The sequence below is a fragment of the Labeo rohita genome, chromosome 11, assembly GCF_022985175.1.
Source record: "Labeo rohita strain BAU-BD-2019 chromosome 11, IGBB_LRoh.1.0, whole genome shotgun sequence".
NCBI classification, from domain to species: domain Eukaryota; kingdom Metazoa; phylum Chordata; class Actinopteri; order Cypriniformes; family Cyprinidae; genus Labeo; species Labeo rohita.
In genome coordinates, this window is record NC_066879.1 from 1 (window position 1) to 912292 (window position 912292).

At 38.2% G+C, this 912292-nt stretch overlaps 20 protein-coding genes, 1 long non-coding RNA gene and 1 other non-coding gene across 36 annotated transcripts in view; 9 read left to right on the top strand and 13 right to left on the bottom strand.

The window, feature by feature from the left end:
- Nucleotides 1-5922: 5922 nt before the first annotated feature.
- On the top strand, nucleotides 5923-6004 carry trnas-gcu (transfer RNA serine (anticodon GCU)). Its single transcript has one exon. It is a non-coding gene; the product is annotated as a tRNA-Ser (tRNA).
- A 998-nt stretch (nucleotides 6005-7002) lies between these two features.
- Nucleotides 7003-17049, bottom strand: r3hdm4 (R3H domain containing 4). Of its 2 annotated transcripts, none has more exons than XM_051123301.1 (8): nucleotides 16909-17049; nucleotides 15772-15926; nucleotides 14019-14137; nucleotides 13832-13946; nucleotides 12241-12326; nucleotides 12025-12110; nucleotides 11799-11854; nucleotides 7003-8395 (listed from the first exon to the last, which is right to left on the bottom strand). In XM_051123301.1, the coding sequence occupies exons 1-8, from the start codon at nucleotides 16950-16952 to the stop codon at nucleotides 8292-8294; spliced, it is 765 nt and encodes a 254-aa protein (XP_050979258.1). In that variant the 5' UTR covers nucleotides 16953-17049; the 3' UTR covers nucleotides 7003-8291. The 2 variants fall into 2 exon arrangements, with proteins under 2 accessions (XP_050979258.1, XP_050979257.1); XM_051123300.1 differs by having other exon boundaries at nucleotides 12241-12329.
- Nucleotides 17050-18207: 1158 nt separating this feature from the next.
- Nucleotides 18208-23606, bottom strand: LOC127173414 (phospholipid-transporting ATPase ABCA1-like). The gene is made up of 7 exons (XM_051123299.1): nucleotides 23482-23606; nucleotides 23194-23335; nucleotides 22328-22462; nucleotides 22124-22227; nucleotides 21757-21849; nucleotides 20897-21140; nucleotides 18208-19357 (listed from the first exon to the last, which is right to left on the bottom strand). The coding sequence occupies exons 1-7, from the start codon at nucleotides 23535-23537 to the stop codon at nucleotides 18953-18955; spliced, it is 1179 nt and encodes a 392-aa protein (XP_050979256.1). The 5' UTR covers nucleotides 23538-23606; the 3' UTR covers nucleotides 18208-18952.
- Nucleotides 23607-23628: 22 nt separating this feature from the next.
- On the bottom strand, nucleotides 23629-46485 carry LOC127173411 (phospholipid-transporting ATPase ABCA1-like). 3 transcript variants are annotated; one of them, XM_051123292.1, is made up of 42 exons: nucleotides 46398-46485; nucleotides 45334-45442; nucleotides 45152-45245; nucleotides 43821-43962; nucleotides 43601-43728; nucleotides 43266-43387; nucleotides 42202-42396; nucleotides 41215-41307; nucleotides 40776-41013; nucleotides 39900-40039; nucleotides 39491-39805; nucleotides 38161-38366; nucleotides 37891-38067; nucleotides 37044-37266; nucleotides 36736-36957; nucleotides 34782-34986; nucleotides 33972-34085; nucleotides 33687-33858; nucleotides 33437-33568; nucleotides 33045-33184; nucleotides 32799-32936; nucleotides 32491-32711; nucleotides 31782-31839; nucleotides 31353-31555; nucleotides 30944-31046; nucleotides 30420-30443; nucleotides 30163-30311; nucleotides 29398-29522; nucleotides 29222-29314; nucleotides 28953-29145; nucleotides 28776-28870; nucleotides 28647-28679; nucleotides 28448-28553; nucleotides 27789-27863; nucleotides 27542-27711; nucleotides 26967-27144; nucleotides 26768-26883; nucleotides 25039-25183; nucleotides 24293-24416; nucleotides 24058-24187; nucleotides 23839-23962; nucleotides 23629-23751 (listed from the first exon to the last, which is right to left on the bottom strand). In XM_051123292.1, exons 2-42 carry the CDS (start codon nucleotides 45397-45399, stop codon nucleotides 23680-23682), a joined length of 5799 nt encoding a protein of 1932 aa, XP_050979249.1. In that variant the 5' UTR covers nucleotides 45400-45442; nucleotides 46398-46485; the 3' UTR covers nucleotides 23629-23679. The 3 variants fall into 3 exon arrangements, with proteins under 3 accessions (XP_050979249.1, XP_050979250.1, XP_050979252.1); XM_051123293.1 differs by lacking the exon at nucleotides 30420-30443; XM_051123295.1 differs by lacking the exons at nucleotides 23629-23751; nucleotides 23839-23962; nucleotides 24058-24187; nucleotides 24293-24416; nucleotides 25039-25183 and adding an exon at nucleotides 25207-25332.
- A 2108-nt stretch (nucleotides 46486-48593) lies between these two features.
- On the bottom strand, nucleotides 48594-54668 carry si:ch73-40i7.5 (amyloid-beta A4 precursor protein-binding family A member 3). The gene is made up of 11 exons (XM_051123296.1): nucleotides 54445-54668; nucleotides 52793-53969; nucleotides 52060-52090; nucleotides 51834-51979; nucleotides 51539-51625; nucleotides 51281-51457; nucleotides 50928-51107; nucleotides 50602-50814; nucleotides 50400-50519; nucleotides 50173-50313; nucleotides 48594-49147 (listed from the first exon to the last, which is right to left on the bottom strand). The coding sequence occupies exons 2-11, from the start codon at nucleotides 53861-53863 to the stop codon at nucleotides 49076-49078; spliced, it is 2238 nt and encodes a 745-aa protein (XP_050979253.1). The 5' UTR covers nucleotides 53864-53969; nucleotides 54445-54668; the 3' UTR covers nucleotides 48594-49075.
- A 124-nt stretch (nucleotides 54669-54792) lies between these two features.
- pex11g (peroxisomal biogenesis factor 11 gamma) lies at nucleotides 54793-58505 on the bottom strand. Of its 2 annotated transcripts, none has more exons than XM_051123304.1 (5): nucleotides 58193-58505; nucleotides 57636-57821; nucleotides 56441-56619; nucleotides 55370-55420; nucleotides 54793-55262 (listed from the first exon to the last, which is right to left on the bottom strand). In XM_051123304.1, the coding sequence occupies exons 1-5, from the start codon at nucleotides 58253-58255 to the stop codon at nucleotides 55037-55039; spliced, it is 705 nt and encodes a 234-aa protein (XP_050979261.1). In that variant the 5' UTR covers nucleotides 58256-58505; the 3' UTR covers nucleotides 54793-55036. The 2 variants fall into 2 exon arrangements, with proteins under 2 accessions (XP_050979261.1, XP_050979259.1); XM_051123302.1 differs by having other exon boundaries at nucleotides 55349-55420.
- Nucleotides 58506-58754: 249 nt separating this feature from the next.
- On the bottom strand, nucleotides 58755-70170 carry si:ch73-40i7.2 (FYN-binding protein 1). 2 transcript variants are annotated; one of them, XM_051123298.1, is made up of 16 exons: nucleotides 70017-70170; nucleotides 66113-66656; nucleotides 65819-65873; nucleotides 65330-65391; nucleotides 65021-65055; nucleotides 64863-64897; nucleotides 63219-63327; nucleotides 62963-63122; nucleotides 60706-60859; nucleotides 60604-60617; nucleotides 60461-60512; nucleotides 59778-59826; nucleotides 59507-59669; nucleotides 59356-59389; nucleotides 59231-59268; nucleotides 58755-59092 (listed from the first exon to the last, which is right to left on the bottom strand). In XM_051123298.1, the coding sequence occupies exons 1-16, from the start codon at nucleotides 70017-70019 to the stop codon at nucleotides 59067-59069; spliced, it is 1533 nt and encodes a 510-aa protein (XP_050979255.1). In that variant the 5' UTR covers nucleotides 70020-70170; the 3' UTR covers nucleotides 58755-59066. The 2 variants fall into 2 exon arrangements, with proteins under 2 accessions (XP_050979255.1, XP_050979254.1); XM_051123297.1 differs by having other exon boundaries at nucleotides 58756-59092; nucleotides 60604-60620.
- Nucleotides 70171-74736: 4566 nt separating this feature from the next.
- On the bottom strand, nucleotides 74737-81364 carry slc35e1 (solute carrier family 35 member E1). The gene is made up of 6 exons (XM_051122597.1): nucleotides 81020-81364; nucleotides 79081-79151; nucleotides 78818-78955; nucleotides 78606-78731; nucleotides 77572-77817; nucleotides 74737-77478 (listed from the first exon to the last, which is right to left on the bottom strand). The coding sequence occupies exons 1-6, from the start codon at nucleotides 81348-81350 to the stop codon at nucleotides 77263-77265; spliced, it is 1128 nt and encodes a 375-aa protein (XP_050978554.1). The 5' UTR covers nucleotides 81351-81364; the 3' UTR covers nucleotides 74737-77262.
- Nucleotides 81349-90761, top strand: odad1 (outer dynein arm docking complex subunit 1). 3 transcript variants are annotated; one of them, XM_051122592.1, is made up of 17 exons: nucleotides 81349-81489; nucleotides 81575-81676; nucleotides 82418-82536; nucleotides 83028-83128; nucleotides 83594-83658; nucleotides 83745-83850; nucleotides 85288-85453; nucleotides 85532-85651; nucleotides 86858-86971; nucleotides 88161-88228; nucleotides 88611-88957; nucleotides 89036-89118; nucleotides 89381-89549; nucleotides 89656-89819; nucleotides 90177-90280; nucleotides 90356-90449; nucleotides 90523-90761. In XM_051122592.1, exons 5-17 carry the CDS (start codon nucleotides 83613-83615, stop codon nucleotides 90619-90621), a joined length of 1680 nt encoding a protein of 559 aa, XP_050978549.1. In that variant the 5' UTR covers nucleotides 81349-81489; nucleotides 81575-81676; nucleotides 82418-82536; nucleotides 83028-83128; nucleotides 83594-83612; the 3' UTR covers nucleotides 90622-90761. The 3 variants fall into 3 exon arrangements, with proteins under 3 accessions (XP_050978549.1, XP_050978551.1, XP_050978550.1); XM_051122594.1 differs by lacking the exons at nucleotides 81575-81676; nucleotides 82418-82536; nucleotides 83028-83128; XM_051122593.1 differs by lacking the exons at nucleotides 81349-81489; nucleotides 83028-83128 and having other exon boundaries at nucleotides 81496-82536.
- A 776-nt stretch (nucleotides 90762-91537) lies between these two features.
- On the bottom strand, nucleotides 91538-94128 carry LOC127173001 (mediator of RNA polymerase II transcription subunit 26). 2 transcript variants are annotated; one of them, XM_051122595.1, is made up of 3 exons: nucleotides 93961-94128; nucleotides 93255-93332; nucleotides 91538-92989 (listed from the first exon to the last, which is right to left on the bottom strand). In XM_051122595.1, exons 1-3 carry the CDS (start codon nucleotides 94030-94032, stop codon nucleotides 91847-91849), a joined length of 1293 nt encoding a protein of 430 aa, XP_050978552.1. In that variant the 5' UTR covers nucleotides 94033-94128; the 3' UTR covers nucleotides 91538-91846. The 2 variants fall into 2 exon arrangements, with proteins under 2 accessions (XP_050978552.1, XP_050978553.1); XM_051122596.1 differs by having other exon boundaries at nucleotides 91540-92989; nucleotides 93255-93329.
- A 4490-nt stretch (nucleotides 94129-98618) lies between these two features.
- On the bottom strand, nucleotides 98619-110773 carry cse1l (CSE1 chromosome segregation 1-like (yeast)). Its single transcript, XM_051123178.1, has 25 exons — nucleotides 110637-110773; nucleotides 109717-109806; nucleotides 108272-108414; nucleotides 108084-108185; nucleotides 106126-106271; nucleotides 105916-106006; nucleotides 105696-105803; nucleotides 105516-105608; nucleotides 105245-105412; nucleotides 105014-105143; nucleotides 104843-104908; nucleotides 104568-104770; nucleotides 103501-103585; nucleotides 103350-103411; nucleotides 103120-103256; nucleotides 102922-103025; nucleotides 102739-102836; nucleotides 102199-102349; nucleotides 100680-100888; nucleotides 100495-100592; nucleotides 100325-100410; nucleotides 100147-100228; nucleotides 99840-99986; nucleotides 99395-99626; nucleotides 98619-99316 (listed from the first exon to the last, which is right to left on the bottom strand). Exons 2-25 carry the CDS (start codon nucleotides 109799-109801, stop codon nucleotides 99227-99229), a joined length of 2916 nt encoding a protein of 971 aa, XP_050979135.1. The 5' UTR covers nucleotides 109802-109806; nucleotides 110637-110773; the 3' UTR covers nucleotides 98619-99226.
- A 2805-nt stretch (nucleotides 110774-113578) lies between these two features.
- Nucleotides 113579-342325, bottom strand: ptprga (protein tyrosine phosphatase receptor type Ga). Its single transcript, XM_051122442.1, has 29 exons — nucleotides 341941-342325; nucleotides 284205-284297; nucleotides 207521-207703; nucleotides 204844-204992; nucleotides 172545-172640; nucleotides 167994-168060; nucleotides 159478-159635; nucleotides 153252-153444; nucleotides 146874-147058; nucleotides 142285-142393; nucleotides 142154-142203; nucleotides 140283-141063; nucleotides 137242-137374; nucleotides 132442-132533; nucleotides 128717-128808; nucleotides 125827-125923; nucleotides 124828-124910; nucleotides 124607-124741; nucleotides 124378-124512; nucleotides 122582-122754; nucleotides 122346-122481; nucleotides 122119-122265; nucleotides 121478-121571; nucleotides 121125-121201; nucleotides 120695-120823; nucleotides 120408-120554; nucleotides 118861-119003; nucleotides 117420-117555; nucleotides 113579-116046 (listed from the first exon to the last, which is right to left on the bottom strand). The coding sequence occupies exons 1-29, from the start codon at nucleotides 342032-342034 to the stop codon at nucleotides 115900-115902; spliced, it is 4254 nt and encodes a 1417-aa protein (XP_050978399.1). The 5' UTR covers nucleotides 342035-342325; the 3' UTR covers nucleotides 113579-115899.
- LOC127172919 (uncharacterized) lies at nucleotides 197532-201022 on the top strand. The gene is made up of 6 exons (XR_007828688.1): nucleotides 197532-197695; nucleotides 198100-198196; nucleotides 198273-198346; nucleotides 199035-199179; nucleotides 200431-200488; nucleotides 200631-201022. It is a non-coding gene; the product is annotated as an uncharacterized LOC127172919 (long non-coding RNA).
- Nucleotides 342326-346494: 4169 nt separating the features above from the next.
- On the top strand, nucleotides 346495-613143 carry fhit (fragile histidine triad diadenosine triphosphatase). The gene is made up of 8 exons (XM_051123419.1): nucleotides 346495-346522; nucleotides 364412-364470; nucleotides 430504-430624; nucleotides 552070-552215; nucleotides 553848-553877; nucleotides 565057-565125; nucleotides 609578-609688; nucleotides 611750-613143. The coding sequence occupies exons 3-7, from the start codon at nucleotides 430519-430521 to the stop codon at nucleotides 609677-609679; spliced, it is 453 nt and encodes a 150-aa protein (XP_050979376.1). The 5' UTR covers nucleotides 346495-346522; nucleotides 364412-364470; nucleotides 430504-430518; the 3' UTR covers nucleotides 609680-609688; nucleotides 611750-613143.
- Nucleotides 613144-743356: 130213 nt separating this feature from the next.
- Nucleotides 743357-776989, top strand: si:ch211-236d3.4 (actin-associated protein FAM107A). Of its 3 annotated transcripts, none has more exons than XM_051123186.1 (5): nucleotides 743357-743472; nucleotides 756449-756506; nucleotides 765744-765975; nucleotides 775329-775485; nucleotides 775661-776989. In XM_051123186.1, the coding sequence occupies exons 1-5, from the start codon at nucleotides 743449-743451 to the stop codon at nucleotides 775775-775777; spliced, it is 588 nt and encodes a 195-aa protein (XP_050979143.1). In that variant the 5' UTR covers nucleotides 743357-743448; the 3' UTR covers nucleotides 775778-776989. The 3 variants fall into 3 exon arrangements, with proteins under 3 accessions (XP_050979143.1, XP_050979142.1, XP_050979145.1); XM_051123185.1 differs by having other exon boundaries at nucleotides 743376-743472; nucleotides 756446-756506; XM_051123188.1 differs by lacking the exons at nucleotides 743357-743472; nucleotides 756449-756506 and adding an exon at nucleotides 757808-757990.
- Nucleotides 776990-784868: 7879 nt separating this feature from the next.
- On the top strand, nucleotides 784869-798508 carry ccdc3b (coiled-coil domain containing 3b). The gene is made up of 3 exons (XM_051122055.1): nucleotides 784869-785677; nucleotides 794022-794196; nucleotides 797171-798508. The coding sequence occupies exons 1-3, from the start codon at nucleotides 785322-785324 to the stop codon at nucleotides 797453-797455; spliced, it is 816 nt and encodes a 271-aa protein (XP_050978012.1). The 5' UTR covers nucleotides 784869-785321; the 3' UTR covers nucleotides 797456-798508.
- Nucleotides 798509-808615: 10107 nt separating this feature from the next.
- Nucleotides 808616-865307, bottom strand: camk1b (calcium/calmodulin-dependent protein kinase Ib). Of its 2 annotated transcripts, none has more exons than XM_051122495.1 (12): nucleotides 865185-865307; nucleotides 855264-855374; nucleotides 832919-833050; nucleotides 824887-824961; nucleotides 819271-819409; nucleotides 818565-818691; nucleotides 816409-816484; nucleotides 816169-816281; nucleotides 815782-815860; nucleotides 814192-814279; nucleotides 813952-814093; nucleotides 808616-812305 (listed from the first exon to the last, which is right to left on the bottom strand). In XM_051122495.1, exons 2-12 carry the CDS (start codon nucleotides 855347-855349, stop codon nucleotides 812208-812210), a joined length of 1155 nt encoding a protein of 384 aa, XP_050978452.1. In that variant the 5' UTR covers nucleotides 855350-855374; nucleotides 865185-865307; the 3' UTR covers nucleotides 808616-812207. The 2 variants fall into 2 exon arrangements, with proteins under 2 accessions (XP_050978452.1, XP_050978451.1); XM_051122494.1 differs by lacking the exon at nucleotides 865185-865307 and adding an exon at nucleotides 860517-861633.
- nek4 (NIMA-related kinase 4) lies at nucleotides 865221-885064 on the top strand. 3 transcript variants are annotated; one of them, XM_051122483.1, is made up of 17 exons: nucleotides 865221-865361; nucleotides 869083-869233; nucleotides 871122-871388; nucleotides 871469-871666; nucleotides 872978-873085; nucleotides 873225-873379; nucleotides 873465-873597; nucleotides 873677-874297; nucleotides 874774-874827; nucleotides 876497-876646; nucleotides 876790-876924; nucleotides 877046-877112; nucleotides 879987-880096; nucleotides 880431-880522; nucleotides 880708-880925; nucleotides 881066-881199; nucleotides 884503-885063. In XM_051122483.1, the coding sequence occupies exons 2-17, from the start codon at nucleotides 869147-869149 to the stop codon at nucleotides 884599-884601; spliced, it is 2628 nt and encodes an 875-aa protein (XP_050978440.1). In that variant the 5' UTR covers nucleotides 865221-865361; nucleotides 869083-869146; the 3' UTR covers nucleotides 884602-885063. The 3 variants fall into 3 exon arrangements, with proteins under 3 accessions (XP_050978440.1, XP_050978441.1, XP_050978439.1); XM_051122484.1 differs by lacking the exon at nucleotides 865221-865361 and having other exon boundaries at nucleotides 868952-869233; nucleotides 880032-880096; nucleotides 884503-885064; XM_051122482.1 differs by lacking the exon at nucleotides 865221-865361 and having other exon boundaries at nucleotides 868952-869233.
- spcs1 (signal peptidase complex subunit 1) lies at nucleotides 885065-887201 on the bottom strand. The gene is made up of 4 exons (XM_051122501.1): nucleotides 886917-887201; nucleotides 885586-885645; nucleotides 885413-885499; nucleotides 885065-885324 (listed from the first exon to the last, which is right to left on the bottom strand). Exons 1-4 carry the CDS (start codon nucleotides 886950-886952, stop codon nucleotides 885199-885201), a joined length of 309 nt encoding a protein of 102 aa, XP_050978458.1. The 5' UTR covers nucleotides 886953-887201; the 3' UTR covers nucleotides 885065-885198.
- Nucleotides 887202-887621: 420 nt separating this feature from the next.
- glt8d1 (glycosyltransferase 8 domain containing 1) lies at nucleotides 887622-893186 on the top strand. Of its 2 annotated transcripts, XM_051122497.1 has the most exons (11): nucleotides 887623-887823; nucleotides 888006-888055; nucleotides 888585-888681; nucleotides 889613-889711; nucleotides 889793-890003; nucleotides 890084-890192; nucleotides 890289-890373; nucleotides 891733-891845; nucleotides 892000-892166; nucleotides 892313-892425; nucleotides 892506-893186. In XM_051122497.1, the coding sequence occupies exons 5-11, from the start codon at nucleotides 889807-889809 to the stop codon at nucleotides 892688-892690; spliced, it is 969 nt and encodes a 322-aa protein (XP_050978454.1). In that variant the 5' UTR covers nucleotides 887623-887823; nucleotides 888006-888055; nucleotides 888585-888681; nucleotides 889613-889711; nucleotides 889793-889806; the 3' UTR covers nucleotides 892691-893186. The 2 variants fall into 2 exon arrangements, with proteins under 2 accessions (XP_050978453.1, XP_050978454.1); XM_051122496.1 differs by lacking the exon at nucleotides 888585-888681 and having other exon boundaries at nucleotides 887622-887823.
- gnl3 (guanine nucleotide binding protein-like 3 (nucleolar)) lies at nucleotides 893182-902988 on the bottom strand. The gene is made up of 15 exons (XM_051122487.1): nucleotides 902840-902988; nucleotides 902624-902682; nucleotides 900721-900861; nucleotides 900525-900644; nucleotides 900363-900443; nucleotides 900117-900252; nucleotides 899928-900031; nucleotides 898171-898315; nucleotides 897993-898080; nucleotides 897635-897812; nucleotides 897378-897520; nucleotides 896174-896310; nucleotides 895930-896084; nucleotides 895237-895303; nucleotides 893182-893579 (listed from the first exon to the last, which is right to left on the bottom strand). Exons 1-15 carry the CDS (start codon nucleotides 902850-902852, stop codon nucleotides 893476-893478), a joined length of 1671 nt encoding a protein of 556 aa, XP_050978444.1. The 5' UTR covers nucleotides 902853-902988; the 3' UTR covers nucleotides 893182-893475.
- A 79-nt stretch (nucleotides 902989-903067) lies between these two features.
- pbrm1 (polybromo 1) overlaps nucleotides 903068-912292 on the top strand; it is a 34537-nt gene continuing 25312 nt past the window's right edge. The window contains 12 exon segments of the mRNA XM_051122481.1: nucleotides 903068-903475; nucleotides 905362-905511; nucleotides 905674-905771; nucleotides 905884-906031; nucleotides 907582-907728; nucleotides 907854-907964; nucleotides 908048-908116; nucleotides 908191-908289; nucleotides 908398-908483; nucleotides 909775-909866; nucleotides 909996-910212; nucleotides 910284-910425. Of these exon segments, the coding sequence (XP_050978438.1) occupies nucleotides 903080-903475; nucleotides 905362-905511; nucleotides 905674-905771; nucleotides 905884-906031; nucleotides 907582-907728; nucleotides 907854-907964; nucleotides 908048-908116; nucleotides 908191-908289; nucleotides 908398-908483; nucleotides 909775-909866; nucleotides 909996-910212; nucleotides 910284-910425 (1755 nt within the window). The 5' untranslated portion in view covers nucleotides 903068-903079.

Consider the following 912292-nt stretch of genomic DNA (forward strand, 5'->3'; position numbering starts at 1 on the left):
ACCTGAACCCTAGTTTTCCCACCACAACGGAACTACAAGCTAAGAGTAACCTGACGTTAACTGGGCCACAATTTGAGCAAAGGCCGGTCGCAGTCAATTTTGAAACCTTAAACAGCACTCGCTGATGGAATGCAATGCCTGATCAGGATTATCGGGCAGTGACTTTCGGGTTACTGCCTGATTCGCTGGTCCGGAGTAAGTTTAGTCAAAAACTTTGCGTTCCCAGAGCCGATTGATGTTCAGATCGAACTTCGAACCAACCTTCGCACTAAATCTAACCAAAACCGAATTCCTGGTCTTCCACATTCTTAGCCCCATGCCTAATAAGGCTGTTCTCCTGGAATGGGAGATAGATAAAGGCTTCCTTGGTATAGTCAGACATGCGTCGGCCTGTGAACTATCCTCAGTCTCCCTACTTCAAACCTTCCTAGACGGGTGCTAGGTTGGGGGGAGCTGTTGTAATTTTTCTAACCTAACAGGAGGGCCATCTGTGTGGAGTTTGCTTGTTCTCCCTGTGATTGCCTGGCTTTACGGCCACCCCCCCCCCAACTTGTTCTGGTTCCGGTTCCGGTTCCGGTCTCTTCCGGTTCCGGTCTCCTGTTGCAGAGTGTTGTGCGTTTGTAGCTCTCTAGAGTTTTATTCTTCTGAGGAAATCTCTATTTTACTATTACTTTCTGTTGTTTAAAGTGATAAAATATAGCTTTTTTCCCCACCAGATTTCTGTTATTATCCATCAAACTAATCCGATCGCTCGCTTTTAATCTATAACCGCCAGTGCAACGCCGCGCTGTGCGTTAGCATTCCGTTTGCCGGTTAGCCTGCCATTTGCGTTCCCACTCACGTCTCTATTCACGTCTACTACCGCTTTCCTTTCTTCCCTCGCTCTCGTTGATCGCTCGTTTTTATTCTACAACCGCGAGTGCAGCGTGTTTGTAGTGTGTTAGCCGGTTAGCTTGCCATTCACTTTTAATTTTTCTCTACGCCTTTTTCTACACAAGTTCATAAGACAACAGTGGTGAGTTGAAATCATTCTACATCTACGGTGAGTAATGGCTTCTTCTCCTTTCCTGGTAACCTGCATCACCTGTCATATGTATAGTTTATCAATCTCTGTCGGCAGCGAGGGATTCACATGTGATAAATGCAGGGAAATAGTTAGGCTGACAGAGAAGATTTCAGAACTAGAGACACGCATCCAAACTTTAATCGAGGATAGTAAGAATGTGAGGGCATTAGATATGGCTTTGGATGCGACTAGCTTAGGAAGTCCCGTACATTGTTCGGTTCCGGTAACGTCGCCTTTGCAGCAGGGCAACTGGGTGACTGTGAGACGGCATAGTCGCGGGTCAAAACACCGCTCTTCCGTTCCGATCAGAACATCAAACAGGTTCTCCCCACTCAGTGACGCACCCACTGAGAAACCTGATCAAAGTGCTCTAGTTATTGGCGATTCTATTGTACGGAACGTGAAAATAGAGACACCAGCCACCATGGTCCAATGTTTACCGGGAGCCAGAGCGCCTGACATCTTGGCAAATTTAAAAGTGCTGGCTAATGCTAAACGTAAATTCAGTAAGATCGTTATTCACGTCGGCACAAATGATGTTCGACTTCGCCAGTCGGAGATCACTAAAAATAATGTTAAAGAGGTGTGTGAACTTGCAAGTACGATGTCAGACACTGTAATTTGCTCTGGCCCCCTCCCTGCGTATCGTGGTGACGAGATACATAGCAGACTGTCGTCACTAAATGGCTGGATGTCTAAGTGGTGCCCGCAGAATAACATAGGTTTCATAGACAATTGGACAAGTTTTTGGGGCAGACCTGACCTGTTGAAAAGAGATGGTCTTCATCCCTCCAGGGGTGGTGCTGCTCTTCTCTCTAGTAATATGGCATATAGTCTTAGAGTTTGCACTTGACTAACTGGGGCCCAGGTCAGGAAGCAGACAGACTGGCTAATCCGACCATCTGCTAGCCGCCTCACGTCACCAGAATCAGTTAATTCTCAGCACATAGAGACCCTTTCACCTAGATATCATGCTATAGAGACTGTGTCTGTTCCCGAGCTAGACAATACAAAAGACGTCCAAACCAATTTAAGAGTAACAATCTAATCAACGTTCAACAAATAAAAAACTTACATAATACAGAGAAACAAATGATAAAACTTGGCCTTTTGAATATCAGGTCCCTCTCTACAAAAGCGCTTTTTGTAAATGATATGATCATTGATCATAATCTAGATGTGCTATGTTTGACAGAAACCTGGCTAAAATCAGATGATTACATTATCTTAAACGAGTCTACTCCTCATGATTACTGTTATAAACATGAGCCACGTCTAAAAGGTAAAGGGGGAGGTGTTTCTACAATTTATAGCAATATTTTTAGTGTTTCACAGAGAGCGAATTTCAAGTATAACTCGTTTGAAGTAATGGTGCTTCATATAACATTATCCAGAGAAACAATTGTTAATGATAAATCCCCTATGACGTTTGTACTTGCTACTGTATACAGGCCACCAGGGCACCATACAGATTTTCTTCAAGAATTTGCTGATTTTATATCTGAGCTGGTGTTGGCTACAGATAAGGTCTTAATAGTAGGTGACTTTAACATCCATGTTGATATTGAAAATGATGCGCTGGCAGCTGCATTTACAGACATTCTAAATTCTATTGGAGTTAGACAACACGTGTCAGGTCCCACTCATTGTCGAAATCATACTCTAGACTTAATACTGTCACATGGAATTGATGTCAATGGCGTTGAGATTCTGCAGCAAAGTGATGATATCTCTGATCATTATCTAGTCTCGTGTATTCTCCAGATGACTAAAACTGTAAATTCAACTCCTTATTACAAGTATGGTAGAACCATCACTTCTACTACAAAAGATTGCTTTCTAAGTAATCTTCCTGACTTATCTGAATTCCTCAGCATGTCCAATAGCTCAGAAAAACTTGATGATGTAACAGAAACTATTGACTCTCTCTTTTCCAGGACTCTAGATACGGTCGCTCCTCTGCGCCTAAGGAAGATTAAGGAAAATAGTCCGACCCCGTGGTATAATGAGCACACTCGCGCCCTAAAGAGAGCAGCCCGGAAAATGGAGCGCAGCTGGAGGAAAACAAAATTAGAGGTTTTTCGTACTGCTTGGCGGGAATGTACCCTATCGTACAGAAAAGCGTTAAAATCGGCCAGATCTGACTACTTTTCGACTCTTTTAGAAGAAAACAAACATAACCCTAGGTATTTATTCAATACAGTGGCTAAGTTAACAAAAAATAAAGAACCAACAGGCACTGACTATGCCCATCAGCATAGCAGTAATGACTTTATGAACTACTTTACTTCTAAGATCGATACAATTAGAGACAAAATTGTCACTATGCAGCCGTCAATTACAGTGTCGCATCAGATAGTGCGCTATAGATCTCCTGGGGAACAATTCAACTCATTCTCTACTATAGGTCAGGAAGAATTGTATAAACTTGTTAAATCATCTAAACCAACAACTTGTATGCTAGACCCTATTCCATCTAGGCTACTAAAAGAGATGCTTCCAGATCTCATAGATCCTCTGCTAAATATTATTAATTCATCACTGTCATTAGGATATGTCCCCAAAACCTTCAAACTGGCTGCTATTAAGCCTCTAATTAAAAAACCACAACTTGACCCCAACAAATTAACTAATTACAGACCTATCTCGAATCTCCCATTTCTGTCAAAGATATTAGAAAAGGTTGTATCCTCACAGTTATCTTCCTTCCTACAGAAATATGATATCTGTGAGGATTTTCAGTCAGGTTTTAGACCGTACCATAGTACTGAGACTGCTCTTATTAGAGTTACAAATGATCTACTCTTGTCATCCGATCGTGGTTGTATCTCTCTGTTAGTGCTACTGGATCTTAGTGCTGCGTTTGATACTGTTGACCACAACATTCTCTTGAATAGACTTGAGAATTATGTTGGCATTAGTGGTAGTGCATTGGCATGGTTCAAATCGTATCTATCTGACCGCCATCAATTCGTGGCAGTAAATGATGAGGTATCATATCGATCTCAAGTGCAGTATGGAGTACCACAAGGCTCAGTACTAGGGCCGTTACTCTTTACGCTTTACATGTTACCCTTGGGTGATATCATCAGGAAATATGGTGTTAGCTTTCACTGCTATGCTGATGATACCCAGCTCTATATTTCTTCGCGGCCTGGCGAAACGTACCAATTTGAAAAACTAATGGATTGTGTAGTTGAGTTAAAAAATTGGATGACAAGTAATTTCTTACTGCTAAATTCTGAAAAAACAGAGGTGTTAGTTATTGGGCCTAAAACCTCAGCGTGTAATAACCTAAAACAGTCTAATACTTGATGGCTGTTCTGTCAATTCTTCGTCATCAGTTAGGAACCTAGGTGTGCTATTTGATGGTAATCTTTCCTTTGAAAACCACATCTCTAGTATTTGCAAAACTGCATTTTTCCATCTCAAAAATATATCTAAACTACGACCTATGCTATCAATGTCAAATGCTGAAACATTAATTCATGCGTTTATGACCTCACGGTTAGATTATTGTAATGCTTTATTGGGTGGTTGTTCTGCTCGCTTAATAAACAAACTCCAGCTGGTCCAAAATGCAGCAGCTAGAGTTCTTACTAGAACCAAAAAGTATGATCATATTAGCCCGGTTCTGTCTACACTGCACTGGCTCCCTATTAAACATCGTATAGATTTTTTTAAATCTTGCTAATTACTTATAAAGCCCTGAATGGTTTAGCTCCCCAGTACCTGAGTGAGCTCTTATCGCATTATAGTCCCTCACGTCCGCTGCGTTCTCAAAACTCTGGCAATTTGATAATACCGAGAATATCAAAATCAACCGCGGGCGGCAGATCTTTTTCTTATTTAGCACCCAAACTCTGGAACAATCTACCCTACAATGTTCGGGACGCAGACACACTCTGTCAGTTTAAATCTAGATTAAAGACCCATCTCTTTAACCTTGCTTACACATAACAAATCCACATTCTTATAATTCAAATCTGTTAAAGGATTGTTAGGCTGCACTAATTAGGTTAACCGGAACCGTGAACACTTCCCATAACACCCGATGTACTCGGTGCATCGTCAGAAGAATGGCATCTACGCTAATTAGTCTGTTTCTCTCTTATTCCGAGGTCACATTAACCACCAGATCCAGTCTGTATCCAGATCAGATGGTCACTGCAGTCCCCCGGATCCAGTCCGAACCCAGCCCAGACGGTGGATCAGCACCTAGAGACGACCTCTACAGCCCTGAATGTCAGCGGAGTCCACATCAACTAGATGAGCCCCAGAGACGGATCCACATTGAAGACCACATCACCTAGACGGCTGTCGGCACAAGACCACGGGAACTTTGGCCAGAGGAGAACTGGCCCCCCGACTGAGCCTGGTTTCTCCCAAGGTTTTTTTCTCCATTTGTCACCGATGGAGTTTTGGTTCCTTGCCGCTGTCGCCTCTGGCTTGCTTAGTTGGGGACACTTTCTCTTAACACAATATTGCATTTTATTTTATTGTTTTTGATTAACTACCTTTACCTATAATGTGAGTGTTTAATGTTGCCTTTGGCATTGTTGATGTACTGTTTCCTATTTAATACTGTACAGCCGCCTTGTCACAATTCTGTATTGTTAAAGGCGGTATATAAATAAAGGTGACTTGACTTGACTTGACTTGACTTGTGTGTATAACTGACTTGTGCATGGATTAAATGGCTCTCGCCATAAATGCTGGAATGGCTTTAAGAGGGAAACAAACTGCACTTTTTGTGTGTCTTCCTCGTCTGACGTGCCCAGTTCAGTTCGTCGAGCGCTCTAATAGCGAGCTAATGATCGGAATCAGCCGCGTTAAATAAAGGAGCCGTGCAAGGTGATGAGGTGGCTGAGTGGTTAAGGCGATGGACTGCTAATCCATTGTGCTCTTCACGCGTGGGTTTGAATCCCATCCTTGTTGTTTGGTGGCTTTGGCCTAACCCAGGGATTACAACACTCAGTTTTGGAGGGCAGTTTTAGGAGCTGGAGAGAGTTTAGCTCCAACCTTAATCAAACACACCTGAACCAGCTAATCAAGGTCTTAATAGGTGCACTTGAAACTTCCAGGCAGGTGTGTTGAGGCAAACTCTGCAGGACACCAGCCAGGATCAAGTTTGGTGACCCCTGGCCTAACCCTTTACGATGGGTCACGGTAAGATTTAATCATGCTGTAGTTTAATGACAGCTGCAGCAAAGTCTCACCTGTCTGCAATCATCTGCAGACACCCTTTGAGCAAGGACTAACAACCAGCCACCCCAACCTGTTCCACAAGATGAGCGCAAATTATGACAAAGACAAAAAAAAAAAGCAGAACTATCTTTTTCAATGAGAATGTAAACCTCGAGAAGCTGGCAAAAACTGCCAAGGCTGACTGTAATTTTAGTCATCCCGGCGGGGTATTGGGTAAAGTTTTCAATCAACAATTATCAAGCGCTCTAATAGTGAGCTAATGATCAGAATCAGGCGCGTTAAATAAACGAGTCGTTAGAGGTGACGAGGTGGTCGAGTGGTTAAGGCGATGGACTGCTAATCCATTGTATGTTTTTTTTTTTGTTTTTTTTTTACTTACTTACTCTCAAAGATTTGGTAGCCATTGACTGCCATTATATGACTGACAGACGGCAACGGTTTGAGTTAAAAATCTTCGTTTGTGTTCTACTGAAGAAACAAAGTCACCTACATCTTGGAAGCCCTGGGGGTAATCAGATAAACATCACATTTTCATTTTTGGGTGAACTATCCCTTTAAATTTATTGGGGTCATAAAGTCATAGACTGGAACAAAAGTAAGTTATGACAAAAAAAGGGGAACCAAGCTTTAACCATTTGTAAAATGTAAATTCAAGTCATTTGTAAATTCAAGTGTCACAACAACATTTATACATGCAGCTAATGTATAAAATAATCACCCAGCATGACCAGAGTTAAAAACTTGACATTTTAATCGTCTTGGGTACAGAAACTCATCACAGACAATAACTAAATACAATTAAGCGCTCTGTGGTATGTATTGTGGTATGTTCTGCCACCACGGTATAAATAGCATTAAACGCAAATATTTTAACACAAGTATAAATATTATTTCAAAACACCACTCTTCCTTTCAAAAGGGTTCAACACACCTGGTTTTCAGATAACGAGTAATGTAAATGTTTAAAGTCCACATTCATGATAGTTGATGCCTGAGAATCAGCATTATAGACACATACACACACACACAAACTTTGGTAATAAACAACAATGCAATAACTGCTCAAGTGTCTCAGGACTCTTGATGGTATAAAACATTAAAAGATTTTTCCACTATGTAAACCATAACCTAGACGTAAAGGCTCACTATATAAATCCGAAAATGCAAAACCGACAAATATGGTGACTACGAGTAAGGCATAGTTGTAAGTGCATGCTGGCAGATCCTTACCAGAAAAAAACAAGTGTGTGACACCTGATCAAGGCAGATGAACAAATATAACAAGCACGGTTTACTCAAATTCAAGTTATAGAATGGTGAATATAAAAGGTCTACTGATCACTCTTTAGTTGTCAGGCAGGACTGGCTTAAGTAAATTAGCAGAATTATAAGTCTGCACAAATCAAATGTACACAAATTGTAAAAAGTTGTACAGCATGTGTGTAGTAAGAATAAGCAGGTTGCACAGGTATAAATGAACAGTAACTGCATAATCAACATGATGTTCGTGACACATGTGCTGATTAATATTATGTCATCCTTTTGTTGGAAGCCTGAGTTGTACGTTTTTGACAGTGACTATGTGTGGCTTGTATAACATTGGAGATGGACATGAATTTCTAAACCCACTTCAATTCATTTTCCTCAAAAATAAAGCTTACCAAATCACTGTCTGCCCCGTTTTGAGGTCACACAATTATGTTTCTGTTTGTATACAAGGATGCCATTGCAGTAAATGTAAACATTCTATCTGCAACATGGAAAAAAGAATCATTTATAAAGACTAATACGTGCTCCAAAATGCATTTAAAAACTGAATGAAAAAGATAGTGACACTGACACAGTGACCTATTTAACACAGTCTCTCCAAAAGGGCAATGCCTGCAGGTCAGGTCTTATGACATAATGCCCCGAGCACCGTTCAGGCTGGCCAGGTCAAGGTCAAGCTTTATTTTCAAGGGCAGTGGAGCCAGATCCGGCTGGATGAACAGCAACAGTACTGCTGATTTGTAGCGGTTCAGCTCAGCTGCTCCAGGTAGGCAGAGAGCAGAGGCTGCGGAGGGAGGAACTCGGCCTGTTTGTTGACCACCTTCGTCTGTCGAGCACCATTACAGTCTGAGCCTGCAGAAAATCACATACTTTGGCTCACATGAAACTTTATTGCATAAGGGTCTTTCTACCACTGTAAAAATCACTAATTTTATCATTGAGATTTTTGTTGTTTTGACATTTTTTAGTACATCGTGTAAAAAAAAAAAAATTGTAAATTTAGAATTATTTTCATTTTTAAAGTCTCTTCGAGCATAGAAGTGGCATGTCCCTGCACTATAATGCAGCTAAATATAGATACAATAAAAAAAAATAGCAAAAATAAGTAAAAAAAAAGTTAAATGAATGAAACATTATTTACTTAAAAACAGTTGTCACAAACTGGACATAGAAAATTAGAGGTTAAATTTAAAAAAATTTAAGGTTAAATATTACAATTTTTGTGGGGTCAATTTGAATGGTCAGTGGTGTTAACCTATTGAGTCAGGTTGTTAAAAAATTGTGATAATTAAATAAGACCAAAGCAAGCATTTTTATTTTATGGTATGGTATGGTATTAGTGGTAATAGCATAGTGCTAGAACCCTAACATCAATGACAGGAGAGTGTGCTAGCCAGTTATAAACTAATTTTCATTTGAACTAAACCACAGAAGGTTTAAATTAGGGATGCACAGATGTATCGGCCGGTTTTTGATTATTTTAATGTCGGAAATAGCACTGACCGATGGTCAATTAATTAACTGCATGGAGACAATGAGTCGCATGTCTGCTGCATAATCCAGTGTTTTCTCTGGGCAAAATAATTAAATACTTGCCAAAACAAAATCAAATCTGCACAAAATATAGTTTGTCAGACGGCATTGTACAGCTTATGCAAATGTGACACTGACACATCCAACGAGTGAAATGCCCACGCTCAGCTGTAAATTCATCATAGGTAAGTGGCAAAGGCAACGTCCTGGCATTCGTTTATCTGAGGATGTCACGAACTGCCAAGCATTAGGCCAACATTTAAGTGAAAATGAACGGCAAGTAATATGCAGGTTTTGTGTGTCTGAAACCAGCAAAAGTGGCAGGATAGTGTACAACACGGATTCACACAAGGTCACATCATGCACCTGCAGCACTTCTGTGAATTATTGAAAAGAGAATAAAACTATATAGGCTACATAAAAAGGAATATATAGGCCTATACACAAAACTTCTTTCACTTAAATCATTACAATACATAAACAAAACGAAGGAAAAAATTGTGCCGAGTCTCAGTTCACTGTCACACGCTCCGAAGTGTACGTAATGGAAACCGAGGTGGCAGAGAGCCGTTTTCTTTATTTTGTCAAAGCTGTACAGTTTTGATGATGTTTTGCTTCTATCTGTCTGACCAACCTGCATTGCTATGACTATAAATTATCAAGAAACAGTTGGAAAACAATACAGTGATCACGTCAGGGCCTCACAAGCACATAAACATATTCTTGCTAACATCGCGGCTTGTTCATCAAAATAAAATACAGTTAAAGAAACAAAAAAAAAGTTACACTGCTCAATTTAAATAGTCCGTAGTACAGTCTGTGCTGTTCAGCATGACCAGCGCCTCACTGCTGATATAGCAGTATATGAAGGATGACGTTTTACATCATTAATGCAAGTGAAGAACAAGCAGTTTGCATAATAATTATTATTTTAGAATGAGAGAGGTAGGTTGCAGTTTTGCTTTTAAATAAATTCCTTTTGGCTTGACATTTATATTTAGCCTAAATACTGTTAACTTCAGAGCACTTCGTGTGGAGAGAAGGGAACTAAAATAGCTGTTTGTAAACGTTTTGCTTTATTTACCGGTATTTTAACCTACATTATTTCTGAATGTACTAATAAAATGTGATGTACAGCCTACTATTTTAGGCTGTTTTTTCCTCTCAAAATGCTTTTTACAATCCATGTTGCATACGTTTTTAAATAACTTGAAAAATACTTAAATTGTGTTAATTGTTCATAAAGCCATTTTGAAGTAAACTTCTGAATTCATGAAAATGTTCATATTTCCAATATGTTAGCTGGTACGAAAGAAATATACACCTGCTCCCTACCACGTGTAAATGGTGTGCAAACCATTCTGTGTTCTTTTGGCAAACTGATGACACTGAATTTTGATGCACTGCCCTCTTTTTGAATGATTTTTTTTTCTTTGTAGCAGAGTTGATAACTGTAAAACGCAGTACTCGGCACTGTCACTATTGACCTAGCCATAAATAGAGGAGGGGCGGGACAAATACCGACCAACCATCCTACATGTACAACAACTACCTACAACAAAGGAGAAGTCAATATTACTGGTTACTGCTTTTTTATATTTAATAAAATTCTTAAAAATGAGATACTAGTAATACGTTGCCGCTGTGGATATTCCAAATCATAGCAACTAAAGCATTCCAGCTGGGGAAAAAAATGCTTTGCCACCAAAGCGTTGTTAAGCGCCACCAGCTGGTCATTTTAGAAAGAGTCCTTTTTTGTTGGCTAAAAACTCTTTGGTGGACACACGTTATTAAATATTTATTGTTTGGCATATGGCCTTTTTTGCATTTATGCAATATACTGGAGCCTAACCTGAGAAAGTACACCAGAATATTCCACTGCGTTCCTGGTCACGCAATTTGCATAGCTGTAATTCATAGGGGAATTATGCAAATTCTGAACAAGTGTGCACAAGCACCTATTTACCAATTATTGGAATTTATTAACATACACGTTTAACTATCAAATCTGACATTTACGAAACGTTTCTGTATCCGGAGGACAGTTTTGGGGGAGGTCTGTTTTACACACAAATTACTCAATTTATTCGTATAATTACACAAGTTTGATGAATGAGACCCACTGACTTTTAAGTGTTGACAGTTTCTTCTTTTGTTTAATACATTTGGTCAAAATCTAGAAAAGATGATGATCTACTGGCTATGACTAAGCGCAAATACCAGATCAAGATTCTTTTTTTTTTTTTTTTTTTTTTTTTTTTTTTGAGTAAAGGAAATGCTTTACTTTATAACAATAATAATAATAATAATAATAATAATTATTATTATTATTATTATTATTATTAGCACAGAAAAAGTTTTTAAAAATAACATTGTTAATCAGTATTTTTTCTACTCAAACCGGTTTCAATGTGATAGTACAGAGCAACGCAGGAACACAAACGTTCAAATACCGATTCGGCTCGGAGTAAACTGATCAATTTGCTTATTTTCCACTTTCAGGCCCTGGTTTATGCAATTAATCAATATTGGTATCGGAATCGGCCAATAGTCATTTGTGAAAATCAGTATCGGCCAAGAAAAATGCTATCGTTGCATCCCTAGTTTAAAGTGTGTAGTTTTTACAAAAACTTTAAATCGTTAAGAACAAAACAAAATTCAAATTAGCCTCATAAGAAAGCCACATATTTCCAATGTGGGAATACTGTAGGAGTTCACTCACTAGCAGAGGTCAGATCCATGTACTGGCAGATAGCATGAAGCAGCAGTCTCTCATAACTGAAAAAACACAGACACAGCTGAATCAAAACACGGCATTCTATTTGTACGCTAACAAAATCATTTCTTTCAGTTTCTCAAACGACATCTCGAGCATGCACGTATACTAGTTAGTGCTGGTCCGAATTAGTGAGAAGTGAGAGATGCATTAACTGTGGTAGTTTGTGCACCTGCTGCTGAGTTTGGTAATGTAAATTGAGTGTGGATGTGCCATGAAGAATCGCAGCAGATCGGACTCCAGACCCTCCAACACTCCCTTAAACAGAGGAAATAGATGAACAGTTATCAGAGAGAAAAAAGAATGATAAGACAGGAGAAAGTGAAACAGGGTGAATACTTGTTACAAGACAAAAGATAAAGATCAAGCAAATGACAAAGAGAGTCACCATGGGAATCTGTCTGCGTCTCAGTGTCGCACGCAGCCGTCGATCAATTCTCTGAAAACATTCCTGAGTGCTGAAGGCAGGATTTACTGCTTAAAAAAAAGGGGAATGACTGTCACACACATCCAGTATATTAATAAATAATCAGCCCATCATTCAATTAATAAAGATAAAGTGTGTCATTTTTACATTGGCAGAGACAAATTGTGACACCAGCAAAACACTGCTCTGTTTGGTTGAGTGTCCTGCACTAGAATGGGTGAAATGCAGAGCAGAAATTCAGAGTATGGGACACCATACTTGGCCACATGTCACGTCCTTTCCTTTTTCCCTTCCTTTATTACTATTATTATTGTTATAATTATTATTATTAAACATGCAAGCAGTAGTCCACTTGGATTCATAGACTTTCAAAGGATGAGAGAATATTAAGAAGCTACATTCGTCTTCCAAAGATAAACAAAAGCCATATGGGATTCAAATGACATGAGGGTGAGTATATGATGACAGAATTTTCATTTTTGGGATTTTCAATGTCATTATGACGAAGTGATATTAAATGTGAACGTGAACACCTCGCAGATTTAAAATGTAAACTGAACCAAAAGTTTAGATCTACCAGCTTATGGCAAGCTCACACTACATGATTGAAAGACTAGCCGAATCACTGTGTTGGTCTCACTACACAGCAAGATTTCTTCTCATCTGTTGTTGTCTTGTCATAGCTGCGCGCATACTTCACAACACAACACAACACTAACGAGGTGCACACACTACAAAACATTCGGCGAAGAGGCGTTCCCGGCCATCGTCATCGAAAATACGTTCTCTCACATAAATTCTCGCGAGAAATTACAGCGATTATAGGCCATATTTTCTAGCACGAATGATCAGCTGGCCCCTCAATTAGTCGGTGTGGTTACTTTATCAGAAAGAAAAGAGAACAAAAGAGAATATGTTAGAAACAATGGCTTGGAAGACGTGGACAACAAGGACTGTCAGTACTGCAGAAAGAGTCGGAGATAATTAAACAGCAGAATGAAACGTGGTATTATATACACAATCAATGCATTTGTTACATTTATTTCTAGTTAGCTGATTTGATTAAATTTTGGCTTTTCGTTTCTGTTCATAAAGATGCATGGAAAGAGTGTTGTTACCATCTGTGCTGTGATTGGTTAGATTAGTTCCACCTTGCCATTGTGGCGCTCACATTACGAGATCACGTGGTGATAATATCAAACAGGTTTGAAAATGTCGTGGCGTCTGTGATAGCTCGAGAGAGGTCCGGATCAAGTTGCTGACCCGCTCATACTTAAGGAGCTTCGGCGACCGCAACGAGCACCGATTTGGTCACGATCCGGGGGTTTCTGCCGCAGACTGTGGGGACTAGACTTAAGAGGAATAGAGCAGCAGAGAGCATGAGAAGTATAAATGTCTCTCTGGCACCTGAGGTTGTCTACAATCTACACTAGAGCAAATAGGTCAAGCACAAACTTAAAAGGCTTAAGATGTGTGTTGTTCAGTAAACTGATGTGCAACTGTCTTTCCTACTAGATGCAAATTGGGTTTGTGTGATTACATGCTGTCAGACCTTCTCTTCGGTCTTTGTGGCTCTTGTCAGAGTGGGTCCTCTGGGCCTCCTCCTCCAGCAGAGCCAACAGTCGCTCTTGCTCCTCCCCGGAACGATTCATAAAATCACTCCAGTACTGAGAGACACGAGAGAGCGGTTTAAAGCCAAAACATCCCTTAACTAAGAGCAGTTTAAAAAACCTGTTTACCTCCACATAGTTTCCATTGGTGCAGGCTTCAGTGAAGATGGTGGGCAAGGCTGTTTCATGCCCTTCGGCATCCTCTTTAGAGCACTCGTCCCGTTCCAAAAGATTGTCCAGAAAACGAGCTGCACCAAAGCAGAGTCGTTAAAATGCACGGTTCCAAAATATTACAAAAATGTAACAAAAACTTCAACAAACAACTTGCAGTGCATTCAAATTAGACATTTTTTTTTTATATCAGTTCATGCATTCCCTGGAAATCAAACCCATGATACTTTCACTGCTAGCTCAAAACACTGCCTGAACTACAATAAGGTGCAGTCACGTTTACTGTACTCTGCATTTAATCCATGTTTACTCACATTTGCTCTGTGAATATCCAAGGGGAAGGTCTACTTGTTTGCGTGAGGGCAAAAAATTCCCCATACAGATTTCTGTTGCTGTGTACAAGTTTGCTGCGCTGTCCAACAAAAAGCTGTTTGGTTTGAAGATGACTTTACATGCTTCATACATCGCTACTGTATCCACCTTGTTTTTCCCCATAAGAGCGGGTGCAGCCATTTGTACATTTTTTATGTCTGGCTTCCGGTCTCATCCACTTCCAGCTATTTTAGCTGCACAAAAAGCTCCTTTTGCTGCTTGATATTGCAAACCGGTGCGTCTTACCATATTATTTTAATGTATTATGAACACACTGGTTTGTAGTGCAAACTGTTTTACCGTTTACTGCACTTCGATATTCTTGTTGTCATTTCTCTATGGTGAACTATGAACCGGACGTCTAACACATTACCAGAAAACGGCTTATTTCTGCATTGAAAAATAAGGTGGATACAGTACTGCAGCCATAACGTCAAAACCTGGAAGACTAATTCGCCACGGGTTCCATGTTGTTTTTCAGTTGTTTCCCAGTTCCTCCACGGACAAAACAGCATTGTGATTAAGAACACTATTTTATTAGGTATGGAGTGAAGAGGAAAAAAAAAAAAAAACGCCACAGAAAGTTTGTTGAAGACAGTCAGAACCTTTAGAGGTATATATTCATTTGTATAATACCCTCAGCACTCTTTTAAACCCTCCTGGCTTTCCACCATGTTTTCACACAAAAGCAGACTACTCCGCGTGCTCTGCACACGAGACTGTTATTTAAACTTTGCTTCATGCTGGACAGTACTTATTTATAGTGAGTTGTTCAAATTGCGATAATCAAGTACGGTTTTAATGATAATTTAAATATATTTAAAAACAAACATACAAACAAAAACATTTACAAAAAAAACATAAAAGAGCATTTGGAAGTTACCAAATAAGTCCTCAGGGGTTTTTTTTATGGCTCTATAGCGTAGTAAAATACGTCTCTTCAGAAGACTTCATTAACATTCAACTATTCAATTAATATGGATTGACTCTATAGACTGTGAACATTGTTCTAAAATGTCACTAAAATATTGTTACAGTGACAGCACCTTAATGCTAAAACGGCAAGCTATGAGCAGCACGTTACCAGCACAAACAGTCATACAGATTACAAAATGTGTTACATTTGAAGGTTGGTCCATTCCAATTTCACTAAACTGGGGAGAAAAAAAAAAAAAAAAAAAAAAAGAGCAGTGTGAACATTCCACAGAAGTCAGGTTTTAAATGACAGGAGGGTGATGACAGAATTTTCATTTTTTTGGTAAATATTTAATGCAGTAAATAATAAATAAAACATGTTTCTAATCTATGAGGCCTCCAAACATTAAAAGCAAAAACTTACTGTTTTCCTGTCGTCTCAGACTCTTCTTGCCCTTGGCTCTGGGAGTAAGGTCCGAGTTACGAATGGCCTGGTTAATAAAAAACTGCTTCTTTTTGGCTGGAGAAACACGTTTTGCAGGAGAGCTGGGTAGAGATGAGCAGCGTGGCTCATTGAGGCTGTAAGACAAAATGGTATCCGTTCGCATTAAACCAGGGGTGTCAAACTCTGTTCCTCAAGAGCCACAGCCCTGCAGAGTGTAGTTCCAACCCTGCTCCGACACACAAACCATGTCGTTTTCAAATAAGCCTGAAAGATGTGATTAGCGGAATCAGTTGTGTTTAAATAGGGCTGTGGCCCTCCAGGGACTGAGTTTGACACCCCTACCCCCTTATGTCCACAGTCAATACCAAAACAGAAATTTCCCAGAACACACTCTGCCCAGATAAACGGGATAAATGGTGCAAAAACAGCTAAAGATCCTGCACATGCTTAAGTGAATTTGCCCTAATGTTTCACTGGATTTTACTGTAGTTTTTCGCACTGCATAGCTGTAATGAAACTACAGTTGGTTCGGTGGAGAGCCGCTCTTCTGCTTTATTTATAGCTCTAGCTACAGGCCAGACGCTTTAAAATAGGTCACAGCCTGTCCCTGCAAAAAGATATGCAAATGCGTGTTATTTTTATGTTTTATATATATATATATATATATGTATATATATATATATATATATATATTGTTTAGTGAAGAAGCCGGCCTTGGTTACCAGTGAATAAGTCATTGTGAGAAACATTTAGACCACTTCCATATACAGCTACGAAATACGATTTCTGTTCTAGACGTTTATTCAGATATGCCGGTTATTTCCCGTTTCATTAGTTCAATCACAACGTTACAGCTGTTTTACTGTAAATAATGACCTGTCATTTAGCTGAGGTGCTGCTGCTCCATTTACATGAAATTAACACTCCACAGTTTCAAACAAATGCATAAATCATTTCATTAACGTAAAACGGTGAACGCAAATAAGGCCTTTCTTTGACGTATTTGATGTTTGTTTTTTAGATGTGGCTAAGGAGCTGTACCGGCTAACAAAAACAACTGACGTGTATATACTGGGACAAATCAGATCATTAGCTGCCGGCTAAAAATACACTTACATTAAATCCTGTTCCTCATTGTTATTGCTATTTAACAAAACCATTTCAAAGTCTTCTCACTGACAAAAACAAAGAAATTTAGAAAAGGTCCAGAACAGCTGCCGTAAGCTGCGATGGCTAATAGCTAATGCTAGGCAAAAGGGGCGGAGCTACAAATACCCTGTCATGATAACCATGACAACCATTTCAGCCAATAAACATCCGTCAACCGCTTTCACTTGACGTACGTTGTTCTACGTGACAGATATTATTAGATATTTTAGATTAACATTTTTATGACCATTTTGGAGAAATTGTATATCTTAGATCTTGTAACTGGTAACCATTTTCATTTTTTTCTATTCTAGTTAATTAGAAGTAGTCTGTATTACAAGTTAAGTACACATATTCAATATACTATTCCAATATGAGGCTACAAAGGCTGTACAATAATGTGAAAGAAGAACATTAGATATTTTGTGATGTGATAAGGTGTTGTCAAGTTATTATACAGAACTTCATATGAAGATCTGGCTGGAGATGATGTTATCAGTGTTGTGCTAAGTGACTGTCAATTTTATGTAAAAGGAATATTTAATAATGGCCTCCATCAACAATGAGTACTAAATATCTGTAAAAAAATTAAATATATGTCAGTCTGTGTGATCTATCCGCCGTCTTTGATACTGTGAATCAGGGATCAGTTCTCGGACCCTTCTCCATATACACTACATCACTGCACCCATCATACGGGCACACGGCTTCTCCTGATATTGCTACGCCGATGACACACAGCTCTATCTTTCATTTCAACCGGATGATCCAACGGTAGCCGCACGGACGTCTCGGCATGGATGAAAGAACATCACCTTCAGCTCAACCTGGCAAAGCCTGAGCTTCTCGTCTTCCCTGCCTGCCACTCCGACTCTGCAGCATGATTTCACCATCCAGCTAGGTCCATCAACAATTATCTCATCAAATTATCCCGGTCTGAAATCTTTGTTGACCAGCTGACTTTCAAAGACACCACTGCAAGAACAGCTCAGTCTTGCAGGTTTGCATTATACAAATCATCAGAAAGATCTGTGCAACTTATTTTCCAGGTCTTTGCCATTGCCTAGGCTCGACTACTGCAGTGCAGACATCCATCATGCACAAACATCCACAAATGATTCAGAATGCAGCGGCACGACTGGAGCCCAAACGAGCCCACTTTGCATAAGCATCTTCGAGAATACATCAGTTTTATAAGTGGTTTGGTTACTGGGTTAATTTTTAACCAAACAGTGTTTTTATAAAACAATGTGCACACACCAGACATCTGCACACTACCCACATATTTATTAATGCACACAGATTTGCACATAAATATCCCAGCATTTTAACATCCAGCGTCATGCACATAGGGATGATTACAATCTCCACATTCAAACTTCACTTTACTCAGTTCATACATAATATCTCCTGTATGTACAGACAATAAATATTACATAAAAAGGGCTACATATCAAGCATTGTAACAATTACTGCAGTGAAGAGACACAGTGATAATCCAGACTACAATACTAGAATTGTTTTGAGCTAAAGTGCATCAGAGGAAAAAAGACAAATCTAAAGCAATACAAAAATCAGGAAATAAAAATGCAGAGTACATGAAGGCAGTTTTTGTGTCAGACACCATCTCTGCACTGCACATGTGACCTTTACATACATGTAGAAATAAAGAGGTCTGTTAAAATGTAACATTCAGGGGAAAAAATCATATCCAAATTGGGTTGCACAAAGCAACCGACGGCCGTGATATTATGCATAATTTATTAATTCATTAAAGAGTCTAGGAAAGAATTCCTGACAATACAAATACGTGATGGCACGCGCCATCCTCAAGTTTCAGAGTAAGAACCGGACAAACAATCGGTGAGGAATTGCTGACTTGCCAGGAAAGCCAAACTGAATGATTAACTGATTGCAGTCCATTTTGAAAATCTATAAGTGAACAAGGCACCAAAAATGACTCACTGGTGATCCACATCATGACTGTTAAGTTCTTAATATCTGTGTCTTTTCACACTTTGCTTTCTTGCGTTTTGGTACTGATAATAAACAATGTGGATGGGTCTTTTTTCCCAGGAGTCTGGTCTTCATGGGGGTTTGATCCGTTAGCTGCCTCGCCAACAGGCTCCATCCGGACCTGCTGTTGCGGTCTTGAGACTGACAGACTGTTTGATTTGCTCTTTTTGGTCTTTGAACCGGTAAATGAAGGCTCAGGGGTTTGTACTGAGCGAGTAGCTTGATCTATAGAGGGCGCTGAAGGAGAGCGTGGATTGGAAAAACTGCTGGATTTCTGGAGTTTGAGGTCCGTGGGCCGCTGAGGTCTGTTGGTTCGAATGGCCACGGATCCTCCGCCGTTTACCGTGACCTCCCTGAGCTGATCATCGTCTGTCTGCTCTTTAGCAAAGTTAACGAACACCTGCAGGAGGAAAACACTCTTAGTCCTGAATAACAAGCCCTGTTTCAAAACCTAGTGGGATGCACCCAAAAGGAGCCTTCAACTTTTTTCTAGCGTTTTCCCCACTTAAATGAGAGCAAAACAGTTGTTGCTGGGTTTCGCCCCTTATGTCTAGCTATTTAGGGCCCCCCTCCAGAAATGTTCACTCATTTGCAAAATATCTGGGTGTATTTTTTATTTTTTCAGAGTTGAATTTTGCAAAACAAGTTAACCCTCCGGTGAAAACTAGTTCCTACTACTTAAAGGGATAGTTCACCCTAAAATGAAAATTCTGTCATTCCTCACCCTCATGTCGTTCAAAACATTTTGCAAATTTTATGAAGCAACGAGAATACTTTTCCCAAATAAAAAAACCTCCAAAAATGGCAACTTTATCCAGCAGTCTGACACAGAACTTGGATGTGCTGCACCTTGTTTGCAAGCAGAGGAATGCACACGCTCTTTCACAAACAAAAATCAATAAAAAAACACAACAAAAGAAAACGACTTTATTTCTTCTCTTCCGGGTCAGTGTCGCTGCCAATCACGACATATTCCTCTGTTTGCACACAAGGCCGGCACATCTGAACGCCAGCTCCTGCGTCAGCAGCACCGCACACATGCGTCGCGGTCCTGTAGTAAACGTACGTCAAAGACTGTTGCGCACAAACACTGTTCTCACAGCTACACTGATGAATGAAATGGAAGATGAACCACTGATGTCTGAAGATGTCACATGGTCTATTTTAATGAGGTCCTCACTACATTTTTGGGCGTTGAACGTGCTAGTTGCGTTGCTTTCTGTACAGATCAGCGAAATCCATATGGGGAAATCTTGCACCCTCACGCAAAATCCTTCAATGCATGATGATTCCTGCTGAATTTGGCTAAAATTCCAAATTTGGCCAAACAACGGTATATGTGACCAGCCCTAAATATCCACCTATTTTGAAATGCGGAAGTAATGTGGTGAAACTACTTGTGCTACAAACCTGTGTGTTCATGATTATGAAAATAAATGAAAATATCCGTCTGAAATCTGAAATATCAAGCAGCATAACGGACTGCCTTTGTACAGGCAAAATAAAAATGACTAGAAGCGAAAGACACTGAAACAGTTGCACATTACAAATGGCTGTGTCTGCTCTTAAGTTAAAAAGAAGCTGGATATCTTTTGTAGAGAAGGCAACCTCATAATTCACTGCCACAAGTTCAGTGAAAAATGCACAATTCTGTTAAAATGGAGAGAAATGTCAACTATTAATATAAATGATTCATACCAGCACTAAAAAGAATCAGTAAATAGTTCAGATTAATTTGACCCTATTTTACCCAATATTTTTGTGCAATATTTTTATGCTTTCAACACGCTAAAGCAAAAATATACTAAAAAATTAATAGTGAGTCAGTCTGTTGAGGAGAGCTATTTGCCATGATAGTGTGTTTCTCAAAAGGCAGCTGAGTATATAGACAGCAAGGCAGTTCACTAGGATTTGAAAAGGCTCGGCAATGTTCTCTTACTTGATCCAGTGTAGTCTGCGACACTGAGTAGTCCGCTATCCCCAGCTCCTCGTAATTATTTGACAAAACCTCAAAGACACGAGCGAGCGGACAGGCTTGCGATGGCAGCTGGTACTGAAGAACATTCTGATGTCTTTCCTTCAGCTGGATCCCAGGGAAGGAGTTCTGGATGAAGGTGTCCACCGGGCAAGGTTCCGTAGATGGCGTGGACAAACGAAGGATTACTGTGTAACCGTCTCCAAACCTGGCAGGAAAGACAAAAAGGGTGGAAAACGTGCTCATTGTCATGTATCTTTAAATCAAGTGGCATATTAGAACATATCATTCGTAATCTTCATGGGATCGGAGTTCTTTCACTCATTAGAGCCGTTAAGTCTTGTACCTTTGTCTTTTTGTCCATATTTAAATGCGTTTTTTTACTTCAAGTCAAGATTTGTACCTTTGTGACCCTAACCCTAACCCAAAGCTTGAATCTCACTTTATCTGACTTTTTTTTAGCTGACTACAAATAACGATTTATTTCTGACATGATGCCGCCGAACTAAACGTGCAATATAGAGAGGTCATGTAACAAAAATTAGGCAATCTACAGTTTGACGTAGATGAAGAAGTTCGTAGAATGGCTGAAGAACGCTGAGGAGTCAGAATCCGAAGAAAAGGAGAGAGACTAAAACACCATGTCAACAGAATGTTTTGTTACAGAAGTGCTTGTCTTTCTAATTGTTTTTTTTTTTAACTGCTTTTGGCCATAGATGTTGACCTTGTTTATGGTTTCAAACGGCATTTTGCTTCACACTCTACGTTAAAACGCTATTTAATATGCAGTATATAGTGAACAGTATGTAGTAAGTCAGTGTTACCTGTTCTTCAGGTGCTGAACTGAGCCCAGACACTGGAACCTGCCGTTCACCATGATGGCCATTCGGGTACACAGAGCCTCACACTCTTCCATACTGCAAATACAGCAGAACAACCAAAGCAGGAGACTGATTCACGAATACACAGACACTAGACCCTGAACACATTTATATCGGTCAAAATTTTGCTAGACCAATGATTTTTTTAAAGATATTTAGATTTACTAAATGAAAAACATTCACAGCGCAAATTAGTCACATGGTCTCTGCCGGTCTAAGCAGGCAGATCCCGGTCCATGTGATCTAATGTGGCTACCTATATGAAACATTAGTATTATTATATTAGTTTAACTATATTAGTTTGCTCTACCTGTGGGAGGTGAGAACGACAGATCGCCCCTCTCTGATCACACTAAGGATGCAGTTCCAGAGGAAGCGCTTGGCCTTCGGGTCCATCCCAGTGGTTGGCTCATCCTGAGAGTGGAAAAACACCATTTACAGCCACATAATACAACAGCTCCAAGTCAGCAAGACTGTATAAAACTACCTTACAAGTGTGATAGTACAAACATACAAGGAAGATGACAGGTGCAGCTCCAATGAGGGAAATGGCGGTGGAGAGTTTGCGCTTGTTTCCTCCGCTGTAACCCCCAGCCTCTCGCTCAGCATACTGACTCAGACCAAGCTTTTGCACTCCCCACTGTGCCACCTACAGGACGGGCATAAAAAATGACTACAAGCTAACTACAGAGCTTATGACGCAAACCGAGCGAACCGATATCAAAGAACTAGCAGCGGCAAACGTTGACTGTGGTGACACCGCTGGTCGTCTGCGTCAGGTTGCGCTTGAACACATGCAATATCTGCGGCCTCAACTCTTAAATGAAGCCAACCATGAATTCGTACTACGTACACACATACGGTAACCCGAAAAGGAAACGAAGCGTCCATCAGCTGAATTATTACAAGAGAAAATTGCTTTGTAGTCTCTATAGACTATTTTACAGGGGTAGTTCATGTAGGTTAGGCTTGTTTCTTCATCTGAACAGATCTGGAGTCATTCCATCACTTGCTCTGCAATGGATCCTCTGCAGTGAACGCTTTTTTGCTTGTTTTTGCTTGTAAACGCTTCTCAAGATGTTCACTGATAGACTGGAGCGATGTGGATTATTGTGACGTTTCCGTCAGCTGTTTGGACTCACCCGTTGCCGGCACCCATTCACTGCAGAGGATCCATTGGTGAGTGAGTCATGGACTTTATGATAAAACAAACTCATCTACATCTCAGGTGGCTTGAAGGTGAGTACCTTTTTTCTATTTTTGGAAATTGTCATTTTTGGGCGAACCACTCCATTATTCAAAACATGCTTGGAACTGGGTATGAAACAGGACTGGTATTTAGTACGATATGCTCAGACTGCATTATGAATAATAATGTACCTTTGCGACGTGAGCCTCTGGCACTCCTCTGAGGCGAGCGTAGAACTCCAGGTGCTCTCGTCCAGTCAGCAGGTCACTGATGGCGTCAAACTGAGGACAGTAGCCCATCAGCTGATGAACTTTCTCCATTTCTGTAAGAACGCTGAATTGGTAACGTTAGGGTGTTGTGGGTTATCGCCAGGATGTGGTCGCAGTAACACCAATAATAATTATACAATGGGAATAATAATCATGCAGTTATTGTGAAAATATTGCTATAATGTTCATCACAAATGATGAGGTACTAACCTGTGGTTGCTAAGAAAAGCTTCTCCATAAGTGATGCGGGTGTCTCCTGTTAGCATGCGGAAAGATGTGGTTTTCCCAGCCCCGTTAACGCCGAGAAGCCCAAAACACTGGCACGGGAAAAGAAAACACTCGCTGCAGTTTAAACGATCGCAAAAACAACAACAAAGTGCTAGTATAAATGTTCTGTGATACGCAGCTCTAGGTACCTCTCCCCCGGGGAATGCCCAAGCAAAGCCGATTCACTGCTGGCTTCCTGCCTGCCTTGTACACCTACAGACACAAAGTCAGTATTTTACCCTCGAGTAGTGAACAACATCTCTTCCAGCCGTTTGTGCGGCATCTGGTGTGCTTCCGTACCTTGCTAAGATCTTTGAGGATGAGAATGTCTCCCGCAGCTCTACCGCTCTTCACGCGCTCTCTCTCTCTCGCCACGTCCTCGTCCTCCGTGCCCAGAGGGGGCAGCACAAAGCCCGACCATCGGCTGAAGGGAAAACATTTCTTTATCAGGAACAACTGCACAGCTTGATGTACGTTATGATTTACTCAATATGCCGATATTCAAACACGCGAACGTACCTGAAATTAACAAAGAATTTATACTGCAGGAGAACAGTGAAGATGAAAAACACGATTCCTTCCGTCGCCATGGCAAACAGGTTCTTCCCTACAAAATCCCAGGACAAAGGCTCCAGATTCTGTTTGGTTCCTGTTGACATCCACAAAAAGGACAAATTCATAATCAAAGCTCACAGCCGTTCATGCCTATTGCAGAAATATTTGTTATCCGTGAGAGAGCTCTTCGTGAAATTACCCAGCCGCTGAAACGCGTCTGCCATGGCCTGGTTCTTGGCCATGTCGATGAGACCTCGACCCAGGCAGAAATGTGGGAAGATCAGAAAGACCTTCTTCAGGATCCTGTTAACCTCATTCAGATGCTGAGTACATTGAAAACAAAATAAAGGAGAGATAAAAGTCATCCCTTTATTTTTTGTTCACATTTGTACATTTTACTTTTTTGTTATTTATTCGTGATTTTTTTTTATTGAATGCTGTGTTTTTATATTTAGTGAAGCAAATATTTTAAATTACCATTCAGATGTTTAGAATGTTTGTGACAGTAAAGACATTTACAATGTTACAAAAAGATTACTATTTAAAATCAGTGCTGTTCTTTTGAATTATATATATGTACACAGTTGTGGGAAAAACTTTAATTAAACTTAGCAGAATCTGCAAAATATGAGTTATTTTGCCAATATAAGAGTGATCATACAAAATGCATGTTGTTGGTTTTTTAGTTAGTACTGACCTGAATAAGATATTTCACATAAAAGATGTTTACTTATAGTCCACAACAGAATATTATAGTTTAATGTGTAAAAAAGAATAAAAAGTTTACATACGTTTGATTCTAAATAATGTGCCGTGACCTGTATTATTGTTTTTTGTTTCGTTTTGTGATGTTTTTTTTTTTCCCCCCAAACCTGAGGGTGCTGACCCAGGAACATGTTGTACTTGGCTTAATCACATTAAGCAGTTAGCATCTACATCCCTCACCTCATCGATAAAGAGCTCCAGGACAAAGGTGGCAACACTGCCGTTGATGCCGATAAAGAGGTTGATGGAGGTGAGGACCACGTAGGCCGTGCTGGGGACGGAGAAGATGAAGGAGGCTGGGTACATGAGTGGAGTGATAGACCAACTGCAGCGGAGACAAACAAACAACACACCACTGATTTATGCTGGACAGAGCCGATCAAGGTGGTGGATCAGCATGGTTGACCAAGGCCGTTTTGCTGGTTAAGCTGGTAAAACAGGCTACAGCTGTCTAGAATCCCATGCTGGGGTCCACTATAACAAAACGTATGATGTTATCATTAGCAAGGTTCGTAAATGCACCAATGTGCTGAAGAGTCAATAACTGAACCCAGTGGTGTCGTGGTGCCTGAAGAAACGAGTACACACTCTTAATGACACTCCCAGTGCATAAAACACTCTTGCTTCTCAGCCAAACACACGCTGAAAAGAATAATTTATTGACATCTGGACGTGAACCTCCACAATCTCTGATGAAATCGGTCATGTTTACTCTGTATTAGAGCCGTTTTTTTTAACTTACAGTTTGAACGCATTTATTTACTGGATCCTTGGACTGAACAGTTTGCAGGAGATCACCAGTTTCAAACATTTCTGATCGTAAAAACCTGCTTTTTTAAATTTTTTTAATGTATTTCGTTATAGTTCCAATTAGTAATCAATAATTAATTATTTTTTGACGGGCTCTCGCGTATGAACAGGCAGCATTTTGTCACTGGGGTGGGGGACGGAGCGGGAGCAATCATATTTCACAGGAAGCCGGCGCCACGGTCCTGACCGCATCACTGTCTTTACTGGGTGTTTTTAGGGGATATTTGCATTTATTCACATGCGACTGGATGAGATATTCATGTGGTGGACTAATGCAGGACACTACTGAACGATGCGCATCAAAGGAGATTTAGAAGTGAGTATACGCAAAGCCGACTGATGCCGAAGGGCTGGGCGATATGGCAATTTTTTTATAAAGATTTTTAACTAGTCAACTTGAAAATGTAACTACAACATGATTCAAGTAGCTTTTTCTTTATTAACCCTCTAGTTAAAGACAGTTCTATTCCAAATGTACCACACATTAACTTATCAACATGATGTAAATGTTAGACAAATCAGTTGTTAAATATACTTGAAATATACAGAAAAGATGCATGAAAAATAATATGTTAAGAAATAATATGAGAAAAATGCTTTTAAAAAATCTCAAGTTAAGTTAATTCACCACCAGTACATTACTATTAACTATAAATGTTCTGTAAAAACAATGAGCTCCAGCTTTCAGCCTGTCACCATGATGCAAACATGAAATGTCAGACATACAGCAGTAGTTCTGCACAGGCTTTTTATACGCGTCGCATCTTTGTCAACACCAAAGCGCACTCCGTGTGAAGGCGCCTAACCGTACGAGCGCGTCGCAGGTGAGCGGTTTAGCGCGTGCGCCGAAATGTGGTTGGATCGTTCTTTTCTCTTCACTTTTATCACTGCCATGTTGCCAAAATGTCTATTTCTAACATTTGGTGATATTTCTACTCAAAATTGCGATTCCTCGATTTCTAAAAAATAAAATCGTGGCAAACTTTAGATTCGAATTAAGCGAGAAAATCGGAAAAATCGCCCAGCCCCTACCTACGTATACCCTGCACTACACCACTGACCGATCCAGTAAATCTCCAGTGATGTAATCATTTCTCACCCATAGAACAAGAGCAGAAGCACCAGCGCAGGCAGATTCTTCTCGGATACATACGACTCCTGCTGGAAGCTGATGAAGATGAAGACCACCATCGTGGCTGGTACTGTATAGTTCAACTGCAACACAACAACAAGCATTAAATCAGTTTGAATGACCATCTTAAGATATTTCACAGGCACATCAAACTTGCAGAACTGACCATGTCCCATACGTAGTTGGTGGTCCAGTACAGGATGGGCTTCACTCCACTGACAAACTGCAGGTGTTTTGATTTACTGACCCGTTCCTCAATAAGGAACAGGACAAAACTGGCAGGAACAAATGACATGGCAAAAATAACACAAATGGACACCAGAACGTCGACTGAGGTGGTCATCCTGCAAAGACCAGAGAGAAAGAAAGCACTGAGAAATGTTCCGTTTTGGTAGAGTTCGCTAAACAGGTCAATTCACTCACATTTTTTCCAGCTTTTGAACCTCATTTAAATAGTTTCTTTAATCAGTCAGAAATGACACTGGTGCAGACAGTGCAACGCAAGTGAGGCTACAAGAGGAGAAATGTATTCCTAAGCCAAATTTCGACTATCGCTAATCATCACATACAGTTTGCCCCCTAGTGAAACGCTGCCTACGCATACGATCAGAGTTCCATGCAGCTCTTAAACTATTCTCCGTTGAAAAAAACAAATGACGTCTGTCAGTTGTCGGATGGAGCGAAAATGCAGCTTTAGTGAATTTCCTCCCTCAGACCTCTCAGCAAACAGTGATTACATACAGCGCCATCTCTGTCAGCTGCTCCTTTGTGAGGTTGAGCGGGTGATTGTAGGCCGTCATTCCGTATTTACGCCTTTCCACGCCAGGTGGCAGGTTGGCTCGAAGGAGACCATTGTTCATGATATTCACAAACGATGCCATGGAATGCCATCCTTTATTATTAAACCAGACCTGAGAGAGAGAACACGACGCATCTTAATGAAGAGATCAGGAGAAGGTTGCGCTTGCCTCACATGTGCCTTACTCACCTTTACATTATTTTGGCTGGCGAGTCCTGTAAGGACATCCGGTAGTCTCTGAAGGAGCTGATCTAACGAACCATTCTGCAAAAGAACAAAAGCGGAAAAAAACAACGAGTCACGCTAGGTGACCACTAGGGGTGTGCAATATGAATGGTCTGCCATGTCTGTTGTTTTAACGATGTGCAAACTGACATTGACAAGTGTCACTCACTTAGCAATAACCAAATAAAAACCAAATGCCTTTAAAATTCAAGAAATGTTGGCAAAAATGCCCCTGCAATATTATACAAACAAGAGTCCTGTTTCTCCCAAAAATCAGCATGATTGCAAATGTGATATTGATATACTGCCAATGAAGATGTATTGCTGCTGAATGAATCAGCAGTTTGGAAAGAATCGCCTGAGCGAATGTTTCGATGACCCGTTCATACAGACGATGACTGAATTCTGCTATTGCTTAGTCGGCGAAAAGAGAGCATGTACTCATTAGAACAGTAGATGAAAAAAATAAGCTGGACAGACACCTTATAGATAGACACTCTCCCATGATCACACAGGAGAGGAGTTGGGAACACTGCTAGGTCACATGACAACGTGATGTAGTACATCCAGATTTCATTCGTGCTGCACACATTTCTGCTATATAGAACCAGCCAAAAACACACCTCTGCAACGTTGTACCGTCTTCTAATAGCCAAAACAGACTCCTCCAGGTGCTGTGGCTCTTCCACAGCTTGAGCACTTTTAGCTCCCAGAGAGAAACCTCCATATCTGCGACAGGTGAGCAGAGATTAAACGAACATCTGAGTTAAACAACTGAAATTAAATGGTCAATGTGTGGATTTTTGATGGCAGTCGACTCACCTAAATTCATTTACCCATTTTTTTGTCTTTAAACTGTATGTGAGAGAGAACAGTTACACAATCAGTGCTGTCAAAACAAAAGATTTTTGTGTATTACACACTCTTTTACATAATAAATGAAAAAGGAACCTTTTCTTCAGAATCTGGGGGTATGTTTTGATGAGGTAGTCAGAAATGTTGCGACCCGTCAAATTTTGCAGGAAATCACCTGTCATTTGTTTTATCTACATAAGGGAAAAGATGATAATGTTAGTACACAAATGAAAACACCAGACACGAAACTGAACACACGGACGGAAGGCAGACCTGAGGAGGGGGGATTCCTCCAGCTCCCTCCGGACAGTCCGGCAGCATCCTCCGGATATCCTCGGTACTGCACTCACAGTCAGGGGACGGCTTCTCTGCGGTCCAGTTGCCTTTATGAAGGATCTGCCACACGCTGTAGGGAATCTGGGGTCGGACAAACTTCGTTTCAACTTCCTCTAAACACTCAGTGTCTCTGAAAAAGCACACAATAAAGCATCAGGTTACATCGATCAAACAGTCTAGCCTATTTTCTGCTGCCGTTTTCATACCCGCTCGGCTCCATGCATTTGGTCCCAAACCCAGGTGGATTCAGCAGGGCATCCAGGAGGTTCTGTATGGCTGGATTCTGTGGCGCATCATTGCTTTACAGGAAAGACAAAACCGATGAGAAATCTGCAGGTGACATCAGAATTTTCCTAGAAACTCTCTTTCCCTGAATGCGTACCTGAAGAAAGTGAACTGTTCTCCGTACATCCACGGCTGGAGCTCCAGGGACGGATATTTCCCAAAGGGTGGGACAATGAGACTGAAGAGCAGAGCGATAAGAACAAAAACCGCAGGAAGAACAATCTGCAAAACAAAAGGTCTTCATAAATCAAACACTGTTACACAAAAATGCAACATACCAAAACAAAGAGGTCTGACACACACTACTATTCAAAATCCATCTATTTTATCTAAATGTATTTATTTATTTGATCAAAAAAAAGTAACATTACACAATATTACTATTAACATGATCAAATATACTTCTTTCTGATGACTGAATTTGTACGATAGGATAATTGTTAGCAAAGGTAACTGAATATACAGTATCCATCGATTAGAATATAATCTAAACCGATACGACACTGATATTCCTCAAAAACCACAGTGGTAGACAAGGAACAATATGTACTATGAATTACTGTGTACCCACCAAATTACCTTACTATAATTATTTTTAAGTACCAAATTACAGCTGTCAAAGCAGACAAGGTTTTTTTTTTTTAATTTGGAATAACCTCTACTAATGAATCACGCATTGTAATACCAAGAACAGGTTTCTGAATAATGCGGAAAGGCACAAAATTAATTCAACATTCAGTAAAAATATCCATTGACAAGGCTGTTGGTAGATTTTGGAGCAGACATAATCTGTCATGCGGGAACAATTATCAGTCGATCATTTAAAAAGGACTGCAGCGACTGGTCTATCATTACGGCATACCTGTGCGAAAATGCCTCTGCGACTGCGAAGGGCGTACTTCAGTCTTTTGGTGAAAAGCGCTCGAAGCTGCTGACACGTGAGGAAGCAGCCCGTTAGAGGAGCACCGCCACCCTGACCGTCCCCGCTCAGCGGCTCTGTCTCCTGGGCCTCTGCGTGCCAGAGAAAGACTTTCTGGTTAATGACGTCTCATTACAGCTGTTCTGACCTACGCTTCTGCTGCCCACAATAACTACAGTCTGTTTTGTTTCATTGTGTACCTCTCCTGATTGGCTGTTTTCGTCCTGCCAGCGAAGCAGAGAGAAGAGCAAAACAAACAAACAAAAAAACACCTTTAAAATACCCGACAGAACCAAGCCTCACAGCTCTTTTTTCGCTCCTTTATGACATCTATTGAAAAGACTGGGTGCGTCTCAAATTGCAAACTACACGTTCTGAACATGATTGAACCCATTTGATCTTTTAATCAACACACACCTGCACAGCAAATGCTAGCAATGAATATCATTGTCTGTCCTACTTTTTTTGTTTGTTTGCTAAGATACTTTTTTGTTGACAACACGAAGTGGCTGGTTACTATTTTATATTACTATTTTATCTGTATACACGTCAACCCATCTTCAACGCTGAATGGAATATAGTATTAGTAAGCAAATGGGGATGCGGGGGCCAGCTGCACAAAACATTTCCGCTGTGTCAACACTGTCTAAAAGTAGCAGTCTGACCAACTAGCAGTTTTTATCTCGTTAGCTAAGCGGGTATGGAATGTATTCATTTACTGTACCTGTGTCTCTATCCTCAGATGGCGCCCCCTGGTGGCTTGGAGATGCTGCTGGCTCCTCAGGGTCCGCATCTACACCTGTCTCTTCTGCCACACGCAGAAAGATCTAAAATATACGGGCAAGGCTAAAGATCACAGTCTGGTAAACACCCTCCTGTCTCAGCGAGAAGATGTATTATGTTACAACAGCAGCCGTGAGGATAAAAACTCTCTGCTCCGTTTATTTTTAGCTAAGGTCAGAACCTACAAAGGCTTAAGAGGGATTTCCTCTCTCGGCGCCAGAACGGGACAATGACTGGCTGTCGACGGACATGTAAACCATCGCCTTGAACTTCAGGAAGGGCTAAATCCTTTTCCGGTAGGTATAAATCGGTGAAGACGACAACATTGATGCTATTCTGAACTGACTCACCTCCTCTAACGTGGTGTCTGACAACCCATAACTGACCACGCCGAACTCGCCCTGCCGTTTGTCCAGCTCGTTCAGGAAGAGGGCGAGTCTGCCGTCCTCTGAGGCAGCGTGGGGCAAGTTGATGACGGCCTCTCTGCCGACGTCCTCCACCATCTGAGCGTCAGGGACGTACTGCTGCGCGAGAGCCATTAGGGCAGCAACGTCTACAACAGGAAAGTATTAGAGCCCTTAGATCAGGGGTGGCCCAAGATCCACTGTCCTGCAGAGTAAACACCAACTCTAGCCAAACACACCTGACAAAGCTAATCCAAGTTTTCTGGACCACTAGAAAACTACAGGCAGATAAGTTTGATCAAGTGTGGAGCTAAACTCTGGCCTGGATTGAGACATGCGATGCAAACAACCTTTGTAAGGCAAAGCTGTACCTACTGAATCCATTCTCTTCGCTGCCCAGTCCTGTGTCATCACTTAATGAGGAATCGCTGTCCTAAAACACAGAGACCTGGGGTGAACATTATGCAGGAAAGAGGCGTAAAACTGCACTACTGTCAGTGCGTTTTCACACCTGCCTCGTTTGGAGCATTTATTTCGTAATCTGGCGTTTTTCTCCCTTTAATTCATTTAAGCATATGTGAACATGGCAATAACGCTCGGATCCGCACCGAAACAACTGCTCCGCACTACTGTCGTTTCAAATCAAACTTGGGAGCGGTTTGGTTGTGGCGAAAAAGCAATTCTCAAAACAAACCAACAGAAAAAAGAACCGAGCTGTACATCTCACGATGGGAACTGCGTTACGTAAAAGAGCAGCAGTGTTTGATTCTGTAGGTGAACACATTAGCTGTCCTCTTCATCTTCCTGTGGAGCTGACTTGTCCATCCATCTCAGTGGAGGATGCTATCTGCAGAATCCTGAAACCGTTTTACTCTCATGTGACTTGCATAAACGCATCTGGTGTGCTCTGAAACGTTGCCTTGTGAAATCGAAAAAGTCGAAGAAAACGCAACATTGCAGCAATTTAAGCCCCTGTTTTGGAACAGATGGAATGATCTACGGGTCTGAAAATGACCTCAGGGTGCTCAATAGGAAATGGCAAATAGGCCTGCTTGGCTTCTGCTCTTTTCGTGGCTCATCTCACCTTGGTAACTGCAGATGAAGGGAGATTGCCAGTGCTGGTGCTGCTGGGTGTGCTATGCATCTCTCTCTTGACCAGCGTAAGGTAGTATCCAGTACCAAGACGTGCCTTGAGAAAGAGCGGCGTTCCACAGCAGCACAGCTTTCCCTGGGAAATGATTGCAATGCGGTCTCCGAGGAGATCGGCCTCATCCATGTAATGCGTGGACAGAATGATGGTGCGGCCTGAAATCCAAAGGGCGTTTAGTCTGCTGCCTGACAAACCACTGAATACAGTCATTTTTTTTTTAAAAGGCAAAGCTTCAAAAAGACCTTGACGGTATTTGAGCAGAAGGTCCCAAATCCCGCGGCGGGAGTAGGGGTCCACGCCGGCGGTGGGCTCATCCAAGACCACGACCTTTGACCCGCCTATGAAAGCGATTGCAACAGACAGTTTCCTTTGCATGCCACCTGCCAAGAAAGACAAAAAATGCAGAGTGAAGCCGAGAGTTCACCGTGGAGAGAACTCCATAACAGACAGGGGTTTCATATACATACTGTTTATATTTGCCAATCTACCTGAAAGGTTTTTTGTCTGCTCGTGCCGTTTGTGTTGTAAGCCCACATCCTGCAGAAGTGAATCTATCTCCTTCTTGACCTCCCCCATGCTCATGCCCTTCATTTGACCGTAGAACCACACATGCTCCTCCACCGTCAGGCTTCAGCGACATATAAGAGAACAGCAATAACGTCAAACCTACAGAACTGAGCGGACATTTAGGACTGAGCCTAACTCATGTGGCAACACCAGCGTTAGTTATTGTGACTGCAAAAACAAGTACTGCGGTGGTACAGACTCACATAGGTATCAGGTATAGAAAAACAACAACAACAACATCTGTGGAACTACTATAGTACCACAGTTACCATCATGATATAGCTTTTTTGCTTTTTGTCGACTGGTGCCCTACATGTCAAAGAGGACGTTGTGCTGGGGACAAACTCCCAGAGTCCTGCGGATCACGTCCATATCTGTGCGAATGTCCATTCCCTTCACGTATATCGTACCAGCAGTGGGAGGAAACAGTCCTGTCAGAATGGACCTGCGAGTCAAATCATCAAGACGTGCTGAATGAGTTCATTAATTCGTTTGTGCCGGACAAAGATTTTTAAGCCAATTAAATATTAGACATTTGTGATGATTTATTTTGAAGCTCTCACATAGTGGTTGTCTTGCCAGCTCCATTGTGGCCCAGAAAAGACGTTATTTGGCCCTCGTAGAACTTTATGTTAAGGTGATTGACGGCAAGCTTGGCCCCTTTTTTATAAATCTTCACTAAGTTCCTTATGGAAACTCCCAGAATTAGGTTTGTGGGTTCAGCTTCAATCCGATCTGTCATAAACATTGGAATGAAGAAATATTTCATCAAAAACCTGCCCCACACATTACACGATATTTTGACCTACGCCCAAACACTGTCACGTGTGACCGTGTGATGCTCTTACCATCTGGTTCATCTCTAGGTGCTGGAGGAACAGGCAACCCCACCTCTAATGGAACCCCGCCCCAGTAATTCAGCTGGAAGACAAAATACCACGGTCTGGGGATCCCATACTGCCCTGTTAAACACATCCATCCAGCCTTGGGTCAAAACCTGATCTTTTAAATCTTAACTTAAATCAGTTTTTATTGCATTGTCCATTTATTGATGTGCGTTTCACTTTTTTAACATTTATAATGAGCTAATTTTTGATAACTATGAGCTTTGTGATGTACACAAGCATTCAAAAGGTTGGGTCAGTGATGATTTAATGCTTTTATTTAGCAAACATATATTAACGTGATTAAGAGTTTATAATGTTGCAAACTATTTCTAATGCAAATAAATGCTGCTTCTTTGAACCTTCTATTTTTACCAAGAATTCCACAAAGATATAATATTATAATAATAGGAAATGTTTCTTGTGCAACAAATCAGCATATTAGAATGATTTCTGAAGGATCATGTGACACTGAAGACTGGAGAAATGATGCTGAAAATTCAGTTCTACCATTAATATACTACAGTAGCAACATTTTAAATTGTAATAATAGCTTTGTTTTTACTGCATCAAGTAAATCCAGCACTGGTGAGTGTGAGAGACGTCTTTCAAGAACACTAAAAATCGTACTGAACCAAAACTTTGAAAAGCAGTGTACATCTAAACGCTCTCGTTGATGAATCCACAAAATCGATGTTAAGATGGCATCAAAGGACGTCACCGTTGGAATCGCACATGTCTGCTGTTGCGATTGCTCACAGAAAGATGTTTTACCTGGAAAAACAGCTTCGATGTACCAAGTGGCCAGTGCATAGATGACAGCGTCCACATACAGCATCACAATGGAGATGGTGAAGTTGTAGGTGTCTCCCTCCATGGGGCTTGATCTTAGGTTAAACCACTGGATCCCCACACCCTGCTCTTCATACTGAGAGAAATACTCACAGCCAAAGCCAAAGGCCACTGGGGACAGGAAGCTCTACAGGGAAATAAGCCACTACTTTAAACGTCTGAATTGCAGCTTTATTAGCACAGACTGAAATGTAAGCTGCTGTTTCCTAACAATCTTCTCCTTTGCAGCTCTCGAATCACATTCCTTTATATACAGTCAGGTCCATATATATTTTCACAATTTTGGCTCTGTATGCCACTAGAGTAGATTTAAAATGAAACAATCAAGATGAAATTGAAGCGCAGACTTCAAGCTTTAATTCAAGGGGTTGAACAAAAACATAACACAAAATGCTAAGGAATTACAACCACTTTTATACACAGCCTCCCCAAGTAATTGGACAAATAAATACAGTATAATCATAAATAAAATGTTAATTTCTAATATTTTGTTGAAAATCCTTTGCAGGCAATGACTGCCTTAAGTCTGGAACTCAAGGACCTCACCAGAGACCGGGTTTCCTCCTTTGTGACGCTTTGTCACAAAGGCCTTTACTGCGGCTGACTTCAGTTGTTGTTTGTTTGTGGGTCTTCTGCCTTTAGTTTTGTCTCCAGCGAAGTGAAATGCACGCTCAGAAGATTGAATTAGCCATTGCGGAATATTCCACTTTTTACCTTTAAAAACTCCTGGGTTTCTTTTGCTCTATGTTTTGGGTCATCGTTCATTTGTACTTCAAAGTGCCACCCAATCAACTTTGCTCCATTTGGCTGAATCTGGGCAGACAGTATATCTAAAGAGTTCATCCGTCTTCTGTCTTCTGTCACGTCATCACTAAACACCAGTAACCCGGTTCCACTGGAAGCCGTTCACGCTCGTGCCATCACACACTGCTCCACCGTGTTTCACAGATGATGTTTTGTGCTTTGGATCATGAGCTGTTCCAACCCTTCTTCAGACTTTTTTCTTCCTGTCATTGTGATACAGGTTGATCTTAATTTCAGCCATCCAAAGAATGCTTTTCCAGAAGTGGTCTGGCTTTTTTAGATGTTTTTCGGCAAAATCTAACCTGACCATGTTTGCACCTTGTGGTGAACCCTCTGTATTTGCTCTGGTGAAGTTTTCTCTTGATTGCAGACTTTGACAGTGACACATCTACTGCCTGGAGAGTGTTCTTTACTTGACTGGATGTTGTGAAATGTTTTTTTGTTTTTGTTTTTTTTCCCCATAGAGGAGACCATCCAATCATCCACTACTGTTGCCCTCTGTGAACATCCAGGTGTTTTTATGTTGCTGAGATCACCAGTGTTCTTTTTTCTCAGAATGTACTGAACTGTTGATTTGGCCACTCCTAATGTTCCTGCTGTCTCTCTGATGGATTTCTTTTGTTTTCGAAGCCTAACAATTGTTTGTTTTACTTGCATGCAGAGCTTTTTTGACCGCATGATGTGGGTTCAGAGGAACAGTTTCCAACACTTAAAATCACCTCTAGACCTTTTACCTGCTTAATTGAGGTAGAAAAAATGAAGGAATAGCCCACAACTGTCCATGAAACAGCTTTTGAGTCAACTGCCCAATTACTTATGGTCCCTTGAAAAAGGGGGGAAGACACATATTAAAGAGCTGTAATTCCTTAACCTTTCCTCCAATTTTGATAAGACTACCCTTAAATTAAAGCTCAGGGTGTGCACCTTAAGCCCATATTCATGATATAACTAATATGAATAACTAAATATGTAACCGAATATGTTTTGGTCAATGGCTAAAATAATACAAATTGTATTATTCAAATGATTGTATCCAAATATATATGCTTTTGTACTTTTGTAAAGCCCTCACCGCTAAGATCCTGTGTGTGCTGGTCAGACGTTCCCTCCAGGCCACACACAGCACATACGGCAGGTAAAGGGTGAAGTAAATGAGTCCTCCGCACGCTGCTGCCAGGTTCGCTCGTGAGAAGAACGTGCTGATGAGGAAGCAAAGCATGATGGTGGCCGTAGCAAACGCAGCCAGGAAGAAGAAAACCACAGCCGGGTCACTGTAGGGTAAGATATCGCCCCACTGCAGGTAAGGGAAGAGAGCGCGATGCATTTTTTGGCAACTGACAGAGACAAACAAACGAACAAAAAAAAGAGCACGCTGTTCACCTTGAGGGCGGCGATAAGCAGTCCGGCGCTGAACAGGAAGGGCAGGTAACTGCTGATGAACCAGCTGAGCCACAGCATCCCCGAGCTCAGACCCATGATACGCATCGTCTCCTTCAGACGAGCCTCTTTCTCGTACACCACTCCCTTTATGATCATAGCCACAGAATAGATCCACGCCAGTGTCATGAACAGAGGCAGAGAGCGATTCAGGACACGAATGAACCTAAGAGAAGAGTCCAAGACAAAGAAAAACATGTAGCCAAGTTCTTAAAAATATCACCTTTGTCATAATGCTGCTTTCAGATGGTTTGGAAACAACTTATGACTCAACATCAAGTCAAAAGTAATAACACACTTTCCTTACACCTTTGGTACATAAGTAAGATTTTCTCATGTTTTTGAAAGAAGTGTCTTATACGCTCACCAAAGCTGCATTCATTTGATCAAACATACGGTAATATTGTGAAATACTATTACAGTGTAAAATATCAGTTTTTTTCTGTAAATTATTTCTGCTATAGATCATTTTCAGCATCATTACTCCAGTCTTCATGATCCTTCAGAAATCACTCTAATATGCTGATTTGCTGCTCAACAAACATTTCTGATTATTCCCGTAAGGAATGAAAACTGCTTTACATTTTCAACGAAACGATGATGCGTTTTGATGAAAAGTTCAGCACAGAAAGTTCAAAAGAACAGCATTTGTTTGAAACAGAAATCTTCTGTAACATTAAAAATGTCTTTCTGTCGCTTTTGATCAATTTAACGTATCCTTGCTGAATAAAAGCATTAATAAATACACTGTGGAATAACACGTGGCGTGAAACGGAAGACTGCAACTCACACGTCGTCGACAAAGCACGGGTAAGGCATCTGTTGCACATATATGCCCGTGTTTGGCTCTTTACCGGCGAGCAAACGTGTCACAGCTCTCTCAACTAAATCCTGTACGTAAATAAATCCACCCCAAACGTAGCGGAGGTCACTGAACGGTTCAGCAGCCGGGCCTGGATCCCAAAATCTGTCAGATGATAAAACGTGACATCAGCTGTAGTAAGCAATTGACCATGGAAGCGTTACATTACTCGTTTTTTGCACGGACGTTTCGGCATACTTGTCTTTGATCTTGTTCGTGCGGGTCACGTCGTCTATGTCCATGCGGATCTTGTACTTGACATGAGGAGGCAGGGAGGATGATGACGGGTCTGGAAGGAGGAAGACGATTCCAGCCCAAAACTGACGATCTTCCAGCAGCTCCAGGGCTCGTTCGACCATCTCACCCTCCGTGGCCAGACCCTCCATTTTATTCAGAGAGAAGCACTGCAACAAAAGAGGGCATGCGGACAATGATCGAAAAACTGCCTGGCTCTGAAGCATCTTGGGTCCATTAAAAGTAGAAGTCTTTATCCATTCCACTTTTATTTCAATTAATAATATTGTTTTTTAACCTAAAGTCTACATGTGACATTGTGATATTTTTCTGCTAATGCACCTACATAAATTATTCAGTAAACATTCAGCAGATTGTGTATCTTGTTCTTTTTCAAAGTAGAGGAACATCTGGATATTCATTACTAGATTATTTATGAAGGTAAAGTCAGCACTAACTAATTTACATTGTACGCCAATATTCAGTGTAAATATGGAGGAAGAATAAATAGCATGATAGGCAATTACTTGTGGTGAATTTTTACTGAATCGTGAGTTTAAATGGTCTCTTTTCCTTATAGACTTTAATTATTTTCCCCCTTTTGTCTAGTTTTATGTTATATGACACATTTTATATCATTTGAATGAATAAACAAAAAGGTATTGTATCTTTTTCATATATATATTTTGTCTACTTTTAAAAACTGCGAATGAAAGTAATAATTAATTTAGCTATATATTAAAACTTACAAAGCACAATAGTACTTGCTACCGAGCTATAAATGTCATTTCACGATGTTTTTTTACATACTATTATAGTATTTATAAATATCCTAAATTCACTTTATTACTATATTTTCAGTTTTCACCATAGTTTTTTTGTCATGTGCTTTTGTAAGGTTATTTTATATTTCTATTTAATTTATTTTTTTCTTCATTTTTAGTGTTAATGATTTTTTAGTTTTTCAACCAACATATTTCAGTTAAACAACTTCTAATTTTCATTTCATGTTAATTTGCAATTTAGTTAGTTCTAATTTGTAATTCTTATTATACATTTATTTAAGCTTTTTCAATGTTTCATTTGTAGTTAACACCACATTCTTTTTACATACTTAAAGGTATGTACTTTAAGTGTGTAGTATTAGTATGCAAATTAGGCCAAGCCAATGCTTTAAGAACATACAGCACATCCTTTACATGCGCCTTCCTAGTGTGCCTGCACAGACGCCAATCGAAAACAATCAGGTTTACTACTGACGCTGGTCGTAACATGAGCCGCAGACTGCAAGTACCGTAGTGAGCTCTGAGAGAGTGCCGAAGGTGTTGTTTAAATCCTGGTAGAGATCCAGCCAGGTGGGCGGAGCGCCGTCCCTACGGGGCGTATCTGGGTCAGGCGTTGAGAGGAAGCGGGAAATGCGAGAGGCCGTCCAAGAGGTGTTTTCAAGACGTAGATTCACAACTACTGCCACCTCAGGCCTTCTTAGAAGATCCTGCAGAAGCCGAATTTCCACACTGCTCTCCATGAAGGTTTTGATCCTTGGACTCACTTCCTGCCACGCTTCGTGCATGTCCTTCAGAATCTGAAAGTCCTGAAAAGTTTTGTTTACCTGAAGGAACAAGAATATCAGGAAAGTATTAAAGACATCCCACTTTTGGTGAACAGACACGCTGCACGCAAGGCTGAGCGGAACGGGTCGGTACCTCTGACATGACCGTACGGGTGACCGGCGTGTCCGGTGTGTACAGCAGCTTTCCAATGAACAGCGGTTTGATGCTTCGCCACACGATCCGTGAGAGAGGGTTCGACTCCAGGCTTCGAATAAGGTTTTCACAGAAGGGAGCTAAGAGTTAAAAGAAAAAAAAAACAAGACAAAAAACAAAAACAAAAAAAAAAACAGGCAGGATTTTTTTAAAGCGTCACAATAAAAAAAGTTTACCATCCATAGGATGTAGAGTTTCCTTGACGCCCAGACTATAGGGAAAACAGGAATATTCTTTCATCGTTGAGTAGAGCAACAACTGCACATTTAAGTAAATGAGTATGGGTGTGAATCTTTGTTAGAAAGCAAATTGATTCAATTTACGATTCAAAAGTTTTTCGGAATAAATTTTAGCATTCATTTTTGCAATTTTAATTAATGACTTGATTCTGTAAATGGTTCTCTTAATGTGTTTTAGGCAAGAAAAAGTGAAAGGCAAACTACTTAATGTTTATTACAAGCAACGCAACAAATACAGGTACAGATGGGCGACTTGACATATAACTATTGCAATGTGCCGATAAAATATTTGATTTTGACATCTTTCCATAATCCAGTATATTTATTTCCATGACTTTTCTGGGTATGGAAATAATAGTTTTAAAATTAACTATTATTTCCAAGTTGTTCATGAGTCAGTAAACGAATCCAAATATTTATAATTATCTGATAGATTTAGTTTCCTCAGTGTAAAGATCCAGTGAGGGCACAAACGACCAATCTTCCCTCTCATTTTTTTTCATGCATTGGCAGGATTTGTAACTGACGCATTGAGAAAACGAGCAAATCGCTACAGCGCTAGTCAAACACATCTTACTGGTGCTGTTGTCCTTTTCAAGGTCTGTCTCCTCTGATGCATTTCTGCCCAGGAAAGACTTGATGTCCTGATCTTCGTACCAGTTGAACGAAGGGATTCTCTCTCCCCCTGCCTCCGGGTGTCCGCACATGATTCTGGAGAAGGCCCGAAAGCTCTCGCGTGGCAGCGCCGAGCGGTTTTCAGCTGTCAGTAACCTCATCTCTGAGTTTAGCTCTGAGAAACTGGACAGAGAAGAGATCTGAGGGAAAAGAGATTCATTGGTGTGATGTGAAAATGGAAACTTCGGCATATTTGTATCATCAAAACTGTACAATTTATCTATGATGGACACCATGAAGTTTTATAGACAAAGGAAAAGGCAAGTAATTACATGGTAATTGTACAACTACAGTAAAGCAAATGTGAAACGTTGGCATTAATAGATCTCAAAATGACTTACGTCATCCATAACGGATGCTAGTTCCTGAGATACAGAGGAAACAGCCCGACTGATGAGCCGGAGATCAGCCGCGTTCGCCTGCAGTCTGTCTCTCTGAAACAGGGATGCATACAGGTAAAGGTATAAAAAAAAAAAAAACATAGGTGAGAACATATATATATATATATATATATATATATATACTGTCATTCAAAAATCACACACATAAACACTGTGGTATATTAACCTTTGTGGATATAGGAAAGAAAACGCTGTACTTATTGAAACAACCAGTTCTTTATTCACCCTTGTAAGATTACCGTTTACGCTCAGCTCTGCTGACCAAAAAAACAAGATCAGCACAACCAGCAACACCATGCGTCCCATCTGATCTATGCGAATCTTGTAGGTGACTTATTTTGATCTCAAAAAGGTGAATTTTCACGAAAAGTGAGGAGTTTGCTTGTATTAAAAAAAAAAAAAAAAAATTCAAATATGAAATTGAGATTTCAGATGGCTTAATACAATTTCAGTCTGAAAACTGATGACTCATACTGACACATTTTATCGAATCAAATCCTGTCGGGAATGAGACTGTCCCTACTCCTAATTCCACCCTCTTCTGCCTAGCATTAGCAAGCAGCACATCATTTTCAAGTGCATACATTAGACTTCCTCTGAAACCCTCCACCTCCCCCAGCTCCACCTGTCTACACCTGCTGTGGGATTTATGTGTGCCTGTTCATATCTCACATCATATGCTCACCACAGCGTGTCTGAGTATCGATTAGCAGGAGCGAGTCCATACGTGCTCTACAGCAGCAGCGTAGCAGCTCTAGTCCACCAAAACCAACTATCAATTTACATGCTAAAACTATGAAATATCAGATAGTGAATAAGTTTGCAAATAAATTAGTTCAACTGATTCAGAGTTTTGAAAATCTTTTTTTCTCCTATCACTTACCAGAACGAATACAGAACGTTGCATAAGAGCATAAATTCACTGACCGAAAGGATCTTGCTGAAGTCCAGCTGCGAGAGGAAGATCTGCTCTGCCTTCTGCATAATATCTGAAGGTACAGCACACAGCACCCCCTGCAGTTCGGGGAAAGAATCTCTGTTCTCAACGGTGAGGTAACGACCCAGCAGAGAAGCATTACAGACGATGTCGGACAGACGCATTCCTTCGCCTGCTAATGCAACCTTGAGGACACAAGAGGTACAATTACGAAAGTGTTTCGAAACGGAAGCAGTGACAGATCTTTTGTGACACGTGTGAGCGTAACAGGTTGTTAAAAATGTAGGGCAGGGACTTGGATCTGTTCATCCTTTGCTGACTGGACTTTGGGATGTGGGGGTCACAAATGAAGTCCAGCACACATCACCGCAGAGGAGTCTGTTGTTTCACCAGAAGACTGGGTTATGACATTTTTATGTTGTTGTTGGTTTTTAATGAAACATACATACAGATTAATACATCGGTAACATGCAGTTTCATTTCATGCCAACCTTAAAACCAAATCGAGAAAAAAAAATTACACTTCAGTTACACTGAAATGAACTAAAGAATTAAATCTAGCTTAAGTAATCTAATCCCATGGTTAGCTCTAACTGATGATGCAATTTGGCAGGGGGGCAGCATTGTGGTGGTCAATCTGAGCTGCAAGTTAAAGTTTTTGTTACTCGGACATTAATGACAGCTCAAAAATAACGGTTTCTTTTCACGTCAGCAGCTTCCTGTTCAACATTCAAATACTTGACTAATGTTTGCTGTAGCAGTCGCCGCACGCGTCAGAAACCCGTCACCTTCCCCAGCTCCACCTGTACGGATCTGCTTCGGGGTGATTTCATGTGTGTTATATGTGCATGTCTGTGGATATACTGGCAGTCTCGGTATTTGCTCTGCGGCAGCAGCAGCAGCGTTACGTTACCATGCCAAACTCCCTGAGAGCTTTTGTTACAAACATTGTACGTAACACTGCGTGCGCTGTCAAGTTACATTTAGGACATTAGGCCAGCTCAGAATCCAGGTTTACAAGCACTTCATAAAGTGGAAAAAGTTTCTTTCTTACCACTTGAAGGTTCAGTCGTGCCCTCAGTAACTGATCGACAGACGCTGAGGGGATGCTGGTGTTTGTCCGCAGGAAGGACGAGAAGCTCTCATTGGCTCTGAGAAACTCTCTTACTGGAAGATCTTCAAATGTGACACAGAACCACAGAACTGTTACGTGCTTTTCAAAGTGCTTTTTCTTACATGAAAGTGTTTCGTCTTAAAAACTTAAAAAAAGCCTCCGCTCGCGTCCCATTTCATCAAAATTGTGTCTTTGAGAAACAACTGAGATACTGAGGTACACATCTCATATGTGAGTTTGATCTTCTACAATGAGACATTTGATCAACATCATACTTGGCCAGGCATCTGGTCTTTCCCCGAGAGTCTGGATGGCCTGCGACAGGTCCTGCAGACCCGAGAGAACCGTCCGGTTCCCACTGATTGTCAGCACAGCTCTGACGTCGACTAAAAGTCGAGAGAGTCTGAGAACGAGAGAACAAACCTCCATTAATGATCAAGGTCAAAGAAAGGAGAAGTCGAGATACGTTGTCTGAGATACAGAAAGGCGTCTCACGTGGAGTTGTCGAAGTTGCTCACTCGTCCGGGCGTTTCTCCTGCCGTGGGGTGATGAAAACAGGGGTTGTTGACGTTGCAGATGATGCCCTGAACCCATGCCAGCGTGCCTGCCGAAGGAAGGGCCTTGTTGGGAAAATGACCTGAAATGAAGAAAAGATCAGCAACATTTCATGTGAATGTGAAAGATTCAAACACGAAGACATTTCAGTGGATTCAACATCATTTCAATTCATTTAACCTCTGAACTGTCACCACCTATTTTGAACATAGATATGAAAATGCAGTATCCGAACCGGTCGTAATTCATGAACACTACGGAATACAAACCAAAGCTTTGTACAGAAAACAATCAGCAGATTACAGCTGAAGTACGACTAGCAGGACGCTGATGCATAACAGCTTAAAAAACGTTTTTAAATATTTCCTAACGTCGTACACTTAAAGGCTGTTAATGCAGAACAGATTTTGCCTTTAAAAATGTGAAACGCATGGCATTGGAATAACAAGTACAAGATCTGAACTCCGAGACAGGGAAGCCTGTGTCATGCTGTAAAAAACAGTCACGAATACAACAGTCAAAGATATCCTGCTAGCGCAAGTTTACAAAGAAAAACAAAAGAAAAGCAGCGCCTTGGAATGCAAAAATGCATTATTTGCGAATGTCCCTCTACACGTCTACACTCAGACGAGACGATTCTATCAGACACTTTTATTTGCGTAATGACAAATATGACCGTGAACAGGGTGTGTCTTTAAATTGGTATCAGTATTAAAAAATTTCATTTTTGTGTGATGCTGCATCCGTACCAGTAGGTGTCAGTATAAAGTACACAAGCACTATCAGACGATTAGATTAGATTAGATGATTCCGTATGAACCAGAAGTTGAAGACAAACTAATTCCTCCTGTCAGTTAACCTGCACGGATAATCGTTCACCACAAGACTAGTAATGTGCGCTGACAGAGCAAAAAAGGTCCATTTTAATTTCACACTGAGGTATCTCATAATCCAGTGTTGCTGTGTTGGCCTGCTCGAGTGCTGATGGCACCTCAGTGTTTCTGAGGAAAGCAATCCATGACTTCCAAGCTGGTATGACTATTTTAATAAGGAATAATTAGACACATCATCTCTAATGGAAATGTACAGCGCTTGATTTAAAACCGTCCTCGTGTCATTATGACTCAAATTTCTTTGGTTAGCCATCAGAAGGGTCATGATTTAGTATAAACAATGTCACAAGGGCTCAACAATGTCCTGATTTTCACTGTAGCTAATCAGCTTTGCCTTCCTGCCTCCTGCCAAGAGGGGAGGGCACCGCTCACGCTTACATTGGCTCTGTTTATACGGCGGGTGTGATTGACGGACGGCAATGAGGATGAGGAAGAGGAAGAGCGGCCACAGGAGTTCAATAGTCAGCTGGACCTATAAAAGAAAGAAAAAGGCACGTTTTACCACATCAGACCGCACGGCGTTCGACACTGAGAGCGTGAGTGCGTTTAAGATACGACACCTTGTTTCTCCTGCGGTACGTCAAGTTTTTCCACAGCAGCAGGTAGAGCTGTGCTCCAATGGCCATGATGGACGGCACACAACTACGCAGCCATGGCAGCAGAGGAAACCTACAACGACAACAAACGTTCTAGTCTTCCAGCATGCAAATACAATGGCATACGCTATAGCTTACTCTACAGCTCAAAAAAGATCCTTTTTCTGAGGAACACAAAACATGATGTTAGGGAGGACATTCAGATCTTCTCCATACAACTAAAGTTAATGGTCAATGGCCGTCAAGATCCAAAAATGACAGCTACTGTAACTTTACTCCATAAGGATTGTGTGCTGTATGCCAAGGCTTCTGTATCCAAACCATTGCACTGCATAAGGGAAAAACCAACAGTTAAGATTCCAGTTGTAGTTCTTATAACCCTTTGTGTGATGCGAGTATGCATGTATTTAAATTTAGACGCTTTTGCAATTGGTTACAACACAATAAACCCTAACAACATGTTCATTTGGGGGTGAACAGACCCTTTAAACGAATGGATGAGTAATGGAAAGTTGAAAAACCTGATCTCTTCAGCTTTGACAGTCACTTCCTGTCCTTGAAATCCTCATTATACTAATTGGCTTACACGGAGTCAGGACAAATAAATCTCCTCAAAACTGGGCACAGGGGGAAAAATAAAGCACGACCTTGTGTCTAGACCAAAAAAAAATGTTAAGGTAATGCCTGGAATTATTATGGACTTTTGTTTAGACAAAACATCATAAATAGCATACACTGCTGATTTATTACGTACAGAACTACACAACCCTTATCATAACGGATTTACCTTCACTACTGACAGACATCCACTGTGGATGAAGTCAGTAAATAAATCTGGAGAGAATGTGCGCCACAATCAGTGTGCCATAACACAGAATATATTACAGCATGTGATCATCTGTCATTAATATGTAATGATCCGTTCACTGCAGGTCTGTAATGTCGAATGATTCAGTGCCGGTACAGCTTTAACCGTCGCTATTAATGTCGATAAACAACGGAAAAATCAGGAGTTATAATGTTGTTACCTTTCGTTTTACCCCAAACTTCGAACACCGCATGAACGCAGCCGGTCTGCGGTCCTCCTGCCGGTCTTACAAGATCACTTTGAGGAAGCACCAAGATGGGCGGGGCTTCCATTCAAAACATCGAAACCACATTGGGCTTGTAACCAATCGAGAGCGCTGCACTCAGGACATGTAGCCAATCATTTGCTTTGTGCTCATTTAGCGCCCACCCACACGGGCTTTACATAAACCCTGCGCAATTTCCGGCATCTGGACGTGTGAAATGTGATGCTCGCGAGGTAAATCCATCTTCGATAGAGAGATTAAAATCTCCCAGTTGGCTGATGACACGCCTCTGTTCTCTGAAGATGAGAGTCAGTTATCAAAGCTATAAATGTAACTGAGCCGTTTTCATGAGCTGCTGGACTGAAACTGAAGCGTGAGATAATGATGCACCATAAAAATGGGTGATTCCTTAATTAAAGAGATCGAAGTCCCTGGGCCCTCATGTATAAACAATGTACGTACAGATGCGTGCGTGATGAGTGCGTAACAACAGTTTGAGATTTACCGACTTGTACTCATTATAGGAATGTGTGTAAATACAAGGACAAAATATAGAACCTTTTCTACGCGCTGTTGATAAAATGCAGCAGCGAGACGACAGCTTAATTTGTATGGCAGGATCAAAACAAAACAAAAAATAATAAAAAATCCCAAAGCATCTTTAACCTTTGGCTCCAAAGAGACGTCTCTCTTGATGGGACGGTTCTTTTGTCCAAAGCAGAAGGACGATCTCGCTTTGTATGTCCTGCTCTTTCTCTGTTCGTTAACGAATCTACTGCTAAAAGAAAGAATAAAATGATTCTAGACTTCATATGGAAAACAAACCTCATAAACTGGCGAACGGAAGGTGGACTTGAAGTGTTAGACTGTAGTGACACAGTGAAAGATAAATTGGATTAAAAGATGCTTAAACCCCAATTCTACATGTTTTGTTTTTAATCACGAGTCATGTTTTTACAAAAATTGGTGGCCTTCCTTTTATATCAAAATGTAACTATCTTTCATCAGCAGGTTCTTCTTTCTTGGAAGGTGTCACTCCCATAATTGTTCACCACATGAACCTTTTCTTGGAACAACTCAGACATAATGATTAGGAATAAATCAGTTTTCCTCACTACATGGTTTAACAGGAATATAATTGGAATTCTTCCGAATTTTTATAAATCTGCTAACTTTTTGTCTTAGATGAATGATTTACGCCCGTTTAGAATTTCCCCTTCTGCATATACACCGATCAGGCACAAGATTATGAGCACCTTCCTAATATTGTGTTGGTCCCCCTTTGGACTCCACTAGACCTGGATTGAGATATCTGGGGAATCTGGAGGCCAAGTCAACACCTCACACTCTTTTTTTGTTTTGTGGCATGGCACATTATCCTGCTGAAACACACCACAGCCAGCAGGGAATCCCGTTTCCATGAAAGGGTGTACATGGTCTGCAACAATGCTTAGGTAGGTGGTACGTGTCAAAGCAGCATTCAAATGGATGGCAGGACCCAAGGTTTCCCAGCACAATATTGCCCAAAGCATCACACTTCCCATAGTGCATTCTGGTGCCACGTGTTTCCGAGGTAAGCGGCGCACATGCACCCGTCCATCCGCGTGATCCTTCAGACCGGGCCACCTTCTTCCATTGCTCTGATGCTCACGTGCCCACTGTTGGTGCTTTCGGCGGTGGACGGGGGTCAGCACGGGCACCCTGACTTCACCTGTCTGTGCTCATAGTGTTGTGGATGATCTGCGTATCTTTGTATATAACCGTGTGTGTGTGCGTGTACTTGTTTTTGCTACATTGTGGGGACCAAATGTCCCCACAAGGATAGTAAAACCTGAAATTTTTGACATTGTGGGGACCGGCCTGCGGTCCCCACAATGTTAAAAAATGATTAAAAATAGTAAATGATGTTTATCTGAAAGTGTAACGATGCAAACATGTTTTCTGTGAGGGCTAGGTTTAGGGTTAGGGTTGGGTTAGGGGATAGACAATATCGTTTGGTCAGTATAAAATCTATAGAAGTCTATGGAGAGTCCCCACAATTCCCAAAAACAAACGTGTGTGTGTGTGTGTGTTTATAAAAAAAAAAAAAAAAAAAAAATGTTTTTACTACTCGAGCTCCCTTCTTAACTAAACACACAAGACTAGGAAAAGTGTCTTTATGTCTTTAATAAACATCCAATACAGCAGTTATTAAAATATACCTCTCTAGGTCCATTCATTTACAGGCACTAAGTCTCTGTACAGAGCATGTAAACCATTTAAAACACTGAACATCAAATCTGTACTGCGATGTTGCAGAAGTGCTGGAGGCTGAAATGGAAGGCTCAAGACGATTCAAGGTTCATTTTGAGTGTAGATTCTAATGCATAGTCATTCAGACACGAGGCTTGTCTTCAGGCACCTTGGCTCAGCAGCAAGAGCATAAAAACATGTGCACATACAAACCAGCAGTTAAATAAGCAGCTCTAAAACAGCTTTAAAATGGAGGTCAGCGATCTCTATACAAACTTGCACTGTTCCGCTTTAATGCGTCTGCTACAAGGCAGAGTTCAAAACAGTGTTTTTCTACACGTCAGTCAAGTGTTCAGTGGTGCATCTGCATGTGACCGAGCGAACCCGAGCGGAGCCGCCTCCTAAAGGAACACGGGCTGATCCAGGCCAGTCAGGAGACGGTACGTTGATGTCGGCATAGTCTTCAGATGGATCTGTGACCGATCGCATAAAAAAAGAATATTACTACTTTGAAGTCGGCATGGCAGTCACCGCTATTTTCTAAATGCTTGTTACTGAGAACGATTCATCCGTGTCTTTTGGGTGTGTGGGATAACAAATTTAAGGATCTGTTTAATATCCGTAGATCCCACACCCTGACGTAACATCATATAAAAAAATCTAAGGTGATCTACAATTCGTTTAAACATAATGCCATCTGTCTACTATGGTGCTCAAACCATTTGGTGATGTCATAATGATTATTTGGATAGGTCTGCTGTTGGGGGAAGGGCAACTTCCTACATTCTCTGTTCTTGATCTGATCAAAATATGTCACCTCTGAGTACGGTGTCAATATCTCCAAGACCTGCTCCCTAAATGTATATAAACTACCATCTATCACTGCCTTAGTTAGACTTTTGATGACTGCAGCACCACGCCGCGCCTTCTCAGTAAAGAACTCTGCTGAAGATACCCAAGAGTCTCCTGGTCTTCGCTTCTGAGTTTCCAACAGGTGAATATGACGAGACTTTTCTCTGGTGACAAATGCCAGACTTCTCCAATCATGTAGAAAGCTGAACCCCGTCCCTGCAAGCTGACGTTCATCTGTCTCCAGCTCTCAGTGCAGTGCTCACATCTCATAACTAATCAGTAACCCGCAAACAGATTATCCGTTACGTTTTGACGCACGACGGAAGGTCTGCCGTTACTTCTGTTTTACTGGAACTTTGTTTCACAGAAGCCCAAAGGCACGTGTTCATGTGTGTTTTGTTTTAATTGACTTATCTAAACATCAATACATAGTTTATTTAATTCATTTTTTTGTGTTCTTGTTAACTCAGAAAAAAAACAAATACACAATCACTAATCCAGAGATAAACCACATCCATAGATGGTTTTAAATCTAAATTAAAACAGAATAAAAAACAACTTCCGGTCTGATCGTTCAGACTTAAACTCTTTCTTAATGTAGTATAGAGTGGGTGATATTGTTTAAAGCGGATTTCACCGGTCTTACCTCTCCTACAGCACTGGACAGGATGTGGATGATCTTCTCGTGAGGCGTGGCTACGACGCTCTGTCCGTTGATCTCAATGATACGGTGACCAACCCGAATGCCGCCCCGCTCCGCTATTCCGCCCCGCATTAAACTGCAAATCTGCGGCAAAAAAATCACATGGACAAAAGCGTCAGCAGAGTTTTACCAGCACAGAGGCGTAAAAAGAGGCGTAAACAGCCGCTTACGATGCCGTCCTCCACGCTGAAGCCCAGCTGGTACTTGGGGTCGGGACGCTTAATGATGGCCATGGTGACGGGCGGACAGCGAACGATGCTCAGCTTGATTATGGACAGGTTCTTCAAATCCTGGAGAAAGCCAGAAATCGTCACTTTGGCACGAGATGCAGAGCTATTGGGAATTCTGATGTTCGTTTCTGGTCGGTCTTACTCGTATGATGCTTTGGCAGGTGGCGATGGGCAGGCCCACCAGACTGGTGCCGTTAACGGACATGATGCGATCGCCGATGCTCAGCTCTCCGGAGCGTTCCGCGGGGCCGCCGTGCAGCAGGTTGGCCACGACCACTGTCGGCAAGATCGAGCCCCAGCCGGACTCCACGATCGCCACGCCCAGGATCTCTCCCGGCTTCTTTGATATGCACACCTGGAAATAAAAAAGAGGTGAAAGGCTTTTTTCATCTAGCCATAGTAAAGCAAAAAAGTGTTTAACGCAACAACTTTCAGCACAGATCCACAGAGAAGGGAAGACGGCCTCACCTCCTTGATGTTTTCGGAGCGAGAAAAGTGAACCAGGTCTCCGTTATAAAGTTCCTGAGTGCCGAGGTAATCGCTGTACTCGCCCGGCCTCAGATCGCTGGCTTTTATTCCGTTCGTGTACAGAAACTGCTGATACGCAACGCCAAAAGCCTGACCGATGGCCTGCGCGATGATCTGAGCCTAAACCAGACACCGATACGAGCAAGGCAGCGTGAAACGTACATCGAATACGATCTCAAAAGATATATTTATAAGTTAAAAATCCTGGCGATGAAACATCTTTACTTGATCACTGCAAACCAACGCTTTATCCAGGTGGACATCGCACAGAAACACCTGCAGAAAACACTCACATCCTCTGAAGAAAACACGTGGCAGATCATCCAGCACTTCTTCGGCGGTGCCGCGGAGCCGGACGTCGAGTCGGCCGATTTGCGACCGGCCGGCTTTCTGCGGGCCATCAAAACCACAATGTTCCCAATGTCGGCGATGTACGAAATCATCTGCAGAGCGTGGTCCATCATGGCCTCCTGGAAGCACACGAGAAATCAGCCGCACGTCAGAGAAGACACGGCACACAAGGAGGACGGTCAGGTTTGTTTTGGTCTAACCTGCGTGTCAGCGCTCAGTACTTTGATTCTCTGTGTAGAAATGAACAGATCGACCTCCGTCATAGGCTGAGACTCTCCTTCAGGTGCCTAGATATTACAGAAGTAAATATGTCAGGTGGTGTATTAGCCATGTTAACACTGTCGAAATAGATTTTTTGAATTTCGAAAGAAACGCGGCTAGCGTTTTCCCGTGTAAACGATCCGTGTCGTTGAGTCCTCTCGTTATGCTTGTTTAAGCAAACAAAAACGTGTTCAATTAGCTTTTTCTTTAAACAAATAAATAACATTCTTCCACCTTGATGCGATCCACAGCCTCCTGTGCCTGGGCCATCCGCGCGTTGGTGGAGGGATTTTTCTCAGACTGTAACTGTGTAGATCCAAGATATTTAGCTCCAAAGATCACCCCATCCAGGAGGTCTTCAGGATCACATGGTCCAGGCACTTAGAGCAACAACAAAGTCACATGATCAACTTTATCACAAGAGCTGTGAATGTACATACTTCTACAACGGGCTTCCTACCGTTCTTATAAGCCGGCTGTGTCTCAGCGTCCTGTTAAAAGACAAAAGAAAGCAAACGACAACAGCTCGGAAAGTTAAAATTTCCAACTTTCTGTTTATAGAAGTACATGAAAAACACCACTTGAAGCTCAATTTCCATTTTACGTGGAAATGCACAACTCCAGATTACGGAGACGTGGGAGCACGACGTCACACATGACGCTGAAGATTACACGACAAAATCTGATCAGATTACAGGTGCAGAAACATTTGAGACCTGTTTCCACCGCAGAATATAAAATTATTTTTAAAAAAGGTAACTGGACTCTTTATCTCACTATTCTGACTTTTATTTCAACTCCAAATCTGTATGTTAAAGCATATCGTAATTGTTTTGTTTGTTTTGTTTTAGAGAAATAAATTCTATAAGATCAAAATCTGTGGGACGTTTGCTTGAAACTGCAAAAATTAAAGTCGGAATTGTGTTCTGTGAACGTGCAATTCTGAGAGAGTTTTAACAAGTAAAAATGAAATAGTGAGATCTATAAACAGAATTGTGAGAAATAAAGCCGCTTTATTCTTTTATTCCGTGGCAGAACTGGGCTGTGAAAAATGCCCAGTTTAAATGAGCTTTTCTGTCAAGCGATACAACACTGTTCTGGTGAAAGACTTTAAGTAGGAACATCCCACGTCTGCCTTTAAACGGAACGCACGCGGCCTAACCGACTACAATTAAAAAGGACCAAAATCCCACCAGATCAGCGTTTGGGGAGACGCACTGATCCGCGCTCAGGCCCTCGGACGCCGTCCACCGATCCTCCTCTGAGACTCCTGAGAGCAGCAGCTCATCCTGCAGGTGTCTGTGCCAGGCGTCCTCGCTGTGAGATATGGAGATCATCTCATCTGCGTCACTGCTCTGCCTTCGGAGGCCTGCCTGATGTTCGGGGGTCACCAGGGGTGTGTGAACCAACGGCGGGGCACTTCTGGGTTTCTCAGGCTCCTCCAGCAGCTGCAGCAGATCTTTCTGATACTCGTGTGAGAAGAGCAAAGCTTCAGGGATGGTCCCGTCCTCATCCGCACGTGCCGACGGGACGCCCAACTCAAGCTCTCGGAAGGAGGAAGCGGCGGCCTCCGCCGGGGTACGCGGATCGTGCGGAGCGCCGCGGTCGGCGGGATTCTCTAAGGGGGTCGACGGATGAAAAAGATGCAGCTGGGAGAGGAGACGCTGAATGTGCGAGTGGTCGATGTCGCGTTTGGCACTTTTTTCTTCCATCATCTCTTTCTCCATCTCTTGATTGCTCAATTCTGCGTCTATATCCTCCACGGAATTCTCTTTTGTTTCTCTCTGCTCTTCTCGCTTTTGAAAACCGCTCATTTCAGGCTTGATCTCACACATTTCTTGAGCCAAAAGCTCTTGGGTTGCGTCTGAAGCGTCGCTGGAGTCCCGAGCTCCGTAATCACTTACAGCAGACGTCGTGTCTTCGTTCAACTCCGCGTTGAAAGATCCAGGAACCTCAAAGTCTCCCACCGAGCAGCTTTCGAGTTCCACGGCCGAACCGGCCTCGCTGGAAGAGTCGGACCTCCAGTCCAGCGGCGGGGGCTCGATCGGGTTATAGGAATCCAGATCCTCCAGCTCAGGGCTCTGTCGATTTTCACCGTGCCAATTCGTGGATTCAGGACGCTCAGCTGAGCAATCAGAACCGCCAGGAGCCCGGTTCGCGTCCTGAGCCGAGGCTTCGGTTCGAGAGTTGGAGGAACCACGAGAAGCGGCTTGGGAGCTCCGTTCCGACTCCAAACCTCCAGTGACGAGAAAATCATCTGCCATTGCCACTGCTAATTCTTTGCCTCATCCAGCGAACTCCCGGATTCCCTTAAACGAGACCCTTAACGGCCGCTGATCTTCCAGAAGAGCAAAGATCCATGAAAACCACCTAAATAACAGACGATCAAAATGTAGATTAAAGCAACCAGTGACTTAGAAATACACCCACACATACTGTACCAGTAACATGTTTCATCACATCTTTTTTTTTTTTTTTTTTATTATTCTCCCTATTTTATTTTATTTTTTAAGTCATCAAAAGTATGAGAATCGGATCACTATTTTAATACCATTGTATATGAACAGGGTGTTCACTGCTTAGTTCCCTTCAGAATATAAAGGTAATACACATGACTGGACCACGGTACAATCACAGTAGTTTCTGGTGAACAGGTAAATTCAGAGCGTGATCTAAAGGAAAAGGTGCAGAATGACAGATCTGTGTGGCCAATGACGCTGTTTACACACACGAACATGCAAATAATGCGCGACTGACAGGGACAAATGTGATTTCTGTCACATGGGTCAAACACACACATGAGAAAGATCTGTCAATTCACTTTAGTTTTAATACAGCGGATTACCTTTCATCTAGATCCCCATCGATCATCGATCAGTGTCACGCAAGTCCTGGCCGTCGCTTAAATGTCTGGAGGCGATCAGAAGACGGTGGTGTTTGATTGAGACTTTCCTACACACTAACTTGATTCATTCTGTTCGCAGAGCAGAACTTGCATTCGGTTTTCACTGTGTTATTGTGCGACTCCACAAAACTTCAACGTACTTCAGAACAACCACCGTGCGCATGCGCGCCAGGACAAGACCAGACTAATCCATCGCGTCATCAAACGAGGTGTGGAGAGTTGTCATTAAATTGCTGTTCAAATACAAATACAAATGTGAAATTAAAGGCTTCTTCACATCTCAAAGAATCATTGAAAAAAATATTTATTTCACAATTACTTGAAATATTCACACAGTTACATTAGTTTACAGATGGTCCATTTTTACAAATACATTTGTCTGTTTATACAATTAAATATAAATCATTTCTTATTATTATTTACCAGTGTAGAATTTGACAAAAATTCTAAATACAGATTTATCAGTTAGCCTGTATAAATTGCATATAATTATCACAAATAGTAACAGATCCGAAACCGACGCGGCGCCGCTTTAGGAACTCGCTCCTGGATCGGCGGAGCTCGTCTGCAGGAGGCCTATCAGCGAGGAGGTCGTTCCCATCAGTCCCACCAGCCACGGAGGAAAGCGTCCGGCCCACAGAAATCCAGGCGGCATCCAGTGAACGGCGTTGCCGAGATCCGCCAGACTGCTCAAGATACTGAACGCTTCCCCTCGGATCTGCCTCCGGAGCGCAGCCTTCTGGGAAAACGCTTCCTCCCTGACAGTGAGACACAATGAGGCGCTGGACACTGGAAACATTGACATTTAGACCCAGACGTCACGCTTTTAAACACGGACACCCACCCGCTCTCAGCTGAACCTGACCTTTGACACGTCTGCGCTTTCCTCTTCAGGATCAGGATGTTCCTAACGGATCTAAAAACAAAGACTTTTCTTTAGTTTACCCAGACATACTAAAATGAATAAAACTGAAACTGAAATAAAATTTCAGTGCATCCAAATCACATGCTGTCTGAGTAGGTTCTACATTTGTTAAAAAAGGAGTTTAAAATAAAGTGTGCACACATGAAGTGTCAATCCAGACACACAATGACTCGATTCACTTCGGGCCTCACGGGACAATAAAGTGTAAACTGGATGTGTACTTCAGAATCACAGTGGAAGCGGATCATCTAAACACTTTCTGACTGTTGAATTCAGACACACCAGTGCCATTTTAGAATATGTATATATATATTTCAGGTAGGCGAAAATGTTTAATTTAAAGCACAGTCACCACAAATTCAGACTTAACACCTCTTATTTACTTTGAGATCATTTTGAAGTTAAATACAGATTTGAATCATAACAAGAAATAGTTTAATAGCTATGATACTGGTTTTCAAATCAAATGTTTGCATAGTTATGACAGGAAACACTGGCCTCTAACAATGCCTTGGAAAAAAAAAAAATCTTAAAAAAAGTATATGCATAAACTCAATTAGGAAATAAAACAGTTACTGAATAAGCATGTGTCCTATTCTGTGTCCTAAACTCCTGAAACATTGGTGTCTCATTTTAGAGCAGTCAATGCAATTTATGAAAGAAAGTAAATTAAATCTGCATGTGTCATTAACATTTTCAAAAGTAACTGTAATTTAATTACATATTTTTTCTCAGTAACTGTAACTAATTACAATTAAATTTATTTTGTAATTGAATTATGTAATTTCGTTACAAGTAACTAGTTACTGCCCAACACTGCTCATACCACACCTGCTCTTCACCTTCTATACAGGACCTATAATTAGAGCTATAATTAGGGTGCAGTGTTCGTAATTCTATAACAAGACTTTCGACTTTTATTTCATAACGTTTCTTTGTTTTACTTTTTTTTTTAAGCTCAAACTTTATTTCCAGGTTTACATGAAAAAGCGTAATGGACCTGGACTGTACCTGAGTATGCTGAGGATGAGGGATGCGCCCCAGAGGCCTGTGCTCAGCACCCACCACCTGTCAGATTTGGTTTTGACGAGCTGTGCGTCCGCCGCCCAGGCGATGTGCTCGCAGGGGTAATACAGCTGATCCGCCACATTACTCAGAACGGACATCCAGCGCACCAGAGCATCCTCCTCCTGAGAGAGAAAGGCCACGAAATCAGACTCTCCTTCAAAACGCCAAAGTCCAGGGGCGTTTCTAGGATTTTAAAACATCCGGGGCTGATGCCAAAACATCAGGGGTGAGTGGTGTTGTGCGGGAGCTCACATCATGCTCACATAAGATTTTGTTAGACACAGGTGGTTGAACCTGGATGGGGTCCGGGGGCATTAAACTGGGGGTTAAAGACCTTGTCACACTATGGACAACAGTAAATAGTAATCACTGCAAATAGCAAACAACAAAATATAACAAAATGATAACTTTACAAAAATATGTGAGACAAATAAAATAAAACATTTGAAGATGTATTTATAAATGTAGCAAATATATAGTTGCATGCAAAAGTAGGGCCCTATTTTATTTTATTTTATTTTTTTTATTCTGTTTTCATTTTTCTTAAAATTTAAAACTTGAGGAGTGGACGGAGCGGGCGCGGGCGCATCGGGCGCAATCATCAAAAACATATTTCAAAGGAAGCGGGTGCCACGGTCCTGACCGCATCGCTGTCTGTACTGGGTGTGTTTAGGGAATATTCGCTGCTGCACTTCTGTAACACAGCAAAGTAAACAAAGCATCTGAACGTATCTGCTGCTCATTTACACCTAACCCTACCCGATACTTCATTCAAACTTTTCGAGTATTTCCTTTATTTTTATTTTTACTGAAAACAAACGCCTTTCCGATGTAAAATGAGATGTGAAAAAGCAAAAGACCGATTTCTGCAACAGGCGGACGCGAACTCGGGTCGTTTGCGTCAAAAGACAGTAATTATCGCTTTACCGCTTACGCCACTGGAAACGTGTTTATACAGGCGTCTTTTGTAATATTAGTGGTCATAAATATAATAAAACGCACCAATCTACAGAATACGTCATATACTCCAGTATTTCTGGGGGGAGGACCCACCCACAAATTCCGTGGAAATCAAAGGGCCATACAAAAAAGAAAAGAAAAAAACACTCGGGGCTCCAGCCCCTGCCCGTGTCCTCACCGCGCCTCCCAGCCCGTAGCTGCTGGTGTAGGCGAGCATGGACAGGTCGTCAAAGAGCCGGAGAGTGGTTCTGCAGTGACTGAGCTGAGCGGAGAACAGCAGCAGACTCTTGCCCACAGAAGACTGGGATCTCTTCCCCGCTAGAAGTCCTCCCACCAGCTGAGAGCCATAGCACAGCGTCCTGATCTACAGCCGGAGGAAACACACTGTGATGAAACTGCGCTGCTGCTCCTGCACTATATTCATGTAGGCATAACTGGGAATGTGCGATGCGTCTGCTCACTTCTGCGCATGCGCTGCATCTCTAACATGATTTAGGAGCAACGATGCGCTGTAAATTGGTCCAGCACAAACCAACAGAATTCTCGAGCCAGATTCAAAGTCATTCATACTACAACTTTTAAGGACTTGTGGTCGAATCAAAGTTTAATGGATCATTTTAACTGATATTTTTTTTTCATTATTTTTAATGCGATGCTTATTATTCGCATAAAATGTACTTTTACATTACCATACGTACGTAGTGTCTAATATATACGTTTAAATACAAAACTTACCACTTTATCTCTTCCTCTGTACGACTCTAACACATTTATGAAGGCTTCGACTGAATTCTGCATGACTGGTCTGTTTAATTCTCATGTGCAGACACTCGACCCTGTGGAAAGGCTGCTCGGTTGCAAATTTTCCAGACGCAAGATGTGACAGTACTTCCATGAATAGCTTCGCAAACCGTTAAGACATATAAAGCTCATGTAAGGTGGGTTTCGTTCTCTACACTTGATTAAAACTCATCTTTTTGACAGCAGTCTTGCGTTAGTGAGTTAGTGGACTTTGTACAGGAAGTTCACGTCAGACCAAAGCAGTCAAAAGCCGATGTGTGTGGGTTCAGGCTAAGGGAGACAGCTGTGGCTACTGGGCATGCGCAGATTGAGACACGGTGACGTCATCGAGGCCCAGCGCACCCGTCAGTCAAAAAAAAACAAAAACAAAAACAAAAAAACACTCTAGTGCCCTAAAATGTTAGAGGGTAAATAAGTTTAAAAATAAATATAAAAGCACAGAGTAAAAAAAATAAAAACATGAAAACAAATATATATATATATATATTTTTTTTTGTTTTATTTGAACAGAGATGGATTGTCATATATCACAAGAGTAAAATCTTAAAGTAAACAAATATCACAAACATCTCCATGATAATTACAAATATCAAAATCTTTACAAAATATTTTTTCGATCATAATAATTCTAATGATTAGAATGTTCCATAATAATTATTTCTACAATTTACAACGCATGGAGCTTTAGTTTCCTGAAGCAAATGACTTTGTCGTTCATTCGTTCGTTATAGGAAACAGATGGCGTTCAGTTTTGCTTTCTCAGATGAAAACGCTTTCACATGGACGACGAGCATCATCTTCAGGCAGGTCAGCTGTCATCATTGTCATATATATCTGCCAGTACACAAACAAACAGACCATACATAAATAATACTGCCATTATAGTTACAAATAAACCAAAATAAAAATCCCTCTTTTGACACGATGAAACAATAAGATATTTAATCCAGGATTTCAATAAATACAAGTTACCTGAAGCAGTATCAATGTCATCATAAACCTCATTCTCCCTGAAAATGAAAGCAGAGGATTTGATAACATTAAAAACACGATTAAGCCAATAAAAATGACTCGTATTTAAAGAAATGAATACATACTCATGCAAAAGGTAATTCAAGGGTACATATCCATCTGTGCAATCAGAAAGAGTGTGCAATGATCAATAACGATAATAACTGTAGCAGATCTTTATGAAAAAAGCCAGAGCTTCGCTCGCGTATGTCGTCCAGCAGGTGGTGCGTGACTCACATTTGCCCTGTTTGTTGCGGCACAGAAGCTGCTTCTTGCTGGTCTCCTGTATGACGTCCAGAATCTCTCCACGGACCACCGGCAGGTCCTTGCTCCCAGCCTTCTTCAGACTGGCGTTAGGGTCCACCATCATGGTGTACAGCACTCGGATGGGCCCTTCAAACTGGTACACAGATTCATGTATTTTACACTTGACAACGTAAGACATCCGGTGACGCGTCACGGCAGTGAGCGGAAATTAAACAAACGGACAAAAGGAAGACAGATTCACCTTAAACCTCTTTCGCAGATCTTTCTCGTCTTTCTCCTGCTGCTTGGACCTGAACAAAACCAGACGGCGTTAACTCTCTCACGCTCTGTATATGGAGCTCGTGCTACGGTGCGACGCTCGTTTGGAAAGAAAAGGAGATTGTGAACGGTACGTTTTTATTCAGAAGAAACACTAAGACTTTTTTTTTAAATAATTGCTGCTTGAAAAGACTTCTTGGATCATTACATGATTAATGATCAATACCGAAAACCTGAAGAACTCCAGGCTAGGAAAGCTAAAACAAAGCCGTCTGTTTCTCTGTGGTCGTTTGCAGGTAGTTATTCATTAACGCGCCGTTAAAATACGGTTTACACCGTTTGTCATGTGTTTAAAGCACGTGAAGCTGAAGAAGGACACTTCAGCAGCACTTTGTGTGTACAATATAAGACAATAATAGCGAATAGAAGGAAATTTGCATAGTTGGTGTGATTGTTTGTTTGGGAACATTAAAGACCTTTTACGGTGCGGCCGCATTAGTGAAATTCAGCAGAGTTTTGCGTCAACAGCAAATGATATTGAAATGGACGTAAACTGAATGAAAATGAGCTCTGTTCTGTTCTCTGTCCTAAATCATGTCAAACGCTCAAGTACACAGACTGTACATCTGCTAAAATACTGAGATGAGAACAAAAGACGAGAGACACCTGATCTCTGGTGGAGGAGGAGGAAAATCTTGGTCCACGTCGTCATACACATCTGAGAGAAGCAGAGCACACACTGATCAATCCACAGCAGAACCGTGAAGAATCACCTGCTGGAAAGTAGACGTCTGTGTACATTTACTCACCGTCGCTGTGAAAACTGCTGAAAACAGAAAAAACACACACACGATATGAGCTCAAACCTTTGAAACCACGAAAAAAGGCCTGAGCGTGAGTCTCGCTCTCACCTGTCGAGCTGGTCGTTGGAGCCGATGTCGTCGTACACTTCCGGGTTGACGGGCCGTCCTGCAGAAGGGTGGAAGGTCGGGGCGGCTTGACCGAGGATTTTCCGCTTCACTTCTTCGTAATCCACGTCCACGCAGGAGTTACTGATGTAGCCGACTGCAACGGTAAACACACGTTTACAACCTCGTGAATACTCTTGTTTTCTGTGCTCATTAGGAAAACGTCAAGCTAAATGGGGAGTTGGATAGTGACCGACAGATTTTCTAGCAGATCTGAACTACATCCAAGTGCAATGGACTACTGAAAAAGAAAACAAATGCAGGACAAGGACTTCGGTCACGATGAACTACTGCAGGTATCATGTGAGGCACGGGGGGACGAGAGGATCGGTCTCTAAACCGTACAGTAATATTCTGGACAAAATGTAATAGACACTTCCTGGTGGGCAGATATTCCTTTAGTTTTTTTTTTTTGGAATATGGTCAAAGGACATTTGTCTGCTGCAAAATGTTTCAGTCCCTCTGTCCCCATCTGTTTTTATTTTAAATGATCTTTTTACTATCCAACTTTTTAGTTTTTAGAGAGTTTTTAGCTGGTCTGACAGCTGCCAAGAAAACAGCGGCAATGATATGGAATGATATCTCCGCATTCTCTAAACGAGGTGCTGGCTTTTATAGATGTGGTGGATCTTAATTATCCACTTGCACTTGTGCTGCAAGAGAAGCCGCCGCAAGACGTCTGTGGAGCAGCTTAGAGCTTTAATGACTTGAACTGCTGAGAAACCTCACCCCATCCCACTCCTGTTCAGGTGTAATTTGCTGTTTTCTACCTGTCGTGCACTTCTTTCAGCGGTTTTGGTTAGGTAATAGATAATACCGATTCTTAAAGAAAAGGTGTATGTAAGCACATATACATGCCCTTGTCCCTGGATGTTTGTGTTTTTGTTTATTGTTTATATTAGTATATGCATCATTTTGTATATATTTTGGTGCATATATGTCTTATTTGGTTGTTTAAATGTTTATTTTGTAATTTACTCTGCTGTCTAACTTATTGTTGATTATTCGTTATTTTTATAATTCATATAATTATTTAAACTTTTATGTATTTATTCAATTATTTGTTTATTTTTAATCATATTTACGGTAGTTTTGTTTACTGCTCACTGTTGTATGGCTGACAATTTGTCTACATTGTTTTGTACAGTGTGTTGAAAAAAAACAAGAAAATAACAATTAAATTTTGATTAAAAAAGAAAAAAATGTTCCTTGAAGACTTTTGTGATGAAATTGTGATGAAACCATATATATATATATAGTTCCATTCCTGTCTTGAGGTTCTCTTTCTTTGCCCATCCCACTTCCCTTTCTCCGCCCAGTGCTTTCCTGTCATTTCTCTACTGTTCTGTCCATTACAGGCATAAAAGCCCAAAAATATATCTATTTTAAAAAATGAGCTTCTGATGATGAAAACAGCTGAAACAAAGTTATATCCAGGTCCGGTTTCGGGGTGCTTCAGAGTGTGCTCTAGGCTCAAAGCACATACATTTTCACATATAATTTTGTCGTGTCCATTGCTTTTTTTCAAGTGTGAATCCCATATTAATATGCAGATGTCATTCCCAAAACTTTGCAGCGTGCTTGTGGCCGAAAAACAAAAACCTTATACAAATTCTGAATGGACTGCACATACCCTAGAAAGCACACCACGAGCGCTCCCTTTATGATCAGTAAAAAGCTGTCCCTCATCACAATCTCATGAAGATTTTGTCAAAACAAGAGGATTTGTGAACTTGCAAAACTGAGCGATGGACAAAAGCACTGGTGTTTGAGCGGTGAGCGGATTCTACCTTAAATGCCTCTTATTGTTTCAAGAAATCAACAGATACGTCTGCGATTGGCTCCACTGTTCAACGCTGAAAAAAACACGGCGTACACAGAAACCCTGTGACGCTCTCCAGAGAGAAACACAAATATGCACGATGTGTTTTACAGTGTGGTGAGCGACTTTATTACTTTGCTGAACCACAGATGGGAATCAGAACGGAATAAAACAGACTCTCGGCGGCACACTTCTGACTGAATCACAAAGCTGGCATCACTTCCTCTGCAGAACGCCTTGCCTCATCATTGCTGTAAACGCTGCTGATCTGTGTTTGTTTTTGGAAACTAAGGAACTCAAAGTCAACATGACTTTCTGTGCTAATCGACAGCACGTCACAGTAGGAACCTGAGCTTGCGCACAAAGCGTTCGACTCACCGCTGCCCCTCATGTCTCGCGCCAGCCACTTGCCCCCGGGGTTGTTGTTGACACGGATGATCTCCACGCTGTCTCCCTGTCGCACGCTCAGGTCATTCTTTCCGCCCTGCCAGTCCTCTCTCACACGAGCCATGTGGATCACCTCGATCGGGCCGTTCAGCTGCGCACACAAACACGGCGATCGACCCGTCAACATCTGTAGGAATCGCACACGAACGCACATTCGTGACGTCCTCGACGCAGACAAAATGGGTACCTTAAATCTTTTCCTGTACTCATTTTCCAACTTCTGTTTTTCCTTCAGTTCTCTCTTGTCCAGCTCTGTCTTTTTAGTCTCCTTGGGCTTTCTCTCAGCGGGGACGGGTCTGCAACACACACAGTTCCAATGAAAGCAGCAGCGCAAACCAGAATGACCGTCTTTCTTCAGAGGAACACAAAAGGAGAAATTCTCGTCGATGGGAACGTTTCTCTGACCAATGCGCAGTTTATTGGATCTATTTATAACGCCGGTCATCATTTCTTGTACTGAGAGTTTTATATTTCAGTTTTGCTTGATCTTATTCCCTCACTGTAACCTCAACAATTAAACAGACTACAGTATTTTCTTACTGTATTTTTTTAGACTTCTGTGCACAGATAGCAACATTCTGGTGGATAAAAATAAGCCAGTAATTATTTTCAACTTATGGCCAATAACCCATAAATCCATTACAACTTTACAATTACATTTCTAGTACAATTCTAATCTATTTTCTCTAAATACACCACATTTCAAAAGTTTGGTCTATGCTCATCAAGGCTGCACTGAATTAATGAAAAATACAGTAAAAACAACAACACTGTGAAATATCACAATTTAAAACAACTAGTTTCTATTTTAATACATTTTCAGATGTAATTTATTCCTGTGGTGATCATTTGTGACCGTGGACCACAAAACCAGTCATAAGGGTCAATTTCTTAAAATTGAGATTTATACACCATCTGAAAGCTGAATAAATGAGTTTTCCATTGATGTCTGGTTTGTTAAGCTTGGACAATATTTGGCCGAGGGACAAAATCTGGAATCTGAGGGTGCAAAAAAATGAAAAAAAAAAAAAAAAACTGAGAAAAAAACCTTTAAAGTTGTCCAAATGAAGTTCTTAGCAATGCATATCACTAATCAAAAATTAAGTTTTGATATATTTACAGTAGAATTTTACAAAATATCTTCACGGAACATGATTTTTACTTAATGATTTTTGGCATAGAAAAAGATCAACAGTTTTGACCCATTCAGTGTTTTTTTGGCTATGGTTACTAATATACCCGTGATACTTAAGACTGGTTTTATGGTCCAGGGTCACATTTCTCCTCTCTTCAGTGTCACATGAGCCTTTAGAATATTATGATTTTCTGCACAAGAAACATTGATTATTGAATTATTATTATTATATTAGTGAATAAAAGTACTAATACAGTTAAAAACAAAAAAAATATCTTACTGGCCACAACTTTTGAAAAGTATAGTGGAAATTACAAATAAAATACTAAAAACTAAATGATGCAAATGAGTTTAGCATCACATTTTAATGCACAGCACAAAAACAGACATTCATTTTGTTATTTCCTAAGAAGGTTATATTTAGGATTTTAATGAGGTTATAAAGGTGAACAGTTTTAGTGAGTGTTAGGTTACAACAAATGTCTTCTAAATGTAAAAACAGGGAGTGAATGTGTCGTGTTTCTATGTACAATGACTTCTGTTCTCACAGAGCGAGCTGTGCAGCGTTAAAGTGTGTGTGTTTACGGCGTCATGCAAATGTCTGAAAAGCCGCTGTTGGAGTTTAGTTTCAGCGACGGTCTGGGAAGGGAGCGGCGCATCGTGAATGCCGTGCAAATCAACACTGACACGACTTACCTGTCTGGGTCTTCATAGATTTCTTGATCGCTGTCCTACAACACAATACAGAAACACGTGAGAGCACACGCTAAACATATCACAGGACAGTCAGCACTGCACGTGGAGACCCTTTAACACAGAGACGCACACACACAAAAATAACCCTACAGACCGACCTCATGCTGAGAAGGGAAACCGTCAGTCCACGAGTCTGCAACACGAGAACACAAATGCGCCGTAGCATCAGTCAATGACAATTCAGCCTCACACAGAAAAGCAAAAAGACATTTGAAACGAACGCTAGACTATATTTCGTCCGCCACAGTGCTAGTGACTGGTCACCGGGGCGCTGTCAAGTGGTCGCTGGGTGGTTTCTACTGGTGTGAGTTAAAAAGCCCCCCCTCACATCTCTATGACGTTCAGATACGGCCGTGTGCATCTATGAGATTCTTTCATCAGTCCAGTCTACACTGATGTGTGTTTACCTCTGGGTTTGGGAGGGGTGGGAGGAGGTGGTGGGAGTGCGCTGATGTCATCATAGTCCTCTCTGGGGTCCGTGTTTAGGATCCACACAACACATGGAAACACATGGAGTTAGATGACACACTAAGCCAATCAGACTCGAGAACAGCAAACATACACAGGATCACATATCAACAATTACAATAACCATCACGCCACACGATGCGTGCTCTCTGAGGCGCTTTCATAAGCGTCTACAGACAGAGTCAGGAAATGCCACGGTGCACGCTTCACACCCACATACTTCCAGGCCCAAAGATCGCACTGTAAGACGCACGTATGAAGCGACACGGCGGAATGCGAGATGTTGCTTTGTGCGATTCACAATTAATTCTCTTTGTTGTTTTGAAACACAGTGCAGATATGGAAGAAATGACACACTTGTGTTACGGTTTCCTTCCCCTTCTCCTCCAAAGTTTGGAAATTTAGACAGACAGCCACGTATTACTCACAATTCTGAAAAGGACGACGTCAAGTTGCCGGGTTTGTTTGGAGGCCTTGCCGGTCCTGCTCAGAATAGACCAATAAAACATATTCATGCAAGTTCAAAGCTATTCAGCACAAACGTCTGGCTTAACATGACATGGAAAGAGCCTGTGTTACCATTATAAACCCCTGTTAGGAAGCGCTGCACTAGGTCATATGGACTAATAAATGCAAATATTTACTGATGAGTGATGTATTTTTATGACTGGTCTGTACACATATGCAGTAAAGCACTGAAAAGGTAATTGTCTGGCTCCCACCTTTAGAACTTTGCGGCTCTGTGTTTCTTTTGGGAAGAACAGCAGGGGCTTTTCTGCGCAAGTGTTCCAGGTTGACGTGCGGAGGACGCCTCGGTTTCGACGGTCGCGGCCCGACGTTGGGAAGCGGCTTTCTCAGCGGCGCTACCTCCGACACGCTCCTCTGGCTCGGCAGCGGCGGTTTGAGAGTCGAGGGCGCTTTCATGTCGCCGTGCTGCTGAAGTATCTTGCGCTGAAGAAGTTCTCCCGTCAGCTTGATTCTGTTTGAAGGAGGACTCTCCTGGGCTCCCAAACGATGAGAGGGAGGAGGTCTCGGGAACACTCCCTGTGGACCCGAAGGAAACATCTCCGCTTCGTTGTGAGCGCTCACAGGAAGGACGGGTCTCGGAGGCACCGCTGAAGTCTTGTTTCGGAGAGCTCCGTTGGTTAGAGACTCTGGCAGCGCACCAACCGCGTGAGGTCTGACGCCGGTTCCGCCTCCGGAAGCTGCCATTTCCAACTGAGCGTGAAATTTGGCCCGGAGAGCCTTGACATCCACATTTTCCTCCTGTAAAGCAGTGAAATAAACACTCATCTGAGCTCTAAAGCAGTTCAAACGGCCTTTTGACAGGCGCGTTTCCTCCAAAATGTGAAAACTCGTTTATTAGCTGACGCTGACTTGCCTTACTGCATATGGTGAAAAACTGCGATCAATCACGCCACATGCGATGTAATTTTACAGTAAAATACTGTTAAAGTTACACTAGCGGTGAATCAGAACAGGTCATCTTCTAATTTACAGTAAAAGTGCATCAGATCAAAGATGAAATCATTTGAGATTCTCTGAATGTTCTTCTCAAACGAACGTCGACTGCACGATTGTCGTGTGTGTGTTGTCACGATGGTGTTTTGTATGTGTGTGTGTGTCTGACGCTGTATCAGCACTGATTTCAGCTTGTGGAAAAACGACTTGTGATGAAGTCATTTCAATTCATTATGCGGCTTTCTGCTTCTCATCTGAGTACAAAACTTATTTTAGCAATGCCATATATTAATGCTTTTGATATATTAATGTTAAGCTAATGAATTTTTTTTTCATCATGTACATTTAAGTTCAGTCTGTAAAATGTTTAAATGTTGCTACCAGATTTCTTACAGTAAAGATCAACTATGTGTGTCTTTTTTAACCATCGATTTTTCTCGTTTTTCCAGTTTAACATTGACGCAATGTCACAGTTTTTACTCTGCATAGTATTAATGTCAAGTATTTTCAGCTAATGAATAGAAAATATATACGTAATCAGTAATAGATCAACACTCTGAAGGAAACGAGCACGAGTTAATCATTGGCAGGTCGATGTTTTGCTGTTAGTCTGTCGTGTTCTGCGGCGCTGGTTTGTGCTATTTGTGATCCGCTGCTGTGCTTCAGTCGAGAGAAACTGGGCCAAACTGTACATGGCACACTTGCAGCTTCTGTCACATGAACATCTGACCTTGTGGGCGATTTACCACACAATATTAACAAGGAAAATAGAGTGCTCGCTGGCTACAGAGCAGGTGTGAACTTTCAATGGAAAAAAGAAAAAAAAGAGTCCAACAAATATCACATTTCAGTGTCTGAGTTGAGAAACTACTACCGAGATAAAGGCAATTATGATGAAGGGATGGATGGGCGCAGCGAGAATATTCTCCAGTTGTTTTGTTTCACTTCAAACAGTTAAAGAAATGCCTGAGGTTCAAAAAAACGTTCAGCTCTCTGGATCACAGAAGATGATTTTGACTTAGCATTAAAGGTCATGCGCTGACAATCAGGACTTTTTGAGGGAAGGCACCGTACTGATAAATAGATATTTCTGAGTACATTAACTGCACCTAAGGCTTTAACCAAAAATACCTGATTACTTTTTAAATACACATTCTTAGTCATTTTTGTGAACAACTCATCACTGAAATCTTTATGCTGGTCTTTATGAACTCTGCGACGGGTCACTGTGATTTTCTGTGGTGATCGACAGAAGGGCCACAGATGCTATCGACAGAGATAAACTGTAACGAAGCTGAAACCTTCCGCTCAGAGGATTTACCTGCAATAGGATGCATTGTTGTTTGTTCAAAATTAGGCATTGATCAAAATCGGCTGTGAAAGGCAGAAGTTTTTAGCAGAAGTACGCCATGGCTGTGGTGTTGGCAGAATGGACTATAATAAACCTCAGACCAACCACACGCTGTCATCACAGCATCTTGTGTCCTGATTGAGACTCAGCACTGAAGGTCTGATTTGAAGGCCTCCCACAAATGTGGAGCGCGCACACGTCGTTATCAGCGATTTAACGCGCATCTGTCAGTCTGCGTCGTATTTAAAAGATTAACATCAAGACATCAGGCGCCGTGGGTGGACCAGATAATGAATTGTCATGAACTGCTCGAGAAGTGAGCAGCAGATTCAGAACAATAGTGAGGCACAGGAAGCGTCTCCAACCACACACCTCTGCACGGCGCATCACTCGGCACTGGTTGCCATAGCGATGACAGCCAAAAGCGAACCAATCGGCTGCATGCTTTGCTAAAAACGCAACCCGAGTCAATGACAAAAGAAAAACGAAAGCTTTGTCTTATCTGTTCTAGCCACAATCTAAACAATTCTATCATTCATGCTTTAAACAACTGTTCTTCATTTTAGAGACAGGATTTTTGTGATCAGAAAACATCAGCCAAGGCACGAGATTATCACTAAAACCTGGTTTTAAAAATCAGTCAGTGAAAAACCCACACGGCCTGACCATCAATCAGAATATCTGCAGTCTATGGTCATCAGCTGCATCAATAATCAATTACAGATGATGATTTATTAACAGCATGCAATGAACAACAAACCCGTCTGTGGTTATCAACACAAAACTTTGCTCTTATTTCACTCTAATTCGTCTCTAAACTCGTACGGTACAAAAAAACGACAACAACCGAACCATCACAGAAAAGTTCCACTACAAATACCATTACAAACATTACAAACCATCAGCTGTTAACCATTAACAAATAGTTTTCTGTAGTGTGTTTTGGGACATATATCCATTAAGATGTATTGGTTTTAACAAGTCACCAATAGAAGGAGAACAATAACCAGCAGAGACCAACAGGGTCCATTAAAACCAATACAAGTCCCATTATAACCAGTCAAACCATTACACATTTTCTGATATTGTCTATTGTTTTTTTTTCAGCAGGGAGTTTACTGACATTACTGTGTGTGAACAGATTCATCTTTACACAGTTCATTTAACCCTGGACCGACATCTGTAAAAAACTTTCTAATGCCCATTTCAACTCAGGGATAAGTAATATGTCGCATTTTCATTTTGAAAGGAAGTTGAAAATGCGCCGTGTGTGAACAACATAAGAGAAGACAACACAGGATGAGCTACATTAGGGTTAAAGGTGATTTAGGTGAACTACATCCATGGCTGAAGTGTTCAGAGAAGTTATTCTGACTACATCTCAAAACACACAGAGATCTGAAGAACTCAGCACAAGCAGCAGCAGCAGCAGCCATATATACACACACAGATATATATATACACACATATATATATACATAAATAGCAGCAGCAGTGTTAGTTATTCTGGTCTCTGAGCTGCTGATGTTGATGCGGACCATCACTGAACTGATCACAGTGTTTGAGCCTTTGCGCTATAAAAAGTTGTAGTAGTAGAAATTAATAAGTAGCATTAATAATAACAACTTAACACACGAGAAGCGATTGTCTAGAGGTTTGACCAACTTTATCCTATTAGTATCAGAATGCACTTATTCATCAGCACTCATCGAAGAGTAAAGTAGAAGACTTGAAAATACTCGTGTATAAGTTATAAACAATACACAATATAAGCGTATGGTTATTTAGCTAAAAAGAGGACGAAGGCGTCTTACCATGTGTGTATGTGCAGAGTCTCATGTCATGTGCAGCTGAAGAGCGACACTGCAGCAGTTTCCTGAAGCGCGGATGCGCGACCACTCGAACCCGCCGCAGCAGGAAGTTCAGCAGAAATGAATGAAGGCAAATCCATCGGGCAACTCCGTATTTACATACAGGCCTGTCAGCGGATTATATCAGGCCACAGGATGCTTCAAAATAAACCACGCTTTCCATTTACAAATGCAAGCGTGAGAAACCATGTTTTGCATAGAAAAGTACAGAGTTTCATTTATGATCGACTTGAGTAATGGTTTAATCTAGTACTCAACTATAAATGATGAAAAAGTACTGAATGTTGAACATTGCCATTATAGTCTGTGTGAGGCTCAGTCGCAGGTAAACGCTGATGAAGAGGCAGACGGAGCTTTGTCTCCCTCTGTCGGTCACAAAAAAATCATTTATTCTTTTCCTGTGAACAGAAATATTAAAAGGGTCATCGAATGCTTATTTTCCACAAGTTGATATGATTCTTTAGGGTCTTAACGATAAGTCCATAACATTCTTTGGTTAAAATTTCCAGTGATAGGGGGGAAAAACAAACAAACACCCTTGTCAAAATCAGCCGTTCTGTTGCATTTGTCTTTAAATGCTAATGAGCTCTGTTCACCCCGCCCCTTCTGTTTACTCTATAGAGCAGTGGTTCTCAACCGGTGGGGCGCGGACACTCTTGCGGGGGGGCGCGAGTAGGCTACAGGATGGGAGCAAAAAAAACAGAAAAAAAAAAAAAAAATGCAAATTCGTGATCTTTGTTTGGATTCATCGGATCTATTTTCGCTGCTAAAATAGACCAAAACAGTCATTATTTCATCAAAAATATAAGTGACTTAATATTATTAACTTGTTTGTTGAACTGTCATATGAAATCAGTGTCACATTTTCAATCGTGAGGTGAAATTAAGTGATGGTCAGTTGTCAGCTCTCTTGGTCGTCAGGTCGTGTGATGTATGTTGCTGAACTGTATTCAAATGTTATAAATATAAAAACACCACATTTTGAAATTTAACTGCAGTATGTCAATTTAGTTTATTTGTGTGTGCTGCGCTCATAGACTTTAGAAAACGGCGCTCATTTGTTTGATCAGTGATGCGCGGGTTGATCCAAAATGAGCGGGTGCTTGCGGTCACCCGCGGTTACCCGCAGTTACGAGTCATCCAAAAATATTTTTAATGATATTCGGGTCGCGGCGGTCGGGTCGTTTGAAATAAAGATTCCAATTAAACCTTTGTAATTTATAGGAAATATTCAAGCAATAATATATAAATTATCTCATGTATATCCTTGTTTAAAACCAGGGATTAAAAACGAATTCCAAGTAAAAACGGTATTTTTCTTTACATTTCCAGAGAGCGAAACGAACGAAATTAAACATTACTTGATAAATTCAAGGCATAATTTCCTTATTCATTTGATACAACTATTATAGCTATACAACTAATATATAAAAAATAATATTATTTTGTCATATTCGTGATTCCTGAATTTATATATGAAAACTTCGTTTTGAAGTGCATTCGTTAAGTTTGTATAAGAAAATTATTTTGTTCTTTTGAGTTGATTTAATATTCTTGATAATTTTTAGAAGAAGTTAAAAGTTAAGAGGGCTATAATATATAATATATATAATTTAGGGCTATAGGCTAATATTTTTCTTAACCTTTATTACACTGTAGATCGAAATAAAATAATTCTTGATCATATTTAACATCGGAGAATCACTGATATAATTTAGAGTACTTCGAAAACGAAACTATTTAAATCTGTATAAAGGAAAGACAAAATAAATCACAACAAGAACAATCTGTATTTTTCTTGTAATCAAGAACATTTCTTTTGACAAAATAACCTAATTAATGCCGAATGATTTTTGACAGTGAACGCATCTCCACCCCATAGCCGCATATAATCGCTGCTGTCAGTCGCAGATATTAAACATGCGGTTCAGGAAGCGGGTCGGGTACAATATTTTCTTTTTCTTTTTTTTGCGGTCCGAGTTGCGGGCGGGTTATTTGAAAACTTCGGTCGGGTTCGGGTTGTTTATACATTGACCCGCGCATCACTGATATAAAACGAATAAACTAGTCAGAATATAGGCTACATTTAAAGCTTTCCTTTAGTTTTTGTGAAATACACGCACGCACACAGCCACGCACACACAAACATGTTTAAATACATTTATGTTGTTAATAAATAAATTACAATAAATTGTTGTAACAGCAATATCTCCAAGTTTTGTTTTTCACTGTAAAAATGTAATGATTTTCCAATGCAAATACCGCCACCTTTTCCCCCCCACTTCAAGCACTGATTATAACACAAACAAATCATCCTCCTGGCGACTTTTAATTTTATTTATTTATTTATTTTTTTGTCAAAAGCGACAAATCCAGTGATTTTTACTGGTGTTTTTGGAGACTTTTGTGGTGTTTGGAGACTCGGAAGCACGAATCACCCTATAGTTAGGCCTACTGTGCTCAACGAGCAGCGGGTGCTGCCGTGAGCCCCTCTCCCGTCCAAAAGCACTCACAGGCGGTCAGTCTCTCAGTAGCCTCGCGCAGCAGTCAGAGCAGAGAGGAGACACACACCCCTCCGCGTCCAGGCTGCAAATGAATCGCGCATGCGCATGGCCGCCGATAATGCCAATTCCAAATTACTATACTGATGATAATAATAATAATAACAATAAAGCATGTAACATCATATAATTATATAGCAATAGCCTAGTAATGAGGATAGGCCTACTACTACTCATAATAATATTAATGTCTGCAAGCTCACATTAGAAGTCTGGTGCTACTGCCAATTATAACAATAGTCTTAGTAATGATAATAGGCCTACCAACCGCTACTGATGATAATAATAATAACAATAATAATAATAATGTGGGCCTAATAATAATAGCCTAGGGCTATCTATCTATCTATCTATCAATCTATCTATCTATGTATGCAAGTTGTTATGGTTAGTTTTGGGGTGGGGGTGGGGTGGGGGGCCAACTGCAATGAACCAGCTTTGGGGGGGCCCAGCTTGCAAAAGGTTGAGAACCCCTGCTATAGAGGATCTGCATTGACGGATTTAATAGGGAAGATGCGAAAACACGAGTAAAACAAACATCATCAGTTTAAACTGAAGGTTGCTGAACTTGATATAATGTTCTTAACAACCTGACAAATATCCAGTGGTCCATGGATATTAATGCAGCCAGAATCGTGTTTTATAACACTTTTATGTGTCTGATTTTGACACCAGGGAAAATAAATAAAGCAAATTTTGTAAATACAAAATAGGTTGGTCTAAACCCCGGTTATCAATGTTATATGTATTGTCATATCGTCCAGCTGAAAAACGTATATAGTTTGTTTATTTAAAAACATTCAGTCATGCAGCATTTAAGATGGTAAAAATTTGGTTGATGACTTGTCAATACGACATACTATAATACAGTATATAGGATATGATTTTACAGCACAGTTCAATATGAAATGATAACTGCAAATCTGTGTTTCGCTGCCTGGAGATCATCAGGTTTCTTTGAATTGCGGCGATTAATTTGCTTCTCTTTTCAGTAGCTTTCAGCGGCCTGTAAAAATATACCTCAGGTTTCTTGTCAAATCTCTTTGTACAGTCCATCGCAAAGCAAAGCTCGTTCTGGTTTTAGAGGTGTTTCGTGTGTTCTGTCGCAGCATTCGTGTTGAAACCAGTGCTGACGCTCAGTGTTTTTGCCGCAGCCGCTCCAGCTGACGGTGACGTCACATGCAAACCCTCTATTAACTTACTAACTTGCACATTATTAAGAAAGGTGATTTGCACAGATGCATAAAAAACACTTATACTAACTTCTGCTCTAGGTGAAGCTGCTTCACGAATGATTCGCGCAAACGTAGACGCATTTATGTAGATCGCCAGGCGCATTTCCTTCTAAAACAAAAGTAACATTAATTCAGCGGCTCAGATGTCGGGAGTAAATGAGAACTATTATGTTCATTATTACATCCAACAACACAACACCTCAATCGCTCAAACATTCTCGTTTCCCCTGCACCAGAGTCGAAACAATGGCGTTCGGGGTCGAACCGTCACAGCTCATCAGGGCGGGTCTAAGGTAAGACGGTCGTGTCAATCATCTGTCGTGGGCGTGGCCTTGGTCCATGTGACGTCACACCGACAAGAAGCTGAGAACGGCTCGATTTGAAAAAGGGGATATTTCTTACTAAGATTTAAAAAATACCAATGGGTGGATTTTTATCATTATAGGGTGGTTGTGTGCACACACTGCCAACACACATTTATGTTCAAACAACATGTAAAGGTGCGTTTTGCATCCGATGACCCCTTTAATGCAAGCAGCAGTTATCGGGATCTAGAGCACATTGGTGTAGAACATGAAAAAGCTAAAGAACAAATCCTTTGTCGTGTGCTCTTTTTTGTACCACAGTTCCTCGAGCACAGCTGCAGAGATCTTGGGATATTTTCCCTAAGAATATGAAAGTGCCTAGGATGTGTCCTCATAATGGCCCACTGTCGTAAATTCATCTGATGTTAGATATTGTGCTCACAAAACACAGGTAAGATACGCATTTTTATATCTGCTGAATGGCTTTCTGAAAGATCAAAGTCTGTTAAAGGCAAAGTTTGGTGAAAAGAATGTAAATGAATCTATATCCAAATTCACAAAATCATAAGCAAGAAGGATTTATTTTATAACGGGAGACAGCAGCAAACAGGTCTTTAACACTCCAACAGTTTTAGGGAAAACAGGAAAAAAGAAAATGAGAACAAACACAACGTGAGCCTGTGCGAAGCAGCTTGAACCCTTTTCACTCTTCTATTCGTAAGTTTGAACTTGTGCACTTTTACACAAACATTATACAACTACATTTGAGAATTATAACTCAGAACTAAGAATATGTAATTATGAGATTTTAAACTGTAATGTGCTAAAAACAAAAGGGTCCGTGTTACTTCCTTGTTTGAATATTCTTCTTACAGTGAGGTTCTCGAATCGGATTCAAAATATAGACTGCTTAGAAACAAGACATTATTTTTAACTTTGCAGACCGGAACACATACTACAGCAAGACTTTATCAATTCATCTTCTTTATTTTCACATTTAAAAATAAGTCATCTTATAACTCTTAAGTTGACAAATAAAAGAATGCAACATTAACCGTACCAAGGCATCTTAAAAATCAAATGATATATAAACACTGGCTGAAAGGAAAACAATCTCAACACAGAAAGGGTCAAAGCATTTCCACACCATAGAAAAACAAATGGAAAAAAAAACAAAACAAAAAAAAACAGCTAAACAAGACTGAACATGACTGTGGGATCACAGAGACACACTTCAATCTCCCGGGGTCACGGTCTGAGAGTTTGAAGATACCAGAGCTGACCAAAAAAACAAAAACAACAACAACGCATCAAGTACTACAGTAGTGCATGATGGGAAGGTACAGTCACTGTAATATTGGTACTGTTGAGCTGAATATTTCCAGGGTTCAGGGGGTTCGGCTCAGTTTACAATTATTCACTGTGTAATACAACAACACACACACACAAAAAAAGTTCGGTTTCCAAGACTTTCTTAAATCCTTCAAAATCTCAGTTTGCGACATTGGGATTCCAGTGCTCACACACACACACACACACACACACACACACACACAGTCTCGTTAATGAATCCGCTACATCAGCCCAATATTTCTTGTACAGATTACAAACACTCACCCAAAAGCCATAAGAATCAGGGAAGAAGAGAAGAAAGTGGCACCGAGAGGCCAATCTGCACAAAACAAGAGCGAAAGGCTTGAAGCCATGAAAAACAGCCGTCGTGAAGAGAGCGCAGCCACGGCCGTCAAGTTTTAGCTGCTGAACTTACGAAATCAATTCATCTGGCTGAACTGATCCAATAAATTCCCAACATACAGAGACATGAAGACAGAGTCTCTCAAAAGCGTCATGATGCTCTTTAAAATCCATAACACGTACAATATTTTAAAGGACTAAGATTTGTTATGCAAAAATGTGCATGCTTTTATGTGTCTAACTTGCCAGCAGTGAGACACCCGTTATAAAGAAATCACTAGCTTACAAATGTTAAACGAAATCACACATTTTCCTCAAACTGGCATTTATTTGGGAATGAAGACATTAACTGGTAAATAATATTGAAGAGCAGGCCACAGAACTCTTTCTATGACCTTTTCATGACATATTTGTGGCATTTAACAAATGTAACCATATCTACACCAAAAAGGAGTCCACAGATGATGTCAGCTACAGGTTTTACACCATGAAAAGGCTCGAATCGCCTCGTGATCGAAAGGAATATTGCACCTTTAACGAGACCATTCCCATGGCGTTCAGTGTCAGAAATCTGTCCTCAAACTTTTTATTAGACTTCCGTTTGAGGAAACGAGGCAAATTTGTCAACACAGAATGTCAATTCCAGCAAAATAATAAATAAATTGCTTTACGAAACACCGATTGTCCCTTCCCAGACATTTATTATGAATTAAACTGACCCATGAGTTACGACCATTGTATGTCAAGTGCACTGCCTGCATGTCAGTCCAAATTAAAAAAAAGACACAAAAAACGATAATCATGCATATGAATGTATGAACTATGATTCAAGTGATCATGTACAGTGACCTCCGATTCAACACCTCAGAGAAAAAAAGCGATTCCTTCACAGATATTAGACATTCAAACCATCGACAGGGTGTTTTTCAGTCCGTGATATGGTCAACCGATACACCTTCCTCTATAAAAATAAATAAAATATTTACAGATAAAAGGCAAAACGAGAACATTGACTAATACCCTGATGCATCTGTATTTGCAGCGAGCCAGTGTATGTCGTGCGGCAGAGGTCCGTCCGTAGCGTGATGACGCGTTACATTCTGAACTGCGCTGAAAACAAAAATATGAAAGAAAACAAAAGAAATCCCAGCACCTTCCTATCATCTGCACATACAACTGAGAATCTCCTCATAAACTACATGGGAAAAAAACAACAGAACAGGGTCTGTGATGAAATAAATAACAGGCCTGTGTAAAAAGCAGTAGGATTTCGTGAGTAAACATTCCCGTTCCAGTCACCCGGACACGTCCTCGTCCGCGTGAAGGACGCGCCCGTCGCCCCTGAAGCTCGGGCGTCTGACACCAGTCTTTAGAGTCCTCCGCGGCGCTCGACTCACACCACGTACTGCTTGGAGCTGTAATTTGCTGTGTAGGCCTGTCGGCTGTACTGAAAGTGGTCGGTGAGCACCGTGCTGCGGCCGTGCTGAAAGTCTGAGCCGTGAGCGAAGGGCCCGGAGCCGTTGGACTGGGGCTTGTCGAACGAAACCATATCCTGTGCTGAAACCGGCAGCAGCTTCTTTTTGGCCTCCTGGTTGGAATCATATTTGGCCTGCGGAAAACAGCAATGACAATTCAGTTCACATCAGGTTTTGCTTCACACTGCGCAACATCCTCCCCGTTTGCGGTCGACGTGCGCAATTACCTTATTATACAGGAAGACGCCTAGTATCGCCGTCATCATGCCGATAATGTTGGAGGTGTTGACGGGGTTCCTGAGCATCAGCAGGGATATACTGATGACCATGATCCTCTTTGTTGCGTTGGCTACGGCGTAGCTGAGCGGACTGACCAGGTTCAACACGCTGAAAGCGATCATGTTTTGTGCGAAGTTGCAGAATCCACTAATGAGGAGCAGCACGATCGTTCCCGTCCAGTTGGAAACCTCCGACTGCAGAAGAGAGCGGAGGAAATGCGATCGTGAGCATGAAGAGCTGGACTGAATCATAAATCATATGAAAAAAAAAAAAAAGTACACTACAACTCAAACATATGTAGACATTAAAAAGTATATAAATTGTACTATTTTTATGAAAAGAACTGATCGTTATGCTAGATAAGACCCTTCTTCCTCGTCTGGGATCGTGTTCGTTTGAAGCCGCATTTAAACTGCATTTTGGAAGTTCAAAATCGGGGCACAATATCAGTCCATTATATGGAGAAAAATACTGAAATGTTTCCCTAAAAAAAAACATAATTTCTTTATGACTGAAGAAAAAAAGACATGAACATCTTGGTTGACAAGGGGGGTGACTACATTATCTGTGAACTGTTGTTCTGGAAGTGAACTTCTCCTTTAACATCTTTGTGGAAAATGTGATACTTTTTCAGGGTTCTTTGAAAAACAAAGTTTTAAAAGAACACCATTGACCTGAAATAGAATGTGTTTGTAACAATTTAAAAGCCTTTACTGTCACTTCAATTTAATGCTTCCTTGCTAAAAGAAAAAAAAGTTACATTTAAAAATTTCTGGGGCCTTCATTTTTAAACACAGTGCAATTACATTTTGGACAACTAAAATGACATTTGGGGGGGGGTCATTTTCTTGCACACTTAAATCACCTTACCAACATTTTTTTATACTTTTTTTTCCCCTTTTGATTTTGAGGCAAAAAATGATGAACACCCTGTTATTTATTAAAAGGATTCATTTTTAAAAATGAAGACAAGCCTATTTACCAGGTCTCCATCCATCAGGAAGGAGGAGAGGTCCACTAGAATCCACGTGGGCAGCATAAACAGCAGAGCATTGAAGCCCAGGATGCTCAGCAACTGGAGGTGGTGAATCCTTGTGTCGCGCAAGACCTAAAACCACCGCGAACACGGTTACATACAGGAAGCCATTCCTGACTTTTCCTATTTAACAGAAACGTCTGAATAGAAATACAAACCTTTTTAGAGAATATGTTCTGTAAGGAGAAGCAGAGCGTTGCTGCCAGAGCGCTGATCAATCCAGAGACGTCGAAGGACAGTTCAGTGACGGTGGCCAGCAGAACACCTCCGATGATGGGAATGAGAGACACGTAAACCTGGTCGGAAAAAGCCAAACTCGTCAAACACAAAAACAAACCATCCAACCTGACTGTTAAGAAGCAATCAGTGACCATTTAAGCCACTGTGAATTCATTCTAACGGTGTTTAGGTGAAGACAGACCTTTGTGGTTTGCTTCTCTTTCATGATAATCCGTGACAGCAGAACCACCCAGATGGGCATGGTGGCCTTCACTAGGATGAGGGAATGAAAAGAAGACACGCATTCACTCATCGAACAACATCAGCATTGGTCTCGTCACACGTTCTTCCGTGAGGTCTCGTGATGTTTGCAACATCTCAGAAACAACTCTCGCGCTCTCCCTGCTGATTCCTGCTTCACATTTACAGAGCGATCCGCGTCCCAACAAACTCGAGCGCTTCAGACGGCGCTGCGAACGCGGGTCATCTGACGCCAAAACTCAAGAAACAAACGGAACTCTCAAAGACACTTAACATTCTTCCCAGTAGAAAATCTGACTAGACTAAACAATCTCTATGAACGGAAACAAAGTGAAGGTCTGTTCACACAACTGTATTAGCGTCCGCACTCACAGACCATATTGTCCCGTTTATTGTAGGCGCTCGGTGCGGCTGTGGACGCTCCAGCTCTTCCGGTGGGATTCTGATTTCCTGTCAATGGTTCTATTGTTCCTCAGCTGGAATAAAGTGATTCCAACCACACTCTGCGCCGGCCCTCGCTGTTCTCGTAGAATTAAAATGATTATTGAAACGTCACTGAAAGAACCAGTTAAATGCGTACAGAGTTACTAATAAACCAAACACGTCCTAATTCCTGCTTTCTGATAACATAATCTTTTTTTATTATTATACATTATTATTATCATTACAAAATATGGATATTGGTTGTTTCTGTCCCGCAGTATTACTCATAATATGTATATATTTCTCATTCTTTACAGCCATAGTGCTCTCATCACCTCGTCATAAAACAATATTGTTATTACCACTTATTCTTTACCCAAACTACAACGAACGTCCCAGACCTTTCGACCAATGAGCATCTTCCAGTTTTACAGCTGTGTGTAATCACAGATCATTTAGGAGCAGGTTTTATGAATCGTAACCAATGAAGTTGAGTTTATGTTTTCTGGAAGTGAGTGCTGGACCTTTTTTTCCCAAACAAGATTAACTTTTGTTTTTTGGTGGCACCACCTCTTCAGAAATGTTAACGTCCATCAGCTTTGAGGCCTGGAAATCACAATCATATCATCATCACGCATCATTTGTCCTTCAGAGTGTGAGACAGCGTAATTATGAGTTACGAGTACATGAACCACCAAGCAAAGTCACATTTACAAGTGGGAATATTTAATATCACATTACTTTCATGAGTTTGCTCTAAATGACACTTTAAAACGGCATGTGTATTTCCCTTCATATGTAGACATATGCTGCTGAAACGCGTTTCATTGATAATAAGGCGTTACACTGTGTGACCTGTCAAACACTGATCTACTTCTACACCCCGAATCATCTTTGAAGCATCTTTCTTTTGTAATGGAACATTTCTCGTCTTCGTGTACTGCACATTCGGAAGACAAAGCTTCTTTTGCTGTCAGGGTCTGATAATACCGGAGGCCGTAACCCTCATGTAAACAAAAGGAACCGAATCTTCCCAAACGAGTCCAGTGTGTCACAGAAGCGCAGCCACGCAGGTGGATGATGTGGCAGCGTTACTGAGAGTGCGGAAGTGACGTGGTCTGGGATCGCTTCAGTAAAGTGTGGTGTTATCAAAACCCTGACGAAGGAAAATGAGCCGATTGAGTCATTAAATTCATATTACGAGTTGTTTCCTAGTGTTCGGATGAAAGCGGGCGTTTAAATGTCCGGGGACGCAGATACTGAATTACAGTCGAGATCTGTGGTTAATGACAGACACGAATAACCTGCGGTGATTCAGACTCCATTAAACGAACAGAGCCGAACTGCACCGAACCTGTCCGATCGGGTCGGGTTTGAGCTGAGTTTGAAGAATCGGGCCTGTAACTGAGTAAAGTCAGTAAAGCGAAACGAACAACCGAGAGCCTCCCGTTACTCACCAGTGTGCGCGTACGACACCGGAACCTTCCATATGCTGAAGTGGGCCGAGACGGAGGCGAAGTACTTCCCGAAGGCGAGCGGCAGAATGAACCAGCGGTAGAAGTGGGCCGGTACCTCCGTTCGCGGGACGCCCCAGGCTCGCAGCAGCGGCGGGAGAAACACGATGATGGAGAGAATGTGAAAGAGCGACACTGTGACCGGATACGGGAAGCTGTTCAGGATGATTTTGTTGACCACGTTGCCGCCGGAGCTGACGGTGTACCAGCACAGGCACAGCACCGCGATCCGAATTCCCTCCCGCACGGGCGGACGCTGCTCCACCGCGGCCATCTTTCAGCGCAAGCCGCGACGCGACGAGATACACCGGAGGAGTCGCTGGTGAAGGAGTCACGTGACTCCGCCAAGCCACGCCCCCACAAAAATCACCATGGTGACCGGCTGAGAGAGTGTAGTTGGGTTCAAGAGAGAGGTGCGCTACTAGTTATGCAGAATACGTCATACATTAGATCTTCTTTGATAATATTAACAGTTGGAGATTTGACCATTATTCCTAGTGAAGGTGAACTGAAATCAACAGGCTCGATGACGTGTGCGGTCTGCAAACGCGACCTTCCGTGACCTCTGACAGCCTCTTCATCACTGAGGGGATCGTATCAGTAACTATAATTATCATCTTAAACTGTAGATCCTGTAGATCCTTAAACTGTAGAGCCCGGCTAAATGTTTTGTTCTCTCACAAAACTATTGGGTTTCTTTGCAATACCGTTTATTCGTGTATTTAGATTTGCCAGCGAACTGATCATTTCAAGAGTTTTTACAAAAGTATATCGTTTTTTTCTCCCACTTATTTCCCCCATCAGTTCCTTTAGGGGCACATAAATAATCCTAATTGTTTAGAAACTATACAGAGATTTATGCAAGTCATACATTGAAAAGTGCAATACATTAAGTTAGGTCACGTACTACAGAGTGTGAACTTTTTTCGTTGAGATAAAACTAATTTAACCTTTACTTTAACCAGGAGAGTCAGTTAAACAGGTTTGTCTTGGCGAACTGATACACAGCGCTGTTTTTAATCCGTCTGCATGTCAGAGGTGTGTGTGTGAACTGCGCCCTCTACAGGAGACACTGAGGAACTGCAGGAACATTTTAGTTGATGTGTTGCATACTTTCATAGTGAAAACAGTGCTCTGAATAATCATATACTAATAATTCCCAGCAGTCATGTATCATATGTTAGGAGTCAGGATGGAGGTCTGTGCACTTTTATCAGTGTATTTTTGTGCCGTAATCTGGCTCATCTTTTGACTGGAATATAACATCTGGTGTAAATCATGTCGTGCTGGCCAGTGATCCACTCTGCGAAGCACAAGCTCTAACCCATCTGTACTCACCAGCTGGACTGGAGCAATGGATCAGTCAGACTCATTCTGAGAGGAACCGTGGCTTCAGCATCACATGTGTGTGTCAGGGCTCTGAGGATCCACTAACACTATTGAGTCCAGCGAGAGAATGTGTAAGATTCATTATAACCATTTCAATTCAGGTGATCTTTAAAAAAGGAAGGAAGAAAGAAAAAAAGCAAGCAAGCATCAATGCATGTTAAAAACATTTTTTAATTTGCAACAATAATTTATTATTAATTAGGATTATTAAATAAAAATAAATAAAAATGTGAACACTTTGTTTGGTGTTGCCCAGTGGAGCCCATGTTAAAATTTGGCTTGATGTTTGGTTTCAGTGTTCTGAATGTCTGGCACTGCTGTCAATCATGTCCACCTTCAGTCACACACACACACACACACACACACACAACAAGAATCCAAAACTGTCACATGTTAATAAAAGTAACAGCGGAATATTACAATTATTATTTTAAAAAATCTAAAATTGTCAGTATTTTGTCTGTGTGTGTGTTTTCTTGTATGACTCGTGACACATTAAAATGTTTAAAATGAAATTAAAAGAATGTCCCTCTCGCGCCGGTCTCGTGTTTGTAAGATGCAGCGCCTCCTGCTGACCGTTATTTCTCTTGGATACTGTTGCTAACAACAATCAACACTCAGACACAGAGACAGAAGATTAAAGTCACCTGAAGAGTCGCCGCGGTAAGAAGATAAGACTTTATTTACCCAGTCAGTCAGTTAGTTACTTACTTAGTTAGTTAGTGAACACGACCCAGCAGTATAAATAGCGTTTAAAAAAATAAATGACTTTGAAACGATGCTTTTTAGACGCCACCGTCTCTTTCTCCGTGGAACATAATGACAGTTTCCTTGTCCTCTGCTTCCAGTTCACACATAAACTCTTGATTTCATTTAACTGATTAATTTATTTGTTTTGAAAAGCCTCTGAGTTCTTGTGTTTGATGAATCATCGGGATTATGAGCCGTTGCTAAGGCGTTGCTAGGCGAATCATTTGACACTCTCAGGGAATCAAACGTTTACTTCATGTGAAAATGTGAAATGCTTGTACTTGTAAGTTGCTATAAAATATGTTTGTTCATGTTTTATAAATCATAGGACTTGGTGACCATGAAGTTCGCTGTGTGTTTTGTGTTTATTATTCACAGAACTTGTGCTGCATTCGTGATGTCTGAGACTAAAGCGGGTTATGACAGCAGTGTGGCTGGAGCTGGTACGCAAATAAAACACTGTAACTGATCATTAAGAATTAGTATCGTGCAGATGAATGTTCTTATGCAAGCAGTTGTTTGTGTCCAGAAGAGACAGAGCAGCAGAAAGTGCACCGGCTGCGGCAGGAGTTGCGCCGACTGGAGAGGAATCGCGACCTTTACTTGCAGGAAGAGGAAACGTTGCGCAAACAGCGGTCAGTCAAACACACGAGCCACAAGACGTCTCTGAACAGCCCATTTGTCTTTCTGATTTTCACCAACAAACTCTACTTGCGTGTTATGCGCACAACTTCTCTCCCCACAAAGACATTCTCTGGAAATTAAAATTTCTGTTTATTGGCAAGTGATATGACAGAGGTCTTGTTTTTGTTTCGCATTTATTTAAATGACATGATGGTACTAGAATATGTGACTTTGTACGCTCTTCCAGCTAGATCTTTCAATTCAAGTTATCTGCATTTAATTGAAACATATCTTTGCTTTAATGAGCGGAAAACAATGATGGCCAAATTTTCATTGGTCTTATGGAAAAAAAAAAAAAAAAAGTAACAGTAGGTTTATAACAGTAGTGTACATGCTGTCCAGTCATATTTTTACTTTTTCACAACGGAAAAAAAAGTGAGTTTCATCTAGCGGAAGTGTTTGGTTCTGCACTGCAAACAACATCTTACTGAAAACTCATGCTTTGGCATGTCATCCTCAAATATATCATTTCAAAACAGTATTTTGAGCATTTTTCATGAAAATAAACATTTAGTTAGTTTTAATTTTAAAAGAGGCCAAAGTCTGTGCTCCAAAGCCTTCGAGATTTATGACAGTTTACATTGGAAATTTCATTTTCTGGTTGTTGCCCAAAAAGTGATTAACAGCTAACAGATCAATCAATCAATCAATCAATCAATCGCGTTTATTTATATAGTGTTTTTTAACAAAACAGGTTGTGTCAAAGCAACTTTACAGTATTAAATAGGACAATAATGTGTCAATAATGCTAATGTTCCATGTTGCAGCAAAGTTAGATTGTGCAGAGGACTCATCTGGTTCCAGTGGTCTTGTGCTGACGGCCGTCTAGGTGACAAGTTCTTCACTGATGACATGTATATGATCTAGTTGACGTGGTCCCCGCTGACATTCGGGGCTGTAGAGGTCGTCTCTAGGTGCTGATCCACCATATCTGATCTGGATACAGACTGGATCTGGTGGTTAAGGTGACCTCAGAATAAGAAAGAAACCGACTAATATTAACGTAGATGCCATTCTTCTTACAATGCAACGAGTACATCAGGTGTTATGGGCAATGTTCCCGGTTCCGGTTGACCTAATTGTGCTATGTGTAAGCAAGGTTAAAGAGATGGGTCTTTAATCTAGACTTAACCTGACAGAGTGTGTCTGCGTCCCGAACAGTGTTAGGTAGATTGTTCCAGAGTTTGGGCGCTAAATAAGAAAATGATCTGCTGCCCACAGCTGATTTTGGTATTCTAGGTATTATCAGATTGGTATTATCAAACAGATGGATCATAACTATTCCAGCACCAGAGAGTTAACTGATTGATTGATTGATTGACGGAACACTTTCGCAAGTTCCTCAAGCGTAATCATTATAAGCAAGCGCTCTGCGTGTTTGTCAACAGCCAAGAGATCGGCGAGCTGCGCGCAGAACAAGAGCGTTTGCGGCAGAGGCGCGCAGAGAGAGAAAGTCCGGCTATAAAGGCTGTCGGAGCTCTGCTGAAGCAACGAGACGAGCTGGACAAAGCAATTGAGAAAGAGAAACAGACCCAAGCAGAGCTGCAAAAGGAGGTGCGTGTGCCAAAGTATTAAACGCTGTCACTCTCATACTGCGCTGCAGATAGTTATTTGCCTGTATTCGGTTTACAGATCACGATTATGGAGAAAAAACTGTCTGAAAAGAGAAGAGGACAGGCTTCCCGCAATCACAAGTCTCAGCCCCGCGACATTCAGAAAGCCATACGCACCACACAGAGCAAACTGGATCGGGTAAACTGAGAACATCTCACAGACCCCACAACTATAGACACTTCACACGTTTGTCAGACCCAGCCCTTCTGATTGAAGTGCTTTTTGGCAAAACATTTGGCCACATAAAACTTGATGTAATTGGTTCTTCAGGTAATGCCTCGCTGGTCTGTGGCTACGTTTATTAGCTACCTGAAATAATCTGATTGATCGGAAAAAAATTAAGCATCTAAACACAGCTATTTTGTCATTAGGATTCAAAAATACCTTGTGCCCATGTGCAGTGCCGTGATATGTACACTGCCCTCTGTTTGGAAACACCCCTGGCAAGGTGTAGTTTTGGACGATATCAGCATAAATCCTTATCATTTTTTGGTGCAAATACATTAAAGTAAGTTGACATTATCGTTGAAGAGCAGCAACAATAATTTTCATTTTGATGACATCATAATGGCAATATATACATGTCAAAGTCAGACATGCCCCTTTGTCAGCTGTGATGCCTGGTTACTGGTTTAAACTTGGCCCAGGTTTTTAAAAGATTTTTGGGTCAGCACACCTTAATAGCTTCAACAACTGATTGCCAATTAAGTTTAGAATACAGTCAATTTAGGCCTAGATTATGCAAGAGCTGTGATAGCTGCTAATGCTGGATATTTTGATCAGTCGAAATTTATGTTTTTTTCTATGTATAAACTATTTATGTAGTAAAATACGTTTTCGTAGTTTGTGTTGTCCCTTATCAGTGCAAAATGATCACAAATTAAAAAGGATTCATGCCAAGATTTTCCAAAACCCCACTTTTCTAGGGCGTTTCCAAACTTTTGGAGGGCAGTGTATGTTTACATACGTTTTGGGACTCATAAACATGCGTATGTTTATTCACGTCTTACATGATTACTTATGAACTTTTCAGTGTAGGAAACAGACCTGAATGTTGTGTAAAGAAGCTCTTCTCACACTTATGTTTCTAGATACGTCACCAAGGCAGAAACTGTGGATTTTGTGGTTTCTGAATGTGGTGACCAGTCATTACTTATGTGCTGAAGTTTTGTTCAGAATGCACAAGTAAACAAATGTGTCAAGTTTACGGTTCATATAGACAGAATTGTCAGAATCCAAAAGTGGAAGTGAAATGAATTTGGATTGATGAAAAGCAGTGCATGAATATATACCTGGTGTGTGCATGAACTTCTACATTCATTTCTTCCCTTGTTGTCCCTACAGTCTCGTGCTCGCTTTAACGAACAGATGAAGATAAACAGCCAGCTCAGAAAAGATATTGAGACGCTACACATGCAGCGCACCCAATTCCAGCAGCTGCATCGCAAACTGGAGAAGGTTGTGGATTCTGGACTGTTGTGCATTATGAGTTGGAGAGATGCAGTGATTAACACAGTTAAAAGAATAGTTCACCTGAAATGAAAGTTTGCTGAAAATTGACTCACGCTCAGTTCATTGCTTCATCTGATTTGGAGAAATGTGTCAGGGATCTGAAAGGTGGACCCAATCGCAGCGCGAGCGACAAGGGTTTATTGACATTTCAGACTGACACAAGAGGATGTGAGTGAGGTGCACGGGTGATACAACAGCAGGAACACAGTAAACTATGAGAACTAGGGAAGAACAATGGCCACAGACATCAACTGGTAGAACACTGTAGTAGCAGAAAGAGCGGCAAGGCAGATGGAGAGAACCGAGCAAACCAAGCCAAAACAAATAAAAAGAGGTAACAAAATAAGTAAGAAATGGTTACTAAATTAACAATGTAAATACGTAAAATAAACAACCAAAACAATGCAAACAAAAGACCAGGACCAAAAGGAAAATATGAATACTAAAAAAACAAACAAAAAAAAAAACACACACACACACACACAAGGAGCAAAACAAAAACATAGAATACGCAGGACTTGACGGGGCTAGACAAGACTAGGGCACGAGAGGAAAAGGGGAATGATTATGAACCAGCAAAAACAAGAGGACAAGAGGAACTATAAAAAGGGAGAAAAGCACACGAGGAACAAGTGACAGCAATTAGACTAACAAGGACTCAACGAGGGCTAACGAGAGGGTGTGGTAAAAAAGGAAACGAGGAGGAGGGGCTGGAGAAAAACAATCAACAAAGCTGACACAAGACAACATAGACACAGGAAACAAACAGAGTGTCAGGGCAGAACCCTCACTCCATCACTGTCTCACCAATGGATCCTCTGCAGTGAATGGGTGCCGTCAGAATGAGAGTCCAAACAGCTGATAAAAACATTATCCATACCACCCCAGTCCATCAGTTAAGATCTTGAGAGATTTTTGTCAGTTGTTTGGTCATTCTGACGGCACCCATTCACTGCAGAGAATCCATTGGTGAGACAGTGATGGAATGACACATTTCTACAAATCGAAGAAATGAAGAAACTAAATGTTCTACATTTTGAATGGCCTGAGATGGGCCTGTTTTCAGCACTTTTTCATTTTGGGGTGAACTACTCCTTTCGAACAGGGGCTCTTGTTTTTTTGTTATTTTTTTCAGGTATTGCAAGATATTCGTAAGGATATCGCTGAAGTCATCGACAAGTCCGCCACAGCTTACGACGCAAAGTGAGGGGGATACTTTGAGATGTTAAGATACTTTGCTGTTCACACAATCATAAAAACCTGGACATATCAGAGAATTTGCAGCTTAATAAGATCATATGCAGCCATGAAAGTATCTATAATGATTTTTAAGCTCATTGCTTAAGCTTTTTAGTTTCATTTTTTGTGGTTTTGTCTTTTTTTTTTATATTACAATTTAACATTTTTTTACTGTTTAATATTTCTTTTCGATTTTATTATGTATATTTACATTATATTTGAGCTTTATTTTAGTGAACAGAAACGTTCTTAATAATTTAAGTTTAAATTAATTTACCGGCCTGCTTCGAAGGCCAATCTGTGTCACCGTAAAATCTACAGTTCAGTATTAGTATTCTTATTTCAGAGTGGATGCTCAGACCAAAGCGAGCATGATAAAGGAGAAGGCGGTGAAGGACCTGGCGCAGTACTCCGCTGAGATTCAGGAGCTGGAGAGAGTCATCGCTCATGAACACCGACTCAGAGACTTCATGACCACCAAGAATAGTCAGAGAGCCACCGTGGATAACGGGAAAAGAAGCAGACGCAGACAGAAAAGTGACCGATGTGCGCCCGTGGCAGAGATGGAGGAGCAGAAGAAGAAGGCGGACGGCGGAGAGGAGACTCCTGACTCTCTGAAGAAGGCGTTCCAGCAGATTCAGGAGCTGACTGGAGAAGATGATTTGGGGATGCTAGTTACAAAATTCATTCAGGGTGAGCTTTGTGTTGTCTGTTTTGTGTTAACAGAAGATCACAGTGCGTTATTCTACAGCTGATTGCTTTTTTTAACAGGTGAAGAAAGGAACTTTGCTCTTTTCAACTACGTGAATGAACAGAACGCAGAAGCCGAGAGACTGAGAGAGGAGATCCAACAGGTCAGTGTGGCAAACAGACAGCTCTCATCTTTAAGCTTTTTACGTTTGTGTGTGTGTGTGTGGGTTTTAATAAATGTATTATTTCAGCTACATTTGAATGAATTGAGACAGTTCCTAGTGTTTTTTAGTTAACAATAACAACACTGATCATCACAACTTAAAGACCAAGCAAAAGCCTGTGCCAAGCTGGGCTGAATCAACCTGTGGCATATTTACATTTTAATACTGTTTTAAAACCGTTTTTGTCTTGATGCTGTTCTAGATTAAAAAAGATACGGAACAGCTGAACATAAAAGGTCGCCAGCGGGAACAGGAAAGTCAGACGGCTTTAAAACAGGCGAAGGATCGGCTGCAGGAGTGTAGAGCGCAGACTCGACAGTATGAAGCCCAGGCCGATCACATCAGCAAGATCCTCGATCAGGTCAAAACAGGTACTAGCAAACCCGCATCGACAGGTGACTAACCCTGGACCGACCGAGACCGCTTTATCATGTTACGTATGTTTGTAGCCGTCACATACGCCGATGTCGTTTCTAGGCATAGACAGTATGTTCAGAAACATCGACTGCGACCTAGGGTGGATGGAAGGCGTGCTGGGCTCTTCCTCTGGGATCACAGACGGTAATCTGATGACGTACCTCGGCGTAGTGGAGCAGAAGGCCAGCGAACTGCTCACCATTCAAGCCTTCATTAGATGGAAGGTACAGAAACACATTTACGAGAAGGTCCGGCAGGTTATTTTATAGTGGTAAAGAAATAGAAAGCTGTGCGTTAGATTCTGCTATGGTTTAAAAAACGCCTCTCCAAATAGTCTACAGGGCAACCGTTGTACACTGAACTTGTATGTAAGTGCAGATGAGCATATTAGAATGATTTCTGAAGGATCGTGAATACATCTGAACATGCATTCACATAGAAAACAGTCGTTTGAAAGTGTAATATTTCACAATATTAGTGTTTTTACTGTAGTTTCGATCAAATACATACAGCCCAGCTGAGTATAAGAGGCTTTTGAAAATCTTGATTATTCCATGTAAATAAATCTCACATGTTAACAGGACCCAGAGAACAGTTCTGACCTGGAAACGGTGGCTCCGTTGCTGCTGGGTCAGAAAGCAGACGTTCAGACGCTCGAGGCGATCGTTCAGCCTCCCGTTACCAGGTGAGAGCGGCCTCTCGTATTGAGATATCACACGTAACGTGCTCAGATACGTGACTTATTCTGGTCTTTCTTCAGGCATGATTATGAGGCAGAGGACGCTTCATTCGTAGAGGAGGCGGATCGACCTTTGACCCGTGAAGAACTGCGTCAGCACATCATGAGGAAGAACGTAAGGAACGCCGAAGAGCTCTTTCCCACTCCGACGGTTGCAGTACAGTGAGTGTGTGTTTGATGTGTTGCAGGAGCAGCAGAAAGACGAGTCTCTGCGTACAGGAGCGAGCAAAGACGTGAAAACCCCTCAGAGCAGCAGCAGCACGTCCAGCACCTCGCTGGAGAATTAACACACAGCCTGCTCCTCTGCTGATTTTATTATGCTTTCTTTTCTGTGCTCAGTCTCTGCTGAATATTGTTCATAGTAATAATTCGATGATGGATAAAAAAGCATTTGTGTCTCTGCTCTGAGTTTATCTGCTCTCTTGTCTGATTTGTTGGATTCTGCGTTATGATTGGTCGGATCGCCTGTCAGTCGAGCTGTTCGCGAAAGGGCAACTGTATTTTTAATCCAGAAGGTTTTCTAATGCTAGTGTGTGCTTTTCTCCAGCATGTCTTTTATTCTCATGTGCTATGCTGTGTATAAGAACGTGTTTCTTCAGATTTCAGTTGAGCTGGTCTGAAATTGGACCCCTTCTTAACCCCTGTCATCTGCTGTGAAATGATCAGTGTGCACGGCCCACCAGGTTACTATGGCAACACCCCCCCATTTCCTCATACTAACAATGGCTAGAGTGGCCCCCGTCCCGCACAGCATTTTAACCCTTGGTCCCGCACGCTGCATATTGAGAAAACGTCCTGCATTTTCATCAGTCTTGGTTCTCAGTTGTCTTAAGAAAACGTACATGTGTTCTTTTGCCTTTTAAAGAAAGCTTGTGGTGTATTTTTCACCCATATTCAACAGGGCTTTGTCAGGAGTAGCGACACCTCACACAAATACAACAGCCATTTTTGAAAATCCTATCCAACGGCTGAAAAGTAAACACAGTCACGAAGAGGCTGCGACGGCTGAAGGATCTGAAGGATCACGTGACACTAAAGACTGAAGTAATGATGCTGAAAATTCAGCTTTGCATGTAACAGCATTTTAAAGCGATTACAAAAGTAAAGTTATCTTGTAAAAATATTTCACAATATTACTGTTTTTACTGTAATTTTGATCGGATAGACGCAGCCTGGATAAGCATAAACAAATCGATCGCGTCGGTGCCGACAGTCTCGCGGTGTCGCGCTTTGGGCGTCCCGAGTTCGAGTCCCGGCTCCCCCCCCCCCCCTCTCTCCCACTTCACTTCCTGCCTGGCTACTGTCCTGTCCAAATAAAAGGCATAAAATGCCAAAAATAAATATGAAAGAGTTTATTATTCCAGACTTTTGACTGGTAGTGTACATGTTGGTTTTGTGTGTTCATACATGATAATGACGCAATGGACAATGAGGAGTAGAGAAGCACATCAAAAGAAACACACAGGATCTCCAATCCACATTTGGAGATGTAAGGAACACACTTCTGAAAACTCAAAGCCTGTAATCTACGCCAACATACGGCAGGATCTTGAGTTTACTCCCATCTCCGTACGGATCCAGGGTGATGGACTGAGTCCAGTCGTACCAGTTATTCCGGTTATCGTAACAGCCGTTCACACCGTGCCATCGCTGACGGCGTATCCTGACCAGGTCTCGCTCGCTGACCTCTCGGCTGACCCCTGGAAGCTCCGTCACAGGGAATTCTGCTATACGACCACCCACAGGTGAGCTCATCCCTGAGTTTTCTGCAGTCAGTGAGATCTCCCTCCGGTTTGTCTGTAGGAAGAAGCGAAGGCTGTGTTTCAGATCCCCGCTGCTCTGGATTTCACATCCTGTTGATCTCTGAGAGTCTTTTCTAAATGTTTTGCCTGATACAGGTTTGATTTGTTGGGCGTGAGGGTCATACGCTAGTCTGTCCGTTTTGGTGCCGTCCTCTCCGTCGAGTTTGACAGTGTGACCGTTTTGCTGATTCGTCTTCGTCTTATCCTCCAAAGCCCTTTCGCTCACCGTGCTGGAGACCTCGTCGACGTTCTCGTTTAGTGCGGCGGGTCTGAGTATGTTGAGGAGGTCTGACGACTGATGCATCTGTGTGTTTGAATCTGGGATGGAAGATTTTGGTAGATCAGAAGCAGCGCATGATGATATGGGTCGTGCCGCCGCTTCGGACGCCAGAAAGTGCTTTGCGTCGCTGTGACTGGCAGAGCTGCCGTTTCTTTCTCTGATGTTATGTTCATTTTGGGAACGCCGAGTGGTTTTCAAGCTTGCGGTTTGTTGTAAACGCGTGATGGTCGAGGAATATGGTTTGATGGCACGAACAGGTATTTTACTCTTCCTGAAACGGTTTGGATAGTTTGTGGTTTTATCTGGTACAGAACCCTGAGATGTTTCAGCCCTCTCACTCATATTACTGTGCAAAAGAGATCTGCTGTAGTTTTCAGAAAGGGTTTGTGTCGCTCTAGAAACGCATTCAGCAGAAGTCGAATTGATTGCAAAGCTTGAGATCTCTTTTGCCGCGACTTCATTCGCTCCAACCAGCGTCTGCCAGCGCCGTATAAGATTTTTTAAACGTTGAACAAGATCTTCATCCGTGCTCCTTTTTCTTACATCATTGATCAACTTTCCAAGCCTGGTTTCCTAAAATAAAACAAATCAAATCATCAAATCATTCCTTTCAGGCGATTTTTTAAAAAAGAAATAATCCACCAATGTTGAACACCATTCTTTTTTTTCATACTATGGGCGTCAGTGGGGATCAGCAGTTCTTCCAAGTATTTTCTTTTGTGTTTAGCAGAACAAAGAAACTCATGCAGGTTTGGAACAACTGAGGGAGAGTAAATGATGATTTCTGGGGGTAATTAGCATTTTCAGTGTGAGACAGTACAGTGAATTAGTTTCTTACCACTAGAGCCTCTTTGGTCATGGGGAAACTCTCCAGGCAGCAGATCACGTCCAGCACAGCCATCATGTTCTGTATCTGCTGACAGACAGACGTTAGGCTGATGTCACTTCATGCTTTCATAACATTTTCTGTGCGTTAAAAAAAAATGGTAAACTACAATGGTTAATGATTTCATATGATGCATCATTTTTCTCTATGCTCCTGTTTTTCTGTGCCTGGTCATAATCAGTAAAGTAGCTGTGGCTGGTGTATTTGAATCTGCTCTCACATGTGCACCTGCAGACACTCTTTCACATGTCAGTTAGCAGATGCGGTTGCAAATGCAAATGTGACAGGCTCGGATACTCGTTCCTCTTAGAATCGGTGAAAAACGCCCCAGGGAGTTAACGAAATAAAAATAAACCTCACCACAGTGAGACTGAGCAAACCAGCAAACGACGGTTTAGATGACTTTATATTATATGTTTTTTCATACTATGGAAGTCAATGGAGATCAGCAACATTCTTTAAAACATCTTCTTTTGCATTCAGCAGAAGAAAGAAAAAAAAACATGCAGGTGAAACATTGGTTTCCTAATACTCTCCACATAAAGCTTGGACAGAATGGGTAGGAAATGCAATATGTGGTTAAAATGCACGGTCAAATGAAGCGACAGTTGCTACTGATGATGAGACAAAACTGTAAAGGACTGTAGTCATTACTCACGTTATTTTGCGCGTCGATGGCCTGAAGGAGCTGTTCTTTGAGCTGATGAGGTCTTGATGAAGCTCTTTTCATTGTCAGACAGTGAGAAACATCCACGGACGGACTTGCAGCAGCAAGAACACATAATAGTAGCCAAGCTCTTCAAACGTGCACACGTCTCTCATATGAAAGCACTTTACTGCCAGCCCCGTATGAGCTCATCTGTCCGTGTCCGTGTCCGTGCACGCAGGCAAATGACTAAGATGTCCAAAAAAGGCTCCTACAGGTGCAGTAATGATTTCACATGGCCTACAGAATTCTCAATTAGACCACATATGAATCCAAGAAACTGTGCTTCAGCAGTTTGAATAGTTTTTGAAGCATTTTTATGAGCTAATAGATTACACACAATACTTTTAAAAGTTTATTCGTCACATAGACATCTCAATGGTCTTGGGATCTTGTTTCTCATATACACAGCAGCAGAACAAGGTTTTACTGTGCAGTTCAGACAAACAACAACCAAAAGTCCACAATCTTTGTAAATCTGTTCTCTTTGAAATGTGTGCACATATATAAACACAAAGTTAAGTAGCTGAAAAAGATCATAATGCAAATACAGTGTATATCTGTATGGATATTAGGACTATACCTGACTTACAATTTTTCTAGTCAACTAGTTGCATGTTTTATTCTGAAATATCATAAACTATTAAAGCAACTAAGGATGGAAATTGATGCCAGATTTTTGCACTGCACAATAGACTTCAGCTGTGTCTCAGTCTTGTCTCAGAATGAGGATCTCATGAAGGGTGAAGCTCCGGGGCTCATTCAGGGTTTTGAAGCTTCAGCAGCTGTTACAACAGCAGCCTAAAATCATCATCATCATCATCATCATCATCACACGGCTCTGAGAACTGCAGCTCAGCTGTTTGTACTTTTGACTCCTGAGGGTGATGTTGCTGCCTCATGGTGAGTGCTTCGTTAGGCGGGTTAAAGTGGATTTTTTTCATGGAATTGTTCTGTCCTCTACTTACTGGATCTGACTAAGATCTCTCTGACTGGAGATTGCAAAACCATGTTCAGTTGGGGGCGGATCTGTCCAATTGCAAGATGATTTTCAAGTTCCTTGCCATGCCTGTGGTAGTTGGTGGAGACCCGAATACCCCCATGCAGTGACGTGTTAATTCTGAGTTCTGTCGAGGCAGCGCCACCAGGAAAAAAGTGAAGGTATGTTGGAGCCTGGTTCTTCTCCATCCCATCACTGTGATGTGTCAGTAGCACGTATGGTGTGTTCAGTGACCGCTGGTGTTATGCCAGTTTGTGTTATTCACGTAACTGAGGAAGCCCATATTATTTGTAATGGAATATAAATTGGGGTTCTGTCTACAAATACAGAGTTGGGTGAAGGGGCAGAAGATGTAGAACAACAGGGGGATTTTAAGACTTTGTGGTCTGCTGATGCCCCGATTTCACATCTCGGATTGGACTCTGGAGACTAGAACATTATAATACATTTTTTAGTACTGAAGATACTGATTTGGATAGGACACATTTAGTCAGTCACCAGACCGATACAGGACTGCTTCACCTATTAAGATTGTCCCTTGTCGGGTCCCACTTCATTTAGGAAGTGACGAACCACATAAAGCAAATGCTGGACGAAGGCATCATTCAGTCTTCCTGTAGTCCCTGGGCAGCTCAAGCGGTATAAATCAGAAATAAGATGGTACACATTACTGTATTGACTAATAGGTCTTTAACCCTGATCCTGGGGACCCACTGTCCCACACAGTTTGTAGCTTGTGTAATTCCCCTTTTACTTTACAAAGACTGATGGATTTGACATATTTTCATGGACTACATGTCAAGTGTATGTTGATGGTATAATTGTGTTTAGAAAAAATGTTTCAAGAACACCTGGGGCATTTAGAGCAAGTTTTTAGGTCGCATGTGGCCTTAAGCTGCTAACTTGAAGGTGAAGTCTTCCATATGTAATTTATTTGCAAAACAGGTGTCTTACCCGGGGCATATACTTTCAGTGGAGGATGTTAAGGCTGATCCTTCCAAGGTGGGTGTGGTAAGGAGGTGGCCGCTTCCTAGGAACCAGAGGTGCGTAGTTTTTTGGGACTGGAGTCCTTTTACTGTTGCGTTATTAAGGTTTTTGCTGAAATCACCTGGCTTCGGCATCAACTGAACAAAAAAAGGCAGTACATTTCACTGGTGAGACGATTGTCAAAGAGTGTTTTTAGCACTCAAGTCATGTCTTATATCAGCCCCAGTTCTGACATACAGTTACTGGTTTCGGATCCCACCACAAAATGCTGATGCGGCCGGTCAAGTGCAGGTGGTGCTCCCAAAGTCTTTGATTCCAAAAGTTCTAACAATGTTGCATAAAACGGCTACTGGTGGTCATCTGTGGGTGCAAAAACTGCAGGACAAGGTTAAAGATCGTTTTTATCGGCCAGAGTGGTTTGCAGATGAGAGGAGGTTGTGTAGTGAATGTTTGGACTTCCAGCTCACAATCCTCAAGCCCCACTTTCCCTTAAGCTGTTTCTTGCCCTTATGAGTGTATTGATTTCAGATCCACTCCCTGAAACTATAAACCAAATCTGTTCTTTTAGTTGAGGAGCGGATGTGCTGTTATGAGTCTCCACTCTGGTCACGGATGGAACCGTGTTCGTGCAAGCACTGGCTTTACCACCTGTAAAGCTGGATTTGGGAGAGGGGTGGTAATGCCTGTGGATGTTATGTTGAATGTGAATTTAGAAGAGGCCTTTGATTCTCTAAATGAATATGTGCAAAGCATCACTGAGACTTTATCTACTGTTGTAGAAGCAGAAGAGTGACAACAGTTGCAGGCTTCTTCCCAACAGAAAACGTATTTGGATTTCTGGGCCCAGGTGCAGTATTATTCAGTGGGGGAGCTTGTCTGTGTATAACCTTTTAAAGCGATTGAGTAATTGCCTTGTGTGTTGTATCAGATACAGCCAATAAAGAGGGGTGCAACTGAACTACAATCGCTTGATGCACCAGCCAAAATTCCAACGAGCGCCTCTGGATGAATCTGAGAGACTATATCATACAGAGGGACGACCTAGCTTCATAGGGGAAAAGAGCGCGCTTCATCGCCGTGGTTCGTCTGTGCCTTCAGTGCAGCAGCGAGAGTCATCGTTGGAGTTGGCAACTAAACCAGGGCAAGATTTCATGGCCCCTTCTGCACAGATGTCCTGACCTGTACTACAAAGGATTATCATTTTGACTTGAGGACGAGTCCTCTTGAATTAGAGGAGGACAGTGTAGAACGTTGTTCTCGGGTGATCACGTTGATTGCTCTGATTGCATTCACCTGTGGACACGACACAGAAGAACTCTTTAAAAGAGGCGTCCGACGCAGAGGAGAGGACTCCGAGGTGGTTATTTATGGGGTCCATCTTGCTGTCTCTCAGGGTCAGGGGGCCCTCTAGGAGGGGAGCGGTGAACATGGTAACATGCCGTATTTGTGCTTTCAATCAGCAAACTGATTCCACCGCTGGATCCTCTATTCTGTATCCAGCAGTGAATGAAGGCCATTCTGGCTGAGCAGCAAATGATCTGCATCATCACCCCGTGTGACGTACTTTGCTCTCGTGGGCGTGAGGACCTCCACTGTCCTAAAACAGCCTGACAGAGTCCAATTTACTCAGACTTGGGATAAGAGCGTCCAGAAAACTCAAACATATGCGTTAAATGTTCTGTCATGTCTTTTCTCTAGGTTACTCCACCAGAACAGCAGCATATCGTTTCATGGGAGGCGACGTGTGCACGTACTCCTTCATTAAGATCAAACAACATGAGGCTGTTACCGGTCACATGAAATCCTCTTAGCCATCCAACAATACTGCCGAGTTTAGCTCCAGGTCTAATTAAACAAAACTGCCTGTAGCTTTATAGTGATTTGAAGCCACTGATGATCGTGTTCAGGTGTGTTTGATTAGGGTTGGAGCTGAATTCTGTCCCGTCCTGATCTACTTCCACACACCGTCCAGATTTCAAGGTAAAAAACCAAGAACCCGTTCACATAGCGCAAAACATTTTGTCTGCTAAAGTGCTTATAAACTTGATATGGACCAATGGAAATGAAAGGAAACAGAGGAAGGTTTCATTATCCTGGATCCTCTGCAGTGCCGAGACAAACTGGATTGTCTGATCGATACAATAAAGACTGATTATCATTCCTATTTCAGAGCCTGAGGTATCTGAGCAGATTATTCTATTTGACATTAAATTATCTTAATGTCACTTTTTATTTTTTTAAATGGATTTATATTTCAGGTTTAATGTCACATTTGAGTAAGATCACTTTGTTGCAAGAAAAAAATCTATTTGATGACTTCTGTGACAGAGCGGATGATAATAATAAATATCTTGACTTGCCATACGAGTAATCAAATCAAAATCAAATCACCTTTATTTATATACCGCCTTTAACAATACAGAATCGTGACAAGGCAGCTGTATGACAAGGCGGCTGATCGATCCATGACTCCTGACATTGATTATTTTGGGTGTGCACTGATCTGAAATACACTAGATCAGCATTAGTGAAACAGCGAATGAGATCAGCAGCATGTGTAAGATCCTCAGACTCGTGAACATCGAGACTGAAACCTCAGAGCAAAAACAAACGTGAGCCGACGTGTTAAACAAGTGCTTCATTTTATTTATTAACAACTAGAGCAGCAAAACTAAGACATGAAGACAAAACATGGTGAAAGACATGCGACAGACATTTGACTTACAATTTTCTGCAATGCAAAACAACTCGTTCATACAGTAAAAACACCTCCAAAACTACAGGAAAAACAACAAACGGAAAACGCTTTTCCCCATTGATTTTAAAGATGCACCAAATGTCTGCCAGCTCCCAAGCGCTGTTTAATGTTTGTAAAAGGCGACATTTCGAAATACTGCCGAACGTATGGTTGGGTGAGACGCCAAACTAAATGAGAAGAGAACATGTCGAACGGACTCCAAATAATTAATGAAAAAGCCAAAATCAGCAGAGGCCACCCAGTGAGACGATCGGCACCCTCCACCTAAACGTTATTCGTCGCACAGAACCGATTAAAACAATCCCCTAAAAATCCCTGCCGTCTGGCCACGCGTCACTGGGCGGTGCGTCTCCGCACATGCTGAGTCCGCTCATGCTGAGTCCGCTGCTCGTCTCTGTTTGGTGGGATCGGTCTGGGAGTCTTGAGAGCGTCGGAGGTCCCCTTTCTCGGCGATTAGGAGTCCGGGCGAGCGGCTACACCAGCTGAACCGTGGCAGCCTGAAGGTAACCCTGAAGGAACTGAAGAGCTTCTGCTGGCAGACTGGTGCTCAACATGGAGGGCACCTGTGAAACAACACACACTCAGTTCAACAGCTCAGCGGATCTGGAGACGTTCTCGCGTCATTGTAGTGAGGCACTCACCCTTCCAGGACAGGCGGTGGAGAGTTTGTGTAAGGACTGAGCCAGGAGGATTTTGGGATTGCTGACGGCGTCTCCGATGGGGTCGTGCTCTTTCTTGCCTGCAAAAGCCAGCTGCGAGAAAGCGGTCTGGTAACCTGGAGTGTCCTCGATGTCTATGAAGTGCTCGTCGTCCGGGATGCTGTCGTCCTCCGGTAACTCGAACAGACCGATCAGAGCCTGCAGCAAAGGAGTCCTGACCAGCAAAAACACACTTTTCTCACTGAAGGTTGAAGATTAACTCTTTAGATCGTCAATTTTCAATGCACTGACAGAAGTTCTCTCGTTTGAGTCAATGACACGCACATATACGTATATATTTTTTAATGTGCTCTTTGTATCCTTTTTGGTTCATTTCTATGAAGTAAATTCATTTAACATCATTTTCCAAATGCTGGCAGTGTCTTACCAGAGTTTGGTGTACTCTGTGTCCATCATGGCAGGACACTCGGTGAGGATCTTCGTGATGCCCACGGCACAGATCTTCTTCTCCACCTGCCCCGAGACCTTCTGCACCTCAGGAATCACGATCTTCTCCACGACCATGCCAAACATCCTGAGCAGACAGAAAACAACCGAAACAATCAGGAAAAGAAAACACATAAAAATAACCCAACACATGCACTGCTTTCAAAGACGCTTTGGTGGGAACATTTCCTCAATAAGGCAGTCAGTGATACTGACACACACATTTAGAGAGTAATAAAGCTACTTGCTTTGGCTGGATGTCGTCGAAGATCTCCTGCAGTGCAATGGCACCATATTTCACTCCATAAAGGTTGATAAACACAAGGAAACCTGTGAAGAGAGAAAGGGTGACAGTTCAAACAGTTTTGAAAATGACAGAGCTCATAAATAGGGGGTTAAAAGTAAGCCATGATGACAATCTCTCACTCTTGACAAATTTTGTGGTCTTGGAGCTCTGAAGCCTCTGGAAGAGCAAAATAAAGATCTGCTTCCTGTACTGGGTGATGGATTCTCTGCACACAAACACACAGAGACAAATGACTAGAGCACGCAAACACGACAGCTCTTTTACTCTCATGTATTCTCAACACGCTTACGGAGGCATGTGCTCCACGATACTGTTGAGCAGATAGAAGCCTTGATGGTCGTTAGCTTTGGACGCGATGAGCTTCTGGAACACTCCGAGAAGACCAGGCTGGGGGGAAAACAGAAGAAGTTACATTATTTTAATGAGAACATATGAAGGTTAGGTTCACTAGAGGACATCCCCTAACACACTCACAATCTTGTCGGCGGCTGTGCTGGCGATGGCGGCGGCTCCTTTCTCCAGATAGGCCTGCAGCAGGCGGACCAGAGGAGGGATGTTTCCTGTGCGCTCCCACAGCACGGGCTGCAGGAGGTGAGGGAACAGGGCCATGTATGAGGACGGGATGGAGCTGCTGTGGATCTCCAGCAACAGAGACATCACCTGGAAGACGTACGGCACGAACTCTGCAGGGCCAGAAGAAATGAGAGGAAAAGATCGTAAAAACACGGCTTCAGGAAACACTGTGCTTTATTGCACAGATGTTCTGTGTCAGTAAAATTAATCTTTTTATTTTTATTTTTAAAGAATTAAAGTAGTTTACTTCCAGAAAAACTAACAATGTACTCACCCCCTTATCATCCAATATGTTTGTCCGTTTATAGTCAAAGAAATTGTTTCTTGAGGAAAACATGATCTTGAACTTGAGTTTGAACTTACAAAACGTAAAAAAGTTTAAAATACAGCTTTCAAGCTTCTTACCTAGTGAAACAATCTGTTAATTTCTATACAACTGATACTTTTTAACCTCAAATGCTCGTCTTGTCTATTCTCTGTGATGTGAATGTGAACTCTGTGTAATCCAGTTCAATACAGTTAAGATATGTCAAAAAACTCCCATTTTCTCCTCCAACTTCAAATTCATCTTACACTGCTGAACATGTAAAGATGATCAACACTCTTTCTTTAAAAAAAAAAAAAAAAAAAAAAAAAAAAAAAAAAAAAAAAATTCTAATGTAGGATGATTTTGAAGTTGGAGGAGAAAATGAGCTGGGAGTTTTTCCAACATACCCAAACTGTATTGAACTGGATTACAGAGTTTGTATTCACATCACAGAGATTAGACAAAATGGGCATTTGAGGTTTAAAATTATATAAAAATGAGCGATCGTTTCGCTAGATAAGACCCTTCTTCCTCGGCTGGGATCGTTTAGAGCCATCTGAAGCTGCATTTAAACTATTTCGGAAGTTCAAACTCAGTGGAACCATTGAAGTCCACTATATGAAGAAAAAATCTGGAATGTTTTCCTCAAGAAACAACTTCTTATCAACTGAAGAAAGAAGGACAAACATGAAGACAAGAAGGTGAGTAAATTATCTGTACATTTTTGTTCTGGAAGTGAACTTCTCCTTTAAACTGACTCACACAAGTCATACTCTTTATGCCGGTGACAGCATTAATAGTGTCACAAAAGATTTAAATTCAATTAAATTCTGCTCTTTCCAACTTAAAAACGCCATCACTGTTTAACCAAAAATACTGTGCAGCACAACTTCAACACTGACAATAATCAGAAATGTTTGTTGAGCAGCACATCAGCATATGAGAATGTTTTCTGAAGGATCATGTGATACTGAAGACTGGAGTGATGACGACACGACAGAAAAAAGACATTTTCTCATCAAATAACTGTAACCCCATTCTTCTGAATGGTCACCACACAACCGTGTGAAACGAGGTTTAGGAGTTGAACAGCTTGACTAGAGCGTAACACACCCTGCACATCGTTCTGAAGGATCTCGGTGAACACAGGAAACAGAGCCTCTTCAAAGCTGCCCACGGTGTCTGGATTGGCCTTGCAGGTGATTCTGATGGACAGGCACAGTGACTCAAACAGGTAATGGTTGAAATGTGGCTTACTGGGATTCTGTGAAGAAAAGGAAGCACGTTAACCCCAAAGAACAAGCTGCCCACACATCCAGCTGTCTGAAATAGAAGCTTTTGTTGTCTACTATAAAGAAGTTATTTAAATGCTTAAATTAAGTTTAACATTTGCCACATGACCTTGCTGTTACACCTTTTATTCAGCGAGTGGCTTTTCTCTGAATGCAGAAAATGTGCATGCTGTTGAAACAGTGTGTAGAATATGAAGATGTCCCGTCCTGCCTTTAGGATCAAGTCCGGCTTGGGAAATGTCCCCTTTAATGGACGGATATTTCTGTGTGTCCTGTCAGTGCATCCAGTGTCATGGACTGAGACAGGGAGCGCATGACTGGACACCAACCTGAAATCAAGCAGATTTAGAGACCGGCTTACCTTGCTGACGAGGAGCAGCTTATGAGTGAGCTGACCAATGAGAGTGGGGATGTAGGGCACAATGGCTTCCTGTAGGAGGGAGAAACTCCTCATGATGGCTAGAGAAGTGACAAACAGAACAGGCAGAGGACTGAATAAAAATATTACAAACAAAGAGTTGTGTACTATCAAAGAGGCAAATACCTTTCATGATGTACTCGTTCTCAGATGAGCCAGGGATTGCTAGAGCTTTAAACAAATTGTTGAGCAACTGTTCTGTAAACGGTGCCATTTCAGTAGGAGTGATGCTGAAAAACAGGATTCGTTTTGAGAAAACACACCAATAAATGGTGTAAAAATCAGAACATAGCTATTGTCATGTGCGGCACTGGATAAACTCACAGCGTGGTGTTGTTGGCTCCTCTCATGGTGAAGAGTCTCTCGAGCGCATGCGCCGCATACGTGTGCTGAACGATGCTCTCGGCCTGCAGGTGCGCCACCAGGAGAGGAACGGCCTCCAGCAGCTGCTCTTTAGGGAGCTGGAGGACCACACGGAAGAAACGCCATCACACACAGAGAAGGACGCTGGTGTAGGGGAGAACACACAACGTGATGGAAAAGAAAGCGCTTACTTGACTTCTGAAGGTCATAACGTATTTGATGGCATCTGCTTTCAAAACCGGGAACTCGTTCACTGAAGAGCAAAGAAGAAAATATCCAATTCAGCACCTCTGTAGCTCCAGCAAAAACGGTTTCAAGTGCCAAACGAAATGAGAAAATTACCGTTGGGAGATTTCAGGTCTACCAGAATGTGGTTGACAAAGAACTCGGACAGGTTCACCAACTCGTTGGCTTGTGTTATTCCATGCTGTAAAACAGAAGTAGACGTGCGTCAGATCTAGAGCTCACAAACCAAAAGAAATCAGACTCAAACTATTCACAAGGCTGGCTCCAATATTTAAAAAAAGAAACTCTGCCAAATAGAGAATTTTTATAGCCTGTATTCTAAATATTCATTTTAATGTGCAAGACACTTTGACTCCAACCACTGTCTGAACATGTGAAAGCCCCTCGATCAGTCCACGAATTATTACAGATGTTTGCAGCATCACATGCAACCCATATATGACAGTGACATTTTTTTCCTCTGCCCTGTAACTTTACTAATATTTATTTTAATAGCAAAAGAAAGTAGTTTAGAAAGTATACAGCATTTATCTTTCTATTACTAATAATAGTATAATAGAATTGGCCTTTATCAGATCGTACTGAATTTACTGAATGCACTGTCACACTTATGTTTATACATTTTTGTTGTTTTTTTTTACAGAATCAACAAGTTGCTCAAATATCTAAATGTATACTTTTTTTAACATTTAATCAAAAACAAACTACTTCATATTGATTAATTTTTAGTTTATTATAGCAAATTTAGTAAATATTACATAAAATAACTCAATGAAGCATGTTTTAGTATCTTTACATTAAATAGTGTAATATCCATATCCTTAGATATGAGCACTCGCCAAAAAAAAAAAAAAAAAAAAAAGAAAATCAAATAAAATATTTAAAAAAAATACATCAGAAGACCAGCATTTGTGACACTGTGAAAGTACGATTTATGAAAATGAAATACGATGAACTATGAATTTTTTTTGCATTTGCATTGAGTGAGCAACCAATGAAATGATGCTGCTTTTGTGAACACCAGCAAAACTTGGGTGTGAAATTCAGATAAAGCATTGTAGAAAAGATGGCAAATCAGAAAATGAGTGCAACCCAATAAAAAAATAAATAAATATTTTTTTTCCCCAAACGCCACCTATATCCCGTCCTAACAGGCGTCTCACCTTTTGTGTCTGAGCTTTGGAGGCCAGGGATGTGACCAGGTAGATGGCAGCATCTTTGTGTTTCCAGTTCACCCCGGGGTTCTTGGCGTATTCTGTCAGCATGGAGTTCACGTAGCCAGAGAAGATGCCCGTCACCGGACCCTCGAAGAACTTACAGAGGCCCCGAACCAGATCGCAGGCAGCTCTGCGTCTCGTGTCGATGTCTGTGAGGACAGGACCGTGATTCAGTACGGAGGACCACACGTGTAAACGACATAAGAGCAGCGTCAACGTACCTGAGCCTTCAAGGTCTCTGATGATGTACTCCTCTGAGTTATCTTCAAAAGCCTCTTCATCTGCACCTGTTCACATACATTCACCAATTTACAGCAAGGAAAATCCCTCTAGATTATTTGTACCATGTCATGAGCCGCTAAAATATGAAAGCCTGACAAACTGACACGTACTTCTGAACTCCATGTTGGGTACGATGACCTTCTCGCAGATGCTGGTGAGAATATTCTGGTCTTCAAAGAGATGCTTGTAGTGCGGCCGCTCGCACACCGACGCCAAAAACTGGATAGCATTGCTCACAAGCTACAACAGACAAAATGTTATCAGGTACTGTAAAGAAAAAAAACTGACAGCACTACGAACAGTAAAATAACGTCTGCAAACATGCATTTCAAAGCACTTACCAGGTCATATTTAACCTCCTGACCGGTCGTCACCAGCAGGTTCCAGATGGCCGTGACGAAGCGAGGCAGGTAGGGTTGGAACTCTTCGTCGTATTTTTGAGCGTAAAGTGCGGCGTTATCACAGATTTGAGATTTCAACAACTCCAACAGACCAGCCTCCTCCTCATCCTACAGCAAAAGTCACAGTTTAGTTTCTCTGAACTTAGGAGTGCTCACAAATCTGATTTCTGTAACCTTGTGTCATAATATTACAATATGTGGACAAACTCACATCTGTCTGCAACAACTTGTTATCCAAGGTCAATAAGTTATGAAAATTGGTCATCCACGTCTCCATGTTATCCTCAAAGAACTCTGGAAGATCCTGAAAAGATTGAAAAGAAAATGTTAACTGAAAAAAAAAAAACAGCCACAGAAGTGCAAACGGTGGCGTGAGCGGTGTAAGACTCACCTGGAAGTTAAGGCTGTAGAAAAGTTTAGAAATAAGGGTTAGGGAAGAGAAGAGCACTTTCAGGGCGTTGACATCTGTTGCATGAGTTTGACACAAATCAATCGTAGCCTAAATGTAAAACAAACAGGTGACATTCACATTTTCATGTCACACGAGTAAAAAGCGAAGGGTTACGAATATTCCAGTATTTGATGCAATAACAAAACAGCATTGACTTCACCTTGAAAAGTTCAGTTAGTGGCTGTGCAAACGTGTCCAGCACCAGCTTGATCTCTGACCACAGCTCATTGGACTTAAACTCATGGCGGTATCTGAAAGACATCAAATTATTGCTTGCATCAAATTTATGCAAAGGTCAATTACAAAAGAACTATAAAAAAAAACAAACAAACAAACAAAGCATTCATTTTATTCCTGTCTTCTCAAATACCTTTTAAAAAGGGAGTGCGCCGTGCGCAGAACTCCGTTGATGATGTGGAAGTCTCCGCTCTGAAAACGGTTCACCATCTCGGTCAGGAGATCCGGCCACTTCTGAGGGAAATCCTCTCGTCCGATGATGCTGATCGCATCACTCAGCTGCAGACGGGAACACGGTCACCTTTACTTATAGACGGTGTTCATTTGTGCTCTTGCTTTTTTAATTAGTTCTTAATTTATCGCTGACTGTTCCAGTCACATTCACTCAAGTCGCATTTTAATAGACTTCAGAAACTTGAGCCGACCAGAAGGAATATTTTAACATTTTAAACAACTCGAGTCTTTTATCCTTAACTTCTGATATCATGAAGAAAGAATTTCTTCTAATTTGAAACAAGATTTTTTTGGATTTATGGTTTCTAACATTTAACTAGGTTCAACAAAATGATTATATCTACTTACTGTCTAATATGTTAATTATGGAGGGAAAAAAAAAAACATGTATGGGTTTAACTCATGACATAGCTTAGCAATATCACGTGAGCAAGACTGCTATTCTTTCCCCAAACATCTGCACAACAGCAAATGTGATATTGATTTTATAGAACTGTTCCGTTTTAGACAATATCGTCTTTTTCCTCAATTTTACAAGTGAAAACTCTTCAAACGAAGCCACTGCAGAACTGTTGTGCATCTGTTAGCAACACAGCCGTTTTGTTCTTAAATAAATCTACATTATATTTTTGGAATGAATTAAATCAACTCAACTCATAATCACACTCACTTGCTTAGTTTGAATCATCTGTTTGAAGGAATCGGCTGAATGAATGAATGAATTAATGCCAAATTAGGACCGTGACCTGCTGCCACCTACCGGAGGTTTTAGTTTCATATTTAGAGCACCATTTCTTCATTGTAGTATTCATTTTTTAAAACCCATTAATGCCAATTTATCATCATTATATATGCAATGTTGAATCAAAATATTTATTTCTAAAGCTAGTTTTTATAATGTCTATTTTGGGGGGTATATTCTCATTTAAAATGGATGTGCGATTAATTTGGCATTAATTAGATCAAGAATTAGATTAATTAGCATCTAGTGGCTACATCATGGTGTTACAGATGATTATGAATGGGCCTCCTCAAATCAATTATTTCACATGCAGTAATGTTTTTTTTTTTCTTTGTATCCTGCACTGACTCTGTGTATAGAGCTAGAACCCTAGTAGTATTTAGTCTTTAAAATACAACCTCACAACTAGGATTTTTAGGAATGTGAATATATTTGCAACCATTAATGAAATGGACTCGACCTCTAGCTTTAAGCTCGGACTTCAGATGAAAGACTTGCGCACATGTCTGGACTGTTCACTTGTCTTCAACAATGTTTGAACTTTATAAGTCAGGTTAGAAGCTTTTGCTGTGCTACTGAAATGGAGAAACATAAATGTATGCGTGTATCTTGTGTATCTATAATTCTAGTGTCATAGCTTATTTATTGAAATAACAGGTTGCATGGGACAGAAGCAACAAACTTTTATATTTCTATTGTAAGGCCAGTGAAAATTTTGGCAGGATACATAGAAATCTGAACCACTGGCTTAGTTGTTTTAGCTTATTAGAATTGATTATTTTGTCTTACTCTGAATCATCTCATCATCAGAATCACCCCTCACGGCAGAACACAAGATCCGGGAGGCGGGGTTTGATCCACATCTAGGGGGTGGAGATGGGTGGGTTTAGGGACCAGGGGGTGGAGTCAGGTAGGTTTAGGTATATGTAAGGTGGGAGGAGTTGGATCTGGATCCAGATTTGCCCCCTGGATCTTGTGCTCTGCAGTGAGGACCATCTCGATCTAGAGTCTACAGCAGAAAGGCTTATTAAAAAGCGAATAATGTGGATTACAGCAGCAACACACAGGTATGCAGGTGAAGCCGCCGCTTCTCGTGGGCTATTGGAAACTGGTACCTGTTTTTGTATTTGCTCTGGGCTGGTGAGCATCAAATTCACAATGTTGGCTTTGATAGCAGTCCGGTCAGGATCAGAGATTTTATTTGGTTCATCCTCAACCTGAGAAAGAGAACATACACAAACCCACATTACACACGTCCTATCATACAACACACCGTTCTAACAGAACTGAACGGGACACTCACTATGCGCCAGTTCCTCTTGATGTAGTTCTTGAAGGTGACGGCCGAACACACGCGGATCACCTCGTCCTGGGACTTCTCTAGTACTGTAAGCAGTAAAATGGGGTAGTTCTGGTTTCCCTCCACCGATTCCAGAAATTTCTCAGCTAATGACAAGATGAAGATGAGAACACAATGAACAACTTACAGCACTGTTCATTTCACTTGTACTGTTTGCTATTGTATGTGTGCAACTGGTCTCATTTGTTTGTTTTTTAAATTACTGACTTACTCTTTAACAGAGTTTGAACTTTTATATTATTGTAGCATTACCCAAACTGGCACTGAAACCGGAATTAGGAACTAGGAACAATAACACTTCTCTCTGGAGAAATGTAGAATTAATATATGAAAATCTATCTGTTTGTCCAGGCACACTTTTGCGCTGCGAAGGTCTCCGATGAGAAGCGTACAGGAGTTTTTTTTTTCCTTTAGTGAATGCACAAGAGGCTCGTATTTTATACAAAAGGCATAGTGTTTTAATGTTTGCAGACTTCCTGACAAAAATTAAGAAACTGTCACAGACTTTATTATAAAAAATATATTTTGTTGTAAAACTTTAGACCTTTCTAATAGTTTACAGCTATGGTAACCCTGTGGTTTTCATACAATAAAAGTCTTCTGTTAAAAACAAAACACACAACACCATATTATTTATATTTATATTTATATATATATATATATATATATATATATATATATATATATATATAGTAGTCAACATTTGAAGTGGATCAAAAAAGTTTATCAAAATTGTCCTAAGACAAAAAGAGGGTATTGATTTTGGATTTAGGACAACTTTGATGAAAGGTTTTGATCCACTTCAAATGTTGACTACTGTATATATATATATATATATATATATATATATATATTTTTTTTTTATTTAATATTATTTTATATATATATTATTTTATTTTATATTATTCCCTACTGAGAATTGTGAAATTTCGCTAGTATATAAAATACTTAAGATGTAATAAAGATATATAATATGATACAATGTTACATGGGTATAAAACACTGAAAACAATTACATTTTTGTGGTGGGGCTAGTGAAAATTTTGGCAGGGCAAGTAAAGATCTGATCCCCGGCCCTTAGTGAACACACACACACACGTTTGTTTTTGGGAATTGTGGGGACTTTCCATAGACTTCTATAGATTTTATACTGACCAAACGATATTGTCTATCCCCTAACCCAACCCTAAACCTAAACCTAGCCCTCACAGAAAACATGTTTGCATCGTTACACTTTCAGATAAACATCATTTACTATTTTTAATCATTTTGCGGTCCCCACAGTGTCAAAAATTTCAGGTTTTACTGTCCTTGTGGGGACATTTGGTCCCCACAATGTAGCAAAAACAAGTACACACACACACACACACACACAAATCCAAAGTTACCTGGCCGTCTCACAGCTGGGTCAGGGCTTAGTGTTTTCTGCAGATACTCCGTCAGGGTTTGGAGATTTGCATCATTGAGCTCCATGATTGCTGCAGAAATAAAAACAACATCCTCTGTGAGAACTGATGCAGGGAGATCATCTGCAATAACACAATTAACTCTACAAAATCACATATAGACAACTACAGCAATGAATCTCCGTAAAGAACAACTGAATCACAATAAACTACATTATTTATTAAAATCAAGTCATTCCGTAAAACAGAGAAACACCCCGCTGATGGTCAAGCGAACACCCATCTATTTCGTCAACGTATTTCAGAAATAAAGACCTGGATTTGAAGTAGATTTCGACATAAGATAAGACTCTTAAATGTGTCTTCAGCACATGCCTGTGTAAGTGAGACTGATCTTGAGTGTGTTGATGTTGACAGACACATGTTCGGCCTGCAGCGGCCTGACAGGAACCCGCTCACATTCACCATCACACCGGGACTGTGCTGCGTGTGGCGGCGGCGGCTTTACTCACGGGGTTGTCGGTGTCGGTGCGGGTGTTTCTGATGGAGTTTCGTGACAGAAACTCAGGCCACGATTCACGTGCTAAAGCCGTTAGCATACTCAGAACAAATGCTAGTCACTCAAACAGTCACGATAAAAAGCGCTTCAGCATCAAACCACCTCTATTTACCAACACGATGGACCCCGAGGAAACCGCCAAACGCGCTAAATTTAGTGAAAGTAATGCGGAAAGTGCTCCGTTATGTGGTTCGTTGTCGCGCTAACTCTGGAGCTGACTCTAACAGCGCGCGCTGCGTCAGTTCACACTCAAACATCACCCTTCAGTGTTCTCACCGCTCAATAACGAGCCGTGGATCACACAGAGTGGATTTATTCATAATGAAAAGACAAAGGGCCTTACCGTTAGCTGTATGTTGAAGTGCTGTGCTAATCACCGGCGAGAACTTTCAAACGTCTCACACAAGTGCGCGGTGACGACTCTGCGCATGCGCACTAATGAGACGCAGATACAAACGCACATGCGCGCGTGTATATGTGTATTTATGCATCACGCCCCCTCGCGTAAACCGCCGCGAATTACAGCATTCCACATTGGCACTGTGGACAGAATGATCTCACAAATTCAACCGAAAAGCAATATAATTAAATTAAGTCTGTTTCAAAACAAGTACATGTATCATGGCAGTATCATATAAACATGTTCGATTTCAGTACTGCATTACAGTCTTTGGCATATTTCTCCAAGGAAGTGTATTTGCTCTCAAAATAATGAACACAGCTATCTAAACGCAAACTTTACGTAACCAAACAGTTTAACTTTACTGCAAAATGAAGCACTGCAATTTTTTTTCTATCAGTGCATTTATATTATATTACATATTAACATTAAATATATAGGTTTGTCCCCTATTATAAAACATATTCAGATGCACAAACACACTAATGACAATACATATTTATTTCAACAATTTTCAACACATTTTCCACCTATCACCTGTCATATACTGCCCCTTTAAAAGTGTGTGTGTTTGCTGTTGTGCATGAATTACACTGAATTATTGATCTGGCCTTTCATGTATGTCTGGAGGAGAATTTTTTATTTGCTGCATTTTATCTACCCTACATACTTGCTGGACACAAAAGACGAAGGTCGAATCCGTGCTTGACAAGCTCCTCTCGTCTTCGTTTGTGGCTGCTGATGTTGTTCTGCTCGTGTCAGAAATGCTCTTGTTTCATTCAGTGTAAACTTTCGTTCAATTGTCCACCTGAATGCTCTCAATAAAAGGAGATACAGTTTTTCTTTTCCAGATATTCTAAAGCATTGGCTGGTTGTATTAACTATTATGAAAACATCTGATAGTTTTGTGCACAGTGCTTCGAGAAATTTATTAGCGTGATTTGTAATTGCACATCTGTTATAATAACATCTGTTCAGGACGGTTCAAAGCATTCAGATCACTGTGTTTTGAGAACAATGACCTGTGTTTGGAGAAATCTGTCAAACAGATCGACAAAAACTGTAACGACAGTTTAACGAGGAGCATTGACGATCGTGTGAATACGGCCACGATGGGAAATGGGATATTAATGGTCTCAGAAATGAGCTCCGTTTTCTTAGCAGTGGTCATTCGCAGAATCTCCTTGTGCAAAAGAATTGTTGAGACTTGTGCATGTGATGCGCGTTGCTGTCGCTTATTACAGCACTGATGGCATCCACACTTCATCTACTTGTGCTCAACACCGTAGTGCAAATACAACAGAGAACACAGGAGAACAGTTCTAGATTATGGTGCAACATTTCACTGTATTAAATATTAAATAATATTACATTCACATTAAAGATTAAATAATCAGCTTCTATGGGACTTGGCTTATTTATTAATTTTCACAGTGACACTGTATTAAAAGCAACCTTTTCTCCGGCTGCGCAAAATTAGTGGAGACACAAGACGTACGTGACGCACAAATGTCTGTTCCTGCATCATTTGATAAAATCCTTTGTGGCGTATGAATCGCTCCAACAGTGTGACTGGGACACTGAAAAACACGCCGACTCTTTCTTCTGTGTATTGTTTCATTTTGTAATTAACTTTGCTTTGTCCCTTGTACTGTTTATGGTTTCCAGCAAAAACTCGTCACATAATTGCTTTTGGCTCCTCATGATTATTGTTTTTATGCCCCTGACATCAGCATTTGTTCTGATTTAAATCTATATTTGTGAAAAGCTAAATCAGGCATTGTAATAATTACAGCAATTAGGAGCATTCAGAGAGAGTCGGAGAAGAAAAACAGCAGACGGACCTGAAAGAAACACCACAGACAGCGCGAACGCTGGGAGGCAGTGTTACACTTTTGCATTTTGTGTTACCCAAACCCTCACTTACTTACAGGGGTCATCGGATGCTAAGTTCACTTTTTCATGTTGTTTGAACATTAATGTGTGTTGTCAGTGTATGTACAAATCTACCCTGTAATGATAAAAATCCATGCAGTGGTTTATAATTAATCTGTAAAAATAATATCCCCTTTTTCAAATCGAGCCATTCTCAGATGCCTGTGGGTGTGGCGTCACATGACAGAGGCCACTCCCACCATAGTTGATTGACATGAGCGATTTACCTTGATTCAGCTGTAACAGTCCGACCTCCATTGTTTCGATGCTGGAGCAGGGATGTAAGTCAGACAAGAATATCTTCAATTGAGGTGCTGTGTTGCTGGATGTAATAATGAACATAGTGGTCGTCATTTACTCCCGACATCTGAGCCGCTGAAGATGCAGTGGATTACGTTTGTTTGTGAAGGGAATGCGCCTCCCGATCTACATATATCCGTCTGTGTTCACGCAAATCATTCATGATCCAGCTTCACTTACAGCAGAAGTGAGTATAAGGGTTTTTATGAATCTTTGCGATCGCCTTTCCTAATAATGTGCTATTTAGCAAGTTTAGTGGCTAAATGCAGCTAAAGTAAACAGGCTCGTCACTCCACAGAGAGAAGAGAGGGGCGGGGCGAGCAAAGCTCATTAACATTAGCTGATTTTGGAAGGTAAAAAATGTGTTTTTTACACTACCATTTAGACTTTTTACCATACACTTTATAGACTTTTCATTAAGACCCTAAAGAATCATATCAACTTGTTGAAAATAGGCATCCGATCACCCCTTTAAAATGAGGGAACGCGTGAACCTGCAAATGTGAAAAGATGCTTGTGGCAAACTTTGATACAAATGAAAATGCTGGAAGCAGAAGCGGTCAAACACAAATGACAAATATCAAACATCTCGGACTCACTCCACACAATGTACAACATGGAGATATACTTAAAGTACATCAAAACTCATATTTTATTTTATGTATAGCAATACAATTTACATATTAAATAACACTATAATAGAATGCTTTGATATAGCTTTCAACAAAAAGCAAAAAAAAAAAAAAAGAAGAAGAAAAAAATCCTTCGTGTGTTATTCCAGATTAGAAAAGTGGATATGATGGTGACACCCACCTGCTTTGTATGGGAAAACTTATTCCCGGACTTACAAGATCTATCCTATTGCACTTCTGGACAATGAAACAGATTTTATTTCAATTGAAACGGGGAAAAGAAAAGAAAGAAAGAAATACCACAATCACTGCCTGTGTTTATGATCGTTGTGTTTGGAATGTGATGTCTGTTACCTTCTGAAGGACTCGGGCACATATTGTGTTAACCATCAACCGGAACTAAACGCACAACTAAAAACAAAACGATTCATATGAAAATATAACGTTTGCAACTATATGTCAGGATACAAAGCTTTTAGAGACTGATGAGTTAATGAAGCAACAAAAGATATGTACATTTCTTAACATTATAATGCAAATATGTTCGCAGATGCAACCCACAAATAATGCTAGAGCAGGAAAGGAATAAAGGGACACCACAGGACACAAATGTTAGAAAAGATTCAGAAATTCCACTTGTCAGCTTCAACGATCTTACAAAGTCAGAATATAACCCCAAATGTTGGAGAGATGTGACTTCGTTTTCCAGCCTCCTTCTCAGGAGAAACGAGACATGAACTGAAGAAACAGCTTCAGTGTGCGTCCTCTCCATCTCAACAGCATCTCGACGTTATCCATCTTTCCAAAGCGTTTCACGTGTCAAAAATTCAACAGCTTTCTTCTTCGCATCGAAAGAAATCAGCAATAGTGTACATTCTCATTTGTTTTACTATAACCGCAACATAAAAAACCAAAATAAAGGTGACCTGTCCGACAAACAAACAAGTTTTAGTGAAGCAATTTAGACAAAAACCAAGCAAAACAACAGCACTATTTTGCCTGTGGACATGTTCAGCACAGGTATTCCAGTCACGACCGAAAACATTCTTCTTAAAACCGCTTTACCCAATAATAAAAATAAAAACTTTCTCACAACAGTTGTAGTCTTTGGTAAAAATTAATGAATCACGGGTGCCCGGTTTCTGAAGCTCTAGGACCGATTCTAATGTTCTGATAGCAAGGCCTTTGTGCTGTATGGCGTGAGACGACCGTTCGTGACACTAACTTCCTAGCAGGATCTGAGGACCTTTGACGAGAAATGAGAGACACTAAAAGAGGTCCGTTTAGTGAAGAAGCGCTCGGACTACGAGTTTCTAGTAAAACCGGTCAATACCAAACACAGCACACACACACACACACACACACACACACACCTGCGAGGTGGAATGAGACTGTACAGAAGGCATCGAGAGACTTGTTTACATTGTTCTCAAAGTGATGGGACGGTTATGTCAGTGAACGATTAAAAAAACCCAGGACGAAGTAGAGCAGTATAAAATTACAAAATGAAGCGGGCCGATAACAGAAGGATCTCCTACGTCACGAGCGGCGTGATGTCGGTACGTGCGGAGATGCGCTCGAGAAGCAGCAGCGGCGTGAAGCGGTGGAGAACTCAGACCGGCAGGGGGCGCTAGAGAGGTCACGGGCTCCGCTCGCAGAGACGGTTAACATTTACAAAAGCACACGTTATCATGATATATACGATATAGTCATATATATTAAAAGCAGAATATGAATCATACAAAAGTTCACAGTAGCTGTTTTAATACCACCTTCTGAAAGTAAATATGGGTTTAACTAGAAGCGTAATGAGTAGATATACTAGAAATGATCGAAGCAAACAAACGAGAATCAGAACGAACGTAATCCATATTGCTCATATGGTCCGTCGTCGGTGAATCTGGCCTTTCGTGGGGATAATCTCTTTTTCCGGCGTCTGAGGTGTGCGTGGAAAACCGTTTGCCGTCGGCGGCGCGTTTCCGTAAAGCTCGGGAGAGCAGCGGGACAGTGGAAATGTGGAAACGAGGGCTGGACGGCGAGGGATCGGGCGAGGACGGCGTGGTGGAGTAGGCAGTAACACTGATATTTTCATAGTGCAAACTAGACAGAACTGTGTTTCGCTTCGTTGTTTCGCTTGTCGTGAACTCAAAAACGTCGGTGCAAATGTTCAGTAGGATAACATTAAGACATAAAATGGCGAAAAAATAAATATCAAAAACTTTTTATCAGTGTAAAAAAGTAATCAGGTTATTCTTTTAACCAAGAGTTCTGGCAAAAAAGGCCTCAGAAAAAGTCTGTCTTAGTCCTTGAAGTTTTACAAAGTTAGAGTAAGTGCCTCTTCAGACGAGCGACTCCATGCTTTCGGCCGGGTCCGATTCGTCAGACGTGGCCACGCTGCCGTTCCTGTCCAGGGACACGGGGCTCGATCCGTTCTCCTTAGTGCTTATCAGGCTGAGCATAGCTTTGTAAAGGTACTGGTACTGTTCCTGAGAAACACATCAGAATCAGACATCACACATCACACATCAGACAATGCTCATGCTGTGCACATGCTGCAGTTTGGCTCTGAGCCTCCGTCAGCTCCGGTCCAGCAGGTGGCAGATTTTCACCTTTCATCGTGATGTGTAGAATGTCAGAAGCAGCAGGAGAACATCTCTGACACCTGCTGGACTGGAGTGTGAGGTGCTGGACGGCTCACAGTCAAAACTGATTCAATAATACAGAGTCTTGTGTATAAAAGACAAATAGGACACATTTTATCAACTCGTTCTAGTCAGACTGTGGTACTAATGTTGTACTAATAATAATTCACCCAGACATTTGTTGTTTTTGCGTTCTGCAGAAGAATACAGTCATTTAGGTTGAAAGGAGAAGTTCACTTCCAGAACAAAAACTAATGTTCTCACCTCCTCGTCATCCAAGATGTTCATGACTTTCTTTCTTCAGTCGTAAAGAAATTATTTCTTGAGGAAAACATTTCAGGAATGATCTCCATATAGTGCACTTCGATGATGCTCACTGGGAGTTTGAACTTTCAAAATGTAGTTTAAATGCAGCTTCAAATGGCTCTAAACGATCCCAGCCGACGAAGAAGTGTCTTATCTAGCGAAACGATCTGTTATTTTCTTAACAAATTGACAGTTTATATACTTATATATACTTATACTTATATACTTTAACCTCAAACGCTCGTCTTGTCTGGTCTCTGTGATGCGCATGTGTAGTCTGTGTAATCTGGGTCAGTATAGTTCGGGTATGTCGAAAAACTCCCGTCTTGTTTTCTTCTTCAACGTAAAAAATCGTCCTACATCGATGTTTTACCTTTTTTTGTAAAGGGTGTTTGATCTTCTTTGCATGTTCACTTTATAAACACTGGGTCGGTTCTCATGCAGGACGATTTTGAAGTTGGGGAAGAAAATGAGACCGGAGTTTTTCGACATACCTGAACTGTCACGAACCGGAAAAAAAACAACAACACAAAATGAGCGTCTGATGTTAAAAAGTATATAAACTGTCAATTTGTTTAGAAAATAACTGATCGTTTCGCTAGACTGGGATCATTTAGAACCATTTGAAGCCGCATTTAAACTACATTTTCAAAGTTCAAACTCAGGGCACCATATCAGTCCATTACATGGAGAAAAAATGAAACTGAAATGTTTTCCTCAAGAAGCATAATTTCTTATCAACTGAAGAAAGAAAGACATCTTGGATGACAAGGAGTGAGTAAATTATCTGTAAATGTTTGCTCTGAAGGTGAACTTCTCCTTTAAGGGTGTGTAAATGAATTATATTTGATGTGAACTAGAGCTTTAAATATGGCGCGTATAAGCCGACAGACGTCAGTACGAAGACTTACGATGTCGGTGAAGACTCCTGGTCTCATGAGGTTGATCATCTTGGCCACCTGGTAGACGCCGACAGCTCCTTCACTCTCCAGCTGCTGTGACAGTGTGGTGAGAGCACAGAACATGCCAGCCGACACCGCACCGAACCTGAACACACATACACGCACGCTTTTTTATTTTTGTTTGTTTTGGAATATTTCACTTTATTTTTATTTCAGTTTTAAAAATATGCGCTATTATTTCAAATAGATGCCAAAGCAACATTTTTCATTTTTTTAGTTTTTCATCTACTATTTTATTTTGATTACCAAAAATGTTAATTGATATAAAAACACAGATTAAGTTATTTTTTATATATGTTTGTTAACAGAATAAAGGCCAACATTTTTTTTCCTTTCACAAAAATAGATAAAAATAATAAAAGAATGTGCATGAAGAAATAATATATTTTTTCCATTTCTTAACAAGTTATGGCACTGGAATATTGTGGTTCTTATTTACATAAAACACACAGTAAAACGTATTACAATACACCAAATTACAAATGTCTATTTTTACGTGTCCAGATGGCTACATGTGACACTGCTGCTTACTGTGAGAGGAGGTTTATTATTTTTGCCAGATTTAATAGATCATCTGGTTCAGGCCATTTCCTTTCTCGTTTTATCCAGCGTTTCTGCAGCGTTTCCCACCGTCAACTCTAGATTGATTCTATAAGAATAGAATCGATTAGGGTGTCTATTGTTTGACACCCTAAGGTGCTGTGATCCAATTAGCTCTAACGAGCATTCCTTAACATCAGCAGACATCACTTTGCAACAAAACGACTGTGAATGGCCCCTTCATGTTTATTCATTATGTTAATGAGGCCTGCTTGCCTCATCTGAGAAACATGGTGGACTAATTGAGCTTCATAAAATGTGTAACGTTACTATGGTATCACCCCTAAGAGTCTTAATTAGCATGGCGTTCATTAGAGCTGAAGATGTGCTCGTCTGTCAAACGAAGACAGAAGCGGAGATAGATCTGCTATTTCTGCGCTCGGCGTCTCCCCGCTGCTTGACGGAGAGCCACTCCTGTCTGGAAGGAATCTCAAGTCTTTGTAGTCTAAAGGTCTTTTGTTGCCACTCGGTGAAAACTGAGACCGAATCGAAGCCTCCGTCGAATGAGCCGAACGTGACGCAGCGAGGAGTGTTTGAGAATCTTTAGGGCTGAATTTGGCTCAATCTGCAAACTTCTATAGGTACAAAAATAATGTACTGGCAAAGCAGGCAGGCGTCAAGTCACGAAACATGAAAAACCCTTGTATTGTTCCAGTTCTGACGTGTTGCATACTACAGCAGATACTGATATACGCGAACTGTGATCGAACCAGTGTTTCTCTCATTCCGAACTCTGAAACAGAGGAAGTTTTTCAAAGGCCAAGCTAAAAATGAGAAGAGCGTCACTCACTCGTCATGCACTATAGTGGCTCCGTCTCTGGTCATGGCCTCTTCTTTGATGACGTTGATGAGCTCAAAGGTGCTGCTAATGGGAGCGTCGGGGTTCGGCCATTTTGGGCACTGAAAATGACGAACTTCTAAAACATAATCGTCCTAACAAGTAAAAGAAACACACACAGAGAGAGAGAGAGAGATAACAATTTGAAATAACTTCTATAGTTTAAACAAAAATAAAATATTATATTACTATAATACTATTATATTATATAAACTTTGATATAAACTACATATAAAGAGTTCATTTGCAAAAACAGATGACTCAGTTTCAAAAATCATTTTTTTTCATTGTTGCGTTCCAATTAATCTCAATCAAACTGCAGCTGGGTTATTGATATAAAGTAAAAATAACTTAAAAATACCGCTAACACAATAAAAACATGATAACATCATAAAAAAACACGATTTTTGAACATTTAAAGTGATCTGTTTTTGCAAATAAACTTTATATATTAGCTAATTATTTATATACTTATAGTTCAGGGTCAGTAAGAATTTTTAGGAAATTAGCACTTTTATTCAGCAACAATGCATTAAATTGTGCAAAAGTTACAGTAAAGGCATTTAAAATGTTACATGAATATTTCTATTCAAATAAATGCTGTCTTTTACTCTTCCATTCATTAAAGAATGCTGAAAAAAATATACCATAATTTTTACAAAAATATTAAGCAGCATTAAAAAGTTATTACAGTGTATTATGTATAATTGAAAAATAATAAGTTAAACAGTTTTTTAGCATTAAATCAGCAGATTTATGAGGACTACGTGACACTGAAGACTGCTGAAAATGAAAATGATTTTAACTTGTAATAATAGTTCACAATTATAACACTGTGTATTACTGTACCGTTGAGCGGTTTTTACCTAATAAATACAGTCTTCCCTAGTACAAAAGTGATAGATTTAAAATGCATTTATTTTATAGTAAGTATAGTTCAAGTCTATTAACATATTTATTGTCATATCACTCGAGACTTACTGATATAAAAAAAGTGTAATTAAACTTTGTTTGGAGTGCTGCTTGTGCACAATGCACATTTCTTAATATTAACCCTAAAATATGTTTTAATGTCACTGTGGATGAGGACTGTATGATCTTTAAATACTATCAGTGCACCTAAAGTAAACTTGCAATAGTTCCACTTTAGCACAATCAAATATACTTAAATACAGTTGGACTTCAGCACCACTTTCACACAATTAAAGTGCATTAAGTACAAAATGAGTTGTTCCAATTTAGGGTATATTTTTCAATATACCGGTTTAGTATACTAAAAGTACAATAGCAGGGTATTTTTATTAAGTACATAGTATGTAAATGTATTTGTAGTATACTTAGCATGAAATAAATGTATTTTAAATGCATTTCAGTATATTTATTTTTCACCAGGGTTGGTGAGCACAAGAGACCTTTTTCAAAAACACTTATTATACTATAATCTTACAAAGAATGCAGCTATATTAGATGAAATATGCATAATTAATTAAGCGTCAGACCTGCGTGGCCTCCAGGATGAAGTCGTGAATGATGATCTGCTCCTCATTGGAGAGGCAGAGTCTGTCTTTACTGATGAGAGTGACTGTAAACGCCTCACAGTTCATGGCTTCCTCTCGACTCGGCCAATACACGAACTCATCCTCCGCCTGCGGGAACACATGAGTGATTGAAGACTGACGCTCCTACAGCCCATTCCCAGCACAGCCTACAACATCAACTTGAGTTTCCCTCCTTAGAGGCCAGACGTCACTCAAGACAAACTCTGAAGATGGTCTTGAATACCCACCAGGCCCTGGTTGTCTGGTAACATGACGATGATTTGAGCGTTGTGGTCCCAGATCATCCTCCAGAAATCTTTAGTGGTGTGAGGCAAGGGATGCTGGGTAATGATGAACTCGTTGCTCCGGTAGTAGCCCTAACGTACAAGAAACAGCATAGCATATCAAAAAATGACTCAGTTTACCCACCCTATATGGTTACTTTAAAATGATCTGTAGCAGAAGTGACAAAAAGGCAAAATGACAGTGTGAGGTTTGTGTGTAATTCCATAATTTTCTGGTTGACCTGTCATCTTTGAACCACAAATAAAACTCTTTTCGATGAACTATTCGAAAGAGGTGCACAGGTGCCGTCAAACGTTCGCTCGTACGAGCGTGAAACAGAACACCGAGTGCTGAGTTCAGTGCCGGCTCGTGCGTGTCTGCGGTGGAGCTCACCATTATATAAGACGCATTGATGTAATCGGTGCCTTTCATCCCGGGCAACGGTGCGAGACCGACACGTGCTCTTTCCGCTGGGGGGAAAAGAAAACCAGCCAATCAGGAAGCAGAACAAGAGAGCGGGTCAGCGATGGGAATTCATTCGCTCAAACGAGCGCAATTTTCAAAGCTGTGGTTTGGATACTACAATATCAGGCAAGAAAACAGTCCAACATATGAGAAAAAGAACAAAACAGTTTCTCCAGAAAGGAAAATGGCCACATTACATCAGGACGTCACCACAAACAGTCAACAATACACAATGAATAAATGGGCGCGCTATTACATCTGCATTGGGTTACGTTACTCACACGGCACAACAGAAGAGTTGCGGTTCTTCTCCTTGTTGCATTCTTTCTGAGCACTGAAGCACTCCACAAATCTCGCGTTGCACTGAGTCACCAACTGAACAGAAAGCAGAACTAATTCATTTTTCAAGGCAGCATAAGATACATCACGTGAGACGTCTTCAACAGCAAAAAACAACTAATTAATCCCTTTTAAGAAACGGGTGTAAGATGCATCATGTTAAGTACTGCAAATCCAACCCTGAATTTAGGAAGGAAATGCTGTCCCGCAGCTGCAGACTACCAAATAAAACGTAATGCTGATTTATATTCAGGTATTGAAGCCAAACCAAAAAGTACCATAAAAAGTGAGAATTTCAGGGCTCAGTAAAATATTTGATAAAGTCATGAAACTCAAGCAAAGCACATATCACACGTTTCACAGAAGCTGTCAGGCTTGGGCTGTAAGTCACAGCGTCCTAAGCGGCTACGAAATGATAAAGCAACAAGCGATAAAAGTTTTCAAGGGACCGAAATTCTGCTCTGCATAATTATGCATTTAAAATCCAGTCTCTTCCGACGCGTGTCACGCGTCGCAGTTCTGCAATCAGCTCTGACAGACAAACCGATTGTGGAAACGAGTTCGCGTAAGAGACGGTCGCCACCTTGAACTGCTTCTCCAGCCGCGTTCTGCCCGCCGGGCCCGGCGTCAGGATGCTGTTGACGTAGCTGTGCAGCTGACTGGAGGGCACCTCCGTTTCCTTCCCAAGGATGGCTTCCATCAAGGCATCGTGGATGAAGATATACTGCTCCTAAACACACACAGACAGAGAGCTGAAGAGACGCGCCAGACGACGCCGGCGGACGGGACCGATCTGGACTGGTGGCTCACCTCCGTTTGGACCAGGTAGTTTCTCTGAGTTCGTATGTGTTTGAGGAAACCCAGCACATTGACTGAGCCTTTATCCTTCAGCTGCTGCAGCATGCTGTCAATCACGATGTACGTTCCTGTCCTGCCCACGCCGGCACTGAGGAGACACATCGATGACATGTAAAGCAGCTTGTTTATTGCCGTCTTCACCCATGAAATCAACCGGTGGAAGCGTTTGCACGTATGTGTGTGTTTACCTGCAGTGTACGAGCATGGGGCCCATCTCTGGAGTCTGTGCGGCGGAGGACTTCCTGACGAAGGTGAGCACAGGTAGCGTGTATTCAGGGACGCCCATATCCGGCCACTGAGTGTAGTGATACTGCAGCACCGTCCTCTCGCTCTGACGGCCCTTAGCGCTACCCTTCTGACCCTGCAAACACACACACACACACACACTGTAAATTAAGCCAAAACCAGACACAAAACAAAATAGCAAACAAAACAAAACCAAAAAACTAACCCTGGCTACATTCTAAATTGATCATGTCATGCATATATATTAAGCCTTAATTATTTGCAATAATTTTTCTCATCAGACTTTAGTTTGGGGGCCAATTCTCACTTAACTAACTATTACCCATGACTTCTGCCTCAATCAACTCCTAATTTGCTGCTTATTGATAAAGTATAGTTGTTAGTTTAGGTATGGGAATCAAAGGAATCTAGAATACGCTCATGCAGAAGAACTTATTAATATGTGCTTTAAAAGTACTAATAAACAACTAATTTGCTAGTAACATGCATGCTCATAAGCAGCTAGTTAACAGTGTGAGTTGGTCCATAAACTAAAGTTTTATCACATTTTTTTTTACTAGATACTAGTCCTCAAGTCATTTTGAAGACTTTTGTTTCACTATATTGTAGGATATTTTCAGAAACCCAGGCCCTGACAACAATAACCAGATGCATGTTTTTTTCTGAAAATGTACACACAAATGCAGCTGCATCTCATAGTGAACAAACACAAAAATACACAATCAGATCCCGTATCGTCTTATAAAGGCCTTTCCACACTAACTCTTACTTTGTGATAGTACTCTACAGAAGCATGTCAACCTTCTGTTTTATTTTATTTGACCGTGCATTACCATTCATGCATTTTTCACTGCTGTAAAACAGTGGCACCTAAACTCATATCTAAGTGTCTGCCATAAAAAGACCCTCATTTCTTTGCAGCCGGTGGCCTTGCTGTGTTTCTGTGTCTTATGAAAGAGATTTACGGAGGGAGCAGATCACTCTCACTGACGCTCTGAAGGCCAGGACCTTGCATAAGCTTCTTAAGATTTTTTCCTCTGGCTTTTAATGCTCAAGACTGCCACAATCCCGCTCACAGGTAAAGGGAAGCAGGTCAAAGCATGAACAGATACTGTGTGGATCGTTCTGTGAAACGAGTGCCTTTTCAAGAGAGAAAACAAATGCTTATAAAACAGCACATTCCAGTTTATGTGTACTAAAATCTAAAAATACATAGAAAAAAGGTGAACTTGCTACTTTGTATTTCTGTATGTGTTCTGTCATTAATTGGCGTGTTTGCTAATAGAGCAAGGAGAGGGTGAAAAACCTAAACAAAACAAAAAAACTCATTCTAACAATGAAGGAAAATGGAAAAAATTACTGGACTTTCATCAGTGTAAAATTTCATATTCCAAATATGTCTGTGTTAAAAATAATAAAGGTTGGCACCAGCTGTTTACTGCTAAAAGTCATTTCCAACACATTAATAGAAAATAATGGCACTGAATTTTCATTCTGTGTTTTTTTTTTCTTTTTGGTTGCTTGGCATTTTAATTTCTGGCTATTTTCATGGTGTGAGAAGTGTTTGCAGAGTAATATCATTTTCTAAGTGAACTTAAACCAGCACAGTTTAACATAATACGTTTAAGAGCTACTGGACTCGTTCATTTTGCCATTTATTGACGACGTGAGACTTTTGGTTAAACTGAGCAGCAGGAGAGGAGGACGAGTGTAAGCGGAGACATAAAAGTGCGTTTACCTTCTTTACTTTGGTGTTTCTGATGGTGAAGATGCGGAGTGTGTAGCACGCCATTACTTTGGTTCTCTTTAGAGTCACCACGATATTTCCGTACTCCTCACTGTTCTCCGTCGGCCAGTACTGGTCGCATTTCCTCTGTGAGACGCACACGACAAGAGCGCACCGTTTAAAGAGGACAAATGATATTCAGCGATTCCGACACTGTGATGGCCGTGCCGTTGTAACTCACTCTGCCTTTCTCCACCAGGTTAGTGATCATGACTATGATGCCGGTGTTCTGTTCCCACACCATCCGCCAGAAGTCCTCGAATGTGGACTTGAGAGGACCCTGAGCTGCGATGTAGGCCTTGGGTTTGTTGTAGCCCTGTTGAGGAGAGACAGAGAAACACTCACGGTCGAGTCATCGTACATACGGCAGACTCACGTCGGCGTGTTCTGCTCGTCACTCACATCCACGTAGTTGGCATTGATGTAGTCGCTGTGTTTGGAGTCTTTTCCTGCCAGAGGCCTGAGCTTCACTCGACTGTGGTCGTCTGGAGGAACAACAAGAGTTTAGATTCACGTCTGATGTCTGATCTACAGTTAGCCTAGAATTCAAAACTAATATATATGTGCAAATATAAAGAATTTGAAACAATGTGGAAACATTCTGACTGAACATTTCCTTCAGTGAAGTGCAATATGCTCTTGGGAACTTTCTCAAGTCATTCTAGATAACAAGATCATCAGGTGCTGCTGTCATTAACGCAAACGGAGACAATCCTAATTCTGGAAATTTACACTAATGGTTAAAAGTATCTTATGCTCAGCCAGGCTGCATTCATTTGGAAAAAAAAATCATCAAGGGGTGAGAACCAGAAGGGCATAAGTGACATTTTGGGAAATATGGAGATATATATATCAAATTAAAGCCCTCAGTGAGCTCTTTCTACTGGCAAAAGTATACTGTCATCCATGCGTGTGCAAATTTTTATTATAAACGATTGAAATCAGTACACAAATTTAGATGGTAAATATTTGTTTTGGCTCTCCTGTAAAGTTGATGAAATGTCACTTACACCTTTCTGGTTCTCACCCCTCAAAACACACAAATAATTACAGTGTAAAACAGCTGTTTCGTATTTCAAAATATAAATTCAGCATCATTACTCCAGTCTTCAGTGTCACATGATCCTTCAGAAATCATTCTAATGTGCATTTTTTTAAACAGAAATCTTCTGTAACATTATAAATATCTTTATTGCAACTTTAATGCAATGCATCCTTGATGAATAAAAACCTTTCTTTCAACTATTGAACAGTAGTGTATGTAAATGTTTAATTACATTAGAACTGAAATGCTGATAATATAAGTGGTAATGAAAAACCTTGAATGATAAAACCCAGCCTATTGTGATGGATGTGCTCAGGTGTTCAGAGCTCTGTGTGTTGTACATGAGAGAGACTCACAGGCGATGATGTTGATGTATCTGTTCTTGTGCTTGTTGTCGGGGTGATTGGAGTGTTCTGATGTGATCTTCATGTCTCCTGTGCAGCGCTGCACTTCCTACAACACACACACACGAGACATCTCGAATTTCCTTTTCATTTAGTGTCATACAGAAAAACCCTTTTTTACACAGATAATATTTACAGAAAAGCAAGACCAAAAAAAACTTGAACACACAAGTATTATAGAGGATGTCTGTGCATTAACACAAACGCTGTTTTTAGTTTGCGTGTACGGCAGGTTCAGCAGAGCTAACATCCTGAGGCTGTTAACAGATCCCTCAATAAACCCGCGAGCACTCGACGCATTCTATTAACACCACACAACAAAGACGCCGAGACGCTGAAAGTGATGTAGCGGAACATAAGAACAGGCTGCGTGTGGTTGTGTGTTTGTATTGCGTTTGGAGAGAGTGTGGAAAAGCTTGTTTAAAACCACAAGATGTCTGAAAAACTGCCAGGGGCCGTTTTCAACAAGCCTCTCATCCGCACACACACACACCTGTGCGGTTTCTGGTTACCTGCACCTGAACTGACCTCACTAGCATTCTGAGAGCTGACACTGCACTCAACATCAACACTGAGCATTAATATGAGGAGAGTCCGTGAATGTCGAGCTGTGATAGCGTATACGATCCTGGTCGTATCACATGAACACCAACATTTGTTTTTCCTTAAAGTCCACACGAACGGCCCGTTTAACAACCCTTTTCACTTTCTTGTAGAGAAATGGGCTGAACAAGAAAAAAGCTGGGAATTGAAAGACTGAAGCAAATAAGTCTGTCCTGCACTGCTCCTCTCGTCTTCCTCTCTGGCGTCCTCCATTCACTCTTTCAGCTGAATGCCAAACTTCTCCAAGTGTCCTCTTCTTTTTTCCCCTTTGAGTCTCTTTTCTTTTCCCCCCGCTGAATCGCTCGCACCCGGGGCGCACGTAATCCCCGTCCGTCCAGGCCCGGCCAATCCCCTTCCTCTCCTCGCTGGCTCCCATGATCGCCGTCACCCCAGCCGCTGCTTTTCTCGGCCCAGGCTGCACAAAGCCACTTGTCAGGGGCCTGGGGGGCTCCGTCCAAAAGGGGTTTGGCTCGGCCGTCTTCCCTCTTTCTCTCCGCTCGAGTAGTGGAGGCGAGAGAGAAGGGTTAGGAGCCACAGAGGAATCCATTGAGGGGAAGCAGCAGCACCAACCCCCCTTGGAACCACTTCCCAGCGTCCATCAGGACACACACACTTTCAGAGGCACTTCCCCGCGTCAATCAAGCCACCGTGGAACAAAGAGGCCAAGTGAGGCCCTCCGAGGAACCTCAGGGACCCGCACACCTCCCCTTCTCTCCTCCTCTCATTCTCTCCTCTGAACGAGGGAAGGCAGGAGACCTGCCGTGAAACCAAACGGAAAAATTTTCCTTCGCCTCGTCACACGCACTACAGACACGGGCTACGTTCGCACACGGCTCTATACGACAAACGTGTTTACTAACAGGGGAACAGTAAAAACAATTGTGATGTTCTGATCAATTAAATATACTTTGAAAATGGTTCTTCTGCTGCAATGTGTCACATCTGAAAACGTATTGATGAAACATATAAATAAAAGCCAAGCAAATGAACCCAAAATGAGCAGCTGGCTATGAGAAAGAATGAAACTATATTATTATTGATGAAAGACATTTTTGCATTTATCCAAGTAAATTCCCAAAATGAGTCTTTAAATATAAAATGATTTTCATTTCTTATTGCTTTTATTTTGAGACTTTATTTGTAATAAGATACTGCTCCACGATTTCTTGGCATTTATCAACAATGGCTTGAAAAACAGTGTGGAATTAGCAGGGCCACAGATTCATGTAATATCTGTATAACTCATGCATAAAATACAATAAAGAAGAGATCTTACAATTACTGAGGTATTTTGCCCCATCTAATCTTCTTCATTTTCCACTTGTGTAAATTAAAATGTAGAAGGCAACAAAAAGCAAATAAAAAAGGAAATAAATAAACAAAGAGCTGGAACAATACATTAAGAGTTCATTTGCAAAAACAGACAACTTTTTTCATTGTGCATTCCAATTAATCTCAATCAAACTGCAGTTGGTCATTTAAAAAAATGTAAAATAATACAGCTAACACAATAAAAACATGATAACATAATAAAAAAATTTGCAAATAAAAAAAACTGAGTTATCTGTTTTTGCAAATAAACTCTTCAAATATAAATAAAAATAAATAAAAGCAGGTAAAAGGTAATACTGTTTTGTTGTACCTCCTTCCCACATGATACAAAAATTCAGCTTGAGAGTGTCTAAAAATTGTGCATTTGTGTGTGTGTGAGTGTGAGTGTGACCATCACAGGCTGAACATCTCAGATCATTCACTGACATTCATCTGCGCCGCTGACAGCACCAGCAATCGCTGTGGCCCAAGACTCAATGGATAACTAATTACTAGTCATCCTCATACAAACTGCCGTCACATCAGTCTGACAGAACGTTGTTGTGGTTTTCTGGCTTCTGCGCTGCACACACACACATCAGAGAGAGTCCAAAAGACTCGGTGTGAAAAAAGACGCCAGCGTTCAGATGGCCTAATTCATTCTCACACAGGCTGAGTTCAACTGGCTTGTCCTGTACGACCACCTGCCAGGAATAACACACATCCGCAGAGGGATCCCGGCCCAGCTGTGCACGGACACACACCAGAACCGTCAACAGAAGCGCTGCAGCGAGGCCGAGGGGAGAACATGAGACGGGACCCGTGTTTACAGACGTCTGAGGGAGTTTGCTGAGAGGGAAGAGTTATAGAGACGGGAGACGCCTCTACAGTGTGTGTGTGTGTGTGTGTGTGTGTGTGAAGATCTTACCTCAAACTCTTCTGAGAAGCCGTGCTGGTTGTTGGAGTAGAGTTCTGACACATGCTTGATAAATTGTTTAACAGGGATGGCCTCCATATCATCTGGAACAGAGCACAAAGAGAGAGATGGATTCACCCTTCTGTTGTCTTATCTGGAGAAAACAGGAAGTATCCCAGAGAAGACACTGCATCACCCTCATTGTGCCATGGACAGTAAAGCCTCACAAAAAAATCCAATATTTTGTCTATCCAACATTTAAACCTGCAATCCTCGTCAGTGATTTAATTTTGGACCAAAAAGAAATGATTTAGCACTAAAAACAGTTATTACTATAATTAATATTATTTTTTTATAATTCTGTTTTGATTAAACATTCAAAACTGCACCTTACGCCAAAAAAGTAGCACACGAGTGTTTGCGGTGCCGGTACGGTGATCCTTCTTAACAGATTGGCTCGCTGCTTGATCAGATAATCAACAGTTCAGTGTGGCGACTAAGAGGATGAATGAAGGATCAGGGTTCAACTTCAGTCACAGTGAATATAAAAACATAAAAAAACATGTCCAGATTCACACTGGCCAACTGACAGACACACAATAAGCCGACAAACTGTCACTCAAATCTGTCTAAATACACACGGATAAAGAAAAATAAACGAAAGTAATCAAATACACACAACACACATCCATAACATTGCAAAACTTTAAATCACTTCAAATCAAGACAGAAAAAGCCTGTAATTTTTACTCTTATTTAATGTGGTAATAACAAACTATCAACTAAAATCGATAATTATAATGAACATATAATTACAATGTAATTATAAGTATGGTAAGTACTAATTATTTATTCAATAATCTAATTATTACAGTACATGATATAATATAATAATATTAATGTGATGCAAAAGCTGAATTTACATTCATACATTCTAATATGCTAATTTGTTGCTTAACTTTTTTTTTTTTTTTTGCATTTCTGCATTATGCAAGATTTATTTGAAATCTACATCTTTTGTACAATTATGAAAATCTCTACTGTCACTTTAGATCAATTTAATGCATCTCAAATAATAACGCATCTGTTTTATTACTGACCTAAAACGAGCCGAGCCCAGCGCGATCTAAAGCTTCTGACACTAATAAAAGGCGATCTATGCACCTTCTGTCTTTATCCTAAAACACCTACAACTGAATACAGCTAACAAACAAATTTTGGCGCTCGTGGATGCCAGAAACGAAGTGGGAAATTGAGCCAGGAACTGAAGGCCCTATTTAGCAGGAAAGCGTCCATGTTTGAAAGGACGCTGAACTCGAAGCGCCAGCGGAGAGAGAGGCTGCTGCCCACACTAAATGGATCTTTGTAAATACCGAGGCCAGCCGGAGCCAAGCTGGAACACAGATGCCCAAATTGGATTGAGGGCACCGTGCCACCGTTATTGTGAGCCGTGCCACAGCGTAACAATGAAAATGGCTTCCAATGAAGTGCTTATGGGAAAGCCAGAGCAAATCAATGGCTCTTGTTGCATTAAGATCTGGGTTCCAATACACTGACTAACCCGGACCTGAAACCTGCAGACCCTGAAGATCACTGACTGTCCTCTTCTGTTCCACTACGCTAATGATTCAACACACACACACACACACACACACACACACACACACACAGGCAATGAGCCAGAGCGAGATACAGGCCAGTCAGATGAAGCTGTTTTCTTGGCTGTAAGTGTAATGGCTAATGTGTTCGTGCATAAAAGTGTGTGTGTGTGTGCGCATGCAGACAATCCAGATAAACAGCACTTGTCATCTGGTAACGACGTAGAACTTGAACAAACCTAACGGGACCACACTTCCTCAAACAGCTCAAAACATGTGTCTATATTCAACAATCTCCTGAGCGCAGCGTACACTCATCACATCCAGTTTACAGTAAACATGACACAGCCATTCCAGAAAATCAGCTTACTGAACAAACAGAACACCAGCAAAACCATCCCTCACCACTGCTGGCTTTGGCTGTGATTCAGTCTATTCAGTGGTTCAGAGCGCATTGCCAGAACATCATTGGTAGTTGTAGGCGGCTGTGAGGACATTCCTACTTTGCTGCCAGGGATAGTTGCTTGGGTATTTATGGTGGTTGTTAGGGCTTCGTTAGGTGGTTTCCAGGGTGTTGCTAGGCAGACAGTTTCTTGTGTGTTGTTGGTGGTTGTTGTGGATGGTTGCTGTGTCTTTGTGTGGTGGTTACCGGAGCATTTTGACTGGTTACTAGAGGTTGTTGTGGGTAGTTGCGGGTGGTTGTCAGGACATGGCTAGGTGGCTTCCAGGATGTTGTTAGCCAGGTAGTTTCCTAGCTGTCGTTGGTGGTTGTTAAGGCATTGCTAGGTGCATACTACAGTACTGAGGGGGTTTTAAGGACGTGGTTGCTGGAGTGTTATAAAATGGTTTGCTAGGGCGTTGCTGAGTGGTTGCTAGAGTATTGTTAGATCGTTGTGGGTAGCTGCTGGTGTTTGTCGGGGCATTAATAGGGTGTCGTGGGGGCCTGAACAGGCTTAATGAGGTGCTGTGGATGATTGGTAGGCCTTTGCTTCATGGTTGCTGGAATGTTATGAGTATTTGCTAGGGTGTTACTAAATGATTGATAGGGCTAGTGTTGTGGGTGGTTGTCATTACTAGGTGGTTTCTAAAGCTTTGCTAGCCAGGCAGTTGACTCAGGTGTTGCTGGTGGTTGTCAGCCATTGTTAGGGTGTTCTGGGTGGTCTGATTCAGGTGAAAAGAGCCACCCCCAAGTCTATAATATATTATGATGATTAGGCTACCTTCCGTGTAAATCTTTGTGATTTTTTTTGCCCATCTGATTGTCCACCAGGTCAAAATCATAAGTTTGATCACTTGGAATAGTAAGTAGTAGGATGTGACGTATTATTCATGCCTGTAGCACAAGTCTAATAGTTAAGGCCAAAGGTTACTTCGTTGTCCGCGTGATGGGATTTTCATTGTCAAATGTGTCAATGGACATCCACATCGACTGTCCACATGCAGCCCACGGACAGTCACTTACAACAGTGCAGGTGCAAAGTGAATGTCGAGAGTCGGACAGATGGTTCTGTGCATGTGTAGAATTCATCTGTTCGTGCTCATCCACGGTTAAGCACACTTTGAAAGCTGTGCGGACACGGCAGCACGCAAGATGGAGCAGAACATGGCAAATGAAGTATACCCAGGTCTTTAGGGCTAAGAGTTTCAAACAATAATAGTGTGAGCACCACAAAATATGACAAACAACAGGAAAAAAAAAACATATGAAATGAACCAAACGGTGGCGCTACACCCTGTGCCCCACGCTTGTGAACACAGCTGTTTTACTCTCAGAAGCTGAAAACCTGATTAGAGGCACTTCATGCCAAAATCAATGCAGCAATAGATTTTTAGATTCTACACTAATCGCACAGAATAACAGTCTGTGGAGAGTCAGAGTCAATCCCACACAAACACACACGCTGAGACGACAGCCACATCTTAGCACTGTTAAAAATCTTACGCAATTCAACCTTTTACCCATAATGCAAGGTACGCAAGACAAACTCATGCATACAGTGTTTCATATCACTATGCTGACATTAGATCAAAGCACACGTTATCTAGGGGTTCCGCACCTGACACTGGATCAGAATGGAGTGTGTCTTTAGGTCAAATGTAAATGTTTGACTGATTTGAGATCTGTCAGAAAACACCTACCTGGGATGGGGATGACCGGGATGCTCTCATTGGGCACGACTCTGGGCGAGTTGCTGTCCTCGACGTAGAAATGAGCTGTTTGGAAACACCTCCTGTAGAAGAGACACAACCAGAGACAGTCAAGTGACATCATAAAGTTTCAGTGAGGCGTGTTTTAGGTGACAATCCCCACCAGAGTAAACACACACGCACTGGGTACGTATGACAGGATCAAGATGAACTTTGAACCCTCCTTTCAAAGAGCAAATCAAACACTCCAAACAGAGATTACAACCTCACGCTTCAAACACTCTGTAGAGCGTCAATGAACACATGAAAAAAAAAAAACGTTTACAAACCTGTATGACATTATCCTGCGGAATACAAAAGAAGTTACTTTATAGCAAACTTTCCACACTGTTCTTTTTTATCCATACTTTTATGAAGTTTTATGACACTTTATGTCCATTTCCTAGTCTTCCTCCACTGGTATATTTAGAAACATATACAAAGTCACAGGTATTGTTTTTATTTTAAACTAATTACAAAGACTACAGACTAACCCAAACTCTACACATTAAATAAACCATTATACATTTTTAGAAAAATGTAAATTATAATTGTTTTAATCTACAATTATAATAAAAAAACTATAATAATAATTATTATTTTTTATCATTAAAAATTAGACCTTTTTTTCCTGTAAAATATATACCCCCCCCCCCAACTTTTTTTTGCTTCTAAAATCCATCTGCATATTTTCTAAATAAAACATGCAGCACCAGTGTGTGTGTCGTCCACTGAAAACACAACACACCAAATTACAAGGCAAACTCATTCAAAGAAACCCAGACTGTCAGGAAGAATTATTGAAAATTGTTTCAAGTTTGAGAGCTGCAAACTGGTTTTACCTCTTTCTTTCACTTTGCAAGACAAGCGATAAGCAGGTAAGAAACAAAATCCATATCCAGTAGAAAGAAACGAACAGAGAGAGACAGCGAGAGATTAAAAGGTTGTTCTAAAGTTACAAAAACTCGAAGTTTTGGACATCAACCCGATAAGCCAGCGGGAGTCTCGTCTGTCCTACCTGTACTTGATGCACAGCAGAGAACATAAGCTGTTCATCCCTGCAAAGAACGAGGGATTTTAGGAGAGGTGAGTGACTGTAGGCTCCGCATGCTGCCGCCGAGCAAACAGAGCAGTGAGCGAGAGAGCGAGAGAGAGAGAGAGAGAGAGAGAGAGGGGGGTTGGGGGGTGGAGAGAGGGCCGGTCCTGACGTATCACATGCACAGGGCTTTACACGAGTGCTAGAGCTGCTGGGGTCAGACGTGAACAGTTCACTGATCCCAGATCAGTCCACAACTCATCTGATAAAGCACAGACACCTGCTGCCTTTCCCTTTGGACACACACACACACACACACACACACACACACCCCTTCTTTGTGTCCAACTACTCCATTCTTGTGTTGAACTCTGTTTAACTCCTCTTTCTGTCCAAGAGAATGAAGAATACCACAAAAAACACACAGAAACAAACTGCAGCAAAAGAGACTAAGCAAGAATTAAAGTTTGACTAAATTTCTGTCATTTATTCACTCTCATGCTGTTCCAAAACCATACGACTTTCTTCTGTTCAAGCTGATTTTTTTGTGAACGTGTGAAATGAATTCTGGGGCTCTTAAGCTACAAAAAACAAAACAACAACAACAATAAAATTAGTCCATTAAACTCACCCAATTATAGTCCAAGTCATCTGAAGTCATGCAATAACTTTGTGTGATGCATTATTATTTTACCATCATTTATTTTATTTTATTTTATTTCATTTTTGTCGTTTTTATTTTATTTATTTATTTATTTATTTTTGTTTTCAATAATACTATTAAGGTTTAATTTTCTTTTACTTAATTTTAGTTACAAATTTTAGTGCTCAACTTAAGATCATTTCAGTTAGTTGACAACATTTCTAATTTCCGTTAAGTTCCATTAAGTTTTTAATCTAATATTTATGTTTTATTTCAGCTTTATTTCAATACAAAAATGTGTTTAATAATTTTAGTCAATGATAATAACCCTGGTATGATGAACAGACCAATATTTAAGATGTTTGCTGAAAATCCCACCCTTCGCTGTAGATCTCAAATCTTTTAGCGCTATTCACGTTATTGCGTGTCGTGATTGGTTACATTTGAATATGCAAACATGACTGAGATCTGAAAGGCGTTAGGAAAGAATTCTACAGAGTAACGGCCTGTTCCTGACAGGTTTCGCGTGGCTTCAGTGGCACTTTATGATGCTTTTTTTGCCTGTGTTGGTGCTTGACATCCATAATCACTGCATTCTTTCATTGTGTGGAATAGAGCAGCACGAACATTCTGTAAAAAATCTGTACTCCACTAAACAAAGACAGACACAGGTTTGGAACAACATTAAAAGTAGCTGACAGAATTTTTTTTTTTTTTTTTTAGATAAACTGTTCCTTGAGCCCAGCCTAAATTACAACATCAAAAGCAACACTGCACTGTAAATAATGTTGATCTGAGGTCTGTGAAACTACACGCTCAACAGGTCTGATTTGTAGAGCAAAAGCAGATTGGGGCCAGTCAGGAAACGCTTCAGGAGATTATCATATAGATCATTATCACCCCACTTTAACCAGTCCAACCGGACACTGGGATGGAGGCTTTTATTCAGCTTCAAACAAACAATCGCATTGTTTAACACAATGATTGAGTCATTCAGTAGATCTGAGGAAAATGTATAAAAGGTTTCAGTACGGTACAGGTGACAGTGATTGAGCGTTTGTCGGTGTGTTTTAGTGAGCTGCTCTGCTGTTTACACCATCAGGAGATTCAGCACAAGCTTATGAATCACTGACTCTGAAAACTCTACAAACTGTAGACAGCAACTCCACGTGGCTCACAAATAAAAACACCGGGAAACTCAACACACAACAAAAAAAAGAGTCAAAGTACTGGTTTTCGAGCGTAAATGATTATTTGACTTTCATGTCACCGCCACAGGAAATGACGCATCCTAGTTAATGTTTCCAGGTGGACTTCAGACACACGACAGCAAACAAACGCACCGACACACACACACACACAGTGACAGAAGGTAAGGATATGTGATCTGATACAGACTGAGACATTAGTGTGTAGTGCTGAGGGTAATCTCTGTCAGTCTACTGAGCAGATTACACTTACAGACCCTCACACACACACACACACACACACACACACGAGTCATTAGGGAAGTTAGGGTATGAGTGTGTGTGTGTTTGTGTTTTAATACCCAGCAGATTCACAAAGCATTTTTCAATATTCTGAGCATTTGATCAGCCAGAAACAGCATCAAATAATAGTTTGTGTCTCATATTTCAGTGTGTATGTTAATTATAGTGGTCTTTATCATGGCTGCTATGACAGATGTGTGTTCTCTCTGGAGAGGGTTTGTGTTCGGTCGAGTGTGTTTGCGTGTCGTGTTATCGGGCAGTAGACGATTTGGCGGCGGTTACACATCTCAAAATATTTCACGACCCCCTGCTACTGCCTGGCCCTTGAGCTCCAGAGGAGGGAGCAGATGGCCGTTTCTGGCCCAGGGCGGAGAGCCCAGACCTGGGGAGACGGTCCTGGCACAATCCTGCTCCAGAGCTGTTTGCTAAACTGAGACATGGTGTGATCAAAACCCCCCGAGAGACTCCATCAGCTGTCCTCCAGAGAACAGGACACATCCAGAGAGACACGAGCTGAATTTTCAGCATCATTACCTTGAGTCTTCAGTGTCACATGATCCTTCAGAAATCTAATTCTAATATGCTGATTTATCAACAGTTTTTGCTGCTTTATATTTTTCTGGAACCTGTGATACTTCTTTCAGGATTCTTTGCTGAAAAAAGTTACAAATAACAGCATTTATTCATAATATAAATCTTTTGTAACAAAATAGGTCTTTACTATCACTTTTTTAAATCAGTTTTACAAATCCTTATTAAATTATTAATTTCTTTAAAAAATTGAATTTTGAAATTTGATATTGCTCATTTTTTTTCATTTTGAATAAATGCTGTTCCTTTTATCAGTAAGTTTTTGTTTTGAAAGAAAATGTAAATTTATTACGCAATGATACATTATAAAAAATCTAGTTCAAATAAATGTTGCAGAACTGTAACCGTTTTACGGTCACATTTGATTTCTGAAGGATCATGTGACACTGAAGACTGGAGTAATGATGCTGAAAATTCAGCTTTGATCGCAGAGATCTCTTGAGCGAGATCTTTCTAAAACATTAAACAATCTTATGAACTCCAAACACTAGGATGCTGCTGTACACACTGTAACACACACATACAGCGTTTGACGCCACACTCGCTCAGTCTCAGGTGTGACCATGGCAACAGGGCCTCAGCAGCCGTTTCCGTAGCACCTCCTTCGTTTTGGAGACGCCTTAAGGGAAGAGCACGGCCTCTCTCCATCTTACTTACCGTCTCACAAGAGACACATTACACACACACACACAGAGTCCTAACTGCTTTTTATTCCAGCCCTCGGGGCCCAGGGGACGCCAGGGGCCCCAGAGTGATAAACTAGCAGCTGCAGGATCCAAACGGACACAAACACACACAGAACTACACCAGCACACACACGGCAGCCCGACTCTAACGCAATACAGCAGATGAAGCGTTTGAGAGTCACATCAGGGTGCAGCCGTCCGTCTGCGTGAGTGATTCAATCAGAGAGTCGGTCGTGTGTCTGTCAAAGAGCGGCTCAGGAATCAGCGATTCATCAGTGCGTCTGTGGATGAGTGTCAGTGTCTCACCTCCAGTAAACCAGCACGGCCAGCAGCAGAATGAGGCAGAGGAAGGTGAGCGCCGACACCACCACCAGAGGAATGATCCACTCCATCCGAGCCGACGCAGGCACAGGGTGCATACTGGAGACCACCGTACGCTCTGAAACACACACACACACACACACACACACACAATACTATCAACACACCGCTCAAACAGCAAAGAGACTGTGCTTCAAAACCTATTTTGCCAACAACCAACAGTTATTATCATTGTATTATTAGTATCATTAATAATAATTACAACAACAACAAATATTATTATAAACAATACAATGGCAATAATTGCATACAAATTACATTATTTAATTATTCAAAATATAATAATTTAGATTAAGAAATTGCTAAAAAGCAGTAAACATTTATTTTACATAATACTCAACATTCAAAATGTTTATAAAACATTCAAAATGAATGCAAAAATGCCTTAACATCAATAACAATAATGCATTAGTACTTTTACTACTAATTATATCTATTAATATCAACATGATATTTATTTTTATTTTATTTTAAATAAAATTTATTTTATTATTATTAATAGCATCCACAACAATAATGATAATCATAAATAACAATTGCAATAGTTTTTTGATCAAATGATTCATAACAATAGTATTCAGTTTAACTGCTGAAATGAAAAAAAAAAAAAATCCACAATATTTACTCAAAATTTTAAATTCTGCTTAAAAAACATTCAAAATAAATGCCATACACCCACATGAATCATAACAATAATAATAATCAAAATAATCATTACTATTATTATTATTATTATTATTATTATAAATACAGTAATTTGCAGTAATTTATATTACAATGTTAAATTTAATTAGCTTCAAAAAAAAGATGCTGAAATAAACAATTTCAACACCATTTACTCAACACACAAAACAGTTACTAGGCATTTAAAATAAATGCAAAAATACTCAAAATTATTGTCAAATATAGTGCCAGTTACCACTGTCTTGCCAAGTAAGACGTGTTTCTAGATGAATTTGCTTTGTTTGCCCTTCAGTCCTGTGAAAGGTTGTCCTAACCCTGACAATAAAAAAAAGTTCAGAGAGAAATGCTGAGTTTACAGCAGCACCAAACCCAGACCTGAACTGAACTCTGACTGCTTCCCCCAAACCTGATTGGTCCACACGATCACTGTTCCAGGACTAACAAGGATGTTGATTTAGAAACACGTCCCACTTGGCAAGATCACGGTCAGCCTACCAGTCTACACACACACACACATGCACTCACATGCACAACCACACACTCACTCTCTCTCTCTCTCTCACACACACACACACACACACACACACACTAACATACCAGAGTCCCAAACTTGCAGTGGGAATCACAGACTCAGGTCTTGAATGTAAGAGCAGAGAGATCAGAAACCTGCAGCCGTTCCTCCAGGACAGCATGCTGCTAACTAACCCGTGCTGCTCCAGCCTCACCACACACACACGCACACACACACACACACACTCCAGTGCCATAGAGCTAAATATGGAGTTTCTCTGTTTCTTGTTTTTTTTTTTTTTTTACTCCCTGCAGCTGAAAATGTTTTCTGCTCTCATCCTCTCTGGACCGGAAAACTAGGCCAACCCTCTGCCTCCGAAACAAACAGAGAGGACGGAAAGCAAGATGGAAGGATGAGAAGAGAGGGGATAAGGAAGATGAAGAGACAAAGAGAAACGGAGGAAGACGGGAAATAAAGGACAAAGAATGAGAGTGAGGGAGGGAGATGAAACCATCATTGCACAGGGGACGCAAACGGGACCACAAAACACAAGAACTGACTGTTTAGAGAGAAGAAAACCAGTGTAACGTCTCCTGCTGAAAGACGAGAGGTGCTGCACATGCAAAACCTGCCAACACAACGCTAGCGCGATGTGAGAGGTTGCTATGTGGTTGCTAGGGTCATATGAAAGGCTGGCCAAAGACTCTCTGGATATGACTTAGCCCCTTACTTAAAGTAAACATGTCATGCGGTGTAACCAAGTAAAAAGCAGTGTCAGCAATTTCTTACATATTGAATACATCAGAGTATATATATCCTAATCATTAGCAAAATTAAATTAAAACATATTTTTCAAAGCAAAGCATAATTTAAAAGAATCATGAATTCTTACGTTGTTAAGAGTTGCACCACATGACATTTTCAAACTGAACAAACTGCACTGACATGAAGAGATCAAATGATCTGATATTGATCTACTATAAGTGTGTTTCTGAATTTGGTCACACCACATGACTGTGGCTGTCATTCTGTTAATGTTTTCATTATCAGGTCAGTTGTACCACCCTGACATTTTTCACTTGCATAAAACAAATTAATGAGAGCTCAGAAATGAAAACCATGCTCATTATAGATGAGGTGAACTCAGGACATATGTATATGTATTTTCAACCTGTTTTGTACAAATTAATAAATCAGGACGAAAAAAGTCCATGTCACTGGATGTTCTCAATTAGGAGGAATCAGCTAACTCTCACAGGAGCCTCGAAATAACTTAAAACAAGACAAACGAGCATTAAAATAAAAAACTCAAACAAGACCGCTCATCATAACTCCAGGACAGAGTTATTTTAGTATCACTGAGATTCTATTAATATTTTGAACACTGAATATTTAAATTTTCTGTTTTTTTGTTTTGTTTTGTTTTTTTAAATATGTCTGTTTTGTTTTCCCCCCTAATTTTAGCTTTAGCTGTTATAGTACAATAAAGCTAAATAAAAATGAGAAAAGTAAATAAAATAAGTGTTTTTTTAATGTGTTTTATATTTACTGTAATCCATGAATATTTTATATATTTTATTAATATACATTTTTTCCAGTTTTCCAAGCTGTAAAATATTTTAAAGGACATAAAACATTTTTAAAAAACCCATATTCATTAATTCATGATCAAATGTAAAAGTCATGGGATTTTCAAATATTGTTGTGGATGACGGTGGGTCTCGGAGTCAAGAAGGTGAGATATGAACAGTGACTAGAAATGTAGTCTGACCTGTGAGAATGGAGAAAGGAGGCAGGTGTTTGCGGTCTCCTCTGCTGGGTTTGCCGGTGTGAGCCGTGTCGTCCGGCGTCTCCGTCGCTGCCGTCACATTGCCGTCATCCTCCGGCTCTCCGGTCGGCAGCACCTGCGCGTCTTCTTCTCTCACTGTGTGTGCGTTTCTCTCCACACCATCCTCCGGGACAGTAGATGGCGCTGTGGAGTTCTCTGCTCTCCTGCTTCCTCCTTTCTCTTTGGCTGTGGAATCGGGCAGAGCCGTGGGCGGATCTTTAGTCGCGGAGCCGTTCGTCTGCTTTTCCACATGGTCCGGAACGCTGCCGTCTTTACTCTCGGCACCTTTCTCCTCGTCCTCTTCCTCTTCTTCCTCTCCGTTCTTTTCTCCGTCCTCATCCTCACCCTTCCCTCCCTTATCTCCTCCACCGTCGTCGGAGGCGTCGGCGTCCGCGGCCGCGGCGGGCTCTGCGTCCGCGGCCGGCGAGGAGGCGGGTTCTGCGGTGGTCAGCGCAGGTTTGGCAGGGGTCTGGCGGCTGGAGGGCGGGGGTCTGGTGGGCCACACGGAGCTGGGGAAGGAGGAGATCACGCCTCCGCTGAAGCCCAGCCCCGCCAGGAGAGTGCTGGTCACCACGGACGCCACCGTCGCCTGGCTGCCGCTGGAAGAGGGGCCGATCCCGGTGGCCATCGACACGAAGGAGAACGGAAGACCGGAGGAGGTCCAGGTGGAGGAGCCGGAGCTGATGGGTGCCATGTCTGCCGACGACGCTGGAGACACGGTCGGCTAGAGACAGACAGAAACCACACTTTACTGATCTCTGCACCCATTCCACAACATCACACCATGTGAGTGAAACAGAGCAAACACACAGATGAAGAACAACAGAAGAACAGGATTCAGGCCATTTCTGAACCATCACTTAAAAAAATAAAACAAATACATAACATAATTAAGTTGGCCTGAGAAAGCCAACTTACTGAAATGCTATTTAAACTTATTATTATTCTTAACTCCAAACTCAGCCCAGATCTTCAAACTGATCTGACCGGGTGTGCTATACATATATATATGGGAAAAAGCCCATGCCCTGCTGAAAAAAAACAAAAAAAACAGCTAAAACCAGCCAACCAGCCTAGGCTGGTTTTAGCTGGTCAACCAGGCTGGTTTTAGAAAGGTTTTGGCCATTTTCCCAGCCTAGTCAGGCTGGTCCTAAACCAGCTAAGACCAGCCAACCAGCCTAGGATAGGATCAGCAGGGATAGACTCACATTATCTCACTATCCCAAGCCTAGCAACTAGAATCATGTTAGTAACTTACTAATCATGTTAGAAACATGCTAGCAACAGGCTAATAATGCTAACAACATGCTAACAACATGTTAGTAACTTGCTAATCATGCTAGAAACACACTAGAATCATGGTAACATGCTATTCATGCAAAAAAATGCTAGCAACATGCTAGTAACTTGCTAATGTTAGAAACATGATCTATGATCTATGTTTTGCCTTCAAAACATTCAAGCTTTAAGCTTCAAAACTACTTTACAACTTTAAACTATTTCTGACTGAAATCCGTCAAACTTTTAAAACGTAAAACTTTTAAAAACTTTCTAGTTAAATATCATAGAAATATTTGCCTTAAATATATTATTACTATTATTGCAATTATTATAAAATTACTATTTGTAACAAATACATTTATATCATTATCTAAGGCATGAAAATTACAGACAAAAGGCCTTCTAAAGGAACAACAGACAGAGTAAAGAGTTTCAGGCCATTTTTATATATTTACACACACATGTATATTTTATTTATTGAATGGCCATGCAAAGAGACAGTGCTGCCACCTGCTGGACAGATGTAAACTTACCATCCCAGTTTTGACTATTCTTGTGCCCTCAAATATCCTGGTGGTGTTGGCTACCAAAACAAAGAAGAAACATATGAATGAGAGGGAGCGCTCTCACGCGTTCACGAAAGGCTTGTTCCGTATCTCTGTACCTCTGAAGAGCATGCTCTGGCTGAAGTCACTGCGCTTGTCGTTCAAACACACGGCCTGCACGCGGAACAGGTACAGCACGTCCGGCGACACCGGTGCGATGACAGCCTCCTGAAACACACACGCGACGTTACATTTACGCTACGTCACCGACAGATCCGCCTCCAGATGTGGGTCCGTGACGGGAAGGGTTATCGTCTGACGCCCGCAGTCAAAACACAAGAGAAGAACGGCAGACACGCTCGCTCTGAAGTGTGACCTCTCCTGACAGAGGTCTGGAGGATGAAGGTGAACAGCTTGTTCTCGTCTCCTGCACTTGACGCTAACACCTTTCTTCTCAAGTCATTAGCATTGAAAATAGACAGTCTCTATCAGTCTCTCCCTCACATAACATTCATTACCACCTGAAGCACCTCTGAGCCGCTCCGCTGGGACACACAGACACGGCAGTTCAGCGAGTGAGGCGCTCTTCTATTTTTAAAGGCTGTTATATAATGTACACCTTCATCAATACATTCTGCAACACTATTAGGATCTTTCTGAGAAAACATTCATATACAGTACACTTCAGATGAGTGTACAGTAATATAAAATGAACTATGTCACTGTAAATGTAGTGCTTATAAAATTTGGGATACAGTATTTAATCTGTTTCCTAAGGCGAACATCACTACTGTTCATAGGGATCTCAACAAACGCCTAAACCTACTTTTGAATCCTGACCGAACCTGACAGACATGAATTATGAAAAGAAATGAATACTGATATTTTTATTCAGCAAGTACACATTGAATTGAATTCAAAAGCGACAGCAAACACATTTATAATGTTACAGTGATTTCTATTTCAAGTAAATGGTGTTGTTTTGAACTTCACATTCATCAAATAATACTGAATCAAACGTAGTACGGTTTCCACAAAAAATACTGTGGAATATTTTAATTGATAAATGACATTGATAATAATCAGAAATGTGTCTTGAGCAGCAAATCAGCATATTAGAATGATTTCTGCCAGTGTTGGGGAAAGTTACTTTTAAGAATAATACATTACAATATTGCGTTACTCTCTAAAAAAGTAATTAATTACGTTACTTAGTTACATTTTTATGGAAAGTAATGGGTTATGTTACTTTTGCGTTACTTTTTAAATCTGGGCAGGGCTTGTTTGTTTGTCTTTACGTTTAAAAAGTTCTATTTTTGGCAAATGTAAAAGCCCTTTTGCACCAAAAGCCTCAGGCTGAAGGGAACATAAATTCACGTCTGTACAGTAGAACGCAGAAGGACAAATGTTAGCTTATCCTGAGTAATTTTTGCTTGTTATGGTTGAATTGGGTCATTGAAGGCCAACAGCAAGACACTGGTTAATAAAATGGGCTTAAATACATAAAAGATATTGTATTATTTAACATATTTAATCATTGCAGGTTTTATTCATTTTGAGGAATACTGAAGTTGTTTTGTAAGTGAGATGAATTAATGCATGTTCACATTTATTCAAGAACTAAAGTAACATCTTATTTCTGATTTCTCTCAAATGGGGACAGCAGAGCTTTCAATCAATAAATGGGAAAAAAAGGTAACTGGCGTTACTTACTTGAAAACACAACTCAGATATTTTCTTGTAAATTAAAAAGTAATGCATTACTTTACTAGTTACTTGAAAAAAGTAATCTGGTTACGTAACTCATGTTTCTTGTAATGCGTCACCCCCAACACTGTCTGTAAGATCGTGTGACACTGAAGGCTGAAATAATGATGCTGAAAATCACAGAAATAATCAGTGTTGGGGAAAGTTACTTTTAAAAGTAATGCATTACAATATTGTGTTACTTCCTAAAAATGTAACTAATTACGTTACTTAGTTACTTTCTATAGAAAGTAATGTGTTACGTTACTTTTGTGTTACTTTTTAAATCTGGGTGGGACTTGCTTGTTTGTTTTTAATATAAAAAGTTTTATTTTTTAGCAAATGTACAAGCCCTTTCACACCAAAAGTGAAATGAATAAACCTCAGACTGAAGGAAAAGTAAATTCACGCAGGAGAATACAGAAAGAAATGTTTGTTTATCTAAAGTCATTTTTGCTTATTAGTATGGCTGAATTGGATCATCGAAGGTCAGCAGCATAGGCATTGGTTAATACAATGGGATTAAATACATAAAAAATATTTCTGTTCATTTATATGGGTCATATTCTGAATTTGCATTTCACTGTTTCACTGAATCACTTTTTTTTGTTTGTGAGATGAATTAATGCATGTTCACATTTAGTCTAGAACTACAGTAGCAGCATGTTTACACAGCGCACCTCTGCATTTGTTCTCAATACTGATTTAAAAAAAAAAAAAGAACAGGCAAAGGTTAGTGTGTATTAAATTATCACACGGGTAAGTACACACTTGATTAAGAAATCTCCTGTGATGGTGCGGAATGAGCACTTCTTAACTCCATTTCCCTCGCTGCTGCCTGTGTGTCTCTGTGCAGGCAGACTCGTTTCATCTGTGAGAAATGAAGATCCAATACTATTCTAAGTGTATGAGCAATAGCCATGATCATAACTCAGTTCTCAGTCCTCCGCCCCCGGGGTCTGTGAAAAGTGCCGTGGGCTTGAGGGATTTGTAAATCTTACGCTAAGTAAACGACGTCAGCTCCTCTCCACGCCAACACCTTTCTGATTTATTTGATTCTGTAAAAGACCCCGACTCAAATATGACTCAGTGCTGTTGGGTTATTCGAAATGAAAAGGAGTAAAAACTCCTCCTCCATTGATCTGGCAAGCAGTCCCTCTAAAATCGAGTCGGCCGCTAATTTGACCCAGATAGCAGCGTCTTGGGACGAGAGAGGAAATAAAAATGGAAATGAAGAGCTTAAAAGAAAAGAAAAAGGGAGAAACAAGGAAAAAGCGTGAGGATTTCGGGAAAGGATGGAATGGGTCGGCTCTGATTCTCAAACCGAACGCTGGAATGTTTGGGAACAAAACGAACGATAATGAGTCGGTTTCTTCGTCCCGTTTTGTCGCCTCACGACCCCCCGCGGACTACGGAATCAGAAATCTCAGGCTGTTATGAATTTCACACCCCACCGAGTGTGCTCGAAAGAAAGTCAAGAGAAATGAGACTAAAACACATCTCCACCTCTTAAACAGTTTTAGTGCATTAGTATTTTGAAACGGCGGGCCCCGGGGTCAGCGTCTACCGCTGCGGCCTCCTGCTGACGACCTAAAATTCCGTCTTTATTCACAGTCACACTCGCTGCGCTTCTGCAAACACGGATCTGAGGCTCTAGCGGAGGACAGATTACAGGATATTATCCATGAGCTGAGGGTTTACAGACATGAGAACAACATCCTCACATCCCAGACTTTAACAGCCCGTTTGTTTTCCAAGAACAGACTGACACAATTCTGAACCGTGAGATGTTTACTGGCAACAAGACATCAAAATAGACCCTAATTTAATAGACCCTTTCTCATGAAAAAGAACACATATATATTCAAAAGTTTGGGATCTGTAACATTTTTTATGTTTTTTTTTTAGAAGTCTTTTCTGCTCATCCAAGACTGCATTTAATTGATCAGAAATACAGAAAAAACACTAATATTGTGAAATATTATTGCAATTTAAAATAATGGTTTTCTATTTGAATATACTTTAAAACAGAATTTATTCCTGTGGTGCGCAGCTGAATTTTCAGTGTCACATGATCCTTCAGAAATCATTCTAATATGCTGATTTATTACCATTGTTGGAAACTGTTGTGCTGCTTCTTTATTTTATTTTTTTAATCTGTTCCACTTTTTTCAGGATTCTTTCATGAATAAAACATTAAAAACAACAGCATGATTCAAAATAGAAATCTTTCGTAACAATACACACTGTTACCGTTCAAAGTTTGGGGTCAGTACATTTTTTCTTTCTTTCTTTCCTTGAAGGATATTATTACTTTTATTCAGAAAGGATGTGTTACATTTATAAAAGTTATAGTAAAGACATGTATTGCGTAAATAATTTGAATAAACGCTGTTCATTTGAACATTTATTCAACAAAGAATCCTAAAATATTAAGCAGCGTATCTGTTTCCAGCACTGATAAATGCAGCTTTGATCACAGAAATAAATTATAAATTAAAGTATAGTACAATAGACAATTGTTATATTAAATTGCAAAAATATTTCAGAATATTAGTTTTTTCTGTATTTTTGATCAAATAAATCTGATGAGTATAAGAGACTTCTTCACAAACATTCAAAATCTTACTGATCCCAAACGTTTGGATATAACACCAGTGTATAAAATTAAGTCCCATCCCATTTGAAAATGTGTGACATCATGGAAGTTAAAAATGTTGGAAATGCTATTTCATGCTGTCTTTGAAGTATAAATGGGATATTTTATCTTTTTTTTTGGGAGATATCGTGTTATAGATGACCAAAGAGGACACAAAACCCTTCTCCACTGTTGTTTCCCAATCGATATCTACTTTGACTTGAGTGAAGTGTGTTGTGAAGCTATTTGAGACAAACAGCTTATCATTCGCAGGAGTTATTGTGAAATATTGTGACAGATCAGCACACACATAAAAGTCCTCACCAGTTTCTGATCACTGCCTTTGACGTACGTCTCCTCGTACGACTCGTCGTTTCTGGTCCAGCTGTAGGAGATGAGGTAGCTGATGATGGGCGGGTCGTAGGTGATCTCCGGACGGGACCATCGCACGACCAGCGCCGTCTTGTTCATGTGCTGGACGTTCATGTTGATCGGGGCGCTGCTGCACGCTGCGTAACAAAAGACAGAAAGAAGGAAAATGCGTGTTTACCACCGCTCTAACCTTGAGCTCCGCTGGCGCCCTTAGATCCCACGGCCACTAGATGGCTCCGTTAGACTGCCGACTACACGGGCCGGGCTTTCACGTGTCCTGAATTGTGTCATGCCCTCTGTAAACACCAGCAGCATCCAAGTTGCTGTTAATCTCCCCAGCAGAAGGTGTTTAATCACCGAGCGTGCCACAGTTTCTGGCGGCTGACAGCGTGCGTAGGGGTAGCTTCTATTCGTAGAGAAATCTGACAGAAGAAGCCCTAAATTTTCTTTCGTTCTGGTCTTCCTAAAATGCGTGCACACATTTGCAACACAGACAAACGCACACACGCAAAACACTCCCTCCCACAGCCACAGGGGAGCCATTACATCCAAAACAATGCTAATTAAACTAATTCTACCATCACTCCTCACGCCGAAGCCTCTATTAGCTCTAATCACGAGAGAAGTAATAGCGACTGCAGCCGCATAAAGAATACAGCGACGCCTGGCCTGACTTTCACACAGATGGCGTGCGTTCGTGATTACAGCGCACAAACGTGACGGCGACCTTTGAGGATGGAAGCCTGTCCTTTAAAGAAGACCTCAGAGACATTTCAACAGCCTCCTCTGGTAAGAGTTTAAGGGGAATTATGTTCAGAAGCTCATGAACATCTCAGTTGGCATCCTATTCATCCTAAACGGTGTTCAAGATTAAAATCCGTGGGACTCAAATCGAGCTACGTTCAGTCTAGTATGCTAAAGGTATCCAGGCAGCACTATTAATACTGACCACAATCAAAGATGAGTTTATGATGTTCTCGTTTGACTTTTTCAAAGGTCAGCAGTGCTGCTGCATCACTTTTTATGTATGAACCTAAAAGTGAAGCAATAATACATTTTAAAGCTACATGCAAACAGTGTGGTGATTTCTCAAGCAACATGTCTGATCAGACTAAAGTGTAAAAACCCAAATCACCCTCTGACAGTAGGTGGCGCTTACACAAAATACAGATATCTTATGTACAGTTATTATATAAAGTGCTCTAACTCTAGTCTCAGTTTCTGACACCCGACCGTCACAGTAAATCTTGTTTTCAAACAAGCATTCGCAAAAAAAACTCTTAGTGGTTGGTCAGTTTTCTCTGCAATGCCATCTTCACAACTGCTCGTCAATGCTGATGTCTTGTTGTTGTGTCTCCAGTGGTTTGTCGTTGTTGTTCTGTTTCTTCCATTTCTTTTTTGACTGTGACAGCGGGCTGGGCCAGCATTGCCACCTTGTGGAACAACTTATTCGGTGCAAAAAAAAAAAAAATTACATCACACAAATTCTAACCAGGCCCTAGCATACACGTAAAAATCAAAGAATCATTTGCAATTTAAAGGAAAAGTTCACTTCCAGATAATTTACTCACTCCCTTGTCATCCAAGATGTTCATGTCTTTCTTTCTTCAGTTCTAAAGAAATTATGTTTCTTGAAGAAAACATTGCTGGAATGTTCTCCATATAGTGCACTTTAATGGTGCCCCGAGTTTGAACTTCCAGAATGTAGTTTAAATGCGGCTCCAAATGGCTCTAAACGATCCCAGCCGAGGAAGAAGATCTTATCTAGCAAAATGATTGGTCATTTCGTAAACACACTTTTTAATTTCAAAAACTTTTCCGGGTCAATACAGTTAGGGTATGTCGAAAAACTTCAGTGTTTTACTTTTTTTTGTAAAGGGTGTTAGACCTTCTTTGCATGTTCACTTTGTAAACACTGGGTCTGCAGCGATGTAGGGCAATTTTGAAGTTGGGGAGAAAACGAGACTGTACTGACCGTATTGAACCAGAAAAAAAGAGAGTTCACACAGACTTAGACAAGACGAGCGTTTGAGGTTATAAAGTATGGAAATTGTCAATATGCTTTGAAAATGACCAATCTTTTCGCTAGATAAGACCCTTCTTCCTCAGCTGGGATCGTTTAGAGCTGCATTTAAGCTACATTTTGGAAGTTCAAACTCGGGGGAACCGTATCAGTCCATTATATGGAGAACATTCCTGCAATGTTTTCTTCAAGAAACATAATTTATTTACAACTGAAGAATGACACAAACATCTTGGATGACAAGGAGGTGAGTAAATTATCTGTTCATTTTTGTTCTGGAAGTGAACTTCTCCTTTAAGTCGTTTATATAAAGTAAACAAAACAAGCAAACAAATAAAAAATGTATATATATACTAAATTAACCTTTTTTCATACAAACTATGAAAAATCAGCAAGAACCTCAACTGACTGATGAATGATATCACGAATCACACCTCGTCTAACTGCAGATTTCTAAACTGGAACGCTTGTCATTCTCAGCGTTTCACACATTCTCCACCTCTTTTGCGGCTTGTGTTAAACGAGAACATTTTTCAACAGCATTCCAAGAAATCATCACAAGAAAAGCCCGCTCATAACGTGTTCTCCGTCCAGCGCTACAGTCTATAAGTCATCTACGGCCACGTTCTGGTCCGCTCAGAAACACAGAGGTTACAGCGCGAGAGCGCAGGTCTCTTATGAGATGCACAGAGAAGCGTTTAATAAAAAGGCCATCTTTGGCCCTCCGGCTTGTTGACCATGGAGAGTGAGATTAATGGAGGGATACAGCAGGAAAGGAGAGAAGGTGAGAGCAGAAGTCAAATTAGAGCCAGAGAAAGTGCAAACACTCCGTTAACCTTGAGCGGCGCTTCCGACGGCTTAAAGGAACAGTTCGCATGAAAAAGAATATTCTACCGCTGGATGGAGCAAGCTCTTCTTTGAGCTCTTCTCGCATGGAGTGGTTTCATTTTTTGGTGTACTGTTCCTCAAAGCGAGCGTGCGCTAATGTGTTAGAACGGCTCCGATCGTGTATGCTTTAGCTCGAGACACCGAACGTTTAACAAAGAACAAAACTCTCAACTGACGCGTTTCCCAGCCGGACACGCTCACAGGTGGAGATGTGTGCCGCGTCAGAGTCTGGACTACGTTCTGATAAAAGCGACTCGGCTGTTCGGCCTACTGCGAGGGAAAGTTCAGCTATGATCCGGCGCGTGTTCTGAATTAATCGAAGCTGACAAAAAGTTCAGCTCCAGCCTGCAGGCACCATTGATATGCTTCTGTTTTCAGCCTCTATCACACCATTACTCCACCCTTTCATCCTTTTTTTCTTTATTCTATCCTTTCTGTTCCCTTTTTATTCTTCGACGACAGCGCACGGCGTCCGCAATCAATTTTGCACGGAGCTGAAATTAAAACGTATAAGCAGGGAGCGATAAGAGAAGCTTCTCTCCTCGTATTACAGTATTTCAGAATATTTCCAAGCACCCAAATGAATTCTATTTCTGGTTTGGAATCTGAGCAGCTGTTTAGGAGCGTCGGTGCACCTCACCTGCAGTTATTATGATCTGCGTTAACAAGCTGACCGGACAGAGACAGTGCGACTGGTCGGATCTCTCTGCTGCCTTTGGGCCTGAGGACTTTTAATTTGTCTATAAAAGTCCAACAGTGGATATTTTTGTTTTTTCTTCCCTGAACCGACATGCAATGCTAGTTATGAAATTAGTCTTAACGAGACAAAATAGTCAGCCATTTTATTCTAAAAATGACATTTCCAAAAACAACTAGTATCTTGAAATGTGATAGAAATGTGAAATATTTTTAGAATAAAATGGTCAGTCTTTTATACTAAATATAGATGATATTTTCCACATATTTCACATAATATTACAAAAATACACAAGCACCCCTTGGATAATATTACCCAGAAAATATTGTAAAAAAATAAATGTGCTATGTTTATCCTCCTGATCTTTTATTCAACAAATCCACAAAAAATTAACCTTTAAATGAAGCAAAACAATTGAAAGTGGGAAAGAAAAATCACAATTATGAAATATATATTCATTGTTGGCCACAATTTTTTGTTGTTGTGGAAAATGTCACCTGAGGGACAATTAAAATGTTTCCTTAGTTGTTTATTTAATATTAATAAATAAAAAAAAATGAATAAATACCATTGTAAAAAGCTTCTAAGGGCCAACTTTTTTTGGGGGTATTTATATTTTATAAAAAATAAAATACATAAAAGCATCTGTTGAAGAAATAGCCACAACCCTTTTTTTGTGTTTTTTTTCTTGTGAGGAGGAAACAAGAAGACCTGTGTCTGAGAGTGAGGAGGAATGAAGAAATGAGCTAAGAGCTGCTGTTCTGGTCTCCATCTTCCTCTCTGCAGAACACAGTCTGGTTCTCCTCTTTACCCTGATCGTGATGATGAGGATGTTGTGGTGTTCCTCACTGGTCATTTGTGTCTTGTGCTCTGTATTATTATTACAGCTGTGGGGAATGAGGGATTGTGCTTGGACCACGGATCACCAGGCAAGATTTTACGAACATGTGAGAGAACTGTAAATGAGAGGAGCTACCGCGGTGCCAGTGCCAATCAATATCTGTTAAAGCCCTCCAGATATTATGCTCGGTATAGTACAGGAAAACAGTGTAGGTGAATGTTTTTATGTGTATGGGGTAAACAACCTTCGTCTGTATTGAGAGGCAGTGGGTGTGTACAGAACGTGTGTATTTTTGTTTGCCAGCTTGTGTGGATCAAATCTTCCCATGAGGAAAACGGCTTCATAAAGGGATGTAGAAATGACAGTAAGGATGTGGGTTAGTTTGTCAGGGTTAAATCCCGTGTCACGACCCACGTCAGGCCCGCAGTACTCCTCTCAACGCAGACATCGAGTGCTGCTACACGTGAAAACACAGCGTCACCAAAAGCATTTTTACACAGTTTGCCAGACGCAAGAAACGGGAAGTTTGCACTGTAAACGCTGACAGAAATAAGACTGTTTTTTTGAATGTCACGATATGTCCTCGACGTCAAAAATTCAATACTTCACGTATCAGTTAAAAAAGTTGAGTGACTGATGAAATTGAACTAGGGCTGTCAACAGACTGAATAATTCAGTATTAATATGAACAAATTGTTGGGTTGATTTTACAATCTAAAACAATTATTATTTTTATTTTATTATATATTAAAATGTACTTTGAATGTATTTTCAGCATCATTACTCCAGTCTTCAGTGTCACATGATCCTTCAGAAATCCTTCTAATATACTGATTTGCTGCTCAACAAACATTTCTGATTATCATGTTGAAAACAATTGTGCTTCCCAATATTTTTGTGGAATCTGTGATACCTTTTTAAGGTTTCTTTGATGAATAAAAACTATTAAAAAATATTATTAAGCCACTTTTGTTTCAATACATTCATTGTTTCAATGCAAACACTATACAAATCAAAATTTCAAAATCAAAATGTAATAGAATTGCTTCTTAATTTAATTGAATTTAATTGAATTTAATAATTTATAATATAATTTATTAATGAAATATTCAATTAATTTTCCACCATTCAAAGTGTGTAGACAACTTTTGACGAACATCTCAATTTGATTGATTTGATCAATATACTGACTTAAACGTCAAAGTTACAGTTGTTTGAATTTTTAAACACGTTGCAGAGCACAGTGTGATTCCGGGTTAACGCTGCCGCCTGACGCTCCAGAGACTTCAACACATTGGGCAACGTTGCTATTAATTACACGTAAATCCTTAGGATTTACATAAACGTTTAGGATTTGGTAACGATAACTAGCTTTATTTGAGAACAACAGACGCCAAAGGTAAGTTTCTGCTACGATATCAAATCAAAATGTGTGTGCTTGTCTGAATGGTTCAACCATTTGTGTCTAAATAATCTCAACACGGACCAAAGCAGCTGTCTTCTGGACACCAGTAGAGGTGAAGCGCGTGGAGCACAGACAGAGGTGAGAAAAGCAGCGTGTCCTTGAAAAGCTGCAGTCCTGTGCATTTCCTGCGCGCACACGGAGCGGAGAAATGAGCGAGAAAATAGGCAAGTAAAAACAGAGCGTCTAATGACACAATAGCAGAGGACGGCACCATATGCCACCTACTCGCTCTCATTACACACACACACACACCGACACACGCGCTTGCTCGCGCATTATGAGTAAGCACTAATGAGGGGACTCTGAATCTATTTGAATCTAAATTTGTATCTAAAAAGAGTAGAGCACACGTGACGCACGAACATCTGGCTTGATAGAAGCTGCCAGCCAATCAGCTGTCAGGAGAGCCCGCCCACCTTTCGAAGCCTCGGTTCCGTACGGGTTCCCCAGGCTGTCGGTCAGGTCGGGCAGCCAAGCGTCTTTGACGGCGGATTTGAAGACCTCTCGGTTGTCCAGACTCTGGAGTGGGCGGAAGTTGTTGCGCAGGTATTCCACGGATTTAACATGATCCTGCTGTTCTGTGGTGAAGATGGAGTAGAACGCTTCCAGCTGAGAGAGAAAGAGAGAGAGAGACAGAGAGAGTTCAGTATGTTTTTATATCTGTCTCTTATTTTTCAGTAAGTCATCTCCCAAGACGCCCAGAGTCTCTTTCCCCTCCCTCCGAACTAGTGACTCAGAGGAGTGTTATTTTAGCTCACAGGCTGATCAAAGGCTGAAAACATGACCGACTGCCTGTCTTACTTTCGCCTCTGCTGTGCCTCACTAACCTTCTGCCTCCTTTCCTCTCCTGCCTTCTAAAAACACTGAACTGGCCTCTTTACATTCTCCCCGATCCCGTGGAATATGAAGTCATCTGATGGATCACTTCAAACCACAACACGCCGTAAGAGGAAGCACAGGCTACGTGTGTGAGTTTGAGGCCTAACCATTGAGAGACACTGCTCTGGAGACATATACTGAGGATAAAAGAAATAATAATAATAAATAAAAATGGCCAAACCTCCACTAGAAAACATCCTCACAGGTAAAATGGTTCATATATAAAACAAAAAACCAAGAGAGAAATCATTCACTTGTTCAAGGTTTGGATCAAGGCTGTTATACAGTTTTTTTTAAATCAGCTTCCGTATTTTGCACCACAAACTGTTCCAAGTGTCTGGGATGATGATGTACCAAACTCAAAATTACACAAAGTTTAACACGCTATTTGTCAAATTTACAACAACAAATGCAGCGTCAGTGCTACATTTAGCAGTAAACGACACATCACTGACACTGTGCCATTTCTAGAGCATTTCTAGATGTTGCCAAACTTCCCACTCTTCATGGCACACAATCTTTGAAATCTTCAAGAGTTTTGTTTGAGAACGTTGCATTCCACTAACAAGACTTTTGCATGTGTGACAGATGCTCTGTTTTTGTGACCTTTGTAGTCATTGATGATGTGTTATTAATTATAAAAAAGTTGTGAACAGTCATTATTATATACATAATATATTAGTGAAATAACAATATACAATATTATAATTGTAATATTTTTACATTATAATATCCCTGTTGAAAAACAGCATATGTGAGTTAGGTATGTTTTGAAGCACGGTTGCTGGTTTGAGCTGGTACTAAGCAACTAGCTCCTGCTCAGGACCAGCTTAAACCAGCTTAAACCAGCAGCCATGCTTCAAAACATTCCTAACCAGCATTTGGTGTTTTTTCTTCAACCGGGATTTCTAAATATTTTTAGATTTGATATTACTTTGAAATCATTTGATATATTTGTTTCTATATAAATAAAGGTGACTTGTCCTCAGTAAGCTCAAGTTTTTTTTAATTTTTTTTTTTTTTTACTTATGTTAGTTAGACTAGTTATGAAACTTCAATGGTATCAAACCATTAACTTAAAGGGGTCATCGGATGCCCATTTTCCATAAGCTGATATGATTCTTTAGGGTCTTAATAAAAAGTCTCTAATATACTTTGATTAAAAATTCTCAATGGTTTTGTAAAACAAAGAAAGTTTCTGGACTGTTACAGCTGATCTGAGGTAAGACGCTCATGTCAATCAACTATTGTGGGAGTGTCCTCTGTCATGTGACGCCACAACGACAGGCATCTGAGAACGACTCGATTTGAAAAAGGGGATATTATTTTTACAGATTAATTAAAAACCACTGCATGGATTTTTATCATTATAGGGTAGATTTGTACATACACTGACAACACACATTAATGTTCAAACAACATGTAAAAGTGAAGTTTGCATCTGATGACCCCTTTAATGCAAAAATATCTATATTGTGATATATATAATTATCCATATATTGATATATATATATATATATCGAAATGTAACTCTCCATATCATGATGTAAGGTTTTGGTCATGTCGCCCACCCTCAAGAGTGTTGTCAGATCCTACATTCCCGCTCCATTACAGCACACAGTCTGATCCGTGACATCATTTCCTGTGCTATAAGGCTCCACGCTGAGATCCGCTGCATCAATATGGCGCTCTCGAATAATCTCCTAATCACAATCCTCATCTATTAATCCCTCGTATTGCAAAACCGCGCTTGTAAACAGCTTACTGGGATTGGGCAGCGGCTACAAAAGAACGCATCTTATTGTGTACGATTCTTAGCGCCGTAGTAATCCGGGACAGATTTGTGTGTGTGTGTTTATGCAATGACTGTGCATCATGAGTATGAAGGTTAAGTAATCCCTGGTGGGAAATCGCAGCAACGGGCCGTTCTGGGTCACACATCTGTGTGTGCGTCACTGCATAAAAGACATGTTGGAGTCTGATGGTTGAGTAATCTCTTATGGCTAACCACAGCAACAGGGCATTCTTGGGGCAAACTGCAAGACGTGTGTGTGTGTGTGTGTGTGAGTGTGTGTGTGATGTCCACCTATGCTCCAGATGTTGCAAATGCAGTAGACTGGCTGAGCATCGATCGCCTCTTAAAACGCCCCAGAGCTCCGTCTGTCAGTCTCCGTGACCTACTTCCTGCTTTGATGAAGAACAAAGCAGCAAGAAAAATGGGGAGTGAAGGACAACTGTCTTCCTCCATAGACTCACTTATATCTGCCTCAGCAGTGTTTCCTTTTAAACAAAATCACCCAGAGACGAAAGGGAACAAAGGAACTTTAAGAGGTGTCAAATGAGAGCAGAACGCTTCTGTGGGCAGCGTTTACGGCTCTACGGAAGGGACCGTGTCTTCCTGCAGAACGCTCGCTGAGCTGTGACCGCTGCACGTATCGCTTCCTGCAGGTCTGATCTGACGGCCCGGAACATTTGGATACTGACGGTGACTCACGCTCCTGACAAAATCTGGCCTATTACTGCACATTACTCACCGATTATGCATTTTAAGATGACTATATATAAAGTCATGTAGTGCCTTCATAGCATGTCATAAATGGTTCCAATTATAAGATTTCTTGACTTTGAACGTAGATGACTTTTTCAACAGCACGTCATTGTATTTAGCGTGCGTAAAACCACGTTTTGACGTCATCCGCATTTCAAGACAATTTTCTTGCTTTGTCAGTTTTTGATTTGCATTCAAACCCTTAAAATGGGCTTTTAAACGAGCTGAATCGACCGTGTGCCGATACGTCACAACAGGAATTTAAGTAAAGGAAAAGTGTAGCCTGCAAGAACAGCCTGGATTCTGGTTCAGCTGACCTCTGTCTGTGGGTTTCTTAGCGGGGCGTCTGCATAAGATGAACTCTTGTGTGCAAAAATGGAGCAGAGAAGAGCAATTGCAGTAACTAATTTTCAACTCAAGACAAGAAAGGAAACTGACGTACTGCCACTACAAAATATGAAATCGGAAAAATACAAAATATCAGTCAACTAGCTGAAAGACTAGTCATTAACAGTGTTGGGTTAACGCATAACAAGTAACGTGAGTTACGTAATCAGATTACTTTTGTTCAAGTAACTAGTAAAGTAATGCATTTATTTTAATTTACAAGAAAATATCTGAGTTACTTTGTTACCAGTTACTTTGTTTTACCATTGACTGAATGACAGCGCTCCTGCCCCCATATTGAGGAAAATAGGGAGTAAGTGCAGAGGCGAACTCAGAATATGCCACAAACCTGCAATAATTAAATAACACGTATATTCTTTATGTATTCAATGTTGGGAAAGTTACTTTGGAAATGTAATAGGTTAGCGATTACTCTATTTAAAATGTAAAAGTAGTGTAACTTTCCAGTTACTTTATTAAAGTAATGTAACTTATTCCATTTGATTACTTTTTGATTAACTTTCTAAATATTTTCAACTGTTAAGCATTTTGAAACATTTAAAGCAGGCAGAGTTAAACTTACAGTCGCACTCAACACTGATTACAGACTTTCAAAATCCTTTATCACTTAAATTAAGACTATATTAAGTAAGGGATAATATTCATCTTTATTTTGCAATAACAACTGGCTGGATGTACATTCCATAGCATATTAATTTAATTTAGAGCACAGCCACCACAAATTCAGACTTAACACCTCTTATTTACTTTGAGATCATTCTGAGGTTCAGTACAGATTTGAAATCATAACGAAATAGTTTAATAGCTATGATACTGGTTTTAAAATCAAATGTTTGCATAGTTATGACAGGAAACACTGGCCTCTAACAATGCCTTGGAAATTTTTTTTTAAAACATAAAGTATAAACCCAAATAGGAACAGTTACCGAATAAGCATGTGTCCTACTCTGTGTCCTAAACTCCTGAAACATTGGTGTCTCATTTTAGAGCAGTCAATGCAATTTATGAAAGAAGTCAATTAAATTTGTATGTGTGTGTAAAAAAATTCAGAAGTTACCCCCTTTGTAATCATCAACATTCACAAGTAACAGTTATTTAATTACACATTTTTTCTCAGTAACTGTAACTAATTACAATTACATTTATTTTTTAATTAAATTACGTAATTCCGTTACAAGTAACTAGTCACTCCCCAACACTGTATTTAATCCCATTGTATGAACTAATGTTTTTGTTGCTGTTCTTCGATGATCCAATTCAACCACACTAATAAGCACAAAATTACTTTAGACTAACATTAAACTAACATTTGTGCTTCATTTTTTTATTGCTAAAGAGTGTTGAACTTTCTTCTCCTGCGTTCTACTGTACAGACATGAATTCACATTTCCTTCAGCCTGAGGCTCATTCATTTCACTTCTGGTGCACTTTTACGATTGCCAAAAGTAGAACTTTTTATTTTAAAAACAAACAAGTAAGCCAGCCCAGATTTTTAAAAAAGTAACGCAAAAGTAATGCAACACAACACATTACTTTACATAAAAAGTAACATAATTAGTTACTTAACGCAATATTGTAATGCACTACTTTTAAAAGTAACTTTCCCCAACTTTGGTCATTGATATACATTGTGACCAACAAATTCTATCATCTAGTACTGACATATATATATATATATATATATATATATATTTTATATAATTTCAGTGCTGCATCAGCTGAGTGTTGGACAATCAGGTACACAATAGTATGACATATTGAGCTCCGTTCAAGATAAACGAGCAGAACAGAATCACAGAACTGTAAACGAATTACGCAATATAGTTTTACCAATGAGTTATACTGAAATTTGGTACTTATGTCCATTGCAGTTTCGTTTTTGTATATCAAATTAAACGTGTTGTCAGTCCATTTCTGGTTATAAAAAATTACTTTTATCGTTACAAAGTCTTACACCATATGGTTACAAACCTTAAAAAGACTTTGAAATAACATGGAATCTTACATGGCCAGACGAGGTTTATAAAGATCTCCTTTGATCTTTTATATGTGAGAGCAAAGCCTCTCTCTTTTAACACGCGCTGAGATCAGAAGCCACGGAGAGGATCGCTTTCTGGCGGAGAACAGCCTTCATAAACAGCCACTGCGTTCCCTGCCTGTACAGCACAAACATTTGCCCTCACTTATTGTCTGGTGTCTGAGTGTAGCGGTGACGGTTGTGAGAGCTCACCCCACAGCATCCACCCTCATGATTTCTGCTCCAAACCAGGCCTCTCGGTGGAAACTCACCTGACCTTCAGTCTGATAGAATGAAGATGCCCCATTTTCGCTCGGTTTTGTTATATGACAGTGTGAGAGCTCAGTTTGAGAGTTTTCCTTATCAATCGGAGCTCAGGAGCATGGCCGGGAGGACGGGACGAACGTGCGCGGGGCGACGCATACTAATGGCGAGGCGTGAGTCGGTGTGGCCGAAGCCTGCGGTCCTGCAGGGTCCATTAGAACAATAATGTGCATTATTCACACTGCTCTCTTCTTTTATTTCTCATACTGCTCAGCTCTCGTCCCAAACCCCAGGTGTTTTTCATCAGCTCTGTCTAATAAATCTCAAACAGTTTTAACTCCTCAGACTTCTCAACTGGGTCAGCCGCTCCGTATTGTGGGAATTGTGACTTTGAGCTTTGCTTTGAGTAAAGACGCATAATAACTTCCCAATCTTGTTTAGTATAATTCAGCATATGCTTTTTTTTTAAAGACACGAATAGCATGAGTAACTTTGAAACGCCTTCATATGTGTGGCAAAGACTCACCTGTTTGTAGGAGAGGAACACGGGTCGGCTGAAGACGATCCACTCCACCACTTTGCTGCAGGGCGGCGTGGTCAGAGAGCCGATGTAGCGGTAGTAGCTCCCGATGGAGGACGGCAACAGGTCTCTCAGCACGAAAGGCTCCAGAAACGTCTCTTTCTCTGGAAGAAGAAGAAGAACAAAAACTACTTTGAGAACAAGCATTCTGTGCAGTTAGTAGTGTTGATTACTGACGCTTATTTTGTTAGGTTTCTGAATCAGGTCCTTCTCTACAGTTCAGAAAGACAAATACAACACCATTGCCAAGCGGCAACATAATTTTAATAATAAATATACTTATTCTTTTCTATTATTATTCTTTCGATTTTTAATGGTTCTTTTAGAAGCAGTATAAATGGGATCCAACAAACAGACTTAACTACACCTTGTTGTCCATTTATTTTTATAAAACAGAACTCATATTACTGAGAATAACTCAAAATGCCTGTCCTTAACTACACATAGTAATTTGAGCAAACAGTCAGTAATTACAGTGATCTCACAAGCCCTACAAACAACACAGCACAGTAAGTGTTTGATTCTTTAAAAAAAGTCATTCATTTAAAAATTGGTTGGACGGCACCTGTTGTGCTATATGGTTTGGATTTGTTTAGATTGAGAGTCTTTCCTTCAGCAGTCGCTCTGCCGAAGTCACACTGCGCAGTTTGGTTTCACTAAAATGAACTGACACTTATGATTGAGTGAAAATAAATGGACTATAAGATACAATTGATTCAATTCTTGAGTCAACAGAGCTATGCTATTACTTTAATAAGCAATCAGATTTTTGAAGTAAACACAATAAAAAACTCAGAATAGCTCAGATCTGCACAGCAACACCCTACCACCATGACTTTAGTATGAACAAACACTCATGTTTACTTTAGGAAGTATGAAACTCTGATTGCGAGGCTTGCTTGTTTGATTCTGAAAATGTTTTTTTGTACACAGCAAAATGGAGCAGCTGTAACTTTGAGATTAATCTGTGTATTGTCCTAGAATTGCTTTTCTCCATTGTCGTGTCTGTTGTTTGTCCAAAAAGAGACACAGACCAAACGAGATGGTCGAGCTGTGGATGAGTTGTGCGTTTAGCGTTTTAAAGCCACTCAATCCTCGAGAGGACACAATCTGCAGATTTCTACCCATAATCCTCCTCTGATTGAAACGCTTATCAGTTCCATCCAACAATGCCTGCCCAACATATGGCTGGCCTGGCGACATGATAAAACCGCTGAATTACACAGCTTCCACTCGAGTGTTTCTTGCTCTGATTTCCAAACGCACAAACATTTTGTCTGAAATCAAGATAAACAGATGGAGCAAGTCGATTGGTTTGATGCGAAGCGACGATGACGCACAAAGGATGAAGTATATTGCCAGTCCGCTGACCCATATCCCAAACCTAACGCTGGGAGTCCGGTTCACAGGAGCTAAGCATGCGAACGCCATTTGATTCGGAAATATCTTTGCCTGAATTCAGCACAATTAATAACAAAAAACACACTGTTGACACTCTCCATTAGGCCATTTCCACGCCTTTCACATGTACTGCCAATCAGAGCAGTGACGGCCCGGCCAATGAAGACTTCAAAACACCCCTGGAAGACTGAATTAATGCTCTTGTATTACATTCCATACAGAAGCCGAGAGCTCATTTGAGTGTTTTGATTTATGCACCCCAGAGAAGAGACGTTCGCTTGAGTGAACAATACTCGGCGACCGGCGTGGCGCGCGATGGGACGAACATGAACTCGCAACGCACAACGCCACTGCCGATCACAGCGGGGTTCAGAGGTACCGCGATTCGATAGCGGCCTCATTATCACTCGCTGAGAGAGAGAGAGACCGAGAGAGAGCAAAACAAACAGAAGCACGCGCTCATTTATATGCGCCGAGATGGCTAGCGTGTAAATGGGGAGGCTAACGTGCCTTGTGCTGTGTGTATATTGAAGTTAAGGTTGAATGAATGGTAATCCCCTGAAGGATGGACTGGGAATGTAGAACTAGAGAGAGAGGAGCTTTCGCCGTGCCTCAGTGGCATGGTAATGGATGCCACAGAGCGCTTTCCTGTCACACACACACACACACACAGCCACGGGGCAAACGCTCCAGTCACACATCCGTGTCTGAACCCAGCACGCCACACGCAGTCCCGCCGCCGGAGCGTCCGTCAGGAGGTTACATCAGCTGCCGCGCGCTAGAAGAACGAGCACAGCCAGGACAGCGCTGAGGAAATTTCCCTTCAGTTTGCCACTGCAATTTCTGAGGGATGAAATCAAACCCTGTCCTTGTTTCTCATTAAACATCCTTAAATATTTTAGAATACAGAAGCAAACTGGTTTGCGAATGCTGTTTCATATTGACTACTAAGAGATACTTCACATCATTTCCTCACCTTCAGGCCATCCTAGATGTATACGGCCTTCCTTCTCCAGATGAACACAAACAAAAGTTGTTTCAGAAAAATAACTCATCTCTTTTAGTCCAAGAGCCCATACTGTATGGTATTGCACCAGCCATCATGACAGCAGTCCATACAATCCCAAAGCAAAGCAATAGGTGTTAATACTAATATTTTAAACTTTTCCCCCCATAAACATCACCTCTGAACAACTGTGCCAATGCATGTTCACAAGAGGGTCACATTTACGCTAGACGTGAACACAAATGCATTGTGAAGCTTGTGCAAGAAGAGATACAGAAGTGCAAATACGCAAATATCATAATTGCACTTATGTCACATTTCATGTTGTGTCTGCGTCGAGCATGACTGCATATATGACAGTGGGCTGGAAGCAATGGTTTAAAATATCATTTGAATAAGTTTATTACACACACGTATCATTTTGCTTCAGAAACATTTATTCATTCACTGGCTCGCATGGATTAATGTCATGATGGCTGTTTGTGCTCTTTGGAAAGCATTGTGGCACCCATTCGCTGTTCCACCATTATATGTACTCATAAAGTTGGATTATTTTTCAAAAGAAACTAGTTTGTGTTAATTTAAGAGAGAAAGTCCTATACATCTGGAGAAGTGATATTTCTGGGGAACTCCTCAAACAGATCTTTAGTGTGACCATATTACACACTTTTGTAGCATTTTAATTCTGTCAGTCAAGATATCTCGCATCAAACACAACATCATTTCGTTTTACCTGTAATGCTTACATGTCTGTCATCGGGGTGGGCAGAGTTAATATATAGTAAACAGGTGTCAAGGTAAATGTAAATGTGGGCTGTCATATGTTAATGTTAAATAATCCAATAATTGGGAATAAATAGCTGCCTGTTTTGAGCACACCCTACTGGGTGAACGTGACATGAGCCGTACGGTTTCGGACATGTCATCGCTTTTCCTAAACGTGAACATTTTGATGAAGCTGTTTCATTTCCATAAATAGTCCGAGTGGACTGGAGAGGGAGCTCAATCTACATTGCACTTCATCATACTGTGAAAAAGCAAGGAATTTCCTGCCATCCATTATACGTCCCCTTTAATAGCTTCAATAACTCCGAGAGTACGGTCGTGAGCGAACTCGACCCCAGCCGGGCGGCTCTATACGGACCTCATTTGTCCCCGCCGCTGACGTTAAAATGAAGCATGCACTTCATAAGAGATTCATTAAAACCTGCTCATGGTAACGTCAGGCGAAGGAACAAAAGCTTACACGCTGAATTAAGGATTCGCAAGTGACATGTTCCCAGAGGGCCTGTACAATGCGCCTGCACGCGTCCATTGTGATCTGAAGCAAATGCAAATGCGTCGTTGTTCACACAGGCTCTCGTGATATGCGACTTGTGGTTAACGTGTGGTTAAATATGAAGAGAAATTACCACAGGAGGCTAATGGATGATCGCTTAACAAGACGGCTCTCCTCTTCCGCCGGCCGAGAGCTTTAAATACAGCGTGTAAAATTCCTCCTTGTGCTTCTCAACACGGATGCACGCCTCTTAACACTACCAGAACTCTGCTCAGATCTGCGTTTTTTGTAGCCGGATTGGGGAGAAACAGGTTTAAGGATTCTCATACGGCTGCACGCATGTCATTTCAGCTGCAAATCGTTTGGTTCAGCTTCCTGCGTGTAGTGAACGTATGCGGCAGGAGATCAGCCGGCTGAAATTACAGAAGTCTGAGCACTGACAGCGGAGACACGGCTCTGAATATGTGCAGACCCCCTGCTCCTATCTGTCTGGGATGAGAAGAGAACGCAGCCCTGTCCCGCCTCCCACCGAGAACACACACACACACACCTCCATCGGCCCCTACTCAACCCTACTGAGCAAACCAGATCAACACGCTCCAGCAAACAGCTGCCGCAGGAGTCTGACTGGTGTGGACAGAGTGAATTAAGAGGATGAATAAATGCGCCTCTGTCTGCTCTTAGTTTATTGTGTGAATCAAGGGCTCAAGGTTTGGCTGCAGATGACAACTAGACCAATATGGGACAATGGGCATTCAAAAGTAGCTGTATATTCTGATAAAATATAATAATTTTAGCAAACGGCAGGCGAAAAAATCCCATTGAGAGCTTTGTTACAGTTTTTCTCAGTGGTTTTGGTGCATTTCTCAGATCAGAAATGAAAGTCGTTAAATGCAAAATGGCTGATCTAATTGTCATAAACTGTCAAGCATATTTTCTTTACACATTTCTTTTAGTCTTTTTGTAAAGTTGCCATGAATTGTGCAGGTGAATCTTGACTTTCACTAAAGCCGGACTCACATTACAGGAGTTTTAAAATCCTAACCGATTATGAAAACTGGTTGCAGCGCACACATAAGGAGAATCACTGCAGATTATCTTCTCTTAAATCTTAATATGCACACACTACAAGATTTGAAAATTGTGGCGCATCACACACTAGAAGATATTATTAAGATTATCATGACGGAGGGAGCGCCTCGAGTGATCTTACGCAACATGTTTACAAATGTTAACTAGCGTTCTAGCAGCTTTATACACTCACTATGTTGAAAACTGAGACGATTTAACTCCAGAGCTTTCCTTGCTCCATGTGGTTGTGGTATGTTTTCAACATATTATACAGACAGTGTTACTACAAAAACATAAGAAGCAGTTTCCTCCATCTCCACTACCCAACGGACCACACAGCAGCTGTTTTGCGGTTGCGCATTGGCTGTTGTGAAAGTACTGACGTAATCACAGCCGTGATCATCCCGATTTAAAATCCTGAATATCAAACATGTTTCATATGATCGGGGCGGCCCCGATTTGTGTGAGAGCAGATCGGGAGGTGCAAGATTCGATCTGTGAACGTCTCACATTACCAGATAATCCGTGCCGAACTTCGGGACCGATCGAGGTGCTCGACAAGATTTTTGCTCCCATCCTTGGGAGGGGAAAACCGGGGCTAAATCGGGCTAAAAATCCTGCATTGTGAGCCCGGCTTAATGAGGAGAATATAGATCAACCAATGATAAACCAGTTCTCTGGAATTCCTCATACAGTGCTGCATGCAGAAGCAAAGTTCTGCCTGCGTTTGCCTTTCTAATTTTGTATTTTCGCCTTTGTGCCCATTTCTTTTTCTTTTCCATATCACAATGATGTTGTAATGTATGTGTGTGTGTGTGTTTTTATTTTGTAAGACCACCAGTAAAAGTGTAACACTGAATCCTATCCAGTTTCTTTCAGTCAATATCCCACATACAGTAATGTGTAAATTTGCACTTTCGAAATGGATATAAATGGCATACATAAGAAGTGCAGCCTTCTGCATTTCAATACAGTTAGGCTGATGATACACGGGGCAACTTTTTGAGCAATGTTGCCGGGCAACTTTGGGCAATTTTGCTATCAATGGGCAACCAGGTGAGACACAGGGCCCACGAATGATCTAAATTATCCAGATAGAAATTTGTTATCAATTCTCAATGGAAACGAGTCCAAGCAACATTGCTCAAAAAGTCGCCCCATGTATCATCAGCCTAACTGTCATCCGAAGTGTTGGCATAGTTTACATCAGGTAATACTAACAGAGCGCACTGTTATACTGACAACATGACTGAGCATTTTGACTATGTTGTTTGTGAACAATGACACAAGGACAAGGACTAAAGTGACAGAATCCATGCACTATTTCATGTATTCAACTGCATCGCAACTGAATCTATGATGTGAAACAAAGGAGCGAAACAAAATGGCTCTTATAAGCTGGTTCTTTTTAGGAATCAAAAATATAAATACATAATTCATGCGAATAACTTTGAACTAACTTTGAAATCCGCATGGGGAAATCCTTTGCCCTCTCGTGATATTCCCGATTGAGTGGATTCCAACTGAAATGACTAGACTTTGAAGACAAAAGTTCACTGAACAATGTGTTCTCACCTTAACTGAGCGGTGTAGATATAGTTACTGACTTGTTCATATGACAAATAAGTGTTGTCGGATGTCAAAATTTTTGTTTTCGTACTTTTCTTTATGCTTAACATATTTAAAACTCTGTGCAAACATCCTTTTCAAAGATTGTGTTTATTATTCTATAAGAATGTATTTGTTATTGAAATCCTCTCATTATGTGGCAATGAAATTCTATTTTAGTTATTTTAACATCTGCCAAAATAACTGTCAATGGAACTGTTAAGCAACTGAATATTAAATAAAATATTTTAACATATGTTATGATTCCCATCCCTAGAGCTGCGCTGAGAGACCCAAATATCACAGAGACTAGGGAACGGGCTCTTTTCCTGGTCCTGCCGGCACCCTGCCATCCTGGTGGCGACATTTGCGAGCGCACAGATGACTCACAGCGCTCCTCATCAGAAAATGTAAAAATGGAGTAATCACGCTCATCACATTCTGGGAAGTCTCATCAGATAGACTGTCCTGATATTTGTCTCTGGCAGCAGGTGTAGGCAGGACTATTTTCAGTCTTGGTGAAATCCCTTCTGAGTGGGCGCCGTTTAAAGTGAGTGCCATTATTACACTGCATTAGAGTTGATCTCTTTGTCAGAATGGCACCGCCGTGCTTTTAGTAACTCGGCCGTCCGGATTACACCACGACTTCGTCATTCTTTCTCTCTCTCGCTCGCTTTCTACGTCCGTCTCAGTGGGCAGCGCAAATCGCAGGCCGGTAATTACCATCAAAGCCTCGGCGTGCCTTTAAACTTCGCGCGGACACATAGAGAGATGTTCCTGAGATGACTGAAAAGCAGGCAGAACAAGCGCGTATTAACTAAGAAACCCTTAAAGACGTCAATTTACTCCGTCTGAATCACGGACGGTCCTCGCCGTTTCATCTCAACATTCCGGAATATTGGTTCGGTTCACGCTGGGAGCAGCTGGTGGCGTCTTCATCATTTCAGAGCTTTTAATGTCCGGAAGCAGACAGAAGGAACGTTAAGGAAATTGTAGATGACTTTTAAGGGTCAACTAACGTAAGGTAGTTTTCAGGGTAAAGTCATCTTGCGAAATGAAAATTATCTTTTGGTGTCCCTAGCGCAGCCAGAATGTAAAATCTTAACGAGGAAGTATGCTGTGTCTTGAATGTAAAAATACTTTCTCCAATATCAGTTCAATATGCAACTATTAGTAGCTCCTTCGTAGGGAAATTTACCACAAAAAGTCTAACACTGTGACTGTGGGTGGAGTTTGGGGGCGGGGCCTCCTATTTATCTGACCAATGACAGACAGAAGAGTCTTTGCGAAACTTGGTTAAAAACCAGGAAATGTGTGTTTCATGACACTAGTGACAAATAAAGTACTATACCTCTTTAAAGAAAACAACAGGCTTTTTGGTAACTCTGTCTGGAATCCACAAAAAAAAAACATCACAATAATGCTGTCCATGTACCATTGCACACTGATTCTACTAGAATGTGATTCAGCCCACATTCGCAAATGAGTATTCTGCCGGACCAGAGGTAGTTTGTGGTAGTGTTTTGTTCGTGTATCAGCTTGTGGCTCGTGCAAAACCACTTCTGTTCATCTATTTGTCTACTCTTACATCTGTCATCAGAGACCGCCAAACAAAAACACGAGTGCAAAATTACACACATTCCTAGTCAAAATGACAGAGAGTAGATGATGTGTTTATGTACGCATGTGTGGGCGTTTGTGTGTTTGCCAGTCTATATATATGACAGGAATATATATATATATATATATTGTATAAATCTACAGTTTGAGCACACATTCTGCTCAAGAAACCCTTGATTTCTCAGCCAGATCTCCTGACTCAATATCATCATCATATCATCGTAGTGTTAGTCAGAGGCCGCAGGGGCCTGAGATCCTGTCAGAACTGAAGGGCTGTTTCACAAACAGACTGACTAATAGCAGACGAGTCGGCTTTGTTCATTCCAGCATGTGAGACGCGCCGGACGGCGACAAATAAGTAGCTGTGCAGTACACGCAAATGCATGTAACTAGTAAAAAATAATGCATGTGATCCATTTCAGTGCTGAACGCTCAATCTGAACGGCAATATTCCGTTGGATTAAATCATGTACTCACCGTGATGAACCACTCCTCTTAGACCGTGAATGATCGGATCTACCGCAGGATTGTCCTTCATCCCCACCTGAGAAACAGACAAGGAATACATGAAGAAGAATGACTCATTCGTGTTGGACAGACTGAAAGACAGACAGATGGACAGACGAGAACAAAGGACAGGTGGACAGACAGTATGCATACAGTAAAACAATAATCTACTACCACCGAAGCCATTTTTGACACAGGAAAAAGCTGTCAGATGCATGAGCATGTGATGTTTGTGCTCTGTGCTGATGTCATAAAACCACAAAATGATTGCAATCACACACAAACACAGTCTCACATAAGAAAACCCATTATGCCTCAAACTGCTTCAAAAGCTGCTGTGTTTGAGATGCACCTGAACCGACTGAATTGTTGAACACAGACAAAAGACTCCAGTATGTAATAAAGCCTGAAAGAGAGACGCTGTAGTACTGACCTCTAGTGTGTGTGTGTGAGTGTGTGTGAGTGTGTGTGTGTGTGTAGTAGTGAAAGAGAATGATAGCTGGCTCACTGCTGACTATATACAAAAATAAAATAGTTTGAAAATAATTTTAACAATCTTGACCCTAAAAGCACAGATCAGGGAAAATCCATAACAGGCGGAGCACACTTCCTTTGCTTCTCTTGGACGGAGGTGTATCAAATAGAGGTTTGTGCTTTTAAGAAGCCCCTATAGGGTTGAATCAGGAGACAGGCTTTGACAGAGAGGACCCAAGGGTGAGGTCTATTGTGGAGTCTGTGCGTGTGTCTGTGTGTTGGTTGTGTATCAAGGAGGGCAGCGCTGCTTAGCCGACCTAACCAACGTTCCCATGAGGCGGGAGTGAAAAGGATTCACGCACTTCCACTGGCCCTCAGCCACCCTCTCTCTCACAATAAATCTCTCCAGGCTCTTTGAACACTCTTGTGCTGTTTCTTGCATGAAAGAGAATTCCAGAAGCTCGACGCAGGAAGTGGGCACTGACAGTGAACGGCACAAGTCTGCAATACAACCGCTGTCTAGAACAGTTTTCTTAGACAGATTTCAGCCTCAGTGCAGCGATTGCTCACGGAGGTCACACGACAGACAGACAGTCAATTTTACAGTAAACATATCAGGTTTTTACAATGTATTTTTGCTAAAAACTCAAAAACTACATTTGGTTTAACCTTGTTACAAATTTCTTCAAAAGTTTTAACAAGAAAGGTTTAAAAATAGAGTGACAGAAGATAACAGAGATAACAGAAAGGAAGAACAACAATGACAGACATGCAGACCATCAGACAGACAATGACAGAAAAATAGATAGCAGACAGATAAAAAAAGATAAAGATAAAAAGGACACGGGGACAGACTTACAGATACAATGACAGACAATTAGACAGACGGACGGACAGACAGACATTTAGAATGACAGATAAGTAGACAGACAGAAAACAAGACAACAGAATCAGACAGATTCTTTGGTGTCGTTGGTGAAAATTCAGCACTAAGATTTTTCTTCTTTGCAGCAAGAGGAGCTTGGAAAGGCACTGAGCGGAGAAGAAAACACGGATTCGGCAACTGGCATATTTTTCTTATTTTAGTAGCAGGACTGGCTCGCCTCAGGACAGCTAGGGCCAGAGAGTGTGAAAAATGACGGGGAGGGAGACGGCGTGAGGTCTCTGCAGGTCAACAACATCAGACTGACAATAGAGCAACTTCAAGCGAGAGTTCACACCAAAAGTGAAAATTGTGTCATCGTTTACTCACCATCACGTCTTTCCACAACAACAAGATTTCTGTCATTAAAAAAAAAAAAATCACTTAAGAAAAAAGTCATTTGGGTTTGGAACAACATGAGGGTGAGCAAAAGATATTCCATTTAAACTAAACTAACAATGAATTATTTCATGCTGTTGCACTACAAGCGTCCCGAGTTCGAATCCCTGCTCCTTTCACGATCCCGCCCCCATCTTTCTCCCACTTTACTTCCTGTTCTGTCATAATAAGGGCCAAAAAAAGAGAATTTGTGTAAATAAGCAGTATATGTAATCATGCAGTCACCTACATGCAGTATATTATTAAAGCACCCAATAACGACGTGAAACACAGATATCTTGCACGTCTACAGCATATAAAGCAGTTCTACCACACCTGTTTACATAAAGCATGAGAAATCATAAAAACGTTCATTTCTCCCCTTCACTGAAGGTCTCATATCAGCGGCTCATCTGTCTTCAGACTGAGTTGAACTGTTTCCTCAGTTCAGTGACTGTTGGATGAACTGGATCTGTTCATTCACGACAGGATCAGATACGCCACTATTTCGGCTCATTTCCAGTGACAGTCAGGTGTCTGAAAGTGAGTTTTGATTGAGCAACTTGAAAAATGAATCAGTTCAAATGAATGATTCGTTCATGAATCGGACATCACTTTTTCGTCTTTTTTTTGTCATTTCTCTGTGGCTCTGGTTTACAGGTAATAATGTTGTTAATAATCTTGCACAGACTGATTGTTTCACCTCATAAGATCCCAATTTATCGTCAGGAGCCACGGGTGTTAATTTTGTGCTGGCCACCTTTATTTATTTATTGACTATAACAGTGCCGGTAGCCATTCACTTGGATTTTATGCGTTCACTGTTCTACTGGAGAAATCAAGTCACATCTTGGGTGGGCTAAGTGTGAGTAAATTAACAGCAATTTTTTTGTAATAGGGCGATCTTTCCCTTATACAGAGCTCATATTGCGTTCTACTTTGCTGGAACAGTGAAATCACTCTACAAATGAGCACGTATGCGAGAGGTCGCCCACAACCCACAAACACCTGGACTTCCTCGTAGAACAAACCCTGAGGTAAAATAAATAGCAGCAAACTGCTTTAAACTCACTTTAAGAGCCCTGTTCCACCTCACGAGTAAAAATAGCACATGCAAATCAATAAAGTTCAAAGCACATTTTAGCAGATGGAAAATAAAAATGCTCATTTATTGTACTGAGCTCAGAGTGAGCTTTTTAATACGGCAGCTGTGAGCTGTACCAGAGAGAGAAAAAAACAAAAAAAGTCCTGCGATTGATTAAGAGTAAATGAGGAACGCAAATAACTGCAAGCTATAAAACAGCACAAGACAATAACGTGAAACAATAAACAATATACAACCTAAAAACCATTTATAGTGTCCTGGGCCACCGACAAGCCTGTGATTCAATGTATTACAGAACAAATCTTCGGCTACATGCTAACAGCTAATAGTTCGTGGACGTGTGTCTTGTAAATAAGCCTATGAACGAATCGTGACAGATGTTCCCACTGCTATCGTCTTCAATCAGGGACAGACCGACTAAACGCTTGGGCAATAAAGAAAAGGGTGTGAGTTCCAAATAAAAGAGATATCGAGCGAGACACACGCTACAAAGATTTCCTCCGATAACTGCATACGAGAATGAGACGGATGAGCGAGGGGGAAACATATAAATATACTCAGATGAGATTTAGACTCGTTCCTTTTAAACGGAAATCTTGTCATGTCATTTATTGATTAGGCTTCTGCACGATTTCTCAGATAATACATTTGTTCTTCAAGGAAAAACACTGAAAAGCTAAAGCTTTAATGTCTAAAACACCTATATATGCACACATTTTTGCTTCTCTGTGAAACTTAATGAATGATTTCTAGTGTATAGGGACCTACTGAAATATATACACTGCAAATTTTTAATGTTTGTGAAATAAGGCGTGCATTAATTTGATATTATTACAGAAAAAGTTCTTCTTATTATTAGCGTTTAAAATATTGTACCTACCTAATATTGTGATTTATTTTTTCAGGATTCTTTGATGCATGAAGATTTATTTTTCCATTTTTAGCTGCGGGTGGAACTACTCGCTGTCAAAGCATAAAAAGTCCAAATAACTTGTAGCACTGCTAACCTATTTATTTTGATTTGTTTTTGTGTGCTGCTACTACACTCAGATCAAAAGATGACTGTGATATTGACTAGTGCAGGAAACAAAAACGAGTGCACGAGTGCACCTTTGAAACATTATTGCATATGTTTAAGCCGCTTTCCTCATATATCCTTGAAATCGCTGAAAGAATGTCCTTGTGAGGACGTTTTGACCCGTTCGCACACTCCCTGACGCTCTCTGTGTTCCCTGTCAATTGTTTCTGAAGTGTTTGATGAATCTTTTGAACTCTGGATGATTACGGCCTGACTGCACTGACAGATGTGTAATTTCTCAAATTGTGTGAAATGAGTATACAAACCCACATACGCACACACAAGTCCTGGTGTAGGACTGTGAGCCTTAAATTGCTGTTTTGCAATTATGGCAGCGGGGTTGACAAAAGAACAGAACAGAAAGGGAGCGAATACGTGTGTGTTTTTCCATATAGAAGACAGCGGCAGTGAGTTTTCTGCGAGTGTGACGTTTCAGTATCACTGAACTTAATGGGACGAGAGAAAACCTCTTTACAAAATCAATGGTGTTTAATGCCAGCACTTAGCACTGACGGAGCTCAGCGGCTGAACATGAAGGCGCTTTGGAAACGGGCGAGCTCTCACCTGAAAGAAGACAGCCATGGCCGCAATTACTCGCTTCTCCCGTATGGCGGTGTTAAGACTGTCGAAGTCGTCCGAGTTGTACATGAAGATCTGCATCTGTGTGAGAGAGAGAACGGTGAGAATCCCGTCAGTCCTTCAGCCAATCAGACTGTAACTCTTACATGATCACAGACAAAACACACACAGGCCATTATCGCAGCTGATATCTCATAATCTCACGCCTGCAGTCTCTCCCGAGAGCGCGTTTCCGCTCCGAACGTCAGGCCCTGTCCGTCCTCTTATCGCTTTGATGGGATCTTTGGCGGCAGATCAGGCTAATAAATGCGCTCAACTCTCCACGGACCGCAACGCCCGTCTAAATTGGCAGCGGCCGTCTGTTATTCTCCATTGTCGATACCTTTTCCCATAAAACGCTCCAAAAAAAGACAACAAAGATGAGCGATATTTCTCGCCGGCAGATAGCGATCACTATTGTGTCAATAAAAGGTGTAGATTTAGCAATGGAGAAACAGCGCAGACTCCTGCGGAGCTCCGGAGAGAGTTAGAAAAGGAGGAAATAATAAAACAAACAGCTAAACACAAAGACGCAGACAGACTGGAAATTCACACAGTGCAAAAGAACTTCCTCTTCAGCCGGAGTCGCTCCATCAGTCTGTTGTCATGGAGATGGTCAGGGATGAGAAACGCTGTCAGTGTGTTAAAAACGCAACTCATACATAAAATGACTGGAGTACAGCTCTACTGTGATGATCGTGTTTTCAATTTCTGCATTCAATAGCACTTTGATACAGTAAAGACAAAAACGTCAAGTTGATGCAACTGGCCCGAAATAACAACGAAGAAAAATACCCGTAGTCCTGTAGTTTTGCTTATTAATAGTTGAAATACTTTCGTCTGACCAAACCATATCATAGCAAGGACAAACCAAAGTCAGCACCTTAGAATATCTGATCATTTGTCCTTTATATGTCAAGGCAAGGTCAGTTCACGATGTCACAAACTCATTATATTTATGAAGATCTGCATCTGCGTGAGACAAAGAGTGAAGCGTGAGAATTCTGTCATAATGGGTTTTTGGGTTGCACCAAATGACATTGTGAACTAACCTAGTCTTGATATATAAATCAGAATTTCTAATTCCGAAATTCTGATTTATATGTCAAGGCAAGGTTAGTTCGAGGTTAGGCAAGGTTTGCCGTTTGGTGCAACCCCAATTTATAATAAATGAATTGTTCACAATAAACCAGAAATGTGTAACGATCATTTTATTTATTTAATGTTTACTTATAAATAAATAAAGCCACTTTCCAGATAAACAAAATTTGGCCTAAAATGAATCAGAACACGCTGAGGCATTACATGCCGAAAGGAGATTTTGCTGAAATTATTCAGCGTTTCAGGAGAAAACAACAACAACAATGAATTTCACATCTCCACAAAAGATCTGAGCATCACACACAGCCCACAGTCCAATGCTCTGAAAATCAAGAAAGCAGGCCTTGTTGTCTTCCGCATCAGCTTGTTTCTCCTCACTTCTCTGTTAGCATTGTCAATATTACGCCTGCTGCATTTTCTCGCCTCTGTAATCCGCACACGAGGCCCACTTTGATCTAATTCAGTCTCAAACACCTCCATAGTTTCAGATCACAGATCGCACGCCGCGTGCCGGTGAATTCACGAGCCTACGGGCCTGAGCTCGACGCCTCCATCCGCGCGTTGTCTTAGCGCCAGTGATTAATGACATAAATATCTGGGCAATTTCTGAGAACAGGCTCTCAAATGAAAGTAAGGATAAACATAACAGGGTTGTGAGTATCTTAACCTCACGCTACTGAATCTGTCTGCAGTGTGTTTGTGTTGAAGCAGGAGGAGTAGCGCTGACAGACTGTGACGCGTCCTCCATACCAGACACTGAACCACTAACATCACGCCGAGTGTCGCGCCAAACACACGTCAGTCTGTACACGTGTACAAACCCACAACGCTGATATACGAACATTTTATATAGTTATTTTTTCAGTCCTTGTTTTATTTATTGCTGAAAGCAGTTGGAATACTTACATTATATATAAGGTAAACTGCATGCAAGTAGTTCTGACTGAATTTTGAAGTGTATTTGACTGTTCAAACTCACAGGCGCTTTAAAAAGCAGCCGTGAGAAAGACATGCCATATATATATATATATGAGCTTTGAAAACAGGTAATAATTGGTTTCACACACAGCAATTCAAAGGTGTGTGTGTGTGTGTGTGTGTGTGTGTATATACACACTATCCACATAGTGGAACCCATTAAATATAACTATAAAAAAATAAATATAGCATTTTATTTGTTTATTTTTTAAATAAAATAATATACAAAATTATAACGATTGATACTATAATTGCATATTTTAAAATAAAATATTAGTATTAAATAAAAACAAAAATATTTTATAGTATGCTTAAAAAATACAATGCTAATATTTACATTTTCTTTTCTTTTCCTTTTCTTTCTTTCTTTTTTTTTATAACTATAAATTTTCAAACCTAAAATCAGCAAGTTTCTGTGTTGCTGAACCTTTCTGTTTTTAGAACCTGTGATGCTTTTTTTCATAATTCTTTGATGAATAATTGGAAACAGAAATCTTTTTTAACAATATACACAACTGTTCAAAAGTTTGGGTTCAGTAAAATTCTTTTTTTTGAAAGAAATTAATACTTTTATTTAACAAAGATGTGTTCAATTGATTTTAAAAAGTCATCGTAAAAACGATATTGTTAGAAAACATTTATATTTGGAAATCAGCATATTAGAATGATTTCTGAAGGATCGTATGACACTGAAGACTGGAGTAATGATCCTGAAAATTTAGCTTTAATCACAGCAATACCGTATTTTTTAAAGTATATTAAAATAGTACTGTTGCAATAATATTTCACAATATGATCAAATAAATGCAGCCTTGATGAGCATACAAGACTTCTTTAAAAAAGAACCCAAAAAAGAATTATGAAAAAAATGCTAATGTAAATGTGTAAATGTACTGAGGTTCATTCAGGTTCAGGTATTCCACACATCAATACTGCAAAGCACTGTATGAGTAGTAAGGTATTATGGTATTCTGAAGATACTCTTGCTTGCGCTGTACTCAGTGCTCTGGAAAAGTCTGTTAAAGCTAAAAGTCATGCGTGTGTGTGTGTGTGTGTGTGTGTGTGTGTAGGAGGTGACAGACTATGCTAAACACTAAACCACCAGCGGCTTCATTACAGAAAATGCCAATAATTTATTCTGATTCATGAAAGAGAGAAAATGATAGCAGTAGGGAGAGGATGAACCTCGTGTCGGGTCACCTTTATAACACGACATAAACACACACGGTTGTGCACACTCACACGCATGCAAATACATGCAAACGCACAAAGACACTAAAGGGCACTGCTCAATCACTATGCAATGGAGCAGAATTTACAATAATGGAGCATACAGGCTTGAGCCTTGTAAAATAGATGAATAAATACAATTAAAACACAATATGATGATGAACCCACCAGCTGCTTGATGCAGTTCAACAACTCCACACAGTCATCAGCAGTGCTCACTGAGGGATTTCATCATTATTGATCATAGTTGGATCCAAACCTGTACTGTAGGTATTATTAATACAAACCCAAATCTAACTTTCACCTGATGAACAATAAAATGGGCAAAAAGAAAATGTACAAAATTCATTTGCAAAGCAAAAAAAAGTAAAAAAAAAAGATAAAATTGGAAAAAAAGAGTCATTGAGAATGTTATTATAGAGTTAAAAATTATGGTGAAATATCAACTATTATAACATCACATTTGTTGCAAAATATGTCCATGTACACAAGTGTTTAAGTGGTTTGAGAGCATAGAGAATCTCTGTTATGGCATTCATAGTGCTTCACTGGAGAATGTGAACGCTTACGAGTTAATTTGGTTTGATTTGCAGGTTCAGTTTCTCTTATTAGCTTTGATTAGCCATCTATATGCTTTCCTAAACATTGAACAAATTCCCTTTGACCAGATATTTTCTCTTATGGTGAAACAGACCAAAATGATTAATGACTCATCATGCACGACAGAGCTTTATCTAATCAAAAGCTCCAGAATGTGAAAGCCCCGCCCTCAGTAACATCTGCATACAAGACAGACTTCCTGTTAGTTGGTTGTGCCGTTTATGTACGTCCGACTACGTACAACCGACCGACGAGCAGAAAATCATCATGCGTGACTGTGGCCACTAAACGAAAACGAGATATGTCCCACCCAAACTTCCTGTTTCAACAGAAAATGTGTCAATACAGGGAAAAAAGAGCTTGTAAGCAAACAACTCACAAACCTGGAGCAAAGAGCAATAATATCGACATTTCTGTGTAAACATAAACACACATAGGCTTTTACCTCAGACAGACCAGAGAAGCCAAAGCAAACATGTAAAGGGCATAAGCAGCGCTCTGACAGCACTGTGTGTGTGTGTGTGTGTGTTGAGACAGAGAGAGGAGTGAGTGTCTGCTCTGAGATCATTAACACACAGGTCACTCACAGGTATCTGTGTCTTGTGTGTACTGAGGTGTGTGTGTGTGTGTGTGTGTGTGTGGATCTCAGTAGAGTTTGATTAGCACACAGGTCAGACACGGCTCGCTCTGCTTACACATATCACTTACATTCGCTGATAGCCAAACGGGCAAACACACACAAAACAGATGGAGCTGAAGAGTAAGAACATGCTAACAGAGAGCAAAGACATAAAATATTGATATGTTGGAAAAAAATAGGCTGTGTTTTCAGAAGAGTCGAGAAATCAGGCAGCTGAGAGGAATTCAAAGCATATCAACACTTAAGAGACACGTCCTTCATCAAAATGACTGTTCAGGGTAGTAATGACAAGCCTTATTCCTGTCTGCACTTCTGAACAGCTGGATTTAATTTGCATCTCATGTTTTCTAAAGAAAATACTAAAGAAACAAATTTTTTGCAACTGCAGAAGGGAAATCATTTACTGTAAAGAAAATGTACTGTATTGTTTTTTTTAAATATATATGAAATCAATATTTTACTAAATAGTTTTCAATCCAAAATGGCTATAAAATGAAAGCCTCCTGTTCTGATGTAGATTTTTAGAGGTGCGCTCTTGTTGCAAATCTATTACTGTTCCTATCAGTTGTACTGGATTCAGTTGTAACATAGTGAAGATGGTGATAACTAACGGGTTAAATCCTTAGAAAAACCTTGAAATAAAAACCTCAACTTGCCAAAAATACAAAACAAAACAAACAAAAAACACACAGAAAACCATGTTCATTTGAGTATGAGAATACTGTGCGTGTCAAACAAATACAAATATAATACTACAATTTGTGTAAAAATGCTATTTCTTGAGTGTCTAGTTAGATTTCTTATAATAAGTCATCCAGTAACAGGATTGTCTGCAGAATGTGTGAAACAGATAAATATTGTGTTTGTGATAATTATATTGAATATTAATTCAATCGATCAAGCCAAAATGATATTTTTTTGTTGTTGGATACAGTAGAAAAGGTCTACTAATGTTCGCAAATCGGTCAGTTAGCTGTGTGAACCAGTTAAACCAAGTAACGTATTTTCATCTGATTGCTTGTTCATCAGCAATTAATCAATAAGACACTTCCTGCCAAATCTCAGAATGGCAGCAGCTGTTTTTTCTCTCGGTGTCCGATGTTAAACATACGTAAACAGTGCTGCCTTGCTGATTCTGCACTCTTTAGCAGATGTTTCAGCAACTCGCGCTCCTCCTGTGTGGTGGAATCGCTCTAAGACGGAAGAATCTTCGAAAGCCGCCACTAAAAATAGCTAAAAAAAAAAGAGCTCTGCGAGGCCTAATCGCCCAGGCCTTGGGCTCCTAATACAAAGGATAGAGGTTCCGTCCAAGGTGAGAGGTGGAATTGGACAGTTACTGTGATCACAATCCAGCTTTATAACGATCGTGCCCTTTAGCGAGACACTCAACCACAGGCTGCTCCGCGGGGACGTCGCTGAAATTAGTTACTGTACGGATGATCAGCGGGCGCTAATGGCGACTTTCACAGAACTCTCGCCGAGATGCTGTTTCTGAGGCGTCTTTGAAGAACATTATGATTGGGAATTCAGCGACTAAAATCTAAATTAGTTCTCCTGCTCCACAGAGAGACAGCCTTGATCTACAATCAGCTTTCTTCCTCTACCTTGTCATCTTGTTCGCTTTGTTCTAGGGAGCAGACCTGCCCATACTGTAGATCAGCGCTTCAATCCGGAGACGCGTAACGGGTCCTGAAGTCACGGGTTAGGAAACCTACTCCACCCTCCGGAGAGATCGCTGAGCCATCATCTGAATGATTTCTGTGCCCTGAGACTCACCTGCCCCTGAACTTCCAGCAACAACAAAGCAACAAACTGGGCCTCATTTATGAAACAAACGTACGAAATTGAGCATAGGGTCTTTTCTACGCAAAACTTGAAATTTATCAATATGTACGTGAGCGGCTACGATCAAAACTCACATCAGGTCTGAGCTCACGCACGTAAGCCTGAGTTAGCCTGAATTTGCGTGCATCGTAGAGAATTTCAGAGAATTGTATAATGACAGCATTTTGTTCATTTAGATTATTTTCCTGGAGACAAACGAAGCTTTTTTTTCTTTTAGGGCGTTAGATTTATATGCCCAAACAGCAGCATAAACAACAGACCATGAGGATTCACACATCACTTCAGTGAACGGAGAAAAACAGAAATTATAAAAGGAATAAAATAAATAGGGCTAGTCTACATGAAATACTTAAATAATTAACAGATTAACAAAAGGAAAAAAAACCTCTGCGACAAGTAAAGGCCGCTTTCATTTTTGTGACACTCTCTTAGTGCATTTAAGTATTTGTAATATCTTTACTTTATTAAATGTTAACTGATCGCGCATGTGCCTCACGCACACGCACGCAAATTTCAGCGTTGCTAACTTGACATTTCAGCCATTAATCAACCTAAAACACAGTCAACCAAACATAAAAGTTACACTGCTTAATTTACAAGGTCCGCTGTAAAATCAGTGTGCAGCGCCATAATAAACATTTTTGCGCATGTGAAGGATGATTTACGTGGATATTGGAACACAAGTGAAGTACAAAGACTTGTTTACATCGTGGATAATAGTTTTTTTATGTCTAAATATTTTTATTTTATTGTTTTGCATTTCAGCAACATCATGGATAATAGTTTAACAACCAAATGTTACATGGCAAAAAATGGAAACATTTGGATGTGGATGACAGAGGCTTGTGAGCCCAATGCCGTTTAGTTTCGCTGTACTCATTTATTCATTTTAGCTCGACGTTTGTATTCTGTATTCACTAGCCCAGGGGTGCATTACCCTGTTCCTGGAGATCGACCTTCCTGCAGAGTTCAGCTCCAGCCCTGATCAAACACACCTGTCTGTGATGATCAAGTGCTCCTTCAGATCCTAATTAGTTGGTTCCGGTGTGTTTGATCAGGGTTGGAGCTGAACTCTGCAGGAAGGTCGATCTCCAGGAACAGGATTGAGCACCCCTACACAAGCCTAATTTGTGTTTTACTTTATAGTTTAATATAAAATTTTATAGCTACTCATTTTTCATTCTTGTTCTGTAATACTTCTCAATTTAAAGGGTTTGTTGTGGATTAAGGAGAACTAAATAAGATATAATGTTTATAAATGTTTCATTATAGTTAACGGTATTTAATATACATACTGTATAAATTAATGCTACTGTTTGCAAATATAAGGTTAAAGGGTGTTTTTTGAGTAAGATCAACTTCTCCTTCATGTGTTTACTTCCTCTTTTTGGCTGTGTTTAGTTTCTCCTAAACTCTAGGGGAGAAGACTTTTAAACCGGGGCGTTTTAGGAGCGGGATATTTAAATGATGATTGTTTTCAGCCGCCACATTTATCAACGTACAATCATTTGCACGACTATAGTGTTTGGTCACATTTACATGAGGGTCAAATGATCGTTTGCTGACTGAGTGGACAGTTCTTGGCCAAAAACAAAGACTCATCGCAAGTTAAAAGTACAGCTACATGAGAATACGACTTTATAAACAAGAAAGTACAGCTGCAAGGTGAACCGAACCTCTGATAAGTTGTCCTTGTAACAACTCTGAGGGGTTTCTACAGCATCAACATTCACAAAGCCAACAGAGCCTGAGGTAAACAAATGGATTCATCTCGGATCTTCTCCTGAGGAGAGACAGCAATTCTCCTCACACCGAATGGAGGACGAAGGGAAAAAACAGGCAAGGGAGGCTCAACTTGGCTTCTTACATTCTTTTGTTCCAGAAAAACACGCGAGGTAACCCTGCCGAGCAACGAGCCGGCGATGGACGACACCTAAACAAGCCTGGCTTTGAATGCGGAAGCCCTGCTGTTCTTCAATGCGGGAATTGCTTCAAATCTCCCAAAATGACTACAACCGAACCACATGACGTCTTCACGTCCTTTCTGCTCACGTTCCCGTCGGGGTCAAGGTCGGTGTCTGGGACGACGCTTCCCTTCGGCTGTGAGCTCCCCGTCGCTTCGAGACCATCGGCAGCTCTTCACAACTTCAAAGTGCGGCGAGGAAGCGCCCTTTGACCCGCTAATTACAAACCAATCAGGAGCGTCTCGTTTTGGCTCACGGGGAAGCGGACGTCTGAGATTGGCAGGGTTTCTCTGTCTTTGTCTTCCAGTGCAAACATATTGACCTGCCTCTCAATTCAAACAGGGGCCAATTAGCCATCGCCGCTGAATTAATTTAGCTTTCGTTTTATAAGAGACTCGATCCGTGTTCCCGGTGTTTGTTTGCAGCTCAGTCGTCCATCAAGGTCAATAGGGTTTTGAATTAGAAATAATAAAAGAATACCAGAAATAATAAATAACCCAGAGAATTACCTGTCATTAAGAGCTCTAAACCTTGCCTCAAGTGGACACTGTGTTTGCACAAAGGCGTCTGGCTCAAGTTTTCAAAATCAAGCAGCAAATGAAGTATTGACAAACTGGCACTTCCTCTTTGGGCCCGGGCCGCATTACGATGCGCGTCTACGCGCGACACGTTCCGGATGAGCGCGCAAGCTCTAGTCTATTTGTCTCACGGACCCTCGCGCTACTCAAATCAACTCCCGCGCCGTCTCGGATGTTAATTATGTCGAGATCGGGACACTTTTAAACACAAAGACCAAGCGAAGGCGGAAGCTCAGAAGAAGATAACGCACACCAGCGATGGAACGCTTCAGCTAATGTGCCTCAGACTGAATCAAGGTCAGAAACAACTCGCCCAAGCTTTTGTTACAAGTGTGGAGAAACGAGACTTGGTCTTGCACAAGATCGACAGGAAGTGTGTCCCCAGAAGACAGTAATAATGCTCACCTGAAATCACCGGTGCAGACGATCAGACGCTTCAGCCGTTTTACCGCAGGACACGACGGAATCGAGGTCGCAAGGAGTTTTCTAAAGTTTGTTTCCTTAGATGCTCGGAGAAAGGAGTAAACACCCATCTTTATCTTTCTCATCACATATTTAACAGCAGAAAGCCTGACATTAAGAATGCAACAAGAACTCAAGTCTAATGCATGTGTAATTAATCATATCAGCTGCTAGGTGACAAGTTAATGGATCATCATAATAAATATTCCATATGCTCTTGTGCAGGCAAAGTTACACACACACACACACACACACCGACCTCCCCTCGCTTATCCATTCCTCTTAGTGTTGAATTTGAGTGACGGGACACATATATCGATTTCGGCACTTTATCCCTTTAAAACAACGGCCGTCACCGTGAGAAAGCAAAGGAGATAAACGAGCGCTGCGGTCCGCTGGGAGCTGAGCCTAAAGATTTCCCATCAGTCCTTGCTCTCGCTGACCGAATGTCCGCTCCACAGCTCCAGCATCATTCCTCCTTTACCCTGTATCTGTTTGCTCTTACTGGCCACTTTGACGAAAAAGGGTACAAAATAGAAAATAGTGCCCAAAACTCTTAAAAAATAACTTTTTTTCCTCCTTTTTAACATACAATCAAGACAGACACCTTCCACATTTATTATCACGGTTTATTCATTATAGTTTAGAAAATGGTAATAAAATATGACAAGAACTCAGTTAAAGTGTGTCAGAACTAAGTATCTTGATAATGTCAGATAACTTTGATAGAAAGGTATGTAATAAATTAGGTCGAATAGCTGTAAGCTGTTAAAGTAAGTACACAATTACATAATACCAATTTAGGTCAACCAATTACCAAGCAATGCTTCATTTTGTTCAGTCGGTGGTGTAAAAGGTCGCAATTAGGCAATTCTGTCATCAGAATTTAGAATGTTTAAGTGTTTTGACCATCATATTTTTTGAAACAAACATCATCTAAAAAGCAAAGGGTAACCATTAATAAATAACTACATTATTACTAAATGGGTATCTTATTTTAATAAGATGCTTGTAAATAAGGATAAAGTGACAGAGATGACTGCAAAGTGGTAGGGTAACACAAGTTTTAGTATTTATTCATGTATTTAATTTTACTACAACTACTTGCATCTCATTGTAACTATGATGCCAAAATCTGGACGCTGCTGACCCGTGGCGGAGGGTGGACGTGCAGGGGCCAACAACCAACCTGGGGTGGCACAGAAATGTTTTCCACATAAAAATGAGTTCAACTGTGAAGTACTGAACTGTTTTAGTGTCTACAACTACTGAATACAATTAGTTTGTATTTAATTGGAATTGAGATGGTGGTAGAATAGTCCGAGTAATACTGAGTGAATTTGACAGTGTTTGACTAATTATTCCCCACTTCCAGGCATCTTAAAAAAGAGGCTCAAACTGCAGCTAAAGTCCAACTTGCTCAGTCAGCTTGGTTCTCAAAACCTCAAAAGCTGCAAATGGCAAATGTAAATATAATTTAATTTTTATTTTCCTTTTGCACCAAATTTTGCACATATGATATGGAAAATGCAAATTGAAGTACAGAAATACATTGCCATTTTGCACATTACATTTAAAATGAATTTTGCTACCCATAGGAGACATGCAGACAGCTACACAGTTCAAAGATTAATCAACCTTCACTGAATGTCATATAATCAATGAACAATTCTGAGTTAGACTGTAAGAGCTGTTTAAAAATATGCAATGCAAAGAAGTAAACACTGAATATTTAACATTCCATTAGTTGTCTTAATAAATGAATTGCAAATGTTCTATCATTCCAAATTCCAACTCAAAACAAAGAAAAAAAGTTGTCTTTTAAATCTCCATGTGTGAGAACGTGAGTATGGCAAGGGCAGACGCCGGCAGCACACAGATGCCAGAATGTAAAAAATAATTTAATTTGTGCTTTACCAGCTAACACAAAACAGGCACCTGTTTTCCAGTACAAATGCACAGCGCTTGCATTTATTTGTGCATTAAATTACAGATTACATAGTATATTGTGATCTCACATAGCTGTAGCAGTATATGTCAGTTCATATGATAAACATGTTCTTAAATGTTATGCACATTGTAAAAAATGTATAATTATATAATAAAATACACATTGTTTTGATGCTGCTTTAATTGCCTCTACATTTAATCACGTCATACTGTATATCTACGTTCAGTGTTCGCTGTTGATCTACTGAGTTCCCTCGACACCTGTGGCGTTTCCCTGCTCGTTTGATTTACGTCTAGTGCTGAGGAGACGCTGGAATGAGTGTCTGAAAGACTCCCATGCGTTGTGGCCGTAAACAGATGCTTCTACGTTTAAATGAACGCAATTCATTGAAAGAATAAAGAGATGTAAACAGAGATTGTGAGCAGGGTGGCCACAGAAAAAAAAATACAAATTTCTCTTTAAATATACTGTTTACATTATGCAAGCATTTAAAACTAGCTATTTTTCACGCTAGGTTAATTTTATGTTAGCATATGGTATGTTAGATGTGGCCTACTTGAACAAATCCTCAGCTCAACGATCCAGAAGAATCAGACGTCTGATCATTTCCATACCGTGGTTTTGTCTGATCCCCGATTCCTGTTTCAATGTTAATATCCTTTAAGGTGCGTAAAGCCGGAGACTCTTTGAACCAAAACTAAAAAGAAAAAGGAAAGAACACTCTCTTTTCCAAATCAGAAACAATCTCGCCACCCGCAGCGCGCAGACGTTCTGAAACGCTCTCGTGGAGTTTATTGTCAAGTTCAGGATGGGAGAGGGCAGGGTGCAGGCAGACAGACTCTAATACCTGTAATATAAATGGTAATAGTGCCAGGCCTCTTCTGAATCTCAAACACCAAACCTGGGAGTTTTACCCTCCGACAGGGCCTGTTATTCCTCTCTGGGCTTTGTCTCTGAAGAATGCACTGTGCACACCACACTTTGCCAAATTGAATTTATCCCGTATTGACATCTCTCCAGGTCCTGCGGCTGGAGGTGCGCGCACACACACACACACACACACACACACACACACACACATCACGCACACACGCATCACGCTGACATTCACAAGGACAGACATGAGGGGAAAGCTATTGCTTCATAGAGCAGCACCAAACATGTAGTATGTGTGCAGTGAGAACAAAACAAACGACAGGAGCGTGTATTCATGTTTGCATTAAACAGCACAAGTCTAATTGACACAAACAGCTCAAATAGTATGCAACAAACATCATACAAAGAACACAGAGCATGAATGCTGTTTAACAGGGTGGGATATTTACCCTGTGTGGTGCATTATGGGATACAGAAGTGATACTAATATCTATGTTAATTCACTGTACCTAATGACATCATGTGTGTGCTGCCTCATATACACTCTTAAAAATAAAGGTGCTGCATGATGCCATAGAAGAAGCTTTTTGTTTCAGATTATAAAAAGGTAAGAAAGAGATGGTTCTTTCAAAAACCCTTGACTGAATGGTTCTTTGTGGAACCAAAAATCTTTCTTCTATGGCACTGCTGTGAAGAACCTTTTAAAGCACCTTTATTTTTAAGAGTGTATGTGTCCTTCTGTGAGGTTCATACTCAAAAGTCAAGTAGATAAAATGTGATGTTTAGAAAATACAGTAACACTGTTCCATGATTAGAGAATAATTACACAAGCATATAGTTTTCAATGACTTTAGTCATTACTAGTGGGTTACCATGATCTTCACTTTAGAATTAATTATACATTTTGCATCATTCACATTAATTATGAACCTGTATATAATAGTTCTTAGTAGTTCTCTAGGAGATATGAAAAAATAGTAGTTACTGATTAGCTAAAAGTGAACTACCATGTTCAACTGAGTGCTATGACTTTTAATCAGAATTTCTTGATAGTCAGTAGTAGTTACTAGAATGTTAACAGTGCATTAGTCATTTTTCCTGTGTAATTATTCACTAAAGTGTTACCGAAAATACTGTCAATGGGTAAAAAATGTGGGTAATGTCTACATAAATTTATATATTAAACAAATGTAAAAATAAATAAATAAACTTATAATCCCATAAATTAGTGAAAACAATATTTGTTTGATCATTTTTGCTCACAATAATGTGAGTAACGGGGTTGAAGTTGAGTTAACACAACAATACTTGCAAAAATTGAAAAAATAAACACAAAACTAAAAACAACTTGCAAACTTATCCTAAATTAAGCGTTCACTCACAATTTTATACCAATTATTATTATTAATATTATTCATAATAATATACAAATATTATGTTGTAGTTATTGACAAAGCTAAACACCCATAAACTGATTTATTTTCCATCTTTCTTGATCTTTTTTCACATTTCATCAAAGATAGGAAGCTTTTAGCACTTAAATAACAAAATGATGTGCAAAGGACGCACATTAAGCTCTATACTGGACGCTTTTTCTATGTATGTTTGTTCTGGGAAATGTCTTTTTGCCACGCAGTTCTGTGTCCTCACATGCTGTCCAAATGAGCAGTGGTTCCGTGGTGGCTGTTCTTCATCAAAAGCACAAGTGTCTCGTAGCGTAATCAAGCGCTCCTTCTGCAGGAGTAGCTCGCGGAGGTCGGGGAGCGACGGCGTGTATAGATTATCCGGTGTGAGTTCACAGCGTCCCGACTGCCCGTGAAGAGCTCTGACCTTCTAATGAACCGCTCCTCCATTCCCGCACAGCGCTTTCAAACCACGCATCAAGGCCGCACGGTGTCGCAGAGAGAGAGAAACGGATAGAAATGATTTTCTTCTCATCCTTCTTCCCAGAAAATGAAAGAGCAACAGAGACGCCCTGAGATCTGTAAAGGTGTCATGTGCCTTTTATTTCCCATTTCACGGGTATTACGTCTCTTCATAAAATACGGGAAACGCTGTTTTTGAGCAAAGAAAGGCAGGAGGGGACGGGATCTATGGCGAGATTATCAAAAATGGTATCTAGCAAAGCAAAGAACTGGGACAACATCTATTTGCCCTCCAGGTTTCACATGGCTTTTAAAGAATGGATGTGTTTTTCAGTGTCAGAGGAGGCACAGAGGAAAATACAACATTATGTCAGGAATTGGATGTGCCCCTTTTCTTGGAAGGCCAATAAAAAACCCAAAGATTGAAAAAACGCCACGCTACGAATCCGTTATCTGAAAAGATTTTACAGGAGGCCGTTCGGCGACAGAGACGGAAAGCGCGTACCCTAATGCGCTGCGGCGGAAAATAACTAATTTATGGCACGGATCCAGCTTTGGTGGAGTTGGGACGCTGGAAAATGTAATATAAACTCACTTTATGTCAGAAAATATATATGGTTTGTGTGGAGGTTTCAGTGCTAATTTGTTTTTAAGTCATTACCTTGGGCCTTGTGTGAACGAACAACATGGGGAATTTATGACGTGCCATTATAGTGCATTAACATTGTTGGAGTGGAAAATCGTTTCCCACTTGAATAATGTGTACAATGTTTAAGCTCCATGGTTTTTTCCCTGAGCGAGTGTGTGTGCTGTGAAATGGATTCGTCTTTTCGTTCCATATTTAACCGTGTGTGTGTGTGTGTGTGTGTGTGTATCGCACCCTGACTAAACCTGATGAGCCTTCCAGTTGTATGTGTTGTGTGTGTATTTGTATAGATGTGCGTATGCTGTTATTTGTGTGATTTATATCTCATACACACTCCAGCGCTTTCCTGTTTTTGTGTCCCTAAATATGTGTATTCTTTGATTTGGTCTCTGATGTCAAATCTGGCCCTGAACCTTCAAGAATCTGTTTGAGGACACAATTAACACAATTAACATGCAGAACACGAGAGAGAGAGAGAGAGTAAACAATGATACATCTCTTGTTTCTCTCTTCGTATCTGTGTTCATTTTTATTATTCGAAATTAAGCTAGAATAAAACGAAATAAATATTATGTTTGTTGTTGGTGTCTAAATATTGACTTACATCAGTTTATTAATGTTCTTTTTCACTCATTAAAGTAAAATAAACTTAAAATTAAATAATTAAAATAAAAAAAATTAAGTATCAGATAGAAAACCCATTTAACTACCACTAATTACAACAGAATGATTGTACATTTTTTAACTATAGATTCATTAGACTGATTCAAACAAGTTTCCCTTTAGTCTGTGAGTCTTTTTGATCAGTTTCTTCAACCGCTGTGCTGTACTGAAAATCCTTTACCTCATGTGTAGTTTACTCATTCTGCTAGATTATCACCAAATCTTGGTCTTCTTTTAGCTCAGGTTTTGTATTTCTATGTGGAACGGATTGGTCTTATTGATCTCAGCTTATGGACCAGTTTTTAATGGTCAAACTCAAAAACTCCTCTCTGGCTCAAAATGAACACAACAAGAGGGTTAAAAGACTCCGATGAGTCATTTGTTCGTGCTTTAGACTACACTGAACATGCTGTAAAGGTTGTTTGTTTTTCACTGCTTTTCTATGATTTATATAGTTTTTTTTTCTTCTTTGTCATGAAACTCAGTTGCTAAATTCAGGCTTTCGAGATCATTCCAGCTGCCCATTTAGTGCGTGATCTCACGAAACACTCTTTAATAATAGGGAGCTCAAGCGATAACGTTTCAAAAGCACGGCTATTAGTGCCTATTACGTCTGCAAATTCAAGAACAGGCCGTCAGCCCAGCGGAACACGTGTTACGCAAACGCGACGACCTCGTGATTCGCCCGAGAGGCTGAAGCGAACGCACGACGACGTGTTGTAAAACATTTACGAATTAATACAAAATCCGAGATGACACGTTGCCTGTTGGGACGCGTTGTTCCATTACATTTGTGTTTCCCCTCGTGCACCAGCTGCTATTTAGACATTAGGAGGCGTCAGCGGCGCAACGATGATCGTTCACGGCACGAACGGCCGCCGCACAACACGCCCAGATGCTGCTTTCGAAAGGTTAGCGGGCCACTGTTACGAGAACGTGTGTTATCTCAGCCGAAACGTCTTGTTGTAATTCAGTTTGTTAGACTTTCTACTTTTTTGGGACTGTTCTATAAAACCCAAGTTCCCGTGTCTGCATATTCTGCGTGGCGGCTGATAACGCTTTGGACATTTAGCAGTGGGATTCTGTTTATTGCAGACCTGCAATCCCCACAAAGAGAGGGAAAAAAAGGACGACGGCTGCTTTGTCAGGTCAATTTTCAATAAAAAAAGGAAATGAAAAGAAACGCTGACAGTGAAAGCGCTGTAACAGTAGACGCGGCCGTACTCGAGGAAACCTACGCTGGCGTTCTCTCTCTTCGGCTATCTTGGCATCAGGTAATATTTTGGAATGCGCTTTCTATTGCGGCGACCGCAAGGGCTGATGGGAAATAAAATTCAATTCATCACTGCCACGTCTTATCTCTGATACCCACAGCGGTGCGTGTTGGCTTCTGTGGCCCCCATCACATGTGTTAATTTACTTTGTGCTTCTCTTATCGGCGCAGGTGGACAAAGGCCTCGGCGAGAGCCTCTCTCTCGCTCTCGTAGCGGCCGTCCCGCGCGTTTATCATCCGGCCGGCTGGACGGAGTCTTCGGCCGTGATTAAATGGAATGCTGACCACCTAAGCACCGTATCCCACAATCCAGCGGCTTACCTGACCTCCGTCCCCTCTGCAGCTTTAAATTCAGGCTGCGTCGACGATAAGAGAAACACAGACAACAAGCCCAAATTTCATCAGCGCGCTCGACGCCCCTGGACACAACACGGACTCCGCCGCTGCGTGAAATAACACACACATATACCGGTTATTTTCTGAACCGGTTTGAGGGGAAATCAAAGTGCTGAAAACATTTAAAGCAAAAATGAAGATTGTGACAGTCATGTCGTTCTTTGTTCCGCAGAGCTCAAAACAAGATGTTCTGAACAATGCTCGAGCTGCTCTTTTCCATACAGCAAAACTGAATAGTGACCAGGTCAGGCTACAAACTCTCATCGCTCACTCGAATAATCAAAAACATATGACCGTTCGCCCACGCCGCCGTATCGTCCTCCGAACTCCGGGAGCCAGTTGGAGTATTATTCTGCCGTTATTTATTTGGGTGATTTCAATGTTATAATAGCATTTGTCGAGAGCAGTGACGGCGACCTCCGTGTGACTGTCATCTCGTATTTGCGCACGCGGAAAAAGACACGGGTTAAAGATTAATAGACGAAACGCGCGAGGAGTCGATTTTTGCGGCGCCTGACTTATTCATGAGGAAATAAAGGGCCTTTAGCCACGCTGAAGCGTGAGTGAGTGAGTGTGTGTGATCTCAGACAGCAATAGAAGTGTTATCAGGATAAATGCTGCATGGAGGCTGATGCCCGCCTGATTGAAGATCCTACGCCTCTCTGAATGTGACCGGCATACTAAACGGAGATTTACAGTTAAAACAGCCGGCCCGAACGCAGCAGGGCTGCACTTAATCATGCCATTCAGCGCTCTTATTAGAGAACAATTACTAAATGGCAGGCCTTGTAAATCATAAATCATTCATCAAGACGACTCGGAGAAAATGAGTGCGGCATTTTGCAGCGAGACGCCAGCGGCCTGCCTCATGTGTATTCATGGCAGCGTAGGTAGACGTCGCGCAAAGCCGTCGCTGCCTTCATCCGTCACGAAAAAACCAAGACCTGAGCCACCACAACAGGAAGGACTCTTGGGAAATATATTAGCGAGGATCTCTAGGAAACACAGCATCTAGAATCAGGTTTTGCGGATCCACTTATAAACAGGAAGTCAGAATACAGCTACAATCGGCCATTACTCAATATGGGCAACGTCTAAATATCTCTAAAAGTCTCTCAACAAGGCTGAATGTAAAAACAGCAATACTGTGGTATATCATTACAATTTAAAAGAACTGTTTTCCAATTTAAGATATGTTAAAATATCATTTATTACATGCAAAGTTTAATTTTCTGATTTCTGATTATTATTATAAGTAAACAAACAAACAAACACATAAACACACTGCCATTCACAAGTTTGGGATCAGTGAGCTCATCAAGGCTGCATTTATTTGATCGATCAATCAATCAATCAATCAATAAATAAATATTATAACAATGTAAAATAATGTATTTCTATTTTAATATACAATAAAATATAATTTTTTCCTGTGGTCAAAGCTGTATTTTCAGCATCATTACATCAGTCTTCAGTGTCACACGATCCTACAGAAATCATTCTAATATGCTGATTTATTATCAGAGCTGTGCTGCTTAATTTTTTTTTTGGAACCTGCAATACTTTCTTTCAAGATTCTTAGATTAATAAAAAGTTAAAAAGAACAGCATTTATTCAAAATAGAAATCTTTTTCAACAATAAACACTGCCGTTCAAAAATTTGGTCAGTACATTTTTTTTTAAGGAATTAATACTTTAATTCACCAAGGATGTGTTAAACTGATAAAAAGTGATAGCAAAGATTTATATTGTTATACCTTTTTATTCATCACAGAATCCTGAAAAAGAGAAGCACAACTGTTTCCAATATTAATAATAAAGTAATAAATCAGTATATTAGAATGATTTCTGAAGGATCATGTGGCACTGAAGACTGGAGTAATGATGCTCAAAATTCAGCTTTGATCACAAAAATAAATTATATTTTAAAGTATAAAAAAACAAAAAAACAAAACAACGCACACATTGTAAATCTAGTAAATCTGCTTCTTGAGAAACAAGCAAAACTGTAAATCTAAATGCTTATAACAGCACTAGCTCCAGGCAGACAAATGTAAATTTAACATACAACCTTACCAGAGCACATGATCAAATGCTTCTTGATCTCACTTCCTGTCTCACGTTAAAGCTCCGGCTACACGTCATCAGGGATGTAGAGGGTGGGAGCAGATTATGAAGCTCATCAGCGTGGCTCATGAATATTAATCGGGTGATGTAACGTTCACCCACGAGTCACAACCGATTTGCGGAGGTCCGGTGAGCGTGCGCTAGCTCTAGTAGAATCAACGCTCAGGGCTCGAGCCTTCGTTCAGTCGACCGCTGATGCAACCGGCTGGCAGATGTTTCTGCTTGGTCTAAAAGTCTTAAAGCAGACGGATGTCATTTCGATTACCTAAGTGGTGGGTGAGATTTGGGATCATTCCACCAAGTTTGGCATCTCTGACTTTATGATTTCTGACACCCAGACACTTTCAGGGAAGAAAAATGGTAGTAATAAGAACATCTGAACAAAAACCCCTCAATACCAGACCCCTGAAAAATGCGTTTCTGCTTGACGCGCTGCTGCCGGGCTTTATTCACACGAATACGTGCACCTCCTCTAGGAGGCGCCAGACTGTAACTCCCCAGAGACAAACTCAAGCCTGCGTTCCTTTGCCGGTGGTGTGTGCAGAAGTGTCGTTTGACAGACATCTGTCACAGCTCATCTCTTACACAGCCCGTCAGCTCCCTCTCTCTGACCTCCTCAGGCTGTTTAGCATGTGTGAGTGAGCAAAGCGCTTCAGGAGGAATAGAAAGACATGAAGGGTGAATTTCTGTCTTTATCACAGTCTACTTCAGCGCTTCCCAACCTTCTTCCCGTAGGTCCCACAAAAATACACATTTTAGGTGCTTCTTTATCCGACGCAACCGTTTCAGCATACCGATGAGCAGATCAGAATCAGGTGCGTCAACCAACTAGGTGTGTGCAAAACGACATGTTCTAAAACTAGTCAAGAATCGACGCTTTGATGTCGCGGCAGTGGCTTAAAAGAGACGCAGCTTCTCGAAGAGTTTGCCATGTTGACAGTACACAAGCACGTTAATGCACAGCAAACTCTACTTCGTTCTCTGGCCACCTTCAAATATTAAAGCTAAAATCTAAATAAACCTCATTAATCGATTAGTCAGACGCTGAATGTCTAGCTGAGCTTCTCAAGCTTCCCTGACAATAACACAACATAAAACCACTCAGAAACATTCAAGAACTGCATCTATAATGAATAAAACTTGATGAGTGCAGGTCCATTACGGTACACTTCTATTATAAATATATATTGTCCGCAGGAACTAGACAATGCTTGTAAATGTATCTTAAATGCGTGTGTGTATATATATATATTCAATCTCCATATTTCTGGAGAGCAGCGGTTGATATCAGTCTGACTCATGAATATTGATAATGTGACATAACATTCACCTGATTAATATTCACGAGCCCCAGTGGATTTCCTGAAAGGCCTGAAAGGTGTGCACTAGTCATATTTGGATTACTGCTAGCTGCGACCAGCTAATTGCAACACTGAACAGACTGGAGATGAATAATGACACTCTCCGTCTGAACTGACTCCATGCTTTGACCGGTTGTGCTACTCTCCTGTTTGGCACAGTGAGGCTGCTTTGACCCCCTCCAAGCTGAAGAAAAATCTCAAAATAAAATGATTATTTCCCACAAAGTAGCGTACTTCTACGCAGATGGGCTGGAGGAATGGGAATCCGAGTAAAGACCAGTGTGCTCCTTTCCTAAATCCCTCACGTTTGTTTTTCAGCTCTACAAAACACTCTGGAGGAGGGCCTTTTGTCGACGGCGTGAAGCCCCTGGATTACCATACATCCGGAGGGCGCGCTTGACGGACGAGTGAAGGATGGAGAGCGCTCTCCCCAGTGATAATGACAGTGATCTGGCAGCTCTCAGATTGAAGTCAAGGGCCACTGGGTGCTCCGTCAAAAGAAGCGGTGCTGTCGGTCAGGCTCTGAACAGCCCTCCACGGGGGGCAGCGTTTAATTACCTCAGGTCTCCAGACGACTCTCCAGCCAAAACCAAAGTAATTGCCACACTTGAAAAAACAAAAACATGAAAAACTTCGTTGGTTAACAGGGCCTGGGCGACTCACGCAGAATGCTTTGTGGAGAAGTAATCTGCATGCGAAGAGGCAGCACTTGGCAGTGTGCGCTTCCCTGAAAATCTCAGTCTGATGATCTAAGCAGAGCTGTAATATCACTTTGTGAAGATAAGAGACGGACGAAAACGAATCAACAAATAAACAAGTCCTGAATTCGTCTGGCTCACGCCGACTGATCCAAACAATCAATAACAAACAAAAGCAGCTTTTAGCTTTTCCTCTGAAATCTAATGTTTAGATTGTTTAGTCTTGAAAAACAATGACTTCTGTGCAGGTGATGGGAGGTGTTTATTACAGTACCTAATAAATATTAGGATATATAGATTAGCGTTAAATGGATTTGAATAACGACTTATGATTTCACTCATGTTTTTGAGGAACTTTTATGGAAATAAAGAATGTGTGAAGTGTAATGAGGTCATACAACAGTTATAGTCCTCATATATCTGTCAGAGTTCTGTGTGCCATTTGGACTGTTTATGTTTGTTTTTCCCATTGTGCCCATATTTGGTTCTTCCTGTCCTCATTTTGTCCTGATTAGTTTATTTACTACACCTGTCTGTGTCTTAATCACCACCCTTTATAAGTCTGCTTGTGATTTGAGTTTGCTGTCGGTCCTTGACGTTATTTGGATGTGTGTGGATTATCGTTCTGTTCCTGCCTGTTCCTGCCTGTTCCTACTAAGAGTTATATTAAATTGTTATTTGTATCGTATCTCGTCTCTCGACTCATCTATCCAGCACGTACCGTGACAGAAGGACCGACCCTACAGTTTATCCCCGGCGTTTCCCTGCTTTATTTTTTTCCGTTTTTTTTTTTCTCAGTGTTTGTTTTTGTTTTTCGTTATGGATAACCCTGCTGTCCTCCTCCTTCTCCTGGAGCAGGGGAATCGCTCTCTCGTGGACCACACTAGAGACTTTGTCCACCTCGTACCACTCACACACTTCCCGGACAGCAGCCTTTGCACATTTTACCGTGCAGGACTGAACATCGCCACGAAAGCGCAGCTGTCCGGGGAGGGTCCACGAGAGAGCTTCGCCGACTACATGGAGTGGGTGCTGGTGTCCTGTAGATCTTCGTTGACCGCGGAGGATGACACCAGCCCCACTCAAGACCCAGAGCCCAGCCAACCAGCACCCCGACACGCGGAGTTTGAGCCCGAGCCCACCGCGGATGACGAGCCAGAGCCACGAGCGACAGAGCTAAAGATCGCCACAGAGCCAGAGCCCTACACATCCGATCAGGTGCGAGAGCCGGCTACATCTACCATGACGGGGGAGTGCAAGATGGAGCAAGTGAGGGCTATGGAGAGCCCTGCCCACTGCACCACTGCTGGGGGTGAGCTGGATGATAACTCTGGGGACTTGATTGACTTTTCTACGGAAGATCTAGAGGATACTCTGGGGACTTGATTGACTTTTCTACGGAAGATCTAGAGAATAACTCTGGGGATTTAATAGACTTCTTTACAGAAGTATCTACCTGTCTCGTTATGCCTGCCTGTATGGAATCCCCACCCACCCTCCCTCTTCTGCCTATGTCAACATCTGTCTGCTCACCGCTGTCCCCTGACAGCCCCTCTGCTCACCCTCAGCCCACCACCTGTGCAGTGGGTGCGCCGCGGGTCTGCCAGCTTCCATCGGCGTCAGGGCTGGAGGATCCCTCATCTCCGCCTCCAGCCTCAGAGTCCAGAACTCCGCCTCAGCCCTCCGACCCTGCGGCTTCACCACGGCTCTCAGCGCCCTCGTCTCCATCGTCGCCCATCGGTCCACCAGCTCCACCGGGCTCCCTCGTCTTTCCGGCTCCGCCCTGGTCGGTCGTCGGCCCTTCATCACCTCAGGACTCTGTTCCTACGGCTGCGCCTCGTCACTCCGTCCCACCGGCTCTGTGGACCTCCTTCCTCCCTCTGGCACAGCCTCCATCCTCTGTCGCTCCGGCTCCGCCGCGGACCGTCGGATCTCCGCCTACGCCTCGGGCTCCTCCGCCAGCTCCTCCGCCAGCGGCTCCGCCTCCGTCGGTCGCCCCCCTGGAGTCGTCAGCCTTTTCTCCACCATGGCTCCTCCCTCCGTCGGCTCCACCGTGGGTCGTCATGATGGCTGTGGTCTGGGTCTCGCATGGCTCCTCCTGCTCCGGGTCCCTCCTGAGTTCTCCCTGGCTCCTCCCTCCGTCGTCACCACCCTGGACTTTGTTTATTGTCCTCCTCCCGGAAGACCGTCCGCCACCAGAGCCTCCTCCCACAATGACTTTATTATTTTCACTCCCTTTCCACGCCGCGAGGTCGCGCCTTCCGGGAGGGGGGAGTAATGTCAGAGTTCTGTGTGCCATTTGGACTGTTTATGTTTGTTTTTCCCATTGTGCCCATATTTGGTTCTTCCTGTCCTCATTTTGTCCTGATTAGTTTATTTACTACACCTGTCTGTGTCTTAATCACCACCCTTTATAAGTCTGCTTGTGATTTGAGTTTGCTGTCGGTCCTTGACGTTATTTGGATGTGTGTGGATTATCGTTCTGTTCCTGCCTGTTCCTGCCTGTTCCTACTAAGAGTTATATTAAATTGTTATTTGTATCGTATCTCGTCTCTCGACTCATCTATCCAGCACGTACCGTGACAATATCATTCTGAATACTGAATTTTTTCAGTCTCCTGCAGGTCACTGAATCGTTGTTGACTGATTTGTTCAAAACACTAATTAATTCAGGAATCAGGTTCACATTTTATCAATTCCATTGTTTTACTGAAATCATAGCCACGTTTGTACTGTCTCGTTTTATTTTAGTACACATATTACTAATTTGTTTACTAGTTTTAATTTAAGTAAACGGTTGTAATGATATAACTATAATGAGGGAATACATTCTCAAACCGTGGACACATAATCTGTTTTTTTTGCATGTCATGTGCAGGGCTCTGTATGAATGTGCGGATTGATTCAGGAAAGAAAGCAGTGATTGTGTGTATGAGAGTCACTGAATTATTCACACAACTGTTTCATTCAGGAACACTACTACTATGTGTTGCACTGATCTCAGTCATTCTGCTTGGATTTAGTTTGGAGCTTTTTCCTTTTAGTGGAGCAAAAATAAACCAGGGTTCCCACACCTTGGTTCACTTCAAATTCAAGGACCTTTCAAGGACTTTCATAGCCCAATGCAAAAAAGCATTTTTTTTCATTTATTTTTGCCAATCTGACAGAGATCTGATATTCTATTAGTCGTATTTCTGTTTTGCATAAAACTGAAGAATATTCAGTGATGGTCCTTTGGATCTTTGGCAAGCTATTCTTTAAAAAGCCCCCAAAGTAGCACAATGACCGTATCCTATATCAAAACTCAAAATATTTAATTTCCATACTGCAAATGTATATTTTATGTATATTTTGATCATGAACACAGCTCTGAAAGGCTTCCTACCAGTGGCCATCTCAAAACTAAACATCTTGCACAGTTTTATCACAGGTAGAATGCAAAATGTTTCAATATAAGCATTTCAGCCAAATGTAATTTATGCAATATTTCAAACATTTAATGGCCCGAGCGGGATCAAGAAAATAGTGCTTTAATACAAAAACGCACACAATGAATAGCGACTGTACACTCAAAAAAATGGTTTTGTGCCACTGTTCATTTTACCCAGGTATTTATTGTTAAAACAACACAAGTGTATTTGTTTTTCCACCAAAACACTATTGTATTGAGCTCTATTAATTTAAACTGTTTAAGTTTCCATTTTACTTGATTATCAATCGTTAAACTAACGTAAACGGTTTAATTTCGCCGTTCAAAAAACCGGATATGACGTTTCCAACGCATTTTATGAAGACGGCGCGAAGGAGGTGTATCATGGCGTCGGAGCTAGAAGTACCAGTCAGGTAAGAAAATCTAAAGACTTCTTTGTGTTAAGTCAAAGTCTTTAATTTCTGTAAGTGTTTTAGTCTGCTTTTAGTGTTGTTTTGCAGACGAGTGTAACTGGTATATTGCGCCGTTAATAGATGATTTCGTGCGGTTGGGATGTGAACGCGCATATGGACTGTAACGTTAGTGTATTTGTACGTGTGCTTGTGGAACAGAGGATGCGGCGAAATATTAAAATTTGTGCTTTTCCGTCTTATTAATGATATATAGGCAGTTAAATAAAACCTTCCTGTGCTCTTTCTAGGCTATTCAAGTCCCAGTAAAATTAGCGTTAGCTAAAGCACGAAAGCAAGTACAAATGTTGCCACATTCGACTGCTGCATACTTTTAACATTTTATCTGCTATTCGTTTTTATAACAGCATGAGTTTGATCACGGGTTTCTTCATCGCTGCCTAATTTTGGCGAAATGAAGGAATAGCACAACTTTACTGACGGAGAAAAAAAGTTTTGGCTAAGGTAAGTGAACCGCTGTATTGCCTTTTCATCCTTTATGAACAAAAGTAATAAGGGTATTTTGCATTTTCACTTTTAGAGGAATGCACGCAGTTGTCAGTGTGAACTGGTGGATGGTTAAGAAGCTGATGTGTCTTCTAGAAATCTAAACAAGTAAGACACTAAGATATATTGATATGTTATATGTTAATAAATTTGTGTATGCATGTATTTCTGCGTGTGTGTGTATATTTGTATATATTAAGAGTTAATTTGCAAGAACAGATAACTGTTTTTTTTTTTTTTTTTTTTTTTTTTTAAAATAATTATTCTGCATTCCAAGTAATATCAATCAAACTGTGGTTGGTTTATTTTGAATGAATATTAATAGCTCAAAAATACAGCTAACTAACACAATAAAACACAAAAAAACAAACAAAAAAAACAACAACAACACACTTACAATAAAAAACGTTTTATGAATATTAATAAAAACGGATTTATTTGTTTTTGCAAATGAACTCTTCATATGTATATGTTTGTGTGTGTGTGTGTGTGTGTGTGTGTGTGTGTATTTAATGGGTACTTTTAACTCATTCTTTTTCTTAAAAATGGTTTGAATGCAGAAATGTGATGTTTATCATTTTATAAACTTAATGTTTTTGTGAAAAGCTGTGCCTGAACTATAAATCATGCTTTTTACAGTCATTTTATGACTTTAAATATACTCCAGATCATGTCCACCCTTTTGGAATAATATACATGACAATAATCACACAAATCTTTTGATCACTGAATTTGTCTTTGCTGTTAAACTATATATGGGTGCTCTTGTAACAAATTGTACTTCATGTGTTTACAGATTTGTGCAGAATAACCATAGGTCCATTAGTGTCAGCTGTCTTTGCCAATGGGTGGATCCACACTGCAAAACTTATGAAGATGATTGCAAACCGAAGAAGAGTCCTTGGACAAAGCATTAAACCCTCTTGGTCCCCACTACACAGGTAAGAACAGCTACACTCAACAAAAACTTTTGTAATCATGTTAAAGGGGTCATCAGATGCTGTTGATATGATTCTTTAGAGTCTTAATGAGAAGTCCATAGCATACTTTTGTTAAAATTTCTCAGTGGTAGTGTAAAAAACACCCATTTTACCATATCAAAATCAGCCCTTTTCAGAGTGGGCCATTCTGTTGCATGTTCCTTTAAATACAATAATGGTGGTCAGACTGTTCTCAGCTCTCACTCGGCTCATTTAGGGCAGGTCTAAGATAAGACGGTCATGTAAATCAACTAATGTGGGAGCGGCCTTGATCGGTGTGACGTCACACCAACTAGAAGCTGAGAATGACCTGATTTGAAAAAGGGCATATTACTTATAATGATTAAAAAATACCACTGGGTGGATTTTTATCATTATAGGGTGGTTGTGTACACATACTGCCAACATGCATATATGTTCAAACAACATGTAAAAGTGAGTTTTGGATCAGATGACCCCTTTAAAACATTGTCTCACCAGCCACTGAGTTTTAGGGTTATGGTCATAGGCATTAACAAAAAAGACAGATATAATAAGAATTGGGTTATTAATATAGTAAATATAAAATATATGGTATTACTGTAAACTGACAGATATTGCGAATACATTAACTTCCCAAAACAATACATTCTAAAGCAAGGCAGGCGTGTCAAACCTGCTCTTGGAGAGCCAGTGTTCTGGAGTTTAGCTCCAACACCCCTGCCTGGAACTTTTAGTAAGACTTTGATTAGCAAACCTGTAAGACCTTCGTTCATCTTCAAAATACAAATTAAGATATTTTTTGATAAAATCAGAGAGCTTTCTGACCCTGCATAGACATCAACACAACTGAAATATTCCCAAGCCCCGAAACGTAGTAAGGACTTCGCTATAATAGTCCATGTGACATCAGTGGTTCAACCATAATTTTACAAAGCTACAAGAATACTTTTTATGGGTAAAGAAAACAAAAATAACTACTTTATTCAACAATTCTTCTCCTCCAAATCACGTATTTTGCCATTATGGAGAGTATCACGATGCATGCACATTGCTTTCCTCTGCAAGCAAACAAGGCCCAGCACATACATGTTCTACGTCAGCAGAATCACATGCATGCGTTATGCAAAGAGGTACTCTCGATAATGGTAGAAGACGTAATTTGGAGAAGAATTGTTAAAGAAAAATGTAAAGGCTAAATCTCATGAATTTTGTTGTTGTCTGCATCTTTAGACTAATGACGTTGAAGTACCCAAATGAAGACACTAGCAGTGTTATTATGGAGTATATGGTAAGTTGTTTTATTTACTTATTTATTTATTTATTTATTTATTTATTGGTATTTTCAAGGATGATAAATGCTAAGGTAAATTTAAGAATTTACAGTAAATTTAAGAATTTGAGTACTCCATTCTTTTAAATATCCTCTCTAGGATACAGACGTTGGCAACACTCAGGAGGTGATCCAGAGGAATCATGGGAATCTATGTCATACGATTTGAAGGTGCAGACATTGAAGACAGCACAGCAGATGTTGGAGTGTTGGAAGATAAAGTTCTTCAGGACCTTAGCAGTAAACCCTATGAAAAAACATGTTGCTGGGACTGATATATGGACTAAACTTGAACTCCTGAAATCAGGCACACATTTGGAGTACTGCAGAAGTTATTTCTGGAGCCAGTTCCTGTTCCTGGATTAAGGTTTGATTGGTTACCTTTATATGCCAATTAGAAAATGACAGTAGTTTAATATTTCTGTAATTTTGTAATGTGGTTGTAACTGTAATTGTTGCTCTTGTTTAACAAATACACTTGATAATTTGTGACATCTTGTCTTTTGTGATTCATTGCAAAATAATCACACAAAAATGCTTTGTTGAAGGGAGTAACTTTAACTTGAAATCATTTAGTTAAAGTAACTAGAACCAATTGGATGGAACCGCTGTCCATAATTTAAATGAGTTGTCTGAAACAAACTTCCTTATGTTGATAAAGTGAAACATATTTAGCCAGTTTTTAATAAACCAAAACATGTTCACTAAACTTAACCGGTTTAAGTTACAGGGAAGTGAATAAATTGAGTTGGTTGGACATTACTATTTCACATAAATTCTTCCTCATTCAGCTGTGTTGTCACAACACAAAGAGTTTGCATAGATTCAAAAAATTCCATTCATGTTCATCAAAAACAATTTGGTTGTGTGGAACCACTGTCCATAATTGAATTAAGTAGGTTTAAAGAATCATTTTTTTGAGTGTAGAAAGCAAAAGCCGAATCCTGGGCATTTTGGGTGATTTATAAATGCCGGCCGGACACATTTTTTTAGGTCCAAAAAGAGGACATGTCCGGGGAAACGAGGACGTATGGTCACCCAAACTAACGTAATTCAAGCAAGCTGGTATGCAGAGGCCACGAAGTGTTGGCGAAATAACACATTTGCGGACCAGAGGGAATAATATGGATTTTTTTCCCCAGAACACTTCTTGCACAAAATAAATTCAAGCAAGGACCTGTATCTGTATATGTTTATTTTCCTTGAATTTTTTTTTTCATATTCACAAACTTTCAAGGACCCGTGGGAACTTTGTTTTGATAAACAAAGTAACTAGAAAACTGTCATCTTTGTGTGACATTTACTTTATTCAACTTTTGTATAAAAACATATTGTTCAATTATGTACTTGTAGTTTTATGAAACTCCATGGATGACATTGTGAAAATTATTTGAGAATTCTAATGGCATGCTAAATGCTATCCAGCATAATACGAGTTAACATTTGTGAGTGAAGCTGCCTCAAAGAGAAACGGAAGCCCAACAACAACAATAAAAGGCCCTCCATCCCGAGTCTTTCAATAATTCTTCAGTGGGTCTAATTAGTGTAATTAATTCAGTTTAATGAGCCCTCTTCTCTCAGTCTACACCCTCTAAATCATGTCATGACCACTTCATAAGGAAAGCGAAAGAGCACTTATGCTTCATGTAGGTTTTTGTAAGCGCTTTAATCCACAGGTGCCGCTGTTGTCTACGAGAGCCGCTGAAGGATGGGGCTCTGAGAGCTTTCGTGAAGAGAGCAGAGGCCAAAACACGTGACGTCACGCCACGCGAACCGCCGGCCCCGCCGCCGATAGCCTTAATTAGCTTTCTGACTCGATTAGTTTCATTAATGAGCGTGTTGCTTGTAAGCTAGCGTTTTGGCTGGTGAGGACTAATTCATACTAGGCCACACTTCACTTCGGCGCCCACCTTTTTTCCGTCTCGTTATTGGGTTTTGTTGTTAACCTCACCTCTAGCGCTTCTGCTGCCGCTGTGATGTTCCAAACTATTCCTTCTCACGTCTGTCTCTTTGTCTTTGTACAGCTAGGATTGTGTAACAGAGTGAAAAGAGCAGCCTCATCTACATTCTCTGAGCTTCAGGCTCAACTCACATCGACTACAAGACACTAAATGTGACAGACCAAACAAGTCAAACACACTACAGACAGACATCAGAGGAACCTAAACACCGATCGCTCCAGTGAGACTGTCCAAAAGTCGCTCTGAATAAAAAGCATCTGCTCTATTCGCCTCTATAGCTGCTTGATTAACTGATCACTTGCCTACTTGATGGAAACGCTTGCAAACACTACAAATGTTTGCAAATGCAGATTTGTAAAATGGATAGTTACAACTCTTAAATGTAATTAGATGAGCCACAGTTAAACTGTTGTGTAATTGCATGTTATCATTTGAACAACCTGTCAGGAACTACACTGATTACAGTAAAAAGGAATGACTCGTAAGAGAACTGGTAGGATTAGACGAGCTGCACTGTGTGCTTTTGTTTCTCTGAAATGAATCGTTCAGCACCAGATTTGGAGTCATTTATTTGGACTGCACTGGTTGTGCTGCATGGATTTGATTCACTAATAAAAACCAGTCGGAATTGGTTAGACTGCACTGTTTGTCCTGTATTGTTTTGATCAACTAAAAGTAAACCGGCTCATAAGCCGGCCCAGTCATTTGTTCTGGAATTAGTTGGGCTACACTAATCATACTGTGAGGATCTGATTCATTAATAAGAATTGGCTCAAAATGGTCATTCATTGAGGAATTGATTGGTCTGCACTGGTTGTGCTGTATCATGTTGATTCAGAATGGCTCATAAGAGTCATTTGTTCAGGAACTGGTCGGATTACAAGAATCGCACTAAAAAGAATTGATTCATAAGAGTCATTCCTTCTGGTTGGACTACATTGGTAGTACAGCATGGTTTCTATTCACTAAAAAGAATCATTAACTCATAAAATTGCCATTTGGTTGCCTTTTTTTTCTCCAGACCATTTCTGAAGCCTTATGTAGTAAAATCACTGTAGCACGTCGGATTCTTACAGCTGCAGCAAATCTCTTTCTATTCAAGCAAAATATTATGATTTGCTTTATCTTTTATACAAGATTCGAAACATCTACTAAATTTCTTTCTACAATTGTAAATGTCTTTTTCAAGCATGCAGCATCTACATTCTGTAGCTGGAGGAAAGCAGTGGGAGAGCATCAGTACCAGTGAGATCTGTACTGCGATGACATTATCACACCAAACCACATCAACCTGCCGCTAATGCAGGCCAACCGACACATATTTTACTCTCTAAATGAGTTTGGGCGGGGAGGGCGGCAATAAAACTACGACCACCAAACCAAACAACACTCGTTCATTTATTAAGGCTGAAAGACAGGCCAAACTCTGATCACTCGCATATTTGAGGCTGGGTGATAAAACCGGTCTCGAGTGTGCATGAGAGGTGCCAGGCGGCCATAATGATAAATCAGAATTGCAAAGAGAGACACAAGCAGACAGTGATCAGACCCAAGAGAGAGCTCGTCTCCATAATGCCCTGTTCAATCAATACAGGAACGCCCTGTGCACGCTTCTATAAGACACGGCCAACCGCTCGTCCGCCACACCACGACTCCGCCTGCCTTCCTCTGTAAAGACTAACGTCCAGATAAAGCTCATTTAGACTTCTGAGAGCTCTTATTATTGTTATTAAATCATTTACCTTGAAACATATATGAAGAGTTCAGATGCAAAACCAGCTAAAAGATGAAAGTGAGATAATGATAGTGAGCGAATGCTCCTGACACACATTATACATCCATCAAATACTTTTACTTCAAACTCGCTAAATTCCAGGCTCAGCTCAATTAGAGGTACCGGTACTTACAGAGAAACCTATACAAAGTAGCCAGAAAGAAATGCTCCTTTTAAAGTAAAAACATCAGATGGATTTAGAGGCTTTTGCATAAGCAATCTTCACTATATTTACATATATTTACTGTGCATGTATGTGCATGTACTCCAGGTGTAAGGAAAATATGCTTTTACTTTTTACTTGTTGGCTACACCATATGGGCAATGAAATTAGATTCTTTTTTAAACACTCATACGTTTTATTGTGGGCAGCTTCAAAGGCAAAATACCCTTGAAGCACCACAATTTTTGGGCCATTTGTTGCTTGAATGTTCCTGAGACAAAGTCCCAAGTAAGAATGCAATATCAAACAGTAGCATATAGCCTGCAAAATAAAGCGAGGGCCAGAGTTGTGAGTTAGTGGAGCGGGGTTGTTTAGCTATGGCACAGACGCTGGAGAGCGATTAGTTGAAGCTCACCTCCACTGGGAATCTCCTGCCATTGATGCTGTGCTCCGAGCCGTCGGAACCGTTGCTCTGGCCCCAGTGGAACTCCACCTTCTCGGCTTTGAAGCGGCCCGGTAGCCCGGCTCCTCTCACGAAATAATCGTCCTTCAGGAAGATGGCCACTGTGAGGTGCAGAGAAAAGGAAAGAGGGTTAAACAGGGAGAAAGCGAGAGGTGAAGACCACTTTTCTGGCACGCACAATAAACAAATGCCTTCCGAGGGCCGGCGCATTTCTGACCGAAAATAAAGGAAAAAGACCGGAGCACACTTCGTTTCAGTATTTATGATGATTCATTTCGCTTCCTTAGGGAGACGGGCTGAATATCGCACGCGGTTTTTTTTCGCCGTCACCGTCGCTGTCGTCCTCAGAAGGCCTTGCGGGTCTCAAATGAAGCAGTAATTTGGCTGAGAGAAGACATTTCCCCCTCACACCGTTTCAAATTGCTTTTTTGATTTCTTTTGTTATTTCATAAAACCCCAGCCTTGAAAAAAGGGGGAACCGATAGCGAAAGCTCTTCCATCCCAGAGCATTTAGATTCACAAATTGGTCTTTCGCACCAGGACCGGACGTTAATTAATGGGTGCGACCCTAAATAGCACAGCCTTTGTTGGACAGATTTCTTTTTCCGATTGAATTTCAGAGTGATTTTTACTTGCCGTTTGCCACGAGAGATTTGCGTCCTATTTAAAAGAACGGCTCCTCTGAAACCTCGCTTGTAATCTTAGCGAAACAGGCTAGCGTCCAGCCGCTGAGATATTGAAGCAATCAACCGGTGGCAGTCTGAATCCGTCACCACAGCAACGCGGAGCGACTCGGAGGAGGCGCCGGGGCAAAAGTGAGACGGCAGGACGCGCTTCTGCACAAACGCACGCTCTCGAGCCTGGGAAAAAACAACGGCGCTCTCTGTACTTCTCTCGACTCCTCTTTAAGTTGTTTGGTCTTTTGTTGATTTTTTGACGTAATCCGACATGAGAGGGAGAATCGGTTTCATTAGTTATTCCAGCTCTGAGCTTCGTGAGCTTTAACAAACAGGCAGGAATTAGACGGCTAAGCCAGCAGGACCTTGGAACGGCAGCATGTGAAAACTAGGCCTCGCCTGCCAGCAAATCCTTGATCAATGCAAATGTTTCTTCAAGGTTCCAAGATCTCATGAATTTCTTACGTTTAATTTGGCGGGGTCTGTGAGAAGCTTGAGCACTGGGCAGTCCAGCAACACACACACATTTGCTTCCTTGAAAAAAACACCTCTGTGTTTGGAGGAGAATACTGCTTTTACTTTTGTCGGCCATATACAATTTGTATACACAGTAGGTAATTTCAGCATGCACTCACTGAGACAAATACTGTACCACACAATGCAATGCACCTGACTCGAAAGTCAATTCGATGGCTTACTGATAAGGCATCTTCATTTGAAACTGGATTAAGGAGCATTTTTGTTTATTATGACAATGCTGTTAGTGTTCAAACAGAAACTGGGTTTGTTGATTTATGAAAAATATTTAACCACAGTTCAATTTTGTGATTCCATAAGATTCAAGATCCAGATTTGGTATGTTCTTTAATATATATATATATATATGTATAATCAATTAATCAATCAATCAATCTTGATATATTTTTGTTTTTGGCACTTTTTTTATATAATTCTATCATTTTAAATCATCCTGCGGGCCCAGTGGGAGATCCATACACTGGTGTTCACTATATTCTGCACACTATCTAGTGTGCAAGAACGCTAGTGTTCCAATTTCTTTTTTCCCCCCACACTTTTTCCTTTCCCGGACATCTCTAATGAGTGTTTCGCTCAAGGTGAGAAGGTCAGGGGGTCACTTGACGTCGTAGTCGTCTATAGAGAAAATGATTTAAAACATTGATTGAGTCATGCATTATTCAGAGGTGCCGGGTCTGTAGGTTTATTGTGCCGCCCTGTTCCAGGTGATTATTTCGCTGATAAAACACTCATGTGTCAGTTATAAATAGCAGAGCAGCTCTCCATTATTCATGGGACAACAGCGGGACATTTGTCTTCCTCTGCACGGATTATGTTAAGGAGGGAAACGCTGGGCAATTCGTGTCTGTGTTTACTTCCTCAATATGCTCCGCCGCAGTACGGCTTAATGGTGCAAGACTGTAGCATGAAAACTGAATTTGGCTGTGAAAAGTTCAGGGGGGAGATCACATCATAAAAGTCTGATAGAGCTTGAAAGTACCAGAGTTGAACACTTCCTCTCAATGCAACCTATAATTTATAGCAGCCACAGGGCACGGTGTTGCATTTGGCACGCATTACTGTCGCATTGAGCCCTGGTGTTCACACGGGAGCTGCAGGTTCGAGTCCTGCCTGCAACGAATCCCAATCCAAAATGTCCATTCTCTCCCAATTCATCCTTTACAGTCAGTACAATCTCTAGAAATATATTAAAGTACCTATAAAAATATAAGGAAAATAGTCTAAAATTAAAAGTAGGCTCTTTAAACAATGCTATTACTTGGCTGTAGAGGATTTTCAGGTACTTTTATGGCCCATTTTAAACCCCATTCACTTTTATGTCACATCCAGAGCATTCTGCTATATATGTCCTTAAGTTTGATGAAATGATGGATGGATGTTAGGTGAACTATCCCCTGAAGATTGCGTGGATTTACCAGTTTTGCCTGTGTTCTTCATTGAAGTCTTGTTGGATGACTCTGCATCAAACCCGTCCAGCGTGAGTTCCTGGTACTCCATCGAGACCTTCGTGTCTCGGTCGGCTATATTGATCGGCGATTGGTTTCTCTCCTGACACTCAGGAAAAGCTGCCGCCCACCCTGTATCTGGTCCGTACGTCCCTGCAGAAGGGAAAGACAGCAAATCAATGGATCATCACACTGCAAACAGAAGCCGAAGCGCTCCCAGACTCACTTTATTCTTCATAAATGCCAGTCAAAACACGCTAGAGCTGGCCTGAGACCACCATCTGTCTGTCTGTCCGTCTGTCTGTCTCTAGAAAGCGGAAGAGCTTCACGAAATGACAAAGTAGTCACACCTTCAAGACCTCTGAAGCACACAGACTAAAGCAGCCGTTACCTTTCTTTTAAAATCTGCTGAGAAATTTACAAGCACTCAGTAGAGACAAATTTGGAGTTTATGGAAGTGAACAGCAGCACTGTGAGGCTCTTTTCACCGGAGAGCCAGTAAAATTCTGCTGTGGCCTAGTCATTTTTTGCTTATAAATCTTTAGTTTTCCTCACAAGCTCAGATTTGTCAGAGTTTATGTCGGCTTGTTGACAGAGAGAGACTGACCAAAAGGATGGATTAAGTTGCTGACACGATGACACAAGTCACTATCTCATTAGCTAGCTGAGGTCACCAGTAACAGCACGCCGGGTAAATGCGATGCCTCAAAGTTTAGCAGGCCCAAGGCCGCTTATTACGATGTGAACGTATGTAGAGGGACAGATGCAGTTCAGCTCATGTGTGAATCAGCATGCTGTTACTGGTGAATATGAGCACAGCTAGACAAAAAGATATTGACATTTAAATAATTTGTCACCTCGTTTAGCAGGCCTCATCCTGCTTTCCCTTATTTTACTTTCATTAAATTGTGGATAAGGGAATTAATTATTAAAAGTGGCCACGATTCAACAAAGTCACGGCAAGAAATTCCTAATGTGTGGCCACTGTGTCTTGTTTTTTGAGACACTGGATTAGTTACATAATCTAGTCCAGCGTTACATGCTAACTTTGACGTGCAGATGCTCCACGACCGCTTCCAAATGTAACTATATATGTGACCCTGGACCACAAAACCAGTCATAAGTGTCAATTTTTCAAAATTGAGCTTTATACATCATCTGAAAGCTGAATAAATAAGCTTTCCATCGATGTATAGTTTGTTAGGATAGAACAATATTTAGCCGAGATACAACTATTTCAGTATATGGAATCTGAGGGTGCAAAAAAAAATCAAAATATTGAGAAAATCGCCTTTAAAGTTGTCCAAATTAAGTTCTTTGCAATGCATATTACTAATCAAAAATTAAATTTTGATATATTTACAGTAGGAAATTTACAAAATATCTTCATGGAACACGATCTTTACTTAATTTCCTAATGATTTTTGGCATAAAAGAAAAATCTGCCATTTTGACCCATACAATGTATTTTTGGCTATTGCTACAAATAAACCCCAGCGACTTAAGACTGGTTTTGTGGTCCAGGGTCACATATAGTATATAGCGAAAGAATAGTTTAGCTGGCTACAGTGTGGCTTCCAGTGATAAGCTATTTTGTCCATGGCTATTTTAAAGCAGCTTTCCAGACGCTGTGTGGATCTATCTGTGATCACCGTCACAACACAGAGACCCTTGTCATTGTATACTGTACATAACAAAATAAAAGTAAGCGCAGGCCATTTTACTTGAGCACACAAAATGAGACAAGCAAACAAGACAAGGATATTTTAAGAGTCCATTAAACTCTCTAGTACGCTTTGGCTTTGCTTACAGTTAAAGGCTGCCAAATCATAAATGCATCTTCAGAGCAATAACCGCATCCGGATGAGACCGAGTGAGCGTGCGAGCGTTTCTTCCCTGTCAGACCTGGCGAGAGGTGAGCGGCGGTCCACGAACAGCTAAACACAAGGTCCATCCCTAATTGAAAGCAATCCTCAGCTACCGGCCTTTAAGATGAATTTGTCGACAATTACCCCAGGCCTGCAAGCATCCGGAGCCATCCGAAATGCGTATTTCATCAAATTAGGATTCATCCTCCTCAGCCCCTGCCCTCGCTGCAGCCTTGGGCCGTATTGATCGGACGGGTCTGGGTTTCATACGGAGCGGCAGAGTGCTATAGATCCGGGCAGCGCTGCTGGGTAATGAAAGAGAGCGAGGACTTGTGTGTGAAGAGATTACTCACTCCTTAATGCAGCCCTAACAGGGTTAGAAAAACTGCACACGCAAACTTAATCCCAACCACACCTCGGGATACGCATCTCAGATGAGAAAAACAAAGGTCCGAGTACATAACCCTGCCTCCGAGCACAAAAACGGACATCGCCACTATTTCTTTTTTATTCGTTTTGCTGGGTTTATGGGTGTTTTTGTTCCCTCACATCCATTTTTCATTCGTTCACGCATTAAGCTCTGTCCAGTTAACATTAGCATGTTTATGATATCGTACTAGCCTGTCTATTTTAGGCTCAAAATGTACCGAAGGCCAAAACGTGCAAATGCATGAATGCAAGTATGCAAATTCAACTCATGCTGTTATGCATTGCATAAGTACTTGCTGCATTCTTAGCATCGCCACAAGGGGTGCTACAGACCTTAGCGTCATTTCAAAAAAAATAAAGCTGTACAGCCAGTTAAGGGATATAATGCCGTATACTTTTGTGTCAACACATTGAAAAACCTAGTGAAAGGAAAAATGAAACAAAATACTTCTATTCCTCACACCCTCGTTTTTGTGTCAAGTATAATGTATACTCTAAGGCCCATGGCAAGCACTGGCATGAACTGTCGTCTTCTACTGTTTTTAGTTAGATACCTGAATCACAACAGATCTGATTCAATGGCACAGACATCTGAAGAGAACTTTATCGCCCCCTTGAGTACTGGAGTCGTTACTACATTAGCACTGTACTGCACGTTATGTACATGTACAACAGCATGACATGCCATGGTCAAGATTCTCATTATTTATTTGTTTCCTTATGTCGCTAGCTGTTTGTCCAACTGTCTATCAATTTAACCAGCAATCAATTCAAGCCTTCCTCTGCTCTAGTAAAACACACTTCAGCGGCTGGTACAGTACATGAAAAGCTGTTTGAGTGAGGACGGAGTGAAAGGTTCAGCCCATCCCAACATTAAATGGTTGTGAGAGATTTCAGCCTCCCACTGTTTTGATTTAGCCTTCATTCCTCCCTCCAGACAGAAAGAGAGGCAGCAGCGACCAGGTGTCAAATCAACATTTCATTCACCTCTGACCTCTGTCTCGGCTCGATCAATACCGCCTCTGTTCACCGTTTCCTTCTGTTTTTTTTTTACTTTGTTGAGAGAGAGTGAGAGAGGCTGATGGATCTCCTAAAACGAGATTACGTTTTGAGGCAAAAGACGTTAGCTTTGCTACGAGAACACACAACCGCTCTGACCATTGATTCTCTCAATTTTTAAAGGCGCAGTTCACCTGAAATGAAAAATCTTTCATCATTTACTCAGCCTTGTGTATTTTGAAAGCTGTTTGTCTGCCTTTCTTCCTTTTGTGGAACACAAAACGACATATTTCTCAAAAATGTCTTGGTAACACTTTATTTTGATAGTCCACTTTTGACATTCTGCTAAGAGTAAGTACATTTGCAACTGCATGTCAACAATTCATTAGAGTATTAGTAGACTGTCTGCTTAATATCTTCTAACACTCTTCTAAACTTTGTCAACTTGTTCTACTAACCCTGAACCAAACCTGACAGTCTGCTGTGAGAGTTAGTAGACGTGTAATTGCAAATGAATGAGAATTAGTTGACATGTAGCTGCAAAGTTACGTATAGTTAGTAGAATGTCTAAAGTGGACTATCAAAATAAAGTGTAACCAATATCTCAGCTGAAGTGAATAATACCATCTCAATATATTTTTAACAGAATTTCATTCCTTTAAATATTTCATCAGGACATTTTTGGCTTCATAGAAGTTAGAAGTTGAATTCAAATCATTTACGAATCATAAGAAAAAATAACCCTCATGTCATTGAGCCACAAACAAATTCTGTATATTCTTGGAATAAAACACAAAGCAAAAAGAAAAAGACTTCTAAGAGAATGCAGACTAGTGCATTTCATTCCCACTCCTCGTCCCTTTCAAAAGCCTCCGAAACAAGACGTGCCACTCAAGAATTCATCTGACAAGTACAACCATGCCCTCATCAAAATGTGTGAAAGGGAGACAGCAAAAGCAAAAGTCCTTTTCCGCTAATGCTGCTGTTCTCATGCATATTTCACCAAGAACTGTCTCCAGAGACTCGACGTGATTTAACGGAGAACCTTGAGTGTAAATATACCTGAACGTTGCGTTCGGCCCCCAGAGACCATGTGCTTTTCACTCAATTAGCAACCATTCTCCACGCAGCTGGGTAACGCAATGACCTCCAACCATTCGGACTGATGCACGAAACGGGAGCGAAACAGTGTAATTTATGTTGCGAACAAAAGTGGTTTGTGCAAGGACATCTGAAGAGCATTTAGAATATGTTCACTCGTCGGCAGAACCGCGACCCCGTAGACGAACACGGCATTCGGAAAGGTGTGGCAGTTTGGACGGGTAAGAGACAGAGAAAGGCAAACAATAAAAAACTGAAAAAGATTGTGAAAATTCTCCTGTGGCTTCTCTTAGGATTTGTGACGTGTCAATGATATATCACGGTAAGCCTGTCTCTCGGCTGCAGGTGCATTAGTGATGGGTCATGAACATAGAGACGCATGTGTCTGTGCTGTTTCTCGATCCGTCTGACTGTGTGGCAGCCACTGAACACTGGGAGAGAAAGCCTTCTTATTCCCTCTCGACAGATGCGTTTTCAGAGGTTGCTTCAAGTGCACCAGTAACAGTGACACTAAAAGTATCAGTGGAGTGAAAAGCAGATTAAATGCAGAAAAGCTGAACAGAATAGTTGAGGGAAATAAACTTACATGTAAAGACATGTTTTTTTTTTTTTTTTATTAAAACAGATTTTATACATATTTTGTTTGCAGTACCTTCACAGAGCCCAAAGGAAAGGCCGCTTGAGTAACGATAGAGCGCATTTATTGAACAAGAATCATGGTTTCCATCAGTCTGTTTATCGTCCTCCGTAATGCACTGGACCCTATTAAAGAGGTGCTTCCTCTGACACAACTTCTACTTTCTTTAATTAGATCAATGATTGGGCTTAATTACTCAAATAGGCTCTGTGGCATCAGCGGCGAAGCGATCAAAGCTGGGAAAGGGAGAAACCTGCACCGAGAAACTGAATCGCAGGCCTGTCGGCGTCTCCACGGGGGCCAGTATTACCATAATGTGCATTAGGAATTTGACAAATAAAAGCACTTTCGGGAAAACAGACTAGGAAAATAATTATGAATCAAGTGGCGTAAACACAACCGAGTGGCGCTGGCACTCTGAAGCTTTGATCCGTGCGAGACGAATCCCAGCGCAAAATCTCAGGAAAACACAAACAAAAATACAGATAAGTTTAAGCAGCCACTCGTGCTAACAGGCTAACAGCTAATGAGCGAAGCGTCTATGGTGACACCTCTGTGAATGGCTGGTTTGCGCTTCTTTAACACGAGATCGTACTTCACAGAGCTCAATCTGACTGCATAAATACAGCCAATCTGTCTCTCTGAAACAGTCACCTTGATTCTGACGGGCGCTGCGCGGCGTTAGCGTTCGGCTGTTTGAAGTGCAGAGGTGGACAGGCTAAGAGTAGCTTGTCTGGCGGAGTGTTGCGCCGTGTTAATTAGATGTGGCGTGTGTTTATGTTTGTGTGTGTGTGTGTGTGTCCAGGCAAGAAGAGAAGGCTGGCTGTAAACCCAGTGGGACTCGAAGCCCATGAGCAAAAGCTGTCAGGAGCGACTGGAGATCCACACGCTGTCAGAGAACATTTCACGCCGGCCCACAATAGACTCGACACGCACACACATAAACAAAGAAAAACAGACACTTTCTCAAAGAGTCAGATATATTTCCACACAGAGTCCTGCCTCGGTCTCATGAAAAGACAGATTTCACGCCTCTCATACTCCTCACTCAAACGTTCTGTCATCTTCGTATCATCCGCAGCCCATCACAGCTGCAATCTGGGAGCACAGGGGCGGCCACATTACATTACATACGATGTCTGCGGCCCGATGTGCACGCTGACCATCCTAAATTACACGTGAGATTGGAATTAGCATGTCTCAAGTCACATACGTTGGAAACAGCATGCCAAAGGTACCCAGATGGTATGCTATTATTGGATTTTCTGCAGACTTCTTTGGCTAATATTTCCCACGATCCCTTACGCAACCGAAGAGAAGGAGCGACGCTCCTCTGCTGACTCTGCTGAAAAAACGGCAGTCTAAATACAGCAATAAAGCTGTGCGTTACACTGATTTTACCACAGTTAAAGGCTCTTCTAGTGCACAGTAAAGATAAATGGTAATAAATAGTTCCATGTATTAATTATTCATTGGCATAAACAACTTTTCTGCCAACACTCAAACATAGCTCTTTTACAATGTGGTGGAAAAAGCAATGTCCACTCCCTAAACTTTACCGTTTGTGGGGCACAAACAGATCGTACGATGACATACAAATGAGATTGTATAAATTCATACAAGTGATAATAATTTGCCAGAACATAAAATAATTACAAGTTACTATGAGAGTGCCAAAAACGAAAAACAAAAAACAATTCATTCGCCTAATTAATCACATCTAAGCAACAAAGCAAATGAGCAAATTAATACAGAACGTGTGCTAGTGTTTCACAACAGCTTCAACACAGCGCATCCAATCGTACATCCCAATCTGATCTGTTTTAGAAATATGAATGAAGCTATAAGTAAGAAATGATAATGTAATAAATGAGCAGTGTCAGGAAGGTTACTTTGGAAATGTAATAGGTTACAGATTACAAGTCACTCGATTTAAAATGTAATAAGTAGTGTAACTTTTCAGTGTTAACTTATTACATTTGATTACTTTTTGATTACTTTTCTAAATTTCTAATATTTTCAACTGTTAATCATTTTGAAACATTTAAACCAGGCAGAGTGAACCTTACAGTAGATTGATCACTGTCAGACTTTCAAAATCCTTTAGCACTTGAATTAAGATTATAATAAGTATGGAATAATATACATCTTTATTTTGCAATAACAACTGGCTGGATGTACATTATCCCACTTATAACACTTTTGCTTGCCACAAAAGTAAATAATTAGTTATCTGAGTTGAAATGTTTGAACGCAAAGCTTCCATGAAGAAATCGGTCGCTAGCAAGTAGCAAGTTGACAGAATTAAGAAATTGTACACATAATACTGAATTGTTAATATTGAGTTTTAATATTTTATTAGCTAACCAAACAGAAAGCTTCCATTAAGAAAAACTATCAAGCATATAATGCTGACTTATGATGAGTCTGATGAGTCCAGATGAGTTTGAGTTATTAGCTTTTACCAGTTGTTCTCGGGGAATAACATACCTTGGAATGTCATGACTGACCAATCAGAATGAAGCATTCCACAGAGCCGTCTAATAATTTAAAGCACAGCCACACAAATTCAGACTTAACACCTCTTATTTACTTTGAGATCATTCTGACGTTAAATACAGATTTGAAATCATAACAAAAAATAGTCATACAGCTATGATACTGGTTTTGAAAGTAAATGACAGGAAAAAATAAATAAATGCATATGCTTAAACCCAAATAGGAAATAAAACATTTAAGAATAAGCATGTCGTCACCGAATTATAAGGTTCTCTCTGCATTCTGAGCACTTTTGAGATTTTGAGCTTCAAAATTTTTGCATTTCACAGACTTCTGTAGATAGAACCATTTTTGTTTTCTGAAAAAAAAGGCCCAAAATGTACACAGCTTACAAAAGAAACATCACATAATGCAAATAAGTCGTCAACGAATAAGAATATGTAAATAACTCAATTTTGACAAAAATATCAGATAGAACCTTATAATTCCAAGGTGACAATGTGTCCTATTCTGTGACCTAAACTCCTGAAACACTGGTGTCTCATTTTAGAGCAGGCACAATGAAATTTTGGAAAGAAGTCAATTAAATCTGTATGTGGGTGTGTGAAAATTTTTAAAGATGTAACCCCCTTTGTAATCATTAACATTTTCAAAAGTAACGGTAATTTAATTACACATTTATTCTCAGTAACTGTAACTAATTGCAGTTACATTTATTTTATAATTAAATTACGTAATTCCGTTACATGTAACTAGTTACTCCCCAACACTGTAAATGAGATGCTAACGCTTAGCCTACACGTCAGTGCTAACAGTCAAGGGACATGTGGTATAGAGAGAGCATCCTAATACTGGTGTACTGTCTTATAACACATTCAAAATTATGTATTTGTATAACCAGCAAAGCACACACTTTCAGTAATCACTGAATAATGAATAATGTACTGCAAATGACTATCCAGCTAGTCTCTGATTCTCCTGTTCAACTAGTTTACGATGACGACTTCAACACAACTTAAACAGTCATGTATAATACAGTACATTTATGTAAATAAAACGTATAGTGTACAATATCTACTATATTCTGAATGACTGATTGAGTGTAAGTGTGTTATAGCTGCAGTAGGAGAAATGTTTAAGTGTATTTAAAGGAAGTTTTGCCTTGATGATTCAAACCTTGAGTTAAACCTATAGATCCTTAAAGCATATTTCATAATCGTAATAGACTTTAAGTGAGGCACCGAGCTTCAGAAACGTTGTTTATTGAGCAAACCTTGTAAGGTTCTTTCTTCTTAGAAAAAAATGCACTACGTTATTAAAATTTCACAGTGTTGCATGACTTCCTTTAAGCAGAACACGTTTTAAGAAGCCTAAATTCAGCACGAGGAACGTGTCAGCGGCCGGAACGAATGCAAACGCTAACTACATTACTGCGAGCAGCCGAAATGCTCATTAGAGCACCACAGTCTCTTATATTAGAATAAAATCCTTGAAGTTGCTTGTTTCATAAACTCACATCACCTCGCCAGACCTTCATTTTGATTCTGTTTTCACTCTCTATTGTTTGATATAGTGACATTGTCCTGAGATTTTCCCTTATTTTGCGATAAATAAAAGATAATGAAAGCCCCCTGAGCAAAGAGGGAAAATTTAATTCCAACAATACTTCAAATGGATTTAACCGAGTTACAAAGGAAAAGAAAACATCGGCAAAATCAAAAACAAAGCAGGCGGGAGAAAGAAAACTCCAATAAATATCCAAGCAGGTCCCCTCGGCAAAAAATCATTTATTGAACAACAAACGCGACCGGGTTTCAGTTCTAGAGATGTTTTCCCGACCTATGCCACCATTACTGCTTGTAAATACCATATTATTATTATTTAAAAAAAAAAGAACTTTAACGTGAGTTTTATGCTGCATTTTTTTTGACTTGAATAAAATTGCAACATAAAAATGTACATGTACTGTATGTATGTGTCAATATATGTACACACACACATACAAATCAAATGTATGCGGCTCAGTCCAGCGCCGGCCATTAGTCCAGAGTTCTCTGAAACTTGTCTCGCCGATAATCAAATTGCTCGGCCCTTTCCTCGTCCGTTAAAAATGACAAGAGACATGTCATTATCTCTATGATTAAGATTGTCCCAAAATACGTGAAAGCTTCATAAATACACTTCAATTTAAAGAGGAAAAAAGTACTTTCTAACTCTAATGTCACGCACGCTGTTAGAGACGTCTGTTTTGGCCAATTGTGACCAGTGGCTACGTCTGATCTTCGCTAATTTACCATTCAAGAATAGATAATGTTCCATTTCAGAAGGACGGAGATAATTTTAGACTATAAAAGCAGAACAGAATGGGGAGGAGACAGTGGGCAATAATCAGAAAATGAGCGCAACTCGCCGGTCCATTAACAACCCTTCAGCTTTCTGCATCTTTGCTCAAGGGAGATCTGGAAACCCTCATAACAGCAGGCTACTTCATTGAAAGCTCTTTAAGAAAACATTAAGAGCAAGTTCCAGAATGTCTGGAGCAATTAAAATCAAAAGAACACGGTTATTAATGCGAAGACGTTTTGCCATTCTTGCTTGTGGCTTCGCTCGTGCATGTGGGTTGCTTCTTTGCCGTCTCTCAAACACAATTTCTCTGACGACAAAACCTTCATGGAGAAGAGCTGGAATGTTCTCAAGTCCAAAACCGGCTTAAACTGAAGATTTCTTCTCTTCGAGCAGTGAGATTTTTAAAGCTGATTAATCACCCAGCTTATGAATGATTGATAATTTATTGCTCACCTATCAAACGTCAGATCGGGAGCTCAGCGTTGAGCGTACAGCTCTCTAATTAAACATGCTCTGGCCGTCCTGAAAGCCAAAGCCATTAGTTACAGTTTACGCCACAGAAACAGCTAAATAAAACAACCTAATCGTCTTTCACCTAGACGCAGAGAGGCATGTCTCAGCTCCCCTCTCCACTGACTTTTAGTGGTTTTAATTAAAAGATAAAAGTGCTTTTACATTCGACAGTCATTCGGTTAACCCCTTCAGCAGGGCTTGTTTTAATATGCAGAGAATTATGCTCATCGACAGCACTGCGGCGTTCTCCCCCTAGTTATCAATAACCACAGTGATGCTCACAACTTGTATTAAACAACTAACATTAACACAATAAAAATATTTATGAAAATAGTGTTGGGAAACACTGACATTTTATGATGTTTTTGAGGTTGTCTTCTGCTATGGTGTAACTGATCTCTCATTAGCGCAAACCATCTGTCTTTACATCAGTTTTCGGGTTTGACGTCATCACAAAGCCTCCGCCGTGAGTTCAGATCAGCCGCTCTTTCCATCTTGCTGTTTAATTCTATCTCTGTCGTCCAGTTTCCTCTAGTTCTCATTATCCAAACGCCACAGCGACTGCCGCCACCCGCCCCACCTCCAGGATCAAGGGCTCTCCTCAGTTTGCCTCTTACAGGTCATCATTACCAAATCCTTTATTTAGTACTAACCTTCAGAAACATTTCTTCTTGCTGTACCACGAGAGACAAATGAGGAGGCTGACCGGCACAGACTGACCCTGAGTCACGGTGTTAATTATAGCCCGGCTCCAAAACAAAGCAAAATCATTTGCCGTAATGCCATCAGGCCATTACAGAATCAGTATCAGCTCACCTTGTAAAGTACACGTGACTAGATTATTCTTAAACTAGACTCAAACAAACAAACAAACAAAAAACAGCTATCTATTTTGATAAAGGAAGTCAGAAACATCAAACATGCAGAGTTATGTCTTTACTTTTAGATGTACAACTGGTACTGGAACTGGGAGAAATACAGGTAATAATAGTTTATTTTTTAACTGGTTTCTGTCCAAAAACATTGCGGGTATCACAAGTAGAGTCTATATCGCAAATTAACCGAGAACAGATGAATTCAGAAGTGTGAATGAATCTATTTTTACATAATCAGAAATAAAAACATATTAATGATTTTATTATTGTGGCTACAGACTAATATAGAAGCTTGTTTCTGCCTCAAAGTAAAAAGAATACAGCTAAATGTCACATGTATATTTCAAGTCACACTGTCAAATCTAAAATGAAAAAAGTACAAAAAGTACAAAAGTTGTACCTGGGGCAGTGAAAATGTACCATTTAGGTACTAAAATGTACATTTTAGGTATTAATATACTATACCTTTAAGGTAGTAATATTCATCGTTTAGGGGTAAATATGGTACAAAGGTGTAAAATAAAGTCACAATTGTGAGATATACTGTAAAGCTGCAATTACTATTAAAAACGTGTCAATTATTTAAAAAAAATAGCAAAATGAGGTTTTATGTTTGTTACAAAAGTGGAAAGACGTGCAATGCCTCTTCATGCGACTTTTGGGAGGCAATTATAACATGCAGACAGCTAAGCAAGTTGGGAGCCACGAAAATAAAAGCTGATGGGCCGGAAGAAGCCGCAGGACGCCCGCTGAGTGATTTGGGTGTAGAATATGATGCCCACTGGACTATATGCATTCTCACTCAGTGGCACAGAGTTGGTGGAAGATGTTTAGAAGAATTACCAGGGGTCTTACAAGAACCACAAACAAATCCTGCGGGATATACCGCTCAAGCCGAAGGATACACACCACACAACGCCATCTGGGCTTTCTGAATATCAAACAAAACACACAAATGATGATCAGTTCCTCAGCTACAACATAACAAAATTACTCCACTACAGCTCCTACAGAGAACAGCCATTCACTGCCTTTTACAATCCTTTCAACTTTGACCTCGAACACAAAAGCCTCATAAATCAAAGCCGTTGGCCGTCCGTGTTACAGTCGTCAAGCGATGGATTGCACCTTGCACTTGGGATGTGTGATCCATTAAAAGCAATTTAGCCGAAGCTTATTCCTCAAAACAAGGGAAAGTGCCAGTCATCAGTTTCATAGGAGCGAGTCAGACTCGCTCTCTGGGGTTCACTCAGAGATTGATGAGTGGAAAGATTAACACTTCATTTACAGTCCCTGCAGAGACACCGTGACCATAATGAGACGCACAGAAACCAAATTTATGCGTTTTCCTTCAAGTAGCTTTGGTCTGCCAGGGAGGCAAATTTCTGAAATGAAAACCGGGGACGATTCTTGTTCAGCAGCCAATATCATGTTAGCGAACTTTCCATTATTATTATTTATGAATTATATTATATTATACAATACTTTTTTTTTTAACTGGTGAACTAAACGAGTATGTATGACGATATACAAACACAAACGCAAAGACAATGTTCCAATTTAACAGTAATGAAGTAGGAAAGGCCTACTGCTAGTAATGGCAAAAACTAGCAGAAACAAGTAATCGGTCGCACCCTCAGTGCTGTACGGTTGAGGAGATAACCGCTATGTGGCAGTTCTTGGTATTATTTCACTTTCTGGGTCTGCTTTGGACATGCAGTGACAAACAGGGTGATTTCTGAACACAGGAATCCAACGAAAGGGACCGTTCTTGGAAAACGGGAACATCTAGTCACTCTAAAATACAGATGTGCAGATAAAAAGAGGCTAGAAACAAAAAGAAGCCACAGAAGAAAGAATTAAGAGTTGCTCCTGCAGTGGGAGAGTGTTTGAGTAATACAGGAGGCCTCCGGCATCAGTCAATGGCAGCAGAAACATCATCCGTTAGAGCCCAATCACGACGAGGTTCCACACCATCTATCAGCCGAGCTCTTTCTCCGCTTCTACAATTAGTATTGTTCCCGTCCCGGCCTCCCTCCCAGCCCCGCGCCGCCTGTCTCCCGATGCCGCGTCGCCCTGATGAATGCACCTCTCTCGCCTCCATTGATTTCTCTTCAGGCTCAGGTCCTTTGTTTGATTTGCTAAGTACTGGAGTGCTATGACTGAGGTGTTACACAAATTTCCCTCCCTCCGGCTCCCTCTTCCCCTGCGTTCGTGTGCCTACCCTCGCTTCTCCCCAAAGGCACGACTCCGCTCGGGTAGAGATTATTTTTCACACGGCAAACACGGCGATCTATAAAGCCGTGAACTTCAGCCAACGCTCTGGCCCGTGGCCTTTCGCCCGCTCTCGAACAAGACAAGCAGAAAGAGTCGTCTCCTTAAACAGGACAAATACAGTTTGTCAATATCTGTGTGGGGAATAACGACAATGAGGCCAGACCCGTGTTTCAAATCCAAACTGAACTCCTGCTGGGCTGCCAGCAAGCCTCCTTTTCTTCTTTTCCCAAAGCACCTGCAACAAGGACATGGAAACAGATAAAGATGCCAGCCTAAAATATCCCATTTCATCCAGACCTTGGAGATTCCCAGCATGGAAGTCATTCAAGAGCAACTAATGAAATCAAAATGTGCGTCGTGTCCTCACTGCTACGGGACAATAATTAAATGAGTTGCTCAGTTACTAATAATGCAGGAAAATCGTGCTGTAGGATGTGCATTTCAACAGTCCACCAACAACGGGTATCAGATTTAAAAAAAAAAAAAAAAATTGATAATTTGATAAATGTCATCTGAGCCACTGCGCTAAATGTCTCCTGGTTGCATGTAAGCTGTCACAATTCGGGCCTCCGCGTCCTTGCACGCGCGTGCGCGTTACTGAACGTCAGCTCACTTGGGACGATCCGCAGCAGAAGCAGAATGAAACAGCAGGGGGCCGAGGAGCGAGCCTTGAGGCATTCCTACAATGCCCCCACCCACTAAATATGGATCATTACACAAGCGTTTATGATCTCATTTCTCCTCTCTCTTCTCCGAGGCCCACAGACACTAATCAATTTGTGTGGCTTCTTTTGATCTGTCGTTACTGTTTATGGATGCTGTTGGCATGAGCGGGGCTTGATTGAAATCCCAGGCCAAATATCAGCAAGGGCTGACATGTTCATCCTATGTTCATTTGGGTTCGCTGTTTGAAGACACTCTGCAAAAGCTTATTAAGGGCTGGTTGTGTGAAGAGTGTGTGTGTGTGTGTGTGTGTATGTGTAGTTCCCCAGCAGTGGAGGGAAATTACTAATGCATTTGGCACACTGTGAGGCGTCTCTTCGGGGAATGAGGACTGTGGGAGGAGAGCGACAAACCAATGTGACAAATGAAGAACACAGAAGAGCAGGGACGAACGGAGGGGAAAAAGAGGTGAAGACACGTGAGCAATCAGGTAAAAGCGAAAGAGAGAGACAACAAGAGTGCGGGACTACAAATGAAGCTTGACTGTCAGGTGAAAAGCACCGTGGGCCTTTAATGCCGTCAGTCAAAGAAGCTGATGGATCTGACACACAATAGAACGGTGGCGGCAGCGGCCATAAAGTGGACGAGAAGCGGGCCTCTTCCAGGACCCCAAATGCCACATCCATAATCTACCTGCCGATTCCTATCAAACCTCCCCGCCGCCGCCTGACAACCTCTCTCTCTCGGCCCAGCCGCTGACATCACACGCGCCTGTAAATTATAGAGCTCAGAGATAATGTTGACACTTTTCAGGTTCTAAGCCTGAAGGGAATCTAGGAAGTGTGGGAACAGCTTCTGTTTCCCCTGTGCTTCAGGAAAAAATATCTTCCTTCAAGGGACATATTTAAGATTTTTGAAGGACATGATATATTAAATGCAAATACAGCGGGGGTACATCAGTCCAACGCATGGAAATCAGCAGAGGCTTTGAAACAGGCATAAATAGCACAGGGTTTGTGTGCATGTCCGAGAGATGTTTGTGGATGTACATATTTTCTTAACAAAAATGTATTCCTCTGACAGAAAAATATGATAGGAGAAAATGAAAGGCTGCAAATGAGCCAGAAATGTGAAATTGACAGAATGATGGATGCAGAAAGACAGCAAAAGACAACATGCACTTCAAAATGTGAGCTGCCTTCCTAAACAGCATTTTGATCCATGATGGCAGACAGAATATAGAAACTATACTATCAATCTTTAACTTTCCTCTACTACACAAACTCAAGCGCACGCAACACTCACAGTGTCTCGAAATACGAGGACGTGAACACACCATCTTCATCTCCAGAGCTGCTCTGAGAGTCACTTCACATCTCATTTGAGAAAAACTACCATCAAATACACACTGAAAAGATCTTCAAAACAAACCACCAACGTAAAAGTTTGGTTTAACTTGAAGAAATTATGACTGAAATATATTGCTTCTGAATACTATTACGCACTTCTCAAAGTAATAATATCTTTTAAAGCAACATCATACACCCAAGATATTTTTTCATCCATGTTTTATTTTTTTTTTTTTTAAAATCCAATGCTTTATATTTCAATTAGATTAAATTTTAAAAGACACATTCATTCTCAAGGTTTAACAAACAGGTGGAAAGCATTATGGGTAAATTGTATATTGTAACAATTATCAGCATGGTATGATATGGGAGAAAAATACTGTGATAATGTTTCAGGCCATATCGGCCACTGTTCAAAATAAACAGTGTTACACAATGTTTGCATGCACACGTAAGTGTGGCTGGCTGAGCTACGTGTCAATCTCAGGTGGAAATAATGCTGTTTTGTGCTGCACATTCTGTACGTTGTCACTACCTATAAAGAACACTCCATTCCAATGAAGACGTTCCCTTGGACAGCAGCCGTCTAGGCAGTAAGTGCCACGGAAGCTCACCGGGTTTGGATGCGGGGCTGTGGAGTGTGACGCGCCCCATAGGTGAGCGTGCACCGTGTCTCTCCTGTCTCGCGGGTGACCCTGATTCTCGCACTGTCACCTGCTGCTAAATTGACTCTTATGTTCCAATGAACCACGACTGAACAGCTCCTTTAAAAGTGGCACAGCGGGAGAAGCGAGGAAAGATTCTTTGATTCAATTTAGGGCGGAATGCTTCAACCCTACAGAGCCACGGCGCTGAAAGCTGGATGCTAAATGCAGAGGTGCTATTACCAGAGATGGATTAATTAATTTTCTGCTTGTCGCTTTACTGAGGATGACAGCGCCACAGACTCCAGCGAGCCAGAGAGGAAGAGCGCTCGCACGCACGCAACTTCACACAATTAAGCATGAAAGCAATTTAGGAGGATGAGGACATGACACACGTCTCTTTCTGCTCGGCGCTGAGGCTAAATACATTACCTGCACGTCGCCTATATTTAATGTGTGTGGGGGTGGGACGGAAAGAACAAAGGAAGGAGAACGCAACAAGAACAGTGAACAAGGACAGAGTTTTCAGGTCTTCTAAAATCACTGGAAGAAAAGAACAACTTTGTTGCTATCACTACCCCAACAAAAAATAATGCAAAAAGTGCTATTGTCTTATTATACTTTTTTCTTTTTTACATGATTTTTGGATTGACCATCAGGAGACATGTGATCCACTGCACCTTGCTGCAAGGTAACTCATACCAGAATCACCACCAGCCTACTGACTTCATACACATTCAACATCCCAATTCAACAGAAGAATCACATCAGAGAAGGTGGTGTTCAGTGGAGCTGAACATGAATTTTAGTGTTAAAGAGCAAAGTAAAATTTTGCCAATGGTTTTATGACAGAAATATTAAATGGCAGCCAGTAATATCCAGTGATGCAAAGTGCTTTTTTTGGGACAATTTTTGACATTTTAAATTGAAGATAACCCTGATAATGCATTCAAATTCTTTAAACAATTTTCACACTCTGGGTCCATTTTAGCTTTCACTTTCAGGTGAAGAAAAGTGACCAATTTTTCATGCTGCAGTGGTTTGTCAATGTGCGTTCATACTAAATAAGATTGATGATGTGAAGTGACTCATGTAGTTATTTTTTGAATGCTATAACACAGGAAACATTACTGGAGCTGTTTTCAACATATTAGACAAGTTTAAGGCGACAAAAATACATGTCATGTCATTCATATTGAGAACAATTTATGAGTCAAATAAACATGTTCCTGCTTTATTTTTATGCTTATTAGCACTGTCACGGGGGCGGAGCAATAAAACAAAGGTCCAGAATTAAACAATAAAAAGTGTCCAAAAAAAGGGGGAAAAAGTGTCCAAAACAAAAGGGGATCTGGTGTCCTCGAAGTGACGGGGTACCAAAAGGGAAGGGTCCAGGTAAGGGGCGGAGTCCGGCGGCCGCACGCTCCCCGCTCAGGTCCGGGGTGCGAGGGGCGGCGGCTTCTCTAGCGGCATCGTCCTCCTCCACCTACGCGGCGCTTCTGGGGGATAACACGGCCCGGCATCCTGGCCCGTCAGCCGTTACGGGTGCGGTCCTCATCCGGACCCGCGGGGTCCGGCAACTCGTCCTGCGGCGCTCTGTAGATACAGGATAGTTCAACCAAAATTGAAGATTCTGTTATCGTTTACTCATCATCCTCGAACGTACACGACTCCCTTTCTTCTGTGGAACACAAATGAAAAGCTGTTTCAATTGTTTTTGTCCATACACTGAAACTCAGTGGGGTCCCCACTGACTGTCATTGTCTAGACACATGCAAAAAGAAGTTCAGTGTTCCACAGAAGAATGAACGGTTTGAATCAACATGAGGGTGAGTAAATAATGAGAGCATCTTTATTTTTGGAGTAAACCATCCCTTGAATATTTTCATATCATCTTAGAAAACGAAACAAAAAGAATCTCTTCAGAGGTGTGAATGGATCCTCCATTAATGGAGAGACGAAAGCCTCGTTAGAGTCCAGCAATGTCCTACGAAACCCACTGACAGCCTCTTAATGTCCTGGAGTGAACACACGCCGCTCTCGCGCTGCTTTCTCTCCGTCTCAACGCACTCCAGGCTCCCTCCGCTGATTTCATGGATGAACACACAAAATTCCAATGCTTGCCAATAGATGTGTGTTGAGGACTTGACAGGGCACAGCTAATTAGCAATGCTGATGATCGGCTTAATTAACCATGTTCTGCCTTCTGAAGAGTGTCAGAGAGGGAGAGAGAAGGATAAAGCCATTTGGCACACAGCGACGGCCACGCTAGCTCCGGCTAAAGCGGCGTTCTTCAGCGCTGGAACTGAAGCTACGGCGTGTTTGATTGGGGTTTAACTCCGCGGGACACTGGACGGACAGGGCCGCATTTGAAGAACCCAAATCTAAAGCCTTCAGTGCTGTTTTCGCAGCCATTTTCTCTCGCCAACATGCCGCTAACCTCCTTTAGCCTGATTCCTGTGTTTATTGCAAAGCGTCAGGAGAATCAATTACTTTTCTCCTTGTCGGACCGACTAAGGTGACTTGTAGAGGCGCAGCTAATGGGTTTACACTTGAAGAATATAAAGGGACATGATAACCGGTATCATGGGTTCGGTGTCGCAGGTGTCAAACCTGTTTCAATGCTTACGGCTGAAGGCTAACATCATGAGTTCATAGCAGATTCGGCGGTGCGGCGTTCAGCTGGTGATAAATCATTCAAGAGCTCCAACGACAGATTCTGCCAACGTGTTTCCCCTACAAAGAAATTACCATGGTAACCATAATATCTTGTCACCCAGAGCAAGAACTGATTTCGAGAACTGCTAAACTCTTCCCATATTACATCATTTATCATATTATAAGGTACTATTTATGTTTAACAGATAGTTGTGAACCATTTGTTTTGTAAAAACACTACACAAATAAAAACCGTCTGGCTCCCAATCCATGTAAATCTATGGGATGTCTTTTGCTCGTCAGACCAAAAAGCTCCATTATCTATTGTCAGTAGAGACGTGTGACACACTGCTCACAAAAAGGTATTTTGGCAGAAACTATGGTTAAAAGAAAAGTTGGCCCAAAAATTCTGAAATCATTTACTCACTCTCATAAGACTTTCATTCATCTTTGAAACAAAAATTAAGATATTTTTAGATTTCTGTCCCTCCACTGAAAGTCCAGTCAAGCAAAACTTCCAAAGATCCAAAAAGGCCATAAAGGCATCATAAAATTAATCCACAGAAATCACGTTTCACTAAAAATGTGAGTTTAACATGACATGAACGCTGACTGAATTTTCATTTTTGGGTGAACTATACCTACAACTTTATTATGTTAAATAATATAAATGTTTATATATTCCTATATATAATAAAAAGATATAATACACAAGAAATGTTGTATGAACCACATCCTGCATGTTATGCTATTTTGAGATGATTCACTTAGAGCAGAGAGCAGGCCTCAGTCATTACACACGGAGGTTACCGGAATATCTGCTCTAGGGCTCCTGTTGCAACGAAATCTGGTTTTATTCGGTCTTTAAGTAGCGCTAATGCCTCTCTCTCTTTGTCTCATCTCCCTGGGGTGACCTGTTTTAGTGTGACATGACTAACCAGACTAATCTAATGGCTGGAGAAGGGAACCACTAAGTGCTAAATGCACTGAATAATTTAGCACAGTGTAACTCTAATGAGGAGAGTCTGACACCGTTCACCGAAGTAGTCCGACACACAACGCGTGTCCGTGCCAGCGGTCACATGCTAACGCACGCTAGCAGCACAGCCCTTCGAATCAGCTTTTCAACAAGGGCAATGTAATGTCAAATTAATACCTAAGAAATTGGATGATTGCAATTCCAAACATGCAAACTCAGGGAAAGCAGAAGACGTAGACTTGAACACACACACACACACCTCTCTCAGTGCAAGTCTAATGACAGTTAAACATCATGAAGCGACAAACGCACAGATCACAGGTGACCTTGAGACGCCGCGCCTTCACTCCCTGACAAAAGAGCCAAGCTGACCCCACTTAAGAGTCAGGAGAGAAGGAAGACTCTCCTCATTGATTTATGGCAGCGAGGTCTTCCCGCATGTGGCGGCGCTCATAACGGCACACGCGCCGCCTTCGCTATTTAATTAGAGCAGCCTGAATCTCAGCAGCGCCGCTTCTGCTAGAACCACCATTTTTCATTCGCCTCATTAAGCCAAAGCGTGGATTTCAAACCGTCCGCGGATGGGTTATAGAGCAGCTTTCAAACGAGCTGATGAGTAGACAGAGACGCAAAAAAGAGAGATGGAAAAATAAATGTTAAGGAGATATTAATTTCATGGTTATTTGAAAACTCTCTTTTTCTTTTTTTCTTTGAAGCTATTAAGATTACTGGAGGATGACAGCGAGAAAATGCAGAATAGAAGATCTGCAGAAAGTCAGTATCATTTCTACAGTGTAGAAATTATCCATACAGTATATATGTATAATAAATATACATACATATATACACATTATAAATATGCATGTAGATTTTTTAAAGCACATTTATGCATCATGCAAAGCAAAGACGTACTAAATCGATAAAAACTCTTACATTGCTATCTAAAAAAAGTTCAATTAAAAAAAGCATAATTGATTTCTGAAGGACCATGTTACACTCAAGACTGGAGTAATGATGCTGAAAATATATTGCTGTTTTTACTTTCCTTTTTCTATTACACAAATGCAGACATGTTGAGCATAAGAGGCTTATTTTAAAACCATTAATAAACCTTACAGACACCAAACTTGTGCATACAGTGTAATTAATTAAAGAAAACATGCAGAAATATTTGTACTGGAAGCAAGGCAAAAACAGTGATGAAGAGTTATTTTTTGCAGGGAAACGCGTCGAAAGGGGCCGAGTACATCACGTGCACACACACGCCACACGCCACGAGCCAGAGAAATATCGCTCCTCAGAACAAAGGCAATTAGCTGGCATTAGAATGTGCTTGGGCAGTGCTCACGGTCTGTCTCAAAGGTGTTAAATCAAGGGAAAATGTGCTAGAGTAAGTATTAAGCCTGGATCACAGAAAGGTGACAGCAGCATTAGCGACCCTCTCCCTGATTAACACGCCTTTAAAACACCAGAGAGCACAAGACGAAATCGCTCATCACGGCCAGCCGTACTCCAGCGCAGATTCCATTATGTTTCGTGTCAATGTTTGGATTGAAACAAGAGGCTAGAGCTCCTACAGACACGGAAAAGCTCCGAAATATCAGGTCGTTTCAAAATGTGATTTGCAGGCCTACAAAATGTGGCTGATCTGAAATATTTTAATGGAGAGAAATTGCTTTCTGTGAACGTAATCCGTATAATTTAATTTTAACCTCATTCTGTAATCGTTTGTCTACCAAACCTTACAGTGCTGGAATTCTACCTGGGAAAATGAAACATTTAAGGCAAAGCAGACGCACTCCGAGACGGCTCCAAACACTAAACAACATAATTGCTTTCTGAAAAACCTCATTTAGGCCACAATAGGTACTGCTGCATATATCCTTCACGGAGAGGAAAACCTGAGAATGCAGTTGTGGACAAGCTGAGACAAATATCAAATAGTGGTACATCAAAAATAAATCAGTCATTATGAGATTCCATGATGGTTAGGTGCTTTAGAAGCTAGGCTTCAGGCAGCAAGAGAGCTCATTAGTCTTTAAACAGAGCGAATACCATCACGATCCAAAACTGAGACATGAGCCTGTACATACACTGCCCTACAAAAGTTTGGAAACACCTTAGAAAAGTGGGGTTTTGGACAATATTGGCATGAATCCTTTTTAATTTGTGATCATTTTGCACTGATAAAAAAAACATAAATTTTCGATTAATCAAAATATCCAGCATTAGCAGCTATTACAGCTCTACATAATCTAGGCCTAAATTGATTGTATTCTAAACTTAATTGGCAATCAATTGTTGAAGCTATTAAGGTGTGCTGACCCAAAAATCTTTTAAAAACCTGGGCCAAGTTTAAACCAGTAACCAGGCATCACAGCTGGCAAAGGGGCATGTCTGACTTTGACATGTGTGTATATATTGCCATTATGATGTCATCAAAATGAAAATTATTGTTGCTGCTCTGCAATGATAATGTCATTTTCAGGATGCATTTAATGTATCCTTGCTGATTAAAATTAATAAAAATATGAAAAAACTATTTTGATGCATTTAATGTATCCTTGCTGATTAAAATTAATAAAAATATGAAAACTATTTTGAACGGTATTCGAAATCAAAATTCACTCATAGGTTTTCCACATGCTAACATCAAACTATTTTTGTGGTATGTGAAGAAGGCTGGGAAGAATCTTCCAAAGTCACTTATGAGGTTCTATGACAGTCAGGTGTCTCAGAAGCAGATAACAAGGTAGCTCTAAAGGTTTGGAAAGAGAACTAATGTCATTACCATCCAAAACTGAAACAAAATCCTGTACATATAATCTAATAACAGCACATTACTCAACACAGAGTATGTTCTTCTCCATTACTCAAGAGCAGCTAACCGCAAGCCGAAGCCCTCTTCTAAAGGCCCAGAAGTTTACTTTGCCACGAAGAAGAAAAGAGGAGGAGGAGGGCGCTGACCTTCCTCCTCAGCCCACTCAAGGACTCTCATCAGGCCAGAGGCGGCGGGTCAGCGCGGGTCGCGGTGCGAGGGAGCCGCGGGACGTGATCTGATCTATAATTCTGAGCACAGACAGGTTCCAGCATTCTAATGCCACTATTTCATATGGAGCGAGAGACGGAAATGAAGAGCATCTGTCTTCCTCTCACCCTCTGTTTTCCTCTCCAACCTTCCCGGTAACGCTAGCGAGGCGCCGCTGGAAGAGCGATTGATCTAATGGCAGTGCATTCTATTTTAAGCATCTTATTTGTGTACAAACATCTGAAAAACAGCTTGAAAAGTAGAGATTCACATATAGTCGCTCCAAAAAGGATCTGGATACTTAAGCCACACTTAAAAATGTATGAAATGAACACATGTGAAACTAAATCAAACCAAGCAGCATCTGCTAGCAAATGATTCTAGAGACGTTTCTCAGAAATAGCTTCACTCTTCACAGGAATGATGAACATGAAAGAAATCTTTTGCAACGCCAGCTAGAGATTTCCACTACAGTGCATGGCAAGATGGAGAAGCACGTCTTATGATCTAAGCGAGTTATTTCTTGTTGTTGTTTTTCCTGGACTTTTGCTTCTGGCGTAGAGCATGTATGACATCAGCTCAGTTCATCACTTCAACCATGAACAGTTCAGCTTGAAGATTTACTTTCCAAATTTTTAAATGAAATTGTACATTTCTTTAACAACAACAGTATTTATGCAGAACATATATTATTTATTTATTCATTCGTTTGTTTGTTTGCCATACAGTCCTAAAAACAAGCACTTCTAACATGAATTTCAATTTTATCCAAAAACATAAAATATTGCAACTTGATTTCAACCCAATTTGTACAACTCTAGAGTTCCCTGTTGATTAACAGAACGACATTTAGCAGATGTTTTTGCAACATCAATGATTCGGAATGTGCGTGAATCTGCTGTTTATCTCATGTTTGTATGCACATTTAAAATAGATGCTCCTGTCTCCTCCAGAAAAACCCAGAAGACTTCACGCAAGCCTTCTCTTCTCTCTCTAAGAACATGAACACCTCAGACGGACTCGGGGCTTTCCGATGCTAACGCAATCTGGCACGCATTACATCTTAAGTACAAGATCTGCGAGATTGCAATGGGGACTTCTTAAAGTACAGCATGTTTTAAACTTTATTAAACCTTGTAAGAATTTCATTTCACTAATATTCATGTCTACAAACCAGATAAGCTAAAGAAATGCATTAAGACACTCAGCACAACTACAGATGACAGCTCTTAAGACGCTATATCCAAGTTGGAGACAAGTCTAAAGTACATCAAAGTCTAAATAAAATGACATTTGATATTCCGTAATGAAATCAGACCCACTTTAAAGCTTCTCTTAGAGCATGAATACAACACTTCAAGAATGATTAGATGTAGTTGTATTACCTGTATTACAGCATCAGTCCCATCAGAGAATGCAGGCGCATGGAATGAAAAAAGAAATAACGAACGTTAGAATCCAGTATAATGCTTTGCACAGTATTTAAGAGCAGTTTGAAAGTCTCTTCTCAAGAACAATTTGGCTTTTTATTTAATAAAGTGTGATTCCGCCCTACTTAAGATCGATCTGCTGCACTTCAGCTGAGACTTCTTGCAGATGCAGACGTTATTAGAGTTGAATATGCTGTTATTATTTCACCATTAACATTTTGATCTGTGAATGTTCCCTCTGAGTTTCTGTAGCATAACTTTAACCGACTGACAGCAAAATCACATAGAACCGCTGTATAAAACTGCTGCTGAGGATGTAATTTTACACCGGTTCTGTTTCTTGATTTCTTTAATGAAATATTTCAGACACAAATTTCACACTAGCACATGGAAACTTACACGTCAGTACAAAGCGAGTTGAAAAAGGGCTTTATAGTGTTTTATGCTGACACATTTCACATTGGCTTTTCTGTATTTACTTGACAGATACAGAACATTTGGAAATTATTAGCCTTGCTGAACAGCCAAGGTTTGCTGGTCTTACTGGGTCTAAACTGGTTCGGCTAGTCGGCCAGCTGGTCTTTAATACTAGTGAAGCAGACCAGCCTAAGCAGACAAATGGAACATGTTGCAAGCTGAACTCAAACCTGTCACACTAGTAAGCACCGTAGCTCAGTATGTCAAGACAAAATGTCAATATGTCAATATGTGCTTGAACAGCTGCACCATTGCTCCTACAAGTTATTTTATTTTGATATTTTGTAGTTGAAAAGTGTAAGCTTAAATCAGCCTACTGGTCTTTCTAGTCTGATGGGTGCCATAATTCCTTCTAAAAGCAGCAAAACAGATGAGCCAAACCATTTAGGCTCTTTAACAGGAGGAAGAGAGGCAGAGGCAGTTGCAGGCTGGACTCAAACCTGTGTCACTAGTGAGCACCATGGCTCAACATGCCAATACCAACAGTGCTGGTTGTTTCATTCGGATAAAAAAAAAAAAAAAAACAGTTTGCAGGTCTCAGACCAGACCATTAGAAACCAACCAATACTATGAGCAACAACCCTATATAGACTGTTTTTGATACTGTACATGACATTTACACAAGTTTCTGTCATTGAAGAGTGAAACGCAGCTGCAATCTAAGTATGGACTGACAGTGGCACAATCCAGCCTCTTCTCCAAGAGCTCAGTAATTGCTGTTCTTGTAATAATCTGTGTGAGCGTGAGCATGCGAGAGAGAGAGAGATGAGAAGAGGTATTTAATCATGTCCTGGAGTGCTCATGCGTTCAGATAAGCTCTACCTGTCCAATCGCTGCAAGTTTTGCTCAGGCCTCCATGGCTTTCAGCTCGATTCGTTCCACGTAAAGTAGGTTGAAGGACAAGCATCGCTGTATCAGTGAGGGAAAGCATATTTAAAGCTGAGGACGGCAGAGGTGATCTATACCTGCCAGCTTTATGCCAATAGAGTCAGGCAAAGGTTAAACCGCTGCCACACATAGGTGAGGTCGTGGTTAAATCCAGCCTGGAGACGTGCTGATGTCTGTATCTGCACTACTGCGTCAAGAACTTTTACTCGCTAAAAGGACACCGATGGCTCAAAAAAAGATCTGTATAACAGGTACAGATAAACAATATATATGTTATATTAATGTATATAAAATGTGGATTTATTATAATATTATTATATATTTATAAAATCGATAAATAATCAAGTCACAGAGAAGTGCAAATATGGGATGGTGGCTGCAACCTAGAAAGTTAGGTACAAACTTCACAAATTCAACAAGTGACATAAACACAAACAGGCACTCCAAGAAACTGGACAACTGGCTACAAAGTCTGTGTGTAAACAAGGCAGACAGAGGTGAGCGGAAAAACAGCAGGTTTAGTGAGGCCGGCGGTGAGATGCAAGTACATTTGGCACGTAGAGGGCAGAGATTCTGCTCAGACGAAAAACAGGTCACACTCAGTGTATTTGTTTAGCTAAAACAAAAGAAAGAAAACAGAGGGAGAGGGAAGAGAAAAAATGATGTAGAGAGAGAAAGAAAAGGGAAAGAGATGGATTTCAGCCTCTCATGGCCATTACTGGATGTAGAGTCAAAGACATTTGTCACATGGAATCAATAGAAATGTCTTGCCACAGCAGCACACCATCCACTACTACCAAATATAGATGGGAACTATCAGTATGCGAAAATCTCACAAGATTCTCATGCAACACTCACACGCTCTCGAAGCGATAGTTCACACAAAATTTTGGAACACAAACTTTCAAGTTGTTTTAAAGCTGTATGAGTTTCTTTCTTCAGCTGAACATGAAAGAAGATCATCTGAAGAGTGTTGGTGACCAACGGTTGATGGCAGCCATTGGCTTCCACAGTATGGAGAAAAATACTATAGAAGTCAATGGCTACTATCAACTGTTTCTTCCTTTGTTTAAGTAACAGAACAACTTAAAGTTGAATAAACGATAACAGCAATTTCACTCTGTAAAGCAGAGTACTTGCTAATGATGATCAATCAGGCAAAATGAGCAGAAGTTAACTCCCAGTCCAACGTCTGTAGCATTAAATGCAAATACTGCAAGAGTTTCACAGGACAAAGTTTAAAATACAGAAACAACCTTAAATGTCTATGCAACTTTTCCTAAGATGCGCTATCTCTAAAAACTCATCTAAACGCCGGCACCTTTCCGAACGGCCTCTTTTATATTCCGACCGCGAGTCGGTGGCCTAACATCTCATTGATTCCTTTATTATTGTGCGTTATGACATTTCACATTTTGTCAATTCAGCTCTTTTCGTCCGGCCCTCTCGGCCCTGATTTCAATTGCTGATCGCTCCACCTCAGTCGGGGCTGATTTGATGAGAGAGCCACGGAGTTATTGCTTCCCTCAGTTAAGCTTATTGCGTCCACCGACTCTCTTTCTGCAGCTTTATATGGCGAAGGCGAAAATAATAACAAGGGAGACATCAGGGACGCATGACATGTTGGTGACAGGCTGAGTGGCAGTGCTGTCACACTCTGACGCTTCTTTTAGCAGTGTCATCACATTTAACTGAAGAGACTCTCGCTCTCTCTTCACAAAACACTCTGGCGCTGCAGGGACGGGTTAGTGTCGCCATCTCACCTGGACAACAGTAGGGACATCAGGGACCCGCGGAGTCTCCGGGGATGTCAATGCTAGCGAACTGTTAGCACGACTGAACATTTAAAACTGATCCAAATTGATAACGGATGAATAGTTCATCTAAATATAATATACTGTATTACTCATCTTCATATGTTTCAACTATGTGTGGCTATTCTACAAAGAAGTCAGAGCTTCAGTTTTACATACAAGTAAAGTGAAATTTTCAATGCTAAGCCCCAAAAATGACAAAGAAGACATAAAAGTATGTTTTCCTAGTCTATGTCATATGATATCTTTATTGATTACATGACAGTGGTGTTCGCTGCCAGTGGCATTAAACTTGGCATGATATGCCTAAAGGTGACATTTTATTTAGCACAAGCACAAATGTGTTTTAAAGGGATAGATCACACAAAAATGAAAACTATAATTTATTCATTTACTTAACATCACACTATGCTGACAATTTTTTAAAAACGCATAAATACATAAATATCTATAAAATATGTCTTTTGTGTTCTACAGAAGAAAGAAAGTCATGCAACATTTGAAACAATATAAAGGTGAGTGAATGACCATTTTCATTTTTGGGTGAACTATCTCTTTAAAACCTCTGGGAAAGCAATACAATACAGTCAAGATTCATGTTCTGATTTATTAGAGTTTATCACTGAGGTTTGCTTACAGATGCAGTTGAAGCAAAAGGTGCAATGGCCATATGAAGGAAAACAGACAGGCTGTAGTACACTCATTTGGGCAGAATATCTCAATTAGAATACAAGTTTGCTGGACTATTTCCAGACTATCAGCGCTTTTTCTCAGTGCAGAGAATGCACGAGTGACTGCCAGGTTGGGAAGTTCATGTAAAACACTGTGCAGAAAATGCTTTCATTCAAGGTAAAAGCTCTGATTGAGGAATTGAAACTCTCGACCTCTGGCAACCGGCAGCTTGAAATCTTGCAAAGGCGTTTTAGCAAAGCAGGATAATGCAAATGTAAAATGAAAAGTGAAACATTTTCAGGACAAATAACCAGCGGGCAAATATCGCAGAGGATTACACTTAATTAATCAAGTGAAGCAGAAATCGTGATCATGATTAAAATATAATTTATCATGCGGCCCTACGTGGCAGTATAAATAACTTTTGCTGTATAAAAATGAACAGCTCAAATTTTTAACAGAAGAGAAAGAAAAAGGATCTGAATGCCAAGGGTGCACATACATTGCATCAAACATCAGAAAAACAGTAAACTAAACCCCAGTCTATTTCCAGTACATTCCATGGCACTGCCTCACTCATTAGCAGCGGCCAGCAAACTCCTGCAGCCGGAGTCTGGAGCTGCGGTCACTCTGATCTCTTCGGATAACCAATCGGCGATCAGGACGAGACGAGGGCCGTTCCCCTCCGCTGCATCTCTCCCCACAGCCCTGCATGTTGGGATGAAGATATCACATCTCATGATCGGCTGATTTCATCATGCGCCAGTCTCCGTTACTAATCTGTGCCGTTAGCCACTGAGCTGAGAATCACGACTCGACGTCGCCTTGCTAGTGTTTACTCACAGAGCCTGAACAAATGAAAAGGGGAGAAACGTCTTAATGACTGGATCTGATAATGAACGTTATTTGTTGGTGCGCCATTTGTGGCCCATTAATAGCTCGGTTTGGTCGGTGTCGGCTTGTGCAATTGCATCAAGGGAGAAAGTGAATAAACAGGCTTAATGAAATCACAGCACGGAAGCAGTCGAAACTTCCACTGATACGACGGTTCGGTGATTCTTAAGAGCGATGGCTAAAAGCATCAGATGATAATGGTTCCAACACGCCACTCAAACAGGCGATGTTTTTTTGTGAAGTCTTTAAATGTGTTTTGATACGTTATTTCTTATTACAACAAAATTCTGCTGTGTTCTTTAACTATATGTTGTCATATTGACAATCGGTCAAGAAACTAAAGTATCACAGTTTGGATCCATTTCAAATATGGTACTTTGGATTTTATCATAACCACTAGTTAAAAACCGCTTAAGCTTGAGGATGTTTCATCATCCTTTTTGATTCATTAACAGGAACAAGTTCACAAGAGTCATTTGTGCTTGAAATTGACTTTTTTTTTTTTTGTCACATTCGAAACAATTTTAGTTGTAATCTGGAGCCTTGTGGCCACTTGAATTAAATGCTTACACTTAAAAGTTAGTCATCTATTTTTTTTTCCTTTAAGACTGGTTAAAACTAAGCCGGTAAAGCGATTACATAAAAATGTAGAATGGTCTCATTTGAATCCGAAAAACAAGACTCACTACCTCTTGGCTAAATATTAGTTGGTCAGACAAGTTCTTAAGGCACATCCTTAACATAGAGACTAAGTGTTTGCAAGTGATCTCTAGCCACAAAACAAATAAAACTGTCAGTTATTAAAAACTTTTCATTTTTGTAATGAAAAGTGTATGTGGAGTGGCGGATAGTACAGCAGCCTGAAGTATCCTCTGTTCCAATATGTTCCTTTAATAAAAGTGGCAAAAACACAACACTTTGGTATGAAAAGTAGCTGAATAGGTTAGTTGCAGTGCTAAACCAGCTGAAGGAAATGCATCCTGTCAAAATTGTTTATTATTTCATGTGAAGACAGAAATAAAAGGTACGTGGCGCAAACCGCTGGATTCTCCTGGAATTCAGCACGAGGATTTTCCATTTAGTTTTGCCCGTAGCGTTGTGTGTGTAGCACGCAGCATTTTTCACCTTGTGTATGCATAGCAAACTCTATTATTCATAGTGTCACGTCCTCGGTCATTCCGTGTCTCGGAAAAGCCTGTGGCGCAGGCAGCTTCCACCCATTAGAGCTCCGAGAGGTGCCTATCCCTCACACGGGCCAGCGTTTTACTGTCAAAACCTGAATTCATCTCCTCCGTGACTAATTCTCCCATGTCCGGCCAAGTTGGCTAGGCTCATTTAGCATTATGTAGAGCAAATCAGAAAAGCTTGTGATGGAGTGTGTAGGAAAGTCGACCCTTGTCGATGGAGAGGGATTAATCTCAGCCGTTCCGTGGCTGTGGCGTGTGAAGGTGGGGCTCGTTATTTTGCTCTTGCTATCACAATTTCTCCATCTCATGGTGATTTTTTACTGATAGAACGACGTCAGGATGACAAAAAGCGGCGTCATTCTGAAAGTAGGACGAAGCAACTTTAGGATATGCTGGGTTAGCACCCTATGTCAAGTGTGACATAGAAAACCCAGAAAACCTTTCATAAAACTTGTTAGAAGAGAACCAGGCCCCACCGGTGCATGAAAACGCACAAATGCATGAGTACAGAGGAAGAACACAGCATACAGATGAAATGTCCTGGGATTTGTTTAGCTCATGGCATAGGAAGGAAAACACTTCCAACTTTTTTATGAAAATCTTGAAAACACAGCAAAGGCAGAAGTGAGGAGCAAGGGCAGCTGAGGTCTCAGAATCACATTAAACACCACTCGGCCCCCTCGTTTTTTCCCAACCGTAAGCAAGTTTCCCTTCTGCACTGGACGAGCTCAATTACACCGTCTAGACCTAAGTGCAGCCCGTTTCTGCACCGAGAGATACTATGCTGATAAATGGTAAATAAGACCTCATTTGCATGGGCAGGAGCGAGAGAAATAAGCGGCCGGCCCGCTCTGAAGCGTTCTAATTCGGGTGGATGTGGGCAGCACCCGATCAAGCGCCAGCTTTACACGATTACCTCTTGCAGTCGCCCACAAAGTTATGTAAGACAAATATATGCCCCGCCTTGGGAAAACCTGTCTACGTCATGGGTATCAGGGCTTACGAACCTACTTTTCTTGTTCTCTGAGGCCATAATTTGTTGGAGAACAAGGATAAAGTGTGTTGCAGTTTGAAAGTCAAAAAAGTGATTCAACTGTTCTGATATCAAAAGCTTGTCGTTTCAATCAATCAATCTGATCAGATAACTTGTCAGAGAATCTTTTACTGACAAGGCAAGGTTAGTTATATGTCATGTAATATGTCATGATGCAAAAGACTGCATGAGTCATCAAATTAAAACACTGTTTTTCAAAACCATGACTACATTTCTGAGAACTTCTAAAAGTGAGTTTCTAAGAACTTGGCACATGTGCTCCTCATTAGATTTGTTACTGTTCTTTATTGTGCAACCTCTCACGTGTTATTGAGTTCCGTATATACACCATATGTACGCAACGCACATGTACTCCGCGTAAGCTGGCGTTTTGGGCCTAAGGGCTCATGCCGGTATCTGTGGGTGGAGGTTTATGAGGGATTACATTTTGTTCATGCATAACATCCCGCCTCTACAATCCCCCTGCTGATAGCGTAATATATTCTCTCAGGATCATTGGGGACAAACACACACACACAGACACACAGTCAGGGTGGACCAGGACCACTGGGGTTTTACATCATCCGAATGCTATTCCTAATTACTGTTCCTCTATGCTCTTCAGTACTCTCGCATGCATCAGAAAGCTCCTCCGTCCAGTGATCACACATCTGTAAGGAGCAGAGAGAGAGAGAGAGAGAGAGAGACTGCCCTGACTCAAATCTCTTTACACAACCAATCACCTGAGGTACACGAGGGAGAGGCAGGCAAGCCCAAGTCTCATCTTCACTAATTAGAGAAAATGTGCTTGGGTTAGAACATTTATAAAGGATTCCCTGCTGCTGCCAAGTCCTGTTTAAACCGGAGCGACTCCTTGACCCTCTAGTTGCGCAATGGAGTACGGGTGTTATTGCACAACCGTTCGCCGTTCACCGTCAGGTTCGAAGCGTGCCAAGTTGCGATAAGGCGAGAAATTAATTAATTAATTGAGCTGATATTTTTACTAGCTGATTGAATAACTGCTGATGAGAAAGACAGGAAGCCATGGCCCATTTCCCACCAAAATGTCCTGGAGAGAGCAGGAAGCGCAGTCCACCCACATATAAATCACTGACAAAAACACCATTTAGAGCACTCTGAACAATTCTATACACTCCAGAATGTTCCACAGAGCAACCCTTCTTTTTTTCTCAGAATTTCAAAGGTTTTATTTGGCAAGTGTAACATAATGGAAGCCATGTACAGCAAATGACCTTGTACGAGCGTATTTATCAGACAATTCCAGCACATACAAACACCCCATCCTGGCCGCCATCATTAAAAATGAACCAGCCGAAGATATCTGTGTCTTAAAAGGCAATTAACCGCTGGTGAGCACTGCATGCTGAGGCGAGGCAAGAAACAGCCCAGGTTCACTTCGCCGTGCGTAGAAATCAATAGCCACTTAGCGCCTGTGTCTCACAGTCTACCTGTGCGTCCCAACCTCTTGCGCCGTGTGCGGATTTCTGCAGACAGCCTTTGTGTATGGTGCTATGCTAACGTGTTAAAAGCAGTCAGTGACCGCACTGCCCCGATGTCAGTTAAGTTCATTCTACGACTTTGATAAGTCCTTTAACAAATGGAACTGGCAAACAAAGGCAAAACACAGCAGCTGTGTGTTTCATCAAAACGGAGTATCTGCCCTGTGACAGACTGTCTGAATCATCCATGCATCCATCTTCCACAGTGTTAGTATAGCTACCTTTTTCATCTTGCATAAATATGCTCAATTAGCACCAGCCACTGTCTTTGTGTCATCTTGTTGATGTTGGTTTTATGGGTTGGTTCATCGTACCAAGCTCTGACAACGCAAAGAAAGAACGTTCGACCCGTAAAACTGCCCTTTCTCGAAACATGGCTGAAGATTCTGGTTTCTGTGGCAGTTATATATAGCCGGCCAAACAGATCTAGCGTTTACGTCATTTTATTCATAAGGGGACAACAGCAAGCTTACTTCAGGCGATAGATTCTGGCATTAAGGCGTTTGTGCTAATTGAAAGGTCACCCTCATAATTATCTACTCCTAAGCAAAGGCAAACACTCGGTGTGAACGGCAAGCATTGTGTCCTGACGGCTAAGTTGCATTCGGTCTATCATTATCGTTCGTAGAACTGGGCTCTGCTAGACATTTCATTTAAGCAGCCACTAACCTAATTAAAGCTTGTTCCTGCACATCTTTGCAATCTAATAACTAATTAGTCAGAGTCCAGCTCAGCAGCAATAAGCAACAAGCCTGCGGGCTAAACTCCAGCCTCTTTCTTTCTTCGTCTCCCGCCTCTCAATCTCGTACGTGCCCTGTTCTGTCGCTCTTTGTCTTCGTTTCTTGCTGGCTCGCTGTCTCTTTTTGCACCATCCAATGGTAGGAGTCCTCGAGAAGGCTGTCAAAACCTCGGGGGATCTTTGTTGGTCTTTCATGTGTGGTAGCATGGTCTCAGGAGGGAGCAGACAGACAGAACACAGGACACTCAGCGGGGATGAGGGGCAGCCGTCAGCCCTTTGATCCCACCTCAGAAGAAAGGACAAACACTTGTTCTGGAGAAATCAAGGGAGGACAGCAGGGATGGACAGGCGGTTTGAGAAATGGGGTGACAAGACAATAAGAGAGAAGAGCTACAAAAGAGAAACCGAGATGAGCTTTTGGACTCTTAGGAATACAGATGTAGAACAGCTTTCAGAATACAAGGAGTCGATGGCTTGTGGGTGATGCACCTTACGGTCTTGATCTGGTGTCAAAAGGATGCATTGGAAACTCAAATGATAACAGAGTCAAGGCTATCAGTGAGGTAAGAAAGAGTGCCAAGCAGTGCATTGCCACTTTGTGCTCCATCTATCTCCTCAGATGTCAAATTCAGATCTTGGAGGGAGTTTAAACTCCCAACCCTGCTCCAACACACTTAGATAGGGATGAAGCTAAACTCTGCAAGACTGTAACCCTTCAGAACCCACGTTGTTCGGACACTCCATCTAACATTTCATTTAGATGCCGGTGCATACGAGGACACTACATAGGTATCTCTTCCCTACTAAAAGAGGTGGTTTACTTCCTCAGGAAGAGGGAAAAGCCGACTCAAGGACGTGCAGCAAGGACACCAAGAAGAAGGAACATTGATTTTTTCCTTCTTCACTAGCTGTGCTGTCTTGTCATCTCTCTCTCAGTTTTTCCTTCTTTTAACAGTCAACATCGGTACGTTTTGACATCTAGGAGTGTTTTTAAAAGAGACATTGAGAAGATGGTGAACAAAAGGAAGAGAATAAGGATTGAGGATGCACACACAGAGTCGAGAGAGAGCAATTAGCCAATCAAGCGTGCCGCCGTGATCGCTTCAAAAGGCCTGCAGTGGCCAATCATAGACCAGCATTCCGTCCATGCCTAGTCAGCGCTCATCAGGCACTCGATAAAGCGCTTTCCCCAAGAGCAGCCACTGTTAACGGGATGGGTTTTCAGCATGAGCAGCCCTCCATGAAATGCACATTACCCATAAGCCCATTGTATCATGCGGTGTTCTTAACAACCGGAGACTGAGCTCAAAGAGGAGTTCTCAAAAGACATGTCTCAGCGCTAGCAGAAATGTAAACTTTCAGTGTAGGTTTGATGCCAGAAATGGTGCTGCATAGGTATGAAGCAAAAATTGCTATGGTGAAAGCTGGGTGGTTGGAGCGCCCCCTCAAGTCAAGTATCGGCATTTTTGCCCATTTTATCATCCAGCGAGCAAATCGCATGGGCGACTGTTTAGACATTACTTTGAGTTACCGCGACCTGTGCAGAAGGCCTAAGCACACAGAGCCAGTTTGCCTGAGCGACTCTTTTTCCTCCTAATTAGAAGCTCCACACATACCACGACCTTCTTACATAACTGACCCTCTCCTTATCAGCAGCATGCAGCCAATTCCCATTATGCAACAGCCTCTCAAAACACTCCGTCTTCTCTCCAGAAGTCCAGTTGAGCCGTTCCAAACGCCCCACCTCCCTCCTTTGCCATCATCAGCAAAATCCTTCAAGAAGTTAAAGCATAAAACAGGCTTCTCTCAAGCTCTGGAATCGAACAGCATCAGAGAAACACACTGAAAACCGGTCGAGTTTCAAAGTCTCTTTCCCATAAGGCTCTGCAGTAAAATAAAACTACACCCTGACGCTGTACGACTTTAAATGTGCCGCACATCAGAAACTCTACATTTCTATCAGAAAATATACATTCAACAACTCCGACACTCAGTGTTCTGATCTGAGCCATAAAAAAAATGTTCTCATACAACATTTATCCTTTCAATATATCACGAAAACAGACTAATTAAAAGTGTATTTGTAACATTAACTCATGATCACAGGTCTTCCGTGTAAAGCTTTTATGGGATTTTAGAACTTTGGGTATTTGACGTCAAACGCGTCGCACCGTTACTGCAAGCGTTAGATAAATATTAGCATTGCCAACAGTCTGTTTTGGAACAGTCGTGTCCCGTGATAAGGAACAAATGAATTTAGCCCTGCGTTCAAACTATTTTATATATTGCTCCTTCACATACAAGAGTCAAACTGTCTTGGTATTAAATAAAAACGCAATTGCAGGCTATTTTTTTTATTTGCATCGGCGGCTGGCTGATTACGCAACAGAATAAGCAGCAGTTATTGTGGCCGTCTGAGTGGGAAAGGCGGCGATGTCGGCGGTTGCTATCTCTCCCGCTCACCTGGTTGAACTTATCTTCCCCGGTACACGGCACTAGACACTTTCAGGGCCGGATCAAAGAGCTGCGTTTCTAAGCACTGCGCTCAGCTGTTATAGGTGAGTGTGGAGGATGGCGTTTGCGGGGCAGGAGATGCTGGAAGTGTTGTCATCTGGGTAGAGTGTGGGAGGAGAAAAACAAGTAGCTCGACTAGCGGTGGGCGATATACCGGCTCAAATGATAAACTGTTAGGAATTTGTCAGCAGGTATGAGTTTGCAAGTAGTGTTTCTATCACCGGCGTGCGACATACTGCTGTGTGGTAGTTATAGCAGTTTAAACAAATAAATAAATAATAATTGTATAACTATATCAATTTTTTTAATCTGTATTACAGTCATGCCTGTTGCCAATTTATAAAAATAAATAAATAAATAAATAATAAATACAATTTTGTCATATTTTATTTTACCCAATATATATTTTATTTTTCTTTATACTGTTACTTTTTAAAACTAAAATTATTGATTCGAGCTATTTAATTACTATTGCACATATATGCAATAATATACACTTAAATTAAATACAAAAATACAAAAAATTATTCAGTACATATATGTATGTAAATATGTTTCAAATTTATTACAACATTTTTTTACAGTACTCTTCATAAACATGTTGACATTTTGAATGATTTGGCATACTTTATACTTTATTATACATAAAATATTTTTGGTATCAAAAATATTGCTTTCAGCTTAAACTATGCTAATTTTATTAAAGTATTAATTTACTTTTGCTTTAGTTCAAATACGCCTTTCAGAATAAGCCAGTATGTTGACTGCCTGAGATTCTGCATTCATTTTTTAATGAGTATCTCCTCATTCTGTCTCTGAGCGGAGCGATGAAAGTCTGAGTCGCACACACTTAAACTGTCACACACTTATTTGTGCACATGCTGCAACCTGCTATCTCCGTCATTTAGTTCCTTACACATGCAGACACCCACATGCACCTGTGAGTATTTCCATAAGCCGCCAGTAGACACACACACAGAGTCCTGGCAGCAGGTGGCCCTCAGGACCAGACAGCTGCATTAGCATGACCTCCTGCTGCGCCACCATCGCTCTTATTTCCTCTCAGACCTTTAGGATTAATGAGTCCTAAAACAAAAAAGTCACTCCACGTCCCCCAGCTTTTAAACCGTTTCTTCTCTTTCTACCTCCGTGGCTTGTTTTATCCTGTTCCTCTAGTCTCTGTTCCAGTTTATTCATCATCTTTTATCCACCATCCGGTCTCGGGTAACAGACACGGTGGCGTTTGTTCGTCTCCATGATCTTTCATTAAAATATAACTCGCTATTCTGCTGAAACGACTCTCCTTCGCTCAGGACGTGGTCGTTTCACCGGGGTCATCTAAACAGCCGCTTGTGCATCGCCAAACATTTTACCACTGATAGACTGAGAAGGCATTTCGTCATCCTGAAAATTGCATTTAGTACATTAGAGGTCTCGGGGTTGACGACCGGCCGGAGTATTGAGCGTACGCAAGGAGGAGAGTGTGTGATGTATGCATTCATTATGGCCATTATGGACTGGATCCACAGCGTCCATTCCACCTGCTCCATTACACTCTCGGCTCATCACGGTGGAATCTTTCTTGGGTTTGGTACAAGAGCAGCGCTGCTCTCCTTGCCCTTCTCGAAGAGTTCGTTTAGGAGCTGCGCTGACGAACACTGGTCAACGCCCATCACAGTGAATGGTTTCTGGGCTACTGCTGATAATCAGTACAAGGCGGATATTATAAATCTACAGGATTTGTTTAGGTGAAGTTGAAGTGTGATATTCCTGTATCACAAACTCTCCCAAACACTCCTCCTCAACTCCCCCTGTATTCCATTGTTTGATCAGACAGGTAGGCCAGATGCCATCGAGTCTAAGTTGTTATTTCCGGCACAGTAGGGCTGCTCAAACAAACTGACCGTGATTCCGTACGATGGCGTCAGCATTTCACCAAAAAATAGAAAAGAAAAATGATTAATTTTTAAAAAATTAAATTAAATTAATTAAAAATGTAATGAAAAATGTAACTAATTAAAAATATTAATAAAAAAATATCATAGTGTCTTAGTATTATAATCCAGAGCTGGTATCAGAACATCTAAACCTGCAGCATTCTCGGTTGCCAATAATGCTCAGTGTTGACACTGTCATTGTAACGACTACTAATATTAAGTAATAATTCAATGCATTCCTTACTTAAATAGCTTCATCCAATAAATGTACACGCACATGTTTTCACATATGTACGTGCACATGCAGAAACAACAGGCATTTCTGTCTAATCAGCCTGGAGAATCAGTAAAAGCTGTTCTCTGTGAATGTTATCAGCTGTGTTCCGGCGGGGACTCGATTGAAATGGACGTTTCCTGGTCTTGGGAGTGGGCTCCCCTCTTACGCCTGCAAAAATAATCTAAGCGGCCTTGTTTGGAGAGGGGGGGGCCTGAAATGTACAGTGTTAGGAAAGAAAATGCATTTCAGGCCCATGACAAACAGCCACACACACACACCCCTCAAGACTGAAACCCTGGTCATGGGGCCACAGCACACCGACAGCAATCCAGATCTAGTCTGTTTCTTTAGTGTTATGAGACACCACATTCCTGATCTCTGGCATTCACACAGTTCACAGGTTAATACAGTCCTATGAGCTTACGTAAGCTACGGAGGGAAAACCAGTGGCCTTTCCATTCCAGACTGATGGAGAAATGGATCTTCAGTGCAGAGATCCTTTCCTGCAGTAAGTCATTCAATGCTCTTAGACTAATTGCTCCGAGTACGTCTGAAGAAATGGCAGGATGTGATAAGTCTATCGACGACTGACGTGTCACGTCTCCATGAAAGACTACAAATGTTAAACACTTTTCACACAAACCCATCAGCGGCAGGGTTGGGGTTAGTGAGGTCTCTGTTCTGTTCTCGGTTCTGAAATTCAGGGGGAAGTCTTTTGCCTTTTCTCTTTAGCCTAGCATTGTGTTAGCGGTATCTGATAGGTGAGCATTGTGCTACGAGAGACTGTCATTTATACACATCCAAAAAAGAGGACAGACACCAGTGTTCAAAGGTTTGTGGTTGGTAGGTTTTGACAAAGTTTCAGAAAGAACTTTCTTATTCTCACCAAGCCTCCATTTATTTGATCAAAAAATGTAAGTGTAACAATTTAAAATTATTGTGCGACTTAATATTTCGACATAATAGGTTTCGTGAAATCCTTTTCTTTTTCTGGACTCTTTAAAGAACCGAATGTTCAAAAGAACAGCATTTAACTGAAACAAAAGTTTTCTGTAACAATGTAAGTGTCTTTACTGTCACTCTTGATTAATGTGTCCTTGCTAAATAAAACAATGAGAGTTTAAGCTAACATTACTGCCTTCAGTCAGACTTCAACCTTTTGGGTATTACTTAACAGGCAATGTAAAAAAAATAAAAAATAAAAGAGACACTGTTCCTTAATCGCTTCCTTCAGGTTTCAGGACATCCTGTTCTACTAGCTTAATGTTCTCAAAAGTTCTCGACATTTTTCTATTCTTTCTTCCTCCTTAAAGAGCTGCGGAGTGACAGCTACACTACAGGGACTGCTCGGCTCCTGCTGTCATTATCATAATGTTCTGTGAATGTGTTATTATTAAAGTGCTGAAATGAAGTGAGAAAGGGAAGTTTGTGTATCGACTGCCTATGTCATCTAGACGTGTCTTAAACCCTTACTGACCTAAAAACCCCATCCTGACTGTAAACCGACTCATCAACTCCCAATATATATTTTTTCAGTAATGTTCTATGATACCAATGTAGGCTAATGACTTTTTAACAGATTATTAATGTGCCACAATACTGAAAAATGAATAAATAAAATACAGAAAAACTTATATAGATCGACTGACGCACTAATGATGTGCAACTGGACAAAAACACACACATAAATAAAGTGCAGCAAGAGGATAAAACTCAGTGTAATAAATGCAAAATTCTAAACAAAAATCTATTATTCAATAGGGCAAAGCAATGTTGTGATTATTCTTGGAAGTCATCAAAGCCATTATCTGAAGAGCAGGCATATTGTGCTGTGCTATCAGTTTTTTTCTGTGAGTAATTCTGGGTGTGCGATAATCAAAGCCTATGGCATTTGGCAAAACAGAGTTTCTCAGGTAGCGATTTTTCTTTATTTCTGGCACGGGACGTTCTTCGATAAAAAGGTGGCGCCAGTCTTGGCTGCTACCGAATGCTATCGATGTGACAATATTCACGTGGCGTGTGAAAGAGTGAGAGAGAGAGAGCAAAAAAGTGAGAAAAGGATCTGTCTGTGGCACCTTCAAGGTATCGACAGAGCAGTGAGACGGGGCGTCAGGAAAAATCCCACAGAGCAAGTGCTCCCTCTCTCTCTCTGTCTCCTGTTCAGAAAAAAAAAAAAAAAAAAAAATCAATGCTACAGACGAACTCGTACCCAAAGAGGTAGGGGCAACTTTCCAGTCAAACGCTCTGAGTGGTAAATTAAATGTCACAGAAGTTGGCATAGCACCTGTAAGAGAAGAGTACGGCCGCAGACGCTTCGAGCTCCATTTCACGCCTCATCATGGTCCAAAACATGAGAACGCTATTCAGAATTCAGAACAACAACACTTTGTTATCAGTGTGTCCTTAGTGTACATTAGTGCGAAATGTTATCCATGGCCAGTTTTCTCTTTCAGGACAAATGATGGTCATGATGGTGCAACTATTTAAAGAGATGACAACTTTTTTGAAATCCTATTTATTGAAAAAAAAAAACTATGCCCTAAAAATGCAACTCATACACACAATGACATTTAGGGAAGGATATTTTAGGTTGTAAACATATCATGTGGTGCAACTCATCATAATCAGAAAATGTCTCATTAAAAGAATGACATTTTTGAAAAGAAAATGTCAAAGAAACACTTTCAATGGATTAATGGATAAATAATAATTATATCATAATATATATATATATATATATATATATATATATATTTATATATATATTTAAATATTAAAATGTGTATACTCATGTGTCAAAGTTGTAAAAAGATATTTATTATTTGATGGTTGCACATTACAATTTTAAAGTCACTAAATTAAAACATTTTTTTGAAAAAGCCTATGAAACCAAAATGGCATGTGTTTAATTAGATTTTTATTTTCTTTATTGTGCATGCTTATATTTGTCTTTGAATCATTTGCATAAATGACATCTCTGGCCTAACGCTTTCATTAGCGCAGTGCCCGGAAAGACGGTGTCACTAAAACTGTTTACAGTGTGGCTCTGGCCGGCATGTGCTTTTATTATTGTAGGTTTATGCATGTCTTAAACCATTCTGGTAAATGCATTCATGATCAATAAAATCCATACGGAAATCCTTGTAAAACAGAAACATTCCCATAATGCCTTGGCAAAATTACAAAAGTTAATTTGTGCTGAACAGACATCTTAATTAACTGAGCTGGCTTTGCTTTAGTAGACAAAGGAGGTCACTCTGCCTGTCCTTCTCTCAGTGAGCCGGTTGTCCTGAGTATTTCGCTGTGAGATGTGGCCCTCCTGTTTGCACGTGCTCGCAGATTCAGTTAGAGACTGCTTCGGAATATAAACAAGGATGAAATATATATCCAGTCCACACTGGGTGCCCTGCTATTGTCTTAAAATCAACTTGTAACTGCAGTCTCTAGGCACAAGCGATATTCTTCCTGCTGCCCGAGAATATCCTATAATATTTAAGATCTGCATCAAAGCTAAACACAGAGAGAACGGCAATGACATAAAAGCAAATTGAAAATAGTCAGCGATGACCAACCAGTTCTGAATCTAGTCTTCATCTATTTTAATAGTAATTCCCAGACAGCATCATTATCCTGAACAATCGCAGCTGAAAAGGATGATAAATCTGATTATTCTAACTTGAAAACACTGAGGGTTTTGTTGCACGCTCGTTGTGTTCAAAGGAACCGCAGACCTGGAAAAGGAGAAAGTGAGCAAGTGTGAAGGAAGATGTAAGGTGAAAGGGTGTGTGCGGATGTCCAGAGAGACTCGTTCAACTTGTGAAGTGGAAATCCAGACGAGGTTAACCGTCCGCTCCTCGCTCTCCTGTTACTATTTAGGGCAATAACGTTCCGCCAGGCCACCCCGAGACCCGTGAATATTGCATCAGTCCACGGTTTACTGTAACTCCTCAAACATCTCTGTTTCTGCAGACGCTCCAACGGTAGTGTCAACCGCGCTGACCCTCGTGGGAGCGTTTTAACAGCCGGGGAGGGCCGGAGGACGCTTTCATTTAGCATGGCGCTTCACCCCGAGGCATTACCCTTTACGCATCACAGACATTAAACTAGACTGCTGGGGCCTCTGAATAGGGAACGCTTGACCTTTCGTGATACTTCAACAATGCGTAACCTGAAGTGTAATGTAGTAATGTAGTTGTTTAGTGCGACGAGAAGGATTGTGTGCGTGCCGTTTGTGGTTCGGTCTGACCATCGGGGAACTATCTATCAGGGGTCAGCGACTGTTACTGGACAGTGATGGATTTCCACCAGCTCTGAGTAAAGAGGACTAGAGAGGCTGGACAAAACATCACCATCACAGCCATCCATCATGGATTGGTAGCAAAGAGCCAAAATGAGCTATACATCAAAGTCAGTCGCAGAAGAGCCTATCCAGCACTACAGCTCCTCCCTGCGGAACCAGGTTTTATTAGTGCAGCCACGGAGCAAAAATGGCCCTAGGACAGAGCCTTGAGGCACACCAAACTTTTCTGATCCCTCTGCTTCCCACTCTGACCTTCGGTCCGAGTCTAAACAACCCAGAACCTTGCGCTGCTTCAACAAAGAGCAGAGAGTCGTCCTTTTAGATTTGCATTTCGCGAGATAACCAGACTCAATTGGTCTGTCGTTAATGAAGGCTATGCTAAGCCCCGTTCTGCTAAAGAAGTCCGTTGCACATGCGCTTCAGTGAGTTAGTAGCTTAGAGACAGACTGAGCTGGCGTACACAATGCGTGGCGAAGCGTGAGAAGGAGAACATTTTGCTAATTGTACAACAGCTTAACTTATCTGACCATGTAGGCGGAAAACCTCCGAGTAGATTCATAGACGGCTGATGATAAGCGATGATAAACCCATAACAATAATACCATCATTCATGCAGGTTTACAGTTATACCTCATAACGCGAGACGATTTGCATAAAGATGCTACAGTTATTGCTCATCACAGTAGTTAGCTTTCATTGTTTGATTTTTCTAAAAGTGGTTACCATGGTGATTTCCCACATTTTGGGTGTAAAAGAACGCAGGTGTTTTGTCACAACGCTAAAGCTAATTTGATTTGATCATCAGGAGCAGAGGAGGAATCGTGAGCGAGAAGTCTCGTCCAGCCTGCCACAATGTGCTGCACAAATGAAATCTCCCTGGGACTGATACAGACTTAACCACACACAAATGCGTAATTGGGCTCTGGCATTTGCATTTGAATTGTGCCGTGTTTGGAAATGAGGAAAGGAATGAAACTGCAGAGACCGACAGACAGAGAGAGAGAGAGAGAGAAAGCGTGTGGGAGAAAGAGTTGTGCGCTCTGATTAAAATGGAGCAATGTGTGCAAGAAAGGCGGAGATGGTGGAGGAAGCAGGCGGAGGTTTAATTGGCTGATGACCTGTCCTCCGGTGAAATCCTCAAGCAGAGGGAACTGTCTTATCCATCTCTTCCTGTCACTCCCTGTGGCCTACACAATGTTCCTATATTGCCGAACAGGTTACATAACTCGCTCTTGTATTGTTGATACACCCTTGGGCTTTTCACACTCCGTGGAGCAAACAAGTAATAAATTCGAGGAATGTCCGCGCTGCTCTTTTCCATGTAAATGGTGGACTCAAGCTTTCAAGCTTCGAAGAGGACGCCAAGTCACAGGTGTGCTTTTGTAGGGGAACCCTTTGAGTAAAACACACTCAGACGGCTCAATTTCCCTGGCACCGGCGACAGGAAGTATCCCAGAATGCCGAGCGAGGCAGCTGTTAAAAGTGTCATCGGAGAGTGCGTCCCGTGGTTGGTCACCTGTCCTGTCACATTCGCTCATTCTTTCCATTAATCAAAGCGTACACACCCCGCTGTCTGTGCAATTCCTGTCACTTAGCCCGGGATAATGGTGTCATGAATAACCCACGATTGTTCCCCCCGCTCTGTTTTTCTCCTCCTTCGCTCTCACAATCTTTATTCACGCTCTCACACTATGTCTCTCTGGCTCTCAGCAGACATTGACAAACTTCCTGTCACCTTTTTCCTTTCAGAGGGAAAGAGGGAGGGAATGATATATAAAGATGGAGTGGGTTTAAGAGGAGGTGAGAGAAAAAGACGGCAAGAAAGACAAGTCAAGTGACGATATCTGTCAAGAGTCACTACCTCTGGGTCTTCGCAATTACTGGAAAAAATAGCTAGAGATGCAATATTCAATATAATAACAATTTTAATAAAGTAAAACTCAACTGCTCTTAGGAATGTACTTATTTTACTGATGTTGGTTTTGAATTTCTGAATACCATTTCAAAGAAAACTGAAAATTAATGCCACTAAAAATGTCATGTTGTACAAGTAATAACATTATCCTTACACCCTCAATACAACTGATTCATTTTTACTTTTAATAAGGTTTTTAAATATCATAAGTTATTAAACTATAAATATCAAACTTCTGAGGAAGTCGCACCACATGATATTTTACAACATGAACCAACGTCTCTGCTAGTTGAAGACACTGAAACACAGTCATGAGGGTTTGCAGGGGTCCGTAACATCATGTTATAGTGTTATAACAAAAACATGTTTATCATAGACAAGGTTCAAGTCGCTGTATGTAATAACTGCCTTTTTTTTTTTTATCAGACAGGACAAAAATAAATGTGCATCATGTCATTGACCGGACAAACTCTCCATGCGATGAAAAGCAAGAATTCGTCAGCGCAAGGACACACCGCTCCATGGGAATACAAGATCCAGAAGCATTCTGGGAACGCGGGCAAAGGAAGACCCGGCGCTAGTAAAACAAGCTCCTCCTGATAAAATCAATCTTCACCCGTTGCTCGCTCATTCTTGAGCTCAACACCTGAGGGACGATGTCCCTTCGCTCCCTCCGCACTCCTTCAGCTCAATGAAGTCAGAGAGAGCCACTTTAATAGATTTCCAAAACACGTTTCAGATGACAAAGCCCCAGCTGTGGTGAAAGCACAGGTACACAATACACAAGCCAGCGATTGATGGAGCCCCATTCACCGATTTGACAAACTGATTATCTCTCCGGAGCTTAAGCGCCGATCGATTACCGCCTTTAAAAAGGAGGAAAGAAAGGATGAGTAAGAGAAACGAAAGAGAGAGAGAAACTTTCCACTGCCTTTAGATCTCGGATCATGTTTAATTTTAGATGAGGAGAACCTTCCTTTAAGGATTAAACATAGTCAGAGCGCTGATTACATAAATCATGTAACTGCGCGGAGAGAGCGCCGCATGAATATAAAATCATCAAGGTTGGTGGGGGTTCGCTCTGAAAACATCCGTCTGTCCAAATGTGCTATTTGGACGATAAAAAACACTCCGTGTCCAACAGCGCTTCCTAAAAATGGCCCAGAGTGAAACATTTTACTCATTCAAATTTGACCAGCGGAGCCGCCGGTGTTTTATTTGCGGTGCGACCATCCATCAAGTGGGTGGGCTAGAAGCGTCCAGACTCAATTATTGTGAGCTGGCCTGGTGCTCAATGCCACTTCCTGCCTGGCAGATGCGGACAACGGGCCGCGGCGGAGGCCAGGGCAGATTTTTAGCCCCTGGCCACAAAGCCCAACTGGGTCTGAAATGGACTCAGGACCACAATCTCCTCTGGATTGAAAGGTTAAGCAGCGCGCCTTGCCCAGAATGACGTTTTACCACTTTATCAAAGAACGCAGGTTCTAAGGAAGACACGAGACGTTGGTTCTTGGGTCAATGACATACAAGAGTGCCCATGATAAAAATCTTGTGTCAAATTCTAACATACACTTTGTATTCATGATGATCCCTATTGAAATGATGAGCAACGGTGACTGTGGCCGTACCTCAATAGCTTTGCATGAAGATAGAACAAAAAACACATTCTTGGCAGCTTTAAACACTGGTGGACAGTTCTCGTCCGGAAATTCATGCTCGTAGTTATGACTACGGGAGTCTAGGCCACCTATAAAATATGGAGAACCGGCTACCAATAAATGACCTATAAAAATAGAGATTTATCGATTTCAATTGAAGGACTGTTTAGACGACCAATATCTCAGAGTTCTTGCTGAGTGCCTCTTATGAAGACGCTCCTATTGACTGTTGTAGCGGCGCGGCACAAAGCGGTCCCCGATGAACGTGCGGCGGAGAGATATATTCATCTGTAATCACCCTATTTCTCCCTTCGCTTTGAGTGACCTTTTATGAAATCAATATTCTTTTCCGCACAGACCTATAAATGTCCTCCATAACAGAAGCACAAAGACGAGGCCCTCCTGCTGACTTTGGACTACAACTTTTATTTCCTGGCATTAGCTTAATTAATTTCTTAAGCTCCTCACAGTTCCAATGGGCTGCGGTTCTAAAATAACAAGCCCAGTCTCTCTAGTGTGGATGTGGACTCGGAGGACTCGACCTCTGCTTGTTCAGGGCCAGTTAAGTCCCATCTAGTGTCTCCGGCGCTGCTAAAATGAGACTGGGGACTCTGCTGCCGGCCCCAAGATTCACAATTAAAATCCTGCCACGGAGCGGAGGACAGACAGCCTAAAGAAACTCAACTCAAGAAGTTATGGATGGAGGTCGGTGGAGTAGAAAGAAACGTGGTGGAAACCTGACACACTATAATTTGGTCTTTTTGGAGGTTTTTATGACTGAGACATTGGTGTGCATGTGTGTTTACGTATGCACATATATGTATGCGCCACTGCATAAAGCAGATATTCTTTTCTTTCTTTTTTTTCCCCGAACCTCAATTGCTGTAAACTCTGAGCAGATATAACCTTGTAAACAACCATCTTTCACTCAGGAAGCAAAACCTAATAAAAACTCGCCTGCCGCTCACAGTTTGTTCTGTTTATATACAACAGATATCAGATATGCAAACACCGACAGGAACCAGACAGGAAGAAGAAAATAACATCGCGATATTGCGGCAACGGCGTGTTGTACTCGTAGAAAATCTTTCACGGAAATTGTCGGAATAAACGTATTGTTCAAGACCATTAATATCAGGAACGAAAAGAGAAAAATGCAGACATTCAATGCACGAGGGAGCTACGGCGAAATGTGTGAGCAATACAGAAGAGAGAAGAAAACGTGCGGAAGGAAGAAGTTGAGATGTCACTCCGTTCAAGCTCAGAAACAATTATTCTGCTCTCCGCAGTCGCGATAACTCTCCCTGGACCTCCACTCAAAGTGTGGGGAACTGAAGGAGTTGCTTTATGAAATCCACTGGAGACGATTGCCGAAAATATTCAACTGTGGACTGCTTTCACAATAAGTCTCCGGAGAACAGGCACGGGCCTTTCTTTAGTCTTCTGGGAGGAGGACGGGGCTGATAACCTCAGGAAGCAACCATTATAGTGGGACTGATCAATGGCACGAGGGTATCAAAGGACAGAACACTATATATTCAAACACGATCAGCGGTATTCCGACGGGAGCCTGGATCGTGTGCGCCGCATATATACACGTACTGTCAAAGACGCACAATGAAGATCAGCTTCATGCGTCGCTTTTAGACAGTTTAGTTTCATAGCACACACACCTTGTCTTTTTGTGCATAATTCTGTGTTTACATGCAAACCAAGAATACATTTTTTTCCAATAATAAGGATGTTTACATAACACAAGCAAACAGTGCACAGCACAAATGATGGACTCACATTCAGCAGGAGTGTTACTGGCCACTGTTTTCATCTACTTGCATCAAATGCAAAACACATTTGAATACTGTCAGCGAGGTGTGTTGACAGAGTTCAGCGATTCGGAGCGGAGGAAAAACGTCCGAATGTTCACAGAGTTCATTCATGCACACTTTGGTCAGAGCGATTAAGATGTTTTCACGCCTGTTTATTGTGATTAAAATCTGCTTTCGCCACATACTTTAATATGATTATGAGCTTAATCGCTTCAGTTTGATCGAAGTATTGCGTTTACATGAGGTAAAGTTTAATAGCAATATTGCCAGAATCTCATTATAATCGCATTATGAGGCTGCGTGTTATTCTAAAGACAATAAATGCTTGTATTCAGCAACAGCTTGCTCTGTTTTCCATCAGATGACATATTGAGTTTCATTCTAAAATAACATCACTAATATAGAAAAAAAAAACATCATTACAAAGTCTCAACAAATAAATGCAACTCTTTGAGATAAACTTACATTGTGAAATATAAGTTATAATTACAAGAAATATAATTTCTCACCTTCTTACTATGTCTCGCAATTACAACTTTATTTCAGGTCATCTCATAACTTATTTCTCACTACGTGACTTTATTTATTTGATTTACCTTTTTTCTCAGGGGAGAAATGCACTTCTATTTATTCAGCAAAATGAGTTGCTCACAATGCGACCTCATGCATCTGTTTCTTGCACTGTTTCTGTGCATTACAGAAACAAAAGAACAAAAAGCATCAAACTCTGTAAAAGCAAAATGTTAAGCGTTACGTTACGACATGATGCCATGTAATAGTAAAATCACTCTCCCTTGACATCACCTGCAACGTTTTTCATAGGGAGGTCAAAGCTTTGCATGAAATCCTTATGTGAGTCACAAAAAAGGGCGATTATATTAGGAGAAAGGCGGGATTACACACGGTATGAAACACACCCCAGCCTTACAAATGAAAGAGAACTGGGGTACGGCGAGGGAGGGGGCGGAGGACGGGGTCACCACCGTTGGGTTCCTGGGAGCCTGGAGCTCGTCGGGTGATTTATGGGCCTGCAGGGCTTCCGTAGGCCGGGCTGATTTTCCCAAAGGCGCATCTACTGGAGCCGAAATTACAGCCTTTTCCTCCTTCCATTCCTTCCCCTTCCTTCAGTCAACATACGGACAGCAGGGACGGCCAAATTATTCTCCCGCTCTCTGGGTTCATTTTCACCCTCTGTGTCCACTCACTCCCTCACTAGACGCCAGCCTCCATCCCTCACCCCCCTTTCATTTTCTCAATCTGTTCTCACTCTCACTCAATCTGAAGGAGTCTTAATAAGACAGTGCTCTTTCCGAGACGAGAGATACTGACCTTCCCGGCCTTCACGTTTAATTGAAAGCCCCATAGCTGCGAGTAGCTGCCATTCACGTCGTCTCCCTTTCAGCCGCTTTGAGCCTGCTCCGCTACCTGCCGTCCACTTCTGCCTCATAAAGTCACAGATGCTTTCTTAATTTGTCAGGACTTTATTTTTCATTTGTTGAGTCTTATTCTTCCCCCGATGGATCGATGAGGCGTGAATCTTACTCCAGAGGGGCCGGATCCATATGTGAGCCGTGAGGTGTAATATCTTCTCTCCGATTCCAAAGATTCACAATGAAACTAACAATCTGCGGCCAAAAGCGCTCATGGAGACATTGGTAGGAGCTCCGCAGAGAAACGGCCCTTCAAATCTACTTTCCTCCTTGTTCAGTGGTCTATAAACTCCACCTGGCCTTGGGCGATATTAATTAGGTTACTGTTATTAAGCAGCTGGAAGAGAAGGAAGAAGTACAAAGGCAATATTTCTTGGAGTAATTAGCAGACGTGTAGTGGACTACAGAGTGGGTCAGAGGATTGACGTTCACGTGTTTATAAAGTATGTACTTGAGGTCGGATTAGGACAGAGGGACAAACTTCCTAACAAACGAGACCAGGGGCTGACAAATATGAACCCCTCACTAAAATTAAACATGCACTTTATATTTCCATATGCAGAGGCCTATTTATACCATATTAGACGAAGATTTCAGGGTAATATTTTTATGGAAACATGACTGGATTAAATAATTCCATTTATTTATTTAATAGATCATTAAAATATATTCAAATGGCACTTTTCCCAGCATCAGTTCAGGGATCTAGAAATAGACAAAATGTATACATAGTTATTTACATAATGAAAAAGCATAATGAAATTATTGTTTATTTGACACATCAATTTAAACATATTTGTACCTCAAGTTACCACACTAACAACTTTGTAACTAAAATTAACAAAAAATATTTCAAAATCTTTTTTTAATCAATTTTAAATCAGACTTCTTTCATTGCCCCCTTATTTAAACCCACGTTTAAATCACCAAATAAATGAATGAATGAAAGAAACATTTGTAAAAAGATTCTGAAGGCATTATTCTTAAAATTCCACATACTCCCTTCCCCTTTCTTGCTTATTAATGAATCCTTTTTTTACATTGCTTTCAGCTACTAATAATGTGTGGTTCGCACATCTGAGTAAAACATTTTACCTTACTTTAATTCATTTCCACAGACTTTTCACACAACCAGTGTTAAAAAGGTGTGTGAATTCCATGTGAACCCAGCTAACATAATAAAGCATCCACAGAGGAGCTCAGTGCAAGTTGAAATACCCCACGGTGCCTCCCATTCCGCCTTTGATCGGCATCGCCATCCGTCCACCACCAATTACCCACATTTTCCCCATCCCATCTGCATATATTAGCAAACGGTGCGCATATTCACGGCTCCAGGGGCGTTGCCTCCTGTCGAACGTATTGCAATTTAATGCTCGTTTACGAGTAAAAGTCGGGGCCGCACACGCAGACTGGAAGGGAGGGGGTAAAGTGATGTAGACCAAATGAAACGGCCTGCCTTCACAGGACGGCTTTGAGAAGCAAATGATGCGTCTTTTCTTTCCAGTGTACGGATGACTCTTTAACGCAGGTAATTAGACCGGAGTTAGATTAAGCCACACAATGGAGCAGAAAGAAGAGAAGTGCAATAGGTTTACCCTCGCTGCGTTCCACTCCTTTACTATACTGACAGAAATCAATAGACACTCATGTAATGCACTTCACAGCAGATAAAGGGTGGACAATAAAAAAGCGAAAGAGGAAGAAGAAAGGGTGGAAAAGGAGAGACAGAATGCAGGAGAAACAGCCATTTTGAAACCCATTAATCTTCCCCGAGCAGCGGTGCAGCGGTTAGCACAATGGGCTAGAGCCTCGGTGCTCGTGCGGGTAATGCAGGTTTGAGTTTGACTTGCCACCAGAACACCATAATGTCATAAATACATTTAGGAAACTCAGAACTTTCTTTAAGATCCGAGTTTCTGGGACATGTTGTTTTGATCCAAAATTGCGAATGACCTTATGCAGAAAATTACAATATCGGATAAAATGTACAAATATTTCCAATGATCCTCCTCAGCTGAATACGTAAGATTTTATGCGCACTTTGGCTTTTCAATCACGTTTTTATCCCCAAAATATACGTTGATGGAAACAGACAGACAAAATGGGTGATGCAATGTCTGTACGTAAAACAAGCTAAATAGAATAATTCAATTTTAATACTAAAACAAAGCGCACAAACTTCTTAATTCATAATTTTGTAGAAATAGAGTGAAAACATTAAGCTACATTTTTAAAGGTACACAGACTTTCATCTGACGTTGTAATTCCGACTTCCCGAATCATAAACGTAAACGTGTCCCCCTCATCACACGTCCAGGAACAAATTTCCGGTCGTCCCGTCCTGACAGCAGCGTGTGAGTGTGCTGGGAAGGGCTGTTGTCGAGAGCCAGGATCAGGCGGGACAATACAGGATTTACGGTGGAACAGAGAAAGAGCAGCTCGCAGGAGTCATCCTCCACCCCAGGGCTGCTTTACACTTAATGTAACTCACTCTCCATTCACACAGTCACACTAATCCTGTTCCCAGCATAAACCTGTTAACAGCACCCCGACATACTCACGCGTGCACGCTCGCTCCATCCCGCTCTGAAAGCGTCTCGCTGCCTCAAAACAGTCCCGGCTCAAGGGCAGAGGCAGAGAGGACGAGATGTGAGAATGAAACAAAATTAAATAAAACCAACGGTTCTTGTTCTGCAGCTGATGCTCAGAGTCGGTCTTCACACGAGCCTTGAGATGCTGCCGTCTCGCCAAAAGCAGACCGCAGGAGAGCACACCTCAGATGTAGGTGTTAAATCACCCACAGTCTGTTTATTTTCTTAATGAGTTTTTATGACACAAACTTTTCATTTAGAATCACTGTCCCTAAATATTATGTAAAAACTAAATGTTTTGTCTTGTATTTGATCAGTCACATATACAAGACTGCTGTTTTTTCCTAAATATCTGCATGACTGCAAATGTGACACATTTTATACAGCAGTTCAATAAACAACAAGTCAATATTGTGATTTACATGTCTGTTTTAGCTCTATTTCGTCCAAAAAATAATTTCAAACAAAGTCACAGCAGAACTACTTTGCATCTCATTGAGTGACACACAGTGTGTTTTGTTACTGAATGAACCCGAAAGCCAGACGAACTGATGACTTAATGACTCATTAACACGGTGATTTGCTGGTGGTTTTAGTTTCATAATTAGGCATATTTGTTTTTTTTTTTTATTTTGTATGTCAATATTAATTTAAAAAAGCATTAATATTTAATGTTTAAAAAAGGATGACGTATATATCTAATTAGGTTTGAAAAATGATGAATATGAAATGAATTTTTTTTTTTTTTTACAAAACACACTCTGCAAAATACTGCCTGATTATTGTTATATATTCTGAAAGGATAATGAAATACTGTGAACTTCGCTGCCTGCACTCTCATTATATAGCATCATTAATGGTCACTACTATTCATGTCACTTCAAATCATCAACTTTCATTGAAAGTAAACGATTAAATGACTGCCATTCACATTGCTGTGGCAAATGTATGTCAGTATAGGTGTCATTTCAGTGCTCAGTGTAACCAGGAAGTAACGTTTCCCTTTGTCACGTCTCAATGGCTCAACGCTGGTGTGTGACTGGCTTGCAAAATGTGTATTTAGTCAGAATATGCGGCCACTTTTCAAGGTTGACAGATGCTTTTCTACCCACGGAGGGTAAATGGATCGGTAGCTAAATTCTGACTCCTTGATAATGAATCCATTTTTGCAATAATTAGCATTGCAAATCTTTTTCCAAATGTCCTTTTTTTTTTTTTTTAATAATTAACATCTTTTGTTTTCTTTTGCTGTTGGAAAAAGGAAAAAATGGGTCTCCCACGTACCCATGCAGAAGTTTACCCTGCTACAATTTTACAAATTTCAAACAAGGAAATGTGAAACGTCCATAATCTGCGAAGTGGACCAGACGTCATGACAAAAGTCAGAAGGCCTGCTCTTATGTGTTCGCATCCTCAATCCCCACTGTACTATAATAGTGGTGCACGGTCAGAAAAGCAGCACTGTACGTCTGATAAAACGTCTCTGTCTTGTGCTAAAGTTGAAATAAATGCAGAATAACCAATGCGGAGCGCTCTGATTAGATCATTTATACTTCCAGCTGCTCCGCGAGCCGATCAATAGCGTCGGTATTCGGCAAGAGAGATTGAACAATAATTTCCCCTCGGATTTTCAATTATAGACTGCTAAACATCTGCAATAAAGCAGCCGGTTGCGGGCGGGGGAGCGATCCATCACAGGACAGTCGCAGGAGAGATGGGAGAGAGAGATAATACTGGCACCGCAGCCGTCACACAAGAGCAATGCCCCGCCAGCTGCCTCTCTGTCAACGTAAAATATTCATCTGCTTCTGATCAGCCCTCCTCTCCATCGGCCCTTTCTCACTACGTACAGTCGTGCTGCGTCCATCCATCTCCTCGTGTAGTAACGGGCCGTTCCGTGGCAGTGCTGTCTTCATGCTCCTCATTTTGCTGGTTTTTAATTCCGAGCACTCTTTCCCCGTTTAGTAAACTCCGGAGCGTCACAGCTCGTCCGCAGGGCGCATATTAAATGCGCTCGGAGCTAATAAGTCTGCAGAATGTGTGTTCTGTGGGAAAAGTAATCAGCCTGCCATCTACACGGGGGCTTTGGCTGTGGGGTTTTTTTTTTTTGGGAAACTGACAATGTGTGCCTTAGAGTTCTTTTCGCCAGCCAGTTTTTCTCACGACCTGGTTTTAATTGCGCTGGCCGTTCCGATGAAGTGTTGTGTAATAATGGAGGATATCAACGGATGCTGTGTTTGCCTATGCGATCACATTCTCACTAGCCTCGTGTTAGCGTTAGTTTGCTTTTATTCATTTAGAGGATGCTTTTATCCACAGCGACTTACATCATATTCAAGGTGTGCGTTCACGCATCCTCTGGGAATTTGCGGAGCATCATTACAAACCCAAAGGCAGATAAAACAGGCCATGTTCAGAGATTCAAAGGAATTTTTCAGGTTAAAAGAACAAAAGCTCTATTATATGTATTATTCAGTAGAAATGTGTAATATTTGAGCTGTAAAGTTTTCTAATTCAAGCTTGTAAGGTGGAACTGTTGTAATAGATCAATATTTCTGGTGTCCTCGCACGTCTGTAGTGAAAGTTTTACATAGACTTGTGGATTTTCTTACAGTCTGCAGCAGATGCCCAAACCAGGGCCCACGAGGAGAAAATGTCATTCCCAAGGATATCTTTTTGTTTGAACCCTTTTATGTTTTCCGAGTTCTTAATTTAAATAAGTGAATCTGACTTTTTTAAATGCCAATTGTAATATATTTGGATATAAATCAACATTGATTGTTGGCACAGGGTTCTCAATAAAATGAGATTGTTGGCCCTTCGTAGTGGAATATTTGGCCATCTCTGGCTTATAGGTTATGATTCATTAACTAAAATGTATTTTTAGCTTATATTTACAGTGCTTCACTATTGCCTTCTATTACACATGCATTACTGCAACAACTTTCCATTTTTGTTTTACAAACTGAGGGAAGTATGGAAATTATTCAGTTTAGTAAAACATCAGGTCCACAGAGCTCATCTTGTAGTTAATTTGCAATATTCTTTCTGCCACAAATCTGCCAAAAAGATGCTCAAAAGAACAGAGAACCGGCTTAATAAAATAAAAGAGATAACAACTGAGTCACATGAGGAGAAAAGAGAGACACCTCATCTGTAGTGCATTACTGCCAATGAAATGTTCGCCATAGACAGAATGTTTGGTAGTTAAAGCAATCGACGTGGAAGGAAGCTCACTCTACTGAATAATCTATTACGATGATCCCACAGTAAACCACGATAATCAGTAAGATCACTCCAGGTGTTTGAGATGCGGGTCCACCATCTCTATAGATGATCCATGAAGAAAACCAAACGGTTCCAGTTGAGATTTGGGTCGAAGCATTGTATCTAGAATCAGTTTCGGGTCAGGCTGAATTTGAGTGCGATCAGGGTGCAGAAAATCCTAATTCCTTTGTGGATTTGCCGGGTGAGATTACGCTAATTTGATCCACATGTTCGGCGCTAGCGTGCGCATGAGAGATAATCCCAAATCCGCTGTGCACAAACGGGTCATTAACAGAGCCAAACGTCTGCTAAATGAAAGTACCTGTGTGCGGCTGCGCGTGTGATAAATGTGTGCGAGAGCGTTAGCGTTAGCCTAGCCTGCTTATGAGGCCGCACGGATAAAAATGACTAAACGCTGCCAGAGCGAAAGTGTGTTTATATGTGTGTGCACGTGTGGTCCTAAACACATCCACACCCATTTATTTCCAGCTCTCTGGTGTCTCCCTCGAGTCAGGCCCATCGGAGGCACATTGATTAATTAAAGGTGAGTGATTTCTCATCTTTAAGAGCTTTAATTACACCGGGGAGAGCGCGCAAGGACAGGAGGGTCGCAGCCACATTGCTGCAGTTCATCATGCCGCCGTGGGGCCGGCGTCGAGCCCGCTCAGCACGCGCACCTCCTGACTGCCAGCGCCTCCACACAAACACGCTGTTTATCCTCCGACACGCACTGTTCATCAGCAGTTAAAGCTCCGTCCGTTCTTGCCGCCACGCTCCCGCGGGAGCAGATCCCGGAGAGTTTGCCTTTCCTTTTCTAATCTTGACCTGACCTGTGACATCAAATCCAAAGTCTTCTGCCTCTTAAAGGGATAGTTCATCCAAAAATGAACATTTCCTCTCTCAGATCGTTTAAGATGTAGATGGCCTAATATTGAGGTCTTATGAAGCAAAACGATCAGTCTGTGCAAGAAACTAATCATTATTTACTACATTATTACTGTAATCCAGAGGCTCAGACAAACTGATTCTTTTGGTTCAAATAACCAATTCACCATTTTTTTAATGCAATCACACAATTATGTCATGAACAGTATACGCAAATATACTATTAAAATATTCAATAATGATGTGAAACATGGATGTTGTCTTCATCAACTCCCCTTTTAACATATAACAAAAACTTTCATTTCATTTTCATTTCACCCTTTATTCAAGTGTTTGGGTCACACATGCTCGCATCAGCAGAACACCTTTAGTGTATTCCTAACCACTCGCTACACTCACTTTTAGCAGATTTCATGCATACAACATTTACAATCTTTCTTTTCTGCAACAACACAGCAAAAATATTGATGACTTATCTTGCAGTACATATATTTTTGTCCAGTCAGATCCTGGTTAGAATGAGAATGTTCTGATTATAGTTATAAAGTAATCATAGTTCATTCCTCTCATCTTTTTATTTTACTTTATTTTATTTTTTTATCCAATCACCAGGTCCTTCATACATAGGAATGAATGAACAGATGAATTACAGTTAATAAATTCAAATGAATTCATTTTACTTTTGTCTAAAAAAAAAAAAAGAATTGGTCTTCTCCACATTTCCGGTTCACTTTCTCTGTACTCAAATAACCAGAATGTACAATGGTGGGACAAAGGTTTTCGATGGTGCCATAGTGCTTTTATACTTAACATTCTGGACACACGCCATTATATTTTTTGAAGAACTTCTATCAGAATATTTTGGTATCTCAATATGCCAATTATTCAGAATAATGGTATACAGTGCCCCCAAAATCTATTTTAATAATGTAGTCATTAGCCCCTTTCATACAGTAATACCAGTAAACTGCTGTAAAATTTCCAGAATGACTTTACTGGTAAATACTAAAATGCGCTGTTCACACAGGCAACGGCGTTCTGTCCTTTTACCGGTAAAGCAACATTCGCACAGCGTTCTCAAACCAGTCAATTGAAATGAGTTCTAAAAGGCTGCGCCTCCCGGTGTTGTGTTTGTAAACATGGAGGGGTATACGCGGTCAGTGTTTTTGTTGATGTTTTCATATTTGTGTCAAAAGTTCACATTAATGCATCTGATTTTGGCCCAAAACAGTGTATTAGATGACTTTAAACCAAACTACACAGTATGGAGTACATGCGTCATTTATGTCAGAATGTTATGACTGGCTCAGAGTAGACGTCTTACGCCAGCACGTGCTCACACCGGTAATCTTCATTCTTCGTTCACACAGAGCAGATTACTGGTAATTTCCTGGTTATGTTACAACTTTTCTTATGTGTTTTTAAAAAGGTCCTGTTCACACGACGGTAATTTAGCTGTATGTGTGAAAGCGGCTATTGTTCGAATGTTTGGATAAAATTCATTCTGTCATTTATTGGCAAGCTTTGTTAAATGAAGTACAGACATGGTAAAGATAAAGTGCAGTTGAATTCGGCAAACGACTGGAACATTCCAGAACACCACAAGCACCAAAAGAACAAAGCGTAGAAAACGGCCTGCTCTGGCGGGATGGAGCGAGTTGATAATGAAGTGGCTGTGTTGTGCGGAGGTGAGTGGATTCAGATAGCTGCTCCGGCTCGGTCCGGGATCCCAGCTGTCAGTTGCCACGGTGACGAGACCACCAGCCCGCTCTTGCTGACAGTGACACCACGGGCCACCGAAGGGCCAGCTGGGCTCATGTCGATCTGACAGGAGCTCTGCTTCCCTGACAGGAGCCCTGACAGCCTGCACTCTCTCTCCCCGCTCCTCTCCTCCTCTCATCCCTGCTTTCTCTCACTCTATCGCTCGGCTCGGAGGGATGATACAGCGTTTTTTCATCTCCGCGCTCTGCCCACACCTCTATTTTAATGGTGAGAGTTGCGTCTCTCCTCTATATTCCAGGCACTTTTCTCCTTCCGCGCACACACATATACAAACGCATGAAATCTGAGTTGTCAAGAGTTGGACGAGTCTCCCATGAGACCGCAAAGCCAGACTTCTCCTAATGACTGCTAATGTTTGTTTTCCACACTTTGCCTACTTAACTCAGGTTGCCAATAAACCCAGCTGAAAATAGAAGGATAAATCTCACAAAAACAAGTTCAGGTCCCATTTCACGTCGGTGTTGGAAGAAATTTTATATTTGCACTATGTGTGACCCTGGACCACAAAACCAGTCTGAAGTCGCTTAGCCAAAAAAACACGGTATGGGTCAAAATGAATGATTTTTGTTTTATGCAAAAAAATCATTAGGATATGAAGTAAAGATCATGTTCCATGAAGATATTTTGTTAAAAAACGTAATTTTTGATTAGTAATATGCATTGCTAAGAACTTGAAGAAGGTGATTTTCTCAATTTTTGATTTTTTTGCACCCTCATTTCAGATTCCAGATTTTGTATCTCGGCCAAATATTGTTCTATAATAGTAAACCATACATCAATGGAAAGCATAATAATTCAGCTTTCAGCTTATGTATAAATCTCAATTTGGAAAAACTGACCCTTATGACTGATTTTGTGATCCAGGGTCACATATATGAAGTGAAAAATTTGACAGATTTCCTGAGATTCACCCAAAAAGACAAACACGAAGACAGAAAATGTCTAACACACTGAATTCCCCTCCAGCTCGTTCAGAAACTGCGAAAGCTCTGTCGGAGCCCAGATGATGCTGCCCTTCTGTTCAGGGCTGTTTTTTAAGCCGAAGACAGATTCGCTTCAAAGTCGCCTGGAAGGCAGAGAAAATCCCGGCGCCGGACTCCTTTTCATCAATCACCTCCTTCAAAGCCTGGAATAACAACACCTGTCGATACAATATTTAGTTACGTGATCACAAGTCTCTAATTTATTTACATCCATAATATATTTACTTTTTCATCCCACGGCGTAATAAATCGCGGGTGGCCGACAGAGTGATTTGATGATTTAGAGCTCAATTCGAGGAGCAGAATTGGTTTCCGGCGAGCTAATACATCAGAGGGAGGAATTAAAAGGTGTGGCGGCGGAGCGCTGAACCCGTCTGCCCGCGTGCCACCGTTACCAGCGCGACGCCACATCACTCACGCCGACCGGCCGCCGCGACAGAGACGGATGAAGGTGTGCGGAAGCCGTAAATTACCGCTCCCATCATTAGATGATGCTGAAGATGGAGCAGGGATGCCAGCTAAACTTCTGAAAGGCTAAATAAATAAATAAATCAGCAGAAAGCATGACCTTGGGCTCTTCCCACGAGATCTTGTCTTGCACAAGATATTTTATTAAGGCCTTTACTATGTGTTTCGACTGTAAAATTTAACAGTGGTTCTTCAGGTGTTCTTTGCAGGTCTATTTAGAATCATATCATCCTAAAGAACCCTTTTATACTGAAATGGTTCTATGACTTATGCTTCTGTATTCCTGCTTTTTTTTTTTTTTTCAGATGTCATCACTACTTATTTTCTGGAGCTCAGCCACTCAACAGACTGTCAACAGTTAAATGATTGCATTCTTCCATCTCATGTCTCCTTTTAGGTTTTCTACAGATGTTATATACATGTTGTGATCAGCTCTGTTTAGTTGAGGATATGTCTTTTCTCTTCTCCACCAAGTAACAGTAATATTGAATTTGTGTTTAAATTATGACTTGGCTTTACGGCTTTTAGGTCCTCAAAACTTCATAACATAACTGTTTTCACTTAAAGGGGTCATATGATGTTGCTAAAGAGAATATTATTTTGTGTATTTGGTTTAACACAATGTGTTTATGTGCTTTAAGGTTCAAAAAACTTTTTTTTCACATTATTGTTGCTCCTCTCTGCCCCGCCTTTCTGAAACACATCAATTTTTACAAAGCTCATTGTTCTAAAAAGAACGGTGTGCTCTGATTAGCCAGCTATCCGGTGCATTGTGACTGGCCGTATACCTCAAGCGTTTACAGAAATGTGACGCCCCTTATCATGTCGTGTCCTGGCGCAACGAGACAAAAACAATAAAACCTGTTATAAATGAGGCATTTGTTGCATCCAGTGGAGACATAATTACTTATTATAATGACTTGTGCTGTCTTTTAACATGTTGCGTTGCATTGTGTCACGCCGCATAAACAAAAAAAACATGTCTGCATTTGTGATCGTAGAAACGACAAACAACAAGCAGTAATCTAGTAGCAAATTCTTTAAATATGAAAACGTACTTACAGGCTGTGAGTCAGAAGTGCCAGACTGTCCTTGCAAAGTTGGAATTGCCCCACTTTATAGAAACAGCCTTTGTGCACTGCCAGTATTGGGAACAGGAAACAGACCTCTGTAAAATGCACTGCACACACTCAAATATTTGTGCTGTACTGTTCTGGAACAGTGTTGTAAATATAACTAGTTGTGTATTCATTTGGAAGGCCAAACAAAGTACTTTTGCAATGAAACACACAGCGTCTCCACGACACAGTGGCGGCTGCAACAACACTACAGCGAGAATAAAACTCGCACCTTCTTTCGTTGCGTATACATTTGGCCGGAGTTATGCAAATCTTCCCACACCGTGACGTAAATACAGTATGTGGGGGCGTTTTTGAATGAGCCTTTTTAGGATAGCGTGACTGAGTCTTAATTTCTATAATAAATATCTATTTTGGTTTGACTTTAATCTTATGTATGCACAAACAGCTTTAACACTCCAAACACAAAGGAAAACATGAAATTGCATCATATGACCCATTTAAAGGGATGAAAGAGATACAATGTAACTCTTAACTCTCTCTATTTTGTTTGATTTCTTTATGTATTTATTCATGTTCAATCTAAGTTAGCATTTATTAATGTATTTAGCCAATAACTATTGTTTTTGCTACAATCTGCTACACTAAAGAACCTCATTGACACGACTTGGTGTGTGTGCTACAAGACATTATAAGACCAGGCAGATAGAGGGGTTAAAAACAATGTTACACAATAGTTTTTAAAGATCAATTATTAAAAAAGTTAAAAACACTAGACTTTACTTAGTAGTGCCAGATTTGATTTTTGACAGGAATGAAAACGAGTCTGGATGGACTGTACTGTTGTCTAACAACACACTGATTGTTCAGCTGATGAAACCAGTAGACATAGACGTCAGTAGATGAAACAGTTTTGAAAGATGTGAAAAATTACATCATCTATGACCTTCAGCATTTTCAAAGCACAGCTCTTTATGGACCCATATAAAAAGGGTCATGTTTAGCACCAGAACCTGAATATGGAACCATTTACAACCATTTCTCTTAAGACTGTAGACTTTACAGAAATGATGTCAATAACGGGATGAGGCGATCATACCACGCTCCGAACATTAGGCCACATCCTCCTCTGTGTGTCGCGAGTCTCACGCGTACGGTTGGCGACGGCCAGGCCCGTGTGACGGATGGTCCTCACGGCTCTCATCATGGCTGTCACTGGCCTCTGGGCTGGGTGATAAATTCTGGCCAGCGGTGGGGCGGCAGAGAGCAGGTCGGGCCGATCGTTGGCAATCAGCGGCTCAGCGTGGAGCTCCGCTCAGAACAAATGGCTCAGGCGCGCTCTCGACCTGCGGGTCACCCCGTCTAATGAACTTCACACCTGACACGAGAAGGTCGCAGCTCCAGGTGTGGAGGTCACCATCCATGGATCTTTTCTATGACAGGTGAACGTAACGTCGGACAGACTGTCACACACTGGCACCCGAAGGGAACAATCACAGCCTTTACCAACGCCACATACTTCTTGTGTTTGAAACTCATTTTACTACTATAATATCATAATCTCAGAGTGAAACTCATATTCACAGAAGACAAACTGAAAAATTGATGGAGAAAAATCAGGTCATTGGGACGGAAACAGCAGCAGAAAATCTAGAAAATCCAGTAAGATGATCCAGGTCCTGTCCTTTTTTTCCAATAAATATCCTATTCCACTACAAAATATGACACGTTATGGAAATAAAATGTTTTGATTGTCAATTCACGTTGACTTAAGACCTAAAAAGTAATGCTGTGATCACGGCACGCCATGTCATAATTACAGTAATTACTTTAATTACTCGATGACAACTCAGGATGTTCTACTCGGAGATGTTTGGAATTATGCGTTTCCATGGCAACACTATTAACACCAAAATGAATCGGATCAATAGACAAAACCACAAGCAATAGTAGATTGCGTTGTCTTTTGTTGATCTTCAAATTATTTTGGGATTATTTAAAGGACACTTTATCAGTCATCGTAGAAGCCTTGTGGCCTGTTCCGAACGGCGCTCCGACAAAGACGTTAAAAACCCTGTTAGCATGAAATACTACACAGGAGCTTTTCAATTATGTGAAAAAAGCATCATTATTAGCAGTGTTTACGAACATAAGATTTATTGGTATCACTGATTATATGTAGGCTAATAGGCGTGAACAAACATAACTTTTTTTTAACAAGTCGCACTTATGAGTTTTGTTTTATGGATGATAAAAAATGTAAAACAGTCTCGAAGATTCATATTGAAGAATGGCTTGAATCAATGGGAATCATTTAAATTGTCTGATATTTAGTTTAATATACTTAATTATTTTGGGATTATTTAACACATTATTGACTGTATGAATTATTACACAAATATTATGAAATTTCTTAACTACTACTGTTGTGTTTCTGCATGATGTTGCAGCGGTCAGCTCCTACAAGTCAGAGCTCTCCAAAAATTACGAATTCTATGCTTTTTACAGGCGAGAATTTCGTAAAGGACACTTTTCACAGTTCCAGGCTTCTCAGAAGCAGAAGTCGTCATAGTCGGGTAAATATCTTTAGTGGTGAACAGAAAAAAACAACAAATAATTTTTTTTTTTGCCTTCCCATCTGCTTCAATAACAAAAGAAAAAAAATCCATAGATGTATTTCTATGATCTTACAAAAGAGGAAAAAAACAAAACAGAGAGATTTATTACATTGTTCAGAAGAGAGAAAGATACCATCTTTCCCTCAGCCACTGTGTATAAAAGGATATAAAACATAAATTATAAAATTCAAATAAATATAAACTGCACTAGATAGAGAGTGTTAATCTCTGGTCATGTGTCATCACAGTCTGTCAAAAGGCAACATGGCGTGAACCCACCTCATATATGGTCAGAATGAATTTCCTGTTGACTTCAAGCTGATTTTATAGAAATTACTGGGACTAAAAAGCCATAATTAGGTCGAGACAGGATGCAGGTGGGATTCAAACCTCATTTCCCACATGAGCACCACAGAGCCATGTTACAGCATTTGCACTAACCATTATGACAGACACACAAGTATCTTTACTGGTGTTAGGAACAGGTTGTTAGGCATGTGAATTCTTTAAAAACAGGTGCAGCACTGACAACGCACGGCCACGGCACCGTCCAGTCACAATAGAATACAAGGACATGAATGCAGTAGCCGTCTGAAAACAGGAGAAGCGAGGAGAGAGGTGGAGCGGAGCTAAAGACAGACCCTGATGTGAGAGGGCAAACAAGCACCGAAGGCGCCTTTGCCGCTGAAATATGTTGCAATTAAAATAATGGAGTGTGGTTCACACACTCACCCTGTTATTCTGTGAAACTCATTCACTCACACAGACGCAGGCGCAGAAATCAAGGGCATTGTGTACAGGCGTCGAGCTGCGGTGTTCTCCTTGATGGTAGCGCTGCTTAGCTCCTCTGTGGAACTATTAAATTCCCACCCTACAAACACACACAAACACACACACACACACACAGATACAGAGAGAGGAGACTACAGGGCAGCCACACAAGACACAATAATTGCTACCGAAAATAGATTTTAAGAGTTTTATCAGATTCCAGTGGGGCTGCGGAAAGGACATTTTATCAGTCATCGTAGAAGCCTTGTGGCCTGTTCCGAACGGCGCTCCGACAAAGACGTTAAAAACCCTGTTAGCATGAAATACTACACCGGAGCTTTTCAATTATCTGAAAAAAGCATCATTATTAGCAGTGTTTACGAACATAAGATTTATTGGTATCGCTGATTATATGTAGGCTAATAGGCGTGAACAAACAAAACTTTTTTTTAACAAGTTGCACTTATGAGTTTTGTTTCGTGGATGATAAAAATGTAAAACAGTCCCTCAGATTCATATTGAAGAATGGCTTGAATCAATGGGAATAATTTAAATTGTCTGATATTTAGTTTAATATACTTTATTGAGTTGACATTAAAATTAAGAGTTCACTCAAAAATGAAGTATTATACATGCACACACATAATAAAAGCCAATGGTCTGCAAAGCTGTTTGGACACCAACGTTTTTCAAAATATGGAAAATATTGAAATGACATGAGGGTAAGGAAATGGTGAGATAATTTTTATTTTTGAGTAAACCGTCCCTTTAATAACATGTACTGATGAAGCACTCGTTAGTCAAGCATCAAGAATTTTTATTTTTATTATGTTTTTCCTTTAAATAATTTTTAAAGGAAAGAACACTGTCCGCAGATAAACTACTCACAAGGATAATTTATTTATTAGATTTTTTATTATACTGAATGTATATTAAATAGAAATCAAATAGCTGTATCTCAGCCAAATATTGTCCTGTCCTAACAAACCACACATCAATGCTGAAAGATTATTTATTCAGCTTTTATACACCAGATGAGTTTTAAAAAAATTGACCCTTCTGACTGGTTTTGTGGTCCGGGGTCACATTTAAATAAATCAATTTTAGCGTCAACTTAAAATGTCAAAATCTAGTTTCTAGTATTTCTAAACATTTCATAACTATTTTATAACACATTCTTTCTCTAATCAATATCAACTGAAATCTTCAACCAAACAAATCTTGTTCTTTGGGTGGAGTCTGTGTGCTTATGCATTTGTAAAAAGTTCTTGTTCTGAAATCTTCGGTAAATCTCTCTCCAGTTGAGAACGAGTAATTACTCGCCATCTCAAAACCTCAAATATTGGATTTTTTAAACACACAAGGTTTCGTGTGAATTCATCAACCGTTCAGATGAGCACGCTCACGGGATGACGGCGTAACGGAGGCTCTTCATCGCTCAGGGCCGCGTCTCTGTTTACCGCGCTGTCATTTCCTAACCCTGATCTACAACAATACAAGGAAATATTTAGCTGAGATGATCTCAGCGAAAACCAATTAATATTTCATGTGTGATGGAGCCTTTTTAATATTTCAAGAGCAATTAATAAGGCAGCGTATCACTCGTCTCCTAGAGAAAATAGCCGCAGTCGAATGTCAAGCGGAGATGAATGAGAGTTTACGTGGGTTTCTGCGAAATCCTTTAACGCCGCCGCTGGCACTTGTCCTTGCTTGTACACTACAGATACAGTTTCTCCTCTTGTCCTTAAACACGTGCTAATGTTTCTTTTCAAAAGAAAATGACATGAATGTGAATGCAGCCATTTCTTTCTCACAGTTGAGAGACACTTACGTGACACGCTACGCTTCTCATTCTCCTTACCGCTTTTCCAAAACCATTACTGTTTTACACCAGCACGGTGAGGTGCTAGAGCCGCTGCCAAAATCCTTCTCCATTCCACATCTCTATACCACAATAAAGATGCTCCTGAGCACCAAAACACTGCCTGCAGTCAGCAGCGCCATCACATACTGTACAGTCTGGAGCTCTGGATCACAGAGAAGTTCTGAGCGTGTGCTGGAAATAGCACTTTGGAGGAAAATGGCTGACTCTTTTGTCTTGCTGAGGCTCATTACACTACTAGCATTTTCTGTATCCTATATACTGTACACACTCTAATATTTTCACACTTAATCTGACAAAATTGCAGCTTGAAATCATGCATTCTAAAAGCGGTCTTGGATTTTTTTTCCTGGTTTCCTTCACACATCACATCTCATATTTCATCTCAAGCTCTTCACTGACACTACTGTTACACTCACAGTTTATTAGAACAAATCAAAAAATAAAAATGGACGAAATACGTTCATACTTTTATATATATTTACTGTATGTGTGTTTGTGTGTACACACACACACACACACACACACACACACATGACCCAAGAAACCAGGGGTCATAAGGGTCAATTTTTTTACATTTTAAATAAGCTTTCCATTGATGCATGGTTTGTTTGGACAGGACAACATTTGGCTGAGATACAACTATTTAAAAAGGGTGCAAGAAATCGAATATTGAGAAAATCAACTATAAAGTTGTCCAAATGAAGTTCTTAGCAATGCATATTACTAATCAAAAATTAAGTTTTGATATATTTACGGTAGAAATGTACAAAATAGCTTCATGAAAAATGATCTTTACTTAATATTCTAACGATTTTTGGCTACTTATGATTGTTTTTGTGGTCCAGGGTCACAAATATATAAGTAACAATTGCAGCATAGAAAAAGGTTTTCAAAGTCATTTCATTTGGGAACCTGCAGGTTTATGCGTCTGTCCAGGTGTTCTGCACACACAGAGTCAGAATTAAGATATGTCAGGACAGCATTATAGATCCAGTGAGAGAGTCGAGCTCTGTGTGTGTGTCCAGGAGGGCATGGAGAACAGAAACAAGCTCTTGTCTTGTGTGAGTCATTACTTCTCCCAGCCAGAGCTCATTTTCCACATGGCCCTGGTGTCAAATGCCTTCAAGCCGTTCACCAAATTCTGGTTTTATCTTTCTGCCTCTCCTCATGCATCTCTCGACACAAGGACCAGCCCTCCATGATTCAGATAGCGCATGTTTCTACACAACCAAAACCAATGAAATTAAGAGGGGCAGCAGCAGGGGAGCGCGGCACGCGGCGCAGGCCTCTCTAAGTGCTCTTGAGTGGACAAGGACGATCGGAAAGTCCTCACGTGCGGCCACAAACGCAATTCATCACAGGATTCTGCCGAGAACTCCCAGGAACATTCTTCAAGGGCCATCACGGTGGACCCCTGAGCACCCATAATGCCCCGAAGAGATGACTGTACATGCACGGCTCCCGCTGCTGAATAATGGATATGTGCAAATACACACACTCACACACACACACACAGAGTCCCACGAGTGCTGTTCATCCAAACAACAACATCACTAGCTCAGGGACGCAGGGACAATATTCATGGGGCCGCAAACATACATCAGCATGACTTAAAAAAAAAGTACATTTTAGATTAAATACATTTATTTATTTATTATTTTTTATTATATGTATTCAAATTTAAATTCCAATTACGACTAATTACATTGTAAAACTTGCAGAAATATAAATAAATAAATAGATACTCATACTCATTTTTTTAATTTTCAAAATAATCATTTGTCATGAATAATCTATAAGAAATAGCAGCAGCTGCTTCACATTATATAAGACCTCAAATAAATGTTCACAGCACGATCAAACACAATTACAATGAAAATTTCCAATCCACACATGGTCTGAATATTGAATCCAGTTGACGCATATATCTCCTCACCGTGTGCTAAAAATCACACAAACGCTTATGAAATATTGCCACTTGTACTCACGCTTTAAATAAACTGTAATCAATTGCAGCTAATCCATTCGCTTGTTTTATAGTAGAGAATAACGCTCATCCTTACACACACACACACACACACACACGCCTCCCACAAACACTCGTGAGAGCCGTTTACTCTCATTAAAGTCGACTTCTTAATCCTGGGCTGAAGAGGCGGCGCGCGGGCTTCTGATAAATTCTGAGAGCGATCTTCTTCTCTTTCCTCCCTCTATTTTTAGCTCTTTTTCATTGGTCCTTTTCTTCCTCCTGCTCATTCATCTTTGTTTCCGTCTCCGAGTCATTAAACCGCTGCTCGGCTAACAGTATAACTCGCCCACGCTAAATACGCTTAACACCTTCCCTTTCCCCGTAAACGTTCCTGTAGCTTCAACTGAGTTCCACTGCTTAGGAAGTTAAAATAAGTTCTTGAAGCTTAGGAAACCAAGACGTTGGTGCGGCACGTTTGTCGCTGGTGGGTTTTGTCGTAATCGCTGGAGAGAATCCCCGAATTACTCTTCTCACCGTCGGCGAACACAGGAATCGCTCCTGCATACTGATGCGAGACGTCATGACAGCTGTCAAATAATCATTTTTTCCCATTTTCATTTGGATTCTGTTTTGTGGTTTTAATTTTATAATCATTAATATTACATTAGACCACATCGTGTTGAAACTGACCAATCAGAATCAAGCTGCATAATCATCAAAGATCACGTGGTGTTTAGCACAGCCTTTCTGACATAAAAATGACTCGCCTCATACTTTGAAATGTGGTGCATCATGCCGAGACAAGATTATAAATGGTAAAAGGCCTCATAAACCACATGAGACGATCACACTTAGCGAAACCCAACAGCATGTTTTGGGTAAAAGCGTGCTTCACTTGTTTAACTATGCAGATTTCATAAATGAAACTCAAATAGCTTGGCTAATATGACGTCCTCACAGGCTGAAGTCGTGCACAGGCCACAAGAGATGAGCCTCGGCTCTGTAAATACTGCAACATTTCCCCTTCACCGCTCCCCTTCTCTCTCTCTGCTCTCTCCTGAATACTAACACAGCCCTGGGTCTGTTTGCCTAGCGCTGACGGAAACAGCAACATGTCGGTGTGTTTCACCAGTCAGGTGTGTGTGTGTGTGTGTGCGGCGAAGGAGGACGCTTTGATATTTACATTCTGGATATATCAGCCACTCTGTACTTCCAAACACACAGAGCTGCCCTTTAAAACCCAGACGTGGATTCGTAACGAAACACAATGGTGGAAGAGCCGGAGGAAAGGGGCATTGCAAAACAACCTCAATAAACAAATGAGCTGCTAAGCAGTTCAACAAATCAGCAGCTGAGAAACAGATTTTTAAGGCCAAGAATATATTTGGGGCCAACATCCTCACAACAATCCTCCATCCGCAAGGGGGCGATAGAGTTACCTAAAAATGTCTGTGAAATTAAACCACAAATAACTGAAGTTGCTCTACGATTAAATACCAAAAGTGGCTCCATTAGCTCGCTAGTGCCTTCATTAGTGCCCCTTGTGGCATCACTGATAACATTTGTGACCCTGGAGCACAAAACCAGTCATAAGTATCACGGGTATTTTTGTAGCAATAGTCAACAATACATTGTATGGGTCAAAAATCTAGATTTTTCTTTCATGCCAAAAAATGTTAGTAAAGATCATGTTCCATGAAGATATTTTGTATATTTCCCACCATAAATATAGCAAAACTTAACTTAACTTTTTTGCACCCTCAGATTCCAGATTTTCAAACAGTTGTATCTCAGCCAAATAGTTTACCTATCCTAACAAACCATACATCAATGGGAAGTTTATTTATTCAGCTTATTAAAGGAGAAATTCACTTCCAGAAAAAAAATTGACAGATATTGTACTCACCGGAACAAAAACAGTCCAGGCAGAGTAAGACAAGACGAGCATTTGAGATAAAAAGTATAGAAATTGTATTATTTTTATGAAAATAACCGATTGTTTCGCTAGATAAGACCCTTCTTCCTCGGCTGGGATCATTTACAACCACATTTGTGATCGTTTGAAGCCGCATTTAAACTACATTTTGGAAGTTCAAAATCGGGGCACCGTATCAGTCCATTATATGGAGAAAAATGCTGAAATGTTTTCCTCAAAAAAAACATAATTTCTTTACAACTGAAGAAAGAAAGACATGAACATCTTGGATGACAAGGGGGTGAGTACAATATCTGTAAATTGTTGTTTTGGAAGTGGACTTCTCCTTTAAGCAGAAGTATAAATCTCTGTTTAAAAAAAAAAAGACCCAGAGTCACATTTGTGTTTTTGATGGACCGTATGCTCACCAATGCTGCTTTTATTTTATTTTAAATACAGTAATATTGTAAAATACTATTTAAAATAACTGTTCTATTTTTATAATTTTTTTTTTAAAAATGTCACTGATTGCTCTGATCAAAGCTGAATTTTCAGCATCATTATTCTGGTCTTTAGTGTCACATGATCCATCAGGAATCATGCTGATTTGCTCCTCAAGAAACATTTCTGATTATTATCAATGCTGAAAACAGTACACCAATATTTGAAACAATAAAGCATTTTTTCAGGATTCTTTGATATATAGAAAGTGTCAGAGAACAATTTATTTGAAATAGAAATCTTTTGTAACATTTTCTAACATTATTATGTCTTTACTGGCATTTTTTAATTTAATGTGTCCTTGCTAAACAAAAGTTTTTTTTAAAGGTAATATGGACGATCCAGCATGAGCAAACACTGTTCACAGTTTGACCTGAGCGCTTCATCTGAATGGCTTACTCGCCTCCACCAGACACACACACACGCACACACACCTTGGGCCGTAGCTCAGATGAAATGTGCCTGTGGGTCAGGGATCTAGAATGGGAGGATAACTCAAACGGCAGCATGTCATAATACATTACAGACTGTTATTGGCTGTGCAGTAAATTGCACAATAACAGCAGGTCCGTCGAGTGACGTGAGGCGGTGATAGCGCGGGCCCGTGATGGACTCTCCGGTGCGCATCGCCGGCGCGTTTCATTAAAGCAGATCTCGTAATGGATCTCATGTTACTCACTGCTACTCAGATTCAGCAGATCAGCACATTCAAACCAAAGCTGCGTATTGATTAATATCAAACCATATCACCCCAACAACTCATCTCTCGCATTCTGCAGCCGACGAATCCACTAAAATCCCTCTATAAAAACACCCTAAAATAAACAGTTACTGAGTCATTCTATAAAACGAGTGCCTTTTCCATTTCAGAAGTCTTTGCTTGAAGTTACAGCTGTACAGTTTGCTAACGGCCTTGCAAAAAAACTCTCCTTGAAGGCATTCAGCAGATCACTTGTATTGGGAATGACCCTCAGTGTCCAGACAGGACAAACATCTGTTTTATGTGTGCGTTTCATCTGGAAGACATATTTTTAGAGCTCTTGCTTATCTGCGAGACGTTTCCTGACAGATGTCAAATAGTCATTATGAAAATGTATGTTTATGATTTAGAATATATGTAAAACTGACATTCATTAGATGCTTGAACACAGAAGAAGATGAGAAAGAAACTTCCCAGATAGCAAGTTAAAGCAAAGATCTGGAAAGCATCTGTAAGATGTCAGCTTACATACATTCTAAATCACAAACATCTTAAAGACATCTAACAGACGTCTGTTTGATCTGATTGGAAACGTCCTATAGATGTTTTGCAGATGAGCAAACACTCTAAAAAATACGTCTTGCAGACGTAAATGCAGACGTCGAATAGACATCCCAGAGATGTACGTGCGCTATCACAAGCTATGGCACAAGGACTTAGCACAGTTGAACAAGAGTAAGAAGATACTCAGAATTGAATATATATTTAACTTTTTCAAAATCTGGTTTTTAGCTTAGAAGAACAAGAGCTGCTTCTTTTTCAGAAGAACAAGAGGCAGAATTAACAAGAAAGGGAGAGAGAAACTGACAGGAAATAAGCAAGAGTTAGCATGCATAGCCTAGCATGACAGAACGACCACGCACGAATGAGAGCAAGAAACACGGAAATTAGAAATGTTTCCGAGATTTTGTTTCCCGCTGAAGAAAAAAAAAACAGAAGGAGCGCGAGGGAGCGACGGAGAGAGAGGGTGAGTGTTTCTCATTAGCATGCTCCGTCAGGTGCGGCTGCTCTGGTCTGGCTCGCTCCGAGCACATCCAGCTGTAGCGGGGCCTGCCAGCTCTCCGGCCCACGGACCCGCCATAATCAGACGCTTTAAGAAGAGGCAAAACGAGGGCATTATGAATTCTGCCCTCCGCCTCTATCGGTCTCATCAATGCGTCTGTCGTCGTCTAATTAGCGGTCTAACTGATGAAAAATACCCCTGTCAAAATAACTCAAATAATGACAAAAGTGAACGCAGCACCCCATTTACTGCGGCACAAAAGCTGTCAGAGAAGAAAGTTCATTGATGTCAAAAAAAAAAAAGAAGGAGGAAACAATGGATTAGGTTTTTGGGCGAGTCTCTATTTACAGTTAGTTACTCTGCAGCAGTTAGCGGACAATCTAGAGACGCAGAGAGGAAATTAAACAATCCCTTTCCACTCAAGAACAAACCAAAGCTAGAGTTTGTGAAGCGTGCATCTGATGACACTTTACTATCCCATGAGGCCACGCGAGAGGATTTGTGAATGGCAGTGAAGCAACACATCTGGATTTCATTCATAAAACACATTTATACTATAAAGAACACACTATTAAAATGGTCTTATTCAAATGCAGCACCTAGTAAGACAGTATGCAATTTCAGACAGCTTTTATGCCATGCACTTTGGACTTTATACTGACACCTGTTGGTGTGGAGGAGGCATGAGTCATTCTACATCTGACAACAGGTTTTTAGTGATTTGAAGTGAATATTATTTGGCTGGTCTGGGAATGCAATGTACACTAAACCAGCTTCCATCAAAAGCACAATTAATTCCATTAACTGGAAGGTTTTATAAAGGGAATTACAATCTTACATAACGGTAAGCTGCATATTGCATTCACACACACGCTCGCCCCACAGGAAGTACTTTGTCTGTCTGATTAAGAGTAAATAGCAAACATGAGGGTCGACCTGCTGTGCTCTGCACAACATCTGGAGCGGGTCAACATCTGTGTCCAGGTTGCCAACATCGCTAAACAAAAGCTGGCAGCCTTGAGCACAGAGCTAATAGAGAATGATGGGAAGGGGGTAGATGATGATGATGAAGGCCTGCCGAGAGGTGAGCAGAAGATCTGGGAGACTCACAAGATGCTCGTGTCTGTTAACAAACAATCCTGCAGATGGAGGTTTGACTGCGACTGATACATCAAGGTTATTTAAGCTGATTACAATTAGATCCCATTGACTTTGACACAAATGCAAATATTTTTTCAATCAGTTTTCAATAGAACTGCATGCAGGTTAGGAATGACATGAAGGTAAGTAAATAAGTGCCTTAAAGAGTCATTTTACTGTTCGGTTGAAATGAAAAATGTATGGACTCAATTTATGCAAGCGAGTCACGAGACGTGAAAGCATTTACCAACTGATGGCTTTTCAACAATCAGAAGTGGCAGAGCAAAGGCAACATATCAAATTCCATCTTCAAAGCGCTTTCTATAGAGCTTCACAGCGGCTGTGAGCTGTTCATTCAGAGGTGGCATCTGGGGATGAAATTACCTCATGTGGGTTGTCATGAAAAGAAAGAAGCAGTATTTTCTGTCCTTTAAATTAAAACCTATTAATGGAAGCGCTGCCGAGAACACAAAGGATTTCAAATGAATATCCAGTGAATAGGCGGAGGTTTGCGTGCGGCGATCGCAACGCTACCGCTGCCCTGCGTTATGGAGCTGATAAGCGTCTGTCAAGAACGCTCATATAGAAAATGCATTTCGGGGTGTGGCGCGCGGGGCAAGATGCCTGATGGTTCCTGGAAGTAGATATTGATCTTGTTTCAAGGTTTCTGATACTGTGCTTAGCCAGAGAGCAGCTTCTCCGGGTTCATTAATCATTCAGAGACGCTTGTTGTGTTTACAGTCCAAATCTAGCACATTTTTTGTGAGAGGCATTTCAATTTAGATGCTTTAAAGATAATAGTGCCTCACTGCCAATATGCGACCGCTTTGGTGCTTTAAATTACTATGCATAATGTATCTCGAAATGGCACTTGCGTGGTTTTTGGACCGGATTTCAACATCGCTTAACGCTGCTATTTATGCATCAAATACATTTTCATCTGCCGTGGGTATGTTTAACAGCATATTATGAGAGCTTATTGTCGATGGTGAGATTATTAAACAATACTTCACCGTGAGAGTGTTTGGCAATGCGTAATCAATAAATTCTGCCGTGATTTTCAAGAAGTACGCTGACTTCCACTGTGTTTTTTTTAAATAGAGATGCAACAGAAATCCTTTCCTAAAACCACATCCACAAAGAATCTCCACTGGATCACAACAATGCTGCAGAAAATGCGCCTTGGTGTATTGCGTTCGCCCAACTCCACGTTGAAATATGTGAATAACTAACGATACTTAAGTGTAATCGGCCCGAGCTAAATTTGGCCCAGTGGGCCGTAAGTGTTCTCTGTGGCCCAGAGAAGTCGTAAGACACGTTGTTAGGGGTTTTGTTTGATCAAGCATAATTTCCAGGGCTCTTTAGGGAGCAATAAATAAACTGATAATGGAGCTTGATGCAAAAACGGTGTGGGCTTTGTAACCGGGCGAGGCAGAGAATGATGGCTAACCGGAGGGTACGAGCGCAGCAGCTTTGCGAGGCGCAAACGGAGTAAAGCCACTCGGCAGGACGGCGAGCCGCTCTCAGAGCGAGGATCATCTGCCGAGTTCATTAAATCTGCCTGCAGGACAGAGTCATCTGTGCTCGTCAACAGCATTCTGCTCACGAGAAGCGATAGGTGTTCAGCAAGCAGATGAATTCAGGGCAGTACAGGCATGACAACGTGAACGCGTAACCACCAGAAAACACGTGTGGAGATATAAATACGCACGGGTGTGCGTGTAAACATGCGCTTTATGATATCTTGCCACGCAAACGCAGTTTTAGAGGCTTAGCGTACTCTAGGACCCTTGATGTGCGTAAGAAACCCGAAGGCGGATTTGACTCAGGAACACACACTGACTCTGAATCAATGTCTACAGCTCTATTGATTTGTGTTTATAAAAAAACATTGGCATTAGCAAAACAGGGATGTCTAAGATCGTCTGAACTAGGGATATCAAAAATGCCGATATGAAAAGTCGATATGAAAAAAATAGAGATATGCTGGTGTTTATACAGTATCCAGAGTACTGACTAAATCCAGTAGCCGAGGGCTTTCTGAGTAACTCTTGAGTCATAAGTGTTGGTACTGACTACTGTAATTTTGGTTTTGTGAGAACACTGGCCTGAACTAAACGTTTGATGAATTGGTCAATGATGCGAAGCTGCTATGATTAAAAAGACAACAACAAAAAATCCAAGTTGCTATACATACTGTATGAATTGCTCTTTAAACAATTTTTGAATAAATTAATGGATAACAAAAAACAAATGGTGCAAAATTGCAAAATTGTTATGTGTTTACGAATCATCTAGTTTCCTCATAATGTGGCATCATGTTCTCTTCTTTTCACCAGGTTACTGATTAAAACTTTACTTGCTAATTAGCATGAACTAATTGCCTCTACTTGTGACAGACTTGGCTGCATTACCATCCATGACTGACTATAAATAGCACGCTCCCTCTCTCTTCCTCTGCACAGGTTGATGTCAGAAACTACACAGCAACTGTGGGAGCAGCACAGACGCCCCAGCGACCCACCCCATCAAACCCTGACCAATGCAGTGCCTGTCTCTGGACAGCAGGGCATAATGCAAAGCCTTTAACATAAGCCTACAGTTCTGTACTAAGCAGGAAGGGAGTATGATACGAAATCCTCTCAACGATTGAAACGCTGGTCTACGCGACACAAGCCAATGCTCTCGTTCTGTAGTCCCTGTAGTTTTGTGCCAAGAAAGTTCATCTTTTTAAACGCTTTCTTGTGTTGCTTACTACTTTTTAGTAGCTAGCTTTTGTGCAACTTTCAGCTAAGCAAGCTAGGTTTAAATTTGCTTCCGTGACACTGGCAGAAAATGCCAACATAGACATCCAAACGTGTGCACTAGAGAACGATGACAAATGTCAGCCTGCAGGAAGTATTCAAACGTAAAACTGTGTAATTATCACTTGAAAATAGATGTATAAAAACACTAAAACATCAAGATCCCTTGACTGAAGGCATCTTTGATGTGCTAATATATGCACGCACACACATGCCAAGGGTTGTGACTTCTGATGCTACAATCTTAGCAAGCTCTTTTCAGTAGGAAACCGAAAAGAGTATATAAGCATACTTCAGTTCCACACATAATGCCTAATATAAAAAGCCTTGATGCCCACACTACTCTGGCACTGACTGTATTGCACTGTGGAACATGCTTCAACACCTGAGCGGGACATTAAATGGTGTCTAAATTACAATAAAGGCCAGAAGATCAAAGAAGTGCAGACACCTGAGCGTTTGTTGTAGGTCACATCTGTGCGAGGGGCCGCCCGTCACGCTGGCAAACAACAGAAAACCACGGCAGGGAAAAGGGGAAGCATTTAAATAAATAAAATAAATATCATTGGTTGCCGCAGGCTTGGTGGCACAGTTAAAGATTAATGCTATTCTTCTGCAAATATTGCTCAGAGGGACAACATGAGTCACTTTCTCAACAGCAAAGCATTCATTAAAGCAAAAGCCAGGGGAGACCCTAAGGCGAGGCCTCTGGGGGTGAGCTGGACAGCCCCGGATGAAAGACCGGCTGTCTATCACAGGCACTTTGTGTGTTTTAGTGGTAGCACAACACAGTGGCTTTTAAATGCTTCTCTTTGGGAAGTGTCTCTATGTACGTGTGACTGTAGTGTACTCACCTGAGTAGGCCCAGTAGGACTCTTCGGCCGCTCTGCGGTGCCTGTCACCGATTGGCCGGTCATGATGCTCCGCTGTGTTGCCCTCAGCCGATGCTGAAACAGAAACACAATGAGAAAGAGTTTAAGAGTATGTAGGCATTGCGTGTTTGAATGTGGCTTGCGACATCCTGTTCCTGAATCTACTTCCCAAAACAGCCATCCCCTGCATACACCCCGCTCTCTAGTTATCTGTATTGGGATCAGCCACCGAAAACCCCATTTTCATATTGAGACTCTCACAAACATACACAAATCTTGAGGGTGAAACAGCAGCTCACAACTCGAGGCACAAGCTCATACACTCACACAGGGGCTGAACCAAGTCATTAAATCCTGTATAAACCAATCTGGCTCAAAAAAAAAAAAAAAAAAAAAAAAAAAAACCCACCCCTCTCCATTAGAGAGAAAAACAGCCCCCCACACAGCGGTATTTACAGCCTGTCTGCTCTGGGATCAGTTTCCCCCTCCCTCATTAAAGATGTATGAGGGGCTAAATAAATAAACAAGGCCCGATTGGCCGGTGAGGGGAAGGCTAAAGCGCTAAGTGGCGAGTCAAAGAGGCTGCGGACAGGGCGCTGGCAGCCAGAGACGGTGAGCCGTTCCACCGCTCCATCAGAGACACCGAGACCAGCTGTGTCCCACCGGTAGGCCGAAATAATCTAGACTCAACCCAACAGGAGCTCTAGAGCCCTTCGTCTACTTGCTCGGGGCTCACGTTAGCTGGGAGGATACAACACCACAGGATCGGGGAGCTTAGATTAGCTTAAAAACCCAAACCTCTCGGTCGCCAAGGATGCCAGAGATACGTCTGGGTTGAATGAGAATTCGTTCCGACTCGCAGCACGGGCCGGAGGGGTTAGGAAGGATGGCACGCATCCCGGCACCCTGTGGCCTCAGTGTGAGTTTATCGGAGGCGATCTCGACCCCTCGGCTCCTGGTTGCGGGACGTCGGGGATGCACTGGAAGGTGAAGAGACGACGTGAGATCGGCCTCACAGCTGTCGTCCGCGTCCAAACTCTCAAACGCACTGTGGCAGGACTTGGGGGTGACTGCCATTTTAGATCTGGACTGACCCAAAAAAAGAGTCACTGGAAGGGAAGGAAGAGAACAGCTGAAGAAAGCACTAAAAGGAATAAGACTAAAACCGCGGCGAGATGTTAATGAGAAACGGGCCGCGTTTTTTCCGCCAGACTGCCGATGTGCTGACCACACAACGGTAACAAGGACACGCCGCCTAAAAGCCATCACTCAAAACATAATGCAATTTACAAGGCCCCTCTCTCTCCCCGAGCATGCTGGGTAAGTATATTCTGATATGAACAATGGGTGACTTTTTGTTTCAATGACAAACTGCCTTCTGCTCCTCGCTGCTCTAATTCTTCAGGATAGCGGCTCGGCCATGGCGCTGAATGCCAATGAGAGGGTACGCTATGGCTTCTCTATGAATTACATTATTGATTGCCGATACTCTTTGAACAGAAAATGTAATTATGCAATGCGGCACGCCGGGCTTAGTCGCTATCCTCCCGATATGTCACTCAAGCTCTCGTTCTCTTTCCCTCAATCACTGCCTCCCTCCCTTTGTCCCTGTCCATCCATCAATGAAGCCGTCTCCCTCTCTCCGGCACTCCGAAACTTACTTCCTGCGAGTAACTCTGTTGGAGCGACCGGGGATGCTCCTTTGGCCGCTCTGAGGAGTCGATACCTCGGCAGATGAGTCGACCTCTTCTTTCTGTCTTTCAGAGATCTCTTCCAAACCTGTCTACCTTCTCATACCCGGCTCTGGCTGTTTACTCACACGGTCGCTTGTTTCAAGAAGAGACGGCATTTGTTTTTGGCCTTTGGCCAATACCAGCTCCTCCGTCGCTCCACAAACACCTGCGCCTACACATCACCGAACCCCAGGCCTTCTTTTCTCTCCTCCAGATGTCTTCAACAATGGAGCATGAATGCTTTAAACAACCAAATAATTGGGCAGCAGCACCTTGTCTGAATGTGGCTCAGCATTCAAACAAAGAGAAATCAGATCGACTGGAGATACATTCTAGTAAGAGAAAAGGAGAGTTTAGAGAGTGGGTGGAAAAGGGTCATACAAGGTGGACAAACATAACCTAACTCAAAGTTCTTTATATGGCCGTGCAAGCATCTTCCACCCAGCTACCAATTAACCAAAGAAGCCGTAATAGGTTTCGAATGCACAGGCCTGACCCACCATCAGACTTACTGGTTATGTCTCTTTTGCTGTTCTGTACCAATGGCTACATTTCCTTTTTCCATTACGGTTCTGCGAAATCACAATTAGAATGTACATGACCGATCATAAGCGACTGGAGCTGTTGCATCAGCATGGTTCTCCTGTCCCGAGTATGGTTAGTTAGTAGAGAAATATGCACAGAGTGGTTTGTGATCACACCATACTGAAACTACTGGGAATGCTTGTACTGTGCTCAGAACCAGTAGGCCAGATGGTGTAAAAATGCTTTAGGTGACTTATCACTCTGTGTAGGACTCTTTTCAAATGCCCACACATACAGTATAAATCAAACTACCTAGACTGCGACATACCATAGACTTGGCCGAACTCAAACACTGCAGTGAGAGTTATGGAAAGGGTAATTTTTTAAAATTTCGTATGCAATATCTAATGTACGTAATGATTCTTTAAATGTCATTATATCTCTTCAACATATTAGCGACTGTGTTTCGACATGTTAATGACAAACGGGGGTTTGTTAAACCTGTTAATGTGCACAGCTGTAGTTTGATGCTTTGCCTCATAGAGTTCAATGCATTGGGCAACACTGACAATGCATAAAGGCTTTTCCATACCTCTAAAATATTTTTTTTCTTAGGCTTAAAAACACTATTTCCAATGTTTATGAACTATTGTGCCTTTGAGGATTCCGAAATGGATTTTGCTAAAATGTTGCTAACTTCCAGGGGCATTTTCCAGCAATTTCAACTTGACAGTTTGGCTCACACACACATACACACATACAGAGATGAAGGCACTTGCAAAAAAGGGAACATGTCCAGTGAAGTGCACACACTGACAAGTATGACAGAGCCAAGTCTCACACACACATTTTGATTGCTTCATTTCTGTGGTATATGGGGCAAGCTAAAAACAAAAATGAGTTTGACACCCTCTGCCCCTGCTTTGGGTACTGAGATGGAGAAAACGCCATCTCCTGCTCTGCTTTAGGAACAGGAGGGGAGAACAGAGACAGAGATAGCAAGAACGACCACTGGAAAAAACAACAACTCACAGCCAGATTACAAACACACACCAAGCACAGATGTCAACACACACACACGCAATCCCCTATCCTCCAGACCCTGTCGAAATCAATCAGCATCAATTCAGCCCAATATGCACAAAGAGCCTTTGTACACACAGGCGCACACACGCATGATCAAGAGAATGCATGAGGCCGGGCTAACATCACACACACACCAAAAGAATGTCATATTGTTCAAAAACAAGCAACGCTGGCTTTAAGCACAATCTTTCAAAATCCAGAATCAACTGAGTCGATGCCAGTGTACGCTTGCCTTCTGTGATCAAATCTCCGGCGCCAGGGGTTCCATCTAGCCCGGCTCTTCTAAATGAATTCTGACGTAATTGATTTACATCCCTCTATTAGAGCTGCAGAGTTTTATGAGGAAGATATTGGGAGTTGACGTTTTTGTCAGGCCGTCTCCACAGAAACGACGACAGAACGAGGAGAGTTACGAGGGCTTCATTTTCAGACGCGGATTCCGGAACTCTCGATGAGACGAGTCTCCGAGGAGCCGTGCGACGTCGTCTAACCGCCGCTCAGAGATTGCTTTTGCCGAGGACGGGCCGATCATCGCTTAATGAAAGAGTGTGTCAAAAAAGTTTATGCTGAATGAAACCTGAGGGCTAAGTTAACTACCATGGGTGATCAACAAAAATGATTCATATTAAAACTGACTAGATAATGAAAACGTTAATAAAGTTTTATAAAATCCACCATGCTAGCTCTTAAGCTAACGCTATCATCACCTGTGGAACACAGGTTTCTTAATCAGGCGAAAAACTCATGCCGACACCGAAATACTCTCAGAGGTACAGAAAATCATACAGCCGTACTCTGCCTGGCTGGTAGGTTTATATGAGGAAAGAATCGGAAATGTATTGGACAGGTAAGTTTGCACTTTCATGAGTCTGACTCTGACACTTACTCCGAAGACAAACACACAATACTAGATGTGCAATACAGATGAAATGCGAGAGGAAAATATTGTGACAAAAATATTTGCCATGGTGGTATTGTGGTGCAAGCATTGCATCAGACAGTAATTCCATGGTAACTCTGATATACAGCAGGACACTTAATGGCTGCAAGAATATAATTATATAATTCTGATGCTTTTTTGGTCAAATGGCCAAATACTTTTTTGGGCCACTGAGTGCAGAATTAAACTAATGAACACAATGCAATTAAGTAAAATATCAATCTGTATAAAGCAGTATGTAACAGATAAAAGGTAGTGCCTTAAGTGTCCACTGTTCAATTCTGATTGACATTCAGTTATTATTAATGGTGACTTCAGCCTGAGGGTGAAATCTGTTCTCATGCTTAATTGTTTCGCTTAGATAGTTTTGAATTTCAAGTTTGCTCCAACTTCATTGAAATGCACATCAGGCATTCACATTCATGCACTTAACCTTGATTTTGCTTTTGTCTTTTTGGACAGGAGGGGTCAGTGTGCGTTTGTGTGTCCTAATGGACTCATTAATATTCTCCTCCGGTCTCTCCTGAAGGGCGTTCACCCTGTGGGCACATCCAGGACACATATATACCCCACCGTCCTGTACGAAGATGTGCATGCTTCTACACACATGGAGCAACATCTGTCGCCTAAATCTGTCCAGAAACCTGAGACGGCAGCAAATACAGCGAGAGCGCTCTAGGAGAGATGGAAGGAACACAGATCGGGGCAAGTCCAACCCCTTTACCCAGAACACCATGCTCCGCTTCTCATGCCAGTCAGGATAAGCCTGTCCATACAATGAAGTGCGGTGTCACTTGCATTAAAACATGACGTTGGTGCATGGTTTGATGTTCAAAGAACTCAGAACTGACTCAAACTGTTATAGTTGCTAGACTACTCCTCTGTGACAACTAGACCCCGTCTCCTTACAACGCTGATGTACAGTATAGATTTAAATCTCAGTCAATATTAATCCTCTTGTGACTTAATCCAAATATTTGGCTTCATTTGGATGCAAATTACAACTATGAAAAATCGATAATGTACAACCTCTGGCACTGAGAAGTCAAACTCCTTTTAGCAAAATTAATTTAAAAGCAGACAATGTACATTTTGTGCAGTATTAGTGCAATATTTGAGACAGGATCAGCTTTCTTTAATGTAATTTACTTTGAGTAGAGTATCAGCTGACTGCTGGGATCTCCATTATCCCTCCGAACCAAAATGGTGCCACTCTCCAAAAAAAACCCCTCACGTTTTCACTGGGTTTAGAGCCAAAGAATGGGGTAACCGACTGCCAAAACTCAAAGTACTCAGGTCAAAATGTATAGAAGGGCCACCGTTCCCTGTCCTGATGGGTTGTCTATTCTATGGAGGACCTCACTAGTGATCTACAGTACAGTACTCGCCGCTGATGCTGGTGGTTCCTGATTTAAAAACAACATGTTTAAAGGGCCGGCGCCCCTTTTTCAGTTAAGAAACGCTTTTTCCTCGGGCCAGATAGGGCTCTGGCACCATCACCGTGTAGGTTGAAAGGAGTGTTGGTGTGCTTTTATCTCTGTCGAGACAGTCGGTGAAAAGAAAGGAGGGCAAGAAAATGAAATGAAGAACAGGTTCTTTTATTTCTCTTCAAGAGAGGCTTGAAGGTCAAGGCACATGAGAAGAAATATCCGTAACAGATGCCACATAGCAAGGCCGACAGCCGACAGCGGACAGCTGCTGCAGCCTGCCGCGGTTCAGCTCCCACAGCTGTGAAGAGAGGTGACGCTTTTGCATCGAGCGTGCGAAACTCTCCCGTGTCTTGTACGCATTTCAACATCAATGCGCGTGGACTCGTCGAGCGCCGGTGAGGGAGTTTGCGACCCATCCGTGCTGTGATTAAAAACACGGCACACCGCGAATCTAACAGGACAAAGGCTTTGAGGTCTCGAGACATCAGCCTTTGTAGCGTTTGTTATGTCTGCAACAGGGTCCTGTGGCTAAGCAGCTATCTTAATGACTTCAAGGACAAGACAGGAGGTCTCTCGTTTATGGAGCACTGGAGTCCAAAAGAGCGAGAAAGACGGAGACAGAGAGAAACGGACTGTTATTAAATCGGAAGGCGCCTAAGCAGCTGACAAGCGGTGTGTGACTCTGTGTGTGTGTCAAGTAGGCAACGAGAGAATGAGAAAGGGGCAGAGACAGTGAGAGGGAGAAAGAAAAATGGTGCTGGCAGCGCCAGGCGACACTGTTAGACATAATAACATAATTTGAAGTAATGATGGTTGCCCTTTAAGATAGTCCACAGGGAAAGAAACAGAGATGAACTACACTGTCTTTGGTCTCCAAAAGCAGCGTCCAGACACACTGATGGCAAAAGCCATTTATAACAAAAGCGAACAGTGTACTGTCACTACTTGACCAATTAGCTTCAAAACACGACATGAATGATCGGCCAATGCGTTAGAAGCACTCAGTCCCCATGTGCATTCATTGCTGGGCCAGTAAAAATTAAGTCTGTAATACCTAGAGAAAGCCAGCCGTTAGAATTCCCATACATCACACGTGGCAGCTGACCCCTCAGGAGGGATCCACGTTATTGTTATTGTCGACAGGATCTAACAAATTTGGTCCGGGTCTATCTGACACAGTAAGGAACAACATGGAAAAACCTGCTTCTGCCTAATTTTCCTAAACTCCAGATATTGCATATGCATAAAATTAACTGCAGTTTCCAGCTGAGATGAACACTAGTGTCAGTAAAATGCTCACAACCTGTATTCCTTTGCACACAAATTCTGATTACACGGGCAGATTATTGCTTAATACTTTATAAAACAATTTTCTTTTTTTACAATATTTTGTTTATAACTTGACGTATAACCTAAAAACACTTTGACCATAGTGCACGATTTCTGAATATATTTTGACGTTTGCATCACACAATCAGCTCCATAAGTATGGCTTTTCTAATGTAGTAAACTTGCTCTGTAGCACACCTGGTACAGCACTGCATTTGTGATACGGAGCGCTCAGGTAAGTTCTGTGAAACATGGGTCACAACAAAAGAGCACAAAGACTTGTAGAAGCAAGCTAAAATGTGTTTCTTAACACTTGCGGTTAGGTTAACGTAGGTGCTATGTAACTTCAATCGCGATGCAGCATTAATCTTTCAGTGCTACCCACTGGACATTTCCAAAATGTTCCGATACATACAACAACCAACATAATAAAACACTGCCAGATTCACATTCATCTGTTTCGGATAAAACACAACCTGCGCTTTAAATCCCGCTTGTGCATTTCAAAGTAATACTTGTTATAATGGAATATCTGCGATTCACATATTGCAATGTATTCTAATATGTCAGAGCACATGGCTAATTTTAATATTATTTTTAGGTTTCAACTAGTCAAGTCTTCATCATGCACAATCCCATTATTCTTGTTTTGTTGTCCTTCACCGGAGCCCACTTTAGGTTTTGGATGTGCACACTTATTTTGGCATTTGCATTACATAACCAGCTTCATACGTGTGGCATATATTTTGTATTTTTTCAGGGTAATTTCATGTCTTATTTCCTTAGTTGTCAAAGCTAATCCAACTTAAGATCCTCGCAAATGCATCCAAGTTCAAACACACATACAACATCCTATTGCTCCCTATAAATAGAAGAACAAAGTAAACACTCAAAACCTATTTAACTGATACATGGGGGTCATAAGCGTGTGTGTGTGTGCGACTCACACACTGTACACAAGCAGGAAAGGAGGCGCTTAATCATTTTTGCACCTGTTTGTGATTAGCAAACCCTCGCACTCATAGCGGGGCGTTAAGAATGCTAAAGACGCCGGCGGAGCGAACTGCGAGAGCCTCGATTAGACAGCAGTCAGTCACCATGAGGAGAGAGAATGAGAAAACCGCTTCCCGTGGCTGTGACTGGGAGGAGACGCTGGCGCCGCTCCAGTGGACGTGTGTTTGTGTTCGAAGTGTGTGGAAAAGGGGGCGCCTCGGGGCAGGACGTTCGGGCATGGAACTCGGGCCCACAGGAAACGAGAGAGAAAAAGACAAGACCTCGAAATAGCACTCTACTTCCCCTCACTTCTATTTGCATACAAAAGCTAGAACTGGCCATGGAGTTCAGTCCCTCGAGGTTCCTACCGAATGCCAGGACCGCTCTCGGTACCTCTTACTCTCTTTCTCTCGCTCTCGCTCTATCTTTCTCTCGTAGTTTGCCCAGAACTCCTTGGAGTCTATCAGGCACTGCATTATGCTTTCTGCTGGCTTCATTAGTCCTGCATGCTGCACCGGAGAATTTCATTACATACACACACGCAGCCAAAGTTCACTAAAAAACAACAGTCCCTGGGCTACACCAGTTTCCTCTGTGATCTGATTACCCAGAGAGAGTGAGAAAGACAGCGCTTGTGAATACAAGAATTAGAGTGGGCAAAAAAAAAACGCATGGAATACATCCACACCCAATGAATACTGGTTGTCGTTTGAAACAAAACGCATAACGCGAACGGCGCTTTCACAGAAGGGCTGGATCCCAACCGGGCCGCCATGTGTTCTGTGAAACTGCGAATGTTCTTTGCCCTCCGCAATATGCTTCACAGATCTTCCGTATGAATAAATCACGACGGTAGATACCGCGTTTCCTGCGTCAAATTCTCATTCGTGTCATTTGTCTCACTTGGGAGCTTTCTCTACGTCTCATTTACATTTTCTTAAACAATTAGTCATCACCAACCTGTTTGGTTTGACAGAGATGAGTTTAATTTTGCCACCGACATGTCGTCGCCGACAGAGGTGCGACGTTCTAGTGCTTTTAAAAGTGTGAATGTTTCATATTGGAGTTTTAAGTCAAAAGCATCGTGCTAATGTCAAAAAACATTGACAAACACGCGTTTTACAGCTCCGCTTCTGTGCGTAGGAGACCGCGTGCGTTTCGTAACCTCATCTGGAAAGAGAAAAGGCGATGTGTTTAGCCTCAGCTTGTTGCGATGACACCACACACGCCGCCGCCATCCGGCTAATGATTCTGAATCGATACGGAGACCCGCGGTGCTCCTTCATGCAAAAGGGGTCAGCTCGCGGGTCACGGCTAATCTATTACTGCTCAAACACCAATACGGCCTTGGACACAGAGAACGTCAGCACAAAAGTAAACGGGGAGAAGAATGTGAAACGCATAACCCATACAGGGAGGAAAAAAGAGAAAGGTGCAACCGGAGACATGTCTATCACCATCTTTCTACACATTAGTATTTATGTTACTGTTGACATGCCATTCTATTACCAGTTCTATACATTTGTTTGTTTGTTTTTCAAATAGAGTGCCCAAGATAAAGAACTGTAAAAGTCTAGTTTAAAATACATGTGCATTGAAAAACTTTCACCTCATTTTCAACAAAAGTTCAAATTTAAACACAAAAAGTGTCATGTAAGCAAGTAAAAGTGGTGCATGCAATCAAGAACATCTATTACACCTTGAAAACATGTGCGAGTATAGTGTGCAATAATTATTTTCAAAAGGAACTGGTCCATATATCATGGAATATAAATTCCAGCATATTATTACATTTATGGTTAGGTTATTGCATTAACTCATTATATATTTAACAAGGGATTTATTGACCTTGACATACAGCCTTGTCTAAAACGTTCCTCTCTATGAAATTATTTCCTGTCCTGAGATAATTTTCCATGCTGGTTGCAAAAGTTAGAATGGGCAGACAGATTTTTTTGTTTTGTTTTGTTTTTACAAATAAAATGTCCTCTTCTTTATGCTCCTCCTACCAAAAGTAAATAAATAAATAAATACATAAACAAACCTAATATCAATGAGCTGTGATCCTGTGCAGCCAAAAGGCCAGATATAATAACGTGTTCCTGTCCTGTAATAGTCTGAAAATGACTGATTCCTCTCAAGACTGCAGAGCAAATATTGTGTGGACTAAGCTGTCAACATGACAGTTTCTCAACTGTTCTTATGTCATTGTTTATTAGCTAATATATCTAATATACTCTCTCCCATAGCTTTCTATACGCAACAGTTTAGGCTTGGCAAACACACCTAGACACCGGAAACTCAATTTACACGCGCAGACAAGATTAAGACGGCCACGCGTATGAAATTATTGTTTGTAGTGTGGAAAACAAGAGCGAGGGCTGTGAACGGGGAGGCTAGTCGACGTCAAGATTTCCACAGTGTAATCTCACCACGGCTGGACGCGGCAAAGCGTTGGACATGAAATTCGTGAATGTGGAAATTCGATTAACACCCACATGAGGTGATGAGACCCCTATTCTATAAACACACGCACACACACACGGAGCTCAGCGCTGGCCCAATGCAAACAAGCAGCTCTTCCCCCCTGCCAGTGGCTAATGACAGACCCACTGCTTCATGGCAGGAAAACCATCTGGTGGCTGCAAAGCTTTTAAACCAAACAAAACACTGCCAAGCAGAACAAACTGTGTGATCGACCATGACTGCACACACAGACACAATAGTACGCATCACTCACGTCGTCAGGTTGTCACGGACGTGGCGTGTCTTCATAGAGCTTTGCTTTAGGCTGCTTTGCGAACTCGTCATTTATTTTCATAATTTTTTTTTCTTGTGCACGTGTGTGCACGCGGACACATATTCGATATGATAAATACGGCGAAGGCGGCATGTGGCAGCGAGGGCCTGCGGATTGCAGCCTCAGTAGATTAGGCGCCTACATTCATCACACGCACTTTCTGAATCATGCTTATTTAGCTGTGTGGAACTGCTTCATAATCACTCAGTGTGGCACTTCCAAATATAACATTCACCACACTTTCACTTAGTGCTGAAATCATGGAGATGCAGGAAATGGGCTGAGATGGGAAAGGGGCGGAGACTCTTCCTGTGTCTCCTATTACGATAAACGTAAATACACGGGCAGACAAAAGCAAGGAGATTTTAGTCACTTCTGCTCACCAAGCCTCCATTTATTTGACTCAAAACACAGTAAAAAACAGAAATATTCTGAAAGAGTATTACAATTTAAAATAACTGTTTTAATGTATTTTAAAATGTACTGCAGTCTTCAGTGTCACGTGATCCTTCAGAAATCTTTTTTTTTCCTTTTGATAATCAGAAAGTTAAAATATTTTAAATGAATTCAACAAATAATCAAGATCCGCACACGACTGTACATCAAGCTAATACTTGAAAAATGCTTTATTAAATGCTGCATCAGAGGTCACAAAAATACGTGCAAAAAGTGCAATAAATGTGCAAAGGTGCAAAACGTTCTTGATCTTGATTGGATCTTGATTGTTTGATCGCTCTATGTTTTTTTGGATCTACGTACCGCTCCAACTTGTATTTTGGATTTTGGACATTTGGCGCTGCTCCTTTTTTGTGACTTTGTAAATAAATTCAACAAAAAATGTAATAGGCTGTTAGCGTTAGAGGGTCAAGTTTAGATGGAAGAGATGCTTCTTTAGCCGTTTCTTAAAGATGGCTAAAGCTGCTCAGATTGAATTGGGCAGGTCATTCCACCAGGAGGGAACAGTTAATGTAAAATTCTGTAAAAGTGATTTTGTGACTATTTGGGAAGGCACCATAATGCGCCGTTAACTGGCAGAACGCAAGCGTCTGGAGGCCACATACGTCTGAAGTAGTGAATTTAGGCAGAGGGGTGCAGAGCCAGTGGTTGTTTTGTAGGCAAACATCAATGCTTTGAATTTCATGCATGCGGCTATTGGTTGCCAGTGCAAATTTATAAACAGAGGTGTGACACGCACTCTTTTTTTGGCTAATTTGAAGACTAATTTGCCACATTCTGCAGCAATAATTGAACAGAATAGTCTAGAACTATCCTAAACTGTTGGCTAAAACAGATATTTACTCAATGCAACCTATAGGCCGTGCGGCCTAGATGATATCTGCACAAATGCAAAGCTGTTTTTACATTTTGATTAAAAAATTATGCAGGCAAACAACACACACTGAGGAATACACACAAGACCTGGGACGTATATTAGGACAGTTATGATTTGATGTTGACTTTCCATTTAAAAAGCATTAAAAGCACACTTTGTTCCCTGAAGAGTAAAAAGGAGAAAAAAAACCCTTTTAACCAACCACATCTGTTTCACAAAGTTAGAGCTTTACACTATCAGCCACCCTGTGGATTATGATTGCGAGGAAAATGAGGCCAATTAGTGAGTCAGATTTCCAGGTTTTCATCAAAATGGTCTTTAGCGGTACCGGCACTTTCTCAATCTGCAAGTAAGATTCATCCTGGCTTAAAGGTGTAATGCTAAAAAGGGACATCCCATAAAATCCCCCATTTATTCAAGGGTAATCTATCAGAAATGAAAACGGCATACAGATCCGACGCATTTCAGACGAAGGGCCGGATATTAAAATCGGAACTTGCGTAAACACCACAGGGACGCAGAAACTCGCGCCTCGCTCGTAGCGTGACTCTAAATGCCACGACCTGCCAGTGACGGCGGCTCCGCGAAGGCAAAAATAAATTCCCTCAATTAGACATTTGTAAGTAAAATGCCTGGTGTTAGCGACTCAAAGCAATTTCCGATAAGACGTCGGTGTGCTGAAGTGAATCCAACTAATAAATGAGGAGAACTGGTGAAACGTATTTTCAGCTGATAAAACATACCTATGAAATGTATTTCTCATTGGACTACCAAATCTAATTATACACCTATGAAACGGGGGCGGGGGCGGTAAAGCTCGGAAAGCATCGGCGGTAAAGCTCTCAATTCGGCATCCCATTAAAAACACACTTAAACCACTTTGGAAGGAAGGAGAAAGAGGAGGTGAAAGCAATCCCTGTTCTTAGCTCGCTCGCCCTCGCCTAATGAGCGCGTTTCCTTATGCGCCACTTCGCATTCTTCTGTGCATACCAAACAACGCTGGCATTTGGAGTGACGAACTGATTAAAAGAATATAAACAATGCATCAACCACTGAATGTGTGTTTATGTTCAGAGAGAGGAAGGCAGAGGGACTGCTTCTCTCCTCCTCATGCGCTGCTCCAGACAATTCAATTGTGAGTGAGACGACAGCAGAGCTCATAGCAATGTGCTTCCCAGAGACATCAAAGACAGGAAGTGATGTATTAAAGAGACACAGGCAGAGCTGAGCGGACGGCTGACAGGACGCCACCGAACGCAACTCAACTGCGAAAAACTGCTGTGATTCAGTCATTTTAGATGCTAACATCATATATCATCACGGCGCCGATTTCCACATTTCATGTAGCAGCGTGGTATTTGTATGTAGTTCTTTGGAGTACCATGCAAATACCATAGTATATCTGAATAAAAACATAATGAAACAACATTATCGTAATACTAGAATCCAAATTCGGTTTACTGCCAAGTATGCTTACACATACACCTTTTTTTAAGGTTATGAAATGTGATTGTACTGAACAGTACAGTGTCCAAAAATGGTGACTTAAAAGACGTTTTGCCTTTGAATCATATTACGAAATCCCAAGCCGAGTGGCAGTGTTGGTGGAACATATGCACTTGTAGATGCCATTCAACTGGAAATTGTGTTAGCTAATGCATTTTTGACATTATTAATTGCGATCGGAGCTTTCAAAAGCATTGTTGTTAGTGTAGGAGACGGTTTACTTGCAGTTGCAAATTGACTTATTTTGCTTACCAGTAAGATGCGTAAACTTGTTCTGTTGGTTCAGCTTTTCAAGCCTACATTTCTGAGCCTATTCATTTATATTCATTCTTTCGTTTTAAGTGGCCCAGCAACGCCCTAAAAATCATTTGATTTATGTCGCTTCTCCATTTTAGCTGCGCTAAATGACAGGGAGAAGTGGAGACATCTCATTTCGATTCAAACAGACTGACGCACCGCCATATTTCATTCAAGCTGTACGCACATCCTTGAGAAAGCTATTAGACGACGGCAAAACGAAGGGAATGATGAATTTACCAGCCCCGTATTCTCTTTCCGTCGCCGATGACCCAACAGAAGCGTTACAGAAAAGCCTCCCTCCTGTTCAGAGGCCTAATGGACCTTTCCAATAAAGCTTCTATTTACGGACGGCAGAGTTAATACTTTATAATGGGCTCGGTGCAATCTGAAAGTTAAATTCAAGCTGGAATCGATTGCGAGAAGTTGAATTGGCATTGTGTAAATGATATACTTTACCTTGGTGCTTTCATTCAACGGCATCAGAGCAGCAAAAACATTTCAGAGAAATCAATAGAAGGCTAGTCATCACAGATTAAGCTCAGTATAGTTTAATTTGTCCCCGTGGAACGAGAAAAGGCAGCTTACATGTTCCAGTGACCAAGGCTCGGCCTCATAAACAAAATATGGATTGCAATCCGCAGCTGCGCTCTAATATAAAACAATAAATATCTATTAGAAGGAAAACTGCAGGTTGAGACGGGCACTAATCTTTACAGAAAACAAGACCGTGCGGTTCATTAAAGTCATCTTGGGTGAATTGTTTTTCCATTCATATTAATAAGAAGAACCAACTGTAGAGAAAGCCTTTTAATTTCATTTCACTGAATGTACTTATTTTTTTCTTCTGTTTTCTCTTTGTTTTTTTCGGTTCTGTCCTGTCATAAAGTCTGTTCTGCTGTGGCTGTTTTATTGTATTCTGTTTTGGGTAATTCTGCATTCGTAATTCAATAAAATGGAAAGTAATTTGTGTGTGTGTGTTATTATCATCCAGTATAGTGCTTAAAAAAAAGTTTTGAAATATATTTCAGCCCTATATCCAATGCATATCAAGTAATAAACATTGTGGCCAGATTTCATATTTTAAATTGTATTTACCGAGTCAACCACATCCGAGAAATTAACATTATATACAATTACAGTATGTAGCTTATAGCATTTGCAGTTCAATATTTATGAGTTTAAAAAAATAAAATAAAATCTAAGCTCTAGCAACATTACTAAACCTACAGTACAGTTAGAAGTGTAACTTATTACATTCTTTGGCAGTAAAACGTCAAAAATTGGCAAAAATCATTGTCATTTTATACTGTACAACAATGAAAGTGCCATGACATGTAGCCCAGTATGCTAACCCATACTTTTTGCTCTGTTAAAAACATATATTCACATGTGGACGTTCTTGACATTATTAACTTTTTAATGAACAAGCTGTCTGACTTAAGTGGAACGACTTTCTGGTAGGGCCAAAGTGGAGATATGTTAGATTTTTTGATGAGTAATTATTATATAAATTATTAAAAGATAGATTATTATAGTAAATAAAATGAAAACTAAAATCACACACTAAATAAATAAATAAATAAATAATGTTTTTGTTACTTGAAATAAACATTAACTGAAATAAAATAAAATATAAAAAACAACATTTCTAATTTTCATTTAAATTAACTCGATGTAGTAAACTAAAACTGAAAATAAAATAAAATAATAAAACTAAATAAAATATAATATAAAATAAAAAATAAAATAAAATAAAATAATTAAAAAAACATATAGGCCCGGTTTCACAGACGAGGCTTAGACTAAGCAAGGACTAGGCCTTTGTTCAATTAGGACATTTAAGTATTTTTTATAAATTTATAAAATAGCAAACAAACAAAAACATTACTGGTGTGCATTTTGAGACAAGTTTCTTTCAGTTGAAACAGCTCAGACTTACGTTACGTTATCTGGGACTAGTCTTAAGCCTTGTCCGTGAAACCGGGGTATAGACATGTTAAAAAAAAAAAATAATAATACAAATGACAAAAGCACTACAAAATTACTAAAACATGGAAAATGGAAAACAAACATAAAAACAAATTCAAAACATTAAAAAAATTGCATTGGCACATGTTGCAGGCCGCATTCAAACCTCCATCACCCATATGAGCACCAGGGCTCAAGGTGTCAAGCAATTGAGCTAGCAAGTGTGCCAGCGAGTCTTCTGCTGTGATTTGGAGAGCTTATCCTGCCCCACTGCACCTTCAGTCTTGTTATCTGGGCTCAGTGTAGCTCTGAGGTCATTTGAAGTATTTCCCGCTCCGAGCATCGCTTTCAGGGCGCTCGCTAACTGCACCTACCAAGTCACACGGGACGCCCAATTTATGGCAGCACACGGCGTACGCACATCACCGCGTTCTGCCTGCCTCTGGTACAAAACGGCTCGCAAACAGCACGCCGCTGGTCTCGGAGTCCCTCGAACCCTCGCCGTGTCAATTAGCCGAGCGAGAGGGGTTAGATGTGGAAGAGAAGGAACGAGAGACGGAGGTGAAGAAGTGCCGTGGGGGGCCCAACAATCATCAAGACTTTACCAGAAATAACAACAAAGCAAAAGACACGAGACGAATGGAGAGCAAAGGAAACTCGAGAGGTGGAGGAGAATGAAGGAAGAGGAAGGAGGAAGGGGAAAAGAAGGAGTAGATAGGTGAACGGAGGATAAAGAGGGGAGGAGAAAACAGATGAGCTGCATGTTGCTCTAATGAAGTGAACCCCTGCGGTGCTTATTGAGCATTAGATCAGTATTAATGAGTGTCTGTTAGATAAATACAGCAGGTAAACAAAACAGGGGTTCAAACTCCAGTTCAAGGGCGCCACAACTCTCCAGGGTCAAGAGATTTTTCTGAAAGCAAAGTATTGCAAAATATTTCAAATCTTGACTCTAATCCCACTGTTAAATTTCGGTAAAGAGAAAGGGAATTGGGTGAGAACATGGCTGCAGACCAGACGCAAATTTGCAAAATGGCAAATCTTTTTTTTTTTTCAGAACCACAAAATTTAGATATTTTAAACAAGTTTGTTTAACAAGTCAGCTTAAAAACTAACCACACGATTCAAGTAACATTCTCCTGAATGTTGTAAACATAAAACAAATGACTTCCCTAGTGAACTTTTATTTCATGCTAAGTATATTACAGATGCATTTACATCATGTGTCCTTAATAAAAATACCCTGCCATTGTATTTTTAGTATACTAAACTGGTATTGGAACAACTAATTTTGTGCTTAATGAAGTCCAAATAAAGATATACTTAAGTATTGTGACGAGTCGACTGCCTCCCCCCCTTATTGTCAGCTGCACCCCGTCGGTTCCCGACGGGAGTGGGCGTGTGGGAGGAGTCCAAGGTCTGGCGGCGTGTGATGAGGCACACCTGATGTGAATGAAGCCTCATCACCGCCGCTGTTAAAATGCCGACGCCTCTCCTCAGGAGACCGGTCTCTTCCCGTGCATGCACGCTGGTGTCCTCGTGGGTCCAGGAAGGGGTGAAGAGGGAACCAGCGCCGCAGGACGAAATCCGGATGAGAGGACCGCACCCGTAACGGCTGACGGGCCAGGATGCCCGTGTTATCCCCCAGAAGCGCCGCGTAGGTGGAGGAGGACGATGCCGCTAGAGAAGCCGCCGCCCCTCGCACCCCGGACCTGAGCGGGGAGCGCGTGCGGCCGCCGGACTCCGCCCCTTACCTGGACCCTTCCCTTTTGGAACACTACCCCTCCTTCACGGAACCCCGTCACTTCGAGGACACCAGATCCCCCTTTTTGTTTTGGACACTTTTTCCCCCTTTTTGGACACTTTGTTTTATTGTTTAATAAAAGCCTCTCCGAGGCCTGATGTCACGCCCACTGTGTCTGTCGCTTTGCTCCGCCCCCGTGACAGTATATTTGATTGTGCTGAAGTGGAACTATTGCAAGTAAACTTTAAATAATATCGGACTTTAAATGCAAAATATTTAAAGATCATGCAATGCTCATCAACACTGACATTCAAAACATATCTAGGCTTAATATTAAAAAATGTGCATTGTGCAACAGAAGTGCACCAAATAAAATGTAATTACATTTTTTTATATTAGTATGTCTTATGCGATAAGTCTATTAACGTAAGTAAACTTTGTAAATCTAAACATTTTAAACATCACTTTTTTTTTTTTACTAGGGTTGTTAAACAACTTTGCAAAAATGATGCATTAAGAAATATGAAGGCAAATACTGTACAAACTTGTCTTAAACATATCCTATATGTTCAGAAATAATATGCAGTTCTAAATATTCCTCAGCCAAAAAGCAGACATTCAGTTTTTGAGGTCAGCACAAAAGGTCAGGACAATTCAAATGTAAAATGACCAAAAATATAACTCCAGCAGTAGGCCATAACTAACAGTGCATGTTTTGAAAACATGAAATATCAAACATACAATAGTAGTTCCTTTGCAGGATATTGCAATGTAAACATGCGGTAGACGGATGTGTTTGGACGTGTTTGTGTTTTTGCATTTTTTTCCTCATTGTAATTGTAATTCCATGATTTACTAAAATCATTAAATCACCAGCAGCAGAGTTCAAAATGCCAAGAGCACCGAGTTTTCTGATTTGAAAGAGTATGTGTGGATATTGAAATCTGTGAGTAAATTTGAGCAGAGTTTGCAGGCAACACAATGCGGCATCTTGTAATGATAGCACAAACGGCGATCGCTCGTCTGACACAGTTGGAAACTGCATCCGGCAGCAATGCGACCGACCCAATCTCGTTCTTTAGCTCTCCTGCCTTCTTTTCTCTGCAATTCTCTATCTATTAACCCTGTGCTCATCTGGACCACCAAGCTGACAATTTCCACCAGCCATCCATTCTCATCCCACAATCCTCTAGTCCTCGAGGCCCCCTCTGGGTTCTCTTTCTTGATCTCTTCCAATCTGTGTTCTCCGTCCCCTGCATCCACACGCCTCCTGCTCAGCCTGATCTCCAGAGGAGCCCAGGGCTCCCGGCCCACCTGAGCGCAGCGCTGAAGACACACGCGGCGAGCCGCGTTCAGAAAGCGCAGCTGCAGGCGGTCCTGTTGAGCAGCGCCACTGACAACGGCTAACAAGTAGAGCAGATCACAAACAGCACTGGGACTTATTACAGAAAACAGGCTGGAGCTTCAGCGCTGGTCTCACAGCACGGGACTCGGGGTACTTCCAGCTTTTTTCCCCCTCACACGCTCACCCGTATGCATTCCATCTTTGGCGATGCTAGACAAGTCTCTAAACATCCTTCTCAGCTCTACACAACAAAGGTCAAAGTCTTGTCCTACTTTCCTCACATAAGCATCTTTCCACTCTTAATTTGTAAGCGCTGTTCGAGCACTTGCATACAGTTCAATCAATGCACAAGCACAACAAATTTATGCATAAACTGTAAAACCAAATACCTTTAATTAATACGTGGGCAGACCAAATTTGTACAACCTGTCAATGTAAACCATGGAAATGGTTTGCAAACACATTTTTTTGCTTAAAACCATGCTTACATACATCAGTGTATCAATGCGCTTGCAAATTTGTGCATATTGTTCATAAAACAATGCTTATGTAAAGTGATGCATCAGTACAGGAGCAGAATAAATTTCAGTGTAAACTGTAAAATGATTCTTGCATAAAGTGTTGCATTATTACACAGAATATTACTGTGTAAACCATGCTAACCTAAATATTTTTATCCATGCACAAGCACAACAAATGTATGCATAAACTGTGTTTATAACTATACCACACACATACTAACACCATGCTAGTGTAAAATGTGATGATATACAGGTTTTACAAATGATTCCTAATCCTAAACATGGCAAAACCATCTGCGAAATGTTTGTGCAGGGAATATTTTTGCAGCATACTGTACTTGAGCTAATGTTTCATCAGTTTTCCACAAATTCACTTTGTAGGTTCATAGTATTTTCTTGCAATGTGCAAAAGGCTCCCTGTGTTTTTCTGCTAGCTAAATGCATAATGGTCTTTATACGCCTGAAGTGGATTTCAATAGCTTCGCAACAGCCGTGGTGCATTTGCTGATCCAGTACACATATTTCAGAGATGGAGCGTCCTACTATTTACTAGTACGCTCTTTTGATGTAATAACGAAGAAAAAACAAAACATGTTTTTTGGACATGCTACCTTGTTAAACCATGCTCTGTTTGGACAGTCTTTGAAGTATCTTTCGATAGCATCGCTATGACATGACACTCCCCCGCCAACATATTTACTGTGACTCACAACTTCTGTAGCATCTCTACGTTTGAGCCCATTTCTGCAAGTTACGCTTAGAATTCAGAGAGAATAAAAACTCATCTGATTTACACTTCATCTCAACAAGCCAGGCATGAAGACTTTAGTTTGGCTTGTTTATCCCAATAGCTGTAATTAAACACAGATCTGCTACCTTGAGCAGAGATCATTTTGAGTCAGCTCGAGGTTTAATAAGACACCTGCTTTTCCCTTTCGCTTCTATTCTTTCTGACCCGACGCTTCCATTTTTAAGCAGCACAGTTCACAGCATTTTAAGGGTAATTTATGTAACAAATTACCCTTAAAACATATCCATGAAAATCGCTTGTACGTATGAAGAGCAGAATGTCACTTCTGTGCAAGTTTTACAGACTTAACCAGTGTGTGGGGACTATTAGAGTCCAGCAGACGAGGGAGAGAAAGGCTGTTCTCCCCTTCACACCACGAGACTGTGTTTCCACTTAAAGTTGAGCACCTGCTTCAGACCTTTCAGTAATTAGAGCAATAAAAGGCCATTTCGCAGCCAAAGTGCTTAAAGTCAATGCGGATTTGTAAACCATTTTGGCTCCTTAATGTGAAACAGGATATTCAATAAAAATATCAGTGAGGTCTTGATTCAATCCATGAGGAATTGACTGGATTTTATGATTTACTCGCCAGAATGGAGCGAATCCACTAAAACGGTGCCTAAATAGCTATCATTGGTTTTCATGATCCAACAACTTGTGCGATCACAAAAAATGGAATATCACTTAGTTTAGGACAATGAACAGCATTAAATATTTTTTCGTTATTTATTTTTTACCTCTGAAACATGTCAGAGACTGTTGTCATGATTTGAAAACAAAACAATAATATTTTATTCCGAACACCCTGACAGAAACCTGTCGTAATCTAATTTACCCCATTCTGGTCCACGGTTTGGGAATTTTTTTCTTCAGTTTCTTCTTTAAACAGCACTGCCACCGAGACAACAGCAATAACAACAACAAACAATTTAGCACGAGGCTTTGGCGAAGCCTGACTTTTGACCCGGCAGAAAATAAGCTCTATCCATCAAACAGCCGTCTTTCCTCAGGTAGGTTAATCGAATTCAGTAAATAAAGATATGTTTGCACCTGGTTAAAGGAGCTGAAAACGGTGCCACAGTCGTGACAGGTCCCTCCTCTCTACTCCACGATTAAATCAATAATTTGCATGTTGTTGTCCAGTGCTGTGGGGTAAACTGGTGCACACTTTCTGAATACTCTCTGAAAACCCTTTCCCCTTACAAATATTGTAATGTAAACACGTATATCTACAGCAAGTGGTATCATTTCCTGAACTCCACCCTCATCACTTCCTGTCCTTTACTGTGCACTTGCCTACACAGATATCATTTTAAAAAAAAGTAAGAATCTACACTGTTTTGCCTCAAATGTGAGACAACATATCCTCCACTGACCTGCCTTTAAAAACATCGCACCTAACGTAACATGCTCAGGGAAACATATTTCCAAAATAGCCACCAAGTGAACTGACTTGACTTTAAAACATATCTAAACAGTTGAGGTCAAAAGTTTACATCCCCTTGATTCTTAATACTGTGTTGTTTCCTGAATGATCCACCGCTGTGTTTTTTGTTTAGTGATAGTTGTTCATGAGTCCCTTGTTTGTCCTGGACAGTTAAACTGCTGCTGTTCTTCAGAAAAATCCTTCAGCTCCCACAAATACTTTGGTTTTCCAGCATTTTTGTGTATCTGAACCCTTTCCAACAATGACTGTATGATCTTGAGATCCATCTTTTCACACTGAGGACAACTGAGGGACTCATATGCAACTGTTACAGAAGGTTCAAACACTCACTGATGCTCCAGAAGGAAAAACCATGCATTAAGAGCCGGGGGGTGAAAACTTTTGAATAGAATGGAGATGTGTACATTTTCAATATATATCATTTTTTTCATTTAGTACTGCCCTTCAGAAGCTACAGAAGATACTCACATGTTTCCCAGAAGACAAAATAAGTTTAATTTACCCTGATCTTTAAATTCAAAATGTTTTCACCCCCCAGCTCTTAAAGGGGTCATTTTTATAAACTCAACTATTATTTTCTCTTATGGACTATATGTAAATGTCTTTTATGTGAAATGTTTTATTCAGGTCAGTATTAAATAAAAATAACATGCATTTTGTATGATCTCTCTTATTGTGGTAAAATAATCAACATTTCTAACACCCGTAAACTTTTGACCTCAACTGTGTATACATAGATGTGTCATTAGCAGCTGATTCTATGGGCTTCTATACATGAGATGTCCACCATATTTGAGTCAGAGCCAGTCAGTGAACACTTAAGAGCAAGACAAACGTATGCACATGTGTAAATATCCATATCTGCAATAGACTTCAGCAGATGATTTTGCTAAACAATTGATTTTGCGGCCATACAACCAGAATGTTGTGGCATCTTGGAAAAATGAAATTGATTTTTACTGTGAGACACCCGCTGGCGGACGCATCTATGTTTCTGAATACGCTGAATGTGGCATCTACCTACACATATCTACACCTTCAAAGGACTGGCCTTCAAAGGACTTTGGTATGGCGTCGTGAGACCTTATGTTAGCAGCGCGCTAACGTCAAACTCTACTGAAATCAGCTGTGATGGAGTCTGCTGTGCTCTGAGTGGCATGAGGAGCTGCTGCCCGTGTCGCTCCAGATCAGTCACTCCTGCCTATGATGCTGCCTATGTAGGCGATGTCAAAGTGCTGTACCCCACATAAACACAAACACACACACACACTTCTCAATCAAGACTGAGCCAATTTCAATAACAAGAAGTCTGGAGATTTCAATTATCCCATGAGGTGTTTCAACAAAATTAATTTAATTGAATAAACATTACAGCAGAAGTGCTCTACGTAATCTATTATTCACATTTATATGCAAATCAGCAAAAATAAAGAGGCACCTAGTGACAAATTCTGGCATTGTGTGTCGGCATGTGCTGAGAGGGCGGAGAGAGACACAAATTCGCACGAACAAAAGGCACGCTCCCATCAATCCCGCAGAGCTGCATTTAACGTTTCGGCTGAGATCGGAGAGATGGGAATGCTGTAACGACGGACTCGAGCGGAAGCGGGGAGACCGAGCCGATCCCAGAACCGCCAGGCAGAGTTTTGACAGCCGGCGTCTGGTGGAAAGACTCCGAAAAACAAAAGCACACAAACGACGACAAGCAATCAGTCCTCGACACCTTGCCCCTGGCACAAACCTTCATGTATTACAGCGAGGCAGAACAACACGGAGAACACGACAGCGGCGTAGGGAAAGAGTGATAGTCGTTGGACACGTCTAGCTTTGCTTCCATTTTTCTGTGGGCGTGAGACACGCTGGAGGACACTTGACACATCTGCGTCCTTGCGAGAGCGGGTCAACGCGAGGCCACGTACGCTAATGCCGCAACGGCCGGCCCTGCGATCCGGGGCGCGAGACCCGGCCACGATAAGCCGGCGTGCACCTGTACATCTGTTTGTGTTTCGAAAATAAGCCGCTTTATTTTTAGCTGCTCTTTGGTTCCGTCGGTTTGAAACGCCGCGCTCTAACACATCAAATCTCAGACGCGGGGAGTCTTGCAGGCAAAAGATGCAGCTTATTTTTAGATTTTAGCAGTCATCTCAGGAAATGTGCCTGAGGAAATCAACCTAATTTAATACCCACATGCGCACGTACCTGTTTGCGGAAACATGTTATGTTCAGGTGATGGAGAAACAAATCGTTACATGCTTCATTCAACACAAAAGTGTTGCGTTTGCTTTTTGAGAAAATGCTGTCATGTTTCCTTCCTTTCCCCAACTACACAGACATATTTTATTTATTTACTTTTTTGAGCAGGTCAAGTGCGCATCAGTTTTGTTTTCGCATTACGATAGGGCAACAACTCCCGCCACGTGGCAAGTGCTCTAAAATGAAGACAATTTCACTTAATGACAGACCACCTCCAGAACATCTCACCGACAGCCAATCAGAGCGCCGTAATGAAGGAAGCCTGATGCAACTTGATTTGCATAATGGCAGAGAGGCTTGTGGGTATTGATTACGGTTACATAGCGGCTCCAAAAATCAATTAAATTAATTGAGCAAACAACCGGAGATTATGCAGATTGGATGAAAAGAGGGGAACAGGCAGAAAGAAAGAATAAAAAGAGGAAAGCAGCAGCTGTTTTGGGGGGAGTAATGGAGCAGAACAAGGAAGGACTGATTAGGAGAGGACGCAAATATCTCTCCTGCAACAGCCCTCCATTTTCCCACCAGTCCATTTCCGTCCTCCAATTCCAGCATTTTCGGGCAAACGCACACTGCGAGAACACTTGCCAAAGTAGGGCTGATGTGCAACAGATAGAGATACGTGTCAACCGGTAGAGATTTAGCTATGCCACTGTTATTGTCATTTAGATGATTTAATTTTCTTTTTTTAAATAATCATATTAATATCAGTCTAATCAAAGTAATATTATTTAGGAAATATCGCATTACTAATTTTAAATATTTAACATTTTTAATCAGTCAGAACTATCCGATTAACTGCAGTTTGAAGGGTTTTGTTTTTAACTCAATTCAAGCTGTGAATGTTTGCCCTGATGCCAGTTTTATTATTCATGTTATGATTTGTCTTATCCTTTGGTTGCATCATGTTCCAAATGAAAAAGAAAATAAGTTACTGAGATGAAGCATCTTTCATTTGTATTCACTGGATTATCCAAAAACATGCATTACCGCATAACACTTTTTCATTAGATTTCCAGCAACAATAGTAATATTGTGACATATACTGTTACCATGATATAAAACGTGACCCTGGACCACAAAACCTGTCTTAAGTAGCACGGGTATATTTGTAGCCGATAATACATTGAATGGGTCAAAATTATCGATTTTTCTTTTATGCAAAAAATTCATTAGGATGTTAAATAAAGATCATGTTCCATGAAGATATTTTGCACATTTCCTACCATAAATATATCAAAACTTAATTTTTGATTAGTAGTATGCATTGCTAAGAACTTCATTTAGACAACTTTAGATTTTAGATTTTCAGATTACAGATTTTCAAATAGTTGTATCTCAGCCATCAATGAAATCAATGGAACATCAATGGAAAGCTTATTTATGCAGCTTTCGAATTATGTATAAATCTCAATTTCGAAAAATGGACCCTTATGACCGGTGTTGTGGTCCGGGGTCACAAATCACTCATAACATGATGACATTTTGGTTGTACTACAACATGTGGTAATTCAAATCCTAATTTTACAGTAATAACAGGAGCGCTTCAAGGTGACCGCCAGCTAGCAACCCGTGACACGACAAACGGCGGCTAAAGATGTGATGGCACGCGATACGGAAGGAGGAAAGGGAACGAGAGATGGGCGAAATCCGTCCTGCGGTGAGAGCGGAGGGTGGCAGCTCCTCTTTGACATGTGTCGGGAAACCGGCGCAGCGGGAACACGCCTCGAACGCGCAGAGGAGGCCAAGAGGGCACAGAGGCAAGAGAAAGACAGAAAGGAGGTACGCCAGATGGCATCCGAGAACTTTCTCAAACACTTTCTCTTGCCAAGGGGAGTGGGCTTCTGTTGCGAAAGGTGCCACAGGGCACAGAGCATGTCCGCAACAGCACACGAGTCACAAGGCACGCCAGACGCTGCTGGAAGTCCACGGGAGTGTGAGAGTGAGGGTGTGTGTGAGAAACACACCATATGGAGGCGTGCACCTGCAGGTCATCATTACTACAGCCCGAATAACACGCGTGATCAAGAGGACGAGCACACCTGCGCTCGGCCGCGACCTCAATGTCACATCAGTGTTTCCGACTGAATTCTGAATGCTTTTCAGTCCTAACTTCAGTCTAACAGTGCAATTCTATTTCTTCTAACATATTTTAAAGCACACCACCTTTAAAAGTCTGGACACAGCTACTTATTTTTACTTTTCACATTTTAGAATAACAGTAAAGTTGAATAATATCTAATATCTAATTATTATTATTATTACCTTACCAACTATCTATTTGAGACGACATTGACAAAAAATTATTTTGAGGCATCAGTTCCAGAATCAGACTACATTTGTCATTCTGTACGCAGTCAGTAAAAACAATGCAAGAGAAATACGTGTTGTATATTTACTGGTCCTCATTCAAGAAGCACAAGAACAGCAAATATGTGTACATGTAAAAATATTTAGCAAATGTGTGATGAATGAAGCTTCTTTCTTTGTTTCGTGCTGCTCAGCACTGTTCGCACATCATTTCCGCCGTAAGATCTCAATGTGCCCTCTAAACATTCACCAAAGTGCACCCATGATTTTGGTCGGAGAACATCTTACGACGTTTTATAGTGACAAAAAGCCTCTTGCTGGTGGATGTGTATGTGTGAGAGAGAAAGAGAGAGCTGGGAAAGATGGAGCGGAACAGAGGACAACACGAGAGCAGTAAAGCGCTGGAGTCACGGTCAGGGTGAAGGGCGGAGAGAGAGAGCGATGTGGAAAAGGAAGAGGTGCTTTAACAAGGCAGCATGTCGCATTAGCGGCTTCATGCAGGGCCATAAAACACAAGAGCCAGAGACAATCCTACTGTTTACAATCAAACCACACACTCACAAACACACACTGCACTGCATACACAACACAAACTATATGACTGTTGTGAGAATTTATAGCTGTTGGTGCTGTGTCTTCTTGCTAGAATCTAGAATGTCCATGCTAATCAGCAGAAAAGCTACAGAAGCAAAATGTATGAATCCATTGCTGTGAGACATCACTGCTGATTTGGCATTACTTGTTTTGGAGTTTTGGAGATTTCTGTGCTTTTTCCTCATTCAAGGAGAAACTAACCCTAGCTACACTATAGCATGCCTAGAAAATGGGCGTTATTCAATATTTTGTTTCATTTATAAATATATCACGATTGTGTACTGTATTATACTGCAGTTACGTCAGTCTCAACCCCTGACTTACACTGACTTTAAGACCCGTTCACAAAAACATAACGGTTATGACGACTATACTGGCGTCAGTCTCAACAGACAATAATGTTCTGTTTATTATTAGTGCGCGGCAATTCTGTCGTCTGCTGCTTTAAATGCTTTACAGTCTGTGGATTCTGATTGACTGTCAGTGTTTTTATTGTTCATCAGCAGCGAAAAAAGTGATTCCAATGATTTCATTCCTCAGTGTCACTATTGTTATAGCTGTGGTGTGGATGTCACCATTTTCATAACATTAAGACCATAAACTAGAACCTTACAAAAATGAAAATTAAAACCTTGTAGTTATAGCTGTCATTGATGGTGTGAAGAGGCCCTTAGCCTTGTCAGTCTGAGCTGTTGGCTGGTTTTAGAGTGGTTTTGGGTTGGGAAACCAGTTTGCCACCAAGCTAAACACCAGCCTGACCAAGAAGGGGGAATGACTAGACCATCTCAAACCAAACCAAACATCCACATTTTGGTAATTAGTTCTTCCTCAGAATCATTCATCAAATTTTCACGACGCACTGCTGTGCCAGAAAATCAGCGAAGAACTTACTGACACGTCCAGTTTGACACGTCCGGCTGTATCAGAAGAAAATAGAGGAAAGTATGGTGGCCGGGAAGTGAAAAACAAACCACAATTCTGAAAACAAAATAAGAAATTACAAATGCAAATCTAAAAAACTATTCAGGAAACACAACAATTTCAAAAACATTATAACAAAATCCACGTACACACTGTAAAAAACATTTTGTTGAGTCAACTTAAAATAATTTGTAACCTGGCTGCCTTAAAATTTTAACTCAAAAAAAGTTTATTCAACTTGAAATGTTAAATTACACTAAGTGACAACTTAGATATTTGAGTTGAATCAACTTAAAATTTTAAGGCAGCTGGGTTACTTACCCATCTGTTAAGTTTAGCAAACACAAATATCTAAGTTGTTACTTAGTACAACTTAACATTTCAAGTTGACTAAACTTATTTTAGTTGACTGAACCTAAAATTTTAAGGCAGCAGGGTAACAAATTATTTTAAGCTGACTCAACAAATTGTGTTTTTTTATTTTTTACAGTGTAGGTCTCTGCGGAACAAAAATTGCATTACGCAATGATTTTATTTGTGTGAGTGACGTGAAAAACATCCCGCTAGAGCGATAACGCGATGAGAATATTGGCTTTGCGTATGGTGTGCACACAGCATAACCGTGTTTCAACCTGCTGATATGGAGCAGAATTTGATATTCACAGAGTGTTGTGCGGTTTGTCAGATCTGTCAGTATGATCCCAGTGTTTGATCTGAGGAGTCTATTATGACTCATATAAACCTCCACAATCAGCTACACAGGAAAGCTAAACAGATGGACAGGACAGGTATACCAGGATGTGTATTATTATTACTATTATTACTATTATTATTATTTGTGTTTCCTCTACTTGTCTTCTATCTGTCCAGCATTGCCACGTCTGGCTAAACACCTCAAATGAGCTGAACAAACAGCATGACCAGCCGGTTAACCTTCCCTGAGGAACGGACAGCTCACACACTCTCACACACACACACACACACACACACACACACTCAGCTGTCCTTGTTCCCCAGCTTCATGAATTGAGGGAGAAAAGGCAGGGAGGATGAAGAGAAGGAAGGAAAGGATGAAAAATCTATAGTGGTACCTATTTGCTAAGTGATACAATCTTTGCTCACTTCCCCTTGAAATGAAGGTGCTTCTGGGAAAGGGATCTCATTTTCCCTCGGCCAATCGGCTTGCGAGCATACGGGTAATGTGTGGGATCTCTGCGGGACAGACCCACACACACACACACACACGTGTGGATTCACGACATAAATCTATGAGGACACCTGGGAATGTAGAATGTAAGCCCTGAATTAAACGCAATTGGCTTCGGGAACTTCAGCTTCGGGAGAATCGCTGAGTGACAGCCGCACACCCCAACAATGTCCGACCGTCGATTCTGGCAAAGGCTGATATGAGATTTGATGGGGTAAAATGAAATATCCTCACACTCGACCACAGGGGAAGAACTTATGACGGTTTGGTCCAGACTGATGAGACCGGAGAAAAAAAATGCTGACGTGAACCGACGCTAGCACACACACTATTTAAGTCCTTCTTGCCATAATAATTAGAACAGAATATTTACAATATTTCATCACTGTTAGTGTTGATATAAATTTAAAAAAATCTAAAAATAAAATTTCATGTCTGTTATTTGCTTACAAAAATATTTTAGAATGTTACTAATTTACTATAACTACATTTATCTAACATTAAACTACAATAGCTGGATCATCTGATTCGTTTTAATGAATCACTTTCAGTAAATCAGTTCAACAATTTAACTGCGTCATCATTCAAAAATGTTGACAGAATTCCTTGGATGCAACTGCATTTATGCAGTTAATAACTGACTAAATGACTATTATTATATTGTTATAATCAAAGGCATTAAGACATTTCTGTATTCTTCAAAAAATATTCAGCAAAACTTATTTAGTTGATGCATTAAACATTTTGAATCTATTTAGGAATTAAAATATTGCACTTAACTGTCATAAAAAAGTATTTTAAGTTATTTGAGAATGAACAAATCTTGAGATATATATTCTCAATATCAAAAATTGTAATAAAATTGAAATAGTTTGTATATATATATATATATATATACTTATTTTGCATTCCATTGTCTAACCATATAATTAAACATATATGATATGACAAGTGTTTCTGGATTTTCAATAAGTAAATGAGCGTTCATTGAGGAGGTCACTGATGCTGAAGACCCTCGTATAAGCCGATGAGAGCAAATCGTTGGGCCGCAAATGTCGATATGCTAAACACAAGCTGCCGCTGGCCTTTGCTCTGAACTGAGCAGAGCCGCTTTAAAGAGCCTTCAGACAAGCTCCTTCTCAAAGTAGATGAACAACATTTTCACCTGACTTTGGAGAGGTGCAATAAAGCCTGTGAGGTGTGTAACTGACTAACACACACACACACACAGAATCAGTCCTGCACATCCAGTCAAATTTCAGTCTAACCTCTGATCAAATGTCACTTATTACCTCATCTGAGAGGATCAGAACACAAGTGAGAAAAAAGAGTGTACAAATCAAGTAAAGAAGAAAGAAATGAGGAAAGAAATAGTAATAAACTTCAGTGAAAAGAAGCGATAATCCACATTGCAAAGCAAACAAAGTAAAATCAATGAGTGATTCATTTTGAGAACCTCCAAAACCAGTTCGGTCTGATTAAAGAATCATTCCAACCAGTTTCACAGTGATTCACTGACTCACAGGAAGGAATTCTTATCGGTGGTGTATTAATTTCACAAGGCCATAAATGCAGTAAAAGGCAATGACAATATGAAACAGCAAATGTCATCTTGTAGTCTGCTTGTACAGTTGGCACTGTTATATATCATCAGTTCGCATTTGTTTGAACAGCACAGGTTAAACAGCACTGCAGTTGATGACCAGACTGCTAAAATCCCCCCAGGGACCCTCATCTAACAGATCAGCTCCCAAATCCCTCAGCAGTCCTCTGACAAATACCAGCACTGCACACACACACACACACACACACACACACACACACACACACGGCCCCCCGCGAGGCGCTCAATCCCTCAGAGATTAACCTGTTAAAGTGGAATCTGTGTCCTTCAGGGATCCGCATCAAGTAGCACAAATTAAAAGTGCTCCGGGGAGAAAGTTCACCTGCGGCCCTCTCAGCCGTTACATTAGACTCCAATAAAGCGCTTTATGAAACGCTTTCCATAGCCTGACCAATAAACAAAACTCTCCAGACACAATCTGACTCTGACACATTTAGAAACCATTTGTTTTTTGTTGTTTACATACTGTATATCGTGTGCTTGCTAACCTTCTAGCTCCAAAACATGAGACAGTCAATATGAAGTTTTATTAATATGAATACATGTACAGTTAGCTGGTCATTTAGCCTAAAATACACCGCAACAAAGTATAGAGGGTTTTCACAACGCGTCATCAGTCGGCCGTATTGGCGGCACTGAATGTAAACAATGCCACTGAACTGAATGAAACTTGCATATTTTGCTGATTATTGCTACTGAAAATGGTCAAAACTGAACCAGGATTTCCAGGACAAGAATCTTGACAACATTCATGTTTGTTCTTATCATTTCTGCTCAGGTAGGTGAAATATTAGGCTGATTAATATTGTGTGTACATATCTTTACCACCTATTAACTTGTCAAAATATCACACTCTTTTTAGCTTACTAAGTCCTTCTATGATTTAGCAGCTTCCACATGTTTTTACTGTACTGTACATTAACCGAGCAATCCATGCTGTTGTTTATGTCCGAGTATCACCAATATGGACGTGCATCTGGGTACCTGACCAAACCGTGGCGTAAGTGCAAACCCTCTATTCAGTCTGCAGACAGTCTTGTATCACCCTAAGGCAGGGGTGCTCAACCCTGTTCCTGGAGAACAACCCTCCTGCAGAGTTCAGCTCCAACCCTGATCAAACACACCTGAACCAACTAATTAGGATCTGAAGGAGCACTTGATCATCACAGACAGGTGTGTTTGATCAGGGTTGGAACTAAATTCTGCAGGAAGGTCGAGCTCCAGGAACAGGGTTGGGCACCCCTGCCCTAAAGGGATTTATTTTGTGATAAGCGGTTAACTGTATAGTATTCTGCTTAATACACATCTACTTATCAAATATGAATGGATTTGAAATATTTATGCGCTATCACACGAGCAGGAGACGTGTTGTTTACATCTCGTGCCGAATTACAGGAATGATAATGTTAGGAAAACAGTCGGATTGGAAATCTGTAAACAGTCCAACAAACAAAAAGTTAAAACTGACTAACTTACATTTTAGACAAAATATGGCCAGGAGCTTTATAACCAATGAAGGTGGTATTTAAAAAAAAAAAATCAAAGATTTCATTTTTTTCTTTTTTGAAAGAATTTGATCAAAAACACAGCAAAGCAGCAACATACTAAAGTATTATTACAATAAAAAAATTATTTGAATATGTAATTTAGCATCATTACGCCAGTCTTCAGTGTCACATGATCCTTCAGAAATCATTCTAATATACTGATTTGCTGCTTAAGAAACATTTCTGATTATGTCTTCTTTATCTATGTTGAAAACAGCTGAGCTGACTAATATTTTAGCTTCTTGATGAACAGATTTGAGAAGATATGAGAGACATGAAATTAGCACAGAAAATCAGCTGCATATGCAAAAAAAAACAGTTTAGTGGTCATTATACTTCATGTCTGATGGAAAATGTGCCATGATCGACCATCCAGACTCAGATATTACAGAAATCAGCAATGCAACTGAACCGAATCCACATTAGATACAAGTTTGTTGTATTTTACACACGTTTCAGCGTCCGTACTGCGGTGCAGAGACGTATGAACACATTTACGCTCTCAACTGCAACTCGTGTGCAAGTGTTACGTTTTTGGCAAAATGTTGATTCTAATGTACAGCCAAAAACATGATGACTGTGTGATGCCCCTGACAGTGCATTTTACCCAGCATGCAATGCGGTTCTTTAATTACTTCAGTTACCTGTTAATAATCTGTTTTATGAGTTTACCATTGCCGTTTACACCATAATTGCTCCATGAATGTTGAAAAGCAGTCATTATGGTCTGTATCTGGCATGTGCACACAGACACAGGTAGGCAGACAGAGAATCCACACTTTCTGGACTAAAGCCTCCATTAACAACTTTCTCCAGATTCCACAGATGCGGGGGGGCGAGGGCAGCCGACTCCTCGACCTCAATCACCGCTGACCTCCTGACCCCGGTCTGCACGACACCAGCGCCCCCCCACACGACCCAGATTTCACTGCAGCTGAAGACCAGACTAGTTTCCTTCTCCTTTAACAGCAGCTCCTCTGTCCCTGTTTTTCTCTTCGCATTATTCTAACAGACTCCCTTAAGGGCAATCCAATCACAGAGCTCATGGCTGCAGATGCATCAGCAACACGCTCGCCGAGAAAACCACATGCGCGTCGGCATTAAAACTTATCCAGGCATGAAGAGATAACGCTGCTAATAAAGCACTCCTCTTAAGGCCACGCTGAGTGTTTTTTGCTGAGGTGTACGTTTGATATGACAGATATGAGCTGCAGGTTTCATTCAAATTGAAATACAAACATTAACATTTCCATAACGTCCTGTTGGTTTGTTTTTACAGCCACAGGGACGGAAGCGCGGTGTCATTTAGCCTTTGTTAGACAAAAAGCCAACTGCCAGGTGTGGAAAGCGAACGTCTGACTGAGCAATTACAACTTGTGTTAAGAGCTCTCAGGTAACACGGCCACAGCAAGCCCAAAATCATCCAAAAAACAACTCCACACAGCTGCAGCTCCTGCACGATAATGAAGAAGATTATCCTGCTACATTAGCAGCAGACAGCACTCTATCTGTTAAAACATTTCATTCATATTGTCTTGTTTTTTGCAACAAAAGGATTTGTTATAAAGTTGAGATGGTTGTGGGCAGTGGCTGCAGTTACTAACGTTGTATGTGGTTGGCAGGGTGTTGCTGTGATGTTGTTGTGAAATCACTGTGAAGGGGTTTCAGCATGGTACTGTGTGGTTTCTAAGGTTTCCAGGCTGTTGCTACACGGTTGCTAAGGCATTTTTAGTGTTTTCAGCACATTATAATGTGGTTGCTGGTATCTTGGGTGCTTCCCAGGGGGCAGATATGCAGATACACTGCTCTAAATGGTTTTCTTTATTATGTTTTCTTTTAATTCTTATTTTAACAATTAGGTGACAATTTTAATAGAGGAAGGAAAAATAGCAAATGATGCTAGAATTTTAATTTGTGGGTGAACTATCCCTTTATAATTGACGGCCGACATTAAGGGACACATGAACATCCAGCAGTTGTGTATTATCTGCTCACAAAAGCTGAAATCCAGCAGGACCTGCACCTACAGAGAGGCTTTTGACAGGACATAAAGAAGACGACGTCCTCCCCCGATTGCTCAAATTACCGCTGAGCGCACATGTGGAATAATTAAACCCCGGCTACAACCTTTTCTTTTTCAAACATTGCCGGCGCTGAGCTGGAAACATCGGTTTAACAGCTGGGGTTTATGCGCAGATGAAAACTAGCGATTACGCTCGGAATTGTGGGGCTGGGTTATAAAAAACAGAATAGCCGGTTGATTATAGGTTAGTTTAACCTTATTTTATAGTTGAGCATTCAGGCTGTTTCCAAACAATACCAGTGCAACAGTGAGTCACTGAAAATATTCAGAGTCATTTTGACCCAGCGTCACTCAATATTAATGTCACGCTGAGTCACGGTAATGCGGCCCCCCTCGCTCTCATCTTTTATGTCTTTTTTCCCTCTGTCGCCATCTCCGTAACCCACGGCTCGCTGGATCTGAGAGACACACCAGTGATGAAGGCAAAAACTCCAGGCCGTGGCATTTTCAGGCCATTTAGACAAGCTACTGTGGAATGACTAATTGGTAAAACAATATTTCCTCTCTGGTAAAACGTCTTTTTCTTTCCTTAAAAAGTTTTACAACACAACTGAGAAAGTGTGCTTAAGAAGTTTGAGCAGGAATTCAGATTTTTCCGGTGGCTAATATTGTGTCAGCTGGCTTTTGCATGTAATTTCCGTTTCCTCGTTCGGCGTGTGTGAAGTCGAGGTCCATCTGTGTTTACCGAGACTGAGCTTCTGTTCCGTGGCCTTTGCTTCTGTCAGCATGAGGTCACTTCCTCTGGACAGTTACACACATTTGTCACTTACAAGATTTGCTCAGCCTTTAAAATCAACACAAAATCAAAACTGACCTTCTTTACTTTCTTAAAGTCTGTCATCATTTACTCACCCTCGTGTATTTCCAAACTCCTATGACTTTCTTTCTTCTGCAGGATATTTTTGAGAATGTTCGGGTCCAAACTAATCCCGCTGACTTTCACTGTAATTTCCTAGATATTGTTTTTTTTTTTTTTTTTTTATAAAGTTGTTATTGTATTGTTGTTGTTATTGTTTTTTTATTTACTGTTATTTTTTTATTTTGAGTATTCCACAGAAGGAAGAAAGACAGAACATATATTAAATAGTAATAAAGTTGAGGAACAACATGACAACAATCATAGACTATGATTTACCTCTATATTTTTTGGGTGACTGCCAGCTAACAGGGGACTTTCCCACAACTTTTACTAACATTTTTTTAAAACTTACAACAAAATGTACTTAAAGTAATGTTTTTGTGGAACATTCTTATAACTTTATTAATATCTGATATCTTTTAAGAACTTTCAAATAATGTTCTAGTAAAAAAGGTGTTTTTTTTTATGTTCTTTGAAATATTTAAATAATGTTATGTTTTGAGTGAATAGAAACTTCTAAGAAACATTCTGTATTCTTTAAAATTATAATCACAGAAAAACAACTGGACATTTTCATGTTCTTAGAATATTAAAAACAAACATTTAAATAATGTTTGTAACCTTTAAATGATGTTATAATCACAACAAAAAAACCTGCACGTCAGTGCTTGACTGTAGAAGCATTTTTTAAAAATGTTGCCACAACTTTTCTATAACCCAAATTTGTAACCTGGGACTACGCCGAAGTAAACAAGGTCCGTATTGATTTCACATGAAGTCCACAGCCACATTTTTTTTGTCTGTATAAATATCCAGTTTTGCTGTGAAAGATGTGACGTTGCTTAAGTAAAACGGGTTAAGAATTCTGTTTTGCGTCGGAGTGATTAATGAGAAACATGGAATAATAATCAGTAGCTCTGAAAACAAGCGATTTGCAGAGGAATCTAAAGGTCAGGAACCGAGCAAATGATGCAAACAAACACACAGCAGCACAAAACCTGATCCGCTTGTGAAGGTGAGACTCGAAAACATCTCGCGACACTCGGAAACACCTCAAAGCATTGAGCAACCTGCAAACGAGAAGAATGCATGGAGGCTGAAAGTGCTAGCGAATATCAAAAGCCAACATCTAGCAAATGCATTTTCTCAGGAATGTCTATTCTCCTGCCAGTCCTTAACAGCAAACGCTGCTCAACACACACACACACACACACACACACACACACACTCTTATCGGCTCCGTTGACTCACACTCTTCATCTCCCGCCTCGCTCCATCCACTTCTAAAGTAGCTTTGAAGTTATTTTGGAATCAATACTTCATGGAAGCCAGCGAACGACTATCAGGATACAGAAGGGAACAGTGAACTAGATTTAAGGAGCCGTTTGGTAAAGAGGGCCAGACCGAGCCTGTCAGAAAGCCAAAGCTGCGCTCTCAGGCAGACGCCGAGCCGCAACCGCTGCGATTCCACAGCCCCGTCGCACAAACCATTTCACCAGGAGGCCGTTTCATATGATTTTCTACGATTTGATGTGCGCGAAAACGTGCCATTTTTAGAGAGAAATCAGCATGAAAGTCCACCCTGAACCTAAGCGTAAGCGGGCAGCTGTTTGTCTGATTTCGGCAGAAGAGATCTGAAGGCCTGTCAACGATGGCAGAAGCTGCCGTTGAGGCGCTCGTGGACTCACGTTCGGGAGATGGGTGCGCGCGTGAGCGCGTGTCTGACGAACGCTAATTAAACCGATTACAACAGTGCTACGAGTGACTCGCGGTGATAAAGGGACGACCTACTACTAATGTTCTCCACCCATTCCATTTAATCCAATTGAAATTCTTTCTGCTCGCCTCTTTGTTCGAGCTCAACCTGCCACTCAAATGATCATTGTATTCCCGCTCGCTCTTTCACTCGACAAAGCGTTACATAAATCTAGCACGGACGCAGAGGCTATTCAGCGCACCGACAAAGAGACGCATTGTCTTATTGAGCGTCTCTCAAAGTTTAGCATTTAAAGGCAAATAAACAGATGAAATGATCTGATAGTGAGATAAACACCAATCCAACAGCAGGACAGCAGCTAAATCAATTCTGAGCTTCTCCTTGAAGAAAAACAACACACATTCTTAAAGGAGACAGCCGTGTCATCTAAGATTGGGTCTAAAGGGGTCATTACACAACCCAGTGAGCAAACATGCATCAGCTAGACGTCTGTGAAAGAACGTTTCGTTGCATATTATTATATTTTTTATGCGTGTACTATGGAAGCCTGTTTGAGTCTCACAGCAGCGTTATTTTAGTAACAATGAGTTACTAATATTGTAATATATATGTTTTTTTGTTTATATCTACTGTTTTTGTTTTCATTTTTGTCATTTTTAAAAATATGTCTATATATGTTTGTATTAGTTTTATTTGCTTTACTTGTACTTCATTTAGTACACAAACTGAGAAATGATTCCTTGGGAACTAGTTGAATTACATTAAATGAAAACAGTCAAATCTCACTGTACATTGTGAGGTATAAAGTCACAACTGACAATTATGCATTTGTGAGAAATAAAGTCACAACTACAAAAAAAAAAAAAAAAAAAAAAATGGATTGCATGCAAGTACTGCACTATTTTAACTTGTGACAAAATATAAGTAATCTAATGTCTGAAAGCTTTCAAGTATAATAAATAAGTTTTCCACTGATGTATGGTTTGTTAGGACAATATTTGGCCGAGATACAACCATGTAAAAAATCTGTAATCTGAGGGTGCAAAAATCTAAATATATTGAGAAAATCACCTTTAAAGTTGTCCAAATAAAGTTCTTAGCAATGCACATTACTAATCAAAAAGTTTTGATAAATTTACAGTAGGAAATGTACAAAATATCTTCATGAAACTACTTAATATCTTAATGATTTTTGGCATAAAAGAAAAATCTATAATTTTGACCCATATGATGTATTGTTGAGTTGACTATTGCTACAAATATACCCGTGTGACTTATGACTGGTTTTGTGCTCCAGAGTCACAAAAAAAAAAAAAAAACAAGTCTGGAGCCAAGGTATACTACTTCATATTTCCTGATAATTTTGTTTTTCTTTAATTTTTTAACATTTAATTTTTTTTTTTATTTTAATAGATAATGTTGTTGCCTCATGATGAAGTAAACAGCAAGTTCATCCTTCTTGGTGCAAAGCTCCAGTAAAATTATGACAGATGACGAACAAGGTCAGTAAAAGATGACCGCTGAATATCACGGTATTATCATATCAGGACCTGGATATGATTAAAATATCTTCTCAGTGTAATACACTGTATGTCCCTGCTGATTCCCGCTCTTAGTACTCGTGATGCCATCCTGCACATTTGAGCAGCATCTCATCCTCATCTCATCCATTTATTCAGAATAAACCTCATCACACGGGTCTCTCAAGCCCCGCTCACAGGACGTCCACTCGCCAGCGTACACAGATGCGCTTCTGGATCTAATGAGGGCTTTCTTACAGCCGCCAGTGGCCAAACATTGTTTTTTGTGCCAACAGGAAACACAAACTCCAGATAAGGAGGCCCATCTAAACGAAGCCAGCAAGCTGCGTTTCATTTCAAATTGCGATCGTCTTTCGCCCAAGCCGAGGTGAATCCGTCCAGTGATACAGCGTTTAAGTCAAACTCTCATTTCCTCCAGAGATCTATCTGAGATGAGCAGCCGACGTGGCTTAAGGACTCATATCTGCTCGGCTCTCGGCGCCTTCGCCGGCCCCGCGAGCGCTTTGTGGCCCGCCGTCCCGCTCGACGGCCGGAAGGACGAGATAATGAAAATCGGAGATGAAGACGATAAGGCTGAAATGGCGGCAGTGCTTTCTGAAGGGAGAGCTCAATCCGGCCTAGACAAGCAGATTAGGAATGACATTTGTCTGCTCGGATTGATAACTACATCTGTGCCAGTGAAGCTTACAGAAAGGGGCCGGACAGATTATGTCAACGTCCAAAGGCGTATCGTGTTGGCGGAGAAAAGGATCGACGGAGCGTGTCTATCAGAAACCCATCCGCAACCGGAATAGAACACGGAATTGAATTGGAGCGATAGCCGTTCCAGACGTTCGGCCGAGTACCTGCGTTTGGCAGGTGTGTACAGTAGAGCGTGACTCATATCTCAGAGATGCTAAAAATACACAGCCTGTGCATTTACTCCGCAGGAACGACCACGCCGGCTCAGACGCTCCACGCCGGACGGATTTCGTGTCACGACAACAAACGCGACCGCATTCAGACGGAAGTCGACGCGCCCTTCACGCAGAACCCGAGCAGAAGCGCCGCGGCGTACCAGAGACGCTCTCAGACGGCAGTACCCCCTCTCCAAATCAAACCCATGTAGTGTGGAGTTTCATTACAGAGAATGATCCAGTCCAGAACACACGATGGTGCATCACATTTGTCCTCACGGTAATAATGTGTACAGTACCGCAAAAACGTGAGCTCATGCAAAATGTTTTGACTGTAGTATTCATTTAGGTTTGGGGGTTGACGTCTATAAATAAGTTGATTTTTGAGGCATTAAGTGGGAATGCAATAAATAGAATTTCAAAACCCGCCCTCCTTAAATCTCATTGGTCAATGGAAATCAATACTTTATTTCTATGATGTCTCTGTTACACATTACATGTACTTACTATAGTAATAACAATAAATGATGCATAATTACATGCAGCTGAAAAGAAGTGCACTTTTAAAAAGGGTACTTATTATAGATATATAAAATATTTTAAAGGAATATACTTAAGTGCACACTTAAATAGTTTTCAGACAAATAACTGCATGTTAGTTGCAATTAAACAATAATGTATTATAGTTTAAAGTGCAGTTAGGTGACCATAAGACCTTTGTTGACCCACTTAAGTAGGGCTTAAGTACATTTATTAAGTGCATTTATTTTATACTAAGTTTTGTTCAAGTCTATTAACATATTTACTGACATATCGCTCAAAACTTACTGATATAAAAATTGTAATTAAACTTTATTTGGAGTACTTGCACACAATGCACATTAATATGTTTTAATGTCACTACTGATGAGGATTGCGTGATCTTTAAATAATATCAGTCTTTAAATGCAAAATATTTAAAGTGTAAATACTTGCAATAGTCCCAGCATAATCAAATATACTGAAGTATATTTTTATTTGGACTTTAACACTACTTCCAAAGTGCATTAAATACAAATATACAAAAGTATATTTATTTTTCACTAAGGAGAGTAAGTTAAAATATACTTCAGTGTCATTTCTCTTGAGACTATTACGTCATGCATTTAAAAAGATTTGTAATTGCACATTTGTAATGATAAAGTTGCTTTTCGAAATATTAAATTAACAACAATATTAATAACTTTAAAATGTGATCTTGAATATTGAACACAGTACATTTAAAATTATAATTAAGTACTTTACATGTGCTTTAGTACGTTAGTCAGCATCAAAATAAGTGGGGGTTTTTTTCACTAGGGATGTCTGAGAATATAAAGTTTTCTCATCTTTCACTATTGCAAATCCTTACTTTTTTTTCTCTGCATTCTTGTAACACACTATTCCCAATTAAATTAAAATATGCCTTGTTCAGAAAAAACATCTTTAGTCGATCTAAGTTGGTGATTTGCTAGTCAGAACTAGTCATTTTCTGGTTGAAACATGCCGGTTGAGAACCCAGCGTGAGCGCCGTATGCCGATATCAGCATCTGCTCGCTGGTTTGTTGGTCCAAGATGACCTACTGAATAATGAATAAGCAGCTTGGACCAATTAAATATCAGCTGAGAGGCTGTATAGAGCAGCTCTAGCAGTTCCACACACAGAGATCAGCTTCACCGGGGAATGGATCGGCGGGCGTCTCAGACGCAGAGTAAACTCCAGTGTGTGGGCGACGCTTTGCATCTATTAAAATATTTAAGGCTTCAAAAAAAAGTATTGCTAAAACCCAGGAAAAAAAGTGTTGCTGATCTTGTGACAGCAGAACTGGGGTAAAAACGAAAGGAGCGTGCAACATCAATACACAGAGTCCAAAAATGACAACATAACCCCTCCAACACACTACAAGAGAAGAAACAACAACAGCGCTCCACCGTCGAGCGCATCAACCCTCCTTTAAAGCCCTACTGAGAGATGCGTGCGGTGATCGATGGAAAAACAACAAGCTGAAATCTGGCAGGCCGGTGTAGGCAGATGATGCTGCGTTTCTGATGACCTCGGTCCAACGCGGCCACGAACGGATGAGGTGAATTTTCCCGCTCCTCATCCCGCTCACAGAAAACAATTCCATCCCAGGGGTCCGGCAGAGTTTTCTCAGCTTTCATGAGTGCGAGGGTGAGAAATGAACAATAGATTTATTTCACCCATGCCTGGCTTCAGGATGAAATCGCAGCGCTTCCTTTTTATTCCCACTATAATCCAGTTAGAGATGATACTGCAATTTTTTTATCATATGATGACAGCATTTTTTCTATCAGTCATATCATACATTTCAGTTTTTCCCCCCAATCTGCACTTATATCTGGAACAGTGGTCATGTTTTTGCACCAAAATACATCAGAAAAAAGGTCCTCCATGACCATTTCACCCTTAAACTTCAAGATGTAAAAAAAACACCAGAACACCACGACTGCATGTAATAAATTCATTTTTTTTTTATTATCTATTTAATTTTATTCCAGTGTTGTTTTCTAATTTTATACCAAATGTTATTTGGAGACAAGGATTCATGGATTTATCAAATCTATTATAAGTTATGAAACACGCTAACATGGTCAGTGTGTTTTGTTTGTTTGTTTGTTTGTTTGTTAATTGTTTTTAAATTCGAGACCTAAAATTGGTTCAGAATCTATTTCCCCCCAATTTTTTCTCTCTTTCCATTTTTTTTTCCCCAAATGGACCCCGAAATTGGTTATTTGTGAGATTAAATTTGATTTTGATTCCTGGATGTGTAAGATGTTTCTTACAGATCATATTCCATTGTGTTCAGCAGGAAATAATAGCAAGCAGCAGCAAGAGCTGATTGGAGATGAAGGATCTGTTGTGTACTGTATATGAACACACACCTGACAAACACCACACAGAACTGTGTTCTCTATTCTCAGCTCAGAGAATCTCAATGCTGCTGGAGTTGCAGACTTCTATATTATCATTGTGCTGCACAAATGTAATGATATTTTGTTACCCACCATCTGCCACACGGCCCAAAACACTTCCTATGCAACACAATACTCCTCACCGCTCCACACCGTACACGGCCACGGCCACGGAATACTCCACCACAACACACACACCACACACACACACACACACACACACACACACACACACACAGCTGCTGGGACAGGGTCACGTAATCTGACAAAAGGCTAGCATAACGCCAGCTAAACCATACACAGATTGAGCCCACAGGGAGAGTGTAAGACGAACCCAAACACTTAACACGAACCCTTAAAGGAACAGCTCACCCCATGAGAATCCGGTCATTTCCTCACGGTCATGTCATTCCAAACCATCTTCTGCCTTCCATTAAACACAGATGTCAGAGCAAAAGTGCATGCTCATTCATACTGCCAAGCAGGGTAATTATAGTTACATTAAACAATAAAATCAAATAAAATAAGCTGAAATAAAATAAAATATCAACATTAGATGAACAAATTAAACTAAATGACAACTAGAAATGTTTAAACATGAAGCATGAAATAATTTAAAATTAAATCTGAATGCAAACTAAAACTGAAATAAAATGTTAAACCTGAACCTGTATTTAAAAATAAATAAAATAAAATAAAATGTTAGATGAAAAACTATATTGCATTGACAAATAACTGACATAAGAAGAAATATATATTACTAACTGGAAAAAACAAAAAACAATTATTATTATTATCGTCATTATTACAGTAAATAAATACAATTTATTTCTGTGATCAAAGCTGAATTTTAATCAGCATCATTACTCCAGTCTTCAGGGTCACATGACCTTTCAGAAATAATTCTAATCTTATGATTTTACTATAAAAAGAAGTGCTGCTTAATATTTGTTTTAGAACCTGTGAGAGCTTTTTTTCAGGATTCATTAAAAAAAGTAAAAGTAAAAAAGAACAGCATTTATTTAAAACATCTCTTTGAACAATATAACTCTTTGCTATCACTTTTTATTAATTAAACACATCCTTTGTGAGTAAAAGGATTTTTTTCCTGCATTAACTTTTAACAAACTTTCAAATATTAGTTTATATTGTTAGAAAATATTTCTATTCTAAATAAATGCAGACTTGAGGAGCATAAAAAAAAAAAAAAAAAAAAAAAAAAAAAGTTCTGGTCCCAAACTTTTGACGGCAGTGTAAATAACACTAAAATGACACTGCTGCCAAGTTCCAAAAATGACAAAAGCAGCATAAAAGTTCCTTACTCCTGTGCTGAGTTTTGAATCTGTGGATGGCATACGAATAAGAAGTCATTTCTCGGTCTATGGTTTTTCAGCAAAGCATGATTAGCATTAGCACTGTGGTTCCAGCTAGCACAGTATCTGCTCTTCCAGACGGGAGCGTGAAGGAGGAGGAAGCGTGCAGACAGTGTGTGAAAGAACGCTGGTGGCGAGGAGCGGCCGGCGCGACCGCTAAAAGCCCAGAACCGGGAGAAACGTCGCTATCGGTTTCCGTTAATTTCCGCTAATAGGCCCCGCAGTCATCCGCTAGCCGGAACTTTGGCCGCATATAATGGTAATTAGATTTTCTTTTTGGACCGTTCGCCGAACGCTTGTCAACATCCTGTCACATCCTCGAGAATCCTCGCAGTGACACAGCCTAAAAGCCATTTTTTGGCCGGGCACCAAAGCGCCGCTAGGCAGCGAGCATCTGGCCAATAAAATCACACAAACCAAAACTAAAGAAGAAGCAACAGTAAGAAACGTCCCGCTCCTTATTCTGCCGGCCTGATCCGATCAGACAAACGTGAAAAATCCGCCCCGCTTTCGCTAGCGGCTAGCTTTATTTAGCGATTAGTCATTCCCTGATCACGTTCCAGAGCCTATCAATGATCAACAACACGTGGATTCGCCTCGGGGTCAGAACCACAAATAATTCAGACCATCATCCCGGGGTAAATGCAGACGCATTACTGATGTATTTATTCAGAAGATACAGAAATGCATGCTAATCAAGTGGTCTCGTTGTAAAAAGACAGCATCTGTGTTTTCTTTAGCAAGAGTTGATCTGCAGCCACTTACGAGACGTCCTCAAGGAAATCTGATCAGACTCTCAAACAAACACATGCTTTGCTGTCCAGAGGCGTTTGTTTTGACCAAAACATAATTCAGAAACCTAAAATAATGTGTGGGAACAAGTTCATGCTGTTAAATATCCAGTCATTTATTTATGAAAAAAGTCGTCCAGACCAATTAATCAGTCGACATTTGGCCATTTGGAGATTTTTGGAATCGGCAATACCCACTTGACCAATTAACAGAAGTGCTGTTTTGCTTTGCTCTGCCATCTTTGTCAACAAATAATGACATTTTTTGGATTCTTCTTTTTTATATATATATATAATTATGAGCAAATTCCATATACTTTCAACATAATCAGTATCTATAACAGCCAAAACTACTAGGTTAAACACTGTCCTTTATTAAAAACAAAACAAAAAAAATATATAAACAATCACATGCATCATTTATATTGATAAGATATTAATATAAATATTATATTATTCACTTTTTAAAATTATTATTCAAACTTATATACTTAAATTTTGCAAGACAAAAGTTAATTAATTTAATATAATAGAAATAATAAAGTAATAAATAGTAATACATTTTTTTTTCTTCATATAACTATTTTCAATGTTATTGTTGTTTTCAGTAATAAAGAACAGAGTAACTAATGGCCTGCAACAGAAAAAATAAATAAATAAAATGAAAATAATAATAATAATAATAATTTCGAATTTTGAGCAAGTTTTTGTGTAATTTTGGGTACATCCCATTTACTATGAATATAATGCATCATATTTACTTTGCCATTATTGTGGCTAGGGTTCTCACATAATTTCAACATAACTGATACCTATAACAGCTGAAACTAATATATGTTGAACACATTCCTTTAGTTTAAAAAATAAATATTAATATAAATATTTGTATACATAAATATATAAATATGAATATAAATAGATATTTATATAATATTAAGATAAATGCAATTTAGTATATTAATTTATATTTTTTTATTTAACCTTATATTGTTCAATTTTACAAAACAAAAGTTTGTTAATTTAATATCATAAAAATAATGTAACTTCATAAATAGTAAATAACTTTTTTCAAAGAACTATTTTTAACAAATAAAAAAAAAAGACAAGCAACAGATCAAATAAAATATTTTTTCCTAGTTATCTTGTAGCAGCATTATAAGGATAGTTCACCCAGAAATTACTCATCCTTCACTTTTTCCAAACCCGTATGAGTTTATTTCTTCTGCTGAACACAAACAAAGACATTCTGAAGAATGTGAATAATCAAATGTTTGATGGTAGCCTTCGACTTCCACAGTGCTTTTCCATACTATTGTCAATGTCAATGGCTACCAGCAATTGTTTGTTTACCAACATTTTTCAAAATATCTTCTTTTGTGTCAGCATTAGAAATAAACTCACACAGGTTTGAAACAACTTGATGGTGAGTAACTGATGACAGAATTTTCATTTTGGGGTGAACTATCCCTTATTCCAATCACGATATGAATGCCCTGCTCTCTAGATATCAGTATCAGCCATTAAAAACGGAGTCGAGCACTATTAAGAACTCCATGCAAATGACAGCGCTGATGGTTTAGGGCCTCGAAGGGACCTCGAGTCAGTGACGGTGATTTAAGACTCTTGTTCCACGTGGCGTCATCTGCCCTAAATGTTGGGGTGTGGGATATTTCGGAGCGAAATGTGTGTGTGTGTGTGTGCGTTAAGGTGGTTATCATCTTCTTTATTCTCCTCTCCTGACCGTCTCCTCATCTCCTCTCTGTCACGCCTGGCCACTCTCCATTCCATTTCCCCAATGGCTCATCCATCGCCCCCTCCGCTGAGTGGCGAGCGAAGCCCGGGGTGATTAACGCAAGAAAGATGGCAGGACTGGCAGCGTAAATCCAAAGAGGTTTCAGGAGGAACACCGCCGCTTGTCTCCGCATGAGGAATGGAGAACCGACCGGGCCAAGAGCCTTCCTGGAAGCGTCCTCTGCTCGTGCCACGCCAACGCTGAAGGACGGGCGCTACGCGGGGAAAGGAATTCGTGAAAAAGTACGGAAATCCACAGCGCTCCCGAGGGCGCGAGAGGAGAAACCCATCTGGCGGACATCTGCTCCGAGGAGCCCTTGTGAAAAAGAAGTGCACTTAACTCTCCCGAATCTGCACTTCAAACCTTAAAAATAAAGATTTAACAACCTGTACTTGCAGATAATATAACAATAATGAAATAAAAGTGTACTTTAGGTGTACTTCAGAGAGTTCACTTGAATGACTGTGTTAAGCACACTTTTAAAAAATGCACTTTGTAATAATGTCAAATGAGAAGTTTTACCGTAAAGTACTAAAAGATGATTAAAACAGAGGTAAGTACACTTAATGTGTAACTATAGCACATGTAAAGAACTTGATTAAAAATTTGAACTGTAGTGCTGGCAACCAAACAATTTGGTGGCAAATATTCGTTAAAATATCTTCTTTCGTGTTCAACAGAATAAAGAAACACATACGGGTTTGGAACGACATGAAGGTGAGTAAACGATAGCAGAATTCACATTTTTAAGTATATTCTTATTTCTGTTATAACTACTCTTTTTTTTTTTTTGGAGGAAATCTGAAACTCTTGAAGATAAATGTACAGTTCACCCAACAAATTCCGTCATCTCTTACTCACCCTCACGTTATTCCCTTCAGACTTTTAGAACACAAAAGCAGAAATTCTGGAGACTGTTTTCATGGAATTACAATCAATGAGGACTAAAGCTTTCGAGCTTCAAAAAGACGCAAAGCACAGCAGAAACGTCTTAAAAGCGGTCCATAAGTCTCGCACACCACATTCCAAGTCTTCTGAAGTCATACAACAGCTTTGAGTGAGGAGCAGATTGAAATTTAAGTCAAACAGCCCGCTTTAATGATATTTTTATGGTGCTTTTGAGTCGTTTTTAAGCTTGAAAGCTTCGGTCCCTGTTCATTTTAACCGCACGGAAAAGAGCAGGGAAAACAAACGTCTCCTTCTGCGTTCTGCCGAGAGTCACGCGGGTTTGCGATGACTTGAGAGACTATGTACTGATGGAATTTACATGTTTGAGCGGACACGCAGGCCACCGCTGAGACCCAGTGCGGGAGAAGGTCACGAGAGGTCAAAAACAGCCAATCCAATCAGCGGTCACGCTGCTAACCCATCAGCACTAGTCAAGGTAGAGTGAACCATCAAAGACACAGCCCAGCCAGAAAAGGCAATCACAGCTGTCGAGCGGCAAAGAAATGAGAAAGTATTTCTACTTTTGGCTTTGATTTCATGCTTGTACATTGAAGCGCCGCTCGGCCGCCGTTTGAGCTGAACGTCAGACGCGTTTAGGGCTCTTTGCCATGCTGATTGTTTTAAAAGCCACTACGCAGAAGAAGAAAAATGGAAGGAAAGTGGAAAACAGGGAAGACGTTGCCTTTAGTTGAGACGTCAAAGAGTTGGATAATGACAATTCTCAGTGCTCATCTGCATTACACGTTCATCAAAGCTTTCATTGTATGATCACGGTGATTACGCTACTGAATAGCACATTAAAATAAAGCAGAAAACCTTCAGAATCATCTCCAAAAGAGACAGATGATACTCCACTCATTGCAATGATACAAAATTGCTTTACATGTATCTGTTCTCGATCGTGAAAATGTTAATGTCTTTCAAGTTACTTGTCATATTATATTACCGAAGCTTAAAATGGTAAAATAAACCATTTCATTTTCTTTATGTTCCTTATGTTTTTAGTTAGCCTTTAAATAGCAAGATAACAGATTAGTCTCCTAGCCTAGCATACAGTGGTGCTAACTGATTAACATTAGCTGTTTTTGTTTGCTAGAGCAAGATTACATGCAACATTTGAGATTTAATATTAATCAAAATAACCTGAATAACAGCCAAAAAGACTGATGAGCACTGATTTTACACAGTGTTTACAATGTAAGTAGCTTGTTAGCCAGATCCATCGTCTCAAAATGGCTCAATTCTGTCCATTAACTGGCTTTATATAATGTGTAGTCCAGAGCGAAACAGGACAGATTCTGACACTGAACAGCAGGATTCAGCTGATGAATGGTCAAATCAGCTGCTTTACAATGGCTACAAACAATTATTCACTGAGATTGCAGAGTTGTAACTGTCTGCTGTATAAAAAGAGAAAAAGGTTTATAAAGGTCACTCGCATTTGTGCAATTTACATTTGCAACTTCAGCACAATAGTCCACTTGTTAGAGTTGTGAAATAAAAAATCTCAAGAGCTGTTTATAAGCATTGTTTTCATATCACACATTGACTGATATGTGTTTTTCAGGGCCGATGCTGATACAGATTATTACAGATCAAGTAGACTGATTACCGATATTTTGAACCGATATATACGTCTGGTAAAAAATGATAATTAATGTCAAAACTAAGTATAATAAAAACTTTCTTTTAATGATATTTAATTATTTTATTGGCAAAGTGGTTTTGAAAAAGGCAGATACCGATAACCATAAAAATACCTAATATCGGCGCTGATAATCGGCCAGACTGATAATTTGTCGATCCTATATATATATATATATATATATAATGTCCTACAATGTTCTGAAAAACATTTCAGAATTTTTTCAAATTATTACAGTTTGAATTGTATTTTTTAATCAAATAAATGCAGACTGACCATTGCAGGTTACTTTCAAAAACATTACAATATCTTACTGACCCTAAACATTTAAAATTAAAATATATTTATTTAACATTTGCTGTTAATACTATATTACTATTAGGTTTTTACTACAACTACAACTATTTTACTGATTTTAAATTCATTTTAATCTAAAAGCTATGAATTAGTATTTTAGTATAGAAATTAATCTTAGCTCATCTGAATTTTTCAGTAGCACCATGAGTGTATATAAGCACCTTTTGCTGTTTGTGTTTGACATCTGAAATGTCAGATTTAACAAGTGAGTGGTGTGAGGTGTGGGCGGGGCTTTCTGATAGGCTGACCAATGACAGATGAGGGGTGTGTCCAGGAAACCTGTTTGAACCAGTCATTATTTCTAATAAAAGAAATGACACGCTTCACTTTTACGGCAGAGATTTGCTATACACAAAAGCAGCATTAGCGTGCACAATCATTTCAGCAAAGATCACACCTCAGAGCCCAGCGCAGAACGGTCATACGGAAACACGCGCGTGTATAACGTGCTCGTCTAATTCTGTTACGAGTGGAATAAATCAGAAAGGACAGACGCCGATCACGAGCCATTTTGCGAGCGCGCTCAATACAGGTCTGACTGATGAAAGCCCCGATATCTGGAGTGGCGGAAAGACAACGGGAATCTCGCCAATTTGGGAAGAGAAGAGGAAAAAAAAGAAAGCATTGTACTTTAAACAGCTTCCCGAGAAGTAAGACAAATTGGGCAGCGTGGTGCAGTCCGCCGGCCGCGTCTCTCTCTCGCTGGAAGAGGCCAGCATCCTCCCAAGCATTAAAGTGGAAAAACCAACTACACTGCAAAAATTTAATGAGAAGACTCGCAACTCCGGCCTAACGCTGGCTCACTGACACAACGCTCCTTGGCATGTGGTTATTTTCCCCCTCTCTTCCTCTTCTCGCCCTGGAAGCGGAGAACATATCGAGAGGCTGTAAGCGGCCTGGCCCTCTCAGTCGTGGCCTAATGCAACACTAATGCGTCGTGTCTGTGAAAATGGGCCTTCTGAATACGTGACCGCGCTTCCCAGAAACGCCGCCGCATTACCTCATTTATACGCTCGCGGAGAGACCACACACGTCCACGCGCAAACAAATAATTTGCCGCCGCAATTTCCGAGGCTGATGTGATATACGGAGGGTGTCTAATAGTTAGCCTCACTGCCTTTCTGCTGTTTTTTCCTGCTATTTTTTTCTTTTTTTTCAAAAGGGGACAAATAGTGTGGGGAGAATTAGAAATACCAAAGGGAATGAACTGGCCTACAAAACCATTAGGCTACAATTCCCTGACTGACAAACACCCATCACACGGACAACATCAGCCTAAAGGCTGTATCATTACACGCCAGGCCTGAACCGCGGCCCGACCGCCAAATTAAGGTTTTTTCTCTATCGCAAGCAGGCCTGTTCACGACATCCAGCCCATCAAGGGCTCTGGGACGAGATTGGCCTTTTACGCTGATCCAGACCGGATTACCGAGCCTATATCCCTGCCATTACCTTTCAAGAATGAACCGAAAAACTGGCATCAGATTACAAGGGGAGAGTTCTCCTTACGGGCCATTTGGAAGTGGAAAGTGGATTTAAAGGGATAGCTCACCCAGAAATGAAAAACGACTCACCTTCATGTTGTTCCAAATCTTGTATGACTTCTTCTGTGGTTATTTTGAAAAATGTCTTTCCAATGAAAGTCACTGGGGTCCAAAACAATTATGACTTTCATGGTTTTGACAAAACGTTTTTTCCCAATTGTTTGGTCATACAGATTTGGAAACACGTGATGACGTTTTTTTACGCACTTCTTCTTCTTCCTTACATATTTTATATCTAGTTGGATTGAAGAGAAAAAAGGCTTCGTAGCTTTCTTACAGAGTGGTTGGAAGGAAAATTAATTTAAGGAGTACTGCGTGGGCCCGTGATACGGTGATAAATGAAATTTAGCACGCCACAAAAGCCTTGATCGATCGCCTTGACAAACCGCAGAATTAATGCGGCGGATAATCTACCGTAAAAGTCTGCGTCGGAAACTCCCGTAAAATGCTCCCTCTAGTGGCTAAACATGAACAAACGAATGCTGCTGCGTCTCTGTTATATTACAGCATCTGTTTAGCTGTTAATATCGCAACACTCGCTGCGGCTCATCAAATTGTAATTAATTTCTCCCTCATTAATCCATCCATCACTTGCTCAAAACAAATAAACACGTTCCATTGTTTGGTTTCAGAACGCATTCATTTAACATCATCTTTTCCTTTTTTAGACGCGAGATCACGAGAGGAAGAGGAGCTGGCATTTCAACTGGAGAGGGCCAGCAGCCGTTATACGTTATTAATGGAGAGACTTTTACGTTTGTTACTCCATACGCTGCTAATTATGACCTTAGAGAGGGTGACGGGGGGTAAGCGGGGGAGCGAGGCGCTGGAGGGGGCCGGGTTTTGTGGAAGGAGAATTAGCGCTTAAGTCTCCCAGAGGCTCAAAGGTTTCTTTCGTCTCCTGGCAAACCGTTCCGACCCCCGTTCCCGTGCCAAATGAAAATCTTTTCAGAACCTCCAGTCTGGGCGAGGGAGAGAGTCAGAAACACAGAAACAGAGAGGAATAAAAGAGTGGCAGAAGCAAACATGAAGAAAATCTGAGAGACACTGAAGCTAAAGCACACAGCCTTGGTCTCCTGCCCACATCCACTACAACTTTCAATGAGGCGAATCATTATCGCTACCACACTCGTATCAGACTAGCGTTTCACGAGCGGTGTATCGCGATGATGCCGTAACAAACGGCGCTGCAGAACTCGGCTTTGCAAAGAGCGTTTAGCAAAGCTGCACATAACACAACAAACAAACAAGTAAACAAAATGAATTCGAACAAAACCAGTGCAGCTGACAGGTTTCTACAAAGCCAATATTCATCAAACCATACAGGATTAGGAGCTCAGCAACAGAACAGTGTTCTCACAGTGAGTATTTTAGCCAGATTTTCTGACCCTCCTTTTTTTTATTATTGCACTCTATACTGTATTTCAAATAGTTACAAAAGTTAAACAGGCAAAACCCAAGTGAATCCACACAAGCACACTAAAATACTAAAAACTACATGCTCACCAATGTTAGTATCATTGAGACACTATTATAATATTTGTTCATATGTTGAATCAGCTTTAATATTGGATATTATCTGTTTTCATTTTAAGTTTAGGTACATTTTCAGTCATTTTTAGCAGTGTATATATAGTCTATAATTTTTTTTTTCTCCAATTAAAACAAGAAATGTTGCCTTGCAATTAGCTGATTTATATATATATATATATATATATATATATATATATATTTGTTTCATTTCCATTAACAATTAATTATTGTTATTATTAATTCCATTAATACAATTTATTATGTCAAGTAACAAAAATGCATTTTTCATGGTTTTCATTTTGGTTTTAGGTTTAGTTTTGGGGTACATTTACATGACAACAATGTATTGAAAATAAAAATGTCTTTCCTTTGTGATTTTGAAAAGTTTTGTATACAGCAACAAGAATGTCAAAACAATTCCCTTCACACAGAGCCACGAAAGTTACTAAAATCATATTATGCACGCCACACCAGTAGGTGGCGATGTCACTTTGTAAAGAAACGCTATGCGTCTGTGGACGTACCTAATTACTAACACATTATTTGCATGCACATGGCATTACCATTTTCACAAATTTGCATTTTGTACTTTACAGAGACAATAATGGTAACGTTTTATAAAACTTGCAACTTTGAAACACATTTTCAGAAGTTTTCAGGCTTAAAAACACTGTCGTTGTGTAAATGAATTGACGCATGTAATAGAAGGTGCCCTGTGCATCAGACATACTGGGTTGTGCTTTGTTTCCACAGCAGCTCTGAGGCCAAATGAACTATGATTGTTTATTTCACTGTTGAAGTGACGTCATTTGCAAAGGTTATGATACAGAATTTAAATACAGGCAAAAATGTCACTTAAAAAGGCCAGAAGTTTGGATGCACTACATGTACTGTAGGTAAAGGATAACACTGAACTTTGTCTCCATGGCAATAACATTTTATGAAGATATATTGCAGCGTTATACGACTGGTGTTAAAGTATAAGAACATGTTTTTTCCCAGTGGAAAGTGTGATTCTTTGCATGCTGGGTTCATTATCTGCATTTATTTTTGTCTTTAAGACAGGATCTACCAGCATGCTTCATGAATGTCCACTTCATTTGGCGGCTGGCACAAACTGTGAGCTGCGGTTGCCAGTGGAGATGAGGAGAAAATGGACCAGCATGAGAACAAACACATATATATACACTCAAACACACACACACACACACACGTCTGCCTTCACCAGGACTATTAAAGTAAACTGTGGATGAGTCCTTCACTTGAGAGCACTAATATACCTCAAGATCCATTCATAACAGCCAATACATAACAGAACAACAACAAAAAGAGGTAGACAAATAAACAGTGATATTATATATATATATATATATATATATATATATATAAGAAAAAAATCTGTATTCATTATTCCAGAGTCCCATGATGTTAAAAAAAATCAACCTAATATGTAGATTTGGTGATCAAGAGACCAATTATTATTATCATTGATGCAAAATCAGTTGTGCTGCTTGATATTTTTGTGAAAACTGATACATTTTTTTCAGAAATCTTTAATGAATAAAAAAGTTCAAAATTACATAATTTATTTGAAATAAAAAGCTTTTGTAACATTATAAATCACTTTTGACAATTGAATGCCCCCTAGCTGAATTAAATAACCAAAACAATCTCTATTGCCAAATCAATAATAAAAATTAAATATGCATATTTAATATAAAAAAATTAAATATGCAAATGAATTAATTATTAAATAAACAAGTTTATCAATTGAAATAAACTGATAATAATATTAAATAATTGAGTCAGTTTAAATGTTCTAAATTGCAAGTGAATTGTAAATATGTTTGGATATCTTTTTGACTGCATATTTGCACAAATTTAACCAGCGTGAGAGTCAGGACAGCAGATAGCATCCAAACTGAGTCCGTTTTCTTCCCTCCATGTTGCAGGTTCTAATCTCACGCTGCTGTTAGTCCAGATACGGATGCACGTGCCGCACACACGCCGACAAACTCCGGGAGGACGAGCCCACGGCGGCCTGACATCGGCCCACACGTCTAAGCGTCGGCACGGCCCTATCTTTTAATCAATCTATTAGGGGAGTCAGGCAACGATGACAGGCTCGGTGACTGATAAAGTGACCTGGCGAACATTACGGCGGCTTTGGTCACCCAGCCGGACAGATAAGGGCCCGAGCGCAGAGAGATGATGATGATGATAATGTTGTTACAGGGGCCGCTGGTGCATCCAGTCCGGCCCGAATGTCAGCTCCAGCTATCTCGCTCCTGAGACGCTACCCCCCATCTTAAGTGCCAGTCGTTTCCGAACGGACATTTAGCAAATTATCCTTTTCTATTAGACGAAGAAATGGCTCCTCGCCCACATAAAAGGAAATCAGAAAGGCAGGAAGTCTGATGCCTCTTAAGAGATTTGAATTATCATTGCGCTCTCCAGTGCGTGGCACGCTATTCGTCATGCGACAGAAATAACCGTCTTTTCCTCGCTATCGCCGGCGGTTTCGGGGTGAATCCGGGTGAATTCTTTCCCGCTATGCACAGGAGGTCGGAGAAGAGTGGCCAGATCATTTTTACCGCTACCCTGCATGACAAGTGGAGTGGTTTTTGCTGGCTAGTTTCACCGCGTATCACTAGTTCAGCTTAATAGCTTTAAATGATCAGGCAGAAACGTGCTAGAATTTGCCCTTCCGTTCTAGTCATCCCTCGCTCCGGCGGCCGCATCAACCGGACCGCAGAGAGACGAGCGTTGCCTGGGGCCGACAGACGCCCCGCTGAGAGATCTTCCCTCCTCTCTCGCACCGTCAGCAAACTGGCCATTACTGGAGACTCCAGCGTGCAGACACTTGTTTCCCACCGGCATGACAGAAATAAATAAAGTTGCACCATTCTCCTTTTTCCAGTGTGTATGTCACTGTTGCGGCAGTGGCGGCGGATACAGAGCTCGCTTGTCTTTCCGCAGCAGTGCTTCTGCTAAGAACAGGTCTATCAGACACAGACAAGTGAACAAATGTCACTGAGCTTAAAAAGACCCGTGTCTGGACAAAAAAAATGACGGGAAGCAAACGGAACGCATTAAAGTTGTCTTTTGTTCCACGCTAACTTCATTTCTGACCCTAGGACTGGAAGCGTGCGCCTTTCTCTCTGAGAAATCGACTCTGATAGACGTAGACGGTAAGATGGACGGAAACACATACTGCGACAGACACGAGAGAGAGAGAGGCGCAAACAGAAAAACAGACAGAAGAGATTGTCAATAATGTCCACAACCTTGAGTCAGGCATTTGCCCTTCGGTGACAATGTGTTATTCATGGGACATTCATCACGGGCCTGATGAAATCTCTCGGCTGTTTGAGATGCAGAAACTTAGACGCTTTATCTCGCTGTCAGCGCTCGAGCGGTCGCCCCAATGTCCACCGAGTCCCTGGGCGTCCTGCTCTTGTAGTTCTGGATCACACAGAATGTGAGATGAAAACCAGTGGCCAAAGAAAACAATCAAGAAACCAGAGGACGTTCTGACTGCTACAGTATCTGAAGTGAATTTGTTTATTCCCGCAACGGCGATTGACTGCGAACAACATTTCATTACGTATGCAAAGCGATTGCCATTTGATAAGACGAAACCTTCAAGCTACACAGAAGTAGGTCAGCTATAGCGGAAATTTATGTTTTGGGATGTATTAGCGAGATATCAGATAGATGAGAGACCAACACAATGCATTCCAGCATTTTAATGAGATTTCCAAACACATGGTAGCTTTGCATGCACGCATGCATTACATAAACATGCGATGCATAGCGCAGCTGCAATCTGCAAACCATATTATCTTTCATTTGTATGGAGCTGTAAAGCTCTTAAGCCTTTCTTGTTTATGAATATGGCTTTCTTGTCACATGTGACTGCCTGTGTAGACCATGTCATTTGGTTCTAAGAGCACAAACAATCCCTGCGCTGGTAGTCTGATTGGAAGACCTGAGAATGTCACACTCTCTGGAATTATACATTAGACTCGACGCCTCCAGCGTTACATAAAAACTCATGCAAATATGCAGAGCTTATCAGGCTCCTCGTGAAATAGCTTGTGCATCTCAGACCCTCTTCCTTTTCTGCCTGCTGTCGATCATTACGGCAAACCTGAAGAGCCTGAGAGATCCTCACCTATCGCTCACACACACCCTCAAGGTCATCTTAAACAAGACGCCGTCAAATATACGTGCATATGAAAACCCGGACGAGCCCCCAAATTTAGATTCTCACGGTTTTCCAGAAAAGCACTGTTAGTCTGCAGCGAGTTGTTGTGGGAATTCATTTTCAAGGCTTTATTGCTACTCACCTGATCCTACTGAACATCACATCTGAATCATCAATAAATAATCAAATGAACAAGCATTAAATAATAACCTTTTTTTCCTAACTGACCCCAAAACTATGCAGCTACTTAGCGCTACTGAGGGCCATATGCATATACAACCAAAAACAATACAGCTTATTTTTGCCCAATAACTGATATATACAAAGATTGTTTTATTTATGATTTTCTTTAAATATTCAGTAATAATAATAATAATCATGAGCTTACAACAATAAAAATAAAATATTCATGCTATCATAATTATTATTTTATTATATACTAATTTAATAAATATATTTTTGGATGCTTTATGATCTAAGGGGAGCATTTTTGGACAAGCTGCTCAATTAAAAACGAAAAATGAGAAATTATGCAAACAATACATTCAAAAGTAAGCATTTAACTTGTAGACAGTGTCGTTTCTTAAACACTCAGCAGTGTAATGGCATTATTGAGACCCATCAAACGGTGCCACCCGATTTTACAGAACCGATAACCGACAAATGTGAATCTGTAAAAATATTATCCAAACCGATAATCGATCTGTCTGTGATATAACATATACCTCAAAAATAAATAATTACATAAATTCCTACACTGCCTTTCCCAAGAGAAAATGCCTAAATCACGTTTAAAAGTCGTTAGGAAATGAAATGCTGTTAAGTTACACTTGAACTAACGATGACTTCACTCTGTTGTACATTATAATGATAACTATTCGTGTCAGTAATGCCTGCTGGAAGACATCGCGTCTGCCCTTCCTATAACGGATATGAATGTATTGTTTAGAAATAACGGGTCCGCGCGCGTCTAAATAACGCTAGAGGACCGAGAGTGGAGACTGCGATATTAACAGACGTCATTAAGCACGTTACAATTTCCCGTTAGATCGTCCCGATTCCACGACTTACAACTGGAAAAGAAAATCTGTAACGCAAAAGCTTCGCGTTCGTGTGGTTTTAACTGAGGACACGGGTTGTTTCCATATTACGCAGCCAGCGTAATAGGTCGTAACGTCTGGTGAAGCGATTTGCAACATCATTTTTACGACCCAGCTCGAATGCAACTTACCGGGATGACAGTGTGCCCAGCGGAGCAGGAGCGAGGAGAAAAGCAGAGGCGGAATCCACCAGCAGCAGCAGCGCGGTCGCAGTAGCCTCCGCATGTCACACTGTATACATGGAGTATATCTGGAATAAGGCAACTGTTGACAGAGTTATCCTCCTGGAGAACACAAAAACTCCCACAAACAGGCAATGCGAGCGCGATGGACACGCTTCGGTGTATTTCGGCCGCCTCCTTTGGTGAGTCCTTTGGAGAGATTCTTTTTTCTTTTCTTTTGAAGTTCGACCGAGCCAAAGGAAACAGTTTTTTTTCTTCTTCTTTTCTCGTTCTCTCTCTTTCAGATGGCTGAGCTTGTAGTCCAGAAGAGAAACACGTCAAGGGGACAGTGGACTAAGAGAGAGATGTTAGAGGAGCAGTAGTCCATGCATCAGGCTGAAAACACAGAGACGAGAGTTGGAGCGGCTCTGGAAGCTTTCCATTCCGCCATCCAGGAAGTAGCGCATGAGCTGAAGTCTGGCAGAGACTTTAAAACAGGCTTGGAAGAGAGAGAGAGAGACGGAGAGAGGAGAGGGAGTGAGTGAGGGAGAGAGGAAGAGAGAGAGAGAGAGAGAGAGAGAGAGATCCGCCGGATCCTAGCGCCGAGCCCGTACCGGAGCTGCTGCTGCCGCCGCTGTCAGTGTGTGATGGACGCACAAAGGCGCTCTCCTTCTCTCGCTAGCGCCTTTATCTGGGATAAAACCAAACACTTCAGATAACATCAGTAATACAATCACTGCATGCGAGCTCTGTGTCTGGAATTATCAGCGGGATCTTCAACACGGAGAAGAGTGCTTGTATGATTCACAATACATATGATTTCACAACAAAGGAAAAAAATAAAATAGATACATGTACACATTACCCTGTCCTTACTCCAGTCTTAGGTGTCACATGATCCTTAAGGAATCATTCCAATATGCTGATTTGCTGCCCAAGAAACGTTTCTCATTATTATCAATGTTAAAAACAGTTGTGCGGCTCAGCATTTTAGCAAAAACCACCATACTCTACCATTTAGGTGTTTGGTGTGTCTGTTTAATAGAAATTATTGCTTTAATTCAGCAAATCTGCATTAAAGTGATCAAAAGTAACAAGAAAAACATTTATAATGTTACAAACGATTCTATTTATTGATCAAAAGTTATGTTTAAAACATTTATGTTACAAATTATTAATTATCAGCTATTATCAAAGCTGACATTTATGTTACTAAAGACTATATTTCAAACAAATGCTGTTCTTTTAAACTTTTAATTCATCACTGAATCCTGTAAAAGTTTCCATTAAAAATATTTAAATGTAAAAATGATTATTGTTTTTAAATTATTTAATTACTGTATATTGTAATTTTTGTTTAATTGTATATAACACCTACACACACACACATGCCAGCACATACGTGCGCGGTGCTACATATTTTAACATAAATACATTTTAAAAACATTTAAAGGAACTGTTATATAATCTTACTATATGCATATAATAACTATACAAACATTGCATCTTGGAGACAGTGAGAGAGGAGTCTGTAGTATGTACAAGTACACATGTATTACTCCAGTGAGTCGAGTAGCTGTGAGGATGTTCAAGTGTCCAGTGCGTGCACACACACACACACACACACACACACACACACACACACACACACACGTTTGTTTTTGTGAATTGTGGGGACTTTCCATAGACTTCTATAGATTTTATACTGACCAAACGATATTGTCTATCCCCTAACCCAACCCTAACCCTAAACCTACCCCTCACAGAAAACATGTTTGCATCGTTACACTTTCAGATAAACATCATTTACTATTTTTAATCATTTTTAACATTGTGGGGACCGCAGGCCGGTCAAACATTTCAGGTTTTACTATCCTTGTGGGTCCCCACAATGTAGCAAAAACAAGTACACACACACACACACAGAAGAGTAGAGAGTATTAGCACAGGTGGAGGTTTGTGAGGTCTACTCATCCACCTACTGTATGTGTGGTCTACTCAGTGTTGCACATGTGAGTTGCAAACAGTCACTGGAGAAGAGCAACAATGAGGTGCAGCGTGTGTGTGTGTGTGTGTGTGTGTGGTCGGGTGAGTGTGGTTTTGGATGGGGCTGACTGGTGTTCAGTGGTCTGCCAGAGCTGCCATTTATTTACTTAGTACAATGCAAGGTTACAGAAAATATTAATAAAATGATTGTTAGTGATCGTTTGAAGAACATATAGTAGCCTATATGAAAGTGTTTTTTTCAGCGTTCTAGGTTGCCTTTGGCAATGACAAAAGACTATATATTGCACTAAGTTGCCCACATTCAATAGATTATGTAGTTGAAAAGAGTCCCAGTTCTTTTGTCAACAATATACACTGAACAATATAAAAAATATACTGACTGCCGATCATTCGTAACCTTAACCCTGTTCTCATACGCTTCGGCATTGTTTTTTTAATTGAATTTTCTAAACAAAGACATAGAGCAGCTGTATGTTTTATAGCATTTATTCATTAAATACCATTCATACATGTTTTATTTTTTTTTGTCGTGTTTGTCCTTTTGCTATTGTTACATCCTGTCCCGACCTATCAATCAGTCCTTCTGCATTGAAAAAGGATAAATGAGTCAGACATACTGATAGAGGAGGACATGACATTAAAAGGATCCTTCTTAACTGAAGTGTGCTGTCAGTGTAGAACAGAGCAGATTTTTATTGGCCAGGAAAGACGGCTCTTCTAAAGAACTCGACTTGGCAGCTCTTGACATTGGACAGACATTATACAAGAACAATAAGAAAGAAGTACTCAGCAGTCCCCGACTAATTAATTACAAATAAATACAAAGAGATGCAACGAATACGACAACTCGCATTTTCATCAAACTCTTTAAATGCGCCGCATAAGCACATGGTAAAATGTTACATTTTAAAACTATTACAATAAAAACAAACACAGAGAAATAATTACAAACCACTCAAATATTTGCATATCAATATTTATATACATTTTTGCACAAACTGTGATATATATACTTGGTTACCAACAGCGTCTAGTATGCCTGACATGAAATATGTAGTATGTGAGAAAAACTACAGGTAAATATCATGTGAACCAAATGTTTGTGTGCCATTTCCAGTAATGCAGTCAAAGTGCAACCATTTGAACTGTGCAAAAAGTGTGAAAATACTTGTCACCTTCACAACACACTCTTGTGACAATTCACAACTGAATTAGTGGTCAATGCATACGTTTTTGTACCATCTCATTTGTGTGTTTTCATATATATATATATATATAAAATTGTGCATTTCTGTATGAATCTGTATGACTTTACACAGACTTGTCATCTAGTGAAACAGTTGTTTTCTCATAAGGTCAAGTTGGCGCTCCGCACGGATCGTTTGTTTCTTAAATGCTGTTTAGAATGATTCTTTTCTATCAAATTAGGGACTTTGTTTGCCAAGTCAGAAATCATTAAACGGATTTATCTTCATATTAAGAATCAAGAATGTCGCCGCTTCGGCATCCGTTATTATTATTATTATTACTATAGCTTGGCTTCCAGGAATCCACATAAACTCTGACATATATTTGAGTTGCTCGCGGAGCCACTCGAATTAATATATTAATGTACAGAAGAGAACGGCGAGCTAATGGCTGCCGGTAGGAGGGGAAGTAACAGCTGCCAATGAGAGTGCAGTTTTATGATAAGTCATTCTGTCGTATCCAGATGTTGGCCCATTTATCCAACATCTGCATGACAGTAAATCAATATCAAAGCGAACAACAGATAAACCCTAAATATGCCATTCCTGCCATTTTTCACTGTAGTCCGGCTCTTAATGTCACATGCGGTGTAACAATAACTCCGTCCTTCGCTTTACTGTACAATTTATGACTCTTAGCTATAAAAGGCCTCATAAACTTCGCAGCTGCCAGCGCACTATCTTCGACTCTTTTGAGATTAGTACAAAAGGTCTTCGCTGGCTACGTTTAACTAAGTGTTTAATTAATAGTCATGTAATGTTCCTGAGGGAGGTTTCACTCCGTTTTAAAGGCTAAATCAGCTGTCCATTCTAATTAAGTTAAGTAATCAATTTCTCTAACATAATCAATCGGTTCACTGCATATGAGACACCCAGTGACTTCTGGGATACTAGAAGTAGCCTATACATGTCTAAGATGGATGTTTAGTGACAACCTAAAGCAGGTCCAGATACTGTTGCTTTAACCAATCAGAAATAAGACACGTGGGGCGAAATATGGTATATGATAGCACCACTATCCTGAGCTGACATCAGGATACATTTTTATTGATATAACAGCATGTTATTTTTTTATAATACAGCGGCACTGAAAATATATCAAACAAAGTAAAAGTATAACTGTGACCGTAAACATGAAATTATGCTTTACATCGCACAGCGAATGTGGACGACAGCAGCAACAACATCATGGGAAATGTAGTTTTGTGGCGCATCGGACCGCGCTGCCGCGACAGCTCAAAAAACTACGCTTCCCATAATCCCCTGCGCAGTCAGCGTCTGCCTCCTCGACGCGGAAGGTGAGTACATGTGTTCTGTGTGGACGCTGTGAGATGTCATTTAGGTGGTGTGACCGCGCACTCTTTAAATTCGCGTTTAATAACAGGCGTGTGGTGTTTATGTAAATGTACTGTGGTGATCGATGGTTTATGTCATGAATTATGTCCGCGCGTCAGGCGAATGTAAACATTACTCTTTATTTTGTGACAGCGTCATGCACAGCAGTAGCTGCATGTGATGCTGGAAAATCAGCGAGGATAATGAAAACAATCTCATAAATTCAGACATGTTTAGTGCTCGAGTGAAAACTGGGTTAAACGTTGAAATGTCAGTTTATTGTTATTTATTATTAAAGTAAGGGATTTCTTATCTATACTGTGCAAAAGCATTACATATGCCATATATGCTTATATCAACTATTTTTAATTCTGTGCTATTATTTTATATTATAATAGACCTATATTATTATTTTATTTAATGTTGTTGTTATTATTATTACGTTTTTTTTTTTTTTTTATTCTATGGTATTAATAAAATGTAACCACTTTTTTTTTCCACGTTTATCTTAATAATTCAATCAACATAAAAATAATATTATGTTGAGCCTAAGACAATTCCGTATGCTAATATAATAATAAATTAAGGACACTTTTACTTATATTTATATTTGGAATATATGGGTTTATATGCACTTCTAGCTGAATGAATTAATCTGACTATTTAGGACATATTCCTGGAGGGATTTTACAGCATTTTTCCATTCAACCAAACAGATTTTGAGGTCAAGTTCAGGGTTGGTGTTTTTCCCAACACTTTTCGACCAATTAGTTTCTTACCAACTCATTTAAAAGAATAAAAATAACTCGCTCACAATCAGAGACACTGTGGGTTGCAAGCAAGTTTTACTCTGCACAAGTAATATGTATGACATTTTAGAAAATGGATCCATTATAGGAATTCCCATAAGTTTTAATATATTATTAATCGTTCTCATTCCACTGGCAATGATTTTGCCAGGTTTTAAAACCATAATTTTAAGATTCCCTGATAAACCTCATCACCCTGAGTATGATCAGGTGATATAACATTCATCTGCTGGTCATTACCTACTTTTGGGTGAGTGCTGATGGAGCTGCTTGGCAGATGTTCTGAATCAATAAATATTGTGATTTGTGCTGCTGTATCATCGTGTATGTACGGTATCATATATGTAAAGCCAAAACAGAGTCTGCTTTAATGTTGTGAGTGCCGTTTTGTGGTTAACAGGGGGCCAAAAGTTTGAGAGTTTAAAGGTGTGAGAGTGGGAGCAGAAGGTGGAAGCGGGTGTCCAGCTGCATTTTTCATTAGAGTAACTTGATTAAATGTATTTTAATTACCTCTATCTCAGCGGTGCGGTTGAGAGATGTCACACGGCTCCTCCTTTTAATGTCTGCCATCTGTCTAGATGCCCTGAGAATATAAAGAGAGCGAAATGGACCCCAAAATCTGTGCCTCTCACCTCATCTAATGCTCTCCTCCGGAAACCGCTTTTCCGATATTGAGTTTGCTTGCCACAATACGATCCGATCCAGCTGATGTCTTGACATCGATGGAAGCGTCTGGATATTTCCATCCTGCGGTAACTGTGGCCTTCTCATTTAATGGCAAAAGCCAAACCCTCCGAGATCCTTTTCAGCTGAAGATCAGTCTCCACGTGCGGCTCGCGCCAATGCAAATGAGCGGATGAAGTGAATAAAGTGGGGAAATGTGGCCTCGGTGCTCTTTGACTCCTCTCGGAAGCGGTACGTGGAGATTTGCAGACAGATATGTATAATGCAGGAGAGCGGCCATCAATTATGCACCTTTCATTCATGCCGCAGCAATACCTAATTGATTTGATTCTGTTTGCTTCATGTATAATTGAAAAGGCACAGATCCCGCGTGCGGCTTTCAGACGCTGGATGTTGGTGACGGGTGATGCGGTCGGGACAGAGAAAAACAAACACAAAAATTATATTTAGTGGTTGATTTTGTCATGAAATGTATTTGTTTGTTAGATTGGAGCCTATTATGTGATTTCTGTCTTGTGGTTATTTTTCTTTTCATTTCTTTTAGCAATGTCTGTTTCATTTCATTTTCTCAGAGTGTTGCCTCCGTAAACAGCTGAAATGCAGACTTTGCCAAATATAATTATTTTAAAATGTGATTTTAGTAATAAGAGCCATTTGGTGGAAGAAAATTGCTAGAAAATGCTTTCATAATGTGTGCAATAGAGAAGTGGAGATTGTCTGTGACATTACAATATAATACTGTGTGGAAATAGTGTAGTAAATCCGGATTAAAAAAATGTATGAATTAAATTGCATTGTTATGCAATGAAAACAAAGAATGTCAGAGATTTTTCTGAGCAGTATCCTCCCTTTTCTATGCCATTTTTACAATATTTCTAAATGGCAACTTAGTTAGTTATTTTGATTTCTAGTGTGTAAATAAATAAAATTGATGAACTGATAAAATTATTAATAAAACTGATAATTTTACTTTATTATTCTTATTTTTCATCTATTTTTATTATTAATGCTATTACATATTATTTATTTATTATTATTATTATTATTACAGATTAGTTCAGTCTGAGAAATATAATGTGGTGCAACTCCCCAAAATCTAATGATACTTTGAACGATGCTGCTTTAAATTGTTGTTGTTTTTCCAAAAAAAAAAAAAAAAAAATTCTGTTTAATTTAATTGCGTTTTTCTGAGTAAAAAATAAATATCATACATTTTTTCCCTAATTTACAGAAGACACCCACTAAAATGTCATTCAGTGTAACAATCTCAGGCATATTTACAACAAAAATCAATTTATGACATTAAAAGACAAATTACTTTCACCCCAAATACTGATTAGTTGTAATTCTACATTTTTAAATGTTGCCACTATCCTAGGTTTTGCCCATTTGTCAGTAATATTTTTTTACTCATTTAAAACACAATAAAATTTAATATGCTCCCTTATTCTTTTATATATTGTAATGTGTACAAGACAGAATAAGCATGTTGTTTTGTTTTTTACATAGATATTGAGTTACGCTGAATGACAACGTAACTTTATTTCAACCACATTTTGACATTTTATTCTTAAAAAACTTATCTGAAACCTTAAAAGTAGACACGCTACTTACATTTAATGTGCTTTCTGTGGACATTAAATCACTTTTGTAGACTTCTTTTAGTGTGGACAGCTTAACTTGCAAACTCTCACATGTATTAAAGATGTAAGGAAATATGCCATTACTTTTAACTTGGTTACACCACATGACAGAGTGAGTTATTATATTTAAACTTGAAAATGTAAAAATTGAGAAAATATTTGTCAAAACCATTTGAAATCAAGTATTTAGTCAGAATGTGGCACTGTTGTTTGAAACAACAGTTTTAGGATATTTTTTCTTTATGGTGGACTAACTTGCTGTTAGTGTTTACAGAAGTGCACCGAAACCGCTTTGGGCTCCTTTGTTTCTCTGTGCAGCGTCTTTCAGCCGCACGTACCCTTGATTTGGGCTGATGGGGGTCTTCTATTCCCTGACCTTTAAAGACAAAAGGCCCTGCTCAGTCAGTCTTTCCTCTCTCTGTGGGAGATGCGAGCGCTTTAAGGAAAGCAGAAAGAGGAGTGTTTATTATCGATGACACAACATCCACACCATTGAAGGTCTGATTCTGTCACCGTGTTCTCGTCGGGGTGGTTCGGGGGTCAAGAGCGCCGGTCCGGATCAGAACGGCTACTCTGACGGCGCGGCCCGTGCCGCAGGACTCTTTCTCGGTGCAGAGGTCAAAGGTCAGCCTTTCAGAGCAGCAGGGGAGGGCGCGCAGAGCTCGCGCTGGAACATCAACTCCTCTCTGCTGCAAACTTTCCTTACGTTTACATGAAGGCGCATGACTTGGGGCATATTTCTGCGTTTCAGGTTCAAAGAAAATGTAACGGGGGGTTTTGGGTAGAATGAAAGAAGGTGACTGCGCAACTTCATATTGCAAATGAGTTTTGCCTCTGCTCTATGGAGTATGCAGTCATCTGGAACTGTTTTGTATTCATTAGCGGTGTTTGGTATGGCGAAAAGCACTATTAATATTGCTCTTCAGCAGGGTTAGGGATTTGGGTTAGACTTGAAAAAGCATTAACATCAAGCAGGGAACTCATGAAAGCACATTTGTAGGTGGTCTAGGAGGGACGTAGTGTAAACAGGTAACATATTTAATATGTAATGAGGTTGTATCATTTTAACGTCATTAAAATCCCTTCTTTTCTTCCTGCTCTTGTGGTATTAAAAATAGAACACTAGAACACAATAGATCACTAGGTTAAAAATATTGATTTCTTGATTTTAATTTATTCTCATTTTATAAACATCGATTCCATCGACAAAACCAGTCATAAGGGTCAATTTTTCAAAACTGATATTTATACGTCATCTGAAAGCTGAATAAATAATCTTTCCATTGATGTATGGTTTGCTATGAACAATAGAACAATATTTGGCCGAGATTTGACTATTGAAATCTAAGGGTGCAAAAAATTCTAAATATTGAGAAAATCACCTTTAAAGTTGTCCAAATGAAGTTCTGTGCAATGCATATTACTAATCAAAAATGAAATTTTGATATATTTACAGTAGGAATTTTACAAAATACCCTAATGGAACGTGATCTTTACTTAATTTTCTAATGATTTTTGGCCCAAAAAAGAAAAATAAATCTTTTTGACCCATACAATGTATTTTTGGCTATTGCTATAAATATTCCCCAGCGACTTAAGACTGGTTTTGTGCTCTAGGGTCACATATAATATTTTTTGTATTATAAAAAAATACCTTATGTGCAACTTGTATGTTTGTTTACTAATCGCTTTAATAAAGAAACGCAACAACTGACAGAGTTTTCTGTATATAGTTTACAACATTTTTTATTTTTATTTTTTTCAGATTTATTTTTGCCGCTTTTATGCCTTTATTTTAGATAGGACAGTGTAGTTTGACAGGGAGCGAAGTGGGAGAGAGAGAAGGGGGTGGGATCAGGAAAGGTTCACAAGCCGGGATTCGAACTCGGGTCGCCCACAGCGCAATGACGCTATATGTCGACGCGCTAACCACAAGGCTGTTGGCTTGTATTAGTTAAGAGAGGTGTTTTTTTTTTTTTTTTTTTTTTTCTTGGAAATATACTGTACTTGAGTTGCTTTTAGCAGTGACTTTAAATAGGGTTAAATTTTTGAGCTAACTCAACTTTTCATCTAATATGTGAGCAGCAGTTTGTAAATATTTGGTAAATATGTTTAGAAAATATCCAGGTATTGAATGTAATTTTAAAATGTTAACATTGAAACATTTAAGATTGAAATAATCTTGCAATCTTATTGAAAAATCTAGCTGTGGTTGTTAAATATAAACACGGTGCATCACTCGCACTTAACCAACCCACGTTTAATAACCCCTACAGTTATGAACAGCAGAATATTATTAATAATCTGGAATTAATTGCATTTTTTTTCTCCTAGACAATGCATTTGTCTTGTTGTGCAAACTAGTTTCATAAAGCAAAGACTGAAATGTCAGATGTGGTGATTAAATGCACTGTTTTATTTTATTGTGTGAGATCCATGTTCTTTTTAAAATTAATTAACGTTCAAAATCATTTTAGTTTCATACTTTCAAGTTCTGAATTGATGCTTGATATTCAATGAGAAAATGAGACAGAACAGGACTTGATTTGAACCATGATTGGATTATGGATGTCTTTATTACAATTCTGGTTTATTCTGATGAGCCCAGATTTATTTGCATGTTATATGAACATTTGATACTATTTTGTCTGCATAGATTAAAAAAGAAAAGCTAGGGATCACAATATTAAAATCTGTAATATGAAAAAATGGATTTTCAATGGATTTATTAAATATGAACTCTTATTAAAGGTAAAAATATGATTTTTAAATATCCGATATCGGCCGATGCAGGTTACTTTAAACATGCCCCGATTAAATAGTTTAGTGTATTTGGTAGATATGTTATGCATTGTTAGATTGTTACAATATATTGATGATTCATAAGATCAGGAGCATGCATTAAGTAAATGGGTTGATTCTGATTTCATGTTGCTGCTTTAATGTCTCGCAGTGTGCTGGTGCTCACTATCTGTCAATAGCTCTTTGTGTTTGCTGTTGTGATGCCAATCCCAGCATGAGGCGAAGTGGATGGCGGTGACAGTGGCAAAGCTACAAAGACAAGCAGCTCCATCTTTGTTGAAGTGTTCCTGTAGATCTCCTTTAATCCTGCTAAATACAAAGAGCTCCCTTCCCAAATCATGTCAGCGCACGGACAGCTCTGCTTTCCTCAAGTCAACAGCAGACACACTTGTTATATGTCGAGAGAGAGAGCGTTGTCAATCTGATGGTCATGCTGAAGGGGATTATGGGGTGTTGAGGGACTGCTGGACCACTGGAAGATGATGGAAGTCCACGATCTTTGCTTGCTGTTTGGCCAGCGGACACGAAGAAAACAGCCAATCCGTTAAAGCGCACACAACTCCAGTGTATTTTTATACAACGACTGAAATATCATTACATCTCCAAATGTGAAACAACCAGCTTATGTTTCCAGCGCTGTGACTTGCTGACCTCTTTCGCTGTAGCTGTTCATTGCATCATTTTTGTGTCGTCCCTCGAGTTGCTCCTGATCTTTGGGTTTCATCAGAATATTTCATTCTCAGACATGTTATATGACTCTGGGGGAAGGGCAGTTTTGTGCCGCACTTATTCACCGGTGTGTCGTCGTCCTCTACACGGCAGAACTATTTTAGTCGTTTGAAATGATTGCGGATTTGACCTTGGCAGAGGAACAAAGATGAGAGTTAAAATCTTAATGGAGTTCTGTGGTAATAGGAGGCCTTGTAAATGACAAATAAGAAAAGCATTCCTTCACTTTGTTGCAGTTCCAGGGAAAGTATGTAAACCCATGTAAAATTTCTCAATAGGAAATAACTGTGTCCATGATAACGGAAGGAAATTTGCTCTTTGAATTCAGGTTGGTTCACATGGTTTTGATAAACTTTAATTCCATTTTCAAGAGGTTTCATTTTAATGACTCAAGTATTCAAGTAAACATGTTCTTTATTCCATTGTTATCATTTTCTAATCGCTAAAATATATTTTAGTGATTAGAAAAATAAAAATGGTCATCATTTACTCCCCCTCGTGTTTTTCCGAGCAGTTGAGGTCAAAAGTTTACATCTGCAAAATGTTCATTATTTTACCAAAATATGAGAGATCATACAAAATGCATGTTATTTTTATTTAGTGCTGACCTGAATAAGATATTTCAAATAAAAGACATTTACATATAGTCCACAAAAAGAAAGTAATAGTTGAATTTATAAAAACGACTCTGTTCAAAAGTTTAGATACACTTGATGTTTAATACTGTGTTGTTTCCTGAATGATCCACAGCTGTGTTTTTTGTTTAGTGACAGTTGTTCATGAGTCCCTTGTTTGTCCTGGACAGTTAAACTAAAAAAACCTTCAGCTCCCACAAATTCTTTGGTTTTTCAGCATTTTTGTGTATTTGAACCCTTTCCAACAATGACTGTATGATCTTGAGATGCATCTTTTCACACTGAGGACAACTGAGAGACTCATATGCAACTATTACAGAAGGTTCAAACACTCACTGATGCTCCAGAAGGAAAAAAAAAAAAAAAAAAAAAAAAAAAAAAAAAAATTTCATTTCAGCCGGGGGGTGAAAACTTTTTGAATTTGAAGATCAGGGTAAATTTCACTTATTTTGTCTTCTAGGATACACATAAGTATCTTTTGTAGCTTCTGAAGGGCAGTACTAAATGAAACAAATATGATATTTTGGCAAAATAAGAAAAATGCACACATCATCATTCTGTTCAAAAGTTTTCACCCCCGGCTCTTAATGGATTGTTTTTTTCCTTCTGGATCATCAGTGAGTGTTTGAACCTTCTGTAACAGTTGCATATGAGTCCCTCAGTTGTCCTCAGTGTGAAAAGATGGATCTCAAAATCATACAGTCATTCTTGGAAAGGGTTTAAATACACAAAAATGCTGGAAAACCAAATAATTTGTGGGAGCTGAAGGATTTTTCTGAAGAACAGCAGCAGTTTAACTGTTCAGGACAAACAAGGGACTCATGAACAACTATTACTAAACAAAAAACACAGCGGTGGATCATTCAGGAACAACACAGTATTAAGAATCAAGTGTATGTAAACTTTTGATTGGGGTCTTTTTTATAAATTCAACTATTATTTTCTCTTGTGGACTATATGTAAACATCTTTTAATAAACAATAACATACATTTTGTATGATCTCTCTTATTTTGCAGATTCTGCAAGGTGTTTGTAAACTTTTGACCTCAACTATTTGTTTCTTACTACAGAAGTCGAGGGCTGCTGTCAACAGTTTGTTTACCAACACTGTTCACTCTTTTGTGTTCAGCAGATGAAGGATTTGGAACAGCTTGTGAGTGTCTAAATCAGAGGTGGTGAACGTCGGTCCTGAAGAGCCGCAGCCCTGCATAGTTTTGCTCCAACCCTAATCAAACACACCTGAACAAGCTAATCAAGGTCTGAAGGGTTACTAGAAAACAACAGGCAGGTGAGTTTTAATTAGGGTTGGAGCTGATCTCTGCAGGGCTGCGGCTCTTCAGGACCGGAGTTCGCCACCCCTGGTCTAAATAATGGATTTTTATTTTTGGGTGAACTGTCCCTTTGACCCTGTTTCCCATGATTGTTCCCAGAGGCACTTCAACAATGCACATTTTCAATCATTTTCTAATCAAACACATCAGCTCAGTAGAGACTCCAAAACCTGAAACGGATGGGTCGGATGAGGGAGTTTGGCAATGTTTTTGGGAAGTCACGCAACGTGACATTTTACGACCTGAAATCTTTAAGCAGTTCACACCCAAATACAGATGTTCTTTCTTTCTTCTTCTTCTTCTTCTTGACACTCACAGTGTGAAACAGTCGCCGTGCAGGAAGGAAAAAGTATGTGAACTCTTGGATTTCATTACCGGTTGACCCTCCTTTGGCAGCAATAACTTCCTCCAAAGATTTCCCGTAATTCAGACCTGAACATCAGACGGGAGGGATTCTGCACCACAATTTCTGCAATATTCTGGGGATGTCTGGTGTGAACTGCCTTCTTGAAGTCATGCCAAAATATCTCATTTAGGTTGAGGTCAGGACTGGTCACCTCTAAAGGTGTATTTTCCTCCGCTGAAGCCGTTCTGCACATAATGCTTCCCGGTGCTTTGGCTCTGTGTTCCTCCGGCTTCTGCTGAACTTCAAATATAACACTGCATTCTCCTCCTGTGAAATGTCTGCGAGACTTGGGAATTTATATTTGTATTGACGATGCTAAACTTTCCAGTCCCTGAGGCAGCAAAGTAGACAAGTGTTTATCGACTACGTTACAGAAAGATGAAGCGCTGCCTGTCCGATCAGTATTTAGATTTTAAATGGCTATTTAATGCTCTTTTGTACCTAATCTTCCCATTCGTCTGTCTGGTTTACGTCCATGTACGGACCGGCAGCAGACTGCATTGTGGTCTTTGTGCATTATTTCTTGCGGCTGGTGCCAGTGTCATGCCACAGTGAGCAATGACAGGAAGTATCAGCCCCAGTAAATGCCACTTTACTTTATCACATCAAGACTGCATGGCCGCAGGCAATAAATGCAGCGCTTTCGTAATTGCATTCCTTAACGTGAATTCATTACTTCTTTTATAATGGAAAAACATACTAATTATATTGATAATATATTAATTGAAATGTAATGCAAATATGATCTGACCAAATTAGGCCGTAGGGTTGAGTAAATAGCGCTGCTCTTAGCTTTCCGCCTGAGCGATTGAATAACTCGTCCGGAGGGAACGTGGGCAGGGATTGTGTTGTGTTGATGCTGATGGGACGGGACTGCTCTCTCCATTACGGGACCTGCGTTTCCCCCGTCCGCCCCCCACGCGCTCGCTCCCGTCGGCCGCTAATAAGTGGAGCTGTTTTAAACTTTAGATTAGTTTGTGTCGTGCTCTTACGAGAGACACCTTTATTCCTTTGACCTACAGTGTGATTTAGAAACACAGGCCTAGGGTTTAGAAATCAGTGTGAAATCTCTTGGTGCATATGTGGATAAATGGATCAATCAGAAGACATTTAGACCATAGAACCCTATTAGATGTTTGGTTTCAGTCTATGGGTATTTCATCATCATCATCATCATCTGTTTAATATTAACTATGTGCTAATTTAGATCTAGCATTTAAAGGTCATGATTTACTCAGCCTCAAGTTGTTCCAAACCTGTATGAATTTCTTTCTTCTGCTGAACACAAAAGAAGTTATTGTGCAGAATGTGAGTAACCAAACCGCTTCTGGTCCCACTTGCCTTTACAGTTTCTTTCCAAACTATGAAAGCCACTGGGGATTGGTTAACATCTTTCAAAATACAGGTTTGGAACAACTTGAGGCTGCGTAAATGACAGAATGTTCATTTTCGGGTGAACTATGCCTTTCACATATGTTTGAGTATTTAAGCTTGATTGCATTTACACCTTCATTCCAGATCTGATCACTTTCACATATGCAAAATGTAAATGACCACATACATGTTATATAAGAGGTTGTGTAAATGGAAACTGTTCTATCATTTTCTGAATTTTAAAAACTGATAGTCATTTTAAAATGCTTACTGTCAGTTCTTGCATCTCCTTTCTTTACGAACCCCACAGTAAAGGATGTTAATAGGGTTTAGAAATGAAGAAAAGGTTTCAGAGCATTCTCTTTGGGAAAAAAATTATACATAATGGATTTTTTATTATTTTTTAATTGGGTAAACAAATCACAAGTTTCTGTTTATTTTTCACATTTACAGAGCAAGACTGCTCCAGAGTGCATGAACCTAGTGTATTACTGTATGCAGGGTGTTATGTATTCTGTGCACATCAATGTGGGAGTTGGTTTTCTCTGTAAATTTCACTTTAAAGGGTTAGTTCACCTGAAAATGAAAATTCTGTCATTAATTACTCACCCTCATGTCGTTCCAAACCCGTGAGACCTTCGTTTATCTTCGAACACAAATTGAGATATTTTAGATGAAATCTGAGAGCTTTCTGACCCATAGACAGCAATGCAACTAAAATGATCCCAGACCCAGAAACTTAGTAAGAGCATCGTTAAAATAGTGTGACTTCAACTGTAATTTCACGAAGCCATCAAAAAACTTTTTTTTCGTGTGCAAAAAACAAAATGCAGCAATGTCATTGTTCAGTTCAACAGCAGTGTCGGTGCTGTGAGATGTGATTCAGCTGTAGAGCAGCTCTACACAAGATCATCATCCAGATTAATTCAGTTCAAGTTTTATTCTCATCTGATGGTGTCAGTCCATGCAGTCATATTGATAAATTGCTGAAAGTTAAGTCAGTGGCAAGGAACCTCCATCAAGTGATAGAAATGGAGGACAAACCTTGGGAGAAAGCAGGCTGAAATGAGGGACCAGTTCTCCTCTGGCCTAAATGTGATTTTATATAACATGAACCCAAATGTGGCCACCGGCAACGATCACTAGAACTGGGACTGAGGTTCTAAAGTCACAGTTACCTGATGGCATAATAAAGCAACTATTTTATCAACAACATCTTTGTATAATGGGTTAGAACTTTATATAAACGTACATTTACAGTTACATCATGATCATCTTAAAACACTGTTTTTTTTAAAATGATGCATTATAAGAATTTCTATGGAGCAATGATTCAGTGTACCTGAACAGACTTTCTGTGCATTGCCTTGACTAAAGATCTGCGGAGCCGACTGAGGCCAGAGACTGAAACCTCTAATCAGACTAATCTTGTAAACTAAGTTTTAAAATCATCCAGATTTAATGGCATCATGGGAAACCGTGTAGACGGGTTCAACCACAGGTGCCTAGATGTAATGTGATTAATATTTAATAATTATTTGGAAATTAAATATTTATCCACATATGTCATTCTGAGGTTGTTGCAGAGTGACTGTTTTGTTGTTTCCTCTTGACAGCAAAACCATTCCTCAAGAAAAAGAGCTTGAAGTGTTTATTGGCCAATATTACTACCCGTTTGAATCTATCTATCTATCTATCTATCTCTAGGTTATAACACATGATACTTAGAAAATTTGTTGAAAATGATTTTAAGAAACTTATGAAACTTCACGAACCAAAACAGTGATTTAGAGAATGTTTTTAAGGACTTGGCAAGTGTGCTTTGAAATGGATTCTTAATGTTTGTTTTTCTTTATCTTACAAGGTGTTTTATTGACCTGTCCTCGAAAGATGACATATAAAGGCAATGCTAGCATTTGTTTTGCAGATGATAAAGATGAAACCGATACATTTAAATGATGTAGAAGCCTGCCATGCACTCCAGTATCTGTTGAGTTTCCATGTCCTGTCTTTAAGTGGAATTGCTGGTGTTCGACGTTGAGAATTTAGACTTTCTGATTTGAATACAATTAAGAATAAACCCCATTTCTAGACAGAGGCGTGAGGAAGAGATAACCGAATAGTTCACGTCAGTGCTGTGTCAAAGTGATTTCGTTTGAAGAGATTTCAGCGTGTAGCTTATATCTTAAGAACGGCTATAGTTTTCTATGCGTAAATGTTCAAAATCCTTGAACTGAAACGTTCTTTATCTGTCAGATACCGTATCCTCTCAAATTACCCATGCGGAGGCAGATTGTGTGGTAGCCAAAACCTCCACACTTCCCTCAAGCCCACAGTTATTCACGAAACCGCTTCTGTCATCCGCAGAGTCCTCTGAATGGAACATAACATATCTTATTTTCGCTGAAGTTTGATCAAGGTCGGTCGTCATCTTGGTGGAATGTTTTTGTTCTAGTCCTTTCTTCTTCGGTTAGCCTCAGCTCAAGCTCTTTCAGACGCTTCCGAGACGTTTATGAGGTCATCGCCTTCTCCGTGTTCAGTTTGATCTCGCTCTCTTTTACTCTGTTCATATAAGCGACACATCTGAAAGCTTACATTAGTTAATGTATCTTGAATTGGTGTCAAATCTGAACAAATTGCGACCGTTGATTTAACCAGCCCGTGATCTGTGAGTTCAGAGTGCTTTCTTCAGTAGGCTCTTTCTATATGTTTTGTTCATATTTAGCAATGTAATGTAACTCTAGTTTTTAAATTCATTTTTGTAAGTTAATCCTCTACTCTGTGCCAAAAACAAGCTTTTGAAACTCAAAAATACAGCATTCTTTCCATAGTGTGTTGTATGGAAGTGCTTTTGTTTTCACGAGCTACCAACAGAAGCACAGCTCTTGGTTTCTATACGTTTCACGTGTATTTTATAGTTTATCCCGGTGCAATACCTTACCTCTGAGATTTCCAGTGTAACTGAATTATAAATTGGAGCGCATTTCTGATTAACTGATCGTAACTGATTAACATTTCACTAAAGACTTACTTGAACTTCAGCTCTGAAATATTCCTGATAACCAAGGAAGGATTCTTCCCCTGTAGTGTCAAATCACATATTGATGCCATTTTTCCCCTCCTTCCCCAGTTCGGCGTGTTTTGACTTTGTGTTTAATGTATGTACATTTTAAAGCTCTTGGTTTTAGGAAACTTTTTGATGGTTGCGGTTCAGTGTCCTCAAGCTAAATCAGGGCTAAATTAAAACCTTGTCAGCAAAGGGAAGAAATCAGCGCTGGGTTGTTTTGAGTTTAGTTCCTCCAGCTCAGGAGCAGAGGTTACATGATATGTTTTTTATTTTTTTGAAGTTTAATAGCCTGTAGGCTTGGACTGCGAGATTACAAATACCCACAGCAGAATCAATAGTGCTCTACTAAAGGGAGGTGTTAGTAATACTTACAAAACAACATGTGTTATTTTTAAGAAGTAACCTTCTAAAAGAGCTGCTAGTGAAATCTGAGCACCTTGGAGTGTTCAGGTTCTTTTAAAATTATTAAAGGAATAGTTTACCTAAAAATGTTGATGATTTTTTTTTGTGGAACACATAAGATATTTTGAAGAATGTCCAGCCTGATCTTTTCCATACAGTAAAAGTGAGACCAGTTCCTGTCATTATTTAAATGCATCTTGTGAGTTATTTTTCGGATGACCATCTGTTTTTGTTCACCATTCAGTTTTATTATTTGGAAAGAACGGCGCAAACACCATCTCCTCTCCATAGAAGGAAGATCATATGCATTCTTAGAAATAAAGTTTCCATTTTTGGTTCCCCAAAGAACCTTTTAGTGAACAGTTCCTGAAAGAACCATTTTGAAAAACATTTTAAAAATATAAAGAACCTTTTGTGGATTTGAAAGGTTCCATGGATGCACTAGAACCATTGATGCCAATAAAGAACCATTTTTTTTGAAGAGTGGGTTTGGAATGGCGTGAGGATGAGTAAATGATAACACAATGTTGATTTTGTGTGAACCGTTCCTTGGAACTGTTCTAGTATATGAAAGTAGTTTTTTAGACGTGCTGTGAAATTCGACTTCATCTCCACTAACGTGACATAGATTCCATCCCGTGTGAGTTATATATTGTGATTTGCGGCTCCTGAACCTTGTTTTCCTCTCTGCGCGTCCTCTTTCCGTCAGTTTAATCAACGCTTTTAATTACCGACACTTTCGGTCGTCTCGCGTTCGCTCGGCTGTCACCTTCGGGAGATCCTGCCACGGAGGGAAAAAAAAAGGAGGCCGAAAAAAGGTCCTTGTCTTCCCGCGGGTGTTGGAACAGGCTTGGTAATAGCCGGCCCCTGCCAGTCAGTCAGCTCTGTTGCCAGCTCACATCTCCGCAGCCCGCTGGGTTTTTCCAACATTGTCTTGATAAATGGATTTTTGCCTTGACTCGAATGTGTCCGAGGACACTCAGGCTTATGTTTCATCAAGCCTTAGTCACATCATCAGGGTCACACGAACGTACAGCCTAGATACTCTCAGGTTTTCATGCAGTGATGTATTATGCATTGCTACTGTAAGAGGCCTTTATTTATATTTACTTGCATGATGAAGTATGCGAGGAATTTGTTTCGAGATGTTTTTGGCCATGCACTGTTACGTGAGCAGTTTGTGCAGAATTGGGCATCACAAGGGCATCATCTCCATTCAGGCAAACCGATGTAGCACCGCTTGAGCCAAATGTTGACATGTCGCACCCTGGGGATGACGGTTTAGCTGGTTAGCATGGGAGGTTAGTCACTGCTGGTAGAACTACAACATCTGAAAAGCTTGCTTTTCCATTGATATTATAGATGGAAATGATGAAATTACATGCTAGTGCATATGAATACTAAAAACTGAAGTCATTGTTTTAAGTAATAATGTATGTTTTGAGGTTTGCTAAATATTACATTTAACAGTGTTATTAAAGCAGCACTGTAACTCTTGCTTGAAATGAACAATGTCAAAAATGTTGTAATAGAAGTCTGTCTGTCTCTCTGTTTTTGTTCTGCCTTTCATTCTATATTCTTATAGGTACATGCAAAGACCTGAGATTTATTATTTTTTTTTCTTCAGATGAGCTCCTGTGAAAATATAATTGGAGATTTTTGAAAATAATGCATTCAGTAACTGACTAATAACCTTTTCTTTTCCATTTAAGTGAAATTACTGAACCTAAACATAGGAGCATGATAAAAATGCTCATCTCGGATTTAGAGGTTTTTGCATCTGAAGTCTTCATATACAGGTCTATCCAGGTCAACCAATAAAAAAATCTTGTTTTAATATATTCTGCATGCCTAACTAACATCCATTCAAAAGCAAAAATTTGGATGTTTTTAGTGGCTCACTGGCAAACTGAGTTTTCAGGGCCCTGGTGCTGATTTTTTTGTTTGTTTGTTTATATTTCACCTTGCTCTTTGGCAACAGAAAGCTTTTTAACCCCCAAAGCAACTGGGAAATACATGTAGGAAGATGTGCAAGGCAAACTATGATGCAAACAGCATTTTAGAGTACAGTGCAGGGTTGAACTACACAATACAGCAGAAATAAAAACAGGCTGCGGTGATATTTTTGAATTACATACAGTCCAGTGTTTCTGCACTGGCTTTCCTTTATATATCACTTGATTTGGATGTTTTAGAAACTTCTAAAGATGCGCATGATGAACTTCAATATTGAAATGATCAGGTTGAAAAAGCAAATGGTGCCTGTTTAACAAAGCGTTCATTTTAAAGACAGCATAGCTTTAAATAATTAATGAATAACGAATGGGTTTTTCCAGACTTTCATTGATTTTTCTCTGTGATTCATAACCCGTTTGGGTGGGTCAGGATGTCAGAAAATAATACTTGATGAAAAAGAAGGAATCATTTTTTCTATACAACACAAAACGGTGCAGTAAAGGGTTAAATATCACGCACACTTAATCATAATCACTTTGTCCTTCAGAAATTCAGTAAACTGTTGCTGTTGCTGCAGCTGCCAATGTTTTACTTTGTTATTTGCTTTATAGTGTTCTCCATGTTGCCTGTGTAATAATAAATGACTCATTAGAAGGCACAAAACACATTTTACAGTTGGCTCTCTCTCTTTTCCTTTTCTCTGCACAAGGACAGCGTTTCTCAGCCCTGTCATGTTGCGTTTGGATGGCTCTCATGTTGCTGAGAGCTAAGAAAACATTAAGGTAGTCAACTCGTAAATATTTGATTTACACAGCGCTGGAGATGGATTTAATTTTAATTGTTTAAGAAGTGGTGTTCTGCCTGCATTCAAAAATGATAACGTTTAAAAATAACCAGTGTTAAGGGTCTGGGATGTGTAATTCAAGAGGACGCTCGAATGGACAATGGGTGTAATTATTGTGCGTGGAAAACAAAGCTCTAATTTACCATAATAATCAGACAGGCAACGCTATGAGAAACTGGCTGCCAAGCATAAAAAGTGATGTGTGACGCTTCAGCGTTCGTCAAGGCCTGTAGGTTTACTCGAAGGCCTACGCAGGTTTCTGTCGGCTCTGCAGTCCTCCTAATGCAAAAAGACTATGTTTTTAAAGAATATGAGTTGTTTGCTAATGCAAAACTCTCCACTGCAATGCTAGGGTGTATTTGGAGATTTCATTCATTTGTTCATTCAGCCACATATCAAATTAGAATGTCAGCTTGTTGGTAAATCAAAAGAGTCTCTGTTATATTGTGTTATTACTTGTGATATGGCATTTATAGATACTGAAGTCGTGTTTTGTTTCTGAACGAATCAGAGTTAAATGAATCTGTTGAGTAAATAATTCAATGACTCTCAAATAAAAACAGTCAGTTTCCGCACGTGTAACTTGCAGAAAGACTCACCGAATAATCACTTGACATGCTAAATAAAACAATAAATACAGCGTGACCGCAAATGAAGAATTTGTTTCCACAGTTTAATTTGTGGCCACATTTGATCAAATCGTTCCCTTGTTTAAGGTAAATTGTGGTCGTGTTGCACAATTTCACCTGATTTGTCACACATTTAAATCTGCACAGAGAATCATTGCAGCAAAGTGTCCATCAGTAGTACCTTTAAAAACGCTCAATTCAGAAGGGCCCTTTACAGTTGCCATTTTTGAGCGCTCCGGTTTGGAACGACCCTTCAATATTGGTGGCCATGATTGTTCTCGCTCTGAAGTGCACTTCGGGGGCGGATTCATCCTGTTTGGAACACACTGATAGTTGCTGTTTCAAAACTCACTTTTAGCCGGAAAACATTTGAAGCAACTTCACTTCTCCGAGTTTCCCTGCTGTCTCACTTAGCAGCGGTTAATTTGAAGCATGCTAGTTATTTTGGGTTCTAATGTCTCTTTAGTTGTCCAGATTTACTAGTAATGACACCGTGTTGTTTAATGTTTCCCTTTCTCTCTCTGTGTGTGTGTGTTTCAGACTCCCTTCTCTCATTAATTACACGAGCTGGGCGCTAAGGGAAAGTTCACCGACTGAAGGTAAGAGTATTTATTGCATCACTTTGACAATGAAATCAGCCAGGTTCATTGATTTTTCGTCTCTCTCACGCTGTTTTTTTATTTGCTGGACTTGCGAGCAAGTTGATTACAAATAAACAAGTAGGAGAACTGGTGGTGCACTCTAGAAAAATGGCTTGTTAGAGGTGAGGAGCAGTAAATGAGCCCAGCAGATGTTTGTGGTTGTTGGCAGTGGTTGTAGCACGCGCTGCTCATTTAGACTCGAGCCATGCTCTTCAGAGAGCAGCACATGTGACATCAGTCCCAACAGACTCCAAACATAAGGTAACATGATCATGTGATGTTGTGTTTTAGTCTAAAAACACTGGCTGCATTGCATTTTTCCGTCCTTGTTTTGTTGAGCGTGATGGGAACCCTTAAATAAAAGTAGGGCAAAATGTGGCTGTAGGCCCTTTGGGGTGCAGTAAAAGGCCCTTTTCTTTCTTCAAACGCTTCTACGGTTTTCCTAAAACTAAATAAATGAAATGTATTTTTAAAGAATTTAATTTGTGTGCTTGTGTAAAACTCATGACGGTGGGTTGTACGTTGGGTTCTCAGGGCTCGCCTCAACTGTTGTTTTTAGTACTCAACAATTCTAGTTTTGGACTGTTTTTTGTTAATAACATTGTTTTATTCATGCTTTTTATACACTATTTATTTGCACATTTTGCTCACAGCTTCTAAGGATGCGTTTACACAACACTATTTTCAACTGAAAGCTGAAAACTTTTTCTCTGTTTTTGGTCATTCGTTTACACAACATTGCATTTTGGGAACCTGAAAGCATTTGAAAACACAGTGCCAGTTTTTGGAAACAGTAGTGTTATTACGTATATTACATGTTCGGTTTGTTGGCTGGGGTTAAATTGGAATTTTTTTTATGTGGGGGGCTCTGTGATTTCAGGATTTTGAGGGGTGCACATGTGTAAAATATAACACGTTGAGAGAGCCCTCTATTATGAACACCAAGATGCTGATCAAAATCTTTCTAGATGCTGGCAGTGTGCAAAGCTACATCTGTCTGCAGGATTTTTAAAATCAAATTTAAGACATCTTAAGACCTGCACAAATTAATTTTAAAATACAAATTAGAGCAATGTCTATGGTCACATATTAAACTGTAAAATGACTGTAAAGACATGATTCAATTACAGTTGAAATACATGTTTTCACAAAAACAAAAAATACATCTAAAATGATAAACCTTGCATTTCAGCCTTTAAACCATTTTTTTTAAGAAAAGAGATGAATCAGAAGTATAAATTATTATATTTTATTATTATATTATATTATATCATATTATACAGGTGGATGTGGGAAACAGCAGACAGGCTTACTGAAAATCCAGTTTGATTCTCCGCCAGTAGGGGGCACTTTTGAAGCATCAGAAATATTTTCCCAGTGGTTTCCCCAATAACGGCTGTAAACAAAGCGGCGCTGCGCTCATGAACATTACTTTATCATGTAAAGTTGAAATGCAGTCGAAAGTTTTCTGAAGACACTCAGCTCCTTTCAGAGATACATAGAAAAACACCTGCGTTGCATCATTGCTTGAATTCGTAAGAATGAGAAAAGTGTTTAAAAGTATAGCCTATAATGTTGAAAATGTACGAGGAAAGTCCTCTGATGAGTTACCAGGGAAAGCCTATGTGCGGGGCTCAGCCCTGGAGATTTGAAGTGGGTCAAAACCTTTCATCAAAGTAGTCCTAAAACCAAAAGAATACCCGTTCTTGTCTCTTTTTTTATGTTTGATCCACTTCAAATGTTGACTACTGTATTTTCTAGTACATCATTGTTGTGTAAACATACCCTAAATAAGCAGCATACTGTACACCAGATTTGCTTCTGCTTTTACAACTCTGGTGTGACAGCTTGGGTCCATTATCACGGTGCAATTTCTTGCATTTCTCTCTCTCACACACACCTTTACGCATGCACCCAGTATGTACACCGATTAGACATGAGATTGAGCATGATCCTAATATTGTGTTGGTCCCACTTTTGCTGCCAAAACCTGTTGAGACATGGACTCCACTAGACCCCTGAAGGTGTGTTGTGGTATCTAAGTTAGTATAGTTAATAGTTATGATGCACGAACAGTGTTGAGTGACTTAAGTACTTTAAAAGCCTGAATTAGTCATGGGATTGTTCAAATCCCAACCACTAAGTAAGTACAGTATGAGCAATACTAAGCACCACTAATAATATCGAACATTTTTTTAAAATTCAACTTGTCTTTGTGACATTTTAAATGAGGTGTTTAGTAGAGCTGTGAACGCATGTCAAAACAAATCTGCAAATAAAAAGCACCCACTGATCTACTCTGACCACCCCACGGCTGATACTTTTCTTAGTTATGGCATGTTCATTTTCTCCCAGTGGGAATACGCATCCCAGGCAACGACTGCCTCCCCTGTGCCTTTCAGTTTGTATGAATTACTTTAATTTGCTCCTTTTCACAGTGACGGTAAGGCCTTGGTAACTAGATTTAATGCCGGAGACTGTAGAATCAGAGCTAAACAGAAACCCATTCACGGGAAGGGGACTCGTGCATGAGATTGAAAAATGCGCGGACTAATTTGAATGATTCAAACGTGTGCACCCATGAAATTAATAACAACAAAACGGCGTGTTAGGACAAGCCAGCACTGTAAGCTTCACGATCTGATTTCAGCTTTTGATGTTCTGTTGTAGCGTTTATTAATAGGCTGCTGACTCTAGAGGTGCCGTGATTGGACGGCCAGCAGATGATAAAATTTCACCTGGAAGACAATAAAACTGTCCACAAAATCTCATAGACTTGCACTGAAGGAGGGAGCTGAGTCATTTCTAGAGAGCAGAGTCTTATAGAGACTGCAGTGTAATATTGTAAATCATTTTATGACAAAATTAATGTTTTTCTTTATCATTTAAAAAGACATAAACATCATCATAGATGGATAGATGGATGGATGGATAGACACTGTTTTTTTTTATCTAGCATTTCCTTTATAAGTTCCTCATTTCAAAGTTTTTCAAGTCTTTCACTTGCTTCATTCACTGAAAGTACTGAAAACGTGTTACTGCTGTTAATTTGTTGCTTTGTCATACTATTTCAAACAAATCCTTCTGTTCATTAAAGAACCAGCCCCTGAGTGTTTTGTTTGTAAATCGGTCTATACTGATCTGTATGTTTGTTATTTGCCTTTCAACTTCCGAGGACATGATAACTCAATAGCCATCCTTTTATCCAATAAGATTCTATTTAGACTGTAAACTCATATTCACACATCTCTGTGGTGCTGGAGATTCAATGCCACAGGCAACACTGACACAACTGCGATTGAAATTTGCCCTGGTAAATTTCTACTGGTTTATCACCCACCCGTATGCCTGTGCACATCTTGTACCTGCTAAATGCATACAAAAATAGTTTATTTACTGGAAAGAAACATACAGTATGACATATGATCTATTATTTGAGTTCATTTTAGCATGCAGTGATGATTTGGTTCGCTGTGGCTACATTTACACAATATTGAAACTGGGCGTACGAGGTTCCTTCAGCTCAACTGGTACAGTAGGTTTCTGGGTTTGCAAAGGTAACTCCTGTTGTTTACTGCTAAAATGTATAATCTGAATGCACTGTAGGCCACTTTGAATGTAACGTCTGCTTAATCCAGTGTTAACTAAAATCTACACAATGTGGAAACAAACAAGCTTCGTAAATCAGAATTTGATTTGACCTGACCCACAACAGAAAAACATATACAAGAATGACCCGAATAACCAAATGCTCAAATGCAAATGCCACTGTGTGGTTACTGACATCCTGAGGCGGCAGGAATCGGTGTGGTTCGTTTGACTGCAGTACAGGGTTAAGATCAGTATAGTGACTCAGCAGAGACTCACGACTGGTGTGATCTGTGATACGCTCATGTCAGACGATGACGTGTTTGTCAGCGCAAACAGATCATATGGACACAGTGACGAAGTACAGACAAAAAGAGACGAGCCACTTTTTCATTTATGGCCAACATTTCATGTCTTGTGATTGGTTAAATACCATTGGTGTCTTTTTTTTTTTTTTTTTTTTTTTATTGGGGTTGGAGGATTAACTGGCCATAACTAGATGGCTCTACATACATGTGTAACTGGGATCCAAAATATTGCAACCAAAATGTAATTAAAGGAGAAGTTCACTTCCAGAACAAAAATTTACAGATAATGTACTCACCCCCTTACTTTTCTTGAGGAAAACATTTCAGGATCTTTCTCCATATAGTGGACTTCAGTGGTGGCTGTGAGTTTGAACTTCCAAAATGTAGTTTAAATGCAGCTTCAGATGGCTCTAAATGATCCCAGCCACGGAAGAAGGGTCTTATCTAGCGAAACGTTTTTTTTCCGGGTCAGTGCAGTTAGCGTATGTCGAAAAACGTGTTCTCCTTCAACTTCAGGATCATCCTACTTCACTGTTTTACCTTTTTTGTTAAGGGTGTTTGATCTTCTTTGCATGTTCACTTTGTAAAAACTGGGTCGGTACTTCTGTAGCGATGTAGGACGATTTTGAAGTTGAGGAAGAAACGAGATGGGAGTTTTTTTGACATACCTGAACTGTATTGAACCGGAAAAAACAGAGTTCACGCAGAGTTAGACAAGATGAGCATTTGAGGTTAAAAAGTGTATAAATTGTACATTTTTTGAGAAAACAACCAATCGTTTCGCTAGATAAGACACTTCTTTCTCGTCTTCAGAGCCTTTGAAGCTGCATTTAAACTACATTTTGGAAGATCAAGCTCGGGACACCATATCAGTCCATTATATGGAGAAAGATCCTGAAATGTTTTCCTCAAGAAACATAATTTCTTTACGTTTGAAGAAAGAAAGACATGAACATCTTGGATGACAAAGGGGGTGAGTACATTATCTGTAAATGTTTGTTCTGGAAGTGAACTATCTTGTAATATCCAAATTTGTCAACCTACAGTACATTTAGGGTCTGGTCTAGAAATGAACACATTGTAGAAGTCATGAACATTTCTATAGATGATATCTCAGTCTGTCCTTGGATGGTAACAGCTACAGTCTTGATCACTGAATGTGTTCTTCATCAAAACACACATTGTTCTTCCTGTTTTCTGTCATATTGGAGAGACATTAATCATTTTATCCATACAACAATTTTTCTTTTCATGAACGTCTGGAAAATCGATTGGAATTGCTGGATAGCTTTGCTTTAGTTTCTTTAATTAAGTGTGAAATTTACTAGCAAGTTTTACACCACGTTTTTCAGTGTTTGCATGGCCGTGCTGCAGTCACATTCAGATATTACACTCACTTTTCACCTTCCAATCAACAACTGACCGATAAATTCAAGTGTCAATGTCTGAAACCTGTCACACTATGGCAGTAGTTGGTTGCAACTTTCGTTGGATGGCAGCTTTAGGATTCGTGACATCATTTTAATGACCGCTAAGAAGTCATGAAAATACTCTTGGCACATTCCGAGTGAGGTTCAGACACATCGCAGGTGTAAATGGTGATGCGTCTCCGCTGACCGTGAGATGGTGTCGCTGGAGACGCATGCTAATACTAGGTGTAAATAGAGCTTTAGCTTCTCCTTCAGCTCTATTTAAATGTGCAGATCCCTCGATCAGGTCAATTCACAAATACAGGAGGGCATCAGGAGCCCCTGCTAGAGCACAATATCGACTCACTTCAGCTTCACGAAGCAAAAAAGCTTCTCGCACAAAAAAGGATTAAAACAGCCCGGGGCTATTTAGCGGCCAATTTTACATAATGCCACACTCTTTTCCTTTTATTGTTCTCTTTTTGTTGCCCAATTTCTTTTTCCCTCTTTAATTTCCTACCTAATGGGAAAGTTCTGGCTGCCGTTAAAGGCATTCTTCTCTTTTATGGACCGAGCTTTGAGTTTTAAAACCTTGACACTTTTATGGAAAGTAATTTAACTCCCACTTGTCGTTATTTAAGAAAATCAAAAGATCTTTTTTTTTTTATTTTATCGTTCATAATTCATCCCTGATTTTTAAAAACTTTTAGGCCGCTTTATAGAAAGACGAGTCATTATGTCAGCCCTAGATGGGATATTAACATTTCACTCTTTCGTGAAAGGAGATTATTTTCCGCTTCCTTCTTTCGTTTTTAACAATAACGTTAAACTGCGGATTATGTCTTTACTACAGTCGCAGACGTGGTCAATAGCGCACTTTAATTCTGCGCAGAAAAAACGTTCCTCAGGATTGTATAAATGACTTTTCCCCCTTTGGAATACTTTAACAGCTCAGCTGCAGGGTAAAGGAGGTCAATACTAGACTTAAACCCATTCGGTCTATCTGACAGAAACGCATGCTTGGAATAAACATCGTTAATGGGCAGAAGCAACTGCCCTCCGACCCGTCTGAAGATAACGGGCCGACTGTCAGCGAATACAGTTCACGCAATTATGAGCGAAGTTGCTCTGCGTGTCTCTAATTACTCTCAGGTAGATGGCCTTCTTGATCCGTGAATTTGCTTTAACTAAGACGCAGTTGAAATTATGATCGGCTGTCATTCAGCTGTTTTTACATTCTAAAATGATGACTTTTTGACCCGAAGGAACGTATTTGTTTGGAAAACAACTGTTTTGACAATGTGAGAATTGTGCAGTGTGTTGGTGTATCTCATTTGTCTGTCTGTACGCCAAGCAGAAGTGTGTGTGTGTGTGTGTGTGTGTGTGTGTGTGTGTGTGTTGAAAGGAAAACCTTGAATTGAAAAGAGCTGTTGGCACTGAGGCCCATCAGATGTCCATGTTAGCATTCCTGTAAGTATTCGTAGCTTGCATAGATCAATGTGTGTGTGTGTGTGTGTGTGTGTAACTCAACACAAGTATGTGAAACCAGACGTGGATGAGTTTCAAAGTGTTATTTATTTATTTATTTTTTTAAACCTACATTCTTTAAAATATCTTCTTTGGTGTTCTATGGAGGACATGCAGGTGAGTAAATGAAGACAGAATTTTCATTTTTTGGTGAACTATTCATTTAAAACAAATGTGTTATTATTAGGGAAGTCAGTTTAACGTGTTAATTTAATTAATTAGCTGTGAAAAAAAAATGCAATTAAAATATTTTAACACAGTTGGTCATCTTATATTTCATATAGTTGACTGTTGACAAATATGATGTAGGGCAACAACTCCACAGATGCAGTTATGCCCTAAAATTCAAGATATTGGTGCAAAAATAATGCCCCCGTATGTGTTTTGTCTCATGTTTATATATATCTCATATCACACGATATCACACAGGAAGTTGATATTGTGTTATATTTTAAACACTATATTATGTGTTTTTAGTCCAATTTACAGAGAACATGTTGCCTTTGAAGCCATAGCAGAATTGTTGCACGTCTCCGACCGACACAGCTGTGTTTATTTTCTGAATGAATCCGCGTTTTGAACAAATCGTGTGAATCGATTCAAAGGCCCGTTATAAAGAGAGCCATTTACTTCATTCCTGATTGAATCAGCCGTTTGAATGAATCGAATCGTATGAGTGAATGACTCATTCACTGACTCAGCAAGTGAATTTACCACCACCTGCTGGCAGATTTAGTTTCTTATTTAGAGTATCATTTTATTAAAAAAAAAAAAGAAAAAAAGAAAAATAAAAACATCAAAGGGATAGTTCACCAAAAAAAACAAACAAACAAACAACAACAAAAAAAACCCCTCTGTCATCATTTACTCACCGTCATGTCGTTTCAAACCTTTATTTTGGTGGAACATGAAAGAAGATATTTTGAAGACTGTTGGTAATAAAGCTGTTTTGATTACCAGTGACTTTTATCATATGAACAAAAAAATAGAGATTTTTCTCAAATTATCTTCTTTTATGTTCCATAGTTTACACTGCAGCCTAAATGTTTGTGTAATAAATTCTATGCTGAATCAATTAAAATGTTTCTTTCTAAAAGCTTCAGTTTGTAATGTCTACTTGATACTTTCTCATTAAACACAAATAATCATTTGTGGTTATTTTCACAGTCAAATTTATTTTGTGATTAATTAAATTCATTAATCAAAACAACATGTAATTAATTGGATTAAAAATTGACTGACAGCCCTAGTTATTATTTAACTAGCTAGACATACAGTAAATGTTTATCTAATTGTTACTTCAAAAATAAATGGATGCTCTGCAGTGAATGGGTGCCGTCAGAATGAGAGTCCAAACAGCTGATAAAAACATCACAATAATCCACAAGTAATCCACACCACTCCAGTCCATCAGTTCACATCTTGAGAAGACAAAAGCTGAAACAAATCCATCAAGACATTTTTAACTCAGTTATGAGTCCATAATCCATAATAACGCTTCCTCCAGTGAAAAAGTGGTTTGGTCTGAATCAGGAGAGAAATCTGCACAGATCACCCACCATTTACAAGCCAAAACAGTCCAAAACAACAAATATATGTGGCTGGATTTTAATGTGAGAGACAACAGGAGATGGACTTTTTACTGGAGGAAGCGTTATTATGGATTATGGACTTATATTTTAGTTAAAAACATTGTGATGGATTTGTTTCAGCTTTTGTCTTCTCAAGACAAATGATGGACTGGAGTGGTGTAGATTGCTTGTGGATTATTATTATTATTATTATGATTATTATTACAGCACTTATTCACTGCAGAGGATCCACTGGTGAGCAAGTGATGGAATGACACATTTCTACAAATCTGTTCCCATGAAGAAACAAATTTGTCTTAGCTATTTCTTTAATGCACAACATGAATGGACCGTAATATACATTTATATATATATAGAAACTGAAAGAGACACTGACTGTAGTACACAGTTCACACTAATGTTCACTATACAGCGTCTCTTGCGGCAGCTATGAGAATGCAACATGTTCTTACATTACACACAATGAACAGCATGCAAACACATTTCCAGACTCAACACCTCATGAAATTGAGATTGTGTTGCTCATTAATTAGGGAGTGGCCAAAGACAGCTTATTATCCTCCCGTTTGCATACCACATTCAGTACAGAAGCCATTAATGCTGTATGACGCTAGCTTTGGGAGAGAGTTGGGAATATCTGCCCACATACTCATCAAAAGCAGCGGCGCTGCTAAAAATAGTCGAGAACCTCTAGAGCTTCTCAAGATATGTTGGCTAAATCTCCCTGGAAGAAAGGAAAAATAATAAAATAATTGTTCCAACAGGACAAAGCTGGGGAAAACAGTCAAGGTGCCCCTGTGCTACGCCCAAACGCCTTTGTATGTTGACACACTTTCTACAGCTGTCCGATATTCTTGGAGCTATAAGTTTGGAGTTTGCCGCCATCAGTTAAGCAGTCCCTCCTGCCCTCTGCTTAGATCATTACGGCTGGGGCGTGGGCCGGCGAAGCGGGCTCAAAAAACGCTGCTGTTACAGCGATCGCGGCGGTTAATGGCCACGATGGCGGCGCCGAAGACACGGCCCCCTTCCGACGCGGCTCCGTTTGAAGAAGTCCTCCCGGGTGCAATGCCTCGAAGAGGAAAAGAAACAGACACCTAGACATCTGAAAGTGTCTTACATTAAGTACTTTTTCTTGTAGACATGCTCATCCTTCACAGAGAGGCCGAGAGCAAGGGAGCACGTCGCTGAAAACACACACGCTCAAACATACATTTGTATTTTTCAACTTCACTCGCTTCAGGAAACGAAAGGAAAAAAAAAAACAGCATTCGTATTCCTTACATGGCACATGCATTTTTGATGCTCGTCTGTGTCACGTTAAAATCCTCCCTCGTTACTTATAATCCATAATTGAAGACGTACCTGTATAATTCCCTGTGATCTCAGCTTTTGAACCTTTTAATGATGGTTCGAGTCGTGATGATTGAATTTTCTGCGTTTGAGAAGAAAGGAAGGTGGAGGAGTTTCCTCTGATGTTTTTTCTAACAGTATTGGACGTGGAGCAGCCAAGCCCCCCGTGGCATTGGCCAGGCCACTAGGAAAGCTCCGCTGGTAAGACAGAGGTTATGGCTTTGATCCCAAAAGTGTGCAAAAGAGGTAAAGACATATTTCCTATACTAAAAGGTGCTATATCACACTGAGCCTTTAAGCATGACATATAAAGGTGTTGTAACTGTCATGTGAAGCATTTCAAGTGATGTAATTGTCTGCATGTACACTCATCAGTGTGGATATTTTCTGCTTGACTAATATACTGTACGATCATCTTTGTAGTCAATATGCAATATTGAATGTGTATATATATATATATATATATATATATATGCAAAAAGAATATATCTTTTACTAATGTGATTCTGCTTTCCGCATTACCATATTAAATATTTACCTTTTTCCTTCAAGCATAACCTATAATCTCAGGTTGCTTAAATCAGGCATTCAGCAATTAGTGCGCTGTGCTGAGAACACATCTGCCAGATGACAGGTAACACATTCATGCGTATTTGAAGGCTTAGTTTTGACATGCTCCTCGTCTGCCTGCAGTCTGCAAATCTCACGTCATCGCTTATATTTTGACGCGTGTCATTAATGCCACGTTGGAGAGATAATGTGAAGTCTCATCACCTATCTTTTGTGACATATATTAAATTAGGTTTCTGTCTCTCTACGTTTCCTCTCCGAATCCCAAACGGCCTGCCCCTCTATTATCCCTTCCCACGCTGGTCGATTGTGAATGTCACACTTCGGGTAGATGTATTGGATTTTAAAAGAGTGGTTCACCCAAAAATGTAAATTCGGAGATAATTCACTCTTCCTCATGCCAGTCCGAACTCTCATGGTATTTATTCTTCTGCATAACAAAAAAGAAGATATTTGAAGAATGTTTTAGCCGTCCACGCAATGAGTGTTAATGGGGTCCGGTGGGAACGTGAAGGTGAGTTTTAGCTCATTTCTAGCTTTATGATAAAAAGCGCTTTACCGCAGATGCCAACTGGGCGATGCTCATAAGTGCATTGTTTCATCGTTCCTATTTCTTGATGTTTTCCAGTTGCTTTTTGCACTCATTTCTCTCCCTCTCTTTCATTCTCTCATCTCTGTACGACAGCAAAGGCTGATGCACAGCCGTCTTGGCTGTAAAACAGAAGCAAGTATCCCCTCTTGACCGTGGTTTAAGTTAAATCACTGCCCGCCTTTCATGAGCGGCCATATTGTCTCTTTCTTTGATGTGGGTCTGCTTTTGTGGCAATGTTTTGCTCCCTACCTGGAAAAGCATCCAGATGGAGGGAAAGGAGAGAGGGGTAAGCTCGTGTCCGCTTGCCATCTGTCCTCTATCGGGCAAGATATTCTTCTCATGTAAGAACACACACACACAGACTCGATCACACTGTTGAGCGCCTCAGGGGCGAAGCGACGTTTATTGCGAGGTGTTTTGAGCCTGTTTCACGAACTCTAGTGTGGCTGGATTGTGTCACTCTCTGTAAATGTATGGAATTATTGGAATTTGTGGTTTAATAAAATACTGGCATGTGACCGATCACTCTGGATCAGCTGGAAAATGGCATCATGACGGTGCACACAGTCCCGACTCCATTACGACCACAGTCTATTTCTACTGTGATGAAATAAAACAGTAGCATTTTCTGTGAAGCTTGACCCAGTTGTTTTTTTGTCAGAATACATGTGACCCTGGACCACAAAACCTGGCATAAGTAGCACGGGTATATTTGTAGCAATAGCCAACAATACATCGCATGGGCCAAAATTATTGATTTTTCTTTTATGCCAGAAATCATTAGGATATTACGTAAAGATCATGTTCTATGAAGATATTTTGTACATTTCCTACTGTAAATATGTCAAAACTTAATTTATGATTAGTAATCTGCATTGCTAAGAACTTCATTTGGACAACTTTAAAGGTGATTTTTCTCTTTTTTTTTTTTTTTTTGCACCCTCAGATTCCAGATTTTCAAATAATTGGATCTCAGCCAAATATTGTCTTATCCTAACAAACCATACATCAATGGAAAAAAAGCTTATTTATTCAGCTTTCAGATGATGTATAAAGCTATTTTTATTTATTTATTTATTTTTTATTATTATTTTTTAATTGACTGTTTTTTTTTTGGTCCAGGGTCACATATCTGAACGCACGCAAATGGAAATTTGGATCAGGATGATGTATTTACAGAATCGAGGTGGATTGAGAATGGGTTGTGTTAACCAGACAAACCTTTTTCACAAAGTTTTCATCTTTCAAATCTGGAAAAAATATAACCTTTGACCTTTTTATTTCTCACACAAAAAAACAAAAACATAAAGTCAGTCATGTTTTGAACAACATGATGATGAATACATGATGACAGGGTTTTTAACAGTCTCTTTAAACACCTGAGTCCTTCTCAAAACACCTGAACTGAACATTTGCCAGACAGCACTTAGAAAAAGAGCTGCATGAAATCTGCACTGAAAGAACTGAAGCAGAATTTTGCATTAGAATTTTCAAGCTAAAACAGATTTTGGATGTGGAGTTTTAAATTTGGAGTTTCAGAATGTTTGGAATTTTTTTTAAATAAAAGCTACTCAAACTACGTCTATATTCCCAAGTTGCAAGTCTGATTTCATTTGCCATTCTACTGCACTTTTCCATGTAAAAAGTTGAAAATTCCAGCTTTGAATGGAAGGTGGTGTAGCTTATTCTTTGGGTTGAGTTTGGGGTGGTGTCTTTTTCTGAAAAGGAAACCTCTTTGGAACAGGTTGTGCTCCAAATTAGGGGTTCAAGCGCGTACCCTATTGTAATTGTTAGAATCAGCAATCTCCACGTAAAACTGATCGTGCAGACCAAACCATAAGTTGTAGAGACTTGAAGGCAAGAGTTAAACTTTCGTCTCACCGTTGCAAAAGGATGCCAAAACTTTCGAAAGGGACGGGCCACTTTTAGTAAAATACCTATAACTCCTGAACAGAATGAGATATCTCCACCGGACTCAGAACACTTATGTAAAAGCTCAATCTGAGATCACAGGAAAAAATGCGGAGCTTGGCCACTTGGTGGTGCTATAAGAGGGGAAAAACATAAAAATGGCTATAACTGCGCAAGCATTTGTCCAATCAACATGAAAATTGGTGTGCATGGTCTTGGTCTGGAGTGCCACAAGTGTCTACATGGACATTTGCGTATATTAAAAAACATGGCCGCCACTGGCTGATAAATTTGAGCACCTGTTAGACAAGGTTAACAGAGGCCGATCGGAACGAAACTCGGTGGGCCTGTTCAACTCATGGCCCCAAAGGTCTGTGAGAAATTTGAAAGAAATTGGCCACTGGGGGTGAAATTGCATTTCTCAAGGGCGTAAACGATTATATGTTGTGTGTTTTTTCGCACATACACACGATATTCCTGTTATAAGATAGAACTCTAATCTTTGCCTCTAGAATCACTGCCGTCAATCAAACTGTTTGTTAAATGATTGAGAAGATGTAAAAACCTACTTTTGCGAACTAGTTCTAGGTTTTTCACTCAATCTGACAAAAAAAAAAAAAGACACTGCAGTACAATTCTCTGGACTCTCTAGGCCAATAATTATCAGAAATGTACACTTTGCGAAGCTATATCGGTGTCGTTTAGAAAAGGGGCTTGCTCAAATTTATCCCAAATCCTATAAAGCAGTCCTCGCGTCCCCCGCTCTGCATGTTTCTCTTAGTTAACACACCTGATTCTGATCAGCTCGTTAGAAGTGAGCTCCGTGCGTGAGATGTGTTCTGATTGATATGATCCCTACACAGTGTTCATTGCTCCCTACTCCCTGAGCAGGGGAAATCCGTCGAATCCTTGAAGTTTGCTTTACTTCGGCACATTCGTTCGTGGATTTACACTGCGCCGCTCCTGCAGCGTCTTCACACACAAACGAAACTTACTAGAAAAGTGTGAAATGTGACATCATATACCTCTGTAAATAAACACAATTTAAATTCACGTCCCGCACACTTTAATGCCCTTTAAATTAATTTACTCTTGTTTCAAACTGGAATCATGACGGAATATCCGGTGATGTCCACTTCGGCAGGGCACTTACGGTCGAATAGAACGAATGGCCTGCGTGATGAGAGATACATACATGGAGTTGGGAAACGCTGCTATAAAACCTGAAGGAAAACTCAAAGCTTCACGGAACCTGCTGAGCGCATGCGACAGGTGATTCTAAACGAGCATGCAAAGTTTTAAGAGGGTTGGGCCACAGCTGGTGCTATAACTGTCTGTAAATGCCATTAAAAACATTATATCTCTATGGTAAATTACCTGGATTTACCAAAAATGCTTTTTAAATCATTGATTTAGGTGAATACAAGCTTGCTAATTAATGCCTCTTTTCATATGTGCTTAAATGCCTTGAAGCACTTGAACCCTGATCATCTCTGCTTGCAGCTCTATTTATGTTTGGTGCTGCTGTAGTTCATAGAAATTATGCAGCCAGCCTTTTAAAGATTCTTAATATTTACTGATATCACCATATTAAAATCCATTCAGCAGAATTTCGCAGGATTTTATGTGGATCCGCTTTGTCTGCGCTCTGTAAAACGGCAAGATATCTGCTGACTCGCAGCATTACACGTGCCTTCATCCTCTTTCCCCTCTCATATTTCCGCAACAATTCTGCTAATCCCTCCTTTTTCCTGTTCCGGCACCAAATTGAGCTAAAACTTGTTTTAACCGCTCTAATATTGATTCTCTGCTTTGTTCGGCATATTTTCTATCTGTTGCCTCAATTAGAGAGAAAAAGGTAATTATATAGAGTGTAAAGAGAGCGTGCTTCTATTTCGGATGACGAACGCCCATCCGCTTTAATCAATAACCTTTGTCTGACGATAATGTGTGTATTTAGTAACTTGACTCAGGAAATGGATTAAAAGCTCCGAGTGAACGGGCCAGTGGACCACAGTCAATATCAGGGGAGGAAGTCGTAGCTTGATATCTGTAATGGATGTACTTGGAGGAGTTCAGAACTACAAAACTGTGTTTTTCTTCTGAAGAACTGGGTGAGAAAATACAGATTTGATTGTGTATGATATTATTTCAAGTTATTTCAGAGTGTATTCATTACGGTATCTGAGAATATAAAAGGCCTCTCATGAGAGACGGAGACGTTCGTTGTAGGAACAAAAACACTTTACATTCCGATGTATATTTGTGTTTAATGCTCTATAGAAAATGCATGTTTCCGCATGTAATGAAAGTCGAGTGACTGGGATAAAAGGCGATTTAAGTAAAAAAAATAAAAATTTTAGTAGAAACTGTAAACACTGAGACATTCATTACAGAATAAATGAACATATCAGCATCTTCGGTGTCAGGCATTTCCAGTTACATTTCTAGCTCAGCCAAGAAAAGCACACATTATGTCTTTAATCTACAGGGTCTAATGAGGAATTCAATACCAAGGCTTTTATTTGTTTCTCGTATGTGACACTGAATATGCCTTCTTAGCACTTAGCAAGTGAGCAGTCTTTCTTCAAGTTTTTACCCATGCACTAGATACTTAGTGTAAGAGCCATAATTAAAATGAGGAAAATTAACATTAAAGTTAGAAAGGCTCAAGTAGGTATTATTTTATTATTTACATGTATATCGGAAAAAACACCCCGTTTCCACCATAATGGTTTGTTCTGTTGGTTATTGGACTGCGTTTAAGCACTCTTAAAAAAGGGCGCTTTTCCTCTAAAGGAAAGAAAGACGGAGCATACAGTTTTTTGACCAGTTTATTTGTTTCTGTTTGTTGTACGAAAACATCTAGTAAATTGTCGAAAAGAAACGAAGACCCGAGTCATTTCTTTGCTCGAAAGAACGGCTTATTGCTACAACACTTAGGAAAAAGAAGAAGCACTTTTTCATAAAAATAATACAATTTCTATACTTTTTAATCTCAAACACTCGTCTTGTTTTGCTGTCCCTGGACTCTTTTTGTTCTGGTTCATGTCAGTTAGTGTATGTGGAAAAACTCTCTATCACTGTTTTACCTTTTTTGTTAAGGGTGTTTGATCTTCTTGCAAAGACTGGGTCGGTACTTCTGCAGTGATGTAGGATGATTCTGAAATCATTTTCCTTTCTTCCTTGGCTGGGATCGTTTACAACCGCATTTGTGATCGTTTGAAGCTGCATTTAAACTACATTTTGGAAGTTCAAAATCGGGGCACCATATCAGTCCATTATATGGAGAAAAATGCTGAAATGTTTTCCTCAAAAAACACAATTTGTTTATGACTAAAGAAAGAAAGACATGAACATCTTGGATGACAAGGGGGTGAGTACATTATGTGATTTTTTTTTAGTTGTTTCATTTCTAGCATTTCATTTATACTAAACACACACACAGTTCAGTATTACTTTTATCCTGTCTGAACAGGAAAACTGGAAATGGCACAATAAAAATATTCTATTAAAAATGATATTCACATATTTTTCTTTGTCTTTGCATATTATGTCTGTTTTTTTTAAGTGCCTGACAGACACTGCTGTCTCATTGACTTGATATGAGAACTTTATTAGTGGCATATTTCTTGTGGAAACAGAAGTGGTGCCACAACTGAAGGACAATTTATATAGAAATTGATATAAATCAAACTTTTAAATGTTTGAACTTAAGTTCAAAACCTAGCACTGTACAAAAATGAATAGACAGACATTTGCAACATTTCTACAGTAAAATCATATATAAAAAAAAAAAACGTAATGTAAAAAATCAAAAACTATCAAAGCAGTTACTTGTAGCCGAGTGTTAGTCTTTCACTTTCATTACCTTTTATACAAAAGGGGAAAACCTAGGAGTAATTTTGTACTGTAATGTAAACATGGACCATATATCATTCTTGTTTTAAAAAAAATTTTACAAAAGAAAACTGTATAATGGTACCTGTTAATGTTTTTAGGTCGTATAAAGTGTGTTTTTGGTGGAAACCTTTGCTAGTGTTCTGTGTGATGAGGTGATTTGAGACTGTTTTGGAAGATTCAGTGCATTTTGAATGTGTCCAGTTGAAAGATGTTTAGGAGAACAGTGTAAGGAGTGTTGAAAAAGTAACTTTAGCATTGAGAAATGTGTCCAGCGATTGTATATAAAAAAAAAAAAAAAAATAAAATAAAAAAATAAATAAATAAATAAAAATAATAATAATAATAATAACATTAAATTTGGGGCTTAAAAATGCACAAAAGTGAAAAAAACAAAAAACAAAAACAAAAAAACACCCAATAATATCCTCCATGAGCTCAGATGTTGTGACTGTCATGGCTCTCACTCAAACCCAGTTGCATCATGGGATCAGAGATGTTCAGAAAAGTTCAGGTTCTGCTTCCATTAGTGAATCAACTTTGAAAGGGTGATTATTTTTCCACATGTAGCACCTTACTTTGTGTGTATGTTTTTTTTTTTTTTGAAGATGAAGCACTTTACTCTAAGAGAAACACCGAAACCGCTGAACCAGCTCCCAGGTTGAGCTCATTCATAAGCGCCTAATGACTGAGACTACAGGGCAAATTCTGGGGAAATGTGTGCAGATGCTATAAAACCATGAGTGAGGCGCTCTTCAACATTGCCGACATACAGAAGATGTCGGTTTGCACGCTCAGACTTTCCAACAGTGGATGTGGAGTGGATTATTTATGGCCTTTATTGCCTTTGTGGTGAAAAGAGGTCGGGCTGCATCAAAGAGCCTGACGTGTGTGTGTGTGAGTGTGTACCTACTTAAACATAATTTGTACCCAACAGTATGCAAAACCTGACAAAATCTCCAAAAACCTCCCATTAAGGACGTTGTCATTTGTAAAAACATTTTTTGAAATTGTAAAAATGCAGAAAGTGCAAGTTCTGTGAGGGTTAGGTTAAGGTTAGAAAATGTATTACTTTCTGTATATAAAAACAATAGAAGGCTATGTAGTGTCCTCACGTGTGTGTACTTGTTTTTGCTACATTGTGGGGACCAAATGTCCCCACAAAGATAGTAAAACCTGAAATTTTTGACATTGTGGGGACCGGCCTGCAGTGATTAAAAATAGTGTAACGATGCAAACATGTTTTCTGTGAGGGCTAGGTTTAGGGTTAGGGTTGGGTTAGGGGATAGACAATATCGTTTGGTCAGTATAAAATCTATAGAAGTCTATGGAAAGTCCCCACAATTCACAAAAACAAACGTGTGCGCGCGTGTGTGTGAAGGGTCTAATCAGCCGAGGCAGGCATGATTCTGAGCTTTCTCTTTTTCTCCTGAAGGCATTCCTGTATTATCACATAAATCACTCTCTTAATGTGATGTGAGGAACCAGATTGTTCAAAAAGACACATCACACATGCACATTTGTTTTTATTTATTTTTTTTATTTATATATATATATATTTTTTTTTACTTCTCCCCTTGTCTCTTGGAGCAGAGAATGTAATATCACACTTCGGAGAAACTGTTAGGCTCGTGTTACCTTGAAAATGTACAATTAGCCTTCTTGGCTGCATGAAATGATTCAGCCTTTATAATTATTTCATTACTGGTGTAGTTTGCTGCGGCGCCGAACATGTTCACAAATGAGCTGCGAGAAGGATTTCTTAGTTTGCCGTTTCTAGCTGTTGTGGCTTGATTTAAATATTACTAATATGTTTTAGGTATGAGCTGTTTTCTGCTGCCCACGCTAATTGCTTTGTCATTCGGTCGGAATAAGTTGTTTTGGTCCTCGTTTGCTCCACCCATGTACGTTGCTAATTGCAGTGTTTTGGTTGGTGTGCACTTGACTTAATTATGCTGTTTAGCAAATGTCTGTGCTTTGTTTGCTGTACTGAATAGAACAGTACGATTGGTGTTTTGCTTTGCAAAATCTGTGAATTCATGTATTTATTTTCTTGCAACGGCGGTGAAAGTTTTGAGACAATTAGGCATATGTGCTCTCCTCACAGTTTAACGGAGAGCCGCTTAATTGTCTCCACTTCATAAGCACAGATCAGCGTCCTCGTGCGTCAGCCGTGCTCCGGTCTACCATATGTTTGACGGGACGTATTGATGCTCGCTGTATTATCTACACGCTAAACGTTTTGTCATGTCAGCCCTGGAAATTACAGCATGACAGGAAAGACTGCAAGAACATCATTAGTTAGTATAATTTATGGTCGTTTTGACTTTGGAGCTTTTGGCGTGGATGGGATTTTGGTTCATTTAGTTGGTGTGAAATCTGTTTCCTGAGATTTGCTGCACAAAACACCTGATTACACATGAGTCGACTGGAAACTCTGCTGCTGACAGAGTAGTGACTAATAGTGTATTATTTGCAGTGTATTCACTATGATTTATTAGATGTACATTTGCCAATCAATCAATCATAAACGAATAAATAAATAAGACATTCTTCTGTCATTTAAAGAAAACCATATATACACACATACATATATATAAATTGCAAACATTACAAGTTTTGTAAAATGTTACATTTAAATATGCAAATGAAGCATTATTTCATGAAATATGTGCTAATTTGCATACATTTCTAGTACAGAAATCTCAACACTGGATGAAGTCAGTTTCACAATTCTTCAGAATTCTTTACATATTAGAGTCAAAAGTTTTTGCAGAGGGAATTTTGGGTGTCCCATTTTTATCCCTTCATAATTCAGAAAATACTTAAAACAGACAGAAAACAATACATTTTCAAAATGTTGGAGGGAATAAAATGTTATATAAAATCAAGCAAATTAAATATGAACAAATCCCTCTGTAAAAACCTTCAGGGTATACACAGGAATAAAATTGTGACGTTTGGTGTGTGTAAGTGCTGCTGAAGTGGAGATTTATGGCTCCTTGTAGGAGAAAAAAACGGCCTTTAAAAATATGGATTGTAATTGAAATCTATGGACACAAATAGATAAAGTGCTATAAAAGAAACACTTAACAGTGTCTTTTGGATGTTTTCTTTCAACTAGTTTGAAAAAACACTTTATGAAAAACCAAAAAGCCCAACATATTAAACTTGACCCGTGCATGAAAAATCAAAAGTGTTTTTGCCTGCAGTGCCTCCCCTTAATCAGAAGAATAAATAAAATTGTTTAATATATTAAAATGACACACAATTATTTTTAATTTATAATAATATTTCACAATGTTACTGTTTTACTGTATTGTTTTTAATGAAATGAATGCAGCCTCAAAAATGTTGGTACATGGCCTCTAATTTAGAATTACAGATATAAATGCTGCTAGTGTTGAATGTGCCGTAAACGGCAGCATTCGGTGGCGCAGCCGAGATTTATTTCAGCTCTCTTTTAGCCTGCGACCTCACTCGACTCCATCAGTGGCCCTGCTGAGGTTTGAAATAGACCCAGATTGGTGACAGCGGGAGAATGACATATTGTCTCTTTCCACCTCTATTTTTACAATCCTGTTACAGTTTGTTTGACTTTTTTATCACGACTGTTAGAGAGGCGTCCCACGGCGGGCGTCCGTTTGGAGCTTTTTACACGCTTTTACACATGCCGCTAGTTTCAGAATGATGTTAGAACTTGTCACTGAGTTGTCGTGACGTGTTTGCCACCTGTATTCTCGTCGGTTAAACGCTTCGCTTTGATATTTATGGATTTACGGAGGAGCGGAGGCGTTGTGTTGCATTAGAATGGACTCGTCTTGACGCCGTGTTATGGCTTTGACTGTCAACAACAGCAGCAAGGTCATCGTCCCACGTAAAGTAAGATTACAGCACGACTACAATCTGCTGTGAATGTGGAGTGAAGCGAGTGGGTTAGCGACCTGTTTAACTACCCAATACTGAGACCCATAAAAGCAGCACGGTCCCCCCATCACAGTGAAATTTAACTCTCATCTGATCTGAGGTGACTTTCCGTGTTGTCACTAAAAGAAGAGACATTCAGCTAAAAGCTTTACAGCGCTTCTCATCTCTTCATTTAATCAGCGCAAGAGATATAAAGGGATGCAAGATATTGGATTTTTGCAGATATGCCAATGTTTTTTAAGTCATTTTGGCTGATAGCCAATGCTGATATATTTCCTTTTGTGTGGAAACAACTGAGATTCTAAACAAGTTATTTTTAATTTTGGTTAGTTTTCACAAAAACGTACTTGTTAGACTGCCCGTTAGACTTACCCAAAAGCAAATCTCAAGTTTAACCACTACAGAGACATCAGAGCCAGCGGTAAATTCCAGAATATCTGTCCGCGGTGAGGCTGCTCTCGGTGAGCTCGTGCCCTGGAGCTCTGAAACATCTCTGAAAACGTTATCTTTATTAACAAACTGCATATCTGAAGTCAAAACAAGTACATTCTCCCATAAACAACTTAAAACTACTTTCCATGACACAAAAACAGCATTGTTTATAAAATTATAATGGATGTGGGCGTCCACCATGACACACACTGTGAGGAAAAACCACAAGCGGGTGAAATAAACAGTGAAACAGCTGGTGTTCTGATGTCACAAGAATGTTGAACTACTCTCAGCCAATCAGATTCGAGGACCAGAAGTAACTGTTGTGTGTACATACGCAGCAGTTCAACAGAGATTTTTCCAGAATGTTTATAATATTTTACTCTATTTCTTACCAGTGGTGGATTTATTTATTTTTTTCAACTTATAATTAAAAAAAGTACATAATATATTTACATTTAATAAGAAATCAAGCCTTAATGCAAAGTATATATCATTTATAAAGCATAGAAAATATACAATATGTAAAAAAAAAAAAAAAGTATTTTTGATATTTTATAAATATTTTCAAATACACATTTTTCCTCTATATGACTGTGATTTTAAATCCTGTTTTTTCCTGCGTGTGAATGAGCGGTGTCGCGGGTCACTGTGTGTCTCAGCGTCATATGTGAGGTGATTCACTCTAAATCTGCTTGTGACATGTGAAATGTCATGAAAAACCATTAGGACACATTGTGATTTTTGTTTCCTTTATTTCCACCTTGTTGGCCTTATGTGAGAAATATCCCACATGTGTGTCACCACATGGAGTTTTGGAAGAGAGGAAAAAAAAAAACATTGATTTATAGATTTTGCTGGAATGATGACACGTGGTGTATCTCTGATTCTCTCAAAGTACTTTATGTCAGTAATAGCATTCAGTTCATCAAAGAGTAGCTGTTGTATTACTACTGTGATAATAAAAAGAACAAAAGAAACAAATGTACATTTGGGAACAGGTGTTTTTGGGGCATCATGTTTTATTATATTATTATATTTTTAATTTTCTATTAGACTCTTTTCTATTTTCTATTAAAACTTACATTTTAAAACAATAATCTGAGGTAAACTATGTCAATATTTATTGATTACTCCTGTCCCACAGCTGCATTTTCACAACACCAAACCCTTTTATCAACAGTAGAGTTTATTACTAATGTTTTTCTTTTCTTTTTTTAAATGTTCTTTTCTTTTCTTTTTAAAAGAAGTGACTTTCTACCTTGTTACCAAGGAGACAACCGTTTTAAAGAAGAGCCTGAGATGAAATATAAGACTAAAGGACTGCGTGTGATGTGTGAAGAAAACAAAGAAAAACATTTAAAATGATTTGCAGTGTCATTTTAGTATTATTTATTTATTATTTACTGTTATAGTATTTAATATTTCTTATTAGCCTTTGTTTTGTTTTGATTTTAATGTGCTTTAGTAATTTGATGTGCCTGTGCCATTAGTTTGTCTATTTTGTTTTGATTTATATAAAAATAGTAAGTCAGTAACTTTAGTGTCTGAACATAAACTTATTTTATGTCAGTTGCAACATTTCTGATATTCTTTTTTTATTTAGGTTTTTCATCTGCTGTTTATATGTATATCTTTAAAATGATTTTTATTAGTTTTCATTTTAGTTAACACTAACAACACTGATCACGTGTGAGCAGAGTAGTTTTGAACGTTAAGCTGTAATTCTGTTCAAATTTTGCTGGTCTGAAAATATGACGTAGTTTAGCATTCATGTAATCCTAGCTACAGAATTAGCTTTACTAGACAAAGGAGTCAGCTGCCTGAAGTGTGTATACGTAATTTCCACTAGCGTTACTCCCATCACAGTATATCAAGCACAATACATCATCTGAGAAGTGCTGGTTGTACTTTCTGTGATCCACAGGGCGAACACACTCATGGTTGAAGAATCTCAGTTCTCTCATTGACGGATGCAGTGAGTGATGTTCGGCAGAATTGTGAACGCAGTATGTCGTCCTGATGTTCTCGCTAATGTTTTAGCTGTTCTGCTTCATTTAATGTATTTGTTTTTCATGTCCATTCAAATAAAAACCGCCTGATGTATTATAACGACGTACGAGACGCTTAATTGTGTTTCTGTCCACCTCACCTTTACCTCACAGTATTGAAGAGGACAGAAACGTCTTTATGTTTCCCTCAGACGGGAATAACGCAGTCGTCAGTTGTTTTGCTGCTTGACTCACTTCAGCGAGTGACAAAATGAGTCCATGTATGGAGGAAACGGAGGCAGTGAAAAGCCTGACGGAAGTGTGACGGTGAAGTGTGTTGTGTGAGTTTAGTGGATGCTGCTGCAGCGCTTAAGCAGGCATGAACAAAACAAGACATCACTAATGAGTGAGAGACCGAGAGCTGGAAACAGGCACTGTTCTCTTACCGTTCTTGTTGTGGCTTCTTATCCTTTCTTTTTTTATCCACAAGTGATATTTTATTTATTCGTCTATTTATTTGTAGCGGATGCCGGTGGTTACATTTCTACAGCTTAAGCGTGTGTCTGCGTTTGAGGCCTTCAGTGTTTTGCCCCTTCAGAATAGCTCAGAAAACAGCCAAAAGTCCAGCCCGAATCAAAGTCAGATTTTTTCTGTATCTGAAGGTCAGACGTTCAGCAGAAGCAGGCAGACGTGTTCTGATCGAGCCATGTGCCTCACACACACACACACACACACACAGGTTTGTTTTTGTGAACTGTGGGGACTCTCCATAGACTTCTATAGATTTTATACTGACCAAACGATATTGTCTGTCCCCTAACCCAACCCTAACCCTAAACTTAGCCCTCAACGAAAACATGTTTGCATCGTTACACTTTCAGATAAACACCATTTACTGTTTTTAATCACTGCAGGCCGTCCCCACAATGTCAAAAATTGCAAAAACAAGTACACACACACACACACACACACACACACACAGTCTCTTCCTCTCATACCGTTCAGGTCCAGCAGAGGGGGGAAGCTGGTCTGTGGGTCAGACTCATCCTCACTGCCACATGTTTATGTCTTTAAGCACATGGATTTTTTTTTTCATTTTCAGCACTTTATGACCTTGGCATAAAGACATTTACCAGCATTTCCTGTAAAACGTAACATATTTGACCCTGGACCACAAAACCAGTCATAAGGGTCAATTTTTTAAAATGAGATTTACAGTAGTCAACATTTGAAGTGGATCAAAAAACTTTTCATCAATGTTGTCCTAAAACCAAAACAATACCCATTCTTGTCTTAGGACGACTTTTTTTGATCCACTACAAATGTTGACTACTGTACACATCATCTGAAAGCTGAATAAATAAGCTTTCCATTGACGTATGGTTCGGTTAGGATACAACAATATTTGGCTGAGAAACAGCTATTTGAAAATCTGGAATCTTGAGGGTGCAAAAAAATCAAAATATTGTGAAATCGGCAAAAGTTGTCCAAATAAAGTTCTTAGCAATGCATATTTTTCTATATATATTTATGGTAGGAAATTTACAAAATATCTTAATGGAACATGATCTTTACTTAATATCCTTGATGATTTTTGGCATAAAAGAAAAATATAGAATTTTGACTCACACAATGTATTTTTGGCTATTGCTACAAATATACCCGTGATACTTATGACTGGTTTGTGGTCCAGGGACACATATTAAAGGCCACTTGTGTATCTTCTAATTTAATAGATTTTTTTATTATTGTTTTTATTATTATTATTTCAGAATTTTATTTCGTTTTTCTTTTTTTTTTTTTCTTTTTTTTTAATTGTAGTTGTAATATCAGCACAACAGTGAAAATTTCTTAATTTAAAATCCTAAAATAATTTATTTCCAGGTTTTCCTTTATTATGACAGGATAGATCAGAAGTGACAGGAAGCAAAGTGGGAGAGAGAGATGGGGACGGGATCGGGAAAGGTCCTCGAGTTGGGATTTGAACAGCTCGGAGCGCAACGGCACTGTACGTCGGTGCACTGCCCACAAGGCTATCGGCGCCGACATTTCCAGGGTTAAATTGCAGAAAAAATATTTTTGATGTTTGATTGTCTTTTTTAGATGTCACTGCTCAGCTCATATGCTTTCAGTTGTTCTTTTTATTCTTCGGATATACTATTTTTTTTTCTCCACAGTTTAGGTTAACTCAACCTCAGCTTTATTTATATAGCACCAATAAAAACAACGATTGTTGGCCAAGGTGCTGTACAATCAATCAAATATCAACATTAACAATAACACTATGAACAACGTCAATTACAACTCAGAAAAGACCCGACACAGCACAATTAACTACAGTTAAAAGTCAGAGGCTGTAAACTCATTCAGTGTAGAGACAGTCCTATTAGAAACCGGTGGGCTGTTCCGGAGTTTCAGAGTCAGGTTGTTGACATTAAACACTTTTGATATGTTGTGTTAAAAATGGTGAAATTCTACCTAAAACTATAGTAGTCAACATTTGAAGTGGATCAAAACCTTTCAGAGTTGTTCTAACACCAAAACAATGGCCGTTCTTGTCTTAAAACGACTTTGATGAACTTTTTTGGATCCACTTCAAATGCTGACTAGTGTATTTTAAACACCAATTACAAGATGTTCATTCAAGACCTGATTTCAGAGAGTACACAGAGCGTCTGTACTTCATTTGTCACGCCGCTGTACTTAAAATAAACCAGCGAAGGCAAAAACGCAAATGGCGACATTTAGCTGAAAGCAGCTATGAGCAGCTACACAAAGTGAAACACTTTTTGTTAGAGTACATTCAGAAAATTTTGAACCCAAAAACCTTGATGACTGAGAAAGTAAGCGAGACCGAAGCGTGGTCGTCTTCTCTTGTTTTTGTTTATTAGCTTAGAAAACAACGGAAGCCGTACGGTTCGCTGCAGCCGCTACGTCTGCGGCAGGAAGGCGTAGGCGTGCGGCCGAGGGTTTGGATTTCAGCAGCTCTTTGTTTTACGAGCCTTTACGAGGCAGATACTGCGTCGACTTTAGCGGCCCTTGATGAGCCATTTAGCATGCTAATCATCTGACATCCTGCTCGTTAAAGAGGGAGAGAGAACGAGAAGAGCTCGAAAGAGTGGGTGAAAGCCAAAAAGTCTCTCTCGCTCCCTCTACGTCTGCTTTCCTTTGGGGAGCTTTGATGGAATGAATGCATTATTGCCATTTCTCAGCTGCCCATAAATTAAAAGATAACAACAACATGTATACGGCGTGAAGATTAGTTTTGTCCAAGTGCTTCTAATTATTTTCCGCCCAGCAAGCTGCGGCAGGCGCTCCGATATTGATGAATAACTTTACGACGGCCTTCGACGAGCCGTGATTGTTTTGGGAAAGGCGGCGTGCGGTTTATGTGGAGGCACGTTCTCTCCAGAGCGGTATTAGTTGCTCGGTTTGGGTGCGAAGCGGAAAAAAAGGTTTAATTAGCAAAGCAATAAAGTCAGAGAAAGAGAGCAATGCACCGCCTCGTGAAGAAATTACATCTCCATTCCAATAGACGGCCCGTAGCTGCCGCCGCCGCTGTCATTGTCCTCTCCAGTGCAATTCGGACACGTTTTTAATTGCTCTACACTCATGTATATTTATATCAAGTGCCACGATTTTTTGTTTCAGACGCCAGGTTGTAGCTAAACTTCATTATCGGAACTCTGTGTGTGTGTGTGTGTGAGGCGGTGACTGTGAGTTCATTTCATCAAACACACACACACAAACACATCTTAGGGCTGGGAGACATGGCCAAAAATATGATCACAATATTTTTTTTTCATATCATATGGTATAGATTTTAATCACATTATTCATTAATAGGGCAGGAAATGCTTTCCACATGTCTGACCTTCAAAATGAAGGTAAAAGCTTGTTTGTTCACAATTAAACTCCACAGAGTAACTACATTTTAATATAGAGCCACATGAAATCAGTTTTCCTTTTCTCTAAATTCTGTATTTTCTTTTGATTGTTTTCTGGATTCTGTGTTTTATGCAGTGGTGGATAAAGTACGTGAAAGCCACACCTAAGTAAAAGTACAGATATCTCACCAGAAAAGGACTTTAGAAGAAGTTGAAGTCACTGTTTAGAATATTACTTGAGTATGTGATATTTATTGTACTTTTTTTAAATATTAAACGTACTTAAGTATTGAAAGTATTCAATCCTTCAGTACAAGAATATCAAGATTGTGTTCAGTTTTAACTCTTCCATTGTTCCATTTTGTATCTTTGGGTAAGAACAAAAATCACTTCATCCAGTACTTAGCGTCATTTCATTCTACATAAAAAAAACATTTCTGGAATCTGCATCTGAAATGGCATTTCGATGTATTTACGCGGTTTAGTGTAGCTCAGAGGGGACATGGATTCATAAACCTACAGTTACAAACACATAAATAATGCTTTGTTTTAAACCTAAAACATTGAATTCTGATATTTGAAATTGTTTAAAACATGAAAAAATAGACAAAAAATGTGAAATTAAAACTCAAGTAACTCAAGTTAATGTGTGAGTCATTGAGATTCAACAGTGGGTTCTATTTACACAGTTAAAATAGCATGATTTTCTGGTATTTATAATACTTATTGCAAATAGACGCAATTATCTGCACCTCAGTATTGTAGTACGTTAAAACAGTAATTATGTATTGAGTGTAAATTATAGTTTTAATTCAATTTATTAAATGGTTGCCGCCTTATTAGGACAGTAAGCCCTGCCCACACTAACCCTAACCTATACTTTATTTTCAACTTTTCAATTATTTCCTTCATTTTTATTGAAAATGAATGCCTTTCCGATATGATAGTTTTAGAAAAGGGAGTAAAAAAGTTTGCCAGAAATCAGATTTGAACCCGGGTCGATTGTAACGAAAAGAAGTGTTGTAGTGTTGACTAGCCCAGTCACACACAATGGGGGGCGGAGTTAGTGTAAATAGCCTCTGCCAACAAGGCGGGCTGTTTGCACTTAGTGTAAATAGACACTCTGCATTGTTTATCACCCAGCCCTGCTTCAGTCCCTAAAGTGTTCTCGCAGTGGAATCATGGCGGCTCTCAGCTGTTCATTTTGATGTAACCTTTAACGTGAGCCTTTCAATATCCTTCCCAGATGGCCGGGAGAACGGCTTCCGTATCAAACGCGCTGACGCTGTTCGTTTTCGCCCTTGCCGACGCCCTTCAGTCGCGGCGACCCGCGCTCTCGCGCCTCCATTTGGCTTACTTACCTTTTATTAGTGTTCACCCTCGCCTTGACATTTCATCAAACGGGCCAGCGTCACTGATCTCGGGGTTTGTGTTATGAACAGGCCACACACACACACACACACACACACACACACACAGCCGTACGTGTCCTATGTGACTGACAAACAATCACAGCGGCTTGTTTACACGGGCTCACGCTTGAACCCTTAATATAAAGAAAGCCATACGTGCTTGTCAATACACAGGCCCAGCATGACCCTCTCTCCATTTCGTCTGGAAATCAACTCAAAGGCTCGTCTGTGTCTCCGGTTTTCTTGGTGATGATGAAGTAGGTTGAAGTGCCTCTTAAATTGGTATTAAAGGCTTAGTTTAAAGGTGTAAAAGCTGCCTTTTTTTTGACCTGATTTCTGTTGTGGAATATAAAATGTTATTTGCATTTCCACATATTCAAACATGGACATTTGAAAACAATTATCAAACATTTTATACCATGAGATTTGAGAGCCACAGCAGAGGCAGTGTTCCATTACATATTTTTTTCATAATTTTTGTAAGAAATCTTTAGTCAGAATGTAGCAACTGTTGTGATGTTCAGTAGTTTAGTCAGTTTTTTTGCATTGTTCAGTAGCTAATTTGATGAAATTGAGCAAAGATTTCTTGGAAACTAGCTAAAATAATATATTGTAAAGTTTTTTTTTTTTTTTTTTTTTTTTTCCAGTTAATGACAATGACAATATATTCACGTGTGGACATGCCCCGTAGAAGAGAGGGGTGGGGTGAGCAGTAGCTCATTAGCATTTAAGGAGACATGCACTGAAACAGGGCCACTGTGAGCAGAGCTGTTAAAAGGGTATTGTTTTAATGAGCATTGAGGAATTTTAACCAAAGTTACAAATACTTCATATTCATAAAGACCCTAAAGAATCTTGTGGAGAATGGGCATCTGATGACCCCTTTAAAAGTTTGGGCCAGTACTACTACTTTTTTTTTTTTTCATCATTCAGGAAACAACACAGTATTAAGAGTCAAGTGTGTGTAAACTTTTGAACAGGGTCATTTTAATAAATTCAACTACTGTTTTCTCTTGTGGACTATATGTAAACAACATTTATGTGAAATATCTTATTCAGGTCACTACAAAATAAAAAATAACATGCATTTTGTATGATCCCTCTTATTTTGATAAAATAATGAACATTTTGCAGATTCTGTAAACTTTTGACCTCTACTGTGTGTATATATGATTTTTGAATCTCAGCAGTGTTTATCGTCATTTTCTTTGACTGTATAAAATAGACCAGCATGAACATTTGCAAAAATCTCCTTAAAGGTTCCATAGAAGAAAGAGAAGTTGATGAAAAAAATTATGTAAATAAAGAGTAAACAGACTGTTCCTTTATCTGTAAATCTATGCTTTTTGGCTAATTAATTAATATTTTCTTTACATATTAAGTCAAAACAGCAGAAACATATATGTTAACATTATTTACCAATTAAAAAGACGGTTTCAGCGGCCAACATGTAGATGCGTCTGCTGCACGATGCCATGCGTGTGTGCATTTGTAATAGTTTGACTTGCTGCGCACCAAACAAATATTTCGGTTCATCGAGGTTGTGTTTGTTGTGAAGGAAAAGGAGCTTCCTTTGTGTCCCAGAGATTAGCCGTGTGTTCGGCCGTATTGTGGAAATGTGGCCTGCGTCCGTTAATTGCCTGAGAGACGCCCAGTCACACACGCTTTGTGCATGAAAACACCTGTCACCGTCATTGTCTCTGATCCCCAAACCTGTTCCAGGCTGCTGGGGAGGGGTGTGTGTGTGTGTGTGTGAGCATCGAAGGCTGTAAGCATAGCAGGCTACGGAAACGAGGTTTGCCAACAGACAATTACAGAGGAAAGAGCGTGCGGTTGAGAGTTGTAACTACTCTCACACTGGGAAAATACGACGCCGAGCCAAAACTCCAGCCCGGCTTCCCAGCAGCCCCTTTCCCGCTCACTCAACGTAATGCCCAATCAAACGCTGTGAAAATTTACAGCAACACTTTAATTATTGATGCTTGTTCTCCTGCATTAGTTGCTCTGTGGTGTTTACACGATTCGGATCCGCAGTTGGCCACTCCACGCTTCTGCGGTCAATAGCGGAACATGGATATGGGTTTTCGCCTGTGAATTGGATAAATGAGTTTAGTTATTGTCCTGCGGCGGGGGGGCAGGGTTTCATTTGTATTGCGGCGAAATCTGTGAAGTGTGATATATTTCAATTTAGACCAGAATTGGAGAAATTGAACCGCAGTTTGCTGCCATGAATATCATTTTATGGATGTTTGTGTTTTTTTGGTCTTTTCAAGATGTTCGATCTTTTTTCTGCCGCTCGTCTTTCATCATCACATTGCTGTACGTAATTGATATAGTGAAGGTTGTTTGCCGCCTCACTTTACAACGGTTTAATTAAACGCTAAAAGAAAGTGGGAATGCGTGTGTAATTGAAAGCTAAATTAAATTATTGTATTTGCTCAGCGGAGATGCCTCGCGGGTACGCGGCGGGAGAGACGGATGCTCGGCGAGACGACGGCCCGCCGGTGCCCGACGCGCAGACGCACGCGCGCAAACAATATTAAAAACAATATTAATTTCATCAACTCTAACGCAATATGAATATCCTCCAGGCGGAGCGCCGCAACATTTTCGGTTATTAATTTGAGAGATTGTAATAACTCGACATGCTGTCTTCACCTGCAAATACATTATTCAAAATTAAATGATTAAAACTGGAGTTCAGCACTCCCTGCCCTGCATTAAACAGCGTCGCTTTAAACTCTGTTTGAGTCCCACGGCCTTTCTGCAGCACTTTTTACCCTGTGGGAAGAATTTTGATAAACTGAGGAAACAGACGTTGCCTTCTGATGAAGATAAAGCACGAACAAACTGTTAGAGTTCAGCAGCGTCTTCTACACTAGCAGCAGAAGCTTGATTTTGTGTGAAATGTGTCAAAATTCAGTTCTTAATGCAATGCAACAGGTCTCTTTACCTGCTGAAAAGCTGGAGGAAAGTGTGCTCTTTCTAGTGACGTAGATTGACTGATTGCGGTCAATGATTGGCCTTAATGTTAAGCACTTTAATACACTTCTGTTATGAACTTGTTTTTATTTATTTATTTATTTATTGGTGGGTATGACTTCACAAATGTCAGGGATATAATTCTTTCACAGTAATCTTTCATTATTGTAAGAAATTACAGTCTGCCTCGACCCAGATTCCACTTTAAGCATTTAATCATGCTCGTTTCCCCAAATGGCTTAATTATTATAGAAAAGAGGAAAATCAACAGTTATGCTGTTTCTAGACCATTTGGGATAATCACATCCTGAGCAAATGGTGACCCATTGTAGAATGGGAGCGGGTGGGACACTGAGAACCACCTCAGACAAAGGGTGCCAGAACTTAATGAACATACAGACCACAGCTGTGACGAAAGGAGCAACTTCATTTACAGTAAGGGTAGTAAACTGAAACTGTATAAAAGGTTTGAGCTTAGGAGTTCAGGGGTCCTTTCCGACTACGTTGAACCCGAAGTGGAACTTGTACTTTGCCACTGCTATGCTGCAATAAACATCTTCATCAAGATCTTCTACGTCCTCTTCACTTTTTCTTTCCTATAAAAAGAATATTTTAGCAAAACTTTAACACTGCTTAAGATCTCCCGAATAAAACTGCATGCAGCTAACATTCAAAATAGATGCATTCATGATGGATGTCAAAAACAGTTTTATCTTCATTTTTTTTTGCTTTTATACACTTCTTCTTTAATGAAGTTTTTTTAGTTTCTGTCAAAAAGTATTTATTTAAGTTATTTATAATAATCTTTCAATATTATACAAATATTATACAAAAATAACATTTTAACACCTTTTCACAGCTTATTAGTGTAGAAAAATCCTCCAAATAAAAACTGCATGCTGCTAACCATTAGAAACATGGAAGAAAAAAAGAAAAAATGGATGTAAAAAATACTTTTAGCTTGGTACACTACTGCTCAAAAGTTTATTTATTTTTAAATAAATCTCTTATGCTAATCAAGAAAACATTTATTTGATCAAAAATGCAAAAATGCAAAAAAACAAACAAACAAGCAAACAAACAAACAATACTGCAAAATGTTATTACAATAGAAAATAATGTTTTTTATTTTAATATACTATATTTTTTTTTAATAATGATTAAAATGAGAAATAATTAAAATTAGGAAAGGAAAGGAAAGGACGTGACATGAGGCCAAGTATGGTGACCGTACTCGGAATTTGTGCTCTGCATTTAACCCATCCAAGTGCACACACACAGTAGTGAGTAGTGAACAAACACGCACACACACACACACACACACGGTGAACACACACCCGGAGCAGTGGGCAGCCGTATTGCTATCGCTGCGGCGCCCGGGGAGCAGCTGGGGGTTCGGTGCCTTGCTCAAGGGACTCACCTCAGTCGTGGTATTGATGGCGGAGAGAGCGCTGGTTATTCACTCCTCCACCTTCAATCTCTGCCGGACCTGGGACTCAACCCGTAACCTTTCGGTTACAAGCCCGACTCCCTAACCATTAGGCCACGGCTGCCCCAGGATATGCAAATATATTTAAGATTATATGAAAAATATGTTATTACTTTTTTACTTGATAGTTATACTGTGTTTGCAGTAACTGCAGTAATTTTTTCCCCCTCACTTGTTGTGACACTCATGGCATACTGATGGTCAGATTTACTCTGGTGGACTTTTATGATTTTATGCCTTTTTTTCTGAACAATCTTACATTGCTGTACAAATCAGTATGAATTCATACAAAAGTCAATCCGAGTCTTTCCTGTTTTCCTGTCATCATTTACTCACCTTCATGTCATTCAAAACGTTGACTTTTTTACTTCTTCTGAACACAAAAGAGGATATTTAGAAGAATGTCTGGTTTTCCTGTACATTTCCCTGACCTCTTCACCCCATATTCACGGAATCGTTCCTTTCAGCCGCTCCATGAATTCCCTCAGCTGTCCTCGTGTGGCTGTAGTCATTATTGTGTTCGCCATTTAAGACCCCGCAAATCCCCTTACAGTCTGAACATAGATGCCTCTTTACAATGACAGGCTTTCTGAAACCCTGGAAAAACCCTCTGTGGCCCCCAGGGGTCTTTACCTGAAAGCACCAAAGGCACGTTTTGTCCACAGGTTTTGAAGCAGCCAATTAGCACGGCTCGTTCCGCAGCGAATTACGACTTTAAAGCACCTGAAACGACGCGTGACGACCGTACATCAGGCTGTGGTTTCCTGGACTGAATCTTCGCGTTTGCTGTAGAGTTATTGGATAATTGGCACCAGTGAAATCCTGCAGCAGGAGCCGGAGCGCGTTTCTTCTCTCCTCAGATCTAGTGATGTGGTGTTTGCACAGAGCGGGGCAGCTCGCTGAAGCACCAAGGTCACACAACTCTCTTAGTTTTCAGCCTAAATTACTTTTCCTCGCCGTTTTAGCGGAGTGTGTTTTCCTCCTAACAGCGTTGTTAAGGCTGTTGTGAATGTATGTTTTTCTAGACCTCATTTTCAATGCATTTTCTCATAACCCCTGATTTTTTTCCTCAGCGTGTTCTGTCAATTAATGTAATTGCTGCTGAAAATCGGACACAAAATAAGTTGTGCTTGTGAAGTTCCTCGAGGGCAGCGTCGAGCCCGACACAAAGCGCGGTGCAAAAGGTCTGCTGTGTCTGCAGATACGCGGATCATCAGCCTCCAGAAGGTCGAGGAAAGGTCGCTTTTACCTTTGAGCGCTTTGCTGGCTTTGAGCTCGCCTTTCGTCCACATGCTCGTCGAACATCACCTACGCGAGTCACGCTACAACAGAGATTATTAATACCGGACAAAAGAAAATACTGTTTGAGGTTCTCAACACTTGCCCACTCTAAAGTTTTACATAGACGTACAGCACAGAATTACTGCACATTCATCAGTCCACTTTTTTATACACTTAAGTGTTTTAAGTATTTATTGTTTAAAAATACATACTGAAAAGGCAATGCATACATTATATCATTTTCATATTTGAAGTGATTTCTTTATTTGTTTGTTTGTTTGGCATTATTATTTTTTTTTTCTTAGAAGAAAAAATACACAATCACTAATCTTTCAAAATATTTTGGGTCATTAAGATGCCTTTTTCAAGGAAGGAAGGATCCTTCCTTCCTTCCTTCCTTCCTTTCTTTCTTTCTTTCTTTCTTTCTTTCTTTCTTTCTCTTATCCATTAAGGATGCATTAAATTGATCAAAAGTGATGGTAAAACTTTTTATAATTTTACAAAACATTTCTATTTCAAATAAATGCTGTTCCTTTGAACTTTCTGTTCATCAGAAAAAAAACAAAAAACAAAACAAAACAAAAAAATCCAGAAGAAAAGGATAAGTTTCCACTAAAATATTATGCAGCACAACTGTTTTCAACATTGATAGTAATCAGAAATGTTTCAACAAATCAGCATATTAGAATGATTTCTGAAGAATCATGTGACACTGAAGACTGGAATAAAGATGCTAAAAATGTAGCTTTGATCACAGAAATAAATTACATTGTAACATATATTCATATAGTAAACAACTGCTTGAAATTGCAATAACATTTCAGAATATTTCAGTTTTACTGCATTTTTTGTACTGTATTTTTGATCTAAAAATGCAGTCATATGAACATAAAAAATACATCAATAAATCTTACCAACCCCAAATATTTGAGCAGTATTGTGCCTAAAAACATATTTAAAAAACAATTTTCCACAAAATAGTCATGTAGGGGAAAGAATAAAATAAAATAAAAGGTAAATAAGCATGTAAAAAAATAAAAAAAATAAAATAAAATAGAAGACTTCTGCAGACCCTCCAGAGAGAGTATCAATGAATGTATGAAGGTTTTGCATGTGAAGCGTGCAGCCATCTGACAACCCTTAACGCACACCTAGAAACAGCCTAGCGTTCTGGCACTGTCTCTGTAGTAGCTGTAGACTGTTGTTTATGTGATTCATTTCAATGTTAGGTGATTATTTTGCTCCTTTTCTGCACCTTTACTCACTTTTGTAGCTTTTCAACGTTCAAGGACACGGTGCGGCTAAAACAGCCTTTTGGCCTCGATCTCTATCAGTGTCACAGACATGATGGGAAAGAGCTCTAATGATGATAGAACTGCTAATTTGAAGGCAGTTATTGCTGACACAAACAGTGCTTATACTGATTAGAGATGCAATTTAGAAAGTTCCACCTTCAAGGCAGGATCACGAAAATCATTAATTACTCTCCGAGGAGTTTTTCTCTTCCTTCCGAACCAATTTTCGCATGTTCTGCGCGTTGCAATCATCCTTGTAGAACAAGAAAGGTTGGTCTGACCTCCCGTCGGATGGTTAATTAGTACTAAACCTCACTTCTTCATCTCTGTGCTTTGTTTAAATCGTGTTTATTAATTTTTTTTGTAATGTCGGAATTTGCCAAAGCACGCTCCTTTTCCGCTTTGAAATTAATTTAGCTAAATTGTTTGATAGGAAATAATTGCACACAGTTAATCTCAGTTAAATCCGAATTTATGCGTCGTGAGAATCGTCCTCTGGTAAATACGATCTGCTAACGCGACGCCGAAGTTCACCTCGGTCTCCGTTAGTCGCTCTCCTTCAAGTATTAAAATTAACATTCAGGTCTGAGCCGCATTAATCCAGGTGCGGGTTGAGAGCGGCGGGTCAGGCGTTCGGCCCGTGTGAACGGCGGCTCGATGGGAAAGCGGGGACGGGCGTATTCTCATTTCTTCTGCCTTGATGTGAGCTGATGAGATGCAGAGCTGCATGTTGATCAAGTGCTAAAGGAAGGATCGACATGTGCGCTCGACTCTCCAGCACCGTTTCTTCTGTCCTTCAAGAGCTTTAAACACTGTAAACCACACCACACCACTGTATACAGCACTCCAGTTACACATGCAAGATGTCTGGGTTCTTTCTTTTTCTTTTTGCACGCTAACCCTAACCCTAACCCTAACCCTAACCCTAACTGAAACATTTAGCAAAGTGTGTGTCCAAAGTGTCCATCATTTATATAAAAATAATGAAAAGGCAAGTTATTTTTTAAGGCTTTATAATTAAAAGTAAATAATTTAAATTTATCATTATTTTTTATTTTTTTATTCTTATTTAGTGCATGCTTAATATTTTGCTGGAATCTTTGATACTTTTTCAGTGTTCTTTAATGAATAAAAAGTTAAAAAGAACAGCATTTAACATCTAAATCTTTTGTAACAATATAAACTACCATTTAAACTACTGCATTTTTAAAATTTTGTATCCTTTTTTTTGAAAGCAATTAACATTTTTATTCAAAAAGGTTGTTTTTAACTTATAAAAAGTGATAGCAAAGACTTATTATAGCAAAGATATTGTTACAAAAGATTTCTATTTTGAGTACATGCTGTTCTTTTTTTACTTTTTTTCATCAAAGGATCCTGAAAAAAAACACAAAATCACAGGTTCCAAAAAATATTAAGCAGCACAACTGTTTCCGACATTGATAATAAAAGTAATAAATCATAATATTAGAATGATTTCTGAAGTAACAGCTGATGAAAATTCAGCTTTGCATCACAGGAATAAATTATATTTTAAAATATATTAAAATAGAATACCATTACTTTAAGCTAGTATAATATTTCACAATATTATTGTTATTTTCTGTATTTTTGATAGTAAATGCAGCCTTGATGAGCATAAGAGACTTATTTAAAAAAATCTAACAGATACCAGATTTTTGAATGGCATTGGCCTTTATTTTGCATTTAATTAGATCTGAACGGCTAATTCCTATTTTTGTTTTTGTTTGTGTGATTATCTGTAGAACGTAATTTGAAGCTATATCAAGCACCTACATATAAGACTATAATAAATGACACATTTACCTCTGATTAAATAAATAAATAAATAAATAAATGTGTCTGATATGAATTTATTTTCATGATAAATTATTTAAAAATAAGATAAAAGGATTAATACATTAAAATTAGTCTGTCTGTCTCTACCTCTTGTAACTTGTTGAAAGCTCAGTAGTAAAGACGACCAGGGCCAGGGTCTGTGTGAGCATATTTCAGTTGTTTTGATAGGACTGGTCTTTGTCTGTTCAGGCTAGTACTACATTGATGAAATGTTAGATTTATTGGTTTTGTACACTTATTTTTATGCCTTGCGACCATATAAAGATTTGGTTTTCTGTGATGAATTGTATATACATTACTGTTATAAATTCTGTTTATTTAATTTAGTTTCATTATTTTTATTTTATTTTATTTTACTTTATTTTTAACAAAGAAATGTATTCTACTGAAGCTGCAATGTAGATGTGTTTTTTGAAAATTACCCATTTAAAAAAAAAAAAAAAAAAAAAATGTAATTAATGTAAATGAAATAGTTACAGAAGAGTTATCAGGTCAAAGGACAGAATGACATGAAAATGGCCTCTATTCCTGTGTGTTCCTGCAGCTACAATCACTGCTTTTCAGATCATCGATAAATATTCTGTTTACACGTGTCATCAGAAAGAGCTCCCGGTTATCTCCTGCGGCCTCTCGCTTGTTTACTTCACTTCATATAAAAGCCATCGCGGCTGTCTGCTGTCTTTGTCAGATGACTGTCTGCTGCAGTGGATCAGCAGCTTCCCTCCGGTCCAGAACGTTCCGCTATCACCGCGAGGAGATTATGTGTCCTGCGTCGGATGCGCGGTGGCATCTATCCAGCGCGCCGCTGCGAGCCTATTGTTTAAAGGCCTCGGGAAAAAGACCGTGCTGAAATGTAGTGTTTTTTCATAAGAAGCATCAGAGGAAGAGGACGGGAAAAAAGGAACATTCAAATTGGACGCAGAAAGCCTGGGGAATTTAAGCTTTTTATGCCGTGTTACGTTTTGCGTCCTAGATTGAATAGACGTGTGTTATCCGTTTGTTTGTGCGAGGATTGGGACGGGCATCGTTCTGTGTAGGGCGGCGTGTCGCCCGGGCGAGGATGCGAGGGGACGGCAGATTTTAGGGCGGCCGCTGAGCGTTTACCCTCTGGCCGGACTCCGCTTCGCTTTTAATCAGATGAAACCAAATAAACATCTCGCTCATGGACCCAATTTACTTTGTTGTTGTCAGGTTTTAAGCTTAAGCTACACATTTACTGTGTGTTATCTCAGCTATAGATCTCTCCACTGGAAGTCCATTCCCAAACGCTTCCAGATTACTGATCATCTTTGGTTTTTTAAGTTGCCACTGCTTGTTTTTAAACCCCACCAAAGAATTTGAATGAGATTTAACCCTGGAGAACATCCACTGAATGAGACCTGAACTTCAGTAGATTTGGAAAGTCTAAATCTGCCAGTAGGGGGCGGCAAGTCAGTGTTGAAAGTCCAGCGGGCTACTTTAACACTGTTGCCGCGGGTTGTTTTTCATGTCCGCGAGTTGAAATGACCTCAGTAACATAACATTTAGCCTCTGGAATGCTGTTTTAACTAGAGGAACCCAGCCAAAAAATTTCGATTTTTGTCAGGGAACCCCCTCAAATCGCTTTTGAGTTTTGAGTAGCAATTGGGCGGGTTTTGTTATGAAAACCTGGCAACCCTGCGGCAAGTACCTGTCTTAATGGACGATCGATTGAATCATTCATTTAAATGATTTGTTCAAAACAGCTGATTTAGAAACAAACAAGTGACAGTCTTTATGAATGAACCACTGAATCAGTGACTCAAATGATTTGTTTAAAAACAGATTCATTCAGGAACGAAACACTGCAGCCCTATTCGGACAGTAATTCTTTCTCATAGGGACATACGTTATTTTTATTGCTGTCTGAATCCAGAATGTCGATGTTTATCTCTCACCACCTGTGTAAAAATCTAACAAATTATCTACTGTTTTTGGGCAAGTTTGTGTCATACAGTTGTTGTCGGAATCTACATCTCTGAGTTTACAAGAAGAAATCGATTTAAAATTCAATGTTTAAATTCTTTTTGACCACTGCCACACACCGTACAGTAACTGTTCACTGTGATTTGCATGCATATTTATTTGTGAAATGCTGGAAAGTATTTACAAGAACAATATTTCATAAATGCTTTACCACAAGAAGTATTTTCCTGTTTTTAAAAAGGAGATTTAAGTAAATAATAAATAGGATTATATATTGTCAAATATTTTGGGAATAATAAGAATACATTTACATAGTATTTTCAATTGCTAGGACAGTAGTGAGACCAGAAGCAAAGTTGGAGAGAGGGGGAGACTTTTTTTTGCAAAGTGAGGGACATACTCAATAATTTCAGCTTGCACATCATTACAATTACGATATTGTGGCAGACGATAAATACCGCACGCCCCCACAGTCAAGATTTCCACTTTCCGCAGTAGCAAAGACTAAACGCTGATGTTTGTTTGTGGGAATTGTGTTCTTCAGCTCATGAACGTTGACTTCTTTGGACCAAAAATATCACCGATCCGTGGGACCAAAAAAACTTCCACATCACTCCACAAAACATTCTTCCAGAACTCCACAGGTCTGTCCAAACTCATTTCAGCATATTCAGGTTGGCCTTTTATGTTCTTCTAGGTGAAAAGTGGCATTCAGCAAGAGATCCTGACGTGAAGGCCATTTTTATGTATTGTTGTTCTTGTATTCTGCACTGAGATGTGTTTTGCTCCTGTTATCAGGTCATCTTGCAAATCCTTGGCAGCAAATTGAAGGTTTTTCTCCACTGCTCTGATCAAACATCTCATTCCCTTGATGAAATAGTGCTTTTTCTTCAATGCCCTGGAGGGTTTGTTGTGGTACGACACATTTGAAACTTATGAATAATGTTGCCAGCTGTGCCTCTCGGAACTTGTGTTTTGGAAACGCTCTAGTAGCGGTAGCCTCTCTCATCCAATTAAACGAACTACTTCGCTTTTGACTTGTTGTAGAGTTTCCAAACACTTTGCCATCTACAGACTGCTCATGAAAAGAAGATCTGCGCATGAATACGTACAGTATAGGTTGTTGAATAAATAACACAAGGTCAAGGTATCCGCAGGCACATCATACAGGATGCTGTTTATTTTGAACCTTTGGCACAACGGTGATGTTTTGCTGATAAATGTGTGGACGGGATGGTACATCACTATTAAATAAAACAAAACACAGCTCACCTCATGACCCGCTGTATTTGGTAAAAAGACAACCGGTCGTTTCCGGTGTCAGCTGTCCATTATTCAAAAGGCGGATGTGCGTGGCTTCAAATTCCCGTCTGTTGTTAGTATCTCACCTTTGTCTGCATAATCAGAGGCCGGAGGTCGTTCCAGATCGTCTTTGTGCAGGACGCCCTTGAGGATCGGCCTCGATGTTTACACCAACGAGGTGAAGCGGGGCGCGCTTGAAGCGTACGCCGAACATTTACGAAAGAAAAAACCTTGACTGCTCTTGTCAAAAATAATTTAGGCTTTTTAATTTAGCCATAAATCTAACATTCAACTTTGCAGGGATTTTAAAAGGCCTCATAATTCACATCTAAAAGCTGAGCTGGCAAGTATTACCTCCGAAGCGTCGTGCGCGGTGATAACAAGGGTGGTTTGCGGCTGTGTTGTGCTGTAAACTGTTTACTGAGGCTGCGAGCAACGACCGGCATAACGTTGACATCCACGAGGCGGTAAACAATCTAAAAACAGTTAAGGTTAACGTAGAGAAAAGACGACGGGACACGAGCAACAGGCGGCTGGAGTTTTTATGAAACCCGTTTGACCGGCGCTCTCAGAATCCAGATCAATTGAAACGCAGACCTTCACAAAGGAGAGTTTTGGGAGCTCTCCGGTCTCTACGCTTTATGGTCTTTGCTTAACCTGCATGAAACGTGGTTTTCATAGTCCTGCTTTCTTTTTCACAACGTCCCACAGACCTTTTCAAAATAGAGTCATTCATCTGAAAATTGGACAAAACACACGTAAACAGACAAATCCGAGCGTCCTTGACATGACGGGTAATCAGAATTCTTTACTTGAAGCCGGATTGATTTGCAGCCTAATTCCTGTACTTCTAAAGAAAGACAGATGGGAGCGTTTGGACAAATGGGAACGGCCTTTGAAGCGAGTTTGAGCCGACAGGGTGCGGCGGATCTATACTCATCCCGCGTGTCCGAGCAGCACCTCTTCCACCCCTTCCACCTCTTGCCACCAACTGTCTCATTAGGGACTTAAGAACCTTTGGAGGAAAAAGTGTTGACAAGCGCTTGACAAAATCCTTTCACTTTTTCCTCCAGCGGTAGTTGATGCTTCCATAGTCTTCCTCACTGCGGGTTTGTTCTGAAACTAGCACTGAAACGTACCATCTGTTCAGCGTTGCGTGACGCACTGACAACCTCTCGCCCATCACTCAAAATAACCTGCCAGGCTTGAAGAACGGTAACGGTGTTTTGTTACCTTTACCGCTTCTGAAGTCGACTGTTATGGAAATGCGAGCATCTGTGTTTGAGAACACAGCTATCATTTCCTTTGATTCGATAAACTCCCACGGTTTGCATTTACATGAGCGATTGCTTGACTTCTTGTCGCCTTCTTCTTCACATATTGGCACATTTGCATGCAATTGTTATTTTTGCACGCTGCACCGGTCTTTCCTTATCTTTGAGTTCCCTTGTTGGAGACTTTGTTTAAATCCAAGGGATCCGTGAGACCATTCTTAAAGGATTAGTTCACCCAAAAATGACAATTTTGTCATCATTTACTTGCCCTCAATTTGTTCCTTCCTTTCTTTCAAGGAGAAATTTGCTGGAAGACTTCACTGGTCCCTCTTTTCAATGTAATTACAATGGGGACTGGGGCTTTTAAGGATCAAAACGGATGCAAAAGCACTTTAAAAGTGTTCTGAATGTACTCATGGACTATATTCCAAGCCTATTGGAGTCATATTTCAGTTTTATGTGGCTTCTAAAATGTAAGTTGTTATCAAAGCCACTATGATGGAATAATTTCATCATCTTAAAAAGAGCCAATTGCCAGTGGATGAAGTCAATGCGTCATGGTGCGCACGGGACTGCACGTGTGCATTGGCTGGACCCGCCTAAAATAGATGCTTTTTTAAGTGCTATTTGTGCATAAGAAACATGAGTCAGTGCTTGTCAGATTTTGTTGATGATTTAAAACGCGTTACTAAAATATGCATTTGGCAAGCACTTTTTGAGTTTTGGTATTTCAAATTGATATGAATTGGTCTGGAGGCTTCACAAATATGGTCACAGAGTGAAGTGACTTTCCTTGAAAGGGGCTTTGTTGTTATTCACTGAAAATTGTGATCTTTGCTCTGCCCTTGGAGCATCTCTGTGAGTTCCTGAAAGATGAATGTCGCATGTAGCAATATCTGATTTGTGAAATTTTGCTCTTTTGAGGTGAATCTTTGAATTTAATCAATCGGTCTGGTTCATAAAACCGGTCTGAATGATCTGTTCGCTAATTAGACATGATCTGATTGCTATGTTTAACTAAGTCTCCAGTCTTCTTTCTTTATAAGAGCATCGATTGACCGGCATAGTCTTGTCCTGACACAAGAATTTATTTCTTTTTTTCATCCTTACAGAAATATCTCATGAGATGGAATGAATTATGACAGAATTCAGGTCTTTCAGATCATACAGTATTTATATTGATGTATACATGACACTGCTGAACCCATGTTTCTCATGTGATGTCTCTTCAGAAATGAGATGGCTGCAAGTGCTTTTTCTTTATAGTTAGTATATATATTTTTTTATTTATGCATAATGTCACCAACGAGGTGACACTAGGAAACCTGAGTGATTTAGTTCTATTTTACTAGTAGAGTTAATTATACAATGCATGATGAATGTATAATTAGGATCCATTTCTTGGTCGACTTTTTCTGAGGCTGAAATGAAAAAAAACCAAGGCATTATAATGTGTATTTTTAAACATATTTTATCAGCATACCCTTTAACTCATGCTTTAAGTGCAACAAAAAGGAAGAAAAAAAAAAAAAAAAGAGGAAAAAGGTAAAATGAGCCCATATTAGCTGTATGGCGTGCGTAGCAGGAATCCAAATAGACAGCAAGGTTATTCAATTTCATCCACAAGGCTGTATTCATTAAACTAATGCTTGCTGCAGTCTCCCCAGGGATGGCCAATCTCTGTTTAAAACATGCTTGTGTTTTCTCATCATAAAATGTTTTGTTTGTGTTGAATATAAATGCAAATTAATCATATCTCTACAGGTCATGTTTACGTTATTGGGCAAAATTAGAACAGCGAGGTTTAATTTCCGTAAATAACGTCGGCGGCGGCAATATACGCGAGGACAGTTTAGGATGAAAAACTCCTGAAAGTAGTTTTGATGTAATTGAGCTCATATTTGCATTTCAAAAGGCCTATATGGGGTGGCCAATATATCTCTGAGAGGCGTTCGTGAAAACAAAACGGCTCTTCAGACGTTTGTTACGAGCCCGTTTCTGTTAGCTCGCCACTCGGAAGCAATCAAACCTCAGATTGAAGTCTAGTGGCGAGACCCGAGTATGGAAGTGCACATTGTCCTTGAATTATTGCAACTGTTTACAGAGGACACCATATTGAATATGCTTTTGAAGCTGGTTACAGTTGTGCTGAATAAAGGCAGAACACAAAGAAGTAGGCTCTCCATCTTTTGACTTGGTATTTTTGTCGTTTAAATTGACAGGCGTTGAATGCGTATTCATAAATCCAGCCTTCTAGCTTTAGTGAATCAGGCATGTAGCCGGTTGGGATGAATATGAAAAGATGAATGCCCAGAGACGTCTGCCTTTGTGTAGTATTTCTGTACTCTCAGGACGTACTATAAAGTCCCCTCTCATCTCTTCACCATGGTAACTGCTGTTTTCTCGCTGTGATTTATGCACCGACGTATTCCGGGGTCAGAATAACTACATATCACCATGAGGCTGTTGATTAAATGGCCAGTTGCTCTCATCGCTTGCGGCCCGCTAATGTGTTGTTCTCTAAAACTATCCTCCACATCCTTGGCCACAATTAAATGCCATTATGTAGATAATTCCGTGCAGCTGCGCTATTTTCATACGGCTTTTCTGGATCGGTCGGCGTGCCTCAGGGACTAAATGACGCTTCCAGACGGGGCTTCGCAATCCGACTGTATGTAGAGTATATTCGTGTGTTTTTAGCGTGTGGGAGATGCATTTGAAGTGTAGGAGTGATGTTGTCGCGGTGGCCTCGTGTTAATGGTTTGTATCATTTACCATCTGGAACTCCAGACCAACTGTCACTTTTTAATGAGTTTGACAAGCTCTCGGCTAATTTGTGAAATTCAAAGCTAGATCGCACACAAAGCTTAGCCTGTGTTTGTCTGTGTCGAGCGTTTTTCGTCAGCTTGCTCTGCACCCTTCAAATATTACATCTAAATATAATGAGAATGTTGTGTCGTTTGGCGGACGGAGATGGTTCAGATCAAGTGTGATTAATTTGTATTTGAAAAGCAATGGAGAGTGGCAGATACGAGCTCGGTGTCAACGCATAGAAAGGTTGTTTGTTTTGACTCGACGGTTGTATTATCATCGTCGAGACTCGTACTAAATGATCAGCACTTCTCAGAGGCAAATTCTTGATTGCCCTCCCAACCCATTGAACAATGACTGAATGCTTCTAATCGGTTGATGCAATTATCAAAAGCACCCAGATGCTAACGTTTATGACTTGATGGCACTTGGCACCATGGTTTGCTAAAAGCTTGTTGTCGGGGATCGGTTCATATAGTTGAACAAAGAGAGGTTAAATCAATAGATTGTATGCAAAGACTTCTGCGTCTCAGGGATTGAATTTGTATTTTATTTTTAGTATATCATCACATTAAATAAACAAACAAACAAACAAAAAAAAAAATATTAATTGTTAATTTGTTAATTAATTGTTTTACCGTTATCCCCAACTAAAAATTTCAAACTACAAAACAAACTTTGCAAAACAAAATGCTAAACAAAGTTTAAAATAAACATTCAATTCAATTCAAGTTTATTTGTATAGCGCTTTTCACAATACAAATCGTTGCAAAGCAGCCTTACAGAAAATTAAAGTTTCTACAATATATTTAGCAGTAGCTTACTAGTGGTGACTGTTAAGTATAAACAGAAATAAACATACACAATTTCTATATTTATTGTGTGGAAAAAAAAAAAAAAAAAAAAAAAAAAAGTAAATAACTGTCCCAAAATTACAACAGTCCCACATTTGTTGTGTTATTTCCAGCAATTTTGCTCAATACTCTAATCAAGTCTAATTGTTTACCAAGGAGGCAGTATTGTGTCTGAGAAACAGTCCTGAGCTAAATAAATAAATAAATAGTTTTAATTGTTTCAAATAAATGGTTTCATTGTGTATTTAAGATACAAAAAATTTAGTAAGACTGAGTAAAAATATAAAAAATGTCATTTCATCATAGAATTTTATATACTACTACTACTACTACTAATTAATTATATTATCATTATTAATGAATGTTTATTAACCCGTTTAATCCCAAATTTTCCCAGACATGAAAATATCCAAATGATGTGTCATTAGTAACCCTTTGAAATAATATTTATTTATTTATTAATTTTTTGAAAAGTGTGTGAAAAATTGTGTTTTATGGTCGGTCACAATTGTGGGATATTGTGTGTCATAAATATGCAGTCATAAATATTGTTATATATCTTAGTCCAGCTATTTTAAACTGTTTGATCACATTCTAGGGTTACTATTATGCATAAAACCCTGATAGGAATACTGAGATAAAACCCCAAAACAACCATCAGCGTATTTCAAAATTTTTGTAACACATTGTCAAATTTTTGAGTGATGCTAGTATTACAACATCAATATTGTAACTTATTTGTAACATTTGAGCTTTTATTTCAGTGCAGTATTTTGTCATTGCAACATTCTAGTGAAGTCTTCACTAACAACTGCAATTGGCTTTAAACATAAACCTCAGCTCACTGTTATCCCACTGGTTACTATTGTGACCATCAACATGTTTACTCATTCTATGACCACACTCAACAAAACCCATATGTGAATTCATATATTAATACTGGACACCCTAAAGATAATGTGTACCAAAACTCTTTGTCATATCTTTATGTTGACATACTTTGCTAGCCTTTCATTTTGGAGCTTTGCTGCCGTCATCATCTTTTTAAGGTGCAAACAGGAATTCAATTGCTTTGGTCATGTGACAATTTGCACTAACCATGTGAAACTGCACACATGTAATTGAGATGCTTTATTTTTTTCCATATTTGGAGGAAGTGCATGACTAGTGCAGTCAGTAAGGTTTTTAGGTCTTTATAAATGAAAACCTTCTTTACAGTCCCTGTTGTGACTGATAGAGTTAAATGGGTTAATGCTCTTTCATATTTTCATGGAAATTCCTTTGGCCCTTTTTTTTTTCCTGTAGTCATCCCTTGACATGACCCTTTACATTCGTAAAGTAAGCATCATCCCTGACCTTGAGCCTAAGAGGCTGTGTTTCATGCTAACTCTAATTCTGCTTTTTTTTCTATGGCTAAACATAAAGATTTTTCTTTTTAGCAGTTTGGGGTCAGGAAATCAACCCAGTGACCTGCTAAACCTAAACACCTTTGGGCAGGGTGTGTGTATCTATTTCCGTCAGCTGGGGAAAGACCTGCTTAGGAGGGAATTGTTGCTCATGTCTTCCCGTCTCAGTGGTCAGACTCATTACTGGGCACATTTCAACCCCCATCCCAAGTGACTCCTGTTTCCATCATAATTACTTACTCCGTTTCACCTTGAGTTCACAGTCTGTGCGCCACACTCATCTCTTTTTTTCGTTCTTTATTTATCCCCTGGTCATTCTTATTCCAGAGCCCTAATTGGCTGCAGTGGCGGTCCTGCCTGTCACCTCGGCGTCTCACCCCTGCTGTCGCGCAGACCTTCGCTGAGAATAAACTCCATGAAATCATCATTTCCATTTTCTGTCTAACCCTTAGAGAAAAACACAGCTTGACTTCAGTTTTAGTGCAGAGGTTAAGTGTGCCGCCTCAGACTAGTGTCTCCTAATTAGTCATATACTGTAGATCTACAGTGTGTAAATGCAGCGGACGAAGTGGAAAATGCCCTTGCATCTCAGGTAGGTATAGTAATGAAGATATTAAAAATAGACCGATTATGTTTGGCCATTTTCGTGAGTGACGTAAAATTATACAGAAGCTCTCTTTTTGTTGTTACTCGTCTTTTTTTGTTTCTCAGAATTCATCAAATGCATGGAAAAAGTGCAGTAATGGAGTAACGAAGCACATTTACTCACTCTACGGACTTAATCCTACACATGTGTAAAGATGCAGGGGTTCATTGGTAGAACATGATCATTTCTATGAATTACAGTGTTGTGCTAATGGGTGATATTTAGCTTGCTGAACTTCTTATTGAACTTTTTGAACTATAACATGTGAATATCACTATGCAAAGTGTGCAAATGCTTCATTTCATAATGCTTGTGTGTGCAGGTTTGACTGTACTTGGACTGCTAAAATTTGGAAGAAATCAATCAATCAGTCAACCAACGAACCAACCAATTTAGTCAGTCAGTCAATCAATCAATCAATCATTTTTACTGCCCCCCTCCCAAATGGTCTTAACTCTTTTAAAGTAATACATCAGCCAACTCACGTTTTGCTTGGAAACTTATAATGTCAAACAGTTTGTGATTTAGGTTAACTTGAAGTGGATTTTCGAACACAAAACAAGGCAAGGCAAGGCAAGTTTATTTATATAGCACATTTCATACACAGAGGTAATTCAAAGTGCTTTACATAAACGGAAGTAGAATAATCATAAAAACAATAATAAAAACAATGATCACAAAAACGGAAGTAGAACAATCATAAAAACAATGATCACAACAATAAAACAAAAAATGTAAAATGTAAAAACTATGAGCTTGCAAAACAGAATACAAGTATTATGATTAGTGTCAAATTGAATAAATGCGTTAAGAATGTTTTAAAAAAAAATCATGCATTTATAGTGTAATTGTGACTTCTTGGATGGCAATAATGATACAGTAGCGGTTTACATCGTTAGAAAACACCTAATGAATTAGGGCAATGCCTGAACGGTGTTATTTTCTGATCAAGTGCCATTATTCGCATGAAAATCGATGCTTCTAATTCTCCAAACAGAAAGTGCATGATAAATGCACTTACTAATGATATTTTCTCTCAGCTGTTGATGCTTTTTCATGTCAGACCCATCAGTTTCATGAAAGAATGAGCTTGCCTCTAATGTGTTTTAATAAATGGTCTAATGTGTGAATAGTCACAATTCATCCTCCCTCTGTTGTGCTCCGGGTAAAACCGGTTGAGGTTAGATGCAAGCTCATTATCTGCTATTTTAAGACATTGAATACGCTTGTTTTTTTCCCTACTCCACCCACTAGGACCTTCCTACGGCGCAGTGTGGTTTAAATCTGTCTCGTGTTGTCGTTCGGCCTGAGGGACGCTCCAGACTGACAGTTTGGACAGATAGCTTTCTACATGAACCTCTCGAATCCCCTCTATAGAACAGCTCATGGATGAATTATGTGGCCCACTGCTCGGAAGACGGGCAGCACCGGATGCTTACGAACTGTCAGAGCGCTCTATCCCCGCGGACTAGTTGAGTCTACTGCTGTAAAACCAACTCTGGGATAAACATCTCCATTTAAAAAGACACTTTTTGACAAGCATAGCAGATCCGCTTGGTTAAAATAACCTGGTGACATTCCCAAAAGTGAAGGAGTTTGGTAAACGTGTGTGGGTGTTTCTGCGGCTATGAGCTCTGCTGTGGACTTTTTAAAAAATGAATTCCTTTAAATCACAGTTTTCGCAAGTTTATGTCTAAATGTGGATATGCATCACAGTAGAACTGTCATATCTTTATAACCCATTTCTTTTTAATCCAAACAATGTCATTTACATCACATCTCAAATGATGTGTTTTTCAAGCATGCTCTGATATGTTTGCCTCCTTGGTAACCAAATGCACTAATGATAGATAGATTATAGATTAGAAATGCATTAAGCCTGTTTTAAGATACATAGGTGTTGATGAATGGTACATGGATAGGTTGACGGACATACTTTACGGGTCCCCGAGGGGAAATTCAGGCCAGTCGTTTCAAAGCCGTAGAGCACATCCAAGAATCTAAAGATTAAAGATGATGCATCAAAAAATTCCTTCCATGTTCTGTCAGAAATAAAAAAGATTATCTTTAATAACCCTCATTATCATTTTAATCTTATTGCATACGACTTATTCTGTTCCAAGTCCTCGCCGTGGCACAGTTTACACAGTTCTAGCTTTTCTCCTAAGCTCTTTCCTTTTGTCTGGCCAGACGTTTCAAGCGCTTTGATGTAGACGCTGCAGAACACTTTGTGTTAACAGATTCTGAATAGTTTGTCAGAAATCTGTTATTCACTCATATTCTTCACATGCGCATGGATATGGTGGATTCGCCAAATGGATTTTGTCCACTAATGAAAAGCGCACATTTCGCACGCTACTTGTGAATTTTAGCATTTACACTTCTTTAAGTTCTCGGTGTGGGTCACTCTCATCAGCGTGTCCTTATTTCACAGGCGTAGTTGTGTGTATAAAAGGTTAGTCGATTGCATTTGAACGTGATAGATTGTGGAGTGACATCACGACTCTTTCATGAATGCATGTAATGTGCATGTAAATATATGTAGTGTTAACGACTGGTATTTTTTTTTTAACCAATCGTTGCCATTTGTCATAACAAACGTTTGTAGGTATTTGACAATTGCATAATTGTATATGTTGAATTATTCGCCCCAGTTAAATGGGTGGTAAAATTTTCCTTTTTTATTTCCAATACATCTTGAGGCAACCAGGTGTAGTTAATTAATAGCCCTTTTTTTGACAAGGACACGTCTGTTCACTGTGTGACTTGTAGGGATGCTGTTAGATCCCTTCAGTATACAGCAGCTCTTCCACACCTCACAAACCTTTATGTTCAGTTTTAATGTAACCTCAAATTGTGCCATTTAACTTGTATCATTTGAGGCTGTATGGATGGCTCCTTTCCTTATAGGCTTTGCTTTATGAATGCAAGGCTAGTCATGAAATTCAAAGCCATAGACGCCAGAAAAACCCACGGTGAGAAACCATTAATTTCTCCTGTATGCGTTTCTCTGAGGATGGTGATATATAATGGTCCACCTTTGAATGTATTAGTGAATTTATGATTGGAGGCGTGAGCACTTAATACACGCCATATCTTTCCAGTGTGCGTACTCATTCATTTGCATAATTCACGTATATTGGAATGAAAATATTTACTTAAAAGTGTACGGTGTGTCCGTCTTTGTGTTTGTTTTATGAAGGACAGGCACAGGGAAGGGCCACAGGTTCATAAAACATGTCTAATTTAAAAGGATTTCTTGTCTTCGGGCTCATTTATCAATTTGGTTTTTTTTTTAAACTAGGATGGAAGCAGGCGGCGTTGCGCCGTACAGGTGTTTTGCGCAAGTTTTTACAGTAGGGTGGCTCTTCAAGGGCACTTTTTGTCTTTTCTGTGATATGCTGGCACTTTGAGCATTTCATATGTACAATATTTTGCTGACAGCTAAAGCGGTTGGAGGTATTTCGGATGTATGAGGAGGATGAGCCGATGTGGTTTGGGAAGACGATGATGAATTTGTCTTTGTGGGCTCTCTGACGTAAAGCGAATGCTGAGATGGCCAGACAAATACAGGAGGAATGATGTATTTTGAAGTGTTTGAATCAGCTGCAGAGATGACCTTCTATAGTGAATGTGCTCTTTCTTGTCAAGGTTAAGTTGTATCATTAACCTAGCCGCCCACATTTTAGCTTTATTGCAGTTTTATGGGTTTAGATTTACATTCATATGAGGTTTTTCAAAACAGAGGGGTTGAACGACTGTTTGCTACCACAAACCTGGATGTATGCAGATCTTCCACAAAGAAAACTGTGAATTTGCTGATGTAAAGTCACTCATTTTTGAATGAACGCAAAGGTATAATGTGACCCTGGACCACAAAACCAGTCTTACGTAGCACGGGTATATTTGTAGCAATGGCCAACAATACATTGCATGGGTCAAAATTGTTCTTTTATGCCAAATGTCATTAGGATATTAAGTAAAAATCATGTTCCATGAAGATAGTTTGTACATTTTCTTCCTTAAACATATCAAAACTTAATTTCTGATTAGTAATATGCATTGCTAAGAACTTCATTTGGACGACTTTATAGGCAATTTTCTCAGTATTTTTTTTTTTTACACCCTCAGATTCCACATTTTCAATTAGTTGTTAAAAAAAATCCTTATGACTGATTTTGTGGTCCAGGGTCACATATAAAATTAAGCAATATCACAGTGCTTTTAATATTGTGTCTTTTAAAGAGGTTTTAAGATCTGTTTGGGGTGAATCAATATAAACTACTGGTTTCACTAAATTTGATTCAGAAACTTTGATTCACTAATTTATTTGCATTAGTTATAAACATATTATTTACAAAGTCTTTTATTTTAATAAAATGTTCATAAATATAGCTTTTTATTAAAGGAGTATCAGTGAAATGTGAAAATGTTGCCAAAAAATATGAGATTAGAGGAAAAGTTACATTTCAGTGCATTTAATGAGTTTCTTGGGGGAATGCAAAAGACGTGATGGTAAATAATATGAGGAGGGAGGGAAAACTATGTTTCTCATCGAAATACACCAAGTACACTATATGGACAAATGTATTGGAACAAGTTTTTTAATTACTCAGTGCAGGTGTTTTTGTCAGGGCCATTGCCACAGGTGTATAAAATCAAGCACTAGCCATATGCAGTCTGCGTTTACACACATGGGTTATTCTGAAGAGCTCAGTGACTTCAAGCATAGATAAATATTGTGAGAGGATGCCACCACTGCAATAAGTCAGTTTCCTGCTAGATATTCCACACTCAAAGGTTAGTGGTACTGTTGGAAAGTGGGAACGTTTAGGAACGGCAGCAACTCAGCCACAAAGAGAAAAACTGCATAAAGTCACAGAGCGGGTCACCGAGTGCTGAAGCACATCACGTAGCTGAAAAGTTCCAAACTTCCAAAACTGCAGCGAACCTTCATGGAGTGGGTTTCCATTAGTGAATAGCTGCATGCATGTACAATGACAAGTGTCAGATGGAGTGTGTAAAACAGGGATAGGCAGCTTTGGTCCTGGAGTGCCGGATGCCAGGAGAACGTTACCTGCCTGACTGCATTATTCCAAATGTGAAGTTTGGTGGAGGAATGATAATGTTTTTCAGGGGTTGGGCTCAACTCCTTACTTCCAGTGAAAGGAAATCGTAATGCTTCACCATAACAAGACATTTTGAACAATGCTGTGCTTCTAACTTTGAGGGGACTGTTTTGGGAAGGCCTGCTTCTGTCCCAGTGCAAGACATGGTCTGATGAGTTTGGTGTGGAAGAACACAAAGTTCTGTCCTCAATCCCATCAAACACCTTTGGGATGAACTGGAACAGAGATCCAACATCAGTGTCTGACCTCACAAATACTCAAAAACACTTCAAAATCTAAACCTTTCACAGAAGAATAGAAGCTGTTATAGCTCCAAAAGTGGAATTAACTCCATAATAATATCTATGACATTATGACATTAAAGTCCGTGTCCCAATTCTTTTGTCCTTATAGTGTGTATACTGTGTGCAAAAGATTGTGCAAGGAACACAATATAACACTCTTAGATGGGAAATTCATATAGTGAAGATAATGCTTCCTAGTTATGCTCCGCTGTAACATATTTCCTCTTCTTGAAATTGCTCCCACTGAGCGTCTCTCCATCTCTAAGTCGTCATCCAATAATTATAAATCTGAAAAAAACATAAAAAAAAAAACCCTAGGATTTCATTGGTCAGAAGTTGTTGGAGGTCTGCACCCACAATCAATTTCCAAATGAGCTTACAGTACAGAAGCGTCTTGAATCTTAGACTCCAGGATTAGATTTGGTTTATTGCGGTGAACCGGATACCGAGAGCGTTCAGCTATGAATCGGATCCTCGTTCAATATTTGCAGAAGTTCAATGATTATGACCTACGAGATTGCGGCGTGCTGGTGGGGAAATCATAATCAATTATCACGTCCCTGATGAAGAATCGCGTTCCTCTTAAATCAATTATCCCGTGTGTCTGGGACATATGCTACATCTCAAGTGTCGCCTTCCAAACACACGCGCTGGAGTCTAAAGTCTGCTGTTAATTCATTTGTGTGATGAAGGACTCTGAGTATTCTTGTTGTCACGATCTCTCGGTCTTGAATTATAGTCCTCGGCTCTCGTGTAAGCGCTGCATTTTTCACGGGATGGCGGTCTGCTGTATAGGTGCTGGCGCCGCCATTGAAATGTGCGCGGTGTCCTGCGAGCCCTCCATCACGTGAAAGGTCAAAGCGACAAAGTCATCAATAGGCCGTCGGGGGCTCCTCCGGGAGTCGCGCAGGCTCGGAATCATCCGCCCCGCCGTGGGTTTAATCCTTTCTGTGCTCCTTTAGATGGCCTTTATCCATCTCCGCTCGTTCACCTAATCTCATTTTGGCAACTAATGCCTTGCCCCTGAAAGTTTGCTGACAGATCACTTGGAGATAATGACTTGCATACACCAACAAATTGGATCTCTTGAGTTCTTTAACCCTGAGGGAAGGGCTCATACTGTTATTTACTAGTCTGCGCTTAGAATAAAGCAACAATTATATTTCGAGTCTGAGTAAGATGTATTAGGGCTGGTGTTGGAGATTCATGAACTGGCTGGCCTTTTGTTACAGGTGCATTCGAGTGTTTCCACGTTTTGCTTTTACGAAATGGCATTTGTAACCCATTATGCATTTTAATGTGGCGTGTTTCTAAATGGAATTAGATATACGGCAAGAAAAAATGGAACATTATTAATACATTCTGCTGTAAACAAGTTAAAAAGTATCTAATAAAACATGTATTATGTTTTTAGAGTTCAGGTAAGGTAATGTGCGTTCTGTGCCTCATGGTCAGTGGTTTCATTGTTTTCTCATCCGTACTCATCGCAGACCGAATCCCTGTGTGGCTTCTGAAGCCAATGAGCTCCTTTGTCTTGTTGACATTAAGGGCAGTTAAACATATCTGCTGCCTTACTTTCTGAAGCTGTTTCCCTGCTCTTGTTAAATAGCTCAGTATTTATAGGGACATCAAAAAATGTATGGTTGTTTTGCTTTCATTTGTTAATGGTGGGTGCATTTTGAAGTTTTGCCAGGTACGATATCCTGCTTCCTCATTCAGATGTCTACATCCATCATCCATTGATAATGTGTGTGTGACTGGCAGGACTATGCAGCCTGCATTGAAATATCCAGACCTTAAGTAAGAGATGGATAGTAAGACATAATCACACAAAGTGTCCTTCTTGATTCGTGTGAAGTGCTTTCCCTTTTAAGTTATTTCCATTCAATGGGTAAATCTAACAAAAAAAAAACAAAACAAAAAAAAAAAATATATATATATATATATATATAGTATTTGTTACAATATTGCAGCAAGAAATATAATTAGTCTGTAATTGTATACGTATAATGCCAAAAAAAATTCTGGAAGTGTTATTAATTTATTTATTTTTTTGTTTATTGTTATTCCAAATTATTACAAAAAAAATAAAAAATCTTAATTTTTAAGCAGACTAATAGTACATTATTTTTATAATTTATTTAATTTATAAATAATGGCTTTATGGAATTCACCTTGTATCTTTCTTTTTTGTGAGCTGAAAATAGTTTTAGATTAAATGTAAATTTTTAATTTGAAGAAAGAACTGCTTACAGTATGTTTCTGCAGGACTCTTGTCCTCTCATGAGGAGACTGAATGTATGAACAGTCATTACCGTCCTCACTCGCCTGTGTCTTGTTCGCTTGCATAAAAGCTGGTGTTAAAGATGCGATACATCACGACACCAATGTCAGGGGTCAACCTTTAGTCCCGTCAGCAGGTCAAAGGTCAGCCCCATGATTAGTCATTTTGTATGCAGCTCTGGCTTGTTTTTAATGTGATAACTCTTTCTAGTCTGTGAGCCTTCATGCTTTTGGCCTTCAAGTCAGCAGCATTGGCACTCCTTCACAGAATCCAAGATCAGAATCGCTGCGTGCCACAGATCAGCTGTAAGCGCTATGTTTGGATATGCTACATGCAAAATGTGAAATTCAAATGAGCCGCGCGAAACACAACAGATACGCGAGCCAAGTCATCTCAGCGCCGCATCGAGCGATTGATTGGTTTTGTCATAAATTCTCCATGAATTTCCACAGAGGCAACACTATTGTTCATTATCTACCTAGCTACCTGCTAGGAGAAGCTGCTGGAAATAAGAATCACAAATAAGATGATCTTGAGGAGGCAAGACCCGCCACGGCTTTCGTTGCGACCCGCACGCAAATCAGAGTACATTTCAATCAAAACCATTATGCCGGATTGCTCTTGTTTAAAGTGGGCTCCGTAGATTTAAACCGCGTCCTCCGCCGTAGGCCCGCGCTTTGTAAAAGACGACTATATCTGCGTTCCGTCCTTTGATATTTTCTCCGCGCGATGATTCTTACGGCTGCGAATGAGATGATGGTGTGATAACTTTAGAGCGTCCTGACAGTTTTACTGGTAAGCCAGTGCTGATCAGAAAATTGGATCTAAATAAGATTTCTATACGGACGCTCGGCGCCGGTGTTCAAACACAGGTGATATAGGCTGCATTGTAAGAGTTTTTCAATTAAAGCAAGCTTAAATGCAACGTCGCCCTCGTCCAGCAGCACCTGTTAATCAGACGCTTCCTTTTGTTGCGGCAGATTGGATGAATCTCATCTTAATAACAGAGGTGGAACTGCCGAGGGAATATGGGAACCGAATGAAAAATGTTTCTCTAGAAAATAAGAGGAAACAACATGTTTTCCCCTGCACATCTGGGACTTACACTGCAGCAAAGATGGTGGTGTTTTGGTTCAAATAAAAGAGGAGCATAAATCAGAAATTAATTTTGTAGTGCGTATATTGTTTATTTAAAAGTTTAGAAAGCACCCCTTTAAAATACATCTGAAGGAATGAATAGTATTGCTGACACATGATGAAGAAGGGTCATTTGCTAATGGCAGCATTAACACAGCAGTCTTTTTATTTCTGTAGTGACTTTGAGGTTTTAAGCAGAATTTCTGTTTGTCCAATCAATGGCAGATCTAATCATAAGCTGCAGTGACATTGACTATAGTTTGGTGAGTTTTTGTAGATCCAGTAATTTCAATTGGAATCTTGCAATCGGGAATTCTGCATGAGGGTTAAAAGTCTTTGCTGCACAAACCAGGGCTCCCACGGGTCATGGAATTTCTGGAATATGATGGAATTTTAAAATGTCTATTCCAGGCATTGAAAGTCAGAGAATTTATTTATTATTATTTTTTGTTGTTGTTGTTGTTGTTGTTGTTGCTTTAAATGTAACTTTCCATTTATCAAAATGTAATTTTTCTATACCGTATTTTTTTTTTTTTATCAGATTGTTTCATACATTTTTCCTATTGTTAAGTGTTTATTCCCTTCTCGTCAACTGGCAATCACTTAAAGGGGTCATCGGATGCTAAGTTCACTTTTTCATGTTGTTTGAACATTAATGTGTGTTGTCAGTGTATGTACAAATCTACCCTGTAATGATAAAAATCCATGCAGTGGTTTTTAATTAATCTGTAAAAATAATATCCCCTTTTTCATATCGAGCCGTTCACAGATGTCTGTCTTTGTGGCGTCACATGACAGAGGACACTCCCACCATAGTTGATTGACATGAGCGTCTTACCTCAGATCAGCTGTAACAGTCCGACCTCCATTGTTTGGATGCTGGAGCAGGGATGTAAGTTAGACAAGAATATCTCTGATTGAGCGATTGAGGTGTTGTGTTGCTGGATGTAATAATGAACATAGTGGTCGTCATTTACTCCCGACATCTGAGCCGCTGAAGATGCAGTGGATTAAGTTTGTTTGTGAAGGGAATGCGCCTCCCGATCTACATATATCCGTCTATGTTCACGCGAATCATTCATGATCCAGCTTCACTTACAGCAGAAGTGAAGATACGTTTTTTAAATGAATCTTTGCCTTTCCTAATAATGTGCAAGTTAGCAAGTTTAGTAGCTAAATGCGGCTAAAATAAACAGGCTCTTCACTCCACAGAGAGAAGAGAGGGGCGGGGTGAGCAGAGCTCATTAACATTTAAAGCAACCTCGACCAGAACAGGATAATTTTTGCAGAGCTGATTTTGGCAAGATAAAAAAGGTGTTTTTTTTACACTATCATTGAGAAATTTTAACCAAAGCATGTTATGGACTTTTCATCAAGACCCTAAAGAATCATATCAACTTGTGGAAAATGGGCATCCGATCACCCCTTTAAGTCAAGAAGGGCAGTCACCAGGCTGTACCTGTTAGCTAAGTCAAACAGGAAAATGTAAATTTCAGGAGCTTTAGCTACAAAAAGACCACTTCAAATACTGGGTGTTAAAAGTAGATGAAAGAAAAGCAAAACATAATAATAATAATAATAATAATAATAATAATAATAATGTGAAGAAGTGAAAAGACTGAATGATGAACTTGATGACAAGCAGAATCCTTATTATTTAACCCCTGAAAGCATAAAAACCATGTATTAATTTCTGTAGAAATAGTACAGAAAAATATCAAAATGCATTTAAAGGGTAAAAGCAAAAAATAAATAAAGTAGTGTTTATGTGTGTTTTGTACTAAAAATGTCTGAGAACAAGCCAGTAAAGCTCAGGTCATGGAAATTCTGTGAGTTGTGCTTTATACATCACTACACTGTTACCCTTTTACTATTATTTACACTGTAAAAAATGACTCTGATTTTAATGGTAAAAGACTGTGAAAATGCTACAGTGAAAACCTATTAATTGGTTAATGGTAAGTTTCCCTATACGGTGAAAAACTGTACTGGACGTTACATTCAATTTTACAGTAGGTAACTGTAAATTGACATTCCCAGAATCCCCTGCAATTAGATTTCACATTTTGATGTTTTTTTGGTTTGTTTGTTTGTTTTTATCTCCAGTAAAATAACTGTTTCTTCTTCTTCTTCTTTTTTTCAGTTGTGTACATTGGGGTTGTATGTTACTTCTAATGTTGTTATATTAATGTTTATTGGATTATTTCAGTTTCATGTGTGTTACCATGTTGGTGTTTAGTGTTTGTGTGAATGACACTGTACAATTTCTAGATGTGTTAGTATGGTTCATCATGTGACTTTCTCATCACCACCTGCTTTTGGAGGTTGTCAGTGTATTACAAAGGTACTAAACAGATTTTAGTACTTAAGTAGGTAATTTTTTATTGATTTATTTACAGTGTGCTATTACTGTTGCATCTTTTTATCTGCTTTTATTTTTTAATTGAGGTTTATACACGTTACGTGTCCATTACTGATTTCCAGATTGCTTCGTTACCACTGGAGCTTGACATTTTCAAGTTTCAAATGATTAAGCAATCACAAACTACACTAAAACAGTAGTCCTTCCTGTGCTCTCAGTGTCTGAATATTTCACCATGAATAATCTTGTTAATCTTTATTTATATATTTTTTGATTCAGATATTAAATCAAAAATCTTTTGATTTTGATTAAAATCTTATACGTAATATTTGTTATAATGATGTGAGTTGGTCGTTAATATGTTGGAACTCTAGACAAAGAGACGCTGCCAAACCACCTGTAAGTGTTGAGCTTTTCTTCAACCATCTGTGCTACAGCATTCAGCTGATTTCAAAAAAAGTTGTAAGGTCATTTGCTCATTTAAAATAGCGCATTTAAACATTCATCTGTTTTTTATATAATTATAATTGATTATGAATACTATAATTAACAAAGCAGCATGTTACATCCAGATGCCTTGCCTTTCCCTTTGTGTATCTCACAGGTTCTCGGTGTGAACACATTTAATTAGTCATTATTATAATAACACGTAGACGCAGAAGCACGCACGCACGCACACACGCACGTCTGACTCCATTACTGTCAGCGCACCCGCGAGAGGTCGGCAGTCAGCATTAAACCGGTGATGAAATCTTTCATCACTTCCTTATTGATGTAGCTGTACTTGTGGGATCTTATTTGCTACCAAAGCTCTCCTGCAAACAAACTTAATGAGACGACGTTTCAACACTTGCTTTGCTTCTGATAGCATTTCAAAACACGGGAACTCCCTCTAGCCCTCTGTCTGGATGCATCTGCTACCTGAATAAACTCTAGTTATCGGCAAGCTAAACTGACAGCTGAAGCCGCTGCTGTCTGCGTGTGTTTGAGAGCTGTTTTTCCTCTCTTCTCAGGTAGATGAAACGCGCCGCGCCAAAGGCCGTGTTCGGATGGAAAATGGAATCAAACGTGTGTGTTTTTCACCTTGAGGTGCTTTCTGTGTGGTAAACCATTGGTTATTCATCATGATTAATTTTATGCAATGCCACACTCCATCAGCGGTCCGCTAGAAGTTCATTCATCACTGCCACAGTCTTGTAGCACGGCCAGCTTTATTATTACAGTGTTATTACATTATAATAAGATGTTAATAAGCTTATTGTCATTGCAGAGAGTCTTGTCCTTGACGAGAGAGAACGCGAGCGTGAAGCAGTGGTTTTATCACAAAAAGTGCTGGCTTGCTTTAAACGGTCTATATGGGCACAGCAGTGTTATCAAACTAAACTTTTTAAGCCGGTGGTTAAAGACGGTACTTTATAGAAACAGTGCCACATAGATACCACATGAGAGACTTAACTGACGCCTACAGCTCAGGCAGATGTTAACCTTTAGCTAAATGAGTCCATTGTGTAATAAGCACAACAAAAATTAAACTCTTTTATATCAGTACATTTCACTGCTGATTAAATGTATAATCCAAAATATTATGCACACATAGTGTACAGTTTCCTCCTTTTTTTCTGAAATGCAATTGCAATGCATTATGCAACACATTATCTATAAAGGAAACATGCAGTTATAAATTCTGATATACAGAATTTAACATTGTGCTGTTTCTGCAAAACAGCACAATCTTACTTGCACATTTCGCAACACTTTCAAAGTGAAATGTTCCATGAGCGGCACTGAAAGTGTGTTCAGTTTTATCTGAAACAGACTAACATGAATCTGGCAAAGTTGTGTTATGTTGCTTGTTGTGCATAGTGCATCACAGCATTTTGAAAATGAAACGTCCAATGCGTGGTGCTAAAGGTTAATGCTACCCTGAACCTAACTGATAGTGTTAACAAAAACAAATGTGAGGAAAAGAAAATGCATTTGCTGAAGTAATCATGCTATTGTAGCTTGCCTCTGTGAATCTCTTTTATCCTGACTTGTGTTTTATGGGTCTTGCACAGAGCCCTCTGCATTGTAATACTGTACCAGGTGTGCTGCTGAGCAAGTTTACTACATCAGAAAAGCCATACGATATGGAGCTGATTATGTGATGCAAATGACAAAATGTATTAGTGCCCAATAGTAATAGTGTTTTGAGGTCACAACGTAGTATCGAGCATGAAATGAGTCTTTATTACCTGCCACTAATGGCCATTTTATCCAAAAACTGCAGTGAATTGTACTGTATGTGTGGATTTGTATTGAAATGACTGGATTTCACAACATAGGCTCATTGGAAATACGTGCCTCTATATGCATTTCTGCAAAACTGAAAAAACGTACTTTTATGTACAAATCACTGCAGTTTCTAGTTGAAATGAACACTACAGCCAGTAACACTCCAACAACTTTTATTCCTTTTAAGCCTAATTTTCACACAATTACTTGCAGAATATTATGCTATGACTTCAAAACAATTTTAACATCCTGTGCCATTTGAAAACTGTTACTTTTAAATGTTGTCGTCATGTATAGAGCTTCATATGCGCGAGTTTTCTAATTCAGTAGGTTTGCGAGTGATGAAGAGCTCCGTTACGAGCCCTGTGAATCTGCAGTTCGACAAAACAACTCAAATCCACATAAGGAAGTTAAAATAGCACGGCTGCATCAACAAATGTGTTTTTATATCACTTTTGCATTTGTTAACACCTATTGGGTAGGTTTAGGGCAGAGGTAGCATTAACCGAAAATCACCATAAAGCATTAACCTTTAGCGACACTCCCTGGATATTTGAATTCTGAACAGCCGCAATACGTCTCTCAAGCAGCAAAATAAAAATGAGCCACGGTCACATGTTGAACGTGTGTTTTAGCGTCACCCTCTGGACATTTCACTTTGAAACTGCCGCAAAACATGCAGTATAAGGCACGTATATTCATGAGCCTAGGTTGGGATTTCGCCCACTAGATTTGTCAAACAGTGTTAAATGTGACTGCACTTTCTCAGTGGACCATAAAAGATGCAAAAAAAACCCCCATATATTACATTGCACTCGATTCTGAGTTAGAGATGCACACCATTGGGAAGAGCTGGCGTACTAGCCGTGCTGCTACAGTATGTGCTCAATACACTTACTGATAAAGACGAGAGATCGCTCTGTTTGTACACCGAGCCATAGAAGATTAGTCTGTTATATCATTGACATCACCTAAGGATATGAATGCGGGAAGCCTTAAGAAATCTCAGAAAGCTTCAGAGCTGGGCATTCTTTTCATCTCCAATGGACTAGATAAAAACAAGTTTTCAACGATTTGATTTAATTTAGGGCTCATTGTCTGCTGGACCGAATCCTATAGTTCTTTATAGTCCGGTAAAAAGGGGGGACAGCTCAGCCGTGGGCGGCATATCATCGCTTTTGTGTTCAAACCGGAGATGAGGTCAGGTCTCACATGGATGTAGCCTAAGGTCTTCTTTTGATATACGCTTGATGCTATTGCGCCAAACGCATCTCTTTCTGCTCTTTTCACGTACATATACAATATGACATGTTTATTCCATCACTGTTCCCTTCTTAACTGTATAGTTACGTTTCTAATCGCAGTCCTTGTAAACATTTAAATAAACACGTCCATTGCTTGAACAGCATTAGCTTTCGTTTTGTGCTCATCAGGTTTGTGTTGTGTTACGATTGAGGTTATAATGTTTCCTGTATGTGTTTCATGCTGTCACAGGGATTTCAGTGGCTTTGCAGTTATGAACACCTGAGCCCAATTCCACAGGGGGAAGTGGTCGATATGTCTTTACAGGCCACTGTGTAAAACAAGGAGGTGTTGAGATGCAGTCAACCTTTTGCTTTAAGGGGTCATGACATGTTGGGGCTGCACGCAAAGCTCCGACATATAAAAAGCTTTAGGTTGGTCTGATATTTACTGGCAGAAGAAATGCACATTGAATTGGCGAGCACTGATATCTGAACGTGCAGCTTTCGATTAGACGAAAACAACTGATATTGTAGAACAATTGCAAAAAAGCTGTGCTTGCAATATGACTGTGATTTATGATGTGCGCAGTAGCGATTGATTTAAGACAACACAGGAGCACTCTATTTAATGGAGCAAAGATGTTTTTGGACAATTTCTGTGCTGTGCTTCATGAGCATCATGAGTGCTTTTTGCATTGGTTAAAAAATGTTTGATTGCACACTGATTGTTTTTTATTGATTTTCTTTTTTTCTCCCTTGTGTTCTTTTGCCCAAATTTTTCCAGTTGTTTTATTTGGCTGCTTGAACTCATTATTCGTTTTATTTGTTGTTTATTATAATGTATTAAATTCACAAAACCCGATTCAAGCGATTGATCACTGCTGATTCTAATAACATGATCACATGTTGGTTGCACATACAGTAGATTCTTATTTAGTTAGAATGTCCTGTGTTGTCATATAAATGTATAGCAGATATGCGGTACCTTGGTTTTGCAGTGCATTGTTTGTGCTGTGTCCTCTTGGCTGCTTGAGTCGGCGACACCTGCCCTCCTGCATCCAAACTATCCTGCATTCATTCTTTCTTTTGCGGCCTTCCTCATTGGCTAGTGTTTACATTCGTGCTGCTCTCTGATTGGCCCATATGCTGCATCATATGTATCTGTATCTATTCTATATAACCCTTCTAATTATTTAAAAAGCCAAAATTCTAGTAATTACATTCTAATAGATTCAAGTTTGATTAATTGCACAGGCTTAATGAGAATAATGAAAAATTCAATAAATGAGGAAAACAAAATAACATCAAAATGCCATTACCATTTGTTCTGGTAAGCGTTTAGCATGTCCATATATTTCAAAAAAGCATATTTGAGCTGAGTTCACTGGGTTGAAGCTGGCATTGTGGCTGCATGTGTGTGTTTGAATTAGTTTAGGGATTATTGTGTCTGCCGGTAAATGATGTATCAGTGGCGGCGAGCAGGCTTCTGGATTTCACCGATTACACGCTGGAGCAGCAATCTGTGCAGTCAAGGTTACAGATAAGGATTAAACACGTAACCGGCGCAGTAACGCCGCGTGAATGCAGGCCGAGCGCGCGCCCAGCCAATCGTGCGTGACCGTCGCTGCTGCGAGTCGAGTCACGGGCACGTTTGATAAAAACACTGATATCAGATCACAGCTGAGAGCCCAAATGCGAGCGCTTCTCGCACGGCGACACGTTAACACACCTGACGTGGAACGAAATGCCAAACGCGTGTCGTTAAGCACACGGGAGACGCGCATTAATTAGGTCATTGCAAACTGCCGCATGCTAATTGCAGCATTGTGATTCTTAATTGCGGAATTGTTGGAATCTGTTTAGGAGGCTAATGCCCGAGACAGCTGGTATGCACACATTTTCTGCTTTCTATTTTTTTCCCCTCTTCATTTTCATCCTTTTTTGGATTTTGTCCTCTGGGACACCGTCCAATGCACAGTATGGGTCCTTTTCGCCACGTTTTCCCAAATTGTATGTGTGTGTGTTTAGAAGGAAGGAAAATTAGATTTCTGTGTATGCCTGTAAATAATTCTTCATGCATGTGTGTGGGGGGTCATTTGGAGTGCAGGTGTATGCCTCTGTGTGTGTGTGTAAGGTGTGAATCTCCCTCATTATCTTCACCCCGGTCCTGCTCTTCTTTCTCCTCTTATGTCCACACAGACTTAATTTAACCCCATTATCATAATTCATGCACATATAAAAACCCAACTCCCTTTGGTTATTACATATAATTAAATTTCTAAGGAAGATCCATGGCTGTTTTTCTCTCTTCTTATCATGTTGAATGCAGAACTGATTGCTTGACATTTGTTTTGCTCGGTAAATAGGACAAATCATGTGTTCACATGCGGCTTAAAGCCGTAGTTCAGCTACAAATGACAATTCTGTCATCATCCTTGGAAGAAAGACAATCAAATGGATTTGGAAGGACGTGAGGGTGAGTAAATGATGACAGGATCGTCATTTTCGGGCCAAACTGTTACTTTAATTTCACCTGGGACGGTTAAAGCGACTGCATTAATATATTTTTAGCTGATCGACGTGAACTGAAATTCCCTGGAGAAGATGTCTATATTTAGAAGAGGACGCTGATCCTGATCGATGCGTGTTTGTAACGGTGGGCATTGAAAAACCCTCCCAGTGTGACAAGATCCCTGTTTTTGCTTTATGGATTGTTCTCTGTTTGAACTCTTGCTGTTTCAGATATTCGTTTTATCGTTGACATCTCCCATTGAGACGGGTTTAAAATAGCTCGCCATCAATTTGTTTACTTCAAGTCTGCTATATGAGAGCCTTCATCTGCACTGAAATGAGAGAAGAAATGTCATAGAATGGATGAATGTTGTCTCGGACAATTAAAAGTGGGGAGAAAAACTTCACTTAACAGGATGTCTGATCATATTAGTTTGCTAAAGTAACCATAAGTATTGGGTTATTAACATAATGTTCATTATTTGTCTGGATCTATTAATAAATTCAAAAATACACTGTACAAACAATTCATACATACAAAATGACTTTAAATGTTAGGTTCCACCATAAAATACATTGTTTTTTCCTAAAGTCGTAACTAAAACAAAGGGGACTGGAATATGTTTTACAGAGAAAAAACTAAACAAAAAAGAAGCTATGTTTCTATTTCAAAATATCCATGTTGACTGGCATTTTCTGTGATTGTTTGTGTACATTTTACTAGTACTTTTTCAAAATATTTATTGATCTAATTATTATTTATTATTTTTATTGCATTTTTTTTTTTGTAATTATAAAAATACGGTCTCCTAACAAATCATAATGTTTGCCTCTAGTATTTTGTCATTAAATTTAAATTACATGTAACAAAATAAAATACGTCTTTTATTGTTATTATTATTGTCATCATCATCAAAGCTTCTTCATTACTTAGTCTCTTAAAATATCAGATAATTTGACAATTCATGACATTTTCAGGTTTTAAAAGTCATGAAATGTTATTCAAAAACGAATGGTATTTCTGCATATAATATTTGATATCTTGAATAGTATATGCTTTTGTTATATAAAACCTTTTAAAATCAACATCAATACAGAGACTAAATTTTAAGATCCTGGCTAAATAAATAAATAAAGATAAAATTATTATTATTATTTTTTTTTTTTGTGGATACTCTTACTTGTCTTTGCTGGTTAAACTTGAGCTCTGTGTCTGTGTCTTACAGGAGTTGACGTCCACCATGGCTACGTGTCGCTTTGGCCAGCACATCATAAAGTCGTCGGCTGTGTTTTTGAAGACGGAGTTGTCCTTCGCTCTAGTCAACCGAAAGCCGGTCGTCCCTGGCCGTATCCTTTCCGGGTTTACCGTAGTGAGCGGGGTATTACTGTGAGGTGAAGCGAGAGCAGGTAGGATTTCCAGTCTGTCTGTGTTTGCTCTGTAGAGCAGCTCTGTCGCTCCCTGCTGTTGCTCAGCAACAGTTTGCTCTTTGTTAAGTTTGGCCTGACCTTCACATAAGGGCCGTATCAGCAGATGTTTACCATACAGCAGTGCTTCTCTCTGGGAACTAGACTCCAGGATTGGCTGAAAGTTGTGCTGTCTTGTGTCTGAAATTACCTGACAAATTACTTATGAGTAATGGTCATGAGTCATGAGTCTGTGAAACGGTGCCTTTACATTTTCAAGCTTAATACATCCTTTAATTTGCGGTATATTTTAAACTTGGTGAACTGAATGTGAACCAAAATGGAACACTACTGTGGAAAAAAAACAAAACAAAACAAAACAAAAAGGTCTTCAAGCATCTTGTAGATGTTGCCACAGTTCTTCTGGATTTATTAAAAAAAAAAAAAGGGTTAGTTATGAAAGTGTATTGTTATGAAAAATGCATAAAAATACTCATTTCAAGTGTTATATAAAACATATATATTTTTTCCAAACCATGTTGAGAAATCAAAGCCACAAATCTAAACAAGTGTCATGAAAATGAGCTAAAAAGTAGAAGTAGTTATGACTCATCCCTATAAAAAAAATAAAAAAATAAAAAAAACAAACAAACAAACAGTGTAAGTAAAAGAAAATTTGGAGTGAAAATATACATTTTCTTTAAAGTAGTTAGCTATATGCATACAACACTTAAAAATGTGTGTTAATTGTTAGTGAATGTGATGTTTTCATTTGTGTAAATAAGTACACAAATGTTTGAAATGATATCTTTTTTATTAGTCATTTATGTACTACTACTACTACTAATAAAAATAAAGCAATTAATCACGCTCCAGATAAATGTACTTTTTTTTCTACCATCTGAACTGATGGTTAGTTTGCATAAAATATAAGAGCACACTGACTCCTCAAGCTACTTTTTGTAACATCTCTTCAGTGCTTTACACAGCCATGGTTACATTTAACAGTTTTCCCCTCAGCAAATATTTGTATGTAGAGCTAATTGCAAAGGATTAGTTGTCATATTACAGTATGTAATTGATTTGATGAACATTTTCCAGTCAGTTGACAGTCAAACGTAATGATTTAGATATTCAATTTGCAAAGACTGTCTTTGTTTCGTGCCCTTCTTTAAATGTTGCAGGCACAAACTGTGCTCTTTTTTAACAAACTGACTCGGCTGCACGCAACACAAAAAGCCAAATGCCATGAATCATCATCAGATGCTCCGTAATACATTCTCTGCTTTTTTATGCTTTGCTTCAAAAAGAAAGCAGAGACTCCTTTGTCTATTAATCTTAGTGCTCAATGTGCAAATGCAAACGTTGCATACATTTGCATGATTTCCATTGCTGATTTGTTTGAATAATGGCCTTATTCTCTTTTCGAATAGCAATAAGTCCTTGGCTTTGCAGCAAAAGATCTTCAAGTGCTGCTCTGTCTTACGTAAGCCTCTGTGTTTAGATGAACTTTTGATGGAAAGCCATTTTTCACAGCATTATAGGCCACCGCAGCACATCCTAAACTCCAGCGACAGGCAGCGGCGTTTCAGGGCATAAACGCGCATTAGCATTATTTAATTGTTACTCTGGCGGTCCGAGCGCGTGAAACATTACGACGCTGCTGGGAAGAAGCAACGGCAGCAGAGCTGAAGGGAAAAGTGCTGCTCCAGCTGTGTGTAAGAGAGACGTGTAGAGTCAACGCCTCATCAGAACTACAGCGGTCACATGTTTATTATCTATTGCTTTATCATCATATTCCTATAGACCCAGTCCAGTGTTATGCTGTAATCCAGATCTGGTTTCATATTTTGTATGTAATGAAGTGACATTCAAACTTTTTAAATGTGAATATTCCAGATTCAGTACTCAGTTAAACTCCATCAACAGAATTGTACAGAATTTTTGTAATGTTGATTTACCACCAAAAGGATGCAAGTCATTTTGTCTCATCCCTCATAAATAAATAAATAAATAACAGTGGAAGTAAAAGTGGCCAGTTTTAGGAGGATTTCAAAATAGAAATGTGAAGCTCATAAAAGCATTTTTATAAAAACACTTGCGATAATTAATCTGGTAAAATGTAACAGATGAACAGTCATTTTAGGAACTGGAAAGTAAAGTTGGACATAACTGTACATATGTGACACATACTGTCTGTATCAATCAAAGATTTAATTTGAGTAACAAAATATTGATTGATAGATGTTTGCCCCGATTCCCATTTGGCAGTTTATATGACTGATATGATGATAAGTCACGGGCCACATTTACATTACATGGTTCAAGTGACCCAATTCCAATTGTTTTTTTTTTGTTTTTGTTTTTCTCCCATGTGCCATAGATTGGATATGATCCATGAATGCATAATTAGGAAAAAAAAGCACATGCATTCCTGTATTTTCAGATCAGACTCAGGTCTCATTCATATGTGGAAATCAATCTGATATGAATGTGCATTTGTGCATTGGACAGATCTGCTGTTCCCATGTCTATGCGAGTTGCACGTTATTGACAGTGACAGTGACGTTGACAGTGTTGCCAAATCTGTGGTTTTTCCATGGAATTGAGCTACATTCACCCTGCTGTCACAGGTTGTTTTTTAGTCCAGTGTTTACATTTCAACTCTTTAAGTAAATTTACACAATGTCAGTGGAGACATACCATGATCGACCTACTGGTCATTTATGGGTCATTCCATGTCAAATCCTTTAAAAACTTCCCTTGTTAAAATTTTTGATTTTGCTAATATTTTTTTCTGAGATAGATAGACATGCATAGTGATGAATGCCAAAATCTTAAATGTCATGGATGAATATTTACTGAGTAATCCACTGTTTTGTAGAGGGGGGGTCAAAATGGCAATTTTGACCTGAGATTCAGAGAAAAAATTGCAGCTGGTTTTGTTTTGCAGACCTGGCAATGCTGTTTCTGGGTCAGTATGTCTACCTTGGGTTGTTTCACCAAGTGTATAGTGCCAATATCAGATATGGGTCCCTTTTAAAGGCTGATAATCAAAAAAAAAAATGGATATAGTCAAGAAGTCCTAATTGGGCGTTGCAGTGTGAACGTGTGTGTGGTGAATGTGTTGAGGAAGTGTGTCTCTGCTCCTCTCGCTGGGCTCACAGGGTTTGTCTCCAATCAAAGCTGCTCACTTTGTACATGCATCAGTTCAGAAGAGTTTGGAGAGGTAGACAGCACTTGGCAAAGATCTTAAAGCTCTCTCCTCTTGAACATCAGTATCACACCTGAAACACATGAAGGGGCGACGGGGCTGTGTGTGGGGAGCGGCTCCCTGGGGCAATACTGGTAAATCCCGGCGGCTTTAGCTGGTGTGGTTTAAGTTGGTCCACATCTCAACACATCAACACATGAAAGCGTCTGTTCCTCCACACACACTTCTCTTCTGCTTCCAAACTCTCTCTCTCTTTTTTTCAGTCTTGTTTTATCATATCATTGACCAAACCCACACAGGATCAGATTATCTGCTGGTAAAGTTGCCTGCAACAAACTGAACCACGATTGACCTACTAGACATTTTACATGGGTCATTCTGTGTCAGATCAGCTAAACTTCAAAAACTTCTCTGGCTCCATTTTTTTTTTTTATTTAATTTTTTTATTTTTATTTTGCTAATATATTTTTTTTTCCTGAGAAAAGATAGACATGTATGGTGATGAAAGCCAAAAATATTAAATGTCATGGATGAATATTTACTGAGTAATCCACTATTTTGTAGAGGGAGGTCAAAATGACAATTTTCACCTAAAATTCAGAGCCAAAGTACATGGGTTTAAAAATGGCTTAGGAAAGCTGACAGCATCATTATCTTATTTTTAGTAAAATTAGTGGACTTTAGCAATCTTTGTTGCATTATGTGCCAATGGTGATCATTCAGTTGTGTTTTTCTCCAAAGTTTGCATGCCTGTAACTCAAAAAAATGATTTTTTTGGCATTTTAATTTTTAAGGCCCTGTATAGTTCAGTTCCAGAGATATAGGTATCTCAATATCAGGAGTAAATGATTCAACTGTATACATTTTCAGTGGTCAACAACCACAGCATTTGGTTTTCAACCACTGAAAATGAGTTATATTTAACAATCTGGACACGGAGCCTCATTGAGATCTCCGTATCTCTGGGATTGAATGCAGGGCCTTGAAAATTAAGATTTCAAAAGAAAAGTCTATTAAGAACTAGAACTTTGGAAAAAGAATATTTATGGCACTCAGACAGGTATATTTGATGCAACAAGATACTGTACAGCTCTAGTTTTAACATAGTTTGTTCCTCAGACATTCCTCTTTAAAAGAAAGGAAGTGTCATTTTTTTGCAAAGTATAACCCACATTTTTTGACCAGTAATTGTGTACAATTTAATGATTTACTGCTAAAGCCATATTAAAATTCCAGTATTGATCCATACAGGGCTTAAAAAATGAATATGCCAAAAGGAAGTTTGTTAAGACCCAGTATTTAAAAGGGCATTAAGATATCTGTGATACTTTTTGAGTTACAGGCATGCAAACTTTGGAGGAAAAAAAAAACTTTAAAAAGTGCAATTCAATTCAAGTTTGTTTGTATAGAAGTTTCTACAATATGTTTAGAATGGTCACCAATTGCATATAATGCAACAAAGATTGGTAACGTCAACAGATTTTACTAACAAACCTCTGTTTAAAAAGTCATAAAAAAAAAGTCTAAAGTCATTTTTAACCCCCTGTAATTTGGAGTGGATTACTCAGTAAATATTCATTCATGACATTTAATATTTTGGCTTTCATCACCATACAGGTCTATCTTTCTTCAGAAAAAGATATTAGCAAAATCAAAAAAATTGTACTAATAATTCCTTTGTGACCTTTCTCTAAAGATGGATTTTCACAAATAAATTTTAAAGAAATAATTTGCCCCCCCAAAAAAAAAACATTCTGAAGACGGATTGTATATAATGGATTGATAGATGGATTTTGACAGAATAATAGATGAAAAAAAAACAAAAAACTTTTTAAACATACTAAACATTTTAGGTGACCTATTACTTCGATGCACATTTCCTGACGCACCAGCATGAAGCGCTTGACCAGCGCAGCTAAAAGATCCCGTTCGGTATTTGTTGTCTTGAAGAAGTGGCACGGGCCTGTGAAATGTTCCATTAGCTCTTTAATAGTGTTTATTTAAGCTCTTGGCAGATGCTGGAATCTCCTAATGAAGCTCTGGGTAAATTAACAAGATGAATGCACTCTTATTGTCAATGGAATCAAAGCTGACTGTGATTCAGAAGTGGCGTTCAGGAGTACCTGCGGCTGTCTCAAGATCCTGACATCTGCTGCCGTTACAGCCTGTTCCCTTTCGCATGGGTTGTAATGATTTTTCTGTTTTCGCATTGAGTTCTTACAGTACGTACAAGATCATCTAGAACTGCTCTAATATAGGGCTGGACATAAAAATCTGACACTCGCAATGATGTGACTTTATTAAATTAGGTATTTTGAATTTTGTGATTCATTTAAAGAACAAGCTCTTAGGCTCATTCTGCAGTCCTTCACGGTTGTGTGAATCACCTAGATACATTTTTAAATATCAAACATTTCTAATATTTAAATATCACATCAGCAGTTGTTATTGGGCAGTACGATTCACTTCTGTAAATCAGAACAAACTGTCAGTTGCTATGAATAAATTATTGCCGCATTTAAAAATATATGTAGGCAAGTATATTTTTATTTAGTATACTGGAAAACAATGTGTATTGCTTCATAAATTCTACAGTTTGATCTAGTTTGCTGCTTTGAAATAGTACATACTGTGAAAAGCACTAAAGAAATAAATGTGAATTAAATTGAAAATAATAGTTATCTGAATAATTTTAAGGTAAATGCCTAAATTTTGAAAAGTAGGTTTGGGTCTGTTATGTATTTATTTCATTAGTTAGCTAGCTATTTATTTGAGCTGAATTTTTTGCAGCTGTTACTCCAGTCTGACCCCAGACTTCGAACGGTACGTTATTAAAAGTATTGATTTGATATCTATTATTGTTTGATACTGAATAATAATTCCAAGCGAGGCGATTAGCGTGACTGTTTGATTTCAAACGTAAAATGATTGTGAAAGCGGCCTGAACTCTCCAACTAATAAAGCACTAAAGGGTAACAGTCATCAAATCAATTGCTTAATGAACTATAAGCCGGGCAGACTGCTCTTAATGGGTTTGCTGACACACTGGTGGATTTCACTTTTAATCAAAGGTAAAGACCACTCTCTAGGTAATTCGCTGATTGCAGTTTTGTTAATCTTATAAAGCATTTAGCGTTTTTTTAGTCATTCCCTGCATTTGTCAGTCATTATGTTTATATTATGCTAATATTGCCTTGTGTATTTGTCCCAGCTGATGTCCCTCATTATCCAGCACACTCAGTCTCCTCACCTGCCAAAGAATCTTGCTTTATGTAAATATTTGCTGAACATGTGAGCATAAACATCAATGTAAAGTGGATTAGTATGATAATGGCAAATGTGCCTGCTCAGATGAAATCTGCTGTCAGCGCAAGGCTACGTGTGTGTGTGTGTGTGTGTGTGTGTGTGGGTGTGTGTGTGACTTTATGGTGGCAATGATGTAGTGTAGGAGAGAATAGGGTAAGTTGTGTTGCTCCTTTATTTTACGCTTAATGTACATAATATTTTTACCTATGATTGTGGAAAACATTTTTCACATTAAGTATATATTTTTATTTATTTATTTCTCTTCCATGGAATTTCGCCTAAAATAAAAGGTGCCCAGGGGTAAAAGGTGCCTTTGATATTATTTTCCTCTCGACCACTAGATGACAGAAAAATGTGGCGTAGCACTTTCCAAAACATTTGGTTTTCAACATACACGTGCAAATTTGTCTGATCCTGATCCTTGAAGTTGATTCTGTGCTTACTTGATCTAATATTTGATGTTTTTAAAAAATGTTGTAGATTTCACTAGCAAAAGAAAATCACTAAACTTCTTGAATATATCTTGAGAAAACGGTCTTCTTAATGATTTTCAGTTTTGTTTAAGATAATTAAAGCAGCAGTTTTTAAATAATGAAAGAATATGTAAAAGTATGGTATTTGGGGTAAGAAGCACTATAAACATAATTAACATGATAATGAATAGAAGTCTGACTTTTCCATGTGTTGACATGACATTGATAGATTCAGATGGTAAATATCATAAATTATGTTGGGTGTCCTTCTTGGAGATAATCACCATGTGTACAATGAAACCATCATATTTAAAAACATGATATTAATCATGTCATATAATAAAATATCATTTGTTAACTACTATACTACTATATTCAGTTACTATGGGATCTCCTTCAGTGCTTTCAGAATCTTTACATTTAAAAAAAAAAGAATGTAAAGAAAAATTTATTTAAAAATATATGTTTTGTATTAATATATTTTAATGACAGTATTTATTGAACAAAAACAATAATTCTTTCATTTATCAAAATAAGCAGAAAACAGTTTAAACTTTGTTAAAGTGATTGTTTTGAACAAGTATTAACTTAGACAAAAAACAAAACAACAACAACAACAACAAAAAAAAACCAACCAACCAAAAAAAAAAACAATCACTTTAGGTAATGTATTTGTATCGATACTGTTTGCGTTTTCCCCAAAAATATCTTTACTTAATATCCTAGTGATTTTTGGCATAAAAGAAAAATTGAATCTTTCATTTCAACCCATACAATGTATTGTTGGCTATTGCTACAGATATACCCGTGATACTCAAGACTGGTTTTGTGTTCCAGGGACACATATGAGACACGGCAGTCAGATTGAAAAGTAAAAAGTATTTTTGAAAAAGGATATTTATGCAACAAAATGCAATAAATAAATGTCTTTTTTTTTTTTTTTGTTACAGATCAAGGCTATATTTAGATGCAAGTTTAGCTGCAAATGAAAGCGTTTTGTAAGGACAGTAACGTGTGTATTCCCAGAAATGATCATTGTTGCCTTGAGAAGTTGGAGCGTGATTTACCGCGGTACCGTCCGTCTGTTGAAGTACATCGTGGCCGTGGCTCAGCGGAGCTTGTGGCCTGTATCGCCTGGATTTTCCTGGAGCTCAAAGCGATCCATTAGATGAATAGCTGCATCTCTTACACGGAGCGTCGCACGTTGAACGACGCTATCGGAGCTGATAAAGCGGCCATTTTCTGAGAGCTGCTGTAAAATATTAATTATTCTGAACAAGAGTTTGTTCACTGGCAGATGTGAAGGTCGAACCGGCATCTAATGGCGTTTCATATTACACATTCCAGCGCAGGTTCGCAAACGACATTATTGGAATAAAATGAGCCGGGCTATGAATTCTGAGAAACTTTATGAAGCAGAACACTCACCAGTCACATCGCTTGATTAATCGTCTCTCTGCTGAATGAATTAGACTGCACAATACTCCGAAGAGATGATGGCAACGGATCCGCTAATCCTATTAAAATTCATAATTAGCAATATTCTTGCCAGTTTCCCAAGGTAGTAAATGAAAGAGATAATGAATAAAATAAACAGAAGATTTGAAAGTGATGCTAGAACAATGCGTGGCATTATCGTCAGATCTGCAGTCGTGCTGAGGGATTAACGCTTTATTGAAGCGCTCCTCACTCTGCAGCTGGAGCCCGTGGGGGTCCGGGGCCGCTCCGGTTGACGACGGGAGCTTTGTATTGATGAGAGATCAGCTCTAAATGTGTAAACAGGCATCGGAGACGAGCGACGACGTAATCGTTCTCCGTTCTCTGCTCTCCGTGCGCAGCCGTGACGTGCGGTGAAGATTCTCGCCAAAGATTTTGTTTCTTTTCTCACCTTCTCATTCTATGGATGCATCTTCCATCTGCTTCACTTCCTGCCTGGCAGGACGTTTTCTTTCAGCTCCGTGAGAAATACACCACACATTCTGAGTGTTGCTTTGCGTGTTTTCTACGGCCTCGCTGTTCTGTGGTGTTGTTTGGACCATAAAACCTTTCTGTGAGAACATGTCTGCTGCTGTGAATAAACTCATTACTATATATTTATATTTTAAAATAGCAAATATCATTAAATCACATGCAGCTAATGGACCTAATAAATATACTTTTTAATATATTCATATATCTGCTTGAACTAAAAATATCTTCTTGGTACTTTACGACAATTGAATTTCTAACTTCTATGAATCATGAGTAATACACAGGACATACACATAACGTAAGGATTCATACTTCTAAATAAATAAATAAATACATACAAAAGAATCAATCAATCAGTCAGTCAATCTGCTCACCATGGCTGTGTTTATTTGACCAAAAATTCAGTAAAAACAATAATGTTGGGAAATATTACCGTTCAATAAACTTTTTATGTTTTAATATATTTTAAAGTGCAATTTATTCCTTTGATAGCATGGATGAATTCTTCAGAAATAAAACTAATATGCTGATTTGCTAATCAAGAAACATTTTTTTGAAAACATGCATCATATTTAATATATCCTTACACACACACACACGTTGTGTTTCCATGTTTTATAGGGACATTCCATAGGTGTAATGGTTTTTATACTGTACAAACCGTATTTTCTATCGCCCTACACCTAAACCTAGCCCTCACAGGAGTGCATTTTTACTTTCTCAAAAAAACTCATTCTGCGTAATTTATAAGCCTGTGTCTTCATGGGGACCTAAAAAATGTCCCCACATGGTCAGCATTTACTGGTATTACTATCCTTGTGGGGACATTTGTGATAAATACCAGGTACACACACACACACACACACACACAATCAATCAATCAATCAATCAATAATGGCCCCCACAATGTTTCAACAACAACAACAAAAAAAAATATTTTGAAGAGACTCATGGGAGTGTGTGCATCACATGGTCTTAGCTGTGGACCACGTTCCTGTGCGGGCAGGAATTTCAGAGCCTGTGGAACCATGGATATCCTGCCAGTTTCTGTTTTCCATGACAGAGTGGTTTGCTTATTTGCTTTGGATCTCTTTGAAACCGGTTCTTTTGCACTGTAATACAATATATATATATATATATATATATATATATATATATATAAATATAAATATATGTATAAATAAATAAATAAGCTTGCTGTTTACACAAAGAAACTACATTGTTAACATTTTTGTGATGTTCACTGATACTGGTACTAATTTATAGAAAAAAGGAGACAATTACCACATAGCACACATAATTTGCCATACAGTAAATAAATTAGAGTAACATCTGTAAAATAATGAATGCACACTTACTCTATAAGATTCTGAATGGAGTTGAAAACTGATCGAGACCTGTGTCCTCTTCCTGTGCAAGATGCCGGTGAAAGTGAGAGTGGTGTATAATGTTGTTAGCGTTTATTTTATAAAGTACATTAGTATATGCATACTTGATAAAAAAAACAAACAAACAAACAGACAAACGAAAAGAAAAAATAGAATAGCAATAACAAAGAAACTATGTTCTAACACTGTCAACCACAAATAATATTACCATAGGCATAACAAAAGTACAATTTACAAATAAAACCATACAGAAGATTTACTTATTGTGTTATCCCACCATTTCTAAACTAACTACTTACTCAGTATGATTTTCCAGCAAACTCAAAACTGAACGACACCTGCGTGCCTTTTTTGCGAAAGAATCCGGCGATGCAGCCACAGTCCTAAACGAAAAGTGAAAGTCGTTAACAATTACTGTCTGCTAATAAGTTGCATCACTGATAGGAATGGACATGCGTATATGTGTGTTGATGAGTCACTTCTCTGTAACATTTACGGCTTATTTGATATATTTACACCTCAGACGACTATTACAGAAGGTTCAAACACTCACTGATGCTCCAGAAGGAGTGTTTGAACCTTCTGTAATAGTTGCATATGAGTCCCTCAGTTGTCCTCAGTGTGAAAAGATGGATCTCAAATCATACAGTCATTGTTGGAAAAGGTTCAAATACACAAAACTGCTGAAAAACCGAAGAATTTGTGAAGGATTTTTCTGAAGAACAGCAGCAGTTTAACCGTTCAGGACAAACAAGGGACTCATGTTAATGTTTTATAGTAAATTCACCATAATTTCTCACACAATATTTTACTGCTGTTGATTAACTCCTCCTTATATAAGTAACATTTCCCAGAGTGTGTGTGTGTGTGTGTGTGCTCCTCCTACACGTGTTGTTCTCCTCCTCCTCCAATCATCAGTGATGGATGGCTCGGCCTCTGCTCTGAATAAGTGTCTGTTTCACCTTCTGCAGCATGTGTGTTGGTGTTGGTGTTGTATCTGTGTGTGGCGTACGGGCCGTGATCAAACTCTCTGCTCCGATGATGGGCCGCTATAAGACAGACCCTCGGGCTGGATCCGCTCCACTCGTTTTGCTTCAACCAGATGCTTGTCTGCCGCGCGGATCGCTGTGCTTCTGCTCCGGCAAGCGGGGAGGGAAAGCAGGTCATTGCGTATTCGGAGTTGAGGAATCGACCTTTTCATCTTTACTGTTTATGTCCAAGGAAGACTTTACAGCAAGTGGGAGGGCAGCGCTGGTGGCAAACCCCGCCGGGCCTCAGCGCGACCCACTCAGAGAGTCCCGTCGGCCCGGTCGAGGAGATGGAGATCTTCTAAACGAATCAGTCTTATCCCGGAGTGTCAAGGTTGCTCGTCCTCGCGCTTGATTTCATTCCAAGTGTGTTATGTTAAACATATCCATCTTTTTCTAACAGATATCATGTTCAGTAAGCCAAGTATTGCTCATACTTACTAGGAATAGAATAGAATAGAATACAATAGAACGGAATAGAATAGAATAGAATATACACTCCTCAAAATTGTGACCTTTATTTATTTATTTATTTATGTAATTCTTTAAAAAAATACTAATTAACTATTTATAATAATAATAACATAGATAATAACTGGCAGAATAAACTACATTTTTTAAGAAATAATAATAATAATAATAATAATAAAACAGTTATTTTAAATTGTAATAATATTTCGCAAAATATATAATATAATATAATATAATATATACACCCCTCAAAATTTGTGGCCAGTGTGTATGTATGCATGTATTTATTTATTTATTTATTTAATACTTAAAAATATATATATATATATGTTCAGTATTTATAATAATAAGAATATAGATAATAATTGGCTTCACCAGAATAAACTACATTTTAAGATATAATAAACAAACAAACAAAAAATTTTAATAATATTTTACATTATTACTGTTTTACTATATTTTTGATTAATTAAATGCAGCCTTGATGACCATAAGAGAATTCTTTCAAAACATTACTGACCTCAAACTTTTGAACTATAATATAATATAATATAATATAATATAATATAATATAATATAATATATATAATATAATATAAATTTACTTTACAGTACTTGTAGTATTATTTACTTTTTCCTTACTATAATTGTTTTTGTCTTTATGGCTTTTGCAGATACACTGTAAAACATAGTATAGTAGCGTGCATATATGTTTAATTATTTCTTTTTTGCTTAAATTAATGGATGACAGAGTTTCAAAGCGTCAATGATGTCTAAAATAGTGGCTGTGAAAACAAAGGCGATCTCAGAAATGCGTCTCTTTGAATCTAAGTGTGCGCACAAAAGCAGAAAAAGCAGAATCATTTCTCTGATTTACATTCTTTTTCCAAGTCTGAATATTTTAAGAAGCAGCAGCACATATCCAATTAAAAGTTTGTATTCGTAGCGCTTTTCTTTCTGAGCTTCTTTGAAGATTTTTATATATACATGTCTCTGCGTGTGTGCATGCGAAAGTTTCCTCGCTGAATAATTCTTTGTGCTGTATTTCCCCGTCTTTCATGTATTCTCTCACTTAATGTTATTTGCTGTGTTCTCTTATCTTCTATTAGGGCCAGAGACTACAGACACTATTCCAGTCAATAATCTGCTTTCATCAATAAAACATCCAATAATGTGGAAATAATTAGTGAATATCCTCATTTTGGAATGGGGGAGGGGGGTCGCTTCCTGTGAAATTTAAGAAAATATCCTGGATTCGGTAGAACAATGCGGACGCGTTCTGTCGATGACAACCGAACATGATTTTGACTTTTGTTGTTTTGAAAAACAAGGATGTTTTGAAAATACGAATTTACGAAATGACCTAGTTTTTTTTTTTAGATTATTTAACATGAAAATAATGATTAAAATTTATTTTAATCATATTAAAATATGATATGATATTTATTTATCTGTTTGTTTGTTTGTTTATTTAGTAATCGAATGTCTGTTTGAACATGAAGCGGACAGTTGTTTTTTTTTTTTCTCTAGTTGTGTGTTTGAATTCAATGATCCATTAAAGACGTCACATTTCTTCAGGTCTGAGCTTTTGTTTCACATGATTCTGAACTTGACTGTCTGCTTCAGTGAAGATAGTCATCCAATGTCCATCTTTAACGAGGAAAAAATATATATATAATCATATTTTGCAGTCATACGCCTTTTAATTCTGTTTTAGGGCTAATGCGTTTGATTAGAACATCCAGTAGTTGCTTTCGGATGAAAAATGACTTTTTGTTGTTAATTGCTTTGAAGTTGAACTGAAGGATATTTGAAAGACAACTGAAGCTTTTATAGAGGACAAATAAAGGAGAGCAGAACCACACTGTGTTTTTTCCCCGCCTGTTCAGATTTTACCAAAGGACATTGTGTCTGGGAGACAGCCAGCAGTCTACGCTGACTATAAAATATGTGTGTTTGTGTGTGTGTGTGTGTGTGTGTTTGCTTGCCCGCCTTCCTCTCTGGCCATGTTTGTCTTTGTTTACTGCTCTGTTGGACCTTGGAGAGAACAGAAAAACTACAATTCTCCCGTGATTCTAGTGCTGGCCTGCTTTTCAGAGTGGAGGCTGTGTTTGGTAATTGAAAGGTCTCCACTGTCTGTTCTGTCCAGATGTCCAGCATGTCTGTGCTCGTACCCAAAACGCAACAGTAAGAAACCACACAGCCTTCTCGCCTTAATTAGATCGCTTTCCCAACATTTACAGCCCAAGTGCATCTTTACAAATAATTGCAGCGCTCAACTCATGCAATACAGACTGTTAATTGTGACAAGCATTTGAGTTTTTCTGCTTCTTAAGCTTCTGATTGCATTGGCTGTAAATGTCATGTAGTTCTGCAGGGACTTTTTTGACTATCGGCGAGTCTTTTGTGCTTTACAGCTTATTCTGGTCAAGATTCGCCCACTTAGACAGGAAGAGGCTGTGGTTGTGTTTCAGAGGTGTGTAAATCTGAAACGAACGATGCTACAAAAGTAGACTGGCATTGAAAAAGGACAACAACACACACACACACACACACACACACACAGTTAAACGTTAGAAGGATTACTTTATGTTTAATGTTTTGCCATAGGATATTTTTCATTACCCCTCCTGATGGCATATTTGTGTTCAGCCAATCAATCCATCGTCTTTTTGTTCTCCCAATATAAAACACTTCGAGTCTATAAATAAGTAGTTTGACAATCAGTGAAATGTTTAGTAGAATAGATCTTGTTTTTATTTTCATCTAAGAATGTTTTACCTTGTACAGAATGATGGCAGTGATGGTTAAAGCAGCACTTAGGTTTTTCCCTAACCAAAAGCTTTCACGGGTAGGTGGGAAATACTGTATATTTATAAATATATTTCTCAGCAAATCATCACTCTGTAAAGTGCCCCCTTTTTTAATAATTTGTTTTAATTTGAATTTGAATAGTTTTGTTCCAAAGTAGACATGAAGAGTTCAGATGCAAAACCAGCTAAAAGCCATCTCGCTCAAAAATGAGATAATGATACTGAGTGAATGCTCCTGACACATAGTATACGTCCATCAAATACTTTTTTCTTCAAACTCGCTAAAATTCCAGCCTCAGCTCAATCAGAAGTACCGGTACTTACATAGAAACCTATACAAAGTAGCCAGAAAGAAATGCTCATTATAAAGAAATACGTCAGATGGATTTAGAGGCTTTTGCATCTGAACTCTTGACATATATATATTTTCTTTATCTTGTCATATATTTTGCATGTATCTTAGCTTTTTGAATAATTTCAGACTTATACCCTCTATTTAAAAATCATTTTTCTAGACCCTTAGCTTCATCCTCAAAATCTTGTTCTTTATCACAAATTCTAGGTTAACTTTGAAATTGCCCCAAAGCTTGTTTATCAACAATGAAAACTTTTAGCATGGAGAACTGTGTTTCTGTCGGTGGTCTTTCTAAATACTGATTTACGTAAAAAAAAACAAAAAAAAAAGTCTTTATTTTAAATAATTTTTCAGGTCCAGAAAATTATTCTGTGATCCATATTCTAAAGACAGTTTTACATTAGAACTGGTATTACTGATGAAATGAAATAAAATAAAATGACAACATCATCAAGATTTCCAACATTTCTCATGGACTCAAATTTGGATTATTTCATGCTTTGTTATTTTATGAATAATTATTATTTTAGCTTGGAGAACAGCACAGAATATTAATAAATAGTATCGTTTCATTAGTGCACTCTCAAAAGAAAAAGGTGGTATAAGGTACTACTACTGTATGTACTAATACTATGTAATAATATGTACACTTGAAGTATTAATATGTAGTTTTAAATGTCAGTATATGCCATTTAGGTGTGAATAAGATGTACCTTTTATTATGTATAGTATAGGTGACATCCATGAGCCTCAAGGCTTGATTCTCGCGCCACTCTTGTTGATCCTGTATATGCTCACACTGACTCAAATAATAGGAAAGCTATGCAGATGACACGCAGGTTTACCTAACCTTATCGCCTAATGACTACAGCCCCACTGACTCCATATGTCAATGCACTGATGAAATTAACCGCTGCATGTGCCAAAACGTTCTTCAGTTAAACAAAGAGAAAACCAAAGTCATTGCATTTGGAAACAAAGATGAAGTTCTCAAGGTGAATGCGTACATTGACCCTAGGAGTTCAACAACTAAAAAGCAAGTCAAGAATCTTGCAGTGATTCTGGAGTCAGATCTTAGTTTTAGTAGTCATGTCAAAACAGTAACTAAATCAGCATACTATCATCTCAAAAACATTGCAAGAATTACATGTTTTGTCTTCAGTCAATTCTATGTCAGTTCTGTGCATTCTATGTATCCTCACGGTTATTTTAATTGCGTATGAAACGCATTATATAAATAAACTTGCCTCGCCTTTTAGGTTTTGTACAGTAGCATAGGATACCACCCAATGACAGCTCCTGTGAATATTTTTAAAGATTTGTTACCACAAGCCTTTGTTAAATCCAGTGGATTACTGTCATGTGTCATTATTGTAGAAGGCCAGAACCTTGTAAACACAAGTTTGTGAAAAAACCACATTCACTCTCACTACTGAAAGTTAGGCATTCATGTTGAAGTGCACTATTTCATCCGGCTGTTGGCATTTTTGTGCACAGTATATCTACGGCCTTGCCACCTGAGACGGGATGCCATTCACATTAAGAAGCCAGCATTTCATATCTCTGAAATATTGCAGATGAAATTATAGACCTCTCAGCCTTTCAGCACACACCTGCATATTACACAACCTCTGTAGCCGCAAACACCTTATTACAGGTCTCTTCAGCGTTTTTTTTTTTTTTTTTTTTTTTTTTTTTTATAGTTTGAGCCGTGAAATTAACTTAGGTGCCTTTAAGCTGCTTACTTGCAAATATTTGACCTCGGCTGACAGTGAGTGATTACTGATAGCGCAGGCATCGGCGGCGCACCAGCGCACCATTAGCATGTCATTACGCATAATTACTCGGCGTGGCAGAGGGGAAGTGAACTGAGCTGTGCGTTTAAGCAGAAAGAGCTTGTGTAATGACACACAGTCCTGTCACTTAGTCTGTGTTTCAGGAGAGACGGTGAGGCCGTGTGTGCTTACACTGGTTGCCTGTTGACTGTGTTTGAGGTGTTAGTTTGCTAAGTGGATAGGAGAATTGTCTGTGTGTGTGTGTGTGTGTGTGTGTGTGTGTGTGTGTGTGTGTGTGTACCTAGTGTTTCCTACATTGCGGGGACAATTGTCCCCACAAGGGAGGGTTGTAATACCAGTAAATTTTGACCTTATGGAGACATTTTTGGCCCCCATGAGAAAAACTGCTTATGAATCATACAGCATGAAGTTTTTTCTTTCTTTCTTTTTTTTTTCTTGTTTTTTTTTTTTTTTTTTTTTTTGAAAAAAACTAAAAATCAATCAATCAATCAATATCAGAGATCAATCAGAAAGCAATTAATCACAAAATGTTTAATTTATATTAAATATTAATACTGTTGTTCAAAAGTTTGGGATCAGTAAGATTTTTAATGTTTTTAAAGAGGTTTCTTATACTTATCAAGGCTGTGTTTATTTGAAAAAAAAAAAAAGAAAAAGTAAATATTATTACGATGTAAACTAACATTTTTAAATTTATTCCTGTGATCAAAACTGTATTTTCAGCATCATTACTCCAGTCTTCAGTATCACATGATCCTTAAGAAATCATTCTAATATGTGCTGTGCTGCTTAATAGTTTTTTGGAACCTGTGATACTTTTTTTCAGGAATCTTTAATAAACAAGAGTTAAAAAGAACAGTATTTATTTAAAATAGAAATCTTTTCTAACAATATACACTACCGTCCAAAAGTTTGGGGTCAGTAAAATTTTATTCTTTCTTTCAATGATATTAACACTTTTATTCTGTAAGGATGTGTTAAATATATATATTCATTCAAATGGCTGATTCATTCAGGAATGAGGTAAATGGCTCTGTTTCTGAATGGACATTTGAATGATTGATTCACACGATTCGTTCAAAATGTGGATTCATTCAGAAATTAAACACTGCCGTGCAACAATTCTGCTGTGGTTTCAAAGGTAATATGCTCTCTGCAAAATTGAGCAAAAACATGTAATATTCTGTTTAAAATATAAGTATCACAGTATCAAAATTTAAGCTGTGATAGATCGGGACAAAATCAGCACTGGTGTCATAAAGCTCTTGCTGTCCGTGTGATATTGTGTGATATGTGATATTGATTGCATTATGTATAATCATTTTCTGTTTTTAACTGTCTTAAATTTATTTTAAATCAATTTTTAAATCATTATATCAATCAGTTTTTTACATTTTTTGTTTTATTGTTGTGATCATTGTTTTTATGATTATTCTACTTCCTTTTATGTGAAGCACTTTGAATTACCTCTGTGTATGAAATGTGCTATATAAATAAACTTGCCTTGCCTTGCCTTGCCATGTATATAAATATGAGACAAAACACATACAGGGGCATTTTTTATTTTATTTATTTTTTTCATATCATGAATTTTAGTTGCCCTGCATCATATTTGTCAACAGTCAACTATATGAAATATAAGATGACGTACAGGTCTGGGGGCGTGCCCAGCATGTTAACTGCGTTAAAATATTTGAATCACATTATTTTTCTTAACTAATTAATAAAGTTACCACGTTTAATTGACAGCCCTCATAAAAATAACATTTTTGCAAAGGTCAGATTTACCCTAAACCAAAATGATTTCACTCTCCTGGATAATAATCACCTGTCTATGTTAACGGTATATGTTATTATCCATTACGGGATAAAACCTTAATAATGAGTTTTGACTTGGCCAGAGGAACATATTGCATTTATTGAATGTTTTACACAGTGGAAAACCTATACATGTAGTTATTATTGTGTCAGTGAAAGGAGACAAGGTAGAATCATGCGTTGTCCTTCGTGACAGTGCGCACACGGCTTGCTGTATGTGTTGGTCAATGCCTAGGTATTGTGGGTGGTTAGTAGTTGTATTTATCAGGTCAGGGTAACCAATACAGTTGTTTGCCCGTATGTAGAAAGAGAAGAAAATCAATAATTGTTGAGCTTTTTCTTGGCTGAATGACAGCTCATAGCAGTGAGAGCCGTGTCAAAGCAAAAGACTGTTTGATCCTGATCTGAAGGCTACGTCTGTGACGCTCCGTTTCAAGGATGTTGTACCATCTGTTTTGAAAAGTGTTTTTTTTTTTTCTTTCCCCCAGATCTTGGCTTTTTTCAAAGCATTGTGCTTCTCTGTGCTGAAGTCAGTAGGACTGTGGCCTGCTCCGAAGGGAAAAACTGACACCATTAGATGGAATTGCTTCTATTCTAACTTCACATTGTCAGATTAAAGCTGGCTATTATTACTATTATAATTATTATTTGTTTGAAAAATTAACATGTGTCCTCTGTAAGCTGTTCTTAAACATATATATATATATATTCATAGAAGGACTGCAAATACCTATTGGTGACATGAGGCAGGTATAACTTTTCTATCAGCCAGTGTGAATTAAAGCCGTGAATCACGAGCAGCCGTTCTTTGATTGCACAGAGAGTTGAATAAAGATGCCTGATTTGAGAATTATTACATTTTAGTGCTAATCACATGCCTTTGTGATGGCCGTGTGTGACTTTTGTGCCTTAGAAAGACCAGCAATTTGTTTTGAAAATGGACCGGAGTGAAAGAAACCCTCCACATAACAGAGAAACTATAATCTACTGATGCCTTTCACCATTTCATGGCTCATTTCATATTTTAGGATTTATTTTACCCCCCTTCTCCAACAATATCCAGCGTTAATTCGATATGCGAAGACATTTCTGGTAATGTGCTCTGCCGTTCACTTGGAAACACTGTTAGAAAGCACATATGTGATTAGATTAGTTGGCACATCTAGAACTGCAGCATAATGACTGCTCCTCAGAAATGTCTTGGCGCATACCGAGAGACCCAGCGTTCTTCAAATCATTACCCGATTCGTCGCTCATATACAACATGGTGCGCTCTTCATGTATTTAAATGGTTCGGTGTGTATGCACAGTGTACCATGTACGATGTATATATAGTGCACCTTTCACACTCACTGGCTGTAAAAGCGTTCAACCGTAATTGAAGCTACACCTCTATATTTATAAGTTATTTACGCAGTAGACGCAACACAGGATGTTAGCAGCAAGGCTATTCTTCTGAAGGTTTCATAGCATATGGAAGCATGAACAAATCTGTATTTCAGTGGAAGACAGGAGGATGGAAAGAACATCTTGCTATCTCTCATCGCCTCTCCGTCTCGTGTGAACATCTGGACTCGTCCGTCTTCATTTGAAGTTGCACATTTTCTGTCGAAACGTGCCTTTGCGTGCACACTGAGTGCTCCATATGTCAGATTTTGTGGAACCAATGAAAAGGCTGTTTTGAAAGTCTATATTTAAAAGCATTATTTAGTTTATAATCAGCCTTATGCTGCGCACAAATTAGGGAATTCCTTAGATAGTAATTTAAGTAGGTGTGAGGATATTAAAAACATGAAGATATCACTGTATGTTCTGGTTTATTGCTACGGCATATATACAATTTCAGCTCAAACACACCACAGATTTGCCTGTTATGCCTTATTCACAAAATCTGCGCTGATTACCTGCGCTGATTAAAAGTCAATTTTCCATTGTGGCTAGAATGGCATTAAAAATAGATGTGTGTATACATTTTATATTGATCATGTCATCATCCTCATCATTAAATGATGATTAAATGCACAGTCGCAGTGGTGCACTGATGCTGTACAGTCTCAGCTAAAGTACGGCAGATTGTGATAGTCTGCTGTATCCTGCGTAAGTGACTTCTCCGAACTGTCCTGTGATGTGTTTCCCATTCAACTAGGTAAATCACTGCTTACCACCTTTTTATTTATAGTTTGAGAAATGAACTAGTTCATCATATCTGTTTCTTGACTGCATTGGTTTAACAATATAGAACTGTTGTTAATAGAACTTAATGTGACTTAACTTTTGTGACACGCTCCCCTAATAAGATTTCTGCTGCAAGTTTACACCAAATCTGCACAAACGCAGATAGACGACACTGTACTCTTCGTTCTTTGACTTCTACTCACTTGACCTGTCCTTCCAAGTTACTTACTTGAGACTTTGGCAGCAAGTGGATTCATTTTAAACGGCAGCAATGTTAATTTACTAGATATTCACTAACTACACAGTCACAGAGAGAAAAATGCCCACTGAATTCATTAAAAGTAATTCTTAATAAAATTTCTAATTGCATTAAGTGGGCGACTTAACCGTGTTCTTCATTCCTCCTCACCGGTGAAGCCTCAGACAATGGACGTGCTCTTTTCTTTTCACGCTGCTCTGCTGAATGACTCGGTGTGTTCATTATAAGCAGATCTCCGAGACAGACACACAATGATGAATTCAGACTCTAAACACAATGAGGATATTTCATGAGCAGATCTGTGCTGTAAACACGTCTGTACAGACATTCTGAAGTAGTCTGGAGCTGTTACCCAACTTTGAAGAGTTTAAATTCAGCTTCTGAATACGTTCTCTTGAATAAATAAATTGGCATGGACATTGTGAGTGATGTGCACTCTCAGTACAGCAAATCTTGCCACTGCTTGTACTATAAATACTTTGGAAATCAGGTTCACTGATTTCATGGAAACCCTTGCTGTGTGCCGCCAGGAGATGTTATGAAAGCCTAGCACACACACAGCAGCCATGAACAGTATATTAGACACTTAAAGTGATAGTTCATCCAAAAAAAACAAAAACAAAATCAGTCATCATGTTGTTCCAAGCTTGTATGACTTGCTTTCTTCTGCAGAACATAAAAGTAGACAGACGGACAGATGTTTGGATTGATAGTCTGATTGATAGATCTAGAATGGAATATGCTGTGATCAAATATGAAACAGCTCAAAACTGTCATTCCGAGCATTTAAGCATATGTCTTTACGTCAGATGGATTTTAAAATCAAAAGCCAGATAAATTCAGTCAAGTGTGATCAATCTTTTGACTGGTATTGTACATAAACACTGAGTAATTAGTTGGATGTGATAAATAAACAGAGAACTGATCAAGAATAATGAGGGGAAGTTAATTAACATGCTATGCAAATGAGTTGTTAACCACACCACCAAACTCGAGTTCCTTGAGTTGGAGCGTTTCAGAATGAGAAGTTTGGTGGTGTTTTGGCGAGTTTGCGTCTGGCAGCGGCTGATCTCACCGCGCCTACACACCACATGCTGCCGCTCCCGTCAGCAACTCACACGCGGCCCAGATCAGCCCACTCGCAGCGCCAAAAACACCAAACTCCTCGCTAGTTGGACGGATGGATGGTGTTGGGAAGATACTTTGAAACAGTGTCTCATATCTTAAAGTAATTCAACTACTACTCTTCAAAAACATATTTAGCTACACTAAACATTACAAACAAAATTAGCTTACAACAAAGGTTTTAAAAACTGTTTGTATTTTGTAAATGTATTTCATTTTATTTCACTTTTCGTGGAAAGAAAAAAAAAATACATTTATTAAGCTGATCAAAATTGACAGTGAAGACATTTCTAATATTACAAAAGATTTCTATTTCAAATAAATGCTGTTCTTGACCAGTTTCTATTTGTCGAAGAATTAAAGAGAAAAAAAAATCAGTTTCCATAAAAATATGAAGCAGAACCATTTTCAACAATGATGATAAAATAAGAAATAATTTATGAAGAATCATGCGACACTAAAGACTGAAGTAATGATGCTGAAAATTCAGCTTTGCGTCACAGGAATAAATTACATTTTAAAATATATTAAAATAGGACAAAAAAAAAAAATCCTAAATGGTCATTCTTTTTGACAATATTATTGTTTTACTGTATTTTTGCATGAAAGACTTCTTTCAAAAGCATTCAAAAATATCAACCCCAAACTTTTAATGGTAGTTTACATTGACAGTGTTTTATGATATCTTCATAACTGTATTTGTTATTAAATAGGTTTTATTTTTGCTGAGCACAATTTGACAAACATTGTCATGTCAAAATGCAAAATTTATACAATGTATTTTTTTAAATGTTATTGTGAAGTATTTTATTTGATTACCGATTACCGCTTACCGATTCCAGCTAATATTTACCTAAATGAGTTTCATGATTTTATATGTTGCTAAATCACCTATATGCGTCAGAAATATTTTCAGACCTGGCATAAATGATATGTGAATCCAAAATGGAATCAGTTGGCAAGATACAGGGGGTGGGTCAACTTACCCCACCCTCCCTACCATATTTTGATGACCCAAGTGAAGTGTATGACAAGTGGCAGACAGGAAATAAAAAGTTTAGTTTAATCCTAATTAATAAAAACGGACAGTATCCTACTGTAGGTCGTCAGGAGTGTGGATGTTGTGTGAGGGCAAGACACAAAGTCAGAGACGAAGTGTGGACAGCGTGATGGAGGGCCTGGTGGGGAGGGGTGTTGTGGTGTTTTAAAGAGGTTCTGGCTGCGGTTAATCAGGAGCGGCTGGTGTAATGCGTGCCCGCTGTGAGGGCCGTCTGTGGGGGGTGAACTCCTCTGATTGCCCCTCTTTCATTAAGCTGTCAGAACACACCAGAGGACCACAAACACACGGCTCCACCTCGACCGCAGAGGTCAAACGCTCGCACACACGCGCGCATACACACGATCATTCGTCTCGGCGCGCGCCTCGGCTCCGACGCCTCCTCCCGGCCCGTCGATAGCTGTCGTCAGCTCAAGTTTATTTTGTCTCGAAACTCTCCAACCTGTTTTGAGCCCGTTTGTCCTTCTCAGTTGCTCTCGCTGTATCTGTTGAGACAAATCGATAGCTCTTCTAGCTCACGGCTGTCACTCATACAGGCCTTGAGTGACTTTTGTCTAATGCGAGACACTTCTGAGCTTCCTCCTTCAGTGAGTGAGAAAATAATGTCCGTCAGATGAAGCCTGAAGATGCACGTCCTCAGAGACGCAGTGCTGTTGGGCTCAGCAGAAGAAAAAATAGCTCATTTTTAAAAGCATTTCTGTGCATTATAGTTTCCTGTGTTTCCTGTATGCATTTTTCTATCATTTTGTATACCATTTAAAGTTTTTAAAAAGACATTTGACTCGTTTACTGTACCTACAACCCTTTTTCTTTCTCTGAAGTGCTTGTTGTACCTGATAAATAAACACAACTGGATTTTGTCAATTGCCTGAAGCCAGCCAGTCAGAACAAGATGTACTGCTTTATTCTTGTGATGACAAAGCTAATTATTCACTAGGGTTTCACCTTTTTTTACCACAATATTTTTGTGGAAACTGTAAAACATTTTTTCTTAGAATGCCTTGATGAATAGAAGTTCAAAAAGAGTTAAATCTTTTAGAACGTTGTAAATGTTGATCGATGTGCCTTGCTGAATAAAAGTATTACTTCCTTTCAACAAATGTGAACCTAAAACTTTTTTTGGAACCTAAAAATCTATTCCTAAAAACACTGCTCTTTTGTTGCCTTGCGACCACCGAAACGTCTTTTCATTTCTGTCGGTCCGAGAGTATTAAGTGCCGATAATTTGCCGGATTTGTCACTGTGAGTTAAATATCCAGGTAAGTTTTTGCCAGAAGGATGGTCTTGTTTGTATTTTACTCAAGGACAACTTAAAGGCACTACAGAATTCATGGCGTGGTGATTTAAATGGCATTTTTAATGAGGCATAACTAACTCCCCGGTGCGATTGGCCCACCCAAACATATGCAGATAGCGGCGTGCTCGGTTTTGTTGTTTATCCTAGATTTCACTAATTGACCTATTGCACCATTTATCATGCAAGGATAATCAACGGGAAATTAAATCTGAAGCGGGGAGGGGGTGAAAGTGATAGCTTTGCATACACAATACAGCGTATCGCTTCTGTGTGCTGGATTGAAAGGTCTGAGGAAGTAATCTCCCAGATTTCCACCCAAAACAACATTACGTGCCGCCGTTTTGTGCGCCGCTGTCACCCGGGTCATTAGGATCATAAAACGATCCGTGGACGGTCAGGTGGCATTATGATTAGTTACTATAATCAGTGAATTGGCAGAGTGTTGGTTGTTTGGATCCGTGTTTGTTGGCAGGCCGGTAATGTAGCGTGTGCTCAGCCGGTGTGTCTCCGACGGCCGTCCAGAAACAGCTTGCTCAATAATTACCAGGTCATTATTGTTCACTTCATGGCTTTGTCTACTGTGCGCATGATTGCAACCTCTGCTACGCCTGTCCACACCGATCTTCCCCGCGGTCCGGCTGACCTGCTGTTTAGGAAATAACTGGCTCTGACAATCTAACTGATTTTTAATTGTGTTATTCTGGCAAGTGTTTCGCTTTTCATGTACTTTCTTCTGACCTTACACCTTGCTCTATCTGTGGCCCTAAGCGCACAACTGGAAAATTTAACATTTTTAAAATGTAAGTGCTTGTTTGGAAAAAAAACAACAATTGTATTATTGGAACTTGAGCTTTTTTTATTTCTTTTGTTTCTTCAACTACAGGCATTTTATGTAACAGTTTTCTCTTCTTCTTTTTCTAGCTTTAAAGAGACTTTTTTAAACAATATATAATAATTATTACATTTTTATTCACAAATATGATAGTCTGTACAAAGATTTCAATAATAAAATGTTCAGTATTTATTTTATAAAAAAATAACTTCTGTTTTTTATACAAACTGTGACTGTCCCTCAGTCCTTTCCATCACAACCAATATTTTACCACTAATAAAGTTTTCTTTAAAAGTTGAACTGTGCTTTTTTTTTTACCAAGAGAACCAAAGAGATTCTGAAGAGCATTCTTGAAAGAAAGAAAACACAAAATAAACAGTTGAGATCAAAAGTTTACATATACCTTGCAGAATCTGCAAAATGTTAAAACCAAAATAAGAGGGATCATACAAAATGCATGTTGTTTTTTTTATTTATTTAGTACTGACCTTGTTGTTACCTGAATGATCCACAGCTGTTTGTTTTTTAATTATTTATTGACAGTTCATGCTTTTCTTCAAAAAATCCTTCAGCTCCCACTAATTCTTTGGTTTTCCAGCATTTTTGTGTATTTGAACCCTTTCCAACAATGACTGTATGATCTTGAGATCCATCTTTTCACACTGAGGACAACTGAGGGACTCGTATGCAACTATTACAGAAGGTTCAAACACTCACTGATGCTCCAGAAAAAACATGCATTAAGGGCTGGGGGTGTAAACTTTTGAACAGACGAGAGATGTGTCCAAATTTCTGTTTTACAAAAATACTGTTCGTTTGAATGTTTTTTTCATCAAAGAATCCAGAATGAGAGAAAATAAATCATGTTGTGTTTCCAAAATTTTAAATAGTATTTATGTGTGTTCAATACAGTCAAACCAAACATTAGACACCAGATATAATTTTTAATATATATTTTATATATATATATATATATATATATATATTTTTTTTTTTTTTAATACCCAAAATTCTTCATACAGTGGAATACCAGTTAAATTAATACAAATGTGGGACCAAAAATTATTCAGACACTTTCACCTGACAATGTTTTGCTTCAGTGTTTTTTTTCTTTAATTGCTAATGTGACCTTTTTACACCACAGACTGAACAAAATTAAGCATAATTAGTCAACAAAGTACTGATAGTTGTGTAAATATTATCATACTAACAGTTGAATTTCTGAATTTGTGGCTGATTGTAATCCATTACATACTTTTTTTTTTAAGTTATGACATTATCAAGATGAATTTGTTCTGTTTTTTGTTTTTTTTTGTCATATTTTATTACCATTCTCCAAACTATAGTGAATAAACTGTAGTGTATAGTGAATAAAATGTTAAAGGTATCTGAATAAATTTTGTTTTGACTGTATGTATGTTGTTTTAACATTGCTGAAAATGTAGTAATAAAATATATATTTAAAATAAAAGAAAATAGAAAACAATTAAAACATATATAACTATACTTATAAAAGTTTGCAATATTACAGTTTCACTGTCATTTGGATCAATGGAACAGTGTGACAGCAAAGGACATAAATGACTAAATTGACACAGCCTTTCCCCCCTTAAAACGCTCAGTTGATATTACGACTTCAAACTCTGAAATGTTGTAATAAACACAGTATGCTTTCAGTGCCAGATGTGATGATTCTGCATGGAACACAAAGGGTCTCTGTCATTGCTTTCACCTGAGGGTTTGAAAGTCAGTTTGTGGAGATCTGAAGAGAAAAGCCGAGTGCGTCTTCCATCTATCGTTCCCGCTGTCTTTGGTTCAACAGACGAGGACAAGATGCATTAGATGTGCCATTGAATCATGCACAATATTTGATCAGAAATTGCAGGCAGCGGATTTTACTCTTTGGCAGCGGCCTCTATGAGGCTGAATGATCCCTGAAGTAGCGTGTGATCAAAGCTAGCGTGGCTCGGGCTGAATGGAAGGCTTTTGTGCGGCAGAAGGACGTCGGTGGCGTCCGATAGAGGCCGCGGTGAATGACACCGAATCCCTTGATCAGGCTCCATTTCAGCCTCATCACCACGAGTGCCGCCGCGCAATTCTCCGCTCCGAAACTCGTCTCCGGTAATAACGGCAAATCCACTACATTTCTATTCATGACTACATGTACAGTTAGGTGTCTTTCTGCGCTTGTACCCAGTGCTACATCTGAATTCAGAGGATTCGCCCGGCCACGGTTGTTTTTTATTGATGACTGTTATTGATGTCAAGTGTAGGTGGTGCTCTGGACTCACGATGAACTTCCATTTGATCATGGGAGAGATGTTTGCCCTTGAGAGAAATGGGGGTGTTGACATAAATAAAAGTACAAACTGAAGAAAGCATGTATCTGAATTGAAATTAGGCCGAGAATTTATCAAAGCCACGACCTAGCGGTTGGTTCATAAGAGCATCGTTTTGGGTCCAAATCGGTCATTTGTGATGACTTTAAAGAATGCTACATGTGTAATCCATCTCATAAGCATCGATAAACCTGTTATCATCAAAACAGAAGCTAGGAAACATTGAGGTCTTTCTGTGACAAATGCCAGTTTTTGATTTGGCTGATTTGAATGAATCTAAATTTTAGTTAGTGTATTACACTCAGAAAGACAATCGGGAGACAAAACCTTCCCAAATCTGTATGCTAATATATGTGGATGTACACATTCACTTTATGCCACATTAGAGGAAACAAGTCCCAACTCTTATTAAGAGCTCATCGTAGACTCATCAAGTCATATAATGTCATAGAGTTTATTGCATGTTAGATTTCTCGGTTGGCTTTCGTGGCCTCTAGCTCTGCTCGCTCTTTATAGCACACATCAATGTAGCCGTTGCCTTCTGTAATATCCTTTATGGTATTCCAGAGCGAGAATATGATCCATTTATGATACCTCAGGATATTGAGGAGAAGCTGCTGGAAGATGTGCACGATGTTTTCAGTTGTAAAGCGACGTGAGTGACAGAAACGCAGACAAAACCGGAGCTTGACACAGATAGAGGAGTTAGTCAAGCAGATGATTGGGGCTCATGTCACAGTCCCCTTGGATGATAACCACCATCTCCTTCAGACGCCTTTCGTATGCTAACGTCCCTCTCTCTCATACCTGCCGCATGTACTGCGCTAATTAATATGGCCACTGCAGCGTGTAATTGGTCCTTTCTTACCAAGCCTTGCTTTTAGTGAGGTTACTCTGGCTAACCTGGAGGTGAAAGGTGTTGGAGGTGTTTGAGGTGTTCTTCATCTGTGAAGTGCACCCGTCAGCTGTACTCCCACTGATGAGTGGTGGTCATGTTCATCTGGTCAGGAGTACCCGATTCAATAGACTGCATTCAAGTCATTCAGTTCGCTGTGTCTGGTTCAGTCCAGCTTTGCCACTGATATACGTACTTATACGTGTGTAGTACTCACCTGCGTTATGCTAAACAATACTGTGTAATCAATAATAATCAATACTGCTAGTAGCTGTTCCACAAAATGATTCATATTCACTAAATGATTCATTTAAGGACTGAATAAGTTCAGTTCACTCACTCAATGATTTTATCATAGTAATTCCTGGTGTTTAGATTTGTGACAACCCCAGGGTCATTATAAACTGTCATATATAGTAAATAAATGCTTAAAGGGGTCCTATTATGCCTTTTTACTTTTTGAACATTAGTCATGTGTGGTGTGTATCTTTGGGCATTAAAAAGATCTACAAAGTTACAAATCTCAAAGTCCACTCCAAAGGGAGATATTTCATTTTTTAAAAATCAGCTCCTTTGAACTACAGCGTTTGTTTTCTCCATGCAATGATGTCACAACGTGGCCCATTAGAATATCATTAAAATAAATCCTGTGTGTGGTAAGAGATTTATTGATCATGCAGTGTAGATAGCTTCATTTATAACGCAAGTGTTTTTTAAAATGCATTAACGTGCACTAGAATAGACTAGGCTGATCGGTGATGATGTTCTTTGATAACGTTAGGCTGCTTTTAGCCTTATGCTGGAGCTGATTTCAGGCAATGAAACTAAGTATGTAAATAATTAAATTAGCACAATAATATCATGTGATCACTCCGCTGTGACGACCCCTGATGAAGGGAGCAAGCCGAAGGAGATTCAGATTCAGATTGAGATTCATACGGTATTGTCTTCACACGAGGAAATTTGCTTTCACAGACTGTACCCAGGTTGTAGTGCACACATTTCAAAATACAAATGAAACACACATATTTCCATCAAGTACAAATAGACACATTTACACGTACACACAGAGACAGAGATAGTATACGTGATACACATATCCTACACCAGAGAGAGAGAGAGCACAATAATATCATGTATTGGTGATCTCGCAGGCTGATGATAGGACCCAACACTACTGTAGCGTACTAGGATCACCCTCCATGCATCCTAGGTGTATATGACTTCCTTCTTTGAGACGAATGCAATCTGAATTATATTAAAAATTTATCCTGGCACTCCCAGGCTTTAGAACGGCATAGACGGGTGTTTCTCCTCATCAGTCCAAAACAAGTCTAATAAAATGCATCCATCCATAATAAAAAGTGCCTCACACGGCTCCGGGGGGTTAATAAAGGCCTCCTGTAGTGAATCGATGCGTTTTTGTAAGAAAAATATCCTTATTTAAAATGTAAGAATCACTTTAATCTAGCTTGTGCTAGAAAAATGCAATTTAAAGTAGACAATAAAATAGCACTAATTTTCTTGTAAAATGTACTCCAGTAATTTTTTGGTTTAGTTACAACTTTGACATTTTTTCCCCTTCTGAAACCATATATGTGACCCTGGACCACAAAACCAGTCATAAGGGTCAATGTTTTGAAATTGAGATTTATACATCATGAGTCTGAATGAATAAGCTGTCCATCGATGTATGGTTTGTTAGGATACAACTATTGTGAAAATCTGGAATCTGAGGGTGCAAAGAAATCTAAATATTGAGAAAATCGATGGATATTACTTATCAAACATTAAGTTTTGATATACACTACCTTTCAAAAGTTTGAGGTCAGTACATTTTTATTGTTTCTTTTTTTTTTTTTAAGAAATTAATACTTTTATTCACCAAGGATGTATTAAGTTAATAATTAAAAGTTTATTAAAAGTTAATAATAAATAATTTACATTGTTATAAAATATTTATATTTTGAATAAACACTGTACTTTTTAAACTTGTTATTCATGAAAGAATCCTGAAAAAAAAAAAATCACAGGTTCCAAAAAATATTTGGCAGCACAACTGTTGATATTATCCAACACTGATCATTCTAATAATAAATCCGCATATTAGAATGATTTCTGAAGGATCATGTGACACTTAAGACTGGAGTAACAGCTGATAAAAATTCAGCTTTTCATCACAGGAATAAATTCTATTTTAAAGTATGTTAAAATAGAAAACATTATTTTATATTGTAAAAACATTTTGCAATATTACTGTTTTTTTTTCTATATTTTTAATCAAATAAATGCAGCCTTGATGAGCATAAGAGACTTCTTTAAAGACTATTACAAGTCTTACTGACCCCAAACTTTTGAACGGTAGTGTATTTATGGTAGAAAATGTACAAAATATCTTCATGGAACATGATCTTTGCTTAATTTCCTAATGATTTTTGGCATAAGAGAAAAATCGATAATTTTGACCCACACAATGAATTTTTGACTTTTGCTACATATATGTATTTCTAAACAAAACTCAGTCTGATTCAGATTTTAAAAAAGTCAGATAAGAACATCACAAACTCCTCTTCCATTGAGAAAGGAATTGTGGACAATATAAGACCCAACACTATCACAGATGTGCAACTGGAGTGTCATCCAGGCACCTTTGACATTCAGCATATGAACTGAGATGCAGCAATCTTAAATAACATACAGCGTATGCACTGCGACGAACGGTTTGAATTTGCACTTGCTCGACAGAGCAGCAGTAGTTTAATGGCTATGAGTATAGACGAAGAAGACGAGGCACTTGTCCGGACATGGTTCAGCCGTTGGAAACGCACACATGCTCAGAGTGAGAGAGAGAGCCAAAGAAATCCAAATCAATCTGTGCATCTTTTTCAGATCCAGAAGGCCTGGCCTTTCCTCCCGTCTCCCGAGAGACATTGCCAATTCACTTTTGAGATACTTTACTTTCTCTTGCTGCTTTAATTTAATCTGTTGCAAATGAATTCACCTATCCTTCATGAAAGTGACAGAGGACGTTTTAGATGGATTACAGTTATTTGGCTCCCTCCTGCACTTTTGTCAAAAACGAATTTTTTATGATGGCACTTTTGCCATTTGAAAATGTTGTGTCACTAATACACTGCTTAATTCTGCACTGCTGTGTACTAGATGCTACTAGCAAAGCAATCTGTGTGAATTATGTTCTTATGAAGAAAGCCTTTTTGGCTTGAGGTACTTTACACTTGGCCTTAATCGAGTAATCGGATATAAAGACCCATAAATCTTGTTTAATGGTGAATCGATTGTGTTTTTAAGTTTGATTCAGTAGCAGTTCATTCACACATTCAACTGGATCATGCAAGAAAATGCTGTCTTTGCTTTTCTTCAGTCGAGGGTTTCCCAGATTGGTGTTTGTGATTTCTGTCTATCCATTGAAAGCCCATTCTCCCAACACTTTTATGCATTAAAAAGTGCAAAAACTACAATTTTAAAGTAATCCATGTGAAATCAAGCTGTTTAATTTAAACTTATTTAATATAGACATTTATTCACATATACACATTAAACTGAACATGGACAGATATCTTTGAGGGTTCATTAAAAATACATTCATTTGTGTTTCGAAGGTGAACAGTAATGAGTTTGAAACTACATGAAGGCAAGTAATTGATGACACCATTTTCATTTTCAAATTGCATTATTCAAGAAAAGCCCTGTCTTTGATATTCACCCAGACCAGGGGTAAATATCAAACCCCTAGGTGTTTGTGAGTTGATGAAAATCAAATGAATTAATCATATAATAAAATGCAAAATTTATTTAAATAATTTTACCCTTAGGCCAACCAAGATATAGATGAGTTAGTTTTTCCATCACTGTCTCACCAATGGATCCTCTGCAGTGAATGGGTGCCGTCAGAATGAGAGTCCAAACAGCTGATAAAAACATCACAATAATCCACAAGTAATCCACACCACTCCAGTCCATCAGTTCACATCTTGACAAGACAAAGGTGAAACAAATCCTTCATTAAGACATTTTTAACTAAAATACAAGTCCATAATCCATAATAACACTTCCTCTAGTGAAAAAGTCCATCTCCTGTTGTCTCTCACATCTAAATCCAGCCACATATTTGTTTAGAGCTGTTTTTTTTTTTTTTTTTTTTTTCTTGTAAATGGTGCTTGATCTGAAGAATCTTGATCTGAGAAACTACTGTTTCACTGAAGAAAGCAATATTATGGATAAAGGACTCATATTTTAGCTTGAGGCGATGAATTGAAGTTGAAAATTCAAATTCAGTTCAATTCAAATTTATTTGTATAGCGCTGTATACATATTGTTGCAAAGCAATTTTACACCAAGTTAACGTTTATACAATGCAGTCATGTGAAAAAGTTAGGACACCCTAATTTAGAAAATAAATCCTCAGGTAAACATCATCACATGTCATATCACACTGTGTCATTATTTATTTAACAATAATAAAGCCAATATGGAAAGGCCATGTGTGACAATGTTAGGACGCCCTTTGAGTCAACTGCCTGTAGATCCACTTTTAGCAGCAATAACTTGAAGCATTCATTTTCTGTGTGACTTTATCAGTCGCTCACATCGTTCTGGAGGAATTTGGACCGCTCTTCTTTTCAGTGTTGCTCCAGTTTATTGAGGTTTGTGGGCATTTGCGTATGCACAGCTCTCACCACAGCATTTGAGTCAGGATGAGCTCTAGACATGGACTGGGGTGTTGCAACACCTTGATTCTTTTCTTTTCATCCATTCTGTTGTAGATTTGCTGGTGTGCTTGGGATCATTGTCCTGTTGCATGACCCAATTTTGGCCCAACTTTAGATGTCAGACAGATGCCCTCGCATTTGACTCTACAATACTTTGATATACAGAGGAGTTCATGGATAACTCAATGACTGTGAGGTGCCCAGGTCTTGTGGCTACAAAACAAGCCCAAAATGATCAGCCCTCCTCCAGCATGCTTGTCTTTTGGTATGAGGTGTTTGTGCTGATATGCTTTTTAAGTTTTCACCAAACTTGGTGCTGTGCATTATGGTCAAACATCTCGACTTCAGTCTCGTCTGTTCAAAGGACATTATTCTAGAAGACTTGTGTTTTGTTAGATGCAACTTTGCAGACCTGAACTGTGCTGCAATGCTGCAATGAAGTTTTCTTCTGCCAAGTCTTCCAAACATGACATTTTCGTCCCATATTTTTCTAATGGTATTGTCATGAACTTTATCATTTAACATGTGAACTGAGGCCTGTAGAGTCTGAGGTGTAGTTCTTGGGTTGTCTGCCATTTCTCTGAGCTTTACACGGTCTGATCTTAGGGTGAATTTTCTGGGACGTCCACTCCTGGAAGGAGAGGTGTCTGTTTTAAATGTCTTCCACTTGTGAATAACCTTCAGATAGTTTGGAAATGGCCGTATTACTCTTCTCAGATTGATGGCAGCAACAATTGCTTCTCTAAGATGATTGCTGATGTCTTACCTCCTTGGCAATGTGTTAACGCACACCTGAAGGCTCCAGACCAGCAAACTGCCAAAACTTATGCATTTATAGAGGCGCTCAGACTTGCCGATGATCAGTTAATCAAAGGTATTTAATTATCAGTGCTTGACTGTTATTTGCCCTCTTAATTCCAGTGTTAACAGTAAGGGTGTCCTAACTTTGTCACACATGGCTTTTCTATTTTGGCTTTATTTTTGTTCAGTGAATAATGACACGGTGCAATTTGTCATGTGTTGTTTTCCATCTGAGGTTTTATTTTCAAAATAAGACCAGCCAAGCACTTTTTTTTTTTTTTAAATGATGTCCTGATACAGAAAACCATGGAATTCAATAGGGTGTCCTAACTTTTTCACATGACTGTATATGTAGTAGTAGCTTACTAGTGTTGACTATGTCAAGTTGATGTATGGTAAAGATCAGTTAATGACGTAATCAAACAGACAAAAGAACACCATAAATTAGTAGCAGAAATTCGGTAGTACTGTATGTTGTTTCAGGGTTGGCATTATCTGAAGTCCTCTGAGGGGTTGGCATCATCAAAAATGTCTTGATGGATTTGTTTCAGCTTTTGTCTCATTCTGACGGCACCCATTCACTGCAGAGGATCATTGGTAAGACAGTATGGAATGACACATTTCTACAAATCTGATGAAGAACAAACTCACCTTGCATGGCCTGAGAGTGAGTTCATTTTTAGCAAATTTTCAGCTGTGAATATGTGGATGTGTTGTTAAATTGAAATTTTAGCTCAGAAACCTCAAGGAGTACTTTCAGTAATTGTTTTAGGTCAAAGGAGTTTGTTAACAAAAAGTCTGGCAATCCCTGATGAGCCTCTGGGAAAGCGAACAAGAACAAAAACACATTTGAAATGGTCGTCTCTTTGAAATTGCTTCTCGTTTGAAAATTGACGCAAGTTCCACCGCGAGAGCGCCGGGGCGGACGGCGTCAAAGAACGGACCACGCGGCTGGATGCGGGACCGGCGGGGTGACGTAGACGAGGTGGGTTATCTCACCCGTCTGGAGAACGAGCATAAAGCATCCAGACGGCAGCGGCAGGCAGTCGCAGAGGCGCCGGCGCAGATTGCGGTCGCACGGGGAGACGTAATGCTTCCGTTGTGCCAAATAAATTCGGGGAGTGTTAAGCCGCCGCTGTGTGTGTATGCCTGTGATAAGCTGATCATAAATGGAGGGATTTATGATAGTGTATTAGGCAGCTGCGTTTGTTCATTCAACTATTATTTAGGATACGAAGGGAAGGGTGGGCATAGAGCGAGGAAATCGTTTTGAGGTGTTTTTTTTACGTAAAACTACAGCAGCAGGAGGTAACGTTTAACAGGACGGGGAATAGAAGCGCAGTTTATTTGAAGCTCTCTGCATTTGTGGTTAAACTGCTCAAAAGCTAGCGAAGCGGGAGAGAGAAAAGGGACGATCTCAAATGATCCAGATTTCCGTTTCAGATTTGTTAGCAGCCAGACAAACGGTATAATGTAAATCAACACGTAATCCGCCACCTTATTACCACCTCAGGCTCACAGGAAGGGTGCAGACTCTTTCGTTATTGATTTATTGAGTGCTACGGGGAATGGCGAGACCGGGCCGCTTCAGGTTTTTGTTGTTTTGTGGCATTGACAGTACAGATTAGTGTTGGTCTGTTTGAATGCGAGAGGGGAATTTGGGTTCATGGAGAGGAAGGGAGGCTGCTTTCTCTGCTGAATGCTAATGTACCTGTTCATTTAAATAGTCTGAGGACATCCGAATTCTGTCCAGAATGCAGACCGATGGCCATTGCCTTTTTGAGGCCTAATGGATTACAAACCTCTACTTTCCGTCTAATATACTGGCTCTACTGAATGTCATTAGTACAACTCATGCTGCATTAGTATCTAATTAGTATACTAATTAGTATCCGAATATTAAATCAAAATGTGAATAATCAATACGATTAATGAATAATTGAAATTAAATTAAAAAAAAAAAATAAACTAAATGTAGGTACATCTAGTGATTTTTACTTTTTTTTTTTTTTTTTTTTCCAGAAAAAAATATCACAGTTTCTGCAACAATATTGGACAGCACAACATTAATAATAAAAAGAAATGTTTCCTGAGCAGCAAATCAGCATATTAGAGTTAGGTATCATTAGTTAGAGAGGAAGAGGGAAAAAAATGGACCCTGCATTATAATTCATCCTCCATCATCTCACAAGGTACTTAGAGAAATGTGGTTTCTTTTAACATAAAAGTGTTGATTTTAACAGATAGAGACAAAAGACCCAGACGTGATGAAAGGAGTGCTGGGATACTTTCATAAAACACTTTATGGCAGATGTGTCAGTGTGTGTAATTGTTATTGCTGCCTGTCTAACAGTGTTAAAGTGAAAGGTATTAGTATTTATTTATTTATTTATTTTTTTTTTTGACAAAATGACAGCTCATCCTTTCACACCTGACAAATGAATACTTTAGGTGTCCATGTAGATTTTCCCGCCTTTGATGAGATCTCATTACGAGAGCGTCCTGAAGCATTAGCGTTTTAAAGAATGACATATAAAAATACACTTTTTTTTTTTTTTTTTTTTTTTTTTTTTTTTTTTTAAATCACACTAACAATTACGCACAGAAATCCATCAGCGACACCACAGATAACTCTGAAATCTCATTTCCACAAGAAGGGACAACAAGATAAGCAGACAGAAACGCTGTTGTATTAATGTGAATAAGTCAGATAGTCACGGAACTGTAAATAATGCTGAATTTCTAGTTTTCCTGTTCAGGAGGAATGATTGAATTTCTCAGTAATAGGCCTTTGTTATTGCTCAGATAGCACAGTTTTGTAACCTGACATGTCCCCTTCAGTGCTCTCGCCGGCTCTGACAATCGCACAATGCCAGAATTGATCCGCGTTTGCTCGGGTGGGAACCGTAATGAAGGGCCGCGAGTGTCAACACAAACACATCGACGGCGTTACTCTCACGCTGCGTCCTATCCAGTCAGGACACAAAAAGCAGGACGAGACATTTTTATTTCTGCACTGAAAGTGCAAAAGCTGAATGTTGCACCAAAATCACAGCCAATCAGAACCATGTGTGGACGGGAGCTTTTGTGTGAACACTCCCTTGCTCTAATAATACACTGAACATACACAACCGAGGAACATTAACAAAAGGGAAATAAATAAATAAATAAATAAGATGTGTTGTTGTTGCTGTTATTATTGACTAAAACTAAAAGCATTAAACATCATTGTTGGTGATTGAAATAAAACTAAAATAAAATCAAATATAAATATTAGACGAAAGACCTTAAAAAAGAAAAAACAAAAACAAAAGATGAAACTTTACAAATGTGGACTGTAAACGTAAAATTTTAAAACCTTAGGCAAATAGCTTAAATAATCAAAACTAAAACTGAAATTATAATCAAAGGTAATTAAAAAATGACAGAAGTACATTCAATTATTAAAGCTTAAACTAAAATTAATACGACATGTAAATTAAAAAAATATATACTTAAAATTTTAATTAATACTATAGAAATAATACTGGAATAAGGTTGACTAAAACATTTTATAAAGCCTATATATGTAATATTTTTTTATATAACGTATACATGTGTTTTTCATACACAAGAGGTGTGTAAATGTTTTTGCTGTTGTTTACATTTTTTGGTGTAATCCTACAAAATGAATGAATGAATCAATCGATCAATCAATCAAAGTCCTGATGTCACCAGTACACAATAAATCTTTGAAACATTTGGTTACATTTCAAGGCCACATTTGAACAGTCTTTAGCCTTTGTCACTGCTACTTTGTCTACTGTGACGCATTAAGCTAAAATGTGTTGTATCTCGACAAAATAGGTTCTTCACGAATAGAATTTGGCCTAAATAAATGTGACTGGTGTGCAGACTCATGTATTATAGAGTAAATACTTCAGCTAATGATATGCAGAATCAGGTTTAGTGAATCAGATCTTCAGATGTTTTGGAAATACAAAGAATGACTCATTTATGAGCTGCTTTTGTCATAAAGTGGAAGTCAAGGTTTTTTTGTTGAATAAAGACATACTGACTTGGATTGTAGTGCGTAAGAACAACTTTATGAAATGTTCTAATCTATTGAAGCTTTGTTCCCCATTAATTGTAGTTATACAGAAAGGAGTGACCGGTGCATTCTTCAAATGATCTTCTTTTGGGTTCCAAAGAAGAAAGAAAGCCATACAGGTTTTGAAACAACACGATGTTGAGTGAATGATGACACAGTTCTTCTGTCGCTTATGGTTTTCGGGACAGCACTGAAGGTTTTGCTGTCGCTCAGATACTCTCATAACCCTCGGGGTTCGTAAAGCTCTTTATGAATCTTTCATCGCTTAATATTTGATAATGAGAGCCGTGCGGCTTTGACCTGCGTAATTGCCGGCCGAATATTCAAGCGGCCCGAATCTGAATTGCAATCAGCCGTGCCAATGGCGCTGACAGCTCCGGTTAGGAGTGTTTTATGGCGGATGAGGCGCACCGGCGCAGATGGCCACTAGGTCGAGGATGAGTCCCCCGTGGGGAACGGGCGCGGGGCAGAGGGCCGGTCATTAGGATGGTCAACAGCTGTTGGCGTCTTGGCACGCCGTCAGGTCGGGGCAACCTTTTGACCCGGGCCGAGCGGGGAGCGTGCAAATGAGAGCGGCGGCTCCTCGCCGTCTTCCGCGCTCGGGTTTCTGTTTCCCTCTCCTTCCTTCTGTTTGGAGATGAGGTCAACGTGGCATAATCACTTACACGCGAGCGACGCGCAGCCCAGCGTGAGCAACACAGGTCACCAAACACAGATGTTGACATCCCTCCCTCTCTTTTCTGTCGCCGCCGCCCGATTGCCCCTTCAGTGACGGATATTGTGTGCGAATCAAGGAGTTCATTTCTGGGGCATTAATTGATATCTGCGCTCTAATGAGTGAGTCTCGGTAATGGAGCAGCTCAGCATCGTGTTACGACGCGACGGCCGGCACACGACGCAATTATGTCATCGCGGATTAGATTCAGCCAATCGATGCCCGTGAGTTTGGCCACTTCGGCCTCCCAATAAACAAATAGTCTAGCGTCTGCCACTTCCAATGAACGGCATTAATTCTGAGGCCGGCCCCCCGTGTGTGCGCATAAAGAGTGTGTGTGTCCATATGCCGCTGTATTTTCCAGACCAGGTGTTTTGTTTGGCATCGTTGGTCAATAGGATAATTGGTATTCCTTTTTTTTTTTGAAGTGTAAAACATTCAATTAAAGAAGAATTCTTTATTTAGAGTAGGGGTTAATAATCCTGTTCTGAACATCTGCCTGTGTGTAGTTCAATTCTAATCAAACCTGTCTATAATTATCAAGAGCTTCTGGAGATCTCAGACCTCCTGTTGTGTTTAAAAGCTATGTACAAATTTTGTGTTGGGGTCAAATTAAATCAATTTTTTTCAAGTTTTCCACACAAGGAAAAAACAGTTCATAAACCATAGCTTATTTTTTTGCTAAATAAAAATGTGTTTAAAAATTAGACAAATGTTGTAATCATTTGCAAACACAGGATCCCCCCGCCCCATCATCTCCCTTTAAAATTTTTTACAAATCGATCACTGGATATAGTTAAAGGTTCGAACTGGATAAAATAAAGTGTGACCGGCAATATAAAATATGTGAGAAATAGGTAACCCTTTAGAATAGGGAACACTTATTCACTATTAACTACGACTTTTCCCTCAAAAAATTCCTAATTTGCTCCTTATTAATAGTTAGTAATCTAGTTGATAAGTTTAGGTATTGGGCAGGATTTTGGATGTAGAATAAGGTCGTGTAGAATAAGGCATTAATATGTGCTTAATTGGTAATAAATGGCTAATATTCTAGTAATATGCATGCTAATTAGCAACTAGTTAAGAGACCGTAAAATAAAGTGTTAAATAATAATTTCCTAAATGTAAGTCCCATTTTTCTTTATTGCATTGTTTCTATTATGGTTGTTACACTGATGTGCAAATAACTGCAAGTATAAATAGTGTCTAACATTGTTTGTGCTTGTAAGTCCTGTGTAAGTAGTATTTATTGCAATGTGTTCCCCCTGCCTTTTTTATGCCTCAAACCCTTGTGAGGGTAAAATGGTTTTCTCACTCTTATTTTGAGTGCTGCAACAGTCAGTAATTGAGATCCACAAAACTAAGAGCTAAAAAAAAAAAATTGACAGAATCAGTGTCATTCAAGTCAACTTTGAGCCTTAAATTTCATTTCAAGTTTTTTTTTTTTTTTTCCATTAGTGTATTTCAAGCAGTGTGGGTCAAATTGACCCCAACACAACAGCAGTGAACAAACAGCATATTCTTAGAACTAGAGTCGGACCTGATTCACATAATGTGCTTTAGATGTATTTGTTCAGGGTTGGAGCTGAAATGTGCAGAAAGGTAGATGTTGAGGAACAGGACTGTGCATCGCTGGTATAGAGTGTGTGTGTTTTGTGAGTTCAGGTTAATGTTTCTGTGAATCAGGTCTGGCTCTAGTTCTAAGAATATGCTGTTTGTTTATTGCCGCCCAATGCTTTTCAGAGAACTAAGGCTAGAAAGAAATGACACACGTCTTATAGGATAGTATTTAGTGGTCTGTTCCCACACTCTTTGTGCTGTAGACATAAATGACACATCAAATCATCTGGATTCTTCAGGATAGACAGATGAATAGATAGATATATGATAGATAGATAGATAGATAGATGTAAAAAAAAAATAAAATGAAAAACTACATAAAAATGCTACAGTAAAAACCTGTTTATTAATTAACAACACCAACAACAAAAATACAGATGGTGAATCCATTGTGTCCACTTGGAAAGGTTTCCCACTCATAATAACATTATGACAGGATTCATGTACATCTTGTAAATATTAAATTTCCAACTTGAAATGCACCACAAGCTAGTGCACTGGCGTCACATGACAGAGGCCACTCCTACGATAGTTGATTGACATGAGCGTCTTACCTCAGATCAGCTGTAACAGTCCGACCTCCATTGTGTCGATGCCGGAGCAGGGATGTAAGTTAGACAAGAATATTGAGCAACTGAGGTGTTGTGTTGTGAGGATGATTTTTGCAGAGCTCATTTTGACAAGGTAAAAAGGGTGTTGTTTTACACAACCATTGAGAATTTTTAACCAAAGTATATTAGAGACTTTTCATTAAGACCCTAAAGAATCATATCAACTTGTTTAAAATGGGCATCCGATGACCCCTTTAAATACTTTTACAGTGTATGTAGTAAAGAATTTTACAATTGTAAAACAATTCAAATTACATACATACATCATGAAGTAATTTTGGCACTTGAGTTTTTGAGTTTTACACAGAAACATTTTCCTCAGAAACATGCAGCTCTGGTTCTAAGAAAGTGCTGTTTTGTTCATTACTGACTGTGAATTTTAATTTCTGTTTCTTTTTTCAAAAAGCAAAACCCTCAGTTAAGGGAAAGAAGCAAAATGCATGAAGCAGTGTTGTAATTTAGAGAGTATGTGTGATTTGCACTGCAAGGAGTTAATGATGGAAGCAGGTCAGACTCGATTTCTAAGAAGTCATTGCGTGTTCAATGCGGCATATGACACACACTTTTTGAAATTACGCTTTGTTTTGTGGCCAGAAGAGACTGTTTCAGAGAGTGTGTTATTTGTGCATCATGTGAGACAGGTGGTATTGTAGAGATCCATGGATAATTCGCTGAACACGACAGAACAGTCACAACACTGAAAACCAGGTGAGCGCATTAGCATACTGTGGCTAACGGTGTGTGTGTGTGTGTGTGTGTGTGTGTGTGTGTGTGTGTGTAGGTGAGAACAGCTTCAGCTGCTGACAGTTCACTGTCACGGTGTTGAGTGGTGCGCTGATGTGCCGAAATCTCATCCATGCTCCTTGAAGAGCCAAGAATCATTCTCCATCACCACACCAAAACTCTCAATTTCCCCCTCTGTGGTTTTGTCGAGAAAGAGGAGTTTTTCTTTTCTTTTCTTTTCTTTTCTTTTCTTTTCTTTTCTTTTCTTTTCTTTTCTTTTCTTTTCTTTTCTTTTCTTACTGCAAAGTTTTTAGTGACAAACCATAATGAAAATTCTTGGCTGAAACCAACACTAAAAATTCAAGATACATTTATTTATTTATTATTTATTATTAAAAGCAATTAATTAAAATGATTTAATAATCAACACTCAAATAAAAACAGATGAACATTTGGACTGCACATAAGGCAGTTTTTTATTGCAAAAGCAGAATTTGTTGAAACATAAACATTTAAATAGTGGCTGTAATATGAAACTTGGTTTCATGACAGATTTATTTAAATATAATTAAATAATGAAGACAGTAGGCAAAGTAAAAATATAATGCATATGTAATATGTACTGCAATCTTTTACATTTTAATGTTTCAGTCAATCTTAGCCAAAAATGTAAACTGGCATAAAATTTCAGTTGCCAAAATGTTGGTGCATCACTAATAGTTAGTTTCAACATGCTCTTTGGAAATATGCACCTTGACAACATTTCTACAAAATAATACTACGTTGCTTCTTGCACAGTTTGCGACACTTCTAAAATGAAATGACCAGTAAGTGGTCCTAAAAGCACATTCAGTTTTATCCAAAACAGATGAACATGCTGCAACATTTTATTGCATTGTTGTTGTACACTTGAAAATAACATAACATACACCAAACCCTACCCTAAACCTGACAGTGTTAACCAAAGCAAATGAGAGAAAAACTGGGGCTGTCAGATTAACTTGTTAACTTAATTAATTAGTTATGAAAAAATAAAAAATATATACAATTACATTAAAATATACATCACATATCAGAGGATATCACACTGCAGCAAGAGCAGTATGACTCGAGTGCTGATTTTGTCCTGATCTATCACAGCTTAAATGTGATTTTATACAACAGTTCAGTAAATAAGAAGTTGATATTGTGTTATATTTTAAACACTATTTTATGTGTTTTGCTCAGTTTTGCAGGGAACATGTTGCCTTTGAAGCCACAGCAGAATTGCTGCACATCTCCGACCGACACAGCGATGTTTAGTTTCTGAATGAATCAGCATTTTGAATGAATCGTGTGAATCAATGATTCAAAGGCAGTCACATATTTTCACAGTCACATTTATTTTGCGATTAAAAAATGTTAATAGACTGACAGTCCTAATAATAACACATCCATGCCGCCATGATTCTACAAGCTCTTGTATCATGACTCTTGTTTCATGAGATGCGAACCCGAGCGCTCCGCATCAATGCAGCGCCGTACAAGGTGCGCTAATGAGCAACTTCACCTCTTCAGAAAAGACATATGGAACCTGGTTAATGATACAAACAAAATGCATTTTCTATAAATTATACACTATGATCATAACATATTATTGTAAAAAGAACTATGCGAAAACAAATACATACTGCAGTGCTGTATATATACAGGTACATTTCTGGAGTTAAAACTAAAATGTATGTAGAGGCACGTTTTTCCAATAAGCCAAGTTTGGCTTGCTTTTGTGATCATGGAGCTGTCCTCTTGGTTTTTAAATCAAAACATTTTTATCTTTCCTGAATGTTCAGCTGCACACGTGAGTCATATTGAGAAGTAAACAGTTACAAACATGTTTCTGTGGTGTAGAATTGCTTCGGTTCTTGCAGTGGATTGTGAGACTGAACTGTGCCGAGAACAAATCTCAGCGCTTTATCGGTTGTGTATTGTTTGTTTGTGAATGCTGCCGAGGGATGATGCTCCAGGGGCAAAGCTTCCTTTGTGTGTGTGTTTGAATGGAAGTGTGCACCTTTTGTAATATGGCACACCTGCATGTGTGTGTGTTTGTATTTGAATCTGACTCGCTGTGTGTGTGTGATGTGATGTTTCTCACGCTAGTTCAACCAGACGTGGCTTCAGGCCACAAGAATACTCATACACACGTACGCTCACCCACGCAAGGTGGATGTGGGTAAATCTGCAGGAGCAGACTGGCGGGATGAAATTGGATTTTTAGCCAGCGCTTCAGGCTGCTGAAGCCCCTCAGCAAACGGCTGTGCTTGAAATCACACACTCGTGGTCTGGGGCCGGCTGCTTCCTGAACGGTGTGTGTGTGTGTGTGTGAATGTTAGGGACAGGAATCGTATGAAATGTAATAACAGGTTCAGATTTTTATTCTACCTAATGGTTTTAGATCCTTAATGGCTTCATTATTTGCTCTTTTAGTACTTAAGGAATAATTGGGCCTAATTAAATGCTTAACAAATAAGCATTAAAAGATCTTTTCATTTCAAAGGAAAAATCTTCTAAAAATGTAGTTTAAAATGCATTTGCAGTGTTCTTACTTTTTCTGTTCATGTTTATTCAGCAATAAAAAAGTAGTACATACACTGCCATTCAACAATTTGTGATCAGTAAGATTTATAATGTTTAATGTGTTAAGAAGTGTCTTATGCTCTGCATTTAAATGACCAAAAATACAGAAAAAGCAGTAATACTGTGAAATAATTATCATTTGAAATAACTTTTTTTTTTTTTTTCTTAAATAAGCCATTACTCCAGTCTTCAGTGTCACAAAATCTTTCAGAAATCATTCTTATATGCTGATTTATTATTAGTGTTGGAAACATTTTGCTAAACATATGCCGCTCAAAAGTTTGGGATCAGTAACACTTGTAATGTTTTTTAAACTCATCAAGGCTGCATTTATTTGTTCAAAAATACAGAAAAAAAACTGTAATATTGCAAAATGTTATTACAATATAAAATAATGTTTTTTATTTTAAAATACGTTAAAATAGAATTTATTCCTGTGATGCAAAGCTGAATTTTCATCAGCTGTTTCTCCAGTCTTAAGTGTCACATGATCCTTCAGAAATCATTCTAATATGCAGATTTATTATTAGAATTATCAATGTTGGAAACAGTTGTGCTGACAAATATTTTTCTGGAACCTGTTTTTTTTTTTTTCAGGATTCTTTGAATAACAAGTTAAAAACAACAGCATTTATTCAAAATATAAATCTTTTCTAACAATGTAAATCTATGCTATCACTTTTTATTAATGCAACACATCCTTGGTGAATAAAAGTATTAATTTCAAAAAAATTTACTGACCCCAAGCTTTTGAACAGTATATTGTTAGAAAACTATTCTATTTTAAATAAATGCTGTTCTTTTATTGATCAAAGAATCCTGAAAAAAAGAATCAGAGGTTCCAAAAATATTTGTCAGCGCAACTGTTTCCAACATCGATAATTCTAATAATAAATCCGCATATTAGAATGATTTCTGAAGGATCATGGGACACTTAAGACTGGAGTAACAGCTGCTGAAAATTCAGCTTTGCTTTACAGAAATAAATTACATTTTAAAGTATTTCAAAATAAAAATACATTATTATATTGTAGTAACGTTTTGCAGTATTATTGTTTTTTTTCTGTATTTTTGATCAAATAAATGCAGCCTTGATGAGCATAAGAAACTTCTTTAAAAAAGACATTAGAAGTCTTACTGATCCCAACCTTTTTATTTATTTATTATTATTGCATGTTTCTGATTTTATAGCCATTTTTTTTTTAGCAATTTACATTTCAATAAGCCCTTTTCACAAGTTATTTTCTTAATTGTGACCTTGAGACAGTTGTACCACCCTGACATTTTTTACTTTATGCCAAAAACATCGAAAGAATGTTTAATTTAAGAATGAAATCAATTGATACACTTATTATGTTTTTTAATGCATTTCTGAAGAAATTAATAAATTCTTTAATTGATCAATAGATTGAGTGTTATCGAATTTTCTGACAACATAGACAACAACTTCATCTGGCCAAGAACCGCCCACTTAGACAGGAAGAGACCATCTGACGGACACATACAGAGACCAGTCACATTGGAACTGATAATGTCAGCCAGCTCTCGACAGTTTTGTGCGCGGTATGAATCAGACGGTCAGTGAACGGACTGTGGGCGAAGACTGTGACGTGTAGTTCAGACCTGACAGATTCAGCCCGTTAGTGAGTCATTAGGCTGATTCAATCTAATAACCCATAAATTTGAAACCTGCCGTTTGAGTTTTTCCATTTCGAGTGATCCATTGAAAAGTGACTGAATTGTCTTTTGTTTGCGAGTTGGACCACAAAGGACCACATCATAAATCATTTGGTTAAGTTACTGTTTTGAAAAATGAAGCTAGATCTGAATAAGAACATGTTCTTGTATGTTGACTAGATGTAGTAGGATTTGGCATCACACAAACACACAGGGAGAGAATGATGAAAAAAGTATGGAGTGAAGGAAGATGCGAGCGAGAGAGATGGGCACTGCGGGAGCAGGACAGCTTGACATGAATGAAATCAAGTGGACACAATGTTGACAGACAACATGTAAGGCAAGAGAAAGATAGACAGACAATTGTGAGCGAAGGAACAGAAAGAGGCTGGAATCCGACGGATAGGTAAGGAAACAGAATGAGAGCGGTGGAAGAGAGACAGACGTTGGTCCTGAGCTGATGTGTCTTTGTCTGTGACTGGCCTACCTGTGGCACTGATCAGAGGTTATCTGACATAACTCACATTGATGAGTGAGCATGTGTGTGTCAGGGAGGCTGGAAGCGAGAGAAAGGAAGGGAAAACGGAAGCAGCCAATCCTCTGGCTGTTGGTGAAGCATTTAATGCATGAATAGACAGATGGAGTCTGTCAGTCGCCAAACCCACCTGACTGCGGTTGAAGAGCCTCAGATGGGAAGCCCATGGACCATTCAGACTGTCGGCTGCGTACACACACGCAAAAATAACCCGAACTCTCTGAAAAGGCAAGCTCTCATCTGATTGGCTGGGTTTCTTCCTGTGTTAGTTAGATATGCAAATTCATTAACTCAAGATGCATTCAAGAAGATTCATTTAGGTTTTGAGAGTCTGGAAGAGTCTGGAAGATTTTGTAATGTTTTTGAAAGAAGTTTTTCATGCTCAACATTAAAACAGTATTACTGTGAAATATCATTACAGTGTAAAACAGCTGTTTTCTCTGTGAATATCTGTTCATATGTAAGTGATTTCTGTGATCAAAGCCGAATTTTCAGCATCATTACTCCAGTCTTCAGTGTCACATGATCCTTCAGAAATCATTCTAATATGCTGATTTGCTGCTCAACAAACATTTATGATTATTTGAAAACTTTGTTTTTTTTTGTTGTATAGAAATGTCAACAGCATCTCACGAAAGTCAGTACACCCCTCACATTTCAGCAACATTTTTAGTATATCTTCTTAAGGAACAATACTATAGAAACGAAACTTGGCTATATGTTAGAGTAGTCAGTTGACAACAGCTTGTATACAGTGTATATTTACTGTCCCCTAGAAATAACTCAACATACAGCCATTATTGTCAAAATGGCTGGCAACAAAAGTGAGTACACCCTAAGTGATAACAGCACTGTCATTTAACCATGCAAAGCCACATGTCCTGTTCATCATGTTCATGTTTTTGTCTGCATGACAGGACCATACAAAGTTGTGTATCTTGTATTAGAGCAGTTAAAATGTGGTGCTTTGAGTACAATTCTCTCATACTGACCACTGGATGTTCAACAAGGCACCTCGTGGCAAAGAACTCTCTGAAGATTTGACCATTAGAATTGTTGCTCTCCACAAAGATGGCTTAAGCTATAAGAGGTTCAGTAACAACCTGAAACTGAGTTACAGTACTGTGGCCAGGGTCATACAGAGGTTTTCCAAGACGGGTTCCATTCAGAATAGGCCTCGCAAGGGTCGATCAACGAAGTCGAGTGCTCGTTTTGTGCTTCAGGTGCAGAACCTGGCTTCACAAAACAGATGAATGAGTGCTGCCAGCATTGCTTTAGAGGCTGCAGAAGTAGAAGGTCCGCTTGTCACTGCTCAGACCATACGTCGCACACTGCAACAAGTCGGTTTGTGTTGGCATCATCCGAGAAGCTGGCTTACAAGAAAGCCCGCAAACAGTTTGCTGAATGCAACTTGTCCAAGAGCATGAATTACTGGAACCATGTCCTATGGTCTGATGAGACTAAGATAAACTTGATTGGCTCAGATGGTGTCCAGCACGTGTGCTGATGCCCTGGTGAGGAGTACCAAGAAAACTGTGTCTCTCCTACAGTCAAGCATGGCAGTGGTAGCATCATGGTCTGGGGCTGCATGAGTGCTGCTGGTACTGGGGAGCTGCGCTTCATTGAGGGAAACATGGATTCCATTATGTACTGTACATTTCTGAAGTAGAACGTGATGCCTTCCCTTCAGAAACTGGGCCGAACGGCAGTTTTCCAAGATGATAATGACCCCAAACACACCACCAAGATGACAGTTGCCTGTCTGATCTGAATTGAACTCTATTGAGCACCTATAATGGGGCATCCTCAAGCGGCACCATGTGTGTAACATCCAGCAGCTCCATGATGTCATTATAGAGGATTTGAAGAGGATCCCAGCAACAACCTGTGCAGCTCTGGTGAATTCCATGTGCAGAATGATTAAGGCAGTTCTACATAACAATGGTGCGACACAAAATATTGACACTTTGGACACAGTTTTGACAAGTTCACTTAGGGTGTGCTCACTTTTGTTGGCAGCTGTTTTGACAATAATGGCCGTATGTTGAGTTATCTTTAGGGGACAGTAAATATACACTGCTATACAAGCTGCACATTGACTACTCTAAAATATAGCCAAGTTTCATTTCTGTAGTATTGTTCCTTAAGACGATATGCTTAAATGATTGCTGAAATGTGAGGGGTGTACTCATGTTTGTGAGATACTGTATATTGGAGAGTTTTGAACTTTTTAGCAACCTTGAACCTAAATATTCATATCGATTTTTTGATTTACCCTCCCTGGACATCATATAAAATGAAATAATTTGCATTCTATACCAGTCAGACAGTCTAATTGTGAAAAAGGCTGGTTCTAGGTCAAAATAAAAGTAAGACTTTGTCATTTGTCAAAGCTCAGGCTACATGAACATATCAGCGTCTAGCTTTGTCTTTGGGTTTGGGAACTGAGATCAGTGTGTTTTTGTGAAGGTGTAACAGGCTCTGTTCAGCTGCCATAGAGCTGCGATCACGCCTGCACCTGTGTGCTTCAGCACAGAGAATCAAACTTTGAGATGTACCCACTCTCTTTTCCGGAGACTGATCATTTTGCAAGCTTGTGTGTGTGTGTGTGTGTGTGAGGCAGGGCTGAGAGTTCACCTCTCAGATGGGAATGATTTATGTGTCATCATTGTTCAGAGCTGTGATCACACCTGCGTGAGAGCCGGAGAGACACAATACTGACAGAAAAAAAGATTCGGGTTTCATCTCCAAAATGCCAGTCAGAACATCGCACTGCTTTAGTCTTCAAACCTTCACATCAGAGGCCTGAAGCTTTTCAAAATATATACAGCTGTTAAACGAATTGAATTTACTGGATATTAGGACTTTTTTTAATCTAAATAAGTCTCAGTATTTGAATACAGATTTTAAATTTGCTTAATTCAATTTAGCTTGTTATAATAAAAACAATCCCAAATTCATGTCCATTTGTGGTGTCGAATTGATCACCACATAAAATATTTTACTTTTAATTTGGAACATATGCGCTATTATAATAAATAGGAATACAAATAAATAAAAACATTTTCTAATTTAGTTATTGTAGCATAAAATGTAAAATATTAAAAGAGGGATAATTTGGCCTCTATCTGCGGTAAGGGAAAAAAAAAAAACAAAAAAAAAAAAAAATTTTATATATATATATATATATATATATATAGAGGAGATTCATCTGAACTGTTTTCTGACTTATATACTGGCATATGAATATTTACATATTTAATTGCCCACATTTTAATTGAATATATGTCATAAAAAAAGATTAGCAATACAAATTTAATGATTTCACGTCAGTTAACATATAGGTTTTTATTATTATTATTATTATTATTTCTGTGTTCTCTCCTGCTCTTACTTTCTTCTTCTTATTCTTCTTTAAATAACTGTAAAAAAAAAGGAAGAAAAAAAGGTCATCCTAAGTTTAAGAAATGGAGTTGTAAGGTCTTCTGTCCATGAATAATCTGGACGCAACAGTAAAATATGCCTGACACTTTTAAGATCATCGTTAAGTTTTAAGTCTGAATCTGGAGGTCAGTATTTTACAGGAAAAGTTGTTGCAAATTTGAGCTATCAACCTTACGAACGGTGTACGTGCGCATATAATGCTGGAAAAAGTGTGTCTGTGCATTTGCAGCTCATGTCAAGTGCTTCTTTGGCCTGTATCTTCAGATGTTGCCTAGTCTTTCTCAGGGAAAAGCGTCACCTTGGCCCACTCGCTCCTTTTTTTATTCTCATATTTCCTTCCAGTAACATTCTGCGAGCAATTTCACATTTACACTGTACCTGCCCTGAAGTGTGAGCTCAGGTAATACGGCACTTTGCCGCCGTCACACGGAGAGGGTTTATTTTATTTTGTTTTCCTGAGCTGTTGCAATTCATGGTGGAATGAACGCAGGGATGCTGATATTTTCAGCACGGTGATCTGAATATGTTCTTTGAACATTTAATAGACAAAGCAATTAATGCAAATTTCTCGCACAGCCAGCAGATCTGCCGGAGAGATCCTGAATTGCTGCGAGCTTGTTGTTCAACCCACAATGCACCTCTTCTGTTGTTACCAAAAACAGCAAGACAAAAACCAAATAAACAGTTTATGAGACATGAGTATTGCATTTTAAGTATGTTTATAAGTGAATGTGTTGTAGAGAGAAAGAGAGAGTGAGGCAGAGAAAAACACAGCAAAAGGGACTGATTTAAATTTTGACAAAATGTGTATTTTTACCTGTAGGACAAAATAGTTCACTCAGAATTCTATGATGTATACTCACACTTATGCTGTTCCATATATGATTTTCTTCCTTCTGTGGAACATAAAAACAGAATTGCAATACTGCTCATTTCCAAGCAATAGTGATCAAGTGTTATTGAACTCTAACATACTTTTTTTGTATCATTTTGTCATTTTATTTTTTTTTTTCATATTTTCTTAATCAGCTTCATATCAGGTGCACACTACTGTGTGCTTAAGTCTCGTCCGCTGTGTTCATATTGAATTGCAAAACGTTGCTTTTGAGGTAGGATACAGTTAAGGTTAGGGAAAGGTTTGTTGGTCTGGCCTAAGTTTATTTCACCATTTACAAATAAATATTTTACCATATTTTTGTGTTACGAATTTTGTAGGAAAAGTAATAGATTAATTTATGTCAAGAGTGCACCTCAAAAATCTACATCATGACAGGAGTTCTGACCTTTGTCACAAAAGACTTTCTTTGTTGCCTTTTTCCCTATCACACTTTAGAAATCATAAGAAATTATCAGTACAAAACTTAAAATCTCAAAATTCATCCTTTGAAAGTCATTTTAAAATCAGACATTGCATTACCATGGAAAATGTACATCAAAATCATATTACAAAATGTTTTTGTTCATGAATTGTAAAAAATTAAGTTTGGATAGTGCATTTTTACATCTGTGTTTAAAAATGGGAGTGACAGTTAAAGGGTTAAGGGTGGGTAAAACTACAGAAATTAATTACACATGTAGCTGCATGAAAAAAGCACACAATAAATGCACTGTATCAAATATAATAGTGATTGTTAATATAAAGTTACATTTTTTAGTTGACACTTAATATAAAGTGGGCCTAAAAACTTTTTTAATTGAAGAAAATAAATTAAATTAAATATCTGTAAATCTTTTTTGCACAGTAGAAATAATCTCTTTCAGGTTTAAAAAGACATCAGAGTAAATGACAACTTTCCTTCAATGACATTTCTGAAGTTCTGTATTAAATTCTGTATTATCGTCTTCTATAGTACACAAAAGGTTTAGCAGGGTTGGTTCTATACCCTTTTTAGGTGTGCTTCAGTCCCCTATTTGTGTCATCTCAGTCCTCCTAAAACTAATTAGCTCTCTGAATGATCAGCCCAATGCTGCTTCCTCCCATAAGTTTAGCATTCTCACATGTTTTAAGTCTTGTCAGTTTAAACATTGAAGTGTTTTAAGCCATTCAAGTGCAAGAATGTGCAAAAGAGATCTCAATGCAGTACTCGTGCGCTGTGATAGATCGTCTCTGTGCGTGCACACAGAAAGTCGCCGCTCGGACAGCACGCTAGTACCAAATTAAGTTCTCTTTCACATTTTCTTGACCAAATGCACACGTAAACACAGTCAGTAACATCTCAGTTCCCCGAGGATGCAATCTGTTTTGCAGAATGCGTAATCATATACTGACCATTTGTTGCCAGGCTCCAAAAAGGACAGCATAAGGCCAAACTATTGTAATATACTAGGTTATACCAACATTAATTTCATCATCACACTCTGCACCAACCGTATGTGTGCAGACAGACTTTTCGAATCAGAATTAGTTTGGCGAAACCGACTCAGGCTGTTTGTTTCACAGATGAAAAAGAAACAGAAGACAGGACAACAACAACAAGCTATTGCAGACGCAATAACAATAGGCGCCCACGTTGACTAGTGAAATAAAAAGAGTAAAAAGATACTTTATTGTGTTATGCCTTCTGAAGTGATATAGTGACAAATAATGGACATACATATACTCTTTCTAATGCATTTGCACATTTTTGCTACACGCTTTGCATTTACTACACGGTTATATGTATGTGCAAGCTCATTCATATGTGTTTTTGAGTCATGCTGAACGCGTTAAAGTTCTGAATCCCTTTGTAATGTTGTTGGCAGTAGCGAAAACCTGTTGAATACATCAGTAAACTATAATTAGTTTATTGTCTGTATTTTGTTGCATTACTGTACTGTAACTTCTAGATACTTCCAGATACAAAACAGTTTCACTGATCTTGGAGTACTTTTTGATTTTGTTGTGTCACTCGCATCACTTTCATCCAGTGTAAACATCATGTAAAGGCATGTTCATGCCAGGAACAAAAACTATAAATAGCATTATAATAACTGTATTCACACCAGCGCTTGATAATGTTCTGTTTATCTGAGGCATGTGGTGTAATTATGTTGTCTGCTGCTTTAAATGCTCCAAATCTTTAAAGACAGGTGGATTCTGATTGACAGGCAATGGTTTTATTGTTCATCAGCTGGAAGTGATATCACTCCTCCATGTCATTATAAGTTGTGGGTGTGGATTTATCTTTCTCATATAATAAGAAAGATAATTAAGAATTGATATTTATTTATAGTTATAGTTATTATCTTTATTCACTCTCATCAAACCTTAAGTACGCTTTGGGCTTTGAAGAGATAGTTCACCTAAAAATGAAAATTCTGTCATCATTTACTTCTTTCTTCTGCTGAACATGTAATGTTGGTAACCAAAACGTTGCTGGTAACCATTGATTTCAGAGTGTTTTGTCTCGCTTCCGATAATACGGAAGTCAATGGCTTCCATCAACTGTCTTCTTTTGTGCTCAACAGAAGAGGCAGGTTTAGAACATGTTTGAGGTCAAATAATGACTGAATTTTCATTTTTGGGTGAACTATCCCTTTAATAAGCACTGTTTTAAGAAGTCTTCTGAAGTCACACAGTAGCTTTGTGTGAGAAAATGTAGCTTTTTACTGAAAACAATAGTGTGTTCATCTCCTGTGCTCCAAGGAAGAGAAGAAAATAATATGGGTTTGGAACAACGTGTGGCTGAGTGGGTGAACTATTAACATTTTAAAGCTATTCAACTTTAATTGCTCTTATGAAACGGCGTTATAACTAACGGCTCCTCCACCGCTCGTTCCGTCATTGGAATTGTTCTTTTTGTTCTTTATCTCAGCAACTGACCTCTCGTCTTCTCCCTCGGCTCTCTTCGTGCGCCTGCAGACACGTTTGAAGCTGGTCACGGTCCTCGTCTGTGAGTCAGGCGCCGGCTGCTGCCTCAGATGGTTCGAGTCGCTCCCTCTGGCATTTCGCAACCCTCCCGGGATGCCGAGTCCTGTCGTTAACCGCGTCCTGGTGCTACAGGAGGGCTATGATTCATTCTCATAAACAATAACACAGCTTTCAGCTATTCCGATGAGTAAATCTGAGAGATGAGCATCTACAGAGAGGGAAAAGCTGGAGTTTGTTTGGGAGCAGGAGTGGGTGGTCGTGTATTGATTAAGTCTAATGTGGAGACGGCGCACAGGTCCGCCCGATCGCCGCGAGAGAGAAATGGCTGACTAATTGACTGAGACGATGCAAATTATTTGTGGCTGTTTGGGAACATCAAGATTGATGGCTTCTTTGCTTGTGGATTTAATCGACTTGGTTTTTTACTTCTCTCTGCTGTCATAATACAGGGGCAGAGAGAGAGAGAAAGACTCTTTTCACCCATAGAGGGCAGACTGCCATATAGCGTTGAGCTTTTGTAGATTCTGAAGATTTTGTCATTAAAAAGTGATAAATTAAACTTCCCAATAAAAAAGAGCAAATTTTACACACTCAAATCTGTTATACAAACTTACATTTTGGCATTGTGCAGGCTGTGTTTTAAACATTTTTGGCTTTTTGTCCAGGGAAGCTGTTCTTTCAACAATAAATATTTGTTGACGACCAGTGTAGGCCAATTCATGCACAAATGAGCTGGTTCTTTCTGCCGAATCAATTTGAATTTTGAATTTTGTTTTGTTTTAAATATTGATTGCACATTTATTTGTAAAAATTCTAAGGAATATTGAATAACCAGGAAGTGGTGCATTTCACTTCAAACACTAGCACACATATCTGACAAGGCTGTCTTTTTAATAAACATCTTCGAGCAGTATCTCAATTTTTGACAGTTTGATCCTGTGCCGCTAATAACATTAAGCTTACAGGGTATTTTGGAGACAAAGTTCACATTCTCGACTCCAACGTGGCTTTATGTGTGACATTTTGTTTTAATCACACTACATAAGCAGAGTGTTTCCCTTCTGCTGCATTATACAGTGAGATAATAAAGAGCGCGATATTGCCTCATAATGATATTTCACTGGTGTAGATCGTAACCCCAGCGGAATAAGATTTCCATTCATGAATACCACTAGAGGTTACAGTGCTGTTTGTTTACCGGAGAGGTCCAGAATATTTAAATATGAAGGAAAAAATCCATACAAATTGGCTGAGTATCAAGAAAAGCATGTCTAGTGCATGTGATGTTTGTGAGAGAATAGTGTTCTTTGATATGAGAAACAAATAAAAAGGCCAGAATAGACGTCTCTCTCCAGCTCACTGTTAGTTCGTATCAGTCTCTTTGTAGTGATAGTGATCTAGTCAGCCCCCGAGACACTTTTTAATGTCACCCAGCTCTCTTTTAATCCTGCGTTCTTTCTGTTTCTCTGATCTGTGTGCGGTTCGGAGAGCTGTATTGTATGTGTGCGTTCATATGCTTGTGCGTGTATCTCCTGGCTGATCTTTGTGTATGTGTGCTGTGGCATGTGTGTGGTTTCTCAAAGCTCTTGACAGCCCATTTACAAATCCGAACTTCAGTCAGATAAGATCTTTAATACCAGGTGTCGTCTCTCTCCCATGACACCTCCCCGCAGGCCACCGCGATGCGACGTGCCTTTGAATTATTAATAACTAGGAGATGCCAGGCGGCCTTGATCAGCCCTCTAATAATGTTGATTTTCCAAAAGTTTTACCGCCAATGCGATTATTGGGATGATTAATGTGACAACCGCTTGGTGGGAGACGTCATATTAGTTCGTGGAGAACTAACACCGGGGTCTGCTTCTCCCGCTCTCTCACCATCTGATCTGAGAGGAGGGTTTGATAGAAGCTGTAATTCCAAAGGATCGAGGACAGGCAGTTTCTCTTAAATTAGCAGTGTGATCCCAGACACGTTGGATGGACTGGCATCGAACATCTCATCATCGCTGCTGCGGCTGAGGAAACATGCTTATTAATACAACAGCAGGATTAGTTATGAAAGGTGTTTTTTAGACCTACAGTGTGCTTTATGTGTGAGTGTGAGAGTTGTTTATGTTTGAATCTGTCAACTTACTTGATTTTGTCAGCTTTAAACGTCTCCACGCTACTAAGCAGAAAAGAGTATCTTAAACCAGGAGTGTCCAGTCTTGATTCTTGAAGGCCACTGTCATGCGGAGTTTAGCTCTTATTCTGCAAAAATACACCTGGACTAGTTAATATATGTTTTTGGGCTTACCAGACACTTTCAGGCAAATATGCTGGAACAGGTTGGAGTTAAACTCAGCAGGACACTGGCCTTCCAGAAGCAGGATAGGACAGCCTTGGCCTAAATCAATCTAAGGCAATTTGGTGATTCTAGCTGACCATTAAACTTAAGATTGATGTTTCTAAAGGAGATTTGAGTATTTGTCAGTTGGTCAGGCTAGGGGGCCTGCTAAACCTGTTGAACACCTGCTTGCCAGGGTAGAAGACTGTCAAGACCAGCTGAACATTAGCTTGCCAGTGTAGGAAACCAGTTAAAACAGCTGAACACCAATTTGCCAGAATAGGAGACCAGTTAGACCAACTAAACACCACCTTGACCAAAGCTGCAGTCTATCTAGGCTTATAATGGTTTTGGAAAATGCAGCCCAGTTTGGGACACCATCTGAACTAGCTAAATACCGCCTTGTCAGGGTAAGAATCTGTCTAAACCAGCTAAACACCCATTTGACTTGGGTTGTGTTTACTAAAAGTGTTGTAAGCCTAAACACACTGTAGAAGCCACTGATACCTGACCATACTTAGACTTCTTAGGAATGACAAATACAAGTCCTGCACAGTAGCAGATTCTGAGCCATTCCTCTTGCAGATCAGTGGGCAGGTCACTATGTGATGCTGGTGTGAAAACGTTTCCTGACTCGCTCCTCCAAAACACCCTAAAGTGCCTCAGTAATATTCAGATCTGGTGACTGCGCAGGCCATAGGAGGTCTTCTTCAACTTCACTTTCATGTTCATCAAACCACTCTGTCACCAGTCTTGCTGTGTGTATTGGTGTATTATCATCCTGATACGTGGCACCACCTTCAGGGTACAGTGTTTGAACTTTTAGGTGCACATAGTCAACCTTCACACTCTGCTCTTACTGGTGCAATGTGCAATCAGTGAAGACTGGCCACCAGGCTGCGAAAATATAGCCATAAACCCTCCAACACTACACTGGCCAGTGTTTCAGTTTTATTGTCCAACCCCTGTAGCTTGACCAGGGATGGAGGTCATTAAACCAGCTGAACACTGGCATGGCCAAGGAAGTTGATCAGCTTGACAAAACCATCTTGTAAACTAGCTAAAACCAACAAATCACCTTAGGTTGGGTTAGGTTTTGCCCCCACCAGGGTAACCAAAAGATAAATTTAATACAAACAGGGCTTCGCTAAAGTTACACATTCATTAATATCTCTGCCGTGAACACGGGGGTCAGTGGCTTGTTAATGAACATAATTTCCATTCATCTTTATGGTCTGTTCTGTGTAACGCAGGGATGATTATAAATGGTCTGGTGGGTGTGGAGGAGAGCTGTGGAAGCACCCCAAGAGTGAACCGCAAATTTATCGTAATTATCTGTAAAATTTGGGAGCCGTGTTTCTGGAGACACAGCATCAGAGCAGATGGCTGAGGGGGCTTGGATAATGTATTACACAGAGACAGGGGAGACATGGGAAGGAGCCGAGAGAATCTGGGCTGTTCTCCTCTGAAGAAAGAGCAAGCGAGAGAGAGATTTCAGCGCTAGAGATAGACTTGAGCAGGCAGTGCAACATCTGTACGGCGGCGTAGCGTGTGGTGATGACTCCTAACATATTTCATCTCCACACACGGCTCTACGTGCTTTACGAATCTACTCTTCCTCGCTCCCAGGAGACCAAACCCGACAAGAAACATCTGGAGGTAGCAGCTCCAGCTATGTGCTAAGCTGTAATAGACTTACACTTGTATTATAGATGTAAGCGTTGGTTATGTGTCATGAATTAATAATTCCTACCTGCGTGCATCCAGTGAATTGCATTTAAGTGAATTCTCAATGCTGTACTTCTGCTGAAAGTTGAATGTGTTGGTACTTGTTAGAAAGCAATTAGAAACATTTCTAACTTTGCAAACAGTTGTTGATTTATAGACCAGCATAACCCTGAAATGTAAGCAAGTAAACTTATCTATCTGTCTATTTGATTTAGTGTATGACATTTCAAACCTTTAAACATCAAATTTTAAATCCACTTCAAACTGAAAACCCTCACCTTTAAGATACAGACTTTCTGATCAGACTCAAAACAGTTTGTCTTGACAAACTTTTCTTAGTTTCACATGGGGTTGAACCTACTGGAAATTCCAGAGGAGAACCAGCTGCTTGAAAATGCTCATTTTCTGACCGTAAACTGCACAGCTCTATTGGCGGGAAAACTCTGCACTGGGGCTAGTAAACATTAGCCATGCGCACATTAGCCATAGCGAGGCTACTTTTCATGAAGTCTGGAGTTGTTAAACACATTGTCTCAAAGCCAGGGCTATTTTGACAGCTTTATCAATATTCTTTCTCATCAGCGCATTCAGCTGGCAAACGCCTACCGAAGGGCAGCGCTGAAATGCCCGACCGGCTCATTAAAAAGTTTGGAGGGTGCGGCCAACCAATGAAGTCAGGGAGGCGAGGGTGGACCGTTGCCCCTTCGGAGGAATCTGACCTCTAGGGATGTGAGAGATCAGCTCGCTGGGGAAAAGCTGAACCCGGTGCTGGCCTCACGTATTTACTGCCTGTCAGAGAAAGCAGATGAGGGGATGGATGGGGGGTTATCACACTCATCACAACGGAGGAGAACAATAACAGTTAAAATGAGAGCGAATGAGAAGAATTCTAATGAGAGAGAGAGAGAGAGAGAGAGAGAGAGCGGGCGTATGAAGAATGTAGTTAGCAGTGTTGTTTGCAAGTAACTGATTAATAGCAGCAACACTGCATTGTTCGGTTTCTTGTGAATAGTTCACCTCTTTCAAAGTAGGGTTGTTGTTTTTTTTTTTTTTTTTAATAAACTATTTTTAACAGAAATTGTGTAGCTTCACAAAAAATGCTGTATTTTTGTAACAGGTAAGCATACAAACTCATGGACTCAATTCAAGCATACAAAATCAAATAGTTCAGTTTACTAAGTTTATAATGACTCACAGCACTTAGTCATAGTAGTTCTGAAATATATAAACTGATGACATACTGTACTAGTTCATATTTATAAGTCGATAAATATTATGAGATAAAAAGGCATAATAAAATGACATAGTCATATCAGACAAGTCATAATTATGACATAAAATGCACTGTTGTAAAAAACTGTAAAAAAAAAAAAAAAACAAAAACAAAACAGCATATTGTACACTGTAAAAAATAAAAAAACACAATTTGTTGAGTCAGCTTAAAATAATTTGTTACCCTGCTGCCTTAAGATGTTCAGTCAACTAAAATAACTTTATTCAACTTGGAATATTAAGTTGTACTAAGTAACAACTTAGATATTTGTGTTTGCTAAACTTAACAGATGGGTAAGTAACCCAGCTGCCTTAAAATTTTAAGTTGATTCAACTCAAATGTCTAAGTTGTCACTTGTTGAATAAACATTTTTTGAGTTGACTGGACAAAATTTTAAGGCAGCTAGGTTACAAATTATTTTAAGTTGACTCAACAAATTGTTTTTTACAGTGTAGTTGGGTGTGTTTTGAAGCATGGCTGCTGGTTTGAGCTGGTCCTTAGTTTGTCTTGAGCTGGTTATAAGCTGGTTATGAGCTGGTTTAAGCTGGTCTAAGCTGGTCATGTGCTGGTTTTAAACTGGTTTTAAGCAACAAGCTCCTGCTCTGGACCAGCTCATAACCAGTTTATAACCAGCTCAGGACTAACTTAAACCAGCTCAAACCAGCTGCCATGCTTCAAAACATACCTAACCAGCATCTTCTTTTCAACAGGGGAGCCGTAATTGTCGTATAATTTAGACTCATAATTGATTTTTTTTTTTTCTCATTTCAATTTCAACTTTATGTCAACTTTAAGTTAGTAAATCATAATTATGACATTGTATGTTTGATTTTGTGCCAAACATATACTGCTCTGATTATAAATGTATATTCTTTAGCATGCAAATAGTAACAGTAACTGTCTGTACACTAAAACCATCTTTAAAACTGGAAATATAAGTTTAATTTCTAGTCTTTTGTAACACGTTTGTCTCTTTATAGTAACAAATCCACCTCAGTCAACAAAACATTTTCTAGCAGACCTCAGTTAAAGCACTTTGTACTAATGCATCACTTTGTTTTTGGATCACGTTTATTTCCATATGGATTCATGTACAGTTTGCACAGAATTTGTGCAAAGAACTGTTTTATTTTGTAATAAAATACAGACAAAAAATCTGATCATGTCTTTAAACCATCATATTTACACAGGGCTTTTTAAAGACCATCAACTAATTGACTTTGAAATTATATAGTTTTGCACTAATCTGGCTGAGGGTTGTTTGTGCACCCGTACCGAGGCCAGTGACCCAACGCGATCGCCTGGATTCTGGGTAAAGTTGTGGGGAGTGAGTGGGCGGCAGGAGAGTGGAGGGCGGTACCTGTTTGCTGAGCGCTCCTAATGCAAAACAATAAAGCAGAAGCAAACAAGATAAAGAAAATTGAATTTTATAGCGCCTGTGAGGGAAAATGTGTGTCGGGAGGGGGAACGGAGGAGCCCTCAGACTCTGAGCTCTGAGACGCATTACCAACACGCCGCAATCATCATGCAGATCTATTTGGCTATTATTCTGTTTTCATAGCCTGAAAGGCTAACGGGGGTTATGCGGCGTCTCCAGCTCCAGCCCTCCAGGAGAATCTAGGATCTGTAGAGCACAGAACATTTCAGCGAGCTTTGTGAGCTTTCGCTATCTCTCTTTCATCCTCCAGCCCCCCTTTTCAGGATAAATGTTAAACAGATGGGCGATGACAGGACATGTTTAATGATGCTTTAACACCGTGGAAAGAAACTTGCTCCACCAGGAGAAGAAACACACACAGGGAGACGTTCCTCATCGTTCAGAACATCAGAAGACAGCATCATCTATCAGGCGTACAGCAGGCGTTATCAGTCAGCGTCGCTCACCCGCTCTCACCCGCTCTCACCTGAGTCACTTTGAGAAGTCAGGAGGACAAGTAAACAACTTGTTACTGTTCTGGGTACCGAACCTCTGAAGACTGACACATTTCTGTTCCGATGTGTCTGCTGTGACATAGACGTTCACAGATTGAGTCTTAAAAGATAAGGTGTGTAGTGTCTGTGTCATTAGCGGCATGACGCCGTTGTCAAAAGTGATTGCCAAACACTCTGCAGTCGGCCGTTGGTTGGTTAAAAAAGAATCTGCCCCAAACGTGCACCATTAGTTGGGCCCAAATCAGTCTTATGATTTTTTACTCTCTAAATCTCTCATTATTTTATTTTATTTGTTTGTTATTTATTTGTCACGTGTTTAAATTACGTGACATTTTTGCTACCATTCAAAAGTATCAATAAAAAAAAAAAATTGCGAAAGAATTTGCAAACCAATATGAAATGGAATCTTCAAGCAGTGAGGATGATTTTGTTGTCCACTCTCTTCTTAAAAAGAGAAAAAGAAAGGACATATTGGGTGGATAAACTTGTCAGACGCAGTTCTGGATTTTAGCGTTTGCTTGTATAGTGGCTCTGAACTGTCAAAACACCTCTCAAAATGCTTGCTACGGACGCGAAAAACAGAAAATCAAACCCGGTTTTTTATGACGGACAAAAGTTTTGTCGGAAGTGTGTAAACGTGATTGACACAACTTGATGTTGGATTTATTTTTTTTACGTGCAAAAATATCAGACTCAGTGTGCAATGACCTTAATAGTCGCTCAAAATTCAGCTTTACCATCTCAGGAATAAATTACATTTTAAATTTTTAAAATTAAATTAAAATAGGAAACATGGATTATATGTATATATATATATATATATATATATATATATATTTTTTTTTTTTTTTTTTTTTTTAATGTCATTGTTTAATTTAATTTAATTTAATTTAATTTTATTTTATTTTATTTTATTTTATTTTATTTTATTTTATTTTATTTTTAAATAAATCCAGCTTTGGATTCATGAGACATTTTTGTGTAGTTGATTTTTCAGATTTCCTACACAACTAGCAGCAGTAATAAATCACATTTTGAATTTCACTTAAATATTCATGACATAAAATAATTGGTATATTTTAATATGCAAATAATATTAAGAAACTGGGGCCATAAATAAATGGTAAAATAAAGCACTTATTTATATACACATGCATACAGGCATTTATATATGGGGTTATGCTTTAGCTACGTTTAGTAGTGTGACGCTCAGATATTTAGTAGTGTGTCAATTGTAACTTAGTGCGTATTTACAACACAGTGTTTATTTCATATTTAACTTGATATGATTGAAGCCTAATGGTTGACACTTTTGACTTGGACCAGTAAGGATCCTCCGAGCAACCACATTAACAACCCAAAACAACTTAGCAACTGCACTGGACCACCACTTCAGCATCATGAAGGTGATGTTTTATGTTTTGTTTTTGTTAATACCTATTATCATATTTAAATCCATTCCGCAGTCCACAGTATGCAGACTATCTCTCGTGGTCAGTGCAGAGAGTGTACAGGTTTCATGTGGGCGTACATATGACCGATCTGCTATCATCTGCATTAATACTCAGTGTGCATAATAAAACAACAACAGTGTGAATAAATAGAAAGAAATGCAATTGTCATCTGTTACCAAGATGTGTCACATCTGTCATGTGATGGTCAGGATCTTGGCTTTTGTTTCTGGTGTGAGCCTGTTTGGACACATTATTTCAGAATATGTCAAATAAAAAAAGCTGTTTTCATGATTCTGTTGTCTCAATGCTGCTTTTCATCCATGTTTCAAATGAATGAGCGCCCGCCTTTGAGCCCGTGTCAGTGACATCGATAATTATCCAGTGTGTTTCTGAAACGAGAACGAGAGGCCGCTGTCATGCTGGTTCAACAGAGTTCACCGGAGGACAGAAAGCAATGACAGGGTCATTTGTGGACTTCTGCTTTATTTATTTATGTTAATAGTGTCTTATTTATATCTCATTTATTCACTCTGATCCTTAATGGAGAATGGAAAAAGTCTAGTGTATTTTCTAGACTGCTTACATACATAAATGCATATATATATATTAGGCTGTCAAACAATTAATCGTGATTAATCGCATCCAAAATAAAAGTTTCTATTTGCATAGTGTATGTGCATGTACTATGTATATTTATTACTTACATATAAATTTACATTTATATCTATTTATTTTTTATACTTGTATGCAATTCAGATTAGATATAAATGTAAATATTTTACATATTGATCTAACATTTTTTTCTGTAATATATACACTTGTGTATTTATATATACATAATAAATATACATAGTCCACACACATACAGTATGTAAACATAAACTTTTATTTTGGATGTGGTTTGATTAATCGCTTGACAGCCCTATATATGCACACACACACACACACGTTTGTTTTTGTGAATTGTGGAGACTTTCCATAGACTTCTATAGATTTTATACTGACCAAACGATATTGTCTATCCCCTAACCCAACCATAACCCTAAACCTAGCCCTCACAGAAAACATGTTTGCATCGTTACACTTTCAGATAAACATCATTTACTGTTTTTAATAATTTTTTAACATTGTAAAAATGTCAGGTTTTACTATCCTTGTGGGGACATTTGTCCTTGCTGAATAAAAGTATTTATTTTTCCTAACAACGACAAAAATGTTAACTACCCCAAATGTTAGTTTGTGTGGGTGATGTATTTATCTAATTCATATTTTTTAATGAAGTAGAGATGAACTTTCGATATTATAAAATAAAATAAAATTAAAAAAAACAAAACAAGACAAGACAAGATGACCAGCCTTCAGTTTTGGTCTCTAGATAGCGCTCATGTCTTTTCTACAATTGATTTTTTTTTTGATTTATCACTTGCCTGGAAGGACTCATAAGTCTGACCACTCAGAAATGTAATTACTCACCTCTCCTCAACAAGTGTCACGATTTGAGATCCTGTCATTAATGCCTGTAGCAGCACAAACATTAGACGACAAGTTACTCACTGGAACATAATACTCAGTATTAGGAGTTTGTTCAGAACCTCAGGCTTGAGCAACAGTAATACTGATGCCTGCCTTAGCAAACACCACTGAAACATCATTTATCAGCAGCGTTTGTCTTGATTATTAAATCCACACCTTCTCTACTGACAATAGAGACACAAAAGCTGTGCAGTAGTTTTACCACAGTCGATTCGCACCTGTCCTTTTCTCCACCGTACACAATCCGCATGTCCCCATGAGATGGAGAGCGCAGGAGGCAATAATCTTCCCAACTCATTAACTCCCAAATTAATTGATAAGTAAGCGGGGCTGGTGGGCATGTAGGTGTCTTATTAAAGTTCTTCAAAGCCTGAGAGATGTGCTTAGGCGCTAACTTTGATCAGTAATTGCAGAGTACTTCTGCACAATTAATTGATTACTCTTGGGAGCGCAGGTTTTCCAAGTTCTCCGTAGTTGGGGTTGTTCTTTTTAGTTGCAACACCTCATATCGGAACGTTACAGTGTAGCGGTCGTAATTGCCCGTCCTTCTTTCTGTCCCTTCTTAGTTAAAAACTGCACTTGGCTTCCTCGTTTGCACTTAACCATTATGGAAATGATGAATGAATTTTGGATTGGCGATGAATAAAATCATAGTGCATCGGGGATTGATTCCTTTGCCAAGGGGCCTCTGGTTCCTTAAGTGCACATGACTGAAGTGGACATTTGAAATGGGTCCAAGGCAGCTAACTAAGAAGAAGTTCAACCTGATTTCTATAACATACTGTAATTCTTAATTAGATTAATGTCAGATCCAGTGAAAAACCTAAAGTAACATTCACCCAAAAATCATTTACTCACCGTCATTTGATTCTAAAACTTGCGTGACTCTTCTTTTTGTGTAAAACACACATGGAGATGTTTAGCAAAATGTTTATGCTGCTCCCTTCCATCAAAAATAGACAGGGACCAGGGAACAGCGTCAGGTTCCAGAAATCATAATTTACAGTAGAATAGTTCGTATGACTTCTGAATTATGTTTAAATATTGATAATGATAATAATAATAATAATTAGAAAAATGTTTCTCGGGCAGCAAATCAGCATATTAGAATGATTTCTGAAGGATCATGTGACACTGAAGACTGGAGTAATGATGCTGAAAATACAGCTTTGAAATCGCAGGAATAAATGACATTTTAAATATATTCAAATAGAAAACAGTTATTTTAAATAGTAAAAATATTTCAATATTACTGTTTTTGCAGTACTTTGGATCAAATAATTGCAGCTTGGTGAGCAGAAGAGAATTCCTTAAAAACATTAAAAATCTTAATGTTCAAAAGCTTTTGACTGGCAGTGCATATATTTACAATTTTTAAAGACTTTTTCCAAAAAATCCAGACAACCTCCAAATTTAAAAATTGTACAGTAAAACTAATTTCAGACTTTACTTCAGAATTTATTTTCATTCATTGCCTTTTACTGAAAATGTGTCAAAATGATGGGTTCGCTCATGTACTTTCTCTGAATAGAAAATAGGAAACATTCTCACCACTATTTCATTAAAACATTAAATAATTAATTCATGTTTGGAACAATATTAGTATGTAAATAATGAACCACATTTTTTTTCATTCAACAAAGATTTAGAATTTGCATTTGTGTCCCTGTAAGTGTTGATAAAACTCTCATGACTTCATCTCGTCCTTAATAATTTCCCTGTAAATGAAAGTTTGTAAGGTCACATGAAAGGCTCATTTACTATCATCACAACAGTTTTGGATGCTTAACTTATGTCCTGTAATGATCCCCCAGAAATATCCCCTATAATGAACTTCCAGACCTCCCTGTTTGTGTTCATCATGTTGTGGTGGAGGTAACTAATGGCCCTCATACATTAAGTAAATGAGTTTTGCTCAACTAGTGGAATTACAATGGCTGAGGTCTAATGAGCGCGCATGTGTTCGCAGGGCTTTTTGCCGCACAGAGGGAAGTCAATGTGTCGCACCTTAATCACTCCAACTATAAAGCAGCTAATGTGATTGCTTTATAAGCTACAGGTCATGATGCAATAACAGCTTTTCCTTACTCATTTAAACAGTTCGAGACCCCATAGAGACGCTCAGCACCTTCATGTGTGCATCTCAGTTTTTAAATTTGCATGCTTTTTTTGTAATAATAACAAGACATTTTGAGGCCCAACAAATATAAAATAATAATTATAAAAGTAGGTGAATCCAAACGTCTGACTTGTACCATATATATATTTTATTACTAGAGGAAAGATTGTTAAGTCTGGGTTCTTCTAAGGTTTTGAGCTGAAATATTTTGATGGAAGCCGTCTTTTTCAGTGTTTCTTCTTTCCGAATACTCTCTGTTCCTCAGCTTGTTTGTTCTTTCTATTGTTTGACAGCGAGGAGTCCATCTGTAGGATGTGTATGTTGTCCATTTAGTGTGGAATGAGCTTTGGTCAGTGGAGGACAGAAGGAAAGCGAATGCTTCTTTCTCCATTATCAAAGGGCCGTGTCCTGCAGCTGTCACTCAAACTTTGCCAGCTCACTGTCAAACACAAAAAGCCTTTCTCCTTTGACATTTCAGAGCCTAAAAATCCAAGTTCTGATCAAAGCAGCATAGTTCACACATAGTTGTTACCACTGCTGTTAGCAGTATCGTACTGAAGGGTACAAAATGTTTTGCACGTCTGTAACAAGTTTCACATGCACGCATGAAAAAAAAAAACGTTTGAATGTCATGTTGATGTCATTATGTTACATGGACAGAACTCTATAGACCAATTATCTGTTTGTAAACATTCGGGATGCGTGCGCAGCCTTTACGGCAATAGAATTACACAGATACGGTACAAAATACTTCGATTTAAAAAGAGTAGATTATATTGATTAGATTAGTCATTTTTAAAATGTTATTCACATATTACAAGAGCTTGTCACCCAGCGATAAGCACTGTTATTCGACAAAATTGACGTTAGATAGTGGGATAATCTTACAGATCCGAAATAGGGATTACGTTTTTTTGTGGGCGGTTCAAGTGGGAGTCTATGGAGCCATGGAATAAAAGAATAAAAAGAAAGGTAAATTTATATTTCAAAATTCTGACTTTATTTTCGCAATTCCGAGATTATATCCCACAAGGAAAACAACTGGTCATTCTCTCTTTTCCCCCTTTTTCTCAGAGTTTATATCCCGCACTTCTGCCTTTTTTCCCTCAGAATGAACAAACTCACAAGTTTTGAGTTAAATCAAGTTATAAAGTCCAATTTAGGATATCTAAACTTGTGGTTGTGAAAAAAAAAAAGTCAGAATTGTGAGATTAATTAAAAAAAAAAAGTTGTAAAAATGTTAATAGTAATAGGTTTCAATAATATTTCATGCTGTAACTGTAGGGCTAATACAGTACGTCCGCTATGAACAGCAAATGTGAATGTTATGTAGACCTATTGTTTAAATCAAATTTATGCTTTAGAAGTAGAGTAATCATAGCAGTTTTCATCCATAGTATGTCCGTTTAAACATCTGCGTTTAGCTTCAAATGGCGTCTTTGACTACATTATTCTAAACAAATTATTTGCATTTTGATTTTGACATCAAAAGGCACAAAAATATTTTACCCATTTACCTTCACTTGTTACTAGTGTTTTTCTGCAACCACTATGCATGCACAGCTTCAAGTGACGTCTACTCTAAATTGGTCTACAGAAACTCCCACAGAAATGATGTCTTAACACCTACTGTACCCAGAGATGCATTCACCTAGACAATTATTCCCACCTCAAACATGATGTTTTAAACTACTTTACAGATCAAATCATAAGCAGAGCTATGCTGAATAATTCATGTGCTTTAACAAAAATACAGGCCTCTCAGTTCAACCATAAACGCCTGTGGAAGACTGGCCTGGTTCACTTCCACTGCATATATGGGACGAGTCACACGATGATATCGATATTATGCCACACATGCTGTCGATAGAGTTTAACTTGTACTTAAACCAGAAGGATTACATATAAAGTCACATTAGAAAGAAAGAGATGACAGTGGGCAGTGTGGGATGTGGAGAATTCTCCAGGTGTCGTCACTGTGCTGATGAAGTAGAGTTCAGGGAATGTGGGAAATTGAGCAAATGAGCAGATTGTATGAGACCGAAGCATGTGGGTTGTGTCCATAGAGATGTTTTGTGAGGCTAAGTCTTGTATGGTGTGTGTTTGTTTGAGCAGAACAGAGGACACACACACACACACACACACACACGTTTCCTCCCCCTCACCGGTGGAGTTCTCTGATGGAACTTTCTGCCTGTTTTATGCTCGTGTCAGATGTACTTTGGTTTTATCTGTAGCAGATGCTTTTCACATAACATTTAAATAATCACATGAACAGCTCGAGCCAGTGCTGCCAGATCCATTCAGCACCTTCACTCCCAGCTTTAGCACTTCCACAACATCCATACAAACCAGCGCGCTTGTGAAGTCAACAGGAAATCGTGCATTTACAATCTGACCATCCATTCACCCATCAATCCACTGGATGCATATGTTTTTAGTTTTTAAGTAAACGCTTTTTGTCATATGCCTGCAAAGGCTGCCTGAAATATTATTATAATTTAAAATAACAACTTTGAAATGTGTTCTACTTCAAGATATTTTAAAATGTTATTTATTCCTGTGATGCAACGGTACATTTTCAGCATCATTACTTTAGGTCTTTAGTGATCCTTCAGAAATCATTCTAATATGCTGACAATATTAGAAAAGAAAGAAAGGGAAAAATATATATATTATCAGTGCTGAGAACAGTTTTTGCATTTTTTTTTAAACTGATAAATTTATATTTTCAATAACAGCATTTATTTGACATATAAATCTTTCGTAAAAACAGTGTTAAAGCAGAAGTTCACTTCCAGAACAAAAATTCATAGATAATTTACTCACCCCTTTGTCATCCAAGATCTAAGGAAATTATGTTTTTTGAGGCAAACATTTCAGCATTTTTCTCCATATAGTGGACTTCAGTGGCGGCCGCGAGTTTGAACTTCCAAAATGTAGTGTAAATGCCGCTTCAAACAGCTGAGAAAGAAGGGTCTTATCTAGTGAAACAGTTGGTCATTTTCTAAACAAATTGACAATTTATATACTTTTTAACCTCAAAGGCTCGTCTTGTGTAGCTCTGAGTGAACTCTGTGTATTCCAGGTCATTACAGTTAGGGTATGTCGAAAAACTCCCATCTTCAAAATCGTCCTGCATCGTACATACATACTGCTTTAAATGTCTTCACTGTGACTCTTCATCAATTTCATGCCTCCTTTAAAGACTGTGTGTGTGCATGTGTGTATTAATGTTTATATTGTCATTATTATTACTATTATTATTTAGTTATTAAAGTTACGTTTTTAATTCTAATTCATATATTAAGCATGAACAATTCGTTTATTTAAAACAAAGAAAGAAAAATCCCCTTAATAGATAAAATGCTGTCAGGAGCATTACTAGTTCTTAGCATACACATCTGTGCTGTCCTTGATGCTTTTGTGCCTTTTTCTTGTTCCTAATGATTATCCAATCATTAGCCGTGTACCAATGAGCCTATTAGACGTTTGTGTGAGATCTCAGCAAGGATGAGCTTGATGCAGAATCAGCTTTGCGGTGTTTGTCGCAGATTAAACATAATCGAGCTTGTTTGAGCATGTATTGTAGAGTAATCCTGCTCTCCGTGTGTATGATTGTATCTGCTTCAACGTGCTGTTGACATTTCAACATCTGTTTTCTTAAGCACTACAGCTGCTGTCAGAATGTGCAGAACCTTCCTGAAGACACTTTTTTAGAAGTCTCTGGGTTTATTCCCCTCCAGCAAACAGCCGGTTGAAGCGACGGCTGTGACGGCGTAGTTTAGAGGTGCTGTAATGATTCTGAAAGCAACTGCGATGTCGAACCTCATTTCAACTCTCGGACTTGTCACTTTCTCAACGAGGTTTGATTTTAGCAGATGCCGGGAAGCCCTGGGGATTAGACAACTTCTGGATTCTTGTGTGTTTCGCTGAGTGGGAGCAAGACCTGTGACACAGGAATAGAGTTTGCCCTGATTCCACAGTGTAGAGTCGAGTCGTTCTCCTCCCGCTGCGTCGGAAAGTTTGGGTTGTCAGACTTTACCATATAATTGAAAGGCATATTAACATACTCATGCAAATTTAACGACCTAAACCTTTTCCAGGAGGCAGGAGAACAACTGTTTGGCAAACAAATTTGTCATAAATACTACAGCAGGTCAAAGTGGGTAAAACTAATAGTGGATGTTGAAACCAATCAGCTCGTCACGTGGCATTGAAGGCATACAGCTCATCACTCAGGCTTTTGACTTTTGGCATGAAGTCTGCTCTTATTGTAATCCAGAACCGCCCACTTACACAGGAAGAGACTCTCTGACTTACATGTGAAAGGTTTAGGTCACCCAAAAATGTCACCATTTATATCATTTACAACTTTACGTAATATTTTAGGACCCTGTCGATGTTCTTTTAACGACAAAACAGTTGTGGTTTTGTTTTATTTTGATATATTAATCATACAGAGCCTACAGTATCATATTTGATAGACGCATTTCAAATGCCTCTAAATTGTCAACATGATCAAAAAACAGTCTTCCCAAAAAACATCCTCCTTCAGGTTGTGGTTCATGTGTGAAATCTTTAATGATTTGCATAAACTAAACATAAGCATAACTTTTATATTGTTAGTAAAATGATGAGCACTTACTGAACTGGAGCAACTTATCTTTACTTGATTATCCGTACATCATTTTTTAGGGGAAAAAAGTCTCAAACATGATCATCAGGCTTTTGAAGAACATTTAGAATGTTTGTTCATCTCTCAATCATCATTGCATTGCAATGCAATGTTTAAAAATATATCAAACTTTAAACATAAAACTAAGCATTTAAATTTCTTTTAGTAATACATGTTATTGGGAGTTACAGAGATACAACTCATATTTATATGTATTTTATACGAGTAGCTTGTTATACTGTTATAAAGATCTCATTGATTTACATTCCGAACTATCAGAATTGTTGGCGTACTACTAGAAACGTACTACTAGTATCTAATTTTTACGAATTTTACTAAATATAAAAAAGCAGTAACCAGTAATATTGAGTTCTCCATTGTTGTAGGTAGTCTTTGCACAAGTAGGTTGGATGGTCAGTATTTGTCCCGCCCCTCCTCTATTTACAGCTATGAGCACTGCATTTTACAGTTATCAACTCGGCTGCAGAATAAATAAATAAATAAATAATCAAAAAGACGGCAAGGGCAAATGTCTTTGTAATTATTATGGCAGGGCATCAACATTTAGTCTCATCGGTGTGCCAAAAAAAAAAAAAACACCATATTTTACACACCATTTACACATGGTAGGGAGCAAGTGTACATTTCTTTTATACCAACAAACATTTTTAAAATATGAACATTTTCGTTTTTTTGAAAGTTTATGTCAGAACGGCTTTACGAACGATCAAAAAAACAGCAATTATTTAAAAACACTCCTGAGCGTTTGTGCAACAGCCAATCAGATTCAGTCACATCCAACAGGAGCAGCTGGAAATTCCCTTCATAAGTAGTCGTTCACATCGTGATATTTAAGTTGGGCTGGAGCTGCACAAGGAGATGTCCTTGACTGGAGTCATTGTGAATGTTAATGATTGACTGTTTAAAGACCGCATGGCCTGTGGTCCACTTAGCTCGCTCGCATTGCAGAATATTAAGGACATACATTTTAATTTGCAGTTTCGCTGTGGCTGTTATGTAGCGTTTGATTAATGGCGTTCTGAGCTCGTTTCAATAATTCATGAATAACTCTACTTTATGGTCATGAATAAGTTCCCAAATCCAAAATCTTATTCTGCTATTTTATACATGTATAATGTATACGTGAACTTGCGAAAGAGGGAAAAGGCAGCACACTCCCGCTTCATTCAATTTTCTTGTTCAGAAAATTTCAAATAGCGTTGCGGAATACAGACAAAATACAGACTGACAGATAAAAATCGCTTGATGAGAGATTAATAATGGAGCTGGAAAACGCAGGCCTCGCTCTGACAGACAAGAAGCAGGTCAGACAGCGAGAGCTTGTTTACGATGACATTGCCTTGACTGCGGGTTCCCGTGATACGGGGCCACCGGGGAAGGGCCCGACTGCGGTGCTCCTGACCCCGTCGTGTTCTCATCCAGCTGCACAGAGTCTCACCCAAAGGGCAGCGGGTTGTCTAAGCGACTGCATTCGCCCGTCTCTCACTCTGGAAACTTCTACAGCCAAAAACAGGAGGGCGTGGGGCGGAAGAGTCACTTAGCAGATGGATGAATAAATTATTAAGCGATGCTTCACTAAATCAGCCGTGTTATCGAGCATTAAAACGTGGAGAGGAATAAAACGGTTTCACTGACATCTAAGAGAACACAATAACAAGAAGTGGACTGACGGTTGATGAGGCATTTCAGTACAATACAGTTGAATGAAGCATTGTGCTCAATAAATATGCATTGAAATATCACTATTGTTATCGAAAGAACAGAAAAGAGAGAGTCTCGTCATAACTGTGCGCTAACAATAGTTGGAGTTAGTATCGTTTAATCAAAACACCCATACAACATTACTGCTGTGTTTACGAAGTGAGAAAACCGTAATTAAATGGAAATATTTTGGCATTCATCGGCCGCCTGGCACTACAGATGAGTTTTTCTCCATTTTCACATTTTCAGAGTCAAAGAATTTCATTGAGTGAAGTGATCCGTTCTTTTTACCCCAAAACGTATTTGTTATTTTATAATTGTTATTTTAACTATGGTTTGATTCAAATATTTCCCTTTGTTTGATTACTTGCAAATGAGGTGCAAACACTTAAATGCTCATTTCAAAGACAACATCTAATGCAGACGCTGTGTTCATGTATTCAACCACAACAAATTAGATTGATATATGAAGAGTTCATTTGCAAAAACAGATAACTCTTTTTTTTTAAACAATTTTCAAAATTCATGTTTTTTTATTGTGTATTCCAATGAATCTCAATCAAACTGCAGCTGGGTTATTTTGATGTTAAAAAAAAAAATATACAGCTGTCTGACACAATAAAACAATAAAACCATCATAACATAATAATAATTTAAAAAAACAAACAAACAAAAGATTTTTGACAATGTATAAAAACAGAGTTATCCGTTTTTGCAAATAAACTCTTCATATTCAGTTTTAGACCACAAACTTTAACTGTTGTATGACATAGTGCTATTTTTCAGCCTTTCAGCACTGAAACAATGTGTCTTGGGATCCTTTAGATAAAAAGTTGCGTTTTGAACTATGCATTGCATTGTTTTAGAGAAAGAAAGAAAGAAAGTTGTTATATTGTTAAGTAAATTAAATGAAATTAAAACTAAAAATTAAATGAGAGAGAAAATGTTTCGAATGTTTAAGTGCTATTTATTCATAATGACATTATAAAATACTGTATTAAAATGGATAATTATTAAGAATTTTGTGGGGGAAAAAATGTGTGTTTTTAAATGAGGACTGCATGACAGCAATCTCTGTGTGCGACAGTGATCTAAATGTAAAAAATTAGTGGATAGAAATGTGGTCAATGAAATATCCAGTATTGACAGATAACTGGCCAATAACCAGTATGTTACCGTGACTTCATGCATCCCTGATATCCTAATGCATTCGTTCCTTATTTATTTGTGTCATCCACTTCATTCACTTCAATTTCAATTTTGTATTTTTTATTTTTTTGAAAAACATTTTGGCTGTCTTAAGCACTTTACATTACAGCAAACAACAAAGCCTAATGGCATACGTAATTAAATGTGGATTTGCTCTTGGCGCATTTCCACAGGCTCTATTTTTCTTCCCTCAAGGGCAAAAGAGACAGACCGGCAGTTTTTTATGCGTGAAATGCACCTGAACGCAACGTCGCAAGCCATATGACACGGGACGTCCCGTCGGCATCCAATATACAATTATAGCTGCGGTAAACCAGATCTAAAATCCATCAAGTGCTATATTCGAGTCAGACAACACTACCCAAAGGGCTCCAAAAAAAACAATATTTGCAAATGTTTGATCAACGCTTTTTGTGTGTGTGAGGTAGATTAGACCATATGGTTTGCTCAGTAATAGACCTCCCATGGTAAATCACAGAAAGGCGCAGAGTGTGTTTTAATGCAGCGGCAGATATTGCAGGCTTACACACAGGAATTGGAGCCATCTTTGCTTCTGGGTGGCAGGTGGCCATCAGTTATTGTGTACCGCGTTTGGGACTGAATACACAAAAACTTGAAACCCAGAGAGAGAGAGAGATTTGTGAAATGTTCATGCTTTGAATGCTTGCTTTCTTTGCCTGCTTTGTGTGTTGCAGAAATAGACACATTTAATGCAACGCTTTCGTAAGGATTTGTGTGTTATTCTTTACTTCAATTTACTGTCCCACGCTTTATCTTTAAGTTACTGTCTGAATGCATATTGGGATTTAATGACAAAAGCTGTAGTAATTAGCTTCTTGGTAAATACCATTTCAGAAAAGATAATTCACTGGTTAGCCATTACTTTGGAGTAACGGGGGAGCTTGATGACTTTTTGTTGTCCTCTGCAAAGACAGTGATATAGGCATTGTTTCTTTATCTGAAAATTATGCGCGACCATTAACTGGCTTCCTTCATTATCCTTACTCCGACTGCGACAACTGTCAAGCGAATTGTCTTTAACTAATAATGACTTGCTCTCTGTTTCCTGATGGATTCCTCTTGGCTTTCCTGAGGTAAACAAGCAGCTCTCGAACACCACGCGTGAGCATTCCTTCTATGTGGCTCCCAGAGGAGGTGAAACATCCTAAACTTACCCAACCAGTCAGCCTTAGGAACCAGCACAACTCAATTAGTGTTCTGTTGTGCTTAACAACATACATATTTTTCTGGTAAGTTGAGTTCCTCTCTTCACTGTGATGTCAAGAACCTCCCGGAAGACAGCTGTCTTTCTTATAAAACCCTTAAAATAGACAAGGTGGTAAACAAACCTCTGAGCCACGCAGAAACTATTTCAGTCGTTCGATGCAATGCCAATTTGCGGTATGGAAATAAAGCCCAGGCCTCCTGTGAGGGTGAGCGTATCTGGCTTCGTAGCATTAGCGCTTCGTGGAAACAGCCGCATCTCTAGAGCATTGCCTACATAGGTAGCGTGACCTCTGCGTTTGGTAATTGAAACCAGAAATATTCAATCTGTACTGTACCGTTCCCTCCATTTGATCAAATTGAATAAAGGTACTGAGGGAAATCAAGCCAATCAAAGTGAATCTTCTGAGACGTGAGAAAAAAAGAGATGCAAGCTCTGTGATGCGTGATTGGACTCACATATACGATTTGTTGGATGTTACAGGTCTGAGAATGTAATAGAGAGGCATTCGGGCCGTTCATATGACCTGCATGTTTGAAGGCGCAACGTTTGGCCTATGCCAGATGGTAGGGATGGGTCAGGATGGTCGATTTGCAGTTCAGCAAACAACTAGCGCTTTTAATGAGGTCAGTAAAGTTGTCAAGATTTTAGTTTTATTTTTAGTGAGAGTGTTTGCATTACTTCACTTGCTAGTATTTTTCTGGTGTGAGACTTCTTAACGCTATCTCACGACCAATTCGTACGTATTTTACGAGGTGGCTGATTCGTCCGATTTCATGTGACCTCACTCGTACGAGGTCATACGTTTCCAGGGACGGGTAGGTTTAGGTGTAGGGCAGTCGTACAAATTCATACGTATTGTGCAACTCGTAAAATACATACGTTTTAGCTAAGTCGTACGAGTGAGGTCGTACGAATTAGCCACCTCGTAAAATATGTACGAATTGCCGTGAGATCGGGCTGGAATTCTAATACTGTCTTTTTAAAAATAAAAAATAAAAATAGTAAGATGCCGTGTGGTTGTTTTTTTTGCCTGATGGACCTGCGTCCTTCAAGTTATTAGTCAAACATGGTCAAAAGCAAAGGGGCCTTATGCATAAAAATGAGCCCTAACTTCTGCACAAGCCTTAATCATTTGACGATAATAACACAGCTGATATCAGTGAGCTGTGCACTTGGCTGCTTCCTTTTATGTGTTAGTGGACTGAATGATGATGTGAATTAAGGGATGCGGCATCTGTTGCAGCAGGTTGTGTTTTGAGGAGTGCTTTTAACGATCGTTTCGCTATCGATCAAGGCCCAGCTCTGTTTAATCTATCAGAGTTCTAGCCTGGTGAAAGCCGTGGGAGACGTGAGGCCTGGTTCATTTGATTACCTCTGATCAAGAGCAGACGCGTATCTCGATCGTAATCCCCCTTTGGTTACTTGTGTTGAGGGCCTTGATCAAAGGCATGATGGGATTACGCACAGAGATCAGGACGGCAACAAACGAAGGAAGAAGGGAGAGACAGAAATGACAAAACAGCCATCTTTATGCTCGAAGCATACAACCAAGTATGCACAGATGCAAAGTTTTATGCTTTGCACATAATGTTGCACTATTTTCCAAAACAGCAGATGGCAGTGTTTTCTAGAACTTGTCCTTTAACCATACTAAAAAATAAATATACTATTGTAAATATGATATAAATATGGATCCAGCTAGTTTTCCTGAGGTGAAAAGGTAAGATTTGTGTTTGGTTGATGAACTCACCAAACACTGAGTGAGGTGAGAGAGACAGGAAAAAATAACACTTTTCGGAAGCTTTGAACCAATTCCTCTGCAAAATAATACGCTATTTCAGCCAAAAAGATGCATATAATCATCTTAAAAAAACAAACAAACAAAAAAGAACCTTTGCAATTGCAAGCATAATATATTGAATGCAATAATAATAATAAAAATAAAAAAATCAGATACCATTAAATAATTAGCATTACATTATTTTTTGGGTTTTATGGAGGGCTTGTTTAAACAGGCCAATAAGAGACTATCAGCTAGTATTCTTCCTTTTAATTACACAAATGTCTTGTTAAAAAATGTCTTCAAACTCATAAAACTCACATTAACTCACATGCCCTTGACAGTTTGATGCGTGCTCCAAACCACTGCTTCAAAACAAATGATTCTCAAAGGTTTCAAAGCATCTTGAACCCATCACACATCAAACAAATCTTAGTTTTTCCTTCACAACTGGAAAAACCTGTTGTTTTCATCATTACATTCGTTGAATATGTAAGGGCCACCCATTGGCCCGTCGACGGATTCCAGCGGCGCGGGTGAAGGTATAATGTGTGCAGGTCTTTTACCCGTCTTCTGTTTACCTCATTTATTTTTATTTTATTTTGGCTTGTGCTTCAGTTTGATTCTAGCTCTGTCTTTAATCTGACTCCAAGGGCCCTGTCATACATCTGGTGCAATGCGGCGCCAGGCGCGACTCAAGTGTTTATTGCTAGTTTCTGCCCGACGCAGTTATCATTTTCACGTCCTGCGCCATGTTGTTTACACGCCCTTGCTGCGCCCATTTGTGCGCCCGTGGGCGTGCTGGTCTGAAAACGAGGTGTGTTCATCCGCATTGTTGGTGTGTTGCTATTTTGAGGCAACTGAAATAGACTGCGCCATTTACCAACTCAAACCTGGTCTAAAGTCAGTGGCGCAATATTTTATTTATTATTTAAAGAGAGCGTTAGTAATATGTGCCTATAGGCAGGTGCACAATGCACATACACTCTGCTTATCACACACACAGGGACGCACAGCAGCACACAAACATGCCAAATATTAAAAATGAAAGGATTACAATGTAAGAGATTTTTATTGTGTATATAAATATAAAAATGCCTATATGTCATAATGGATAGTCAATCGCTTTCTTATGCGAGCTGTTTTTTTTTCTTTCTCTTTTGAAAACGATCACATTCAGCGAGGAGGGGAGAGTTTTGAAGGGGAGTGCACAGTAACCTGTTCAGCCCTGCTCTCTGGAGAAGCCTTCAGTCTTTGTTCTCGCAAATTCCGCTGTGTAAATAGCGAATCCGCCATGGCGTGAGCGCAACTGGCTCTTAAAGGGAATGGGAGATGAGACTTTGATTGGTTTAATGCAGGTTGTGCCCAAAACACACCCATGACTCATTAAGAGAATAGGGACAACCTTTTTAGACCATCCATTATAGACGACTGTTTTTCCCGGCCTTAACGTAGCAAAAGTGTATTCGCACATGCCCCAAGTGCACCTGCGCTTTAGACCATGTGTTTACATTTTTAAAATAGGGCCCCGATTCTCAAATGATCACTAAAGGCACAATATGTAAGATTTTTTTTTATTAAAATATCCAAAAACCACTAGAACAGTGTTATATATTTTGCTGACTTGTGTACTTACATTATCCCAAATAGCAGTTTTAACTAGTGTGACGGGTGCCGTGTCATTATGTCATGGACCCTTGATTTTCCGGTTTTATTTTGTTGAAAACATGGAAACACCAAAGACGCTTTAATATGTTCTGCATTTTATTAGACAGGTAACTTTCGACACACTTAAATGTATCTAGCATAATGAAACAGCTCTGCTTTTTCCTACATACGCATGACCAGAGGGAGTGGAAGCACTCGACTGTGGGATAATAAAAGCTCTGCTGCTTTCGAGCCGTGTATCGGGCTCGTCTCTCATTAACAGTCGCTCCAGTGACCTTCCAGTGAAGTCTTTAATACATTAGCTCATCCATGAACATGATTTCTTCCCAAGTCCCGACGGATTGTATTGGCTGTGGGGATGAACACAACAACTTCCACAATTCCACACTCAATCACGGCGTCATCAAACTATGCCTTTGGTTCTTTGTTTGTTTTGAATATGCACCCTCTAGTGGTGAAAACGTATATATTGTGCCTTTAAATTTAGACTGTATTTCTAATAAGGAACGGATCACAAATATTGGTTATGTATTCATTTAGATATTTGATTATTTGGACATCTCATACTGTCATTTATTCATTCAGTAGGGACATGGTATCGGCCAGAGGTCGCAGGCCTCACGATCACAAGTTAAGTTGGCCATCATGTTCCAATGAGTCTTGCCACTTTTCCTAAAATACCCAGACCAGAATAAAGAAATCTCCAATTCTAGGCCTTTTGGTTGGTTGGTCACACCTGGCCAGAAATGGGAAAACATTCTCTCCAGACCCTGAGAGAGACACACCCTCAATTCTTCTGTTTTCACTCTGTCTCGTAATATATAATTGTGACTATTTTACCAGTCGCACTGAGACATTTACAGTCATACTAAACATTAACCCTTAAATGCATGACTGTTTTGCCAATCATTATTACGTATTCGGGTCTTTAGCGACCCAGACCTATATATCCAGCACGGATGGATCTCTAACTTCTGCAATAGCAAAAAACTCTCTTGATATTCTAAAAACAGTTACAGAAGAATAAAATAAAGCATATTTCGTTATCTTTTTACACTTAGAAGGGTTCAATTTGAGCAGATGATTGTACCGTCGCCGTCATCATCAGAGCGCACTTCCACAGTACAATCAGCATCTGGCTCATATTCGCAAAATTATCGTTTTTACTGACTTCAAAATCAATAGTTTGATCGCCGGCAGCTTATTCACCACATCCACCATCAAATAACAGTGACATTTATATTTTATTGCATACACTAATTGCTCTGCAATTCAAACCAATATCATTTTAGCTGATGATATTCTTTTGTTTTATGTCTGCGATAATTACGAGTGAAACATCACGTCATTATTGTCTATCAAACAGTGCCGCTTCAAGGAATAAAGGTGAATTGCATGTATTTATTCATCAGATATTTACATATTTTTGCGCAGGAAAAATATACTTACACTATTATACTCCTCGGGTACACTTTTTACAAAAAATTAATCAGACAACAGACATTCTTTTATATTTTATGATTTTTTTCTTGTTTTATTGCTTATAATGAATAGACTGAGGAACCTAAAAATATAAAGGAGGGAGAGGGTAGTAAATGACGTCCCGGGTCACTAAAGACCCGAGGTATGCATTTAAGGGTTAAAGGAGAAAAACAGGTGATTCGCAAGATACGTCACGTGAGGTATGTAGACATTCTTGATGAACTTTCAGTGACTTGAGCCTGGTGCGGGAGAAGAGGGGAGGGGGTTTCATTTATAATTAGGAGAGAAGTTTGGACAAGGCTGTTTTAATGCATTTCGTGTTTTGTCTTAGCAGGGAAACCATCCTTACCAATACCATACCTGAAGTTAATTTTCTTGATATTGTTACTGAATTAGAATTTTGTGCCAATAATGTACTTAGGATGTGCTTCACAATATGTGTCTCTGCTTCACTGCGACTTTAACATAAAAATCATTTTATGCAATCCAGTTGCATTTAAACACACATTTAGAAAAAAAAAGCAGTTATTTTTATTCTGTTTAGTTTAAACCAGAGCTGTTCAAGAACCTGCATATTTGAATGAAATCACCCAACTCAAGTGTATTGTTTGCACGTTTTTACTTTAGTGTACAAAAGGCAGTTCACACACTCATTTGCATAAATACCTTTCAAACGAGAACGACTGGCGGCCTGTAACAGGCAATTTCACACTCTAGGCGAAAACACGGTGCTTTTAAACTTATTTGCAGTAGTTCTTCTGGCTCTAAAAGAACCTGGTATACAAGCACATCTAGTAAAGACAACTTTTCCTCAAATTTGTCCAATAGGACTGAAATGCTGCACACAAAATTGCATGTGCTTACGAAAAATTGTAGGTGCGTAACTCAAGGGCTCAGAGTTTGATTGGTTAGCAGCTGATTTCATAACTACTCCAGAATGGCTTAGCTAAGGTTTTTGTGTTGACAGATTTTTAAAAGTACTCATTTAATTTGTGACAGAAGAGCATCTGTCATAGATGAATGAAAATGCTAATGGATAGCATTCACCAGGTGTTATAATGGTGAAATGGAGCAATTGCAGCACGGATGTCACTTCTGATGCTCGATCCCTTGTGTTTAGACATGTTATGCATAAACCAGGCTTTAGAGAGCTGAAATATACTAAATGTAGTCTAACTCTCAGTACTACTTCTTAGAGCACTGTGATGCATACTGAAAATGCTGAGCATTAGTTCATGTCATTCAAGCATGATTTTTGTGCATGATTTTCTTAAAACTAAAAAATGTAATGACTTATTTTAAACATTAAAATATTTTTATTTAGATTTGTTCATTTTATAATATATATATATATATATATATAATATTTTAATAATTTAATAATTAAATTATTGTATTTTATTATGTTATTTTGTTACTTTTATTTTCTTTTACTTTAAAAATATGAAAAAACATTTTTAAAATATTACAAATAATTAAATTGTAAAATGTTTTACTATTTTTTTGTATTTTTATTGTATTTATTATTATTATTATTCCCAAAATTTAAATTCCTGTTTTTTTTTTATTATTATTTTATTTTATTTTATTTTAGTAAAAATATTTAAACATATATATTTTTAAATTTAAAACATTTAAATATTTTTTGATTTTAGAATATTTTTGTTCATTATATTTAAAAATATATTTAATATTTTAATAATTAAATTATTATATTTTATTGTTATTTTTATGTTAATTTTATTATTTTCTTTTACTTTAAAAATATGGAAAAAAAGTACTAAAAATTATTTTATTTAAAAAATATATTTATATATTTTGTATTTTTATTGTATTTTATTAGCATTATTTTAATAATAAGTAATATTTTAGTTAAAATCCTGACATTTTATTTCATTTTATTTTAAAACCAGGCTTTAGAGAGCTGAAATATGGATCTCAAAATGGGATCTGTCGCTCTCTTTCTGTGGGCATCACCATGCATGCTAAGAATAATGACCACTGACCTTTGTTGGACGGGAGGTTTTTTTTGAGCGTTGTCAGAGGCCAAACGTGTATTTTGTTTTAAGGGTGGATGGTTAGGAGCAAACCTCTCCGAGGTTCGCTGGCGCCCAGGTAGAGGTCATTGTGATGCGACGAGAGTAAGAGTTAGCCAACAGGGAAGAGGCTGACAGACATTATTACGAGAGCGCACCCAGCGTCTGAACATCTGTAGTTTGGCTGATGTAAATGAAGAGTAAAGTTTAGTGAATTGTAGATGAACACAGCCTGTTAGGCAGCATGTTTCCTGCACTCCTCCTCAAAGCTGCGGGTGTGAGCGCCGCACAATATGAACACAATTAAAACCTTCAGCGTGCTGTCTGCAGTCGACTCTGTTAGCTACAGACGCCAAAATGCATCACACTGACTGGCAGAAATGAGCACGAGGGCATTGCGTCCTTACGAGAGATTTTAATGAAGTCTGGTGGAAAGGGAATGATTGAAACGCTAATGAAGCAGAATAGACGGAAGACGAGGCTGGCGAAAAACTATGGCGTGGGAGAATCTGTAAATCTTCTCTTGGGATCGGTGCGCGGCCCGATTCTGTAGGCTCGGTCTCCCTGGGGACGTCCCGCGGTGTGACGAATTCAACCCACAGTTGTTTTCTTTTGAATTATGCGTGCCGTTTACAGGTCCGAACTCGCGTGCGGATCGCATTTCCATCTCTGTTTATTTTTATACAAGCTCCCACGATGCATTGCTTTTGAAGCTGAGCCTGCTGAAGGAACAGCACAGGACTTGTCAAACACGCTGTGTCTTTGTGTACATTTCAGATCAGGCCATTACCTGGTTTTTACACCTGCTACTGTACTTCTCCAACATTTGAGAGATAAATGCAGTCATGTGCTTGTTTCAGCCTGGTTCTTGTTAATACAGTCAGTGTCTGAATCATTATGGGCACCTTTACACCGCTTACGCTGTTCAGAGGAAGGTGATAATGAACTTCCTGCTGAATGAATGAAGTGGTGCTTCAACATCATTAAAAATGCTGTGTTCAATACTGCTGTGTGCTCACTTTCAACTACTTCTTTATTATTATTATTATTATCACTATTATTACCATTATTATTATTGTTATTATTTATGAATTATTAGTATTTATTTATTTGTTTATTTATTTTTTACTATTTTATGTAGTATATTACATCATTTAAGTTTATATATGAACATTCAGTGGAAAACTATTAGAATTTAAATCCCTGTTATACACTATATAAAGATAGTTATAGTTTTCCATTAAATTTTTGTAATTCAAATTTTTCCCCCTTTGGGATATCACAGACAATATAATTACATATAGATTTTATAAAATATATTATGTAACTAAGTATATATAATGAAATAATATAATGATATATATGATATTCCAAAGGAGAAAATACATACATACATACATATAGGGAACTATTAAAATTAAACTCTTAATAAACTTACAGATTATACAGTTCATAAAACTTTCTATAAATATATAGCATATTTACAGGTACTGTGTATTCACATTGAGTTTTATAAAGCTCATAATTTTGAAGTGATTTCAGAATCAAGAAGAAGAAGTTTTACTGGTACCTCACTGAATTTTTGCAATTCTAATTCTAAATTATTTTATTTTTTAATTTATTTTATTTTATTTTATTTTTAATTTAATTTAATTTACCATAGAAAGAAAGAAAGAAAATTTTAACCCTAAATCATAATGCATTGCAAAATATAAAATACATTAAAAACAAAACAAAACAACAACAACAAATGTTGGAGTATATTGTCATATTGCCCTATTATTATTATTATTATCATTATTTTATTTTAAGAATGTTATTTTATTTTTATCAAATAATCTATTTTTTGTTACAAATTAAATGGAAAAAGAGAGAATACAAATATTTATTAGTTAATTAATTAATTAATTAATTAATTTGTTTTACATATAGTCTGCTTTAGCTGCTAATATCAGTTAAGATCCACTTTCTCTGTTTAATCTGTTTTGTGTTGAGTTAGATTCTTATCTGGGACAAGAGTTTGGACAAAGTCTCCTGATAGTTTATCACTGTTGTGGTAACATCTGTGAGCGATTGGTAGATGTTCAGCTAACGCTCTTCGTCCCATCTGGAGCTGAAGCGCTGAGGGGACATTCTGCGTGTCTCAGAGCCATTATCCACCGCATCCACGTCATCTGTCTGGATATGAGAGCTTCATTTAAGACACTTATGATTTACGACACATCGTTTTGCTCAAACACACTCACTTTCCCAGTTTTACTACCATGGAGGCCAGTTAGCTTGTTGAACATTTGTAAGGACAGAACATTTAGGAAGAGTGACTAAGGATTTATTTGCATTTAATATGTTTTGCCATGACTTCTAAAACCTAACCCAGGAGCTCTTACAATACTGTGGAATAAATTATATTTGGATAGTTTTAAAAAATGACCCATTTTATTTTATTTTATTTTATTTTATTTTTAATAAAAAAGTGGCCTGGTTTACCTGAGTTCACCCTATTACTAAAGTTTGTGCTAGTAATAAACTTCCTGTTCATGAATGTTGGAATAAAGGTAAGTCTTTATCACTGTAGTGTGCTGTACGTTGAGGTCACTCTATTGTATGGAGGGAAAGCGTGGCTTTGAAAGCCAATGAGGTGAGCTAATTCAGTGCATGTTAATGCAGGTAATGAGAAAGGGGGAGAGAGATGAGATCAGGTCTGCCAGACACACTCATAGTAATGATTGATCCTCGACTGACCTTGACGGAGCAGGACAGATATATCTTGGAATCGATTTGTTAGATCTGAAAGCCCAATATTAAAATATGCTGAAAGCAGTGCAGCCAGAATCACGGGTTCACCTCCATCCACCGCAGATAACAGCATTCAGCTCGGATCTCACGGATGTGTCGCTCTCTGATTGGCTGATGGTATCGTGGCTTTAGTCGCAGTCTTATCTCATGCCACTGTAGCGTGTGCTTCGAAGTACATACGGTACAAGCTAGGAGGAAGCAACAACAACAACAATAATAATAATTATTATTATTTTATTGCTGTTGTTGAAAACTGTTGTGCTGCTTAATATTTTTGAGGAAACTATAATGCATTTTTATTCAGGATTCTTTGATGAATAGCAAATTCAAAAGAACCGCATACGAAATAGAAATTTTTATGTGACATTATAAATGTCTTCACTGCCACTTCTGATCATTTTAACGTGTCCTTGCAGAATAAAAGTATTAATTTCTTAATTAAAAAGAACTTGCCTAATCTTTTGAACAGTAGTCTAATATTGCAATCAAAATTATTAAATTATTCAACTTCCTGAGGCTGTGTTAATTTACATTTTTTAATTACATCTATAACAGTTTAGTAGCATAAGAAAAAGTGAAAATGTCAGAGTATTTTTTTTTTTTTAATAATACTGCTGTCATAAATATTATAATGATTATTATAACTGAACTTAATTAGCTTGAGCTATTACAAATCCATAAATTTAGCCCATGCATATGCTAAAGTTGACCAGCAACAAGTCAAAGAGCTCTTACAAATGCTATAGAGAAGAAACTGAATAATTACTTTAGAAAGTATATCTGTAATTGTTTACTGATGGCTTGGAATTGGACTTTTGAATAACTGTGATTTAAAAAAAAGTATTTATATAATCCTATAAATATTTGTGTGTGTGTGTGTGTGTAGATATTTTTCTTCTTTTTAACTTTCGTCCTAGTGTATATACTCCTATATCTTTCCTATATTTCTTTTTCCTACACCTCCTTTTTACAGTCCAGTCAGTTCCAGGTTTAAGAAAATCAAGTTCAGTCCTGCTCTTTTTTTTTCTTGTTGAATATCTTGTTACACTCAGAAATACTTCACATTATGGTAATAAAATGAGTTGCGAATGGTATTTCAGACTGAGTTTAATGTGAGAAAAAGCTAAATCCGTCAGTGCAAATAAAAGAAAGCCCTCTCGGCGCTGCGAGTTTGTAGGCCTATTGCTGGGTAGGGCGGTCTCATAAAAATAAAATATAAAATCATATCTGATTCCAAATGCGCTGTCCCGCAGTCAACCGTGGAAGGACACATCAGTTAACCTTCAGCTTGATAGAATATTTTAAAGGACTTCTTGGAACTCTTCGTACTATAGGCGATGAATTGTAGAGCATTACCTGTCAGGCCTGTTTAAGGGTCACAAATGACTCTAAGGTTCCTTTCACTTTCGAGAATATTCTTTTGTGTAAGTGGTCTGATAAACAGATTGTAAATGGTCACGGCTGTGGCCGGCAGTAACTTTAAGAGTTTCTGTCTCCTTACAGGTCCTTTTAAAGAGTTTCAGTCGATGCAGGAGAGTGATTTGGATATTTGGCCAGTGTGCCTCCACACATTAATGAGCTGTCTAATTGATTTAATGAAGTTCCTGGCTTTCACTTTTCCCTAAAGAGAAGAAAATTCTGGATGTGACACTGGCTGTTTTTTTTTTTTTTTTTAACCAAGCCTTGATTCACTTTGGAAGTTCATCTGGAGCTGGTGTGATGTAACGATGTGGGTTAATAGAGCACAAAATGAGGCATTAAACCAGGCTGATGCCTTAAGGAATGTTCTGGGTTCAGTAGTTAAGTTGTATGGCCGCATCTCTGACATACTGTTTGTAAAAACAAACAAAACTTGTATGCACAATAATGAATCTGAAATCTGTGGGCCAGGGCACATTTTTTGCTTTTAAACTTTCTGAAAAGCCTCATGAAATTCCTGTGTGGGTGCATTAATGTAAATATGATTCTTGTTTGATTTTACAAACTGACAGATTTGTCAAAATTTCAAGTTGGATATAATCAGGGCTTGACATTAACTTTTTTTGTTCACCAGCCATTGTGGCTAGTAGTTTTCTAAAATAACTAGCCATTCAGCATTTTCACTGGCCACAATTTTGTTGTTGGGAAATTATGTTTTATAAGACTAAAGTTGCTGCATACTAAAAATGATTTAAATTGATTTCCAGGACTTTTTCTTTTTTCCCCTAACCGTATTAAATGTATGCATCATCTTTCATTTCAAATTATTATATTTTATTAATAATTTAACTTAATTTAATAAGACACTATAGGGCCAATCAAATGAAATCGGTATTAACAAAACCAATCTGTCTACTGCAGAAGAAACAGAAGCAGCTGAAGTGGCATTTACACATGTGTCATGAAGCTGAAATGTCGCATGAAAGCATTTACATTGCTAAATTCAACAGTATAAATAATGTTATGAGCCTGGTGTTTGAAATCAGTTTTTATATATATAAAAATATGAAATGTTGGAAAAAATCCAAAGATAAGCTACTTTTAAATATGAAAGTAAACTGCCAATTCGCTTGTTAAGTCTGACGTCAAGCGTCACCTCTTCTGTGACTTCCGGGTTCAACCGATGAGATGACATGACAAAACAACAAACGGTACTAATTATACAATCACAATGTGATATAATACTACCAAAAAAATATAATCATATCTTTTGACTCCATACCGAATAACCAGACAAAGAAAATATAAATATGAATAAATAAATATACAATTATTATATATTAAATGTTTAATATGAATAAACAGTGCTCATAAACGGCTGCAGAGATAGTGTTCTCAAATGAAATGAGTTTGGGTTTGGACCCGGAAACAGCCGCCGTTGGTGCGTTTGTTGGGTGCATTACGTCATCACTTAACAAGCCCATAGGTGGCAGCAAGTGACTGTCTTAACGAATGAGTCATTGAGTCATGCCTTTAAACGATTCATTCAGATAAGTGATTCATTCTGTCTTCATGAATGGGCCACTGAATCATTGACTCAAATGATTAATTCAGAAACACAGAATCATTCAGTAATGAAACACGCTGTATGCTGGTCAGAAATGCATGACTATTTTCATTAACCAAATCAAGCAAAAACAGTCAACACTGACAATATTGCACTAAAATGTATATTAACTACTCGTTTGAGCTCTTGTATAAAATCAATGTCAAATTTACAATCGTGGTTTTTAGGGAAAACTGCACTCTCTTAGTCATGTCATGTTGTTTAACTATATGTATATGTTATAAATATAAAAAACTACATTTTTACCACAGTATGTTTCTTCTGTGTGCAGTTGTGATCATTTGTGTTGATTTCTCCACAAAGTTGTCTCACACACAGACAGGCTGCGCGATCCTCAACTGCCGTGACCCTGTTACTGTCAATACATTATCCATTATCGATTCCCGTTTACATCGAATGTAAAAATTCTGAATCATTCTTGCCAAAATTTCGGTGCCTAATTAGATGTTTTAATTAATTTCACTTGTCTCAGACGAGCATTAATGTTGAGCTCTGTTCTAAAATTTAGTCCGCCAAAGTGGCTAGCGGGAGTGACCGTGTTACCCACCACTGCTGAAATCCACCCGCATTTGGCGGTTTGCCGGGTGTTAATGTCAAGCCCTGGATATAATATAGGCTACATTCAACTTTTTATAGAAAGTTGTTTAATAATGGAGTCTGCATTTTTGTTTCGATATAAACATGCAGCTGAGATATGCTGTGTAGTATATGTTGTTTTATGTTAGTGTACTGTATGTACACAGGTAAAGTAGGATGTACTAATTGTACAATTTTGAATATGTTGTGAATATGCTGTGTGATAATAGTTTTTCAGCACTATAACAACCAAGCCGTTGAGATTTGCTACATAGCAACATATCACTTAAGGTGAATGTATATCCGGGTACACTCTTAAAAATAAAGGTGCTTCACGATGCCATAAAAGAACCTTTTTTGTCTAAATGGTTCCATAAAGAACCTTAAACAACTGAAGAACCTTTCTGTTTCACGGAAGGTTCTTTGTGGTGAAAGAAGGTTCTTCAGATTATAAAAAGGTAAGAAAGAGATGGTTCTTCAAAGAACCTTTGAATGAATGGTTCTATGTGGAACCAGAAATGGTTCTTCTATGGCATTGCTTGAAGAACCTTTTGAAGCACCTTTATTTTTAAGGGAGTATGGCTGGACATAGTAGTTAAATAATTGATTAATAATTATTAGTTATTACTAATCAGAAAAGCAGTTTTGTTAAAACATTATACACAAATGAAAAACGTTTATCAGGTGTATTCATGACACAACATTTCTAAGAAACTGGCACATAAATTTTAAACTGAACCCGTTTCATTCTTTTGGACTGGTCTGATCTGTGTTTCAAAAAGAAATTTTCAGTCTTTAAACTCTGCATACAATCCTCAAAAGGCCACACATAAAATTAGCGGAGATTTGCTAACTTCCTCCTCTGCAGTTGACCTCATCAAAACACTAATTAATGAAGTCTGACCAGAGGGGTTTGATACACCCCGCTGCAAAATGTTGGAGGTTTCTTCATTAATGGCTAAATTAATTAGACATTCTTTTCTCAACATGTTAATGAGCCGTAACAGGAAGTGGTCATTATTGTTTTTTGCTTCAGCTTAGGCATCAATCTCCTCCTTTCTCACCTGAGGTCTCGTCTCCTTCTGGACTCCTTCAGAGACATAAAGAGAATAGACCGGAGCGCTCAAATGTCGGCTAATTGATGTGAATGTTTAGTGGCGGTGCGCGGCGAGAGGATTATTCTAATTGGACTGTATTCATGAGAGGTTTTTTCATTCAAATGCCGCTATTCAGAGACTCAGATCTGTCTCGCCTGGGTTTGTGGCGATACGGTCCAGCAAAGGAAGTCTGAATGTAACAAATATCTCTGTTAAGTATTTGAAGAAAACAGTCCTTAAGAAACCACTTGACTGCCACAAGGTAAACAGCAACACACTCAGAAGCAGAAAACGTTTATTAAATAGAGAAATATTTGCCATTTCTTTGAATTAGCATTAACGGTGTTAATGCAAATTACCGCACGGCGTACCGTACCGTATCCTATGATCTTTATGTTTCTCGCAATTTCTGTTCAGTTTCAATGATTTTTGAATCAACTCTCAAAGCATCTCAACTCTCAGTGCATTTTACTGTTTAAAATAAATACTGCATTACATTTTGGATAAACCAGTGGTGTGACTTTGGGGCATGGTAATCTTTTGTTTGACCAATGGGAGAAGGGGGAGCTCAACTGGCTAATGCTAACACCATGGGTTTAATTCCTATCAACACACATACTGCTAATTAACCATTTCTTTCGAGTAAAAGCATCTGGGAAATGTAAGGCTTTTTCAGTCAACCAAATGTGATCCTGATTTTGAATTCTGCTGAATCTTTTGTGAGTGAATCGTGATGCATACGTGAGTCATTTCTCCCCTAACGTAATAAGTGACCAATGTACAGTAGTTGGAATGGTTTGCACATGAAATGATCGGCGCCTTAAAGAACAAGCTCCTGTTGTAAGAGAAATGTTTGATCTTTATCACGTCCTGCTCATTCTGAGGATGGTGGCTGTGGGCTTGTGCGTGTCAGACAGAAAGTAGAACGAACAAAGAGATGAAAGCAAGAGGAAAAGTGAAGTTCAAGCTCAAATATTGGGCCTTGACCGCCTGACCCCTCAGAGTCACTCACCCTTGTGGAAGCAGAAATCTCAATTACCGTCACACTTAACATGGAGTGCAGGTCCAGGTTTGAGAGACCGCCTGGCCTCACCATGAGGTTAATTTACAGTCCAGGGAGGACGGCCGCGCAGTATGAAGCATAGAATTCATGAGGCTCAGTGAGAAGGTCTCGACTCGCTGGGTCACTTTTTTATGGCAAGGAGCGCAGTGCAGTGAACTCGCTGCAAAACTCGTTTAACTCTTCAAGAGGAAGCTAAACTTGCGATTTGAGCAAACTGGATGAGGTAGTTACTGAACTCAGGTGTGAGTGGACATATAAATCTAGAATTACAGTCGTGCGCATACGTTTACATGCTTATTGCAGGTGTGAGCGCAGCTGTGCTGATTGTCCAAATCAAATCGATATGAAACTTGATTACATTTCTTTTGAATCACGGTTTGATGAATCTAACAGTTTTAGCAATTGTTTGGCAAATGTAGGTACACAAATGGAGAAAAAACGTAATGATGATGTTTTGAAACAAACACAGTTGCAGGAACATTTATGACTCATTGCTTTATTTTTTTACGACCGTGTAAAACTATGAGGGACGAGGTATTTCTGGTGGCGAAAAATAATATTTGCAAATGAAAAATCCAATGAATATTTTTCCTCCGGTGATTCCACAGTGACAGTCGCTATTAACGCAACCAAGGACGCTCAGGTGTCGTCCTCGGGTTGAAAAGGTGGAGGGAGGAAATCTCTAATTCCTCTTTCTGCTGAGAACAGTCAAAGGCAGCATATTGTTATTACTACGCAAATGTATGAGATTACATTTGTGTAAATGTGATGCCAGCAAGACCGACGATCTAGGAATTGAAATGTAGAATCTGTAGGACATTAGAAAAGGCTGAAATTGAGGTTCATCCCCTCAAGATAGGTTACGTTCGTCTAACAGGGCCTCTAAAGTGGGTTGAAGGCGATTTATATTTCATTAGTTCACTAAAATTGAGGTGGACTTGTCTGAGGTGGACAAAACTGTTTATTTTGTTGTTGCTAGATGGTTTTAGATGAGTAGTGTGTTGTTTTGTGTGTGTGTGTGTGTGTTGAGTTATTTGCTTGTTTGTCTCATGGCATGTTGGGGAAAATTCTGGTTCCCAGATATAATAGGTTTTGTCCCCCACTCTATTTCCGTATTATAAATGTTCCAATAACAACCGTGCTTTTAGATCTGTGGAATATTGCATGGCAGAAGAGACATTTGGCCTTGGGGAGCAAACCTTCCATTTTTAGATTTTTCATGAAACCTTGGTTTCTTTTCCCTCTCTGAACTGTTATGAAGACTGCTTCTCTACCCTCCAGCTCATATATTTCCATAGAATGTAATATATTTTCTCATATTTATTGATCATCTCATACGTCCGTTTACAAGCTAAAGATATCCTACCACATATGAACAAAAGAAAATGAGTTAGTGTTGAAATTAGTTTGAGATCTTAGAGGATACACTGGAAGAAATGCATGCATGCAAATGCTTATCATATCACAGTCACATCCGAAATACTTTTAGAATGTCACATGTCACATTACTGGGTTTCGTTAGCCCTCAGTCTCCTCACTCTAGGTTCACCATTATAAAGTAACTGCTTCCCCTCGAATCCCCAAGCCTTCAATTGATACAGGCACAAAAGAGGAGGGGTGGTGCGAGTTAACAGCACTGGCAATGGTGATGAAGTGGACCGGAAATCAGCGACACCTTGTCGTGCCCGAATCCTGAACCAGTGAAATGTGAAGACAGCTGGGTTGCCCTGCCATGCATTCTCCATTGGCCCTTGGAGTACTGAGCTGCTCAGAAGAAGCTGCCAGCCCTTACATATGACCTGTCCATATCTTGACCAAAAACCTTGATCTTCCCTGATCTTCAAGATTACCAAGTAGATCAAGGACCCTACACCTCCTCTCCGTTTGTACACTATAAAAGGTACCTTTAAAAGTACCTTGTACCTTGTATTGTACCTTCCTGGATACTTCATTGTCTTCGTTTTGGAAGGGATCTTAATATGGACCGTGAAAAGGACTGCTTCCCTTCTTTGTCCTCCATCTTGTATTTTTAGGGTGCTATAGGATGCTGGAGCCGTCATGCTCCTTGCTTTCTGCTTTCCCATGGAATACTGATTTGCTAAAATAAGCCACCACTCCTTAAGTCCTGGATCAGGACGAAAGCATGTGATTACTCGACCATGTACTTACCTTGGCCAAGACACTTTTCTGCACTCCCTATATATATATATAGTCAAGGGTTTAACACTGTGGACATGTTCTTGTGGGGTATTGTCGGCAATGACATCACTGTCCGTTCACCTAGAGTTACTGGCCATTGTTTTAGGTGAGTTAGTATGTGATTGACTGATCAGCAAATGACTCCAGGTATTGTAGGGCCTCTTGATTTGAAGAGACAGTACTTCCACCTTGTCTAGTCTGTGAGGGCATATATTTGATGACCAGGCTTTGAGAGCCTAAAGGTGTACTCATATTAGCAGGCAGAAAAGGTCCATTGTCTTTTGTCAATAGTGTAGTGATGCATGAGCAGCTCACACAGAAATCCCTTTTAAACCAACCAACTTGAACCTGTTGTGAAATTTTGTGTGAGGAAATCTTTCCTGAAACTGTCACACAAAATTCTCGATTGCATGGATTCCTTTTAAACTGATTGGATTTCACCTACCAAAATTCGCCAAACAGCAGTAAATGTGACCACACCTTAAAGGGGTCATATGATGTTGCTAAAAAATAACATTATTTTGTGTATTTGGTGTAATGCAATGTGTTTACGCACTTTAAGGTTCAAAAAACACATTATTTTCCACATACTGTACATTATTGTTGCTCCTCTCTGCCCCGCCTTTCTGAAACACGTTGATTTTTACAAAGTTCATCGTTCTAAAAAAGTGAGGTGTTCTCTGATTGGTCAGCTATCCGGTGCATTGTGATTGGCTGAATACCTCAAGCGTGTGCGATGGAAATGTTACGCCCCTTATCATGCTGTGATGCCGTTTCCCGGCGCGACAAGACAAACACAATAAAACCCATTAGAAACGAGGCATTTGTTACATTCAGTGGGGACATAACGACTGATTATAATGACTCATACTGTCTTTTTATGCGTTGCGTCACACCGCGTAAACATAACACGTCTGCACTTGTGACCGTAGAAACGAGAAACAACGAGCACTACTCTGCACTGCTCAAAACTCACGTTTGAATAGTCAGTAGCAAATTCTTAAAATATGAAATCGTACTTACAGGCTGTGAGTCAGAAGCGCCAGACTGTCCTTGCAACGTTAGAATTGCCCTGCTTTACAGCCTTAACCCTTTGTGTACAGCTGGCATTGTAAGCTCCTCTCCCAGGTTCAGGAAACAGTCCTCCGTAAAACGCGCAGCACCCACTCGAATATTTGCATTGCACTGTTCTGGAACAGTGTTGTAATTATAACTTAACCGCTGATTTCTAGTTGTGTACTCATTTGGAAGGCTAAACAAAGTACTTTCGCTTTCGCAATGAAACACACAGCGTCTCCACAACACGGTGGCAGCTGTAATGATACTACAGCCTGTATAAAAAGTTACGCCTTCTTTCTTAGCATGTGCATATAGGGGTTGTTATGCAAATCTACCCACACCGTGACTGAGTCTTAACTTTTATAATAAATATCTCTTTGGGTTTGAGACTTTAAGCTTTGTACTTTTACAGATCTTATATATGCACAAACAGTAACACTCCAAAGACAAAGGAAAACAAGAAACCGCATCATATGACCCCTGTAAGACAGCAGCTTTGAGGTCTTTGAAACTGATCCACTGTAGAAAAAAGGTGGCGATTCAAAGAATGTCCTAGGAAGCAGAGTAACTCCTTCCTACTGATGTTGTACTGGTGTTTAATGAGGACCACTTCACTAGGCCACAGGCAAGCCTATAAGATTAATGTGTAATTAGCTTGCCAGTGCTGTTTTTTTCCCCCCATCTTAGAAATGCAAATGAATCTTAAAGCTCAGATTATATTCTTCTCAGTGGCCATGTCATGTGTACACAAACTCAGCGGCTGGTGCCAAGTTCAACGTACAGTATGTATAAACATACGACCTCGGTCTCTTCTGATATTAACCAAATCATACTAAGGAGTGAGTAACACAGAGGAGGATTGACTAGCCCTCTGGCTAAACATGTCTTAATTCACCCCTCTTAATGAACTTGGTAATTAAATCAAATTAAGGCCCATTAGTGGAGTGATTTTTCAAGCTGATAATGTGCATCCTCTTGCAAAAACTTGGTTTCCTGCAATTAGAGAAGCTTGAACAGAGACAAATTGGAGCTATTAATTGTGTACTCATGTCTTGATACTGACAACAAACATTTTTAACGAGGGGGAGGAACCATGGACCGTGGCTAAAGAAATGGAAAAATTGTGTTCTGCAGCTAAATGCACTGAGACAAATGTAAAAACAGTCTTTAGAGTTTCTTTCACTGAATAGGAAAAGGGCAGAAATGTAGCATGCTGAATATGTACAGTAGCCTTTACGGCAGTGGTTGTTAGCCGGCTGTTGAAAATGGGTCACAGGTCTGTCCTGATTGCAAACAGAAGGGAAAACAATATTTAATGCAAATAATAAAACAGCAGTAACCACATAATCATCCGTATTTAGGATAGCAACCGCTTCCGATGTCTTTTGTTGCTAACATCAAAGGCTTTACATTATCTGCAGTTTTTTTTCCCTCTCAATTTCATTTCACCTAGTAGACACTACATGGATAGATCTTGCAGCCTCATAACACCACGCTAACGCCATAGTGGCTTTGGACTTTATACTGACACCTAGTGGTGTGGATGCAGAATAAACATGATTTTGCTGATTAAAATCCCTTTAGGCTTCTGATGTGAGTGTTGCAGTTTCCTCATATTAATTGTTACTGTTACTATCAGCATGACATGGAGTACGACCGGACTTCTGTTCCTCTGGCACATATTTAAAGTCCCCCTGTGGTCAAAACTTTTATCCCTTAAAACTGATCTTTGATCATCAAAATGACATTTAAATGTCTTTTCTTGTGAAAATAATTTTCTTATGGCTTCAATCAGCTTGAATGTAACCCTACCCCCCTTCCCTCATTTACTATACGTGGATCTGTGAATATGCAAATTAGCTCCGCCCCCACACAGTCACACCAGCCAGAGCCCACGATCCACTAACTGAACTGATAAACACAGATAATGACTGATAAAACTATGTTTTTACTAGTGGAGAACTACAGTGGATACTGTAACATTTGTTAAAGTTACTTACTTGATGATTGTGTGACCTCTTTTACACTGTTACCGCCGGTTATTTTTCAAGTTAGCGGTTAGCGCCTAGCGGTTGTGCTCTATTAAATTCTCTATTTAATATTTGGTTTTGTGCTGATAATCCTGTTGGTATGTTTTGCATGCTAATGATAGGAATCTATCCTTTGACGTGATTGGTTACTGAAGTTTGTGACGTGGCAAACAAAGGGCTGTTTCAAACCGCATTTCTGGGACAGCCTTTGGGAAACTACAGTTTTAAGGAGAAAATACTCAGCAATGGTGTTGATTATTGGACTGGCACATGGATGTCTAAAAGCATATTAAAAACACCACACAGACAAATAAACAACATACAAATCTTGATTTTCACTACAGGGGGACTTTAACACATGGAAACCACATTCACCTTTCTGCATGTTATCCATCTCAAAATACCCAGATCATCTCCAGGAACAGATTGCACTTCACTTTCCTCCCCTAATGTTTTCCTTTTTTTGTCCAGAGCCGATATTCATGTTTCACTTTCCCTCGAAATGAATTTCCACTTTCGGTTGCTAATTTTATGGATTTATACAAGATTGAAATGAACCGCATTCTAGCCGTAAAGCCGCTTTAGACAGACCCACGAGAAGGCAAATAAGAAATGAATATTTCTTAATGGTTTATTCATGAACTTTTTAATTCAACTTTTTTGAAACTTGTATTACCATTACAGATTAAAGCAGATACGTCTCAAACAGTCGCGTGTGTTGTTATGCTAATACGGAAAGCGTCTCTTCAGTACATTATTTACGGTGACAACGTCGCGTTTATCGTGATTGAACGTGCCGCCCACTGTGCCGATGTCAAGCCAGTCTGCAAAGTTGCAGGACGCCAATCTCAAAAAAAGTTTGCCGAGTTGTCAGCGCAGGACGGCATGTATAATATCATCATCATCTCGCAAACCACACCGCACAAACTTAGTCCTCTGCAAATCATTTGACTTTTAAATTTAATCTAGCCCTGTGCTCCAATTTAACAGTGTACACGATTACACGGCAAATTAAAAATCCTGTCCGCGCAGGGGTCGTCCTTCATAAATAGCCGAGACTGATTAAGCGGTTATCGGGGTGGTCCAGCTCTGTGCCGGCATTCCCCAGGTGAGGGATGTGGCAGATAAGTGTCAGAAGCGGCTTTCATTTCCGCCCAACTCGGGGCTTTAGCGAGCCTGCTGAATGATCACACACATGCACACATTTCTCTGTCGTCCTCTCCTGCTTTATGCACATGTACTCTCTAGATGTGTCCCAAAACCCAGTGAGTGGCCTACCAAGACAACATTGTAAGTTATCACAAGCATTTTAAAGCCTCTAAATTATTAACATGATCAAAACTTAGCTGAAAAACTGTCTGCCATATGATTTATAGTCTTTTTAGCAAGTAAAATGTATTTTAGTGTCATTTTAAAAATTTCCTCCTTCAGGTAGTTTTTAATGTGTCTTTTGCTGTGAAACCTTTACTAGTCTTTATAAAGGAAACAAACAAACAAAAAAAAAACATTCATGTTGTTAATCATAGCTTAAGATGAACACATGCTGGATGCAACTTAAATATTATCCATACATCTTTTTTAGAAAAATCATGTCATAAAATGCAAGTATCAAATATGATCCCCCAGGCTTTGAAGGAACATTTATTTGTCCATCTCTCCATCTTCACTGTATTACATTACCATATATTTTCCCCCCGCAATAGAGCTTTGGTCATAAAACTAAGCATTTAAATATCGTCTTACTAAGATGTATTATTGGGAAATATGCAGTGACAACTGATATTATGTGCATTTTATGTAAGTATTCTGTTTTACTGTTTTCTAAAGTTTTCTAGGTTTAGTCAATATTTCATCCTATCATTTTTGTGCTGCAGTATACATTATGAATATAAATTGACAGCCGGGTAAACTCCGGTAAAGTCCACTTCCAGAACAAAGATTTACAGATAATGTACTCACCCCCTTGTCATCCACAATGTTTGTCTTTCTTTCTTCAGTCGTAAAGAAATTGCATGTTTTGAGGAAAACATTTTTCTCCATATAATGGACTGATATGGTGCCTTGAGTTTGAACTTCCAGAATGCAGTTTAAATGCGGCTTCAAACGATCACAAATGCGGTTGTAAACGATCCCAGCTGAGGAAGAAGGGTCTTATCTTGCGAAACAGTTATTTTCATAAAAATAATTTTCAAAAAACAATTTAAATACTTCTTAATGTCAATCACTCGTCTTGTCTTACTCTGTCTGGACTGTTTTTGTTGCGGTTCATGACAGTGTATGTCGAAAAACTCCCATCTCAACTTCGAAATCATCCTATATCGCTGTTTCTGATCTTCTTTGCATGTTCACTTTGCAAAGACTGTATCTGTACTTCTGCAGCGATGTAGGATGAGTTTGAAATAATTTTGAAGTTGAGGGAGAAAATACGAGTTTTTCAACATACCCGAACTGTCTTTAGCCAGAATACACAGAGTTCAGGGAGAGTAAAACAAGACGAGCGCTTGAGATTAAAAAGTATTTAAATTGTATTATTTTTATGAAAATAACTGATCGTTTCACTAGATGAGACCCTTCTTCCTCGGCTGGGATCATTTACAACTGCATTTGTGATCGTTTGAAGCCGCATTTAAACTGTATTTTGGAAGTTCAAGCTCAGGGCACCATATCAGTCCATTATATGGAGAAAAAAATGTTTTTTTCAAAAAACATAATTCCTTTACGACTGAAGAAAGAAAGACATGAACATCTTGGATGACAAGGGGGTGAGTACATTATGTGTAAATTGTTGAACTCCTTGGTTCCTTGTTAACAGCTTTATTGAAAGGTAAAACTGAAATATTCAGCCATAATCAACACTAAGCTTGCCCTTTAGCATGTACAGATATATTCAAACTCAAATGATATGCATTAAATCCCTGTTCTACCTTTAATTGTTACACCTTTTATGTATTTAACAGACATTTGTTGACATTTGAAAACCGAGTATACCATTGTAGTACTATATTGCAGTTATGATTTAGTTATTCGTCGTGTTTGTTTTAGCATTTTATTGCGTAAAGCCATGGGAAGCAAAATACATGTGGGTGGGTCCTCCCGCTCAAAAATTAACGTGACACCATTGCAAAAGACGCCCATTTAATCATCGCGTAACGGGTAAAGCGAGTGTATTTTTTGAGTGTTTTTTGAAGCAAACGATCCGAGTTCGCGTCCACCTTTTGCCGAAATTGTTCTTCTGCCTTTTCACACCTCATTTTACATCGGAAAGGCATTTGTTTTCAATCAAAATGAAAATGAAGGAAATAATCGAAAAGTTTAAATAAAGTATCGGGTAGGGTTCGGTGTATCTGAGCAGCAGATACGCTCAGATGCTTTGTTTACTTTGTTGTGTTTCGGGAGTGCAGCAGGCGCGAATAACTGTTGAAAACACAGAATGGAGTTTAATTAACACGCAGTGGTGTAATGCAGGGTATACCCGAGTACCTGTTGTTGTATCCTGTATTAGCCAAAATCATGACAGTCTACCAGTAGCTAATCAAATCGCATGTGAATAAATGCAAATATTCCCTAAACACACCCAGTAAAGACAATGATGCGGTCAGGACCGTGGCGCCCGTTTCCTTTGAAATTATGTTTGATAATTGCACCTGATGCGCCCGCGCCCGCGTCCACTCCTCCACCCCAGGTGCTGCCTGTTCACACGCGTGATCATGGAGCTTAACCTATTAGCGCATTCGTTATGCGGAATGGATTTGACTGATGGCGCTCCAAAAAGTGCGCAGACATATTCACTGAATTAGAGACGGTAAAAGTGGGTGGGTCTGATATCACTGGACTATAAAAGTGGGTAGGTCCTGTCCCACCCACATTCAACGGTTGCGTAAAATGCGTAAAGCGCATTTACAGTGCATTCACACTTGAGTTCACGTACGCAAGCTTGAGTTCGTGCATGCTTTTAACTGAATTATTTTATTTGTGGACAAAGATAACAATTTTTACATCAACAAACCAGACTGGCTCAGTTTCTGTTAATGAATGCAAAACTATTTATTCTTATTGAATGATTTTATGCACACACAGTGATTAGAGGTTTCTCTAGCCTTCAGTGATGTTATTACTGCTTAATAGAAATGATTCACACAAGAACTGCACATTCCTAGTTATATTAAACAAATCTGCCAACATACAGAACAATCATTTTGTTCTTTTTCCGCCTTTCCATCTTTTTTCCCCATCCCTTTCAATTTACCGACTTGCGTAGATGAATAAATTTGTAGATGGAACTTGAGTTTGAATAATAGATGAGCTGAAGTGGTTTATTTAAATCAGAGGTTGAGATCCCTTGATGAGAAGAACATTTCTGCAGCAAACGTTAATGGATTTTTACCGTGCATACATATTTCACCCACTTAGCCACAAAAAGAAATTTATTTCATTCTAAAAGGGAGTCATGGCAACGCTGCTGTCTGTTAATTTCACTCATATTCAAAATTTATCAAGCATACATTTAATTATACGTCCCATCATGCCAGACTTCAGTGCTCGGCTTTGGCCACACCAGGCAAGCATCAAATTTGCCTGAAGTTTATTATAAAAAATGTCATACAGTGATACTCAAATAACTAAGAGAAGCTTGTCTGGATATGAGATGAGTAATACATTCATGATATAGTCAGCATGTAGTGTAGTGTCTGCTGAAACGGTGCTACAATGCTCCATTAACCACTACAAAGAGAAATTACTAAGGTTGTCAGCTTATTTAAAAAATGGGATCAAAATAATTACATGATATGTTGTTTTATTAATCAAAATCGATGGCATTAATCAATATTTGCTGGGAAAAGCCAATAAATTAGGAAAATTCAAAGATGTTAAGTTGTTGTCGCAGACAAAGGCATTGGATGTACATCCAGAATATTGTTTGTTTTAACTTCTAAATTAGCCAGTCCATTGTTTGTTTTTCAGTGTCTTTGCCATGAAGTCTGTTTTTATGACGTCAAACTAAAAGGCAAATGCTGAAATCTCAAGGCCAGCTGTTTCAGTGTTAATAATCATCCACATGATTGTGTGCAATTTTCCAGGTCTTTTGAAGTCATAGGTTTGTGTGAAGTATAGACCAATATTCTGGACTGGTTTTGGGCGAATAAATAATGCTTTTGAGTGAACTTTAGTTAGAGCCTACACAATAAACCACATGTTATTGCAAAGCTTAAGATTGCAAAGAAAAAGTTTCCACAGTTATCATCATGTCAAGCTCAAGGGAGTTCACGCTTCACCTTTTTATCCAACTTTTGGCTTTCTGATTTCTTTCACTCTTTATTATTGTAGTCTCTTGCTTTAGGATAAACAGGCTTCTGCTTCCCGTGAGTTTCAGCGACTCGTGCTCTTAACGGGAGGAACCTGAAGAGTCGGGCGGCCTTGTGTGTGCCTGCGCTTTCGAAATCATTATCTGCTTGAAATATGGATCGCTCGAGGCTCACGAGACTCGGCGTCACAGGCTCTCGGATGAGGATGACAGTGATCCAGAGGGAAGGATATGATGTTGCACCATTAACGATGTTTTTGTCCACCTGGGACAACACGCGGCAGAACGCGGCCCGCACCACAGGGACCTTCAGCGGGTTTTGAACGCTCGCTCAGTGCTTTGATCAGCATGTTCTCCCTGGTGGTTGTTGTCCTCTTCCTCATGGCGAGAGAACCTTGTGGCAAAAAATATGACGGATATTTCTCAAAAGCAATTCAATTATTTTAGTCGCTAATTAGTTTCACAGTTATGTCACTTCCTTTTAATTAAGGTGGCATGACATCATTACTCTGCAAGTCTCTTCCCATTGTTTGGCTCATGTGAGCACATTTCTGACATTCGCAACCTAATTTACTTCTGTAATCATGAGATTGTCCGGTAAAACACAATAGGACTTTTATTTCCCATTGCAAATTGACTGGATGGTAAAAAACACAGGTAATACATACCAGAAACCAATTCAATATGCTGAAACAATGACTGAATAGCTATTTAGCTATTGGCTAACATCATCATAACTGCTGTCAACGAAAAAGGAAAGTGGTTTCACACTAAATATGTAGTGAACCTAGTAAAAATTTGAATCAAAATGATTTTGGTTAAAGGAGAAGTCCACTTTCAGAACAAAAATTGACAGATAATGTACTCACCCCCTTGTCATCCAAGATGTTCGTGTCTTTCTTTCTTCAGTCATAAAGAAATTATGTTTTTAGAGGAAAACATTTCAGGATTTTTCTCCATATAATGGACTGATATGGTGCCCCGAGTTTGAACTTCCAAAATTCAGTTTAAATGTGGCTTCAAATGATCCCAAATGCGGTTGTAAATGATCCCAGCCGAGGAAGAAGGGTCTTATCTAGTGAAACGATCATAGCCTTCAACATACCCTAACTGTCATGAACCGGAACAAAAACAGAGTCGAGATGAGCATTTGACATTAAAAAGTATATAAATTCTATTATTTTTATGAAAATAACAATCATTTAGCTGGCTAAGACCCTTCTTCCTCAGTTGGGTTCAACTTCTCTTTTAAAGAAAGTAATGTTTCTGTAAACATCTCAGTGTTATCTGTTAAAGAGATTCATCTGGAAAATGATTGTTCAAATTTATAATACACAACTAAAAAGAACAGATTTACTTCTGCTGAATGATTTGTTTTGAAATGAGCAAACGCTATCCAGATGAACACAAACATCAAATATAACATGCTTGTGTTTTTAATGAGGAGTAACTTTACTTTAATGGAGGAAAAACTTTAATTTTACCTTGATTAATACACTAATACATAAACGTACATAATGCCACATTAAGCAGAATAACAGTCATATTAATTCAGCCATAGCATCATTCCTGTTGCATTCACATGTTATTGCACTGGAACTGAAAATGTTTCACACTCATGCCTGGAGCTAAACCAGGAAATATGATTGGTTTGATATGATTTGCCTTGGCTGAAATTACAATTTTGATTAGTTTTTTCCACCGAGGTAGAATTGTCTGTTTTGTACATGTCAACAGATCAGCAATACGTGGCTAATGGTAGCTCACCCGAAACTCTACAAGATAAAGCTTACGGTAACTACTGAGTACTGTAAACTTATTCCATGTGTATATATATATATATATATATATATATATATATATTCCATATATATATATATATATATATATGAAATTTTTTTTAGCAGTGATGGAAAAATCTGAAGGCCGTCCTTCACATGGATTACAATGAGGGTGATCCACTGTAACTTGTAGCTGTAATTCCCACCTCCAGTTGGCACTGGATCCAGAACAATGTTTTCCTATGTGTTTGATTATGCACTGGTGAGTACACAGAAGCTACAACGATCTATCATGCCACATTAAAGAGCGCCAGAATGGTATTTATTGCTTGAATTTCCTAATAAAATGGACAGAATTTGAAATCTGAGACTTTGTTTCATATCAAAAGTAACACAAAGCTTAGCCTATTGTGATTGATTGGATGAGAGACGCACTATGTAGTGTTCATTCATCAACCGAAAACAAACAGCATAGACAAAAATATTGATTAGGATTTACGAAACGATATTGGTACATAAAAATGAGTATATATTAAAATCGCTGTCACTGCACGGTGTGGTGTCGAATATGAAAAGTTAAGCAGTGTCATCTTGCTAAGTTGAACAGTCACTTTAACAAAGTTTGTACTATTTATTTATTTATTTATTTATTTATTGCCCATTTTGAAAAATAAAATAAAAAAAAAAAAAAGTAAAATGATATTTACTATCTGAATCTAACTATGTCATGTCAACACATGGAAAAGTCAGCCTTCTATTAATTATCATGTTCATTATTGTGCCTTTTAGCCCCAACAGCAGGGGTGCTTTTTACCCCAAATACCATGCTTTTGCATATTCTGTTGTTATTTAAAAACTGTTGCTTTAATTATCTTAAACAAAACTGAAAAACATTAAGAAGACATTTGTCTCAAAAAAAAAATAAAAATCTACAACATTTTAAGAAACATCCAGTATTAGATCAAGTAAGCACTTTGTGCTGCTGCCCGCAATCGCATCAAGAATCAGACAAATTTGCACATGCATCTTGAAAAGCGGATGTTTTACAAAGTGCTACACCATGTTTTCTGCCATCTAGTGGTTTAGAAGAAAATAATATCAAAGGCATCTTTAGCCCTGTTGTACCCTATAATATTGGTTTATTTTTTTTAAATAATAGTAATAATAATAATAATAATAATAATAATAATAATAATAAAAGATTGATTGATAAATAAATAAATAAAGGTACTGTAAATACACACACACACACACACACATAAAAGGGCTGATGTTTGTTTAATTATTCTTAAAAACCAAATCAAATAATATATTATAATATATAAATTACAAAATTAACTGTAATTATTGTACTCATTTTATATATATTTTATTTTAGCTGAACATTAACAAAACAAACAAAGTAAAGTAAAATACTTCCTTATTTGTACATTTCTTGATTTTCTTCAAATACTCTATTGGTATTACTGTATACATTCAGACACTTGTATTATGTATGAATTCAGTGTTTTTTAATAGTCTTTGCTTTTTATACTCTTGCCGTTTTTCGTCTTGTTGTCCGTTTACAAAACTCCACTGAACTGAAGATGTATAGTGTGCTCCGCCGTTAATAGAAACGTATTTGCTTCTCATGAACATTTACAAAGCGCTCTTTTATCCCTGTGATTGTCAGAGCCTTTTCCCGGCGGTATAGAGGTGGATCTCAAAGGGCCTAAATAACCGTGCAGCGCTACATCTTTTCTTTGTGTCAGAGCCGAATGTTGTTTGTGGAAAGCGCTCGGGAAGTATCCATTAAAGAAATGGCAGTGCAATAAAAACACAGTGTTGTCATAGGGGATACAAACTCTATAAAAAGTTGTGTGGCTTTTAACTTAGTGCTTTCAACATGTGAGTGAAATATAGCAGTTTGAGAACATTTCACTGCAGCGACATTTACACTTTGTTCTGGCAAAATGAGACAAATTTGAACGCAGACGGATCGACTTGGGTTGCGAGCTCAAAGAGCCGCTGAGAAGACGAATTGGAAACGCGATGTTGTTGCTTTTTGTAATACACGCAAACCGATCGTCCCCGATTTCTCCTCACGCAGCTCCTGACCAGGTGGCTGAAGACACAATACACAAAGAACATTTTGTCATGCCTCTCAACTGTCATCAAAAACAAACACAAACATTGTCCCAGCAGGCTATTACCTTCCGACTTCAAACGCAGCATCGGCGGGGGATGTTTACCCGCGTAGTCGGGGTAGACGGTGGCGTAATCGTACTGTGCCGCCGCTTTCCTAACAAAGCTTTTAAGAACAAACAGCTTCGGTGGCGGCCTCATACCTGGAGGTTTGCCTTCGGGGACCTGCTGAACACAGCTCAAGGTCTCGCCTCACCTCAGCTGCTAACAGTCTAATAATCTTATCCTCTCTTTCTTCTGTGGCTTTATGTGTACATCGCCCCAGTGCTTATAATTAGTATGGAAAACACAATAGCTTTGTTCCACGCGCTCCTGGTGAGCCGCTTTGCTCCGTGTTTGGAGCTGCCAGGCAGTTTCTAAACTATCGTGGAACGTAAGCGGATCGTGTTTGTGCTTCTTATACTGTCAGATAAACAAGCGGGAAACACGCCTCACTACTGATTCCAGTAGTTTAGAGTTAGTGTATTGCTAAGCCAACAGTGCAGCTGTCACAGAAATACATGCACAATGCCTTCACTGTTTAAAAAAAAACAAAAAAAAACAAACAATGTTTCAACTTAAAAAAGTGTTCGTGCTGCCTTAAAATTCTAAGTTTAGTCAACATGAAATGTTAAGTTGTACTACATGAAAACGTGGATATTTGAGTTGAGTAAACTTAAAATTTTAAGGCAACACAAACACTTTTTAAAGTTGAAACAACTTTTTTTTAATAATAGTGTGTGGTCTTTTTTTAATTTGATTTGACTCAGATGAGATTAATTCCAACAGAGTTTGTTGTTAGTGTATTTCTAAGCTAACAGTGCAAAAATAAAATACATTAAATTAAATAAAAAACAAACAAAACATATATCTACTTAAAATAAATAAAATGTTCAGTAAAACTTATTTCACCTATAGTTGCAAAGGCAAAAATTCTCAATTAATATTTTTCGACTTGATGTACTAAAATAATTGAAAATAAATAAACAGAGTATTTGAACATAAAACAAAAATTACTAAAAATGGCAAAAACAAGCCATAAAATAACTAAAACTTTAACGAAAAGTAAAATGAAAACAGATCATTTACAAATAAATATAAAACAAATATAAAAAACTGATTCAAAATGCTAATAGAAACTATGACAGCATCTTAAGCATGCTAAAATAACACTGACACAACTGGATATAAAATCATGTTTTAATTAGATCATTTTATATTGTATTATATTATATCGTGTTATATTATATCATATTATAGTCAAAGTTAAGATGTCAGTTTAACAGAACTGTCTTTCATGCAGGTATGTGTCACAAACAAACAGACAAACAAATAAATAAAAACAACTTATTGCCGTTTGTTTTTTTTTTACAAAAATAAGTCAAATACAATTTTAACTTCTAAAGATGTAAAGATAAATTTATATATTAATTTTATTATTTTATTAACACATTTATTAATTTTTTAACATATCAAGTTTAAAACTAAACAAAACACAACAAACAGAAACAGAAACACAAACAAACAAACAAATAAATAAATAAAGAAATACTTTTATTCAGCAAGAATGCATAAATTGATCAAAAGTCATTTATAATGTGTAACTGAGACTGGAGTAATGACTGCTGGAAATTCAGCTTTGTCACAACAGGAATCAATTGTATTTTAGACAAAATGCACACTGTTTTTCTGTATTTTTAATCAAATACATGCAGGCAAAAGAGGAAAAAAAAAATCATAATTATTCCAAACTTTTGACAGTTGCTGTATTTGTACAAATTAACACGTGCAATACATATACACATAATATTCAATCTGTGACTACTAAAAATGGTTTCCTTTTAAAATGCTGCCTATGTAGACAGCTCGATAGAGTTTTGAGCTAATATATGCAGCACAATCCAACGCAGTAGCAGAGACTGACAGTAATGCGTGCGTTCGTCCGGTTTGCCGTCTGTAGAGCTCAGATGTTTGGACCGTGTAGAGTGTGCCGTCTGACCCTTTCTGCGGCCGTGGAGAAAGGCCGTCTCAGAGCGGTCGTATTAGAGAAGTGACAGTCGAGTCTTAATGCTTTGACATCCCTCTGTCTCAATGGTCCCTTCTCGTACGTCCCCTTTTAACCCCGTGATCCATAAACGCTGGCAGCGCTGCTCTTGTGCTGAGTGCTGCTATTCAGAGCAGAGAGTGAGAGCGCTCTGATTTCATCTCAGGACTGCACTCCTTGGAAGCGTTTACCGCAGTTTATCGATTTAGGCGCACGTCAGCACCCCTCTCCCCCCACCTCCTGCTTGTTTAATCATATCAGATTTTTAAGATGACTCCAGATTGATGGTATTGATTGAGTCGGACAAAACTGTCAATTCCTGTCTGTGAGCTTGTTTTTTGAGGCAGAATGTTTTTATGGAGTGCTTGTTGAGAATTTAAATGAACGTGGCAGAATCAATGTGTTTTTGAGAGCTCGAGTGTTAAAGAATGAATGAATCTTTAATCAGATCGCATGCAATTTCTCAGTTTACGCCAGTCCAACCTCCACTGCCCTGAAGTCAAAATTGACTCTGTCTTAATGTATGGTCCTGGTTATATTGAGAACAAATTATTGTTATCGTTCAGAAGATCAAGGTGTTTGTTATTATAATCTTTCACCAAAATGTACTACAACATATTCTCGTAAGTTTATTCAAAAGTTTGGGGTCTGTTATTATTATTTTTTATTTATTTATTTATTTATTTTTATATACTCACCAATGCCTGCTTGCTTTATTTATTTATTTATTTATTATGAATATTACAATTTCAAATGAGTGTTTTCTATTTCAGTATATTTTAATATAGTTTCAATGACACTTGATCCTTCAGAAATCATTTTAATATGCTTTGATTTGAAAACGAATGAGCAGATGATTATTTATTTATTTCTTTGTTTGTTTATTTATTTAGTAAATAATGTAAAAGTGTTTGTTGTCACTGTTGATCAATTTAATTCATAAATCTTAGATAAATAAAAGTTTAGGTTTTAATCTTTGAATGATCGTCTACATATGCAGTCAATACCCTTCTTACTTGTTTGTGTTTGTTGCGTTTATGTTTTACAAAAGTAAAATGTTGTTTTTATGTTGCCATTAATGGATGATTTATGAATTATATCCTAAAATTACACCCCACTAGCCATTAGAGATCCAGCAGATGTCTTTGCAGTGTTTGACGAAGTGAAGTATGAAAGCCTCAGACGTGCGTGAAATACAGTCTTATTGTGCTGACGTGTTTGACTACGAGAAGCGCACATTATTTCACATGACTCTCACAGCTCTCATGACTTACTGCCCTCTTTCCTGTCAGAGAAGGAAGTCTTTTATGGGATTATTAAAGCCCTTACATCCGTACTTTGTATCCCGGAAGCTTACGGTGATCCTTAGGAGAAAGGTTTTGCTAAGGAAAGGTTGTATTCACAATCCCAGCAGGTCTCAGGGCTTTAACTCCCTCCTCATTTGAGTCAGATAGCGTGAGGCCTTGGGTTGGTCTGAATCTCTTCTGCTGCTGATCGCTCACCAAAGCTTATGAGGCTCTAATCCTGCCTGACACTTTAATGATAATTGCACAGGAGAAGTTCACCCAAGACACTCAACACCAAATGAGCGAATCGCCCGTCATCGAACCGAACCGGAGGCGAACGCTTCATTTAGAGCGTGAGAAATTACCTGCACACTGCAAGACTATCTATCTATCTATCTATCTATGGTCCTCCTTATCTATCTCCCAGCATTTTTATTTATTTATTTATTTAAATGTTTAAAGCATAAAACCTTTAAAACAAACAAACTTCCAGGAAGTTTACATGTCATGCAGTATTACATGCTATAAATGGTCTTAAACTATTTAAGATATAAATTTGCTAATTATTTCATAATTATCATGCATGCATGACTTCATAATAATTAATAATAATAATAAAAATAAGATATTGTGATTTATCATCATATTGTAAAATGAATTTTATATTACATTTGAGCAACACTCATTTTTCTTTTCAATTATTTTTAATTTAAAATTAATTTAATTTAATTTAATTATTTTTATTTTATTTTATTTACCTACAAACTGAATTTTCAAGATTTAAGATTTTTATAAATAAGCCAATAGTGAACTTGTGTTTTGAATGAATGAATGAATGAATGAATCAATCAATCAATCAATCAATCAATCACTTGGTCTTTTTATTTATTTATTTATTTATTTTTGATGTTGAATAAAAATAACATACATTTCAGAAGAATTTTCCTAAACAGTACTGTTTTCCAAATATTTGTAATGTACAAAAACAGTTATTTTACTTTACAACTCCAGAAGATCATGTATATGTATGCACATACATAATTTTGTTTATTTATTCATTCATTGATTTTGGCCAACTAACGACACCTTTAAAGGTCTTTTCAGATCCAGACACTTTTGTTGAGAAGCCAAAGCTTAGTGATTAGCGCACTCACACGTGCTACAACACATTAAGCCTTTGTGCTCTTGTGGGCCATGTGGGGTTGAATTCATCTTGCGCCACTTTTCCTATTTCATCTCCCCCTCTTCAGTTATCATTTTGTGTCCTTTCGATCTGGATCCTTATAAATAAAAATAGTAAAAAGTCCAAAAATAAAAGTGTGTTCAGGCAGCACTTCCAGTAAAGTCTCAGAGGAGAGGTTTACAATAGAAACACCCGAGGTGAGTTACTCGATGAAAGGCTCCGTGCGAGACGCTCGGCTGAAACGCCAGCTGTAAATTTGCAGCGTATTTAAAGAGCTCGTGTCAGGTTTATGGAGCAAATATGAAGTCATGCGCACATAATTTCAACCATTGGCCGTCTGTTTATTTATCCTTCAGGTGTGCGTTTGGGAGAGCGATACGTGCTGCTATAAATCACGGCGTGGAAACGTCTCTCTTGAATATTCCATCACAAGGCCCTCATTTTAGGCAGCGTTATTGCAGGCTGGCCGTGATTGTTTTGGAAAGACAATAAATCACCTTCTAATTGTCTGCTTGTTTTCCACCTTGCCTGGAAAATGTTGCGAGTATATGCTCTTTCCAAACACAAACGCAATCGTAAGACAAACGCCACCTTGATGGATCATTCATGGTGCGAGCATTTATTTATTTCATTTTTTAAGTGCTGGCAGAGTGAAATGAGATCAGTCAGTCAAGAGAGCCGTTCTCTCGGAGAAACGAAAGGACGTGGATCCGTGCCCTTGCGCGAACGCGCGAGCGTCCTCTTTTGAATCTTTCAAATGGAAAGCAGATGCTTTTAAATGCCTTACAAACGACTGAATCTGTCAAAATGAGATGCACGATTTTCCCTCGGCCTCGCCGCTCCTTCTGCGCGTCTCCAGATGATGTATGATCCGGGCTGGATGTTAAAACGCTTCCACGTTTTGTTCCTGCCACGCAGCTGGGGATGCTAAAATGTGCCTTTGTTCCTCTGAAAGGAGCGCGATGGCTCGTGGAGATCTGTTTTCTGTGCGTCTTCCGTACTGTGTCGGCGCGGCTGACGGTGTATCGGCGCTAACTGGTCCGCCGATGCCAGTCTTCATCACGCCAGCGCCCGCTGTTTCACCGCTGATGGGAATTCAGGTTTAGAGCCCGCTGTGAAGTCTAAACTGAAGACGGGATGAGGCGTCGACAGTAAACAATCCCAAACAGGCGCGTTAAACAGCATCAGCAAAAACAACCTCCTACACTTTCCATCATTAGTTCTTTAAATTGAAAAGTCAGTCGTTCTCAACAGGAGAGCCGGGGCCCACTAGGGGGCCTCGGCAAACCTCCAATTATTTAAAATAAGCCAAAAGAAGCGTTAAAATAAGCCAAAATGATTAAAAAATGATTATTTCACCCTTTTATCAACTGGATATTTGGGGCAGTCTGATTTCTTCATCTGGAAATGTCTTGTAAATTAATCATGTCTAATAACTTCATGGACATTTTTATAACGAATATACTTTATTATAGTTAAGTCAAGCTGTAAAATATTTTATTTGGTAGAAATTATGTGAGTGTTTTTCAAAAGCTGATGATCAGTTTCCATATTTGATTTTTTTTTATTTATTTTTTTATTGTTTTGTCCTTTTCCATGCAAAACTGAACCATTTTTAAGCAAACTGTAAAGCAGAGCAGATTTAATGAACATTTATGCAGCATTATACATGCTGTTTATTATTTATTTACCGTTATAGTATTTATTATTGTTTTGCATTAGCAAATTAGCATTTTTATATTTTGAGTTATTATTTTTAATAAGTTGTAATACATTTATCATTATTGTTGTTTTCAGTTTCACTTTTAGTTTTAGTAACTGTATTCATCACTTCAGATCATTTTATTTCTGTTATTTTTTCCATTTCTGTGATCAAGTTCGTTTTTCATCTAGTATTTGTATGTTACTCAATTTTAACTTTATTTCAATGAATAAAATGTTTAATAGTTTTAGTTAACAATAACAACACTGTTACACAAGAAGACACAAATGCTAAATCGTAAAATATTAAAAATACTAGAACTTTTTGTATAAATCAAATTATTCAAAATTATCAAAAATAATTAGTTGCACAACATTTCTATCTTCAGTTGATCTTTAGGAGTTCTTTGTAATGATTAATGCTTTTATTATTCAGCAAGGATGAATTAAATAGATCAAATGTGACAGTAAAGATATTTATAATACCAAATATTTTTATTTAAAGTAAATGCTGTACTTTATTATTGAAAGTATTTAAGTAGATGTCTACTGTTGCAAAGTTGAGTCTCTGTTACCAAGCAGCAGTTTCATGATTGTCAGTTTTACTGATGTGATATGCTGTAATTAATTTAGATATTAATGTCCCCATCATTTATCGCCGGTTTGATCCTGCTGTTGTCATGAACGTTATTTTTGTTTCTGTAACCAGCTTGTGATAATCCCACACGGGTCCCGCTAACCGTTCTCCTTAGCCTTCAGTAGTGTTGAGATTAGTCATTTTCTGTCTTCCCGTTGATATCCTTTCCTAATTATTGCTTTCCCGTCAGCCTGCGCGTGACAGGAAAACGGGCCGCGTTCATATTAAACTCTCCCTTGGGTCGGTGGCGTCCATTTGAAGGTGTCACATGTGAAGTCTTTCTCCCATGATACGCTCCCGTTCCTGCCTATTTGCCTTGCTAATCAAGTGTGAAGGATGATCCTGCAGGCCGCAGAGAGACCGTCTGTCACGCCGTAATAGGACAGAGACACGTGGATGAACCTGTGTGTGAATACTGCCATTAACCTGAAGGTGCAGCAAGGTGTGTAGAGCGATGATGAGCAAGTTCATGGATCAGAGCCTCAAAAAAATCCACCTTGAATTTTAGGATGCCGCATTTTGAGGCGAGCGGCTGTACCTACCCCGCCGGTGAGCTTTTGTCACCTGCTTTTCTAATCATCTCTGCATATGCAGATGTGTCCCATATGTGCTTTCACAAATGATAATGTTTTATTAGATGGTAAAAGTTTTCTGTCACCTTGCACGCCCCTGTTCCCTTGCGAAGTGGCGTATTGGGAAATCATGTTTGACAGAGAATGATGGTTCCTTTTGGATTAGCTATCAGAATGTGTGAGAATTTGCTTTGCAGGTTAAGGCCATTTTTTTAGTTCCTCATGCCCAAGTTTTGTCTGTTAGAATAAAGTTGTATTGCAGTGACATTTTGTTTCCTTACTGCCAACTGCCTCAAACCAAACAATATATTATTATCTTCCAGAATTCAGTGCCATGAACCTCAAAAATCAAGAAAATCCATCTTAAACCCATTTAACCTCGGTTGTTTGGTCTTTTTTAGATACCGCTTTTCCACTGGGACCGGTGCCGGAGCTGGAGCAGGTGCTCGGTTAAGACTGGCACTCGTTCAGAACCGGCTCACGTTTCCATTGGCAGAGAGAAAAACCTGCTATGTCACCAACATGTGACCACAACCGCTTGTTTTCTCTTGCCGAAAGGCAGCGTTGATCTCTTCTGCTGACCATTTCTGAACTGACGTACTTAATTGTTGTTGTTAATGTTGTTAATTTACCTGAACTCCGAAGGCTTTTAAAAATAGGCTTGTTCGAGATTGTCCACGCAAAACGATCGTTGTATGACATCAAAGCACCACGAAAGCAATTCAAAAGCATAAAGAGTCGTCTGCTCTCCATTCGCTCTCCTGGTACTTTGATTTCATATGACGACTGGTCTGCGCAGTGCCGATGCATCTCAAACAAGCCTAATAGCTCCTTTCAAACTGCGGGTCTGTAGTGGAATCTCTGCTACTGACACCATAGGCTCCTTTAATTGGGACCAGCAAGGTTTCGGGGCCGGTTCAGAACCAGGATCTAGGCACCAGCCCAGGATTTTCTGAAGCCGGTTCCCAATTGGGCTCTGGATCTGCCATCAACACTGGTGGAAAAGTGGTAAGAGTGGTGTGGTTGTGCTGGTGGCTGCTTTTTGGGCAATTTCCAGTTGGGAAATTTTAAACCAGATAAGACCACCTAAACTGACTAAAACCAGCAAACCTGCTTAGGTTCTTTTCACTGATGGAAACTGATGCTAGTCTGTGTTCTTTAGTATCCAGACAGCCGTTTAGATTGAAACCAGCTGATTTGACCATTTTTGGGAAGCAAATAATCAGCAAATAACAGCTTAAATATTGGTATTTTCGTTACTGAAAGCTATCATATGACTTCTGAAGACTTCAGAGTTCAGAGAGTAATTTAGAATAGCAGTTGACTGATATATTGCTGCTTTTTTCAGTTTGGCCAGTAGGTGACTTTTATTTTGATAGCTGTCAGATTATGACGGATTACTTTACTGATTGCATTATTGGTTGCAGAATTATTATTATTATTGTTATTTTTAATGTCTTGTGAAAATACTATACAAAATCAATACCAGTCAACCACTGATATGAAAAAATAAAAATTAGTTTTGTCGTTTTTGGACTGTATCACTGTAAAAAGTTTTCACCAGTTTCAACTTAAAAACTTAAGTTCAGCAGCTGCCTTAAAATTTTAAGTTAAATCAACTTGAAAGTACAAGTAATGTCAACTCATAAATTGAATCAACTTAAAAGTACAAGTCATTTTAACTAATTTTATTGTAGTGAATTGAAATAACTTTATTTATTTAGTTTAAGTTTATTTAACTTAAGGCAGCTGCTAAACTTAAGTTTTTAAGTTGAAACTGTTGAAAACTTTTTTTACAGTGTAGAAAATTGCAGCTTGGTCATACTAAAATAATATTTAATTTTGTTTTGCACAGAATAAAGTAAGTCAAACAGGTTTCCCACAACATGATTTAAATTTTTTGGTGAACAATCCTTTTTTTTTTTTTTTTTTTTTTTAAATCTCACATAATACAATTATTTCAGTTAACCAAAATATAGACTCTGGCAGCCAGTATTGTAAAATTAAACCCCATCAGGGGATTTCTCGTCGATGTCCTGATCATCATCATCCTGATTTATTTTGCGATAATGACATACTGACTTAACATTTGTCAAATTTTCCCATTATTGATCCCCTTAATTTATTTTGAAAACACAGTACACAGGGGAGTAGACAGACAATTTCCTCCCAATTTCAGGAAAACATCAAATTGTCAATATTGTGATCAGAACTATGAAACAAATTTCCTGTTTGCTGTCCCCCCTAAGTTGAAATGCGATCTACACTCCTGCCAGAACATAAACCGTGTCTCTCTTTTGCCTGGCATGCTGTTTAATTGCCCTGGTTCTTTTTGATCGGTATAATTACTGTTTGTGTGCTTGTGTTTGCATCAGTGCAGAGGGTAGACGCCACTGTATGGTGCGAACGGCACATAAAATATAATGACCGCAGCAGGCTTTTGAATTAGTCAGAGACTATATTAAAACGTTTAGATGATTGATTCCATAAAAGTTAGGAGCATGTGATTGCACGGTTTCTTACTGCAATTAAAAAGCCATTTGTCTGCAAGGACTCTTTTTGCAATGAGGAAAACACAAAATCACAGTAGGTTCAGTTGGCATATTGAAGAGTCGGTTTGACGGGTTGATGAATTAGAGAGCGACATTTACTCTACCTATCTCTCCGTCTCTATTTTCTGGGCATCTTTGAAATTCTGAAAAGATGCTTTGCTAAAAAAAAAGCCCTTTGCCAGCAGAACTGTCTCTCTGGCGGGCGGCTGGCGTGTTTTGGCCGGCTCAGGCGGCCTGTAATAAGGCAGACAGGCTGGATTGGTAGCTGTGTGTGAGATCTCTTTGTTCTGACAGTCCTGTAGTTAGGGTGTGAAGCGAATAAAGGGAGTTTGATTCATTTTTCCCCCGCTGGGTTCATCACAGGCTAAAAGACTGTCTGTATTGCTCAGTCGTGTCCTGCTTTTTTGTGTGTCCAAAATAGCCCTATTAAGTGTCAAAACTTGAGCTGGAGGGAAAAAAAGAAAGCAAAAAAGAGAGAGAAAAATCACCCTCTCTTACCTTTTACACTTTCAGCCCTTTTATTTTTTAGCTTGCTCCTTATTTTCAGAGGAAAAAACAATCACACGAGCAAACAAATGCTAGACACGCTACGCCGCGAGGACAGAAGAACGCCGCATGCAAAGTCAAAGGCCGCGGAGTCCCTCTGTTAATCGCCTCATCAGCGTCGACGGGTCACGCTGCTCTGAAATGATGAGGTGGGGACGTCCTGTGTCCCATCTTGGTCACATTTAGCACTGTATTGACTTCCTGACCCGCTCTTCAGCACACATAACTGAATCCTGAGCCCATCAGAGAGGTCACGTTGCCTGCGCTAAGCGCTAATTGTTGCATTAAATTTCACCCTGTTGGCTGCCATGCCTACTGCCATGTTCATTTCCAGTTAGCCGCTTAGCTCCCGAATGTGATTTCGAGGGCTAATTGGAGATTTGCGGTGTTTCCAATGGTGTCTACGTTTTTCAGCCATATTTATTTACTTGCTTTCTTTTTTATGTGGTTATTGTCCAATCAAATTACCCAGCTGCTCAGTTTGCCTAACACACATCTGCCGGAGTCAGCAGAGCTGCGATTCTTCAGTAGATCTGTCAACATTACCGTAGAATAATAAGGTTCAAGGGCAAATGCTTGAAAGGAGGCATCAGCAAAGCACCGGCAAAGAGATGAAAGCGGTCAAATAACTGCTATGACCACGCTTCTGTGGGAGATCGCGAGTGAGCAGTGAAAAAAAACAACTTTACATGGTGTTTATGAGAAATTTAATTTGTTCTTTTATATGAACATTTCTGACATAAACAATAGCATTTGGCCATTAACACCTAAAACACAAGAAATAAAACTTGGTGTACAATCTTCATTGGTGTACAAACTAAACTATTTTTGATTTGTAATTGGTCTTCATGGTCTTCATGTCTCTGTCACAGTTATGTTGTCGCAAGGAGAACGCAGGAGTCTCAAACTTCCCTTTAACAGTCTTTAATTAGGCAAACGGAGGGGAAAATACAACTTAGGAACAATCGCTGACAAGTAACATAGTATAGAGACGTTAGACCGGACGACAACTAAGGAGCAGACAGGAACTATTGCTGCGTTCAAGTCCTCCCTGGTGAAAAAACCAGCATATGCTGGTTAGGTATGGTTTGATGCTGGTTTATGCTGGTCTTAGCTGGTCATGTTGCTGGTCAAGGGGTAAAACATGGAAAACAAGTCCACAACACTGACACTTACACTTTTACCACCTTAAATTGATCTGTTTTTACTACAATATAATCAAGCAAATGCAACTATTTTGGTGAATTGGTGGTGAATTCCTAGAGGTTTGTACGATCCCATTTGCAAGATTTTTTTCAGTGTTTAACATGATGATAATAGCATGTACAGATGGTCATGTGTGATGATCTGCCTGCTTTAAATCAACTAAAACCCTACAAATACCGTCCGAACGATGATCTGTAACGATAAGGAGGCCTCAGCGCAGCAATACTTTACACACTGGAACAGTAAAAATCTCCAATGCCAAATAGAGTCATTTTCTTTCCCATTCCTTTTCTTAGTTCATCTTCTTTGCTGAAGCAAATGCTAATTTTTCATCCCTAGTGATGCGTACATGTAGCCCACATTGGGGTGAAAGACACCAGTTAATATGGCATCTGATTGCATTCGAGCAAGCTGCGCATGAAAGCCGAGGAAACAGATCTTGCGTGCCTCTCGTTGAGACTCCCGGGATGAATTCCTCTCTGATGTGACCATAATTCTGTGAGCGGCCTAATGTACTCATGTAGTGTAATCTTTCAAACAGCAAGACACAGAATGATCAATTTTTGTCTGAATGTAAGAATGAATTTGAATGTAAGAATGTATTTGAGTTCCATTTTAAGATATAGTGTTTTATGGGTATATAACTTGCATGCTACGCTGATATATGAATGTATAAAAAATGTGTTTGAGAAACTCATTCTGCAGCCATTTACTGCAGTATTCGTATCAGCATGTTTAATGTCCCTCCTAATAAGTTTTTCTTTCATCTCTTTCAGTGGCTCACAGAGCTCATAAAATTGGTTTGAAAGAATATCTGACTGTTTGTGGAAAACCAAATGACTATTGATCTCATGACCCAAGAGAGAGAAAGAGACGAGATGTTTTTCAGTGTTTGAAAGTCTACTGTAAGAGTCGGTGCCACCTGCAACCCCGTGTTTTCAGCAATACGTACAGGCTTTCATTACTTTTCCATTCACCATTTCAAAGGGTTTATGAATTGTTGGACTTCTTTGAACAATTTGTTTAGTGACTTCGCTGACTTTTCGCTGATTTTGCGCCCTCTGAAACTCACAAAAGCTGTCGCAGTAAACGGAATTGTAAAATAAATAGTGCCGGCCATTGATACTGATTGGTCGATAGCTGTGCTATATGTAATTAGGATAAAGCATGGCTATGATCGCTTCACCAAACACCCTGTAATGACACCTCACACCTGTGTTGGGACACCTGACCATTACACCAACAGAGACATTAATGACATTCAAAATATAGACATTAATATGGAGTCAGTCCACCTTTTGCAGCTGTAACAGCTTCTATTCTTCTGTGAAAGATTTTGGAGAGTTTCTGTGGGAATTTTTGTCCAATTCATCCAGTAGATCATTTGTGAGGTCAGACACTGGTCTCAATCTCTGTTCCAGTTCATCACAAAGTCATGCTGGAATAGAAAGGCCTTCTCAAAACAGTTCCCTCAAAGTTGGAAACATAGCTTTGTCCAAAATGTCGAGCCCAGCCCCATATCATTATCCTCCTCTACCAAACTTTACAATATAGTCAGGAAGGTAGCATTTTCCAAACTCATACTTGCCCACAACAGAGAAGTGAGATTGGCCGCTCCACAGAACAGGTTTCCACTGCTCCAGAGTCCAGTATCTGTGTGTTTTAGACAATTTGTCATTGTACTTGATGTGAGGTTTGCATGCAGCTGCTCAGCCTGGAAACCTATTCCATGAAGCTCCAGTGCACAGTTTTGTGCTGACATTAATGCCAGTGGAAGTTTGGAACTCTTCAGCTTGGAATCAGCACTGTGTTGGTGACTTTTACGCACCAGCTGGGTTGTTGCTGTTTCTAGTCATTTCCACTTTCCTTCCAGTAGACTGTGGAATATCTAGCAGGGATGAAATTGCACAAACTGACCTATTGTAAAGGTGACTTCCTGTCACAGCACCATGCTTGAATTCACTGAGCTCTTCAGAACAACCCATTTTTTCACCAGTGTGTGTGTAAACACTGACTTCATGGCGATGCGCTTGATTTTATACACCAGTGGCAATGGGTCTGATTGAAACACCTGAAATCAATAATTAAGAGGTGCGTCTCTATATTTTTGCCTGTATAGTGTACGTTGATGTGTGCATGTGTGGAAACCCACAGAGAGTCTCTTTATTTAAAAAAATTCTTTTTCAGGTACGGTAGTTTTTTTTTTTTTTCAGTTCAGTTTAATCTTCATAAGGGGTGTTTAATTATTTGCATCACTCCACTTTTTGCACTTTCAGTTCCAGGCCACAGAAGTGTTGGTGCTTCATTCCATGATGTAATGTAGAGTTTAATATTTCCAGTTATCCTTAATAGATCCATTGACAATTCTTTTATTATATATATGTACAGATATTTTCTTATACACACATTCTTATACACACGAAAAAGGGTTTAAGCATAAAAACAATAATTGTAATACTGCTTTAAATTGTTGTTTTTCCAAAAAAATATTAAAACAAGTTTTCTGTTTAATTTAATTAGTTTTTGTTTTTGTGAGCAAATTTCCTAATTTACAGAAGACACCCACTAAAATGTCATTCAGTCTTGTAACAATCTTGTCAGGCATATTTACAACAAAAATCAATTTATGACATATTAAAAGACAAATTACTTTCACCCCAAATACTAATTAGCTGTAATTATACATTCTTTTTTGCTCATCTGTCAGTAGGAATTTTTTACTCATTTAAAACAGAATTAATTTTAATATGCTCCCTTATACTTGTATGCATTTTAATATGTACAAGTCAGAATAAGCAAGAATTTTTACATAAATATTGTTTTACACTGAATGACAATGTAACAATGTAACTAAATTTTGACACTTTGTTTTCCAAAAACTGATTTGAAACCTTAAAAGTAGACACTTTACTTGCATTTAATGTGCTTTCTATGGACATAAAATCACTTTTGTAAATTTCTTTTGACGTGAACATCTTAATGTCTTTGATCCTTATGCCTTTAATTTTTCATTTATTTTTGGCATTTTTTGCCTTTTATTGCGACAGTAATGAGACAGGAAGTCGGAGAGAACGGGGGGCGGGATCGGAAAAGTTCCGCGAGCCAGGACTCCAACTCGGGACGCCCAAAGCGTAACGGCGCTGTATGTCAGTGGCTATTGGCGCCGACATATCAGTCTTTATTACTTATTACGTTCCAATGAAAAAGGCATGATGTGTATCATGTTATTGCGAGGTTATTTTATTCATTTGATTTGCTGTGAAAATGTTGTGAAGTGATTTGTTATGAAGGACGAAGATCAGGAAGAGCAAAAATTGAAGCGTTTGGCAAGAAGACAATCGACAATCAAAAACTGAGACGGATGATATGAGACGTTATGAATCTTTTTTAATAAAAGCTGTTTGGAGTCAAACAGGGTGGTTGTGAAGGAGGACTCCTCTCTCTGAGCTTTCTCTTTTGAGTGCTGATGCCTATCAGAATCATTCGTCCATTTCCAATTCAAATTGGGCCTATCTCTCCCACATCAGAACCATTGATATTCCAATAATTTGTCTGGCACGGAGGGTCTGCTCTATTTTGCTTGTGTAGAAGGATGTGGGTTTGTGTGTGGCTTTACATCAGTGTGTGTGTGTGTGTGTGTGTGGGCTGTAGATTTCATGTTATTAGTATTCAGGGCAGGGACAGAAAAACCCAGGATCCACAGCTTCTTTCTTCATTCCTATGTTCGGCCTGTCCCTGTTTTGTCTTCCTGTGGTTATTATAGAGTTTTCCATTCGTCTAGATTAAGTTAGGTGATATTGGCCACTCTGTAATATTTGTCTTCATCTTTGCTGTGGTAAGAGATTTGTTCTACTCGAATTCTGCAATACCTTTCCATTGTATAACTACAGAAATCACTTTGTTGGTTGAATATGTTACAAAGGCTGCAGAGGAATCTTCTTTCTTACTGTAAATACAGTGTAAAAAAAAAAGTTAAGCTCAATCAAAAGCATATTGTTGCATATTGCTTATGACTATTGTATGTTTTGAAACAGAGGATATTTTAGTGTTTACAGACTGCTCCATTAACATTTACTTAACTTGAACCAAAGCATTCTCAAGGAAATCTATGGGGCAGGAAATTCTGGACAGTTAATGGAAGGACTGGAGATGAAAGCAGTATGTATATATATATATATGAAGCTTGCATTTTTATTTATTCAGCAGCATGTCACAGGTGTTAATGATTTGATCTTGAATTGTGTGTCCCCAAAATATTCTTGTTGTCATATACTAGTAATCTTTCAAAGGGTCATGTTTTGTATTTTGTATTTTTATTGAAGTCAAATGTTTTTCCCTTGACAAACTCCTCCTGCAGATGTTCTAGTTTGTCCCCTTCGTGTTGTCGAGAGATTTCGAGACCTTCGTCCTGACGAGGTGGCCGATCTGTTCACGACCACACAGAGAATAGCTAACGTGATCGAGAAACACTTCCGGGCGTCGTCCCTCACCATCGCCATACAGGTATGATGGGATTCAGCTGATGTACGTCCAGCGTGTTACATTTAATATGATGATCTAGTCTTTTTCAGTGACGATAACACATACTCTTGCATCAGATTCAAAATATATCGTACCAAGTGGCATCTGTAAACAAATACTGTAGGAGCTTTTGCCTATGAGACAAAACTAACTGTTGTCAAGGTCATTTTTGGTGGACATATGACATCAGTTTTCTTTAATTTCACACAGGTGTGCTAAGTAACCGCAGGTGTGGAAAATCACATTGACAATGAACATGTTCCACTAACTTTTGACAGTTTCCAAAGATTTATTTATTTATTTGCATGTAACTTTGTTGTAGAAACCTGCTATACACACAGTCTTCTACATGCTTTCTGTCATCTGATTGATAGTTTATGATACTTACTTGATACTTGATGGTTACTTGATAATCCGTTGCATATTTTTAGAGAAATCGCGTCAAGACGCAAGTATCAAATATGGCACTTCAGGGTTATTTATTAATCTCTCTCTTTCATTATTGCATTGCAATCCATTATATTTTGCCACAAGCAAGCTATAAAAATCTCATTTTATTTTTTTTTGCCATATAAATATCAGCATATGCATTAAATTGCATATTTTTGCTCAGTTTGGCCATCTGGATAAGTCTTTGTGTGTGAGGTCCATATATTCACTACATTATACTATATGAGCCATAAAAGCCTGGTTGGTCAAATATGACATATGATGGGAAACCAACAGCAGCAATAATAACAAAACAAAACAAACAAAACACATGAGAACTGGCTATTTTTTCATATGTCAGGCTTTACACACTAAAATAAATGGCTCTTGGTTTATTATTTGGTTAAATATTTAATAATAATAATAGTTGTTTACTGTATAATGCAGTGGCATTCATAAAAATGACAAGTAAAATTGTAAAAGTCTATGACTTAAGAATTAAGAAGAGCGAGAGAGAGAGAGAAGTCAGTTTCTTTTCTGCTCAGTACTTTGTAACAGATACATTTTGTATGCTAATTTCAAACAGTTACCTATTTCAAAACACAAAAACCAACAAAAGAAAATCATTTCATTTATCAGACAAAAGAGAATAATCAATATCCTTTGCTGCAGGAGTTGATATGAGATTAGATTGACTTGCTTTCATGAAATAGTGAAAGGCTGTTCTACAGATCTACTTTCCAAAAAGGTGATGCATCTGAGGTGTTTAATTTTCATGTGGAAATGAAAAACAGGAGAATACTGAATAAATATTTTAACTTTTGCACTTGTGTAAGACCTGCAAAGCAATTTGCCGTGCAGAAAATAATTTGTATTATTATTATTGTTATTATTGCTCATTTAATTTGCATTGCATATAATGCTAAATGATAAACCTACTTTATATATTATTTGTTCTTTGTTATTTAACTAAACTATTAACTATATTTATATTTAGTTGAATATTTCTGAAGTTAAAGTGTAATTTAAGCGTGGCTCAAAAGCATTAAGAAAAGAAACGAGACACTTTGACATTCACATAGTCACGTGAAAGTGCAGCGATTCATTTGAAATTAAAATGCTCCTGAATTATTGACAGAGGTATTCCTGAATTCCCAACTAATTATCTGCTTCTGTTCCCAATAGGACGGACCTGAGGCGGGACAGACGGTGAAGGTAGGGTCTTAATAAGTGCTCCCTCTAAATTTATCATGAGGCTTCTGTGACACTTATCTTGTATTAAATAATAATTGTATTTCATTTACAGTCCTAAACCCTTTGAGCATGTCAATTATGCATGTGTCTGGTTTAAAATGCTCCGTCCATATCTTGTGGGCATCGTGACGCCGACTGGCTTTGAGACGGCTGACTGCACGTTCAGAAAGTTCCTGTGTTTCTGACTTTGCCCAGAGCTGCGCTCGCGGCCACTGGTGAAGTGTGGAGATCTCGTCTGAATTTCCTTTCCTCCAGTGCCTGCTTTCAAATGATCTTTCTTGCTACCTGTGAGAAAGTGCAGCAGACGTGTCTAATAGACTTTGTACATTTATAGCAACATTTAGTTGAGAACCAGTGTTAATTTTGTATCCTTTTTCACTTGAAAATTGGACCGTTTTTCTGAGTGAAACAGTCAGCTATAAAAAATGTAGCATGGAACGGTTGAGTAAAATATTACACTTTGATGACAAACAATGCTACAAAGACGGGCTTTCACAATTAATAATGCGCACTGATGAATCATGCACAGTGAGACCAGGGACGTTTATTAAGAACAAAACAAATGACGACAACCTTTTGTCTGTCCCCGCACAGCCCGAGCAGCTCCGCCGGTGATTTTGAGTGATTTCTGTGGCCTTTCCACATTTGCTGCACTACTTTGTGCACATTATCTAATTGAATACATCAGTTACATTGTCTTTCATGTGTGAAGTCATATTTAATTGCATGTGGTAAGGCGTATTAATTATGCATGTATAGCAGCTTCCACGAGAGCAGTCTGGCTGTGGCCTGAGGTGTGGAGCTGTATTAAAATGGCAGTAGTGTTAATTATGTTAATTGCGGTGGGACTGGACTGAATTCCAATGCCTCTTGACAGAATTCCAATATGTGGAACATGAGCAACCCATTCTTCTTTGAACAGCAGGGCAAGTTACTTTCAGTCAGTGAATCGGCTTAAAAATGACAAACTCCATCAGCGTTTCTCCCCTCTTATAAACATCTTTCAGTTTTTTTTTTTTTGGAAATTTGTGAAGTCACTTTAATCACAGCCAAAAATTGGCTTTTCATTGGAGTGTTATTATAGAGGTCTTAAAATAAATAAGTGGCATGTTTTCCTCAGTCGGAGCAACAGCTCTTCAGAAAATGAAAGAGCTGTTAGGATTTCTTCTCCTTAACAAGCACGTTTAAGTCAATATCACAGTATTTCTCTGATGGGCACCCATTTAAAGGCTTGGATTTGCACTGATATTCATCAGTATTTGTGACGTCTGCGTGCCCAGTGTTCTTGAAGAGAGGTCAGGTTTTGCGGAACGCGACGACCGCTGAAGGCTTATTATCACAGCCTCTATAATCAGCTTTCATTACAGACTGAATGTTTAAAGCTAAGATTTCTTTACAGAAGGAAAGTTATAGCAAAAGACTTTAAGAAAGTCCCTTCAGATGCCACCCGTAGTGGATGTCATTTTAGTTTTTGAGAAACACAGACTGGGCTGTGTTTCCCAAAAGCAATCATGGTCGCAAATTCCATCGTCACCAATTCGCTTGTTAAGTCTGACGTCAAGCGTCACGTCTTCCGCGACTTCCTGGTTCCAAGCGCTCTATCAGATGACACGAGAAAACAACAAACGGTACTAATTATCAGTGTTGGGGAAAGTTACTTTTAAAAGTAATGCATTACAATATTGCGTTACTTCCTAAAAAATGTAACTAATTACTTTTTTATGAAAAGTAATGTGTTACACTACTTGCGTTACTTTTAAAATCCGGAGAGGGCTTGCTTATTTTTAATATAAAAGTTATATTTTCAGCAAATGTATAAGCCTTTTACACTAAAGTGAAATGAATCAGCCTCAGGCTGAAGGAAAAGTAAATTCATGTCTGTACAGTAGAACACAGAAAAAGAAAGTTCAACACACACACACACACAAAAAAATAAATAATGAAGCACAAATGTTAGTTTATCTAAAGTAATTTTTCTTATTAGTATGGTTGAACTGGATCGTCAAAGATCAGCAGCAAATACATTGGTTAACAAAATGGGATTAAATAAATAAAGGATATTTGTGTTATTTAACATTTAATTATTGCAGGTTTGCATCTTGCAGTTTTAATTCATTTTGATGAAGACTGAATCTGTTTTTTTGGATGTTCACATTTAGTCTAGAACTAAAGTATTATCATACACACAGCGCACACAACGCCTCTGTGCTTCTGATTTCTCTCAACATGGGGACAGGAGACTAGTCAGTCAATAAATAGGGAAAAAAAGTAACTGGCGTTACTCAGATATTTTCTTGTAAATGAAAAAGTTACTTTACTAGTTACTTTAAAAATGTAATCTGATTACGTAACTCATGTATCACCCCCAACACTGCTAATTATACACTCACAATGTGATATAATACTACCAAAAAATGATACCCGTAAAAAACATACTGACATCCCAGTGAAATACAGTGAAAATATAAATATAAATAAATAAAAATCAAAGTTATTTGTGTTTGGGACACTTTGAGCACAGAGACTGTAGTTTGAAAACGTTTAGTTTCAATGTTTAATATGAATAAACAGTGCTCATAAACGGCCGCTGAGATAGTATTATCAAGTGAAATGAGTTGGGGTTTGGATCTGCAAACAGCGTTTGTTGGTGCATTCAATGAACGCATTACGCCATCACTTAACAAGCCCATTGAGATCAGTGGAACTAACGACCATAGTTAGCTAACGATGCTTTTGGGAAACGTACCCCTGTTTGAGAGACTGTAAATTTCATGAACAAAAAAAAGTATGAAGCACTGTTCACAAAGATGTAATTTCAAGCCAGTCAGCTGTTTATTGGTCAACGTGGTGAATTCACGTGAACGACTGAATGTGATGTGAAATCTGAAATCAACCACATATTCACCCCCATTTTTTGTCATCAATTCAAGTCTTTCGAAACTTGACTTTTTGTCTTCTATTGCAAGAGTTCAAACAAGTGACTCATTATGACTTTTGTCTTTTTTAATGCAGTCCAAACTCGAAATATTGGAGAGAGTTGTTTCTTGTACAGCATGTTTCCTAAATGTCTGTAAACACATTATGGCTTTTCTCTTATGAAAATGAACCATGGTTTTACTACAGATAAAACCAAAAGAACATGGTTACTATACTTAAACCGTGGTAACTATGAATTAGCCATGGTTTTGGTATTCTAACCATAATTTAACCATGGTATTTGTAGTAAAACTGTGGTTTTATAAATAGTAATCAATACACCAAAAAACATGGAAAATATGCTTTTACTTTATAATCAAACTATCAAACTCAAACTAAGTGTATGCGTTCTAAATTATTTTCAGTGTTTACAATTAATTGTAATTTGTCATCCAGTTTTATTTTGCTGTAATTCATATCTTAGTCTTAAGTCTTGCGTTGATTTTGCTGTGTCTTATTTGTAAGGAGCAAATTATGAATAAGTTATTTCAGGGGAGGGAAAAAGATATTTACAGGAAAAGGAAACAACAACAACGACAAGCTGCTAATTACATTTCCTTGATCTTCTCACTTACCCACATTCATCTGTGGCAAATTGGCATGACTGAAGTCATTATATTGGTTTTCTCAAGGTCACGTGACTCATCAGGATGGGTTTGTGCAAATACAGCTGGATACACACTGAGACCCTTGACACCGACTAAACATCCCCTCAGAATTAAGAGGATCAAATGAAAATGCAGCCATTGGCAGTAATGATTATTGTATTTTATTTTATTTTGTAGTTATTGTAGATTTCAAATGTTACAGTTTATTTTCACTGAGAGTCTTCCAAAACAATTCAAAATTCTATTGGCTTGGAAAGGGTGTTTTTAAGCACAAAAAAGTGCATAAAAGAGCAAAAACAGGGAAAAGGATGTTGGGCAGCACCATAAATATTCACTAGTGCTTAATGGATGGGTTTGGAGGCTGTTGGTCCTCCTGTCTATTTGTTGGTGTTGTTAATGTTGCTTTTTCCCCTCCGTCTCATCTCCCTCATGCTCATTAGCCCCACACAGCACGCTGGGAACATCAATCCTCCCCAGCAGAGAAAAACAGCATCGCTATCATTCGATTAATGGCAATGCTCGAGTTCCAGCGCGCTGCCAAAGACCCGTTCTAAATCACTACCTCTGCCCACGACGGCCCCGCGGATTGGAATTGAGGTCGGTTCGTTTCGCCGAGGTTTCCAGAGCTCCTCCGTGGTTACGTTTGCCTGTTGCAGTCGATCTGGGATGAAGACGGTTCATCCGAAGCCGATAGTCGAGATTTTAATTCAGCGCAGAGGCCAGCTGCCATCTTGCCTGACCAGTTTCTAAATCATGTATAAAATAAGCACCATGAATTATTGATTGGCCTAAAGTCTCGCAGTCAGGACAGTTTAGAGGCTGATTTGATGTGCCTTGAAAAATGCCCCCAAACAGAGCCGGTGTAAAATGGCGGAAAAACGATTGCGACTTCTCCCCGCGGAGCCTCTTTTAATCTTTATTTTTATTTGCCAATTTAATAACTCAAGCTATTTTTCCGACGATGTGTGCTCGCAATAAGATGGTGTAGATTGTCAATACAAAAGTGGTCAAAGAGAAATGGATTTTAGTGTTTGTTGTTGTTTTTTTCCCAAAATGGATGAACCCAGTGACCACAAAGCAGTGCGTTCCTTTAAAAATATGCTTTAGTAAAATTATTAATTATTATAAACACGCATGCATACCTGTTTAGAATAATGAATCATTTTTAATGTTCTGAACACCAGTTTCCTTGCTCACCAAGGCTGCATTTATTTGATCAAAATACACAGTTAAAACAGTAATATTGTGAAATATATATTATAACTTGAAACAACTATTTTTTATTTTAATATACGTAAATTCAACTATTATTAGCACTCAACTATTATTAATTATTATATAGTTATATAATTAATGATTATTAATTATTAATAATGTTTTTTTTTTCTCCCTGATTATGTGATAGTAAAGACTGGCGATTAAAATTTTGCTTTATTCTCACAAGAAAAAAATACTACTACTAATAATTAAATAAATAAATAAATAAATAAATTTTATATATGTTTTAATGTCTTAATGTTTCACAATATTGCAATTTTTTGTGTTTTTATAAATTTTTAACATTAATAAAAAAAACATATTTTTAAAAATAAAAAACATAATTCTTCCGAACATTTGCCCACAGTGAGTATAAATCTTGCTATATTTTAAGAGATGTATTACATGTCGTTAACATAAATAAACAAACAAACAAATAAATAAATAAATAAAGAAAGAAAAGATTTATATTTATATTTATGTATTTGTTTGTTTTTTAGTTAGATTATGGGTAATATACTGTTCAGTGAGTTGTACAACAGTTATACACTATAAATCATAATGCATTATGGCTATGAGTAAAGAAAAAAATATTTGCTAAAATTCGGACTGCAGTATATATGGGTAGTAGGAAGTACATTTTTGGCACAAGAAGCATCAGTCCTTATTAAAAATAGTACATATTTGTGGACCCTTAAAAAAAGGGGGTGGAGGGGGGAGACATTCTTAAACCAAGAAGCACACTTTCCATAATTTATAAACTAATTTCAAACATGGAGTTACTCAGAATTAGAGCCCTGCCTAGTTGTTTTATGAAAACAGATTATGGCTTGCATATAGCACATCTGCTATGCTAAAGCATCGGCTCCATTCATCACTCACATTATTGCAATCAGGTGCTCGGTGCCGGCAGTACGAGGAGGACAAAAAAATGGATCTATGATTGAATAAAGGAGCAGCACTCTATAGAAACGAATACATTTTTACTAACCTCTCTGCCTGGAGCTATATGAAGACAGAAGACAGATCTAAGTATTCATATGGTGAAATTGGGTTTCCGTATACTCTATCTAGCAGAAAACCGGGGAGTGACTTAGGAATTCAGTCATTTGTCTTGCTTTGGATGGTTATTTATCTCGCCTGCAGTGTGTGATGCTTCTGAGTTAAAGAAAACTCCTCAGCATATTCATCATTAGCAGCATAACTGAGTTGTGTTTGGACTCTTCTCAACAACGGCTTGCCATTTGTGACGGATCTCTAACTTGTTCCATCATCATTTGTGAGCGAGGATGTCCGTGTTCTAAGGTTTTCAGGTTCTGAAGTGTTGTTTGCTTTTCTGATCTCCATTAGGCTGTACCGACAGACAGTTTTGAGACTATTTTTGCTGGTTATTTTGGACTGAGAGATACACACATTGTGTTCCAGTTATTATCATTATCTTGTTGTTGTGCTTTGTCCATGAGAAAACATATCCACAAAATGTGTCTCACTGTATGATTGTAGCTCGGCTGGTGTGCACACACCTGTCCAGAGGTCTTGTTATTATTGCATTTACATTGATCAAATAGCCTCTTTCTGCAGCCCTGCCAAATGTGGACCTTTTACCAAATGCTTTTACCAAATGTGTTATGAGACACATCCGGGCCTGCATGAAAAATGCTCAGGTAAAATAGAATGTGTGCTGTTTTGGCCAAGGGATTAAAAAAAAAAATGGTGACAGAAACAAAAGAACACACTTTGAATTCTGAGAACAAATTCAGAACTGCAAGATGTAAATTCTGAATTTTGAATCTCGCAATTTATATTTTTTCCCTAAAATTTTGAATTAATATCTCTCAATTAAAAAGAAAGAAAAAAGTGAGATATAAGGTTGCTATTTATTTTTTTATTCCATTATTATGTGGCTAAAATGGGCCTCTGTAATGCTGCACTTTTAGTACAATTATAATTATACTGTTTCAAAAATTTCAGCTTGGCAGTTTTTTTTTTTTTTTTTTTTTTTTTTTTTTCCTGACGTTGCTAATCAGCATATTATCAAATTCGGCTTTGATCACAGCAATTTTAGTTTTTAAAAACACTGAAATAGAAAACAGTGATTTTAAATTGTAATAATAATTCATAACATTTTTTTCACTTTTTTGATCAAATAAATGCAGCATAAATGCAAAAAGATGCCTAAATAAATAAATAATTTTACTGACCCCAAACTTTTGAGTGGTAGTGTATAATAATAGTTGTCAAATTATCAGTTTAAATAAATAAATAAATAAATAAAAGGTCATTAGGTAATACCACTCTGGACTTCCAAAATGGTCTTGGTTTATTTTGTTGTCTGGATATGTTTGTCATGTTCACATTTTTTTTCCATCATTCTTGCAAACTGTTCATAAACCCCTAAAATGAACTGGCAGAGCCATACTCTTTTTTTTTTTTTTTTTTTTTTTTTTCGTACTTTTTTTTTTTTTGTTTTTTTTTTTTTTTTTTTTTTTTTTGGACTGAGCTCTTTGCAATGTTTTCTGAGATTGTCTTACATTTGGCCAAAAATGAGGTATATTAGAGGCATCACAATTCAGTACCTATAATTTTGAGATGGTATTTGTGTCGCCAGCGTGTCTGTAATGGCCTGAAATGCTTTGCAGCAAGGCAGTATACTAAGTTTTGAGGCAGTGTAATGCTGCCGGATGACTCCGGGAAAGACGTCTGTGCCTCTAATAGGTAGTTTAAGCTGTGAGCCTCCGTTGCTTTTGACCCCCTGTGTCTTAATTGGAGGCCAGCTGTTGGTGACAAAATGCATTTGTCTACTTGTCTGACTGGATTGAACCTAAACAATATAAATAGCAGCGTGGCCATTTTGCACATTTGTTCGTCGTCAGAAGCTAATTAAAAGACATCTGTTTTAATTAGAAAAGCGGCACTTTACAAACCTTTTATTCCAGTAGAAGTTGGTTGCAGCTGCAGATTATTTTCCTTTGTGGAAATCAGGCTTGAAGAAAGGTATTGTACGTTTATAAGGTTGGTTGCAAACTAAATTACCAACTCGATGAGTTGTGAGACGACGTTCACCTCGTTCAACCGTATGTCTTCAACCATTGAGGAAAACATGTTTTAGAACAGCATGAGAGTAAGTAAATGATGACAGGATTTTAATTTGGGGATGAAATAGTTCTTTAACATGGTCTGTTACTTGAATTTTGCTGTTTAAATACTTCAGATGAAACAAGGCTAATAAGATCATGTGCAGGGTAATCCACAGTCTTTGTCATGTAATGTGAGTTAGAATAAATGTCAGACTCTGACCCCAAAGTCTGGTCCGTATTTCGCTGCGGCTTGTCACGTTGCTCCTAAAATCACCCATTTTATCCTTCCAATTTTCTGCACTATTCAGTTGGTGGCCCTTTGCCACTCGCTCTGGTCTGCTGAGCTTTCCTTCTCCATGCTAAAAAGTCTTCTTGATGAAATGGTTTGGTGTGTGTGTGCTGTGTTTCTTCACACTTTCCTCAAGGTAGATGAGTTTAATAATGCAGACATTATGCAAATGCACTCATTAAATAGAAAATGCATTGCAACAAAGCAGATGCCTCCAAACATGTTATCTTGTTTGTAACATTTATAAATACTTATTCACCAAGCCTGAGCTGTTTATCACAACAGACTAATGAAAAATGAATTAAAAAGCACCGTAATTAGGTTATTGCACTCTGGTAGAGTTCAGCACGATGCAAAAACCACCAAAGAGTTGACGATTTGGACGGCAGATGATAATGTTGTTTGTTTATCTGTGGTTTTGATTTATGTCGGGCTAAAGATAGGCTCTTGCTGACTAGACGAAATAATCAGAATGGGCTTTGTCATCGAATCATGTTCGTTTAAACTTTACGTGATTTTTTTTCAAAGAGACACCAGTCGTATCGTCATTGTACCTGCTCTTTTATTTCTCCAGGTTTTTATGTATGCTGTCCACGTTACGCTGTCACGTCACTTGTCTTCACGCAAAAAGCTCTGATACATTAATAGCGAATGATCACACATTACAAAACTACAGGGGAAGGATGGTGACAGGCCTCCATTTTACTGTCTTGATGTGTGACTTTGATTTTTTTTTTTAAATACTTTTAAATATCTTTTACTGAGAACTTCAAAGGACGGCGACAGTTTTACATCTCTATTTGCATCTCCTTTTCCCCGCCTTTTGTTAAGCTGTCGACTAGAAATTCCAGTGAAACCAGTACCTTTCCATTTTTGCACGTCAAATGTGACAAGCAAGGCAAACATATGGATTGGCTATAATATAATTTATAAGCAAGTTTTTAATTGTAATACCACATTAAATTTTTTCCAGGTTTCTGTGTGATAGAGAAAGACTTTGAAAACCCTTTGTGATCGGAATGCACACAAATACTGATCTAGAGACTGAATTGTTCAAATAATATTTTTAATCTTCACAAAAATGCTAAGAATTATCCACATCTGACCTTTCATTGATGGCTCAATGAAAAATAGGAATCCTCACAATAATAAAACAAACAAGCAAATGTATATTTATTCAAGTCTAGCCTTTGAATTATGTGCCAAGTTATTGGGAATTGTATTCATGCATTTGATTTTTTGAACCTGTACTGTATTCAACAACAGGTTAGATTGAGTTATTTTAACAATCAATCCAAGCACAGGAAACCCAGGAAAACATCAAAAAAAAAGATTCTTCTTGCACATTTCGCAACACTTGAAATATGAAATGTCCAGAGTGTGGCGCTAAAAACCTGTTTAGTTTTATCACAAACGAATGTGATTATAGCAAAATTTTATTAAGTTGGTTGTTTTATGTATCGCAGCAGTTTGGAGATGAAATGTCCAGTGAGTGATGCTAGAAAGGTAATAATAACGGAAATAACATATAACCTACACTAAACCCTATCCTAATCCTAACTGCTAGTGTTAAGAAAAGCAAACATGAGATAAAATGCTATGTAACCTTACTTCTACAAGTCTTTGAAACCCACTTTTATGACTCTTGTTTCACAGGACTCGTAACCGAGTGCTCTGCATTGCAAATTCAGTGTTGTACCAGGAGCGCTACCAAGCAAGTTTACATTTGAAGCTGGTTATGTGATGGAAACATTAAAATGTTTATTAGTTTATTAAAATGTGTATTAGTTTACAAATCATGCACTATGGTAAAAGCACTTTGGGTCATAGCACAGCACTGTACAACGAGCCACGCAAAATTACTCTTTATTAACTGGTAACACTAATCTGGCCCTGTAATAAAAATGTGTGTGAAAGGAATCAAATTCATTGTTGTTTTACTGTCTGTAGTGTTTATTTCAGATAGAAATCCTTAATTAGAATTTAAAGACATATTTTACATTTTGAACGCATGTTGAATGTACACATATTAAACTATTAAAATGTTTTAAAATATATATTTTCATTTTTTTAAATAATAAATTAATATTTCTTTAATAATATGTTTTATTTAATTTTATTTAAATTTATTTATTTATTTTTTTTATTTTTTAATTTTTATTTTATTTGAACACATATCATATGTTCATGTTTCCTTAACATCATGTTTTTTAGGGAGTTGCACCGCATGACATTTTACAACCATAACTAACCCATATCTGATATTTTTGGAGACTCATTGACTGTACAGGGCCTGCAGGGATCTTTTCTATGTTATAATTTTCCTTCGCATGTTGGTTGCATCCCTTGACTTTGCTGGTCGTACCATATGACTTTACTAAATAAATATATAACAAATATAACAAACATTGTCCCAGATAATGCATCCAGCAGTCCCAAAACAAAAAAAGATAATGCACAAAAAGGGCTTGAAAGGACTGCAAATATGTTGGCTAGGCACTGTATACACAAAACCAAATGTTTTGTTCATTAAAACGGAGCGTGTTCTACTGGGACTCAAATTACGTTGCTAATGTGCACCGAAGGAAAGCACAATTTTACAAACTAACCGTGCAGATGGCCAAGTTTGTGACAGCATATTGCAGAAGGGAATACGCTGAGGACATCTGACAAAGTCAATTTAAGTTTTAAAAGCCTAAAAAGAAGTAGTCTTAGAGGTTTACGAATGCACGCTCGGTGGAATTTACAGTAACTCTTGCATGATTTAAGAGAAGTTAACACTGAAAAGCTGCCAAAAGACTGTGTTGTAATGAAGGAAGTGATACGGAGGGCGGTAGAGCGTACCTGTTCTTACTTTCTCTGACAGTGACCTCAGCTTTGCTGAATGAACGATTTTTGCCATTAACGTTCCTCTGTTCCTCTTTTAATTACAGCATGTCCATGTTCACGTGCTGCCGAGGAAGACTGGAGACTTCGAGAAGAATGACAGCATCTATGACGAGGTGAGGTTCGAGTGTCAAACATGTTCCAGTTCATGTAATACATAGTGTCACATATGCTCTATCAGTACAATTAACTACATTCTGTCATCATGCAAATCTAGATTTTTTAGTTCTTAAAGGGACAGCTCACCCCGAAATCAATATTATGTCATTCCAAACATATATCATGCAGTGTAATCCTTCCAAGTGTTTTATTTCCTGATTTTTTTTTTCACTCTGACATTTAACATGTAACTGAAGTATGTTCTTACTAACGCTAGCCTGAATATCAGCAGGTTCATATGAATATTCCACTCAACCCATTTATAAGCCTTGCTTTTTTAATTCCCAAAAGTGCTTGGAGAGAAATGAAGGGCCTCATCAACAGTGCTCGACCGGTGCATGATAAATTAGCTTGTTTTTAATTTGCATGTGGTCATGAGGGTTATTGTGGAGTTTTGCTGTATATATTTTCAGCGTCCTGCACTGCAAATGAGTGAGTTTTTTTTTCTCTCCCTCCGAGTCGTTTTTGTCCTCCTATAAATAATGAGTGAGGGCTGTCCCCCTTTACCTTACACTGTTAAATGTTTTATAAGCTAAACTAGACGCATTTACTCTCTCATAAAGCCTATTTAAGAGGCGACGAGTTTTAGCATCCCACTGCTGCTGAAGATTAGCGAAGAAATGTTTTTCAAGCAGGTCCGTGCTAAGCCCCGTTTCTTGCTGTAGTAATGGTAAATGGCAGGAGAGTGGGCGTTGTGCTCGTATGAAGGGTCGTAATGTCACATTTCAAGCCAAAGGTTTTTCGTGGACATTTCATTTTGCGCTGATGTGTGAAATGATAAGTAAAAGCATGAACTAATTATCTAGAACATGACAATTCAGCTTGCTTTTTCTCTGGCTATTTATGGGGCAATCTTGTCAAGAAAGTCTTGGTCATATTTCACTGCAAAATCAAACAAAAAGAAGATATATTTTAACTCCAAGAAAATGAAATCTATATTTTTTTTTTCTTTGCTTCATGACATTATTTTCATTGTCATAATTTAAAGGGAAAGGAAAAAAGAAATTAATTAATAATAATAATAATAATAATAATAATAATAATAATAATAATAATAATTAAACAGTATGCATGTATGTATTTACATAGAATTGTAAAAATTATATATATATGTATATATATATATATATATATATATTATTTATTTATTTATTTTGACAAATAATAATTTAAGCAGCAGTTTGTTTGTTTGTCTCTTTGTTTGCTTGTTTTGACTTTTGAGTTAAACAGAATGAGATCTGGACACGTGTTTACCACGTACAATATAATGAATCATGAATTACCCAGAATACAAAAACAAATAAGAGCTTTTTAACCAATTATTAACAAATTATTACAGCTGTAGAAAAGAAAAGAGTTTACATTGATAAATGACGTCACACTCAGTATTAGTGAAAGTGCAGTTTTAAAGATGCTATTACCTTCATCATAACAATTATGTTGTGAAAGTGAATACTTACTGTAAATCACAAATCATGATAATATGTGTTCAAAAAGAACTGTCAAAACAATACAAATAAAAATGAACTGAACGGAATGTCAACAGGAAAACATTAAACCTTGAAATCTAACAAAAAGCATACATTCGTTTGCTGTTTGTGGAACACCAGTGTTCCTTCACTGAGTTTACTGTATATTTTAACCATATGGTAATGTTGGTAAGACCGACATGACTAAATTTTGTCCAAAAATGGCAACAGCTTCTGCACAAAGATAAGAGCATAAATCCACATCCTCGCTCATATGTGTGTAGAATGATCTCCTTAGGATGAATCGCTTGTCTTGCAGCATTCCTCATTTTTATAAGTCGCTTTAGATAAAAGTGTCTGCATAAGAAATCAGTGCTGGGGATTGGGGAGTATCTAACTACAAGTAGCAATGCAACATACTAAACTAATATTTATTACACGCTGATTCATCACAGTAACTTAACTAACCTGTTTTTCGAATCGGACTACGCTGGTCGCTTTTTGTTTTTGCGTGCAGCCTACAAGAGCAGCTCAGCAGATGGGAGAGTTCTCGCTTGTATGTTATGGAGCAAATTATAGCAATTACTCTTTGCAGTTCTGCAAAGAGACTTTAACATCTGTGCTTTGAAAGAAATATTTACGTGCAAGTCGATGACTATTTTCGTTCAGGCCTTAAGTGAAGTCTTCTGAGCTTCCACTTCTTCAGTTGTGCACAGGCCTTTTTCCAAACACAGGCTCCACATCTTGAGCCGTCACAGTTAGGGTGTTTATCCGGCGCGGTTAACAATGGGACTCCGGCGTGCGGTTTTATTTGTCACTTTATTGAGACAATGTGACATGCTACAGTAGACTCCTGCGGTGTGGTCATAAAGAGCCTGACAGCTCCTGTGTGAAAGATACAGTCTTTGTGCTCCCGCTCTGTCTGATGTACCTGATGGCATTTCCACTTTCTTTTGCAGTGTCACCCTGACAAAGAAAAGACTATCGCTGCTTATCATACGTGTTTTGTCACGATTTTTCTTCCCTTCACTCCTTCCCTTTATTGCCTTCTTTATATTTTTCTCTTTTAATTTTCTTGTCAGTCAATCGAATGCCAGCAGAAGGCAGTTTATTCTCCTTTCAAACCTCTTTAAAAGGATAGTTTGCCCAGAACTAAAACTTCTAGCATTATTTGCTTGCACTCGAATCATTCCAAACCTGATTTATTTATTTTAAATTTTGGAGAGTTGTGATGGCCGCTCTTTATTTATGCAATCTCAATGAATAGAAACTGGGGCCTTCGAGTTTCTAAAAGGACACAAAACACTATTCAACTATCATAAAATGCATATGAATCGTGCTCTATATTCAGAGTTTTCTCCTTTGTGCGAGGAGAAACTGAATATATAAGTTATTCTCTAATAGTCTTAAGCTGTTAACTGCTGCAAGCAGATCAAGTCATTCAATCATGAAAAAAATCATTCAGACCAATTTGACTGAATGAGGACGTATTACATGAACTCTCATGCACATGTCTGTGGATAAAAACTTTAACTTCAGTCATATGGATTAAAAAAACTACAGTGTATATCATGCACAAGCGGAGATGGTCACTCGAGTCACATTTTAATAGACTGCAGACTCGACTCGACAAGAAAGGAATATTTTAAACATTAACGACTGGTATCATGAAAAAAGATTTCTATGCCTTCACTATATCTGCGTCACATATTTCCTTGTTGATGTAGATGGGACTCTCATCATAGTATTTAATGAAGTCTATCTGGTGCAAATAATTATGGAAAACAAAACGTGTGGGTTTATACATGATTCGATAAACAAGAATTAATCTTATGTGAAATTTTAGATTCACAAATGAAATGAGTTCAAACAAAGCCACAGCAGAACTGTGTTTTGTTCCTAAATTAATCTACATTATGTTTCTGAATGAATCGAGTCAATGATTCAGTGAGCAATTCATAAAAACACTTGCTTTGTTTTCCAAATTAAATGAATCATTTGTTTGAAGGAATCGGTTGAAGGAATGACTGAATGACTCTCTCACTCATTTAGACGGCGACTTGCCGCCACCTACTGGAGGTTTCAGTTTCATATTTTGTATCATTTAATAAAAAAAAACAAAACATGTTTCAGTACTCATTTAAAACCCATTAATGCCAATGATGCTATGTGGAATCAAAATATTTATTTCTAAAGCAACTTTTTGCATCTAGTGGCTACATCATGGTATCACACATGATTTTGAATATGAACAGGCGTCCTCAAATGAATCATTTTCCATTTGTATCTTGGATTGACTCTAGTTGAGCTAGAATCCTAGTAGGATCCCTGGAACGTATTTTGTCTTTAAAATACAAGCTTGTAAATAAACAAGCTCGGAATTTATTTGCAGCAATTAATGAAATGACTCCAGGCTCGACTCGGGCTCATGAAGTCTCCGAACTGGACTCGGATTTCAGATGAAAGTCTTAATTGACATTTCATGGCAATTTTATGATTCTTTTTATGGTTTTGTGTCCTTGTTGCAATTGCATATGAAAAATCCAGCAGTGCAGTTCTTCTTTTTTTGTGTGTTCTGTTTACATTTGGAACATAGTACGTAATCTGTGAATAATGACAGCATTTTTATTTTTTGGGCGAAATAATACTTTCCTAATTCAAGATTCAAGTTTCAAAACCTGTCACTGCGGCAGAAGCATTAAATGGGATGTTGGCGCTGGACTGATTCCAAGAAACAGGACTTTATTTGTTTGCAGTCTGTCATTTCTCATCCCTAATGTATTAAATGGCCATTTGCTAAATGATGTGTTGAAAGATGCCGCCATGCTCATGAAGAAACAATAAAAACAAAAACATGACTATAGAGGTTCCTGGTTTCATGGAAGGATTTCTAATCTCACCAACTCCATCCTCAGCGTAAAGGTCAGTGGTTTTCCAAGATAAGTGTTGTGACCTTTTTTAATCATGAGAAGAAAAGCAAAAGCGTTGCACTTTAACAGCTGTAAATTTGAAAGAGGGCCGTGAGGTTTTAGGCTTCGAAACCGTAACTTTGAATCATTTTACGCTCCTTAAAGGGTTACGAAACATTAAATGTTTCATGGAATACTATTTTCATCTTCTGGGTTTGAAATCAACTTCACATCCACATCACTGGATTTAACAGATGACAACATTTATTTATGAAACTGTTTTGTGTATGTGTGTGCTTCGTAATGTTACTTGTGATGTTATTTGTAATATTAAAATCCAGTAACAAATCTGAAATCTGACAATTTGGCCTTCAGTTATCTTTCGGATTCACACCATAAAATTCAGCCTTGCGTGAAGTTTTTTTCTTTCTTTTCTTTTTGGCTACTTTTAATGGCTTTGCTGTCAAGAGCAGAGCCACACATCTCGGGAACAGAACAAGCACTCTCCACAGGGCTACTTAATGAGGAGATATTAAAACGACAGAGTGAGGATTATAATCACACGCCTGCCAATCTATCGGCGGAGGAGCGTTAAAGATGGCTCTGGGTTGAGAGGACAGTTAGATTCTGCCCAGGCATCTAACTCTAAAATCTAAATTAAATCTTCATTATTTTATTGCTCAGAATCTAGAGGGAAAAAAAGGAATCTGATTATGAAAAGCGAGATGAACAGAGGCCTGTCACTTATACCAAATTCAGAAATGTGTGGTTATGCCCACTAGCGACGACAAACGGAATTGCAAAAATGAAAGGTTTCCGAACAGGTTGCCCAAATATTTATGTGGCAAACAGCCAGTTCCATGCCAAAGGAAAGTAAATAAGGTTCATATTGATTTCATGTTGCTGTCAACATGAGAACAATATCTTTAAAATATCCACTGAGATTTTTAACTATTTTAAAACTATTTTTTTCTTTAAAACTAAGAAGAAACGGCACTGATCTGATATCAAAAATAGTTAACGGGAACAGATAGATTTGGAAAGATTTGAAGCAGAGTAAAAAATGTTCAGCAGCAGCATACTATAACTAAATAAGAAATACATCTGTAAAATCATTATAATATAATATAATATATCCACAAGTTTCCTACGCCTTGCGTCAAAAGTGGGAGTGTATTAGTAAAAAATAAAGCAGCCAAAAGCCTGTGAAGCTTCGTCGGAAAAAGCATTCACCACAATTTCCATAGATCGATATGCACAAATAAAAGCCTAACCGTTTGTGTGTTTTTGTTGAATTTCTGACTCTGATAAATTTACTCATTGAACAGTGCCATTAAATGCCAGTACGAATATCAATATGATGTAATAGAAGAATAATGTACACATATATTAACTGCATATGGCATATATTTAATTTTCCTGAAATAATGTGTATTCTTTATATTACTTGTATGACTGGGTATTTAAATGTAATCATTAAATAGGTTGCAATGAAAATATACTCGCAAAGTAAGATCTGGGGGTCGAACATTAGGACGCGCAAAGTGAATCGCGCACACGACTGGACAGAAAGTGAGGCTTCTACGAAAGGGATGTCTACATTAACAAGCCTCGAGTCGAGGCTTCATCTGGCATCTGCCCTTTAACTCAAGCTCTAATGTCTCGGTTCAAATGTCATTTCACTAGTTAACAGTCATTCAAGATTTAGCGATCCAAACTTGCTAATGATGTGGGAACACAAGTTCGAAAAGCATATGTTGTCCATAAGAACGTAATGACATCTCTCATAAAGGTGTGCCTCTTTACAAAGTAAACAATGGTCTAAAAACATTTAGCCTTTTCGTTAATTAGCACACAAAATACCATTGGTATACTACGTCCGCCGCCTCAACGGAAGTTGTACCCACGTTCTTCTTTACAGTAGCGCCCTCCGGAAACTTGTGGTTAATCATAAATGGGTCTTTGCAATGTTCAAGCTCCTCTATAGTGATTTAATATGCAATGTAGGGGACGGGTGACTCTGGAGAGCATTTGATTGGACAGGAAATCTGATGAGAGACTGAAGTGCAGAATGATGTCATCAATACTCTTGATTGTGTGGCAGATATCTGCTGAATTTTGTCATTGTTTTTGGAGCATAACCATAATTAGCTTATAATATAACTAACATTCCGCACTGTAAGTGACAAAACCTGGGACCAATGCATAAAACTATACCTGCCTCCTTGGCATAAAAAAAAAATGTGTAAATTCCTAATTTAGGCACATATTGGTTGATGTGGCATCAATATTTTTAGTCAAAAGTGTTCAGTTCAAGGTATCAGCCCTTAAGTCTTGATATATCCAGTCCAAAATACGCCACTGAACAAGTCTCTTATTTATGTCTCTGAATGTCTTTTATCTCACTGATTTTCCCCTTCATTTCATATCGACGCAATCAATACATCATCAACAGACTTCTCTCAATTTTGGGGAGATTATCATTTTGTAGGCTGAGCCGCTTAGAGACTGAAATCAAGGATCTCATACTTTCTCTCTCTCGTACCCTCTATCCTTTTTTTCCTGCCCTGATGTGGTTTGATAGCTTTGTTCATTAGATCGTTATCGATAGCTCCTTCTCGCGAGGTATGGCGGAACAGTGAGCGAGCGATCATATTTGGCGTAGCGGTCGGGGGCGGGGGCGGCGCGGTTGTTATTTGGGGCGTGATTTATCGTCGGGCCCTCCTTCCTCCGCGCCAGAGTTTCGGCGGAAAAACAAAGACGGGGGAGAGGGCAACGTAATGAGAAATATCAATGTATTCTCATGTTCCTGCTCTCCCTGACAGCGTGCAATCCATCTCTCTGACACTCACCTAGTTAACATTTTTATCAGAGGGCCAGGACTCATCATTTTTTACCCCCTTCCTCTAGACGAGAGTATAAGTCTCCGCTAATAGTTTAGATAAAGATGAAGAATCAGAAACATAGCTGCACTGCTCCTACTGAGAATGATAAACAACGGAGCCAGTGCTCGCTTTCATATTTTTACCCCCTTATAGCTCTTGTGCTGCTGAGCGCATAACATGCCGTAGACAGAGATGGCCTTAACTTTGTGTTACGGAGCAGTACCTGCGGTTGTGAGTGACCGTGGCGCTCAGTGGCTGCGCCTCCCTCAGGGAAACGGAAGAAAATGCCAAAAAAAATAAAGAAAAAAATAAAATTTCTGATTGTGCATCCTCAGTGTGGTAAATGCGACCCTTCTGTAATTGAGTGCCTGTGACAGTAGGTGTCCACTAGGGGTGCACAACGAAGCCAGTATCTGATGCAATTGCAACATTGCTTGTATTCATATCTGAATTCAACCAGAATATGGGCAGGGCTTCATCTGGAAGTTTGTCCAAACTATATGAAAAGTCAATTTAATTCTGTTTGCTTCATGATTAACATATAGCAAATGTGCCTTGAATATACTTATTGTATTACAAATTTTCTGTAAATATCTTTTAATTGAAACAATAATGCTAAATGGTAAATAAAATGAAAATGTTTTTAGGAAGGCTTCATTTGCATGTGGCATGAGTATATGATGTGTTTCCACCACTTTTGGCAAGTCAGTTTTTCTTTCTTTCTTTCTTTCTAATGAAATATTATTATTATTATTATATTATTATTATTTAAAGGCTATAAATTAATTTAATGGAAAATGTCATGTGGTGCAACCATCATTTAAAATGCAGCGTACAAAAGCAAGACAAAGGTAAGATATGCTGCTTATACATTGAATATATGAGTGTATTCAAGTCTCTTAAATTATAACTTTCAAAAGGTGTTTCTAATTTTGTCCAAACTATATGAAAAGTCAATTTAATTATGTTTCCTTTATAATTAACATATAGTAAATGTGCCTTAAGATATGCTTATTTTATTACACATTTTCTGTAAATATATTTCAATTAAAACAATAATGATAATTGGTAAATAAAATAAAAATGTCTTCAGGAAGGCTTAATTTGCATGTGGCATGAGTATATGATGTGTTTCCACCGTTTTTGGCAAGTCAGTTTTTCTTTTTTCTTTCTTTCTTTCTTTCTTTCTTTCTTTCTTTTTTTTTTCTTTCAATTTTAATAATAATAATAATAATAATAATAATAATAGTAATAATAATTAATGACTATAAATGAATTTAATGGAAAATGTCATGTGGTGCAACCATCATTTAAAATGCAGTATACAAACGCAAGACAAAAGTAAGATATGTTGCTTATACCTTGAATATATGAGTGTATTCAAGTCTCTTAACCATAACTTTAAAAAAAAAAAAAAGTGTTACTAAATTTTACATTGAGCTAGAATTTAATAATTTACAAATCATTAGTGCAAATCATCTGATATTTAAAAAAAAAAAAAAACCTTGAAATGCATGTCCCCCAAAATTAAGTTTAATTCAGAATTGAAAACATGCTTATTGTATAAGATATGTATTCAAGTCACTGTATATATGAATTCAGTTTTTAATGTATTTTTGAATTAATTAATACATCCACACCAACAAAATGAGCATCTTGCCATTGACCCTGGAGCTTACGAATACTAGTCTTGCATGCAAATAGCAGTGCGCATTCAGGAATAAAAATCAGTCTTGCTCCATTTTTTGATGCTGTTCTCTCTATAATATCCTCGTAACTAAAGTATAGAGATTTTTTTTTTTTTTTCAATTGTATTTACAAATTACTGGTAGCTACTTGCTGTGGTAATTGGTACTATGCTAAAATATATGTACTTACTTTTGGGTTGTATTAGTAAGAGTCAGCCAAGGATGCTGAAGTTATTTTAGAAGAATGTAATAATCCCTTACATATAAGTAAAGGAAACAAGCGTGAAAAATTATATCCAGAGGAAGCAATTCGGAGACTGAATTTCTTCTGTGTAGCAAACAGACATTTATAATGCAGGATGAGTTTTATTCATAAGTAATCACACAGATGGCGGCAGCCTTGTTTCCTTAGCTGTGTCTTTCCCAGTGCCAGGTGTTGATCTAAGAGAATAGAGAACTGTGTCTGGCAGAACAGAGCGTATTAGCAACAAATATGTGTCTGTCAAGTCTGACTTCTCTCTCGGTCGCTGCACTGCAAACTTTCCTTTTAAAACCTCCCACCTCGGAAAATGACCTCTTTGGTATTTGCGTCGTCTGTCACGGTCCTTCCTGGATAAATGAAACAAAGATACAGTCGATATCCATAATGCTTTAACTGCTGTAACATTTGACCTTTCATGTTTTTGCACGCTTTCCTACGAAAGGAAGAAACAAACAAAAACAAACCATTCTGAAAAATGCTTCTGACCGAGTATCTGTCATTTTGAAGAGTCGGGTGTCAGAGCAAAGTTCTATATATTGATTTTAGCATTTGCGTTTTTTCTTTACAGCTCTCTGACTTTGCCCTTTGTCTCGTGTACTTTCCTCGTACTGTCTCTCTTCTTAAACGTCTTCCATCTGTCACCGTCTGCAGAGAACACACAGACATTTTGTCTTTTATAAGATGTTGAGCGTGTTTTGATGATGCAGTTAATTATGCTGGAGACTGCACCGTTGATTCTGCTACCGCACATGAGTGTGCAAAGGCCTTAAAGTTGTTTTTATGCTTTTGATTTTTTTTCCCTTTTATGAGTTTCACATTGTAAATCAGGACTCAGTGTGGCAAACTAGTTAATTGGGCAGTGAAAACTTTTGCATATGCATATTCATACATGACTGAGTCGTGTGCGTGTTCGCAGTTTTGCAAGTGAAGTGTGTCTGTGCATTAGCATGTGTTCATCGATGTGTTCATCGTGACCAAAGCGTTCGCCACTAGCATGTAACCTGCATAGTAAGTTAGCACTGTGTGTTGATTTTAGCTGATTTGCATAAAATTTAAAATTCTAAATGTGCAGTGCTCACATAGGAACCTATTAAGCACATAATTTTGTATGAATATACCCTGCAGGAAAAAAAAAAAAAAATAAATTAAAAAATCCTTAAACCAGTGTGAATTTCTACCCTAGTTTGCAGTTTGCAGATTACAAATGTAATGCATTGGATGGATAGATATACAGACACACACAGTATTGTTTGTTACAACTGTTATTCAAGTCAAAAAAAAAAAAAATGTTAATGAGATTAACAGGAATGAAACAGGAATGTCCATTTCCTCCCACTAAACATATGTTTATCAGAAGGTGTTTAATGTAAAGATTACGCATTTATTTTTAATTAGTAACAGAAATAAGAGGCTGACTATGTTGTGAGGCAGAAAATGTGCTAATGCTGCACATTTTTATGTAGAGGGTGAAGCAAAGACACGGACTATATAAATAACATTTAAAAAACAATTTAGTTTGCCTGCCTCGATCTACCTCTAGTTTTTACCTCTAGCACAGTCTCTTCAAAGCAGACAGAATATGTTCTGTCTTTATTTGCTGTGAATCAGGTTAGCTGGTGTATGGAGAGTGACAGGCGCCAGCAGAGACGGGCCGAGAGGATGATGGCAGCTAACCTTTCGCAGAAATCATTTTTCATTTTCCTCAGCTGTGTCCACTGCCCGCAGATCTGCCTGGGGAGAGGTGCGTGATGCATCCAGCAGCGGCCGTTCCCTGCGGTGCCGGCCGCGGAACTGTAATTTGATTCCAGAAAACTCTACGGCCCGAGACACAAAGTCGCCTGGCTTTTTCTCTTTAAAATCCCTAGTTATTATTTCTTTTTTTTTTTTTTTTTTCCCCGTTCTGATATGAGATGCTTTGACTTTTGGCATGAATGTATAATGAACTGAGCAGGTGGGTTTGTTTACGGAGTCCGGTGGGAACTTCCGCGGTCACATATGAACATATCCGCCTCTTAATTTCTACAGGGAAATGCTGAAATATATTTTTCCATGGATCCTTATGGCCCCTTTCACATTTGACAAGTCTACGCAACACTTTTATACAAAAAAAAATGTACAGCGTTTAAAATTGCAATAGTGTGTCCCTACTGGCATGGGAATAGTTTAGAGAATAGAAATCACAGAACATACTAGAATGTGCTATGTAGCATTTACGTAGATCTGTAACTCAACACTGTTCTAGAAATCTATACTCATGTGGCTCAATTATACAGAGAGCATGCAAATGAAGCCTAGTGCCCCTCTTGAAATCAAATAATTCAAGTACGGGTAGGAGGCACTGGCTATATTTAAACAGAAAGCTGATTTAAGAGCCTCTTGCATTATATTTTTTTGGACCTATAGAACAGCTAGCTCCTGTCCTCGAATCTGGTCGCGCAACTTTCCGAGAGTGCTGATGTAACAGTCCAACAGCACTTGGACTTTTCATTTTTTTGTGTTACTGGCTTGTCTGTATTGCCATGTTCCTGACAGATTGTCAGTCTGTGAATTAGTGGTGGCTATTTTTCTGTTAGTCTGCATCCACATATGCTAACCTACATTCTATGTAGTAGACCAAAAACAGTATGTGAAAATAATATGTCCAAATTTATAAAACAGTCGACAAAAAACCTACTTTGGGCACAATTACTCAGACATCCAGTGCACACTTAACTCTTGTTAACTCTCTTTTTTAAAACTGTTTTCATCGGCAGAGAAAGAGCAGACAGTGAATCTTGCAATATTGTTCCTAAAACGACATTCATTTTATACACTTAAATCATTTTCATTTTTCTTTTATTATTGTAAGTTGGTCCTTCATCGGTTGTTGTATGCGATTTGTGATATGCAAACTGTCTTTATAAGTGAGTCACTGAATTATTCACTTTACCAATTCTTTAAAAAAAAAATCCTCACTCATTCAGGAACAAAACTTTAGATAATAGCATTGTTTTATCAAATGATTTGTTCAAAAACACTGATACCATCAAGAACAGAGTATCGAGTTGTTGCTCTGAGTTGCAGTAACCTCTCTTTTTTTAAAACTGTTTTCATCGGCAGAGTAAGAGCAGACAGTGAATCTTGCAATATTGTTCCTAAAACGACATTCATTTTATACATATTTATACTTTATATAACACTTTTTTTTATTTTTATTTTATTATCGTAAGGTCGTTCTTCATTGGTTGTTGTATGCGATTTGTGACGTGCAAACTGTGTTTATAAGTGAGTCATTGAATTATTCACTTAACCACTTCTTTTAAAATAATTCCTCACTTATTCAGGAACAAAACTTTAGGTAAGAGCATCATTTTCTCAAATGATTTGTTCAAAAACACTGATACCATCAAGAACAGAGTACTGAGCTGCTGCTCTGAGTTGCAGTAAACTCTCTCTAAGAAATTCTAGCCAAGCTTTATTATCAATGAGTTAAAAAAAAAAAAAAAAAAAAAAAAAAAAGTGAAAACACTCTGTGCTTTTTTCCCTTTATACACTTTCTTTTTTGTACAAATAAGGAAATAATGAATCTTCTTTCCTGTACTGTTAGACTATCCTGGCATGGTTATTGTGAATGGCAGTAACAACATATTTCACATTTCATTCATTTTATACACATTTATACTTTTTTTTTTTTCTTTTATTAACTGTCGTAAGTTCATTCTTCATCGGTTGTTGTATGCGATTTGCGACATGCAAACTGTCTTTATAAGTGAGTCACTGAATTATTCACTTAACCAATTCTTTAAAAAAACAAACAAACAAACAAACAAAAAACACTCATTCAGGAACAAACCTTTAGATAATAGCATTGTTTTATCAAATGATTTGTTCAAAAACACTGATACCATCAAGAACAGAGTATCGAGCTGCTGCTCTGAGTTGCAGTAAACTCTCTTTTTTTAAAACTGTTTTCATCGGCAGAGAAAGAGCAGACAGTGAATCTTGCAATATTGTTCCTAAAACGTAAGTCAATATTAACTTAGTGTTTATTGAACTTTTGTGTGAAAGCATTTGTTTGGAATTTCACTCTGCAATCATACAATGCTTTGCTGTAGATATTCACCTAGAAACAGCTACTTTTTTGAGAAGTAACTTTAAGCAACTTCAGGTAGTGCTGTGTCGTGTGAATAAAGGCGCTTTCACACCAACATTTGTTTGTGTGTCTGCCTGTACTGTTTTTCAGTTACTTTTCTGTGCGAACACAGATGTTAAATGGATGTCTTGGACCACTGTGCCACATTGAATTCAGTGTTTTTGGTGGTGCTTTTGCTAAAATGATCTCCACGTGGAACAACCTGTACAGTTTACTTGGTCAGCTAGGTTTCTGTGTGTACCTCCGGATAAAATCCTACAGGCTCCCCTGTTCGTGTTGCGTTGCTTAACTAACCCGCAGCCATATTGTTTGACTCAATGAAGAGATTTGGATATAATTTATTCTCTCACCTATTTTATTCCACCACCTTTTAATCCCAAAAGCGAGTACTTAAGATTAATTGCACTATGAGGACCTTACCCACAACATAATTGCCTGTTAAATTCATGAATATGTTATTGCGTAGATTCCGCATATGCCGAAGGAGAGAAATGGTATAGGTCCAGTTTTAAAGGGTGTTGGAGCTGATTCTGATTTATTTAAATGAGGTGGGAAAAGCTTACCAAAATGAGCAGCATTATCCTCCTCCACAAAAACACCTGCGCTGGACAGGAGGAAGTATTCTAATCGCCTGACTTTTGACATCCCTTCTGCCAAGCGCAGCACTTCTTCGGCTCGGCTTTGTTCTGGGATGATGGCTCCGGCTCAGAGGCATTTATAAACCTGTGGGTCACTTGTGTTAGCGCACAGCAAGGGCTTTGAAGATGTGAGACGGCATCCAAAAGAAACTCTAGCCGAGCATTATTATCAATGAGCAAAAAAAAAAAAAGGGAAAACGCTCTGTGCTTTTTTCCCTTTATACACTTTTTTTGTACAAATAAGGAAATAATGAATCTTCTTGCCTGTACTGTTAGACGTATTACTCCCATACTAATTTTCCTCCTGAAATGGTGTAATTAAAGACGATTAAGTGTTTAAACCTGCGTGGCAGGAGAGCCGAAGGTCTGGCCGCTTAAGGAGAGTTTTAAGTGCTATGCGCAGAGAGGCATGAAGGTGCAGGAGCCGTTATCAGATCCGCTGCCTAATCGTACCGCTCATATGTAGCCAACCTGCAATTAGGGCTTCATAATGGGGAAGGTGTTATCTCTGCCAAAAGTGCTTCATTTTAAGGCACATTTAGATTAAAGTTTTGCAAAGAATGGAGGAGATTTTCCTCCAATCGTTCTGGCAGCCTGCCTATTGTGCTGCTTAAGTAATGTGGTGGTACCATGGTACGTTGATGCTGTCAGGTGGTAATACCGTGGTAATTTGACATGTGGGCAGCTGCTGTTTTTCTGTCATGTGCGCCTTATTCAATACTACTGATGTAGTTAGTATGCAGTGCAAACAAACAGCCAAAAATAATCAAATAATCAACTGGTTACTTAGCAATTTGTTTATGCTCAAAACCTGATGCTTTAACTGCACATAAATATGTGTAGTCGAAAAGATGTCTTTCACAAGGAGTGTTTTATTATGTTTATGCTGTCAAGATAAAAAATTTAAAAAGGCCTTTTTTGGGTATTCCAAATAAATATTGCTGTTGGTGCAGCAATGCACAAAAATAATGACAAAAATATGGTGCAATGTTGTTTTGTAGCTAAGAGAAAGTATATTTTAAAGCGAAATGGCATAGGTTATTAATGGTGCTCTCAGTTATAATGTGTAATTTATTACAAAGCACTCTGAAACCAAGTGAAACCACTACTCTAAAATAAATTTAAATGATACATTATATGCTCTATGAGATTAAATGTTTAGGACTGTGGATAATAGGTCTACTTTCAGAATTAGTCGTTGAATAACTCATATTGCACAGTAAAAAATAAAAAATAAATAAATAAATAGTTGAGAAATGGAAAAAAAAAAAAAGGCAACTTGATGCAGTAAGACTTTTGAGTTCTCGCAACAATAGTATTTTAGTTCTTCTCAGCAAAGATATTTTCTTTAGCCAACGTAAATATGTTTGTTCATGCAATGCTGATTGCCTTATTTTGCTAATTCTTTTATTTTTTTTTCTGTTTCCTGGATGAAAAAAAAAAGTGTAAAAAGTCACCACATTATGTTATGTTTATTTACAAATGACAATCAATGAATTGTATTAGAAACCTTAGTGGATAACTTAGTTTAGTATGCAGACAACATTGTCTTTGTTTGTAAAATGTCTTACAAGACTAAGATATCCAAGAAATGGATATAAGTGGTTGAACATACTGTAGGCCTCAAAACTCAAGAACGGTGGCAATCAACAACTGTTAAAAAGATGAGCCCTTAATAATGACAAAACAACAACAAAATAATGTCAGAAGTCAGTGGACTTCAAAACAATAATCCTATAACAGTAACTGCATAACTTGTTCATGCTGCAAATGCATGCTGGGAACTCACAAAGCCTTAACATTTGAAATTCTTCGTTCAGACAACTGTGTTTGACTAGTTGGGATTTGGGGTAATTTTGTTGGTCTGACAAGGGTTTATTACCATGGCATGTCTAGATACATCTATAAAACACTTGGTGATACATTTTGGAACTTTCTACTTTTAAATGTACAGTTCGATGTCGAGATGAACAGTCCTGAATTAAGGCTAATGAATTGAAATGTTCTGTTTTGATGGGAGCGCGGCGAGCTCAGAGAACTGGTAATGGGTGTCAGCCGGCGTGTCACTCCCCCGCCCCTCTTATGGGGTCCTCGCCGAAGCCTCGTCCCCGCTGAGTGAAATCTCCTCCCAGCCCTAACCGTTTCCGACACCTGCCCTGACATGCCTTTAGTGCCAGCGTGGTGCCTGTCAGCATCATCCTGCCCACCCTGGCCGTCACCCCAGAGCCGGGCATGTTAATCTGGGCATCGGCCGATGCCAATTAACTCCCTTACCGCCCCCTCTGGTTCTGCTTTAGCAGAAATAACAGCCTCCCTTCCTGTCCAAGGCCAGTTCGGCACAACCCTGGCTGATGGTTTCACAGCGGGGATGTGGTGCAGAGCTCCACCCTCGCCAAGGGCACCGCTGGCCTTTTATTTTGTTCAAGCCCTGACTAAAGAGTTCTGCTTTGTTCTGGGCATCCATCCCATGTGTGAATTTCTTTTTTGATTAATTTTCAACACTCCCCTTTTTTTCCATTTGTTTGTGGCATGTAAGTCTTTCCTTTTGTTCTGGTTTTTACTATGCTCTTTTCAGAGCATCAAAGATGAGCGTCAGCATCATTGATCGACTCCTCAAGCTCTGCAAGATGAATAAAAGAGGTTGTTTTTTTGTTTTTTTTTGCAGTGGATGGCTGCTAAAGTCTGTATCTACCATTGAATAAAAAATAATAAAGGTGATTGTTTTTATCTCACAATTTTGACAGTTTTTTTTTTACAATTGCAAGCTTACAATTCTGACTTTTTTTCTCATAATTGCGATATAAAGTCACAATTGTGGGATATAATCTCTATAACTGATATAAACCGATTTTTTTCTTCCAATTCAAACTGTTTTTTTCAGAATTGTGCCTTGCAATTGTGAGTTATAAAGTCAGAATTGTTAGATACTTTATAAACTTGCATTTTGATGAAAAAAAATTTTCTCCCCAAAACAAGACTTATAACTTGCAATTCCTTTTACTCACAGTTGTGAGAAAAGAAGTCAGAATTGCAGGACAACAGAATCTGAATTGTGAGATAAACTGTGATGAGAAGAAAATATATCTTGCAGTTGCTATCTCACAATTCTTATTTCATAACATTTATGTAACACAATTCTAAAAAAAAGTCACAATTTCTCTTATTCAGTGTTTCTGTACAGTAGATGGCAGTATTGTAGGCTACTGCATTTTTATTTCTTCACACGTCTGGCCGCCATAATCAGCTACGACAGAGGTTGAAGTGTTTCAGCGGAGAGTGTCTCTCTTGCCACGTATGGATGAAAATGAAGCTTAAAATATACTGTTCAGTGGCAAAAAACCCAAACAACAAAATGAAATCACTCCCAGCGCTGTGACTGACATGTTGAATTGATTGGTGTGAAAACTGGCTGACAACGTGAGAAGAAGCGAGGCCGCCGAACTCTCGGCTAGTGTGTCTCTCTGGCAGGTGTATCGAACAGGTGATAGCGCCACAAACCAACTCAATCCCTTCGTCAATACAGTCCCATGAATTAGCATGCTAATTAGCTGCTATCAGATTGCATGTCGCTATCACCAGCTGACAGAATAAATTAACTAATAAAGAATGTAATCTAAAGGTGGAGACTGTGAAGACGGAGGTATGAGGTTGTGAGGGAAGGGATGTCTAGGGCAAGAGGATCACAAAGAGAGGCTAATCAAATTTGACAAGTAAACACAGGCTTTTTCTGCTAGCTGCTAAAAGTAGTCTCGCTAGTAGTTGCCAGGAGCTCAGATGTTTTCATTAGAGTGTAGCTTTCATACTTTTCTATCTAGCATGTAGCAGTGCACATATTGCGGCGGTTTAGAAATGATATATGTTATATATGGCTGTACATTATATACTGTGTGTGTGTGTGTGGATCAGTGATGTATAAGGATTTTCAGCAGGCCTATTGTAAAATACAAAAAACAATAATATCTGTTGTATTTGTTCAAACATTAAGAGTATTGTGTACACATGAATTCATATTAAAATTTAAAACAAAGTGATTTTAGTGCTTATTTTTTCATCTCAATGAATTGGTCATAGCTTTACAAAATGTCATGTGGTGCAACCGTGATTTATATTCAAATTAATTCATTCAACATGCATAAAGTTTTTAGATGTTCTCAGTAATTAAAGTGTTTAGAAACAAAAAAAAAATAGCATTTATTTTGAGTTTTTCTAAATAATGATCTCATTTTTTTGTTTTATTTATCATTGAAATTTACAATAAAAATTAAATACTTGTAAAAATAATGTAATATTCTTTTTTTTTTTTTTGATGATATCCAAATGTGGTAACTACGTACCAGCCATTAAAAAAAAAAAAAAAAACTGCTTGATGCATCCATGGGTCTTTGGAAAATTGGAATATGATGGTCGCACCGCATGATATTTCATAAAATGAAAATCATCAGAAAAAGTTTGTTTGTGTTTTATGATGGATATATAAATGCAAATGCTTTGCAATTTAATACAGGATTTCAAAGCACTTTGGAAATCATGCCAAATAGTGCAGAAAATTAATTTGAATAAATTTAGGGTATTTTCAAAGATGTTTCCAAAACAAAAGTTATGGCTGGACAGTCGCACCACATGATATTTTGACACTTTGAATAAAATAAATTTACAAATAACTAATCTTTTTTTTAAAAAAAGTTAAAGTGGGTCCATTCATGGGAGAGGTACTTTTTATGCTTTAAAACCAACTGTTAACCAAAAAAAAAAAAAAAAAAAAAAGAATATTTAAGCGCCACGTCATTGACCCATATATAATCAGACATCATCATTATTTTACAATTAATTATTATTATGATAACAATATTTATTACAGTAAGTAATTAAGTCAAACAAAAAACAAATAAGATTATTATTATTATTATTATTTTACAAACAAGCTGTTTTTACAAACTGTTACTTGTTTATATTTAAATGTATCACTATATATGTAGATTTTATAATGTTGTCTAATGTATAGCTATTTATTTGCATTTCTGTTATGTCCCCACTTAAAGAAATAAACATGCATGAGAGTGTCTGACGGCTTCATAGGCCATTTCTGTCCACATGTTTTGGATGTGTTATACAGCTGTGTGTGTAAATGGTTAAAAAAACTGACCACAGCCCTCTGCTGGCATCAACCAATGTCATGAGTCTGAGACAGGAAATACCTGTGTCTGAATAATACAAGACATCAGGGAAGTGTTTGGAACTATAAGTTTTGCTGTTCCATAGCACAAAAAATGCCTGCAGCAACTCTGATGCAGGTTTAATTGTTGTGAATGACCAAAACATTTACATTCTATGTGCATTTAGCTGTTTCTGTAAATTCCTGGTTTGTTAGATTGTTAGCTAAGCTGATAAATAGATGAGAATACATGTTTTAGAGACACCATGACTGCTCACAAGACCTTGAGATGAGACTGTGCACAATACTAAAGCCTTCATCTCAAGAGGAGATCCAGCAGAGATCCTGGGGCTCAGAGACGGGCTGAGGTTAGAGGAACGTGATTCACATCCTCCCTCAAGCTTTACTGATTCACTTCACTTTCTGCTAAAAAGAGTCAAGAAAACTGTTGAGTGACAGATGGCATATAGATTTCTGTATTTCTTTGTTGGCGAGTGAGTCCTTATTACTGTAGAGCATGGTTCTCAAGCAATTTCAAAGTATCCATTATGTATTATTAATAAATAAATAAATATATTCTTCTTTATTTATATGACAAATAAAGCTGTAGAGATTCAAGAAAAAAAAACAAAAAAAACAGAAGTTTGTTTGGCCCCCTGGAGGATAAACAGTGCTATGAAGTATATTTTCTAATATTTTCTGAAGTTACTAGTCAAATAAGCAGCCGTGTGGGCGTCATTACAAATACAAAAAAAATTCCTAAAATTAATTTATTTATTCATTCGTTAGGGTTGGGTTCTGCTGTTTCTTTATGACAGGAGTGATCTGCGCACTGTGTAGAATATTGGTTTAGTTTGGCTTTAAATGCTCATTACTGCAGGTTAACTCACTCCTGTATTTGAATGGCAGTTGTGTTTGTGTGGATGTTGTTCTGAAGATTGAAGATCGATGTCTGTTCGATGCGTTCATTCTGAAAAGTGACATGCATACAAAGAGCAAGGTCACGACGAATCCTTGAATGGAGATGGAGAGAGACAGAATAAATGAAGTGAATGTAATCCAAATCGCCTGCAGTATGTGATTGTGACTAGAAAATCAATGGCACTTAATAAGTAAACAACATCCCTTAAATGTAGTCATTGCATTTCTGACAGCTCAGATTTGAGCCAAAGCTCTCTCTCACACGATCACAGACGCCGGGTTTGTTTTTATGTTGAAAATGATTTATTCTCTGCCCAAACTTTACTGCCCAGTCTGCTAATGAATTAATTGTGGGCAGCTTAGCAAGTATAAACTGCATAAATATCTAAAACAAATTACAGTGATATATTTATTATTATTATAATTATTATTACTTGAATACTCTAATAATGATACACACAAGTATACGCTGTATTTAAAAAATAATATTTTTACTATTGCAATACTATTGCTTATTGTTTGTTTGTGTTAGTTAATGCATTAACTAACATTAACTAATGGAACCTTAAACTATTACTAATAAATGTTAACTGGAAATAAAATAAATAAAATCGTTAACTTATTTTATTTCAGCTGGCTTCCATGAAGATATAAATGCATGCATACATACATACATACAAATTTAACAAAAAAAAGTTCTTGCATTCTTAAATACATACATGTTTATTGGCAGTTAGCAGTACAGTGTTCAGTAGATGTTTATGATCTTTAGACACTGGAAAACTTTTAGTTCCATGCTGTAGCTTGTCACATGCTGGCAAACAAACATTTCCCCGCTTTGTTCCTCAGCATAAATCAAAAGTACGAAAACATACTTTTTTTTATGCCTCTCTGCACTTAAACAACAGAATAAGAGTATGTTATTCATGTAGTGCTCAGCGCAGAGGGCAAAGATTGAACAAGGAATATTAAAACCACCCCCAGAGAGAAATGAGCTTTGAGAACGTAAGTGGCTTATTGAGACTGACACCAGCCAACCACCCACCCACACACACACACACACACACACACACACACTCACACACACACATTTGAGAGTCCTGCTGTTACAATTATTCACAATTAACAGTCACGCTAGAGCCCAGAGAGATTGGTGTTTGATTTTTACTCCGTTTTTTGGACTGTTTCAAGTCTGAGCGGGTGGTCTACAGCTCTCCAGACCTTCATTAATCAAATATTGATTCATTAATTGCTCCTATTAACTGGGAGCCATTCAGAATCACTAGAAGCACATCGGCATTGAGGGAATCTTCTGAAAGTGGCAGCTAATACGGTGATGAAATATGTTTGTTGAGAGTGCACTCTGCTCTTTTGAAGATATTATGTCCGACACAAAGAAATCGATGCTGGCCAGGTAGAGCTTCTGCTTAAAATGCTGGCGATGATTTTAGTTTAAACAACAACACTCCTTATTTATGAGCAGGAGAAGTAAAAGTAATTTAGGAGTGAATCATGCTTAAATCTATTTCTACACAAATTGTTCCACTAAATGGCATGTTATGATTTATGGAAGCATGGCTTCATATACGATGTACACAGTAAGTTTGTTTTGTTCCTGCTCTGTGAATACGAACCAATGGGTTCTCAAAGATGGTAATTTATTTTAATATTATTATTGTTATTTTTAAAGTCCAGTGGTTTTAAATAGCTTTTTATGGTTATTTATTTATTTAGTTAGTTAGATATAAAAAAAATGCCCATGTTTTATCTTCTTCTCTTTAAGACTTTTATTGTTTATTTCATTCCTTCATTTGTTTATTATAATTAAATGATCATGGAATTATTTATCCTTTTTTTTTTTTGAGTTAGTTATCTTTTAAGTTTATCTTTTAAGTTAGTCAGTACATGACGTGGTCAAATCAGAGATCATCGGATCCATAAGTCCCTTCTGACAAGTTTCTGTGTTGTTTTATCTTCTTCTTTCTTTTGAAGTGTGTCATTAATCACTTCATTTGATTCATCTGTCTCTTTGTGTTTTGATGAATGTTTTGCCCAGGATGAAAGCTTTATTTTATTTTTTTTTTTACATAATATTTATCAAAGTCTAATATGTTCATTTGCATTTCCTGAAACTAGTGTGCTCGACAGTCACTCGCAGTTAATGATCAAAACAGAAGAACTTCAAAAGCGCAAGAACGCGACCAGAAGTCCTTACATTTTATTCGGAGAAGATATTTGGGACAATCTCTTTTCAGTGTGCTAAATTTGTGCGTGAAATCCAAATCTAGCAACGAAAAGTTGTTATAACAACTTAATTGCTCAGACAGCAGTGTTCAGACGCTCCCCCATTGCGTGCGATTGTGGTGTTGACAGATTTCCTCATGATGTTTAATTTAGAAATGTCAGTCTCCTTCATATTTATGAGCTGTAGCCAGCGAGAGGCGCGCAGGTAGCGGCTGGTTTATTGCGAGCGCTGCCACATGACCTTTCTGACTCCATCACTCGACACAGCGTTACATGTTTACCGCTGCAAGGCATGATGGGAATTCTGAGTGGGCTTCGCTAGTTCAGGGGGTAAGAGGCGCGCGCGTGTGAGCTGCGAACCCACCTGCGTCGTGCATACTTGATTTTTACTTCAGCACCATATGGAAGATCTTTATGCGAACACATCTCCTGAATATCACAAACACATTTCCGCTATTCATGCTTTGCGTTTCCGTTGAACATCGTCTCTCTCCACGCGGCGTCCGCGGTCCGTAATAATCTATAAAACTGCGCTTTTGCACTTCCCTGCCGTTCCGATACACGTCATGGGAGTCCGATATAATTTGATTTCTCACATGAGTGAGTGCTGAGGGTTTGTTTTCCACGATTTTCTCTCTTATCGACAGCTTTGGAGGCTCTCGAGTCTCTATTCCAGCGCTGTGATTAAAGGCCTTCTGTTGCTACTCAAACCCCCCTTAAAGATCTGCTCTCCTCTCCTGTAGCATCAATTAAATCCAAAGTGTTTGTGTGTGTGTGTGTGTGTGAGAGAGAGAGAGAGAGAGAGCACTTCTATCTGTGGATATTCTGTGATCCCTTCCCAAGGTTTCTCATCTGTCCGGACATCTGGTGTTTATCCTGAGGCGTCTATCATAACGGCTATTCAGGCATGTTATTAGAAAATTAACGCCCAACTCAAATGTCACTCCTAATAGTGCTGCTTAGTTTTTCTCATAATCGCCGTAATTCGTGCCAATCTTGGGATTTCGCTCGATTAGAAACAAATTCTCTGTAATTCGTTTGTAGCTGGCAAGGGCACGACTGTTTGGATTAGCTCTCGAGAAGGATGCGTCTGCCAGTCGGGGCTCGTATATGGTCTGTCGTTGACGATAGCGTGTCGTCCGATGTCCTTTCATGGCTTTTAAATGCCGCTGAAAAGGTTAATGGAAACATTTTGCTCCCTGACGACACTCTGTGACGGTGGCAGAAGAGACCTTCATCTACATTCCAGTCGTTTCATGTTCAAGATGTTGAGAGGCGAGATTACCCGCTTTGTAAAGTGATGCTCGGTACCTAACTAATGAGTACGGTATACATTTTAAATAAATGTTTGCTTTTTGAGTACATTTCTGAGTTTATATCAAATTTAAATTGAGGTAGGTAGGTTTCAATTGAGTTTAAACTGAAATCAAATGGAAAGAAATTCATTTATTATTTCACTATTTACACATTACATAAAAAAAGGGCAAATATCATTCTATTTTGTATTTTATTATTATTATTTATTATTATTATTATTGTTATTATTTTTATTTTATTTAATATTTTCAATACTAATTATACATTTCATTTATTCCAAAATAATAACTAAAAGCAGTAACAAGTTGAACAATATTTTGGAAACACTTTACAATAAGATTTCATTAGTTAACAAAGAATGAACAATGCTTCTACAGCATTTATTCATCTTAATTTCAACATTTACTAATGCATCATCAAAATCAAAAGTTGTGTTTGTTAACATTAGTTAATGCACTGTAAACTAACTTGAACAACTGTATTTTTTATTATCTAACGGCAGATTAATAATTTTTAATTCAGATAAAATAATTTTATTATCTAACAAAGATACTTTAATAAATGTTCATTGCTTGTTCATGTTAGTTAACAAACTAACAAATGTCACTTTTTGTAAAGTGTTACCAATGTTGTTTTTATTTGTGAACTGATGTTCAGTTGTTCTTTTTAATAGTCAACTATTTTAACTCATCGTTATAAAAGCTCTGTAAACACTGTAACAGACACAAAGATATATCTTTCATTTCATCAAGCACAGTTGTCACTTTTTCAGGCCATTTCAAGTTTTATTTTGACGTGACACAAAGAGGTGATGATAACGTCATAATTTTCTTAATTCGGGCCGAGAGCTTGCATGAAAACAAGAGGTGAGATTTATTGCATGAACCAATCACATCCAATCATAACCGATCATCCAATTATAGCGCAATGTGACTTCCCCCCCATTCATTCTCAGTTATCCCCCAGTAAAGTCACGGCACACTATGGGGTCTTTGTTAAAAGTCTATGGGCTGAGGGGAGGCAAGCATTTAAACTTTACCTGTGGGTTTTGCTGTTGGACAGTGTTACTTTATAAAAACACTTTTACTTTTAAATAGGTCATCGGAAGCCCATTTCTCACAAGCTGAAACAGTGAGGTCAAAAGTTTACATTCCCCTTTCTGCAAAATGTTAAATATTTAGTTTTTTTTAGTACTGACCTTAATAACATATTTTACATAAAAGATATACATATGGTCCACCAGAGAAAATAATAGTTGAATTTATAAAAATGACCCTGTTCAAAAGTTTACATACGCTTGATTCTTAATACTGTGTTGTTCCTGAATGATCCACAGCTGTGTTTTTTGTTTAGTGATAGTTGTTCATGAGTCCCTTGTTTGTCCTGAACAGTTCAACTGCTGCTGTTCTTCAGAAAAATCCTTCAGCTCCCACAAATACTTTGGTTTTTCAGCGGTTTTGTGTATTTGAACCCTTTCCAACAATGACTGTATGATTTTGAGATTCATCTTTTCACACTGAGGACAACTGAGGGACTCATATGGAACTATTACAGAAGGTTCAAACCCTCAGTTGTCCTCAGTGTGAAAAGATGAATCTCAAAATCATGCAGTCATTGTTGGAAAGGGTTCAATGCTAAAAAAAGGGCAGTTTAACTGTTCAGGACAAACAAGGGGCTTACGAACAGCTATCACTAAACAAACAAACACAGCTGTGGATCATTCAGGAAACAACACAGTATTAAGAATCAGGTGTGAACTACTGAACGGGGTCATTTTTATAATTTCAACTATTATTTTCTTTTGTGGACTATATGTAAACATCTTTTATGTGAACAAATCTTGTTCAGGTCAGTACTAAATAACAAATAACATGGATTTTTTATGATCCCTCTTATTTTGGTAAAATAACATTTTTGATGATTCTGAAAGGGGGATGTGAACTTTTGACCTCAGCTGTATGTCTTACCATTTGTGAAACAATGCATTAGCAAATATCTTAAACTTGTGGTAGACTAGTCAAAAAAAAAAAAAAAAAAAAAAAAAAAAAAAAAATCTCTGATGTGTATCAGTATGTTCCTCTTTCTGTCATTTTCTTGAGAATTCACACTCAGGAATTGTCAGTTTATAAGTACTGAATTTTGCCCAATCCTGTCACACAGGCTACAGAAACCAGCAGTATTGAATTGACAGTAAAATTGAAGAGAAGAGACAAATGAAACAGGCTGTCATTAAAGTCTTTTTCCCTCCTTCTGTGAGTCTTTGTCCAGCGGAGGTGTTTGGTGCATTCTGGGAGAAAGGGAAGATGAGAGAAAGGCAGGAGACATGTTGTCATGCTGAGTAATTAGTCTCCGTTGGGCAAGAAAGCGTCTGGATGTTGTGACACACACCAGATTGTCCTCTAGTCCACCGAGATACCCTGTCATCAGCCTGTGGGCCTGTCCAGGGATGATACACACACACACACACACACACACACGCACACACACACACACACACACACACACATATTCTTCATTTTCTTTAAACTTTAGAAGGTTTGGCTGCTATCCAGTGCACAGCACACACACCATACTTGCGGTGAAAATCCCAGATTTAAAGGGATACTTCACTCAAAAATGAAAATTCTGTCACCATTCATTCACCGTCTGATCATTCCAAACCAGTATGACTTTTTTTTCCTCTGATAGCGAGCAAAAGGCGAATTGCACTCAACACTATTTTCTATGAGGACTGTGGCTTTCAAGCTTTCTCAAAAGTAGTCCATATAACTCAACTGAAATTTAGGTCATTGTTCATTGGTAATCTTGACTTCCAGTGAGCTGTTAACCAGGGGATTGCACTAAACTACCATAATGCAAATGTAATCTAATGAATACTGTTTTTAGGTAAAGTTTGCTTTTACCTTTATGTACATTTACACCAAAACATACAATAATGACTAAAATCTAACACGTGTTTTTACTTCTGAACTACTGTACAGACTTACAAATGAATCCTTATGAATATTAAAATCATGGCACTAACAATTTGTTTGTACTTAATTCAGATATCATATCAAAGGCATTTTGTTTCCAGTCACATTTATAAAACACTATTTACTCATTTACTTAAAATATGAAATGATAACACGTTCTGTCCTGTGTGATTTCTGCTGCCAACTGATTTCCACTAATTACACAAGGACTACAATTTAAAACCTTAAAATGACTAACATTTCTGTAATTAAGCATTACTTATCATGTAATATTATATTGTTTGCTGTGACTGACAATAGAACCATGAAAATACTGAAGTGCAGCATAAAATCACAAAAGCAATTCATTTTATTTATACGCTGAAATCCAAGTCTTCAGAATTTATGAGCATAAGCATCAAAACCTGTGTTTGTAACAAATTCAGAAATTGCATTTCAAGAAGCTTCATAACAGGTTTTATGGCAGTGAAATCAAACAAGAAACCATAAAGCATAGTAGAAACCATAGTAACTTTGTCACACATCCGTTGTTTAACACTATGGAATTGTTGTTAATGATTAATAACTTCTGTTTATTAACCCGTTCAAGTTTGATTTAATGTCAGATTATTGCTGTTAAAAAAAGATTCCATCTGAGGACTACTGCTGTTTTTGTTCTTCACAGTTTTACTTTATTTCCAGATGTTTGTTTCAGTTGCAGGTTCCCCAAGGTACTAGCACACATTAAAGAAATAGATTGTACTGCATAGTGGCTTGTTGGTTTTGCTCAAAAGCATGATCTGTTTAGGTCCACATGTCATACTAACAAGAAACTATGCTTCTAACCACAGTTCGAGAGCTGCAGATGTGTTGGACCTTGCGATATAATAATGTAATAATAATGCAATGCTGATGCATTTGTGAAGTGCACTACTGACTAAAAAACTCATAGCTCAAAAATCAAGTTCTGTCAAGTGCATCAAGCAATTCAGCAGTTTTTCAAGAAACTAGTCATTTTCTCATTTATGGTCTGAGAAGTGGCTGCAGTTTTTTCACTGTCCATCAGAAGTTGTCAAGAAACATCATTTCTAAAAGAAAAGCACTGTTGCTCTCTATCGGTCTGCTTTTGATTGTTTTGACAGGGAGATTTCAGCCCTTTAATTCCAAACGTTCTTTTAATTACCTGCGATCGGTAAACAACCGACGATGCCGATAATGAGATGAGACGTGTTAAGTCTGAAAAGCAACAGTCGTAGTGAGAAGCAGCCCTGAGGGGCCGAACGAGGTGCGCCGCTGTCTGTCAGTATAATCCAGTCTCTCTGATAGGTGGCTTTACTGTGAAGGGAAATGGCACTTTGTGACAGTGTTGTGAGAAGGAAATCATTACTGTTACACAAGAAAAGAAGAGAAAGAAAATGAGAGAGGGCGAGGGAGGCTAAAGGTTACTCGAGAGAAGAAGAAAGCTAATAAGGAATGAGAAATAGGATGGATGAAAAGGAAGGTCAGTTTTCCGATAAAGGTTCAACCTCGCTGTCTTGTCAGCACCAAGCCTGTGGATTTCTAATCCGGACGCAACCTTAATCCCAAACCTTGGCTGCATGTCAAAGTCATTCTCGCACATTAAAACACACTTCTTATTTTATGTTAACTGTGCAGCTAGATTCTCACATTTGTATGAAATAAAAATCATCACTATGATGTTGAAGTTGGCCTGACAACTTTCCCATGTTTGCTAATTTAGTGCTGAGGTGTACTAATTAGTTTATAGGTGATTGTACTTAAGCCTGAAACACACTGCATGATTTTCGGCTGTCCCAGACAAAAGATTGGCATCGTGCAACAACCGTGGTGATTTATGTGATCGTGGATCCTAATCCGTGGTCCTATGTCTTACAAGCCAGGTTTCCATCCAAAGCTGCAAATTTAACTTATGTGCAAAATTGGAATATCGCATAAAACATTTGCGAATAAGCAACACGTTCTCGCTCCCAACTCGTCACATATTGACACTTGGTCAGGACCCTTTGGCGTCATTTTTTGACGCTCAAGGTACCCCTTTTGGACGTGCAGGGTCCTCCACTGTTTTCAGTTGTTTGTCTTAATTTAATAGTTTGCATGCATTTGTAAAAATATAAATTATTTTAAATAAATGTATACTTTCATTGGATCACCTAACCCCACCCCTACCCTAAACTTACCCACTTCTAGACAATATACAACACGTAACAGTCAATTATATGTACAGTCACAGGTATTTATTGCAGAAACTGACCATAAACAAGCAGTATGAAAGCATTACAAACAAGTCGTGTTGCATTTCGAGTCTCCTGAAGCCATACAATATCTTTACACGAAGAAGAGAGTAAAACATAAGGTTTTAATTTTTTTAATTTATGCACAAATAGACGAATGGAGATGGCAATCGCATTCATTCATCTCACAGATCAAACATTTTGCCTCGTAAGACTTGGAATATTATTATTATTTATTTTTTTTTAAGAAGTCTTGACTGTAGCTGTATCTGCCTGTTATCTCTTGTATTTTATTGACAAATGGTAGGTTTAGGGGCAGAGGTTGGGTTACGTGCTTGTAAAAGTGTAAATAATGTAATAGAAATAAAACTGCTGTCACAGTCCAACAAACCCCAACATATATGCAGTAATGGCAATGTTATTACCCAATATATAATTTAATCATGAAAAAATTCCCAGTGTCTGTCCCAAGGGTTTCTTATTTAAAGCAATGAAGGACCATGCACGTCGAAAAATGACGCTAAAGGGGTACCCTGTGCGTCAAAAAGTGATGCAAAAGGATCCTGACCAAGCGTCAATATGTGACGAGTTGGGAGTGAGAACGTGTTGGAATAAGCACAGTTTCCATCCAATGAGTCAAAGAGAACAAAGTTGTCACATCCTGATAAACTGGGACTAAATATCAGTAAAAAAAAAAAAAAAAAAAAATGTAGGAGAAGCCACTGAATATAATCATTTTCACATACAGATTGCTCAGAGAAAGCAGACAAAACAATAAATGCAGTCACTGCTTTTGGAGGCGAATACCTGCTGTTTGGCAATGCAGTCGTATAAGAGTTCTGGGAGGCAATTATACAGAAATGCTTCGACGACAGACTTTGCTCGGGCCTTTTCAGAATGACCATACATTTCAGATGCTGTACAATGAGATCGGTTCGCGGGTTAGTCCGGTTATGCCGTCCCACAGTGTAAAGTCACATGACTTTTTTGGTGCGCATGGAGGAATTTATTCACAAAATGTGTTTCTATCTCCCATTATTCACATTAACCCTTTATTTGCACAATTCAAAAACAAGCTCAAGCAAGCATAAAACTTTTTTTGCCAAATTTGTTTAACAAATTTTGGCATTTCCATCACTCGTTTCTGATGCAATACTTCAAAATGCTCATAAAAACAGCGTGATGAAAACATAGCTACAGTGAGAGAGGTTTAAAGAGGGCCATTGTCAGGGTCTTATGACCAAAGACAGCCTGCGATTGTTTTCAGACAGTGTCAGAAATTCAGCCTGATCATCGCACAGTGTGTGTGCTGCCGTGACCCACGTTTACTGACCAGCCGATATAAATGCGACATGAAGTCAACGTGACATGGCGCTAAAACATAAAACTGCTTACCTCAAGCTTGTATTCCTTCCTCTTTCACCGCTTCCACTTTTTTTACCACGCATAAAAACTATCATCCTCATACAGTCTAAATGCATGTCGTATCCAATGTCGCACAGTGTGGTTTGCAGTGATCTTATAGGATTGCTAAAATTGTGCAGTGTGTGGAAGGCTTTAAAGGTGCAGCATGTAATATTGACAGCTAGCAGGTGAGATGGGTACTGCAGTCCAAATTCAGACAGTTGTTTCTCCCACTCGTCCTCCTCAGACTCTATGCTCACATGGGTTGCCAGATTGAGGACACACAACAGAAATGAGAGCAATTGACAACAAAAGGCGACAAGCAGTATTTATCCGCTTTTATATTCCTCTGTTCATAGGGATTTTAGATGGATGCCGAGGCTTTTTAGGTCATTTGGAATCTCTGACCCAGTTTGTTTGCTGGCTTCCATGGTTGCAATACACTCTTAAAAATAAAGGTGCTTTAAAAGGTTCTTTACAGTGATGCCATCCCAGGTGAAAAAACAGCATATGATGGTAGGTATGTTTTGATGCTGGTTTAAGATGGTCCTTTGCTGGTTTATGCTGGTCCTTAGCTGGTCGTGTTGCTGGTCAAGAACCCGCATAAACCAGCTAAGAACCATCTTAAACCAGCATCAAAACCTACCTACCAGCATATGCTGTTTTTTTTCAACAGGGATAGAAGAACCATTTTTGGTTCCACAAAGAACCATTCAGTCAAAGAACCATCTCTTTCTTACCTTTTCATAATCTGGAGAACATTCTAACCACAAAGAACCTTTGGTGAAAGGTTCTTCAGATGTTAGAGGTTCTTTGTGGAACCATCTATGGCATCGTGAAGCACATTTATTTTTAAGAGTGTGGTTCTGTTTTCTGGCAACTGGCGACCCAAGGTGTCTAAATACTATTGTTTAAACTGGCAGAGGGCGGAGTCACACAGACCAAAACAAAAACTGACATTCCAACATGGAACACACATTTCAAAGTAGCATAACTAGCTGTTGTGTTGTTTTTCAGAGAAACAATTTTGTGAACTTAGCATGTTTCCTAAACATCTGCAAACATATTATGGTATTTTTATGCTGTAGTACAGTCTAAAAAAATATATACAGCACTTTAAGTGTTTAGAATGATTGCATGGGTGTTACTATGCGATTGATGTTTTGAGTGAACATCATCCCTTGTATGTTCCAATTGGTTTGTATTGTGTGTGGCATTGCTAAGTATTGTAGGTGGTCGCAAGAGTGTTGTTAAGTAGTTCCAGTTGATAATCAGCTGATAAACAGTTGGTATGGTGTTCTGAGTGGCTGCCAGGGTGTTGATGGGTAATTACCAAGCTGTTCTGAATCACCATCTTTTCCAGTATGTGCTAATCTATTGCAATACTGTAGTGATTACAGCTAAGTAATTTGGAGGAGATACCTTGGTATTATACTTCTCAGTATTTGCTAAATCACTGCTGAGCTGTTTCTCAGATATCCCTACTGGAGAGAAAAAAAAAAAAAAAAAAAAAAAAACAGCAACTGGTTGACTGGTCTAAGCTGACAAGCTAAAGAAGTGGCCAGACTCCTTCGAAAACCAGTTATAACCAGATATGACCAGACTGGAACCAGCTGAAACCAGCCAATGGTGCAACACACCAGACTTTAGTATGAGCAACAGTAATAGTGATGATTGCCTTAGCACACAGCAGTAATTAATTAGTTCCTAGACCCCCTCCCCTCAAGAGATCCTAAAATGGGTTGAGAACAACATAATTACAATATGCAGGAGTTTTCTCCAGACCCAAAATAAATTATTACTCTCTAAAACAAGGGTGACTGGAGATGTACAGAACAGCCCTCCAACTCAATGCATTGATTTGCATGTGTGAGAATGTAATTAATCTTGATGGGGCCTTAAGGCTCCGCTCGCCTCAATTCAGGTCAATTACTGCTCTGACATACAAGTATCGACTGCGGCACACACTTAAATAAAGTCGCACTCGTGAAGCGTAGATAGACCTTTACACAGCACCGCGCCGCAATCACTTGGTGTGCACGTATGGCCCTGAATAATCATATTGTTATATTATCGGCCCCCGCAAAACAGAGTTTCTTTCAACTCCCATTACGCGGTGGCGAGGATATCGCAGCGTGGCCGCACGCCTGCCGAAACAGCTTACGTAACTGAACCGGTGATAATAGTCATCTGTTACTCTGTGTCAAAGGGGCCACGCCAGTTCAATTATTCATCCGGTATGGCAGGACGCTTTTAATCATCCAGATTCTCTTCCTTTCATCAAAAAAGGAGAATCCCGAAACGGATATGAATTAGTAACGACGACTTTTGAGATTCCGTTTGATGGACGTTAATTAAGATTAAAAGTTCAACATATTTCCTCCTCCTATAACCGCATGCTTTCTTTATATTTTTGGTCGGTATCTGAACGATCTCGTTTCTTTGGACACCTATACATTGGGAGTGCTCGACAGGTCATAGCAGATTAGGATTTTCCATCAAATTGTCATCTCAACTTTTTAGACTCCCTGAGATAAGCTATCATAAATTCTCTTTTGTCAGAGATTATTGTCTGCAGCGCTGTCATCATTATTCAGTGTTTACCTTGGAATAACGAAGGAGAAATAATGAGAGAATAAAGGAGCGTGGAAAAACAACTGTTGTGAAATGTTAATGATGCGTCCTTGGGTGTGTTTGTTTTTTGTTGCCGGTGATGAGCTCTTTAGAGCCTGTTACATTCCCTCAGAACAGAGACTTCCACATACGTGACTCGTGTGTAATTGAAAGTGGCGTTGTCTGCATTTCAAACCTGCCTCACACAAAGGCAACCTCTCACAACTACATTAATAAAAAAAAAAAAAAAAAAAAAAAAAAAAAAGCTACGTTTGATTTAATGCATCAGTTCAGTTTTTTCCCCCAAACTGAAGCGATAGCCTCGTGCAAGCTGTTTTTGAAGCCTACTTCATGCTTTTAATCAATAGGCAGATGTTACTTTAGAAAATTAAATGTAACAATTGTCGATTTGACCAATCGTCCTTTATTTGAAGGTTACGTTGCATATTACTTTGCATACTTTTCATACTGCGTACTGATATGTACAACCCAAATCATGCAAAAAGTAATTTTTCATCAAGTACAAGATACCACTTGTCATAAGGTCTTACTGGACAGCCTTTTGCTGCTACATTAGAATACAAAACCACCTATTTCATATTTAATGAATGGCTTGCCATTTGAAGGTTATTTGTGGCTTCACGTTAAATTGAGTTGTCAGAAAATGAATTGTCTGATTCCTGAAGGTTACTTTCTTTTAAATTAAATTTATTTCAAATAAAGTGGTAGGCAGCTTCTTACAATTTATTTTAGGATGTAAAACTTTACTATTGTAGACTTGAAGGCATTGTTTGATTTGAGTTTGAAATGTCCAGTTTTTTGAAGGTTATTTTAGGTCTTTGTGTATTTTATTTTATTTATTTATTTATTTATTTATTTTCTTTATTTCAGAGTTTTACATTTATAATTACAATCAAGACCTCCCCCACCCCACCTCACACACACACACAACACAGGCCATATAATAATAATAAAAAAAAAAAAAACATTCCAGAATTCACAGAATTGACAGTGGAGGAATAAAGTGTCCCATGATTGCACAGTTCATAAATTGTCCTTTAACTTGAAAGGCTTGAAAGAGGTTGCCCACACTTTCAGAATACCAGTCTTGAAAACATAATATAAGAACTACAATTGGTGGTAACAGACACAAATGTAGATACATAAATATATACACAAACTTAAATATTTTAAATAAATAATAAACTTTAGGAAAGAAAAAAAAAAAGGAAATAACTAATAAAACAAAATATGAAAAGAAGATATGAAAAGAAGGGGAGGCTGAGGTCAACTATAGTTCATCTTAAAAGCCAAAAAGTCTTCTTCAAAGTATTTAATAAAGGGGGACCATTTGTCTTGAAACTTCGAACCTCGAATCATATATTTAATCTTTTCCAAATTAATGTAAGACATTACTTTTTTTATCCAACTACCATGTGTTGGAGGGTCTGCCCTTTTCCACTTACATAATATTAATCACCTTGCAATTAGTGTAGTGAAGGCAATAACAGAATGCATGTCATTTCTGAGCTCTACACCCCAAAAATGCCCTTGTCTCTCTACTCCATTAGAAGTCAAAAGGAATGGTCTGATTGTTGAAAGTTACTTTGTGGCGTCGTCTTACTGCTGCTTCAGAAAACAATTCAACATTTTAGATTTAATTTTTAAGGGTTACTTCGTGTCAGTTCACATCGGATTGATGGCCGTTAATTCCGTAGAGAGCAAGGGAAATGTGACATTATTCAAACAGTTGTTTCAGCAGCACTGATCTCCGGTTATCTGAGGAATTGTTCGTTTGGTTTTGGCCGCTGGGATCAGTGCTAAACACAGGCATGTTCTGTCTACTTCAGCAGGTCATGATCTTTCAATGTGCTGTGACACAAAGTCACCAGAGAAGAAAATGGGGTTACATTGGGTTAATCATGTCCAATTTCTCTCATTGTGAGATATCCTTCTCTGACCTGACTGCGGAGAAGGACTTTGTCTCCCTGATAGATTCAGTTTTAATATGGGGCTGTTCAAATGCCTGTTTTTGATTAGAAATGCTAACACTAACTGGCACAGACTTTGTTTGTTTGTTTGTTTGTTTGTTTCAGAAAATTATAGTGCGTCCTGCATTTCAGTGAATTTGATGACATTTTATGTCAGTCTTTTTCACTTTCATGGCCTACTCTGTGAACCAGCGCTCATCCTGATTCTGAATGAGTGGCCTGAGGTTTGATGACTTCCTGTCTCACATTCACTAATGTTTAATGAAAATGTTCTGCATGTAGTTATATAAAGGTACTTACAGTAAATTTGTGGTCAATTTGCAGAAATGACATTCTTTTAAAGTGAGCAATTGTAATATGTGAATTTAATATGTATGTATGTATGTGTTACATGCACTCTAAGTTTATCTGTAGTAATATCATGTATTACTAAATAATTTATTTTATGAAATGAACATAGTTTTACATTTCAATGGGCCTTTATGGGCTAATGTTACATATAGGCTTCATGTTATTAAGTGTTATTATTCAATAATAAATATATGTAATAATGAATGCAATGAATATAATGTATTTATTTATTTATTTTCTGTCTATCTATCTTTATTATTTATTTACAGTGTTGGGCACTTAGCTGCTGTAATAATATTACTAATAAGATTTCAGTAATAAAATTACAGTTAGAATCCGTAAAACAGCTTAGCTGCTTTTAATGCCTCAACTCCGCTGATTTAAAATCCAATATGGAATATGGAAAAGTTTACGTTCCACAGATAGAAATATTGCATTACATTGATTTTGCCAGGAAAAAGATGTTTTGAACAGTGTTGTGTAAGTTGTGGCTTTAATTTACTCTGGCATGACATCCCACCCACATCCCTCTGATCAGCATGTGGTACATTATATTACCATAATTATAAATCTTTTTGGAAAATTAAACAGTTTCTTACAAACTTATGTGATTTGATAAAATACATAATGACATATAATCATATGGGTAATGTTTCAATTAGTTTCAAATTAACAACACTTCTACTTGAATGTCACTATCAATCACTGTTGAGTGTTTGTAATCACTTCTGACTGTGATCCAACGTGGATTAAAATGACGAGGCAAAAAATCTGTTGTTAGTAACATTCTAGAAGAATTTTATGTGGAAGATACACAGTTATAAACTTCTGTGGGGCGTGAAGAAAAAGTAATGTAACTAGTAGTGTAACTAATTACTGTTGCCAGGAAGTAATAAGTGAAGTATCACTTTTTAAAGGAGATACTCTTAATGAGTAGTATATTTCATTCTTTGAGTAACCATCCCAACACTGTTTATTTATTTATTTATTTATTTTATGAGTGTGTTGACTGACAAATGTTTGGTGTGAACAGGTTTGCATGAATCTATTGTTTGTGTTAAAAATCTAGCTCGCACTGCTATTTGTGTCTGGTGTGAATAAGCAAATCAGGCTTCACTATTTCCTTCTGGTATTTTCCTTAATGAGCCTACATTACTGCATTTCTCTGGCTTCATCAGTATTGCTGAGAAAACAGATATGCTTTGACAAGTTTTCAACCAAGGGACGTTTTCCTGACAATCTGGGGAATATAACTTCTGCCTAGTAATTACAACACCAGCTGTTGAAATGTATTTACATGCCATTAAAATAGTTTCCGTCGGAAGTCACGCAGAATGTGTGGCAGAAGTCTGTACAATGTCTCTTTCTTCCGTCTCGTCCCGGTGCGGCTGCACTGCGCAGTCAGAGATGTCAGTGTGCAGTGACCGTACGAGAAAGATCTGGTGTCCGGGGGCCTGTGAAGAACGTCCAATGTCACACTGTCCCTGAAAAGCACATTTGGGAAGTTCCTCTTCCTGCTTTTGCTCACTACGGCTGTCAATGCTGTCAGCTCTGTTAAGAAAGGTCTGGTAAAAATAGATGGTCTAACTTATGCTATCTTTGTTTCTCGGTTATGAATTACACCGTGCCAGCTCGACATTCCTCTGTTGATTATAGATTGAGAGAAATTATGAACTGCATGTGCACTTTTCGTGCCCTACACTTTTCTGGTCTCCGAACGCTGATAATTATGACGTGTCAAGCATCTAACGAGTGCAGGGGTCCACAATTCATTTCACAAATGACAGATTGTGATAACTCACTGACATCTCACTTCATGAAACACTTTTATATCTTTTCAAAGAAAGATCACATCAAAGGAGAAAACAGCTTCATATCACTTTCATTCAGACCTTGTAACATTGTAGTCGTCTCTTCTGCTGTCATTGTGTTGAAGAACTTCTTTTTAACATTTAGTAACATTATTTCATATCCAAAAAGATTGTAGCCAGCTTCCCACAAACATAAAAAATAAAATAAATGAATTAAATTATTATTATTATTATTATTATTTTACTACCAATAAGTGTTTTTTTTTCTTTCTTTTTTTCGCATTGAATTGCATTGCAACTTATTGCATTGCGTTGTTTTGCATTCCATTACATTGCAACATTCATTTAAATTAACCACTCCACATAAAACAATTAGGCTTCATTTCCATAATTCAAAATATTTATTTATTTATTTTTATTTTATTTTATTTTTTTTGATGGTGGAATGAAATATGACCTGAAAATGCTTTGTGACATCCACCCAACTACATTTCTTTGTTCGTTTTCTTGTTTCAGTATAATATGTTGATAACTTCTTGACTTGCCACCCCCTTCCCCCCCCCAAAAAATCCTCAAATGTGCACAGATAAGCACATTTCATGTAATCAATTATTAAATTTTCCTCGTCTTCCTGAACTGAGAACAAAAGATTGTCCTCTGAATTTCTTTTTGTTCTGCTGTAATTATACGACGACCTTCTGTGTCACGTTCATAAGCCTCTGAATGCGACTCAAGGTCCCGGTGTCAAGAGCCAGCCAGATAGTCAAGATGTAGCCCCTTTATTGCTTCGCTGTGTTAAATGTCAAGAAGCGGCCACAAAACCCATTATGTTCCCCATTCTGCATTAATGTGTGTCTTTTAATGAGCACATAAATTCATACATTAGCATGAGCCTAAGGGGAAGCCTCAGCGCCTGCCATATGCTTTCTTACACTAGGTGGCGAACTTCAGGTGTTTGTAGAAAGGCCCTTCTGCTCCTGAAGCGTATTGGTGAGGGATTCGTCCCCTCGGCAGGAAGCTTTCTTGAGGAGATTCGCATATGCCTTCAGGGTAAACGAGAAAGCGGTTGTTTAGACATCTATACAGCTGTTGGTGTGAATCCACACGGATCTATCCGGCCCCTGCCGAGATGAAACCGTCGTATTCACATGGTCTGAAGAACATGCTGGTCTTCTGTTTGCTGAAGAGCTGAAGGCCCTCACAGATTTGCCATATGGAGCCACTTATGGATAAGCTGGGCGTATTAAAGGGGTAGTTTAGCCAAAAAGGAAAATTCTGTCATCATTTAGTCACTCCCAAGTTGTTCCAAACTTGTATGAGTTTCTTTCTTCTGCTGAACACAAAAGAAGATATTTTGAAGAATGTAGGAAACCAAACAGTTGTTGGTATATTCCATAGTACACTGTAAAAAAACAATTTGTTGAGTCAACTTAAAATAATTTGTAACCTGGCTGCCTTAAAATTTTACATTCCGTTAAATTAAAAAAAAGTTTATTCAACTTGAAATGTTAATTGATACTAAGTGACAACTTAGATATTTGAGTTGAATCAACTTAAAATTTTAAGGCAGCTGGGTTACTTACCCATCTGTTAAGTTTAGCAAACACAAATATCTAAGTTGTTACTTAGCACAACTTAACATTTCAAGTTGACTAAACTTATTTTAGTTGACTGAACTTAAAATTTTAAGGCAGCAGCGTAACAAATTATTTTAAGCCGACTCAACAAATTGTGTTTTTAATTTTTTACAGTGTATGTTTTCTATACTATTGAAGAGGCTACTGTCAACTGTTTGATTCCCAACATTCTTCAAAACATCTTCTTTTGATGACAGAGTTTCATTTATGGGTAAAGATATATAATATAAAAGAAACTTTGTTTGTGGTATAATTATTTTTTACACAGTAATCAGATAATCCAAATCAGCGGTGTATAATTCTTCAATTCATAGTGTTGTTTCTTATCGAAATCATTTTTATTCTTTGAATTAGTGATCAAAAGGACTTTGATAACCGTCTAATCATTTTTAAAGATAAAAGGCGTTTCTTTGTTTGAGATTCTTATTGGTATATTTTAGACCGTCATCCACCACATTAATATCACTAAAGATCAAAATATTACTGTCTTTAAAGATTAATTATGGCATGTTTTTGATTAAAATACTGCAGGGTGATGCTTCCAACCAAGTCACTTTGTTGAAAAGTGAGCTATTACTTTCAGAAGCAACTGAATTTCTGTGTGGTGAACAATAAAATAGTGAAAAATCCCATAGATTTGCAGTGAAGGTCATGTTTAGAGAGTAGAATACACTCAAAGATGTATGTATTTGAATGGCATCCATTCAGATTCCGCAGTTTTAACATAAACTAATAAATATATTTTGTAAGAAACTCTACTGAGCTTGCATATTTGTTAGTCATACATGAAGCAGTTTCAAATACTCCATAACCAGGTTTATGTATTTATGTATTAATGTATTTATGTATTAATAATATATATATATATTTTTTTTTTGCTGAAAAATTTTCTCAATCAACATATTTATGCTAATTCAAAGCCATTTTAACAAATCCATTTTGAATTTTGATGATTATTTCAGAAAATAAATAAATACATAAAAATAGATGCAAAGAGTTAATATTAAACCATGGCTTTTTTAATGCAGAAGTCTTACCTGTGTTATTTACATATAACTGACAAATATGCATTAAATATGAATACAGGTTTTTCTGCTTATGTTAAAACTGTGCAATCCAAATGGATGACAATTCAATCAATTCAAGCCAAAATATGTGTTTATTTATTTATTTAGGAGTGTGTATAGAGACTTAAGAGTGGGTTCTTTAGATTTGGGCCAGCAATGCCAACTATGAAAACCAAGAAAAAAGCAGAGAAACACCCTGGCAATCGTCTAAAGCAGGTCTTCAGTGAATGTCAACATTTCTGCATTTGTGTTTGGTGCCACAGGCAGCGGCACTTTGAGGAAAAACTGTTAGGTGAAGCTGTTATGGTGCGGTTTGTGATTGGAGCGTCCGTCCCCAGGCGGTCGAGTCGACTCCAGCTCTGATTTGTAAGTATCTCGACGGAGCTCCGCTTTAAGCTTCATGGCCGCTGAACATTCCTCTTTTGCTAGTCTGATGTAGTGGTGCATGTCATCGAACATTTGAGTGGATCCTCCAGTGATGACGGAGTCACAGAGCTGTGTCAGAAAGTAGAGGATCCGTCCGCCGCGCTCATGTGCCAGATTAAGATGGCAATCCTGGAATTTGCTGCCTTTTCAGTGTCTGTCTCCCGGTGGAGATTGGACATGATAGAATAATTCTCCGTGTTCCTTCAGCTGAGGGCTATTATGCCATATTTCAAAACCCCACGAAATGGCTCAAGAGGAAGTTGGAGCAGTGCATATCAAACCCATTAGTGTATTATGAGTCATGCTGAATATTTTACTTTTATTTTTTTGGAATAGAAACATTTAAACGTGTCACGTTCTATGAACTATACTAACGCTAACCCAAAGCTAACTGAAATGAATTTGTAACATTTTAAAATTAGGTTTAATTGCATTAGTTAGTTATGTTTAGCATTAGCTATTAGTTATTAATTAGAATTAGATTCATTCATTAATTCAGGTTAATGCTAATATATTATTAAATTGTTGATTATTATTAATTCATGTTCATTATTAATATATTTACTAATGTTATTTTATACAACGTACATGTATTGGTATTTGTAAAAACAAAACAAAACAAAACAAAAAACAAACAAACAAACAAAAAACTAACTGAATGAAATTGTAATGTAAAGTGTTAAAATAAAAAATAAAAAATTAAATTAAATTAAATTAAATTAAACTGCAACAATTTTACAATAAGGTTCAATTATCCAACATCAGTTATCATGGATTAACAACAAACATTTTTACATTTATTAATTGAAGTTAATATACTGTCATGTTATTGTTTATTGGTAAATCATGTTTGTTAATAATATATTAATTAATGATTATACAACTTGATTACAATTGCATACAATTTAGAATTTTAGTTAATGCATTAGATATGATAAATTAACAACACTTTACTTATTTATTTATCTATCTATCTATCTATCTATCTATCTATCTATCTATCTATCTATCTGTCTGTCTGTCTGTCTGTCTGTCTGTCATAATATATTACCAAATAATATATTACCTAAAAAAAGAATGTACAATAAATATATAAAATAAGTCAATAATGATATAATATAAATTATAGCAAAAATGTAATTTAATTTAATTTAATTTAATTTAATCAGCCTGATTAAGAGTCATTTATCTGGTCAACCTGACCAGTGGCTAAAAACCTAAAATCAGCAAACCAGACCAGCTTAACCAGTTAGGGAGATCACATAAGACCAAGTTGGTTTAAGTTGTTTTGTTGTTGTTGTTGTGATTTCACCACATTACTATGTTAGAAAGAGCTCATCTCAAACTGCACGTACATGCATGTACAGTATATGAAGTTATATTGTAAGCCAGTGGTGTTAAATGTTGCAATGTAATGCTATTTACGCAACAACTGTACTTGTAAACAGCTCCTTACGTGTGTTACATGATCTAGTCTGAATTTCCTGCTCTCAGCAGCTGTGCTCTTTTCCAGGAACTTCCCTCCCCTCTGTTCTCTGCTCTCGGCAAAAATGTGATACTGACGAGCATCTACTCTTGAAGTGTCGCTCCGAATCACTCAGATCCGAGAAACGCTTTTCCGTTTAGCTTTGCAAGCTCTGAAAACAAATAGGAAACTACATTCCACCCCCATCCGAATCGCTTCTCCACCCCAAAGTTCATCTTATGGATGGATTGAGATAACCTCAAGGGGAACCGCAGGGCACTGTGATGCCGTTTGATGGAATGAAAAAACGACTTCTTAGCTCGCACTGTGTTTGTCTTTAAGATGGAGAACAAATGCAGACAAGCAGAGAGCATCCAGATGATAACTGACTCTGACACACTCAGCTGCAACACGGTTTTGCTTGTCTTTTCAAACAAGGCCTATGGCAGCTTAACAATACATAACAGTGTGTGTTTCTCTCACAGGATTGCTACTTACTACTTTTTTTTTTCTTTTTTTATATATTGACTTGAGACGAAAACATGAGAATTATGTCAGTTCTCTCCAATGCAGTGTTTATATCACATCTAGTGCAGATTTCTTGAATGTACAATTTAAAATTTTAGGCATTATTTATTATTATTATTAACTATTAATATTATTATTTAATCTGTGAATAGTTTATTGGTAGACAGAAATTTTCTTTTAATGGCTACATCCACAGTCACCGATGACATGTAATTCGGTGTGACATGATATATTTAACCTCCTATTTCTGTTGTGTTGTCACACCAAATATGTGACCCTGGATCACAAAACCAGTCGAGTTTACTTGTAGCAATAGCCGAAAATACATTGTATGGGTCAAAATTGTCGATTTTTCTTTTACACCAAAAATCATTAGGATATTAAGTAAAGATCATGTTCCATTAAGATATTTTGTACGTTTCCTACCGTAAATATGTCAAACATTAATTTTTGATTAGTTGTATGCATTGCTAAGAACTTCATTTAGACAACTGTAAAGGTCATTTTCTCAATACTTTTTTTTTTTTTGCACCCCAAATATTATCCTATCCTAACAAACAATGCATCAATGAAAAGCTTATTTTTTCAGCTTTCATGTGCTTTCATGTATAAATGTACACATTTACATATATGTTTAAATGTATAAATAAATGTCTACATTTCTCAAAAAAAAAACAAAAAAAAAACTCAACTCAACAAATTGACCTTTATGACTAGTTTTGTGGTCCAGGCTCAAATATTAGTTAGAATCCAACAAACCCTGTCTATATATCCATTTAACAATTTTAATAAAAATGATCATTTACACTCAAAACATTATTGCATCCTGTTTTATAATGTACTACTGTAGGGAGATGCAGATATCTGCCACACTTATATACTTGCTATAAGTAGTATAAACAGCATGTAACTACTATCATTGCAAAGAAAATGCTCCTGCTTTTACATAGTGCAGATAGAATCTATATAATAAGTTTGCATGGAAAAAAGTGAAAAGCGATTTAGACAGGGTTTGTTGGATATATATTTATATAATATGTCAACAAAATGAATTTGGAAATATATGCAACTTACTTAACTGTGTATTAGATAAGACCTCATTGGCATATTTAAACACAACTTTTTTGAAAACACGTAATGTAATGTTTTAACCTACTGTGATTAACTGAGAAATTATTGTAATACATATGTATAGTATTTTTTTAATTTATAAAATACTTGGGGATACGTATATTTATTTGCTTATTACACGGCTCTCTGGAATACAAAAATGACAGGCTGACTGCACGTTACCCCTTATTATTTCATCAGGATACATGCCAACGTTAAAATGGTCCTGAATGGAAAAAGTTGCTTTTTGGGTACACTGTGTAGTTACCAATATGGGCTAACTGAACCATGCTAACCAGCCAAACCTTGAACCTTGATATTCCTCTACCCTCCATTTTGTGGAATATTTAAAAAAAAAAAAAAAACAAAGAGCGAAAGAAAAAAACGGATAAAAAGCACTCCAGAGCTCCTATGAAGAGCTCAAAGCTAAAAGGCCCGTTACCTCTTCACATCACTTGAGTGTTGTGGGCTTGAGAGCTTTTGTATTTAACACTATGAGTCTCAAATAAAACGAGTTGAGTTTAGGTCAGCAGTTGTGGATTGCAATCGAAATATTTTCCATTTGGACCGAAACGGTATGAGCTGTAGTCGTTATTCGTGAGCAGTTTGTTCTCTCTTTACTCAAAAACCATTTGAAAATCAAACACGCTTTCAGAGCCTGCATGGCGATTCTTCAATCGGGGCCAATTTTGATTGCTAGAAATCTTGGAAAATGAGTCTTTTCACGCTGTTCTAGATTCATGGCTCAGATCAACTAAATGTATTTTGGCGTATTTGGTGTGATTTTGTGTCGTTAAGACATTGTGTGTGCCAATAATGATTTTTCTCACAAGGACTGACAAGAAAATAAATCTGAACTGGCTGGAATAAAAAGTTACTGTGACTGGCAGCCATTTAAATGGTAGTTAAAAGAAATCAACTATTTCTGAATAAACATCACTAATGTTGTCAAATACCAGTAAAGATGTTTAAATTGTAATCTTAATTTACACGTGTCGAATGGAGGTTGTATGTTAAACCGTTCAGGATGAAATGCAGAATGTTGAATACTCAAGGTCAGAGGTTCGGCACGAACGCTAACCTGAATGTTGGAAGAATATGAAAGCAAGCAGTGTAATAACTATGAGTCGTTGACATTCGGAGATCTCATAGGAAGTGCTAATGATCGGTTTTGTATTTACAGCTCCAGAAACACGACCGGGAAAGCGAGGATGTTCCTTCCAAATGGAGATCAGAAGAGGAGATGGCCAAAGAGGCTACAGAATTGCGCAGCCTCTTCAACTAGCTTCCTTAGGTAATTATGTGTTACAAAGCAGAGGTCGACTGATATTGGATTTCGCAATTGCTTTTACCTGTGGTGGAGAAAAAGAGCCAATGTCTGGTGATTCAAGTCTCCAAAATGCATGAAATCACAGGTGCAGTTTATTGTGCAACAAAAAACCCCAATAATAACCAGAAAGGAGGATTCAGTGCATAACATCAGACAAACTCTCAAAACACCAGGACACTACTTGTTATTATATTCTTATTCACCAGATGGATTTTTTAAAAACATAATTATTCACCAGCTGACGTTTGAGATGCAATATATGTTTGCAGTCCGATGTGGCACATTTCCATATACTCATCTTTTCTTTGGCATGTGTGCTCACTTTAATTTAGGACACTTGATGATTATATCATCAAAATAAATAACCTGATAGGCATTAAAAGTGAGGACTAAAATATAGATGTGTTGTCAGTGATGGCAATATTAGACTCTAGAACCCGACAGTATTGCCGATGGAAGGTATCAACGTTAATTTTTTGCCAAGAATAGTCTGAAAAGCTAGTTTGCGAGCAAGCAAACAAACATCCTACCCTTTATTGGAAATTTTCTGATCCCAGGTCCCTAGGGGTGTAGTGTCTGGGTATGCAGGTGCATATGGGCTCCAGCAGATTGGGGGCTACTGTGCCGAGGGGGAACTTTTACTTGAAACAATAGAGCCCTGCTCGGGCCCGAGACGCTCCCTGTCCGACAACTTATTACACAGCTGCTGTTGCAGCCAATAAAATAGTTCAGTTTTGATTCTTAATGGCAAAGTGGCTAGATTTCATTTAATTTCTTTATTAAGTTAATTTAGAAATATGTTTGGAACATTTTATGCTTGATAAATTCAAGCTTTTATTTTTTTTTTTAAGGTAACGACCAAGCGGGCAGCGGCAATGAGTTGAGCATATGTTTGATCAGTTTAGTTTTCTCAAATCAACACGACTTGCCTAAAATAAAATCTATAGACATAAAACACTTGATGTATTTCACAATATTAATTTAAACATTTAATCTAGATAAATGTGCACTGTTAGACACATATCCAATCGTTTGTGCGGAGAGTGAAAGCTAAAGCGCACTTTGCCGGACGTGGAAGCGTCAGCGCGATCACTTTTTCTTAATAACAGTGGAAACCTAAATAATCATTTAGAAAATAAAGAAAACAAACATGCGCTTTCTGTGTTCTCTTGACGAGGAACACTTCACAAAAATGATCCTAAACTCAGTGAATATATGTCTCATATACATGATAAATATATATATAATGATATATATATATATATATATATATAATGCTTTAAATTAATACTTTAAAACAAAAGAATACATGTAATAAAATCATGTTATTTTGTGTAAAGTTAATGTAAAAATTCCACCTACTCAGCCAAAAAAAAAAATGTCTGTGGCATCCAACCTGTCTTCACATTTAACATGAAAAACAGCAATAGAAACGGAGGCTTCGGTTAACTGTCTGATTTATGAGAAAAATAAAATGTTGGCAAAGTTATTGGCTTGTTGGCTTTTCTGAGGTAGGCTGAATGTTATGTTACTCCTATTATGACTATTCACAAGATGTTTTATTGATCTTTTTTTTTTAAACTTTTTGAAATTTTTTGAAATATTATTTCATGTTTATTTTGTTATTTCGTGCTGCAAATATTAAAGAGGAAAAGATCATTGATTCACATGCCGCTTGATCTGAGACGAATATATAGTTACCTCGGTACAAATTTAAGAACATAAAAACACATTTATTGTTTGTATTTTATCATAAAATTGACAGAATGTATAGGCTGAGACTTCTCTGCCACAAATAATGAATGGACTTAAAAAATATTATTTTCAAGCATTTATAGAGTAAATAAAACACCTTGTGAATACTTACGTAGCCTTATGTACTTAAGAAAAATCAACAAGTTAACCGAGTTGGAGCCCATAATGATTGGGGGGCCCGTACAAATGTTTTGCATATGGGCCCGGGGCTGACTTGCTACGCCACCGCAGATCCTGCAGACTTCAATATATTTCATCACTTTTTTCCAGCTAGGGGTCGAAGACATGAAGATGGGGGACTTCATCAAGTTGATATATGTTCTTATCTATCTTTTATTCAAATAAAAATTTGATTTAATTTCTGTATGTTTTTTTCTTTTGTAAACACACCTGAAAGCTCTGTAAATGTAAAGTGTTTACTTGCTTGTAAACTGTATGCTGAAAAGTACAAAATCTGTAAGTAAATCTTTACAGAACCAAAAGCCCATTCGTTATGAGCCATTATCAGCTTTATTCTGTAAAGAAGCTAAAATAAGATTTAACACAAAGGTCAAGCTGTGATGTGTGAATAGTATGCTGTCTGCTGTAACATAAAGTCAATTTAAACCAGTTTAGTCCTTGTAAGCACACGTTTTGGTCATCTAAAAACACCAAACCGCTACACTTGCATGAGTCCCAAGCTTTTACAAATGTCCATACAGCTAATGAAACTACAGAAGTTACACTCAGATTTAAGCTTTGATGCCTGAATTGCCAGAAAATGCTTTAAATGAAATCTATTCACGCAAATACTGAAAACCGACACGGCAATCTGAAGTAACCTTAATAGGGCGTCTAGAATAATCATGTTAAATAAACATGGCGTTGAGTTTGCGATAAATAAGCCTTTATTGTTGGAGTGCGGCGTTAGTTACCCGACCCGCAGTCTCAGCGCTGGAAACTATTATGAGTTTTATCATTTTATCAATGTGGAAATAAAATGGTCTTGACTGGCCCTTTACTCATCTGGAAAAGGAAATACAATTCTGACAGAGTAATGTGTACCAGCCCATAGCCCTTTCAGAGTAATCAAGTTGTAAAAAGGCCCATGAATTTTAAACAATATCATTATCCACAAGGGATTCCTTTAAGATATGTGTATGAGAGTTTGAACTGTGGACGAATCTATCACAACTTGCAAAACAGAGATAAAAATTTGCCTAGTTTAACACCAACAGGAAAGTCACACATTACCAATGAAGTTTGTTGTCGGTGTTTCAATGTAAATGGATTAATTTGTCAGCTGAAAATGCAGGTTAAGCTGGTCGTAACTGCTTTAACTCTTTACCCTGTTGAAAAAAAACAGCATAGAGGGGCACGGGGCACAACCTAACAATTGAATTTCTCAGTTTGTGTAAATCCATGTGGGGTTCAGAGTAGAATTTTCTTATCCACATTAATTTTACACTTGTCTTGTACAAATATGTCGCTTTGTTTCATAATTACAGTGTATACGTTTTTTCAAAAGAAAGGAAGTGATATGTGACAACATGCCCTGTATGTGGGGTACATTGTAACATGTGAGTGGCACGTTGTAACATGACCGTATGACCGCTTAAAATGTTGTCTGATCGAATAAAAAAAATATACACGACAACCTAAAATGTTTTGTCAATAAAATAAAAGGATTAACTTTTTCAAATAAAATAATGGCGTTTTTTTAAGAATTAAAAATAATCTAATTTTTGAGGTTCACAATGAACACGTCGCAACCATGCGTGGGACGGCCCTGATCGTAAAACACAGCTATACAGTATAGTTCAAAACTGTGCGCAAATAAATTCAGACACATTCAGAAAAACACTCCCATCCCTCCAAATACAGCTCTCATAGATCACGAAACACATAAATGCGCAAAAATGCTTTATATTTCTTAAAATAATAACATTAATTCTCGATTGTCTGTCTTTATTCACCTGTTTCTTGTGGTTTCTTATTAAAATCCATAAAAGTAAATAGTGAAAATTACATGGCTAATGTCATAGAATAGCATAGTTTAATAGCGGGGCAGATTGTAGCGCTGTGTTACAACGTTCCCCATCAGAATGTAAAAGTGGTTTGTGTCTTCTGCTGGTTTTCCAAGCATTAATTAACTATCTAAACTGATAAATAACAGATTTGGAGATTAAAATAATAGCAGATTTGTCTCATTTTAAATGAATACTACTTCAGCCAGAAATGTACTTTTACTATGGTAAAATAAATATCCAGCAATATCTTCAAAAGGCTTTTGAATTTTGGGCGCACTTTTTTCTCTGTATAGTGTTGCTTTGGCAACTAGTAAATACTGTAAATTTGGTTATGCTAGCAAATGTGGAAATATTTAAACCACATGTGTTATGACTAACCCCAAGTTAGTTTGCTATGCTGCTTAGGTACGGTTTGATCAGTCTGAGAGACCAGCTTCCCTATTCAAAAAAACAGCATAGTTAGGTGAGTTTTGAAGCTGGTTTAAGCTGGTTCTTAGTTGATCATGAGCAGGAGTTGGTTGCTTAGGACCATTTTAGGACCAGCACATGACCAGCTTTTAATTAGCTCAGGACCATCTTAAACCAGCTCAAATCAGCTGCCATGCTTCAAAACACACCAAAACCATTGTTTGTTTGTTTTTTGGTTGGGGGGGTTCCCAGTAGGGAAGGTGGTCTCTCAGCCTGATCAAGCTGGTATTTAACAGGTCTCTCCTAGCCTGGTCCAGCTGACAAGTGGCCAAAATGCCCTCAAAACCAACAAAAAACACTAGGATACTAGTGTACTAGCTAACATCCTTCTTTTTGAGATTGTTTATTACTTCTGCTAAATTAAAATCTTGATGCATGACACTAACAGCCACTGAAAAGTGCAGCATGGACTTCAAATCAAAATTCCAATCTAGATTGCTTATAATAGCTTTTCATTGGGTAGTTCATACATCTTGCAACTGATTATGTCAGAATGTTATGACATTGTGAATCGTAGTTTGTATCTCTGTGGAGTTTCTGGGTGCTGTATGGTTACACAGTATATATGCATACATTTTCCAGTATTGTTTGTTGTGACGTTATGTCTTCAAGCAGATTTAAAAGGGAAAGAATGCTGCAAATTATTTCAGATACTGTTCAAGTTAAAATCCAGTTGCTTTATAATGCCATTGATAATCAAAGGATGGAAGCATGTTGCAGAAAGCATTTCAGCTCAGGTTCTCAAACATGAAAGAGCCTTATCACTTCTCTACAAGAGACTGCTCTGTGATCCTCTTTACAAGGTTTTTGCAGGCCTTTACCCACAGTCCCACGCAGAATGAGATATTCATCAAACAACATTTCCTTTCAGTTTCCTCCAAAATCTATCCCTTTTGAATCTCCTTCCCATCATCTCAAACGTCCAGCCTCTGAAAGTGTGAAAGAGGGACCGGGTTTTAACATGGACATGAAGGGCTTCACACTAACTGCTAAGCTTGTGTGGAAGATGTGGGTTTGAATTTCACTTTTCATTTACAGTTTTAATAACGTGGTAAAAGTCTCCAAAAGAAACAAAAAGTAGGGTTGTTGTTAGCACTACTACTTTTTTGTTTGTTTGTTTTGTTTTTTTAATTTTGGCTTCATTTACATGGAAAAGGCGGGATTTCTAACATATACTGCAGTCAGCCACAGGTGGTGATCAGAATGTTTTTGCTGCACTTTTCAGGATGTGTGATGCACACTAGGTTAACATGTTCAACCAGCTGATTGTTCAACCATCCTAAGATGGTATGTTGGTCTGATCAGGTTTTAACCTATAACTATAAACCACATTAGGTGACCTGGTTTTCCTATAAGAAAGGTCCAGCTCTAGCCAAGTTGTTCTTAGGCTCACCAACCTAAGTAATCTAGTGGTTCAAACACGTAGACCAGATTTAACCAGTAAAAATAAAAATAAAACCAGCTGCCTTCAGAAGCTGGTTTTGATTGAACCTATTATCTGGATACTGTCAGAAAATTCACAAAGAATGCTTTTCTCTGTGGATAACTGGAATTGACTGAAGTCTAACCTTGTGCCAGCTCTTAGAGCAATACATTTGTGAAACATGTAGTAAAGAAAAAAGAATGTTTACTCTGTTGTGTGAGGTATTCTGTACACATTTCTATAATAAGCTAGCAATTAGCAATTAGTTCAGCTTAGTCTTTTGGGGTTTTAGAAAAAAAAGAACAAACTAAAAAGCCTTTTTAAAATGACGTGTTTATATTCCATGTTAAAAATACCAAGTCAAAAGATCCAAACAAGTGCACAACATTAAAAGACACAGTTTAAGCCATTTGTTTGCACAATTAAGGAAGCAAAAGCCTGGTATAATCACCCTGATTTTATTCAACACACACAATGCGATCATGGAATTACCAAGTTAGGTGTTGCATTTTAATGCATTAAGCCATTAATGAATAAAAGGCCAAGGATATGGCCTCTTTTAGAAATGGGAGGGGGTTAAATTTTGCATGGGTGTCACCTGTGATATATCAGCATCACCTAAGGTTCATTTGTGCAATGCTGCATTGAGATAATAAAGCTCGTTTTGTGTGTGGTGCAGGAATATATTACCAACATCATTTGCTGCTAATGGACTCTCAGCAGAGCCACTCGCTGGTTTAGGTAAATGGATGGTGTGTGCCGTTATTTGTGCTTTGGGAGGAGTGGAGAGGATCAGGGGGTGATGTTCCCTCCTCTGCGCCCCCTGTTTTAATCATTAACGGCGTCATTTTGCAGATGGGAATGTAATGGGTTGGAGGTGGCGGGGTGGAGGAACACGTAGCCATTAATGCCCTTTTTTGAGCAAGTGGTCACCTTAGCAGGCTAGTTAAAGTGCTTCATACCATCAGTGCGAGAATAAAGAAGGTCTAAGGGCAGAGATACGCTGACATTTCACGATGGGAAAACTGTCTGGGAAGAGCCGTTTGCCGAACGGTCCTTAGTTTTCCTCTTTCGTATTAAAAAGGGACAATTTCTTGTTCATCGTTTATAATGTGGACTCTTGGAGGACACTTAAAGACTGTCTACTGCAATGATGTTAGCAAATAGCAAAGTGTGTTATACGTTATTTCTGGTAATAACAAATAAAAATACACTGTAAAATATTCCCAGACAGCACGTGGTTGTCTTGGATGTTGTGTTTATTATGTTCGTCTTCTGACAAAACACCATTATATTATTTTATTTTATTTTATACGTATTATTATATTATATTATATTATATTATATTTATTTTAAGTGATTCAACAAAAATAACAATAACATACAAAAATTGTGTTTTAGTACAAAAACGAAATATGATTGATAAATAAATAAATATTACATCACACATTATATTTATTACCTATAAACACTCCCATGTAGTTCTGTGAAGCACACAATATGATATTGATTGATTGGTTGATTGATTGCCTCCATAAAATGAAAGTTTTATTTTTTTTTTTTTTTTGACTTCAGAAGCATATGAGGTGGTGCTTTTCCCCATCTTCGCCTCTCCTTTTCTTTTCTACTCTTCATTTTCTTCACTTCAAGAGTCATGTGCACTTAAACGTCTTGTTCATTACAGTTTAGAGGGCACTTTATGACGCTTTCCCACATAAACACATCTCCATGCTAAAAGAGAATGTTTTTACTTGAAGTGCCATTTCATATGATTGCACATAATATAACATTACACTCCCATTATATTTCGTATGCGAATGCATTGGATAACTATCAAACTTACTCTTTCTCTCTTCCTTTGTATGCATTCTAAACAATAAAAGTTGCAATTTGCAGGTGTCTTGATGATCATAAAATGCACTCTCCTGAGAAACATGGTTCGGTTTGTTGATATCTGTAATCTTAGACTGCTTTAAAAAGAATATTTCTGAATCCAATTAAAAGCACATTATGCTAACGGGGGTGGGGAGGGCCCAGAGAGGGTTTATCTCGAGCTTAGCTTGTGGCTAATGAAATGAAATGATTATACAAGGTGTCTCAGAGAAGCCCAGAGCATATAAACCTCCCAGAGCGGAGACGCCCGTGAGAGATGATGTCAGTAACATGTCAACCTCACGCCCGTGGCTTATACGCGAGGTTAGCATGGCTGAAATATGCAGAGAAAATCGCTCGCTGTAAAGCAGACCAGGTTCAGGCTGCCGCACAGCAGAGAGAACTGGGGAAAAGAGCATTCGTGATGAAGACAAACATGAGCTGTCGACTGGCATTTATTCCCTACAGCATCTGAACAATAATTAGCATGTCATTTTCCACTTTCACTTTTTCTTTTTCTATTGCTGTAGGAGCGCATGAACACTAGCAGCGTGATTTGCCCCTTTTTGCTCAAGATTATAAAATGCATTCATAATGATGAGTTGAAGATACATTTCAGGAGCCACCTGCAGACCAGAAGTGCTGTAAATTATCTGAAGAAGTTCCTTGCCCTTGCTCACTCAGGGATTCAAGACAGTCAAAACCAGATGAGGTGAGGACATCTGTTTCAACTGCTCGAAACACATATTTAACATGTTGGCCACACTCTATAATCTCAAATTAGTTCATGTTAATGCATTAATTAACATTATCTCTCAATGAACAATACATTTGTTACAGTTTTTATTAATCTTAATAAACACATTACACTCTAAAACTCTAACCTGCTGCGTAAAATATGGACATACCCGGCGAATGGGTTGTTTTGACCCAGTGGTTGGGTTAAATGTTTAACCCAACCTTCTGGGTAGTAACCCAACCGCTGGGTCAAAACAACCCATTCGCTGGGTATGTCCATATTTTACCCAGCGCTGGGTTGCATTTAACCCAGCAGTTTTTAGAGTGTAACAGATTGATTTCAATTTAACATTTGATTTCAATAAGTAGTGTTGAATTATGTTGAAATTAACAAGATTATTATATGCTTTAGAAGTATTTTTTCAGGTTAACCAATGTTGTTAACTAAGGTTAACTAACAAATAGAATCTTACTGTGAATCGTTACCAAAATGTTGAAATTGCCCTAAATAGGGTCAAAATTACCCTAACCCTAACCCTACTAACAATGTCCAATAGTGTAAATACACACACACACACACACACACACACACACACACACACATATATATATATTTTTTTTTTTTTTTTTTTTTTTTTTTTTTTTTTACTTTTCCTTCATAGAGACCAGTTATAGTTTGATATAAGTCTATGATAAATTATCCCACCTGGCCAGAGTGTGAGCTAGCACACAGAAAATAAATTAAGAACAATTAATAATTCATAGCTGAATTATGAATATTCAGATTAATGTGCAATCAACATAGGTTTTTCAGTGACCAATTCATAAGACGGGACATTTGGTCTCTCCTGAATAAGTAGATTTAATTAGAAAAGCAAATGAATGAGCTAAAAAGCCTGAATGTGCTACTGGCTGTTTAAGTGAAACCATCTTAAAACATTTTTTACAATTTGCTGTCCTGCAAGTAGCCTTAATGTCGCTGCTTTAACAGATTCACTGGGGGTCCAATAAGACCCAGCACCCAACATCACAGCTTCACTTCCACCTTTCTTTTTTCTGTCTCCCTCATTCGTTTTAGTCTGTATCTGTGTCAATCTCTCTATCTCGCTGTCATTCTCTCTCAGTTGTGTGACATCTCCCTGCCCATGGCTGCCTGCGGGGCATTTCAAATGTCACTTTGATCTCTGCATTGACTACCTCAGGCACTAATGGGGGGAAAAGGAGAGAGAGGGAAAGGAAAAAAAAACAGTATCACTTATGAATGTGCTGTAATGCACAAAGTCTCACAAACACTGTAAATGTGCCTCCTCAGCAGCATATGGTGGAGAAGAGCTGCATAACATGCCTAAATCCTGTTCTCATTGGGTGAGGAAGTGCACTGCCCTCCTATGCCTTAGCAGTTGCTTGTCTTTTGCTATTGTATTTTTTCCATACTTCACAAAAATGTCTTTAGCATCAAATATTGTGACATTAAATATTTAACACTTTTAGCTTGTATGTTTGAAGACAGTGCTTTATTTACTTTTAAATATATTTATGTGGTGATGCTGTGTAAGATTCATCAGTGCACAATAGTTTACAAAACAAAAATGTAATCAAAATGTAATGACTTTCGCCTCCTCTGAAACGATTTTTCAGCTCATGTATTCAAGGCCATGTGGGCAGAAAAAAAAAAGTAATATTAAAGCTGCACTCAGTCAGTTTTTCCTCATTAAAACGTTGTACACATGCAGAGATGAATATTACTTCTGCCAAAATGATGTACACTCAAATGAGATTGCTCCAGTCGTATTAGTAGTTCTTTGTTAACTGTGTAATACACTATTGTTTTGATAACCCCTAAAGCTAAAACGTACAAATCATTGGTTAAAAAAAAAAAAAAAAAAAATGCTTTGGCAGTTGATTAAATTTAAGTTAAAGTTCTAAAGTTACTAAAATAAAAACTGAAATGAGGATGTATATATATATATATATATATATATGTATATGTATATGTATATGTATATATATATATATATATATATATATATATATATATAATGTAGTTAGAATGACAAAAGCAAATACAAATTACTAAAACTATAATGAAAATTGAAAATATAAAAAATATTAATAAATATTGCCATAGAATATAAATACTGAAGTAACACTGCAATCAGTCTAATTTGCCTCTGCATATTAAGTTTCCCTTGAACACAATATGGAAGTTCAATGCATCGTACCCTCCCTCCTTGTTTTAAGTCATTTTTTAAATTGATATAAAATGTTCTCGTTATGAGACTATCATTGTCAAATTATATCAGATTTGGCAACCTATTAATGCCAACTCCATTGGTGCTTCTGTAATGATTCCATGATGTGCAGTCACATGATTTGCAAGAACCAATCAATTGTATTGCTTTGAAAGACATGGAGTTGTACAAATTACTTTTAAGTTATGTTTCTGTCTATTTTTGGAGCTTAAAACAGATGAACCCCAGTGGCTCTGACTTTATGGACAAAAACAGCTCAAACAATCTTCAAATATCACCTTTTGTGTTCTGCAGATAAAAGAAAATTATACTAGTTTGGAATGACATGAAGGTGAGTAAATTATGACTAAATTCTGTTGTTTTTCTGTAGACTACTGTGATTATTTACTCACCCTCATGTCGTTACTTTCTTCTGTAGAACATCAAAGAAAATATGTTGACAAATGTTTTTACCCATAAAGTCAATGGTCACCAAAGCTGTTTGCTTACCAACATATTTTGTGTTCCAAAGAAGAAAGAAAGGCAGGCAGGTTGTTAAATGATGACAGAATTTATGTTTTTCGTTGAACGATCCTTTCAAGAGAGGTTTTGTGTCTATTTTTGTCTGAGGAGCTACCGACATGCGGACTTGAGTTCCAACCCTGCTCCAAAATACCGGCCTACAATTATCAAGTAACCCTGAACACCTTGATTAGCTGGTTCAGGTGCGTTTCATTGGGGTTGGAGCTGAAATCTGCAGGATGTGAGCTCCCCAGTAGACCCCATAAAAAAGCATCAACATCCTCCACAGCATGAACTGTAGCTACTGCAAGCTCAAATCTTTCACAAACTCAGACCTTCTACCGCGTGTGTTAGTTTGAAAATGAGTAAAGGTCACTTGTGAAATAAGCTTTGCCTGTTTTCGAGCAGGAGGCCAGGAGAGATGAAAAAATTGAGGGATTACTCAATCAGGGTGTGACTCGACTAAAACGCGAGGAAGCCTGGGGCCTCAATGAAGTGGACAAGGCAATCTGAAAATTGATTCCGCCGGTCGAGCGCTGCAGAGCGCGACTCCTCCGCTGTAATTCCCCACACGCGTTCATTCATTTCAGCGCTTGCCGGGATGCGGAGTACATCAGATGCTTCTCTGCATGAAGTATGGACCGGAGTTCTCGCCGCGGGCAGTGGAGATCTCCTGCATCGCGATGCCGCGAGGGCTCAGGCAGCGGAATACACTTACAGTGAAATATCATCTGTGATTTGCCTCGGGAGACTCTCGAGAAGTGTGTACGCAGACGGCGGGTAATTTCGTGCTTCTACGTATCCAAAGCACACCGAGACTGAGAATATGGTCTGGACCTGGCTTATACCACTGATTCATTTATCACTCGAGAGCCTTTGGGTTTCTGCACAGATGGCTGCGCATTTCCGGTTTGTTCCACTTCGAGCAGCTCTCCATGTGGCTCCTTAAGAGGACTTTGTGAAAGAACGTATGATTTGGCTGGAGGACAGTGTCAAACTCATTTATTTTCCATAAATAGGTGCCGGACACGCACGCAGGCTGGTTTATATCTGCCCCACCTGGCGCGGCCGACTCTGTCGCCGCTGAACCTTAAGCACATTTTTCATTAGTCGGCTTCTGCTGGCCGGCAATTGTGCGCTGAAGGGATAAATTCAGAATCTTTCAAAACGTGAAAACTAAAGCAGGTCAGGGGAGACTTCCAGCCATACATCAAAGAGATTTATCCATCAGTAATGTGTATGGTTCTGGAATATTTTCTCGTGCAGTGCTGGGACTGGCCTCTCTAATGCCAAACCACCATCATAATGGAGCTACAATTGACTGCAAAGTCAGCCTATGGACAACTGATGTATAATGTATAAACCTAAAAAATCTTTTTTTCTTTAGGTAGTTATTTACTTATCCAATAAAAATGCAGTTAGTCTACATATTGAAAAATAAATGGCTCAATACTTCTTTACATGTAGTTTAATAGAGGTTCGAAGACTAATTTCTCTGCATTGCTTATGTCATGTATTGATATGAGATAGAACAAACTTTACAAAGTGAATTTTCTCACACATTAGAGTTTATTTGGCCCCTCAGTAGAATAGAAAGGGAGTCTTTTTTTGTTTGACATGATAAATGATATCATCATCATCATCATCATCATCATCAAATGTTTCAATCAATCAAACTGATGGTTTTCATAAAGGAGTTCACAATGTCAATGTCAAAAACTGACTTAAATACAGTAAGTGTCGAAGGAATAGTGTGGAATTTCACATCCTGGAATTTGCATTTATTGCATTTGCTGTGATTCAGAATCACAATCTCACCGTGTATGAGAGACAGTTGCAATAGGCAAAAGAAAAAAAAAAACCCTACGGAGGAAAGCACTCAAATGAAAACACTAACATTCACATGTCCCTGAGGTCGCCTTTGCAATAAAAGGAGAGGGCTGATTTTCATTCAGATAGAAAGCTAGTGGGGAGCATTTGTTGCTTTGCGCCTGTGTGATGCGGGATGCAGGCTGATCTTCAGATGGTGGCCGGGATTCTGAGCCATTTCCTCCTTCAGTTTGAGACAACACCATGCATTGCATTATTGTGTTATTCTCTTGTTTGCTCTTCTGCGGCTGATTTGGTTTGAAATGAAAGATTGAAAGGGGATTTTCAGATATAGCTTACACACGCCTTACAGCAAAACGACTTCCGACTTTCCCCTTGAATATATGTGCTGAGCATAATGCATTCAGACCTGTTGAATCTGGAATGGGGCTTTCGCCAAATCTCTTATGTTTACCAAATATGACGTTTGGGTTTGCAAAGGATCATTTCTTAATGGGACATTGCTGCAGTGGCTGGTCGAAGCAGTGAGATGTGATGCAAACATCTTAAACTAAATTTCACATTCAGCGTATAAACAAAAAGATTTGCACTCTAATAATTATCCAAGCAAAAGCGACTTATGGATTTGACCTGCCTTTTGGATTTCATGCTTAAAGATTTGATTTCACTAGAGGTGTGAAGTGAAGTCAGGAGTGATTCTCCAGCAGGAAAAGGTCAAGGACGAAAGGCAAGGCACTGCTGAGCTTTAATCTGTTTCATAAGAGTCGAGGTGGCTATTCACACCCACAGGTTCCCCAAACAGCCAGTGCAGCAACTGCATTTCAATGCCGTTGTAGACACACTCGGTTTTTTAGCAGTAACAAAGTGACCTTTACTCATTCATCTTCAATAAGAGTTGGCAATATAAGGCACCATAAGAAACAGCAAATGTTGGCTGAGCAGAATGTAATTTTACACAAATTAGTGTAGATGACTACCAGTGGGAGCGCAGACGGTGCGACTTAATAGCTAATGCAGTTGTATACTGCTTCAAGTAGGAACATCTTTTAGAAACAGGAAGAATATATTGAGCACAGTACAACACCTCATTTCCCGGTTGAAATGACAGTTGCTTTCCTGGATCCTCCTCAAGCCCGGACTAGTTGGACTAGTTGCCCTCCCTGATCGCCGGTCCACACTAAAAGTATATACATACAATCACTGTCAGTGTGAATGCAAATAAATGTACTGTCAAATCTGTCATTTATCTATTGTTATAGCCAACATTTTTAGAAAGGGTCCTGCTAATACATGACCTGAATCACTGAGAAAAAAAAAATAAAAAAATTGCATCATTTGACTTTCCCATCTTTCCAACTTAACCACTACAGCACCAACCACTGCATTCACTTTTCACTAGGGCTTCCCTCAACTAAAGATTTTTCTGGTTAACTAGTAGCCGTTTATTTTACGCTTTAGTTGACTAATGGCACATTTATTAATAAACCATTTAAATCATTATAATGAGCCTTTATATTATAATGCATCCCAGACCTAGGCAAGTTAAAAAGTATATACATTTTTTTTTTTTTTTTTTTTTTTTTTAGAAAATGACCGATCGTTTAGAGCTGCACTGAAACTGGTTCAAACTCGAGGGCACCATATAAGTCCACTATATGGAGATATATTCCTGAAGTGTTTTCCCCCCAAAAAGCATAATTTCTTTACGACTGAAGAAAGAAAGACATGAACATCTTGGATGACAATGGGGTGAGAACATTATCTGTACATTTTTGTTCTGGAAGAGCGCCTGTATGCATGTTTCATAAGGATTACATAATCTGAGAATATTTGTTTTCCATTTGAATCGGTTGATTTGAAAGTAGACGTTTGCTCTCTATAGATATGTTTTCATATCTGTAAGGCAAGTATGCATAGAGTTTTAGAGTTTCACACTCAGGTTCAGAGGGCTGAGAGAGCAGAAAGTGCATCCTGTTATGTGCATCATTATTTTACAAAAGCACATTGTTTTGTTGTTATTGTGAGTGCACACAAATAAACTTTACATACTTTTCACAACATTACCAAACCTCTACTAGGGGTGTCCAATCCTGCTACTGGAGGGCCAAGTCCCTGCAGTGGTTAGCTCCAACCCACCTGGCTAGAAGTTTCTAGTACTCCTGAAGACCTTGATTAACAGGTTCAGATTTGTTTAAATAGGTTTGTAGCTAAATTATGCAGGACCTTTATTAGGGGTGTCCAATCCTGCTTCTGGAGGGCCAACGTCCTACAGGTTTTAACTTTAACCAGCTCCAAAACGCTTGCCTAGAAGTTGCTAGTGACCTTGATTAGCTGTTTCAGGTGTGTAGGACAGTGGTCTTCTAGGAACAGGTTTGGACACCCCTGCTCGAGAATTTGACCAAGATGGACAGTTCCTCACGGTGGACATCTGCTTAACTTCCGCTCTGGTGGGAGTCTGGTAATTCCGTGGTTAAACGTTTGGAGGTCAGAGGCCAGTGATCATTTATCCCGCAGGCTTCTTACTGTAGTTTGAGGTCTATTTATTCTCACAGGGCAGCTCATACTGTGATGATCAATTCAGTGTTGCATAAAGGTCATTTGATCCTTTTTAAACAAACTGAAGACTCTGATTAATAATGCATTCATGCATTGATTCCGTCTGACCTTTGCATTGCAGACCAGGTCAATTATCTTATGGAGATGGAAAGCGTTCCGAACGTTCTATTAACGTCCTAATGGTTACATTTATCATGGTTACCGGCGTGGTGAGAATGAAACAGTAGCCTGAGGCAGGTCGTGCTAATATTTTACTCTATGTTGACAGCTAGCTGTTTACTCTGCCAGCGATGCCATGTAAGGAAGTGCTCAAGGGAGGGATAATTAAAACAGGGAGTCATGATCACCACCACTTTGCCTTTTTGTCCCCTGACAATGACAAGACAGGAAGAGCTGTCGAGAAAGCCATCGGCCGGAACTGCAGTGGATCTTTTACGGCGGTGAAACAAGAAGTAGTTGGAAGGCCAATTTTAAGTTCACAAAAACAACTTGTGTGCACTGTGTTAGTGGGTTACATATTTTCTTCCTTCCTTTGTATGTTCAGTGTCCGTCCTTCTTTTGTGATGTCTTTCCGTTTTTCCTTTATAATGTCATCATTCCAGTGTCTTTCCATACATTTATAATTTTGTTTCTGCATTTCAACATCATTCCTTACATCTTTCCATCCTTTTCACTCATTCCTTCTAGCATGATCATACCTTTCGATGTCTTTTCCCAACTCTTCTTTCAGTGTCCTGTCTTCTTTCCTTCATTTCAATGTCCTTCTATATTTTTTGTAATGTCCTTTCTTCTGTTCCTAATGTCAATGTCTATCCTTAAATCCCTCCTTCCAATATCTCTCCTTCCCTTCGTACATCCTTCTTTCCAGCCTTGCTTTCAGTGTCTTTTATTTCTTCCATCCTTTTAATGATGTCTATTCTTCCCTACTTCCTGTCCTTCTTTTTTTTCCTTCACTAAACCCCTTCTTCCCTTTTCTGTTCTTTCTGTTTCCTTTTGTCTCTCTGCAGTTGTCAGAATGATGGCAAGAATATGACTTTTTTCTTTTATAATCGAGAGAGATTTTGTAGCACCTTGGAGTAAGCTCAGAACATTACAGCTCCAGTGCAGGTTAAATTGTTGCAGAGCTTTTATAAAGAACTGGCGTAATAAGGGTGATAAAAAAAAAAAAAGACACTTTAAGTGTCAATTGCTTTTACATCATATGAAATAATATAACTGCAATGAAACATTTAGCTTCACACATTTCCATCATCTGGACTAGAACGATTGCTTCCATAATGTGTGTGCTTGACCTCAGAGCTGAAAGAGTATTGTCTTGCAGTAAATTCTATCGAAAGATGCTGTCATAGACCATATGTAAACCTCGCTCCACATTTAGAGTATCTAATTTTATTCCCCTCGGCATGACAAGAGGTTCTAATTTGTATCAGATCAAACTAGACTAGACAGGGTGAGATCCATGTGATATCAGTTATTATGAAGCTGTCTGCCCTGCATTACAATATACCACAAAATCAGATATCACCGTTCTGTTCTGCATGGACAAGAGAAACTAACCTAAAAGAGCTTTGTTTACTGTCCATGTTTACTGGCCAATGGCATGTAAGTGTACAGCTCTCTAACAAGCACATACTTAATCAGTGTTACTGTAAAAAGTCCTTACTGTGGTGCCTCAGACAATCATGGTGTCAGATTGAGATTTTGAAATTTTAATATATACATTGTCAGAGCTGGGCAGATTACTTACAAATTGTAATCTGTTACTGATTCCAAATTACATGACAAAAAATTGAAGTTAGTAATGCAATCCCTTACATTACACATTTTAGGCAACATAATCTGACTACTTTTAGATTACCTAATTTGTTTATCGCATAAATAAACAAGTTAAATAGGATAATCTTGTACCATACTGACATAAAAATACAAAGAGTAAGAAAATATTTTCCATTTGTTGTTATTAACAAAATAAAGTGCATTAAACATTATATTACGTCAAGGTTTTCCAAACTGGCGTTTGTGATGGAACTGCAGGGGGTTTTAAGAGTTTAATGAAAGGCTAATAATTCATGAAATCATAAAAATAAAAATTGTAAATAAATCATTTTAAAATCAATAAAAATAAGAAAATAAAACAACTTACTAAAAACATTTTATTTACCTGCTTTTCATGTGACTATAACCAACGTCAGAGAACCACCGAACATGCAAACATGATAATTAATTATTAAAATATTTATTTTAAAATCTCAGGAGTACTTCAAGTAAATATATTAGGTGAACGAGGATCAGATGTCAAAAAAGTTTGTTAATTTATGCATTTTAATGTGTTTGAAAGACAAAAGCCTTCCAAAGACATAGAAATAGAGTGATAATTCAAATAAAAATGCATGTGTTTATCAGTAGTTGCAATTTTGAAGCACTTCTTAAACCTGAAATGATTTTTGTAAATCAGTGGTCAAATGCTGTGTCGCCACCAGACTGATGACTGATCTTTGTGTGAATGTCCACAAAACTGGAAGACTTTCTGAATGTATATAAGCAGTAGGCTATTTCAGAAAAGAACATTCAAAAGATGAAAAAATAGGAATTAGGAAGAATCAGTAAAATTTCAATAGAATTTATCACTACTGGGTAAATAATATGTAATCATGCAATCCATAAAAACGTAACTGCAGACTGATTATGAGTAGTTTATAATGTAGTTTGATTTAATTGCAAGAACTTAATTTTTGGGGTCTGATTACGTAATCCAGATTACATGTAATCAGTTACTACCCAGCTCTGTACATTGGTATCGAATGATTACCTTACACATATATCATAGTATTTACAGTACATGATGTACTCAGATGCATTTGTCAAACTTTTATTTTCCATGAGTAGGCCTTCACATTAAAGAGTAAACAAAGTAACGTTCATATCAGTAACTGAAACAAGAAAATTGCAAAGTACCATTTTCTATTTGATAACCTCAAATCTACATAACACCATCTCAAGCTAAGTCAACACTTATGTGGTGATTTATATTGCAAACATAACTGTAGAATAGCATTGCAGCTGTGATGTAACTGTGTGTGTGAGTGGGTCCGCAGACTGAGACTTATTTTCCTCAGCCTATCCCACTTTGCTGAGATGTTTTGTTGTATTTTTGAAATACAGGATTTGTGGTGATGCTAGAGATACTGACCAAGAAACTGAAAGCCTCCATCACTGTGCATTGTCAGCAGCTGTAATCATACAGCATTGCTTTTGCTGAGGAACATATCACTCCTTTTTTTTTTTTTTTTTTTTTTTTTTCCCTGGATGTAAGTAATACAGTTATGTGGACTGCTGATACAGGCCTGGCTGCATTTGTTTTTTATGGGTTATGCAATGGGTTTCTTCTCACAGGTCAATAAGGAGAGAAAGTGGCATGAGAAAAAGAAAATAAGCAAAAAAAAAAAGCACACTCTCTTTCTCTTTTTCAAACACTGCCAAGTGTCTCAACCCCTCTCACTGCAGGATTGGGTTAGAATATTTTAATTTCTCCTTTCATACAGAAACTTGTGTGCTCCATCTACTGGTAAGGAGTAAACTTACAGGAGTTGTGAACTAGTTGACAATACAGAGGCGTAGATGGATAGATAGATGGATGACAGAACTGCTATTTTAGTTAAATGGTTTTAGCCTACATCATAGTTAAACAGATAACAACTAGGCAAAAAGCTGCATTAAAAAGATACTTTATTAAAGCCAAACACCGTCAGAGTTTCATCTTGTGTGATGAAAATGTAAAGATGATTCAGTGAGCAGACATCACTAAAGCTGCTTTACATCCCTGTGCAATAAATTTTTTGAGAGCATGATTTTGGAAAAAATCGCAGCTTGCATGTCCTGGTGAGATAAAAAAGGTAAATAAGAATGTTTTTGAGATGCTGAGATCTTTCTTCCTCCATATGTCATTTTGCATTTCTTTTCAGAAATACACTAGAAATATACTAGAAAATACACTAGAATTTTACTACAGTAACACACGTAAGTTGAATGCATTCTTCTAATGCATGAATGCATTCTTCTAATCTCTGATTTTGTAATACACAATCATCACCAGGCATTTGACACTGATCAAACTTTGCGGCTGTGATCGCGATGATGTCAGGTACTTTTCGACGTGTTCACCGAGTGTAAACAGAAAGAGGAAGCAACACCCTCCCATCGCTGTGTGGAAAACAAATTGCCTTCTTTCCGGGGATTCTAGCAGAGTTTTGGAGCACTGAGCATGGATCAGAGCGCATAGAGGATGTGTAATGAGTTCCATGCTTGTGAAATCATAAACAGGATGGAGGCAGCCCGAAGCCCAGGAACGCTCTCAGCCACTGAACGCCGTCTTTTAAAGCTCCACCGTTCCCCAGATGGATTGCAGGCACGCCACACTAACTCTCTGCTTCGCTTGCCAGAGGTGTTTGTTGTTCAGTCTCTCTACAGCCTCAACCTTCCACCCTCCACACGCATACACCCTTCTCTTTAAGCATACTGGAGCCAGACAAACATGTTGGATCTTTATTTCTGACCTCATTTAAACATTGAGGGGAAAAAAGAGAGAGAGAGAAACTTAAGTCTTCATAACTGTCCTCAGTTTTTAGCCATTTACATACAAAATGTAACAGCATAAATATCAATACATTCAGTTTTAATGTAATTTGAGATATCATCACATAGCATGTGTAGTCATCATATAGTGTAGCCATGGCAACATATTCTCCTTTTCATCTGAAAAAAAAAAAAGAAAAAAAAAAAAAAAAGTAATAATCTAATATGATGTTAATAATATAATGTTTTAATATAATGTTTTTAAGTCACATGACCTTATGTTCCTCTTGGATATGGTTTGTTTGCATCTTTGTTGGTAAGTTCATGAAATGCTTTAAAAGTTTTTGTTTCTAGATTTACTTTAATATACTTAAAATAATTATGATAATAAATATGAGTGTTGCCAAGGTTTGTGTACTGCAATGGAATTGCACTAATAATTCTTTAAATTCATTATTATTATTTTTTTTTTAAAAGTATTTTAATTATTTGTTGTTAGATTTTTATTAGTGTTATCAAATGTATTATTACATTTATTTATCTGTTTTTTCAGGCAAAAAATAACATTTGAATATTTTATGGAAAGGAAAAAAAACATGCACAATTAGGTGTTCCAAGTTTTCTTTTCTTTTTTTTTTTTACTTTTCTTTTCTTGAGATTACTCTTGAAACATTATATAAAACTTTGCTGTGCTTTGCAATATCACACATATGTATTATATGAATTATGTTCCAACAGTTGGGTTTTCCTTTCAAACAAAAAAAAAACAAAAACAAAAACATAAAAGCTATTTAAAAAAGAACATATATTTCTTATTAATTTATTTTTATGTGAAGAAAAAAAATCCACTGAACATAATGCATAATGCATGAGAGGAAATAAATACTTTTATTTAGCAAGGATGCTTTAAATTGATCAAAAGTGATGATAAAGACATTTATAATGTTACAAAAGATTTCTATTTCAGATAAATGCTGTTCTTTTGAACTTTCTTTTCATCAAGGAAAACTTCAAAGCATACTTATCAGTTTTCAAAATAATCATAATAATTGGAGGCTTGGTGAGCAGAAGAGACTTCTTTAAAAAACATTAAACATCTTACTGCTTACCGCCACAGACAAAACCAACAGCATTTTTAAAATTTGTTTGTTTTTAACATAAACTTGTGTGCATTTGACAGTTTAAGTACAATAAGACATGAAAGAGAACCTATTTTAGCACTCACATGTGACAGCTGCTTTCTGTGCACGTGCCTCGGATGTGTGCGCTCAGAAAACACTGTTTCAGAAGTTAAAACTAATATGGTTTAAAACACATGATTTCAGTGTGATTAAAACCAAACAGATGTTTATTGGCAGAGAAGCTGAGCTACGAGCTGTAAAAGCACGGTCCTACTCTGGAACAGGGGCGGGGAGCAGCAGCTCATTTGCATTTAAAGAGACATGCATGAAAACAGCATGTTTCTGCTTCCACCCAAAATAGGCATTTTCAAAAAAAAAAATATAACAAATGATACGTGGGGTATTTTGAGCTGAGACTTCACAGACACATTCTGGGGGGACCTGAGACTTATTACATATTGTAAAGTGTTAACAAAGATGAACTATTAATCCATACAACAAATAACAAACACCAATGACAAAGCAGCAACAACAACTTTAACACTAACCAAATGATTCATTAACGCTGCAATGCTTGCTGGGAGCTCGCATGGCCAGATATGAAAATGTTCGTACCCTGTTAGAAGAGTTGGGACAGCGTTCTTGGGAGTATTCTTGGTCTAACATGTGTTTTTATGAAGATTCAAAGAAGTTTCACATTTCTGTTCTTCTGTGTGCTGGATAAAATATAACAGCTTTTTACAGCACAGGCTGATCGTCATCTTCTCTCATTGCCGAATGCCTTTGTGTGTAAGACCAAGGAAACAGCAGTAAAGAACTTCAGAAGCGCTTTTATTTTAATTTCTCCTTGTAGAAAAGTGAAAGAAAAATGAGAGGAACTCAAAAACCGTGGGGAGACATAAAGTAATGCAACGCAATTTGTCATCCAGGAAAGCCAAGGCCAACCTCACTGTGGCTTGGAGAATGATATTAACACGGTAATTAGCAGCAACATGTGTGCAGTGTTTCCTAATAGAGTCTGCCTAATCTTGTTATTAGTCATTCAATTAATGACGAACCAATGATGCAGGTTTTCACGGAGGGGCCCCAGATGTGTTTCTCAGAGACCTCTGATCGGTAGCGTTATAATCACCTCTCTCTTGAGGGTGAACCGGTAAACTCAAAGATCCCCTCAGTTCGACGCCACAAATAGAAGCTTGTATTATGCAGGGAAGGAAAATGGAAATGCGCTGCAAATCTTTTTCCCATTTGTATTGTGTTCAGTAAACGCCACTCGTTTCTGAACTGTTGTGATACCTTGCAAGTGCAAGAACCTAAATAATGCCCAATTAAACTCTAAAATAAGAATACCAATTCCTCTCAGTTCCCCTCCTGGGATCAGTAGCGGTAAAGTGTAGTGCCTGTTTAACTTGCAGTTTCCCATGAACCATTTCCTATTGGAATCTGTATTTCTTGTACATAGCAAGTCCGATGAAGTGTTTTGGATCTGTACAATTTCATATTTCATATACTCATGTGAAGGCAGGAAGACAAAATAACACTGAGCTTTGTTTATCACTGACAATCACTAGTTATGTTCAATATGACTAGGTGTCTTTGTGAGTTTCCATAACACGCTAATATAATATAATATAATATAATATAATATAATATAATATAATATAATATAATATAATATAATATAATGAATTCAGTTTAATTTGCAAGTCATTGTTGTGAAATAAAAGTTTATTTTACATGCAATTCATATAATTTATCATAAAGAAATTCATTAAATATTCATTAAACTCTATTCATTTACTTACAGCTTGTTTTCTTAAAAAATAATAACACTAGCTTTTTTGTTCTTTTTGTAAGGCCTCTAAAACTAGCTTGCTTGTTCTTTTTTTATTCTGTTAGATTTCTTTTTGTTTATTATACAATAATAATAATAATAAAACATTGCTACATATACTTTGTTAGGCTAACTGAGATTTGTCATAGCACTGTTATTGTTCTTTTGTTGATTTTGATTGCTTCCATCGTCCTCTTTTGTTGTTTGGATAAATGATACATTTGCTAAATGTCTAAATGCAAATGTAAATATAATGAAATGTTTATTTAATTAAAATGGAAATTTTATTCTCATTACACAATATTATTAACATTACATATTTCTTATCTGATGAAATGCATATTTTAGTTTACATTATTTTATGCAGAAAGAACTGGCTAAAGACATGAACATAGCACATCTGTGTAGGAAACTGGTCAGTTATACAGTTTCGTGTATGTAATAAATGTAATAAATATTTTAAATCTTACAGTTAACCAGTGTTGGGCATGTTTCTTTTAAAAAGTATTTATAGTTGCTAGTTACTTCTCACAAATAGTAACTGAGTTAGTAACTGAATTACATCATTATAAAAGTAACTAATTACCAGGGAAAGTAACTATTGTGTTATTTAAAAAATAAAAAAACAATTAAAAAAAAACTTAAATGAATGAAACTTAAATGAACATTTTTAGTTTATATATATAGTTTTATGGCATTTTTTATATCTGACACTTAGCATCAATCAGTCAAGCATTATAATATGACATTATGATAATTTAGCATTAAACTTTAGTAATTAGAACTTTAGTAATTAGAATGAGCATGCATGAATGCATATGTCATGTTGGCTGAACTTAGAACTGGTGGTGGTGCTTAAGATATTGTTTGTGTGTATTGATTTAGTGTTTCTATAAAAAAAGGGGGGGGGGGCACTGATTAGATAAAACTACTACGAATTCTACTACAAATAACTATATAAAACACACTAAGGATTAATGAGCTGCTGGGTTCATGAATATTCACTTAAACTGATTTACTGAAATCAAAACAGGGACGATAATAGGTGAGCGCCAGCCAATGAGATTGTTGTTTGCGCATTGGTTCCGCCTACTACCGGAGAAACCAGCAGTTCTTAAAAGCTAAAGAATTCCAAAGGAATTGTTATTTTGACAGGAAAATACAGCAAAGAATATTGTTTACATGTAGCGTGTCAATTCTGCATGATATATAAGACACTCTCGCTCTGTGTCTTTCTTTGCGTGTGTGTGAGACAAAGCGACAGCTAGTCGTGTGCCTTCACACCAGAGTTTACGGTTCATCAAATACAGGTACGCTGCGCATCCATTCAGATGAACAGATAAATGAAATAATAATAATATTATAATAAATTGTAGTAACACTGCATTTTATTGTCAGTAACGGTAACGGCGTTGTAACGAGGGAAACAGTAATTTGTTTGATTACTTGCTCATCCTAAACTAGCAAATCACTTCTGAAGACTTGAAATGTAGCACACATGTGATATGGACTGTACTTCTATGTGCTTTTGTCCTTTGCTGAGGTTTTTACAGCTCCTAGTCATTGTCTGTTTTAGCACAGAAAAGAGCAATGCAGACATTCTGCTCAAATCTGCTTTTGTGTTGCAGGAAAGAGGGGGAAAAAGAAAAGAAAAGACTAAATCACACAGGTTTGGAGCGACATGAGGCTAACAGAATTTTCATTTGTGGCTGAACTGTTCACCCAAAACAATGACAACTTTATTCAGCAGCTAGAGCAGCAGTGTCACCTGGATCCCAGTGTGTGAAACTTGGCAGCTGTCTGGTCCTGTTCTGACAAGAAGCAGACAAAAAGTGACTCTCTCTTTCTCTCTTTCGCCTTTTTTTTTTCTTCTTCTTCTTTTTGGTTGGGGACATTTCGTTCAAATATCTCAACTGATTTAATCATACCTCCAGGGACAGATTTTTTAAATTAATACTTTGATTCTTTCAGCTAAAACTGATTATTGTGAGAGCAATTAATCAAACTTCAGACATAATGAAAGTTCGGGCATGGGAACAAAAAAAATCTATTTGCTGATTATATATTAATCATGGTTTAATTATTTCTATTTTGCCTTAATTGGGCTCATTAAAAAAAAAAAAAACACTCTGCTCTGCTAATGTACACTGAGTCACATTTATTCATGAAAGGTTTCTGAGTTGTCAGTTATCCAGTCCAATCCAAACTCGTCATGTATGGACGCTTGGTCAGGACCCTTTGTTGTAACTTTTTTACTGCAGTTAGTACCCGTTTAGCATTGTTTTCCAATGTGCAGGTGGACCTCTGTAGTGGTAAAATGTTGTGAATGTTTAACTTGCAACAATTTCCCATAAAACATTTCATGGCAATATATTTATATGTGTATTTCTTGAATCTGCACATCTGATGAAATGTTTCAGATCCATACAAAGCAGACAACTGGCTGCTTAACTAAGGCAACAGATTTCAGCGCAGCAGGCCACAGTCTCATGGTGTCTAATTCAGATGTTCACAGTTCTATCTGACTACTCTGCATGTTAAAAAAAAAAGTCTGTTGGAGTGTCCTGCACGTTGTGTAAAAAAGTGATGCAAAGGGACCAAGTGTCTGTACATGATGGGTTAAGACTAAAAACATGTCGGTTGTGCATATGGCTGAATCACTGATACAGAGCCCTATCGCACTCCTACTTGATATTACTCATAAGTATTTCTCGGTTCATGGTTTTGATTCAAATGGAAAAGAAGTGAGGCCAAGTATGGATCATCCAAGTGCACGCACACACACACGCACGCAGCAGCCATATTGCTTTCGCTGCAGCGCCCGGGGAGCAGTTGGGGGTTCGGTGCCTTGCTGAAGGGACTCACCTCAGTCGTGGTATTGATGGTGGAGAGAGCGCTGGTTATTCCCTCCCCCCACTTTTCAGTTACAAGCCCAACTCCCTAACCCATTAGACCAAGGTTGCCCTGAGTTTTTTTGGCTTATTGTGTTTGATCCCTGTTTTACAGTGAATCTATTTTCTCAGAGACTTCGATCATTACCACTGTTGGTCCAAACACAGATATTCTACACATCACGTCATGCAAAGCTTCAGGCCCCAAACTCAAACAGCGCTGGCTGAGTTTTCACAGCCTGCCAGAGACGTGATCACAAAAACATCCTAGAACACCCAATGTCACCCAGAGCGAGTTATAAAAGCAACTTTTCATCTCCGTTTCCTTGCCTGTTGTGTTCTTCCAACATGTTGCATATCCTATTACACACTCTGGCATTTACCACATCTTTCCTGTGTTTTCTGAAAGAATATGTACTGTGCTGTGTGAATAGAAGAGGCTGGGTTGCAGGGGGCCTTTTTTCAAGCTGACAATGACGTTGAAATAGTGGAAGTCGACTCAAAGGGAAAAATCCTGGCTTCAGGAAAACTGTCAGTGCTGCAGTGTTGCGCTTTTACCTGCAGGCACCGTATTTTCCTGTCTGTTCCCTTTCAAAGCCATTCATGGTCTAAAGATGACACTTTAGAAGCTGTTAGGATTTCGGAGGTTTTTAACTGCCTTTGTAACAGTAGGAAGTTGGAAAGCAGCAGGCAGCTGCGCTGTGTCCCTTTAAGTTCCTGTAAGGCAGGTCCGTTCACTCGGTGGCCATCTTGGTAATGTTTCTGGGCAGCTATTTTCAAAATAGGTAATACAGCTCCCATCTACTTGAATGGGGGAAAGAAAATACATTTTCCAAAGTGTTTGTCAAGGTAAGAGCTGATTTTAGGGTTTCAGTCCACACAGGAGTTCACTTCTAAGTGCAAAAGGTTGAATCTTGTTTGAATCTTGAACAACTGTCTTTTAATCAAACTTTATGTTTAAGTTTTAATCACTGGTAAAGCGCAATGATTACAGAGACAGAACAGATTAATTTAAAAAATGCATTAAAATACATTTTTTGTGGAATCCAAATGGTATATGTATGTATAGAAATAGTGATATTACTGTTATCACTTTTATTTATTTTGTATACATTATACATACGGGTATATATTGAAAATTGAAAATGATAGCAATGAAATGTTCTGAACAGTTATTGTTGTTATTGCTGATACTACTAGTACTACTACTACTACTACTACTACTACTAATAATAATAATCTTTAAAGAAATACTGCTTTGGGTAACACTTTCTCTGAAGCCCCTTTATAATGGTATAATTGTATTTCTAAGGCATTATAATGAATGCATAATGCATTATAAAAATCCTTATGATATGTTAAATCATCTCATGAATAATCATAACAACAATTTTAACACATTATAATACTTGAGTATTTGAGGTTATAACTTTTAAGATTATGATTATTTATAACACACAATGGACAGCATATAAAATCTACTTAATTTATAATGGACTATATCATATTACATTTATTTATTTTTTTTTTTTTACATTATATTATGTTTTATTTTGATGGTCCCCCTATTGACAATAAGCAATTTTCCAACTACATGTCAACTAATGCTCCTTAGAGCAGTGGTTCCCAGCCTCGTTCCTGGAGGCCCCCCTAACACTGCATGTTTTCCATGTCTCCTTAATCAAACACACCTGATTCAGATCATCATTAGTAGAGACTCCAAGACCTGAAATGGGTGTGTCAGACAAAGGAGAGATGCAAAATGTGCAGTGTTGGGGGCCTCCAGGTATTAGAGTATTAGTAGACTTAGGTTAAGGTTAGGCTAGGTAGCAGGTTCACGTGCTTGCAAAGTTACTTATAATCAGTTTGTCTTTTGGGGAATCATCAAAATACAGTGTTAGCATATATTTAGCATACTAATAATAATAATTACTGCTAGCTGACATGCAGTACCATCAAAATAATCAAACTGATAATACAAATGTGTCATATTACACATTCATCTGATCTAATACCTGATCTTATGACTCTTTGAGAAATATTATAATTATTATTATTACTTATAAGTGGTCTTTGTATGCTTCAAGTAAAGTGACATGCATAACATGGCAAAATATGAGATTTATAATATGTTATAACTATGAGGAGGTAATCATACTCTTAAAAGCTATAACCACAAATAAGTAAAAATTATAATACATTAAAACTGTTCTTATGAATATTCATGAGATGATACAACATACTATAAGGTTTTTTATAATGCATTATGCATTAATTATAATGCCTTAAGAATACCCCTATAATGTATTATAAATACGGGCTTCATAGAAAGTGTTACCCTGCTTTGCTGCTTGTTAATTGTTAAAAAATAATTGTCTGCCAAAGCACTTCATGTGGTGTCACCAACAAAGTCATGTCATACAGGAAGTAACAACAACACTTTTTTTTTATATAATTACTTCTTAATAATCAAAGAAACTTAATAAAGTATCACTTCTTAATAATAATAATAACAACAATAATAATTTGTCTGCCAAATTAAGTCATGTGGTGTGACCAACAAAGACATGTAGTACAGGAAATATTGTAATCTGGCCAATACATCTCTTAAAATATAGTTATATCTGTGTTCGACAAGGTTGCTTCAGGTTGTAAAATGTCATGTGCTTTAACTAGCAGGTAATTGGCTCTTCAAGTACACTGGAGGAATTGAAAGCCTACTGTCTTCTTACTAAACATTTTTTATTTAAGGGTTTTTTTTTTTTTTTTTTCATCTCTGAGACACACTTCAGCTGAAGTTTTTGTTTGTTTGTTTGTTTGTTTGTTTGTTTGTTTGTTTGTTTTTTTTCTTCTCCTACTCTGTTTGTTAAAAAGATGGATAGAATGTCTGGTTTAAATGAAACATTTCATGAACCCACTTTAGAGAGTTATCTGAATCTAAATCACAAATACATACAAGAAATTGAAGCAATTAGTTCCTTTTGATGAAGTCCAATTTGTATTTCTTTAAATGCTGGTGGTCTGGGTTGTACTGAATCAAAGGCTGAATGCATTTAGCTCCGAGCAAAGGAACGTCAGGGAAAATTTAATTTCCCTTGTAATTTTCTTAGCAGGGAATAGTTACAATGAGATGCTCGAACAGTAGGTAGCTGGTGTTTTCCAACTGGCTGTGAAAGCAAGAGATTAAAAAAAAAAAAAAAAAAAAAAAAAACTGACTTTCTACGTATCCCTCCACTCGGCATGTGGGTGTAGGGATGTAGTGCTTGAGACTCTTTGCTTAACACTACCTGACAACTTGGTTGACATCTCAAAGAGTTCCTTAATATATTCTTAAACCTTTTGGCATCTCTTTCCTGCCCCAAATCTCATGAATAAAGCATGGGGCCCAGTCAGCAAGTGAGCAGTAGGAGAGGCGGCCAGCCTCCATCCATCACTGTCTCCCTGCCTGGCTGGCAAGCCGGCCACATCAGCTCCCCCAATAACCGCCCCCCTCCTTTTCCCTGTCAGTAAACAGGTAGGAGAACTGCAAGAGCAGGTGGAGGAGAGAGGGAGGTTGGAGGCATTTAGCAAGCCATGAATCTTCAGAAGTCAGTCCTGCCTGACCTGGCAAGGCTTGCTGTTGGTATATGTAAAGTAGTTCTTTACTTACAGAATTTTGACAGCACAGCTACACACACATTTTGGTGAAGGGCGAGGGTTAATTAATGCGTCGACTCTGGTCCGCGACATAGTTCCTAAATGTAAATGAATTATGCACCAACCAGAATTGAATTTATTTATTTCTTAATTTGAATTTAAGTAAAGCAGGAAGCTAGAATTGTAATTCTAATCTTAATAAAAAATTGGCTTTTGGATTATTGCAGAAACAAGCTCTGTGGCCAGTTAAAGTTTCTGATTCTTCAAACGTTTTGGTATGGGTATGTTGTTGTTTAATCCTCAACAACATCTTTAGACACGTGTTACCCTAGTGAAAAATAAATATACTAAAATATATTTAAAATACATGTATTTCATGTTAAGTGTACTACAAAATCATTTGTGACCCTGGACCACAAAACCAGTCTTAAGTCGCTGGGGTAGGGGAGCGCGGGGTACAACCTAACACAATCTCTCAGTTTGTGTAAATCCACGTGGGGTTCAGAGTATAATTTTTTATCCACGTTATTTTCACACTTGTCTAGTATACAAATATGTAGCTTTGTTTCATAATTACAGTGTGTACGTTTTTTCTTATTTACCTCAAAAGAAAGGAAGTGAAAAGTGACAACATGCCCCATGGGTTACAACATGCATATGACAGCTTAAAATGTTGTCTGATCGAATGAAAAAAAAATATACACGACAAATTAAATATTTTGTCAATAAAATAAAATGATTACATTTTTCAAATAAAATGCCGTTTTTTTTAAGAATTAAGAAAATGTCTAATTTTTGAGGTTCACAATGAACACATTCCAACCATGCGTGGGACAGTTATGATCGCAAAACACAGCTATACAGTCTAGTTCAAAACAATGTGTGCTAATAGATGAAACACATTCAGACATTCAGAAAAACACTTCCCTCCCTCCAAACACAGCTCTCATAGAACACGAGACACATAAACAAGCCAAAATGCTTTACATTTCTTGAAATAATAATTTCTCCACATTAAACATCAATTGTCTGTCTTTATTCACCTGTTCTTGTGGTTTCTTTTTAAAATCCATAAAAGTAAATAGTGAAAATTACATGGCTAATGTCATAGAATAGCATAGTTCAATAATAGCGGGGCAGATTTTAACGCAGTGTTACAACGTTCCCCATCAGCACGACTGGAATATAAAAGTGGTTTGTGTCTTCTGATGGTTTGCCAAGCATTAATTAACTGTCTAAACTGATAAATAACAGATTGGAGATTAAAATAATAGCAGATTTGTCTCATTTTGAATGAATACTAAAAACCGAGATGAAAAACTTACTTCAGCCAGAAATTTACTTTTGCTATGGTAAAATAAATATTCAGCGATATCTTCAAAAGGCTTTTGAATTTTGGCGCACTTTTTTCGCTGTATAGTGTTGCTTTGGCAACTAGTAAATACTGTAAATTTGGTTATGCTAGCAAATGTGGAAATATTTAAACCACACAACTACAACTAACCCCGCGTTAGGTTGTGCCCTGCTCACCCCTATATTTGTAGCAACAGCCAAAAAATATTTTGTACAGGTCAAAATTACTGCTTTTTATGGCAAAAATCATTAGGATATTAAGTAAAGATCAAGTTCCATCAAGATATCTGGTAAAATTCCTACTGTAAATATATCAAAATGTAATGTTTGATTAGTAATAAGCATTGTTAAGAACTTCATTTGGACAACTTTAAAGGCGATTTTCTCAGCATTTAGATTTTTTTTTTTTTTTTTTGCACCTTCCGATTTCATATTTTCAAATTGTTGTATCTCTGCCAAATATTGCCCTATCCTAACAAACCATACATCAATGGAAAGTTTATTTATTCAGCTTTCAGATTATTTATAAATCTCAGTTTTGAAAAATTGACCCTTATGACTGGTTTTGTGGTCCAGGGTCACATTTACATATTATGTACCTAATAAAAATACACTGCAAGTGTACTTTTAGTATACTTAACTGGTATATTTAAAGTCTGCTAAATTGGAACAACACATTTTGTACTTAATGTACTTTAATTGCACTGAAGTAGTTCTATTAAAGATATGCTGAAGTATATTTAATTGTACTGAGGTGGAACTATTGCAACTGTACTTCAGGTACACTAAATATTTTGCATTTAATGAACAATATTATTTAAAGTTCATAAAATCCTCATCAATAGTGACATTAAAACATATTTTAGGCTTAATATTAAGAAATGTGCAATGTGCACAAGTAGTGCTCCAAATCAGTCTCGAGTGATATGTCAGTAAATATGTTAATAGACTTGAACTATACTTAGTATAAAATAAATGCATTTTAAATCTATTACTTTTTTTTTTTTACTAGGGTAGCCACCACCTTTTTCAGGAGAAGTGGAAAAATCATAAAAATCATATTATTAATGTATTTTGTGTCATAGAATAAAACATGAAAATATGAGCTTGTGCGCAACACAGACCTTATTTCAGGCTTTTAGCGAAAAACACATTTAAAAAAACCACTGACTTCAATAAGTTAGAATCGGAAGTGCTAAAATGCAGATTGTTTCTGAGTTTTGGCCTGCAAAAATGTGTCATCCCTTCAGCGCTGCATTGCTATTTTTAAGTGACATTTCTTGTGATTTCCTGGATTGCGATTGTAGCTGCGAATGAAGAAAAACGCACCGTGTTGATGGTTTAGACATCCACATTAGCAAACAAATACACACATTGTATGCTGCTTCGTTCACTATAGGAACAAGTTCCCGTAGCAGTGCTGCAACCTAAATCTAATCATTCTGCAGTGCAGGCTGGCAGTCGTGGCACAAGCTTGAATGGCAGTAGCACATTACTGAGAGATCAGAGACCAATGCTCAGTGACTGAAGTAATACAGAGAGGTGTCATGTCACACTTTCACCTTCTCGCCTCCATGTCACCCAACAACCCAGGCTGTTTAATGGTAACATCAGGGGTCCAGTGCCTTTGGCTGACAGAGAAACCGCCGTTAGCCTGTAGCAATATCCATGTCAGGGCTAAGATGCACAACCTCTTGCTCGATTGAGACAGAAGAAGAGATGAGGGAAGAATGTCTCAGCAAGAGGTGAGACTTCAATACCGAAGATTCCATTAACCTGCTGCTAAAAGATATATATATATATATATATATGTGTGTGTGTGTGTGTGTGTGTGTGTGTGTGTGTGTGGAACAGTAAGGAGCTGGATTTAGTGCTTTGGAGGTTGTGGAGACAGTTAGTCTCCATGATATGAAATTCCACAACCACTGATTTTATTTTGATAATTTGATGTGTTTCCAAATAAAGTTGAATATGAAAGAAGGTAGAGCTGCAACAAAAGAGAGCTTGGTGAAAAGAAAATTATTGCATAAATCAGCTGATTTCATAGATAAATGTCTTTTCTTTGAAATGTGAATTGTTCATAATATGAACAGGAGCAAACATTTGGGAAGCTAAATGGGGCCAATTTTAATTTCTTGTTGGATTAAATAGGATTGCATGATTTGTTTGTGCTTGCTGTTTGTAGGGCTGCACAATTTTCATAGACAGATACAGCAGATAGATCAATAGATAGATAAATATATGCCATTCTATATCAGTATGTCTATACTACTACTACTACTAATAATAATTTACAGTGCAACTGCTACATTCAAGACTAATATGTATGTCTTAATTTTCAAAAGCATAGGGAGCCCTTAAAGCTTCTCTTCTATAGAAGTAATATTGGCAGAGAAATGTAGACCTTGCTGACAGAAAAATGCATCAACAAAAATTCAACAGAGTATTGATGGTACCCGGTGGCTGTTCGTGGTATAATGCTGTAAATGAAATCTCACAGGAACCTCAATATGTATATATATTTTTTCTATCAACTTCAAATTTGGAAAATAACTTATTTAGATATAAAGCTTTGATTTTATATCAATTTTGGATTCAGCACTATTTTGTAAAATACTTATTTTATATAAAATAAAAAAGGGATATATGCATATTGCTGCATAGAATGAGGACATAATCACTGATTTTAATTACTTATACTGTCTTTTTATGTGTTGCGTTGCGTAGCACAGCGTAAACACAAAACCATGTCTGCATTTGTGAAACAACAAACAACAAGCACTAATTTACACTGCTCAAAACTCACATATGAATAGTCAGTAGCAAATTCTTTAAATATGAAATCGTACTTACAGGCTGTGAGTCAGAATCGCCACTTTATAGAAACAGCCTCTGTGCACTGCTGGCATTCTAGGCTATTCTCCCAGGTTCAGCAAACAGTCCTCTGTAAAATGCACTGCACACACTCGAATATTTGTGTTGTACTGTTCTGGAACAGAGTTTTAAGTATAACTTAACCACTGATTTCTAGTTGTGTATTCATTTGGAAACCCAAACAAAGTACTTTTTACAATGAAACACACAGCGTCTCCACAACATGGCCTGTGGCTGCAACAACACTACAGCAAGAATAAAAGTTACGCCTTCTTTCGTTGCATATACATTGAGTTATGCAAATCTAGCCACACCATGTGGGGGCATTTGAACGAGCTGTTTTAGGAGTCTTAGTAATAATAAGTCATAATAATAAAGAATATATCTCAGTTGGAGTCTTTGCAACTTTACAGATCTTATATATGCACAAACAGCTTGTAACACTGCAAAGACAAAGGAAATCGCATTATATGACCCCATTAAGTTGCCAGTCACCAACATTTTTGCTCACCAGCATTTTTGATAATTTTCACAAAATGTCCATGGCCCCCAGAATATTTTGTTGTATGAATATCTGAACATGCAAAATGTCAAAAGAAAGAGCCTATGTTAATTTTAAACCAACAAGCAAGCATATATATTAGATTATATTATTCTATCTTCATGCTTTCTTTTTTTATCAACACTTGTGGGTTTTGTTTAAAAAAGCAGCATTTTAAACAAAAAGCTAAGATGGCATTTTGTCAAAGATTGCGTACGGATCGGATTCAGAATGATGATCAAAACATAGGTTAACAATGGCTTCCATCAACACACCAGATTGTCACGGTTTTGATATGCTGGTTAATGTTTGATGATCGCATTATTTTACATATGCATCTGCGTACATGTGTGATCACTTGTTTCTCCTTCTTCTTCTTCGCCTATCCTGATCAAGACATTCAGTACTCTTTCAAAAAATGCGTAAGACTGCCTCCTACCATATAACAGTGAAAACACAGAAAGCTAGAAAATTCCCTCAGTGGTGAGGAAAGAGTTTAATCGAAATAATATATACAGGTAGCGAATCTAGATGAACTTGTTTCCCTCCCTAAAATAACTACTAGTCAGCTAACAAATGCGACTAGTCCCTATTCCATACAGTAAATGGCCTCTTTTGTACTAAGATTCCGTATAGTCACTTCAAACTCACATTCAGATAACTGTCAGAAAGAGTACATGGGTAAAATCCATTATCTTGATTTCAAGGCAAGAGTGCAATTCATCATTCCTACCATTATAGAGTTGTCCAGGGGTGGTGTTCGGGCACCACTGTGCTCTGCTAGAAATGAGCCTCGCTGAAAATCACAGATGTCATTAGCTATCAGTGCTCTGTGTGGGAGGTTAATGTTGCTTAATGGATGTGTGAATATCTAGAGGATGCCCCCGTAGAAAGTTTTTCATCAATAGGAATATTCTGAAAAACATCAGCGATGTGCCCCTGGAATCACCTGAAATGTTGTGTCATGCAGCGTTTGAGACTCTTACCATTTCTTTTCACTTTTTCCATCTCTTTTTATTCACTTTTTTTCCATCTCATCTGAACCGCCTCTATAGCCAAACCTGGTCGGGAGTTTCTCGAGACATGAGTGATGATCAGAGGTTGCCTGTATGTGGCTGATTCATATTGAATGAGAAAACATTATGATCTGGCCTCAGGGCAGCGTCTAATGCTCACCATTTACAAATCACCATGATAAAACACTCTAATGGAATGGATTCATATCCACAGACCTCACATAGTTTGAGAGGACTGCCCCGTTCAAACAAATCTCCCGTTATATGTCTTTATTTTGAACCTGATGCCAGGGTTCAGATGAACAGATTGGTGTGAAAGCTGCTTTCTAAACCATCTGAATCCATTAGTGTACCTGTAGCTCAAAGAGTACAGCATGCAGTTTGATTCCCAATAACTGATAAAAGGAGCATAAAATGCATACTGTGAATGCATCGTAAGTAACGTTGGATAAAAGTGTCCTCTACATGCAGAAATGTAGGATATGTTGAAATGGTAATTTAAAATGCAGTTCACAAATGGTGTGAATGTAAACAGGCCTAAAGGATGTGACACACCGAAGCGACAACAAAGAACTAGCGCCAACAAAATCCGACCGCTTGCATCTTGGCTTAAAGTTGCTGTTGAACACACCATAAAGACTACAGCCAAATGCAAACTAGCACGTGTTATGTCTGCATGAGAGGAAATAACTGTATCTATATCAGCAGGGGGCAATAGTTTGGAAGCCCGTTTACACCACTGAATTAAAAATAGATAAGGTCATTATGACTTTTCATCTCATGTTTTTTTCTCTCTCTTTCTCTTGCAATTCTGACTTTTTTCTCTCACATTTCATTTTTTTTAAGCTTGAAATTGCAAGGAAAAGTCAAAATTGCATGTTTATACCTCAGAATTCAGACTTTATGTCTTGCAATTTTGGGGGAAACAAAGTCAGAAATGCGAGTAAAAAAGTTTAAATTGGGAGATAAGTCACAATTACATAATTTTTCCCCACATTTCGGACTTTGTTCCAAAATTATGAGATATAAACAAGACATACATTTAGACATAAACTTGCAATTGTGAGTCGATATCTCACAATTCTGACTTTGGAAATCACAACTGCAAGTTTATTTCATGCAATTCTGACTTTATTTCTCACAATTTCGACTTTATACTTTATTTCTGACTTTGTAACTAGCAATTGCGAGTTTACATCTCACAATTCTGAGAAAATGTCAAGTCAAATTTACCAATTATTCAGTGGCAGAAACAGGCTTTCATATAATAGTTTATATTTGTCATTCAAAAAGATAAACCGAAACAAGGACTGTGGATTTACAAACCGTAAACAAAGCAGCACTTGCTTGCCATTTTTAAATATGAATCCTGTTGATGCCTTTCTTCATTTCAGACAGCCGTTTTGCTATAAAAACATACACATATTGAAATGCTCAGATGACTTAAAATTAGAACAGCCTTGTGTCCTCTTGACTTCTTCATTTGCCCAGTTTCATCACTTTTGCTTTTCTTCTCTTGCACTGGTTTGCTAAAGCTGACTTCCCGACGGTGATTCAACATGCTCAGTCTACCAAAAAGTCACAGACAAGATCCAACTATTGCTGGTGGTACGGAACACACCGCAAGAACTAAGCTGACAGACTTTCAACGAAGGCCTAACGTTCACTGATGGCTTAACTTGTGGATTTGAGCTGTTGTTGGTGAAATTAATTTTCTAATTATAAGATAATGCCTTTCTCATCGCTGCTCTTCTCAGCTGAAACTGCCATTGGTAAGCTGCATGCCTTCTTCACTTCTTTTGCAGCGCATCCGTGGCAGACAGACACGTGCTAATTATATGCGTGGCGAGTTTTGGTTGTTAAATCAAAGGGATAAAAATCGTGCAGTTCAGGCATCATCTCCTGTTGCATGGATTCAGTTAAAAGACGTCCCATCTCTAAGTTTCCTTCCCACCAGAGGTATGAACAATCAAAAGTCTCAAAATAACTTGCACTGTTTCAGGAGCTAGTATGTTGTATGGCTATGAAATTAAATAAGCAATGTGTATTTCAGGAAAAAACATAACTTTTCAGATTGGCTGCCTTACATGCTGCATAGTCAAAACTGTGTCTTATTTTATATTTGTAGCGCTTTTCTCACTACAAATTCTAGAGTTAATGGGTCCCATGGGTTGAAATCGTGGCTCAAGACTTTTTGTATTCTCCCTTTGTCAGATTCATTTCTGTGTCGTGAGTAACCACGTCAAAATGGGCATCTATAGTAAGCTCATTGGCATCAATAATTCAAGGAAAAGTTGGTGCCGTGACCCAGACAACTACATTAGCTAGTTTTGATTATACAAATATTCAGCTCTGTCTGATTATGCACCTTGTCTATTATAAATAAAATATTGCTTTCAGATTTTTAGCTATAATTTATTTATTGTTTGCTGGATGGGTTTGCCGTGCCAATCATAAATCAAACATCACTCTTGTTGCACTGCTGCTGGTTCAACTCGCCACAAAGACACAGTTACCACATCAGTCTTATTTTTTTATTACTATGACACCAAAGCAAACTCAAATCCTCTTTTGTTGCTGAATGTATGGTTATAGCATTACAACCAACAATGTGCACTAGTCCTGTCAATGGCAGACAGGTGAGTGTTTTGAAATTTGTAATGACATAAAAATTATATGCTTCACCTTTAAAGGTAACAAACAAAAAGACTAATAAAAAGGCAGTTCTTTTTTTCTTTTTTTTTTTCATGTAAATATATGCCTGGTCTCCAGAATATCCATCAACACCTCTCTAGTCCTGTGACCCAACAGAAATGACTGTCAATTCTCCCGGCGGTTCTGTGTTATTGATTCACCCCTGTTTCCAAGACAACAAGGTGGCAGTTAAATTGACACATTTGTCTCGGGGCTGCATAATCCCTTCAAGAGGATTTACACTTGCTAATCAAACACCTTCTGAGATTGAGTGAAACAATTTCACTCAAGTCTAATTCAAGCCAAAAGTGAATCTTATAAATATAGTGCACTGTTTGCCGTTTGATCGACATTCAAATTTGAATTGACGGGAAGGGGGGAAACCTTTAGCCACAGGAAGAAGAGGAATATTTGTTGTAGCTGGCTGCAATTTTTCGCTCGTTTTCTTGGCTCCTCGCATGTGTAAATTGTGTCTCTGTATCACGTATAAGCTTGCAGACCTAAAGCTATTTTTATTCAAATATCCCCTAACTTTCTCCTAAAATTTACTAGGGGTATAATCCATAGCCACATGCTTAGTTAGCCAAACAAGAAGTGCAAGCCACGGGAAACAAGAAAAATTAATTTTGAGACCATGGATGTCTTCTTAATCCCACGGTTAATAACTTCAGCTGTAAGTACCAGAATATCATTAACACCTTGAAATGCAAAGCTGCCTCAGAGGCAGGCATTTTTTGTCATTATGTTTCAGCTCAGTGAAAATCCAAAGGCAGAAAGTGAAATTGAATGCCTTCTGTCTATGTTTTTTTTTTTTTTTTTTTTTTTCTTGGAGAGATTGCTTTCTATAATGAAATGTAATGTGCATCATAAATTTGGTTCGAAAAACACTTATTTTTGTTTGTATGATAGTAATCACAGTGCGCTGCCTGTACTGGGTTGTGTGTCATGAAAATACATTTTTCATGGAAATTCCTGTAGCTCAAAGAGTAGCGCAGGCGCTAGCAACACAAAGATCATGGGTTTGATTCTCAGGAAATGTGTGAACTGATAACACAACCTCACTTTGGATTAAAGCATCTTCCAAATGTATTTTTTTTTTTACAGATGGCTTGCATTCACCCTCATGTCTCAGAAACCCCAATGATTTATGTGTAAAAAGTATATATGTTCCTCGAAATAATAAACATGCAGCACACAGACAGCACTGTTGCTTTAACCCTCTGTTATATCACACAGTAGATAAATACTTTCCAAAAAAAAAAAAATGTAGTTATCCATTATCATCCATTATCATCCATTTGAAGTCTTTTTTCCTCCTTCAAATAAACGTTTGTTTATGACTCACCCCTGTTGAAAAAAAACACAGCATATGCTGGTAGGTAGGTTTTGAAGCTGGTTTAAGATGGTTCTTTGCTGGTTTATGCTGGTCCTGACCAGCTAAAGACCAGCATAAACCAGCATCAAAACCTACCTACCAGCATATGCTGTTTTTTTCACCAGGGACGTCTTAGTTGTTTGGCTAGATTTATGGCTTATAGTGCTTCAATAAAGACGTTAAAAAAAAAAAAAAAACCCTACTGAAAAAATTAATGGGAAACACACATTCAGAACCAGCGCCACTGAAAAAGAGGTTGAGCACCGATGCATTCCATAGGACGACATTAATTACTTACATTGTGTTTACACTGGACGTGACAGTTGTAGCAGCTAAAGACTGTCTACACTGGACACGGCAAAATAATAGTTAAAAATCATTTGAAATTTGTGTCAGAACGTCATAAATCGAACGCGACATGAATTTACTGTCGGGGATTTGTTTGTCGTACTGCACCACATCCAATGCATAAAGTATCACTGATTATAATGGTTTTCTTTTTTGTTTGTTTGTTTTGTATTTTGTCACACCACTCACATCTGGACATGGCGTTAATCTGCCTTTCCACTGTCTCCTACATTAAGATTTGATTTCTCCCCCTAGTGGCAGTCACCTCATTATATGATTTTAATGCATTTAATGAATGCATGAATATATCCATACAAAAAAAAATGATCCTCCCAAATAGTAGGTTTTATGGGGATAATCAACATACATAATGATTTTACAATGATAGAATAATTATTTCTGCCATAATTAATAGAAACCGCCGTTTTACAGGACTAGTGTTTACAGAAAACTGTTAAAGTGGAAAAATATTGGCAATTATTACAGCACATCAGGTCGGGTGGTTGCATACGGTCCATAGAAATTCAAATATTTTTATGCATCCGAAGCTCAAATTGGATCCGAAATTTCTGCATTGGCATATGATTAGAGTTCCACACAGCTCCTGCACTACATTGGAAATGAATGACTCAGAGATAGTGGAAATGGGGATTTAGAAGAATGCACGAATTTCAGTATTAGGCTTTTTTTAACCAAACATCAAGGTTAAAAAGTCAACAAAACAACTTAATCAATGAAAACATGCTCCCACACACTAAACAGTGTCTTGGAACATTGAATTTGATGTTGCATCATTGAGACCCTTCTTCTGTCTTCGGTCTTTGTTTTCTCATGAGCGTAGGCAAACAGCTGAGCTCAGCAAAACACAAGTTAATGCTGCCTGATCAATACTAATGAAGTCTGATCAGTGAACACCCTGCAGCTAACACAACACAGACAAAGCCTCTAAATTGCTTATTTGTGTTTTCTAGTCTAAATTATATTCAATAACAAGATCTCTGTGTTGATATAACATGTTTGTGAATGCACTGCAATTATTTAAAGACGGCAGTATCCCTGCAGCTTCTTTTTCACTTCGGGACTTTCAGCAAATTTCATCTATGGGGCCCCAACACAATAACTACAGTATGTGCTCTTTTATGCCTAACCCTTATTTATCTTGCTCTCTTTCATAGTTTATAGTTTATTTACCCCTTCACAACTTAAGGAATTAATTAGTCATCCTGATTTCTGTTCTAAAGCCATATTAGTCCACCTTGGTTTTATTTTATTTTATTTTATTTTTTACAAAAAAAAAAAAAAAAGAAAGAAAGAAAAAAGAAAGAAAAAAGTGCTTGCACTTGTTCATTTAATGAATTGTAACATTCTTCAATCTTTTTACAAAAATTTCTTTTTATCCCATTCAACCTGTTCCATATTCCAAGTGATAATTAATAAGCCCTATTCAGACAGTAATTATTTCTCATGGGGACATAAATTGTATGTGGGTTAGGGTTATACAGGGGCTAGTATGTGATTTTATTGTTGTCTGAATCCAGAATGTTGGTGTTTATCCCCGGTCAAATTACCTACAATTTTTTGACAAACACCAAGGTCGTGTGGTCATTTAATTGCTGTCCGTATCCACATGTCTGAGTTTACAAGAAGAAACTGATTCAAAATTAATTGTTTAAATCCTTTTTGACCATTGCTGAACACGATGCGGTAACTGTTCGCTGTAATTTGCATGCATATTTATTTCTGAAATCCTGCAGCGTATTTATAGAACAATGATTTATATCTGCTCCACCACAGCGAGTGGGAGTAGAAAGATAAGAAAAGCACATACATATTCAAAATGAGTCTTTATTAAGGAAGCAGCAGGTATGCAATACAATTTTAATGTTTATTATATGCTGTTATACACATAATATAGCGCAAATAATTATATACAGCTATAGCTTGTCAATTTCCTATTTTTAAACAGGATATTTTTGAAACATAATATAAGATTACATATTACAAAATATGCTTGGAAAAATAAGTAAACATTTGACATAATAATAAGTATGTTTTAATACATTTTACACAATAATAAGAATACATTTGTAAATAAAATTCATTTTATTTACAGCAGACAATCACTGGCCACGTGAGCAGTGTGTTCCCATGTTCGTAGGATCAAAGAACTGGCTTCTCCACTGTAAATAAATCGCCATCCAAATCCATAAGTTTTACCACTGAGGTGCCATGTAAGTTTATTTTTACAGACATCCACATGAGAAACAATTACCATCTTCATAGGGCTTTAAACGGACTAACTGAAAAAAGTTATTACTCTACCAACATCATTAACCAATGTGGTTGAACAACAAAGTTTTGACAATATTGTTTTAGGAAACAGTAGTGACTAGTTGTTATCTTTAATGATGCATCATTGCACAGCAAGATAAATAGCAAGTTACTCTTGCATCTTATACTAGACATACACCCTAGTTTGTAAGACATAAACCAATATGCACATTCATATAATGTAAAAATGCGATTGAGAAATTAGTCTACAACACTCCCTTCAATTAAAATTTGATTAGACTGACTGAGGTGTTTACATGTAGGTATTTTAGTCTGATTGACCATCATTGTATTATTTGGTTGAGTGTGAACTGAACTTTGTAAACATAGTTATTGAGATACAGATATCTAAATGTGCATTGTAAAATGTTAAAATTGTGATACATCAACAGTTATAATGCTCTTCTCCATTATTTGACGAATTACTGCTGCTTTGATCATCAAAAAAAATGTAGGGGGAAAAAAACTGGTTTGCAGGTGCAGAAAGGTTGCTTAAATAATTGCTTAATACTTCATTAGAGCTATATGCAGTTGTGCATGCTAGATAATATTAGATTAGATTTATTATTATTTATTAGGTTTATGTGTCAAGTTTTCCCCAGCATCATTTAGTTCAAATATCAGTTCTGTACCTTTCTTTTTTATTTTTGGATATCACTGCAACCCATTAGTTTCTGGCACAACATTGCTCACTGAGCAGGTTCAATATGACATTCATCTGTCCAGCATGTAAAAGAAATTAAAGTCAAAGCAAAGTGATGCAAATATAGCCTCTGTTTGTGTATTTAATAAGAAATACATAACCTTATCGATTGAGAAAGGAAGAGAAGCACTGAGAGAGAAAATTGAATTCTGGCTAAAAAAAAAGAGATTACCGGTGATGGATCTTCTTGTGAGGCTGAACGTGTGTGTTTCGAATCTACAGCGCCGGCGCGGATACAACCAGCAAGAGAGCACTTATCGTACGGTACAATAGAGCTGCTATTTCCTTAAAGATATCAGAGGGAGACTGGGCAGAATTTAATTACTGTGAGACTGTTGCCATTTCAAGGACTTTTTTTTTTTTTTTTTTTCCGCAGCTGAGAATGAGATTAGAGCTAACGCCTCAGTCATATGAGAGAATCGTGATTAATTTCTCGAAGGAATATGCCTCTAAATCTGTAAACTTTCTCTATTAGCAATTTAGATCAGACCTGCTTTTGCAGCAACGAATATTCACCTGACAAGCATCATCACACTTTATTAACAGCTCAGCCAGTGCTGCATGTCGGAGCCCTCATTTCCAACTGACACACGTGCACACGCCGCAGACTGACGACTGTTATGAATCCATTGACAAATCCACAATGTGTTTTTGCCACCACATACAGTGCAGACAGGCAGACCACTCCCGTTTCACTCCGCTGTAACACAATATAACTACTTTCAATAACCATCCTTTCCTTAAAGAAAACAAATCTGCCAGTGGGGTATGATAAATAACGTTAAAGGAAAACAAGATTATTTTTCTTGCCCCACTAGCAGATTTTTTTTTTCAGATATTTTGATATATTTTTCAGAAAACAAGACTTGATATCTTAGGTAATTTTTCAGGCAAATGCATCTTGATTCAAGAAATGCTTAGATATTTGTAATGGAAATCAAGACAAAAATACTAAGCACACTGTGTGTGTGAGTGTGTAGTTTAGTGTTTCCCCCCTTTTTTTATACAATATTGCAGTTAAAAAGTACTAATATGATTTTATTTTAAAATCAAGTTTAAACTGTGCAGCACAGTACGATGCACACAGAGACCTTATTTTGTACCTGCGTAGCAAAAACCTTCTATTACTTTTTCCCCCCTTCCCGTCTTAAATCTGTGGCGTTCCCTGCACTGTTGAATCAGCGTTTTGAGTCTCAGCTGCACTCTACTTACAGGCCGTGAGGGGGAAGCGCTCAGGATGACAAAAGCAAAAATCTAGATTAATGACAGGAATCAAGCTGTGGTGTCATCCACGAGAGGGCACATCAATCTCAAATCAGATTACTCAAGATTAATGACGGCAAAGAAAAACATCTTGATAATGAACTTTATAATGATGGATGGTGCCCCGAGTTAATGTTAGAAAGCCTGAAGTGCAGTTTCCTGGCCCAGGCACAGAGAGAGGCTAATCAAAGTGAAAGAGATGTTCAGAAATTGCATCATATTCAAAGATCGTCATACTTCTAAGTCTGAGAGCAAGTTGTGTGACTCACTGTCTCCAGGGACACTGATCAAAGCCATGAATGTGAACTGATATACTGTAGTTCAGTTCAGAGGAGTACGACTAGCTCTCATGATGCATAATCACTGACAGTCAGTCAGTTTTGCGCTCTGCATTGTCAGCATAGCTGTGCGTTTGACATTCACAAGGAGTTTCAAAGTTTCAGCGAGGTATGATCCTTGTTATTGGGCTCGAACATTAAAGGAGTAGTTCACCCACCAGTGACATTTTTATTTTTTTATTTTTTCTGTGGAAGCGGTACTGTACTGGTCACACTTTTGCATGCAACTACAATGAATGGCATCTTGCAAGCCTCAAAAGACTGCAAGTATAACATTAACATATACAAAATCTACGCATCTGATGCACTATATCCCAAGCGATACAATACACCTAATTGTTCACATACTGTAAGAATAAGCTCAATCATTTTTACCTTGAATATGCAGGGCTATTTCACATTATTTTTAGCTGTGCAAAAACAGTCCCTTAAGATTTTCCATATTGCGAAGAGTTTATTAGTATTATTATTTTATTTATTTATTATTTATTTTTATCATAATTAAAAAAAAACAAACTAACAAAACAAAACAAAAATATATACACTGCCCTCCAAAAATTTGGAAACACCTTAGAAAAGTGGGGTTTTGGACAATATTGGCATGAATCCTTTTTAATTTGTGATAATTTTGCACTGATAAGGGACAACACAAACTACAAACACAAATTGTATTACATAAACAGTTTATACATGGAAAAAACTTTAATTTTCGATTGATCAAAATATCTAGCATTAGCAGCTATTACAGCTCTGCATAATCTGGGCCTAAATTCATTGTATTGTGGTGTGCTGACCCCAAATCTTTTAAAAACCTAGGCCAAGTTTAAACCAGTAACCAGACATCACAGCTGACAAAGGGGCATGTCTGACTTTGACATGTGTGTATATATTGCCATTATTATGTCATCAAAATGAAAATTATTATTGCTGCTCTTCAATGATAATGTCAACTTACTTAAATGTATTTGCACCAAAAAATGATAAGGATTTATGCTGATATCAAAACACTATACAGTCTAGTGGCCAGTGGTGTCCAATGGTGATCAAAACATTGTAAATGCCACAAAACTCAGCCTAAATGAATAATTACAAAGCCATTACAAATGTTTGTGCTTGTATTGCAGGTTCTTACAAGCAATCTACACTTTTTGTTCCATTTGCTTCCATTCATACAAATGCGAATGCTGGAAACTGGAAGCACAGACTCACATGAAGAGGCTTGAGTTGAACTCAAGAACTGGATCAGTGGAATTCGCATTCATACTACACTTACTAAAAGGTATGGTAAAAAAAATAAATATATATATATATATATATATATACACTTTTTTTTAGCTTCATTTATTATACAACTAACAAAAAGCAAAAGAAGGCCTCTAACACTAGCTTGCTTTTTTTCTTTTCTATCTGTTTTCTTTTTATTTATTATATAACTTTAAAAAATCATTGCCACTTGTACTGCATTAGGCTAACTGAGACTTGTCATAGTACTTGTTATTGCTTTTTTGTTGATTTTATTTGTTTCCATTGTCCTCTATTGTAAATCGTTTTGAATAAAACCATCTGCTAAATGTCTAAATGTAAATGTATATGAAAGTATTAAGACTATTATGCTAGCATGTGTTTTCTGAATTCAGCCTTTATAAAGTATTTCATTTACAAGAACTGACTCAAATTAATGATTTGCTCATGAACATCTCTTTATTGTTACACTAGCAGAGAAAAATACATCCATCAAAATTACTCGAGAATAAATTGACCTAAAGTATGTTTATAGTATATTTGCTATAAAACAAAAAGAGGATGAGTCAGTTCCACAACAAGCTGCTTCAGGAAATTTATATTCTTTTTTTTTTTTTTTTCCCGACATTTCAATATCAACACCTGCTGAGAATAGTTGTAGTTATTCTTGCTATCAGAATCATAACCACTGGCTGTATTTCCCTTGTGACTGATAGCGCTAATGCAATATGGCATAATGTATTTCATGTCTAGATGAGAAAAAGGTCAGAGAAATGATATTAGTACTTCTTAAATTACATGAAGTGATCTTTTCTACCCTTTTTAACTGTATTTGCCTCTAGGGATGTTCAAATGAAGAACTGGAGGCAGATGTTTCTTGAGTTACTGTGATAGCAAGAGGTCCATCTCATTTAACGTCCCTGCATTCTTCTTCCTTCAACCTTTTCCCAAAGCGGAATAAGGGTCACAAGCACATGTTAAATTCCACATTTAATTTATAAATAGCCAAGAGAATAAATTGCTTTTTGATATTTTCAATTTCCAAGCCAGCAAAAGTTGTTATTTCCATTTGCACTTGGCTTTTGTCTCTGCAAAACAAGCCCATTTTTGCATAAGTGCCCAAGTGCATTTCTCACGCACTGAAGTCTAGTCTTGGCGTCGGTGTTTAAAACTAACATATGCATATTTATCTGTTGGCCTAAAGTTGGATATGGGACAAATTTGTTAAAATCGGTTTATGTCCTTGTTGAAAATACCATATGAAAAAAAAAAAGACCTTTCTATCTTGCTGGCTAATCAGCTAATGACAGCCGCATTAACTGTGAGGATGGGTGGCTTGTTATTAACAGACAGCTCATGCTGAGCTATGGTTAATTGAAGAAGGCTGGTAAAAATAGGAAAAATGGACGCTTGCAGTTATGATAAACCATATTGCTGACACACTGAGCTCATGACAGCCGCTAATGGGGAATGATTCCTGCTGTTTTAATGCCAGGCCATTGCTAAACAGAACTATGATACCTCTTATAAATGAATGTGTGTGTTTGCGCAGTACTTTTATCAATAATTTTACCTTGTCAAAAACACTTTTTGCTGTATGGGGCTCTTGAATTGACTATGCTTTAGAAAAAAACTATAATAATAATAGCAGTAATAATTTTATCTTAGTGAAGGTTTTTGTACTGAATAGCAGTCTTTGTTTAATATTTGAAAGAGCGGTACTTTTAACATTTATTCGGTGCCATTTATGCCCCCTCTTAAAACTGCGATTAATGTGCGTGAATTTGAAACACAGAGCGCTAACATCTCTATCACCGCTGTGCTTATACAGACAAAAACAAAGGCCAATAGAGACACGAGTGCACTTTGTTGAGAAATGTTCTTGCGCTTTAATAAAGAATGCTTGTTAAGAACCTACTCTGCCCTTTCGCTCACGAATTTCCTCACGTTTCGTGCATAGATTTTCTGTCGCAAAGAGCTATGGGAGCCAGAAAAGTTGTGTTTGAAACGGCGTTCCTCTCTGCCTTGCCTCTCCCTGGGAGAATCAATCACAGCTCGGTCTGTGCATCAGTTATGTTTCATAGATTTGCCAATACTTTTGCCAGCTCCTCGGGAGGAGAGAGGGAAAGTACAGAAACCTGCCAGCTGTCTTTAAACTGTTAGCTGTCATTTGCATTGGTGGAAGAAACATCAGGAGGCTGATAAATCTGATTCACTGGGCCACGCAGGTGGCATTTATATTGATAAGAAAAGGTCTTATGAGAAAAATTGATGTGTTTTGGAGACTCGTTATCCATTATCCGAAGAGAAGAGAGTACATAAGGGAAAAACATGGTGTTGCACAGTGTTAATTTTTTAACAACGATCTGACATCAAATATGAAGCCATCAAATATTATAGTGTATGAGGCAGGTCAGTTTCATAAGGGAGATGCTTTAGTTACTCTCATCCTGAACCACCAAAATGTTGCTCTTGTGATATTATTGCGTAATCATGTTAACATAATGATTTTTTTTCCTTTTGTACTAATTTTGTACTAACAGTAATTATATGTATTTCCAGCATTTTGAGGTAAAGCTTAGCACTTCAATATTGATTGAGTCAACTAACATTTGGGGAAAATGTTTGAATTAATAATTCAGGGAAAAGCATAAGGGTAGCTCCTTTTTGCAGTCGTGATAGATAGATAGATAGATAGATAGATAGATAGATAGATACAAACATACATACTGGTTGAATATCTCTTCTCGTACACATCTTGCCCTACTTTCTTCTACTGCTTTTTCTCCATTCCTTTATTTATTAATTTATTTAACTTTACTGAGCACAGTTAATTTGTTTGGGGAATTATGGCTTGCTAACTATTGTTGAACGCTACACTCCTTTTCTTGATTTTCATGTCCTGAGAGTTTAATTAGCTGTTGTTTTGCATGACAACACCAATTCAAACTATCACCTCGCATCAGTGAAAAATGATTATTTATAATCGTAAACCGGTGCGGAAGGCTAGCCAGGGGAGAAAAGAAATGGCATAGAAACTCATTTCAAGTTGGTATGTGTAATTTTGTTAATGACAACACCTCTCTTCCCAACTGGAACTATCATTACAGGGGGGGAATTCATATTTCACTCATCTGACAACTCAATTGACAGCTCATCTGGAGAGATTTGGGAAAAAAAAAAAAAAAAAAAAATCTCAGGCATATTGCTTTCATACCATGCACCAGCACACCAGCACAGAGGAACATTTGGGGGTTTGTGAGCGATGCAGACACGTTGAGGAAGCTGAGCTTGGGTCCATGGTGTGACGGATATATATGGAGGGCTGAGCATGTTTAAGGTAGCGAGTGTGAAGGCTTAGCCAGCATGCAGGGCCAATGACACAGTTATCATGAAGATGAATGCTGGCCTGCACCTTAGTTCCAAGCCAGGCTTTTCCTTAGAGAAGCGTGAAAACTATAGATCTGGATGCAGCACGCAAGAGCACGTCGCATCATGCGCTTGCATACAAAGTAGATTCGCTGGGTGACTCAAAATCGGTGAAAATTATTTTCTTCCTCTAGTTTTAGCAGGTTGTTTTTTAGCTAAATTTCTACACTGTAAATGTGCGATAAGCACACTAGAATAACATTCTGCCGCTGATGAAGAGGTGCTACACAAAAGCACATCTTGTCTGGTAATGGGAGGGAAGGTTAGCAGGTGGCTTGCTGAGATGAGTGAAGCGAAAGTGATTTGTACGGGTTGTGGCTCAGGGTTGGCCACCCACCAAGGTCCAGTCCCAATCAAACCCTCTCCCAGCAGCATACCAGGCTCTTTATTGATGTGACTGCATTGATCCAGAACGTCAATCTCACCACCGGGCCAGCATTCGAAATAACGCTAATATTCTTCTCTGATTTGCTAATTTACCAGCCTTTTTAATCATAAAGTGAATAACTTTCTGTTTGAAGGCACTGGGACTACAGGTCTATACTAATAAAAGAAAAATGCATACATGCATGCACAGATACACATGAACCCATTACCCACTAAGCTAGAAATTTGCACAGTGTTTTCATTCATAGGTACTTGTATGTAACATTCACTTTTTTTTTATGCTTAGATATAAGATGAAAGGTTACACTTTAGATTAGGGAACACAATTAACTCAAAGTTGAAAGAGAAGTCCACTTTCAGAACAATAATTTACAAATAATGTACTCACCCCCTTGTCATCCAAGATGTTCATGTTTTCTTTCTTCTGTCATAAAGAAATTGTGTTGTTGAGGAAAATATTTTAGGATCCATATATTTTCATATATTTTCTCCATAAAATGGACTGATATGGTGCCCCGATTTTGAACTTCCAAAATGCAGTTTAAATGCGGCTTCAAATGATCCCAAATGCGGTTGTAAACAATTCCAGCAGAGGAAGAAGGGTTTTATATAGTGAAACGATCGATTATTTTCATAACAATAATACAAATTATATACTTTTTAATGTCAAACACCGGTCTTGTCTTACTCTGCCTGAACACTGTGTATTTTGGCTCAAGACAGTTAGTGTATGTCAAAAAACTCCCATCGTATTTTCTCCCTCAACTTCAAAATCATCCTATATCGCTGTTTTACCTTTTTTGTTAAGGGTGTTTGATCTTCTTTGCATGTTCACTTTGCAAAGACTGTGTCGGTACTTCTGCAGCAATGTAGGATGCTTTTGAAATGATTTTTGAAGTTGAGGGAGAAAATACGATTGGAGTTTTTCAAAATACCCGAACTGTCTTGAGCCAGAATACACAGAGTTCAAGGACAGCAAGACAAGACGAGCATTTGAGATTAAAAAGTATTTAAATTGTATTTTCTGAATGAAAATAACCAATCGCTTCCTCGGCTGGGATCGTTACAACTGTATTTGGGATTGTTTGAAGCCGCATTTACACTGTATTTTGGAAGTTCAAACTTGGGGCACCATATCAGTCCATTATATGGAGAAAAATTCTGAAATGTTCCTCAATATACAATTTCTTTTGTAGAAAAACATCTTGGATGACAAGGGGGTGAGCACATTATCTGTAAATTGTTGTTCTGGAAGTGGACTTCTCCTTTAATGGTGAATGATTCTAATCTAACATTTAGCCAGATGAAACACGTTTCCATCCAACAAATCAAAGAGAACAAAAATAATAATAAACTGACACTACACTACCGTTCAAAAGTTTGGGGTCAGTAAGACTTGTAATAGTCTTTAAAGAAGTCTCTTATGCTCATCAAGGCTGCATTTATTTGATTAAAAATATAGAAAAAAAACAGTAATATTGCAAAATGTTTTTACAATATAAAATAATGTTTTTTTTTATTATTTTAACATACTTTAAAATAGAATTTATTCCTGTGATGAAAAGCTGAATTTTTATCAGCTGTTACTCCAGTCTTAAGTGTCACATGATCCTTCAGAAATCATTCTAATATGCTGATTTATTATTAGAATGATCAGTGTTGGATAATATCAACAGTTGTGCTGCCAAATATTTTTTGGAACCTGTGATTTTTTTTTTCAGGATTCTTTCATGAATAACAAGTTTAAAAAGTACAGTGTTTATTCAAAATATAAATATTTTATAACAATGTAAATTATTTATTATTAACTTTTAATAAACTTTTAATTATTAACTTAATACATCCTTGGTGAATAAAAGTATTAATTTCTTAAAAAAAAAAAAAGAAAAGAAACAATAAAAATGTACTGACCCCAAACTTTTGAACAGTAGTGTATGTATTACTCTGTGGACACCTACTTATGAGAACACGCTGATTTGAACACATGTGCTTACCCCTTACGAAAAAGAAGTTTATTCAAGAGTGCCATTAGTATAATTCTTTTAAACTAAAATAGGAAAGTATTTTTAAAGTACTTTTAGTCTATTTTTTATACACTTCTCATAAATGGGCTTCACGTACGTCTTAGAAATATACTTAAAATGATATTTAAGTACTACATAAAATATACCTGAACTTTACTTAAGTATACTTAATAAAATAAACTTGAAGTATACTACTTTTTGGTAAGGGACCACAAGGCCATTGCACACGCTACTACGGGTTGATTTGCAGGTCAAAGACTTACTTGTTGTAAAGTAGGCCTTACAGAGTTTAAAAAGTGTTCAAGTGAAGTAAATAAGTCATTACGGTGATGGTATGGTAACAGTGAAACAAACATTTGCAATTGTGATTTTAAAGTAAAGAAAACTGGAAAGTGACCGGCAGAAAGTGACCTGTTACACACAGGAGATTACAAACGAAATTGAGGGGTTGTGTAGAGAATAATCAGTTTGGTTACGTACTGCGCGCTGAGGCAGTTGAAAGCTGTGAAACTTATGATTAATATTTTGAATTTAAGTGGTGAGAGGTCGTTAGCCAATTCCCCATTTCTATAAAAAACATAATTTAGAGAGTGTTATCCCAATTATAACCCTGTGGAATTCATAATTTAAAACGTGTTACAAATTAAACTTGATGGAGGGGAATGTGGCGCGGTGCCTTAATTTGATTTGATTAACATCACAGTACGTACTATGTGCATATTTAGATGCTTTTCATGAGCTCCAGTTTATTGATTGGACTCCGATCGTCTCAGAAGTTTCCTCCCAGGCTCTCAGCGGGTGCACTTCTCTTTCCTTTCAGTTTATTTATTTATTTATTTATTTATCTGTATTTCTGCCAATGTTCCACAATTCAAGGACATGCATGAACACGTAGCTCAGATTTGCCTCCGGTTTGTGATGCGTGTCCTCAGCCGCTCACCACCTCTCTGCAGCCAACAGGACGTCGGTGACAACCATCAAATAGGAGCATTGACAAAAAGATAACACAGCTGAGAGGCCCAGCTAGCAGGCTGAGGATAAGACGGGTGATGATCTGTCTGAAATATTGTTCCAGTGAACATTGGACTATTCCACCAATGGTGCGTGTCAATAGCTTTTGGTCTCGCCGCTGTCAGTTCGGCAACCGTGGCGACCTGTGTCTGATTCTTGCTCGCTGCAATCAGGAAAACAACAGGTGGCTGTGTCTCACAGGTGAACCCAGAACCTGTCAGAGGAACAGATGGAAATTCATAAACAATACACCCTACTCCATGCCGTCCTGAGGGGAATTCTTCCCAAAGAAAACCTGCAGTCCCTTGTTTCACCCATCGCAAACATGCGTACGAATGCAAAGAGGTGTATTCTGAAATCAGGGTCATGAGAGATCTCAGAGGAAAACTATGTTGCTCAGATGTTCCTCTTTTGCAGGACAGGATATTTTATGGATTTTCATTTCTGTGCCACTAGCAACATCAAATGGAATTGCAGAAATCGTGACTGTTTCCATACAGGTGTTTCCACTGGTCAGGACATTCAGACAGATAAACAGAGATAACAAATAAATAAATATAAAATCACCTTTCCAATGATTTATTTACTTTGTACAGCTTAGTACAGTGGTTCTCAAACTTTTTATATCAAGTACCACCTCAGATATTATTTGGCTCTCCAAGTACCACCATAATGAACAACATTAAAATACAGTGGCGTAATAGGCTTAACTATTCAGCTACAGCTCTGCACAGTTCAAAAACGAGGCAGTTTTATTCCTGATAAGAATATTTATTGTTGTCAGCAACTTTATGATTCTAAATACATAGTTTGAACATTAACACCGCACACAAACAGGAAAATAAAAACCTTAAATAAAGATTTAAGGAAAATGTGTTGTACCTAAAAGTTAAATAAAAACTGTACTTAAATGTAAAAAACAAACCAACAACAAAAAAAAAACCCTTAAACCTAAAGCTTAAATGTATTGTTTTAACATTAATTTATATTTAAGTTAGTGATTCCTCTGCGTACCACAAAAGGGAGCATGAGTTCCACTAGTGGTACTCGTATCACACTTTGAGAACCGCTGGCTTAGTACATTTGCGTAAGAACAGCTGGAAAATGACTTACCCTCATGCCATACAATATGTGGATTAGTTTGTTTTGTACTAGATGGGAAAGGATATTGCAAAATTTAATTCCGATGTATATCAAATGTTTCTTCTAAAATAAACTGTTGTGTAAGACTGTTAATTACGTAGATTAGATACACTGGATGTATAAACAAAAACCAACAACAACAAACAAATTGTTTATTAAAGACTTTTTAAATGATCTCAAATTGTACTCATGAATCTCCTTTTTTTTTTTTTTTTTTTTTTTTTTGACTGACAGCCCCATCAGTAAAGTTTATCAACACCATGCAAAGGCAAGGTATGTTTTTCATATACTTATATTTTGTCGGACCAATGTTCATCCATGTCACGAATCTGGTCGGTGTCCCGCTGTCCGCTCACCACCAGATGTCACTCTCGCCCTTTCACACACAGACTGTTGCACCACACCCCGGACTACATTTCCCATCAGCCATTACACTTGACCCACGACCAATCAGCGGCGCTATAAAAGCCCCGGACTTTCCATGCTAGTCACGGATTGTTAGATTGTATTGTTGTTGTGTTAGCGTTCCCTGGTTTCTGGTTCCCGTGTTTTTTGACTTCTCGCCTGCTCTTTCGTTTACGTCTGTCTAGCCGCCTGCCTTGGATTATCGCTCTTGTTATCTGGATTATTCTCTCGATCGCCTTTGTTATTCCTGTTTGCTCCCGTCTCGACCTTGCCTGTACGACCATGTCTTTGTCTCATCCCAATAAAGGCTTGCATATGGATCCGCTCGCCTCTCGTCCCTCACTCCGTGTAACAGAACAATCCGTCAACAAGGATCCAGCAGCTCAGAACCCCGCAGTACAGATCATGCTCCTCAAGCAAGGTGAGCGACCAGTTGAAAAGTTTGTCATGGACTTCTACGCATTAGCACAGCAGACTTCGATGAGTGATCTGTGTCTGATGATTTTTTTCCGTGGAGGTCTCTCTGAACCTTTCGGCTCCTTAATGCCAATGTATCAGCCCCAGTGGACGATAAGCCAATATCTGAACATTGCACTCCAGATCAGCGGTTCCTTGCTCACTGTGGGTGTCGCGGGAAGCAACGCGACATCGCGGTAACGCCGGCAGCGCAACCGGCCCGTGTAATGGCGGCCGTGCCGGTGCTCGCTCACCAGATGACGGCCGCGCCGGAGCGCGTTCATACCACAGCAGCGACAACAGAGCCTGTGCACAAAGTAGCGGCGACAGCGGTGCCCGTTCACAAAATGGCGGCCGCGTCGGAGCGCGTCCACACAATGGCGGCGACGGCGGAGCCCGCTCACAAGATGGCGGCGATCACAGAGCTCCGTCACGTCACAGCTGCCATACAAAAGCCATTTAAAGGTACAGTTACATTTCCTGAGTCAAGTCAAGTTTCCAAATCGAGTCAAGTTGCAGCTCTGTTTCCTGAGTCCAGTCAAGTTTCTGAGTCAAGCAACATTACAGCTGCTGTTTCTGTGTCAAGTCAAGTTACAGTCATCGTTCCCGAGCCAAGCACTGTCAAGATGGCTGCCACGCCAGAGCCACTGCACAAGATGGTTGCCACGCCAAAGCCTCCGCCTGCTAAAGCCCCGTCAGTCAGGCCGGCGCCCGCTAACGCCACGTCAGCCAAACCACAGCCTGCTCAGGACATCTCCGTCAAGTCACAGCCAGTTCACGCCATGTCTTCTGCTCCTGAGTCTGCACCCATCATGGCCGCCCTCCCTGAAGCAGTTCCCGAGTCAAGCAAAGTCACAGCCGTGGTTCCTGAGTCAAGTCACGTACCGCCTGACATCCCAAGATCGCGGCCTATCATGATGGCACATGTGCTGGATTCACCCCTGATGGCTGTACGGGCAGCTAAAATGGCGCTCCTTCACGTCGCGGCTGCTACCCCAGGGTCAAGTCAAGCTTCCAAGTCCGGTCAAACAACAGAGTCAAGTCAAACCAAAGCTCTTGTTCTCCACGAGTCAAGCCAAGTCACAGCTGTTCCTCATGAGTTAAGTCACGTTACAGCTGTCGTCCCTGAGCCAAGCCACGTCACAGCTGTCGTCCCTGAGCCAAGTCACGTTACAGCTGTTATTCCTGAAGCAAGCCAGGCCTCTGCAGATCCTCGTGAGTCAAGCCTAGTTGTCAGGTCCTGTCATAATGCAGCTTCCGTCTCCAGTCAAGCTTCAGCGTCCAGTCAAGCTTCAGCGTCCAGTCAAGCTTCAGCGTCCAGTCAAGCTTCAGCGTCCAGTCAAGCTTCCAAGTCCCGTCAAGCTACAGCGTCCAGTCAAGCTACAGCGTCCAGTCAAGCTTCCAAGTCCAGTCAAGCTTCCAAGTCCAGTCAAGCTTCCAGGTCCAGTCAAGCTTCCAAGTCGAGCAATGTCAAGGCGGCTGTTCCAGAGTCAAGCCACGCCCCGCCTGACGGCCCAGAGTCAAGCCACGCCCCGCCTGACGGCCCAGAGTCAAGCCACGCCCCGCCTGACGGCCCAGAGTCAAGCCACGCCCGCCTGACGGCCCAGACTCAAGCCACGCCCCGCCTGACGGCCCAGACTCAAGCCACGTCTCGTCTGGCCACCCAGAGCCTTACCATGACCCGTCTGACGGCCCAGAGTCAGGTCATGCCCAGTCCCCAAGTCAAGTCACACCAGACCCCAAGTCAAGTCACATCTCGTCTGACATCCCAAGACCACAGCCTATCGGGATAGCCAGCGCCCTGGACCCACCACAACCTCCCGCTGCTGCTCTACCCTTAATGGCTATTGCCATCTGGTGTGTGTGGGCTGCACATTGTGCTTCTGGGGTCACGTCTGGTCTCAAGTCTGCTCCAGAGCCCCCGTCTGGTCTCAAGTCTGCTCCAGAGCCCCCGTCTGGTCTCAAGTCTGCTCCAGAGCCCCCGTCTGGTCTCAAGTCTGCTCCAGAGCCCCCGTCTGGTCTCAAGTCTGCTCCAGAGGTCCCGTCTGGTCTCAAGTCGGCTCCAGAGGCCTTCCCCGTCGGAGAAGCTGCGCCAATGCCTCCAGAGGTGTCAGCGTCAGCTGTAGAACCTCCTATGGAGGGGGCGTTTCCCTTTGAACTCTCTGCTTCTCCCTTTATTCTGTCTGGCTCCTCTGTCTCTGCTTTCCCCAGGTCCCAGACCAGGACGCAGCCTCCTGTTCCGCCCGGAGGGCTGCGGTGCCTCCTGTTCCGCCCGGAGGGCTGCGGCACCTCCTGCTCCACCTCCTGTTCCGCCCGGAGGACTGCTGCGCCTTCTCCTATTCTGTCTGCCTCCTCTGTCCCTGCTATCCCCAGGTCCCAGACCGTGACGCAGATTCCTGTTTCGCCCTGGAGGGCTGCTCCACCTCCTGCTCCGCCTCCTGTTTCGCCTCGGAGGGCTCCTGCGCCTCCTGCTCCACCCTGGAGGGCGCCCGCGCCTCACGCTCTGCCTCCGGCTCCGCCCTGGAGGGCTCTGGCGTCGCTTGCTCCGCCTCCGGCTCCGCCCTGGAGGTCTCCTGTGCCTCCTGCTCCGCCTCCGGCCCCACCCTGGAGGGTTCCTGCTCTGCCAGTCCTGCCTCAATCACCGGGTCCTCCGCAGGAACCTGGCCCTCCAGCCCTCGCCCTGTCTCACTCCCGCCCCACCGCTTCCCTGGACTGTTACTCTGTTGGAGCGTCTGGAAGCCGCTCCTTGGGGGGGGGCTATGTCACGAATCTGGTCGGTGTCCCGCTGTCCGCTCACCACCAGATGTCACTCTCGCCCTTTCACACACAGACTGTTGCACCACACCCCGGACTACATTTCCCATCAGCCATTACACTTGACCCACGACCAATCAGCGGCGCTATAAAAGCCCCGGACTTTCCATGCTAGTCACGGATTGTTAGATTGTATTGTTGTTGTGTTAGCGTTCCCTGGTTTCTGGTTCCCGTGTTTTTTGACTTCTCGCCTGCTCTTTCGTTTACGTCTGTCTAGCCGCCTGCCTTGGATTATCGCTCTTGTTATCTGGATTATTCTCTCGATCGCCTTTGTTATTCCTGTTTGCTCCCGTCTCGACCTTGCCTGTACGACCATGTCTTTGTCTCATCCCAATAAAGGCTTGCATATGGATCCGCTCGCCTCTCGTCCCTCACTCCGTGTAACAATCCAATTGTCCATTCCAAATACAATGACAGGACGTCCTACATCCTTGACAACTATGTATTTGCATACCTCTGTGAATCAATTGGCAAGAGTTTGGAGTGTGGCTACTGTAGCAGGCTCAGCCAGAGGGTGTTTATCCGCTGTGGAAAAAGTAAATCAGGCTCTGTTACATAAGTGCTAAACAATTTGAAGACTTGTGAAAATACACACAGACAGACAATGAGGTAAAACAAGGGTAAAAAATGGCAGTCTTTTTACAAGATGGAGGAATTTAGTGGAATGTTACGATTGATTTGACAAACTCATGACAACACCCTGTTGAAAAAAACAGCATATGCTGGTAGGTATGTTTTGAAGCTGGTTTATGCTGGTCCTTTGCTGGTCATGTTGCTGGTCAAGGACCACCATAAACCAGCACAGGACCAGCTTAAACCAGCATTAAAACATACCTAACCAGCATATGCTGTTTTTTTTTTTTTCAACAGGGCAAGTAAGCTAATCGATATAACATCAGTTAAAAGTATTCCTAAAATGTTGGACCTTTTTTGAAAGTAAGCTATTTTTATCTCTTGAGACATGCCTTCACTTATGTAGACTTGTAAGAGCTGTGTTTGTGATGTTTGAGTTGGGAGAGGTGTAATGAGCACAAGGGCATTTGCAAAGGTTGTCTAAAAACATGCTATATTTCTTTCTTTCTTCTTTTCTTTTTGTGTCTTTATTTTAAGGTCCAGTTTAACATGTAACTACAGCTTTTGCTCCTAAATTCCTAATTTGCTGCTTATTAATAGTTAGTAAGGTAGTTGTTAGGTTCAGGTATTGGGTAGGATTAGGGATGTAGGGAGTATGGTCATGTAGAATAGGTGCTTAATAAGTACTAATAAACAGCCAATGTGTTAATAATAGGCATGCTAATAAGTAACTAGTTAATAGTAATAATTGTTCCCTATACTAAAGTGTTACCTTTGTTTGTTAGTTAGTTTTTTTTAATTACGCTAAGTAGACACTAGTAGCACAGAAACTACTTCAGCTTTAACTTACAGTGGATAGCATTTAACAGTAGAATTCATTTTTAAACTGGCCATTATTAATAATTTTTCACTTTTAAAACCATAAACAACCAATTCTGTGAGTAAAAACAGACTAAATATAGCTTTATCTCCCTTTAGACACTTAAGCTTGTTTGTCTTTTGTGAGTTTTGACAGTTCTGAGGGCAATCAGAGAGAAATTGCCCCTGAGAGAGTCCTGACAGCAAATTTATAAATAAAATCCAGTTGGGACGTTTAACAGTAATACGGTGTATTTACTTTTTGCATGATGGGATTTAATTATCATTGAATCTCAACTATATATAAAAAAGACAGTTGACATGTCATAAATAATTATGGCAATTAATCCTAAAATAAGATTAATTAGCTAATTTGTGAATTACTTCTCTAGAGAATGCCCATCTCTATATGCATACCATTGGCTTTTTATACGCTGCACTAGTCTTGATGTTAGCTGTGATGTCTGAATTGAAACTGTGTTTATACACATGTGATTGTGCTTGCAAGTGTGAACTGCAATTTCACCTTAATATCATCAAAAGACTTAACCTTGAGAAACAGGAAGCGAAACAAAAGTCTCACTTGAATCCCTGCGGGGTGCCTTGAGTTATCTTATTGGCCTTCTTTGAATAAATAAAAAACATCTCCAAAAATGTGCAGTCTGAAAGACGTACTAACTACATCTGGCTAAACAGACACAAAATAAAATCTGAAATCTGATTCAATTCTGAATCTAGGGCTAGACCCTTTTTACTAAATATTACTGATCCTTGTCTTGCAATGAAATTACTGTATAGCAGTGGTGTCAGATTCAGTTCAAGAGAGCCAAAGTCCTGCAGGGTTCAGCAGCAACTAATTAAACAATTTATATCCATATATAAAGAATATTTCTACACGCACAACACGACAACAACAGTTGCTCAATCACAATAGTATTGCATTCCCCAGAGAAACTTTGTATTCTCTCACAAAAAACAAAAAAAAAAAATTTGAATTTCCTCCCAGCTTTATTTATTTATTCACACCATTACTATGTCTCTTTAGATTGTCTGTACACTACTGATTATAGGTTTGAAGCACCACTTGTCTTTTTTTATTCTAATATTTAAATATGTATTAGCTAATTTCCATATCTCTGTTGGCAATAATAGCGATTATTTTTCTTTATATACATAATATCAAGGATTTAGTCTACCAATCTGAGCACTGATACACACACAGGCATCTAAAAAAGCAGTCTAAAGCAAAGCAGAACAAATAGTATGTACTGTACATTGCAATATCTGTAAACAGCCTTGTAATATATCCAGATCTCATAGGTAATATGCCTTGTCAGTTTGATTTTGTTTGAGCAAATAACACTTGACCGCAAATGCAGCCAGGCATTCACGCAAATCATATGAATGTTTACTGTGAGGCGAGTTAATTTGTTCGTTCTAAACATCACCTCGTCTTGCGTGCTGTTCGCGCTCTCTCTAGGGTCCTCGGGATGGGAACATTTTTACCTCGCTTTCGTGCCGCGTCGACCAACGTACGAATGCAAGTACAGCTCGATGTAGAAACAAGGGTAAATAGTTTTTAATTGGCAAGTGCGAGGAGTGTCTCTGGAGCTTGCCGAATGACAGATAAATCGTCTGTCTCTCACTTTTAGCTTAAAACGGTCCCGCTGCGATTAGACCATCTGCTTTAGGTGACGCTACAAGTCACTTAAACGCTCTTCGGAAAGTGATTTGAGGATGCAGCTGAAACGTTGAGCGGAAGGAGCGAAACCACAGAAGAACTAAACATCTGAGCTGCAATGAACAATGACCAGCTGTTACACGCGTTGATGTACAGTCGCAATTGCCAAAGAGTGTTGGAAACAACATGACGATTGTGAAAATAATGATCATCCCAGGCAAGTGATTACTGCAGTAAACCAGGAGGCTCAGTGAACCCTTAAAGAAACAGTTCATCCACAAATGAAAACTGCCATTATTTACAGTACACACTCGCATGTTGTTCCAAATCCACATGCTGTTGTTTTCTCGGCCGAACACCAAAGAGGACATTTTTGAGGAACTGTTAGGCAGCTATTGTCATACGATATGGTTAAATGGCAATTCATGGTGACCTGAACAAGGGTTCTGCGCTTTCAGAAAGGACAAAAATAAATGTCCTAAAAGCACCATAAGTGCTTCTTAATTGCTAATTTCCAGTTGGCGCCTCACACAAAGCAACACAGAGTCAAACCATTGTAAGGTTTCAAAAGACAAAATTATTAATGTATTATTATTATTTTTAATGCAATTCATGATTACACACACACACACACACACACACACACCAAAAAAGCTCTTAATATCATAATCTTAATCACTCCACAAAAAAATGTAAATTATTTACTCAATCATGCCTTACAAAACTACAAATTACAAGTTGACAGATTTATATTATATTATATTATATTATATTATATTATATTATATTATATTATATTATAGGTGTTTTATATATATATATACTGTGCAGAGGTTGCACTAGACTTTAACATTGTCCCTCAATTTGACGGACAGGGTCATGAAAATTCTGTCACATTCTATTATTACCCGTCATTTTAAATTCAATATTTTAATTATAACTAATTTAATTGCTTTTGTTCACATTTTCATTTTTAATCATGAACCTACAGGACGACAGTGCTGTGTTTAAAAACAACAAAATACACTAGGGCTAGTGTAAAAACGAAATAAATAAATGAAGAATCGATTTCTCAGTTTTGAAAGATTCTCATTTTATTAAACCTATATCGATTCTTAAATCCCAGTTGATCTTTTGGATTACGCTGTTTTCAGTTGATGAATGAACAGTACATAGTGCGTCTCCCATCCAATAAATCGCAATAAATGAGCTCTGTGCTTTGTTACTTTTGATATGAAACTCTCAGATTTTAAATTCTGTCCATTTCATAAACAATAAATACCAATTTGGTAATGTTTTTTGATAGATCGCTAGAGTGGGTCGTCTGTGCGTAATCAAACGCATAGCAATATATTCGTGACAGTTTCGTTTTTGTTCTGGATCTCCTGCTCTGCTGCCAGACTGGAGCGCACTCACCACCAACGGGACAGGGGTGTGAATTACAGCTACAATTTTCAATAGATCACCCTCAGTGTAATCCGTCAAAGTGACGGACGGCCTTCAGATTTTTCCGTCACTGATAAAAAAGAAATTCCATCAACGACGGACAATTTTCGGTTAACGCGACCTCTGATACTGTGTATTGTTTTTGTACTTTTTCGTGCTTTTTTGATCAGTATGAACACACATGATCATATGTGATGATGATACAGCTGCAGAACAACCATGAGGGTGAGTGAATACACAGACTGTTCAGTTTTGAATGAACTATCGCTTTAACGGTACTTAGCACTTGTTGTTTACAGTTCTCAATAGATAGACCTTGAAATTTTAAATGACAAACCATCCACCGGGGTATATTGTGCCTATAGTGGTGTTCTTGTCTAAAAATATTCTTTGCCTGTGGTAGCACTAAAAAAACAGCAGCGGTTCCTGTCGCTGCGCTCCGTGGCTGTCCATCTGGGAGGCAGCCTGCATACACTTCTAAATGAGAAAGTTGGGTCTGATCGTCCAGCCATGACAAAAATAGATTACTCTGGGAAAAAAGAGAGGGGAGAGACCAACAGAGTGAGCGTGTATGTGTGTGTTGTGTGCGTGTGTGTGATTGGATCGATTGGCATAAGGTAGACAGTAGACTTGTAGAATCTGAAGTGCAGGATGCCTGTCTTTTTTTAAAAGCTGCTAAAAAAGGAAAAAGATCAAACATCAAAATGAAGTCTATATGAAATGACAAAAATCATCAGTAAATTGGTTTGTGTTGTTGGTATTTTAGAAATATCTTTTTACTCTTTTACTTTCTTTAAGAAAAATCCACATTAAAAATAAAATAGCTAAATATTTATGTCTATTTTTATTTTATTCACCTGAGATGAAATGAAAACATAATGAGGAACTCTACTTAGCCTCCGGAGTTATAAATGAACAAACTCTGAGAAATATGATTTTAAGTCAGAAATATTTCTCAGCAGGATCTCTTTAAAGCATTGTTTTTTTTTTTACTTTCTTTGTCTTGGAAGGATAAATGTGCAGACCAGGGCAAGCAGCAAAAAGAAATATGGCTTTTTTACAACATAGGTCTCTGCATTAAGTTTTAAAGCCTTTAGATATTTTGGCCCCGTGGCATTAAAACTAAATCAACAGACAGTACAAGACCAAACGGTTAGCCAATAGCATTTATGTTTGAAATCAGGTAAAGGTGTAAGTGTCAAAAAAAAAAAAAAAAAAAAATCAGTTCATGTTTTACTGATAAGCACAGAGCATTAGCCAATAGCTTGTGCGATACCGCTGTTGCATGTCAGAGATGTGGCCAGGTTAAAAAAAACACACAAGGCATACAGAATTCCATTTACGAGCACCAGCGACACAGGCCCACATGCATTTGAAAACATTGCTTTTGATAAATGTGCTAGGGTTACTATGGAAACAAAAGCTGTCCATTAAAGAGAGAGCCCATTGTGTCTAGAAAAATAAATAAATAAATACAAACCATATAAAAAATAGCTGTTTTGCTGCTTGAACATCTAGGACACAAAACAGTTGAAAATAACCCTGGTATTGTGCAATTTCCTGGCAAATTGATTATGAAAGGCATCTTTCTATTCAGATTTTCTATTTTTTATATTTTCTGAAGATAATGCAAGTGGCAGTTGGTGCAATGCTATAGGGTTTTGCGAGTGACTCCGATGTCACCCACACACGATTTCTACGAAAGAAATCCAGTCATTCCAATACATTTACATGAGGGTGAACATTTCTTCACACAAATTTCACAACGGGTTCAAGTCGGTCAAACAGATTCATTGAGCTGACCAACAGAAAATGATTTCTGTGTGATCACACCTTATTGGAATTAAGTCAAATCACATGGCAAATGAGGGCAAAGGGAGGTGCACTAATCGTTTGTGCTTCTCATGGTTTATTTTTGGCTGTAATATAATGATTTCTTAATTTGGAATAAGATTAAAGGTTGTACGTGAATGTTTGCGGAAACTGTGGCTATTTGAAACTTCCAAATGAATGAATAACTAAAGATTTGTTCATTTTATTGAAGAAAATCAAATGAGAGAGTCAGTAAAATGATTTGATCTTTCCATCACTATGACATGCAAAAGTAGATATATTATAAAAATATGTAAAAATAACATGGTTATTCTGTGAAGCCAGTGACTAAAGTGTGAATGAAAATGTGTGCATACGGTAAATTGTAAATGACTGTTTTGTTTCATTGTGTCAAAATTGTCAGGAGTAACATCAAAACTATAGTGCAGGGGTGCTCAACCCTGTTCCTGTCAGATTCAGATTCAACAGACTGAAAATACTTGATTTTCAAAGATGAATCAAAATCCCCACAACTTGCATGCAGCATTTATTTTACATATACATAAATTTAGTTTTATTTGACATAAATGCATTAGATTTATTCTACATAGATGCATAATTGTATGTATTACACAAGACATATTTGATATAGGACACTTTCAGTTTAAGACCCATCCACAAACAGTTCAGTTCAAATACAATTACTTATAGAATTATAGAAACATAATTCTTTCCATTGCATCAGACACAGATAATGGCTTCGTTGAAGGGTTTGTTAAAAATCAGTATATTAGTCATGCTTAGTACCAGTAGATTATTGGGCTTAATAACTTTTTTCAAAGTGAAATGAATCACTCGTAAAGTTCCACTTTCTTCCGCCTGTCTTTTACCAAACAAGTTATATATGCATATCTAACTAACTAGTTGATAAATCACACCTCTCAGAGTCTTCCAGAGTTTTTGCGTACTGACATAACGTGTTCATTACTCATCTTTAAATTGACTGCTTTGAGGCATCCAGTAATAAGGAAATATGATCGTTTCCTCTTTCCATTCCCTGAATATCATCTCTAATTACATTTATACTCCATGTCTGTGTTAAATGAATGCTCTCTGCCATTGCCTCTTCATTTCTGTTAGCATTCCAGAAACTTCTCGTACACGGCGACAGAGGCTCAGATTACTGCTTTTAGTTATATGTATAAACAACCACGTAGATTGGTATTCATTTCGCTTTGCCCGTGTTTGCTGAGGAAGAAGCTTGTCTTCCAAATGGCTGTATTCGAGTACTCTATTGATCGCTGCTGAAGATGACTGCAGCATGACAATGTCACCGATTCATAGGGCCAGATTCGCAAAAAAGAGACCAGGAGAGAAAATTAGCCAATTCTGTGTTTTTTATTTTAGTGTGGAAAGCGCCGCTCTGCGATGCAGGTGAAATCATGTGAAGTACTTTGATTTGACAAAGGCTGAATAGAATTCGTTGAGAAACAAATATGTAAATGTTGCCACGAATCAAAAGAGTTTAAGCATTTTCAGTCGCCTCTATTGGCACCTGTCTTTTCATTGCGATTCCAGTTTGGATCATAACAGAGATCAAAGAAAGGAAGTAAATGAAGATCTGGGGAGGGAAGCTGTTAGGCAGATTAGCATCTTCGCTACCAGCCTCCTTCGCACAGGTGAAATGCAGTTAATTAAAAATCCGTCTATCTTAGCTTCGTTCACAGTGCTCGTGACATCCTCGCCTTAAAAAAGATGGAAATTTGACATTTTATCCTCACGTTAATGTTTCATTACTGTGACTCTGATATACATAAACACATCTCTGTTTGTGTTTCAAATACCGAAATCTGACCTACAAAATGTTTAACTAGCAGAGATGAGTTACAATTTTTCAAAAAGGCAAAAAATATACTCTCTAGAAGTACACAAACGTGGCCAGTGCGTTGCAAACATGTTGTCATGTTGTAAATACTTTAGGGGAAAAATGCCTCCTTGCATTATCTTTGTAATTATTCAGAAAGCTAGTTATAAATACATCAGGATAGGACAGGCCAAGATACGGCAGGATTTATTCATCCCCAGGAGGCAACTGGCGCTCTCCAGTAGATATAAAGCACAGAATATACACAATAAATGAAACACAGAACTTCAGTGATATAATATATATATATTTGTGTACATAGAAACAATAGATGAGTGACTGACCTCAGTGAGAAGCCTGTCAGTCTTCAATCCTTCTCACTGTCCTGTAGAGTTTAGCTCCAACCCTAATCAAACACATCTGAACCAGCTAATCAAGGTTTTCAGGATCACTTGAAAAATCACAGGCCCTGAGCACAGAAGCAAGTTGGGAATAAAATTTGCAGTGCAGTGAATCCCCAGGAGCAGAGTTGAAGAACTAGGGTTTTACATTAATGCCTCCTTTAGCACACCTTGCGACAATGCAGAGAATACAACTTGAGCTTTCACTGTTTAATTATTTATTTCAATTCTATTTATTTTGTAGTTTGTTAGCAGCTCATGAAATCACACTTTGCATTCATCGGTTGTCATGTAGAGCTCTGCAACATGAGAAGGCAGCATCCAAATATCCAGATGTTACTGAACTATGTAATGTAACAAGGCAAAGAACTAGGGTCACTTTTAAAATAATATAAACAGACAAAACCTGACAAAGAACATAAGAAATGCACATTTATGGAGCACACATTTCATGGACATGGGAATAGATTTATGGATGACATTGATGCAACGCAACTGTCGCTAATAGGCCATGTGACAACGCCAACATGGCGGTGTAGTATGTCAGAACATAGTTTTGTTTGTTTGTGTGTAGTACCTATTAGTGCGCAATTTTGAGCACGACTACTAAACCCAACTACAGTGTACGTAAAACGAGCACAAAGACTCAGAACCTTGACGTCAGTGTTGTTATTGTTAATTTAAACTAAACCTAAAACTATTAAAAATAATTTTCAGTAATTGACTTAAAGCTGCAATAAAATGTAAATATTCAGTGAAAAATAACTGAAATATCTAGCTCAGTCTTGAGATGTCTGATAGGTCTTTTACATGCAATCTGCTAGCAATAACATCATTTACTAAACGGCAAAAACTGATTGGCCTCTGCTGATTCTGCAGCCAGTGAGCTTGCTTGCTCAACATTTAACCCTTTAGGTGCCAGGGATTTTTGGAAAAATGCTGGATTTTGACACCAAGATTTCAAAAGCTGAAAATTAGAAAAATGTTGGGCATGACCAAAAGTGTATGTAGGGTATAAATATGCTCGTCTAATTTGCATATTGTGACGTCATCAGGGGTGGCCATCTTGAATTTCATAATAGTCAGGAAATAGTAGAAATTGAATTGATGTTTGAACTTATTTGCATGTTCTTTTTTTCTTTTCTTTTTTTTGTCTTTTTGTCCTTATTCCAAATGATCAGAAAAGAGGAAACCAACAATAAAACAGGAGAAAGTACTAAATTATTACTATATTACTATACTGTATAGTAGTAGAAAGCATGATCCAGAGAGCACTGGATCCAGAGAGCTAGTGCTACTTCCAGCCCTATTTCTCCTACCCCTGCTGCCTCTACCTCTAGCAACAGCTCTCCTGTGGACACTGCGACCACGTTCACCCCCGCAACCCCTATCCCCATTGGGCAAAGGGTCGAAATGATCACTTGTTTGTTTTTCGTGAACACTCTCGCCTTGCATGGCGGCACCACTGCACTGCAAAGTTGTACCGGGAGAAGCGTGATTATTAGACGACCGATCGTCATTTCCAAAAGGCAAATATTCCCCTTCAGAGTCAGAATCAGCGAATAACATTTGCATCACATCCTCACTGTACAACTTTTTATCAGCCATTTGGCGATTTTCTCTCACAAATCTCACAATTTACTTGCACGCTATGAACTGAACTGCTTCCGCATCAATGACACGATAGCTCACTTGCTCTGCTATTTCCTCAAACACTTTGAATAGGAACATGACATAAATTTGGTCTAGAATCAAAGTACTATATGTCTGCCATCTAGTGGTAGGGAATACAAATGAGATACTGCACCACATTAGGAACTACAGTCAATTTTAATAAGTATGACGTCACAATTTTGCGATTTTGGTGCTTAGAGGGTTAAATTGTTTGGTTCAGTGTTTGTACTATCATAATTCCTCTGCAACCCAGCTCCACCTGTCTTGATCTGTTATGGGATTTATGTACGCCTATTCATGCAGAAGCATATCTTACCTACTCAGTGCAGCATGAAAAATTAGCACTACAAATGCATGGACACAGTTATTTTTGAGGCTAACTTTATTGCATATGCATTTATAGGAGTTTTTCTTTCAGATGCAAAAGTTATAGTAAGAGTCTTTAAATCAGTCATGCAGGATAATCTGCTAAGGTTTGGGGTAGTCAGTTTACTTGCATTTGGACCATTACACCCCAAAAAAGCATTGCGTAACCCATTTTGAACCTGTGTTGTTAGTGTATTACCTGCACCTTATTATCATTAGCTCTGCTTGCCTGCGACCCAATGCTGATTTGTGCTGCCGGTGGTATATCGCATTGGTCATTATGACTGTGTCTGTGTTCTTTAATTTGCAGATTGTCATTAGATCACCTGCAGAACTTTCTACTCCTATCAGCGCTTTTATGGGATTGCAGTCTGATGCTCATTTGCTCTGTTTAATAAATCTAGCCTATAGTGTGACAACATGCCATGCTAAAGGTCAAGATGTTTTTTTTTTTTTTTTTTTATTTACAGTGGAAATGTTCAATAACTTCACTCATTCTCTTCTCTACTTCTCTTATCAAGTCTTGTCTCCTCTCCTGCAAGGCTCGATTATCCAGTCAAAACATCCGTCAGGTGATTCACAACCAGACTTCGCCACATGTCCACCCCCACTCTAAAGCAAACGCTCTGACAGGTCCTTCCTATAAACGCGACCCAGCATCCATTATGCGACAGAATTCATCACAGCCTTCCCAAACAACATTGACATTGACACACACACAGTGTGAAATGCAATAACAGCAGCCAGGTGTGTCTGTATCTGTGTGTGTGTGTTTATAGAGAAAAAGAAATGTGATATTCATCCCAAAACCTACTTAGAAACCCTGCTTTACATATTCACTTTACACATGCACATCATTTCCTCGGCACCCTGCATATATTCCACGCATCCTCTCTATAACAGACGCCAATATGTAATTTTGTAACCCCCCGTCTCGTTTTATTTTTTGACGGCTGTAAGTTGCACCACCAGCAGATGTAGTAATATGTTAAGCAAATGCTTCTTTCTTCAAAATGGTGGTTTGTGGCAGACAGCTCCATTTGGCTGATAGCTTCTCCCAGCATGGGTCCTGGTCCGCGTTTATCATTCATCCCCGCTCTCGGCACGTAAACGACACCACGTGCCACGTCAGTCCTCCTTCCCTCATATCTTTTCTACCCCACGCAATCGATATGAGTTAAAGCTCTAATTTTCTATGCACGTTTTATATTTTTTTTGTCTATTCAACGTGATCTGTGTTGTTCTTAATATAACATCCCTTGGATATGTGATCTGATAAGAGACGACAACCCTTCTCAGATTGTTTGTTGTTGACATTAAAGGTTGTGTCAAAATCAATGATATTTTTGCATACAGTTATGGCCCTTGTTGATGCCAGTCAATAAAAATCTAGTTTAAAATACATGTACCAAGTTATACAAATCTTTGTATTTATATGGTTTTAATAAACTTTAAGAAAAGTTTAAATGTAATGACATAAAAAGTAAAATGTTTTTTTTTTTTTTTTTTTTTTTTTTTTTTTTTTTTGCCTCTCTCTTAAAACTTGATTGTGAGTATTAATCATTGCTTAAATAAAAATAATATATTTTGTCAAGGTAAAAAGCTTTTTTTTTTTATTATTTAAAATGATGTAATAGTTGTTTCAACTTAAAATAATTTGGTATCCCGCTGCCTTAAAAGTTTTAGTTAACATTAAGTAGCTTAACATTTCAAGTTGACTAAACTAAAAAATTTTAAGGCAGCGGGGTAATAAATTATTACCCATTCATATTTTTATTTTTATTTTTTTATTTTTTTACAGTGTACATATAAAACAGATAACATTTATTTATTATTTTGGTAGGTATGTATTATTGCCCTTGACACATTCATTCATTTTAGATCTTTTAAACGTTTATCATGGAATAATTACTGCATCTATGAATTTTATTGCATTTTTAAAATAAATTAATAAGACATAAAAAATAAAGAGTGTCAAGCCATTGACCAAGATGCCAGCATGGTCAGGTTGATCCTCACAAACCATGCATGAGAATGATCAAGCTCAAAGACAATTTGACGCACCGTAATATCTCAGTGTTCACCATGTAAACAACACAGCGTGCCTTGTCAATCCTCATTCCCTCACATCTCATCTCTTCCACCCCATGCAATCAATACCAGTTAAAGCTCAAATTTCCTAAGCTTGTTTTATGTTTTCGTCCCACCGACATGATCTGTTATCCATAATATGATGTTCCTTTGGCTGTGCGCAACACCGAATGCACCGGACCTGCTGGAAATCGATACGTTCGTGTTAGGGGCGTATGGTAACTGTACTTAAGGACTCCTGGAGGACTGTGCATTGTCCGTGAAATGTATTCATTAAGGGCTGTTACGGAGCTCCCCCCCGCCCTTCGCCCACAGATCAGTCCTTTCTGGCCGGCAGCGAGCAGCTAAGATTTAAAAATGACCTTTTGGGATTATAAACAGTGCATGTGGAATCACTTTATTTCTGCACCGCACTAATGAGAACAAAGCGGTTGTCGGTGTTTGATTAATGATTTTTTTTTTTTCCTTCTCGAAACCTGGCAGAGCAGGAGATCATAAAGAAGTCATTTTCCAACTTCCTCTCTGCCTGTTCAACATTTGCACGAATCTCATCAGACTAAAGGTCCGTATCACAAAACCACATGGCGTAAGAATAGAAGGTCACAAGACTTCATTTTGTGGTGGACAGAGCTGCTGGACTAACATCCGTAACCTGTGATTAAGCTACAGAAGTGAATTGTGCAGAGACTGTAGGCTGTGATGGAGCTGATGTAGGTTATTCTTCTCTGGATGAATGAGGTCTCTCTCTGAGTGCTTTCTGCGAGTGTGGAGTGGATGATGGAGGAATGAGAAATGCGAAAAGAACTGAAGGCCAAGATCACTTGAGTGTGATGGACATGGAGGAGATGGTACCGATTTCACAAAATCAGAGTCAGCTGCAACATAACAATTTTAGCCTATGGAGTTCTTAAAGTTCTTTTTTTTTTTTTTTTTTGAACATGACAGTGTCAGTCAGTAAGATTTTTTTTAATGTTTTTGAAAAAACTCTCCTATGCTAACCAATACGGTAAAAACAGTATTTTTAGTTAAATGTTATTGCAATTAAAAAAAGTTTAATTTCTGTTTTAATGTAAATTAAAATCTAATTTATTCATGTAATGATAAAGCTGAATTTTCAACAGCCATTACTCCAGTGGCACATGATCCTTATGAAAGTGCTCTAAAGGGGGTGTTTACACGATACCATTTCAACAAAAAATGGATTACTTTTTATGCACAAAAGGGTGACATCATGCAGATGCGTATTTTGCATAGTGTTTCTTTGCAAAGTGACATCACCAACTACTGGCCTGGCATGCATAATACATAATTTTAAGTCATCTCCGCGGATCTGAGGGAACAGGGAAGATTTTGACAGTGTTGTCAACTGTACGCAACAAAATGTGAAGGAAAACTTTTCCATTTTTAGCCTTTGCTGTCATGGAACTGTACCCTAATATGCTGATTTCCTGAAAACAGTTGTGGTTTATTTATTTATTTATTTAGCAAGAAAGAAAGTAGAAGGAACATTCTAGTTTCAAAAAAAAAAAAAAAAAAAAATGTAGTTTTGAACAGTCTCACATGTATTACATAAATGGTTTAAAATATGCCATAGTGTTCTGTAAAGAAAATGTGATTTGGAACTTTTAATCACTTGAGCATGAAGGCTGAAAAGGTTCAGCGTATGTTAATGTTTAATTAAATGAAGGTGAGTCAGGGTGAAATCTTAGCATGTGATTTTCTTTTCTTTCGTAATTGCATTTTTGGAGTGATTAAACACAGCACAATTTATTCCTAAAGATCTGAGGAGCAGAGAAGATCAATTTTAAGTTAGTCCTGACATAATGTTCAAGTAAAACAGATGTGGACATAAATGAACAGTATTATAGGTACATTTATTTATGACATCAAAGAAAAACTATGGTAAAACAGACATCCTGTGGAATTATGATTGTCAGTAAGGAGAGAGAGAGAGAGCAGGAGTGCAAAAGTGAAATATGAAACTTGTTTGTTTGTTTTGTTTTGTTTTTGTAACTACTTTGTCCATATTATATTGTAGTCACACTTTAGGTCTAATTATTGCTATTAACAAACCATTGACTACAACTTTTGCCTCAATAAACTCCTAATTTGCTACTTATTAATAGTTAATAAGGAAGTTGTTAAGTTTAGTACTGGATTAGGGATGTAGAATACGGTCATGCAGAATATGTGCTTTATAAGTATTAATAAACAGCCAATGTCTTTATAGTAGGCATGCAAATAAGCAACTAGTTAATAGTGAGAATTGGTCTCTATACTAAAGTGTTAACCATGTTATATTATATTATATTATAATGCGTGGTCGCACAAGGAACTGTTTGTGATTTTATTGTTCATATTGTGAATATTTTCACTTTCTTTAAAAAAACCTTCAAATGCCACATTAATTGTTATATGGAGGGTGCCAGTGTTGCTGTTGCATGCACCTCAACAAATGGGTAGCTGCGCCCCTGAGAGCGAGTAATGGTTGAACATTAGCATTCGAGATACATTTCATCCAGTTAGCTTCTGGATGGAAGTGTTTTTGTACTGAGCTGTGCATCATGATATTATTCATGGCTGTCAAACACTTTCCAGAGGCAACCCATCCCAAAATATGTTTATTCTCTTTGCTCCTGCACACACACAGCAAAAAGGACATCACTCTCAGAGAAAATGTTTCTGAAATCCATTACGATGACAGGGTTTTTTCACTCGCTGTCTCGGAAGAGACAGGACTTGAGCCTTAACTTCGCAGGTCTGACTGCACCTCAAGAGTTAAAGGGGAGCTAACAGTGAGGGGGAAAAGTGCAAAATTAACCACCGGGGAAGGGAAAAAGATAGAAATTACTCAGACAATGGAAATGAAAATGCATGACTTGTGATAATTGCTGTGAAAGAAGGTGACAGCTGGACTCTCTCTTTCAGTCTGAGGATGTGACACGCTCGAAACATATTTTTTTCCTAATGGACTGCTTCGGTGGCAGCCACCATCATCCTACCCTGTGTAAAACAGATTACAGCCCCTCACGATGTGCTTTTGATGCAACGGTGAATAAATGTGTTGATATTATGAGACAGATAAATGATAATGACTTGCACATATAAATGTCGTGTGCATAAGGAACCAGGCTGCTTGACGTCAGGGCGGAGAAAAACATTGCTCTTCCTCATCTGGGACAATCTTACCTCTCTTGGAGACAGAGTGAATTTGTCATGTTCTTGCTATCAGCACACGCAGGAGTGGATTGATGCTAACATTAGCAACGCTAGTTGATGTTTTGCCTCTTGCTGTTTGCTGCTGTGGAAATGAAGGACCACCAGAGAAGAAACGAGAAAAGCGGACTTATGCTGTAAAAAACAATTTGTTGATTCAACTTAAAATAATTTGCTACCTTAAAATTTTAAGTTCAGTCAACTCAGAAACTTGTACCAAGTGACAACTTAGATATTTAACTTTAGATATTTAGCTTTTAACTTTAAAAAAAACAAATAGTTTTCTTAGTCAACTCAAAAGTTTTCACTTAGTACAACTTAACATTTCAAGTTGACTACACTTATTTGAGTTGACTACTTAAAGTTTTAAGTCTGCAGGGTAACAAATTATTTTAAGTTGACTCAACAAATTGTGTTTTTTGTTGTTGTTGTTGTTGTTGTTTACAGTGTAGCTCAATGAAAATAAACTTTCAAACAGTCAAACTAAGTCTGAAAACTATAAAACAATTTACACTAGGGACTAGAGACTAACTACCCAGGCTAACCACCCAAATTCTGACCATTTACTGTAGCCTAACCCTTCAAACGGGAGCGAGCTGAGACCTGTATGGCTACATTTATAGAAATTATAGCAGATCATGAAGGTTAAATGAGCCCTCACCTTTAATGACAGGAAGAAGAAACATCTGGCAAATTGCCTTCATTAAGGCAGCCAAAAAAAACCTCACAGACCTGAAGGGGTTTTCAAATTGAACTCCTCCTATGCTGCCAAAATAAAGCTTACTGTGGTATCAGAGGGTTTTGTTGACAGCTCCTCCAGTGAGTGACAGAGTATGAAGACATATTGAGCTGTCACTTCAAAATTTGTTTAGAGTGCAGATAATGAAGTTGAAATTTGGATCTGAATGTGACGTCGGCCCATATACAGTACTGCAGCACTGTAGATCAGCTTTGTGTGTAATGCATTACATGTGAAATGTGGTATATGAGCATAGCCAACTATTTTGCAAAGTTCCTGTGTATTCCTTAAGAAAAACATCTATTTAACAGTTTCATATACCATATTATAAGCAACAGACAAGTCAGACCACTAACTTATTTTTAAAGAAGAGATTTGGGATCACATCCAATCACATTATCACTCTTCCGGTTGCTCATGACTCACCTCATTTGATATATATATACACTTAAAGATGAAAGCATTAATTCATTGAGCCAGTCAGCTTTCAGTATGACATCTAGCCTGTCGTCTGGCCTAAGTTTAACTGAAAGATTAATGAATTACAAATTGATAAATGATCTGCAACATGACAAGAACATCTCAACGATATAATTTCCCATAATAAAGGAGTGGATGGAGTTACACATAGATGAGTGGATATTAGGGGGGAGAATGGGGTTCTCTGTTCATGTATTAATCCAGGGGTGGTAAACTCTGGTTCTGGAGAGCCGGAGTCCTGGAGAGTTCAGCTACAACCCTAATAAAAACTCACCTGTCAATAGACCAATTTGGAGTAGACGTCACAGTGATGTCACTTGCAGCTGTGTGTGCATAGTGGTTGCAGAAAAACACTGGTAACAAGTGGAGGTAAATGGGTAAAATCCATGGAATAAGAGAAAAAAAAAGGGCTTTTTGATGTCAAAATCAGAATGCAAAGAATTTTTATATAATACTGCCATCAAAGACGCCATTTGAAACTAAACGCAGATGTTTAAACAGACGTACTATGAATGCAAACTGCTATGATTACTCTACTTTTAAAGCATAAATTTGATTTAAACAGTAGGTCTATATAATATTCACATACGCTGTTCATAGGGGACGTATTGTATTAGCCCTACAGTTACAGCATTACATATTACTATTAACATTTTACATAACATTTATTTATGACTTTTTTTTCTCGCAAATGCACGTTTATATCTCCTAATTTGGACTTTATAACTCGATTTAACTCGAAAATAGTGACTTTGCCAGTTCTGAGAAAAATAAAAAAAAAGAAGTGTGGGATATGAACTCCTATTCTAAGCCGAGGGAAAAAGAGAGAATGACCAGTTGTTTTTCCTTGTTAGAACTGAGATATAATCTCAAAACTGCGAGAATAAAGTCAGAATTTTTTACCTTTCTTTTTATTCTTTTATTCCATGGCTCCATAGATTGCCACTTGAACCGCCCACAAAAACGTCATCCCTATTTCGGATCTGTAAGACTACCCCACTATTTAACATCAGTTTTGTTGAATAACAGCGCTTATCGCTGGGTGACAAGCTCTTGTAATATGCAGAGAACATTTTGAAAATTACATTTAATCATTATAATCTATACTCTTTTTAAATCTAATGATTTTGTACCGTATCCGTGTAATTCTCTAGCCGTAAAGGCGCAGGTTTTCTGCAACCATAATGCAAGCACATCCTGAATGTTTACAAACCGATAATTGGTCTATAGCTTCCTAGTAGCCCTTCAGTCCTTGATAAGCTTGTTCAGGTGTGTTTGATTAGGTTGAAGCAAAACTCTGCAGGGCTGCGGCTCTCCAGGAACGACGTTCGCCACCCCTAATCTATAGTCTGCATGTGGCGCTGCACAATTTGTTTAGTGTTGTGTTGGTGATCAGAAATATTACAATGTGTCATTCACTAGACTATTTTAAAGGATTGTAAAACATCAGACTTTTGAAAAAATTATCTGTTGTGTACATAAGCAGCCAAATCAGCAACCCGTTGCAATCTTCTCTTGGTTCAATCAATATTAATTTACTTCGCAGCTGTTTTAGATACTTGTTAATATCTGTTGGGGGATCAGCTGAATGAAAAATTGAATAATCCATCTACTGTGACTAAGGTCTGTTAAATAGAATTCTGCTGAATATTTTGGCATTCCCATCATTTCATTCAATCATGTGTGCCAATCAAGCTGTCTTCACAGTATCTAACTGCTGCCGGTGTAATGGATGCATCTCTGTAGACAGGGACAAGTGTGCTATTATCAGTCATATCAGTGTCCTAACTGCTGAGTTGCGTCTCAGTGCATGTCAAAACCTTCTAGTACCTTGTCGAGATAAAGCCAGTCAGGACAGATTTAGGTCAGGGTGTCAGATGGGCGATATTTCGGGGGTCACCTAAGCCTCACACTGTGACGCCAAGCAGCTGGGAAAAGAGGAGGACCACAGCTGCACCTTGCTCATCACGTTTGACACCTCTCCATCCATCTGCTGTCCCCTTCAGCTGTTTCCTCCATCCTCCAGTTCTATCAGTCATTAGTAGTCTCTTCTCTTTTGATGTCTGCCGGTCGTTGATGGGAAGTGAGAGAGAGCGAAATCTGAGTGTGAATGATTGATGTCTTTGAATGATGCAAGAATGCAGAGACAAAGACAGAATTTACAGACATCAGCTCAAACAATAATTTAGGGGCATAAATTTAAACAGCGTGGGGAAGTTTGGGAAGAAGTTCAGATTTATTGCTTTTTTTTGTTACATTTATAAGTTTTCATACATTATTATTATTATTATTATTACTATTATTATTAATTGGTCTATAGCTTCCTAGTAGCCCTTCAGTCCTTGATAAGCTTGTTCAGGTGTGTTTGATTAAGGTTGAAGAAAAACTCTGCAGGGCTGCGGCTCTCCAGGAACGACGTTCGTCACCCCTAATCTATAGTCTGCATGTGGCGCTGCACAATTTGTTTGTGTTGGTGAGTTAGGGGCGTACATTTAAAACAGCGTGGGGAAGTTTGGGAAAGAAGTTCAGATTTATTGCTTCTTTTCTTTTTTGTTACATTTACAACTTTTATTTTACAGTTTCTTAACTAGTTGCTTATTAGCATGCATATTACTAGAATATTAGCCATTTATTAGTACTAATTAAGCACATATTAGTGCCTTATTCTACATGACCTTACTCTGCATCCTTAATCCTACCCAATACCTAAACTTAACAACTACTTTACTAACTATTAATAAGCAGCAAATTAGGATTTTTTTAAGGGAAAAATCGTAGTTACTAGTAAATAAGTGTTCCCTATTCTAAAGTGTTTCCCAACTTTTCATATAGTATTATTATTATTATTATTATTATTATTATTATTATTATTAACAATAAATAACTACTGGCAATCCAGTTTAACCACCCTTACCAAAAAGTAGTATACTTCAAGTTTATTTTATTAAGTATACTTACGTAAAGTTCAAGTATATTTTTAAGTATACTTTATGTAGTAAGTATACAAATATCAGTGTACTAGTAGAATACTATTTCAATACTACTTGGGACTATATTGGCCCACTTTCTAGTATATAAAAGTATACTTTTAAGTATACTTTAAGTATAACAGAAGTAAACTTTGAGTACACAACTAGTTCACATCTATGTTTTTAGTTTGTACTGCAAGCATACTAAAAATGAATTTATGGAGTGAACTTATAGGTATACTGATAGTTTACTAATTAAATTCTTTTTTTATGCATTTTTAGTACACTTTGAAGTATAGTCTCAGTAAACTACTAGTTTAATAGTTTTATACTGCAAGTATACCCATAAGTTTTCTTTAAGTGAACTTTACATCATACTTTAAGTATACTACTATTCCCCTATCTAGGTATTAATTTATATATATATATATATATTTTGTTATATGAATATCTGAACATACAAAATGTCAAAAGAAAGAACAGGGTATCTGCTTGTAAACAAAAACATTTTATTCTAGCTTCATGCATTCTTTTTTTATTAAAAAAAAAATGAATTGAAAGTGCGTAAGTTGCATAAATAAAAAATAAATAAATAAACAGCATTTTGAACAAAAAGCTTAAAAAAATAAATAAATAAACTATTAATCAAAACATAGATGGAGTTGATCATCACCTCAAAGCTTGACAGTCATTATTACCTCTTCATAGGTCAACATTTTATTCCATAACATTACACAGTTTTACATATATATGATTTTGATGCTGTTTTATGTCTGACGATTGTGTTTGATGATTATACATGGAAGCATTTCGTTTTCTTCTTCTCTTGTGCTTTGGAAATTCTGTACTGAAGATGTGCAATACCACCCCTAGAGTATAAAAATGAAAACACTGATTCTCAGAGAATAAGTATAGCTCAGATATACTTGAATATCATTTTAAGTATATTTATGAGAAGTATATAAAGCACAAGTATAGCTCAAGTATAGCTCAAATATACTTAGAATTTTTCAAGTATAAATCAAGTATACTTAAATGTCATTTAAGCATATTTCTGAGAAGTATACAGCACATTTCTAAGTACATAAAAAGAAGTATACTGAAATTATAAAAAAATTGTGATGCAGTTTATTTTACATAAGTCACTGTCATTTTCCCTCCATTTCAAATGAAGCTAATTATTAATTATCCCTTACTACTAGTGAAAAAAATGAAAGCTATTTGCCAGCCATATTGACAAATCAGGTAATCTGATTTTATTCATGTGTAGATTTTAAGGTTGTGCCACATTTAGAATTGAAATATACATTCAATAAATTCTTATTCAGTTGTTGAATTTGAATTGATGTAGCAAACAGGATGCAGAATTGTAAATTAAATTTAAACTGCAGTTAGAATTTAAATGTATTCAAAGTTCAAAGAAATTTATTGCAATTTCAAACTAGAAAAGCTATGTTTATCAAGACAAAATTTGAATGTTGGCTTGACAAAACCTTGTTCTGAAAATAAATAAATAAATAAAGCTAGAAACACTTGCTGTACCTGTGAATATCACTTAACTAAATTTGAGTAAATTCATCTTCCTGTAATTTTAATTCCACTTCCTTTGGGTTTGTCCAGTCTGATTCCAACTCATGAATAATGTATACCAGATTGTAGTAGTCTGCTGCATCCTTTTTAACCTAGCATTCAGACTTCCAAGATGCGAATAAATAATGCAACCAGTGACTGAAAATCATTTTTAGCAAATTAAATGTGCACCAAACTGTGGGGGGTTAATTCTACATTTATGCGTTCTTGTTTATTTATTTGTTTGTGGTCTCATTTGCCACTATAATCGATTGAATTCAGCAAGTGTGCTTTTCACAGATGCTTGAAAATGAAAAAAAAAATAACCCTCCATCACAAAAAAGAGGGGATTTTTGAGGTTACAAGCCTCGATTGACTCCCCATCGGTGTGACTGACAGATCCAGCTGTTTTGCCTGAGGCTAACATGGAGGCGAATCAGTGTGTCCCATTCATTACTGCCTAATAATGCAAAAACTCATTATCATGGTCATGGTCCTTCTGTCACCATGCAGAGCAAAAGGTCCCTGTTTTCTCTACTTCCCTAATTACTTTACCATACCAAAAAAAGGGAGAGGTGACAGTCCCGGCTTCTGTTCAGAGGAGGCAATGTTTGGCTAGTTAGCACTGGACATTTAGCCCCTGCTGGTAGATGCCAAAACTACACCGTCAACTACACCTACACTACATTATCTGTAATGTAGTGATGAATGAAGCGGTTCACACAATACACACTTTCATAAAACTATGCAGGTTTCTATTTGGCAACTAGCAAACTATCAGAATATGTGGGGAACCTTTTTGGCCTCACACGAAACTACAAAATCCGCAGGAATTCTATAGAAATTAGTCAGTTTCACACGCTAAATTTTACTGAGCAACAGCAAATGTGACTTCACCTTTAGAAATGTAAAATGGACTGCTGTGTTTACCTGTCCACTGCCTTTTACATCACTGCTCAAAATTGTTGCTTGCAGCACATACATACTATCAGACTATTTTTGCTTTTGCAGATGCTTTGACTGTACTAAAGCATAAAAATACCATTTGCAGATATTTAAGAAACGTTAAATTCACATACTTGTTTTTCTGAAAAACAACGCTATAGCCAGCTGTTAGTATTACTTGCACCTTGAAAATGAAGTAACGAGCAAATATAACCATTTTTTTATTTCAAATGTTTGTGAGCGGTTGCAGGTTCTTATTACCCTCCCAGAAACATTCAATACTGTCCATTTTTGGTTTGGTTTCCATGTTTCATTGGCTCAGCTGGACGCGATGGATCGTCCCCAACTCTCCCTCTACAGAACACAAGGCTGGTCCGTCTCTTCCCGTCTGTTAGAGATGCAGGATGGCTGCGGCTCTGTCCAAGTCTCCCCATTTGTTATGAATAGCCCCTACATCCTGGCGCATACACCCGCTTTCAGTTGCTCGCTGGGTCTTAATCAAGGTTGGCATGGGGAACATAACAGGTGAGCTCTGCTAATGATGGCGATTACAAAGGGCCTTGCAGTGGAGAGATGGGCTTGAGGCGCAACCAATGTCTGGACACTCATTCTGATGGGGGTTTTGCCCTTCTGAATACCAGACGTGTTTGGTTTGGCTCTTATCTTCAGACCATTGGGTTTTGTTTTTTTTTTCTGAGAGCCATGTGGTTCTGATGTACCGGCCCATAACTTGACAGCTGGGGAAGCAGATTTTAAGCAAGGGGAATTTAGCCGGAGTTAATGGTTGGGAGATAATATTGAAAAAAATCATCTTAATAGCTTAATTCTGATTTCTGTATTACAGACAGAACTAGTATGAAAATAAACACCTAACAGAAATACCACTGTGGGTTGGTTTGGCATAACAGATATAGTTCATTTCGAGAAATCCAAAAAAAAAAAAAGAAAAGAAAAGAAATGAAACATCACCACTGTGCCCATGAGCAAGGCACTTCAAGTCAACATGAAATTACATTTTCAACCCATTTTACTTTTCCAATGTCATAGCACGTTCAACAAGAACAAATAAGGAGTCATCCAAAAGGGAAATGACTGAATCTCACAAAGCGGACAACAGAATGGCCCTAAATTTTGGCCCTAAATCGAATGTCTACTACCATTACCCATACCCCAGAAAAAAAGTACTGTATATAATATATAATTCAAAATGTATGTACACTGAAAATTATATACAAAATATGTAATACACAAAATATTACATACACATTTAAAAGGTTTTTAATGTATAAAGACTATTAAAGTATAAACACTTTTTTTTAAAAGAAATCTTTAATGCTCTCCAAAGGAACCAAGAACACAGTAAAAACAGTATATTATTTTAAAATGTAGTTTACTTCTGTGACGCAAAGCTGAATTTTCAGCATTGTTACTTCAGTCTTTAGTGTAACGTCATCTTTCAGACATTGCAATATGCTGATTTGGTGCTCAATAAACATTTATTTTATCAGTGTTGAAAATAGCTGTGCTTCTTAAAGTTTTTATGTAAACCATAATGCTTTTTTTTTTTTTTTTTTCAAGATTCTATGATAAACTGAAAGTTTATAAAAAATAAAATTATATACATATTTAACATATAAATCTTTTGTAACATAACAAATGTCTTTACTGTCCCTTTTGATCAAGGTAATGCATGGTCATAGGAAGGAAGGAAAAAAAACGAGATGGGATGAAATGTTATACTTCATTGCTTTTGGGTTCATTTGCAAAACTGGTGTTTTTCCACAGAAGTATTGTATTCCCCAGAGAAACTTTGCATTCGCTTGCAAAATAGTTTTTCCTCCCACCTTATATAATTCCCATCACAAAAGTTTTGCAACAGAATGCGGAAGTTTTCCAAGCAAGTGCAAAGGTTCTCAGGGGACCTTAAAAGTATAATTTAACATATAAATGTCTCGTTATGCAAGAAAATATGTTGCTGACTTTATATTTTAAAAACAGGTTAACTGTTAAGTAAAATAACATTAAAACATACACTAATGAATTGTGCACGATAAAATGAGGGACATGTATTAAGAGTGGAAATAGGTTTAGCTGCTGATTTCTTGTTGACTTTAACCCTTGGATTCTCCATTAGAATGACTTCTACTTTAAAAAAAAAAAAAAAAAAGAAAGAAAGAAAATAGCTTCTGGGAAAGCTTGAGTGAGTCTAACTGTATTCTAACCATTTAAATGCGGTTCTCAGGAAGACGTAGGCATAAAAATTCATGGCAGCCTGGGCCAAATGCTCATCTGTGCCTTGTGGTGATACCACGTTGCTGTATCACTATCTGTCAGAGTGGTAATCCAGCCCTTTAGTCGGCTCAGAGTCCTTATAAGCATTCGGCTCTAGCGTGCGTAACCAGTCGCTCTAAACGGCTTTGCCGGGTTCTGATAGAGATTAGTTTCCTGCGCCTTAATGACCCCTCAAATTAGTACCCAGAATTAGACTAATTAGAAGTGTGTGCTTTCCTTTAATTAAGAGCTGAAATGCATCGTTGACTTCAGCGAGTTTTCGAAAGTTCATCTGGGGCTCGCAGAGCAGGGCTCTCGGCAGCTCTCCAGAACACTGCGTCACCCCGGACTTCCAAATGACATTATTCACAGTTGACTTGGCTGTGCTCGCGGTGAAATCGCTGCGGCGGCGGCGGCGCCAGGTCTCTCCTCGCCCCCCCTGCCAGCGCCCCCTTGCGCACCGGGCTCCTCGTGCACCCGTGCTGTTTCAAAGCCCTCCGTCCCCTCACGTTCCAGTGAGATTTGAAATTGCATGAATGTTGCCCTTCAGAGTAAAGTGTTTGGGCACCCTTGGTTTTAAACCAATCTAATCCTTGTAATCACGGATTGTGCTCAAACCTCCATGCTCCCGCGAAAAAAATCGAGGTTTGAAGGGGTTGAACAGAATCCCTGCCGGCGTCGAGCCATGACCCGAATAGCAGCCAATATAGCGCCTTATTTCTCTATACTTTAAGAGATATGTGCTAGCAAAGCGAAAGTGACAGATAGTGTTTTGTGGCCGGCTGGGAGATACGTGTGTCCCCTATATGAAATGACAAGTGCATTTTCCGAAAAGAAAGACTATAATGTTTTTCTATTTAGCAGTTGACAGTTTGCCTTCGTCATAACACGAGCTTAAGGGCTTCGGAACAAGCGTGATTATTTTAGGCCCCCGGCGTCTCTCGCTCCACAAATTGAAATCTTTTATGGGGAAGGCACCGTTAAGGCCCCGCGGCGGGGGAGCCACCTAAATCAGCATGCAAAGTGAATCTGCTATATTCACTTCCATTGACCTCCATCTTTGCACTGAGCCCAACAGCAATAAAAAGAAAAAATGTGCCTCTTTTCCAGCAGTGTCCCAGGAGTCTATCGCATTTTTTGCTGGGATGGAGTTTCATGAATTTGCAAAGCGCTGGAGCATTATGCCCATTAAGCTGGACTGCAGTCATGTATTTGCTGCTCTTGGAATCAAAATGGCAGCTGACACCGGGAGATTATTATACTTTTTGCGCAAACATTGAAGGCCTCTCGAAACCAAACCACCTGGTGCCCTGGCCCAATCTGGAAACTCAGTTGGCCCCATTTCTGTATACGTTAGCATCTGAGGAGTCAGGATAAGTGATATCAATTGATCATTTTAATCGGTCCTTTCTAACATTGCTAACCTACTGAGATTTTTGTTGTTGTTGTTCTTCATATAGATAGTATTTTCTCATAAAGGTATAATTCTGTATTTCCTCAGTAAAAAATTAAGACATCAGTTTACTTCAAATATCAAAGTGACATACTTTAAAATCTGCCATCATTGTAGCAACTGTAACAACTGTAAAAAACAAAACAAAAACTGTAGCACCAACTTAAAAAATAATAGTAATAATCATGACAATAATAATTCTAACTGCTTTACTTGCATTTGTTTACATGGTAGATTAAATTAATTAAATAAGCATTACATTTTGACATTGTGACATCTGACATTTTGAAAGTGCCTGTTGTCTTAAACTATTGAGACATGTTAACGTGAACATTCAATATCATCAACAACAGTGTATAAAGTAGGCAAATGGAAATTCAATCATGATTGTGTATGTCCCAGATTTCGGGAATATAGTGAAAAAGACTGAACCATGAAACCATTTTTTAGGCCTATTTAAACTCTAAAACTGCATTAACCACAATAACATTAAACATAAATGCATGTAGTAGTAGTAATAACAATAATAATTAATAATAATACAAAAAAGGACTGGAATACATTACTATAGAAAGTTGTAGGCTGTTATAAATTTTGGTTATTAGAAATGGTACGCTGTACAGCTGATGAAATTTTCAGCATTATTTGCTTGATCAAAAATAAAATTCCAAATGGTAATCTTTTTGGAAGCAGGAGGGCAGTTTACATAATTATTGTATATTTAACTCTATGCATGAGTAACAGTACTATCTCTAGATGTTGATGTTGAAGCTCTCAGCTGCTGCAGTTTCATGCATTTGCATATAAATTGTCTGGCCTCACCTGACCTCTGGGGAGACCAATACTCTCAGCATCTGCATTTTATGCAAAAATATATTTAAAAAAAAAGTTTTTATGGTGTGTGAGCCCATAACCATAAGAAGTTCCAATAGCGCAGTTCAGTTAGCCAGTAGTTTACTGATAACAAGAGTCAAATCTATGATGTTGACAGGCACGTGCTAATGAATTAGGATTAGGCGACTTCAAATGTGAACTTTGCATTCTGGGTAAAACCATTGCTGGACCTTGATAACCTTCTGAGTTTGGACAGGCGTTTTGCTGTTGTCTTTATATAGCCATTAAAGATAATCACCCTTTTAGAGTTTGGGCTGGATTGTTGTGTTCTGCCAGACTCCATCAAGCGGAATAGAAAACAGCGCATGGAGATGCACCAGTAAACGACTTCAGACAGATTGCCACTTTACAACGCTGTGCACACACTCTATTCCAGGGGCTGAAAGTTTAATCCTTTTAAGCTTTGAGAAAGTACCAAATGAAATGAGTAAAACTGATGGCACTCTCATTGCTGGGTGTTGGTATTTGCCCATCACAGCTACGGTGGGGGGTCTACACTGCACATCAGTCATAAAGGCAAAATGAAAAGATTGAGAAAAGTATAGAGAAACATTTATTGTTTTATTTGTGGTCTGACTAAACTTCAACTCAGCTGCGCTTCAGTTCACAGATCTTCTGTATTCAGGGCTTTCTGTTATTCAAATTAATGCCTATACGTGTATGTGTATTTATTTATGTATGTATTTATTTGTTTGTTTGTTTGTTTTTCCTCTCCAGACCAGTAGTTACAGATTTATTCACACAATAAATGTACATTAATAAATGTAGAAAATGACTATATTGTTATTTTGACAATATATTATATTATGTTGTAATCTTTGAAAGATCTGTGAATGTGTGATTTTTCTTTCTTTCTTTCTTTCTTTCTTTCTTAGAGCTGTCTGAACTGATTCATGGATTCATATAAATCTGACAAATTTTTGGCCATTTATATTGTGTATCTTTGAAAATTACTTTGAAAAGTATTTAACAATATGTTTGATTTCCATGTATTTCAGTATATTCACCTATAATTTTTTATTTTTTTTTATTTGTGGTTTATGACTGTGTGTGAACAAATAACTCATTGTTTTTTTTTTTTTGTTTGTTTGTTTTTTGTATGGGAAAAGTAGCTTGTTAGAGGAAAAGCTGCACTGTTTTCCAAACAGTTAAGCTACTGTCAGGCTGCTGACAAATGTAGTTAAGCTAATAGCATTACTTCTTTTAGTTACTCCACAACATCGTTAATGACATCATGCTATTTGTTTGGAGCCTATCTGGAGTTCACACTAGCATTGTGATTTTTTTATTTATTTTTTTTTCCATCTGTCTGCACAACTTAATGTCAATAGGAACAGTCTAAATGCAGTCAGAGGAACTAGAGAGCTTTACTTTTCAAACACAAACTCCTGCTTAACATATCGCCAAGGGAAACCATTGATTGAAGTCTGACACTTATTTCTTTTATTTTTAAAGCTTATACTGTCTTATTTGAGCTCCATTGTTTCCCCCTTTAATTCCTTTTTAGTACTTGTCTTGTGTCTTTAATGTCAGAGGCCAACTCAATCTATCGGTGGGTCCAGCCGTCTTATTCCCGGGTGATTTTCCGTCTTTGACGTGTTTGAGAGAAGCTGTCAGGGAGGTCTCTTGCCGTTAAGTCATCTGTCATGTCCAGACAGAAGCTTGCTCGTCACTTGTCATTTGTATCTCCTCACTTTTCTACAGAGACTTTATCTCTGTCATACATGCCAGAATTGATTTTGACCACAAGGCTGCTTGGAGTCAGGTGTTCATGTGTTGTGCGGTTCCCATTTCAAGTGCCTGTACCGATCTACGTCGGAGCATCTTGAGATACGCCCGAGCATGCTTCCCGCGGTGTGCGTGCGCCCTTGTGCGCGCATGTGTTCAGACAACAGGATGAAAACAAGCCACCGACTACAAATATCGTTTCTTTTTTTACATATTCTAATCAATCTCTTGCTATGCGCACTTCACACCTCCAATTAAGATGCGAGTTGTCATTCCAGGTTAGATTCTTTGCGAATATGTGTCTCTGCTTTACATAAATCAAATCAGAAATGAACTCATTACATTCTTAAACTCACAGTTTATGTTGCCACCAACTCTGAAGTGCTCTAGCAAGATGTATTTATGTAAGTGAAAATTAAAGTCTCTGTCATTCCAAGTAAATAAAAATATCAGTTTTTCAGTTTGTCAAACAGCTTGGCTTGGAAAAATGATCCACAGTTTAACTCATTTTGCTTTCTGTTTCTTTCCCTCTTGAATGAAACCTTAAGAGACTTACCAATAAGAATCTTACCAACCCCAAACATTCGAACGGCACTGTGTAAACCTTTTATTGAGTCACCGCGTATTTTAGACCACTAGTCTAAATGGTAGATGCATTAAACGCTATTTGTAGAGACTGCATGTTTGATGTACATTTGGCACCTTGTTCTGCCCCAAACAGAGCTCTTGACAGGTTGGGCTCCACTCCAGGTGTGAAATTGGTTGATTAGAAGAAATGGCCCACTCTTCTGCCATCAGCCCTGGTGGCCTCTTCTGGCTGTTCAGTAAATGAGACCTCCCCCCACTGACTATAATGCACGACTCCGATTACAAGTGCCTTTCCACGGCCCTGCTTTTTAATGGGATCAAGTTCAGTCTTCCAGTAGTGTTATTAATCAGTTTTTTTTTTGTTTGTTTTGTTTTTTGTTTTTTTTTGAAGGTGTCAGTCCAGTTTCTTTCCGACCTTTGTGTAATCAAGAGAATGTTACTGGCATGTTTTTCTTTTTCTCTCTTTCAATAATACTTAATATAATTGTTCAAAATGTGTTGGCAGTGTAACCTACTTCACCCATCATGTGTTTTGTCCTGTGCCATTTTTAGCAAAGAGGTAGGAGATAATATTGCTTTCATGGAGGGTTCATTCTGCCTACAGTCGTATATGTGTGTGGGAGAGAGAGAGAGAGAGAGAGAGAGGGAGAGGCTCCAAAACCTGAGCTACCTACTGTAGCTAGACAGTATTTAACACAGTATAGGTGAAATTTGGAGAAAACATGCTATTCTAAAATGTACCTTTTTGCCTTTATTCACTAGATGGACATCTTTGACTGTTGCGCTCATGTCTTGTGCGGCGTATTGTGCGTGACACAGCCCAGATAGCACACGTACGTCTGCAAGATGTCTGTTAAAGATCTCTTGATCTGGAAAGCATCAGCTGTGTACAAACGTCTGGCAGACATCTGTAAGATGTCAGTTTTCCATACATTCCAAATCATAAACATCTTAAAGACATCTAATAGACGTCTAATTGACATCTGATCATCAATAGACGTATGGCAGATGAGCAAACTACATCTTGCAGATGTAAATGCAGACGTCAAATAGATGTCTCCGAGATGTACGTGTGCTATCAGGGAACATTCTAAAACTGCAGCACTCAAGGTCAAAGTTTTCTCATTTTGCGTATTGATTTCCATTTGTAAAACCACAGTTGTACTTTAAATACCATGGTTAACCCTTTAACTGTCACTGCCTATCTTGAACATAGACATGAAAATGCACTATCCAAAGTTATTTTTTTATAATTCATGAACGAAAACATTTGTAATATGATTTTGATGTACAATTTCCATGGTAATGCAATGTCTGACTTTAAAATGTTTTTCAAAGGATGAATTTTGAGATTTCAGTTGATATATTACTTCTTAAGATTTCTATTACGTGATAGGTAAAAAGGCAACAAAGAAAGTCTTTTTGTGACAAAGGTCAAAACTCCTGTTATGATGTAAATTTTTGAGGTGCACACTTGTCATAAATTAATCTATTACTTTTCCTACATAATTTGTAACACAAAAGAGTGGTAAAATATCTATTTAGCATTCTTAGAAAAATGCTTTGTTTATGTCATTCAACATTGAAATCTATGGATAAAAGTAGTTCAGTCCAACATTTGTGCATTTTGTGCTGCTTAGAGTATTGTGTTGTTAGCTTAATAATATGCTAATGCCAAACTCTCCCATGTGGAGTGTTGTCTGCATGGCATTTGAAGTTGCTGTCAACGTAAAGCGTTCCAAATCAGTTACCAATGGCATTCCACATGCATAAGATGCTGTCTTACAAATCAGCTGCCTATGTAGGCAGTAGAAAACAAAGCAACAGATATTCAAAAAGAGTTAACCTTCGCTAATGTATTCCAGACCCCCACAACCATATCTACAATCACTTCGTTGTGCTTACTTCTTAGCTGGGAAAAAACAAAAATAAAAACATCTTAAGGTGTGATCACATTTTGTGGGCAAAATGTCTTTGATCAGTATTGCATCAATATATGAAGCACAGCTTTCAAACCAAGTAGCTTTCTGTTGGTCAGTGAGGTGAATTTGTGTGACCTATTCGAACCCGCTGTGAAATTTGGATGTGGTATTGTTTGCCCTCTTGCGAGATTCCCAAAATGACTACAGTAAATGTGACCTCAGCTTTAACACAGTTAGCTGGTCTCCCTGTCAGACTGGATTGTTGTGGTAATTTTACACTTTTTGACTTGGGGAGCAGCGGACAAAACTATCTAAAACACCATCTAGACCAGGCTTGGAGTACAGCTATACTAAATCAGCTGTCTTACTGAAGTCAATTTAAGACGCTTTTTTTTTTCAACAGGTATTCAACCCCAAGCCCAACAGTCAATTCTGTAGCACTTTATATGCACATATGCACTATTAAATGAGTTTTCTTTCAATAAACTCCTACTTACTACTTGATAGGTATGGTAAAGGGATCTCCATGGTCACGGAGAATAAGGCTTTAATATGTTCTAATCAACAGCCATAATGCTTGTAATATGCATGCTAATAAGGAACTAGTTAAAAGTGAATAGTGTTCCCTAATCTAAAAAAAGTGTTAGCGCATTTTCTTATAATCACCAATCACACACAATGGACCATTGTGTTTATGAGCCAGATGAACTGCTTACATGTTGTACAGAGCACATTCGCTGGAGCTCTCTGTTAAGTCATTATAATTCCCCTTTCCTCCTCAAGGGCTTATTTTTTAGCAGTGCATATTCATCTGTTCTGACAGCTGTCGGAGTGGTTATGTATTTACTGAGCCTTGTCCACAGCAATCTCCCGTTATGGCTGCATGGGAGAGAATTTCCATGGAAATGAGCCAGTTTAATTGGTCCCTGTGTTATTTGCATAACAAACCTAATAATAATGAATGGGGACTGATCGTCAACAGGGTCTTAAATTTCATAATATTAATAAGCAGGTTGCAAATTGCTATTATTGCAGTACATTTGTTTGGCCAGAACGTTTCATTATAGCAGAAGGGTCGAGATTTCAGGTCATTTGCCCATCAGAACAAGGTTGGGCCCCTGTCATTGTCATTTACCAATTATATGTTGGCAGTTGGCTGGAGCGCACGCAGCAATGCGACAGAAACTGAACTCTGATATCTGTCATAAGCAATAATGAGGGAATGAGGCAGGTCATCTGGAAGGACAGTTAGCTTCGATTAAAACTAAATCATCGGTTATCTGGGTTTATTTGTGTGTGGCTAGGTTTAAAAGAAGCTGACAAAGACAGACATGTCATGTTGTTTTGTTTTGTTTTTCTCAGAACTATACAGGTTTATGTTGGTGGTAGCATGGTGGGACATTCCCTTTATACTGTACCTTTAAACTCTGTAACTTTAATAATAATAATAATAATTTTATCTCTGTTTCAGAAATATGTCAAACTTACACTTCAAATTCATACATACTTTTAATTTTATTGTACGTCATGACATTGCTGTTTTATAGTGGCAAGTTTAACCATCTCTGACATTTGTATTTTATTATGATGTCATTTTAAACTGTTTATGTTAATTAGGATGTTGACGCTTTTATGTGTTCTGGGTCTAACAAAACTGTGCAGTTAGTTTCTGTGATGGTTACACCACATGACATGTTAGAGTCATTTAATTAAATATTTTCTTAAGTAATAAGTGTAGCGTTGAATTGAATTACTTGACACCTGTTTTAAACTAGATTTTTTTAATGATTTTTCCTTTTATGCATTGTGGAAACTCTTTTGTCACTGAAAACAATATTCCAAAGAAGAAAACTGTTTTAAGCCTTTCAGCAGAAAGAATTAAATGAAGAAACTGCTGTCTCCATTTTCTCCAATTGTGATAGAGAAAATGCTACTGCACAGTAGGAATGAGTGTGTGTAGTTTGAGACTGTCCAGCCAGTGTTTCTCATTGTGAATGCAGCTGACAGTTTGCTAATGACTGCTGGTGCTGAGGATGAATGCCAGTGCGGCATTACGGGAGGCATCCTGTTTGCGGTCAAACAGAACTTCCGAGTCATTTGTAGCTGATGGCAACATCACTTTAGCATCTGACTGAAACTCCTGAAAGACGGAGGAGTGGGATCCGGGTGTCTGGCCATGTGTCCGTAATGTTTAAGAAAGAAAACCACATGTGAGGACAGCGATTTTATGTTTTTTCCACTGTTATGCAAGTCACATTTCGACAAAACAGCCATTTAGGAATGATCTGCGTTCCAGTGTATTCACAGTGTCACACATCCAGCTTGCGGTTTGAGCATTGTGAATTGTGTTCATCAATTAGTTCTGTCTGGCAAACGCCATCATTCCGCTGGAATCTTCATGGCGGGAAACATGGTTGTGGTGACGTGCTCAAATCTGAACCTTTAATTCATCCATTTTTTTCCCCCGGAGCCATGGAAGCCATTAGAGATGTTATCCGAAATTACAGGCTTATTAAAAAGGCCATGCAATTCCTCGCCTTTTGTGATTGTGAAATTGGCATAAATGAACGTTGGCAGTCTCGCTGCGGGTAGCGGAGGAGATCGGTGAATGAACTCATTTATCCGGCCAAATCAAGCTTTTCAATTTCCAACTGAAAGGATGTATTCTGCATCTAGCTGGATTTTTTTACACATTTGCATCTCTGATTTTAGCTTTTCAGATATTAATCATCTGCAGATAGCAGATGAGTCTATCAGCGTTGCTGCTGAATGAATTGTGCGTTGATATCCGGGCAAATCACATCCTATCATAAATTTCACGGCTCTCAGGAGATGTTTATCATCCAAAAATTCACTAAAAATGTGGCTACGTCCTCAAATCTAGATCTCGAAGTATTAATCAAGCCGTAAAGGTACGAACGGACTAGGCGTGAACATCACTAGCGCCTGGCAGCTGGTTTTCAAAGCCTTCCGACTTCAATCCCTGGAAAAATCATCTGGCCGCAGCGCACCACGCTGATCCGCACCGACTTAAATTCCATTAATATAACTTTCAGTCTGATTACACAAAGCAAATGAGGACCCAGTGAGTGGTAAATTGATAGTTTAGAAAAAAAGATGAAAAATATGTGGGGGGGGGAAAGAAATCAAAACACTTCAAAAACCCCTCCTGCAGCAGCCCTACTCATCTACATGAGAGACACGCGGTCGGTCGGTCGCTTTCTCCGCGCGCACGTGAAATCACCTGCTGTGAGATGTGAGTAATGTCTCCGGCTCGCCACCCCCACCGAGGGCCCGGCCCCCGTACTCCATTACGTTTATGAAGATATGTATCTGAGAGCCGTGTAGGAATATGAGGCAGAGCTGGAGGGGCTTTAAGGGAGAGGTGATGCATTTCAATAAATCCATAAAGTGGGAAGTGAGTGAAGTGCACCTCCGATTTCCTTCCCCGCTAAGTTTCTTGTGTATTTTAGTCTTCTCTCGCTTCGTTCGGAAATAAAAAAAGCTCTTTCATCTGACGCCGTTTGGTGGGTGCTTGAATAAAAAGCAGAAGACATGCAGTAACACTGACATTTAGCCATATTTGGAGCTCGGGAAGCTGAAATGTTATCTCCGTCAAACAGCGTGGCCTGATCTCACTGTTCTCTGGAAACTCTGGCGGTGCTCTTTTTGACTGCTTCCAACCTCGGCTGTTTTCAGCCACATTTAAACGTCTGTTCTCGGCACAGGAACGCCCTCTCGACGCGCGACTCACACTGACTCAGGCGCTAATACCCTGATGCCTCAACCCATGTCGTGGCACCTGTTTCTTTCAAATTTGTTCTGATCTCCGCTTTGTTTTGCTCGAAGCTCTCGTTTGGCGGCGTGCTATGGCACCTTTCTAGTCAGCTCTTGTTTCCAGCCACTTGACATTTACGCTAAATGCTGGCGTGCCACGGTGCATCGAAAACAAGTTTGAAAGGCGAGCCATTAAAGCCAGAAACTCCTGCCTTGGGCTGTTCCGTTTTATTAGCCTCTCTGTTGTGATTGAAGGGGGGCGAACGCAGCTCCCCTGCGGAAAAGGCAGGGTTTTACATATATCTCTGTGACTCAGTTGCTCTAAACCGAGTCGTCCTCGCATCTGCACCTTGGCGGGCCAATATGACTATTATGAGATGAAAAAACAGCCACATGCTGTCTATAGCCACATAACCACAATTGAAAAGGACTAAGCCTTTTCACCTGGGGCTAGGAGTGAACTGAAACCGATCCTTTCCCCGCCACTGTCTGCAGAGATTAGTATTGATTCGCCCCTTTTAGATGACTTTGCCGCACCTTGCTGGGCAGTTTTAATCTGGCAATGTACCAACAGCGCCGGGGAGCCACTCTCTCTCCCTCTGAGTGTATAATCTCCATCTTCATGATGGTTCCATCATGGCGTCTGCTCGGCAGGAGGAAGCATGAACTGACCTATTTTTCGTGGTGTTGGCCATTGTATGGCATGATCGCTGTGGTGCTGGGCCAAGCACAGAAAAAGGTTACTGGTACATGCTAGCTTCAGCACGCCTCACATGTGAGTTTCTTTTGTTCGCCGTAATGGGTGGCGCTACATAAGCAACGCCTGGCCCAGGCTGGTGATGGTCGTATCATATGGTGCAACCAACAAATATAAGGAATATATATTTAAATAATAAATGATATAATACTTCAAAAATCACTTTGTGTTATGTTGGTTTTGTAGCGTTACCATTGTGGTGAGTCTGTGGTTGGTTTGAGAATGGACACTACATATACTGCATGCTGCTTGACTATTAACTGTACATGCAAGTGTGTAGTGAAAGTCTTTTTGATAAATACATTAACATGTGCTACTGTGCTAGCACTTTAACTATAAAGATAGCTGTATATAGCTGTCAGCAGGTGCGTTTCCATTACAGATTTGTGCAAAATGCTGGCTATATTTTATAAATGTCGATAAAAAAAAGTATTACGGAATAACGGCGTTTCCATTAACCAGTGTTATGCGACTAAACATAATTTTTTTTTTTCCTCTCGCGATAAGTCACGCAACAGATTTTGGTGGGATTTTGACTATATTCAATCAAAGGAGGTGTATGTGTGTATCTTTACAGAAGCAGTGCGGAGAGCCACTTCTGAAACGTGGGCTGATATAAACACACGCATTGACTAGAGTGGCCGTGATCAGCTTGGGTGGCCGAGTTGGAGCCGTAATGCACCTCATATGTGTGCAAAGTAAATTCTCTAAACATTAATGGCAAGGAAAGCCCTTTATACTTAACAGCGGCCACATATGAAGTGTTTCTTAGAGGTTATAGTACATTGAAGAATGATCATATGACTTTTTATGTACACTGACCTGTAAATGTGAAGAAAAAAAAAAAAAAACATTTCCATTGCAGTTTTGCACTATATTTCTTTTTCGAATTACCTGAAAAACCACCTCATGCAAGCGAAAAACTTTTTTTTGCAAAATTGACGTGTTTCCAATTTGTGCAATCTGAAGGGTAATGGAAATGCAGTTATTGTGATGATTGGGTTCTTTTACTCAGATGTTTTGAGTATTCTCAACTCATCAGGTTTTGCACAACTCATCAGTGTATTTTGCGCTATCCTTAACCTTTTAACTGTCACTCCCTATCTTGAACGTAGACATGAAAATGCACTATCCAAAGTTTTTTTTTTTTATAATTCATGAACGAAAACATTTTGTAATATGATTTTGATGTACAATTTCCATGATAATGCAATGTCTGCTTTTAAAATGATTTTCAAAGGATGAATTTTGAGATTTCAGTTGATATATAATTTCTTAAGATTTATATTGTGTGATAGGTACAAAGGCAACGAAGAAAGTCTTTTTGTGACAAAGGTCAAAACTCCTGTTTTTGAGGTGCCCTCTTGCATAAATTAATCTATTTCTTTTCCTACATAATTTGTAACGCAAAAGAGTGGTAAAGTATCTATTTAACAGACCTTCCCAACAATATATGGTTTGTCATGATTAGATTAGGATTTATTTGTAATATGGTGAAGTAAACTTAGGCGTCCCACAGAGGGGACAGTGACAGTTAAAGAGTTAAGTATGTTTTGTTTGTGTTGTCGGCATATTTGTTTGATACATGCATCCAAGGAGTGAAGAAAATGTTATTACTTTTGGCTTGACATTTTTCTTAAAACCTGTACTGTTCAGAAATTTTCACAAAACCAACATGAATACAAAAGAGTGCATTTCTAAGAACTAGATTTGTAAGATTTTTCCTTTTCTTTACCATGAGCACTCTTATTTGTCATTGACCCTCATAACACATGGATGCCTGTTGCTCAGCTGTCAGAGAAAAGCAATGGATTTCTATTAAATCTGCTTGTTATCGCCACTAGCTTCTCCCTTTTGTTGTGGTGTTAACACCCACATAGCCCTGACCTCTGTGGGACAGAAAAGAGCAAAGGAGCGTGGGAGATGTAGTTTCAGGTCAGAGGCACCTCTTAATGGATTATGCAACAGCAGAAGAGTTTCCTCATTAGATGGGAAAGTGTGTCTCCAGTATTGGCACTGTGGCTGGTTTTAGGGTTTAAATGACACCAAAAGTTTCAAGAGAGTGCAAAGGTCATGGTAAGCTTGTCTAGCTATCCATTAGTGCTTAAGGGTGGCACTCAGTTTTTCAGTGTGTATGTGCACAAACTCACAAAACAGCCCACTGAAACCACGGTTGGAAACAGATATAAGTCAAAATGCGTGCTGTTAAGTATATGTCAGAAATGTTTCTTTAGCAGAGTGTTTCATGGATCATGTGACACTGAGATTTGCATCACAGGAATGGATTACATTTCACTATATATTCACATAGGAAACAGTTATTTTAAATTGTAATAATATTTTTGTACTGTATTTTTGATCAAATAAATGCAGCCTTGGTGCATTTAAAATGATCATAGTTCATCTTTACTACATACTGTACGGTTCTGTGCACATATAATTGCGCTTAGCAGTATAAGAAATGCAAGTGATAATAAACACTAATGTCTTCCCTAAAATGAAATAGTGCAGACTCTCCCGTGAGCTGTGAAGTCACAGCTTAATTACTTTTGTACATAAAGTTGATTAAAATGTATTTAAAATGTGCGTAATATGCCTTAGCGTGTTCTAAAATTGAACCCCCTCAAGGTTCCCCCAGAAACACATTAAGGAACTGTGCCTTGCCACCTACTGTATTCTCTCCATATTCCCCCATCATCCTCTCATTCTTGGAGGCTATAATTCACACAGTTAGCAGAGGCTCAGATGGGCAGTACGTCTGCTGGCAGATAAGCACATGTTCCGGATGTTACCGGTGTGAGCTGCGGGGTTGGAGGTGGAGGCGATTTCACAGTATGCTCTGTCTCTCTGTTAACGGCAGGTTCATTAGCTCTAATGGGACATTAGATAAAAGTCAGGGTGAATTCTCCCAGGCCCCAGGGTCTTCAGCACAAGGGCAATTAAAAACACAGACTGTAGCATAAAAGCCATTTTAACGTGCAGCAAATGCTCACTCATCCCTCACATGTAGGGCCGTCCCCTCAGGCGACAAGGAGCTCAGACACTATTGGGAGGCCGATCTCCATTTTTTAAAACATTTTACAGAAATATCAGAGCAATGATCCATTTTCCTGCCTCCAGATACAGCAGTGTGAGAATATTCAAAAGTAACTAAGGCTGGCAAATGAATTATAGCAATTAAGCACATACAAAATAAAAGTTTGAGTTTGCCTAATATAAGTGTGTGTACTGTGTGTAATTATTATGTATATATATAAAAAAAAATAGAAATATGTTGTTTATGTACAAAATATTTTTATTCATATATGATATAAATTATATACAAATTATAATAAATACATATACTTGTAAATATTTCTTAAATATGTACATACATTAGGCAAACTCAAACTTTTATTTTGTATGCGATTAATCGCGATTATTTGTTTGCCAGGCCTAAAGTTACATAAGCTAAAAGGATGTTTTAGATCAGAAGACTAGACAAGTATTGTCGAGAAATATTGTGTAATGCAATATTGTGTTTCTTCTTATATTTGAAAATATGGAGGATGAAATCAATCAATCAATCGTAGTAAACAAAGCAAAGATTATTGTAGTATGTTTTACAAGTAAATACTATTTACATTTTTTCAACTTCAAAATGTCATTTAAAGGGGTCATTGGATGCCCATTTTCCACAAGTTGATATGATTCTTTAGGGTCTTAATGAAAAGTCTATAACATGCTTTGGTTAAAATTTCTCAAAACACTTACCTTGCCTAAATCAGCTCTGCAAAAATCATCCTGTTCTGGTTGATGTTGCTTTAAATGTTAATGAGCTCTGCTCGCCCCGCCCCTCTCTCTTCTCACTGTGGAGTGACGAGCCTGTTTACTTTTAGCCGCTAAACTTGCTAACTAGCACATTATTAGAAAAGGCGATCGCAAAGACTCATAAAAACCCCTTATACTCACGTCTGCTGTAAGTGAAGCTGGATCAGGAATGATTCGCGCGGACATATACGCATTTATGTAGATCGGGAGGCGCATTCCCTTCACAAACATACGTAATCCACTGCATCTTCAGCGGCTCAGATGTCGGGAGTAAATGACGACCACTATGTTCATTATTACATCCAGCAACACAACACCTCAATCGCTTAGAAGCCATTCTTGTCTACGTCCCTGTTCCGGCATCTAAACAATGGTGATCGGACTGTTACAGCTCATTTAAGGTGGGTCTGAGGTAAGAGCTCATGTCAATCAACTATTGTGGGAGTGGCCTCTGTCATGTGACGCCACACTGTCAGGCATCTGAGAACGGCTCGATTTGAAAAAGGGGAAATTATTTTTACCGATTAAATAAAAACCACTGTGTGGATTTTTATCATTATTGGGTGGTTGTGCACACACACTTTTATGTTCAATTTATGTGCAAACAACATGTAAAAGTGAACTTTGCATCCGATGACCCCTTTAATTCAGTGTATTACTTGTTTCTTTGAATCTATCTATTTATCTATCTATCTATCTGAACATTTGCTATTCTGCTGAAAGTAAAACATCAAACAGATGTTGAAAGTTCACTTCATCCATATATATTTCAGGCCGAAGTTCTCTGATGAAGCCTATAATAGGTTTTTGTACTGTTTTCACTAGCATCAGCCAAAATCTTGTCCCGAGATAATTTCCCACGAACATTTGGTGCGTAATGGGTGCAGTTCGTCTTATGTGAGTTACAGCGAAACATTAAAGGTTCCTCATCTAGTTTAACGACACAGGGTCTGTAACAACAGGGGGGGTTTCTACAAGCTTCTGTGTGGACTAAATGAATCTGAGACCGGTGAAAGAGAATAAATTAATATTGTTCCTTCTCTTGTCAGGATTTATTTATTCATTGTTGAGACACTCATTAAAACGCTCGGCAGCAATTAAAACAGCAAGCATAAATCTATCTCTGAGCGGATGGTAATTAGTTGCCTTGGTGATCATTCTTGGAGTTATCTTCTTGTGCAATATTGGGATCATGTAGCAGTTTGCATTTTTCCTGCTTATTCTCTTCAGTGAGTTTTTCAGTGCTGCCCGTGATGGAGAAAGCGTGTGTCCTCTGAGATTAGAGGCTTTATCTGCAAACTTTCCACTTTGTGAAAACATTTTAATGATGTTTCCACAGTCACATATCAGCAAACATTTATGTTTTTCTCTAATTGATCGCGATCGCAGGTGATTCTTAAAAAAAAAAGAATGCTGAATGTTAATAAAAAATGCTTTACTGTAGCAAAATAAACAAGTCTACAGTATTATGTCTAGCCATTTTTTCATAGAACTACCAAACAACAACAACAACAACAAAAACATCAAATTTACATGTCAATGTAAACTGTGACATTATCCCCATGTTTGCTTTCAAGGTGAGGATCTACAGAAATTAACAAATCAAAGTTGATAGGAGATGCCTGCCGCTGTTGTGTCACACAGATTCAAATCTGTCTAATTTTGAAATCTCAGGATATGTGTGCGGCCTTTTCAAACATCTGATGCCTTTGTGTTTGTGTCCTTCAGTCATCAAACAAAGAGAAATTGTATTGATATTGGTACTTGCTAGGCACTGACACTTGTCTAGATTAAAGACAGAAAGAGAGGGAGGAGATAGAGATAGAAATAGAGGCAGTTAATGACCAACATCTACTCCAAACGCGCCACATAAAAAGCCAGCTGTCTTTTAATCAGAGCTTTATCACTTTAATTAAGACCTTGTGAGGGTAAACACACGTGGTGCATTACGCCTGTCATATGCAGTTTGAGTCTTCCATACATCAGACCTGTCCATCTTCCTCTGATATGCCTCAGCACTTTTGTGTGACTTTTTTCCCAGCTTTGCTGAAATGTTGTCATTTGCACGTGACCTTGTGACCTTGTGATCATACTTGTATTCCCTTGTTAAAAAGGGTACTGCTAAATGTATAAGCATTTATGGTAATTAAATATATTTACTAATGTAATTTCTATTGAAATGTGTATTTAAATATATTTCTAATTGCATATTTGTGGTAATGAAGCTAAAATTGAATCATTTCAAATATATTATCTTTAAATGAAATATCGACAGTTAAAATTATTATGAAGTACTTTAAATGTTAAAAAGTGTACTTCTTTAAATCATAACAAAATATTAAAACAGAATGTAAAATAAAGTACTTAAAAATTGCACTCTTTATTTATTAGATATTTATAATTTATTATACTTTTATTTTATGCTTTGTACTTTTTGACACTAGAAGTGCACATTCAATACAATTAAGCACAATTCTGCTTGTGACAAAAACACTATAATAATAATAATAATAATAATAATACAAACACCGTGGTGAGGCACTTATAATGTAAATGCAAGGGGCCACTCTTTTAATAATTTAAAAGGAAAAATGCTTAATTTTAGAAAGATTGCATTCATTTATCTGTTAAAACATGTTTATTATTCAACCTTGATAAGCTGTTAAAATCGTATTCACAACAAAGTTGTAAAATTGGTTATTACTTTACAGGAACCAGTCAAAATTACTTAGTAATCAACATTATGCCAGAAATGCTGTCGATCAAGCTTAACTTGTGCTGAAGCTCTGATTCCGAAGCCAGAATATTGCTTTAAAATGTCAGGTATTTCTTGGTTTGACAACCTGAGACTTTTCTTACTCTGTGTTCTTCTAGAAAAAAAGTTACATCCACCAAACTCAGTCCACCATTCCTTCAACATGAGGTTTTCTCATAGCTGATGATTAGCTGACGCAAGTATATGAAATCTTATCGACTTCCATTGAAAATCTGTCTGTCTAGTAACCATCTACAGTACATACCAGCAAGATATTATATAAGGAGATACCAATCACTGTGGCTCTACCACTGGAGAAAGCTTCAACCTGGATCACAAGTGTCCTGAAACTAATCACATTATAGTTTTTCTAAGTTTTTCTAAGTGTCTGCAGACACCAGAGATGAATACTATGTAAATGCAAAATCGTGACTTCGCTTACAAAACAGCAGTTTTTTCATGGTAGACACCAAATGAAGCTAATTCAAAATTAAATATGTAATGGCAAACATGTTGAAGATTAGCAGACAGGCTGTCAGTTCATTAGGCAATAAGCCGTTTCTTCACAAAAGTAGTTTATTGAGTGTACTAAGCCCTCTTCTTCTTTGACAAACATTCAGAATCAAATGGCTTTTCGTCTCCTAGGCAGTGTACCGTTGTGTTACTTTTTCTGCTAACCTTGAAGGCCTTGAAGGGGCTCTGCTAATTACCACTTAGCTTAGAGACAGCTTAGTACAAGCACACAAATCACTTAAAACCACTTATAACAGCATTTTTGTGCACAAACACGTCCATCTCCAAAAGTGCGAATAGAAAAGAAGAATGGACTGACTAGAATAGTTTAGATTTAGTTTATTTTTGGCTGGTAGAGCTGGCAAGTTTCAAGGTTTCCCCTGCCCAGGTGTGCCTTGCCACCTACTGTATTCTCTCTATATTCCCCCATCACCCTCTCATTCTTGGAGGCTATAATTCACACAGTTAGCAGAGGCTCAAAGAGAAACTTGCTGGACAGATTGAACATAACTGTAATGCAACTCCATATATCCGTTTTGCTTGAAAAATCATACATTTGTCAGTTCTTTTCTGTGATTACTTCAGAGAAGAGTTGTCTTCAGGTTGTTGTGTCTTGGCATTTCATTATCATCTTCCATGGCAGCTCATGGGAGGAATTTCTTTCCTATTCTACTCTTTCATGTGTGCAAATACAGTGATTTACTGGTGTCCTCAAACAAACTTTTGCTGAAGTTGCATTCTCATATTCTGTGTAAAAAAAAAAAAATAAAAATAAAAAAAAATAAAAATAGTTCACCCAAAAATGAAAAATTTGCCTTTGTGCATTCCCTCATGTTGTTCAAAACTTGTATGACTTACTTCTGCTGTGAAACACAAAAGAAGAGTATTTGAAGAATAAAAGTAAATAAATAAAAAAATAAAAAATGGAGGATCTAAACATCACAAATTGAGCTCTTTGATAAATTACAAAAAAAAAAACAAAAAAAACACATAAATGCAAAAATTGCATGGTTTGCTTTCATGCAGGGTCTGATAAAATGCTTAACATCTAGTGTGACTCTAGCTTTAATTTCATTCTGAAAGCATTTCATGATTTATAATGGTTTATAAGTTGGATTAAAAAAAAAATAATAAAATAAAATAATAAAAAAGTCATTCAGTGAAACAGAATGGGACACTCCAGATCAATAAAGTCCTATTAGGATTTCAACCTCAGTTTACTGGATTTTGCACAATCTTACATCTGCTTTGAGCCTTTGATAGTGGTAACTGAGCCCTTGAAGAAATGAACGTTGATATTTAGAGTGTTTACCACAGAAGTATGGCCTTGTTATGTTTTAAGAAACCATCAGACTGAGGCGAGCCAAAGTGTGTTTGTGAAATTAAAAAGCACTGATGCAAAAATACTGGGCAATAAGGGCAAGCGACTGAGGGGCGTTTACTCTGCGATAAGCACCACTGACTCAGGAAAGAAACTGATGAGAACTTCCTCGGTGATGGAGACAATGTCAAACCGCAGAATTTTAGACACATACAGATGAAGGAAGGACACCGGAGTGATGTCGTGCCACAAGTGAATTTGCACCCTTGACTGCACTGTTAGGAAAATGTGTTTGTCTTGTTAGGAAAAGAACGTGTCATTTCCTCTGTTGCATGTGCAAAGAAAGAGAAAGACAGAAGACGAGGAAGGAAATATCGAAGCTGGCATCAGAAATGCGCTTAAACGCAGTTAAAAACATGAAGATGTCTCCTGAGCTTCTGATTAATTAACAATTACTTATGCAGATGATATGAGTGAGAGCACCCATACGTTTAACATGATTTAAATGCTGTTTACACAATAGAGGCTCCTGGATTTGCCAAACGCCTTTTTACGAGATAAAGGGGATATTACTTAAAGCTCATTAAGAATCAATTAACAGCCACCAAATGAAATTATATTGATAAGATCACAAGAGCGCTCAGGACTCTGATTAATTAAAAATAAAGTAAACTACTGAAACTAGATTTATCCACTGTCCTAAATTTGAAGGAGGGAATCAATTATTCAGATGTCAAACTTTCTTTACTCCCTGCAGAAGGCGAAGTCACTGAACCTTGCAATGATTTTTCCTCAGTCACTCGCAAAGACAAATTATTAACTCATTTTGTGGAGTTCACATTAGACATTCCGAACCCAGACAAGACATATATCTTCCACATTAGTAAAGCTGTTTGCAAAGGCAAACAATAAAAGTGTCATCAAAATGGTATGACTTCTGTATATATGTGTGATGTGTGAAGAACTATTTACACGAAAGTCACTGTTCTGTTAAAGTGGCTAATTATTGACGAGCTTATAGACCTTATGTAGTTCCGCACCTACTGACATTTGTTATGACATCCGCTTTGAACATAACAAACTCATGATAGCTTTCATTAACTCTACAAAAAGCAAATCCATTTTACCAGGTAATTACTCTTCAACAGTGTTGCTACAGAGAATCCCTAACCACAAAAACAGAAGTTCAAAAGAAAGTCTCTAAACCTGAGAAATCTTTTGACCTCATGTGAAGTTCCCAATCACATGGGAAATGTGAGCATTATTCACAAACTGTGCAGCGTGATCAGTGTAGTCCGAGCAATTCCTTATAAGTCAATTCTTTTTAGTGAAACAAACACAAATAGCTAATCTACACATTATGAACTTTGTCAGTGAGATTTTGTAAAAAATAATGAATGAAAGACACATTTTAAGTATTGCAATTCTGCAACCTTAGAAAGTAATTAAAACACTTATGAAGAATTGTTTTACATTTATTTGTTATTGTTACGAATCTGGTCGGCGTTCTGCGGACTGCTCACCACCAGATGTCACTCTCACCTTACCCACACACTCTGACTGTTGCACCACACTCCGGACTACATCTCCCGTCATGCATCACGCTGATTGCGTCAACTCATGTGACCAATCAGCGGCACTATAAAAGCCCCGGTCTTTCCCCATGCAAGTCACGGATTGTTGTTGTTGTTTTTCTATTGTTAGCGTTCCCTAGTTTCCTTGTTCCCTAGTTCCTAGTTCCCTCGCCTGGCTCCCCCCGTTTTCGTCTGTTCGCCGCCTGCCTATTGGACTCTAGCTCTTGTTTATTGGTTTATTCTCCTAGCCCAGCCCCTTGCGGATTACGTTCGCCACGGATCGACCCTCGCCTGTTTCTCGGACTTCTATTGTGCATCGCCTTCATTATACCTGTCTGCCATTGTTGTTTGACCCTGCCTGTTCGACCATGTATCTGTCTCGTCCCCTGAATAAAAGCTCGCAGATGGATCCGCTCGCCTCTCGCCTCTCACTCCCCGTTACAGTTATTAACTTTGTCATTATGTTTTTACTAAGAACTGTCAGCTGTATGGACTTTTTTTTTTTAAATGTCTAATTTCTTATTTGCAACAGCACAAACAATTGCTGTAGTTATAGTGACTCTTAACTTGTGCCATACATACGGTGACAATAACAGTCATCTATGTGTGATATGCTTGCGCTATAATGGAATATGACTTTGTCCAGTAGTATTAGCTGCGAAAGAAATTACTCTTGGCTTGAGAGGCTCTAGGAAGGCAAGTACATAATGATGGCTGGCAAACACATCACCTGCTGTTGTGTTTGTTTTCTTCACGTCTGAAAATGGCAGCGTTTCAGCATTTGGTAAGTTGCCAAATTGAGGACATTTGTGGTTATTGTTGGTGAGGAATTTATCACAGATATGACTGTGTTTCACACATTTGTGAGGTGAGGCTCTGACATTATTGTGTCTTCCCCACTGCTGGCACGATAATTCTTCCTGCAGCAGCCATGATTCTGTGCCTGTCAGGCCCTGTAGCCATATGGTGTTTGCTAAGTACACCTCATCAAGGTGGCTCTCAGCTTTGCGTCGCATGCAGTGGCCAAGCCAATTCGCACACTACATGGCAATGTGTCTGCGTTAACGGTTTTATCTTAGAGAACTGAAGGTGCCACAGTTTTGTTTGTTGACTGGGCAGCAATTGTAATGCACTGCATAAATATATTGTTGCTGCTCAACCTCAATCGTATTTGTCGTCTCATAACCTCTACGGATGTTTCCAGTCCGGAGACAGCATATCTTAAGGTTGACCTCTTTATGGCGACTGACTCAAGCTCCATTAGCATTTTAATTCTGTTAGACCTTTCCTCTGCTTCAGACACAGTCTCTCACAGTATTCCCATTTCATGACACTCTGCTATTCTGGAGTATTTCTGGAACTGCCCTATCCTAGTCAAAATTCCCATACATGCTCCCATTAGATAACATTATCCGTCATCATGGCTTCAACTTCCATTGCTACGCAGAAGACGCCCAGCTCTATATGTGTTCTCAACACAACACTCCTTTTCCCAACAACTCCATATCGGCTTGTTTTAATGATATAAATGCTTGAATGACCAATGACCTTCTTGAACTCAACACTGATAAAACAGATCTACTTCTTGTTGGTTCACTTAAAAATGTAGCTCATTTCTGTGTCAAGAATGTTAAGATTGCTGGAATTGCTGGTTAAAAACCTGGGTACAATCTTTGACTCCTCTCTCTCCTTCCTTTCTCACATTTCTTCTTTCACCTCCATAATATTGCTCATTTACGTCCCTTCTTAAATATCAGTGATGCTGAGACACTGGTTCATGCCTTCATTACTTCTCGACTCGACTACTGTAATTCTCTTTTCTATGGTCTACCAAACACAACAATAAATACGCTCCAATATATTCAGAACTCTGTGGCTAGGGTTCTCACTTTTTCAAAAAAGTCTTCTCACATTACTCTTATTCTACACAGACTTCATTGGCTGCTCGTTCAGTTTCATATTCAATACATAATACTCCTCATAACCTTTGAAACACTCTATGGTCTTGCGCCCCCTGTATATTTCTGATCTCGTGTTCATGTATTTTATGTCTATCTGTATTGTTTTTTTCTGTCTACTATCATATTTGTTATGATATTGGAAAGCAACATTGAGTTTGCAGAAACACACTATATTAAATAAACACCACAAAAGTTCACAGAGTTCACATTTTCAGAAATGTACTCACCCTCAGGCCATCCAAGATGAGTGTGTTTCTTCATCAGATTTGGAGAAATGTGTCATTCCATCACTTGCTCACCAGTGGATCCTCTGTAGTGAGTGGGTGCCGTCAGAAAAAGAGTCCAAACAGCTGATAAAAACACCACAATAATCCACAACTATTCCAGTTAACGTCTTGTAAAAACCAAAAGCTGCATATTTGTAAGAAACAAATTCATCATCAGGTATTTTAACTTTAAACCATCACTTCTGACCAAAATACGAGTCCATAATCCATAATAATGTTTCCGCCAGTGAAAAAGTCCATCTTCTGTTGTCTCTCACATCAAAATCCACCACATATTTGTTTAGAACTGTTTTGGACTTGCACCCTGTTGAAAAAAAACTGCATATGCTGGTTAGGTAGGTTTTGATACGGGGATGCTGGTTTTAGCTGGTTCTTAGCAGGTTTATGCTGGTCCTTAGCTGGTTTAAGCTGGTCCTCGACCAGCACATGACCAGCTAAGGACCAGCATAAACCAGCTAAAACCAGCATCTCAGCATCAAAACCTACCCAACCAGCATATGCTGGGTTTTTTTTCAACAGGGCACTTGTAAACAGTGCTTAATCTGAGCATATTTCTTTCCTGGTTCACATAAGATTATTGATTGATTGATTGACTGACAGCACCCATTCATTGCAGAGAATCAATTGGTAAGCAAGTGATAGAAAGCTACATTTCTCCAAATCTGTCCAACTTTCATTTTTGGTAGGTCTATTCCCATAACAGCTTTTGTTTAGTGCTATTAATCTGTGTTGGTCACAGAACTAGCTGACCAGGAGATTTTTATCACCTTGGCTCTGCAAGGCCTTATTGGCATCTCTTTCCTTCTCTCTCTCTCTCTCTCTCTCTCTCTCTGTGAAATCTCAAAGTCACCCTGGTGGTGTATTCCAGGTGTGCCACTGGCAGGTCTGACGGAGTCACAAGGTGTCCCTCAGCCCCCACGACCATGCCAGCTGCTCCAATCACTCTGATTAGCCAGAGTTTGTGTCTCAGAGCCACTGGAGAGGACAGGGCACCTCTGGGTCTGAGGTGCTCTTTACGGACATACTGAATCAACAGAGAGAATTCAACCTGTCTATCTTCAAATAGCTTATGGCAATGTGAATTTGGTGGTGCATTCTGGGGATTGCAGCCAATCAGATGGTTTATTGAATTCAGAGCCCGCATTATCTTGTTATATTGTTTCATTGAGACTTGAAATGCGTGAAATATGTTATCTGAAAAATCAAATGTGAAACTATAAGTCATAAATATTTAAATACAATTCCTTCAACGTTCAGAATTATTCTGCTGAAATACCAGTAACCCTTGAGGCAATCATTACAAGCCTAGCAGATAAAAACAGAGATGAAACAACACTCTTGTTTTATCCCCCAGAACACTTTAAATGCACGCTTTTTCTCTTTTTTCCTTTTGCCTGTGTGCATGCAGATTGGATCCGTTCCTGGGTCAGCTCGCCACCTGAATCGGTAATCTGTTTTAGTGTCGAGGGAAGTCGTTGCACTCTGTTCTAGCTGGCCTAATGTCAGCCGGGATGACAGTAAATTGTGATAAGTTCTGAAAACTTTCACCAAGGTCTCAAACTTGTTGAGAGATTCCCCCAAGAGCAGATATCAGGCTTCCTACAGGTTTAAAGATAACATTTGTCATTGATTAAAAAAAAAAAGTTCCTCTCAGTGTCCCCAGCACTCGTGGGATGTCCCTGTAATTTTCTGCATACCATGATGCAATAAAGGACAATCCAGGAGATTATAATAACTGCACTCTCAGACTGATGCCCAAGCAAAACAAACCACACTGGGATAAAAGAACTGCCATGGCAAAGTGTCTATATAAACCCAATGAATTCATTTATTTAAAGTGAACAAAAACCTCACATTTTGCATGCAATATTGACTAGGACAGGACACTTATCAAACACGTGAATTTTGGTGCAGATCAGACATTGTATGCCTAAATTATAACAACTTCCTGTTTTATGGCAAAACATCGACGTTTGTCAGGCCACCACAGACACGCCCTTTAACGAAAACTCGCAATTTAACATCACAAAGGACTTTAGATTACACTGATTCAGTTTGGTGTTGAATGTGCACAAATCTCAGCAGACAAAACTTGAAAGAAACAGCACAAAACTTGAAAGAAAATTCAAAATAGCAGACTTCCTGTTGGCTTTCCGACTTCGTACCGGGGAAAATTTTGTAGCTATTGGTGTGTTACATGTGTCTTCTGAATTTCATACATTTATGTGAAACAGCTCGAAAAGCACTTCATTGAAATGGTATAGGTGGCGCTATCGAGCCATTTTGCCACACCCACTTCTGAAACCCATCTTAGATGTAAATTTTCACCACTTTTCGCGTGTGTGCAAAGTTTCATGAGTTTTCCAGCATGTTTAGGCTCTCAAAAATGTGATTCATTTTGTAGAAAGGCCCTAGTAACATTAAGTCGCAACCCTAACACATGACGCCATAAATTAAATTATATAAAATGGTTTGACTCTATACTTTTTGACTCTAGACTCTAGACAAGAAAACCTTGTTTGTTTGTTTGTTTTTTCCATTTTCAATTCCTTCATTAACATTAGTGCAATGTGTGGAAAAAGAAAATAATATATATTTTTTATTTATTTTAAATTATCTTAATTAAATTAAAATACAATTAAATTATTTTTAATTATGATCTGCGTAATATTGTTGCTATGCTTAAATGCTTGAAATTAGTTTTGTAGAAAATAAAAACAAATTATGCTTACATGTGCATTTCATTATGTTGATAAACCCAGATTCAGCAAAAAAAATCTAGCCAAGTTGTGAGCAAGTGTCAATACAACATTTTGGTCGCTACATATCAGTTCACTGTGCTACAATTAAAATGCTTCCGTTTGTGTAATTTCATCTTTTTGATGGCTTTACTATTATTAAAAAATGTGGAAAGTATTATAATAAACTACAAGTAAGTGTGTCCAAACCTTCGACGGATACTAAAAATGCGATCCATGATGCAGATAATGTCTCTGACAGTCCGCCGACAACAGGCCTCACCCCAGTACGCGAACCTCGGCATAGGTGGTGCTGCGTGTGCGCGCACGTCTTCGCAGATGAGAGCTGAGTATAAATGAGGCAGAAAAATAAGCAGATAGAATAGAGGAATGAAGCACATCTTTGAATAATGAGATCATCATAATGACCGATTCCTCTCTGCGAAGCGGAGCTTCATACTGACCTAACAAACAGCACTGATACAGTAATTAACGTCAGATTGGGAGAGAAGCACTTGAAAAGGGGCTTTTAACGAGTCTTGCAGCGCAGGCGGTAAAAAGGTCCTCTTGACAAAGAGCAAAGCTGACAGTAATTAAGTGTGCATTGCTGGCGAAGACAGGGCCACCGCTCTCTAAAAATTTCATCTAAAAACAACAGCGAAGTGTCCTTTAGCGTTAAAGATGTGTACGCACGCGTGTGTTGGTTTAAACCGCTAGTTGCTCCTAAGTGGCAGACTGTCTGTTTGTAATTCTTCAGCTGTACAAACAGTAGATGACTTCACGTAACATCAGGTGACGTCTACGGGAAGGAAGCACAGGCCGTGCTGTGACTAAAACAAAGAAGCAACTCTATCATTCAGCCAGTTCTCTACAATCAGTCATTCTTTTCCTCTGAAAACATGTAATCTCCACCTGATTTCTCTCTTGTGGGACTAGAGCTAGATCAACCACGTGTAATGGGCTGCTGGGTCGCCTCTACCTCCTTTGTTCATGATTACAGCCTCATTGCTTCTGAATGTGTAAAATATTTATCTGCGCTGCATTTTTTATTATTATTATATATATTTTTTCAGCTGTGGACACTAGTGTTTTGGCGCATCCGATATGATTAAATAGATTCTTGTTATCTGTTTATATGCACAAAAGGGTTTATACATTATGCAACAACACTATGTGTTTTGTCCTTTTGAGTAAAAGCCCTCTCCCACTCTCTCCGCGCATGGTGCTTTGGAATTTGTCTGCAGCGAATCCAGTGGGGCGACGTTAGCCTTGACTGGCGGAATATGAAATAGATGATAACTATTCATGCTCTGATGATATTGTTTATTTATTTATTCACATATATGTTCTTGGCAGAAGCATAAACCAAGGCAAGATCTATTGTCACTTATCTAAGCACATCGTTATAGATTATAACAAACATTATAACATTTTTTATTTACACATATAAAGAACACTTTTGAATGCAAATGGATATGAAATTAAATAGCAGACAAATGCATTGCTTACTAGCCCGTAGTAGCCGGTCTCTGGTTATCAGGTCTTGTTGTTTCTAAGGAGTGTTTCATTGGTTTCCTCAGTTCTGTTACCTGGTTTTCAGCCTAATGTTAATGCAATCTATTAACTACACACATCAGAAACTTTTCTGGCACGTAACAGAGATGAGTGTCATATCATAACACGACATGATCACTGTTACTAATTCTAACACTTTGATTTTCACAGTTATTCAAACAGTGTATAAATTATATACAGAAAGCAAGCAAAGAGCATTTACATCAAAGAACATTATCACTGACGCCCCCGATTGGTCGCTGTATTCATAGGGCCCTGTTTTAACAAACTAAGCGTATGGCCTGAAGTGAATGGTGCAGGTGCACTGAGGGCGTGTCCGAATCTTTTTGCAAGACCAAAGACTGAGCGCTTCTCCAGAGAGGAAATGAATCTGCTCATTTCCAAGGTTAAAGTGTACACAATAATAATCTTTTACATTGTAATCCTTTAATTTTTAATATTTGGCATGTTTGTGTGCTTCTGTGCGTCCTTGTGTGTGTAATAAGTAGAGTGTACACGCATGGTACGTATAACGCGCCCTTTAAATGAATAAAAAATACTGCACCATAGACTTTAGACCAGGTTTTAGCTGGTCAACCTTCGGTTTCAGATGCCACAAAATAGCAACGCGCCAACAATGTGCCTGAACACACCTCGTTTTCAGACCAGCACGCCCACGGGCTAACAGATGGATGCAAGTGCATTTGCTGTTTAAACAACGTTGCACTGGATCTGAAAATGCTAACTGCTTTGGGCTGAAATTAGCAAAAAACATTTGCACTGCGCCTGGCGTCTCATTGTGCCGGCTGATAGGGCCCATAAGCTCATAAAAATCACGTGTGATCGGTTATAATGCTTAACACTGTGAAAATGTGTAAAAAGAAATGTGATGCAACATGAGTAGACCTAAATGTACTGTCGAGCTCATTTTGTGGTAAAATGATACTCTTTACACTTAAAATAAATGACACTTCTAAATAAAGCATTTGAAACTGTTGTCAATTAATTAGCATTTGACTGATTTGGATTCATTTATTTATTTTAATAATGTGCTGATTAAGGCTTTCCATTGCTAAGAAAATAATCTAGATTCTTTTTTCTTTCTTTTTTTAGTCACTATGATTACAGGTGTTATTTACAAAAGAGAAAAGGGGCTTGAGTTTTTATTTTTCATTTATTTTTAGTTTTTCATGGCACCATTCCAATCCGATCACAATAAGCAAACCTGGTCTAAACCATTTTCTAGAACCAGATTTCCAGTTTGGATTTCAAAGAAAGAAAGGAAACACATCAAAAACACATGGTGAACCAAACTCAGTCCCTCTCAGAACCATATGACAATTTCCAGCAGGCTATCACTCTTGTAATCTGTAGATTTAACTGCCAGCCGCCTCAGTAAAGTTATTAGAGGCTGGGTGTGTCTTGGTTATCACTACCGTGTTCTGGGTCCCAGACCTCTATGGCTTTTAAACTGCACCAGAGCTTTTATGAGTGTCTCACTAAGGACAGTCAGAATCTCATCAGTCCAGACAGAGTACCCGAGATGGAATCCGCTGATAAGTTTTATAGCTCTTCCCTGAGGATATGGCCCCAGAAATCCGACAAGAGGAGGGAAGATACGAGCACAGGGGGATTTTTCCCCAGAAAGTAACTTAAAATAGACCTTACCATATATATATATATATATTTTTTTTTTTTTTTTTCTGTGGAGCAACAAGACTTCACCAAATTGTGAAGCAGTTAGCATATTCAATGAGATAAATTCTACTTGCAGACTGAAAGAATAGGCCCATTGTGCTTGAAATTTGGGCTCAGATTGTCATATTCTGTCCCCTTAGAATTTGCTTTGGGAAAAGGTGAATGGAGTATGCTTTATCTGGCACTGATTATTTGGCATTCGGTGCATCTGAATTAAAAATAAGCTACGGGCATAATAGAGTGGCTAAAGCGAGTCCTGGTTTTGCCAGTTTGCATTCAGCGTTTTCTATTCAACTCGTGTTTATGGAAGTATTCAGTGCCATTTAACCAGGCTTTTATATTGAAACCAGGGGGAGAAATAAAAAAGTTGTGTTTGGAATCATTGGAGCTCTTAAAGCTTTAGATTTTTACCATAGGAGAAAACTATAAGCCTTTACTATTATAGGCATATTATATTTGTTGCTGTGCACTTTGTTGCTGTGGTAACTGTGATTGTTCTCTCTCAGTAGCTTTATAATAGAACACAAGGACACCTACATATTATTCTTATTGTTTAGTTTAGGTTTTTTTTTTTTTTTTTTGTATAAGATATTTTAAAATGTTTGAATTTTGAATGGTCTGTATGTTCAAAAAAGCCCAAAACTCTGAAAGTCTAACCTTGTAGTCTAAGACATGACAACAGTGACACCATTGGATGAGAAATGGCTATGAATGTATAACATATCACTTTGAAATACAAGCCACAGGGCCCTGTTTGTACATTAAATACATTATGTACGCCAATATAGTGTATTAATATCTCCTCAAATGACATGCAGTGCACATGAGTATTAAATATGATCCTCCAATCCATAAATGTGCAGATATATTAAGGCCCTTGAAAAGCAGTATGTCTGCCTTGCATATTGACATATTCATTCACCAGTGGTTTTGTTGATTTCTAATCAGTCTATGTAGGAGAGACTCGGGACCTTTTTTGCTACAAATCTACCAGCCACCTTTTTAAATATACATTTAATGCAGCCTAAAGTGACTATTAGTACTAGGCGTACAACTAGAAACACAAAATGATTATAGTGAATTTAATATCAAAAGACAGAGCGTTACAGGCAGAGTCAATGGCTGGAGGCAATTTTGGAGAGCAAAAATACATGTCATAAAACTTTTTTATAAAACCTGTATCACAACTGCTGCAACTGCTCTTATATTTATTAATATTATTGTATAGTTTCATTTGTTTGAATTGCAAATTATTTATGTGTCAAAATTGCAAATACAACAACATCTTTCAGAAAGGTTTCTTCAGTATAACGGATACTGTAGATAAAATAATGTTAAGTAAAATTAAAAAGTCAAAGCCTACTTGCACTGGATGTGCTAGTTTCGTCCTCATCGTCATCTGCAGTCATGTCCTCATCTCATATATAGAACACCTGTGATTCACAACTGCTTGCTAAGGAGCTCACATAAACGTTAAGTAGCCTTGTTGACAAGATTGGGTAAATAGGGGAAAAAGGGCAAAAAGGCAAAACTCATTAGATATAATACTTTCAGTGCCCTGTAGAAGGCAGTGCCACAGCTTTTGTAGCAGAAATAAACTTCTGAAGAAAAAACTAGGTGCCATGCAAAATGTAATGTGCAAGACACTCAAGTACAGTAATTAATTACATTTACTCAAATACTTTACACCTCTAGAATGTCTAAAGTTGGTTATCAAAATAAAGTGCAACCAGCTTTAATTTCATAACTAGTGCTAGTTGCCATGGACCACACAGTCATGATCAAATCTAATATTGTAGCGACAAGCTACAGTGTTTGCATGATAGAGGTCTATTATGTCTGGAAAACGTTTTCCATTAACATTTCTAAATTTCAAGTCCTACAAGAAGAATCAGGCACTAGTAAAATACAATTAGATGAAAATCAATGAAATATATTTAGTAATTTATTATTTTTTTTAGAGATGACAAATAAGAAACTCCATGGCAGGTGTTGATTCAAAAGTAAGGCTGTTGACAAGAATAGACGTTAGGTGACAGTGCCTTCCCACATGCTTATACACATGTATCCACCTTATTTTTCCCATAAGAGTGGGTGCAGCCATTTGTGAATTTTTTGTGTCTGGCTTCCGGTCTCATTCACTTCCAGCTATTTTTAGTTGCACAAAAGGTCGTTTTGCTGCTTGATATTGCAAACGGGCGTGTCTTACCATATTATTTTAATGTAGTATCTTAATTATGAACACACTGGTTTGTAGTGCAAACTGTTTTACCGTTTACTGCACTTTGATATTCTTCTCGTTATTTCTTTATGGCGGATTACGAACCGGACGTCTGACACATTACCAGAAAACAGCTTACTTCCGCACTGAAAAATAAGGTGGATACACGTCACATGATTTGTCAAGCATGGGAAAACAAATGGAACAACAGAAATCCTGTACCTTGATTCAACATACTTTGTCTATGCCAAAAATAAATGTAAAATATGTTTTCAGTGGAAATTTACAATTTGCTTTGCTTGAGAAAACATGGAAATATACAGTTACAGTTGATTTAGTCGAGTTAGTTCGACATCAAATACAACGTGATTTTCAGTAACTCTTTTCGGAAATCTGGCAGCAACAGCACATTTTTCAGCAATTTACAGACCATGTTTTACCTGCATGCCGACAAACCAGTGAGAACGTGCAACAATAATGAGAATTCATAGGAGTGTAGCTGCCAAAGCCTTTGTTGATCTTCTCACCTGAATCCCTACAAAACTGGAACAGGTTTGCATAAAATGATTGTCATTTGCCAAAAAAAAAAAAAAATTAGCGGACAGTTACATAGATATTCCCATATTTAATTAATTAGCCGGTCCACAAATTCATTCTGTCCAGTGGCTTGGGTATGCATTCTGCAACTTATATGTTGCAAATTATATCATCTCTGGATACAATTTCTCAATATAACTGACCTGGCAACAGCAATTTTCCAATTGCTTGGTAAAATTTGGAACTTTTTCATAAATAGACCTACATTAGAAAAGTGCAGACACGTGTCTGATAAAAGGGTCAACTGCCTCCGGTTACAACTGTTCTCTCTTACTTGCATTTAAATGGAAGGTGTATTTAAAACCAGCCATGATTTATATAATCAGTTGTTAATTTTAGTTGTGAGCATATTGACACACTTTAAAAGGATGTTCTCATTTTCCTCTTTGGTGAGCATGTCTGCATGTCCCACATCTGCAGATAGCTCAGCGTTACAGTTGTCATCTCAAACTTATTTCCTGACAGTTTCCGAATACACATCCAAATGCAAATACAAGTAAGATAATAACATAAGACCCGTTTCCAACAGGTGGCCTTTGCTATCTCCGTCTTTCTCTTCTTAAATGTGGTGTCTGGCCAAGATTTAAGGAGCTATCTGAGGGAACTGCGAAAGGTAGATTAGGTTTGTTACTCAGCTAGAGTCTGCAAGCAATCATTCTCCTTTCCCTTTCTCTCATAGACAGCTAATCAGCACCTTCAATTACCCAAATAAATGAATCTGCTCCCTCTCCAGCCGGCATGAATTAAAGTTCACCATCCCGTCTCAGCGAAATAAAGACCGCTCTAATTAGCTTCTGCACTCCATTTTAATTGTCAGAGCGGTTGAAGATTCAGGTCTATCTGTTTATCTGAGTCGTGTGATGCAGCACGACAGTTTCAGCCGAAAGTCAGCATTTCAATTGCCTGTGTGCTGTCAATATGATATGTTTTTATTCACTTTTAATTAGAAATATTGAAATTGTGACAAAAAATATATATGTGAAAATGTACAAATTATTAATAATAACTAAAATAATAAATAAATAAACCTCCCTAGCTGGAAACCTTTTATATATAAATAAACATGTCCACATAATGATACAGTAATGTTCATTTGTTAGTAGTCTGGCACGGTGGGAGTGTCAGTGAAATGGGAACAAATGCACTACATCAAATTCAGGGACTATATGGTGTAATCTCTCTCCCCTGATGCAATGCGAAAATCGAACTCCTGCCACAACTGGGGATTAGCCAAGGCCAAGAGAAAATAATGATAATAATTACAATTATTGATCTCCTGTACCATGTGTGCAAACGGAGTAAAGCAAGGTGTCTGCTGCTCATTCTCCTTCCTCCAGTGAGAGTTTAGAGCTTTGGTGGGTTAAATAACGTACTACTTTAAGTATTAGATGTCACACTCAAAACTATTTGATAAACACTTACAAACAGAAAGAGAGAGAAGGGGGAAATGTCAAGTCACCAGTATTTTCACCTGGTTTTTTTAGCGTTTCATGCAGTAGAGATCGTTTCAGAACAGCTTCACAGTTATAAATGAACAGAATCAGAATCAATGATGCAAAAAAAAAAAATTCAAAAGGAAGGGACATGTAAAGTGACCAGCGTTAGTTTGCTTTGTTAATGTGTCATTTATGGTTTTGTACATTTGGATATACACCTAAACAAACAATATGGGTGTGCTGACTGTATACGTACTTACAGCTTTAAAAACTGTAAAAGTGTTTTGTTTTCCTTTGGACTGATAAAACATTGTGCACCCACCTCAAGTGTGCTGTATTATATGGTAACATAAATATAGAGCTACTATAGAAAGAAAGAAAAAAAACCTAGATATAAATGTGGGAATATTGCATCATAAATCATTCAAACCATTTGATTGATCATAAGCAGCAAAGCATTGCAGTTGTAGTATTGAATTTTCGAGTAAAACAATATACAGATTCTTCACAGATATTCTTGCAAATACATTGGTCTTGCAAAGACATTGCCATGCATATCAGGCCCAAAACAATAAGCTGATTAATAACAGCCGTGTGGAAATTCTGTCGGGTCAACATAACAAGTGTTCTAGGTTAACTTAGGTATGAAACAGTGATCCAGTAACAACATTTCACAAACTGGAGTGAGGAATGAGTTTGGAGGTTTCAGCGTGGAAAGAGCTTCACATTAAAGGACATGTTCATTCAGTCAGTCATGAAGAGACTGTTTGACAGACAGCAAATGCCCGTCTTCCTCTGTATGTCTCTTTCTTTGTCGCCAGCAGCTTGGAGTTACTGAAATTTGAATGTCACAGTGCTACAAACTGAAAAATTGAGTCCTGTCTGTATAAGTCTGGTTTGGTTCAATAGACTGAAAAATCAGTCGATCAAACAAGTGAATGAATGGATGGATGAAGGAATAGTTGAATGACATCAAAAAGAAATAAACGAGTGAATGAATGGATCAAAGCATACAAATTGAATGCAATTCAAAGTAAATATTATATAAAATTACTTAAGATAACGATAGTAAATGGCACTCTGCAAAAAGAAGTGCATGTATGGGACATAATTTTGTATGTATTTTACATTAATCAAAGAAAGTAAATTAATGAAGATGATGTGTGCAATGTATTCTCAGCATTGTCAAAATAAAAATCATAATAAAAAAGAACAGGCAAAAAAAAAAACACTGTTATATTAGTTTTTGCATTATATATCAAATGGACAGTGTAAATCCATATATAAAATGTCTACATGGCTGTGATTCGGCCAAAGGCACGTGGCCACAGATCGAGTGCCGTAGGTAATCACAGTGTATCAATATACAGCCATATCTCATGGCTAAAAGTGTGATATTGCATTTATACAGTTATATAAATATAAAAATATAAATTATATTAACAGTTTGATGGCTTTTGTGGAAATTACTTCCTTCCACCACAGATTCTAATCCAAGTTTGACAGTTTAACAGCTGAGCCCAAGCCTCTGTTACTAATTCGAAAAATGTTACATTACTTTATTGAAAGTTTATTGTATTACTGTATAAAAAAAAAGCTCGCTGTATTATGTAGAGTATTATGAGAGAGGGATTGACTGAGAAAATGTGATCTGATGCATCTGATACAACATTCATTCTTCAGCTCAATCTCACATTTACAAACATTAGTTTGAATGTCTGCTGAGGAAAGCAATATCTTTGTCGTACTATTCTTTCATCTGTTAAGGATGATTTCCAAAGACGGCGCTGCTCAGTACATTTGTTGGCTGCATCTTACAATGTGTTGCTGAAAGTAAAAATAACTTCCTTGTTTACAACTCTTTTCCAGTCCCTTTCAATATAAAAGTCTTAACCGCAGAGTCACTCATGTTGTCTCTTTGAACAATGAAATGAATCATCATCACAAACACTCACACACCGTTCCCAATACTAAATAATATTATTAAATGCTACTATTATTTATATAAAATATTATTTATTGAATAATAATATTTAATAAACAACAACAGTCATCATAAAAGTTGCTAGTCAATTCAGTCAAAAGTACAAAGGCAGTGCTCTGATATACAGCATTAAATTTACATAAAATGTAACATGATGAGATTTTGCCTTCAGCCAAAACTGTTTGCTCTGGAACAAATAATGAGGCTAAAGACTAGATTCACCCAAAACGAATTATATCTCATGGTTAACCACTACAGAGATATCAGAGCCAGCGGCAAATTCCAGAAGATCTGGCTGAGATAAGGCTGCTCTCAGCGGTTTCATGAGCACTGAACAGCCGCTGACACCCTGGAGCTCACATCTCCAAAAACACTGAAGCAAATTTTAAAAAGATGTTGTCTTTATTAACAAACTGCATATTTTAAGTCTAAAAAAGTGCATTTTCACGTAAGTACAAAAATCAGTATTACTTATAAACTTATAGTGGATTTGGTGAGTGATACAAACAGTTGGAGTTCTGATATCACTAGAACATTACACACCTGTCATCCAATCAGATTTATGGACCAGAAAGAACTGTTGTATGCATATAATCTATTTATTACCTTATTAATCACCACTAGTGAATGAAAGACAAACAGAAACAAATGAGTGATTGTTGAGACTTAATGGCTATCCATTTGCCATTTTGCAGCAGGAATTCTTCACATCTTTTTCCCTGCTCAAATTATTGTGGTTGAGGAAATCCATGCCATTCGAACGCATCTGACCTTTCTCTGATGAGCTAGCTGTGGTAGCCCACTGTTTTCCGCCGCTTTTGACGAGGCGAGAGGAGCGCGCACTGATCCATAATTTAGAGAGCAGGCCAAAATCAGACGAGAGGGACTGCTTTGAAAACAAAAAGACAGACAAACAAGAGTTCGCTGAACCGCAGGAAGGAAAACCACACCAAATGCCAGGCACTGGCTCAAACGCCCTGGGCCTCATCCAGCTCTGAGAGGCCCAGAGCTGGAGGCACTGCCTTGCTTTCACAACAACACCATGAGGTCACAGAGTTTTGAAGCTAAAAGACACTCACTCATATCTGGAGGACACTGCTCAGATATCGGCCAGCAGACCTCTTCACCCTGTCTGCCTTTATCTGTCTCAGATATGAAGAACAGTCGCTTGCCTTTGGTGTTGTAATACTAGGAATTCGCCGCCCGCATCCCAAGTGACTTTGCTCGTGATATCGAGAGGTACGGTGGTAAAATCGCTTGTTTGGATTCAACTCCAGCCGAGCATACATTTACTCGGCGGGAGCTGATCTACTGCGTTCCAGGCATGCGATGCTTGGTTAACCCTGCGTTCGCTTCAGGCTCTGAAGGACCGCAGCCCGAAGCCGTTTCATTCCCAGGAGCGTCTACACACCTGATTACTTCACCTTCTCTATCCTAAGTATCTGGTTCTGTCGAAGCGTCTCCACTGAAGTCTTTAGCCTCGCTAATTAGCCACCAATGGCCACGTTTGATGAATAAACCGTAGTCAATGACCTTCCCATATCATGGCTGATCTACTGTGAGTGACCTTTACTCGATTATCTGAGTCCAGTGCCCTGCGGAGAAGGAGAGAGAGGTAACTGTTATTCACAGAGTCAAGGATTGTTCACCCAATGTGCTGAAGAATAAATTGGAAAATTGATGCAGTTTCTGATTTGTTTACCTTGCGTAATTAGACTTGTCAAAGCACAGTTCAGTCACGGATAATTCATCCAAAATGAAAGTTCTATCACTATTTACTCACCATCTTTTTTTTCTTCTAAACCTAAATTACTTTTTTCTTCTGTCGAACTGAAATTTGAGAAATGTTTTAGTGTTGTTGTTTTTTTGTTGTTTTTTGTTGAAGAACTGTTTGTTCTTCATCTTGTATTCCACAGAGGAAAGAAAATCAGAATGACATGAGGCTTTTTAACCTCATGGTTGCACTTTATTTCACATTATAAAGCATGTAGATTTACATGTGCTTAATCTGTACTGCTGAAAAAGTACTGGTAATATAAGGTAACTACATGGGTTAAGGTTAGATTTAGGTGTAGGGTGTTATTTTTTTATATTGTTATGATACATTAGGTGTTATTACCCACTTATTACCCAGTCATTGTTACTATAATAAGAAGTAAGTACAGGAATTATACATACATACATAAATGAATGGCTGCCAACTTTTAAAGGTGTATTATTATTGTTGTTGTTGTTGTACTATAGTATTTTCTTACATTTTACATTGCAATAACTGGAGAGAAATGAGGAAAAATATGAATGTGTCTAAAAACAAGCTTAACTTCCCTATAAGGGACAAAAACTTGGCATATTAGTATCAGTCTGTGGCATGAATGTTAATTAAAGTTATGTAATGTTTGTAAAATAGCCATGACTGATTTTTATTTCTTCTTAAAGGGTGCAGCCAAAATGACAAAGATATTTTTTATTAAATAGAAAACATAATTTATAGAAAATATAATTAATATACAAATACATTACCTGTTCTTGATAACTTTTATGAGACAAACATGTCTAACACAGCTATTCAAGGGCAGTAGCTTCATCTACAGCAGTTCATATTTTCTGTGGATGTTGCTACAGTAGGTTCATTTCTTGAGCTTGTTTGCTGGTGTTGTTTGTCACGACGATGGGACAAAAAGGATCATCACGCCCGTATCTGTGTTGCTATCTTAATAACCTTACGCCATCCATTCTCCCAGCACCCGTTACTTTCTACGGCGTACATCGCTGATCTGATGAGAATAACCACTTAACCATCATCTTTGTGCTACTATGTGTAGATGTTGTCCTATTGTAGTCCTTATCTACATCATAAGTCACAAGTTATTAGTAATGAATAGCAGGTTAGAAGAAAGACTACAAAATACATACACATATATATAAAAACCCTTGTTTCTTTGTGATGTAAACATTGCTTTTTAAGTTATCTCAAAAAACGTAGCCTAAAAAAGAAACAAAAGATCATTAAAGAAAACATTGTGATTTCTGGAAGGATCCAATGACTCCTCAATCATTGTGAATCTTCATTTGTTTGGAGTTGCGGCTGGTTTAATGGCATACTGCATCACTGTTTTGTGCAGTCTTGCCACAAGGTCCATTAAGTTGTTTCTATTCATTTTAAAGTAGGCAAACAGACTGGCAGAGGAGCAGAATCACTGTTATCTGCAAGGAAAAAAAAAAAAAAAAAAAAAAAAACATCCAAAGAGAGCCCAGACAGATACTGAAATGGTGTAAAAGCAGTTAGGAAACTTTTTATATAAGACCATGCAGTCAGAGAGTCAGTTTTGTGGTACAAATTCATTTAGCACTTTAAAATAATATGTATTCACACTATGAATGCACAGTAAATACATTTGTTACTCTTCTGAGTGCTTAACTTTGCATCCACTTAGTTTGTACAGAACAAATCTGAACAACTAGTCTGTCTTTTTCCATTACAGATGCTCTCATCAGTCCAATACCAAAGTATTACACCATGGATACAGAGTGTGTGACACAAATTTCACCACAAGGGTTTATATATATATATATATATATATATATATATATAAACAAGGTGGCAACATTGACCCGTTGTTTCACAGTCGAAAAAGAAACCAGTGAGACTGAACAACAATAATCTAATGAAGATGGCAACAATAATGACAAGCATTTGTATAACAGGATTAAAAGACACCCGTAATTCTAATTTAAACAAGTAGACATTTTATTGGTGAAAACCTCTAGAGAGAAATTAACAAGTGTAAAACATTCTAGTGTGCATGTGTCGAGCGCCTTTCTTTGAATACACTAGGCACTTATCTTTTTTCTATCACACTGTGAAAAATCTGGACAACCAATAAGATTTGTACTTTTTGGTCACAAACCCACAGCCGCTGCTGTTACATGTAACTACATATTGGTACATATTGTTCACACAGAGTATTTTGCTAAGCAACAATGAATATCAAAGGAAGAATCCAGAACCTTCTCTCAAAAAAAAAATTTTTTTTTGCAACCATTACTTCACCTAATTAATATAGATTTGCCAAGTTTGTGTTCCTGGAACATTAAATCACCGCATATAAACTCCATAGCTATGTGGAATGAACAATAATGACAAAATGTTACTTTTTTTTTTTTTTTAAATGCTAAAAACTGCATGTATTTATTTTCATGTGCAGTTATTTAAAGAAGATCTCAGAATGGCATAATTGAATGCTTTGCAAACTATATGATGCTTATTGAGTGTCTCTTCTCATTTTGTCATCAGAGGTCTGCTTTGCTTCCATGTTCACGACAGACCCGATACCTGCCTCTTTCCGCACTTCACAGGAGGGTTCAGGCTTCAGAGCCGCGACGTGATATAAATACTGCATTTGCAGCTTTATGAGGAGCCTGTCTCTACCTGTGTCTACAAAAGCAGAAACTATTCTCTTTTTTAGCATCAGGTGCTTTCAGTCTGTCATGAATTAGAGTCTGCCTCGGGCGGCTACAAAAAGGTCCCAAAAATGCTGTGGCAGGAACTGTGTTATCAGTGGCGGGAACTCTGTTATCTCCTCACGATGCCTAATGCTGAGCAAAACCCTCCTCTGGTGCCACCAGAGCGTGTTCGTCTGAGACGTGTATCAGTGTGTAAACTCACAGTAACACTTCCACTTATTGCTACCTTGTTTAATAAACTTGTCGCAGAGGACAGGCCTGAAAAAAAAACACAAACGCTCTGAATTTGTTTCTCTTATTGCTATTCATTCTTCCTCTCTTCAGCCTATTGTTGTTTAGCATAGTGTTTGTGCGTAGGAACAGCAGTGTGGGTGTCTCCGCAAGGGCCGTCGAGCTGTGAGAGCTCTCTTTGCATCTTAATGTCCTTGCTTTCAATAAATGACCGGGGAGAGCAGCACAGCGGTGCGACTGAAACAAAAAGCATCATTTTGTATTGTGCGGAAGTTTGTCCCCATTCCAGCTGTGCATTGAAAATTATGGCTCGCTGGCTCCCCCTGCTGAATGGATAGAGACACAGAGGCAGAGCAGTTTACTCTTTGTTACAACTCTCCAAAACTTAATACACCTCTCATGTCTTTGTATTGATTTACTTTTCCTTTATTTTTTTATATTATTATATTATATTGTATTATGTAAGGAATGCACATCTGACCGAGTGCATTACTTGGTGTGTATTATTTTCTAATAAATCAACACACCGGTGTGAATTACCTGAGTCTATGTTCATGTGTAATGCAGTCAAGACCTGCCTGTAACTTACTTTTGCCGTGTGTTTGCTTAAAAAAATAACTGTACAGCTTAGAACATTTGTCAGCCAATCAGATTCAAGCATTCAACAGCCTAGTAGTATATTATATTTTATACAACTGTGTTTTTTTTTTCCACCAATCTGTCTAAGTGGTCTTTCCACCCATGAGATATTCACCAATGTCACTACGGGTACCGTTTCACTGTTTGTATCACTCCCTTTGCTGCATTACTCACAGTGAGTGTCATGGCAGATGCCTAAATCAATTATAATTTCATAAATAATACTGTTTTTGTGTTTTGTGTGTGTGTTTTTGTTTTTTGTTTTTATTAAGTGAGAAAGTACTTATTTAGACTAAGTATGTGGTTTGTTAATAAAGATGTCTATGTCTATTTAAAAATTTGCTTCAGTGTTTGCAGAGATGTGATCTCCATTCAGTGCTCATGAACCTGCTGAGAGCAGCCTTTCCTCGGCCAGTTCTTTTGAAATTTGTCTGATGTCTCTATAGCAGTTAAATCCTGAATTATTTGTTCCAGATCAAATAGTTGTGGTTGAGGGCAAAGTCTCAAAAGACTGTAAGACTTGTACTTTTGACTAAATTGCTTAGCAACTTTTACAATGGCTGTTGTTGTTTATTAAATATTAAATATTATTGTGGGGACCAAATGTCCCCACAAGGATAGTAAAACCTGAAATTTTTATAGTGAAACCGGCCTGTGGTCCCCACAATGTTAAAAAATTATTAGAAATAGTAAATGATGTTTATCTGAAAGTGTAACGATGCAAACATGTTTTCTGTGAGGACTAGGTTTAGGGTTAGGGTTGAGTTAGGGGATAGACAATATCATTTAGTCAGTATAAAAACTATAGAAGTCTATGGAAAGTCCCCACAATTCACAAAAACAAACGTGTGTGTGTGTGATGGTGATTTTAGCTACTTTGTTTCATCATTAGATGGTGATGAGTGAGTCAGCAGTGAAGACTTTTACATTGAAATAGACTACAACAGGGTTGTAAACAGTTATTTTGTACTTTCAACAACAGCTTGTAAGACACAGCCAACAAATGCACTGAGCAACGCTGTCATTGGAAATCACCCTCAGCAGATGAAAGAATAGTATGACAAAGATATCGCTTTCCTCAGGGGACATTAAAACTAATCTTTTATTGTGAATATGCGATTGAGCAGAAGAATGAATGCTGTATCAGATGCAGCTAATCACACTCGCTCATTCCATCTCTCTCTCTCATAATACTCTACCCTACATAATACAGTACACTTTTAATAAAGTTATACAGGTAGCTTTCAGTGAAACCACTCAATGTTCCTAGCTCTTAAGTGAAGTTTTTGAATTAGTAACATAGGTTTGTTCTCAGCTGTTAAACTGTCAAACTTTGAATCCGTGATGAAAGGAAGTAGTTCTGCATGCAATTTTTTTTTTTATTTTCTTTTTTTAACACCATGGTTGTTTCTTATTTATTTACACTGTCAAACTGACTGCAATATCACATTTGTCGGCCTGCAGCCTTGCGCCTATGGCCAAATCACAGCCATGCTGATATAGAGTGATTTCACATGACTACGAGTGTGATATTGCTCAAATATTAATTAAATTATATTACTAGTTCAATAAAACAAATTAATTAAACATCTAATTAAAACATGAATTAATCAAACAATAAATAAAAGTGGGTGTCCACGTACTTTTGGACATGTAGTTTATATTAATTTATATTATATTGAGAGACTGACTGTCATTTAATTAATATGATTAATAATAATATTTAATAAAATGAAAGTGCCTTAATTAAAAAAGTAGGTGTTCACAAGGCTTCTAACCACTTTCAGTGTGTAATATTTATTTTGAATGACAAGCCAAACCTTCATTTTCATCAGGATTTTCTGTGTCTGACTGTGTGAATGATCCTCTTTGACAGAGTGCATGATGGGAAGATTACACATCATCAGAGCGATGTTTGCCAGGAGAAATGTGTTTGCTGTTCAAGCAAGGGATATTTTAGAAATGCTGGGACATATCAAAAGAGCCAGCACTCTCTCAGTTTAATGCACGGAACCACACTGGCTGATTTGAAATTGCAATTTTTGTAATTACATCTCCAAAAATACCTCCTCAACCCATTACATTACAGAAGGGAGTGAGAAATGAGATTCTATATTTATCTTATTGGTTTTATCTTTTAATTACACATTTGATCACAATTGCAAGACTAATCTAAGCGATTTCCATTTGGATCATTCGAATCGTTGGACCATTTCCGAGCGAGTTGTAAAGCCCATAGGCGTGCACGTATTCAGCGTGTTTTCTGAGGAACTGAAATGCATACTGAGGAGATGGAAACAGAACAACCTTCACATCAAAGCAAAGAGGATATTGCTGGGAGCCGACGCGCTGAGCTCCATGCACATGAGAAATATCTGATAATCACTATCTCTCAAAGCAAGTGAACTTCAGCCAACTTCAGAAAACAGAAATCGGTGCAATTACACAGCCCATGAGCCAAGCTTCCCACACAATGTGCTTTTGAAAACAAAAGGTTAGCTCTTTCTGTATTTATCTGAAGGTCTATCTAAGATTCAGCTTAGGAGAGTGAGAGGCTAAGTCATTGCTTTTTTTTGAGCATCAGCCCACAAGAATAATCTTTCAGTGACAACAAAGAGCCATGATTCAACAAGACAGGAAAAATGACAGTCTGTTTCTGTACCATCTATAGCATCTCTATAGAGAGTCTGTATTTATGTTACAATTCTCCTTTAAAAATAAATAAAACAAACAATATTTCACTCTATAGGACAGTCTAGAGCAGACAGGAAAGCACTGGGTGAAGAGAGAAGGGAGTGGAATCAGACCAAAGGATCATGAGCCGGGATTTGAACTCGGGTCACTATGAGTGCAATTGCACAGTATTTCAGTGCACTAACCGCAAGGCTATTGTCGCAGATATTATTATTATTATTATTTTATTTTATTTTTACATTTACCTACTTACTTACTTACTTACATCTTTTACCAGTATAAAAATCTAGACACTAACAAATCAAGACATATTTAGTTAAGAAGGAAAATGACTTAAGTCATGTTTAATGACTTCAGAAGGATTATTTGAAACTGAAGATTGGAGTAATGATGCCGAAAACGTACATGACGATCCGGAAATGGTGAGATGTTCTGCATTCAGGCCAAATCAAGGGAATCAAGTTCGTCGGTTCTCAGTCGCATTTTTTCTCTCTGAGAGCCTGACCTCAAAGCATATGTCAGCTCCCTGAAGGAGGAAGTGGTAAAATAATGACTTTGGGAGTCTGCTGTCCTCATATCAGTTTCCTGTCACTTCAGGTTAATATCAAGACATTTCCGAACCCTGCCTGTTGATGGAGAGTATTGATTCAGTGTGATTTGCACAGTAAAGCGGCAGACTTGTTCTAAAAATGTTCCTGTTCTAGAAACCATAATGCACATCAACACTGACAAAATGTTTTTCTCTCTGTGTAGAGAAAGAGAGCACGAGGGGAACGGTCTAATTTACCCACACTGCCTCTGTGATGAGGGTCCATCCATTATACCGGCACACACACACGCACGCATGAGTCCTAAGAGGATCTTCACGTAATTACTGTGGGTACGCTAGATTAAATTGGGCCTGTGTCCAGCTCTGAGCAAAAATACTGAGGACCATTTTCAGTCAAACATTTCAAGCCAGCTGATAAGTCATTCAGCACACAATGGTTGGCGGGGCAGGTTAGTGCCCTTAAATTATCCGTTTACATTTTCATTGGATTTCACATTGAACCCCAGTAACCCCCACCTGATTTCTCTTTCCTTTTGATTCTCAGTAATGCTACAAAAGGGATGGTTCAGGGAAATGTGTGGAGATCACATTGTTCTCTTGTGCGTCATATCTGTCTCTTGCGCTAGCTGTGGAAAAGGGGCTTTGTTAGCTGAATTACATATCACAGTGGTTCTCATAGCTTTATTTCCTCTCTAGATTGGATGTTTTCCATTACATCTGGAGAGTACCCATCAAAACCTCCATATTTGTCAGGCTATTTATGGCTTGTTGTACTCTAAAACTTCCCCTATCCTATTCTCCTGTCAATAATCCCAGCTTTTCACTTTAACTGATCCCTATTCTTTGCAAAAAGGATTATTTGGATTTGATGGGATGTGTTGAGGGCCGAGGGTTGGGGGTTGTAGTGAGCAAAGGGAAACGCTAATAGGGCTGTCAGTTGAGAGTGAGTTTAGGGAGAGTTAAATTGCAGACTGATTGATTGATTGATTGATTGATTATTGAAACCTCTTCTTGTGTGTGTGTGTTATAACAAGAGCAGCAGGTTTGGACATAAAATCTGGTAATGTGTCTTGATGCACAATATTCACTTGCACAGATTTGAAACCTTTTTTTTTTTTTTTTTTTTGCACCACTACTTATTCACTTTCATTGCATGGAAAAGATCAGCCCAGACATTCTACATAAACCACCTCCTTTTTTTGTTCCACGGAAGAAAGTCAGTCTTGCAGGGTTTGGAATGATGTACGCGTGAGTAAAGGACGACAGATTTTTTGGGTGAAATAACGCGTTTACTTATTGATGTCTGTACTGGGAGAACAAAGCAGAAGAATGTAATATTTGTTTCATCAGTCCTTTGTCTTTGTTCAACACAACACTCCGTTGAGACTGGCAGGAAAAACAATGGAGATTGGTCTTTACTGCAAGACATGGACTAGGATATATAGAACACGTTGACTTGCAAAAGAGATGAATTTTTAGTGAGACTCACTCACTGTACTGTGATGAGCCCAAGGCCTGATCTGCAGTATACCACATACATTTAATCAAAGTTGCGTATGTGTATTACTGCAGTATTCTAAAAAAATCGAGAACCTTATTTCTTCATCTCTACTTTTGATATTACTGAAGATATATTAAAATGTTCTTGGTGTTATTGTGCAAGATTCGTCAGCAGTTTTTTGTAATCTCTAATCAAAATATTGCACTTTCTCCACTTTACACTGATGTAATTTAGCTACATACCAACTGTAACAAGCATACATTTATTATGGCTCCATTTTTGACCAGCCAATCAATTCCTGATGGACTAAATCTAGTCCCGCCCTACTAGATTTTCTACATTATGTTTCACTTGAAAATGTCAAATTACTGAAATAGAGTCATGAATGCCATTTAATGTTGTTCCTACAGCAATATATACTCTATAAACAGTAGTCAATACAGTACAGATAATCTATAAACTAACAACATTATTTATTTATTTATTTATTTATTTATTTATTTTGTGAAACATTTTACTTGAAAATAATGTTTAGACTATTTTTCTTTAAACCTTTAACTGTCACTCCCATTTTTAAACAAAGACGTGAAAATGCACTTTCCAAACTTTTTTTTTTTATAATTAATGAACAAAAACATTTTTTAATATGAATTTGATCTACATTTTCCATGGTAATGCAATGTCTGATTTTAAAATGGTTTTCAAAGGATAATTTTTAAGATTTTAAGTTTTCAATATGATTTCTAAAGTGTGATGGGAAAAAGGCAACAAAGAAAGTCTTTTTGTGACAAAAGTCAGAACTCCTTTTAGGATGTAGATTACTTTTCCTACATAATTTGTAACACAAAACAGTAGTAAAATATCTATTTAGGAGTCTTAGACCTTTCCAACAATATATAGTTTGTCATGATTAGATTAGGATTTATTTGTAATATGGTGAAGTAACGGGTGACAGTTTAAAATACATACTATTATTTTCATACCTAATGTAATAACATTAAAATTTTAAGCTCATTTTTCTGACCAACATAAAATTTACTGTCGGTAACAATACAAAAGTAAGAGTTTTCTTGTATTGTTCGGCTACTGAGTGTACAAGGTCTTTCCTTGTAGCCCTGAAGGAGAATTTATCTAGTGGGTTAAAAATAGCCCTGCTAGCGGTACAAGGTTTAAGATGGTCTCGAAGGGGCAGGTGAGTCTGAACCACTGGTACCACGGGAACTGATTATTTCAGCAAGTCAACAGAGAAAAGGGTTTCACTACAAATCTTCTCAGGCAAATTCCAGAGGAAACTTAGACCCCTAAATTGAATTGCTAATGCATTTGGATCTTTTGAGGGACAGTAGCTAAAATGTATGTCTCAATGTTTCATTTTTTGGTGTAACAGGAGAGTATTTGTTAATGGCTGCTGAAAAAAGAATAATGAACAGAGATAGTTTCTTGTCCTTCTGCTAGTTCAAGGACAAGGAATATCAAATGCATCTCAGATCAGGTGGGCAAAGTGAGTTTCCCTGAGCAGTCACTGCATTCATTCTCAACAATAGCCTCCAGATGAAATCAGCGTAATGTCATTGCCTTTCTGATGTTGGACAAGACGAAGAACTGTATTGACTCAAAAACTAATGTTATTGCAAAACAAAATATGAACTCTTTATTAAGGTGAGATATGCCACCCAGACACACTTAAACTGAGAGACGTGCGTAATGTGTCTGAAGGATTGGCATTTATTACAGATTGATGAAAGATGTTCTAGTGGCCTTTAAATTTTTAACAATGTTCATGTTCTTAGTGCATTTCATATTCTTGTGCTATTCCCTGAGTGATAAATTAGCTTGATTTCCATCCCAAAAGCAGCTTGTATGAATAACTGCAGTACACTGCATAGGGAGCAAAATAACATTTGTGTAGTTTTCACTGGCAAAGACACAGAGGCTCAATGCACGTGCAAATATGCTTTTTTTTTTACCATGATGCAGTTAAAAAAAACAAAAAACTTGAGTTTGTTCTTAAATCATTCCACCCCACTGGACAAAGCAAAAAACATTTCTTAATGCAACAAGCATAATTGGCAAAGCAAAAGCAAAAACAGGAGTTTTGCCTACCTGATCTCATGACCAAAACATACCTGTAGGAACTTTTTTTTTCGCAAGGCGCAAAATACATATCAATACTCTAAGTACATAATAATAACTGCAGTTTCCAACAGAAATGAACACTAGAGGCAGTAAAAAAGCAAGCACTTGTAATCGTCTTCGTACGCAGTTATGATTACAGCTACACGCGTTTCACATTCAGGTGTTGTGCTGAATTCTGACCCCCGTAGATTACTAACCCCCCTAGTACTGGTAGGTTTAGGGTTAGGTGTGGGGTTAGGATTACACTCTTAAAAATGAAGTTGCTTCACGATGCCATAAAATAACCTTTTTGGTCTTACTGGTTCCATAAAGAACCTTTAACAACTGAAGAATCTTTCTATTTCACAAAATGTTCTTTGTGGCAAAAGAAGGTTCTTCAGATTGACTGAATAGTTCTTTGTGGAACCAAAAATGGTTCTTCTATGGCATCGCCATAATAATTTGGCAGTGGGTCGAAAATCAGCACGACACAGGATATGACACAGGCTTGCTCGGTAGCTCAGCCGGCATGGAAAAGATGCAAAATCCTTACAAACGAATCCTGTGAAAAACATGACTCCTGATGAAAGAGCTGAAAGATTAGAGATCGAAAAACAAGCTAAAACGACATGCTTGCAATTATGTATATAAACTATTAGGGACTATTTTGTTCTTTTTACCTCAGTACTGTGTTTGCACTGGCCTGTCTCACAAGTAAACATTAAAGGGGTAAAGCAGTGTTTTAGCAGAGTTTTTAATGAGGCTCTCAAGGTAAATTGGCACTATGAATGGTTGGGTACAGAATGGATTGGCGGTAACAAAATTGTTAATAATGATAGTTTTTTTTCTTCCCCTAATTTTCAGCCCACACTCATGTGTCATTATCTTCAACATTAGTAAAGTTATTTTAAGTTCAATCAGTTAATAAACTGAGTAAAATCAATTTTGTTGGAAGCTTTGAAAAATAAAAGATAAACTATATTTTGCAAAGACACTGAGTTCACACCTTTACCAACACCATTTCTTAAGTCTGTTATACAGGGTACATAGAAAAAAAGGAAAAATTAGAATGTGTATTTATTGCAAATAATACACAAGGTGTACAATACAAAATACAAAGTTACAATAAAAAGTTTTATCAGTATAATGGATAGAGAAAATAATATTAAGTAAAATTAAAAAGTCAAAGATTTCTTGCACTGAATGTGCTAGTTTCATCCTCATCTCATATATAGAACATCTGTGATTCACAAACACTTAAGGAGCTCGCATCTACGTAAAGTAGCCTTGTGGACAAGTTTGTGTGAATAAGAGCAAAACTCATTAGATATAATACTTTCAGTGCCCTGTAGTAGGCAGTACCACAGCTTTTGTAGCAGAAATAAACTTCTGAAGAAAATCTAGGTGCCATGCAAAATGTAAAGTGTAACTGCAACACTCATTTCAAATGTAGTGAAGTAAAGAATACAGATACTCACTGAAAAATGTAGTGAAGTAGAGACTAAAAGCTGCTAATATCGTTGATACTCAAGTACAGTAATTAATTACATTTACTCAAATACTTTACACCTCTGGTACAGGGGGTAATGAGAGGAGATTAGCCTCTCCCCACAGCCAATCAAATGTCTAATGAATTTCTGACATGTCAGAAATTTTGGTCGCCCCTCATGAGGGGATCACACAGTTGAAGCAGAGCTTCGAACCGACTGCCCTAAATTCAGTAACGCTGTGTGGTATGGATAGAAGCAATGGTGGCTACCCAGTTCCGGGTTCAAGGGGTCCTGTGTGATTATTTTGGACATATAGTGCAAGCAGTCAAGTTGTAGCTTGAGGATCGGACCATATATTGTACAGTGAGAGTTGGTATTTAACAGAAACATTGCAGAAATTGCACAGTGTACGCCTTGCTTTCGGGCATAGGGATGAGCCCTTTAAAATGGAGCACAGCAGAAGTGAGATGCTCAGACCTGCTCTCTCTACACACCTGCTTTAATTTTCAAATCATTTAAATCTTAATTAGCTATTTGCTGTGTTAGATTAGGGTGTGATCTAAACTTAGGTTGATTTACAGAAACAAGACTGACCATCTTAGCTCTTAAAAAAAAAAAAAAAAAAAACATACATAATCATGAAATTGAATAAATGTCTTGCACAACCAACCACTGGTATAGAGAGAGTAGGCTTATCATTTGATTGAGCTTGCGGAGAGTTTATGCATCACCAGCAGATGGCAGTACTACTCTGTTTTTGCACTGGGCAAAATCACCATTGACCTTTTGCTTTACTGGGCTTAGATCATTGGACCCACTGTCCTGCAGAGTTTAGCACCAGCCCTAATTAAACACACCTGAACCAGCTAATCAGGCTTTTCAGGATCACTTGGAGGGGGGGAACAGTGGGACAGTAGGTCCCCACTAACAAGGTTAAAGACCTAGGACTTATAACCTGCATTCTTAGATCGACTGAGATACTGTAAATAGTGAAAAATGTTTGTATCTGTTAGGTTGTTCAGTCATTTCTGACAAATTGTCAGTGACATTAGTTTTGCTTACTTGTCTACTTTCCTTGTTGTTGTATACATGAATGGGCATTTCCCTACTTGTTTATTAAACTGCTGTGTAAATCCGGTAAAGGTTTGGAATTACTAAGATTTTTATATGAATTTGAATTTGAATTGTCTTATGCTTCTAATATGCTTATTTGGTGCTCAGTTATTAGTAGTACTAGCAGTAGTAGTAATATTTTCTAAATCTTACTCTTAAATACTTTTCTATGGTAGCACATTACCATTTCAAGAAAAAAAAAATGTTTTCAGCACCGATAAGAAAACATAAGTGACACTGAAGACTGGAATAATGTAAATGAAAATGTAACTTTGCCAAGACAGGAATAAATAACATTTCAAAATATATTATACACAAACAGTCAAGCTTATGCAATAATATTGTTTTTGTCATTTATTGCATGAAAACAAGTCACAAATCAGCATTTAAAAATGCATTCCAGCATGTCCCAGAATATAATATTACATTTTCACAGAAAGTGAAAATCAAAATAACTCAAATAAAATTCATTTTACCACCTGAGATTAATGATCAGCTCAGAATGCCTCTGTGATGTCACTGAACTGGGCCACATGCCCAAGCAACGGCAGCTGTCCCTTATGTGGCCGGATTCCCAAAGTAGGGGACACATACATAGGGCATCTTGACCACAGCACTGTTCGCCAGTACATTTTTCCTTCAACATACAGTAAACACAAAGCAGACCACCCATGCTTTGATAATCCTGCCAAAAATCAGACCCCTTCGCTAAATCTTAACAGTTATTCTAAGGCCATCCCACCATGAGCCTCTCCCAAGACTTCCTACTCTGTCACTGCCAATTAGCATAATCTTATTGCAGTGGATAAGTCCTGTAAGGAAAGCAGAGTAACAGGTGCCACGAATGGTCCGGTTTATTATGACTCACACACTCGGTTTGATTCCAGTTTGTTTAAAGCTAAGAATCCCATGATGACAATATCGCTACCTCACGCTTACAAGTCGGTCCTTTCTGTCAAGCCAAAGAATCTCAGAGAGCTGTAGTCACCAACTAGTCACTTTCGCCAGACTACCCCACTGCCGTCGAGGTGCCAGGGAGAGCGAGAGGGCTTTTCTGGCTGCACCCCCCTCCCTCCCTCCCTGGTGGAATCGAAGTGGATACAGCTCCAGTCGAGGAGAGGAGTAGAGTTTGGAGTCACAAGGAAATCTCTGGAGTCTAGGCCTAGCGGAGAGACCTCATCCCACCCCAAAATCCCAGTATGGGGGCATCCTATGGCAAGAAAGTGAGTATGCTTTTGTAATTTTTTGTTAAACAACTTAGGTAACTGAGTTACTGTTGAGTGAATGAAACAGGCCATGGCTTGTTCTGAACACGACTTCAGAGATTCTTTTGGTTTGTTTATCTCAGAATCATCATCAAACATTCAAGTCACTGCTAATGGATTTTTAAACAATTTTAATATGCACAGTAGTACTTTTTTTAATATAATTATTATTTAATGTGCTTTCCAGATGATATACTTAATCATGAATGAAAAATGTTTTGTTTTTGTTTTTTTTTTTAATAGAAGTCAACATTCACAATAATGCTTTTAAAGGAACATGTTTCAAATGTCTAAAAGAGCAGAGCTGATTGTTTCATATTAACCCAAAAGCCCATTGTTGCAGTTCTGAATATTTGGCCGATATCCAGTGAAGCATTGGAGTGGTAACACTGACAAATATTTGAGCTATGGGAAGGACTGCATGCTGGGAAGGTGTGGATGGAGGGTGTGGTGGTGACTGAACTTGACTCATTGCTCAGTTCTGCAAGTGACAGCTGACAGCTGCTGTAGAGAGGGTTACTAGAGGATTATAGGATACAGGAGCCTCTTCTGATTACCTATGTCTGAGCCATTTGCTTGTACAATCAAGTGTCAGATTTATCAGGGTGAGGAGTCACAGTCAGAATTAAACAAATATTTTTCCATTTTATGGCTAAGTCGGCTGTGTTGTACTGGCATGTAGGCACTTAGCTAGATTAACAACTGTTTTGTAAATTAACACTGTATTGACTAATTACCACAACTACCTGTTTTTTGTGAGCCTGGACCACAAAACCAGTCAAAATTTATACATCATCTGAAAGCTGAATAAATAAGCTTGCCACTGATGTATGGTTTGTTATGATAGGACAATATTGGCCGAGATACAACTATTTGAAAATCTGGAATCTGAGGGTGCAAAAAAATCAAAATATTGAGAAAATCACTTTTAAATTTGTTCTTAAATTTGTTCTTTGTAATATGCAAGTTCTTAGCAATGCATATTACTAATCAGAAATTACGTTTTGATATATTTACAGTAGGAAATTTACAAAATATCTTCATGGAACATGATCTTTACTTAATATCCTAATGATTTTTGGCATAAAAGAAAAAGCGATAATTTTGAGCCCATACAATGAATTTTTGGCTAGTGCTACAAATATACCCGTAGCCAAAAGGCGCCTTTGATATTATTTTCATCTAAACCACTAGATGGCAGAAAAACGTAGTGTAGCATATTCCAAAACATCCACTTTTCAAGATACACATACAAGTGTTGCTGATGCTTGACGCGATGGTGAGCTTCTGTGTCGATTCTGTGCTTACTTGATCTAATATCTGCTGTTTTTAAAAAATGTTGTAGATTTAAGCAGCAGCAAATGGGAATCACTAAAATTCTTGAATCTTGAGATAAAGGACTTTGTAATGATTTGTTTAAGATTTGTTTAAGATAATTAAAGCAGCAGTTTTTAAATAACAAAAGAATATGTAAAAGTATGGTATTTCGATAATTAATAGAAGGCTGACTTTTCCATTTGTTGACATGACATGGTTAGATTCAGATAGCAAATGTCATATATTATGTTGGGTGTCCATCTTAGAGATAATCACCATGTTTACAATGAAACCAACATATTTAAAAACATTCTATTAATCATATCATATAAAAAAAAAAATCATTTGTTGTTACTACTATACTAATGCTTCCATAATCTTTACATTTTAAAAATGATTTTGCTTCTGTATTGTAAAATATATTATATTAACATATTTTAATGACAGTATATTTATTGAACTTTTTTTTTTATCAAAATATGCAGAAAATAGTATAAACTTTGCTGAAATTATTTTGAACAAGTATTAACTGAGACATTATTAAAATAATAATAATAATAATTAAAAAAAATTAACTAAAGTACATATTTGTATCAATACTGTGTGCCTTTTGCCCCATGCTGGTGAGCCTTTTACCTTGTGTGTGGGGTAAATGTCCCCTTTTGCCACCTCATACATTTATAACATTTTTAAACAAAATAAACTTGTATGATTATTTTCACACAAATATTTCAATATTTTAAATCAATCAATCAATCAATGGATGGATGATTTTTCAACAATTACTGACCAACATTTTATGGTGTAACTTGCACCATAAACAGCATCTTTGTACTTGATACAATTTTCCTTTAATGTACAGCACTTGTTTACTGTAGTAAGTAAGAGCAAGCTTGAGACGAAATATGAAACTGGTGCATGAGAACAGTATAAAAAAGAGAGAGAGAGACAGTAAATACAACTTGTAGACATAATTTTATTGTGTGTAATTTACAGTAATTACAGTCTAAATGAAAGTAATTTGCTTAAATTTAGTAAAAACTGAAAATATTATGTAATTACATGTATTTAGGATAGGTAAACGCTAGTTATGAAGTTAATGTCATTTTCATTACAGATTAAAAATGCATTATATAAGATGTGGCAGACATGACACTGTGATGAAAATGTAAATAAATAAATAAATACAGAGCGACAGAGTGTGAAAAATACCCCTATATTTTCCCCTTGAGTCTAGCAGCAGGACAGAGGTCATGGAGTAATACTAATTTACTTACTAGAAACACTATCAAAAAGCAGACAATAATAGTCTAGCAATGACCTTGCAAATTCCTTTCCAGGACAAGGAAAGTCTCACGTGCAAATTGGTGCCAGACCAATTCAGCATCCTGTAATTGCTCAAAATATAGTCTTACTTAAGGTTTACAGCCATCTCACTCTGTTCAACATGGTGGATCACATCCTACCTCAAAACTTATACTTGAAGCAAAACAAGAACGGCAACACCCCTTGAGCAGACTGTCGTTTCAATAGTCCAGCAGTTACTGGAATGTACGTTCTTCAGTAATGTCTAAGGTGCAGCAGAGAAAGCAGTGCTAAGTAAGAGAGCTGAAAATGTCAGCTTGTCAGAGCTGTAATTTCATCCTCTCTGCCAGCTTCCGGGCCACTTGGCATGAGCTGAATACCTCGACTGGACCCCGCAGTTATAGACCCTCACATCACAAGACCCCTCTTTCACTTTTTCAAAGTAGGCTGTTGAACTGAGGCCGAACTGTAAGAGAAATCACGCAAACATTCGTGATTTTTAAAATAACCTATTGTAGCGACGTGCTCTGTTTTGTTATGTCTGGTTAGCTCAACTGATTTAATTAAAACGTTGTTCCGTCTTCATCCTGTTACAAGCTTTGTTCCACTGGAGCGTCCGTCTCTGCTGTGGTATTTTATGCATGAGTGAGATGAGGCGCACCTGCACAAAGCTCACTCAATCACGAGTGAATATGGAACGGTTGGTTTCAAGCCAAGCCAGTGAAATCTCTGCTAAGCCTGGCAATGTTCGTAATAGCATACTACCACACTACTAGCACTAGCATTTCTGTGTATGTATGCACAGATTGCCTAGTTTGTTTATGTAATTTGCCAAAAAACATGCAGCGTACAACAACGACGAGGCACACAAGCATAACCTGCTCCTAAATTATTATGAGTAATAACAAAGCTGGTCTAGGATCAGGATTAATACAACTACATCAGCCAACTCCTGAGCAGAGCACTTGCATGTGATTGCCCTACTGCTAAATGGGATGTCAAGTTGTGCTAATGCCTCCTGTGCCAGAGACCTACTGAGGAAGATTAGACAAATCAGACAAAATCCTTTCTAAATGATCCACCAGTCGAGCTAAAAATAATTACACGCTCTGGGAAGGAATTTAACTCTGAAAGAACAGGTGTTTACGTTCTACATGGACAGTCCCTGATTCGTAGAAAGGTTATCTGAGACAGCACCCATATCTAATGCATTTAAAGTGTTATTTACTGTTTTTGTAATCAATGGACTGAAGTAGCCTGATATTTTAGAAGTCTTTTTTTTGCTTGTGCGCGGTGATGCTGGACTGACATCTAGTGATGTGGATGAAGCACAAACGCACAAGAGCTTTCGCTTTTCCACTGCCATTGTAGAAATACCCTGCAATTACAGTGTATTTGTCATTTAAGATTACTTTATTCCATTATTATTATTTGCTTGTTATTAATTTATTTCGTATAATACTTTTTTGTAGGCTACCGATATGACTGTAGTCTTGGAATCTTACTTAGTGCATCCTTAAAGGAGAAGTCCACTTCCAAAACAAAGATTCACATATAATGTACTCACCCCCTTGTCATCCAAGATGTTCATGTCTTTCTTTCTTCTGTAGTAAAGAAATTATGTTTTTTGAGGAAAAAAACATAAAAAAACGGATTTTTCTCCATATAATGGACTGATATGGTGCCCTGATTTTGAACTTCCAAAACGCAGTTTAAATGTGGCTTCAAACGATCACAAATGCGGTTGTAAACGATCGGTTATTTTCATAAAAATAATAGAATTTATATACTTTTTAATGTCAAACGCTCGTCTTGTCTTTCTCTCCCTGAACTCTGTGTATTCTGACTCAAGACAGTTCGGGTATGTCGAAAAACTCTGATCGTATTTTCTCCCTCAACTTCGAAAATCATTTCAAAATCATCCTACATCGCTGCAGAAGTCCCGACACAGTCTTTGCAAAGTGAACATGCAAAGATCATCAAACACCCTTAACAAAAAAGGTAAAACAGTGATATAGGACGATTTTGAAGTTGAGCGAGAACATGAGATGGGAGTTTTTTTCGACATACACTAACTGACATGAACCAGAACAAAAACAGTCCAGACAGAGCGAGACAAGACGAGCGTTTGACATTAAAAAGTATATAAATTGTATTATTTTTATGAAAATATCCAACCGTTTCACTAGATAAGACCTTTCTTCCTCGGCTGGGATCATTTACAGCCACATTTGTGATTGTTTGAAGCCACATTTAAACTGCAATTTGAAAGTTCAAAATCGGGGCACCATATCAGTCCATTATATGGAGAAAAATACATAATTTCGTTACGACTGAGGAAAGAAAGACATGAACATCTTGGATGACAAGGGGGTGAGTACATTATATGTGAATCTTTGTTTTGGAAGTGGACTTCTCCTTTAAGTTACGCCGTGTTGATTTTACAATAACATATATGACGTATTTCTCAAATGTTATTGTACTACACACTTTGCTGGAGGACAACTTGAAATAGTTTGTGATAATTGAAATTCCAGTTTTAAATTGCTGTTTAAAAGTTTGCGTGACACACAGTTATTATACTCACACATTATACTTACTTATACTTCCAATGAGCTTTCATTAATAAAGGAAAGCATCTGTATTCATTTTGTTATCAACAATGGATCCTAAATGGTTAACTATACTGAAATTATACAAAGCTAGAGATAGCTTCTGGTTGGCTGATGTTAGACAGTGAACGTGTAAGAGAAAAGTGGGTCAGATTCAAAGTAAGATGGGTCCAGACACCAGAATGTATAAGAACCCTGGAGACGAGTAACTGAACCTGTCCGAGGTGCACTTCAGCCTGGGCAACAAATGAGTCTCTGATCAATGGACTTTAAACAGGACACTTAAAGCAGAAATCCCTTTCTCCTTCTCTCTCTCACCGTCTCTCTCTTTCAGCATTAGCACGGGTCTCATTTCACTCCATTAACAGAAAAAAACTCTCTGAAATAAGAAACAACAATTCAATTTGAAGGCTAAATTGTGGGTTGTAGGCAGAGATAGAGGTTAATCTGAGACTCTGGAATGCTGAAGTTACAGAATGACTGCTTGGATGTTTCCTTTTACAATAGATATTTGTTCACTAAATTAGTTTTCATCTGTTTATGAGATATGAGATGTAAAATCATTTTAAATACTTATTACTTATTCCTAATGTCTTTCTACCACACAGTTTACTACAGGCCTAAAGTGCAAATGTAAACATGCAGTTGTAGCCTAAATGATGACGACAGCAACAACAATAACAAAATATTGTATGTTTGTTTTTGTCGGAAAAGTTTGGTTTTAAAAACAGTTGATCAGAATCAGCCCATGCAGGATTGCATGCAGAATTCAAATTACGTTAATGAGTTATAAACACTCCTTTACTGACCTCCCTAGAGATTTGTTATTGAAACTGCTGTGACTCATTGAGAACTTAAATAGCACAGCTTCATGCTGCTGATTTGTTTTTGGCATATGAAATAAGATATACTTGTTCTCCAAAAAATATTTGATGACATTTGTCATAGTGTAGGTCATATTTATATCTTAGTAGAGGTACAGCACTGAAGGAATGGGTTCTGGGCATGACGTAAAATGAGCATGTGAGGATATGTAGTGCTCTGTTTGTAGTACTGTATTCCCCACCAGGTGGCACAATCAGCCTAAATGTAAAAATGCCTTTGACTGTTATCAACATGTGATATATAAATACAGGTGCTAATTTGATAAATGACTAAAAGGTAAAACTTTTATTCCCATTACACACTGTATGTAAAGTGGTGCATATTTAATATATTTATAGCCAAGACCATGACCATGACCATGCCTGATGATCAAGTGAGAGAAAAATCTGTTCTTAATCCAGAGATGAGCAAGCTGTGTTAACATCTGTTTGTGATGTAATGCTAATATTCACAGTGATTTTCAGTCCAATAGTGAATGCTAAATGATGGTGTAGCCTGGATTAGGCATGTGCAAAGCTACAAAAATAAACTTCTTTTCAAAACAGGCCCTATTCAGTTAGTTTGTTACTCACCCTCATGATTTATCAAACTTGACTGACTTTCTTCCATGGAACGTGAAAGAAGACACTGTGAAGAATGTTGGTAAGCAAACTGTTTCGGTTCCCATGTACTAAAGTAACTAAAACTGAAATAAAAATTAATTTTTAATAGTAATAAAAATAACAAAAACACACAACAAAATTAATAAAAACTCATTTCTTCTGCTGAACAAAACAAAGTAAAACAAAACAAAACAATACAAAAAAACGAACTGGTGTAACTGGTGCCTATTGACTTCCATAGTATTTTTAACTCAGCAACTGGGGACCAGCAGAAGAGTAACAACTTAAGAGTAAATGACAACAGAACTGTAATTTTTGGGTGAACTATCACTTTTAACGAAACCTTGTAAGGCTGGTTTATAGTCATCAGACTGCTGTGGATGCTGGCTAGTTTGTTGTTGTTGTTGTTGTTGTTTTTGATAAATTTCGATTAATTTAGAGCTGCTAATTCTCTGAGAATGTTTTAAACAGTCTTAACAACACTTTTAACAACAGTCTTAACTGACAGTCTGCTGAGGCACAGCACACTCAACAAGCCCTCTCTGAGAAGTTGCATCTTTAAATGTCTCCCTTTTTACACTAAAAATATTAGAGGTAAATAAATAAATAAAAATCGACTTACTAGTTGACCTCAGTAATTGAAAATGCGAGTTGTTGAACAGTTATTTTTTAACAGATCATTTCTTGACTACATTAGCTGCATTCAAAGTCATGATGAATTAAAGTCCCCCATTACAGTTAAAAGACGCAATCACTTGTTTGTTTACTGTACTATAGAACATGTGCATTAGCTGGACAAGCCTGAGAAATACTTGACTGACTTGTTTGTGATGTAGTTACATCAGTTTTTTGTTTTTTTCACATTCAAGTAGAAAAAAAAAAAAACTTTCTGTGGGTTGTTATGAGTTATGAATATTATCAGCGGTTGTTTTGCAAAAGGATGAATATGCGCACACACTTGACTACACACACGTACACTTGTTTAACAGAACGGCCCCAAGCAGCCCAAGATTTATCACCATTTCCACTTACTTTCATCTCAACAGGAAACCAGTAGATGGACTCTGATCTTGTGTAGTTTACCAAGTCTTAGCTGCCAGTAAAACACATAATGACCATTAGGGGGAATGGAAAATGTTTAACTGTGTAAGGAAATAATCCTTTAAAGATCCATAAATGTCTGTTTAATTGCAACCTTTAGTTTGACATTCAGGCCCAGGCCATGTAAATCTGCAGAACTGTGTCACGTGCAATAAACAGAATGATGAACTATTAAACAATATTTCATTGTAGATGAAATCATTCCTTTTCAGTCTTTGTCTGGGTGCTGCAGCAGGTCCCTGCAGAAGATTGGAGCCTTGATCCGTGCCCATGTTCTCTCGTAGGTTCCGTGGATAATTAGCAGGCTGCCTCTCCCCTCCGTGGCCTCCGCTAATTGTTTGTGTCGTCTAGGAAACCTGAGAACCCTCAGCTTGAAAGCAGAGCGGCAAAGCGGGGCCAAAATCTATTAAAAACACCCTTTTTGTTTGTGACTTATGCGTGAGGATGCAATATCACTTTCCAGTACATGGGTACAGGGACACGTTCTGAACAGCGTAAATAAAACATGAGAGATCAGAACAAGCCACAAGCAGAAAGGTCAAACGATCACTTCGGCCAGTAACTGGACACTTCAGGTGAGGCGCTGTGGCATCCAGCCCATCTTGGAGGACAATGGTGCATTCTAGAGGAGGTCACGCTTGGCTCTCCTCAAGGTTTAGTGATGCCAGATTGCTTTGGCTGTGGCCTATATTCTGTCCCTTGTGATAGATGAGAGGACAACTTTGATTTCAGAGAGCTTGTTGTTCTTCTCTACTTTACTACATTATATTGCACTGGATGAAACTGTCACAGTTATGAACTCTTTTCTTGTGTTTTGTTTTACATAGGTTCTGTCCTACATATTGGTTTAGTCCAGGGGTGTCAAACTCAGTTCCTGGAGGGCCACAGCCCTGCAGAGTTTTGTTCCAACATAGCTCCAACACACATACTATGCAGTTTTCAATTAAGCCTGAAGGACTTGATCAGATGGTTCAGGTCTGTTTAATTAGGGTTGCATCTAAACTCTGCAGGGCTGTGGCCCTCCAGGACCAGAGTTTGACACCCCTGGTTTAGTCCTTTTGTGTTGGTTCTTTCCAGTTCCTGTTTGTCCTTATTTGGTTGGTTGTTATTTTGTTGCCCCAAAGGCAGTGGTCATAGCCCTTCAGGGGCCACGATCTTTATTTTTCAAGACGGCTGAGACCTGGAGGAATATGTGCGGGAGTTTGTGGACAATTGCCATCTTGCACCGTGGATGAGGCGGAGTCCAGCCTGGGGTCATTACATGTGAGTATCACCAACCCAGAGTCATCTCCCATCATGGCGCTAGCCCAAAGCCCTGTCAACTGCTGCCCCACGGCACAGAGCTGCCTGAGTCCATCGCAGCCAGAGCCTGCCGCCGTCATTGAGCAAGCGCCATCTGGAGCGACGGAGCTGACGATCGCCCCAGAGCTAGAGCCCCAAATGTCTGACCAGGTGCGAGAGCCGACAGCTCGAGCGAAGGCGGATACAGCTGTGGAGATTGTGAAGGCAACGGAAAGCCCCACCCACTGCACCACCGCTGAGGGTGAGCAAGAACTGGACTTGGGAGACTTAATAGACTTTCATTCAGAGATACCCATCCTTCTGTATTCATCCGAACTGTTAACCTGGGGAAATATCCCACCCAACCTCCCTCTCCCGCCTCCTCTCATTAATTTGTTCCCTTCCTCAACACCCTCTCCGCTGGATCCCGTCAGCTCCTCTGCTCACCCTCAGCTCACCATCTGTGGCGTGGGCTCGCCACAGGTCTGCCCATCTCCAGCTCCATTGGCGTCGAGTCTGGAGGATCCCTCGACTCTGCCTCCAGCCTCCGAGGGCCAGACTCCGCCTCGGTCCTGCGACCCAGCGGCTCCAGTATGTCTTCCAGCTCCCTTGTCCCTCCGGCTCCGCCTTGGTCAGTCGTCCCCTTACCTCCACCTCAGGACTGCACTCCTCCGGCTGTGCCTCGTCCCTTCGTTCCATCGGGCTCCTCCTTCCCTCCAGCTCCTCCTCAGTGCTCTGTTGCTCTGGTTCTGCCGCTGCCTGCCGGATCGATGCCTACCCCTCGGTCATCGAAGCCATGCTCCGCCTTGGCCCTCTGGATCCTCGGCTTCACCCTGGCTTGTTGCTCTCCGTCTCCACCTCGGGCTCCACCAGCACCTGCTCTGTCGGTTGGCCCCCTGGAGTCGTCAGCCCTTCCTCCACCATGGCTCCTCCCTCCATTGGCTCCACCGTGGGCCGTCACCATGACTGTGGGCCTTGCCTGACTCCTCCTGCACCTGGTCCTCCAGGAATCCTCCTTGGCTCCTCTCTCCATCAAAGCCACCCCGGTCGTCTGGAGGCCTTCTTGTCTCGCCCTCCTCCTGAACCCCCGCCCTCCCTCCACCGTTGGTTCTTCTGTGGCACGAGGTCACGCCTACCAGGAGGGGGGCGAACTGTCATAGTTATGAACTCTTTTCTTGTGTTTTGTTTTACATGGGTTCTGTCCTACATATTGGTTTAGCTCTTTTGTGTTGGTTCCTTCCAGTTCCTGTTTGTCGTTATTTGGTTGTTCCTCTCACATTGTCTATTTCAGACTGTACACTATCAGATGGTGTTCCTGTCTAAAAGATGATTGTTTCTTTAAATGAAGGGTGGGGCTTCCATTCCTATAGCTGTCTATAATGTCTCTTGACCACATTGCACTGTCCTGGATCTATAATAGAAAGTACCATGCTATACTGTACTACATAATATTATTCTGTTTGTTTTGCTTTGTTTTTGTTCATACATTACTTTAGAGATGTTCTGTATTGTTCAGCATTTAATTGGTTTATGTGTCCCTGTATTGTCTGACTAAACAATGGCATACTTACCCATATTGACTGGTTTAAGAAACATTTCATCACAGAATCAAGATATATGAAGCCCAGTTCCACAGCTTAATGGACTGAGGGTCATTCTATAACTAAAAGAGAGCATTCAGTGCTGAATAAATCCAATTCAGATCTCATTCATACTATTAAACACCACTCTACCATTCACAGAACGCTGCTCCAAATATGGATTGACTCTTAGTCAGCATAAGCTTATTTCAACCTGATTCCATTGTTACTTGAGGAGGCTTTGCATCTCTCAGCCTCTAAGTAAGTCTTTGTTGATTATAATACTATTTAAAACCTTTCTCCCAATGAGAGGACACAAATCCCTTTTAAATACAAGCAAATTAATTATATCTTAAAGCTCCGTTTTTATGTCAGGCATGAGAGCACATTCAGAGAAAAAAAAAAAAACATTCATATTTGTGCAGGTGAACAAAAATCCTCTGTGGGTTTTGTTTGCAAAGGGCGTGTAGGGAACAGCTAAACAGAAATTACTGCACACACTGGAATTTACCTCTAGGTTATAAGAGGTGTGTGTAAGGCTGAAATGGAAGAGATTTGTTCCTTCCTCACAATGGCCCTCTCTCTTATATCCCAACTTCCATCTCCTTACTGTGAACGATAAGACAGTGAGGCCCTTGTGGAGACACCAAGCCTGAGCAGGCCTCTCCTAGCAACTGCAGCAACATCATCCATTCACTCAGCCGGAGGGTTCTGTTTTGAATGTAGCTCAGGAAAGAGCTAGAGTCCTCATACATTCATTTGTAACTGCAGGCTGTAGAAAGGCTGGATGATGTGAGGTCCACTTAAAAGTAGAGAGGGTTTGTGCTCCCACTGCTGCATCTTAACATTTTTACATTTGACACAAAGTGGTTTCACACACTGGGCCTCATTCATGAAACTTGAGTAAATATATGAGTAAATTCTGAGCAATTTGCATGTAAAACAGACCTTCCTGAAAACTTAATTACAGCTACGCAAATTGCGTGTCCAGAAACGCAGTTTCATTAGATTAGTCATTTTCAAAATGTTACTCACATATTACAAGAGCTTTTCACCCAGCGATAAGCACTGTTATTCGACAAAATTGACATTAGATAGTGGGATAATCTTACAGATCCGAAAGAGGGATGACATTTTTTTGTGGGCATTTCAAGTGGGAGTCTATGGAGCCATGGAATAAAAGAATTTAAAAAAAAAAAAGGTACATTTGATTTTATATTTCAAAATTCTGACTTTATTATATCCCACAAAGGAAAAACCACTCATCATTCTCTCGTTTCCCCTCGGCTCAGAGTTTATATCCCACACTTCTGGCTTTTTTCCCTCAAAATTAACAGACTCACTAGTTTTGTTAAATCAATTTATAAAGTCCAAATTAGGGGATATAAACTTGCATTTGCAAGAAAAAATAAATAAATGTTATGTAAATGTTAATAGTAATAGGTTTAAATAATATTTCATGTTGTAACTGTAGGGCTGATACAATACGTCCCCTATGAACAGCGTATGTGAATATTATATAGACCTATTGTTTAAATCCGATTTATGCTTTAAAAATAGAGTAATCATAGCAGTTTTTGTCCATAGTATGTCCGTTTAAACATCTGCGTATAGCTTCAAATGGTGTCTTTGACGACTGTATTCTATTAAAATTATTTGCATTCCAATTTTGACATCAAAAGGCAAAAAAAAATTTTTTCTCCGATTCCATGGATTTTACCAGTTTACCTCCACTGGTTACCAGTGTATTTCTGCAACCACTATGCGCACGGCCGCAAGTGACGTAACTGTGACGTCTACTCCAAATTGGTCTATAGGTTTGAAGTAACACAAAGATGAGTAAAAAGGATTTTTGGATGAATTCTTCAACAACTATCCAACTAGGAACTATCCAAAGAGCCATACTGTAGTAAACTCAAAACCCCAATTGTTCTTAAAAGAAGGCTATTTGCTGACCCTAAGATGTTGCCTTTATTTTCTAGAGCATAGAAATGCTTCTCCTTGCAAGCATTGCACAGCAAGCAATGGAACAGCTGGTTTCAGGTTTCAAAGACAGAAGCATATTTAATGTGCCTCCACCTTTCCTGCATTCATGACCACTGAAGACTCTAATAATATATCCTAAATCAATTGAAGAAAAGTGCAAGCAGACAGAGAGTCAGTAATGCTGTGATTGATGAGATTGATGTGAATATTTGTAAGCTGATAAGCCTTTTTTCTCTCTTCTCTGTCTCTCTTTCCTGCATAGCAGAAGGCATACAACATTAAGCAGCAGAGTGTGAAAAACGGAAAACACTTGAATGGAGTTGGTAAGTCTACACTTATGCGTCCTTGAGAACAATTGAAAGCCTCCCAACGGCCCTGCAGAGGAACAATGCAGTGTTGCCACGGCTCCTTCTGTTCCACGCGAATGTCTTTGACCTTGTTTCGTGACACGTCACGACTGGGTCAAAAAGACTTCCGAAGTTCCTGCTTTGCTTCCTGTCATAAAATAATGATTAAGGCTTTCAGACATGTCATGTCCCACTGACCCTAAAAAGATTCAAAAACGAAACGTTCATCACTTGATCTAGGAGTGAAGACAAGAAAGATTCTGTTTTTAATAGATGTTAGGCATAATGACATGCAAAGTTCAGTTGTTTGACAGAAAACATCAAAAATCCTGTATTATGCAATCAAGTAAAAATGACTTATATAGCACTTTTCACAATACACATTGTTTTAAAGCAGAGAACCATAATGTTATTGTGTAATATATCTTAATATCTTCATGCCTCATAGTTTAATTTAGCAGATTAGAGGTGAGTGATAAAATAGTTTGCATTTTGCGATTCAAGCAATCAAGGAGTTGAGATATGCTATAATATAATATAATATAATATATGTCACCCTACACATGTGTACTGTATCTGTGCAGATATAATTGGACATACTGATATAGCCAACATGATATGAAGACCTGGGTAATGATATAATTACATTTTGCAAAGAAAAAAAAAATACACAAATAAAATAAAAATAAAATAAAATAAAATAAAATAAAACAGATTTACTGATTTACTATATAGTACCTCTTAATAAAAACTCTTAATAAACTCTAAATAAAGTTCTACTGATAATATGAAGTTCCTTATACCATTTTATACAATTTTGTCCATATCATAGAGCCATTCTTGTCTTATATAACTAACAAATAACCTCAGAAGCCCTGTTTCCAGAGAAAAATATAATAATAATTCTGTGGATAAACAAGTTCAGATGACCCTGACGATCATGTCTACAGATTTGTTTTTATTGTGTACAGAATGTAATCTTGAATGTAGACACGAACATTGTGTGATTGTAAGATGATTCTCTGCATGTGTATTTATTTTAAACTGCTTAGTGTATGAGTTTGTAAAGAATGAAAGCTTCTTGGTAGACTAATGGTTAATGTGAGATTTAGCAGAAGAGCAAGATAGATTAAGCCCTCCACTAATCCTATCAGACTCCTGAGAAAGAGAGAGAGAGAGAGAGAGAGAGAGTGTGTATGTGAGAAATACAGTTGGGAGGAGCAGAAGGGGCGTGGCTTTGGTGCCCAGTGGTCACATGACTGTTTGCACTGTGAGAGAGGAGGCATGTGGGTGAAGAACTGCAGAAACTCAAGAGAAACATCCCTCTCATAAACATGTAGGATATCACACACACACACACGCACACACTGGCAACAGCAGGATGGACCAGAGAGTTGAACACAGTTTTTATCCCCCTGAGGGCCAGCCCAGCAGACCCAGAGATGTGCTTGTTAAGTCAGGTAAGACAGAATCAACAGACTCCGGCTGAGATTACAGGATGCTGATATAATGATGCAGAGAAACATATTATTAGTAACCAGTGATAAGAACAGTTTTCAGTCTTATCATAGAATAAATTGATTGAGTTGTTGTTTAGATAAGTTAGCTTTTTTCCAATTATGCACATTGCTTTGTACAATCTACAATATAACAACAATGTAAGAAGTTGCAATGTGTGTGTGTGTGTGTGTGTGTGTAACCTATTTAGACAAAAACTCAAGAAATGTATTCTATGATAAGACTGAAAATGTTTTTATCATTGGTTACTAATAACACCATTAAATTGTAGCTGGCATAGTTTCACTGCATCTCTCTATAGCTATTATATCACAGTCACACTGATATTATTATTATTATTATTATTATATTTTTTTCTGCTTTGAGCCAGAAGTTCTTGCTTTCAAAGTTAAACGTACTGTATAATGTTCTTGAGAACAAGCTGCTTTACCATATAAAAGACAAACTACGAATGTCACAAAATATCCTTAAACAAATCAGTTCAGTAAGAAACAGGGAGCCATGCTCGCCCTGGGCATAGTGCCAGATTTGTTGCTCATGGCGTTTTGCTGCACATTGAGGCAACAGACTTTAAAAACTCTTTGGCAGCCATTAGAAAGTCACCATTTGGCCATTTTGGCATTTTGCTTTCATAGGCTGGTGATACAATGCAGCAATTTTTAATTGTCAATAACACAGGATAAATCAATATTCTTGCAACATAGTGACAAAGAGGACCATCTTTTTTTCCTAATGTTTTACCAGCAGTACGTTGCTGTATGTTTGTTTTAGCCGAAAAGCACAAGGTCCACAATGTACTTCTGCCTGACCATGATCGACACCAATAAACCCTGCTTTGTGTATTTGAACAGTTATCTTAAATCATCCACCTCTGACTGACCAGCTTTTAAACAAACACACCTTTCACCAACATTAGGAAATGTCTATGGGAATTAAATCTTAAAGGCACATATTTATCAATATTTAATATCTTGTCATCTTTTACTCATAATCAATTTTTGGTAACACTCAGTTTAGCCAATACTTACTTTTTACTATTAACAAGTTGCTTATTGGCATGCATATTACTACCATATTGGCTGTTTATTAGTACTTATAAATCACATATTAATGGCTTATTTTAGATTCCTTAACTCCACCCCATACCTAACTTACCTTATTAACTGTTAATAAGCATCAAGATTATTGAGGCAAAAGTTATAGTGTCGGTCAGTCAGTTAATAGTAAGAATTGTTTCTCAAACTTAAGTGTGACCCCCCTTTTTCCTGTGGAACAAAAAATATGTTTAGATTAATTAATTAACTTATTTATCATTTTGTTTTTAATGTAATGGAGGTCAGTGGGCTCAGATTTGTACTGTTCTGTATATTCTATTCTATTCTACTCTTTAAATTAGTTACACAATTTGACGTCAAAAAGAAAAAGAAGAAAAAAAAAAACTGCATGAAGTCTCTTTTTATTTTTTTCTTCCAGACTACATTTAGATGCTTGAAATAGGTTATATTGTGTTATTGTCCATAGAGACTACTGCGTTACTTCTTGCTGGGCACCTTTATAATGCAAATTCCCTGTCTGAGAGCTGTGCCTAAATTTTATGGCTTGCCAAGGACCAGCATTCAGGGGGGATTATGGGAAATAGCACTGCACTCCACACATACACACACACCCATGGGAGAATGGGATCCCAGGGCATCCTCTGAGAATGCTGACATCGCCATGACAACTGTCAGCATTCTGTTTGTATACAATCCATTCTGGGAACAAACTTCTTATATAACAGAGGATTTTTTTGTATAAACAAAAATGGCCTTTTAAAATGCTAAATGCCTGGTAGTCAACGGGACAACACATTTAGTGATGCAGAGGAAACTAAACTGTCCTTCCTAACATGAAGTCAGCATGCTTTAGTCTTCCTTTTTTAAAGGTGCTATAACATTTTTATTTATTTATTTATTTATTATTATTATTATTTTTAAAACATGAAACAAATTTCAATTAATCTTAAAAGAATTTGACGCCTTAGTTACTTTCAAAATGTAAAAAAAAAAAAAAAAAAAAAAAAATGCTTTCCAAAATGGAGACTAATGTTAGTGGAAAATGTGCATAGATTTAATAATTTAATATTTTTTCTAGGCCATCTATGTGAATCCGTCAAATCTACAAAAAGTTCTGAGAGCATCATTTATTTGCCACTTTTGATGTTTTGTAATATATAGCAAAGCAATTCTGATATTTTAAATGAGATTTAAGTGTCACTTCCTTTTTAGGACCACTGCATATATAATATACAGTATTTGTTTTAGGTCCATTGTCAAAATCAAAGTGTCAAAGTGCCATATTACCATCTGTCCCCATCACTAAAACATAGTCCTGCACTTTTTTGTACGGGTTGACATATCTTGTCCCTCGAAGCATATTAGCACCATTTCTAATTATAGCAGACCTACTGAGTCACTTTCAGTTATGCTGAGTATATAAGGAAACACCTGCTGTATCCCCACACAAACAGACACCACACAAATCTAATTAACCTTATGGTTTATCATCTGTGATTCTTGGAAACGGGCTCAGATCTGATAAGCAGAAACCCATGACTTTCCTGTCTGTGTAACTCCTGGGTTTGTGGGGGATGTTGATAAATACATTATGCCCGTAATAGAAGGATATTCACTTTCAGAGCAGACACAGTCCACCCTCTGCCGCGCTTCACCATGTTACTGATCTCTAATCAATGAGATCAAGGACAGTCTTCCAGAGCACCACATTATGTAGCAAAACAAAATGTATTGTGCCGCTTGTGTGTATGTGTAAGTGCTTTTATCTCATATCGAATTCTATCTGTAAGCTCTGAACAAGCACACAAAAATCTTTTGTATTTCATAATTATGATGCAACACTTTCCGTTCACATAATATTAATGTTGGCACACATGCTCACACTGTTTACTCAGTTAACAGCAAGCAGGCATTGCAACACATTCAACTCAAAAGAGATCATATTTGCACACACAAATAAACACTTACTGGCTTTAACTCTGGTGCCCACATGTCTCCTTTTCATACACACACTTATGATATGTAGACTCTATTGTTATTTATTGGAACATGGTTTTATGGTAACACTTTGGAATAGGGAACACTTATACACTATTAACTACGACTTTTCCCTTAATAAATTCCTAATTTGCTGCTTATCAATAGTTAGCAGGGTAGTTATTAAGTTTAGGTATTGGGTAGGATTAGGGATGTAGAATAAGGTCATGTAGAATAAGACATTAATATGTGCTCAATTAGTACTAATAAACGGCTAATATTCTTGTAGTATGAATGCTAATAAGCAACTAGTTAAGAAACTGTAAAATAAAGTGTTGCTGTTTTTATTTATTTATTGTTTGTTTGTTTACGCATTTATTTTAGTAAAAAAAAAAAATATATATATATATATATATATTTTTTTTTTTTTTTTTTAGAATTTCATTCTGGTCACCAAGACTCCATTTTTTGACTCAAAATATGGCAAAAGCAGTAATGGACCTTTCTCACATTTCCAGATTTCTCGTAGCAGAAGTCATCATAGTTGGGTAAAATCCGAGAGCAGTGAATGGGAGACTACCACAAATATATTTTTTTGCATTCCCATTTGCTCAAATAACAAAAGAAAAACTCAATGATAGTGTTTTCACAACTTTCATTCAAAGGAAAAAATAGAGAGAGACTGATATCGTCAGTCAGAAGAGAGAACAATTTCAAATTTACCGTCTGTCCCATAGTTGCGGCATTAGAAACACCATCGCATTAGCGTCAACTTGTTTTTTGTAACTTAATGAAAAGGTGATATAATACAAAGAATAATGTTATAAATGTACATACATTTAAAAAAAAAAAAAAAAAATCAAAATAGGAAAAAATGTCAAGGATTTATGATGATGATGACCATTAAAATGCATCATCACAGTCTTGTGAAAAGGGTCCATATTGTAAAATATTTTTACTATTTAAAATAACTACTTTCTATTTGAATATATTTTAGATTTTTGAATATATTAGAGTCTTCAGTGTCATGTGATCCTTCAGAAATCATTCTAATATGTTGATTTGCTGTTCAAAAAAACATTTGTTATTATTATTATTATTTAAAACAGTTGAGTACTTTTTCAGGATTCTTTGATGCATAAAAAGAAGATCTGAAGATCTGCATTTATCTGAAAGAAAAACTTATGTAACGTTATACAATATAACATTTAAAAGCTTGGAGTCAGTATACTTTTTTGGTAACACTGTAGTATAGGGAACAATTCTCACTATTAACTAGTTACTATTAATCAAAGAAACCTTAAAAAAAATTCTACTCAGCTGTTTTCATTTAATAATAATAATAATAATAATAATAAATGTTTTTGAGCAGCAAATCAGAATATTAGACTGATTTGTGAAGGATCACGTGACTGGAGTAATGATGCTAAAAATTCAGCTTTGAAATCACAGGAATAAATTACATTTTAAAATATATTCAAATAGAAAACAGATCTTTTAAATAGAAAAAATATTTCAAAATGTTACTGTTTTTGCTGTACTTTGGATCAAATAAATGCAGGCTTGGTGAGCAGAAGAGACTTCTTTAAAAACATTAAAAATATTACTGTTTAAAAACTTTTGACTGGTAGTCTATTTATATTTTTATTGCATTATATTATTTTATAGCTTTGTAAGACCACATACTGTACAGTATAAACAGTCTGACCTGCTTATTACAACATACACTCTGTCCAACCAGTGATCATGGATTCATAATCCTTATAAACATGAAATTTAATGGATTAACAGCATGCGGTATGAAAAAAAGAAAAAAAAAATGTAGTCCAATGGACTAAAATTCTGTTTCTCTCTCAAACAGCCACTTTAAGGGAAGTGAAAATAAAGTGCAGTTGCATTTATAACTAGATTTTTAGTTTGTCACTACAAAATTCATGGACACAATGTATTGCGCTTTACTGTGCTGAGCAGCACATTGCTTTGTGGTTTATGGTGTCTTCTAGATGGTTGTTAAGTTGCTTACAGACCCAAGTCAAAATATTGTTTAAAACTGTAATTAACACAAAAGCTTTTAGTTTATAGGATTAAATAAATATAAAATAGATTCTAAATTAAATATAGAATATAGGAGTCTAAAAAAAAAACTGAAATTAGAACTTGTGATGTGAACTTGTTAACCTCTGATACTAAACACTGGGTCACAAATACTTTCACATGCATGAATTCCCTTCACCATCTTACCTGTCATCATTATCATTTCATCCTCTTCTCATGCACTCAGATTGAGAAGTGCTAAGAACTGAGCTCAGCTTTTTTAATATTGAATGGTGGAGACTGTCTCTGGTTCCTCCTTCAAGCGTAGTATTGTTCTAAGCAAGCTTCAGTGCATATGACACCTGATCATATGACACGGATCACTGCACATTTAGTCTGTCCTATCCTTACAGGAGTGTCCCTATCCATGATGCAGTTGGGCTGGTTTACATTATGGATCTGGATACAAGTTTGTTCTTTAGAAATGATGAAGCACAAATGTGTCAGAACCAGCACTACTTCAGAACCTCACAGTTTACAGTTCACAGTTAATTACAGGATAATCAGTTCCAATTTCACCAAATAAATAAAAAAAAAATCGTAATGATCCTAAAATATGCTTAATTTTCTTTTGAACATTGTGCCTCATTCATGAAACTTGTGTAAATATATGAGTAAATTCTGAGTTATTTGCGCGTAAAAGAGATCTTCCTTCACAAACGCATCATAAACATCCGTTTTGATCGTTAAACGTGTATGTTAATGAATTCCAATCATTGGTAAATAGGTGCTCGTGCATGCTCATTCACAATTAGTATAATCCCCATCTATTAATTACAGCTATGCAAAATGTGTGTCCAGGAACACAGTGGAATATACTTTTTCAGGTTTGGCACCAGTATATTGCATAAATGCAAAAAAGATTAAAAGGCCATATGCCTAACAAGAAATATTTAATAAATGTGTGTCCACCAACAATAATTTTTTTTTTTTTTTTTTCATGCAACTAGTAAAGTAACGCATTACTTTTAAATTTCTAAGAAAAATATCTGAGTTACTTTTTCAAATAAGTAACGCCAGTTACTTTTTTCCCCCATTTATTGACTGACAGGTCTCCTGTTGGGAAATTGGGAGTAAACAAGATGTTACTGTATTCTAGACTAAATGTGAACATGCATTAATTCATCTCACAAAAAAAAACTGATTCAGTATTCCTCAAAATGAATAAAAACAGTGAAATGCAAACTCAGAATATGATGCAGCCCTGCAGTAATTAAAATATGTTAAATAATGCAAATATCCTTTATGTATAATCCCTTTTTATTAACCAGTGTCTTTGCTGGTGACCTTCAGTGATGCAATTCAACCATACTAAAGAGTGATCTCCTGCATAAATGTACTTTTCTTTCAGCCTGAGGTGAATTCATTTCACTTTTGGTGTAAAAGGGCTTTTACATTAGAATAGTTTTAAAAAAACAAAGAAGCAAGCCTTGCCCAGATTTAAAAAGTAACACAAAAGCAACGTAACACATTCATTTTAGTATAACACTGTCAAATAGTGACAGTGACGAACGCTGCGTTTTACAATTATCAACTCAGCTATAAAAAGTAAACAAATAAAAAAGAGGGCAAGAGCAAATGAACTTGTATTTATTATGGCACTACATCAAAATTCAGTGTCATCAGTTTAATAAAAAGAACACAGAACTTTTTACACACCATTTACATGTGGTAGGGAGCAGGTGTACATTTCTTTCATACCAGCTAACATACAAAAATTCAAAAGTTTATGTCAGAATGGCTTTAATGGAAAAATTTGTTCTGCTCGTGTTCCATGAATGAGGCCCATTGTGTTGACATTAAGAAACATTGCACCTACATGTCTACTAGCTCTCATTAGAGTATTAGTAGACTGTCTATTGACATTCTATTGACTATAAGTAACTTTGTAAGTACATGTCAACTTGTTCTAACTTACCTTACCAGTCTTAACTCTAATGAGAGTTAGTAGACATATAGGTTAGTCAAAATGAAGGAAAACCAATATGATTTCTTTATTTGTTTTTTGGGGTGAAATATGCCTGGATGCATTCTTTATCAAATTATTGTGAAATGATGATTTTTCTGTGTGTAGGCCATCATATTTCTAACAACACACAACATATCCACATACCGGTTGTATTGAACAGTCTATAAGATGGCTATGTTAAAATTCTAATTATGGTCAGAAATGTGCAATCATTGCACGCCAATCATTTGTCTATGTCATGGTGTGTTAGAGGTTAGGTTTTGTAAAAAGTTTGCAAATAGCTGGACTCAGCAGAAGGAAATGGATGTAAGGAATTTCCACCCAAAGCCAGAAGAACATAAACACTCTGCATGTCCACCTGCTCCCTTCAGGAAACCTTCAGCTCGCGTGGAAACATTTAAAGTGGAGCAGAGACAAGCTGTAGTGGTGTAAATGTAAATGCTGGCTCTCTGATGTGGGTTGTTTATGCCGCACCATACTTCCTGCAGTTTATTACGCTGTTCTTCTGCGTCATTCTTTGCCTTTCTGCTCCCAGTAAAAAGAAGTCAAACTGGGTTTTAGGCCACATCCTTCCTCACACATTGTTCTCTCTGTCCTCAGCCTCAGCATATGCAGATATCCAATGGGAACAGCCTCATCAGCCGAGAAACCCAGACAGGGATCCATTTGGTTACCCTCATCGTGAGATCCCCCCGTTGGCAAGTTACGCTCCTCAGCCTGATTACATGACAGGGGATGATGATCTCATCAAGCCTAAAAAGCTGATTAATCCAGTAAAAGCCTCTAAAAGCCACCAGGAGCTTCATCGAGAGCTGCTTATGAACCATAAACGGTATGAGGATACACAAGTTTACAGTACATAAACAAGGATTACAAATTTAGTGCAGACTGTCTATGATGGCGTCTATGATCAAACTTTGCAATCTGATAATGAGTCCAAAATAGACTGATTGGTGTTTTCCTGTGAACGTTCCTGTGAAATGAGTACACTGTAAGTCACCGTAAAGCATCTGATAAATGGCAGGTAATAGTCACTTAGTGAGAAACACTTCTTTATAAGTGATTCTGAGGGTTGGGGATGTAAACAGAAGTTCAGTCCCAAACAAATGCGACCCACGAGCTATCATCTCTGTGCTCATGAGCAAGAGTCTCAGTCTCTCCACATATGCTGTAAGCCCCTTTGAATAAAAGTTTCAGTCACACTTTATTTTAAGGTCCAGTTCTCACTATTAACAAACCATTAACTACGGCTTTTGCCTCAGTAAACTACTAATTTGCTGCTTATTAATAGTTAGTAAGGTAGTTGTTAGGTTCAGGTATTGGGTAGGATTAGGGATGTAGAATATGGTCATGCAGAACAGGTGCTCTATAAGTACTAATAAACAGCCAATATGTTAATAATAGGCATCCCTTATGAAAAAGAAGTTTAAGTATGCTATTAGTATACTTCTTTTAAATTAAAAAATAGGAAAGCATACTTTCAGTCTACTTTTAATGTACTTCTCAGAAATGTCCTTTATGTACTTCCCAGAAATATACTTAAAATCACATTTAAGTATTCTTTACTTATACTTAGGAAAAAGTCTAAACATATTTGAGCAGTGTTGTTCTCCGATAATCCATGTTTTCATCGTTATGGTGGTAGGGGGCGCTGTTACACGTCTTCTGTACAGAATTTCCAAAACACAAGCGAAGAAGAAGCCGAAACAACAGATGCTTCCACATGTTTTTAACAATATCATCAGTCATAAAACAGCATCAAAACTGTAATAGTACAGAATAAAATGTGACCCATGAAGAGGTAATAATGACTCTCAAGCTTTGGGGTGTTGATCGACTCCATCTACGTTATGATTATCATTCTGAATCCAATTCATAGTCTTTTTTCAGCTTTTTGTTCAAAATGTTGTCTATTTATTTCTTTTTTATTATTTTTTATGAAACCTACCCACATTTAAGTGTTTATAAAAAAAGACTGCATGAAGCTAGAATTTTTTTTGTTGTTGTTTACGAGCAGATGCTCTGTTCTTTCTTTTGATGTTTTGTATGTTCAGATATTCATACAACAAAATCAATACAAATTAATACCTAAGAGGGACATAGTAATATACTTAAAGTATGATGTAAAGTTCACTTAAAGAAAACTTATGAGTATACTTGCAGTATAAAACTACTAAACTAGTAGTTTACTGAAACTATACTTCAAAGTGTACTAAAAATGCTACAAGTATTTATTTGGTAAACTATCCGTAAGTTCACTTTTAGTGTAGTTGCAGTACAAACCAAAACATATGAACTAGTTGTGTACTCAAAGTTTACTACTGTTACACTTAAAGTATACTTAAATGTATACTTTTATATACCAGAAAGTGGACCAATTTAGTCCCAATGAGTACTGAAAATAGTACACTTACAAGCATACTGCTAGTACACTGACATTTGTACACTTACTAGACAAAGTATACTTAATTATATACTTGAAATCTACTTAAGTATACTTAATGAAATAAACTTGATGTATACTTCTTTTTGGTAAGAGATGCTAATAAGTAACTAGTTAATAGTGAGAATTGTTCCCTATACTAAAGTGTTACCAAAGTGTTTGCTAATTTACAACTTACCGGTAAACACTTAGTTCACAGTGCTTGTTCAACCAGCGAACATGTTGACCCTGTAACAACTTTCCTATCAACCAGTCCAGGTTAAGGGTTAACATATGTAAGAGGTGGCATTAGGGTTTGAATGTCAATCATAAATGTTTCCCTCTGGTCTAATTCTAGTTCTATTTAATAGCTTGGTTTGCAGTTGAGGATATGCTTAGGACTGTGTTTGTTTGACAGGACAAACATATGTTGATCATGGAAGCATACTATAAAAGTAGTATACTTCAAGTTTATTTTATGAAGTATACTTCAGTAAAGTTCAAGTGTATTGTTTAGTATACTTTATGTAGTAAGTATACAACATGTAAGTGTACTATTTCAATACTCCTTGGGACTAAGTATTTAGTCCCAAGGAGTATATATATAGTATATATTCTAGTATATAAAATATACTTTTAAGTATACTTTAAGTATAACAGTAGTAAACTTTAAGTACACAACTTTTTTACATCAATGTTTTTAGCTTGTACTGCAACTATACTAAAAGTGAACTTATAGGTATACTGATAGTTTACTCATTAAATACTTGTAGTAGCATTCTTAGTACACTCTGAAGTATAGTCTCTCTTTAAGTGAACTTTACATCATACTTAAAGTATACTACTATGTCCCTATCTAGGTATTAATTTGTATATATTTTGTTATATGAATATCTGAACATAAAAAAAAACATTAAAAAAATCTGCTTTTTATTCTAGCTTCATGCATTCAGTCATTATTACCTCTTCATTGGTCGACATTTTATTCCATAACGTTTCACCGTTTTGATGCTGTTTTATGTCTGATGATCCTGTTAGATTACTTGTGGAAGCATCTGTTGTTTCGGTTTCTTCTTCACTTGTGTTTTTTGGGAAATTCTGTACAGAAGATCTGTAATAGCGCCTCCCACCGTATAACAATGAAAACACTGATTCTAGAAGCACAAGTATAGCTCAAATATATTTAGACTTTTTGTAAGTACAAATCAAGTATACTTAAATGTCATTTTAAGTATATTTCTGAGAAGTACATAAAAAGTAGACTAAAAGTATACTTTTCTTTTTTAGTTTAAAAGAAGTATACTGATAGCACACTTGAATAAACTTCTTTTTCATAAGGGTTGGCCAATTCATTTCTCATGTTTTCAACAATTCTGTTTTTAGCCATAGGTCTTCAAACCTCCTCTTGAGGACCCACTGTCCTCCAACCGTAATCAAACACACTTAAACCGGCTGAACAAGGTCTTGAGGATCACTTGAAAATCACAGGCCAGGTGTGCAGAAGGAGGTTGAAAATTAAATTTGCAGGACAGTGGGTCTCCAACAGCAGGGTTGAAGACATAGGCTTTCAACATCCCCTAATGTAATCTCAAACTTACTAAATGTCTTTGTAAGCTTTTGGTTCTGCATGGTAGCATATAATATAATAACTTTTTTTTTTTTATTACTTAAAATTCATTTCAATTAATGTCATTTATACGTTAGTGTCTCTAAAACATTTCCATCGAGTGCTGAATTGGAGAGCTTTCAGTTTCTTCTCAGGTTCCATACTCTCAGTGCTAGCACTTTGATTAGCATTGCACAGTTGCTTGGTAGCAGCACACCACAATGAGACCCCCTACTTCTGTAATAACAGTAAATGTGGTAAAGGTGAACACTCTCTCTCTCTGTCTGAGCAGAGGGGTCTAACAACCACAGGAGTGAGCAACAGAAGCCCCTTTACCCTTCTGTCTCTCTCCATTCCTCTTTTTCCTAGACACTTCAGGAGGTTTGTAATTTAAAGAACGCAAGTCTCAGCCAATGACGACCAATTAGAGATATAGTGTTCACATCCCACGCGGGTTCTGTCTTGTGTCTTCACACAAGGGATGTGAGCACTTATCTAAAGTGGCCAGCAACAGAGCTTTGCTGTTTATGCTGCAGATCCTGTGGCACAGAACATAGAGTGCTCTTGACTGCATTGTCATTTCTAACAGTGAGATTTTAGACAGAAACAGGTCTGTAGTGTACAGGTGCTAAAGAGTAACTAAACACAGCCATGTACACATTGTGGCAAAATATTTAGTTAAGTTATTCATTCACTGGCAACTGAATTCTACAGCTGTATGTAGCCTAAAAGTAGCAACGCTTATTTGTAGTGCATTAAATATTGCATTGTTGTCTATCTTCAAAACTGTCTTACAACAGTGTGAGCTTTGGCAAAATTCAAACACACTATCATCGCACTTTCATGCGTTCTGAGTCATTTACACTGTTAAAGAGTTGGCTTCTCATACTACACAAGGGCAAGGTTTCAAAAAACATTTCTGGACATATGATGGAGTATTTCTGTGCCAAATATACTCCTGCTAGGGTTTAAGTTTCAGAAAGTTTCATTTATTTTAATTTTTTTCGAGCATGGCTCTTCATGACGTCATTAAGGCAGAATTCCTTGTATTGGCACTGAGGGAAAAATAACCTTGTTCAGCTTCCCAAAGAATCCAGTGTTATGTGAAGAGTTTTGCAAGCGAGTTTGTTTGTTTCCACCATTTCGGTGATGAATGCTTTATAAACAAGACCCAGTTTGACGCTGGATTTGCACATCGTTTGGATACTCAAAGATAAAGCGGTCCCAGTGATAAAAGGTCCCGTCATAGGAACTGCAGTTGCTAAAGAAAACTGCACCAAATTACTGTATTTTGTTGGCAGTCGGCATGTAAGCGCTCGTGACTCTTTAGCTTCACCCACGGCACGCCTCCAGGAGCTCGGCCGTTTTCGGAGAAAAACATAAAGGTGTATCTTTCTTTTAGAAATCTGATCAAACTAAAGACATTAAGGATATTAAGGATGCAATGCTACTCTATAGGTACTCAAAATGAACATGACATTGTCCAAGACTGTGTGTTTTTGTCCCCTTTAACTTCACACAGATTAATTGTAGTATATATTTTTAATATAGCTCAATATGTTACTCTTTGTTGCTCTCTTTAGTCCTGATTTAGTCCTGATTTCAATGTTGGGGAAATACATGAACAAAATTGGATGAATACTATAGAATTATGCAGCATTTTTGGTAAGTATTTAATTGGTGAGGTGTCAGTATACAGTATGGGATGATTTTACCCCAAAATTCAACATTTTGACACAAAATGATAATTAAATCCATGTTTTGCTGCCTGGAGTCCAGTTGTTTCTGTGAACTGCAGCGATCCATTTGCTTTATTATTTAGTATTTTTGTAAAAATATACCACAGATTTCTTGTCAAATATGTTTGTATGCTCAAATGTACAGTTACATGTTCCCTACTATAGATATATTTTGTGTGTGTGTGTGTGTGTGTGTGTGTGTGTGTGTGTGTGTTTTTTTTTTTTGTTTGTTTGTTTTTTTGCGGCATTCATACTGAAAACCAGCTTTCTCAGAGCCCCTCTCTCTCTCAGTACCTATGTGTCTATAGGTACTCTTCTGGGATTTCCAGGCTGTTTATATGTTGTTAAATAACATGAAACTGAATGTTTATGCCACCATCATTATTATTTTTCTAAGTTTCTGATAAGAACGAGGCAGGAGAGGAGTCTCAAGAGTCTCCACTTATGTATAGCACATATAAAATTAGCTTCACCGGAAGTTTACGAGCTGGCTTATCATTATGCCGAAGTTCTAAAGAACGCTCCGTGCATATGGTCAATTGCCCAGTGTAGTGATGGGGACACAAAACTGTGAAGCGGCACTGCATTTTAAATCTCTTGTCAATTTGATGTTCATTCTGGACAAATTTGCCTGCTGGTCTCTATCCATCATGGCTTCCTAATGATTTCCATGCACATCACAGTGCCCCTGTCCCAAATGTTACAGAAAGCCTTTGTGGTCATCCTCTGAGTCCACACTTTCATGATGTAATGCCACTCAGAAGTACACACTGAGGGCTAATAATGGTCACTTATGAGCACCCTTCTGAAACCTAAAATGACAAACAGGATGTCTTATGGCAAGACTATTCCATACTGTGACTGCAGAGCTATGACCTGCAGAGTTTAGTTCTAACTATTCAAACACTTGATTAGCTGTTTCTGAAGTGTTGAATTAGGGCTGAAATGGCATTTTTCAGGTTGTGTCCCTCTAGGAATGGAATTGAGCACTGCCCTACAGTCCTATGGATTTAACACACATGTTGTGACCCTTGTAAGTCCATTTGGGGCAGGGCTTATGGCTCATCTTCACCGATAGTTGGTGAGAGTTCTGATGCATCATCAAGGTGGATACTACACATTGGTAGAGGAGATTTCCTTGACCTTCTCAAATGTAGCTTGACTGCAGTTAAGCTATGTTTAATTATGAGCTACAGTTTCATACTCCAACATAATATTAAGGTGGCCCACTATGAGCAAGACTGGACACCCTTGTACAGAGACTAATACAAACGAGCGTAGCTGCACACAGCATGAGTGGAGGGCCTATTTATTAGAGGCCTTTATTAAAGAGAAGTTCCTGTTTGTGTGTGTACATTTGTTAGTACCCCTACGAACCCTTTAAGCCACAGAAAGCTTACTGGCGCAGTGCCGTGTCGGCCATTAAGCGAGTATCTTTTAGTCGCTGTTGGCACTTGTGCCTCTTTGGTGCTGAGAGACCCTGCAGAAGACAGTCAATCTGTAGAAGACATTAAAAGAGAGAGAAAGGGATGTGGATCTCATATAAGAGCGGGCATCAAAGGTAGCACAGTAGGCGCAAGGGTGGCAGAGGAAATAGGTCACTCCCAGAACAGTGCCTCTTTTCTCAAGCTTTCTCAAGATAAGCCTTTTGTGTCAGTGATGTCGCGAAACTCTTTACTAAAAGAGCTACGCTAAACACTGACGACATCATTTAAGAAAAGTGATGCTAAAAGAAGATACTAAAAGGGGAGAGAAAAATTAGGCTCAGATGTCACTGTTAGCCATGAAGGGAAAAAAGACACCATCTATGGATCATTTCAGGAACGGATCGATGCCAATGATCTGAGCAAGGTTCAGCAAGTGACTATTCATAGCCGAGAGCTGAGACAGGACTAAAGAGCGCCATGCTATTATTATGAAGGCTTTCAGGAGCTGTCTGGGGGCTGATGTCTCTCTCTTTTAACTTCATTAACTGCCCCTTGTGTTTATTTGTTGTTGTCTGGCTGTCTCTTCAGTTTGAAGGACACCATCTAAATTAGCAAGGATACTAATTGGAACTCCCACATGTGCCAAACTCCACACACACACACACATACTTCCTTTCCCTTCTCTCAGCACCTGTGGCGCCACCTCCCTGTGGAGAGAACAAGCTCACACGTAATTTAATTATCAGTCTGGGTGTGTGTTTGTGCATACGTCTATCCTGGCACTGAAGTTAATAATTGTCACTCATGTTAGCAGGAGCTTGGCACCTTGAAAACAATCATGAGACCTTATCCACTGTTGGTAATAGATGGAAGACTCACAAACAAGCCCGCTATTCATTTGCCATGGGCTGTCGAAATGAGCCCATTATCAATGGGATGTGCATCAGACGGGAACAACAGGAAACCAATGGATGTTCTGCATTAAAAGACTGAATACCAACAACTTAATTATATATGTGACCATGGACCACAAAACCAGTCATAAGGGTCAATTTTTTGAAATTGAGATTATATATCATCTGAAAGCCGAATAAATAAGCTTTCTATTGACATGTGGTTTGTTAGATAGGACAGTGTTTGGCCGAGATACAACTATTTGAAAATATGGAATCGGAGGGTGCAAAAAAAAAAAAAAAAATCTAAATATTGAGAAAAACCTAACTTCCAAATGAAGTTCTTAACAATGCATATTACTAATCAAAAAATAAGTTTTGATATATTTACTGTAGGAAATTTACAAAATATCTTCATGGAACATGATCTTTACTTAATATCCTAATGATTTTTGGCATAAAAGAAAAATCAATCATTTTGACCCATACAGTGTATTTTTGGCTACTGCTACTAATATACCCGTGCTACTTATGACTGGTTTTGTGGTCCAGGGTCACATATGTATGAGTGTGTGTGTGTGTGTGTACCTGGTATTCCCTACTTTACATCCCACAAGTCCCCACAAGTTTACCAATTCCAGTAAATTTTGACCTTGTGGGTTATAACAAGCTTGTAAATCATATTGAAATCTTATAGAATCAAGTGTTTTGAAAATCTAAAATAGAGTTTTGTGTGAAGGGTGTGAAGGTTTAGGGGATAGAAAATAGAGTTTGTACAGTATAAAAAAAAAAATTACATCTGTGGAATGACCCCACAAAAAAAATGTAAACTATTATGTGTGTGTGTGTGTGTGTGTGTGTGTGTGTGTGTGTGTGTGTGTGTGTTCGTGTGTGTTCACGCATTCCCACAGTTTTATCTTATTTAGAATAAAGTTTTGAAAGCACACCATTCTTACTGACAATATTGCCACCTGCTGGATGACTGATGGATTGCTTCAGCTAATTAATATACTCTGTGTTCTCTATTCCATTCTATTTTATTTTATTTTCATATTTGTTTTCTAATGTTTTTGTTTAATTTTACTATTTGCTGTTCTATTGTTTGTTGCTATTTTCCAACTTAAACTTAGTTATTTTCACTCCTCCTAAAGCTTTAACTCTACAAACTCCAAACTCAGCCCAGATCTTCAGACTGCCCTGGTGAAAGAACCAGCATATGCTGGTATGTATGTTTTGATGCTGGGATGCTGGTTAGGTATGTTTTGTTGCTGGTTTAAGCTGGTCCTTTGCTGGTTTATGCTGGTCCTTGACCAGCAACATGACCAGCTTAAACCAGCATCAAAACATACCTAACCAGCATATGCTGTTTTTTGTTGTTGTTGTTGTTTTCACCAGGGTGATCTGACCGGGCGTGCTATATCTTTTCTAACTGATCGGACTTACGATTTTCCTAAAAATGACCATTAAAACTGGGAAAAATCCCATAGACTTACATTCTATCTATCTATCTATCTTGGTAATCATACTAGAAACATGTTAGCAACTTACAAATCATACTAGAATCATGTTAGAAACATGCTAACAACTTGCTAATCATGCTAGCAGCATGCTAGCAACTTGGTAACAATGTTAGCAACATGTTAGTTACATGTTAACTATGTTAGTAACATGCTAACAACATGATATCTATTTTTTTCTGAGACTGTATTACCCTCAAAACATTCAAACCTCATAAAAATGTAACCTTAACTATTTTAAACTTAAAACTATTTCAGACTGAAAACCATCAAACTTAAAACTCTTTAAAATTTGTAAACTTTTTCAAACTTTCTGAAAGTTTGTCTTGATGAACTGTTTGATCTAGTTTAATTTGCTGTTTATTCTAATTATATTCTGTTTCTAAACTTTTTTAACATTGTACTGTCTTCTGTTATATTGTATCTATTCCGTCTTTATGTTCTTCATGTGTTCCAGCTATCTAATCTAATTACCTCTGTTTTCTGTTGTATTCTGTTTTTCTTTTGTTCTGTTTTCTACTGTGCTCTATTCCATTATATTTTATTACAATTTTTTTTCTTCCATGTTTTTTTATACTCAGAGGTATTGGTGTGGAGAATAAGCCAGAACTGCAACGTGTGTTGGAGCAAAGGAAAAGAGAGCAGATGATAAAACAGAGAAAGCAGGAGGAGGAGGCCAGGAGGAAAATCTCTCCATTGGAACAGGAGCTTCTCAAGCGACACCAGAAACTAGAGGAGGTAGAAACCATACAATCACACAGTGTGTGATACAGACCTGGACTAATGAGGGTCAATATCCTCTTTTAGTATCTCAGAGCTCCTAACATAGTAAACACTCTTTATTGCGGTTACATATGTCACCAACCAAATATGCACCAAATAATGCCTCTGTCGGTCTTTCTGTGTACTTTAGCTGGAGAAGGAGCAGGCACGACTGGAGGACAGCAACTGCAGCGCTCCGGAATTCATAAAAGTGAAGGAGAACCTGAGACGAACGTCGTTTACAAGTTCTGGAGAGAAGGAGGTGTAAACAAAGCCTGGATCCATGTGTGTTTGTGCACGGCCAGTAACATAGAGACCTGCCGCAGCTGCTAAACACCACCCACAAGACTCTGCTTCTCTACTTCCTGTCTCTCACCAACAACACAGTCACCTCTCTCTGTAGCAGGTTCAGAGTGGGCAGAGATAAGGACAAGACCCAAAGGGTCTCCGCTACACCTTCACATCATAAGGAGGTTGATGGAGACTGCAAGGAGTGTTGCTGTTTTTATTTTATTTTTTCCTGCTTTGGGTTTGTCTTGAAGGGTTAAAGATTGACTGGCCAGGATGCTTATGAGTTAGTGTGTATGCATGGATGGACAGCTGTTCTGGTTCTGTCACATTAGATGAAAAAGTGAAAACAAGGTACAGGGATTAGTTTCAGAGTGAAAAAAAAAGCCCAGTCTATTTCTCTCTAAATGACAGGCGGAACTTTTGGAAGGCGGCAATTAGGTAAACATATCAGTATTATAGACAAATTGTTGCTTATCAAACCGCCAAATATTTGTTCATTGCCTAATTTTAAACATTGTCTCTTATACTTAACAATCAGCACTTGTCACTTTTAAATGAAAATATAAGAACTATGATTATTTTCAGGTTTCATCACCCTTGATTTGCAGCGTAACTCTGACATTACATAAATGTTTAATGTTTAATAACGTAAGCATTAAACATTGATCATCACTACAACGATGTCTAAAACGATGACACACTTTTACACGAAGCTAACCATTTAATTTAACACATCAGAAAGTTAAACCTGTGTTAAAATAGGGGAGTTTCTGGTTTGTGCTTACTCCAGTGCCTTTGTTAAAGTAATGCAACAGGATGGGCTGCCTGACTGTTACTGTGGTTCAATATATGTTGCATAGAATTGTGTTCACAGTCATATCTTTATGAAATGTTCCCTAATAAAACTGTTTTACTTTGTTTGGGTTTTCAAAGCACAAAGTAAAATTGAAATAATATGTCATTTTCTGGCTCCTGAAGCCATTGGATAATATAACATGCAATGCGTTACGTTAGTTTATGTTAATTTAATTCTCATGTTGTTGCAGTCAAAATCATGAAACAAATAGAGTTGGCTACTTACATTTGTAGCTTTAGATGTGACCTTTTGACTGTTATAAACACAAAACTTACACAATAAAGAAAAAGTACACATGCTTCATATAAATAAAGATATTAGTAGTACTTTAATTTTTTTCATTTTCATATTTTCCTGTTAGTAGAGAATTAGTTGGAATTCATCCATTCAAACCAATATAAGAAATTCTACATTTGCAAAACATACTTGCTGAGAAAACCATTTGATCCATGTACATGCACCAACAAGTTAACAATAAGCTATCAAGTTTAGCTCCGTTCTATTTAGATACTGCCAGCTCCGTGCCTGCAGAGCTAGCTATACAGACTTCCCGATTGTGGAATTTCACAAACCTCTAAAGTGAAACAGTAGAGAATAGTGTGTGTGTGTGGTGCATTTTAAGTAGATGGTCTAAAAGTGAAGTGGCGTGATGATACAGGAGGTCACAGGGCATGGATTTGGGGTTATCATGCTCGGTTTCACTTTAATGGGTCCTCGGTAGTTTTTTTTTTTTTTTTTCCCCCACTGATGGAAAGTCTCCATCTTGCCCTTCATCCAGCTTCTCGATAGCTTCTTAATTAGAGGAACAGGTAACACTATACCCCGAATCACAAGACCCTTTGTCCACAAAAACACGCTATCCACCTCTAATCTGTTTAATCCCTAAGAATCTTCAGGATCCGATTTGTTGTGCTCTAGTAAACAAGGGCTAAATTGTTTGACGTGAGGCAGTTGCGAACCTGAACTGAACGATGGCACACCTGAACTGCAGGCAACACAACAGCCTGAACATGAACACAGTGTTTCAGGGAGATGCTACAGGTGTAAACGCAAACCACGCCAATACACAATGCTATGAATTATTTATGTGATTCATGTTCATTTAAAATGTTATTAATGATCAAATACAACATGTACACTAAAAAGAAAAAAAAAAAGAAAAAAAAAAAAAAAGGATGATAATCAAATAAGCACATTCATCCTGCACTAAGATCACATGCAGAAGGGGGAGAAAGAGGATTGTTATTTCACTTTTTACTACGGTGAATATCTAATAGTAGTTTTATATTTGAAGGATAGTTGATGTTTTGAAAAAAAAAAAAAAAATTTAAATAATAATATTATTTATTTTTTTATATCATTTTATTTTATTTTTATTTTTACCAAATAGCAGTGCATGTTGTCACACATCAAACCACTGATTACAGGATGTTAAGCAAAATATAGGCAATTCTGAAACACAAAACATACAGTAGGATACAAAAAAAAAAAAAAAAAAAAACAAGCGGATATAATTGCATAACTGTACAAAATTCTATAATTAAAATTACATCTAAAACACATATAATATCATACCTCAAAGTTCAAAAGACTGGCTTAATGTGTCCCTCTGTGGTTTTATTACATTCACATGTTTGTCCAGCAGCTATTAATATATATGAATGTTTGCCCTTTGCTGAAATATAGCCCTCATGACAACTTCCTCATTTGACAACCTGCTTTTGTCTCCCCATAAAGTGAATAAATTTTACTTCTTGAAATCGAGCCTAGAAATGTAACCACATATGGAAAATTTAATTAAATATAATGGAATGTTAATGAAACTAAAAAAAAACTGTCAGTGACACATCTTCAGATAAAACCTGCTAAAATCTCTCTCTCGCTGCCTTGGCTTGTGACCAGTGTTTACTTTCTTATAGTTACCGATAACATCTTAAGATGCACAGTGTGCCCAGTGTTGGCTAAACTATGCTTTGGTTTGTGTAAATGTACGTTCCTGTTTTGGTGTTTTGGCCCAGTTTCATCTGACGGGGCGGATGCTGAAGACCACACCCCCCCCTGAAACGAATGCTGGTGCTGTTGATGCTGTTGTGGGAGGGGCTTGATTCTCAGGTGAGCTACAAAGCAGCAGGTCTCTCAGCTCAGAGGTGAGATAAGACATGGGGCCACGCGGACAGGTGATACTAACGCTACTCGTCCTGGTGTTTGTGACCTACATCTGCGAGGCAGGTATGGAAAGCTTGCGCTGCTGACTTTTCCTTTATATGTTTTGCTTTTACTATCTATTTCCTTGTTTCTGCTAATGAACTAACAGGTTTTGTCATTAATATTATACTAATTTTCTGTTGTTGTTGTTTTTTTTTTCTATATTTTCGATATATTTATTCTTTATGTTAGATTGAATATTATATTTTAAGATTTTTTTTCAGAATATCCTGTTCAGGACAGCATTTAATCTGTTGGTTGCAATAGTTATTAACAATGTTAATATATGAATTATGATTAACAAAAGTGAAGGAATGTAGACATACACAATTAACTTTTTAACTATCAGCAGAATGCATCAGATTTATATAAAACTAAGCTTTACATGTGCAGTTTCCCCCCTTTATAGAGTGTAGAAGGTTCCCTACGATAATCTGCTCATTAAAATGTGCTGTTTTATTTCAGCACTGCTCCGAAAGTCTTCCGCGGTGGACTTTCTGAGGTCTGGGAGAGAGAAGCGTGCAGTGAGATGTCAACACGGAGGCTGTAGCTCTGAAGACAGTGAGACAGAAGAACTACTTGAGGCCAACTCAGACTACGTGAGTTGAGTACAAATGTGCAAAATCTCACAGCATCTTTCTTGGACAGTATTTCACCTAGTGGGCACCAATATTTATATTTTGAGTAGCAAACTTCCCAAACCTTTTAATACTATAATAAAGGTGGTTTAGTGAGACAATAAGGTCTTAAGGCTTTGAACTCTGTTTTACTGACAGATGTCATTTTAGATCATTTTTGTTGCTTATGGAAGTGAAAAGCACTTCATGAAAACTTCTTATCTATTTTCTCTCATCAGGAGCAGGACAACTCAAAGATGTTCTTTAATGGTGGATCACAAGTAGGGGTGCACACGGTAAGACTCCCAAGATACAGTATGAATTATGTTTATGTTTTGTACCCCATTGGTAAACATACTTCATTCAAGATGTTCCCTTAAAAGAAGTCTTAAAATCCTTTTTATTTTCTCTTCCCATGTACATCTATTAACCTCTTTGAATATTTTGGGAAACAAGACAAAATGTTTATTATGAATATTATTGCAGTGTTGCAAAATGTGTGATCCTTTACTGACAATGTTCCCTGGGAGAAAGACTGTACTGTACGTCCAGTGCTCGTTCACATGTCTCAGTTATTAAGATGTAAAGTGGACCGTAACTCGATCCAGCCATTGGGGGCTTCTCTGAACTTCTTCCTTATCTATCTGCCCACCTCTCAGAGGCCTGACGGAGAGCCACAGGAAGAGGGCTCGGGTATGTAGCCCTGTGGCGCAAGGCTTCAGGGCTGTGAGATTCCACACAGAAAGACAGAGAAAGCCTGGGGGAAACTCGAGGCTTCCACTGCATCACAGGATACAAGTACAGGTGCTCCAGACATGGAATAATGTCAGATACTATAATAATATCATAGAATGTGCATAGAGGATAGAGTCCTGAAGTGTGAATAAATTTCTCATGTAACTCAAAATAGATGCGTTGATGCCAACTTTGGTGCTTTTTTTAAAGAATGCTGCTGAAAGCCTTTACCTGTTGTACAACCTGTTATGACACTATAGTCATGGTGCTGAATTGACAAATTAATTAATTTTAGAGAACAGTATTTAGATACTATACAAATATGAATGAACCTCAATATACACTTTATACCTTCACTAACAAAAGTTCAAAGGTACCTCAATGCTATTATGTAACATACAAAATAAATAAATAAATCTGCTACATAAACAAAAACTCATGTTTCAATTTCCTTGTAATTTCCATGTTTTGAGGTTGCCATGCAAATACAGTACGTCATGATTTTTTTTTTTTTTTTTTTTTTTTTTTTTGACGCTTTTTACACTACCATGAAGTCAATGCAATGATTTTCTTTGAACTGCCTTGCTATACCATTTAATGCCATGGTACAGTATATGAATATGCTAATCAGTCAGAACTATGGTATATTTCAAAATACCAAGGTATTACCATCTAACACAATCATGTTTAGGTTTGTGTTGCTGATAATGTCAGCTTATCAAAACACATACAGCACAACCTGTAGTATTAGTCATACTGGATTTATTTTACAGTGTGGAGAATAAAATTATCAGTGCTGATTACTTTTCCCAGTTTTCTTAACTTAAAACTGCTTCCTGCTGAATTCTTCTTAGTGCAAATGATACGTGACGTCCTGTTGTAATGAAAATAACTTCTTAGAAATACTGCATTTTTTCTGTCTTTTCCTTGTCTAAATGTCTACATAGGCTCTAAGTTTGCTGACATGCTAATGTGTGTAAACTGCTCAAGTTCTTGCTGGAACATTTCATTCAGAAAACTGTTTTACTGTTTTAAATATCTTATGTACCAATAATATTACATTACATTATATATATTTATATATATATATATATATGCTAAGCTTTAACTGTCTTCATATGGTATTTAAAGTGTTTCTGCTGCCACCTGCTGGCTGTAATTCATATGACACAACTGCATTCCACAGGTTGTGCGACATGCAGCGTAAAAGGGGGACAAACGTTTTAAGGAAAGAAATATTTACCGATTTGGTATCTATACCTGCTCTAAGTGATAAACAAGGACAATGTCTTCTCCTACCTAAGCAGGAATGTTTAAGGATGTCAACAGATAATGCTTTTCATTAACAGGAATACCTTAGAGAACCTCGGCACACCTGACACCACATCCTGCGACTGTGTGTGGCGTCCCTGGCGGCAAGTTGCTAGGCGATGCCAGGCATGTAAACATGGTGAGGTGTCAGCTATACCGTGGGAGACGAAATGCTTCAGTGATTTGAGGAACCAGAAGGCAGGAGGGCAAGCCGGGGCCATATGAACGAATTTCAGGAGGAAATGGAACACCCTGGAGCCCCACAATAAAACAGCAATACAAACTGCAGAAAGGTTTCTGTATACTAACCTTCTGCCAAATTACACACATGCTGAAATAGGACAGGCTAAAAGGGAAAATTGAGTACATACTATAACAGATGTGGGTTATTGTGTGTCTATGTGAAGAAACAGAAACTGGAAAGTTTGCAATGGTAGTTTTATGAGACAAAAACAAGATTCTGACATTTTAAAGTGAACTGTAAAATAAGAAACAATGCAAAACCTGAAATAAAAAATATAATCCACCTGGATGCTATTTGTTCTAATAAATGGAGCATGAAGGTATAGCTTTCCAAGACATAGCTGTAGCCTTTCCAAGACATGGCTATAGACACTAAAATGTTTTACAGATGTTTGTAAATCCACCATGTTAGTTCTGTGCTAATCTGTACCATTTTTTTCTTTATTGCTTTTGTAAATGTAATAAAAAATATTTTACATGCAGTAAAATTTTAGACATTAAGAAAGTTTAGACATATTTACACACACACACACACACACAAGATAAATAAACACAACTCTCTAAATTAAACATGCAATGTGATGAGGTCATAAGACAGGAGTTTGTATATCTACCACATTAGTTCTACACTATTCTGTTTTAAACCAGCCACACTCTACAGGTTTTCCCTCATAAATTTATTACTCTTATAAAAATAACATATTCTATATGCAGCAAAATGTGAAATATTTAAAAAGCTTGTAGGCATTTTTACACAAACTTAAATTATAAATGCAAAATAACTATATAAATTCCAAAAATGATTACTGAACACCACTAAATGAAACTATTGTTTGAAATGTTCATCTTCACATTGTGTAATTTTTCAAATGTATATATATATATATATATATATATATAGCATATATATAGCATTTGAAAAATTATGTATCATTATTATATATCTGATTAACAGAAGGCGTCATTGATCTGAGCTTATGCACCTCAGATTTTGAGTAAACATTGTCAAAATTATCCACACATAATGTTTTTTTTCTTCCTCAATCAAAATCTGATGTGCATAATAAATACAAAACCTCCATGAAGTAAAAGAAAACAAGAACAAAAAGATTTACCCCAGTGTATAGTGATAGTATTTGTGAGCGGGAAGACCAAATTAGGCAAAGGATTTTCAGCACAGCACAAGGATTAAATAATAGGTAAACAGTATTGTGCAGTATGCTGTAAACAGAACACTGGTTTTCTATCTCAAACACAGATACTGCTATTTTGAATGCAATTGAATAAATCAGACTTTTTGTTTGGTGTAAACAGTATTTATGCAGCATGCCATGTGTCATAATGACACTGGTCTTTACTTGTCTCATTTACATTTTTACATTTCAGAGAAGTCGGCATAATGGCGAGACACCTACAGGTGGCAGTAAAGCTCAGGATAAACACCAAAATATGTTCATACTCTGTAGTCCACCGTCTTAGATACAATGAGTCATGATCTAAATGAGATCTCATTGCAACTGAAAACAAATGTGCTGAAATTTTGTGCAGATAATTTGAGATGGCATTGGGCACTTCAGCCTGAAGTAAGACTGTGTCTTTAGCATGAAATAAAAGCATGACAGCCGTGTGTATATCTGCAGCTAGATCCAATGAATAAGCCGCGTGGCTGATCAAAGTTTGGGTATCTTGGTCCAGCGTGAATGTCTATTTTGTGCATTAGATCTGAGCTTCAGGAATCTAAATTCCTCTGAAGCCTGTGCAGACTGGATTAGACATGAACAAACGATGGACTTTACCGTCCTGACACAAGAGTTAACAGTGGATTATCCAAAAACTGTTATTTGGCCTAGGCTTTATGCTTAATTTTTTATTTTTTTTCATATTTCAAGTAAAACATATTTTCATCCAAACGGACAAGCAAGTCAGTCAAAACACTGAAGGTCGTCTTGCAAAACACCTTTACTTCCATTTCAGTTGCCGTGTCTCAAAACATACTGAGCAGCCTAACAAGCCATTACAGGTGTGCTCCTGCAAAAACCAAAATTTGTGTTTTTGACCAAAATTTGTGTAAACGTTACATGCATTCATTCAGAAAATCTTCACAACTTTGTGGTGTTTTCTAAGGGACACCTCAATGAGCCCCTAATGGGGTAATTTAGAAATGTTATTCCTCTGGGTTTGTGCTGTCCCGTAGGGTAATAAATGTTCTGCGTGTCATTACATGTGATGCACTAACGGTTTGCTTGAGGGTACACTTACCTGACAGCTTAGAGATGTTTATTTTTAACCTTTAACCTTTAACCTCATACAAAGAGAAACTGGTTTATTGTCCTTATTTCTGCAAGTAAACAAAGGGCTAAAATGTGTCAAGACAGAACTATTCCTCACCATAGTCAAAAATGTGAACTTATTAACAGCTTTAGAAGTCCTCTTTGGAGTTGGTCAAATATTGATCTGCACACCAAAAGTATACACATTACATTACTTTAACATACAGTGTATGTTATGTTTGCATGAGGAGTACACACTAAACAAAATGAGCTTACTGGTGCTACTTCAGGCTCATATAATGATGACTATGCGTATTGCCTTTTATATTGTGGATGTGCTTCTCATAACCTTTTTTAGAGGTCAAACAACATCTATTTCCTCTGACAGCAATACTTAGAGAACAGATGATATATGACTGAGGAAAAAAAAAAAGTGGTTTCCCCTAATACTCTCTGTATTCTAAGTGTGCATGATTATTTGCAAGGAGGATAATCTGAAAATGGCCAAATGTTGGAAAATGTATTGGTCTGGCTGACTTATTAGGGTTTGTCACTATTTGTTTCCTCACAGCAAAGCCAAACTGGAAACAACATGAGTTAAGGATGTGGGAACTTCATTTATGTGTTTAAACACTTCATATCTAACATTTTATCTAACAACTTTAATATATGTATGAATAGTTTTATAGCATTTCTTGGCTTTACATTAATATTTCCAGTTCATTATGCGGTGGAAACGAACATTTTCACAATTCGAACACTTTGCTATTGCTCAGCATTATATAATGCAACATGTTTATTAATAATGAGGCGACATCAGCAGATCTAGTGTTGCTGGACTGAAAAACTTGAATCGAGTTTGTTAAAAAACGTTTACGTGGTTTCGCTCTGCTTTCTTAGAGGCCACGTTGCTCAGGCGTAAGATGAAAGAAGAACTGAAGATCTTGCGATTGTTTTCTGCTGCAGATAGAGCTGTAATAGAGCTGAGCGTCACTAACGGGTTCTCCACTGACCGCGGCGCGTCATGCACAGAGCGCACGGGGAAGAATGGAGAGGAGCAAGACCTATAGATCACTTTAAATTCGCATACATGCATTATACCTACAGTAGATAGATACCCTTTAGTATCGACGTGTATCCTTCACTGCATTGGAGAGTTTGGATATTAATGTTGTGCGTTTCACACGGACCTGGAAGAATCTTTTTAAGAGGAATATCAGAGTGAACCGCGCGGAATTGCTTTTATTCACGGCGGTTTGCACGAGTAAGGTGAGGTTGCACGTCATGGATACCTTACTGGCATTAATGCTGGCGCTCTCCCTGAGCGCATCGTGGGGATGCCAGTTGCCCCAAGACTGGAGACCTCAGACGGAAGCGTGCCGCGCAGAGCTGGCAGAGATCATAGTCTTTGCCAAGGTGCTCGCTCTCCACAAGGAGTCCTACAGCGTGTACAACTACCTGCCGTGGCAGTACGACACGGATCTGTTCTTCTCCGCGGAGATCGAGCTGCTGTGCGATCAGGCATGGGGCAGCATGCTGGAGGTGCCAACCGGGTCCAGGTTCAACGTCAGCGGGTTGGGATATTTCCCCTGCTACTCCTACAGCGTCATGGAGAATAACTCGTACTATTTCTTTTTAAGGTAAGATTAAATCGCAGTATGGATTTGCTCACCTTAAAGGTGCACTCAGTAATTACCATAAAATATTTCTTTAATTAATTTATTTATTATGGGGCTAAGATGAAGAAATGAAGAGTCCAGACAAAGTCTTTAATATGAAGGGTCTATGTTAAGATCTAGCCATGTCATACAACTGACCACATAATACTACTGATAACCCATCCCATTTCCCAAAACGCATTATCCTCTGCAGAGTCGCAGGGGCCTGGAGCCCATCCCAGCATCTTGGGGCACAACTACTGATAATAATAATAAAATAAATAAATAAATATATAGTACATACTACATATAGCTCCTAAAACACAGATAAAACAAATGATAAACAGCTTTAGCCTGAAGTGACAGCAGTTAGTAAATAAACTCCATACATCCAGGTCTATAGGTGTCAGTAAAATATCCAAACTCACTGATGGCAAATAAGAGCACTGCAAATCATAAATTTAAATAAAAAAAAAAAAAAATAAAAAATAAAAATAAATAAAAAAATAAACACATTTAATATTATTTAGTTATTTTAATTCTAACTCTTGTAATTTTATTACACTTAGCAATTTTTTAATTCACAAGTGTAAATTTTTGTACTGTCATTTTTTTTTTTCTGGTTGATTATTTAAGTTTTTTTTTGTTTTGTTTTTTGTTTTACTTTCTATCTGGTATTATTTTGTATTTTCTCCTTTACACTGAAAAAAATAAAAAAACAATTTGTTGAGTCAGCTTAAAATAACTTGTTACCCTGCTGCCTTAAAATTGTAAGTTCACTCAACTAAAATAAGTTTATTCGAACCTAAAATGTTAAGTTGTACTAAGTAACAACTTAGATATTTGTGTTTGCTAAACTTAACAGATGGGTAAGTAACCCAGCTGCCTTAAAATTTTACATTAATTCAACTCAAACATCTAAGTTGTCACTTAGTATAATTTAACATTTCAAGTTGAATAAACTTTTTTTTGAGTTGACTAAACTTAAAATTTTAAGGCAGCCAGGTTACAAATTATTTTAAGTTAACTCAACAAATTTTTTACAGTGTACTGTTTTTGAGGCTGTTGTGGTTTTGTACTTGTTCTGTAGTGTTATGGCATCAATTAAAAAAAAAAAAAAAGTCATAAATTTGGTAAGCGTGTAAATGTGTAAAAAAAAAATGTGTAAATGTTTAGCATGAGTCATTCCATAACATTAATTGGCTTATTAGGGATGGCGTTTTAGATTTTAGATAATTGGTTTTGGGATTTGGAGTTGCTTGACAGAAGGGTAAAAATACTGAATTAACAAAAGTTATTTTGTGACACTGGGATGGAACATGACCTGAGCTGGCTTTAAATCATATATCTGCCATAAGCATGAGAACTCAGTATCAGGACATTGGCTTCTCTCTCTATTTTCATTTATAATTAATGGAAAGTGGCTAACTTTGTGTATAATGATTATGGATAATTTGTATAATGATAAAACATCTGTCATTATAAAACATTAGTCAGACTTAATTATCTCCAGCTTGTCTTTGTTTCCATGTTTATGGTAAGAATGAAATCACTTTGGCAGATGAACTTACAAAAGATGAGGTAGTTAACAGACAATTCCTGTAGTTTTTTTTTCCCCCTAATGCAGTGCTATAGTAGATTCATCAGACTCAGCACTTTTCTGGCCAAGTCGTTTACTGTGACAGGCAGCACCTCACATACTGAATGTCCCAGGGCTGACAATATAACCTGTTTTACCAAAGCAATCTTGCTTTTTGGACCATAAAACAGCTGTAACTAATAGTTTACAAGAATTTACATAAACATTATGCACAGAGAAAACCTGCAGACATATGAGGGTGGTTCCTTTTGGTGATACGCGTTTCAAATCAAACATTTTTGACACTCAGTAGTTTCTTTGCATCATAAGAAAATACTGCTGTTTTTGGTTCTTTTCATAGCTAGCATTTTAAGTACCATAAACACTCTCCTTTAATATTTTCATATATTTTCCACAATTTAAAAATGAAAAGAAAATGTAAAATATGTATTGGCACAATGTTTCTTTGGTCATGATGGAATCACAGCACACCGATGGTAAAATTGTATATGGATTATACATACATATATACATTTATGCATACATAATGTCCACACAGTAATTACTGAAATGGTTTCTGATTAATTCATGCTATGTTTGGATCAGTACATTTGTACAGTTTATATTACATTATATATATTTTTTTAAATAAACAGAAAGAGAGGATGACGGCATCAGATTGGTTTTTATGTTATTCTAAAATGACCTGACATTAATTCTCTGGAAAGATTAGCTAACTTTCATGCCTCTCACATGATCCAACATAAAGAGTAAGAAACAATTAAGAAATAATTGAGGACACATGACCACAAGTATAATTCATGTCTGTAGCACAAATGGTGCTCATCTGAGTTTAGGAATATTGAAAATGATTTTTGCTTATAATAAATTATTAATATTCTTGAAACATATGTCAACCAGTCATAATGTCATAATGAATTTAACAATGCCATATACATATACATGTACAGATATAATCTCCATGGCATTGTTACATTCACACTGAAACACTGAAACTGAACGCTGGAATTGTCTCATGATAGCTTTGTTTGAGGAACGGTCTAAGAAAAGTCCAATATTTAAGCAAGTGTGAAGCAAAAATGTGATAAACTTGAATGCAAATATTATTATCTGTTCTACATTTTTAAACTGGCACTTCAACACACATACAAATCAGTTCAGTGTCTGTTATGTCAAACTGATGTGTTCTGACTACTGACTTTAATAAGGTTATAATCCATATGGAATCCTAAATGAATCTTTATGGTACTTTTATGGTGCTTTTTTATCTTTTTTTTTTTTTTTTCTCAATAGCAACTCATCCACTATGATTGCATTAAAATGGCATTCAGTGCTTTCTTTTAGTGGTCTGACAGAAAACAACAGAATATGATTTTGGAATTGAATGAAAGTAAAATGACAAAAGTTTGGAGAGGAACTGATCCTTTACAACTAATGGAAGATCTGGTGCTTTGTTTATCCTTACTTTCGACTTTAATTCATGTTATGGGTGCCGAATCAGAAAACATTTCCATTCTCCTTTTTAGTGACTCCCATATTTCCTGTTAAATGCTCCAAACAAGAGTCCACAAAGCCGCTCTAAACTCATCATGGCATTCAGAGCATTGACTTAATTCCGGAGAAGACATAAAAGGGAAACACAACTTCAAAATGGCCTACTTTTTGAGCAGGGTTGGATTTTGCCTCAGTACACATGCACAACTTTTCTTCCCTGCCTTTTAATGTGCCATATGTCATGAGTCTAAGCCATGAACCAATCAGACAGCTGGGTCTAGTTTGGCAAGACAATTCTCACCAGTCAAACCATCAAAAGCCTGAGAAACTGGAGACACTCTGCATGGAAACAATAATTAATGCAATATGGTGCACAGAACAACTGCATTCAGGTTTTCTTTGAGAGGCTCTCGATTTAGTGGACAGCTATATCCTGGATAAAAATGTGTAGGACAACAGGAAAAACCCTTCAAGAGGTTATTGGTTAACATTATGGTAGAATTTATAGCAGGGTTGGTGGCACTTGTAAACACTGCTTTTTTAAAAAAAAAAAAAAAAAAAAAAAAATGAGAGATGTTTGCACATATTTACCTTAAATATATTGAGAAATGTATTATATTGCAGAAACTATGCAAACTTATATACAATCTTACATCCCATAGTACATAGAACATGTTACAATCAACAGTTTATCCAAACATCTGTATTTCAAACATTTTAATAAAAACATGCACTTTCTTTTAGCAAATATTCAGTGCCTTGCCAATAAGAACATGTTTACTAAATATTTACCTCTAACTCAGAGTCTCTTTTTAGAGTCTCAGAAGAGTGTAACACTCAGCCCTTTGGAATGTATTTAGAAAATGAAATCTCGCCTTTTCTTGCCTTCACTTTCCTTTAAGGAACAGTTCTCCCAGAAATAAAATTCTGTCATCATGTCCTCACCTTCACATCTTTCAAAAACACCAAAGAATATAAAAGAAGAAAGGATTGACACGCTCCTGAAACATCGGTTCACAATGACCATGTCGAGCTTCAAAATAACAGCCTTTCTAATGCATTACAGATAGAAATATGCCTTTTTGCTCTTTAAGGTGCTCAGCACCCATAGTCACCATGAACTGCCATCGTATGAAAAAGAGAAGCGTGGACATTCTTTAAAATAATCCTTTTTTGAAAACTAACAACAGACCAATTTTCTGAAGCTGAGACTTAAATGGCCTTCCAGATATAGACAGTTGAGTACAAAATGATTCTGGAGCTCAGCTGAAATCCATCAGAGAATTCTGGAACTCTAGTTGGATCTAGATGTTCCAAGTCTGGCACTGAGCAGAGGTTTTGTAAAAGCCCCTGAGCTTCTGATGCCCCTCTAAAGAGGCTGAATTAGATCCAGATGGAAGGACTCTCTGCTGTCAAGGTCCAAAGCCAATGTTTCCGTCAGGGAAAACGGGATATAGAAGCCAGGTGGAAAACTATTCACCTCAAACCCATTTCCCTCACTGTGAGCAACAGTGTTTTGAAGCCAACAAATTTATGAACAAAGCTTACATGTGATTTCATATGCCTGATCTTATAACATCAGCGGGAAAAGACAGCAATTTTCCAGACTGTTCACTAAACTGATATAGATAGATAGATAGATAGATAGATAGATAGATAGATAGATAAAAAATGCAATAAATGCCTCTTGGGAATTCTGTCTCTAAAATTGAAAAAAAAAATGCATTGTTGATTACAAGTATGTACTGCAAACCATTTAGCTTGCAAAAAAGAGATTTTCTTGCAGGCTGATGGTGGCTGAATCACACATCAAATAAAGGAGGACAAGTGCAGTGGAGAGTCCGTATGAAGAGAGTGTCTCATTTCCTCACATTGTGCCAATGTAACCATGGTTTTCGTAATAATATTTTTAAAACCACCCTTGAAACTTTGATAACAGACTTTCCTCATTTCCTCACTGCTGGGAGGTGTGTGTGTATGTGTGTGCTGATGTGTGAAAGTTTGCAAGACTGCAGGCCGAAACAGCAAGAGACCAACCAAAGAACAGCTTTGAATCACAAAAAAGCTTACGCCAATCACCCGTAATGAATTCTTCACACGGATACAGATGCGGGGACAAGAGAAAGAGCATGCTACATGTATAATTCCAGGGACACCACACACTGCCTAATTACCTCTTATGTTGATTACATACATTGTACCCATTACTATTTTGTTTTAAATGCCCAAATGCAAACACGCACATGTAAAGAACACAAATAGAGCTGTTCCAGCATACACTTCCCCTCTCCTTTGCCATTTGTCTGCCTAAAAATATATGGGTCATTAAGTGTCCCAAGTGGTTGTGAAATGTTAAATTGCTGAGGCCCACACAGGAGAAACAAAAACACACAACGAGTGTGTGTAGCATGATTTTGTAGTGGTAATTTCATGTTTGATACTCTCCCTATAGCATGTATTAACATTGCAACAGGCTGACATTATACATTATAAAGCAATATTTTACAGCTGTTTCTGCTAAGGTGTTGCTATGAGGTTGCTAAGGTGTTCAGAATGGTTTTGAGCATTCTAATGTAATGGAAGCCAGCTGGTAAGAGCTGCAGGTAAATCTCACTCCCCTGATCTCAAGAGATGCATTAGCAACTGACGTCAGAGGCTGCGGTCTTTAATGTTTTTGTTAGCACGCCTGACTTCCATGCTGGAAATATCAGTTTAAAGGGAAGTAGAACCAGAGGGTTTATATTGGTGCCGTGACCCAGATGGGAGTGAGGGTATTGAGCGTGACGTAGGCCAGCTCGTAAGAGCGGTGTGGGAAAACCCAAGGACTTTATACAGAAAGACTGTGCACTCCTATTACTTATGAATGGGAGAAAGTGCGACGCCCAATATGGCGAATAAGCCCCGCCTTCTAAACGAAAGAGCCCATCGTTGATTAGTAAAGTCATCGTGTCACTGCAGCTGCCGTTAGATGTTCCGTTTCCTATAGAAACAGGCAGCGTTCTCAAACTGCGCATGTGCGCTGGCTGGTCTACCATCAAATTTTTTAACAGTATTTAAACATAAGAAACAAGTTTCATGAGCATGTTGTTGTCAAATTCCATTGGTGTTTTCAAATATGACATTTAATCGTGACCTGATCTCAAGAGGAACACTATACTGACTGATGATAGAGGCTGTGGGAATCATGCTAACAACATGGTAGTAACATGCTAATGATGCTAGAAACATGTTAATCATGCTAGAATCATGCTAGTAATGTGCTAGTAACTTGCAAATCATGCTTGAATCATACTAATCATGCTAGAAGTATGCTAGCAACATGCTAGTAACTTGATAATCATGCTAGAATAATACTAGTAACATGCTAGTAACATGTTAAACATGCTAACAACATGCTAGTAACATGCTAATCATGCTATCAACATGCTAGTAACATGCTAATCATGCTATCAACATGCTAACAACAACAAGCTATCTATTTAACTATTTATCTATCTGAGACTGTATTGCCTTCAAAACATTGCACCTTTAACCTTTTAAAACTACTTTAAACTTCAAACTATTTCTGACTGAAGAGCATCAAACTTAAAACTTTTTAAAACTTTTTTAAAGGAGAAGTTCAGAACAACAATTTACAAATAATTTACTCGCCCCCTTGTCATTCAAGATTTTCATGTCTTTCTGTCTTCAGTCGTGAAGAAATTATGTTTTTTCGAGGAAAACATTTCAGGATTTTTCTTCATATAATGGACTTCATTGGTGCCCTGATTTTGAACTTCCAAAATGTAGTTTAAATGCAGCTTCAAAGGCTCTAAAGCGAGGAAGAAGGGTCTTCTAGCGAAACAATCGCTCATTTTTTTCGAAAATTAAAAATTTGTATACTTTTTAACCACAAAAGCTTGTGTAGCACAGGCTCTGGGATGCAAGTTCACAACACTACGAATTAGTGATGGGTCGTTCTTGAATGATTCTTTCATTTTGAACAAATCTTTAATGTGACTCGGGAAGAACGAGTCGTCTCAGGGAGTGATTCGTTCAGTCGCGCATGCGCAACATCCTATTAGGTTCTGTACTGGAATTAGTTCACCTGTTTTGAGTCTTTGGGTTTTTCGAGTGGTTCGTTCATCTTATGGGGCTGTCACGTGATGAACGAATGACTCAAACCCGAAAACTTGTCAGATAAGAGGTGAGGTGAGCTAATCATAGACTAAAGACCCAGGTAAACAATGAATGAATCTTTTCTGTTTCATATAGCATTATAGTTTTGTCTTGTTTGTAGTGTGATCAACATTTGTGTAAGCAGTAGATGTGTTAGGGAGGTAACACGTAACATTTTAATTATATTTTGCTAAAATTAAGGAAATGACTCGAAAAAAGATTCGCTCATTTTGCTGAACGAAACTCAAAGGAGTGTGTAAAATGATCCAAACTTCCTATCACTACTACAAATCACATCTAAGTTCATCATCTGTGTACTCCGGCTCAAAAAGGTAGAGTATGGCCAAAAACTCCATCTTATTTTCTCCTACAACTTCAGAATCGTCTGACATCGTTGTACCTTTTTGTTTGTAAACAGCGTTTGACTTACTTTCACTTTCTTAGTCTTTGCGCGTTCAATTTGTAAACACTGGGTCTGTAGTTCCGCCTACGTTCCGCGTGACCTTTCGACGTGATTCAATAGTATGTAGCATCGTGAACGCACATCCCAGAGCCTGTGCTACACCAGCTTTTGTGCTTAAAAAGCATACAAAAAATTGGGATTGTTTAGAGCCTTTGAAGCTGCATTTAAACTACATTTTGGAAGTTCAAAATCAGGGCACCAATGAAGTCCATTATATGGAGAAAAATCCTGAAATATTCTCCTCAAAAAACATAATTTCTTCATGACTGAAGACAAAAAAAAGACATGAACATCTTGGATGACAAGGGGGTGAGTACATTATTTGTGAATTGTTGTTCTGGAAGTGGACTTCTCCTTTAAACTTTTAAACTTTCTGGTCCGGCTTTTTCAAGCCAACATAAGTTATTATTATTAATTTACTTTTTGATAATTTACCATCCACTACATACAATTGTAAGTCACACCTTTTCTCAATAAGCCTGATCATATATCATTGATGTCCATAGCACAGACCATGAGGGAAGATACTGGGGTGTGTTCAAATCATATGTTAATCCATACATAACAATCATTTATCATAGTAATGTAGTGTGTGTTGCATTTCTTCTCAGGATGGATGAAAACTACAGCATCATTCCTCACGGAGTCAACTTCCAGGACCCCATCTTCCCTGACACAGCGGAGAACCATCGCATGTTTGCCAGTTTGTTCCAGTTTTCCAACTGCACACCTGGCACACAGGTTCACATGTACACCCCAGACTGGGAACTACAGGAGGACAACCGAGTGAGCTACTTTTTATATATTAATATAATAATAATAATAATAAACAGCAAATGCAACTTTCACCTGTTTTGGCTCCCTGATGGTTCCTTAAGTTGTTTTGTTAGGTTTGAGGCAGATTTTACAGTCCTCCAAACTAAACTGTATTTAAATTATTATTATTTTTTATTTATTTATTTTTTTCACAAAAAATGTTGGTCGTGTACTTAAATGCGTTCATGCTATAAATCCTGCCTCTTTTTTGTATGCGTGTTCTGTTTTCGCGAATCAGTCTGAATAAACAAATAATAGTGTTAATGGTAAGACTAATTAAAAAGTAAATAAACAACTCATTCACTCAGATGTCACTGATTTATGCCATGTTAAAATCAAACCTGAAAGGACTTTAAAACACAGTCTGTTCACAAATAAAATATAGATGTAAACTGACATTTGTTACTACAATTTTATATTTATTATTTTTAGAAAACAAACAAAAGTATGTCATTTTTATAATTTATGTAAGTAATGTTTAGTCAAACTAGAAAATGTCTCAACATTAAGTATAACTAGAATGTGAATTTTCATTTATGTTCTGTCCTCGCTTGCCGTGTGCTTGTCTATATGCACTTTGATGGATAGTATTAAGGAGGCAGACATTTCATAGTGAGCAAAGAAGTGTGGAATGGCAGTCTTGCTTGTTCAGGTTTTTTGCATGTCTGTTTGTGGTTCTCCTGGCTTATGAAAATAAATGAGGGACTCTAGCAGAAGTTTTGTGGCTATTGCATGTTAAACACAAAAATCAACAGTGCAGTGGAAGATGTGTCTAAACATCAGCTAGTCGTCCACAGAAATGTAGCTAGAACAAGCAATAAGCAACTCTTAAAAATCCAAACCAACTGACATTTTCAAACCTATATTTTACTGTGAATTAGTGTAGTTTATGTCTGGGCCCCAAGTCTCAAGAGAATTAAGAGAAATGATTGCTGGGATATTAACATTCCTCTGTAGACATCTTTTCTTCTTTAGCCCTTCATTTGCGAGAGAGAACATGTTTCTTATAATGTTGGCTGAATGCAAAAACTCTAAACCAGAGGTTTTCAGCCTTAAATTGCAACTCTGCATATGTGTGTGTGTTAATAATGGAACCTAAACATGTGTTATGGACCACAAACGTTTGAGAATCCTATAATAAACCTTCATGTAACATGAATTCATACTGTTCTGAGTTTTTTTTTTTTTGTTTTTTTTACCATATGGAGCCTTTTTGCATAAATTTGCTATGGTTCAGTGTTGAATTACTATGTCAACACTGGTTTGCATGTTGCTGAATTACACATTGTCAGCTTTATCAAAATTAATAAATCATAGTACACTCCACTGTTCTTTTTAATGACCTTTGTCGAGAGGCTGGTTTCAATCACGTCCTAAATTCACATTAAATGTTTCAGTTCTAGTAATGCAATCAGAATAGGTTAGGTTTACATTAATTGCCACATTTCTTCTTGTTTCAGTAATCAGTGCAGGCCAATGCAATAAAATAGTCAGGCTCTGTTATGATTTGTTCATATTACTTACAGGTATGCAGGCTAAACATGTTTAGAAAATTAAAATAAACAAATAAATAAATAAGAAAATTAGTAGAATATGCTGTTCTCTTTCAGTGCAATTAAGTAAATTCTTTTCAGTGCAATTCTTCAAAATTCTTCTTTTTATGTTCCATATAAGAAATACTAACAAAGAGATTTAGAACGGCATGAAGGTGATTAAAATGATGACAGAATATTGCCCTTAAACTGTCATCAGACAAGCAATCCTGTCTGCAATTTGTAAAGAATATTAATAATAACATTTGCCTTTACCATAAATCTGTAAAAAGGTGAACAAAACATTGACCCTCATAGGACCTGAAAGTAACAGCCAATAGATATCAAGCCCATTTTCTTAAGTTCATGCACAGAAAGGTTTCGACAACAATGTTTATATTGGCCAACTTGGTTTCTTTTCTCCATAATATCTGCACTGATGCCAGCAGTACTTTTGCATGACCTTAGTTTCCTAAATTCCTTAATATTCCACACTGATGCCAGTTTTTATATGTTTATATCACATAACTCTACAATCACATCTGAACTACACATAGGTTCAGGTGCAAGCCAGATGGTTAGAGCTACCCATGGAAATCCACACTTACAAAAAGAGTCCGGCTGTGACTAATTCGCAGATGTAATACCTTTCAGCCAAGACTTAGGAACACATGTCAGAGGCAAGCTCTGAATGCTTTGCTTTCGCCAGAATTATGAAGTTACCATTATATAACTAGAACAATAAATGCTATCAGAGGTTTCTGCTGCTTTGAATTCCACTGATAATCAGAGTCTGACTACAGAATGCAGCCAAATGAATCAAGCTCTCACTTCATCATACTCCTTGTACTTTAAAACACATGCCTCATCTAAGTCGAGCAACAGAGGAATTTACACCAAGCTCTATTTAAAAAAAAAAAGTCCCATGGCCTCTCTGTGTGATTTTCTCCCCATGTGCTCCGTGACCTAGTTTTCCTCTTGTTTGATTAGTCATTTGACTCACCTGTGTCTCGCTAATTACCCCTCGCTAAACCCTGTATAGTGTGGTCTGCCCGTTGTTTCTTTTTCTGGTGTTAAACATCTTCCTGATGTCTGTGTTGTGCTATGTGTGTGTTCCTTTGGATGTTCATTAAAGAGTGTTGTTCGTTATTAATCATCGTCTCCTCATTCCTCGCTCCTCTCACAGTAGCAAACTCTAACAGTTCTGGATGCCTGTGATTTTGTTTTTGTAACATTTTTCTTCTGGTGACACCTGTGAGAGGTTTGTGAATATTTGTACTTTAAATTGTCACAAATCATTGTCTCTTTTACAAGTTTACTTTAGACCATGTTCATAAGTATGGGAGCCAAACAGATGCTTTATGTATTTTTTTACTTGCCTATTGATTTCTTGTTTACTTCATTTCCTTCAGTTATGGTGCTCCAATGTGCAGAAGGCCTTATTTGAGGAAGAAGAGAAAGTCAAGAACCTCTCCCAAAAGGTGAAGATCCTGGAGAAGGCCAACAATCACCTGAGAGACAAGGTGAAGAACATGAAACGTCTCTTGAGGCAGGCCAAACGAGAGACAAAAGAGCCGGTTCAAAGCTTCAAACAGCTTCACGAAGCTGAACCAGAGTTACCACATCCACAACAGGACACCACCCAGGACCAAAAACCCACTCTCAGGAAAATACTGCCCAAAAAGCTTAAGAACTAAAAGCCATTTCTGCACTGGGGGAAATTTGATGATTGAAAATTACGATGTATTGGCAGATCCACAATATCAGAATCTATGAAGATAGTGCAGCTGCTTCAGCACAGAGTAGGTTCTCATGTACAGCAAACCTTCAACTGATTATTCTTCAAAATGGATAGAGAAAGAAATTCATCTCGCAAAGAGGCATTAGACTAGTTCAAATGTACTTCAATGACTGTTAAGAAACACATTTTTTATATAACTGACTATAAGATCATCAAAAGCCACAATAACAATGCTTTCACTTAATCATTAAAGCATCCTTTATCAAAAAATGTGAAAACACTGATATACAGTACCACTGTCAACCACAACATGAGGTTTAAAGCCAATACAATCCACAGTGTTTTTGTGAAAACAAATTTGATCATTCTGCCTATAGCAGCAGATGTCATTGTTAATCAGGCAGAGCCTGACAAGATTGTGGATACAGCTCAGTGTCTTGAATCTATTTGGCCAGGTGTTTATATTTGGCAAAGTGTAGCAACAATGACTTTCAGTCTACAAATTAAACACACACACTTTTCCCATTACTGTAAAAATCTTTCATCAGAAAACTCCACATGTATTTTATAGTGTAAGACAGACTCAAAAAAAAAAAAAAAACCTGGCGTTCACCTTTTGTTTAAAGGGTATCACACATAAAGTCTTATTTGAACTTTTATGGCTAAAATGTAACCTTAAGAGTGAACCTACATTGTGTCTCTTTAATTTAGGATCAGCTTTCCTTTTTACATTTGAGTCCAATCTTTCATTCAATAATAAGTTTTGTTTTAATTTCTTATGAGTTTTATAATTGCAAACAGGGTGCTGAGCACCTAATATGTACCTTTTACTCAGTGAAGCCTTTCTTAAAGTGAAATTGTTCATCATTTAAAGAACAATTTACTGAAAAGGTTTTAAAACTGTTTTTTTTCTTTTGGTTGTTTTTAATACATATGTATTATCAGTTCCTGTCTAACACATCCACATGTATGTCAATGAGTAATGAAATAAACATCACATTTCCTTTAATGTTTGTCCATTACTTTTTTTATACATTTCTTTCATAGGTACAGATATCATACAAACCCAATGTGTTTATTTTGTGTCCAAATAATGTTTTCTAGACTGAGAATAGGCTTGATTGTCCCGTTTAAATGGATAGAAAGTAGTGGGTGATATATTGCATGCAGAAAGTACAATATTGCATTCAGTCCAAGATTCTTCACTAGAATAAAATTTAGTCAATGAGGCTTCTGAGACCCGAGATAGATATTCTTCTTCCTTTTATGTCACATCTCAGGAATTTGAAACCCTTAAAGGAACATTGTTTCCAAACACATAAACACGTTGGCCAAATTTCTACTCAGAATCACTTTAGACCTTAAAATAGGCTGAACTCTACTGAGGATACCAAAAGGGATATACAGGCTGTCTGTGTTTCTCCCTGCATTTCAGAAATGAAGATCATTTATGACTTATGCAATGTGATGCTAAGCCAAATATAAAGTGCAAAGTAAAAATGTTTCCACAGATCTTTCCTATAACTTTTTTCCTTGTACATATTCAAAGATCTATCTTTGAATAGTATCTGCTTGACTGTGGATTTTTTTTGGTAGATCCATTGCTTGATTATTATTTCTCTATGGTATTTCCAGAACATTCAAACCATATAATTTTGTGTGTGTGTGACTGTTCATTAAAAGGTGTGTGTGTGTGTGCGTGTGTGTAACTTGGAGTGACTCAAAAAACTTTGCAACATATTCTCTTTTGCGATCAACTGAGAAAAGTGATTTTGTGGTGACTGCATAAAGCGGTAAGATGTTTTGACATTTTGACTTCTTATATATTTCCAAACCAACCACAGAACTGCTATTTTTAATAGGATGCAGACATTGGATGACCCTTTCCAATGACCTCTTTATAAAGCAATATATCATTGTTGTGCTGCATCCTGCAAGAATCTGTCATTACTCCATTAACATACTCTGAAGAAGATACACACAGCGCATGTTCTCAGTCAAGCTGCAGAACAGATGTCTTGACAGTATGGTGTGGTGCATTGATCTTCCCTGGACATGTTATATTAATTATAGATATAGCTTCATTGATTTGTTTATTTTAAATGTATTTATACGTCTGTTGAGATTTTCTGTGAAATGCTGCATCTCATTCAGTTTTAAAAACTGGTATTTCCTAATTGGAAGAATGCACTAGAATGCTACATGTTGTCAGATTCCAAACTTTCAATTTCCTTTTGTACAAATCATGAAGGTGCATGAGGTTGGCGTTGTGTATTAAAGCTTTAATGATAAAACTGTATATTACAGTTTTTCTCAATTGCTTAAACACATTTCTTGAAATTATGCCTCGCTTTTGCGATAACCTAAACACAAATCCGTAACTTCTAACTCAATTCCCTGAACTTACTATATTCAGGTCAAAATGAAGCTCTCCACTCAAAACAACTCAATCTTGCTGAAAAAAACAAACTTTGCTCTCAGACATGACACACAAACCCTCAAAAACACACACACTACAACACTGTTTTACACACTGATGAGATCAATTCAAAACAATACTACGAAAGCTGGTAATAAGTGTTGCTTGGAAGAAAAAAAAAAATCACATGATGAACACAAAAATGTATGCATTTGTGTTTTAATCCTTAATTTATTGTACTGTAAAGTACATCACAAAACAGCAAACAACAACAAAAATAATTATTCTGCCCCAGCATCCTGTCTTTGGTCTGGGACAGACCAAACAACCTCCTCAGGATCACAGACTAAATTGGCTCTGGACAGGCAGCGGGGGTAAAATCCTCTTGCATGCCTGACCCAACCCTGGCATGCATCAACTAAAATATATAAGACTGCTTGTTTCCTTGCCCTTGCCCTTCCTATTTCTCTTCCATGTTGTTGTCGTTGTCCTCCTTCTTCCCCTCCTCTTCCTCTTTCACTTCCTACTCTTCGTCTTCGAAACTGCATATTACTGTATGTGGGATATTGATTGAAAAAGACCGGATAGGATTCACAGTTACACTTTTACTAGTGGTCTAACAAAAAAAAAACAAAACAAAAAAAAAAAAAAAAAAAAAAAAAAAAAAAAATATATATATATATACATATATACATATATATAAATACGTTACAAAGTCATTGTGAAATAGAAAAGAAAAAGCATGAGATGTTGAGATGTACCTTTGAGCTATTTCAAAGAACTGCTTTATCATTGGTTGATCTGTAGTCTCGACATTAGCAAAAGTCAATATTCACTTGAACAGTTCATGGCAAATCTACAAAAAGTCTTATAGAAATGTGTAGAGTATGCTTGACAGTTTATGACAACTGGATCAAAAATTTAGCATTTACTGCAAATACATATACGATGAGCTAATGCCTTGATGTTTTAAGGGGTAAGACTATAGCAACAACAATAGGAACTGATAATGTAGGAAATAGCAGACAAATCAGTTGCATAATCAGTTGCATGAATGTACCAAAGCAAACGCAACTTGTTAAAAAAAAAAAAATAGAAACATTTTATGATATGTACAAGTGACTAGACGATGTGGAGGTTGAACAAGTAGTATTGAGAATGTCATTTCTGATCTGAGAAATGCACCAAACTGTAAGCTGACTTTGGCCCTTTTATCTCCATCGAAGGTTCTGATTGGTGTGTGACAAATTTTGAGTCCTAGTGTTTCCATTTGGGTAATTGTTTTCTAATTGAGCTCAAACTTTGCAGACTTCAGTTAACAATATTGAATGCTAGTGCTTTCTAAATGATCACATGGTGTAAGCACTGAGAAATGTAGGGATTTGTGTGTAGAGTTTTGCAGTAACAGTTCACCAAATCTGACTCATGTGTTAAAGCAGGGAAATAGTGTTTATAGTTCAGGGAAATGGGTGTGCTTTTTGAAAAAATGCCATTATGGTTTTGAAATTTTAGTTCAAAAGACTGGTTATAGTGTTTTAGCAATCGAGAAAAACTGTAATAGCTAGCATAAATAATAGCATAATAACAAAGTATCTAAAAGTATGAGACAACAACAACAACAAAAAAACATAGGCCTACCATTAAGAGCTGTGCTTGCACAAGTTCTGCACGATCGTCTTCACTAATATCCTCTGCGTCTCATTCGGTCTCAAATGGATAAGCAATAAAGACGACGCCATTGTTTACAATACAACCGGTGTTATGGATCAAATGGGGATCATGTTAACTGGAGATGCGCGCGTGCACGCAAGTATGTTTACCTGGATTTCCAGCAGATGGTAGACGACGACTGATTCGTCACATGCGAAATTGCACAGATCATAGATTAAAAAGGTGTTTGACCAGTTGTATACATTTGGTATGTATGCATAATAAAGCGCTTTGATTTCTCATTTCACGCAGTTTTAAGGAAGTTTACCACGCTCCCATGTCACGCTCACAAACCACGCCCACGTTAAAATGGGACAATCGTTTCAACGAATGATCAAACTCCTCAACAAACTGAAGCAGGGTTGCCAACTGTCACGAATTTGGCGTGAGACGCACGATTTCAGGCTCTGTCTCACGCTCTCACTCTGCCCATGTAAATCTCATGCCACATTGGCAACCCTGCTTGCGATTTTAAACAAAGTCAGCTTTCAAGTGTTGTAAGTTTTAATACTAAATTCAAACGATAAATACCGTTTTGGTGCACTCAATGTTGCGGAAATCGTAAAATGTGGCGCTTTTATCGCCAGAGCCATTGAAAAACAGAGCTGCGACAAGCTTTGATCTCGCCGGCGTCGCCACCACGTGGTCAAGTGATTCACAGAGCTCCACAAACAAACCAGCCTTGACAGTACATTTGAATGTGTTTAAGTAGGATAGAGAAGACAGCTTCAATACACAGGTATTTGCAGCAATTTTTGGTAAACATTACAACATTGATTTTCATATGCATTGATTTTTACGTCGATGACATTTACAGTATAATTTTATTCTGGAGAGTGATGGAGAGGCAATTAAACATGGTTTCATTACAAATAAAACAAACAAACAAAAAAAAAATTGTGTATTATTTAAGGTTGCATAGAGAAAAGGGTTTTAACTTACAATGCAAAGAAGCAAATTAGAGATTTTGTGGTCAGAAAAAAGAAAAAGAAAAAAAAAAAAGGAGGTAGGTACCTGTATGGCTCTTTACTAAATATGCATGTATCTAGATTATTGCAGGTCATACCTGCTTACTTGATTAAACACTATATTTTTAAATGTGAAATTTAAAAAGTGATTAACCTACATCCTTTTTTAATGATAACACACAATGAATGCAAGCAAATACTGAATTTATACCAAGTTTAAAATGCATTCAGCTGCATTTTTATCCCCTTATATGTACAGTATATACACATAAATAGATATGAAATCGAGCTGTACATTGTACTGTACGTTATGCTCAGTTAGGTTCATGAAATTAAATGTTGAACATTTCGGTTCATTACTTCTGCTTTTCATTTTTTACATACTACATCCTGGGCAACATTTTTTTGTTGTTGTTGATGTTGTATCTTTGACTGTACACCAGTTGAAAAACACTGCATAAAACCAATTTCAGTGTGGGATTAACTTCTTATTTGGGATTAATTTGACTGATTTACACAAAATTTTGCATGTATCATCTTTAGATACTAATGACAAAAATTGATCAAAAGAATTTGAATAGGTCAAACCGTTTAGAAGATATACGCCAATACATTTTGTAGTCATTGCTCCATGCAATTATTTAAACTATGTATTCTAAACCATTTGATGAATCCAGATTCTTTCGATAGTGTTTTGTCATGAGGGTCTCTAGATCACACATTGACAATTTGGTGTTAATTGGTGTAGGACGATTTTGAAAAAGTAGATTTATAAATCAGCTCAAAATGGTTGAATAATTTTATGCATTGTGAAAATCTGAGATATACGTTTTGTTCAGAATTTTGTTTTGCAACTTGTATAGTTGTGGAGATATGAGCAAAAACGTAAAAGTACTTATTATAGTCCCTGTTGAAAAAATCAGCATATGCTGGTTAGGTAGGTTTTGATGCTGGGATTCTGGTTTTTAGCTGGTTTTAGCTGGTCCTGGACCAGCACATGACCAGCTAAGGACCAGCATAAACCAGCTGAAACCAGCATCCCAGTATCAAAACCTACCTAACCAGCATATGCTGATTTTTTCAACAGGGGTGCCAACTATGGTCTGATCGGGGTGTGTGTGTGTGCACCCGAGTAGTGTGGGAGATTTGTGACCATCCTGCCAAACTGGGTGTTTCTATGGCTTACGGTTTTGGCTGGCCAGACACTTTTAGGGCAGAAAAAGAAAAAAATCAGTACAAAAACAATAGGGTTCTGGCACCTTCAGTGCTTCAAGCCCTAATTAAAGGGAAAAATTTAAATGTATATATTTACAGGTGAGTTTTCACAGCATACTGGTATCAAGGTTTGTTTAAGGCACCACAGTTACTCTCTCGCTTTGACTTGGTTAACAAGCAAAGAATTCACCCTTTCTCAGCAGGCCCAAAGATCCTTGCCAGCCATAGAGGAGCATGAATGGCAAGAAACCAGTTAAGGCTTGAGGTAATTCCCTGTATGCAAAATACACAAAAGGTAGCCATTTGTCCTGATGGCGTTGATGCCCTGTTGCCAATATAAATGCCCCATTAGCAGCATGGTGACAGTGGTTTCCTTGTCCGTCAGGATCTTCTCTGGTATGTTGACTCTGGAGAAGAGCTGGACAAGGGTGAAAGTGAAAGCGAGAACAAATATGTAAATTAAATACATACATTTTCTGCTGGAACAGGTGGCCAGCCCAGGGGACTGAGTGTGCTAAACGGAAGACAATATGGCAACTAGTGTTGCACGATATAACAGTACTTAAAAAGTATTGCGATATCCTGCTTTTAAAAACTGTACAATTCCATATTTTACCAGTACTGACACTTTACGTGTGACGCTCGCGGTGTTTTCAGTCTCTGCCGCCTCAATATACGAGTACATGAACACATGAACATCATCTAGAACTGCTCTGAGAGTCACTTCATCAGCATTTTACTGTTTCTTTTGCGGAAAGCTATCGTCATATAATGAAGACCCTAAACGTCTTCACAGCAACCCGTCAAAATAAAAGTTCAGTTTAACTTATAATATACTACTACTAATAAAAAATATTGTTAAAACAAAACAATGTTTTACCAAAAAAATATATTTACCAGTATTTATTTACCAGAAAATTGTAAATACGCACAGTATTTCTAAAAAAAAAAAAAAAAAAAAAAAAAGAAAAGAAAAAGAAAATAAATAAATAACCTATAATAAATGAATTCTTTATCAAATCTAATTATCCTTTATAAATTCATTAGACATGCTTTTGATTATTAAAATGTAATGAAATGATTTAAATAGAATCCAGAAAATTAATGGAAGCAGAGATTCACAAACAAAACTGAATTTGAGAAAAATAATAAAACGTATTTCATAGGGCCTTAAAAACATCATTTTTGTTAAACTTTTAATAAATTGCTGTTGAATTCTGTAAGTTTCATGATTTCAATTAGTTAGACATGCTTTTTGATATATATATATTTTTAATGTAACCATTAAAATAGAGTCTAGAAAAATTAAAATGGAATTTAGGAAAAAATAAAACCTATTTCGTTTATTTCCTTTTTTTTTTTTTGTAGTTGTTTTTTAGTTTGTTAATTGCATCTAGGTTCTTATTATTAATAACAAAGGCTCCCGTTGACTCGGTAGTTGTTCACCATAATCCTGTGTAGTGGCACTGGCACGTGATTATTTTTTTATTTTTTTAAGGGGGGGGTGAAAGGCTTTGTTTTAATAGATAAAATAACAATGATCTCCATTTGGATCATCTATTATTCAATTACTTTTATTGTTGTTCTATGTTTTTTTCATAGTATCAGTTCAGTAGTAGTATTTTATATTTTAGTCAGGTATCGTATCAAAATCAAAATTTTGGTATCGTGACAACACATTTTGGCCGATACGGCCACATTTTAGGTAAACTGCTGTGAGACAGAACAGTCATGTAAATGTCAACTGTTATTTTCTTTAACTCACAGCTTTTGATTTAGAGCTACTGTAGTCATTCACATTTCATGCATCTTGTCCAGAAGTTGATTTTTTTTTTTTTTTTTTTTTTTACTTCCCTTCCAGCTTGACATTGTCATAAAATGCACTTCTTACCTTCAGTGGACATTTTGCACCTTAACTACAAAGTCTGGAATGCTACGCAGAGCAACATATTTGTATTCATCGGGGTAATTAAAGCTGTCTGGACGATTGGTGAGATGGGGCAAGAGAGGGGAGCTATGAATAACCATAGTCTTGTAACCTTTGGGCCCTTTTTCTCTCTATCCGAGAGACAACAAAACAACAAGACTGCCAAGAAAAGCAGTGGAACAAGACGCATTTTAAACACATCGCCAAAGGCATAACAAAGGCTAACACTGCACTCACATAGTTCAAGAGTAAATGAAGGGATGGACCAGTGCCAAGCCATTCTGCTCAGCTGCAGATGGTAGAAGAGCAAACCTGCTAGATTAGCTTTTTGCACATCTGATTAGCGGATGTTTTGTTTTTTTGTGGGGTGGGGGGTTGCGTGCGCATTCAAAAATCTGTCTAAAGACACAGCCTTCCAAGCATGTTTTATGGCCCACAGCATCTCAGACAGACAAGAATGCTGGCAATAATACAGTCTCTAAAAGCTGATGTGTTTAACAGTTTTCCCAGGTTTTGATTCACTATAGAGCAGGTTTCTCACCCTAAAATTTCCCCAGATCATTCAGATCATCATTTAAACAGAAACAAATGTAAATTCAGCAAATCTATCTCTATTATCAGATACGTATGTATGTATGTATGTATGCATGTATGTACCAGGAGCACCTTAAAAAACCACAACAAATTCCTTGTGTGTTTGCGCACACTTGGGGAATAAAGCTAATTCTGATTCTGATTAATGTAACACTTTATAATAACTAATACATCATTAACAAACATTATATAATGCGTAACAAATCATTAGTTTATATATATATATAGACTTTAACATTGTCCATCATTTTGCTGGACAGGGTGGTAAAAATTCCCCGGCATAATCCATTATTACCCGTTATTATAATTTTCATATTTTAATTAAAATAAAACATTTAATTGCTTTTATTTTTGTTCACATTTTCATTTTTCATTTGCAGTGTTTAAAAACAACAAAATATGATAGGGCTGGGTAAACAAAACAACAACAACAAAAAAAACCAATAGATTCTTATTTTAATTAACTAAAATTGTGTCACCAAAATGGAGTGTATAATGTAGTTACGGTATTTCGAAGCAGGGCAGTAGACTGGACTATGTTCTCATCCCCTGTATGATCACTTTTTTTTTGAATACTTTTTTAAGTAATTTTTCTTTTTGATTTATATTCATTAGTAACAGTAGTTCTTACTGAGGAAAATGAAACATTAACAAAAATCAACAGGAGACAAAGGGAGGTTGAGGAGACTTTTCAAAGAGGTTACAGATTCTCTCAGCACTGTCAGTGCAGAGTCAGATTGGTGGAAGAAGAAGTGTTTCCAATACTCTTGGTTTGGCCAGCTTGTATCACACAACAAATTAGTAGTCAGGACTAACAGGAAACTGAGATCATTGCTTTAGGAGAAAGCCCTGGGAATTAGGCAAGCAATGAGGGGAAGATCTCAAAATCTGACAGAACTAAAGGAATGACATCAAGGAGCATTTGACAAAGATAAAACTTATTACAATCTGTTCCAGGGCTCTTGAAAATACTTGTAATATAATATGACCATTACAGGGTGGTCTCCATTTAGACAATGTGGGCCCCAGTTGCCTTTGTAAAATTGAAGATAAGCATTGCGGATGACTGATAGCCAGTCAAAAAACACTGGTTGCACTCTTTTGGGGTCGACACCAAGCAGGGAAAGAGGGAATGGCTAGACTGGAAGAAATGAGGCAGAAAAGTTTTCATCACCCTCCAGCAGGAGGTGTTGACTGACAAGGAATGGAACGGCATCGCTGGTGTTCGGCCCTGAGCTCACTGTGTACTGCACTCAGACCGCAGTGTGTACGAACTTGAATTTCACAATAGTGGATTTCATTTAAAAGTTATGAACAGGTTACATTTTTCCTTAAATCTCATTGCTTAATGCTTATTACAGACGGTTCCTTAAATACTGTTAAACACAAATCTGAGTAATTTACAGTGTCTACGAAAAAGTATTAGGCTTGTATTTGACTACCTTTATGGTCTTTTTAATTTTGAAAGAAATTCAAAATTAAAGAAAAAAAAGCATTATAAAATATTCATAATGTACGCTGTAATGCATTCTATCTTTTCATAAATAATTTTAACAAAAAATAAAATGCATAATAATATTTGATGGTTTGCTTGTCGTGTAATATAAAGGCTTTGAGTAAAGCATTACCAAATCTTTCTCTAACCCAGGAGTAAATGATTACAGAATTATCATTTTAAAGTTTAGCCATGGGTAGGCACTGTTTGGACTCTCCCCAAATGTCACTGGATACACTGCAAATGCTTTTGCTTAACGTTACTGCATGACAAGGGGGGGAGGAGTTTGTGTTTTGGTTTAGGGGTGGGTTGGAAATAATATTTTTCACTATTTTCTTGCATTTCTATCCTGTTTAATAAACAGATTAAGCAAGAAAAAAAAAAAGGTTTAGCCATGGGTAAAGTAATGGAATCCTCTGAAAACAGTTGAAAACAGCATGTAATGCTATTTAAACATTTTTGAGTGTGGCTTAGGTGTCCAAATACCAAATATAGATGATGTGTAAATTACATTTATTAAGCGATTTTATATAACATGTCTTACACTCTGAACATGCCAAGAACTCCAAAGAATTTCCACTGTGGTACAGGAAATACTAATCCTCCCAAAATCTCTCTCTCTCTCTCTCTCTCTCTCTCAAAAAAAAAAAAAAACACACACTTAAGTAGGCCTATTACCATAACCTGCTATTATTCACTTCTACCACATCCTTCCACTCAACTCTCTCTTCGTCATTCTCACTCTTTCAACACACCATACAGCACACAGAAACAGTGCATAGACGAGGAAAGTTTGAAAGTTTAATCCACTTTACAGTTACAAATGTTTTAAAAATACAAATCATTGGCATCAATATCGAGCAGTACTCCATTACGAATAATACAGGAAATACCTATGATGCACTGCATCGATACAAGAAATGGCTCAAAACAGCGTATACACGTCTTACAAAAAGGCTAAACAGTATGTATATGCCTATGGTTATACATTTATACAACATACTGTCATTAATATTTTGTTCAAATCAGTTCAAAGAAAACCCTGAAATACAGTGTAAACATTTATTAGAAAGGGAAATTTGAAGCAAATCTCATTTTGGTTTCAAAATGGTCCGTTAGATGCGTTTAGAAACATTTAGAAGGAAAAATGAATAAATCTTCCTTTAGTCTTAAGACTAATAGACTACAATTGGCAAGACATTCATTTTAAGGAGTCGAGCCCTTGAAATCCATTTTGCATATTCACTATTACTAAGGCCAATGATACCAATGTTTGTGTTTGCAGATGTATTTTAGGAGTTGGGAAAATTAGGCTTTTCTTAATATACAAAATGTAAATCCGATATCGTTGCTATCCTGAGTTAAGTTTAAGTTGGTACCTTTTCAGGCTGTGTTCATTTTCAAGATACTGTCAAAAAGACGCTCTGTCCAAAATAAATAAATGCAAACCACGACTTCTGCAGAAAGCGTTCAGAAGCCAGGGAGGTAGCTATCAACTCTTTAATCCTGTGTCAGAAAGAGCAGGAATAATCCAAATCTGCAAAATGGCAAACTATCACACTGCTCTTACTGTGTGCACAGTGCGCACTTATATACTAAACGATGCGTATATAGAATACTGCCCACTGTATCCCAGCTGCATTTTTTTATGCTTTAAATTAAATCGAATGACATTTTTAAATCGGATTATCTAAAGTTATCTCATTTTCACAAAAAATGTAATGAGAAAAGCAAAATTATGATAATCATGTCCTTGTCTGTATAGTTGGTCCCATGTTGCCATTTAGCAAAGAAAAAAACAACAACATAACTGTGATTAAGAATTTTTGAGGTTTACAATGATCTTAAGTTTAACTAATACATTTTTTTTGCACTTTACATTTAACAATAGCATATATTTGTGAGTAAATGCATTTATCTGTGTATTTACAATAATCTTTTTTATGTATGTACATAAATCACCAAACCATGCCTAAATACACATAGCAACATATGCATCTGTACTTACACATTCAACCTTTTAAAACAGCATAACACGTTTGTGTGAGAATGAAGAACGTGTTGTACTGTGTACTACGATTTACCTTGCTAACTGTCTTGATGCTAAACAGGACAATAATTTCAGAGGTTTAGAGAGACTGGACCAATTTATTATCGTGATCAAAAAGTGTGTGTATATCCTTTGCTTCTGACTATATTAATATCGATATGGATAGCAAATTCTCATTTTCACTGTTGCAACTACGATCAGTAGGAAATATCACACAATGTACATAATGCCACCTGTGCAATCAAACATATATTTTTGAAAATGCCACAGCATGTAAAGGGCTACCGCAGAAACATCTGACCAGTTCCACTGAATTTATTCTTTGACCCATCTCATATTGGCATCTTAAATCAATACAGGAAATCTGTGCAAGCGACACTGCAGGCAAAATCACACGACACATCGCCTTTTACTATAAATGGTTTATACTTTTTGAAACTTGAATTTTAATCCGTCTTCACCACACATGTAAGATAAATCCAGAAAGCAGATACAGATATAAAACCAGACATTAACCACCATGTTTTAATCAAATAATTGTTCATTAAAAAAGTTATAGTTTCTTTTTTTTTATTTGCGAGTTATAACTTAATGAATATATATATATATATATATTTTTTTCCAAACTCACATTTCCTTATGTATTGGTAAACAGATCTTTGCACATCTTTAAAAGCCAGTCAGCACCAGAATAAAGAGTTTAACCAATGGTTCTACATACGTTGTGATGATAACCTTCCGGAAATGACAACGGGACTATGAAACTGCTGCTGTCACAAATCAAGCTTGCATGATATCTGTATGTACTTTTACAATACCATTTGATCCAAAGCTTTTGGTATCATTTAAGAATTTAGCACTACATATTAACAGCATAAACACATTTTTTTTTTTTGAATATTCATATTCACTAACAGCAAAACAAAACAAAAAAACTTAGATGTCTTGCAATGCATTATGGAAAACCAGCATCTTCCCACAAACTTGTGAAAAACTTTCTCCACAAACATCTGGAGTTTCCTATTATGTGACTTCTTTTTTTGAAAACAGCTTTTCCATCTAATGTTTTTTTTTTTCCCTGGATGGCAGTGAATGGAAACAAACAAAACAATAAAATTGGAGTCAAGTCACACATTCATGTTGTTTAATAGAGGTTACTTTCATACAGGTTCCAACATTGAAAAGAATCCAAATTGTCAAATATATTTAAATAATTTGGACCACAGCCTCGTAGTGACGCGTCTTCAGTATCCTATAGGTTTTTTCTTGTAAAATGACCATTTAATATATCAAAATTCTCTGATTTCAGTTCCTCCCCTGAGTACTTTTAATGTTGTAATAGAAAGGGGTTTACAAAAAACAAAAGCGTTGCGATATTTACAGGATGGCAGCATTAAACATTAGACATTTACAAAGCGTCCACCGACAGTGCATAGCTTAGAATAGCTGTACATGCCATGTAGGTGAATTTGACGGTAAACAGCAATGTTTTAACACGTACAGCTTCCAACATTCCCAACTGAAAAGATCAAAACATGTTTAAAAAAGTAAAACATTGATACTAAATCCATGAAGGCACCACAGAAAACATTTGAAGCGAGAAAGACGCTCTTAAACATACTGACTGAATGATCTGTTGAGTAGACTTTTAGTGTACCAAATGATGTTAAATGTAAAAAAGACATTTCAAACACAAACTAAAATGTGATTTACAGTTAATCAGCTCCTCTTATGAAAGTACAAAGCAACTGAGATGTGGCAACAACTAATATGTAGAAATTTCTTCGTACCTTTTGAAAAGAAACAATGTTTAACGTTTAAGATGGAGATGTACATTTAAAATGGACAATCTTAGCATAAGCTAATGCCAAAATTCATAATCTCATAAAATGCCATCAAATCTAAAATTTATGTGTATTAAACAAGGCCGCATACCAACAGCCAATGTGGCAAGAACTTGCATTTTAAATTCAGAGAAATGCGCCTGTGGACTTTTAGTTGAGGAAAAGCAAAAAAAATAAAAGTAGACGGTGTTGTTTTTAAAAAATGAGTTAAAACACTGTCCAATCTCTATCCAGCTCCCACAATAGCATATATTACCCATGAAGCGCCTGTGGCAATCTTCTTGTCTCTTTTCGAGCTCTCATTAAACAGAATCCCTCCATTGGAATAGTAGTGACCCCATTCCCACCTGGGTTCTTTACACTGCAGCGCCTCCGAGTGGCAGGATGCTGGAGCTACTCAGTATTCCTGGCCAGACTGGGGGTGTGGCAGGACTCCAGTGGAAAAACAGGACAGTCAGTCATTGGTTACTGCTGGATGATTGACACTCAGACCCGACTAGTAGGATGCACGTGGTAGGTGCAGTTCTGGATGTCATTCCCATCACTCACACCTTCAGAACAGCCACTATTTTCCCTCCGCGGAGCTAAGAAAGAAAGAGAGGGGCGATTAGGCCGCCTTGAGTAACTGACAAAACCAGTCAAGAACATGGCATATTTCACTCTGCTGTTAAAAGATCAGAAATTATAATATGCATAAAGAAAATGAGGTGCCAGCATCCCTGTGACCCTAAAGAGGATACGCAGTTTGGAAAATTAAGACTATTTTGGAACCATTCAAGGGTTACTCCACCCCAAAATTAAACATTTTGTCATTAATCACTTATCCCCATGTCGTTCCAAACTTGTAAAAGCTTAGTTCATCTTCGGAACACAATTTATGATATTTTGGATGAAAACTGGGAGGTTTGACTGTCCCACTGACTGCCAAGTAAATACCACTGTCAAACCCCAGAAAAGTAAATACTTTCTGTATGCAAAGAAAACAAAAATAACGACATTATTCAACAATTCGTCTCCTCCATAGCACTACTTTGGAGAATATCTACTTGATGCAAACAGCGTATGCTGTTCTGTGTCAGCTGCGTCACGCGGATATGGTGTTTTCGTTCAAATCAAAGCGTAAATAAACGTAGAAAACATATCTGTGTGGTGTGGCTGACACATAATGGTGTACGCTTTTGTGTCCAGCAGAGGAGACGAATTGTTAAATAAAGTCGTTATCTTTGTTTTCTTTGCGTACAAAAAGTATTCTCATAGCTTCGTAAAATTTTGCCTGAACCACTGATGGCAGATGAACTATTTTGATGACGTCCTTCATACTTTTCTGGATTTTTTACTTGGCAGTCAATGGGACAGTCACAAACTTCCCGGTTTTCATCCAAAATATCTTAAATTATTAAGAAGAACAAAGCTTTTATGGGTTTGGAACGACATGGGGGTAAGAGATTAATGACAAAAATTTCATTTTGGGGTGGAGTAACTCTTTAAGATTTTATTAGCACATTTAAAAACAAACAAAAAAAAACATCCTCATCACTGTTCCCCGGTCCCGTTTGAAGACAAAGTGTGACCGAGCTTTTGCAAATGCAGCACCTAAGCAGTTTAATGCACTTCCAGTTGCCCACATTGGATACTTTTAAATCTAGATTGAAGACTCATTTATTCTCTTTAGCTTATGGTGTGGCCTGAGATTTGGGGGTATGTTGTTGTTGCTGCTTTATCTAGCACGCTTGTATTTCTATTTTGAGTTTTTATTTATTTGTTGGTATTTTTTATTTTGTTATTTGTTTTATGTTTTGTACAGCACTTTGGTGCAACGCTTCATTTTTTAAAATGTGCTTTATAAATAAATGTGAACTTGAACTTGAATTACTGTATTTAACGTTTACTGATTTAAATGAGGAAAAAACGTCTGGACAGAAGGATTTTTAGTATTCCTCTAATGTAAATAAGACTTTCCACATTATAGTGATTTAAATACATATTTTTTTACATTACAGTAATGAAACTTTAAATTCTATTTTCTTTAATATTGTGAGGTGAAATATGACCTGGCTTGACTAAAAGCTGGTCTAATATTGTAAATATACCGAATGTGTAGACAGTTGTAAGACAGTGTAAATATTTGTTTTGCTTCAGTATGACTGTCAGTTAACGTGGTGTCTGTCTGGATGAAAGGGTGTGCAAAAACACAGTGGTAAATGTAAATGTGATATGTTTAGATACTGACAGCTCTCTTCCTCGTCCCCCTCGGGCAGCAGCATATCCCCATGGCACGGGCTGGGCAGGGTGGTCTGCGTTTGGCCCTCCTGACTGGTTCCCAACTGCAGCCTGCGCATGTGACGAACTACTGCTGTGGCATTAAATGCTTGCTGCGAATGACGGGAAGAGCAAACACGTGGTTAACCTGCAATACTTCATTTATTTTCTCACATGAGGTTCTTTCACACTTAAATATGAAAGGATTTACCTTCCACTTGCTTTTGGCAAAGTTCTTCTTAATTTGGGCACTGACAGATTCATGGATATTCTTATCCAACGCTGTGTCTCCAGCGATCCTGAAGTACAAAACAGACATTCACATTTTCTTAAAAGTTTCCAATGTCTCAACAGTTTGTACAAAAGCAAAATATCCTTTTGAGGAGCCAATCTGCTGTTTTAAAGCCACATTTCATCTAAAACGAAAAGGTGTCATCATCTTTTCCTGCAGTAAGATTTAACTTTCTCCCTACATTTTAAAGGGGTCATCGGATGCAAAGTTCACTTTAACATGTTGTTTGAACATTAATGTGTGTTGGCAGTGTATGTACAAATCTACCCTATAATGATAAAAATCCACCCAGTGGTTTTTAATTAATCTGTAAAAATAATTTCCCTTTTTTAAAATCAAGCCATTCTCCGCTTTTTGTCTGGCGTCTTATCTTAGACCCGCCCTGAATGAGCTGTAACAGTCCGATCACCATTGTTTTGATGCCGGAACAGGGACATAGACAAGAATGGTTCCTAAGCATTTCAGGTTTTGTATTGTTGGATGAAATAATGAACATAGTGGTCGTCATTTACTCCCGACATGTGAGCCGCTTTTTTTTAATAAATCTTTGCGATCGCCTTTCCTAACAACATGCTAGTTAGCAAGTTTAGCGGGTAAACGTGGCTAAAGTAAACAGAGCACGGTTCGTCACTCCACAGGAGAGAGGGGCGGGGTGAGCAGAGCTCATTTGCATTTAAAGGAACATGCAATAAAATTTCTGCAGAGCTGATTCTTTACACTACCATTGAGGAATTTTAACCAAAGTATATTATAGACTTTTCATTAAGACCCTAAAGAATCATATCAACTTGTGGAAAATGGGCATCCGATGACCCCTTTAAGGCATAAGGATATTTATGTTAACTATGTATCAAGAACTGATCAAAATGTAATTCTTCTCCTCAGCCACAGCTTTCAAATGTCACTTCTGCACACTCTTGTGAAAGCCAATGGCATTTGACATCACTGATGACAAGCCTAGCATATTTTAATGTGTATGTGAATATGTGACAGTGAATGAGATCTGAGAGCTGCAGCAGTTTATCAGTGTATATTTTACATTTTTTCTTTTTGGATACGTGTTGTACTTTCTTTTCATCATTTTCCGAGTTTTGCAGCATCCATCTCTTTATTTACTTTCACTGTATGGGAAATAGCAATGTCATTTTTTTTAAAGTTAAATGGGTTTGAAATGACATGATTGCAAAAAAAAAAAAAAATGCTGGAAAGAATTTAGCAAGCTCTAGATTATCTGGAGCTAGGAAACGTAGTCATTGTATTCTTGGAACTGTAGACAGATGTTTGAGAGGTTAAAGGTGATGGTTCATGACGATGTCTGATTGCCTTTTCAAGCAGCCAAACAACAACATTTGGTAACTGTAATAATTACGGCAATAAATATCTGTATGTGTGCTGTAATTGTTTAAATTGCTGTATGGCAGACTACAAAACTCCAATTATAAAAGTGCTATATGTAAAATGTACTGTGTAATTGATCAGAAAGATCGGTCTCAGTGTCTGAACTCATACCATGGGTGCTGAAGAGCCTGTTCACACGTGTAACGCTGGTTGGGATCTTTTTCCATTAAATGCACAATAAAATCTTTGGCTGAGAAAAGAGCACAGTGTGAAAGTTCAAACCATGACATAACTGTTTCCATAATGTCATTAAAAAAACAAATGAACTGTGAGAGAAAGATAGAAAGAAACAAAGAGAAAATAACTTGGCCTCAGTTTCCTGAGCGATTCTCCTGTGAGATTTGCCAGACATAAATGTAAGATTTTCACCGACTCTCCAAATACATTTGACAACCGTAACATTTTGGTGAATGAAAGAACGGAACCTGAGTTTTATCAGCAATAAATCTCATTGAACTTATGAAAATTCACAGAAACATTACAAAGTGACTGCCTTACCTGAGTCAGAGATATCGTCCCAGTACGGCGAATCGAACTCATACTCTGCCTTCAGGATCTGCTCAAAGAGCTTGGCATCATTCTCATCGTAAAATGGTGGATAGCCACATAAACTGAGAAGAGAAAAACAGATACATTTTTGGGATGAATTCAGTTTAGGTAAAATATTAGGAAATTTAAATGAAGCAGAGGGAGAGAAAGCAAAAGATGTAGAGGTACACATGTACAAGTAAGACTCACAGAATGTAAGCGATGACCCCGATTGACCAGCAGTCCACTGCTTTACTGTACGGCTTCTGTGCCAGAACCTCAGGTGCTGAAGATCACAGTAAACGGGATCATTTTGATTCATCAAAAATGTAATTGATAATTTCAGCTCTTTCTAGTGTGTACTAAACAACCCTAACTAAAAACTGTACAACTGACAATTTAACCTGATAATTTGGTGTGATTAATCATGCCTTGACCCAATCAAAATTATTCAACCCCCTTGACCTGCTAGACATTTTGCTGCAGAGAACAACATTTTGTGAAAACAGTTCAACAAAGGCATCAGCACACTAAGGAAAGTTTATTAATACACATTTGAGTAATTCTGAGAATGTAAGTTGATAAATAATGGTCAATAAATCAAATTGGCTCTGACGTTCGTGTTGAAAATTCTTCAACCCCCAAAAGTAAAATTTGGTGCTTTCTTCTTTTATTCTTTAAAACCACCAATAAATGATGCTTGGAAGTGCTTAGACGCTTCTGTCACGTCTCTACTGCAATCTTGGTCCGTTCCTCATCTGTGAAAGCTTTCAGATCACTGATAAGCTTTAGTTTCACTGTGCCATTGCTTTCTTCAAATTTGGAAACTCCAAACATTTTCAACGAGAAATAAATCTGGAGACTGAACAGGCCACTCAAAACATTCTATGACTGATCCCTGGGATCATTTACAACCGCATTTTGGAAGTTCAAAATCAGGGCACCATATCAGTCCATTACATGGAGAAAAATACTCAAATGTTTTCCTCAAAAAACATAATTTCTTTATGACTGAAAAAAGAAAGACATGAACATCTTGGATGACAAGGGCATGAGTACATTATCTGTAAATTGTTTTTCTGGAAGTGGACTTCTCCTTTAAGTAGATTTGGATATATACTTTGGGATGACTGTCCTACAGGAAAGTCCATTGATCATTAGCTTCAGTCTTTGCACCAAAGGCATCAAAATTCTTGCTAAAATACTTCAAAGAATCCATGAGATCCTTGATACGGTCATGGTTTCCCCTTCTTGCTACAGTAAAACAAGCTAATTCTGTTTTTTTTTTTTTTTTTAAGAGTTTCTAATGGCTTAATTGTGTTTTAAGACAACTGTGTTTCCTACCATAAAAATAAGTGACCTAAAACGGCAGCGTTGAATAATTATGACAAATCCTATAACTCAAAAACATTACATCATATATTGACATAATCACTTTAATATGCCATTAAATGGTTATAGATCCAATATTTATAAAGTCTTGGATCTTCAGAACAGCTTGTATATGTAAAGTCCAACAGTTTCTGGGGGGTTGAATAATTTCGATTGCAACTTTAAATTAGCAGGGAGAATTGAGGTACCTCCTTAAAAACAATTAATTAATTGGTATATCAGTTTGTTAATGTGATAAAAATCAATAAACATTAAACTGTTCATTAATTAATTAATAACTAAGTTATTTATCAACTCACAGCCTTGGTTTGGGCTGGAAACCCAAAGGCAGTAAACTCAAACTCAAGAAAGGATCATCATCAAATAATAGAATTAATGGTAACAAATTCCAGAGGCCTCAAAAGTGTGACAAAAATAATATAATATTCAGGGGTTATCCCTGTCCTTACAACTATGCAAATTCTAATATTGAAGAGAAAGCTGGGACTAGTTAAGATGAGAATACTAGCTGTAGATACAATAAGTTGCTTGCTCTTCTGTTTTTAGCCATCCATGTATAAGTGGCAAAGATACCCACACACAAGCTTCACTTTTTCTCTCTTTTTCTGTACAAATAACTCACATCTAATCTCTCTGACACACATACAGGATATTCTTCAGAATTGGGTACCCAAGGAACCAATTTCAACCAGTCATTTCTAAAGCTTTAGCTAGTGTACACATGAAAACATTCTAAGAGATAATGACAAGACATGAGGGTAAACAGATGAAGAACGTTAGTCATAAAAGACTGATGCTAGATCGTGTTTACACCTGGATTTGAATCACATGTCAGACAGAGCACTTCCATGATATTCTTAGTTGGTTTACGTGTATTACCCTCTTCAGTTCAGTTGAACAGTGTTCAAATCCTGAGGCTGAGGTTTCAAACAGATACAGTACTTTTGCATTGTACATACGGAGGTGTGTCTTACCTACATATCCAGGCGTGCCACACGCTGTGCTCATCACACTACCCGAACCCTCGATCTTTGACAGGCCAAAATCACTGATCATGATTTTGGAGTCTTCATCCATACTGTAGTACAGCAGGTTCTCTGGCTGTGTTAGAAACAGAGACACAAACTGGTCATTAACCCTTGTGTGTGTGGAAGATATACAACCACAAAAGGACTTTACTGTCACACTTGGTTAGTTGACAAAACATACTCATGCATTCAAGAATCACATATAAACAAACTCTGCATAAAGACTGACGAAACTCGCATTGATTGTAATGCTTAAATTGGGTTGGTCCTCAAACTCACATCTCCCATATGAGAACCAGGGCTCAGCGTGATTAAGTCGGCCGCTAGGTCACGGCACTGACCTAAATGATGATTCTTAACATAAAGTGCAGTGCAACTCCTCACCTTGACTTTATTCTAAAGTTTAAAATGGGACTGGAGCCATTGATTGATCCATTTACCTAGAACTACTTTCCTGGTCTCTGGAGGCAAAGACCCAACTATTAATATCAAGAGCACCATCAAGGACTCCTGAATGAAATGATTAAGCTCTGTGGATCGGCGGAAAAGATTTCACACTTTCATAACAGATTTCTGACACTCTTCGGCTGAAAACAGCTCCTTTAATCTGCTTCATCGGACCTGTTTATCTCCAGACCGACTGCCGTCTCACCTTCAGGTCTCTGTGCACGATGCCCATGTCATGCAGGTACTTCACAGCGTCCAGGATCTGCTGGATGAGCTTACTGGCGTCTTTCTCCGTGTAAAATCCTTTTTCCACAATCCTGTCAAAGAGTTCGCCACCAGACACTCTGCCAATGGAAAAACAGAGAGATGCTTGCAAAGCTGTTTTTGGTTTCTGTGTCTTTCACACACACCGACGCACACGCTCATTCCCTCTTGTTTTTTTTACTGTAGACAGACTGGCGCACAGCAGGATCACAGCAGAACCACATGGTGACGCTGTACTGCATCACAACCACCAGATGATGCTGTTTTACTCTTTTTATCTTCAAAGACTGAGTAGTTGCTCACTCTTTCACAGGTCTCGTCGTGGTTAAGTAAACTTCAAAGATGACTCCTTTTAATTCTGCAGTAGCAATCTGATTTCATTCCTCAGAAGTGGTTACAGTACCTACGCTATATACATATCAACAGATGAACAATTATTGTCATGCACTGAATGTCATGGTAATATCAAGGAGTTTGGACATAGTAAGACTAGTGGTGCCACTATAGCAGTGGTACTTTTTTTAAGGGTGTTCTAATAAAAAAAAAAAAAAAGACAAATGTGACAAAATGTATGATCTGTTAGGATAAGACGATATTTGGCCAAGATACAACTATTTAAAAATCTGGAATCTGAGGGTGCAAAAAAAAAAAAAAAAATCTAAATATTGGGAAAATCACCTTTAAAGTTGTCCAAATGAAGTTCTTAGCAATGTATATTACTAATCAAAAAATAATTTTTGATATATTTACAGTAGGGAATTTACAAAATGTCTTCATGGAACATGACCTTTACTTAATATCCTAATGATTAAAAGAAAAATCGATAATTTTGACCCATACAATGCATTTTTGGCTATTGCTAGAAATTCACCCGTGCTACTTAAGACTGGTTTTGTGGCCCAGGGTCACATATATGAGTGAAATTTATGTATGTCAAAAAACATACAAATAAGTCATAGCTCACATAAAAAAAAAAGTATTTTGCATGCAGAAACTGTATTTAATTGTCTCTCCCAATGATCATTTCTGTAATGAAAAAAAAAAAAAAAAAAAAAACAAAAAAAAAGAAATAATTCTTAATATTGTACTGTGTGCAAATTATTATATATTTTTATATTGTAAAGTACATTTTTGCAGTACAATTGTTACACGTGATGATAGTATTTGTTGTATTTATTATGCATATAATTTATGCTTACTCCAATGAAAAAAATGCTGTACTATAGTAATAACTGGTGAGAGTTTGTGGGAAATGTGCTTAATTCTCATGAAAATGTATGCCACAATGTAATCAATATTATTAGTCCTAAAAAAAAGCTTATTTTATTAAAGCAGAATATATATGTGACATATATGTGTGAGTATATATATGTGAAGTATCACGGGTATATTTGTAGCAATAGCCAAAAATACATTGTATGGGTCAAAATGATCAATTATTATTATTATTTATTTATTTTATTTTATTTTTTTTTCATTAGGATATTAAGTAAAGATCATGTTCCATGAAGATATTTTGTACACTTCCCAATGTAAATATATCAGAACTTAATTTTTGATTAGTAACATGCATTGCTAAGAACTTCATTTGGACAACTTTAAAGGTGATTTTCTCAATATTTAGATTTTTTGTTGTATCTTGGCCAAATATTGTCCTATCCTAACAATTTGGTTTATTTATTCAGCTTTCAGATGATGCATAAATCTCAATTTCGAGAAATTGACACTTAAAACTATTTTTTTGGTCCAGGGTCACATATTTGGGGTAAAATATCATCTGGCCATTCCTGTGACATTTACCTTTATTATACCTTTATTACCTATATTAGTTGGTGGACAAGACAAGCTGTTTATGTGTATTTCCCCTTAACTTCTCAACACAAACAGTGTGGTTACAGTGAAACTTCATTTAGCAGTGACTGTGTTTTGTCTGTTCGCATGTGTAGGATGAAGGGAACGCTGAGGGTGGGATTTCATAGTCTGTGGTATTTGAAGCATCAAGACTGTGGGTGCTAACTCACACTCACACACACACACACACACACACACACACACACACATGCATGCATGCAAAGTTAATCTCTCGCTGAGTTGAAAGCCCCGGCAAGCTTGGAGTCCTGCTGTCTGCATGCAGAGCTGCCATCACCCGGAAAATACGACAATGAACATCTCTCTCGCTTCCCTTTCTGTCATTCTGTCGCTCTTGATCTCTCTGTTAACACAGCTGTTGTGGAAAGCGACCCTTTGCTGTGTTTCTCTCTCCATCGTTTGTCACCCGTGATATAATCCGTCTCTCTTCTGTACATATACGCGACTAACTCTCTCTCTACTGACATTTCAGATGGTAGGTGTGAAGACGCAGGTGTGAGCATATTTTCCCAGCTCTGCTCAGTGGGCTTATGCGCCTGTGTGTGTGGTTGTTTAGCCTTTTCCTTGATTTCTCAGCGGAAAAGACAATAGCGAGGCTCTCCGGCACATAAGTAATTAAAAGAGGTTGACACTATGAGGGGGCGAGGCAGAGCCGAGGGGGGTGACACACACGGTCATGCATTACCTGCTCCTCTGTAGCTCTGTGGGGCCTGTTAGAAAGACACATGATAGCTTCTAGTATTGTCATGTGTGTCTCCTGTGGGGATCGTCTGGGCTGAAGATGAAACGGTGTCATTTTTCTCCAATTTACAGCTTAACATGGAGAAGCAACTATAAGTAAATCAACTGTAAGAGACCAATAGCCTCTGAGACATTTTCAAAACAATGCCTTTGTTTGAGCATCCAGACCAGGGGTGCGTTTCCCAAAAGCATAGTTGGCAAACTACGATCTCAAGTTGTCTCACTGCCAACATAGTTTAATTGTTTAGTGTTTCCTGAAACCATACTTCTCACGAATATTCGCTTATTTGTGTTGATAGGACTACAGCTTTACACATATACATATATCATTCAGCTCCATATATCATACAAGTTTCATTTTGTCTTTTATTGAATGAAACCCTGGTTTTTGAAGAATGCACATATGATTCTAAGTGCTCTAGAACTGTATGATGTCAATCAAACATCTGAAACTAATGCAAAACAATGGAGACCAAATTAGTAAAGTCATCTTTAAAGGCTTTCAACATTATCTGCAGCAATACTCTGACATTTTCGATCTTGAAGCAATCAAGAAACAGAAGTTATTACTTTACCATCTGTTGAGCCAATGTGGTTCAAAGTTTGACAGAAGTTTCTACAGTTTCAGGAAACAGTAATGACTTACTTAACTTGTTAACTTCGCCAACAAAGCATTATTGTTAGCTTAGTCAAGCTGTGTTGTTGTACGGAAAACACACCACAACCAGACACAGCAACTCACACAGTGCGTTTGGGACAGGAATTATTTGTTTATTCAACCAATGGCAGATTGGGCGGAGAGTTCAATAAAAACGGTTTGAAAATCACTGTTTTCACAGTTCTTTTTAGTGACGGCCACTGGCGTTGAAATTTCACGTGTCACCCTTAAACACTCTGTCATTCTTTAAACTGATCACCCCTCTGCTAGTATTTACCCATATATGGTCATTTTGCTTTTTCTCTGTGTGGTCTATCAGTAGATCTTGAGTCCAGACACTTTTCTGCTCTGTTACTTTAACTCGCTCTTGGCATGCTGCTTTGGAGATGACGGTAATTTCCAAAAACCTACTGAACCCCTTGTGAAGAAGATGTGCACTTTAGAATACTGTTAAAAAAAAGTACTTATTACAGAAATTATATACTTTAAAATACTATAATTAAGTGTGAACTGACATTAATGTTCACATTAATGTCAGACACTTAATTGCAAATTATTAATGATTAAATTAACCCTTATTATACTTTAATATTAACTGCAAAAAGTTTAACTTAAGGGTCATTCTATAATTGTGGGTACATCTCATGTTGGTGAAGTATATTTTTAATACATTGTCATCAATATAAAGCTCCGATGCTTAATTCTCTAGTACACAATTATATTTTTCCTAATCACACTACTATATGTTAAAAAAAGTCATATATTTTGTTCAAAAATGATGTTCATATCACATACAACCTAGGTATTTAGCTGTCCGATTTGGTAAAGTTTTAAAATTTTACTCTGCATTTAAGCATGAAAATGACCTCAAATATAAATTTCATAGTTTTGCCTTCGGTTAGATTAGGTTATGAAGAAATTTGGGTGTGTAAGTGTTTATCAAGATACAACTTGTTTTATTTGTGTCAGAAAAACCATTGTCAACTAAGTTACCCACTAGAAAACTTCCCTCAAAAAGGAATGGTTTGTCCCATTCTCGCATAATTTGCACAGTATGATGATATTTTGTTTAGAAGTACATGGATGAAACACTAGAAGTTCTGTTCTCTCTCTTTCCCCTAATATTGGTTAAACTAGCAAACCTGTGTCAAGAGTGGATTAACTGACTGTCAACAGTGTTACACAAATATTATTGCTGCAAATTTTTGTTTTGTTTATGAAAATATATTTCTAAACATACCCTATGCTCAGTAGATCTAGGCTGTCATGTTGAGTACAGGCCCAAAACACTAAAAAATGTCAACTGTGTTACCTAGTAAAGATAACATGGCGGACAGTAGCAAACGTCCACATCTTTATTAATACAGCACCTTATACAATATAGAATGATTCAAAGAAGCTATGTAAGGTCATGTGTTTTCTTCACATTGTCAAATTCTAAATGTACCCCAAATTATAGAATGACGCTTAAAAGTGCTTAAGAGTAGAGCTTAAAAGTTTTTGACCCATTTAAGTAGGTATTAAGTAGCAGAATTTCATATTTACTTCTGTTGTCTTTGGAATATGGTTAAAGTGCACTGTTGAATGTACTGACAAGCATTTATGGAAACTATATTTTAGTTTAATGTTATTTGTAAACACATTTGTAAAGATGACGTCGCAACCTACTACATTTAAAATACATTAACTTTAAAAGCAATATCAAATAGCACGTACTACAGTTAAAATATAAACTTTACAATAAAAATAGAATTTACATTACATGTGTTTTGTATGTTAGTGTAATATAAGTGCACGGTGTTAAAACATGACAAATGCTATTATAGCGCTTCCTCTGGCTGAGAACGCAACGCATTCTTACATTGTGTTATGGATGAATTTTGACATATTTTAGAACACAATGAAAGTGCTTGCATTCATGTACTTAGAGAATGTTCTGGATCTAAATGACCGCATTTAAGCATGGTAGCAATAATAATAACTGCAATAATGCCTTTGCATTTTTATTTGAGAAGTTGTATACAAATGCTCTAAAATTTAGCCTTTGGCTTGCAAATGAGATCTTTAGAGATTCATTCTCCATAAAAACTGCACCATATCTAAACTTGGAGAGCCTTTAAGTCACGGAAACGAATGAGTTTCAGATAAGGAGCTAAAAACGGCAACCGGCGCATGGCAGCTGCACTAGATAATAGCCGAATTGTTTGGAGGTCGGCTCACATGCTCCGCATGGAAAGCAAGAAAATATGGGACGATAGTAAAGTTCAAATGAATGATCAATTTACTCACAGTTGCATGACAAGGTAGAGGTGTGATTTACTCTCAAAGATGTCCTCCAAGGAAACTATGTTGGCATGTTTGATCCTAAAAAAGAGAGGGAGAAAGCACATGTTAACCTAAACCCAGCTTTGCTGGTGCTTTAGAAATGACCAATATGAAAGAGAGAAATATTTCCAGAATTCAATGTGCATTGAAAGAGACATGAGTTATGTAGTCAAGGCAAATATTTTTGTAAAATTCACCTGAAAAATGTTAATTAACTGAATTCATAGCACTAAAATCATGTTGAACTGCATACGGTTTCCCAATTGTTCCCAAAAGTAGTGTTTGGGGTAAAACAACATTGTCACAAACGCTGCCAACCGAGAAAAAAAATTGCATTGAACCTGAAATATTCCTCGAAGGCACGGAACGGACGCCGCAGGCAAAATTATTTGGGTGGAACCAAAAGTGTCACAGAGAGTTATAATTAGTGTTTGTGTTACTGCAGCTTCACAGCTCATACTAACAGCTTTAATCAGAGATCTGATCTGATACCAGATCTCCACTCGTCCAGACGAATCTCTGCCACAGCGTTCTAGACCGTTAAACTGACCCAGAGATGCTTCATAAATATTTACCAAGAGGATCTGGAATCAGATTTCACGTTGCCTATAGCCAGAGAGGCAACGTAAATACGAAACCAGGGCTGAGCGCATTGACTGCTGAGGAAGAGAACGAGAGGAAAACCAGACAGAGGAGGAGGGAGACAGCTTTCATTTGGTTCCATCAAATGTCTCATGCCTATTACAACCATACTGTAAGACATGTTACTAACAACAACATAATGTGACATTTCCAGAGCAGCTGGCACAGCGAGGCACTCGTAGCAAGAAGGCAACGGGCAAAACATCTCAGAAAGTGTTCCATCTTTAATTTAATCAGCGGCTTTCAATGGTCCCGTAAGGTTTTTCCCTATCCATTTTCTTTTCCATGGGGACTTCAAAACACTCTTTAAATAAAAAGTTCAAAGCCATCGACCAAAACTTCCAACTCTAAGATGAATCACAATATTACAACTTATTTTAAGCAAAACAGTATTTGAAAATTAGATTAGACAAAACGTTTCTTTTATTAGGGAATAACTCAACTGCTCATTGCGAATGATGTAATTTCAGAATGACCATAAAATATACAACTCAAGACTTATTGGGCCTCATTCATGAGACATGAGCAGAACAAAGTTTTGTGTAAATCATTCATAAAGCCGCTCTGACGTAAACTTTTGAATTCATGAAAATGTTTATATTTTTAAAATGTTAGTTGGTACGAAAGAAATGTACACCTGCTCCCTACGTGTAAATGGTCATAAAACATTCTGTGTTCTTTTTACCAAAATGATGACAGAATTTTGATGCACTGCCATGGAGAAGTCAACATTACTGGTTAATGCTTTTTTTATATTTAGTGTCCCGTGTTCGAATCCCGACTCGAGGACCTTACTCGATCCTGCCCCCATCTCTCTCTCCCACTTTGCTTCCTGTCACTTCTGATCTGTCCTGTCTTAATAAAAAAAATGCCATGCCAAAAAATAAATCTTTAAAAAAAACGAGATACTGGTGGATATATTCCAAATCATAGCAGCTGGAAAAACCCTGTGCCACCAAAGCGTTTTCAAGCGCCACCAGCTGGTCATTTTAAGAAGAGCACCTGACATTTTTTCAGCTGGCTAAAAACTCTTTGGTGGACACACGTTATTGAATATTTATTATTAGGCATATGTCTTATTAGTCTTTTTTTCATTTATGCGATATACTAAAGCCAAACCCGAGAAAGTAGACCAGAATATTCCACTGCGTTCCTCGACACGCAATTTGCGTAGCTTTAATTCATTGGCAGGGATTATGTTATTTGTGAATGAGCACGCATAAGCACCCTATTTACCAATGATTGGAATTCATTAACATACATGTTTAACTATCAAATCTGACTTTTAAGAAGTGTTCCAGAGGACCGTTTTTGGGAAGGTTTGTTTCATGCGCAAATTACTCAGAATTTACTCATATATTTACATGAGTTTCATGAATGAGACCCATTGATTTTAAGGATTTTTTAAAAATGTAGCCCGGAGTGCTCAAATATATAGGCCAATATTTTGTCGAGACTGCAAGAGATGCATCATTTAACTCAATTATATAGCTGCATGTTTCATTGTTGAACATTTTGTTATACACACAAGAAACTCCAATAAATTCAACAATAATTCAACAGTCCAAGGTCAATTACACCTTCTATGGCCTACATATTTCACGTTAACCAAAACAAATTCATTTCCATATTGTTAAACATTACACAACAGTAAAATAAACAGTCGCTAAATACAGGGAATGCAGTCTGATTTTTATGATTTCATTAATTTAAATGCATAACTACACCAACTTTATAATAAAGACATTTATAATGTTACAAAAGATTTCTGTTTTAAATAAGCATTTTCACAAAAATATTGGACTTTTTTAACACTGATCATAATCAGACATGTTTCTTTAGCAGCAAATCAGCATATCAGAATGTTGACACTGAATGTCACGAAACATTGTGACATTACAAAATACAAAAAAAAAAAAAAAAAAGTAGTTTAAAATATATATTCAAATATAAAGCAGCTATTTAAAATTGAAATGATATTTCACAATATTATTGTTTTTACTGTATTTTTGTTCAAATGCCAGTCTTGGTGGTCATGCTGTACTTAATCTTACAGACCCCAAACATTTGAATGGTAGTGCATTTCATTACAAATAAAGACGTGTATAATACACATTTAACTATGAAAAAAAATATATATATTTTTATTTTGAAATGTTTTAAATGTACTTAAAAAGCTGTCTGATGCATCTTTGATGACTTTCAGGGAACTCCAAATGAGCGAATCACGTCACGTGACGTAAACTCTTTCAGAAATGGCCTGATCAGTGCAGGAAGCAGCGAACGCTGCGTAGGAACCCTGAGAACCAGAACGCAGCTTGTGACATATTGAACAGACTGTACTTCCCTCCCACACAGCCTTGTGTTCATTCAAATTAAATATGCCGTCTATTCTGACTAAAGTTTATGAGGGGGTGGATTTTGTATTAATCAAACGCATAATAAAGAAGAGTTAAAGAAGAACGTGTAAACTAATGTCACACATGTTCCTCCGTGACCCCAGAGTCTCGTTCTTCACTGCCCCCACAACAGTCATCAGCCCAGCTGATTTTCACTGAAGGGCTGGATGAGTCTGTGTGTGTGTGACATGTGTGGGCTCTAATTGAGCCGAGCGGTGGAATCCCACACACCTCCCCATTGGCAATACGACACGACAGAAGCACCTGAATGAGTCACAGAGTCTCTCTTCCACTCGTTCTGTTTCTTTCTCTCCTGTCAGCAACACGTACACTCACCCACTCCCCTTCTCACCTCCTCCCCTTTCAGGCATAGTGGTGGCCTTGTCTTTACCTTCTTCTCAACTACACAGCACTCAGACCCACACAACCGTGGGCAGTCAGAGATGGCACGATTCCAAAGCAAGGTTATTATTGTTAATGAATTTGAGTATTGGGTTACACTTGCTTTTCAGGGGTCTGTGTTACACTGTAATTACACATAAAAGTACAACCAATCAAAGTACTTCAGTTATATCAAAGGAATAGTTCACCCAGTACTATCAACAAAATAGTTCATCCAAAACCTAAAATTTGTTTAAAACAAAAAGGAACTCACCTTCAGTCTGTCCGAGGCGTTGAGTCTGTTCATTCATCTGAAAAGATTTGAGACATTTAACCCAAATTTACCATTCCATCACTTGCTCACCAATCCTCTGCAGTGAATACGTGCAATCAGAATGAGAGCCGATTAAACAAAGTGCACAATAATCCACATGTTTTTAATTTTAAAAGATTTAGGGAACTTAAACTTGAATTTCAAATGATGGATTACTTGATGGATGTGTGGATATGTTTCTTCCAAACACACAGCTTTTCACATGACAAGACATTAATTGATGGATAGGAGTCATGCTGATTACTGTAATGTTTTTAGCAGTTCTTTGGAGTCTCATTCTGACGGCACCCATTCACTTCAGAGGATTCATCGGTGAGCAAATGATATATGCTACATTTCTCCAAATCTGTTCCGATGAAGAAACAAACTCATCTACATCTTTGATGGCCTGAGGGCGCAAATTTTCATTTTTTGGTCAGCTATCAGTTTAAAAAAATTAGACAGATTCACAGAGGACAAAAATGTCCATGTCAAAAAGTTGTAAAAAATTCAAACCAAAAAAGTTATAGAAATTTAGGTTTATCAAAATGATTTATAATTTTTAAAACATTCTGAACTTAAAATGTGATAGAAAATCAAAGACATGAATCTAAACAGGTTGTGATCCAAATCTGAGGTTGATATCTCAAAAAATGAGCTTTTAGTAACATTTTGTTTTGGTGCAGTACCAAACTTTTCCCAATAGTTTTCAGCAAAGCTCCGCTGCCATACACAGTGGTGGGATTTGTGATTTGCAGTTCAGTATAAAAAAAAAAAAAAAAAAAAGGCAAAATGATAAAAAAAAAATAAATCAATAAAAAAAGACAAAAATGTCCATAAGGTTGCACAAGGGTTAAATACTTTCTGTAGGTTTAAGGTTCGAGTTAAAGCTTGATTTAGGATTAGTTGCTTGTAATTATGTATAATTTACTATTAGTAAGTACAAGTAATATGTGTAACAAGGGCACTGTAAAAGTTAAACAGCTTCAAACTAATCAAAATAAATTTCAAAGATTCACTGCCATGAACTTTGTGAACTTTGGCAAATCCAGACTAGTTTGTCTGTGGTGCTGCCATCTGACACCAGATTTAAACAGATCACGTCTGTGCTGAATCATAAACACCCCAGAGATGCCAGAATGATGGTATCAAAATATACTCATCGGTGTAGAAGCCACTGAATATTTTTAACTGATTACATCACTCACGAGTACAGTACTGTAGAACACTTAATTATTAATGGTAATATTTTTGATATGGTTCTCTCTCAGTTCAGTACATGTGATCATAGACGAATGAATAGTGGCCAAAAGAATTTGTAATGATCACAATTATCACAATAGCTCTAGAAATTTCAATTAAATAAATAAATAGAGCTATCAAGGTAAACTATAACTGTTGATTTTGTTTCTGTCATTTTTCAGGCTTGAGACACCAGCGCAACCAGTATTAATGTGCAACTTTTAAGGTGCAACTTTTATAATGTGACAGTGCAATACAAAATAAATAAATAAAAACTATGAATGAATCTTTAAAAGCAAATGACATAGACAACCAAAATACAAATTAAAAAAAAAAATATATATATATATATATATTTAAAAACTGCTCCAAACTATAATAACCCTGTTACAAAGTACACAGACAGAGTTTGCACTTGCTGACAGCAGATACAAGCACGGCCCTCAAGCTGTCCCAGAATGCCCTGCGCCGGTGCACAGTAAGGTCAGTGAACATGTCTATCCTTGAGGATGCCCTGTCGGATTCTGTGACATAATCTGGATGTCTTACACAATGCTGACATCACAATCTCACTGTATCATCTCTGCGGGAGACAAAGACAGGGAGAATGTCCCTGCGGTAGGTTACTGTAATTTGTTTTAAACCAAAAAAAACATTTGTTAAAAATATGAAAGCTAATCTGTTCAACTAAGTTACAGGGTTGTACCACAAGGGCATTTGAGAGAGAGTACAGACTGTAGCTTTGTTCCAAAACTCACCCTATCTCTTTTCATTTATTGACCTTATTGTGAACGTTTTATTCATTTATTTATTTTATTTTTTGATGTAATTTCTAAAAAACATCACAATCCAATTTTAATTGACTGACAGCCCTAATGAAGACATAATTTAATTCACAGCACCTTCATAAACAGAATAAAACAAAAAAGCAAAAACACATGGATGTACATTCTTTATTCATCATTTATTAGAATAACAGTTTAAACACAATTTTTTGTAGAAAAGGTGCATCTCCATCTTGCTCCACCCAAAATGACTTAAAGGGGTCATCAGATGCCCATTTTCCACAAGCTGATATGATTCTTTAGGGTCTTAATGAAAAGTCTATAATATACTTTGGTTAAAAATTCTCAATGGTAGTTTAAATAACACCAAAATCAGCTCTGCAAAAATCATCCAGGTCTCTGTTGCTTTAAATGTTAATGAGCTCTGCTTGCCCCGCCCCTCTTTTCTCTCTGTGGAGTGACAAGCCTGTTTACTTTAGCTGCGTTTAGCCGTTAAACTTGCTAACTAGCATGTTATAAGGAAAGGCGATCGCAAAGACTCATAAAAAAACCCTTATACTCACGTCTGCTGTAAGTGAAGCTGGATCACGAATGATTCGCACGAACATAGACGGATATATGTAGATCGGGAGGCGCATTCCCTTCACAAACAAACGTAATCTGCTGCATCTTCAGCGGCTCAGATGTCGGGAGTAAATGACGACCACTATGTTCATTATTACATCCAGCAACACAACACCTCAATCGCTCAATCAGAGATATTCTTGTCTAACTTACATCCCTGCTCCGGCATCAAAACAAAGAAAGTTTCTGGACTGTTACAGCTGATCTGAGGTAAGATGCTCATGTCAATCAACTATTGTGGGAGTGTCCTCTGTCATGTGACGCCACAACGACAGACATCTGAGAACGGCTCGATTTGAAAAAGGGAATATTATTTTTACAAATTAATTAATAACCACTGCATGGATTTTTATCATTATAGGGCAGATTTGTACATACACTGACAACACACATTAATGTTCAAACAGCATGAAAAAGTGAACATAGCATCCGATGACCCCTTTAAACCTCAAAGACCGAAACACGTCCGCCTGCGGCTAAAAATAACTATTGTTATTAAATATCTAATAACTTTTGAACCGCTCGTCCTATACCAGTATTGTAATAAATGGCTATAACTTGCTTGGAGAATGTTATATGTAGATGAAATTTTATTTTGAACTGTAAAACACCCAAATACAACTTTTCATGAGTTTCTGTTTGAGTGCACAGTAAGAAACCTCCAACTGTTGCTTGCGATTTTCTTAACATTTTGGAAATTCATTCATTCTTAGAGAAGACAAAAGGAAAATTGTGCCTTTAAATTAGCTAGACTGAAACTTCAAGTTCTCCTGTTTACAATGATATATAGCAGATGCTGACTGCTAGAATAGGTCTGAAAAAACAAAGACAATTGCAGGCGTGTCAGGTGCCCCGAAAATGTCCTAGGTCTTTAAGGGTTAAAAGCACCTGATAATGTCGTAATAATGTCGTTTTGAAAATTAGACTGAACTTGAGTGAAAAGTACAATTTTATTCGCCATATTGAATAGCTTATTTTTCATTTATGTTGTAGCAATGCATTCTGTCAATGATTTTTTTCTTTACAGGTACCTTACAAGCAACATAATGTTGCAGCTTATCTTTTGTCACAGTCTTCACATTGAAACCAATGATGCCTTAAATTTGCTGTCTAAGTAGCACAGCTTATTAGGTTTTGCAACGGAGTTGAATTAATAAATGAGGATGCAGCTGAATTTTTAATACCCTGGTTTAAGGCCCTCTCACTGATGCCAGCAGCATTGTTGAGAAATGTGACTTTGCAGCAGACCGCGAGTGCTTCCTCATTCACACGTCGCCTCAAATCTCTCTGCGAACGCTGTGCCTCTTTGCCTGTGGTAACCCGGGCAACCCAGACACTAAAAATAGCGTCGGCTGCTCCGGCTTCAGTCATTCCCACAGAGCTTTATGATTCCAGAGGTTCAAACATGAGATTCTTAACACGCACAATTCACTTACTGTCCTCTCACCCTGAGATAACACGCCTGTTACACACAGATGAACAACTTTATGGACTTTACAACTATGGGCCTCACTGTTCATACAGCTAGTAGACGGTGATATTAAATGTGCGTGTGTGTGTGTCTCGTACGCATCCGTAAGTGAACTGACACAGCTGTTTCAGTGACTCACTTGTGGAGCACGGCGATCTCGTTTTCAATGCTGTTCTCCTTCCCCTCCAATGCTTTTTTCGGGATGCATTTTATCGCCACTAGTTTTCTCGTCCTCTTCTCCTCTGCGAGCATCACCTCAGAAAAAGCCCCTCTGTAAGACAAGAGCCATATAATCAAAATTCAGTAAAACAAGGGGTCCACAGACTACATTTATATGACATTTATAAACTGAAACAAAAAAGCTAAATACAACTAAAAATAAAACTAGTGCTAAAATAACACTGGTTCCTGAGTCAGTAAAATGTGGCAACCCTAAATCATTAAAGGGAAATGCCTTTAAGCAAAATTTCAAAAATTGTTGACATAAGTAACATCCTGCTGGGAAAACTCTCTTGTTATCTTACTTTTAACATTATTGCCAAATCATTCCAGTGAAAGTCCCAGATGGGTTGAATGTTGACACAGACTCGTCTTAACAAGATCTAACCAGACACAACATGGTGCAGTGAGAAGCGAAAAAAGCTCTTCCATGTAAATGTGATTTCTTATCTGAAACAGCTGTGAATGAGACAAGAATATTTAGCTTCTGTTTCTGTGGCACCGTCCACAAAGAAATCCCATTCGCTCTTAGTTCATTCCACGTAACCGAACATAAATCATCACAATTACCAATTACAGCTAGTAGATCAAACAGATGTTAACAGATTTCCTCTGAAGGAATAACATAACAGGCAGCTAGTTCTCTAGAAGAGTTTAGGATTCAGGTGAAGTATGTAAATGCTCCGTTCTGAGTCAATCAAAAACACTGACTCATTCAGAAAACATCTAAACAACATTAGTGTGTATTGGTCAGAGACACATAAATGTTCACTTTGCACTGACTTTGGTCAGAAAACATTAATAAAGACTACACAACTACACTTGGTCTGAAATGTAAATAATATCAAATGAGAATCAGAGTTTCATTATGTTTATTCTCTGTATGGTTAAACTTGAATGCCCTTACTATTCAACATACGGGAAAAATGCCCCTGTGTGAGCTTTTTTTGTATGTTTATATCATGTGATATAGTTAAGCACGTTCTCAGCAAGAGTGGTGACTTTCCTGAATATCAGCATTATTTTAAATGTGACATTATTTTATACAACAATTCAATAAACAAGACGTTACTTAGACACAATTCTGCCAATATTGTCTGTTTTTACTCTATTTCAGCAAGAAGAGTAGTTCCACACCAGACCACAGCGGACACACAGAGGCGTATTGTTACTGAATGAGTTTGTGTTTTAAATGAATCGTGAATCAGTGATTCAGTAACCCATTCAAAGTCACGTGATCAGTTCCTGAATGATTTAGCCATTTCAGTAAATTCGTTGATTGAATGACTGAATGGCTCACTCATTAATCCGATTCGTATTTAAAAGCATAAATTCATATTGCTGTATTTACAATGCTATAATTAAAACATTAATCTCATAACATCATTTATGCAATTGTAACTGCAGTGTAAATGCATTCAACCCACCTCTGAGCTGCATTAAACCAACAGATCTAAATGTCACTTCTGTACTTGTCAGCTTCTGTACCACTTCTGCAGTGCAAAAAATGCTCTACTATTTTAATTTGATTGATAACAGTTTAGAATTTAATTAATTAATTAAATGTAAAAATGTAACATAAACGATGCTGCATACAATTAACAAGGTTAGAAAAATGCCCTTATAGGTACAAATGTTACTGGAAGTCAATTTAAAACTGAATTTAAAATTGAAAATTAAAAACTAAATAAAGATTAAATAAAATATAAATATTACATTACTTAAACATAAAAAACAATTTAAAAAATGCTGATTAATTAGAAGTTCAAACGTTACTAACACTGAAACTGAAACTGAAATAAAAATAAATTGTAAAAATAAAATATAAATACATACACTGTAAAAAACAATTTGCTGAGTCAACTTAAAATAATTTGTAACCTGGCTGCCTTAAAATTTTAAGTTCAGTCAACTCAAAAAAGTTTACTCAACTTGAAATGTTAAATTATACTAAGTGACTACTTGGATATTTGAGTTGAATCAACTTAAAATTTTAAGGCAGCTGGGTTACTTACCCATCTGTTAAGTTTAGCAAACACAAATATCTAAGTTGTAACTTAGTACAGCTTAACATTTCAAGTTGACTAAACTTATTTTAGTTGACTGAACTTAAAATTTTAAGGCAGCAGGGTAACAAATTATTTTAAGCTGACTCAACAAATTGTTTTTTATTTTTTACAGTGTAGTAATAAAAAATATAAAATAAAAATATATAAAAGTGCATAACAGAAAAAAAATAAATAAATAAAATGAAAACTGAAAATATAAAGATAAAAGCTAATACAAAAAATATTAATTAATAATAATACAAAAATAACAATGATTCCTGGGTCAGGAAAAAGTTGGAAACAAAGTTGCATTTTAGTTGCATTTAATGATTAAATGATTTTTAGACCAATGGAAACTAGCCTTCAGGCTAATTTGGGTACATTTACATACATGAATGTTGATTGTCTGACACATTTATTGATTGTCTGATTTACATTCATGAATGTTGATACACTGTTTATTTTTTGTAAAGTAAATAAATAAATAAAGATGGCATAAAAAAATTATGCATACATCTATATAGGTTAGAAAAGGTAAAACTGCCACTTACAGATAAAACTACCACTGGGAATTAGTTTAAATTGAGCTGCAGGAAGTGAGCTGTCAACGACAGGCCTACATCAGCACAAAAACACACTGTCTACAACAAAATACTCCACCCCCAAAAAATCTCAATATCAATTTTAGTCAATATTACACTCCCCTAGTGTCAGGTGAACAATGATTTGCTGAGTGTCATCTTCAGTTGTTTCAGTTGTTTTTATACCATTACACACAAAGATCCCCACAGTCACAAGACACAGTTTGAACAGAAGATCCGTGATCAGGCCTAAAAGCTCTGATATCATCAGCAAACCACCCAGTCTGTTCAATATTTGAGAATGGAATGAAGATTAAGAGTAAACTCATTATCAAACAGGATGTGATTATAACTCCTCGGTGCAGCACAGATCCGGCCAGGCGGTCTTATCCAAAAGAGCTCAGCACAGCCGTGGAGGACAAACACTGATATGATACACAGTTAAGCCTGCACACGTATGTGTGTCCTCAGCACATGACAGGAGAGAGGACGGGAGAAGACTGCGGGCTAAACCGCCGACGCTGAGTCTGCGAGGACACACACAGGACATATCCCATCAGCCCTTACGCTTGCTCGCGTAACGCCACACTAGTGCCGACACACAACTCAACATGTTGGCGCACAGATATTGATATGACGAGCGTGAAACAGCAGACTGTGCGTATGTCAGACAAGCTTGTTTGTCACGTAGTATGCAGTGATGTGACCTCATCAAACTCAATATGGTTCGACAACCGGAATCAGTTGGTCTACTACACAACTTTTAAAACGTTTGGCATCATGCCCTTGTTGACTGTGCAAATGATCATACAGGAAACACTGGTGATCATACACTAAACAACTACACTACCAGACTTTAAAGTCCTTCTTGTCACAGCAAACTCACGCAGAAATGTGTGCATTGTTGCTTGGAGACGTATAACAAATGAAAACAATGTGTTCTAAAATTAGCTCAAAATATCAAACATGTTTGATACCCTCTGACTGGATGGAATCATAGTCTGACGCCAAAAAATCAGAGCAAGACTACATGATTTTTTAATGAAATCTATTATCTCAAATATGCAGACTGGCTCTGACTTTTGGCAACTAGCGTCATCTTCTCCAGACAGTAAATCAACAGAAAATCGGGGCAAAAATTGTGCAGTGTATTCCAGCTTTAACGCGCACTAACTAGACTAACACTAGTCGAACTGCACATGTAGAACTGAAACAGGAAGTTTCAGTGAAGTGAGAAAAAAAAGTGCTATAAATATTTACACAGATGTTGCATACAAAAAAAAATATTACTAGTATTACTACTGATTAAAATGTATACGTATACACATTACTAGTACTTGTTACATTAAAGGAGAAGTTCACTTCCAGTACAACAATTTACAAATAATGTAGTCACCCCCTTGTCATCCAAGATGTTCATGTCTTTCTTTCTTCAGTTGTAAATAACATTTGTTTTTTTGAGGAAAACATTTCAGGATTGTTCTCCATATAATGGACTGATATGGTGCCCCGATTTTGAACTTACAAAATGCAGGTTAAATGCAGCTTCAAATGATCACAAATGCGGTTGTAAACGATCCCAGCTTATCTAGCTATTAATATCTATTATTTTCATAAAAATAATACAATTTCTATACTTTTTCATCTCAAACGCTCGTCTTGTCTTACTCTGTCTGGACTGTTTTTGTTCCGGTTCATGTCAGTTAGTGTATGTGGAAAAACTCCCATCTCATGTTCTTTTTGTTAAGGGTGTTTGATCTTCTTTGCATGTTCACTTTGCAAAGACTGTGTCTGTACTTCTGCAGCGATGTAGGATGATTTTGAAATGATTTTTTAAGTTGAGGGAGAAAATACGATTGGAGTTTTTTTACATACCCGAACTGTCTTGAGTCAGAATACACAGAGTTCAGAGAGAGCAAGACAAGACGAGCGCTTGAGATTAAAAAGTATTTAAATTGTATTTTTTTAACGAAAATAACTGATCGTTTCACTAGATAACACCCTTCTTCCTCAGCTAAGATCGTTTACAACCGTATTTGGGATCCTTTGAAGTCGTTATCTTGGATGACAAGGGGGTGAGTACATCATATGTGTACATAATTACCTAATTACAAGCAACTAACCCTTAAACGGGTCATCGGATGCCCATTTTACACAAGTTGATATGATTCTTTAGGGTCTTAATGAAAAGTCTCTAATATACTTTGATTAAAAATTCTCAATGGTTTTGTAAAACAACACCATTATTACCTTGTCAAAATGAGCTCTGCAAAAATCATCTCATTCTGAGGGGTTGTTCCTTTAAATTCAAATGAGCTCTGCTCGCCCCGCCCCTCTTCTCTCTGTGGAGTGACGATCTTGTTTACATTAGCTGCATTTAACCGCATTTAGCTGCTAAACTTCCTAACTACCACGTTATAAGGAAAGGTGATCACAAAGATTCATAAAAAAAACCCTTATACTCACTTCTGCTGTAAGTGAAGCTGGATCATGAATGATTTGCGTGAACATAGACGGATATATGTAGATCGGGAGGCGCATTCCCTTCACAAACAAACGTAATCCACTGCATCTTCAGCGGCTCAGATGTCGGGAGTAAATGACGACCACTATGTTCATTATTACATCCAGCAACACAACACCTCAATCGCTCAATCAGAGATATTCTTGTCTAACTTACATCCCTGCTCCAGCATCAAAACAAAGAAAGTTTCTGGACTGTTACAGCTGATCTGAGGTAAGATGCTCATGTCAATCAACTATTGTGGGAGTGTCCTCTGTCATGTGACGCCACAATGACAGGCATCTGAGAACGGCTCGATTTGAAAAAGGGGATATTATTTTTACAGATTAATTAAAAACCACTGCATGGATTTTTATCATTATAGGGCAGATTTGTACATACACTGACAACACACATTAATGTTCAAACAATATGAAAAAGTGAAGTCTGCATCCGATGACCCCTTTAACCAAACTTAATATAAATACATGCTGATACTTGTGTAATACAACATTTTACAATGTATTATCCTTTTCATTAATTCCTTTACTGCATTTCTATGCTGGAGAGCTGCTTGGTCGTAGGGTGTTCTAAAGGGCTGCTACAGTAGGCGATTGCTTACTGGTCCAAGTCTAAAGAGCCCATAAGTGTGATTAATAGTAACAGCGATCCTTGCCTTGAGCAAAAGCAAGAGTTCAGAGCTGGGGATTGTGGGATGTTAGATAGCAAAGCGGCACATTCCTCTCGGGTCAGAGACACAAGAGGACGGCCATCTGGTGGAACCAGGGGATGTGGACTAGATTACGACACAGGCCTGTCTGTCGTGGCTTCCTGATTATACTTCCTGAATGACACAGAGGACATAGACAGGGTCGCTGGGGGAGAAATGGACTCCAAAACATGAACTTGAATTATATAATATGCTACGCCTGACAGACGGTGATTTTAAATAATGCTGAACATAATTCACGTCGTCATTGGCAGTTAAATGCACATTTGAAAAATAAGGAAAAATAAGCGTATTTGTTTTCTACAATCTTTTTTCTGTCACTGAGCTTTGAGTGAATAATGTTTCTGTCTATTATTTGGAGCAGTCATCAACATGATTGGGAGAATGTCTATAACACTGTCACATTCTCTCTCCTTTATCTTCACTTTCCCTCCATTAAGCACTCTTTCCCATTAATATACTGTCGATTTCTCTCTCTCTCATTTTTTATTTCTTTCTCATGTTCCATTAACAACAGTCTGTTGTTTTTTTTGTTATGGCTTCTTCTGGCTCTGGCTGCTGGAGAAATGGTGGTTTCCCTGAGAGGAAACAAGAGGTCAGGAGCAGTGCAGGGGAGAGAGCAACTTCCAGTGTTACATGACTCTCACTATAGAGAAGAGAGAGGCTTCTCGGAAAGAACTTTTAAAGGAATTCAGGGAATATCTGGAAATGGGTCCAGATACTTGGGTCCAAACTGTGTCAGTTCAAATCGTAAAACCAATCATTCAGATCGGTTCTGTGAACCGGATCAAGCGATTCTTTAATAAGATCTGATTCCAAAGGTCTCTTTCATCACATCATGTTACAATATGCTGATTTCATAACACATTTATGGTGCATTTGTGTCCTTTTTGAAGCGTTAAGCACAAATTTGTTTTAATTGCATGGACAAGAGTGACCAGTAGATTGTTACAGATTTCAACACATTAAATTAGAGCACTGAGGCAAACAAATTTCACGGGGGTGTGACGTTCTTTACAAAACTATTAATCCAATCTAATTAGATACCACAAACATTTTAATAATTCATCCCTCAAGAGGCCGACGCCACATGACATCTTGCTTCCCGAGGCAGTGCTCAGCCTAAATTCAGTTCGGTTCAGTGCAGGTCCCAAAGACCCGACACAGAACCGTCATTTATGCTGACTGCGTTATGTAACATCCCCCAAAATAAACAAAAAGCAGGTGCAGCTTTTGTGTCGAAGGCCAGACCGAGACCGAACCGTGCGAATCAAGTCAGACAGCCCAGTGTCTCTGGACGGATGTCATACATCTCCGTTTAGTTCAGGTTATCCTTAATAGCTGCTCTAGTGTGTTTGAGATAAGCTGATTTGAGAACAGTATTGTGTATCTTACATTTTAATGTAATCTGGATTGGGACGAGGCAGGCAGATCCGAACCATTCCATATTGGTGAACTGGTTCTTCACTGTGTTGTTTGTTCAGTACAGTGAAGGAGGAAGTTCCTGCATAAACATGCTACAGTCAGACACCTGTAATCATTGATTTCTAACCATGCTAACTGATGAACAACTAATATTTTTGAATGCCCAGTTACGATGGGCATATATTGGTGGCCAATATATACCACAAAGGAATGACCAATTTTAGTGCTAAAACCCTATTGTAATTGTTAGAATGGTCACGGATGAGCATTTTCCACATAAAACTGATCATGCAGACCAAACCGTAAGTCGTAGAGACTTGAACCTTGGAGGGATGGTAGTACTCACACCACCTACAATGCTACCAAAGCTCGCCCCAATTGGCCTGACGGGAGCGCTACAGCGATCAAAAGTATGAATCGCTCACAATTGTAGGCTCAAGTGTTTTTTGGAACCAAACCAGTGCAGAAAAATTCTCTAGAGACTGAATATCAGTAATTATCAAAAAAAGTTGAACTTTTGACTCACTGTGGCAAAGGGATGCAAAAATGTTCAAAAGGGGCAGGGCCACTTTTAGTAAAATGCCTAAAACTCCTGAACGGAATGAGATATCTCCACCAACCTCAGATCACTTATGTAAGAGCTCAATCTGAGACTACAGGGGAAAAAATGCAAAGATTGGCCACATAGTGGAATTACAAGAGAGAAAAAAAACATAAGTGCCCCTAGTGTCACAAGTGTCTACAAGGACATTCGCACATCTCAAAAAAACATGGCTGTCATTGGCCAATAAAGTTTGAGCACCCATTAGACAAGGTTAATCGAGGCCGATCGGAATGAAACTCGTTGGTCCTGTTTGACTCACGGCCCCAAAGGTCGGCCACTTGGGGGTGGTATCGTATTTTTTGAGGGCAAAAAAGTTACATCTAGTTGCACCACAGTGCAATTCTCTGGACTCTCTAGGTCAATAATGATCAAAAACAAGTTCAGATTTACCCTATAAGAGGGTCCTTTAGAAAAGGGGTCTGTCAAGATATACCCAAAAGCCTATAAAGCCTAAACAAAAACTCAAAACTTCACGAAACCCGCTGAACACATGCGACAGGTGATTCTAAACAAGCATGCAGAGTTTCAGGGAGATCAGACCACAGTTGGCGCTATAACAAATATAAATGTTATAAAAACATCATATCTCTATGGTAAATCACCTGGATTTGACAAAAATGCTTTTTTAAATAATTGATTTAGGTGGTTAGAGGCTTGCTAAATAATATGTAATGCCTTTTTCCTTATGAACTTAAATATCTAATGCGCTTGAACCCTGGTAATCGCTGCTTGCAGCTATATTTATATTTTTAATTATATGTGACCCTGGACCACAAAACCAGTCTTAAGTCGCTGGGTTTTATTTGTAGCAATAGCCAAAAATACATTGTATTTTTAGATTAGATTAGATTAGATTCAACTTTATGTACAAGGCAACGAAATGCAGTTCAGGTCTAACCAGGAGTTTAATAAGCAGTAAGTGCAGGATAAAGGTATAAGTTATAAGTGCACTTATAGGGGATATGTGCAGGGAGAAACTATGGGTAATATTTACAGATGGATATACTGTGAGCATAATATACAGGTAACTATAATCAGAGATTTACAAATAGATGAACAATATATACAAGTTGCTATTAGCTATAATCAGGACTTTGCAGATAGATATGAACATAAAATTTTATGGCAAAAATCATTAGGAAATTAATTAAAGATCATGTTCCATTAAGATATTTTGTAAAATTCCTACTGTAAATGTATGAAAACTTAATTTTTGATTAGTAATATACATTGTTAAGAACATTATTTGAAGAACTTTAAAGGTGATTTTCTCAGTATTTTGATTTTTTTGCACCCTCAGATTCCTGATTTTAAATAGTTGTATCTTGGCCAAATATGGTCATATTCTAACAACCTATACATCAATGAAAAGCTTATTTATTCAGCTTTCATATGATGTATAAGTCTCAATTTTGAAGAAATGACCCTTACGACTGTTTTTGTGATCCTGGGTCACATATTCTAATTTTTCTCTATCAAACGATCAGTTTCACTGCAAAAGATTTTAAAGAAATTGCTAAAAAACAAAAGTAATTCTTTTTAGTGTTATGAAATGCTATTCACTATATACACCCATCTTAATCCCTTAGGCCACTGTGACAGTGCTGCCGTGCACATATTTCAGGCACACAGATGAAGTTAACAATGTCACTAGGCATGTGATTTAGAGAGGTCATACAGTGGATGAGCACTTAGAATGCGGTCAATCAGGGTCACACATAAACATGCACAAACAGCAGCACTGATTGATCCCCCGGGATATTTTTGTTTCCAAAACAGGAGTTGCGACCTCACACCTGGCCGTCGGCCGAGCCCGGAGGTTAGCCTCCAGACAACGCCATTAAACATGAACAGACAGAGAAAAAAGAACAAACAGAGAAAAAAGGTGAAACAATAAAAGCGATTTCTCAATGTTGAGAACACTATTTGTGAGGGCCCTTCATGGATGTTGACTTCCACATGGCCTTTAATGAAGTGTACATGATGTACAGATAAAAGCAAGTAATTCCATTGTTTGAGATCACATGACCAAACGTAACACCAATGTTTTATTTACAACAATAAAACAGCTACCCAGTTAAATACAAAGTCAAAACGACCTATGCATACCAACACGAACATAGCTGTCCCAAAAACTTGTGAACTGCCTTGCTGGCTGTCTACGTCGGCAGCTGCCGTTTCAGCGTTTTTGCATTGCACTGTGCTGCTTTTCTATTGTTTTTCTATATAAACATGCTAGAGGGACATGTTCGGGCACTGCGCTTGCATTTAGTAAAAAGCGCTTGCTTTTACAGCACCTCTGGTGCGACACAGTGTTCTAAAAATGCAGTGCTGGAGTAAAAAGTTGTTTACATTAAAAAAGTTTTTTCCCCTCCACCTTGCATTCCACTGCCCTGAACCCTGTGTTTTTAAAAACACAAACACGTTCTGTGTGAACAGCCCCAAACTGCTCTGCTGAACACTATGCAGCATTTCCACACGCCACAAGCTCAGCGTGCTGCATTCTGGAATTACATTTTGCTGTAAAAGGATGCATGTGATGCTACCTTCAATTTTGGACAAAATAAAGCATCTTAAAAGCTGCCTGCTACCTATACATGGCACCTTATTGAAAAGCCTTCAGATCAGAATCACCTCTGGTGATTTATAATGTTGTCTAGGTAAGCAATTCAGAAGGTTAAGGCCTTGTTACACCATGACGAATGTTCGGTGCAAAAATTTGTGAATGAACAGCAGTTAATGTGTCTGTTCACTGACACAAGCATTTGCATATCATCAATGCAGCTGAATTTTTAATGGAGAGTAAACAAGTTTATCTATTAAAACAAAGCATTTCACCCCCTCTTAAAAAATGAAAAACAAATAAATAAATAAAATAATAACAATCACATGCCAGTGCCACTGCACAGGATTATGGTGAACAACTACCGAGTCTACAGGAGCCTTTGTTATTAATAATAAGAATCTAGATGCAAGTAACAAACTAAAAAACAACTACATTAAAACAAAGACACAAATAAAAATAAAGAGGGTCATGCGACTCTATCATAATGGTTACATTAAAAAAATATATATTTATCAAAAAGCATGTCTAATTAATTGAAATCATGAAACTTGCAGAATTTAACAGCAATTTATTAAAAGTTTAACACAAATGACATGTTTTTAAGGCCCTGTGAAATAAGTTTTATTATTTTTTCTCAAATTCAGTTTTGTTTGTGAATCTTTTCTGGATTTTAATCATTTTATTACTTATTTATTATTTATTTAATCACATTTATTACATTTTAATAATCAAAAGCATGTCTAATGGATTTATAAAGGATAATTAGATTTGATAAAGCATTCATTTATTATGGGCTGTTTATTTTTATTTATTTATTTTAGAAATACTGTGTGTATTTACAATTTTCTGGTAAATAAATTCTGGTAATTTTTTTTTTTTTTTTTTCTGGTAAAAATCCTTTAAACATTGTTTTAATACTATTTTTTATTAGTAGTAGTAGTACTACAGTATCTTTACATTAAGTAATATATTAATATATTTCTGACTGTCAAGTTAAACCAAACTTTTATTTTGACAGGTTGCTGTGAAGACCTTTAGGGTCTTCATTATATGACAACAGTTTTCCGCAAAATAAACTGTAAAATGCTGATGAAGTGACTCTCAGAGCAGTTCTAGATGATGTTCATGTGTTCATGTACTCATATATTGAGGCGGCAGAGACTGAAAACACCGCGAGCGTCACACGTATGTGTGTAGGAAACAAAACTGTGCGTCTGCGCCATTCACTAACACAGACACGCAGAAATACGGCTCTTATTAAAATACATTCTTTAAGTACCGGTACTAGTAAAATGCGGAATCGTACCGTTCTTAAAAGCAGGGTATCGCGATACATTTTAAGTACCGGTATATCGTGCAACACTAGTCCACTATATTACATATTCAATATATGTTTACTTAATCTGTTTTTGTTTTTAATGATCTGAAAGTTACTTACTAAATAAACTTGTTTTATTTATTGACTATTAAACCTTTCAGCTAAATGAAAACTAACTTTGGTTTTGATATTTCAGTAAAAAAATTCATTTTGTTGTTTCACTGCATATAATAATTTTGTGTCAAATTTTGTATCAAATAATGCATTTAAGATGTGCCGTTCTTAAGATAGAGCTCCTAAAGATAAGAGAGGTGAGTGGGACTGAAATGGTGGAGATGTAGGTGTGAGAACACACATTAGTTCCTGCAAACCATCACAAAAAAATGCACGGACAAGCCAAAACATTTTTCCTGTGAAAGTCTGGCTTGCTCATCAGCTCCTCACCTTCATGAACGCATCTGCTTGTGCAAGATGAGCACACCTGATAGAGGAAACGGGGAGGGGCTAATGATGCAATGATTGATGAAGCAGATTAGTGGGCCGGGGGGATGTGGAGAAACCAGCGACAGCAATCAGGAGATTAACCTTTCATTCCAGCCATAATCGCTGCACAAGACACTCCTCCATTCCACTCGTGTGTGTGAACGGATGGAAAACTGTGGCAGTGCCACTGAGAGTGTGTTTGCTTGTTTGTGGGTGTGCATGCGTGCAAATGCGTGTGTGCACAAGGATTGGTGATTGAATAATAAATGCACAGGGACACCTCATGGTGTTTACCAGCCTGGTAGAGACACCTGCTCTCCTACACACACACACACACACACACACACACACACATACACACACTCAGGTACTGCTCACACCTCCACTAGCACATTAACAAATAATTAAAACCAGGCAGTACAACCTGTTTTTTTTTTTTTAAGTTAAAGTAGGGCTTACTTATTTTTACTGATCTATCAGCTTATTACACCACAGAAATAAACACAACAGTCAGGTCAGTACATGTTGCTAAGTTGCATGTTCTGCATGAATAGTGTTGTTTAATTTACTACACTCACTTAAACATCACAGTGTTTCTGGTATCTGCTGTCTCAATGCATGAGGACATGAACACATGCACTTCAAGTCACTTTATGTTTCATTTGAGAAAAAAAAAACTACATCAAATACACAATTCCAAACTGCCATCAAAGTTTGGTTTAAGTTAAAAAATAATTATGAAATAAATATATTAATATTGTATAGTAAAATGTACTAAAATGGATTAAGGAATATACAATATATATCATGCAACCAATATATTATTTTATCTGTTTTAATTTATAGTTTTTTGTAAATTAATGAATTAGATTTTAATTTGTCAATGTTTTATTATTTTTAAATTATTATTTTATTATTTTTTATTAATTAATTTCAATAGATGACCATTTTTCATGATACATTTGTATTTAATCATTAAACACAGATGCCAGAAAGAAAAGAAAAAAAAAAAAACAGTAAAACACAGAATCTAGGAAAATTCAGCCTTAAAGTAAAAGGAAGCTACTGTGTGGAATTTAATTGTGAACAAACAAAATATGTTTACATTCATTCTTTGGTAAATGGATATTGTGATAAATAAACAATAAACAAAGTGATTCATGAATCCCAATCAAAAATTTGCGATGCACTCTAAAATGTAATTTTTCTCTCTTTACAGAGAAGAACGTCTTCTGCAAATTGCCGTTAATACCAAGCATGTGGTTTTCACTTTAAATATTTGCGCTGGCACCCAAAACGCTCTGACAACACTTTGGATGACACACCGTGCTCATCTCGCCTTGGGTTAAACCAACACTCACAAGAGCCCGTGACTGCATCCGCTAATAAGCAGCAAATGGAAATTCAACATGCCCTAGTGTGCTTCACATCAATGAAAGAGAAACCATTAAATCGCTATGGCAACTCAGCAGTGATTTGGTTCAGCTCAGCGCCTATTCTGAGGGATTACGGGTTCTTCATAATCAAATCAAGTACCTGGGGGAAACGGTGCATCAAAACTGGATATCCAAGTACTAAAGCATTCTTCTGTTAAACAGGATAATATTACACAGCAAAACAAAGCCAAGGCAAGCACCATCATTACTAATGTCTATGCCTGGCGTGAAGGATTTGAACAAACCCAAAACACTGAGCTCAACCTACACCGTCTGTACTATAGACATGAATGATACCTCAAATCACGCAGCTTGTTAAGGGATCATAAGACATTTTTGTGATGTTCTTCTGGCCATTCATATAAATCATAGAAATGTAAATGTACAAATATGTTATATAATGCCAGATCAGTGTTATTAAGTAAAACAAACTTAATTTTCATGAAACTGAAATAAAGCTGAAATGACAAAAAATATCAGATGAAAAACTTGAATGAAAATTAGAAATGTTGCTTTGCAACTAACTGAAATAAAAATAAGTTTAAATGTAAAAGAATTAAACTCAAAATAAATATAAATTAAAGCTAAATATAATAAATAAATAAATAAATAAAACTGATACAAATGACAAAAGCACAGCAAACGTGCTAAAATGTAATGTACATTGAAAATGAAAAAATGAAAATATAAAAATATGAATTAAAAACTATAAAAGTATATTTTTTGTGTTTGTGTGTGTGTTTTTTTTTTTTTTTTTTGTCTCTTAGCATAAAATTGACGGTCCCACTTTATATTAAGTGGCCTTAACTACTATGTACTTACATTGAAATGAATCATTTGATACAATGTACTTATTGTGTTTACATTGTACTTGGATTTTAAAAATACGTATATGTAATTACATCTGTAATTAATTTATATAATTACATGTATATTTACACTGTTGACCCATCCCTAATACCTTCCTGCAGAGTTTAGTTCCAACCCTGATCAAACACTCCTTATTATCAAGTGCTCCTTCAGATCCTAATTAGTTGGTTCAGGTGTGTTTGATCAGGGTTGGAGCTGAACTCTGCAGGAAGGTCGATCTCCAGGAACAGGGTTGAGCACCCCTGCCTTACACCTTAACCCATTCTTAAACTTACCCATACCACCGAACCTCTCCCTATCCTTACCCATATCTCACCTCAATAGAAACAAAAGTGTTTTGCAGTACAATATGACCACATTAAGTACATTGTACTTATTTTTATGCAAGTACATAGTAGTTAAGGCCACTTAACATAAAGTGGGACCAAATACTAAACTAAAATTAAATTAAAAATTAAATATAATAAAATAAATACAATAACATATTAATAAATACTCAAATACTGAATAACAGTTAAATACTACTACAACAACTGGCTTGTAACATGGTGCTGGCAACACCAAAGTCATGGGTTTAATTCACAAAAAAGGCATAAAATAATTTAAAAAGTAGAAAATAATGTTGACCGTCAACATAGTACATTTAAATATCATATTCATGTAACTCTTTCACGGAACAATTAGTTTTCACTAGGGTGGACAGCAGCTGAATGGACCTCTATGCACATTTGTAAGACATTTGACATTTCCTGTGTGCTGTAGACCTGGTGATAAACAGGCCACCTCCTGCTGTGCCCCGGAGTGACTTTTTAGGGCTGGGAGAACGAGCGTGAGTCATGTTATTGGAAACAGGGCCGTCCGTCTTCCTGAGAAACCCCAAATGCACGCTTGCTTGTCTAGAGGCACATAAAGCTAAGCAGGTCTGACACAACTATGCTGAGCTGACAGAAATTCGTCAAACCGCTGGCCGTCCTGCGCTCTCGCTGTCCATCCATCACTGAAATGAAGGTACGAGAGCACAGGGTCAGCAGCAACAGCAGCAGCGGGCAGAGGCGATCCATACGCCACATTGATTTTAGATTATTCCAGTGCTTCCAAACCACCCACTCCGCCAACCCCGCAAAGCACGCTGGGAAGTGGCATAGTTCTTGCAGCGCCACTAAATAAGGTTGGGCATGTGATCTGCTGTGGAACAGAATGACATGCCAGACAAAAATACACTAACAAAGTGAAATACATTAGGGTAACATAAAAACACAGCATGATGAATGATGAAATGCTAGATTTACAAGACTTACAATCTCTGCCTGTTTTGACAATGAAGCGAGTGAAAAACAAATCCTATATAGATTAACATTCACAAATTTGATTAACATTCAAAAGTTTCCAACTAAATAAAGATGTCAGTAACAAGTTACATTGTTACAAAAGATTTGTGCTTTTTTTAACTTTCTATTTATTCTGTTAATTCTAATAAAAAAAAAAAAACATTTAGCAACACAACCCTTTTTTAGCTGTGATAATAATGACTTTTTTTGAGCAGCCAATCAGCATACTAGAATGATTTCTGAAGGATCATGTGACACTGAAGACTGGAGTAACAATGCCTAAAATTCAGCTTTGATCACAGAAATAAATTACAATTTTACATTTATTCACATAGAACATGGCTATTTTAAATTATAAAAATATTTCTACTTATTTTTCCATCAAAAAAAAAAAAATGCAGCCTTAGATTTCAAATAAAATACAGACTCAAACTTTATAACGGTAGCATACCTAATATATTACACCCGTGTTATTCTCAAAAGCCATTTTTAGAGTTCAGAAAATGATACAGACAACAAAGCGGGCTTCACAGCAACCGCCAAAAATATTATAGCAACTTCATAGCAAAGTCCTAGTAACCTGAAACACCCCAATCAACATTGTGGCATGTTGCGCACAGACAAACACCACTAAGAATGTCTTCAGAAAAACAAAACGGAAATGTAAAAACGTAGTCATCATGCTCCCACCACCAATTTTATTTTAGAGCATAACATAAATATCCATCCTGCACAGCATACTTACATAATAACGCTGCGTACATAAATATTTTGATAGTCGTACAAAAACAGCCAACCCAACTCTACCCCATTAACCGAAAATAGCTCTGGCTACTGGCCAGCGGCACTCTCTTAGTTAACGGGAAACTGCTTCAGTCACAGTTTTTCTTCCCATTTCCCCCTTCTGTTTTGGAATATCGATGGTAAACCTTTATTTTTAGGTTTTTCAGATTATTGGAAAACTAACAGTGACACAAAAACATGCTCTAAACACCAGGCAACACAATCAATACAAGCTCTTTTGTTACACTATGGATGCATGTTCACTACATGATCTCAGTAGGAAATGACCTTCAGACCAGAAAGCAAGCAGAAAGACTAAAATATACAAATCACGCATATTACAGAAATGCACAAACTTGCTCCACCTATAAAAACAACTTTCCTTTATCGGATGACATCAAGACCTTTTACGGCTCAACCCTCCCCTCTTACCACCTATAACGTAGAGATCACTTTTCATGATCCCCTCAATTTCCGATGGATAAAATCAGTTATTTCCCCTAATTTTGTCATGTTTCACTTGGAAATATGTTGCATTACAGAAACAAAAAGTGTTGCAAACATTGTTTCATGTTAAAAGAAGGCCTATATATAATAAAAACAATTTCAAATGATGCTAAAAAAATAAGAATCTGTGTTATATTAGTATATTCATTACATTAGCGTAATATATATGCTTGCAAACTAAAGTCACGTTGACCTGAGGAAGTAACCACAGCAACAGCACACTGCTGTCTTCCGACAGGTTCTCTATCAGACAACAGATAAGTACTGTCATTATTTCTCACTTTATTGCATGAAGAGTGCTGTGAAACAATGATGCTTCGGTCAACAGAAAAATAAGAATCTTTTATGTTAGTATATTCATTCTATTAGTATTAGGGTGTAATATAGACTCTTGCAATCTGAAATCACGTTGACCTAAGGAAGCAACCTAATCTGTATCAGACAACATGACAGGTACAGGCATTATTTCTCACTTTATTACAGTTCACAGTTGTAAACGACCTTTAAAATTTATAGGATGCAAGTCGACCTCGCTTAATTTGCACACTATGCATCAACGGGAGCAAAAAAGGCAAGAATGGGTGTCGTTACAGTTGGAGAAGCTGTATGCAGAAACGTCGCAAAACACACATACATGCAAGAATTTAAGTCTAATGTACATTTGCTAAGCGTCGCAATTATGTGTACTTGCCGAAGATTACACAACGCTCTTAATGATGTCCTCCAAAAACAGTCTGTTTGAACTGAAAGACTGTCCACAGGAGTCACTTAGTCAAACATTTACTCAAGGAAGTCATCATGGTGTTGATAAACTGAGTTTGTGGAATAACTACATGAGAGCGGGGGCTCGAGGGATTGGGTGGGGGTGAAGAAGCATGACAGTTTTCAGCACTGAGTACATCAACAACTGTTAAAACAGAATGGAACAAACAGCGTCCGCCCAAAAGCTAAATACACAGTCTGTTGCTCTTGGATACAAGCAGAGCAAACAACAAACAGCGCTTTCACGAGAATCCGAATACGGCAGGAATACAGTAACATATCTGTAGCATACTGAAAAACATCTGTAACGTACCGTATGATAACGGATCCGTGTGAAATCACATGCTTTACGTGCAAACCAACGTCCAAGGCGTAGGGGGCCATATAAGACTTTGGTGGAGAAGAAACCAGAATTAACATATCAGAACTAGATCTTTTCCAGAGAATTAGTCCAATAACACCATCAGATCCACCCAAGCAAATGACGGTGCAATTATAGCGCACGCTTGGTGTAAACAAACGTTATTGTCCATTGGTGTGGATGTTAAACATAGTTAGTCTTGTTGTTTTCATTCTTAGCTCTATGGGATTTTCAGTTTGTTTTATGGTCTGCTAAACAAAAAGTAAGCACCCACTGAAAAACTGCTTCAATGGAAAAAGTGGGAGTTGACATGCATGAAACCTGAAAAATATATCTCAGTGAAAACTATGAATGAACAATAGAGCAGCAGCTTAACGATCCTGATCATGCATCTATGAACTGTGGGTGTCAGTTTAACATAAAAAATAATGCGATTAAAATATTTTAACGCAGTTAATTTTTGGCTATTGCTACAGATATACCCGTGCAACATAAGACATATCAGATATGACACGGGCAGCAAGAGCAATATGACACAAGTGCTGATTTTGTCCTGATCTATCACAGCTTAAATGTGATTTTACACAACAGTTCAGTAAATAAGAAGTTGATATTGTGTCATATTTTAAACACTATTTTATGTGTTTTGCACGTTACCTTTGAAGCCACAGCAAAATTGTTGTGCGTCTCTGACGACACAGCGATGTTTAGTTTCTGAATGAATCAGCATTTTGAACAAATCGTGTGAATCAATGATTCAAAGGCCCATTCATAAAGAGAGCCATTTACTTCATTCCTGAATGAATCAGCCGTTTGAACAAATCGAATGAATGAATGACTCATAAAGACATTTACCGCCACCTGCTGGCAGATTTAGTTTCTTATTTAAAATATCATTTCATCATTTACTCATCCTCATGTCGTTTCAAACCTTTCTTTTGTGGAACATAAAAAAATGTTGAAGACTGTTGGTGACAAAGCTGTTTTGGTTACCAATGACTTTCATTACATGAACAAAAAATACTGAGGTGTTTCTCAAATGATCTTCTTTTATGTTAAATAGTTTACTGTAGGCTGTTGCAGCCTAAATGTTCGTGTAATAAATTTTGAAATAGATGTTGAATCAAACAAAATCTTTCTTTCTAAAGCTACAATTTGTAATCTCTACGTGATACTTTATAACTGAACACAAAAATAGCTTTAAATAATCTTTTGTCAAAATAATCTTTTATTTTGTGATTAATTAGATTAATCGACACATCATGTACTTAATTAGATTAAAAATTTTAATTGACTCACAGCCCTACTATAAAGGGCCTGCTGGAAATTGCAGATGATGCCAGCTGTGGTTTAGAGCATTTTAGCAGGTTTCCAGATGGCCTGTGTTTGTAAAACCAGCTTAACCACCACTTTGGTTTATTTCCGGTCTACAAGCTTGGTCGAGATGCTCCTAAGTTGGTTTTTCAGCAGGCTTGTATGACTCCACGCCAAAGGAAATGGCTTTGGTTTTTGCATGCATTGATTTACATTTCCTGAGTCTCACGCTTACTCAATAAATTGTTGTTTATGAGCTGGATTTTATGAGACTGGCTGTTTAAAGAGTTTGTTTAGCCCTGGATTTGACGAGGAGCTGCGCACAGTGCCCTCAAAGCGATGAGTGTCCAACGCAAAGTCACACAGTTGAAGCCTGAAGAAATTCAGCAGACCATCACGGCTGGACAAAATAGCCCCCAAATCTTTTGCACTAGATTGAACATTGAAGCTCTTGATGCTTACACATTTACCCGCCAGATTATTAATAGAAAATAAAAACTTTGTTTCCATAGCAACAGTTATAGTCCATATGGAAAGTGTCTCCTCCTGTTGCCAAGACAACCAACCCACGATGAACTCGCAGTTGAACGATGTAGAGAGCTGTTGATCTATCCCCAAACAAGCCTGGACAACATACAAAACTGACCTTAAGAACAGAGTTTGGCTAATCCTCAAATCTTAAGGCTTGGGAAAGAAAATCTTGTAGAGATGAAGACTTTTCCATTTGTTCTGGGATTCTGGGAATGCTTAAAAACATAGCATGCCTTTCTGTATTCTCACTAAACCTACAGTATCTACAGCAGAGAAAAATTAGACCAACTGAAAGTAAATGAAAGTATAATTTCCCCTGTTTCCTCTGTTACTCTCACGGCAGACATGATGTCACACAAGCTTCCATTAACACTGCTGTGTGCACAGACTCCAGGACTGGAATACGGGACGGGAATATTCCCACTCCTGCGACTGTATGAGAAGAGGCCAAGGGTCGCCCTGCACGCCCGAAAACTAAACAAGCCCTAAAATCAGTTCTTACAATGCCTCAGTCTTTAAACTGGCTCTGTGTAAAGCATGTGGAAGTGTTTAATGAACGAGAAGGGTTTGGAATTGAACACTGGTTCCTGTTCAGAACTGGTTCCAGTAAAAAATAATGCTTAATGGCTCTTAAACTTCTGTATTTATTGTTGATGCGGATGGAACATTGCATTACAATACTTCAACAGTGCTTTGGGAGAAGTGTTGCACCGCTACTGAATCAACAGACAAATTACACACAGTTCGAATTAATAAAACGAGACGACAAAACAAATAACACAACGACGATAAACAGACATTGTTTAACTGTAAACATACAGCACAATGTCTAGTCTGAACAAAGGACTCTTGTGAGCAAGTTGTTTGCTTTAAATGACCATAACTACTGTCTGGTTGTTCATGTCAGATACATATAGAAAATAATATTGCTGTTGTTTAGTAGTTAGGACAAAATATGTGAGGTAAAGGGTTCATTAAATACCAAATCATTAATAAAATACACTGCTGTTCAAAAGTTTGGGATCAGTAACAATTTCAGTGGTTTTTAAAGAAGTTTTTTATTTGATCAAAAATACAGAAAAAAAAATTTATAATGTTAAATATTATTATAACGTATTATTATTTTTTTTTTAATTTTAATATGCATTAAAATCTAATATATATATATATAATAAATGTTGTTCTTTTAAAGGGGTCATCAGATGCCCATTTTCCACAAGTTGATATGATTCTTTAGGGTCTGAATGAAAATTCTGTAATATACTTTGGTTAAAAATTCTCAATGGTTTTGTAAAACAACACCCTTTTTACCTTGTCAAAATGAGCTCTGCAAAAATCATCCCATTCTGCGGGATTGTTCCTTTAAATGCAAATGAGCTCTGCTCGCCCCGCCCCCTCTTCTCTCTGTGGAGTGACGAGCCTGTTTACTTTAGCCGCGTTTTTTGACGCATTTTTGATCAAATAAATAATGAGCATAAGATTTTTTATTTTTTTTTTAAACATAACAAGTCTTACTGATCCCAAACTTTCGAACAGCAGTGTATTAAAAAAAAAAAAAAACAAACAACAAAAAAAACAAAAACAAAGGTGGGATCAGAAAAACAAAAATGGATAACCAGGAAACCATCTTTGAATTAACATGTACTTTACACTTTCATATCAGAATGACAGCCACATGTGCTGCTGAGAATATCTGCTTTGTTTTGATAAAACAATGTTATACTTAAAACAGTCAAAGTTTCTTGCATCAAAAGAATTAAACAGACTGCTTTTGCTACTGTACCTTTAAGAGCTCTGTTATGATTGAATCATTTCTTAGTGTAATCTGTTTTGTCAAAGTGGGCCAAGTACTCAATACTAAATGTTCCCTATTTAAAGTCCATTAAATCTTGATTTCTTTGGTAAATATTGTACTCATGCTCTTGGAATGAAAGGGAAGCGCCATGTCTGCAGGTCGACTCAACACAAAAAAATCCTCAGTACAAAATTGTAACATAATTCAATACAAACAAGTATGATTAATGTCAGAGAAAAACAACAGCCATCAGCCGAAATGCAAACATCAGCGGCAACGTTGCAACTGCTGAGTTGGAAGTAAAACGCTCTTGTACTTACGTTCCCAAAACCTCTTTAAAGTCATAGATGTCCTTGATGTTCGCCGTTTTCTTTTTCCAAGAGTGTCCATCCCCTCCCAATGGCATTTTGCTACGGTCAATGATGGAGAAACTGAGAGAAGAAGAGGAAATCGTTCAATTAATACAGAACAAAAGTTCTGCAAAACAATCCTACAGATATTTACGGCTAAACATTACATTTTATGACATGAAACTAATTTAAAAACTTTGACTTACAGGGCTATTCACCTGGACCTTGAGCTTACCATGTGGAATCTTCAGGTTTACATGACTGCGGGATAATTTACAAGTGTCACTGGAAGACACATTAAGACCTTTAAGACACCATCATGTCAGAGCAAGTGCTCCCCATCTGTCTGTTTTTCCGTGAGCACTTCAAAGCAACGGTTCTGACAACTACACGCTTCTATCATCCAGACCTGTTTTATTTAGCTCAGATTTCAATGAGACATGAGAGCGTAAAACTGAGCTCAGTCAGCCGAGGTTACTTAAAGAATCTTGCAAAACTTGTGCGTCCACATGGGTGTTTTTATACAAGTGAGAAAGAGCTTTTACAGGCTGTTAGTTTTTACTGTACATACAAAGACAAATATGAAAGTTCAATACTTAGCTGGTGATGCATGGTGGAAACTAACACAATTTCACCATATGTCTTCATTTAAGACTTCATTTATGAAAAACTAATTTACCTGCCACTTACCTGTTCTATACCTGATCAAAGCTTCCACTTGAACAAAAAAAGGCTCATTTCATGGCTATTCATGGCTAACGTGCACCATTACAGGCCAAGCACACAAAATACGTTTTTGTGAAATAAAAATGCAAGGTTTAGAGACAGGTTTGTGAAAAGCTGAACTTGAGCCCGGCGCATTTAGAATGGAGCCTCACGTGCAATGCTGCAATAGATGCATAAGTGAGTTTGACGGACAAATAGGTCCTGTTTACAGAGAAAAAGAAAAATGCTTACAGCGGACACCCTGCAAACCCTTCAGCTGTGATTATGCATCATAGCATGGCTTTTATTTACCAAAAAGCATTCAGGACCAAAACTGTAGACTTATAGATATATATAGATATACATATGTGTGTGTGTGTGACCTTGGACCACAAAACCTGTCATGAGGGTCAATTTTTTTAAATTGAGATTTATACAACACCTGAAAGCTGAATAAATAAACTTTCCACTGATGCATGGTTTGTTAGGATAGGAGAACATTTGGCAGAGATACAACTATTTGAAAATCTGGAATCTGAGGGTGAAAAAAAACCCCACAATGTTGAGAAAAATCACCTTTAAAGTTGTCCAAATGAAGTTCTCAGCAATGCATATTACTAGTCAAAAATTAAAGGAGAAGTCCACTTCCAAAACAAAGATTCACATATAATGTACTCATCCCCTTGTCATCCAGGATCAGTTCATGTCTTTCTTTCTTCAGTCGTAAAGAAATTATGTTTTTTGATGAAAACATTTCAGCATTTTTCTCCATATAATGGACTGATATGGTGCCCCGAGTTTGAACTTACAAAATGTAGTTTAAATGCGGCTTCAAACGATCCCGAATGCTGTTGTAAACAATTCCAGCCGAGGAAAAAAAGAGTCTTATCTAGCGAAACGAACGGTTATTTACATAAAAATAATGCAATTTAAATACTTTTTAATCTCAAATGCTCGTCTTGTCTTTCTCTCCCTGAACTCTGTGTATTCTGGTTCATGTCAGTTAGTGTATGTTGAAAAACTCCCATCTCATGTTCTCCCTCAACTTCAAAATGGTCCTATATCGCTGTTTTACCTTTTTTGTTAAGGGTGTTTGATGATCTTTGCATGTTCACTTTGCAAAGACTTCTGCAGTGATGTAGGATGATTTAGAAATGATTTTTGAAGTTGAAGGATGAAAATACGATTGGAGTTTTTGGACATACCCGAACTGTCACAGAGTTCAGGGAGAGAAAGACAAGACAAGCGTTTAAGATTGAAAAGTATTTCAACTGAATTTTTTTTAATGAAAATAACTGATTGTTTCGCTAGATAAGACCCTTCTTTCTCGGCTGGGATCGTTTACAACCGCATTTGTGATCGTTTGAAGCTGCATTTAAACTGCATTTTGGAAGTTCAAAATCGGGGCACCATATCAGTCCATTATATGGAGAAAAGCAGAAATGTTTTCCTCAAAAAACATAATTTCTTTACAACTGAAGAAAGAAAGACATGAACATTTTGGATTTATATGTGAATCTTTGTTTTGGAAGTGGACTTCTCCTTTAAGTTTTGATATATTTTTGATGGGAAATTTACAAAATATCTTCATGGAACATGATCTTTACTTAATATCCTAATGATTTTTGGCATAAAAAACAATGGATTTTTGTCTATTCCTACAAATATACCAATTACCATATAATTTAAGAAATTCTAAAATTACAATTCACCACTCAACATTAAATATCAGCCAATATTGGAGATTTTAATCACACTCTTAAATGTAACCTTTAGTAAATCAGTAAATCAAAATCAGTCATTGTCATACTGATGAACATCACATGTTATTATTGTAAATGTTGAATAACTGATTTTAGTTTTATAACTTGACATTTTTAGAATATAGAATATCAGATAATTAGTGACTTATTTAATTGGATGGAATTTATATGGGTACATGCCTAAAACAGATGCTCATTATCCACCTCAAATCCACCCATGATATTACACTGAAAAGATTCAGTGTAACAGCTCTGGAACAGCACAAGCCGAAACATTACACGGCTTTCATAACAAAACATAAAATGTGTGACTTGCTAAATCTTTAAATAGTGTTTTGCCATTTGATTTTCAGCAGCACGATTCACGAGTCACCAAACAGCTCAGAAGCTGTGCATGTTACTTTTGCTCCACACAGCCGTAGGGATATCCTAAGATCAATACCAAAATAACATTTATGCAGCGTTGCACATTCGGTCGCCCAGCAGATCTGCAGTCTTCAGCGATCACTTTCAGGATAGACTCACGACTGGCTGGGTTAGGGTTTGTTGTGTCTGTTTTGTCTATATTCTTCATGCTGAGAGGCTGTCAATCTGCCCCACTCTTACCTGTCTCTCACAGAAAACAATCAAAGATTCTATGTCTGTTCTAACTTAAACACAGTTGCTGGTCTACTGTATTCTCTTTTTTTTGCGATGACAATGTTTCCATGGGAACCCGGTGATCCACGGTGCGTCTGGATCCAAATGGCAAGCTAACAGAGCAGCTGCGGTGGGATCTCGGTTGGTTTAGGCCTACAGTTTGGGTAAACACTCTAAACTGTGTAAATATGTGTATTTAGGGATGGCCGTCTCTCCGGTAAACCTCTGTTAATTGTTTCTTAATCGGAGACAATGCAGTTCCTCTTTCCTAAAACAGAAGTTTGCAAAATGCGGTAGCAATGTTAGGTAATGTCACAGCCGTGTTGCACTGATCAGGCATCTGAGCATTTAAAGATTACTAGCATCCAAATGCAAGTGCGTCAAAGTGATAGCTGAACCCGGCCTACATTAAAGACCGCTCCGGGTTCAGTAAGTTAAACTCTATCGACAGCGACTGCGGCACGCTGTCATTTACCAGAAAATAGATCAGTCCCCCTTCACTTTATACAAAGGTCATGAAGCTCATTTGTATATCGACCTATTACTTTATTCAAAAATACATTGAAAATACAATTCACATACAATGAATACACCTCTTCATGCTCATTTTTAATTTCTAATTGTCAGAGTGATACTATCCTTGATATGATCATGAAGAAAAAAGCCTCATTTACACTATACTGCAAAAAAAAATGTTTGGCATAACCTTTGGTTATTATTTCTTTAAAAAAAAAAAAAAAAAAAAAACACCAAAAAAATGTGGTGCAACCAGTGTACAAAAACAAATGAAGTAAAATTTGAAATGATATCATAGAGAAAACCCATTAAGACCTTCATGGTCAATAAATCTCTTAAAAGAAATGATTTTGTTATAAATTATCATGTGCTACAAACCCTCAAGAAATTTAATAATTCATGGCAGTAATAATTTGACAGTTACAACACATGACATTTGTCATTAAAAAAAAAAAATAATAAATAATAATAATAATAATAATAATATTATATATATATATATATATATATATATATATATATATATATATATATATATTTTTTTTTTTAGTTCAGTTTTTTTCAAAACTACAATAAACCAACTTTTATCTTTATTTTACATTCTTTTTTTTCTTATCTTATGACCCAAAAACAAACAAAAAAATGTAAATAAATTTATCTGCATTTTATGGGATATTATTAACATGTTATGTGTGCTAATACGGATTCATTACTTGGCTCTAAAGCCGCACAGACTCACACATATTGTTATGGCTAAGACTTCTTACTAGACCACAGGATGTGGTGTATTAAGACATAATGTCACTCCAAAATTACATTGACTCAACTATTGATTTCTTTGTGCTGAGCTGCATTACCGTAATAATTGAAATCTTTTGCTTGGATACAAATGTATCCTTCTATTGTCAAAACCTTTGTGCATCTAATTGACACTGAATAAAATTGATTAGCTATACCACCATGTAAATGGGCTACACAGCGCTTAACATACTTGAAAAACAGATGTAAATTCAACTGAGAGCATTTATTTAAATCTCTCTTAAAAAACTGGTATACTTCCTTAAAACTTCTGCATTCAAGACAGTTGACAAGCTCAAAACAGCCAAGGACGGCAAAGAATTAAACGTGACGCCCAAGCTGACATCTAACATGGACGCATGCAAAGAAGATGGGAGATATTAACTTCTCTCTATTGTCAAGCTCATTTTCTCTTTGAGCATCCAGACACATCCCTGAGTTAGACTAAACTTCATCCGAGGCTCCCCGGGCAGGCAAAATATGAACATACACCAAAGATTCAAAGGCATCCCAAATCTCAGGCAAGAAGTTTTAAGAGTCGTATACATAGGTATTTGCATCACAGCTCATGCAGGTCCAGTGGTAGAAAGGGTTTCGGTTCATCGTTTGTTAGTGCGGAACCACGTAGAGGTCAAGAAATAGACTGTAGAAGAGCTATGAACTAACCCACACAGAGAGGAGAATCAAAAGGCAAGCTTGAAGGATTGAAAACAGACACATCCATTCACAACGCTACCATCTAGATCATCATGCAGCATTCAGAATGTTTCGAGTTCATCAGACAGACGATGGAGATACTCACTGGTTTCCCATGGCTGCTCAGAGGAGGACAGAAGAGACACAGAGTGACACCTAAACCTTCGGCAGGTCGCTGTCACACCGAACACAGAACGATTCATCATTCGTGCTAATAGAGTCTGTCAGGGGCGTTTATGACCGCAAACTGCGCTTCCCCTTTTAAGGTGAGCTGCCTAACCACAATATAATTCTAACTCAGGAAGTACAGCGCTTACATACACGCCGTGGTAACCCTAGCGAGTTTTCTCTCACCCTAGAAAAGTACAGGACGTGCAAAAACAAACTATATGAATGACTCACTTTTTATGTTTGTAAGGTTTCAAAATCAGCATTGATCAGTGATCATTACAGCTATGTCAGAAATCAAACATCAATTGTTCAACACCCTCAAATTGCCATCATCTGTGAACATCTGAAATGTTGGCCTGTTTTTCTACACATAGCATTTTAAGGGCATTTTGGAATATAGTGCAAAAGCCATATGGACTAATTTTATGGTGCTGTATTTGGGTTATTTGTCATTTTTGGAGCTTGACAGATTTAGTAACTATGAACCGTTGTATTCATTAATCAACTTGATCTTCATTTATCCAATATTTGATGTTTTCATTGGATGCAGCTTCAAAACATCACTAAATATTATTTGTAGAGCGTATGCTACCAATAAACACAGTAAGCTTTGTGCTTCGCTACCTTTCATGTGGTACAAAGCCTCAGCTTTCAAATTCTGTCAATTTCAGCACGAAATTCAAACGATAGATGACATTTTGATGCTCTTTCCTGAGATGTGACAGATCGCTGTACCGCCGCAGTGAAGAGTGTACATGAAGTGATCATTTGTTCCTCTTTTCTAGTTATAACAGGAACTAAACGTGCACGGACATCAGAAGGCACGTTGAAAGAATCATGTTTCATGTAATCGTTCATTCAGCAGTTCAAGCATAGAAAAACGGCTTGTAAACAACGTCATGCAATGTTACATTTACAGTTGAATCCCCCTTTCAGAATCATTAAAAATGTTAATTATTTTACCAAAATAAGAGGGATCATACAAAATGCATGCTTTTGTTTATTTAGTACTGACCTGAATAAGACATTTCACATAAAAGACGCTTACACATAGTCCACAAGAGAAAATAATAGCTGAATTTATAAAAATGACCCCGCTCAAAGGTTTACAAAAAAGTCCCTTGTTTGTCCTGAACAGTTAAACTACCCGCTATTCATCAGAAAAATCCTACAGCTCCTACAAATCCTTTGGTTTTTCAACATTTTTGTGTATTTGAACCCTTTCCAGCAATGACTGTATGATTTTGAGATCCATATTTTCTCACTGAGGACAACTGAGGGACTCATATGCAACTATTACAGAAGGTTCAAACACTCATTGATGCTCCAGAAGGAAAAAACATGCATTAAGAGCCGGGGGTGAAAACTTTTGAACAGAATGGAGATTTTTCTTATTTTGCCTAAATATCATATTTTTTCATTTAGTAATGCCCTTCAGAAGCTACAGAAAATACTTACATGTTTCCAAGAAGACAAAATCAGTTAAATTTACCCTGATATTCAAATTCCAAAAGTTTTCAACCCCCAGCTCTTAATGCATGTTTTTTCCTTCTGGAGCATCAATGAGTGTTTGAATCTTCTGTAATAGTTGCATATGAGTCCCTCAGTTGTCCTCAGTGAGAAAATATGGATCTCAAAATCATACAGTCATTGCTGGAAAGGGTTCAAATACACAAAAAAACACAGCTGTGGATCATTTAGGAAACAACACAGTATTAAGAATCAAGCGTATGTAAACTTTTGAACACAGCTGTAATTTTTTTTATTAAGAATCTACTATTATTTTTGCCATGACTCTCTACTATTATTTTTGCCATGACTATTTACTATTATTTTTTACTAATTTGCAGTGAAAACTAGTTTTTATGACATTGATTAAATTTCTGTTATTGGAGTAGAAACATAGTTATATCATATCATATGTGCAGTTTAATGTATGTATATATAACATTTAATTATTACATTAAATATCAACTCCAATTTATTTTTTATTAAATGTCATATTATTGAAGTGTACCAGCTGACAAGGTTCCCTCCCTGTATAGTTTACAGCTTTAGATAAGAGAATTTATTTTCCTGACATGTATTATACCTGATACATATGCAGGTAAATTAAACAGAATTAAAACTTGAATCAACTCAGCCCTGGCGCATAACGATTCATTAGCATAAAATAATGTCAAAATTTTCATTTAACAAATTCCGTTGGGGACAGTTCATCCAAACAGGAAATCCGACTAAACCAAATCCAAAACCCTATATGACTTTCGATCTTGTGAGGAACACAGAAGGTTTCAACATTTTTTTTGCCCATACAACGAAAGCGACCCCATGACTTTCACTGCATGGGCTAAAAACAGAAGAAGGAAAGTCAGTCAGGATTGGAATGACATAAGGGTGAAAAAGATGATGACAGAATTTCCATTTTTGGGTGCACTGTCCCTTTAAGCATGGATGAGATGCTTACAGATACTCAAATGCCATATGGTTGCTTGTGACAATCAACGATCAAGTGTGTAATCCACATGCTATTTGCAGAAAGGTTCAAAGTTCAGCTCTTAATTACAGCAGCTTGATGACTTGCTCTATAACAAAATGCTGTATTTTCTTCATTGATTTTACTTCTGTTGAAGCCCCATGCACTCGTCACGACCCTAAAGGGAAGTGAATGCCACGGGAAAGCACAGGGAAGTTCAGCTGCCGCTTTGTTACTGTTTTAGAACGCTCACAAAGCTGCGATAGCGAGCCTTTATTTCCTTCTACAGCCTGCACAGATGACTGCACAAACGAAGGCTTTGCAAAGAGGAAGACACGCTGCTTGTAACCAGCCCTAACATTATTGCGTCTATGTGCACATCACACTCACATACTGACTGTCAGAGCAGCCCACAGCCACTGATAAAGGCTTGATCTATTCTAGTACACCAACTGGCCACACAATAGACTGTTACCAGCTACATCTGAGATTATTAACTGCTAAAGCCAGCAGGCTGTCTGATCCCTAAAAAAAATGTTCAAATGAGGAACTCAAACAGCCAAAGTGCTTCAAATCATGCCATCGCTGGCTGAGGCCAAGAGGAGGAAATAGCACAAAAATGCAGAAAAGAAAAGCTAATAGGCTGAAAGAGAAAGGGTGCACATGTGGAAGCACTTGATTGACTGGTTAAAAGATGTTATGTTAAGATAAGAAAACACTGATGAAACTAAAACATTAAGCATTTTCAGCCTATTAGAAGCAAGCGTTGTCCTTTTATGGTCAGTGTGGTTTCATACATTTTAAATGGGATGAGAAGTCATAATTTATCTACAATTTTTATCGGTATCAGCCAATAAATGTACATTTTTGATGTTAGTGTTATTGGTCAGATATGGAAATTGTATATGGTATATTTAAAGAGTTTTAAAGGTCAGGCATTTTTAACAAGTTCAAAGTAGATTTATCTGCCGATATATTGCTTATCAGCTTTCATATATAGAGCTGTCAAACGATTAACCGCATCCAAAATGAAATTATGTTTGCATAATATAAGTGTGTATGTGTATATTTATTATGTATATATACAGACACACACAAACGGTATATTTTAAAAAATATTTACATGTATTTCCATATATTTAAATTCATATAACTGATATTATAAATATTTTTAATATATAAGCATAACATATTTTTCTTAAATATATACAAGCATACACAGTACACACACATATGCTATGCAAACAAAAACCTTGGATGCGTCGGATTAATCATTTGACAGCACTAAAAGGATGATTGATTATCATATCAGCCAAAAGTTCTATCAGTGCATCTCTATTTTTACCATCTTTCAGAATTAAATAGTCTTTTTTTGCTACTATAAGACTTTTTTGGTAAATGTTCTCATGCTAAATAAAATAAATCACTTTGCTAAGCAAGTGCCACTTTTGAGGAAACTGTCTGAATTACATTGTGGCAAGTCATAACACCAGATATAAACACTGTCTGGATGTCAGCATGGACTGACATCAAATCAATTTTAATGCCACTAACAAATACTGATTAATAAAGGCAGATCATCTGCTGAAACGTTAATTTTTCTGATATCAGAATGTTGCAGAAGTTCAGATTTAGTTACCTTAAATGCTTTGGGGATATGATTTGAGTTTTAAACTTGCAGAATTTTCAGTACAACACAAAAAAAGAAGAGGACACCTCAGGGTATTGTCGTTTCCATCCGTTATATACTATCAAACCATCAGCTATCAAAGTTTCAGAGCACTGACAGACCTAAAGGAGCGGTTGACCACATCCACCCTCTGATTGAGTGAGATAACTAACCCATCATAAAGTCATGTGGGGTAGAGACAACCAGCTAACACAAACTAAGACTGTAAGCTCTTAATCTGTCAGACTAGGCTGCGTTTGCGATGCACATCGTTATTATTAACATGCACACGCATGCACACATGTATTACATTACATGACATCGATATATTAAAGCCAGCATGACAGGCTACTACACGGCTGATATGTTGCGGAAAGCAGCGGCAGTTCTCGATCACGCACGCCTGTCCTCAGCATTCCGTGTTCGGTACAGCGTTAACATGCGGTGTGTGTCGGTACCTGTGTGTGTCGGAGCTGCAGAGGCGCGTCTGGTGCCGGAATACGAAGGCGGTGCTCGCGCTGGTCTCGCTGAGATCTGACTGCTGCTTCCTCGGGCTGACCCAGTCTCAGCGCCTCCCTGACGTCACAGCCCGGATGCTCTGCGCCAATCAGATGACAGACATCGCTGACTCGCAGGTAAGGGGGCGGGGTTATGTCTGTCCCAATCCGTGTTCCTAGAATGTGATCTTATAGCCGGCTTTATCTCATATCTTTATTCCTCGGAGCTCTGGATGTGCTGACGAGGAAGTTTGTTTAAGGAAATCTCTCTCCCTCGATCACGTTCAGCTGACATAAAAGTAAATACAGTTAACACGGCAATATTCTGAAATATTGTTACAATTCAAAATTGCTGTCTTCTATTTGAATATTTTTAAAATGTAATTACTCCTGCAAGTCTTCAGTGTCACATCATCCTTCAGAAATCATTTTATTTATCAATCTTAAAGCCAGTGTTGGGCACGTACCTTTAAAAAAGTAATTATAGTTACTACTTCTCACAAATAGTAACTGAGTTAGTAACAGAGTTACATCATTATAAAAGTAACTAATTACCAGGGAAAGTAACTACTGCGTTACTTTAAAAAAAATCTAATTTAATATAACTATAAAATAAATATAAAACATTGTACACTAATCTACACTATTTTAATGTTGTTGTGGGCAGTGTTGGGAATGTTACTTTGAAAAGTAATTAGTTATAGTTACTAGTTACTTCTCACAAATAGTAACTGAGTTAGTAACAGAGTTACATCATTATAAAAGTAACTAATTACCAGGGAAAGTAACTATTGTGTTGCTTTTAAAAAAAAAAAAAAAAACAAATATTAAATATATTAAATAACTTGGATGACCCCAATATGAATGAAGTTTTAATGAAATTAATTACATTTTTAGTTTACTCACCAGACTAATATTAAATATCTGATATAATATTATAATTATAATTAGCATTCAACTTTAGCCATTAGAACTTCAGTAATTAGAATAAGCATGTATGAATGCATGTTTGTCATGTTGACTGAACTTAGGACTGGTGCTGATATTGTTTGTAATTTAGTGTTTCTATGAACGTCTTGTTACTACCACGAATTCTACTATTAATAACAATATTAAACACACTAAGGTTTAATGAGCTGCTGGGTTCATGAATATTAATCACGTTGTCTGCGTTCGCACGAACTGATTTGCTGTAATCAAAACAGGGACGATAATAGGTGAGCGCCAGCCAATGAGATTCTGTTTGCACATTAGCTCCGCCTACTACTGAAGAAACCAGCAGTTCTTAAAAGCTGAAGTATTCCAAAGGAGCTCCGTTGTTTTGAGAGGAAAATACAACAAAGAATATCGTTTACACGTAGCACTCTGTAAGACTCTGTCGCTCTGTGTCTTTCTTTGCGTGTGTGTGAGACAAAGCGACGGCTAGTCGTGTGCCTTCACACTAGAGTTTACAGCTCGTCAAATACAAGTACGCTGCACATCCATTCAGATGAACTGAAAAATACAAAAAAAAAAAAAAAAATGTATTGTTGTTATTAAGCAGCAAAAGCTGTTTTCAGTGTTGATAATAAGAACCATTATTAATTATTGAGAACTAAATCAGCATATTAGAATGGTATATGACATACAAAAATATGCATGTCTAAATTTATAGTTTTTTTTTAATGTACACTACCAGTCAAAAGTTTTTGAGTTTTAGTGTTTTTGAAAGAAGTCTTTTCTGCTCACCAAACCTGCATTTATTTGATACAAAGTACAGCAAAACAATTTAGAAATATTTTTTTACTATTTTAAATAACTGTTTTCTATTGAATATGTTGTAAAAAGTAATTTATTCCAGTGATCAAAGCTGAATTTTTCCCCTCCAGAAATCATTCTAATATGCTGACTTGCTGTTCAAGAAACTATTATTATTATTATTTATCATATATCAGTATTTATCTTAAATAAAAAGCTTTTGTAACATTATACACTATACCATTCAAAAGCTTGGAGTCAGTATAATTAATTAATTAATTAATTAATTTATTTATTTATTTATTTATTTTGGAAAGAAATTATATAAATGAATAATTTAATTTAGCAATGATGCTTTAAATTGATTAAAAGTGATGATAAGTGATGAAGACATTTATAATAAATTAAAAATATTTCTATTTCAGCTGTTCTTCTGAACTTTCTATTCATTAAAGAAACTTGAAACAATTCTACTCAGCTGTTTTCAATATAATAATAATAATAATACTAATAAAATACTACTAATACTACTACTACACTGTAAAAAATAAAAAACACAATTTGTTGAGTCAGCTTAAAGTAATTTGTTACCCCCGCTGCCTTAAAATGTTAAGTTCAGTCAACTAAAATAAGTTTAGTCAACTTGAAATGTTAAGTTGTACTAAGTTACAACTTATATTTGTGTTTGCTAAACGTAACAGATGGGTAAGTAACCCAGCTGCCTTCAAATTTTTAGTTGATTCAACTCAAATATCTAAGTTGTCACTTAGTGTAATTTAACATTTCAAGTTGAATAAACTGTTTTTGAGTTGACTGAACTTAAAATTTCAAGGCAGCCAGGTTACAAATTATTTTAAGTTGACTCAACCAATTGTTTTTTACAGTGTACTAATAATAATACATGTTTTGAGCAGCAAATCAGCTTATTAGAGTGATTTCTGAAGGATTGTGTGACTGGAGAAATGATGCTAAAACAAAACAAAAAAAAAAAATCTCAAGAGTAAATTACATTTAATAAACATTTAAAAATATATTCAAATAGAAAACAGTTATTTTAAATAGTAAAAATATTTCACATTTTTTCTGTTTTTGCTTAATTTTGGATAAAATAAAAGCAGGCTTGGGGAAGAGACTTCTTTAAAAAAACAGTACAAATCTTACTGTTCAAAAACTTTTGACTGGTAGTGTAGGTGAATGTATTTTTAGATTTTAAATTTTGATCCTAAATACAGCAAACAGCAATATTTTTTACTTTTCAAAATAACTTTTCTATTTGAGTATTTTTTAAAATGTAATTTATTCCTGTGATTTTAAAGCTGAATTTTTATCATCATTACTCCAGTCACATGATCCTTTAGAATTCATTCTAATATTCTAATTTGCTGCTTAAAAAAAAAAAAAAAAAAAAAAAAAAAATCTCAAGATTAAATTATATTTAATAAACATTTTAAAAATATATTCAAATAGAAAACAGTTATTTTAAATAGTAAAAATATTTCACATTTTTTCTGTTTTTGCTTAATTTTGGATAAAATAAAAGCAGGCTTGGGGAAGAGACTTCTTTAAAAAAAAACATTACAAATCTTACTGTTCAAAAACTTTTGACTGGTAGTGTAGGTGAATGTATTTTTAGATTTTCAAGTTTGTGTTTCCACTGATTTTAAATTTCATAAAATTTTAAAATGTTGTTTGTTCAACTATGGATGATTTTACTGGTCTTTACCTATGCTCCACAAAATAGTTAAAACATGAATAAAAACATTACGCCACCTACTGGTGAAATATTTTTTGACTTGTGCTACAGGCTAATTAGCATTAACGTAGAACCTTAATCTTCATAATATTTCCCCAAGATAAGATTATGTAGATGATAATGATTGTGGCATAAAGCAGCACTGTCAACACATGTCTGCAGCTCTGATCGTCATGTGTCATGTGTCGCTGCGCCTGTAGAGGCCGCTGTTCTCAAAGCGCACGTACATTCATCCGGAGCGCGTAGTGTTAATGCGCTCAGTTGCCTGGTGACGCTGAAGCTGCGCTCGGCTGTTTCCTGTGCTCTGTGTCTCCCGAAACAAGTTTGAAACAGACAAATCAGAGAATAACGCTCTTGCTTGTGTTTCAGCTTCTGCGGAAGGGCACAAAAGCACTCGCTATGTGACACAGACGGCGGCTGTGGACGGAGGATCATGGACAGTTACTTGTTCGTGAGGGTGGTGGGGAAGGGCAGCTATGGGGAGGTGAATCTGGTCAGACACAGATCAGACCGAAAACAGGTAGAGTTCTGCATGTGTGTCTGAGATTGTGCAGAGCTGTGCACACCGCTGCTGTTTATGTGTTTAACTAATCGCCCAGCTCAACTAATGTCTTGTTTTTAATAACAGACTCTGTGGTTGTTTTGTTTACTGATGGGAGTTAGCCTCTTCTATCAAAATGTGCATTTGCGTATTTTACTCAAAACCTTGGGATTTTCAATAACTGTAAAATGCGTTTAATATTCACTGTGCATAACACTTTTATAGTAACTAATCATTTAAGAGGCAAATTATGAGTCTGTTGGACGATTCACATTAACATGATCATGTACGTTCAAATATATACTGTACACTACCAGACAAAGGCAATAATGTTTTTAATAGTTTAAGTCTCCTCTGCTCGCCAAACCTGCAGGTATTTGATCCTAAATACAGCAAACAGCAATATTTTTTACTTTTCAAAATAACTTTTCTATTTGAGTATTTTTTTAAATGTAATTTATTGCTGTGATTTTAAAGCTGATCTTTTAGTATCATTACTCCAGTCACATGATCCTTTAGAAATCATTCTAATATTCTAATTTGCTGCTTAAAAAAAAAAAAATATATATATATATATATAGAGAGAGAGAGAGAGAGAGAGAGAGTTATTATTATTATTATTATTATTATTATTATTTTATTATTTGTGTTGAGTAGAATTTGTTCAGGTTTGTTTGATGAATAGAAAGTTCAGAAGAACATCATTTATCTGAAATAGAAATCTTTTATAACATTATTAATGTTTTTATCATCACTTTTGATTACTTTAAAGTATCCTTGCTAAATAAAAGTATTAATGTCTCTAATTTATTTAAAAAAAAAAAAATACTGGCTTCAAGCTTTTGAATGGTATAGTGTATAATGTTATTCAGATAAATGCTGATCTTTGGATCTTTCTATTCATCAAAGAATCCTGAAATAAACAAAATAAACTGTTTTAAATATTGATAATAATAATAATAATAATAATAATTCAGTTTTGAAATTGCTGTAATAAATTAAATTTTAAAATGTATTCAAATAGAAAGTTATTTTAAATAGTAAAAATATTTCACAGTATTACTGCTTATGCTGTATTTTGTATCAAATAAATGCAGGCTTGAGCAGAAGACACTTCTTTAAAAACATTAAATATCTTACTGTTCAAAAACTTTTGACTGGGAGTGTATGAATGAAAAAATATTAATCAAATCAATCTGTTAAACATATATAGTATATTTTTAGTGTTATTGATATTAACTTGTTTGATCAGTGACTATAAAGGTAGTTAACATCCTGCAGTGTGATGTGCTCAAATTATTTGAAACTATTAAAAAAAAAAAAAGTGTACATTTTAAATTAAAATTTAATTATCATACATGCAGTTTGTATGACCTGGTATTATTTGAGATATTATTATTATTATTATTATTATTATTATTATTTATTTTATTTATTTATTTATTTTTTTACTTTTTAAATAAATAAATACATTTATTTATTAATTTAACTTTTAGTTGTACTGAAAAAGTGATTAAAATTGTGGAAAATCTTAAAAGAAAAGGTTACCAGCAACCAAAACACTTTCTTTTATACACGTACATGCATGTTGAACTGTTTTCTATGTGGTGTGTTGCATAATGAAAATTTACAAATAAAAAAAAAAAAGTAGAGTGCAGTCGTTTTTGATCTCAGTCGAACTTAACATTGAAAAGGACTAAAATAATAGGCGTGAGATTTAATGCATTAACGCATGTGATTGCAGACATGCTTCTTTGTACAACAAACTTTAGAGCGTCTTCTTAAAGTGTGGACATTTTCCACTAGACTTCATGTTTTTTTGTTTATGTGTGAGGTTCTAACACACTATCTCTTATGGTTCTCTCAGTATGTGATCAAGAAGCTGAACCTGAGAACATCCTCCAGACGTGAGCGTCGAGCCGCGGAGCAGGAAGCGCAGCTCCTCTCGCAGCTCAAGCACCCCAACATCGTCACCTACCGGGAATCGTGGGAAGGCGAGGACTGTCAGCTTTACATCGTGATGGGCTTCTGTGAGGGAGGAGATCTGTACCACAGACTCAAACAGCAGAAGGGAGAACTGCTGCCCGAGAGACAGGTTGTGGAGTGGTTTGTTCAAATCGCCATGGCTCTCCAGGTAAGAAAGTCGATGACCATCTGTTGATTATTCAGTTTTTAGCCGAATAATGAAGTTTGTACATTTTTGTTGATCCATAGTACTTACATGAGAAGCACATCCTGCATCGAGATCTGAAAACGCAGAATATCTTCTTGACCAAGACCAATATAATCAAAGTGGGTGATCTGGGCATCGCACGGGTCTTGGAGAATCAGAACGACATGGCCAGCACTCTGATCGGCACACCGTACTACATGAGTCCAGAACTGTTCTCCAACAAACCCTACAACTACAAGGTACTGCGTGGACACAATGCATTTATTTTGGAATTTACGTTTTATTATTTTTATTTGACAATTAAACACATTTTACTGTAATAATTCTCAATATTGTAAATGCAAATGTATTTAAATTAGAAATGTTTTGTAATGTTATTTTGAACTTTCTTTTAATCAAAGAATCCTGAAAATGTGTAACTGTTAAGCAGCACAATTGTGTTCAGTGTTGCTAATAATCAGAAATGTTTGTTGAGCAGCAAATCAGCATATTAGAATGATTTCTGAAGGATCATGTGACACTGAAGACTGGAGTAATGATGCTGAAAATTCAGCTGCGCATCACAGAAATAAATTACTTTTTAAAATATAGTACAATGGAAAACAGTGATTTTAAATTGTAATAATATTTCAGTATTTTACTGTATTTTTGCTTGAATAGATGCATAAGAGACACGTGCTAAAAACATAAAAAAAAATCTTGCCAAACCCAAACTTTTGAACAGTGGTTTATTTATATATTATATTTTTATTTAAAACCCTATTTTAATCCACTAAAAAAGGATTATCTTACTTCTTTTTTTGTCTTTTTTTCAAGTCAAAATATCTACAAATTCTTAAATTAAAATGCATTTACTAGATAAGCAAAATGACATAAGCTATTTAGTCTTGTTTTAAGTAAAATGCACTTCATTTATTTTTTTTCCCCCTGGAAACAATTAAAATTATCTGCCAATGGGCTAAGTAAAATATTCTTAAAACAAGATCATTTTACTTATTTTAAGCAAACTGCTCTTAATTTAGTTTTTTTTTTTTTTTTTTGTCCTGGAAAATCTAGAAAATTTTCTGCTTATCTAGAAAATGCATCTTAATTTTTTATTTTATTTTATTTATTTATTTTTTTTTAGATATTTTGACTAGAAACAAGACAAAAATATGTTATGTAAGTAAGATAAACCTTTTTTACAGTGTTGAAAAAAATAGTTACATAGTGCTAGTATTTTTATGCTGCATTAATACTGTACAATATGCTGTTTTATAGTAATGACAATTTATTAATGTAAATAATTGGAATTAGAAAAAACTCTAAAACTGAAAATGTCTGAGAATTTCTTATTTTTTAGGACCAAAATCTTAATGGTCTGGATAAAAAAACGTTTCTGTATATATATATATATTTATTTTTTTTTTATTTTTATTTTTTTTCAAAATTGATCTATTATTTATTTTATTTATTTATTAATTTTTTTTTTAATTTTGGGGTGGCCATGTTTTCACCAAGATATTTTGTGTTTTAGATTAATCATTATTTATGTTTGTTTGTGTTTGCAGTCAGACGTATGGGCGCTGGGATGCTGCGTGTATGAGATGTCAACTCTAAAACACGCTTTCAATGCAAAAGACATGAATTCTCTTGTGTATCGGATAGTAGAAGGGAAGGTATGTGAAACTATTCATCAACTGTTTCACTGAAATGTAAATATGTGCATGCATCAAATCTAAAGATCTATCCATTCATATAATGACAGCACTTATTTCATCCTTCCAGCATGATTAATTATTAATGTTTAATGTTCAGTTGCCCCAGATGCCGAGTAAGTACGACCCCCAGCTGGGAGAACTGATCAAGCGGATGCTGTGTAAGAAACCAGAGGACAGGCCGGACGTCAAACACATCCTCCGACAACCGTACATCAAACAGCAGATCTCCATGTTCCTGGAGGCCACAAAAGAGTATGTGCACTCATTAGTACCTTTAAAGTTAAAATGCAATGATTGTAATAGTTTATAATGATCTGCCCTGTTGCTGATCTAACAGGAAAACTGCCAAATCACGGAAAAATGCAGCGAACAGCAAAGCGATCAGTGCCGAATCAGATGCCTCAGCCAAACCAAATCATGAAGTTCAGCCACAGTGTCTTAACTCCGAGTCAAAGACCCGAGGAAAAAAGGTATGATGAAATGGGAAACGTTCTCCTGTATGTGGCACTGATCTCAGTTCATCTGCTTTGATTTTCCCACATTTAACAGGTTGAAGAAAACCACTTGAACCGACACAAACTCTGTAATGGTGCAGTGGAAAAAGTGGCTCCAAATCCACACCTGCCCCCCAGATCCCCTAGTCGGGACATTCTTAACTCAACAGGTCGATCTACAGCAACCATTAGCAACATAGACATTGAAATCCAAACCCAGGAACCGAAACAGAGAAAAGCCAAACCACCTCAGCCCAAACCCAGCAGCCATCAGAACCACAAGCCGCCGTCTGTGAGCAAGCGGAGAGACAAAGACGAGAAAGAAGATCCTGGTCCTCCTCAGACACGCCTTACGAAACAAGTATTAGATGTCGGAACAGCGGAGGATAAGATGTCAGCGAATGATCTGGTATCTCAAAACTCAACTGCACCCAAACCTGCAGATCGAACCAAGATGCTAAGCAAGAGTAAGGCTCTTGATGTAAGTATGGACCTTAAAGACGACACTATGAAGCTTCTGCAGGAGGCGGGGATGGAGGACGTCCCACGTGAGCCTATTGAACAACATCACAACAAGTCAGAGAGACAAAGAACTTCAACAGCTGGTGATGATGATCATAGCAGCGCTTGTGTCCTGAAGGATGCTCCTACTGGAAGTTCAACTGAGGGGAGTGAGGTATGTTACTGTGATGGAGCTAATCAGTGCTTCTGATAGGTTTGTCTGATCTGATGCACATCGATATATTATGGTCAGCGCTAAAAGAAAAATTGAAACATGTTAAAGGGGTAATTTACCAAAAAAAAAAAATGAAATGTTCGTCAGCATTTATTCGCCCTTATGGTGTTCCAAACCTGTGATTTATGTCCTTGTCTACATAAAAGAAGATATTTGGAGAAGTATCTCAGTGTTTTTCTTTTTTCTTTGTCCATACAATGGACGTCAAACGTCATCAAAACTGTTTGGTTACCAGCATTCTTCAAAATATCTCCTTTTGCATAAGAAAATAAAAAGTCATACAGATCTGGAACAACAGGAGGGTGGGTAAATGATGACAGAATTTTCAGTTTTGAGTTTAATAAATCTATATTTATTAAATTATTGTGTTTGACTTTACTCTAAAGGCCTTCTATTTGTTGTCCTTTACATTCCAGGGAAGTTTAGACTCCACAGACAAACTACTCAAGCCTGTTCCTGTTATTTTAATGGTAAAATACTGTTTTTTAAAAGTTGTTTGCACATTTATTTGTTTGTTTGTTTGCTTGCATGTTTGTGTTTCTGTTTAAATAACAAGCTAATATGTTTATATTAAATATTACATAAAAATAGTGCTCTTAAACGATTAATAGGGAATAATGTAGTGCTTGCAAAGATTAATCGCATCCAAAATAAAAGTTTTTGTTTACACAGTATATATGTGCTGTGTAAATGTATTATGTATATATAAATACACACACATGCATTATTTAAGAAAAATCTGTTACGTTTATTTATCAGATATATTTATATCTAATATCAGTTATATCAATAAAAATATATTATATATATATATATATATATATATATACACACAAGCATGTATATATTTAAGAAAAGCGTTATGTTTATATATTAACAGTATTTACATAAAATATCAATTATATGAATATTAATAAATACATGGAAATAAATGTAAATATTTTCAGAATATATACTGTATGTGTGTGTGTTTATATATATTCACAATAAATATACACAGTACACACATAAAATAAAAATTAATTAAAAAACAAAATAAAAATACATAAAAATTAGTGTTGTCAAATGATTAATCTAGTTCTTGATATTTAATCACAATTAATCGCATCCAAAATAAAAGTTTTTGTTTACGCAATATATGTGTGTATACTGTGTATATTTATTGTGAATATACACTACCGTTCAAAAGTTTGGGGTCAGTAAGACTTGTAATAGTCTTTAAAGAAGTCTCTTATGCTCATCAAGGCTGCATTTATTTGATTAAAAATATAGAAAAAAAAACAGGTAATATTGCAAAATGTTTTTACAATATAAAATAATGTTTTTTATTTTAACATACTTTAAAATAGAATTTATTCCTGTGATGAAAAGCTGAATTTTTATCAGCTGTTACTCCAGTCTTAAGTGTCACATGATCCTTCAGAAATCATTCTAATATGCGGATTTATTATTAGAATGATCAATGTTGGATAATATCAACAGTTGTGCTGACAAATATTTTTTTGGAACCTGTGATTTTTTTTTTTTTTTTTTTTTTTTTTTCAGGATTCTTTCATGAATAACTTACTGTACTTAAGTTTAAAAAGTACAGTGTTTATTCAAAATATAAATATTTTATAACAATGTAAATTATTTATTATTAACTTTTAATAAACTTTTAATTATTAACTTAATACATCCTTGGTGAATAAAAGTATTAATTTCTTAAAAAAAAAAGAAACAGTAAAAATGTACTGACCCCAAACTTTTGAACGGTAGTGTATATAAACACACACACATACAGTATATATTCTCTTAAATATATACATGCTTGTGTGTATATTTATATTATATATATTTGTTCTGGATGCTATTAATTGTTTGACAACACTAATAAAAATATTTACTTGTTTGTTTATATTATTATTTTTACTAATATTATAATTATTTAATCATTTAAAACTTGATAGTAAAAACACAAGTGTTTTTGGTTTGTTTTTCAAATTGGTGATTCAAATGCAAATTATTAATTCAAATCAATATTTTATTGTTGTTGCTGTATATTACATATGTCTAATTAATATTTTTATTATAAATATTTACATAATCCTTCAAATAAATTTTAAACTAGTTTAAACATTATTTATAATGACATTTTAGGAGCCGTCCAATTCAGAGTCCACTCCGGCTCTCTCAGATCAAAGCAGACCAGTTGTTCCGCCCTCTTCCTCTTCCTCCGAACCATCCATGTCACGTCAGCGCAGGCAGAGGAAGAAAGAGAAATCTCTCGATGACCAGAACAGCCATCAAGTGAGTATTTTTTTTTTTGACTCTTGTATTTTAGAACTCAGTGACAACTGTAATTAACATGAACCAGAATTACTTTAGTTACTCTTGATATCATTACTGTTGTCCTGCACTGATTTTACTCGCTAAAGCGTTTGTATGTTTAGGTCAAAGCAGTGCCCAGACCTCTGCCGCCTCTTCCGGAACATGTCCTGTCAGTAAACAGCGAACAGAAAGGACACTCAGAGAAAAACAGAGCTGCCAATCTCTCATCCTCTACCAGTAACTCTTCAGAGCAGCAGGTGAATCACTACGGATTGTACAAACCATATTAAACTGCTGCATACAGTAAATCCCTATTAAAATGTATGTCAGATACATTCACACAGTGATCTGATGCTGCAAAAATCACTTTGCTTACAGAATCGTCCACTGTCAGCCAGGGAAAGGAGAAGACTGAAGCAATTACAGGAGAACTCCAGACAACAAGGTTTGTGGATTTCTCTGAATGGCGTTTATACAGACTTTTATGTAATGTTCAAAATACAGCAGTATGAATGGAAAGTGTGCTTAGTCCCAGTCACAGCAAAAATGGACCAAAACCAGATCTGAACACACTTTTTTATTTGCATGTTTACATGCAAATAAAGCTAAGTAAGGGATAATCAATGGTTTGCTGTGCATTAAAGAATTTTAAATGCACGATGTGGAGGCTAAGAGCGCCTGATGTGAAGTGGTGGCCGTTTGCTTCCGCAAAGTGCATTTAAAATCCTTTAAAGGGGTCATCGGATGCAAAGTTCACTTTACATGTTGTTTGAACATTAATGTGTGTTGGCAGTGTATGTACAAATCTGCCCTATAATGATAAACACATGCAGCGGTTTTTAATTAATCTGTAAAAATAATATCCCTTTTTCAAATCGAGCCGTTCTCAGATGCCTGTTGTTGTGGCGTCACACCCACAGAGGACACTCCCACAATAGTTGATTGACATGAGCGTCTTACCTCAGATCAGCTGTAACAGTCCAACCTCCATTGTTCTGATGCCGGAGCAGGGATGTAAGTTAGACAAGAATATCTTCAATTGAGCGATTGAGGTGTTGTGTTGCTGGATGTAATAATGAACATAGTGGTCGTCATTTACTCCCGACATCTGAGCCGCTGAAGATGCAGTGGATTACGTTTGTTTGTGAAGGGAATGCGCCTCCCGATCTACATATATCCGTCTGTGTTCACGCGAATCATTCCTGATCCAGCTTCACTTACAGCAGAAGTGAGTATAAGGGTTTTTTCTATGAATCCCTGCAATCACCTTTCCTTATAACGTGCTGTTTAACAAGTTTCACGGCTAAAGTAAACAATCTCTCAGAGCAGCAGAGAGAAGAGAGGGGCGGGGTGAGCAGAGCTCATTATTCAATTCAATTCAAATGTATTTGTACAGCGCTTTTCACGATACATATCGTTGCAAAGCAGCTTTACACCAAATTGACATTTTTACAATATATGTAGTAGTAGCTTGATGTACATATGGCAGAGATGTGTGGTAAAGATCAATTAATGACGTAATCAAACAGACAAAAAACACTATAAATTAGTAGCAGAATTCGGGTTGGCATCATCTGAAGTCCTCTGTGGGGTTGGCATCTTCTCTTCTTAAGTGTTTTGGATCAACTCTGGAGCTTGTGAATTCCTAGTTACCACGGGATGTCAATCCCATGGCAAAAACAGAGAACAAATAGGAACATAATTAGCGTAGCTGCTGTTCAAACCAAGAAAAGGAAGATTTGTTAAACCAGAGCTAAAAGATTAATAATGAACATCTGATCAGATATAGCTGCAGGAAAAGTTTATGAGATGCATTATTTGAATGCTTGGCTAAAAAGATGAGTCTTTAATCTAGATTTAAACAGAGAGAGTGTGTCCGAACCCCAAACGTTATCAGGAAGGCTGTTCCAGAGTTTGGGAGCCAAATGCGAAAAAGCTCTACCTCCTTTAGTGGACTTTGCTATCCTAGGAACTACCAACAGTCCAGAGTTTTGTGACCTTAGGGAGCGTGATGGATTGTAGCGTGGTAGCATTTGCATTTAAAGGAACAATCCCTCAGAATAGGATGATTTTTGCAGAGCTCATTTTGACAAGGTAAAAAGGGTGTTGTTTTACAAAACCACTGAGAATTTTTAACCAAAGTGTATTATAGACTTTTCATTAACACCCTAAGGAATCAAATCAACTTGTGTAAAGTGGGCATCCGATGACCCGTTTAATGCACGACAAGCCGTTGATTATCCCGCTTATTCCATGGTCATTTGCCAAGTTAAAAGTAGTATAGCTCTTTGCAGCGCAATATTTGACCGGATGGGTAAAAAAGACGGTTATTTTCGTCAGTTATGACACGCAACTCTAGCAGTCTGCCCGCGTCAAATCAGACACAGAGATGAAATAGATTTAGTATCTAGGCTATTTTATTAATGAGGATCGCGGGTAAGCGCTGACAACAAGTTTATGTATGTGCGCAGCGCGATGACATCTCTCTCTCTCTCTGTCTCTCTCTGTCTCTCTCTCTCTCTCTCTCTCTCTCTCTCTCTCTCTCTCTCTCTCTCTCTCTCTCTCTCTCTCTCTCTCTCTCTCTCTCTCTCTCTCTGTCTGTCTCTGTGCGTTTGCATGCATCAATTAAAGCAGCGCATTAATATAGAACGGTGATTAAACTGACTTATACCTACCTGTGCATTAAACGGTTTTACTGCATACCTGCCAGCCAATCAGAATCCAGTATCCACACATTCCATGGAATAATGTTAAATAAAATATTAAATGTTGACAACACTATGTTGCATTTGCAACTAATTGAAATAAGTTGGTAATAAATAAAACCAAAACTGAGCAATAACTAAAAACTAAATCTGAAATAAAAATCAATTCAGCATACAAACAAATAAATCACATTACAAAATGAAATGAAACCTGAAAACAGCAATAGCTAATTCAAGTATAAAACTATAGTATACAAGTACTGCTAAAATACATCTGCATGAAAATGACCATTTTCTGACTAATATCACACTGTTCTTTTGCATACAAACAGCCAGACATATGTATGCTAGATTTCAAACTGTTCACTTTTTGGTCCACTTAAAGGGGTCTGACTTTCATTGTGTTAAAGCGGCTTCGAGAGCGATAACACCCTTAAGAAGAGTTGTGGTGGATCAAAGCGCGGCGTTTGTGCATGTGTCCATTAGAATGCATAAGAGGCTGTAGAGCCGCCCACTATGATCAAAGCCCACAGGTGCTGCATGCATGAATTCAGATGAAAGGAGATTTTGTACAGTTTCATTGAATATGATTCCCTAGTTTCTTTTCTTTGAAGCTGTGTCCGCTGTCAAAAGGGTGCTTTGTGATGTCCCCTCATTAGACGGTAAGCAGACAGACCAACTAGACTGCCCAAGACCCGCCAGCGCAGCCGAGGAAACAAAAAAGGTACGTGTGATCCTTCTCGCTGACTCAGGACGGACTGTCAAACACTATACACTGACCATTTTTATAAGAGAATTCTGTCATCATTTACTCACATCACCTTTCTTGTTCTGTGAAATATAAAAGACGATATTTTGAGAAATGTCTGAGTGTATTTTTGTTTTTAAATCCATGCAATGAAACCATGAGGGGTGAGTAAATGATGACAGAGTTTTTATTTATCTTTTAAATAAACTTTTAAATACACAATAACTAACATAACCTTAGACTGTCAATCCTTGGCTACTCGGTCAGAAGGACTCTTACCTGAACTGTTTCGGCTCTCTTTGTGTGTCAGGAGAGGAAGTGCTCATGGAGACAGTCTGATGATGACGAGTGTAGTTCCTCCACCAGCTCCACTGAGCGTTCAGAGGGCGACTACAGAGAACGGTGAGACCTTCCTCTGATCTGTGCTCTAATGAGACAGAACTGGCCGCATTTATGTAGTCCTGTGTACAAATTCTGAATAACGGGTCATATTCTGTGTCAGTATTCCTTTTTCTAGAAATCTGAATTTGTCATTTCCTGTCATCTCTCTACTCGTTGAAACACCTTTTTTTTTTTTCCTGTCACAGGAAGTGTGAGACCACCGAGATGCAAGACTTGGTCCAAATGATGACACAAACGTTACACATGGATGCCAGAGATGTGTCATTTGAGCCAGATGGGCCAAGATGCCTCTCTACTCCGCTGCCGGAGTTCAAACTAAACAGGAAGTACAGGGACACCCTGATGCTTCATGGGAAATCCAGAGAGAGTCAGGGAGATTTTCAAATCAGTGGCTTCCCGTTGGGTAATAATAATGTTTTTAGTTTTTTTTTTTTTTTTCTTAAACATTCACCTACAAAACAAATGTGCAAATTCCTTTAAAATAGGATATAATTTTAAATAATTCTCTGTGTTTAGTCCAAGTTCCTAACTTTGTGTTTTTAGACGACAGCACGGGTCCAGCAAAGGTCAGGAGAGTGATCGAGCACTTGCGCACAGATGTGGTTAAAGGACTCGGGGTGAAGCTGTTGGACCGAGTCCTGGACATCATGCAGGAGGACGATGAAGACAAGAGGGAGGCAAGTTAGCTAAAATCTCTTTGAACATTAGAAAAACATTAGAAGTAAACAGAACAGTCTATTCTAATGGGTCATTTATCAGAATTGATATCAGACAATGGGTATCATGCACTAACTGTGTGTGTTGTGTACAGTGTTGGGTGTAACGCGTTACAAAGTAACGCGTTACTGTAATAATATTACTTTTTTCAGTAACTAGTAGTGTAAGGCATTACTCGTCTGAAAATGGTAATATTATTACAGTTTTCCCGAGCTAGTTACTTGCGTTACATTTGCCAGTAGCACCTTCATCACACACAAGGCACACAACACAGAGAACAGAAGGGAAGGGGTGGGGGCGTGAATGGAACAGTGATTGGTCTGGGTTTGGCACGAGGTATCATTTACCATCACCGAATGGTCGACACCCGGCAGCCGGCAGCAGAGCGGCACCCGCAAAGACAGATGGGGAAAAATGGAAGCGTCAACAACGGCAAGCTCTTTTTCAGAGGAAGGTTCCCAGTAGCGCTGCACAATTAATCGTATCGCAATCGCAATGTCAGCCTGTGCGATTATATGACGGCAAAATGTTGCGATTATATTAAATAAGTTTGGACTTGAGAACACCTGCTTTTTTTTTTTTTTGGATTTGGATTTGAGATTACTGACACTGACCAGAGAGAGGTACTGTGCAAGAATTAGAGGCCCTGTTTCACCTGGTATTAACATGCGTTTTCTGATGCGTCGATCTGATCACAAGTGGACAATGCTAAGTACAGGTGTAAATAGGGGTGTAAAACGTTTTCAGCTTGTCCACTTTTGACCACATCCACTTTTCAAAATCCCGTTTGTGTCCCCCTCACTTTCAAATTCGTTTGTTAAATTAATGTCTCGTATTGTAGAAAGCACGCGCAGCGCCGCTGAGAATTCGCACGATCCTTAAAACGAAACCGAAAGTTAAACGCGCACACGCCTTCAAAAGCAATTTTAATACGCGCTTTTAGAGAGCGGTTCCACAGTGCGCGCAAATTAGGCTACATAACATATATATGTTGTATGTATCCTATAATAGGTTGTGTAGTTGTCTATAGCTCTGTATCAGGCTTAAAAAAATTGGTCTCTATTTGCACTTTGAACATTGAGAGAGTAGCCTAGCCTACTTTGATTATGGCTGCACTATTGTTTGCACTTAATACAGCTATTCTTTTGTTTAGACTATTTTTATTTATACTGTTTTTGTTTATATTTGTAAAAAAGATCTTCAGTTAGGAGGTCAAACGTTCTAGAAGCTCATAATTCATGTACAGTTCTAATGTCTGAAGAGAATCACATGAAGTCATACAGGAGAGACGCCTGTCAGTTGAGTTTGTAATGTATGTAAATGCAGGAATGTGGTCAGAAGTGGTCGAAAGTGGACAGAAGAGATGGATTAAAACGCCAGATGTAAACGACTGTGTCTCCATTGTCCACTTGTGATCCGATCGACCAAAAACATATCCAGTTGTTGGCGTAATAAAGACCCTAAAGAACACTCCTCCTTTGTATCTTCTCCCTCCATCTGATGCATCTCAGGCAATTATAGAGTAATTAAGAAAAAAAATGTAACTAGTAATATAACTAGTAATATAACTAGTTACTTTCTCCAGGGAGTAATAAAGTAAAGTAAGGCATTACTATTTTTTGAGAGTAATATGTAATATGTAATATATTACTTTTTTGAGTAACTAGCCCCAACACTGGTTGTGTACTAAATTGTGTGTGAAATCTGCATATGTGGACATTTTCGTCTACAAATCATGATTCATCAATAATAATTGTACCAAGATTTATTTAAAATTTAAAATGTAGTTTGAAACTGAAACCTCATGTATGCAAAAAGAAAAAATAATCCATCATACTCTGGGTGGCTTGTTGAGCTGACATTCTATACATACAGTTGAGGTCAAAAGTTTACATACACCTTGAAGAATCTGCAAAATGTTAATTATTTTACCAAAATAAGAGGAATCATACAAAATGCATGTTATTTTTTATTTAATACTGACCTGAATAAGACACTTCACATAAAAGATGTTTACATATAGTCCACAAGAGAAAATAATAATTGAGTTTATAAAAATGACCCTGTTCAAAAGTTTACATACACTTGATTCTTAATACTTTGTTGTTTCCTGAATGATCCACAGCTGTGTTTTATTTGTTTAGTGATAGTTGTCTATGATTGTATGATTTTGAGATCCATCTTTTCACACTGAGGACAACTGAGAGACTCATATGCAACTGTTACAGAAGGTTCAAACACTCACTGATGCTCCAGAAGGAAAAACCATGCATTAAGAGCCGGGGGTGAAACCTAAAATTTAACTTCTGTAGCTTCTGAAGAGCAGTATGAAAGATTGTGATATTTAGGCAAAATAAGCAAAATGTACACCTCTTCATTTTGTTCAAAGGTTTTCACCCCTGGCTCTTAATGCATGGTTTTTCCTTCTGGAGCATCAGTGAGTGTTTGAACCTTCTGTAATAGTTGCATATGAGTCCCTCAGTTGTCCTCAGTGTGAAAAGATGGATCTCAAAATCATACTGTCATTCTTGGAAAGGGTTCAAATATCCAAACTGCTGGAAAACCAAAGAATTTGTGGGAGCTGAAGGATTTTTCTGACGAACAGCAGCAGTTTAACTGTTCAGGACGAACAAGGGACTCATGAACAACTGTCACTAAACAAAAAACACAGCTGTGGATCATTCAGGAACAACACAGTATTAAGAATCAAGGGGATGTAAACTTTTGAACGGGGTCATTTTTATGTATTCAGCTATTATTGTGGACTACATGTAACTGTCTTTTATGTGTAATATCTTATTCAGGTCAGTATTAAATAAAAAATAACATGCATTTTGTATGATTCCTCTTATTTTGGTAAAACAATTAATATTTTGCAGATTCTGCAAGGTGTGCGTAAACGTTTGACCTCACCTGTATATACGTTATAGCACAAGTTGCAAGATTCCTCAGCATAAAAACAGATTTGCATCTGTACAAGAGGTTTTGGAAATTGATGGATCCTCATTTACAATACTTAAAAATTATTAACATTAGAGGAGAATTCATGTATGCACATATGTTGTAAAATAGGCAGAATTTGAAGTTATCCTGTGCACAAATACAAATATTCTGTAATTAGTACACAAGACATACTGGTTTTAAAATACTGTTACATTTTCTATTTAGGGGAAACATTTTTTTCTAATTGGGGGGAAAAAAATAATGAAAACGTTTTTATAATGCATATTACATAGATTTTAATGTTTTCTTTTTCTGTCCAGCATTTACTGCAGGAGCAAATGGGAGAGGAAAAATACAAGCAGTACGCAATGAAAGTCCAGCAGCTGAAGTTCTTTGAGGACGTTGCGGTCAAAGACTGAGCCACATGCACATGAGATGCACTCTTGTCTAACACTGATGCTCCATTACTGCTGGTGGACAGTAGACAGATTTGTGCTCTTAACAGAAAAACACTTCACTGAAGACTCCTATCAACAATCACGCTTACTTTTTTAATACTTTTGTAAATGTGTAGTGATAGAACCGAGTTGAACACTAGATATGCAAGACGGCTGTTATTATGCACCTTTAGCGTTATTTTCTTACATTTTTCTATTGCAAATGTGAACCTATGCTATGTAGATAGCAATCTTGAATCACAAAAGAGATGTTAAAAATAGTTTACTTTTTTCTATTTCCTGGACCTTATATTTATATTACGAATAATGTAAATCAAAAAGGAATGATTTATAATAAATGACATTTTTAGGACCCTGTGCTTTCTTTTGCTCAACAACAAACCAAACTCAAATAAAAAAAAAAAAAACAAGTGCCACACAAATGTACCAAACACAGTTCTTTATTACATATCGAATGCTCAAACAGTGACAAAAATGAATAGGTTTTCATAGATCTGTTTCTATTGTATATTTATATGGTTTTGCTGTGCCTAATCCAAACTAAAATTCTGCCGTGGATCACTTGTGCTTCTTCTTCTTCTGACTCTCTTGAGGTTTGTCACGGTTTTCTCCTGACGTCTCGGGCAAAGCGGGCTGCCAGCTCAAAGGATTTTTTCTGTACATCGGCCAGGGAGGCAGGGTGAGCTGAAGAACAGGACACAGACACAATCACACAACAGTTTGGTTTTTACTTTTAACTTTACATTAAGCAAACGGAAGCCGTATGACGTACCAAGCACGATACTGTGAATCCAGCCAACATTATGTAAACCGTCCATCCAAACTGCTGAATAATTAAGCCATAGATGAAGCCGATCACCTGCAAGGAGAAACAGACATGAGGAAGGTCAGAAATGACAATGTTGTGATGGCTGCAAGAGTAAAAGTGCTGTCAGTGTTACTTACCGCAGACACCAGAATGATTCCTTGGAAAATTTGCTCTGCAAGTTTCTGTCCTTTATAGTCCTGCAAATAGGCATTGTAAATATATGAATATTAATGTTGCATGAGGCTGCGTGAAAAAAAGGTTTTGCAGTGTAAAAAAAAAAAAAATTATATATATATATATATATATATATATATATATATAAAATATACACACACACACACACACACACATATACATATACATACATACATATATATATATATATATATATACACTTTTATATATATATATATATACTTTTTTTTTTTAAGAAATTAATACTTTTATTCGCCAAGGATGTATTAAGTTAATAATTAAAAGTTAATAATAAATAATTTACATTGTTATAAAATATTTATATTTTGAATAAACACTGTACTTTTTAAACTTGTTATTCATGAAAGAATCCTGAAAAAAAAAAAAAAAAAAAAAAAAAAAAAAATCACAGGTTCCAAAAAATATTTGGCAACTGTTGATATTATCCAACATTGATCATTCTAATAATAAATCCGCATATTAGAATGATTTCTGAAGGATCATGTGACACTTAAGACTGGAGTAACAGCTGATAAAAAATTCAGCTTTTCATCACAGGAATAAATTCTATTTTAAAGTATGTTAAAAAAAAAAACATTATTTTATATTGTAAAAACATTTTTCAATATTACTGTTTTTTTTTTCTATATTTTTAATCAAATAAATGCAGCCTTGATGAGCATAAGAGACTTCTTTAAAGACTATTACAAGTCTTACTGACCCCAAACTTTTGAACGGTAGTGTATATATATACACACATATATACATACACACACACACATATATATATACATACATATACATACATATATACACATATATTATATATATATATTTTTTTTAAACAGTCTGCACAGTCCTGTAAATGTATAATTTGCAAATTAAACCTCAGATATTAAAGTAAACTAGGGCGCGTTTTTAACCACGTAAAGCCATTAACACTAATATATGTTAAGAATTATGTCATAAATATGGGAATAAATATTGCATGTGTGTTTAGACAGAAATATTTTATTATTATTGTCACATTCACAATTTTTGTCAGTGACTGCCAAATATGCTGATTGCACACTTAAATTAAACAATTTGGTTCTGATACCAGCACTACTTGGCATTACTGTAGAAAAATATGAATAAAATATTTATTTTATATAATTAAAATAAACAGGTCCGTCGCTAATGCGTTAGCTGCTAACATATGTCAGTACATCGAACGCACAAAATTAACTCATGCATGCAGACGAACAGTAATTTATCGCAAACGTGGACTTACCATATGTGACGGAATGGATTTAAATGCTGGAAGCATTTTGAAACAACAAAATAAAGCGGTTAAGTAACGTTAGTATAATTGAGATGAGGCTGATGGTTTCCTGTTTGAAAGTGTGTACGTAGAGATCCGCAGGACCCCGTTCAAATACATCAACGGAGCTAAAATGCGTCTGATCTGCGCAGACAAGTGGAAAATATGTCTTGTGAGTGAATATTACATCTGTGGCTTAAACAATAAGATGATAAGCGCTCAACGCATTCTCTGTGCGATTTTAAATTAAATAAAATGTATGTTTTTAATCAGGCAGCAATGTAGTCGCACATTTCAGACCATTTATGGTCATGGGCGTGTTTAAGCACGTCATCAACCGCTCAAACGATCCGATCTGTAACTCATAGGGAACCACTCACTCCAGCATATTAGCGTTCATCTCAGTTATTCGAATCTTTTGTGTAATTTCACTCTTTGTTATTTGGTTCGTTTAGTGCCCCCAGGTTCGTTAACGTTACTAGGACATACGAACGTTTAATAACACTGAGAAATGAGCGCAGCAGCTCCGAGTCACAAACAACCGGCTCGTTCTGTGCAGGGGCGGGTCGTTCAGTGGGTCAAGCCAATGATATGCCCCTTCACAGACCAGACTCGAATTCTATTGGCTCTTGCTGCTGTCAGTCTTTGGAAGTTGAAAGCAGACGAGTCGGTACAGGCAAGTTTAAGAGATTTTGTTCACCTAAAAAGACTCAGTCGCTGCTGTTGTGCTCTATCAGTATAGTTTAAGTATCGGTGAAAGGTGTTTTCGGCTGTGGCGTGTTCTCCTGCAGGACTGAAGGGTAAACTGGACTTGTTGATGTTGAGTTGGCGTTTTGGACGCGGAGCCAAAGAGAGTCCACACATTGTGACAAAAAAGGTTTGTGCACCGGCAACTTTCACGGTTTTGAAGTTGCTACTTTGCCAAAATGCATTGCGTTTATATGCAGGGATTTTCCTTGTGTGATTTACATTTTAACCAGCTCGTGTTGTATTCCACTTAGCTCTCTGTTAGATTCACTCTTCTGTCGTTTACTAATGTTAGTGTCTGTTTTGATTCAGATTTGAAACTCTCAGGTGCTGTTGATCGGGTGCCATGACTGTACGCAGAGGTGCATATATTTTATAGAAATTAAACACACACATGCAGCTGCAATCGAAATGATTAAACCTCTTTGACCTGCAGGACACACTGCTGCGGAGAACATTTAATGAAAACAATTTAATTTAAACATTTAATTCAACAAATCATCAGAACACAATTAGAGATTTTTTTTTAATGGGTCAGTGACGCCTACATTTTCTGTTTGTTCTGTCTGTTTCACTTAAAAATTGTTTAAATGCATAAAAAGATGTTATATATATATGCAGTACCTCTCCCATGTATGCACTCACTTGAACTTTTCAAAAAAGATTAGTTATCTGTCATTTTTTTTGTCAAAATATCATGTGGTGTGACCGTCCGACCCTAATTTTACCCTAAATGTATTCAGATTAATTTTCTGCACTATCTGCAGGATTTCCAAAGTGTTCTTGTATAAAATTGCAAAGTATTTGTATGTATATTTCCATCATAATATACAAACAAACTTATTGCGATGATTTCTATTTTATGAAATGTCATGTGGTGCGACCATCAAGAACCTGCAATTTTGGCACTTTTATGCTGAAATCCATTCAAAGACAGGACTTTGCATCAAAAACAAATTTGCCAAATACCCACTGAAGCATCAAACAGGTTTGTAACACTCTTTCAAATGTGAAAATAAATAAATAAATAAATAATTAACCTTTTTAACTGCTGGTATATATTTAACATACTTGGATATCATGTGGTATGACCTCCAGGAAAAAAAAAAAAAAAGTTATTTCTGTTATAAATTTCATCGTGACCTTTTGTGGGAAGCTAGCTTATTTTGTTTAGGTGGCCAATGTATCTGTGCCTGTGAAGTTTGACTGAATGTCATATGGTGTGACCACTGCAAAATGTTTTCCATGTCCCAGATTGGCAGTTTTTTGCTTTTATATTCAATTGATTGTTTATATACATAAAACACTTTATTTAGTATCATGTGGAATAGATTTGTATGCAGTTTGGGTAATTTCAGGTGGTTTAAGCTTATTTTTTTTCTTGCTTTTTATATATATATATATATACACATATATATACATATATTATTATTATTATTATTATTATTTTTTTATTATTATTATTATTTTTAAATAATAGTAATAATAATTTAGAGAGAATTTTAACCTCAAAGTTTTTTTTTTTTTTTTGTGGTACAACATATTTAGGAAAATTTTAAATGTATCAGAAATCTTCACTTTCTAATGTAATAAAACTAATCTTTTCTAGCTTTTGCGAGAACTCTGTTTGACATTTGCTACTCAAATTCAGCACATTCATGAGCTATGTTTATGTATGTGTAACACCTCAAGTTTCTTAAAAACAGCAGTGTTTAATAGGGGTTGAATAATAGATGCAATTTTTTTTTTTTAAAATAAAGTCCTGGATCTTCAGAAAAGCTTGTATTTGTAAAGTACTGCAGTCTCTGAGGGGTTGAATAACTTCGATTGCAGCTGTATATATTACTATAATAATATACTATAATAATATTGCTGTAATATTCAACAACCTCTATTTAATATCTTCTTCTCTTTCTCAGTGAATGTGGTTATTCTTGTGCTCCTCGTCATTGCCTTTTTAATTATTCTGCATCGAAATCTGCTGAATCTCAATGATTTCCTGAAGCAAGAGAATCCAGGTATGAATATGCTCATGCTAGTGAAAAACTTTGTAGCGTAATGCAGTGCACGTCCTCACTGATGTTCCTGTTTGTCTGCAGACACAGTGCCTGGGATGGTCCTGCCCTTTGAGACGGACTTCCTGTCGGATCATAAGGTGATCAGGACGGGAGATGAGATTCCAGTGCTCATCACCGCTCCGGAGGAGAGACTGGGAGCTGCTGTCACCGCCATGAACAGCATCCACCGCAACAGCAAAGCCAACGTAGTGTTCAATATAGTGACACTGAACGAGTCGGTGGTTCATCTTAGGTACAGCTTGTATTATTAGAGCAGTTTATTAAACTAAATTGTGTCTTATTACCTGTAACGTGATTATTTTCTCATTCCAGAACGTGGCTGAGTAAGACTGACATGAAACACAAAATTATCGTATTTGATCCGAAGATGCTCGCTGGAAAGAATTCGAATGACCCTCAGAAATCGGAGAAAGTGAAGCCGGTGATCAATTGCAGTCGATTCCATTTGAATAGAAGTGTTTGGTGTTCTGAAAATGCCAGTTATGTATCATAACTATGTATGTATCTTATTTTTCAGTTGACCTTCGCCAGATTCTTCTTGCCAGTTTTTTTGCCGGATGCAGAGAAAGTCATTTACCTGGATGATGATGTAATTGTACAAGGTGACGTGCACAATTTTATAGAATTCTAATATTGTTCACTGAGGCATAACCAAATCTTTGTCTATTCAAATAGCCTCTAGAATAAGAAAACCACCTCCTCCTTATTTTTTCAATATGTCACTTTGTGGAGTCATAAATTAGTAATTATGTTGGGAAGGAAATCTGCAGGGTTGTGTTTCAAGCTTTTTGTCAATTTTTCAAAGTTCACAACAATATTCAAAGGCCCTTTCACCGCTAGATTCATAGGAATAAGGAGTGGCCATAGATTCACTGATTTAAGATGATCTAGAATTCTAATTCAAATGAATTCAGTTAAAGATTCTTAGAGGTTTGGGGCTGGAAATATCTAGATTATAAGAAAATCTGAAATGAAAATAATATTTAGAAATAAGAAGTATCTGAAATAATACGTTTTAATAAAAGATTTGTAGTTATTTTATCTTATTTAAAAGCTTCCCTAGTAAAAAAATAACAGATTTAAAATGCATTTATTTTATAGTAAGTATAGTCAATTAACATATTTACTGACATATCACTTAAAAATAATTGTATAAAAATTGTGATAAAACTGTATTTGCAGTACTACTTGTGCACAGTGCATATTTCTTAATATTAAGCTCAAAATATGATTTAATGTCACTATTGATGAGGATTGTATGATCTTTAAATAATATCAGTCTTTAAATGCAAAATATTTAAAGAGTACTTAAAGTATACTTGCAATAGTTCCACTTTAGCACAATCAAATATACTTGAGGATATCTTTAGTTGGACTTCAGCACTACTTACACACAATTAAAGTGTTTTGAGCACAAAAATAGTTGTTTTAATTTATCAGACTTTAAATATACCAGTTTAGTATACTAAAAGTACAATTTCTGGATATTTTTATTAAATACATAGTGTAAATGTATTTGTAGTATACAAATACATTTTAGTATATTTATTTTTCACTAGGGTTGTTTTTGTTTAGTTTCAATTAAACATAATATTTTTAATTATTTTATTTTGTATTATTTTAATCAGTACTTTATTATCAACAGTAAAAAATTAATAAATATCACATGACATTGTTACATTTTTAATTCAGCAATATTGCTGCTGTAATTACGGCCAGTGAATTTGTCACAATAGAAACAAAAGGTAAACTTCATTGTGTTGTGGGATACAGTTGTATCTGCGTTTTTCCTTTGTTTTTTTACTATACGTTTTGTTTCATGTAGTAGACCATCTGTGTATTTAATGCGTATTGTGGAAGTATGCATACTGTATGCTGCAGAAATAGTAATAGTGTGATACAGTTCAATTTGCATTAAAATGCAGTAATAAGCATTATTTGTATTCTTTTCTGTGGTTCAGGGGACATTCGGGAGCTTTTTGACACCGGTCTTAAGTCGGGACACGCGGCAGCTTTCTCAGAGGACTGTGACTCCGTGTCGTCTAAAGGAATCGTCAGAGGAGCCGGAAATCAGGTATGATTGTGCTGGACTGATCTCAACCCCATTTCAAAGAATGTGTGGTTTTTTAAAAAAAAAAACCATGTATTCCAAACCTATTTTATATACTTGGATGGATTTGCATATTTGTTTTTTTTTGTGTGTGTGTGTGTGTGTGTGTGTGTTATAGAACAGCTATATTGGTTTTCTGGACTTCAAGAAAGAGGCGATCAAGAAGCTTGGAATGAGAGCAAACACATGCTCGTTCAATCCTGGAGTGTTTGTGGCCAATTTAACCGAGTGGAAGCAGCAGAATATCACTAGCCAGCTTGAGTTCTGGATGGAGCGCAATGCTAAGTTAGTTTGTGTTGTGCTGTGTTACTGAGAACTACAACAATCGTTCAAAAAAGTATTATAGGGAGTTGGCATTTCCAACCCTGTTTACTCAAGGTCTAGCCATCTTTGAGGGCTGTTAATGGTTTTGTGGTGTTGTTTTGTTTTAGGGAGGACCTTTACAGTAAGACTCTGGCAGACAGCATCACAACACCACCTATGCTCATCGTGTTCTACAAGCACCACTCCAACATTGACCCAATGTGGCACGTCCGACACCTCGGTAAGGAAATGATCAATGTTGTGTGGTTTACAAATGTATCTCAGTGACCAACGGTGTTTCTTGGAAACGGATGTTTTTAGGGGCAACAGGAGCTGGGAATCGCTATTCACCTCAGTTTGTGAAAGCTGCCAAACTTCTCCATTGGAACGGACATTATAAACCATGGGGAAGAGCCTCTGCTTTTTCAGAAATTTGGGACAAATGGTACATTCCAGATCCTACAGGTAAATTCCACCCAATCCGGAGACACGCTGAGGAAAAATAACTCTGGTTTGAGCTACAAGAAAAATGGATAAACTCTGTGTTTGGGGATGTTTAAAGGATGCAAAAAAAATATGGGGCCTTCATGAAACCTAAGAGTACCCAAGTTACGGGGACCAACATTGGAAGAGAACAAAAGCCGAGAGGCGACATTCGACACCAATGCACTACCTCAGCATTCATTGTCTAATTATAAAGTAATAACACTAAAACAATCATGGTACAGGTTTTAATATTCATTTTGTATGCCACATCCATGCAAGTGTCTAGATTTAGTTTTTTTTAACAAGTGGTATGATCCCAAATATTATTTGGTGAAACTGTAGACCCACTCTTTGCTTGCAAAATTTCCATTTCACTATGAAATATTTTAGATTTCTTTAGGGCTTTAGACACAAACCTGTGACAATTAACATTTCAGAATTTCTGTATTTGACACTACAGGAACCACTTTTTCCTTCTGTTACATGTTGTTTTCCTTTGTTTGGATGCATGTTTTTGTTGTTTTTTCTTCTCCATGCTAGGTTTTGTCCTTGACCTTCAAGTGAAAATATGCCAATTTGTACATAAAGGAAAAAAGTGTTCTAACAAAGTATTGAATAAAGCTCAGTATAAGTTTTGTATGCAATGTAAAAGTATGAACCTTTTATTTATTCAACTCAATAATACATATTTTATGTACTAATACAAACAGATACAGAGATCACATATTACATACACTCCAACCGAGTGCCTTTTCATAATCCGATTCCTCTCAGTCCACATGAATCTGTACACGCTGGAGAAACTTTACACAAAATCGGTGTTGAAATCATATGCGTCGTCATTGTTGTGCTGCACTGAAGTCTGGTCGACGTTGACCGAGATGAACTTCACTTTTTTAGCTGGTTTAGCTGCAGAAGATAAAAGACAAAAGTGAGACTGTTAAACTGACGGTTACATTAAAAAAATATACAGCTGCACGCAACAATTAAGGGGCCACGCTCTAGGCAAGCAAGGCAGCAAGTGTCAGATCAACTGAAGCAATGAGTACTAAAGCTATTTTAAAATGATTTTAATCAAAATGTCTAAAAAAAACAAAAAACAAATACAACCACTAGTAATATTATTTAATGGGTTACCACTTTTGACCAATAGGTGGCGCTGTTATCAAATCAATGTGGTGTGTTCAGTGTGAGCTGACAATGACACACAAAGTTTGGTGTCATTGTGTTAAAGCTTTGCAGAGATACAGCCTCAGAGTCATTCTTAGATCATGGCTCAAATTGGTTGCAGCACTGTACAAAAACTGATTAGAGTCTGTCAGTAAAAGCTATAACTTTGTGTCAGCACAGTCTGAAGATGATTTGAGTCAAATTTGGTGAAAATCAGACCAACAGTCTAGGACGAGTTTGAAAAAGTAGGTTTTCGACAAATCAAAATGTCGGACAGGAAGTTCAGCTGGTATCTATGTTCTCGGCCTTACCCAAGGAATATTTTGAGACAAGTTTAATTACAATATACTAATGCAATCAAAAGTCATTAGCATTTTTGTAAATTTCATTATTAGTGGTTAATGACTGGTTTATTACTTTTGACATACAAGTGGCGCTGTTACCAAATGTGACAATGGCACAAAGTTTGGTGTCAATATGTCAAAGCTTTGCAGAGATACAGCCTCTGATGCAGTTTGGTGTCATTCCAGCAAATTCGTTGATGCATTAAACTATAAGAGTTTCATATGTGGACACGAAATCCATAACTTTTTGTGAGCATGGTCTGAAGATGATCTGAATCAAATTTGGTCAAAATCTGACCAGTGTCTAGGAGAAGTTTGAAAAAGTAGGTTTGCAACATAAATCAAAATGGCAGACAGGACGTGTGGCAAAATTGGTATCTGTGTTCTCGGCGCGACCCAAAGAATATATTAAGACCAGTTTCATTACAATATGCCCATTTAATGATAAGTTATTAGCATTTTTTTAAAGTTCTTTACTATGGCCACAAGGTGGCACTGCCCCCATGCTCTGAGTACTGTCAAAGCATTGTGCCGAAGACAGAGTTTTGTAAAGATACACCAATACCTTCATAAAAGATAGCCATTTTTGATATCTCCTGAACACTAGGTGGCACTGCACCAAAACACTGCAGGTAGCCTCAGGTCATGGTTGTTATTACACACACCAAGTTTGGTCTCAATACGCCAAACCACTGTGGAGATATAGGAGATATAGCCTCACATCCATTTTTGAGTGCACTTCATCAGATTTGTTTGTGCATTATTTGAGAACAGTTTGACTAATCAACTTTATTTCCGTAACTTTTTGGCTAGCATGATCTAAAGATGATCTGAGCCAATTCTGGTGAAAAAGTTAAGTTGAGACAAGTTAGAGACTCCAAACTTGCTGTAGTTAATGTTGGGCCTGTCCTCTATCAGTGTGCCAAATTTCACAACTTTCCCTCAAGCAGTTCTATGAGCTGCCATAGACTCAAGAAATGGAAGAAGAACGCCAATGGTGCTTGGCTCCTAATAAAGAGAAAATCCATGAGTGTAAACCAAAAAACACATACCTTTTTTCTTTTTTGTTGATTCCTGAATCTCTGTCACCATCGTAGAAACTGGAGTTTCAACCTCAGGCTGAAGAACAAAAGGTGTGCCAATCAATACTCAACATCAGTCATTTAACAGAGCCCTGAAATAATGTGCAAGCTCTATGAATGGGGAAACACTGATCAAAATAAAAATAAAAAATTACGTTTACAGTTAGCATGAAATTTAGCCAAAATTTGTAAAATGCAAGTTATTGGTCTTACTGTGAATGATTCATCCATATGTATGATTTTTTTTGTTTTTTGACCTTAATCAGAATGTCAAAGCTCGATCTTCTGTGTTTGAGTCTCAAACATATGCAAAATATAGGTCAAATTTAAATGAGTAGTTTAAATATTGGATATGATTTAGCACAACCTCATTAATGGCAACATGTTTAATGTCTTGTGGATACACTTTTAAAAACTGCAAGATGAACGTTTATCCCAGTGCAAAGCTTTTACATACTGCAACAAGCCAAAATAGTTTTCTGTAGAAATTAACAGTTTGTAAACACCAACTCTACTGGAGTTTCTGTCAGAGTGAGATCAGAGTTGGATTAGAAGGTCATCAAGAACTTATGTGAACCACAAACTCATCATTTCTCATGGTCTCTGATGACAGAAGCGTAAAGCATCGTTACCGAACGATTTCTAGCCTCTCATAGGAAGTACCTCCTCTGTGTTGACGGTCTCTTCCGTCTCCTTATCTTCTTCTTCTTCTGTGGTTGTTACAGTCTCTTTAGGAAGCTCATTGACGTTCAGCACACCAGCGGTAGGGCCTCTTGAGTTAAAACTTATACTGCTCGCTAGATTGGGGAATCGCACACCTGAGGACAGGTACAAACCTATTACATTCTGATCTGTTCAATGATGTTCCACCATTAAGACGATCAAATCATTCCAATCTCAGACGTACCTTTCAAAACGTTCTCATTGCCCATCCTCACCGCGTCCATATCCACATCTGACCTGAGTTCAGTCACGATGGCGTCGGTGAGGTACGAGGGGAGGCCCCGGTGCTCTGGAGCTCTGGTGTGGTAACTCAGTTTTGGCCTAAAACAAAAACACATCACAAAGTTTAGGAAGAAACAGATTCTCAGTTATTTCAAAAAAATGGATTTTAAATTTTGAACAATAATCTTTTAATCTTTTTCTTTATTTTCTTTATTTATTTTTTCAGAATTGTTTGTGTTTTTCTAGTAATCAAATTAAGGCATTAAACATTTATTTATTTTTAATCAAATAAAAATTGAAAATAATGAAAATACTGTTCAAATTAATACATGGAAGAAAATTTTGTGAATATTCTGTTAAAAAAGGTTTAATAATAATTGTAGAATTTTTTCTATAATTTAGTAGTTAATCTGGTAGTAATATTTATTTTTTATCATTTAATTGATTTATTTAAATTCGCCAGAAATAGATTTTGTAATACTGTACAAAAGTAACACAAGAGTAATGTATTTCTGTTACACGGTAAACCGTACTTTTATTTTGACAGGTTGCCGGGAAGTTTTTGTGTGTATACTGTATGATATAATGCTAGTTTTCTCAAATCAAACTGTAAAATTCACATGAAATGACTCTCACAGTAGCTCCGGAGATGAAGTTCATGTGTTCATGTTGTAATATAATGAAACGCAGAGGCTGAAAATCACCACGAGCCTCACGTGTGCTTCAGTATTTGTGTAGTAAACAAAACCATGTTTCCGCCATTCATACATACAGAGCCAAGTCTATTTGCGTTTTAATATTCACGGACATTAGTCGCGGTTTGAATTAAGTGACAGACCCAATTTTGGTTTATTCATTTAAAAAAAAATTATGAATTCCGTGGCATTCCACGCTATAGAGTAAATTCCGTTTTTATGAATGGACTCGCGATCCCGTCCACATTTAGACAAATGTAGACAAAAAATGACATACCATTGTGTAAATAATACATATAACATACAACCTTTTTCGTTAAGAACAAGATATAAACCTGTTCTTTAGGAAAGTCAACCTTAAATAACTTTTGTTGTGATATGGCACTATATAAAAAATAAATTTAAGGGAGACGGGGGGTGCCGTTGAGTTATAACGGTAGGGGAAACACTGATAAATGTCAACAAACTGACCCTGTCCAGTCGCTGAGGAACGTCATGGCTGCCAGCTCCGTGTCTGGAACGTCACCTTTCTGCAGGAACCTTCGTTTCTTGGCAAGGGCGGTCAAGAACTCTAAGGAGGTTCTGTAGTCGGGGACGTTATACTGTAACATTATCTGAAAGAGACGCATGAGAAAAGATTGTATTATTGTATGAGGTTAAAGAGAAAAACAACCCTCTCTCTCTTGCCGGGCCCTTGGAATCACATCATGGTCAGTGGTGTTTCTTACATGTTGCTGACTGCACTGTTTGAGCAGAGTCCTGACCGCTTCCAGTGGACTCTCTTCGTTCTCCTCCACCTGCAGGCTCCTGAGGGCCATCGCATCTCCTGGGTTACTGGGGGCCGCCACAACCCCTGGACTGTCAATCATCTTCAACCTCTTAGTAATATGCACTTCCTGTTTACATCTGTAGGGAGGAGGGAAGAATGTTATCGAGGCGGTGCCTCGATGCCTTGCGGAGGAAATGCATTGTGGGATATGAAGCTCAGTGTTGGATTGATTGAAGACTTCACGCTGTTGTCAGTTCAATACAGTTCATCATGCTTCAAATTCACATTTGCAAGGACACAAAATATTGACGCTTTACCTGGTCAGTCCTCTCTGTACGCCAACGTGACACACTCGGACCTCTTTCACACTGTTGATGATGCTGCTCTTTCCAACATTGGGGAATCCTGAAATCAAGGCAAGAGCAGATGGTTCAATATTAAAGAAACAGAAATTTCAAAGCTGCTGTGGTCCATGCAAATGACAAGAAATCTTACCGACAACAGCAACTTTAAGCATGGTATCGGCATCCTTCTTGTTAGCCAAGGTAGTAAGCGTCTGTAGGAAACTGTCTCTTCCAAAACATGAAGCTGCTCTGCTGTGATCCAGAACTGCATTATTTCCTCTCTGCTTCCTCTGTTGCTGTAAAAGAGAGATTGTGAAATGCCAATATCTGCTGAGCTTTGAAATCCATTTTTTTGTTGCTTTTGTTCCTATACTAAAGCTTATTAAGATAAAAAAACAAACAAAACAAAAAAAAAATCTTGGGTCATCAATCTGTCAGGACCTACGATGGCGGTTTAGTACCACGTTATTATCATTTTTTTTTTTTTTCCAAAAATTATGAGATTAAAGTCAAAATGACAAGAATAAAGTTGCCATATTTCAAAAATAAAGTCAAAATATTTTGAGAATAAAGTTAAAATTCCAAGAATTAATTTGTAGCAACTACAAAGTTAAAGTTATAATATTTTGAGAGTATATTCTATCTTACTGCGCATGCAAATGGCCCAAACTGGGAGCACCGGGAGAAATTCCAAAGTCTCAGCTTTTAAAATCTGTCAGTTTTATAGCGGAATACAAACATTGTGTCTATTACAGTAATTTGTTTTCACGCTCTTTAATGTGGTGTTTCAATCATCTTTCTAATTACAATAATGAGACAATTGTTACATTAAATTAGACTATACTGTTTCTTTTCATTCCTTCTGATGTTCCTTCGCTTTTATATCATGCTGTAAACTTTAATCTCTATAAACTAAAAAGAAAAAACACATTTAGAATTTGTACTGTGTAATAAAACTGAGACTTATATTAAACTGAGACTTATATTAGAAGTACCAAAAGCACAAAGCTTATTGCTATTATTGGGTGGCTGGTGCACTACAAATATTACTTCCAAGCGTAATGTCCCTGCCAGTATTACACATGGTATGATTTCTGATAATAATCCCACATGTACTGAAATTAATTCCGGTGGCTCGGCAACTTCTCCCAGTGCTCCCAATTGCTACAATTTAATTTCGATTTTATTTTAGAAATTTTGACTGTCAAAACATTTCCATTTTATTCTCACACTTTTACGATTTTAATCTAGTAATTTTAGATTTTTTATTATTATTATTTTATTTTTTATTTTTTTACATGGCACTAAAACAGCATTGTACAGGCCACCTCAATAGACTGGCAATTTAAAAAAAAATGCATCATGATAAAAACAGACATATGTTTGCTTCTCACAAAAGTCACAAAGAGACCATTTTAAAGAGCAAATTGCCCACAAACCCTTAAATATTGAAAACTTTAAATATATTTTTACTACTGTATACTTAGTTAACACTGGTAGACTTTTATATATTTCTTGTGTAAATGTTTTAGTTGTTTCGCTTATTTGCTCTCATACCTATATTTACATATTTATGTGATTGTATATGGGGTCAGTACTTGTTTTCCCTCGTGAAATGAATACTCTTCTTTAGCAAGGAGACATTTAATTGACCATAAAGACATTTATAATGTTACAAAAGATTTCTATTTCAAATAAATGCTGCTCTTTTAAACTGTAATATTGCACAATAGGACTGTACTCAAAAAAAAATTGCAGCATTGAGGAGCATAAGAGATAAAACATACAAAAAAAAAAAAAACTCTCCAGCCCCAAACTTTTAAATAAAGTCCAACCCAACATGTTTTCCTTATTGCATATCCCATTTAATTTGTGAATGTGTTGCATTGTGGAATCACATATACATACCACAGTTCTGTCCTGTAGCTGCATTGATGCTTTGAAGAGAAAAGTTGGACACTCTGCTTCAAGATACCGGAGCCATTTCTCCACGTTATCTTTAGGAGCGAGATCTAAAATATAAAAACAGACATTAATATCCAATTTATCATCTTGATAACTGACTTGACGTGTAAGGCAATGCAAACAGATCTCTACCTATTTTGTTCAATATGAACAAGAGTTTCTTCTTTCCCTCGTGTTTCAGGACCATTTCCTCCAGCTGAGGGCAGCGGTAGCCCAGAGGATCTCTGGCATCCAAAACCTCCACTATCACGTCAGATTCCTCAATCACCTGCATGAGAATTCAATCCAACCTCGTAAATAACTCTGGTCATGTTTAAGACCATCACACAGATGGAGGAGTGTATTATCATCAAGTGCTGTATCAGTATGTCAACCTGCCTTGTTCAGCTCGCAGCATTTGAATGTTTTAGTGCTTTTCTTTTTAACTATTGCAGCCTTTGCTTCTTTAGCTTTTGCCACCTGCGAATGAACAATAAAGTCAGCAGCGTAGCTACAACCAACGAGTTAGTTCTCTAGTAACCATTTCTACACTTTTCTTACCTTTTTCGCTTTCTTGGACAAGGGTTCATCTCCAGCACTGGCTGCTTCTTTGTCCTTTTTCCTCTTTTCAGCTCTCTCTTGCTGTTTTGCAATCTTGTTTTGCTCTTTCAGAGCTTCAAGCTTTGAGAACAACACACATCAGTTTAGTGAAAACACGCATGTTTCATATGTACTTTGGTTTTAGTAATGATTGTACCTCCTGTTTTCTCTGCTCAGCTTCTCGAAGCACTTCCTCTTTAAAAGGTGCACTGTTGGGTACTCCAATATCTTTCTTTGGCTTTCGGGTTATTCCTTTCTTCTTTGCCGCTTTCCGTAATTTACGGTTATGCTCCCGAACCTTACAATGGAGAAAGAGAAGTGTGTAACAACAGCTAGAACAATTATATATAAATAATCACATATTATATATAGGTTGATATCAAAATTATTGATTTTTTTAAATGCCAAAAAATCATTAGGATATTAAGTAAAGATCATGTTCCATTAAGATATTTTGTACATTTCCTACCGTAAATATATCAAAACTTAATTTTTGATTAGTAATATGCATTGCTAAGAACTTAATTTTGACAACTTTAAAGGTGATTTTCTCAGTGTTTTGATTTTTTGCACCCTCAGATTTCAGACCATACAGCAATAAAAAGCTTATTTATTCAGCTTTTAGATAATGTTTAAATCTCATTTTTAAAAAATTGACCCGTATGACTGGTTTTGTGGTCCAGAACACATTTATTATCATCACCACCACCACCATCATCATCATATTTGTGGAAAACATGATGCATTTTTTCAGGATTCTTTGAAGATAGTTTTAAGAAGACAATGTTTCAAGAGTTTTTTTTTTTTCAATGTATAAGTCTATACTTCCACTTTTGATCAATTTAATGCATCCTTGCTGGGAAACAAAGACAGACAGATAGACAGATAAATAGATAGATAGATAAACTTCTTAAAAATTACCATCCCTATTTTGCATGGTGGAGTACATATTTATAACAATGTAAGAGAGGGATGCAAAATCTCTCAAAACATTTGATATTAGTTTATATTACAGATATTTTATAAACTGATTTCATTAATTTAATTGTGCATACTTATTTCCAATATTTATAATTATTTTTGCTGTCATTGAATGCTGACTTCTTTATATCCTGAATGACTGAATCCTTAATAACACTAAAAAAATAAATAAATAAAAAAAAAAAAAAAAATAAAACAATGTAAAACACTGTCAAATCTCAAATCATTTTATTCATATAGTTCATTAAGCTGCAATGCCTTTTGTAAAATTTGAAACAAATTTTCATGTTTTATTTATTTAGGCAAAATACTACTGAATTTTAAAACTGGCAATAATATGAAAATACGTTGCCAGTTGCGCTTTTGACCTATTAACATCACCTGTCATTTTAAAATTGGTATATCCCCAACACAAACTTATAACATTCATGTGATTTTACTACATCTACTACAGACCTGGAGCACAAAACCAGTCATACGTCGGGTACATTTGTAGCAATAACCTTACAACAATACATTGTATGGGTCAAAATGACCGATTTTTCTTTTATGCCAAAAATCATTAGGATATTAAGTAAAGATCATGTTCCATGAAGATATTTGGAAAATTTCCTACCGTAAATATATCAAAACTTCATTTTTGATTAGTAATGTGCATTGCCAAGAACTTCATTTGGACAACTTTAAAGGCGATTTCTATCTATTTGTATTTTTTTTGCACCCAGATTTTTAACAAACCACACATCAGTGGAAATCGTATTTAATCAGATGATGTATAAATCCCAAATTCAAGAAAAGCCCTTTATGACTGTTTTTGTGGTCCAGGGTCACATACACAACAATACTGTACTGACAGTGGAACATGGAAAAAAAATCTCTAATGATACAGTGAAAGTTTAGTTTAAATCAGTATGAAAAACAATTGTACCTGGAATCACACACTCCCATGTTCACTATGGTAAAAGCGTGGTACTTTTTTGGGTTAGTGATATTAAACTCTAGTTTGCTGACAACAACCAGGTCGAAACCAAAGTCTCTTCTCATGTATATATTGTGTATGAAAAGTCAAAACCTCTCACCTTCTTCTGTATTTTGAAGCGTTTGGCGCATGATAGACGTTTGCTCGCCTTCTTCAGCTCTACAAAACAGACACGTGGGTTACGTCAGTGCGTTTAACGGCGTCTAATAGTTTATAACGTCCTTATAACGAGCATTTGTATAAATACAACCATTTGAGTCGTGTTGGTGTGGTTCAAGTGTGTAAATAATGACTTTGTTTGAGATTGTATACTCACTCGGTCTCTTCATGTCTGTCGCCGCTCCAGCACGCGTTCCTCTGCGCAGCACGTGTCTTGTTCCTCACTTCCGCTTCCGCTTTCGCACCGCAAAGGGTTAATTTTTTTCCTCTTGGTTTTATTTAATAAATCAATCAGCCTCCGTGTTGAATGTGTGTCAGTCGTCAGACAGCTCTCAGAGACAGCTGATCAGACACGGACGGTAAGGCCTGCAGCTCGCGCGCGCTGTGTTTTGTCTGCATGTCTGCTGTTCGTGCTGTAATAAAGCGCGAGCATCATCACGCAGAGTGTTGCATGGCCCAGTGCGTGCGTGTGCGCGTGTATATGTGTGTGTGTGCGTGCGTGTGTCTTTGTTTTTATCCGCCTGTGCTGATGCATGTGTCACACAGCTTGTGCCTGCAGACACACAGCGGTCCCACCTTCAACATCATCATCATCACCATCATCATCATCATCATCGCCTTGCAAACCACAGAGTCCTGCAGACACTCTGAACCCTGCAGACACTGCTCAAGTGCATTGGTGATCAGTCATAATAATAAATGCAGACGATCACGGGTTCACGGAGAGTCTCGTAGCTGCACATCAGTCCTGTTAAAGATGCTGATTATGTCATTACATCGTAATAAAAACCAGGTTCGTGCAGAAGCGGGGTTTGTCTTCAGCTTCTTGTGTTGGTTTATTTCTGCACAGTGTTTTAAAAGTGCATATCTTGCCTTAAATGGCTCATTCATGTTTAGACCTAACAGTTGCCACTAATGCTGTTAGTGAGCTGGTATTAACGAGCATTACTGTGCTTTAGCGAGCTATTGCTCTGACAGGATTACTGCTTTATCAATAATGCTCCATTGTGTAAAATACGTGTTTAATTACTTGTATGAAATTCTTTGATTTTAAAATAATTTCCTGTTGGACCCTAAGCATTTTCCACCAGTGTGTATAATTGTAACTAAATACAAATGTCTTTAAATCAGTGTTGGAAGCTTTCAGAATCTTTTGTTTATTTATTTTTTGTGACCAAATTACCAGAGTGGTTTTGTTTTGTTAACTGTTGTTTTAGGGGAACTACAGCAACAAAGCATTTTTGGTAAATGGATGTCTACACATACTAATTCTGTTAGTAAATGGTATTTAATAGTATTACTGTACTGTAGAATCATACTGTTAATTCATGACAAATGTGACAATAATCCATTAGTTAATAATCATGTCTAATTTGATTTGAAAAAATATATTTTTAAATATATATCAGTTACTACATCATTGTTGTTATTATGAAGTGTTTATAAATTAATATTTGATCTCATTCTAACAGTGTAAGAAGTTTGTAAGAAGATTCTTTGTGGATTAATGGATTGATTGATTGATTGATTGACTGATAACAGTGTTGGCTGAAATTACCACATTTGTATTTTATTAGTAACTGTACACTGTAAAATCTTAACAGAAATGTTAACTGTAAAAGACTTAAACGCTCAATGCTAAGTTCACTTACTGCATACAGTAAAAACTGTAATAGATCTAACCGTACAGTACAATACTGTTAAATGTACAATTTGTGGAAGTAAAAAAGAACACATCTTATAATTTACAGTGGAAAAAAGGAACACTGACACCCTGTGACAGCTCACCTTTGACAGTATTTTGTTTAAATAACTGTGGGGATAGTTTATGTTTTCAGGTATGTATATTAGAGTTTTATGTTACAACTGTTGTATAATTCGTGTTTATTGTATTATTTTAGTTTCATGTGTATTACCATGACAATGTTAAGAATTTATGGCACTGTGCTCCTTCTATACAGTAGTATTTCCCTCAGCTTGTAAAAAAAGTTACTTGTGATGAACTTTGACTGTTAATTTAGCTTTCACTTCACCACTGTGTTATTATAGAGGTTCTCAGTATATCACCGCCTTGGAATTATAAGGTTCCATCTGCATTTTGAGCGGTTTTGAGATTGAGCTTCAAGGTTTTAGCGTTCCATAGACTTCTGTAGACAGAACTCTGTACACAGCTCACAAAAGAAACATCACATAATGTTAATAAGTTGTCACAGAATAAGAATATGTGAATAACTCAATTTTGACATAAATATCAGATAGAACCTTATAATTCCAAGGCAGCGATATGTTAAAAGTCCAAAACATGTAAAGTTCTGTAGCAGGCTTTCAGCAAAAGATTCACCAGAAAAATTTAAAATGTAATAATTTTATTTAGTAAATTACAGTTTTAAACTATAAAATGTACAGAATTATTTTGGCATTCACAGCTGCAAGAATTTTTTTTCTTTAAAAACGAGATTTATTTTTTATTTTTTTTAACAATGTTGTGATGATGGTGTTTTGGTGGAATCAGTGATTATCACTGTAAATGTTTGTAAGAGCAGCCCCTCAGCATATGAATGTCTATTTGCAATAAATTCTGTTATAGTACTAGTATTACTGCTAACAACCTTAACACCAATAATCATTTCTAAAATGTATTTAATGCATTTATAAAATAGATTCTTTTTCTATATATAGAGGGCTTTTACAATGGGCTCAAAGCGACGGAGAGCCACTTCTCCGTCCAGCAGTGTGAGTGGAGGCGATTTTGAGGACAGCCAGACCACATCCGTACCTTCGACCAGCCGTAAGAGGAGAAGAACCACAAACATTCCCACTGTTGACCCCGTGAGTTCAATACACTTTGTGTATTTCATTTGTGAAAGTTAATCAGTTTAAAAAGCTTTACTAAACATGCTCTCACAGATCAAATGACTTCACAGTCTGCTTGAGGAATACTGAAGATGTTATTTGTTCTAGTGTGTCATTTGGTACATTTTTTCCGTACAGATTGCTGTGTGTCATGAGTTATACAACACAATCAGAGACTATAAGGATGATCAGGGCAGGATGCTGTGTGAACTCTTCATCAGAGCACCAAAGAGAAGGTCGGTCGCACATTAAAGATTTCTGGCCTTTAAACATTTATGTAGTTCTTAATAGCCAAAACTCTCAGTTTTAACAACACAAATGGATAACACATGTTATGTTTCCCTATAGGAACCAGCCGGATTACTATGACGTGGTGTCTCAGCCCATTGACATGATGAAAATCCAGCAGAAGCTGAAGATGGAGGAGTATGATGATGTGGAGCAGCTCACAGCTGATTTTCAGCTCTTATTCAACAATGCCAAGACATACTACAAAGTGCGTATATATCTTATATATATGACCCTGGACCACAAAACCAGTCTTAAGTAGCACTGGTATATTTATAGCAATAGCAAACAGTACATTGTATGGTCAAAATTATTGATTTTTCTTTTATGCCAAAAATCATTAGGATATTAAGTAAAGATCATGTTCCATGAAGATATTTTGTACATTTCCTACTGTAAATGTATCAAAACTTAATTTTTGATTAGTAATATACATTGCTAAGAACTTCATTTGGACAACTTTAAAGGCGATTTTCCCAATATTTAGATTTTTTGCACCCTCAGATTCCAGATTTGCAAATAGTTGCATCTCGAACCAAATATTGTCCTGTCCTAACAAACCACAAATCAATGGAAAGCTTATTTATTTAGATAAAATGATGCTGTATAAATCTCAATTTAAAAAAAAACTGACCCTTATTACTGGTTTAGTGGTCCAGGGTCACATACACTGACCAAAATTATAAACGCAACACTTTTGTTTTTGCCCCCATTTTTCATTGTACACAAAAGGCCTATTTCTCTCAAATGTTGTTCACAAATCTGTCTAAATCCGTGTTAGTGAGCACTTCTCCTTTGCCGAGGTGTGGCATATCAAGATGCTGATTAGACAGCATGATTACTGCACAGGTGTGTCTTAGGCTGGCCACAATAAAAGGCCACTCTAAAATGTGCAGTTTTACTGTATTGGGGGGGTCTGAAAACCAGTCAGTATCTGGTGTGACCACCATTTGCCTCACGCAGTGCAACACATCTCCTTCACATAGAGTTGATCAGGTTGTTGATTGTGGCCTGTGGAATGTTGGTCCACTCCTCTTCAATGGCTGTGCGAAGTTGCTGGATATTGGCAGGAACTGGAACACGCTGATGTATACGCCGATCCAGAATGCCATTCAAAATGCCATCAATTAAAGGCACATGTGTTTGTTGTCCATAACATAATGCCTGCCCATACCATAACCCCACCGCCAGCATGGGCAACTCAATCCACAACGTTGACATCAGCAAACCGCTCACCCACACGACGCCATACACGCTGTCTGCCATCTGCCCTGTACAGTGAAAACCGGGATTCATCCGTGAAGAAAACACCTCCATAGTGCCAGACGCCATCGAATGTGAGCATTTGCCCACTCAAGTCGGTTACGACGACGAACCGCAGTCAGGTCGAGACCCCGATGAAGACGACGAGCATGCAGATGAGCTTCCCTGACACGGTTTCCAACAGTTTGTGCAGAAATTCTTTGGTTATGCAAACCGATTGTTGTAGCAGCTGTCTGGGTGGCTGGTCTCTTTTGTGTACATAGAGAAAGTCTTAGATCTTTGAGTTCAGCTCATGAAAAATGGGGGCAAAAACAAGTGTTGTGTTTATAATTTTGGTCAGTGTATATAAAACATACTTTGTTTTAATCATTGTACCAATGAAGTATCATTGAGATATTGGTGTTTATTGTATTGTTTCTGCTGCTCTACTATGTTCTCCTGATAGGAAATTCACTAACTTCAATAAAATACGCTGAAACTTGTTTTCCTGTGCAGCCAGAGACTCCAGAGTACAGAGCAGCTTGTAAACTGTGGGATCTGTATATCCGCACCAAAAATGAGTTTGTGCAGCGAGGGGACTATGATGAAGATGACGACGATGACGACTCACAGGAAAACCCTGGAGGAGCCACGGAGGAGGAGGTCTGACACCCCAAATCTCATCTGTCATTCTGCATCTGCCTGTCTCACCAGACATGCTTTGGACCTGTACAAAAGTGTTTTAGATGTGTCCAGACCAATCATTCTGGTTTGATTTGTTTTTACAGTCCGTTTCGAGCCTTAAGGAAGTTCTTGGGCAGCTTCTGGATGCTGTGTTGACGTACACAGAACATGGGCGTCTCATTAGTGAACTTTTCCAGAGACTTCCCTCTAAAGTGGTAGTTCTCTCAATTTCTTTCGTGCACATGCACAAACATATCGTAATGCTATAATGAATAATAATTTCAAAATTCCTTTTTAGCAATATCCAGATTATTATGCTATTATTAAAGAACCAATAGATCTGAAGACCATTGCACAACGAATACAGGTATCATATTCTTTTACAGCAATATTACCATGTGTTATTGATTCACGCTGAAGCTTGTTTCTTTTTATCCCTAGGTGGGCTATTATAAAAGTGTAAACCATATGGCTAAAGACATTGACTTGTTAGTCAAAAATGCCAAAACCTACAATGAACCCGGATCACAAGTATTCAAAGTAGTGTGTCACTGAAATTATATTTATTTTTATATGCAATTTATATCAATAAGTATATCTTAGACCTGCACTGTTTAGCTTGTTGTAATATGTATATTGTAATTTCAGGATGCAAACACTATCAAAAAGATTTTTGCACAGAGAAAACTGGAGCTTGAACATGCCGAACCTATTAAAAGCAGCATCAGGATCAGGTAAGATATGTTATGGATTACATGTTACTGTAACACAATACATTTTTCAGCTGGATATTTTAGCTTTAGTCAGTGTATAATCAGGGCATCAGGGTAAGTTATGTTATAGATGATGTTTTGCCACAAGTAATATATAAATAATATAATACACAATTGAAGACAAAACTTTACATTCACCTTGCATTATTTGACCAAAATAAGAGGGATCATACAAAATGCATGTTATTGTTTATTTAGGACTGACCTGAATTAGATTTTACATATAATCCACAAGAGAAAATATTAGTTGAATTTATAAAAATGACCCCGTTCAAAAGTTTACATACACTTGATGTTTAATACTGTGTCGTTTCCTGAATGATCCACAGCTGTGTTTTTTTGTTTAGTGATAGTTGTTCATGAGTCCCTTATTTGTCCTGAACAGTTAAACTGCTGCTGTTCTTCAGAAAAGGCCTTCACCTCCCACAAATTCTTTGGTTTTTCAGCATTTTTGTGTATTTGAACCCTTTCCAGCAATGACTGTATGATTTTGAGATCCATCTTTTCACACTGAGGACAACTGAGGGACTCATATGCAACTATTACAGAAGGTTCAAACACTCACTGATGCTCCAGAAGGAAAAACCATGCATTAAGAGCCGGGGGGTGAAAACCTTTGAACAGAATGGAGATGTGTACATTTGTCTTATTTTGTCTAAATCTCATATTTTTTTAATTCAGTACTACCCTTCAGAAGCTACACAAGATACTTACATGTTTCCCAGAAGACAAAATAAGTTAAATTTACACCGATCTTCAAATTCCAAAAGTTTTCACCCCCCGGCTCTTAACGCATGGTTTTTCCTTCTGGATCATCAGTGAGTGTTTGAACCTTCTGTAATAGTTGCATATGAGTCCCTCAGTTGTCCTCAGTGTGAAAAGATGGATCCCAAAATCATACATCACTGTTGGAACGGGTTCAAACAAAGAATTCGTGAAAAACACAGCTGTGGCTCATCAGGTAACAACACGGTATTAAGAATCAAGTGTATATAAACTTTTAAACAGCGTCATTTTTATAAGTTCAACTATTATTTTCTCTTGTGGACTATATGTAAACATCTTTTTATGTGAAACATCTTACTCAGGTCAGTTCTAAATCAAAAATAACATGCATTTTTGTATGATCCCTATTATTTTGGAAAAATAATTAACATTTTGCAGATTCAGCAAGGTGTATGTACACGTATGATCTCAACTGTATATTCTGTGAAGTTTGACAAATAGAGTTCGCACTGGTGTTTGTGAACAGGAACCGAAGGTTCGCACAGGGAGATCGACTCTCCTCCATCACTACCGCTCTACAGTATGGCTCCGAGAGCGAAGAGGACGCCATATTAACTAGTACGTCACACATGATGATATGTGTATAGAATAGCTGCACTGAAGTGTTCAATATAAAGACATCAGTATGTTTTGATGTGCCACTATTGGCTTATATACTAATGAGTTGAGTGTTTCCATGTCCCTAAGGCTCTGTTCATTACGATGAGGGCGAGTCAGAGGCCGAGAGCATCCACTCCAGCATGGACATGAGCAACCCCATCTTCCAGATGTACGAGGCAGTTCGGGGCTGCAGGAACAACCAGGGACAGCTTTTAGCCGAGCCCTTCTTTCAGCTTCCCTCCAGGAAAGACTACCCCGACTACTTCCAGCAAATCAGCCATCCAATCTCCCTCCAGCAGATAAGGTACAGAAGAGACAACATCGATGCAGTTCTTCAGTTTTGTACATATGATGAAGTATTTTGTCTCTCCTCAGGAGTAAGATGAAGAACAACGAGTATGAAAGTGTGGAACAGATAGACACAGACCTCAACCTGATGTTTGAGAACGCAAAGCGCTACAACGTTCCCAACTCGCAAATCTACAAACGCGTGCTGAAGTTGCAGCACATATTGCAGGTAATATAAATGCATGCCAAACAGAGACAGGTTATAAATTACTGCAGTCACAATTAATTTGAAATGTTTCTCATAGATCAAAAGAGTGTTTAAAAATACAAATGCACATAACTGATTGATAATGATACTTGTGTGCATACATGCAAACCCAAAAAATATTTAGACATTCAAGCCACTCTTAAAAGTGTATGAATATTATTGCATTAATTTTTTTTTTTTTGCCATGAACCTTGAAATACAATCATCCCTTTCCTAAAATATGAAGACAGATATATTTGTACGTGTAAAGGCCTATTTATAAAGAGCTTTGCACATGAAATGCAATAAATAAATAAATTAATTATATTGTGGCCTCAAGATATGTTAATGGCCAAAAATGTATCTAAAATGAGGGAACAAATTAGTACAACATGACCACAATTAAGTTAAATGGAAAAAATTGAGGTGGGAAAAATCTTAATTTGTCTTTTTTCCCCACATCATGTAAATCTGTACTGTGAAAAACATATTAAAATTGAAGATATAAAAAATATATTATTTCTATTTATATAAATGATTTATAACAAACATATTTGTATTATTGTTTAATAAATATAATATTAGAATTTAATAAATATTGAAAATCTGAAATTGAGATTTGTACATCATCTAAGAGCTGAATAAATAGCTTAAAATAAAATAAAGCTTGCCATTGATGTATGGTTTGTTAGTATAGGACAATAATTAGCCAAGATACTCCTATTTAAAATCTGAAATCAACCATTGAACAACTGATGAAATCAAATGTTAAATCTGGAATCTGAGGGTGCAAAAAATCTAAATATTGAGAAAATCGCCTTTAAAGTTGTTCAAATGAAGTTCTTAGCAATGCATATTACTAATCAAAAATTAAGTTTTGATATATTTAGGGTAGAAAATTTAAAAAATATCTTCATGGAACATGATCTTTACTTAATACCCTAATGATTTTTGGCATAAAAGAAAAAATGATAATTTTGACCCATATGTATTGTTTGCTATTGCTATAAATACACATGTGCTACTTATGACATCACATCATCACATTAACTTGAACATGTTCCATCTATATTTAAAATCCAAAAAGCATCCAAATGCTTTTTGTCTTCAAACTATGTTTATGTGTCTTCAGATGAAAAGGAAAGAGCTGACGAGGAGAGATGATGAAGACGGAGACAGCATGCTGTCATCTACTCTTTCTGATGGAGGCAGCACCAAGCGCAAAAGGTACATTTACAGCATTAAATCTTCTAGTAGTAAATGTTCGGAGCTTATCATAGTCTTAATCATTGAGCGTTTGTGGGCCCTAACGCATCACCTCTGGCAGCCATAAGAAGAACACAAAGAAGAACCGCATGAAGACTCTGTACGCCGCTGTGGCGGAGACTCGGGAGATGGGCACAGGCCGGAGACTCTGCGACCTCTTTATGGTCAAGCCCTCAAAAAAGACTACCCAGACTACTACAAGATTATACTGGAACCAATGGACCTGAGGACCATCGACCACAACATCCGCTCTGACAGATACCCCGGTGAGGACGCCATGATGGAGGACATGAAGCTGATGTTCCGTAATGCACGTCACTACAACGAAGAAGGCTCACAAGTGAGTTTGAGGGAGAACCATATAGATTAAATGAGCACTTCTCCATTGCCCTAGGTTTTATAAATACTAACTGCTCTGTTGTTTCATGACTAGCTTGTTGGTTTGACCCTAGGTCTACAATGACGCCAACATTCTGGAGAAGATTTTGAGAGAAAAGCGAAGGGAACTCGGACCTCCGCCGGATGACGATGACATCATTTCACCCAAGCTGAAAATTAGTATGTTTCGAAAAATGTATAGATT

What these genes read in the sequence shown, in the direction of transcription:
- r3hdm4 (XM_051123300.1), bottom strand. Translation starts at nt 16,952, where the DNA reads ATGGTTTTGTTAAATAGCAATAACAATGAGGAACAGGATTTAAT. An exon ending in CCAATGGAAACTATGTGGAG is followed by an intron (nt 13,947 to 14,018) that starts GTAAACAGGTTT and finishes CGTGTCTCTCAG; the next exon opens with TACTGGAGTGATTTTATGAA. An exon ending in CCACAAAGACCGAAGAGAAG is followed by an intron (nt 12,330 to 13,831) that starts GTCTGACAGCAT and finishes CTTTTTTTTAAG; the next exon opens with CAGTAAATCCTGCCTTCAGC.
- LOC127173414 (XM_051123299.1), bottom strand. Translation starts at nt 23,537, where the DNA reads ATGCTAACAGGAGACACCCGCATCACTTATGGAGAAGCTTTTCTTAGC. An exon ending in GCTTTTCTTAGCAACCACAG is followed by an intron (nt 23,336 to 23,481) that starts GTTAGTACCTCA and finishes TTACCAATTCAG; the next exon opens with CGTTCTTACAGAAATGGAGA. An exon ending in GTCGTTCTCACCTCCCACAG is followed by an intron (nt 21,850 to 22,123) that starts GTAGAGCAAACT and finishes CTGTATTTGCAG; the next exon opens with TATGGAAGAGTGTGAGGCTC.
- LOC127173411 (XM_051123292.1), bottom strand. Translation starts at nt 45,399, where the DNA reads ATGGCCATTGGAGCACAGCTCTACCTGCTGCTGTGGAAAAACTTGACG. An exon ending in GCTGGCAAGACAACCACTAT is followed by an intron (nt 33,569 to 33,686) that starts GTGAGAGCTTCA and finishes TTTGACTCGCAG; the next exon opens with GTCCATTCTGACAGGACTGT. An exon ending in CAGCTGACAGAGATGGCGCT is followed by an intron (nt 27,145 to 27,541) that starts GTATGTAATCAC and finishes TGGTCTTTGCAG; the next exon opens with GATGACCACCTCAGTCGACG.
- si:ch73-40i7.5 (XM_051123296.1), bottom strand. Translation starts at nt 53,863, where the DNA reads ATGGCAGATGATTTTCTCGTCACTGGAGGTTTGGAGTCGGAACGGAGC. An exon ending in AGGCTGTGGATCGCATCAAG is followed by an intron (nt 51,626 to 51,833) that starts GTGGAAGAATGT and finishes TGTAATATCTAG; the next exon opens with GCACCTGAAGGAGAGTCTCA. An exon ending in TGTCCAGTGCTGTAGGAGAG is followed by an intron (nt 49,148 to 50,172) that starts GTAAGACCGGTG and finishes GATCGGTCACAG; the next exon opens with ATCCATCTGAAGACTATGCC.
- pex11g (XM_051123302.1), bottom strand. Translation starts at nt 58,255, where the DNA reads ATGCAGAATTCAGTCGAAGCCTTCATAAATGTGTTAGAGTCGTACAGA. An exon ending in GCTACGGGCTGGGAGGCGCG is followed by an intron (nt 56,620 to 57,635) that starts GTGAGGACACGG and finishes TTTCTCTCTCAG; the next exon opens with GAGGAGGATGCTCTGGTGCG. An exon ending in CTCATCCTCAGCATACTCAG is followed by an intron (nt 55,421 to 56,440) that starts GTACAGTCCAGG and finishes CTTTGTTTTTAG; the next exon opens with ATCCGTTAGGAACATCCTGA.
- si:ch73-40i7.2 (XM_051123297.1), bottom strand. An exon ending in ATCTGCGAAAGAGGTTTAAG is followed by an intron (nt 59,670 to 59,777) that starts GTGAATCTGTCT and finishes TCTGTGTACCAG; the next exon opens with TTTGAAGGGCCCATCCGAGT. An exon ending in TTGAATTACCTTTTGCATGA is followed by an intron (nt 59,269 to 59,355) that starts GTATGTATTCAT and finishes TTTCATTTTCAG; the next exon opens with GGAGAATGAGGTTTATGATG.
- slc35e1 (XM_051122597.1), bottom strand. Translation starts at nt 81,350, where the DNA reads ATGGCCGCGGTGGAGCAGCGTCCGCCCGTGCGGGAGGGAATTCGGATC. An exon ending in GGTGTCGTACGCGCACACTG is followed by an intron (nt 79,152 to 81,019) that starts GTGAGTAACGGG and finishes CCCTCATCCTAG; the next exon opens with TGAAGGCCACCATGCCCATC. An exon ending in AGAACATATTCTCTAAAAAG is followed by an intron (nt 78,732 to 78,817) that starts GTTTGTATTTCT and finishes CGGTGGTTTTAG; the next exon opens with GTCTTGCGCGACACAAGGAT.
- odad1 (XM_051122592.1), top strand. Translation starts at nt 83,613, where the DNA reads ATGTCTGAGACTAAAGCGGGTTATGACAGCAGTGTGGCTGGAGCTG. An exon ending in GCCACAGCTTACGACGCAAA is followed by an intron (nt 88,229 to 88,610) that starts GTGAGGGGGATA and finishes TTCTTATTTCAG; the next exon opens with AGTGGATGCTCAGACCAAAG. An exon ending in AAGCCTTCATTAGATGGAAG is followed by an intron (nt 89,820 to 90,176) that starts GTACAGAAACAC and finishes ACATGTTAACAG; the next exon opens with GACCCAGAGAACAGTTCTGA.
- LOC127173001 (XM_051122595.1), bottom strand. Translation starts at nt 94,032, where the DNA reads ATGAAAAGAGCTTCATCAAGACCTCATCAGCTCAAAGAACAGCTCCTT. An exon ending in CCATCGACGCGCAAAATAAC is followed by an intron (nt 93,333 to 93,960) that starts GTGAGTAATGAC and finishes TCTGTCTGTCAG; the next exon opens with CAGATACAGAACATGATGGC. An exon ending in TGACCAAAGAGGCTCTAGTG is followed by an intron (nt 92,990 to 93,254) that starts GTAAGAAACTAA and finishes GTTTTATTTTAG; the next exon opens with GAAACCAGGCTTGGAAAGTT.
- cse1l (XM_051123178.1), bottom strand. Translation starts at nt 109,801, where the DNA reads ATGGAGCTCAATGATGCAAATCTCCAAACCCTGACGGAGTATCTGCAG. An exon ending in TCAAGAGGAACTGGCGCATA is followed by an intron (nt 108,186 to 108,271) that starts GTGAGTGTCCCG and finishes TCTCTTTCTCAG; the next exon opens with GTTGAGGATGAACCAAATAA. An exon ending in CCTTCAGAACGATGTGCAGG is followed by an intron (nt 100,889 to 102,198) that starts GTGTGTTACGCT and finishes CTGGCCCTGCAG; the next exon opens with AGTTCGTGCCGTACGTCTTC.
- ptprga (XM_051122442.1), bottom strand. Translation starts at nt 342,034, where the DNA reads ATGCGGAGGCTACTGCGACCGCGCTGCTGCTGCTGGTGGATTCCGCCT. An exon ending in TCAATGCCAACTACGTGGAT is followed by an intron (nt 124,742 to 124,827) that starts GTGAGTGACGAG and finishes TCTCCTCAACAG; the next exon opens with GGCTACAACAAACCCAAGGC. An exon ending in TACCAGACAACCAGGGCCTG is followed by an intron (nt 120,555 to 120,694) that starts GTGGGTATTCAA and finishes GTGTTCCCGCAG; the next exon opens with GCGGAGGATGAGTTCGTGTA.
- fhit (XM_051123419.1), top strand. Translation starts at nt 430,519, where the DNA reads ATGGCTACGTGTCGCTTTGGCCAGCACATCATAAAGTCGTCGGCTGTG. An exon ending in AAAGCCGGTCGTCCCTGGCC is followed by an intron (nt 430,625 to 552,069) that starts GTATCCTTTCCG and finishes CTCCTCCTGCAG; the next exon opens with ATGTTCTAGTTTGTCCCCTT. An exon ending in CCCTCACCATCGCCATACAG is followed by an intron (nt 552,216 to 553,847) that starts GTATGATGGGAT and finishes TGTTCCCAATAG; the next exon opens with GACGGACCTGAGGCGGGACA.
- si:ch211-236d3.4 (XM_051123185.1), top strand. Translation starts at nt 743,449, where the DNA reads ATGGGGGCATCCTATGGCAAGAAA. An exon ending in GGGCATCCTATGGCAAGAAA is followed by an intron (nt 743,473 to 756,445) that starts GTGAGTATGCTT and finishes TTTCCTGCATAG; the next exon opens with CAGAAGGCATACAACATTAA. An exon ending in AAAACACTTGAATGGAGTTG is followed by an intron (nt 756,507 to 765,743) that starts GTAAGTCTACAC and finishes CTCTGTCCTCAG; the next exon opens with CCTCAGCATATGCAGATATC.
- ccdc3b (XM_051122055.1), top strand. Translation starts at nt 785,322, where the DNA reads ATGGATACCTTACTGGCATTAATGCTGGCGCTCTCCCTGAGCGCATCG. An exon ending in TCGTACTATTTCTTTTTAAG is followed by an intron (nt 785,678 to 794,021) that starts GTAAGATTAAAT and finishes ATTTCTTCTCAG; the next exon opens with GATGGATGAAAACTACAGCA. An exon ending in AACTACAGGAGGACAACCGA is followed by an intron (nt 794,197 to 797,170) that starts GTGAGCTACTTT and finishes CATTTCCTTCAG; the next exon opens with TTATGGTGCTCCAATGTGCA.
- camk1b (XM_051122494.1), bottom strand. An exon ending in CAGGCTCTTCAGCACCCATG is followed by an intron (nt 814,280 to 815,781) that starts GTATGAGTTCAG and finishes TTTGTACTTCAG; the next exon opens with GATCGCTGGAGACACAGCGT. An exon ending in TTGCCAAAAGCAAGTGGAAG is followed by an intron (nt 814,094 to 814,191) that starts GTAAATCCTTTC and finishes CGTCATTCGCAG; the next exon opens with CAAGCATTTAATGCCACAGC.
- nek4 (XM_051122483.1), top strand. Translation starts at nt 869,147, where the DNA reads ATGGACAGTTACTTGTTCGTGAGGGTGGTGGGGAAGGGCAGCTATGGG. An exon ending in CTGTTCCTGTTATTTTAATG is followed by an intron (nt 874,828 to 876,496) that starts GTAAAATACTGT and finishes ATGACATTTTAG; the next exon opens with GAGCCGTCCAATTCAGAGTC. An exon ending in GGAGAACTCCAGACAACAAG is followed by an intron (nt 877,113 to 879,986) that starts GTTTGTGGATTT and finishes TTTTCTTTGAAG; the next exon opens with CTGTGTCCGCTGTCAAAAGG.
- spcs1 (XM_051122501.1), bottom strand. Translation starts at nt 886,952, where the DNA reads ATGCTTCCAGCATTTAAATCCATTCCGTCACATATG. An exon ending in AATCCATTCCGTCACATATG is followed by an intron (nt 885,646 to 886,916) that starts GTAAGTCCACGT and finishes GCCTATTTGCAG; the next exon opens with GACTATAAAGGACAGAAACT. An exon ending in GAATCATTCTGGTGTCTGCG is followed by an intron (nt 885,500 to 885,585) that starts GTAAGTAACACT and finishes TTCTCCTTGCAG; the next exon opens with GTGATCGGCTTCATCTATGG.
- glt8d1 (XM_051122496.1), top strand. An exon ending in GAGTCGGTGGTTCATCTTAG is followed by an intron (nt 890,004 to 890,083) that starts GTACAGCTTGTA and finishes TTCTCATTCCAG; the next exon opens with AACGTGGCTGAGTAAGACTG. An exon ending in TGATGATGTAATTGTACAAG is followed by an intron (nt 890,374 to 891,732) that starts GTGACGTGCACA and finishes TCTGTGGTTCAG; the next exon opens with GGGACATTCGGGAGCTTTTT.
- gnl3 (XM_051122487.1), bottom strand. An exon ending in GCTTCAAAATACAGAAGAAG is followed by an intron (nt 900,862 to 902,623) that starts GTGAGAGGTTTT and finishes CTCCATTGTAAG; the next exon opens with GTTCGGGAGCATAACCGTAA. An exon ending in AATGCTGCGAGCTGAACAAG is followed by an intron (nt 900,253 to 900,362) that starts GCAGGTTGACAT and finishes ATTCTCATGCAG; the next exon opens with GTGATTGAGGAATCTGACGT.